Here is a 1,153,433-nt window from a genome sequence, read left to right as displayed (position 1 = left end):
CTGTATAGATCAGTGTTGAGGTGTTCTGCTTCCCTTACCCATCCACACAATCCCCATCCATGCATGTCCGCAGCACATTCTGTACAGATCAGTGTTGAGGTGTTCTGCTTCCCTTACCCATCCACATTATCCCCGTCCATGCATGTCCACAGCACATTCTGTATAGATCAGTGTTCTGGTGTTCTGCTTCCCTTACCCATCCACACATTCCCCATCCATGCATGTCCGCAGCACATTCTGTATAGATCAGTGTTCTGGTGTTCTGCTTCCCTTACCCATCCACCCAATCCCTGTCCTTCCACCTCTCCTCATCCTCCACATCCCTTTGGAGGAAATAATGCATCATACGTTTATAGTATGTTGTTCCTCCTTCTTAACAAATGTTATATGTTAGTGTTTTGTTAAATGTAACTATTTTTTAATCCCTATATAGGCACAAATGTGCGCTAAAAGTCGATATTTTGAACTTTATTTCAAATGTTCTTGTTGGTGGACCCCACCCTAACTCTACTTATGGATTGGGTTTATATGAGGCCACTTTGAAAAACCTTTTCAGGGCTACATTTGGTTCTTAGTCCACCCCGGATCATGATACATTGTTCTAATTAACCAGGCATGCAACCCAGGAAACAGTTTTTTTTTAAAAAGGCCTGTGTTGCCATGGATAGCCAATTGCTACAAAATAAATGTAACCCAGAATGTGCGACATGGAAAGGAGCCCCACGATTATAAGTAGCAAGTTGTAGGTTTCCTAGGTTAGGCTTTGCATTTTCGAATCCGGGAGGGCTTGTTTTCAGTTGTGGTGCAATGTTCCTAAAACATATCTCACTAATTGCCCCACTGCGGGCATGAGTTGATTATCTAGACCTGGCTGCTTTTTTTAATCATCTTTATTGATTTTACGTAACTTTACAGGTCACACTATATTCTAATTGGTATTACATCTTGCATGCAATAATACACCGGGATAATATCCGACCATGTGACCCAGAACCATAAAGAAGAGGTTCTAACAAAGAAAACAGCTAAAAACATATCGCCCATCATAAACCCTCTTCATATCATTGCATCCAACCAACGCATATCAACTAACATAATAAAGATCATGTATGTTACAAAACCAATCTTCATGCTAATACACATCAATCGATTTCTCACAGGTCCTGAATTTCCATATCCTTCTCAAGACATCCTCAAGAGATATATGTTCTTTGTTCAATGTACATCCATTGACCTATACCTTGCCGCCATCTGTCATATATTGGGGGGCTTGGGGGGTCCAGTTTAACAGCAATAGCCCGCTTGCCGTGAATAAAAATATTTTTCGTATCTCATAAGAGCCATTGAACCACATATGTCCCGTAACAGTAGCTTAGGTTCAAAATCGATATTGGAACACAAAAGAAGTGCAATAATTTCTCAGATCTTGGTCCAGAATGGTTGATTTTTCTCACATCCTCACATCGTATAAAAGAACTTTGCAACTTGGATGCAGCCTAATAAAACACTGATATTGGTTTCGAAAAACGTCTCCTCCTTATCACATTTTCTTCAAGTGGGACAATTTCATGTGTTCATATTTTCCATAAACTGAGTATGTAATACATGTTCTCTGTTGATGATATCTAAAGAAGTCACGTCCTGCAGATTAAACTTGCCCTTTATGTTGACATAATGAGGTAATCAACTAACCCAAAACAAGCCCAATAATTCAATCATCCCTTTTGCTTCCAAGTTCCATTAGGATCCCAGCTTCCCAGCACTTCCGGCAAGTCCACGTTACCCCAAATGCGTGCTTCCATAGCAATCTTCCCCCTCCGACCAATAGCTGCAAGCACACAAACCATGTGTCTACAGTATGTAGAGATGTCTGGGGAAGGTTTGGTTGCACATATGATATGATATGATATGGCATTTATAACGCACATATACAAAAGTGTTTCGGGTATTATATCTGCAAAAGGCTCTGATTACTCATGTAGTGCCTTTCATGTTTTAAATGTGAGCCTAAGTCATTGTTATGTATCCATTCGTTTGTCATCTCAATTTGTGTGACCCAGTAATATTGTTTACATCTGCCACTGTGATCTGAAGAGAGCGCTGAGCAAAATCAGTGAGACCTTGTTTAACCACAGAAATTGTATCTATTGTATCACAATAATCAACTGTTCTATGATATGGAGTATTCTGCAGTATATAAAAATATCAGGTTAATGTCATCATTTGGATCATCACATCCCATCTTAAATCCTGGGGAGGCTGCTTTTTCTGGTTCTTCAACCGGCACTGGTTTTTCAATAAGATCCATTGTTTCCTTAGGTTTTTCTTTACTTGTCGAACAAGTATTGGAATTTCTAATCCATTCTGGTTATGATTGTTCGACTGAGTAAGGTGGTAAGTCCAATAGGTCCTGAAGGACTTGTGAATCATCCTCTGATGGTAGCAACACTACCCTTGACGTTGTTCCTATTTGTATCTAGGGGTTTTCGTAACAATCAATTTCTTGGAACTCTAGTTCATGGACCTGGTTGTGAAGTTTTCATGTTTTCCTTTCCTTTTTCCTTTAGATCATTCGTAGAGTTCAACCTTATTTTCCGTTCCGGTAGATTTTGGTTTGGTTTTACCCCTTGCTTATGATTTCGCTTTTGTCCTGAGAAAATGGAGAAATCTGCACTTTTTCCTTCCACACATCATGATGCTGATATCGTTTTTTTTAGCTTATCGCTAGTCACGTCTTGTTTATTCTATACTTTTTTGTACCAAAGGTAATGGTCTCCTCTCTTGATTCATTTTTACTTTTAAGGATTTGACGGACCTGCTCCATAATTCTCTTTCTATATAAATTGTCAATCAACTCTTGATTAGGATAAATTAATTTTTCCAGGTCCTCTTTGTTAGTTGCAACGCATCCATTTTTTTTGTGGCATTCCTCTTCTCATCAGGACATGTCCTATTTCTTGTTCGCTTTGAATATGTTCAGGGGATCTTGAATGATCAACCAATTCTAGAGGCTTGTCAGGTAGTCTTGGTTCTTTCTCCACTCCTCCCCAGTTTGTATTCTTTATGTCTATTTCAGTCGGTACCTCCTTATGTAGCTGGTCGTTGCAATCGTGTAGCAATTTTTGAAAGTCGGACATCGCAACACTTTGAATCTTGGATCTACTAGCTATTTGATGTTGGTTCCCATTTTTCACCGCCGTTAGTTATCCCTCTATGAAAATTAATTTAGAGTGGATCATTGCTATCATTGTTTAGTTGTCTTTCACTGAGTCATTAAGAGCTTCGTAAAGCTTAATGAAGGGAGCCAAGGCTATTGTCAGGGTGGACATAATTGCCAGCAGGTCGTGTTTTTTATTCTGGTTTTCCTTATCAAGGTGACCATTTTGTTGGTCTAAATCCTTTTCCAACATGATGTCCTGATGGTTGATTGTTCTCTCTCGGTTTGTTATTTCCCACAAGCGCCTGAGGATTCAATTCTATTTTCGGTTTCTTGCCGTTTTGTCGGTGCATGCAGGTCTATACCTTCCAGCCCACTCAAATCCTTTGTAACAATATCTTGTGGTAAGTCTGTTGCTACTCGGTCCTTTCCGTTATGAACATTTACCTCAAAAACACTTGGATCTTTATTCTGTGTTCTTTCCTTTATACACTCCTTTTCTTCACTTAAGAGTTGCTGTTGGTTTAATTGGACATCCAATTGAGTGAAAATGTTTGGGGTGCTTTGTTCGAGATGGTATGATTTAGATTGAAGTTCCTCTTTATTTTGCCAGTCTCTCCCCTTTTCTCGACTGTTCTCTATCACGCCGTTCTTATAATGAACAAATAAATCGTGATTGACTTTGCTAATATCCTTGGATTGGCAGCATTGAAGTGCCATTTAGTATTCAAGGTTTTAGCGGGAAAATTCCCAAAAAATATTACTGTGTATTGCTCTTGCTCAGTAGGCTCAAAAATCCGTTCCAATAATTCGGCATCTGAAATTTCTTTCAGTCTGTCTGAGAAAACAAAATAAGTTTATTTTTGGAAAAGGTGTGTGGGTCTGTCTTTCAAATCCCCGTTTTCCCTATTAGTTTTTTTGTACGGGCGCTGGTCTTTGGGAGTTTTTAACCCCACAGATTTTAGTACTTTTGAAGACAGTTTTTTTTTTTTGCAGAGATATCTTCACGTTTAGTTTTTTTTTGCCGTGTTGTTTGACCGCTGCTTTGGGGTTGTAGGTCTGATTCGTTCATCCTCTCGCAGCTTTCAATGTTACTACATTCAGGTAACACTTTTAGAGGATTATTTAGCGTTAAAGTTTTGGAACTATCACTTGCCTGTTCCGAGTATGAAGCTTCAGTGAATTCAGAATTGAAATCGCAATTTGGCTTAAATTGGAATCTCGTTGGGCATCCCTCTTCCAATCTTGGATCTGCATTATAAGTTTCTAATATCAAACTGACTCTGCTTTCTTGCGTGTTTCCAGCAGGTAGAGTTGTAGTGTGGGTTTGTGCTTTAATATTAATTGGAACACCCGTCTGTTCCTCCTCAAGTCCTTATGTACCGCCTCCCTGGTGCGCACTGACATCAGCCTGATCACTAATGGGAGCACCAGGGGTTTTTGGTACTAGGCACATTGCCTGGAGTACAGGGAAGTCGTCACTAGATTCTCCATTCGGACTACAGGAGGAATTCGAATATCTGAGTCTTTTGCCGGTTCTAATTTCCCCCATTTCCACCTCAATCTCTGATTGGTAAGCCTACAGGCCTTTCTTATGCACAGAGCAAGTGACGTTTGATGGCAGGTTACTCCCTTCCATGCTTGGTGTGTTACACCCGTTAGTGGGGGAGTCTTCTGATAGTGGCAAGGGTACACAAGAGTGTATCACTCTGGAAGTTGTTTTGAGTACGTTCAGTGATTTCATCACTCGTGAGTGCGGGATTATAGGGGGCGTTAGTGTGAATGATATGTTTACTAAACTTGGTAATTTCTCCGTCTTACCTGGCTCCCCTTTCCATTCCTCACCTGATGGGTTTTGGAAAAGTCCTCGGCGTGTAGGCACTGTTGGCTGGTGGATGCACACTTCCATTGAGGGCATTGCGCCCACTTCCTTCTCACTGCGAGTCCTATAGCTGCGAAGGCAGCGAGCCTCCTCCATACTTCGTTGGCCACTCCGCCCCTGCAGCTTTCCTGGTCTGTATCATAAAACAGATGATCAATCTGCAACGGTATCGCGCAACAAGGTGCGGTTTACAGACGCTCCCGAGGAGGATCTAGGCTGGTAAGAGTATTTCAATGTAGTTTTCAGCGCGTTGTTTTCCAATGTAGATCGCGCTTTATAAAAGGTTAAGTGCGGGGTCTCTACGTACTATACTAACTACGGAGCCACCGTTCCCTCAGTCCTCGGTTCCAACGGAAACACACAAGAACACACTCGTCCGCACTTGTTAATTTATTATTTAATGTCAAATGAGGATCAACCAATTACAACAGCCACCAATGTGGGGGTAACACAAAATGCAAACATATCTATAAAACTATACTGTCACAATTACTTCCTTTTTTAATGGCAGAACAGAAGAAGAACAATTTACCACACAATGATTGAACAAGCGTTAAAAACACTCCCCCTGTAACACTCAACCCCCAAACATCAATTGCACTTGATTCTTTTGAATGGAAGGCAGTGGCAGGAAGTAAGAATACAGGGGGGAAATCGATTTTGGTGTGGTGCCCACAGAAACAAGATGTGGAGCTAGCAAAGCATGGCAAAATCCGTTCATGAAGCACCAATGGAAGAATGGGGTTTTTAATTATTTACCACGGCTGCTATGGGAAAGAGATGGAAAACCCAGAGAATTTGCTTGCTTGAGTTTAGAAAGACAGGCAGAGCCTTTAGAGAATACTAGTCAGCACACAAGGAGAAATTTGGTTTTTAGAATATGTAACACAATGGAAAGGGAATGCAAATGGAAATTCGTTTTGACCACACAAGGTTTAGACCCGATCGACCTCAAGACACAAATTGAAGATTTAAAAGACAAGGACAAACTTGCACTCCTCCTATTATTAGACTTATCAGCTGCATTCGACTTAGTAAATCACAAAGTCCTCGCAGCCATATTACCTCAGTGGCACACTTCTCTGACAGAGCTAATACCTGGATCAAATCTTTCCTCGACAACAGGTGTATGAGGGTCTTTGCACTGTCAGCCTCAGCTGAACCAGCCCCAGTCACCTGTGGAATCCCCCAAGGATCCTGTGTGTCCCCTACTCTATATAATGTGTTCACAAAGCCCTTGTTTGATGATCTCGACTATTTGGGTGTCACCTATACGAATTATGAGGATGACACCCAAATACTCATCCCCATCACTGGAGATTATGCAACAGACTCTAAAATAATAAATGACATCTACCTCATCATGCAAGCCTGGATGGCTAGACATGGACTCTGTCTTAATGATGATGATAAAGCAGAGTTACTCCTTCTAGGATCCCAAACAAAACTCAGCAGATTAGGCTGTCAATTTAAAGCCTTTAATATTGATGGTAACATCATAAAGGCTTCTAAGGATGTGAAAACATTATACATTTACATCAAATCCGTACTCACATTAATTAGACAAATTAATGTGACTGCGTCCTCTACGGCCTACACCTGCAAATTAATCACAGCCTGCAGACCATTTCTAAGCACCTCGAATTGCATCTCTATAGTTAGAGCATTAGTCCTATCAAACCCTGACTACTACAACACTCTTTACTTGGGTACCAACCAAAGGAACATAAAAAAGATGCAAGCAATACAAAACAACTCTATCAGAGCAGCACTGAACATCCCCAGATCTCACCACATCTCACCGGATGTGAAAACATTAGGCATTTACATTGAATCCGCACTGATATTAATTAGACAAATTAATGCGACTGCGTCCTCTACGGCCTACACCTGCAAATTAATCACGGCCTGCGAGACCATTTGTAAACACCTCGAATTGCATCTCTATAGTTAGAGCATTAGTCCTATCAAACCCTGACTACTGCAACACTCTTTACTTGGGTACCAACCAAAGGAACATATAAAAGATGCAAGTAATACAAAACAACTCTATCACAGCAGCACTGCACATCCCCAGATCTCACCACATCTCAGCATCCAGAGGCAACCTGAATTGGCTCCCCGTCAACCAAAGAACTGCTTTCAAAACCCTGTCACTCACACATAAATGTCTAGCGAACCTAGCACCAAGATACCTGAATAACAATGTTGCATGCCCTACCAGATCTGCTCAAGCACATCGCCTTATAATCCCTAAATTCTAACTACAAAGAGCTGGAGGAAACAGCTTCCCACTGCTAGCATCCCAACTGTGGAACACCCTACCTCTAACTCTTAGAACTTAACCGTCTTACTGTTCCTTCAGAAAAAATTGGAAAACCTGGCTCTTTGAACAAGAGACTTAGATAACCCAAGTATCCATTTGTTATCTCCCTACAGTACTGCAGTTCATGAAAACTATTGCACCTATGTAATGTTGTATAATTTGTGTATTTTGTTTTTTTTCTCAATGTATAATATGCACATTGTTCACCCTGTAATGCTGTAACAAATGTATATGTAAGATATATGCCCAGATGTCTCAGGGCTTGGCGTGCTATACAAATAAAGAAACTAAACTAAACTAAACATTAGGGAAAGAGGAAAGGAAGAGGATAATCGTTTTTTGGAATGTTAAGCTCAATTTCAATGGAAAAGAAAATGCAAATGGAATAAATTTTTTACTGAGGCTGCAAATGACAGGTAGTCTCTTGTGGGGTACATTTAAGGCCCTTGTAGAAATCCCCTTAAATCAAAAACCGCATGGAAATAATGCAGAAAAACAGCAGCGCTTCTCTTTCCGTGGTGCATATATGTGGTAAGCACTAAACACAAGAATTCCGGTATTGTACATTATGACCGTATCTAAAGGGTTGCACGTACAAAAAGGTCTAAAAATAATGCTACCACCAAAGATTCGAACACCAAAAGTTCGAACCTTTGGTGGTAGTATTGCAGGTAAGTAAAAACAAATTTAAGAAAAATGCGGGGGCACGGGGGCATCCGGGTTGTCGCCCGCAACACCCCGCTCACTATACTGTGCGGTATAGTGAGCGGGGTGTTGCGGGGAAACACCTGCAAAAAAAAACAAGAAAAAAACAGGGGCCCCGTAAAAGAAAAAGAAATAAAAAGAAGAGGACCCTGCGGCGCCGGTTCCCGATCATGGAAGTGAAAGGGAACTGGCGCTGCAGGGACCCAGCGTGAAGAAGAAGGTAAGTGGGGTTTGTTTATGTTTGGGGTGAGGGTGGGGTGTGTTGAAGGTGTGGGTGGGGGGTGTGTCATGGGTGTATTGTGGGTGTGGGTGGAGGTGTGGGTATGTACGTGTGTTTGCCTGAGAAAGGTGCAAACTTTTGGTGGTTCGCACCTTTCTCATGCAAACTTTCCGGCCGTGGGCAAATCAGCTGCGGTCGGATCACGTAGATCCAGAATGCCACCAAAAGAATTGCTCTGCATTGTTTTACCTCCAATTGAAATCATCTGAAAATGACCTGCATGCAGGACGGCACCACATTTGCTGTTCTGTTTTCTGAATACTAAAGCTGCACACATGACATCCAAGATGGCTTTGCAATTTGCTCTTGATCTCCTTTTCAAACATCACAAAGTTGTGCCCTTCGTGGAAACCCACTCTAGCATGCTTTACTTCTGCTGAGCAATGTTCCCTCTAATTATTTTTCTCTATGTGCAGAACTGGTTGGCTGTTGTGGGCACATTATTTTCCATGTGCGCAACATACTAATTGTAACGCTCACCTGATTCCCGTAGAGGCGCCGGTCTTGACTGGGCGTATACTGTATCTTCAAAGGTGATGTGTAACACACGGCTGGCTCTTTGGGCTGGACCTCTGTGCACTGTATGTCTGGCTCGAAGGGTAAGATGTCTGCAGATAGAAAATGTGGGATTAATGAACTGGGTTATTGAATGTCTCTATCTTTTTCCCTTTCTCTTCTCCTGTAGAACCCCAAAGGTTAACGCTCTCACCTTAGGTAAATGAACGCCGTGCTCTCCATCTGCCTCGAGGCAGGGTGCTGTAACCAGTTTCTTCACTGGATAAGGGGAGCAGGCCTCTTGACTTCAGAGGACTGCTGTCCGTCGTTTACTGCACGAACGGTAAGTTTCGAGTAATTCTAATGTCTTTAAAGTCTTTAGTAATGATGTCTCTTGTTTTGCAGGGTTCCGGCGATGGCGGATGGCGGGCTGAAGTGAGTTGAAGATGGAGCCCGTGTGATGAATAGAAGTGCCTGGAAGCACGTAAGTAAGCGCTTGTTGCCTGCTTCACGATGCGCTCTAACTGTCTTTTTATTTTGCAGGTACAAGTTCGGGGCGGCTGCAGGGTGCCGGAATACCCACTGGGTTAGATGTGGAAAGGAGTAATGGCACGTGAGTATTAAAGTTCCCCAATGTCTTTAAATGCACCTTGTTTTGTCTTTCAGATGCGGGATGCAGCACCGAAGGCCTCCGGAGCGTGCGAAGAGTTGGTAAGCTTTTGTCTTTCAGATGCCGGAATGCAGTGTGAAGACCTCCGGAGCGCACGAAGAGTAGGTAAGCCTTTGTCTTTCAGATGCCGGAATGCAGCGCGAGGCGTTGGTGACAGCCGATGGACCAGGTAAGTGAAGAGCTGTCACTGAAGACCGTAATGCTAACCTGTTCTTTCTTGTCTTTATAGGCGTTGCTGAAGACTGGATTCAGAATGGTAAGCCTTTTTCCTTAGGCCCAGGATCAGATGCAGAAGACACGATGAGCGTTCTGCTGCTGAGGATGCAGAATAATGCAAAGCAAGATTCATCCATCGGGTGTGGTTTAAATAGCCTCCTGTAGTGCTTAGGTGTCTCCTTCCACAGCCACGCCTAAGAAAAGAGTTCCTGCTTTCCAGAAGAGTTCCAGTGTTCTGAATCTAGGGAGTGGCTCCTGCCCCACCCAGCAGGAAAAGTAGTTCCAAACAGAAGAGGATCAGAGACTCAACTGGCAGGCAAGTAAGCAGCATGGTCTGCTGCAGGTAAGTCCACCCAAGCATTATGAGCCCGGCGCTTCCAGCGCTGGGACTGGGCATATTTATGAGCCTGGTGCCACTGGCGCCAGGACTGGTTCCAAAAGGTCCCAATTGGGACTGGTTGGCACTCGGAACCTGGGTTATGGATCTGCTTCCAAGGGAGTTGGGAAAACCCTGACCTTTTGGAAGCAGAGATCATGACAGTACCCCCCCTCAAGGCCCCTCCCAAACCGGGCTTCTCCGGGGGTTTTGGCTTGTCAGGAAATGTTCGGTAAAATCTTTTGATTAGGCGAGGAGCGTGGACATATTCAGCAGGTTCCCAGGATCTCTCTTGGGGGCCGTAGCCTTTCCAGTCAATTAGGTAGAATAGTTTAGATTTGGAGATCTTGGAGTCCAGAATGCTTTTGACTTCAAACTCGAGTTCTCCATCAACTAGGATAGGTTTTGGAGATTTGGTTAGTCGGGTTTGAGGTTGCACAGGTTTTAATAGAGAGACGTGGAAGACCGGATGTATCTTCATGTGCGGGGGCAAGTCCAACTTGACCGCTACTGGGTTTACTATGGTAGTGATGGAATAGGGACCAAGGTATCTTGGGTTGAATGTGCGTGGCCCTTTTAGAGGTAGATATTTGGTGGATAACCAGACTTGATCCCCTACTTGATATTGAGGGGCTTCCTTCCGATGTTGATCTGCTCCTTTCTTGTATTGTTCTTTAGCCCTTTGAAGGTGAGAAACAGCTTCCTTAAAGGCTTGGGTGATTGTAGAATGCAGGTAGTCTACTGCTGGTGTTTCAAGATCTTGGAGGGGATCCAACTCCGAGGTTCGAGGGTGACTGCCGTACAAAAGAAAAAACAGGGTTTTCCCAGTTCCCGAATGGACAGAGTTATTGTAGGCATATTCGGCTATCCAAAGGATGTCTTTCCAAGTTTTTTCAGTTTGTTGCAGTATGCAGCGTAAATACTGTTCCAGAGTTTGATTGGTCCTCTCGGTTTGTCCGTCGGTCTGAGGGTGGTGACTGGTCGATAGTCTCACATCAATTTGAGCCGACCGACAGCAACTTCGCCAAAAATGAGAAATAAATTGACTACCTCGATCCGAAATTAGAACTGAAGGAAAACCGTGCAGTCGGTCGATGTTTTCGAGAAATTCTCGGGCCAGAGTTGCTGCTGTTGGCAAGCCTTTGAGCGGAATGAAATGCGCCATCTTGGAGAATAAGTCCACGATTACTAGAATCGTATTGTATCCGGAGCATGGAGGTAGATCGGTGATGAAGTCCATAGAAAGCGTATGCCAAGGGCGAGGTGGGATGTCAATAGGGCGTAAGAGGCCTGCTGGTCTTTCCTTTTGACTCTTGTTTTGGGCGCATACTCCACAGGACATTATAAAGTCTCTGATATCTTTTTTCCAAGACGGCCACCAGAAGTAGCGCTTGATCTTTTCTGAGGTCTTGGCTATACCGGGATGTCCTTCCATTAAAGAATCGTGATAACAAGAGATTACTTTTTTCTGTAAATCTGTACTGGGTAGGTATAATCGTTCTTGGAAATACAATAAGTTGTCCTTTACTGCAAAGTCCTTTCCCTGCAGATGCCAATTCTGTATGTCTGCTGGAGTTACAAGTTGCCTGGCTTTATCCTTAACTTCCTCTATGGATTCTGTGGCGATTACACCCAGAATTCTTTGTTCGGGAATGATTGGTACAGGTTTAGGGTTGATCAAGTGTTCTTCCACTCCCATCCGAGAAAGGGCATCAGCTTTACCGTTTTTTGTACCAGGTCGATAGGTAATTATGAAGTCAAACTCGGCAAAGAATAATGCCCAACGATTTGTCTAGAGGATTGGGCTTTTGCGGTTTTCAAATATTGCAGGTTTCGGTGATCCGTAATCACAGTAACGGTGTGTCGGACCTCCAGCAGAAAATGCCGCCAAGCCTTAAACGCAGACTTCATAGCCAGAAGTTCCTTGTCAGTAATCGTGTAATTGATTTCAGGAGGCGAGAATTTGCGGGACCAAAATGCCACGGGATGCAACTGATTGGTTACCGGGTCCTTTTGTGATAGAACTGCCCCCATGGCAAGGCTTGAAGCATCAGTTTCCACGATGTAGGGGAGTTCGGGGCGAGGGTGTTTTAAGATTGGTGCAGAGATAAATTTTGTCTTCAAATCCTGGAAAGCTTGTTCCGCCTCGGTAGACCATTCAAAACGTTTGTTTTTCTTTAACAAGGCAGTGATGGGCTGGACTATTCGAGAGAATTCGGGGATAAACCTGCGGTAAAAGTTAGCGAAGCCTAACATGCTTTGCACACCTTTTACGGAGGATGGTGATGGCCATTTGAGAACTGCATCGACCTTCTTTGAATCCATACGCACTCCGCCAGGTGATAATATGAATCCCAAGAATTCAACTTCAGTCACGTTGAAAACACATTTTTCCAACTTAGCGAAAAGTTTGTGTTGACGCAATCTTTCGAGGACCATTTTCACGTGTTTCCGATGTTCAGATTCCGATGAAGAATAAACGAGGATGTCGTCAATGTAAACAACAACACACACATCTATGAGCTCTCTGAGGACATCGTTCATAAAATATTGAAAGGCGGCCGGGGCATTACAAAGTCCGAAGGGCATGACCTGATATTCAAATAGCCCATACTTGGTGCGGAAGGCCGTCTTCCATTCATCACCCTCTTTTACTCGTACCAAGTGGTAAGCTCCTCTAAGATCCAGCTTTGTATATATGCATGCTTTTCTGACTTGGTCCAGGAGTTCAGGGATCAAAGGTAACGGATATCTATTCTTAACGGTGATCTGGTTCAGGGAGCGATAATCTATACAAGTTCTAAGGTCTCCTTCCTTTTTTGGAACGAAGAACAAAGCTGAAGAAGCAGGGGACTTGGAAGGACGAATAAACCCATTTGCCAGGTATTGATCCAGGTATTGTCGAAGGTGAAGGTTCTCAGGCTCGGTGAGGGCATAAATTCTACTACAAGGAGGAGTAGATCCAGGTATCAGGTCAATCTGGCAGTCATAAGACCTATGAGGAGGTAGAGAGTTAGCCTGATCCTTCTGGAAAACATCTTGGTATTCTAGGTATTCGGGAGGTAACTGGGGAGTCTCTGAAGAAATTGCTGCCAGTGCAACACCAGGTGGAGGGTGACAAGTAGAGACACATTCTGGAAACTGGACCGTTCTTGCTCGCCAATCGATCAGAGGATTGTGTTTCTCTAACCAGGGTATTCCTAGAATAATCTGAAACTGAGGGGCCTTGATCACATCGAACACGATCTTCTCATGGTGTCCATCTTGACTTACTAGCGTCACTTCTTGAGTGGTATGCGTTACTGGCCCGGAGGCTATCTCCGTACCATCCACCGTAGTAATGACGTCCTTTACAGCCTTGGGACAAAGAGTTAGATTCATCCTCAAAACCATTTCATGATCCACATAATTGCCGATGGCACCGCTGTCGACGTAAGCTTCAATTGCATGTAATCGATCCGGATTATCAGGGCTAATGAGGACCATAGGTATCACGAAATGCGAGGTCACGGAACTGGTTTTCACGCTCGGCAAGAGGACCTCTATTCTTGTCGGGCGAGGTCGTTTCCCTGCTCAGAGTTTGTAACTTTGGTAACTGCAGCTCCTACTGCCTTCTTGGCAGGCTTCACCGGACAGTCTCGAAGAAAGTGCCCTGAGTTTCCGCAATAGAGGCATAATTGCAACTGTTTTCTCCTTTCCCGCTCCTTTTGTGTTAGAGGACCTTTCAGACCCCCTTTTTGCATGGGTTCCCCGGAGTCTACTCCTTTGCAAGGAGTTGGCGGTTTGGAAAATACTCGAGCATCACACTTGGAACGATCGGCCTTCCTGTTCTGCAGTCTGTGATCTATTTGAACGACTAAGTCTATATAGTCCGAACAATCTTGTGGGGGATTCACTACTTGGGCTAACACATCTTTGAGCTCTCCGCGTAGACCTCTATAAAACAGCGTAATCCTTTTGTCCTCAGGCCAGTGAGTTTCCACTATCAGTCTGTTGAAAGACGCAATATAAGCCAAAAGGTCTTGATTACCTTGTCGCAACGAAAGAAGCTCATTGTCCAAGGCCTGCCCCTGTGAATGTCTTGCGAACAGTTTTTCCATACTGAGCTGAAAAGCTTGAAAATCATGGAGGACCGGATCATCTTGATTTACTAGAGGGATCGACCAGTCTGCCGCATTGCCACTATGGTACGAAAGCACGAAAGCTACTTTAGCTTGATCAGTTGGAAAGGCTGCTGGCCGGCATAAGAAATGCAACCGGCACTGATTGATAAATACTGCAAACCTCTTTGGGTCACCAGAAAATCATTCGGGCGGAGCCAGAGGTACATTCCCAGGTAGGTTGATCTGCACTGGATTCATAGAGGATGTAGAAGGAAGATTTCCCCCAGATGCGGGTAACGGGGTCTGTCCGCCTTGTGACTGTAGCAATTGTCTAGCGAGATCATCTGTTCGCTCCTTGGAAATAATCAGTTCCCTTCTTAGAGCGTTCGTTTCCTGACGGGCTGCATGCACTTCTGCCCTTAGTTCCCCAAGTAACTGGGCTAGCTGGTCGGTATCCGAGGTTTCCATAGCGCCTGGACGGGAGTTTTGTGGTAGGCTTTGCATTCTGTAACGCTCACCTGATTCCCGTAGAGGCGCCGGTCTTGACTGGGCGTATACTGTATCTTCAAAGGTGATGTGTAACACACGGCTGGCTCTTTGGGCTGGACCTCTGTGCACTGTATGTCTGGCTCGAAGGGTAACATGTCTGCAGATAGAACATGTGGGATTAATGAACTGGGTTATTGAATGTCTCTCTCTTTTTCCCTTTCTCTTCTCCTGTAGAACCCCAAAGGTTAACGCTCTCACCTTAGGTAAGTGAACGCCGTGCTCTCCATCTGCCTCGAGGCAGGGTGCTGTAACCAGTTTCTTCACTGGATAAGGGGAGCAGGCCTCTTGACTTCAGAGGACTGTTGTCCGTCGTTTACTGCACGAACGGTAAGTTTCGAGTAATTCTAATGTCTTTAAAGTCTTTAGTAATGATGTCTCTTGTTTTGCAGGGTTCCGGCGATGGCGGATGGCGGGCTGAAGTGAGTTGAAGATGGAGCCTGTGTGATGAATAGAAGCGCCTGGAAGCACGTAAGTAAGCGCTTGTTGCCTGCTTCACGATGCGCTCTAACTGTCTTTTTATTTTGCAGGTACAAGTTCGGGGCGGCTGCAGGGTGCCGGAATACCCACTGGGTTAGATGTGGAAAGGAGTAATGGCACGTGAGTATTAAAGTTCCCCAATGTCTTTAAACGCACCTTGTTTTGTCTTTCAGATGCGGGATGCAGCACCGAAGGCCTCCGGAGCGTGCGAAGAGTTGGTAAGCTTTTGTCTTTCAGATGCCGGAATGCAGTGTGAAGACCTCCAGAGCGCACGAAGAGTAGGTAAGCCTTTGTCTTTCAGATGCCGGAATGCAGCGCGAGGCGTTGGTGACAGCCGATGGACCAGGTAAGTGAAGAGCTGTCACTGAAGACCGTAATGCTAACCTGTTCTTTCTTGTCTTTATAGGCGTTGCTGAAGACTGGATTCAGAATGGTAAGCCTTTTTCCTTAGGCCCAGGATCAGATGCAGAAGATACGATGAGCGTTCTGCTGCTGAGGATGCAGAATAATGCAAAGCAAGATTCATCCATCGGGTGTGGTTTAAATAGCCTCCTGTAGTGCTTAGGTGTCTCCTTCCACAGCCACGCCTAAGAAAAGAGTTCCTGCTTTCCAGAAGAGTTCCAGTGTTCTGAATCTAGGGAGTGGCTCCTGCCCCACCCAACGTGAAAAGTAGTTCCAAACAGAAGAGGATCAGAGACTCAACTGGCAGGCAAGTAAGCAGCATGGTCTGCTGCAGGTAAGTCCACCCAAGCATTATGAGCCCGGCGCTTCCAGCGCTGGGACTGGGCATATTTATGAGCCTGGCGCCAGTGGCGCCAGGACTGGGTCCAAAAGGTCCCAATTGGGACTGGTTGGCACTCGGAACCTGGGTTATGGATCTGCTTCCAAGGGATTTGGGAAAACCATGACCTTTTGGAAGCAGAGATCATGACACTAATGAGGTAAGCCACTTTTTTAGCTACTGTTTTGTTGCAGAAGAGAGTTTGGAAAGGAATTTCCTCTTCCCAGCCACTGCAATCCATTAAAAATCTTACAACACTTTTTCACATAGGCTAAAATAAAATAGGACATAAGTGATTATACAGAAAACTCATCAACCAGTCCAAGACAATATCTGCCACAGTACCTTGCAAACATACTTCTGCGCATAGAGAAATGTCAGCCTCATTACGGGTTTGGAGGTAAGTGGTAAAGTTGGCAGTAATGGAGTTAACGCCAATTTTACCACTACATAAAATTACGATTTCAGGCCTGGAGTGGAAGATTTGCTTCTAGGAAAACACTGGAGGTAAATCCTCCAACTGAACGCTGAAATCATCAGAATTTCTGCTGTGGTAATTCCTCTAAAAAAGCCACATTGAGTCCAATGAACTCAATATGAATGGCGAATTACACTGCTACCACCAGTTGTAATCTGGCGGAAATTCATCCAGACCAAATGCCGTAATTCATTTAGGCGGTATTCTAGCGGATTTACATCGTAATGAGGCCCTGTTTAGTTTATGCAATTAGAAAATCACTCATTTGTATTACAAAACACAAATCTCTCTTAGTTGTGTTACCAGATATCTCCTTAGAGACATTTTTCTTTGTGTTCTGATTTTTCAAAAAGGGATTTTTATTCTTGATGCAATAATCTCGTGTTTCGACCCAGGGTTCTTTATCAAGGCTGGTGCATTATTGTTCATTGACAATTTAGTAGGTTGGCTCTTAGTGATGGGTTGGGGTAGGTGGGTTTGATTGATTGATTGATATTTTATTAATATCGCGCTCATACACAAGTGTTTCAGAGCACGACCAGGCAGGGAAAGGGAACAGGGGAGAACAAAAACAACTGTCTTACTAGGCCTAGTGACATTGAGAACGTGCAAGTGCAGGGTAGAGGGAGAAGGCGGAGAAGTGCATGGAAGGGGAAACAAAAAGAGAGTGGCGGAGCGAGAAGGAAAAAAAACAAAAAAATAAAATAATAAATAAAAAGGCAACAAACAATGGGAGTGCAGCCAGCAAGTGGCAAGTGCTGGGTTTATGGCAGCAGGCCGTGTAGGTCTGAAAGTGCAGGAAGAAAAGGGGACGGCTGTATGGGTACAGATACAGACCCCAGTGCACGGGGTGGCCCGGAGGCAGTGCGTGAGGGTGGCAAGATGAGCAGGTACCTGGGCCCAGAGGACAGAGGGTGGCCAGGTGCATGGTGCCGAGGGAGAGTAGAATCAACAGGGGAGAGGGGAGGAGAAGGCAGAAGCAAAGAGGAAGGTTTTGAGGTGCTTCCGGAACCGGAGATGGTTCTCCTCAAGTTTTAGAGTGGCAGTTAGGCTGTTTCAGAGGGAGGCCCCAGCCGAAGACAGAGATCTACCCCCAACTCGTTTCTTTGAGAAACGACTGACCCTGAGGGAGTTAGAGGTAGAGGAGTGGAGTGCTCGAGATGGGAGGTATTTGCGGAGGGATAGCTGAAGGTATGTTGGACCCAGGCCCCAGAAAGCCTTGTGGACAATGCAGAGGGTTTTGAATTTTATCCTTGCATCCACAGGGAGCCAATGGAGAGATTTCAGAGCTGGAGAGATACGATCCCAGGGCTTGAGTTCAAGGACAAGTGTCGCAGTCCTGGTCTGGATAAGTTGTAAAGGGCGGAGAGTAGAGGCAGGTAGATTAAGAAAGAGGCTGTTGCAATTGTCCAGCTTAGAGAGAACCAGAGCTTGGGAGACAGTGAGCTTCTGGGGGAATGAGAGGAAAGGAAGAATACCTCTGAGGAGGTGCAGTAGGAGGTTTGACTTTTTTGATACATCAGCGATGTGGGCAGAGAAGGAGAGTGTGGAATCAAAGGTGACACCAAGGTTCTTGGCCTCGCAGGTGGGGATAGGAGGAGGGCCAAGGGAGGCTGGCCAGAGAGTGAGGGGAAAGGAAGGTGATGGTGTGCCAATGAGGAGGATCTCTGCTTTGCTGGCATTAAGACAAGGATCGTTGGCGGCACACCAATCTTGGATGGCAGTTAGGCAATCAGTGATGAGAGAGGTGGAGGAGGGGGCCGATGGCAGCCTGAAAATGAGTTGAGTGTCGTCTGTGTAGCACTGGAAGTTTGAGCATAAAATGGCAATACAGCGGGCGAGAGTTGCCAGGTATTGGTTGAAAAGCCAGGGCGAGAGGTTAGACCCCTGGGGAACACCACAGGTGGAGAGGAAGACAGATGATAGGAAGGACCCAAGTTGGACCTGGGATCGTCGATCAGAGAGGAAAGAGGTCAGCGAGGCCAGAGCCTGATTGGTGATGCCCAAGTTATCCCGGAGACGGTTGAGCAGGATGATATGGTTGACCATGTCGAAGGCAGAGGAGATATCAAGTAGGATGAGAACAGAGGGAATGCTAGAGTCAAGGTTGGAAAGCAGATCTTCACGGTTGTTCAGGAGAGCAGTTTCCGTGCTTCTGCCAAATCTGAAGCCAGACTGATGGTCATGGAGACAGCCAACAGAATCAGAATGAAGGTTTAGCTGAGAGATGGCCAGCTTTTCAAGGAGTTTGCCTAAGAAGGGGGTAATGGGAATTGGGCGATAGTTGGCCGCACAAGAGGGATCCGCTGTGGGTTTCTTGAGGAGAGGATGCACAAGGGAGTGCTTAAGAGGGGAGGGGAAGGATCCTGAGGCAAAGGAGTGGTTGCAGAAGTCGGCAAGGGCCGGAGCAAGGGTATCAATGTGGTCCTTGAGAGTTTTAGCGGAACAGGGATGAACCTGTTTTGACAAGGCTTTCATAGATCGGACTTGTCTAGAGACCTCATCAGGGGAGAAGAGAGGAAAGGAAGAGAAGGAGGGTGGGGGGGGGGGTGGCTGAAGGAGAGTCAGTGAGTAGCGACGGAGAGGGGAGAGGAGAGGGGTGGAGGAGAGTGTGGACAGGATGTCCTGGGTTTTTGAGATAAAGTGTGAGGCCAGGGCATTGCAAAGAGCCTGAGAGGCAAGGGGAGGGGTAGAGACTGCAGCAGGGTTGGCCAGCTCCTTACAAATTTTAAAGAGTTCAGCCGAGCTGTTAGATGCCGCAGAGACACGGGCTTGAATGTGGACTCTCTTCTTGGTACGGACAGAGAGACGGTATTGCCTTTGGAGAAGGTGACAGGCCAGTTTGTCAGAGGATGAGCAGGAATCCCTCCATTTTCTCTCAGCCGCCCTACACCTACGTTTAAGTGTAGCTAGGTCGGAGTCATACCAGGAATTGCACTTGGCTTTGGACTTCAGGCGGATCCTTAACACAGGGGCAAGAGCATCAAGAGTATCAGAAATAGAAGAATAGAGAGAAGACAGGGCTGTGTCAGGGTGTGAGTCAGCCAGAGGAAGAGGGGGTGGGGAGAAGGTGGAAGAAAAAGCCTCGACTGACACACGCTTCATGGGCCGGATGTCCAGGAAGGTAGGTGGCAGTGTTGGGGTAGGCTTGGTTTCGGGGGAAGAGAGAGAGAGATGAGAGGAGAGGAGGTAGTGGTCACTCCAGGAGAGGGGAGTGGAGAGAGGGATAGACAGGGGGAGGCTAGAGGAGATCAAGACATCAACTGTGTTCCCTGCAGAGTGTGTGGGCCAGATGGGAGGATAGATAGGGAGTGGGAATTGCAGAGGTTGCAAAAGAGCAATGTTGAGGGACAGGGAGAATCAAGGTGAATGTTGAGGTCACCAAGGAGGAGGAGTTGAGTGGTTGAGGCCAGGAGAGAGGAGGAGAGGTCAGCCCACTCAGGGAGAAAAGATGTGATTTGACCAGGGGGCCGGTAGAGAGTGGCAACAGTAAGAGAGTGGCTCGGAGGGTTTGAGAGCCTGCAGACGAGGCATTCGAAAGAGGAGTAGATCTGAGTGGGAATTATAGTGGCAGGAAGCCACTCAGGAAAGATCAAGGCTAAACCCCCTCCAGGGCAAGTGGATCTGGGTGCAGAGAGGATTTTGTAGCCATCAGGGAGGAGAGTGTCAAATCTCGTGATAGAGCTGGCCGTGAACCATGTCTCTGTAAGACCAAGAACGTCAAGATCAAGTTCTTCAAGGAGGTGGCAGATGTCAGAGGAGTGTTTGACAGCAGAGCGAGAGTTGAGAGTGGCAAGATGAAGAAGGTTGCCGGCCTTAAAGACCTTCCGGGGAGGGGTACAAATCAGAGGTATGCCCTCGGAAATTGTGGACTAGCCAGAAGATGGGCAGAGGAGGGAAGAGTGGGCAAGGTAGCCAAGGAATGAGAGAAGTGGACAGCCGGAGAAGAAAGGAAGTTGATGAGGCGAGGGAAACGCCTATCGAAGAGGAGGAGATTTGCCTGGGGACTTTGGACCATGACAGTGCCATTTAGGTAGACGTTAAGGATGACTCAGGAGGAGTCAAAAGAAGCCATGGGGATTTCCCAGCGAGTGCCACCATTTATGGGAGAGGAGGAGACAGGACAGAGCGCTGGTAGATGTATCAGCAATAGGGAGACCAGGGTTGGAGGCCAAGATATCCTTTTTAAACTTCTTCTTTCCAGACTTAGTGAGAAGGGAAGGATAGTTGATAGAGAAGCAGTTGGAAAAGATGGGAGAAACAGACAGCGCCATGAGTATGAAGAGAGGAGGCAGGGGGAAGAGAAAGCAGGTGCAGCGGTATGGAACAGTCACTGGGCTAGCAGGATTGCAATCAATGGGCAAAGTTAAATGCAGAATTACACCCAAGTTTGACTTTTAAGTTAAATGCAGAATTACACCCAAGTTTGACATACAAGTTAAATGCAAAATACACCCAAGTTTGACTTTAAAGTTAAATGCAAAATACACCCAAGTTTGACTTTCAAGTTCTCCTTGAATAGGCTGGCTAATTAGACTGTTACTGCTGCGAACGACATCGCTGGCGTTTGAGGCCCTAAAATGTCTCTTGCCATCATTGATGTGGCTGTCAAGAAACTCAGACAGAATACATTTGCCGATGGATTAATGGCAAATAAAAGCAATGTTTCAAAACATGCTGCAAGGAGTTCAAGTGCCACTTTAATGAAGTAATTCAAGGGCCAGGAGAACATGCTTCTAATAATTTGTGTAAGGATGATAATTGCATCAGAATAACTACACCTTAGAATATGATGATTCAAAATTCCTGTGTCTCTTCTTACTATCCACTTTATGTTCTCCTGTGTGTAGTGATAACACCAGCCTTAAAGCTAAGAGACATATGCACCATGCATGTTTACTCCCTAAAAAAAGAAAATGTGCCTAACAAAAACGAGAAACAATGAACATATCATTGCTTCAACCCACAAAGCTCCTCTGATATTTTTTCGAATTAATGACCAGTAGAGCAGTGGCATAGGAAGGAAGGAACTCTAATATTAATGCCTGATCTCAAAAGGAATTTTATTGGAAAAGAACATCATTTAATAAGCAGAAAGAATCCCTATTGTCAAAGGTAATTACTTTTTTATCTCCTGAAAAATCATTTGACTCCCAAGTACGGAGCACAATCTGATTTGAGCCCTGCTTGCATCCCTGACATAGGGAATCAAATGAGAGGGCACATAATCAAGTGTATAGTTTTGCCTTCCACACCACAACCTAGATAAAATTACACAAGAGCCTTACTGAGGTTTATTATGGAGCCCTGTTGAACAACATCACACATATATGCCTTTTAACTTAATAGCATCAATTCATCAGAGATACAACTAATTGAGTGACTTCTTCTGTACCTATTGATCCCTCTTCTGTAATTCTTTGTTATCAGTTAAATAAGATGCAGGGAGCTGCTAGAGACGATACACACAGAACACATGATTATATGGAAAAGCCCTCAGCAGCTGAGCATAGAAAGAAAAAGAAGGTGCTGTTGTGTAGATGGGGAATAGAATTTTCCATCCTTTAGCAAACACGCTACACACTTCCTTCACTGTACTGCCATAACATCTGACTTGGTTTTTGAAATGTGCAGCTTTGTTCATCACCTGCAAGGAGTGATGCTTCTACCCATACCCTTACCCGGCCCCTCTGCTTGCCTCCAATATTAGTTGATAGAGCAATGTAAAAAGTGAGGGATTGTAGCAGTAAACACTCACTGGGATATTTGCAGACCCACAATACTTTGCCAGCAAGGCATATTTAAATGCCTCAACATATGATGTGCATTTTAAGAATGTTAATACTCTGCATGTACACAATTCTTTTGCAGGACACACAAGATTGTATACAGTGCATACAAGTTTGTTTGCAACATACCCCACCCTTACACAATTGCTCAGTGAAACTGTTTTTGTATAGAAGCTAGTTACCATATAATGAGTGAAGGTCTATGCCCTAAGGAACTCTGAACAATTGGAAATGCTGCATATTGTGTGAAAAGCATTCTTCTATCTGAATATCCGGTGCCCTGATACCATGGACGAGTAATCCCAGGCATAGTCCATACCCATTATCCCTTGTAGGCTAAGTACATTTACTTAGCCTACAATGGATAATATCATTATATTGCAATGTTGCTCTACACTTATAGGGTAATTTTAGTAATGCTAAAGTAGGAGAAGCTGAGCATCACATTTGTCTTTTAATAATCTTTAGAGGGCAAATTAATATTTGAGTTTTATAATGCGTTAACTTACAAGAGGGCCGCTTCAAAGCACGTGCGTGACATATGTACAAAGAGGAAGTATGGGATTTGGTTACACATCCAAATAGCCTGCATCCAAATAGCCTGCTTACACAGTCAGTATCCGATATTTGAGCTGGTAGTTCGATTATATAGTGTGGGTGATGCTTTTGGTAAGGCACAATGAGTAACAGAAACTCTGGCGCGTGAACGTTATTCATGTTTCAACAAATATAAAACAAGTGGATGTAGGTACACATCTGCTAAACTTTCGCAGAGCTAAGAGAGGAAAAGTCAAAGTTGTCCAGTAGTAACTCAATGTACTCTGGGGCAAAAGTTAAAGTCATAAGATAAAAGTGTGGTAGAGTCAGGCTTGGGAGTCATGGGTGGGGAGGGAACATAATTGGTTAATGTGTGCAGGCATATCTTGGTTAGATTCTTTTGTTCATGGAGCCAGTTTTTCATATTAGTTTTTAACCTCTTGTGTTGTATTTTGCTGTTAGGGATTTTAGGTGCATAGTAGTATAATGCAAATTAGCAGAATATCAAGACTAGTTGCTTATTTTAAGAGAAAGAACATTTCAGGTAATTGCTGTGGCTTGTGCCTTATTAAATCTTTTTGAATAGGTGAGAATTGTCTGTGTGCGCTGCTAAAAGTCTTCTGAGCAAGCGCACATGCGCACAGCTTAGAGAGAACATTGCTGCTGAGTACCAAGATGTGAGGCAATACATTTCCAGAACAGTTGATGTACTGGGAAATCACTTGAAAGGCAAAGAATTTGGTTTTCCATGTTTTCTTTTTCTATAAACCATTGAGCACAAACTGCAGTAAATGAAAGAAATAACACAGTGTTTTTTTTCTCATGTCAATTTCAAAGAAATGCTTGGCAGTATATCTCTCTTTGTCCAGAAACTGACCTTATCTATAAAAGCACTGCAGAAGGTAACAAAGTAACTGTGTGCTGAAAAAAAACCACCCTGGTAAACTCAAAATGAACTGAAATAAACACACGTGTGAATTTACTCTTCTGAAAATCAGGGAAATGCTGTTTAAAAGTGTACTGACAAACGACAGTGTTGCCCGCACAGAAACAGTATTATATATGTGTGGGGTTTGCAGTGACATGGCTATTTAAAATGTACATTATATTTATTCCCAAAAAGACTTGGTTTCTGTTGAAAGAAAGACAAGAAAAAAAAACTTTGAAATCAGCAGACCAGGTTTTGCCCAGGAACTTACTTCAAAGGTGCCCTACCTTCCTTGGGAAAAGAATTACCTCCACAAGGGAACCAGCCCCCATTGGCACATGAAAGGGCCAAAGTGTGGGAGTTTGCCCGTGCAGTCAACGTGGCTACCTGCAGCGGCTTACAGTAAGACGTTAAAATCAGCCCATGCTGTCAGCATGGTTAAACAAATATTCGCTCTGCAGTGGCTTGCATAGAAAGCACGCTACAAACGTAACTCACTCCAATCTCCAGACAATCCATTCTCTTCATCAAAGGCTAATCACATCAAACCAGAAAACTTGCAAGAAAAACACAGTGTTTCAGCACTTCAACAAAGTGATAAGGATAAAGACAGAAAGCAAGCAACATTAGGAAACTCTCCCGATACTGATTTTATAAGCAGCACTAAAAGACTGTGAATTCATGAACATTGCATTATCCTGCAAATTAGGACCCTGCCGCTAAGTGTTTAACGGCACCGTAAAAGACTGCGGCGCCGTTAAACACTTAGCGCATTACTACGAGGGACTGGACCAGGTCTGGACCAGCCGTTAAAGTAGGGACCCGCAAAGGGACCTTGGTGCTAAGTACGGTACCGCAATTTGCGGTACCGTACTTTGCACCTTCCCCATTCCCATAGAGCCCTATGGGGCGAAAATGGGAATGGGGAAGGGCCATGGTTCAATGGGGAATTACTGCCCTGCCAACCTTGGAATGGGGTGGTAATTCCTCATTGAACCATGGCAGACCCGTTACAACACCGGCACCAATCATGGTGCTAATAGCGCCATGGTTTAGCGCGCCGGTGTTGTAATGAGGGCCAGAGATTCAACACCAGCATAAAACCTCTGCTCAGTACGGAGACAATGGGGATCATTACGAAGTAGGCAGTAAGGGGTTAACAGTGCCGGTAAAGGTGCCGGAGCCGTCAACCCCTTACCTACCCATTACAAGTCTGCTTGCGGGACCCGCGAATGACGCCTGGTAAAACCAGACATCCTTAGCGGGTCCCGCTAGCAGACGAGGATGCTAACAACAGCCCCTTTATTAACATCAGCCCTATGGGGGCTCGAATGGGAATGAGGATGGTTTCCTTGAATAAGGAATTACTGGGCCCCACAAGGTCGGAATGGCCCGGTAATTCCTCATTCAAGGAACCCGAACCCAGTATCCGGTAAGGGGGTAGCCATGCCGCTAATAGCTAACACAAAGAAAAGGGGGGAATTATCCCATAAGCAGTGAGGAAAGGGATTAAGAACTAGACTAAAACAAGAGGGTCCACACTGCTGTGGGTTTAATTAATAATTAGTTTGAGTGACAAGTTATTTGTCAGGGTGTACCACAAGGGTATCACTCACATTTTTAAGGCTGTAGCAGACTCTGAAAGCAAACAGGGTAGTCTGATGATTGAAAAACCGTAAAAAATATTTATTTAACACAGAAATAGTTGTGTAAATAATACATAAACAACTAAACATAAAGCAATATAACAAACATATAAATGCATTTGTTCGATGGTTGGAAGGTTAATAGTCAAGAGACACCAAACACAAAAACCTAAAAATAGGTTTTTCTTCAAACTTTTGAACAAAGTAGACAAAAGAGAATTCTAAATGAAACTGGACAACAAACTGCCAACTGTGTGGTGGCCTAGATCCCAGCCAATATTCTTATTTATGGCTTCTATTGGGCCACTGCACAAGTTGTTCTCAAAGGAGTTGGCAGGAGTAAAATTGTTCTATGTCCTACGATTTGTTGACAGGTCTGCCGTGCCACCTGTCTGGCCAATAGTTCCATGACATAGTTAAAGTTGCCTTCCTCAGGGCAAAATACCATACAACAACTGGACCCAAATCAATTCGCTGTGGGTGAGTGTCTGTTGATGCAGCCCTGCCGTGAGTCACCCCGCTTCCACCCATCCAGACGCTCTGTGCTGGGATTCCTGGCTCACTATGCACCTGGCTATTTCCACTCACCCACAGCGAATTGATTTGGGTCCAGTTTTTGTATGGTATTTCGCCCTGAGGAAGGCAACTTTAACTATGTCATGGAACTATTGGCCCGACAGGTGGCACGGCATACTTGTCAACAAATCGTAGGACATAGAACAATTTTACTTCTGCCAACTCTTTTGAGAACAACTTGTGCAGTGGCCCAATAGAAGCCTTCTTGTTCGCTGTTTCAGGCATGTAGGTCAAAAGAAACTCATACTGCGAAAAGCAGAATGCCCAACAGGCTTGATGGCTATTCCGACACTGCAGTTGTCTGTGCGTACAGTGCATGGCATTCGGGCTCTTTGAATATGGTGTTGCGATTCTTCAAACACCCCTTTCGCTGGGTGATGCCTGCGTGAAAAAATAAGCAACAAGGTGTTCCATTATGGTACAGGGATCGATTAGCAGCTCCACAGCACCAATGGCAGAATCAGAAGTGTCAGCTTCGATGATATACAGCAACTCATCATCCAGATGATGTAAGATAGGAGCCGACATGAAGGCTTTCTTAAGGGACTGGAAAGCAGTCTCAGCTGAACTTGCCAACAGAAAAGGTTGATGGGCACGTAGCACTTAGGTAATGCCCAGGGACAATGAGACGAAATTGGCTATAAAATCCGATAGTAGTTGGTAAACTAAAGAAAGCATTGGACGGCTTTCCTGTCCGAGGAACTCTGCCAATCCATAATGGCCTGGACTTTAGTCGGGTCCATCTGAATGCCAGAGTCGCTTATAATATGTCCCAAAAACCCTATTTGGGCCTGGTGAAAAGCGCACTTCTCAGTGTTGGCATACAAATGGTTTTCTAGTAGGCATTGAAAAGGACTTGGGAGACAGGGAATCGATGCTCTTCGAGAGAAGGAGAAAAGATTAAGATATCATTCAAATAGACCCACATACATAGACCCAGTAAATCCGAAAAGATGTTATCCATAAACTGCTGAAAAACTGGAGGGACATTACAGAGACCCAAAGGCATAACCCGGTATTTGAAATGCACTTACGAGGTCTTACAGGCGGTTTTCCACCTGTCACCTGGTCTTATCCCAACCAGGTGATAGGCCCCACGTAAATGGAACTTGGTGAATACCTTGTCATTCTTGAGTGATGCCAAGATGTTGTGAATCAAGGGCAAAGGATATCGATCCCCTATGGTGATTTTGTTCAAATCCTGGTAGTCCACACATGGGCTCAATATACCTTCTTTTTTAGGGATGAAAAATAACAGAGTCCATGTTGAGGAATGTGAAGGCACTATGTAACCTTTCTGGATACTGTCATGCAGATATGTTTGTAGCTCAATACGTTCACTGGGCGAGAGGGAGTAAATGCGTCCATGATGGACTGGTTTGTCTGGCACCAGATCAATACCACAATCAAGGGGACGATGCAGAGGAAGCAGAATATTGTGTCAGGTTCAGAAAACACCTTTCTGAAGGCAGAGTATTGAGACAGGACTCCCAATATGGAACAGACTCATAATTCAGGGTTGACATTGGTCACTGGCAGAACCATGGTACTGACATTGTGAGCACAGCAGTGCGTGGTACAAAGAAGGGAACCAAACGTCAAAGTCTGAGTAGCCCAATTAATCAGGTGGCTGTGATGTGTCAACCAAGGAAGTTCCAACACCAAAGGGTACAAGGGTGTCTGAAATACATTGAATGCCAAGTGTTCGATATGCTGATTGAAGGTGAACCGAATGTTGTTTAATAGGACCCGAAGCTAGTGTAGTCCATTGAGGGGGAGTCCCTTCGCTGGGACCTCTTTCGTGGACAATGGTATTGCGTGTTGAAGGACAAAAGAACAATCCAAATAGTTGCCTGAAGCACTTGAGTCCAACAACGCTAGGGTCGGAATACAAGTATGTGAAACAGGATGGCACAATTGTACTTCCAGCACCAATAAATGGGTGGCAGACATAGGTACACAGAGTGATGTGCAATGGAGCAGCCACCATGATTGGTCATCGGCCTCGCAGACTCGGTAGACGATAGAACGGTTATATAATGGGATCGAAAAGAGGAGCACCAATGTGGGTACAAACGCCAAGCCCCAGGGGTAAGTTACCTCTATGCATGACACTCTTCCTCATGCCAGTATTCCCTTACCCGGCCTCTCTCATCCCCATCCCAATACCCCATTAGTAATCCATTACATTGCCACAATCTTCCTCTTACTCATCCCAATAGCCTAATAGTAATCCGTTGCATTACTTCCGCCTCAATTTTCCTTGTCACAGTACCCCATCAGTAATCTGTTACTTTACCCCTCCTCCCTGTTCCTCATCCCAGTAATCCATAACCCCACCTCCCTCTTCGTTGTTCCCATTCGTAATCCATGCCATTGACCCACCTCCCTCTTCCTTGCCCCAGTAGCCCATTAGTAATCTGTTTCATTTCCCCCAACTCCTTTTTCCTCATCCCAGTACTCCAACAGTAATATATTGCATTACCCTACATCCCTATTCCTCATCCCAGTACCACAATATTAATTCATGAAATTATTGCCACCTCCCAAGACCACCACCTCAGTAATCTTTTGCATTACTCTGCCTCCCTATTCCACATCCCACTAGTATACTGTTGCATTACCCCAGCTCCCTATTCCTTGTCTCAGTACCCCTTAGTAGTCTGTTGCATTACCCATCCTCTCTCTTCCTAACCCAAGTACCCCATTTGAAATCCTTTGTATTACTGCCACCACATGACCTCTTCCCAATACCCTATTACCCAGTCTCTCTTTTCCTCGTCCTACCACTCCATTAACCCTGCTATATTGTCCCACTTCCCAGTACCCCATTAATTATTAATTACATGCTCCTCTCCTTCTTCCTAATGACAGTACCCCAATGGTAATCTGTTACATTTCTGCCACCTCTTTCTTCCTCTTCCCAGTAGCCCAATAGTAATCCTTTGCATTCCGCCCCAACCGCACACACCCTCCACTCCATACCCAACCTGACACTGGGTGACCTGCTCTCCCCTGTTTCCTCCCCTGCTTGCTTATAGATCCTTTGCCGCCAAATTGGCTGTCCTCCCCCTCCCGTTGTTAGCCTCTGCTTCCTTTTGCATCTGCTTCCCTCACCTGTACTTCTCCCTATGAATTATAAAGCACTCCATTGCAAGGTCTGCCCTTAATAAATATCCCAATAATAACAATAACAATAATAATAAAATAATGATAATTATAATAATAACAATACCCTGCCTTACTCTTCCTTGTCGAGTACCCAATTAGTAATCTGTTGCATTACCCTCGCTGTACCCCATTAGTAAATCAGGCTATCACCCCACCTTCCTCTTCTTCATCCCAGTACCACATTACTAATGTATTCCATTACCCCACTGCACTCTTCCGTGTCCTAGTAACCTATTAGTATATTAGTAATCCATGGCATTACGGCCACCTCAATCTTTTCCCAGTACACCATTACCCGACTACACTCTTCCTCGTCCCGCTTCTCTATCACCCCACCTCACTTTTGCTTCTCCCAATAACCCTCTAGTAATCTGTTGCATTATCCCCACCTGCCTTTTCATCATCTCAGAACCCCATTACTAATCTATTGTGTAACCCCCACCTCCTTTGTCCTCATCCCATTACACCCATGTAAATGCATTCTTATCAGGTGGACAAACAAAATGAAGTTCTTGATAACCCCATATTGCATAACTTATACCAAATTAATAACTACGGATAGGGGTTTATTCTTCTCCCCTTGGTTCTTTCTACAGAGAGTTTGTCTTCTCTCTTCCATGGTAAAGTTATCTACTATGTATAAATCTTTCTTTTGGGATAGTTTTCCCTTTTACAGACTTCACAATCCTTTATCCCTTTCTGATATGTGGACATATATTCTGATACAGCCTTATCCCCATGCTTTTCTGTTATTAATTTGATCACTTCTTTGAATGTACTTTCTTTGCCTTGACTGTTACGAGTATGAATATTCTCATAATGATTTGCATTCACTCCTCTGTGTTTCAATGTTACAGTCTCTTTATCTTGACTGGGACAAATATGAGTGGTCCTGTAACAATTCTCAGTCACTCTTCTGAGCGTCAATATTGTAATCACCTTATCTTGACTGAGTGTGAGTGTTCTCATAACAAGTCTCGTTCACTCCTCTGTGTTTCAATGTTACAATCTTTGTATCTTGACGGGCATGAGTGTGAGTGTTCTCATAATGATTCTCATTCACTCCGCTGTGTTTCAATGTTACAATCTTTTTGTCTTGACTAGGATGAGTATGAGTGGTCCTGCAAAGATTCTCACTCACTGTTCTCGCTTTCAATATTGTAATCTCCTTATCTTCACTGGGACGAGTATGATTGGTCCCATAATGATTTTCAGCCCCTCTCGCGGGTCACCCGTTGTCTCTGTTGCCTGTTGCTCTTAGGGATAACGTCACCAGGACATTGATTTTCTTGGGATCTGATCTCTCTTTCTCTCGATTGCCCCTTTTTTTCCTTCTGGGCTTCTTCCCTCGTGACATCGTCTAGGAGGGTTATAGGATATTTCCGATACCGTTGAATTCTGCGTCTTCAGTTGCTGAATGGTTATGGCATTGTTTTCGGGTCCACCGGTCCACAATGAGCTTTTCATTGTCATGCCACCACTTCCAGTCCCTCTCTGAGTTCCAGGATGCCACACGTGCAACTTAGCTTCTCTCCGTCTCTCGATTGTAAGACGCTGCGCATCTATTTCTGCTTCTTGGTCTTCTCCAGTCATTGAATGCTAGGCGTCTAGCTTCTCTTCTGTACCAGCCTGCAAGCTAATTTGTAACTTGCAGGTTTTCTCCCGTCTCCAGTCTCCTCCCCTCTCATGGGTGATGTAGCCATAAACTTCCCTGACACACATCCGGGTCTCTCCATGTCTGCGGCATGACACACATCCGGGTCTCTCCATGTCTGCGGCAGCATCTTATCTCCTTTACATATCATCCTCCTCATCCCAGTAAAATAGGATTTTTCATTTGGACACCTGTACAGTTTCTACTTGACAGTAATATATACTGACTTTTTCTTCATACCAATTTTGACAGGTTATGTCCAAGGGGTATTATCAATATGGCTTTTAGGGAGTTCCTCATGGTAACGGGAGTCCTTGCCCCCAAAGGGGGAGTCTCTCCCAGTGTGTTCCTACTTGACTCGACCGCTAGGGAGGTTGTTGCAGAGCGGGCTCGCCTCCCTAGCTTCACAGGGGGCTTCCTCTTGGGGAGAAGGGACAAACACCAGCGATTTATCAAAGTGACAAGTGTTTTGCAGTGAGCACAGTGGGAAGGGGATCCGTTATTACAAACCAATCAGCGCTGAGCGCGGAAGTCCAGATGAGACAAGTGCAGTTTTGCACCTCAATTCGATTTCCGAGAGGACTGTTTTGCTGTGAGGACAGTGGTGAGAGGAGCCATTATTACCGACCAGTCTGCACGGTAGCACCTAAAACAGAAGTTTAGAAGAGGAAAGTGCAGTTTTGCAGTTCTATAGAGCTGGAAGGTACTGGTAAAAGAGAGATGGCGGGTTAAGTAATATAACTGAATTGATAGTTCAGATGCTTCCATTCTTGTTTTACTACCGTAATCTCTGTGAAGGCAACATGAAGAAGGACACATACAAAAGATACCAAATTCAAAAACAACCAATTTTATTAACTTAAATGTCAGGATGGAAAAAGGCCTAATTTGCCATAGTCTATGGTGGGATTTCTCTACTTAAATAAAACTAAGGAAAGTCTGAGTCAAAGAGTTCAACTTAGGAATCTGTCTGTGTACAAACCCTATACTAATTTGTGGGGTTGTCAGCAACCAAAAACGAAACAGTGTTTATGACAAAGTTCTGAGCATCTTCCAGCTTGTAGCTTCCTTTCAGCTCCCTTCCCCAAGTGGAAAACAGTTCCATATAGTAAAAGTCTCAGAATTTCCTTTCTTGGATTGAGGGTGCAATAGTTTTATTCAAGTCTCTGGGTTTCTTTCCCCGAGTCAGGACTCATGGTTCCCTTACCCAAGTTCCAAGTCACATAATTCAAATACCCTTGAAATGAAATGCTCCTGGTTAGGAATCATTATTCCCTTCCCCAAGGTCCAAAATATACAGTTCCAGCAAACTTAAAATGGAAGGCTTCCAGTCAGGACTCAGGGTTCCCTTCCCCAAGTTCCAAGTTACACCGTTCAAAGAAAAAGAAACACACAATATTCTTGTCTCCACAGTTCAGTCAATGTTATTTTCAAATATGTGTTCAGATAATTTGTAGCTTTCATGCAGGTTGAAAAATGCCACTGTAAATCAAGCTTCAGTATCCTTTGTTTGCCTGTTCTTTTAAAGTCATATTAGATTTCAGCATAGTGTGATCTGTTGAGATGTATATTAATTTTTTAACACTTCAATATATGATGACTTTCCTGGATTTAAACTTCCTTTCCCCTTTTTAAACTCCAACTGTTTTAATTCTGATTGATAGCAAGGTTTTAGTTCAGTTCGGTATTCATTAATTATATCTCTTGCTTACTGTTCATTTTTCCTATAAATGCAGTACGGCAGTTGTTTGTTTCCCTTTAATTAAATAGTTCAATGTTCAGAGACCTTTGAAAATGTGTAACTTGCCCCACACGCCCTCTCTGATACAAAGCGTTTCCTCTTTGTTTGATGACCAAAAGAATAATCAGAGACTTTCAGAAACGTGCTAATCCGCAACACGCAACCACTCTGATACAAAGTATTAAGGAAATGTTCAAATTCACATTCGTGCGCACCGAGTTTCTCAGTCACCAGAAACTCACTGGTCGTTTTAAAAGTTTACTGCTGCAGAGCGTATCAGACAGCCTTCTTCCTTTGGTGTCACGGCTCCAGTTCCTGTCTCTCAGACACTACTGGGTGGTCCTACACCATAGGGGAAGGAGCACATTGAGTAGAAAGGAAAGGGGCAGCCTTCCTGCATGGCTCCCCTCACATTTTCCAGACTGCTCCAGGAAGTCCCAGCTCCCATGCCACGCTGTATGGTTCTCTGCTGCATGCACCAACCTCCTGGTCCATCTCCTGTGGTTCCCCTCTGCTATCGGGCAGGGCTCCTACACCTGCAGCCCTTTGATAAGATGCAGGTGTGACTGATTACTCAGACTTGCCTGACCACAATTAAAGGGACATGCCTGACCTTCACTCATCTTAACAGGCATCTTCCTCGTCCCAGTACTAGAGGGTTAAAAGAGCAAAGTCGTCATTGCTCTTAGTCCTGGAATAAGAGGTGTTGGCTTAAAAAAGCCCATCAAAGTCGGGGAAGAGTTGGGTTGGTTGTCACTAGAGAAAGGGGGATACCATGTCTACCTAAGGGCACCCCACTTCCAGTTCCCATGGACTCTCCACCCAGGTGATCCTTCCTCGCTTCACCTCCACCAGGGTCAGGATCCAATAGCGATGGCCTTTACCTGGCTACCTACGCAGAGGATCAAAGGGGTCTAGGAGTGAGAGTCCCCTCAGATTTCTCACATATACTACCCCAATGCAGGTTGGACTGAGATGCTTCACAGGGAAACAGAGAAAGGAAGTTCACATTACCTTGCTCTCAACCTTTCCAGTGTTCCATTTTGAAGCAATACAGCATCAGAAAAACTGCATTACCCAAGGATTGGACTGCTTTCTTGGACTAATCCAAACTAGAGGAGAATGATCTGTTACTAAGCAAAACTGGTGACCTAAGATGTAATACTTTAGGTTAATTATGGCCCACTGGATTGCTACTGCCTCTAACTCAATGACTGAATAGTTTTTTCTCTCTGTGGAAGAGCTTTCTTCAGATGTGCAAGATGGGAAGTTCAAACCCATGATCATTTTGTGACAAAACAGCTTCTCGTCAAGTTAAGGAATCATCAGTCTGTAGAATGACCTCTTTAGAGAAGTCGGCTACCACTAAAACGGGACTCTGGCATAAGGCCTGTTTGAAGGATGTATAAAAGATTTCATCCTCTTCTTCCCACCTGATGTTTTGGGCTCATCATTTTCCAATTTGTCTGTTAATCTAGATGTTTTACTAAAAATATTTGGAATATGGAGGCCCTCAGATCTTTCTTTGTTTTGGTAGGAGGTGTTTCCAGGACGGCCCTCATCTTCTGTTGTAGTTGGATGGTGCCATTACTCAAAATACACCCCAGATACTTTACTGTTGATTTTGCCAGCTCGCACTTTCTGGGATTAGTAGTTAACCCTGCTTTTCTTAATACTCTCATGATAGTATAGAGTTGGTACAAATGATCTTCAAATGTATTGCTATGAATTACAATCTCATTCATATAGGCTCTGCAAAATTCTGAGTATGGTTGTAAGATCTTATCCATAAGCCTCTGAAATGTTGCAGGAGCAACATGTAGTGCAAAAGGTAGAACCTTAAATTGAAACAACCCTATGGGTCTAGTTAAGGCAGTTTTTTCTTTATCATGTCCATGTTAAGGAACTTGCCAATAATCCCTTGGTAAGATCAAATGTTGACAAATATACAGCATTACCCGGACAATCGATTAGATCATTGATATTTGGCACTGGATAAGCGTCAAAATCAGAGATGGCATTTCATTTATGAAAAATCTATATAGAATCTCCATCTTCCATCGAGTTTGGCTACCAACATGATGGTGGAGGGCCAAGGGCTATTAGAAGGTTCAATGATGTTAGCTTCTAACATGGTTTTAACTTCCTGAATTATAGTTTCCTTCCTAGCCCCAGGTAACCGGTATGGTTTGATATGTACAACCTTACCTATGGGAGTGCGGATATGACGATAAACAACCTTCACTCTCCCAGGTTCTTCCCGAAATATATCAGTATATTGCTTTATAAGCTCATACAGATCTTGTTTCTGATTATTACTAAGGTCAGATGGAAATAGAGCATTGCTTTCAGTTTTCTCAGGCAAGAGACAAGATAATATTATGGCTGGAGACCCCCTTAGATGTTCCTTCCACTCCTTTAATAAATTAACATGGTAAATGGGGGCTTTAAGGTGGCGGACAGGTTGTGAGATTTTATAATTACATGGACCCATCTGTTCTATTACCTAATAGGAACCATGCCACTTGAGCACAAATTTGTTTTCTGAGGTAGGAAACAGAACAAACACAATTTGACCTATCGAAAAGGAACTGAGAGAAAACTTTTTGTGCATTAACCATGTGAGCCTGTACCAAACATCTTACAAACCTCATATGTTCCTTCAACCAATGTGCAGCCTGTGAGAGTGGAATTGGACCTGTCTCTCTCTTTCCAAGTTTCCCTCAACATATCTAGGACATGCCGTGGTTCTTGCCCATTAAGGAGGAAAATCCTGTGGAGGCCTGAGGGGTTTTAATAACTGAAAACAAGGTTGAGGGAATCATTTGATCCCAATGTTTCCCATCTTGTTCAACACCTTTTTGGAGTATGGTCTAAAGAGTCTTGTTAAATCTTTCCACTAGTACATCTGTCTGGGAATGATACACTGATGTTGTAAGGGTAGAAATGAGTAATAGTTCTTTAACTTCAACCATAAGCTTGCTCATGAAAGTTGATCCCTGATCTGTTAAGAACTCCTTCAGAATCCCTACCTTAGAGAAAAACGGGAGTAGATGTTTTAGGATGTGTTTTGTCATGTTGGCTCTCAGGGCAAAGGCTTACGGATAACGTGTGGCGTAATCTATAATGACTAAGATATATGTATTCCCCAGTTTGGAAGTCTATAGGGGTCCCACAATATCATACAGATACTGAAAAATGGGACTGGATCATGTTGAAAGACGATCTGTCGTTAGTTGTCTGTGTTTAAATATCTCTCTTGGACCTAAAGAGGCCAGTCAAGCTTTCTCAATGCCAAAGGCCAATTTCCTGAATTATTTATGCATGCGATTTTCTATTGCTGCAAGTCTGGTTACTGCAAGACTATTCCCTATTTCTGAAAAAAAGCGAAAAAGGGTCCCAATGGCCATCCATTTGGTAGCCTATTGTAAGGAACTCATGCTGGCAACACTAAAGACAGACACAAAGGCCCACCGTTTAAGGAGGTTTATTAAATTGTATAAATGGGAGAAACACAAATCTAAACCTAAATCTAAGATGGCAGCAAGCTATGACCATCAAATAATAATAAGTCAGTCCTAGAAGCCCGCGAGGAGGAAAGGGCACGCTGTTAACTGCTGTTCGGCTGGATTCGGCGGAAAGGCTAGGTAAGTGAGTAACACTAAACTGACTTAGCAAAGCAGAAGTATCTGCAAAGTACTACTACAGCAAGTTAAAGATGGATACTGTAAAACCACGTACTAGACTCCAAGAGAAGTTGGAAGAAACGCTAGCTCTGAACGACAGAGTCAGAGCACATGTCAACACAAAACCGCAATTACATGTGGCACATATAGAGGAGAAGCCAAGACCAAATAAAAACAAAGAGAATAGTGCACCAAAAAATGAGACAAAAGATAACATCAGTGACCTAACACAAAAGACATCACCGTCGATAGACGACAATACGAATCCTCAGACACAGCCTTTAATCGGAACTTCTGTAGATTCGATAAGCACACTACCAATCGTAACTCCAATCCAACAAATGCTACCAGAGGCTAATATTGACTTAACGGTAGGAGAAACCCAAGGAAAGGTTAACAGTGATAAATCACAAAAATCAAGATCAGAGGATTCCTGCATTACACCATCCTTGAAAGAGAGAGCAAGGATCGCAAAACAACATTGGCAGTCAACCTATCGTCCGACTCATTCCCTCTGCGACAACAATATGCAGTCTCTCCCCATCAGGATAGCAAGGTTGTCGCTTGACATCACCGAGACAGATGCACTAATGGACTGTCAAGAAAAAAGACAAGAAGTGTTCAATGGAATCTGCTCAACTGGCCATACCAAGCAGATTAACACCTCTACGCCGATAACTCATAAGGAAAGTCATACAACAGTGAAAACATTCATGGATAAAACAAATAATCATGTAATAAAACCAAAAACAGAGAGTATTGAATCGTCATGTATAAGTACCGACGCTGACACCACGAGAGACTTGCCTAAATCTTCACAGAGAATTCCCACCACGATGCTAGATCTGCAAAATACCCTGATTGCAGTATTATCAAATGCTATGATTCCATTTCTAAAAATCCAGGAATCCATGGTCGATGCTACAAAAGACCAAGCAACGCTTCTTGCAATGATCATGACAAAACAATCCCAGTTTGAATCATTCACAAACAGCATACAAGAACGAATGAAATATGAGGCAGAAACGTCTAGGACATGGCAATCCAGATTAGCAGACATGGCAAGAGTGGACCATATAGATAAGCAGAATCTAATGGAAACAGTGTCAATCAAAACAAAAAAACGAACAGATGAAAAGGCAAAAAAACAACTGCAGACGATACCAGAATCAAAAGTAATAACTCAAGAAACCCAAACTGAGGAAAAACGGCATCTAAATAATACTTACATCGACCAAATAACACGGTACGAAATGCAACCAATGATGATTGAAACTAACAACCACCTCCTCCCGTTAATTCAAGGCAATCATGAACCACCAATGTGCACACCCTTTGATATATTTGATCTATCAAAACGAGGATCGGCAGGACAAGATGTCCCGAATAAACCAATTCATAAGTCAGTCCTAGTGGTGTATTGTCAAATAAAAAGAGCATGTACTAAAAAAAAAACTATTGATAATCCTTACCTCTATGTTACAAAAAGAGTGTGGGTTAATGCTCACCAGAAAAGAAAGAGGTGTTCTCAAAATGATAAGTCAGGATGGTATGGCTGGGGTATCCCTTCCCCACGTTTTTAGCATGGGACAAGGCGGGACTCCTGAGCACAGCACACTTCTGGACCTCCCCAGCACGAGGTTACAGCTAGTTTCCAAAATATCAGGGCTTTCTGTTGCCAAGTCTTTTCCACACAAAGGGCCTCATCACGAGTTTGGCGGTAACCCTTAAATCTGGCGGTCGCGCTATTACCGCCGGATTTAAGGGTCTGCCAAATCAGGGCTTTGGCGGTATTCTCCCCAGCTCTGAACTGGGGGGAAATCCGCCGAAAATTCACTCGATTACAGCCGGCGGGAAATCCGCTGGCGGTAAGAGCACAAAAATTCCCCATTGAGCCCAATGTGGAATGGGGCATTCCCGAATGGGCTCAGTGGGGAATGGGGAATTCCATTACCGCCAAACCCGTGATCCGGCGCTAATAGCGCCGGGGGGGTTTGGCGGTAGGGCTAATACCACCGGCGTTACCGCCCAACTCATGATGAGGCCCAAAGTCTCTTGTCTCAGAGCACCTGAGGCATCACAATCAATCAAAACAAAAAGTTCCTTCAATAAATCTTCCTCGTTGGGTGATTACCCTTCGCCTTAGGATCCCCTTCTGCAGGGCTCCGATCCTTCTCTCAGTGTTGGCCTCCCTCTGTCGGGTTCACTACAGCCTTTCTTTCAGAAGGTAATATTCAGGAGTCTCAATGTCTTTTCAAACAATCATTCACTGTGGATGTCCCTCATTCGGGTTCACTCTTGTCAACACAATGTTCTTGGGTATTATGCTTCACTTTCAATTTGCAGGCATCCCTCAGTCGGGTTCACATTTGCCAGTTTCACAGTTCAATTGGTTTTCTTCAATGTGTCAAAGACTTTTGAATGTACAAAGGATTTTGCTTGACCCTCTTAGGACCACTTTGACACTCCACACTGGCCTCTCCTAAGGCCTCTTGGTTCTCGTAGTTTCAACAAACAACAAATCCCACCAAGGTTTCAGTCAAAGTCCTTCGAATGAGCGCTCTGCGATGTCTCACCACTCTGCTACTGAACCTTCTATTAGGGTTCTTTTAAAGTTCAATTACACAAGTTCTTTTTCAACAAGGTTGCCACCTGCAACCTTGGGCCCAGCACAGTTTGGTTTTACTTTCTGTCTTCTCTGACTCACTGGCTGTACTGAACTATTGGAGTTTCTTCTCAGCACCACAGCAACAAGTGCTTCCTCCCACTTTGGCTATCAACGCGGGTGAGCCCTGTGTGCCATTGACACATGTCACACCACACACCAGCTGGTCTTCCCGGTCCTATGATTTCCCTTTCAGAGGCTTTGCGGGTCTGAGTTGATAATGGCGAGGGCAGTTCCCCCTTCTTCGTCCCTCCAGGTCTCACTGCCTTTCTCCTCCGTTTGAACGGCCGGTCCTGGGGAAGCTGTTTCCTTGTGCGTTCTGCATTGCTCAAAGTGTGCTCTTGTGCTCTGCCTTTTATCCCTGTGAGGAAGGGAAAGGGCCGTCAGGTGTGTGTGTGGTTATGGTCAATTGCCTGACTCTGCCTGACCCTTGTGTTGGGACATGTCATTTAAACGGCTTTGGTGTTAGTCCGTTGTCTTTCACGGTGTAGTAAAGTGTTTGTGTCGGAAAAGGGGTGGGGTTAAAGCTTCCAAGTATCCCATGGGGTAGGATGGGGAAAAGGGGTTAGAAGGAAGGGGGTACTGCATCTTGCCCATCAGTGTCCCACTTCCACTCCCCTAAAACGCCCCTCCAGGTGATCCTCCCCGCTGGTCCACCCCTGGAACCGGATCCAATAGCGATGGCCGTGTCCTGGCCACCTGGTTGACAAATCTCCGGGACTAGCGAGTGTGACACCTTCAGGTTTATCACACTATTAATTGGAATAAGACATACATCAGCACAGGAATGGGAGTCCCCTTGAGACACCATTCTTGCAACAGATTTAAGTAGTCAACATAGGCCCAATGATCAAGTTTTTAATATGGTGCTTGTTATAGTATTCTGGAACTTTATACGCATAGTTAAGAAATTACTCTTTGAGAGTCTTTAGGAGATATATTTGACACATGGTACGATAGGATTAACATTCTTTATATTTTAATTGCTGGGGATTTAAATAGTGTTTTCCCTTTCAATTATAACACAGATGCTTGTAGTGTAACATATTTGTTTTTTTATGTATTATTTGTGCATTTCATTTCAATTGAACTTTTAGCACCGCCATTTGTACAAACAAATTTGTTTTAAAAAGTATCAATAGTTTGTGTAGCATACTAGACAGGTAGCCTTCTCCCAGGAAATCTGATCTTTTCATCAGAATGTATGCTCTCATGGGGTATGAGTAAGTTAAACAGTAATAGTCAGTGCGACATTCCCAGTCGTGTGACATGGAGAAGAGAGAATTCATGTTCTATGATATATTACATTTTTATTCCACATCATTATGGTCTTACTTATTATATATGCCAGTGAATATATCTCATCTAAGCGACCACACCTATTTATCTTTAACATCTCATTCTCCATTTGAACGAGCTATTAGATACTCTTGTGCCACTTTGGTAGAGCCAAATAATACAGGTACATACATGTATTGGTCTCCTCTTGTGATAAAGAAATACGAGATAATCAATATAATATTTGGTCAAATAGAGAATCTTTTTGATCTTGAAACAATGTTCTTTAAAAAAACTGAAGATATATGTAAACAAGCTCACAACATGCTAGTAAAAAAGGATTGAAACCTGGAAAAAAGTATTTCATATCTCACTATTTGTATGATGGAAAGGTTGCTAAAAAAAGGAATTAAAGTGAGCCTTTAGAATCCTGACCTATGCCAAGACGGTACCTAGAGACTTCATCAAAGAATGCATACAAAAATTAAACGACTGTATAGAAACTGGGTAAAATTGCATTAAAGTGTTTCGCATATAAAAGAATGGGCCTCATTACGAGTGTGGCACTCTTGTTTCTGGACTGCCACACTATGAACCTGCCTACTGGGCTGTCAGGCCCGGCATGTCTGAGCTGCCAGGCGCAGCAGCCCTGGTAGGCAGATTCTTCACAGAAGCGCCATCGCTTCCGTCATGCCCCTCCTCTATGGGAATGGGGAGATACAAAATCCGGTGTCCGACTTCCCACGCTGCTGGGACTTGTAATGTTGCGGTGGCACCGGTAAATCAGGCTCTGGATTCAGTGTTACAGGGTTGGCAGCAACCCCCCGTTCAAACTGGTGGGTTACCGCCAACCTCGTAATGAGGCCCATTGACTTTATTTTAAGTATTGTAAATAGCTAGTCATCTCGTGTCAATCAATAAATGGGTGAAAACCCTACGCTGTGGAAGTTATAACTAATGTTATACAAGAAGCATGTATAACATTTAAAAAATAAATAAATGTTGCCAGCCTACCTATACGTTACTGGCATTTGACTCTGTCTCCTTCCAATCCTGGTATGGAGCCATCGCGCTTAAAGACATTGAAATACAAATCAAAAAATGTAAACACTCAAAAGCTATGGACCTCAATTTAATTTTGAAGGGCAACCCCAGCATGTGGGCCTACATCCTGGGGGGCCTATTCAATTACATTCAAGTGAGAGAGAACCTGCCTAATTCTTGCAGGGGTACACAACTTTGAAGCCGCACACAGTGGGCCGGACTACTTATGTGTGCATGGATCGGTGGAAGGGGATCACGGGGCTAAGCAAGGAAAAGGAAAGGGAAATCGAAAAAGAATCCTGGTCATGAAGACAGAGGCCTCAGAGATTAAGTACTGTGAAGAGGATGAACAGGACTCCCCGTCTCTCGCTCTCGCTCTCTCTCTCTCCCTCTCTCTCTCTCTCTCTCTTTCTCTCTCTCTCTCTCTCTCTCTCTCTCTCTCTTTCTTTCTTTCTTGCCCCTCTTTCTCTCTTTTTCTCTCTGTGTTACCATTTCTGTCTTTCGCTATTTCTGTCTTTCTATATCTTTTCTTCTTCCACCCTCCAGTTACTATTTTTGTCAATCTCTCTTTCTGCCTTTCTTTCTCTCCCATATTCCTTTCTCTCTCCCTATGTTACAATGTTACAATTTCTCTCTGTCTCTCCCCCTATGTTACTATTTCTGTCTTTCAATTTCTTCCTCTTTCTCTGTCTCTCTCCTTGTTAGTATTTATGTCGCACTGTTTTTCTTTCTCTTCCTCTCTACCAATGTTACTATTTCTGATACTGTCTTTCTTTCTCTCCCCTTCTCTCTTCCTGTTTCTATTTCTCTCTTGTCATTCCTTCTCTCCCCTCTTTCTCTTTCTCTCTCTCACTATGTTACTATTTCTGTCTCTTTCTATCTCTCACTTCTCTTCTCTCTACCACCCGCTCACTCTCTTGTCTGACTCTGTCTTTCTTTATCTCTATCTTCCCTCTCTGTCGCTTTCCTTAACTCTCCTTAAATCTCTTTGTCATCCTTTTCTGAATCTAACTTATGTCCACACTCTGTCCACTCCCACATTATCACCCTTTCTCTCTCCTCTCTCACACACACATTGCTACTCAGAGGGGTTCAGGGAGCATTTTGCTTGAAGGGCCGGGGTGCCACCTGAACCCCATTGCAGTCCTCTATTTTCTACCCCTTTTGTCCCGCGAGAGTTCTTCAACATGTGGCAGGTCTGCAGCGGTTCATGCGCACAGTCCTGGGCTGTGCTGTCCTGCGTGGCTGGTCTGCTTCGCACAACCACTGCATGACTCCTCCTCCCTTCAACAGGCCCTCTCTGCTATGCAGACACAGTCTGGGAGGGTTTATAGTCATAAAGTCGAATGAAATAATATCGAAAGTCATAATGTCTAAAACAAAAAGTCGAAGAAAAAAATGTGGAATTTTCTTTTTGGTTGTTTTTTTTGTTCGAAATGGTGGGTATCCCCCCCAAACCCCCTGCCCCTTTTATTTTTACTCCTTTTTTTTACCCCGGAACCCAAAAAAACATGTAAATTAAAAAAGAAAAAAATCACATTTTTTTTGTTTCGACATTATTGTTTAGTCATTTTTGCAATTTGATATTATTTTTTCGACATTATGACTGCACACCGTCTGGGAGCATTGTGCCTGTTGGCACAATATAAAGTGGCATAATTTGTGAAACTTTTCTTCATGCACCCGACACCCAGGCCTCAAGGGTCATTCCATTTGGACTGACCGAAAAAAGGACCTATTGCCATGCAAGCACACATAAACCTACTTATGCGTCAGCATGAGTGCAAGTCTAACAAGTGCAGCAAAATAGGTTCATGCAACAAATTAAATTAATACATTAATGCAATGCAAAACAAAGAAATGCTATCCGGGAAGTTCATGGAATTTAGCAATATATGTTCCACAGATGGCAAGACGTTTTTGTTGCTTTTATTGCCAAAACACTAATGTATCAGTTAGCCAGCACCATCAGTTAGGAATGTGCCAAAAATGACTTTTTAACTTAAACAAAGATCATCTGTCGCCAGGGTAAAGTTCCTTTATCAGCACAGACAGGGATGGTGCCTGTGCCTTTCAAATGAAATGGGCCTTTAGCCTCAAGGGGGCCCAAAGCAACTGCCCCAATATTGCCAGTCAGCAGTCTAATAACACGGCAATACTACTTACGTACTGGGGCTTACAGTGTGCACTTTGCAGCGCTCCCCTTACAAGCTCCGTTTGATGACCCCTTCCAGCTGTCACTTCCATTGGGCAAAACAGAAGTGCCACCTCGTTGCCTTTTAACAATGCCAACAGTGCCAGCCACTTTCTTACAAAGAATGTTTCATTGCTACTCAGCTGGCAGTCAGTGTTTCAGCTGCCTGCTAAGAAGCAACAAATCCTTCTTTTTAGGCAAGTGGCTGACAGCTGACTCTCAAGCCCAGGCAGTCATACACAAGGTTGGAACACAATCAGAAACCAAAATGTGTTTTGATCAAATGTGAGGCCATTTAAAATAATATATATATATGTTAAAAGTGTTGTTGTTCTAACACATAAAGCCAGCAATATTCTTTGAAACCACCACCAGCGAAATGGACTGCATATGTAAAGTGGTCTACGTAGGCCCCAAACCCTGTTTGCTCTGGTCTGGTGTGAGGGCCTATTGGGCATTGCCCTATTGGCCAGTGCAACTCTGGACCTCGTATGAGGCCCCCCTTAGGCTATTGCAGAGTTCTCTCTTGATGCAGTACTCTAAGCTTTGTGTAATTATTAACCTGGGGATTGCGACGTGGCCTTCTGCGGTCGAACGCCCCAATCCTCCACGGACCCTGTTATTGCTGTTATCTAACCACACTCCATACGCACTGCAATGGTGTTTGAGCAGCGAGCTAAACACTATTTACAACAACTATTTACACTCTGCCATTTTTCATCTGGCCGCGCATAGTGTAATGAAATGCTGATACGTTATTGATGATTTGGCTACCTGTTTGCCAGAAAAGAAATGGCCCAAGTGCTTTATTTCAAAAGAATCGTCTGCACAATAAATAATACACAAGGGAGAATGTTGGCTTGCCTTCTCTGGATAATTTGCGGCTATTAACCGCAACTTTATCTTCTTAATAATGTATGCCCACCCAGGGGTGACTCAGACTGCTTCTCGTTCTAAACAAAGGAGGGGGGGCATACATTGTAATGGAGATAAAGATCAGGTTAATAGCTGTTCTAGTAGAGGTGCAGACAATCCTGAGCAAGCAGTTTACTTATGTAATGAAATGCGGCCAACTGCTTACAAAAGTAAATACTCGTGGCGTGCTGCATATCGCGGGATGAAGGGCCACATTTGGCCCGCGGGCTGCATATCGGGCACCCCGTCTTAGAGGAAGAGTCACATGGTTCCAATCTTTAAAAATTGAGATATGATGAATCCGAATAGCTATTGTCCCATAGCCTTGTTATATTCTGCATCACAAATCTGTGCTCCAGTGCAGCTGTTAGATGGTTTGAAACAAATGGGCCAATAAGACAGGAAAAGAATTTCAAATAGGTTTTAGACCACAAATCTCAATGGACTAATAGTCAGACTAGTACAAGAACAGTTATCACAAGTAAAAGAGTCTCACCTGTTAATGGCATGTGTATACCTATCTCTAGGCTTCGATTATATGGATCAGAATAGGTTATGGAATGAATTATGGTCATGGGATATCCCAGAGGGGCTTCTCAAAATGATCATAGGTTTACACCAAGATACGTCTGTACATATTAGACTCAATGGGCCTCATTACAACCCTGGCGGTAGCCGTGCCTGTAAAACAGGCACGGCTGCCGCCGGAGTTGCATTTTTCCAGCGCCCAGAAATGGGCAATTACCGGGTCATTACGGCCTTGCCGGACCCGGTATTTGCCCATTCCTGGGCACCATTCCCATTCCCATTTCATAGGGCCCAATGGGAATGGGGAAGCCGGATCCACAGGCACTGTTATCAACGGTGCCTTTGCATCCGAAATGATGTGCTCGCGGGTGCCGTTCATTCTGCCAGGCTATACCTGGCGGAATGAAAAGCACCTACGAGCACAACTTGGAGTTTGCCGGTCTGGATACAACGGTACCGGCAAGCTTACCGGGACCATTGTATCCAGACCGGCAAACTCGTAATGAGGTCCAATGTGTGTGGAGCATTAAACAAGGAAATACATTCAAATATTGGGGTATGGCAAGGTGATGTGCTGGCCGTTGCATTACTTAATTTATGTATACAGATTAACAACAATCATAAGTGTGACCACATTCCCACCAAAATTAGGTCACATTCAACTTCCCATCCTCCTATTTGCGGATGATAGCATGGAAAGGGCTGTCTTTTGCAGCTAGTGCTGGGAGAACTGTCTGCCCGTGAAGCGAAAAATGAGAAATTCACACCGGAATCCACTTCTGCCCGTTCCGTGAAATCATCATGATGGCTACGCCGCCACTGAAATTTCGCCACCATGACATTTTGCACAGCAGCCGAAATATTGTTGCCCTGCATTTTTGCGGGTTCGCGCAGAGCTTTGGCAAATTCTTGCTCCAATGATAATTTTCGCCTGAGCATAAGAGCCAGCGCCCACCCCAGTACATTTTAGTGACCCGCCGTGTTACGCGCCCAGTGAAACAACAAACTGCTTCTGATTTTGTTTTTTATTGTGTGGTGAAACCGTGTATTGTTTCATTTTCGTGTTGGTTTTGTGTAGCGGAAAGAGAAACTTTGTACAGGTTTTCGATCCATGCTAGTTTCGCATAACGGCACGAGAAACATTGTGCGGTTCTTTTCCGACCGATGTTGGTTTCACACAATGACACGAGAACCTTTGCGCGGGTCTTTCTTGACTCATTTTGGTTTCGAGCTGCGACACAAGAAACATTTTGCATTTCTTTTCTGACCTGTGTTGGTTTGCGCAGCAACACAAGAAACTTTGTGAAGTTCTTTTCAAACCCAGGTTGGTTTCACAAAGGCGACACGAGAAACGTTGTGTGGCTCTTTTCAAACCATGTCAGTTTTACCGCAAGAAACAAGAAACTTTGCGTATTTCATTTCGTTTGGTGCTAATTTCGAACTGCAGCATGAGAAACTTTACACAGTTTTCTTGTATATGTGTTGGTTTCGCACAGCTAAACAAGAAACATTCCATAACTCTTTTCGGTTCTTGTCTTCTGGCAGGGCCCTAGCATCACCCCTTGCCCTGCCAAAGCCACTGCTCCTTCCCAACAGTCCTGGGGAGAAAACAAAAGACAAAGGGGTGGTTGGTTGGGAAAGTGTATGTGTGTGTGTGTGTAAAAGACAAAGAGAGAGAGAATTAAAAAAAAACAGTCAACAAAGACTATGGAACAGATTCACAGAACCATTTAATAATGGCATAATCCCATTGGAAAATGCTCTGTGAATCAGGCCCCAAGTACTCATCTTTTCCTGGCGTGCTGGTCTACCAGCTTCCTTGACTTTTTGTAGAGCCCCGTCATCACCCCTTGCCCCACCGCTCCCTGACAACAGTCCTGGGGAGAAAATAAAAGACAAAGTGGTGGTTAGTTGGTAAAGTGTGTGCGTGTGAGAGTGTGTGTGTGTAAAATACAAAGAGAGCGAGAGAGAGAGTCAAAAACAGTAAAGAAAGACTAGGTATTTATCCTTTCCTGGAGTGCTGTTCTGCCAGCTTCTTTGTCTTCTGGTGGGGCCCGATCACCACCCATTGGCCACCAATGCCACCACTCCCTCACAACTGTCCTAGGGAGAAAACAAAAAACAAGGTGGTGGAAAGTGTGTTTGTGTGTGTAGGTATCATCTGGCTCATAGTGGTCCTGTTCTTCTCCTTTGCTCTGTGGCGTACCGGCCAGGGGTGGGGCACTCACCTGCTTGATGGGTAGCTTCTCAATCTTCTGGCTACTACTAGTCCTGTCCTTCTCCTCTGCTCTGCTAGTGTTGGCCTCAATTATCCGACTCCTATTCGGCCTGTCCATGTCCTCTGTTCTGCTAGTATCAGCCAGGCATGGGGCACTAGTCTGCTTAATGCATCACTCCTTATTCCTCTTTAGTCACGGGAGGATAGCTCAGGGGCAACGTGCTCACCTTGGAAGCAAGACGACACGGGGCACCACAGGTTTGATCCCCGGGGTCGTTATTAGGAACCTCTAGGTATTAATAATATAAATAACCTATTATATCATATCATATCTTAGACTGGTACTCTTCAGGGTGGTGGTTCAGGTTGTGTTCATGGACAATAGTCAACACATTTTGAAGCAGCATCTCACCACACCCCAGAAGCAACCAACCAAACCGGCATAATTAAACCAAGCTACTTTGGAATGGCTTGCAGCTCTGTGTCGGCACTAATGGGATCACATATAGAGCAGGAACATCAGGATTGTGTTTCAGTAGGGTGCTTGTGGTCATAACTGGAGGTTGTAGTCTCCGTGCTGAGGCACTTTGAGAAGTGCTGTCCTTCATTGCTGTTGAGCCAATTGTTGTAGTGGAGGTCATCATACTTGCAGCGGTGGTGGATGCTCTGCCTGAAGTCGTTGTCACCAATGGTTCTGCTAGGCCATTGGAAATGCTGGAGATCTTGTGACATCTCTGCAGATGTAGGGACATGGACTATGTGCCAAAGTAGTATATCCCCAAAACAGCTCCCCTTCGAACTTCTTAGCCACAGTGGATGCAAATGACAGGTGCAGCAGCCTTGATCATGTCGACTCCAAAGGACTTGTCTCCAGCAGCGGTGCCAGGACTGCAGGTCTGATGGTGCTGGCGGCGGCTGATGGTCCGGCAGTGATGGTGGTGGGTGCTGATGGGTGCTGATGTTCCGGCGGAAGTGCTGGTAGCTGATGGACTAGCAGTGGTGGGGGGAGATAATTGAAAGCTGATGGTCTGGTGGCTGCTGGTGCTGTGGTGCGGGGGGTTGCTAATGGCTGGCAAATATTGGTGCTGTGGTGCTGGTACCATCTTCTGAACTAGTGGTGGTGGTTGCTGTTCCTCTCCACTTATCTACTGTGGTGGCACTGAGTTCTCCTCTTCCTCCTTCTGCTTGCTGTCAGTGATGCAGACACTGCTTACAGGTCCCTTAACTGGCAAAAGAAGGTCAAGGCCTGCGTAGGATGCCTTCTCCTCTTCATCATCCTCCAAGATGAGGATGGTGGCTTCCTCAGAGTCTGATTCGGTGGTGGTGTCACCTGCTGCGGCGGTGGTGGTGGCTACCTTTCCAGTGGTGGTGGTGGTGTTGTCTGCTGGTGTGGTGGTGGAAGCAATGGTTGCTGGTAAGGTGGTGGCTCAAAATATCTTGCGTATGTGGATGAAACCACTGAGGCAAAGCAGGTGCTTCGCTCCAGCAGAGTTCGCTTTAAGGGGAAGCAATGGTTATGCAATTCTTAGGGCTGACCACTCCTCTGGTCGGGGGGGGGGGGGCTGCTTTGATTTATGAGACTTCTCTCCAAATCCACTCAGTACACAGTTTGGAGTGGAGGTGATATATTGTAGGCAAAGGTTTCGGTTGACCCCCATACAACCACTGATATTATTCATGTCTATCATCCACCCACGCCTATGTCTGATTTTCCTGTACTACTGGGTGACATACTGTCTCCATGCCTTAAGCCTTCCTCAAAGGTTGTGCTCTTGGGTGACTTTAATCTGTTAATGCCAAATTCATAGATGTCAAGGTAGTGTACAACACAGAGTTATTTACCGGGGAGCTCAACAAGTCTTTTTCTCCATCTGTTACTTTGTTCGATGTGTGATCAGAGAAAACAATACAAAGAGGAGACGATCACGCAGAGGCAGTGGGGAACATAATTGGAGATTGTGACAAAGAATTAGGCCGTTCGATTTCACTTGTTCTCTCGCTATCCACCACATTACTGTTGAGATTGCCCTGCTGTGTAAGCTGTTTTTGAGGTGATTCGCTGATTTCGGTAATTAAACATGAGATCTTAGGTAGATTATGTCGTAATTCACTGTGATTTACTTCAATATTAGATACATATGTCCTGCTGCCCCCGGCTAGGCACTAGCACATTTCCATTGGCCAAGTTAGTCACTTTATCCGATTTCGAGCTAATTATTGGGCGTTATTTCTGGTGGAATATACACTGGAGTCCCTTATTGTTCTATTTCGTTTATTGGAATGGAACTATTAGCTTCCTGCGTTAGGGCGAGCAGACATGACATCGTGTGGAAGTGGGTTTACATATACATGAGTCGCACCAGTAGTTATTGACGACACTTCCAAACTTGCCGCCATATCCTTTTTGGAATAGAAGGAGCGCGTGTCAGCGGAAGCTGAACATGCCCATCTTGGCTAGGAGACATTGCCTGTTTATTTTTACATGGTGTGCGTTTCAAACGCTCGATTAATTTTAGCGTATCAAGTTTTGACGGCATGTTTGTTTTTAAAGTGTATAAACTTGCCTGTGAATGCTTTCGCATTAAATACAGTGAACAAATACAACTTGATATATCTAGTTCACTAACAACATCAAAGTGTTAATTATACTCAAACCCACCTTCCAGTTCTGTCCAGCTCCGAACAGCCTTACTGACAGGCGCGAGCACCATTACTTAAAAAGGTTTTGTGGGTAAATGGGCGGAGGCTAGGCACTTAGAAAAAAGTGATGCACAATTCAGCACACATTCGTAGTGACCAGGGAAGTGAACCATACAAGTCCTGATCAGCAGCAGCAACGAAGCGTCCGGCAAAGCAATAAAATGTAGCAGCCACAGTCCAGCCTCAGACCAGCCTCAGAACAGCCCTTGCAAGCAGGGCTTACTTACAGGCGTGAGCCACCATCCACCTGCGATCATGTGATCTGCCGAGGCACTTGGGAGGAGACTAAAGTAAACCTTACTGTGATGCACAACCAATAATTCTATGATGTGAACATCAACCCAATACAGGTCAAGCAGGGGCCATCAACTGCCAATTAATCTGCCCATTATCACCCCATACTCACTGCTTTTTCTTATATGTGGTTCAGCTATTGTGCATCAAAATACTATCCCAAAGAGAGAAGGGAGAGTCCGGAACAGAGACATGAATGGGCGCATGTTTGAAGGTCAGTATGCTGGAGATAAAGGCACTAATTCATGGAATTATTTGCGTGTAAAATAGGGATTTGCCTGTCATTCTGCCCACAAATCCCTATCTGCCGAATGGGCAGTTTCAGACAGAATGACACGCAAATCCCTGTTTTACACGCAAATAATTCCATGAATCATTCCCAAATACTCCAATTTACTTCCAAAGTCAGAATTAAAACTGGCAGTAATTCCGTTACTGCCTAAAATGAGGCAGTACCAGATTACTGCCAGAAACCTACTGCACCACCAAATTTATAATGGGGCCCAGTGACCCCTACGAAATGATATCATATCACCCAACTACATAGAAAGCATGATATCGCAGAACAACAGTGGCATAGCGACATCTGCCCATCAGTGGGACACTGAGCAGAACATCGTAAAGGGGGAATGATGATATGAAGAATGTCAGCAACAGATCTGTGTGCATCTGTGGGCGTAATGGGATCCATACGTTTGGCCAAAGAAAGGGCACAACACACTAACTTGAGAAGTTGTGATGTGAGTGACCCATTATCTACTCCACTATTAAGGATGTCAGAATCTTTGTGCAGGGGCTTGGGCTTTGGTAGCTCCTCTATGATTGGGGACTACGCTTGGCCAATGGGCGTTTCCCAGGTGATATTCCAGGCAATTTCACCTTTTCCCCAGCATTGGGACACTCTACGATTGACTGCATCCTCTCAGGAGAATAGCTCTGGAGCAACGCACTTGTCTTGGAAACAAGACGACGTGGAGCAACACAGGTTTCATCCCTGGGTCCGTGCTTAAAGACCACTAGGTATTAAGCACGTTATAAATAACCAATTATAATTATAATTACATGTGTGTCCCAGTAAAATGTTAGGATTCTGTCATTGAGTTACAGATGCTGGGTGATATTTGTAGTGATCATTTCCCCACCAAGCTTGTGCTCAAATTACAGGGTAAGCATGCGCTGCCAGGTCTGTTTTACCAGCGGCCAAAAGTGATGGCCAAAAGTGCAGATTAAAATGGCAGTCAGCTGACTGAGAGAGCTCACAGAGGGATATTGTCAGAAACAACTGGGGGAAGTGCGATAATTTTTTTTTCAGGTGGTTCAGATCAGAGTGCTATCCTCTCTGATTTCTTATTGCTTTTGTCCAATTTATCAGCCTCATTTACTTTGAAGGTTAGTAAAAGAAAGGCAAAGCTGCAGCCAGGCTGGTTTAACTATAACTGTACGAAATTTCAGTCCATTCTGCTTGAAACCTTGAAGAATCCCCTGTCCTCAAAGAGGGATATAGTTAGTGCCCCGGCCGCTTATATGAGGGCCATTTCCATTTGGAAAAATGGAATTGAAGCAGAGTCTTGGAATGACTGGTTTAATTCCTCTGGCAACAATGGCGCCAATCCTTTCTGGGACTTAGTGAATAATGGGCCATTTTATGAATTAAAGTCAAGTGGCAATGATGTTATGGTTCCCAATCAGGCATGGGTAGCCACGTGGATGTGATTATGGAACGGCAGCTAGCTGTGATACCCCAGCTGTCATTATCCATAATGGAAGGAAAACATTTTTAATTGTGGGGGAAATTGTGTCAGCTATAGAATGCCAAGCCAGAAATAGGGCTCCAGGCCCAGATAACATTCCAGATGATTTGTTTATGATGGAACCCTCTGCGCCCCCATTTTGGCTTTGGGATTTAATGCTATTTGCACAGGGGGTTTGCAACCTGCTTCTTGGTCTCATGCAGTGATCCGTGCAGTGATCCAGCAATCTACAAAAAGAGACAGAGGGCAATACCAGCGTTGTACAGACCAATCTCGCTTTTAGAGTCCTTGTTTAAAATTGTGGGGAGGGCTCTTCTGGGGAGATTGGAGCCCTGGGTGGAGTGTTGTAACACTCTTTTCCCCATCCGGTTGGGGTTTAGTACACATCTTGGAACGGCTCAGCATTCCTTGAACCTCTATTTGGTGGTGGCCCACTCACTGTATGTACATCAAGAACCAATTTTTCTTGTTTTCAGGGATCCGAGCACCACCTTTGACAAGGTCAGTCGTGATTAGCTCTGGTGAGTGCTCTGATCCATGAACTATCCAGGTGCATTGGTAGATCATCTGGTGAGATTTAATTATTCAACGCTGGCCCGTGTGAGGAGTGCATGGTGCATAACCAGTGCACTGCCCTTTTTCAGGTGGAGCGAGGGGTGCATCAGGGCTGTGTGCTGCCCCCCCTGCTCTTCTGTTTGTATATTGATGGTCTTTATGCTAACTTACTTAAATCTACCCTGGATGTTCCTAGGTTGGGTTGCAGGCTTCTGCCACTATTGGCTTATGCAAATGATACTGACTTGCTGGCCCATACTCCTTTAACCTTGCAGCGTTTCATTGATGACTATTCCTCATTCATGGACTCATTGGATCTAAAGGTCAGTGCCCAAATATCGGCCATCATGATCTGTAGGAAGCGTCCACCCAAATTCCAGGCCATCTTTTGTAAGGGCGTGCTGATCCCTATAGTGCATAGTATTGACTAGCTGGGACTCAGATTTCTTTCAAACGATAGTGCTGAAGCCCATGTTAATAAGCAGACTGCAAGATTCAAACAGGCTATGGGAGTGTGGCTAGAGCTATGGGCATGTTTAAAGCAAAACCGGTCGAGTTGGTGCTCAAAGTTTACAATGGGAAAGCTACCTCTGTTGCTAGGTATTGCATGAAGCTGTGGGGATATGGTAATGTTGAGTCCATCCAGGTGGTGACCACCTTTTTTTAAAGAGTATTGGAGCTTTCTCGATTGGCACCAAATTTTGCGGTGCATCCGGACTTGGGCTTCAGGATTATAGTTCAGCCTGTAAGTCACTGGCTCAGAGTTTGGGGGAACAGCAAAGCTATTCTGAGTCATGAGCTAATTAAACATCTGGTTCCCAGGGATCCCCACCTGAATATCCTCTGGCTTAGGCATGGAAATGCCATGCTGGTGGAAGTGGGCGTGGCTCAGTGTTAACATACGACAGATGTTATGCCTTACAAATTTCTAAAGTCTGTAAAAGTAAGGGTGTTCCAGTACATCCCAGACAGAAGAGAGTCATCTGAGATCATGAGGCCTGCTAATAGGAAGCATACGATAATTGCGGGCCCAGGTTTCCAGAGGTATCTGCGATGAGCCCAGAACGCTTCTCAGCACATTGTTATTACCACAGCGCATTTTAAATTCATCTGAGAGCAGTGGTGGCGGCCTGGTCTAATGGCAATGAGAACCAATTGTGTATTTTTTGTGATGCCCCTAAGAAAGACCTGGTTCATTTTTTATTGTTTTGCCCAGCTTTCTCACCAGTTAGAGAGCACGTACTTAAGCCACTCTTGCAGGGTCAGGGATTCCTTCAGTATGAACCAGTTCTGTGTTATCTGTTATGGGAGGACTCAGTATGTGTGGGTTGGGTTCTATTATCATTTTAAACAATGCGTTAATTGTGAGAAATGTTTTAATGCAAACTGTCTGAAATGTTGCTTTTTGTGTTTCCAGAATGTTTTATGGTTTTAATGATGTTGGATTTTTCTATATGTGTTGATTTTTAATTATGTTGTTTCTTTTTTTTATGGGAACGTTTTGTATTCCCAAAATAAGCTTTTCTACTACTACTACTCTACACTATCTGCTGCACACTCCTTTAATGTTCGCTATGGCTTTTTGCATAGGAGAAGGTGCTTGATAAGCAAAATTAAACGTCACCCCATTCCTCCCTCAATGTGTCTGTGAGTGGAACATTAATAGCAGAGACAGATGTGACACTGATCTAAGTGCTACACATTTATTTCAATTACCATATGTGCCATGTACCAAGCCAACTAACTTTATACTCTCCTCTACAGAGGATCACAGCAAAGGGCATGATAAGGATGATGGTGATGATTAATACCTCATGGAGAGGGCAAGCAAGCCTGGTTTATCTATTGAGAGTAATCATTTCAGCACATCTGCACATTTGTAGCCCACACAATCTTGCCAACTCACTCATATAACAACTCAGATTGTTGATTATTAGTCCACGCATTTTCCACCACAGTCTCTATGCCTCCGTTGTGGAAACTCGCTCCATGACTAACTATCCCACCAGATACAACCACCATTCAGCCCGTGTCTTCCACCAGAACTGACGTCCTGCTGTAAGGCCACGGTGGCACCATTGGTATTAGCATTTTTGACCTAAAAACATTTGATCGCCATTTTTTCGGTCAAAATTAATTACATATATATATGGGGTGGGTAAGGTTATAGATTAGGTTGAGGGGAAGTAGGTGGGGAGGTAGCAGGGGTCTTCCCCCACATTTTAAACCGAAACTAAAGGTCAAATAACTTTAATCAAATGTGATTAGGTCAAATATTTTAGGTCAAATAGACCCAAACCGCACCATCACCCTCTGTATCTTGGTTTCAGAGATTGTCACTGTGGTTGCCCCATCTTCCAGCAGTGAGGGAAAGGGAAATCCTGAACATAGTGAATGTTTCGGGAACACCATCACTCCTGTGGAACCATCTCTTCCTCCACTAGGCAGCATGGATTCCATGCCTCAAGGGCCACTATGCTCTGTCCCACCATTGGCACAGGCATCCATGCCCCCGCTGTTCCTATATCCGTAGCTGACAGTGTCCTAGAGAACATTGCAGAGAGAATGTCAGCGTCGGAGGCAGCACAGGCATTGCTGAAGGAGAATCAGCGGGAAATGGTGATGCCTGGTTGTTGATGGTGCAGATCATGGGTCAGCCGGCTCACTCCCTGAGGGGGCGTGCAGCCAACCATCTGCAGGAGGACTTGGCCGAGGAGATACGGGAGGCACATAGAGAGGACAGTGCAGCAGCTCTAAGTGTAGTTTCACATGCTCCTGCTTGCTGAGGTCAGGGTGAATGGTTGCCTTACCTGAGAGGAGATCTCAATGCACAAACAGTCCGTTTACCATGCCACCGGTTTCTCGCCTGAAGCAGTGCACCAGGTCGTCCACTTTAACATTCTCCTCAGCTGCCAGATTGTGGACGCCCCCCCAGCAGCACGCACTATCTCAGGCCACTATCGCAGTCCACTATCGCAGGTCACTTTAACCGGGTTTCTGATCCATCAGGCAAAGTCCATCTCTCACATGCAGGAGTTTGTGGGCAGAGAATCCAAAATTCACAGTCACACCTCCACTACAACCTTTGCTGGATCATCTGCATGGTAGTCCCTTGTCCTTCATCCCAGCCACTCCTTCTCCTGCCATCAGCTGCTGGAACATCCATTTTTCCCCAACAACATCCCTAAGGGCAAGTGTTCACGGAGGGCGAAGTGATCCCCTCCCGGTTTCTTTACCTGAGATTTGTTTTTGGACCCTTCCGAGCTGGAACCTCTAGAATGCTGGGTTACACCCACCCTGCCTTGACCCTTGATTATCCTGGGACCCGGTATGGACACTAGATTACCCGGGATCCTCCCTTGGACACTGATTTTTTTGAATCCTCCTTGAGCAATGGATTTTCTTTGGACCCCTCCCTTGCTTTAATGCTGCCACTACCCCAAATGGAGCTGCACTAACACCCCAAACGTTTGAATACCTGTTGATTTGTTTGAGCGCTACATGTCATTTGATTTCAAGCGTTGTCACCGAGTCATTCCAGTTTCAATAATTAAAGAACTAGATAACATTGGTGGAATTAAAGTCGCTTCCCTAAGTGCATTCCAGCTGTATCTTGAAACTGGTGTTTTGTGTCTAATGGTATCTCTTGGATTCAGGTAGCATTTCATTTTGCCCAGTGGGGTTTCTGCTTGTTTGTATGTCTTTCCTCAAAGAGTAAACCCACGTTTGCTGCCATGGATCCAGAAAAAAAACGTGTTACTTGTCATTTGGAAATTCCAGCACTGAAGCTTTAGATCCACACATTCACCTGAGATCACTCTACCCTTTTATGTTAGTTTTGTTGATCTTGATTGTAGATTTGTAGTTCTGGTCTTGCTTGTTCGTTAACACAAATCTGGTCATTTTACAGAGGCGTGTTATAAGCACGGCAGCGATTCCATGTTTCTGAGACATACGCATTCCATAATATGAAGGCTTTGCTCAGTTGCTGAAAAGCAATTAAGGCAGTTAAACTAAAATAAATTAATAAAAACAAAAAACACGTATACAACTTACATCTAGCTGTTTAAAATGTAGCTCTCAGGAGAGTAAAACAATGACATTGGCATCGGTAATCCCTGGTTTCAGAGGAAAACAATAACGCTGAAACATGCATTAGCCATTTATTTAAATACCGATGTATTGCATTTCATCTTCTTTCTGATGCCAGGAAAACTTATATTTTATTTTTGATCTTGCACTTGTGGATGGAGCCAGAAACAGGGGATTATATTAAATTGTTAAATGTGTACAGGCTGACTGTTTAAGCTGGGGACCTGACTTTATGTTTCATTTCTACTCGTTTATCGTGTTTTCAGCCATTGGAGCGTATGCTTGATTTTACATCTTGTTATGATTTTTCCTAGACAAGGAAAAAACGTTTGCAACATTATAAATATGTGTCCCGAAATATGTGTGTGAGTTATGCCCACCTGGGTCTGCAGTCATTTAGTAAGAGACGTGCACCTCTGGAGAAACGGGTGTCACACGTCCAAAGGCAAGTACTTTCAGCACCAAACAAGTACGTATATATTTCACTGAACACACAAGTAAAGTAGCCTATAAGATCATAATATTTCTAGCCAAATAGAAGACTTCGAGTCATTTATTCAAATGCTACAATACAATGGGTCTCATTAAAAGAATGGAATAGTAGGCTTTCACTCAAGTACATAAACTAGCTTTAGTACAAAATGGTTTGGCATTTTTAAAGTTGTTATCATCAATTAGTTAATAAAAGAACCAATTAATTAATCAGTCACCTAACCAGAAATACCCTAATTATCCATTCCCTTCAGGAGATTCTAGTCCAGTCCTAGTTTCAATTTTGCATTCTGAGACTTGTATTCATGGATTTCTCCATTACAAATCCAGGACTGCAAGTTCCAGAAGGCAAATTGGGTGACAGATATAAAAGTATGGACACAGTGTCCTGTATTTTGGTGATTTTAGTGGAGAAGTACAAGGCAATCTCATCAGCGGAGAGAGAGGAGGAAAAGGCCAGTTGTTGGGTGGGCATGGCTTGGAGGGTCATGGATAGGGTGCAAGTGTAGAAGCTGAGAGAGGAAACACAAATGGTGTGCTGGGATGATTTGGCTGTGTCAAGTGTGGCCAGGGTGCATAAACAATTCTTTTAAGTAGTAAGAAGAGTGGGAGGTGTTGAAATGCACCTACAGCATCCCAGCCAGGCAAAAAGGTTCAGGTTGAGAAAAAAAGATTCAAATGTACTATCATGTGAGCAGAACAAGTTTTGAGCGGCGACAGAAGGAGCATGTATTGTTTTTAGTTAGGTTTGACACATATTAGATACATATAGCAACACAGAAAGAGCAACACACGTATTAAAGCTTTGGTTGCAGAGGTTATAGGTAGGGCATTATTATAGGCCCTGTGTTTAGTTGTTGTATCCAAAGTTATGTTTTTTTGTGAGGTGCGTGGAAAAGAGCTGAAACAGGTGGAAAATGGAGTCAGAAAGGTACTGTGGTGAAAGCGAGGTGAGCATGTTAACATGGAAGAAGGGTCCCCATATTAATGTTAAAGCCTAGTACACAATGAACAGAATAGAACGTAGGCCCTGACATGAACCTGCATCTCTGTTTAGCTCAGCTCCAAAAACAAATTCCATTTCCTGTTCCCCAGGAGAGAAGCCAAGGTCAGAGGCACCCGTGGTGCACAGATAAATGCTAATTGTATCCAGCTGCAGGGCCCGGATGTGGTGGTAATGGAATGTTTACTGTGGGGGGAGCAGGAAGGATCCTGCCCTTTGAAGGACACATTCATGAGAATAGGTCATAAGGTTTTTTGATGCCAATGGGCAAGGAGATTATTTAGTGCACTACTCTACTAACCCCACCCAAGGAGCGGTCTTCCCATTTAAATTAGATGTACAACTAAAGCAAAAAAATCCCTGAGATTTAAACACAAGAGTGGTGCCCCAGTCACTTCATAATTGGGCACTTAAGGTTTGAAGGAGATAAGGGGGAGCCTTGTCTGGAACGTTTTGCGATTTGGGCTGGGAGGAGCAGAGTTGATGCCAATAAATTGAGTACAAGGTTGGGGGTGCATCTTCTGTGCACCACAGCATCTGGTATAATGAGAAGGCCTATTGGCATATTAAAGCAGAGTTGGCCTCGCCAGTTTATTTTGAATGTGTCTGGATCAGAGGGGTGCACATCACGTGACGGTCAGGATTTATTAGTCTGTCAATATGTTTGAACAACCAATCCCATACCTGGATTCAATAGTGACGATGTAGTGGGCCATGCGCCTAGGGGAATGGGTTTAGGTAATGTGTGGCAAATCGGCCCAGGGACTATAGGGGAGTATTAGTATGTTGTATAGATGGTAGCCAATGAGGGTGGTGGGATGACATTGTAACCGATGTATTCAGATTTTTCACTTTACCACTATATGACCTATAATTTATTGAGGTGTGACAAGCTCCGTGTCAGTTCAGTTCTATGGGACCGTCTGAGAACTTTTTGCATTTAATGAAACTTGTTTTCCCTTGCAAAGAGGTGCAGTGATTATTTGGCATTTTGGATTATTTTTACTGTTCTTGTTTTGGATTACCTTCCTCTTTACAGCAATGCATTGTTGTCTGCAGAGGCTTTATGGCTGGGAGATCCATCAATCGGGACGTGTGCAGGAGGGGATAAGGAGCAGGCAGGGTAGTGATCATTGAAGTTTGTGGACAGTACAGAGTTGACAATGGTAGATACAAGTTCAATGGAATGAGTAAGAGGAAAGAGAGAGCTGTGAGCAATAATCTGACTTGATTGAAGTAGGTGACAATGAAGTAGGGCTTGAATTGTCATTTGGTGATAGATCCCGAAGGGGATGGGAGAGTGGTGGAGCATTAGAAATTATGAAGTGAATGAGAGAGTCGTCAGGGAATAGGGCAATTGTGGATGCAGGGTGGGAAATAGGAATGTGAGATTGAGAAAATTGCTTTGGTTGTGGATTTGAAGGTTGTGTAGGTTTGCTAGGGAGTTGTAAGAGAGTGAAGTCATGTTGGAGCTGTTGGGCATCAGACATTTTATTATTATTCTTCTTATTAATTTGACTATTATTATTGTTGTTTTTATTAATATGATATCATATGGCATTTTTGACACGCCTATACACAAGTGTTTCAAGGCGCTACGAGGCAAGGAAGGGGGAACAGAGGGAGGACAGAGACAATGATCTTTCTAGGCCAAGTGACATTGAGATCGCGCAAGTGTAGGGGAGGGGGAATTGGAGAGTGCCAGGGGAAAGGGGAGGGGGCCGTGTCATGATGCCTGCCCCCGGAAGACCAGACCAGGCCCAGCAGCCCCGGAAGCAGGCATCATGCCACTTGGAGCATGCCCAAAAGCCCCAGTTAGGGGCTGTTTGGGTGCAGTCCTGGTGCCTATGGTGCCAGGCTCATAAAGATAAAGTCAGTCCTGGCGCCATGGGCGCCAGGCTCATTATTGATAACTTACCTAAAGCAGACCATGCTGCATACTCACCTGAGGCAGACCATGCTGCATGAAGACTCAAGCCAAATGAGGCTTAGGAGGGACTATTTTACTGAAGGGACTATTTTGTTACTTGGGTGGGGCTGTGGAAGAATACTTACCTGGATCTTCTTCCAAGGCTATTCAAACCACGCCCGGACAGCCACACGTGCTTCGCGTTATTCTGCTTGCTGCAGCGTAACGCTCACCGTGTTTTCAGCAGCTCCAGTCTTCAGCCACGCCCGCTTCAGTCCTGGGACTCCTGAAACAAGAAGAAAAGAAGGATAAAGGTTAGAACAGGAGTTTTAACTTTAATCCTTACCTGAATCCTGATCCATTTCGCCAAGGAGCTGAAAGACAGAAGTCTTTGAAGCATCGCTTCGCATTCCTACGGCGCCGCGCTGAACCCACCAGCTTGGCGGTACTTCAGCATTCCATCACGCTCTCTCCATCTCGCGGCCGCCCTCCGACACCTAAGGAGACAAAGACAGCAAGGTGAGCAAGGGGACTCTCTAAGGCTATACAAGCTACCCCCAAGGACTTACCTGATTTACCACGGGGGGTACTCACCTCATCTCGGGTCGGCGCAGTCAACTCTGCTTCATCGCCGTACCACGGCCCCTAAGGGGAAAACCACAATAGACTTACCTGAATCTTACCAATTGCCATTTGGAAATCTTCGAGTGGATTAATCGGCAACTTGCAAGGAATCGGACAGAGTGAAGATCAGACATTTGAACTCTTATGAACAATTGGACTTTAGAGTCAATACTGGAACTCACCAATTCCTCTACGCCAGTGAAGTAACTGGTCATCAACGCGCCCCTGCGGTGGACGCAGGATGGAGAGCTCATCCTTCCAAACCATCAGGTGAGACTAAGGAGGGGACATCAAGAGTGATCTGTGGGAAGACAACGGGAGTGGGGAAGGTGGGTTGACACTCAATTCCACGGGTGGTTAATTCCTCTTCTCCTTTGCAGAAGAATATTCCTGCGAGCCAGACAAACTAGGCTGAGCGGGCCAGTCCAGTCAGTCATCTCGGCGCTACACGTCACGCTGGTGGAAACAACAGCGGCCCAGTTCCGGTCGACGCCCCCGTGGGAACCAGGTGAGCGTAACAGGCAGTGCTGTACTTGGGATCAAAACAATAACAAGAAGTGTGGCCAGCAGGTGGCAGGTGCAAGGGTAAGTGCAGACAGCAGGTGTCCAAAAGTGAAGATAGGGGGACTGTAGGGTAACAGATACAGACCCAAGTGCAAGGGTTGCCGGGAGGCAGTACGGGTGTGCAACTGGGCGGGCAGGGACATGGGCCTGAAATTAGAGAGCAGCCAGGTGACCAGTACAGTATCAGACAGGAAATCAGTCGGGGAGAGGAAGAGAGAAGGCAGAAGCATAGAGGAAGGTCTTGAGGTGCTTCCAGAACCAGAGATGGTTCTCCTCAAGTTTCAGAGAGACAGGGAGGCTGTTCCAGAGGCAGGCCCCAGCCAAAGAAAGAGATCTACCACCAACTTGTTGCTTGGACAAACGACTGACCCTGAGGGAGTTCGGGGTGGAGGAGCAAAGAGCAAGAGTAGGAAGGTATTTACGAAGAGAGAGTTGGAGGTATTGAGGACATAGGGCCCAGGAGGCCTTGTGGACAATGCAGAGCGTCTTGACCTTAATCCTTGCAGCCACTGGGAGCCAATGCAGAGATTTCAGTGCTGCAGAGATACGATCCCTGAGCTTGAGGCCAAGAAAAAGTCTTGCAGTCCTCTTCTGGATGAGTTGCAGAGGGCAGAGAGTAGAAGAAGACAGGTTTAGAAAGAGGCTGTTGCAGTAGTCCAGCCTAGAGATAACCAGAGCTCTAGAGACAGTGAGCTTCTGGGGGACGGAGAGGAAAGGAAGAATACCTCTCAGGAGGTGCAGTTGGTAGTTTGACTTCTTAGAGACGTCAGAGATGTGAGGAGAAAAGGAGAGTGTGGAGTCGAAGATGACCCCAAGGTTCTTAGCCTCACAGGTGGGAGCAGGATGTGGGCCAAGGGAGGCCGGCCAGAGAGTGACAGGAAAGGAAGATATAGGTGTGCCGATAAGGAGAATATCCGTCATAGTGGCATTAAGGCAGAGATTGTTGGCGGCACACCACTCCCGGATAGCAGACAGCCAGTCAGAGATGAGAGAAGGAGAGGAGGTGGCAGAGGGGAGCCAGAAAATGATCTGAGTGCCATCCGCATAACACTGAAAGGTGGAGCAGAGAGCAGCAATGCAGTGGGCAAGAGGTGCCAGGTATTGATTGAACAGCCAGGGAGAGAGGTTAGACACCTGGGGAACATCCCAGGTAGAGGGTGAGATAGAGGAAAGGAAGGACCCAAGTTGGACCTGGGAGGGTCAATCAGAGAGGAACGAGGTCAGCCAGACTATGGCCTGGTCAGTGATACCCAGGTTATCACAGAGACGATGGAGCAGGATGGCATGGTTGACCGTATCAAAGGCAGAAGAGAGATCGAGTAAGATGAGGACAGAGGGTAGGTTAGAATCAAGGTTAGAGAGCAGGTCTTCACGGATGTTCAGGAGAGCAGTTTCCGTGCTTCTGGCTGTTCTGAAGCCAGACTGCTGGTTATGGAGACAACCAACAGATTCAGTGTGAAGATTAAGCTGGAAGACGGCCAACTTTTCCAGGAGTTTGCCCAGGAAAGGAGTTATGGAGATTGTGGAATATGTAGTTGGGCAGGAGGAGTTGGCTGAGGGTTTCTTGAGAATAGGGTGCACAAGAGAGTGCTTCAGGGGGGAAGAGAAGGCTCCAGTGGCAAAGGAGTGGTTGAAGAAGTCAGCCAGGGCAGGAGAGAGTGTGTCAATGTGGTCCTTGATGGTTTTGGAAAACATGGAAGAACCTGTTTTGACGAGACCTGTCTAGAAACCTCATCAGGGGAGAACAGAGGAAAGGAAGAGAAAGAGGGAGGAGACGTGGCCAGAGTGGGGCCGGAGGTAGAGGAGAGAGTAGAGGGAGGAGGAGGAGAGGATGAGAGGGTGGACAGGATGTCCTGGGTTTTGGAGATGAAATGAGAAGCCAGGGCCATCCAGAAGGCCTCGGAGGGGACAGGAGAGGTAGAGACTGCAACAGGATTGGCCAGCCCCTTGCAGATTTTAAAGAGTTTGGCTGAGTTGTTAGATGCTGCAGCGACGCAGGATGTGGGCTCTCATCTTAGTGCAGACAGAGAGCCGGTATTACCTTTGGAGCAGGCGGCAGGCATGTTTGTCAGAGGATGCACAAGAAGCTAACCATTTCCTCTCAGCCTAGAGAAAGTAGTAACTAAACAGTTACAGGACTTTGTTGAAGAACACCGTTTACTCCATCCTTTGCAGTCGTGTTTTCACCCATTGCACGGGACAGAGACTGCACTCACGGCGGTTTGGGATGATATGTTGCAGGCAGGAGATGCTGGGAAACTCTCCATGCATGTAATGCTGGATCTCTCAGCCACATCGCATTTTGCTAGATCGCCTAAGAAATCTAATTAATATGGGTCCCGGGGCCCTCAAATGGTTTACATCTTTTCTTACTGACCGTCAGCAAAGTGTTCAAGTAGGGGGATTTCTCTCAGAAATACTCTCTCAGTGCTGTGGGGTGCCTCAGGGATCGGCTCTTTCCCCACTTTTGTTTAACATCTACCTCCGTACCTTGATGAACATCCTGGAGAAATACAACCTCAGGTTTCACTCTTATGCCGACGATACTCAGGTGTACATCAGACTTGATGATGTAGAGGATGCTCTTACGGTGGTGACTTGTTGCCTAGATGAAATAACCACCTGGATGGAGGAAAATTGGCTGCAACTAAACCCACAAAAACGGAGGTGATCCTGTTTGGGCCTAAACATCTCCTTGTAGGAGAAAAATGTCCCCCCCCCCTCCTCAGTTTTTAGGGGCTAGCCTCAAATATTCCACCAAGGTCAAGAATTTGGGCTGTATTTGGCAGAGTGACCTGGGATGTAATGCCCAGGTCTCAGCTAAGGTACAATCCGTATTCTATAATATTCGCCTCCTGCGCCAAGCTCTACCCTACGTGCTTAAAGTAGATTGTGCCTTAGTGGTGGGAGCACTGGTTAATTCAAACCTTGATTATTGCAATGGTCTTCTGGCCGGAGCACCAAGTAATCAAATTCAGCGTCTCCAGAAGGCACAAAATGCTGGAGTCAGATTGGTATTTGGTGTATCTAAAAATACTCATATATCCGGTCTTCGTCGATCATTACACTGGTTGACAGTTGAAGATCGGATTAAATTTAAGACCGGTTGTTTGGTTTATCGATGCCTGCACGACATGGCACCAGCTTATCTAACAAACAAACTGAGACGATATCAACCTACTCGCACCCTTAGGTCGGAGGACCACTTCCTCCTTGTAATTCCTAGGATGAAGTATAAGTCCAGGGGAGATCGGTGTTTTTCGGTGACCGGGCCCAGATTATGGAATAGTCTTCCGTTATCACTGAGAGAAGCCAATTCCCTGATGACCTTCAGAGCAGGTCTAAAAACGTATCTCTTTAAATAAATCTGTGTTCCTGATCACTGTTGCTGTTTGTGTAGTACTGTCTATCTAATCAGTCTCTCTGGCATTTTATATGTCATCTTTCGTTCTATCTGTGCCAGGATACGATTCGGTTCGTTGTGTGCGCGATTATAAATGCTTCAAAATTCAAATTAAAAAAAATTCTAATTCAGCCACCCCGCACTTGCGTTTAAGGGTGACGAGGTCAGAGTCATACCAGAAGATGCACTTGGCTTTGGGCTTCAAGTGGATCCGCATGACAGGGACAAGAACATCAAGATTGAGCACGGACCTAGCTTTGAGAAGCAACGGAGCTATTTACATAGGTATACAACAATGCAGATACTTAACGAAAGCTTTATAGCGGTATTCAACCGTACATATATACAGCGGGGGTAGGATATGGATGGGTACAGAGGAGGGTTACGTCTGTACCGGGTGGCAGGGAGGATAGGGACGGACAGTCTAGTGAGTCAGGTGGCACGAGGGGTGATGTGATGGCCTAGACGTCAAGGAGGAGAGATTTCTTGAAGAGGTGGGTCTTGAGTTATTTTCTGAATTGTAGGAGTGTGGAGCGAGTCTGATGCGGATGGGTAGGATGTTCCATAGTCTTGGAGCGTAGGCATAGAAGGCTTATTTTCTGGTCCTTTCCTTTTTGCAGTGGCAGATTTCAAGTCTGCATGTGTCCTGGCTTCTGGTGGTGCACTGTCTGCCGGAGATGTTGAGTTTCTCTGCAAGGTAGCTTAGTGACTTGAGGGCGACTGCTTTATAGATGATGCAGCAAGATTTGTGTGTGCAGTGGGAGCCAGTGAAGGTCGATGAGGTCCGGGGTGATGTGCTCATATCTGCGTAGACCATTCATTAGGCATGCAGCTGTGTTAAGGACACTTCTCAGGGACACAAGGGAAGACAACGGGAGGCCTTTGAGGAGTGCATTGCCTCCATCCAGGTGGGATAGGACCAAAGCTTGAACAGTGGATCTAAAGCTGTCAGGAGGGAGGAAGGGATTGATTTTCGGCAGGAGGGAGAGCTGATACCAAGCTTTCTGGGTTTTCTTAGCGATGTGTGACTTGAAGGATGGTGTTTGTCGATGTGGAACCCTATGGACTTGGCACATCAGACCAATGTATTTCACATTAGAGGCCTAACCTGGCATTTCAGTTCATGTCATTCTGGGGCTGTCATTAAACCCCAAAGTGGGATGATGTAAGGTATTATGGGGTGTGGTGGAGTGGAGTGGAATAGAGTGCATGGAGGGGTGTAGAGTGTTGTGCTGTGTTGTGGATGGAGTAGTGTGGAGTGATGTGGGGTTGGCATGTGTGGGGTTGGGTGGTGTATGGGTGTTGTAAGGTTTGACACCGTTTCTATGAAGTGGTATGGAGTGGTGTGGGCTGGGATGTTGTGTGAGGGTCTGGGTTGTGTGGGTGGAGTGGTTTAAGTTTGAGGGGAGTAGAGTGGTGGGAGTGAGGTGAAATGGTCAGACACACACAACCAGACAGTCTCACACAGACACACAAACATACAAAAGCACACAGCCAGTCAGCCTCAGACACAGAGACTGATTCAAACTTACACGCACAGCTTGAAATATATTCGAACATGCATGCATGCATACATATAGAGCTTTTTAAAAATGTTACTTATAACATGCTTACATACAAACACTTTACTTACCTTCACATGCTGCTGCTTTGGGTATTCTCATAGTCCTAGTGTCCGAATTGTAATCCTCTCTCACCACTGTTGTTAGTGTACACATGCAATTGGGCCTCTTTCTAAGAGAATTTGTGCCTGCTTCCATTATCATGGAAGCAACCCTGAATTCCTTTAGAAAAAGGCCCCAAAACACATGTCAGAAACATTGCTGATGCCTGGACTGTAGAATAGCATAAGCAGTGGTCCCTGCAGTCCCCACTGTGTGACTGGTGTTGGAAAGATGTTCCTAACCCACCCACCTCGCAGCAATCAAAGTAAATAAACCTTGGGGCTGGGGGTGTTTGCCTCCTTGGCTCACACATCCAAGGGGGCAGACACCCCCAGCCCCACAGCACTCATCTGCATGTATTAGGCCACTTTGTATTAGGCCAGACGCCATCTTTTTACTAGGCCCAAAAATCATCCCTCTGTAATATCCCAGCTCTCCCATCCCCAGCATCTCTCACAATGGGCCCAGGCCATTGCCACCCCAGACCCACACTGCGCGAGCCTTGTTCTCACGGAAGTCCAGCCATTTACTGTTGCAAATGTTTAGTATCTTTTCTGAAGAATGTGCTCTCCACAGAGCGTGAGACAGAAACAGGCCCCAGCACGAGTGCCCATCCATCTCCACTAAACTGCCCATGCCCTCTCATGCCCCACCCTACCAGGCCAGGGTCCACCAGTCTGACCCCCCAATCTCTTTCATGCTGATACACATCTGACCCCCTCACACTGGCCATCCCAGAACACCCACCACAGCCCTAATCCCGAGCAGCAGTATATTCACCCAAAAGCAACACCCGTCCATCTATGTCATGAGGCACCAGAGAAGGTAGGCCGTAGATCAAACCCCTGGGGGAAGTCACCTGGGAGCGAGAACTATGGTATCAAAGAAGCCCTCAATGTGGAGGTCGGCATGCCACTGTATCGTTGCATGCTCTCTAAAAGTACTGCATTCATGCAATTATCTAATATTTGCCATTATTTCTGAATTGTCAGATCCTTTTGTTTAGCTTAGATTAGTTAGTTATGTATCAAGTTCGCCATGACCTTCACTGCAAAGATGACCCCATCCGACCATGTGCACCCTGATCAACTGGAAAGCAACAACCAATGGAGCCCAGGCATCTGATATGGAGCTCGGTTTAGTATATGTCTCCAGCCAATTAACTATGCCTAATGTGTTAGCTATGTATTACATCACTTATGACACTTGTTGGCTTTTTATGTGCTGCCCGTGTCATTTTTGGCAGAGCGCTCTCGGTCAGCAGAGTTCTTTGATGGCATTCTTTTTTATGATATAAACAGTGTATCCTTGCAACTTATCTCTTGGTCTCATTCCCTGATGGGGTGTATTAACTTATTTTGCATTTATTCTTGGGACATGTGTATGAGTGGGTGCCTTTATTTGGTGACCCCTTAGCGTGATTTCCTCGAGATCCCTGTACTTGAGGCGAGATGCAGGGCTTTTCCGGAAAGGCTGCACCCACCTACAGCTGACCAGTCCCCAAAAACACGTACGCAGAAGAAAACGGTTCTTGTGGGTTCCGGAATTTGCGAATACGCCGCTGCTCGTTGGAGCAGGGTGCGGCCCCAAGGAGAGGCCCAGACACTGTGGATAGAATGTTAACGGCGGCTCTTGGAAGAACACGGGCATGTGAATATAAATTGCAAGGAGAGACAAATAATGGGATTTTGGGGAATACAGAGCAGTGTGATTGAAAGGAACACGCAGTGGTTGAGTGTGAATGAATTGGACGGTTATTTGAAGTAAAACGCTTTTCCTTTTTATGGGCATTGTTATTTTTTATTAGATGAATAAGAAGGAAATACAGAAGGAAGACGGGATCCTAGCGCCGAAAGGGGTTCGAGGGTGGCGCCACGGTGCACTGTCTCAACCAGTGCGAGAAATAAATATGGAGACAAAAGTAGGAGCCCTATATAATTAGAGGGCTCAGGAACAAGTAGTGGTTATTATTTTGATTTGTTATATTAACTTTTTATTTTCAATGTTTTTTATATGTGGAGGAAGGCCCAGGAAGGGTAGAGGTGATGTGAATGATGAGTGAGTAAGAAAGTGGATATCGCTGTAAAAAGGGGGATACATTATATGTTTTCTGTTTTTTGTTTATGTTCTGTTTTTGTTGGTTTTAAAACTGTTTCATGATTTTTGTACGTAATTGTGCAATGTATATTGACATTAGAGATAGATGTGACAAAACTTTATTGATTGTTCAGAAATCAAGGCCCCAGGTGTAGTAAAGAGGATGAGGGGAAAAAGGTCCCTACGAGCACTGGGGGAACCGAAGATGAAAGGCAAAGGTTCTTAGCCATGGGGATGGATACCCAGCTATCCCATATTTGCAAGCACCTCCCCCTGTATAGTGAGTGAATTTAAAAATATCATGGCAAATGGATAATAGAAACACAGGGGGAGGGCACGCCTGGCCGGAAGATGGGTCTTTTGATAAGGGAACATTAGAGCACCTATCTATGTACTTAACAGGCAAATATAAAGGAAAGCAGGTACAAAACAGAAGGGAGCTGTTAGATTTGTGTCGGATGTTTGAAGAAACTCAATGGCACAAGGGGGAGAAAGGGTTAGAAATGCCAGCAGTGGTCGGGGGAGACAGGGGAGAAAAGGAGAAGGGGAGGAGGAACCCAAGAAAATCTATCCATTATTTACAAGGCCGTCAGAAGGGTATACAAATCTAATGTATGTATCAGGGGGAAGTGTGCCAACTACACCAAGTAAAGCCCCACCCCACCTTACGACCCACCGACCACCACCCACTCACACTTGAGTAAGTACCCAATCTCTTGAGGTAACACTAACCTCCACCCGCACAGAATTGGCTCAACTACGAGCTGTATGTGAGGCAACCCGAAGGTCGGAAGAAGAATGGAAATCGATAGACTTACTTTTTTAGATTGACAGTGCAGCCTTACGGGCCGTACAAGTAGAATGGGAAACGGAGACTGATAGTTTGGGGTATGACACTGTGGCATCAGTGAGGGACGTGGAGTATTGGAGTGATTTTGATGAATCAGAAGAGGGTGCTGTAGGAGGGATACAGCAGGTGCAGTGGACCACCCCTATAGTAGGAGATACTTGGGAAAGGAGGCTCAGCAACAGGATGGGAAGGATGGCCCTTATAAAAAAGAAAGGAACAGGAGTGAAAAGGGGGAAAGTGAAATCAAAACTACAGATGCCCTTCAACGACAAGGGAGCTGGGCAGCCCCACTAAGTCCCTTGGGCACAGATGTACAAAAACAACCTCCACAAGTCCCTCCCCCCACTTACGGCGGGCACGCGAAAATTGACCTATGGACCTTTGCTTGAAAAACGCTGCCGGTGTGCCCCTTGCCATAGGAGATATTAAAAGCCTCTTGGTGCCTGCAGTGGGAGATCAAGCAGACTCAGTGTGGGTGAAAGCAGGTTTTCCGGGTGTGACTGTAGGTAACAATACTCATGATGGGGTGTCATTTAATAATGTCCGAGCACAAGTATGGGATGCACTGTGGAGAGCCTTACCCGATACCCCTAACTTACATTCCATAATGCAATGCACCATGGGGGAAGAGGAAGATGCTGTGCAGTTCATTCTCTGGGTCCAAGAGATGTGGCACACCTCTGTATTTTATTTCATCATTAAGTGAGGCCTCCCAAAGGAAGTACAGAGGGCCCTGGACAAGATAGCGGGGATAGAGGCAAAGGGCTGGCCCGAGATTCAGAGCATCATTGCACATCATTGTAGGAGGATCAAAGAAAGAGAAAAATAAACTATTCAGAGGCGATTAGCTGAAGAAGCGAAACTAGTGCAGACGAAATTGGTGAAGGTCATGGTAGTTACAGCAGCACTCCCCTCAGAGCAGCTGGGAGAGGAGGGGGGTGTCTCTGTGGCTACACAGGCAAGGATGGCTGCAGTGTGGACATAAAACGGGCAGGAGCAGTGGGGAGGAGAGCCAACAGTACATGGGACCCGAGTGGCAAGGAAGACCTGTGAGAGGACGAGGTGGGTTCCGGGGACAGAGGGGAGAGAGATACGAGAGGAGGGAACCAAGGGAAGTGCTGGTCATGGGGGAGGTGGGGCCACTTTTCACGGGAATGCCGCAACAGGCAAGGTGGAAACTATCAATACAATCAACCTTATTACAGTCCACCCCACTATGGACACCCCCACCCGGGGAGCCTGCACGGGCTTCCGCAAAGGGCATATGAAGGATCCCCGCAATACCCACAGCAGTCCCCTCCACCACCTGGTTACAACACATTCCACCACCCCTCCAATACGATGCAAGCATAGCAAAGCCGCCCCAATCAGCAGGCCCAAAAGCACAACAACCCTTTCGCCACCAACCCGAATGGCGCACCAGCACTCTACTAGCGGGCATGTGTGTTCAGTGAAAATATTTTCTCTTGCCAGGGGACAGACACTCACCCTGACTAGGACACCCCACAGAGAGCACTTGCATGTCCAGTCCTATCCACTACCTTTCATCCAGAAGAGGAACCACTGGTGGGGGCAGAGATAGGGAACAAACCGTTCATCTTTATGGTGGACTCGGAGGCGGAGAAGTCATGCATATGTGAAGGTGATCTTCCATTATCTGGCCGAACTCTCGATGCACAAGGGTTTTCTGGAGCTGTTGTCATGGTTCCTTATACAGAAGATTTGAATGTCAAGATAGGGAGGAAAATAGTGCGGGCAACCCTACTATACTACCAAAGCTTCCCAGTCAATTTACTGGGATGAGACTTGCTCAGCAGGCTAAACATGACCATATCATTTACCGAAAGAGGGATTGTCTGCACCCCAGGCATGTGCTCCCTCAGAGCAATGCTGTTAATACACACCATGGCCAATGAATTAAAGGTGAGGGGGATACCAGTGAATCCCAACATGTTTGTGTACGGGATTAGGGTCTTGGCTAGAGTGGTGCCCGAGCTCACAAGGAAGGAGTGGAGAGTGCCCTCTGATTTTGTGTTCCACCCTGTAGCTGCCCCTGAGATGTTTGCTGGCACAATACTGTCCTTAGATATAGAAGGAGTACACGTGTCTGCAAAGAGAGTAGTGGCAATAGGGATGGACATGCATGGATGTGAATGGCGCACAGTGTTGTGCATTGATCCAAATATACCAGGGCTAACTGATGAAGAAGTGTTCAGTAACAACAAAAATGACTGGGAAATTGTTTTAGAAATAAGTATTCTCTGTGATGTCATGGTACAATACAGAAAAATGCCAAGCCCCCTCATGGCTGTCGTCAGCGGACCTAGAACCAGAACCAATTAAGTTGCATGTTAAGTTTTAAGAGTTACACGTCAGTGATGACGAGTTTTGATATAAATGTTCCTGTTTTTTCTGAAATTAATTGAAGTTGAAGCGAGAAGGAAGATCGAGCAATTGCTGATATTCATGAACTTTTTTGCACTTGTCATTAAACGGACTCCCTTTGCCAAACTACCAAGCTGTTATTATTGATTTGATGTATTAATCTGCATCCCCATCCATCTCAAGGGTGCTGCTGCACATCTTGAAGTGCTGTTGGGAAAACACCAGTCTTATGGGCTGGCTGGGGTCCTACTGCACTCCACCAACTTAACAATATTGTCCAAAAGGAGTTCCCTCTTGTCCCGAATCCTGCATTACAAAACAGGCCACCCACTTTACTGTGGTAGATTTGAAGAACGCCTTTTTCTCAGTGCCCCTCGACCCGTGCACCATCATTCAATATGTAGACCATCTCTTAGTCTGCAGTGAAAGTGAGGAAAGTTGTCGGTGAGACATTATTGTCCTCCTCCAGTTGCTTGCACACAAAGGGTACAAAGTAGACAAGAAAAAGCTACAATACTGTATGACTGAGGTCCTGTACTTGGGCCAATTGATCTCAAAAGATAGCAAAAGAATAATACACAACAGGGCAACAACAGTACCTTCCTCAGCCAGACCATACACAGTAAAAGACACAGTAAAAGACATGCAAAGATTCCTCAGAATATGCAATTACTGTAGGGCATGGATACTAGATTATGCAGACTACACAAGGCCCCTGTTGCACGGTCTAAAAGAAGCACAAAAAGACAAGATACATATAATTTGGACAGCAGAAATGCAAACCGCATTCAACAATCTAAAAGAATTGATCTCCATGGCCCCAGTACTAGCGACACCTGATTATGAGTGAGAATTGTGCCTTTTTTCACTCCAATGGCCCCTAATGACAGCAGTACTGACACGAAAGAGCTCCATGGTTCGCAAACCTCTGGCCTATTACAGTGGCACACTTGATTCAGTAATACAAAGTCACTTCGCTTGTGAACACCCTCTTGCAGCTGCCGCCTTTGCTATCTAAAAAATCTCGACCATTGTCATGGGGTGCTCTGTCACAGTGTACGTGGAACACATCCTGTTTGCAATACTAGAAAGGTAAAAATCCACCCTAGCCACACAAAGAGCATCAGCCTACGAGATCATCCTCTCAAGCCCCAATATTCATGTGCTAATATGTAAATCAGTAAACCCAGCCACGTTCCTCATAGAGACATGCACTGTCCAAGCTATGCAACAACATGAGTGTGACACATACGAGGGAGAAGGAGATGACATCCCAAAAGCAAGGGGAATTGCTTTACAGGAAGGAGAAGTATTCTTCGTTGACGGGTCAGCATCCATTAGCCAAGAAACAGGCGAAAAACATGTAGTGGCAGCAGTAGTGAGGTTGGAAGATGGAGAATATGAGTGCCTAATTAAAAAACGTCTGCCCATGCACTACTCCGCCCAGACAGCAGAGTTAGTAGCATTAATTGAGGCTCTCCATGCAGCAAAAGGGTGTATAGTGACAATATATTCAGACTCAGCATATGTAACCACCACGGTACATGCTGGGCAATCCAGATGGAGAAGGAGGGGGTTCAGGAAAGCTGACGGGTCCCTGGTACAACATGCAGAGTTACTGAATAAATTGAGGCGCTTGCAGAACCATCTGTAATAGCCATAGTAAAATGCCAGGCACACACACATAATGTAGACAAAATATCTTTGGGAAATGCAGCCGCAGACACGGCAGCAAAAGAAGCAGAATATCTCCCCATACCTATGAGTGCAGAATGCATATTGGTAAGCAAAACACAAGAGCCACAAGCAGAGGGTTACAACACACTACCCATTGCACAAATAATAGAGCTGCAAAAGAGAACCCCGCCAAAAGAGTTATGGACCAAGCAAGGATGCACACAGACACCCACTGATCTACTATGGAGACAGGACACAACAGGGAAAGTTGTTATGCACTTAGTACTATTGTATGCAGCATTCGAGCAATTGCATTTCCCAGCCCATACTTGAAAAGAGCACATAGCAGCCAATTTCCAGGAAGATTGGTATATCCCAAATCTCCAGGAATATCTCAACAAAATGGTGGTTGAATGCACAATGTACCAAGTGTTTAACTCAGGGATGACTCTAAGAACACTAAGGGGTACCCTGCCCCACCCCGTAGGTCCCTTCCATGAGCTGCACATTGATTACACAGACATGGGAGAGGGATGTAATGGAGCCTGATATTTGATTGTGGTGGCTTGTCCCTTTTCGGGATGGGTGGTGGCAGGGCCCTGTGCCCACCCAGACCCAAAGTGTGCAGCAAAGTTCTTTGTCAGAGTGGTATTCCCCCGACGAGGGGTATGTGATGTCATACAATCCGACAATGGAACCTGTTTTGTCAATGATCTGTTCAAAGAAGTGACATTACTGGGAATAAATACCAAAATGTGTTCAATTTACCACCCACAAGTGAACGGAATTTGTAGAGAAAATCAACAGCCTGCTTAAGTAGATTATTAAAACTGTGTCACTCTCTAAAACAGAATTGGGTATACTGTTTGCCCTTGGCCCTCTTCCAGCTGTGCTCACAGCCTAGCAAGGACCACCACCTATCCCCCCATGAAATAGTTACTAGTCGACGCCTGCAAACATCATTGTCATCAGTGAGAAGGGTGTCTGACACACACAGAACAGCAACTGTACTAGGAGAAGATTTAAAGAATATCTCACACAGATCACACGAGTTGTGAGATGCATTGCTGAACAAATTGCACCACCATTCACCACAGACAATGAAACAGACACAACAACTGCAGCGACAGACAGTCCAGCACAACCCCTGATACCAGGCTGGTACTGCATCCACCTCTCAGACGTCCGAAAAGCACACCACAGAGTAGCACCTGAGACACTGAATAACAATCAAGCAAATTGCGTGGTACCGTAAAAGTTTACTGGGGATAAGTTATGCCAGGTAAACATGAAAATAATAAGAGTGATATGTAGTGCGAAGTGTAAATTGATGTAAAAATAATAAAGTTCTCTGTCTCTCTCTCTTTCTCTCTCTCTCTCTATCTCTCTTTCTCTCTCTTTCTCTCTGTCTCTTTCTCTCTATCTCATCCCATCCAAAACATTATTAATGCCCAGGCTGTTTTATCCTTTTCTATATGTGCATTGATGCTCGAGTTGATGCCATGCTAATGTGCAGTCAGATTGCAGTAGGAATAAATTGAGTGCAACTAGAGCTTACAACTATGACTGTAGGCTACACTTCGTCGCCATCTTTTTTACAATTACAATGTTTATTTTGGAAAATGATTGGGGTGTGTCTTTTGTTTGGGGGGCCCATATAAAAGAAGGGTGGATGGGGTAAGATGGAGGGCAAGCAGCAATACATCCTCCAATTTGACAACCCTATACAAAAAAGTAACAAAAGTGACCCCAGTGACTGGATTATTTGTGAATAATGTAACTAAGAACGATTCTGGTGCAGTAAATGTTACAGTGCCACCCCTACCATGTTTACAGTGCAACAACCTACCTCACATCCTAACATACCATCTACCGCAACGCTTGATGAACTATTTAATGTGTTACTAACCCCACTACCTAAGTTAATACCAAGTTCCTTCTCCCCCACTGTGGTATATCAGCAAACAAATGTGAACACTGATGCGAATGTAAATACTTATGTTTCCCCAATGTATAGTAAGCAACATATGATGCCGGCCACCACTAATACTGCATGTAGTGACTCCCAGTCCCTGTTGTGCAGAAGCCTAATGGTTCAGTTATTACCCACACATGTACAAAGAACCTTATGCAGCAATGACAGATTGTGTAGAAGTTTGACAGGTAAACAACAATCTCCTCTGCATAATAGAAGGAAGAAAAGGCAGACACATCAGTACAAGTACGATGCTTACCATGGTTTGGGACTAGATAAAGTAGAAGACCTTCATCATCCTGGGCAGTCTAACAGTTGGTATTCGGATATGAGTGCCACAGGAAGTTGAATGACTAATGGGAGTTGCTATGTGTGTTCCTTAATACTGCATACGTCTGGGGCGCCCAAGGATTTAGTACCTCAATACTTTTCCTTCGAAGAGTCACAATGTCTCATCCACTTCACACTATGTAGGATAAAGAGCACCTTTCAGGCACACACAGTGAAAATGAAGATTCTCCCGCCAGATGAGAGAAAATGCAAAAAGGGATCGAAACAACCTCAAAAAACCATTCCTGGCTACAGAGGGCACAAGCTTCGCGGAAAACAAATGGCAGGACTCACCATTTATGTGCAAAGCTGAAGGGCTGCGTGGCCAGCATCAGGGGGCCCCCACTTGCCCTCTGGTTCCCCGCACCATGGGGGCTGCAGCGACCCAGTGCTACACCGGTGAGTAAGCGGGCATAGGAAGGATCACTACGCCTCTACAGGATGAAAGCAAGTGATTTGTCCAACAAAACTCCTTTTTGGGAGAATCATTGTAAGACAACCATGCATTGGTTTAAGAGGCATAGGGACACAATAACATTTTCTGACGGGACAGGTTAATGCCTTAGCATTTCCAGTTACCATGCCTACCATATCCTGCTTCTGAACACCCATGCTTCTTTCTTTTGTTAGCAATTTTTTGTCAACACCAACATGTTTCAAAACGAAAAATGTCCAAAATACATAATTACACATGTATTTGTTTTGCATATTCTAATGATCTTTATATAATTACGTACTTGTTGAGGCCCTCATGCCTACCTATCCTCTCAAATTGTACAACAAAGGAGCTGGGCTATCCTCCAGCACGCTGAATAAAACATATGGCTAAAGAAACAAAATTGCTTCCTCTTCTTGCAGCTCCTATGAACTCAGCGTTTGTACCCTCCACTGCCATCCACCCTTGGGTCTTGGCGCTCCCTGGCACTTCCCCATCACAATGACCCATCTAGTGTGCTTTGTGTGTAGAGCACTATTCACTCACAAAATAATCATGCATTACAAAAACAAGATGAAATTATATAAACATTTCTGTAGTGTTCGTCTTCTCTAATCCCATTGTCTGTCCCTAGCACAAATGTTTTTAAAAGGTCACTAAATGTAAATATTTAGATTTTTTAAAAGTAATTATTAATTACTTGTGTTTCAGATTGATATAAGTTTGGGGATCACACAACATACCAAAGGATGTATCCAAATTCTTCCAGCCATGTGGATGTAGCATCCGGGGTGGCAGGATTTATAAACAGGAAGTGGATGCAGAATACTGTCTATCCTGCTTGCTGATTTCGTTCTCATCTATACCATTTTTTTGTTCGGGAAGAAGTTGGTTTGTGAGAAATAATTCAACTAAACAGTCTTTTATGGGAATATTTGTCCACACCCGCTTCCTTGGTTCAGATGGTATAATACGCTAGCGAAACATGCTCTCTGGTTACAGTTGTTTGTGGTGGGCAAGGCCATCTTGAGCACTTTCTGGGACCGGGGCACAGACAACTGTGGGGCCCCTTTCCACCGAACCACCAGAATTAAGGGATCCAAATAGCTGGTCTTGGCTCCCCCTCATCGCAATCACCACTCATAGCATGATATGCTGCCTCCAAAACAAGCGTAGGTATTCCCTTTCTTTTTCTTTTTTTATTGTGATATTGGTTTAGAAGAAAAACCTTACACAAGTATAACACACTGTCATAGTACCAATTATATAAAACGATTTCATATCAGTTATTAGCAGACAGTGCAATAACAATTTTTAAAACATAAATACTAAATTACACTTCAATTAATCCGAAAACCACCTTTAGAAAATTAGTCAGAGCTAAGATCAAAGAAACTTTTTCTTCCCACATTAATCTACACCACAGAAAATTACTAGAGAATTAATTTTCCTTACATCCCTTTTCTTTAAAAGAGCGGGGCCTACACTCTTCCAAGAAAGGGCAAACAATTACCCAGTGCTTCAGTGTTTCAGTAGAAAGGTGTCTTCACAAAATCTACAGTGGGTTAAAGTGCATTGTACCTCGAGACCTTTCCAGTGCTGAGTTCTCTCCCCGGTATGAAGCTGGTTAAGCTTAAAACGGAGATAGATGTTGCGCAGTCTACTACAAGGGAAGATGTGTAGGTAACGTGGCAGATTATCTCTGATGTGGGTAAATTTAGAGTATTCCGTATAGGTTGCATACACTGCAATCTTTTTGCACGTTATAGCCCAATCAAAAGTAGACCATATTTTCTTCACCACCCCTGGTCTGTGGATCAGATCTTCCACAGTTGCCCGATATCTGCCAAGGTCATCATCATCTGCACCTTGAAGGAATTGATTGAAACAAAAGATTCTTCCAACATGATGGAGTTCAGGTCATCATACAAAGAATTGGCCGGAGGTTGTAAGATCTTTGCACAAATCTACAATTGTCTCCACTTAAAATGTGCGCTCAGGGAGGACAGGCAGAGTTCATGCCTTATGACAACATTTGGGACTACCCTCGACAGGCCCAATACCTTCTTCCACAATTTCCCCTGTGCAATATCGAGTAGATTCCTCAAATCTGCCACAGTCCCATTCAGTCCCATTACCCTCTTCATTCCTGCTGTAATCAGAATGCAATACAAGTAGCATTTCAAGGGCAGCATTAGCCATTCACAATACGAGACTTGTGTTGTGGCATAGGTACAGGACACTTTTCATCAATAGCAGCCACAAGGAAGGTATACTGGCTGTAGTATGAATGCAGGACAGAGATTGTATGAAAAAGGTGCACATAATCCAGAATAGACAGACTACTCAGGTTACTTGCCTCATAGAATGCAAAAGTGATCAAGCATGCATACAGGGGGCAAAATGGAAGCAAGGAGAAAGCTACACCTACATTGCAGAACTATTGGATGAAGATTAGAAGTTACCAGGAAGGTGTCCGTATCCAGACAGACTGAGTTAAGAAGGGCATATTTTTCAAGTGGTGTTGCCAATGGAGGGCAAAGAAACAAGTGGTGTGGTGTTCAATATATAAATGCTCACTAGTATTATAGAGGAAGTAACACAGTAGCCATTGAAAGCATGTTTGAGGCGTTTTTGAAGACCCTACCCTGAGAACGAAATCACTCTGAAGGGTGACATTTTTGAAAGTTTTAGGGACTGTTAATTTTGACAGGTTAGGCAACGTGAGATTAAATGAGAAGAGGATCACACATTGGTTAGGCGGTAATACTGTGATTCAAGCCCATTCTGCAATGTCTGCCAGTTTCTTTTATGTTCTTACCATGAAGTAAAATAATCACATTTTATAGAAATGACTTGGAAGCGTATTATGCAAAATGGCGAGGCCAGCTTCATTAGGCCTCATTACGACATTCGCAGTAAAAAACAAAGTTTACCGGCATGGAGGCAATACCGCGTCCGGGTAGCACTTACACTGATAACAGCGGCCGATTACGAGTGTACGCGCGTAGTGGCATGCCGGTATCGTCTGTACCGGCATGCCGTTAATGACCCTAAAACCCCCATTTGTGGATCATGCAAAGCACTAACACCTCCTCCGCCTTCGTCCACCCCTAAATAACGGGCACCGGCAATAATGAGCCCGGGAATACCGGAACCGGAAGTAACTTCATCGCGTCGGAACGGGAAATGCAATGGCAGCCATCTTGAAAAACACAATCCAGTGCAACCCTACAGACACAGGACCTGGATCCAGACACCACCAGCTACATCTCCAGCACAATGCCTAAGGCCATCCAAAAGGTGCCTCCCGTCAGCGAAAGGTGCGCTTCTCGGAGGATGAGTTAAATATGCTGGCAGACACTCTGGCCCAGAATGGAGATGTGGTCTTTGCAGCAGACCTCAGGCGACCTGCCAGATAAAAAAAAAAATATGGGAGGAAGTGGCCTGAAAGGTCAGTGCAGTCGGCATCACCCGCCGCACCATCAAAGATGTCATAAAAAGGTGGGATGACCTGCGCATCCGTGTGCACAATATTCTATCGGCCAATCGGAGCCAGGGTCTGGCTGCAGGCGGCGGGTCCAACTCCCCAATAAAGCTTACCCGATGAGAGGAAACCTGTGCCAGTACGATTGGCATGGAGGCCATTGAGGGAGTGGGAGATATGGAGCGTGGAGTCCCTTCATCAGCAGATGAAGGTGAGTGTCCACACAAACCACTGGAATCCAAAGCATGAAAGTCGGCCACAAATGTGACAGTGACATAAGCCAATGCATGGGCCATCACACACACATGGACACATCCCTGCCTAGATGCTGTCCCCAGCACCGTCACATCAACATGCATGCAGCATGCCAATGCCATACCTGAGACACACTCCGCAAACAGCTAAACGGTATATGTCATACTGCATGCAGTCCACAACACAAAGGCATGTCACACAGCATACACCACCTTACACATGTGAGAACCTGACGTATGCCTGAATAACCCCCACATACAGCAAGCAACCTGTATGTCACAACTCCTAGACAGCAAATCATCACATGTGTACAACTGCACTAATACCAATGTATGCATGATGCATGTACAACCATCACTGATGCTGTGCCTCTCTCTGTCCCCCACAGGCACAGATTCCGACAGCGATGCTGAGGATACAGCCGCGCAGGCCAGGACACCAACCAAAAAGGCCAGGGGCAGGGATGATGGCACCAGGCCATCCACATCGAAGGACACTGGCAAACAACAACAGCCACCCAAGGAATTGCCGACACAAGATGCCGAGGCACAGGGGCAGCAAAGAACAGCTGCAGAACCAATTGCAGCTATACAGGTGGAATCCACTGATCCTGAGCCAGTTGCAGAGGGGACCATGTCTGCCGCAAACAGCTCCATAGGGGAGGCAGCTGCCAATGCGCCCAGAGTGGGGACAAGGGACAGTGCCAGGCTGAGGTATGTCTCCCTGAGGACGACAACCTGTCCATGGATGTGGTTGGCACACCCAGTCCCAAGCAAACCCCCCCAGCACACACCGTAGAGCAGCCCCAATAGCACCCCACTGTAACAGTCCGGAGGAGGGCCAATCGAAGAGGCATGGAGCCCACCAGAGGACACTCATGCATTTGGCCCCTCGGCAGATGTCCCATCCACCACAACAGGCATCCGGGCGGAGAGTTGCGCATGGCCCAAATCGAGGGGCGGCAGCAGGAGCTCACAGGCCTTGTGCACCAGTATTTTTGGTGCCTTGACAAGGCAGGAGGCCAGTGAAAACACTGCGGCCATTACAGGGGCCATGGAGTCAAGCACCAGGCGGATTTGCGAAGAGCTGTCAGCGGTGAGGCAGGTCCTGGCCAGGAGTACCCAGGTCTTGGAGGCTCAGCATCCTGCCCCAACAGTGGAGCATGCGGGCACTGCGTCATCGTCAAGCTTCACCCAGGCGAGCCCCCTGCGTAGGTCTGCATGCACCAGGCAGCGCTCTGACATGCAGCCCCTGGAGGCCTACAGAGGCTGCCAGTAGCAGGGACAGCCTGCATGTGCAGTCTCATTTTGACTCATGTTGCACTGACCATGATTGCACACCATGTGTGGGGGAGTTGTGGGGGGAGTGGGAGGGGGCATGTGGGGGAGCTGGGGGGGAGGGGGAGAGGGCGGGGGTATATGGGGGAGTTGTGGGGGGAGGGGTTGGGGGGATGGGGTGTGAGGGGGAGTTGTGGGGGAGGGGGAGGGGGCGTGTGTGAGGTGGAGGGTAAATGCAATTTGGATATATTGGCTGTTCAATACACCCATTGTGTAGAAAAAACATCACATGACTGGACATTGCTCATTGTGTATGTGTACATTATTGGTTTACAGTGCACAGTGCCCATGTAGCCCCCACGCCCAGTGCTCAGAGTCCCACATCCATGGCACCCTCTGCATCCATGTGTCTTAGAAATATTGGCCTATCAAAGACTGGCGCACAACACGTCCCTCATGTGCATCGCCACATGGCTGATGTGCAACCCCTTCTTCTTCATCATCCTCATCCTCACCTGGTGGTTGTTGGTCAACGTCAGGCGGCAGAGGTACTTTCCGTTGGATGCACATGTTGTGCAGCATGTCACATGCCATGGTGATCTTGGCCACCTTCTCATGCCCATACAGGAGTGCCCCACCCAACCTGCTGAGGCAGCGGAAACGTGCCTTCAACAGGCCAAAGGTCTGCTCAATCACCACACGGGTCCGGGTATGGCCCCGATTGTAGTCTTCTTTGTGCCTGTTCTGTGGGTTCCGAGCAGGAGTGAGGAGCCACGGCTTCAATGGATAGCCAGCATCACCTGCATGGGAGCAAAATGAGGTATATGTGAGTCAATTCCTACCATGACACCTGTACTCATCACTCTCATGCCTGCAGATATTTGTTGTTCACATGCACATGTCCCTAGATGTCTGCACACATCTTAATTTGCCACAATGTGTGCTGTTCCATGATCTACAGGTGTGGCTTGCGTCATCCACATGATGCAGGGTGTCCACTTCCTTGCTGGTGTTCATGCACTGTGGATGCCTACCACTGTATTTGCAATCATATAGGTGATGTGGAGTGTAACACACGTATTTTTACTAGCAGCATTGGCACAAGTTTCATCATGATCAGTCATTCATTGGTTATTATTCCCATGGTGACATGCAGCGCTACTGTGGTGGTGGGCCAGTGACAATCAGTGAATTCCCTTGATGGGATCGATTTGTGCACACTCATGGATGCATGTCCTGTGTTGTGTTTTGCTGCGGTCATGTACATTGTGCATGTTGCTGCATTGTGTTACAGAGGGTACGCTCTGATGATATGCAGTGGACGTGTTGAGGGATGTGGGCTGGTTGTAAGTCTGGCATCTTGGCATTGGTGTTCAGCTTCCATCATTTCTATGACGTTTAGGTGTCATGTTCAGTCTGGGTTGTTTTGGGGCACCGTGATTGGCATGATTGGCATTGTCCAGTCACCAGCCCAATCTCACCCGGGTGGTGTGTGCATCTCTCCTCCCCCATTACACTGCCATGTGCCTGTCATGCAACTTACCAAGCAGTCAGGCACGTCGTCCAGCATGTCGTTCCATGTAGCGTGGTATTGTGGAGTTCAGCAGGACCATTGAATCATGAGTTGATCTGGGATATTGGGCACAACAATGTGTGATGGACTTGCTGGAATCACATACCACCTGCACATTGATGGAGTGGTATAGCTTACGATTGCGGTACGCCACCTCCATGGCATGTGGGACCACCAATTCCACATGGGTGCAGTCGAGGGCACCATTTGGTGAGGCAATACAATTTGGCATGCCTGCCAGTGCATAGAAGCCAATTTTAGTTTCAACGGTCTGCCGGGCAGTCCGTGGTAGGGATATGTAGTTGCTTGCGTGCTTCAGGAGGGCATCCAGCACTTGGGTCAGCATGCGTAAAAAAAATAGGTTGTGATATGCCATGCATCTGCCCCAATGTGTGCTGGTAGGTGCCTCTGGCCAGGAAGTGGAGCACAGATACTACCTTCTGTAGAGGGGGGATGGCGGTGCAGATTTCAATCAGGCTGACAATGTCATTGTGTATCATGTCCACAATGGTGGTGATGGTGTCCCGGTCCAGGCGGTACAGGGTGTAGATCTGCACAGGAGTTAGGTTGAAAGGACTGGCTCCGATGCAAGGGATTGGTGGCTGCCTGTGTGGTACCACTGGCTGCATTAGTGGGACTTGCTGGGCCTGTCTCACCCTCCTTCTCCTCCTACATCTCCTCTGTAGTGCCTGTTGTAGTTGTTGCTCATGGAGTAGCAATGCAAGCATGTCCTCCTGCCCCAATATCGCAACTGCAAGTGGGATCATTTTGGTGTGGAAGGGGTGTGGTGTGTGGGTGTGCTCTTTTGTGCTGGGCCAGACTCCATTGCCTCCACCTGTGCTGATTCTGTGCACCTGTGGCTGTTGTGAACACAGCACGTTGCTATTAGCGGGTGATCCGCAATGCCGGTGTTGCCGGCATCGCGGTATCCCTAATTACCACCTTCGAGATGCCGGTAGGTGCATGTCCGCATGAATTGTGATGTCCTCCTGTTAGCGGTATCCCGGAATTGCCGGCAGGAAGGGCCGTGTGCCCACACCCTTGCCGGTACAGAGGAGCACGGTCTCAGCGGTGCCACTAATACCGGAATGCCTACTCGTAATGACCCGGAGCGGTATGCAGTGCCGGTATTCCCTTACCGCCATCGTTTTTCCATTACCGCGAATCTCGTAATGAGGCCCATTGTCTCCAAAGGAAGTATTTAAGTACCAGGAGTCTCAATGATGTGATGTTAAAATATTTTATCTGGGTTTCTCTGTTGTATTTCATAGCTTCAAATATGCCCAACACACAGGCTTGTGAAATTGTTATTTACGAATGGTAAACCTTTGAATTGCACAAACAAGCAAACCGTTGTTTGTGTCAAATGAGCAGACCTTAAAATATGCTTGCCAGAGCGCTGCAATATCTGAGCCGCTTTCGTCTGTGTAGAACCCCTTCCATTCAAATGGCCTATATAAAAAGTAAGATCAAGTAATAGGCTAAACAATGCCACCATCATGTTAGAAGGCACAACTTTTTGTCACAGAAGACAGCACAGTACTGTAAGTGATATAAGATGATTTGTCCAGGCTGACTGTATCATCTGCTAAAAAAGCCAGGACACGAGAATTAACATCTTAGTTTCACAGTCTTGAACATGGGTACCTAATCACCTCTCCAGACTAACACTTTATGCTCATCATTGGGGGTGGCTGCCTAGGTTTTACAACCACCTGTCTGAAGAAACCGATTTCTGATTTCTACACCTACACCATGCTGGTGCTTTTTGTTTTTAAAGCAACTGCTATTTGGTGCAGGTACCTTGTTGATAATAGAATTTGATGTCCTACAAAACAAAGTACATATGCATGCAGGCTAATCAACTTCAGACATGGGAAAGGCTGAGTCGGCCTTGCTTGAATTTGGTTTTGTAATCTTGCATATGAACACAGATCTCTGTAATGAGTGCTTAACACACTGAGCTATCTTCTGAACCATTGCAAGACTCAAACGTATCAATATGCATTTCAACTTGGCTGTTGCACAAGATCAATAGGGACCCTACATAAAGGTGAGAATCCTACAGCAGGTGTGCTATAGTGAACGCACAAACTATGTATACCAGAGTGAACACAGAAAGCATTAGAGGATGAATTAATCCGAGCAGAATGTACTTGTCAACAACAGACAGCTAATAGGTGTACAGCCTCAGCAGCCTGCAATATAATATCCGTTCATATGCCATGTATGTTTGGTCAACAATGGAAACTGACTTCTAAAGATCATACAGCCACGTGAGGCCCCCCTGCAAGGGTGAGACCTGGGGAAAGCGCCCCTTCGTCCCACCAATAAAAATGTCTCTGCTGGTGGGGAAAACACATAGCATCTCCAAAGCACAAGCTATCATGCTAATATTGCAATTTTTGGATATTGAACAGCACCTGTGACAAACTTTGCAAATGTATGAAGTTTTGCACTAAACGTCATCAAGTGTGTGGAGGCAAAGTCCCACAACTCCACACACCCCGAGTTTCAGTTTACCTGCTATCTTTCTTTGTTCTACATTGAAGAGTACAAGAAACACGTGTTGTGATACTCTGGACACCACAGACCCCCTTCATTGCTTCATGTAACGTTTCACCACAGCATCAAGGCACACGTGGTGGATGTGGACATGCACATATTCACTAAGAAATACCCATTCTTAGCACCATGTTGATCTATTTGACCTGCGATCCAGGAAGGAAGAGATTAAACATATTGTGAACGATTATTTTTCAAGGTCCCATTCCTTAAAATATATTGATTGTGGGATCTGATAAGTGCACATGGGGCCTATACAAACTGCATGTGCTCTAAAAAAAAGATTGTTTTTTTAACTGCCCTTTGCTTTTGAAACCCCTAAACTGCAAAACACCAATGCATTTTTGTTGCACTCATATGCAGGTGGGTTTTCCCAGCTTGAGACCTAAAGATATCATTTTCAAATGGCTATGATGTCCACCCTGTATCACAATAGTTTGACCACTAGAGTATGGTAAAAGGCCTGAAGATGCGCAGTGTGGTTTACATCTAGTTGGGAGGTAAAGTTAGATCACATGTAGCCAAATCAACAATGGGGAAAAAATAAATAAATGGGTGGGTAAGGAGTAATGTAGCAAAGGGTAAATTGCTTTTCGGCCGATGTTACAAATTTCAATGACAAGTACTGTGCAGTAACAGTAGAGCTATCTGTGCTGTAGCGCGAGTATACATTTGCATACACAACACGTGCATCTGGAATTGTGCAGCATATGAATCTGTTCGGAGGTCTTTGCATGTCTAACAAAGATCTCTCAACAAACTAGCACTACAATAAGGGAGTTTAAGGTTTACCTAAAGAGCTCTACTATGAGAGCTACTTAGTAACATCGATCTGATACATTCAAAGTTAATCATCAGTACCCAGCGGGGTGTGTGGAAGCCGCTCAGCCAATGAGAAGGCTCGGAACAGGGGATTACCAGGTGATAATCCCTCCTGCCTTGAGCCTCCTCACGGCTGGAGGACTCCGTTCTTTCCCATCGGGGAAAGAGGTAAGTGGTCCCCTCCCACCTCCCCTCATTCACTGATTTGCCTCCCAGCGCCCCACCCCCACTTACCTTCTTTTCTATACATTTCGGGAGCAGACAATCTGGGAACACTTCTGTCCCCAGTGTGACTGCCCCCGATCTGCGACAGGCCACCATGGAAAGGAAGAAGGGACTATAGGTAAGGGATTACATGGCTGCCATATTATTTTTTACCTTTTTCTTTTTTTTTTAATGGCTGTCATGGAAAGGGCGAAGGGACTACAGGTAGTCCCTTCTTCCTTTCCATGGCAGCGATTTTGTTTGTTTACTGTTGAAAATGATGTTCAATGGCCGCCATGGAAAGAGAGAACAGACTTTGTTTTCCCTTCTACGGCAGCCATTTTTTTCTTTTTTCTGCCTTTGTGAAACACCAGAGCATTTCTCAAAGGAAGAAAAAGCTTTTAGTACCTCGGTCCAACAGGCTGGGGTACTAATAGCAATAATACCTTCACAGGGGGAGGGGTGCATTAGCGAGTGAGGTAATGCCTCGAGACCTTTGTTAATGCCCTTGGTATGCTTGGGCGTGTAACTATGGGCCCGGGGCATTACCTGAGTTGGTAATGCCCCCCCACCCGATTCAGGGATTATTGCTTACGTAATACACAGTTCTCCTGTCCTAGTCGAAGTGTACGCAAAGAAGTAGTGGAACTACGTTCCCTGATGGCCTGCCCCCGCTCGCCAGAAACCCCATCGCCATGGCCCCTCCCACGCGCAATACAAACCCCCAAACAAACACATCTGCTGTTTAAGGGAATGCTCAGTGTAGTGCACATTTTAACTTCTTCCTACACTTCTCTTTTAAAACTAAATAATTCCGGAATGTTTTCTTTTTAAAATAAAAGTATACTATTTGAAAAAAAAGTAGAGGCGCACCACCCCTAACCACTCCCGCCCACTTCGGCCACTGGTCCTTTTATAGGTTGCTTATAAATCACACGAGGACTTGCCAGCCAATGTAAAGATATGTATGTACAGCTTTAAAAACTCTAAAACATGCTACCCAGATTCTGGATGGGCGCTTTGCAAAATATTTTACATTTACGGATATTTTTTGGCATGTTGGAAGCACTAGAGGAATGTGCTGCGCTTGTACTATTTTGGCAGCACGCAAGCCAGAGGAGGCACATTCATTAGTCACCTCAATAGAATCATTCCCTTTCATTCTCTCATTAACGTCTGGGATGACATTCTTTCCCATATAACTTCGGGGTTCGCAATTCCACACTGCTTTTGCCGGCTTCGGCCGGCCTCGTTGCTTTTCATCTTTGATCAGAGTTCTAAAAAAAAATCCCTGCACTGAAGAGGCTTCTGAACAGGTTTTTTGTTCCCCAAGCGGATGAGCAGACTTGAACTTTGTAACTAAATGAACGTTCAGTTCCCAGAGAAGGGGAATGCCAGGAACGAAACTATCAACTGGCGGCCGTTTGGATAAAACTTCTGCGTTAGATATAAAACGCAGCGTGCTCCGTTATTCTATATCATATTCACCTCCGTTTAAGAGCCAAACTAGGCATTTTCATGTTTCTGAATCATTGACTAAAAGGGTCGCCATGGCTTTTTCATTGCTCTTCCAATCATGATCTCGGTTGTAAGCATGGATGGTGGATGGTATGTGTCTGCTGTGCACGCAGGCGGCTGGTGGAGGGAAATTACAAATTGGACGGGGGATGAAATCAGGATATGTTTGTTATCAAAAATGTGCGGCTGTGCAGTATCCGTTCATTTAGCATATTTTTAATTGGGTGTGTATACAGTTGTGTGACTGCACGTGTGCTCCCAGAGCAGTTCATCCATTTATTTAGTGACATGTTTTCATGAGTGCCAACATCTCTGCTTGCTTGCACTTGGCAGTGCCAAGGGTCATCTTTGGCAGTGGCTCGATGGCTCTACGTGGAAATGTTTCCAGAAAAATGCAATCATGTCAAAGAGTAGAAACACAAATACATTTTTCAAAATGGGTTCATTCTATACAAACCACGTGAAGTATGGAAATGCTGCCAGTAATTAGGTCAAAACGAAAGCTATTTTTAAACACTGAAACATACAAGGCTGTAACCCTAACAATGACCCAAACAAATAAAAACCCAAACAATCACTAGCCAGCCATAATCATACACTTACTGCAAACCTTACTCTATCCCTCACACTTTGGCTTTACACTTCATTGCTTGAAAAAATCTTATTTGCACGGGACCTGATGCAAAACCCCAAATAAATAAATAGAAAACAGTCACCATCCATAGCCCTCCTCAAATTTCATACCCCTTACCTTAACACAAACTCTTGCTTCAAAACTAACCTTAGCCTTACCCTAAACCGAACTCTAGCACTTGCCCTAACCCTTACTCTACCCCAACCCCTAGGTGTACCCTGGCACCTATCCTACCAGACATTACCAGCTCCCCCCCACCTCCTTATCCCTTTGTTTAAGTCTAACCCAAAGCCTGACTCTCTTAACCCTAGCCTTACCATAACCTTTACCCTAACAATTGCCTTGACCGCCACACTATCCTAACCCCTAACAGCCCCCAACATCACATCCCTCTACAACCACAACAGAACTTACCCTCATTCTCACCAAAGTCTTTACCTAAACTGAATCCGCTTGCCTTACTCTAACCTCTATCCCTACATTAGATTCAAGATTCATAAGCCCGCCACCCATTCCTTACCCCTTACACATACCCTAAGAGCACTGCATTTATTGCTGCTTTCATCAGCTTTGTTTGCTGCTCTTTACCTTTATTCCACCGTCCCTGATTCCGTACTGGCATTCCTCGTTGCCCAAATTCCTACTTTGTCGCAGTCGTGGTCATTAAGGTATATGACCAATCCCCTTCATCGACAGGTCCTATGGCCTCCTAAAAACATGTTTAACTTCTGCCCCTAGGAAAAGGATAAGTAGCATCATACTCTAGAAAAGTTCTGGGGTAAAAAAAACAGCAGTCACAAAAGAAAGATCATCTCCTGCACTGTGGACTGGAGGGGCCTGAGGCAGTCCTTGAGGATTGCCGGTAATTACCTCTGCCCTCCTCTTCCTCAGCATCATGTCTGAGGCCATATCAGTACTGTACCAGATTTTGGCAAACAAAATTAGACATACCTTTCTGGACAAACATCAGTACTGGTAGACCACTACAGTGGTGAATAGTACAGTTTAAGAGACTCATACTATAAAGCAATGAACATCTTCCTATACAGAGTATGGTATATGCCGACACTAATATTCAACTGAAAACATATCCATAGCAGCATCGCAATAGAGGACACTGATAGAATCAAAGACAACTTACTATGTTTAATGAGCAAACCTGGAAAAACAAGGTGGCAGACTCACAAATAATAAACATAGAAACCGCCATAATTGCAAGACAATAAATACAACACAGAAGGGCAGGCATACCCCTCTAGAAGGATTCAGTATTGCCATTTGGAGACGGATTTGCACAACCTCATAGGCTAATGGCATAGTCGGCTGTATCCACTTACTGAAGGGGGGAGTGGAGGGTTTATTTTTAAGGTTTTCCAACCCATATGTAGGTAAAAGAAATGTTAGCATTTCAACAAGGTGGTCTAATCTAAATGAATGTTCCCACTCCTACCAAACCTAGGGAGTGAATGGAAAGAACACGAACTGGAACCCATAGATAAAGGACAATAAGAAGTGTAATGTCTTGAGGGAAAACTCAGAAATTACTTTGTTCGGAAAGGAAGGGTGAGGTAGAAGGTTTAAGTCATCTGTCAAACAACTAAGGTAGGAATCAGTAATCAAAAATGCATCTGGTGCACTCATCCTCATGGCGGTGTGATAGCAAGGAGAAGCAGGCTGTGAAAGTCAGAAACATGTACGTTTATTGAATGGGTTTAAAACAATTGTCCTGATTGGGTCTCAGTACCAAGGGCTCTATGTCAGGTAGGAAGAGGGCAACAGAAAAGGATATCCGACATTGAGCAAACTCAAGTCATAACACCAACAAGAGGGACTTCCACCAAGACGAAAAGGAGTTCCAGTGAGATGAGTATGCTTCAAGTGGACAGGGAAAAGAAACAAATCCTTCAGCACTCTCCAATTGAGGTAGGTTGGTAAATGTCTTTAAAGGTGAAGCAGCTGAACAGCCAAACATACATCAACTTGACGGTTCACCAGGAACAAATCAAGGACTGAGATGTCCCTCCCAAAGGACAGCAGTTTCTATGCCCTTTGGGACACATTGAATCCAATGAGATGGGCATATACAATGCCACACGTTAGAATGATTCTAGGGAGCAACTCTCGTCTTGCTACTTATCCTACAAACCTCAAGATAGAAATTGTACCTCAGTCATTCTTTATTCTCTTGTGTGGGGAGGCCCACACAATGTGTGCAGCTGTGCCTCTAGATATATTTGTATTTATTTGTATTTATTATTGTTAGGCCACTTTCTATACTTTCAGCTAAAAAGCAACGCCTTCTAGTTCAACTGGACCAAATATAATGGCCAAAGTAGATTAAAAAAAACATAAAAATAGCCTAACTATGCAGAGCATGTGTAATGTGGCGACAGATTATTTGGATATGTGTGCCGAGCGAGAATAACGAATGCACAATAAATAAATAAATCAGTGTGAGCATCTCACAGCAAATATGGAGTCACATCTCTACACAAAACAGCAGTTACATTGGTCTGGCCTAACTAATGGAGCAGCATTCATATTGGTTTTCCGATACTGCCTGGTTCCCTTCTCCTGCTTGACAGTGATGACCCAGTGACTACATCTTCCAGGGGGGGGTCCACCTTCAAAGGGAATCGTTGAATAAAGCTGAGAGACTGCACCACTTCGCCTTTCAATGAACACAAGTCACTGTGATGAGAAAGCGGGGCTTCCTCACTCAGGGTCCATCCAGGGGTCTCTCATTCATCTTGGACCCAGCTTCCGTGTTGCTTTCCAGATACTTTGGGGAGGTGGGACCTATAAAGAGAAAAGAAGACAATTACTGAACATTTAAAGAATGGGCAAAAGTATAAATTACCTTTTATTTCAGATCCCCCCCAACAGGTTGACCAGTTGGGGGGGATCTTCACAAAGAACTGCATTTTACCCTGAAAAGTATTCTGCCAGTGTTCTAAAGTAATTTTCCTCCATTTCTACCTTTGTGGTTTGAAGTTAAACAGCGCTTGGTAATTTTGGTGCAGTTTATTACAAATACCAGTTGGCACAATATTGTTAATGCTAAGAATAACCGTGGTACCATATAGTACTGTATATAGTGTGTCAACTGTTCAAGTAGGATTACCTGAGTACAAAGTGAGTGTTATGCATGTGTATGTATTCAGCTAAACCTAATCTATTTAAAAAAAGAACTTGGGAAACATATATCATAGTGTGTAGACTTTACTTTGTGGGGCTTGGACACTTACTGTACCTAAGAACCAGCATGCATTACCTCCCTGTGAGTCTAAGCCTTGGTTGCTCATCTCACTTCTGCCCTTTCAGAGACTTAGCAAGGGTGCATTTGTGCCTCTACTCCAACCATAGTGGGTAGTCTCACAGTTAAACACGCTCCAGTCTTTACGCTTAGTATAGACCATCGATAACATGCATTTATCTTTTATTATACACCACAGTCTGTTCTTATGAGATCATCTCTCATTAGTCACATCCCTCTAATATTTCTGGGTGTATACATCATATATTCCAAAATCTCGGTTCAACAATTCTGCAGAGGTATTAATGAGAAGTAACATCTTTAGGCTCATCAGGGTCCCAGTGGCCTTCGTTTGCACACAGGAGAACAAACATTTTGTTAGGCAGAATTGCATGCAGTACCCTCTGGGACCACCACATCCAATTGGGACTACAGGTGTAAGCAAAACTAACCTTTACTATAAGTCTGTACTACACATTCTTGTGGTAGTGAGCTTAGCAGCCAGACTTATCTCAAGAGAGATTGTGAGCAGTACAAGAGGTTACGCAGAGGTCTTACAATCACAGTGGTTCAAGTAGACACTTACACTCAAGGTTTCTTGCTAAAACACTTATTAATTTATTACACAATCATTTGGAAAACATTCACTAGAAGGAGGCAACTTAATATTTTACACAAACACACATCAATAGCAAACCAATAGGTTTCTGAACAAATTAGGCTCCCCTGAAATAGGAGTAAAATGGCATTTCAGTTACTTTCAATGGAAATAAAAAGGCACAAGTTAGCAGAATAGATTACAATTACTTTCTTAGGCAGTGCAAATTGTTATAGTTCACTAGAGGACTCGATTTAGTTCAATAGGCCTAGGCCAAAGTCAATGGACTAGGGTCTTGGAAAGGAAAGAGCAGTTTTTGAAGTAAACGGTAACGTTTTTGCAAAAGTTCTCAGAAGTAGTTTGTACGAAAAAGAATCATATGTTGGGTCACAAGCTGATTAGGTCTGCAAGTTGGGAAAGTTCCACAAAATGTCACCGCGAGAAAAGCGTTCTCTCAATCGCGTTGGCACAGTACCTTAGTATGAAGCAAAAGATGCAGCTGAAGATGTTGGTTCCTGGCAGTTCCTGCAGATCTCACTGTTCCTGAGCCTCAGTTGTGGGGGCAAGAGGGAGGATTTCGGGGGACTCATGCACTGCAAAGGGTTCGTCGGAAAACTCAGACAAAATGGAGTCACTTCAGTTCGAGTAGCTGTTCATCAAGCACACAAGCTGGTGTCCTTCCCCTGGTTAATTCTAACCAAATCCGAGAATGGTATCCAGGTGGCTTACGAGCTGATTGGTCCCACAGACTCAAATGAAGAAGTCGTCCTTGAAGGGGCTTCTCTGTCGAAAGGAGCTTTGGCAATTCGGACCTGCAGCAGGGCTTCACCGGGCAAACCAACGGTCCAGGAGTTGCAGCAACCGTCCTCTTCCAGCTCGTCTTTGGTTCTTTCGTTCCAGTGGTCGACTCTGCTTTCCAGTCCAAGAGACTCACCTTTTAAACAGTTATCTCCAATTCATTCCAGCCTAGCTGCCACTCATCCAGCAGCGTGGCTGTCCTTGCCGGACAGTCAGCCAGCCAATCATGGCAGAGTGTATTTGGGTCTCCTAGGAGATTAAGCACAGGGAGTTTCAGGCACCTCCCTCACTTCCTGCCCACCCCAGACACTCAGACGCCAGAGGCGGTCTTCAGTCCTGAAGCCCGCCAAAGGTATGGAAACAAAAGGACCAGACCTGGTTTGGCACGCAGAGACAAACACTAGAAGACCTTTCCAAAAAGAAATGGTGAAAAAAGAAGACCGGGATCCGTTTAAACAAAGGGGTTTAACGCGCCATGTTGAAAAACATGGCTACCGCGATTTTTAGCTACCAGTGTTCGCGGTCGTGAAACATAATGGTAGTTCATTGTAAAACCACTGCCACCAGCCATTTCGATAGAAAGGGGTAGCATTTGACTGCTACATGAGTTTCTAGACATAGGGGATACTAGGTAACCCCTTCAAGACTCTATAGGAAGATAATGTGTGCTGGATATAGGAATTTAAAAAGACTAGTAAAGTCAATTTAACCTTACATTCTCTGGGAAACAGTAGTTTATCCCAGAGAAGGTATTTAAACCTTTGGGAAGTCTAAAACGGCATCCCTGTGTTACTGCACTGAAGGTGCTGTGTAACACACATGAAAAGATGCCTATGGAGTTATCTTAAAACTCCATAATCAAATAACACAAGAGTAAAACATACAGCAAAATACATGGAAGAGTGGGGAAAAAGGCTCACACTCTTTCCAAGTAAAAAAATCAAGTCCTCAAAATCCAGCAACGTTACTGGGGGTCTCTAAGGTGAAGGGAATTAGCACATTGTTGAGAATTCTTCCTAACACTCGCCCCCCCAGACTAAGGGACAGGAAGATTTAATCCACCCCTGGATGAATCTCCTTACTCTAGTCGGTCAAACGTTTTGGAGAGACCATCAGCATTTTGGTGATTACACCTTGACCTGTGTTCAATGGTAAAATCAAACCCCTGTGGGCTGATTGACCATTTTAACAATTTAGGATATTCCCCCTTCACCTGCATTAAACAGCTCAAGGGTTGGTGGTCAGTCTGAATCACAAATGTAGATCCATACAAGTATGGTCTAAACTTCTTCAGTGACCACACAAAAGCAAAACATTCTCTTTCAATGGTTGCCCACCTTGTTCTGGTTCCTTCAGCTTTCCGATGATGAAGCAGAAGATGGGGTTCTCCCTACCTTTCTCATCCAGCTGACTCAGAACTGCCCCTATACCTGTATTGGATGCATCTGTTTGCACAATGAAGGTTTGGCTGTAGTCAGGAGCTCTTAAGACTGGAGATTGACAAAGGGCTTTCTTAAGTCCTTCAAATGCCTTGTTGCACTCCTCATTCCACTTGACCTTTTTAGGAAATGTGGGTGAGGAGACTACATTCAAGGGAGAAACTATCGACCCATAGTTCTCTGTGAAGTTCCTATGTCATCCAGTGAGACCTAAGAAGGCTCTCACTTGGGTTTGAATAGTAGGGGTGGCCCGTTCTTGTACAGTTTGTACTTTGTTAGGCAATGGCCTTATTTCAACTTCTCATACCTCATGTCCAAGGTAGACCATTTTTCTCTGACCAATTTGACATTTACTTGCCTTTATGGTCAGATGGGCCTTCTCAAGAGCCTGCAAAATATATCTTAAGTGGTCAACATGTTCTTTCCAAGTAGGGCTGAACGCTGCAATATCATGCAAGTATGCATGCAGAAGTCCTCCATCCCCTTTAGAACTTGATTAACCATCTCTTGGAATGTTGCAGGTGCATTCTTTAATCCAAAAGGCATTACCTTAAGCTGGTAGACGCCTGTTGGGGTTGAAAATGCAGTTTTCTCCTTGGCATGGTCTGTCAGGGCTATTTGCCAATAGCTTGACGTTAGGTCAAATGTACTGAGGTACTTGGCTGAACCAAGTTTGTCCACCAGATCATCTGTCCTAGGTAAAGCATGGGCCTCAGTCTTAGTGACTGCATTAAAAGCTCTATAGTCCACGCAGAATCTCAACTCCTTGGATCCTGCCTTTGATACTAGTACAACTGGACTAGACTATGGACTGGTAGAGGGTTCTATTACCCCGAGATCAAGCATCTTGTTGACCTCTTCCTTTATGTGGGTTCTGACATTATCTGACATCCTATAACCTCTGCTTTTAACAGGTAAACAGTCACCGGTGAGAATATCATGCTGGCCCCAAGAGGACAAGCCTGGTGATAATGAAAACAGGGAGGCAAACTGATTTAACAGAAACTTGCACTCCTCCTGTTGTTCCAGTGTTAGTTTAGAAGAGAGATTAACTCCTTCTATTTTCTCATCTAAAGGTTGTCCCCTGAGACGATCAGGTAGAGGTTCACTCTCTTCCTCCTCTTGAGCTGAAGCTAGAAGCAAAGCTCCCACTTCTGGTCTTGAGAAATAGGCTTTTAGATGGTTGGTGTGAAAGACTCTGGGGGCCTTCTTAGGATAGCCTAGGTCCACCATATAGTTGACTTCTCCACCTCTCCAAGTTTTCCCACAACCTTGAAGGGTCCTATCCATTTGTCCTATAAGGCCCTCTCCCTTGTAGGAACCATAACTAAAACTTGCTGGTCTTGAGTAAATTCAACCATGTTGGCCTTCTGCTCATGCCAATGCTTCACCAGAGCCTGACCTGCTTTTAAGTTATCAGATGCTTCTGTCATCATGTGTGCCATTCTCCTCCGGAGACCTAACACATAGTCAGTGACTCTCACTGGCTTGGGAGAAGGAACACTCTTCAACCCCTCCTTAATTAGGGCCAGGGGCCCTCTAACTTGATGACCACAGAGAAGCTCAAAGGGACTAAATCCAACTCCTCCCTGAGGGACTTCTCTATAAGCAAATAGAAGGCATGACAGTAGAAGGTCCCACTTTCTTCTAAGGGGTTCTTCTAAAGCACCTGTCATGCTCTTCATAGTATGGTTAAACCTCTCTACAAACCCATTCGTCTGGGGATGGTAGGCAGTTGAGAACTTGTAAGTCACTCCACAGTTTTTCCACATGGCCTGCTTGTAGTGGGACATAAAATTGGATCCCCTGTCAGGGATGACTTCCTTAGGAAAATCTACTTGGTTCAAAATACCAAGTTGGGCCTTAGGAACAGCCTGAGCTGTACCAGTCCTCATAGGTATAGCTTCAGAATACCTAGTAGCATGGTCTACTACAACCAATATAAATCATTTGCCTGAAGAGGTTGGAGGGTCTAAGGGACCAACAGTGTCCATTCCTACCCCCTGAAAGGGGACTCCCACCACTGGGAGAGGCAAAAGGTGCCATATTCTTGGCTCCACTCATGCCAGAGATCTGACAAGTGTGACAGTTCCTACAGAATTTATCTACTTCACACCCCAACTTAGGCCAGTAGAATGTTACGCTCACCTGGCTCCCACAGAGGCGTCGAGCTGAACTGGACAGCTGCGGTCTCCACCAATGTGACGCATAGGGTCGAGATGACGGACTGGACTGGCCCACCTAGCTCTGTTTGCTTGGCCCTTAGGAATATTCTTCTGCAAACGGAGAAAGGGATTTAACCACCCTTGGAGTTGAGCGTAAATCCCCCCACCTCCGCTGTTCTCCCCACAAATCACCTTTGATGTCCCCTCTTATAGTCTCACCTGATGGTTTGAAAAGATGAGCTCTCCATCCTGCATTGAGCGCAGGGGCGCGTTGATAACCAGTTGCTTCACTGGCTCAAAGGAATTGGTGAGTTCTTAACAATATTGTCTCCGAAAAGTATGTAGTTCGTCAGAGTTCACATGTCTGACTTTCACTCTTGTCCGATTCCTTGCAGTTTGCAGCTTGACCCCAGCGAAGAGTTCCTCGCGGTAGCTGACGAAGTTCAGGTAAGGATTTGGCTTATCCTACACAGTTCAATAAAATAAGGCCAGAATGTAACCTGTTGCTTGCTCTCTTATTCAGGTGTGGAGAGAAAATATGAAGTTCGGGGAATAATGCCTCTAGGTGGTAAAACTAGGTAAGTCTATTGCGGTCAGAAGAGTTCCCCTTGTTTGTCCCTTTGTCTCACCTTGTTGTCCTTTTGTTCCCCTTAGGGGCCGGGGTACGGCGAGGATGCAATGGAGACTGTGCTGACCCGTGAAGAGGAATAGTACCCCCAGCGGTAATCAGGTAAGTCTATGGGGGTAGTTACTATTGCCTCTGTTTATTCCCTTGGCTCACCTTTGCTGTTCTTGTGTTCCCCTGAGGTGCCAGAGTGCGGCGGGAACGTGCAGAAGGATGCGGTGGATCTTAAGGATGCTGCGAAGGCCGGTGAGTTCAGCGTGGCGCTGCAGCAGGCGAGGCGGCGCGCATAAAATGCTTCTTTCTTCCAGCTCGAAGGCGCAGTGGATCCGGAATTCCTGTAAGGATCGAAGGTTTTGCTCTTATTCTAACCTTTTATCCTTCTGTTCCTTCCTTTTTCTAGGAGCTGCAGACTCGAGGCGAGCGTGGCAGAAGACTGGATGCAGGCTTGCAGACACAGTGAGCGTTACGCTGCTGGATGCAGAATAACGCGAATCATGTGCTGGTCTTCGGGCGTGGTTTAAATAGCCTCCAAAGTAGTCCCAGGTAAGTATTCCTCCCCAGCCCCACCCGAGTAAAAAATAGTCCCTAGGTAAAATAGTCCCTTCCAAGCCTCATTTGGCTTGGAGCTCTGCAGCATGGTCTGCATCAGGTAAACTTGCAGCATGGTCTGCATCAGGTGAGCCTGGCGCCTATGGCGCCAGGACTGACTCTCCATATGGGCCTGGCGCCATAGGCGCCAGGACCGTACCCAAACAGCCCCTAACAGGGGTTTTTGGGCTTGCTCAAAATAACGTGATGCCTGCTTCCGGGGTTGCTGGACCTGGTCTGGTTCCCCAGGGAGTAGGCATCATGACAGCGAAATACAGAGAAAGCCTTTCCTTGGTCTTCTTGAAGCTCAAGTGACCAGCTAAAAGAATCTTGTGGGCTAACTTTAGGAACTGGTGTCTTGTCTCTAGAGGCACTACAAGTCTTCTGTAGTCCCCTGGTGGGATAGACTCAGTTGGTTCACTGTAGAAGTGGCCACCTTCCCAGTACAACTTATGCTTCCCTGGCTCTTGCTCGTCCAGCTCGTAAGCTGCCTCTTGGCAAAGACCTTCAAGAGTAGGGTACTCTCTTTGCCCTCTGCTGAAGTTTTCCCTGCAGGGGCCACCTTCTGCCAGTAAAGACTGCAGCACAGGATGGTCTTTAGGATCCAGATCTCCAATAGGGGTAAGGTCTTCTTCCAGCTCTGAATCTTCAGCACCTGATTCAACCTTTCCTGGTTGTTCCTCACACACAGCCTCAGCTGGTGGAGCAGTCACAGGTGTGACTTTGGCCAGTCCTCTCAGGGATGTCCTTGTTGGTAGCACAGGAGGGCTTTCTGACTTTTTCTTTGAGAGCTTGGGTTTCCCCTTTGTCTCATTCTTCTTGGAAATAGCAGTTAGTAGTTCCTGTGGACTGGGTTTTATAGATTCCTCTGTAACATCCTCTAGAGAGTCAGCTAAGGTACTCTCTCTGGCCTTCCTTGTCTGCTCCTGTTTCCTTTTACTGGGAGGCCTGGGGTGCTTGATACAACTCCAAGAGCTTTTAAGTCATTCCCCAACAGGACTCTCCCAGGCACCTCACTTTGTACACTAACAGGTATCTTGACAGTCATGTTGTTGCACTGGATGAGAGCTGGTAGTCTAGGAAGCATCTGGACAGGGCCTCCAGCAAGCTTGGTGAGGCCTTTCAGTGCCTTAGCAACATCCTCAGGTTTGAAAAAAGATTCATCTATCACTGTAATGTTGGCCCCAGTGTCACTAATGGCAGGGGTCTCCTGGCCATTCACAAGTACACTGTCCTTGTAATATTTTTTTGTTTTATCTGGAACTAAATTATAGACATCTAAATGCTGTTGTTCCCAGAGACCCAGGGACACTAAAGAAACACTGGCAGAGACTCCAATGGGGTCTTCAGCCAGTAATTGAAAATTTCCACTTGCCATTTGTAATTCTCCCTCTGGGGAAAAAGCTAAGGAGACAGTGTGGACCCCTTAAGGTTTACCCTTGCATCTGGGGTCCCCTTTCACATGGTCAGTAGACCCACACGCATAACATATTCCAAAGCGTTTTGACAAATTAGGGTTTCTGCTGTCCTCCCTCTGGTTTGGCACCAGAGGTTTCACTAGACTGATTCGGTTTCCCTTGTGGCTTGCCCTTTTTATGTTTGGGCCGTCTTTGGAATTGGAGGTATTAGAATTCTCTTTGTCATCTTTCGTTTGCTGCTTCCCATCATCCTTCTTCTGAGTTGCCCCAGAATCCTTGTGAGTAGCCCTGTTTGCAACCCACAAGTCAGCAGCCTTTGCTAACTTCGTTGTACCAATTTCCTTAGCGTCAGCCAATTGCTGTCTCTGCTCAGGAGAGCAGGCATCAAAAATAGATTCTAACAAAAATAGATTTCTCATTCCTTCAAAAGTATTAACTCTGTAACCTTTTACCAAACCACCTAAGTTCTTCAAACATTCACACACCCAGGTAGCCCGAGGGGTACCATCATGCTTTTTGAGGGTCCTAAACCTCTTAAGGTACTGGGAAGGAGTTTTCCCAAATCTAGCTATCAAAGCTAGCTTCACATTTTCATACTCCAATCTTTAAAGTTCCCCCACCTCCATTACAGCATCAGTTGCAACCTGGGGAGCCTAGACAAAAGCCAAGGAATCAACCGATTCCCTGTAAAACCCTGAATCCCATAGTTGTATTCAAAAGAAGCCAACCAATCCAAACTATCAAGTCTCACCTCATACATGTTCACAGCTTCTTTAGGCATGCAAGGCCTCTTAGGACTGGAAGACCTAGAAGACTCTGTGATAGAACCATTTTCAAGAGATAATTTCTTCATTTCAAGAGCATGATGATTTATTTCCATTTCCCTGAGTTTGATTTCTTGATTTTTATTTTCAATTTGCATTTGGAGTCTTTTGAACTCTAACTCAAGTCTAATTTTTTCAAGAGAGACAAATGCTGGACTTGGTACTGGACCTGGTAGGGTCCCTGTGGTTATAGATTGAGGACCTAAAGCAAGTAGAGGTACAGTGGGGCTCACATCCTGAGACTCCTCTGACTCTTTTAACTCATCAATAAAATTAGAGTTGGACTGTGAATCATTATCATCCTCATCATCATTATCATCCAGATCACTCTTGATGTTCTGATCTCCTCAGACCTTCCCCTCTCTGTCCCTCTCTCCACTTCTCTCTCCTGGAGTGATCACTTTCTCCTATCCTCCCACCTCACTCTCCCTATCCCTCAGGCCAAGCCACCTCCATCACTGCCACCCACCTTCTCGGTCATCCGACCCATGCGCCAGGGGACCACTTCGGTGGTGATAGTGCGTGGTACAAATGTCCTTTAACATTAACATAACATAAACATGAAGCGCGTGTCAGTTGAGGCTTTCGCTGCCACCTTCTCACCCCCTCCTCTCCCTTTGGCTGACTCTCACCCTGCCAAGGCCTCCTCCACGCACCACTCTTCTATATCTGATACTCTTGATATCTTTGCCCTGTCATGAGAATCCGCCTGAAGCCCAAAGCCAAGTGTAACTCCTGGTAAGACTCAGACCTCGTCACCCTAAAACGCAAGTGCAGGGTGGCCGAGAGGAAATGGCGGGCTTCATGTTCATCCTCTGACAAACGGGATTTCCGCCTACTGCAAAGGCAATACCGGCTCTCCGTCCTCACCTAGAAGAGAGCTCATATCCAAGCCCGCATCTCTGCAGCATCTAACAACTCGGCTGAACTCTTTAAAATCTGCAAGGAACTGGCCAATCCTGCCGTAGTCACTACCTCTCCTGTCCATTCCCAGGCCCTCTGCACAGCACTGGCTTATCACTTCATTTCAAAAACTTTTCCTCACTCACCTCCTATAGCCTCCCTCCCTCTATTCCCTGCGCTTCCTCTGGCCCTTCTGCAGCCAGCCCCCTCCCTCCTTCTCTGCCTTTCCCCTTTTCTTTGCAGACAAGGTTTCTAGACAAGTCCGATCTATGAAAGTCTTGTCGAAACAGGGTCACCTCTGTTCCTCCAAAACTATCAAGGACCACATCAACTCCCTGGCTCCTGCCCTGGCTGATTTCTGCAATCACTCCTTCACCACTGGAGTCTTCCCAGCCCCCCTGAAGCACTCCCTTGTGTACCCTCTTCTCAAGAAACCCTCTGCCGTCCCCTACTGCCCGGCTAACTATCACCAAATCTCCATCACTCCCTTCCTGGGAAAGCTCCTGGAGAAACTGGCCATCTCCCAGCTTAATCTCCACACTGAATCTGTTGGTTGTCTTCGTGACCATCAGTCTGGCTTCAGAGCTGCCAGAGGCACGGAAACTGCTCTCCTGAACATCTGTGAAGACCTGCTCTCCAACCTTGACTCTAACACCCCATGCGTCCTCATCTTGCTTGATCTCTCTTCTGCCTTTGACACTGTCAACCATGCCATCCTGCTCAACCGTCTCCGTGATAATGTTACGCTCACCTGGTATCCACAGGGATGCCACCCAGCTGGGTTACTCGCTGGTATGCTTCTCAGCTTTGCCCTGATGTGGTCTGCGGGGAAGGTTCTGCCTGAAAATACAGGAGGACTGTGTTCTAGACTGACCGACTGGGGTAAGTATCCTCCCTCCACCCCCGTATGATTTCAGTTCCTCTGGTGCCCTCTCCTCACCATGTGGTAGAATTAGGCGTGCTCTCCGTCCTGCCTTCTTTGCAGGGGCGCGTTGTCTTTCATGGGGGAGTGCGGTCCAGTTACTTCACTGAAGAAGGCCCGTTTGATATTGTTCAGGTAGGTCTTATTGCTGTTCTTTTGTTTTGTTGCTATCCTGCATGCCTTTCTTTGTTTAAAATGTCTCTTTTTTCTCCCTTAGGTATGCAGAGCTTCAGCGCAGTGAACTGGCTTGGTTGAGCCCCGCTGGTAAATGATGGCGCATTAAGAGCGCTATGACGCAGTAAGTAAGCGCTATGCACAGCGCTGCAAAGTCTTGCCTTTGCTAACCTGTGTTTTCCTTCCTTGTAGGTCCCAGTGTTCTTCAGCGCGAGTGGAATGTCTGGAGTGGTGCCAGCCGAGAGGTGACCAGCCAGGTAAGCCTTTTGAGCAGTTCGTAATTTGTAACTGTCTCTACTGCTTTCTTTAATGTTGCCTCTATCTTCCTCTTTCAGGTCATTCTGTCCGGGAGGCGTGCAGATTCGAGGAAGCTGTTCTCAGAAGCTGAGAGTGTTTAAAGATGAAGACTGCAGGTAAGATGCTGCTGCTAATGATGTTCCTTTTGTCTCATTGCAGGTTCTGCTTCTCCGAGGTTCGAGGGAATAGCTGGACACGGTGAGCGTCACGTTGCAAGCTGCAAAGTAACGCGAAGCATGTTGTCTTGCTCGGGTGTGGTTTAAATAGCCCCAACAAAATAGTCCAGGTAAAGTAGTACCTAGGCTACCACACCCAAAACACTAGACCGCATAGCTTGGTTCTTGGGGACCAAGCTATGTGGATGCCACCATGTTGGCTGACAATACAATAAAGTAGTTCCCAAGCACATTGTTTTTCATGGTGTGTGAGCCTGGTGACATAGGCGCCAGGACTGGCCCCATGAAGGCTTTTGAAGAGGATGCCAGGCTCTAGAGGCCCGAGTCCTGACTCCACCTGGCCAATGGGTTTGCCAGAGGAGGTTTTGGGTGAGGGTCGTGGCAGCACTTCCCCCGAAGACCCCTCCCATGATGTTCCTTCTGTCTGGCCCAGGTTTGGTTGGGAAGTTCCGATGGAATTTCCTGATTAGACGTGGTGCGTGGATATTCTCACTGGACTCCCAGGATCTATCTTGTGGTCCAAATCCTTTCCAAACGACGAGATAATATAGCTTGGTCCTAGAGTATTTAGAGTCCAAGATATCTTTGACTTTGAATTCTGGTTCACCGTCAACAAGTATGGGTTTAGGTGGTGTCCCAATCCGTGTGCCGGGTTGCATTGGTTTCAGGAGGGACACATGGAATACCGGGTGGATGTGTAGATTAGGTGCTAAATCCAGTTTTATGGCTGCTGGGTTAATAATTGCCTTAATGGTATAGGGTCCTAAGAATCTGGGATGAAAGGTCCGGGTTCCCTTGATGGGTACGAATTTAGCGGCTAACCAAACTTTGTCTCCTACTTGATAATCAGGGGCCTTTTTCCAGTGTTGGTCGGCGAATCTCTTTTGTTTCTCTTTGGCATGAATAAGGTGTTCCTTTGCCCTTTTGAAAGCCTGAGTAATGGTTGTATGTAGAGTCTTTACCGCTGGCATTTCCAAGCTGGCTGGAAGGTCTAGTTCAGAGGTACGTGGATGTCTGCCATAAAGGGTATAGAAGGGCGTTTGTCCCGTGCTTGAATGCAAAGAATTGTTATATCATATTCGGCTATCCATAGTAGGTCTTTCCAATTCCTTTGTTCGTGGTGCAGCATGCACTGCAAATATTGCTCGAGTGTCTGATTGGTTCTCTTGGTTTGGCCGTCTGGTGGTGACTAGTAGATAGCCGAACGTCGATCTGCGCCATTGCACAACATTTTTTCCAGAAGTTTGAAACAAACTGGCTGCCTCGATCAGAAACCAGAACCGAAGGGAAGCCATGTAGCTTAACCACGCCCCCCCAGGAACACTTTTGCTAAAGTGGCTGCGTCTGGGAGGCCTTGGAGAGGAATAAAATGGGCCATCTTCGGGAATAAGTCCACAACTACAAGGATGGTGTTGAACCCTTGGTTTGGAGGTAGATCAGTGATGAAATCAAGGGAAAGAGTGTGCCATGGAGCTGGAGGAATGTCCAATGGTTGTAGGAGACCAGATGGATTTTGTTTCTGTGATTTATTTTGTGCACAGACACCGCAGGACTGAATATATTGAATGATGTCCTTACGCAAGGTAGGCCACCAAACGTTCTCTTGCACCGTAGCTAGGGTTTTGGCAATCCCAGGATCCCCTTCGATAAGTGAATCGTGATAGTTTGAAATAATATGCTGTTGTAATTCCTTCTTGGGTACATATAGGTGATCCCTAAAAAAGGGTAGATGGTCCTTGATGGTATATTGTTCTTTTGAGTTTGCCATGCGAGGTAGGCATCAGGATTCATTGTCCGTTGGATTTATTTTCGTAGTTCTGCTTGTGTTAAGGCTGTCGTGATACCCAAGAGTTTGTCTTCAGGTATAATAGGTACTGGGTCTGGAGTTGTATATACTATTTCATCTATGCCCATGCGAGATAAGGCATCTGCCTTTCCGTTTCTGACTCCTGGTCAAAATGTGATTACATAATCATATTCGGCAAAGAAAAGGGCCCACCGTAATTGGCACGAGGACTGGGCCTTGGCTGTTTTGAGATATTGAAGGTTTCAGTGGTCTGTGTTGACTGCAATGAGGTGTCTGGCCCCCAGAAGGTAGTGCCTCCAGACTTTAAAGGCGGATTTGATAGCCAGGAGTTCCTTTTCCGTGATGGCATAATTAATCTCTGGAGGTGAGAATTTTTTCGACCAGAAGGCCACAGGATGTAGCTGGTCGGTTTCCGGGTCTCTCTGTGAAAGGACAGCCCCCATTGCGAGACTGGATGCATCAGTTTCAACGACATAAGGAAGGTCTGGACGAGGATGTAGCAGGATTGGAGCGGAGGTAAACCTTCGTTTAAGTTCCTGAAGGGCTTCTTCTGCTTCTTCGGTCCAAACAAACTTTTTATTGTTTTTTCGTAATAGTACTGTGATTGGGTGCACAACCTGAGAGAAGTCTGGTATGAACCGGCAGTAGAAGTTCGCAAAGCCCAGCATGCTTTGTACCCCTTTCAGAGACGTCGGTGAAGGCCATTACAGAATGGCATCTACCTTGTGCACGTCCATTCTGATGCCTCCTGGAGTAAGGATAAAACCAACATATTCTACTTTGGTGACATGAAAAAACCATTTTTCAAGCTTTGCAAACAAGCGATGTTGACAGAGCCTGGTGAGGACTGAACGAACGTGCCTGACATGATCTTGTTCCGAGGCTGAGTATACTAAGATGTCATCTATGTACACTATGGTGCACACATCAATTAACTCCCTTAAGACGTCCTTCATGAAATACTGGAATGCCGCAGGAGCGTTGCATAACCCGAAGGGCATGACTTGATATTCAAACAAGCCGTACTTAGTATGGAAGGCGGTTTTCCATTCATCTCCTTTTCTGACTCGGACCATGTGGTACGCTCCTCGAAGGTCCAATTTGGTATAAATCTGGGCATCTTTAACTTGGTCTAGCATCTCAGGGATAAGTGGCAAGGGGTAGCGGTTCTTCACGGTGATCTGGTTCAATGCGCGGTAGTCAATACAGATTCTCAAGTCTCCTTCCTTTTTCGGTACGAAGAACAAAGGAATGGCTGCGGGGGACTCCGAAGGACGGATACATCCGTTTGCAAGGTACTGGTCTAAATAGGATTTCAAATGAAGGTTTTCTGGTTCTGTGAGAGCGTAGATCCTGCCGCAAGGGATTTGTGCACCAGGAACAAGGTCGATCTGACAGTCATAGGGCCTGTGCGGCGGCAATGTATTGGCTTGGTTCTTTCGGAAAACATCCTGGAAATCACGGTATTCACTTGGCAAGGTATTAGTTGCTCCCAGGGTTGATATTGTCGCTCCGGGAGTCATGGGGATACAGACATCAGGTTTCTCTTCTTGGTAATAGCAGGCAGGGGAGCAGTCACTGGGGAAGGTTAATTTTCGTGCCCGCCAGTCTATCAAAGGGTTGTGAGCAACCAACCATGGCATCCCTAGTATTAGCCTGAACTGAGGTGCCTTGATGAGATCGAATGAAATAGACTCCTGATGTCCGTCCTGGCACAGCAAGGTTACCCTGGCTGTGCACTGGGTTACTGGTCCGAAAGCGATTTCTGTCCCATCCACAGTGGTTACCTTGTCCACAGTTGGCTTAGAACACAAAGGAAGCCCCATCCCTGCTGCCAGTTCTTGATCAATATAATTTCCAACTGCTCCGCTATCGATGTATGCTTTAACGGCATGCATTCTTGATGACTGATGGTGGTTAATTAAGATCACTGGTATTGCAAAGTGCGAGGTCAGCAACTCCTTCTTCTCACTCGACAAACTGACCTCCATGTTTGTCAAGCTTGGTAATTTTCCAATTCCTCAGCTTCATCCTCCTCTGTGGCCCAACTGTTCTTGGGAGTTTTACTGGACAGTCCTTCAGGAAATGTCCTGGTTTCCCACAATACAAACAAAGCTGTTGTTGTCTTCTTTTGTCCCGCTCTTGTTTTGTTAATGGAGGCCGTATCCCTCCAATCTGCATGGGTTCTACAGCATTTTCAGGTACACGGGATGTGTTTTCCCTTGGTCGAACATACACGGTCCGAGGGTCCGTCTTAGACCGGTCTGCCTTTCGGTCCTGCAACCGGTGGTCTAGCTGCATGACCAGATTTATGAATTCTGCACAGTCTCTGGGTAGATCAACCACCTGGGCTAAGACGTCCTTTAATTTGCCTCGTAAGCCTTGATGGAATAACGTGTTTTTTTTGTTTTCTGGCCACCTAGCTTCGGCAACCAGTCTGTTGAAGGTAGCAATGTACGTTAACAAGTCCTGATTCCCCTGTCAGAGGGACAAGAGTTAATTGTCTACTGCTTGTTCCTGAGTATGGCGAGCAAAACGTTTTTCCATTTCTCTCTGGAACCCCCCAAAGTCATGTAATAGAGGATCGTCATGGGTTACTAACGGCACCGACCAATCTGCTGCACTACCACTCAGGATTGATAAGACAAAAGCTACCCGAGCTTGGTCGTTTGGAAATGCTCCAGGCCTACAAAGAAAAAAAGGTGCCACTGATTGATGAATGCCACATACTTCCATGGGTCGTCTGAGAACCTTTCTGGTGGTGCCAGGGGAACTGTTCCAGGTAATGTGATCTGTACCGGAGTGGGTGGTATGGCAGGGTTTTGCATCATTGGATTGCTTCCAGGTAGAGGCGTCTGTCCTGCCTGTGATTGCAATTATTGCCTGCTAATCTCTTCAGTGTGTTCTTTGGTCACTATTAGGTCTCTCCGGAGGGCATTAGTCTCTTGTCGGGCAGAATGAACCTCAGCACGAAGCTCTCTTAGTAATTGGGCCAATTGGTCCATTTCTGATGTCTCCATGGCGCCCAATTGGATTTGTTGTGGTAGGCTTCACGTTCTGTTACGCTCACCTGGTATCCACAGGGACGCCACCCAGCCGGGTTACTCGCTGGTATGCTTCTCAGCTTTGCCATGATGTGGTCTGCGGGGAAGGTTCTGCCTGAAAATATAGGAGGACTATGTTCTAGACTGACCGACTGGGGTAAGTATCCTCCCTCCACCCCCGTATGATTTCAGTCCCTCTGGCGCCCTCTCCTCACCTTGTGGTAGAATTAGGCGTGCTCTCCGTCCTGCCTTCTTTGCAGGGGCGCGTTGTCTTTCATGGGCGAATGCGGTCCAGCTACTTCACTGACGCCGGCCCGTTTAATATTGTTCAGGTAGGTCTTATTGCTGTTCTTTAGTTTTGTTGCTATCCTGCATGCCTTTCTTTGTTTAAAATGTCTCTTTTTTCTCCCTTAGGTATGTGGAGCTTCAGCGCGGTGAACTGGCTTGGTTTTTAAATGATGACGCATTAAGAGCGATATGACGCGGTAAGTAAGCGCTATGCGCAGCACTGCAAAGTCTTGCCTTTGCTAACCAGTGTTTTCCTTCCTTGTAGGTCGTGGTGTTCTTCAGCCCGAGTGGAATGTCTGGAGTGGTGCCAGCCAAGAGGCGACCAGCCAGGTAAGCCTTTTGAGCAGTTCGTAATTTGTAAATGTCTCTACTGCTTTCTTTAATGTTGCCTCTATATTCCTCTTTCAGGTCATTCTGTCCGGGAGGCGTGCAGATTCGAGGAAGCTGTACTCAGTAGCTACGAGTGTTTACAGATGAAGAGTGCAGGTAAGATGCTGCTGCTAATGATGTTCCTTTTGTCTCCTTGGAGATTCTGCTTCTCCGAGGTTCGAGGGAATAGCTGGACATGGTGAGCGTCACGTTGCAAGCTGCAAAGTAACGGGAAGCATGTTATCTTGCTCGGGTGTGGTTTAAATAGCCCCAACAAAATAGTCCAGGTAAAGTAGTCCTTAGGCTACCACACCCAAAACACTAGACCACATAGCTTGGTTCTTACGAACTAAGCTATGTGGATGCCTCCATGTTGGCTGACAATACAATAAAGTAGTTCCCAAGCACATTGTTTTTCCTGGCCTTCATGGGGCCAGCAGTGGCCCCATGAAGGCTTTTGAAGAGGATGCCAGGCTCTAGAGGCCCGAGTCCTGACTCCACCTCCTCCATGGGTTTGCCAGAGGAGGTTTTGGGCGAGGGTCGTGACAGATAACCGGGGTATCACTGGTCAGGCTCTGGCGTAGCTGACTTCTTTCCTCTCCGACCGACCCTCCCAGGTCCAACTCGGGTCTTTCATCTCTGACTTCTTTTTCTCTACCTGTGGTGTCCCCCAGGGATCTAACCTCTCTCCCTGACTATTCAACCAATACCTGGCACTCCTTGCCCACCGCATTGCCGCTCTCTGCCCCAATTTTCAGTGCTATGAGGATGATACCCAGCTCATTTTCCAGCTACCCTCAGCCGCATCCTCTCCTTCCCTCATCTCTGACTGTCTGTCTGCTATCCAGGAGTGGTGTGCCGCCAATGATCTCTGCCTTAATGCCAGTAAGACTGAGATTCTACTCATCGGCACACCCACTCCCTCCTTCTCTGCAGCTCTCTGGCCGGCCTCACTTGGCCCTCTTCCTGCTCCCACGTGCAAGGCTAAAAACCTCGGGCTCATCTTTGACACCACACTCTCCTTCTATCCTCACATCTCTGACGTTTCTAAGAAGTCACACTACCAGTTGCACCTCCTGAGAGGTATTCTTACTTTCCTCTCCTTCCCCCAAGAAGCTCACCGTCTCTAGAGCCCTGGTTCTCTCTAGGCTGGACTATTGTAACAGTCTCTATCTAAAGATGCCTGCCTCTACTCTCCGCCCTCTGCAACTTATCCAGAACAGGACTGCAAGGCTTGTCCTTGGCCTCAAGCCCAGGGATCATATCTCTCCAGGACTGAAATCTCTGCACTGGCTCCCAGTGGCTGCAAGCATTAAGTTCAAAACCCTCTCCATTGTCCACAGGCCTTCTAGGGCATGGGGCCGCAATACCTTCAACTCTCTCTTCCTAAATATCTTCGTTCTTGAGCTCTTCGCTCATCCGCCTCCAATTCCCTCAGGGTCAGTAGCTTCTCCAAGCAACAAGGTGGTGGTAGATCTCTCTCTTTGGCATGGGCCTCCCTCTGGAACAGCCTTCCTGCCTGCCTGAAACTTGAGGAGGACCATCTCCGGTTCCGGAAGCACCTGAAAACCTTCCTTTTTGCTTCTGCTTTCTCTCCCCCTCTCCCCTGCTGAATTCCTGGCTGAAACTGCATTGGTTACCTGGCCACCCTTTCTGATCTCAGGCTACAGTCCCCCTACCAGCACTTAAGTCTGCACTTACCTTGCACTTGCCACCAGCTGGCCGTTTTTATTTATCTTATTTATTCTACTATCCCATGTAATGCACTTTCCCTTCTCCCTCCCCCCATGCATTTTTCCCTTTCCCCCTTCCCATGCACTTGCGTGATCTGAATGACACCTGGCCATTAAGATCGTTGTCTGTCTTCCCTTTGTTCCCCCTCCCTTGCCTCGTGGCACCTTGAAACACTTGTGTATAGGCACGTTATAAATGCCATATCATATCATATCATCAACATTATCCACATTTGCTGAGGCGGTAGGTGTTCTAGCTCTACCTTCCAGTTTTTTATGATTCAACAATTTCTCAATCAATTTGTTTTTCTTGCCTTTAACAGAGAGGGACCTGACTTTACACATATTTTTCAGTTGATCTACTGTTAGAATGACCAGGGCTTCCTGTTTGAAGTTATCCATATCTGGCATTATAAAACAATTGCTTTTCTAGTGGTGCTTAGCCTTGTGAAGATTATTTGAACAAAAGAGTAGCACTCTCAATGTACGAACTGTACTTCATCCTCACCGCTTGCCAACAGTTTTAGGTAGAATTGCATGCAGTCACCTTTGGGACCACCACATACAATTAGGACTACAGGTGTAAGCAAAACGAATCTTTTGTATAAGTCTGTACTACACAGTTTTGTGGTAGCGAGCTGAGCAGCCAGGCTTATCTCAAGAGGGAATGTGAGCAGTACAAGAGGTTACACAGAGGTATTACAATCACAGTGGTTCAAGTAGACACTTACACTTAAGGTTTCTTGGTAAAACACTTATCAATTTATTACACAATCATTTGGAAAACATTCACTAGAAGGAGGCAACTTAATGTTATACACAAACACACTTCAATAGCAAACAAATAAGTTTCTGAACAAATTAGGCTCCCCTGAAATAGGAGTAAAATGGCATTTCAATTACTTTCAACGGGAGTAAAAAGGCACAAGTTAGCAGAATAGATCACAATTACTTTTTTAGGCAGTGAAAATAGTTATAGTTCACTAAAGGACTCAATTCAGTTCAAAAGGCCTATGCCAAAGTCAATGGACTAGTGTCTTGAATAGGAAAGAGCAGTTCTTGAAGTATCCGGTAATGTCTTTGCGAAAGTTCTCAGAAGTGGTTTGTACAAAAAAGAATCATATGTTGGGTCACAAGCTAATTAGGCCTGCAAGTTTGGAAAGTTCCACAAACTTTCGCTGCGAGAGAAGCATTCTCTCAATCGTGTTGGCACAGTACCTTAGTATGAAGCAATAGATGCAGCTGAAGGCATTGGTTTCCTGGCGGTTCCTGCAGATCTCACTGTTCCTTAGCCTCAGTTGTAGGGACAAGAGGGAGGACATCGTGGGACTTCTGCACTGCACAGGTTCATCAGAAAATGCTGACAAAATGGAGTCACTTCAGTTTGAGTAGCTGTTCATCAACCACACAAGCTGGTGTCCTTCCCCCTGGTTAATCCTAACCAGCTTCGAGAATATTATCCAGCTGGTTTACGAGCTGATTGGTCCCACCAACTCAAAAGAACAAGTCATCCTTGAAGGGGCTTCTCTGTCAAAAGGAGCTTTGGCGATTCGGACCTGCAGCAGGGCTTCACCGGGAAAATCAACGGTCCAAGAGTTGCAGCAGCCGTCCTCTTCCAGCTCGTCTTCAGTTCTTTCGCTCCAGTGGTCGACTCTGCTTTCCAGTCCAAGAGACTCGCCTTTTAAACAATTTTCTCTCATTCATTCTAGCCTAGCTGCCACTCACCCAGCAGGGTGACTGTCCTTGCCAGACAGTCAGCCAGCCAATCACGCCAGAGTGCATTTGGGTCTCCTAGGAGACTAAGCACATGGAGTTTCGGGCACCTCCCTCACTTCCTGCCAACCCCAGACACTCCGACGCCAGAGGCAGTCTTCAGTCCTGAAGCCCACCAAAGGCATGGAAACAAAGGGACCACACTAGAAGGTCCTTTCCAAAAAGAAATGGCGAAAAAAGAAGACCGGGACCCATTTAAACAAAGGGGCTTAAGGCGCCATCTTGAAAAACATGGCTCTGGCGATTTTTAGCTACTGGTGTTCGCGGTCGGGAAAAATCATGGTAGTTCGTTGTAAAACCACTGCAACCAGCCATTGCGATAGAAAAGGGTAGCATTTGACTGCTACATGTGTTTCTAGACATAGGGGATACTAGGTAACCCCTCCAACACTGTATAGTGCTGGGTCTAGGAATTTAAAAAGACTAGTAAAGTCAAGTAAAGTCAATTTAACCTTACATTCTCTGGGAAACAGTAGTTTATCCTAGAGAAGGTATTTAAACCTTTGGGAAGTCTAAAAATACACCCCTCTGTTACTGCACTGAAGGTGCTATGTAACACACATGAAACAATGCCTATGGAGTTATCTTAAAACTCCATAATCAGAGAACACAAGAGTAAAACATACATCAAAATACATGAAAGAGTGGGAAAAAAGACTTACACTCTTTCCAAGTAAAAAAATCAAGTCCTCAAAATCCACCAACATTTCTGGGGGTCTCTAAGGTGAAGGGAATTAGCATATTGTTGAGAATTCTCCCTAACACACTTGGCCAAGAGAAATAGACAAAATACCCCTAACAGGAGGGTAAAGACCACTACACAACATGTGAAATGCATGTTCCTATGGACCTAAAGGACCTTGTCAATCAGGACCATAAGGACCATCCAAAGGTATTGTCCTCCTGGGGAGTGGCCACAGTTTTACATATGTGCTAAATGATGTCAGTGAGGTTGTTACCTTAATCAGGACTAAAAGTGCAATATTCTGATGCAACAAGAGCGCACATGCCTTCTTCAAATGCCAAGATGGATCCAACACCATTCAATTCTGCTGTACCATAGCACGGATGGCTACCTGTTCATGAGTGATCAGGGAGGGGGACATCATGGTTTCATATGTCTAGCTTTTCCGGTAATAGGAGCAGATTAGAGGACCTCGGGTCAGCTTTATACCCAATCTGTGCATTGTATGTGGCCTACCATCAATTAAGTTCTCCCAGCCAGATTCTTTCTTGTCTGTGAGCTGAGGGAAACATGAAAGAAGGACATATAGCAGGCATGATGCATCCCATGTAATAACTCCCACCCCAATCTACAGGCAACTACGAATAAGCATTGACACTGCATATGAAGTAGGTCCTTTGCATGTAGCCTACCCAGATTACAAAACATTAAGGGCCTGATTCATGGAAGTGTTTTATAATGGCGCAATCCCATAGGAAAACGTTCCATGAATCAGGCCCTAATTGGCTTGTCAAAAGAGAAAGTGCCATTGTAAACGCTCACACTGGTACTGAGGGAAAGATAATATTGACATTTAACTAACCCCCATAAATATAAAGTCCTTGTTGGTATAGCAGAGGAGACCTGTAGCTGGAGTGGAGAAGTGAATTGAAGCAGGATCCATGGAAGCGAATGAGGTGAGTGAACATTTAAGAGCCAGTAAACCCCAACTGGGAATCAAGACCAATACAGGGTTCATTACCACAGGAGAGGGAAGCCACTCTAAGATTACTGCACATATCTCCCAAGTTAATAGGAACAGGAGCTAGAGGAAATCCAGAGGCCAAATCATGAGGTAAATGAGCACAGTTCCAGCAAACAGAAACATTTTAAATGCAGGCATACTGGCAGGTTGCATGGAAGTATTTTTGCTGTCAAGCCAGGAGTGAGCGTCCGAGCCCTGTGATTCGTGGCAGGTGGTGTCACATGTAACAATGGTAGTGGTGAAGGATAACACTAGAAATGGTATATACATGATCATGATGTGTCAATAACTTAAAAGTAACAAGTATGTGACCGAAAGCTAGTTCTTGAAAGGTTCTGGCAGGAACAATGACGAACAAGAGACAGTGTTCAAAAGTTCCCTTTTCAAAGGGCCAGTCCAGGATTGGTGTCAATTGGGTACAACAAACAGCATTTCCATTCAGTTCAAGAAAGCAGTTTGCTGCAAAAAAGAAGAGATCTGTGGAGTTCAGGAGTCAGGTATGGTTAAAGGGTACCATAGATTTGTATCAGGATAAGCAGACTGCTTAGCACCAGACGAGGACAGCAACTCCGGTGTAACAAGAAACCCAGAGAACATCTGGGAAGTGTACATCACTGCACCATTCCCAACAGCTTTTCTTCTGGCTACTCGTCAGCTAGAGGAGGCATTATGAGAAGAGACACACAAAAGGAGACCCAAGTAGCAACCACTATTACATTCCTTATTTTTACTTACTTCTGGAGTAGCCTGTGTATGTGCAAAGGTTATATCTCCCTTCAGTGGGGCAGACCAGATCAGGTAAAGCAGTCATAGAAGGCTATACACTGTCTGGGAGGCTAGAATGAGGCTGATGGTGGGAGGATGGTGGTAGTGCCAGATCCTGATGTCGAGCAATTCCATCCGAAGTTGTTTTTCATCTCAGGATGCGTGGATACAGGTAGAGAAGAAGTGGTGGAATTGGCAGGCAATCCTGTTGCAGCATCGACTGAAGGATTAGCAGGGATGAAAGTGAGGCAGCTCCTGAGGTCTCTTTTCCAGAGGAAGCAGTTCTAAGTGATTCAGCTTGTGAGCAGATGATGGGTAGCTGAACTCTCTTGTACCTGGATGAAGGGGCCTAAGACGGGAACCCCAGGCACTTGACAGTGTGGTGCAAAGGTCCAAGTAGGGGCCATGATAGTGGGGCTGCACTGCCGACTTCCATTGGTATACCTTGACGTACACATGGGGCCTCATCACAAGTCTGGTGGTAACCCTTTAAAGTGGCAGTAATGGAATTAGCACCGTCAATACCGCTCCGCCGGATCATGAGCCAGCACTATTAAAGCTGACACTTTTAGAGCCAGCGCTATTACAGCCAGCCACATGAGGCACACACACTGCCACCTCACAAGTCCATGTTCAGCGCTATCAGCACAGAAAACCTGCGCTAATACTACTGAAAAACACGGCGCAGTTACCTCCAGCTTGCAGCTGGAGGTAAATGAAGACAGCTGCCTGAAATTAAGCAACAGGTGATCCCAATCCACTACAGAGTGCTACATAAGGCACACCCCTACCCCAAACAGTTTCCAACACCATGCTGCAACTAGCCACTGTGAGCTGGGACAGGCTGCCCATGCTGCGGCTGGAAGTAGAGAGGCAGGATAACCAGGACAGGGCACAGGGAGCACAGAGAGGGTTGTGGGTGGTGGGAGGAGGAGGAGAGCCCCGGCAAGGTGTGCACAGATCCCCAGGGTTAGGCCCTCGCCCTGGATCCTCACCGACAGCTATTTGGTCACCCTGTTATGTTATGTTATCACTACTTATATAGTGCACGGTCACCCAAAGGCATCATGGCGCTTAAGGAGAGAGAGAGCAGGCAACTAGGGGAGTTAGAAAAAGTGGGGTTTGATCCTCTTTCTGAATTGAATGTAGTTACAGATTTGTTTGATGACCAGTGGAAGTTTATTCCACAGGGATGCTGCAGCAATCGAGAAGGCTCGCCCGCCTACATGCTCAGGTTTGTATCTAGGTACTAGAAGCATTTCAGCAGCAGTGGAACGAAGATTGCGAGTAGGATACTAGCGAGAAAATTTGGCTTGGAGATACTCCGCTCCCTGGTTGTGAAGAGCACGATGAACAATACACAAGGCCTTAAAATCCACCCGTTGTGCCACCGGAAGCCAGTGCAGAGTCCGGAGCACCAGTGAGATGTGAACTCCGTAAGGGGTATCAGTGGCCACCTGAGCGGCCAGGTTCTGTAGGTGCTGCAGTCGTTTTATCAGCTTCTTAGGTTGGGCCAGATATAGAGAATTACAATTGTCTATCTGCGATAGTACCAAGGTGGCAACTACCGGGGGAAGAAGAGGGGCCGGGATCAAGGGCAACACCTTCCTAAGAGTGTTAGTTGGAGGTGTCCGGCCTAACACACTGCTGTAACCTGTTGGTCCATAGACAGAGAGGCTGATAGCATGACACCCAGGTTTTTTACTTTCTTAACCGGGTAGGTAAAGGACCCAAAGAGGAGGGCCAGAAAGAGGACACCCAGAGTGTAGGATTAGGAGGGTAGCCCACCACCATCACCTCAGTCTTATCACCGTTCAGCTTGAGCCAGTTGTGGCCCATCCAGTCCCCCACCACCGCCAGACACCCCCGCAGGCACGACGACACCTCAGATTGATCAAGAGCTAAACAAATCAGTATCTGGTTGTCGTGGGCATACGAGTAGCATCTGACGCCGAAGGAGCAGATGAGACACACCATATATAAATGTTGAACAGGATAGGTGACAGGGAGGAACCCTGTACGGCCTCAACAGGCAGACCTTGTCAGAGGTGCTCACCGCAATACAAGACAACATAGGGTGCAGGATCAACATTCGGACAGCGGTGCCCCCACTGCTGAAGCTAGTTTCTGTCCTACAATTCCTCAGAACTGGCACTTTCTGGCACTCAGTGGACATGATGCATGGGATGGCACAGCACACATTCTACACAATGTTGGACCAGGTACTTGAAGCCCTCCTGCAGCAAGTGCAACTCCACATCTCACTGCCCACTACCCCAGGTCAATACCATGAAGGCACATTTCTATGCTGTTGCCCAAATGCCAAATGTGACTGCTGCCCTGGACTGTACCCATGTTGCACTGGTGGCCCCCCAGGCCCACAAAGCAGTGTACCATAACCGCAAGCACCACCACTCCCTGAATGTGCAGGTGACCTCTGACCTCAACATGTACATCACCCCCTGCTGTGGCCACTACCCTGGTTCCACCCACAATGCCATGATCCTATGGAACAGCACACTGCCAGGATAAATGGAGAGGCATAGAGGACAAAGGACCTGAATAGTGGCTGAGTAGAAAAGCCAGCACACATGCGCTGTGGGAGGGATTCAAATAACTACACATGGGATGGCATGACAAGTGAATGGGAATTCCGTACTTGGTAACAGTACAGGCAAGGAAGCATGCACATGTCGGACTCACCTGCTTGGGGAAGCTGACGTACACATACAGTAGTAACTATAAACACCAACATGACAACAGGTACCACAATGCAACATGCACTTACGAAAGCAATGTTGACAAATGGGCACATCGCCTCACACCATCCAGTACCACAGCCATGCACCCATTTGCAGCCAGCCCTCAATGCCCACCAGTCGGCACCAGATGCCGAGGGATGGCCCATGGGGAACCCATCATGCCACAGGCATGGTGTAAATACACTGCCATATGACAGCCACCATGTCCGCTGCACATGCCACCGACATAATACACCTTATGTAACATATGGTGCAAGGGAACAGAGTGCATGTGAAGCAGATACAATGCATGGCACGAGAGACACTGCATGCACAGACATAGAATATACACATGCTGTGAAATGAAGGCCCTATGCATGCACGAGTAGTACATTGACCAGATATCATGCAAGTCCACCCCCACACCTTAAACTGTGACTAATCCTGTGCCTCCCCCATGCAGGGAACACTGGATACCCACATCTGTCCTGGCTAATGACCCCTATGTGTAATCCACATATACTGCCAGAGAGCGCCTACAAGCACGCTCACAGTAGGACCTGTGTGTGCATCGAGCGTGCCTTCGGCCTCCTGAAGGCACATTTCCGCTGCCTCAACCGTACCGACTGAGCCCTGATGTACGCTCCACAGAAAGTGGGAAAAGATTGTGCTTGTGAGTGCTTCTGTGTGCCATGCTGCACATTATCTGCCTGATCCACTACTCCCTGATGTGGACATACCACCCCCAGAGGATTAGGATGCAGTGCCTGTGTCAGAGACAAATGCATGCATTGCCAGAAATGACATTAGGGATGGGAGAATGGCATGCCAGGGATTGATAGGCAATTTCTTTTGACACCTTCACATGGCGCAAGCCACGAACGACTGTGTGACACCAACTCAATCAATAACCATGACAATGACACAATCAAGAATGTCCTCGCAATGATGAAGTTCAACTGTGTCTATTGAATGAAGTACCAAAACGATCCCCCTTGCCCCCCCACCACCAACTCGCCAGCAAACTAAACCCCCTCCCACCACTAACTCCCCAGCACACTATCCCTCCTCCCCCTCCCACCACCAACTCCCCAGCACACTATCCCCTTGCCCCCTCCCACCACCAACTCCCCAGCACACTATCCCCCCTCCCACCACCAACTCTTCAGCACACTACCTCCTCCCCTCCCATCACCAACTCCCCAACACACTATCCCCCTCCCCCCACCCACCACCAACTCCCCAGCATGGCCACTCATGCCAATCAGTGTCTTAGAGTCCCTTACAACCATGGGCGCTTTCCACCTCTGCTAGCCCCTAATTATTTTGGGTGCAGAAGGCACTGTGACTGATATCTCGACGTGCCCTGCTGTGACCCATCTGTGTGAGTATTTGAAGTGGAAGGGGCAGAGCCTGTACCCATGTTTTGTTGGCGTTGCACCTCCGTGCTCTGTCAGATGGCCTCTGCCAGTGCAGAGAAGCCTTCAGTCACAGTGTCAGGGCAGCTATACTGGTAGTTATCTCGGCCCTGTTCCACGAGCTGGGCCACACAATCATCTGGGTGGCCCCTTGAGTGCTGTCCCTTATAACCTGCATGTGTTTGGAGTGCGTGTGGCCAATTGCCTCCATCTCCTGCTGTCTCCACGCCATCTCCTCGAGCTGCCGCAACAGCTATAACCACCGGGTATGGGGTCTGTGGATGCCGGCAGGGTGGGGGGCTCTCCGGGGTCTGTGGATTCTGGTGGTGTGAGGGGCTCTCTGGGGTCTGTGACCGCTGGCAGCATGGTGGGCTCTCTGGGGTCTGTGGATGCCAGTGACATGGGGGGCTTTCTGGGGTCTGTTGCCCTTTGAAGGTGGTGACACTGGGACGGTGTCCCCTTGTCACTCCACAGTCACCCTGCTAGTAGGTGTGGTCTCAGTGTTTGAGCTTCCAACTGTGGGAGTGGGTAAAGTATTTCTTGAGTTGCTCCTGCTGGCCTGTTGTGTGGAACTTGGCTTGGCCCAGCAGTGTTGCTGCATTACGCAGCATGAATTCTGCCTCGGTGTAGCCTGATTGGGCCTTTGCAGGGTGGTGGTGATCCTCCTCCTCCTCCAATGCCTCTGGCAATGCGTGGGTGCCTGTATGGGACATATGAAATGTTGTCAGGTTTGGTTCCCCCATGTGTGTTGGCATGCAAGCCACTTTTGTTATGGCACAGGGTGGGACCCCACACATATGGGCAAATGGGCATGGTTGGTCAGGGGGGCTTACATGTGGGCCCAGCATCATGGGGTTGCTTGTAGCAGTGAGTTTGTGATACATGGGCAGTTGGTCTTTGGCTTGTGGGTGTGGAGGGTAAGTTGTGCATGCTGGGGCAGCTGATGTCTGGCATGCATGCTTGCAGTCCTTCATGCCCCCACGTCCCCTCCCCGGGTGGCACTCACATGGTGGGGGTAGGGTTGGTGGTTTAGTCCATGGCACTGGCATGGCACTATGAGGCACTGCTTTGCAGCCAGCCAGGCCGCACTGTGGTGCACAGTGATTGGCAGGGAAAGCACATGTCGGGGTGGGGGATGTGTACTTCCCGGTCCCTTGTCTGCCATGCCAACATAGGGCAGCCCAACTGGGCCCACAACATGCTTGTGTAACTGTTGCACAGTGTTGTGGTCACTCACGCACCACAATCCTGCTGGCGCAGGGTGTGCCAGTAGGGATGCGGTGTGCATGGAATTTGGTAAGGCATTTTCCACCCCTTCTTGCTGCTGTGATGCTCAGGGGTGCCCTTGGTGCCCTGTCCCATGGCTGCTGTGGAGGGTGGGCAATTTTCCACCCTGTCACTCTGCCCTGTGGGCATGCCCAGCTTCTGTTCACCGGGGCATCTTATGCTGGGCTTTCATTTACGCATGCACTTTTGTTGGGGGGGTTGACTCACCTCCTGCCTCTTGACTGCTGGCACCCGCCTCAGCATTGCCTATTCCCTCAATTCCTTCTATGTCCAGTACCATACCGCACTTTTACTATCAGGCAGTGATGACCAGTGGCTCCACCAGTCACCAGGAGTCCTGCCGGTGTTTGGGCAGCAGTCCCGCACCTTGACCCTCAGGGCAGCCCACTGCGTGCAGCAGTCCTCTCCATCCCGGGGTACACTTGCCACTGCTGTCACCTTCTGGCTGATAGCATGCCAGGTGCTGTCTGGGACTGTCCAGTGGTCTTCTTCTGCTGAATGCCATATAGTTCATCACAGCGGGCAATTACCTCATCTGTGAGGACCACCAGCTCCCCCTCACTAAAATTTGGTTTGCGCAGATTATGTTCTGCCACCTTGCAGATCCTCTCCTGGGACATTCTGGCTTCTTTCTAGGATGGATGGCTGCAGGAAATGAAGATATTTATTTAATGGATTGTGTTTTTCATAATGGGCACCACAATGCTTCCTGCTATGGCCATGATGCAATTTCCGCAGACGCTATTAGCACTGGCAGTTTTTTCCATCAGTAGCACTTATTTCAGTGCAGTTTACGCCGGGCGCTAAAAGCGTGACCGCCAGAGTCAGGGGCGCGTCACGCCAGTTTGTGATGCAATGGTAACGTTATTTCTGCTTTGCAGAAATTGCGTTGGATTACAGCACACCTTGCAATGAGGCCCATAGTTGGCAGACAGCAGTGGATGGCAGGGTCCAGTAGCCCATTCTAGGCCTCTTTTACTTGTAAATTGAGAAATGGCTAGATTTTATGAGGGCCTTATAGTAACTCAAAACATGATCATCCTCAAGATAGAGATTCAGATAATGGGTGGACACTGTCTGGGAAGTACCCACACGCATAGGGCATCCAGTAAGGACTTCATGGGGAAACAGACTATGTTTCTTGTAAGGGTTATTGCACATGTAAAGCTTCAGGCCACTTGAGGCCTGTCTCTAGACACACCTTCGATAATTGAACTTTAAGATCTTTGTTACAACGATGAGCTGCCTTGGGGTGGTAGGCGCGGTCAAACCGTTGAGCTATATTCAGAGCCTTACAGATCTCTCGAAAATCCTAACCAGTGAAATGGGTCCCTCAGTCACAATCAATTACTTAGGGGAAGCCAAATATGTTCAATTAAGAACTCCTTTGCTACAGTGATGGCATCTGCTTTCCATCAGGGATAGGCTTCCGCTATCCAAAAAGAAAATGTCTACGAACAGTACTCAAAATTTGAGCCTTTGGGGAGCTGTATGAAGTCAATCTGCACTTTCAGAAATTGACTTTCTCGAACTGGATGTACATACGACAGGTTTCACAGCTTTTCCCATATTATGAGCTAAACACACTGAACAGTTACTACAATATGTCTTAGCTATTGTGGGAACATAAGGGACAAACCTATCCTGGTTCACAATCTACGAAACAGCTCCTTTACATGAGTGAACAATAGAATGCACTAGTCTGGCAAGATATTGTAGAATCAATCTGGGAGCACCAAAGTGTGTCAGCATGCAACTAACTGAATGTATTCGACCACGGCTCCTTCTCAGAGTTGAGTGCTTGATCTTGCAGCACGGTCAAACTTGGAAGAGATGCAATTGGTCACTTTGTAACTGAAACACAGATAAGGACATCATTGGGAGCCAGGGGCCTGGTTACGGCCACATTCTGGACGTCTGTGAGGTATCATACCCTCAGCATTTCATAATCGCTAGTGTAGAGCTATACTGTTTACAACAAACAGACATATATTTACCATTGAGCATGTGGGTCCCTGCTGAGGTCAAATAATCCATTTGTTGCCATAGAACACCTATATCATGAACTACCTCATGAGCGTATCTAGAATCTATGTAAATGGTGACAGACTAGTTCTCTACCATGATACAAGCATGGGTGAGTACAATCAATTTGGCTACCTGGACTGATTTCACATTGGGCAATAGGTAAGATTCCAAAACTTTGTAGGGAGTACAAACTCCATACCCAGCAGAGACTCGGCCCAGATCTTTATCATCTAAACATGAACCATCAACAATGAGAGCTATTTTGGAGTTTTGCAAAGGTGCAGTTCTCAAGTCTGCTCTAGGGCTCATGATATTTTCAAGACAATCATATGATTCACCATCAGTCGGGGTTTGCAGCATGTAAGGATGGTGTAAAACAGAAAATCTTCTGAAAGTAGCATTTGCAGCCTGATCCACATAGTAGGGTAAGTGTTGCCTGCTAGAGCCAGTGGACTCATACTTTGAAAAAACGAACTCTTGCAATCTAGTTAGCACTGCAGCGCATGTGCAGGGCTCAAGCCTTCACTAAAATAATGCATTTTTGCCGCAGTGCCTGTATTTACCTCTCCCCTCCCCTTGTTGCTTCCTGTCCTTCCCCCTCCATCCTCCCTCCCACCCACCGCCTCCCATTGGTGAACCGGGCCTAAATAGGCAGCCTTCCCGGCAGCCCCGAAGCTAAGCACAGCAAAGGAAATTATCAGCTCCAGTGGTGTATGCCGGTGTCCACCATGGTAGCATGGAGCATGCAGCCATCAATCACACTGTTGCAACCTATTAGGTAAGTGGCCAGGCTGGTGCAGTACACACTCACTGCAACTTTTCTAACTGTTCTACACCTACACATCCTCACTCAAGCTTCTTAGTCATCTCTTGATTAGCCCTACCAAAGTTCTCCCAGGACAGTAGCATCTTTGCATTGCTGCTGTGTTACAAAGTTGCCAGTTTATTGCCATTTTGAAAAAGTTGATTCTGGGTGTTTTTCATTGCTGCTGTGTTACAAAGTTGCCCTTTTTTTGCCATTTTGAAAAAGTTGAATCTGGGTGTTTTGCCCACTGGGCTCTCCCACCCTCTGGGTTCCCACCACACTGGGGTTTCATGTACCGCTGTGCGTCACCTGTCTTTTTCTCTGTGTGCGCCCTATTGTCTGACTCTTGCTCGTCCCTTCTGCGTAACCTGTGCTGTGCATCTCGCCTTTTCTCTTCCCCCCTCATCCCCTATTGTCCTCCTAGCACCCTCTATGGTGCTCTCCATCTCTCCTATCTTCGCTTACTGCTACCCTATCTCCAACTCTATCCCTCTCACTAAGTGTAGGAGGAAGAAGTTCAAGATGGAGATCCTGGTCTCCAACAGAGGCATCTCTATCGCTGATACCTACACCAGTTCTTCCTCCAGACAGACTCTCACTGACATCCTCTTTGTCATTCCCTCTCCAGATTTACCGACCCCCATATGGTCTCTGTTCTCTCTCCATTTTCCTCCTCTCCCATTAATGGTGACACAAGGTGGGAGGTCCTCCTGGCCTTCTACCACTCCTCCAAGACCATCATTAATGTCTATCTGAATGGCACCATCTTGGTTCAGGGCCCTGAACCCAATCTCCTCCTTTTTGACGTTTCCCGCGTCTTATCAACTTCCTGTCTTTTCCTGCTACTCCTTCCGCCACCTCTCTGGCACACTCCTCTTCCTCCTCAGCCCACCCTCAGGTCCCTCTACCATCTCCCCAGGGTATACCTCAATCCTTTACCCCTCCAAGGAAGTCTTTCCAATGTGCCAGCCTTCCGAAATCACTGTGGCACTCTCTCTCTATTCTACCCTCTGGTCCGACACACTCCGCCGGGCACACCTTGGATGTCATCATCTTCTCTGACATTCCCTCTCTAACCTTCTCATCACTCCCCTCTCTTGGACTGACCACTTTCTGCTCTCCTCCAACCTGACACTCTCTGTTCCCCAGGTGAAGCCTACACCAGCACCGCCACCATCCTTCTCGGTCATCCGATCCATGATATGATATGATAGTTTATTTATATAGCGCCTATACACAATGTGTTTCAAAGCGCCTCAAGGCGAGGGAGGGAACAAGGGAAAATACAATTACATTCTTACAGGCCATGAACAGTAAGGATGTTAAATTAACTATCGTACTTGGCCTGACGACATTTCAGATAGTGCAAGAGCTAAGACATAAATAAGAAAGGGGGGGTAGAGTGGGAAGGAAATGGAAACAGACAGGGGACTATGATACTAGGCCTGACAAAATTTCTGGTAGTGCTGGAGGAAAACAAAAGGTGAGGGAAAGGGGTACAGAAAGGGAGGGAAGGAACAAAATAAGCGACTATCGTACTAGGCCTGACGACATTTCAGATAGTGCTGGAGGGGCTGGAGGAGAAAAAAAAACAAGTAAGGGGATCGGGGAGGAGACAGAGGAGGTTGCTATCATACTAGGTCCAGGGACAATTCTGATAGAGCAAGTGCATAGAAGAAAGTAAGGGGAGGAGGTGAGGAGATAGGACAATGGAGAAAGGGTGAGGAGGAGAGAACAGAGAGTAAGCAGTCAAAAAGAGTGGAGAAGCAAGAGGGGAGAGCGAATACAATTGCAGAAGTCAGTAGTAACACATAATGTTGCAAGCCAGGATACAAGATGAAGAAGGGAACAACATGATTCATGTCCATCCTGAGTACAAGATACAAAGGAAGTTCAGCATGAGAGTTGAGAAAGGGTGACGCACCGTGAATCACTGAAGTTCATAAAAGTCAAATCCAGCATCGGGCACAAGACGGTGATGGTGAAACCAGAATGTATCAAGACAGACTCATGATACATTGATGAAGTGTGTGTCGGTGTAGGACTTTGCTGCTACTTTCTCTCCTCGTCCAACTCCTGCGGATGATCCACACTCTGACATAGCCCTCTCTAACCTGCATCTTTCAATCACTAACACTCTCGATGCCCTTGCCCTTGTCATGAGAATCCGCCTGAAGCCTACCTCCAAGTGCAACTCTTGGTATGACTCTGACCTCACCACCCTAAAATGCAAGTGTAGGGTGGCTGGGAGGATGTGAAGGGCATCTAGCACATCCTCTGACAAACTGGCCTGTCGCCTGCTCCAACGGCAATACAGACTCTCTGTACTGTCCAAGAAGAAAGCCTACATCCAAGCCTGTGTCTCTGCGTCCTTTAACAACACGGCCGAACTCTTCAAAATCTGTAAGGAGCTGGCCAATCCTGCTGTAGCCTCTACCTCTCCAGTTCCCTCCCAGGCCCTGTGCAAGGCTGTGGCCTCTCACTTCCCTAATAAAACCCAGGACATCCTGCCCTATCTATCCTCCTCTCTTTTCTCTTCCTCTCCCTCAACCTATCCTGGCCCTCCTCTGGCTGCCTCTCCTGCTTCTCCTCCTTTCTCCTCTTTTTCTGTGATCACTCCTGATGAAGTTTCTAGACAAGTCCGATCTATGAAAGTGTCATCAAAGCAGGTGCTCCCCTGCTCTTCCAGAACCATCAAGGACCACATTGACACCCTCACTCCAGCCTTGGCTGGTATCTGTAATCATTCTTTTGCCACTGGAACTTCCCCTCCTCCCTTAAGCACTCCCTTGCGCATTCCTTCCTGAAGAACCCTTCCACCGATCCTTCCCGTCTGGCAAACTACCACTCAATCTCTATCACTCCTTTTTTGGGCATATTCTTGGAAAAGCTGGCCATCTCCCAGCTCACTCTCCACACTGAATCGGTTGGTTGTCTCCATGACCATCAGTCTGGCTTCAGAGCAGCCAGAGGCATGGAAACTGCTCTTCTGAACACCCGTGAAGACCTGCTCACTAATCTTGATTCTAACCTTCCTTCTGTCCTTATCCTCCTTGATCTGGGCATAACAGATCAGGACCTCGCCTGGTTGACTTCCTTCCTTCTGGACCGTCCCTCTCAGGTTCAAGTAGGGTCCTTTCTCTCAACCACCTCTCTCTCCGCATGTAGTGTTCCCCAGGGCTTCAACCTCTCATCCTGGCTTTTCAACCTCCATGTGGCCCCTTTGGCCCACCTCATCTCTACCTTCTGTTGTAACTTTCAGTGCTCTGCGGATGATACACAGCTCTCCTTCAGGCTCCCCTCTGCCTCCTCTCCTTTCTCGCTCATTCCTGACTGTCTATCCATGATTCAGGAATGGTGTGCTTGCAACGATATCTGCCTCAATGCCAGCAAGAAAGAGATCCTCCTCATTAGGAACCCTGCTTCAGTTTTCTCTCTTTCACTCTGCCCCCCTCCTTGAGTCCTCTCCCTGCGCCTTCCTTTGAGACAAAAAACCTTGGGGTAATCTTCGACTCCACTCTCTCCTTCTCCACTCATATCACAGACCACTGTAAGAGGTCCCGCTACCAGCTGCACCTCATCAGAGGTGTTCTTAATTTTCTCACTTTCCCCCATAAGCCCAAACTGTCCAGAGCCCTGGTTATCTCTAGGCTGGACTACTGCAACAGCCTCTATCTCAACCTGCCTTCCTCTACTCTCAGCCCTCTCCAACTAATCCAGAACAGGACTGGAAGACTTGTCATTGGCCTTAAACCCAGGGATCATATTTCTCCAGCCCTGGAATCTCTTCAATGTCTCCCGGTGGCTGAAAGGATCAAGTTAAAGACCCTCCGCCATGTCCACAAGGCTGTCTGCGACCAGGGCCTGCACTGCATCCAACTTTCTATTCCCAAACATCTTCATTCTCAAGCCCTTCGCTCATCTACCTCCAACTCTCTGATGGTCAGCCACTTCTCTAGGCAGAGAGCTGGAGGTAGATCTCTCTCCTCTGCAGGGGCCTCCCTCTGGAATGGCTGCCTGCCTCTCTCAAACTTGAGCAGGACCACCTTAGGTTGCAGAAGCAGCTCAAGACCTTCCTTTTTGCTTCTGCTTTCTTTCTTACTCTCCCTTGTTGACCACCAGTCTGCCATGCTAGCTTGTCGCCTGGCTACCCTCTGAACCTAATGGGCCCCAGACTTCCTTCATGAACTGCAAGCACCTGTACTGCCTCTGGGCCTCCATGTACATAGGGGCTGTATCTGTAACCCTACAATCCCCCTCCCCTTTTCCCCCTTTTTGCACTTTCCTAGCTGGCACCCCCGGCTGCCTTACCCAAGGCAATTGCGGCCCTGAGTGCACTTCCCTTTCTCCCTTCCCCACCTGGGACGTCTCCCCTCCCCTCCCCCTTGCACTTGAACGATCTGAATTACACAAGGCCTAGTAAGATTGTTTGTTTTATCTTTCCCATGTCTCTCCACCTTGTCTTGTCGCGCCTAGAAACACTTGTGCACAGGCGCGTTATAAATGACTCATCATATCATATCATATCATATGAGAAGCTTCTCACAGTATGTAAGTCAAACGTGGGAAATGTGTGGTGTCTTTCCCTTTAACAATAAAGAAAATACAGCATGTGGGATAGCTACATTCAGAGGTTGTCCTGGGATCAACACATCAGCTTTCTCAACCATTGATGCAATGGTGGCAACATCGTATAAACATGAGGGTATCTCAGCAGCCACAGAATGTAATACTGCATTGTAGTATGCAATAGGACGATGTCTGTCACTTTGTCAGAACCCCTTGTTCAAACCCATCTCTTTCATTACAAAACAGTGAAATGACTTCTGATAATCAGGCAAGTCCATGGGTGGAGCTGTTGACAATTCCAGATTCATTCTGACAAAGGCTTACTCAGTATTCATGGACCAGGGTAGGATTTCAGCAGCTGAATCAAGTATCATATTTCTAGGGGGTTTGAAAATTGAGGCATATTCCAGGAGCTATTGCTGCCAGTAACTGGACAACATGAGGAATATTCTCATTTGTTTCTTAGTTTGTGGTCTAGGTTCATGTAGGATCACATTAATGCATGTCATGCCGAATCACTCACCATTGTCCAAACACTTGGCATGACCAGATCCAGGACATTTACACTGCTCAAGAAATCCATCTCAAGTCCATCTCAGGTAGACATTAGACACATATCACACAAAACACAGAAGAAGGAGTCAAGAAGGTTTCATGGACAGAGCTGATCAGAAAATGAAATGGAGGTATGGGAGCCCAGCATTAAATTTCACATGAAGCCCAGTAATCCCACGTGAATAACGAAGAGAAAGGCAGCCAATACACCTGAGAGAGTAGTTAAACCCCACCCAGTGACACACCTGATGCTCAGCATTGTGGGTTTCAATACATGTCAACTCACACTGTTTCTAGCAGCTCCATCTTGCTCTGCATCACTATTCTCCTGGTTCGCACCTCTCCAAGGATTCCATAACTAGAAAAGTCAAAGCAAGAGATTAATCAGCCACTTACCCGAGCAGTCCCAGTTCTGGCTATGCATTACGTCCCTCTTCGCCTGAGTTATGCTCAGAGTAGCAACACCTGGAAAATGACAATCACTTTAGTACCACATATTAAACCTTACAGAATACAGCAGGACTTTGTATTTACTCTCCGCAACCACTGCCCGGCACCATGCTCACACAGCAATAAAATGACTCACGTTCCGCTCCGTGCTGCCTTTGCAATTTTCATCTCGCCACCTGCATAATGACATAAGACTGAAGATTAGGATCACAATAGAATCCAGTGAAGTAACCGGAAAACTGTCTAACAGAATCTCGTTCAGTGAAGTAAACTGAGCCTTTGTGGAACTTACAACCCTGCCAGAATTAGCAGGCCTAAATCAGTCCTGGCCAGTGAAGGAACCAGTCTAGATCAACCGGATGCTGTGTTCCCCTGCGGTCCAGGGAAGGGGGGGAAACAATGGGCATAACTGTGACAAGAAGGAAAGGAACAGTGAGGGTAAGGGGCAGTAGTGTGTTAGTAATTACACTCATTCTTTTCACAGAACACCATTTTACAAAGAAGTAAATTAGATGTGAATGGTACAGTTAAGCCCCTCCATTGGACCTCTAGATCTTATACCAATCAGGTCACAGATGACCTTGTGGAGGAAGTGGAGAACCCAATGCGCTATTGATGGCCTGGGACGAGTGTCTTTGAACGGCCAAAATATCATGACCTAGATAATGTACCAGGGTCATGCATCACTGGAGTTTTTGTTTTGAAGCATTATGTCCCTTGTGAGCAAGGACTGATGATAATTTGAGTTAATCTTAATCACAAGCATTCAATTATGGAGACACCAATAGAAGGTCATCTACATATTGCACCAAAATGGACCTTCCTTTGGATGATAATGAGTTAAGATCTCTCTTCAGAATCTGCTTTGGTATCTTGGATTCGGGGATGTGAGCAGGATCTGTTTATTTATGATAAGGCCTCTATTTGGCTTAATCCGGGACTACAGATTGAGAACAAAACACTAAATTGGAGGGGCTGGGCTAATAGAGGCATCTTGAGAATTGAGGATGTGTGGAAGGAGGGGAGAATGATCTCATTTGAGGAGTTGATTGAACATTATGGATTGAGCAATAGAGAGTATGCGAGGTACATTCCTTTGGCTCAATTGATGATAGAGAGACAACGAATGTTGAGTGGGCCAATGCGTAGTAGACCTCAAGTTTGTGAGCTGCTTCATGTACCCCCTGGTGCAGTTTTCGCCTATATACAATTAATGCCTTTACAGGAGAGAGTCTTGGGAGAGGGTGCTACTGGCTTGGGTATTAGAACTAGGGAGGGATTTGTCTGGGAAAGTGTGGGAAGATGCTTGGAAGGTAATAGTAAGGTAATAGTAAATAGTACATAGTAATAGCAAGGTAATAGTAAATGCCAAGATGGACTTAAAATTTGTGATATGTTCATCAACAGCTTTTGGGTCGTATATATTGGACGCTGGTGAGAATGAATGCGAGGGGTTTGGAGAATTCTGATTTTTGTTGGGGTTGTGGTGGTTCAAGGGGAACCTACTTACATATGTTCTGGGAGTGTGAAAGAGTGTTGGACTTCTGGAAAGATGTTTTGAACCAGATTGATCTGGTGGTGAATTTCTCCTTTCCACTGATTTTTTTAGCTGTGGTTTTTCTCTCATCTGAGAGGAGGTGTGATGAAACTTGCAAATCTGCTGATTGGATCGATAGAGCGTTGTTAATGGCTATAAAACACATTATCAAAGCGTGAAAGTCTAGGAAAAAACCTCAGCCTGAGTACTGTTTAGTTGATATGCAAACGCTTTCGCATTTTGAGAAAACTAAGGCACTTAGACTTCATTGTTAGAGTGAATACGGTGAAAGATGGGTGGCTTTCAATGTTTTGTCTGGATGAGGTATTGGTTAGATTTTGGATTGATGGTGACTAGTTGCTGGGTGGGAGGGTTGAGTCTATTGTCTTGTCTTGTGTTAGTTTGTGGTGTGTTATGTTAATATTTGGGGTATGGGGTGGGATTTATTACCATTGTATACTGAAGATCTGTTTAATTTTATGATGTAATGAAATATGTGTGTTGATCAGAATGTATTCCCACTATTTATATGTGTATGTTTTTGTAGAATAATTTAAATAAAGAGTGGAAAAAAAGAATTTGGGAAAAGAGGATCCGACTTTCTATGTACCACCTGGGTAATCTCGTGAAGCAGAAATTGACATTATTATACTAAAACAGGAACAAATATTGACTGTCAGGATGCACCGATATAGAGAAGAAAACAGATGATAGGTCAACCACCATAACGTGAGCGGTGGTAGCAGGGATACAGGGCATACTAGTAGCAGGGGTCAGAAAAACAGGAAAGGTAGATAGTACAGGTGCATTAACAGTGTGCAGGCCTTGGACACAATTATAAGGCTTGTTTTATGGGAAGAATCAGAGTATTACATAGGTTGTGAGTGGGCACAATCATTTCTGGCTTAAACTCTTTTTCAATAACAGGGTGTGCACCTTTTTCTGCTTGCTTTGTGGAACACACAGAAGAGGTTAGGCTCGGTTCAAAGTTATTTTCATGGGTTCGACATTCAACATGCATTCCACACCATTCGCATGTATGGAGCATAATTAACGACGGACAGTCTTACAGTCCCTGTTGCAACGAGGGAGCGTCATTACGTTGTTACATTTCTGAATTTGCACCTTCTTGTAACGCAGCCAATGGGGTCATTGAGGTATATACTGTCTGGGGAACAGTAAATAACACAGCTCCTATTGCACAGCAAGTCTAAACGCAATAGATTTACAGGAGTGAAAGGGCTTATCAAAAACCCTGTTCTTCAGCAATAAGACACAATGAGCGTGTATTACTTCATCAGAACAAAGCGGATGTGGCAATTCAGACACTTTCATCACAGAATGTCAAGTTCCCATTTCAACCAAAGATGCAAAATGTTTGCCACTGATGACACAATCAACATAGGGAGTATACTGATCATGCTGCATCAATGCAGCAACAACTGTACAGGCACCCTAGCTGTCTTAGTGTGAGTTCAACATATTCGATGATGGAGGTGAAGAAAAGTCTTGGAAAATGGTGATGCAGACCGGTTTTGCTATGCTGACTGTTGCGCTGGCTGATTAGGGAACTCAAAACCAAACTAGTAGACTGTGGAGTCCCACAGGGAGCCAGTGTTTCGCCCCTGTTATTCAATCTATACATGCACTGCCTCTGTACTATGCTGAAACAACTAGACATATTCTTCACTAACTTCGCCGGTGACACTCAACTGGTCTTCGAGCTTAGTGGTGACTACAAATAAGACAGCGTCAAATTAACATCCATATATAACATCATTGAAGGCTGGATGAAGGATAACTGGATGTGCCTTAATGGAACTAAAACGGAACTAATGATCTTTGGATCGTCACATGCCAGAAAAAAACTGAACACCCTATACTCCTCCTTCAGTATCAAAAACGCCCAAATATCAATATCAGAAAAAGTGAAGACACTACCAAAAACTACTTAAAAAAATCAGACCCCTGCTTAACCAGAAAAATAGCACCACCATAGCCAGAGCTACAATACTCTCCAGACTTGACTATGGTAATTCCTTGCTCCTTGAGGCAAGCAGCAAATGCCTGAATCAATGCCATGTAATACAAACAATGCTATCAGGGCTATCACGGGCAAGTCAAGGAGGGAGCACATTACGAGTGACAGAAGAGACTTGCACTGGCTGACCGTTGAGGAGAGAATTACATTCAAGTCCCTCACTATGGTCCATCGATGCCTATATGGCAAAGTCCCAGCATATTTAAAAAACCAATTCAATTGGCACAAACCAACCAGAAACCTAAGATCCTCTAACAAAGGCCTCCTCCAAACTATTCCAGCTAAAAAGCAGAATGGTCTCGGCAAGGCCTTCTTGGGCAGAAGCATCCTAAAATGGAATGAACTACCTGTGACACTGAAATTGGAAACACACTTCATACAATTCAGAAATAAACTAAAGACTTTGCTATTCAAATAAGTACCAGACCAGACTACAAACTACAGCACCCCACAGACTGACTTATATTTGGGATTATTTATTGTCCCGTCTTCTGTCCGTACATGTCCTGTCTCACTGGAACGCGCTCTGATGCCTGCGGGCTTTAGCGCTTTACAAACAAACAAATAAATAAATAAATAAATACCCTCCACGTCCCCTAGAGGACTGAAGCTGTTGTATTTGTACCGCCATTAATTTTGCATTTGTGTTTTCTTTTTGTCTTTCTACTTTGTCATGAAAATGTTGTGCAGCTAACAGTACTTCAGTAAAATTATTGCCTTCCCAGGCAATAAGTATTGATCAAAATCCTTCCACGACTTTAGGCTTTAGTCCAGCGACAAATTGTGAGGATATCTGTGAGGATAGTATTCAGAATTCCTGAATATCAATCAAAATACTTTCACAAATTCTTGAGATAATCCGGATTTCGTCCTTTGTTTGTTTACATGAATTGATCTTTGACCAGTCAAGTCTTTTTTGGCCAAATATCTAAAAGCGCTTCAACTAGTCCATCATTAAAACGTATTTGCTCTAGAGCAGGAGGTCTTTACGCTGGTTAATTGCATTTTTGTTTTAAGAGTATGAACAGATACAGTGAGAGCACAGCTGTAACTGGTTAACTTCAGTGCATGTAGGTTTATAACAATCTATAATGACTTGTAATTCTTCTTGAAATTTAGCAAGGCCCTCACAAATATTGGGAAAACTTTGCACAATATTAAAGAAGTCAGTGGAGCTCCATGGTGTGTGCACAGTAACTAATGCATTTCCTTCCCCTGGTAGCTGTTTTAGGAAAGTGCAGCAGCCCCATTTTGAGTTGGTGAGTTTGAGGTACCTTCAAAAGTCTTAGAGGCACCAGTAGATGGGAAAACAAAAGGTTTGGACAGTTGTGATTAGTCACCTTTGGCGTTAATGGATGACAGTGATCACGTGGAGCTTTCAAGTGACTGTATATGTGTGAATTGACTGTACACTGGTGGTTTAATTAGGGTTAAATCTGGGATTCGGGTCAGACTCTGCTCATCCTAATGCAAACTTGGGGCCAAAACAGTGACCTGAATGTGTTTTGGCTTCTGATCCGGTGCAAAATTCAAAATGGCGGGATTGCACAAATCCAAAATGTCTTCTAGAGTTTCTTTCAGTGGGGCTACCCCGTGCAAGACTGGATACAATCGGTTATAACATTTCTTATTTCTAGGAACTGCTAGATTAGAACACCCAGCTTTTATTTCTTTCAATTGGTCCTGACATTTTCTTGGGTATCTTTGAATGCATGTGATTTGGGTTTGGATTGTCTCTTTAGTGATTCCGCATCCCATTCAAAGCAAGAGCCTCACTGTTGCTGGTGCACCTTCCAGCCTCTAGCTTCTAGGGTCCATTGACCACACAGTCAAGATCAAAACTGCGGATTTCGAGGAACTGTTTTGCTGGGCCATCACAGGAAAATGGTGCCATTGGTTTTTGGATGATAATGTGTAAACATGAAGTGAGACAGTATTTTTGAAAAAAACAGATGTTGCAGCCAATGTCGGCTTGAGTTCCTATCTAGAGCGAAGCCTTTGTGCCTCTCTGGTTCCTTTCTCAGATGGCCAAGGGTCTGCACCAGGGGTGCCTTTATTGTGGCTGCAGCGATATATGTACAATTCCGAAAAATAAAGTTGGTACCCTTTAGTGCGCTCCTTGGGAAGAATTACTCAATCACTTGGTTATGTTAATTCCAATTTGTTTATTCAGTATAGGTTCTGGATACTCCATACACTTAAAGTTTCAATAAACAAACTTTGTCTCCCAAATTGTCTCCCAACACGTGTTTCCCCATGACTTTAGCCACGGTTCCTCAGGTCGAGATTCCTTGTCATGTTTCTCATAATTCTGATTCAGTATTGATTGGTATTCAATTTTCTTTTGTTCTTTTTCCCTTTTTTTTCCCTTTTTTTCTTTTTTTCTTTTTTTCCACGGATGCACAGAGGCAATCGTACCGAGAGAAAGGAACATCTTTGAATCCACAAGAATCTACACACAAAGGAAAAAAAGAAAAAAAGAAAAAAAGGGAAAAAAAGGGAAAAAGAACAAAAGGAAGACAAATAGAGAGCCGATGAGAGAGAAAATTGAATACCAATCAATACTGAATCAGAATTATGAGAAACATGACAAGGAATCTCCCCTGAGGAACCGTGGCTAAAGTCATGGGGAAACACGTGTTGGGAGACAATTTGGGAGACAAAGTTTGTTTATTGAAACTTTAAGTGTATGGAGTATCCAGAACCTATACTGAATAAACAAATTGGAATTAACATAATCAAGTGATTGAGTAATTCTTCCCAAGGAGCGCACTAAAGGGTACCAACTTTATTTCTATGAAGTGAGACAGACTCCTTTTAGGGGGGACTGGAACTTCTCTAGGACTTCCTGTAGTCATTCTCAGAAAGGGAACACACGGGATGGCTTATTATATCAGACTGTGCCGCTCTACCAGTGCTTGGCTGCTAGTGGAATCAATAAGGTCATGGTGACCGCTCAAATCAGTCTATGAAGTGATACACGAGTGTCATGACTCCCCATTACAGTCAGTTTTGTTTTGTAATTTCTTTCAGTATCCCACTAACCGTGCTACGTGTCTATGGCAGTTCAACAAAGTTCATTTTCCCCCATTAACGGCCCAATTTAGACAACAGTCAGAAGAAAGAGTATGGAAAAAGATGCAGGGGAACTAACACATGAGGAGGAAATAAGGCCTCATCAGTTTTTGCACATTTAAGGTCAGGATAGGGAGGGGTGACAGACAGACAACAACTCTAACATCCAATATTCCTTTCATCTTGTTCATTCAAATTATCATTTGTACATGACTTTCTAAATGATATCCCTACATTTATTTTTATTCTGTTATTTTCCTTATGTGTTGTGCTGGATGCAGGTGCTCAAATGTTAACAGTAAAATTGCTTTTAGGGTATACCTGGTAACTTTGAACCATGGACAGCAAGCCCCTAATCGTGGCAATATCTTTGTATGCTGAAAAGGCATTGGATAGAATGGAATGGAGTTATCTGTTCACAACTTTTAAACTACTTGTTTTTGGGCTGATGTTTATATGATGGGCGGCTCAAGGAAGTTCAGCCTTAAGAGAGGTACCAGGCACGTCTGTCCCCTGTTGCTATTACTATTCATCATTGTAATGGAAGCCCTAGCTATTATTCTGTGGAAGAATGAAGACATTCAATGAATTGGCTGTGGTGGTGAAGTTGGGAAGATTTGGCTTCATACAGATGACCTTTTCGTTGTTTTGCAAAACCCTGTTGTGAGCATGACCCCCTCTTATGCATACAATTGAAACATTCTTTAGAACATGGGGATATAATATTAATTGGAGTAAATCAGAAATTCTGCCAATCTCCCTGTCTTATATGAAACATCTATTCGACCAATGGAATTTCACATGTTGTCCCATCAGGAGGAAATACTTGAGGATATGGCTGTCACCTAATTTGAAAGACATGATGGAGATTAATTTTAGGATGCTCTAAATAAAATAAAATCAGATCTTGGGCGATAGTCACTTTTGAAACTATGATTATGGGGTAAAGTGAACAACAATAACATGAAGATTGCACCCAGGAAACATAACATCTTGTGTATGCTCCCTCTTAAACCACTGAAAGGTCTTTTCAAGGACATTGATGTTATGACACAACGATTCCTCTGGGACATTAAGCCACCTATATTGGCGCTTTGGGAACTACAATTACCTACTTTGTTGGGGGAATGAATATCCCAAACTTCAGAAACGACCATCTGGCTTTTAAAGTGAGACACATTACACAATGACTAGATCAAATGCTGACATATGGGCACAGTCTCAATCTAGCAGAACTTTGCGGTTAGAACCCGGTTCATGACTGACTACCAAATCTGGAAGCTCAACTGAGAAGACACTTCTCACAGAATTCCTAAGCGATAGCTAGCAAGTCCTGTTTCAGTGCTGACCCTTACAGTTTCCTAGAGGCATCAGTTTGGCAAAATACCCAAATCTCATTTCATGGCAGTAGCATATTTTGGCCGAACTGGTATCTGGGTGGTATCCACTACATCAGAGACCTATTTGAAAATGGGAAATGGATCCTCTAAAATCAATTATATCAGCAATATGAACTGAATGGTTTCACACATTCATAATACAAGTGAAATAAAACGTATTTGGAACAAAACTCTGGCAATTGCATTCAGATTACTCTGCAAGATTGATGCATGGCTGAAGATGGAAATGTGTATGTCTGTTGCTCATCCATTGGCGACCTTCTATCAATGTCTAGCGACCGCATGATGAAGAGTCACAGAGGTTTGCCACTGTGGACTCAAGAATTTGCTGAAAACGTAAGGCCTTAAGGCTGGGAAAAGTGCTGCAATCATATTCGATTTGCATCATTAGAATGTAGATTAATGGCGGCCAGATTAACCAACTACATTGGGTGTATTGGATGCCTGATTGGATGTATACAAGAAACCTAAGTGATAGTGATATGTGTTGGAAATGTCTTAAAGAAGGGGGTACATCACCTCACCTAATCTGGGCATCTCCCAAGACCAAAGTTTTCTGGAAAGTGGCATCCAAGAGAGTTAATCAACTATCTCAGCAGAGGATTGGGTCCAAGACCTATTGTGTCTCCTCACTTTTGAAAGGATCATCTACAAAAACAGAATTCTGTGTTCATTCCAAGGTATCTGGGGTCCCTTTTTAGAAACATACAGCTAACCTATGTACAACCAGCGAAACATGAATCACATCACCTAACTGTTACCCACTTATTTGAATTCTTAATGTAATACAGTTGAACCAGGCCATTGCCCTCCACATTTGTTTACTGTATACTTTTGACAATAAGAAGATTGATACGCACCTTGGATGTTTTTTTCCCTCACCTTTAATAACTGTTCAACTTCTCTGACCTTTTTGAGTGATGTATTATTGTGTTCTTTGTTTTCTGTTATGTACAATGTTTATCAATACAAATTAGTATATGTGTCCCTACGCACCACAGCTGTTTTCAGCAATAGATTGATGAAAAACAAGCTAATATCTCAGGAAGGAAACTAATCCAACACATTTCTGAAATCTGCAGGTTAAACACGGTGTTTGGTGAGCTACAGTACACTGCCTCGAATGTAATGCAGAGGGAGGCTTTGGACAATGGCTTAATCTAAACTGAGAAGATAGAGAGATGCTTTCTTACCATAGTGCTGGATTTGACACTAAAGGCTATTTCAGGTCTCACTGAACAAAGAGTTGATCAAACATTATTTCAGTAAGCATTTAGTACCAGCTGTGATACTGGGGAATCTAATTGTGATAAAGATGCACATTCTCCTAGACTTGCCTTTTTCCTTCTGATGCTAAAGCAAATATATAGATAGTGTGTCAGCCTTTCCCTCCATAACTTGTATCATCTGCCTGTACACTTTTGTATCCCCTTTCTTGTATCCATATTTGTGTTCCCTAGCACTGTATGCACTCTATTGCTTACTTCACAGTTAGGCTTGTGCTACAGAAAACACCACCGGCACCAGCTTCTATACGGTTTAGTATGCAAAGCTTTTTTTGAAGTCAGTGGGCCTCATTATGAGTCAGGCGTTAAGGGGTTAACGGCGCCGTAAACGGCGCCGACCCTTAACGCCTGATTACAAGGTCCCTTAGCGCCATGGTGATTTTAACGCCTGCTTTTTGCAGGCGTTAAAATCCATGGCGCTAAGGGACCATGGTGCTAATTACGCCACCGTAATTTACGGTGGCGTAATTAGCGCCTTCCCCACTCCCATTATGCCCTATGGGGCAAAATGGGAATGGGGAAGGGTAAAATGGGAAATGGGGATTTACCGCCCCACTCACCTTGGAATGGGGCGGTAAATCCGCCATCCACCATGGTGTAAACACAGTTTACACCATGGTGGTAAGGGTACGACCCAGGCGGTAACTTACCGCCTGGGTCGTAATGAGGCCCAGTATATTGTTTTGTTGTGTGGAGTGAGATGGAGTGCCCTAAGCCTCTCAGAACAACAGACTAAAACCAAACTAATTTTTCTATGACTGCTCAACAGAAAACCTTCCACAGAATGGATGTATCAAAAAGGAGAAGCGAGCAGACAGAGGCGGCTGGCTGGAACAGTTGTGAGATGTGTGGTTGGCAGTGATTGAGTAATAAGCATGGCAGGGAGCTATCACCTGCTGCAGAGTCATAGAAGACTCAGAGAGGAGTATGATGAATAGTGCAGGAAGCACTGAATGCTGACCCCTTACTAACACCAAAGCAGTAAGCTGTGGCGAGGATAGTTCTGAGATGAAGGGCCACCTGGAGCCTTCCAGGAGAAGAAGTGGAAACAGGAAAAAGCTGCTGTGGCCAGGCAGGGACAAGAAGGAATCTCTGGGATAAAAAGGGTTTTCTCAAACAAAGAAGTGGTGAGAATGCAGAACCAGTGAGACCGCTGTTGCTATGACGAGGGCATGTAAGGTACAAGCTGGTAGAAAGGTTGGAGTGTGAGGTGTGGGAACCTGAGACCAAGCACTGAGGAAGTGAAGTAATGACGACAGCAGAGGGAGAGAAGGAAGAGATGGTTCCCAAACATCAAGAGCAAAAGCACTCCAAGCAGTGGTCAAAGTGAGCAGGAACAGTTGGGAGCAGTGTTCCACTACTTTTATTTTTTAATGTTAACAGCTCCCCCACTTTTTGCAACCATTTTCACCATTCCGGAACTGTTCTTTATGAAGTTAAAGCACAATTCGCCACTTTACCATCGGATATCAGTTACAGCCAAACTGAAATCTATTAGAACTCAATTGGCTGTCAACCAGCATGACTGCAGCTCTTGAGAAATGTGTTGCACGTTGCTCCTTTCCCTCATACTCTGTCCCTCACCGGTGTGACAGTTCCACTACTTTTCTGGTACACTTCTATCACTGACCCCAAATAATGCCATAGGGGACTGGGGCTAAAGCCAGAGGAACAGCGATAATGGGAGTAACCCCAAGCGGGAAATCCATTTTCCTAGAGTTAATTCAGATACACTTACTATCTGGAGACAAAGTTAAGAGCATAACGAGAGTGAGGAGAGATAGAATGAAGGAACAGTGCATACTGGCAATTGACATCTGATTTCCCTGATTTCTATGAGGATGATTTGGAGTGGAGAATCATTGCATGCTTGTGGGTGGGCCATGACTCAGATTTAAGCTCCCAGATTATTCTGAAAGAAACAGAGTGGAGAAGTATGGCACGCTAGGAATTACAGTACATATCTTAATATTCATCTCAGAAAGAGTTTGAGTGGAGACAAGTCCCCAAATGGAGATATAGTGGAGGATAATTTCACATTAGGAATTGAAGTCTACTTCACAGATTCCTCTGAGAAAGATATTGAGTGGCCAATCCTTGCATAGTTACAATTGAAATCCAAGCTCCAAGGGTGAACTGGGAAAAGCAGATGGAGAATTCTTGTCTACTGGCAATCAAGGTACTAGTCATAAGATTCCGCTGAGAAAACATGTTATTGCAGAATCACTGCACAATGAAATTGAAGTCTAAGGTCCCAACCAATACAAAATATGTGTTTTAAAGAAATGTGCCCTGTGACTAAACAAGGTTGGAAACCACCTGGCAAACTAGATTTCAATAAAACTTCTGGAGCCTTATTTCTGGTCTAAAGTCAACTTTGTAAGGTATCGCCATAGAGCAAAACTGTGAGATATTGTTGAAATGATTGTGTAACCATATATATTAAACATATTATTCATATGACACGTGGAAGTTAATTTCTTTTTCTTTATCTAAAAAGTCTTATTGACATTTTTCCATCTTTTGGAATATTGCAGGTATGCCAGGTGGCAAAGCCAGAGCAGTGGTTAGATAGTGCATCAGATTATTTTCAATACTAAATTTATGTCAGCCCTTCTAAATCATATACAGGATTCAAGATTGATTTATATGACAAATATATCCATAATTCTCTGTTTGCTAGTAGCTGAAAGCAAGTCATTCTATTTTTGGTCCAGATTGTATTCAAATTCCAGCAGCCTCTGCCAAGTCAAGACTATTTTTGGTGAGTTATAAGTGTGAAAGTTTGCTTAGACAAGCACATTGTGATTATGAGAGATTTTTTTTTCTTTTTTTGGCCATTTTCCTTATAGTGATACCATTTGGTGAGACCTGAAGGTATCTGAAGATGGTGTTTTTGATATGCCCAGACATATATGTTGCACCTGCATTGTGATTAGTAGTTAAATTGGATGTCATCCCACTTTCTTCACCTGAAACCTTCTAAAACTGGGTATCCAGTAATTTTAACGAAAAATGTTTCTGTGAAGCATTTTGTAACGAAACAAAAAAAATGAAAAAACATTGATTTAAACATATATATATATATATATATATATATATATATATATATATATATATATATATATATATAGGGTGAGGTATCAGGTTTAAAAGGGTCGGGAGGGGGTTGCAGTGGGGTTATTAACATATTGAAACAGGGGGCTTGGTGGGTTGACCCCACCCAATAAAAATAAATCAATGATTTTTTCGATTATTTCTTTTTCTGTAAAATATGCTTAGTTAAAAGGTTTCCGGTAAAATCACATTGAACCTTAAAACTGAAGTTCTGTTCTTTCCTGCTTCAACTATTCCTCTTACTCTTTCTCCTCTCTCTCTTTCTTTTACTCTATATTCTTTATCCTTCTCTTCATCTGCGTGCAACTGGGGCATACTTTTTTGACCCTTCTCTTTCTTTTTTACTTCACATCTCCTCCGTTGCTCGTACCTGCCGCTATGCACTTTTCAACATATGTCTTGATCGCTCCTATCTCTCTTTTCATGCTATGAAACTTTCTCTTTTCTCTCTTATCTTTTCCAGCATTGACTACCGTTCATTTCTTCTACTTGGTCTTCCTGCCTTCCATCTTCTCCCTCTTCATTCTATTTATAACTCCTGAATTTGTCTTCTTTTTTCTTGATCTTCTTGTTCATCTATTACATCTTCTCTACTTTCCATTTAGTTGCTTCTCTTTGAATCACATATTCTTTATCTTTTTCTTTCAGTTGTCTTTAAATGTACCCTTGTTTTAGCTCCCTTGTATCTTTCTTCGCTAGTCTCATTTTGTGTTCTATCACGCTCTCTTAGATCACAGAAACTATTTCTTCTTACTGTTCCTAAACCCCCATGTGCCTCTTCTTGTTTCTGTTCCTTTGTTCTTCTAGCTCCTAAACATTGGAACTCTCTTCCTCTTTCTCTTCCATATGCTACATCTCTTTGTATCTTTCAATCTAATCTTTTATCTTCCCTTCACTCCTAATTCGACTGCTCTTCCCCCCTTCTGCTCCTATTCATTTTTATTTTTTACATTATCATGTGATTGTACTGCATCTTTTTTAACACTTCTTCAGCGCTTTTCGCGAAAAACACTTTATACATGTAATACAATGAAATTAAATGAATGAATTCAGTGCCACATCCATTCAGTGATATTAAGACACTGCTTCTGTTCTGCTCACGTTTGTGGAAGAACCTCTGATCAATTTCTAATATTCCTTTCCTGGTTAATAACCAAGTACCACAATGCATATTATGGGCCTCATCACGAGTTTGGCGGTAACCCCTAAATGCAGCGGTAGTGCTATTCCGCTGCATTTAAGGGTCCACCAAACCACGGATAGGGCTGATTTCCCCCCAGCTCTGAGCTGGAAATCCGCCGGCGGTAAGAGCGTGAAATGTCCCCATTGAGCCCAATGGGGAATGGGGATTTCCCGTTCCGCCAAACCCTTGATCCGCCGCTAATAGCGCTGGTGGGTTTTGCGGTTGGGCAGATAACGCAAGCGCTATTATCGCTGGCGCTACCACCCAACTCGTGATGAGGCACAATGTGTTAAAACATGCCTGTCTGCATTTTTGGATGTAATTGTGACCTTAAAACCATTTGTTCTCGTATGTGTTTGCACGCAGGAGCTACACGTACAGGCCCTCCTGTCACATCTATTCATATGTTTATGTATAGGCCCTCACTTCACATAATGATAATGATGTGTTATTTATATAGCGCCTTAATCCAAAGCACTTTAAAGAGCACATATATACATACAATATCACCCAACTGGAATTTGCACTCTTTTATTGACCTCGGAAGGATGAAAGGCTGAGTTGGCCTTGCCGGGATTCGAACCTGCGACCTGCAGATAACGCTCAGATCGCAGCAGCGAGTTCTCAACCCGCTGAGCTATCTTACCGGCCACATCTCTTACCGGCTACACATCTCTTCATGTCTCCACAACTAGCTAACACACCAAATCGAAGAGGATGGTGAAGGTCTGAAGACCAGTATTTCACCTGCATAGAAAAGCAGTTTCATTTTTGTATTGCCAAATTTGATTTGTTCAATGTTGGGAATATTAATAATAATAATAATAATAATAATAATATTGAACCTTTATTATTGGCAGTAATAATGTGCCAGAGCACTAACAATTGACATCTGTTATATTATTGTTTATAATAATGAATTATTATTATTATTATTATTATAATCACTGTTAATTGCCTATCTTGATTGAATGAGGTGAGCACAAGGTTTATGCACACAGCTTACCACAGCTCAGGAAAGAAAGTGCTTTGATGCTCCATACAGTTCAGCACCACAATGCATAGATGTTATAGGTTGTTAGCGACTACCAATCTACAGTAGTCTCATCAAATTCACTTGTGTGCATCTAGGACCCAACCGGCCCATAAAGCTGGGGGTTGCCCAATAGCACTTTAGGATGAGGCAGCAGCACCCGTGAGATGGATGGGGATGCAGATTAACACTCTAGCATCAAATCAATAAATGACAACTCAATAGTTTGGCAAAGGGAGTCAGTTTAATGACAAGTACAAAAAATGTGGAGTTCATGAACATCAGATATTGCTCGATCTTCCTTCTCGCTTCAACAACTCCAACGAATTTCATAAAAAAACACATCTTTTATACTAAAGCACCAACCCCACTCATACTTTTTCACTAGCTCAGCAGCGTGCAGAATAGCCGGCCAGGTGCAGGGTGCTCCTCTGCTCCCCCAGCCTTCCTCCAATTATTGCTACAATCATCTCCTCAGTGGTCATGTGCCAATTATTTCTTGGTGGTTGGCCTCAAGACTGCATCTCTGTCTGGAAAAGTTCAGATATCTGTGCATGGCACAAGGCCACGTGTAGGTGTGAAAGTTTCATCTTGTCTCGGTTGGCTGGTCACGTGATTCAGACACAGTGATATTGTGTCATTCTCCATGCAATTCGTGTATTTGATTTAGGTTTGCCTACCACCTGCCTTCTGCGGCTTATCATGACCTCTCTGAACATGATATTCTGTTCTTTGCTTCACTAATTGTATATACTGTTGGTCTATTTCAGCCGATACGACCTTGGTTTCTTGGCAAGATTTGCATGCGTCTGAGTTTCTCTCTGTCTTTTGTTTAGATCTACTTGCTGAGGGGCTCCTCTCCTGAGACCTTTAGTAACCTTTGGTTGATTCTGCTTTTGTGCATAGTAGAAGTATACTTATATAAAATGCTCCTTTTATTGAGGTAGATATGTATAGGTGGCGCATGCCGCATCTATCTTACTATTAAGCATAGCGAGCTGCACGATTTTATTAGCTTCTTGCGGTTCCAAGCATATGTACATGTGTAAACTGGCTGAATGTCTTCATCAGGCTCAGGGCATACACTTCTTATATTTGACATTGTTATTTCACTTTAGGTTCTTGAAGTCCCTTATCCATGCTGTTTCCTCTCTTTTTGTCATTCGCAGGTCGTCATATCTTCTATATGTGAGTCAGTCCGGGTTCTTGTGACGTCACCATTCGTCTTCTTTCAGTATCTTTTTAGCTTCTTCAATGACTGTGCTCTGACATTCTTCCTTTTGTTTTTATTTGTCGATAGGGATTTCTCAATGGATACCTTACTGTCCAGGTTTTCTTAGGTGTCGGTACTTCCACAGGCGCTGTTCTTTTGATAGGTACTGGGCAGAGTCCCACTGCGGCTCTCTGCTGGTTTATTTGTTCAACATACGTTACATGTTTCGGCGTGAAAGTTCCTGGTACTTCAAAATGAACGATTTGAGTGTGGGTCGTGCGTGGGACCTCCTCTACACTCCCCCCTCTGGGTGATTCATAGACCACTTTCACTTCTTCTTTTGTATCCATCTTTCCTGCATCCTCTGTATTCACTTTCACTTCATCTTCTGGGTCCACTTTTACTTCATCTTCTGGGTCCACACTTGAAGGTCTGAAGAAATGTCTCTTTGGGGTCCATATCTTTATGACTCCCTTCAATCTTCCTGCTGTTCTCATGTGTTTGTCTTTGTTCCATGTCATTAGTTGACAATGTCCATTTGGGCTGCAGTAATTCCATCTTCCCACATAGTTTCTGTGTTTCCTTGGATACCGAAACATTGTTCCTTCTGGCGCATGAATGCTAGCTTTCCGAAAGTTTCTTATTTCTTCATCAGTCAGGTCTTTGGGTCCATCCTGGTTCGACATCAATCATGATCTTCATCCCTATGGCCTTTTCGCAATTTTCTGGCACTGAGAGATTATTTATCTTGATAACACGGAATCCAAGCAGTATCATTACTAGCAGAGCTCCTAGGAATTTGAATGCATCTGCCATCCATTTTGGAACCCATGAAAATAGTGATCCAAACCAGCTGTCGTCGTCCACTTTGTCAGCTTCATCGATCATCTGATTCTGTCATTTTGCCAGCATACCTCTGGCCTCTGTCACAGTTCCCTTTTTTTCATCGTTGGATGGCATAAAAGTGCAACATGATTCTCCAATGTTTGCACAAACACCTCCATCCATAGCTGTGATCATGTCAAGGACATATCTGTTCTGGAGAGTCATTAGTCGGATTCCCCTTAACTCTTCTTTGTCTGAGTTGAATCCTTTTATGGTTGTGTTGATGGTTTGCAGTAACTCCCATCTGGTTATCTGCAACCATTTAGTATTTGCCTCAACCTGAACTCTTGGCATAAAGATTGTCGTGAACACTGATGATGTCTGACTGAACGGTCTATGTTCATATGGGATAGCATTGAAAGCTTCTATGGATATGGCAGAAAAGTAATTCTCTCGCGTCATTCGGCTCATCAGTTCCACAGATCTCCTTTTCCTCAGGTGAGCATCTGCTTTCAGGAAACCGTCAATATTCAGATCACTTTTTGGAATCACTAATGCTGGGACATGAACATTCACTATTGTGCATATACCTCCCCAGTTTCTCGGCAGTCTGATATATGCTTTGGATCCACATGCCCAATAATGATCCATGATCACTGTGGTACCATGTACAATTCCTGGGGCATCAAAAACACATCCACAGTTTTGATTCTCCCCCATTTTCCTTGTGCCATTATTCCTGAAGCACAATTTGGACATCACCAAGCAAATGTACATGTGTATCTTCATTGGCTCAGGGCATAAACTTCTTACATTTGACATGGTTATTTCACTTTAGGTTCATGAAGTCCCTTATCCATGGTGTTTCCTCTCTTTTCGTCATTCGCAGGTCGTCATGTCTTCTATATGTGAGTCAGTCCGGGTTCTTGTGATGTCACCATTTGTCTTCTTTCAGTATCTTTTTAGCTTCTTCAATGACTGTGCTCTGACATTCTTCCTTTTGTTTTTATTTGTCGATAGGGCTTTCTCAATGGATACCTTACTGTCCAGGTTTTCTTAGGTGTTGGTACTTCGACAGATGCTGTTCTTTTGATAGGTACTGGGCAGAGCCCCACTGCGACTCTCTGCTGGTTTATTTGTTCATCATATGTCATATATTTCAGCGTGAAAGTTCCTGGTACTTCAAAATGAACGATTTGAGTGTGGGTCACGCTTGGGACGTCCTCTACACTCACCCTTCTCGGCGATTCATGGACCACTTTCACTTCTTCTTTTGTATCCATCTTTCCTGCATCCTCTGGATTCACTTTCACTTCATCTTCTGGGTCCACTTTTACTTCATCTTCTGGGTCCACACATGAAGGTCTGAAGAAATGTCTCTTTGGGGTCCATATCTTTATGACTCCCTTCAAGCTTCCTGCTGTTCTCACATGTTTGTCTTTGTTCCATGTCATTAGTTGACATTGTCCATTTGGGCTGCAGTAAATCCATCTCCCACATAGTTTCTGTGCTTCCTTGGATACCGAAACTTTGTTCCTTCTGGCGCATGAATGCTAGCTTTCACAAAGTCTCTTATTTCTTCATCAGTCAGGTCTTTGGGTCCATCCAGGTTTGACATCAATCATGATCTTCATCCTTATGGCCGCCTTTTTCGCAGTTTTCTGGCACTGAGAGATTATTTATCTTGATAACACAGAATCCGAGCCGTATCATCACTAGCAGAGCTCCTAGGAATTTGAATGCATCTGCCATCCATTGTGGAACCCATGAAAATAGTGATCCAAACCAGCTGTTGTCATCCACTTTGTCAGCTTCATCAATCATCTGATTCTGTAATTTTGCTAGCATACCTATGGCCTCTGTTAACGTTCCATTTTCTTCATCGTGGGATGGTATAAATGTGCAACATGATACTCCAATGTTTGCAAAAACACCTTCATCCATAGCTGTGATCATGTCAAGGACATATCTGTTCTGGAAAGTCATTAGTCGGATTGCCCTCAACTCTTCTTTGACTGCGTTGAATCCTTTTATGGTTGTGTTGATGGTTTGCAATAACTCCCATCTGGTTATCTGCAACCATTTAGTATTTGCTCCAACGTAAACTCTTGGCATAAAGATTGTGGTGAACAGTGATGATGTCTGACTGAACAGTCTATGTCCATATGGGATAGCATTGAAAGCTTCTATGGATTTGGCAGAAAAGTCATTCCCTCGCTTCATTCGGCTCATCAGTTCCACAGATCTCCTTTTCCTCCGGTGAGCATCTGCTTTGGGAAACTGTCAATATTCAGATCACTTTTTGGAAACACTAATGCTTGAACATGGACATTCACTATTTTGCATATAACTCCCCAGTTTCTCGGCAGTCTGATATATGCTTTGGATCCACATGCCCAATAATGATCCATTATCACTGCGGTACCATGTACAATTCCTGGGGCATCAAAAACACATCCACAGTTTTGATTCTCCCCCACTTTCCTTGTGCCATTATTCCTGAAGCACAATTTGGACTTCTCCAAGCATATGTACATGTGTAAACTGGCTGAATATCTTCATCAGGCTCAGGGCATAAACTCCTTACATTTGACATCGTTATTTCACTTTAGGTTCATGAAGTCCCTTATCCATGGTGTTTCCTCTCTTTTCGTCATTCGCAAGTCGACATATCTTCTATATGTGAGTCAGTCCGGGTTCTTGAGACGTCACCATTCGTCTTCTTTCAGTATCTTTTTAGCTTCTTCAATGACTGTGCTCTGACATTCTTCCTTTTGTTTTTATTTGTCGATATGGCTTTCTCAATGGATACCTTACTGTCCAGGTTTTCTTGGGTGTCGGTTCTTCAACAGGTGCTGTTCTTTTGATAGGTACTGGGCAGAGCCCTACTGCGACTCTCTGCTGGTTTATTTGTTCATCATATGTCACATATTTCGGCGTGACAGTTCCTGGTACTTCAAAATGAACGATTTGAGTGTGGGTCGTGCGTGGGACCTCCTCTACACTCCCCCCTCTGGGTGATTCATAGACCACTTTCACTTCTTCTTTTGTATCCATCTTTCCTGCATCCTCTGTATTCACTTTCACTTCATCTTCTGGGTCCACTTTTACTTCATCTTCTGGGTCCACACATGAAGGTCTGAAGAAATGTCTCTTTGGTGTCCATATCTTTATGACTCCCTTCTAGCTTCCTGCTGTTCTCACGTGTTTGTCTTTGTTCCATGTCATTAGTTGACATTGTCCATTTGGGCTACAGTAATTCCATCTTCCCACATAGTTTCTGTGTTTCCTTGGATACCGAAAATCTGTTCGTTCTGGTGCATTAATGCTAACTTTCACAAAGTCTCTTATTTCTTCATAAATCAGGTCTTTGGGTCCATCCTCATGATCTTCATCCCTACGGCCTCTTTCGCAGTTTTTTGGCACTGAGAGATTATTTATCTTGAAAACACAGAATCCGAGCAGTATCATCACTAGCAGAGCTCCTGGGAATTTGAATGCATCTGCCATCCATTGTGGAACCCATGAAAATAGTAATCCAAACCAGCTGTCGTCGTCCACTTTGTCAGCTTCATCGATCATCTGATTCTGTAATTTTGCCAGCATACCTATGGCCGCTGTCAACGTTCTATTTTCTTCATTGTGGGATGGTATAAATGTGCAACATGATTCTCCAGTGTTTGCACAAACACCTCCATCCATAGCTGTGATCATGCCATGGACATATCTGTTCTGGAGAGTCATTAGTCGGATTGCCCTTAACTCTTCTTTGACTGCGTTGAATCCTTTTATGGTCGTGTTGATGGTTTGCAGTAACTCCCATCTAGTTATCTGCAACCATTTAGTATTTGCTCCAACCTGAACTCTTGGCATAAAGATTGTCATGAACACTGATGATGTCTGACTGAACAGTCTATGTTCAAATGGGATAGCATTGAAAGCTTCTATGGATTTGGCAGAAAAGTAATTCTCTCGCTTCATTCGGCTCATCAGTTCCACAGATCTCCTTTTCCTCAGGTGAGCATCTGCTTTCGAGAAACTGTCAATATTCAGAACACTTTTTGGAAACACTAATGCTGGAACATGGACATTCACTATTGTGCATATACCTCCCAAGTTTCTTGGCAGTCTGATATATGCTTTGGATCCACATGATCAATAATGATCCATGATCACTGCGGTACCATGTACAATTCCTGGGGCATCAAAAATACATCCACAGTTTTGCTTCTCCCCCATTTTCCTTGTGCCATTATTCCTGAAGCACAATTTGGACTTCTCCAAGCATATGCACACGTGTAAACTGGCTGAATATCTTCATCAGGCTCAGGGCATAAACTTCTTACATTTGACATCGTTATTGCACTTTAGGTTCATGAAGTCCCTTATCCATGGTGTTTCCTCTCTTTTCGTCATTCGCAGGTCGTCATATCTTCTATATGTGAGTCAGTCCGGGTTCTTGTGACGTCACCATTCGTCTTCTTTCAGTATCTTTTTAGCTTCTTCAATGACTGTGCTCTGACATTCTTCCTTTTGTTTTTATTTGTCGATAGGGCTTTCTCAATGTATACCTTACTGTCCAGGTTTTCTTAGGTGTCGGTACTTCGACAGGTGCTGTTCTTTTGATAGGTACTGGGCAGAGCCCCACTGCGGCTCTCTGCTGGTTTATTTGTTCATCATGCGTCACATATTCCTGGCACTTCAAAATGAACGATTTGAGTGCGGGTCGTGCTTGGGACCTCCTCTACACTTGTACTTCTAGAACATCTGGGCAGGCACCCTCATCCTACAGTTAGCAGTAAAGAGATTCTTAGTTGTAGCAATTCTTAGATAAGATCAGAGTCTTCCTTTGACTGAAATAACTTAAGACATAAACCATGATGTCACAGCACTTCAATGCACCCACTATGGTAAGCACCATGAAGTATGGCCTCTCAGATCTGGATCACCTCAAACCACACATTTCCCCAGCTACCTAGCAGTTGAATACTACACAACATCTGTACTTAGGTCTCTTGCACAAAGCTTGCTGACTGGCTCTCCGTATATCTAATGTCTCTCGTCTTGCTTTCACTACCACTCTTGACCTGGCCATATCCTTCCACTACATCAATCGTATAACCTTTCTCCATTATCACCCTCAATATTCTTAAATTACCCTTCATGTCACACTTTCCCTCCTTAAAACTGCTTCATACCAAACCCCACTCTATGCTTCTTATTCACCCACCCCAACTTTCTTTCTCCCCACATTCATCTTCCCCCACTCTCTTCAATATCTCATTTCACTCCTGATTCCAAAACTGATTTCATACCATCATAGCTCAGCCAATGCATCATTCACTCCTATTGACCATCAATGACAAAATCCGTGTACCTCTTACCTCTCCTCCCACTTCAGTCTCTCCCTTCCAACTGGTCATTTTCTAGCCTGCTATCAATTAGTCACTGTCATACCCTACCATTCTATCAAAGCCCACTGCTGATCCCTATTATCGCTCTTTCTGTTTCTATGTCCTCTGCTTCCCTCACTTAGAAATCACCTGGAGAAGTCCCTTTAACCATATCATCAACTATGTGTCCCCTTTAAAATTTGCCTTTTGGAGGAAACACTCCACTGAAACTGTTCTCCCCCATGTCTTGAATGTTCTGCCCGCTGCCCACCCCTCTCACTGAGAGGAAGCCTTTCCCTCCTGGCACCAACACGTGCATGCCTCCCTAGTTCATGCTCTTTCTGAACTACTCTTTCATTGCCCTATTTATCCCCTGTCTGCACCTGACCTCGCTCCACCATATTGCTCACTCCCTCCACAACATCATCTGCACCACTCTGCCTGCTCAAGCCCATCTCTGTCACTTTACCCATATTTTCTCTCCCCTGCACCTTTCTGACCCCCACTCTCCAGTCGCTCCTCCAGTCCTGTGTAACAGAGACTCTCACTATGTCAGTGACTTTGTACTTTTTGGTTTATCTTTCTCTCTTCCTGCACCTGTACAATCAGCCTGATTCTGTATCCCAATATCTCCATCAACCTCTCTCTCTATCTGCATACCCTTGGATTTCTCTCTGAATACCTCTTTTCCAGGACCTTTTGTGTCCGCCCTTTACTACTCTATCTCTTCTAAGCATGGAGGTCATTTGGCCGTCGCCAGGGGTCGCAGATGCGTGTATATTTTTTTTACATCAGTCAGTCAGTTCAGGTAATGACCTCGAGAATAAATGCCATGTGATAGTATTTCATATGATGTCATCACGGCCAATGGTCATTTGACATCATATGGCATCACGTTCTGTGTTTTTATCAGACATGTGATGTCTCTTCTGCTTCCCCTGGCATTTTGGTGAATTGACATCCCTGCACCTAAGTGCTCATTTCTCTCCTGTACCTCTCTCTCTCACTTCCAGCCTTTTCTCATATCCACAGACACCTTTATAGACTCCTTTTCCATCCCCACAGACCATGGATCTGGCACTTTTTTCTGTTCATGTTCCTCAAGCTACCTGCAGCTCTCTCACCACACGTTCTGGCTTCAACCCTCTTCCTTGCGCCCTCCTCTCCCTTGTGTCCCTTTCTGTTCTGCGCGCCCTATGTTCCATCCTGCACTTGATAGCAGACCACCCATGTCTCCTCTCCATTCCCCTACCTGCATTTCCCCACCAGCTCTTCTACACCCCCTCGCTGCATCTTGCACTCAGTGCTCTCTTCTGACCCCTCTGTCCTCTGCACACAGTCCTTTCTCCACTGCTGCGCACATGTCTCCCTCTGCACTTTTGTTCTGTTGCAGCTCCCTCCTGCCTGCACCCTATTCCTGGGGCAAGTGGACGAACCACCTGGTACCCCTCAATTAAATAAAACAGGGAAGACTTCACACATGCTGTGGCTTGCTGTATATTTACAGTTTGAGCCTTGATAGACCCACAGACTGATCTGGAAAATGGTGCTGTCTATCAAACTCCATCATACTTTGTTTAGCTTTTCTGTTTAATCACTCAGCATAAACAGGTGAACGTATTTAACCCATCTGAATGACCCGCTAAAGGATGGGTTTGGGCAGGGCGTGCTGTCAGTGGGAAAGGGGCCAAGTGGCTTTCCAAACAATTACTATAAGAGCAAGTCAGTTTAACAACTCGCTTTGTTTCAGCACAATGCCTCGTAAAGAAGCCTGAATAGATAAATTGATGTTTCATTTAAATAGCGCCATATTTCTATATGCTCCACCAGTCTGGCCACTACAATCAACGTGGTTCTGCCTGAGAAGGCTGATGAGATAGCTCAGCAAGTTAAGTACCCCGTTACGAGTGTTGTTCAGTCACAGTCATAATACCACGAGGGATAACATCCTGTCTTCATTCTGAGGTCAATCAATCAAGTACAGCTGAGAGGGTTAATACTAATAATCACAGAATTACAGTGCTTAGAAGTTAGAGGAAGTTGCCATGAACTGTATGCAAACGTTATGTACATATCATGCAATATAACAGCGTGTCTGCTGTTTCTAGGACGCGCAAGATATTCCCATGGCAGGCCGGGGGAAAGACGCACACGCGCCAGCTCAGCTGCTGGGTCACAACATGCAGGGAAACTTGCAGCAATAACCAACCACCTGTCACCAGCGATACCTGTAGTCTGAATTAGATGGCTGTGTTGTAGGCTGTGTATCCGTGTGAGCGGGTGTATGCTAGATTGGAGGGTGAGAGTGAGCGTGTGCTGGATTGGGATGAGTGGTGTGTGCTGCGAGGTGCTGGAGTAAATGGCAGGTAGCAGGTGGATTGCAGTTGACGCTGCAGTGATGTCATCAAGGAGCAATTGCAGGAAGCTCTGGGATGGGAACCGCCATGTTGCCGGAGAGAGTGTGCAAATGTCAGGTTGGCATGCTAATGTCCACGAGACGGTGGGGTGGTTAGAGAGAGGCAGGATGTTGCCGGGGGGAAGGTGAAGGCAAGAGGGGACTGTTGGGCTGTGCAGCACAGACGGGCTGTACTACAATGAATACAAACTAAATCCTTTGATGAAACTTACCACTCTGGTGTAGTGTGGATCATTGGGGGACTGAGAACATTAAAAGCCTCCTTATTAACATCCATAGTAATCAGTGCTGCCGAGGTTCACAGGGTGAATGAAGATTGTCCGCCTTGCTGTTGAGCAGCCTACACCCGTGTACTACTGAAATAAAAAATGCCGCAGTAGCGAATGTAAATTGAATGAATAGTACAATTGTAAAAGCACTGTCTAGAACTTTAAATACATATCTATCACTTTCTGGTTGGTTTTGCTTGTTTTGAAGTACTTATTTTCACTGAAGCAAATCCATGAAAGTGGATGCTGAGATCCAGCCAGAAGGTGGATTCCTCCATGGGGTGAGTGTCCCTCTTCCCCATCTATGCATCTATATACATTATTTCTCATCTCTTGCCAAGGGCCTCCACTTATCCCTGTGCCTTTTGTCTTAGTTCCCTCCTCCCCTCCATCCTCTCGCCCCACTCCTGCCCACCCCTCCCGTGATTGGTTCATGCTTCAAGGAAGTTCTACCAACACAGAGCGCTGCTCTGAAGAGGCTACTTTCTACTGAAGCAAACCTGTGAAAGAGGATGCTGGGCTCCAGCCAGATGACGGATTCCTGCATGGAGTGAGTGGTACTCTTCCCCATCCATGCAGCCATATTCATTATTTCCTATCTCTCTACAAGGGCCCCCATGTTTCCCTGTGCCTTTTCCCTTAGCTCCCCTCCATCCTCTCGCCCCACACCTGCCCACCCCTCCCGTGATTGGTTCATGCTCCAAGGAAGTTCCCCTCTGAACAGGAATTCCCAGGGCATCCTTGCCCGGGCAGCCCGTGAAGGGCCACAAGCAAAGTGAAGCTCCCTTCTCTGTTTGCCTCTGTTCGCCCATGGACAATTGACATAGCAGCCTACAGCAACAACTAAGGTAAGGGGGTACAGGCGGTGAACACAGCCATTACTGTGCTCAATTAAAACCCTGCCATTTCTTCATTACTACCTTCAAATCAGAACATTGTTTAGATTACCTGCAGCACTCCTTAGATAGCATTATAGATGTATTTTGAAGGGCAGGCATTGTGTTGCGCTTTAGGCATTTGGAAGTGGGCAGTGGGTCACACTTACATTTACTTGGGGAATAGGAAATGTGTTGCACTTAGGTGTATTTTGGGGGCCAATTTATTGCACTTAGATGGACTTTGGGGATGGGCAAAGTATTGCACTCAGATGGATTTTGGGGTTGGGTAATGTATCACACTTAGATGGACTTTGGGGATGGCAAAGTATTGCACTTAGATGGATTTTGGAGGGTGGGCAATGTACTGCACTTAGATGAACTTCGGGGATGGGCAAAGTATTGCACTTAGATGCATTTTTGGGTGGGCAAAATATTGCACTTAGATGCATTTTGGGGTTAGGCAATGTATACCACTTAGATGGATTTTGGGGTGGGCAATGTATCACACTTAGATGGATTTCAGGGGAGGGCAATGCACTGCACTTAGATGGACTTTGGGGATGGGCAAAGTATTGCACTTAGATGGATTTTGGGGGTGGACAATGTACTGCACTTAGATGGACTTCGGGGTTGGGAAAAGTAATACACTTAGATGCATTTTGGGGGTAGGCAAAGTATTGCACTTAGATGAATTTTGGAGAGTGGGCAAAGTATAGCACTTAGATGTATTTTTGGGGTAGGCAGTGGATTGCACTTAGATGGATTTGAGGAGTGGTCAATGCATCGCACAGGAGATATTTTCTGAAGCCATCATGTTGAACCACATCATTGAAAAGGTGGCCATTGCTTCTGCTCTTATATGGCCTATAAGCATAGTCATGGTATTTTGCCCTTTGGACATCAATTAGGGTAGCCAACATGTTACACTTAGAAGACTTGTGCTGTTGGCCATTGTACTGCACTTTGAATGATTCAGGAAGGCGACCTTGGTGATGCTCTCTGAGTAATTTTGTGAGGGTAGCCATTACATTGCACAGACTCTAGCCTTTGCATCAGAGGGTCTCTTCTCTAAGCCATTGTATAGCACTTGGAAGGATTCTGCAGTTGACCAGGGGGCTGCACTTAGTCGACTCCATGAGGGCAACCATGTTATGGATGCCAGGTGATTGTAGAATGTATTCAATTACAGGGAATGCAGGTGTTGGCAGAATGCTGCCTTTAAGGTTAAGTAGGGTCTTGCATGTAGCCACTCAATGACAGCTGGAAGCATGCAGAATATAGCCACCATAATTTATCAACCCAGATGTTTTAGAATTTTGCCTAATGTACCAAGTCTAAGCTTTCATTTGATTGTACTACAACACGGTTTTGGTTTTTTTTTTTTGTACCAACTTAAAACAATCCCATGCGCCTGGTTACTATTCCAAAATGGAATTGCGTCGCAGTTTGTGTGTGGCAAAGAAAGGGGAACCAGACCCCGACCCCTTAAAGACACAGTTGAGAGTATTGCCACACACTTGAGGAACTGCGCCACACTTGGTATTAATGAACTGGTTTGTGTTTATTGACTTGCCCTTTTACGATAACACGTGTTTTGACACACCAGTGTCCTTTTCAAATCAGGGTTAATATCAAAGCTATGTTTTCAAATCTAAGGTTCCAATACGTTGAATCAAAAAATCACGGGATGAATCCTCCTTAGGATTCCTCAGAATCTCCTGCCAAGTGTGTGGCAATACTCTCAACTTCCATTTGATTGTAACCAATGTTACACTCCAACACACATCTGATTAAACATACAACTCGAATGACACTATGGACAACACTTCTGCCGTTAGTAAGTAGCTACCTTTCACGATAAAAAGATTCAAGTTGTAGCTACACACATAACTGACTATCCTCTCACACACCACTTCCAGCTTATTTCCCTAGTGTACATCTCTCCACCGCTACACATGCCAATTAGCCTGAGGTGCTAGCAGGGACTACGCCAAGCCCCCATATCCTTTAATGGCCATTCTACACACATGCATGCTAGGACTTCCTAACTTTTCCCACACTTTGGTCCCTCTAAGGGCTTCAACCAACAGCGCGTTGAGCCCATACCCATGGTGAAAGGCGGTATACAAATGATGAAATTAAATTAAATGAAGTATGTGTTTTAGTGCACACCCATGTGTGTCTGGGCATTTTTGTCTGTTTTTGAAAACGGGCGTTTATGCATACATGCGTTTCAAACTTCTTTTCATTGAATAACCCACAAGAGTGTGGAAGCCAACACATGTGAACATGAACATGGTAAAGTATGGAATATTGGAAAACAATGCATACGAAATAACATCCCCTTACACCAATACAATTACAACTTAACCTATCTAGCTTATGTATCAAGAATTAATAAATTGCTCAATACATTCAGTTAAGAATGTATCTTTGCTGGCCCCATGTTAGAGGTGGGTGATTAACTTGTGCGCTATCCTCCTAGAATGCTTAAATATGTTGTAAGATTAACAGTCTGATTCATGGAATTATTTGCGTGAAAAAAACAAATTTGCGCGCCTTTCTGCCCGAAAATCCACATACTTCAAATAGGGATTTTCGGGCAGAAAGGCGCGAAAATCTGCGTTTTTCACGCAAATAATTCCCTGAATCAGGCTGTAGATTTTCCTGCATTTGTCATCTCAACCTGTATGAAAAGTTCTGGTCATAATTGTGTAGCAACCACTGCCACCCAGATGGCATTTTATTCCGTCATACAAGGCAGCCCTTGCTCCTTGCATTATTATAAGGCATCTTCGTCTACGTTCAAATTGTGACAATTACCTGTGAGTTTTAGGCAGACTGCATGTAAATGCTTAAACATCTCCCAGAAAGAAATGACAACAGTTAAGGGGTGTGAAGTGCTGCTAACTGGTGCACCCCACACTTTCCACATGGCTTTCTTCATGTAAGATTGGCCATTTTGTTTTTACCAGTTTAGAGGTATTTACGTAGCAGATGTTACTATGGGGCAAGGCTGAGTCAATCCCCAGTATTCAAACCCCCATCAAACTGCTGCAGGCATCTGTGCATTAATCTATTGCACCATCTTGCTGCCTAAACGATCATTTCAGAAGCTCCGAGCTCTTACTTTGAAAGCACATTGGGACATCTACATTGAGAATTAACTGGAAAACACATCCCGTTCCACATTCCCCACTCCACAGTCGCTACTCGGGATTTTCCAACAATATCACGCATGTCCTCTTTGACCACGGGCGAGAGTTCGGAACAAGACATGCCCCGCTTTTATGGAATGGGTAAATGGCACTTATTTCACTTATTTTCACCCATAGAGCTCAGTTGGAATGGGGATGAGCTCCAAACGGGCCCGTTATTAGCTCCTTGGTCCTCTCGCGGGGCCCGGAAAGGACATCTGGTTTTACCAGATGTCTGTTCCGGGTCCCGTGAGGGAACCTCGTAATAGGGCGGAATGGGTTTACCAGCACCAGCACCATTACTGGTGCCGGTAAACCTATTCCCCAAGGGTCGTAATGATGCCCCATATATTGTATAATATAGTCTTGGTTTCTTCTAAAAAGGGTCTACTACCCCAATGTACCTGGTATAGCAGAGTTCGTTGACGAGTTGTTGATGGATCCTTCTTCCGTGAACTCCTTTTAAGGCAGGAGCCACGTATCGTTGAGATTCCTCAAAGAAAGGGGTGATCAATGTTGTCAAGGCCTTGCAGTGCTCGTTGACAATCAGTCGTGGACGTCCTGCGAAGATGCGACGTGCGGTGCACCTCAGCGACGATAGTTTGTTGCCGCAAAGCAGATCAATGAAGAGCATAGGCCCAGCAAGGGCGTCGGGTCGTTGGCGGTTGGCATCAGAGATCGGGACGCGACCACGGCTGGCTTATGGATCTTCGTCTGCGTCCTTATGGATTTCGGGTGGTGGGAAACCCACCAGCGGATTCTCCTCAGTTCGTCGGTGACCGTGACTGTCTCCGGCGGGACAAAGCGTTCGACGGTGATGAGCAAGGGAGTCCTTGATTCAAATGTCTTAGGCAATGGAGCGTTGTGGCTCTGGTCGACGAGCTTACAGTGGTCCTCCGAACCTCGGTTGACGACAATGGACTTCAATGTCCGGGCACTTCACTTTAGATTCCTCAGAGGTCCCCATCTCTGGTCGGCAGCATTTCGAGGACTGACTTTCAGGGATCCTTTGTGCAGGTTAGCTGATGCACGATGTTCCCTCGTAGCTCGGGAAGAGGTCTCCTAGCCATGTCCTCTCTTCGATCATTTCTTGGAGACACAACAGTTTTCGGATTGTGGTGAAGGAAAGCAGCAGCAAAGCCTTCTTCTTCTAGCTGTGCTTCAAGATAAGCATCAAGTTTCGACTTCGGATTCTGAACAATTCCAGTAAGTGAGAGGTCCCCAGATATACTGTTCTGTCTCTCATTTACCCTGATGGGCCAAGCTCAGCAGCCAATCATTCAGCAGGGCATTCATGCAGGCAGCCAATCAGGCTCACAGTGCATTCAGGCCATTCTTCTCTATCCAGACATATCAACAAGAAATGTCGATTGGGACAAGCACCCAGCCATTCAGCACTATACACTGCATTCATATCAGTTTCAGGCAGGGCTGTCTCAGTCATTGTGTCACATACAAGAAACCAGACACCCATAACATGAAATGTTTATTAGTCACACACTCCATTCACCCAGGTCCCAGGCCAAGGGTGTACCCACAACATACAGTCATTGGGAAGGTTCCAGCCAGTCTGGCCTGGACTTCCCCACAATAGCATATATGGAACTTCCACCCAACAGCCAGTCAGGGGAAGAGTCAGGGCTTCCTATAACTTTGGGAAAATAAGCTAATAGGCAATAGAAAGAGGCCACAGCGGCCATCTTGTCCCCTATCACAAATCAACTGATTCCAATGGCAGGGCCTGGCTATCCCAACATGGAGGTTACTCAGACAACCTGTCAAATTCAGCATGGAGCTGCCCCCATCCCATACCCTGTTCAGTGCGCCACACACAGGTGCCCAAAAACATACATTAGGGGTACAGTGTTGTACCCCTACCCATGGCTGTCATAAGGGTATCCCAAGGGTCTGTTCACCAAACCAAAACGAGGAAGAGCTGCACTGCCAGGGGTCCCGCACGGTCTCCTGTGCAGAAACTAACACAGCACACAAATGATAAAAGGAGCACAGGACAGAGACATGGAGGCCCTGTCCCTACAACGCATTTCCAGCATCACAGCGGGATCCCCACCTTCCGAGGACCAGGCGCTCTAAGGCCTTCTGGGGTGCCAGTTATTGGTTAATGCTTCCTCCTCTGCTGCTATGGTTCCTTTCCCATGGTTGATATCTAGAGTGGGTGTATTGTTTGGGAGTGGTAGATTTGAAAACAAGGGAGGTAAGGGTGATCACGCTGGATTTGTAAAGTTTCTTATTTTTAATGCAGGTCCTTGTAGGTTAATTGGTGCTCCTCAGAGACCTTATGTACACCACATTGCTATGTGAAACAAAAAGTAGAAAGCTCCACCAGACCTGGGGTCACCAAGTTATGTAGTAAAAACTACTAAATGTTGTACTTAGGTAAATCAGATTATCCTATATTGTTTGGGAGTTGGTCATTCCTGGGCTCCCTCTCTGGTTTGCTCCTTCCATGTATGCTTGTTGAGGTGTGTTCTGTTTCCAGAGGTGTCTTTGTATTTCTGAGTTGTTCCCGTCTGATTCTGAGGTGAAGAGCCAAATTTAAAGTAATTTTCTGATTTTTAGGTGATCCTTCGTATTGCTTATTTCTTTTGTGAGGGTGTTCCAAGTTTATGCTGCCAGGTGGGAGAATGACGACCCCCCCAAGTTGTTTTCCTTTGTATGGTTTTGGTTATAGGCGAATGTCATTGCTTGATCTTAGTGGTCTTGTTGGTAGGTAAACGGTTATTTTCTTTTGTCGGAATTTTGCTTGTAGAGGAGCAGCTGTATGCCTCTGTAGAAAATCCCACACCCCTGCCTCCTATATTTTGGAAGTCGGAGACTGCGCCATGTTTGACACCAGCAGTTGTCGAATTCTGCAGCAAGTGTTTGAGAAAAGGTATCCTCTGGGAAAACCCATCCAATGTATCCCCAACGAGAAGACAAACTGAGGGAGGAACTCCCTGAAGGAATATGACAAAGCGTGAAAAAAGCAAGTGGTGTCACAAGAGACAAGTGTGACACACAAAAAATACTGGCTGAAGAGAAAGTATGGATTTTAAGGAAACTGATGTCAAAGTTAAAATCAAGTAAACTTTTATATGCAGAAAAGAAGATTGCACGCTTGCGAAGTGCTATTGAAATGCAACCATTCAATGACTGTACAGACACTGAAATGCAAGTAGATTAAGTGATCATAGATGCTGGCTATACGTGGTGAATAGACTATAGGCAAAGCCCCCATTGTATAGAAGCTGGACATCGGTGTCATGAATTTTAGTAAGCTGAAACCCATGAATTAGAAAGGCCGAGAATTGTGTTGCAGCAAGAATAAGCTGAGATTGTGGAAGAGCCTGGCAGGGGTGTCTGGCTTGGCATCAAAGCAGAAGTAGGCAATGTCGGTTATCTATTCTTGAAAGCAATAAACTTTAGAAGGATGAATCGTCCCTTATCGAGGGGAAAAGAAAGCACACCAAGAGTGCCAAGATTTTTTATTTATTTTTTATTTATTGCGCAATAACCAAAAGTAAACAAACTTGACTTTTTGCACATATCATTACAGTCACAAAATCAATTTAAATCCACTGCAATTTGCTAGAATAAAAAAGAAGGATAACAAAGAAAAATAAACAGAAAAATCAAATGCTGCAGAAAGAAACATTTAGATAAAAAAAAAGAACCTCAGATCTAATAAAAAGAAAAACCATTAACCAAGAAATAGAGTCAAGTAAAACCTCCCAGGTTTTTCAGATATCCCATAGAGCCGTAACCCTTATTTCAGTTAAATTCAATTCCTTAAGTAACCGGACCACTTCAGTTGTAAGGAACACTTCGTTTCCCAACGAAAGTCTTTGCCAGAACATGGTTGAATCAAGAGAGCCTTCATCTTGTATAATTCTCAAGAATCTTTAAGCTCTCTGATTTAGAGTACCTTTACAGTTGGACAGGAGATGGTAAACTGACTGTATCTCCATATCTGCACACTTATAACATATGATAGTAGGATATTTTTCTTTATCTCTATCTAGTGTGCAGAATTTTCAACGTTGGTAGAATGTTGATTCTGAATCTTAAGAACTCTGACCAATCTCGCGGACCTGGAAACTTCTTTAGATACACAGGAAGAAAGGGCCTTGGTTTATCTGTTAGAGTAATAGATGCAGATAGTTTAGCCTCTCTCATTTGGCCAATAGTCCTTATCCAAACAATGTGTTTCATTCTTTCCTTCACTTTTAATAGGTTTTGTAGTAGGATGTCAATAGAGCTATCCAAATCAAGTAGTATCTCATTACATTTCGATCGCAACTGATTAAGGAATATATTATTCAAATTAAACATGGATATTTTTACCTCCTCATATAAAGATGATTTAGGGCATGGGTGCACAACATACGGCCCGCGGGCCAGTTGCGGCCCGCCATGCTGTTTTTTCTGTCCCATGAGGCACAAAGACTTTCCTAATGGAGGGCGGCCCGCAAGCAGCATCGGCCGCCCTCCATTAGGAAAGTCTTTGTTGTCTTCCGGGCCGGACAAAACACTGGCCGTCATTGGCTCAGCACACACGCACCACGTAACTCCTACGAGCCACGTAGTGCGTGTGTGCTGCACCAATGGAGTGCCAGCACTACGGCTGGCATGGCCAGTAAGGCTTGATGCCGGAAGGCATTTCAGCCTTGCTTGCCATGCCAGCCGTAGTACGATTCCACTTACCTCGCCAGCGTTCCAGCTTACCTGCCTTCCAGCACGTCTCCGGTAAGTGGTCTGTGTGTTTGTGTGTCGCGTCTGTTCTGCTGAATGTTTGTGTTGCGTATGTTGAGGTGGGGGGGTGGGGGGGGTGTTGGATGTGTATGAATGTTTGTTTTTGAGTGTTTGTGTTGTGTATGTTGAGATGGGGGGTGGGGGAGCGTGTCGGATGGGTATGAATGATTGTTTTTGAGTGTTTGTGTTGTGTATGTTGCGATGGGGGATGGGGGAGCGTGTTGGATGTGTATGAATGTTTGTTTTTGAGTGTTTGTGTTGTGTATGTTGAGATGGGGGGTGGGGGAGCGTGTCGGAGGTGTATGAATGTTTGTTTTTGAGTGTTTGTGTTGTGTATGTTGAGATGAGGGCTGGGGGGGCGTGTCGGACGTGTATGAATGTTTGTTTTTGAGTGTTTGTGTTGTGTATGTTGAGATGGGGGAGCGTGTCGCATGTGTATGCATGTTTGTTTTTGAGTGTTTGTGTTGTGTATGTTGAGATGGGGGTAGCGGGGGTGTGTCGGATGTGTATGAATGTTTGTTTTTGAGTGTTTGTGTTGTGTATGTTGAGATGGGGTGGGGGGGCGTGTTGGATGTGTATGAATGTTTGTTTTTGAGCGTTTGTGTTGTGTATGTTGAGATGGGGGTGGGGAGGCGTGTCGGCTGTGTATGAATGTTTGTTTCTGTATGTTTGTGTTGTGTATGTTGAGATGCATGTATGGGTGCATGCTTCAGAGTTTGTGTGCTGAGTTGGGGGGTTTGGGTCTGTATAGGTGCATGTTTGAGAGTGTGTGCGCTGAGTTGGGGGTGGGGGGTTCGGGTCTGTATGGGTGCATGTTTGAGAGTGTGCTGATTTGGGGGTTCAGGTCTGTATGGGTGCATGCTTGAGTGTGTTTGGGGCATAGTGTTTGGTTGGGGGTGATGGGGCCATGGGGCATAGTGTTTGGTTGGGGGTGAGGGACAGGGGGCATAGTGTTTGCTTGAGGCGTGGGGGCCATGGGACATAGTGTTTGGCTGGGGGTGGGAGCCATGGAGCATAGTGTTTGGTTGGGGCTGAGGGGGCCATGGGGCATAATGTTTGGTTTGGGGTGAGGGGGCCATGGGGCATAGTGTTTGTTTGGGGGGTGAGGGACAGGGGGCATAGTGTTTGGTTGGGGGTGGGAGCCATGGGGCATAGTGTTTGGTTGGGGGTGAGGGGGCCATGGGGCATAGTGTTTGGTTGGGGGTGAGGGACTGGGGGCATAGTGTTTGGTTGGGGGTGAGGGAGCCATGGGGCATAGTGTTTGGTTGGGGCTGAGGGGGCCATGGGGCATAATGTTTGGTTTGGGGTGAGGGGGCCATGGGGCATAGTGTTTGTTTGGGGGGTGAGGGACAGGGGGCATAGTGTTTGGTTGGGGGTGGGAGCCATGGGGCATAGTGTTTGGTTGGGGGTGAGGGGGCCATGGGGCATAGTGTTTGGTTGGGGGTGAGGGACTGGGGGCATAGTGTTTGGTTGGGGGTGAGGGAGCCATGGGGCATAGTGTTTGGTTGGGGATGAGGGGGCCATGGGGCATAGTGTTTGGTTGGGGGTGGGAGCCATGGGGCATAGTGTTTGATTGGGGGTGAGGAACAGGGGGCATAGTGTTTGCTTGAGGCGTGAGAGCCATGGGGCATAGTGTTTGGTTGGGGGTGAGGGAGCCATGGGGCATAGTGTTTGGTTGGGGGTGAGGGGGCCATGGGGCATAGTGTTTGGTTGGGGGTGAGGGACAGGGGGCATAGTGTTTGCTTGAGGTGTGGGGGCCATGGGGCATAGTGTTTGGTTGGGGGTGGGAGCCATGGGGCATAGTGTTTGGTTGGGGGTGAGGGGGCCATGGGGCATAGTGTTTGGTTGAGGGTGAGGGACAGGGGGCATAGTGTTTGCTTGGGGGTGAGGGACAGGGGGCATAGTGTTTGGTTGGGGGTGGGAGTCATGGGGCATAGTGTTTGGTTGGGGGGTGAGGGACAGGGGGCATAGTGTTTGGTTGGGGGTGGGAGCCATGGGGCATAGTGTTTGGTTGGGGGTGAGGGAGCCATGGGGCATAGTGTTTGGTTGGGGGTGAGGGGGCCATGGGGCATAGTGTTTGGTTGGGGGTGGGAGCCATGGGGAATTGTGTTTGGTTGGGGGTGAGGGACAGGGGGCATAGTGTTTGCTTGAGTCGTGGGTGCCATGGGGCATAGTGTTTGGTTGGGGGTGGGAGCCATGGGGCATAGTGTTTGGTTGGGGGTGAGGGAGCCATGGGGCATAGTGTTTGGTTGGGGGTGAGGGGGCCATGGGGCATAGTGTTTGGTTGGGGGTGGGAGCCATGGGGCATTGTGTTTGGTTGGGGGTGAGGGACAGGGGGCATAGTGTTTGCTTGAGTCGTGGGTGCCATGGGGCATAGTGTTTGGTTGGGGGTGGGAGCCATGGGGCATAGTGTTTGGTTGGGGGTGGGAGCCATGGGGAATTGTGTTTGGTTGGGGGTGAGGGACAGGGGGCATAGTGTTTGCTTGAGTCGTGGGTGCCATGGGGCATAGTGTTTGGTTGGGGGTGGGAGCCATGGGGCATAGTGTTTGGTTGGGGGTGAGGGAGCCATGGGGCATAGTGTTTGGTTGGGGGTGAGGGGGCCATGGGGCATAGTGTTTGGTTGGGGGTGGGAGCCATGGGGCATTGTGTTTGGTTGGGGGTGAGGGACAGGGGGCATAGTGTTTGCTTGAGTCGTGGGTGCCATGGGGCATAGTGTTTGGTTGGGGGTGGGAGCCATGGGGCATAGTGTTTGGTTGGGGGTGAGGGGGCCATGGGGCATAGTGCTTGGTTGGGGTTGAGGGACAGGGGGCATAGTGTTTGGTTGGGGGTGAGAGCCATGGCACATAGTGTTTTGTTGGGGGCGAGGGGGCCATGGGGCATAGTGTTGCACTCCAAGAGTGAACTCAATAATAAAGCTAAAACAGGCACAGTTAGGAGATGTACATCCTTTGCTTTTTTGAGGAAAGCTGACTCAACGAAGGCCATACTCCTCTTGGGCAACCCAAACAGCAAACTATAGCAGTCCAAAATAACGGAATGTCCAATCAAGTGTCAATAAAATATATATAATTTAATTAAACAGACGATATACAATAACTACATTGAAATAAATGATAACAATGGAAAATGTGTAGTACAAAATGTAAGTTTGAAATGCAATAAAAACCGTTACCCCTCAAAAACATATTCTTTTTCCATGTGTTTAATACAAATTGTGGGTTGAAAAAGCCTCCTGACATGTCCCGCCTACCGCCCCGTCCACTTTTACTTTTCGGCCCACTATAGCCCTCATGTAAGGTACTTTCGGCCCTCTGTCAAAATCAGCTGTGCTCCCCTGATTTAGTGGGATCCAAAATCATCCTGTACAATGAGACTCATTTCCACTTGATCCATGCAAGCAGGGAGGTAAGGCCCAGTTCAAACCTTATACATGCAATAGGTAAACAATTAGGAAGCGCCAGACTCCTTCTCCAACTTTTACCTTCAACTCTATCCAAGTCAATGCTAAAAGCCTGGTGGGAATTCCAAACAAAAGACAATAATTGGGATCACCTTTCCAATATAAAATTTAGGGACGGGAAAAACCGAGAACTTACAAAATTGTGAGTATATACTTCTAATTTGAGAACCCAAATTCAAAACTTTTTGATCAATGATTGAGAGACGATGGACTTCAGTTGGAAAAGCTGAGATTACGGTACCCAAATAAGTAACTTCTTTGAAGATGGGAATTGGTAAGTCATCCAAATACCAATAGTAAGATTTTAATTTTCTTAGTGGATGTTTAAAGATGACTATTTTTGATTTGGTTGGATTTAATTTCAAATTGTTAAATAGTGCATACTTGGCTAATGCAGTTAGTAAACACTGCAATCCAACCTGTGAGTAATCTAAGCTTTCAATGTCGTCTGCATAAGCCAGACAGTTTATTTTCAATGCACCAATATTAGGGCTAACCAAGCCAGAGTCTCTCGACCATTGAAACAAATCAGACAAATAGAGAATAAAAAGAAAAGGAGCAATCAGATATCCCTGACAGACTCCTCTTTCAATATCAATAGATTTGGTTATGGACCCACATTTTGACACTCTCACTCTAACAGAAGATATTTGGTGTAGTTCTATAGAAGACTGTCTGGGAGACCCCAATCTTTCAGCTTGTTCCACAGCCGGCTCCCATTAACAATATCGAAAGCCTGGGAAAGGTCAGCTCAGGCTCTGAAAAGAGGAGGCCCTCCCTTGACCAAGCTGTCTGCAGAGAGGAAGCTAAGAACAAGAGTGTTCAATCAGGTGGATAGTCTCCTTCTGTTTAGGTATTATTCCCTTACCCTCAGCCCAATTCTCTAAATCAGCCAAGATTTTACCATCGGCATCGAAGAGTGAAATGAGTCTATAATTAGAAGCTGCCAGCCGATCCCCATTTTTATAAGTAGGAATGATGACAGATTTCCGCCATGTCTCAGGAATTTGTTTAGAGCAGAAAATATCGTCAAAGGGCAGTTTTAATACTTCTGCTCACAGAGGCAAGTTCAACTTTAGGACTGAATTACTAAGTCCATTAGATCCCACAGCTCTAGAGCTAGATGCTTTCATTATCAGGGTTTCAATGTCTTCAGTAGTATAATTCAAAAGCCAGTTGGTATTGACTACTATTATAGGTTCTTGACGTCTGAGGATCCATAGATCTTGGAAAAGTAATCTATCCAGGTCTGTTCCTAAATTAGGGAGTCGATTCTTAAGGCTCTCATCCTCTCTTCATATTCTTTCAGATCTTTGTCGTTTTTTGAAAAAAGAGATCTGACTTCTCTTATACCTTTTCCATTCCTGTTCCTGAATAGATGCATCAAAAAAATACTTATGCTTCCTAGACTGCTTGAGGGGCCTACTTTTGGGAGGATTTGAATCCCACAAAAAGTTTGTAAAGCCACTAGGTTCACAATTAGTAGCAAGCTGTTTAGCGGAGAGATTTTTAACACCAGTGTCCAAAGTGTCTGTGAGTGTTTGCCACCGCCCCCTGTAAAATCTCACCACACAATTTCTGGCATTATTCACAGACAGGTATTGTTCATAAGAGGGAATCTGGAGATTTCGGGGTGTGCTGAGAGTCACCTCCAGAATTGAGTGATCATTTAAGTTTCCCTCAGTTACAACAAAATGATTACAAATCTCAGAGCTCACTTTAGAGGCAAACATATAATCAATAGTTGAAAAGGATTCTCCTGTTTGCCAAGTCGAGCGCCGGGGATATCACCTTCTATGGTACCATTAAACATCCTAAGGTCCCATTGCAGCCTAAAATTATACCATACCTGCCCATTTTTGTTTTTAATTTTGCATCAAGATAGGGATAGTTTGGTTGTGGTACATTTGGAGTTAAAATCTCCCATAATAATTAAGTCATCTGATAGATATTGAGAGGAAAACCTCACTTTATAGGAAATCTATTAGCTTGACTGCCAAAAGGTTCCAGTATAAGTTTACTGCAATCCAGTCTGTACCAGTCATGTTTATTCTACTTTGAAGTCTAATCATCAAGATACCCTCTATCTCATTTGATAATAGATTTGATTTTGGGAAGATAACCTTCCTACAGGCGATTAGAAGGCCTCATCTTGGGCGACCCTTTCCACAACTAACAGCCTTCTGCTGATATGTAGTAAAATCATCCAATCCCAAGCACTCAGAGATCAAGGTTTCCTGGAACACTATTAGATCAAAATTCTGGAAGATATAGGATTTTCTCGTGCCCTCACAAAAAGAGTTATACCCTCTTGTGTTCCAGGATAAACATCTGACCACATTGCCAACTAAAGTTTCTGATCGGGAATACCCAATTTAAGAAAGACTTGAGAAATAATTTCAGGGATCATTTCCCATACATTGGGCAGAGATCCATGTAATCTTTCAGTATTCTGTTGCAGTCAACATTGAGCTTGATTTGAATAATCTTCAGAATTGTTATCTAATTGTGGACAGACTCTTGATATCAAGAAACCTCTCCTTGACCATTCTTCTTCTGCCCCCATAATAGTTTCCAGGGCCAATTTAGAGTTCATTGCCAGTTCCGATATCTTGGTATTATCATAAACAGGAAAACTTAACTGATCTAAGTCAGAAGAGGAAAGATATTTTAAGGCAGAGATAGATTTCATTTCAGTAAGAACTCTTGAGTGATTTAAAGGTCCTTAAAGATCTTATAATCATTCTCTCTTGATAGAAAGACATTGTAACTTGAGTTATTCTCCTGGCCCTCCTTTTTAGAATACATCGGGCCATAGTCCTTAGAACTTGAGAGGGATCTTGTTGGTAAGATTTGTTTTTGAGCTCTCTGCTCTTCCTTCTTTTGGTTAGAGCTTTGACCCTCCTGATTTATACTGGGAATCCCTTTTACTAAACAATACCCATTATATTGCCTGCATCTGATTGCACAGATTATTTTTTCCCTGATCCTCCTGGATCAGTGCCCCAAGAGGGGCAGCTGTAGGCTTTGCTTTCAGAAAGATAGGTGCAATGTTTCTGGCCGGAGACCTTATTTTTGTTTTTTGTTTGTGATGCAGAAATATTGGAGCTACCTTCCTTGGGGGTTGAGGTGGCTCAGTTTGCCTCCCCACTGTGACTTTTATAGCTTCAGGAGCGTTACCCAAAGAGTCAGAGCTCCCAGCTTTTTCATTTGATTTCTTTATCTTTATTTGCCCCAACTTGGGTTAAGACCTTTGATCTTCTCCTTCTCAATTTATTTGGCAATAAGCGCTTTTACATTTTTTTTTAGCTGATTAATACTATTGGATCGATTTTTATTTTTTTTGTTTGTATAATTTGTTCTGGTATATCCTTTAATGGCAATTCCTTTTGAGATCTGCTGAGTTTCTTCCTCTGCTTCTTAGTTTTACCATTAGCTTTCCTAGGCTGTTTCCGACCATGAGTCTTTGGGTGTGGTACAACATTTGCAATGTCATTTTCATCTATGATTATAGTTACCTCCTCTTGCTCTGCAATTTGAGCTAGCCGTATAAATTCCTCCATTACGGAGGCAGAAAGGCGTGTATCATTCATAAAAATATCCTGCGTATTGGCCAACAGAGGTTGTATGCACTGTTGTCACTTATTTTGTACGATATCGAAAGCACTCTCATCCACTTAGGAGTTCAAACGTGAACGTTTTTCTTTTGCCCCATCCCATTGGTTCGTAAGCAAAATCAGCTTCTCCATTAAGATGTGGGACGAATTGTCAGAGTTCGCCATTATTTCCATCCTTAGATCATTTATTGCCGATTGTAGAGCCACTGTTGACAGCTCACTTGTTTCCAGATCCTTCATTATTTCTAGAAGGACACCTGAATGCTTCTGCACTTCTAGTTTCACATTTTCAAAAACTTTAACAAGGGAACTTAACACACAATTTAGGGCCACAATCGTAGGCAACCCCAAACCCTGTGTTCCCATAGCAGCAGGGGGATACAACGATGGGGATACGTCAGAGTTACCTGGAGGGGATTTAGGTAGCAAGTCTTTAGTGGACTCCATATCATCCAACAAAGCCGAGATGACATTTAGTTCATACGAGGTGTTTGCCTCCGACGGAATAATCTTCTACTCATTTTCATCGGTGGAAATATCAGTATTGCACCTGTGCCGGTCAGGAGGAATAACTACAAGGAGAGGCCTTACCTTATGTTGTTGGGCCTTAGAAGATCCAACAAAATCACCTCTTACACCCACTGGAAAATGATCGCTAATGGCCGTTTTAATTTTTATAGCAGTGAGTGTGTAGTCAGGATTTGAGGTGAGAGTGGGCCTCATTCTGGGTTTGGAGCTAAGCATGGAGTAATTAGCTCCATGGTTGCCTCCGAAGCCGTCCCAAATCTGGCATGGTGAATGGAGTAACAGCTCACTTGTTTCCAGATCCTTCATTATTTCTAGAAGGACACCTGAATGCTTCTGCACTTCTAGTTTCACATTTTCAAAAACTTTAACAAGGGAACTTAACACACAATTTAGGGCCACAATCGTAGGCAACCCCAAACCCTGTGTTCCCATAGCAGCAGGGGGATACAACGATGGGGATACGTCAGAGTTACCTGGAGGGGATTTAGGTAGCAAGTCTTTAGTGGACTCCATATCATCCAACAAAGCCGAGATGACATTTAGTTCATACGAGGTGTTTGCCTCCGACAGAATAATCTTCTACTCATTTTCATCGGTGGAAATATCAGTATTGCACCTGTGCCGGTCAGGAGGAATAACTACAAGGAGAGGCCTTACCTTATGTTGTTGGGCCTTAGAAGATCCAACAAAATCACCTCTTACACCCACTGGAAAATGATCGCTAATGGCTGTTTTAATTTTTATAGCAGTGAGTGTGTAGTGAGGATTTGAGGTGAGAGTGGGCCTCATTCTGGGTTTGGAGCTAAGCATGGAGTAATTAGCTCCATGGTTGCCTCCGAAGCCGTCCCAAATCTGGCATGGTGAATGGAGTAATTACCGGTCCATTCCAGGGTTGGAGGGACCGGTAATTCCCCATTCACCTTTTGCCCTTCCCCATTTCCATTTCTGCCCCATAGGGCTCAATGGGAATGGGGAAGGAGGTAATTACGGCACCGTAAATTACGGTACCGTAATTACCTCCGAACTACCTTTGCGGACCCATACTTAACTCCTGCTAAAAGCAGGAGGTAAGGAAGGACCCGCAAAGGGACCTCGTAATACGGAGGTAGGGGATTAACGGCATCGGCACCCTTCCCGGTGCCGGTAATTCCTTACCTCCAACCTCAGAATGATCCCAGTATCTCTTACCAGTTGGTTAACTGGGGTAGATTCACTAACAGCTTTTAATGGCGCAGAAGGCATTTCACCCAGCCCGGAGCTGGTCGGTTTTTGTGAGTCTTTTGGAAAAACGCTCTGTGGAGGATAACATCTTCCTCCCTGCGATTTATAGTGGCAGAAGGAGGAGCTCCCCACCCTGTTCAGATTTGCATCATGTGCCATTGATGCATGTGTGTCCATTAGAACAAACCGCCTCTCCAGAGGCTGCACTTCTCAGATTATATGCTTTGGACATAATTCAATGGAACAACGTAAATTATTCTGAAACACAGTTTTATTACTGAAAAAATGATTTCTGCTATAAATAGACTCCAGTAATTTCCTGTAGCACTTTTGAAAGGAATAAGATCGCGGTGAGCGAGTCAAAGCACAGAGGCCTGCAGTCCTTGCACTACCACAGCTCTTTTCCCTTCTTGTTCGTCAGGTGAAGACAGCAATAGAGGGTTGAAACGAAGATTCAGGAGGGCGAGCAGAACTAAACAGTCACGGGCATACTCAAAAACTCGGTCACTCATATCCAATAGGCAAAATCTGACTTCAATATGCCTGTTCAGCCGCCCGAGAGGGCTTTCCGAAATTATCCACGATTTGAAACACTCCCACTGTTTAATGTCGAGACGCGGAAGAGTAGAGAGTCTTGAAATGAGGAGAGAGAGGAATGTCACGCACCAAATACCTTCAGGCTACTGCAGAGCCATCAGACCTTTTCACCGCCAAACGCCGTCTGACCGATAGGACTGCTAAGACTGCAGCACCACTCTGCAGCTCCACTTTGCAGCCCGCTCCACAGTGATATGAGATATTTCTAAAGCTAATAAATCTCTCACTCTCAGCATGGACACAATAGACAGACTTCAATTCACCAACAAGCACTGCTAAGACTGCAGCACCACTCTGCAGATCCACTCTGCTAGTTTTATTCATTTAATACATTTAAATGCTGCAGAATAGACCAGAATCATGGTCTCTTGTTACGTGAGGTGATGATGAAATAGAGTTGAGCTTGGAGTCCTAGGACAACGATAGTGAAAGCCTGTACTCCCATATATTCCCACAGACAAGGATACTTTGCAAGGCCAAGTTCAAAGACAACCTGCATGGCAGAAGGCATGGGTGATGAGAGATGTTGGGCTAATTGGGTGGGTAGGTAAAGTCAAATTCACCTCCTGGAACCTGGGTATGAACTTACGTGCTGCTAAGTGAACCAAATGTTCCAGACATGGCACGAGCATGCCGACCAATTGTAGAGGGCTGTATAATGAAGGGCCTTATAGTTTGAGGGCCAATGATATACTGTGTACCTAATAGTGTTGAAGATTACATGTTTTAGAGGTGGGCATAAGTTGTCCATCTGACAGTAGACAACCAATCAGAATCCCGGTCCTTATAGAAAGTATACTTATATGTTCCCCTTGAACCTATCACAATCCCTCATAGGTTTTTCCTATTTGCCATGCAGTATGATGCCACTGCTGATGTATTGTCTGCATATAACTAGGTTTTTTATGTGCAATGAGTTGAGAACTGAGCGAAAATCTGTTGATGTCCATTGTAACCTCCCTGTTTTAGATCATTTTAAACAGCAACTATTGCCATCTTCCTGAGTTGGTTCAATTATTCTGCGAACCCCATCCATTGCATGCACGATATTAAAGAACTCATGCTCCTTGGCCGTGGATTGGTCTGTGCATTATGCACATTGATTTGAATATGATTCATTGTTTGATAGGCAGCCAATGTAGCTCTAGGGTGATGTGGTCCTTTCATGGTAGTCTGAGGAGGAGTTTGGCTGTTGCATTTTGGATATGTCAGCAGGCGTTCCGGTATTCCGTGGTATACGCTGTTGATATAGTCTATTCTGGACATGATTGAGTGAGATGATGTTAAATGTTTTATGGGTGAAGGAGAGGAACAGTAGGATACTTTTAACCATGTGCAGGAGGAAGAAGCATTTCTTGATTATTGCATTTACTTGTGGTTCTAGTGTTAGTTCGTTGTCCATTAGGACTCCAAGAGTTTTGACTGTATTTGACAGCCTCAGTGCTGTTCCTAGTTCTGCAGATAATGGAATGTAATGGTTCTTTTCCTGGTATTTGGGTGTAACCATTATTTTTGTTTTTACCCGGGTTGAGTTGGAGGCAGTTTGTGTTCATCCATTCATAGGGTTCTTGTAGATAGTCTTCCAGCATTGTGTTTTCTTCTTGTGTGTCTTGTATTTTGTAGATGATTTGTGTGTCGTCTGCTTAGTTGTAGCACATAAAGTGGTATCTTTTTATAAGCTTGAATAATGGAGTCTGGTAAATATTGAAGATCAGTGGGAATAGGGACAGTCCTTGTGGTACTCCACAGTTGATGTCCCTTTGAGTGGATTTAAAAGGTTTAATCCAGTCGGTTGCCATTCTATCGGTTAGGCATGATGTAATCCAGAGTAGGGTTAAGTCAGTGATTTATATTTCTTCTAGTCTTTTGATGAAGATGTCATGGCTGATTGTGTTGAATGCTGCAGTGAAGTCCAACAGTATCAGAGCCTAATTTGTGTCTGAGTGTGCATTTGTCTTTAGATTATCCCATATTGAGAGGAGTGCCATCTCTGTCCCTCTCTTAGGTCTAAAGCCGACTTGTGCCTGGTCCAGAAGCTGGTGTTTTTCTATCTGCCCCTGTTGTAGCCGTAGACATAGGTTTCACGTATTTATTTATTTGCATTTTTTTCAGCACTCACACAGCCCGGGGGCATCGAGGCGCTGTTACCGGAATATGTCTTAGTTGCGTATTTATATCACGCTTAATACCCAGAGGTTTCTAAGCGCGGACCCGGGGATAAAACCTGTGTTGCTTCATGCCGTCTTGTTTCCAAGGCAAGCACGTTGCCGCTGAGCTATCCTCCCGGGAAAGTAGTTTTTCTGGGTAGGAAATGTTTGAAACAGATCTGTAGTTAGAGAGGTCTTCCACTTTGCCTGCTGTGTTTTTGAGGAGTGGTTTGATGGACACCGATTTAAATGATCACAGTACTTTCCCTGTTTTAAGTGAAAGGTTAAAGAGGTTTCTGTAGCGTTCCAACCGTGTGCCCTGCATGATGACTGTATTATATATGTCTGGAGGGTAGGGATCCAAGGGGAGCCTGCTTTATTGCTATTTCTTACCAGCTTGATAAATGTCTCCACTGATATTTCATTGAAGCTTTGGAGTTTGTTCTGATGCTCTATAGTTGGGGGAGAGGGCAGTATAATTTGGTTGACTGGTCTGCTTTGTATGATTTGGTGGATGATGCTGACTTTGTTTATGAAGCGGTCTTCGAGGTTGTTGCATAGTTTCAGTGAGGGTACCCGAGTGTTGTTGTAGCCAGGTGGGTTCCCCATTTTGTTTATGATGTTGAACAGTTCTTTTTGGGTGTTGGCGGCTTTGGTGATTTGGTCCTCGTAGTATTTCTTTTTGGCCCTTTGAATTTCCTTTTGGTACGATCGGATCTGTCGTTGATATTGTGATTTTATTTTTGTTACCTGGTTTATTGTTTCCTTCATTCTAGTTAAAAGTATTGTTGTTACTTTTCATGGCGCTAAGCAGGGGAGTAAACCACTTTGCAATCGCTCTCTTGCGTGATGGGGTGAGAGGTTTTTCCTAGGAGATGCTGTCTATTGTTTCGGTGATTCATTTATGAAGTAGGTCTGTTTATTCATTGAGGTCGGTTTTGTCCAGGCCTGTGGTTGATGATTGTTACTTAATCGCAGAATTACATTCTGAAAAGGTCCATACTTCTATATATATTACATTTACTTAATATTCTGGCAGACATAGCAGTTGTATGATAATTGACAACCCACAGTTATCTGCGGTCACCCATGTATTACCACAGTTTGTATGTGATTTGTAAGATAATGAGAAATTGGTAGAACCTCTTAATTTCTGCACCTAAGGAGGAGTCCATTATTGATTTCATTTGATCGTGGATGTAGAGTGACTGCTGCATGGGTTTAATTGGGCACTCTACCGTGTGTCCACTTACACTAATGGCAGAATGGTGTCAGTATACCCTAAAGCGCTGTGACATGACCTATTCATCTTACAATGTATTTGGGGTGTATCTCAATATCCAAACACGGTACCAATAATATGCATCTGTAACAGAATCTCATTGTTTTAAAATATCATAAAATCAACTCTGATGTCACCTTTTCTCATGATATATTTGAATCTGCTTGTATCAAGATCTACTGAAATCAGAACTCTCATTAGTATTCAATTTGAATTAGTTTACCGTATTTATTGTAGAGTGTACATAAATTGTAGATTGCAAAAACGTATTTTGATGCTTAAGAATACACAGTTAATACATGGAGATCCATCACAAGGAATGTATAACAATAATACACCACACATGTCCGCCATGGATCAGGTGAGAAAAGAATACGTAGTCCCTTCTCCCTTTCCATGGTGGCGTGTCGCAGATCGGGAGCCGACGCAGTATGGTAATGCCCCTGCTTGGAGCTTCCTCACTAGCAGGGATGCCTAAGCCACGCCCCCACCGGGTACTAATGAACATTATTCTGTAGAATGATGATAATAGGAATTGAACAGCGTGTATGCCTTGATAAAGACCTAGCTTTGAAACACGTTTATGCACACACTCATAATTTCAGTAAATCGGTTTGCTATATCACAATGTGATACCTATTTCTTCTGAAGTATGTTCTGACTCGAGCCCTTTGCTCCTCTACCTCCAACTCCTTGAGGGTCAGGCGGTTTCCAAGGAACAAGCTGATTCCAAATCTCTCTCTTCGGCGGGCGCCTCCCTCTGGAACAGGCTCCCTCTCAGAAACTTGAGCAGAACCATCTTCGGTTCCGGAAGCAGCTCAAAACTTTCCTCTTTGCTTCTGCCTTCTCTCTTCCTCTTCCTTGCTGATTTCCTGTCTGTTACTGCACTGGTTACCTGGCTACCCTCTGAACCACAGGCCCAGGTCCCTGCTCTCCCAGTTGCACACCACCACTGCCTCCTGGCAACCCTGCACTTGGAGCTGTATCTGAAACCATACAGACTCCCTACCTGCACTATCTATCACTTGCTGTTCTGCACTTAACCTTAAACTGCCACCTGCTGGCCACATTTCTCGTTCTTGATGTTTTGATCATATGTCCTGCATTTCTCCCCCTCCCCTTCCCTCAGCACTTTTCCCCTTTCCTCTATCCTGCACTTGCGTGATCTCATTGTCACTGGGCCTAGTAAGATCATTGTCTTGTCCCCCCTTTTCCCCTGTTCCCCTCCCTTGTCACGTTGCGCTCTGCAACACTTGTGTATGGGCATGCTATAAATAAAATATCATGTCATATCATATAAATCACTGCTCCAGCCCAATAAAGAGGCTGACAACGCCTATATACAGCCTGCTGCCAATTCATGGTGCTTGTACAGCTGCATTGTAGCATAAGCCCATGCAAGCCTTAGTGGTGCAATAGTTGGAATGTCTTTGAGGTGTCAGTGGTCCATCAGCAGGGAATTCGGGCAATTGACTAATAACTCTGGGCACTGAAATCGTGCCAGCCCATAGCCATAGCATAAAATAACATAACATAACATAACCCGCCATTAAATCTGTAGAACGAATGACCTGTATGGATAGAAGCTAATCAATTCAACCTCCATTGTTGTTTCCAAAGTTAAAATTATTTTCCGTAGTTGTCATCAGGATGCCTGCTGACCAATGTATGGCAACAATAGTCACCTGTAAAACATTTAACATCCCACTGTAACTTACTACCCATCTCAACACACCACTCCAAAAACAGAAAAAACACGTTAACACAATTGAACGTACACCACCCAAAGACACATATGTGAACACAAAATTTCCCTTAGCACCACACTAACCCACCACAAATATACAAACACATCTCTCCACCACCCCCCTTAAACACCTTCTACCTGGCACTCCTGTTAACCACACAATTCACATTACCAACCTGAGAACCTATTAATCACCGTTTCAGATAACTTGCATAATATCTACATTTTACACACCACAAAGAGCTTTATCGATTCAGATCAGCACACATCCAAACTGCAATAGAGCAACCTTGGCCTGCTACTTCTATAAATGGCAGATGTTAATATATATAAGATCTAATAACCTTAACAGGTTTCAAGTGAAGCCAATATTTTAAAATTTTCAGCAATTTAAGCACTTGACCGCATATTGTCTGAGCTCTAGCTCTAGTTGGGTCAAATGTTTTGGCTTTCTAGAACTACAATAACGGCTCTACCTCAAAAAGCTAATGAGATAGCTCATCAAGTTAAGTACTCCATTACGAGTGTTGTGCAGTCACAATTTGAATACCAGGAGGAATATTAGTCTGTCATCATTCTGAGGTCCTGTTGATGTCCCCCATAATGCTATGACCCACATAATTCCATTTTGTTTGTCATTGTGAATCCCTTCTCTTATTGTATGTATGTGCATATTTGAATTTGCAACGGGAATGCACTGAGTTAGGCTGGTCATGACTTCCCACATCTGCTGAATTTCAAGGGTTTTGTTGGGTTAAATCTGTGCAAATTAACTGCAACTGGGTTTTGTTATGCAATGATTTTTTTTACGGGCCACTATCCCCCAATATGCTTCTTTTGGACCCAATAGGTGGCCAGGGCCTTCAGACATGGCTACTATACATGTCTTTTGGACCCGCTAGCCAGGGCCTTTGGCTCTGGCCAGTGAGCACAGCCTTCAGCCATGCCCACTGTATATTTAAAAACACTACCTTTCCTTTTTACTCACTAGTCATGGCCTTCGCCCATGACCACTGGACCTGGCCTTTGGCCGTGGCCCCTTTACATATAGCTGTCTTCCGATTCCACTAGCAATGCCCTTTGGCCATGGCCAGTGCCCATGGGCTTCATCCGTGGCCATTCTACATATTCCTAAATGGGCCAAAAGCCATGCCTTCCACCATGGCCACAACACAAGGTGTCTTTTAGGCATACTAGCCATGGCCATTGGCCACAGACTTTGGCGTGTCCATTTTCCATATTGCACCCCTTGACAAGTTGCCCAATAGGTTTCATTGGGGCCCACTACTAATCATTTGGTTCCACTGCTAAGGACAAGTATGCTTGTCCTTTTTGCATATACTTGATTAAAGCACAGCCATTGATGAGTAACAGTAACCCAGTACCCATATCATTCAGCCACACCAATACCCCCCACTTCATCCCACCTCTCCTTAAACACATCCTGGTGACTGCACTGTTAAAAAAAAATAAAAAAAAAAATACTCTGGACCCAACCTCCCGCTCCAATTTCCAGCTTATCTCTCTCCTTACATTTCTTTAGAAAGTGCTTGAGGCTGTAGTTACTCCTCAGCTGAGAACTGTTTTGGAAGAAACCTCTATTCTTTTAATCATTTTATTTATCATTTCGAGAATAAAACATACAAGAGAAAAGTTACATGTACATGTCCATTACACCAGAGATGTGTATTCAATTTGTATAATACTTATAATAACAATTGACTGAACCTAACCAAACTTATATTCAAAATTTAAAACTCAAACACACTACCACAAATCCCTATCTTATAGTAGAAAACCAAACATCTCAAGACAAAAGACAATACAACACCAACAAATACAACACACAACATCAAGTACGAAAATAATAACCTCCATCTATTCCAGTCATAAAATGAAGCATGCAATCAGTAAACCTCAACTGTCATTGAAGGAGCCCCAAGTTCTAAGGTAATGATCCTCCCTCTTCTGTTTCGCTAACATAATTCTCTCGTAATCAGAGAAAGTACAGACGTCACTCAGCCATTCGTCCACAACTATTCTAAATCCTTTTCAATTAGGTTTTCGACCATCCATGGATACTGAAGCAGTGCTTGTATCAGTCATTGATGGTCTAGCCAGGATTTGGGACCATAACGAGGTGGGCCTCTTCAACTTCCTGGATTTGTCAGCGGCATTTGACACCATTGATCATGTTATCCAGTGTCACCGCCTTGAGGAGGTGGGGTCACGGGCACGTTCTGTGAGTCGTTCAGGTCCTTTCTTTCTGAGCAAACTCAGACTTTGTCACTCCCTCTTTTTAGATCAGTCCTCTCTGTTCTATCCTGTGGAGTCCCCCAGGGGCCTGCTATTTCCACTTACTGTTTAACATCTAGGTTTCTCCTATAGCCAACCTGATACAGGATCATGGGTGCCAGTTCTATGCTTATGCAGACGACACCCAGCATATTCTAAGAGTGGATCACAATTTGAACAAAGGTGCTTCAAGTCATTCGTGGTTGATTAGCATTCATCGGGACCCGGAAGAACTATAACTGTTTAAAGCCTAGCAGCAATAAAACTGAAGTCCCTGTATTTGGTCCCCAGGCAGCTTGGTCCCTTTTGGAGCACAGACATCTGGTCTTCTTCTCTAAGTGCACTTCCCTCTCCAGTCGATTCTGTTAAAAATCTGGGGGAAAAAAGCATCTCTTTCCCCAAACCTGCAGATTAGTGCCAGATGTAGCTAGTACAAAATTCAGCAGCACGACTGCTGGCTGGTCTTTCAAATATGCCCATGTCTCCCACGTATTGACTCCATTGGCTCCCTGTCGAGAGTAGGTGAAATTCTATTTCGTTTGTCTGGTTCATCAGGCGCTTCACGGCCAAGGAGCTATCTATATTTGAGTGAAAATGGTTTTATATGTGCCAAATAGAGATCTTTGCTCAGCCAATTGCCATCTTCTGCTTGTTCCATGGGTCAAAGTCAACCAAACCAAACGAGGCCTGGCTTTTTCTGTCACAGCCCCTTCACTCTGGAAGTCTCTTCCTCTGGCTCTTAGGCTCAGTGATATCACCACAATTTTCATAAAGCCCTTCAAACATTTCTCTATCCTCAATATTTTTTATTGTTCCCTTATCTTTGGTTGTAATTCTTTTTTCCCCAGTGACCCTCCTGGGCCGTCTTGTTACAGCGCCAAGATACCTCTGGGTGATAGCTGTGCTATATCAAGTACTGATAAAATAACATAACATAATACTGTAGCTGTAAAATTCCCTTTTTTGTGTAAATCTAATTTTTTTTAAAAAAATCTGTTTTTAAAAAAAATAATGTTTTCCCATATCCGTGGATATATTTGAAATGCACTGTAAATAACCCTGTTACATATCAATAAACGCCTGAAAATACCTGCAGTTATTTTTTGTCTTACACTTTCCTTCCTGATCCCATCTTCTACTATAACCGTGGTTATTCCCATTATAAACCCAGCTATGCGAAAACGTTTGAGCTGTGAACTTGGTCCCCAGGCCCCACAACTCCCCAATTTGCCTGGTCATCTTTTTTTCTCTTCCAAAAGTCATTTTTCTGCATTCTGTTTTCGGATAAGCCCAGAAATACCTGTTATACATGACCTTTCTGCTAACCACGGCTATCTCTCGCATTGAAAAATGCTAGCTTTTTCATTTCTAAAAGTATTCTGCTGCAAAGCACCATGGGAAAAATGTAGATATAATTTTGGGAGAAGGGGGCTCCCCTTCTCCATCAAATATTTTAACACCTATTGTACGGAATAACACCAGACTCTTCCCGGAAATTGAGTTAACGCTTCATGGCCAAGTTATTTTGCACCTGGTCCAATAGGGTACAGCAGTTTTGCACAGAAATCTTTTTTTCTATGGGAAAATGAATGAGAGTAGGCTGAAAACAGCATTTTTCCGCTTTCTTTATAACGTTTTCATTTTTTTTAGAAATCTTTCCCGAAATGTATAGTGTGGGGGGGGGGTCATGACATACGTTTAGTTTGCACAATATCAGCCAAATACGTCATGCAAGTCTAATGTTATTAGCAATTCAATTGTCAGATTTCCTATGAAACTTGATACTCAATGTAACTATAGTGCGATGACCGCTGCACTATAACACACACACAAATCTAGGGCACAATTGGCACGTCATCTGGATGAAGGTCTCTATGGACTAACATAGAGACTGTACCCATCTCCTCAGTCCAGCAATTCACATATTTTAATGCAGCCCCACCACCACATTCAGGGCAGGAGATATCTGTATCATTCTACATGCAGTTTAGATTTTGCTCTTTCATTTCACTGCAGCTGAACACTGAGGCAAGATACTTTCTGCTCAATGTCCTCATAATCTGCCTGTTTCTTTTCAGTGGGTGTATTTAGTGCATGAACATATGCAAATGGCTGGACTGCGGGAAAAGGTAGAGCCTCTGCGTTGACCCACAGATATCTTCATCCCAGATGAAGTACCAATTCTGCCCTAGATTTTATACATGTATGTGTGTATGTGTTTATTTATTTATTGATTGGTTGTGCATTTGTTAGGCGATTATACAGTAACTGTTCCTGATATACTGTAGGGTGGAGGTCTCTGTCCTATAGTTAAGGTGAGTCGTACTGCCATAAGAAACCCCCAAACAATGAATTACTAATAGGATTTGACACATGCAACGGATTAGATCAAAATTCTGAAAACAACTAGGTACGCCCGTTCCACCCCTAGCACCTCCACCGACCCCTGCCCACTCTCACCCAGACTGCAACTTTTGGGAATAAATTGTTAAAGAAAATAAAAAGTAATTAATAAAGAAAAAGAAAGTTGCTGCCTAGTCCCCATTCATGTTCCCATAGACACAAAAGGCCAATGTTTGCCCCACCGCAAAACCCAAACTGCTGGACAAATTTGGACCAGGTGTGAAACAACTTGGAAACAAAGCATTGACTTCAGTACTTTTTGTGGTTTGGGGTTATTCCGTCCAGTAGTTTTTTAAATATGTGATGTAGAAGAGGATGCCCCCTTCTACAAAATAGCTATATCTCAGGTAAATTGCCAAGAAGCCGGGCGTCTATAAATGAAACAGCTGCCATCTGCTTTTTCTTTCGAAGCGAGAAATAGCCGCGGCTATAGCCGAGGATACCAGAAATGGAAAGGCAGAACAAAGTCATTTGCAGGTTAAAAACATGCACATGCTGTCAGGCTAGAGGTGTGGGGAGGCAAGAGGACAAAAAAGGAAATTCGGGAGGTGGTGGGGATCTAGGGACAGAGTTTGCAATCCAAAGATTTTCTGAAAGCTCGGCTATGGTCGTGAATGGTGGACATCCCAAAGCAAACTGCGTCACAGAAACACACTGGATTGTGGGGGAAATGAGAGAGGGCAGGGGATATGAGGAGGCCATCTTGGGAGTGGGGGGAGCTGGCACAGATGAAGGTGCACTTGGTGAGGGATAAGGGGGCAAGGAAGCATTTTTTGTTGTTGCCGTTTTTCCCGATATCTGCTGGTATAAGCACCTGAAAATAATAACCAAGGGTCTGGCTAAGGGTACTGTAGTTCATAGCCGCGGTTATGGAAAAAAAGTGAAAACATATACATACTTTTACAGATACATTGACGCTGGGGGTGAAAATTCACTGGCCATGGGCAACAGCCTTCCATTGTCACAGTAGGCATCCAGGACTCCCTCTCATGCAGAAACGAGGACTGATCCTCCTTAGCTTCAAAGCAAGGAATGAGCCAGCCCCCTCAGGACATGTTGCCTAATGAATGAGCATTAGTTACAAAACCATTTGGAGAAACATGGCCTGAGGGGGCTGGCCCCTTCCTCGCTTTGAAGCTAAGCAGATATTGAGGGACCTGAGGAAGCATGAAGCCATGTTTCCACAATTTCTAGAAGATTCAGTCTATTGCATGTGATGGATCAGCAATGTCATGGTGATGGTCAGAGGCGGATCTGACATTCACCAAGGCACATTTTAGCACAGTGGCTGACCAAGAGGGGTTCACTGGATGATTTTGATGCACGCTAAGAGCATGGCCTAGTTCATCTGGAGGAGACGTACTATGAAGCAATGAGTTTATGATGTGATTACCCAGCAGGGTTTTAGTAGTCAGAAGGAGAGGAGCTGCTGGAGTGTAGTTTGGAGGGCTAGCATTATTGGGCTCAAAGATCAACAGGGTGTTGGTTTGTGTTTTGGAGACACAGTAGTGGGACTCAAATTCGGTGGGATTGTAAGAGGTGTGGCCTATGCTGGGAGCATATCACAAGGTGCCTCTTGATGTCTAGTCCCTGGTAGGGTTTCATGTGGTTTGAAGGGGTGCATAGGGGCATCTCCATGGTGGTTCGGGTGAATGGAAAGTAGTGAGTTTGCACCACAAGGTGCCTCAATCTGATGTTGCCCACACAAGGATTTGATGGGTGTGCAGGTTTGCATGCAGGTGCATTTGTGGTAGTAGGAGTGTTAGGGAGAATTCTCACTTATGGCTAATTTCCCTTACCTATAGAGTCCCCCAGCAGCTTTGCTGGATTAGAAGGGTTTATTTCTTTTTATCTGCTAAGAGTGAGACTCTTTTTCCCACTCTTAGGCATCTTTGCTATTTGTGTTCTAGGCTATTTTTGTGTTTAATGCCTATGGGATCTTTTCTCTCACCCATAGGAACCATCTTTATGCACATGTGTTACACAGCACCCTCCGTGCAGTGACACAGGGGTGTTGTAGCGACCCCCAAACATACTCCATACCCTGGGGCTGTCTACTGTCTCCCAGGGCATGTAAAGTCCCCATTGACTTTACTAGTCAATCTCTATGAACTAAACCAGTACACCCCATCTTAAAATGGAAGTACTGGAAGGGGTTAATAGTTTTTCCCCTATGTTCATTTTCGAGAGGGTACCTTAAAGTCCCCCTCTACAAAGTTTCTGGCTGGTGGCAGTGGTTACTACCTTTTATATTCGACCGCACATATTTTCCTATGGGTTTTTCCCATTGTTCGAGGCTAATACTTTTACTCACAGCCTCTAACATACCGCCGGTTTATTTTATTATTAACTTTACTCTGGTAGGTTTTATTTGCCAGAACTTTGATATAAATTCTTTCTCGCGTCGGGGATCCTGTGTTCGCTCTTTTGGCGGGCTTCTGCCAAGAAGCCCTCCTTTCGGCGCCTCTGAGTCTGGGGTGGGTCTGTTGTTTGGGAGGGGGAGTAAACCCCTGGAGAGAGTTGCCGCAGCAACTCAGGTTGCCCTCTAACCTGATAGGCTGGAGGGTCTCCCGCCAAGAAGACCACTCCACTGTGTGAGTGACAGCTAGGATGTATGAATGGGTCTCTTTCTGCATAAAAGCAGGGTCCTGAGGACTGGAAGATCAAGACGTCGCCACTGGAACTACGGAACCAAAGGGGAGAGAAGCCACAGACATCTTCAGCCTCTACACCACCAGTGAAGCCCTGCCGGATCGTCTCACCACTTTTCTTCCACACGACGAGAGGAGATCTTCAGCGAAAGAGCCTCCTTCCCTTGAGCTGGTGGGGTCAACCAGTTCACCTATCGCTTCCTCGGACCTGCCTTGGTCGAATCGACAGTGCCAAGTACTTGGAGACCGGATAACCAGGCAGCTATCGACCCGGACCGCGATTAAAAGGAGCGTACCTTTTAAACTTTGTTTGGCAGCACCGCGGCTGGCTTCATCCCTGGGTAGTGCAGCGACTCGAACTTTCCTCCACAACGAGAGCCTCTCTTCCTCTGTTGGATCCCACGACCTGCAGGAACTACCAGGAACAACCGCCACCGCAGGAGCCACTTCTTCACGTTTAAGGCACATTGTTCCGCCAGGCTGCCCATTTTCCGTGGTAGCCCTAAAGGTGTTTTAAATCCTTTAACTACTTGTGGGGGCGGCCGCCCTCTCTCTTAACATTGTCTTTTGCCTCGCATCTACCTCTTCAATATTTTTCTACTAAAGACTTGACTGCAACTACAAGAACATTTTTGCTCCTAAACTCTTGGTCCTGTACCACTGACTCTGGCTCAGGCCTATTGACTCTGGCTGATTTGTTAGATCTGCTCTCACTAGATTGGTTTTGAATGAGAAATGTGTTGATGCACCTACATCTTCTAAACCCCTCATCCTTCCTACTGTTTTAACTTGTGGAGTGCCATTTTGCTCAGTTTTCATTCACTTATCTTTTGGCTAAAGTGTTACTGTGCATTACTTGTTCACAAAACATCAGGGAAGTGTTGCTAGGGAGTGTCTGAAGATATTTCGGTTTGACTTGTGCTTTCCCTCCCTTTCGTTGAATTGCTAGAGTGTCATTTGTAGTTGGTTTTCACAGTGCCATTTTGCTCAGTTTTCACTCTACCGCAAACTTGTCTACAATTGAATAGGGAGTTGTATTTACTTTTCCTTGACTGAATTTTAACTTACTTTACCAATTGTGAGTATGTGTTGACTTAGAAGTGTATAAAATAAATATATTCTCTTTTTAATACAAAGCTTTGGTCAGTGTTTCCTTGCTCCATAGTACTGTACTACCTATTGTGTAAACCCTGAATACTGATCATCTCCCTCTTGAGATAAGTCTGACTGCTCAGCCACAGCTACCAACTAAATCCTTGTGGTACAGACCGATACCAAAGGGGATTTATTGCTCTCACCTGTAGTCCTAATCTGGTGTAGTGCTCCCTAAGGGAACTGCACTGGATTCTGTCTAACACTGGTGTACAGCAGTGAGGATCAAAGTATTGGATTTACATTTTAGTGTGTTACCAGTACCTTGGTGCAACTAACTACAAGGTTAACAATCACAAAAAGTAATTTTTACAAAATCAAGTATGGAAAGTTATAGTCAGGAGACCCTCCTTGCAAAAACTGCTGATTATCTTAAAGATTTGTGCAGACAGAAAGGTCTTCCTGTCAAAAGGCAAGAAAACAGAAATGATTCATAGACTGTTAGAGAAACAAAGTCTGGATAGTGGTGCTGTAGGCCCTACTACTCCAGCAAATGTGGCAACAGTAATGAGGATAATGTTGAAAATGTTATTGTTGAGTCAGATGAGGAAGAGGAGGATAACAATGTCACCCCCTCTGGTCCTCTGCCTGCTCAAGGAGCTCAACCTGTAGCTACTGGACCCTTACCAGGTCCCACATTAAGTCCTGAATTTATATCCCTAGAGAAAATGAGACTTGAACTTGAATTCAAAAGTATCAGTGCCCAAACTGAACAGAGACATCAAGAACTAAGGCTCAAAGAAATGGAGCTCAACCATGAGCTAGAGATGAAGAAATTGTCTTTGGAAAATGCTTCTCTCCCCAAATCCTCTAGATCTTCCAGTCCAAAAACACCGCGGATGCCTAAAGAGAATGTGGCTATGTATGAACCTAAGTTGGATGTATTAGATTGGCTTGCTATGTTTGAATACAATCATGGGCTCCAGGATATCACAGGGAATCAGTTGATCCCCTGGTTATTCTCTAGGCTCGCTCCTGTTGCATCTGATGTGGTAATGGAGTTGGGGGAGGTGGATAGGATGGATTATGAATGTGTAAATCTAGCCTTAATAGCTAGATTTGGGAAGACTCCTTCCCAGTATCTTAAGAGGTTTCGGACCATCAAAACGCATGATAGTACCCTTTGGGCTACTTTGGTGAATGAATGTTTGAAGAACTTAGAGGGATGGATTAAGGGTTATAGAGTTAACACTTATGAAGGATTGAGACATCTTGTTATGATGGAGTCTATCTATGATGCCTGCTCTCCTGAGCTCAGACAGCACTTGGATGATTCAAAGGAATTGGATTCCGAGAAACTAGCTAAGGCTGCTGACTTGTGGGTTGCCCACAGGGCTACTCACAAGGATTCAGGGGTAACTCAGAAAAAGGATGAGGGAAAGCAGCCTAAGAAAGACACCAAAGAGAATTCAAATAATTCAAATTCCAAAGAGGGACACAAACAAAATTCTAAGGATAAACTACAAGGGAAACCTGATCAGGCTAGTGTACCTTCTGGTCCCAGACCGGAGGGAGGTCAGAACAAGCCACCATTCATAAAGACATTTGGGAAATGTTATGTTTGTGGCTCAACTGATCATGTGAAAGAGGATCCCAGATGTAAGGGTAAACCTTCAGGGGTCCACACTGTCTCCTTAGCCTTCGCTCCAGAGGAGGAAGTACATATGGTCAGTGGAAACTTTCAATTGCTGGCTGATGACCCCATTGGAGTCTCAGCTAGTAAATCTTTAGTATCTCTTGGGTTGTGGGAACAAATGAATTTAGATATGTATAATTCTATCCCTCATAATACTAAAGAGTATTATAAAGACAGTGTTTTAGTCAATGGTCAGGAGACTCCTGCCATTAGAGACACTGGGACCAGCATAACTATGGTGGATGAATCTTTTTTCAAAGAGGAGGATGTTGCTTAGGCACCCAAATGCCTCACCAAGTTAGCTGGAGGGCCTGTGCAGATGCTTCCCCAATTACCAGCTCTCACCCAGTGCAATGAAATGAATGTCAGGATACCTGTGAGTGTACAATCTGAAGTACCAGGAAGGGTGCTGTTGGGCAATGATCTGAAAGATCTGGGAGCAGTGTCAAGTACCCCCAGACTTCCTAGTAAGAGATTACAGGAGTTTACCAGACCTGCAAGGGAGAGGACCTTAAGAGGCTTTCCTGAGGAGATGATAGAAAAATAAATCACTCCTACTCCACTGGAGTTACTAACTGCTATTTCAAAGCAACCAGAAGCAAAGGGGAAACCCAAGACTTCCAAGAAGAAACCAGCAGAAAGCACTCCAGTGCTGCCAACCAGGAAATCTCCTAAGTTAGCAAAAATCACACCTGTGATTCCTCCTCCAGCAGAGGCAGAGACTGAGGTACAACCCTGTGTGGTTGAACTAGAGCATGAGGACTCAGATCTAGTAAGAGGCCAGGAACTCATTGGAGATCTTGACCCTGTGGACCATCCTGAGCTGCAGTCGTTACTGGCAGAAGGGGGACCCCAAAGGGCAGACTTCAGTAAGGGACAAAGAGAATGGCCAGCTCTGGAATGTCTTCACCTTTAGGCAGCTTCTCAGCTTGAAGGGCAAGAGCCTTGGAAGTAAAGGTTATACTGGGAAGATGGCCTATTCTATAGTGAACCGACAGAGCCAACTCCTGGGGACTACAAAAGACTTGTAGTACCCCAAGAAAACAGACTCCAATTCTTGCAACTAGCCCATGAGATACATTTGGCTGGTCACTTGAGCTTCAAGAAGACCAAGGAAAGGCTCTCTCTCTACTTTTATTGGCCTAAAATGGAGGCTGCGGTAGATAAGTATTGCAAGAGTTGCCACACTTGCCAAACCTCTGGTAAAAGTGGCTCCAGGAACGTTGCATGTCTAGTGCCTCTCCCTGTGTTGGGAGTACCATTTGAGAGGGTAGGAATCGACATTGTTTGTCCCCTTGATCCTCCAACTTCTTCAGGCAACAGGTTTATACTTGTTGTAGTAGACCATACTACTAGGTTCCCTGAAGAGATTCCAATGAGGACTGTTACAGCTCCAGCTGTAGCTCAGGCCCTCCTTGGTATTTTTACCAGGGTTGGGTTTCCTAAGGAGGTAATATCCGACAGGGGGTCAAATTGTATGTCCCACTATATGAAGGCCATGTGGAAAAACTGTGGAGTTACCTACAAGTTCTCAACTGCATACCACCCTCAGACAAACGGACTGGTAGAAAGGTTTAACAGAACCATGAAGAGCATGATAGGAGCTTTAGAAGACCCTCTTACAAAAAAGTGGGATCTTTTACTGCCATGCCTTCTCTTTGTATATAGAGAAGTCCCTTAGGAGGGAGTGGGTTACAGTCCATTTGAACTTCTCTATGGCCATCCGGTTAGAGGTCCATTGGCCCTGATCAAGGAGGGGTTGGAGAGTGTTCCTTCCCCCACCCCAGTCAGAGTCACTGACTATGTGATAAGACTCTGGAGAAGAATGTCACACATGATGGCTGAGGCAAGTGATAACTTGAAAGCAGGTCAGGCTCTGGTCAAGCATTGGCATGACCAGAAAGCCAACATGGTTGAGTTCGCTCAAGACCAGCTAGTTCTTGTTATGGTACCAACAAGGCAGAGGGCCTTGCAGGACAAATGGATGGGACCCTTCAAGGTTGTGGGAAAACTTGAAGAGGTAAACTATCTGGTGGACATCCTAAGGAGGCTCCTGGAGACTTTCACATCAACCGTCTAAAAGCTTATGTCTCGAGACCAGAACTGGGAGCTTTGCTTCTAGCTTCAGCTCAAGAGGAGGAAGAGAGTGAACCTCTGCCTGACCTCCTCAGAGCAAACCTTTAGACGAGAAAATAGAAGGAGTCCATCTCCCTTCTAATCTGACACCTGAGCAACAGAAGGAGTGCAAACATTTGTTAAATCAATTTGCCCCTCTGTTCTCTCTGACACCAGGTTTGACCCCTTGGGGCCAACATGATATCCAAACTGGTGACTGTTTACCTGTCAAAAGCAGGGGCTACAGGATGTCAGAAAATGTAGGAACCCACATTAAAGGAGAAATCAACAAGATGCTTGATCTCGGGGTAATAGAGCCCTCTACTAGTCCATGGTCTAGCTCAGTTGTGTTAGTACCAAAGGCAGGATCCAAAGAGTTGAGATTCTGTGTGGACTATAGAGCTCTAAATGTAGTCACTAAGACTGATGCCCATCCTTTGCCAAGGACAGACGAGCTGTTGGATAAGCTTGGTTCAGCCAAGTTCCTCAGCACATTTGATCTCACATCAGGCTATTGGCAAATAGCCCTGACTGACCATGCCAAGGAGAAAACTGCATTCTCCACCCCAGTTGGCTTATACCAGTTTAAGGTTATGCCTTTTGGATTAAATAATGCACCTGCTACATTCCAAAGGATGGTTAATCAGGTTCTGAAAGGGATGGAGGACTTCTGCATGGCATACTTGGATGACATTGCAGTGTTCAGCCCTACTTGGAAAGAACATGTTGATCACCTAGGATATGTTTTGCAGGCTCTGGAACAGGCCCATCTGACCATAAAGGCTAGCAAATGCAAAATTGGTCAGAGTAAAGTGGTCTACCTTGGGCATGAGGTAGGAGGTGGTGTGCAAAATTGGACATCCCCTTCTACTCAAACCCAGATGAGAGCCTTCCTTGGCCTCATTGGGTATTACATGAATTTCTTTGGAGACTATGGGTCCATAGCTTCTCCACTGAATGTAATCTCCTCTCCTAAATTCCCTAAAAAGATCAAATGGAATGAGGAGTGCAATCAGGCCTTTGAAAGCCTGAAGAAAGCCCATTGTCAAGCTCCAGTTCTCAGAGCTCATGACTACCACCAACCCTTCATTGTACAGACAGATGCTTCCAATATAGGTATAGGTGCAGTACTCAGTCAACTGGATGAGAAAGGTAGGGAGTACCCCATTTGCTTCATCAGTAGGAAACTGAAGGAACCTGAAATAAGGTGGCCAACTATTGAGAGAGAATGTTTTGCCATTGTGTGGGCTTTGAAGAAGTTTAGACCATACATATATGGATCTACTTTCACCATTCAAACAGACCACCAACCCTTAAGATGGTTGATGCAAATGAAAGGGGAAAACCCAAAACTGCTAAAATGGCCTCCAAGGGTTTGATTTTACCATTGAGCGAGGGTCAGGATGTCACCACCAAAATGCTGATGGTCTCTCTAGAATGCTTATAACCGACTAGAGGTATGAAACTCATACAGGAGTGGTTTAGATCCTCCTGTCCCTTAGTCTGGGGTGGGCGAGTGTTAGGGAGAATTCTCACTTATGGCTAATTTCCCTTACCTATAGAGTCCCCCAGCAGCTTTGCTGGATTTGAAGGGTTTATTTCTTTTTACCTGCTAAGAGTGAGACTCTTTTTCCCACTCTTAGGCATCTTTGCTATGTGTGTTCTAGGCTATTTTTGTGTTTAATGCCTATGGGATCTTTTCTCTCACCCATAGGAACCATCTTTATGCACATGTGTTACACAGCACCCTCCGTGCAGTGACACAGAGGTGTCGTAGCGACCCCCAAAAATAGACTCCATACCCTGGGGCTGACTACTGTCTCCCAGGGCATGTAAAGTCCCCATTGACTTTACTAGTCAATCTCTATGAACTAAACCAGTACACCCCATCTTAAAATGGAAATACTGGAAGGGGTTAATAGTTTTTCCCCTATGTTCATTTTTGAGAGGGTACCTTAAAGTCCCCCTCTACAAAGTTTCTGGCTGGTGGCAGTGGTTACTACCTTTTATTTTCGACCGCAAATATTTTCCTATGGGATTTTCCCATTGTTCGAGGCTAATACTTTTACTGACAGCCTCTAACATGCCGCCGGTTTATTTTATTACTAACTTTACTCCGGTAGGTTTTATTTGCCAGAAATTTGATATTAATTCTTTCTCGTGTCTTACTCTAAACTCCTAACCCAGGCCGCGGATCCTTTGTTCGCTCTTTTTGGCGGGCTTCTGCCAAGAAGCCCTCCTTTTGGCGCCTCTGAGTTTGAGGTGGGTCTGTTGTTTGGGAGGGGGAGTAGAACCCCTGGACAGAGTTGCCACAGCAACTCAGGTCGCACTTTAACCTGATAGGCTGGAGGGTCTCCCGCCAAGAAGACCACTCCACTGTGTGAGTGATCGCTACACTGTATGAATGGGTCTCTTTGTGCATAAAAGCAGGGTCCTGAGGACTGGAAGATCAAGACATCGCCACTGGAACTACGGAACCGAAGGGGAGAGAAGCCACAGACATCTTCAGCATCTACACCACCGGTGAAGCCCTGCCGGATCGTCTCACCACTTTTCTTCCACACGACGAGAGGAGATCTTCAGCGAAAGAGCCTCCTTCCCTTGAGCTAGTGGGGTCAACCAGTTCACCTATCGCTTCCTCAGACCTGCCTTGGTCGAATCGACAGTGCCCAGCACTTGGAGACCGGATAACCAGGCAGCTATCGACCCGGACCGCGATTAAAAGGAGCGTACCTTTTAAACTTCGTTTGGCAGCACCGCGGCTGGCTTCATCCCTGGGTAGTGCAGCGACTCAAACCTTCCTCCACGACGAGAGCCTCTCTTCCTCTGTTGGATCCCTCGACCTGCAGGAACTACCAGGAACAACCGCCACCGCCATCGCAGGAGCCACTTCTTCACGTTTAAGGTACATTGTTCCGCCAGGCTGCCCTTTTTCCGTGGTTGCCCTAAAGGTGTTTTAAATCCTTTAACTACTTGTGGGGTTGGCCGCCCTCTCTCTTAACATTGTCTTTTGCCTCACATCTACCTCTTCATTATTGTTCTACTAAAGACTTGACTGCAGCTACAAGAACATTTTTGCTCCCAAGCTCTTGGTCCTGTACCACTGACTCTGGCTCAGGCCTATTGACTCTGGCTGATTTGTTAGATCTGCTCTCACTAGATTGGTTTTCAATGAGAAATGTGCTGATGCACCTACATCTTCTAAACTCCTCTTCCTTCCTACTGTTTTAACTTGTGGAGTGCCATTTTGCTCAGTTTTCATTCACATTCTTTTGGCTAAAGTGTTACTGTGCATTACTTGTTCACAAAACTTCAGGGAAGTGTTGCTAGGGAGTGGCTGAAGATATTTCGGTTTGACTTGTCCTTTCCCTCCCTTTCGTTGAATTGCTAGAGTGCCATTTGTAGTTGGTTTTCACTGTGCCGTTTTGCTCAGTTTTCACTCTACCGCAAACTTGTCTACAATTGAATAGGGAGTTGTATTTACTTTTTGTTGACTGAATTTTAACTTACTTTACCAATTGTGAGTATGTGCTGACTTAGAAGTGTATAAAATAAATATATTCTTTTTTTAATACAAAGTTTTGGTCAGTGTTTCCTTGCTCCATAGTACTGTACTATCTATTGTGTAAACCCTGAATACTGCTCATCTCCCTCTTGAGATAAGACTGACTGCTCAGCCACAGCTACCAACTAAATCTTTTTGGTACAGTCCGATTCCAAAGGGGATTTATTGCTCTCACCTGTAGTCATAATCTGGTGTTGTGCTCCCTAAGGGAACTGCACTGGATTCTGCCTAACAAGGAGAGTCGAGTGGTCGTAGGTAGGGCAGGTACGTGCTGCAAGGTGCCTCAATCTGATGTTTCCTACCTAAGGTCGCAGTGGGTGTGAAAGTTTGCATGCAGGTACTTTTGTATCAGTGAGACGGTTGGTGGAGTGTGAATGGTAACAGGTGTGTGTCGCAAGGCGCCTAAGTCCATTTGTGGCCAAGGCATGGTCGCTATGAGAGTATGGACGTACTCACAGGTATTGTGGCCTTTGGTCGCAAGCACATGCTGGCTGGTAGAGAGTGAGAATGCTGTTGTGGGCTGCAATGATTAGTGGGTCCTGCACAGAGTGCCACTTGGATCTGCGCAGCGTTGCCAGGGTGGGGGTCAATAAAGAGCATGCAGGGTGAAGTGAGGGTAGGTAGGCATTGTAGTGGCACAAATGCCGAGATCAGATATGGGTGCAAAGGCGATAGGCCCATGTTAGTTGTGCTGGGGCTCGCATAGTGGGGTTGGCTTGGCAGTGTGACTGGGTGGTTTGTGAGCAGTAAGAGGTATGAGTATCTCTTTGTAACTAGTTGATAGGGGTGGTGGGAAGTAAGTAGGGTGAAATGTGCATTGAGGTGGAAAAGGATATGGTGTAGTAAGCTTAGCATTTTCTGTAGACCTTTGTTGGCCAGACAGGGCCAGGCTGGAGGGGACACTTCCTCCAGCCTTAAGTGTTGGCCTTTAGTGGGGGCTATGGTATATAGTATGCCCCTATACGGTTTAAAGATCTTCTATGTTGCCAGTGCTGTCTGAGATCTCAGAGAGGACATTTATATGTTGTTTGCTTAATTTTATTTTCGTATTTGTAGTCTCCCAGTCAAGATGGGAGGAATAATGCCAGAATTGTACACTTTTTTTATTTTTTATTTTTAACAATTTGTATTGATTTTATTTCAACAACCAACACAAACCAAACTTACAGCATTCATAACAATATTAATACACATCATTTTGTCTTGTCCACTGTGTTTCACCCCTCCCCGCCCTCCCCTCAAGCCTACTTTCCTTCCTATTCCGTTTCTTGATCATGTGATGAGGTTTCTATGTCGATTACTCCTGGTGGATCCTGTTCACTATCCCCGTCATTTGTAGGTCCAAATAACTCTGCCATTAGTTGTTTCCAGGCCATAAAGGTTCCTGCTTCCTCATCCCTCCCAGCATTGCTCGCCTCTTGCCACACTGTTATTTCCGCTTCTGCCCATTTTTGTAGATCCTTCCACCACATTTCTATTCTTGGTCTGTGACATGCTTTCCATGTCATTGCAATTTTCCTCTTCGCTAGTACATACACCAGGTCTTTCAATTTGCTCACATGCTCTTGCTTACTTGGTCTAGTGAACCCTCCTAGTAGGCATGCCCATGCTCTGTATATCTCTACTTTGATCGCTTTATCTTCCATCCTGTGTGCTACTTTGCCGCAAAAACGTTCTATTTCTGGGCATGACTAGAACATGTGCACCATTCCAGCATTTTCTTCGTTACATTTGGGACATGCTTGTCGTCCTGCATTTTTGAATTTAGCTATCCTTTGTGGCGCCATATACGCCCTATGGGTGACATACAACTGTATCTGTTGTAGCCTAGCGTTCCTCGACACTTTTTTGTGATACCGTTGGGCACGCTCCCACATCCCATCACTCATTGAGGTCCCCACTTCTTCTTCCCAATCTTGTCTCAGTTTTACCACTTCCTTTCCCACCTTGGTCATCACCAGCTCATATATTTTAGATATTTCATGGCCCCTCTCTGCTATGTCGTATATTGCACACAATTGTACACTTTTTACCTTACATAGTTCTATAAGGATTTATATATTTGAATGACACTGTGGAATGTGAACTTTTCAAGTTATCTTTATGAAGCAGAGTATTGTTGAAAGCCAGACATGGGGTTGAGGAGTGGAAATGATGAGAGGACAAGTAAGTCATGAGGATTTGCCCAGGATGTGGCAAGAGAGGTTGCAATCTTGGGCACAGGTGCCGTTATTTTCTCCTGATTGTGCTGGCTTCTCAGGGCACATGTAACGGATACATGTGGATGGACAGCGTAACTTTTTTTAAGAGGGCGTGTGCAACCCATTGCTTTTTTTGAGGTTGGCAAGCTTGCTCGAGTATTTGTCTAGCAGGATTTTACTTTGGTTGTCATGTTCCCAGTGGAGACTCTAACCCACAAAACCACAAGCACTTGTCTCGTTTTGGGATTTTGTTTTTCAGGGAATATTTCACTACAGATTGCTGGGTTTAAAAGGTGAACACCTTTTATACTTTGCCAGCATATTTATTGGAGCATTTCTTCTTGCAAGTATTTTTTTTGATGTTCAATTTGACTACATTTGTGTATTTTACTTTAAGATATATGTTCACTTACTGTGTGTATATTTATGGGGGCTAGCTTTTATTTTCCATAAGGGACAAAAGAACCTGGGCATATGATCTTTTTATAGCTGGTCATTTTCTTTCCCTTTTCCATGTCACAGTCACCAAGAGACCGGACATAAAACAAGGGGCTTGCAGCACACTGCTTAACCAAAGTGTGTATTCCTTGGCAAATAATTTAATATCACTGCACATTGCCTAAATAAATGGTCAGTTCTCAAAGCCTGCCATCTTTTTCATACATAACAATACCACTGTCAAAACAGGTCAAAATCAGTCTGTGATTGATGAACGTCTTTGAGAGATGGGCTGCACGTTTTTTAAAATACAAAGTGGGCAAGGCCATGACCACTGGCCATGGCCAAAGGCCATGACCACATTTCTGGCAGGGTTTTACAATGGACAGTGGGCCAGTGGTGTGGAAAAAATCTATGGAACAACAAAACACTTGAAATTCAATTAAAAACCTTTAGCTAATGATCAGTCAAGGTAAGAAACTTATCACTACAAAACCCCTGAAATTCAATACATTGGGAAACTCAAGAATGGCTCAACTCTGCGGATTCCCTTGGCAAAGCCGAAGAGCACATATATATTATAAGAGAAGGGATTCACAATGCCATACAAAATGGCACTATGTGGGATATTGTATTCTCTTCTCACTGGCCGGCCGATGGCCATGTGCAGTGGTCTGGTAGTACTCTAAAATGGACATTGGACACAGCAGAAGGCTGTGCCCACTGGCCATGGCTAGGGTTCTGGTAGTGATTTAAGAAATACAGTGGGAACGACCTGGCCGAAGGCCGTGGATAGTGGTCTGGTAGAGTTCTAAAATGGACGATAGGCATTGCCAAATACCATGGCCAGTGGTCTGGTAGTGTTCTAAAATGGACAATCGGCCCTGCCCACTGGCCATGGCTGAAGGCCATGGCTAGTGGTCTGAGAGTGATTTAAACAATAATGTGGGCATTGGCAAAGGCCATGGCTAATGGTCTGGCTGTCTCAAATGGACAGTAAGGCTGGCTGAAGGCCAGGCCCACTGGCCATGGCTGAATGCCATGGCTAGTGGTCTGGTAGTGTTCTAAAATATACAGTGGCTGTGGCCAATGGAATGGAAAAAAACTCTGGTATAACAAAACCTTGGAAATTCAAGAAAACAACTTTAGTTGCAGTGACGTTAAGGTGAGCAATACATTTAGAAAACCTTTGAAATTCCATGAAAAACTTTAAATGCAGGGACGTTAAGGTGAGAGCAAAAAAATCCCCACAAAATCTGCTAAAGCCACCTTAACTTTTTCCCCCTTTTGCGCAGCCTATGGCCACAATGATGACATCACTGTTTACAGTGGCACCTCATTGCTTTAAAATATGCAGCTTGCACAGAAAAATGTCATTGCCACTGTCCTTGGCCGGTTAGTGTTGTAATGTAAACAGTGATTCCATCAGTTATGTCATCAGTGATGGCGCGAAAGGGCTGGTGGCGCTGTTCTGCTGCCCTGCTGACACAGAACGTGAAATACTGTGTGTGAACTTTCCAGCAGACTTGGAATTGTTTGAGCTGCTCCTGAGCTCTGCCGTGTCGGAGCAGAGACGAGGGGCTCCCTTGGAGTAACCGAAGCCTGCAATCGGCTGACTGCAGCAACATCAACTGACACGCCCTGAAAAAGGGTGTCTATGCACCCTTGCGGCAGAAGCCCTGGTGCGAAAGGGCTGGTGGCGCTGTTCTGCTGTTCGGCGCAGTCGGCGGGGAGAGATCACTAACTCCTGTCCAGCAAGAAGATCCAGGCACAGATTGTGAATTCAAACACCGTGACATGGAAGAAAGCCGAAACCTCTGCAGCGATTGTCAAAGAAGAACAGATGGAGAGGTGGTCGCACCTAGCGATAAAGTACCACCAGCCATGATTGCCGCAATGGGGAAGTGCGAGCACGACAAGAAAGAAGGTAAGAGCTGCCCTGCCCATAGTCACGGTGGAATTAACATAACCAAGTACTCTAGAGCACCTCCCTAACAATTCACCCTTTAACTCTCCTACCGACCTCAATTCACTAAATGTGGTCAAACTTCACGAAAGTAACAGCATGCAGAGGGAGGGGTGGTGGGAAATACACCTTGTGAAGAACAAGCAGACTCACTCCTGAAAAGCCCTGGTGCGAAAGAGCTGGTGACCCCTTTGGAAAAGGAGGTCACTACCTCTAAGACCGTAACAAGGTTTAGATCAGGCAAACAGAATAAGAAACCAAATTTAGAAATAAATATTGAGATCCATAACAATGTAGTATGGACAACCTACACGCCCCCCCTGAGTACACCAGATGCCGTGATATTGGGCGAATGGGGGAATAGATGAGGAAAGCGGGCCAAAGGACATTGCTTCAGATCAACAACTGGTACAACCAGAACGCCCAGTGGATCCGGGGGAGCTTGATTGGAAAGACAAGACACCTCCCAAAGAGAAGGAAAAACATAAATCAACAGAACAACTGCCAAAGCCCGATACCTTAAAGCCATCCACCGACCCCCTAAAAAGAAAACTCAAAGGGTCAAGGGAAACAATATCCATGAGATACAAAACCCAAAACAAAAAAGATCATGCTGGGAATGTACCCCCTTCGTATGGTCAGCCACACAGGAGAACAAGTTTAAAGAAGTGTCATGCCTATAATGGCCCACGCTTAAAGTCGACGAAAGCCAAACCTCATTTATTGACAGCACAGCAACAATCAGTGCTATCAACAACGTTGAAAAACTTTTTCTCTACAAAAACAATGGTCGGGAGACCACCTGCAGAAGAACTGACAGATGCAGAACTATTGGCAGGTTCAGAACCCTGCCTTATCTTAACTGATGAATTAAAAGCAGCTTCATTACAAGGCTCCATGATAGGTAGCTCGGCTGGTACCCCGAGAAATCAAACCAAGGAAAAACTGACTGTAGCCCCCAAGGCACAGGTGGATCCACTCAAAAAATCCAGCCTCATGACAACGGGCATTTCGAACACAAATAACACGCAACCAGATCTGTTCTCTGGAAAACAGCATAAGAACAATGAACCTGTGCTCATCATGGAAATCAGTCTTGGCGCAATAGGCGCCAGGCTCATAGACTTTACTTACCTGATGCAGACCATGCTGCTAGTGAGTCCAAGCCAACATGAGGCCTGGATGGAACTATTTTTCTACAGGGACTATTTTTTACTCGGGCGTGGTTCTAGGGAACTTCTTACCTGGAACTACTTTGGAGGTTATTTAAACCACGCCCGAAAAACAGCACACGCTTCACGTTATTCTGCATCCAGCAGCGTAACGCTCACCGTGCCTGCAGTCTGCATCCAGTCTTCTGCCACGCCCGCCTCGAATCTGGGGCTCCTAAAACCAAGAGGAAAGAAAAGGACAAGATTAGAATTCGAATTCTTCACTTGATTTCGTATCCATCACGCTTCCGGACCTGGAAAGAACATAATTTCTGTACGCGTCGCATCTCTAGCTGCAGCGCCGCGCCATACTCACCAGTCCTCGCAGCATCTTTCGATTCGGCACTGCCTCCATAATTTCTTCGCCAAATTCCGGCACCTGAGGGACAAAAGAAAACAACAAGGTGAGCCGAGAAAACCAACAAATAAAGCACTTATCATCATAGACTTACCATATTACCACTGGGTAATTTCCAAACAGCCATAATCACGTGATTACGGCTGTTTGGAAATTCATCTGCTTCTTAAAACATCAGGAATGGTCTACTGATTCGACTATTCTTACGATGGTCTGAGAGTGACCATTTGGTTGCGACACCTCAGTCAGGATTCCAGAGCTGCACCATGGGTGCCTGTACAGTACTTGCACTGATTCCAGTGGAGGATTAATGTCCATCATCCCGTTCACCTGCCCTCGAAATTGGAACTTGGGGATCTGTTACGGGCCCATACTTGTTGAAAATAGGGCGAAGTATTCTCTCTTTGCCCTACGTCCTGAAGAAGGTCTCCGACAGAAACACGTGTCGACGCTTTTCTGTGAGAGATAACTGACCTAATTTTGTATCGGATATATCACGACACCTTATATTAGGGACTGGGTCATTGTTCAATTTATTAATTGAAGAGAATTGGTATAACTATATTTCCAATACCTATTGATGTATTAAACACCTTGGGTGTTCTTATTGTGTGAATGTTTGAATGAGTTTTGGATGTGGCTATGATTGTCGGTATGAAATTGTATTTTATCGATTTTTATGATATCTAGATGATTTTCACTTGTGAAGAATTTATTGAATAACATTTGAAATGTATTAAAATTTAGTTAGTGTCATCCCATTCTACTGATCCAAACTTGGATATAAGCTGTGTGGTCAGACCACAAACTTGAAAAATCTACCGCCAAGAGATATAAGGATTGTAGAACCAAGGTCTGAGGACAACAAAGAATGTACTTACTTGCACATTGAAGCAACTAACGTGCAAAGTCGCTTTAGAGACTCGGTAAAAGACTTCAAAAGTTTGGGCTATGACCTTGAGGAAGATCAACAGGTAATCTATAGAAAATCAAAAGTGGACGACAAAGACCATTGAGCCCATACTTGGACGTCAACTTCGAGTGGGGCAGGGCTGAAGAAGATGTACAAATCTCACAGTACACAGGAAAGACTCTGCAGGAACCCATCATCGAATAGCCATGGAAATACTGAACATAAGATGAGAAGAGATAAACTCCTTCAAGATCCTGTACTGAAAAACGATCATGTAACAAACAAAAAGCAAGACACCTTTGGAAACCAGTGTAGCAGAGGTGGAAGATCAGCAATTACACTTAAATCAAAATATCTGGAGCTCAAAAGTCCAAAAAAACTATACATTCTTCTAGCCATTATTTTCTAAGGGAAATAATCTACTGGAGAGTGACCTAGTGAAACCACACAGCGCGGAAGAGACTGGAAACAAATTGTTGTGCTCCTGGAACACCCAAGGTTTTGGACATCTGATGACAATCTCGGATGTCAATTTAGGTATCTACGATACAGTGTGTCTCCAGGAGACCTGGTTAACAACAAAACCCAGCCTGGATGGATTCGAAGTGTCATTAACTCCGGCTATAAAGAGAACTTCAGGTAGACCGATTTCGGGCCTCCTTACAACAATCAAAGCAGGTAGTGGTCTAACACTGGAATTCACCCTCAGAGCCTCAGAACGTATACAAGCAGTTCTCGTCTCGTGGAACAGATTAAAAGGTCATGGACAACAGACTTTAACTGAAACGCGTTTAGTAATTAACACCTACTGGAACCCAGTAAGAACTGAAGATGAAAAATATCTACAAGCGATTGAAGACACCCTTGAAGAAGCAAACACAGCATTCAAAATGGATCACACAATAATCACGGGAGACCTTCATGTAGTATTCTTCAAGGAGAGTGAAAAAAGGGCTCAAATTTGCCAAATAATCCCCTCACACGAAAGGGGCCAGAAATGGAATTGCTTAATGAATGCTTATGACTTGCACAATCTACATAAAAATAAACAAAGATCACCGGTTCCGACGTGGGAAGGAATTGGAGGGGGTCTCATGCTGGATCACATGTGTGTCTCAAAGAACCTCTTGGATTTAGTAGTTGATTTTGAAGTAACGAAAACAGCTCAGAGTGACCATAATCCACTCATTACTACTTGGAATTGCACGTGAAGGACTGGAGACTTCATGCCCAATAATCTGGAACCCTGTAGTGGGAACTCACGGCTAAGGCTGAAGGCGAGTCAAATAATCTCTCTGACTACCAACTACCAACAAGCCAAAGAAAGATGGGGAAAAAGCGGCACAGAAGTTTTTGATTACTGCCCTTGCCTAAAAGTATACAATGGGCCTCATTACGAAATAATGGTGGCGGTAAACCCGCCGCCACCGTTGTTTCCATACCGGGTGATCTGGAGCCCTGCAGGCGGAGGTGTCATTCCCGCCAGGTCCGACCTGGCGGGTTTAATACCACCCACCTGCAGGCGGCCGTGGGAACACCGGCACCATCACGAGATGGTGCCCGTGTTTCCATCGTCCCCGTTCCCATTGAGTCCCATAGGACTCAGTGGGAATGGGGATTTACCGAATTCCACCTCCGGAATTCCCGGGTAACTGGGGTTGTAATGCCCCGGTAATTCCGGGAATCACGGAGGCGGAATGGTAATACGTGTTCGGCAGTAACCGATACGGAAAAACTGGCAGGTTACCGCCGGACTCGTAATGAGGCCCAATGTCCCCAAAACTACTGGTAAAGATCCTACCAAGCCAAAATTACACATCTATAACAAACAATTAATCGAAAAAAGGAGAATAGTTAGACAAAGTAAAAGGGTAGCAAAAAAATCAAAAAACCACTGTGAAATCACAAAAGCAATCAAGCTCGAAAAAGAATATAAATTATGGATACGGCAACAGAGAGCCAATCTATACCAAACCGATGCTGTAGAAATGCTACAGACTCTGAGCAATAAAAACTCTAGGGCTTTTTGGACACTGATCGAGCCAAAGAACAAGGAACAAACCACCCTTGACAACAATGTGCCAGAGAAAGCATGTAATACTCATTTCAGATAATTATATAAGGCGCCAGAAAATAAAGGTCCAGATGGAACGACAACCCCCAAAGTCAAATGGAAGATAGACTGGGATAAGGAAACAATAGAAGAGAAGATAAAAAAGTTAAACAACTCACGTGCACCAGGACCGGATGGGATAACAAACTACCACCTAAACCAACATCCAAAAGTCAGGGCCGCTCTAATAAGCGAGATTTTCTGGAATTGTGTTAACTGCAGCGACATTCAATTAACTTGGAAAAAAGCTAATGTTGTACCCATATTTAAAAAGGGTGATAAAACGGACCCAAAACAGTACCGTCCAATAGCACTTTTGGATACAATCGGCAGGATTTTTGGCTCTTTGGCATTGGAGGCCTTCTAAGAATGGACTCTCGCCTCACATACCTACGATCCACTACAGGAGGGTTTTGTTCGGGGTCTAGGAACCTCAGTAAAGATCTTGTTAATAAGTGTTCTAAAAGAAAAGACTTGGGAAGAAAACATCCAGTTATGCTTAACTTTTGTGGATCTAGTTCAAGCATTTGACAGGGTAAACAGGGACACCTTGTGGAAGAAGTTGAAACAAAGGAGCTGCCCAACGTCCATTATTCAACCCATCCAGGCACTCTATTCACAGACTTCCATGAAAGTCAGACTAAACAAAGCTGGCCTCTTGTCAAAAAAGATTATAACAGCTCAAGGAGTCAAACAAGGCTGCTCTCTGGCGCCAGTTTTATATAACTCATACATTGCTGACTATAGCGAGTCTCAAGACCTAATCAGATCCTTTCCTCCTTCTCTGGGAAAAATGAAAATCCCGAGAATCTTATATGCTGATTACATTATATTGCTAGACCACACACCCATTGGTTTTCAAAGACAGATGGACAATTTGAAGACTTATTTGAGTGACAATAATCTGGATCACAATGAAAACAAAACCAAGGTAATGTCGTTCGGCAAAAAGGCATCAGGGAAAAAAACTCTTAAACTGTTCACGGACGGTAAACGACTGGAGAATGTGTCTAGCTTTAAATACCTAGGGATCATACTGAGTAACAGCCACCCAGAGATAACAATGCAAGATCACTTACAAATCAAGATGAGATCGTTAATTGTTCAGACGAAAATTATGAACAGAAAGTTTGGCAGATTTTCACTTTTACCAATCCTGAAATTCTTCAGAACTAAATTGATCCCAAGCATCGTCTATGGAGCTGAAGTCATGCCATCCCTTTCACACTCCATTTGGACTAGGCTTGAGGGCACCTTTTGGCGTGAAGTCCTGAACCTCCCTCAATCAACTTCAATGATGCTGATTCATAAAGAATTGAGTTCGTCATCTCTCAAAGTAATAGTTGAAAGAAACGGTTTGATGCTGTATCGGAAGGTAATACAACCTAACTCAAACCGAATGCTGGAAATACTTAATACCACAATGATGACTGAAGAAAGTGAAATCTTGAGAGTCTGGAGATTAAAAAACAGGAATTTACTGGAAAAAATTGGCAGTTCGGAGGAGGAACTAATTTCTAATCCAGTAAAAGTAAATAAGAAAATTCTAGAAACAGAATGGATTGAAACACAGTCCACGGCCGGAAAAAGTTCTCTGTTAAAGGATTTCCCACATAATCCAAATGAGACCTACCTTATTTTCTAAAATCTCTGAGTAAAGAACTGAGAGCAAGTTTTACGACATTTAGATTGAACCTACTCAGTACAAACGAGATGCTAAAGATCAGGAAGCAGGCGGTTTCAAAGAATTGTCGCTTCTGCACGCAGGACGAACAGGTAGAGACGAGGAAACATCTGTTGTTAACTTGCTTAGGCCTTGGAAGGACCGATCGAGATGGTTAGTCCACCTGTTTAAAAACGTACATGTATACGACGAGCAAGAGTGGTGGCTGAGACTAACAAGTGGTGAAAAGTCTAACTGGGTCTTTTCTGTAGTAGGCTTTTTTAAAGCAATTGGGCTGGATGTGTAGAAGAGCACTAAGGAACCAGAAGGAAACTAAACCACCCCCGCTCAGGAAAGACTGAAAAGGGAAAGTAAGACGAGGATCACATACCAAGGAACTAGCCAGCTGATGAACTTAAGCTTGTCTTGAACTTAATTGATTTGACTTGATTAGTATTTAATTGATTTTCTTATACTTCTGCTTTTGTAAAATTGTTTAAATACAATCAAACAGATAAAAAAAAATAGAGGATGTAATTACTGAGTACACCAGTGATGTCGTCAGTGACCACCAGGGCACATGCAGACTTGAAATATGCTGCTACTAAAAGCAAAGGACCAAAAAACAAGCCTTCTCTGCCTATGGCACAAGGCTATGGAAGCTCATCCCAATTAGTATCAGCTTAGCCCCCACGCTCCTACAATTCAGAAAAGAATTCAAGACTTACCTCTTCAAGGAGTCTGTCCTCAACACCTAGTCCATCACATCACCCCCTGCACCACCTGATTCTCTAGACGTCCTCTGCCCCTCTCCTCCCTGACATCCTGTACAACTGTACCCATCCTCTGTGTCCCTCTGTATCCTACCACTCGAAGTATAGCTGTTGTTTGGTTATCTCTTAAAAGCACTCCATTATGCATCTGTACAGCTGTATACCCCTGTAAAGCGCTCTGTTGTGTATCTGTATTATTGTATACCTCTATAAAGCACTCTGTTGCTTCTCGGATCAAGGTCTGTAAATAAATACAATAATAATAATAATAATAATAATAATAATAATAATAATAATAATAATAATAATAATAATAATAATACCCATAATACACATGGTTTTCTATGCTGCATAACGTGCTTCACTGCAGCCGCCATCCCAATACTTTAATATTGCTTTTGAAATGACTTCTGCTTCCATAGAGAATGCCATGTCTTTCTCCTTATAGCAGCGCAGAATTTTCACACGTGCCAACAAACTTTATTTTCCATTAACAGAAAAAAGATTACCAAAGAAATCTAGTGAAGAAAGAAAACTCCTCAATTTCTGCAAAGTAAGTATATTAATTTGGCATGTATGTTGTGACAAGTACAATAACATAAATATATTGTGCATTATCCTAAACTATACATTAATTCTATACTCTATGAGATTTCCCACTTCTTTATTGTGATGTGGCAATCACACTCTTTTTCAGTACAGAACAACATTCCTCCTTATCTTATAACACCACCACTCTCTAACCCATAACACTACAAATATTTTATCACACAACCCACATTAACTATACATCCTTCTTCCACAAACCATCTTTCCAATTACAATCCATAAATTTATCCCACAGCCCACCATTCTACAACCTCTCACTCTAAACATCTTTTCTACCACACCTCCTATCACCTATACATATATATGCATCATGTTACTTCCACAACAACCTTCTTCCTCGTCCCACTACCCAACATTAATCTACATTTTCTGCTTACACCACTCTCCTCACGCGACTTCACTAACACCAATGAATTATTTGCTGTATTTACCTCTTCCTGATACCATTATTGAAATCACATTGTTTTTTACTATTGTTTTTTTACTATCCCCACATTCCCCTTCCTCATATCACTACACCAGACGTATACAACCTTTTCCTCTACAGATATTTTATTTCATACCTCCATTATCTATGCATTCCTCTTCCACATCGTACTGCACAATTTTAATCCATATCATTACTCCAAAACACATCTTCCTCATCCCAGTATCCAATATTAATCTATATATTTATGCTTACACCACATGTCACTTCATTAACAGAAATGCATTCATTGCTGTATTTCCCTCTTCATTTTACCATTAGTGAAATCACATTATTCTCCATTATCCCCACATCCCTCTTCCTCATATGACTTTGCAATTATATCTATATTATGACACCAACACCCCCTTCCTTGTCCCAGTACCCAATATTAAGCCATATATTATATTATCCATATACCACTCTTCCCCATCCTTGTATAATTACACCCACAGAACCCTTCTGAAACATTAAAGTACTCACTTTCTTATTTCCAACACACACAAAACAATGCATACCAAAACTCAGCTCTGTAGAAAACAAAGAAAAGACAGAGCAGATAAAAAGAAGGCAAAGTCATATACACACCCTCCACTAAAACAAGTTAAAGAATACATACAAGCAAGTGAAAAAGTAACTGTGCTCTTTCAAAGTACAAGAAGAATCACCACTAAAAAAAGTATTGCTCCTGAATCAAAAAAGAAAAGTTACCAAATATGTAGTAAACATTTCAACTGAAAATGAATCTCAAGCTATGGCCCTCATTCCGAGTATGGTGGTAGCCATGGAGCAATTAGCTCCATGGCTGCCTCCCATACCAGTACCGCCTCCGGTGTTGTTCAATGGGGACTTACCGGTCCATTCCGACCCTGGAGGGACCGGTAAGTCCCCATTGAACAAACCATTCCCCATTCCCAATTGAGCCCCCATAGGGCTCAATGGGGAGGGCGCAAATAACGGGCTCGCGTATTTGAGACCTGGTCCCTTACCAGGACCCGTAAGGGACATGTGGTCCGACCACACGTCCCTTACGGTTCTCGTTAAGGGACCTCGGAATTGGGCGGTAGGGGATTACCGGCACCGGTCTCCTTACCGGTGCCCGGTATCCCCTACCACCCAACTCAGAATGAGGCCCAATATCTTGCAATGTCAATGTAGACACAATAAAACATAAAGAAATCTATTTTACAAAAGATATTCAAGCGCAGATTTCTTAGCAATCTCAGAAAATGAGTTCTTCACTCAAAAAGTTGCAAACAAAACTGACACTTGAAGCTCTGATTGACAGCACATTTAAATTAAAAAGAACATTATTTACACAGAATAAAACCACTAACAAAAAGAATTAAAAAAACATTCAGGTAAATAGTTTCAAAACAGTAGCACAGAACTGTATTTCAATACAGAAGCATGTAACCAACAACAAACACACCCAATTGCCATAGATAATAATGGAAGAGACCAGGAAATAGTAGCAGATACCATTATTGCAAAAGAAACCTTAATAGAAAAATCTTTCCCAACAAATCTTCAACCAAAGGTTCCTCATGTCTACACAAGTCATCCAGAATACAAATGGATGTGAAGCACAAAATAATAGTGTGCCATATGTTTACGACAAGTCCTCAATCACTTTTTTAAAATAAACGACAAAAGTAGAATCAAAATTTCACAAAACATGGACTCCTGCCCAGTGCCCATCCACACTGCACTACGAGGACATTCATTAGGCTGCATTTCAGGAACTGCTTGTATAAGCACCTTTCATCACATAACATTTTTAGCAGTACACCATTCTACAATCTGAAACCTTGTGCATGCATTGTACAATGCTAATGGTTCAGCTGTAGAACCACAAAATACAATGGCAATCTCCTAAATGAAACAGCCCAAGAAGTCCTCAGACAAATATGAAACATATAAAGTAATTTTTTTCAGAAACAGTTAGCTTTCAAAACATTAACCAATTAACCAACAACCTTCTAACGCTAACCTCCTTACAAACACATACAAAAAAGAAGTAGCAAAGTTTAAATACACGTCTGCTCAAATTCCAGACAAAGTATGTGTCTGTTGTCGCAGAACTTTCTATTAAAAAAGTACAGAAATAGACAAGATAGAAGACAATGAGGAAGGAGTTCTGATTGGCCTTGTATTTAACAGCAGACCATAAATACAACATAACTGATCCCTTAATTGTCTGTATACACTGTAATAGTGAGCTGGATGATGCCAACTCGAGCTATCAATAATAATTTACAAATATTTCCACTTCCAAATGCTCTTTAACAACTTAATCTATATGGGAGTATAATAATTCAAACCGTACACACTGTGAGGAGTCAGGAAGGAAACTTTGATACAAATTAGACATGGTTTTGGCTAAAGACATTTATTGAACAATAAAAGGGGTTGGGAAAATGCCTTGCTGGCCTTGCACTCAACGTGTTTAACCTAAATAAACACAAAACTAAGGATCTGTCAGTGTCAGAATGTCCAAAACAAAACCTTCCTGTGTCCAAAGTACTATTCTGACCCTTGCATTCTAGGGAAATACATCTTAAGGTGAAAAGGATAATGTCTTTGGCCTTCAGTGTTTCAAAATGTATTAAAAAAGGAATACATAACTCCAACACAAAGTCTCTCACAGATATTGCTCCTTAATCCAGAGGGAGTCTGCCTCCCCATGGAGTCTTCTTCACAGTTTCTTAATAATAGTTCATGTCTTTCCTCTTGGATAATATAAAAGTCATGGATAGCTTCCTTTCGGTTTTCAATAAACCTGCTATACTCTCCTGCCAGGGTTTTTTCTGTTCCCTGATATTCACACACTTGTGATTGCCTGGTATGCTCTGTTGCCAGGGCTTCTTATATTCACACACCTGCAATTGACTGGTATATTTATTTATTTGCTAATTGGATATTGATAAGGCACCTATACAACAGAACAGTGTTTCAAGATGCCACAAGGCAGAAGTGGAAGGAACAAGGGAGAAAATAAAACAATAACAATGACAATTAATACATAATACAACTAGCAGTGGTCCTACAAGACGTTGTGACATTCGGAACATGCAAGCCTTGTGGAAAGGGGGAGTAAGTGCTTGAAGTGTCCCCCTGGGAGGGAGGGTGAAGTGCCAGAGGAGGTGCCTGTGTGGGAGGCAGCAGGTATGTGAAAGAGCAGAAGGATGATCCAAGGTGGCAGATGTTTGCTGCCCAGCTGTTAGGATTGGGCCCAGTGGGCAATGCAGGGGTGGTACTGGTGGTGACTGGGCAGATGACCTGGACCCTGTTGGATGCAGGAGGGACCGGGCCACCAATCTCAGTGGCAGTGGGGTGGATTAAAAAGGTAGGGAGAGAGGGAAGGGAAGAGTATTAAGTGAGAGAAAGATGCAGAGAGCGTGGTACCAGGCCCCAGAAAGCTTTATGGATGATGCAGAGAGTCTTGAATTTTATCCTTGCAACCACTGGGAGCCAGTGGAGAGATTTTAGAGTCCCTAGGCTTGAGGCGAAGTCTAAGTCTCGTAGCCCTATTCTGGCTCAGTTGACAGGGGAAAAGTGAGGAAAGAGGAAGGTTAAGGAAGAGGCTGTTGCGGTAATCCAGCCTGGAGAGGACCAGAGCTCTAGAGACATTGAGCTTCTGGGGGAAGGTGAGGAAATGGACAATGCCTCTGAGGAGGGGAAGTTCAAAGTGGGCCTTCTTGGCAAGGTCCGGGATGTGAGGAGTAAAGGAGAGAGAAGAGCCAAAGAAGACCCCAAGGTTTCTTGCCTCAGTGGAAGTAGAAGGGGAGAGCCCATAGAGTGTCCAGAGTGCTAGAGGGAAATGGGGAGCAGGAGTTCCGATGGGAAGAATCTCAGTCTTGCTGGCATTAAGTCAGAGATCGTTCGAAGCACACCAAGACTGAATAGCAGACAGGCAATCGGGAATGTTGCAGGAGGAAGAGGAATAGGGGAGCTTGAAGAAGAGTTGTGTGTTATCCGCATAACAATGGAAATGAGGAGAGAAGGCAGAGATCAGGTGAGCGAGAGGTGCAAGTTAGATGTTGAAAACACCTGGGAAGGATGGTCAGTGTGCAAGGAGGTCAGCCAATCCAGTGCCAGGTCTGAGATACCAAGGGAATCTTGGAGCCGCTTTATACAGTGGTTGACCGTGTCAAAGGCAGAAGAGAGGTCAAGGAGAATGAGAACAGCAGCAGAGTTGCAATTGAGATTTGTGAGCAGTTTTTCACAGGTGTTTAGAAGAGCTGTTTCCATGTTTTGGATGCTCAAAATCCAGATTGACGGGCATGAAGACAACCAGTGAGTTTAGTGTGATTGGTCAGTTGGGGGAAGAACAACTTCTACAGGAGTTTCCCAAGAAAGGGGGTAGTAGAGATAGGGCGGTAGTTGGTTGGACCGGAGGGGTCGGCAGAAGGCTTTTTTAGGAAGGGATGCACAAGGGAATGCTTGAGAGAAGGAGGAAAAGAGCCAGGGGCTAATGAGTGGTTACAGAAGTCAGCTAGAGCAGGAGCAAGAGAGCAGATGTTGTCCTTAATGGTTCTGGAAGAACAGGGAGATACATGTTTGGATAAGACCTTCATAGAGCAGGCTACTCTAGAGCCCTCATCCGTTCTGATAGATGAAAAGGCTTAGAGTGGGGTGGAAGAGAAGCTGAGGGAGGTAGGGGCGGAGGGAGAGAAGATAAGAAATGGCCTGAGTCTTAGAGGTGAAATGGCTGGCCAGTGCAGTGAAGAGGGCCTGAGAAGGAAGAGGCGAGGTAGAGACTGCCGATGTGTTGGCTAGTTCCTTGCAGATTTTGAAAAAGTTCTGCTGTGCTGTTAGTGGCTCCAGTGATGCAAGCCTGCATGTGGTCCCTCTTCTTGGAGTGGATCGAAAAACAGTATTGCCTTTGGAGTAGGTGACAGGCCAGTTTGTCAGAGGATGAGCCTGAGGTCTGTCACTTCTGTTCAGTGGCTCTGCACTTGTATTTCTGTAACGCTCACCTGATTCTCGCAGAGGCGCCAGTCTTGACTGGGCGACTACCGTATCTTCAAAAGTGATGTGTACCACCCGGTTGGCTCTTTGGGCTAGACCTCTGTGCACTGTATGCCTGACTCGAAGAGTAAGATGTCTGCAGATAGAAAATATGGGATTAATGAACTGGGGTTATTGGGGTGTCACTATCTCTTTCCTTTTCTCCTCTCCTGTAGAACCCCAAAGGTTAACGCTCTCACCTTAGGTAAGTGAACGCCGAGCTCTCCATCTGCCTCGGGGCAGGGTGCTGTAACCAGTTTCTTCACTGGATAGGTAGCGCAGGCCTCTTGACTTCAGAGGACTGCTGTCCGTCGTTTACTTCACGAACGGTGAGTTCCGAATATTTATAATGTCTTTAAAAGTCTTTTGTAATGCTGTCTCTTATTTTGTAGGGTTCCGGCGATGGCGGTTGACTGGCTGAAGTGAGTTGAGGATGGACCCGTATGCGGAATAGAAGCGCCTGGAAGCGCGTAAGTAAGCGCTTGTTGCTTGCTTCACGATGCGCACTAACTGTCCTTTTATTTTGCAGGTACCAGTTCGGAGCTGCTGAAGGATGCCGGAATGCCCACTGAGTTCGGCGTGGATGGGTTAATGGCACGTGAGTATTTAACGTTACCCAATGTCTTTAAACGCACCTTCTTTTGTCTTACAGATGCGGGATGCAGCGCCGATGACCTCCGGAGCGCGTGAAGAGTAGGTAAGCCTTTGTCTTTCAGATGCAGGAATGCTGCGCGAGGCGTTGATGACAGCCGATGGACCAGGTAAGAGATGCGCTGTCACTGAAGACCGTAGTGCTAACCTGTTCTTTCTTGTCTTTATAGATGTTGCTGAAGACTGGATTCAGGATGGTAAGCCTTTTTCCTTTAGGCCCAGGATCAGATGCAGAAGACACGATGAGCGTTCTGCTGCAGAGGATGCAGAATAACGCAAAGCAAGATTCATCCATCGGGTGTGGTTTAAATAGCCTCCTGTAGTGCTTAGGTGTCTCCTTCCACAGCCACGCCTAGGTAAGAAAAGAGTTCCTGCCTTCCAGAAGAGTTCCAGTGTTCTGAACCTAGGGAGTGGCTCCTGCCCCACCCAACAGGAAAAGTAGTCCCAAACAGAAGAGGATCAGGGGTTCAACTGGCAGGTAAGTAAGCAGCATGGTCTGCTGCAGGTAAGTCCACCCAAGCATTATGAGCCCGGCGCTTGCAGCGCTGGGACTGGGCATATTTATGAGCCTGGCGCCACTGGCGCCAGGACAGGGTCCAAAAGGTCCCAATTGGGACTGGCTGGCACTCGGAACCTGGGTTATGAGTCTGCTTCCAAGGGAGTTGGGTAAGTCCTGGCCTTTTGGAAGCAGAGATCATGACAGTACCCCCCCTCAAGGCCCCTCCCAAACCGGGCTTCCCCAGGGGTTTTGGCTTGTCAGGAAATGTTTGATGAAATCTTTTGATTAGACGAGGAGCGTGGACATATTCTGCAGGTTCCCAGGATCTTTCTTGAGGGCCGTAGCCTTTCCAGTCAATTAGGTAAAATAGCTTAGATTTGGAGATCTTGGAGTCCAGGATGCTTTTGACTTCAAACTCGAGTTCTCCATCAACTAGGATAGGTTTTGGGGATTTAGTTAGTCGGGTTTGAGGTTGCACGGGTTTTAAAAGAGAGACGTGGAAGACCGGATGTATCTTCATGTGAGGGGGCAAGTCCAACTTGACCGCTACTGGGTTTACTATGGTAGTGATGGAATAGGGACCAAGGTATCTTGGGTTGAATGTGCGTGGTCCTTTTAGAGGTAGATATTTGGTGGATAACCAGACTTGATCTCCTACTTGATATTGGGGGGCTTCCTTCCGATGTTGATCTGCTCCTTTCTTGTATTGTTCCTTAGCTCTTTGAAGGTGAGAAACGGCTTCCTTAAAAGCTTGGGTGATTGTAGAGTGCAGGTAGTCTACTGCTGGTGTTCCAAGATCTTGGGGTGGATCCAACTCTGAGGTTCGAGGGTGACAGCCGTATAAAAGAAAAAACGGGGTTTTCCCAGTTCCTGAGTGGACAGAGTTGTTGTAGGCATATTCGGCTATCCAAAGGATATCTTTCCAAGTTTTTTCAGTTTGTTGCAGCATGCAGCGTAAATACTGTTCCAGAGTGTGATTGGTCCTCACGGTTTGTCCGTCGGTTTGAGGGTGGTGACTGGTCGATAATCTCACATCAATTTGAGCCGACCGACAACAACTTCGCCAAAAATGAGAAATAAATTGACTACCTCGATCCGAAATTAGCACTGAAGGAAAACCGTGCAGTCGGACGATGTTTTCGAGAAATTCTCGGGCCAGAGTTGTTGCTGTTGGCAAGCCTTTGAGTGGAATGAAATGCGCCATCTTGGAGAATAAGTCCACGATTACCAGGATCGTATTGTATCCGGAGCATGGAGGTAGGTCAGTGATGAAGTCCATAGAAAGCGTATGCCAAGGGCGAGGTGGGATGTCAATAGGGCGTAAGAGGCCGGCTGGTCTTTCCTTTTGATTCTTGTTTTGGGCGCATACTCCACAGGACATTATAAAGTCTCTGATATCTTTTTTCCAAGACGGCCACCAGAAGTAGCGCTTGATCTTTTCTGAGGTTTTGGCAATACCGGGATGTCCTTCCATTAGAGACTCGTGATAACAAGAGATCACCTTTTTCTGTAAATCTGTGCTGGGCAGGTATAATCGTTCTTGGAAATACAATAAGTTGTCCTTTACTGCAAAGTCCTTTCCCTGCAGATGCCAATTCTGTATTTCTGCTGGAGTTATAAGTTGCCTGGTTTTATCCTTAATTTCCTCTATGGATTGTGTGGTTATTACACCCAGAATTCTTTGTTCGGGAATGATAGGTACAGGTTTAGGGTTGGTCAAGTGTTCCTCCACTCCCATCCGAGAAAGGGCATCAGCTTTACCGTTTTTTGTACCAGGTCGATAGGTAATTATGAAGTCAAACTCGGCAAAGAATAGTGCCCAACGGAGTTGTCTAGAGGATTGGGCTTTTGCGGTTTCAAATATTGCAGGTTTCGGTGATCCGTAATCACAGTAACGGTGTGTCGGGCCCCCAGAAGATAATGCCGCCAAGCCTTAAAGGCCGACTTGATAGCCAGAAGTTCCTTATCAGTAATAGTGTAATTGATCTCAGGAGGTGAGAATTTGCGAGACCAGAATGCCACGGGATGTAACTGATTGGTTACTGGGTCCTTCTGTGATAGAACTGCCCCCATGGCAAGGCTCGAAGCATCAGTTTCAACGATGTAGGGGAGTTCGGGGCGAGGATGTTTTAGAATTGGTGCAGAGATAAATTTTGTCTTCAAATTCTGGAAAGCTTTTTCCGCCTCGGAAGACCATTCAAAACGTTTGTTTTTCTTTAACAAGGCGGTGATGGGCTGGACTATTCGAGAGAATTCGGGGATAAACCTGCGGTAAAAGTTGGCGAAGCCTAACATGCTCTGAACCCCTTTTACGGAGGATGGTGATGGCCATTTGAGAATTGCATCGACCTTCCTTGAATCCATACGCACTCCGCTAGGTGATAATATGAATCCCAAGAATTCAACTTCAGTCACGTTGAAAACACATTTTTCCAACTTAGCGAAAAGTCTGTGTTGACGCAACCTCTCGAGGACCATTTTCACGTGTTTCCGATGTTCAGATTCCGATGAAGAATAAACGAGGATGTCGTCAATGTAAACGACAACACATACATCTATGAGTTCTCTGAGGACATCGTTCATAAAATATTGAAAGGCGGCCGGGGCATTGCAAAGCCCGAAGGGCATGACCTGATATTCAAATAGCCCATACTTGGTGCGGAAGGCCGTCTTCCATTCATCGCCCTCTTTTACTCGTACCAAGTGGTAGGCTCCTCTAAGATCCAGCTTTGTATATATGCATGCTCTTCTGACTTGGTCCAGGAGTTCAGGGATTAAAGGTAACGGATATCTATTCTTAACGGTGATCTGGTTCAGGGCGCGGTAATCTATACAAGTTCTAAGGTCCCCTTCTTTTTTTGGAACGAAGAACAAAGCTGAAGAAGCAGGGGACTTAGAAGGACGAATAAACCCATTCGCTAGGTATTGATCCAGGTATTGTCTGAGGTGAAGGTTCTCAGGCTCGGTGAGGGCATAAATTTTGCTACACGGAGGAGTAGATCCAGGTATCAGGTCTATCTGGCAGTCATAGGACCTATGAGGAGGTAGAGAGTTAGCCTGATCCTTCAGGAAAACATCTTGGAATTCTAGGTATTCGGGAGGTAACTGGGGAGTCTCCGAAGAAATTGCTGCTAGAGCAACACCAGGTGGAGGGTGACAAGTAGAGACACATTCTGGGAACTGAACCGTTCTTGCTCGCCAATCGATCCGAGGATTGTGTTTCTCTAACCAAGGTATCCCTAGAATAATCTGGAACTGAGGGGCCTTGATCACATCGAACACGATCTTCTCATGGTGTCCATCTTGACTTACTAGCGTCACTTCTTGAGTGGTATGCGTTACTGGTCCGGAGGCTATCTCCGTACCATCCACCGTAGTAATGACGTCCTTTACAGCCTTGGGACAAAGAGTTAGATTCATCCTCAAAACCATTTCCTGATCCACATAATTGCCGATGGCACCGCTATCAACGTAAGCTTCAATCGCATGTAATCGATCCGGATGATCAGGACTAATGAGGACCATAGGTATCACGAAATGCGAGGTCACGGAACTGGTTTTAACGCTCGGCAAGAGGACCTCTATTCTTGTCGGGCGAGGTCGTCTCCCTGCTCAGAGTTTGTGACCTTGGTAACTGCAGCTCCTACCGCCTTCTTGGCTGGTTTCACCGGACAGTATCGAAGAAAGTGCCCTGAGTTTCCGCAATAGAGGCATAATTGCAACTGTTTTCTCCTTTCCCGCTCCTTTTGTGTTAGTGGTCCTTTCAGGCCCCCTATTTGCATGGGTTCCCCGGAGTCTACTCCTTTGGAAGGAGTTGGTGGTTTGGAAAATACTCGAGCATCAAACTTGGAACGATCGGCCTTCCTGTTCTGCAGTCTGTGATCTATTTGAACGACTAAGTCTATATAATCCGAACAGTCTTGTGGGGGATTCACTACTTGGGCTAAAACGTCTTTGAGCTCTCCACGTAGACCTCTATAAAACAGCGTAATCCTTTTGTCCTCAGGCCATTGAGTTTCCACTATTAGTCTGTTGAAAGATGCAATATAAGCCAAAAGGTCTTGATTACCCTGTCGCAACGAAAGAAGCTCATTGTCCAAGGCCTGCCCCTGTGAATGTCTTGCAAACAGTTTTTCCATACTAAGCTGAAAGGCTTGAAAATCATGGAGAACCGGATCATCTTGATTAACTAGAGGGATCGACCAGTCTGCCGCATTGCCACTAAGGTACGAAAGCACAAAAGCTACTTTAGCTTGATCAGTTGGAAAGGCTGCTGGCCGGCATAAAAAATGCAACCGGCACTGATTGATAAATACTGCAAACCTCTTTGCGTCACCAGAAAATCATTCGGGCGGAGCCAGAGGTACATTCCCAGGTAGGTTGATCTGCACTGGATTCATAGGGGATGTTGAAGGAAGATTTGCCCCTGATGCGGGTTACGGGGTCTGTCCGGCTTGTGACTGTACCAATTGTCTAGCAAGATCGTCTGTTCGCTCCTTGGAAATAATTAGTTCCCTTCCTAGAGCATTCGTTTCCTGACGAGCTGAATGCACTTCTGCCCTTAGTTCCCCAAGTAACCGGGCTAGGTGGTCGGTATCCGAGGTTTCCATAGCGCCTGGGCGAGAGTTTTGCGGTAGGCTTTGCGTTCTGTAACGCTCACCTGATTCTCGCAGAGGCGCCGGTCTTGACTGGGCGACTACCGTATCTTCAAAAGTGATGTGTACCACCCGGTTGGCTCTTTGGGCTGGACCTCTGTGCACTGTATGCCTGACTCGAAGAGTAAGATGTCTGCAGATAGAAAATATGGGATTAATGAACTGGGGTTATTGGGGTGACCCTATCTCTTTCCTTTTCTCCTCTCCTGTAGAACTCCAAAGGTTAACGCTCTCACCTTAGGTAAGTGAACGCCGAGCTCTCCATCTGCCTCGGGGCAGGGTGCTGTAACCAGTTTCTTCACTGGATAGGTAGCGCAGGCCTCTTGACTGTCCGTCGTTTACTTCACGAACGGTGAGTTCCGAATATTTCTAATGTCTTTAAAAGTCTTTTGTAATGCTGTTTCTTATTTTGCAGGTTTCCGGCGATGGCGGTTGACTGGCTGAAGTGAGTTGAGGATGGACCCGTATGCGGAATGGAAGCGCCTGGAAGCGCGTAAGTAAGCGCTTGTTGCTTGCTTCACGATGCGCACTAACTGTCCTTTTATTTTGCAGGTACCAGTTCGGAGCTGCTGAAGGATGCCGGAATGCCCACTGAGTTCGGCGTGAATGGAGTAATGGCACGTGAGTATTTAACGTTACCCAATGTCTTTAAACGCACCTTCTTTTGTCTTACAGATGCGGGATGCAGCGCCGATGACCTCCGGAGAGCGTGAAGAGTAGGTAAGCCTTTGTCTTTCAGATGGAGGAATGCTGCGCGAGGCGTTGATGACAGCCGATGGACCAGGTAAGAGATGCGCTGTCACTGAAGACCGTAGTGCTAACCTGTTCTTTCTTGTCTTTATAGATGTTGCTGAAGACTGGATTCAGGATGGTAAGCCTTTTTCCTTTAGGCCCAGGATCAGATGCCGAAGACACGATGAGCGTTCTGCTGCAGAGGATGCAGAATAACGCAAAGCAAGATTCATCCATCGGGTGTGGTTTAAATAGCCTCCTGTAGTGCTTAGGTGTCTCCTTCCACAGCCACGTCTAGGTAAGAAAAGAGTTCCTGCCTTCCAGAAGAGTTCCAGTGTTCTGAACCTAGGGAGTGGCTCCTGCCCCACCCAACAGGAAAAGTAGTCCCAAACAGAAGAGGATCAGGGGTTCAACTGGCAGGTAAGTAAGCAGCATGGTCTGCTGCAGGTAAGTCCACCCAAGCATTATGAGCCCAGCGCTTGCAGCGCTGGGACTGGGCATATTTATGAGCCTGGCGCAACTGGCGCCAGGACAGGGTCCAAAAGGTCCCAATTGGGACTGGCTGGCACTCGGAACCTGGGTTATGGGTCTGCTTCCAAGGGAGTTGGGTAAGTCCTGGCCTTTTGGAAGCAGAGATCATGACAATTTCTGAGAGGCGAGATTGGAGTCAAACCAGCTGTTACGAATGGTGGCAGGTTTCAGGCTGATCCTCTTGACAGGGACAAGAATATCAAGAGTGTCAGAGATAGGAAAGTGTAGATTGGCAAAGACAGAGTCAGTAGGAGAGTAAATTGCGGGTGTAGGAGGGAAGATGAAGGTGGAGGCAAAGGCCGCGACTGACACTTGTTTCATTGGCCGGATGACCGCAAAGCAGGCTGGCAGTGCTAGGGGTGGCTTGGTCAGAGGGCCGACATGTCCCAGGTGGGAAGAGAGGAGGAGTGGTCAGTCCAGGAGGCATTTCCCCCCGGGGAGGTTTTTGGTGCTGCACACGGCCAGCGAGTGGCCGTGGGGGCAGAGCGCCTCTCCAGGGTATTTAAGGGGCCACGGAAGGTTCGGGAGGTAGGTGACAGTTGGACTTGGCGATTGTGAAGTCCTGTCGCCTGCTCCCGAGCCTTACCTGTAGCTGGGCCTAGGGTGTCGAGATTAGAGACGGTGAGGTAGGGTCTGGTCAGGCGTTAGTGGCGGGCGGTGGTTAGGTATAGTTGCAGGTAGTGGGGAGTTATAATTACGGCGGTTTAAAAAAAAAAAAATGGTGTTTTTGTAAACACTTCAGTATTACGGGGGTATCGTAAATAAGTTACCCCCCCCCTTACCGGAGCCGCCGACGGCGTTTCTCTTTGATCCTGTCGGGCGGTTTTGGTTTGTGCCACGGTTTTGCCCTGCAGGAAGTACAGATATTTTCGGACGCAGCAGGAGCAGGAGGTTTTGGAGTATTTTTGGGGGGAAAATGGTGTGCGGAGAAATGGCCTGATCTGTGGTTGAAGGAGGGAAGGAGTATAGCATTCCTTGAATTTTTCCCATTACTGGTGGCATTGGAGTTTTGGGGGAAGGATTTGCACAATAGGAAAGTAAATTTCAATGTGGACAATGAATGCGTGGTCCATGTGGTAAACAGGCAGTCAGCAATGGATCAGAGGGTGGCAAGACTCATGAGAGAGTTTGTGCTGCGATGCATGGAATTGAATGTGGTGTTTAAGGCAACACATGTGCCAAGGAAGGATAACGGCATTGCTGATGCATTATCTCGTTTTCAATGGCAGAGATTCCGTTGATTGGCTCCAGATGCGGATCAGGAGGGGCAGCAGATTCCGGTGTTCGAACCTTTGGTGGTAGTATTTTTAGACCTTTTGGTACGTGCGACCGTTTAGATACAGTCAAAACGTACAATACCCCCTCCACCCCTTGTGTTGTCGCTTAGGCGACTTGTTCTATTTCCCTCCCTTAGGATCGTCTCTCCTTACTGCCTCTCCACTTGCTCATCGAGCCGTAGGGCGAGTCTCGCTTGTCGCAGTCAGAAGGTTAGGGCTGGGAAGGCACTGTCATATTCCAGGACTGGGACCCAACAATTCGTTAAGCAGGGTAGCGTCTCATCCTTGGCTGCTGTGAAGTTTTCTGCCAACAGAATGTCCCACACCTTGGTCCACCATAGAGGAAGCAGGGGGCCTTCTCTGGATTTTCATCTGCGGGAGAGTGAGATCTTGGCTGCTAGTAACAGCTGGGTTATCAATTTAGCTGCAGGTCCAGTTTTTGGATAGCAGTCTGGTATTGGGGTGCCCAAAAGGACCACTTCTGGCACCAGCTGCAGCTTGCGGTGGGTGATGGCTTCTATTGTCTGGAGTACCTGCTCCCAAAACGATTGTGCCTGCGGGCATTCCCACCACATGTGGAAGTATGTTGCCCGAGCACCACACTGTCTCCAGCAGTTCGGATCCAACGAGTTGTTCAAGTGATGCAGACGTTCTGGTGAGTAATACCAGCGATAGAGCAGTTTGAGTGCCCCTTCTTTGTTGGTGATGCATCTGGATGAGGAGTTGTTCCTGGACCAGATGTCGACCCATGTCTGGTCCGCAATGCTATGTCCTAGGTCCGATACCCATTTGGTCATGTATGTTGGCCTCACCACAAACATGTCTTCCTGCAACAGATTATAGAGTTTAGTGATGTGGCCTCTCTTGGGACCTTCCAAAAATTGAGAGTTCCAAGGGGGAGGGCACCCTGGAGGCTTACTGCTTGATTGCTGGCTGGGTGATCCAGTGGCACAGTTGTGCGTAGGTAAACCTATCCGATTCCGGAAGGTTAAATCAGGACTTACATTCTAGGAAGTCCAGGGGGATTCCGTCTTTAAGTAGTTGTGAAAGAGTTTGCAGACCTCCTTGGGCCAGTTGCGGAAGTTTGCTGCTTGCAGTCCCGGTGAAATATCTGGGTTATGGGTGACTGTGGCAAGAGGGCCTAGCCCCTTGGGGATCTTTTTCTTTTGTAGTGCGCTATCCCAGATCGCCATGGTGGTCCTCGTTGATGATAGGATTGTCGGCCATTGCCTGCGAGTTGCCGCTGAAGTTTGTAACAGGTTGCAAAGCGGGATCTGGCTTCCGGCTTTATGGGCTTGACCGCAATGTGTACTCCCAGGTATTTAGCCGTTGTGGGGCTCCATTTCAGCGAGCAGATTGGGCGGAGGAGGTGCGTGGAGGACGTGAAGTGTTTCCTTCGATAGGCTCACTCCTAGGGCCTCCGACTTGGTGTAATTAATGGAGAGGCCTGCCACCCGCTCAAAGGCTTCTAGCTCTGTCACTGCTGCTGGTAATGAGCTCCGGCAATTCGTGAGAGACAGCAAAACATCATCAGCATATAGTGACACCTTGTATTGGTACCCTTTTAGCAACATTCCTTCAATGGAATTATTATTGCAGACCCTCTGGGCAAAGAGTTCCATGATTAGGGCAAAGATCAGTGGAGAGAGTGGGCATCCTTGTCTTGTGCCACACGTGAGTTGAATATGGCCTGTTCTGTGTCCGTTTCTCCTTAGGATGGTTTTGGGGGCCACATGGTTGGCTAGGGTCATGGTGTGGAAATAAGGGCAAATTGAAATGCCTTCAGCATTAGTTCCATGAACAACCAGTCGACCCGGTCAAAGGCCTTGATTGCGCCTAGAGTGAGAATTGCTAGTTCTTGGTGGTTTCTTGGTGCTACCTCCACTAGATTCAGTGCTCAGCGGATGTTGTTGCCAGTGCTTCGCCCTACGATAAAGCCTGTCTGGTCCGCGCTGATCAGAGTGGGGAGGATCCTCGTTAGCCTACTTGCTAGCACTTTAGTGTAGATGTTCGCATCAATATTGAGAAGGGAAATGGGTCTGTATGAGGCACAGTCTCTTGGATCTTTCCTAGGTATGAGCACCACAATGGTAGTGGACTCCTGCATTGATTGGGTCATTGAGCGCGTTTCTTGGAAGGAGTTTAGGACCTCCGTCAGGGGGCCAGAGAGGAGAGGGCTAAAGAGTTTATAAAATTTAGGTGAGAATCCATCTGGCCTGGGGCTCTGGGTTTTAGGGTTTTTATCACCTGTTCCACTTCCTCCCTTGAGATGGGGAGCTCCAGGGCTTTCTGGTCCTCCTTCGAGATGTGCGGGCGGGTGGCCTCCTTGACGTACTGTTCTTGCATCCTCGGATTCCGTGGGGTGTCCATCTTGATGTTGGTTAGATGTTCAGCTGCCAGTTGTAGTTTAGTTGCTTCTGCATTTTGGGTGATCCCTCTGTGATCTTTTAGGCTGGTTATCTGCTTCTAGCTGCGGATCTTGGCCAATTTCCAAACTACGAAACTGTTAGTTTTGTTTCAATGTACATAGTAACTCTGTTTAGTTTGGCACATGGATTGAGCTGTCTGTTCAAAGTAATGTGCTTGTAATTTGCTACAGGCAAGTCTCAGTGCCCGGGTGGCTTTCGTGGTCCACCCCTCTTTGTGCCTCCTTTCTCCTTCGGCTAGGTCCACCTCCAGTTGTTCTCAGAGGGCGGATAATCATTTTTTGTAAGCCGACATGTGTGCAATTAGCTCCCCTCTGATGACTGCTTTCATTGCCTCCCATCTTGTGGCAAAATTGAGGTGGGGCCAGTCGGATTTTCCTTAAAGTAATGCCGAATGGCTGTGGCTAGAGTGTCTTAGAGAGCCATGTCATGAAGATCGGGTTGTAGAGGGACCTTGTGGTCGCGGGGATGGGTCCGGGTTGTGGATGCGTGCTGTCAGGCCCCCCGGGGCGTGGTCTGATAGCACCCTAGTGCCTATCTCTACATCGTCTGTGAAGGAGAGGAGTTTTGGGCTGGCTAGTATTAGGTCTATCTGGGATGAGGAGCGGTGTATGTGGGAGAAAAAGGGGTAGTCTATGACTGATGGTGCCAGTAACTTCCAAGTGTCCACTACTCCTAGTGTTCCAAAGAGCTGCCATAGGCCTTAGGCTATTTTAGAGTCTTTTGCCATGGGGGGGGCCTGACTTGTCCAACTGTGGATCTGGGACCCTGTTGAAGTCTCCACCTATCCCTGTCTGGCCCTCCAGGAAGGGTGCTAGAGCGTTTTCCACTTCAATGTAGAATTGTTCCTGGTTGTCGTTGGGGGTGTAAACTGAGACCTGGGTGTGAAGCTGGCCTAACAGGACCCCCTTCATTGCTATGTAGTGCCCTCTGGGTTTAGGAGCGGCTCTCGTTCCACAAATGGGACCCATCTTGCTATCAGGATCACCGTGCCCCTTTTCTTGGTGCTGCCTGTTGCCATTTATTGTTTTGGGAACGATCTAGCTCACAGATGGGGAAAGTCTACCTCAGTTAGGTGCGTTTCTTGGAGGAAGGCCACCAAGCTGTTTAGGTCGCTTAGGCGTCGAAGAATGGCCTTCGGTTTACTAGGAGAGTTGAAGCCTTTGACGTTCAGGGTCAGGAAGCAGAGTTTGTGGTGTGCCGGGAGGTCTTCCTGGGCATGCGCCCCAGCTTCTGAGGGTGAAGGGGGGGGGACTTGAACGCTGTCCTATGTCATGCCCAATTCTGGGCTTAGTGCTTGGATGAGTCCAGAGTTTTAACTTTTGTGAACCAGTAAAGCCTGTCCCGGGGGAACAATCAACCAAAAGAGAACTTAACAACAGGTTCAAACTGGGCCAAAGGGCTCTTAGGTCCATGAGAGACTTCCTTCTCATGGCTGGGGTGAACCGTGGCAGCCCAGAGCTCCCAATGTAGTGAGTGGGTGGGGGGCCTGCGCTCTGGGTTCTAGCGGAGCCGATCTGGAGGTGCGCAGTTAGGCCCTGTTATGAATGCTTCAGGAATATATGGATTTTCCCCTTCTTCGTGAGCCAAGTCCATGCGTTCCATATGGGTTTTGGGGCTTCCCTGCCTCCCTCTGTGGGGGAAGGGCTTCTTAGATCTTTGTCAGGGGTAGATGACCCCCCAGGATGCCGCCTGCCACCTCGAGGGAGCTTATCACCCGGGGGAGGCCCTTGTATGTGAAGTGGAGGGCTGCTTGCAAAATCCAGCGGTACCTGATTTTGTGGTCTTGAAGAAAGGATGTGAGCGGTCTGAGGGCTCTGCGCTCTGGACAGTTGCTGGTGCCAGGTCCTGGTATACCTGTAGTGTTGTCCCTTGGAAAGATAGTTCTCCTTGCGTTCGGCTGGCTGACATAATCTCTTTCTTGGTCGAGAAGAAATTGACTCGGGTGAGGACATCAGTTAGTTCTTTCACAGAGGCCCCTCTGTGGTTCCTTAGCCTATGGGTACGGTCCAGCTGCAGCAAAGCTCTGTCACAATCTGGGAGGAGGGTCTGGAAAAAGTTGCTAATGAAGGATTGTAGGGCTTGGTCCGAGACAGTGGTTGGGACCCTCTGATTCGCACATTATTTCGGCGTGCCCTGTCTTCTAGGTCTTCCTGCTTGCGTGTCACTTTGTAGCTTCTCCCTTCCAAGGCCTGGATTTTCCTTTTTAATTCCATTACTCGCAGCACCAGATGGTTAGTGCTCTTGGCTCACTTTGCATCTTCCAAATTCATGTCTATCAAAATGACACTATCATGGCCCAGGGCTCTCAGCCCAATCTCATCCTTCTTGACAAGCATCTCCCATCTCTCTTCAATTTCCTCCCCTCTCCTGCCACCCCTCCATCCCTGATCCCCTATCCCCCTAGTGGTGAGCCCCTGCCTCTTTGCCCTTTCACAAATCTTTTAAAGGGGGCAACCAGCTTCACTTAGCTCTGACAAACTGGTCTGCCGCCAACTCCAAAAGCCATATTGCCTCTCCATCTGCTCCACGAAGAAGGCACATGTCCAGGCCTACATCTTTGGAGCGACCAATAACACAGCTGAACTATTTAAAATCTGCAAGGAACTTGCCAACCCTATCACAGTCTCCTCCTCTCCTCCTCCCTTCCAGGCCCTCTTCTCTGCAATGGCCGCCTTCTTCTCCTCCAAAACTCTGGACATCCTGTCCTCTCTGTCATCTGACCCCCTTTCTCTCACCTACATTGCCCCCCCATACTCTACGCTTTCTCTCCCGCTGTTATGATGCCTACCCCCGGGCATCCAGACCAAGTCCATCAACCCCGGAAGCAGGCATCATGTTACCCAGAGAAAGCCCAGCAACCCCTTTTAGGGGCTATATGGGTACAGTCCTGGCGTCTATGGCGCCAGGCTCATATGGGGCATCAGTCCTGGCGCCATAGGCGCCAGGCTCATATCTTAAAACGTACCTGATGCAGACCATGCTGCAAGAGATCCAAGCCCATGTGAGGCTTGGAAGGGACTACTTTACCTAGGGACTATTTTGTTACTCGGGTGTGGTTGTGGAGGAATACTTACCTGGGACTACTTTGGAGGCTATTTAAACCACGCCCGAATAGCAGCACAAGCTTTGCGTTATTCTGAATCCTGCAGCGTAACGCTCACCGTGCCTGCAGTCAGCATCCAGCCTCTTGCCACGCCCGCCTCGAGTCCAGAGCGCCTAGAAAGAAGGGAAAGAAGTAGAAAGGTTAGAACAAGAACATTATTGGGTTTCTTACCTGATTCCAGATTCATCGTACCTTTGAACCAGGAACAGACTTTATTTTAAAAGCATTGCATCGCCAGCAGCAGCGTTGCGCCATACTCACTGTTCCTCTCAGCATCTCTACGATCCGGCGCTGTCTCCATCATTATGTTGCCGCATTCCAACACTTAAGGGGGACAAGAAAACAACAAGGTGAGCCGAGGGAACAAACAAGGACAATCTCTTGCCACCATATACTTACCTGATTTTACCGCCGGAGGTATTATTCACCAGCACGCCAAATCTTCTTACGCCGCACCTGTAAGAAAAGAGAAAGCAGCGAGTTAAACCTTGGCATCATTTAACGGACAGTGTGGGATAACACAGACTCTTACCTGAACGCTTTCAGCTGCCACAGGACGATCTTCTTTTGGGTCTAAGCTGCAAGATAAACAAAGGAATTGGACAAGAGTGATTATTCAGACATTTTTTAACTCTTAAGAACTATATACTTACGGTCCTTCGCCAGGAGGTTTGGAGCCAAGATTTGTCTAGAACTCTTCCAATAACCTCAAGCCAATGAAGTAACTGGCCATCAACGCGCCCCTGCGTTCCTCGCAGGATGGAGAGCTCATCATTCAAAACTATAAGGTGAGTTTTTTGACCGGGAATATCAGAGGTGATAAATGGGGACGCAGTGAGGAGCTATTACTAAAAACCACGGGTGGCTCATTCCCTTTCTCCGCCTTTAGGAGACTACTTCTACGGGTCAAGCAGATGAAGCTAGGTGGGCCAGTCCAGTCAGTCATCTCTGCACTACGCATCACGTTGGTGGAGATCATGGCTGTCCAGTTCCGCTCGACACCCCTGTGGGAAGCAGGTGAGCATAACAACCATTGCACCAGATGAGATCTCTAGAGTTGTCCGCTCAATGAAAGTCTCCTTTAAACAGGTGCTCCCCTGCTCCTCCAGAACCATCAAGGACAACATCACCTCTCTTGCCCAAGCCTTGGCTGACCTCTGCAGCCACTCATTCGTCACTGGCCCCTTCCCTCAACCCCAAAAAGCACTCCCTTGTGCACCGTCTCCTAAAAAGCTGTCTGCTGACCCTTCTTGCCCGGCTAACTTTCGCCATACCTGTATCACCCCTTTTTGGGTAAGCTCATGGAGAAGCTGGTCATCCCCCAACAGACCCTACACACTGAAGTGGCTGGCTGCCTCCAAGACCACCAGTCCAGCTTCAGGGCAGCCAGAGGCCCGGAAACTGCTCTACTTAACACCAGTGAAGACCTAATGCCTAACCTGGACTCTAAAACTCCCTCTGTTCTGACACTCCTTGATCTTTCTTCTGCCTTTGACACAGTCAATCACTCCATTCTCATAAACCATCTCCATGATACCCTAGGCATTTCGGACAGGACATTGGCGTGGCTTACTACCTTCCTTTCAAACAGACCTTCCCAAGTGCAAATGGGTCCTTTTCTCTCTTCCACCACACTCTCTACGTCCTCAGGGCTCTATCCTATCACCATGGCTCTTCAACATCTACCTGGCTCCTTTGGCCCATCTGATCTCCACTTTCTCCCCTAATTCTAGTGCTATGCAGATGACACATAGCTCTCCTTCAAACTGCCATCCTCTGCCATCTCCTCCTCCTCCTCCCTCATGCCCGACTGCCTGACTACTACTTAGGCATGGTGCTCTGCCAATGATCTCTGCCTTAATGCCAGTAAGACAGAGATCCTTCTCATTGGGATGCCTGCTCTTTGTTTCACCCCATTCTCTGGCCAGACTCCCTGGTTACCCTCCCCTCACCCAGCTGTGAGGCAAAAAACTTTGGGATCATCTTTGACTCCTCTCTCTCTTTCTCTGCACACATCATGGACCTTGCCAAGAAGTCCAACTTTCAGCTCTGGCTTCTAAGGGGCATTCTACCTTTCCTCACCTTCTCCCAGAGGCTCAATGTCTCCAGAGCCTTGGTTCTCTATGCTTGACTACTGCAACAGCCTCTTCCTCAATCTGCCTCGTTCCTCCCTTCGCACCCTTCAACTAATCCAGAATAGGATGGAAATACTTATCATTGGCCTCAAGCCCAGGGACATTTCTCCAGCCCTAAAATCTCTCAACTGTCTCCCGGTGACCGCAAGGATCAAATTTAAGGACCTTTGCATCATTCACTAGGCTTTCTGAGGCCTTGGACCTCTTTACATCCAGCTTTCCCTCCTGAAATACCTCCCGGTCAGAGTCCTTCGGTCCTCTGGCTCCAACTCTCTGCAGGTCAAACTTTTCTCCAAGCAGATAGTAGGAGGTAGATCCCTTTCCTCGGCTGGCTCCTCCCTCTGGAATGCCCACTCTCAGACTTGAGCCAGATCTTCTAAAGTTCTAGAACCTTCTCAGGACTTTCCTTTTCCCCTCTTCTTTCCCTCCCGTGCTTACTCTCCCTCTGCCGATGTGACTGGAGCCTGGTCCCCTCAGAGTCATACAGGGGCCAGAACAATCCCCAACGGTTCCCCCAGCATCCTTTGCCAGCACTTGCCCTAAGACTCCCTTTCCCGGATCAGCCCTACTTGGTCCTCCCTATCCATCGCACTCACCCTCCCTTCCCCCTTTTCCCCTGGCACGTGCAGCACTTGGCGCACCCAGCACTTCCAGCCCCCCCTTCCCTGGGAGCACCCCACTCTTGCACTTCTCTCTCTGCCCCCTGTCTCCTGGCATTTACCACCTTTTCAAGCACTTGCACAGTCGGATTATCACATGGCCAATATAACCATTTTTTGTTGTTCTACTTTCATGATACACATGTCCCCCCATCTTGTCTTGTTGCACCGGGAAACACTTGTGTATAGGAGCCATACAAATGTCCAATAAATAAATAAATACATTTTAAAAAGCAGTAGAACTGGTTTGTTTACTGAAGATGCAAAGTCACCTGTACAGGCATCATCTAACCAATATGGCAAACCAAGTTACAGTGCTTCGTCTTCAAGCGTAGAAGAAGCAAATCCAGCTACAAGCTTGTCTGGCATACTCAAATTCATGACCGAACCTCCTTCACAAGGTATGAACATAAAAGAGTGTGAAGTCAGTGTTCAAAGTGTACGAAAAGAAGTAGTGGAACTATGTTCCCTGCCGGCCTGCACCCACTCCCCACAAACCCCATCACTGTGTCCCCTCCACACACAATACACACTCCCAAACAATTGCACCTGCTGCTTAGGGGATGTTCAGTGCAGTGCACTGAAAGTGCAAGTTTCAACTTCTTCCTACACTTCTATTTTAAAACAAAACCATTCCGTAACGGTTTCTTTTTAAAATAAAAGTATAGGAGCTGTAAAAGGTCAATTAAAAAAGTAGAGGAGCACCGCTCCTGTCCGCTCCAGCTCACTTCGACCACTGTGTGAAGTACTTAAGGGAACTATTACTGGTTCGATAACACACCGTAAATCCATACGTTTGGATCCAAGTAATGTAAATCGTAATGTTACAAAATGTATTGGATGGGATAACATCACCCACATCAACGGGGATTCGGTTATGAACAGGAGTAAGGTGTTAGAGTACCATCTTTACAGACACTTCACACAGGTGAAATAGACTATGTGGCGTTTCCTGAACAGGGATGTGACCACCTGATATGCCATTTTTATTTGAACTTTGTGGCCAATCAGGTCTTGGATAAACGGGTCACATTAAACAGTTTAGGGTTTGATTTATATGAGCTAAAAAATCCTGATGAAGTGAAGAGTTTCCTTTCAGCACCTGCTCTACAACTATTACAGGAGGTCTCAGCCCACCATGAACAATGATCAGAAGAGCTCTGTCATAAAGTTTCGAATACAACTAGCAGAAACACATCTACGGCCTGAAATATGGAGCACAGGCAGGACTGGTCTTGGTTGGAGGCACCGTCAAAGATGTTTGAAAATTCAAGACAGGCCTCAAACCAGCTTTAACCAGCTTAACCGCTCGTTAATATCATGGAACATCTGTGGTTATGCTAACTTAGTCAAAGCATCCCAGCTGACCAATTCCTTCATTGACAAACACATCCTAATGTTGCAGGAGACCATAGCTATCCACCACTTTGATTTAGAGGGGTTTCCAACTTTCACTAAGCCAGCTAAAGGAGGCCAGACGGGGCGTCACTCAGGATGTCTTGCTAATGCCATTGATTTAAACCTAAAAGCAAAATACACAGAAATCGAGACTCTGCAACAAGGCCTTTTGGTTGTAAACTGAAACACTGAACCTGGAAGTCCTTCCTATAAACCGATATTGGAACCCTACCAATATATCATGCCTAGCTTTGCAAGCCCCTTTGGCGGACATTATCAGTAACTGGCTTGAACATGGTCACTCACACAACATCATTATGGGTGGTGACTTTAATGCAAGCTGTTCTGACTAGGCTAGGCTAAACGATAAATAGGTGGCTCCACTGGGGGCGCCTTCAGGAAGTTCTGCACATGGTCTCTACTGGGACTGATATATGCAAAGTTGGGGTTTGCATTTGTCTTTTCCATTGTATGGTTCTAATGAAGTGGAGGTCTTTACATGGAGAAGAGTAACTTCCTCTACATTGATTGACCACATTTATGTATCACAAGAGCTAAGTCCACTGTGTAATGCATTAACTATTGAGAATCTAGTGTTCAGTGATCATTCAATTTCGCAACTTCACCTACACCTTACAATCCACTTGAATACCCTCTGGCCAACTTTGGCTATGGTCTCCATAGATAGAGAAGGTTTCATAACTCAATTAAGGAAGGCAATGGGTGTAGTGATTGCAACTGGAGTGGATAGACTTATTCTTTTTTGATTGAGCGATTTACCACTACAGTAAGAACAAGTGGGTGAAAGACTTAACCAATGAACATCTGTTGCCGGATGTCTTCAGGCATAGAAAGTAATTAGTCCTGCAGGGATGCAAGAATTACATCAAAACCCTAAAGATCCAAATGCATATTAAAGACAACCAAATGTTGAATCCTGGGCTGTTACCAATAGTAAATACTATGTCTACTAAGTCGACCATGGTATGTTCAATTTCAGAACAGACTTGGCTAATTTACTATACAAATACTCTAATCCAGAAAGGGTGGTTCTAGCGGATAGCAGGTTAACTGGGTCTATGACATATGGGGGCTGCCCATAGATAGAGGATTATCTCCTATGGGCTATTGCCAGGGCCAGGGCCTCTAGAGCGCCATTACCAGATGGTCTGGCACCAGTGTTGATAAAGAGTGACCTGCAGGCTTGGCTGGACCCCTGGGGACATGCTTTTCTTCAATGTGTGCTACCCATTGTTTTCCTCTTATGCACCACAAATCTTTCATTTTCCCTATCTATAAAAAGGGTGCAACTAATGATCCCAACAAATATAGGCCCATTGCACTCCTGGATGCAGCCAGTACGATTTTTTCATCCTTTTTACTAAGGGATCTTGACAGTTTGCTGACTCACCTAGGTGTCATTAACCATTTGCAGGTGGGTTTTAGACCCTGTATGGGCACTGCTTTAAATGCCACTTTCATGACACATCTCCAGGTGGCGGCCACAAAGGGTCCATCTGGTACCATCTATATTGCCCTGATTGACATGAGCAGTGCCTTCGACAGAGTGCATAGAATAATCCTGTGGAACACAGTGTTGGAGTGGTCAGTGCCTTTGAATTTGGTATATTTGTAGGCTGGTATGCATAATAGAACTTCCATTAAGATCAGTTTGACTAAGGAGGGCAGGGTGACAGGCCCAGTCCAGACATGTGTGGGCCTCAGACAAGGCTGTGTCCTGGCACCTGCCTTCTTCAATGCATACAACAGCGACATTGACAAACCTTGGATAGAGGCTACTACCTTTCTGGTTAACTTGGTCGATTTAAAGGTAATCTTACTGCCCTTTGATGATTTGTTTATTTGGTGAAAACTCCAATCTGGTTACATAGAAAGCTTAACCTGTTTTCTAAATATGCCACAGAGAATGACCTCCTGGTTAACGGCAACGAGTCAAACATGGTCATTTTTTCACCGTATACTACACCTAAAACCATGTATTGGAAGGTGGGAGATCAAGGCTAGAAAGAGTTTCTTCCATGAGATATTTGGGGTACAATCTCACTAATACGCTATCTACAATGGAATGGAAGACTACTCCAAGAGCCAAACCTCTGACTTTGATATGCCAGCTGAAAATGATTTACAAACAGCTATGCAAATATACACTCCTTCCTCTACTAACATTCTACATGCCAAAAGTGGAGCCTTTGGTTCTATATGGTCTGGACATGACAACAGTAGACCTGGCCTGTGCTTGAGCACCCTACATGGAGTCATCTGGAAGGTGACCCTCGGTTTGTTGTTTAAAGCTATCCCAAATGTCATACTCTCATACTCAGACATGAGCTGGGGTTTATTTCATTACAAGCCAGGGTTCATTGGAGACAACTATCCTATCATGCCAAAATGATCTGTCCTCCAGCCCTGTATAGAATATTGGGAAACATTTGAACAATTCACATGATTAAGATTCTTGATAATATTCAATCTTCCGAGGAGAAAGTAACCCGAAGACCAGCTACTACCAAGAAAAAACTGTTCGCCATGGATCGGTGTAATACAATTGACCATCTATGATACATATAAGGAATACGCTAAATGCCGTAGGAAAAGGGAGGACCTGCCCAAATGTATCTACCCTATCAATTGTAACAAAGTATGCAGCGAATGTTTGCATTTTCTTTTAAACCAGTTACCAACATTAGAAGGCATAGGCAGCTGGGAATCCGAGGTGGTTCGACTTCTGCACTGTAGACTATGCAGATGTTCGTCTACTCTGGAAACTTAAAAACATTTTTATTTATTTATTTATTTATTTATTAATAATGTGTTACAGTTTATATTTAAACTTTTCACATACTGATAAATTATTTAAAACCAAATATAAATACATTATAGAATATAAAACTTATTGAAAGAAAACCGCATAAGGAAAAAAAAAAAAAAAAAAAAATAAAAAGAGAAACCTATTACATATTACATATTAATATTGACTAACTAAAGGAGATTTAAGTTACCATTAAGCTCATCATAGTTTAACACTTATTGCTCTTGCTGTTCTTCTGATCATTAATCATTAATAACGATTACCCATACTGAGGTACATGGAACAAAGGATCATAAGTCTCTGCAGAAGTCAATGACATAGTGTTTAACAGGTTCATACAATGATGTTCAGAGTTCTTTCAATTTCCAACCATACTCTAAAGGTGGAAATCTGCAGCTGCTAACATTTAGTTTAGTCCTGTAAAAAGTTAATAACATCAGAATTCAACATTTTAAATCTGTTGCACCAGAAGAAACCAACAGTCTGCAGAATTATTTTGGGCTCAGCTAATGTGGGGCGTAGTGTTTCGCTTATAATAGCCCCAAATGGATTCCTAGAGGAATTATTCAGGATACTGAAAGTGAAGTCATATAACGGTCTACACATGATCACATATATTATTTTGCATATTGGTTCATAGGAAGTGTTACAGATATGACTTGAGGGAGAACATTACGACAACCTTTCCTCTCTTTCTGATTTTCCTTCTGTTGCCTTTTTTGGGGATGTATCTGTGAAAAAGGTAACTGTTCAATCTACATTTATACTTACATAACTTGTATATTTAAATTTTTAAGGAAATGATTGTGAAGATTGCATGATGTTATGACATCTGTAACTTATTCTTTATTTATTTTGCTCGTTAATGTTGTAAGGTATGGATTTTACTGTCTGCTATTTTCTTTATCATCATTGTTTTGCATTGGTATTTGGAAAATATTTTTTTTTCTTTTTTTTCTTTTCAATTGGTTGAATTTAATTTCTGAACGGATTAATATATAAACCAAAACACAATTAGTCAGCGTACAGTGGCACGGTCCACGGATGGTTCCCCTCAAGGGAACCACAAATAACTTTTAGTCATTCTCAATCTCGCACACCAGGAGAGAGCATCTTTTGACAGCTACTTCCAGGAGTTTAAGAATGGCACCTGTCATGGCCATTCCCCCTTCCAAGGTTGAATGCATTGAGTGTGGGGTCGTACTCAGTCAGGGACAACCTGGGCAGTACTCTTTTGGGACCACCTCCATGCAACGCCACACTCGCTCCAACCATTCGGGTGCTCTGAGAAAGGCTGTTTCTTTCGGGACACACCGCTCTGCAGGGGGGAGCAGGGTCAGAGTGCTTTCGAGGAGGCGGTCAAGGAGCACGAGAAACACTGCCACTGACCTTAGATTTAAGGCACACCCAACATCTTCCCCTAAGCACTTGCCCCTCTCTATCTGTGGTTGGTACCCTTACCTTCCCTTACTTCATGTATTTTACCACCTCACTTCTCCTACAAAAAATATACATAAATAGATGCCAGAAAGACAAAAAGAAGGTTCCTTTAGGACCTGACTTTCGCAGTTCAAAAATAGAACTAAAAATAAAAATGACAATACCTTTTGCAGTCTGCGGACACCTGCACAATTCCAGGCATGAGGTGGGGGGATTAAAACCAGTTAACTTGTTTTTCATTAAAATATTGTGGCTCTTAAAGAAGCTTTTTGTTAAAAAATATTGGGGGATTTATATACTGAACTAACAAATGTTCTACTGAACTTAATTATTTTTTCTAACTCACAAAAACTGATTCTAATTTGTTTTCTGTTTTTGTTTTTTATTTAATACTATAAAATTACTTCACAACATATTTCACAAGCTCACTAAAATTGTTTCAGGGGATTTTATGATTTTCAAAAGTAAAATCTGATTTCCGACATCAGTCAAATGCCCTCCATTTACTCGAAAAATATTTTCACCATCCAACTTGATGTTTTCATTGTCAAAGATGACATTCCGAAAGCATATACAAAAGCACATGCACCTTTATTGACATGCTGCCTAGCTTCTTCCATTTGAGGACGAAAAAGTTTAGGCGTCTCCATATTTGTCTATGATTGATTTCAGAAATAATTATCTTCGCAGCTGTAAACAGTTCTATTAGGCTTCTGAACTTATCCTTCATGGCTAACTGCAAGGATCATGCAGTCACACAGCCCAAACTATTGCCTCCCCAATGCACAATATTAATATCTGGTCATTTAAAGTGACCCATACTCTCACAGAATGGTAATAAAGTTACCCAGTTTCAGCCACAATTTGTATACCATGAAACTTTCACTTCTCCCAATCCAATAGTAGCAGAGATGCCACGAGATTCAGTACAAACCGTTAATGAATGGATGCAAGAATCTCTGACCATCCCCACACAGTATCAGGTAATAATGTCCCCATACATAATGTCACCGGGAAAAGTGATTGGCGACAATATATATGGTGACATTATGTATGGGGACGGGTTGCAGGGATGTGCCCTGCTCGCATTGTTAAAACAAATTTAAATCAGGGTTTGTGCGGGTGTCCCCCGCATGTACAAAGTAATAATGTCTCTGCAACAAACTGCAACTTTTTTTTGTCAGGGGACATTTTTGTGGGACATTATTACATGGAACCCCACACACTCTGCTTCTTCACAGCCATACCCAGCTTCACTACACACAACAAAGAAAACACTTCCTACCCTGTACTCCTGTTCACTTCAACTCCTCCTCCAGACCTACAAAACCTGATTGGCTTGTTCCCCACCACAATATCCTCTTTTCATGCCAGACATCCTTAAAAGACCTGCATAGAACATGCGGTCCGCAGACTACCGCGGTTGTCTGCGGACTTGGCGGCACCTGCAATGCTTTTATTCACCTATAAAAAAAGCACCCTATCAACTTTTTTCCACTCCCCATAATAAAATTATAAATATGTGTTCCAAACGTTTTGCTCACTACTCTGTCCGCGGACTGCGGAGACTGTCCGTGGATCCAACATGGGAACCGTTTAAAAAAATCTGACACAGGTTACGATTTCAAACAACCAATCAGCGTGCATCTTTGACCTGGAATGGCTATGACATTCTCCAGGGTTTTCAGCAGCTCCGCTTCAGCAGACGAGGATGAGCTGAAGGGTTGATAGCCATTCCATTGACAGCCAAAGCATCTAATTCCATACCATTAAAAAAACACAGCTAAAAAAAGCATTTAATGCATTTTTTTTTCATTTTTTTTTAACAGGAGATACCCCACACCCCTCTTTTTTACCTTTAAAATCCATTTTTATTAAACTAAACCCTTTACCATCTAAAAAAAATGCATTAGATGCTTTTTATAGATGCTTTATTTTAGATGATATGGCATTAGATGCTTTGGTTGTCGATGCAATGACCGGAAACCGAGCTTGAAGGTCAGGCGGTCCGAATCAGGGAATTAGTCTATGGAACGGACCCAGGTATCACAACTTTTTTTGTACCTATTTTTCTGCCATTGTTTTAGAAAACTACTGGATGGATTTACACCAAATTTGCGAAACCACACCGCGGAACCAAGCCACCACTGTTTTCCATTGTGCCAATGAGGATCTAAAAAATGGTGTGATCTCCCCTATAACTTTGCCCACAGAGGACAAAAAAACGGCAAACTTCACATCATTCCAAATGGGACATATACTTTTTTGTTGTTGAAAGTTTGGTGAGGATTCGTCAAGGGGGGCAAGTTATAAGCCACCCAAAAGGTGCTCTTTCAATGAGTTCAGCAACTAAAACCTAACTACAGGGCCACTATTTCAGGCGCTGTAATACAAATGCCTGAACAGTGCAAATCTAGATGCAAGCTTTCAAACATACTAAAGGCTATAATTCTCCCAATGTGTATTGTTACTTTGCATGAGCTGCCAAAGAGTATCTGTACATTTACCCATGCACTCAGCAAAATATACATCACCCAAGAGCAATACATACAGGCTTCGCACTTACTGTAAAGCCAAAGACGAGTGATCTTCCCCAGCAGTATATATAAAATATACTGCTGGCAGGACAGGGACTGCTCACACCTTGCGCCAAGGTAGGTGAAAAGTAATTCTTTGGTATGAATGTTAGTGGGTATGGTAATAGAATCTACCTCAGTAAACACAACTGACTGTATGGACGAGGATTGTGGCATCTTTATAAAACTCACATTACCATCTCATGTAGCATAATGCATGTAGCTGAGAAATCGCTCGATTATCTGAAACTTTTAAATACACCTAGCATTTTACCCTATGAAGTTGCTAGAAGATGTCATTTTGTATTGAATGATAAAGGAATTTCACTTTCACAGCTATTAGGTGCTGTTCCATGATAACGGATAAAACATGGCGTCCTTCATCGTTATTTTATTTGGTGTGATTAATTACCTAGTGATGGTGCAAACGCACAGCCTTTTCTTTCTACCGCTGAGGGTTTAGCCTGACAAACAAGAAAGACTTTATGATCTTCCAAAAAAAAGTGAGATGCTCATCTAATCGCTTAAGGTTAAGGTGGTTTGGGCTGTTTCATAGTCTCCCTGCTGTGATCTTGATGTTGTTACCACTTACTTACCTTTCTTATATTTAGGTGCTTTGAAGGTGAGAAAAGGGATCTCTGAGAACATAACGCTTTTTTTCCAGATCATGAATGCAATCAATGTAGTTAGAGCTTTATTGACAATACAAAGGGATTTAAAGAGCAAACTCTGCTAATGCAGCAGCCGAAGAAGAGATTTAAATGCAATGGTAATGTTTCAGAGTTCTAAGTCACAGCACAGGTCAGGCCACAGGATTCTGCAGATGCTGCAGGTGTTTTATCATATGCTATGTTATGTTATTGTGATTTGTACCGTACACCACTGCCATTTTTCATGCTCTCCAGGCGCTCAGGCGAATCTGAAAAAGAAAGGAGTTGGATGGTTAGTTAGTAGGGTGAGAGGGAAACGTGCAAGAGAGCTTTCATGTGGTTTTGGTAGCTTCAGTTCGGAAAGAAACGTTCGTTGTGTGCTGGTTGATTGCCATTTGTGTGACATTTTGTCGGTGGTTGTATGCAGGTGTTTCATATGCGTGTTGGGTGTCGTGGAGCATTGGTAGAGAGTGCCTGTAGTTTGGGTGTTTTGTGGCGACGGTCTGGGTTGGGTGGTGGGTAGGCAGAGCGTTAATGAGTTTTAGCAGGGTTAGTTGGGTTTATATATATAACATGGCATGAACGTCATTTAGGGGTAGCCCTCATGCTTAGATGTCAAAGAGTGATCTATTGCTCAGTGAAAAGCATTGCCAGCCTGAAATAATACATTTTGTTTGTTGGTTTATTTATTTATATAGCACTCCAAACACGGAGACATCTAAGCGCTTTACAGATTACTAGATTACTTCAGATTACATGTTACAAGTCATTAGAGCAAATACACGATGGAACAGTTGCATAACAATATGTACACAGACAGTTTAACAGTATTATACAAGGAATATACAACGCAAATTTACAAGGCTATGCAGATAACATAGTATTCTGGATAGGAGCAGTAGTGACAGCCTCATGAAAGTTATGGATCCAGAGCAAGGAGACAACTTTTCATTTTTTTTCTAAAGCTGGAGATGGAAGGGTCAGCTCTTACGGTGGTGGGCAGGGAATTCCACATCTGGGCTGCCAGGACAGGAGTGCTACTTCCCCTAACTTTCGTAAGCTTGTATCTGGGAACTTTCAGGCAGAACGAGTGCTGGTAGGGCATGGCAATGTATTTTTAGCAAATGTATCCATAAGGTATTTGCGAGCTGTGTTCGTTAGGCATTTATGGGTAAGGGTTGCTGCTTTAAATTGTATCCTATCCTTAACTGAGAGCAATTACTGTTACGTCTGGTCTCCGAGATCTGTTGCCTTCCTGGAATGCATAGCGCATTTCTTAAAGCATTGTTTTGTAATATTTGAAGTTTATTAACATTGTGTTTACTGGAGCCCAGATAGAGTGTGTTACAGTAGTCTAGTTTTAAGAGAATTAACGCTCTGGCTAGGGTAATGCAACTGTCTGTGGATAAGAACGGTTGGTAGGCGTGGATTAGCTTGCAAGTATATGCTGTTGCCGAAGCAGTGGCTTTAACTTGCCTATGCAAATTCAAGGCAGAGTCAAGGTAGAAGCCCAATGTTTTTACCTCCTTAGCAACTTTAATATCTATAACGTCAATGTTAAATGATTGAAACTGAATATTTAATTTGTTAAGTCTGGCTGGTGCTCCCAGGAGCAGGAGCTCTGTTTTTTCATCATTCAGTCAGAGGCCATGAGAGGCCATCCAATTCAGAATAGGTACATTTTATTCACCAAGGCCAAGTCAATGTCATAATCGCCAGACATCAGTATGAGAATCTGGGTGTCATCTTCATAGTTAGTGTAGGTGACACCCTGATTATCTAGGTCATCGAACAAAGGCTTAGTGAAAATGTTGTACATTGTAGGTGATACACACAAGCCTTTCGGTACTCCACATGTTATTGGTACTGGTTCCGCTGAAGCTGAGGGTGAAAAGACTCTCATAGACCGATTATCCAGAAAGGATTGGATCCAGGCCGTCGCTTCTGGGGAGATGGGGGCGGCTGTTGACAAGTGTTTACAAAGCACTTTATGATCCACCAAATCAAAGGCGGCAGGTAGGTCTACTGACAGCAGGAGAGTCAATGTCTCTTTGTCCTTTAGGTCATCTATTTGGTTTTTCAGATAGATCAAGGCTGTTTTTGTACCGTGATTAGGTCTAAAGCCAGACTGCTGGAGCCTAGAAGATTGTTAGTCTCTAGGTAGGTCTGAATCTGGAGGTAAGCTGCCTTGTCAATGATTTACATACCATTACAAAAAAGGGACCGTTGTTATAGGTCTGTAATTGGTCAAGATATTCGGGTCAAGTGTAGGTTTCTTGAAGAGCGGGAGGACCCAAGCGTCCTTACGGTTGGTAGGGATAGTGCAGGTTTTAAATGAAGAATAGATTAGCGTGGTGATGAAGGGGGATAGGTCTCCAGCTGATTCTTTTATTATTGGTGCCGGGCAGATGTCTCCCAGGCATCTGGAATGTTTAAGGGAAGCTATAATGTCTTCCACTTTCTGATGGTGACTTGGGCAAATTTGAATTGGTTAGGTGGTTTAGTCGAGTGTGACTGAGATTTCTGTGGAATGCAAGAAATTGGAAGGTTTAGCTTTCTTGCTTCCATTTTTTCTTGTAGAAGAGAAATGATGTTGGACAATGCATTTGAATATTTGTGCACCAGGTCTTATCCTTGAAGCACATGTCAGTTGGCAGAGTGGCGGATTGCAGTTCTCTTAGGAAAACAAAGAGTTCTCTTGTATTAGAGCTTGCTTTGTTGATCCTATCATTGTATGTATCACGTTTAGTTTGGAATATTCTTGCTTTATATTTTGCTGTGGTTTTCAGCAGATTATCTTTGTTTAGAACTGCAGGATGTTTTTTCCAGTGTTTCAACTTTCCTTTTTTCGAGTTGAGGTGAGCTCTGGGTTTGCGTTTGCACATTTTTAGGGGTGCAATAGTTTCTATGGCTTGAGTGATTGTGGAGTTATATAAGTCTACTAGAACTGCCAGGTCTAAGCTGGCAGGTACAGGATTCGTAATGGGATGGAGATGTGGAAGTAAGTTATACATTGTTATGTTGCGTTCATTTCTGGTGAGAAGTGAGGCACCAAAAGGTTAGTCCTTAGTCCTTTTGGGTGTAGGGCTGTTTTGGATAGTGAAAGCTAGTAGGTGATGATCTGTCCAAGTGTAATGTTTAATGGACGTTATCGAGGTCTCGCAATTGAAGTCAGCCACCCAGTCTAAGGTTCCGTCATTAGAATGTGTATACATATTGGAGGTCATTACGAGGTTCGAGGTAATGGAAAAACGATGCTTGTAAAGGATTACCCGCATCGCATACCGCTCTGGGCTATTCCGACCTAAGACCCAGTTATTAGAGGCACCGCTAATAACGGTGCCTCTAATAGCGGCAAGGGCGCGGGTATGCGGCCCTTCAGGCCAGCAATACCGGTATGCCGCTAATGGGAAGACATCACAAGTCAGGCAGACATGCAAATACCAGCATCATGAAGGCGCTAATAGGGGATACCGGCATGCCGGTAATACCGACATTGCGAAGCACCCGTAAAGTGCTATGTGCAGTGTTCCCAACTGCCACAGGTGCACACAATCAGCACAGGTGGAGGCAATGGAGTCTGGGCCAGCACAAAAGGAGCACACCCACACACCACACCCCTTCCCACACCAAAATGATTCCACTAGTAATAGCAATACTTGTGCTGGAGGACATGCTTGCATTGCTACACCAGCAACAACAACAACAGCAGGCACCACAGAGGAGACGCAGGAGGAGAAGGAGGATCAGACAGGCCCAGCATGCCCCAGCAGTGCAGCCAGTGGTACCACACAGGCAGCCCCCAATCCCTCGCATCAGAGCCAGTCCATTCAACCTAACACCTGAGCAGATCCACACCCTTTACCGTCTGGACTGGGACACTATCACCACTATTGTGGAAATGATACACAACGACATTGTTAGCCTCATTGAAATACGCACCGCCATCATCCCTCTACTCAAGGTAGTGTCAGTGCTTCAATTCCTTGCCATAGGCACCTACAAGCACACAGTGGGGCACATGCATGGCATATCACAACCCTTATTTTTTCGCATGCTGAACCAAGTATTGGATGCCCTCCTGAAGCACACAAGGGACTACATATCCCTACCACAGACTCCCCAGGAGATTTTTGATACAAAAGTTGTCTCCCATGCACTGGCAGGCATGCCAAATTGTATAGGTGCCCTCGACTGCACCCACATGGAGTTGGTGGTCCTGCATGCCATGGAAGTGGTGTACCGCAAACGCAAGCAATACCACTCCATCAATGTGCAGATGGTATGTGAAGCCAGCAAGATCATCACACATTGTTGTGCCCGATATCCCGGATCAACTCATGACTCAATGGTCCTGCAGAACTCCACGCTACCAAGCTACATGGAGCGACATGCAGGACGACGTGCCTGGCTGCTTGGTAAGTTGCATGACAGGTACATGGCAGTGAACTGGTGGGAGAGATGCACACACCACCATGGTGTCATTATTGATGTGACAGCACAATGTGCACATCACAAAACACTGTGCCCCAAAGGATCCCTAACTGAACATGACAACCAAATCCCATAGCAAAGAAGTTAGCTGGACACCTATCACAACATGCCAAACTTAAAAACACCCCACATGCCACAACACGTCCAACACCCATCATCGTACCTCACCCTCCGTAACACAATCCAGCAACATGCTGTGAATAATCACTATGTAAATGTCAGCAGCAAATCACTACACAGTACAAGCATCGATGGGAGTGCACTGAACAAAATCACCAAGGGAATCCACAGCTTATCACAGGGCCGCCAACGACACAGAAGTGCAGCATGTCACCATCGTAATAATCAGCGCTGAATGCCTAATATTGCAGAGCCTGCTGCTAACGCTGCCAGTTAGAAAATCATACAGAACACAACACATCACAAATTTGACACAAACACAGCGGTATGCATCCACAATGCATGAGCAACATCAAGGCAGTGTACACTGTGTATCATCTTGGAGATGCAACCCACACCATAAGTCCATGGGATAGACCACATTGAGGGCATTAAATTCTTGTGCATACAACCAGGGACATGTGCATGTGACCAATGATAATCTGCAGGCACGTGTGACTAGTACAGCTGTCCATCATTATTCGACTGACATATACCTTTTATTGCATCTCAAGCAGGGGATAGTGGCTATCCCTTGAAGCCGTGGCTCCTCACCCTGTCTGAAACATATAGAACAGGCACGAGGAGGACTACAATCGTTCCCATACCCGTACCCGTGTGGTCATCGAGCAGACCTTTGGCCTGTTTAAGGCAGGTTTTCGCTCAGGTGGGGCACTCCACTATAGACATGAGAAGGCGGCTAAGATGATCATGGCATATGTCATGGTGCACAGCATGTGTATCCAACGGAACGTGCCCCTGCCCCCTGACATTGAACTGCAACCACCTGGTGATGATGAAGGGGATGAAGAAGATGTGGGTGCACATCATCGCGGTGCCGATGCACAGGAGGGACGTGCTATGTGTCAGTCAGTGATTGCACAATATTGCTGACACACATGGGTGCAGAGGCTGACATGAAAGTCGGACAGAGGTCACTGGGTGTGGGAGTACATGTACAATATGCACTGTATATCGATAAATGACACATATGCAATAAGGAATGTCCACTCAAGTATTTCTTTTCAAACAACGGGTGTATTTAACTGTCCGAAAAATATTAAAGTGCTGAAATCCTCCACCTCACACACCCTCACCCCCTCACCCTCCCCTCACAACTCCCCCACACACCCTCACCCCCTCCCACTCCCCCCACATCTCCCCAACACACCCTCCCCCCACAACTCCCCCTACACATGGTGTCCAAGCAAATGCTTCATGTGTCAGTTGCCTTCATCAGACTGCCCCTTCTACATCCTTCCACTTGTTGGTGGCATGCCCAAGCAGCACAGGGTGCACGCCGACCTGCGTAGGGGGCTGGTTTGCGTGGAGCTTGAGGAAGATGGGGTGGCTGCCTGCTCCATTCTGGGGGCTGGAGGCTCAGCCTGCATTGACTCTGCAATGTGGATGAGGACCTCCCTCAAGGCAGATACCTCCTCACACAATCTATCAGTGCTTTCCACGATGATCTGCCTCAGGGAGGCGGTGTTGTCGTGCCCCTCCTGCCTTGCTTGGGCACTGTCTGTGATGAACTGTCTCACCAGGGCAGTGAGTTCCTCTTGCCGCTGCGCAGTGTATCCTGCCTGCCTACTGCACCCCCGCCGGTACACCAGTGGAGGTGGAGGGTGCATGTGTGACATGGGCAAATGCATTAGGGTCCTCTATGGGACTCATGCTCATTTGGTGGTGTCGTGGTATGAGTCGACAGGTGTGAGCTGGGAGGATGGGGGTGGACTTGTTGTAGCAGGTAGGTCGGAGGACTCATCCTTGACAGGCACACACACCTGTTCCTGCACATCGTCATCTGTGAGGGGTGCTGTAGCTGCCGCCTCGCAGCTGTTCTCTGCAGATTGTGGCCCTTCGACTGTCTCCTGTGCAGGTGTCACAGATGTTGTGGGTTCTGTGGTGATGGGCCTTTGCGGCACCAGTGCCGTGGCATCCTGGCCTGGTTTGGTCTTCGGTGCCTGTCGTGGCTTGTCTGGGGCTTTGGAAGTGGAAGGCCTGTTGCCTTCATCCCTGGCCCTCTTCCGGGGTGTATTCACCTGTGGTGTTGAGTACCGGGCCTCGCTGTCAGGATCTGAGCCTGTGGGGGATGAAGAGAGGGACGGCATGAGTGATGGTTTGACAAGCATCATGCATGCATACATTTGTATTATTGTTCATCTACACATTAGAGGGGAATAGGCAGTGGAGTTTTCATTATCACGTTGCTTGCTATATGGGTGGATCATGCAGGCATCCGTCGGGGTCACTCATGTGTGACTTATGCCTTTTTCATATTTGTGTGGTGTGTGTCAGGTATGGCATTGCCATGCTGCAGGCATGTGTACGTATTGGGACATGCCTTGCCTCTTTAGACATACAAATTGGTGGACTATCATCAGATTTTGCACTACAGTGTTTTCTTAGGACACTCACCCGCTTCCGCCGCTGAGGTGGCGCCACGCTCCATTTCACCCATGCCTTTGATGGCTTCTATGCCAATCGTGCTGGCACATATCTCCTCCCACCGGCTCATCTTTATTGGTGAGCTTGCTCCTCCACCGGTAGCCATAGCCTGGCTCCTGTTTGCGGATAGGATGTTCCTGACTCGCAGGCGCAGATTATCCCATCTCTTCCGGACATCCTTTGTGGTGCGGGGGGTTCCCAGATTTCCTTTTTCTTGATCACTGCCTCCCTCTTGAGGCTGTTTGCGAATACGACCTTGTCATTGTCAACCAGGGTCTCAGCCAGCATGGTGAGCTCATCCTCATTAAAGCGCTCCTTGCGCTGGCGGGAGGCGCCTTTTTTAACTGCCTTGGGCATGATATAGTTGTTGGGGGTGGATGTATGTACTGAGCAATATGCTCCAGGTCCTGGGTGCTCAGGATGGCAATGGATTGTGTTTTTAAAGATGGCCGCCATGCTCTTTCCCGTTCCTGTGCAATGACGCTACTCCCGGTTCCACTTATTTACGGTGACTGCTACAGCTAATGCCGCATCAATTGATCCCGGTAGTGCTGTCAGCGCTTTCCATGATGCCGCCAAGGGTCATTTTTTGGACTTTAACGGCATGCCGGTAATGTCGTTACCGCCATGGTGCAAAGCTCTTGCACGCGTACTCGTAATGGCCCTCTATTAGCGGGCTCTTTACTGCACGGACACAGTATTTGTTCCATGCCGGTAAGGACAGTTACTTACCTCCAAACTCGTAATGAGGCCCATGGACTCTTTCAGTGAAGCCTAGTTCCGCTATTGCATTAGTGAGTGCCAGGGCATGCTGATCATTCGGGTTATTGAGACCAAGATCAAATTCTCCAGGTACTATAATTTGAGACATGGGTTTAGTGTTAGTTGAGAGTAGTGATGTCATTTTATTTTGGCACTATGAAGGGGTGATTTTGTAAAAAACGGATATTGCTTTCAGGCGACCATCTACGTTTGAACTTACCTGATGTGTTGCTCCCTCCATACAATTTTCCACAAATACAAGGCAAAGTGTTGTAGAGAATGTTTATTGTGGATGGAACTCAGTTTATGGAATAACACACAGTGTGTTTGGCTTGTTATTTCTATCATGTAAGTAAAGACCTCCCAAGGTAACAGGGAGGCAGATGTTTATAAAGCACATTTTATTTGCATACCTCTATGTATCCAAAATAATGCAAAGTGTATATAATGTAACTGTATTTCATGATTCTCTTATTTGTATTGTGCATTGCTTTTAATTTCTGTAATGTGAATCTCATAAACCGTTTCAACAGTGTTTCATTGCATAAATGACTCTGAACCTGTCATGAAATACACTGTACCACTTCAAAATATATGAACTCATAAAAAAATTGTCTTGATGAGTAATGTTAGAATTAAGGGCCCGATACATGGAACATTCTGCAGGGAAAAAAGGAGACTTGAGCGTGAAATCGTGTGCAAATCCCTGTTCATCGATTCTTGGAAAACAATGCGCGGGGGTTACCAAGGACTTGTGAGGAATGTGCGCTAGGTCCACCATATAACTGCGACTCGACGAATGCCTTGCACAAGACTCCAAGAAGAGGGTGGTCCGGGCCTGCGCAGCCACTTATAAAGGGGGCAGTACATGCAGGATGAGGAAGAACAAGCAAAAATGTGGGTGTTACTAGGGACGTTCCACCGTCAAACAATCGCACCGCCCATAAGCGTGCAAAATAAACGTATGCATGGAATTGAACTGGGAGTGTCAAGTCGCGAAAAAACAAGTGCAATCCCAGAACACCTACGCCACACCATAGCAGGAGTAAACGGCAATGTGCACCCTAACAAATGCATATAAAGCACGCAAGCACAACTAACATATGGATACAGCCACGATGAATGCACCATTTGATGCAGCAATCATCCAGGGACACCGCAGGAGGAGGAGGATGATGGCCAGGGCCCGGATCTTACACCCACGGACCAGTCTTTTTGGGATGCCTGATGACCCGGTCTGTGGCAGGTATAGGTTTCCCCCATATCATCCTTGTAGCTGTGGCCTGTTAGACGTTGTATCTAAGGACGCTCACAATTGAAGATACTTGTTTTTAATATTTGTTAGCTTTTAGCTTTTTAGCCATTAGTTCATGATCTCAGTGCTTACTGATTCTTAATCTTTTCAACTTCCCTTCTAGATTTGAAATTTTCTTATTGCCTGAATTTTAATGCTTTTGTCTCTCACTGTGTATTGATCCTTTCTGATTTATTTGTGTATGTAACTCGGAGAGAATAGCTTCCTGCCTGTGTAATTGCATCCCTGCCAGCCTCCTATTTTCTTTCGGTATTCTTCCAACACACAAACTACAACTCCCAGTGAAGTTGTAGTCCGCGTGCCTATTTCTGCATGTCAGAGACCACCAAGTCTGCATAAGTCCGCGTAAGGCATGTGGTGCTGATCCTTGTTGGTAGCAGTTCGTTGTGGGGAGACACCAAAAAAGGATAAGTGTCTCTCACCCTTCATTTGCTAGCTATGATGTATAAAATCTGTATTGTGACATTTACAGGGTAATTTATAGAATTTCGCACAAAAGTGGTGCACGCGGCTGGCGCACAGTGTCCCCGTGCGATACACTGCGCCTTTTCATCGCACAGCGTATTCATGGATTTTAGCCTCAAAAACCAGCCGTGGCGCAGAGTGGTGCAGCGACCCTGCAGCAGCGCCAGTTACGCCCCCAAGAACGCCCTCACGCAAGGAAAAGCCTTCAAAATTCCCAAATCATCGCAAAGGGCTGCGCTAACCCTGGACCAGTTCACAGGGCAGCCAAACAGCAAACGCCAAGCGGGGAACGTGGATTACAGTGGTTCACAGGAAGTTTCACACGCGATTGTCCTGGGTACGTGTACATCAGGGGTGCACGGGAAGTAACACACGCGATTCCATCAGGGTACGTGTATTCCAGGGGTGCGCGGGAAGTATCACACGCAAAAACAGCAGGGTACGTGTATTTCAGGGGTGCGTGGGAAGTGTCACACGCGATTCCATCAGGGTACGTGTATTTCAGTAGTGCGCAGGAAGTATCACACGCAAAATCAGCAGGGTACGTGTATTTCAGGGGTGCGAGGGAAGTATCACACGCGATTCCATCAGGGTACGTGTCTTTCAGTGGTGCGCGGGAAGTATCACACGCAAAATCAGCAAGGTACGTGCATTTCAGGGGTACACAGGAAGTATCACACGCGATTCCATCAGGGTACGTGTATTCCAGGGGTGCGCGGGAAGTATCACATGCAAAATCAGCAGGGTACGTGCATTTCAGGGGTACGCCGGAAGTATCACACGTGATTCCATCAGGGTACGTGTATTCCAGGGGTGCTCGGGAAGTATCACACGCAAAATCAGCAGGGTACGTGCATTTCAGGGGTGCGCGGGAAGTATCACATGCGATCCCATCAGGGCACGTGTATTTCAGGGGTGCGCGGGAGCACTACACGTGAATTGCCCGTGTGGGTCCTCCCAGGTGTTCCCTCTACACCCTCCACGGCCCCTGCAGGTGGCCCACACCACAGAGGACTACCCTGCACATGTCCCGCAGGCAGCCCATCCACCATGCCCCCCCAGCCAACCCACATGTCGCATTGCACTACTGCCCACCAACGCATGTCCCCCTGCACCCCCACCCCCCAGCACTTTGGTGCACCTTCCACCAGGCCCCCACTCATGCCTCTCTGCACCCCCACCCCCCAGCATCCAGGGGCACCCTCCACTAGGCCCCCACTCATGTCCCCCTGCACCCCCACCCCCCAGCATCCAGGGGCACCCTCCACCAGGCCCCCACTCATGTCTCCCAGCACCCCCACCCCCCAGCATCCAGGGGCACCCTCTACCAGGCCCCCACTCATGTCCCCCTGCACCCCCACCCCCCAGCATCCAGGGGCACCCTCCGCCAGGCCCCCACTCATGTCCAACTCATGTCTCCCAGCACCCCCACTCCCCAGCATCCAGGGGCACCCTCCACCAGGCCCCACTCATGTCTCCCAGCACCCCCACCCCCCAGCACTGTGGGACACCCTCCACCAGGCCTGCACTCATGTCTCCCTGCAACCCCACCCCCAGCACTTTGGTGCACCCTCCACCAGGCCCCCACTCATGTCCCCCTGCACCCCCACCCCCCAGCATCCAGGGACATCCTCCACCAGGCCCCCACTCATGTCCCCCTGCACCCCCACCCCCCAGAATCCAGGGGCACCCTCCACCAGGCCCCCACTCATGTCTCCCAGCACCCCCACCCCCCAGCATCCAGGGGCACCCTCCACCAGACCCCCAATCATGTCTCCCTGCACCCCCACACCCCTCCAGTCAGGGGCACCGTCCACCAGGCCCCCACTCATGTCCAACTCATGTCTCCCAGCACCCCCACCCCCCAGCACTGTGGTGCACCCTCCACCAGGCCCCCACTCATGTCTCCCAGCACCCCCACCCCCCAGCATCCAGGGGTACCCTCCACCAGGCCCCCACTCCTTCCTACCACCCCCCCACCCCCCAGCAGTGCGATTCGCCTGTGTACGTGTATATCAGGGTTGCGCGTGTAGTCTGACACGCGATATCAGCAGGGTACGTGTATTACGGGGTTCGTGGGACGTTCCACACACGATTGCCCTGGGTACGTGTATTTCGGGGTGCGCGGGAAGTTCCACATGCGATTTCAGCAGGGTACGTGTATTCCAAGGTGCGCGGGAAGTTCCACACGCGATTTCAGGAGGGTACGTGTATTCCAAGGTGCAAGTGAAATTCCACGCGTGAATCCAGCAGCCTACGTGGATTCCGGGGATGCCGGCCAGTCCTACAAGTGAATCCGCCGTGTGGGTCCTCCCAGCTGTTCAACCAACACCCTCCACGGCCCCTGCAGGCGTCCCACACCACAGGGGACTATCCTGCACATGTCCCGCAGGCAGCCCATCCACCATGCCCATGCCCCCCAGCCAACCCAAATGTCACCTTGCACTACTGCCCACCAACGCATGTCTCCCAGCACCCCACCCCCAGCACTGTGGGGCACCTGCCAGCAGGCCCCCACACATGTCCCCCTGCACCCCCACCCCCCACCAGTCAGGGGCACCCTCCACCAGGCCCCCACTCATGTCCCCCTGCACCCCCACCCCCCAGCACTGTGGGGCACCCTCCACCAGGCCCCCACTCATGTCTCCCAGCACCCCCATCCCCCTGCATCCAGGAGCACCCTCCACTAGGCCCCCACTCATGTCCCCCTGCACCCCCACCCCCCACCAGTCAGGGGCACCCTCCACCAGGCCCCCACTCATGTCCCCCTGCACTCCCACCCCACACACTGGGGGGCACCCTCCACAGGCCCCCACTCATGTCTCCCCCACCCCAGCATCCAGGGGCACCCTCCACCAGGACCCCACTCATGGTTCCCTGCACCCCCACCCCCCACCAGTCAGGGGCACCCTCCACCAGGCCCCCACTCATGTCCAACTCATGTCTCCCAGCACCCCCACCCACCTGCATCCAGGGGCACCCTCCACCAGGCTCCCACTCATGTCCCCCTGCACCCCCACCCCCCAGCATCCATGGGCACCCTCCACCAGGCCCCCACTCATGTCTCCCTGCACCCCCACCCCCCACCAGTCAGGGGCACCCTCCACCAGGCCCCCACTCATGTCCCCCTGCACCCCCCACCCCCTAGCACTGTGGGGAACCCTCCACCAGGCCCCCACTCATGTCTCCCAGCACCCCCACCCCCCTGCATCCAGGGGCACCCTCCCCCAGGCCCCCACTCATGTCCCCCTGCACCCCCACCCCCCACCAGTCAGGGGAACCCTCCACCAGGCCCCTACTCATGTCCCCCTGCACCCCCACCACCCAGCAATGCAGGGCACCCTCCACCAGGCCCCCACTCATGTCCCCCTGCACCCCCACCACCCAGCAGTGCAGGGCACCCTCCACCAGGCCCCCACTCATCTCCCCCTGTACCCCCACCCCCCAGCACTGTGGGGCACCTGCCAGCAGGCCCCCACTCATGTCCAACTCATCTCTCCCAGCACCCCCACCCCCTGCATCCAGGGGCACCCTCCACCAGGCCCCCACTCATGTCCCCCTGCACCCCCACCACCCAGCAGTGCAGGGCACCCTCCACCAGGCCCCCACTCATCTCCCCCTGCACCCCCACCACCGAGCATTGTGGGGCACCTGCCAGCAGGCCCCCACTCATGTCCAACTCATGTCTCCCAGCACCCACACCCCCCTGCATCCAGGGGCACCCTCCACCAGGCCCCCACTAATGTCCCCCTGCACCCCACCCCCTACCAGTCAGGGGCACCCTCCACCAGGCCCCCACTCATGTCCCCCTGCACCCCCACCACCCAGCAGTGCAGGGCACCCTCCACCAGGCCCCCACTCATCTCCCCCTGCACCCCCACCCCCCAGCACTGTGGGACACCTGCCAGCAGGCCCCCACTCATGTCCAACTCATGTCTCCCAGCACCCCCACCCCCTGCATCCAGGGGCACCCTCCACCAGGCCTCCACTCATGTCCCTCTGCACCCCCACCCCCCACCAGTCAGGGGCACCCTCCACCAGGCCCCCACTCATGTCCCCCTGCACCCCCACCACCCAGCAGTGCAGGGCACCCTCCACCAGGCCCCCACTCATCTCCCCCTGCACCCCCACCACCGAGCATTGTGGGGCACCTGCCAGCAGGCCCCCACTCATGTCCAACTCATGTCTCCCAGCACCCACACCCCCCTGCATCCAGGGGCACCCTCCACCAGGCCCCCACTAATGTCCCCCTGCACCCCACCCCCTACCAGTCAGGGGCACCCTCCACCAGGCCCCCACTCATGTCCCCCTGCACCCCCACCACCCAGCAGTGCAGGGCACCCTCCACCAGGCCCCCACTCATCTCCCCCTGCACCCCCACCCCCCAGCACTGTGGGACACCTGCCAGCAGGCCCCCACTCATGTCCAACTCATGTCTCCCAGCACCCCCACCCCCTGCATCCAGGGGCACCCTCCACCAGGCCTCCACTCATGTCCCTCTGCACCCCCACCCCCCACCAGTCAGGGGCACCCTCCACCAGGCCCCCACTCATGTCCCCCTGCACCCCCACCACCCAGCAGTGCAGGGCACCCTCCACCAGGCCCCCACTCATGTCCCCCTGCACCACCACCACCCAGCAGTGCGGGGCACCCTCCACCAGGCCCCCACTCATCTCCCCCTGCACCCCACCCCCCAGCTCTGTGGGGCACCTGCCAGCAGGCCCCCACTCATATCCAACTCATGTCCCCCAGCACCCCTACCCCCCAGCAGTGCAGGGCACCCTCCACCAGGCCCCCACTCATCTCCCCCTGCACCACCACCCCCCAGCACTGTGGGGCACCTGCCAGCAGGCCCCCACTCATGTCCAACTCATGTCCCCCAGCACCCCCACCCCCCAGCACTGTGGGGAACCCCCCACCAGGCCCCCCAGCCAACATGTCATCACAATCTAGATCCCTGGCCCTTATGGTCAGCTTCCAAATGCCAAACTCCCACCCGAGTATTGCATCCACCCACTTAGAAATGGCAATAACATGATAGAACCCCAATTGCAAGTTTTGAAATGAACACATGTCCCTCACATACACCCAATGGGTGTCAGTGAATGTCAAAACCCATATCATGATATGCATGAAACCAATGAGATGATACTACACATTGAAGGTTGAACAAAAAATATGTATTAAAAGCATCATAAATTGAATCAAAAATAAACAAACAAAAATGGGAATTAAAAAAAACCCAGCAATTTCGTGAAATAATGCAAAACCACAAATCAAAATCCAATAGGAAAGCTGTCCAAAGTCACAGTCCACAAAAGTAAATCCAATGGAAAATTAAAATTGAAAACCATTGCTCCATGGGTAAATCATAAAAAAAATTGAAAATCCAACAGTCAACTATATACAGATAAACAATCCAGGGTCCATGATCCCAACAGAAGAAATGAGACCTTTCTAATAACACTACCTAATAAAAAAAACTATATACAAAAATGTGGCCCATTGTCCAAAAGGTCCAAAAAAAAATGCAAAACCAAAGGAAACCTAACACTAACTACAGAACTATTTACTAGGGCAGCGGGCTAGTCCGACGGCTCACTTCGGGATGTTCCAGGCCAGGGCATCATCAAACTCCTGCTCAATGTCCCGGAGGCGGTCCTCCTCTATGGCCCCGAGGGTTCCGCAGGGCCGTCGACATGTTCACCTCCAACTCCCTGCGGATTGCCTCGAGGCACTCGGCCCGCCTCAGGGCCCTCCGCATGGAGTTCTCCGCCCTGACCATCGTGAGCCGTGCCTCTTCCGCCCGCTGCCGCTCCGCATCTATGGTGTGGCCCAACCGCTGCCACACGGAAGACACTTCCCGTCCTGGGTCCTCCTGCCATCCGGCCGATGCCTGCCCCTCAGATGTCGAAGGCCCCGAGCCATCATGGCTCCCACCTCGTTGTTTCTGCTGCTGTGCCTCTGCCCGTGCACTGCCTCCTGCTGCCTGCACATCCTCCACTGGCTGGGGTGCAGTCGTTGATGTGGCCACCCCTGCTGGACGTCCGACTCCCGACTGTGGCAGGGATGCCTCCTCCACCAGCCTGGCCGCACCGTCAGAGGCAGCTCCACAGGGCACCCAGGTGACTAATGGGTGGGAAGATGGCACGGAGGACAACTGGCGCATAGGGGGTTCAGTTGAGGAGGGGGTCTGAGCAAGCCCCATCAAACGGAGGAATCCGGCCTGGGTGACCTGTCCCAGTAGGCCGACGCGGTCAACGAGCCATTCGAGATGACGTGCAGTCTCCTCATGAAAAGACTGCAGGTCACCTCGCATGGCCCGTTGACGCACCGCCACACCAGTCAGGACAGGCTCAACCCGGACCCGGATAGCCACGTTCGCAGGCAGAGGAAGGCCAGTTGTTGTGAGCTCATCCCCTGCCTGAAAACAAGTCTGGACGTAGGCATCCCTGCAAGATGATGCAGTGACAGGATCAGGGACAGGATTGCACACAGGCACCTGCGCGGCGGCCTGTGCTGCCTCCTGTCCCTGGTCCTGCACTGCACCACTAGCACCAGTGGAATCCCCACCTCCAGACCCCATCTCTGTTGCTTGCAGGGCCTCCTCCTCCACCAAACCCCCCACCAACCTGGATGACTCCATGCCATCTTCCCCCATTGGGCCCTGTGGGGTCCCAGCTGGCCCTTCTGCTGCCGAGGAGTCCAACTCCAACCTCTGCCACTTGGACCTCCCCCCGGCAGCTGCGGCCTGGGACATGGCACTGGACTCCTCGCTCCCCGACGAGATCACAATCTGGGAGGGGAGCCGGGCCTTGCGTCTCCGGCTGGCGGTGCGATCCCCGCCGCTGTGCTCCACAGCACCTTCTCCGCCCTCTTCATCAGTTGACGCTGCAGACAGGGAGAAATGAAACACAGGCATCAGGGCACTGTACAATGGACACATACACACATGACAGTTGTAGATGAGTGGCATTGGCAAACCTCAGACATGGCATCACAATCACCAACACACATGTCATTTCAACTTGCACACATGAGCCATACCACAGCCATATCGCAACTGCCAGCACCATCCATACACATACAACAGCATGAGCAGGGAAAGGTGAGCCAGACATCACATGCAACACAGGGAGTGCACTACACATGCACACACACCACCACACTTGCATGCATGTGTACACCTCTGCCAACTGTCGCAGTGTTCAGATGGGCATCCATGTCACATCTGCCAATCAGGCTTCCACATCTCGCTGTCACATGCATCCATGTTGCATCACTGTTGCACCCTTGTCAAATACACACACATGCACATGTACACAGTGCTGATACATGCAGCTGAAAACAACATACATGCGTGACATCACGAACATGCCTACTTACATACACATTCATCCAAACATGTGTGCCCAAAGAACTGCATTTGGCATGCAAGCCTACACACACAAGCACCATCCATGTCTCACACATGACAGCCCTCGCATGTGTTAGCCTCACGGCCCTGTACACCTCCACCCATACTCGGCCCCATACTAACAGATGTGCAACCTGCACACTACTGGCACATCACCACACGCACAGCTTACAATCATGCTTCATCACTTACCGTTCGACTCCAGACGGGTCTGCCTCTCAAGGACCTGGATGTGGAGCCCTGGGGATATGCGTTCCAGGACCCTCATCTGATCTTCCGACAAGTGGCCCCGGCGCCCCTTAGGATCCGCTGCCTTCAAGAGGCGCCAGACCTTGTTGAGGGGCCTGGACCTGAAGTCCTCCCAGCGCTTCTTGACATGTTGGAAGTCGCGGACTGCCACCCCCTCCGCATTGATGGCAGTCACGATGTCCGTTCAGATCAGAGTCCGTCCTTCCTTGTTGGCGTGGGAACTTCTAAAGAGGGCATCATACTGCCCCAGGACTTGCTCCACCAGGACACCAACTTCGGTGGCAGTGAAGCTGGTGCCCCTCTGCCTCTATGGCCGGGGTTTGTCAGTGGTGCCAGATGTTGCAGTGCCCGACATGACAACCCCAGAGGCAGGAGTGGGTGGGCAACTGGGTCCTGGGGTTGGGCTGTGGAGCGATGGAATCCCAGTCGGGAGTCTTCGGTTCCAGCAGGGGTGGTCACAGCAACAGCACCCCTGGCTGATGTGCAGGCAGCAAATGGCAGGGCATGTGGGCAGCAGGCAATCAGGCAGCAGCAGATGGCAGGTGGGAGCTTGCTCAGGGCTCTGGGGGGCAGTAATTCGGCCTTCTGGGCAGGAGCGTGGTCTTCCGTGGCCAGTCTGATACGGAGTGATTTGGCACGTGAAAATCCAGCACGTCTGTGTGTAATTCGAGGAAAGGGCCTTAGCGCGTAAGCGCGTCAGCACACGTACGCGAATTCATTGGCCCAAAGGCCAACAGCACATTTGCGCGTCTGTGACGTGCGTGCGCAGGCGTTTCCCTGTACTCGGTGCATGTTACACATCCAATGACTGCACGTCAGAGTGTCAGCGCGTGTAATTGGAGGATGGGGCCTTAGCGCGTACACGTGGAAGTGACGCTGGACGTGTGGGCATGTTTAAAAGGTACGTGTAGAACGCCATTTCCTTGTACGTGCTTTTTGTGGAGAGCGAGTGGGTGAAATCTGTACTTCTTGTCGGTTCACACGCGATTTACTTCACGGCGTACTCCCTGTTACCTCTGACAGCTTTTTCTCTTTTTGTCTTTTTCCTGGGCCTGTTTGCTCAAACAGTGTTCACTTCTCCTGTTGTCCTGTCTCCTCAGACAGCGAACAATTCTTCTTTTGGCGGGGGTGTTGCCAATGCGCACGTATTTGACATCTGTGCTTGCCCCGTGTGTTGCCTACCCCTTCAGAGGTCAGTCTAGGCTGCGTGTGACACGCATACGTTCATTTTTGTGTTTCTGGGTGCCACAGCATAGTGCAGGTTTTTTTTTTCCACGCACGTGGTCTAGGAGGGGTTTTGTGCACATTATCTACCTTTTTCGGGGTGCCTGTGCGTTGCGTGACCCGTCATCTTCCCCCAGGGGTCACATACAGCCTTGCTAGAGCACTAGGGTACAAATTCCATCTGGTACCCTACCCCTTTGACCCCCAATTGCCCAGGACAATAGTTTACTGCAACTCCCATACGCACAACAACATCAGTGCCATGGTTGGGAGGCGAGCATGCGGTAAGGGTGGCAAAGGTGGGTGAGCCACAAGAGGTGGCCGTGGTGGATACAGTAGGGGACGTGGCCAGGACTTGCAGGGTGCCCCTAGCCCCCCATGTGTGGGTGACCAGTCAGGGACACCCATGCCCCCCCCTGGTTGAGGGTAACGTGGCTGACACCATCCCTACTCAGCCCTTGTTGGACCAGCCCATTGTGGCACCAGACCTGGCACTGGATAACTCCATGGCTGACTTCCAGGTCAGCAGGTCTAGGCCACGTGTGGCGGTGCACGTTGGTGTCACCAGCCCACGTGGATCAGGGGCAGCTGTGTCATCTGCTGCCCCGAGTAGGCAGGGTGGGGAGGCTGCAGGGGCAGCTGCGGCTCCATCCACCCCAGCTCTCAGTGTCCCAGCCAGGACAATGTCGGTCCTAGTCCATCCGGCTGACGTTCCCCCTGGCCACATCACACTTCAGCTAATGCCTGCACCAACTCCCATGGTGAGTGTTCATTCCCACACTCCTAGTCCACAGTCCACCGGGGCTCCTGCCCCTAGTGTCCAGAGCAGCGTAGGACACTCAGTACCACCACCACCTTCCAAGCGGAAGAGGAAGAGTGCTCGTCCAGTACAGGCTGATGCCCCAGACACGGCTACACAGTCCGGTCCACCAAGGAAGCCCGGCTTCAATCGGGTCGAACTTGATGCACTTGTGGAGTATGTGTCCGCACATGACACCGAAATGGTGATTACTGCAGGATGCAAGACCACACCTGCACAACGTCAGGCACACTGGCAGACCATTGCGGAACTCGTAAGTGCCCTTGGATTCGTGAGGCGCACAGCTAATGATTGCTACAAGCACTGGAATGACCTTAAGCGCAGGGCAAAGAAAAAGCTGGCTTCAAGTAATGCCGCAACTCTAGTGACTGGAGGTGGGTCTCTGGCAGAGGACATAGAACTCACTCCACATGAGTATGTTGCTGGGACCTACGTCACGGAGCAACAGATCCAAGGCGTGGGAGACCTGCCAGATTACGAGGCATCGTCCGGTGAGTGCACATGCATGTGTGTGTCATCCATGTGCATGGCGTGTGTGTGAGTGCTTCTGATTGAGTGCCAGGTGAGGGGGTGTGTGCCTGAGTGGTTTGGGTCACCCATGTGCTTCATCCGAAACATTCTGCGCACCAGGATTTGGGTGTTGCAGTATCTCTTCTGGCAACAGTAGACATTCAGCCCAACCTCACGCCAGTTGCCCTTGAATTGTCATCTTGCCACAACATAGTTACATGTTATTCTGTGTTTATTCAGGCTGATTGTCTGCATTCCACCACTTTCACCAGGCATTTCTCAGTCCTATTGTCACATGTGTGACAGGGCTAGGGAACATGCCATCTGTGTGATGGCATGTGTCATGTATGTGTATTGGACATGCCAATCACAGGCCAATGTGTGATGGCACTGGTAGGCAGCATGCAGCAAATTTGTTGGTCTTCCATCTTGGTGTCATCAATGTGTACCATTTGCCTCCCCTTCATACGCAGTGACAGTGCATGCATGGGAGGGTTAAAGTCATGTGGGACATGTGTCAATGAAGTACTGTTTCTGTTGCTTCTCAGCCCTAATTGTGTTCCATGTTGCTAATGCCTGTTCCCATTTCTTTTCTTTCATGTCTTTGCAGGGGATGACACACTTGATACTGCTGGGGTTGTGGAGATGGTGCAGACCCAGGAGGGGTCTCAGGCCCGACCGGGCACCAGTGAGGGACGTGGTGTGGTGGTGGGTGAGAACCCACACTTGCTGCAGGCCGTCATCTCAAGGGGTGTCTCTGGGTGCACCTCCCTCGAGCTCTATTCAGGTGTCAATTCGGATGATGAGACCTATGTGCCGTCGCAGGTAAGTGTCTCTGGGAGGGATTCTGTACTGTCCAACCCACCTGCACCAGGGGTCGAACCCTCAATGGGGATGTCAGTGTTGGTAGGTCAGCCTTTGGTGGTTACGGATGCAGGGTCACACTCCGCTACATCTGATCCTGTTCCTGGGCCAGCAGATCAGAGGGGGAATGCAGTCCTGCAGCCTCAGGCTGTGTCGGCACAGCAAGGCACAGTTCGCCTTGCCCCAGACAGGTGTGGTGCCCGCCGACGCGGTGGCCGTACGCCACCAGGCAATACCGCATGGGAGCAATCCATATACGGTATGGCAAACCAACAGGCAGCATCAACTGAGATGATGGCTCAGGCCATGGATAGGGTGGCCACTTCCATTGTCCCCAAAGAAAGGCTAATTGAACAACTACAGCAGACAACAGACTCCATTAGCCAGTCACACAGGGAGGACATGTTGGCATCCAACAGGGACAGGCGGGCGGCACTGGAGACTCTGCGGGAAGCCATTTCCATTGAGTCCCAGGGCCACAGGGAAGCCCTGAGGGTGGAACTCCATCAGCTCAGGGCAACCCTGGTTGAGCTTGAGGCTTCAGCTAACATGTGGACAGAACAGCAGCTGGAGCGGCTCACACGTACGCTCTCTGCTGAGATGCAGGCAACTAGGGTGGAGGTCCGGGCATCCCGTGAGTTGTTGCATGGGGACCTCCGCACAATTATCCTCCAGAACCAGACCTTCCACACCCGCATGCTTGCTGCCATGGAGGACCAGACTAGGGCTTTGCGTGGGCTGCCTCCCATAGTGCCACCCCCTCCTGATGCAGCTGCTGTGGGTGAGGAGAGCGACAGCAGCAAATCTCTCACAATAGGGTAGCCGTGCAGGCCATGAGCCCATGGAGGTGTTTTTATTTCGCAAGATCCACACAGGTGGGTTTTGGTGTGCGCCCTGTCCTCGGACCTCCTGGGTGGGCTCCCCCACTCCCCAGGGCCCATTAATGGGCATTTTTGATATTTTTTTTTGGGATTTTTGATTTTTGATTTTTTGGACAGTGTGTTGCCTTGTGTGGCTCCCGTGGGCATACGCTGTATTGTGGCTGGGAACATGCAGGCTTGTCCTGAATTTGGGTCAGATGCTTGGGTTTGTGTGACACACACCCCTCCTGCTTCCCGTTTCCATGGGCTTGCAAAGGGTGTGCCCAAGTGACATTGACGTACACAGTGACGTTGGACTCCCATTTGATGTGTGGGCAGTCTGTAGTCAATACTGTGTATACATTCCTAGTGCATATTGTTGTTGTATTGTACACTGCATAGTGTATTGATATGTGCCTCTGCATCCATCTCATCCTCCTAATTTGCAGGTCCATTTCTCATGTCTTCACAAGGCGGACTACTTTGGGACTGGAGTCCATGTTGTAAGCAGTGCACCTACACTCTTGCATGGCGCTAACACTGTATACTTGGAAGTGTTCGAAGTTCTGGCATTATCAGGTAGTGAGGCTACCAATTTTTTAAGTCTGTACTGTCATCTTTATGGTATGTTGGAGGTTGTGTAGGTGATTGGTATTCTTGGTAAGTATTTGGTAATGTGTGTTGTTGGTCCTGCATTACTGTGAGCATTTCATGTGTGGACAGTTTCCATTAGGGACACTGTAGTTGGTGACACTTGGGGCATGTTGTGGGGATTAATTTGTTTGCTCTCACATTGCATGACATGCCATGGTGTGTTGTATGGCCGTGCCGGGGAGGGGTTGGGTGACATGGCACTGTTCTCATGTTGTATTTTGCAAGTGGGTATTCATTTTTGCTGCATGGAAGTGTATCTTTTGATGACACTGCATTGGTGGTGTTTGTGTAGGTAGGGATGCACACATTGTGACACTTCCAGATGAACAATCTCAGGCTGCTATGGTTCTGACAGTTGACTGTGCCTTTGTTCATCATAATTGTCAGATTGAGTTATCATTGATTGTCAGATGGTATGTGCCAGGGCTGTGTGCACTCCACAGGGGTGTGCTTTCTATGTGAAGTAATTAGCCACCAGCTGTGTACGGGCTGCCTCACCCCGTGCCATTTCCCCTCCCATGCGCAGCGGGCAGGCATGTGGTTGGGGATGTGGCGGCACCACCATGTCCACAGCCAGGCCCCGGTGTGTTGCAACATTGTGCAGGACACATGCTGCCACTATGATCTGTGTTGTATCTTACCTCGGGAGGCGTGATGGGCTTCCGAATTGGCCTCATCATGTGTGTGCTCAGATGGTAGGCACTGCCCCCTGGGGAGGTGGTGATGGGGATCATTAGTGGGGTATTGGCATTATTATGTATCTGTCATGCATGCGTGTGCTGTGGCATTTCTACTCACCAAGCAGCCATGCATCGCCATGCCGCCCAGCTTCCATGTCCCGGTTTAGGGTTGACATCCTGTAAATGAAGCTGTCGTGGGTGGACCCTGGATAGTTGGCATATACTGAGGTGATGATTCCCTTGGCATCACATACTACCTGGACGTTGATGGAATGCCAGTGCTTGCGGTTTCTATAGATGTGCTCAGATGCCCTGGGGGGACGTAGAGCCACATGGGTGCAATCAATGGCAGCAAGCACTTTGGGGAATTGTGCCACCCTGTAGAAATCCTGGCTGACAGCCTGCCTTTCTGCAGGTGTTCTGGGCAGGTATATGTGCCTGCGGACTGATGGGCGTGCAGTGATGATGGCCAACACCTGGTGTAGGCACCTTGACTGCGTGGCCTGTGACACCCCCCCCCACTATGGCACTTGTCCGCTGAAATGATCCGGTAGCCAAGAAGTGCAGTACATTGAGGACCTTCTCCAGAGGGCTGAGGGCCTGGGCGAACAGGGTGGGTGATGTGAGGTCATCCTCCCACTCACTGACCAGGTCAAGTATTATGTGTGGTGGAAACCTGTACCTCCCATACACCTGGTCATCTGGCATACCAAATAGGCTGGTTCTGGGTGTGAAGATTCTGTCCCTGACTATCCTTCTCCTCCTCCTGCAGTATCCCACGGCCACTGCTGCTAGGAACGGTATATTCATCCTGGCGTCTGAGCTTGTTTGTTGTTTGTGCACTCTTTTATGCTGCGCGGGATGTGCGCCTGCTTCATGCTGGCGTACGTGTTTCAGGATTGGTCCTTTTATTTTTTGGCGCGTTGTAGGCGAGCGTGTAAATCTTCCTGCCCACCCCAGGAATACACGTAACACGCTCTCCCAGGCCCAGTTGCAAGTAAATAATCCCGCCCACCCCTGGAATACACATACCTCACTCTCAAAGGCACAGTCGCGTGTGTAACTTCACGCGCACGCACCGAAATACATGTACCCTGCAAATTTGCGTGTGAAACTTCCCGCGCACCCCGAAATACATGTACCCTGCAAATTTGCGTGTGAAACTTCCCGCGCACACCGAAATACACGTACCCTGCTGAAATCGCGTGTGGAACTTTCCGCGAACCCCGTAATACGCGTACCCTGCTGATATTGCATGTCAGACTACACGCGCAACCCTGATAAACACGTAAACAGGCGATTCGCACTGCTGGGGGGTGAGGGGGTGGTAGGAAGGAGTGGGGGCCTGGTGGAGTGTGCCCCTGACTGTTGGGGGGGGTGCTGGGAGCCATGAGTGGGGGCCTGGTGGAGGGTGCCCCTGGATGCAGGGGGGTGGGGGTGCTGGGAGACATGAGAGGGGGCCTGGTGGAGGGTGCCCCTGGATGCTGGGGGGTGGGGGTGCAAGGAGACATGAGTTGGACATGAGTGGGGGCCTGGTGGAGGGTGCCCGTGACTGGTGGGGGGTGGGGGTGCTGGGAGACATGAGTGGGGGCCTGGTGGAGGGTGCCCCTGGATGCTGGGGGTAGGGGTGCAAGGAGACATGAGTTGGACAAGAGTGGGGGCCTGGTGGAGGGTGCCCCTGGATGCAGGGGGTTGGGGGTGCTGGGAGACATGAGTGGGGGCCTGGTGGAGGGTGCCCCTGGATGCAGGGGGGTGGGGGTGCTGGGAGACATGAGTAGGGGCCTGGTGGAGGGTGCCCCTGGATGCTGGGGGGTGGGGGTGCTGTGAGACATGCGTTGGTGGGCAGTAGTGCAAGGTGATTTGTGGGTTGGTTGGGGGGCATGGCCATGGTGGATGGGCTGCCTGCGGGACATGTGCAGGGGTGCAGGGTAGTCCCCTGTGGTGTGGGCCGCCTGCAGGGGCCGTGGAGGGTGTAGAGGGAACAGCTGGGAGGACCCACAGGCCAATTCACGTGTGGGACTCCCCGGCACCCCAGAAATACACGTAGGCTGCTGGATTCGCGTGTGGAATTTGCCGCGCACCCGGAGTACACGCACCCTGCTGAAATTGCGTGTGGAACTTCACGCGCACACTGAAATACACGTACCCTGCTAATTCGCGTGTGAAACTTCCCCCGCACACCAAAATACACATACCCTGCTAATTTGCGTGTGAAACTTCCCGCGCACCCCGAAATACACGGACCCAGGGCAATCGCGTGTCGAACTTCCCGCGAACCCGTAATACACGTACCCTGCAAATTCGCGTGTGAAACTTCCCGCGCACCCCGGAATACACGTGCCCAGGCCAATCGCGTGTGGAACTTCCCGCGAACCCCGTAATACACGCACATGCTATTTTCACACAGCGGGTGTCCGTCGATACTCCTTTGCACCTCATTTGTCCTAAAGGGCCACTCTATGGACCATTCATCATGGCTGTATATGGGTGCTTTTTGTTAGCGCACTTTTTGGCGCACATTTATTTCAGGCGCAGGGACACTACCGCCTGCCTTCTTGTGGCGTACTTGTTTGGCCCTGTGCGCGTCATTCACCGTGCGCTGGTTTGCGCTATTCGATTCCATGAATACGGGTTGTAGGCGAGCGTGTGGGCATTCCGCGCACTTGCCTCCTGTACTTCCCCCGTGAGGCCCATATTTTCACGCGTTGTTCCCCATTCCGAGTGTTACGCCCCGTGTTCCGCCTACTTTTGTGATGTGCGCCGCGCTATGTGCGATTTCGCAGTGGCCGTGGTGCATGCCGTTGGATGACCTGTGCGCCGGCGTGCGCCGCACACTTTTTCAGCGCACATCTAATGTTTTTCTCGCGCACGGACTTCCATGAATCGATGTGCGCTGGTTTCCCTGCGATTTTCGCAGTTGCACTGCGATTTTCGCACTTTTACTGCGAATCGGCGCACATTAATTCCATGAATCGATTCCTTTATGTCTCTAAGTCTTATAAGCAAGCTTATCGAGACCATGGGATCTGTGCACACGAAGTACCAGCTACTGGAAAAAGTCCCCAAGCCATTAAAATGGCACTACTTAACACCAGATCACTTGATAAGCATGCTCACGAAGTTTGAGACTACATACTGGATCATGACATGGAAATCATGGGAATCACGGAAACACGGTTATAAGAATCTACTGGACCCAACATAGATTTAGCCACACCACCTGACTATTCCTTCTTTGGCCAGAACAGAGAAGGTAACAAGGGTGTGGGTGTTGCTTTTATAGCTCGCACTAACTGACATTTTATTCAGAGCTCTGCAACTTGCAGGAGATGTGAAATTGCGTTTCTAAAAAGCACTCCCACTCCCAACAATTGCATAAACATTGTCCTGATATATCAGCCTCCTCATGAGACCCCCATGTTTTACGATGATTTGACCGACATACTATCTTATCTTCACCAACCTAATTCATCTACTATAGTATAAGGAGATTTTAATAGATAACTTGCCAATCCACTTGATCCAGAAGTTAGCCAACTTGCTCAGTTGTTCACCACAAACAATTTTGTAATTAGAAGTGGCAGTGACCTGATGCATAATTTGGGCAATACTCTGGACTTGGTCACTAGTAAAAACCTGCTACTAAGTCCAGTTGCTACTCAACCTAATTCTGACCACTATTTTGTCACATTTGACTTTATGCTGCCTTGTCCTCATGCTCAGAGAAAAAAAACCTTTGTACAGTTTTTAGCAGAAACTATAATAGGATTCGTCAAGACGATTTGGAAACCTTTCTCCTCTCATTGATGGCAGCTACCTCGCTTCTGACTCCCCCCTATCTGGTCATAGAATTTGATAGACATTTTTCTATCATGCTAGAGCACATTGCCCCAATTACCAGTAAATCTGTCAGAGAGAAAGTCAATGACCAGAAGTGGTACTCTGCCGCCTTATGGGATCAAAAAAGAAAGGAAGGAAATCAGAAAGAGCTTGGATAAAGGACCAATCTTTGACTAACAGGGATAAATGGACAGCAATTGAAAGACTTTATCGGACTGAGATCCTTCTTGCTAAAAAAACTTTTTTCGATAACAAAATTCTGAAAATAATTCAAAGAAACCATTCCAGATTTTTAGGGATCTGGAAAAACTGAAATGTATGTCACATCAAATTACTCCTACCAATTTAGATTGTGAAAACATCCAGAAAGCCTTTACAAAAAAAAATAACCTTAGCACAAGCTAAGATTAGTGCAGTTTTAGCTGGAATGGAGCGCATGGCTCGTGCTTTCATGGTTGAGGACCCAGACCAATGTGCACCTCCAAGCTTTTGAATTTAAAGGTATTTGAGAAGAAGCATTAGCCAACATTATGAGGAAAATGAACCCGACCACATGTGTAGGAGAAATTTTCCCTTCCAAAATTATCCTTGAAAACAGAGAATTGTTCCTCCCTTTTCTCACTCTTATTGAAGCCAACTTCAGAGATGGCTGTGTCCCAATAGTGCTGAGGAAAGTCTCTGTGACCCCCTTGTTAAAAAACGTGGGCTGGAACAAAAAACTATTCTAACTTCAGACCCATTTCAAATACCCCATTCCTGCTGCAGATCCTGGATAAGGTGGCTACATCTTAATTTCAAGAATTCCTGGAAACCTCTGTGGTGCTACACCCTAGACAATCAGGCTTCCAAGCTTGTTATGGCACAGAGAGTGCTTTGTTGGACATGAAGTCTGAGATGCTTGAAATCATGGATAAAGACAAGACTGGGCTGCTGATGTTGTTAGATCTGTCAGCAGCCTTCAACCTTGTCGACTATGATAAATTGGCATGCAGGATGGTGAACACAGGTGGCCTCTCAGACAAGAGTTTGGCCTGGATGAAGTCATTTTTGACTGATCGCCTGTCAAGGATAGTGTAACGCTCACCTGATTCCCGTAGAGGCGCCGGTCTTGACTGGTCGTATACCGTATCTTCAAAGGTGATGTGTAACACACGGCTGGCTCTTTGGGCTGGACCTCTGTGCACTGTATGTCTGACTCGAAGGGTAAGATTTCTGCAGATAGAAAATATGGGATTAAGGAACTGGGTTATTGAATGTCTCTCTCTTCTTCCCTTTCTCTTCTCCTGTAGAACCCCAAAGGTTAACGCTCTCACCTTAGGTAAGTGAACGCCGTGCTCTCCATCTGCCTCGGGGCAGGGTGCTGTAACCAGTTTCTTCACTGGATAAGGGGAGCAGGCCTCTTGACTTCAGAGGACTGCTGTCTGTCGTTTACTGCACGAACGGTAAGTTTTGAGTAATTCTAATGTCTTTAAAGTCTTTAGTAATGATGTTTCTTGTTTTGCAGGGTTCTGGCGATGGCGGATGACGGGCTGAAGTGAGTTGAAGATGGAGCCCGTGTGATGAATAGAAGCGCCTGGAAGCACGTAAGTAAGCGCTTGTTGCCTGCTTCACGATGCGCTCTAACTGTCTTTTTATTTTGCAGGTACAAGTTCGGAGCGGCTGCAGGCTGCCGGAATACCCAATGGGTTAGATGTGGAAAGGAGTAATGGCACGTGAGTATTAAAGTTCCCCAATGTCTTTAAACGCACCTTGTTTTGTCTTTCAGATGCGGGATGCAGCGCCGAAGGCCTCCGGAGCGTGCGAAGAGTTGGTAAGCTTTTGTCTTTCAGATGCCGGAATGCAGTGTGAAGACCTCCGGAGCGCACGAGGAGTAGGTAAGCCTTTGTCTTTCAGATGCCGGAATGCAGCGCGAGGCGTTGGTGACAGCCGATGGACCAGGTAAGTGAAGAGCTGTCACTGAAGACCGTAATGCTAACCTGTTCTTTCTTGTCTTTATAGGTGTTGCTGAAGACTGGATTCAGGATGGTAAGCCTTTTTCCTTAGGCCCAGGATCAGATGCAGAAGACACGATGAGCGTTCTGCTGCAGAGGATGCAGAATAACGCAAAGCAAGATTCATCCATCGGGTGTGGTTTAAATAGCCTCCTGTAGTGCTTAGGTGTCTCCTTCCACAGCCACGCCTAGGTAAGAAAAGAGTTCCTGCTTTCCAGAAGAGTTCCAGTGTTCTGAATCTAGGGAGTGGCTCCTGCCCCACCCAACAGGAAAAGTAGTTCCAAACAGAAGAGGATCAGAGGCTCAACTGGCAGGCAAGTAAGCAGCATGGTCTGCTGCAGGTAAGTCCACCCAAGCATTATGAGCCCGGCACTTCCAGCGCTGGGACTGGGCATATTTATGAGCCTGGTGCCACTGGCGCCAGGACTGGGTCCAAAAGGTCCCAATTGGGACTGGTTGGCACTCGGAACCTGGGTTATGGATCTGCTTCCAAGGGAGTTGGGAAAACCCTAACCTTTTGGAAGCAGAGATCATGACAGTACCCCCCCTCAAGGCCCCTCCCAAACCGGGCTTCTCCGGGGGTTTTGGCTTGTCAGGAAATGTTCGGTGAAATCTTTTGATTAGGCGAGGAGCGTGGACATATTCAGCAGGTTCCCAGGATCTCTCTTGGGGGCCGTAGCCTTAAAGGCAGACTTGATAGCCAGAAGTTCCTTGTCAGTAATCGTGTAATTGATTTCAGGAGGCGAGAATTTGCGGGACCAAAATGCCACGGGATGCAACTGATTGGTTACCGGGTCCTTTTGTGATAGAACTGCCCCCATGGCAAGGCTTGAAGCATCAGTTTCCACGATGTAGGGGAGTTCGGGGCGAGGGTGTTTTAAGATTGGTGCAGAGATAAATTTTGTCTTCAAATCCTGGAAAGCTTGTTCCGCCTCGGTAGACCATTCAAAACGTTTGTTTTTCTTTAACAAGGCAGTGATGGGCTGGACTATTCGAGAGAATTCAGGGATAAACCTGCGGTAAAAGTTAGCGAAGCCTAACATGCTTTGCACACCTTTTACGGAGGATGGTGATGGCCATTTGAGAACTGCATCGACCTTCTTTGAATCCATACGCACTCCGCCAGGTGATAATATGAATCCCAAGAATTCAACTTCAGTCACGTTGAAAACACATTTTTCCAACTTAGCGAAAAGTTTGTGTTGACGCAATCTTTCGAGGACCATTTTCACATGTTTCCGATGTTCAGATTCCGATGAAGAATAAACGAGGATGTCGTCAATGTAAACAACAACACACACATCTATGAGCTCTCTGAGGACATTGTTCATAAAATATTAAAAGGCGGCCGGGGCATTGCAAAGTCCGAAGGGCATGACCTGATATTCAAATAGCCCATACTTGGTGCGGAAGGCCGTCTTCCATTCATCGCCCTCTTTTACTCGTACCAAGTGGTAAGCTCCTCTAAGATCCAGCTTTGTATATATGCATGCTTTTCTGACTTGGTCCAGGAGTTCAGGGATCAAAGGTAACGGATATCTATTTTTAACGGTGATCTGGTTCAGGGAGTGATAATGTATACAAGTTCTAAGGTCTCCTTCCTTTTTTGGAACGAAGAACAAAGCTGAAGAAGCAGGGGACTTGGAAGGACGAATAAACCCATTTGCCAGGTATTGATCCAGGTATTGTCGAAGGTGAAGGTTCTCAGGCTCGGTGAGGGCATACATTCTACTACAAGGAGGGGTAGATCCAGGTATCAGGTCTATCTGGCAGTCATAAGACCTATGAGGAGGTAGAGAGTTAGCCTGATCCTTCCGGAAAACATCTTGGTATTCTAGGTATTCGGGAGGTAACTGGGGAGTCTCTGAAGAAATTGCTGCCAGTGCAACACCAGGTGGAGGGTGACAAGTAGAGACACATTCTGGAAACTGGACCGTTCTTGCTCGCCAATCGATCAGAGGCTTGTGTTTCTCTAACCAAGGTATTCCTAGAATAATCTGAAACTGAGGGGCCTTGATCACATCGAACACAATCTTCTCATGGTGTCCATCTTGACTTACTAGCGTCACCTCTTGAGTGGTATGCGTTACTGGCCCGGAGGCTATCTCCGTACCATCCACCATAGTAATGACGTCCTTTACAGCCTTGGGACAAAGAGTTAGATTCATCCTCAAAACCATTTCATGATCCACATAATTGCCGATGGCACCGCTGTCGACGTAAGCTTCAATTGCATGTAATCGATCCGGATTATCAGGGCTAATGAGGACCATAGGTATCACGAAATGCGAGGTCACGGAACTGGTTTTCATGCTCGGCAAGAGGACTTCTATTCTTGTCGGGCGAGGTCGTTTCCCTGCTCAGAGTTTGTAACTTTGGTAACTGCAGCTCCTACTGCCTTCTTGGCAGGTTTCACCGGACAGTCTCGAAGAAAGTGCCCTGAGTTTCCGCAATAGAGGCATAATTGCAACTGTTTTCTCCTTTCCCGCTCCTTTTGTGTTAGAGGACCTTTCAGACCCCCTATTTGCATGGGTTCCCCGGAGTCTACTCCTTTGGAAGGAGTTGGCGGTTTGGAAAATACTCGAGCATCAAACTTGGAACGATCGGCCTTCCTGTTCTGCAGTCTGTGATCTATTTGAACGACTAAGTCTATATAGTCCGAACAATCTTGTGGGGGATTCACTACTTGGGCTAACACATCTTTGAGCTCTCCACGTAGACCTCTATAAAACAGCGTAATCCTTTTGTCCTCAGGCCATTGTGTTTCCACTATCAGTCTGTTGAAAGACGCAATATAAGCCAAAAGGTCTTGATTACCTTGTCGCAACGAAAGAAGCTCATTGTCCAAGGCCTGCCCCTGAGAATGTCTTGCGAACAGTTTTTCCATACTGAGCTGAAAAGCTTGAAAATCATGGAGGACCGGATCATCTTGATTTACTAGAGGGATCGACCAGTCTGCCGCATTGCCACTAAGGTACGAAAGCACGAAAGCTACTTTAGCTTGATCAGTTGGAAAGGCTGCTGGCCGGCATAAGAAATGCAACCGGCACTGATTGATAAATACTGCAAACCTCTTTGGGTCACCAGAAAATCGTTCGGGCGGAGCCAGAGGTACATTCCCAGGTAGGTTGATCTGCACTGGATTCATAGAGGATGTAGAAGGAAGATTTCCCCCAGATGCGGGTAACGGGGTCTGTCCGGCTTGTGACTGTAGCAATTGTCTAGCGAGATCATCTGTTCGCTCCTTGGAAATAATCAGTTCCCTTCTTAGAGCGTTCATTTCCTGACGGGCTGCATGCACTTCTGCCCTTAGTTCCCCAAGTAACTGGGCTAGCTGGTCGGTATCCGAGGTTTCCATAGCGCCTGGACGGGAGTTTTGTGGTAGGCTTTGCGTTCTGTAACGCTCACCTGATTCCCGTAGAGGCGCCGGTCTTGACTGGGCGTATACCGTATCTTCAAAGGTGATGTGTAACACACGGCAGGCTCTTTGGGCTGGACCTCTGTGCACTGTATGTCTGACTCGAAGGGTAAGATGTCTGCAGATAGAAAATATGGGATTAAAGAACTGGGTTATTGAATGTCTCTCTCTTCTTCCCTTTCTCTTCTCCTGTAGAACCCCAAAGGTTAACGCTCTCACCTTAGGTAAGTGAACGCCGTGCTCTCCATCTGCCTCGGGGCAGGGTGCTGTAACCAGTTTCTTCACTGGATAAGGGGAGCAGGCCTCTTGACTTCAGAGGACTGCTGTCCGTCGTTTACTGCACGAACGGTAAGTTTCGAGTAATTCTAATGTCTTTAAAGTCTTCAGTAATGATGTTTCTTGTTTTGCAGGGTTCCGGCGATGGCGGATGACGGGCTGAAGTGAGTTGAAGATGGAGCCCGTGTGATGAATAGAAGCGCCTGGAAGCACGTAAGTAAGCGCTTGTTGCCTGCTTCACGATGCGCTCTAACTGTCTTTTTATTTTGCAGGTACAAGTTCGGAGCGGCTGCAGGGTGCCGGAATACCCACTGGGTTAGATGTGGAAAGGAGTAATGGCACGTGAGTATTAAAGTTCCCCAATGTCTTTAAACGCACCTTGTTTTGTCTTTCAGATGCGGGATGCAGCGCCGAAGGCCTCCGGAGCGTGCGAAGAGTTGGTAAGCTTTTGTCTTTCAGATGCCGGAATGCAGTGTGAAGACCTCCGGAGCGCACGAGGAGTAGGTAAGCCTTTGTCTTTCAGATGCCGGAATGCAGCGCGAGGCGTTGGTGACAGCCGATGGACCAGGTAAGTGAAGAGCTGTCACTGAAGACCGTAATGCTAACCTGTTCTTTCTTGTCTTTATAGGTGTTGCTGAAGACTGGATTCAGGATGGTAAGCCTTTTTCCTTAGGCCCAGGATCAGATGCAGAAGACACGATGAGCGTTCTGCTGCAGAGGATGCAGAATAACGCAAAGCAAGATTCATCCATCGGGTGTGGTTTAAATAGCCTCCTGTAGTGCTTAGGTGTCTCCTTCCACAGCCACGCCTAGGTAAGAAAAGAGTTCCTGCTTTCCAGAAGAGTTCCAGTGTTCTGAATCTAGGGAGTGGCTCCTGCCCCACCCAACAGGAAAAGTAGTTCCAAACAGAAGAGGATCAGAGGCTCAACTGGCAGGCAAGTAAGCAGCATGGTCTGCTGCAGGTAAGTCCACCCAAGCATTATGAGCCCGGCACTTCCAGCGCTGGGACTGGGCATATTTATGAGCCTGGTGCCACTGGCGCCAGGACTGGGTCCAAAAGGTCCCAATTGGGACTGGTTGGCACTCGGAACCTGGGTTATGGATCTGCTTCCAAGGGAGTTGGGAAAACCCTAACCTTTTGGAAGCAGAGATCATGACAGTACCCCCCCTCAAGGCCCCTCCCAAACCGGGCTTCTCCGGGGGTTTTGGCTTGTCAGGAAATGTTCGGTGAAATCTTTTGATTAGGCGAGGAGCGTGGACATATTCAGCAGGTTCCCAGGATCTCTCTTGGGGGCCGTAGCCTTAAAGGCAGACTTGATAGCCAGAAGTTCCTTGTCAGTAATCGTGTAATTGATTTCAGGAGGCGAGAATTTGCGGGACCAAAATGCCACGGGATGCAACTGATTGGTTACCGGGTCCTTTTGTGATAGAACTGCCCCCATGGCAAGGCTTGAAGCATCAGTTTCCACGATGTAGGGGAGTTCGGGGCGAGGGTGTTTTAAGATTGGTGCAGAGATAAATTTTGTCTTCAAATCCTGGAAAGCTTGTTCCGCCTCGGTAGACCATTCAAAACGTTTGTTTTTCTTTAACAAGGCAGTGATGGGCTGGACTATTCGAGAGAATTCAGGGATAAACCTGCGGTAAAAGTTAGCGAAGCCTAACATGCTTTGCACACCTTTTACGGAGGATGGTGATGGCCATTTGAGAACTGCATCGACCTTCTTTGAATCCATACGCACTCCGCCAGGTGATAATATGAATCCCAAGAATTCAACTTCAGTCACGTTGAAAACACATTTTTCCAACTTAGCGAAAAGTTTGTGTTGACGCAATCTTTCGAGGACCATTTTCACATGTTTCCGATGTTCAGATTCCGATGAAGAATAAACGAGGATGTCGTCAATGTAAACAACAACACACACATCTATGAGCTCTCTGAGGACATTGTTCATAAAATATTAAAAGGCGGCCGGGGCATTGCAAAGTCCGAAGGGCATGACCTGATATTCAAATAGCCCATACTTGGTGCGGAAGGCCGTCTTCCATTCATCGCCCTCTTTTACTCGTACCAAGTGGTAAGCTCCTCTAAGATCCAGCTTTGTATATATGCATGCTTTTCTGACTTGGTCCAGGAGTTCAGGGATCAAAGGTAACGGATATCTATTTTTAACGGTGATCTGGTTCAGGGAGTGATAATGTATACAAGTTCTAAGGTCTCCTTCCTTTTTTGGAACGAAGAACAAAGCTGAAGAAGCAGGGGACTTGGAAGGACGAATAAACCCATTTGCCAGGTATTGATCCAGGTATTGTCGAAGGTGAAGGTTCTCAGGCTCGGTGAGGGCATACATTCTACTACAAGGAGGGGTAGATCCAGGTATCAGGTCTATCTGGCAGTCATAAGACCTATGAGGAGGTAGAGAGTTAGCCTGATCCTTCCGGAAAACATCTTGGTATTCTAGGTATTCGGGAGGTAACTGGGGAGTCTCTGAAGAAATTGCTGCCAGTGCAACACCAGGTGGAGGGTGACAAGTAGAGACACATTCTGGAAACTGGACCGTTCTTGCTCGCCAATCGATCAGAGGCTTGTGTTTCTCTAACCAAGGTATTCCTAGAATAATCTGAAACTGAGGGGCCTTGATCACATCGAACACAATCTTCTCATGGTGTCCATCTTGACTTACTAGCGTCACCTCTTGAGTGGTATGCGTTACTGGCCCGGAGGCTATCTCCGTACCATCCACCATAGTAATGACGTCCTTTACAGCCTTGGGACAAAGAGTTAGATTCATCCTCAAAACCATTTCATGATCCACATAATTGCCGATGGCACCGCTGTCGACGTAAGCTTCAATTGCATGTAATCGATCCGGATTATCAGGGCTAATGAGGACCATAGGTATCACGAAATGCGAGGTCACGGAACTGGTTTTCATGCTCGGCAAGAGGACTTCTATTCTTGTTGGGCGAGGTCGTTTCCCTGCTCAGAGTTTGTAACTTTGGTAACTGCAGCTCCTACTGCCTTCTTGGCAGGTTTCACCGGACAGTCTCGAAGAAAGTGCCCTGAGTTTCCGCAATAGAGGCATAATTGCAACTGTTTTCTCCTTTCCCGCTCCTTTTGTGTTAGAGGACCTTTCAGACCCCCTATTTGCATGGGTTCCCCGGAGTCTACTCCTTTGGAAGGAGTTGGCGGTTTGGAAAATACTCGAGCATCAAACTTGGAACGATCGGCCTTCCTGTTCTGCAGTCTGTGATCTATTTGAACGACTAAGTCTATATAGTCCGAACAATCTTGTGGGGGATTCACTACTTGGGCTAACACATCTTTGAGCTCTCCACGTAGACCTCTATAAAACAGCGTAATCCTTTTGTCCTCAGGCCATTGTGTTTCCACTATCAGTCTGTTGAAAGACGCAATATAAGCCAAAAGGTCTTGATTACCTTGTCGCAACGAAAGAAGCTCATTGTCCAAGGCCTGCCCCTGAGAATGTCTTGCGAACAGTTTTTCCATACTGAGCTGAAAAGCTTGAAAATCATGGAGGACCGGATCATCTTGATTTACTAGAGGGATCGACCAGTCTGCCGCATTGCCACTAAGGTACGAAAGCACGAAAGCTACTTTAGCTTGATCAGTTGGAAAGGCTGCTGGCCGGCATAAGAAATGCAACCGGCACTGATTGATAAATACTGCAAACCTCTTTGGGTCACCAGAAAATCGTTCGGGCGGAGCCAGAGGTACATTCCCAGGTAGGTTGATCTGCACTGGATTCATAGAGGATGTAGAAGGAAGATTTCCCCCAGATGCGGGTAACGGGGTCTGTCCGGCTTGTGACTGTAGCAATTGTCTAGCGAGATCATCTGTTCGCTCCTTGGAAATAATCAGTTCCCTTCTTAGAGCGTTCATTTCCTGACGGGCTGCATGCACTTCTGCCCTTAGTTCCCCAAGTAACTGGGCTAGCTGGTCGGTATCCGAGGTTTCCATAGCGCCTGGACGGGAGTTTTGTGGTAGGCTTTGCGTTCTGTAACGCTCACCTGATTCCCGTAGAGGCGCCGGTCTTGACTGGGCGTATACCGTATCTTCAAAGGTGATGTGTAACACACGGCAGGCTCTTTGGGCTGGACCTCTGTGCACTGTATGTCTGACTCGAAGGGTAAGATGTCTGCAGATAGAAAATATGGGATTAAGGAACTGGGTTATTGAATGTCTCTCTCTTCTTCCCTTTCTCTTCTCCTGTAGAACCCCAAAGGTTAACGCTCTCACCTTAGGTAAGTGAACGCCGTGCTCTCCATCTGCCTCGGGGCAGGGTGCTGTAACCAGTTTCTTCACTGGATAAGGGGAGCAGGCCTCTTGACTTCAGAGGACTGCTGTCCGTCGTTTACTGCACGAACGGTAAGTTTCGAGTAATTCTAATGTCTTTAAAGTCTTCAGTAATGATGTTTCTTGTTTTGCAGGGTTCCGGCGATGGCGGATGACGGGCTGAAGTGAGTTGAAGATGGAGCCCGTGTGATGAATAGAAGCGCCTGGAAGCACGTAAGTAAGCGCTTGTTGCCTGCTTCACGATGCGCTCTAACTGTCTTTTTATTTTGCAGGTACAAGTTCGGAGCGGCTGCAGGGTGCCGGAATACCCACTGGGTTAGATGTGGAAAGGAGTAATGGCACGTGAGTATTAAAGTTCCCCAATGTCTTTAAACGCACCTTGTTTTGTCTTTCAGATGCGGGATGCAGCGCCGAAGGCCTCCGGAGCGTGCGAAGAGTTGGTAAGCTTTTGTCTTTCAGATGCCGGAATGCAGTGTGAAGACCTCCGGAGCGCACGAGGAGTAGGTAAGCCTTTGTCTTTCAGATGCCGGAATGCAGCGCGAGGCGTTGGTGACAGCCGATGGACCAGGTAAGTGAAGAGCTGTCACTGAAGACCGTAATGCTAACCTGTTCTTTCTTGTCTTTATAGGTGTTGCTGAAGACTGGATTCAGGATGGTAAGCCTTTTTCCTTAGGCCCAGGATCAGATGCAGAAGACACGATGAGCGTTCTGCTGCAGAGGATGCAGAATAACGCAAAGCAAGATTCATCCATCGGGTGTGGTTTAAATAGCCTCCTGTAGTGCTTAGGTGTCTCCTTCCACAGCCACGCCTAGGTAAGAAAAGAGTTCCTGCTTTCCAGAAGAGTTCCAGTGTTCTGAATCTAGGGAGTGGCTCCTGCCCCACCCAACAGGAAAAGTAGTTCCAAACAGAAGAGGATCAGAGGCTCAACTGGCAGGCAAGTAAGCAGCATGGTCTGCTGCAGGTAAGTCCACCCAAGCATTATGAGCCCGGCGCTTCCAGCGCTGGGACTGGGCATATTTATGAGCCTGGTGCCACTGGCGCCAGGACTGGGTCCAAAAGGTCCCAATTGGGACTGGTTGGCACTCGGAACCTGGGTTATGGATCTGCTTCCAAGGGAGTTGGGAAAACCCTGACCTTTTGGAAGCAGAGATCATGACAGATAGTTTGGGGTACTGCATGCTCATCTGACAAACCATCTCAATGTGGCGTACCGCAGGGTGCCTGCATGCCCCCCTCCCTCTTCATTGCCGCTCTCTCTGTTATCTCCTGGACAGACTGGGTGTTCACATTACCAACTATGCGGATGACACCTACCTCGTCTTTGAACTGAGTGGTAAGTACATTGAGGACACAGAGTTTATTGATGAGGTGTATGCTACCATCCAGCAGTAGATGGCCAATAATAGGATGTGCCTGAATGCTACAAAAACTGAGTTTATGATTTTTGGCTCATCGCAGGTGAGATCCAAATTGGATCCTCAGTATGCAGGCTTCTCTATTGAGAATCATGTCATCAAGACTGTGGGTAAGGTTAAGACTCTGGGCATCATCTTTGAATCCTCACTGAACATCGATGCAAACACTGAGAGTGTTGTGACAAAGGCCCAGTATATTCTGCGACTCTTAACGCTAATCAAGCCTTATGTGGCTGAGGCTACTTGTGATACTCTGGTTCGTGCCCTAATAATGGCAAGGATAGGCTACTGTAACTCCTTGATGTTGGGAGGCAGTACAAATAGTCTTTAGTGCCTTCACGCCCTGCAAAACAATGCAGTTTGTATCGTTAAGAACATACCCAGACACAAACCAATCTCTTCCGATAGAAGGAGTCTACATTGGTTCCCTGTGGAAGATTGTATTCACTATAAGGTGCTGACAATAGTTTACAAATGTCTTTATGGCCAAGCTCCAAGCTATCTTAAAGAGTGTGTTAAGATCCACAGCTCTGCCAGATTCACCGGATCAAGCGGTAGGATTTGTCTATCTTTCCCGAGGAGTAAGCGGGTCAGGCGATGGGAAGATCCTATGCTTCCAAAGCCGCCATCCTATGGAATAAACTCCCCATAGGCTAAGTGCAGTCTCTGGCAGTCTGCTCCGTGAAATTTTGCTGTACTTTGGATTGCTCAAAGCTGCTACGTGCAACGTGCAACGTGAAGGATTCTACTGTGTGAAATAGTGTGCGGAGGTCTGCAGTATTAGAAATATCATTACTGCTGCTTTAAGAAAACTGGCGTGGAAGGGGGCGCTCCGCCTCTCTTGAAACCTCTACTGCTCTTAAGCCTTCTTCCTTCGCGAAGCGACGCAAAGTGCGGCTAAGTGCAGTCTCTGGCAGTCTGCGGCAGGAAGGCACGAAGGCAGCAAGGTAATTTTGAGACTCTTTTTTCTGAAAGACTTGCATATCAACCTGGTACCTCTGAAATTCTAGTAAATTTGGCCAGGTTTTATTGACTAACTGCTTACAATGGTCGATTCCCTGGTTACAAAGCCTTCGCCACATAGGACAGGGGCGGGTTGCTACCCCGAGGTAGCCATTACATGAAGTACTGCCTCGTTTGAAAATATTTTACAAATAAATGTGGAAACGGCTGAGGAGGTGGTGAAAGGAACAAGTTCAGGAGAAGGGGAATGCTCCTATACAAAGCTTCACTTAAAGCTCCAACAGCCTTTACAGATCCCGGATATATCGGTGCCACCCAAAGAAACTGAAAATTGTGGACTTTCAAATAGCACAGTGGCCATCGAAGACATGGGTCAGAGCGTGGAACCACAAACAGCTCCGTCCCCTAAGGATACAGTGCGGGAGGTTTCCCCCAATTTAAATTCTACTCCCTCCTCTCTAAAGGACTTGATTGCAACTTATGATAATGAGACGGGTTCCCTAAGGCCAACCCCCTCTCCTGATGTGAACCCCTTTGTCTTTGGTTCTTTAAATGGGAACAAAAGAGATCAGCCCCCTGCAAAAAAAACGGATAACGGCTGGAAACCCTTTGGGATTTCCTTACTGAACACCTATTTCCACACAAACTACTCAAGTATGAACCAGCAAAACAGGGTGACTACTCGAGAATGTCTTCTCGATCCCTTTACGCCATGGCCTAGACCCCAACAAATGAACACTTCAGGGTCTTATACATTCATCCCTGAGAGTAAGGGGTCATCATCAAATAAATGGGGGGGTCTCCTGCCTCTGTTAATAAAACTCTACCTCAGGGACCCTTACAAAGATTCCACAAAGGAGTATTCTCTCAGCAAGTGCCGTTTCCAAGTAAACGGCAAAGAAGACAACCCTCTCCTACAGACGAGGACCTCTTGTCCGTCTTGGAATCTACCCAAGGAGACGCCCCTTCTAAAAAGGATCCTCAAATCGATCCTGGAATGATTACAGCATTTGCTCTTGTAATGGCCCCCTTTATGAAACTTATAGAGTCGCAAAATGATCAGCTTCGGGACCATACGACAACAATTGCAATGCTGTTTTCTAAAATGATTTTTATAGAAGGCTTCGTCTCTGCAATTCAGTCGAAACTCGAAAAAAAATGACGAACACACGACAGAAATTTTGAAAAGTATCATCGAGCCAATTATAAAAGAAATAAGAAGATCGGAAAGGTCAATTCTTCGGTTAGGGAGTGCAGGTGGCCCAGAGAGTGGTCCGTCAACCCTGGAGCTGACTCAAAACCAGCAGGTGGTTTTGCCTACAAAGAGTACTCTTGAGGAAATTTCCACTACTAAGTACATGGACAGTTCTACCAACACGGACCCATCTGTGTGGGCAATTAGCCCAGCAATGAAGGAGGGTAGGCGAGCACCGAAAGAAGGATGTTCAGCGTCTTCCATTGCAACTAATACTTTGCCCCAGGTTGCACTGGATCAGCTCGAGGCCCCAGTGCCAATTAACAACATCAAATTGTTTGACTTATTTAGGAAACCAAAATCAGGTTTATCCCCTTTGAAGGAAGGTTTACTTAAAGTAAACAAGAAAGGGGACAAAAACTATGGGAAAATGGTTATATTAAAGGAAAAACCTATAGGACAAAGACCTTTGCCTATTAGGAAACCCATAATGAGATCCAAAATCGCCACTGGTCTATCCCTTCCAAGGAACTTGGCACTTCCCTGCAAACCGCCAATTCATGAGAGACCATTAAAAAAAACAAAAACTGCTTCTGCTGCCCGCCAAAAAGTAAGTCCTGACGAGTCCCCTCGCCCACTGGACATCAAGTTGACAAATGAAAACATGGATATTTCTCTCATGGACTTATCCGTTTATTCAGACATAAACACTTCATGGGAGGGGAAGTCGGGATCGAACACTTCCGGAACAGAAAGTGGTACCGAGGACGAAGACCCAGAAATATATAGCAAGATAAAAGATGTCGACTCTAAAGGGGAGACAAAGGGTCAGACGGCTAAAGACATGGTGGTGCGGCTAGTGTCCTTCAAAAAGCCCTCAATGCCCATGTTGTCGATTCCGAATCCGGACTTCAACAAAAAAGTGGAAAACGAGAGTGCACTCCGGTAGAGAAGAATCGGCTAGCCCAACAGAAAAAGACAGGGCAGACATACGTCCATTCAATGCCTTGGCTTACACAACACTGGAAGACAGAAGGAACTTTCTTGTTCAGAGATCCCTGGAAACTACCAGTAGTAAAGGAGTCAGCCCTGACGCGACAAAGAAAATTAAAAGAACAGTGTCATGGGCAGAAACGACTGACAGTAAGCCGGTATGTGGGCCAAACAACCAGAACGCTCACAAAGGACCTGGGGCAAAAAACGCTAAGGAACACTACAGAGTACTACTGGAAAGAACTCTAGGTTATGAAGATAACTTAATTATGAATCGGGCAAACGTTATGAGGCTCTTACAATCCCTGGATCATCCTGAGAAATTAAAATCAAGGGATTTAGACTGGATTGAATTCCACAATGAACAGCGACACGACAGTGTGATTCTCTACACAGGTGATCAAAACACTAAAAACTCACTCTTAGAGCTGGGTCCAAAACTTAATTTATGTGGATTCGTGCTTAAGGAGTTGGAGGAGGAAAATAGATCTGACCGTGTAGTTCCAAAGGATCCGAAATATCTACTACGTAACCCCTCAATTACCACTACCAAAGCCAATAAGGAACATCTGATGAAAGTAGGAAATAGTGGTAGAGGGACCCGAGAGGTTGACAGTAGAAGAGACCAAGTGCATATTCAATCAGAAAAAGCAGGACTAAACTTGGGGAACAGTCAAGATGACCGGAGTTGGCTGGCAGGGGCTCTATCTGCTAAGTCATAACGCCAACACCTATCTACGAGTGCCCAATCCAACTCCCCGCCAAAAGGGATAAAGATCATGAGTTGGAATACAAGGGGTTATTTGCATTTACTTGGAAATTCAGCAACGCACCTGTCCTCCTATGATCTTTTTTGCTTGCAAGAAACCTGGTTGTGTGACCTACCTCTTCTGGACAGGTTCGAGCTATACTTAAACCCCGCAATAAAGGGCACGAAAGGTAGACCGAGTTCGGGTTTACTGTTGGGGGTAAAGCGCACTAGAGGCATAAAAGTGCTCTCTTCTCTAAACAGAAACCCTTGGATCCAACTCACTAGGATTTCATCCATGTCTAAACCCTCTTTACTTATCCCTGATTGGCAGTTGCTCATATGCAACATATACTGGGGCCCGACAGCCCGAGAAGAGGACAAATTCATGGAAGTTCTATTGGAAGCCATAGACGACGCGAGGATTGAATGCTCGTCACTCGAAATTCTGCTATGTGGTGACTGCAACATGGAATGTTACGACAAGAAGCAGAGGAAACTAGAGCTCTAGCCTCTGAACGCCTCAAAAAATATAACGAGAGGAGTGGCCATGGAGAAGGAACTAACAGCCAGGAACATACATATGGTAAACGGAAACTTGGCGGGTGACAAACCGGCCACCCCTACATGGAAACGGGCTGCCCAAACAAGCACATTGGACTACATTTTTGCATCAGAAAACCTCTTTGGCAAATTAACATCGTTGGCAGTGATCCCCACGATCCAGAGTGATCATAATATTCTGGAACTCAAATCTGAGGCCTGGGATAAGTTCTCGTCTGCACCAGGTAAACATCTACCAAACCAGTTTCTTGAGTTAACTTCTGGGGGCAATAGACTATGTATGGGAAGAAAAGAGACGACCCTGGTGCTGGATTCCCTAATCAAGGACCAAGGTCCCAATTTGATAGAATATTCTGAAACACTGAAGATCTTTCGCCCAAAAGTAGTCGCCAAGGAAATCCACCAATGCAAGCGGCACTATTATGATCATCAAGTAGTGACAAAAAAAAAATTGGGAAAAAAAGCCAGGAGGTTATATGTTAAAACCAGTGCACCAGCTGACCTAATCCTGTATAATAAAGCTAGAAACAACTCCAGGAACTGGCTTAAGCAACACAAACATCAAATAATGCAACAAGACAGTGAGAAGATGCTTCACCTACTATCTACTAAAAACATCACTGGTATTTGGAAGTTGATCAATGAAATAAACATCCCTTCTGACTCAAAAATGGTGAACCCAATAGCTTCAGACGTTTGGGAAACTCATTTTCGGAACCTTTACTCTATGGGGAAAATCCGTGGTCCTGCCTCATTCTTACCATCGAATGAGTCTTGGGACTTCAAATTTGGAAAACAAGATATCCTAGACCTCATCAAACACTCCAATTCTTCAAGGGCCGCAGGACCAGATGGACTTACTAACGACATCCTTAAAAGGGACCCGGAAAAATGGGCTTTGTTTATGTTGGTTTTGTTCAACGATATAACAAGACTAAAAAAGTTACCTAAATCTTGGACGACGTCCGTAATTGTGCCGATTTTTAAGAAGGGAGACAGGTCCGTGCCCACAAACTACAGACCGATTGCCCTTTTGGATGTCGTCAGCAAAATATTTGCAGCATTAATTTTGAAACATCTGAATGATTGGAGTCGGTTGGCAGAACATTTGGACCCTTGGCAATCAGGCTTTCGAAAGGGCATTGGAACATCCTTAAATGTGCTAATCATAAATATAATCAAATGTATGGTTAAGGACAAGAAATACAAGAACATCTACATCGCGTCAATAGACTTGGACAGGCGTTCGATTCTGTTGACCGCGGAATGCTATGGCAAAAACTGAGGAAATGGGGTTGTCCGTCCAACCTGAGAGAACCTCTGGAAGCACTGCACACGGGGACAACCCTCAAAGTGAGGTTGGACAGACAGGGCAACCTTTCAAACAATGTGGAGGCCCTAAATGGACTGAAACAGGGCTGTCGGTTGGCTCCTGCTGTTTTTTGTCTTTTTATATCCGATATGCAGGAAGCTTTCGAAGCAGTGAGGTGTTTCCCGCCAAAAATCGCGGAGACCACCGTGGGAAGGCTGTTATTTGAGGACGATCTCCTGTTGCCCGACCAGACGGCCGTCGGACTTCAGCGGCAACTAAAGGCACTCGAGTTATACATACAAGGAAACGGCCTCCGTATAAATCCGAAAAAATCAAAGATCTTGAGGCTAGGACCTATCATCGGCATGAAAAATCTAAGGTGGTTCCTATCCGGGGAAGAGGTACCAGTGGTCTCGACCATGGTATACCTTGGAGTAACCTTAAACAACAGCATCCAAGATGGTCCAGGTATCGTCAGGCTTAGAAGTAATGTTATGAATTTAGCTTCACAAGCATTGTTAATTAAGCGACGATACTGTTCTTTTTCCCTTCGTCCTCTGATAGATTTCTACAAACTGAAAGTTGTGCTAATTCTCACTTACGCGGCAGAGGCGAATTTCTTCATCAATTTAGATGTTTGGAAACTGTTGGAGGGCCTACTCTGGAAAAGAGTATTGGGTTTACCGACATCAATTCCAATGGAAAGTGTGCGTAAGGAACTGGGCCTATCCTCCCTTTCCATATCCATTGTCTGGAAATCCTTGACACTCCTTGGCAAATGTCTGTATCCACAGGAAAGAAGCGGATTTGTGGCAATTAATGAAGCAATCAAAAGAAAACTGATTCCGGTTCTAACCAAGTGGCAATTAATCTGCTTAGAAATTCTGAATACCATAGCATTAAAACTAGACAATCTTATGTTAAATCCGCTTATGGTAAAGAGGAAACTCTTGGATTGGGATTGGATAGCCACCCTGGACAGGCTTAGTGTTTTGCCATCAATAACCCAAGGTATGGACGAGCACTATTGCAGAGGTACCGTTCACCCGCATTTGGATACATTTCCCTCAAATACGGAAAGGCAGTGGTTCTTAAAATTCAGACTAAACCTTTTCCACACAAGAGAAGTCCTAAGGAGAAGAAACAAAAAAGAGGAAAAACCCAGTTTGCTGTGTCGAGGCTGTGGGCAAGAGGCTGAAACCTTACACCATCTAGTGATGAACTGCGTTACCTTAACTAAGCCCAGAGACAAATGGTTGGGGTCGCACCTTTCAAATTTAAGTACTTTAACCTTGCAGGACAGGTGGTTAATCCTGAGAAGAGGAGAAAAAGTATCTATGACCTTGGCTTTGTTGAATTTCGTGAGAGAAATTTCTTCAATTCTGGACATTTAGTTATTCTATCTTAGCTATACTGTTTTCTCCCCTATACCTAACTGATGTAATTGTGTTTTTCTTTATTTTTTCTTTAATTCTCTTTTCTTACCTTCACAATGCATTTAAAGTTTCCTTTGGTAACTAATTGATGCAATAATAAAAAAATAAAAAAATAAACTCCCCAAACATTTACACACTGAAAAAACCTTATGAAGTTTAGAAAGTTTTTTTTTTGGAGTAATCCTTCTTCTGTTCGCTCTTCATTGCGCCTCTCTGTTCACTTCTTATACTTCTGCACCCTGAGGCTTGCAAGCTCTGCCGAATTATAAGTGAATAAAAAAAAAGGTGCTCACTGCTCTGCATTTTTTGCCCACTGGGTCATTCCAGTGGGCCACCGCCATTGTAGGTGGCATCTCCCAGGCCGCAGAGTCTCGCAGAGTCTCGCAGAGTCTCGCTGCCTACACCAGGTGTTGGCAATCATAACTGCACAAGCTTCTGATTAACTGGCATATCTATATGCCCAGAACACTGGCAGAAAGGCAAGCAGTGGTCCAGGAGTTTTATGAGGTGGCACACTTTCGAAAGGTGCTAGGTGCTATTGATTGCACCCATGTTTCTCTACGTCCACCTAGAGCAATAGAACATCTACCACAACTGGAAACATAGGCACTCCATCAATGTTCAGGTTGTGTGTGATGCCAATGGCATCATTACTGACGTGTATGCCAACTATCCTGGTAGCACAGATGATAGTTACATCTTCAGGATGTCCACGCAACACCGGGCTCTGGATGCTGGGAAGCATGGCAACACATGGCTCATTGGTGAGTATAAATGGCCATAAACATGCATGCATGTTGCACACAGACTAATAGACACAGTCAACAAATGCCAATAACAACCATTCTCACCTCTACAGGGGACAGTACCTACCATTTGAGTACACACATGATGAAGGAACATACGCGACCCCAACACACCTGCTGAGGTAAGGAACAACACTGCCCATATTGCTCCCTTGACCACTCGGGTGGTGTGTTGCTATATGCACCACCAGTAGTCTGCAGGATCATTGTTGCAGCATGTGTCCTGCACAATGTCGCAACACGGCATTCCGTCCCGGTGGACATGGTGGTGACACACCATCCACATTAACAAGCACACTGCTTGCGTATGGCTGGGCAAAGGGCACATGAAAAGGCTGCATGTACCCAGGTTGTGCAATCTTTCTTCACCTAAAATCCTTCCCCTGTGGAGTGCACACGATCCCCCAAATCCCAGGTGCCATTCAGATGACAATGGGCCAATCCACTGTGACCACAAAGCCACCCTGAGAAAGTGCTCTTGGAAGTGCAGATTTGTGTGCATCCATTAGAACTAAAAAGACATCCATTCAGTGTTTCAAAAAGAAACACATTGAAGAAGGAGTACACCTCCACCACCATGGCAACCATTGAATACAAACAACCCATAGGCACTGAAAACATTGCACATGACTAACTAACATACTCATTAAATGTGTAACCACCGATAATTCCTTAAACTCACCAACCATCATATCTGAGCTGATAGCCATAAATGGCCTCCAAAATTCACCTGTCCCCAAAATACAAGAAGCACAATGGCATATTGTTGTACACATGTTCGAGAATGTGCATGATGTGCACCAACATGTCCCTATTGTGGTGTCTGGAAAAGCAGTGAAGTAAGAATCCAAATATGACATAGATTCTGGCAACATGACCACAATGCACCCCATCCCAAATGATCCACACAACAAGAGGTGATTGACAATTGTGACAAAGAGGGCGACACACCAGAATGGCCACATCAAGACATCTAGGAACTAATGAAGCCATTCCACATGGATCAAGATAAATGCACATCTTACCTGTCCCCTGGCCATGCTGTCGACACACAAAAAACATCCTATGAAATAGCCATCAATCCGAGATGGAAGGATCTGCAGAAATTGGTAAAAATAAAACTGAGTGCAGTCAACACATCCATGCACCAACATGTGCAAACACACCTGCCCCCCTCAATGACATGCAACACATGCAAACAACTCACAAGACAACCATCAACCTGTGTCCCAGCACACATGCAGCAACACTAGCACACTGCATGCAATTCAAACACACAAAACACACACACTGACATACAACCACAACCCCCACACTGCTGGAATCTCTGAATGACATGCAGCAAATGTGCTTGTCACATATCCCCATTTCCAAGCCGATGGCACATTCACAACACACGCATCAGTCAACATGCTGCATGAAAATGAGAAGATATTAGAAAAGAAGATAATTGAGCCCCCAAAAAAGCAGGAACCCCCCTGGAAGATAAGCTATGACATGACAAGATATGCCATCACCAGCGTAGTAGTGGTACAGTGAAGTTAACACAGTTATGGTAGCCGATGATGCAAAGCACATGAAGGCCAGTACACAAATACTCACCTCTTGCACTCCATGGAGGACCATGCTGGAGGCAGTATTTCACACAGGCAGATGTCAGCCTGGAAGGTTGGTCACTGAGGCAACTGCCAAGGAAGACATAAGCAGACATGACAAAGCAATGTGAAACGGCAACCAAAGATAAATGTACGCAAAAGGTAGGATGCAAGGGAAAGGTGCAAAGTCAATGCAGACTTCATTGGGACAGCACACCATTGGTTCAATTGTGCATTCAAATGAATGCACCAGCACCATGGACCCAGCTACGGTAAACTTGGAACTGAAAACACCATGGTGCAGCATGCATGGGGCATGCATGTGAAAACACCAACACTGCACAACGTAGTGTTCATGTTCACAACATAGCATCCCAAAAATGTTCATCAATGGTTCCATGTTTGTGGATCACAACTGGCACTGCAAACCATCAATGGGGAACCCTAAACAAGAGAGGCCAAATGTGCCGTTGAACCATTACCCCATAAACCTTGCATGGGATGCAAAGTGTCACTCAGTACACATGTGCAAAGTACAATGAAACACACACCAGCACAACCATCAACACCTGACACAGGCCACAAACAGCTGCTTCTGCCACACACTCCCAACCACACAAAAAAGGCCCACACAGCTGGATCTCCCACGATTTGGAACCTGCAACCTGTGGCTCCATTAATCCATAGAAACCACACCATGCCCAGAATCACACCAGGTGACACATGCACCCATGAAGTAGTTCCGTTGCCCCACAAGACAAGCCAATCTAAAGTGATCAATCACTCCCAGCCAAACACCACACAGGTGTCTGCAAATACCCTTCACTTACCTGCACAGGGTACCCATCTGCCTTGCATACGATCGATGAAACCCACCGGGAGTCACATCCCCTTAATGTAAAGATATGCCAACTAACAACAGAAAGAAACTGCACATACATGACAACACATAAATGGATGACAAAATATGCAGAGAGCACCCACTACAGAAGGATCACAGGGTGCAAGTGGGTGACGGGACATAGATTGTGATCTGCTCATGAGTGCAGCATAGCACAACAGCGATAGAGAGTGACAGTGAGATGGAAGACCAAGTGAAAAATACATCAAGGAGCACACTGTCTGGATTGGAGATGGCCAAGGACATGCACTACACCACAGTATGTGCAGGTACAGCTGAGTTGACCGAGGGAGGAAGACACTGAACCCATAGTTACCTGCACATGCCACCCTTAGCACCACCATGCAAACATGCAAGTTGACCTCACTATGCATGACTGCATATCCACCACTGCATACGTCATGGCCTTGAGAGGGCACCTGCACAACTATCCTCTATCTCCCTCTCTACCTGCGGTGTTCCCCAGGGGTCAAATCTATCACTCTGGCTTTTCAATAAATACCTGGCAACTCTCGCATACTGTATTTCCATCTTCTGCTCAAATTTCCAGTGCTATGCTGATGACACCCAACTCATTTTCAGGCTTCCCTCGGCTACCTCCTCTTCTGCCCTCATCTCTGACTGCCTAATCGCCATTCAAAATTGGTGTGCTGCAAATGATCTTTGTTTAAATGCTAAACAAGACTGAGATCCTCCTCACTGGTACACCCACTCCATCCTTTCCCCTCTCTCTCTGGTCGGCCTCCCTTGGCCCTTCTTCTGCCCCCACCAGCGAAGCTAAGAACTTTGGGGTTATCATTGACTCCACACTTTCCTTCTCTTCACACATCTCGGATGTCTCCAAAAAGTCTAACTTCATACTACACGTCCTTAAAGGCACTCTTCGTTTCCTCTCCTTCCCTCAGAAGCTCCTTGTCTCCCAAGCTCTGATTCTCCCTAGGTTGGACTACTATAACAGCCTCTTTCTAAATCTACCTGCCTCCACACTCCGCCATCTACAACTAATCAAGAACAGAACTGCAATACTTGTCCTTGGCCTCAAGCCCTGGGATTGTATCTCTCCAGCTCTGAAATCCCTTCATTGGCTCCCTGTGGCTGCAAGGATCAAATTTAAAACCCTTTGCATTGTCCACATGGCTTTCTCGGGTCTGGGTCCTCTTTACCTTCAACTATCCGTAAATAGCTCCCTTCTAGAGCCCTTTGCTCCTCTACCTCTAACTCCCTCAGGGTCAGTCGTTTTTCTAAGAAGCGAATGGTGGTAGATCTTTGTCTTCGTCAGGGGCTTCCCTCTGGAATTGCCTCCCTGCCACTTTGAAACTTGAGGAGAACCACCTACAGTTCCGGAAGATCCTCAAGACCTTCCTCTTCGCCTCTGCCTTTTCGCCTCTTCTCCCCTGCTGATCTGCTTTCTCGATCAGCAATGCCGTACCTTGCTAACCTCTGCCTTTGGGCCCAGGTACCTGCTCACCCTGCCATCCTCCTGCACTGCCCCCCTGGTGCCCCTTGTACTGGGGTCTGTATCTATACCCATACAGGTCCCCCCACTGTGTCTGCACTGATCGGTTACTCCCTATTCTAACTTTGCACTTGGCCCTCACAGGCTGCACTACCACTGTTTTTGACTCACCTTATTTATTTATTTATTTATTTATTTATCCACTTCCTATTTATTTGTCCTCTCTTATGCTCTGCACTTTTCAATTCCACCCCCTTCCAATGCACTGTCCCCCTTCTCCCTTTCCCATGCACTGGATCTGGTAAAATCATTGTTTCTGTTCTCTCCACTGTTCCCCTCCCTTGCCTGGTCGCGCTCTGAAACACCTGTGTATGAGCGCGATATAAATAAAATATCATATCAAGTAAAAAATAAAACCCAAACAGAAAAAAGAAACCTGGAAAGGGCAGCTAAAAAAATAACATGCCAATATCCGGGCCTGGGATCTACATCATGGACAGGGGGGTTCACCCAGGAAGGGTAGGGGTAGGGTGCATATCATCAGTGGACGTCCAAACAAAAAATAAAAAAAAACTCCTCCACAGGTTCATGGACCTCACGGCAACAGTGGACCAGGGGGCATGACTGTGCTGGCACCCCCATCCTTCGTTGAATATGCAAGACAGGTGAAAGTGGTGTTGGGGACTGACCACACAGTGCCCTGGCCTGGTACTCAGTGGCAGCCGCCCGCGTGACACTGATGAATGCACAAGCAGACTGAGGGCTGTGAGGTCGCTATGCACAACCTCACGTGTGGCACAGATTTCCTCTGAGATTGTCTGCCTCAATGCTAACACCTCCTGGTGGAACAGTCTTCTAGTGGTTGCATCTTCAGTCAGCTGGGCCAGCATCTCACGTCTCAGGACATCCCCTGTGTTCACGGCACTCTGCAAGCAGGGATGCCTGCAGACACTGCAGATCTGCCCATCAGCCCCTGATGTTGGCCTCCATGTGCAGTCTGTGGGTGCGGCATGTGGACCGCATGACCTGCAGCTGTTGCGCCAAATGTGTTGCTGGGGGGGGTCATGGAAGTGCCCACCGTATCCATGCCCTCAGCCAAACTCTCAAAGGCATCACCCTGTCAGTGTGCGGAATGCAACATCTGATGCTCCCACTCTGCCCAGCTTGCACATGTCCCCCACGTTTGTGGGGCCCACGTCTGCCTGATGCAAGGGAGCATGGCCCTTGCTGTGATGCCCCTGTCTCTGGCTACAGGTCTGCAGCCCTCCCTTAGACCTCTGTCCCAGGACCAGAAACCAATACATGGGAGGGCGGCCTTGCAGCCGTAACCACCGCAGACAGGGGGGCCACCACTGACTGGTCTTGTGAAGGCACCTGACCACCTGCAGACTCACGGGCCACAAGTGCTCCACCCATTGGTTCACTCACCTCCGGCAGCATTGAGGACTGGACATCCAGTTCAGCATCAGAGCAAGCTGAGTCCAAAGAGTCAGAAGAGTCTGCAGCACAGCTGAGGGTGGTCTGGAGCACCGATGGGTACTCACAGCCTGCCATGCCACATCCCCCACTGGTGGTCTGAAGAACCACAAACACTTCTTCATCCTCCTCCTCTGCATCTGGTGCCTCCTCACCTGTACATGGACAGAAAAAGACACGTGGAGTCATGTGCAAAATGCAGGGTATGTCGTCAGAAGAAATACAGCATCCACACACTATGGCCAACAAGCAATGTGAACATGGCATATGGAGACTGGCCACCAAATTCCCTGCTCAGGGCTATGCTGGCAGTGAACACATTGCCAACCAACAGGGTCATTAAGAAGCATGTTAGGGGCCATGTTACTGCACACTGTAGACTAAAACCAGAGAAATAGGCATGGGCATGTGTCTCTGTGACGTGCAATTACCTTACATGGCAACTGGCAGCCACACATATCCACATATAAGACCGCTTCATTCACATGCCACACCAGTGTAGTCTTGGTAAAGGGAATGGAGACAATGAGAACATGCCGTAGGTTTGGGAAACAGCAAATAGTCTCAGGTGTTGTATAGCTGTAAGAGTACCACCTAGGCAAGGTACGTGAAGTGGAGAGAGTAAGTTAATGGAGTTGTAGATAGGAACAAGGCACAGTGAGCCAGAAGAGGGAGAGGAGTGTGTGCACATGGAGTGTGGGCTGGGTGGGGAAGGGTAACAGGGAGCAAGCATCACAATGATTTGCCTCTGGAGTCATTGGCATTGGGGCAGCAGGGATGTGTACCGTCTGAACATATGCACACTCACTCAGGGCATGCCAAAAGGCATGTTGTCTGTCAGCTTGGATGGTCTATGTGGCATGGCAGCACATACGTACATGTGTGAAAAGAGATTCAATACCCTGCATGGCATGAAGTGTAACTAGGATTTCTGATACATGCACATGTCTCGCAGAGCAGAGTCACTCACATCAAGGATGCAGCAAACAACAGTTCACATTGTGGTATAATGTTGCAGATGTTCGGGCGATGCTTATGGGGGATGAGTAGTGTCACAAAGACATGTTCCGCTGATGCACAACACATGGTTTGTATCCACTATTGTGTCCACTGGACAGGAGTCAGTCCACCACATGTCAGGGTTTACCCAGGGCAGTCATTCCAATGCAGCCAAATGTGCACCACATGTAAACATCTTGCTGATGCATTACTTCACATACTCAGGATGCACAATGTTGGTCTCTCACTGGATGTGTCCTTGTAATTTTCCAGGCCTCCCACGCCTTGCACTTGCTCCAGAAGTATGAATCGACTCATAGCCTCTTCATGCTCGGTCAGCTCCTCCTCCTCTGGTGATCACCCTCCAGTTGGCACAGCAGGGGCCAGGTTGGCACCCAGCTTGTACTTAGTGTGACGGGTGAGATAATTTCAGCGCTTCACTACCTGTGCAGCAGTGTGCTTCTCAAACCCTAAGGCGTTGATCTCGTCCGTGACATGCTGCCTATGGACCATACGCTGAGCAGTTTTATGGGTGCTCCCCAGACGCTGGCACATGTCACGGTGGTGACTGGCCACATAGTCCATGAGGATCTGTAGTTCTTCATCATGAAAGTTCTTCTTCCTCAATGTGCCAGTGCACTGTGCCATGTCATGGGGTTGAGCCTGTTCCTGCTGTACCTTCTTGCCACAGGTGCCATGAGGTGTTCATGCCTGTTCGGCTGGGACCAATTTGGGATCCAGATGGCGGACAAAAAGTGGCCTCGGGCTTGGCATGACCCTTTGGGGCTGGTGCAGCTGATTCCACAGCGCGTCCCTGACCCCTTGGGGCTGGGGTAGCTGCTTCCACAGCACGTCACTGACCCCTTTGGACGTGGGTAGCTGCTTCCACAGCATTTATTTAATTAATTTATTTATTTGCATTTGTGGAGCGCACTTGCAGCCCGTGGGCATCGAGGCACTGTTACACAATTTTGTACGAAATTTTGATTCATAGGTTTTTTCAGGCAAAACGATGCGGTTCGCATAATCAAAAAGAAAAAACAAAGGGACCACATACCTGAAGGTAGAAAGGAATTACATTGGCTCAGAATAGAGGACAGAGTTAGTTTCAAGGCTATGACAATCGCTCATAGATGCCTTTATGGGGAGGCACCGGCCTACTTTAAAAAACATTTCTCCTGGTATGCACCCTGAATGATGCTTAAGATCAGCAGACACGGGTCTCCTAAATATACCAGTGGCTAAACGGGCAACGGGAAAGGGTAGATCCTTTCCTGTCAAGGCAGCTAAATATTGGAACGAGCTACCAGCGAACTTAAGGCTACAAGAAAACTACTTTAGTTTTAGGAAGGCTCTGAAAACGTTTTTATTCCAATAATTTAGAAACATCTTAGCGCCCTATCCCAGTGCAGGATAGGCCCAGCCAATATTTGCGTGATCCAATCTGTAAATGGTACTTCTCTGTGCTCCCCGCGCCCTGATACCCGCGGGCTTACGGCACGATATAAGCATAAAGTAAAGTAAAGTAAAGGTTACAGGCGACCAGAGGTCTCTTGTTTACAAAAGCTCAGACTGTGTACGATACAGGGATGATAAGAGTTACAAACAAATGCATATAACAGTGAAGTCAGTTTACAGGCTGATAGTAGACATTTTCCTTTCAGACAAAAAGTTTAGTTTTGATAGTTTCGCGGCATGCTTGGTGGGAATCTATCATTCTTGGGTGGGTGGCATGCCACTGACCCTGGCCCCGTCTGCCCACTTTCCCTCTTGGCACCTTTCCACTCATGTCCCAGGTGTAACGGAAATATGTAAGGCACAGCAAGTTATTGTCCTGGGCAATATGAGTGAGGGGGCAGTCTATGCGATGAGAGACATAGTTCGGTGGTTCAGCAAGGCTCAAATGTACCACAGGTGTGGATATTACAGTAGCCGTAATGCACAGTCACCCCTAAACAAACAAAACATGTGTACACAATACCAGAATAGCTTCCAAAATAAGAAAAAAGCAGTATGTGATATGCAGTGGCACCTAGCAACACAAACAATGCATACGCAGAGCCCAGAAAGTTACCAGAAAAGTCAGAATAGTGGTATGCAATACACAGGTGCACCCTGAGATGAAAGAAATGCATATGCATAGCCTAAAAAAACTCAAAAGTAAATGCGAGTATGTGCAGAGGCAAACCCCCCCCCCGAAATACGAAGTATGCATGGTCCCTGAAGTGGATGAAATGCGTGGCACCCCAAAATACATATGTATTCTCAAATATGCGTGCTGAATGCCTGCACGCAGAGCGTGTCACTTAAGTTACGTGCTGAGGACCTGTCCTCTGTTTTCACGTGTCACACCTTTCTCGGTTCTTACACGCAAAGCCCCTTCACTCTGTTTCCAGGTGCCCTCATTGTGAGACAACGAAGACCCACGCTCCTGCCTCCGTGCCATTTCACTTGCCTCCTCCTGGCCTTTGCTGCCTCCAACTTTGCCATCTTCTGCTGCCTGTACAGTGTGTGTAACGCTCACCTGATTCCCGTAGAGGCGCCGGTCTTGACTGGGCGTATACCGTATCTTCAAAGGTGATGTGTAACACACGGCTGGCTCTTTGGGCTGGACCACTGTGCACTGTATGTCTGGCTCGAAGGGTAAGATGTCTTAGGTAAGTGAACGCCGTGCTCTCCATCTGCCTCGAGGCAGGGTGCTGTAACCAGTTTCTTCACTGGATAAGGGGAGCAGGCCTCTTGACTTCAGAGGACTGCTGTCCGTCGTTTACTGCACGAACGGTAAGTTTCGAGTAATTCTAATGTCTTTAAAGTCTTTAGTAATGATGTCTCTTGTTTTGCAGGGTTCCGGCGATGGCGGATGGCGGGCTGAAGTGAGTTGAATATGGAGCCCGTGTGATGAATAGAAGCGCCTGGAAGCACGTAAGTAAGCGCTTGTTGCCTGCTTCACGATGCGCTCTAACTGTCTTTTTATTTTGCAGGTACAAGTTCGGGGCGGCTGCAGGGTGCCGGAATACCCACTGGGTTAGATGTGGAAAGGAGTAATGGCACGTGAGTATTAAAGTTCCCCAATGTCTTTAAACGCACCTTGTTTTGTCTTTCAGATGCGGGATGCAGCGCCGAAGGCCTCCGGAGCGTGCAAAGAGTTGGTAAGCTTTTGTCTTTCAGATGCCGGAATGCAGTGTGAAGACCTCCGGAGCGCACGAAGAGTAGGTAAGCCTTTGTCTTTCAGATGCCGGAATGCAGCGCGAGGCGTTGGTGACAGCCGATGGACCAGGTAAGTGAAGAGCTGTCACTGAAGACCGTAATGCTAACCTGTTCTTTCTTGTCTTTATAGGTGTTGCTGAAGACTGGATTCAGAATGATAAGCCTTTTTCCTTAGGCCCAGGATCAGATGCAGAAGACACGATGAGCGTTCTGCTGCTGAGGATGCAGAATAACGCAAAGCAAGATTCATCCATCGGGTGTGGTTTAAATAGCCTCCTGTAGTGCTTAGGTGTCTCCTTCCACAGCCACGCCTAGGTAAGAAAAGAGTTCCTGCTTTCCAGAAGAGTTCCAGTGTTCTGAATCTAGGGAGTGGCTCCTGCCCCACCCAACAGGAAAAGTAGTTCCAAACAGAAGAGGATCAGAGACTCAACTGGCAGGCAAGTAAGCAGCATGGTCTGCTGCAGGTAAGTCCACCCAAGCATTATGAGCCCGGCGCTTCCAGCGCTGGGACTGGGCATATTTATGAGCCTGGTGCCACTGGCGCCAGGACTGGGTCCAAAAGGTCCCAATTGGCACTGGTTGGCACTCGGAACCTGGGTTATGGATCTGCTTCCAAGGGAGTTGGGAAAACCCTGACCTTTTGGAAGCAGAGATCATGACATGTGTGTGCCTGCTGCCCACCTGTACTGCGTTTGGTGTGCTTGCTCTCCAGCCATTGCCTATGCTCCTGTCTCTGTCCCTGTGTCCACCTCAGCTTCTTTGTTGGACTCCCGCTGTGCCATTACACCACCACCGCTCCACAGCCCAGCTCCAGGACCACCTTGCCCCCCCACACCTGCCTCTGGGGTTGCCATCTCAGCACCATCATCCTCGGACCAGAGTGGCAACCCCATGGCAGCGAGGCAGAGGAATGTCAACTTCAAGACCAGGGAAGTTGACATCCTGGTGGAGAAGGTTATGTAGTATTATGATGCCCTCTTTAACCCTTTGATGCAGTGCGGCAAGGAAGGAAGTCAGCAGATCTGGGACAGGATCATAGATGCCATCAACATTTGCGGTCAACAAGGGCAGCCTGCACCTTTAAGACCGTGCACAAGCGCTGGGAGGATCTGAAATCCAGGACCCATGACAAGGCCCTGCACTACATCCAGACCAGTGCTACCACATAGGGGAACCGTGCACACAGGTGCAGGCTGTCGGGTAACAACATGCAGGTCCTGGAGAGGTTCTATCCAGTGCTGCATTCCCAGATCTGCGAATTATGCCAACATCTGGAGTCAACTGGTGAGTAGCCATGTGGTGCACTGCTCTATGGTGCATGTGTGATATGCATGGACTAGCATGTTGGCAGTGACCCCCTTAGACTTGCAGCAAGTATGTTTCAGAGACGGATGTCTGCATGCAAGCCCCATACATTGCTCTCCATGTGTGCATTCAACCATATTTGGATTTTAAATGTGCTCTTACTTGCATTATGTGTTGTAGTGCTGTCTAGCAGTCCATGCACATGCAATGTTACTTGTGTCTGAAAAGTGCCAGGATGGCAAGTGTGCCAGTTGAGGTAGTGTTGCCCTCATCATGTGCATGCATGAAGCTCATGAGTATGTGCCCAAAATGTGAATGTGTGACTGGGCATCTCTCTTGCCTTGATGTAACACATGCATTCGGATGCCTGGCTTAGTCACGTTGAGGCATTGCAGTTCCTGGGACTCTGTTGTGATTGGTCGTGGCGCTGCTTGGGCACTCTGAGTTGATGTGTGTGCATGACATGTGTATGTATTGGTGCTATGGCATCCTCACATGTGGATGTGCAATTGATGCATGCATGTATAGCCTATGCAATTGAATGGTTGTGACAGTGGCATGTAGTTTGATGTGATTGTGTGGAGTGATGACCAGGCTGGTGTCTGCATGGATGTGGAATGCAAGTTCATGTTTGTGGGTATGGAGGTTGATGGTTGTTCCTTTGACAAGTCATGTTCCCGTGAATGTTGGTGATGCAATGCCGGCCTTTGGTGCAGTGCACTTATGTTGCTGTTCTGTGTCTCCTTTTCCACAGTTGCATCTGATGAAGAGGGTGGAAGCAGTGCTGTGGAGCATGGATGCAGGGATGCCTCAACCAGACAAAGACGCAGACCCCAGCCACGCATTCGGGACAGCTCTTTTTCAGGGTGTGCTGTGGCTGTGGCAGCGTCGGTGACATCAGGCATGGGGGTGAGTCCAAGAAGGTGAAGATGGGAGAGGACTCCTCAGCACCGGTGGGGCCATGTGAGGCCACACAGGGTCCATCCATGGCAGAATACACCCTGGAGTCATCCAGATTGATGGAAGGGGAGGTAGAGGAGGTGGCCATGGGGTCAGGTGGGGGTATTGAGGTGGGCGTGCTTGCTGCAGCCCTGTCCCAGGGGCATGAGGCTGTGCATGCCACTGTGGAGGTGCCGGTGCAAAATTCTGTCCCTGGGGCATGGAATACAGCAGTGCGCACCTGCCGGGAGGCCTCCACCCAGACCCAGACCCCTTGTCGGCTGGTGTCTCCACCCAGACGACACCCACTTGCCATCTGGTGTGTCAATCTGGGATTATGTGCTGCCCCTGCTGGCTGGGTTGACGAGGCAGACAGGTGTCATTTGTGATGATGGGCAGGCTACTCGTAGTGTGCTTGCCCATCATCACAGTGAGCTATACCACCTTGTGGCCTTGCTTGCAGCAGCCCTGGTCCCTGGTGGACTCCATGGGCTGTTCACTGCTGCAACCACCTCCTTGTCTTCCTCCTATGTGCACCAGTCATCCTTCAAAGTGCCTTCTGGCCAACATACCAGCAGGGCCCTTTGTGCACCAGTCCCACGCACTACACTTAGTCTAGTGGAGCTCACATCTGTGCCCGAGGTGGGAGGCCCAGGCACAGAAGCTGAGATGGCCACCGTGTCTACCCAGGCACTGACAGGGTTACAGGCAATGGAGATACAACAGGCACCTGGGAGCAGTGCAGGTGCCGTATGCCCCGGAGGATTGTCATCAGCTCAGAGGACATACCAATGTATTAGGCACTGAGCTCTGTGGCAGCAGGTGGCAATGACAAGGAGGCATTATGTTGCAGGGCAGACAACCCAAAAGTGATTGACGGAAAGTGTAAGGCAGGAGGTACACGTGGGAATGAGGAACTCAATGTCTTCCATGTTCAGACAATATGAAGGGCAGATCATGGCAGAGAGTCAGCAGGCATGGGAAGCAACAGTTATGATGGCCACGGCTGAGATTACACTGCGTCAGGCAAGAGGGCGGGCTGCCACACTGGGGACCACTTGCATGGTGGTGCGGGCGGTAAAAAACGCAGATGCTGGACAACCTGCAAGCCCTCCAGGCAACAACAGAGACACACCTGACAGCGGAGAATGTGGCGTTAGCCCTGGTCCAAGGCCTAAGAGATATTAGAGAGGAGGACTAGCCCACTGCCTTTTGTACATAGTTATTTAGGTGCAGGTTTCCTTTTTTCATTTATTATTTGCCCCAGACTTTGCAGACTTTCCTGCCCAGTTTGTATGTATATAGTTATTTAGCGATAGGGTTGTTTTTTCTTTTAATGTTTTCCCCTGGACTGCTTGGACCTTCATTCCCCATTTTAATTGTACATATTTGTAATCAATACTTCATTCATTTTGCTACATCCACGCTTCATGCAGTTAATTTGTGTGTCAGCAACTTTGATTGTTCACTTTTCAGCCAGTGTATCTCTCCATTGCAAGTCATGTGTCTTGGGGCGTGCATGCATGTCTGTTGTTGTTGCTGTGATGGTTGTGGCTGGATGGATGTACGACATGTGGGGGTGGCTCCATCAGCTGACTGGGTCTGCACTGTGTGTTTCCATTTGGATTTATCTGTGCAGCATGCCATCATTTGGCACCAGTGTGGATGGGGTGGAGGGAGGTGTGCTCACTGTGGAGGTGTGCTATGGTCACATTACTTGCACATCTGTTTGTCATTGCTGTGTTAAATTCATGTCATGCAGACACACTCACCACCATGTGCAGTCACACATTGCCTTCCCTCGTGTGTTGCTCCACCTCTACCACTGGAATGCAGTAGTGAGCCATATTTGCTCTTTCAGTGTGGCAATACAATTTTCCTGTCTCAGTAACTCATGCACTCTCTGACTGCCCTTCCATCACCCATGCATGGCCCTGTCATGTTACCGTTCTCTGACAGGTATTTTACAACCATTTCCACCCAGGTCACTGATGGTTAAGAAGTGATGCACGTGGTCATTGTGGATCTGGAGAATTCTTTAATACACATTTAGTTGGTGTGCTATGATGCCTTGGAAATGTGCCATGGCCAACATGCACATGCCACTTGGCATTGCAATCACTTGTCACATGTGTATGGGGTGGGCTGATTAAGGTGTGGCAGGTTGTGTCAGCAGATGCTCCAGTCCAGAATGGATCCACAGTGCTTCCTGTTGATCGTGTTTGTGGTGGACATGTTGGTGGTCCACTTCATGGTGCTGGCAGACCTGCATTCATGGGACTGCAGAACTTGGAATACTAATAAAGGCCGCAGCTTTTTCTTTCCTTCTTTTTCTTTTTGGTTTGATTAATTATGACCAAAGTCGGATGCATTCATTGATTATCATTTGTCTTATCTATTAATGTTGTTTGATCCTTTGTGTTTATTTCAAGATTTGAACATTGCATTACTGTAACCAGGTTTTTTTGGTTCATTGTTGTAATTTGACTCAACGTTTGCTTCTCATCATTTTTTGGTTCTTGTTTTTTTCTCCAATTAGTAATGTCCTTTCCTATTAGTAATGTCCTTTCCAACTCAATATGATAACAATATTTGTTTTGTAATGATAAATGCTTTATTAAATTTGATTTAACAACAAGGACTGTTTACAGTATCTACAGAGGCTCAAAATAATTGTGATATCTGCTTTTGGATACACACAAGTTAAAATTAATTAAACTCATACATTTTGCTCCATCATAGTGGATACTATTGGTATATATATATATATGATATATATATATATATATATATATATATATTGGGCAGCACCGGGGTGACACATGTCCCTACTCAGGAGAGCCACACTGTTGGTTTTCCCCCCTCCCCCCAACTGGGGTTTTACACTTTGTAATTGGAGGGTGAGTTGTTTCCTGGCTACTTGAATGACTACAGCAACCAGAATTCCCTGAGGCCATCACTGGTAGTAACCATCAACACCTGAACAAACACCTGAACAGACTGCCTCCCTGATGATTGCAAGAGGCAAGAAAGCGCGCTAGGAGGAGAACATCAACTGGACTGTGGAAAGGTACATCTAGCTGGGACCCAGAGTGTGCCCCTCACACCCCTCTCTGTCAAATGTTTTTTGGGAGTCCCGGGCTCCAGAGACGGCGGCACCGGGGTGACACATGCCCCTACTCAGGAGAGCCACACTGTTGGTTTTTCCCCCTCCCCCCAACTGGGGTTTTACACTTTGTAATTGGAGGGTGAGTTGTTTCCTGCCTACTTGAATGACTACAGCAACCAGAATTCCCTGAGGCCATCACTGGTAGTAACCATCAACACCTGAACAAACACCTGAACACAGACTGCCTCCCTGATGATTGCAAGAGGCAAGAAAATGCGCTAGGAGGAGAACATCAACTGGACTGTGGAAAGGTACATCTAGCTGGGAACCAGAGTGTGCACCTCACACCCCTCTCTGTTATATATTTATATATATATATATATATATTTATTCAGGGGGCTGCCTGGGGGGGGTGTCACATGTGAGGGGGGCTGGTGGGTGGTGTCCAGTCTGGAGTTGGCTGCCTGGGGGGGTGTCAGAGGTGAGGGAGGCTGGTGGGTGGTGTCCAGACTGGAGGGGGCGCCCTGGAGGGAGGGGGTCACAGGTGAGGGAGGCTGATGGGTGGTGTCCAGTCTGGAGGGGGCTTCCTGGGGGGGCATGTCACAGGTGAGGGGGGCTGATGGTTGGTGTCCAAACTGGAGGGGTCTACCTGGGGGGTCTCACAGGTGAGGGAGCTGGTGGGTGTTGTCCAGACTGGAGGGGCTGCCTGGGGGGTGTCACAGGTGAGGGGGGCTGGTGGGTGATGTACAGTCTGGAGGGGGCTGCCTGGGGGGTGTGTCACAGTTAAGGGGGGCTTGTAGGTGGTGACCAGTCAAGATGGTGCTGGTGGGTGGTGTCCGGACTGGAGGTGGCTGCATGGGGGGTCACAGGGGAGGGGGCTGGTGGGTGTTGTCCAGTCTGGAGGGGGCTGGTGGGTGGTGTCCAGACTGGAAGGGGTTGCCTGGGGGAGTGTCACATGTGAGGGGGGCTGGTGGGTAGTGTCCAGTCTGGAGTTGGCTGCCTGGGGGGGTGTCAGAGGTGAGGGAGGCTGGTGGGTGGTGTCCAGACTGGAGGGGGCGCTCTGGAGGGAGGGGGTCACAGGTGAGCGAGGCTGATGGGTGGTGTCCAGTCTGGAGGGGGTTTCCTGGGAGGGCATGTCACAGGTGAGGGGGGCTTATGGTTGGTGTCCAAACTGGAGGGGTCTACCTGGGGGGTCTCACAGCTGAGGGGGCTGGTGGGTGATGTACAGTCTGGAGGGGGCTGCCTGGGGGGTGTGTCACAGGTAAGGGGGGCTTGTAGGTGGTGACCAGTCAAGATGGGGCTGGTGGGTGGTGTCCAGACTGGAGGTGGCTGCATCGGGGTGTCACAGGGGAGGGGGCTGGTGGGTGTTGTCCAGTCTGGAGGGGCTGGTGGGTGGTATCCAGACTGGAAGGGGCTGCCTGGGGGAGTGTCACATGTGAGGGGGGCTGGTGGGTGGTGTCCAGTCTGTAAGGGGCTGACTGTGGGGTGTCACAGGTGAGGGGGGCTGGTGGCTGGTGTCCTGACTGGAAGGGGCTATCTGGGGGGGTGTCACAGGTTAGGTGGGCTGGTGGGTGTTGTGCAATCTGGAGGGGGCTGGTTGGTGGTGTCCAGACTGGCGGGGGCTGCCTGTGGGTGTCACAGGTGAGGACGGCTGGTGGTGTCCAGTATGAAGGGGGCTGGTGGGTGGTGTCCAGAATGGAGGGGCTGCCTGGTTGGTGTCCCAGGCGAGGGGGCTGGTGGCTGGTGGCCAGTCTGGAGGGGGCTGGTGGGTAGTGTCCAAACGGGAGGGGGCTGCTCGGGGAAGGGGGTCACAGGTGAGGGTGGCTGGTGGGTCGTGTCCAGTCTGGAGGGGGCTTGTGGGTGGTTTCCAGACTGGAGGGGCTGCCTGGGGGGATGTAACAGGTGAGAGGGGCTGGTGGGTGGTGTCCGGAGTGGAGGGGGCTGCATGGGGGATATCACGGGTGAGGGGGCCGGTGGGGGGTGTCCAGACTGGAGGGGCTGCCTGGTCCGTGTCACAGTTGAGGCGGCTGGTGGCCATTCTGGAGGGGGCTGGTGGTAGTGTCTAGACTGGAGGGGGCTGCTCGAGTGGGTGTCACAGGTGAGGGCTGGTGGGTGGTGTCCAGACTGAAGGGGGCTGCTCGGGGGGGTCACAGGTGAGGGCGGCTGGTGGGTGGTATGCAGTCTGGAGGGGGCTGGTGGGTGGTTTCCAGACTGGAGGGGCTGCTTGGGGGGGTGTCACAGGTGAGAGGGACTGGTGGGTGGTGTCCGGACAGGAGGGGGCTGCATGGGGGATATCACGGGTGAAGGGACTGATGGGTGGTGTCCAGTATGAAGGGGGCTGGTGGGTGGTGTCCAGAATGGAGGGGCTGCCTGGTCGGTGTCCCAGGCGAGGGGGCTGGTGGCTGGTGGCCAGTCTGGAGGGGGCTGGTGGGTAGTGTCCAAACGGGAGGGGGCTGCTCGGGGAAGGGGGTCACAGGTGAGGGTGGCTGGTGGGTCGTGTCCAGTCTGGAGGGGGCTTGTGGGTGGTTTCCAGACTGGAGGGGCTGCCTGGGGGGATGTAACAGGTGAGAGGGGCTGGTGGGTGGTGTCCGGAGTGGAGGGGGCTCCATGGGGGATATCACGGGTGAGGGGGCCGGTGGGGGGTGTCCAGACTGGAGGGGCTGCCTGGTCGGTGTCACAGTTGAGGGGGCTGGTGGCTGGTGGCCATTCTGGAGGGGGCTGGTGGTAGTGTCTAGACTGGAGGGGGCTGCTCGAGTGGGTGTCACAGGTGAGGGCTGGTGGGTGGTGTCCAGACTGGAGGGGGCTGCTCGGGGGGGTCACAGGTGAGGGCGGCTGGTGGGTGGTATGCAGTCTGGAGGGGGCTGGTGGGTGGTTTCCAGACTGGAGGGGCTGCTTGGGGGGGTGTCACAGGTGAGAGGGACTGGTGGGTGGTGTCTGGACAGGAGGGGGCTGCATGGGGGATATCACGGGTGAGGGGACTGATGGGTGGTGTCCAGTATGAAGGGGGCTGGTGGGTGGTGTCCAGAATGGAGGGGCTGCCTGGTCGGTGTCACAGTTGAGGGGGCTGGTGGCTGGTGGCCAGTCTGGAGGGGGCTGGTGGGTAGTGTCCAGACTGCAGGGGGCTGCTCGGGTGGGTGTCACAGGTGAGGGCTGGTGGGTGGTGTCCAGACTGGAGGGGCTGCTCAGGGGGGAGTCACAGGTGAGGGGGACTGGTGGGTGGTGTCTAGACTGGAGGGAGATAGCTGGGGGTGTCACAGGTGAGGGGGGCTGGTGGGTGGTGTCCAGATTGGAGAGGGCTGTCTGGGGGGTGTCACCGTTGAGGGGGCTGGTGGGTGGTTTCCAGTCTGGAGGAGGCTGATGGGTGGTGGCCAGACTGGAGGGGACTCCCTGGGAGGTGTCACAGGTGAGGGGGCTGGTGGGTGGAGTCTGGGCTAGAGTGGTTGATGTGCAGTAGGGGATATATGAGGCCAGAATGAGTTCTGGGGGTGTATGGGGGTGGACTCTTATGAGTGAGGGCCATGTTTTCGCAGGGGTGCAGCCTGGCCTTGCAAGGGAGGGCCCGTGTTTTTGCAGGGGTTCAGCCTGGGCTTGCGAGGTGAGGAATGCAATTTTGCTGGTGTACAGCCTTGCCTTGCGAGGGAGGGCCTGTGTATTTGCAGGGGTGCTGCCTGGTTTTGCGAGGTGATGCATATGATTTTGCTGGTGTGCAGCCGGACCATGGGAGGGATGGCCTGTTTTTTTTTTTTCGGATGGGTGCAGCCTGGGATTTCAAAGTGAGGCATACTTTTTCACTGGAGTGCAGCCTGGCCTTGCGATGGAGGGCCCGTGTTTTCGCAGGGGTGCAGCCTGGACTTGCGAGTTAAGGTGTGAGATTTTGCTGGGATGCAGCCTGGCCTTGCGAGGGAGGGCCTGCATTTTCGCAGGGGTGCAGCCTGGGTTTGCGAGGTGAGGTGTGTGATTTCACTGGGGTGCAGCCTGGCCTTGCGAAGTGAGGTCACGCAATTTCGCTGGAGTGCAGCCTGGCCTGGGAGTGTGTGCCTTCTCACAGGTGTACTGGATCGTGGGTCAGGGGTGGATGCGGAGGCTTGCCCCTGGTTTGGCCTTTTGCCTGCTTTTTGGTGTGCGCGGGGGCATGTTGTGAGCGTTCCTTGCACAGCTTGTTTTTACTTGCACAATGGCTAGTAATGCGCCTTTGAATCCATGAATACGTGGGGCGCACAATATTTTTCTGTCCCACGGCTCGTGCAGGTTCCTTGTCGATTCCATGAATCGTGCCCATAATGTGGAAAGAAAGTACAATTACAGTAATTCTGATAATGCCAAGTACATGTTAAGTAACTTACATTGCAGATTGCTACAGGAGAGAAAAAACGATATCATCCTCCTGTGCTCTATAAATATCATTACGATTCACTGCCTCATCACAAGTTTAACGGTAACCCTTAAATGCGGCAGTCACACTATTACTGCCACATTTAAGTGTCTGCCAAAACACAGGTTTGCCAGGATTTTCCCCATCTCTAAGCTGTGGGTAAATTCACTGCGAATTCGACCATTTTCGGTGCTATTATCGCATGCTATTACCGCTGGCGGTAGTAGCGCTGATAATTCCCCATTGGGCCCAATGTGGAATGGGGAATTCTGAAATGGGCCCATTAGGAATGGGAATTACTGTTCTGCCAAGCCTGTGATCCGGGGCTAATATCGCTGGGGGAGGTTGGCGGTAACGCTAATAGCCCCAATGGTATCCTGGTGGTATTACCGCCGGGATACCGCTCAACTCGTGATGAGGCCCTCAGTCTTTCGCATGTCTTTGAAAACAGTTCATAAATAGAGCTCTGCCAACAGTGCAGGGTGTGTTGTAAATCAGGAAGAATACACTATGTGGAGCATAACAAATATGTAGTGCCTTGTGAACACAACTGAACTCAGAAAAATATATATACATATATTCAATGCACATTCCCAAAAACTCAGGTTGATAGTCCCATACAGTGTTTATGAGGATGACATTTCCTCTCTCCAGCAGTTATTATGGTTGAGGTCTGCTTTCTACAGCCCAATGCTTCAAAGAGTTTTAGACCCACTCAACTTCAAACTTCAGACATGGCTGAGCAATGAAGTTCCATCTGTCCATGCCTAATGGATGGCTTAGATTCCAAGAGACACAAGCTAGCCCTGCTAAAGTTAGTAATTAGCTGAAATGAAATCTCCATGTATAGAATAAACAGAAACAAAATGCATGTATGTTTCTAAAGCACCAAATGCATTTTGTCGCCATATCGTGGCAAAATTTTGGTCGTTTGAGAAAGCGAATACAGTTTTAGAATTAGGGGAACATATAAGTTTGAACATGATATAGTAATATATTTCAATAATTAGTACATTAACCTAATTTAATAACTATGAACTATGTCTTCTTTTATGCTATAGAGGCATGCTAAGGTCTACAAATGCAGATTTGTTTTGCAATTCTGATCATTTTTGCCTCAAAAGTGGATACGGTCCAGAACCAAACCTATGGCGGAAACATGGATTTGGGTCCAAATCTAGAAAGAACATGCCCTTGTCACATGGCTAAATAGTGTGGCTTTATATCAATAAAGGAGTGATTCACTGGGAGTGTCAACATCTGAAGGGATCCAATGACAAAACTTAACCAATGAAACATTGTTATGTCAGATGACAATGCATGGGATATTGTAGCCTCTATATTAGTCCTAACACATAGGAAATACAAAGAGATGTGGAATTCTGACAAGTCTGCAGATGGGGAAATTATGTTCTACAGGAGAGGTGCTGCAATCGGATATACCTTGGAGATAAATGCTGGAAGCCCTGAAAAGGCCTTGTCCAGAGGAAATCTGATGCAGGACTTGCTTACATTTGACCAGATTCCCTGATAAAGATGACAGCCAGGAGGCACATCTGACTGGGTGAAACTGCCTTGAACTTTATATTGGTCCTGTTTTTTAAAAGACACACTTTAAGAATCTCTATACCTTACTTCCAGATGCTACCAAATCTTTGTGATTTCCAAAATCCTCTTAATAGAGCATTGGATTCCAACAATCTACTCAACACCTAAATAATCAGCAAATCCGAACATCCTTCACAAAAATGGTGAGCTGCTCAACAACTAGAGGGGAAATGGCATATTCGGTACTTTATTCAGGCCAAAGTCGCCAAAGAGAAATAGCTCCCCAGAAAACCCAAACCCCTGAAGCCAAATAATTCTGCTTTGCTCTCTGTCTTATATCGGAACTTAACACCTCAACAAAACCTTTCAGTGGGGGTCATTACGAGGTAGGAGGTAACCATGCTGCTTTTAGCGGCATGGCTACCCCCTTACCAGGTACTGGGTCTGGGTTCCTTGAATGAGGAATTACCGGGCCATTCCGACCTTGGGCTCAATGAGAATGGGGATGATGCTAACAACAGGCCCTTTAATAACAGGCCCGTTGTTAGCATCCTCGCCTGCTAGCAGGACCCGCTAAGGACCCACTAAGGACGCCTGGTTTTAACCCCTTACCGCCTACCTTGTAATGAGCCCCAGTATCCTTAATATGCTATGAGGAGGTAAAACCCTACCCAATCTCATTGAACCATCAATAAAGCTATGAAACAAGCTAGCATCTTCTTTCACCACAAAAATCAGCAACATTTCATGAACATCATCTTGACCGGGCCACATCATGATGGTGGAACGATCACTCCGCCTCCAAAAAAACATAGCTATACCTTGGGTTAAATTGCAGAGAAACTGCGTGTTCATAAATGAAACAACCGCCATCTTTGTTTTGGCTTGATGTGAGACATAGCCGAAATCTTTAGCCAAGGGCATCGCAAAATGAAACGCAGGCAAAGAACATTTTCAAGTAAAAAAACATGCACATGGCATCAGTCTGGATGTGGGAGGAGATAAGAGGGCACCAAGTCAAATTTGGAAGTTGGAGGGGGTCTAGGGATTGAGTGTGCATCGCAAAGATTTTCTGTAGCCTCAGAAACAACGTGTGTTGTGAGGGGAATAGGAGAGGGGGAGGTGAGGAGGCCATCAGGGAAGTGGAGGCACATGGTACATGGAATGGCTTCTGGGGGCACTTGGTCAGGGCTTGGATGTTTCCTGGTAATCACAGCTATAAAATAACTACAAATAGGATCTGTAGTTCTGTACCCGTGGCTATGGAGAAAAGTGTTGTTTTTAATGGTATTTTTACAGCTACAGTGATGTCGGGGGTGAAATATATCTGCCCACTTGATAGGCATCCAAGACCCCCGGCCATGCAATAATCAGGACTGAACCTGCTTATCTTAAAAGGGGGGAAGTGGCTGGCCCCCTGAGGCGGGGGGTCGACCCCATCTTTGTGGTACCAGTGCTCCCTGAGAGATCTAAGGGAACATTTTTGTTTCCTTTTGCTGAATTGCATTATGGTATTTGTAGTGGCCTAGTGAAGATGAGGGAATAATGTCACAATTGTACACTGTTTTGCCTAACATGTCCTATAAGGTTTAATGTATTTAATGACATTATGGTATGTGTACCTTTCAGGTTATCTTTATAAAGCAGATTATTGTTGCTAGATATGGGGGCGAGGAAGGGAAATGATGAGAGGTTAAGTAAGTCGTGAATAATTATTCAGTATGTGGCAAGAGAGTTTGCAATCCTGAACACTGGTGCAGTTATGTTCCCCTGATTGTGGCTGCAGGACACATGTTGGTGAACAGTGTATCTTTTTTTCAGAGGGAGGACACACCCCTTGTTTTTTTTTAGGTTGGCAAGCTTGCTCAAGTATTTGGCTACCAGGGTTTTCCTCAAGGTGTCATGTTCCCGATGCAGACGCTTACCCACAAGACCACAAGCACTTGCCTCGTAATCTCTAATTAACGATATATTCTTGTTTTTTACTGACTGAAAAGTGCAAATTATGACCTAATCACTGTGCACATATTACTGTGGCAGTGGCTAGTGTCTCTACCTATGCACATCTGCTATATGCCACCTTCTCTACATGCACCAAACACTGCCCACCTTCTGTTCCCCAGCCACTCACCATGCTCCTTCCCTCTTTATTCTCTCTCATTTTACCTAACCCTGACTACCCCTTCCTACCCACCCTTCTTACATCTTGTGTACCGCCATTGAATCCACAGCATATCTTTCCCCATCCATACACTCTACCCACACCTTCTTCCCCCCTTATCCAGACTACCCCACCCTCTTTCCCCTAACTCTACTGCTACAGAATCTATTAATGCTTCTTCTCTGTTCTCCCATTATCTCTTGTACTGTATATATCTCAAAATACAAGCGGAGGGAGCTGGCAGAGATGCTGGGGGCACTTGATGAGGCCTTGGAGGTGCAAGGGAGCATTTTTTTTGTTTTTCCAGAGTGCCATGGCTACGAAACATATACCATAATAAGGTCTTGGTATACCTGTGGGAATACAGCATGCACCAGGTGTACGTAGGTGCATTAATGTATCACGTCAGTTGATTGATTGCTGTTGTACATGCAGTTATTAAGCCATACATTTCTGTGCAGTAGTCATATTATTCTGTGGTTGTTATACCACACATTTTTACATGTATTTATGATTCCAAGTCCTTATCTTTATCCTTGTCGATTTGAACTTTTAAAGGTTGGCAATGTCTTTTCTAGTTAGTAAAAAATTTATTTTTATCTGCAGCTACTAGAAGCTGTTTATAGCTGCGGATTGAATAGCCGTGGCTATAAAAAGCTGCTTGTCTATTTGTTTTGGTGTTTGCAATTGATTGGTGCTAGTGTTGAAATTGTGTACTTGCTTGTGATCGCTTGCAGTGAAAATGTGTTGGACACTTTAGTACTTTGCTTACTATAGTCCTCTTTTTGTGCTATTGATTTTGGAAAGTATAAAAGACACCATTCTGGACACTTTTCTCATTATAATTGCAGAACCCACATTGTGCACATGCTGAGTGTGTAACTGATGTGAAAGTAAGTGTCCGTAAATATGTACACATTTAAAGGTCTATTTGCAGTGTTGTGTGGGTCAGCTATATTAACCACTGCTATCAGATGATATATATTGGCACTATTTTCCACCAGCTCACATCAAGTGCCAGTTAATTGTACCATTAAAGTGTTTATAAAGTGCATTCTTCTTAACTTTACATAATTTGAAAAATGTTAGTGCTGCTCTTATAACTATGCATTGTGTCTCTGCACATCTACTGTAGCCCATCTTCTCTACATCCACCCAACGTCCCCCACCCTCTCTACCCTAGCCACCCACTATACTCCCTCCCTCTTTATTATCTCCCAATTTACCTAATCCTGACTACCCCCACCAACTCCTCCTACTTGTATCTTTGGTACCACCATTATATCCCCACCATGTATTTCCCTGTCCATACACTCTCACCATACCTTCTCTACCGTAGCCCAGCCTACCCCCACCATCTTAACCACTACCCACCCATTGTACTGCTAAAGAATCTATTCATGTTTCTGCACCGTTCTTCCATTATCCCATTATATACACATATATACATATGTAAATAGATTTTTTTAACTTAATATCTGCAGCTACGTTGCAAACGATGCGATTGGGCCAACCACACGCGCCTGCGGGGCCTAGAACCCCATGCTACTCCTACTGATGACACCCAACAAGGCCGAAACCTGTCTGGGTATGCTTGTGGTCTCATGCAGAAGGGATGTGACCTAGTTGTTCAGGCTGGACTGCCCCTTTTGGGATGGGACCAAGCCGGATTTGCATATGGTCTTTCACTTTCTGTAATGCATGGCAGGCTAAAAAACAATGGTCCACAGGGTTGCCCATAATTGTGCCCATGGTAATGATTTATTATACAAATGTGATGGGTGGAAGGTTTTTAATTAATCTGAACAACTGGCACTGCTCTGGGCTTCCTTCCACACAACTTATTTTTAGTATGACTGTGTCATTGCAAAAGGGATCCAGCCATATGCACATCAGTCACTTACTGCCACCAATGGGATCAGCCCTGTCCGAAATGCTAGGCCAGGTCTCCTCTGCACGGAAACACAAGCAACCCGAGACATGTTTCAGCCTTCCTGCCATTAACTTTTGGTTTCGATAAAATGAAAAAATTAAAATATTTTTAAAGAACTAACTAAAAATATGAATTTACAAACAGAACAAATGATAGGACAAAGGAAAGCGGTAAATGGACAAAGGAGGGCCAAGAAGGATGGGAAAAAATGAGGAGTTTTCTGAAAACCTTCTTATACATTACAGACAAGCAGCTCAGTAGTCAGAAGAAAAAGCAATGAGGAAAAGTAAAGAAGTTGTCTTTGGGTGTGGAGAATATTCGTGGCTGATCCCATTTACCCAACCAGGTGTGCGATTTGTATGCCCGGCTATGAGTCATGTGTCACTGTGTTACCACAGCATGCGTTCTGGTTGGTCAATTCTGCACGCGCGGGTTATCATCATAGCGGCAGCTACGGAACTCAACACATAATTGGTTGAAGCTTTAGACGCGTCTACAAGTAATGTGTAGGCACGTAAGTTGAGTGTGAAATCTGATTGGTCAATGATTTAGGCGTGAATGCCAGTATCTGGATTAACGAATCACGCCACCTGATTGGGCTCTGCCGTTGATGCGGTTACGGGTCATGGGTAGGTGCGTAAATGGAGCACGAAATCAGATTGGTGGATGGATTAGGCGTGAATGCGCATAGTTGATTTAACGAACTGTACCGCCTGATTGGGCCATCTCATTGACGCGACATAAAAGTGCACACGATCCAATTGGTTAGCAGGAAAGGTGAAAATGCGCATAGCCGTGTTAACGAACCACGTAGTCTGAATGAGACCTCTCATTGACGCAGCTATGCAGTGCACACAATCGGATTGGTTGGTTTGGAAGGCGTGAATGCATGCAGCCATGTTAACAAACCATGCCACCTGATTGGGCCCTCTCGTTGAAGCGGCTATTCAGTGCAAGCAATCTGATTGGTCAGTGTGGAAGGCGCGAATGTGCATAGGCATGTTAACGAACTGTGCTGCCTAATTGGGCCCTCTTGTTGATGCGGCTATACAGTACACACAATCCAATTGGCTAGTGAATGCCTGCAGCCGCGTTAATGAACCATGCCACCCGTCTGGGAACTCTCATTAACGCGGCTATTCAGTGCACGCAATCCGATTGGCCGGCATGGAAGGCACAAATATGCGAGGCCGTGTTAACGAACTGTGCAGTCTGATTGGTCCCTCTCACTGATGCGGCTATACAGCAGGTGCAATCCGATTGGTCAGCACGGAAGGCGCAAATGTGCCTAGCCGTGTTAACGAACCGTGCCGCCTGATTCTTCATTCTCATTGACGCGGGTACGAGTATGCGTAGGAGCGTACATGGAGCGTGACATCTGATTGGTCGATGGTTTAGATGTGAATGCACAGTGCCGAGTTAATGAACCATGCTGTCTGATTGGGCCCACTCATTGACGTGGGTATACAGTGCACACAATCCAATTGGTTAGCCTGTAAGGCGCAAATGTGCATAGCTGTGTTAATGAACCATGCAGTCTGATTGGGCCCTCTCAATGACGCAGCTATACAGTGAACACAATGCAATTGGTTGGTGCGGAAGGCACGAATGTGCGTAGCAATATCAACGAACTGTGCTGCCTGATTGGTCATTCTCATTGACGTGTGTACGAGTATGCATAGGCGCATAAGTGGTTCTGGGATGTCATTGGCCAATGGTTTAGGCGTCACCAGGTGATAGCCACGTGTATGAAAGTCGCACTGTGATTGGTTGTTTTTGTAGCCGCGGTTATTCATCGCACCCAAAAGCACCCTATTTTATTTCTCATTGCTTTTTGTCTTCCATCTTTGTGAGCCTCCACTGATTTTTAAAGAATAGTATCCACATGTTTAGATTACTTTTTTAACAGTCTTGTTCCTATACCTTTCTCCTTTGTCCAGTCATTTGTAGTTTTATATTTATTTTAGCTTGTTTTATTTTATTTTTCTTAAACTTTTTCCATTTTGACTGGCAGTGTCCTTTTTGGGTTGTGCTTTTTTACGGTTTTGTTTTTTCCTCCTCAGTCCCAAGTTTTAGGTATGTCTGGGACGAGCAGTGATGAATAATTGGCATGGGTGTGTAGTGCCTTACCTCCATGGAAGAAGCAGTATCCCCAGAAAACTGTCGCTGATAGATGACAGTATTTTCATGTGAAGGAGCAACACAGTAAGACAGAGGTTGGGGAAGTTCAGTGTGTTTTCTGTTGGAAGGTGTTGCAGAGAGGACCGTCAAATAAACCCTCACATTGTTTGGAAACCTCTAATTTGATTCAGCATCTCATCTCTGTCCATTGGGATGATGTGGAGGAACCCTATAGGAAGGCTTATTTCCATTACAAGATAAGAGCCCATGATCCACGATCTGCTCAACGGTATTTGCTGGCCAAAAGCACCTTTGCACCACTGCGATCCATTTCTGTTGCACCACCCAACCTCATGCCATCCTGTTTGCACCCGATCTACAGTACTGCAGGTGGATCTGAGTTGTTTGACCGAAGTGAAACAGTTTGCGGCTTAATTGTTCGTAGTCGATTCCACCGCAGCTGTTTGACCTTCGTCAAACAAACCAAACCCCTGCAACTGAAGCAGCCTTATACTAAACCCCCCTCCCCTACTTACCTTCTCGCTGGCCGCTGGTGCTTCTTCCACAGCCCCGTGGCATCAGTTCTGTCCCTCAAACACAGAGCGCAGCTGACGCACAAGGGTCATTTGTTTTTGTTTAGTGCTTTGCTTCCCATGTCAAGGAAGTGGGGGACAGCAACCCCTAAAGCCTAATACACCGAACATGAGGAGCAGAAGATACCCCAGCAGCCCCTGCTACTCCTGTTCCGTATATTAGGCTTCCAACAAATGGTACTACCCACATTCAACCAAAACATCCATATGGACAGTTTGATTGGAGCAAATTAGGTGGTACCCTATCAGGTAATGTGTTTGAGATGTCACAACTGGATTGTGGAGGGAGAGGCGACCCTAGATGGTTGGAGAAGGACCATTTTAGAACACCAGGTCACTTACCGCCGCTAGAAATATATATATATATATATTTTTTTTTTTTAAGTGGTGATTATTTTCCCCCTTTAAAAAAAAACACAAAAACCTCAAAAAATGAAAAATGCATAGACAAATAAATGTTCCTGTTTTTTACCCTTTGTTACATGTGTCAATCCTAATGTTTTCCCCTTACCAGTTCCATCACCCTCCTTCCCTCTCCTCCAAAAAAGCCCTATTCAGGGACAGGTTTTCAATTATAAAAGTAGACTACAAAAACACACATTGGATAAATCGCTCAATAATAGTTAACTGATCTTTTTAATGCACTTTGTGTTTAAAAAACACATATGTTTATGTTTTTAATTTTAGCTGCAGATAGCCTTTACAGTAGTCGCGGGTACAATGTCAGTAATGACAGTAGCCGCAGGAACCATGAATGTTATGTTATGCTATGTTGTGCAATGTTATGTCTCAGAGCCGTGGGAATGAAAAAAGGTTTAAATAATATAATTTACATAAGTATATATGTGTGTGGTACATAGTCCTAAAACATTCTGTTTTTGAATATATTGAGTGTAGCATTTGTGGAAAATTACTGTAACACTTTAATGACTTTCTCATTGTCTATAATAAATATAACTGTAAACTATTTTAAAAGTTAAATACGTATACAAAGGTTTTTCTAAACACATGTATTTGGATGGGAAAGTGATTGTGGGATAGATGGAATAACAAAACCCTTGAAATTCAAGGAAGAACTTTAGTTGCAGGGACGTTAAGGGGACGGTTGTACGTTATTTCGCCGAATGATTTTACATCGTGGGACTTTTCATCACCACCCTTTCATCGCCAAAAACTCCTTTTTTAAAATGTATTTATGGGGGGCTTTACCCCCCTAAACCCACCCTTACTTAAATAATCATACCCCAAACCGCACCAAACACCCCCCCTATAAAAAAGTATCAAAAAAGTTTTTGGCGATGAAAGGGTTGGCGATGAAAAGTCCCACGATGTAAAATCATTCGACGAAATCACTAATTACATAAGCTTTGACATCACTGGTGCCATCACTACTTACAATATTAATTAAATCATATATGCCAGATTACATTAGCAATGGCCTCAGACATAACATCATTTATAAGTAAGCTCATAAAAACGTTGATTTTCTTAATAACAATTTAAGCCATGGACTTAGCCATGACAAAGGCTGTAGTCAGTGGCCATCAGCAAAGGCCATCCCTGGTGGCCGTTTAGTATTGTACATTGTACAGTGGAAATGGCTAAAAGACATGCCTAGTGGCCCATTACTGTTTGAAAATATACAGTGGACAAGGTCAAAAGCTGTAGCCGCCAGCCAGGGCTGAAAGTAATGGCTAGTGGCCCACTAATATGTTAGAATATACAGTCGGCATGGTCAAACGCCATGGCTAATGATGGTTACTGTTGTAAAATATACAGTGGGCACAACCAAAGTCGATGCCCACTGTCCAAGTCCAAAAGCCATGGTGAGTGGCCTGTTAGCATTTTAAAATATACAGTTGGTACTACAAAAGGCTACAGCTAGTGGCACGTTAGTATTTTAAAATATACAGTGGACATGGCCGAAGGCTGTAGACTCTGGACATGGTCAAAGGCCATGGCTAGTGGCCCATTTATATGTTAGAATTTGCAATTGTCACGTCCGAAGGCTGTGGCCACTGGCCAGCTTTGTGCTGAAGGTAATCGCTGGTGGCTGGTTAGTGTATATAATATACAGTGGACGCAGCTGAAGGCCATGGCTACTGATGAAGGTAAAAGGCTATGGTTGGTGGCCTACTAGTGTTTTAAAATATACATTGGGCATGCCTGAAGGCTATGGCCAGTGTTCAAGACCAAAAGCCATGACTAGTGGCCCATTAATGTGTTACAACATATTTGGCTATGCCCGCTGACCGTAGCTGAAGGCCATGTTTAGTGCTCGTTACTGTTGCAACATAGTTAGTGATGTCATCTGTGATGTGATGGGCTGGTCAGAAAGGGTTCCCATGATTATGAGGGGTTTATTTTGTGTGCACCTTATTGATGACTGGTGGTGAGAGCAAACTGAGTGCGATGTTGAAATGATATATATATATCGGGTGTATGTAATTATGGGTGTGATATGTTACTTTTAGCGTTGCTGTTTGTTTAGAATTATACATATTAGCCTGCACACGTGCAGAAAGATAAAATGTTAAAACCACCAAATTTAACATAAACATGATGCACACGTGGGGAATGCATGAATCTCGATATAGTGGCCTTTTTACAAATGACTCAAACACAGTAGTTGGGGTTGTTTGCAAGGTGAACTTTCACTGTTGAGAAACTGATTCTGTGATATTTAAGAGGCCAGGAAATGGGTCAATAAATATGTTCACAGCCTTCATGGTCAGCTTAGCTGCAGAAACCAGCCATGCGTTTTAGGGTCTGATAAACATTGCAGATGGCAGAGGTAATCTTCTGATGAATTGGAGCGTAAAAGCAGGAGTTTCACTATTTGTTGTGGCTGGCAGTAAAACACTGGTTAGTCAATGCCTAAGGCTAACTAATGGGAACACCAGGAGTTGCAATGGTATTTTCAGATGTGCTATGTGTGATAAAGCAGCAGTTCTTTAGATTATTTTCCAATTAAATCAGTGATTTGGGGAATGAGGTTGCATCACTAACATAAAGAGAAATTATTTACCCAGCCTTCCTCATAATGCTTGAAGTATTTATTCAGACCATGTGCAAGTAAAAATTAAGGTTAAAAGGGCTTAGGCCATTTATTGCTAGTAATGAATTATGTTTGCATACAAAGGATGATAATGTTGCATACAAATGATGATGATGTCATCACCCACCATGGGCGAATCCTAAGAGGAGGTGTGATCTACACATGAGCTAAAGATGGTAGAAAAGATAAGGGCTACAGATGAAAACCTAGAAAATGAAGAAAAATGGGATTTTTTTGAAGAGGGTTTTATCCTATCCCATGTGGGGGGTGGATTGAAATACAGTATCTGCAAGTGTTTTAACTGTTGCAAAAATGTTTTTAAGATGTCAACTGATGTGGTTTGTTGAGACTTTGGTTAGTTTGGTCCTGTAACACTATGTAATTGCTCTCTGGATAATTGTACAATAAATTAGCTTTTATGTATAAACATGCACTCGTTCTTCAAGTGGTGAGCCCCCTTGGGTTGAGGCGATTGAGGTGCTCACCTTCTAGATGTCATCATTGTGGTCATAGGCTGCACAACAGGGGGCGCGAAGTTAAGGTGACTTTAGCTGAATTTCAGGGGTTTTGTTGCATTAAGTTCCCACCTCAACATCCCTGCAACTAAAGTTTTTTCCTTGAATTTTAAGGGTTTTGTTACAGTGTATTGGTCACCTTAACATCCCTGCAACTAACGGTTTTTCCATGAATATATGTAAGTAAAATAAAATATCAAAATAGAAAAAAGGCTAATAGCCAAACACTAATTCATATCAGCTTATGCAGTTAAATTCATGTCTGTATTGAAGATGCCGGCCAAGTCCAAAATGTTTGCGGTAGCAATTGCCACATTAGATATTTAAAACACAAGTACTTGCATTGTACTTACTGCCTTATTCATGGCCATAAATGTAATAGGTAATTTGCTCCCATCCTCAGTGTAAATGGGCCAATGAAGTAAAATAAGGGGAAATTGATGTAGAAAAAGTGCATGCCATGCATTTAGCAGATCTTGCTGGCTGCTACTTAGCCTCCACTATAGGAAGTGGGAGTAGATACAACCAAAATGTAACATACAAGGCTTGTTTGTGAGGACATGCAATCCATTTCAGATATGGGTTGCACCCTAAACAAGTCATAAAAACATACATGATTAAGGATTGTGGGCCTACCACTGACCTATTAATAAGATATTGTATTGCCCATTCTTCAAACAGGTCCTTAATTATGTCCTTTAATATCGTAGAAGAATTACAATTCTTATTCCACTGATAAAGCTAGTAAAGGTCAGATAAATTGATTTTCATAAAGGTCATCCTGCTCCAATGTGAGCCCTACAACAGATTTGTAAATTCCCATAAAAAAGCTTCTGCAGTATTGATCAGCACCCAGAAGAACATCATTTTTAGCATGCAGTACATTGCATTGGCTGCAATCTTACTTCTATGTAGAGAGGGATTGTAGGGGCACTTTTAGGAATACAAAGCACATTTAAAAAAAGCTCTTTTCTCCCAATTCGATAGCACTAATCATGATCCCACATTTCAGCTGTGTATAGTGCCGCTGATGACACTTGTGCCTAATGTACTTTAAGGGCTTCAGTGACTACTTCACCTCCAACATTTGTTTTTTGCAAGCCATTGTCTTTCCTTATTGCTCTAACAGATGCCATTTGGAGGATATTCAATTCTAATTGCACCTGAGGCATTAGCCTATTCGGCCTTTCAGCTGGGGCATCGCTCACAGGCTGGACACTGAAACCTGTTACCACATTGGGTAAACTCTGTACTGTCCGATCACACACAATCAGCAGCAACACCACCCTTCACATGAAAAGAAGTATGCTGTCCCCGCTATTCATTCTCCTAAAACTATTAGCTGGTCTCAGCGGTTATTTTAGCCTCCTATTCTTCACATTTGGATTGCACCCCCAATACCACGAAAATAAGAAGACAACTTCAACTAATGTACCACCACTTCATCAACTATATGACAAAGGCTACCGAATGACTGAATGCAAACAGAATACAATTCAGGACTCATACCCCCAAACAGAAATTCTTACATTCAATTATTTCAGCGTTTTATATTTTAACTCACAATTGCCCCCGCCCCATCCTGTACAACAATTCAGAAACTAGGCAATTATCACCTATTCCAAACTCATAGTTGATGCAAAATTAGCGTCAGAGTCAACCACTGTTTCTTCTGCTGCAGGTCCCTACAGAACAGCAGAACAAACATTGTGAAGCCCTCCATCTTATCCCATCCTGACCACTACCTTAGAGTCTAACTCACTCTCTCCCAAAGGCGAAATGCATAAAATGGAGCTGCCGGCTGCGTCCTCAGCCTATGATGGCGGGATCTCATCTCACCAGGATTCTAAACCCTCCATTGGCCGAACATTAAACAAGGAACTCATGTTTAAGCATTATTAGTTTAATCCTTGAAAAATGCCCAAAACGAACGCCAAACAGAACACAGAGATGAGATAACAAAGACTTCTCATAGCACCCAAAATCGACCTGGCAAATAAAGGTGAATGCCACCTCTTAGTTCAGGCCAGCAATATGTGGGACTTCCTTCTGGCACCCATCTGTGTTAGCCAAACACCCAGCCTCCAGGAAGGCTGTGGAATCCTTCCAGTTCTGATCCACAAACGAATGTCTCTGTTCCAGCCTCCTGGGCTCTTGTATTGCCAAGATAACTTTAACTGAAAAAAGCACATCGAAAATAAATAAATATAAAATAATGGTACCTTTAACTAAAACATTAAATTGAGTGTCTGAATCACTTACCCCACATCTTGCTACTGCCCATTCACACCTAGCAGTCCAGTGTGGGAAAATATTCCCTTTTTACACCTTTAACCCATATCAGCATTTACTTTCAAAAGCTGATCATAATTATTCGAAGAATAATTTGAATAGGATGTGATAGGTTATTTATAACGCGCTTAATACCCAGAGGTTTCTAAGCGCGGGCCCGGGGATCGAACCTGTGGTGCTAAGTAACGTTGCCCCTGAGCTATTCTTCCGAGACGACATGACTGTTGGCTTAAATGTCCCTCCCCAAACAGGATTCGCTTTTTTTCCGAAAGGATTACATTTAATGATTTATCCCAAAATGACACATGGAACACATCTGTTTTCAAATGTTTAACATGTGGTTTTACATTAATAATAAAAAATAAAAAAAACACTTGCTTGTGGAGCGATATCCTCAATTAGTTATAAAAATAGTTTCGCCCATGTGTTTTCTCTTTTTATTCGCTCTTTGAAATGTGATGTCTCTTTTAGTGTACTTGAGAGTGAGGAACGAACATCCACTCCTGATCCTGTGGCCAAGCACAGTTCATCGAGCCGGCTCAAAGCTTTCTCAGAATTAACCATTTAATGGCATATTGCTTTCTAGGCCAAGGAACAGATGAAACTGCCGCATTTGTTTTTCCCCCAAGCAACCTTTAACGTGTGCTTATAAAATGTGTTGAATTAACATTTTTTTACACGTTTCACCTGAAAGTTTATCATCACAGAGTAACTCCCAGAGACATTTCATTACATGTTTCACAAAACAGCCTTAACGCCCTTTCATTAACAGTCCATGTTTGACTGTTTATAAGCAGGGGCCTGTTATTTTACAATGTCTGGTAGAATTATTGTCTGCAAGTCGCTCTTTCGTTTGCATTCAGTTGACATCACTATAAAATAAAAATATGAACTAGGCATTCTCAATGTAAACAGATGCATAGGTTTCAATTACTTTCATTTGATTTGATGTGATCCATTGGCGTTCACCCAAGAACTGGCCAGAGTTGGAGAAGGGCACATTGGTGCATACTTAGGACTATGTTCTTTACAGGTAGCATGGAGGTTTAGGAGAGCTGAGAAGAGACAGGATGGATTTCAGAAGAGAGAATGGTCAAAGAGCGACTGGGTTAATACGCAACAGAAAGAGGGCGAGATGTTCAGTGTTTAGTGGTAAGGAGCACACAAAAAAAGAGCAGAAATAGAACACAGCAATGGGTGCGGGATGAACAGTCAGAAAAAGGCGAAAGAAATTCTAGAACGGCCTGGCCATTAGTGCAAACACAATGACTGTATTATGACCCCTCGCGCCACAAAAGAGTAGGAAAGGATTACACTATGTCCAAGCAGTCAGGATCCTGCAATCTGAAGGGGATACCCAAGTATGCAGCCAGAGGGCGCGATTCATGGAATTTCTGCACGGCTCCAAGTGACTTTGCACTGCTGAAAAGTGACGTTGCACTGCCGACACAAACCCTGATTCTTGGAACTGTGCAAAGTGCATTTTGCAGTGTAAAGTCAGTGCAAAGTCATTTTGTACTGCAGAAATGTCCAATTGCCCTGACTTTGCACAAAAATACACTTTGCACAGTTCCATGAATCGGGCTGGCAGTGTTTTTATAAGCAGGTGAACATGCCTCCCTTCTAGCCCAGAGAAGTCTCCGGTGAACCCTCGCTCATTGGCGGGTGCCTAAGCGTACCTCAGTAGCATGCACACTAGCATGACCGTCATTACTTCAGTCAGTGATGCTGACTGGGTGCAGGAGAGTGCAGGAGGGTTTAGGGCGGATGTGTGTGTGTTGGGCCGTGGTGTGTTGCTGTTTAGTTTATGCGGATGGGTGAATGGTATGTACGCTGTTCCAGATGAAGCTTCCTCCCTTCCCTTTGCTGATGGGGAAACATCTCTAATAGTGTGTACTTGTGCCAGAGCCGCGCCACTGTTGAATCGGGGGTGCGCATGTCCATTGTGTCGACTGATGGTGAACGACATCCCAACACATTTTTCCATGGCATTATGAAACCCTGCAGTTTGATGGGGTAATTCATAGATTTCAGTGCAGAGGCAGCGCACGCGAGCAGCGCAGAGAGGGAGCGTGCGCCAGCGCGCGCCAGCCGTGTGCGCTAAACAGCATTCTGGCGCACCGCGTATTCATGGAATTCCCAAGCCATAATGAGCGCTGGCGCAGTGAACATGCCGCAGCGACAGTTACGCCCCCATGAACGCCCCTTGCGCAAGGAAAAGCCATTGAAATCCCCAATGCAGCGCAAAGGGCCGCGCCAACCCTGGACCAGCTTACAGGGCTGCTACACTGCAATCGCCGAGCGGGGAACATGTATCCCTGGGGTTCACAGGGAGTTTCACATGCAATAGGCCCTGTGCAAGCAGGGTACGTGTATTACTGGGGTTCGCAGGGAGTTTCACACGTGATAGGTCCTGTGCGAACAGAGTACGTGTATGACTGGGGTTCGTGGGGAGTTATATACGCGATAGGCCTTGGGCGAGCGGGGTACGTGTATGACTGGGGTTCGCGGGGACTTTCACACGCGATAGGCCATTTGCGAGCAGGGTATGTGTATTACTGGGGTTTGCGGGGACTTTCGCACGCGATAGGCCCTGTGCGAGTGGGGTACGTGTATGAATGGGGTTCGCGGGGACTTTCACACGCGATAGGCCCTGTGCGAGCGGGGTATGTGTATGACTGGGGTTCGCGGGGCGTTACACACGCGATAGGCCTTGGGCAAGCGGGTACATGTATGACTGCGGTTCCTGGGGAGTTTCACATGCGATAGGCCCTGTGCGAGCGGGGTACGTGTATGACTGGGGTTCGCAGGGAGTTACATACGCAATAGGCCTTGGGCTAGCGGGGTACATGTATTACTGGGGTTCGCGGGGAGTTTAACACGCGATAGGCCCTGTGCGAGCAGGGTACGTGTATTACTGGGGTTCGCAGGAAGTTTCACACGCGATAGGCCCTGTGCGAGTGGGGTACATGTAGGACTGGGGTTCGCGGGGAGTTACACACGTGATAGGCTTTGGGTGAGCGGGGTACGTGTATGACTGGAGTTCGCAGGGAGTTTCACACGCAATAGGCCCTGCGCGAGCTGGGTACGTGCATGACTGGGTTTCGCGGGGAGTTTCACACGCGATAGGCCCTTTGTGAGCGGGGTACGTGTATGACTGGGGTTCGCGGGGAGTTACACACGCGATAGGCCTTGGCCGAACGGGGTACGTTTATTACTGGGGTTTGCGGGGAGTTTCACACGCGATAGGCCCTGTGTGAGCAGGGTTTGTGTATTACTGGGGTTCACGGGGAGTTACACACGCGATAGGCCTTGGGCGAGCGGGGTACGTGTATTACTGGGATTCACAGGGAGTTTCACACGCGATAGGCCTTGGGCGAGCTGTATGACTGGGGTGCCCCAACGGGTATTGGCAGTGTGTGTCCTCCCAGGTGAGCCCTCACCACCCTCCCCAGGGCCTGCAGGCAGCCAACACCACAAGGGACTACCCTGCACCCCTGACCATGCCCCACAGGCAGCCCATCCACCCTGGCCATGCCCCCCAGCCAGCCCACATGTCACCATGCCCAAGTGAGCACCGACTCATGTCCCCCTGCACCCCTCCACCCAGCAGTGACAGGCACCTGCCAGCAGGCCCCGACTCGTGTCCCCCTGCACCCCTGCCAGCAGTGACGGGCACCTGCCAGCAGGCCCCTACTTATGCCCCCCTGCACGCCCCCCAGCAGTGACAGGCACCTGTCAGCAGGCCCTGACTCATGTCCCCCTGCACCGCCCCACCCAGCAGTAACAGGCACCTGCCAGCAGGCCCTGACTCATGTCCCCCCCTAACACGTCATAAAGATGCACAATCATGGCCCTCATGTCCACCAAAATCCCACAGCATGCCACCCCAGTCTTGAGATGCAATGAATTTCCCAATCCATCCTACACTGACATGCCTATCTCATGACACAAACCAAAAGTCAACTATGTACATCAACACATGTCCATCACACTCACGCACTGGGTGCCATTGATTGTGTAAACCCACATTTTGACATGCATGAACCCAATGAGCGAATACCACACATGGAAGTAAAATATGAAAATGTATTATGAACAAAATTGATGTAATAAAATGAAAGCATAAAAAAATGAAATGAAATGCATGTCCAAAACATACTAAAATGAAATGTAGAACCAATCCATAGAAATTCATAAGACAATTTGTCCAAACTCTCCAAAGCAAATCCAAAGGAAAAGTAAAATGTAAAATCCAATGATCCATGGTGAATAAAAAAAATAAGTCCTCACAAATCCAATGTTCAACTATGTACAACGAATGTTCTATGGGTCCATGAGCCCAACGAAAGAAATGAAACCCATCAAACAAACTACCTAAGAAATAACTGTATACAAAAGTGTGGGGCATAGTCCAATCACCCCAAAATAAAGCAAAACGAAAATGAAACCTAACACTAAAAACTATATACAATGGCGGCGGGCTAGTCCTACAGCTCACTTTCCGATTTCCCTGGCCAGGGCATCATCGAACTCCTGCTCTATGTCCTGGAGGCGGTCCTCTTCCATGGCCTCGAGGGTTCGCAGAAACGATGCCATGTTCAACTCCAACTCCCTACGAATTGCCTCGAGGCACTCGGCCCGCCGCAGCGCCCTCCGCATGGAGTTCTCCGCCCTGACCATTGTGAGCCGTGCCTCTTCCACCCGCCGCCGCTCTGCACCTATGGCCTGGTCCAACCGCTGCCACACAGAAGTCACTCCCAATCCTGGGTCCTCCTGCCCTGTGGCTGATGCCTGCCCCACGGATTACGATGGCCCAGAGCCATCATCGCTCCCACCTTGTTGCTGCTGCTGCTGTACCTGTGCCCTGGCTCTTGCTGCCTGCACGTCCTCCTCCGGCTGGGGTGCAGTTGTTGTGGTGGCCACCCATGCTGGACGTCCGACACCCGACAGTGGCAGGGATGTGTCCTCCACCAGCCTGGCCGCTGGGTCAGAGGCAGCTCCACAGGGTACCCAGGTGATACATGGGTGGGAAGATGGCATGGAGGCCGGCTGGCGCATAGAGGGTTCAGGTGAGGAAGGGGGTCGGAAGAAGGTCCAGCATACAGAGGAATCCAGCCCTGGTGACCCGGCCCAGTAGGTCAACGCGGGCAACGAGGCATCCGAGATGACCTGCAGTGTCTTCACGAAAACACTGCAGGTCACCTCGCATGCCCCGTTGATGCAACGCCATCCCAGCCAGGACAGGCTCAACCCGGTCCCGGATTGCCACGTCTGCAGGGAGAGGAAGGCCAGTTGTTGTGCGCTCATCCCCTCCCTGAAAACGGGTATGGATGTAGGTATCCCTGATGGTGCCAGATGATGCAGTCACAGGACTGCATCATCTGCAGCCACTGCGGCGACCTGTGCTGCCTCCTGTCCCTGCCTCTGCACTGCACCACTAGCACCAGTGGAATCCCCACCTCCAGACCCTGTGTGTGTCCCTTCACGGCCTCCTCCTCCATCTAACCCCCCACCAACCTGTATGACTCCCTGCCATCTTCCTCCGTCGAAACCTGTGGGGTCTCAGCTGCCCCTTCTGCTGCCGAGGAGTCCACCTCTGACCTCCGCCTCTTGGACCTACCCTCGGCAGCTGTGGCCTGGGATGCAGCACCAGACTCCTCATTCCCTGACGAGATGACAACCTGGGAGGGGAGCCGGGCCTTGCGTCTCCGGCTGGTGGTGCGATCCCTGCCGCTTTGCTCCACAGTACCCTCGCCGCCCTCTTCATCAGTTGACGCTGCAGACAGGGAGAGATAGAACACAGGCATCAGGGCACTGTACAATGGACTGATACACACATGACAGTTTCACATGAGTGGCAGTGTAAAAATTCAGACATGGCATCACACTCCCCAACACACATGTCATTTCAACTCTCACACATGAGCAAATCAACAGGAATATCGCACCAGGCAGCATCATCCATACACAAACAACAGCATGAGCAGCCGAAGGTGATCCTGACGTCACATGCAACACGGGGAGTGCACAACACATGCACACACACAACCAGACTTACATGCATGTGTACATCTCCACCAACTGTCGCAGTGATGTGATCGCCATCCATGTCACATCTGGCATTCAGCCTTCTACATGTCAGTGTCACATGCATCCATGTTTCATCACAGTTGCACACTTATCAAATACACACGCATGCACATGTGCATAGTGCAGATACATGCAGCATGAAACAGCATCCATGTGTGACACCACAACCATTCCACAGTACATACACATAATTCATTTCATGTGTGCACCCACACATACATTTGCACAGCATGCTTACCAACACATACACCATCGATGTGTCTCACACTTGTGAGGAATCACATGTGGCAGGTTCACATCTCTGTACATACGCATCCATACATGTCCCTACAAAGACATATGTGCAACCTGCACACTCCTGGCACACCACAACACGCACAGCGTCCAATCAGTACGCATGTGCACTTACCGTTCGACTCCAGACGGGTCTGCCTCTCAAGGACCTGGACGTGGAGCGCTGGGCGTATGCGTTCCAGGACCCTCATCGGGCCTTGTTGAGGGTCCTGGACCTGAAGTCCTCCCAGCGCTTCCGGACGTGTTTGATCTCGCGGACTGCCACCTCCTACTCGTTGATGGCAGTCACAATGTCCATCCAGATCCTCTTCTGTCCTTCATTGTCGGCGCGCGAAATTCCAAAGAGGGCATCATACTGCCCCAGGACTTGCTCCACCAGGACACCAACTTCACTGGCACTGAAGCTGGTGGCCCTTTGCCTCTCTGGCTGGGGGTTGCCAGTGGTGCCAGATGGTGTTGTGTCTGACATGGCAACCCCAGAGGCAGGTGTTGGTGGGCAACTACGTCCTGGGGCTGGGCTGTGGAGCGATGGTATCCCAGTCGGGAGTCTTCAGTTCCAGCAGGGGTGGTCACAGCAACTGCACCCCTGCAGATGGCTGACGTGCAGGCAGCAAATAGCAGGGCACGTGGGCAGCAGGCAGGCAGCAGCAGATGGCAGGAGGGCGCGTGCTCGGGGCTCTGGGGGGGCAGGAAAATGGCCTTCTGGGCAGGAGCGTGGTATTCCGTGTGTTGTTGCGTGGCCAGCTTGATACGGAGTGATTTGGCATGTGAAATAATTGCACGTCAGCGTGAAATTCGAGTTAAGGCCCTTAGCGTGTAAGCGCGTCTGTGATGTTATGCGCGCAGGCGTTTCCCACAACACGGTGCATGTTTATTCTACATGTGAAAAAACTGCATGAGTGTCACTGCGTGTGATTGGAGGAAATGACGTTGCACGTGTGGGCTGGCTCAAAAGGTACGCGCAGGATGCCATTTCATTGTAAGCGCTTTTTGTGGACAGCGAGCGGGTGATTCTTATACTTCATGTCGGTTCACACGCGATCACTTCACCACGGCTCCAGTTCGTACTTCCTGTTTCCTCAGACAGCGTTCAAATCTTCTTTTGGCGGGGGTGTTGCCAACGTGCACATGCGCATCTTTTTCACATTCTTTCTCAAGGCAGACAGTGAGTCGCGCACGTATTTTCCAACTGTGGTTGCCCCGTGTGTCGCGTACCACATCAGAGGTCATCGTAGGCTGCGTGTATCACACGTACGCTTATTTGTGTGTTTCTGGGTGCCACAGTGTAGTGTGGGTTCATTTTTCCACGCACATGGTCTACCAGGGGTTGCCTGCATGTTTACTTTTGTTTTTGGGGTGCCTGTGCGTTGCGTGACCCGTCATCTTCCCCCAGGGGTCACAGACAGCCTTGCTAGAGCACTAGGGTACGAATTCCATCTAGTACCCTCCCTCTTTCACTCCAATTACCCAGGACAATTATTTACTGCAACTCCCAAACGCACAGCAACATCAGTGCCATGGTTGGGAGGCAACCAAGCAGTAAGGGAGGCAATGGTGGCCGAGCTCAAAGAGGTGGGCGAGGTGGGTGCGGTAGGGGACATGGCCAGGATTTGCAGGGTGCCCCTAGAGCCCAGTGTCTGGAGGACCTATCGAGGCCACATATGCCCCCCAATGGTTGTGGGAAATGTAGCTGACACCATCCCAGCTCACCCCTTGTTAAACCGGCCCATTTTGTCAACTGAACTGGCACAGGATGACTCCCAGGTTGACTTCCAGGTCACCAAGTCTAAGCCACGTGTGGCTGTGAAAGTTGCTGTCACCAGGCCACATGGATCTGGGGCAGCAATGTCATCTGCCGCCCCAAGTAGCTAGGGCGAGGAGGCTGCAGGGGCAGCTGCAGCTCAATCCACCCCAGCTCCGAGTCTCCCAGCCAGGATAGTGTTGGTCCAAGTCCATCACACCGATGTTGGTCAGGCCAACATCACTCTGCAGCCAATGCCTGCACCGAGACCTATGGTCATTGTGCCTTTGCATACTTCGAGTACCCAGTCCACCTGCGCTTCTGCCTCTACCAACCAGAGCGGCGTAAGCCACTCAGGATCAGCACCACTTTCCAAGAAGAAGAAGGGTGCTCTTGCACTACAGGCTGGGACCCCAGGCACGGCTACACAGTCCGGCACGTCAAGGAAGCCTAGCTTCAATGACGCCGAACTAGATGCACTTGTGGGCTATGTCTCGGCCCATAGCCGCGAAATGGTGGTGACTGCAGGGTGCAAGACTACGCCTGCTCAACATAGGGCCTACTGGCAGACCATCGCAGACCGCATTAGTGCCCTTGGATTTGTGAGGCGCATAGCTGATGATTGCTACAAGCGGTGGAATGACCTGAAACGCAGAGCAAAGAACAAGCTGGCTTCCAATCATGCCTCTACTCTGGTGACTGGTGGTGGGTCTCCACCAGAGGACGACAAATTCACTGAACATGAGTCTGTCGCTGGAACCTTCGTCACAGAGGAAATGATCCGAGGCATGGGCGAGCTACCAGGTCTTGAAACATTGTCCGGTGAGTGCCCATGCATGTGTGTGCAATTCATGTGTATGTTGCTTGGGTGATGTGTTCTGATTGAGTGCCAGCTGAGGCTGTGTAGTCATGACTGGTATGGGTCACCCATATGGTTCCTCCAAACCATTCCCCGGCCTTGGGTTTGGGTATGACAGTATCCCTTCTGACCACAGTAGCCAATTTGCACCAGACTGCTGCAGTTGCCCTTCAACCGTAATCTTGCAACAACATTGTTCACAATATTTTCCTGTTCATTCAGCCTGATTGTTTCAATCCTTGCCATTTTTGCAACGCTTTTTTCTGCCCTACTGCCACAAATGTGACATACTTCTGTCATAGATTACACCCCACAATGGCCCACATTTATTACCTTGTTATGGGAATGATTTAACCATTCAGGCTGATTGAGTAATGGCCTGCACACAAAAATATATGGGCCCTGTTTGAATGTTGAAAATGACTGTTGTCTTCTGTCATGTTGAAGTGACCAACCATTGATGTATCCATCTGCCTGCCATCACTGTATAATTGAACACTGGATCTGTTGCTGCGTGTAGCACATGCGTGTTTTGTAACACTATTTTGCATGTTGTATCTCATGATGTCCATCTCACATGGATGGGTGACAGTACTTATTTCCTAACATATGGCTGTACTTCTGAAAAGTACCATGGCTATGCTACGTGCCATCTGTGTGTTGGCATGTGTCATGTATGTGTATTGGACATGCCACTCACAGGCTAATGTGTGAAGCCAGTGCTATCCAGCATGCAGCAAATGTGTTGCTTTTCCATCTTGGAGTCCTCAGTGTCTGCTTTTTACCTCCCCTTCCAACTCATTGACAGTGCATGCATGCCAGGGTTATAGTCATGTGGGACATGTGTAATTCATGTACTGGATCTCTGGCTTGTCAGGCCTATGTGTGTGCTATGGTGCTCATGCCTGTTTTCATTTGTTATCTTTCATGTTTTTGCAGGTGATGAGGCACTTGATGCTGTTGAGGTGGAGGAGATGCTGCAGACCCAGGAGGGATCTCAGCCACAACCGGGCACCAGTGGAGGACGTGGGGTGGTGGTGGGTGAAAACCAAACCTCCTGCAGACCATACTGTCCATGCGTGTCTCTGGGTACACCTCCCCAGACCTCTATGATTCAGGTGCTGAATCGTATAGTGCGACATATGTGCCGTCGCAGGTGAGTGTTTCTGGAAGGGATGCTGTTCTGTCCAACCCACCTGCACCAGGGGTAGACCCCTCTATGGGGATGTCAGTGTTGGTGACTCTGCCTTTGGCGGTTACGGATGCAGGGTCACACGCCACAACATTTGCTCCTGTTCCTGGGCCTGCAGATCAAAGGGGGAATGCAGTCCTGCATTCTCAGGCAGTGCCAGCACAGCAAGGTGCAGATCGCTTGTCCCCAAACAGGTGTGGTGCCAGCCGACGCGGTGGCCCTGCGCCACCAGGCAATACTGTATGGGAGAACTCCATGTACAGTATAGCAGCACAACAGGGAGCACTGTGTGAAATGATGGCTCAGGCAATGGATAGGGTGGCCACTTCCATTCTCCCCCCTGAAAGGCAGATGGAGCTCCAGCAGCAGGCAACAGACTCCATTTGCCACTCACACAGGGAGGACATGTTGGCGTCGAACAGGGACCGACAGGCGGCACTGGAGACTCTGCTCAAAGCCATATCTGTAGAGTTACAGGGCCACAGGGAAGCCCTGAGGTTAGAACACCAGTTCCTCAGGGATACTCTGTGTGAACTTGAGGCTTCCCGAAATTTTAGGTCAGAACAGCAGCTGGAGCAGCTCACAAGTTCACTCTCAGCAGAGCTCCAGGAAACCCGTGCGGAGATCCGGGCATCACGCAAGGCCATGCAGGTAGAAATGCGGGCTACCCATGAGGTGCTTCATGGGGATCTCCGTACCATCATCCTCCAGAACTGCCATGGAGGACCATACCAGGGCTTTGCGTGGGCTGCCTCCCATATCACGGCCACCTCCTGATGTAGCAGCAGAGGGTGAAGAGAGTGATGGCAGTTCTCCCACTGTAGCATAGCCGTGCAGGCCATGAGCCCATGGAGGTATTTTCTTTTCTCTCAACATCCACGCATGTGGGTGTTGGGGTGCACCCTGTCCTCGAACCTCCTGGGTGCCCCCCCGGTCCACACATGGCCATTTTTGATTTTTCTTTTTTTTTACAGTGTGTTGCTTTGTGTGGCTCCCGTGGGCATCCACTGTGTGTTCCAGCTGGGCACATACAGACATGTCCTGTCTTTGGGTTAGATGCTTGGGTTCCTGACACACACACCCCTCCTGCTTCCCCTTTCCATGGGCTTGCAAAGGGTGTGACCAAGTGACAGTAACTTACACAGTGACATTGGGCTCCCATGAGTTGTGTGGGCAGTCTGTAGTCAAAACTGTGTGTACATCCCTAGTGGGGATTGTTGTTGGATTCAACACTGCATGGTGTATTGATGTGTGCTTGTGCATCCATGTCTTTCTACTTATTCACATGTACCTTCTTCATGTCTTCACAAGGCCGTCTCCTTTCGAGATGCAGTTCATGTTGTATGCAGTACACTGACACATTTGCCTGACAGCAACACCCTGCAGTTGGAAGGGGTCGATGTGCTGGCTTTGTCAGGTTGTGAGACTTGCACTACTTTAATTTTGGACTGTCATATATTGCCACTGTTTCATCCTGTGTTGCTGTTTTGTGTTGCTGGTAAGTATGTGTTCATGTGTGCTGTTTCTTGTTGATTACTGGGAACATATTGTCTGTGGCCTGTTTCCATTAGGGACAGTGCACTTTGTGACACTTGTGTCATGTGTTGTGCATTCATTTGGTTGCTTTCACATTGCATGCCATGCCATGATGTGTTGGGTAGCTGAGATGGGAGGGGTTGGGTGACATGGCACTAGTTTCATAGTGGTATTTTGCAAGGGTGTAGTCATTCATGCTGCATGAATGTGTGTCTTTTTGTCACACAGCATTGGTTGTCTTTAAGTAGGTAGGGATGCACACAATGTAACACTTCCAGGTGACCAATCTCAGGCTGCTATGGTTGTGACAGTTGACTGTCCCTTATGTCATCATCCTTGATTGTCCACTGGTATGTGCCAGGGCTTTGTGCACTCCACAGGGGTAGGATTTTAGGTGAAGTAATTAGCCACCAGCTGGGTCCGGGCTGCCTCACCATGTGCCCTTTCACCTCCCATGTGCCTACGGCCGTGCATGGGGTTGGGGATGTGGGGGCACCACCATGTCCACCAGCAGGCCCCGGCGGGTTGCAACGTTGTGCAGGACACATGCTGCCACTATGATCCTGCACACTACTGGGGGCGCATATATCAGCTGACCACCAGAGCGGTCAAGGGAGCGAAAGCGTGACTTGAGCACTCTGAATGTGCGCTCCACTATGCCCTGGGTTGCAATATGAGCTATGTTGTATCTTACCTCAGGTGGTGTGGTGGGGTTCCGAATTGGCGTCGTCATGTAGGTGCTCAGAGGGTAGGCACTGTCCCCTGGGGAGGTGATGATGGGTATCATTAGTGGGGTTGTCACATTACTCAGTATCTGACATGCATGTATGTGCAGAGGCATTTATACTCACCAATCAGCCATGTGTCACCATGCCGCACAGCATCTATGTCCAGGTTTAGGGGTGACATTCTGAAAATGAAACTATCATGGGTGGACCCTGGATAGTTGGCATATACTGAGGTGATGATTCCCTTGGCATCACATACTACCTGCATGTTGATGGAATTCCAGTGCTTGCGGTTTCTATAGATGTGCTCAGATGCCCTGGGAGGACGTAGAGCCACATGGGTGCAATCAATGGCACCTAGCACTTTGGGGAAGTGTGCCACCCTGTAAAAGTCCTGGACCGCAGCCTGCCTTTCTGCAGGTTTTCTGGGCATGTATATGTGCCTGCAGACTGAGGGGCGTGCAGTCATGATGGCCAACACCTGGTGTAGGCAGCGTGACTGCGTGGCCTGTGACACCACCCCCACTATGGCACTTGTCTGCTGAAATAAACCAGTAGCCAAAAAGTGCAGTACATTGAGCACCTTTTCCAAGGGGCTCAGTGCTTGGGAGCACAGGGTGGGTGATGTGAGGTCATCCTCCCACTCACTCACCAGGTCGAGTATTATGTGTGGTGGAAACCTGTACCTCCCATACACCTGGTCATCAGGCTTCCCAAAAAGGCTGGTCGTGGGTTAAAAAATGCGGGGCCTGGCTATCCTCCTCCTCCTGCGGTGTCCCATGACCACTGCTGTGAGGAACGGTATATTCATTGTAGCTTCTGAGCTTGTTTGTTGTTTGCATGGACTTTTATGCTGCGCGGGGCTGCTTACGCCTGCTTCCTGCTCGCGTACGTGTTTCCAGATTAGCGCGTCTTTTTTGGCGCACGCCTTTCCCCTTTTCGATTCCATGAATATGTGTTGTTGGCGCGTGTGTGGGCGTTGTGAGCATTTACCTCCTGTTCTTCCCCCGTAACGCCCACATTTTCACGCGTTGTTCCCCATTCCATGTGTTACGCCCCGTGTTCCGCCCACTTTTGTTGTCTGCGCTGCGCTATGTGCGCTTTCACTGTGCGCGTAGCGCATGCCGTTTGATGACGTGTGCGCCCGCGTGCGCCACCCACGATTTTAGCACACATCCCAGGATTTACACGCGCACTGACTTCCATGAATCGTTGTGCGTGGCTTTGGCACGCTTGCGCTGCGATTTTCACGCTTGAGCTGCCATTTTCGGCACACATTAATTCCATGAATCGGCCTGTGAGTTGTGGGCACACAGTTCTAATATGTGAAGAGTAGTCCTGTATTGCTAGGATGAAGGCAAGTGTCAGACAAAATTCCACGCCCTAACCTCCAAGAACTCTGCACTAGCAAGGATACGGGGATGCCTGTGAAGCACGTCACCTGGGAAGATGTGCACACAGTGCTCATAGACACTCAGATTGGCCATTGTACAAAAGCCAAGGTTTCCCCAGGGTTGAGCAAAAAACCAAGCAAGTGCTGGCAGTGTTTCATCTTTTCCACTAGGCCCACTGGGGAATGAGGGCAAAATTGCGTTATTTGGGAAGCTATCTTGATCCAGACATAAGCCTGACCCAGAAGCTGCCTGCTTCCCTGTGGTTGCTCTGTCTTTCAATCAGCTGGACTGAGTACATCTGCACATGATGGGCCGTGATGGATACATCCTGGTACAGAAAAGTTGCATAACTGGAAACCTATGCATTTTGGATAAACGGAGCAAGGTGCCATCCAATTGCGGTCGCCAAGAGAGAACCTCTGCTCAGGGAGAGAGGAGTGGGGTGAGAGAGTGATGCTAGTTTTCATGAAGGACTCTCTGTACTAATTATATTGGAACAATTGGTTTCAGCAGGCATTGCCAAAAGTGGTAGGTTAATAAACGTGCTCCGTAATAACAAGAGATGAATTGTCCTCACGTGTGTGTTTTACCAATTACAATCAGTTTATAATAATGGTAATACCTGGAAGGAACTACAACATAATTTAAATGCAGAGGTGGTGGAAAGAAACAGTAATCATTGATTTATATTGGTACATTTGTGAATTATTAATTGCAATCGCATGGAATATAAAAGTAGCAACTGATGGAAAGAACATTGTTGTATTATGTTCTAGCTTTGGCATCTTGGCACCTGGGGCCAAAGGCAGAAACTTTGCACTGGTGTATGTGCAATTATGCACGGCATTAATACCAGGGCAAACGCCTTTTCTGCCAAAGAATTGTTCACCAGGGCAAAGTTTGCCTTAGTGCTAGCACCAATCTGTGTTAGTACTATGGCACACATTGCCCTCATGCAAAAATGCATTCAAATAATTGGATTGCGCCCTTGTGCTAGTACAGTACAAAGCTTTACTTGCACCAGTGAAACATTTCTGTAATCTGGCCCCAGGTGTTATCACGTACAACGTTTGCAGAACTACATCAGGTGAAAAGTTTGTATAGCAATGTTCAAGCATCACTACCAGAGAGCATTTCAGAGAGAACCCAAGCTCACTTGGTTCCCAGGAATCTCCTGCCAATCTCGCAAGGTGGGGGCACCCTCTCTGTGGCAATTAATGCAAGCAGCGCAGCTCTCACGGCCCTGGTCCACATACGTTAGCTGAAGAATCCTGCGGAGTGAAGCAGAGTGTTGTCAGTGTGGAAGACGCTGCTTTTGGACCCATTTGCTTCGTTTTGTGAGGAAGTCCTTTCCTCAGCCTCAAATACACTGCTCCGGTCGCGGAGCGACGCGGAGTGAAGCAGAGTGTTGTCAGTGTGGAAGACGCTGCTTTTGGACCCATTTGCTTCGTTTTGTGAGGAAGTCCTTTCCTCAGCCTCAAATACACTGCTCCGGTCGCGGAGCGACGCGGAGTGAAGCAGAGTGTTGTCAGTGTGGAAGATGCTGCTTTTGGACCCATTTGCTTCGTTTTGTGAGGAAGTCCTTTCCTCAGCCTCAAATACACTGCTCCGGTCGCGGAGCGACGCGGAGTGAAGCAGAGTGTTGTCAGTGTTGCCAGGGGTGCAGGGGAGCATTCCCGCACCGCAAAATCCTATGACTACGCTGGACCCCGGCCCATCTGGGCTGATCCTGGAAGAAGCTGTGATCTTTCAAGGAGGAGGCGAGGTGGCCCACCCGCTAACAAGACAACAGAGGCGTCTCCTTGCCGGTGGAGGGGGATCCTCTGAGTTACGGGTCCCCCTTTTGGCAAGCAACGGCAAACATCATAAAAGGGTAAGCGCCTCTACTCCTTCCTTATCATCCATAAGCTCTGAACCTTTCTTTGACTGCCGTACAACAAACTCCCCTAAAACAGTAATGAATGTAATGAATGCACCCTCACTACTGCAAAGACACTCGGCCAATGGCCTGATTTCGGAGGGCGATCACCACAGGTATATATTACCAGATACATCCCCAGACATATTGCCAGACGTCTTTTCAGAAGGTGAGACTGACGTCGAACCTGGCAGTCGACTGCACAACAACGTGCAACAAACACCCACCGACCACAGAGGAGAGGGTGAGGGCGCAGGCGAGCCCCCACGTGTCAAGACCCTACAAGCCCTGGCAGGCCAAGCAGGCCAAGCAGCGACAAATAACAAGAGGGGTCCAGTAGGGGGCAACAACATAGTGGAGAGGTGTGCGATCCTAGACGAATACACCACCGGAGCACAAGTTTGGCCCCCTACCTCGCTCAGTTCGACGGCGATCCCTAACGAAAATGACCCCACCGCGCACGACAGCAATGGAACCGGTCCTGATAGTATCGACTTATCAAGGACCTCGCAAGCAGCACCTGGCTCTGGCAGAACGGACTGGCCTAATTCGGCTAGCGTCCTGGACCTTGTCTCTAACCTTGAGACAAGCCCCAACCGGCGGAGCTCGATCTCTATTGTGGACAAGGTCCTAAAAGACCTTGTAGAAATCAACATAAGATTGGGAAACCAACAGAGCGCCGAGAAAACCGCTGATCTACCACTGTTCGAAAAGCACGAGTCCCCAACAATAAATGAACCGGAGAGCTGCGCATCTAATCCTGCGAGGGTGAACGTCTCCTCTCTTCTCACCACAACACGAGGGAAAAATCAAAAGAGCATTTTGTGGCCGAACCCACTGATGAAAAGGAAAAGACCTGACTCCCTGAACGATGACGACAGTGACCAGCTGTCCCCCTCACAAAAAAGACATATGAATGTGAGTGATTTAGCCCCCCAGATCATAGCAACACATGATGGCATCCCTTCTTTAGCCCTAGATGGGTCCACCCCAGTGGGTTTGCGCTCAAGGAAAAGCAAGACACAGAGAAGGAAACACAAAGCCGATAAATCAAAGGCAAGCACTCAAGAAAAGGCAAGTGCTCCAACACAGTATCTGGCGGAGTGCCTGTCGAGGGAAATTACAAGAGACCTAAACTCCCTGATAATGGCCGCACACACCATATCGATGCTGCCATACGTGAAATTATATGAACAACTGAACGAGAACATCAAGGACCAATCCACGCTCCTGGCAATGTTAAACTCGAAAATGATAAATGTGGAACAAGAATTAAACCTAATGAAACAAGTGAATCTAGATGAGCACTCAAGATCTGAAGCAAATATAAGGATAATAACGGAACATACCAAGAACAGTGCGACGGACAAACGACTATTCGCAGAAGTAGCCCGCGAAGCCATTGGACTATTAAAACTACAGAAGCCATACAATTCCGGTAAGTGGCTTGCTCCGAAAGATAACCAAGACTCCTGTGTCGCGACTGAGGAGATGTTACAGGTTGTAAATGCATCCAACCAAGACACCTGCAACACATCTCCAGACATAGGGAATGTCGGACAGAACAACTTAAAAGATACAAGGAGTGAAGAGGATCGCGAGAAAAACGCACCCATGAAGTGCAAACAAAAACTAAAACGACTAAACGTCGTTATCTCTCTGAAAGACAAAGCGAAAAGTACAAGTGACGAAGCGCAGCTGAATGAGAGGTTTGTCCCCTCAGACTATGCTTCCCGAAATCCAGAAGGTGACCTGGAAACGAACACATCTCAACTGCACGACGAGCACTACGGGCCTGCTAACCGCCCGACACCTGAGCTCTCTACATGTTCTGGTGCTTGTTCTGTTACACCGGCCTCTCAAGAGGCCCCCAGTACAAATCAAAATTCAGTGAATCCATCAAAAGAGAAAGACGAGAGCGGCTCCAGAAGTGATCCAACGAACAACGCGGCTGCCATCCCAAAAGAAACGTTTTCCATCTTCTGCAAATCACTAGACTCCAGCGTAACCACCAAAGTGAGGGAGCACTCAACGGGAAAAAAACAGAAAAATATGAAGATAAGAAAAACCCACACAAGATCAGGTGCGCGCTCCTTTCTAAGGAACATAAAAGGCTTCTGCACAGCAACATCTGCCAAGCCAAAAGTGGACGCTCCGGCAAAGTCCATTGCTGGCAACACGAAGACCCCCTCCATACCGGATAAACTGAACAGCCAGAAAGTAACCAAATTCCAACAAACTGAAGGCTGGGGAACCACAAAGGACCTAATTGGATCCCCACCCACTGAAACACAGAGCCTCTCAGAGGATCTCCTTGACCTCTCAACGTACGAGGACTGCGAGGATGATCCAGCTGATGTAAACGTTGCGCCAGAGGCGGAACGGAACAAAGACTTTGCACCATCAGGTGTGGCCATAAACATCGATCTCAGCACAATACCGAGTAAAGAGGCATTGTCAGCCACAAATTACCACCCGTCCAATTACCTCACAAGCAAATCAGCTTTAAAATCCTGCTGTATAGCCGAGAAGAAATCAATAAACCAACCCAGAAGCGGCATGATGGATACGCTGAATCAGGACGGAACTAACACAACTCGCCCAGAAAACAGAGACTTAGAGTGCGTCACGCTAGAAGCAAGAAGAGTCTCAACTATAGCGCTAAAGAAATGTGAACCGCTTGTCACGCCCAGCACCTCTCATAACATGGACTTCCTAAAATATGAGCAAAACCTCACAGCTTTGGAGGCCAAACTGGCCTCAATAGATGCCGACATATCTAAACTCTGTCTACTAAGTAGGAGTAAATCCGGAACCGAAACCCAGAAAAATAACAATCTCCCTATCCAACGACTGTGGAAAGATCGATCTCCACAAAAAAAGAGCGTTGACGACATGGGTTTATCTGTGACTGTAGACACTCGGTTCACTGAAAGATTCAACGACGCTGGTGGGAAAGCTCATGATAACCAACTGCAAAGCAAAAAGAAAATGGGAAGATACATGCTGCGACTGGAAAGAATAGAGAGAGAACAAGACGGTCTCCTGTTGAACAGGAAAAACGTGATGAGACTACTACATCACATCCCGCAATTGCGTACTGTTACCTCTGACGATATTCAAATTGTGGAATTTGCAGACGATAAAAACAACAACTGTGTGATTCTACACATAGCATCCAAAATTATTCGGGACTTACTTCTGAACACCGGTGCTATAATGAATTCAATGGGGTTCGACATAACCGACATAAACGAGATTCGGACCCCCAAGGAGCTGGAACCTCTGCCGGACTCACAACTGCTATTAGCAGGTAAAACTACATCAAGCAGTAATCCCGCTCCACGAGCGGAAGAACGTAGTACTGAGAGTAAATCTGTCACCTTAAGGAAACTACCTGACGATGCCACCTCAAAGACACTGGATGAATCATTCATAACAATGATGAAGCACCGGAACTCTATAAGCGGGAGGAACCCCAATTCACGATATGAAGATCTCGACTGGTCCTGGGTTGCCAAAACCATAAACAAACCAAAAAACAGCTAACGCCAAAAGTTAAATGCGAATGGCAATCTATGCATAGCGTCATGGAATACACGCGGGCATACGCACTTGTTTGAAGAACTTCCAAACGACCTGAAAGACATAGATCTACTGTGTCTTCAGGAGACATGGCTAATGCAACCTCCGATTGCAGATGGTTTTGAGATTGCCTTCAACCCAGCGATAAAAGGAATCAAAGGACGCCCCATGTCCGGAATGGCAATCTTTGCAAAAATTGAAAGCAAAGTTCGCATACTATCTGCAACCAACGTGTCCGCGTACATACAGGTATGCAAAATTCAACTGCCTGCGAGCCCAATGAAGAAAGTAAACTCACTCATGTTGATAAATATATATTGGCAACACCTAGCCATAGATCTTGACCGATTCCTGGAAACCATCTCAGAACTCATCTGTAACAGCAAAAGAAACGACAAAGACACGCAAATTATTATATGTGGAGATCTTAACATAAACTGCATGATTAACAAAAATCACATTGCCCACGACAAGAATGAAACAAATGCCCTACTAGCCGCCAAGCGCTGGCTGTCGGAAATGAAGGCGTGGAACCTCCACATGCTGAACGGGCAAACAACAGGAGATATGCCCGCTCAACACACTTGGCGAAGAAACCACTCAAGATCGACAATCGACTACATGTTTGCCGATGATTTGTTGAGGTGTGAAATATCTCACCTAACCATCATCGAAACGGAGGCCAGCGACCATTGTACTCTAAAACTATATCTGAAGCCACATAACCGTGGCCGTGAAAACGTCTTGCCAAAACTTCGTCTCGAAGTTGGACCAGGTCGTAATCGGCTGAGACTCAATGCGAACAATGTGAGCTCATTGTGCAAAGCACTGGGAGAAAAACCAGTGAAAGAACAAACTGAATACACAACACTATTGGAGACCTACAGAGAAAAAAGATCTGGTAAGGCAAAAGCAAATTTCAAACAGGTACATGTTTGGGACGCAGAGCTGAACCTAAAGAAAAAAAACCTGCAAAAATCCTTGAGACTGCTCAAAAACAATGGAGTCCCCAGTCGTCACGATAAGGCTAAACGGTTGAAACAGACCTACAAGAACTGGCTTATCAGTCACAAACATATAATGACGCAAAGAGACGCCGAACACATGATGAAAGCACTTGCAAATAGGAACACCAGCGACTTCTGGAGCTACCTGAATAACATCTCTACCCCTCAGGGTGCCATCATAAAATCCATGATCCCAGAAGACATATGGGTAAGCCACTATGCAGAGGCCTTTAACAACAATTCAACAAAGACCATAACAGCCCCACGTCAAGAGCAAGAATGGTCAATTGTAATAAAGAAAGAAGATATATACAAGAATATCGCCCGATTGAGCACCTCAGGAGCACCAGGCCCAGATGGCCTAACAAACCTACATTTGAAACAATTCCCTGACCTATGGGCAGAATTTTGTTACTCCTTATTCAGATCAATAATACAGTCGCGAATGATTCCCTCGTCCTGGAGGAGTGCCATTGTGGTACCGATCTTTAAAAAGGGTGATTGAACAGACCCCAAGAACTACAGGCCGATAGCCCTGCTCGACGTAATTGGGAAAATCTTTGCGGCGCAACTTCAAATCCAACTACTCAAATGGATCAACGACTCTAAAAGATACGATCCCCGCCAAACAGGATTTGTAAAAGGAGTCGGATGCGGGCTGAACCTAACTATCTTAAACTTCCTGAAGATGGAAGCCATTCGTCAAAACCGGAAGATCTACGTTGCATTTATTGATCTGTCTAGTGCCTTCGACACCATCGATCGAGAGCTGCTATGGACTAAGATGAAAAAATGGCACTGCCCGGAGAAATTGCTCCAGCCCATAAAAGACCTGCACTCTAACACAGAACTCAAAGTAAGGCTGGACTATGGTGGAACACTGAGTAAACCTATAAAAACAAATCAAGGTGTGAAACAAGGATGCCCGTTGGCAGCCACACTATTCGGACTATTTCTGTCCGATATTGGAGAATACCTTGAAGCTGTCACATCATTCCCCCCAAAAATCAATGGGATGACTGTAAACTGGATGTTATACGCAGATGACATTGTAATATTGGATCAAACCCCAATTGGCCTATCCAGGAAGCTCGTTGCACTTGAGGGCTACGTAAAAGAAAACAAATTGAAAATCAACTCTGCAAAGTCAGAAATAATCATCCTGCAAGACCTCACAAGAAACAAAAAACGGAACTTAAAATGTGCTCCGAATTGGAGGCTGTGTAATGACAACCTGAGATGTGTGAAAAAGGCCAAGTATCTAGGAGTCTGGTTCAACAGCAACATAAATGATGCCCCCTGGACGGAGAACATCATACAAAAATGCAGACAACTAGCATGCCAAGGGATCATCATAAATAAAAAATTTGGAAAATTCTCCTTGCTACCAGTGCTAGCTCACTACAACCAAAAAGTCACTCCCACGCTCATATACGGCGCGGAAAGCGCCCTAGGCGCCTCTGCCACCTTGTGGCCACAGCTGGAAAACCAATACTGGAGACGAGTTCTGCACATACAGAAAGGAATCTCGAGTGCGTGCGTCAGATATGAGCTAAATCTCATCTCCTTGCAGGCACGAGTGCTATGGAACATGCTATCCATCTACCGGAAAATAATTACAGAAGACTGTACTCCCCAGTTTAAGATCTTACAGGAAGCACTTAAAGGCAACCCTGAAACCGTGCTGTGTAGATGGGCAACTGGTTGCAATAATCAGCTAAAGCAACTTACACTGCAAAATAATCCAACACTTGTAAAGAAAAAACTATGGAAACAAGACTGGTGTCAAACAGTGGATGCTCGAAATCGCCACAAGCTCTTTGACGACGCACCCATTGAAGCTAAAGACCGCAACCAGATGTTGCAATACCTGATAAAGACACCTAATGCTCGACATAGAATGATCTATATGAAATTTCGCTTAAACCTATTCAATACAAGAGTAAGCCAAGCGACAAGAGCACGAAAAGTAACAGCTATGCTCAAATGCCGCTTTTGCGAGAAACAAAATGAGACTCTCAAACATCTTACATTGTACTGTGAAAGCCTGAAAGATCTTAGATCTGTCCATTTAGGCCGCCTGGTACTACAGTATGACACTTTATGTGGAGAGGACCTGTGGCGCAAACTCCACACCCCCAGGGAAAAAGAAATCTTTGGGTTATCAAATTTTTTACAAAATCTAGAAACACTATTGAAGTTGGATACGAAAGATGTAAACTAGTGAGGCCCATGATGGTGTGTCGGAGTAGCTGCAAAGCGAAACAGGGGAAAATAAAACAGCAACACACTGAGACACTGCGGCATTAACGAGAATTGAGAGTCTAGAAGTGGCTGCTAGCTGGATTCTAGTAGCTCCACAGACTAGCTCCTCTTCGCGGCTTGGGACCCTCATGGCACTTCTCCGACACACTGTGGGAGGGGCATGGGATATCTCTTTTCAAAAAGTTTTGTATAAACTAAATGAAATAAATAAAAAAAAAAAAAAAAAAAAGAATCCTATTGTAACCATGACAAGTGCAATTTGGCATGGTGTACGCATCAGGGCAAAAATTGCTCTTGGGGAAAAAAGATAGATTTTCACGGCATTATTGCAACAGGGCAAAGTTTGCCCTAGTGCTAATACGGAATGGTATTGGCACTAGAGCAAACTTTGCCCTGGTGAAAAAATGCATCCAAAATGTATCTTTCTTGCACGAGGGCAATTTTTTTCCCAGGTGCTTATACAATGCCAAGGTGCAGTTGTCATGGTGCAATAGTTTTCTAATATGTCCCAGTGTTTTTAAAAATAGAGCAAACTTTGCCTTAGTGCTAATACCATGCAACTTTGCCCTTGCACCGGGGCAAAGTTCTGGAATCTGGCCCCTGGCCCGGGTGAAGGGTGTGAGCATAATTAGAATGAACAAGTGTGTAGCACAAGGGTTAGACATAGGGAGGGACCAATGTGGTCTGAATAAAGGAAACTGAAAAAGACAACTTCTTATTAGTGGAAAACGGAATGCTTTAAAAAATGTAATCAGATACAGGGAAAGGCAATATTTGCAGACCTACTCAAAGACGTGCAAAGGGTATGGACATTAGGTGACTATTGGGATCCTTTCCTTTCTTTTGGTCTTCAGACATATGGGCAGGCTCTAGATGGAAGTGGGTGGTATACCTTCAGCATTCCTTGCCTGTGTTACATGCGCTTCGTTCCCACCCCTACAGTATCCATACCCTCTGAACGAGTGAGTCAGATGCGCAAAGAATGGGCAGAAACCATACATGGGGGGCTGCTCCTGGCAACATTTGGGAAGAACGAGAACAGGGTGAGCTACTGATGAGTACAAGAAATACACACCTGTACATCAAGAAAGAAGGGCTTGAGCACAATGAACGAATCAGTGAGTTCACAAGAATTACTGCAGTGGCAATGAGGTGCCAAGGAGCGGTCCAGCACCCAGACTCTGATGTCCACCCTACTGCCTTTGGCTCCTCAGTCCTTAGTACTCCTTGCAGGTCCTTCTCTCAGCAGTTGCGGATGCCAGGGATTCAGCTTGCCTAATAGGCCCAGTTGTGGTTCTCCTTTCCCGGCAGACACCAAATGACATTCGTATGATTAGTGCTCTAGGGACTATTGCTCAAAGTCTCTTTTCCATATCTCTGACTATCGAGGTTGCTTATGGCTCTAACTTTGTGGTTGTTCTGCAGAAAGTGCTTACCCGTTATACTCAGCAGTTTGTCAAACGTTTACCACTTACCACGGAGCCCATTCATGACTTTTTCAAACAATATATGTATTTATAGTAAAAGGACAGGAGAAAAAACACCAACGAAACATCAAACATACAAATTCAATGATTACAGAGCGCTGCCCAACCACCAACATCACATTTGCACTCAAAGTTCAGTTTTAGTACCTCTGTAGTCTTAACCTACACTGTTACAATACAAGCCTTAGTCAAATCTGTGCAGACAGAAAGGAAAAGAAAAACCTTCTCAGTCCAAATTCGAAGAGCCAGAATGAGCCCCAATTGGTCAATCATGACACCATCACCCCCACCCTATGTACAGACCACAGCCAGATTCTATTGGGTAGCTGCTGAGTAGAAGTTGACCCTATAACTCAAGGTTCGAGCACTGGACTCCACCAGACCAGCCAGGCTCTGTTTACATTGTCTCTGCTGTTCTCTTCATATGTCAACTGCATCTGCTGGCCCTCCATTTTTATAAAACACCTCATTTAAAACCATCAATACGAACATAACCCACCTCATTTAGCCCATGGTCGTCATCTGACATTGTACTCTTCAATGACTCTGGGCACCTGGCTATCCTCTGTTCTCGAGCCCAGGTCCACTCCCCACCAGTTGCACACCTGCACTGCCCCCCTGGCAACCTTTGCACTCAGGGGCTGTTTCTGTATCCCTATAGGCCCCTACCAGCACTTGACACGTGATTTCTGCACTTATCCTGGCACTTGCCACCAGCTGGCTGCACTGCTTATTTATTGTTTTTATTTATTTTACTGTTTATCCTATGTACTGCACTGCCCCTCCTCCTTTCCCCTCGCAATTTTCCCCTTTCCTCCTCCCCTGCACTTGCACAATCTCAATGTCACCTGGCCTAGTAAGATCGTTGTCTCTGTCTTCCCCCTGATCCCTCTCCCTTGCCTTGTCGCGCCTTGAAACAAATGTGTATAGGCGCATTATAAATACCATATCATATCATAACAACACCTCCAGGTTTCTTCCTGAGCATTGATCCTTCTCACGTACCTTCTGTCTGTTAATTTAATAGTCTCTACAATGGAAACCTTTTACAGAGCAGATGTTCCATTACCCAGGGTGTTTGTCTCTTTTGCTGCCTTATTTTCCAGCCATCTATCAACCTTCTCTGACAAACTCATTGTAGAAATCAGAATGATCCATCTTCCCCAGTGAGTTTCTGCTGGGAGGAAGGCCCAGCTAGGCTAATTAACTTCTTAAATCCAGCAAAACCAAATTTGTTGCATCAAACATAAATACATTCGCCCATAGTCAAACATGAACATTACAGAATAGCCTTTCTGTGAAAGGATACTTTCTTCATTTAACAAAAGTATGTATATCCATTAATATATTAATGGTAGAATTGTGAAAATTTACATGCACATCCCTATGTTAAACACACACATTTGTGGAAATTTGCATAAGGTTTGGAAATTGTGTTAATAGCAAAAAGGACAAAATTCTGTAGAAAGTTGAAACAAGACCCCACAGATGCGGGATTTGGAGGAACAGATGCTACATAAAATATGGCATCTTTGTGTGTGATTTGTATAAAGGTGACCAATGTAGAAATGTTTATTTAGTATAAAATCCAATTTTGAGACCAGTGGCTAAAGCAAGGTCTCTGAGGACTGTAAAGCAAACCATAAAATGTGGCATCATCCAGCCTTGATCCAATCACTCAAATGCAAGGCGAAGATGAAGTTTTGGTCCAATCCCAGCTCACAGGGGCAAGCTTAGTTAAGCCGGCCCATACACCCATTTTGTGATGTCATTTTAAAGCATAAATAGAGACAGCTGACAACACATAGGGACTCACAGATCCACTGACTTTCCTGATTCTGGCAAAGCACTCTGATCCAGCATTTTACATCCAGCTTTAATATTCTTCCAGATCCAGAGGCCAAAACTCTTGCGAGCAATAGAGAACTATTGATTCAGCAAGGCCCAAATCCTCAAATGTATTCTATCCACCCAGTGAAGAGCTGTGTGGTGTGAGAAGGCCTTGTGAACCAGTATCCTGAAATTCTCTGGCTTGCCAACACTAGGCTTGCCTGAGGAACTCGCTATCCAGCTGATTAAAATACCCACAGACTAGGAGGGCAGATCCTGTGCAAATCCAGCGACCGGCCTAGCTGATCCAGTACTGTGCCTGATGTGCTGTCTTTCCTAGACCAGACCCAATCCAATGACCAGAGCTGACGATCCAATTTAATAACTTATCCTGTGAGTATTAATAGGAAGAAATGTGACCCATAGTATATTTACATTGTCTTGCTCCGACCTCAAACCCATCCCCTCTTTCATTCAGAACCAGTATTGTTAGAACTATCTTTGAAAAGTTTTACACGTGTGAAATAGCTTTAATTTGTTTCTGACTTGGACTTTGAGATTTCATATGCTTTATTTGGACTAAATCATTGCTTGTGATTGAGCGCAACGGTTCAAAGCGGCTCCCATAGGAATTTATAACAATTTAAGTATTTTTGATCACATTTGGTGTTTTTGCCCAGTCAATTCTAAAGACAATTTTAAAGCACTGCTGACAGCTGAAAAATCAATTCCGTTTTTCTCTTGTGTTTTATGGGGGAAGGTGGGACTGATATTCTGTTTGATTTGTGCTATTCCTGAATACCTTCTCTCTCCTCCCATCTCTTTACATTGCCTATTCGGGGGTTGAGCGGTGTTGCAGGGGGAAACTTTAACCATAGTGCCATCTGTCCAAACCAACACAAAAGTATTCTTTTCTGTGCTGCATATGTTTTCAGTGCTCATTACTTGATTCATAGTGTATTAGAGATATTATTCTGTGTTCTGTCACCCCATTGGTGATTGTTGTTTATCTATTAAAACATATTGTGATTACATTTTAATTACATAAATAAATATTTACCTTTGCAAACTAGCCTGATTCCTGGTTCAGTGTGACCGGGGGTGTCTCAGGAGAAGGGTGTGATATGAGTGGTATATCATTCAGCATATTGAATTTATAAATACAAATTAATTAGGGTTTCAGTTGTGCACAACATGCTGGGCGAGACTTGGGTGTGTGCCAGATTGAAATCACTTACATACTAAACCAATAATACCATGTTGTGTTCTTCACAGGCCACTAGCAATGCACAGCCCAATTTATAGTACCAAGCTAATCAAGAGCCTTAGCACAAGACTCCAGCATAATTATTGGCACATGCAGTCCCCAGAGCAGTATATTATTAATATTTGAAATAAAGTTTAAAATGTAGGGTGCTACTAGCAATACATTTATTAGCCTCACCCCGTTCTCCGTATCATATAATCACCCAAAATAAGTACCACGGAAATGTAATACAAGGCTATATGCAAATCCATTCTTCTAATTCCATGGTGGCCTTGTGGGAATTTAACAACTGATACAGCATGACACCAGCAAAGTAACTGATATGTGGGACAAGAAACCAGGAGGTGCAACTGTATCAGAACAGGCAAACTACCAGCACAACACATGTTAAACTCTAGCAGTGCACAAAATGAAAATTGTACAATAAACAGTTACTTGTTTATTAGTGTCATAGAAAACATTTGTCATTGCTTTAAATAAGTTCTTCTGTTTCAGGTGGGATTGTGTTCTGTCCTCGATGAAGGAGCAGGCATCGCAATGTTACATCTGACATTTAATAGCAAAATGACATCACAACTGCTCTGCGATCAGTTATTACACTTCAGTTGTAATATTTCAATGCCTGGCCCAGCAAGACTCCCACCCCCACAGACGGGCATTAAGCTATTACCACACCAGTATACTTCCCGGGATGCAACTAGAGGTTTTTTTTAAGTGCAGAAATTGCACAGATGCTATTTCTCTACAGAAAAAAAACCACAAAGCTAAGTCACCTCAACAGGGACAGGGAGAAGGAAACTACGACTACTAGTCCCTTCTTCCTTTCCAAGAAGGCCATTTCCATGACTTGGAAATGCCAGCCAGAGAGTGTTCATAGTGCTAGCGAGGGACAAGGAAGCCATAAGTAAGTGGGGTAAGGACTTGAGGCAGGGGGTGCAGGGGCAAGTGCATGGGAGAGGTGGAAAATGGTGGAGGGCGGGCAGGAGCGAGCATGGGAAGGCTTACCTTGTGCTGGCATGGAGGATGGCACCCTCCCTCTTCCAAGAAGGCTTAAATCACAGGCAATACCATGAGTTATAGCCGGCATTGTCAGCTCCTTAATTGCCTGCCCCCTGCAGGATGATAATACTGAATAAAGTAAATAGACAATCTGAGTTAGTAAATTAAATGTGGATTATTTTGTAACATTTAAACAACAAGGTTTTCTTCTTAACTTAAAAATTGTAATTTCAAACTTTGCTGAACAGAAACACGTCTAACGTAAGCATGCATAAGGTGGTATGTAAAATGAAACAGTTTCTCTATATGATAGTGAAAGTGTTTTCCCATGCTTCAGGTTTCCCTTTCATGTGTTAAACAGCAAGCTGCAGCAAACAAAGCCCTCACAGACAAGAGGTTTCTTTTTAAAAGAAATCTTTCCTGGAAATTGTATTGTTGTTTCCCTTTCTACTTTTGAAGACAGAATGTTCAGAATGAAGTCAATACCAGTAGTTACTAACTACACAGTTAACATTCTGATTAGAAGAGACAAGGTCAATAGCGATTTCCATGTGCTAATAATCAATCATCCAATGCACTAGATTACACAATCCATCCACTACATTCAAGAAACACCATGGAAGATGCTTTAGAGACATACCCAATGCATCAAGCCAAAGGCTCTCCAATGAATGTGTGGGAACAGAGTTTTAAAGCTCACTGGTGTCCATTACTCTTGCCTACAGAAGGAGGAAGAAGACATGATGATAGATGTTTGAACATCAGCTCATAGAGTTTCGTTCTCCCATAATGTACTCTGAAGATCCAAGATACCATCCAAACATTGAATACATTTTCCATCTTTCATTTGAAAGGGAACTAGAAACTCTAGGCTCTGGAGTTGTTCACACACTAAAAACTGAACCCCACTTAAACAATATGTCAGGTAGGGTCTACTTCGAAAGAAAAAGGACAAAGATGAAATGTCGGAGTCAAATATTACAAATATCTTGGCAAATATGCCTGGCAGAAAAGAATACTGGTTCTGATGTCACAATGGGGTTTCCTGCATGCTATAGAATCTGGGACCCGAACCTGGTTTGTTACACTCAGTTGTGCCAAATATAACAGGGATGATTTATATGTCAGCAAAATAAAGTAGGAAAAGCCTTAAAGGTAGAGAAGATCTCTGTTCTCTGCATCCAGTACGTGTTTCACATTCTTTCCACCACCGTTTTATGAGCCTGTTACTATTTATCTGCAATAAAAATGTTCCTCCACTAGGAAAAGTTGAAGAAAAGAGTATCAATCTAGAGGAGCTCCACATATTCACATGGTGTGGTGGAAAGAAAATGCTTATAAATTTGGCAATAACAGTGATGAGGCTGTTGTACAATTTCTAGAAACATTAATTACCAGTAACATCCCTACAGAAGACACAAATAATGAGCAACAAACTCAATCCTTGCATTTTTAACATCATATGCGCAACAAATATTGCTGACACAGATATAGAAACATAGGGAAATAATACTCCAAATGTCATTTTGGATTCCCTAGAGCACTTTGCACCATCAGTCAGACAATTAATGTATGCTTTTAGACATAGCTTCAAAGGCAAGTCTGCTAAAAACATATGCCATTGAGATAGATGAAGCCTCCAAGAACATAATGCTGACAATCCCATTATTGCATTCATGTGGAATGCTAATGTATACTTTCAATTTATTGATGAAAGAAAACTGAGCTGAAAGATCCATGGGATGACATTTAGGACCTGATTCACAGAATGCTTTTCTATGGGATTGCGCCATTACACAACACTTCTGTGAAACAGGCTCTTAATCTTAAAATAAAATGTCTCAAAACTTGTGCTGCTTCGGTATCAAAATGCTCCAACATAGAGAATGTAGATTGTATGAAGCTGTACAGAAAGTCTCAAAATATGATATGGCTAAACATTGAGCAGTTTCATCTAAAAAAAGACATTGAATACCTAGCCAAAAAAGATTGCAATAACTAATATATCTAAAAAGTAATCTCATTTGACAGATACTATCCAAATAGAAGTCCTTCATTATAAATCATGTATGTACATGAAGTACCCCAATACTACACATAATAAAATGTCATAGCAAATGAGGCAGCCGAGAGATATGCAGTCTTACATTGTGAAGGAAGGCCAGTAAGACTTTCAAAACTCACTCTAATTAACCATTTAAAACTATCCTTCAAATCAGCAGGCCATAATTATTGTTATTTTATAGATCTAATACAATTATAAAAACCTTGAAGTAAAGAGGAAGAATTATTAGGTGTACATGATACATTTCCAGCTGCTTTTTAAGTAACTGAAAGCAGCCTAACACATGTCAAATGTAAACCATACGAAAAAAATATTAGAAAATCAGCCTCATCAAAGAGAACAGATAGAAACAGAAATTGTTAAAGAAACTCCTGAAGGGAGTTGCCATCTCTACCAAAGAACCACTGGGAAAACCATTCATTTAAAATGATGAAGACAATGCAATGACGAAACTTCAATCCAAGAAATTTGAAAAAGACGTATCAGTGCTCACATCACAGTAAGATGATGAAGAACTCAGCATTTACCTGTAAATCACTCAAGAAATCAAACCTATATTACACCATGAAACAATACATGTAATTGCAATAATTACAAACCTCTGCTCTTACAAACTATTAGTGAAGCTGGTTCTGGCAAAACTTTTCTAATGAAAACAATTGGTACATGTTTGCAAGAAAAAATCAACAACAACCTTTTAGGTGTTATTACAGCCACCACAGGTCTAGCTGCTTATAACATTTGAGATGTAGACCGGCTACTGATCCTTCCAGTTGAGCATCAGAACAAATTGAAGTATCACACATTGAAGCTGAATTTGAAGTAGGAAGAATTCTACAACATATAACATTTCTTCTAATGCTAGCCCTATTTCATCTCAGAATGCAAGAAGTCTGGATATGAAGAATTGTTTGGAGGAAATATATTGTTGTGTCAAATTCTAAAAAAACATAAGAATTGGTGTACTTCTTGAACAGGTAAATGCACCCTTAACAAGCAGACCTTTACATGAACTCTTTGGACATAACACATCAGTCCCACAAGTGATATACTAATTAACACAGCACAATCAACAATACGTTTGATTAATATCAACCCATATCTAGATCAACAGCATAGACAAAATAGACGTTCATGGCATAACACTCCCTATGTGTCAACAAACCACTGCACGCCTACATCTCTTAGAGAACTCTGTATCCAACACAGCTACATTAGAAAACATATTAACTCTCTGTCTCAACTGCAAAGTTTTACTCAGAGTCAACATGACCTAGATCAAGGTTTAGTTAATGAAGCAATATGAACAGTTGTTGCTTAACAACCATATTCAAATGAAATGATATCCAATGTGCCCTCATTGAGTTTGACAAACTTGAAACTAAAACAAATTCCCACACTGCAGCACATTGCATTCTTTTCAGAGACATGTATGTACAAAGAAAACAGTTTGGTCTGTCTCTTGAATACACTGTAACAGTACACAAGTCAAAAGTTCTAACCCTTGACAATGTACTTGCATACATTGGCAATAAAGTCTTCAAGAAGATGTGAGTTATGTAGCAATCTCATGTGTATATACACTCATAGGTCTATTTTTATTAAATTTCAATGTAAACTAAATTAAAGCAGCAATCCCTTGCATCCTTGAATTTAAGAAGCATGCGCATTGTACACTTCACACTTTGATATGTACCCAGTACCTGAAAAATGAAACATGAAATCTTCAAAATGAAAACTAGTATGAAATACAACTCCATAAGACCTCCCTACAATCCCCATGAGAAAAGAAAGACAATCACACAGATCTTAAACTGATGTTATTCCACATCCTCTAGTCGTTTTCTATTTCTGAACATGACTGGAGTGAATTGCTATTCAAATCTAGTAATCAATCTGCAGTTCCAAATGTCACCAAGTGTGAACATGTTTTACTTGTGATGCTCAGAACAGCTCTGTTTACAAATTCTTCTCCTGCACAGAAATGCCACAAACAATAATGACACCATCTACACCCTACAAGGAGTAATATATGTAGTGGATCAATGCGCAGGAATTATTAAAATCACCATAAATACACATGAGGATCTACACAAATTTCTCAGTTACTTACAAGAAAGTCTACCGAGAGAAAACATCTCCGTAAATACAATTTTAGAGATTACATACTCTTTGAAACATACATGCAAACTCTTCAACCCGGTTTCCCAAGACCATTTTCCAAATTATTGGATTGTGTATTTGTCTATACCAAATTGTGATACTATACCCTTTCAACAACTTCTAAATGAAGCACATCATAACATGTTGTGCTCATTTTGCATTTCAGACATTCTTTCAACTATAAAATTATATACTCATGTCTAGTATGTTATATTAATATTGCAAAGATACAGAGCAGATGGAACAAAACATAACTGTACACTCACCAACTTCCCCTATGGGAAAGTCTCTCTTGGTGAAAAACACTCACCATGGTAGACAGAATATACCAAACAGGCGACAAAACTACTTCAGGCCCCCATACTGCAGATGTAAAACACACAAGAGATTTGTTTGAATGTAACAACAATATCGTTACACAAAAGCAAAGATTGCCTGCAAACCTATAGATGCCCACTTAATATTCCTTCAACCAAAATGCAATAACTATATTATACATCAAGGCTTTGAGGGATGGATGATATGACCTGCCTGAAGGAGTGGCAGACTTCAGGATGTCCACTATGCTGCTCTGGGGCACACCTGGGGTTCCATTGTCTTGCTACGTGTAGTCTCTGATTACTGACAGTTTATTGACTGGGATTATGCATGATTCCAAGTTATTGCTGTGGAAAGCGCTGTCTGATACTAAGCGCCCCTCGGAGGGGGCTTTGAGTGACCAAGCCTGGAGGTACTGTGGGAGCACATTTGGCTCCATTCCAACACTACAGGGTGGTGCAGGGTCGCTGTCACCATCAGATGCCTTTAGATTATGCAGACTGTATTCGGACATTGGACATGGCAGCATTTTGCTGAAGGTGTAGGCGTTGGCCACTCGGCCTCCTGGGATGGGCCAATGTGAGGATTTGAACTGGGTTGGGTAGGCGGTTTGGCTAAGCAGAGTTGTGAGGTTTTGGGAGATGGGTGCGGGACGATTTGGGTGTGCTTTCATTGTATGCTTTCAGGGGTTTATTCCTTGGGGGCAGTGGGTTGTGCTGTCTGTTTTCTGTTTTTGTTCCTATATGCTAATAAAACCTTTGAACAAAAGGAAAAAACAATATTGTACATCTAATGTATATTTTCTATAATGTTATCGTTAGAAAATGCCAATCAGTATTTAACTGCTTTAAAAAATAAAGAATTCCATGCAGCAAAGTAACACAATAATAAGTTGAAATAAAAGTATTAACCTATGCTAACAGAATGTAGTTCTTAAACACATTACCATTAGAATATGCCATCAAGTGTCCAACATGTTTAAGTAAACTACAAAACATATATCTACCATTATCAAAAAAAGTATTATGCCTCAAAGTAAAATATTGTCTTTTTATCCATCCCATATCTTTTCCAAATGATGCAATGATTAGAAATATGTTGATACAACAACAGTATATTATACATAAATGTTGTAAAAACATCGTACATACAATGTATTATCTATGAGGGTAAAAGAACAAGATGATATTTCTTATATTTTCCATATCATGCTTTAGAAGTAACCAGCTGATATACCGGGCATTGCCCGGGTTTTAATTCCCTCATAGGTACAGGTAACTGTGCAAAATTTGGTGCAGGTTGGTGAAACAGTGCAGAATTGTATGAGGAACAACGCTTCGTCGAGCCACAAACCCACAAACAAATTTTGACTTTGCTAAAATCAGGGAAAGGGGTGGGGTGCCCAACTATCATGTAGCCAGAGTAATGTCTGGAGGGACCTAACAGGTGACTGTGCAAAATGTGGTGCAGATTGGTGAAACAATGTGAAATTGTATAGGGAACATATGCAAAGCCACAGACCCACACTCATATTTTCACTTTTTGCTGAAATCCGGCAAAAGGGGTGGTGTGTCCAAATGTAATGTAGCCAGTAATGTCCGGAGGGTTCTAATAGGTGGCTGAGCAAAATGTGGTGCAAATTAGTGAATCAGTGTGGAATTGTAGAGGGAATTTACGCAAAGCCATAAACCCAGAGACTTTTGATGAAATCCGGTGGAAAAGGGTGGGGTGTTTAAATGTCATGTAGCCAGTAATATCCGCAAGGTCCTAACTGGTGACTGTACACAATTTGGTGCAGATTGATGAAATGGTGTGGAATTGAATAGGGATCAAACGTGAAGCCACAAACTCACAAACCCACATTCAAATGTTCAATTTTGCTAAAATCCCGTGAAAGGGTTGGGGTGTCGAGATATCATATAACCAATAATGTCTGGGTGTTCCTACTAGGTGACCGTGCAGAATTTGGTGCAGATTGGTGAAACGATGTGGAATTGTCTAGGGAAAAGGTGCGAAGCCACAAACACACAAACCCACACCCTAAAGTGCACTTTTGCTGAAATCCAGATGTCATGTAGCCAGTCATGTCTGAAGGGTCCCAACAGGTGACTGTGCACAATTTGGTGCAAATTGGTGAAAAGGTATGGAATTGTCTAGAGAACATACACGAAGCCACAAACCCACAAACCCACAAATGTTCACTTTTTTATATATATAGATTGTTTTCTTTTCATTACAGACATACAAAAATGATATTACCCTTTCACAATTATCAGTCCAAGACAACACTGAGGCTACAGTAGCAATTGTAACATCAGTCGTTTCCTAAAATGTTGAACCTTCCAACCAAGAACTTCATACTTGCACTAAACCCACAACAAAAACAGGGCCATGTAAAGAAGGGCCAAGCTCCTGCTCTCAAACTACACCTCAAAACTACTACACACTGGCCCTTTTTATGTTATCAACCAAAGTTCAGTTGGTAATTTCTGTTTGAAAGTGTATATTTTGTGGTACATGCAGTGGTTGAAGTGTACCAAAAAAGTTGTGTGACTGTGACCTTATGCAAAAGGTACAATTGTCAATTGACAAGTACCAACGCTCTAAACAATCCCTTCCACCAAGGAAGACTCCTTGTAGAAGTATTTTATAGACAAGGACATAATTAGTTTGTTTAATTTATTTTCTCATTTTTGTAATCTGACAAACATTATCGTAGGAAATGTGTACAAAAATGACAATTATTGGTTGAACAAACATTAAAATCTAAATTGTAAAAAAGCACCACACCAACCAGTGACCATATATCTCAAACAAATCCTCTCATACCCTTTGATCCCCATTCACACCAAAATCATTTGTAACTGTGCAAACAAACACAATCTCTAATGTATGTTCTTAAATCAGAACAACCAGTCTATACCCATAGACCTTTAGATGCTAAACAGATGCTAAACAGTATTTATCATCTCATAAAGTGCACCAGTATATATTCTAAAGGTGGTATATATTGTCATATTTCTTTAAATATATGCAATTGCCACAATATTTCTATGTAACTCAAGTAGAGTCCAACTCCTGGGTGGAGTAGGACCTCTGGTCTTGTCGACTCGAGTTTCAGGCAACTAGTCGGTAGAACAATTACCAACCAGTGCACCTCATCAGGATATACAAATATAAAAATACATTCTTAAAAATAACTGCAAGTTGGTGTGTGATAGAGTTCATTTATCAGATGTTCCACTGTATTGATTCTTGTGTATTTCATACTCCAATCCTTCAATTGACAAAATGAGTTGCAGAAAAGGAAAAGGAGAAGGAGACAGTGAAAAACAAAAACATATCAATAAATCTCTATAGCAATTCATTGTATATAGTAAACCACTGATAATTAAAAACATGGCTATATGCCTAACCTATTCGGTGCCCCATCCATCTTGAGGCATCGCTAAGTTTAATTACTTTCAAATTTGGAAAGAAAAAAGAAAACACATTTCTTATATGTTTGACAAGGGTTGTGTTACTGCCCACTGCCTAACCAGCCAGGACTCCCCCAACCCCTCACGCACAGAGAACCAAACACATGTAGGGGTGACATAGTTTAGAACCTATATATCTTCCCCTCCAAATGGATTCTACCTTTGAAAAGCCTAGGTGGGATTTCTCAAACCATTTCCACCTACAATTTGCTTTCTGATATTTAATCATTTATGTGCTACCTGCTTCTAAGTTGTTGTGACCTCTAGCCAACGGCTTCTTACCCACAGGAATGTAGTTGTCGAGCGGTACTTTGCCAGACGAGTTTGAAGGCAGTTCCACAGATTTGAATCTCGCAGCAATGGTCTCGTTAATTCCAACCGGTTGTATTACCCTCCATTATGCCAATGAGTTCCTTTACCAGTGACTCTGTTGAATCTACAAGAATATAATATCAGAGTCAATTATGGCTATTTGTGCATAAATTGCTCCTGATGTAATATGCATATTTGATAGTTGCTTGGAGTTTGCAATTTAGTTTGTGCACATTGTTATATTTACCTCATAAAACTGCCTTATCAGTGTTTAGGCAGGAGTTCCCAATTGCAATCAAGACAACTTCACATCTGTCCGGATGGATCTGTATGCAGAGTTGGAAAGGGATCCCACTTTCGTGTTGCTCACCGAATCTGGATCGGAAAAGCACAAAAAAGATTTTTCACCCACCTCAGACCTGTCTAAACACTCAAACACCATAGAGTGGCATCTGTCCACAGTGTGCACCAACCTCGCTGGCCGGTTACAGCACCGAAAAGCGGTTTCTGGCTCCAGGGAACGCTCACCCATGGGACAGCCGCGGCACCCGGTCGGAGGCGGACCGCCATGTCACCTCACCTCGAGCGGGCATACTACTGTCCCAATATGCCGCGCTACCCCAAGCCAGCGGGCGTCGCCCGCATAATGCAAATCCCCCAAAGGCGGCAAACCAGTTGCCGCCCTTGATAGACCGCAGGCTCACGGGCAACGTCAGTGGACTATCTATTATAAAGCCACATGGAAAACACTCGGCCAATTTACCAAACTTCCCACGGGCTCTCTCCTAGTCAAGTACAAAGTCAAGGTTAACCTGTGACTGTGACCTTGGCAGAGGACAGGGTAGATGGGAGCACAGTGCAACACGGAACATGGCACTCCAGCCGGGTTGGGTTAACAACCAAGTGGGTGGAACAGCTGAAAAAAGGTGGTATCCCTATATTGTGTTGCTTTTTTTCTAGATCAGTCAATATGATCATTTATGTATTGCCTAGACTTGCTGATCCTAACTCCACCACATCCTAACATCTACCTGAACAGATGCCACTTTACCAGGGCCCTACAACTCAAAAAAGCTTGCATTGTCATGAACAGAATTTTCTGTAATTTTTTTCCACATCCTAGGTCCCAATAATGACAATCGTATCTCTCCTGACTTGACAGAGAGTTTTAGTTATGACTAGGTTGTGATCCTCCATAGAGAAAAGGTTCCATCCTGGGATACACCAAGTGATGCTATCCTGAAGGTAGGCAGAAGCAGCCGCATGGATTCTGGAAGCCACACCAGGTTCCTGTGAAAAGGTTAAACATGATTACTTTTTCCTACTTCCAGAAACCCATCTACTAATACGTTTAATCTATGTATCCCACTCCCCTGGGGTACATTGCAATAGTCCAAGCGACTACAAGCGACTAGTCAATAAGACTCCTACTGCAACTTTACATGTGTCCAGGGGCATGCATGGGCAAATCCTATATAGCCACCCGATAATAAGATAACATCACTTGTGAATGGAATAGCCCTTTTGAAACTATACTGTCTTACCATTTTAGCTGAATAACAACTTGATACGTTTTCAAAAAATCACGGGTGATTGAGTGTGAGGAGAGATTATTTCGTAGTGTTAGAAGGACCGCTTCTATCTTCCCGTGGCTAAGATGAAACAAACTGGAATCCAACGAGGTAAAGTCCTTTAGGGTTCATAAATGTACAGTCAGATTTCAGGGTAATTGAAACTGCTATAAGATGGTAAAGTGAAGAGGTTTATGTTCACTTCAATAAGCACAGTTTTGGAATGGTGAATATGGTTGTAAAAGGTAGTGGAACTGTTAACAGAATAAAATAAAATTAGTGGAACTCTAGCCCCAACTGTTCCAACTCACTTCGATCTCTGGATACATGAGACTCAATCTTGACCCCAACCCCACCAAGGCACCCTAAATATTCATTTTACATAGCCTGTGCCGTGCTCCAAGTTCATTATACCCCCATGACTGGATCATCCACCATGGCCTAGGGTTTAGGACCATGGCCCTCAGCCATGTTGCAGGCCCTGATAAGCAACTCATAGTTGAAATTGACCTTTGTAGCAGGCCAGGCCCACTGCCAACGTTAACCTCATATTCGATTCCTGGTGGCCATGGCCAGTGGCAGGATTGTCGTGCCCATAGCCTTTGTCCATTTCCCGAACAATCTGACATCTGGTTGTGGTCATAGACTAACATTTAGTGTTACTATCTTAGCATTTGCTCTAACGCGTATTATAAACCCAGTGTATCAGAAGGTAGAGATTGGGGCTGGAAAGGAGAGACCAATATACATTAATGTAAATATGAAAGAGTGCAGTATAGCACAAATGTAAGTGTTGTGTAAAATGCCATTGTGATGCTCATCCATTTCTATTCATAATGAAGTAGAGCACTAATAGGATTTCCTATGTTCTAAAACATGCATATATCTTTGTACCAATAGTATTTTTACAGTGTAGAAACATGTATGAATATATTCAAATATACTGAAGAACAAGTGTGAGAAAATGGTATGGGCAGCTAAAATAAGGTGTTACTTATGTTATGTGATATGGCATTTATATAGCACTCTATATGTCATTGGTATGACCTCAAAGTGCTGGTAGGTTGAACGCCCTCGTTGAAAGAGTAGGGTGTAGAAGCGTGTTTGTGTGCACCAGTTAAGTGTGCAGCTGATGTAATTGCTTCATGGTAGCTGCGTTGTAGCATTGTGTGTGGTACTGGTATCAGTTCAATGTATGCAGTCTGGCGGGTGGAAGCCAAGACTGGGTTCTGGCTGTGTTAGGCCTGTGGGACACTTATGTGTGCAGCTATGCAGTTTTTTCGTGGGATATAGCTGCATTTTATTAGAATGATGAGGTGTTCATGGGATAGTGTTTGTATGTGAGCAGCTAGGCCGAATCAATCGAGGGGTGTAGCTGCACTCTGTTTGTGTGATGCTGTAGAGTAGAGAGTAAGCACAGTGATATGATATGATATGATATGATATGATGGTTCTTCAAAAGCGCTTGACGACAAGGGAGGGAACAAGGGAGAACGCAAATACATTCCACAGGTCATAAACAACAAGAATGTGAAGACTAGCCACTGCACTTGGACTGGCGACATCCAGATAGTGCCCTTGTCATGACAAAGACAGGAGAGAACAGTACTCAGCGACTGGAGGGGCTGGGGCACACAGTGAAATTCCGGGAAGGGGGATGGGGGCATATGGCAACAGCATGGAGGGGCAGAGGGGGCTGGAGCAAAAAGAGACATCACAGGGGCCAGAGGGACGCAGCAACATCAGGGGGACTGGAGGGGGCTGGGGGCACATAGCAACAACAAGGGAAGCGAGAGGGCACACAGCAATATCATAGGGGACAAGGGGGCTGGGGCACACCGCGACATCATGGGGAACCAGGGGAACTGGAGCCCAGTGATGAGACAGGAACCAGAGGAGGGTCTGAGCACATAGTGAAACACAGGGACATGAGGGGGCTGTGGGTATACAGTGACATCAAGGGGAACCGAGGGGCTAAGGGCAAACAGTGATATTACGGGGGATCAGAAGGGCCGGGGTACGTAGCGACAACACAGGGAGCTGGAGAGGGTAGGGGCACACGGCGACATCACTGGGACTAGAGGGGGCTTGGCATACAGTGACAGCACAGGGCACCAGAGGGGTACACAACGACACCACTGGGAACCAGAGGGCAGGGGGTACACAGCGACAACTCAGGGGATCAAAGGCGCTGGGGGCACACAGCGACATCATGGGGAACAGAGGGGGCTTGGGTGCACACAGGGGGGAGGGTGAACCCAGGGACAACACGGGAACCAGAGGGGCTGGGGATACAAAGCAACATTGCGGGGGCGGGGAGCATACCAGAGGCGGACAAGGAGTTGACAGAGGCTTATATTTATATAGAAAGTTCAGGATTTCCTCATCTGTAGAAAATACTCAAAAACCTTTAGCTTCTGTTTTGGGTGGGGTACTGAAGTATTTATGAATCCTTGTTATTTAGTCAACTGTAGCACCTTACCTTTGTTGATTTGCAATGCTTAACAGTAGACGTTTAGGCTTTAAATGGTATACTCGTGTGCAATGTAAAGCAGTTTGTGTTATCATGATAATAAGAAGCATTTTAATCAACCATGTGAGGTGCTGCAGATCTCACACAGTGTTTGCTGTGTTTCTTCTGTTTATGAAGTTACATAGGTCCTAGGTTTTAAAAAGGTAAATTGGAAGGTAGTGGTCAATGTATAAGTGAGGAGTAGGGATAGAGAGATACTTTCACATGCTATAAATCAAACATGTAATATAGTGGAGCGGGTAAATACATTTGTTGAAGAAAATGTTAAATCAGATGCTAAATTCACTTTGTTCTCTTTCCACGATCTGCTATAACAGTATGAACCAGTGAAGTGATATCACACTCCCATTGTCCAATTTCTGGGTCCTATGGGCCGGTGTGGCTCAAATGTTCTTTACTTTAAGTTGAGTGCTGCCGACCCAGAGCACACATATTTGAGCCAGAACACACATGACAGATGTGAGCTACATTTGCTCCGCCCCCATAAACTGCCTATCCATTTGTTGGCTAGGCCTCACCTGACAAATGTGGCTCTGCCCAGATTTGTAGGCCATAACATTCACTTAGCACGATTCTACGTATACAGTTGGTTGGAAACCATACAGTTTACAGGAAACTCCTGGAACCTCCTCAGGCACATTGCTTCCGTTTTGTAACCCATCCACCCTCTCGACACATGGGTTATATTAAAGCTTTATAAACCATGCCCTTGGACCTTATCTGGAGTTATGTGCCCATAAACCTGATAAAAGCCCTTGCTGTGATTGGGCCTTTAGTTCAGTCTTCATTGCGCATAACTCCCGTTATGGCCCTCGGGCTCGGTTTTTGAAGCTCAGTTATATTTCCAAGCATTAGTATACACTTATACTAAAATGAATGGGAACAACTTTTTATTGTTTTGCGTATTTCTGAAGTGCAATCATTGTGAAGACTTTCCTTTTTTATTTTACTGTTGTCTGCACTTGCAATAGTCTAATAGAGAGTGGTACTTCTTAGTTATGACTATTGGGCAATATTTAATGATAGTTATAGACTAACATTATTGGATTTGCGTATAGGGTGATAAGGCATGGGCGTGGGTTTGATGAACACAGAGGTTGTGGGTGGCAATTTTCTCTCTAAGCTGTGCACAAGTGCGCTTGCCCAGTTTACCTCTGGGTGCCGCTCAGAAGAGTTTTAGCAGGCACAGCAGTTACCCAAGTAACTTATGCAATGGATATTCCTCCTTTGTGGAAAGTCCAGTGAGCTAAAAGCGATGGCTGCAGACTCTCACAGTGGGTAAAAACCACAGAACAGGTTATCATGCCATGTTCTTTGGAGAGAGGGGTGCCTGCTACCTTTTTTGCATTTTTGTACGGAACTGGGGGTTGGTCACCCTAAGTTACTGAAGGGAACCCAGACGTGGACTCCTTGCTCACTGCACGCAGCGAGGCACAGCTCCACCTCACTGATGAGGCCCAACAAGGCTGAAACACGTGTATGGGGTTGCTGTTGGTACTCTTGTTCAAAGGAGGTTTGCCTGGCATTTCGGTGCTGAACTGCCCTTGTGGGCGGGACAAAGACTGATATGCAAATAGTTACTCCTCCTTTGTGAAAAGTAGAGTGAGCTAAAAGCAATGGCTGCAGATTCTCACAGTGGGTAAAACAACAGAACAGGTTATCGTGCCATGTTCTTTTGAGAGAGGGGCACCTGCTACCTTTTTTGTATTTTAAAATCAAACTGGTCTTCCGTGTGTTGAATTGTTTTCCCTTTGATCATTGGAAACACTCAGGCTCACATGCCAAATTTTCATTCTGGACTGCTGACCTGTTTTGATCAATTTTCTCCTGGATGGCTTTAATTATTTTAGAGAAAAGCATATTGTAAGTATTGGGTTGGTTAACTGGAGGTTCTGTGGCCAACGAGGCGTTATCAAGCGGAATACAATTAGCGTGAAATGAAAAAGCTCTCTACGTGTGTTTTTGACTAGCACAATGTTGTTATACAGAAAGTTTGACTTGGCTTTAAATAGCCTCCTTATATTATTTCAGTGCTTTTTTAGTGGTCAGAGCCATCACAGGGGTTCTACTTTTTGTCCATTTTCGTTCTGAAGCCCTGTATTTTGCTCTCAGTGCTGCAAGGTTGTGAGAGAACCACGGTTTGGATTTAGGTTTCACTGGTTGCTGAGCTTATCCAAATCCATAATGTTCTTGCTCTGCAAATTGTCCCCTCCATAAATATTTAATAAAGAAACTTCATGTCCAGAAAAAAAAAATCATATTTTGCGAAACAACATCTGGACCCGGTTTCAAAACATTCTAAGGGCACATTCAACCAAGAGTCTATCCATACTAACATACGCCCACTCTGTCTACCCTTGTTGCTCTCAATTGCTGGAATAAAGCGACAAGTGTATCCCACTTTATAAATACATCCAGCTGCTCAAGTTTCTGGGAAACAGATAATCTGGAATTGATCGAAGAACAGATGTCAGTTCGTGTCGGCCATTCTACTTTGGATACGTGCAAAGTTCCAAGAAACAATTCTAATGTGTTCAGGAGCAGCTGGTGTTTGTAAGAGTAGCCATTCACAGTGGGGGCTGTCAGCATTGGATCCAGTATGTCAAGTTGATTTGGCTTCCATGAGGCCAGAGCTAGAACATAGGCAGTTTGGCTGATGGAGTTCTTAGCTGGTGCCACAGGAGCTGTAGGGGACGTGTTGGGGAATAGAGGCTCCAGAGTTGGTAGTCCAATTCCAGTTCCAGTTATACTTTAAGGTCACCTGGAAATCAGCCGGGGGTAAACATCTGGAGTCCATAGCAAGAAGGCCATCTGCCAACACTGGGTGTTTAAAACAGATTTCAGTCATGTCTGTGAGTGACGACCGGGGGTCATGGACACCCCCGTGGCCTCCCACTACACCATCCCTGATGATCGACATGCAGTCCGGCTTATGGCGTAACCAATGAATAACCTTATTTGTCAGGAAATAATTATCTTGTCTTGAACGCTTACACAATTTGGGAAAAATAACCCTTAGGAAACTGTTGGATGGACCGGACTCAGGTGCTTCGAACTTCTTGAAACATTTTTTGCTGTTTAGGGAAAAAACAGAATGCGTCGCTACACTGTGGAATGCTTTTCTTGGGATTTTCCCAGTCAGGTGTTTGTTAGTGTATTTGTCTATTTATTTTTGTCCTTGTGGATCAATTAAAGGTCTAGTAGATTCATAACTACTGATCACTCTTAGCAGTGGGGTAATAGCAAGTTCACTATTGGAGCCTTGCTGCGAGGTTTTAGGTACCTTGCCTTTTTCCAAGGCGCTTGCGGTTTGGCATTATTATGTTGAAGTGCTCCTGCCAGGCCTACTAAAAAATGACATTGATTTAAAATCCTCAATAGCTCTGCAAATGGCAGTTAGCTCTGGCCTCAAAGTGGCCTCAAAGTGGAAGACGCAGAGAATTGACTGCAGACACGGAGATGTTTGCCTTAAGCAGGTAATGTTGAGGGGGGTGGTCAGAGTTGCCACCGCTATCTGTAATGGTGTCTGGATAAACGGCAGCATTGTTTCCAGCTAAACAAACTTTATCCCCAGATTGGGTAATAATCTGCAGGAGTAGTCCTTGCGGGTAGGGCTTCGCAGGGTGCGGGCTGGCTAGCCAAAGATTTTACATTTGGGGACGAAGCTGGTAAATCCGCAATACGAGAATATCGATTTGAGAGGAGACTATATGATTTTCTATGGTAACTGCAGGTGTGCAGTGTAATTACCACATCTTTCATTGGAGCATACAATGTGCTGTATCACCTGCTCTGGAGGTCTATGGAAGCCAGGCTTCAGCTTCTGTATTATACGGGGAAGATATATGGGGATTTTGCAAGGTTCTGGACCTTGCAACTGTTGAAAATGTGTTTTTAGTGAGGTCGCTTTTGCTCCCCTTAAGTACTCCTTATGCTTTCTTGCACATGGAAACAGACCTTAGACCAATAACCGATGAGATAGGGCTCAGACAAGTGATGTATTGGGTTTGAATCTGGGGGACACCAGACTTATCAAAATACAAGGCGGCCCTTATACATGTAATGTCTCTTCTCTTGAAGGGGGATGGCTTTAAGTTTCAGTGCTTTTTGGGACAGCCCTCACACAATTAATAGCAACTCTAAAACCATTGTTAAACAGGCAGCTATTAACCTGTGTTGCTCCAGGATGGAGTCCTCTTGCTTATAGTTACCCAGGGGTCCTCAATACATGGAATGCAAACCCACTTTCGGAAATGGTCAGTTTTTGGATCCCGTCTATCCCCCTTATGCATGCACACTTTTCATAAAATGTAGAATGTTCACCTTGAATGTGGCAACATTTAGTCGATCATGGAAGTATTTTGCTAGTAGTATTTCTCATATGTGTAGGCTTAGAGAGGAAACAATGTCACTTTATGTTTACATGTGAAGGGGTTAAGATTCTGAAAGCTAGAGATTTAAAGCCTCTTTACAATGTGTTTAATATTCGTAGAATAGGAGAGGCCATGAAATTCTGCAAACAGTCAGAGAATCGTAACATTGCCTTTTTTGTTGCTTGTCAAGAAGAAATCACAGTCTAAAACAGTTTTTTTTAGATGTATTGTAGGTGTTGGTGAACTACTATTAAGCATTGCTTACCAGTTGTATTGTGGCTCGTGTATTTTGTACTGCGCCTTTCGACCTGGCGGAAATTAGATTGGATGATGATGATGTATTTGGGACCACTGGTAGGCACTGAGCTGTTTTTCTTTGTCATCTTGCTTACATGACTGTCCACAATGGTATTGTATTTTATTAGCTTTCTGTTGTGGTCACATCTTAACTAGAAGATTAAGTCTAATTTTATGTATTGATTCTACGTGTTCTTAAGGTTTTTTGGATCTTGCATGTGCGTTTTTATCTTAGTTTATGTTAACATTGTTAAGAAGTGCTATGTTAAAAATGATATGTCAGGTGGAATTGTTTATGATGTAACTTGTATGGTGCAATGCCGAAATAAAATGTATATGATAATGATGAATTAAGACCCCACAGTAGGTAAGATGGACGTGGAGATCCAAACTGCAGGAGGTCATCCACAACGAGACTGGGTAAGATTATAGTTCCATTGGCAAACAAGAAGCCTTCGATCTGTTAAAAGCGAGCTTAGTTTGTTCTAGTTTAGTGCAGTCCTTTGGTTGCTTAGGCTTTTTAGCAGCTCTTTTGGCCAGCTCATTGTCATTACCCAGAGTCACATTTTGTGTAACCGGGCCTAGGTCATTGACGAGCACTTCAATATCATGTCATCATTAATGTGCTTTCTCTAAGGGGACCATTGCAGGATTCGATCTCTTCTTCTGTTTTGGTGAAACCGTGCCTGGACAGGACTTCCTTTTTGCGGGCATGGCCCCACAGAATAGTAAAGGGTGGCTAAGCAGAAAATAAGCCTGCAAAGCCGCATACTTTCAATGGCCACAAACAACACAAGAGCCAATGCTGTGGCGAATGCCTGAGTGGGTTAAGGGGCAGGTGAAGCCTGACACCCCTCCCTTCACAGTAATGAAACATTTCCGAGCAAATAACGGCGCACCCTACTATCGGGCTGCCGCCAGGCTCTGGTAATGGCACCAGACACAGAACACCAAAAGAGTGGTGGGATTTAGTGTAGTTTTCCCCCAAACGTTTCCTTGGTCGGGTCTTTTCTCTGGGTCTGCGGGCTCCTGTGGTAAGACAAAATGACAATTAGCACCCAGCAACTGAGATCTCCAACCCTCACTCCAGTGCCCACTCCACACCTCAATCCTTTCCCGTCCGAGTGCCTGGTAAATCCCATTCTAGACCCAAGGGAGCTCCAAACAGCGCTAGCTCAAGACCTTACTTCACTCCTGTTCTGTCAGTTTCGGGGTTCTTTCACGAGAAGCCAGCCACGTTGTAATTAGCAAGTTAGTGTCTGTGTTAGTTCCAAGGCTAGGTTTTAGTTGCTTACTATGCAGCAGATAGGCTATGCACATGCATACAACTGTTGTCCTTTCTGTTTCCTCCAATAGGCATGCAGACGCCTCGATGGTGCTCAGGTGGGGCCTAGCATCCACCTAAGTAATACTATCATGCGCGGCAACATCTGGTTATTGTCTCACTGTTCATTGTTTCCGTTAACGTCCTCACAGATGCAGGATCCTGCATGCTCGCTCGGGACACATGTCGGAGAGTAACGACGGTGGATGGTGATGGTGGAGCCTCAGAAAATGTGCAGGTAAGACGCCATTGTTTGACAACGCCAAGCAGGGGCGCGAGAAGTGTGCGACTATTTACAGTGAGAGCCCTTAAAATGGTTCCCGTGATCTGATACCTCTTGCTGGTTACCGTTAAAAAACTAGAGGGGTTTCTGGGTACTATTGTATTTTCCTCCTAAAAGCACTATGGGGATTGCTGGGAACTGTGGTGTTCTCCCTTTTTGCTGCCAACCAGCGCACCTGGAGCTCCCCTTGAGGCCTGTCTGCCTGCATAGTGTCCCCTGCTTGTACACTCTGTCTCTATGTGCTGTGCACCTGGATATCCCTGTTGTACCAGTTCCAGATGGGCGCGTTCCCTAGCCGAACCTGACCCCATACTGTACGTTTGGGCCTAAAAAAGGCACACACATTAAACCGCACCTCTGTAGCATAGTATGCACTATTCTCTCAGTGCAACAAAGATGATATATAAAAGATCCAGGAGGCCGGCCACAGACCCCAAACAGACCCTAACAGTGGCGATCATCAACCACAGCAGGCTTACCGCTTACGCCATAACTGTAGCCTGCTCAGGATCTTCATGAGTGCTCCTGCGGTCAGATAAGAGGACCTTCTTGCAGGCCGGTGGAATGTGATGGGTAGAACCTAACAGCAGCGCCCTTCAACCACGGTGGGTTTCTGCCACAGGGGCGGTTTACGCAGGATCTTTTCAGGGCTGCAGCGGTCAGTTATTAGCAGCTTCTCTCAGTCCTTGGGAATGTAAAGCACCTTCCCCCCAACTGCAACACCCTTCATTCACAGTGGGCTTACGCAGCAAGGGTGCTCCGCTCAGAATCATCACGAGTGCTCTGGCGCTCAGGTAGGTGGTGCTTCTCACAAGCCTCAGCAATGTGATCCGGCAGGCAATAACATCGGGCCCTTTCAGGCTTGGTAGGCTTACGAAAAATAGTGAGTTGGTCAGAGGTATATATGTGAAAGAAAGACTCTAATAGTGCATAGTAGCCGAAAAGACTGGCTTTGGAGTGTGCTCTTATCTGGGAAACAAAATGCAGGTTGCAGGTTGAGGTGTTATGACCCCCACTTCACCTCAACTTTGACCATGCGTACATGTTACATTTTGAGCAGTTGGATTGGTGCAACGTTATCTTAGCACCTAAGCTCTCCTTTATGCCTTAATACTTGTAAGCGCTGCCACTGCTAAGGCTGCAGCACTCCGGTAGACATACAGTCTGTATCCGGAGCATGAATTCTGTGCTAAGTGGTGAGGTGAGATCTCCCCTGAGATGTTTGTCAGGTCGGAAAGACAGAAATGTGGGTATTAACAGGTAGTAGCGGGCAGAGAGAAGACAGAAAAAGGTGAGCCAGAAAATCTAGAAGTCGAAGCTGGAGCAAAACTAGAGGAAGGGAGATAGGTACACCAAGCCGTCAAGCCGCATCAACTCCCCTACTGCTGGCCACTTCTGAATGACTGCTGTAGTGTAATTTTTCAGGCTTTTCAGCCAGACCTGATGTCATCATAGATTGTCCATAATTGATGATTCAAAAAGCCCTGGACTTCTGCACAAGTCATGGTCCAATTGATCCATTCACCTGTAGAGGGGACATTCAAATCCAAGTTTGTTAGCAGGGTGTTAGTCAAGGCACTAAGATCAGAGACTATGAGCAACTAATCAATGTTAGCTTCCATACTGGCCAATTGTCCATCAGTAATAACAGAAGTTATGTTTTGAAATTGACCTTGCTTTTCATCATATAACTTTCCCTTGTAAACATTCCCTTGTTCCTTTTAGCCAGAAAGAAGCTCAGTGAATTGGGCACTCGCTGATGAGATCTGTGTGTGATCTGCAGGTTGCAGGTTTCAATCCTGGCAAGGCCACTCAAGCCTTTCATATTTCCGAAGTTGATAAATGAGTACCAACTTCAGTTAGATAATAATGCTTGCATATAAATACGCTTTACAACATGGGCAAAGTAGATGTAGGCATAACGGTAGTAATTGTGGACAGCATAATTGTATATGTTTCAAATGTTACCCATTGGGAAGTACACAGCAAGCTGGGAAAACGTGTTTGTCTGTACACTCAACTCCAGTGAGAAAAAAACCTAGGACATATTGTACACCACAAAATCATGTTCCTCCATACATACGGTTCCTGCAGTGGCATACTACAACTGTCATTTCCTCCACCACAGCCAGCTGTCCACTTCTGCCGGTGTTATTATTTTTGTAAACTCGATAAACTCACAATTGTGTTTACAATTAGATTTCACATTTGGGATTAGTGTTGTAACCTATTCATTCACGACATCTCAAGTTTAAGAGGCAGTAAAAATGATGTGCGAGAGCAGGATTTTGCTATCTTTCACTAATTCACATAAATCTAGGTGGACAATCCTTGACATTTCACTGCTGTTTTAGAAAACAAAGTCCCCTGATAGGGTGCTAAAGCAGACTTTTGTAGGTAAACTTTGCCGAAGACCCAATCCTCTGGTTCTAGCACATGGCACAACTGGTCCAGATCCTATTAAATGCACTTTTAATCTGTCATTGAATAGACTTAATACATTTTATCTTCACCTTGCTATACTTGAGCAGCACATCATTATTTAAATGAACATTTGCTACAGTTATAGCTAGCAGGGGTGAGGATGAAGGGTGCATCACTCGAACCATAAGAATCTCATGTGGTGTTTGTCCTGTTTTTGTATTACACTGCCTTTTCATATTCATTATGGATTAAGGCTCTGCTCTACCCATTTCAGATGTATTCACTGTACAGTTTCACTAGTTCAATCTTCAATATACCACTGTGGTGTTTCACCGCCCATGCTAACTGGGTGTGGTGAGGGCATTGGAGATTTTGCTGTATTTTCAAGGTTGTTCAGAGTTCTTTCACCCCCTGGCCAGTGAAATGGGTGGCCCAGCCATTGTTTATATTGACTGAAACCCCAATACTTGTTGAGAAAAACGGAACCCATAACCACGAAGAATTGGTGTCTTGCTTTTAACAGCATTTACCATACCAATCCTAAAAAGTTGTCTAGACGGAAAAGAACATTTACAAAACCTCCACTATTTAAGTAACTGGATGCAGTCAATTTGGAGTTTTGGAAAAGGGGGACATTAAAGTGGTTGTGCCACTCTCTCCGCTGTTGCTGTCTTTCTCATAGTATGTTGTTGGCTCATAACACACGTCCTACATAGTGTAAAACAAAGGAAGAAGAATCTGGGGCATACAAGCCTCAATTTATAGAAGCAACTATCCTCCCTTTGCCCACAACCCTCCCCCTCTCATAGTACACACGGGAACAATAAGGCATTATAGCCCTGGGCACTATGAGTTGACTATAGGAGGAACATAGGTAGGTGCCTCATCCTGTGTTTTGGCAAGGTCCTTTAGGTAGGCAAAAGGGGCTGTATTGGTGCCATCAGTTTGTAGTTACAAATTTAAAGCCTGAGAGGAGGATGAGCTGCTTTCTTTGCCACATTTTTTCCAGAGGCATTCCCTTGGGTAACTTCATCATAAAGAGTTGATATGCAGCACCTTTAACAATGGCAATTTCAATAGCTAAGATAAGGGCATCATACAATGCTTTTTTCACAGGAGTTCCTGCTGAATGAAGGAATCCCCTTTGTTTCCAGAGCAATCTGTAATAATAGCATAGCCTAAGGTATAGTGAGTACACAGTAATAGATTGACCTTTTGCAGGTGTGCAAGCAATCATGGGTGCTATGAGTTCAGCTATCTGTACAGTAAAACATAGGACAGGGGGACACTCTATTACACCCCGAGGGGGACTGTAGGGAAAAGAGTCTCTGAATTTCAGCTGGGGCAGAATGGTATCAAAAACTCAGATCGCAAGAGGTGTGAGGCTCTGGTGTGAGACTCCGGTGCTAATCTGGTGTGAGTCAGTACTGTGAATTTATATAAAACAAAGAAAAAGGGGGTTTGAACCCAGCTTTGCATGGTAGCTGTACAATAGCATATTGAATCACACAATTGTAAAGTATGGACTGAGTGGCAATGAAGCATAAAACGTACAATTACTTATCAGTAACACCCTAACATGATAATCCGTAATCCCTTACTGATATTTAAGGCAGCTCAGTCCATAGCTCAATGGTGCAAATCATCGGTGCAGATCATTGGTACAAATTGGGCTTTTCGGTGTTGCTTGAAAAATGCAAGAAATAAAGCTGCCTTTGCGATGAAGATATGAGCTGAGGTATAGGAAAAGTCACGTTGTTCAAAGTAGCTCCATTGTCTGTGTTCTGCTGCAGGAAGCCAGCATAGAGAAATGTAATTTATTGGCATCCGTTTGCTGCCCTGAAACTCTGGTGAAAGATGAACGGAAAGAAAAACATGTTCTCTGGAAGATTCTAGATGCTTGGCCATTTTGGGAGGCGGTGTCTGATTGGCATGTGACATCACAAAGCCATTCTGTAGGAGAAGATACATGACAGGGCAGGTTGAAGAGAAAGAACTTAAAAAGGGAAACACAGAGAGGAAAAGAAAAAAGAAGAAAGGATTGGCTCTCGGAGACTACAGTGTGTTTGCTGAACTTTCTCCTGCTGAAAGGGAGAGAAGCAAATGGGAAGAACTTTTCTGTGTGTGAGCACTGACCAGGTGACCTGTGGTGAGAGAGATTCTCAGCAGCCAGAGATGGATGGGCAATCCTAGCAAACCGAGGGCACACAGAACCTATCCTTCCCTGAAGCTCCTGGCATGAACATTTCAAGCATTTTGTAGGTGAGAATAAAGTACCAAGTGAGGTTGTGTGTTTGTGTGATATTGTGGGCAGCTGTAGGCTGGCAAACATTTTAGACTTACAAGTCTAGACAGCTATTGTCATGTGTTCCTGCACCGTCCAAAAAACAAATTTCACATATAATATGAAAGATACATTTCAAGGCCATAGAGAGGAGTGTTTTTGCCTGCCAATGCTAGAAGCGTAATTGAAGTTTATTGTGGAAGAAAAAGCTGTATCGCGGGGAAACGGTTACTTGCAGCTCTGTTTTGTACGGAAGAAATCTGCTGAACCCAGGGGTTCCTTGAATCAGTAACACGTCATACATGGATGGGATGCAGAATAACTCTTACACCAAATAATAAGATCGATTCAGGAAGTTGGCAAAAAGTCTCATCTGCCTGTTTTATGATCAATTATCTAAAGCAGGGAGTTACGATGGACATCGACAGACGTTCGCTGGAGCTCTCAATCATTTTGCAGAAAAAACACATTTATATATTACAAATTTGTCATACATTGCATCATACTATGTGGCAAATAAGAGAAATCTAGGGGGGTTGTGATACGCTCAAAGGGAACATCTAAGTATACTTTCTATAGAGGGACAGGTTGAGATTGGATCTCTACAGTCAGGTGGGTAAATTATGCCCACCCCTAGTGCAAGTCATCTTCATCAGTTATTAGGTACACAGTATATCATTGCCTCTCAAACGATAAGTTCCATTGTTATATGGCCCTCTATAATGTTTGGCATGCTTGTACCCTTCTGGAACATTTGGATAACTAGCACACGTAAGCTAGTACCCCAGGTGCCAGTGGGTGGACCTTGACCATGTCTCCCTACCCAATTAGCCCAATATCTCTCATCACTCATGCCTTCTGCCATTCAGGTTGTCTTTGAACTTGGCCTTACATAGTATCCTTGCAACTTTAAGAAAAGGGAGTACAGGCACACGCTATCTAAAGTCTAGAGCAGCATGTCTACCTTCTATTTCTATCCATAGGCCACGTGACAGGAGACCATATTTCGGCTTGTTTTTCATCATTAAATTGTCTTCAATTAATAAACTTGGCACTCATGGTGTACTTTCTTTGCACCTTAACATGAGGTTTCAACTTCTCACAGTTCCTGTTCTTTATAGATAGATTACCAGTTCTTGGCTACTTCATCCTCTGATACCAGGTCAGGCAGCTCTTCCAGGCCTTTCCAAGCTCTTAACTTCATGTTGCTGCGACACAGCTTTCCGATCCTTCCTTCTTTGTGGGTCCGAACTTACTAAATATTTTACACTGATGTCCAGCTGCAGCCTAGGCACTACATATAGCTAGCCTTTAAGATCACTTAGTCTACTTGCATTGATGCATCTATACAGTTAAAAAACAGCTTGTATTTTCTGAAGTGCTCTTCATATGTTCAATCATCATTCCGCATATGAAAGTTTACTTTATTTCATCATCAAATTCTATACTGTCCATACATCCTTTTCTTCAGCCACTCTTCTCAGTCCATCAAGCTCTCTTCTTGTGATGCTACCATCTTCTTGTCCTCTCATCTTCATATTCCTTCAGGGATTTCCTCCAAGAGATTGTCATCTCTATGCGGATACATCATATACGGTCTTCTCAATGGATACCTTTTCTCGAAGGCTCCTTGGAATAGGCACGGTCACTGGTGCTGCGCATGTTGCGATTTCTGGCTTCCAGCATATAGGAGGGATGGGGCGGGACTTCCTCAAGAGGCATTCAGCTGCTCCTCTATAATGCTATTGCTGCAAGGGGAAATGTGATTTTGCAATGTGTGCTTTCATTCTTGTATTACAGAACATGTCATGCTGAACTCATTGCATTGCATATTTCGTGCTGTGTGAACTTCAATTGCTTATAAAATACATGAAAGAACTAGATACATTTTTAGTCTATTATTGTGTGCACTAATTACACATGATAATGCATAGAGAGGTACACAGCTAAATAGGTATTCTATTACCACCTGCAGTAAAATGTAAGGTGCACCAACACACTGTGAAGTGGGTCAAATCATAAGGAGCTTATTCCCCATATTGCAGCTTTCAGGTGACCTGGTAAGTGTATTCTGAGTCTTTACTCCAAACCACCAATGAGATACCACCAATGAAATACCACTAAGGTAGCGAGATTGTGCCCTAGTTTTCACCAGGTGCAGTTTTGGCTTGCTGCTCATGATCCCAATATAAGAATAACATCTAGTAGTCCTGTGTCTTTGTGGTTCACAAGTACCCAACAGCACAAAACTCATATTCATCAATCACCCTCCCTTTTAAATCATGGTGGCATGATCTGTCTACAAAATAAAAAATATCATCCCAGAGATGAGCAAATTGGGATGTGACAGAAATGCAGCCATATTAATGTCCAATGTTGGTCCAGGCAATAATAATAAGGCAAGGTATAGGGCAGGGAATTGAGTCAAAGTAACGTATATGGAATTTGGCAATATCAAATCTTATTTCTTGAGATGAGAAGGCACTGGATTTTTATGTTTAGCAACAAGGCAGTAACAGCATGTTGTACTACAACAGTTAATGCAGAACCTAAAGACAGACTTTCAGGCAGCCACAGACCTGTGAAAAGGTGCAATGCTGTAAAAAGCGAATAGTCTTTTTCATACCCGTTCCTGTGTGTCAGTACAGCCAAAAAAAAACAATGGGCCTCATTGTAGGTTTGCCGGTCCAGTAACAACAAAACCGGTAAACTTGCTGGGATCGTTGTTACCAGACCGGAAAACTACGAGGCCTGTGAGCGGGTGCCTTTTTCGTCCGCCAGGTCTGACGTGGCAGGGGGACCGGCACCCACGAGCAGACCATGTCGCATGCACCGGCAGCATTCACGAATGGTGCTGGTGCATCCAACCTCCCGATTCCCTTTGAGTCAAATGGGACTCAAATGGGAATGGGGAGTAATTTATTCTGGTGCCCGGGAATTGGCAATTACTGGGTCTGCCGCGGCTGCAATGCCCCGGTAATTACCCATTCCTGGGGGCCAGAAATAAAATGAGTCTGGCGGCAGCTGTGCCAGTTTTACAGGCACGGCTAGCGCCTGTGTCATAATGAGGCCCAATGTTGTTTATGGTAAAAGAGTGTTAACGACTTTTCTTTGTAACGTTTACGTAATGCTGGTGTACTAGAGAGGTCATGTTTAATAGCTGCGAATGGTTGTTCTGCCAATGAAACCCAAACAGTTATTGCTAATGTAAACACATGAGATTCTATAATTGTTTAATCAGAGACTCCTGGGTTATTGGAGGCTTAGCATTATGCAGCATCCCTTATAAGGCTGAGCCTCTCATAACCAAGGAGATTGTGATTTTTAAGTGTTGCATCCCACTCATGGACAAGACCCAGGAGACTCTGACTTTGGAGCATTGCAACCCACTGAGGAACAGGACTGCAATATTCCAAAGAATCATTTTTAATTGGACCACAACTTTAGCTATTTGGAACAGCATACTGAGGCAAAGAGATTTTATCTTGTGAGCCCAGGCTTACTAAAGACCATTACAAGGTCGAATCACGTGTTGGCACATGGGCATCTGAACTTTGTAAACCAACCATATGGATATTCAATCTCGGAATACAAGCTCAACCTAGCACGGCAATATATTCTGTTTATTTGTTCTAATCATAATTAACCACTAGTGCTGATGACTAACAACTGTGTATTACTATACTTCAAGTCAAACAAGCCATTGACCTCATAGGGACATGCAATAGGCTGTGGGTAAGCCTATATTCCCCTACCCAAGCAGCAGTCCTAACACTTAGTCTATTTCAGTGCTCAGCTGAACAGAGTTTGCCCCACAAATATCCTCCTATTGGAGTTTGTAGAATTCAGTGTGTAGGCCACTTGGGCAGACCAGGTGAGATAGAACATTGATCAATACAGGCACAGGTTGCATGGGTTGTGTGAGCTGGATGATGAGCTTTAGTGAATGCCATGGAGAAGACAAACTGCTCTACCACCCTACCCTCTTCTAGATGATCAGGCAAGAGGGTAGTGATAGAAAAAAGCATGTGTGACTCAGCCAAAAGTATGGAGACATAACCTACAGTTTAAGATCTCAATACTAGGACTCAAAGAGTTGCTCATCTGGCTGGTAGAGACAAATAAAATGAGGCAGAACCAACTCTGAATCCACTGTTGGTGTTAACCAACCAGAAAGAAGGAGCCAAGAGTGCAACACTATCTAGAGCATGCTGTGCCGCTCTGCTAATTGGTAGAGCCAAATACATTGAGGCAATACCTCTAGTTTGTGAGTCAGGTACTAGTATTCAGAGAATCGTAGCCTTGTTTGATAGAACCAAATGTATTGAGTGTGAAAGAAGAAGTAAACATTTAATTTGCTATACAATCTACCACTACTGCTGCTTGCAGGTTTCCAGGTGGATTCTATTAGATGGGTCAAGAAAAGATGGCAAGAGATAGTAGTCACTCCCCTTCCTCCCAACAATACGTGGATTCTGTGGGAATGTTGAGAGCAGATTCATAGACGAATAACTATACTTCTGCATCATTAGACCATTCATGTTCCTGTATTATGTTAGACAATTCTAATTCCAACATATATATCAGTCAGCACCCCTCTGAGCATATAGTTTAATGCACTAATGGTGTCCAAAAACACTGTCCAACAGTTGCACTGTGTGGGTGTTAGGTAGCACTGTACAGTTGCTGGATCTAATTGCTGGAGTAGTCGGTCATTGCACTGCATTGTTCTTGCAGATGCTGAAGCATATGGAGGTTTGAATTCCACAGAGTCAGTATTGAAGTATTCATCGTATTGTAAAGGGTAGGGTCACATGACTGCATAATTTCTAACATATTCCAGGCACTGTAACAGTGGCTAAAGTAGGTGCAGGTCTTCTGGGCCATACTTACACAGCACCAACTAATCTTGTATCAGGCTCTGCCTTATGAGGCAGGTGATCAGAACTGGGTGGGCAATGGCAAAGTAGGGCATGTGCATCTGTTTGCATATCCTGAGGGAAGCTATAACATTAGATCCACTATCAGCTGTCACAATGCCTACTTGTAAACCACATAGAGTGAGCCAATTGGCACAGAAGGATTGAGTGCCCAAATGGGTACTTAGCTTCCATCAGAAGACACGTGTCTTGCATGTATGACAGGTAGCAACATACGCTTGTTGATTGTTCAACATCAAATAACTCCACACTCCTGATTTGTGGAATTGCTGAGATGGGTCCTAACCTCTTCTCCATTTTGGAGACTGCTCAGTTTACCTGGCAGTGGTTGCTCTATGTGTGTGCTCTTTACTGAGCAGCAGGTGCTGTTGATGTGATTGACCATAATTTGTGCTACCACTAAGATGTGTTTTTTTCCTGCAGTTTTTAGAAATGGCTGTACTCTGGCATGTGGGGTGTGCCTGAGGAGGGCTTGCTGTGTACAATGTTTGCACTTGACAAGTGCATATGTTCATCAATTCTTAGACCCACATTTTTTGTCTCCTGGCATCCCTCACTATCTGTGCTGTTGTGAAATTAGAGGTGTGTGAGACTTGATGATTTTTAATCAGGGAATGAAGGATAATCTCTGTCATGGTCTTCATTGTCCTCTGTTTCCAAAGAAATCAGAGGTGGGGAATTTGAGGAATCACCCTTAGGCCTTCATCAGAGGAATGTTCTCTCTGTTGCTGAACTGATGTCATATCTCCCCCCTCTTGCAACTTTGTTGGTGGTGGCACAACTTCCCACTCATTTTCCTCCTCCTCCTCGTGAACTTCATCCTCTGGGACCTGATTACTTTCCAAAGGTGCTGAATTAACAATAGCACTTCTTCCCGATGCACCAGATCCTTTGATACATATTCCACTGTTCCTTACATAGGACGAGATATGAGGCTACCTAGTGACCGGTGTGGCACGTGCAGAGACCCAGCCTGGGCTTCTCTGATGCAAACAGCTGCTACTGTATCAGGTGAAAATCACCCACCATACACATTCCTCCACTGATACTTACTCCGCCCTCTACCACATTTGCTTCCTGTAGTACGTAGAGACATGTTTCTTTAATTCACAATTGGATTGAGTGAATGCATGTGGGGTTCTCAGTGTTTTGGCCTTCCCTGCCTAATAAATGCAAATTGTGTATTTAGTGCTTTAGACTTCCCCTGTACATTTTAAACGAATGTTGGGGCTCATTGCTGTGGCCTTCTCCTACGCCTAATAAATGCATGTGGGGATCTCAGTGATTTGGCATTTTCCTTCGCCTGCAAAATGCATTTGTGGCTCTCAGTGGTTTGGCCTTCTCCTCTGACAGGCAAAATGCACATGGTATCTCAATGCTTATGCCTTCTACGCCACCTACCAAATGCCAGTACATTAATCTTCACCTATTTCTACTAAATGCATGTGGGGTTCTCAGTGCTTTTGCCTTCTCCTACACTTAGAAAATATATGTGGGGTTCTCATTGCTTTGGCCTTCCCCTTTGCCTAGAACATCCACATGGTTGTTCTCAGTGCTTTGACAACCTCATTTGCCTCCAAAATGCACATGGAATTGTAAGTGGTTTGGCCTTCACTTCTGCCCACAAAATACATATGGGGTTCTCAATACTTTGTCTTTCTCCTATGCCTAATACATACACATGATGGTCTCAGTGTGTTGGTCTTACCCGACTCCTAATAAATGCATTTGGGGTTCACAGTGCTTAGACTTTCTCCCACACATAGTAAATAAATGTGAGGGCTTAGTGCTTTGACCTTCCCCCCTGCACCTAATAAATGCATATGGGGATCTCAGTGCATTGAACTTCTCCTACACCTAGTAAATGCACTTGTGCAATCTGAATGACACAAGGGCTAGTAAAATCGCAGTTTTGTCCTCCCTCTGTTTCCCTCTCCTTGTCTTGTCGCATCTAGAAACAGTTGTGTACAGGTGCGTTATAAATGCCATATCATATCATATCATATCATATCATATCATATCATATGTCATATCATATAATGGGATTCTCAGTGCTTTGCCTTCTCTTATGCCTAGTAAATGCACTTGGGATTCTCAGTGCTGGGCCTTCCCCTTTGCTTGATAAATACATGCAGGGTTCTCAGTCTTTTGGCCCTCGTGTCTGCCTACAACCTGCACCTGGGGTTCTCAGTTCTTTGGTCTTCTCTTCCACCTAACAAATGCACGTGGGATTCTCCGTGCTTTAGCCTTCTATGCCTAGTAAATGCATGCAGGGTTCTGATCTTCTCCTCCTATAAAATGCATTGGTGCCTTCTGCTACCTCTCGTAAATGTGGGTTTTCAGTACTTTGGCATTCCCCTATGCCTAATAATTGCAAGTGCATTTTTCAGTAATTTTGCCTTCTCTTATAGCCACTAAACGCATGTGGATTCCCGGTGCTTTTGCCTCCTCTTACAGCTAATAAATGCAAATAGGGTTCTTAGTGCTTGGGCCTTCTCTTCTACCTACATATTGCATGTGATTTTACTGTCCTTCCACCTGCAATTTACCTCCACCTAAGTGTCCCTAAGCCCCCAAAGATAAATTGCAACCTAACCTAATCCCAATGTAATTCTACTCTAACCACACTGTGCTACAAATCCATTTTCTTACAAGTCTAATCTGCTCCCGCTCTTCAAGTTCCAACCATTAATTCATGTTTCTACTCTCTTGTCTTTATGGAGACGAGAGGTTATAAATTATATCTACAACTGCAGGAAAAAAACTTGCAAAGTTTGACCCGGGTGACCCCATGGAAATAATACCAGTTTGAGTGCTGCCTGAAACATTCCACTCATGTTCAGATGGCATCCTGATTTAAAGCTGCTGATTGTGAGCTAACTACCTGCCTCCCTCCCAGTATTCTGTGGTGTTCTCATACTGACATGCTTATGTTGTGCAAGGTGGTCAATCACCGCAACCAAAGGCTCCTGTCTGACCCTAGACCAGCAGATCTGCATTGAGCTCATGGGTGCAGGAGCACTCCCCCCTTTCAGTAGACCATGCTGCAGGAGCACCTGGACCACCACCTTATGTAGGATTGGCATCCCGTCATTGAGACATATTATTAAATAATTTGGATTTCTATCTACGAGCCCCCACTTGCGGCCACTGCCTCCACGTGACGCTGATATCACCAGGTCCCGGCTGCAGCAAGGAAAGATTCAAAATGGCTGTGTGGGTTGTATCCTAGCAACCAAAGTAGCATCGAGCTACTCGAGCCAGCTGATTGGTTGCAGCAGAGCTCAAACACCAACCAAGGCCCTGCAACCAAAGGCTCGTGTCTGAGCCTGACCAAGACAGTACAAGCCTTTTGAGCCAACTCCACATACTGCACCCATCTACCATTCCGCCATTGCCTGATGTTCCGAAGTGACAGCAATCGGTTTCTCTCAGATGGACCTTTAGACTCGAGAACTCACTGCTTAGTAGTAGCTGCTAAGCTTTCTCACCGGCTACTTGAAGCACGGTAAGGCACTCATTGTGTACCTGTGTATATTATGCTTTTTTAGCTAGTGTTACTTGCCGGCTACTCTTACACGCTCAGGTGGCCACTTACATACCCCAGCTTGAACCTAATAATTCCCGACCCAGGTCCCACACCCCTGCAGATATACCTGACCCGCAGACTATTCATGTTGTGCTACCACAGATAACCCCTGCGCTAGCCTGTGTACCTTAGGCCTGTCCCCCACAGAAACCCCTTGCTTGGCCTACACTCCTCCCATACAGTTCCCTACACTACGTCCGACAAAGGCATAATTACTACTGCAATGAACCCAACACTCAGCAAAGTGCTCCATGCCCGCCCAGCAAAAATATAAACAACCTCACAAAACCTCTGCAATGATACATGCCTCATTCTAGCGCTCCGGCGTCTGCACCCTCCTAACTGGATCCTACGCTTGCTCACTCAAGCTATTGCAGTCCAACTCTAGCAACACCAGAGTACACACACACCAGGCAAGTTGTTTCTCTACCCAAACTGCCAACAATCATTAGGTTATCATGCAGCTTGAATCCAGGTACTCCCACATTTCTCTTTGTTGGGACCGCTATGGATCCCCTTACCAATAATCATGCCAGAGCCGCCTCCTCTCACTCCAAAAACACTGCCCCCACTCTGCGCTCACACTCACCTCACCCATCACCCCACTGCTACCAAGACTTAATAAAGAGAACAGCTGCACTTGCTCCCCCACAGACCATTCAGCCACAGCAGAAACCAGCCACTCTCACCATCTCAGGCGCCAGCATCCACCAGATTTGCCTCCTCTCTCCCAGCCCGAATGACACTCCTGACAATACTTTATCTTCCAAATCTTCCAAAGAAGAAAGCTCCTCACCAAATACGCAGCCAATCCAGGCCCACGACAACACCTTGCATGCGGACATCAAGGCATACTCCACCTACTCTCCCAACCTCACTCTCACAACACCACCAGCGACAGACAATGGAACTCAAACATCACCACTCCACGGTCGCCCACACGGCCTATCCACCACCAGCACTAGCCAACCCCCCATACCCCTCCAATGTGCCCTCATGAATGCTCCCTCCATACCAGCTTACACCACAGAGATCCGGGACCTTCTCATCACTGGCAACTTAGACCTTCTAGCAATCACGGAAACATGGCTCCACAAAGCATCTGGTCCTGCTATTTCCTTAGCACTCCCCCAAGGATACACCATCTTTGGGCAAGACTGCCAGCACACAAAGGGGGGGTAGCCTTTATAGCCAAAGAATCCCAACAGCTCAGGCAAATTAACTTTCCTCCAGATGGGAATAGAGACTCTATCTCCCACAAGCTCTCCTTATTGCCCAGCTGCACCATCTCAATCCACATAATTTACTGACCCCCAAGTCCATCAGACGACTGCCACAAGATCTTACTACACCTATTGGAAATATCCTAAAAGCCTATACCAAATCCATTCTCCTTGGCAACCTCAACCTGGGGTTCAACGATCCTAAAGACCCACATGCCAACTCTCTAGCTAAAGGCCTAAATACCAAGGGGTTCCAACTAGTCAACCCACTCAAAAGGCCACATCCTAGACTGGATCTTGGACCACAACTGCAATGCCTCAGTTACCTCAAACTCTCCTTGCCCCTGGACAGACCACCATGCTATCCTCTTCCCCATCCCTAAACCGACTAAAAGCAAAACACACACCACACCATTACCAGCCACCTTTGCTAGGAGCTCTTGCAAACTAACCAAAGAGAACCTCCTACCACAGCTTGACTCTCCGGTCTTCAGACACCCATTCTCAAACAACCCCATTTTGCTAGCAGAAAGCTACAACATCACTCTCAAGAATGCCGTTGAATCCATAGCCCCACTATCTCTAGAAAAAGCAAAATCAGTTAGACATGCCAACTCATGGTTCACCGCAGAACTTCTCGAATTACCTGCCTTGAAGCGCACTGCGCTCTCCAAATGCCAAGCAAATCCCCAAGAATTCACCAAAAAAGATTTCAAAGAGATAGCTACTCAATACAAAAAGCCATCATCCATACCAAAGCCACCTCTTTTAACACCAGAATTACTAATGCAAAATCGAATTCTAAGGAGATGTTCGCTATCTTCAGAGAACTAGTGACAACAGCTCCCATCATGCAGGTCATCTCCAAAGATGAACGGTGGTGCTCTAGCATACGATCGGCCATGCTCAACAAAATAAACCTCTTGCAGAACAAAATCAGAACTAGCCAAAACCCCTCTACATCTCCCATTTACACTACTCCCACCACTAACAATCCCTCCTCAGTCAAACCCTGCTTCTCATTCAAAGACGTCACAGACCTGGATGTTCTTACACTCCTCAAACACATCAAACCCTCCAACTGTAAATGTGATATCTGCCCTGTCAATATCATCAAAGACTGTGGAACCACCCTAGCTCCATTCCTCACTGCATTCATAAATGCCTCTTTGGCTTGAGGGTTGGTCCCCCCTTGCCTTAAAGAAGCCTGAGTATGCCCGCTTCTAAAAAATCATCCTGTAAGAAAATATCGAGGCTTAGTACCACAAATGAAATACACCAATCACGGGCTGAAAAGATCCACAGATCTTTTATTACTGTACAGTTTACAAAGAAACACAAATAGCTATCTGGCTCTCCACACCCCGCAACGTATACCAGCCTTACAAAGAGAGGTGAGAGAGTGCAGGACGTCTACACATTCGTGCTTTTAAACAATTTCAAATAATATTGTCCAGCCCCTCTTCACGTTAATAATGTGTGGTCTAGGGTTCGTGCCTAGTTCACATTCGGTTCACATAATATTTTAGAAGGGATTACACATGTTTGTATTTCCGCAGTGGTACAATAACAATGTATGTTCCCAAATCCTGCAGCAAGCTCCCTTTACAATTCAAATTCAATTGAGTTCAGCTTATGTCCACGCTCAAGATTCGCTTTACATTGTTCCAGATGTGTATTCGCGGATGAGTCTTGTGAGCGCAGACAATGCTTAGACAACAGTTCATATGCAGTACAAGGCCTCGTTACCTAATACAAACAGTCGGCTCTTGGACAGTCTAAACGTTAACAGAACTCAAAGGTCGGGAGGCTTGGTTGCAAGTTGAAAGCACATTCCACCATTTTATTACAGAGAATGTACAAACAGATATCAAAAAGGCAGATGAATCTTAAAATGGCGGCAATGTCGATCCAAAATCGGAACTTTGCAACGCAGTTTTCCTCGTAGTGTGACTAGGCTTAGGCCAATATAAGTCAAAAGGAGGCACTATACATTTACCATTTCACAAACCCTCCTTTTGGCCTAAGCCAAGAGCTTTACTTGTAACTTCACGCTTCAATGTCCATTCATCCTGAATCACATTCGCCAGATATATCAATTGCCATTAGGTTCTTCTCAGTAATATCCTTCATCACAAATACATTAGTCATCTTCTCAGGCGTATGTACTTTTGGTCCTAGTGTTATTACTGTTTACTTGCAGCATCCCCCTAACATTGAACATTTGGCAGGAAGACACTGTATGCAACAACAACAGAACAGCAAGATGCCAAGGATTATCAATACTACTGAAAGTAGCTTCCATCCCCAAGACCGTAAGAAGTCCCAGAACCAAGTACTAAGATCCCATTTTCCCTATGTGCACTTCTGAACTTAGGACGTGCAGATTTTGTATTGCCTTAAATATGGTCAGGGAGGAATCTGGTACGAAAACGCAGCAATCAGACCACACTAATTTGCATACTCCACCACGCTCAGCCAAGATGACGTCTAATACCATCCGGTTTTGTAGCACCACTAATCTAATTGCCTTTTGTTCTAGAGTCATGCTATAGAGTATGTCAGTGGTCCGGTTGATGGTTCTCTCCAGTACTCTTGCCAATCTCCTAATATCCTCAGAATTCATAATCTGCCCCCAAAATGGTACAAAAGATTTTGCTACATCGCCCAGAACTTGTGAAGAAGTATCACCATTCTCATCCCGCCTAGGACGAGCCCTTGAGATTTCAGTAGTACTGGCTACATATACCCCTGGTAGCAGAATCCCCAAATAACAAGTTCCCTGCCAATCCCTAGGTAGCCAGGGATAAGCCTCATTACGGCAAACAAAGTAGACAGGTTTGCCTACATACAAAGGTCTGTCCTCACTGGTCAAGTTTGCAACATTGAGGCAACCCTCGAAATCGCCCATTGACTGAATACCATTCCTTTGAATGCAGAAAGAAACAGAGTTGGGGCTATGATTAACAGTATAAGAAGGTGGTGTGGCATCCCTGTTCCCTATAGGAGCCCTCTTAAAAGAGATAAGAGATGAAAAGGTCAGGATAGTCTATCAGAAGGCTTAATAGAAGCAACATTGAGCTTGCTCCTATTTGCAAAGAGTGAGCACCCCAGAGGCGTTAGGACTCGCCTTTCAAATTCATTCAAATTTGTCCCATCAAAATTCCCTGAGATGCTATCATTCCACCGGCCAAAGAATAGTGCCCTTAAAGAGGCATAACATGCAGTAGTTAAAGGCAAAGGATGAATATAGCAGTCCAACCCTTTTTCCCCATGTTGCAGTAAGTGAGAGCATATCCAACAGTTCGTCCTATTCAAAATCGCATGGGTTACATTCATTATTAACAGTAGTGTGTTGTTATGATAGCTCTGTCTATGTTGGGAGTCCCTAGGAGATAGAGTGTGCAGGTGCACAAAAGGTGTAGACATAGTAGGAACATTCTCAGTAGGTAAGAATGTTTCAAGTGTGCGCACTTATTCCATATACCAAAATCCAAAGACAACTAGTATCATACAACTGGTTAACGCAATTACAAGAAGACAATATGTCTTAAAAGACCATGTATTTGATCTTCCAATGTCATTGTTGGCCACCTGGTTAGCTGTTTGTTCCGCACAAGTAGGGACCATAACAGGCATTGTTCCTTGGAGCTCTTTTCCGGACAAGATTCCTGCGAAAAAACTCTGTAGTCCGTTTGCTGGTGATCTCCTGATCACGTGGTTTCTTAGTCTTTCCCGGTCCCCAGCCACCTACTTTTCCTTCAGTGCAAAAAGAGTGGCAAAGGACAAGCGCTGTGGTTGTTCCCCTGAGGGCACAGCCGTGCTGTGCAGTAAGTCTAGCTCCGTGGTCGCAGATTGTACCTTGTGACTCCTGGTACCGTGTGATCTGCAAACAATGCGTCGTTGCTTCCTGATGGAAGTGATGAATTGGCAACAGAACCGGACAAAGGTGCAAAAAGATCTATAGAAGAGTTTGGAGACAAAGCCGCAGTTTCCCCAGGCCCTGCAGGCTCAGGAAATGTCTTCAAAACACCCTCGGTGCTGCTCAATGCTGATCGATCGTTGGGAACAGAGCAAGTAAGTTTCTCCTTGTCTTCTCCGTTGTGTGTCAACGGGAAAGGTGTCCTCTTGGCATGCGTCGCATGAATCCAATCTCGCTTCCCCATTACTCGTACGGCAGTCTGTGTGGCCAATAGGACCTGGTGGGGTCCTCTCCACTGTGGTGCGAGACAGGATGCTCTCTCAAATAATTTAGTGAGCACCCAGTCACGGGGTCGGATTCTGTGACCGGTCCCCTCGTATTTGACTGGGAGGGCTTCTTGCACCTGTTGATAAATGAAATACAGATTTTGAGTTAACCGTTCACAATACTCAGAAAGAAGTACATGTTCTACATCCTTTAAGTATTTCAGTTTGGGAAGGTTCCAAATGTTAGCTGGCCTCCCCATCACTACCTCATAGGGGGAGAGCCCAGTCCTAGTTTGCTGAATTGAGTGCATAGAGAGTAGCACTATCAGTATTTCAAATTGGTGCCGGCACACGTCTTAGCGAGTTTGTTTTTCAAAATACCATTGTGTCGTTCTACCAGTCCAGCGCTTTGAGCATGTCTAGCCGAATGGAACCGTTTATTGATCTGTATTCCTGCGCATACTTGCAGAATAACAGCAGCATTAAATGTGGACCATTATCCAACCAGATGACCCTCTGCAAACCAAACCTAGGAAAATATTCCTTAAGCATGGTTTTCACCATTGTCGTTGCTGTGGCATCTTTCACAGGAAAGGCTTCGACCCATTTACTGAAAGCACAAATAACTACCAAAACATATCTGAAGTTATTACAGTGCTCCATTTCAATAAAGTCAAAGTAAATTACCTCGAACGGGACAGAAGGTGGATCAAAACTACCCCTTGGTGTCGATGTACCCTTCCCCACATTGTGCTGTAGACAGACCATACAACTCTGGACAAAACACTCAGCAGTTTTCGGGATGTTAACATTCACCCGGACAGATTCTAACATTTTGCAAATTTTCCGAGCGCATATGTCAGTGGGACCATGAGCCATTGAAATCATCATAGTGACGTACGCGTCTGGCAACATCCTTTTTGCTTCTGAGTTATCCACCCAACACCCATCATCATCTAATCTCGCCAATCCATCAGCCCATTGCTTGGTTTCTTCTAAACAGGCATCAGCTTGTTTTTTTTTTATGGAATCAATTCCTCCATCTATAGTACCAACATTTGTGGGCTCCCTTGTAGTATACATTTCTGAATATAGATCAGTAGCAGTCTGTTTGGCTATCTGGTCAGCAAAAACATTCCCTTTTCCTACATCGTCTATGATTTTCTGATGTGCCACGCACTTCATAATTGCTAGCTGAGTGGGAAGTGCAAGCGCTGAGAGTAGCTGAACTATCAAGGTCTCATATTGAATCTTCATTCCATGTGAGGTCAAGAAACCTTTATCTGCCCAAAGTCTACCAAAGTTATGAACTACCCCAAAAGCATACTGACTGTCAGTATATATTCACTCTAAGCCCTTCGGAAAGTTCACAAGCTCTAATCAATGCAATAATCTCTGCGACCTGCGCAGAGTTATGCAAAATTCTTTTGGTTTCCACAATCGTGCTTAGTGTAGTGATGGCATAAGCAGCAGTGGATGTACCATCCGGAAGTTTGAAACAGGAGCCATCGCAAAACAGCTCCCCTTGTGGATCGTTCAGAGGTATATCTTTCAAATCAATCCTGCCTTTAGTTTCTTGTTCTGTGGTATAAAGGCAGTCATGTGACATTTAGTCACTGCAAGCAATATCTTGCGGAAGAGGTAACAGTTCAGCCGGATTTAATACACAACATCTTTTAATTTGTATATGCTGCGCAAACAAGATCAATTCGTATCTCGTTAATCGTGTGGAAGTAAGATGTTGTGTTTGCGTTCTGTTTAATAGAACGTCTAGAGAGTGAGGTACCAACAAGGTTAAAGCATGGCTTAGGACCATAACCTCGCTCTGTTTTACAGAAGCAGCAGCAGCGAAAGCTCTCAGACATCTCGGCAAAGCGCATGCAACAGGATCAAGGGTGGAGGGGAAGAACCGCACGGCCTATTCTTCCTCCCATGTTCCTGTGTTAACACAGCCAAAGCACATCCATCATGTTCATGCGCATACAACTCGAAGGCCTTTTCATAATTTGGTGTGCTCAAAACTGGTGCTGAACACAGTGCGGTCTTGAGCAGGTCAAAAGCTTTCTGGTGTTCCAAGTCCCACGGCAATGGCAAAGAAATGCCCTTCGTTGTCAAAACCAACATTGGTTTGATCACTAGTGAAAAGTTTGGGATTCACTGTCTACAGTAAGAAGCCATTCCTATGAAGGCTCTGACTTCCTTCTGTGCATTTGGGACAGACATGCTAGAAATGATTTTAATTCATTCAGGTGTCAATCTTCTTCCCTCCTTTGACAGGAGATAGCCTAAATAGGCGACCTCCTGTCGACAATATTTGAACTTTTTTAGTGAAGCTTTATGTCCATGTTTTGCTAGATGAATAAGCAAAAACACAGTGCCTTCCTTAGAGGCACTTTCAGAATCGGCAGCCAAAAGAAGATCGGAGATATATTAAGCAATGTATAAGTAGTAGGCAACTCAAGTGTGTCGAGCTGCTCTTTCAAAGCCCTACTATAAATGCTCAGACTTTCCGTGTATCCTTGTGGCACACGGGTGAATGTAAACGAGCGTCCCCATAGGGTGAACGTGAACAGGTATCTGCTATCCTCGTGTATAGGAATGCTAAAGAAGGCATTCTTAAGATCCACAACACTAAAATGAGTAGCAGAACCTGGAATTATCGTTAATATCATCGTAACATCAGGCACAATAGTAAATTGTGGCACAACAATCTTATTGATTGCACGTAAATCGATAATAAAACGAAAAGGAATTGCATTATCCCCTTTTTTATACACTGGTAAAATCGGACTATTGCACAAACTTCCTGCAATTTCTTCAATTACCCCACGGTGTACAAAATCGGGGGCTATACTCTTCAAAGCTTGCTCACCATCAACCGAAATCTTATAATGTGGAATTCGTGGCAACTTTATTCCTTGTTTTAAAACGATTTTAACAGGCTCAATCTGCAAAACACCAACATCATTGTCATCAATCGCACATAAACACTCCGGAACGTCACTATATTCCGGCGGCAAAGGTCTAGTCAAAAACTATGAGGTAGAAAATTGCTGTAGTGAAATCGTCAAACGCACTCCATCTGAAGAACATTGAATTACCGCATTTAATTCCTTCAACAGATTCAACCCCAACAAATTCTCACCACAGTTCGATGTCAAAAGAAACGGACAATGATCCGTAAATGGACCCAGTGAAATCGGTACCGGCAATGAAACCGGACTAACCACTGGCGTACCAGAAAACCCAACAGAAACGTTAGTTTGCCCTGACAGTGGAATGTCTGGAACCCGTGAATGGTCAATGGAACACTTCTGTGCTCCTGCATCTATCAAAAATAGATGTTTCCTGTTCCCCACCATCATCTCAACGTAGGGGTCTTGACGGGAATAGGCGCTGGTTCCAAACCCTGCTTCGGGCAATCCTAGCGAAACAATCTATCATCAAATGGAAGGTCTTCAGAGAGATAGCAGTAGAGGGATATCAAAAATATTTCTATTATCCAATCTCGGTTGCTGATTATCTTGCGAAAAAGACTGGGAATCCTGAGAAAACTGGCTTCTACCAAGACCCCCTCCCCCAGGGCGGCCTCTGGATCATCTACCCATGATACCATATGTGTTATTCGACCTCTGCAGGAGGATCGGGCACTGTGCTCGCCAATGACCCTCTTGTCTGCAATAAGCGCATTGGTTCGCGAGTACAGGACCCAACGGCACATTACCTTGTGGAAAATACTGTCCCCGAAACTGTGTACTACCCCCTCTAGGTCCTCTAACTGTTTGTTTCAACAACACCTTAGTTTTCTAGTCTCCCTTTTTCTTTTCAATCCTATCCTTTTCATTATTTACTCGGTTCTCATAATACTGAGCCATATGCAACACTTCAGACTGTGACTTAGCTTGCCAAGCGCTCTCAGAAGTCATAATTTGCGACTGGATGTCAGGTAACAATCTACACACAAATTTGTCCACAAATAATCGCTTTCCAGACTCAGTGCTTAGATCTTGTCCACTAAAATCGGAAAATACTTGTTCAAACCAATTAAAGAATTCGGTAGCACCCTCAGACTTTCCTTGGATACAAGCAGTAAGTTTGTCCCAAATAATCCTTCTTTCGGGAATTAAAGCTTTCAATTTCGTCACTATTCTTAATGTCAGTTTCACCTGGGGTGGTCTCTCACTAGCTTTCCTTTCTCTATCTTGTCTAACAAAACTATCCCATGTGTCACCTAACCCTGCTGCATCATCTGCAGTCCTAATCTCTTTCCACAAATCAGCAGGTAGGAGCACAGGGAATAGCAAGTCTATATCACCCAAAGTGAACACTGACGACTGCAAGACAGATTCTATCTCTTTATAAAACCCTGTCAGATTTTTCCTAATATCTGGAATTGATTGTCTAATGGTATTCACCTCCTGTCTTGAGAACGGGACATGAACAAACTGTGATACATAATGTGCATCAATATCAAAGGTGGATACACCCGTTGCAGCATTAGCCGGGACCTCGACTTTAGGGACAAATGTCGGAGGAACCTCTCTCATAGGTAAATGAGTAACAGGCAACTCCGAACGCTTACTGAGCAACAAACTAAATCGAGCGCTAAAGCAGCAGAAGGAGTGTCAGATAAAAAGGCTCTCTTGTAGATATTCAATAATTCCGCGGGACAACAAATCTTTCTTTTTATAAATTCATCCTGCAGGAATTCTACCATTACCTGCATCACTTTCCTCTGCATTTCTGGCGAATACTGACTATACGTGTCATATTCTTCCACGGGAGATATCGACATATCTGAAATCCATCTAAGTGCGTCTCTTGTGCAAATTTGTGTTTCTTCACTCATCGACTTTCAAGGAGGAAGGAACCGTTTTTGTACAAAAATAGCATTCAAAGTTTCACCATTTATTTCATCATTCCGTAACCTTTCTAACTCCCTTCTAAACTCAAATACCCTCTTGAAGTGCTCATATACTTTCTCTGCAGTATATCTTGAATATGCTAAAACATTCAGATCCCTCAACCCTTGGGTTATCTACATCATTCAGTCTGTTCCACATTACGGATAAATGAATTCCCATCCCTTCAATAAAAAAAAAATTCTCAGGAAAACTTTCTAGATTAAAGAGCGTAGCGAAGACAACAGATTGTTCACCTTTCTCCATGCACTGTTTGGCCCATGCATTCAGGTCTCACTTTCTTTCTTTAGAAACAGTATTACGAGTTACAATTTTTGATTCACCAATTGCTCCTTTATCAACTACAATTGGAGCAGAACCACTTGGAAGAGAAAATGTAGACACATTTATTTATTTATTTAATTTATAGAGCGCACTGCAGCCCTTGGGCATTGAGGCGCTATGAAGGACATGTAAGAAGGCATGATTCAAGGTTACAAGAATGCAGCCCCACAAAAATACTTGGTGCAGAATGGTAAAATACATAGTGAACAGTTACATTCGGCATTACAGGGAGGCATACAGTGAGTGAGTGCATCCGCTTATGGCTATTCAGACATCTGTTTAGACAAAGAGCCTAGTCTTGATGGCTTTCCTGAAGGCAGCGTGAGAGTCAATCTGACGCAATTCTGGTGGGAGAGCGTTCCATATCTTGTACAATAGGTAATGAAGGTGCTATCACTCGCGTAAAAGACAAATCTACCGGAACCACAACAGCAGGCAAAGATGGAGGTATAGGTGGAGGAACAACAATAGGAATCGGAGCAATAGCTGGCGGAGGAGGAGCAATAAGAGGAGTAATAAGAGGAGCAGGAATTACTACAGGAGGAGGAACAACAGCAGGAAGAGGTAAAGCAGCAAGAATAGGTACATAAGGAGGTGGCACAGTGGCACCAGGCCTTCGTTCATTTAAAAGCTTATCAATCAATTCATCTGATACATCAAAATCTTTAGACGGATATATTTTTTGTATTCCAAGTTGAAAATCCCTATACATGAAAATCTTTAGACGGATATATTTTTTGTATTGCAAGTTGAAAATCCCTATCCATGTAACTGACTCTGACTGATTTTGCTGATCATACAACGCTTTCTTGGCGTTCGGCATATGTCGGCACACATGTTTCTCTCTACTTTTAAGCTGCTGCATAGCTTCTTTTTTTCAATTTTGTAATATATCAAATGCTGCAGGTCCAGCTTTTTCCTTTGATAATATAGATTCCAAATATTCTATACGAGAAATCTCAAAGCTACCATTGATTGGCCACTGAAGTTCAGAAGCATGTCTAGTTTGTCTGTGCCAAATATCGTTGAACACTATACTACCAATGCCGTACTTACAGTACATAGTACATGCCGGCGACCCCTCGTGTGGTGCCGGATGGCCAAATTCCAAAGATTGTCTGTCTCTGCGGAATAACGCCCTGAAACAGGCAGACAATTTCCCAGGCATGTCATATTATTGGTGTTACCTGGTCAATAATTGTACTCGCAAGGGCAATACTCCAAATCAAATATCAGGATACTTAGGAATCGGGCACGACTCACCTGATTCAAAGGACTAAGGGAGATCGGATTGGATTACTAAGGACAACAAAGGACCCTCATGGTTGATGATTTCGGCAAAACTGCCCGCCTCGATATATGGACCCTCGTCAAGATGCCGCCTCGTACCGCGTGCTCACCGTCCGGGGATTGGGTCGTGCAGTACTGTTGAGGTGTCGTGTCTCATCCAAGAAGGGGTCCCCTTTTTCACTGTCCGATCCCGGTCCGATAGCCGCGTCAGCTCTTCAACGAGATGGCATCAATCTTGAGGGTCCCTATTCGGGGGCCATCTGTAAGAACGAGAATATATTGAGGCTTAGTACCACAAATGAAATACACCAAACACGGGCTGAAAAGATTCACAGATCTTTCATTACTGTACAGTTTACAATGAAACACAGGTAGCTATCTGGCTCTCCACACCTTGCAACGTATACCAGCCTGACAAAGAGAGGTGAGAGAGTGCAGGATGTCTAAACATTTGTGCTTTTATACAATTTCGAATAATATTGTTCAGCCCCTCTTCACGTTAATAATCTGTGGTCTAGAGTTCGAGCCTAGTTCACATTCGGTTCACATAATATTTTAGAAGGGATTACACATGTTTGCATTTCCGCAGTGGTACAATGACAATGTATGTTCCCAAATCCTACAGCAAGCTCCCTTTACAATTCAAATTCAATTGAGTTCAGTTTATGTCCACGCTCAAGATTTGCTTTACATTGTTCCAGATGTGTATTCGCGGATGAGTCTTGTGAGCGCAGACAATGCTTAGACAACAGTTCATATGCAGTACAAGGCCTTGTTTCCTAATCCAAACAGTCGGCTCTTGGACAGTCTAAACATTAACAGAACTCAAAGGTCGGGAGGCTTGGTTGTAAGTTGAAAACACAGTCCACCATTTTAGAACAGAGAATGTATGAACAGAAATCAAAATGGCGGATGAATCTTAAAATGACGGCGAAGTCAATCCAAAATCGGAACTTTGCAACACGGTTTTCCTCGTAGAGTGACTAGGCTTAGGCCAATATAAGTCAAAAGGAAGCACTATACATTTACCGTTTCACAATCCCTAGACCCAACCTCCCCTAACAACTACCATCCCATCACTATAGAACCATTCCTCCAAATAATTCTGGGCAAAGCAGCCAACATTCAGGTCCAACAGTTCCTAGAAACTAACTGCATTCTAGGTAAGCGTCTATCAGGCTTCCGTCCAGGTCATGGCACCGAATGTGCCATACTGGACTTAAAAAAACAAATGTGGCAAAGATCCGGTGGAGTGCGGTTCGTACAGACCCATCTCACTTTTAAACACGGACGCAAAGATCTTCACTAGGATCCTGGCAACACGCCTAGAATAATGCCTTCCCAGACTGATCCACCCCGACCAGGTCGGCTTTGTGTTGGACAGACAGGGGGCCGATAGCATGCGTAAAACCCTGCATATATTGAGCTCAAAAGGAATCAGAATGGAAGGTGCTCTTCTCCTGTCCCTAGACGCGGAGAAGGAGTTCGATAGGGTGAGCTGGGCCTTTATGGAGGGGGTTATGCCATCCCTGGGGATGGGACCTAAATGGCGGGGATGGATTTCAGCTCTATACTCTCACCCCTCAGCAAAAGTGGTAGTTAACGGGAGCGAGTCTGAAGCCCTCCCACTGGGCAGGGGTACAAGGCAAGGGTGCCCGCTATCCCCCCTCATATACGCGTTAGTGATGGAACCCTGGGCCATAGCCATCAGAGGAAACAATAAGATCCAGGGTATTAAAATGGGAGATACCAACCATAAAGTTACCCTCTTTGCCGATGATGTCCTATTATATCTTTCTAACCCGTCCCAATCAGTCCCTGAGGTGCTACATAGCCTAGAGCAATGCTATAGAGTAAACCTAGACAAATCAGTCGCATTCCCAACAGGTCAACTTAAGGACCTAGAGAAGCGATATGTTGAAGACCTCCCATTTTGTAAACAACCAGAGGGATTTTGTCACCTGGGGATCCAAATACCAACAGATCTGGCGGACCTCTTCAAGGCAAATTACCCCCCTCTTTGGTCAGCAATCAGACGAGATCTTGAGCGCTGGACGAAATCTGGCCTCTCATGGATGGCACGCCTTAATTCCATAAAGATGGTGGTCCTCCCCAAATTTCTATACTTACTCCAAATGCTCCCAACCCAGATACCAAAGCCCTTCCTCTTAGAAATCAAGCGGACCCTTCTCTGCTACCTTTGGGCAGGAAAATCCCATAGAATTGCCTATGACACCTTGATAAGACCCAAGGATGAGGGCGGAGTTAACTACCCAGACTTAGACACCTACTATAAAGCATCACAGATGCGAATCCTGGTGGATCACTTGGTGATGGGCCTGAAAAAGCAGTAGGTGGGCCTGGATAATTTGCTCTTCTCCCCGGTCACACTAGATGAATGATTGTGGGTTCCCAGGGTGAGTATCCCAAGGAGAGTTTTGAACCATCCAGTACTTTGAGTGCTATGGACAATATGAAGGGAGGGGGGCTACCTTCAGTGGCTCACGACGTGGCCTTCGCCCCTGAGCTGCATTTGGGCTCCCCCACTCTGGGAATCAATGAGCCACTAGCCTTCCAACAATGGTATGAGGCGGGCCTTTGTAGAGCTGGACAGCTATGGTTGGAAGGGGTGTTTATATCATTAGGGGATCTGCAAGAGGCCTTGGGCCTCCCCAACCTCTCCCCCTTTCGTTACCTGCAACTCAAAGGGGCCCTCACTGAAAGCAGATGGGGAGATACCCTTAGGCGTGACCTAACAGACTTTGAAAAATTTCTTATCACACACAAAGGGACCAAAGGGGTAATATCACGGCTCTACAGCTTTTTATTGTTTACCACCCCACGGAACCCCCATCCTCCCAAGTACAATGGGAGAAAGATCTGGGCACACCCATCACCGAAAGGAGATGGACCAAGATATGTAGACAGGCCAATCGCTCTATGGCTGCACCTCAATACCACCATCAGGCCCTTAAACTGATCCACAGGTGGCACTATCCCCCGCAGAGGATAGCCAAGATGAGAAGAGGCTACGATCCACACTGTTGGAAATGTCACACTGAAAAAGGGGACTACATACATATGTGGTGGAAGTGCCGTATGGTACAAACATATTGGAATGAGGTCCTGTCCTGGATTAAAGAGTTAGGCGGGGTGGAAAGGACCCTGTCCCCCTGGTTGGTGTTGTTCGGCATTGAAGTGGAAGGGGGACCGAAGGTGAAACATGACCACATGCTGCATGTGATGCTCGTTGCGGCAAGGTGTTGTTGGGCCCAAAAATGGAAATCGCCTCAACCCCCAGGGGAGAGAGAGTGGGTCTCTAAGGTTCGAGCAATCTATGACATGGAATTCTTAACTTATTTGATAGATGAGTCTAGGTCCAATATTGTGAGCCTGTGGCTTCCCTTCTTTGATAAATATGGAAGATCGGCATAAGACTCGAGCAACACCTGGAATGGCCCATTTGGACTCGAATGTTTCTGTCTAAAATAAACCTCCCAGAGTGTGAAGGGACAGACTGATGCGGGAGATGTTGTTTCCAGGCCATGGCCCTTGCCTCTCGAGCAACCTCACCCCTATTCTGAGCTTACCTTATATTGGCGATATGTCTTTGTGAAGATAATGTATTGAACCCCGTGGTTATTATTATTTTTTATTGAGCCATGGTGTGGGAAAGGGAGGAGGGAGGCTGTGGGAGGTGGGGAGGGAGTGGGAGGGAAAGGGGGGACATAAACGTTGTGACTGTTCATGTTCTGCTGATTGTACTATTGAATTGCCTATGTTATAATCACAAACCCTTAATAAAAATTGAATTTTCAAAAAAAAAAAATATATATATATGCTAAATCATGGATAAAGGGAAACCAGCACTACTCCTCCTCGACCCATCTGCGGTATTTGACTTAGTGGGATATAAGACCCTTGCAGACACCTCACTACAGCGGCTCAGTTTTCCTATAAAGCCACTACCTGGATCTCCTCCTTCCTCGAAGGAAGAGCCATGAGAGTGTTCTCAGACCAAGCCTGCGCAGCACCCACCACCATTCACCGTGGAGTCCGGCAGGCTCTTGTATCTCCCCCACCCTTCACAATATTTTTACCAAACCACTCTTTGACATCCTGGACATGTTTGGTATAGCCTACGCCAACTATGCTGATGACATGCAGGTCCTCCTCCCCCTCTCTGGCACCTACGATGCAGACCCTAAAGCACTAGACATCCAGGCTTGGGTGGCAGCCAATGGCCTCTGCCTAAACGGAGAAAACCGAAATCCTTATAGTTGGTCCCAAGGAAACACTCAATAAACTCAAAAGTTAGAACACCTCCTTCATTGTTGACAATACTCAGATTCCTGTCTCAACCTCCGTTAAGACACTTGGCGTATACCTTGACTCCACACTCTCCATGTCACGCCAAGTAAATGCAACCAATTCCTCAGCAGCTTACTCAACCAAGCTGATCAATGCAGTCAAACCTTTCATATCTACCCAGAACATATCATTGCCAGAGCCACGATAGGGTCAAAACTAGATAACTGCAACGTCCTTCTAGCAGGCACTGCAGCAAAAAATATAAACAGACTTCAAATAATTCAAAATAATGCTCTCCACCCCGCCCTTAACATACCTAAGAGGGACCACACGTCAGCTGCTAGATGCGCCACATACTGGCTCCCTGTCAAAGAATGCATCCTTTTCAAGACACTTGCCATTACACACAAGTGCCTCATGCACCTTGCCGCTGCATATATAACTGACAAACTAGTCAGAGCTGGCTCTCCCAGGCCGACTAGAGCACACTATGCCACCCAACTTTACACCCCTTTGGCCAAGTGCACCAAGGCTAGTGGGGCCAGCTTCCCCTTCATCGTCTCTAGACAATGGAATGCCTTGCCACCCACGCTGAGGATTGAACCCTCATACTGCCTTCCGCAAAGCCTTGAAAATGAGGCTATTCACCTAAACAACACACACACCAGCACCACTGCTAGCTCTTACATGAGGGTACATTATGATACATTACTAGTAGTAGCCGGTTCACCTGTAACCCTTGAACCATCTACAATGCCATGTTCTAATTTCTCATTCCACTGTAACCAGCAACTCTTGTACATGTACTTGTCGGTACCATGTTCCCCTGTAAACCTTACGAACCTTGGATTGGCTATTTCTGTTCATTCCACTGCAACTAAGAAAGCCATCTTGTAACAACACAGCAATGCCTAAGGGCTGCTTTGTGCGCTTTATAAATGTACCCAATAAATAAATAAAATACTGTGATTCTCTCCTCCATAGTACTCAAATGAAACGTCCACTGAATGAAAACTCTTCCTGCATGCCATGATGTATATGACTTTTTCTCTTTAACTAGTTTTGGCCTTGCAACTAATATATGCGACAGCCAGTTACTACCACTGAATATAATCCCATCCTACCTACCATGGAATATAATTATTTTTCTCTCCAATTAGTATTTGGTCTGGCTACAAAACAATACATTTATTTCCATACCCTGGATGCACTCTCTTCCCTCAAAAGAATTGAAGGATGTGTCACTCCCCAACTTTGCAAGCAACAAATGATTAGTGTGACCTCTGAAAGGTGGCACACTTGTTTACAGCCACTAAATATGATCTGACTTCCTGTCTTAGACCAAACACTTATGTGGTATTCTTCTGCTCACACTGTCCACAAATCTCCCTTTCATTTATTAAATTAAAGGTAGTCAGTCACTGCTCTGGTAATCTCTCATGCCAAGTGCTTGGATTTTGCATTTATAGCCACTAAATATAATCGCCTTAATATGTCAGTATGTCAACCAAATTACTACCTATATAGATGAACCTAATACTAACAGCGGTCAAGTGATTACATCTTCTGTTAATCATGACAGGCAACAATATGAAAGAACTGCTATAAATGAGATTATCAATCCATTTACACTTGGTAAATATCCAGTTGATAAATGCCAGAAGGATCCTTTAAGGTAGGTACCTTCCCTCTCCCTGTATGTATTGGTATTGAACCTATTTTAAAATCAGAACAGGTCATACTTTTGAACCGAGGTAACATTCACAGCATGCTGCTCTCAATTTCCTGCCTCCATACCATTATATATGATGATTTAGATCTGGGACATTTTGGTCAGGATAAATGACAGATTTTGTTTGAATATTGGTAAGGCAGGAGCTCTGTTACCAGTCAAGTTAAGCTTCTCCTCCAAACGCACGTTTTCATGACTCCATCAATCTTCAGGGAGGCTGTGTTTCTTTGTTGTTTCAGGCGTGTCTTCCTTTCCTTTGTCTTAATCTATCTTAAAAGGAAAATTGTCTATGATGTGATTTTTTATGAATCTGATATTTTTATGAAGATGGGTTCTGAATTTTTTGTTCCCTTGGAAACACATTTTAACTCCAATAGAAAATTGATGCTGAATCACGATGTTCAAAAGGTTAGGGAACAGCTCCTTAAGCATACATTCTAATAATGTAGCACCTGGGAAACAAATTATTTGCATGAATTATGGAATTGCTCCCAAATATCAGCCTGCAGAGCATTGGTCATGGTTACCCAATACCCAATGTGTATACCCTTTTAAACCTGTAATTAATCTTTAACAATAGTTCTTTGAATTTTTGATCTTTGCATGCCAGGTTTTGTTTGCAATTACAGAGAAAGGAAACTGTATCAATTAATTTTAGAGCCTATCATATTATACTATTACAAGAATTGTGGCTTTTGGACATTCGTTATATTGACGGATATTCTACCTTCTGGCAGCCAGCATTAAAGGATCGTAAGGGTAGACCATTTGGAGGGTTAATGATAGCTCTGAATAATTGCCTGCCTTTTCATACATACATTTTACACAGTTAAATTCCTGGACTCTGGGCCTTAGTCATAACGAGTGCAGATGTGGGTTGGATAAATAAGCTTCTCATTGTTAACATCTGTCTTAACCCAAGTTCTTCTGTACATTGAAAACTCCTGGAGAACCTAAATAATATTTTGTTTGAGTGGTGTGGGAATAATGAAAATGGAAACATCATTGTTGCAGGGGATTTGAATTGTGTCTATATAGAGGGTCCTGAACTTTCTGATAAGTTCAATAATGTTCCACATAGTTCCTTCTTACTTTCCTGCAGTGATATTTTTGGGATTTTAAAGAATGCAACATTAACATATTTTATTGTAATATGTTGCATGATATTCCCCTGAAATGTACCTGGCAAAGAGGCTCTTCATCCTCAATCATAGACTATGGGCCTCATTACAACCCAGGCGGTAAGTTCCCTACTTTACCACCACGGTGTAAACTCTGTTTACACCATGGTGGATGGTGGATTTACCACCCCATTCTAAGGTGAGTGGGGCGGTAAATCCCCATTCCCCATTTACCCTTCCCCATTCCCATTTTTGCCCCATAGGGCATAATGGGAGTGGGGAAGGCGCTAATTACGGCACCGTAAATAACGGTGCCGTAATTAGCACCAAGGCGGGTTAGCGCCTTGCATTTTAACGCCTGCTAAAAGCAGGCGTTAAAATGATAATCAGGCGTAATGGGTTAACGGCGCCGCCGGCGCTGTTAAATCCTTAATGCCTGGGTTGTAATGAGGCCATATGTGTGTATTTCTAACTTGATTTTTCAAATAGTACCCATTTTGAGGTAGTAGACACCAATATTAGTTACCATAATATCTTGTACTGTGCATTCCGACTTAAGGCAAAAGGAGCCAAAAGACAGATGGGTCTGTCTGCTGTCACAATTAACTCTGCAAAGAGTCATTTGAGTTGGATCCCGAAAAACATCAACACTTTGAATGCAAAGATGTTAGACTTAGTAGGAGTCTACTCCATTAGCTACAAACAACACATAATTTTTCTTTCAGAGTTTCCCAACACACTTTTCTTGATGTAAAAAAGTATTTTTTCGGGAGGATAGCTCAGGGGCAGCACGCTTGTCCTAGAAACAGTTACAATTATAAATGACTTTCTTATTCAGTGCCTAAAGCTACTAATATCCACAAACATTTTCCAGACTCAGAAAATGATGGACCTGTGGTAGAAAGTTGCGTTTTCTCAGTAAAAAACAATTATGGTATTATGTCACAAAAGCTGAATCAAAACTAAGAATTGGCCTAAAGCACCTAAATATACAATGATTCAGAGGGATGGTGAGCACATGCCCTTTACTCTAGTTAAACAATAGACTTACTATTTCTGGAATTTAGTGAACGGTCAAACCATATCCCAACAAGCTTTGCAGTTGAATCCGATTTTTGGCTCTAGTTGTTCTACCCACTATGCTAAATCATACTCCCAAAAAATGGATGTGGCTTCATGTATCCTCTGTGAACAGTCTGTATTCTCTTAGTATTTACCATTTACTTCTGAGAAAATTGTTTGGGGAAAATAAGACTGTAAAGAATTCTCATGCCGCAGGTCCAGATGGCTTGACGAATGTTAGCCTTAAAGATAATTCAATTGTGGGTCATCATGCTGTTTACATGGCAATTAATATTGTTGTTCCAATTTGTAAAAAAGTAGATTGGCTAGATACTGCCAAATATTGTTGCATCACGTTCCTGGACACTACTTGTAAAAATGTTTCCTACCTGCTACTCCAACAAATAGTGGATGGGCTTCAGGATCTGGTAGGATGGACATTTATCGATCAGAATTTCCAAAAGGGTTGGGCACAGGTCTCAATGGTCTACTGTTAACTATGTTGATTCACCAATATCTTTCTAACTACATTCCATTATATATGGCATTTGTTGATTTGGTATTTGATGATGTAAACAGAACACAATTATGCAAACATAAACCTTCGGGCATGCCCAAATCCCTTCTGCACATTATAATAAATGTGCATGCCAATTCCTCTCTTAAAGGGGTAGTTCGCTCCAAAATTGTATTGTTCCAATCGATCAGGCATGTATTTCCGATCATACATAGTTCCAGCTTAAAAATATATCCTATGCATTTTACGTTAGTTTTCATCAGGCCTTCCTGGGCACTGCCATCTTGTGGAAATCTTATCTGTTGATCTATCACCCTAGGTTCAAGTGCCCTTGCAGCAGTAATACAGCTCACCCGCCCCTAAAGCTAGCATCACTAGTCAAAACGATATGCTCCACCTATTTTAATGATGTTGGTGGGTAGCATAGCCAAATGTTCCCTGTCATCACCCACGTCATAACGGGGAATATAAACACTCACCCCATGACATGCGCACATTGGTACAATGTATACTGTAAAATTGAGAATAAAAAATATTTTTCAGTACCCACTTTGTAATATAATATACACATTGCATAAATATGTTAACTATTGTCATGATTCCAGCCAATGAGCACAGTGTACATTCAGGCATCCCAGTTAAACCAGGAATATTACCTTAGTCAGTGGGTCAAAAGTGGGTGTTAGACTGGCATACATAGCATTTGCACCACTCCCAACATCGGTTTCCATAGACTTTCATAGAGTTAACATTGGCCTTATACTCCAAACATGGCTGCTGCAAGATCCATTCAGATCTGACAGTGCGTTCCATTGATTTTGCAGAGGAAGCTACTTAAGCCCCGCCTCCACTGACGCGCTTGCTTCGTGTCTTCCCTGCTGACAGCAGGTAACTCTACCGATGCTTTCTCCTCACAGAACCTATCAAAGGAGAGAAATATAAGACATTCACTTTACAGAAGAAAGACAACAGAATTTCATAGCTCATAGAAAATCATACCGAACTGTACTTTTCTCTGAAGCAATATCTCAGTCAGCAGTGATCGTTTATTACCGCGGCAGCTCCTGTCAGAAGTTTCTCTCACAGCCGCATCATCATCTGAAGCAGTTTTCGTCTGAAGCCGCAGCATCTCAGTCAGAAGGTTTTCTCACAGCTGCAGCTTCATCCGACAGCAGTTTTCGTCTGAAGCCACCGTATCTCAGTCAGAAGTTTTTCTCACCGCCGCAGCATCATCCGACAGCAGTTTTCATCCAAAGCCGCAGTATCTGCAGTCAGAAGTTTCTTCCGCCGCCTCCGCACCATTCCGAAAGGATTTTCTTCAGCTTTCCAAAAAATCTGCAGATAAAACAGAGCTATTTAATTAACTAACAGACTGAAAAGAAAAATACAAAAGAAAGTTGAAATAGCTTCTCTCAGCACAGTTGTTTCAGCGCTTTTCCTGAAGACTGCAGTTATTCCGTATTGTTGAAATTACGTTGTTTAGCGTTTCCTCAGCCTAAGTGACCTCGTAGTCATCCGCAGCCATAATCCTTTCCGAATTCTGAGAACCTGCAAAAGAAAAGTTAATTATTAGAAAGAGAGATATCTACAACATAGGAATAATTGCATGATATAAAGAATACAGCGTTTTCTCCCAAGATACTTTACCCAAAGACATTTCCTGGAAAAGTATAGGTATTTTCTATGCAAACAACTATTGAGTCCTCAGCATTATAAGACTCCATTGTATTACATTTTCAACGCGTCCCTGTAGAAACCAGGATGGAGAGCTCCACACAGAATGAATACAGGTGAGAGGGGAGGATACCGAAGTGTGTATATATATATTGAGTGAAAAAACTTTGTTAAAGGGACGTTATGGTTAAGTTGTGCTGATAAAAACCTATGAAATTCAGTGCAAAAACTTTGTCAAAGGGACATTATGGTTCCAAGTAAAACCGAAAAACCCTTGAAATTCGCCAGTTATGGTAAGCTAAGCAACCATAACTCGCGCCACCACCATGCACTGCTAAGACTAACACCCAGGACATCAAAGATGACATCACAAATGTCATTGATGACATCAATGATGACATCACATGTGTATGTACTTTTCATGAAATATGTGTACAAGGGATATTTATTATAATGTTGCGAAACAAGTGTCAAGGATCATTGCAATAAATATCACATCCTAATTAGTGCATTGAACGATGCATTGATATAAATAGCATTCTATTATGGGGTTCTATCTGGTATACTAAGCTACTCATACAGAAACATAACATTGTGTGCAGTGTACAAGATGAAGGTATAATATTTGTAATGTTAATATGTTGAATAATGAAATGATAATTGTTTTCTTAATAGATTTTTGTGTACTGTGAAATATGTAATAAGTAGCCAATAAAACACATGTATTACATAATTGCCTTACTATAGACAAAACACAAAGACACAAGAACACATACCAATATGGGTATATACAGGGAAAGTGAAGTTAACAAAAAAGCACAAGTAGTAGCAGAAACAGTTCATAACTTAACTGATTATTTTCAGGCAAATAAATGATTGCTCTGTTTCAAAGCTGCTATTTACCCTAGGTATATGTATTACTTGATGTGATTGGACCCTAAGGAAAGTAATGTGAGTACAATGTATACAAATATGACCATATACAGGGAAAGTACAGCCATAAAAAAAACAACAGAACTATCAGAAAGTGCTCATAAGTCTATTGATTATCTTTATGCACAAAAAGGATTGCTGTCTTTCAAGCTTGTGTCTTCCCATATGTATATGTTTCATATGATGTGACTGGACTCTAAGGGAATTACTGTAAAAAACTACTTGAATGATACGTCTACAAATAAAATAAAATGTTTAGTTTCTGACTGTTACTGAAGAAAACCATGTGGCCTAGATATGTCAGCAAAAGAAAAAAGAGTGAGCCAGACATGTGATGTCATCAGTGATGTCATCAATGACATTTGTGATGTCATCTTTGATGTCCTGGGTGTTAGTCTTAGCAGTGCACGGTGGTGGAGCGAGTTATGGTTGCTTAGCTTACCATAACTGGTGAATTTCAAGGGTTTTTCGGTTTTACTTGGAACCATAACGTCCCTTTGACAAAGTTTTTTCACTGAATTTCATAAGTTTTTAGTAGCGCAACTTAACCATAATGTCCCTTTAACAAAGTTTTTTCACTGAATTTCATTGGTTTTTAGCAGCGCAACTTAACCATAACGGCCCTTTAACAAAGTTTTTTCACTGAATTTCATAGGTTTTCAGTAGTGCATCTTAACAATAATGACTTTGACTTTATATACATATCATATGGAACTGACTGAATCTCTTCTACTGTACTTGATGTCCGTGAACTCACTACCTAAAAACTCTGGGGATGTATGTTTAATTGTTATATCATGACATAGGAACATTTAACAAATTCAAAAAGAAGCACACAAACACATTATATGTACTAATACATAAGAAATGTAACCCATAAATACAACACACTAACCATTCATTTAAATGCACTATGTTCTAAAATGGAATATACCACATGAAAATAAATTGGCTTCCAACATAATTACCTCACAAACACGACAGAACTGAGAACAAGAGCAGACCCACTGAGTACATAGGACATATCTTACCTGAAATAGTAAGTGTACTTAATTGTATTCATATATTTATAAACTTTCTGTATTAGATAAAAAAAATGGCTAGAGGAGCATTTCAAACGTGAAGAAATGTCACAAGATAATGAAACTAATGGTAAACACTTTATAATATAAACCATTTAATTATTATTATTTTGTATACATTTAACATATATATATATATTTTTTGTACAGAGCAGACCAAAATAGAAAATACTGTATAGAAGAAAAAATGGATTTATTGTTGACTCATTTTAATAATTTGAAAACTTTTGTGGAAGATCATTTTAAACCAAAAACCTCGTACCATTGCCCCACATGTACTTGTCCCTCCTCACTATATTCCAGTAAATTTTCCCCAAACCCTCTCCATAACCCAAAACGTTTTGATGAGACTTCCATCCCTTCTTCACCTAATAACAATCATGTTGAAACCCCTAATTCTCCTGTTTTTGTTTCTGTTTCTGCCTCACCTTCTCTGTCATAAATTATTAATATATGTTAAATAAAGTTAACTTTTTATATTGTGTTGTAAATAGTTTCGTTTTTTTTTTAAAACAATTTAGGTGTCCACGGACAGTGCAGGTGTTCTGAAATGTTCGTAAATAAACGAAAATGGAGGTGTCCTGAAGAACAGTATACCTGTTCGTACTGTTCGCTAGCAAGATGAAACTATTCTAAGAACACACGCGGTGTCCTGAAATGTTCGTAAAAAAAAAAAATTAAAGTGTCCTAAAGAGCACTATATCTGTCCGTAGTGTTCGCTATCAAGTTTAAACTCTTCTAAGAACACAATTGGTGTCCTGAAATGTTCGTACGTAAACGAAAATGGAGGTGTCCTGAAGAACACTACACCTGTTTGTAGTGTTCGCTAGCAAGTTCAAACTGTTCTAAGAACACACGCGGTGTCCTGAATTGTTCGTAATTAAACGAAAATGGAGGTGTCTTAAAGAACACTATACCTGTCCGTACTGTTCGCTAGCAAGTTGAAAATGTTCTAAGAACACAATTGGTGTCCTGAAATGTTCGTACATAAACTAAATTGAACGTGTCCTGAAGAACACTATATCTGTCCTTACTGTTCGCTAATAGGTTTAAACTGTTCTAAGAACACACGTAGTGTCCTGAAATGTTTGTTTCACGTGTGACGCAATTTTAATTAGTTCAGGACCCGAACAGTGTCCGTAGAACATCAACGCGCATGCGCTAGCCAATCTCCGTGCATTTGGTGTCCTGCGGACATGCGCTTCCTTCGCGGACTTGTTCACGAACGGATCATATGACCGCTCCCACGCTGATCACGTGTTCTGAATGCGGACACTGTTCGGGTCCCCGAACAAATTAAAAGTAAATTTTCAATTAATCCATAATATTTTTCAATAAAATCTCACCATGGCACAAGTCCCACATAGTAATCCTGTGTTTCTACATACCTTTTGAAACTTTTCAAACTTTTTTTGTGTTCGATCTGTCCGCGGACAGCGCGCATGTCCACGGACCGTGCACAAGCACCCCTATAAAAGACCACGCCCTAGAGCTTATTCTCATTGTGTTTCTGGCTATTCTTCAAAACACAGGGATTTTTGCTGCCACCTGCAGATTACACCATCATCGAGATGGCATCCCTGGCTGCTGAACTGCCACCTGGTGCTGCACCTGCTTCAGCACCACCCGCCACCCCCTCCACCACCACCACCTCCCCAAGGGAATGAAGAGGGGAACAGGAGTGAGGATGCAGAGGAGGAAGAAGAGGATGATGAGAATGAGGTAGAGGAAAAACCTACTACCTGCACTAGGCATGAGTCTTGGGTGTGGCAGTTATTTACCATTCATGGGAATGTTCCTAAGGCTCGTGCGAACCGTGTTACCTGCAATGAGTGCAAAATGATACTCAGTCGCAGGAAGCACGGTAAATACAGCTTTGGGACCACTACTATGAAGTGACACCTGAGGTAATTTCACTCTGGGGCTATTCGCAGGGTTGTACCTTGTGAAGAACGTAGCAGGTTGAATTTCCTCTACTTCATCCTCTGTTTCTGATCCTGTCACCACAAGGACCACCTCTGTGGGACAGCGTCTTCCTCAAGCTGCCTCACAGGCCATACAGAATGCTGATGACCCTTACCTTTCGAGGGTCACAGTTGTATGTATGTACTGTGACACAGTACTCTGCAGGGGGAGCGACTTCGTAGTGCTTTTGAGACTATCGTCTCAGAGCACGAGAAGATCTGCTCACTACCCAAATAAAACCCACTCTACATCTTCCTCTCTCAGCTCGCCCTGTCTTTTCCCTGTGGTTGGTGTCCCCCCCTTTACCTTCCTTTCCCCTCCTCTCCTAGTGTGTTGTGTATAAAAAACCAAAAAAAATAAAAAATATCAAAAATCAAAAAAAAAATAAGGCTCTTTTCAGAGCCGCCTTTGACAGTTAAAAAATAGAAGTGAAAATAAATGAAGCAGGGCCCTTTGCATTTTTTAGAAGTCCGCGGACAGTTTGCGAACATTTAAAAAATTGGGTTGCTACCCTATCACAAACATTGCAATTTTCTCTGGGAGGAAGTAGTGGCTCTAAAAAGAGCCTTTGGGAGGTGTTTGTAAGTCAACAAGTATAAATGCTTAACACCTACTTCAAAATGGATGTTGTAATTCCAAAAAAGGTTGCAATGCATTTTGTACATTTCCCAGAAAAATCTGATTGCCACCATAAGTAAGATGGACTCCATCTTTGCGAAAAATGTTTGTACTACGAAACAGAATATTTTCATTGTGAAAAGAAGACATGCCAAAATCTTTTAGAAAGGCACAAACAGCTTTATTAACATTGCGCCTTGCTTTTTCCATTTGTGGACCAAATGAAGAAGAACGAAGCCACATTTGTCTCTGCGCAATCCATGAAAATATCACTTGAGAATTAGGAAACATGTCCATAACCTTCCCAAGTCCTTCTTTCATAGCAAATTGCAAAGAAATTCCAGTCACATGTCCTAAACTGTTCCCTCCACAATGAATTACAATTATGTCTGGATGTTGCTCTGTCTCCAAAGTAGCACAGAGAGGTAGCAAGTCCAACCACTTCATTCCACGTACTCCATGCCAGTGTACTTCCACATGTGGGAATCCAAGATCTACAGCTACTCCACAGCTTTCCGCATGCACCTTCAACCAATATATCCATGAATCTCCCAAAATCCATACAATCTTTTTCCTAAAATACACAGACATAGTTATCTGTTGTTCTCTCAGCAAAAACAGTATATGAGAAACTCTCTTCTGGCACAACACACCCACTAAACTTTCCTGACCAATCCCTTTTAGTACTCATTCTCATTTGCATGACTTCTGAACTCAAAAATCCCCGGATGTAACTCCCGATGTCCGCGAACTACCGCCATGTCCGCAGACATATCGTAACATGAACAGCCCTTCTACCATTTCCACTTCACTCTCTCTGCCATTCCCTCATTGGATGTAGCTAAGAAATCACATGACCATGCACCAATCACATTCAAGACCTCTACATCTAACTGCAACATCATAGATCAGCACTGCAAATGTACTGTGAATCTCTCTGAGTACAAGTGTCATATCATTGGCAAGCGCCATCTACCAGAAATACTGTACAAGTCTACAAGATTTCTACTTGCAGCTCCATGCATATCCATATGCATGAACACAAACTTCAGGTATGCATATTTTCTGTACAGTAGATGAACACATTTTCAAACAGACTTTTAGCTTGTGTAATCTGTAAAATGAATTTACTGTATTTTTTTCAATTTCCTAAAATCAACTATCACTTATAAACCTTTATACTATTTACTTTCTTTATACACACACACTCAAATCATGTTAAACTAACATTTTTTAAATGAAATATATAGACTACATATATTCAAACAAAATTGCATGCAAGCACAATCTATGTTTAAATCTTTAAAAAAAATACTTATACAATTTCATATTTTTTTGTTTTTATTTATTTATTTACTTAATTACTTTAATTTAGACGTGACATTGAGGCACTATTACCTAGAACAGCTTAATTACAGAAATAGTGGTATTCACTGGTATGTTATAAATTTCACAAGACATGATAAAGATATTTTTTTGCTACAGTTAGTCATTCAATACAATTTGTTCATTAAGAACATATCATATGTACTGAACTGATGCAATGTATCTTATGTAAAAAAATTAGTTTAATGTTTTTAAAGAAGGCACTGAGGATTTCAATTAAAAAAATCAATATCTAAATTAAAAACAGCGCTATATACAAACAAAGTTACTAATTTGAAGCTTTTACATTTGCAGTGAAGACCAGTCTCCTGAAAAGAAGCAGCCGAATTCGAAGAACAAAGAAGAACTAAGAAGTTACCTGTTAATTTAAGAAAAAAAGTAAGTAGAATATCACCATAATATTTGTATTATTACTCAAACATACTATAACGTTATTACAAGCTATTTCTGTGCCTAAAAATAGAGATTGTGTACCATTTTGTCCAAAAACCTCCATGTCTTAAACAGCGATTTACAGCCAGAATGGCCCACAAATTCCTATTTTTGGACAGACAAATTACCCAACTGAACCGCTACAATTTTCATATTATAGAACAAACAACTGTTTTAATTGTATACATTAGATTTACTATTTGTACTTTTCCACACCACTATCTTACTTTTTTTTGTCATCTGAACCCCAGTTTAGTAACACATAAATTCAAGAATACCTATCCCTACTAGTTGTAGTTCCCAATGCACAATCACACACCATTACATACATCTTTATCATCTTACTCAAAAACTCATGCACACAGCACACATACATTCCAGAACTCCCCAACCCATATCTTCTTTATTTTTTTCAACAGACCCTAAAGAATGCCTAACAAAAGTCAAGTCCATAGAAAGCAACGCAAAAGTAGAGTACATGAAAATAAAAGTGTCCAACATAAGCATCCATCTCTAGCAGAATTTGTAAAAAAAAGTTGAAACAAAACAGCTAATACAGTCATTTAGTGAAACACAAGAAGTTTCAAGTACAAACATTTTGCCTCCTCTATCAAAATGTAAAACAATCCAAAAAACAATTAACAGAAAATCAGCTATCACTACAGATAAAACAACTTCTTCAAATTTTAATAAAGTGCAAAGTAAGCATACCAAGAAAAGTATTTTAGCCAAAATGTACCATCACAAAGTCCTTCAAAATCTTATAAAAACAGGAGAGAAATCAGGTTCAATGCTTAAAACCTATCGTAGGAAATTAATCTTAGAAGCGTTGATGGACAGTGCAATTCTTCTCAAAACAAAGTTATTTATTTTACTGTTAAACAAAATGAAACCACTAACAAAATTAATAACTAAATTACAAAAAAGACTTCTCAATAAGCAAAATGTCAACAGAAAGAACTTCTTAAGTATCTGCGGAGGTGAATGGAATCACACTACGAGCACAGAACCATATTTTAATGAAGAAGCGTACAAACAAAAGCAAACAAATACAATTGCCAGACATAGCAGTGGTCGAGGTTATGAAAAAGTGAATAATACCATAATGGAACAAGAAGTACTCCTTACAAAAATATGCCCTGAAAACTTAGAATTACCCCTCCATTCAACTGAATCAGAACGTCTAGTGTACAAATGGCCATGCACGTCAATGTGTAACATTCCCAAACAATGTTTCAAATCTTTACGCCAATTCCTCAATAAATATGGAAAAAGCAAAGACAAAAATTAAATTATTGCAAAATATGGATACCTGTCCAGTGCGCAAGTACACAGGACTACAAGGGCATTCATTGGCCTGCATTACAGGACCTACTTGTAAAACCACTTTCCATGATATCAAAAGGATATCAACACATCATTCAACTATAAGAAATCTAGTCTATAAACTGTACTATGCTAAAAGTCCTGCTTTAGCACTAGCAAAGTTAAATAACATCCTTCTACATGGTACAGCAAAATACCTACTTGAAGAAATTCACTATATCCAGAAAAAATATTTTGGACGTGAAAGCCAATTACAGAATGAAATAGCTTTAAACCAATTAAGCAACAGTTCTACACATGGCAACCTTTTGCTAAACACATACAAAAAAGAAATACTAAAATTTAAAAGTACATCAGCTGAAGTACCAAACCATGTATGTGTATGTTGCCGTAGAACTTTTTATAAAAGTAACACAAAAACTGTAGACCTATCATACAAAATAGAAGACAATGAAGATTCTAAATGGTTTGAATTAGCTCTCTACCTTGTAGCAGAAAACAAATACGAAATAACTGAGCCCTTAATACTTTGCAGTTACTGCACTACAAAACTTGACAACAACCAAACTCCTTCACGTGCTATCACAAATAATTTGGAATTATACCCAGTACCAAAACCCCTACAACAACTTAATTTATATGAGAGCATCATAATTCAAACAGTACACCCATTTCAAGCAATAATATGCCTTCAACCAAAAACAGCAAAATTACCTCCCTCTGAATTGGTAAAAGGCATTTGTGGAAAAGTAGTTTATTTACCATTAGATCTAAAAGAAAATGTGCATACTCTAGGAGTGCAACGTCCAATGCAGCAATCTTTAATTATCTTAGTAAATGGAGTACCTACAAAAGACAAAAAAATATGGCAACAGCTGGTAGATTTATGTAAAGTTAGACAAGCCTTCCAATATCTTAAAGAGAATAATGAATATTACAAAGAAATTAATATTGAAGAAAACTTGAAAGATACAACTGAAATAATTCAAGAAACACAAGAAGCTGGCCAATTTGAGCTACTAGATCCTGCTACAATATCAAATACTTTATACCATTATACAATTCATCCTTTGCACTGTAATGACACCGTAGAAGATGTACTGGAAGTTTACCAAATGCGTCAAACAAAAGGATCGCCAATCAGCATATGGGAAAAAAGTATAGAAGCACGTGCTTTTCCTCTACTCTTTCCTACTGGCAAAGGAGGAAGGTATGATGATAGACCTATTCAAATATCAGCTTCAGAATACCGCTCATTACGGATGTATTCTGAAGATCCCAGATTTAGACAAAATGTGGAATACATATTCCACCTACTCTTTGAAAGTGAACTAGCAACTTTATGTTACGGAGTTGCACACATATTAAAATCAGGATCACACTTTCAAAATATGACAGCTACACAATTATTAGAAAAAGTGCAACAAAAGGATGAGGTTTTACAATCAAATATACCAAATCTATTAGAAAATATGCGTGGTACTAAAGAGTACTGGTTTTGACGTCATGGAGATGTACGTTGTATGATCAGAAACCTTGACCCACCCACTTGGTTTGTTACATTAAGTTGTGCAGAATATGCATGGGAAGATTTACATGATTTCCTACGCATATCAAATAAAAACAAAACAAACATAAATATACTAACACCTGGAGAACTTTGTTCTTTGGATCCTGTTAATGTTTCAAGATATTTTCACCATCGCTTCATTGCTATGCTACATTTTATTTGTAATAAAACTGTTTCTCCCCTTGGAGAAGTGCAACACTTCTTTTGGAGAAAAGAATACCAAGCCAGAGGAGCACCACATATCCACATGCTTTTATGGATTAAAGCTGCTCCTAAATTTGGTCAAGACAGTGATGCCACTATTTTACCGTTTATTGAAAAATATGTCACTTGTGAAATTCCATCAGAAGCCACAAATAGTGATCTTCATGCACAAATTTTACAATTTCAAAGACACAAATGTGGAAAATGTTGTCGTCGCAAATACAAAAACAATGAGAAATACTACACCAAATGCCGATTTGGTTTCCCTAGACCAGTTACAAATACAGGTCAAGTGAACAACCTCATGTCTTCAGTTAGACATAGTGTTAAAGGTAAGTCACCTGAAAATACATATTACATAAAAAGAAAAGAAGAAGAAAAATATATCAATGATTATAATGCAATCATTGCCCACTTATGGAATGCAAACATAGATGTGCAGTACATTGCAGACAATTCTACTGCAGTTGCACGATATGTCACAGCATACTCAACTAAAACAGAAAAGACAGAGCTCCAAGACCTCTGGAATGACCTGTCATCAGATAAAACAGTGTCTCAGAAATTATACAGCTTGGGCATAAAAATGCTCACCCATAGAGAATGTGGATCATATGAAGCAGCTGATCGTTTAACTGGTACTGCATTGTATGGTAAATCTGAAAATATAGTATGGCTAAGTCTTGGTCCAGCTAAATCTAGAAAAAGAGTTCTAGAAACATATGAAGATATAGAAACAATAGCCAAACATGATCCCAACAGCCAAGACATTTTAAAAAACAATTTATTGGACACATACTACCCAAACAGAAGTAATACTTTGGAAAACATGTGTCTATACCACATAGCTCAAAACTACACATACAAACATAATATGAAACCTGATTAAAAAAAAGGTAAATATAGAGTGACAAACTGTGAAGGCAGCTTAGTTAAACTCACTAAACCAAATTTAATTAATCATATCAAATTGTCATTAAAGACTCCTCAACATAAAGAAGTATATTACATGTCCCTGCTACAACTCTTCAAACCATGGAGAAAAGAAGAACAATTACTAGATAACTATGACTCATGTGAGGATGCTTTCAAAGCAAATGAAAGCACTATAACTGATGTAAACTTTACACCGTACATAACAATGTTGCACAACGAACAGCAACACGAAGAAGAACTTCAAGCCCAACTAGATAAGGACACTCCTGACAGTAGTCAACCTTCTGTGACAGGAAGCCAAGAATCACTGGGAGAACCACTAATAATAAATGAGGCAGAATTAGCTATGATAGAAGTAGAAAACACCATGTGTCAGTATGAAGATAAAGAAGACTTAATTATACTACAATCAAAACTAAACAATGAGCAAAGTAGCATTTTTCAAGAAGTAACAAAACAAATTGCACATGGTGTAAAACATGAAAATAAAGAATGTTCCTGCCATAATTATAAACCTATACTACTGTACGTCAGTGGTGAAGCTGGTTCTGGCAAAACATTCCTAATCAAAATCATTAGTAAGTTCCTTCAACAATTGACAAACACCAAACTGTCAGCTGTTGTCACTGCCCCCAAAGGTTTAGCTGCCCACAACATAGGTGGTGTTACATTACACCGATTACTACTATTACCAGTAGAACACCAGAACAGATTAGACTATTACAAACTTTCTGCAGAAGCTGCAATGGAATTACGCAGAGTATTGAAACAAATGAAAATGCTATTAATAGATGAAGTGAGCATGGTCTCCAACCTGATGTCAGCTTTGATTCACCTCAGATTACAAGAAGTACTCAAAACAGACTATGAAGAGCTCTTTGCAGGAAAACACATTATTGTTTTTGGAGATCTACTTCAATTAACACCAGTAAAAGGGGAACCTATTTTTAAAACATTAGGGCACAAACTCTGCCGTAAAACTGTTGGCAGCATTGGAAATGTCAACCTTTGGCAACATTTCCAATACAGAGAATTAACAGAAAACATGCACCAATCTGCAGATCTAACTTATGCCAACATTTTAAAAAGTTTGAGAGTTGGTTTACTTTCTAAAGAAGCAGAAGCAATATTGAAAACCCGGCACATTAATGCACTTTATGGCGATAATGCATGTGCTACAGATGTTATGGAACAATTAGCCCACAAAAATGTCAATTGTATGGCCTTAATGCCAACTCTTGCAAGCTGTTTCAAATTTAATGAAATCATGCTAAGTAAAGAAATGCAACCAATCATGGAAATTAGCGCCACAGACAAACTGGATGTACATGGTATGACACTACCCATGTGTGACCAAGCTACAACAAGACTGAATAGTTTAGAAAAATCAATCTCAAACACAGCAGGCTTAGAAAAGATATTAAAATTATCCTTAAATTGCAGAGTAATGCTTAAACGTAACCTTGACGTGGACCAAGGACTAGTTAATGGAGCACTGGGTACAGATGTTGGCTTTCAAACATACCCACGCGACAACAAAATTCAGTTTGTCAATATGCTCTGGACAAACTTTTAGAAGTAAAAAGGATAGGACGCTCAACAGCTAGATTCCTTCTCTTCAAATATATGTATGTACGCAGAGAACAATTTTCTCTAACTCTTGCATACGCAGTCACGATTCATAAATCACAAGGTCTTACCCTAGACAAAGCAATGATAGATATTGGTAACTCAGTCTTTAAAGAAGGCATGAGCTATGTAGCACTATCACGCTTACGTACACTTGACGGTCTATTTCTAATCAACTTTGATGCAAGTAAAATAAACGCTGATATTCCATGCATTTTAGAATACAATAGACTTCGCTCACTATACACCCCCCACCTAAACACATATTCTGTTCCACAAAGAGTAAACCGTTATAAAAGAAAAATAAATCAAACAGAAATGCAACAGGATGTCACTGCAAATCCTCCAAAGAGAGTAAAAGAAACTAATACTTCATCAAGTACCACAAGCAAAAAAGAATCAATTAGGGAAAGTAAACCAGGTACTTCTTTAAAGAAGGATGACAAACTCCAAAAACAGCAGTTAGATACACAACTACCTGGACCATTTAAATTCTCAAATATAGTTGGTGTAAGTTGCTACGCAAAATTAGCAATGAATATTCTATTTCAATTACCACCAATTGTTGACAACATTTACTTACACAGTACAGACCCATTCTGTTTGCAAATGTTAGCACTTCACAGAAATGCAGCAAACAATCCTGACAACACGTATAGTGTTTATGGAATAATACAACAATTGGACTACTGTGCTGGAATGGTGAAATTCACTATAAACTCACAGGAAGATCCACAAGAATTTCTAATGTACTTACTACAAGTACTGGAAAACAAAAACATACCTATAAATGAAATCTTTCAGATTTCATACATGTGGAAACATACATGCACTCACTGCAACAATGTGACACAAGAAGAAATCCCCAATGAACGTTTCATATATATATCAATACCAAATTGTGAATCCATTCCATTTCAGCGACTTGTACAAAATGCAAACCATGGAAGATTATGCTCTACCTGCAATTCGGATAATCGCTCCACTGACTGGATTCACACAAGGTCAAATATCACTTGGTAAGAAAACCTTCAGGTATAATATACCACGCAGGAGCCACAACCAATTCAGGGCACTACACTGCATATATAAAAAAGAAATGTGGATGGTTTGAATGTAATGATAGTACCATTACTCTAAAGCAGAGATTACCAGGACATCTTACAAACGCTTATTTGATGTTCTTAAAACCAAAATTTGATAACTAAACTGTATTTAAACGCTAAGTAAACTTGTGTTAAAAAAATATAAACTGTTAGAATACTCCAAAAGCTATCTAACTGCTAAAAGATTCTAAAACAACTAATCAGATAAATGAATGCCACTAAATTAGACCAAAAAATACACAGTTAGAATACACCAATTGGTATCTAACTGTCCCAAAATTTAACAATATCCAAATAGATAAATCAATACCACTAAAATATATAAAAAAAATAGACAGTTAGAATACGCCAATTGGTATCTAACTGCTCCAAAATTTTATAATATCAAAACAAATAAATAATATGTTACTGCTCCAAAAAAATGCAACAAGCCAAAGTATAAAGCATTAGCCAGAAACAACAAGTGAACACTGAAAACAAACAAACAAATAAACTGTAGCATAACAGAAAAAGGTTTTTTTTAATCCAACATGGATTTTTTTTTCTCCCACAGACCCAATGATTTTAGCAACAAATACAGAAACTGAGCAAATTGCACAGTACTCTGATTTGTAATCTACTAAATATGAGGGTCCAAAAAAAAAAAAAGTATATTGATTATACAATGTAATAAGTCATTACAAAATACTAATACTAACATGTTATTTTCTTTTATCACAGAAATTAACAAGAAATACATGTACTCCGGTTACTAGACCAAACAGTAAGTATACAATAATAAGGAGAACCATAGCAGCATATCACATCCATAGTATCTAATACCTTTGTTCCTTATACATTTGTTTGTCACCCAAAGTTATAAGCAAATATGAATGTGATATGCTGCGGTGGTGTTGCCAGGGCATAGAGTCTTGGGTGCAAGGCCAAATGGCCATGTACCCAAGACTCTATGCCCCACACTAGGAGAGGAGGGGAAAGGAGGAGGGTACACCAACCATGGGGATAAGAAAGGGCAGGTGGAGAGAAGAAGATTAGGGTGGGACTTATTTAGGTAGTGGGAAGACCTTCTCATGCTCCTTGACCGTAGTCTCGAAAGCACTCTGAAGACTCTCCCCCCTTACCGAAAGGTAAGTGTCAACAGCATCATGGATGGCCTGTGAGGCAGCTGGAGGGATGCGCTGTCCCACAGGAGTGTCTCTTGTGGTGACAGGAGCAGAAACGGAGGATGTGGTAGAGGAACTCAACCTACTACGTTGATCACAAGGTACAACCTTGCGAATGACCCCACCGTGGAACGATCTTAGGTGTCGCTTCATAGATGTTGTACCAAAGCTGTACGAACTAGGCCTCCCACGACCCAGTACCATTTTGCACTGGTTGCAGGTGACCTTGTTCGCACATGCTTTTGGTACGTCACCATGAATGGTAAACAACCACCACACCCAAGACTCACGGCGAGTGCTGGTAGTAGGGACTTCCACTACCTCATCCTCTTCATCCTCTTCATCCTCCTCTATATCCTCATGCTTGTTCCCCTCCACAGGCCCTTGGGGAGGTGGTGGTGGTGGAGTGAGTGGGGGTGGTGCTGAGGCAGATCTAGCACCAGCTCGATCAACAGCAGCCATAGATGCCATCAGGTTTCAGCAAAGGCAGCAAAAGCAGGTAATCTTCAATAGTAGGAAGACAGCATAAAGATGAGCTCTGGGGTGTGGCCTTTTATAGGGGTGCAGGGGTGCACTCCGCAGACACCCGTGCTGTCGGCGGACAGAATCAACACCCCAAAAAGGCTCAAAAAGTCCCAGAAAGTATGTAGAAAGGCAGGGTCATTGTCTGGGACATGTGCAATGGTGAATATTTACTGTAAAATACTTTGGATTGTCCAAATAAAGTACTTTTAAAATGTTCGCAGTCCCGAACAGTGTCCGCAATTCAGGACACACACGCAGCGTGGGTGTGGTCACATGATGACATTGTGAACACGTCCGCAAAGGGAACCGGTGTCCGCAGGACACCAAATGCACATGAACGGTCGTGCGCATGCGCGCGGGTGTTCTACGGACATTGTTTGGGTCCTCAAACCAATTAAAAGTGCGATGCAAGTGAGAAGGACAGTTACAGACAGGCACAATATTCGTAGGACTTATGGGTGTGGTGCGCATGTGTGTAGATGTTCTACAGACAGTACAGACAGGTACAGTGTCCTTAGAACACCTCTATTTGGGTTAATTGCGAACATTCCGGACACCAAGTGTGTTCTAAGAACAGTTCCATCTTGTTTGCGAACAGTACGGACAGGTATAGTGTTCTTAGGACACCTCCATTTTTGGTTAATTTCGGACATTCTGGACATCGTGCGTGTTCTAAGTCCATCTTGCTTGCGAATAGTACGGACGGGTATAGTGTTCTTAGGACACCTCCATTTCGTTAATTGCGGACATTCCGGACACTGAACGTGTTCTAAGAACAGTTCCATCTTGCTTTCGGAGAGTACGGACTGGTATAGTGTCCTTAGGACACCTCCATTTTGGTTAATTGTGGACATTCCGAACACCTAGTGTGTTCTAAGACCAGTTTCATCTTGCATGCGGACAGTATGGACAGGTATGGTGTCCTCAGGACACCTGCATTTTGGTTAATTACGGACATTCCGGACACCCGTGCTGTCCCCGAACACCTTAACTGCCTTTTTTAAAAAAAATAAGACACAACGGACTAAATTAAAACACACATATTATTATTAATTTTTTTTACAGATGTAACATTTATAAAAGAGACGGGGAAGCAGAAACTGACAAGAACACAGGGGAATTAGGGGTTTGGAGAGGATGAATGGGAGGGGATGAAGGGATGGATGTCTCATCAAAACATTTTTCTTGGTGTTGAAGGTTTGGGGATAGTGGACTGGGACATGGAGAGGGGGAACAGGTGCATGTCGGACAATGATATTTATTTTTTTCTTTTATGTGGTGCTCCACAAAATGTTTCAAAAGATTGAAATTTTCCATAAGCATGTCCATTTTATGTTCCATGCGCTGCAGAGTATTTTCTAATGTCTCTTTTGGTGTATAATTTTCAATGTTTGTATGGTCTGTTAAAAATATATATATATGTTAAGTACACACAAAGTAATGGTTATTAATTCGCTTATATAGAGAAGTGTATACCATTAGTATCACTGTCTTCAGACATTTCCTCACGTGGGAAATGTTCCTCAAGCCATTCCAAAGTACTGGACATTTCTGTGTAAAAAAAAAATATTACTTTTAGTGTACCAAATACAGAAAGTTTAGAAATATATAAGAAAAATGAAGTTTACTTATTACTTTCTGGTAAATTGTGTTCTTACTGCTGTGTAGGTCTGCTGTTGCTCCTAGCTGTGCAGTTTTTGTCAGGTAATTATGTTGGAGGCATATCTTTTTTGTTGTGGTGTATTCCATTTTAGAACATATGGTATTTGAATGGATGGTTGATGTGTTACATATATAGGTTCCATTTCTTATGTATTATTACATATAATGGGGTCGATTCATGGAACAAACGTGCGCCGGAAATCCCAGCGCAAGCAGGCGCAAGGTGGCGCAAGCGTGAGAAATCAAGCGCACGCGCACGCGTTCGATACAAGGAAGGCGCTGCGCTAGTTTCCCGCTGGTCGTGCGCCAAATACATGCATGTCGCACACGGGCACACACGTCAACAAACGGTGTGTGCTACGCGCACAGCAAAAGCACACATAGCGCGGCGCACACAACAAAAGTGGGCGGAACAGTGGGCGTAACACGCGGATGGGGAACAACGTGTGAAAAAGAAGACGTAACTGGGGAAGTACTGCAGGGAACTACACGGAACGCCCACACGCACGCGAACAACCCGTATTCATGGATTCGAATACGGGAAACCCGCGCACGGCAAAGACGCGCACAGGCGTCAACGCGTATGCCACACGAAGGCAGGCGGAAGCGTCCCCGCGCACAGTATAAAAGTGCGCGCAAACAACAAACACGTATATACAGCTACGATGAATGCCCAATTTGTCGCAGCACTGATCGTGGGACACCGCAGGAGGAGGAGAATAGCCAGGGCACGCATTTTCTCACCACGGACAAGCCTTTTTGGGATGCCCGACGACCAGGTCTAAGGCAGGTATAGGTTTCCACCCCATATCATCCTAGACCGGGTCAGGGAGTGGGAAGATGACCTTACATCCCCCACCCTTTGCTCCCAAGCATTGAGCCCCTTGGAGAAGGTGCTCAATGTCCTGCATTTATTGCCCACTGGGTCATTTCAGCGGACCACTGCCATAGTGGGGGGGGTCTCATAGGCCACGCTGCCTACACCACGTCTTGGCAATCATGACAGCGCGCCCCTCAGTCCGCAGGCACATATACATGCCCAGAACACCCGCAGAAAGGCAGGCCGTTGTCCTGGATTTTTACAGGGTGGCACACTTCCCCAAAGTGCTCGGTGCCATACATTGCACCCATGTGGCCCTACGTCCACCTAGGGCCACTGAGCACATCTACCGAAACCGCAAGCACTGGCATTCCATCAACGTACAGGTGGTATGCGATGCAAAGGGAATCATCACCTCTGTCTATGCAAACTACCCTGGCTCCACCCATGACAGTTTCATAAACAGAATGTCCGCCCTGAGCCGGGCCCTGGAAGCTGGGCAGCATGGCGACACATGGCTCCTAGGTGAGTACAAATGCCCTTGCACATGCATGCATGTCACACACACACACACACAAATACACAAACCCCAATAATCACAACCATTTTCACCTCCCCAGGGGACAGTGTCTACCCTCTGAGCAACCACATGATGACGCCAATCCTGAACCCCACCACATCACCCCAGGTAAGATACAACGAGGCCCATATTGCAACCAGGGCCATAGTGGAGCACACATTCGGAGTGCTCAAGTCACGCTTCCGCTCCCTTGACCGCTCTGGCGGGCAGCTACTCTATGCACCCCCAGTAGTGTGCAGGATCATTGTGGCAGCATGTGTCCTGCACAATGTTGCAACACTGCAGGTCATACCGGTGGACATGGTGGTGCCCCCACATCCCCAACTACAGGCACAGGCGCTGCCCATGGGAGGGGATAGGGCACGTGGCGAGGAAGCCCAGACCCAGCTTGTGGCCACATTTTTCACCTAAACTCCCACCCCTGCGGAGTGCACACAGGCCTGGCACATACCTGGTGACAATCGATGATGACAAAGAGACAGTCAACTGTCACAACCTTACCACCCTGAGATTGTTGCCATGGAAGTGCCACATTGTGTGCATCCCTAGCTACTTAAACACAAGCTATCTTGTGTGACCAAAAGGCACACATATGATATATGATATGATACGGCCTTTGTAACGCGCCTATACACAAGTGTTTCAAGGCGCGACGAGGCAGGGAGGGGGGAACAAGGGAAGACAGACAACGATCCTACTAGGCCAGGTGTCATTTAGATCGCGCAAGTGCAGGGGTAGGGGGAAGGGAAAAGTGCAAGGGGAAGGGCAGGGGGGGAGTGCAGTACAGGGTAAGTAGAATACAAAATAAATAAATAGGCCAGCTGGTGGCAAGTGCAAAGGTAAGTGCAGACAAGTGCTGGGAAGGGGTGCTGTAGGGATACAGAGACAGTCCCGCAGTGCAGGGGTTGCCAGGGAGGCAGTGCAAGTGGAGAGTGGCTGGGCCAGGGACCGAGGTCGGTGAGAGTGGCCCAGTTGCAGATTCAGTGCAGTTTCAGTGAAGAAATTAGCAAGGGATAGGGAGAGAGAAAGCAGAAGCAAAGAGGAAGGTGTTGAGGTGCTTCCTGAACCGGAGATGGTTCTCCTCAAGTTTCAGGGAGGCGGGAAGGCTGTTCCAGAAGGAGGCCCCTGCCGCGGAGAGAGATCTACCCCCAGCTCGTTGCTTCGAGAAGCGGCTGACCCTGACATGCAAGGTGTGAATCACCACACCTGCAAAACAGGCCATGACCATCACTGTTATGTCACTCAAACCCTCCCAAACCACATGACATGGCAAGCAATAGCCATACACCAACACAGTACCAATAAGGTACACATTGCCATGTGAAAAATGTAAATTGGCATCAGACCATGATGCCTGACATGGAATCAGATGAAATGACTGACCAACAACCTCCCACCCAAAATAAGTCATTCCCAAATGCATCACAAAAGTAGTAGCCGCAACATAACAATGAATGCCTGTATACATGCACATTGTGCATTGCAAAATCAACACTGCAGCTTCTGTGTGCTGTGTCCAACTCCTGCAACACACTGCTCAGCGCACAGCACAGTGAACAGGCATTGTGTGTGATGCACACCCTGAGCATCACATCTAATTACAAACCACATCAAAAAGCAAATTAGGCATGTACAGGATCCATAATTGGTCACAGTACATGTGCTGCAGGGACACAGTGGGCAGCAGAAGGCAAACAGAGTGTACACGTGGATATCGAAGGGTGGTTGTACATGTAGTGCATCATAGTGCGAGTGTGTGGGTCAGTAAGGACATGCACTCAACATATGCATGTGCAATCAAGTGACCATCAGTGTCCTCTACACATCACATGTGAACATTCACCATGTGTACACCCCAGCATGTCAAACCACAACTATCCCCTCACACCTGAAAGGTAAACAGAACACATGAACATGCATTGATCAGCAGAACACATCATGTACATAGGATACCACAATTACAATGTCAAGGTTCCCATCACACTGCAGGGCAAGGCAACTATCAACAACAAAACACCCCCTCCCTCACAAATGACCATGACCCACTGAACAACTGCACCTGGGTCATGGAGCCTTCAACCCTCAATTTCACCTGGCCACAGGATCACCCTTCCCCTTCGTCACCATCTCCCACCTTGTGTGTTAAAAGTTGCCTGCACCCTCAGAGTCCATCTTCATTTGCAAAGACACAAAATCCAAGGCAGAAAAACGAACCAGAACATCCTCCACTAGATGACTTGAAGTAGCAGTACCTCACAAAGTCCAAGTACTACCACAATGATGTAACAAACAAGGTAGCACAGAAAAACAATGTTACAACAGGATGTGAACCATGTGTGGCACATAACATAGAATGATGCACCACGAACGGATGTGTACTGGCACAGCTCCCGTGTACAGGCGCAGGAGTGGCACGAACCAACCACCCCCACCGTGGCCTGGGTGCCTGCAAGGTCAAACTCACACAGGCCTCTGAGAGCCTGGTGGGGAAGGAGGGTCAGGGATATGCAGTCGGGACAGGTGTTGGCATACTGGATAACTGGAATGAGGGGCAGGAGAGGGGAGGAGGAATGACACGTGAAAGTAGGGAATGCACTAAAATGTAGTACTTGCATTAACACATACACAATCATAACAAACTTGTACATCATTGTCAGGGCCTTCCGGAGTCCAGGCGCAGGAGTGCCACGAACCAACCACCCCCTCTAGGGTTTTGGCGCCTGCAAGCTTGGGGCTTACACAGGCATCCGCAACCCCAGCGGGGAAAGAGGGTTAGGGAACGTTGGTTGGATAGGTACGGGAAGCAGGAACACCAGGTAGAGGGTACAGGGTTTAGAATTGGATAGGACTCGAGGTGATTAGGGAAAACAAAAAACATACCAAATTGAATTACACATTCATCCATGCATCAGTGCACCCCCCAGCAAGCCTATGTAGAGCAGTTTGAAAGAAAAACAACAAGACACTCAGCTCTGGTTTTGAGTGCTGGCCTCCTGCCTGCGCACTCTCAGGTCCGGTTACAGGAGCACTTCAATGCTGCAAAGAGCCACAGTTAATAATCTGTGCATGCCCATAACACACAAACAGACCACCAAATATGCCCCATAGCAACAAACTACTCTACAAACAGACAATCTGGTGTGGATGCTTCGTACCCATACGTAACATTCCCCCTGTGATGGTTCATACACAGTCAATGCAGTAAATCAGGCGCCGGTGGGTGCGTGGCAAATGGAGCACCAATGTGTCACGATTCACACAGCATGCAATGTTCCCTGGGTAAGCAGACAGACACATATAGCAAGGTATGACTTCAGAAAAAGTCGTGTCCCACCATGACCGAAAAAAAATAGGCAGTGCATGTTTCATAAAGTACATGGAAATGAAATGCACTGCACCCGAGTATGTCCCTTGCTGTATGTCCCTGTGAGCTGCCCCTTTCCATGTCTCGGAAGGCTACATGGTTGATACAAGTGCCTCAATGGACCTTGGTGTACCGGAGGGTATGTGCCACTGCCCCTGCAGGTGTCCCAGACAACCTTACAATCAACAGCCATCAGTCCACCAACACATCTGAGCTGTATTGTGCGCTTCAACACCAATATTCGTCCAAGCTCACCGTCAGTGCTGTTACTAAGCCTGCATGTTCAACTGGCCTGGTGGAAGCTTTGCTGTGTTGTGGCCCCCTTGTGCTGCTCACCTTGCCTGGAGTCCCTTGAAACATGTCAGCAGTTCTAGGATGTATGTCTGCAATCCCTGTGCCTCTGCTTGCGCACACATGTGCATGTGGGCACCAACAAACGTGTCCAGAATCCAGACGTCCAATGAGTATGTCTTCTGGCAAAGGTGGTCTGGAGGCTCATCCCCCTGCAGAAAGGGCATGAAACACATGATTCATGCTTTAGAGTCATCTCTGTGTGTCTCTTCAGACATCTCATTACTGGACCATGTCAGAGACGTACATCAGAAATCACACCATCAGTCCGTCTTTCACATCCAAAGTGTGGAACACACTATCTACGGATGAATTGCAACAAGCACGTGTACAGTAAAGATAAGAAACATACTACACAATGCATAGCAAAGAATGTACACATTAATCATGAAACACCCCATCTAGCAAAAGCAGAACAGTGGTCAATAACACCGCAATCATCCCCACTAGGGGTGTTAACACAAGTTACACAGCACCAGACATGCCACAGATATGACTGTCCAAAGCCCTTGTGTAATAGGCTGTTACACCGAACCATCCTTGCGTGCCCATGAATAAGGGAAGCAGGAGTGGCATATGTGAGTCAAGGACCCCAAGCAGCAAACACATACACAAGACAAGCCTGAAGGGCCCAGTTGGAACAGACAGTGGATGCTTTCAAAAGCCACAATGCACCGCACCATCACATGAAAGCACAATAGACAAGCAATTTTAAAATATATAAACTAATTACACTAACTATGAAAAACCTACATTACCTAATTAAACTAACTATCAAACAGAAACTTAACTAACTAAACTAAAAGAAAAATAAAAAATGGCCACATACGACCCAGGAGGGGGTGCTGCTCAACACCCACATGCGATGATGCTGAGCCAAAAAAAAACCTCCATGGGCTCAACGCCTGCACAGCCCGAACTATGTGGGAGATAGATGGTCATCCGAGTCTGGCTCATCCTGGAAAGGTGGACGTGGCACAGTAGCCTGGCCACGCCTAGCCGCAGCTTGCCCCTCGACGGCAGCAAGTCTGCCGGACGGGTGAGCCTGGTTCTGTATAGCGATGTGACGTAGGTCTGCATGCAGAACCTCACGTGATACACGTGCTTCCTCTTGCAAGGTAGCACGTGTAACATAGAGTTCCTCCTGCAAGGCCTGGCTGGACAACCGCTGCACCTCCCGGCACCCAGTACCACGAATAACGCGTACGCGTGGGACACGCCGGCTACTATGACCTCGAAAATGGATGCGATACACAGGGGCACCCGCAGTGGGAAAAATAGCGTGTGCGACTCACCGTCTGACTATCGCGATGCAGAAAAACACGCGTATCCAATACCCCCGCCAAAAGAAGAGATACGTCCGTGATAGCTGTGAAGTTGTGATGACGCGCGAAACAACAGGAAGCAGCAACACACGTCGGTCAGCGAACTGCTGCCCCCGCTCACCTTTAACCCGTGCTGAGGGAAACACCCGCGCACGTCATGTCACTTACGCGCATGGGCCCTTTACTCGGATTACACGCATTCACACGCGGACGTGCAGTTTTTTCACGCGTGCTGATCCACTATGCTAACGTAACGAGGGAAATACCCACACACACCCGCGCACGTCACGTCACAGAGGCGCTTAAGCTTGAAGGGCCTTTGGTCCAATGAAAGCGCGTACGAGTGCTGACGCGCTTATGCGCTAGGGGCCTTTCCTCGAATCACACGCTGACGTGCACATTTTTCACGTGCCAAATCACTCCGTATCAAGCTGGCCACGTGAAAACACACGGAAGACCATGCTCCTGCCCAAAAGGCTGAATCACTGCCCCCAGAGCCCCGAGCACGCTCCCACCTGCCATCTGCTGCTGCCTGACTGCCTGCTGCCCACGTGCCCTGCTATTTGCTGCCTGCACCTCAGCCAGGGGTGCAGTTGCTGTGACCACCCCTGCTGGAATTGAAGACTCCCGACTGGGATACCATCGCTCCATAGCCCAGCCCCAGGACCCAGTTGCCCACCCACACCTGCCTCTGGGGTTGACATGTCGGGCACTACACCATCTGGCACCACTGGCAACCCCCAGCCAGAGAGGCAGAGGGCCAAAAGCTTCATTGCCACCGAAGTTGGTGTCCTGGTGGAGCAAGTCCTGGGGCAGTATGATGCCCTCTTCGGAACAAGATGCGCCAACAAGGAAGGACGGACTCGGATCTGGACGGACATCGTGACTGCCATCAACGCGGAGGGGGTGGCAGTCCACGACTTCCAACATGTCAAGAAGCGCTGGGAGGACTTCAGGTCCAGGACCCTCAACAAGGCCCAGAGCCTCTTGAAGGCAGCGGATGCTAAGGGGCGCCGGGGCCACCTGTCGGAACATCAGATGAGGGTCCTGGAATGCATATGCCCAGCGCTCCACGTCCAGGTCCTTGAGAGGCAGACCCATCTGGAGTTGAGCGGCAAGTGTACATGCATACTGATTGGAAGCTGTGCGTATGGTGGTGTGCCAGTAGTGTGCAGGTTGTACATGTGGTTTTCTAGGGCCATGTATGGATGTGTATGTACAGGGCTGTGAGGCTGACACATGCAAGTCCTTTCATGTGTGAGACACATGGATGGTGAATGTGTGGGTAAGCATGCAAGCCAAATGCAGATGTGTGAGCACACATGTTTGGATTACTGTGCACGTCAGTTGGCATGGTTGTGATGTCACACATGGATGTTGGTTCCAGCTGCATGTATCTGCACCGTGTACATGTGCATGTTTGTGTATTTGACAAGGGTGCAACAGTGATGCAACATGGATGCATGTGACACTGATATGTGGAAGACTGATGTGACATGGATGCCGATCTCAACACTGCGACAGTTGGCGGAGGTGTACACATGCATGTTAGTGTGGTGGTGTGTGTGCATGTGTAGTACACTCCCTGTGTTTCATGTGATGTCTGGCTCACCTTTGGCTGCTCATGCTGTTGTATGTGTATGGATGGTGCTGGCTGTTGTGATATGTCTGTGGAATAGCTCATGTGTGTGAGTCGAAATGACATGTGTGTTGGGGATTGTGATGCCATGTCTGATGTTTGACAATGCCACTCATGTACAACTGTCATGTGTGTATGAGTCCATTGTATAGTGCCCTGATGCCTGTGTTTTATTTCTCCCTTTCTGCAGCGTCAACTGATGAAGAGGGTGGAGAAGGTGCTGTGGAGCACAGCGGCAGGGATCGTACCGCCAGCAGGAGACGCAAGGCCTGCCTCCCCTCCCAGGTTGTCATCTCGTCGGAGAGTGAGGAGTCCGGTGCCGCGTCCCAGGCCGCAGCTGCCGAGGGGAGGTCCAAGAGGCGGAGGTTGGAGTTGGACTCCTCGGCAGCAGAAGGGGCAGCTGAGACCCCACAGGGCCCAACGGAGGAAGATGGCATGGAGTCATCCAGGTTGGTGGGGGGTTTGGTGGATGAGGAGGCCGTGCAAGGGACAGAGACGGGATCTGGAGGTGGGGATTCCACTGGTGCTAGTGGTGCAGTGCAGGACCAGGGACAGGAGGCAGCACAGGCCGCCGCGGAGGTGCCTGTCTGCAATCCTGTCCCTGATCCTGTCACTGCATCATCTTGCACCAGCAGGGATGCCTACGTCCAGACCCGTTCTCAGGGAGGGGATTGGCTTACACCAACTGGCCTTCCTCTCCCTGTGGATGTGGCTATCCGGCACCGGGTTGAGCCTGTCCTGGGTGGGGTGGCGTTGCGTCAACGTGCCATGCGAGGTGACCTGCAGTCTTTTCATGAGGAGACTGCACGTCTTCTCGCATGGCTCGTTGACCGCGGTGACCCACTGGGCCGTGGAGGGTGTGTCAATCTGGAAAAGTGAATACCCTTAATTTGAATGACAGACGTAACTTGATGGCCGTAGGCCAACCGTCTTATGCACCGAATTATAGAAATACAGACTGTTATGCTTGACCAACAAGCGGCCATTTTAAACGTAGCAGAATCGCCATTTTGCCTGTTAACCATTCCTCATTGCTTTCTGTCTAAAACTGCTTTGCAGCTTGCACTTCTTGCGGTTTCTGCTTCCTCTGCTCAACTGTTAACATTGTTGTCTGAATATGAAAAGGGCAAGGTCGCGGGACTGAGGAGTTCGTTGAAAACTCCTCATGAGTAGCCTAGAAAGGAATGCCCACGCTCCCTCTCAGTAGCCTTGAGGGAGAGCTGCAGGGCATTTAATCACTTCACAGCTGCCAGCCAGTCTCGTACGATGGTAGAATATGTTAGAATAAAACAGCTAAAGGCTTGAATTATGCTCTTCCTACGGCCCCCCTTCGCAGAACCCTTTAGAGCATGTTGGCTCCCAGGACACGAATAGTACCTCATCGAGGTCTAGGAAACTCACGTCGCAGAGCGTGAGTCCAGAATTGGCCAATTGGGACTATTTTGCTTGCAATAAACCCTAGCATTGGGAATTTGAACCTCGTGTCTGGCGCATCTTTTCGTGTATGGTTATTGCCTTGTTTCCATAGCACGAGGGACCCCTAGGGGCCCCTTTCAAGATGGTGCCCGAATAGGGACCCTCCCCCACTTGCCCCATCGTATACGTTGTAACGGAGTAAAGGTGGAAGAACGGCGAGGACGGGACGATCGAGCCGGGATCAAGAGGTGTACAGGGCGCCCTGTAGAAGTCAAGAGAGATTCCTTCCGCAGATCTGCACACATTTGATCCCTGATCGACGTACCGGACCAGAGGGCAAAGGAGGCGAGGGTCCTGAGATGAGGCAGAAGCCAGAGAAGCACAGACACGACGTTGGGAGAGGTTGCGTTAGGACAGGCAACTTGTTTTATCAGGTGAGTCATTCCCCGATTCAAATAAAAACCTGATTTTTGGTAGAGTGTTGATTTTGCAAATTCAAACGTCCAGGTAAAGGTTAGCTTACCAAAGGGGAAGGTTAAAGAAACATGCCTGGAGTACTGTCCACTTTAGCGGGGCTTTTCAGCTGCGGTAGACAGTCCTTGGAATATGGCCAAAGTGCACCGCCTGGGGGAACGCCGGCTTATGACATGTATGCAAAATATGGTGTGGGTGCGATAATATTTTGTGAAATTTGGCATAGGCAAACTAGAAAGCAACCTGAACATCAGTGGCCGATTAATGGTAGCTTTGACATTGCGAGGATAGATAACCTAGAAAGGGTGCTGATTAGGAAAAAAGCGCGACCCGCAGCTTTTGAGACTGTCAAAGATTGGAGGAGGGAAGCAATGCTCCGACTTAGGAGTAGAGAGAAGCATGCACGTAGGCACAAAACGAAGCTTGAGGTAGCAGAAGAAAAGGAGGAGGAGGAGTGGATGGCAAGTCTAAGACGGGAAGGGAGATGTGACGAAATGAACATAGAAGGAATATACCCGCAGCGGGAACTACATATAGCAGACGAATTAATGGAACATTTGTTAACTAACACGGGTCGAGGCCCAAAACCAGAATCAAAACTAAACACGGCAGTAGTACTGCGCAGGTCCAACCAGTAGCTCTCATACCCCCTCCCGTAGCCCAAGCACTTCCCCTCATGCAAGCATTAACCCAAGCCCCACCCACAGCTCGAGCCCTCCCACAAGCGCAGACCGTGGACACACAATTTCCCAGCACCCAGGAAGGCCCTTCACAGATGCCACCTGTGTCACTTGTCCCATCCGCACCTCCCGCTCCAGAGACATATTCAGCTCCATCCACCCCTCCCGGAGTCGAAATTGAGACCGGGGAGGCGAGAGGTGGGTCTGAAGGAACAGGATTTGGACGGGTAACTTGCAGCGCGATCAGCAAAGAAAGAAAGATTGAATTACGGCAAGAGGCAGAAATGTACATAGAAGGAAACAATGGGCCTCATTGTATGGGTACCGAAGAAGCAACGAGAGACAGGTAGTGTTGGAATGCATGGGGACATTTTTGGTGGGAGAATGGAAAAAGTTACTTGACAAATTACCGCCATAACGATTGTTAGATTTTAACCAATTAGCATGTTGTAGAATAAAAGATGAAGAAGTAAAGGAACATGTGAACGGACTTTTTGATCTGAAAAATGAGTTGGATAATGAATATGCCGAAATGTTTGCTGCACCTGGATACAGGGGTTGGGATATTAGAAGAGAGGGGAGAGGGACGGTAGAATCATACATACAGCAGAGACATTCAATGTCACCTGTACAGAGGGGCGACAAGCTGAAAGTGTGTATACGAGAAGCGATAAAATGGGTGTCGAATCCTAGTATCCCAACAATGGTCATACATGACATATTTAACGAAGATTCCATGCCAATGAAAAGAAAGGCACTGCAATCGATGGCTGAACATTTGATGGAGAAGGTTATACAAAATAATAAGGCCAGCCCACCTGAGATATTAGCGGTATACAAGACAGCATTCGAGCGAAGTACAGGAGAAACAGGCTTATCACTGACTTAGGAATACTATTGAACCTAAGAGAAGGGGGAGGGATCGTAAGTGGGGCATTTCCAATGAGAGAGGTTCCGCCCACGTTTGTACCAAAAGTAGAGATCCCTGCGACGGGTACCGTAGGAGCGCAGGTAACACCAGCCCATTTCACCACCCAGTATGTGCATGTCCCCTTTTCCAGGCAAGAGGTGAATACTATAAAACAGACGAGTCCCGATATAAGAAAGTATCCAGCAGGTTTCTACAAGTAAGTAGAGTCAACCCTGAGATCAGCAGTGCTTACTATGAGCGATATAGATTTGATTTTCCCAGTCATTTTGCCAGCAGATATATGGAAACAGATGAGGACGGTAGATGACGTGGGGGCTTTTGGCGCCACATGGGCGGATTTACTATTGGAGTACAAAAATAGAAAAGTAGGGGAAAATCCGGGAACCCGCATGGCAGATCTACCAGAACGGATAATGCGGAGATTGAGGGAAATAATTCCAGAAAAAAGGATTCAGTGGGACAAATTAACTACATGTGTACATGCAAGGATGAGCCAGTAACGGATTATTTCAATAGATTTGAAGGAGTATTCACAGACTTCAGTGGGCAGGATGCGAGCACAGAGTCGGGGAAAAGGCTATTTGTTGATAAATATGTGAGGGGACTAATATCACCAATTCAAGATATGTTAATGACGTCGGAAAGTTCCTGGGAAGCAAAACCGGTGAGTGAGATATTACACATAGCCCAATATTATGAGAACAGGGTAAATGTGGTGAAAGAAAGAGAGGTGAAGGATAGAGTAAATTTAAAAACGAGGGTGTTACTGCAGCAGGTCATTGGATACTATAGAGGTAGAGGAAATGCACAAGGCAGAGGAAATTTCAATAATATGCATGGGGTGTCATTGGAATAAATCAATGTGCGTACTGTAAGGAGGAAGGACACTGGCGAGCGCAATGCCCGCACCTACAGAATAGAGGTGGGTTTGGTCAGAGAAGGCCTCATAGAGGACATCAGGGGTCCAACGGCCCAAGCAGAAATAGCATGCAGCAGCAGCAGGGATATACCAATGGAGGTACTCAAAACCAATCCTATGGTCAAAACCAAGCGCAACAGAACCAGGCATTGAACCACAGTGTTTCGAACCAAAGTCAGGGCGGGCAGGGCCAACAGAGAAATGATCGGAGTGGAGGACACCGAGGGGGAAATGGGAATATTTTTGATACACAGCCAAACACGTATTATAGCACCAGCGGTGACTACACATTGGACGATGTGTTATTTTCGCGATAGGACAGCCCACGGCAGGGGTCGGAACCAGTGTCTATTCCCGTGAATCAGAGAGGACCCTATGTAGAAATGAGAGTCGGGAATAAGGAGCACCGTTTCCTTGTAGATACAGGGGCACAGAAGTGCTCGATAGACCACCACTTGGTTCCGGAGATCCCACTGTCGGGGCAAAAGAATGTTTCTGTAGGGTTCGCAGGTACACCAGTAATAAACCCCATGTCCGAAGCTGTCCCAATTACAATAGGACCATTTACGGAACAGTGTCCATTTCTTTTGACAGAAAATTGTGGAGAGAAGTTGCTAAGATTACATTTGTTGAGAAAATTGGGGGCAGTCATACATTGTACGGCAGATGGGGTGTTCCTCACTATGTGGCCTCACGATGCACCAGTGACGGAATTTATGTCAAAAGCGTTACCAGATGAGCTAAGTAGAGTACCAACCTGTCTGTGGGCAATGCATGATAACGATGTAGGATGCTTGAAAATAGAGCCAGCAAAAATAACTTTGAAAGAAGGTGTCACACTACCACGAATTCCCCAGTATATAATTTCTGTTGAAGGTGAGAAGGGATTAAAAATTATTGTTACTGACCTAGTAAGATTAGGGGTGGTTGAAGAAATTGCAGGTAGCACGTGTAACAGCCCGATTCTTCCAGTTTACAAGAAAGGAGGCAATGAAGTACACTATCGTTTCATAATTGATCTGTGCGCATTAAACAAAATGGTAGACCCACAATTCCCTTTGGTCCCAGATGTCACAACGATACTGACAATGATACTGGCCACTGCAGAATACTTTAGTGTAGTTGATCTGAAGAACGCATTCTTTAGCATTCCAGTGGATAAAAGCAGTAGATATCTGTTCGCGTTCACTCTAGGAGGTCGATCATTCACATTCACATGCATTCCACAAGGATACACAGAAAGCCCGAGCATTTACAGCAGAGCGCTAAAAGAGCAGCTAGACATGCTAGAATTACCCGAAGGTTGCGTACTCTTGCAGTACATAGATGACTTATTAATAGCTGCTGACACAAAAGAGATCTGCAAAGAAAGTACTGTATTGCTATTGACACACTTAGCGACCCATGGTCACAAGGCAAGTTTGAAGAAATTCCAGTATAATCAGAAGGAGGTGTCTTATTTGGGTTACCTACTTTCGAAAGAAGGGAGAAGATTAACACCAGAACGCTTAGAAAGTATTTCTAGTATGCCTATTCCAAAAACTCAAAAAGGAGTAAGAGCTGTAATAGGCATGGCCTCTTATTGTCGGCAGTGGATCAGTAATTTTGCATTGATTGTGAAGCCGATGATAAAGTTAACTAAAAAGGATGCAGTGATGCCTTTACAGTGGGATGAGGAATGTCAGAAAGCGTTTGAACAATTGAAAGCTGCATTGTGTGCTGCGCCAGTTTTAGGCACTCCTAACTATAAAAAGATCTTTAGACTATTTTTGAGTGAGAGTGAAGGATGTGCGTTGGCGGTTTTGACACAGGAACAAGGTGGAAGAAATAGGCCATGCGGCTATTATTCTTCCGCGCTGGAACCTGTAGCGCGCGCACTACCACGATGCTTGCAATCCGTCGCAGCGGCTGCTGCGTCAGTGAAACAAACGGAAGGAATGGTATTGGGGCACCCTTTAATTCTGATGGTGCCACATGCTATAGACGTTCTATTAAATAGGACACAGACGCAACACCTCACCTCAGCTAGACTGACAAGATATGAGCTCATCTTGTTTGCACCCCACATCCAAATTATGAGGTGTAGCGCATTGAATCCTGCAAAATTAATGCCACTGCCCATAGCAGAAATTGGTGACAATGAATCACCACCCCATGATTGTTTAATGGTCACTGAGAAGAAACAAAGGGAAGAATTGACTTGAGCAACATCCCACAGAAAGAGCCAGATGGGGAGTTATTTTGTGACGGCTCTTGTTTTAAATTACCTGATGGCACATCAACGGCCGCATATGCAATTACTACCCTAGAGAGTGTTGTAGAAAGCAGAAGAATCCCCTACAATTCGTTACAAGCCGCAGAAATAATAGCACTGACCCGAGCCTGTGAACTCTCTGAGAATTTGAACGTGAATATTTATATTGACAGCCAGTATGCCTTTGGTGTGGTTCATAACTTTGGGCGACTTTGGGCTCAGAGGGGTTTATTGACATCACATGGGGCCAGGATTCAGCATGGCCCTTTGATTGTGCGATTGTTGTCTGCACTCACGTTTCCAAAGCGCCTAGCTATAGTGAAGTGCGAGGCGCATAAAAAGGTAACATGTAAAGTGGGAGAGGGAAACGCATTTGCAGACAGGATTGCGAAGCAAACAGCCACAGATTTGGGAAATAAAATGGCAGTACAGACTGAGGAAGTACCATGTATGATAGAGAATGGAGTTGCCACAGTCAAAGAAATGCAGGCTGAGGCCACGACCGAAGAGATTCAGGGGTGGGCTGAGGGCTCTGCTGAGTTAGATTTGGAGGGATGTTGGGTGGACAAAGAGACCAAGAACTGGATGTTGCCAAATTATTACGTAACTGCAAGGGTTACAATGGCGCATAGCCCTACCCACATTTGCGCGAAGAAAATGGTACAGCATTTATCCACAGTATGGAAAAATTAGCACATAAAAAAGAATGCAGAAAGGCTAGTGCAGAATTGTATTATGTGCCTGCAACACAATGTAGGGAAGGGAACCGTGACTCCAGTAGGTAGTTTTGGCCCACCCTCTATGCCATTTGAGGTGATCCATTTTGATTTCATAGAAATGGAAAGGAGCCAGAACTACAAATATGTGTTAGTGGTGATTTGTGCATTCAGCAAGTGGGTGGAGGCATATCCTTTAAAAGACTGTACTGCCATGTCAACGGCAAAAGTAATGTTGAAGGAATATTTCTGCCGGTTTGGGTTGCCCCGTGTCCTATGGTCAGACAACAGCCCACACTTTGTGGGCGCAGTAGTGCTACAGATCTGTGCAGGTCTGCAGATAGAGAAGAGATTCCACAGTTCCAGGTATCCCAGTTCTGCCGGGCTTGTGGAGAGACATAACGGAATCTTAAAGTCAAAGATAGCTAAAATCTGCGCTCGGAGCAAGTTAAGTTGGGTGTATGCATTACCCCTAGCGCTATTGTGCATGCGCACGTCTGTGCAGGCTAAGACTGGGCTCTCCCCCTATGAAATTATAATGGGGAGACCGGCAAATGTGTGGTGCGCACCACATCCCAAAAGATTATGTGAGGTCGAGCATCCTATGTTAAGCACGTACTGTGGCCTTTTAATGCAGAAGTTGCGTTTGATTCATCAGCAGGTGCAGGAGGCGTTACCAGTGTGATATACCGGACCGGGGCACTCGCTGGAGCCTGGGAGTTGGGTCTTAATAAAGAACTTTGAGCGGAAGACAGCATTAGCACCCAGGTGGCGCGGCCCCTACCAAGTACTTTTGGCAACGCAAACGGCCATCCGAGTAGACGGACGGAAGGCATGGATCCACGCGACACATGCCAAAAGATTCCCAGAACTGCTCACAACTTCCGACGACCAGAGAAAGGAAACGGTCTCAGAAACAGAAGAAAACGTTGCCAGTCCATTGCCACAGCATCAGCCTGAGCGAGAATTGAAAGTTGAAACAAAGCCCGAGCGAGAAGTGAAACTCGAAACAGAGCCTGAGGAGGCTGCCAGTAAGGGGAGAGGGCGAAAAGGGCCCCAACATTGCCCAGCAGAAACAACATCACTGCCGAGTGACACAAACCCTGCATTGCAAACATGAGCAGAAACAACGCGTGTACCCATTTGGCGCCCACCAGTTTCTACAAATGCACCAAAGCCAAAAAAAGAAACTACATCATTGCCACGGTGCTCATCGCTACCCATCATTGTGCCACAGGCTGACACTGAGCCTGATACTGGAAGTGCAACAGCACTATTCACGGATCATACAACAACAGGAGTGAACCGGTACAATTTGCGGCCTCGACAGGCAAAGTGATCCACAGATCTTTGGTGCTTTTCTTTTGCCTTTGGTTCCACTCACGGACGGAGTAGGAGCCAGGGGCGTAAAGGAGAGAAGTGTGAGAGTTGTGCAAGTCGGACAATTCAAGACTCACGGCTCTTCGGTGCGCTTATAAAAGTACATGTGTCCTAAACCAGAGCGGGACAAGCTGGATGCACATAGTACTCTATCATTAAAGAACTGCTCAGAAATCGTCTGAGCAGTGGGAGAAAGAACAACTAATCTTGCTCTGAGTGGATAGGTGATCTAGGCTGTGAAAGGGCTGGCAGAATTGAACTGTGACATTTTTCATTGAACTTTTCTGGCATCGAGAACGAGAGACAATTGCGACGAACTTTGCCAGTAAGAAGAAGGACGATGAAGAACAAATCAAGACCGGTTTCAGCCTCCTCCTGCACCCCTGCTGAAAAGAGGATAGATTTAGAGACTGTAAATGTAGGGAAAAAGCATGGTAAAAGGAAATAGGTACTGATTTGGACATTGGTCCTGTGTTTCTTAAGTATGGTAGTACCAACAATAACAGCTATTACACTATGGTTCCTGGGGTACGCGCACCCATTAGAAACACTTTTGCCAAAAGCAGCTACTGAAAGCCCGGTTCATGTAATCACTGGTACTTTGCCCCCAATGGAAGAAAGACATAGAGAAGGATACAGCAACAATACATTGTTGCTCATCATGAACATGACCCATGCGGTTTTAAAGAAAAAAGATTTTTTGGGTTTGTGCCCATTTACCACAGCACGGTGGGAAAGGGATAGGCTGGTATGTACAACCGTTACCATTGGTTTATTCATGTGAAGTATCATTGAGTGCAATGTTCTTTGGGAAATGGAACAAGAGTAATACGGGTCAGCTAGATGAGACCAATATGAATGAATTTGAGGAAGAGATCATGAGACCTGTGGGTTGTTCCATATTCCATAAAGCTTGTGTGTTTTCACCAGATCCCATAAGGAAGAATACACGAAAGACAACAAGACTAGATAGATTACATAGGCAAAATAGACCAACCCCGCCAGCAGAAGAAACATCAGTAATGACATTTCAGATGAGGGATGAATGGAATAAAGATGCTGTGCCCCCTGCCTATACAGTGGATCACAGCGCCGAAACTGCTCCCCTATGTTTACAGAAAAAGGGTTCCTATAAAGTAGGAACGTTTAGCAACTGCCTGAACACAGTGGTTTTAAAGCACAAAATAGAACCCGTGCACGTAGGGGACCCTGTTTAGTTTATATGTGGGAAAAAAGCATATCCATGGTTACCTAGGAACTGGGGAGGTACATGCTACCTAGGTCTACTATTTCCAGGAGTGTTCCTCTTGGAGACAGCAGAAGTAGCTAGACGAACAAAAGGTAGAACTCAAAGGAGTAGCGAGGATGGAATGATAGCAATAGATATAGCCAAATAATTTATACCATTCTTGTCCCAAATAGAAAATTCTTACAATATAAGAAAACGGTCTAGGATATTAAAAAATACAATAGATTCAACAATGGATATTTTATTGAATATGACGTTAGAAGAAAAAGGAATAAGACTAATGGCACTCCAAAACAGGATGGCTCTCGATATAATATTAGTTGATCGTGGGGGAGTTTGCAAACTCGTAAAAAATGCATGCTGTGTGTATATAGATGATTATTCCCCTACGATATTTAAAGCAATCTGGAAATTACATGTCCTAAGTTCCACACTCTCTACTGAAGAAGTGGGTTGGGGGATAGGATCCTGGTTTTGGGGATTATTGCGGTCTTGGGGATGGAAGTTAATTTCGATACTAATGATGGTACTTGGTATATTCATAACATGTTGCTGTTGCATACAATGCTTACCAATAGTTTGCACTGAAATACCTGATGGATGTACTAAAGGATGTGTGCACATGGTGTCGAGAGGAAAACAAACGCATGGCCAAAATAACAGAGACACTGATGAAACAAAAACAGTAAAACAATTCATGGCTATAGACATTAATGATGAAGATGATGCTGATAGTAGCATGAAAGGTTCATCCATAGATACCGCAGACTTATCCTTATCGGAGGAGGATAAAATGAATGAATAAGACGTTTGGCATACGGCCAAAAGGAGGGTTTGTCAATCTGGAAAAGTGAATACCCTTCATTTGAATGACAGACGTAACTTGATGGCCGTAGGCAACCGTTTTATGCACCGAATTATAGAAATATAGACTGTTATGCTTGACCAACAAGCGGCCATTTTAAACGTAGCAGAATCGTCATTTTGCCTGTTAACCATTGCTAATTTCTTTCTGTCTAAAACTGCTTTGCAGCTTGCAATTCTTGCGGTTTCTGCTTACTCTGCTCAACTGTTAACATTGCTGTCTGAATATGAAAAGGGCAAGGTCGCGGGACTGAGGAGTTCGTTGAAAACTCCTCATGAGTAGCCTAGAAAGGAATGCCCACGCTCCCTCTCAGTAGCCTTGAGGGAGAGCTGCAGGGCATTTAATCACTTCACAGCTGCCAGCCAGTCTCGTACGATGGTAGAATATGTTAGAATAAAACAGCTAAAGGCTTGAATTATGCTCTTCCTACGGGCCCCCCCTTCGCAAAACCCTTTAGAGCGTGTCGGCTCCCAGGACACGAATAGTACCTCATAGATAGCAAAGCATGGAATGTGGCTCTTCCCCCGTGTGCAGCTTGCTTCCAAGAACAGAACCACCGTGTTCTGTTCAACAAGTAAAAGATGCCTCCGCACTTTCTAAATTGCACATTGTTACTAGAATAGACATGGAAAGTGTCATAATTGTCATACCCGTCGGAAATGTCCATCGTCATCCCGAGTTCAAAGAAACTTAATAAAGGAGGGTGTTAAACATGACATAGCTGATTGTATGATATGCATTTTGTATATATGTAACTGATGTACGTAATTCGCTCTCTTGCGTCCCTCAAGGTCTAGGAAACTCACGTCGCGGAGCGTGAGTCCAGAATTGGCCAATTAGGACTATTTTTGCTTGCAATAAACCCTAGCATTGGGAATTTGAACCTCGTGTCTGGCGCATCTTTTCGTGTATGGTTATTGCCTTGTTTCCATAGCACGAGGGACCCCTAGGGGCCCCTTTCAGGTGTAGAGGGAACACCTGGGAGGACCCACACTGCCAATTCACATGTAGGAATCCCCTGCACCCCCGAAATACACGTACCCCACTCGCACAGGGCCTATCGCGTGTGGAACTTCCCCACACCCCAGAAATACACATACCCTGCTGAAATTGCGTGTTAAACTTCCCCGCACCCCAGAAATACACGTACCCTGCTGAAATCGCGTGTTAAACTTGCCCGCACCCCAGAAATACACGTACCCTGCTGAAATCGTGTGTGGAACTTCCCGCGCACCCCAGAAATACACGCACCCTGCTGAAATTGCGTGTTAAACTTCCCCGCACCCCAGAAATACACATACCCTGCTGAAATCACGTGTTAGACTTCCCCGCACCCCAGGAATACACGTACCCTGCTGAAATCGCATGTTAAACTTCCCTGCACCCCAGGAATACACGTACCCTGCTGAAATTGCGTGTTAAACTTCCCCACACCCCAGTAATACACATACCCTGCTGAAATCGTGTGTTAAACTTGCCCGCACCCCAGTCGTACACGTACCCTGCTGAAATTGCATGTTAAACTTCCCCGCACCCCAGAAATACATGTACCCTGCTGAAATCGCGTGTTAAACTTCCCCACACCCCAGGAATACATGTACCCTGCTGAAATCGCGTGTGGAACTTCCTGCGCACCCCAGAAATACACGAAACCTGCTGAAATCGCGTGTTAAACTTCCCTGCACCCCAGAAATACACGTACCCTGCTGAAATCGCGTGTTAGACTTCCCCGCACCCCAGGAATACACGTACCCTGTGAAATCGCGGGTGAAACTTCCTGCGAACCCCAGTAATACACGTTCCCCGCTTGCCGTGTGCTGTGTGGCGGCCCTGTATACTGGTCCAGGGTTAGCGCAGCCCTTTGCGCTGGATTGGGGATTTTGATGGCTTTTCCTTGCGCGAGGGGCGTTCTTGGGGCCGTTACTGGCGCTGCTGCAGGGTCGTTATGCCACTCTGCACCGCGGCTGCTTTTGGTAGCTAAAATCGATTTTGGTGCATGCGGCTGGCGCAGACTATCGCACGCGCACACTGTGCGCCAGCCGCGTGCGCCACTTGTGCGCTTAATTCTATGAATTACCCCCAATATGTTTATGTGCTGTTTTTTTTAACTTTTTCAGTGTTTATATAGCATGATAGAACAATCTAAGATACCCCCTGAGTTTTTGGGTCGTGTTGATGTGTGCGTCCGTCCCAGACATTCGCACAGTCCGCGGCCACCAAAAACACTAGCAGGGGGTTCAGCGTTTTCTATGTTATATGTATGTAAAATAAGGGAATCCTCGTAAACATCTATCAAATTCACACTATGTATATGTGTCTCAAGCTGTGAAATACCCTCATTGGCTCCTGGTGGCTGTAAGTATCAAGTTCAAGACCCTCGGCATCGCTCACAAGGCCTTTTGGGGCAGAGGCCCTCACTACCTTCAACTCTTTCTTCCTAAGTATCTTCTTCCTTGAGCCCTTCACTCATCTACCTCTAACTCTCTGTGGGTGAGTCACTTCTCCAAGCAGAGATTGGGGGGTAGAACTCTCTCCTCTGCAGGTGTCTCCCTCTGGAATGGTCTCCCTGCCTCTCTCTGCCTTGAGCCGGACCTCCTTGAGTTCTGGTAACTCCTCAAGACCTACCTTTTCTCCTCTTCGTTCTCTCTCCCTCTACCATTCTAACCTTCCCTTGCTCCTGCTATATCTGCTGACTGGCTGCCTGGCTGTCCTTTGAGTCTTACAGGACACCAGCCCCCAACCCCATCACCAGTCCCCTTGCACTTGCCGCCTGACCTTACTTGCACTGTCTCCTGGCTAACCTTGCATTTCTGGCTGGGATTGCACATTGTAGTCCCAGCCTCCCAGCACTTTAATCAGAGCTCTGCTGCTCTCAGTGCACTTCCCCTTGCATCCTCTCTCCTGCACATCTTGTTTGCTCACTTGCAAATCTTAATTACACAAGGCCTAGTAGGATCGCTGTATTGGCCTCCCTCTGTTCCCTCTCCCTTGCCTTGTTGTGCCTTTAAACACGTGTGTATAGGCACATGATAAATAACAAATCAATCAATTGTGTATGGTAGGGATTTTGTACAGAAATGTGACATGTCCTTTGGTTGGAGATGTCATCTTGATTGACTTCCAATTATATTTCAAATGAAGTTTGCTCCATGTCTTGTGCTGCTGTACAGTGATACAATGCCACAACTGCAGTACAGTCAATCATCAGATGCAAATCATTTACAAAATCTAAAAAAACCCATAAGAAATATTGTTATACTAAGAGGGAACCAAGTTGAAGATAAAGCATGACTTAGAAGAAAACCTTTGCATATTTTTGGACAACACAAGAAATTTGAATCTTCATTTCTTAGTAAATGTAATAGCTCGAAAATTATTAATACTATGACCGTCACTACAAATGGAAACTAGCAAACAGTTAATATTGGCCAAATGGTGATCTAGACAATCATATTTATACAGGATGGTGCTAGAGTCCCTTTGTACAATCTTGCTTGAGTATCTCTTGATGACAACATTTAGAAACTATCTCTTGTCAGAAGAAAATGTAAGCTGAACAAGATCATGTAAGGTGAGATATTGCATTCTGTAATTTAAATGCCTGTTTGCTTGCTAGATACAGACGGGCAGGACTTACCTTTTACAATGTACATGACAGTCAGCTACCTAACTGGACACATGATCTATTTGAAACATTCTTTGATGGCATGAAACAGTAATTGAATTCTTTGGATCAAATATAGGATATAAAGCTCTTAGACAGGCTTGCAATTATTAAAATAAGTCTTCTGTATGAGGCCCTTCACATTTGGTTTTATTCACAATCATTCTGAGATTGTTCTTCTTACTAGTGAATGCAGCTTATGTATATTGACAGTCAGGGTATTGCAACCTTTTTCTAGAACTGTAACTTTAAGGAATTGAAGTGCAGACAGTTTCATTTCACCCAGGCTATGAAAGCTCCAAAGATGGAATTTATCCTATTTATATTGTTATTGAAATTTAGAGTGGTACATTTATATTACAAGTGTACTGTGTTCTGTGATGCCAAAAAAACATTGATTAGAAAATGTGACTGACTATTTTGGCTATTCATTTCTAATTGCCCAAGTGATTTATTATACTGCTCACCATTTCCCTTTTCTTGATCTTACCTATGATCATCTTGCAATCTAATTTCTTTCTATTCTATTCTTTGTTCACATGTTCAAAATTTCAATTTCACATTTGGTTCCTTTTGCCTGCCATGTTACATCCCCGTCTTCTTCTCTACCTTCTTTCCCTGTTTAATGCATCCTTTTAAATGTACCTTTGTTTACGATTCCTTCTAATTTGTATTCATGCTTCTTCTTCTTTAGAAATTGACCCAAAACCTCCAAGTCCATTGAATGTTGTTCTGTCTCTCTCTTTCACTTTCCTTTACAGATGCTACATTGTCTGGTGCATTCACAATGTCCTACCTTTCTAATAAAGCAATAATGCAGCATTCCAATGGCATTACCCAGTAGTAAGGGCCCACAACCCAATTTGAAGCCCTGAACGAGACCTGGAAATGGCCAAAGGAGGGTGCATTCTGGCTACTGGCTACTAAATCATTCCATCTAATGGGGGTAGAATATGCTGTTTGAAACTAGAAGACATAACAGAGAAAAATTGAAATGACTTATATCACAGCCTTATACAAAGGGAGCGGTCATTATTGTGGGAAAATGATCCACCTGCAAGTTGTGAAAAGGCCATTATCCCTACGTGATAATGATACCTCCCAAGGTTATAAGGCTAATAGCACATATTGGTATTGGTCATAGCATTGTATGTTTTGAAGATGTGGTGGTAAAGTAGAAAATGTTGTTTCAAAGTGAGTAAAATAAATACACTGTTTTAGTAAATTAAATGTGCTTTTATTTGGTCATATTTAAAAACAAAAGTTGTCGTCAAAAGCTCAGAATTTTAATTGCAAACTTGGTTGAACTGGAAAGGTTTTAACACGGCCATGCATAAGGAATAATGTAAAAGTAAATTGTCTATAAAGAAATGAAAACAGTTTCATGTATTTTAGCTTCCTTTTTGGTTAGTTAAATTAGATATTGCTGTAAAAAAGAGCTCCTATGAGATAGAGAATGCCTTGTAAAAAAATATCTTGCACAAACATTTAGCGCTGTGTCTCTGTTTTTGAAGTCAGAATATTCAGAACAGAGTCAATACCAGTAGTTATTGACTGCACTCTGAACAATTTGATTGTCTGATTGGATGTCAATAATTATGCCCATGTACTCACTAAGACTTATATACCTGGCTATTGGGACATACAAGACTGTATGTGTACTGAAAACTGGGTTAAAGCACTGAGTGCAGTAGGGCATTTAATGAGATGAACAGGTCCGTAACTCCCGTCACAACCTGAGGGCGTGATCTATGGTATGTTATGGTAAATAGGCTTGAATAGCACAAACTAACACCTCAAAAAGGCATCTTGGTTCTATCATGATCCCCCAAATACCTAAACCAAGGTATGAAGAGGCAAATGTCTTAATGTGGAAACAGAAAGATCTTTAATTTCTGCCTAAATTCCAGATGGTTTGTAGTAAGGCCGACATATGTAGGTAAGGTATGCCACAATTGACCCAGCTAAAGTATCTAATGAGAAGACCCAGTGATCCTGAGCATAACAAACGTGGGAGAGTGGAGAAATAGATTGCTAAAAAATGGAGGAATTGATTATGACAAGGCTTGTGAATCGTTGTTTGACTGGAAGCCAATCTAACATATGGAGCATTGCTGAAATATGGGATCTATGTCCCAAATGCAAAGCAAGTCTGGCACTGGCATTCTGATCTATTTGTACTTCAAGCAAACCTGTTTTAGACAGCCCCAATTAGACTGCATTGCATGAAATTAGGCAACCAAAAACAAAAGCCTTTAACAGTTGGATTTTGTGTGGAAAAGTAAAGTAATCCAAACATCTTTTTAAAGATTGCAGATGAAAGAAACTCATTCTAGAGACCACACTGATGGCGTAATCCAAAGAACGCAAGGGGTCAAGTCAAAGCCCCTAACCATTCTTGCATTGGGTAGGACAGGGACCAAGAACAGTGTTCCAATACTGGTCAAACCAGGAATTGAAATCTACTATCTCTGATATGGAGTCAGGGGTAAGAATTGCTAGTAAGTCAGAAAGTGGGATGGAGCATAACACAATGTATGTTTTCTGAATGGTACATTTTAAATGAGTACTATTCCTTCAAATGCTCATTTGCTCCACACAGTCCTTAAGACAAACTTCCTACTTCTGCATAAATAAAAAACTTCAACAGACTGAATTAGATGGGCCGGCAGCCCCATATGAAGATTGAACAGAAGAGGGCTGAGAGTGGAGCCCTGCATGTAATAGTTTTTTGAAGAATCAGAGGTAAAAATATTAATTGAACTCTGCCTATCAGAATATAAGTGAGCCAGGCCAGGGCTTTGTCTCTGATGCCTAGACTATGGGGATGGGTCAAGAGGGTAGAGCGGTTATTGGTTTCAAAAGAAGCAGTAAGGTATTGCAGGACCAGAACACCTACATCTCTATCATCCACGATACATTTAATGACATCCATTGCTGCTACTACAACTAACTCTGTACTACAGCCAGGGTGGAACCCAGCCTGGGCATCATCCAAGAGCCCAAATTCTTCAACAAAAGATTACAGTTGATACATTGCGACAACCTCCATCAAATTACTCAGATAAGGGAGCATTTGCTAGGTTGCTCGTATCCAACAAATGTTTTTTTAATTAAGGGGTGATTTCTGCTATCTTCATATGGTCAGGCAACAAGCCAGATTCAAAGGAGCTATTGATCATTTAACAAAGTTCAGAGACCATCAAAGTTTATTCTCTTTTAAGATTCTGGCAGGTCAAGGTTAATGAGAAGAATCCGTTGGGCGGCGGGAAGTCATAATCTCAAGGAAGGCAGAATCCAGTATTGGCTGAAAAGAGGAAATGTTTTCCTCAGAAGTCATATCCTCTAACAGATATTCCGGGGTGGATGACCTATTGATACCTAGATTAAAATAATGCATCTCTTTCTGTATACTAGGAATTGTATCTGAAAAGTATTGGACCTAGTCAACACAGACGTCCTGGGATAGAGTGAAGGATTTACTTAAGGCATTAGGAGAATGCAACTCCAAAAGTGCTTTAAACTTTGGTCAGTATTAGGGCTTGAGAAAATGTAATTGCCTTTAATCAGTTTATATAAGGCAATTAGTGCACCCATCATTGTTTAAATTAACAAAGAAAAAATAACTTAAAACATTCATAGTGTATAAAAAAAAGAATGTAGTTAAGCTCTAATTGAACGTGTTCAGGCTTTTGACCAGCAGGTGGAGACATTCCATTTTTTAGCCCCTCATTGCGGTCTTCACATTGTAAACAGTAGACTATATAGTGTTTATCAAAAATATGCTAATGAGCATCTGTGTGCTGAGGGAGGAGGGGGATGGGCTTAATAAACAGCCAGGACTGGACTGACCTACATGGAACTCTGGAGATTTCCCAGTAGGCCTCTGCACCCTGGGCCTCTTTTGTGTGGTTGGCTATTTTATTTACACATTTTCTCAAGGAAAAGGGTTTGGCTTGCTCGAAATGTATAATATGGGGCCACTTTTAAAATTGTTTCCAAGGCCTCTTCTGGTTACCAGTCAATCCCCCGTAAACAGCCGAGCCACGTTTGGCACGATCAGCCCAGCAAAGTAATGGAGTGGCCGTCCGAGGAACATTAGAGTGAGAGGCTGGTGAGTCCCAGGCAAGAGTGTGGCGGCCGGGGGCTGGGGCCATTATCTCAAAGGTAAGGATGGGGGAGTGGATTGGGGCTGAGATTTCTAGCACCGGGGTCGAATCTGTCAGGAGCAGCCCTGGCAAGGGAGGGGCCGAGTAGGCAAATTGTGCAGGCGGTGTGGCTAGTCTCATTGAGGCACTCCCATGAACAGAGGGAGCACTGCACTGAGAGCTCTGCCCAGGGCTCAATGTTGTGCATATCTTTGTGATTTGTGGAACAATCTGTGAGCTATACTGAGTCATATAGCCTGTACTAGTACTCCCTACCCTCGGGTGAACCTTCTGCTTTGTCTCTAGATTTAGACGATATGACTCTGTCAATCTTATTGACTTCGATTATAAAGTAGTGCTTGTTATAATTGGTCGGCTTAGTTTGTCCCGTGCCCTGGGTCCTAATGGAGTGTCAGATTTTCTGTCTAAATCTAACCCTGAAATATAGGCAAAGATTCTATCTTATTTGCTCAAAAATATTGCTAAATCTAAATCTTTCCCCGCCACCTGGTCCACTGCGTATATTATACCAATCTATAAAAGGGGAGTGAGATCAGATCCTTTTAACTATAGACTGATTGCTGTTCTGGATGCGGACAGAAAGGTTTTTGCCTCAATCTTACTGTCACACCTTGAACTGTGGGCTGTGGAGTTACAGTAGGTTGGAGAATGGGCAAATTGGTTTCAGGAGAAATATGGGAACATCATTGAATGGCCTCATACTAAATTGCATTCATCATCTTGCTTGGAGTGGGAAATACAAATCTGTCTATATTGCATCAGTGGACCTTAAGGCTGCCTTTGACCCTGTGGACTATAACATGTTGTGGTCTAAATTATTTGCTTTGGGCATTCCCACTGGTTTGTTATGATTGATTATTGGTTTATATTCCAGCTCTAATATCCAAGTCCACCTAAATAATTCTGCCCAATTGTCTTGATATATTGTGTCTTATCATATAGTGAAATGCAGGGATGTGTTTTAACTCCCTACCTGTTTAATTTACACATGGCAGATATAGGTAAAACTTTAACACCAGTCAATTTTGTTACCCCTAAATTACACCATCTGCAACAGCTTTGGTTGGCTTATGCAGATGATTTTCTCATTTTTGAATGTACCCCCTTGGGCTTTCAGCGACAAACTAACGCTTTTTCTGATGTTGCGATCGAACACTCAATGAAAATCAATCCTACCAAAACTAAAATCCTTCAGTCTACTCTGAGTAGGGAAAAGTGTGAGTTCACTTGGCGACTTGACTCTGAACTGGTCGGTAAAATGTATTCTTTGGTCTATGTGGGTTTTGTTGTTTTTTTTATCTCCACTAGGCCTTGCTTACCTAGGCTTTGATCCTGGTTAAAGGGTTGGACTACTACTCTGTCCACTCAATTACAGATGGTTGATTCTAGATATGGCAAATTTACAGTGCGGCCTGCCTTATGGTACTATGAGGGGGGAAAATTGGCCCTAAGTTGTTATACAGGATAGACACTTGCCCTTTGGTTTTGTTAGCTTATTTGTCCCCTGTTGCAGCTCTGATTTGGACATCTGTATTAAGGCTGCCCCCTTCTGTTCAGGTATGAGTTGGGTGTTGTCTCTCTTCAAGCTAGGGCTCATTGAAAGATCCTCTCACTCCTTTGAAAGCTCCTATGTCCTGCAGAAAACTCATTGTTTGTTGATCTTAAATTGATCCTTGAGGAGAGAGCTAATGTTTGATTGTGTGAAATTGACACATATTGTAGTGATCTTCTTAATGAGATGGGTAGTATTATCCATGAGCTTATTGATTTTCCAGCAAAAGTTAAACGTGATCTGTTAAATTTGTACTACAAAGACCATCCACTCATATCCTACTCTTAACCACTTACCGAGGGATCTTATAAAACTAGGGATATTAGCTTCATTCCTTGCCATTTATCCTGATAGATTCTCAAGTTCAACCTTTCTTCGTTTTCGTTGGAACTTGATTCTGACGAAACAAATCTTTGCAAGTTATGGTATGTTATCTGAGGACCAAGCTATATGCAGATTTTGTAATAAAGAGAATGTTTGTGAAACTGTAAAGCATCACTTCATATCATGTAAGTCTATCCAGGGTATAAGATGCAAATACTTTAAGACATTTTAGGGATTGTTTCTGTCAGGTAATATGGGGCCTCATCACAAGTTGGGTGGAAAAGCCGTCGGGATACCGCCCAACACAATTAGCATTACCACAACTTGGTCCGGAGCAATTAGCGTCAGATCCCAAGTTGCTGTGGCAGGCTAAGCCTCCATTTAAAAAAGAATAGGTCTCAATGGGGCATTTTTGTTGCAATTACAGTGGCTGTAATTACGCCACAGTAATTGCACCAAAAAATGGGGGGGAAGTCAGCACATTCAATCCAGCACAGAGCTGGAGGTGAATGCTCTGAGGTTCCCCCAAACTCGGGATTGGGCGGAGCAATAATGTGGCAGTAATAGAGTTACTGTTGCATTTTTACCACTCTGACCAACCCCTGATGAGGCCCATGGACTGTTTGCTTGACTGGATTTATGATTTTGATGGTAATAGCGGTTACCAGCTATTTTAAAGATCTGAAATTAGATGTTTCTTATCTTGATTAGATTGTGATGAATAATTGTTGCCGGTATAGTTTATTAAATGTCTTCTGTTATTTGTAATATTAATCCTATTAATTGTTTATATATCAGATGCACTGTTTTAGAATCTATTGAGTGCGTGATTTTACATTGATATTTGTTCTATTTTGGAAATTGTTTGTATAAAAATGTTAAAAGTTGAATTTTTTTCAACCAACTAATCATTACAAAAATAAATAGCATGCAGACTGGCCAATCGCTCGCCACAGTGAACAGATCCAGGGCGTGCAATAATAGCCATTATTGATCTCTGTCAGTGCATTATCTGCTATGGAACCACCAACAATGTTTGCATCTGGTTTCTGAGTGGTTGAATTTGACTAGCTGCACCTTCATACGCCACTACTTCATATGACATGGAGAGTAACTCTATCCGTTTGCCAAACCTCATCACTTAACCCTGTTCTGTGCATTCTTCACTCTTACATTATTGATGGCTCATTCTGCATCTTTTGGGTAGGTCTGGTCCCTATCTCCCATTATCCCATTCTGATTCTTGTGACTTTCTGCAAATATTCTCTGTCCCTATGTGCTTGTTTGATATCCATTTTATTTTACATTGTCAGGATATTGAAGGATATTTCTAGAATTCCTTCCAACCATGCAGGGTTGAAGTCGAGGGTACATGTGGGTGGATGGAGTGCCCCCTCTTTTTAAGAGGGCAACTTGGTATGCTAATTACTGTTGAAGCCACATTCGATTGGTATGTTAATCTGTCCCCCCACTTATTTTTAGGACTCGACATGTGCAAACATGTTTTTTTTTATTTATTTTTTTATTGTGCATATAGTCACAAAAAAGCACTTCTTACACATTTTATAACATATAAATGATTGACATCTAAGTACTACTAAACAGGGAAAATACTATCCTTTAAAGATAAGAGAGAAAAGAAAAAAAGAAAAAAGGAAAAAAAAACAACAACAAATCAATCATCAAATATAGGAACGGGAAAAAAGACACCAAACTGAACCTGACAACAAGGCCTCTAATTACATTTAACCAAACAGATCGATTTGTTGTCAAGATAATAGAACATATACAGTTACTCCTATAATACATCAATTTTAGTCCAAACCAAATAAAATACAGACACACAATCAAAATTGAGTCGTCATTTTAACAATATTTACAATCACAGAGATATTGTTTATAAAATTCAATTCATTTAAGAATTTTAGTAGTGCAATGGATAACAGAATCGTTCTCCCAGACGAGATCCTGTGCCAAAAGGCTGGGGTGGAAACCAGGTTGGATCATGGACAAAATGTGCAAAATACTTTACTCTAAGTGGGTAGGTGACTGAACAGGATATCAACAAATGCCTAGAATCCTATATAGGACCCTCGCAACAAAGAGTACATTCACCAGCAGAAGTGTCCAACTTTTGCCATATGCATTGCATTTCAGTGGTCTTGATCAAGTTGAGACGAAAGCGCATCAGTTCAGACTGCCAGGCTGAATTTGCAAAGCATCTTATGTACAGGAGAACATATTTACTGGGTTTTTGCACATGGTATATAACTTTTAGTGTGCTTCAAGCTGCTGATCAAGGCTCTGGTATGGATCCAATCGACACAAATCAAAGCGCACTTCACTTTGTCTGGATTTTCTATAAGGATGGTATTAGTACAATCCCAGTTATCAAGAATCATTTCGGCTTTGTGATGTAACCATGATGTAACCATGTATCTACCGATCTCCATGCCGTACAGTAAGTAAACCATGGCCATATTGTTTCATTCAGGCCTTCTGAATCAATAATAATATTCTCTTGCCTAAACTTGCTTTACCTTTCTTCGTGTGCCCTTTTGTCTCAAAACCTCTCCACTTTCCTTCCACTTTCTTTCCGTTTTTTGTGCCCACAATATTGGGGATTTGCTTTTGCATTTCCCAGTCATATTTATTTAGACTGCCTCACTCCTGTAGCTGTATAGTGTACAGGTGGGTGGCAGAAGCGCAAGTAGTGACCTCTCCCAGATCTCCAGAAATCGTCCGTACCTGCACTTACATGATAGTAATGCCTATTGTGCTACAAACCAATGTACGTGCATGCTCCTTTAGAAATATTTAAAAAAGAATTTGATGATTTAACTAACTACTTTAAGGTGGTTATAACTTGGTTGAAATTGTGATACATTTACAGAATTAGGACTAAGTATTCAGTATATGCACAATAAAGAATGTTGCCCCTGAAGCGAAAATAAAAAGATGTTATCGATGGAGGGGGCACAATAAACCAACTTCCAGACCAGTCTCGGCCCTCAGAGAGCAAACAGTGGGGTTTGCTGCAGTATAACAGCTGTATAATAACATACAACAAAATAAAGCCCTTTGGAGATAAAGCTGTGAATGCAGGAGAGAGAAAACGGAGGAAAATCTTGGTCTGGGTGATAACATTGATGGTGAAAATCAGAGTTATTAATCTTTCCCTACCGAAGGAAATATAATAATATCCCTGAGATGGAATGTTGAACTAGTTAATTCAGCTGAACAACCAACCATCTTAACAAATTTGATATTGTGTTGGTGACTAGTAGAAGGCCATCTGATGATAACAATGCTGTCACTGTGAACTAATGTGCAATTTCTTGTGGGACAAAAGACAAAATGAGGTCTTCTGTAGGATGAGATGAACATAGTACACATACTGTGAAGTTGTAGATGTCTGTGAAGAAAAAGTCAACAGAGGGAGTAAGAGGGTTTTACCATGAAGCAGCAGTCATTTTTAGAATGCCTGTATTTTAAATGTATTTGCAAATCCGTATTTTTTACTCCCATATTTAGCAAAGAATATATATATAGGAATAGAGGTGTTGGTAAAACCACCACGACCAAGAATACAATATTTTCTACATCCTAGAGCCTCTGTGCAAATGTATGGATGAATTTCTTAAACCCATGATTGGTGCGACAGATTCCTACAGTGGTGACACTACCCACACTATACAGATTTTTGAAAACCTAGATTTCAACCCTGTCTCTCAAATTTTGGTCACAATGGACATCGAGGCATTATACACGAGCATCCCCAACTAGCTGCCCTTGATTGTATCCACGAATATTTGACTGAGACAAATTTACCATCAAGAGTCCCACCGGCGTTTATCATTGAACTCATGACTCTGGCGCCCTGTAAGAACTTCTTCACTTACAATAACCAATTGTACCTACAAACCGAGGGCAAACCGAGGGCACCGCCATGGGTGCTATCTTCGCCCCGAGCATGGCCATCCTGTATATGGCAGCCTTTGAGAAAAAAAAAAACATTATGAATGCAGAGAACCCATGACAAGCACATATAAAATGGTGGCGTCGATTTATCGACAACATCATCTTTATATGGGAAGGAAGTGAAAAAGAACTGGGCTCTGTGGCTGAACAACTGTGATCCAGATATCCAGTTTACAATGGAAAAAAATAGGGAAGCTATACACTTTCTGGACTTAAAATCAGCCACTTGGAGGGCAAACTCATGTGTAACCTATTCAGGAAGCCCACAGATCGTAACACACTGTTACATTTCACCAGCGATCACCCCATGCATATGAATGAAAATGTGCGATATGGACAATTTCTGCATCTGCGCAGAAATTGCACTCGACTGGAGGATTTCTATAGCAATGCCGCTGACCTAGGGGAGAGACTTAAAAACAGAGGATACCCAAGAAAACTCATAACAACATCCAAAAAGCAGGCAAGGTTCACGTGTCGTGAGCTGATCTTAGAACCACGGGAGAGCCGAGAAGAAGAACAAGAGAATAGACTAACGTGTGTACTCACACATGGCCCCCATACATTTGCCATCAAAAACATCATTCGGAAGTACTGGCCTCTGGCTAAACTCAACCTCCCGGAAGAGAATGAACCTCGCTTTGCATTCAAGAGATCTCGTAATATTCACACATTTTTGGTACATTGCACTTTTACCAAGACAATCGCACGAGGAGGACTGTGGAATCTCAGATCTATAACAGGGCACTTCCCTTGTGGCTCCTGTGTGGCATGCAAATATATGAAAAAGATGGAAAGCTTCACCTTCAGTAACAAGACCTGGGTACTACAGCATTTCAGCAATTGCAAGTCCGCACAAGTAGTGTACTGTATTGAGTGCCCCTGTGGCCTGCAATATGTTGGGCAGATCATGCGGAGCATCAACACCCGCATCTCTGAACACAGATCGAGAATCCACTGCAAAAATGAAACATCACCTTTGGTCCAACATTAAATGCAGATGAGACACACGCTTGATGACCTTCTATGGTGGATACTTGAGAAAGTCAAATCAAGTCCAGGAGCACAACTACATTTATTGAGACTGGAGAGCCGCTGGATCCACAGATTGGACAGCATAGACAATGGGCTCAATGAGCAGTACACACCACTTTAGCCTTAACCAGCAGCACCAGTTCATTGCTTTGAGACAGCCGGCTTCCAGCTGTGTACCACTTCAGCTGACATAGGAGATTATGGGGCTGATTCATGGAATTTGTGCGCCGAAAAATGGGGATTTGTGCGCCATTCTGCCCGCAAATCCCTGTTTTTGCGGGCAGAATGGGTCACAAATCCCTGTTTTTCGGTGCACAAATTCCATGAATCAGCCCCTTACTCTCACCGAACATACCAGATTGTGGCTACTCCCTCTGTTTATACAGAAGACCTGCCATTCAGCTTAGCATATTAGTTCAAATTTTTGTCATCTGCCAGATATTTCGCCCAGAACGCAGCTTCTTTTGAAATGTTTGAGGCATGTGCCACACTTACCTACTTCCAGGTCCAGTGAGTCTAAATACACAAACAAGGAGGGCCCGTCGAGACAGGGTGTAGCCAAAGGCAACATGTGATTATTCACAGTTCCGTAAGCTCAGTTTTTGTTCACTTCACACCACGTAGCCTCTAATGTTCCACACCCGGCCCTGCAGCTAGGCGGGACCCGGCTCTGAGGCACACTCGCACACACCCCCTGTGTACTGACCAATTGGATGCGTTGGACCAGGCTGGCACCTCTCTGTGGTCAAGTGAATCCACCTCCTCTCAGCTGACACGTTGCCAAGCAATGAGCACCCAGCATCGGGTTTCATTCACGACACCTCATACGCACATGCACGCATCGGACATTCATGCTCACAGGAGCCGCTGAGGAAAGAGTGACATGCAGCTCCTGCAGACCGTGGAATATGCCAGCCCACCTTCGTTGGCTATCAATTCCAGACCAAGTCCTAGGTAAGCCTGCCCCCGGGCCTGCATAGCTTTGAGTTCAGCCCCCAAAATGGTTTTGGTACACTAGTGGACATGCTATATTTTGTTGTGTCTCCCTGCAGGTATGCATGTCAATAGGTGGCTAGCTACAGGCACCCTCACTTCACGAACACAGGAGGCGAGTAGGAGGCACTCACCAGTTCCCTATTTATAGCAGCTTCTGGTGGAATTATACCAGGCATCCATGGTAGGTTCTTACATATTTACCTACACTCCTGGCTGTTTTTACGTTTCATGCCAGCCCAGGGATCCACTGGCTGTGCCTCAGTGAAATAGAGGGTAGATAATCCATCTACACATTTTTTTACCTCTGTACAGGCACGTGACTTTTGATGCAAGACACAGCCTTTATATATGAACCGGGTCAGGTCTATACATATTGTTCGGGCCACCCGTTCTTTGGCTGCGGGGGCGCCGCAGGTTCTGACACGCAGCACCAATCTTGAATCTCTTTAGATTGGTTTGCCCCTCAAGGTAAGAAATAATTTTTCTGCCAAAGTAGGGGCTTCTTCTAGTTTACTTGCAAAACCTACCCAGAATTATAAGCATGCATGTTTTTAATTATGATTGCATGCAGGCATTACGGCACTATGCCGGGAACAACGACTCAAGCTCTTCCTTTTTTTCTTTTCTTTCCTCATAGGGTACTCTAACTCTGCCCTGATGAAGGTGGTAATATAAGTTCCTCCCTTGAACCACCGAAACGTGGATTTCAGAAGGGGGTTCCACCGGACCCCAGGTTTGGCATACAACCAGTGGTCCGCCTGGACTTAATAGAATACCCAACACTTGGGAGCCTACTCCCATATATAGTTTGTATCCTACACCGTGCACGTGTAGACAGACCCAATGAGGGTTCTTCTTCTTTTTTGATCCATCAATTGGACCATTAAGATTTCAGAATAAGATTTATCAACAAAAGCTATCCAAACCCATGTATAGCGGACTGAATGGTTGTCTCTGTTATAAACCACACTGCTAAGAACTCCCTCACACCAGAACCAAGGATTTCCCAATAAGACTCACTAGCAAAAGCCATCTAAACCTGTGTATGGTAGATTGTATTAAAGCCTTTATTTTGAATTCATACTGCAATGAGGAAGCCCAGTCATATTCAAGACTAGGGGCAGCGTGTGTTTATACATATATGTTTCTGTATATATGATAACCTTTTTTGTATATTTCTCAGACAAAAATTGTTTTCTTGCAATAGTTAAATGTTCTCTTGGTGTTCTGAATTTACTCTTACCATAAAACTTCTTTCTCTCTAATATATTTAGAGACACGCTCCGTTTCCCTCAGCACTGGGTTTCTGTTCACCCTGAATGACTATTTTGCTTCTTTATCTTTTAGAATGTGATCAGAGGCATATTTGGTTGTTTTCTGTTAATTACCGTCTTTCGTAATTTGACCCTACACTCTCATGTGTCCAGTACAGTGAACCACACACCAGAGAATCTCAATTCAATTTCATTTTCAAGTATTTTCTGTTATGTAAATATCATGTTCATTGCTAATAATTGAATAACAATTATAAAAATCATTCATTGAAGACGTCACGGCATATGTGTTGTTCTCTTTGCATGAATCATACATTGAATAAGGTAACCGGGATTGGATTCAGCCTAAGCCCGAGAAAAGGTACCCCACCTATTTAGCACAATTTTTAGGTTGCGAGTACCGTATTCCTGCAGCGCTCCTTCTTTTGTTGTTCATTAACTTTGGTGCCCAGCGGCCAGTCCTCAAAAGGGCACCCCAACTCCCCTTTTTGATCAAGTACACTATTATAAGATACAGAACATTACAGAGCATTAATTAAAATGTGTGATATGACAGAAAATGGAGAAAACACAATTTGCTACCTTTGTATTAAGGAACAAAGTATACAGTAGTTTCTGCATACTCAGCAATCCCGGTTCGTATATCTCCAAATTGGTCTTTAAAGAGAAAATTAACCTTCTACATCGTCTATATAAGGCCGGGTCTAAGACACACCAACTAGCCTACAGACTAACACTTTATACTCTCTGCCAATAACCATTTCCCCATTCCCGATATGCTTTTTCAATCTTGATCACGAAATGTATTTTTATGATCAGGGAGTTTTTACCCTTTTTCGTCAAGTAACTTTCACAAATACGTACGCCCGTATAATTAGACTGCTGCAGCAGTAGAACTAATCTAGTAACAAACCCCACAATTAGTTTGCTCTTTTTTACCTATTGTGGCCTGGATTTTTCAAATGATGTAAACAATTTTAGTATTCTCGACAAAGCTTATCTCTCATTGCACTCTTTCCCACGAAATATCTGCAAACGAATGAAGATGGATAAAGTCATCCCTTCAGCTACTGTGATGACCAAGAATTGTTTTGATTTTTCTGATAAAAAATGGTTTTGCGAATTCCCCTGGAAGCAATTCCCCAAGATGGACTTGTGTACAGCTGTGCTACATATGAAAAAGTTGATGGACTCATAGCCACCATGTTCTCTTTCAATGCTTAGAGTGATGAAAACAAAAAAAAACACATCATTTCTAATAAATATGATATACGTACAAGCAAGTCCATAAACACGTTGGCTGTGTAAGCCTATTAATTTAATAACACGTCCTTATAGTTAACTATTTCATGTAATCATATTTTTAAAAGAATTGCACACTTTTGTTTCACGTAAATGATCACTCCAGGCATTTGCATGCATTTGCATCATTGATCAAATAAACACTGTTTATGAATTTACATTTTACTTGTGATATCCGAAAACCAAAACCAAAAAACATTAAAAATCAAAGTCCAAATCCGATGTTTGAATGTGTTGGACTTCATATATGTTAAACTTCACAGAGTGTGACAACACTGAAGTTGGATTTGATTACTGATTCTGCATTGAGGCAGCAATAGCTCGACTCAACCTCCATCGCCTGAAGGTCTGCTGTATGGTGATAGCAGCTTTAAATTCCCTCCATATCATAAGGGTGGATGTGATGGTGTGGATACGGACGCGGCCTGGGAACCTCTTCAGAGATTTTTCGTTGATTCGCTTGTACAGTTCCCTCCATATTGCTGTTTCTTTCACTCCCCCTATGATGACGATGCTGAGCGCCTTGAGAATATCAAGACAATGTAGCTTTTTGTCAGAGGTCACTGGGATATTCAGAGCAGCAATTTTGACAGAGTTTGGCTTTGAGATCTTCAGAGGGGGTTTTAGGTCATCAAGGAAGTTGGAGAGTTGATCATATGTGATAAATTCTGTGGCTTCAGGGTCGTATTTGCTCCAGACAGCGTAAAACATCACAAAATCATCATCAGTGAGACCAGACAGTTCCTGCTCTTGGACCTCATTGAAATTCTCCAAAATGACTGCTACATACATGTTGATGATAACAATGAACGTAATGAGAACGTATGTTAGCATGAACAAAATGCAGACAATCGGCTGTTGTACTTGACTTTGAAGCAATTGTTCCAGGATTTCATTCCACCCGGCGGCAGTCGCCAGTCTAAACAGAAGAATTACACTATTCTTAAAGGTTTCAAAATTGACCATTTCCGTTATTATATCTGTCCTTGGCAGGCCGGAGAACAGGTTCATTGCCAAAATGGCGTAAATACAAATAACCATCAGGAGGAGAAGTGCAATATTGAAAAGCGCAGGAATGGAAATGATCAATGTAAACAGAAGGTTTCGGATTCCTCTAATGGATCGAATCAGCAGAATCAGCCGCCCAAGTCTGGCCACTCTGAATACACGCAGTATAGTCAGTGAGAAATTGATTTTATCTGCCATGGATTCCAGCACAAAACCTGAAAACAAGCACAAAAAATACTCTTTCATTAAGTGTTTTACCATGGTATTAACATGCATGCTGTTTTTCTAATACAAATCAATATTGTTCAAAATCGGTTTACTGTAGATAATTTGCGAAACCCACTGGACAGTTCTGACTTACGCAGTCCCCACCCTTCTACAAACCAACAGTGATCCCATCATAAAGACAAATGACATGATTTCATCAACCCTACCCACAGAGCCTTGCCTCCACCGCCAGGGGAGTGTTCATGACACACCACAACAAGGGCTCTGGTAAGCTTAGGGGTAGGGAAAACCATGTATCTGTCACTGTGTAACAGAGATGAGAGCAGGCAACAAACCCTGCAGTAGGCTAGGCTATTTAAATTGATAGTCTGTTGCTTACACAATCCATTAACCCTTGGTGTGTATTAAAAAGACATGTACCTTGTATACCAAATCAATGCACAGTAGTTTAAATAGATGCCCCACACTTAATAATTATGTTCAAAGTCATCTGATATCACTCAGTAATGAACACTCAATGAATGTGTCTTACACTTTCATATAAAAAAATAATATTTTTAATTATGAGAAATATGTAATAAAGAAACATGGTAATTATTATCATCACTATACACAACACACTTAAAATGCAATAAACCGTTAATGGAAAAGTTAAACTATTGTCATTTGCCTCTACCTAAAAGCAAGACTATGACTCATCAAGCTACTCCAAAGTGTCACCTTAGAAACTAACTACCTGCCTCACCTGGTCGTGATAGGCAACTTCACAGAATATGATAGGCCATCTAGCACCTGCCTCACCAAATCATGATAGGCGATCTCATGAAGGCCTCTGCCTCATTCAATAATCAATACCTTAATAACTTTCTCAATGTGATATCAAATGCAGGTTAAAAGAGGCCCCTTATACTCACTAACATAGAAGGTAGGGAATTGAAGAGGACTGGAAAAAACAAAATGCCTGGAAAAAATCCACAATTCACAATACAAATGGAAGAAATTTGAAATGGGACATAATTCATAAAGACGCTTACTAATGCACCATGAGCTTTTCATCAAAAATGCATTAAATGAGGATAGAATGCTTTAAAAATAATGACATATCCATTGGACTCACTGGTACTTAGCATTTAGCCAATCCAGAATTAGGTGTCTTCTCTTAGGCCTTTATGCTGTGAGCTGGATAAGGTTCCTGGGAGAAAAGCAAAATTCTTCCCCAAGCAGCTCAAAAAAAATTTGAGTTCTGCTCAACATAAATAAAAATAGCCAGAAACCAGTTTAGGGCTTAAAAAAATCCAGAAAATGAATTAGGAGTGGGGTCCTAAGAAAGTCTCACTTTCTTAAAGCCACTGCCTCTGTCTCCCTGCCAGCAGCTCTCAGGGGTTGGACTCACCCTGTTATATAATCCCTGGGCGCCCTATGTTCAGGCCTTTCCATGCCTAATCTTCCTGTCCTTCAGTGGCAGCTAGGAATTTGGCCAACAATGTATTTTTAGCGGTCTATACCAGTGAACTTGACCAGCCAAGGATCATTCTCTGCCCTTCAATGCATTTATAGGGATTTTGCCAACAATTGTATTTTTAGCTGAAAGCACCGTCTTGTGCACAGCATGACCCAGGACATGGCCCTGTGCTTCAAAGCAATAAGGAATTGTTCAGGAACTTGCCAGCAAACAGTTTCCTTTTAAAACTACATTATAGAACTACAGAAGAGGACTGCAATCCATAGTTCAGTGTTTGCCGTAATCTATGTTTTGTGTTTTGTGAGTACATTGGCTTCCTTCCCGGTGAGGCCAATGCAGAGATGCAATGTACTCAGAATGTACTCAGCTCAGGGTCACTGGTGCACAGCTCAGATGAACGAAAAAACTCTAATGAACTTGTATTTTAGCAAAAAGGTCTGCTTATAATGGAAATCTCACGGCCTGCATTAAAACGTGTTTTGATCGCATTGTGTATTTCAGTAAACATCAAAGGTCTGTTTGCAGCTCAGATGCTTGGCCAATATGGGCAGACATAGAAAATTCATGTGACAAACATGCACAGCTAAGCAATATACCTCCTTCCCCTTTTGTTGTAAAATGGACCGAGGGGAAAGCTTTACACTCAGAAGGGGTGTGAATGTGAGCCAATAGCAACTCAAGGAACAATAGTGCAATAGTTCTAAAATAAAAGAATTTCCAACCAAGATTCTATAAAAAATATTTCCTTAACTTACTCATATCAATTGAACACTTAACTACCAAAAACACCATAAAAAGACTGTAAAGAAAGACAGGGAAATGCGGAATGTAATGATGCAGGCACCCTGGATATTTAGCAGGAAGTAAAAAAAATCAATAAATGCAACACAGTGGTCAAAAAGGTTATGTCTTGTAGGGGAAATGTACAAAATGTATTTAATCAGCCTCTAGGGTCCAAAAGACCAGAGGGGCTGGGGCCATTCAAGAGAAACTTATTCCAAGTTTAGGTGGTCAGACGATGTCGAACCAGGCTAGGAAGCGCTTCAGGTGCAAGTCAAACCAGATTCATTAGCACAAGCCTCGCTTGTACAGGCAGTGAGCTGGTATCTCAATGCTTCAAAACAGTGGCTCTGTGCAGTTTGTATGCAGCAGTCGAGAAATGCAGTTTGGGTGGCTCACCAGGATTGGTTTGAAATTCCTGTTGGGTCAAAACGCTGGTAACTGCTGGTTCAACCATTCTGGCCGAGGTCCTGAAGTGGTGACCCTGCTGATCCAATGCAATGTTCAAGGGTTGAAAGTTAGAGTGTGTCCACAGCGGCAAGTGGGTTGCTCGAGCTGAAACAGGTGAAATGCTCTACCTGGTACAGTGCTGCTTCGAGTCAGTTTAAAGGTGCAGCAGCAGTGGCTGGGAGTTCGATAGAGTAATAAAAGCAGCAACAGTGCATCCTTCTGATTTGAATGCAGTGAACAGAACCTGAATGCACTTTGATTGGTTCATCTGGACCTCAGGATGCTGTGAGACACACTGCAGATGCTCTAGGACACTGTCCAGGTTCTGCTCTCCCAGCCTAGGGAGGTTTCAAGAAGCCTGGCAGTTCCTGGTTCTCATCAAGAGTCAGCCCACTGTTCCCTGGGACTGGGCAGGGAGAGGTGCTTGCTTCTGCTTTGTAATAATCCTACTTCATCTCAATAGCTGAGGGCTTTGGAAAGGTGAACTCTCCCAAAAGAGAACCAAATGAAATCTTTCTTATGTCCTGGATGTTCTAAATGTTAGTCAAGTAAAGGGTGCGAGGCCCTCTCTTTTATAGGTAAAAGCAAGGCTGCTTTAAGAGGTACAATCCATGTCCTTGTGACAAGGGGTCTTTGTCTGGTTACATCATACCCATGGTGCTTTGTGCTAGGAAGTGGAGGAGACAGGTAGGAAGGAGGGAATCAGAGAAAAACAGATGGGGAATCCTGGATGAGCTCCCTCTGACTATTTTACCCCCGTCACCTGCTCAGACCCATAGCATTAAAGGCCCTTTAGTATGCACCACCCTGGTCTGAGGCTAGTCCCTTTGTTTAGGGAGTACCCATTGATTCCTGTTTCCCAGACAGCTCCTGCTGTGGACTGACGTGCTGGAGAGAGGTGTTACCTGACCACACAAAAGATCAAAAAGAGGCATTCCCTTGTCTTGCTGATTTCATCACAGGCAGCCTGTCCATGGCTGATCTGACCTTGCAGTATTGGCATATATATGATACAAATCCGATGTGGATCGAACAATTATGTGTATTACCAGCTATCAACCACAAACATAGATATGGCTTATGTTGAAAGATTAAACTGCCACTGGGATGGTAGTTCCTCATAATTATGTAGTTATGGGAAAGGGGTGGAGATTTTAAATGCTGCCTCGTGTTGAAGTGACTTTGCTGTCACATCAGCTGCCAGTCAGAGCACCTGTGACCTCTAAACTAGTTATTTGCCATAACGAAGCAGGTGCTGCAGATCAGGATACTGATTGCAGCAGGGCACAGGTGTACATTATTCTTTTGGCATGAAGTTTGAAAGGGGGGGTCTGTTCAGCAAACCACACTTTCTGAGATGAATTACCTGCATCATGTCATTATTAATACAAATAAAAAAGCCACAGTTTCTACACTCTTGCCAGTTGGCAATTCCACACAATATCAGTGGAGGTATTCTCGGTTAGCAGCTTGCCTAATAGTTTTGTAAATTATTTTGTTCCATATAAACATTTGTTTTATCCTGGAAATGACCATTGGTCACCGACTCTTAAATCCCCTGCCACTGAATTTATAGTTTTCATTCATCTCAAAATGTTCCCATTGAAGAAGACCTACATAGTAGGATAATAATTACAGCTTGAAGGTTTGGTGTAGTGGGCTTACTTTTCACTAGAGAACCATTTTCGATTGTTCACAAATAAACTCTTTTTTTAAAGTATTTTGTACAATTTTCTTTTTTTTTACAAAAGTATCATTGAGCTAAAAGTATGAATAATATCGATCAATCGTTTAAATGTGCAGGCCCAACATTTGAATCAAGAGTACTGTTCCCCATTATTTTACTAAAAAGATAATTATCCCCACTTTCACCCAGGCACCAGAATCACTTTATGAGGAGCACTGCATTGTTTGGAAGACAGAGGGGAGTATTAATGTATCTGGCGGAATGATCTCTTTTTGTAAATTTGACAGCTTTTTTTTTTATCACATTTGGCATGTACTTTCAGAGGAGGAGTAGTTGGATCAGATCCACAATGGCCTTTACACATTCGTTGGTATATGCGCCCCAACCAGCAGAAATCCAGGGGCAAGCCACTAGGCAGATTGCAGTGTCTTGGTAGAAGACCTGGACGTATCTTTGTTTGATAGTTGCAAATTAGTGACATGCTCTGTACCCCATACATTTGTTTGTATTGTGAAACAGTGAACGGAGCCAGTGCTTGTTAGTTTGGTTTTTGAGCTCTTTAGCAATTTTCCAAGTAAGCCTGAGAGAATATTCAATGAACCCCTAAGTGTGTTGTGCATCAAAATGTTGCCAATATGGGCATTTCTTATATTCTGGTACTGAAGGCACATAGGCTTTGGTATAACTCAAAAGTAAGCACTCGGATAAGGAAGAGGGATTTGGCGTTGATGCCTAGATGACTTACTGGTAATCTTCATTTACCTATTTATTTGGTATTTATAAAGTGCCAATACTGCAAATTGTGTTTCAAGGTACCACAAGACCAAAGGAGAGGGTGGGGGGGAGGGGCAGGGATGAAGAAAACTAGAAAAACTGTCCTACTAGACCTTGTGTCATCCTAAAATCCTGACATTACATGCATTTATTAATTTATTTTATTTATTGTGCATTTGATAGGTGCTTATACAACAAGTGTTTCAAAGTCCCAACATGGCAACAGAGAGGGATCAGGGAATTGAAAAACAAAATATACACTGGAGGATAAAAGACAAACCTACTAGGCCTTTTGAGTATTCAGAACGTGCAAGTGCAGAGAGAGAAGAGGGGAACAGGGAGTGGGGGTAAGAGCTTGAGTGTCCATGCTCGTGGGTGAGCAGCAGATGTAAGTACCAAGTATAGCAAGTGCTAGGGAGCATTGAGCTGCAATAAGTGGGTAAGTGCAGGCCTACAGTGGCGTAGGCCAGTGGGTGCCACGGCAAGTGCTGTGTGTAGGCAGAAGCTGAGTCAATTGGGTGTGGGAGGCCAGGGCCCCAGGGAGACGTAAGGGCCATGGTCACCAATCACAGCGACTGTGAGGTTAGCAGAGGAGGGAATAAGGGAAGGAGGAAGTGAAAAGGAAAGTCTTGAGGAGCTTCACACACAGAGAGTTAGTACCAGAGGGACATAGAGGTCTAGAGGGAGAATATTTAGTAATATCAAGTTGCAGAAAGAGTGGTCCCGGCCTCAGACAGCCTTGTGGATGATGCAGAGGGATTTGAATTTAATCCGTGCAGCAATCGGGAGCCAGTGAAAAGTTTTTGCGTTAGGAGAGATGCAGTCAATGGGCTTGAGGCCTTGGATATGTCTTGCTGCCCTATTCTGAATTAGCTGCAGGAGTCCTAGGGAGGAGGAAGGTAGATTCAAGAGAAGGCTATCACAGTAGTCAAGCCTGGAGAGAACCAGAGCTCTGGTAACATTGAGCTCCTGGGGGAAAGCAAGAAAACAGAGAATTAATTTGAGAAGGAAGGGAGAGTTGAAATTTGGACTTCTTGGCAATGTCCTGGATGTAAGGGAGGAAGCAGAGAGAGGAGTCGAAGGTAACTCTAAGGTTTCTGGCTTTGGATGAAGGAGAAGGGGAAGAGCCCATAGCGGATGGCCAAAGTGAGGGGAAGAAAGAAGGCCAGGGGTCCTAATAGGAAGGATCTCTGTCTTGCTGGCATTGGTGCAGAGATCATTGGAAGTGCACGAGGACTGGATGGCAGGTGGGCAGTCCGGGATGTTGGAAGGGGTCAGTAGGAAGTCTGAAGAAGAGATGAGTGTCATCTGTGTAGCACTGGAAGTTGAGGGAGAAGGAGGACATGATGCATGTCAGTGGAGCAAGGTAAGCTTTAAAGAGCCTGGGGAGAGGTTGTAGCCCTGGGGGAACACCAAACGTGTAGAAGGAGGTAGTTGAGGAGAAGTCATCCATAATAACCTGGGACGGACGGTCAGTTAGGAAGGAGGTCAGTCAGTGTCCGGTCTGAGATATCCAGGGTATCATGCAGCCGTTTTATGAGGATGGAGTGGTTGACCATGTCAAAGGCAGAGGAGAGATGAAGTAGAGTGAGGACAGCTGGAGAGTTGGAATCCAGGGATGAGAGCAGTTTTTCACGGAAGTTCCGAAGAGCAGTTCCCTTGCCTCTGGATGCTAGGAATCCACATTGATGGTCGTGGCGACTGCAAACAAATTCAGTGTGTGAGGTAAGTTGGGGGGAGCCCAGCTTCTCAAGGAGTTTCCCAAGCAAGGGGGTGATAGAAATAGGGCAGTAGGCAGATCGACAAGTAGGGTCTGCTGAAGGTTTTATCATGAGTTAGCAAGGGTGCTCAGAATGTTCAGAGTTTTAGTGGTGAAGTGTGTGGCCAGTGCTATGCAGAGGACCTGGGACAGAAGAGGCGAGGAAGAGACTGCGGAAGGGTTGGCTAGTTCACTTCTGATATTATAGAGTTCAGTCGTATTGTTGGATGCTCCAGATACTTGCACGCTTGCGCGATCTGAATGACACAAGGCCTAGTAAGATTGTTGTTTTGCCCTCCCTCTGCCCCCACTTGTCTTGTCGTGCCTAGAAACACTTGTGTACAGGCACGTTATAAATGCCATATCATATTATATCATACCCATGCCTGGATGTGGACCCTTTTCTTGGCACAGATGGAGAGTCTGTATTGACTTTGGAGCAGGCGGCAGGCCAGTTTGTGAGAGGGTGAGTCTGAGGTTTGTCACTTCCTTCAGCAGCTCTGCACTTGCGTTTCAGGGTCGCAAGTTTGGAATTATACCAGGCATTACTCTTAGAAGCAGGTTTCAAGTGGATCATCATGACTGGGGCAAGAATGTCCAGAGTGTTAGTAATGGGCAGATGGAGGTTACTGAGAGCAGAGTCAGAGGTAGAATCAGGGGTGGGGGTAGGGGGGATGAAGGTGGATACGAAGGCAGCAGCATACACTTGTTTAATCAGATGGATGTTCGTTAACGAGGTTGACAGGGCTGGGGGAGGGGCAGTCCAAGGGCCAAGGGAGCCCCGATAAGAAGAGAGGAGAGTATGGTCTGACTTGGAGAGAGGAGTGCTCAGAGGGGTGGAGGAGAGTGAAAGATCGGAATGGATGAGGGCATCAAGTGTGTGTCCTTTATGACTGTGGCCACCATTTACAGGCCCCCGGGCCAGGTCGCCTTCCTAGATGCTTCTAATCCCCCCTAATTCCACAATCTCTACAACACCCTCGCTCTTTCGATTCTACCCTCTGGTCTGACACACTCTGGAGAGCACACCTTGGATGTTCTCTTCCCCTCAGACATCCCCCTCTCGAATCCTCCTACCTCTTCCCTCTCTTGGACTGACCACTTTCTGCTCTCCTCTCACCTGAAGTTCTCTGTCCCCCAGGCGAAGCCCACGCCAGCAGTGCCACCTACCTTCTCAGTCATTTGGCCCATGAAGCATGTATCAATGGAGGCCTTTGCTTCTACTTTCTCTGCTCCTCCTACAACTGACTCACACTCAGACACAGCCCTCTCTAACCTGCATCTGTCTATCTCCAACACTCTGGATGTCCTTGCCCTCGTCATGAGAATCTGTCTGAAGTCTACCTCCAAGTTCAACTTTGGTATGACTCTGACCTCCCTATCCTGAAACACAAGTGTAGGGTGGCTGAGAGGAAGTGGAGGGCATCGGGTGCATCCTCTGACAAACTGGCCTGCTGCGTGCTCCAAAGGCAATACAGTCTCTTTGCCCTGTCCAAGAAGAGAGCCCACATCGAAGCCTGTGACTCTGCAGCCTCTAACAACACAGCCAAACTCTTTAAAATCTGCAGAGAGCTGGCCAATACTTCTGCAGTCTCCAATGTTCCTGTTCCCTCCCACGTCCTCTGGTTTCTCACTTCACCACTAAAACTCAGGACATCCTGTCCTCTCTCTCCTCTTTCTCTCTATCGACCTCTCTTGGCCCCCCTGTGGCTCCCTCTCCCTCTCCTCCTTTCTCTTTTTCTCTCAGGCCACACCTAACGATGTTTCTAGAGAGGTCTGATCTATGAAAGTGTTGTCCAAGCAGGGGCTCCCCTGCTCCTCCAGAACCATCAAAGACCACATTGACACCCTCGCTCCAGCCCTGGCTGATTTCTGCAATCACTCTTTCGCCCCTGGATCTATCCCATCTCTGCTAAAACACTCCCTTGTGCACCCCTACCCTAAATAGCATTCTGCTGATCCTACCTGCCTGGCAAACTATCGCCCTATCTCTATTACTCCTTTCCTGGCCAAACTTCTGGAAAAGCTGCCCATCTCCCACTTTACTCTCCACACTGAATACGTTGGTTGTCTCCATGACCATCAGTCTGGCTTCAGAGCAGCCAGAGGCACGGAATCTGCTCTCCTCAACAACTGTGAAGATCTTCTCACTAATCTCGATTCTAGCCTTCCTTCTGTCCTCATCTCCTTGATCTTTCCTCTGCTTTTGAAATGGTCAATCATGCCATCGTGATAAATCGTCTCTGTGAGAACCTGGGCATCACAAATCAGGGCCTGGCTTGGTTGACTTGGGTTCTTTCTCTCCACCGTCTCTCTCTCCACATGTTGTGTTCCCCAGGGCTTTAACCTCTCACCCTGGCTCTTCAATGTATACTTGGCACATTTGGCCCACCTTATCTCTACTTTCTCCTCTCACTTTCAGTATTATGTAGATGACACTCAGCTCTCCTTAAGGCTCCCCTCAGTCTCCTCTCATCTCTTGCTCATTCCTGACTGTCTATCTGCAATTTAGGAGTGGTGAGCCTTCAATGATGTCCCCCTCAATGCCAGTAAGACAGAGATCCTCCTCATTGGGACCCCAGCTCCTGATTTACCTCTCTCACTCTGGCCGCCCTTCTTAGGCCCAATTCCTTCACTTTCCTGTGAAGCCAAAAAACTTGGTGTCATCTTGGTCTCCACTCTCTCCTTATCTCCTCACATCTCAGACCTTGCCAAGAAGGCCCACTACCAGCTGCACCTCTTTAGAGGTATTTTTCCTTTTTCCACTTTCCCCAGAAACTTACTGTCTCCAAAGCCCTGCTTCTCTCTAGGCTGGACTACTGCAACAGCCTCCTTCTCAATCTGCCTTCCTCTACTCTCTGCCCTCTGCAACTAATCCAGAACAGGACTGCTAGACTTGTCCTAGGCCTCAAGACCAGGGACTGTATTTCTCCAGCTCTAAAATCTCTCCACTGGCTCCCAGTAGCTGCAAGGATCAAGTTCAAGACCCCATGCATCGTCCACAAGGATTTCTGGGCCTGGGTCCTACACCACATCCAACTCTCTATTCCTAAAAACCTTCCTTCTCGAGCCCTTCACTCAGCCACCTCCAACTGTCTGAGGGTCAGACACTTCTCCAGGCAGAGAGTGGGAGGTACACCTCTCTCCTAACAGGTGCCTCCCTCTGGAATGGCCTCCTTGCCCCACTCAATCTTGATCCAGACCACCTGAAGTTCCGGAAGCAGCTCAAGAACTTCCATTTTGCTTCTGGTTTCTCTCTCTCCCGTGCTGACCTATCTGTCTTCTGCGCTGACAGTTTGCCTGGCTACCCTCAGAGTTTCACTGGGTACCAGGTTCCTCCACGTCCAGTAGCCCCTGAACCACTGCCAGGCTTACCACACCCTTAGGAGCTGTAGCTGGAGCCCTATAGTCCCCTACCTCCTTGCCCTTACCCATAGCCGTCTTGCCCTGGCTGCACTTACTCAGAGCAATGCTGCCTGATTGCACTTCCCTCTTCCGTCACCCTGGCACTTCACCCCCCCTGCACTTTGCATATCACACTTGTACAATCTGCATGACACAAGTCCTAGTAAGATCGTTTGTTTTGTTCTCCCTCTGTCTTCCCTCCCTGTCTTGTCGCACCTAGAAACACTTGTATACAGGCGCATTATAAATGACCTATCATATCATATCATATTTGTCAACATAGTGTTTGGAACTCAGTCCTTTCCATATGCCCATTTGGGCACACCTGTCCTTGTCTCTCTACATTTGCATGAATGGCTCCTAGCATGAAGTCCCGGGAAGAAGCCAATTTGAAGATATGCACGGACTGGAGAATGTTGGTTGGCTGAATGATGATGGCCATTCCTACTCTGCCATCTTTGGCAGACATTTAATGATGCGTTCCAGTTAAGTACTCTCTCTATATCTCATTCTTTTGTTTGCTGTCTTGGGCTTCATTATGGGGAACCACAAGGCTTTAAGTAGACATCTTTGACTCAAGTGGAGAAGGAGATTTCTTCAACCTCTTAGGACACATCTCTCAGGACTGGCTAAGGTGCAGCTGCTGTATATCTAGCATAATGCTAATTTCTCAGCAAACTGGCTGAAGTCCAAGTTGCAATGATGATAGGGGTAGCTTCCCTCCTGCAGAATTATAAATCTCTGGCCTGTTATAGAGATCTTAGGGAGGTCTTCAGCCATCATTCTGCCTCACCACCTTCCACACATTGTTGTATCCCCAAAGTGACTGTCATTTCTTTCTCTGAGGGATATGGGAAGTAGATCGGCAAAGAAGAAATATGCAGAAAGTCACGCTCTTCCATGTCGCAATCGTTGTGCTACAGTCTTTTGCCCTGCGAGGCCAGACATTAAGCTCCCTGATGGTCAACTGCTTGAAATACTAAACATCTACAAATGAAGGGGTGCCTGATTATAATCCCTGGTTCCTCAGGCTTAATACTCTAAACAAACACAACAATGGACCAATCGGATAGGGCATGACACATCAGATGCATTTATCTTTTTATATATACCAATAAATGCATCAGTCTAAATTCAATTTGATTTTTTATTATTATAATCAAAAATTATATAATCTACCTTCATAATAAAATTCAAAAAATATTTTCAAAAGTCAACTCACATACATTTATTCCTACCACCCATTCAGTCTCAATTTCTCTTAAAAGCAATTCACTTCATAGCTACATCCATGACTACTTGTTCACCATAAACACTATACAATTTTAACACTGTGAAATTCCTGCTGCCTGGTGTCAGGTAATTTTATCTGTGTACAATTAGTTAGTTAGCGTCCACTTGATAACGCAACCTTCATCAGGACACAAACAGGAAGTTCACTAGTTCTCATTTATCACACCAACTGAAAAACAATGAGAACTTATTAGAAATTCTAAAATAAAGCCATCCCCTCTTACTTTTCTATCACTTCTAATGTGAGCACACATGATTCTCAAAAGTAATCATTTTAATCAACATTTTTCAATGTTACTTAGTTAAATGAAACAATGCCAATACCTCAGTTAAATCCTCATCACACCTGTGTGTGTATCTCATTTCAGATCCACATGACTTTACTGGTGTTGAAGATTTAAGACATCTAGATTGGCACTTTAGTCATGTGAAATTATATGTGACACTGAGAAATTGTGAGTAACCCAAATGCAACCAGGTGATCATATACGTGAATCTATGCGACCTGGACTCAATATCCTGCATTATTAATTACTGTCACAGGGATTTTTGATAAGATAGGGCATGAATTTGCGATGCTCTTCAGTGACTCAATACATGAATATGCTCTATTAGGGAAAATAAGCACTGAGGGATGATACATAAAATGAGGTACCTCTGATTGGATACTTGGTAATACAGGGTGTATGGTGACCTGTTAGTTCTGAATTTCTCTATGAATAATAGAGGCAGTTTACGAACTAACGCTAAAAATAAAAATAAAGAACTCACAATACCAAAGATATACATCAATTTGTACTGCCAATTTTACAACACAGAATAGTTGGGGTATATCCTCTAAATGGTCTGATTCAGTAAACTAAGGCCGTTCGTTCGGTACGGTTACTAGCGGCATGAGAGAAAACACGCTGGCCCTCATTACGACCCTGGCGGAAAGTGACTGACCGGACCGCCACAGCGTAAATAGCGTTTCCGCCATTGCACGATGGAGCAAAGTGCGGCCCATTCCGACCCATCGGGCACGAGCACCACGGCATGGCGGAAGTGCAAAGTCCGCGATGGCGGAAATGACCCCAAAACGGCCCACACCGCCGCCGTACGGCGCCCTAGGTGCAATACCGCCACCCATCTTAGCGGACACCGCAGTGAGCGCCAACCGGAAAGTACGGTGACCGGAAATATACGGAAACGGAAGTAAAAACATGGGCCCGGAACGGGAAACATCCCGCCGTACACCTCTAAAACCACAAAATCCACACAACCACTAAAAACACTACCCTGAGACACACCCCAACCCGTCATCCACCCTAGCGAAACCAAGAAAAATGGGAAAAGTAGCGAAGAAAGCGTGCGACCGCAAGCGGCAGGTCCACTTCTCCCGTGAGGAACTCACCGTGCTAACAGAGACCCTCCAGGAGAATGCCGCCGCCGTCTTCTCCACGCAAATGACCAGGACGGCACTTGCGAACAAGAAGGCCATATGGGCTCTGGTGGCACAGCGGGTAAGTGCGGTGGGGACCGCACCCCGCAACCCACAGCAATGCAGAAAGCGATGGGACGACCTGCGGATACGCGTCCGTAGCATACTTTCTGCCAACCGCAACATTGCCACAGCCACCGGGGGAGGATCGGAATCACCCATCAAGTTGACCCCCTGGGAAGAAATCTGTGCCTCCACCATTGGAATGGAGAGTATAGAGGGAGTCGGAGGGATGGAGAAAGGAGTGCAGACATCCGAAGAATCAGGTAGGTTGGCCAAATAAAACAACGCCAAATCCACAATGTCCAATCATGTGAAGTACCATGTGTCCACATAGTGCAACAGAAACACATGGCCAGGAGAACGTCCACACACATTGGCCTGATAGCGCACTTTAAAACACACAATAAATACATAAATAATTAAAAACCCCAAAAACACCCACTACACGTGCAGCAGGCACACCCTAACTGCAGGCTGCCAAACAACTGCACCCTCACTCCACACACAAATGAAACCACCTCCAAGGCCCCGACCCAAATCACCCTCAGGTACCACCCCAATGCATGTGATACAATGCCATTCCAATTCCCACAGACCCATTAATAACCCTCGCCCTCCTTTACTCCACCACAGGGTCCGATCCAAACGACGAGCTTCAGGACACCCCTACCAGCACACCTGCAAAGAGGGCCAAGACCAACGGCCAAAGACCCTCCACCTCAGCTGCACGCATCAAGACACGGCAGCAGCACAAATCAGGTGGCAGCACAGAGGAGGGAACATCAACAGGCACCCCAGCAGCCAGCATGCCCACAACAGCAGCACCACAGGTCCCCCCAATGGATGCCACAGAAGGCACTGCCTCTGGTGGCAGCAGCACCATAGGTGACACCCCATTGATGGCAGCATGCTCCGACACAGAAGACGGGGATGTCGAAGTCAGATCCATCCATGACCTGTCCCAATCCCCCTGTCTGTCCCATCCCGTACAACATGAGGATACCACGCAGGGGCACCCACAAGACGACGACTGGCCATCCCCCACAAGCCCTGTGGCAGGGCAACATGAGGCGAACAGCCACTCTGTGACACCACCGCAAATGGCCATGGCCCAGCAGAGGCAACAGTCCCTCGACCAGTTAATCGTGCAACAGCAGCAACTGGCCACGCTCCTCAAGGACCATGCCGATGAATGTGGGGGCACTAAGGCAGACATAGAAACATCAACTGAGACACTTAGGGCAGAAATGGAGAGAAGTACAGAGACACTAAGGGCACAAATGGAGAGTAGCACCGAGTGCCTGAGAGTCCAAATGGAGAGTAGCACCGAGAGCCTGAGAGTCCAAATGGAGAGAAGCACCGAGAGCCTGAGAGTCCAAATGGAGAGAAGCACCGAGAGCCTGAGGGGGGAACTGCATGCGACGTCCAAAGACGTATGTGCCGAACTTGCCGCAGTGCGCCGTGTGCTCACTGAGCTCTCACAAACCCTTAGGGACATGCATGGACGTGAGCAGGCAGAGACATCATCCGTTGCAAGTTCCGTCCAGGGCAGCCCCCAACGTAGATCTGGGAGGAACCTGCGCTCCACAGGCAGGGGTGCCCCTGATACCCGCAGAGGGGGCTTGCAATAGCGACTGCCTACTGACAATGAGCATCTTTGGACACTGGTGTTCGGGGGGGAGGTAGGAGGGTGGAGGGGGTGTGTTGGGCTCACTTGGGTGGCGGGTCGATAGGGTGTTCAACATGATATCACATATGCCATAAACAATGCACGATCAACCAATGAGATGTGTGGACAATGATCTTTGTGTACTAGGCCATCATAGGCGTACAGTCCATATTGTGCATGTACCAGACACACACAGTGCCACGAGTACCGTGTCCATGTATCAGCCACCAGGCATGAGTGCTAGAAGCATGCATCAATGAGATGCTGACGAATTTCACGGCCCTCCTGTGCCTCGCAGACTCCTTGAGGTGCTGCCACATCCCCACCCTCATCATGACCATATTCAGGTGCTTGCAGTTCTGCGTCAGGGGGCATGGGCACATTTCTACGTACGCACATGTTGTGGAGCATGACACATGCCATCACCATCTTTGCAACCTTCTCATGGCGGTACAGGAGTGCCCCGCCAGACCTGCTGAGGCAGCGGAAACGAGTCTTCAGTAGGCCGAATGCCTGTTCTATGACTACACGGGTACGTGAGTGGGCATGGTTGTAGTCCTCCTCATGCTGGTCCTGTGGGTTCCGGACTGGTGTGAGGAGCCATCTCTGCAGTGGATATCCAGCATCACCTGTATGTGGACGATAAACGTATAATGTGGAATGCCATTGCTACGTACGCACACCCCCCCCCTTCCTGCCAGGTCATTGCCGAATCACATACCCCACATCATCATGCATGAAATGAGACTCACCGAGTAGCCAGGATCTGTTCCCTGCGTGTCGCTCCATGTAGCGTGGTATAGTAGAGTTCCTCAAGACCATAGAATCATGGGTTGATCCAGGGAATCGGGCACAACAATGTGTAATGATCCTGTTGGAGTCACACACCATTTGTACATTCAGAGAATGAAATTGTTTTCGGTTGCGGTACTGGGCCTCCATGGCATGTGGGACGACCAATTCCACATGGGTGCAGTCGATGGCACCAAGGCAACCCGGTATGCCGGCAAGTGCATGGAATCCCACTTTTGTGTTGGTAATTTCCTGCTCCAAGCGTGGTAGAGAGATGTAGTCGTCTGCGTGCTGCAGGAGGGCATCGAGCACTTGCAATAGTGTCCGTGAAAATAGGGGCTGCGAAATGCCATGCAACTGTCCGACTGTGTGCTGGTAGGTGCCTGTGGCCAGGAAGTGGAGTACAGACACCACCTTCAGTAGGGGTGGGATGGCGGTTGGGCTATCTATCATGCTGACAAGGTCAGCCTGTGTCATGTCCACAATGGCGGCTATGGTGTCCCGGTCCAAACGGTAGAGGGTGTGGATCTGCTCATCAGTGAGGTTGAACGGATGTGCTCGGAGGCGTGGGATTGCGGGCTGCCTGCGTGGTGGTAGTGGCTGTGCTGGCGGCCCTTGCTGGCCCTGCCTTGCCCTCCTCCTCCTCCTGCGTCTCCTCCGTGCGGCCGGTTGTAGTTGGTGTTCGTCTTCTTCTTGGAGTTGGAGTACTTGCAGTGCTATCAGGTCCCCCAGGGCCAACATCGCTAGTCCTGCCGGTAGCATTTCGGAGTGGGTGTGGTTGTGGGAGGAGACTGGGTGTGCAATTTATGTGTTTTCAGGCTGTATGGCCTCCACCTGTGGTGATTCATTCCACCTGTGCAAGCTGCTCTCCCCTTTGGCCGAGCACGTCCCGCACACAACGCTGCAATTCGAGGAATGGCATCTTGCTATTGCAATCATGTATTTGTACCCGATGGCCGTGTAACATTGGTTGATATGTTCATTCGGCTATGGTCCCATTGTTTCACATACAATCTTTGCAGTCGCGAACAGACTTGTGAAGGGTCAGTGGAACGTAGTACTCGAGTAACGGTGGGCCCTCATGCATCACTGTACCGAGTTGCAACGACGGGCGGGGCGTCCCATTTGTGAGTGAAGGCAGTTGCCATTTTCACACACAGCCGCACTAGATGGATTAATTTGTGATTTCAAGCGACCACAGATGCCTTTTCGACGTGATGTTGCAAATGAGGAATTCGAAGGGCGCCATTTTCGGTTATCAGCTAGCGGCGAGGAGATGCCCACAGGTCTGACTGCAAATATAACGTTCTATTGTTCAATGTCCTTGGGACAGGGGCCATGGCGAGGATGCAATGATTGATATGAATAGTTTGGGATGCGCAATAGCGACGTGGGCGATGAGGCCGGACGTTCCCAAATACATGTTACTTCACAACACTGGAATTACGGGCTGGGGCACTGTGGATTTTGCAGGCTGCATAACGCACAGACTCAATGGATATTTCTAATGTTATGTGAGTAAATATTCAGGCGTTTTTATCCCGGGATGAGGGAATGATGAATGGATGCATGGACAGATGATTTGATACAGTGTTTGCCATGTACAGGGCTTCTTGGAATCTGTCCGCCTCCCCTGCGCTATGTGATGCAGGGCTGCCATAGTGGGACCATCGTCTATCTGGCCTTGTTGAGCCCTCCCTGTCTCGACGCGCCCTCAGACACTTGTGTCCATGCACGTTACCAATCCCATCTGATGGATTCTGTTTTCACAGACGCATGCACAGGTACACTCGTTTGTGATGGTGTTTACACCTCGATATAGATAGTTATGAGTCGCAAGTGGTTTTGGGGTGGTGATGATCCTTTGGGGCGGGCTAGCATGCATATGGCTGTGGATTTAGTGTGATCATTGAAGTGAGTTGTTCGAATGTAGTTCTGATGGCCATTCTGTTCTTTTTTTTTTTCTTTTGGTTGACAGTTAACTCCTCCCCTTTTGCCACTGCCATCTGTATGCCACTCCTGCAGATGGCTTTTACTCCCGACACCTGCTGCTTCGTGTTAATCAGTGGAGCAGCATTACGATCTTATGGGGCGATCGCCAATGGGCCACATGCCCTTACGCAGTACTAGTGGCTCGGAGCAACATTTCGGCCTTTCAGCTGGACTAGTGCCTCCCCATTGGGACGGCCCTGCGGTTCTGTGCGCTTCCATGTTGCCTTTTCGTACGTGAATGTGGCTCTGTGTACCATGATGGAACAGGGCGTCACACAAGAAGTAGCTGGTCATTTCTTGCGGATGCAGCCCACAATGGTGAAATGTGTTTTGGAGTTCATGGCCTAATGGCTGTATGGGCTTGCTGATTTTGTTGTGCATTAAATTTCTATTCTGATATGGGCCGTGTAGCGTTCTTCTTTGCAAGTGATGTGGCATATTCCTATTTGGGGAGCGATGTATTGTGAGGAGATCTGCATTGGGTTCCAGCTTCGGAGTATAGTTGCGTGGTACTGTGCTGGGCGCGTTTGCCTACGAAGCCCAGTGAGGTCAGGGATGAGGGCTGCCAATATGACTGTTTGAATGATGTCATGCTCAGGGGCGGGGGATTAGGTTTTGTGTGACAGATGCCGGTCAGCCAGGTGGACTGGTGGAATGATGTGATTTTCGAAATATTGCTGGTCACAGGTGCCTGTGTTTGCGTGCGTTTCTTGGTGGGGGACTGTGGTCAAGTCCATTGGAATGGCTTCTGTATTCGTGCCATCTGTGCCCTGCAGCTCCCATTGGCCCCTCTTGTGATTCTTTTGTTCGTTGGCATGCATGGGTGACTTGTACATTTCACTGGTTGCATTGTGACTTCATTGCACCTACGGGGAGTTGTACTATGGGGCAGGGAGCGGTGTACAGGCACTCAGTGGGGCCGTTTACGGTTGATTCGCGATGCCGTACTTCTCGCCATGGCGGAATGGTACTTTCCGCCGTGCTTGATGGCGTTAGGTACATGTCCGCTAGGGTCGGAATTCGCGTACCCTTGCGCCATGGTGGTATTTACGGTTTGGCATGGCGCGCGCGCGCGTACTTGGTGCAGTTAGCGTTGGCGTTCACTACGGTGTCGCTAATGGCATCGTACTTTGTGGTGACGGGTCATAGTCGCACCGAGCGCTATTCGATGGCGGTATTGCATTTCCGCCATCGTTTTTCGATTTCCGCCAGGGTCGTAATGAGGGCCGCTGTCTGCTTTCAATGACCATGATCAATCATATAAGAATGGGACGGGACGCGGGGTTCTTTGCAAACAGTATGCGACTGCTCGCGACCGAAGAAGGAGTGAGAATCTTGTTCGGAGGAAGCCATAGACGAAGTTCTCTGCGACCCGCGGTAAGAACATGAATGAGAACTATGCAATCTGACACGAGGGGCTCGAATGATAAGCGAGTAATCGATCGAAGCATAACCTGCTATATGTAAATTAACTAAATAAAAGTGGGTGATTGTAATGTAAATAATAGACAGAGCAGATATTCTAGCTCACAGACTGTATAGATTGAAGAGGAGACCGTCCATACTTAGAACGGGTGAATTCAGTCACCACTGTAGTTTGAGATGATATCTCTCGGGGATACCTGAGATGTGGTTTTCTAATGTGACAATAATGAAAGCCAATACATACTATGGAATTACTGGCTCACTAAATGGAGGATGTTCTAATAAATCTGATTCAGATGGTTGAGATAGACCGGTAAACTAATGGCGGCTTCTACTATGTTGTTCAAGGGACATCATGCAGGTATGGATAAATTGAAGAAATAAATTGGAAGCGGTTTTGAGCCTGATTGTGAGAATAATGAAGGGCTATTAGGAAGAATTACTTGGAAGGACAGAAATCAATGTAAGTAATGAGATGCACTGAGGACGGTGTTTGATATCAGGGCATGCTAGCACATATAGAGCCTTACTTAAGTATTTTTGTCTTGTAGGATTTGCACCAGATAATTATTTTATGGTGTACCTACCAGCAAATACATGAGCGGCAGAGATATTTTAGACAAATTATCTGACAGACGGCATTTGTCTTGAACATCCTAGGACTAAGAAACCTTTTCATCATTTAAGGATACATTTTATGACCAGAAGGCGACACAAAGGGCGCTGTGGCACTATTGGAGTGAGTATTTGTGAAAAATAGGGAACCCTGTATTGATGTACAGACATTTGAATTAAAATACCTTATTTAATCGTGTCATATGCATTGCATCCTTGTGGGTGGGTCCATATGAAATGAGATACACACACAGGTGTGATGAGGATTTTATCTGAGGTATTGGCATCGTTTCATGTAACTAAGTAACATTGAAAAATGTTGATTAAAATGATTACTCTTGAGAATCATGTGTGCTCACATTAGAAGTGATCGAAAAGTAAGAGAGGATGGCTTCATTTTAGAATTTCTAATAGTTTTTTTTTAGGTGGTGTGACTCACCCTACTTTGTTAAATGGGAATGACTGAACTTCCTGTTTGGGTCCTGATGAAGGTTGCGTTATCAATTGGACACTTTTTTTGAAGTCCTACCAGACAACCGAAACATGTGTCGATGATTACAACTGTGAAACTAATTGTATACAGATAAAATTACCTGACAACAGGTAGCAGGAATTTCACAGTGTTAACATTGCATATTGTTTATGGTGACCAAGTAGTAATGGATGTAGATATGAAGTGAATTGCTTTTAGGTAGGAATGAATGTATGTGAGTTGAATTTTGAAAAGATTTTTTGAAGTTTATTATGAAGGTATATTATTTAATTTTTGATTATAATAATAAAAAAGCAAATTGAATTTAGACTGAGGCATCTATTGGTATATATAAAAAGATAAATACATATGATGTGTTATCCCCTATCCCATTGGTCCATTGTTGTGTTTGGTATGAAATAATGAACAGAAATGGTGCTGGGAGGTGGACCATTCTGTGGGATGGAGGAATGTGTGCTCAGAAATGTAAACAATTACTTATGCAGGTTTAAAAATCCACAGAATTAAAGTATTCTGGCCTTTAGATATGTTGAAAAATTGCACACTCGTATATTTGACAACACTGCCCAATCTATCACTGGTTGGAACACATCACTGCTTCTGGAAACAAAGTTTCTGGTTGTTTTTAATGATATTTTCCAGAATAGAACAATTCTCTTCTGCCGTGATTTACCAGTTCTTTGATATGTCATAATATAACAATGAAGATTCTCTGATTTTCAGCAATATTGTATCCATGGATATTGTAACTATTGTGGTCATGCATGATTTGCCACATTGCCCAATAGTTGAGTGATGTGCATATCTTCAAATAGAAACAGGACCACCAACATATTCTGCAACAGTCAAAAGACTGCTCTTCCCTGCAAATGACATGCATCCAACCTGTGGTCACTTGGATCATAGTTTAGCAGGTCGATGAGAGGTGGAAAACTGGGCAACAACACACTGAACCAGCTAAGGACTTTGTAGGCTATTTTATTTACATACTTCCAACTCATGAACCATTCATAGAGATATTGTTCTACTGTAGGCACTTGATCTCCACCATAGTGTTTGCTTTTGAATGAAGTTGTAATGTGTGAAATGACAGGCTTTACAGAGAGGAATCAGAAGGGATGGGCACTAGGGCCATCCTTGCCAGATATGCCACCACTGATGTGAATCAACCAATGTGAATTCATCCCCTCTCCCACCACTGCCTCTGACTCTCCCTCAGACTCTGTCCTTGCTAAACTTCACCTCTCCTTCTCTAACACCCTTGACAGGAGGATCCACCTGAAGCCTGACTCTAAGTGCAATGGACGGTATGACCCTGATCTAGCTTCTCTGAAATGTAAGTTCAGAGTTGCTGAATGGAAACAGTAGACCTCGGGTTCATCCTCCGACAAATGCTCCTGTCGCCTGCACCAAAGGCAATATCGTTCTCCATCCGAAGAAGGCCCATATGCAAGCCTGTATCTCTGGAGCCACAAACAACACAGCAGAACTTTTCAAAATCTGCAAGTAACTTGCCAATCCAACTGCAATCTCCACCTCCTTTCTTCCCAGGCTCTCTGCACCGGTTTGGCCTCCCCTTTCACATCTAAAACTCAGGACATCCTGTCATCACTCACAACCAACCCCATCTCCACCCCTTCTCCTGCTCCCTTATCTCCCTTGGCAGTCTTCCATTCACCCCCCGCACTGTCCTTCCTCCTGCCCATAACACCTGATGAGGTCTTGAAGGTTTTCTGCTCTATGAACGTCTCATCAGAACAGGTGCTCCCCTGTTCTTCTAGGACCATCAAGAACAACATCTCCTCTCTCGTACCAGCTATTGTCGACTTCTGTAACTACTCTTTTGTCACTGGTTTGTTGCCTCTATCCTTCAAGCACTCCCTTGTGCAACCTCTCCTGCCTGGCTAACTACTGCCCTATTTCCACCACCCCCTTCCTGGGCAAACTCTTGGAGAAGTTGGTCCTCCCTCAATTGATCCATCATACTGAACTTGTTGGTTTCATCCATGACCTTCCATCTGGATTCTGGGCATCCAGAGGGACGGAAACGGCTCTCCTGAAAACCTGTGAAGACATGCTTGTAAATAATGAATCTAACTCTCCTGCTGTTCTCATTCTCCTTGATCTCTCCTCTGCCTTTGACAAGGTCAAATATTCTATCCTCATAAAACGACTTCATGATACCCTCACTAACCGCCCTTCCCAGTTGCAACTGGGCCCTTTCTCCTCCACCACTTCACTCTCTACCTGTGGCTTCCCCCAGGGCGCAATCCTATCGCTGTTGCTATTCAATATCTATCTCGCCCCTCTTGCTCACCTGATTTCCTCCTTCTCTCCTCATTTCCATTGTTATGCTGATGACACACATATTTCCTTCAAACTTCTCTCTACTACCTCCTCTCTCATCCCAGATTGTCTGACAGCCATCCAGGCATGGTGTGCGGCTAATGATCTCTTAACACCAGTAAGACGGATATCCCAATCTTCGGGTCACCTGTGCCCTGTTTCCCTCTTACCCTCTGACTGCCCTCCTTGGGCACTCTACCCTCACAATCTTATGAGGCCAAAAACCTCTGGGTCATTTTCGACTCTGCTCTCTCCTTCACCACTCACATCTTGGACCTTGGCAAGAAGGCCCACTTCCAGCTTCACCTCCTTAGAGGCATTCTCCCTTTTCTCACCTTTCCCCAGAAGCTCAATGTCTCCACAGCACGGTCTACTGCAACAGCATCTTCCTCAATCTCCCCCTTTCCTTCCAACGCCCCCTTCAGCTAATCCAGAGTAGGGCTAAAAGACTTAGCCTTGGCATCAAGCCCAGGGACTGTATCTCTCCAGTCCTAAAATCTCTTCACTGGCTCCCGGTGGGCACAAGGATCAAATTCAAGACTCTCTGCATCATCCACAAGGCTTTCTGGGGTCTGGGACAACGCTATCTCCAACTTTCCCTCCCTAAATACTGCCCTGCCAGAGCCCTCGGCTTCTCTAATTCCAACTCTCTGCTTGTCAAATGCTTCTCCAAGCAGGGAACGGAAGCCTCAGACTTGAGCCGGATCTCCTTAAGTTACAGAAACTTATCAAAACTCTGATTTTCTCTACGTCTTTCCCTCCCCTGCTAATCACATCATTCCCGCTGAGACTGGGAGCCTGGTCCTTCATGAATCTCACAGGTTACCCGGCCCTCCACCCAGTTGACACCAGCATCCTACGCCCCCTCTGCACTGCCATTGCAGGCCACCTGACTGGCGGCTCTGCATCCCACCCTTGGGATTCTTCTGCCTTAGTACTTAGCCAGGGGCCTCCTCCCCTGGCTCCCCTGGCACTACCCTCCCAGGCTCCCATCAGCTCCCCCGCCTTCCTTCCCTATCTCCTACACTTCACATCACTGCACTTGCACGTCCAAATGCCACTTGTGTACAGGCACATTATAAATGACTTATCATATCATATCACAAGGTGTAGAAGGACCACAATTGTATATTTACTTTTTTGCCACTGTTATTTACTCTCCTTGTTCCCTCTCCACTTTGCCTTGTGGCACCTGGAAACACCATTCTGTTATATAGACACCTAACAAATGCTCTATAAATAAATAAAATAAATGAATAAAATAAATCAACCCACACACTAAACTCTGAGACTAAGCCTGGTCCCATACATTTTGTACCTCCACATGTCTGACTGTATGTCTGTCTATCTATTATTTGTATAGCACCACACATCCCAGGGCCTCAGAGCACTGTAAAATATCCACATGCCCTTTAATGCAGAAGACAATACTGTGTCCTTACCTACTATGGAGAGTGCAATGATCACAATATCAAATATGTTCCATGCCTGCGTAAAATAATATCGCCGTAAGCCAATCAGCTTCAGTGTTGTTTCAATGGTGAAAAGGACTGTGAAGATGATGCTGATCCAGTTTAGGATGTTGGAGTAGAAAAGGGAGATATTATTGTGGTCGAATGCCATAGCCAGGGTGTTGGCAATTATGAGACAGTTGGTGAAGACTTCAAAGTGCTTGGAGTGAACGAGCCAATAAAACAGCATCAGGCATTTTTCCTGAAATAGAAAGAATAGTATGTAGGTTGGCGACTAGATCATGCCATACACACATGCACAGTTTCCCTTTGATAACAAGTTTGGCAATTGCATCCATAGTACCATTTCAATACACATGCACATTAATCCTCATACAAGATCAAGTTTTCTATAAGGTCATCATACCATCATGATTTTGTATAGTTCCATAATTCTATATTTATTTACTTGCCCTACAGTAAATATCATATAGATGTTTTATTGGACATAATAATGTTTACTTTTTCTATAGCCCCCAATGCTGGATTTCTTCCCTTTCACGTTTATGATACTAGGTTTTACTACTATTTAACAGTTCCTCATTCACCAATGTCAGAGGGATGAAGGAGACGATTGGTCCACTGGGATTTGAACCTGTCCTTGCATGTTGTACACAGATGCCAGCGGTGACTGTTTTACTCGCTGAACTATCTCACCATGTACCCAAAGTTTTTAAACTTTCTACCATTGTCTGAGCACCTGTCGTCTTGTCCAATTGTCTACTATTGTCTTGTCTCTCTCTGTCTAGTCTGCTTGCGCCCCCCCTGCGTCCTTCCCAAGTGTTCTCCCCGCCCCCACACCGCCCTCCTATCCTCTCCCAACTACTCTATGGTGCTCTCTTTCTCTCCTATCTTTTCCAACTGCTTCTCTATCGACTATCCTGCTCTCCTTACTAAATCTGGTAGGAAGAAGTTTGAAAAGGACATCCTGGTCTCCAACCCAGGCCTCCCCATCACTGACACCTATACCAGTGCCTCCTCTAGGCAAACACTCCGACATCCTCTTTGTCGTTCCCTCGCCAGACCTATGGACTCTTCATATGGTCTCTGTGCTTTCTCCTCTCTCTTCTTCTCCCATTAAGGGTGGAACCCGGTGGGAGGCCCTCCTGGCCTCCTTCGACTCCTCTAAGGTCATCATAATGTTTTCCTGAATGGTACCATCTTGGTACAATGCCCTCAGGACAATCTTCTCCTCTTTGATAGACGCTTCCCGTGCCTCATCGCATTCCTTCCTGCTGTCCCCTCTCTTCTCTACATGGCTTCTTTGCCTCCCCCTGCTGTCTCCTACTTGGCTTCCTTGCCCTCTCCTCCTTTCTCTTCTGCTCCCCCCCTCTTGGGCTTCTTCTACACTTCCACAGGGCGTACCTCTGATTTTTACCCCTCCCCGGAGGTCTTTCAAGGACGATAACCTTCTGCATATTGTCACTCTAAACTCTTGCTCAGCTGTCAAACACTCCTCTGGCATTTGCCGCCTCCTGGAAGAACATGACCTCGATGTCCTTGGTCTCACTGAGACATTGTTCACAGCCACCTCTGTCACGAGCATTGGCAATCTTCTCACTGATGGCTACACGATCCTCTCCACGCCCAGGTACAGTTGTTCCGGAGGGGGTGTAGCCTGATCTTCCCTTAGTGGATTCCTGCCTCTGTCATTCCTACGCAGGCCTACTCCTATTTCAAATGCCTCGTCTTCAGACTCTCTCTCTCTCCTAGACATTCACTTACGGTGGCTACCATCTATCGGCCACCTGGTTAGATCTCCTCCTTCCTCTCTGTGTGTGCGGACCTCTCCTCTTCCCTCCTGGCCTCGACCACTCAACTCTTCCTTCTTGGGGACTTTAATGTCCACCTGGATACTTCATGTCCTTCTTCTGGACTCTTTCACAAACATTTGTGACTCTCTCCCACTCTCTATTCTCCCCTCTGGCCCAACTCACTCTGCAGGGCACACTCTGGATGTTCTCAGACCATCCCCTTTCTATCCCTCTCACCACTCCTCTCTCCTGGAGTGATCACTTTCTCCTCTTCTCCCAGTTCATCCTTGCTACCCCCAAGGCCAAGCAACATCCAGCACTGCCACCCACCTTCTCGGTTATCCGACCCATGAAGCGTGTGTGAGTTGAGGCTTTTGCAGCCATTTTGACACCACCAATACCCCTTTTGGCTGACTCACACCCTGACACAGCCCTTTGCTATATTTGATACTCTTTATGTTCTTGCCCCTGTCATGAGGATCCGCTTGAAGCCCAAAGCCAAGTGCAACTCCTGGTATGACTCAGCCCTCATCACCATCAAACGCAATTGCAAGGTGGCTGAGAGGAAATGGCTTGCTCCTGCTACATCCAAAGGCAATACCGGCTCGCTTTCAGCACCAAGAAGAGAGCTCACATCCAATTCCGCGTCTCTGCAGAATCTAACAACTCAGCCGGACTCTTTAAAATCTGCAAGAAACTGGCCAATCCCACTCAGCCTCTACCTCTCCTGTTCCCTCCCAGGCCCTCTGCACGGCTTTGGCTTCTCATTTAATCTCCAAAACTCAGGACATCCTGTCCTCTCTCTCTTCCTCTCCCCCTCCTCCCTCTACTCCCTGCTCTACCTCTGGCCTTTATTCGGCTACATTTCCTCCCTCCTTCTCTGCCTTTTCCCTGTTCTCCTTAGACAAAGGATCTAGACAAGTCAGATCTTTGAAAGTCTCGTCAAAACAGGTTCACTGCTGTTCCTCCAAAACCATCAAGGACCACATTGACACCCTGGCTCCTGCTCTGGCTGAAACCACTCCTTTGCCACGTGAGTCTTCCCTTCCCCCCTGAAGCACACCCTCTTCTTAAGAAACCCTCTGCCGGCCCATCCTACCCGGCTAACTATCGCCCAACCTCCATCAGTCCTTTCCCGCGCAAACTCTTGGAAAAGCTGGTAATTTCCCAGCTTAATCTTCACACTGAATCTGTTGGTTGTCTCCATGACCATCAGTCTGGCTTCAGAGCTGCCAGAAGCACGGAAATTGCTCTCCTGAACATCCGTGAAGACCTGCTCTCCACCCTTGATTCCAACACCCCCTGTGTCCTCATCTTACTTGATCTCTCTTCTGCCTTTGACACGGTCAACCATTCCATCCTGCTCAACCGGCTCTGCAATAACCTGGGTATTTCCGATCGATCAGGCCCTGGCTTTCACTGACTTCTTCCCTCTCTGATTGACCCTCCCAGGTCCAACTGGGGTCCTTCCTCTCCTCCATCTCTACCTGTGGTGTTCTCCAGGGGTCTAACCTCTCTCTCAGGTAGTTCAACCAATACCTGGCACTTCTTGCCCACCACATTGCCTCTCTCTGCCTTTACTTTCAGTGCTATGCAGATGATACTCAGCTCATTTTCATGCTCCCTTCAGCCACCTCTTCTCCTTCTCTCATCTTCGATGGTCTGTCTGTCTGCAATCCAGGAGTGGTGTGCCGCCAATGATCTCTGCCTCAATGCCAGTAAGACTGAGATTCTCCTCATTGGCACACCCGCTCCCTCATTTCCTGTGTCTTTCTGGCAGTCTCTCTTGGCCTTCTTCCTGCTACCAACTGTGAGGCTAAAAACCTCGGGGTCATCTTCGACTCCACCCTCTCCTTCTCTCCTCACATCTCTAACATCTCTAAGAAGTCAGACTAACAGCTGCACCTCCTCAGAAGTATTTTTCCTTTCCTCTCCTTCCCCCAGAAGCTCACTGTCTACAGAGCTGTGTTTCTCTCTAGGCTGGATTACTGCAACAGCATCTTTCTAAATCTACCTGCCTCTACTCTCCGACCTCTACACTCATCCAGAACAGGACTGCAAGACTTTTCCTTGGCCTCAAGCTAAGGGATCGCATCTCTCCAGCACTGAAATCTATGCACTGGCTCTCAGTGGCTGCACGGATTAAGTTCAAAACCATCTGCATTGTCCACAAGGCCTTCTGGAGCCTGGGCCTCAATACCTTCAACTCTCTTTTCCTAAATATCTTCCTTCTCGAGCTCTTCTCTCATCTGCCTCCAACTCCCTCAGGGTCAGTCGCTTCTCTAAGCAAAAAGTTTGTTTTAGATCTCTTTCTTCTGCTGGAGCCTCCCTCTAGAACAGCCTCCCTGAAACTTGAGGAGAACAATCCCTGGTTCCGAGAGTACCACAAAACCTTCCTCTTTGCTTCTGCTTTCTCTCCTCCTCTCCCCTGCTGAATTCCCAGCTGAAACTGAAACTGGAACTGCACTGGTCACCTGTCTACCCTCTGATCTCAGGCCTAGGTCCCCTTCCCCACCAGCTGCACACCTGCAATGCCTTCCTGGCAACCCCGCACTTGGGGACTGTTTTCTGTATCCCTACAGTCCCCTACCAGCACTCGACACAGGATGTATGCACTTACCCATTCACTTGCCACCAGCTGGCCGCACTTTTACTTATTGCTTATTTACTCTATTTACTTACTGTCAATCCCATGTACTGCACTTCCCCCTCTCCCTTCCCTCCCCACGCACTTTTCCCCTTCGCCCTTCCCCTGCACTTGCGAGATCTCAATGTGTCCTGGCCTAGTAAGATTGCTGTCTCTGTCTTCCCTCTATTCCCCCTCCCTTGCCTCGTCGCGCCTTGAAACACTTGTGTATAGGCGCGTTATAAATACCATATCATATCAAATCGTATCATGTATCTATGAACCCCTTAAGTGCCAAGGGTGAGCTATCTTGTCCTTGATATTACGTACGCAGTGCCAAGGACGAGATTGCTCGTCCTTTTTGGCACTCTTTTTTGAGCGATCCAGGGATCGCTCAAAACTGCAATCCAACCCCCGGGCTATGAGAGGGGGAGGTCCCCCCTCACTGCCAGGGAGCTGGATAACCTTCAGTTTCACGTCGGCCTGCGTAATGCATGTCGGCGTGAAACTGAAAGTAAATTCACCGCAGCAGCCATTTTTGGGATGTCTTTGTAGTATCGGGGGGAGGGGGACTGCTTACTAGGTAAGTGCCCCCCTCCCCCTGTGGCCCCAAAGCATAGGGCCACATGTATGGAAACTCCTGGGGGCAGATGTGTGATGGTTTGCCCCTAGGGAAGTGGGGCAAAAAAACAAAAAAATCATGAAATGAGGCATGGGAAGGTGGGAGGGGGTGGGGAGCCCTAGACACCAGGAATTTCTTTTGTGGAGGTGTCGTTGGAAAGGGGATATTCTCCCCTTTCCAACAACACCCTTTTTGTAAGCATTGCTGCTCCTGGATCGGGCGCAGGGTGCTCAAACCGGGGGCAGCAATGCCACTAGACACCAGGGATGTCTTCGTACTATGGGGGGACAGAGGGGCTGCTTACTAGGTAAGGGCCCCCTTCCCCATGTATGGAGACCCCTGGGGGCGGATGGGTGACCATCTACCCCCAGGGGTGGGGGGAAACAATTGGCATGGCTGGTGTTGGGGGGAGTGCCACCCACTGGACCACCAGGGATTTTTTTTTATAGAAAGGGGTTGTCCCCCCCTACAAAATGGACTTGGGGTCATGTCATGCAGGCCTCCCTGGGGGCAGTTATCTGCTCTTAGGAAGGGGCAAGTAAGAACCCCCCCTCTTATCTGCCCCCAGTGAGGGCTGAATGAGATTCCCCCTCCTGTATTTGGTGTGAGGGGAGAGGGTCAACCCTCAGTACATTAGAACATTATCTGGGGGTACAGGGTCCCCTCAGCCCCTGCTAAAGGGCAGCCTGCCATTTTGAATTATTATTTTTGTTTACTAAACCTGCCTCGGCGCAGAGGGTGACATTGGTGTTCCAATTTGGCCCCGGGGTGCACAAACCTTACTGCCCCACCCACTTGGGTGGCCTGTCCCACAATTTTTGGCGGCCCTTTCCCCCCCACCGCAGCCGATTGTAGAAGGCCCAGGGAGGCCTGCATGAGGTGCCCCCACCACCCATTTGGGGTGAGGGGGAGAGGGCCCCCAAAAATGGTATGACAGGCCCCCCAGTGGGTGGAGCAGTAAGGTTGGGCACCCCGGCACCAGATTGGCACATCAATGTGCCTCTCTACACCAAGGAGAGTTGGGTATTACAATAATTCTTAATAATATTACTTCCACCATTACTTACAATTGAAAACATATACTATATAAATAATATTCCAAATATTACTCTCTGAAATCATTAGTATTTGGATATATATTTACAAACAGAGATGCTGTCTATTGGAGATGTTATTACCATTTGGAAACAGGGAATTAATGTTCATGATTTTCATGATTGCTCTTGAACAGCTCTAATTTTCTCTTCTCACCTTGTGTTTTGTGATCCAATAGTTAATCGAGAAAAAGATTTTTTAAATAAAAGTAAGGATTTCCTTCATGCGATTCACAAAAATGTTTTGCCATGGGGTATCGTCGGTCACAATTCTTACTTGTCCTTACAAGATGTTTGATCCAAAATGTAACTTTCCCAATAGTGAAAAGTGCACATCGCTTAGCACAAGGACAAAAAGGAATGTATACCTACAGAAGACAGTGTTACAATAAAACAATGGAGTAAGCATTAATTCATAGTGTCATCCATTGTTCCACACATCAACACATTTAGTTATTCCAAATTGACAAATGGGATGACGGTCCACAGAAATACATTCTCTATCTCTCCCTATTTACCAGCATCTTGGTTCAACTTTTTTTTTATGCCTTATAACAAGAGTAGTCAATCTTCTGAAAGACATCTTATGGTATTTTCCAACTATTGAATTCATGTCTGGGTCAAGGTGTTTTGATAATTTCTTGTATTATACCTATTTGATTATTGAAGGTCATTAAGAAGGTCATCAAGACTACTTTCTTACTTGGCCATTCTGGACACTGCTGAGTTAAAAACATATTAGACATTTTCATTGGTTTGATCTCATAACCGGCCTCTAGACTCCAAATTTGTCTTTGAGGACCCACTCATGTAGGCACAAAGATACCATCTCTAGCATCATTTGAATGTGCTAGGGAAAGTGTATTAATCTAATCTGGAAGAAATATGTAATGCCATCAATACCATTCTTGTGATGTATACAAGTATATAACAAAACTATGTCCAGAGTGTCTAGAAAATAATCTTCTTGCCAAGAGATAAGGATGGTTCACGAAAAAAAGGCTTTTGTATCTTTGACATAAATGTGCAGTGCAGTAACTTAAGTGTATGATTAATGCAAGTAGATATATTTTTTCAGAGAGAAAGCTATGATTAAATGATCAGCCTCACTGGAGGGTTAGACATTGTTTTCTGGATTTTCAGGAGATCATGTATAATATATATTATTTGTATATATATATACTAGGTATATATATATATATATATATAGTTGCAGCACATATTTAAATTTAGTGTCGCGTTCCATAGGACACCTGAAAAATGCATCGTTAATACCTTTTGACTGGTATGACACATTTTGCTGAAAATTTGCAAACACAATTGTACTCAAGGACCCCACCACACGGAAAAGTGTGGGAAAGATCAGTTAAAATATAAAAAAAGTTATTAAGAAAGTAAAAACATGCTGTTTCGGTCTAGTCCCCATTCATTTTCCCATAGAGAAAAGTCAATTGTTAGCTCAAACACACAGCCAAAACTGCTGGACGGAATTGGACCAGGTACGAAACAACCAGGGCATGAAGTGTTGACTGGGTTTGCGGTTATTGCATCGAGAAGTTTTTAAAATATTTGACAGAGAAGTGGGTGCCTCCTTCTCCCAAATGCATAGCTATATCTCCCATGCGCCTCTGCAGCAGAGAGGCTGACAGGATTTTTAGAAATGAAAAAGCAGCATTTCTTTTCCAAAATGTTGTTGCTAATAACTATTGACTTGATGGATGGATTTGGATGAAATTCTCTAAACAAGTTTGTCCAGGGTCCCTCCAAACTGCACATTTTGAAAATAATATGTTATAAACTGAAAATGCTATTAAGAAAACAAAACATCACATTTTTGCAGTTTTCAGTCCATCAATTTTTCCAAAGATAAAAAGTGCAGTTTTATACCAGCTGTAGCGCAGAAACCCGCTGGGCAGATTTGGTCCAAATAAGAAACAACCTGGGCACAAAGCAATGACTTAAATCTATTGACTGGTTTGTGGTAAATCCATCGAGTGGTTTTGTAAATTATTTGACAGAAAATGGTGTGTCCCCTGTTCCTTAAAACCTCTATATCAACATTGGTGCTTTGTACAGCAGAGAGGGTATGCGAGGCTAATAACCTTTGACTTGCTGAATGGATTTGGATGACATTTTCCAAACAAATGGTTTATCAAAAGCCCCACTAAACTAGTAATTTGGGAACGATTTATTAGAACATTAAAAAGTTATTATGAAAATATAAAAACACTCTTTTCAGGCAACTCACATTCATTTTCCCATAGAGAAAAAGTGCTGCTTTTGAACAGCAGTGAAAACCACATGACAGATTTGGACCAAATAAGAAACAAGTTGGACACAAAGCGTTGACTGAATTTCCTTGACTGGTTCGTGGTAAATCCATCCAGTAATTTAAAAATATTTGACAGAGAACGCTGTGCACCCTGCACCTTAAAACCTTTATATCAGTATTGGTGCTCTGCAGCAGAGTGGCTGAGAGAGGCAAATAACTTTTTATTTTGTGGATGGATTTGGATGAAATTTTCTAAACCAAGAGATAGTCAAGGGCCACCCAGGCTGAGAGAGGCAACTAACTTTGTACTTGCTGGATGGATTTGGATAACATTTTCTAATCCAAGAGATTGTCAAGGGCACAAAGTGTTGACCTAATTTCCATGACTGGTGTGGGGCAAATCCATGCAGTAGTTTTTGAAATATTCAAAATACAACAAGGTGCCCTGTGCTCCTTAAAACCTTTATATCGGTCTTTGTGCTTTGAAGCAGAGAGACTGAGAAAGGTAAAACAATTTCCGGGATGGGTTTGGGGTTATTCCATCCAGTAGTCGTTGAAATATTTAGCGGAGAAGGGGGTACCACCTTCTACCAAACTTATAGCTATATATTCATCCCACAATGCGTCACTTTTCAGGAATGAAAAAGCTGCCATTATTTTTTGGGCTCAAATGCACAAGATTACTGCGGTCATAACAGGTATAACTGGTATTAGCCAAAAAAGAAAAGTGGAAAAAATGCCGCTTGGAGGAGGAAAAATAATGAAATGGCATCAGGCTAGATTTGGGGAGGGGGAAAGAGGACACCATGTCAAATTAGGGCATTGGGGGGGTTGGGGAGCTCAAACGTTTTCGCATAACCAGGGTTATCCAGAAGTATCTCGATGAAGATCAGCTTTAGCTCAGGGAGAGGTCTCCTAGCCAGGTCCTCTCTTGGATCAGTCCTCGACAGATTGAACAGCTTTTATATTTCATCGAAGGAAAGCAGCAGCAACTCTTCTTCTTCCAGCTGGGCTTCAAGAATAAGCAGCTTCAAGTTTCAACTTCAGCTTTTGAACAAATTGGGAAGTGAGAGGTCCCCAGATATACACATCTGTCCCTCATTCACTCTGGCTGAGCCAGGCTCAGTCAGCTAATCACACAAAAGGGCATTCATGCAGGCAGCCAATCATGCTCACAGGCATTCATGCAATTCACTTCCACCCAGACACTAATAATAAGGAATGTGGATTGGGGCAAGCATCCAGCCTTTCAGCAAACCGCACTGCATTCATGTCAGTTTCAGGCAGGGCTGTCTCATTCTTTGTGTCGCACACACAGAAACCAGACACCCATAACATAGAATGCATATTGGTCACACACTCTATACACACAGGTACCACCCCAAGGGTGTTCCCACAACATACAGTCACTGCGAAGGCTCCAGCCAGTCTGGCCTGGATTTCCCCACAATACCATATATGGTTCTTCCACCCAACAGCCAGTCAGGGGAAGGGGCTGAATCAGGGCTTCCCAGGACTTTGGGAAAACAAGGTAACAGGCAATAGAAACCAAGAGGCCACAGGGACCATGTTGTCTTCTATCAGTAATCCATTGATTCCTATGGCAGGGCCTGAGTATCCCAAAATGGAGGATACTAAGAGCACCTGTCAAATTCAGCATGGATTGCCACCATACTGTGCTATGTGGGCAACACATTGGTGCCCAAAAAGATACAATAGGGGTACAGGGTTGTACCCCCACCCATGGGTGCCATAAGGGTATCCCAAGGGTCTCTGTTCACCATGACCAAAAAGAGGAAGAGCTGCACTGCCAGGAGTCCCACATGGACTCCTGTGCATAAAATAAACAGAACACACATGATAAGGGGGTACAGGACAAGGGCATGGAGGCCCTGTCCATCCAATGCATTTCCAGCATCGCAACTTTGCAGGAGGAGAGTTACATCTTCTCTTGCTTGTACTTTGTGTATGATTTTTTTTAGTAGAGTTTCAGTGTATGACTCACAATTGTGTTTACATGCCCAATGCTTTTTTTATTTTCTACGTTGTTGAGTTTTAGATGGCATTTTTTGTATCTGTTAGAGAAAAGAAATAATATTTACAGTGTGAGTTCCATTAAAGTGTGTGAGTATTTTAATGTAGTTATTGTTTATTAGTATCTGGGACGAGATTGTTTTTGGTTTTGGTTACTTTGTCAGCACATTTCAGATGAATGAATAGTGGGGTTTTAGTTCACCCAGTCTCTTTGAGTCAAGCCAACAGAACACTTCCATAAACATTTGATATAGCATCTACTCAGGAAACTGGGTGATAACTGAAGGAGAAGAACTATCTCCTTTCTAAAAAATCAGAATAATTTCAGCTGAAAGCTATGATGAAGGGACTAGCATTGCTTTTCATACAACATTGAAAGGAGATGTTAAGAATCATCCCCAGATTGATGGCTCACTCCTAAGCAAATCACCCAGAATGAAATCCGTTGCGGGGGCTTTTACACTGCTCTGTTGTATAATAGCATTGGTTATCTATGCGAGGTTAAGCACAAGAGTGCCAGCTCTAAAATTAGTATAACTGATAATGGTAAGAAGCATCATGTTGTTATTTATCAGGGCTGGACTGTCATAATACAAATTATAAAAATGCCTCATCCAATCAGAGCCTGTTATGTCGGATTTAGGGAATGGAGACCTGTCTGTGGAATTATATCTGGACACTATATTCCAGATTCCAGATTTTCCTGAGGTCTTTATCCGATGCAGCTTTTAGCCCAAATCTTTCTTTTGAAATCTATTTCTTTACCACTTTATATTTTGAACGAAGGTCCCTGACTAAGACTATATTGGTACTGGATCCTTTCTTGAGCTCAGAATGTAGCCAGGACTTTAGGGTCCTGCACTCCTGATTGAACACATGATTACCTACATTATGGGTGTGCATTGGCCAGGTGTGGGGTTCCCTGGTTGATACATAAGGCTAGATTGCTTTACAGATGCCATTATAACAGTGCTCAATATTTAGGTCTCAAAAACTGGTATATTTAAAAATGTCCTGCTATGGCAGTATCATGATTCAGCTGTCCCACTTGATGTGTTTCCTGTGGGGGCTAATACTGAGCTCTTGATGTCCAGGAGCATGGCCAAGGTGCACAAGTTTGGTACCTAGATGTAAAATGATGCAGACCGGATCATGGCCACTCTCTGGTCCTATAATAACTTCTAGACTATCAGCCAGAAACCAGTTCTCCCAGTTCAGGTGAGTATAGATTTGGTGAGTATGGCCATACATCTTGTGAACTTTGGAGCAGGTTGCCTGTCCCAGGGTAACCACCCAATTGTTTCCCTTAAGCCAAGTTCAATATATAGGGCATGTCAGCTGCTTGGCTTAGTTCCTGGAAAAAAAAAGTTATGATAGTTGTAATGGACAGTGGTGTTGTGTTTGGAAGATGGAGTTGTGCAATTATCAATTTCTCTCATGGAATTGGTACTAAAAAAAACTGTTTAGGCTACTACAAATTGCAATGATAATGCCATTAGGAGGTCAGGTCCTATAGTTAATAGAAACAAGCCCTTCTACCAGAATAAGTGATTTCAGAGCAACTCTGATGACCTCTCTAAGGGTGTGGGCTGGATCTGGAAATCTTTGAATTGAAGAGATGTCATCCCGAATGATTAAACGGTAACACTTAGCATGACTTATGAATACCCTCTGTATCAACTATAAGGCTTTCTGGGGCCTGGGGCCATGCTACATCCAACTCTCTCTCCCAAAATACCTCCCTGCTAGAGCCCTTCGGTCGTCTGGCTCCATATCTCCACAACCAGACGTTTTTCCAAGCAGAGAGTCGCAAGTAGATCTCTCACCTCCCTTTGGAATGGCCTCCATGCCCCTGTTAGACTTGAGCCAGATCTCTTTAAGTTCTATAAGCTCCTCAAGAACTACCTTTTCTCTTCCTCCTTCCCCCTCCCATCCCCTGCTAATGTCCCAGTCTGTCCTAGACTGACAGCCTGGTTCCTTCAGAGTCTTACATGGCACCTGGCCCCGCCCTTGTCCAATCTACCCCGGCAAATGGTTTTTTGTGACCCCCCTATTTGTGCACTTGCCCCTTGGGCCCCCCACCTGCACTTACCAGGCTGGGCATGCACCCATGTTGCCATCTCAGCCCCTTCCTCGCACTCTTGTGGACCTATCTTCCCCTGCACTCTGCTTTCCCTGGTCCTGTCCACCTAGCCTCCCCAGGCACTACACACTGGGCCTCTCTGCCCTGTTTCTGCACTTTCCCACTCCCCCACTATACTTCTCGATACTGCACTTGAACAATCTGAATGTCACAAGGCCTAGTAAGATTGTTACTTTGTGTCCTCCCTGCAGTGCTTTAAGTGGGGTAAGAAATTGAGGGGGGGCGCTTGTTTGGGGGCGTGGCATCCGCTGTGGGCGTGGCCTAAAAGTGCACAAATCATAGTAGGGTGCGCAAACAAATATATAGATGTAGTAGGGCATTTATATATTTGTATGCGTACTAGTATGGTTTGTGTATTTTTCAAGCCTTCTTTTATAAACATAGCAATGTTACATATTTCTATGTTTAAAAAAAGGTGGCTTGAAACGTACAAGCCATATTTTATAAAGCGTTGAGGACGGACAAAACCCGAGGTGGTTTTGTCCGTCGACAAAGCTTTATAAAAGATGCCTTGAATTGTGTACGTTTCAAGCCGTCTTTTATAAACGTAGAAATATTTCTACGTTTATAAAAGATGACTTGAAACGTACACATTTCAAGGCATCTTTTATAAAGATTTGCCAAAGGAGACAGGCACCTCGGGCTCAGTGATCGCTGCTCTGAGCAGAGATCACAGAGCCCAAGGCGTCTTTCACCCTCTGCGAACCCGCGGGCTCCGTGATCTAATCTACATATTAGATCATGGAGCCCGCAGGTTCACAGAGGGTCAGTGACCTGGCGAGGGCAAACAAAGGAACTGTAACTTCCCTGCTGACCCCTCAGATGGGGGGTCATCAGGGAAGTTACAGTGACTGACAGAAGTGCCAGCCAGCCTTAGCGACGCTGTGGCTGGCTGGCACTTCTGTCCACTTGCCTAACGTTACACTGGCGGGCGCATCTCCCGTTACGGCTGCGGCCGTGGCGGGATAATGCGTCCTGCCATGGCGTGGTGTGATTGGGGGGCCCCGGCAGGGCCCCGGTTCAGCCCCACTTTTTGGAGACTGGCGGGGCCCAGCCCCGGCAGGCCCCGGCCCACTTTAAGCACTGCCTCCCTGTTCCCCCACCCTCTTGTCTTGTTGCGCCTCGAAACACTTGTGTATAGGCGCATTAAAAATAACAAATAAATAAACTAGATTCATTTGTTTATGAGTTCATGAGGGAATTCGCTTCTAGAGTTTGCCAAGTTCTTATATCTGGCATGAGTAATAGTATCCTCTCGGCTGCAGTGTGAAACATCACAGTAACTTTGGATCCCTTACACAAACTTTGCAGATAACACTCAAATCTTGTTAAAACTCATGGGAACCACGCCACTGACTCCACCAAAATCAATCATGCCTACAGCATCATTCAGGACTGTATGGCCAAACACCATCCCTGCCTGGATGATAACAAAGCAGAGCTCCTCATTTTCGGGTCCCCACTCTGACTCAAATACCTGGACCCAACATTTGCCTCATTCTCCATTGATGGTAACCCAACCACTGTCGCAAGCAACTTGAAAACCCTCGGCATACACTGAGATGCAGAGCTAACTATGCACAAGCATGTTAAGGTCCTCGCCTCCCCAACAGCTTATAACTCTAAGCTCATCACCTCAGCAGAAAATGTCTATCCACTGGCAATTGTCTTGCCCTCGCCAGGGCCCCATAATAGGTAGCAAATTGGATTATTGTAACGTCAATCTCTCAGGCACTTCATCAAAAAATCTATCCAAACTTCAGCTGATTCTAAACAATGCACTTTGGGTGGTCTGGGGTCTAAAGCGTTTGAACCACATCTACCAAGCTAGATAGGAGGCCCGCTGGTTGCCAATTAAAGACCACATCATTGCACCTGCGTTCCTCAACTAGCGCATTTCCAACGGATCGAAACATTGCTGCCAGCGCTCCACCCCCACCCTGACTTTAGCCATTCCGAGATTTACAAGTAAAAGAGCAGTAGGGGTCACCTTCACTGTCATACCTCCCACCTTATGGACCCCCCCTCCACAATCATGAAGAACCCTCATACCTCATCTTCAGAAAAAGACTAAAAACTTGGCTATTCAACAAATACCACTAGTCTGACTACTGGCAACCTCTCTGATCTCGCCCCACTTTGCATGTCTTCTGTATAACTATATTTTTCTGTACTGTACTTCTCCTTTCATTAGGTTGTACCAGTGCTGCGATACGTGTTGGTTTGGGCTCTGTTAACAAATGCAATACATAAATAAACAAATAAATAAATAAATACACAGTTTGGTACTGATGTTCCCCTAAACCAAGAGGGAGCTCAAGCGGGTACTTCATTGCTCAATGGCAATTTGAACTGAACTTGGCTGCACCAGATTGTAGGTGTGTTCTTCTCAGGGATCTCTTCTACAGGACCTGTTTGATCCCAGGCCATTGTAGCCTGACTAAAATTTGCTTTGGTCTAAGGGATAACAGTGGAGTCAGAAAGTGTTTTAGTCTTTACTTCGGAATGTAGATCCATGGTAAGGGGAATATATTATTCCAGTACTGCCTAAATTGAGTTCAGTTCCACCAATATATTATCACAGGATAAACAGCTGGTTGTGGTCGGGGCAGTCAGGGGTTCTGTGGATTAATCCTAAAAGATACCAGCAATTGGTATGGTACAACATGGGTTAGTAACACTTCCACTGGCAGAGTTCTGTTTGGCTTGCTCTTCAGCAGAGATGGAAAATCTGTTTGAGATTGAAATATGCTTGGCTATTTTATGCATCATTGATGCTTCCATCAAGGTGGCCACCTGACTGGCTATTGTGCCCATGTGGAGAGCGGAAGCATTAGCACCTTTCTGTTTATGCAATCTAAGCTTGGTGGGTATATCAGAGGTATAGCTGTGGTATCAATCAGGGGGGGCAGGAAATGCCCACTAGCGGAGTGGCTTAATTAATTTCAGATAGATAGTTTTACATACAACCCCCTTCTTGGTGGACTGATCTGGGGACCTCATATTGAGCCTTGAGATATGGAGAATTGATCGCCGTCTTAATTCGGCAATGACTATTGGCTGGGGTTGTCTGGAATTAATCTTGGTGGCAGAGGTTGGATACTGTTGGCCCCTGATAGAACTTCTATTACTGCTCATGGAGGCCAGCGGTTGATTGGGACATACGTCTTAGACGAGACATTCTATTTCCACAATGGGATTATCGGACTCGAAAATAGAAGAAACCAATGGGGTCTTCTTATTTGCAGGCTGTAAAAGATGAAAGCAGTTAGATTTTCTTTTCCCCATATTTGGTAAAAGCCTTCCAATCTCTTTTGGACTACCAATAGAAAAAAAAAGAGAGTTTCCTTACTGGAATTCCATGGCACGAACACTGCCTCACTGTCTTACCGTGAACAGCTAAACAGATTATCATTCAGGTAGGTTAATTTAAAGGTCCCTGGGTGGGAACGCATGACAGTTTAGAGGCTGCCTTAGTCCATTACCCCTACGCCCCACTGTAAGCGATATTCAATCAACACTACAGCTAAGTCAATGCCTAGTCTGGGATGCTGAGGAAAACCCTTATTGATGTATTTTTATGTCCAGTTCAGTACCCTGGATGACAACCCTTGTATAACACCCCCCTCTTAGAATCCCCCTGACCCCACTGAGCCAAGAAGTAGGTTTGTTTTGCAAATTAAAATGTTTATTTGAAAAATTAAACAATATATATGTGTCACACTTTTATAACAAATTAATATCTGATAGTACACTTAGACATATGATGTGGATCCACAATGGGTAATGTCACAGTGGTACACTTGATTACTTAGGAGTAGTATAGAGGATGAGGTAGCTGAAATGCTTTATGGTTTCAAGGAAATGCAAGGTGGAATAAATGCAGTACAGAAAATAAACTGATATGGTTTCACAAGAGATAATATGTTCACTTTTCCCCTGGTGGCAATTCACCCCCCCTATATGCAATGCAAGGAGATGGAAGTAACACACACATTCTTCAGGAATACAATCAAATACAATACGGAACTCAGTTCCCCCCAGCAAGCTTAGAGGAAACAGGTAGAAGTTTGAAACACAGGCCCGAAATGCTTTTAAATGTGATGGCAATGGATGGGAAAATGTGCTAACTGATTTTAATTCCCTCTAGAGATTCAGGGTGAGTGAGAGATGCTTGTTGGTATTAGTTCAGGCTCACTTTAGCAATGCTCTATGAGTTATTACCAGGTTGTAAACGGATTTTAACAAAGGAAGGAATGGAGCTGCTATTTTGACAAGTGGAGAAATTGTGCCAAAATCGCAAATCGCAGTAAATTTCGCGAGTGCGTAAATCGCGATTGCAGGAAAAAAAGTATAGGTTCGCTGGAAAGCCTAGAATCACAGCTTTAAAATGAAAGTTAAACCACGTTCCTAGGACAAACGGTTCAGGAGATACATACAATTTTATAAAGGTAGATTTTCAGATTTAAAGTAAAACTCAAAATGACAGGTGACAGCTCGCAGCTTTAGAATGACAGATGCCAGGATTACTAGGAGGCAGTTCTACTTAGGTTAAAATAGTTTGGATTAGATTATTTTAACTAAGAGATTGGGTTCTGCGCAGTTCTGGCGGATACTCACTCCTAATTTTGAAATGAATGGGCCTCGTCACGGATCTGGTCAACTGGACTGGACTTCGGGAGGTTCTGCTCACAGCGTCTGGGTCAGCTCTGCTTTGCTGGTCTGTCAGGCACCGGTTCCCTCTGCTCGGCGGGTCAATCAGGCACCGGTTCTGCTCACAGCGATCTCTGGTTCTGGATACTGCTCTTCTGTTAAAAGTTCGTGGCAAAGAATCCAAACAGCTCGCCCGGCTGTGGAATAGTTTGCAAATGATTTTAAGGATGCTGAGGCCTGCTGAGAAGAGTTCTCAGTTTGTGGGTTTAGGCCCTTGCTTTAGGTTCTGAAATAAAGTTCTGGTCTCTGGAGATTGATGGATGTGAAGTCTGGAGTCTCCCGGCAGAGCAACCCGCAGAAAATGGAATTGAATCCTCTACCTGTCCCAGCAGTCTCTTTTTATGTGTTTTGGAAATGGGTGTGTGCATGGCATAACTGAGCCTGCCCCTCTCTACTTATCATTGGCCCAATTCTCGTCTCTCCCATGATTGGGGGAAGGAAATGGATTGTCATCATGATGAGGTCTGTTTATGGGTCAGAGGATCCTCCCCTGGTCAATTTGCCCACAAATCTATATTTGCTTCAAATCCATATTTCCCAGATACACCATTTGTTGAAATTACATGTACACACTATATATTCCTTATGGTCCATGCTTGTCCGCCTCTGATCTTCCTGGGGGCTTGCATTAAAAAATGACAACATTTTGCGCTTTTTGACTGGTATACCAATATCGGACATTTACCAAAAATTACACACATGTGCGCAAGGAGTATGGACATTAATTGATGAAGTGTCAGATTTTTAACATGCAGACATTTGGAGTAAGACCCTATTTTCTACTAGCAACCCCCCAGCATACACCACAGGGTCCTAACACCTCTTAAAACGTGCACAGAAAAATCACAAGAATAATGATATTACTAATATAATTCTGACAAGTCCGTACTATGAATTATCCATCTTTTTTTAAAATTATGCTCTGGCCCAGATGGGTGTGGTTTAGGTTCCAAAGCACATGGGGGAAGCTTCTGTCTGCCCCCGCCTCCAGCTCGGGTGGCTCCCAGAGGCACTTCTCCTCCCACTTCTCCCAAGAGGAAGCCACTTTACGGCCCCCCCAATATAACATTTGCCTGAGTCCATTGTTCAGTTTCCTGCAGTCCCCAGGTAATTCAATCAGAGAGGTGTGAACTCCTTTTGGTGGGGAAGCAGAATGCAGCTAGGCCTGGGAAGAGTGGCTAAGCAGGTTTCTCCTGTCGGGGGTAGTTGTCAGGCAGAATTCAGCTAAATGTCACTTTAGTTCCCAGTTTAAATCAAACTTACAATTTTTACCTATACATTAAATAATTGCTTCCTTCAAGTCATTTCAGAATATAGTTTTACATTGTATCCACCTCTTAGCAAGTCTTTCCTTGGTCTGGTTTGGGTTCCTCTTTTCAGTTTTACACAAAAGTCTGGTGGTTTTCAAACGCCGGCTTTCTGATAGTGATGAGTACCGGTATTGCAACCATTTTTGGGATTAAGAAAATGAATTCCCCACAGTTCTGAGTTGCTTTTTGGCAATCAGCATTGCCATTCCCAATGGTTTCAGGCTACTGTGTGTGTAGCCCAATGGTGGTTTTAGGCAGTGCCCTCCTGTGCTCACAACATAGGCAAAAATGGGTGGCAGCCTATTCTTCATGTTTTCCCTGTGCACTCTCTGGGGAGTTCTGGCCATCATGATGTTTTCCATGCCAGTACTGCACAGTTTTATGGTAGGGCTTGGATGCATGGGTAAAAACATCCCACACCACCACCAAGATAGTTAATTTGGGTTCAAGGGATTACTCAGCTACTGATAATATCTTTGTCAGAAGTATCAGTTGCACGGTTCTCCAGAGGGTGGGAGGGAGAATTATTCCTGTGCTCTTCTGAGTTACCCCTTTGGGTGGGGAACGGCTGTCAGTTTAAGGGGCTGCTTTGGTCCGTCTTACGTACAATAGCGTTTGATTACAGAGAAGTGTTGAAAGGAAAGAGCCACGAGAACTGGATGCCAGTGTTTTGCTTTGTAGCCTTATATCCATGAATGTAAAGTGACTATCTGCAAAATGATCAGCATCCAAGTAGAGTTGTCATGTCAAAACTGCTTCAAAATCATCACATACGTGCCAGAGATTCAAATTCTGGGTCAATGATAAATCTATTTGCTCATCTAGAGCGTTCCTCTATGAATTGAATTATCTATACATAGAAATCTTACCCTACCTCCCCTTCCAGAAAGAATGCCTACACGCTGCCCTCAAACGTGACCTGGAAGCAGGCACACTCACTGCATTCTCTGTGATATGCTCAGACCATTTTATTCCCAGATTAAAAAACCATTACTAGAAAGAACACACCTCAGTTGGATCCATACATCTTGTTCCCTAAAATATCCTGTGCACCCCTACAGAGTGGTCAGTATAGTTCCCACAAAAGCCTCTGGTATTAAGAAGCAATTAACACATTTTATGCAAGATGATGTGACCTGAAAATATACTAGCATCAGTCCATGGATCACCAGGCACTTCTTCAACTCAAGCACAACATAGAAATGGGTCATACATAAATCTTCAACACCATAAAAAAAGGATCACATCTTTGGTGCAATAAGAAATGCCTTAAACAGACCAGGGCACTGTTCAAAGCGGTGCAGACATTCATCTCACCACAATGTTCTGTCACAATGTCCCCACAAAACAAAGACCTCTGTGACAGCCTATCATGGTTTTTCACATCTTCACACAAATAGTGCAGCAAATAAGACTATCAATCACCCACACTACCCAAGGATCAGGCCTACCCCACCAAGAGCCCAACCCAGGAGACAACAAATTAAATAGTGTCTCATTCTCAGAAGCACTAGCAACTCATGTAATTCAACTACTAAAGGCGGAACTCTAGCAAGTAATCACTCTGACATTAATCAACAGCCCATTGCAGACAGGACAAGGACCCCAAACCCACAAACTTTCAACCTTCAACTCTCTGTTAAAAATGCATTCTTCGATCCCAAATATCAAAATGATTGCCCTCGAATTGCATTGTATCATTGCAATTCCAAGACTTTACAAACAATTGTAACTGTACAGCTTCAGGGCACAAGATTACAATGAAACACTAGATGCACACCAGTTAGAATGTTGCCCCTGCCCCACAACAGGAATCACATAGTTCTCAATATGTATGCTAATCATGCTCAACCTGCAGACTTTGATACAGTGGCCCATTTTGCCTGCAACACGTAGCCAGTATATTCGCCTCTGCACTGAAGTTGGTCATGTAGTTCCTGTCTCACTACAATGAAAGTGTATGGCGTGGAGGCTTGCGGTCCATCAAATCCAACCTAAGGAGTACTCTCCCATTCAGCCTACTTTTTGACTATGTTGTCTACTCTCACCATACTATCTGTTCCTGGGTCCCCTGCACCATATCCCACTTCTGTTCCTTCTTTCTACTAGTCCCCCATTACATAAATCCATGTGGAATCATAGCAAACTTATCTATTGAACTAAACAAGGCCAGAATAAAGGACCATCTATAAACCATTGCAGGGGCATTTTTAGTCATCCAGATACCCCACAAACAGCCTGCCTTGCCCTACCTCGATGTGAAACAAATGTATAAATGAAAACAATCTTCTGTAAATTCTGACACATGTCTTAACGATCATCATGTGTGTGTGCGTGTGTGTGTAAGTATGTCTCTGCATTACCACATGTTCCCATTTAATATACCAGCACATAACCCTTTTATTACCTTCCATCAATAAACCACTGGAACCATGTAAAGTAACCATGCTCAGTTACTGCACCTGCTAGATGTGTGCGTTTCCTGATATGCAGCACTTCTGGTAAAAGAGTCTAACCAACAAACCAAATCAACTCATAATACAAATAACTCAGGGATGTTAGTGGGACATGTGGTTGTGAAATGGATAGATCTTCTGAATGACTGCTGATGACTCCAATATGATGAGATGCGATTTGTGTTTGTGCTACTATTGTTCTTCCTTTAGCCATGTGCCTGCTAATTTATAATCCCAGTAGCAGAGGGGACAAACACCTTTCCACGTACCCTTGAGAATATTTCTGCTTCTCTGGGCTGGTCTACATTAGGTTACAGAAAAAGTAAATCCACCAAAGATCATCTAGTACGAGCAGACTATCAGCAAACCACATCTGAACAAAGACCCTTTTAGGGCAAATTGCCATGTAACAATTTTCAACATTGCAACAATATCATAAAAGGATCCAGTATCAATCATCCATACACAGGCAGAAGGATATTCTTGAGACACACAAGCACTTGTGATTCTAGTAATGTAATCTATGTAATCAAATGTCCATGTGGTTTATTTTATGTGGGGCTCACGTCTTGAAAAGTCAAAATTAGATGGACAGAGCATACATCTAATATTTGAACTTGTTCTAAACACTCACCAGTGGCACAACACTTCAAAACATTCAAACATTCAATAGCACCGATGAAACTGATCATATTGGAACAGGTTAATTGTCCAAAAAGAGGAGGTGACATCAGAGTTTTAATCAGGCAGAAAGAAATAGAATATATTGAGAGATTGGACTCGTTGGAACTAAAAGGGATGAACAATGAGTTTGATTTAACTTGTTTCATTTAGATTATTCTATTCAGTATTACTCAGTAAGCCATGGTATTTGTGGACGTGTATTAAAATGTAGTGAGGTGATGTTATTGTTTAAATGCCATAACATGTTCTAGTAACAATCAGAAATTGAATTTGATGTATGTTAATTTGATGCACAATGCTGTTCTCATTTGGTTTATGATGTAATGTCATTCCCATATAGATCCAGGATATTGTGAAAAATATTGCAGTAGATTGAACACACATGAATTAACAGGTAATAATGTCAATGAAATTGGGAGGTTTATAACCATGCAAGATCTTGAATTGCTCCTAAGTGAATGTTCCTTTCATTATGATCAAGGGTTGATTTTAGGTCATATTATTTAGTAGCTTTTTGAAGTCTATCAGAACGTCAGCAAAATATGGAAATGTATTAGTTAAAGTGATACATAGGTGAATTTCTAGAATACATGTCCCACATCGCATGAGGCTTAATGACCCATCTAGGTAAATGGGAGTTCCACTTTGCATCTATATTTAGTTAGCAAATGTTTTGGAAGTTACAAAAACAGGTATACGATTGGATATTCCCTTTTTTCGAAGTGGAATTCCCATTAAATTTCAGATTTACATATCGGTCAGGGATTTTTGAGCCGACACGAGTGTGACCAGTTGGATCCCATTACAGTTGAACAAGTAGGCAAAAGTGTCTTCTGTTATTTAATCTTGACAGCATACACAATAATATTCACTTGTTTTGATCTCTCACAAAGGACATTACATTGGAATTATCTGATGTCTTTTACAGATTAGGGATGATCTAATTTATAGACGCATTTAACATTCCTATCTAAGAATAGTGTCAAATTGTTCAGCAAGGTCAGTGAAATCAATCTATTATCAAGAATTATTTATGAGTGTTCAGTCTAAGCAGCACATATTAAATATATACTTTGTTGTTTTTTTGATATTTGAAGTTATCAGTAGCAGTTGCACCTGAAGACGGGGTCCCTGAACGCCAAAACGCGTTGTGTGAAGTGTTGATTCTGTTCATAACATCTAGCAAGATAATGAGTTGATGTAGTGGTATTATGATTGATCATCACATAAAAGTTCCTGTATTACGGTTGAAAACATGTATTTCTTGAACACTGTATTAATTGCATTTTGAGATTTTGGAGAATACTCTTCTGTGCAACTCAATACATGAGATTGTGAACATCACATATTGTGATAGCAGAGTAGCAGAGTACAGGCTGGACAGGGCTACCATCACCCAGTTGCTGGCCACAAATGAAGGGGACATTGGGAGCAGGATTGCCATCTGCACCTCAATGCCACCACTCGTCAAGCTGGTGTCAGTCCCACAGTACCTGGGGACGGGCACCTTTCAGCACTCAGTAGCAATGATGCATGGCATGGCCCAGTCAACATATAGTGCATTTCTGGGCCAGGTGCTGGATGCACTGCTACGCCACGTGAACCAGAAAATGGTATTGCCCATCACCCAGGCACAGGTGAATGAACTGAAGGCACAATTCTATGGGATTGCTCAAGTGCCCAACATAATTGCAGTCCTGGACTGCACACATGTTGCACCCCAAGCCCGTGGCTGTACTGGAATAGAAAACATGTCCATTCAATGAATGTCCAGATAACCTGTGGGCCTGACCTCACCATCAGCCACTGCTGTGCTCGCTACCCTGGATCCACCAATGACTCTATGGTGCTGCGCAACAGCACACTGCCAGCCTACATGGAGAGGCACAGAGAACAACACATATAGATAGTCGGTACGTTTTACCTCTACCTTTTCACAGTGTAAGCCTGCTAATATTTCACAGGGCCTTTTTGCTACTACTTCTCAGGATCTCTCGGCTACTTTTTCTCAGGATATTCTGGCCATGCAATAGCTGCACCCTCAAATACATAGATCACTAGGTCTCCCTAATACATGAACGGTGGTTCTTGCTTGTTTCCTTACAGAGCTGCTGTCAGTCTTTTATTTTTATTGTGCTTTGGTTTCATAACAATAAAACCTTTCACAATTAATTTTTATAAATACAAACATTACAGAGGAGAAAATTAGATTACATATGCCATTTCCTACCTCCCCTAAATGGTCACATATTTGCTTTAAAAACCTGCATAATTTGCTGTCAGTCCTATCATAGAGATAGGGTGTTGTTCAGCAGGGGAAGCTGGAGGACGATGAAGTCCAAGATAATGTGGATGCTAACTTGCATGCCTGTCACCCCCTTACTCAATTTAGTGGTGGATGTTGGGGTGATAGGCATGCAAGTTAGCATCCACAGTAACTTGGACTTCATTGTGCTCCAGCTTCCCTTGCTGATCAACACCCAACTAGGCAGGCAATCTGTGCAGCATGCAAGAACAGGCAATCACACCTGTGGCTTCCAAATAGTGGTAAAGCCATCCTTTCACCACATACAGATAGGGAGCCAAACAGTCGTGATGGCTGGAGCTGGTACCATGAGCTGGCATTTTGCTCATGCTACCAAGTCCTCTATCATGGCGGGGGATGTTTCCTCTCTTCCATAAAAAGGACACTGTTTTGACATGGATGGTGTTAAAGATTTCATTCTGCCAGTTGGATAGGTGGTTTGTGGCAGTCATGCCAAATACATCATTCTCACTGTTCCTGACCCACTGTACACTGTTCTTGCACAGCGTGCACCCAAATGTACACTTCTCTGGTTGTCTCTTCCACTCTTGAAGGGACAAACTGCCCCACCTAGGAGGAGATGATTGCTTGTCGCATCCTCTGGCTTACATTGCCCTTTCACAGGATCCTAGCCATCAGCATCAGCTTGCTCGGCCTCGACTTCTTGCAATAGCTACCACTCATCCTCCTCTGCCCCTCTTTCTCTTGCTCCATATCTATGCCTTCGCCATCCTCCTCCTGGCCTGCAGCCACCTCAGGTTCCACTTTCTGCTGCCCTGTCTCCTCCTACCCTTCACCCACCTTCTTGTGTTCATCCTCCTATCCGACATCCACCATCTCTTGTTCTGCATAATCTGCATATTCCACCTACTGTGCCACATCTACCTCCTTGTTTACCTCTCTGCCCTGTCCCTCATCCACTTCATATTCCACCTCGTGCTGGCCCTCTATCTACACCTTCTTGTGTTTCAGCTCCTACTGACTCTCCATCCTTGCCTCTTAGTCTGCCACCTCCTGCCACTCCATCACCTCCATTTTCTTCTCCCATATCCACCTCATTCTCTTGCTGCCTCTCACAATCAACGTCGTAGTGTAACATCCCAGTTGCTGTTATCAGCTCCTCTTGACCTGCATCCACCATCTCCTCCATGAGAAACAGAGATTCTCTCACTACTTCCTCCCAAATCACTATAGAGATCTCCCCAAATGGTTCCATGCCCTTAGCACAGCTCTCTAGCGTGTGTTTCCCTGCTGCAATGCTTTTGCATTGCTTCTTTCAGCTAATTGCCGCCTATGTTCTGTTCCATTTCCATACACAAGCCAAATTCCCCATAGCAACAAGCCTAAAAGATGCCCACTCGCCTGTTTTTACCATGTTAACAGGGGACATTCTGATGATCGTTTTTTTAAACCAGGCAAAGTCCTTTTTTCATTTGGGGGGAGGCATCCCTCTAGTTCTGATGCACCGAGCAACCCGGCCTGTCCCCGGCTAACAGCCACTTACCAGTAAAGTGTCACCACTGTTTTCCCCCACCCTCCACGCCCACTTGCTGCCACATACACACACCTTCCCACACCCCTCTTTCCAATGCGTGGTTCTTTTTCACAAAGCAAGTGTGGCACATTAAAGAGCTGGGCTGCACTTGCATAACGTAAGAACCCTTTAATGTTCTGTGCCTCCAACTTTTCCATCTCCTCCTCTCGCTGTTCATGTTCATCTATTGGCTTTCACATCTGCGTTCCTGAACATGGTGCTAGCCTCAACCTCAAAAGGATGTGCCTCTATTACAAATGTACTCCATCATCCACTGAGTCCACCTCATTCAAAGAGGATATACTCCCAAAGAGAAACAGTTGTTCCATTTCTTTATTCAAAGTAAGAATTGTGGGGTGCACCAGAGGAAGAATTTTCGCAAGGGTCTCTGCAGGGTTTTCACAATGGGTTTCTTTTTTGTTTTTTCAATTAAAGGAGTGGGGACAGAAAGGTTTTTACAAGAGTTTCTAAAAAAGTATCTATTTTTTTCTTTTTTACTTGTTTTAGTGGAAGGGTGAAGGTTAAGGTAAAGGATTAAAATATTCATACCGAGTTTCACAAAGCTTTTCTCAAACGGGGAGTAATCCATTAAGAAATGTCACAAAGTAAGCACAATTTAAAAAATACACAAACAGTGAATTAAATTTGAAAAAGACACACAGGAAAGCTCTCAGTGGCTAGATCACATGGGGTCCTGCTCTCTTTCAGTCCAGGTCCTCCTCTTAACAGCCCTTCACATCCCACAGATAACCTTGCAGTCAGCTGGGCCATTGATGGCCCCCAAACCCCTATGTTGGTTATAGAGCAGTGATTGTCCACCAAATGTCTCCAAGAGGTCCAGATGTTCAGACTGAGTGACGAACTGGGGCCTGGAAAGTTGAAAACATTCTTTCCCAACCTGGACTCAATACAAGATATAGAGGCCATCAAACATCATAGCAGTGATCTAACCATTACCACCATCAGGGACCGACCGTTTTGCGCCTTCTATGGCGAACCTACTTCTAGGAGAGTTTGAACTGAAGCATGTGCAGGCTCGCCCAACGCTTTCAGGCAAAATCATCAAATGGCTAAGGTACATCGATAATATTTTCATCATATGAAATTGAGAAAAAACAGAGTTAGAACAATTCTGCAACTACCTAAACCAGAATACTTTTGGACTACATTTCACAGCGGAAATGAGTAACACAAAGGTAGCATTCCTAGACATACACATATACATCGAGAATGGGTTATTTCAAACAAGGACCTTTTGCAAGAAAACAGAGGTCAACGCCACCTTATATGCAAAAAGCTGCCACCTTAAGAGCACTATTAAGAACATACTGATTGGAGAATTCACCAGAGCCAGGAGGAACTGTAGTACAAACCAAACATATGACACATAATGTAATCTTATTGAAAACAGATTTCTAATGCAAGGGTATCCAACAAATAGCATTTGTTAAATGCACAGAAGGCCCACACTTGAATTTGAAAAATCGCCTGCGTTGCATATCAAGCTCGTTCGGCCCCGACGAATCTGAGAGCCTGCTGCTGCCACAGAGCAAAGAAACGGCAGAGGTTTGTGCTGTGGGTGCCTCTGGACAGAGTTTATAAATGTGAGCGGAGTTGGGTGAGGAGAGTTGAGTCTGCTGGAGTCTGCTGGAGTCTCTCTCCCCTGTCTACTACAGCGTGTGGGAAGGCTTAAAAACCCTGCACCAGAGCGGAGCGGTGAGCAGAGTTGGGTGAGGAGAGTTGAGTCTGCTGGAGTCCGCGGGAGCCCGTGAGGTAAACGTAATATGGATGCAGCCCAGAAATATGAGAGACCATCGTTACAGCAAGGGCGAAAAAATAGTAAAAATGAAAAACCGGACGAGGTGGGAGCGGTTTCGGACACTGACAACACTGATAACAACAAACGGCGTCTAAGGAGTGTGAAATCGCCAGCCATGCGGCTGAAATCCAAGACGCTTCTCAGTGAAGAAACTGCCCACGAAGGAAAAAAAGAGCTACATACGCCGAGGTCTCGTTTCAACAGTACGAATAACGAGCTCAGAGAGGTGGGCACGACGACTACTTTGTGCGTCTTCGAACCAAAGGAGAAAGATGCACAAGGAACAACAGAACCAGTAACAACAGAACCACAAGTCCCGCGAATAAATCTAAGCGGTGAAAGTAAGCAAGACCTACCGGGATCTGAGGTGACCAGTGCCCTGCACACCGCGCCTAAGGCGAGTGGGTTTCTGGAAACGGCAGCCGGAGGGCAGCTGCTGACGGACCCTCAGCAGGAGAGCTGTGACGCCGAGGACCGGAGGAAGAAGAAACCATCGGAAAAGACAACAAACCACGGAGCAGGACAGCCAGCCCTGCCTGCCCCGCCAGACTCAGGGAGGGCTAGGAGGAGGAGCCCCACGCGGATGGGGAACACGGAGAGGAGTGGTCTAGAGAAACGCCGTGAGAAAGTTCGAGGTCAAATAGACAGCCCAAATGAAATCACCAAAGGGACGCAGATAGTGGAATTGGCCAAGAGCCAGGCTAACAAGCTGACCACCACTCAAGAAAGGGAAAGTGTGGAGGTGGACAGTTTACCACAAGAAAATAAAGAAGGAAGAAGGCTAGACTGGCCAAAAGAGAAGGTTCCCAAAACAGTCGTACAAGCAAGTGTACACAGGGAAGCAGGGTTTGTTGACACTGATGAGGAACTAGGCATAAGTGAGAACATAATAGAAGAAGAGGCAAAACTAAGGGAAGAAAATCGGACGCAAGTGCCAAGTAACAAAGCCATTAGCAACGAGGGGAAAGAAAGTAGTACAGAAGAAAGTTGGAATGAAAGTGAAACGGGGACGTCAGACCCAGATTCCGAAATAGAACAAGAAAAAAAAGCCTTAGAAGCAAAACAGAAAAAAAGGATAACTACCAACAAACCAACAATGCAAAGAAAAAACCAAGAAAAGACAAACGAAATGAAAACAACAAAAAATAATAAAGAAAGAGGACGTGAACAGCTAGGAAAAACGAAAACAACATTAGAAAATATAAAAAAGAAACCGCAAAAAAAAATAAATGAGGGAATGCAAAAAGGATCATTGCCAGTATCCTTGTCAGGAACATTGAAAGCATTTTTCCTTAACCAGCAGAAACGAAAATTAGAACCAGCAAACGATCTATCTGACGCAGAACTGCTGGAAGCGGTTGAGGTAAATTCCGGAGGAGACACCCGACAGACCCCCGGGGTCTCACCGGGGCCAGAAGGATCGCCAGCTATAGGTCTGCCGCAGCTCCTGCAGGAAAAAAAGAATGCGGCGAAAGCAATCCGGCGACAAATAGAAGAAAGAGAAGAAAGACGGAAGCAAAGCACTTTAAAAGAACATCAGGAGGAGCTCCCTGAAGGAGGGGGAAATACCGCAAGACCCGAAGACGACAACCAAAGACAGGCCCTGGCCCGGGAGAGGGTGCCCCAACCAAAAGATCAACGACAAAATGTGGATGGCCCAGATGGGGCAAAAGCACACCCGAATTCAGACCAGCTACTTCGTACCCCGGAGAAAGTAAGAGAACTATATGGAGAGAACGAACAAAGAGAAACACAGAAAGAAAAACCTAAGTGCACAAGGTTGGAGGAAAAAGCACACAGACCCAGGTGAAGCGATAGCCTATTCACAGAAATAATGGCTATGCCAGGGAAAATAGCCAGTACTCCAAAATCGCCGAAAAATAGAAGGATAAGTGAATGAGGCACGCCGATACAAAAGGAGTCCCCAAGTAAAAAACCAGATCTACTAACAATCATGTCTGCAATAACGATAGCACTGGCGCCATATTGCAAATTATACGAAACAATAAAAGAAGGAATACAAGACAACACATCAATTCTGGCTTCAAATGTCCACAAAAATCACGCATATAGAAGGATACATCACAGCTGTAGAAGAAAGAAATGACGCCTACAAGAAAGGGTGGGAAAAAGAACTGGAGGATTTAAAGAAACAAATTGAGTGCCTAAAAAGAGGGACAGAGGAGGAGAACGAGAAAACCAAAAAATCAGAGCGGGAAAGTAAAAAAGCGGCAATAACAGAGAGACACAAAGGAGACCATGAGATAAAGGAAGTGATGGAGAAAAGATCCAAACCCCCACAAACATACCCAATCAAATCAGGACTCCAGAATCATCCCCAGAATAAAGTCCCAGTGATATTGAAACTAAAGAAAAATGACAAGGCTGACAAAGACCCGATGACAGAGAAGGCGGAGCAGCAGGAAGCAGAAAAACTAAAAGAAAAAAAAAAAAAAAAGAAGAAGAAATCAGAGTGGAAAGTTTAGAAAAAAGCCAGAAAGAAAGTAAAAGAGACAAAATGAGAAGCCCCCCCCCCTCTCGGTCGAAGATTTTATGAGCGACACACACCTGATGAACTTGTCCCAGCATTGGGAGACCGCCTCCAACAACTCAGTGATGGAGGTGAACACAGATCAGCAAACACAAAAGCAAAAAGAACCAGAGAAAGAAATAGAAATTAGACAAAACATGAAACCCCAAACACCAAAAAGAAGCCGAGAGGCAAGTGAGATCCAAAAGGGGAGAGAAACGGAAACACAAAAAAAGAACAGAGAAGAAGAACGAAAGCCCTCAAAAGACCAAAGAATAAGTGAGCGGTCAACAACGCACCAAAAACAGGTGATAAAAAGCCCAGAGAAAAACAGAAGAACGGGTATGTCGAAAGCGGAAAGACAGGAACGTATATTCAAACTTGAGCAATTAGATCTAAAAAGTGGATACATGATCCTAAATAGGAAGACGATCTTGAAATTAATGAGCAAAATGAACGCGTTGAAGATGATAAAAACAGAAGATATCACGTTAGTAGAGCCTTATCATAGAGGAAAGATCGCAAAGGCATACATTCACGTGAAAGAACCAATCCGGCAAGAAACAGAAGCAAAAGCAGCTACTGAAATGCTCCAAAATGGGTTTGGGCTGACAGAAATAAAAAGAGAAATACAAAAAGAAAAGAAAGACCCTAAGTATGATGAAAAAGAAAGAAGACCATACCATTTCACTTCACGGACAGAAGAGCGGTATCGATCTAATAGATTAGGAAAATATAGAGAAGAAAGGGGTATTGATTGGGAAGTGATGTATGGACGAACGGAAGACAGAAAAGAGAACCGAAGACCCCATAAGGACGAAAAACAAAACACGCAATCAAGGAAGGAGCACCAGGACACGGGCGCAGAATATCAGAATTTATACCGGAGAGGGGAACCAAAACACGTTCAGAGACATTTTAGTCCAGAGAGAACTGGCCGCCACAGTAGAAACGAGAGAGCAAAGAAATCACCTCCGAGACAAGCAAAGGAGACGTCAACGAACACGGGCCCGCTAGCATGGCTAAAAGCAGCCTTAATGGGCAAAACAGAAAATTAGCAACTAACACGGTCACCGGCACCTATGTGGGATGAACAAAGAAGTGGTGACCAAAAAGAAACCAAGAAATGTTTCATCCTGTGGTCATGGAACACAAGAGGATATACGCACTTAACCAGACCGGGCGACATGGACTTAGGCGCACTTGACATCATATGCCTACAAGAAACTTGGCTACAAGAAAAACCCGGCCTAGACGGCTATGTAGTGGAAATAGCACCTGCAAGCAAGGGCCTGTTAGGCCGACCATCCTCAGGCCTATTGACAGCAACGAAAATGGGAGTAGGCCTGGCAACACCGACAAAATTACACGAATCATATGAGATGTTAGTAATACTGACCACATGGACCAACGAAGGAAAATCAAATAGCAAGAGGATTGGCAACCAAGTCATCATAATAAACACGTATTGGAACCCCCAAAAGATGACAAACAAAACGTACTGCGCAAAAATGGCAGAGGTGATAGATGAAATCAAAATAGAGCACATGAATGAGGACATCATCATATGTGGCGACTTAAACGCCGATTGCAGAGAGGGGAACAAAGAAATAAAGTCGGGAAAGTGTCAAGAGTCAACCTGCGAGAGAGGTGTTGCATGGGAGACCCTGATTAAACCAAGAAATCTCCACAACATCGCAGCTCTATTTCCGAAACAAAAGAACATTCCAAATTGGGAGAGTTTGAATGCAAAAGCTACCCTAGATTACATCTTTGTGTCAACAGAATTCATACCCAGAATTGAAGAATACAAAGTCCAAAGAACCACACACAGTGATCACAATCTGCTAATATGCAAATGGACAGGATCACAAACTGAAAATCACGTGTACAAACACAATCTCGAAATAAACAACCAGCAATCTAGAGTCTGTCTAACAGAAGAAGAGGTAAAAACGATAACAGCAAGATATAGACTCTCAGAGGAAGTTCAAGAAAAAGCCCCACAAACTCGACCAAACTACATACCGTTGCTGATACCATACAAAAAACCAGCGAGGAGTCAACAGAAGAAAACATCAAACGCATTACACACATATGATAAACTGGTGGTGGAAAGAAGAAAAGTGGTGAGGAGGTTATGAAAAATTGCAATAAAAAGAAACCAGCAGGAAGACTGGGAAAACTGGCAGATGGAGGCTAAGAAATATAATCATTGGCTAAAGCAACATAGACTATGGATGTACCAACAAGATGCGGAAAAAATGTTGAAAAGTCTTGGCTCAAAGAAAACAAGCGATTTCTGGAGAATAATCAAAGCAACAAATACATCGAAGCCACCAGAACTGATAAATCAAGTCCCTGAGTCAAATTGGAAATCATATCTAATGGCACAATTCGAGCGACCGAAAACGCAAACAACTAAAGGATTATCAGACACGACAGCCATTTGGGTGAACGTGGCTAACATCACAGACATTGAAAAAACCATCAAAAACTTAAAAACATCAAGGGCCCCCGGACCGGACGGGTTGTCAAATATCGACCTAAAGCAATCTGCGAAGGCATGGGCAGTGCTAATTAGCAAAATTTTCTCACACTGTGCCCAGACAAAAATGGTGCCGGAAACATGGCTAAAGGCCATAATTGTGCCAGTGTACAAAAAAGGCGACAGAGAAGACCCGGAAAGCTACAGACCCATAGCACTGTTAGACATTGTGGGCAAAATCTACGCAACCCAGTTGTTGACCCACTTTGGGACATGGGCAAAGACTGCACCCTGCTTTGACATTTTTCAGACAGGGTTCCAGAAGAAGGGAGGCACGACAATAAATATATTGATCATTCAGATCTTGAAAGCAAAAGTAAAAGAAGGTGCCCCAAAAATCTACCTGGCATTCGTAGATTTATCAAAAGCCTTTGATAAAATTGATCGAGAAAAACTATGGCTGAAACTGAGCAAGTGGGAATGCCCAACGTCCATCATGGCACCAATAAAAGCGCTTCATGAAAACACAAAAATCAGAGTAAAACTGAATAAACAAGGCACCTTGTCGGAAGAGATTGAAATCCAGCGAGGTGTAAAGCAGGGCTGCCCACTAGCTCCAGCCCTGTTCATCGCTTTCTTGGGGGACTACCAGACGGAAGAAAAAAAAATAAGAGCTTTCCCACCAAAAATTGGAAATGAAATCATACCACGACTATGGTACGCAGACGACGCCATCATCATTGACCAAACACCAATTGGGCTGCAACGAAAACTGAACAATCTGGCAAAGTATATGTCAACAAACCATCTGGAAATTAATACAACAAAAACTAAAGTAATGGTTTTTGAAAAAACCGCAAACAAAAATACAAAGCAGTCAAATTGGCATTTGGAGAACGCCAAACTGGAAGTAGTCGACAAATTCAAATACCTAGGGGTAACCTTAGATGGATCAGCAGGTGACAACGCAATACAAGATCAGTTATGGGACAAAGTTAAAAGACTTACGGCACAAACGAGACTGGTCGACAACAAATTTGGGAAATTCTCCATTATTCCGGCAATAAAATTTTACAAGGCAAAGGTTGTGCCTTCTATCACCTATGGTATGGAAGCCGCCCTCAATTTACCGAACTCAATATGGCAAAAATTGGAAGGACACGTGTGGAAGGCAGTACTAGGCCTACCGAAATCAACCTCCATGCCCGCAATTAGAAGGGAATTGGGCCTGGTCTCGTTAGCTACATCAGTGAAGCAAAGCAAGCTGAGACTTTATAGGAAAATCATAATGGCCGATTCATTGCCAATATGTGCGGTGATAGCAGAAGAATTGAAAACGGGTACGTGTAAAGCGCTCAACAATTGGGCAACAACAATACAAGAAACACTAAACGAAATATCATGCACAGAAGATCTCAAAAAAAATCCAGATCGAGTAAAGATAAAAAGAGAGAGTTCGAGGTCAAATAGACAGCCCAAATGAAATCACCAAAGGGACGCAGATAGTGGAATTGGCCAAGAGCCAGGCTAACAAGCTGACCACCACTCAAGAAAGGGAAAGTGTGGAGGTGGACAGTTTACCACAAGAAAATAAAGAAGGAAGAAGGCTAGACTGGCCAAAAGAGAAGGTTCCCAAAACAGTCGTACAAGCAAGTGTACACAGGGAAGCAGGGTTTGTTGACACTGATGAGGAACTAGGCATAAGTGAGAACGTAATAGAAGAAGAGGCAAAACTAAGGGAAGAAAATCGGACGCAAGTGCCAAGTAACAAAGCCATTAGCAACGAGGGGAAAGAAAGTAGTACAGAAGAAAGTTGGAATGAAAGTGAAACGGGGACGTCAGACCCAGATTCCGAAATAGAACAAGAAAAAAAAGCCTTAGAAGCAAAACAGAAAAAAAGGATAACTACCAACAAACCAACAATGCAAAGAAAAAACCAAGAAAAGACAAACGAAATGAAAACAACAAAAAATAATAAAGAAAGAGGACGTGAACAGCTAGGAAAAACGAAAACAACATTAGAAAATATAAAAAAGAAACCGCAAAAATAAATAAATGAGGGAATGCAAAAAGGATCATTGCCAGTATCCTTGTCAGGAACATTGAAAGCATTTTTGCTTAACCAGCAGAAACGAAAATTAGAACCAGAAAACGATCTATCTGACGCAGAACTGCTGGAAGCGGTTGAGGTAAATTCCGGTTTAGACACCCAACAGACCCCCGGGGTCTCACCGGGGCCAGAAGGATCGCCAGCTATAGGTCTGCCGCAGCTCCTGCAGGAAAAAAAGAATGCGGCGAAAGCAATCCGGCGACAAATAGAAGAAAGAGAAGAAAGACGGAAGCAAAGCACTTTAAAAGAACATCAGGAGGAGCTCCCTGAAGGAGGGGGAAATACCGCAAGACCCGAAGACGACAACCAAAGACAGGCCCTGGCCCGGGAGAGGGTGCCCCAACCAAAAGATCAACGACAAAACGTGGATGGCCCAGATGGGGCAAAAGCACACCCGAATTCAGACCAGCTACTTCGTACCCCGGAGAAAGTAAGGAACTATATGGAGAGAACGAACAAAGAGAAACACAGAAAGAAAAACCTAAGTGCACAAGGTTGGAGGAAAAAGCACACAGACCCAGGTTAAGCGATAGCCTATTCACAGAAATAATGGCTATGCCAGGGAAAATAGCCAGTACTCCAAAATCGCCGAAAAATAGAAGGATAAGTGAATTAGGCACGCCGATACAAAAGGAGTCCCCAAGTAAAAAACCAGATCTACTAACAATCATGTCTGCAATAACGATAGCACTGGCGCCATATTGCAAATTATACGAAACAATAAAAGAAGGAATACAAGACAACACATCAATTCTGGCTTCAATGTCCACAAAAATCACGCATATAGAAGGATACATCACAGCTGTAGAAGAAAGAAATGACGCCTACAAGAAAGGGTGGGAAAAAGAACTGGAGGACTTAAAGAAACAAATTGAGTGCCTAAAAAGAGGGACAGAGGAGGAGAACGAGAAAACCAAAAAATCAGAGCGGGAAAGTAAAAATGCGGCAATAACAGAGAGACACAAAGGAGACCATGAGATAAAGGAAGTGATGGAGAAAAGATCCAAACCCCACACACATACCCAATCAAATCAGGACTCCAGAATCATCCCCAGAATAAAGTCCCAGTGATATTGAAACTAAAGAAAAATGACAAGGCTGACAAAGACCCGATGACAGAGAAGGCGGAGCAGCAGGAAGCAGAAAAACTAAAAGAAAAAAAAAAAAAAAGAAGAAGAAATCAGAGTGGAAAGTTTAGAAAAAAGCCAGAAAGAAAGTAAAAGAGACAAAATGAGAAGCCCCCCCCCTCTCGGTCGAAGATTTTATGAGCGACACAAACCTGATGAACTTGTCCCAGCATTGGGAGACCGCCTCCAACAACTCAGTGATGGAGGTGAACACAGATCAGCAAACACAAAAGCAAAAAGAACCAGAGAAAGAAATAGAAATTAGACAAAACATGAAACCCCAAACACCAAAAAGAAGCCGAGAGGCAAGTGAGATCCAAAAGGGGAGAGAAACGGAAACACAAAAAAAGAACAGAGAAGAAGAACGAAAGCCCTCAAAAGACCAAAGAATAAGTGAGCGGTCAACAACGCACCGAAAACAGGTGATAAAAAGCCCAGAGAAAAACAGAAGAACGGGTATGTCGAAAGCGGAAAGACAGGAACGTATATTCAAACTTGAGCAATTAGATCTAAAAAGTGGATACATGATCCTAAATAGGAAGACGATCTTGAAATTAATGAGCAAAATGAACGCGTTGAAGATGATAAAAACAGAAGATATCACGTTAGTAGAGCCTTATCATAGAGGAAAGATCGCAAAGGCATACATTCACGTGAAAGAACCAATCCGGCAAGAAACAGAAGCAAAAGCAGCTACTGAAATGCTCCAAAATGGGTTTGGGCTGACAGAAATAAAAAGAGAAATACAAAAAGAAAAGAAAGACTCTAAGTATGATGAAAAAGAAAGAAGACCATACCATTTCACTTCACGGACAGAAGAGCGGTATCGAGCTAATAGATTAGGAAAATATAGAGAAGAAAGGGGTATTGATTGGGAAGTGATGTATGGACGAACGGAAGACAGAAAAGAGAACCGAAGACCCCATAAGGACGAAAAACAAAACACGCAATCAAGGAAGGAGCACCAGGACACGGGCGCAGAATATCAGAACTTATACCGGAGAGGGGAACCAAAACGCGTTCAGAGATATTTTAGTCCAGAGAGAACTGGCTGCCACAGTAGAAACGAGAGAGCAAAGAAATCACCTCCGAGACAAGCAAAGGAGACGTCAACGAACACGGGCCCGCTAGCATGGCTAAAAGCAGCCTTAATGGGCAAAACAGAAAATTAGCAACTAACACGGTCACCGGCACCTATGTGGGATGAACAAAGAAGTGGTGACCAAAAAGAAACCAAGAAATGTTTCATCCTGGGGTCATGGAACACAAGAGGATATACGCACTTAACCAGACCGGGCGACGTGGACTTAGGCGCACTTGACATCATATGCCTACAAGAAACTTGGCTACAAGAAAAACCCGGCCTAGACGGCTATGTAGTGGAAATAGCACCTGCAAGCAAGGGCCTGTTAGGCCGACCATCCTCAGGCCTATTGACAGCAACGAAAATGGGAGTAGGCCTGGCAACACCGACAAAATTACACGAATCATATGAGATGTTAGTAATACTGACCACATGGACCAACGAAGGAAAATCAAATAGCAAGAGGATTGGCAACCAAGTCATCATAATAAACACGTATTGGAACCCCCAAAAGATGACAAACAAAACGTACTGCGCAAAAATGGCAGAGGTGATAGATGAAATCAAAATAGAGCACATGAATGAGGACATCATCATATGTGGTGACTTAAACGCCGATTGCAGAGAGGGGAACAAAGAAATAAAGTCGGGAAAGTGTCAAGAGTCAACCTGCGAGAGAGGTGTTGCATGGGAGACCCTGATTAAACCAAGAAATCTCCACAACATCGCAGCTCTATTTCCGAAACAAAAGAACATTCCAACTTGGGAGAGTTTGAATGCAAAAGCTACCCTAGATTACATCTTTGTGTCAACAGAATTCATACCCAGAATTGAAGAATACAAAGTCCAAAGAACCACACACAGTGATCACAATCTGCTAATATGCAAATGGACAGGATCACAAACTGAAAATCACGTGTACAAACACAATCTCGAAATAAACAACCAGCAATCTAGAGTCTGTCTAACAGAAGAAGAGGTAAAAACGATAACAGCAAGATATAGACTCTCAGAGGAAGTTCAAGAAAAAGCCCCACAAACTCGACCAAACTACATACCGTTGCTGATACCATACAAAAAACCAGCGAGGAGTCAACAGAAGAAAACATCAAACGCATTACACACATATGATAAACTGGTGGTGGAAAGAAGAAAAGTGGTGAGGAGGTTAAGAAAAATTGCAATAAAAAGAAACCAGCAGGAAGACTGGGAAAACTGGCAGATGGAGGCTAAGAAATATAATCATTGGCTAAAGCAACATAGACTATGGATGTACCAACAAGATGCGGAAAAAATGTTGAAAAGTCTTGGCTCAAAGAAAACAAGCGATTTCTGGAGAATAATCAAAGCAACAAATACACCGAAGCCACCAGAACTGATAAATCAAGTCCCTGAGTCAAATTGGAAATCATATCTAATGGCACAATTCGAGCGACCGAAAACGCAAACAACTAAAGGATTATCAGACACGACAGCCATTTGGGTGAACGTGGCTAACATCACAGACATTGAAAAAACCATCAAAAACTTAAAAACATCAAGGGCCCCCGGACCGGACGGGTTGTCAAATATCGACCTAAAGCAATCTGCGAAGGCATGGGCAGTGCTAATTAGCAACATTTTCTCACACTGTGCCCAGACAAAAATGGTGCCGGAAACATGGCTAAAGGCCATAATTGTGCCAGTGTACAAAAAAGGCGACAGAGAAGACCCGGAAAGCTACAGACCCATAGCACTGTTAGACATTGTGAGCAAAATCTACGCAACCCAGTTGTTGACCCACTTTGGGACATGGGCAAAGACTGCACCCTGCTTTGACATTTTTCAGACAGGGTTCCAGAAGAAGGGAGGCACGACAATAAATATATTGATCATTCAGATCTTGAAAGCAAAAGTAAAAGAAGGTGCCCCAAAAATCTACCTGGCATTCGTAGATTTATCAAAAGCCTTTGATAAAATTGATCGAGAAAAACTATGGCTGAAACTGAGCAAGTGGGAATGCCCAACGTCCATCATGGCACCAATAAAAGCGCTTCATGAAAACACAAAAATCAGAGTAAAACTGAATAAACAAGGCACCTTGTCGGAAGAGATTGAAATCCAGCGAGGTGTAAAGCAGGGCTGCCCACTAGCTCCAGCCCTGTTCATCGCTTTCTTGGGGGACTACCAGACGGAAGAAAAAAAAATAAGAGCTTTCCCACCAAAAATTGGAAATGAAATCATACCACGACTATGGTACGCAGACGACGCCATCATCATTGACCAAACACCAATTGGGCTGCAACGAAAACTGAACAATCTGGCAAAGTATATGTCAACAAACCATCTGGAAATTAATACAACAAAAACTAAAGTAATGGTTTTTGAAAAAACCGCAAACAAAAATACAAAGCAGTCAAATTGGCATTTGGAGAACGCCAAACTGGAAGTAGTCGACAAATTCAAATACCTAGGGGTAACCTTAGATGGATCAGCAGGTGACAACGCAATACAAGATCAGTTATGGGACAAAGTTAAAAGACTTACGGCACAAACGAGACTGGTCGACAACAAATTTGGGAAATTCTCCATTATTCCGGCAATAAAATTTTACAAGGCAAAGGTTGTGCCTTCTATCACCTATGGTATGGAAGCCGCCCTCAACTTACCGAACTCAATATGGCAAAAATTGGAAGGACACGTGTGGAAGGCAGTACTAGGCCTACCGAAATCAACCTCCATGCCCGCAATTAGAAGGGAATTGGGCCTGGTCTCGTTAGCTACATCAGTGAAGCAAAGCAAGCTGGGACTTTATAGGAAAATCATAATGGCCGATTCATTGCCAATATGTGCAGTGATAGCAGAAGAATTGAAAACGGGTACGTGTAAAGCGCTCAACAATTGGGCAACAACAATACAAGAAACACTAAACGAAATATCATGCACAGAAGATCTAAAAAAAAATCCAGATCGAGTAAAGATAAAAAGAGAGAGTTCGAGGTCAAATAGACAGCCCAAATGAAATCACCAAAGGGACGCAGATAGTGGAATTGGCCAAGAGCCAGGCTAACAAGCTGACCACCACTCAAGAAAGGGAAAGTGTGGAGGTGGACAGTTTACCACAAGAAAATAAAGAAGGAAGAAGGCTAGACTGGCCAAAAGAGAAGGTTCCCAAAACAGTCGTACAAGCAAGTGTACACAGGGAAGCAGGGTTTGTTGACACTGATGAGGAACTAGGCATAAGTGAGAACGTAATAGAAGAAGAGGCAAAACTAAGGGGAGAAAATCGGACGCAAGTGCCAAGTAACAAAGCCATTAGCAACGAGGGGAAAGAAAGTAGTACAGAAGAAAGTTGGAATGAAAGTGAAACGGGGACGTCAGACCCAGATTCCGAAATAGAACAAGAAAAAAAAGCCTTAGAAGCAAAACAGAAAAAAAGGATAACTACCAACAAACCAACAATGCAAAGAAAAAACCAAGAAAAGACAAACGAAATGAAAACAACAAAAAATAATAAAGAAAGAGGACGTGAACAGCTAGGAAAAATGAAAACAACATTAGAAAATATAAAAAAGAAACCGCAAAAAAAAATAAATGAGGGAATGCAAAAAGGATCATTGCCAGTATCCTTGTCAGGAACATTGAAAGCATTTTTCCTTAACCAGCAGAAACGAAAATTAGAACCAGAAAACGATCTATCTGACGCAGAACTGCTGGAAGCGGTTGAGGTAAATTCCAGAGGAGACACCCAACAGACCCCCGGGGTCTCACCGGGGCCAGAAGGATCGCCAGCTATAGGTCTGCCGCAGCTCCTGCAGGAAAAAAAGAATGCGGCGAAAGCAATCCGGCGACAAATAGAAGAAAGAGAAGAAAGACGGAAGCAAAGCACTTTAAAAGAACATCAGGAGGAGCTCCCTGAAGGAGGGGGAAATACCGCAAGACCCGAAGACGACAACCAAAGACAGGCCCTGGCCCGGGAGAGGGTGCCCCAACCAAAAGATCAACGACAAAACGTGGATGGCCCAGATGGGGCAAAGCACACCCGAATTCAGACCAGCTACTTCGTACCCCGGAGAAAGTAAGAGAACTATATGGAGAGAACGAACAAAGAGAAACACAGAAAGAAAAACCTAAGTGCACAAGGTTGGAGGAAAAAGCACACAGACCCAGGTTAAGCGATAGCCTATTCACAGAAATAATGGCTATGCCAGGGAAAATAGCCAGTACTCCAAAATCACCGAAAAATAGAAGGATAAGTGAATTAGGCACGCCGATACAAAAGGAGTCCCCAAGTAAAAAACCAGATCTACTAACAATCATGTCTGCAATAACGATAGCACTGGCGCCATATTGCAAATTATACGAAACAATAAAAGAAGGAATACAAGACAACACATCAATTCTGGCTTCAATGTCCACAAAAATCACGCATATAGAAGGATACATCACAGCTGTAGAAGAAAGAAATGACGCCTACAAGAAAGGGTGGGAAAAAGAACTGGAGGACTTAAAGAAACAAATTGAGTGCCTAAAAAGAGGGACAGAGGAGGAGAACGAGAAAACCAAAAAATCAGAGCGGGAAAGTAAAAATGCGGCAATAACAGAGAGACACAAAGGAGACCATGAGATAAAGGAAGTGATGGAGAAAAGATCCAAACCCCCACAAACATACCCAATCAAATCAGGACTCCAGAATCATCCCCAGAATAAAGTCCCAGTGATATTGAAACTAAAGAAAAATGACAAGGCTGACAAAGACCCGATGACAGAGAAGGCGGAGCAGCAGGAAGCAGAAAAACTAAAAGAAAAAAAAAAAAAAAAAGAAGAAATCAGAGTGGAAAGTTTAGAAAAATGCCAGAAAGAAAGTAAAAGAGACAAAATGAGAAGCCCCCCCCTCTCGGTCGAAGATTTTATGAGCGACACAAACCTGATGAACTTGTCCCAGCATTGGGAGACCGCCTCCAACAACTCAGTGATGGAGGTGAACACAGATCAGCAAACACAAAAGCAAAAAGAACCAGAGAAAGAAATAGAAATTAGACAAAACATGAAACCCCAAACACCAAAAAGAAGCCGAGAGGCAAGTGAGATCCAAAAGGGGAGAGAAACGGAAACACAAAAAAAGAACAGAGAAGAAGAACGAAAGCCCTCAAAAGACCAAAGAATAAGTGAGCGGTCAACAACGCACCAAAAACAGGTGATAAAAAGCCCAGAGAAAAACAGAAGAATGGGTATGTCGAAAGCGGAAAGACAGGAACGTATATTCAAACTTGAGCAATTAGATCTAAAAAGTGGATACATGATCCTAAATAGGAAGACGATCTTGAAATTAATGAGCAAAATGAACGCGTTGAAGATGATAAAAACAGAAGATATCACGTTAGTAGAGCCTTATCATAGAGGAAAGATCGCAAAGGCATACATTCACGTGAAAGAACCAATCCGGCAAGAAACAGAAGCAAACGCAGCTACTGAAATGCTCCAAAATGGGTTTGGGCTGACAGAAATAAAAAGAGAAATACAAAAAGAAAAGAAAGACCCTAAGTATGATGAAAAAGAAAGAAGACCATACCATTTCACTTCATGGACAGAAGAGCGGTATCGATCTAATAGATTAGGAAAATATAGAGAAGAAAGGGGTATTGATTGGGAAGTGATGTATGGACGAACGGAAGACAGAAAAGAGAACCGAAGACCCCATAAGGACGAAAAACAAAACACGCAATCAAGGAAGGAGCACCAGGACACGGGCGCAGAATATCAGAACTTATACCGGAGAGGGGAACCAAAACGCATTCAGAGACATTTTAGTCCAGAGAGAACTGGCCGCCACAGTAGAAACGAGAGAGCAAAGAAATCACCTCCGAGACAAGCAAAGGAGACGTCAACGAACACGGGCCCGCTAGCATGGCTAAAAGCAGCCTTAATGGGCAAAACAGAAAATTAGCAACTAACACGGTCACCGGCACCTATGTGGGATGAACAAAGAAGTGGTGACCAAAAAGAAACCAAGAAATGTTTCATCCTGGGGTCATGGAACACAAGAGGATATACGCACTTAACCAGACCGGGCGACGTGGACTTAGGCGCACTTGACATCATATGCCTACAAGAAACTTGGCTACAAGAAAAACCCGGCCTAGACGGCTATGTAGTGGAAATAGCACCTGCAAGCAAGGGCCTGTTAGGCCGACCATCCTCAGGCCTATTGACAGCAACAAAAATGGGAGTAGGCCTGGCAACACCGACAAAATTACACAAATCATATGAGATGTTAGTAATACTGACCACATGGACCAACGAAGGAAAATCAAATAGCAAGAGGATTGGCAACCAAGTCATCATAATAAACACGTATTGGAACCCCCAAAAGATGACAAACAAAACGTACTGCGCAAAAATGGCAGAGGTGATAGATGAAATCAAAATAGAGCACATGAATGTGGACATCATCATATGTGGCGACTTAAACGCCGATTGCAGAGAGGGGAACAAAGAAATAAAGTCGGGAAAGTGTCAAGAGTCAACCCGCGAGAGAGGTGTTGCATGGGAGACCCTGATTAAACCAAGAAATCTCCACAACATCGCAGCTCTATTTCCGAAACAAAAGAACATTCCAACTTGGGAGAGTTTGAATGCAAAAGCTACCCTAGATTACATCTTTGTGTCAACAGAATTCATACCCAGAATTGAAGAATACAAAGTCCAAAGAACCACACACAGTGATCACAATCTGCTAATATGCAAATGGACAGGATCACAAACTGAAAATCACGTGTACAAACACAATCTCGAAATAAACAACCAGCAATCTAGAGTCTGTCTAACAGAAGAAGAGGTAAAAACGATAACAGCAAGATATAGACTCTCAGAGGAAGTTCAAGAAAAAGCCCCACAAACTCGACCAAACTACATACCGTTGCTGATACCATACAAAAAACCAGCGAGGAGTCAACAGAAGAAAACATCAAACGCATTATACACATATGATAAACTGGTGGTGGAAAGAAGAAAAGTGGTGAGGAGGTTAAGAAAAATTGCAATAAAAAGAAACCAGCAGGAAGACTGGGAAAACTGGCAGATGGAGGCTAAGAAATATAATCATTGGCTAAAGCAACATAGACTATGGATGTACCAACAAGATGCAGAAAAAATGTTGAAAAGTCTTGGCTCAAAGAAAACAAGCGATTTCTTGAGAATAATCAAAGCAACAAATACATCGAAGCCACCAGAACTGATAAATCAAGTCCCTGAGTTAAATTGGAAATCATATCTAATGGCACAATTCGAGCGACCGAAAACGCAAACAACTAAAGGATTATCAGACACGACAGCCAAATGGGTGAACGTGGCTAACATCACAGACATTGAAAAAACCATCAAAAACTTAAAAACATCAAGGGCCCCCGGACCGGACGGGTTGTCAAATATCGACCTAAAGCAATCTGCGAAGGCATGGGCAGTGCTAATTAGCAACATTTTCTCACACTGTGCCCAGACAAAAATGGTGCCGGAAACATGGCTAAAGGCCATAATTGTGCCAGTGTACAAAAAAGGCGACAGAGAAGACCCGGAAAGCTACAGACCCATAGCACTGTTAGACATTGTGGGCAAAATCTACGCAACCCAGTTGTTGACCCACTTTGGGACATGGGCAAAGACTGCACCCTGCTTCGACATTTTTCAGACAGGGTTCCAGAAGAAGGGAGGCACGACAATAAATATATTGATCATTCAGATCTTGAAAGCAAAAGTAAAAGAAGGTGCCCCAAAAATCTACCTGGCATTCGTAGATTTATCAAAAGCCTTTGATAAAATTGATCGAGAAAAACTATGGCTGAAACTGAGCAAGTGGGAATGCCCAACGTCCATCATGGCACCAATAAAAGCGCTTCATGAAAACACAAAAATCAGAGTAAAACTGAATAAACAAGGCACCTTGTCGGAAGAGATTGAAATCCAGCGAGGTGTAAAGCAGGGCTGCCCACTAGCTCCAGCCCTGTTCATCGCTTTCTTGGGGGACTACCAGACGGAAGAAAAAAAAATAAGAGCTTTCCCACCAAAAATTGGAAATGAAATCATACCACGACTATGGTACGCAGACGACGCCATCATCATTGACCAAACACCAATTGGGCTGCAACGAAAACTGAACAATCTGGCAAAGTATATGTCAACAAACCATCTGGAAATTAATACAACAAAAACTAAAGTGATGGTTTTTGAAAAAACCGCAAACAAAAATACAAAGCAGTCAAATTGGCATTTGGAGAACGCCAAACTGGAAGTAGTCGACAAATTCAAATACCTAGGGGTAACCTTAGATGGATCAGCAGGTGACAACGCAATACAAGATCAGTTATGGGACAAAGTCAAAAGACTTACGGCACAAACGAGACTGGTCGACAACAAATTTGGGAAATTCTCCATTATTCCGGCAATAAAATTTTACAAGGCAAAGGTTGTGCCTTCCATCACCTATGGTATGGAAGCCGCCCTCAACTTACCGAACTCAATATGGCAAAAATTGGAAGGACACGTGTGGAAGGCAGTACTAGGCCTACCGAAATCAACCTCCATGCCCGCAATTAGAAGGGAATTGGGCCTGGTCTCGTTAGCTACATCAGTGAAGCAAAGCAAGCTGAGACTTTATAGGAAAATCATAATGGCCGATTCTTTGCCAATATGTGCGGTGATAGCAGAAGAATTGAAAACGGGTACGTGTAAAGCGCTCAACAATTGGGCAACAACAATACAAGAAACACTAAACGAAATATCATGCACAGAAGAAGATCTAAAAAAAAATCCAGATCGAGTAAAGATAAAAATTGAACTCATGGATTGGATCCACACTGTAGACACAGCGAAAGCAAATAAGCTACTCACCCACCTTCCACCGACGTTCAACAGGGTGAAAGAGCCACTGAACTACTGCAAAAAGTTCCCGAACAAAAAGATGAGGAGCACATTCTTGAAGGCAAGATTAAACCTGCTGATGACCCACCAAATCCTAGCCATTAGATCATCAAAAATGGATAAAAGTTGCCGCCTATGCAAAAATAAAGAAGAAGTGGAAACATTGCGACATCTAGTCCTAAGATGCCCAAAAACCAGCATAAATAGAGACAGATATATACAACCATGTCTGCAAGGGGCGACGACGCTAGATGAAGAGGCGGTCTGGAATAGGCTAATCTCCGGAGAAACAACGAGATGGACCATAGCGGCAGTAAAATTGATAGACCTTGCCTTCGAAAAGATTTCCAACACACAGGCCCATAGGAAAATAGCAGAGATGGCCGGAACAGTGAAATCGCCCATTGCAAGCCAAATCCGTGAAACAATCAAATAACAGCGAAATTCTCGAGAGAGAAGGCGGAAAGTGACTATGAACTCAGAAGCATCATCATCATCACAAATACGACTGTGAAAAGCGTCTCGGCGCATCTGTAGAAGGAGAAGGGTTCTTGTAAAAATCGCTAATTTCTTTTCCGATTAAAAACAAGTAAATAAATAAAAAAAATAGCATTTCCAATGCAAGAAACAAGATTGATTCCAAGGATCACAAAGAATTTCTAAAACTAAAAGTAAAACAAGCAAATCTAGATGTGATCAAATAAGACTGATAACCCAATGCTCAGAAAACATCAGTATAGTCTTTAAGATTTACCCGAAGAATTGGCACATACTACAATTGGGCCCTGAGCTGAAAGACTACATCTCAGGGAAATGGACAATAACATACACTGAAGCCCCAACGTTAGGCACTAGATTGAGCCCTAGCTTCATGGTCTCAAACAAGCAGAAACCACTAAAAGGATGCTTTAAATGCGGCAATTGCAGTATGTGCAATTATGCTATGAATAACACCCACAATTATACCACAATCAATGAGAGAACTTTAATGATCCAAGAATTCATCAATTTCAGAACAACGTATGTTGTATATGTGATAGAATGTGCTTGCAATACGATTTATGGATGAAGTATGATTCGAGAGTTAAGAATCAGAATCAGAGAACATTTGCGAAACCTCACATCACCAGAATGCAAGAGTGCCGTGGCAGAACATTGGCTGAAAGAGCACTTAGGAGAGGAGAACAAAAGAGACATCCAATTCTACAGAGTGAAGCATATCAGACCAGACCAAATGATGGGAGACCAGGAAGAGACACTACGCCAACCAAGGGCCAGAACAATATGTCTCCTGAGAACAATCTCTGGAGGACTGAATTCAGATAATGAACACATTACTTCCTATGAGTCTGTATTATCACACACATAAAGTGAAACTACATTATTATATCTCACCGAACACATGGAAGTTTACACAAACAAGTGGTGGGTTCATGCAGAATGTGAGACTGCATTATTTTATGTCAAATTCACATGGCAGTGCACACAAACAATGACAACAATCATTTATTTATTGACTATGAATGCTATATGAACTCATACTTCACTCACATACGTTATAATGCATATTCCAACACAGCATTACCAGGCCAATCAATATAGTTTCCCTTATACTGGATTCTACATGACTGATACAATTGAGAGTGTATATATATTTTTTAAGACTGGAGTTATGAATAACTAATGGTTTGTCCAATGACTTAAGACTAAAGTATCATGGAAAGCCCAATGCAGACTTTTTCGACTCTTTAATTGATACTGATATTGTTTCAGGAAACATTATTATGTACAGCATCTGATGTACACAGGAAGTTAAATAGGCTATGGATAACGTACTCATTTTCTGATTGGAAAGATTTGAAACAATGCTGGGAACCTTAACATAATATAATTGACTAGGACATCGAAGAGCTTCAGAAATTGCATGGCAGTAATGGAAACGTTATCACATAGCGTTTCAACTTATTGCCAATGTCATTATAATGTGATGACATCACTATGCTTGATGTTGAACGTGGTGCAGTCATGACACTATATAATTTCATTTAAAGAATGGCGGCACTTGTGACAATACGCGGAGCGCCGCCATCCAGAAAGAAGGAACCCCTTGAAAGAAACTTGCTTTACCGATTTAGGTAAGTGACAGTGCTCGTCTTATTGTAATGCGATATCTTGGGTCCTCATCCGCAAGGTAAGTTGGGTTAAGTGTGTTAGAGTACACCAGATTTTTTCCCTTAGAAGGAAATTATTACAAAAACGGTTTGGGTAATTAACTAACATTATATTAGACAGACCATTTTTACTACTTAACAATATTATTGAAATAAACCACATTGCATTGACTTTTCTTTAAGTAAGAATGCAGACACGTTTCTCTAAAAGGAAACTTGCAGCATAAACCTAGGTTAGATTAAATTAACCAACAGACGCTCCCATCTAAAGGAAGCACTGGTACTTTTGCCTTGGGAAATTATCCAATGCCATGCCAGCTAATCCGTGCAGATATCAACCAATCACCTTTATTAAAAAACCCACTGTCAGTGTTGAGTCGACACATATTAGGCAAAACCTTGGTATACATACAGAAACAACCTGGGTCTTTATACCTTAGAAATACAAGTGGGTTTAGATATTCATCTCCTAGGCACCAGCCTACAGATGGTGAGCATGACTAGAACCAGGCACCCACTACATAGAAGTACAAATAAATGGTCTACAGACAGATTTCATATTAGGATTATTTACAAAATAGTTTGTAAATTGATAAGATGGACAGACAACTGGGACTTAAGGAATAGATGTCCCATTAATTTCACTACAGGTTGCACTCACAAACGGAAACCTGGATAGAAATACAGACGGCCTGGCAGAATAAGACTGTCAAGAAAATATCTAATGACCAGAAATGGTACTCTGCGGCTTTGTCAGATCGTAAAAAAGAAAAAAGAAAGGCAAAAAGAGTCTGGTAGAAAGATCAAGCTTTGACTGATAGGGAAATATGGAAAACATTAGAAAAGTTGCACCGAAGTGAAATCCTGTGCGCCAAAGAAACTTATTTTGACAACCAAACTACTCAGGCCGGGAATTACTCTCAGGAGCTCTTTCAGATCCTCCGGGACCTTGAAAAACCAAAGGTGATGCTGCTCCAGTGCATCCCCTCCAATCTAGATTGTAATGAAATTCAAAAGGCATTCGCCCAAAAGATAGTTGCAGCCCAATCCCTTGCCATGGACAATATAGGCAGAGCTGAATATGCATCCACTGAGCCTATGGATAAGGTGTTGGATCAGCGAGACAAATCCATCTTTAGCTTTAATACCATCTTGGAAGAATCTCTGGCTAATATCATGAGAAATATTCGACCTCCTACCTGCAAGGGGGAAGTTCTCACATCTAGACTCATCTTTGCAAACAAGGAATTATTTCTCCCTTTCCTCGTTCACCTAATAAACGCTAGTTTTAGGGATGGCTGCATCCCAGAGGCCCTGAAAAAGGTCTCTGTGACTCCCTTGTTAAAAAAATCAGGTTTAGACCAAAAGATCTACTCTAACTTTAGACCCATCTCTAATGCCCCTTTTTGTTAAAAATGTTGGACATGGTTGCTACCACCCAATTCCAAGCCTATTTAGAAGACTCTGGAGACAGTGGGACTTTAGAGCATTATATGGCACAGAGAGAGCTTTATTAAACATGTGAAGAGGAGGAGGTAAGTACCCCCACCTCAACCACTTTGCACAGAATGCCTATATGTTGGAAACCAGAGTATGTGACCTATGCAAACAATTGAAACGACAGATGCCAAAGGAAATCCTGGAGGCAAGGTTCCCATTGAGAAAACCATACTTGCATTCAAGACAGTATGATGGCTGTCTAAACAAAATCCCAGAGGAAGCAGGACGCCTGACTGACAAAGCAGATTGGTGACATCATGCGAGAGTCCATCTGACGTACATAGAAGAGATGCAGACACTACAGAATGCAGATATTCTATAAGGCATCAAAAAAGTATTATCAAAGATAAGCAACATCTTGGGCTCAAGATGAAGAGGCTTAAGCTGAAGAGACGATTAAATTATTGAAGACAATTCACACATGTACAGATGCAAAGTAACGCAAGCAGATGAGGTTTTCATGAGGCTAGCTTTATAGTAAAATAGATTGTGGCAGGTGCCAATATATGGATACATAGGAATGAGTAAAGAATGGATGGTCCCATTATGAACTATAAGCAGAGCTGAGCTAAAGGAGAAAGGCCATCTTTTCCATGAATGGAGCAGTTAGAAAACAAATTAATTACAGGCAAATTTCAGAAAGGCGAGGCTGAACGAGCCAAGAAGCCAAGGTCGTATTCGGCTGAGAAGAACAGAAATTAGTTACAATCTTGTGAAGGAATGAACCTCCTGTTGAGAAGCTTGGAGAGAACAAAGAAGACGTCAGAGGCTCATTGGAAAATAGTACTTTTTAAAATACTGAAAGCTCAATTTTGTGGTCTCCAGTCACGTGGGGAGAAGGAGTTGGACGAGCATGATGGTCACACCTACGCATAAGGGCAGAGCATGCTTCTACTCCCCTGTATCTTCCAGAGCAAAGTAACACTCCCAAGGACAAGTTCAAAGGCTCTAATTGACAACCAACCACTGAGGTGATGATGGATGATGTTCTAATTGGTGATAAGCGGATGTTAAGACTAACTCACCAGCAACTGGCAGTCTGGCCTGCGTGCGGCTGGTGTGGGTTGAAGGATGCTGAGGGAGGTTAGAAGCTAACCAATGATAGAGGATCTCATGATTAGGGGTCCTATAGTTAAGTAGCCAATAGGGCATTGTGTATTTAGTGACGTTCATAGGGACCTGTTTTGAGGGAAGGGCTTAGTTGCCCCACCTAATGTTAAGAAACCTGTCACCTTTCTTATGCCCATTAGATGAGTATGGATTGTATACGTAGATGTTCTCTTAGACCCTCTCACTCTCTTTAGTAGGTTTATGTAGTTTGCCATGTAGGATGACGTTAGTAATACGCAGGTTATACGTCACCTATGATGAGATTTTAGTATAAAGGTGTGCTTTTTATGAAGTTCGTGAGAGACCTTACCATGACACGTCGGATGACGTTCGTTGTACTCCCTGTGTTAGATAATTGATATTAAAACAGTTATCTTTTTGCCAACTTTCTAAGTCGTTTCGTTCATTGATGTTTGAGTAACCTCTGCATTCCTATCCCTCTCAAATGTATTGCTGACCCGTTTTAAAGGGCTGGAAGTTCTCCAGTTCACATGCAAACAGACATTCTGCAGATTATGGACAACACAAAGGCGAGGCTGCTAATGCTGTTAGATCTGTCAGCAGCCTTTGACCTTGTCGACCATGACAAACTGTTACGGGGTCTAGAAAAGGTGGGCAGCTACTCCACTGAGGCCACAGCTTGGATTGAATCCTTTCTGACTGGTCGTATGCCTAGGATTGTGTGGGGTAACGTATTTGCTTCTGAGGAACTGTTGAAATGTGGCATCCACAAAGCACTTGTTTATCCCCCTCTCTTTTTAATGTTTACTGCTGACCACTCTGTGATCTACTAGACAAGCTGGGTGTGCACTTTACAAATGATGTGGATGACACCCAGCTTGTCTTTAAGTTAGGTGGTAAGTATACAGAGGATGCCGAGTGGATCAATAATGTTTATAACACAATATTGAATTGGATGACCAATAACGGGATGTGCTTGAATGCTTCTAAGACTGAGCTTATGTTATTCGGCTCATCCCAGGCTAGAGCCAAACTCGACAGTCAGTGCAACAGTTCATCTATTGATAAACATCTGAATAAAGTGGTTGGTAAGGTTAAAACTCTGGATGTTACCTTTCAATCATGCTTGAGTTCAGATGCTCACGAGGAAAATGTTATTAATAAAGCGCAATATCTTCTCAGGCTCCAACGACTTGGGTATTAGCCTTATGTCTCAGAGGCAAATTGCTCTACACTTGTCTGGGCATTGATAATGCCTAGGATTGACTATTGTAATGACTTGACGATAGGTGCAAGTAAAAACTGCTTAAATCACCTGCAGGTACTGCAAAATAATGCAGTGCGATTTGTTAAGAACGTTCCCAGCCATTACTCCATCTCCTCCTATAGAATGAGCTTGCATTGGCTCCCAGTGGAAGCATGTATTGGCTTCAAGGTCATAACAATTGTACAAAAATGCATAAATGGCCATGCTCCAGATTATACCAAGGCCTATAACTCAGTAAGAAGTAATGGTATCTGTTTATCTGTGCCTAGGAGTAAGCGTGCCAGAGGTATGGGCAGGTCTTTTACCGTCCAAGCTGCTATGTTGTGGAATATTTTCCCAAAACCTATGCATATCCAAAATAGTCTGATGAGATTTAGAAAAGAGCTGAAAACAATCATCTTTGAATAACTAAAGTCTGATGACTGTCATCCTGTCCTCTATCTGTCGTATCTGATCCCCCTCTCTTCTTCCCTTTGCTTCTCTCTGCGCCCTAATGCCTGCAGGCTTCGGCGCATTACAAGTGTAAATCAAATCAAAATAGGATTAAGCCATCTAGGGAAGACCACTTAATGAATCGGTAAGATCCTAATAAATTACTTGATCATGGACACAGTGCAAGAATTACTTAGGTACTAACACTTTGTTCTTCTTCCTTCCCCTCCGTTTTCCTCACTTCACAACTTGATATGACATCAACAACTGTGAAATTCATACCATATGACAACTCGCTACATTTGGGCTAAAATAACCAAATAGACTGCTAATTAATTATGTATTTATTGTTTGCTTGTTAGGCGCTTATACAATAAGAAAATACAGTTTCAAAACGCCCACAGGGCAGGGAGGGAGCAAGGGTGGGAACAAACATTAACAATACAATATTTAAGAGCAGAGTGGGGAAAAGGTAGAAGGGACAAGGAGTGTTTTGGTGTTTGGGACACTTCCTGCACAATTCTGCCTCATTGAGGTCATTCTATGCTGCTTATTACTTTGGATCTGCGGAGGAGGTCGCTGGCTACAAAAACTACATTAGTTGCAGAGCGAGCAGAGTGCGAGGAGTGTTTTGGTGCTTCCTACAAAATGTTGCCTCACTGATGTCTTTCTACGTTGCTTACTACTTTGGATCTGCTGAGGAAGTCGCTGGCTACAAAATGACCATTAGTAGCGGAGCAAGCGGAGTGCGAGGAGTGTTTTGGTGTTTGGGACACTTCCTGCACAATTCTGCCTAATTGAGGTCATTCTATGCTGCTTATTACTTTGGATCTACTGAGGAGGTAGCTGGCTACAAAAACTCAATTAGTAGCAGAGTGAGAGCAGTGCAGGGAGTGTTTGGGTGTTTAGGCGTGCAGACTCACAGGTGGAGGAAAGCATGCCCTTGCACCTCCTTCCATCTGCATCCGATGCGGAATACTGAACTGTAAAAGACTCTTACGATAAGCGTGCACATTAATGCTTCACAAGCTTGATATTGTTGTTTTTACTGAGTAATCTTGTCTCTGACCGTGCGGTGCAGACGCTCCCTCTCTCATGCCTGCGAAGAGACAGTATACCCTGCGCAGCGAAGCTGTTAGACCCATCAAGCGTATATGTAGTCCAACACATGTACCCAAGGCCCGCAGTTGAGCGTTGCGGGCAAAAAGGGACAAATTGGACAATATGTCTACTGATGTTGGTTCCATGAAACAAAAGATCATTGATTTATGGGATCACACCCTATTAACTGGAAGCTCAATGATGGCAATCACCAAATTTACAAACCCAGTTGCACCGCCTACACTGCCCGGCTAGTCTTTACACATACTTAATCCCACAGCGGTTTCTATTGTTAAGGGCAGCACTAGTCTCTCCCACTGTTCGGCAACTATGGATAATAATGTCTCTTTACTCAAACTGTGCCAAAATCTGAAAAGTGCACCGGCAGTGTCTGATGGTGCCTTATGAAATTGTGCATCTGATCAGAACATCTTTTCTACTCCCGATGTCGAAGTGCTTGTGTCTCCGAAACAAGCGACTTACGAGTGCCGCGAGGATGAAGAAATGTCCATAGCCATTGCACAAATCACTTGTGAAAGAAGGAACTCTGTATACCATTCCAACAAGGTGTTGGAGGCAAAAATGGAAGCATTGCTGGTTTTGTGTACCAGCATTGCGGCTGAACAAAGAGAAATGAAACTTTTATTATATTAAATGATTGGGCCACTTGCAAATGAAAGCCCCATGGTTGCTTTGTTGGAAAAATTTAGATCTACAGCCCTCCCCCAGCCTATTGGAGGTGCAACAGTGGCTCAGGAAAGGGGGTCTACGCCATTGCAAAGCGCTTATAACAAAGCACCCATTCAAGCTGAAAGCCTCAATATTGTGGCTGCCTCCGAGAGTGATGCAATGGATGCAATGAGCTTTCCATGCTTGACAGCCCTGTGATATATGTGGCGGATAGTCAAGATAACCCTAGCAGCACAAATCAGGGCAAGAGAAACAAGAAAAGAGGGTTCCATGTGTTAATATCCACACAAAAATATCACTTCAGTGCCAATTATAGCTGTTTAGTACACAATATTTTATCCATATAGGGGGGGGTCAATTTTGGAACACTCTATTTAGAGTGAAGAGCATGGTTATGACAGCTGCGGCTATGTGTGGAAAGTAGCGCTACATCAAATTTCAATATTAAATGTATAGATTATCCATTGTCCATCAATGTAATTCATGGAGAAATTTTAAACTATACATTATATTCAAAGTTTTAGACCGTATTTGTATCTGATTGTTTGCTGTTACTGTTCCTCACATTGTTGTGTTTCTATCAATTTTCACTGCCATGATTTTATATGAAGTATATATTTATTGTATTAAAATGGCAAAAGGTTTGTATTATAACCATATGCAGTAATAAACCAAAAAAAGAAGGGACTAACTTACTATGCCTTGTGAGTATTCAGAATGTGCAAGTGCAGCAAGGAAGAGGGAAGAGGGGGTAAGTGCTGGGGAGTCCGAGCTCATGAGTGAGCCACGGATGAAGTGCTAGCAATGTTCAGTGCTACATGGAATGGGGAATGGGGCTGTGGGAGGTGTAAGTGCGAGCCTCCTGGGCAGAGTGTGTGCAGATGCAAGTGCTGTGGATAGACAGGAGCTGGGTAGAATTGCTGTGGGATGTCAGGGCCCTGAGGATGCATAAGGGCCCAAAGGATACATGAGGGCCCAGGACACTGATCACAGCAATTGTGGGATTAGAGGTGGCGAGAAGAAGGGAAGGAGGAGGAAAAGAGGAAAGTCTTAAAGAGCTTCTGGAATTTGAGAAGATCCTGCTTAGCAAAATGCTTTACACATAGAGAGTTGGTGCCAAAGGAACGGAGTGGTCCATAGGGAGAGTATTCAAGTTGAAGATAGTGTGGTCCCTGGGTGCAGACAGCCCTGTGGATGATGCAGAGGGATTTGAATTTAATTTGTGCAGCAACTGGGAGCCAGTGAAGACTTTTTAGTGCAGGAGAGATGCGATCCCTGAGCTGAAGGCCAAGGATACGTCTTGCTGCCCTATTCTAGATTAGCTGGCGGGATCGCAGACTGGAAGACTGTAGATACGGGAGGAGGCTATAGTATAGAGGGAACTAGGGCGTTATTCATGTTTGGCGTCTGAGGGAAGTGAAAAAAGGTAAAATTCCTTTGAGAAGGAAGAGCTGAAAGTGGGACTTCTTGGCAATGTCCTGAGTGTGAGGGAGGAAGGAGAGAGAGGAGTCTAAGTTGAATCCAAGTTTCTGGCTTCAGTTGAAGGCGCAGGGGTTGAGCCCAAGGAGGAAGGCCATTTTAATGGGAAGAAGGAGGGAGCAGGGGTCCTGATAGGAAGGATCTCAGTTTTACAGGTGTTAAGGCAGAGATCGTTGGAGGTGCACCAGGACTGGATGGCAGTTAGGCAGTCAGGGATGATGGAGGGTTGAAGAGCATCAGCAGGGAGTTTGAAAAAGAGCTGCGTGTCATCTGTGTAACACTGGAAGTTGGAGGAGAAGGCGGCGATGAAGCGTGCAAGAAGAGCAAAGTAGATGTTAAAGAGCCAGGGAGAGAATATAGCACCCTGGGGGAAACCACAGGAAAGAGGTCAGCCAGTCCAGTGACCGTTCCGAGATACCGAGGGTATCGTTGAGCCTTTGTATGAGGATGGAATGGGTGACTGTGTCAAAGGCAGAGGAGAGATCGAGAAGCATAAGGACAGCTGGGCAGTTGGAGTCCAGAGATGCAAGCAGCTCTTCATGGGTGTTCAGAAGAGCAGTTTCCGTGCCTCTGGATGCCTGGAATCCAAATTGATGGTCCTGGAGACCACCAACAAGTTCAGTGTGTGAGTTGAGTTGGGGCAAAGCCAGCTTATCAAGCAGCTTCCCCAGGAAAGGGGTGATGGAAATAGGGTGAAAGCTGGCTGCGCAGGTAGGGTCTGAGGATGTTTCTTTTCAGGAGTAGGCACACTGTTTAAGGGGTAAGGGGAAAGATCCAGTGGCAAAAGAGTGATTTCAGAAATCAGCAAGAGCAGGGGCAAGAAAAATGATGTTATCCTTGATGGTCCTGGATGTGTAAGGGGAGACCTGTTTAGAAGTGACCTTCATGGAACGGACAACTTTGGTAACTTCTTCAGGCGTGGCACGGGAGAAGGAGGAAGGAGGAGGGAGGTGGAATGGAGGTGAGGGTGTGTGTATGGATTGTGAGAGAGTGTAGAAAGGGTGGTCAGGATGCCCTGGGTTTTGGTGGCAAATTGTGAGGCCAGTGCATTGCAGAGGGCCTGGGAAGGAGATGGCGAGGAGGAGACTGCGGAAGGGTTGGCTAGTTTCCTGCAGATCTTGAAAAGCTCAGCCATATTGTTAGATGCCCAGAGACCCGTGCCTGTATATGGGCTCTTTTCTTTGCATGAATGGCGAGTCTGTATTGCCTTTGGAGCAGGCGGCAGGCCAGTTTGTCAGATGAAGAGCCTGAGGTTAGCCACTTCCTTTCTGCCGCCCTACACTTTTGTTTCGGGGCCGCAAGTTCGGTGTCGTATCAGGTGTTAAGCTTAGAGGCAGGTTTCAGGTGCATCCTCATGACTGGGGCAAGAATGTCAAGAGTGTTGGTGAAGGTCAGGTGGAGGTTGCTAAGGGCAGAGTTAGAGGTAAAGTCAAAGTTTTGGTGTAGTGGGATGAAAGTGGAGGCAAAGGCAGCCACGGTCATTCGTTTAATAGGGTGGATGTTAGTGAACGCGGTTGGTGGGACATTGCGAAGGCGGTCATGGGGCCAAAGGGACCCAGGTGGACAGAGAGAAGATATTTGTCTGTCCAGGAGAGATGAGTGACTCGTGGGGGGGAGAGAGAGAGGTCAGAGTGTATGCGTGCATCCAGAATGTGTCCAGCTGAGTGGGTTGGCCCAGAAGAGAGAATGGAGAGGGAAAGTGAGGTGCAGAGGTCAGTGAAAGAATGGATGCAGAGCCAGGGGAGTCCAGTTGAATGTTGAAGTCACCGAGGAGGAGGGGGTTAGAGGTGTTTGAAAGTAAGGAAGAGCAGAAGTCAGCCCATTCAGAGAGGGTGGTGGTGCTTGGAGGCCGGTAAATGGTAGCAATGGTATGGGTGGGGATAGGAGGGATGACCAAATTACAAACCAGGCTTTGAAAGGAAGAAAAGGACAAGCAAATGATGACCTCCTCTGCATACAAATCAAATTCACTGTTGAAGTATATAATATATTAATCACATGTCTAAAACTGGCAGTAACAAATAACATTGTAACTAACCTGACTATGAACTAATCTGCAAATGAAGATTCAAACTGTATCCAAATGAAAACTAAATGTCTATGTGCCTTGAAAAAGCCCAAGTAGGGGCGAAACAGTAGCATGTGCCTCCAAAAAAGGACTAATGTTGACATCATGTGAAATTGTAGTTACAGGCCAAACGTTTATCCCCACCCCAAGAATGCAGACACACAAAAGGAGTTGCAACAATATTAAATGAACTCTCTTGAGCATGGAAGCGTTGATGGTGGGATGAAAAATATCATGAGCGATCACTAGCCCTCCCCTCTATGAGAAAGCAAAATTATTAATGATGCCGTTATTAGGATTTCATCACACTTTTCAGAGTCGGTTCTCTCATGACCAGTGTGAACAGGTCACTTTTAGCCACCTCAATGAGTAAATAATTAAAAGGTAGTTTAAAGTAGCATCTAATATCATGGTCAATTTTAATCTCTTGCGTGACAATTGAACTGAAGAAAAGGTAGTTGTAAAACTTTACCAAAAACCTGTACAAGTGCTTTACATTCAAAAGCAGAGGCTTTTAGGAGCACCGAAGGTTGCTTCAATTAATCCAGATTTGGCTCCATCAGCACGTATAGCAGTCCAAGGATTACATCATAATCTCATCTGATTCTTTTGTGGGGGCAGCCGACTGTTTCTTTTATGGCTTAAACAGAGGAGTTTAATTTACATGAGCGATATCCTGTGTACTGACTCGGAAGGTCAGCGAGCTGGTCCTTGTCACATTTCTTTTTAATCTGGGAAAGGTTTAGAAAGCGTGTTTATAGGTATTCCTTTGAGCGTAATTGCAAGACAGTGTAAACACAACTGTGAAGCATGATTCAGAAACCATTCTTTGCAGTAGTACTCTAAAAAAGATCTGGTGTCATTATTTTCAACCACGTGAAGAGTTTTCTTATAGGAAAGCAGGCCTTGCTGCGTGTTGCCCAATGAGAAATGACACAGCAGAATGTCAGTTGTGCGAAAGCGGTCCTGCAGATGATACAGAAACATATGGAACTTTTAAAGGAGTAAACACAGCTTCAAAATATGCTGTAAGCGCCGAGAAACGCATGCATAACCATCAGCATGATCATGAGATGTATTTTATCGGAGAAACGCACATTTACATTGGAACATTCCAGAGCTAAAAAGTCGGTCGGCATGAGAACCAAACCTGTAGGTGGCTTTGAGTGCATACACGTTCTGTTTTAATCGAACTACATATCTTGAGAATGTCGAATTTAATATCATAACTCTGGTCTGGTGTACACCCTCTAAAAATTAGCGCACGCTGTAAACATGTTGTTGCCGGAACACGAAAGAGACGGCATTAATTATTTTGTGGTACACACATAGAGCATCAAACTATATGACAACTCAGGGGTGATAAACAGCACGTCTGGGTGGCAGAGGGTGGATTAGACGCTAGGTACACTAAGGCAGTGGTCTTCAAACCTTGTTGGTCTGTGCCCCCATCCTCCGTGGACAATGTGGTCAGGCTGGGCCCCCACAAAAATGCCAAATGGCTCTATAAACTATAGCGCTGTCACCTCACCCTACTCCCAGTATAGTGCCTGGGCTCCCCCACCTGCTTCCATCACAGCCTCTGGACTCCCTCATGCTTCTCCTAACCCAGTACCTGGGCTCTCCCCACCCACCATAGACCCTGTGCTCTTCCCCCTGCTCCCACCACCTCGTCATGTCTCCCCCATCCTGCCCACCCCACAGTCCCTGGGGTCATCCCACTCTCAGCACAGTCCCACGACCAGTGGCAGCTGGTGATTTTTTTAAGTGGAGGGGCATAATTGTTTATTCCAGATATGCTACAGAAACCGAGCATAGCAAGGAGCCCGAGCCAATCAAACAGGGTTTGCGGGGATTCTCCTCCCAGGAAACGTTTTAAAATAATGGGTTAAAATGTCACATTTTAGAGCATTTTTAAAAAAAAAAAAACAAATAGGTAAAAAGCCAAACAGTTCGCAATTGGCTCTGGGGGAGTTTCCCAAGGGGGGCATGATATTTTTTTTATTGGACATCTATGATAGCTGTCCAGTAAAAATATATCATCCCTGTCCCATGAGCTCCACAGCACCTCAGAAGGAGAGCTGATTTTGGCAGGCGGGTGGGGGGATTGTGCAACAAAGGCATTTTAAAAATGCCTTTGTTGTACAACCCCTCACCCCCACTCGCCAAAATCAGCTCCATGGACCAACACAAACACACATTCACACAGCAAGCACTCTATCATTCCCATGAGCACCCATCATCATACACCCACTCAAGCATGCATGCATCCATAAACATAAATAAATGCAAAATAAATTAACATAAACGTGCCTTCTGCCCCAGTCCTGAGGCTTCCTCCCCAGCGCTCCAGCTCCTGCCTCATGAACAGGAATTGGGAAGCAAAAGCTTCCTGGTTCCTGCACATGAATGCAGGGACCTGACTGTGGGTGCTGAAACGCCCTACTCCAGCCTGGCCTGTCTGTATGTGTGAGGAGGTGCAGGAGCTCCCCTCGCTCAGACATGCAGTTCCCCAGCCAGCATATCCAATGAGCTATGCAAGGCTGGCAAAGCAAAGTGCCCCAAGCCTTGCACAGCTCATTGCGTGTGTGCGGCGGGGGAACTGAACTGTCAAAGGGAAATATGGGTTCCCTTTGACAGTTCATCCAACCCAGGAGCACTCCCCCAGCTGGAAAAAGCAGCTGAGGGAGCGCTCAGTGTTTCACTGGGCTGGTTTCCTGGCTCATCCATAATGGCTTGGGCCTCGCCCCCTCCGGAATGCGGCTGTGTCCCCCTGGTGGGGGCGCACCACAGCTTGACTACCTCTGCACGGAGGGATGTGCAGTCAGTGTGAGGTACGTTCGAGGTAGGCGCAGGGCTGCCAGTGTTGGGGTAGTTTTCTCAGACGGATGTGCTGGCATAGGGGTAATGCCAAGATTGTCAAGCCTCTGTACTGCAAATGTTTAGCGATCATTACGATTAATTGTAGTTGTCTTCAGTAATTAAGGGGTGAGGGGGTCTTAATTTATTCAGAAAATAGGCTCCTAGTAAATGCAGGCTTTTAGAGATCACAAGCAGAGTGAACAATGTCTTGTTGAAAGGCTTCTATTTTTCTGAATTGGCTGATACCGGGAACCACGTGCGCATAATAGGCCTAGAATAAAGTGCCATGCCACAACAATAGCACACACCCAGTTTGATCTATCATGGATGCCCACAAAACAAGTCATGCCACAGTAAGAAAGGGCTTATTACCAAACACGCCAGTCTAAACAGGTAATAACACATACAATACTTGTTTTCTGGACATCTATGATAAATATAGCATGGTATATGTTATTACTTGGCTAGATTGGCCTTTTGAGAGAAAATGCCAGTCTAGTCAAGTAATAACATACTATGCTTGATTTATCATAAATGCACCGAATAAATGTCATGCCACAGTAAGAAAATGCTAGACTACTGGCTACCCCAAAATGCCATTCTAGGCATGTACACAGCACACGGAGGAACCCACACACATGATACACTCACTCACTCACTCACTCACTCACTCACTCACTCACTCACTCACTCACTCACTCACTCATTCAACTACATTACAATACAAAGTAGTATGCACCCTTGCATGCATAAAGCACAAATGCACACAAAAATAAACACTTTTTTTTTCTTACCTACTCCTGTCCAGGAGCCAATCCATCCATCTTCATCTTCGTTAGGAGTTAGGCCTCCACTTTAGGCAGCCGCCTCCCACGCCCCAGGCTTCACTACGCAGACAGGAATCCAGGAAGCTAGTTTCCTGGCTGTTTAGTGGGGCCTAACAGAAAATAACATTCTCGTTGAAACGTGGCGCTCCAGAGTGCCGTGCTGGGATCCCCACGCTGCAAATGGAACTTTACCTTGAATTTGGAGGCCCAGCTATGTTGCAAACAACTGTTGTCTAGGAGCACACTTCTGGGTATATTATCAACTCAATGTTTTTTTAGAGAGAGTAGTATGGTGCGGGGGAGAAAACAGCCCTGACACTAGGTATGGTACAAATTAGAAAGACAGCAGGTGCCCACACATTTGAGGAACACTCCCGTCCCCTGCACACAGAATTGTATTGTAATCCAAACAATATTTCAATTCTTTCTTAGTTTCCAATAAACAATTCCTACTTAAATGAATAGTCTATGAAAATAATTCACATTCATAGGTTTTTATAAATAGATTATAATATATATTTAGCAAAACAGTATGCTGTACAATGTAACTTAATCAACAGCAACAAAAAAGGACATTTTTACAAAGACATTTTTTTCACAAAAGTCAATAATTAATAATCCATAAACTCTGTTTTGTACTAAACACGTTTCGGGAAAAATTCCTTCCCTTCATCGGTAGCTATTCTTTACATCAATACCTCTGCCTCAATTGCATTTTCGATCCTTCGATCTATGGGAATAGAGAGTATATCTATTTTCATTTCAACAAGGCATTTCTAGTTATTCACAAGTATGTCCTTACACCTGTCATGACTTGTTAGCTGATATTCACCTGGTGTCTTACTGTCACAGCCCAAGTGGTTGGCGGTTCTCCTTAAATTGGGGAGGTTATCCTCTTACTCCAGAGGGCATCTTCTACATCGTGATATAAATCATTCAATGTAGATAGCTGCATCTGCAATGAGTCTTCCGATATTGCAGGATTTTTAAATTGACTATTCTCACCTTAGTTGGATTATGGTGCCCAGTCCCGCTAATGCTTCTAGCGTTTTGGTATTCTTCCCAAGCAATTCGTAGTTCAAGAAGCAACTATTAGGGAAAATGACTATGTGTTAGTATATGGCCTTAATGGTAACAGACCAACATAATGTTAACCTATCTCCATGTTGTCTTACCTATGCTTGATATCTGTAATGTCACCCCTCTTGGCTGGTAGGAAATTCACTCTCCCTTAAACTTCTTCCCTAGTGCCTTGGGTCCACCTTTGTGTGCCTACAGGTAAAGGTATATACTATTATTATATAATAAGGTATCATATCTCTCTCACAAGTTCTAGGGGACTAAAGAACCTTGAATATCCAAGGTTTAATATCTTACCTCGCCACTCTGTTCGCTGTGTAAGCCTTGCTCTTTACGCCATTGTAAGTCACAGTTCGAAAAACATGGCCACTATTTACATGGTGACATCATCACGTATTCACGTGATCGTCACAGTTACGCATTGTCTGCGTCTAGTCTCCTATTAGACACTTCTGGTCTAGGTTCCTAGCAAGTAGTATATGATATGGAAATTCCTCTAGAAATGGCATTTCATTTATGACAACTGTACATTTTCTCCACTGCCTTGAGACTATCTTGAGGATTAATAGCATTCTGTGTTAACAGATAATCCAAATCACCATATTTTTGGTATCTACCCTCCATCTATATCTATTCCCATCATGGACATAACTCTAACCATGTGTCGTTTTGTATATACACTTAAATTTAACCATATGTTTAATTGAAAGGCTCCTTTTTTGACCTTACAATTCTAATTGCTGTTCAAACAATTGCCCCCAACTGGTAGAATGTGGATAGTATCAATTATAAAATGTGGAATTCTATCTGCACTATTCATAGAATAGAAAAATGTTCACTTCTTCTCCGATTCCTCTGAAGAAATATGAAAAGACTTGGTGACTGTTTATTAACTGCTTATCAATTTCACTGTTGCTGACCTAGCCATTCATTGATAAATCTGGAATGTTTCCCTTCTTGTTACTTATGATTGTGTTTTTCCACCTCTTATGTGCGTTCTGTTTCTGTAGGTGTGTTGTATGCAATACATGGTATATGTTTTTAAATAAAATGTATTCTCCTGAATTTACTAGTGGTCAGATTAATAGTTTGTATGGGATTTTATATGCACGTTTGGAGTGTATGTTTTGGGTTAAAGTTTTAAATAATGCCATATTACAATACATATCTACAGGATTATTATATACACATGTATTGCAATTCGTGATTATATTCATATCAGTTCTAAGATCAAAATCGGTTTTGGTCTATATGATTTACATGTATTGCTTCATTTTTTTTAGACTAATTTCCTATAAAAGTTGACTTACTGGCTATGTTACATCAAATAACCGTTTAAGTGTATTCGTTTATCAGGAAACAAACAAATTCAAACCGGAAGTACATGGTGAACATGACATATGGATTAAAGTGGTCGATACAGACCTTCCAACATGTGGATTATCCACCCTAAGCATGAGCGCTCCCTCATTCCGCCCAATGTGTTCCTCTCTGGCTGACTACAAAGTGCAGCATTAGTCGACTGAACTTGGCTAGAAGGATGATTCGTGTGGCCCTTGCAAGTGGTAATTCTCAACTATCTTTGAATAATTTGAATGTTACCTTTAATGTTGACTTTGATACATGGCACAATGATGAAAGTCAAAGTACTGTAATAGAAGACAGAGAGCTGATACCTACCGAAAGCTCCGTAGCCAGTGCCTACATGTGTGATTGGGTGAAACCCATAGGTACATCCTGAGTGAATTTTGCAAAATGATATGGCAGCAGAGGATTTAAATATTCGATTGGATTGAATGTACTACCATACAAAATTATTAGCTGAAACTTTGTCTTGTACACCTCCAGACATTTATCAAGCCACAGGCCACTTTTGACTTCTCTCTAGTCTTTCTTGAAGTGCGCCAACCACTCCCCACTTTGCATACATGTTAAGGCTAGATAGGAGTACTCTTCCACTACTTCTATATTGGTGTTATTGAGAGACAACTTGTATGACTTTCCCCTTTTCTCGGAATACCAACATTATTTATTCCGTCTTATTTATTTTCAATCTGTGTACACCCTGCTATTCTTAGGCATACATGAGCCCGTGCTGTAAACATGGTGGGGTCAGATCCATAATTGCGCTATCGTCAGCATAGATACACTCTTCTGTACAGAAACGATTTCAATTGCAGAGGGCAATTCTTCAGTGTGAGGGATGTAATCTGAAAAAAGCAGAACAAATAAAAGTGAGGCCAAGGGGCATCCGTGTTTCACTCCTCTATTGGTGGGGAAAGGTGATGTGTAATTTCTGCTTTTTGCTAAGAGAACTGACACTGTGGCATTTTTTTTAGCAAAGCTGCACTGCATTTGAGAGCCCTTTTGGTACTCTAATCTAAACTAGTTTGTCCCAGCGGACTAGTGAGTCCAAAGCTTTTTCCAAATATAGAAAAGTTACATATACCTGTCCTCCTCTGACCCTACAATAGTTATATTATTCGAGGTGAAACAGTGCTGAACCCTCTTCTAAATCCCGCCTGGTGCGATTTCAGAATGAGGTTATTGCACGCCCTTTCCTCTAGTCTGGATAGCACACATTTTCGGAACGATCGCATATGACGAATCCAGAAGAGAGATTGATCCATGCCAGTGGAGGTTGTGAACGCTGCCCTTTTGAATGTAGGAACTATTAGACTTTGCACCCATGGCACTGGTGCTACTCCCACAGTGCAGATCACTTCAAAAACCTTTGTTACAATAGGTACCGCCATTCATTGAGCCACAGAGAATTTGTAGAAGTCAGGTCGTTGTGGCCTGGGGCTTTGCCGACTTTAAGAGATTAAGAGATGCTGTACTCTTCATTTCTTACTGTGAGAAGAATATATCAGACACAGTAGCTTCTTCAATAGATGTATTATTTTCTGATCTTAAATCTGTAAAGATTTCTTGGGAATGAGCCATCTACTCGGGGATTGAAATAAAATGACTGCTTTCTTCTGGTGAGTCATCATGCCCCATGGCCACCAGTCTCCAGAATAATGTAACATTATTTACAACCACTGCTTTATCCAGACGCTTCCACTGCTTTAAAATAGATTCTTCTTTTTTAGTTTTTAGCAATTTCTTGTATTTGGCTCTAGCCTCATAGATCTGACCTGCATTAGAAGTTCCACTCTTTATATTCAGGTTTTTCTTTTTTACCCTACAGAGTTTATAGAGCCATGCTGCATTAGTAGTTGATGCTAGTGTTTGATAATGGGGATAACTCTGTTTCCACATCATATTTTTTTCCAATACCTCTCAGAAACACCTCGAATAGTTGAACACTTCCGTACAGAAGGCCAACATTAAAACTACTTTAACTCTTTCCTTTATCTCATTGAAGTGTAATAGTTCAAATATGTTCTCACTATCACATTTTATCATAATTCGATCTCCCTTCCTGGCTTTTTCTTCTAGTTGTCTACATTTTTTAATCTAATATGCAAATGTAATTTCTAGCGGATAATGGTTGCTGTTGGTTTCACTTGCCACTTCGCATTTCAAAATATTCTTATAAAGCCAGAAACCTTGGGGTCATGGGCTCCCCCTTCTCTTTCTGCTGAAGCCAGAAAACTCCTCTCTTTTCTTCCTCCCTCACATCCAGGACCTTGAGGAGAAGGCCCACTTTCAACTCCACCTCCTCAAAGGAATCCTTCCTTTCCTCACTTTCCGCCAGAAGATAAATGTCTCCAGAGTGCTGGTACGCTTGGACTAGTGCAACAGCCTCTTACTCAATCTACCATCTTCCTCTCTAAAACCCCTCCCAGCTTATCCATAATAGGGCTGCAAGACTTATCCTTGGCCTCAAACCCAGATTCTGCATCTCTCCAGTCCTAAAATCTACCCACTGGCTCCCAGTTGCTGCAAGGATCAAATTCAAATCCATCTGCATCATTCACAAGGCTGTCTGGGGGCACGGACCACACTATCTACAACTGGCTCTCACCAAATACTCTCTCTCCACATCTTTACACTCTGGCATCAACTCGCTGCATGTCAAGCACTTCTGTAAACAGCGAGCTGCTGGCCATTCATTTTCCTCGGCTGGCTCCCTCCTCTGGAACAGCCTCCCCCTTCCTCTCCATCATAAGCCATATCTCCTCAAATTCCGGAAGCTCCTCAATACCTCCCTCTCCCCTCCCTTTCTAACTGCAGAGTCACTGATATTCGGGATTGGGGCCCTTATGTGTCCTGGGCATAGGCCCCCCTCCCAATAGCCTTCAGCTTAAGCCCACTCGCAGCACTTGCCATTGGGTCCTCACTGACCTGTGCTATCTCACAGGCCTGCACTTATTGCTTTTGTCAGTTGACCACTCTTAGCAAGTGATCTCTGCCTGGCACTTGCAACTTATTCCTTAGCATTTCCCTTTGTGGGACTCCAAAGCTCTTAACCCGGTCCCACACTTTCTCTCTCTCTCTCTCTCTCTCTCTCTCTCTCTCTCTCTCTCACTGCACTTGCACGTTCTGCATGCTCACAAGGCCTAGTAAGACTGCCTCTTTCTTTCTTCATTGTTATCATAATTGCCTTTAATTCCCATGTTCCCTCCTCGTTGCCCTGTGGGCAGTTTGAAACACAATTTATTTGATGTATATGTGCCTTACAAATGCACACAAAAAAAGAATTATAATAAATAAAGGACATGATCTGTTATAACGTAGTCTATAAGTGAGTGCTTATCCCCCGTTTTAAATGTACTTTTGGAGTGTCTATCACCTATATGCTGTCTTTTTAACCCCACCAGGACAAAATCAGTCATGCATTAATATACAAAACTGCCCTCTTTGTCAAACTTTAAATTTGCACCAGACCTCTGTGGTATAACACACGAGTCTTCCAGCAGCGGCAGCTCTGTATCCTTTGCTAGCATTGGGCCTAACTTCTCGTTTATATCACACAGTAAATATTGTATCGAAACCAGCTCCATTGCAAGAGAGATCCCACAAAATATCCTTTATTGCACTTAAAAACTGTCAATCTGTTTTGGGGGCAGGCGGGGTACATTTTAGCGGTCATCTGTTTCCTTTGGGACTGTTCTTGGTACAGTGCTATGGGTATCAAACTTATGAATTCTGGGCAAATCTCTACCTAAAATGGGATTGACTTGCATATCAGAGTTACCAAGCCTCCCTTATGGAGTTCCCTAATACTTAGTCACCTTTAAGGTGTAGAGTGCAGGGTGGGCTCATCCTGGAGCCTCCATGTTTCTTGCATGCGGACTATATTAAACTTTCTCATGTACATAACACAGCTATAGTCCCAAGCTTCATTGTAAATACCAGCCACATTCCAAGTAACCATTCATAGGCTGATATCCTGTAAGATAGATTCAAACCCCTTTGCCCCAGCTCATTAGGTGCTTCGGTAACCCGCATCCAGTGCATTCCTCAATGGCCCAACTCTGCTATGGCCCTTCTCCTTCACACCTACTTTGAGAGCAGCAGTCAGATTGTGATGTGCTCTGCTCAAGCTATCATGAGGATTGCATGTCTATTCTTCATGATCTAAGCCCTGATCTAACTAAAGATGTTCAAACCAGGAGTCATGCAGACGGCAATATTTCGATTTGACACAAGTCAAATAACCATCCCTTTTGTTGCTAGCTCCTTTCTGCATTGAATAAGACATAGGCTAAGATAAGGATTGTTTAAACCTGCCTGATTGAACAACTCAGGAATATGGAGCCCTTTTTTGGACTTCCTGTCTCTTTTCTGCTTCAATATGCGTGGGTGGAATTTTGGTTTACCTAACTAGTTACACAAATGTGTCCAACCGATTCTACTGCAATCTTGAGAGCACAGAAATGTGAGTTATTGCATACATTTATAAATATTGGGTGTCCTCATACAAATAACCACTTTGCTGAGCTGAACCCCCTGTAACCTGTGCCAAAAAAAGCTTAGCAAGACATTTCGAGGCAGTCTTGCCCACTATTTTAGATCTGCAGTCTTACATTAGTGTTTTCATGGATATGTTGGCGAAGGTGGTTTGGTATAGAGTGATTATAATGTCAAATTAATAGGGAACACCTATGCTATGTCGCTTCAATCTCTGGGAAAATTGGGAAGTGATGGGAACCCGGCAGAGGATACCTACTAATGGATGATTTAGCAGACTGCGCAAATAGAGAGACACATGACGCAGGACTTAAGAGGCCTTTAGTTGAGCGGGTTTGTTCACAATATTGGTATGGTAAGCTCTGTTCAATCTTGGTGCCGAATTATGCATGGGAAACAAATCTTGAATGATTTAGGATTCCATGGCATGTTGGTAGGTATTACGTTTTTGAATGAATGATGTGATCATTTTATGGGGTTTTGTGTACTGTTTATCCCGGGTTGTAAAAAATTGATACGGTCTCATAATTTGTACATATTTATGAAAGAGTGTTTCCATTGCATTTTCCGGAAACTATTTCATAATGGTTGGAATGTTTTACTTATAGCCAAGGCACACTTAATATAACCAAAAAATATTGCAGAATTCGACCATGTGCACTTGGGACAATGTTCACAGATATATGTATGTATGTATGCATGTATTGGATGCTACATAGCACATAACTAGCTGGGTAGCATCAGAGCATGGACAACAAGGGGATACAGTAAAAGGGTTCTAATGAAGCACAGCATATTCAGGTGTTAGTTTCAAGGACTATGAGTGTGAGAATGCTATAGCAATACACCCAGCTCTGGGGGGCTGAGCGGGCTGGTAACGTCCTACCAGGCGTGGGCTGGTAAGTCCGAGTGCAGTTTCGAGTGCTAACAGTTTTAAAGTTCTTTTTAATGGGAGATGGTCTCCACGCATGAACGAAAACAACAAAGATGGCTGTTGCCATGTACAATTTAAAAGGGAGCACGTCCTTTTTCTATTTCCATGATGGGAGGCAGGTGGCCAATGATGCAGTGGATCAGAAGGACAGCAGGTGATTTGGAAGGGTGATGGGTGGGGAATGGTGTGGTTGCAGGATAATGTGGGGAGGTGTTGGCGAGGGTGTGATGGCGTCAGGGGGGGTGCAAGGCCCCCCAATAGAAAATAAATAGTGGGCACCCGGTGGAGGCGCTCGGGTGTCTTAGAGAATGTGGCCAGTCACGATGATTCTTCCAACATTCCCGGCAACTTGACCAGATACACTTCCCTGAGTGGTGATAAGGGTTACAGGCATATTATCCAGTAAAGGAAGGAAACACAGATACAGGCTGGATCTGGGAAGTTGGACACATCATCGGCTGCTTTAATGTTCTTTCAGGAAAGGCATGTTCAGACATGTTTTGAATTGCAGCAGAGAGGGGGATCTGGTGGAGGGGCAGACTGCCAGTCTATATTCCTATGACTTACTAAGAATATGACCTTCCTAAGTGTTCTATGAAGTCCTTGGGTCTGCATCACTGATCCCCTCCCTGGCTTTCTTCTGCATGTCAAACATGCATTATGTCTATGATGGACTTAGGTCATTGTCAGACCACGAAGTGGCCATGTCCTATTGTGTTTGAAATTACTTTTTTCTTAAGTAGCTCAAGTATATACACGTTTTCCTCTCGGATATTCTTTCTCTTTCGCTAGTTTTTTTTCTCTGCTATAAAATGTAGTTTAATTGTTTATGTCAACTATTCAATAAAACAGATTTAATAGCGACATAAAATATCCGTCCAGAATATGAACGGTTTAGATGCAGGGCCTTAGCCGATAAAAACAGCGTTCACTTTTCTTTTAAACTTTGCCAACACCGCTGATTAGTTTTTACACTAGCTCAAAACCCCCTGACTTCTGTCCAATGCAGATGAAACTATTTTAAATTATGTTCCGATTTGTTTTGTATTGTCTGACACATGATAAGGCAAATGTTTATGCATAGATATCTCTCGTTGTCCCACTTCGCTCTGAATGTATTGCAGTGAAACACAGTCTTAAATATTATTCTGTTGGACTGTGAGCTGCAAGGAAAGTGTTCAGATTTATTCAATGAGTTTAGACCATTAGCGGAGGTTTCATGCATCCTCTATGCATGATGTTGCAAAACATGCTCATGATCACTGTTATTACTTTATTCATGCAATGCCATTGCAGAAGTGCAAAATGGAAGAAATACAACAGGTACAAATAATCTACAAAACAATCTAAAATCTGTGGAAGGATGGACAGAAAAATATATTATTCATCTGAACTTTTACACTTTAAAACTCAGTATGTCACTGGTAAAATAATTGATAATGACCAAAGCTTTAGACTTGGTGGTCCACATACGCATGACCAACCTGTCCAACTGTATATTTCCTTCTGAAGCCCACACTCCCTCCATAGCAACTGTGCCAATCGGTACTGCACTACTTAGTTTCACGCAGCCTTGTTAGGAACGTAGGGCTCATTGCAAGTTTGGCAGTGCAGCAAAAAAGTGGTGGGAATTCTGTAACCACCACTTTTTTTGCATGGTAATGGAATGACCACTGTTTTTCGAGCACTGCCAAACTATGGTAAATCAATGGATTCACCGCTGAAGAATTACCACTCTCTGTAAATTTGCCAAAATTCCCCTGTGGTACTACTGACTCCAACAATGGGGACTAACACCACGATAGTATCACTCGGTGGTAAATGAATGGGAGCAATTGGAGGTAACACTAAGTGATTTTGGCATTAAATGCAGATTTACCACCAATTTGGAATGAGGCCTATAGCCATATATGACTGTTCTCACGCCCAAGTGCTTCATACCTGGTTCGGATCATAAATAGTTTATGACAAGGGCAGTGGGACGGGCACGGATTAGCAGGTAGAAACCAATGTGCTCTTAGTGTCTTACGCTGCAAACAGCATAGGCTTAGTCTCACACACTTATCCACTTATAGCTCAAGTACTAAGTACTTGCCTCAGACATGGGGGCAGGCTGCACTTCGCAAGTTTGAATCCTCTGGCAGGGCCAACTCAGGCCTTCACCCTTCGGAGGTCGATACGTTGCATACTAATAGCTGAGAAATAATGACATCTCTTATTAAAGCTCTTAGAAGCGGGAAGAATCAAAGAAGTAGTGAATACAATTACAAATTGAGTTGTTATCAAAGCTCTCTTGTCACAAGCGTTCTATTTCTTCTCTGATCTATGTATGCTTCCATCCCTCAAATCATCTTTTCTGCTCGAGAGACTACCCCAACCGGTTTACACAAGTATTTATTTTACTGGAAAGTTATTGCTGTTCTCACAATATGTGCTTGACATGAGTCTTTGATCCAAACTGTCACACGTGAAGTCAAAGTATACTTTGGAAAATGGGGCCTTGATGTAACTTAGCCATTGAATAATGCTCTTTCGTCTATGTTAGTGGAGAAGACTTACATGAGAGGACCCACCATCCCAAATCTTCCCCACCTTCACTGGCATATGTGATGATAATAGCTCAAAATTCAATAAGAAAATGTACATTTTACTAATCAAAAAACGCATCATCATCTCACTCCATGTAGGCAAAGCCCTTTGGAAAGTCAAACATCCCTCTATCTGCCAATTGCTAAAATAAAAACCATAAAACTCAATACAGACACTCTCGCCAACCACCTACCAATTCCTGAACTCCTTTGCATCGCCTTGATCTTAGAAGAAATTGTCAGATCACAACTTTCAGCCCATCAGTAATTAAAATAATTGCCTCAATAACTTGCTTTTGATCTAATCTAGGGATAGAAACAATAAAATGGCAAATATGTATGTCACATCAGGTTTCGCTTCCAGACCAAGGTATGTTTCATTTTGAATGCTCTCTCCTCTCTCTGCCATCCTCATTCCCATCTTTAGACATTTCACAGGCTTCCTTTTTTGCTTTCAAATTTTGTATTTTATCTTCTTCTTTTATTATCTCATTATTGCTTCCCACCATCAAATTGTAGCTGCCACTCCCATTAGGGCTCATGGTCAGCTGATTCTAGTCATGTGTTACTCCTTTTCACCCGCGTGACCTTTCTGCTCTTCTCCCCTCTTCATGACTCCTCTACTCTCTGGTTTTTAATGCGGGAAAAGTCGGATGAGTTTGTATGTTTTACATTCTATCACTTCTATACGGTTTTTGAGCCCTCACCCTCAAGTTGTATACCTTTTAATTCTCCTCATGTAAATGTTGTTGCCAGGCAGTTTCTTTTCTCCCACAGTTTTCAGAAAGTGCAAAGCTCTCAAGCGAGGGCTTCGAGGGTTGTCTTTTGCAGGAGGAGGTCCTGTGGTGGAGTGGAGCTCTCTGTCAGTGTTGATGAAGTATTGTGCCAAAGAGCGAGAGATATGAGAAGAGACACAGGAGTGACACTGAAATGTACACTTGTGGACCGTTCTGAATAATTGGGTTTGATGATTGGAATGAGGTGGGTGAAATGGGATTTGAGGCATGCAGGGCTGAAACCACAGGCCAGAGGTACAGGCCAGCGAAAATATGTATTGTACATAAATCCCTCAGGGTGGGCAGGCAGGGCCATGGATGATGGTGCATCAGTGAACCTATTCAGAGGACCAGGAGCAGGAAATTTAGAAACCCATACTGAAGGGGTAGTGGTCTGTGTGGTATTTCATTTTCTGTCCTGTGCATTGAGCTTTTTGGGGACCTAGGTTGGATGAGATAATGCTGTGGTTAGTGAGTGGTGAAGCGATGGAGCGGCTAAAGGATGGGGTGTGACCATTGGGCGACATCATACTGGCATTTTGGCTCATGACACATTAAACATTGCCACCAAAGCAGTCACTTTAACCAGAAGCTGGGTGTCAGATCTGTGGTGGGTCTTGCAGTGTATCGTTTTTGGATGAAAGGGGCTTCTGGCGGGACACAATTTGTGTGTGTTTCTGTGTATGTACCTTTCTGAGTTGATCATTCTCAGGAGCATTAGACTCAGGTAGAAGGCTTTTATGTCTTGGTGTATTTGGCATTGTATACATTAAGATGGATGGGAGAGGATAGAGGTTGAGGTAGACTGAACAGCAATAGGGACTTTGCTTCTTCTGGAGAACATTTGGATGGGCCCAGTGGTTCAGACGGCAACCAACTGTGGGATTATCCTTCCCCGAGCACCATCCTTATGGCTCTTTACCAGGCCCTTCCCAAAGCCCCTTTTGCCCTCTCCATGCAGATCCAACAATGTAACATGAATAAAAGCAGAAATGGTCAGAACAATTCAGGTAAAATCAATATTTTCTCTGAAGACAGTTGAAGTTCTTATTATTATTTTCCTATGTCTTCTTGGCATTGTTTTATTCCTTCTTGCTATGCTTTGACTTTGCTAGTTTTTGACTCTTTTTAGATCAGGCCTAGCTGGATCATTTTGATTTTTTCATGTGCCCCTTACTTTTGAACCTCGATTTCTTCATTCCCATTTTTTGTTTTTACACTGATTATGGGCTACCCGGAATACTCATTCAGTGATTTTGCACATTTCACCCATCTTTCTCTTTTAATTGGTAGTGGTTCACAACATCCCTTCACCATGCCTCAAATTCCAGGGTTGCTCAATAAGTCGTTTCATTTGCATTGATTTTTTTTTCAGTGACCTGGCTCAAGTGATACATTGGTTTCTGTCTCCTCCGTTCCTGGCCTTTTGTTCTCAGTCTATTTCAAATGTTAATTCCAGCTTGCAACACCAGGTTCCATTAGCACACATCAGTTACACTTTCATCATTGCATCCCCTTCATACAATCCTTCTTAATTATTCTTTACATTCTCCATTTCATCCCATCCCTTCTTTCACTTTTGACACTTTTTTGCTTCATCTTTGGTTCAATCTCCTCCATGGTTTTCCCCTCGGCCATATATTTCCTTTTTTGATGACACTCATGGCAAATGGAATTTTATGACATACACATCACAAAGCAATTGAACTGTGGGACTGTTATGCATTCAGCTCACCAAACTGTTCAATTTCTCTCCAAGGCCATTCCTTGTATCTCTGAAACCCGGTACACCATTAGATAAGTGGGACCTAAATGTGCATATGTATTGACACCAGTATAGACGTCATTAAGAAGGCATGCAAAAGGATTCATATAGCTTTCATGCCCCGGCTGGCCGGCAAACATTTAATTTAACGGCCTGCCAGCCCAAGCTTGGGCTGCAGGCTGTTAAAGCACATGTCTGTCCCCTAGTCGGGTTGTGAAAGCTATTTGCAACCTGGGATTTACCGGGGGCGGATCGTTTTTTTCCATCTGCCAGTATATCTGCTCTGCGCAAGCTCATCTCCTGGTTTCGAAATAAAAAAAATTTAAACAAAATGGCTGTCATTAAAATGGAAAAGCATGTAGTCCCCTTTTCGGGTGACCATGGCCATGAAAAAAATGTTCCAAAATGGGCACTGTCATCCAAACAGGGATATAGTCCCGTTTCTATTTCAATGGCAGCAGCAAGGCTCCAATCCAGTAGGTAAATTGGGGTGGGGGCAAGGGGAATCAGGTGATTTGGGCCATTGTGGAGGCAACAGGGAGACACCGTTGGGCCCCCACTTTGGAAAATATAAAAAATAAATGACCAAAAAACGCCACCTGGGGAAAGGCCTCGAGTGGCTGGAACAGCGGGCGGGATTGTGTATTCTCGCCCGCTGTTCCAGCTACCTGATTGGTTGGCTCACCCTCCCCAGGTGCGAATGTGAAGTAACTTTGCAAGAAGATCTTTTCCTGAGTGACCCATGATAGTAAAGAGCATCACAAAAGATGATTTTACAGGAAGGCAACTCGTGTGAACCAAGAGATGGGTGGCAATATTTGACTGGTCACTAGTATTGTGGTATTTGGAGCTACACTGTAGCTTGGTGGGCCATGAGTGAGGCTTTTAATTGTCCGGGTCATTTATTATTAATCCCGCAAGGCTCCAGTCCTGCCGGTAAATTAGGGTGGGGGAGAAGGGGAATCAGGTGATTTGGGGCATTGGGGAGGCAACAGGGAGATGCTCTCTATTGCCTCACAACATTGGAAAACATACAAAATAAATTCCAAAAAGTGTCGCACGGCGAAGGACCTCAGGTGGCTGGAACAGCAGACAGGGATTGAGTATTCTCGCCCGCTATTCCAGCTACCTGATTGGTTGGCTCACCCTCCCTGCGTGCGAATGAAGCAACTTTGCAAGACATTTTCCTGGGTGGCTCAGGATAGTAAAGAGCATGACAAAAGATGGCTTTACAGGAAAGCACCTCATGTGAACCAAGAGATGGGTGGCAATATTTTACAGGTCACTGGTATTGTGGTATTTGGAGCTACACTGTAGCTTGGTGGGCCATAGGGAGGCTTTTAATTTTTCGACCTTAGTCTGATGTTGGGTAATTTATTATTAATCCGGGTTTTGGCCAATGGATCACAGGGGGATTGAATGGTTGTCCCAGGGTTGCATGATTTTGTGGAGTGGTGAGAGAAGGATTTAAGTCATAGTCTTTGGTTGAGTGGTGAATCTAGGATTTGATTCTGGTCTGCACTTATGTTAGGTCTCTGCATGGCCTCTTAGTCTTATTGCAATGTTTGTTTGTCTCTCCACTGACTCTTGGTCTCAACATTGGCCTCTGTGCTACATGGCCATTTGATCTCAACAAAATTCTACCAGGCCTCTTCATGGCCTCATGGTTGGAGCACAGTTCATTCATACCTCCCAATAAATTCTTCAAAACTTTGTGGTCTCAGCACAATTCCTATAGGCCACTCCATGGTTGTGTGGCCTTAGCACAATATTCTCAGGTCTGTTTTGGCCTCGTAGTCAGAACACATAACTCACAGGCCTCTACATAGCTGCTTTTTCTCAGCACAATTCTCTCAGGCATCTCCAAGGCCTTATGGTCTCAGCACACTTCGCTCATGCCTCTCCACAGCCTCTTTCTCCCAGCACAGCTTCTCTCTGTCTTCTTGACATCCTCTGGGTATCAGCACCATTCACTCAGCTTCAGTCAGAATCAGAATTATCTCACACTTTTCAGGCATATATTTTCTCTCTTGGCTGGAGCATTTCAAATTAGGTTTCTCAGGGAAGCGTCTAAACCACAGGCCTCCTATCGCTTGCCCTTCTTTGGTGGTGTTTCAGGTCTTTTGATTGACTTTTTCCTCATTGGCAGTTTCATTAAGTCATTAATTCATTATTGATACACTTCTGGCATTGGAGAGGAGTTACATTGCCCAAATTATGTTTAGTTGCCAGCTCTGAGGGTTTAAATATATGCAGGGCTGCCAGAGGAATGTAGAATTTACCTGGGAGAAACTTCACCGTCCTGTGGTGCTCTGCAGTGGTTTGCCTTTGTGGCATGAGTGAATATGTTGTTCCCATTTGGCAGTATGGGCCCTGAGCAGTCAGTGATTTCCCTTCACTTGTGGCAAAGGGCTATGTTAACTTCACAGAACCTTTGAGGTGTAATTATTGTTCCCTGCATTTGGCTGTGGCTCCACTGTCACTGAAAATATTGCTGGAATATTTGGTCCCCTGCCTATCCTGGACTAGCCACTTTCCTTGACTAGGAACTTTGGAGATTGTGTCTCTGAGGAGACAGGGAGCCAAGGGAATCTTGCTCCTTCCCCCCTTGCAGGGCACATCAGCTATTGGCTGTACTTCCCTGTGTCTTGGTCCCATTAAACCTCAGGATGGGGAGTTCCTCTAAATTGCCATAAAATGAAATGACAGAGAAAGTGTGGGAGACTGTGGCCCTGCCGTTCCTCTGTTGGAAGTGTATGTGTGTGGGATGTCTCAACCCACTGGTCCAGGCCCTGCAACATTACTGTGCATTTTTGGCAGCAGAAACCTCAGAAATGGCCACTGGAAAGCATGCTGCTTGCTAAAAATCACCCAAAATGGCGCAGTAAAAATCTGAAAAATAGGCCGCCATCCACTTTTGCCTATGTCAGTGGTAACACAGGAGACCACTGCCAGAACCCACCATTGGGCTACCCACAAGGTAGCCTGAGATCACTTGAATAAGCAATGCTGATTGCCAAAAAGAAACACAGAGCTGTTTGGAAATCCGTTTTCTTGATTGTCAAAAATGTGCAAAAATCATGGCTCACAAACCACCTAAAAGATACAACCTCCTTGTTGGGTGTTCCACATTATTCTACTGCAGGAATCCTCATACATACAATGTCAGCAAGAATCATACGTTATCAGAACAAAATCCTCTTTTAAAGATACTTGATGGAAAGAAAGCTGTCAAAAATGGGTGCAGTACCGTTACTCATCTCTGTCAGAAGCCGGAAATTTGAAACCTATTATGTGTAAAGTGAACATTGAACTCAAACTATGCCAAAGAAGAGAGTTCCATCAATATGCCATATAAGAGTGCCACACATTGATTTTCATGATGAAAAAGGACTGGAAGTAAAGATGGGTTTGCTTATTTTAAATTTATAAATGTATTTTTTTTCACAGGGAACTATGTTACAATTGACCAGAAGTTAACCTGATTCATTTAAAACTTCCAAGAGGCCTTCTTCTCCTGAGAATCTCACACCTTGTTCATTCCCACCAAAAGGATCGCATTTCGCATTGGCATGTTAATCAGAAGGGGAGATTTCCGCTGCTGCCCAGACCAAGAAACAATGGATTCCTTGGGCTGAATAGGAATGCTAATTCGGGTGTAACTGATAACAAACTGCTCTGGCAGGAAGGCAGGCCATGTGACCCTCTGACTCAGCCCAGCTTTGGAGGTGGGCCAGACTGAAAATTTGGATTTGACATTGGATTAAATATATGTTTAAGGAAAATACTTCTAAAATATTGTACCGAACTGACAAAAATATGAAACTTAGAGATTGTTAAAATGAAAAATTCGCTCACGGTTTAAGACTAATTTGAAATCTGTGCGATGTTCTGAGGCTGAACCCTGGAATTTATTCATATTGTAGCCATTGTGTTTATGTTAGGAACATGACAAATTACAGAAATGTGCCCAGATGGGATGTGCATGCATGTGTAAAGATTGGTGCAGAACTAACATTGAGAAACCCACCAAAAGCGTGAAAAAGTTGTCATTTACGAACCAAAGCTCGTAGGAACATGGGACTTGAACAGGGATGTGCCTTAATTAATCTGTGATGTGTATATGTAATATTAACAAGTTGTGTATATTATAAATATATTGTTTATGAAAAATAAGATATACTGTACAGACACAAAGGGGAGGGTTTTTCCCTAAGCCATAAACATGACACATGATGACACAGGATGACACACTGCTCCTTTCGCAAATCAGGGGACAGCAAATTCTCTGAACTATCAGATACTTAGAGGGTTGGGCATAGATAATCAGCCTCCCCACCCACTTTGGAAATACATAAATAGGAACTGCTGAGGACCCAGTGACACACTTTTCCACTCCTCAACTGATTTCTTGGCGAAGCACCCTGCAGGAAGATAAAGGCTCCAGACATAGATCCAGAGACCAGACTCTAGAACCAAACTCTAGAACTTTGAAGCAGAGAGGCATAACCCAAGAAGCTGAACCCTTTTTCATCAGGCCTCAGAATCTTTTGCAACCTGATTCTAACCCAAAACTTCCATGGGGCCTAACTAATCCATTCAACAGCCTAGCTGTGCTGTTTTGCTGTTCTAGCTAAGAACCCCATGCTAGAACCAAGATCCAGACCCGCAGAGCAGAGCTGTAACCCAGAACCCGTCAGATCCAGTCCAAGAGGCCGTGCTGACCAGAGGGCCTTGCTGAGAGCAGAACCCAGTGCCTGAGACCTGTCCGGTGGCGAGAGAATCCCAGCCAAACCCTTGACCGGATCTTTGACGGGCCCATTCCATTCAAAAGCCATAGTTGTAAGTATTTAGTGTAGAACTGTCCATAACCAACCTCTTAGTATTAAGTAACCCAATCCAACCATTCCATCCTATTCATAACTGCATTATTGAATCTCTGTTGTCTATCCTAAGTTCTTCTCTGTTCCACATAATCCTTGATAATTGTAGTGATAATCATCTTGGCGCTAATATATATTTTCTGGAGAAAGGCAATTGTCTCGTTCAGACAGAAACCATCCGGAGGCGCCTCTGGATAAGTGGCTGGGCTGTCGTGTAGTTTGCGGCTCCATAGACTCTCTAGTGTTCAGAAATCTTTGTTCCAAATATTCAACAGTGCATCTTTCATTTTGAAATCTTGACTTTGTTTCTGAAAAATCTACCTTTATTAAAACCTCTGTAACTTTTGAACCATACGTCCTAGAAACGAAATTTAAATGTCATTTTGCAGCTTTCAAACAAACCCAAAATGACATTTTAATAGGTTTGCTGTAATCGCGTTTCCTGCACACTGAAAAGTTGCTGCGAATTGCAATTTGGCTATCATGATTCCTGCCCCTCATGTCCCCAGCCCTCCAAGATGTCAGGCTGGAGCCAGGCCACAATCACCTACATGGCCCTCAAGGGCCTCTCCATCCCTCCAAAAACCAACTTGGAATTAGACCTGGCGCTTGTAGCACCAGACTCACTCACTCCCATAGGATAACATTGGGGATTGGACTTGTAGTGCATTGATGGGGACAAGATGGATGCCCCCACATATTTCGGTTCCCAGAACTGCATGTGCGGTCTAGTCTTTTGGGTGTGGTTCAGCCCAGAGACACCTAGGATACCCAGAGACTATTTAAGCCACACCCAGGCTGAGAAACATGCTTTGCGTTTTATGCACCTGCAGCGTTACTCTCACCGTGTTTGGATCGGTCTCCAGTAGGCCTGCATCTTTCTTCTGTGCTCAGCTCCTGCAAGAACAAGAACACTGTTAGGAACAGCCTTACCTTGCGGCGCTTTTGCCCATCATTCATCGCTCCTTCTGTTCTGCGGGCATCTTCGGCGATGTCATTCCCATCCCGGCATGGAAACACCTAGAAGCGCCGCATACCGCGCTTACCCACCGTATTTGTTCTTCATAACTGGCATCCATGCTGAAAACATTGCGGCACCTAAAAGACACAGAAAAAGAACTCAGTTCAATACAAAAACGAAAGGGGTGCATCGCGCATCGCGCTCTCACTCACCTTCAGCGCTACTCATTTCAGCCGCATGCCACCATCCCCGGACGCCGGCCAGCATCTAAGGAAGGAAAGGAACGAAGTTAGAGAACTGTTCGAAAGACTCATTATACTTACCTGTCGGACTCTTGCCAGTGAAGTAACTAGGCAGCAACAAGCCTGCATCAATCAACGTGCCCCTGCGCTGAAAGCAGGACGGAGAGCACACTATCCAAGAAAACAAGGTGACCTGTGGATCAAAGGGCAGGGTTGGACCCCGGGGAAGAAGGGGTTTAAGCACACAGAGACAATAGGGAGTTAAACTCTACCAATCCTGTGTTTCAGGCCCAGTCTCCAGTCGAATAGCCTCCAGGGAAGGGTTTGAGGTAGTAAGAGATCTGAACAGGCTGAGTGACGTCCCTGTGATACCAGGTGAGTATTACAGAATGCAAAGCCTCACATCAAAATCCACCTGGGCATCATGGAAATGTCAGAAACCGATCAGTTAGCCCACATGTTGGGGCAGCTACGTTCCGAAGTATATGCAGCCAGGCAGGAGACCAACACCCTGGGGAGAGCGCTGATAGTAGCCAAAGAACAAACTGATGATTTAAGCCGGCAACTTCTCCAGTCACAAGCAGGGCATGCACCATTGCCGGAAAGCGTGCCCTCGATGCCAGCGCCATCAGCCAATCCCGTTCAGATAACCCTGGGGCAGTTCCCATGGCCCCGTCCGAACGATTTACGGGGGATCCCAAGAGGTTTGCAACGTTCATTAACCAGTGCCGCTTGCACTTCCTTTGTAGGCCAGGGGCCTTTCCGAATGACCAATCACGGGTCGCTTTTGTGCTATCCTACCTGAGTGGTAGCGCCGCGGACTGGTCTGTACCCTTTGTGGCCCAAGTTGATCCTTTGCTGCATGACCTCAGGGGCTTTCAGCGGCAGGAGATGGAAAAGCTGTTCGCCTGTCGTACTCATAGGCAGGCATTAGACAAAGAACTTCTGTCCCTACGCCAAGGGAATCAAGACCTATTAACATACATAGCCACGTTCAATAGACTCATAGTTGAAGCAGAATGGCCAGTGGAGAAGAGAACCACGTTATTTCATCGGGGGATGCGGGGGGAGCTCAAGGCTGTTCTCGCACAAGTAGTGAACTCCCCGAAAAACTGCTCAGAATTCATTGACCTTGTTGTTCAACTGGATCATAGGTTGCAGGACCGAAGAGCAGATCGAGCCAGATCGGACCCTCGCCCTATGTATGTGCGTTCAAAGGACAATACTGCCTGAACAACCGAAGGTTCAGGAGAACCAATGCAAATCGGGGAGGGTCAGATCCCCCTTGACTAAAGCAGAAAGGGATAAAAGGAGACAGCAGCAGTTATGTCTGTACTGTGGAAGGTCAGGTCACTTCCTTAAAGAGTGCCCTGTGAAGCCACCGAGGAGGACGTTAGGGGCCATGGACAAGCAAGATACCATCAAGGAATTGGAAAACTCCCCAGCACGGCAAGTGTTGGGGTCCACTTGTCGACCGAAGAAAATGAACTACAAACCTCCCATTTTGCACTGTCTGTGGTCTTGATCAATCACCAACAACCATCTTGGATGGACGCAGTAAGAGTGTAAATAGACAGTGGAGCCGTTGGGAATTACATCGACCAGGATCTTGCGGCAAAGATCGGGCTTCCGTTACACCCTAAATCAACCACCAACACTGTTACCACTGTCGACGGCATGGAAATAGCTTCTGGTCCAGTATCCCAATGCACTGCAGCTTTAACCCTTCTGTGCCAGGATGGACACCAAGAATCTATCGTTTTCGACCCCATTAAGGCTCCACAGTTCCGGTTGATTTTGGGAATGCCATGGTTGGTAGCTTACAATCCTCAAATCGATTGGTGAGCAAAAGAATTGGCCTTTCCCGAGACTTGCGCCCACACATGTTTTCGCCAAGAGAAACAACCAATAGACACCAGAATCTCCATGCTGCGACTGTGGCAATCGGCACACTACCAAGTGAATACCAGGACTTTCAAGATGTCTTTCAGAAAGAACAGGCTAATACCCTGCCACTGCATAGACCATACGATTGCCAAATCGACCTGATACCGGGCGCACAAATCCCTTGTGGGTGAATTTACGCACTCACAGAACCAGAAAACCAGCACCTGAAAGCCTATCTTGACCAATACCTGGCCAACGGGTTCATCCGTCCCTCGAAGTCTCCAGCAGCCAGTCCTCTATTCTTCGTACCGAAAAAGGAGGGGTACTTGAGAACGTGCATCGACTATCGCGCACTGAACCACATTACTCAATCTCTGAATTGCTTGATCAAGTCAAAGATGCCCAAATCTACACAAAACTAGACCTGAGGGGGCCATATCACCTTATTCGCGTAAAACAGGGGGACGAATGGAAAACCGCTTTTTGCACCAAATACGGCTTGTACGAATATCAAGTAATGGCCTTTGGCCTTTGCAACGCGCCTGCTGCATTTCAATACTTCATGAACTTTGTCCTACGGGAATTGATTGATGTCTGTGCTCTAGTGTACATCAACGATATCCGTCTGATCTGTATTGGAGAAACTCTGTCAACACCAGCTCTACGCCAAGCTCGAAAAGTGCTCATTCCACGTCTCCTGAGGTGGAATTCCTGGGCTTTATTCTCAGCCCGAATGGAATCCGAATGGATGTACACAAGGTAGATGCTATCCTGAACTGGCCATCCCCAAATTCATTCAAGGGGGTTCAAAGTATGCTGGGTTTTGCAAACTTCTACCGCTGGTTCATCCGAGGATTTTTGCAAATCGTGCATCCCATCACGTCATTAATAAGGAAAAGCAACAAAAAGTTCCAGTGGACAACAGAAGCCGAGGAGGCTTTCCAGGAACTCAAAGCAAGATTCACATCTGCCCCAATCTTATGCCACCCTCGCCCTGATCTCCCATACCTGGTGGAAAGGGATGCCTCAAGCATGGCTATGGGAGCCGTCCTCTCACAAAAGGACCCCGAAACGGGCCAGTTACACCATGTTGCCTTCTGGTCGTGTAAATTCACACCCCCTGAACTCAATTACGGTATCACAGACAAAGAACTCCTGGTCATTAAGTCAGCCTTTAAGGCATGGCGGCCCTACCTCTTGGGCGCCAAACACACAATCACAGTAATAACTGACCACTGGAACCTCCAGTACCTAAAAACGGCAAAGACCCAATCCTCACGACAACTACGTTGGGCTCTTTTTTTTGCTGAAAATGACTACGTGATTACATTTCGACCAGGGGTGAAAAAGGGGAAGGCTGATGCCCTTTCCCGTATGGGGGTGGAAGAGCAAGGGTATCAGACCCCTAAACCAATAGCAATCATCCCGAGTGACAAGCTCCTAGGAATCACAGCAACCATAACTCAGAAAGAATTACATGAAGAAATCCAAAACCTGATGAGTCTGGAGCAATTACAAGCGGGGAGTGCACAAGGAGAACATTACATGATAAAAGATCAGTTGCCCTACTTCAGGAATTGTTTATTCTTACCAAACCAAGAACTACGAGAACAAGTCATGTCCGGTTATCATGATTCCCTGATCGAGGGCCACCCCGGAACCGCTAAAACCCTAGCCATGGTAAAATGAAATTATTGGTGGCCAACGTGGCGTAAAGACATTATCCAATTCATCCTATCTTGTGGAGTGTGTTCTCAAAACAAGTCATCTAAGCAGAAACCGGCTGAGCTATTACAACCATTGGAAATCTCACCAGCACCCTGACACACGTTGTCCCTCGATTTTATTACTGATTTACCACCCACTCAAGGGTTTAACACTATTCTTTTGGTCATGGACCTATTTTCAAAAATGGCACATTTAATTCCTCTTAAGGGGCTCCCAAATGCTGCCACTCTGGCAAAGGTATTTCTTGAAGGCATCGTACGGCTCCATGGGTTTCCTTCAGTTTTGGTCTCGGACAGAGGTACTCAATTTGTATCTAACCTCTGGAGAAAATGCTGCTCTATGGCCCAGATAGACATCCGGCTATCCACCAGTCACCATCCCCAAACGATGGTCAAACTGAGAGGACAAATCAGACACTCGAGCAGTATCTGTGTTGCATGTTACACCAAGCTGAAGGAAGCTGGTTCGACCTATTATGGATAGCTGAATACGCTTAGAATAATTCCCTACACACCAGCACTGGGCAGACACCCTTTTATACCATGTATGGCAGGCACCCACGTACTTCTGAGTTGGATGTTCCTACAACCCTGGAAATGCCAGCAGTCAAAACCTTGCACACGACCATTTCTAAAACCTTTAAAAGGGCAGCTGAACACCTACTTCAAGCTAAGAATCGCCAAAAGAAGTTTCCTGATCAACACCGAGCAAAGGCCCCCAACTACCAAGTGGGAGACAAAGTCTGGCTGGCGTCTAAACACGTGTCCATTAAAGGAACCCGAACTTTCCGTCCAGGATACCTGGATCCATTCACCGTCACCTCCATGATAAATCCTTTGGCGGTCAGACTAGCTTTGCCGTCAAACATGCAGATTCATCCTGTGTTCCACGTGTCTCTCCTTAAACCTGTTCAACCTGGGACCCGGTATCAACGCCACCGCAGCCAGTAGTAGTCGCCGGGAGCCAGAATTCGAAGTCAAGGACATCCTAGATTCAAAGTACGTCTGGTCCAAATTATACTACTTAGTAGACTGGAATAGGTATGGTCCACAAGGCAGGACATGGGAGCCTTGTGAGTACATCCATGCACCTCGCTTGCTTAGACGGTTTCATCAAAACCATCCAACCAAACCAGGACCAGACAGAAGAGCCACCTTGAGAGGGGCCTTGGGGGGGAGTGCTGTCATTATTCCTGCCCCTCATGTCCCCAGCCCTCCAAGATGTCAGGCTGGAGCCAGGCCACGATCACCTACATGGCCCTCAAGGGCCTCTCCATCCCTCCAAAGACCCACTTGGAGTCAGACCTGGCACTTGTGGCACCAGGCTCACTCACTCCCATAGGATAACATTGGGGATTGGACGAGTAGTGCATTGATAAGGACAAGATGGATGCCCCACATATTTCGGGTTCCCAGAACTGCATGTGCGGTCTAGCCTTTTGGGTGTGGTTCAGCCCAGAGACACCTGGGATACCCAGAGACTATTTAAGCCACATCCAGGCTGAGAAACATGCTTTACGTTTTCTGCACCTACAGTGTGACTCTCACCGTGTTCGGATCGGTCTCCAGTAGGCCTGCATCTTTCTTCTGCGCTCAGCTCCTGCAAGAACAAGAACACCGTTAGGAACAGCCTTACCTTGCAGCGCTTCTGCCCATCATTCATCGCTCCTTCTGTTCTGCGGGTATCTTCGGCAGTGTCATTCCCATCCCGGCACGCCGCTTTCTAAGGAAAAGGGAAAAGAACAGAAAAAAGGCATTAGTAAGCATTCTGCAAATGTTCGCTTATGTTTAAATACTGTACAAGCTTCAAATGCTTACCTGAATCCCAGCTGCTCTGGGGGAACTCTGTCTCCGGAACTTCTCATCCATCTGCAAGAGAGAAAAGACACTCCAGGTTAGCGTGGAAACATCTAGAGGCGCCGCATACTGCGCTTACCCACCGCATTTGTTCTTCATAACTGGCATCCACGCTGAAAACGTTGCAGCACCTAAAAGACACAGAAAAATAACTCAGTTCAATACAAATACAAAAGGGGTGCATCGCGCATCGCACTCTCACTCACCTTTCAGCGCTACTCATCTCAGCAGCACGCCGCCATCCCCGGACACTGGCCATCATCTAAGGAAGGAAAGGAACGAAGTTAGAGAACTGTTCAAAAGACTCATTATACTTAACTGTCGGACTCTTGCCAGTGAATGAACTAGGCAGCAACGAGCCCGCATCAGTCAACGCGCCCCTGCGCTGAAAGCAGGACAGAGAGCACACTATCCAAGAAAACAAGGTGAGCTGTGGATCAAAGGGAAGGGTTGGACCCCGGGGAAGAAGGGGTTCAAGCACACAGAGACAATCCTGTGTTTCAGGCCCAGTCTCCAGTCGAATAGCCTCCAGAGAAGGGTTCGAGGTCGTAAGAGGTCTGAACAGGCTGAGTGACATCGCCGTGGATAACAGGTGAGCGTTACATTGGCTCAATTTCACCACATGTCAAAATAGCTGTTTCTTGTTTTCAACTGCTGAATTTCGTTTTTCAATCGGCTAATCATTCTACCATCATTGCTAGTGCTTACCTGACCTTATCCAAAGCAACTCTCACTATTTCTGAATCTCCTTTAGCGAATTCAAGTAATTTTTAGCATTTTTCCATACATTACATATCATATTTAAAAGCGATCGACCTGTTAAAATCATTACTGTTCTCTCTAAGCTTGCTGGGGCAACTGGGATTATACTGCATTATTGGTTGTTATTCCTAAAACCTGTGTGCCCTCTTCCACCTCTTCATATTGCATACTGGGGGGAGTGAGTAATAACAGGGGGAAAGAGTGATCATATTATCTGTTGATTGAAGTCATATCAAGTCTTACTTCTGTGTTGCATTCTTTCCCACCCTTGCATTTCCTTGAACCATACATAGTATTCTCTGCTACATTATTCTTCCTATTTCTACTCCTAATTGATTAAAGAGATTGTTGATATTGGAATATTACCCATTGCTGATCATTGTTCATATTCATAAGTGTGCTATTCAGATATTATTCATATTCATAAAAGTATAATCTATATATTGTTCAATTCTTCAAATAAATCTTTTAATTTGGAAAACAAACCTTCTTCTTGGCTCAGTGAGGCCGGGGGGATTCAAAGAGAGGGGCGTTATATAAGGGTACATCATCCAGAATTAAAATAACTTTGACATAAAATATATAAATAAGGGTTTCCATTGGGCATCCCATACTAGGCATGCTAGGCATTTGACTTAGTGGGAGTGCTGGATTGAAATCACTTACATCTGGAAGATACAACCATTTGATATCGGTGAAAATAGAGGCTGAATTGCTAATTCTATGGCTATGGGGTAAAGATGCACAAGCTGCCCGTGTAAAGCTGTGTCCTCTTGAAACGCACATCTGGTCCCTTCACTGACCAGAAAGCCTGTTGTGCATTCATGACAGAGAAGGTAGGCTAAACATATTTGATGTCATCTTTTCTTTATAAGTGACATAACTCGAATGCATATTCACATATGTTCTAAAATGAACCCACTCGTTCTGAGTGCTCATCCGTAAATATGTTGATACCTTTCATTCTTTATTGGAGAACAGTGTGTATACTTATCTCGCGCACATTTCTTAAAAGCACCCTTTTCCATGGACGTTTGCATATACTTACCTATTATTGTAGGAGTGAACCATCGACTTATTATTGTAGGAATGAACCATCGACTTAATTGGTGCTCACCAGTCTTTGGGGTCCAAGAAGTCTCAGGTCAGCTCGTATGTCATGTCAGGTGTCTTCTTTATTTTGCATAACCCCTTTTATACTTGTCATGTTCTCCGTGACTTATTTGTACACTGGGCCTCATTGTGCGTCTTCTTCCTTGGACGTCTGTTAGTATGGTATCCATTATGCAGCACATACTTGCTAACATAATGCATTGTGCCTATGGTAGTGGAGTTGAGTTCCACTTCATCAGCTCCACTTGGAATTGGGTAAATTCCATGATTGGCTATATTTGTGTTTGGGAACGTCTCACATTTAAGAGTGCCAGGATTTCAACAAATGCTGGAATCTGGCAGTGGAACCGCACATCCCCTTAGACTCCTATGTTCTCCACCTACACTCAGCTTTCACACAATCTACTGTTAATTGGGTGACACATGGCCTCTAGATTTGACAGCCCCATAATGACTATTCTGAGATGCCTCAATGGGAACTATTTGAAGCAAAAGTCCAGTTCAGCACATATTGATCCCATCGGAACAACCAAACACTACTTGAACTTATGTACTTATTCATTTTAGAAACTGCCGCCCTAGACAGTTCACTTGTTTCCAAACATATTAAAATGTACCCTTTTCCTAAATACTCAAACGTTTCCCACAATGCTGGGCAAGGACATTGATTCGTAAAAATTCCAGGCATAGTGGAAGTGACATCAAACACTCTGATGACATCACGTGACCTGTGGCCCTGAGGGTATTGCATCAAGTGATGTCACATGACCTTTGCCCATTATAACAACACAGACAAAGGCTGATTTTGGTTGCTAGCCATAGTGTGCATAGGGTAAATACAGTGCTGCCTTGATATGTCATTGATGGGTTCATGATACCACAGAGGACACACTTTCATCTCATAGCAGTTATAGTGTCACATAGCAGATATATCCATCATATGCTCAAAACAGCCCCACAGTCATGTGTGCTGCCACTATCATACAGAATTATCCTCCTGCAACATATACCTGTTAAAGCCATCATGTATTAATCCAACTTTTAGAATGCGTTTAATTCCGGAGACCAGTCTCGGGACGGATTCAAGCCTGTGTTGTTCTGCGTTGTCTTGCGTCCATGACAAACGCGTTGCCCCTGAGCTATCCTCCCAGCCCTTACATGTCAGATATAGTCATAAAATGCTAGATATAGTCTGACAAAGCGATGAGATAGCATCATATGCCAGGAACTGCCTCAAATGTCTCACATATGCCATCCAATGTCAGTTAATGCCTTCTTTCCCTGGCAACATCATCATACGTAATGTGCAACCTGGCATATTCTGTTGCTTACATATGTCAAGCAGGGCTTGAAATGCTCCAGAATGCCGCTCCACACCACCTCAGATGCAAAGTATAGCGTTTCAGTGTAAACACTTTATACATTCTGATAAATAAAAAATAATAAATATCTCTGCTCACCAGAATCATTAAAATCTATGCCACCATTTTCCACTTGAGGATAAAATAAAGCTGGCCATTAAATTAAAATGAAAATAGAAGTATTGTTAATGGGATCTAGTAGATCCACTTCATTCGTGTCCATGCAACTGGTCCTCCCCTGATGGGTCTGCCTTCAACTATCAATCACTAGCTATGCAATCTGGGTGTCATAATTAATAACACATGAAAATCACATCTCAAATAAATAATGTAGTTAAGACTTCCTTTTCCCAACGTTCAACAATACCAGGCTGCATCCTGCTCTAACACCTCCCCAACACAATGCTGGAATACTTGCAGTAGTCGTCTGACGCCTAGAATCCTGCAATGAAATAGACGGCCTGCTGCCTGGAATGTCTACTTCCAGGATATATAAGTCCCACATGTCACCCCTTGCCTCAGCATGGTTCTAAAATGCATTGATAACAAGTTGCAGCTTTATGACGCCCCACTGGTAGCTGATCACACCGAGAGAAACTTTCGAAACACTTCCTTATTCTACACGGCTGTCTTTGCCAGCCTCCAGCCTCCTTGAACAATCTAAAAGTGGCATACCAGTAGAGCAGATGCCTAAGGTCGGCGGCAGCCTATTGTACTCACTTCCAATTCCCGTTTGCCTCAAAGCCAACTTTGTCAGCGTCCAAAAAGGTCTTAACACATTTCTCTTCTGTCAAGTGTTTGAACTGAACCCATGCAAATAACACAGTGAATCCTGTCCTCGGTAATAGATGTAGTGGCTATGGACTCTGAGCCCCTGCATTCCCCTGTCACCTTAGCACCCTGAAGCTTTCACCTAACAATATGAGCACTCTACAAACAAATGGAACTAACATGTATACAGTAAAAGAATCAGGAGCTCCCACTTCCTTCAGATCTGCCTTATTTCACTAATTTCACTAGAAGTTAGCAGTTCATGTAGCCTCACTGCTCTGCACCATACAACACGTGGCCACCCTCTTGACCCCATGTGCCTGCAGGAAGACGTCAAGAGTTCATTCTGAGGATCCCCCAAGGGTATTCTGTAGAGATCCATGACTTCTAACCTGATTCTTGCACTATCCCATGCTAATAAACCTGGTCATGGGGTGGTTGACAGCAATATGTGCCTCTGCACTGATGATTCCATCCCCCCATTGATGGGTGGGTGGCATAAGCCAGGTTGCATCTAAACCTTGATTGCACCACCCAATGTAGACCCTCAAACCCTCCTTTCAAAGGCCAGGTATTGGTTGTCAAGATGTAGAAACAGGGTAATTTGGCAGTAGCTGCTTTACATATCTTTGCTCCACTACTGGGGAGCTTTACAAGTGGGTAGATGCTTAAAACAATTGCTGTGATCCATGCTGTCACCGTTTGCTCCATGCGCAGCCGCGGTGAACCAAGCACAGTCGAAATGGGCAGAGTGCGGTCAAGCAGCTTAAAGACTGCGTTCACCCCGGAAAATAATTCAAACTTCATGTTTTCTAAAAGACGGAAATGTCATACCTTATTATTTCAGGGCAAATTGAACCACTGACTGCGGCCAAAAATAAAACATTTAATTACTTCCCAAAAAGTTGCAGATGTGCTCTCTTGCCTTTGCAATTGCTTGGCGGCTTTTGCATGACCTGCGCAGCATATTTTTCTCATTTCATAACGTTCATATTTAGCAAGCTCACTCGGTCATCACAGAGCAGAAGTATGGGAACTGATTCCAAAAGCATGATCTTTTCGGTCACCCAGAATATACGACACTCCCTTCTTTATTCACCTAAAATACATAAGTCTGTCCATTTCGTGCCAATTGAGTCCCGTCTAAGAACCCACTGAAGTCCACAGTTAGAGGTGAAGGCAATTTTCTAGAATTTCTCTGGACAGAGGACAGCAGTGTCACTGCTCAGCTGCTTCATGTCATCTCAATGACCATCGAGGAATACTCTAGATTAGCCACATCAGTCCTGAAAGATGGAGACATTCAGATTCCCTACACATACGAAATACAAGCAACCTGACACGCCACTAATGGAACCAGGCCAGCAAGACCCAGGTGAGTAAAACATTTATGGAGGTACAGAAGGCCCACATATGTCCAACTCTGAGACATGCTCCATAGTGGAAGAGTTGTTTGTTGAGGCCTATACTCAGAGTTCAGATAGAAAACCAGCATCAAGAGCCTATCGTGTGTGGCGTTAAAGAGAAGGCCAAACAGCATCTCTACAAATATCCAACCCATGTTTGAGGTGTTCCATTAAAGAAAAGATACTCAAACAATAGCTGAAACAGTTACTTGAGAAGGCACTGACTTCTCAGGAGAATATCTCAGGGGCAACGTGCTCGCCTTGGAAACAAGACGACACGGAGCAACACAAGTTCTATCCCCGGGTCAGTGCTTAGAAACCTCTGGGTATTAAGCATGTTATAAATAACCTATCATGTCATATCAGAATACTTCATCAGGGGTTTTCTTTAGAAGAAGCTTAAATGGGGAAAACATCTGGGTAGGTGCACACACTCAGCAAGAGAAAATTGGCTAAAGGAATTCTAGTCTGCCCGCTAGCCCTAAAAATGCCTAACGGGGAGCATCACAATGTGTGAGAATGTAGAGGCTGCTAGGCAGATTTTACCAGAAGTGAAAAAATCAAGGATTGGCAAAGCCAATAGGTTTGGCTTTGTAAATGCAGAGGGTTGGGTGCTGCGAGGAATTTCTCAAAAAAAATCTCAGCGTAATATTTGAGCTGGACCTATTGAGATTTTCAATGCTTGTAGAACCTGAGATGCAATGGAGCAATGGCAGAGTTCTGAGTCTTTAAGCGCACAGGTACGTTTGTGCCCTGGGCAGCTGAAATATCACAGTATTTGACTTTCGAATGTAGCCAGGTTTGATGGATGGGTGTTGATGAGATCTCATATTTTCAGAACTGTTTGTAAGTTTCTTTGCATTATTCCATTTACAACAACTCTTATTTCGAGAAACTTCCTCGGCAAACTCTGTAGGGAGCAGTGATCAAAGTGATCGGGAATGGTCGGGAGCAGTGTTCTACTACTTTTATTTTGTTCTGTTTACCATTCCTCTACATTTTACGACCATATTCACCATTCTAAATAGAGAATGTGTCCATTCATTTCCTTGTGTAAGAGTGAAGTTGTAATAGGATCCTTTGTTATGAGTCACTTAGAATATTGCAATGCCTTGGCCGCAACACTGTGTCACATGTTGCACTATGCTTCTGCCTACCCTCTCCCCTGCCGAGACGACAGTCCCACTACTTTTTTTCGGTACACTTCTACCACTGGTAGGGGGTATCTGAGGGTTCTTTAGTTCGCTGTCACCTGCTCATACCAGGTAACTGTAAACACAGATAGATGGCCCTTTGAAACTGTGAAAAGCTGAATCGCCTCTAATTTGGCCCAAAGGATTCAAGTGGAAGAATACACCTGACAGGGAATCCAGTAAGAAACAGAAGAGGATAGTGCTAATTTCATTGACCTTCTCATGTTGCTATGTGTGATAGGTACTCTGTTGGTCCGGCTCCTATCTGATGTGCATCCCAGGGGATGGACAGGGTGGAATCCCACAGGCTTCCCACCCCCACCAAGGCACGGTATCACACTATCAAGGATGTCCAAAACCCTACCACCTAAGTTGTATGAAATCACAACTCCCAACAAGGAGTTCAGTTTAAAGACCCAAAAGAGCACCACGTAAACATTAAGCTTGCCAACACGTCCATGATTGAGAATACCACTTAGAGTTTGAATGTTTGCAAGAGAAACACCCTCCAACTTACCAGACTCACAGAGCAAGGATGATAAGCAACCGTAACTTATGTGGTCAGGTTGGGCTGCCACGAGAAGCAGCATGTCAGTCGTCAAAAGCCACGGCACAGCACAGACAGGAAAGAGTGTGGGAGAGATTCCAAGATGGTGATGATGTCACATAGAGATGATACAGTTGTGGAGACCTCAGGTCGTAGAAATCAACCAATTAACCAATGTGGAGTGGTTCAATTTCACCAAGTCTAAGACCTTTTTAGGAGAAAACACACAAAAGTCACAAATATAGAGCCATGAGGCAAAACATTCATGGTCCCAACCACTCAACAGGGTTGAAAAAAAGGAGCAAAACCTTTAACACCTATAGCAGAGGCTGGGTAGTGTGAGGGGTGTTGGGAAGGGGGCAAGCCCATCCCACCCCCCAGATGCTTTAAAGTGAGAATAGGCCCACAAAAAGAATTATAAAATACCAAGGTACCATCCTAAAAGTCCCCACACGATCATAATAGATATATTAGAAATAATGCATGTAAGCAAACAAGCGCCATTTTTATAGATATTAGTAGCCATAGTCAAAGCACAGGGCATGCACAGCCATGCAGTATTTAGTGTGTTAGACACAGGCCGCTAGCTTCAAAGGGAAATCCGGTTAGGCCAAAGCGCTGATGAGGGAGGCCCACGCTACCGACTTCCACAGAAACCCTTCTTTATTCTAAGATTGTTGCCAATATGTTTGTTATGAAAAGAATGTTCCCTGCAAGGCCATGAGACAGTGCTAGGCGTCTTGGTTTATGTGTTATCACAAGCAGGCCGAAGCAGGCCTCTGACCCCCACCGTGCTAACAACGAGTTATGGCCCCTACAACTGCCTTAGTCCTAAGACCCCTGAATTTCAAAATACCGGTTGACCCCAGACAACCGACCATAAACCAATCGACCATAAGATATCTGAGGGTATGGTTGTCCCAATTTATTTCATAATGACATGGTTTGTATTGCAAGGTACAGGGAGGGATAAATGATAGTCGGTGGAAGCCTTGGGAGCGGATCACGCGATCAGGAATGAGTGAAGAGTGTTTGGGTTAGAATGACCTTGAGATTCCCACTGTACCAGTCTTTGAGCCTAGCAGGTGCACTGTATATTGAAAGAGTAGCACTGTTTATAAATGTAGCTGATTGCTTCTTTGGCCTGGAGACAATAAGCACAGCAGAGCCCACGTGATGGAAGACGGACGGACTGGGCTGGGACCAATGACCTGGCATTCCCTATGTAGCAGGCCGACCATGTATAGGGTCGCACCAACCAGCCACGCAGGTTTTCACTATATGCAATGACGTCAACTATGTTGATGTCTCCTTATAATATCCTGCTTGTTCACTTTTTGGCAGAACGTTCTTTGTTGGCACTTTTCCTTTTTGTGTGGAAATAAACACTTGTTATCCTTGCAAGAGTTTCTTGGATCTTTTTCACTATCGAGTTGTATTTTTCTGGTGTGAGCGTAAAAAGGAATGCCTTCATTTGGTGGCCCGGATGTGATCCCAGCGCCTCTCATGCCTGAGGAGGCTTCCAGGCAGCTTCTCTGGAGGGGCCACGCCCACCTACAGCTACCAGTCCCACAAAACGTGTATCCTGAGTTGTTTTGCAGGAGCCGTCTTTGCAGAATTCCACTTTGCTCTTTGGAGAAGGGTGCGACTCTGAGGAGATTGCAGGCTGGTGTTATTGGGAACCCCATAACGGAGGTGTTCGGGTGATCATGCACATGGGAGTTTACCCCTGCAAGTGATAACAAGTAGGGGACGGGTATATAGGAAAGTGTGAAGGCTGTGAGAGTAGAGATGTGGATGGGTATGGCTTGTTGTATTTGTTAGTATTATTATGTTTTTTATGGAGAATATTAAGGAAAGGAAAGCAGAGTGTTAGAGGGCCTTCCTGAGTGAGGGAAGAAGGTGGCACCACTTATATTGTGTAACGAAGTAAAAAGGAAACTAGTGGGAGCCCTGCATAATTAGTGGTCTCAGGAATATTAGTTTTAATTTTAGCTTGTTATTTTAGCTTGTTTTGTTGGAGTTGTTATTGCGTAGGGTGGAGGCCCAAGCAGGGTGTTGTGTAAGTAGTAGTGTGTTTTGAGTGTGTGGAGTGCGAGAGTAGGTGTGTGGGGAGAGAAAATGGTGGGAAGTATTTTCGATTTTTTGATGAGAGGGAGGGGATGAAGTACTGACTTTGTCTTCTACCTGCAGAGGCAGCTTGCGCAGCGTGCTAGCAAAGGCGTAAGGGCAGTAAGGCGCAAGGACCATTATAATGGGACGAGAAACACCCATATACAGAGTGTCTGTATAAGGCCCTTCCACTATATCGTGACAGAGTCGAGAAGTATCACATGCAATGGGTGGTGGAGGGACAGAGCAGGGCTCCCATAATAAGGGTATTCTGGAACACCTGTCTATATGTCTAACAGTCAAATACAAGGGGAAACAGGTCAAAAGAGGAGAGCAATATTAGAACTCTGGAAAATGTTCGAAGATACAGAAGATTCTGGGGAAGGAGGAATGCAAAATGATAGCAGGGGCGACTGTTCAGGAAAGGAGAGTGGGGCAGCAGCGGAAGGTGAGGTGAAGACCGACAAACCAGCAGGGCAATGGCAAGAATTTGCTGGGTGGAAAACAGGAGACATTTTGTTCAGAATAAATAGCACAGCCATAAAGAACATGCATATAGAGAAGGAGAAGGGGCGAACAAGCAAACAGCCTAGACTACGAGAAGTTAGGATCTCGTAGATGAGAGGAAGACAGGTGGAGTACAATTGATGAGTTTGAGGATGATGTGGAAGAGGAGGCAGAGCAAGCGCCAAAACAAACTCCCCGGGTGGAGGTTTCGCTTTATGGTGATAGCGAGGAGAAAAGGAAGTAGAAAAAGGATGGATGGGGCTAGGGCAAAGATGCATATTCCCCTTATACATAAGGGGCCCGGCAGGCCACAGTATGTGCCATGAGCCCAAATGGATACAAATAATTTGATGAAAGCGATCCCGCCCATCACTGCGGGTGTGAACAAGTGCATTTATGCATTCGAGAAACAGGCAGCCGCGGTACCCCTGGTGGTCAGCGACATGAAAGACTTATTGGTAGCGACTATTGGAGACCAGGCTGGAGATGTGTGGGTAAAGGCGGGATATCTGGGAGGGAATTTGGGGAACAATGCACAAGATGGAGCATCGTTTAACAAGATTCAGGCACAGATATGGGACACGCTGCAGCAAGGGTTCCGTGACACACCTGACCTGCAATCGATAATGCAATGCAATATGGGCAATGACGAAAACCCCTCTCAGTTTATTCTTTAAGCCCAGGAGATGTGGAGATCGGAGATGGGTGACTTGTGGGACCGATCAATACCCTTTTTCTACTTTAATATTAAAAAGGGCCTGCCAGAGGACCAAGTTAGAGCGTCAATCAAATCCCTACCAACTCTTAAATCTCCAGGCCCGGATGGGTTTGGGGCAGAATTCTATAAAACCCATAAGGAACTGCTAATACCGATCCTAACTGCCCTCTTTAACCAAAGAGGCAGGGACAGTCAGATCACCAGTTCAATGGATGAGGTGAAGGTCCTCCTCATCCACAAAAAAGGGAAAGACCCCACCGAATGCGGCTCCTACTGACCCATAGCACTGATAAACGTGGACTCCAAGATTCAGGCGAAGGTGCTAGCAACTAGGCTAGACCATATTATCCCCAAATTGGTCCACCTGGACCAATCAGGCTTTGTTAGGGGTCAGCACACGGGCAACAACGTCAGAAGGCTGGTTCAGCTGATAGAGAAGGTCAATAAAAGAGGGGTCCCTGCTCTCCTTATGGCGGTCGACGCCGCGAAGACTTTTGATCCGGAGGAGTGGGGATTCCTCTTTGCAACTATGCAGAGAATGGGCTTTGGCCCAGAATTCTTAGACAGAGTCAAGACAAATTATCGACATCCAACTCTCTGGTTAGCAGTAAATGGACATCTGACAAAACCAGTGACGGTCGAGAGGGGCGCTAAACATGGATGCCCGCTGTCCACCATACTCTATGCACTCCATCTTGAGCCTTTTCTGGAGGCGGTGATATCCAATCAGAACATAACAGGGATCCCCTTTGCTGGAGTTACTCACAAAAAAGCAGCGTTCGCGGACGATATGATATTGTCCCTCACCCAGCCAGATACAGCCTTATCTGCTGTGAAATGGGAGCTCCAGCAATTTGGGACCGCAGCAGGCCTTAAAATGAATCCCTCCAAGACAGATCTCCTCAACCATACCATCCCAAGGGAAGACGCAGAGATCTTAATGGGTAATTCCCCCTATAGATGGGCCGGGCACTCAATTACCTACCTACGTATAAAACTGGCCAAATCAATCGATCAACTGTACCAGGCTAATTATCCACCCTTACTGGAGAAACTTAGGACCAAATTGGTTGACTGGGGCCCCCTAGCTAGCTCGTGGTTGGGATGCATTAATGCATTAAAAATGGTCGTGCTTCCACAAGTACTGTATCGCTTTGCGGCACTTCAGTATATATTCTGCCTGCCTTCTTGAGGGTTCTGAATAGAATGACCAACAGATTTGAGTGGGCCAATTAGCGTCCGAGAGTGGCGGCTAGGCTTATGAGAGCCCCCATGGACCGAGGAGGCATGGGAAGTCCTGACTTTAGGGCATACTATAGGGCCACCCAACTAAGGTGATTGGGGATTGGCAAAAAGACGACCGGGGCAAGATATGGAGGCCCATGGACAGGGCGGTGATGGGGGAAGATCTAGAGATTGGTTTATGGAAGCCCAAACAGGACAGGCCCAATCGCATGCATAGTAGCACACTCCTAGACTTGGTGAGCCGAACGTGGGACAAGGCAGTGCAGGAGGCCCATATTACGACTTTCCCCTCACCCTACACACCCCTTTTCGGCAATCCCAAATTTACCCCTGTGTACAATACAACTGCTTTTGACACTTGGCAACAAGGGGGTTGAAGGATGCTACAGGATATGTTCAGTAATGGACAGATGAAGCAATTTGAGAAATGCAAAGTAGCATTGGCTTCACCACCCCACTATGCTACAAGCGGCGACCCGCCAGCTGACCCCGTTTGAAAGGTATCTCAGTAGGGAGTCTGGGGGCAGGCACCTGATCATGGCAATTTACAAACACTTGAAGGCAGGAGTGGAACTTCCGGCGAGACCATACATGAGGAGGTGGGAAGCAGCTACAGGGTGCAGGGTGGAGGAGAAAGACTGGGCCCGCCTTTGGTCACACATACCTAAGTTAACTAGTTCCCTCCAGATAAGGGAGATGTGTTTGAAATTGGTGTTCCACTGGCACTTGGCCCCCTTGAAGCTTCATAGGATGCACCCAGAAGTAACACACCTGTGTTGGAGGGACTGTGGACTGAAGGGCACTTGGGAACACGTGTGGTGGGGATGTCCGAAAATTGTGAAATACTGGGAAGGTATCCTGGAAGCAGCTAAACAAGTCCTGGGAATCGACTTTAGGGGCTACAAGGGTCTTCCGCTCATAGGTCTGGGGGGTGCACTCGAATCAATAAAATCCAAAGCAGGACGAAAGCTTTTTGTGATAATGATGATGGCCCACAAATGGAAGGTAAGAACCCCGCGCCCCTCCCGGACCATGCATGGGTTGCAAAAATGTGGAATTTTCTGGCTATGGAGTGACTCAAGTACTCCATTCAGGGGTGCCATGTTACATTTTCCGCGGACTGTGCTGCACTGCTGGGGTACCAGATGGACGGGTCTCGAGTTATATGGTGCCCGTGGGCCATGCGGATCCTGGTGATAGTAGAAAGCCCTGGCGAAGGCAATCCACCAGCGGTCTAAAGACTTTCGGCCCCCCACAATCGCTCTCATTCCGGATACAGACTTCTCAGTGAAACATGAACCGCCACGTTTCGTCCAGCTTTCCTGTTGTGGGGCTACTCTCAAACTGGGGGAAAGAGGAAGGGGGGGTTCTTTCATTTTCTTTGTTCTCGTTCAGAACTGTGAATGTTTAAAAAAAAAAATAAATAAATAAAAGAGGCCTGCCAAAAGAGGTGCAAAAAGCACTAGACAGAATTGTGGGCATTGAGGCGAAGGGGTGCGCCGAAATACAGAGCATAATAATACACCATTGTAAGAGGATAAAAGAGTGTGACAAGGAAACAGCCCATAGGCAGTAATCAAAGGAAGAGAAACTAGTACAAAACAAATGAGCTAAAATTGCAGTGGAGTCGTCAGTGTCTAGGCCAGTGCAGTCGGAGGTGGCAGGAAGTGCCCAAATGTTCACAGACACCAGAATAGCTGTGGTTTGGTCAAAAGGAGGGCAAGGACAATGGGGCAGAGGTCCACAGTACCCTGGCCCACAGTGGCAACAAGGAGGACATCAGCGACGAAGAGATGAGGTTCGAGGAGCAAGGAGAGGGGGTTTTGGAGAAATACAGCTGAGAAGGGTGGGAATGGGGCATCACAATGTTGACACTTTGGAAAGTGGGGGCATTTTTCAAGATAATGCAGGAGCATGCCAGGGATGGTGTATAATGAAATCCCATCACCCCTGGCACCCCTGCAAGGGCCAACACCAAGAATGACTTCCATACCCTATGAGATACACCATGCCTTCATCCAGTTCCCCCTGCAGATACCTGGTCCACCAGCGTAACAATGTCAGACAGTACAACAACACACACCTCAATACACCTTTCAACAGGGAGGTAGCACAACCCTATTTAATGGAACACCAAATGGTACGGATGTCCCCTTTCAAGGCGCAGCCATAATGGGGGAACCCCCTTTTCGTTTCCCAGGACAAACACATACCCTGATTAGGACAGTCCACAGGAAACTCTGATGTGTCCAGTCCTGTTAATGACCCTGAACCCTGAAGAGGAACATGTGGTGGGGGCAGAGATAGGTAACAAGCAATTCACTGTTATGGTTGTTGCAGTAAAATCATGCATCAGTGAGGGGACTTCCCACTATCGGGCAAAACTCTTTCTATGGAGGGCTACTCTGGGACTATTTCTATGGTTCCATACACTAAAGATCTGAATGTAAAGGTGGGAGGGAAAATGGTGTGTGCTCCCTGATTGTATTCTGAAAGCTCTCCTTTCAACCTGTTGGGCAGGGACCCGCTCAGCAAGTTGAACATGGCGATCTCATTCACAGATGACGGCATTGTTTGTCCATGCCAAGGATGTGCGCAATAAGAGCAATGATGGTAATACATGCAGTGGTAGGGGTAGCAATGGTCCGTGGGACACCTGTGGAATCAGACATGTTTATATATGGAATAACAGTACTTGTGGCTGCAGTGCCACACATTGCCAAGAGCTGTTGGAGAGTGCCAATGGATCATATCTTTCGCCCTGTGGTATCCCCAGAGTTGGTGGTGGGCACAATATTGTCCCTAGACCTACAGGAGTTGTTGGTGTCAGTGAAAAGAGTGGTCGTAGTAGGGACAGACCTTGATGGGTGTGAGTGGCGCACAGTAATTTGCATTAACCACTCTGTACTTCAGAAGGAGGTGACAGATGCAGAATTGTTTGATAATAATGAAGGTGATGGGGAGGTAATACTAGAGATTTGTATCCCCTGGGAATTTATGTTGCATTATTGAAAAGTGCAATGCCCCCTGATGGCCATTGTGGCCCCACCGCCCTTCATTGAAACAGACCTAAAGTATGTACCTGAGCGGTTATGGACCACCACACCACACAATGTCAGCCTTTTACAGGAAGTGACTCCGGTACACATAACTCTAAATGTAGGGGCAGTGCTACCCCGGTTGAAACAGTACCCACTATCAAGAAAAGCAGAGGAGGGAATTAGGCACACAATACAGGCCCTGCTCAATCAAGGTATGATAGTGCCATACACAGGTATCAGGACTATCCATCAAAAATGGATTCATCGAATTGAAATCTAACAACATGTATTCAATGGAAGTCATTTCCATCGAAATGCACTTTCATTGAATATATTTAGTTGGATTTTGAATAGGGTTAGGGTTGGGTTAGGGTTGGGGTTGGGGTTAGGGTTCGGTTTAGGGGGGTGCCTTTGGGGGTTGGGGGGAACTTCCCAATAAAGAAAATGTTACATGAAGCACAGCTATCTACCCTATCACAAAATCAAAGGGGGGCAATTGGAGGATGATCCAGGATTTACACCCCCTAAGCAATGTGGTACAGAAGGAATTTCCTGTGGTCCCTTACCTCCGCCACCATTCTTTGTCGCATTCCCAAGGAGGCAACCCAGTTCACAGTGGTGGACTTGAAAAACACCTTCTTTTCAATAGCCCTGCACCCTGATTCATAGGGCCTCATTACAACCTTGGTGCTAAGTGCACCAACTTTACCACCATGGTGTAAACTCCGTTTACACCATGGTGGATGGCGGATTTACCGCCCCATTCCAAGGTGAGTGGGGCGGTAAATCCCCATTTCCCATTTTCCCTTCCCCATTCCCATTTTTGCCCCATAGGGCATAATGGGAGTGGGGAAGGCGCTAATTACGCCGCCGTAAATTACGGCGGCGTAATTAGCACCATGGCAGGTTAGCGCCATGGATTTTAACGCCTGCTAAAAGCAGGCGTTAAAATCAGAATCAGGCGTTAAGGGTTAACGGTGGCGTTAACCCTTAACGCCTGAGTTGTAATGAGGCCCATAGTATCTCACAGTGCTTAGGCATGGCGGAATGCGCTTTGCACACACTCGTTTGCCTCAGGAGTACTGCGAAAGCCCAAGCATTTTTAACAGAATATTGCACACTGACTTAGGAAACATTCAAGTATCCTGTATGATCATCCAGTACGTTGACAAGTTGATTGTTTGTAGTGACAGTGAGCAGCACTGCCAAAGGGTCTCCATCACACTCCTGCAACTACTGGCCTCCAAGTCATACAAGGCAAAACTCCAGTACCGCCAGCAGAAAGTGCTGTATCTAGGTCAGTTAATATCAGCAAATGGCAAAAGGATCGTACCACATCGAGCAGCGTCTGTGCGTGCCACCCCCTGACTCACCAAAGTGAAAGACATGCAAATATTTCTAGGGTTTTGTAACTACTACAGAGAATGGATCTTTAACTATGAAGCAATACCAGGCCGCTCCTGCACGACCTCAAGGAAGCACAAAAAAGTAATAACAAAGTCAACAGCAGACATGACAAAAAAGTTCAATGATTTTAAAAAAGTGTTATCCACAGCCCCAGTGTTCAACACCGCAGACTACACACAGGAATTCTACATATTCTCACATTCTAACGGCCAATTTATGACTGCAGTATTGACCCAAAAGAGTATGATGGGCCACAAGCCATTGTTCTAGTACAGTGGCATGCTAGACTCAGTGATGCAGGGACAGTTCACATGTGAGCAGTCACTTGCTGCAGCTGTGTTCACGAACGAGAACATTTCCACTGTCGTGATGGAGTGCTCCATCACTTTGTATGAAGAGCATTCAGTGTTCGACATTCTAGCGAGATCAAAATCTACCCTGACCACACAGCATAATAAATTATCCTCTCAAGCCCAAACATTAATATTGTGTGGTGCAAAACAGTGAACCCTGCCTCTTGCCTGACAGAAGTGTGTACTGAAGAGGACTTAGCAATGCATGACTGCTTCACGTGTGAAGAGGAGGAAGATGACATACCCAATGCAGGAGACAGCCAATTGGAGGAGGGGGAGGTTCTTTTCATTGACTGGTCAGCAACAATTGACCAAGATATGGTGCAGAGGCATACTGCCACTGTACTGGTTCACGTTGAGGCAGGAATGTACTATACACTGATTATGAAAAGATTGTTGATGCATTACTCGGCCCAGGCACCGGAGCTCATTGCGCTCACTGAAGTGCTATGGGTATCACAGTGCCACATGACAATTAATTCTGACTCGACATACATCACTATAACAGTGCATGCCAGTCTATGACAGTGGAGAAGGAGGGGCTTCCAGGTCAAGGTTTCAGCACAGGCATGATGCTCTGAACTTTACGAGGCATTCTGCTCCTCTCTAATGGGACATTCTGCGAACTGCACATAGATTGCATGGACATGGGGGAGAGGTGCAATGGGTCCTGGTATTTGACTTACTTTTGTGGTCTGACCTTTTTCACAGTGGGTCGAAGCAGGACCTTGCACACACCCAGATGCCAAATGTGAAGCTACATTTCTTGTCCATGAGGTTTTCCCCCGATGGGGTGTGTGCGACGTGCTAAGGTCCGATAATGGCACACATTTTTTCAATGAGCTCTTTAAAGGGATCACAGCACTGCTTGACATTAAACACTGGGTGTGTTCAATGTATCACGCCCAGACCAACAGCATTGTGGAGAGGATCAACAGGCTTCTCAAGAACAAACTTTATAGGCTTTGCACCGCATTAAAGTAGAACTGGGTGCACTGCTTACCTTTATCCCTCTTCAGTTTATGCACACAACCGAGCAAGAACCACCATTTATCACTCCATGAGGTGGTCAGTGGTCAGCGCTTGAGCATGCCCATATTCCCTGTCAGGAGGGCATCAGATGCACATAGGGTGGCAGCAGTTTTAGGTGAAGAATGTAAAGAGTACCTGACAACCCTTACACATGCAATTAAATGTGTCTCCAAAGAGATTGCACTGCCCAGACAAGAGGACACACTGGATACTGCAGACACGACAGCAACAGACTCCCTGCCCGCCCAACCGGTGCTGCCTGGAAAACTTATCTATGTGAGGAGCTTTGTTCGAAAATGGAATAACCACAGATTTCATGGTCCCTACGAAGTAATATTTTGATCTCCCCTCGCTGTGAAAGTAAAAGGGATTTGCTACTGGGTTCACCTTCCTGACGTCCGCAGGGCAGCCACAAACATTACATAACCACCTTAAGGGCCCCTGACACTGCCCATCTACCTCAACACCAAGTATATGGCCAGACAGTACGGTCCCTTCCGGCCATTATTTTAGTTGCACACACGCACAGCTTTTCCAACATACATTTCTTATACAACTTCTCTTTCTCTCTACTTTTCTTCCCTTTTCCTTTCTCATTCTATCTCTCTCTCTTTTTCTTTGTCTCTCTCTCTGTCTCATTCTCTCCCTCTTTCTTTCTTTTTGTCTCCATCCTCTCCCCGCCCTATCTTTTGTGTGCATTATTTTTTTCCTTTAGGTGAGAAGACGATGGAACCACCAGCTTCAGATACTTCAGAAATTTTAAAAAAATGTGTTAGCTATGAGATTGTTCCTAGATGTTCATATTCATTTATGTGCGCCATGCATTTTAGTGCAGGTCTATTTACCATTTAAATGTTTATATTGGAAATTTATTGGGGAGCATCTTTTATATGAGGCGATCAAAATAGGGGGGAGGAGGGAGTGCATACACAAACATCACCATCATTACTGTAGATATGTATAACAATAGTGATGAGCGTAACAACAGCTATAGCAGACCAACAAGTACACCTACACGTATAAGTATGATATTAGAACATTCTCTCCCATTTAATTTTAAGAGCCTTTTTCATAATGTAAGCATGAATGATGAAATTAGCATTAGAAGTGTTGTTAGCAAAAACATAAAGACACATAAAAGGATGAAAAGGCAAGCACGACGGGCAAACTATATCTACCATGGGCTAGGCCTTGATGTTATTAAAGATGTGTGACATGATGAGATGACAGTTGGTATATGGATAAGAGTGCGGTAGGGAGAGAAACTGTGAATGGTAGCTGTTATGTATGTTCACTAATCCTGCATGCATCGGGAGCAGTCAAGGTATTAGCACCACAAGAAGTACCAATCAAAGAGGCAAAGGGCCTGGTACATCTTGCGCAATGTAGGGTCAAAAGCACCTTCCAGGCACACCTCATACAAGAAGCTTGTGTATCCAGATCCCCTGCAATGCAACGATAATCCGAGAGGCATTAAATGCTTGCAACAACCAGATCTGGTGATTCATGGACTTAAATATATAATAACAGATGGCAAGAAACTACACTCAGCTGCATGGTGGAAGGCCTCCTACGATGTGAAGAGGAGCTCCTAGCTCGAGTGGAAGCAACCTGTATACAAATTTGGACAGAGCATATTACAAAGTTTACATGGATTGCCGCAATGGAAAAAACAGTGAAGATGCACCGAGAAGAAACATATGAACTTTGCTTCCACAGTATAGGATCTATTTTTATCAGCTCTAACAAACAATGCAACAAGACCCTCCTGATTCCAGACCTGAAAAGAGGCACAGTGGCAGTGATGATTACTATTGGGTCTGCAGTCAACAAGCATACTTGCACCTCCCGCCATCATGGAGGTGCTACTGTTCACTGGCAACACTGCACTCAGCGCTATTGGCAATCCCAGAAGAACATCTGCAAGGGGGCCAATACCTGATACCGTCCGACAGTTTGTCCCACTTGTAAACAACAGAATCTGTTACCAACACAAGGGTTTCACATCCTACCCAGAAGAGGGCAAATATGAGAAGCTGCAGAGGAAGAAGAGATCAAACTGCCTATCCAGAGACTGAGCCCCATTGCTCGGTGATATCCCGAATGAGTACAGACTTTTCAGCTCAGCCGAAACATTCTTTGCTTCACTATTGCAACCCGGTCTGCAAGCAGCGGCCAATGCAAAATGGCTGAAAATTGTACACTGGGAAATGGTCCTGTTGGCAAATGACACTGAGCATGGGTTCAACATAATAAAGGTCTAGCTGCGTGCCCTTAGACTGATGACGATGCAGAATCGCTACGTCCTCAATATGTTGATGGAAAATAGAAGGAGACGTGTGCTGAAATATTGGCGTTCTTGCTTCATGTTCGTATATCCTGAACAGGCGGAGAACGGCCCATTATTTCACATAATTGCAGCCATACATGGTATGGGAGTTTGCATGATGAATGAAGGCGGAATATAAGGAAATTACTGTCTTGATGTTGCATTTGACTGGGTCCTGTCCCGGTTGGGGACCATCGTGAAGATGCTTGCGCCCATCATCGTGTTCGTCTTGGTCATCTTCTGCACCCGTTCAATGGGTCTCCCTTGTTGTGCCAAAACAGTGCCTAATAGCGCAATGATGATGGTTTCATTTGGGGTTTCAAAGGTACCTTGCAATACAAAAGATAGTGAAATACAGACTCACAACTCCTTCCATCACACGGTCCACATCCCCTATAGAGACGAAGTAGACAGGTTGTTTCACACCACTATTTACCCACCCCCTGACCCTGAGAATTACAAGGAAGTATGGGTGGATCTGGCAGGCAATGGAGGATGTATTTATATGACATGCAAGCCTGAGGAATAAACATGATCAGGAGAAAGTCTACGGTCCGTGTGTTGGGCCTGGATACCAGAGTTCTTTGCTGGTGCTTTTTCCTTTTGGTGTGGAAATAAACACTTGTTATGCATGCAAGAGTTTCTTGGGCCTTTTTACCTAGCGGGTTGCATTTTTTCTGGTGTGAGCGTAAAGGGGGGTGCCTTCAGGAGTCAGAAATGAGAGACAAACACAAAGATGTAATGTTTTCAATATTAGACATTTTATTAAAATAAAGGGGTTCGGATAAAGGCTTTGGTATCCCTAATCTAAATGAGAGTTTCCCTGGCTATGAAATCAAAACTAGGGAACAGCCTGGGTCTCGTTGTCCAACCTAAGCAAATTGCTCTTGAGTCCAAAATGTATCTGACCCTCACACTAAAAATGACCAACAAAATGCGCAAGGTAAATGTCTCTGCTTAGAGCTCGGAATAATAAGAGCAAAGCGAAGTATATAAATCCATCAGAACAATTCTTATATCCAGGGGAGGATTCCCATTCCCTGAACTGTTTCAGGTAGAATACTGGAAAGATTCAGTTCACACAATAGTTCTTGAAGAGTGGCAGTAATGTCTCTTTCACACAACAATTTCTCGAAGATGAAAGTGTCTTTTCTAAACAAATTATGTTTTAGGGATGGTAAAGTGTCTCTTAGAAAATTAAGTAATGGTTTTTTAGCACTTTCTTTGGGATGACAAAAACATTATCCTTCCCAAACAATGGCCCCCCAAGAGTAGTGAAAATGGTGCTCTTATACAACACTTTCTTAAGAATACCAAAGATTATCTTGTCAAAGCTATTCATGATTTTTGTAAGGATGGTGAAAATGTGTCTCTTAAACTCAGCAACTTATTGATGAGGATTTCCTGATATATTTCCTTGCCAGTAACTCTTTTTTCTTCTTTCACATACTTTGGCTGGATTACTTTGTGTACTCCCCTGTCAGGTATCCCCCTCCTTGGGCTTGGTGGAGCCCTGCTATACTCTCCTGCCACATAGTTTGCTTTTGACAATATTTACTCCAACTTTACCCATGTTGGCATCCCTTATATTGAGACTTGTCTAAACTTAGTCTTTCAATGTTACTCGGTGGATATTCAAAACAGCTTAGTATTTGCTTGTTTGCCTGTCGGTGTGCCCCAGGCCTCCCAATACTCCAGACAGACTCCCCAGTGTTTTCTGACATTCCTAACCCATGGCGTACTACTTTCGCAATGTTCATGTGGTGGCAATGTGTTCCCCGCTCTGCAGACACTTCTCCGGTCTTCCCGCCGGCTTTTCTCTCACTCGCTAGTGGATGCTTGCTCTACAGTGGGACTGGGCTCTCGACAGCCTTCTCCTTACTGACGGATCTTCCGCAGTCCACTTTCTCCACTCTGGTAGGAAGTGCCTGCCTCCTTTAGCGTAGCTTGCTCATGTTTGTCTGCCACTGGTTTTGCTTCCTGCGGTGCCCGCTCTGCATCTTTCCTCTCCTTCTGCTCCACTCTTTCAAAGGCACACCATTTAAAAATGTGCCACACAGCTGACTGGTATCACAACAACTAGTCTGCACATTCCACTTGGTCTTCTTTCCGCTCCATATTAACTCCTTTCTCCTCTTCCACATCCCAGTAGTATCGGTTTTTAGTGGATTTGGGGTCCACTGGAGATTGCGAATCTGTAAAGCTATAATGCTTTGAATTTTAATTCAAGTAAAGATGCTATCCTGCTTAGGGTGCTTGGGAAAATGGGGTTCTAAGATTTTATCACTGGAAGAATTGGCATAATGACAACATGCCAGCAGGAATTTAGGTTTTAAAGGGTCATCTTCAAAATGAACGGAAAAATACCACGTCCCACCCTATGGGGTAACCACATTGCCCTGATAGCATCTCCTCCCATGTGATCCTGCCTCCTAGCACCACCTGGAGGGTTAGGGTCAGGCAGCGTCTGCCATCCCCTGGCCACATGGGAGGAGATTTTGGGCTGGGGATCAGTGATGACTCCACAGGATTCATCACATACCCTTCCCCTAAAGAGCCCTCCTCCCGTTCTATGGTCATTGCTTTGATTAGAACCAATAGACTCCTCAATATAAGGAAGAGGTTTCTGAGTTTGAGTTTCACAATCCCAAACAAGGCCTGTTGGTGGAAGCCCTTCCTTTTTCCATGAATGACTTGGAGAATATGGAAGGGAGGTTTTACTAGCATTCCTTTGATAGTCAGTTGGGGTCTCATTGGGTATGTTTGTAATGACCGGGATTTTATATATTGTAAGTCCTAGTTGCGCTACCTGGGAGATCCACTGATCAAACAGTGGAATTGCACTCCCCAAGGCCAGCTGGGTTGGTAGATAAGGTATTACAGCCACTAATAAAGGTACTTCATTTCCCAAGATAGTAACAATAATTTGGGTTTGTGGGCTTCTCTTGTATGACCATAAATACACGCTATGGTCTTTTGTCTTACAGGTTTCCACCCGAGGAAGTAAATCTGCCTTTATGGCACATCCCTTACGTCCTGTATCTAACTGGGCCCAAATGGTCTTTCCATTTAAGACAGCACAGACTCTATAGGTGGTTTTCCCCCAGGTGTATAGGAAAGTGTTGGATTTTCCCTGTCTTTCCCCATAGGAATTATTTCCTTACAGTGGGTATACATAATGCTTGTATCGGAAAACTCAGCGTTCTGTTTGCTTATCTGCTCCAATTTCTGTTCTGATGACAAGTTAGAGTCTTCGAGCCTATTGGATGAACAATGTTATGTGGGATGCCCCAAACTTCCACATGAGAAACACTCCTGTTCTGTGGGGCGGTATCCTAATTCCTCCCATGAGGGATCTGGTTCATCTTCACTTTCTTCTTCAATCATGGGAGTCTCTGTATCTATGTCTCTATCCTGGGATTCTTTGGGGTTCCCTAGGCTGTGGGTGCCGCAAGGAGGTCTCCACAGGACTGTGGTCCCTCCCTTCTTCTTGCATCTTAACTGAGGTCTTACTTCTTGGGGGGATGAACATGTAAACTATATATAAGTATTGTGAGGTTTGGCTCTCTCCAATAAGGACTCCCTTGGTCTCCATGTAGGTGGATCCCATAATACCCAATATACTAGACTTCCCAATATCTTGCCCCTGTAAATATTCATGGGAGTTGAAGAGAAATGCAAATGCAAGAAAATTAATTTCAGTTCATCTCCACAGGAGAGAAGGGGCGACATGTTTAACTTTCCTTCTCTGCAGGGTATAATATAGAGGGACAAGCTGGTGGGGTAGTCGATCTGTACATTCAAAGAGACTATCACCTTGTCTGTTCCTTGCACCCGACAATCTTGGGGACAGAAACAATGGTATATGGTGCCCCTTACTATCTTCCTAACTGTCGGAATAGCTTGGTGATTTAGTGGTTGGCAAACCCCCATCCTAGAACGTGAATGAGTAAGGGCCTCACAGTTTCTTTCTATAGGTCCCAGCCGACTGGTACAAAAAAAGGACCTGTCTAGATCTTTCTGCAGGTGCACGTTTTAGGGAACTGGAACCTGTCTTGGTGCCTTGGGTATAGGACACACTGGTGGCAGAGGTGACATTACATGTATGGAGAGGGATTCCACAGCGAGTTACCTATTGATGTCACACCAAAGACTGAGGATTTAACCAAACACTGAATGAGTTTAAACAGTCATCTTTTTCAACATATGTAAGAAGATGAAGGGGTCGTAGTTGCAAAAGTATATCAAGTTTTATTCCATGGCATATTATAAATCCATGGCATATCATAAAAGGTTTTTTGACCCATTGGTCACATTTGTAAAAAACACAACAACATTCAACATACTTTAACACAGAACAAAAGCTGGTTCTATGACAATAGTATCCTTTTTTACTATACTGGTGTATCATAAATGTGCACCAAAGCTAAGGTGATGTTAGTAGCCTATGGGTGACTTTAAATCAATACAGTTCATATTTAGTTTTGAAATGGTTCCCATCATTATTGTGTCAACAGAAATGAGTCTGTTGCCAGCCTTATTCTTGAACACACGTTTGGACTGTGTCAGTTATTGGAAGGACGCTTAGTCATCTGTGTAAGGCTTTCTTCAAGACACACTAACCCAAAGAAGTAAGGGTTTTGGATGTCATGATTGGAAATCCTATTGCATTCTTTCCCAGCAAATCTAAAATAAATATAGCTATGGTACAAAGCTATGAATCTTACCAGAGGTCTAGAAAAGACCCATGACGTGAATGTTGAATAGGCAGGTCATGAAGGGATCTGATTAACTAAATGCTCACATTTCCTGGTCAAGGAAAGACCTTAGCACTTAGGTCATGAAGAACTCTGAACCTGTACATGCTGAAAAACATGAGGTCTGGAGGGGAGACCTGTATGTAATTCAAAAGTCCAAAGGAGATGTGTCTGGCAGAGGGAAATGCCAGAGGTTAGAGACAAAATCCAACAATACAGAAAAGAAGCTTCCAATGAAAGTTTAAAGCTACAGATGCAAAGTGGCCCCTTATGAGAAGTCTGAAAGCCAGAGACTTGGGAGGAGACACAAGGAGTAGCATGAAAGCAGGAAGACCAAGGAGGGTCCAGACTTTGAGTACATCCTAGAAGAGCCTTCTCAGGAGAAGTGTATTTCTTTTTTGTTTAAGATTAGTGATGAACTTTGTAGAATAATATTTCTGAACTATTTTGTTGGCCAATAATTGGAACATTCATGTCTTAGCCTAGGGACATGTTAAATATCAATTTGTAACATTTCGTTGGCCACATCCATCAATTGAACTGTATGATGTAGAGCAACGAAAATGGACGTAAGAGACACTAGAAGAATTAACCAGTTTCTTTTGACCCATCCTTGCCACTGTTAAGATCAAGACATGTTTTATTATTTGTAGAAATTCCCCAAGATCATACATGTTTTTAGCCCAACCTGATCCTTGAAATACATCTTAATAATGCCTCTTGTTTGAAGCACATTCTTTGAGCATAACCCGTGTCATGGCTCATCCCACTTCTTATCTAGACAATAGATATTGCTGCAACAAATTTTGTATTTTTGACATCCCTCCTATGACTATGGTGCCTGCAGATGATCTTAACATATTTGTTAGAGATCATTTCACAATATCACTGGCTGACCTTTTGAGTTACACTCAATTCTTCAATGACATACAAAGGGTTAATTAAATACTGACATTTAAAGATAAACAACAAATTAATCCCTGGCCTAGTATATGACTTTTCAAATCAAGGAGAATATATTGACATTATCTTGTCAAAAACAAACATAATTCAAGATGGAATCCGTTGTTACCTACTGTCCAATCAGAATTCTTACACATGATACATTTGATAGGATTTGAAACAATCATTTTTTGTGATAAAGTGTGGTGGTGCAATTTATAAAATCAATCTATTTAAAAGTCAAAGAGAAAAATGAAATCAGTGACTTAGAAACTACTAGTATTGTATCAGCCTTATTTGGCGTCATTATGACTGAGAAGGTAGCCGTGCCAGAAAATACTGGCAGTCAGAGTCATGAAATTACTGGCAACCGGCAATGGGGATCTACCGGGGCATTCCAGCCGCGGCAGACCCGATAATTCCCATTTGCCGGTTGCTGGTAATAATTACTCCCCATTCCCTTCGGAGCCCAATAGGGCTCAATGGGAATGGGGAGGCCGGATGTACCGGCACCAATCGTGAATGATGCCGATGCATCCGACATGGTCTGTTCGTGGGTGCCGGTACGCCCTCCCGGTCAGACCTGGCAGGCAGGCAGGAAGGCACCCGCGAGCAGAACTCGTAGTTTGCCAGTCCGGTAAGAACAGTACTGGCAAGCTTACCGGTACCGTTGTTACCGGACCGGAAAGCTTGTAATGAGGCCCAAAGTCAAACTAAGCATGGATTTAGTATGCCTCTTAGTACTTTGTAACTGAGGGTGAAATAAGTAGAGAAAGGAGTGGTGAGGACAGCAGTGGGGAACCTAGAAAATGAAGGTGAAGAAGGGTTAATAACAGGACAGCATTACAGAAAATAATTACAAAGGATTCAGAATCCTCATGGATCTGAACGCTGGGTGGGATAAAGACAAAGCTGTATGGTTTTCTGAACAGAAAGAAGGTCAAGCTGTTCTTACACAGGTGGGAATACAATTTCACATCCAAGGAGCTTCTGCAGAAAACAAATGGAGAATTTTATACCATTCCACGTATGGGTTTTCAGGCAAAGGATATCTTAGTCAAGGCACTCAGGAGGCTAAAAACTACTCAGCCACATAGATGTGAACCCTGACAATAAGTACCTTGAAGTGGAGGCAGCGAATGGATGGAGGAGCGGGCAGTAAGGTGCTCAAACTTGCAAGATGCAGAGATGAGATGAGAATCAGAATGAAGCACAGACTTAAAAATAAAGATATTTGGCTATTCCTATGTTCTCAAAATGCTCTTTGATTTCATGCAAACCAGCCATAATGCCTCATTAATGTGATTTGCCGCATTCCCTTTTTTCATAGGTGTACTTCAGAAAAGTACAATATGAGTATTCCAGACTGTCCACATTCGACTGATAAACCTTTTTCAGAAAATAATTGATACAGTCTTTCTAGGTTTTGATGGTGTGCTTTGCTTAATAAGACAACTGTAAAGTTCTTATAACACGCTATAGACAGGAAGTGATCGTTAGAACATTGCTAATTTTTAAAAAGGGCAAGGTGATGTTGGTACAATTAAATCATTTCCTTTTTTTGATAGTTTCTGAAAGTTCACCAGATTTGGCATTCGACTGGGTTTCTTAATGCAGACACTCATGCTATTTTTTTGTAAAGTTTGATCAATATTTTCATGCTGAGATTCTCTGTTTTTACCACACTACATCTGAACATTGCTTGCATCCATTTTTGAGATTTCAGACACATACCTTTGCCTTAGGATACAGTAGCGCATTACAAAACATTGCTTCAGCCAAACCTAAATAAATTAACTTTTCAGGCCCACGAAATGGATCTACATCTGCGACCATACACAGCAGGCACGGAGGAATAAAGAGACTTACACGGTAATTCATAGAAATTCACGCACAAGTGGTGCACGCGGCTGGCGCAGAGTGTGCGCATGTGAATCTCTGAGCCAGCCGCGTGCGCTAAAATCCATTTCCGCGCACATTTATGGATTTCAGCATCCAAAAACAGCTGTGGCGCAGAGTGGCGCAGCGACCCTGCAGCAGCGCCAGTTACGGCCCCAAGAACGCCCTTGCGCAAGGAAAAGCCATCAAAATCCCCAATCCAGCACAAAGGGCTGCGCTAACCCTGTACCAGTTTACAGGGCCGCCACACAACAAACGCCGAGCGGGGAACGTGTATTTCTGGGGTTTGCGTGAAGTTTCACATGCAATGGGCCCTGGGCGAGCGGGGTAAGTGTATTTCTGGGGTTTGCGTGAAGTTTCACACGTGATAGGCCCTGTGCGAGCGGGGTACGTGTATTCCTGGGGTTCGCGTGAAGTTTCACACGCGATAGGCCTTGGGCGAGTGGGGTACGTGTATTTCGGGGGTTTGCGTGAAGTTTCACATGCGATGGGCCCTGTGCGAGTGGGGTACATGTATTTCTGGTGTTCGCGTGAAGTTTCACACGCGATAGGACCTGTGCGAGTGGGGTACGTGTATTACTGGGGTTCGCGGGAATTTTCACATGTGATTGGATCCGGGTACATGTATTTCAGGGGTGCGCAGGAAGTTTCACTCTAGGCCCTGTGCGAGTGGGGTATGTGTATTCCTGGGGTGCGCGGGAAGTTTCACACGTGATTTTGCTGTCAGAGCGGGGTACGTGAATTTCGGGGATGCGCGGGGAGTCCTACACATGAATTGTCAGTGTGGGTCCTCCCAGGTGTTCCCTCTACACCCTCCACGGCCCCTGCAGGCAGCCCACTCCACAGGGGACTACCCTGCACCCCTGGTCATGTCCCGCAGGTAGCCCATCCACCATGGGCATGCCCCCCAGCCAAGCCACATGTCAGCTTGCACCACTGATCACCAACTCATGTCCCCTTGCACCCGCAGGCCCCCACTCATGTCCCCCAGCACCCCACCCCCCAGCAGTCTGGGGCACCTGCCAGCAGGCCCCACTCATGTCCCCCTGCACCCCCACCCCCCAGCAGTCAGGGGCACCTGCCAGCAGGCCCCCACTCATGTCCCACTCATGTCCCCCAGCACCCCCACCCCCCAGCAGTCAGTGGCACCTGCCAGCAGGCCCCCACTCATGTCCCCTTGCACCCCCACCCCCATCAGTCAGGGGCACCTGCCAGCAGGCCCCCACTCATGTCCCCCTGCACCACCACCCACAGCAGTCAGGGACACCTGCCAGCAGGCCCCCACTCATGTCCCCTTGCACCCCCACCACCCAGCAGTCAGGGGCACCTGCCAGCAGGCCCCCACTCATGTCCCACTCATGTCTCCCTGCACCCCCACCCCCCAGCAGTCAGGGGCACCTGCAAGCAGGCCCCCACTCATGTCCCCCAGCACCCCCACCCCCAGCAGTCAGGGGCACCTGCCAGCAGGCCCCCACTCATGTCCCCCAGAACCCCCACCCCCCAGCAGTCAGGGGCATCTGCCAGCAGGCCCCCACTCATGTCCCCCAGCACCCCCACCCCCCAGCAGTCAGGGGTACCTGCCAGCAGGCCCCCACTCATGTCCCACTCATGTCTCCCTGCACCCCCAACCCCAGCAGTCAGGGGCACCTGCCAGCAGGCCCCTACTCATGTCCCCCAGCACCCCCACCCCCCAGCAGTCAGGGGCACCTGCCAGCAGGCCCCCACTCATGTCCCCCTGCAACCTCACCCCCCAGCAGTCAGGGGGACCTGCCAGCAGGCCCCCACTCATGTCCCCTTTCACCCCCACCCCCCAGCAGTCAGGGGCACCTGCCAGCAGGCCCCCACTCATGTCCCACTCATGTCTCCCTGCACCCCCACCCCCCAGCAGTCAGGGGTACCTGCCAGCAGGCCCCCACTCATGTCCCCCAGCACCCCCACCCCCCAGCAGTCAGGGGCGCCTGCCAGCAGGCCCCCACTCACGTCCCCCAGCACCCCCTCCACCCAGCAGTCAGGGGCACCTGCCAGCAGGCCCCCACTCATGTCCCCCTGCACCCACACCCCAGCAGTCAGGGGCACCTGCCAGCAGGCCCCCACTCATGTCCCCATGCACCCACACCCCCAGCAGTCAGGGGCACCTGCCAGCAGGCCCCCACTCATGTCCCCCAGAACCCCCACCCCCCAGCAGTCAGGGGCACCTGCCAGCAGGCCCCCACTCATGTCCCCCTGCACCACCACCCCCAGCAGTCAGGGACACCTGCCAGCAGGCCCCCACTCATGTCCCCTTGCACCCCCACCACCCAGCAGTCAGGGGCACCTGCCAGCAGGCCCCCACTCATGTCCCACTCATGTCTCCCTGCACCCCCACCCCCCAGCAGTCAGGGGCACCTGCAAGCAGGCCCCCACTCATGTCCCCCAGCACCCCCACCCCCCAGCAGTCAGGGGCACCTGCCAGCAGGCCCCCACTCATGTTCCCCAGAACCCCCACCCCCCAGCAGTCAGGGGCATCTGCCAGCAGGCCCCCACTCATGTCCCCCAGCACCCCCACCCCCCAGCAGTCAGGGGCACCTGCCAGGAGGCCCCCACTCATGTCCCACTCATGTCTCCCTGCACCCCCACCCCCAGCAGTCAGGGGCACCTGCCAGCAGGCCCCTACTCATGTCCCCCAGCACCCCCACCCCCTAGCAGTCAGGGGCACCTGCCAGCAGGCCCCCACTCATGTCCCCCTGCAACCTCACCCCCCAGCAGTCAGGGGCACCTGCCAGCAGGCCCCCACTCATGTCCCCTTGCACCCCCACCCCCCAGCAGTCAGGGGCACCTGCCAGTTGGCCCCCACTCATGTCCCACTAATGTCTCCCTGCACCCCCACCCCCCAGCAGTCAGGGGTACCTGCCAGCAGGCCCCCACTCATGTCCCCCAGCACCCCCACCCCCCAGCAGTCAGGGGCACCTGCCAGCAGGCCCCCACTCACGTCCCCCAGCACCCCCACCACCCAGCAGTCAGGGGCGCCTGCCAGCAGGCCCCCACTCACATCCCCCTGCACCCACACCCCCAGCAGTCAGGGGCACCTGCCAGCAGGCCCCCACTCATGTCCCCATGCACCCACACCCCCAGCAGTCAGGGGCACCTGCCAGCAGGCCCCCACTCATGTCCCCCAGAACCCCCACGCCCCAGCAGTCAGGGGCACCTACCAGCAGGCCCCCACTCATGTCCCCCAGCACCCCCACCCCCCAGCAGTCAGGGGCACCTGCCAGCAGGCCCCACTCATGTCCCACTCATGTCTCCCTGCACCCCCACCCCCAGCAGTCAGGGGCACCTGCAAGCAGGCCCACACTAATGTCCCCCAGCACCCCCACCCCCCAGCAGTCAGGGGCACCTGCCAGCAGGCCCCCACTCATGTCCCCCAGAACCCCCACCCCCCAGCAGTCAGGGGCACCTGCCAGCAGGCCCCCACTCATGTCCCCCAGCACCCCCACCCCCAGCAGTCAGGGGCACCTGCCAGCAGGCCCCCACTCATGTCCCACTCATGTCTCCCTGCACCCCCGCCCCCAGCAGTCAGGGGCACCTGCCAGCAGGCCCCTACTCATGTCCCCCAGCACCCCCACCCCCCAGCAGTCAGGGGCACCTGCCAGCAGGCCCCCAACCATGTCCCCCTGCACCCACACCCCCAGCAGACAGGGGCACCTGCCAGCAGGCCCCCACTCATGTCCCACACATGTCCCCCTGCACCCCCAACCCCCAGCAGTCAGGGGCACCTGCCAGCAGGCCCCCACTCATGTCCCCTTGCACCCCCACCCCCCAGCAGTCAGGGGCACCTGCCAGCAGGCCCCCACTCATGTCCCACTCATGTCTCCCTGCACCCCCACCCCCCAGCAGTCAGGGGCACCTGCCAGAAGGCCCCCACTCATGTCCCCCAGCACCCCCACCCCCCAGCAGTCAGGGGCACCTGCCAGCAGGCCTCCACTCATGTCCCCCAGCACCCCCACCCCCCAGCAGTCAGGGGCACCTGCCAGCAGGCCCCCACTCATGTCCCCCAGTGCCCCCACCCCCCAGCAGTCGGGGGCACCTGCCAGCAGGCCCCCACTCATGTCCCACTCATGTCTCCCTGCACCCCCACCCCAGCAGTCAGGGGCACCTGCCAGCAGGCCCCCACTCATGTCCCCCAGCACCCCCAACCCCCAGCAGTCAGGGGCACCTGCCAGCAGGCCCCCACTCATGTCCCCCAGCGCCCCCACCCCCCAGCAGTCAGGGGCACCTGCCAGCAGGCCCCCACTCATGTCCCACTCATGTCTCCCTGCACCCCCACCCCCAGCAGTCAGGGGCAACTGCCAGCAGGCCCCTACTCATGTCCCCTTGCACCCCCACCCCCCAGCAGTCAGGGGCACCTGCCAGCAGGCCCCCACTCATGTCCCACTCATGTCTCCCTGCACCCCCACCCCCAGCAGTCAGGGGCACCTGCCAGCAGGCCCCTACTAATGTCCCCTTGCACCCCCACCCCCAGCAGTCAGGGGCACCTGCAAGCAGGCCCCCACTCATGTCCCCCAGCACCCCCACCCCCCAGCAGTCAGGGGCACCTGCCAGCAGGCCCCCACTCATGTCCCCCAGAACCCCCAGCCCCCAGCAGTCAGGGGCACCTGCCAGCAGGCCCCCACTCATGTCGCCCAGCACCCCCACCCCCCAGCAGTCAGGGGCACCTGCCAGCAGGCCCCAACTCATGTCCAACTCATGTCTCCCTGCACCCCCACCCCCAGCAGTCAGGGGCACCTGCCAGCAGGCCCCTACTCATGTCCCCCAGCACCCCCAACCCCCAGCAGTCAGGGGCACCTGCCAGCAGGCCCCCACTCATGTCCCCCTGCACCCACACCCCCAGCAGTCAGGGGCACCTGCCAGCAGGCCCCCACTCATGTCCCACACATGTCCCCCTGCACCCCCACCCCCAGCAGTCAGGGGCACCTGCCAGCAGGCCCCCACTCATGTCCCACACATGTCCCCCTGCACCCCCACCCCTAGCAGTCAGGGGCACCTGCCAGCCGGCCCCCACTCATTTCCCCTTGCACCCCCACCCCCCTGCAGTCAGGGGCACCTGCCAGCAGGCCCCCACTCATGTCCCACTCATGTCTCCCTGCACCCCACCCCCCAGCAGTCAGGGGTACCTGCCCGCAGGCCCCCACTCATGTCCCCCAGCACCCCCACCCCCCAGCCGTCAGGGGCACCTGCCAGCAGGCCCCCACTCATGTCCCCCAGCACCCCCACCACCCAGCAGTCAGGGGCGCCTGCCAGTAGGCCCCCACTCATGTCTCCCATGCAGCCCCACACCCCAACAGTCAGGGGCACCTGCCAGCAGGCCCCCACTCATGTCCCCATGCACCCCCACCCCCCAGCAGTCAGGGGCACCTGCCAGCAGGCCCCCACTCATGTCCCCCAGCTCCCCCACCCCCAAGCAGTCAGGGAGTCCTGCAAGCAGGACCCCACTCATGTCTCCCTGCACCGCCACCCCCAGCAGTCAGGGGCACCTGCCAGCAGGCCCCTACTCATGTCCCCTTGTACCCCCACCACCCAGCAGTCAGGGGAACCTGCCAGCAGGCCCCCACTCATGTCCCACTCATGTCTCCCTGCACCCCCACCCCCCAGCAGTCAGGGGTACCTGCCAGCAGGCCCCCACTCATGTCCCCCAGCACACCCACCCCCCAGCAGTCAGGGGTACCTGCCAGCAGGCCCCCACTCATGTCCCCCAGAACCCCCACCCCCCAGCAGTCAGGGGCACCTGCCAGCAGGCCCCCACACATGTCCGCCAGCAGGCCCCCACACATATCCCCCAGCACCCCCACCCCCCAGCAGTCAGGGGCACCTGCCAGCAGGCCCCCACTCATGTCCCACTCATGTCTCCCTCTACCCCCACCCCCAGCAGTCAGGGGCACCTGCCAGCAGGCCCCTACTCATGTCCTACAGCACCCCCACCCCCCAGTAGTCAGGGGCACCTGCCAGCAGGCCCCCACTCATGTCCCCCTGCACCCATACCCCCAGCAGTCAGGGGCACTTGCCAGCAGGCCCCCACTCATGTCCCACACATGCCCCCCTGCACCCTCACCCCCCAGCAGTCAGGGGCACCTGCCAGCAGGCCCCCACTCATGTCCCCTTGCACTCCCAGCCCCCAGCAGTCAGGGGCACCTGCCAGCAGGCCCCTACTCATGTCCCCTTGTACCCCCACCACCCAGCAGTCAGGGGAACCTGCCAGCAGGCCCCCACTCATGTCCCACTCATGTCTCCCTGCACCCCCACCCCCCAGCAGTCAGGGGTACCTGCCAGCAGGCCCCCACTCATGTCCCCCAGCACACCCAACCCCCAGCAGTCAGGGGTACCTGCCAGCAGGCCCCCACTCATGTCCCCCAGAACCCCCACCCCCCAGCAGTCAGGGGCACCTGCCAGCAGGCCCCCACACATGTCCGCCAGCAGGCCCCCACACATATCCCCCAGCACCCCCACCCCCCAGCAGTCAGGGGCACCTGCCAGCAGGCCCCTACTCATGTCCTACAGCACCCCCACCCCCCAGTAGTCAGGGGCACCTGCCAGCAGGCCCCCACTCATGTCCCCCTGCACCCATACCCCCAGCAGTCAGGGGCACTTGCCAGCAGGCCCCCACTCATGTCCCACACATGCCCCCCTGCACCCTCACCCCCCAGCAGTCAGGGGCACCTGCCAGCAGGCCCCCACTCATGTCCCCTTGCACTCCCAGCCCCCAGCAGTCAGGGGCACCTGCCAGCAGGCCCCCACTCAAGTCCGACTTATGTCTCCCTGCACCCCCACCCCCCAGCAGTCAGGGGTACCTGCCAGCAGGCCCCCACTCATGTCCCCCAGCAACCCCACCCCCCAGCAGTCAGGGGCACCTGCTAGCAGGCCCCCACTCATGTCCCCCAGCACCCCCACCACCCAGCAGTCAGGGGCACATGCCAGCAGGCCCCCACTCATGTCCCACTCATGTCCCCCTGCACCCCCACACCCCAACAGTCAGGGGCACCTGCCAGGAGGCCCCCACTCATGTCCCCATGCACCCACACCCCCAGCAGTCAGGGGCACCTGCCAGCAGGCCCCCACTCATGTCCCCCAGAACTCCCACCCCCCAGCAGTCAGGGGCACCTGCCAGCAGGCCCCCACTCATGTCCCCCAGCACCCCCACCCCCCAGCAGTCAGGGGCACCTGCCAGTAGGCCCCCACTCATGTCCCCTTGCACTCCCAGCCCCCAGCAGTCAGGGGCACCTGCCAGCAGGCCCCCACTCAAGTCCGACTTATGTCTCCCTGCACCCCCACCCCCCAGCAGTCAGGGGTACCTGCCAGCAGGACCCCACTCATGTCCCCCAGCAACCCCACCCCCCAGTAGTCAGGGGCACCTGCTAGCAGGCCCCCACTCATGTCCCCCAGCACCCCCACCACCCAGCAGTCAGGGGCACATGCCAGCAGGCCCCCACTCATGTCCCACTCATGTCCCCCTGCACCCCCACACCCCAACAGTCAGGGGCACCTGCCAGGAGGCCCCCACTCATGTCCCCATGCACCCACACCCCCAGCAGTCAGGGGCACCTGCCAGCAGGCCCCCACTCATGTCCCCCAGAACCCCCACCCCCCAGCAGTCAGGGGCACCTGCCAGCAGGCCCCCACTCATGTCCCCCAGCACCCCCACCCCCCAGCAGTCAGGGGCACCTGCCAGTAGGCCCCCACTCATGTCCCACTCATGTCTCCCTGCACCCCCACCCCCAGCAGTCAGGGGCACCTGCCAGCAGGCCCCTACTCATGTCCCCCAGCACCCCCACCCCCCAGCAGTCAGGGGCACCTGCCAGCAGGCCCCCACTCATGTCCCACTCATGTCTCCCTGCACCCCCACCCCCAGCAGTCAGGGGCACCTGCCAGCAGGCCCCTACTCATGTCCTACAGCACCCCCACCCCCCAGTAGTCAGGGGCACCTGCCAGCAGGCCCCCACTCATGTCCCCCTGCACCCATACCCCCAGCAGTCAGGGGCACTTGAAAGCAGGCCCCCACTCATGTCCCACACATGCCCCCCTGCACCCTCACCCCCCAGCAGTCAGGGGCACCTGCCAGCAGGCCCCCACTCATGTCCCCTTGCACTCCCAGCCCCCAGCAGTCAGGGGCACCTGCCAGCAGGCCCCCACTCAAGTCCGACTTATGTCTCCCTGCACCCCCACCCCCCAGCAGTCAGGGGTACCTGCCAGCAGGCCCCCACTCATGTCCCCCAGCAACCCCACCCCCCAGCAGTCAGGGGCACCTGCTAGCAGGCCCCCACTCATGTCCCCCAGCACCCCCACCACCCAGCAGTCAGGGGCACATGCCAGCAGGCCCCCACTCATGTCCCCATGCACCCACACCCCCAGCAGTCAGGGGCACCTGCCAGCAGGCCCCCACTCATGTCCCCCAGAACCCCCACCCCCCAGCAGTCAGGGGCACCTGCCAGCAGGCCCCCACTCATGTCCCCATGCACCCACACCCCCAGCAGTCAGGGGCACCTGCCAGCAGGCCCCCACTCATGTCCCCCAGAACCCCCACCCCCCAGCAGTCAGGGGCACCTGCTAGCAGGCCCCCACTCATGTCCCCCTGCACCCCCACACCCCAACAGTCAGGGGCACCTGCCAGGAGGCCCCCACTCATGTCCCCATGCACCCACACCCCCAGCAGTCAGGGGCACCTGCCAGCAGGCCCCCACTCATGTCCCCCAGAACCCCCACCCCCCAGCAGTCAGGGGCACCTGCCAGCAGGCCCCCACTCATGTCCCCCAGCACCCCCACCCCCCAGCAGTCAGGGGCACCTGCCAGTAGGCCCCCACTCATGTCCCACTCATGTCTCCCTGCACCCCCACCCCCAGCAGTCAGGGGCACCTGCCAGCAGGCCCCTACTCATGTCCCCCAGCACCCCCACCCCCCAGCAGTCAGGGGCACCTGCCAGCAGGCCCCCACTCAAGTCCGACTTATGTCTCCCTGCACCCCCACCCCCCAGCAGTCAGGGGTACCTGCCAGCAGGACCCCACTCATGTCCCCCAGCAACCCCACCCCCCAGCAGTCAGGGACACCTGCTAGCAGGCCCCCACTCATGTCCCCCAGCACCCCCACCACCCAGCAGTCAGGGGCACATGCCAGCAGGCCCCCACTCATGTCCCACTCATGTCCCCCTGCACCCCCACACCCCAACAGTCAGGGGCACCTGCCAGGAGGCCCCCACTCATGTCCCCATGCACCCACACCCCCAGCAGTCAGGGGCACCTGCCAGCAGGCCCCCACTCATGTCCCCCAGAACCCCCACCCCCCAGCAGTCAGGGGCACCTGCCAGCAGGCCCCCACTCATGTCCCCCAGCACCCCCACCCCCCAGCAGTCAGGGGCACCTGCCAGTAGGCCCCCACTCATGTCCCACTCATGTCTCCCTGCACCCCCACCCCCAGCAGTCAGGGGCACCTGCCAGCAGGCCCCCACTCATGTCCCCCTGCACCCATACCCCCAGCAGTCAGGGGCACTTGCCAGCAGGCCCCCACTCATGTCCCACACATGCCCCCCTGCACCCTCACCCCCCAGCAGTCAGGGGCACCTGCCAGCAGGCCCCCACTCATGTCCCCTTGCACTCCCAGCCCCCAGCAGTCAGGGGCACCTGCCAGCAGGCCCCCACTCAAGTCCGACTTATGTCTCCCTGCACCCCCACCCCCCAGCAGTCAGGGGTACCTGCCAGCAGGCCCCCACTCATGTCCCCCAGCAACCCCACCCCCCAGCAGTCAGGGGCACCTGCTAGCAGGCCCCCACTCATGTCCCCCAGCACCCCCACCACCCAGCAGTCAGGGGCACATGCCAGCAGGCCCCCACTCATGTCCCCATGCACCCACACCCCCAGCAGTCAGGGGCACCTGCCAGCAGGCCCCCACTCATGTCCCCCAGAACCCCCACCCCCCAGCAGTCAGGGGCACCTGCCAGCAGGCCCCCACTCATGTCCCCATGCACCCACACCCCCAGCAGTCAGGGGCACCTGCCAGCAGGCCCCCACTCATGTCCCCCAGAACCCCCACCCCCCAGCAGTCAGGGGCACCTGCTAGCAGGCCCCCACTCATGTCCCCCTGCACCCCCACACCCCAACAGTCAGGGGCACCTGCCAGGAGGCCCCCACTCATGTCCCCATGCACCCACACCCCCAGCAGTCAGGGGCACCTGCCAGCAGGCCCCCACACATGTCCCCCAGAACCCCCACCCCCCAGCAGTCAGGGGCACCTGCCAGCAGGCCCCCACTCATGTCCCCCAGCACCCCCACCCCCCAGCAGTCAGGGGCACCTGCCAGTAGGCCCCCACTCATGTCCCACTCATGTCTCCCTGCACCCCCACCCCCAGCAGTCAGGGGCACCTGCCAGCAGGCCCCTACTCATGTCCCCCAGCACCCCCACCCCCCAGCAGTCAGGGGCACCTGCCAGCAGGCCCCCACTCATGTCCCCCTGCACACATACCCCCAGGAGTCAGGGGCACCTGCCAGCAGGCCCCCACTCATGTCCCACACATGTCCCCCTGCACCCCCACCCCCCAGCAGTCAGGGGCACCTGCCAACAGGCCCCCACTCATGTCCCCTTGCACCCCCAACCCCCAGCAGTCAGGGGCACCTGCCAGCAGGCCCCCACTCATGTCCCACTCATGTCTCCCTGCACCCCCACCCCCCAGCAGTCAGGCGTACCTGCCAGCAGGCCCCATCTCATGTCCCCCAGCACCCCCACCTCCCAGCAGTCAGTGGCACCTGCCAGCAGGCCCCCACTCATGTCCCCCAGCACCCCCACCCCCCAGCAGTCAGTGGCACCTGCCAGCAGGCCCCCACTCATGTCCCCCAGCACCCCCATCCCCCAGCAGTCAGGGGCACCTGCCAGCAGGCCCCCACTCATGTCCCACTCATGTCTCCCTGCACCCCCGCCCCCCCGCAGTCAGGGGCACCTGCCAGCAGGCCCCCACTCCTGTCCCCCAGCACGCCCACCCCCCAGCAGTCAGGGGCACCTGCCAGCAGGCTCACTCATGTCCCACTCATGTCCCCCTGCACCCCCACACCCCAACAGTCAGGGGCACCTGCCAGCAGGCCCCCACTCATGTCCCCATGCACCCACACCCCCAGCAGTCAGGGGCACCTGCCAGCAGGCCCCCACTCATGTCCCAACCATGTCCCCCAGCACCCCCAACCCCCAGCAGTCAGCAGAACCTGCCAGCAGGCCCCCACTCATGTCCCCCAGCACCCCCACCCCCCAGCAGTTCGGGGCACCTGCTAGCAGGCCCCCACTCATGTCCCCCAGCACCCCCACCCCCCAGAAGTCAGGGGCACCTGCCAGCAGGCCCCCACTCATGTCCCACTCATGTCTCCCTGCACCCCCACCCCCCAGCAGTCAGGCGTACCTGCCAGCAGGCCCCATCTCATGTCCCCCAGCACCCCCACCTCCCAGCAGTCAGTGGCACCTGCCAGCAGGCCCCCACTCATGTCCCCCAGCACCCCCACCCCCCAGCAGTCAGTGGCACCTGCCAGCAGGCCCCCACTCATGTCCCCCAGCACCCCCATCCCCCAGCAGTCAGGGGCACCTGCCAGGAGGCCCCCACTCATGTCCCACTCATGTCTCCCTGCACCCCCGCCCCCCAGCAGTCAGGGGCACCTGCCAGCAGGCCCCCACTCCTGTCCCCCAGCACCCCCACCCCCAGCAGTCAGGGGCACCTGCCAGCAGGCTCACTCATGTCCCACTCATGTCCCCCTGCACCCCCACACCCCAACAGTCAGGGGCACCTGCCAGCAGGCCCCCACTCATGTCCCCATGCACCCACACCCCCAGGAGTCAGGGGCACCTGCCAGCAGGCCCCCACTCATGTCCCAACCATGTCCCCCAGCACCCCAAACCCCCAGCAGTCAGCAGAACTTGCCAGCAGTCCCCCACTCATGTCCCCCAGCACCCCCACCCCCCAGCAGTTCGGGGCACCTGCCAACAGGCCCCCACTCATGTCCCCCAGCACCCCCACTCCCCAGCAGTCAGGGGCACCTTCCAGCAGGCCCCCACTCATGTCCCCCAGCACCCCCACCCCCCAGCAGTCAGGGGCACCTGCCAGCAGGCCCCCACTCATGTCCCACTCATGTCCCCCTGCCCCCACGTCATGATGATCCTCAATCTTGGGCCTTATGGCCAGCCTCCACAGCCCAAAGACACAACCAAGTATTGCATCCACCCACATAGAAATGCCAATTACATGATACAACCCCAATGGCAAGTATGTAAATGAACACATGTCCATCACACACACACAATGGGTGCAAGTGAATGTGAAAACCCATATCATGACATGCATGAAACCAATGAGATAATACCACACATGGAAGTATGATGAAAATAATGGATGAAACACAACATGAATGTAATTAAAAAAACAACACACAACAATGGGAATAAGAAAAGAAACGCTGCTTGTCCATAAAATAATAAAAAATAAGAAATCATAATCCAAACAAATCCAAAAGAAATGGTTTCCAAAGTCTCAGTCCAACAAAGCAAATCCAAGGGAAAAAAGAAAGTGAAATCCATTGCTCCATGGTGAAAATAAAAAAAAGAGATTAATCCACTGGTGAACTATGTACAAATCAACAATCCAGGGTCCATGAGCTCAACTAATGAAATGAAACCTACAAAAAAGACTACCTAATGAAAAACTTTATAAAAAAACGTGGTGCATTGTCCAAGCGCTCCAAAATAAACAAAACAGAAAGGAAACCTAACACTATCTAACTATATACAATGGCGGGGGCAAGTCCTGCGGCTCACTCTGTGGTGTCCCGGGCCAGGGCATCATCGAACTCCATGTCGATTTCCCGGAGGCGGGCCTCTGCCCTGGCCCCGAGGTCTCGCAGGGAGGCACTCATGGACTGTTCCAACTCCCTGCTAGTTGCCTCGAGGCACTCTGCCCGCCACAACACCCGACGCATGGAGAACTCCGCCCTGACCATGGTGAGCCGCGCCTCTTCCGCCCTCCACAGCTCCGCATCTATCCGCTAGCCCAACCGCTGCCACAAAGAAGACACTCCCATTCCTGGGTCCTCCTGCCCTCTGGCTGATGCCTGCCCCTCCGATGTTGATGGCCCCGAGCCATCATTGCTCCCACCTAGAGCCTGCTCCTGTGGCTGCTGCTGTCCATGTGCCCTGTCTGATGGTGCCTGCACATCCTCCATCAGCTGGTCTCCAGTTGTGGTGTCCACCCCTGCTGGACCGCCGACTCCCGACTGTGGCAGGGATGTGAGCTCCACCAAGCTGGCTGTGTTGGTCGGGCCAGGTCCACAGGGGGCCCTGGTGGAATCTGGGCCGGAAGACAGTGTGGAGAAAGACTGGCACAAAGTCTCCACAGAGGAGGAGAGGTCCGCCAGAGTGCGCGACACAAGTAGGAACCCACTGACCAGGGCCCCTCCCAGCAGTGCCACCTCACGACGCTGCTCTTTGTGATGGCGTGCGTGCTCCACCCATGAATAACACACGTCATCACGAATGCGTGCGCAACGCAACAACAACCAGGACGGAGCCCATACAGTCGTGGGACCCCTCATCCACAGGTAGTGGAGAGGCAGATGACATGGCACTCTCCCCTACCTGTGGACGGGCCTGAGGCGGGGCATCCCTGCTGGTGCATGGTGGTGCAGTCACAGGGTCAAGGACAGCGACATGCACAGGCCACTCCGCGGTGACCTGTGCTGCCTCCTGACCCTGGCCCTGGACTGCACCACTTGCACCAGTGGTACTACCCCCTCCAGGCCCCATGTCCGGCTCAGTAGCGGGCTCCTCCTCCTCTGTGGAGACCACCAACCTGGATGTCTCCCCACCATCTTCCGCCATTGGAAGCCCCTGTGGGGGCTCATCCGGCCCTTCCGCTACAGCCTTAGTGGCAGACGAGGCACCAGCCCCCTCACTCCCGGATGATGGAACTTCCTAGGAGGGTGGATGGGCCTTGCGTCGCTGCCCGGTGGAGGCATCCCTGCCACTTGGCTCCACAGCACCGTCTCCGCCCTCTTCTTCACTTGACGCTGCGTAGAGGGAGACATAGAACACAAGCATCAGGGTACAGTACATAATTTCCCTACACAGGAATCAAAAACACATGAGTGGCACTGTCAAATGTCACTTCCATCCTGTCCCTCCACAACACATGGTTGAATGCACGCAACAAACATGCAGAAACAGTCCTGCCGCCTGCAATCAACATCAGCATCCATGTATAAGGGACTCTGTTAACCAAGATGTTGCCTTCACAGTCACATGCATCCATGGCGTTTCAAAGTCACACACACATTTCTCAGACACACACACATGTGCACCATACATGTTCATGACATCAGCACCCCCCATCCCTCACCCCCCCTCCATGTCCAAGAACAGAGACTGCCATGCTTTCATGTGTGCATTACACATACAGCTCTCCATGTAGCATTGTATCTCATGCACCAACTATGTGGTTCACACATTAGTGGCCTCACATGCAGGACCATGATGTCCCTACACACACATCCATACATGGCCTATGTCACACATACAGGCAAGTATCAGACTACCAGCACACTGCAATATGCCCTGTCTCACACACCAATGCTTGGCCACTTACCGCTCAACTCCAGACAGGTCTGCCTCTGCAGGATCTGGACATGGAGCGCTAGGCCTGGATGTTACTCATGCGTGCCCAGCCTCCCTCCGCGAGGCGCCAGGCCTTTATGAGGGTTCTGGACCTGAAGTCCTCCCAGCGCTTCTTGACGTGCTTGATGTTGCGGGTTGCCACCCCCTCCGCGTTGATGGCAACCACTACGTCGTCCCAGATCCTCTCCCGTCCTTCCTTGTTGGCGCGTGATGTTCCGAAGAGGGCATCATAATGCCCCAGGACATGCTCCACCAGGACACCAACTTCCTTCTGACTGAAGCTGGTGGCCCTCTGCCTTTCTCGCTGGGGGTCGCCAGTGGTCTCAGATGGTGTTTGCCCCGACATGGCGACCCTCGAGGCAGGCGTGGGTGGGCAACTGGGTCCTGGGGCTGGGCTGTGGAGCGATGGTATCCCAGTTGGGAGTCTTCTGTTCCAGCAGGGGTGGACAGAGCAACTGGACCCCTGCATATGGTTGATGTGCAGGCACCAAACAGCAGGGCACGTGGGCAGCAGGCAGTCAGGCAGCAGCAGATGGCAGGTGGGAGCGTGCTCGGGGCTCTGGGGGGCAGGAAAATGGCCTTCAGGGCAGGAGTGTGGTCTTCTGTGTGTTTTCGCGTGGCCAGCTTGATACGGAGTGATTTGGCACATGAAAAAAGTGCACATCAGCGTGTAATTCGAGGAAAGGCCCATAGCGGCTAAGCACGTCAGCACACGTACGCGATTTCATTGGACCAAAGGCCCTAAGCGCGTAAGCGCGTAAGGTACATTATGCGCGCAGGCGTTTGCCTCATAGCACGTGATGACAGAGCACACATGGAAAAACTGCACGTCCGAGTGTCATCACGTGTAATTGGAGGAAAGGGCCTGCATACACGCGTATGTGACATGTACGTGTGGGCCGGTTTAAAAGCTACGTGTAGGACGCCATTTCCTTATACGTGCTTTTCGTGGAGAGCGAGTAGGTGAAATCAATACTTCTTGACGGTTCACACGCGATTACTTCACAGCGTTTCTAGTTCGTACTCCCTGTTACCTCTGACAGCTTTAATTTTTCTTATTTTTTTGGGCTGTTTCTTCAAACAGCGTTCACTTCTCCTTTTGTCCTGTCTCCTCAGACAGCGTACAATTCTTCTTTTGGCGGGGGTGTTGCCAACGCGCACACATGCTTCTTTTTCACGTTCTTTTTCCAGGCAGATGGTGAGTCCCGCACGTATTTACCAACTGTGCTTGCCCCGTGTGTCACGTACCCCTTCAGAGGTCATTGTAGGCTGCGTGTATTAAGCGTACGCTTATTTTTGTGTTTCTGGATGCCACAGCGTAGTGCAGGTTCATTTTTCCACGCACGTGGTCTACGAGGGGTTGCGTGCACGTTAGTTTTTGTTTTTGGGCTGCCTGTGTGCTGCGTGGCCCGTCATCTTCTCCCAGGGGTCACAGACAGCCTTGTTGGAGCACTAGGGTACGAATTTCATCTAGTACCCTACCCCTTTGACCCCCAATTGCCCAGGACAATAGTTTACTTCTCCTCCCATACTCACAACAACATCAGTGCCATGGTTGGGAGGCGACCAAGCGGTAAGGGAGGCAAAGATGGCTGACCTTCAAAAGGTGGACGTGGTGGGCGCGGTAGGGGACGTGGCCGAGATTTGCAGGGTGCCCCTATACCCCCATGTGTGGAGGACCAATCAGGGACACCCATGCCCCCCCATGGTTGAGGGAAACGTGGCTGAGACCATCCCAGCTCAGCCCTTGTTGGACCAGCCCATTGTGGCACCTGACCTGGCGCAGGATGACTCCCAGGCTGACTTCCAGGTCAACAAGTCTAGGCCACGTGTGGCGGTGCAAGTTGTTGTCACCAAGCCACGTGGATCTGGGGCAGCTATGTCATCTGCTGCCCCAAGTATGCAGGGTGGGGAGGCTGCAGGGGCAGCTGCAGCTCCATCCGCCCCAGCTCTGACTCTCCCAGCCAGGACAGTGTTGGTCCAGTTCCATCAAACTGACGTTCCACCAGCCAAAAACACCTTGCTACCAATGCCTGCACCAAGACCTATGGTCATTGTGCATTCCCACACCCTTACTACCCAGTCCACCGGTGCTTCTGCCCCTACTGACCAGAGTGGCGTAAGCCACTCTGGCTCTGCTCCACCTTCAAAAAAGAGGAAGAAGGGTGCTCTGGCACAACAGGCTGAGACCTCAGACACGGCTACACACTCCGGCACGTCAAGGAAGCCTAGCTTTTATGACGCAGAGCTTGATGCACTTGTGACCTATGTGTCGGCACATAGCTATGAAATGCTGTTGACTGCAGGGTGTAAGGCCACAACTGGTCACCGTAAGGCACACTGGCAGATCATCGTGGACCGCATAAGTGCCCTTGGATTTGTGAGGCGCACAGCTGATGATTGCTACAAGCGGTGGAATGACCTGAAACGCAGAGCAAAGAACAAGGTCACCTCAAATCATGCCGCTACTCTGGTGACTGGCAGTGGGTCTCCACAAGAGGACAACAAACTCACTGAACATGAGTCTGTTGCTGGGACCTTCGTCACAGAGGAACAGATCCAAGGTGTGGGATAACTACCTGATTACAAAGCATTGTCCGGTGAGTGCCCATGCGTGTGTGTGTAATGTATGTGTATGTTGTTTGGGTGACGGGTTCTGTTTGAGTGCCAGGTGAGGGTGTGTACTTAAGAGTGTTATGGGCCACCCATTTCCTTCCTCACATACAATCACGTGCCTTGTATTTGGCTATGACTGCATCCCTTCTGCCCACAGTAGCCTATTAGGGCCACATTAGTGCAGTTTAACTTGTACTGCCATCTTGCAACTACATTGGTCAGAATTTGTAAGTGTGCCTTCAGGATGATAGTTTCCACTCTCCCCTTTTTGCTAGACATTTATCTACCCTATTGCGACATATGTGATATGCTTCGGTCATTGTTTACTGCCCACACTGGGGCAATTTTTTACCTGGTTATGTTCACGATTAGACCATTCAGGCTGATGGAGTATTGGCCTGCAGAAATGTTTTGATAAGTGCCTGTTTGCATGTGGAAAATGACAGATGTTTCCTGTGATGTCAAAGTGATGAAAAATAGATCAGCCCACAATTACTGTATTATTGGACACTGGATGTGTTTCAGTGTGTGGCACATGCATGTTTTGTAACACTGTTCAGCATTAATCCTCTCATCATGTCGATTTCACATGGATGTGTGACAGTGCCAATACACTGGCATATAGCTGTAGTTTTGTACTTTACCGTGGCTATGCTACATGACATGTGTGTGCTGGCATGTTTCATGTATGTGTATTGGACATGGCACTCACAGCCTGATGTGTGATGCCAGTGCTACCCAACATGCTGCAAATGTGTTGCTTTTCCGTCTTGCTCTCCCCGGTGTCTGCCCTTTTGACTCCACTTCCAACTCTTTGACAGTGCATGCATGGCAGGGTTATAGTCATGTGGGACATGTGTAAATCATGTACTGGATCTGTGGCTTGTCATGGCCTATGTGTGTGCTATGGTGCTCATGCCTGTTTCCATTTGTTGTCTTTCATGTTTTTGCAGGTGATGACGCACTTGATGCTGTTGAGGTTGAGGAGATGGTGCAGACCCAGGAGGACTCTCAGGCACGACCAGGCACCAGTGGGGGACATGGTGTGGTGGTGGGTGTAACCCAATCTTACTGCAGACCATACTCTCCAGGGGTGCCTCTGGGCGCACCTCCCCAGACCTCTATTCGGGTGCTGGATCGGATGATGAGACTTATGTGCCGTCGCAGGTAGGTGTTTCTGGCAGGGATTCTGTTCTGTCCAACCCACCTGCACCAGGGGTAGAACCCTCTATGTGGATGTCAGTGTTGGTAGATCCGCCTTTGGCGGTTACGGATGCAGGGTCACACTCCACAGCATCTGATCCTATTCCTGGCTGGGCACATCGCCTTGCCCCAAACAGGTGTGGTGCCCGTCGACGCGGTGGCTGTATGCCACCAGGCAATACCGTATGGGAAAACTCCATGTACGGTATGGCAACCCAACAGGCAGCATCAGTTGAAATGATGGCTCAGGCAATGGAGAGGGTGGCCACTTCCATTATCCCCCCCGAAAGGCAGATGGAGCAACTACAGCAGGCAACAGACTCCATTTGCCAATCACACAGGGAAGACATGTTGACGTCCAACAGGGACCGACGGCGGCACTGGAGACTCTGCGCCAATCCATCTCAATAGAGTCTCAGGTCCACAGGGAAGCCCTGAGGGAAGAACTCCATAACCTCAGGGAGACTCTTCTTGACCTTGAGGCTTCCACTAATTTGAGGACAGAACAGCAGCTGGAGCGGCTCACATGTTCGCTCTCAGCTGAGATTCAGGCAACACGTGAGGAGATACGGGTATCACGGGAGGCCATGCGTGCAGAAATGCATGCAACCCGTGAGGTGGTGCATGGGGATCTCCGCACTTTAATCCTCCAGAATCGGACCTTCAACACCCGCATGCTTGCTGCCATGGAGGACCATACCAGGGCTTTGCGTGGGCTCCCTCCCATAGCACCACCACCTCCTGATGCAGCAGCAGAGGGTGATGAGAGTGACAGCAGCAATTCTCCCACAATAGCGTAGCCGTGCAGGCCATGAGCCCATGGAGGTGTTTTTTTTTCCCAACATCCACACAGGTGGCTGTTGGTGCGCACCCTGTCCTGAGTGTCCGGGTGTCCTCCCTCCCCCCCCGGTCCCCACATGGCCATTTAAAAAAAAAAATATATTTTTTTAATTATTTTTTTACAGTGTGTTGCCTTGTGTGGCTCCCGTGGGCATCCACTGTATTCCGGCTGGGCACATGCAGGCTTGTCCTGAGTTTGGGTTAGATGCTTGGGTTCGTGAGACACACACCCCTCCTGCTTCCCGTTTCCATGGACTTGCAAAGGGTGTGACCAAGTGACAGTGAATTACACAGTGACGTTGGGCTCCCATGAGCTGTGTGGGCAGTCTGTAGTCAATACATTTATACTCACCAAGAAGCCATGTATCGCCATGCCGCACAGCTTCTAGGTCCCGGTTCAGGGTTGACATTCTGTAAATGAAACTGTCGTGGGTGGACCCTGGATAGTTGGCATATACTTAGGTGATGATTCCCTTGGCATCACATACTACCTGCACGTTGATGGAATGCCAGTGCTTGCGGTTTCTATAGATGTGCTCTGATGCCCTAGGGGGACGTAGAGCCACATGTGTGGAATCAATGGCACCTAGCACTTTGGGGAATTGTGCCACCCCGTAGAAATCCTGGATGGCAGCCTGCCTTTCTGCAGGTGTTCTGGGCCGGTATATGTGCCTGTGGACTGATGGGCGTGCAGTCATGATGGCCAAGACCTGGGGTAGGCAGCGTGACTGCGTGGCCTGTGACACCCCCCACCCCCACTATAGCACTTGTACGCTGAAATGATCCAGTGGCTGTTAGATGGTGGGGGCTTCCCAGGGCCCCCACCTGCACTCGCACGCACTCCGACACACACAGACCAGGAACCATGCAGGACGCGTGTGCTCTGCTCGGGCCCCCGGCTCGAACTGCCGGAGGACCATCTTTATTCATAACAGCGCATGCGCGAGCCTCGATCCCACTCGTGCATGTGTAACACTTGCGTAGTCACTACGCAACATCCCTCCTTTTCCCCCCAAACAAGAAACCATAACAACTTATGTAACTACGAACAGTACTTCAAACTTTAACGGCCAGTCTCTTACCGGTTACGAGGCAGAGTCCATAATAAAGTCTTGGAACCTCTGCGGTGGCTTGCGCCCCGCCCGGATCGGGTACCCGCGTGCCTCGGCTGGGGGCACCTCTGGAGTCCCTGGAGTCTCGGGCGGTCTGTCGTCCCTCGGTGCCGATCCGGCGTGCTGCTCGGGCTCCTGCGTGGTGCTCTCTTGCGGGTCAGGCGCCGCCTCTATGCGCTTGAAGAACGACACATTCCTCATGACTGTTGCCTGTGCATTGGCCGTAGTGACCATGGACCCTTTGACATGGGTCACCCCCAGTGGCTGTGCCTCATAGGGCAATGACAGTTTTCCTTCCGGCCTTCTGTTTCGCACCAGCACGGTGTCCCCCACTGCGATCGCCTTCTCCGGCAATCCTCGCCGAGCCGGCTCACTCTCGTTCCGGGCAGCTCTTTCTGCTCGCACCCGGTTGTTGTCGACCTCCCCCGGACCCTGACCTTCCACTTCGGGCAACAGTCCTCGGGATACCAATTTAAAAGGGCCTCTGCCGGAGTGACCCCAGTAGATTGATGTGGGGTCGTGCGATACTCCTGCAAAAAGTCAAACAGGTTGCGCCGTAGATCTTCCCCTCCATTCATCGTTATGCGGAAGATCTTGTTGACCGTCCGCATGAAGCGTTCCACCTCCCCATTGGCCATTGGGCCAGAGCGGGGTGACTTTCCGGTGCTTTATCCCTCTTTCCTCACAGTAGCGAGCAAACTGCTGCCCTTGGAACGGCGACCCGTTATCCGAACAGATCTCCAGAGGGAAACCATGGGTGGCACAAATTTTCTCCATGGCCAGGATGGTGTGGTCACTTGCTGTGGACTCAACCAGCTCCACCTCGGGATAGCGGGACCACTGGTCCGTCACCGCCAGAAAGTACATTCCACGGCCCGTGGACCCAAAGTCTGCATGCACAGTTCCCAACAGGCGTTCACTCCTCTCCATGGCTTGGATAGGCGGCCCTCTCTGCACCGGACTCGCCGCCCGGCATGGAACGCAGGCCCGCACAAACTTGTCCTCCCTGCTCTCTAGATCCAGGAACCACACTTTTAACCGGAGCCGCACCTTCGTCTTTGCCGTCCCCTGGTGTCCCTTGTGGGCCAACTGCAGCACCTTGCCCACCAGAGTGCGCGGGATGACTATCTGGTGCCCCCTCAGCAGGAGGCCATCCTCGACCACCGACAGCTCATGACGTGTATTCCATAGTGCCCCCAAGTTCTTTTGAGCATCGTCGCCCCTTCTGGCATTGTTCATCAACACCTCGCGCCATTCCCCACTTGACACGGCCTCCTTGATCCTCAAGAACACCTTGTCAGCATTCGACTCGTCCGCAATTTCCTGGTGCACATGGGTGACGGGCATTCCTGCCTCCACCACCAGGTGCACGGCCTCAACACAGTCCGCCACCTCGTCCGAGTCCCTGGGCCGCCCAGCCCCGGTGTGTCTGGACAGATAATCCGCTGGATTGTGGGTGCCAGGGCGATACATCAGCTTGACCCCGTACTCCATTAGCGAGAGCATCCACCTCTCGATGCGTGGTGGTGGTTTGGACGATGCTCCAGACATGATCGGGATCAGGGGCTTATGATCCGTCACCACCACTACGGGCTTCCCCAGAATGTAAATGCGAAAGTTTTTGCAGCCCCATAGGATAGCCAAGGCCTCGCGCTCGATCTGTGAATAGCGCCTCTCTGTCTCGGTGAGAGCCTTGCTGGCGTATGCAATGGATCTCATGGTCCCTTGGGGGTCCGCCTGCATGAGAACTGCCCCCAGTCCAACCGGGCTGGCATCCACAGGACATGGTCTAACCTTGCAACTTTTACTGCACTCAGTCCAATTAGCTTTATGGGTTCCAAAAGAAAAGGAAAGATCCTTAGAAATTAGTGTGGCCATGGTGTAGCCTCCGATCTCCGATCTCCGACTCCCGGTCCGGATTGAAGTAGGCCATCATTTCCTGGCCCGACAGGGCATTCTTGATGGCGGCGAACGCCCTCTGTTCCTTCCCGGTCCAGGCCACGTCATTTCTAGTCAGTGCCTGCAAGGGCTCCGACAGGGATGCCAAGTCACGAATGAATCATACACAATAGTTGACCATCCCCAGGAAGCTCCTTACTTCCGCAGGTGACCCCGGCGGGGTGGCCTCCTGGATGTCCTTCACCTTCTCCGGATCTGGGGAGATGCCCCCCACGTGGAACACAAAGCCGAAGAATTCCAGCCGGCCTTTCAAAAACTCACACTTTTGTTTGTGGAGAGTCAGGCCGAGCCCACGGAGCCTTTCCAGGGTGTTTTCCAGGCGCTTTAGGTGTTCCGCCTTCGTTCTTGCGAACACCAGGATGTCGTCCGACATATTGATCACCCCTTTGAGCCCCGACAGTGCTCCCCTGATGGCATTCTGGAAGACTTCCGCTGCTGACGAGACCCTGAAGCTGAGCCTCCTGAACTGATACAGCCCCTCGTCAGTCGTAAAGGTAGTAATGTATCTTGCCAGATCTCAAGTCCAGTTTAGAGAACACTCTCGCTCCCTGCAGCTCGCCGACAATGTCGTCCAGGGTGGGCGTGAGGTTTCGTTCCCTTTTGATCGCCAGGTTATGTAGCCTCATGTCCACGCAGATGCGGACCGCCCCAGGTTGTTTCGGCTTCGGGGCTACCACTATTTGCAAGACCCAAGGGGTGGGCCCTTCCACTCTCTCGATGATGTCTAGATCGACTATCGTCTGTAGTTCCTTCTCCACCTGCGCCCTCAGATGGAACGGGATGCGGCGATGCTTGATCGCTGTCGGCCTCACCGACCTGTCGATGTGAAGTCGTATGGGGTCGGCCTTTAGCTTCCCGATGCCTTGGAAGATCATGTCATAGCGCTGTAGTAGGCGTTCCAGGTCAGTGTGATATACGGCAAACATGAAGTGCACCAAGTTCAGTGCCTCCGAGGCAGCGCAGTTTAATAAGGAGTGCGGGCTCACGCTGGTGACGAAGAACCTCGCTTTTATCTTGCTCTGCCCGTGGGAAACCAGCGCCACGAACACCCCCTGAATGGGGAGTGGCGAGTCACCTCCAAATGCATATATCCACGCTGTGGATTGTGCCAACTCGGGAGTGCTTCATAGTGGTCCATTGCTAACACACAGACTAACACAGACCGACGCCCCTGTGTCTATGAGGACTGGGGTGGGGACTTCCTCGATGTTTACCGTACATGTCGGTTGCCAGCTTCCTGGACCCTTGGCGATGCTTGAGATGAAGAAGACTTCTTCCTCTTCCTCCTCCTCCTCTGCAATGTTCAGGTTCTGCATGCCTTGCTAGACAGCCGACACGCCCCTCACCCTCCGAGTGTTGCTCCCACCAACTATCGCTGGTCCTCTTGAGGCTGCTACTGGTGCGGTAGCCCTGCACACCCTCGCATAATGTCCTGGTGTGTCACACCGGCCGCAGACCCTCGACTTTGCAGGGCACTCCCCCATGTGTGGCAAGTCATCTCCGCAGTAGGGGCAAGACAGAGCAGCCCCGGGCACTGGAGGGCCATCTCCCTTCTTTGGTGTCCATCTCCCCCTCCCTAGGGTAGAGCGTCCAATGGAAAACGCCTCTTTGCCCTTGCTAGAGTGCGTGGCTGTGTCCATTTTTGCCTCCCTGGACTCCGTCAGTTCGTACGCTCTTCCCGTGTCCAGGATTTGCTGCAGAGTTAGCCCAGGCTCTCTCAGTACTTTCCTTCTTAGTTTCCCAGAATTGCACCCTTGCAGCAGCTGGTTACGGACCATCTCCTCTTCATTCACCCACCTGCAGGAGGTTGCCAGGTGTCTCAGCCGCGCACAGAACTGGTCCAGCGACTCCTCGTCATGTTGCCATTCCGCGCCCATGATGAATCTATCAAAGTCCACGTTGGCCATGGGCAGGAAGTGATCTCTTAGGGCTTGCTTCACTGCATCATACGTGACCACTGGGATGTTGAGAGAGTCATAAATTCTGTGCACCTCTGTGCCTGCAGAATACACCATGATGGCAATTTTGGCATTGTCATCCTCTTCCCCAGAGGCCCTGAAAACCATTTCCAGTTTCTTGAACCACAGGAGTCATTTTGGCCCCAGCTTGGAGGGTGGGCCTGTGGTGTCAAATTCGGGCATGGGGGCTAGTGTGCTGTGCATTCTGTGTGGGATAGGCACAAGGGCAACCTCATTCTCTCCTTCTTCACCCATGCTGGCAAGCAGGCCACGTACTCACGATGACACTTGATGGCGAAGGCGTGATCTCGGTACCAAAACCACCTTTCTTCTCCTTCTTTATCAAAACCACAGCCCTAGGGCAGTGGGAGGGTCCAAAAATTGTAAATGCTGCACTGGAGATCGCAACCGGGGCATGAGCACCCTCTCGGGCCGCAACCGCTGCAATCTCTGATAGAACAAAATGGCCACCGGCTGCACGTTTGAGTCTGAGATGACACAGAGCATCAACTCACACTCTGATGCAGTCAGAGCAGGTACAGGATGCTCCTGAGCCTCCTCGTCGCTAGTGTTAAATAGTGGGGGCTTCCCAGGGCCCCCACCTGCACTTGCATGCACACCGACACACACAGACCAGGGACCACGCACGACGTGTGTGCTCTGCTCGGGTCCCCTGCTCAAACTGCCGGAGGACCGTCTTTATTCATGACAGCGCATGCGCGAGCCTCGATCCCGCTCGCGCATGCGTAACACTTGTGTAGTCACTACGCAACAGTGGCCAAGAAGTGCAGTAGATTGAGGACCTTCTCCAGGGGGCTGAGTGCTTGGGAGCACAGGGTGGGTGATGTGAGGTCATCCTCCCACTCACTGACCAGGTTGAGTATTATGTGAGGTGGAAACCTGTACCTCCCATACACCTGGTCATCAGGCATCCCAAAAAGGCTGGTTCTCGGTGTAAAAATTCTGGGCCTGACTGTCCTCCTCCTCCTCGCGCGGTATCCAATGACCACCGCTGCTAGGAACGGTATATTCATCCTGGCGTCTGAGCTTGTTTGTTGTTTGCGTGCACTTTTATGCTGCGCGGGTCCACATACACCTGCTTCCTGCTGGCATACGTGTTTCCGGATTAGCGTGTCTTTTTTGGCGCACACGTTAGCCCTGTTCGATTCCAAAACCTCATCAGCCGCAAATACTCTTACAGACCCACATTCCTATTTAGTCACTCGTAATAGGGTTGGATGGACAAAAAAAACAAATATACAGTGAAATGAAATATATTCCACAAAATCTAATAGATGATCTGCTGCACCTAGCAGACAATAGGGCATCATACATGCATAGTACGGCTCAAGATTCTTGAAGCAGAACCATCTCAGATTCCAGAAGCATCTCAAGACGTTCCTCTTTGCTTCTGCCTTCTCTCTTCCTCTTCCCTGTGGATCTCCTGTCTGAAACTGCACTGGTCACCTGGTTACTCTCTAAACTTCGGGCCCAGGTCCCTTCCCGCCCAATTGCACACCTGCACTGCCTCCTGGCAATACTTACACTTGGGTTTGTATCTGCAACACTACAGTCCCTTTACCTGCACTTATCAGACACTTGTTGTCTGCACTTAACCTTTGCACTGCCACTTTCAATTTAACAAACAAAACTTAAATAATAACACATGTACTACAGAGCTAACTTTACATACATTCTTGTACTATATATAAGTGCAACTAGCAAACACCTAATGTCTCCTTGTTCTGCAAGGTCTTATGTGGGACAAACTGCATTTACAAACTTGATAACCTCCAAGTACAAATACGTTCTTGAAGTAGTGGAATAAATAACAAACACATTAACAGATGGTACTTTTTCAGTGGTATAAATATCATTATGCACCGAATGATTGTTTTAACCCATAGTAATGAAATAAATACAACTGAAATGTAAAAAGTGAATGCTGCTGTTTTAACAAAGTAAATTACTTTGAGTTAGATGTATTTAAGGGTTGGGGCACAATGACAGTAGGAGGGTTTTGGGGTAGTGGTGGTAATGAAGGGGAAGGTGAAATGGGGGAACCCCTTGTAAAAAACCATGGAAAAAGAATTCAAAGTAATTATTTTTTTATTTTTTATTAGCATTTTTGGTTTTACACATGAAAACCTTAAGCTAAGAACACATTAACAGATGGTACTTTTTCAGTGGTATAAATATCATTATGCACCGAATGATTGTTTTAACCCATAGTAATGAAATAAAAACAACTGAAATGTAAAAAGTGAATGCTGTTGTTTTAACAAAGTAAATTACTTTGAGTTAGATGTATTTAAGGGTTGGGGCACAATGACAGTAGGAGGGTTTTGGGGTAGTGGTGGTAATGAAGGGGAAGGTGAAATGGGGGAACCCCTTGTAAAAAACCTTGGAAAAAGAATTCAAAGTAATTATTTTTTTATTTTTTATTAGCATTTTTGGTTTTACACATAAAAACCTTAAGCTAAGAAACACCAGATTCTTTTAAATTTAACCAAAATTTAGAAGGAAAAGAGAGCAAAGGGGAAAAAAGAAAAAGGAAAAAAAGAGGGGAAAAATGAACAAGCGAAAAAGAGGTGTTCAAATAATATAATAAAAAAAGAAACAGCAAGTCACCTCCACTAATGGGGGAAAAAAGAGAGGACAATCAAATAAAGTTACAGATTTCACAATTGGAGGCGTTTAGTCCATCGTAACTCGGGGAGGTTATTCAATTCTCTTCCGGATAAAGCAGTGTCATTCAAGCCACCAAATATTTCTTTTAGAAAGCCGGGAGTCGCAAGAATCAGAGGATTACTCTCCCCCTGTAGGATGGCAAACCACCATTGGGCAACAGTTCTGATGGTATATTGCTTTGTAAATTTGACAAGCCATTTATTCCTTTGACTGTTTAGGGTAGAACAAGATATGATTATGTGCTGCAAGGTTTCTTTCCAACATTTACACCATCTACATACTAAATTTCTCTGCTCGGTTTTGTTGCTTCCAACACCTCTTTAGTCTGCACCAGATTCATCTGCAGTCTTAAAAAGTTGTTTCTGTACGAGCTACAGGGGAATTACTCCTGTGGGTTGCCCCTTTCTCTGCAATTCGGCACCTTACGACCATAGAGTTTTAATGTTTGAGTGTTATCTTTCGTATAGATCCAATCTAAGTCGAGGAGTTTTCTTTTTACTTTAGCAGGATTCAACATGAGAGATCTTTCAGAAGAGCCTACTTCAGCCAGAATGTTAGAGCATTGTTTCTTCCAAGTAATTAACTTTTGATCCTGGTTTACACATAGTGCAGTGTTAAGGACTTCAAATCCACCCTCCCGTTCGTTCAATAAACATTTACGGAAGAAAGCCAGATTTTTCCACTGCACAATAGCCCAAAGGGAACTCAGACGCAATTCTTCTTATATCAGATTCATTGGAATACAGTGAGGGATATTTAAGATCTTTCTCCAGTATATTCCTTCCACCTTTGGCGAAAGGTCGTTCTGAAGTAATGGTGTGGATTCAGAACCATATGTTATGACATTACGACCTTCATGTTGTAAAATTGGATGGCAGGTTATAGCGTAAACTTGCAAATCTCTTCGCAATGATTCGTCCTTGTCAAGTAAGATTAGTCATCTTTGTTCTCAGTCTAGACTCCTGCGGTGCTTCAACCATACTGTTATTTATACAAACCCTCAGATACACCAGGTTTGTAACTTCTACAATGTTTTCTCCCTTCAAGAACCAGGAATGTTTCCCTGATGGTTTAAGGGCGATTTTCCCAGAAAATGTCAAAAACGTAGACTTTGCGACATTTACTCTCCAGCTGTTTTCATCCAAATAGGACGCTAAAGCATCCAGATGTCACAGACTCACAATAATCCAGAGTCAGCAGCCAAATAAGATTATCTTCTTACCCGCTCCTGGTATCTCTAGTACTTGCCCTGTAATCCTCGCTGCAGACCATAGTAGTACCTCAGAGGAACCTCAGGAAGCCACGAAAAGCGAAACGGCGCAGGAAACCTTCCTCCATGGCTTTCTACAATCTGTCCAAGGTGAGAACCAGCATACGTTGGTGGAGCAATTAGAATACTGGGTAGTCAGTTCAATTCAAAGGTACCTCAAGCCGCCGTCCACACTACGGCACTACGGCCGAACACTCAGGTGGATGTTTTGTAGGCAGTGATTTTTTTTCTCCAAGAATCAGTCGGCACCGTAGACAGGCTGCAACAAGCTCAGGCAGAAAGAGCAAGGCAACAAAACACGGTCAGCGTCCACAGCTACCACCACTACGTGGATTTAGAAAAACTTTCTGTGGCTCTGGTGGCTCTGCCAACTCTCTCTTGGCATGCACAACGGGCTCCTGCACAGCGGGCTCCTGCAACTCCTCGGAAGCCGGTTTTCCCCCAGCGCAGCAATGTTAGAGGAAAGAACATCATTACATAAATTATAACATCATTTATATAATTATAAAGAAGTAAATTACCATGAAGCATCTTGTTTTATTTTGGGCAAAACATAAAGACTTGAGAACGAGACATCTAGGGTCGTACATCGCCAAAAGACCGCTCGTAAATGGAGATGAGTAGTGGAGGGTCATGGCGCAAGCATCAGATAATAAACTGATATATGCCCTAACATTTTATCTTGAACAATTGAATAACAGTCTGATTACATAAAACCATCTAGAGAGTGGCCAGAGACTAACAAGGAAAAGATGATTAAAAGCTCCTGTTTATCGTATAGTATAAGAAGAGTGGAAAATTGAATTTAGAATCAGCACGAATAGCATTGATCCTTATTATGGGTTGTTTGTTTAGGTATCATCTCACAATTTTGTTAAGTTTGTAATGAACTATAGCAATAAAAATGAATGAATACATTTAAAAAAGTAATTTAATTAATTATAATAATGTAGAACCGCAAAAAGAATAGACAGACAAGGCCCAAAGAAACAAATATCTGCAAAAGTAAAGATCTGGGGACATATTTATGTGTACAATTTGGACTGTTGCACTGAGTAAGCACCATATGATGTGGAAGTAATCATACAAAATCAGAATAAAATTTCAGTCACGGGTAAAAATGTACGTGTAAAAAACATATGGATGCTTTTTTTAAAATGTAAAGGTTAGCACAGTGTTGCTTTTTTGGCTGACACATAAGTACTTTGCTGAATTCTTAGTAATTTAAATGTTACTAATTGCTACTTTTCCCAGGACTACTAGGGAATATTAATGTACTCACTAAATATTGGGGTAAGCACTATTTAATATTAACTTTTGCACTGAACGTTTTGGTGCCAAATTTCAAGCCCCCCTTCCAGATTCCCCCCCACATCCCCCGACTAAGGACTAAGATAGTAAAGTGCAAAGTCTGCCCACGTAAGTGACTTGACTGCATTGACTGACTGACCCCACACACAGATGGAGTTTAAATTGCAAGCTCTATTTTAGGAAGGAACATCGAAAATATAAATTGAAATGTTCATGCCAAGCATGAGTGATTCTCTTCTTTTGATCACAGAAAAGCTACAGTGGCCCCATAAGACCCCTGACAGAATTCTACATGGCCCTGTGCCTGTTTTCCGACAGGGAGTGTAGGAGCAGATACATTAATTCAGACACTGCCGTTGTAGCAGCGAATCCCCTTGTCAGTCCGGGATGTGAACTGTGCCAGTCCCTCCTCTAACATGCCAACTGGTTGCATACTATACCTGTGCCTATTCACATTAGTGAACCTGTGTGTGCAAAGGGATTTTAGCACGCAGGTTAGCTTATGTAAATGAAAAAGTGAGTGTTTAGTCCGATATTTTTTTTGTGTGTGAATTTTACCCGTGGTATTCCCAATTGTATAACTGAGCATGTTGTAGTCTAAAATCCTTATGGGAGCAGTGGGAACCCTAAATCAGGTACCATGCACTTTATATGCTTGCCTATGCCTAGGATTGAACACTGTATTCACACTCTGAACCAGTGTTCGTAGACTGTTGACACATCATAGCGTTACGTAACATGCAAAGGACACTTTTAAATATCTGTGAGTTGAGTAAGCACATACGAAATGTGACATCAAAGTGCTTTCTGAGAGCAGAGAATGGGAGTATTGTATCACCCAGAGCAGGTCAAATTCGAATTAAGTGTTCATAGGAGGGAAGAAAACAATGTGTCTGGTGCGGCTTTTGGCTTGATAAAACCAGAGCTCTCCAAGAAAAGGTACACATGTTTGGTACCATGGTAACCAGGGGCCGCAGGGAAATCCAGTGCTGTCTCCCTTTGTACGGTGGAATAGCACTTGGCAAAGTAACATGGGGAAAGAAATATACAACCTGTGTGTTCTCACTAATCGCAGTTATTACCTCTGTGTTCAAGGGGGATTATCGTGATTGCGTGGCTCCTCAATGACATCTTTGTTTTGTCCAGTTGATACAAACATGAATGTGTCATCTGGAAATCTATTTTACTCTCCCTAGCGAGGTGTAAGAACATGACTGCACTGCGACCACTTGCTTGGCATGCACATGATGGCATCTGAAACCGACATACAGCATGTATAGTGGAAAGGTTGGCTGTTGTGTCAAAACGACGTAGGTTCAGGTACTGGGCATCTTGATATGCAGACAAAAACAGCTTCCTGTTGCCTTGCAAAGATCAGTACAGCAACTTCTTTTCACTACACCTTTGGAAGTATTAAACCGTTACCTTTTATTCCCCTTTGCTGTGTTGAGAAAAGGTCAATGAAGTACCTACTCATTCCGGCTAATACCGGAAGGAGAGTGACCATTTGCATTGCACTAATCACGGACTTCACTGTCTCTTGGCACCGACCTGACTGCGCTATAGGATCTCTTCCTATCCGATATATTGCCGTCTTTGCATTCATAATTATATGGTAACATATTTATTTTAGGTGTTGGTCTGGCCTCTTTGTTTGATGTAAGCAAGTTATCTCAGTCAGTTTTTGTCCAAACGTCAATTCGATGAAGAATCATTTGGCGAAGTCTGATTAAGGCGATCCAAATGTACAGCAAAGTTCTGAATATTTGTGTTCATTCGGGAAAGCCACGCTTTCTCTTGTAGGCTACACCATGGCCACACTAATTTCTAAGGATCTTTCCTTTCCTTTTGGAACCCATAAAGCTAATTGGACTGAGTGCAGTGAAAGTTGCAAGGTTAGAACATGTCCTGTGTAGGCTACCAAATTGATAGACCAATCTCAAATAATCTTGCCTTTCTTTTTGAACCCCATAGTATTAATTGGGCTGAGCACAGTACGGTACAAGTTGCAGGACAGACAGTTCAACCATGCCCTGCATATTACTTAACACATTGCTGTACTACATGATACATGCAACAGCATTACCTATGAGTGGACAAGCATTACATTCTGAGCTCTACAGAGAGTGCGGAATTCTCATTGAAAGAGCATCATCCATAATGTGCTCCGTGTAAGAACAGTTGTTCTGAAGTACAACTAAGGGTTTAGCAACACCATGCAAATGATATAGTACAAAACTCCACTCTTTGTATAAGGCTGTACCCCCTGAGTATATGGTAGCCTAGACGGACCAGTCAGGCTTATTTTAGGAGGGAGAGAAGGCTGTAGGAAGATACAAAGAACTTAGTATACAAAGGGTTCAACAGAAACACTTACAACCAGAAGAAGTATACAAAATAAAGTTTTATTATAACTACAGTTAGGCCAAGTTAAGTCTTGGGGTAAATACTTTGTCAAAGAGTCATGAACACATTAGAAAAACACAAAACAATGCTTGCAGGTACACAGACCAAAGCATAACCCTTCTTCAGAATAACTAACAGTAATTCTAGGGAAGTCAGACTTGATCATACAGATTTAGTATGCGCAATACCTATTCATGGGGAGTCAAACCATAAATTACTTTCAGATTACCTTTGAGTAAATCAAGGCTAGTAGACCCTGTCAGTCATGCAGTGACACTCAGTTAAGGAATCACTTACTAAACCAACCCTGTTATCAGGATACTTTTCTGGGCTGGGAGGTTAGCTCAGAACAAGCGTGCTCGGCTTGAAAGCAAGACTACACGGAGCAACACAGGTTTGATCCCTGTGTCTGTGCTTAGTAATCTCTGGATATTAAGCATGTTATAAACTAATTATAACAAACATATATAAATATAATAGTGAAACACAGATTCAAGGAACAATATACACCCACAACTACATTCAGGATAACACTCAGTTATACCTGGTGAGTAAGACCTTTTGGTGTAATATACAATTACATTTGCTTTTCAGGTGGAACACAGACTAAGGTAAGCAATAACGTTCACACTAATTTAGGATTGCACCAGCTAGACCAAGATCAGCCACACCTACAGGACAGATTTTAAGAATGGAACACAGCTATTCTAGGCAGGTAAAACCTAAAGGTGTAATATACTATTACAGTTGCTTTTCAGATCAGCGGTACACAGACTAAGGTAAGCAATGGGGAATCTAAAGGATTCCTACTGAAGATAAAACTTCCACTGAGGTAGTTTCCATCTATAGTGGCAGGGGAAGACCTCAGAAATGGCAGGCACAAACGAGATGGCAAAAGAAGAAGGAGCCCACTATTTTAGAAAAATGGTGGCCCTTCTGTGCATTACCGAGGCTGAATTAACAGCCTGCGATTAATAAAGACTAAAAGTCATGAAGGTAAAAATACTGCCACCAGCCAGTCATATAAACTTTCAATTGTAACAAAATGGTATCAGGTAAGTAAGACAGAGGATACATTGTATCTCCCCAGCATGCCACACAAGGTGGGATGTGCTGGCTCACTTAGATAAAATGTAAAGAAGATGAAAATCCCTCTTTGCTATTTGGGAAAAGTAGTTCACCCAAGTACATGAAAGAGAAATTCACAGTGGAGCCCATAGGGGCAAAACAGCCTAAGTCCAAAAGTTGTAGGAAACTATAACTTCATCATAAAATATCGAGAGACATAAACAGGTCACTCATAAAAAGTGTAAAAGAGTAGGTGAGAGGGAAAAAAGATTCCCCTTCACCTAGGGACAAGGTAAAAAGAAAGAGAAAACTGGCCAGCATTGTACTCACAAGGGATGGGGTGATGATTATGTATGGTACTGTTTAAATTAAAGAAGACATTTGGGGAGGGAACAGGAATTGGGGTGCTCTGAACAGCCACCATCCCCCGCCGAGGTAGGCTTTCACTATGGTAGGCCTCCCACCTTGGGCTGACATGGGTTTATATACACTTGTGGCAAAGTCTGACCTTGTCACAATGTCCACTGTCCGTTTGAGATGGCTTCTCTGTTGCTGCAACATGGCCACATAAGTGCAAATGTAAGCTGTCCCCTCATTATTAACATGAGCTTCACAGTTGTGAATAATGAAAGCAATAGATAAAGCAAAAAAGATCTGAGGTTGACACAGGTCAGGAAGATTTATCGTGGATATGAAAATCTTACCTAACACTCGTTACTCCCAGACTAAGGGACAGGAGGATACATTCCTTTCTGGGATGGATCTCTTGTTGCATTTGGTTAAAACTACTGTGGAGTACACCAGAAATCCTTTTGTAACTTGAAATCCTTTTGTAACTTTTTTGAGATTTGTTGAATAGTGTTTTAATAAACTATAGGAATTGAAATCATTTCTAGGCAATTTGCTCTTTTTAGGAGAAGGTGTTTGTGTTGGCAGACCCTTAGGATTTGTAACAACTACAAAACCTGCAATAGGCTTTTTAAAGGGATTCTTATAAAGAAACCTCCTAGACCTAGAGGGGTCTCCATGATTCCTCACCACCTTTCGCTCTGGAGCAGGTTGCGTCTCAGGTATCTTAGTTGGAGAAGTTGTGGCAAAGCATGGTGCATGCTTCCACTTCTTCTGAGATCTAAGTTTACCTTGTTTAGAGGCCTCTCTCATAACACTACTATTTAAAAATAAGTCTCCAGTAGAAGATCCAAAAGTCTGAAGGTGTTTAGCCTTAGATTTAAGTTTTTTGGTTTTCCATCAGTTTTGATCATTACCAGTCCTCAATGGCCTGGAGAGGTTTCCACATTTCCTATCCACCTCTTCCCCAGAAGCAGTGTGGGTCAAAGGCTTTATATTTGGAATTAAAATGGTAGAGTGTGGTTTAGGCTCCCATTTCCCTATATTTCTAGTTCTTGATTTGCCTTGGTTCGAGGTTGCCCTACTATCATGAGGACTTATAATGGGGTCCTCTGTAGAGGATCCCACAGATTTAGAGTTAAAGCAGACACCATAGCCTTTTCAGAACACCTATCCATCTCTCCTGTAGGGGTAGTTGGAGTCACAGGATTTTGTACAAAATGCCTACTTGGAAAGCTATGTTTAGGTTTCTTATAACTCTTTTTAGTTTTTAGTTTATCATGCCTGGAAGTCTCCTTCTGGGCACTCTGAACTAAAGGAGAAACATAGTTCCTTCCTTGGGGCAAAGGTCAAGCCCTGTCCGTTCAGGTTGGCCAAGAACACCTAACTTCTTGTCAATCTTCTGGATCACCTCCACTGTAAGTGGATTTTCAGGAGCATTGTTCCCTCTAATAATTTTGATCTATGTGCGGAACTGGTAGGCTGTTGTGCGCACCTTATTTTCCATGTGCGCAACTGACTAATGAGGTAAGCCACTTTGTGAGCATGTGTATTTAGTGAACTAGCGTCATAAAAGAGAGCTTGAAAAGGGATTTCCTCTTCCCAGCCACTGCAATTCTTGACAAATCTTACAACACTTTTTCCAAACACAAAGGGTAAAATAAAAAATAGTATATGTGATTATACAGATAACTCATCAACCAGTTCAAGACTTCAACATCTGCCACAGTACCTCGTAAACATTTTAAGCCACTGGAGAATCGCTCATGTTGTTTGTTTGTTTGTTTGTTTGTTTATTCATTTGTTAAGTGCACCAGACTCGTGAGTAAAAGGGTGCATGTGTACTGCAAAACACAAATATCTCTTGTCCTAACAGATGTGGCTATCAAGAAATTCAGACAGAAAACATTTGCTGATGTATTAATAGCAATTAAAAGAAATGTTTCGAAAACATGCTGATAGGTGTTCAAGCGCCACTTTAATGAAGTAATTCAAGGGCCAGGAGAACATGCTTCTAATAATTTGTAGAAGGATGATAATCACATCAGAATAACTGCACCTCAGAATATGATGATGAAAAATTCCTGTGCCTCTGCTTACTATCCACATTACCTTCTCCTGTGTGTAGTTATAACACAAGCCTACAGCTAAGAGACATATGCACCATCAATTTTTACGCCCTAAAAAAAGAAAATGTGCCTAACAAAAATGAGAAACAATGAACATATCGTTGTTTCAACTCACAAAGCTCCACTGATATTTTTTCGAACTAGTGACCAGTAAAACAATGGCATAGGAAGGAGCTCTAATATTAATGCCCGATCTCAAGAGGAATTTCAAGGGGAAAAACATCTTTTAATAAACAGAAAGTATCCCTATTGGCAAAGCTAATTACCTTTTTACTCCCTGAAAAATAATTTGATTCCAAGTAGGGAGCAAAATCTAATTAGACCCCTGACATAGGAAGTAGAATAACAGTGCACATAGTAAAGTCTATTGTTTTCCCACCCTTCTGCACCATAGCCTAGACAAAATTAAACAAGAGCCTTACTGAGGTTTATTTTGGAGCCCTACTAAAGAAAATAACATATATGCCTTTTTAAGTTAATAGCATCAATTCATCAGAGATACAACTGATTGAGTGCCTTCTTCAGTAACTATGGATGCCTCTTCTGTAATTCTTTATCAGTTAAATACGATTGGGGGGATGCTAGAGACGAGACACACAGAACACATAGTTACATTGAAAAGCCCTCCCCAGCTGAGCATAGAAAGAAAAAGAAGGTGCTGTTGTCTAGATGGGTGCTAGACTTTCCTATCCTTTAGCAAACAAACATTTTTTTTTCAGTTTCCTGGACGAAACGTATGACTTGTTTTTTTTAATTTGCTGCTTTGTTCATCACCCACAAGGAGTGATGACCTGTGTTCTTCCACCCATACCCTTACCCGGCCCCTGTGCTATCCTCCAATACCAGTTGATAGAGCACTGTAAAAAGTGAGGGATTGTAGCAATAAACACTCGCTGGGATATTTGCAGGCCCACAATACTTTTTAAGCAAGGAATATTTAATGCCTCAACATATTATGTGCATTTTAAGAATGTCATAACTCTGCATGTACATAATTATTTTGCAGTGCATGCAAGATTGTTTGCAGCATACCCCACCCTTACATCATTGTGTAGGATTATGCAGTGCTCAGTGAAACCGTTTTTGTATAGCAGCGATTTACCCTATTATGTAAGGAGGTCTATGACCAAAGGAACTCTGAACACTTGAAAACGATGCAGATTGTGGGAAAAGCATTCTCCTGTCTGAATATCCGGTGCCGTGATACTATGGACGAGTAATCCCAGGAATAGTCCATACCCATTATCCATTGTAGGGAAAGTAAATGATATTGCAATGTTGGTTTCCACTTATAGGGTAATGTTAGTGATGCTAAAGTAGGAGACAATGAGCATCACATTTGTCCTCTCAAAATCCTTAGAGGGCAAATTAATATTTGAGTTTTAGAATGTGTTAACTTGCAAGGGGGCTGCATCAAAGCACTTGCGTGACATATGTTCAAAGAAGAGTAAGTATGGGATAACGTTACACATCCAAGTAGTCTGCTTACTTACAGTCATTATCCGATATTTGAGCTGTTTGTTTGATTGTATAGTGTGGGTGAAGCTTTTGGTAAGGCACAATGAGTAACAGTAATTCTGGCGTGTGTCCGTTATTCATATTACAACAAAAATAAAACAAGTGGATGTAGGGACACGTCTGCTAACCTTTCGCAGAGCCAAGAGATGAAGAGTAAAGGTTTTCTGGTTGTATCTTAATGTGTTCTGGGGCAGAAGTTAGTCATGAGGTAAAAGTGTGGTAGAGTCAAGTTTAGGAGTCATGGGTGGCGAGGGAACATTATTTGGTTGATGTGTGCAGGCATATCCTGGTTAGATTCTTCTGTTCTTGGAGCCAGTTTTTCATATTCGTTTTTAACCTCTTTTGTGTGTATTTTGCTGTAAGGGATTTTATGTGTTTACGGTCACCCTTGCATAGTAGTGTAATGCAAATGAGCAGAATATCAAGACTAGTTGCCTATTTTAAGAGAAAGAACATTTCAGGTAATTACTGTGGATTGTGCCTTATTAAATCTATTTGACTAGGTGAGAATTGTCTATGTGCGCTGCTAAAAGTCTTCAGAGCCGCACTCAGAAGGAAGCTGGGCAAGCGCACATGCGCACAGCTTAGAGGGAACATTGTTCAGGAGTATGCAGTTTTAGAGTTTTGTGAACCACCTCTACAGTATGTGAATTTTAAGGAGGTTCAGTCACTTCAGATTTAACTGAAGGTGCCTTTATTGTAAAGGACATACACTCCACAGGGTGTGTGACAGGAACACTAAGATTCTTGTCAGCCCTAGAAAATGCCTCCACAGCATGTGGTTGAGATTCCAGGTTTTGAGATTCAAGGACCCCTCCACTGTCTGTGAGGTTTCAGAGGGACTTGCTACCTCAGCTGAAGGCATGGTCACATCAGCGACTGGAACAGTGGCAGTATACCCTGTTATTGGTTTGACAGAAACACTCATGTTCTTATCAAGATTGTGAACCATCTCCACATGATCGGGGGTTTCAGAGGGTTCAATCACATTAGTGTTAACTGAAGGTTGGATCACACCAGTGACCTTTGTAATGGCTTTACAAAAGGTCACACAAGTGACCTTTGAAATGGCTTTACACCATAATAAAGATGGGACAGATACATTTCAGTTCATGTCTACATTATGAACCACTTCCACGGTATGTGGATTTTCAAGAGGCTCAGCCATCTCAGTGTTAGCTAGAGGTGGAGTCACAGCAGTGAACCCCATCTTTTTGAGCCTAGGGGCTTGGTCCTTATTTGAAGCTATGGGTTTTTTACCTAAGTGCCCTGCAGAGTGGCAGTTAATACCTTTTGTCTCTGGGGTGGGGTCCCCTAAAGTGACCTCTCTAGCTTCAAGATGAAGAGCCTCAACCTTTTTACAAGGTGGCTCAGCTGAGTCTCATGCAGCAGCTTTTCGGTTACACTCACTGGAAACAGGCACTACAGGATACACAGAGATGGGTCTTTTAGACCTATCTTTATTCTCATGTTCCCTTATGGGGTTTAGATATGGAGAAGGTGTCTTCTCATTTCTAGTTATGAGAGTTTATCTCACCCTACAATAGTTAACTCTTTCAGACCCATTCATATCCAAGTTCACATGATAGTCATTCTTGGGAAGACTAAAAAGATCCCAGGGAATCTGATCACTCTCACACAAACCAAACCTTTTACAAGGTGAAACATTTTCAGCCATACAACAATGTCATCCTTCCTGTCATACAGAGTCATCAACTCTGGGATCCTGGAAGCTCCAGACACATCAGACCCCAACAAATAAGGAAAGTCCACAAAATCCTTTTCCATTGATGAGATACACACTCTTTCCATTTTTCTGATCTTCAGGTTATAGTTCATATTTCATGAACACTGCACCAAGTTATTGTATAGGGCAAGGTAGGGACAAGAGAAGGAGATGGGGGTGAGCAATCATCCTACACATCAGAACCTTCACATTCATCCTCAGAGGAATTTTGACTGGTGCCTAAAACTTCTTCATCCTCACTTTGATCAGTATGGTTAGATCAAGACACAGGCTCTGTGGAGCCATTCTCATGGTCCCAAAACCTTTGTATTAAATCAAGCATGCTTCGTTTACGATTGATGCCCTTCTCTTTACAAACTAGTAATAATCTTTCCATTTTAATTTGAAAGTAGTCCTCTGGTTTAAAGCCCATGAATAGTTTTTGTGTTTAGCCTAGGTTCACTCCCTTGGTTAATTACAGCTGTACCATCTGAGTATTTGGTAGCATAGACAGAGCAGCCAGCCTTATCATAGGAGGGAGAGAGAGCTTTAGGAAGGTACAAAGAATGTATAGTATACCAAGGGTGCAACAGAAACACTTACAACCAGAAGTATTATAAATAATAAATGTTTATTATAAATACAATTAGGCCAAGTTACATCTTGGGGTAAGTACATTGTCATAGAATCATGAACACATTATAAAAACACAACACAATGCTTGAAGGTTCACAGACCAAAGCATACACCTTCTTCAGAATAACTTACAGTAATTCTAGGGAAGTCAGACCTTATCATACACATTTAGTATAGGCCACACCTATTCATGGGGAGTAAACCATATGTTACTTTCAGATTACTTTACATTAAATCAAGGGTAGTAGACCCTGTCAGTCATGCAGTGACACTCAGTTAAGGAATCACTTAGTAAACCAACCCTGTTATCAGGATACCTTTCTGAATAGTGGAACACAGATTCAAGGAACAGTATAAACCTATAACTACATTCAGGATAACACTGAGTTATACCAGGTGAGTAATAGCTTTTGGTGTAATATACAGTTACAGTTTCTTTTCAGATCAGTGGAACACAGAATAAGATAAGTACCAAATGTCTAACTTATTTTAGGATGGCACACAGCTATTCAGTCAGTCAATCAGTGTTTATTCGGTGCAAACGATTAACATCCAACATACATAAACAATTAAATAAACATCATAAAATACAAAGAATCACAAAAAAGAGGATACATATTATAAAAAGTTAAAAGCAGTTTCAAGAAACAGAGTGCTACCACACAGAGCCTATCTACCACCCAATAGACTATTTCGCAAAGGACACAAGATCAAACAGAAAAACCTTGTCTGTTGAATTCATTATTAAAATCATTGCCTCTCCACAGTTTTTCACCTTATTCTTTAAAACGTGTGATTTTAGCAAAACATGCAGGTGATTCCGAGTCAATTCCAGCCCACAAGGGCATTTTCTGTCTGTCCATAGCCACAGGCTCCTGGAACGTACTGGTAGAAGGTTTAACCTTATCATAAGGATTATTCTTTTGCACTCAAGTGATTTCACCTTTGTGATAAGATTTCTGACTGTACTTCTGTCACAGTTCTCCCTGTACAGTTTCATTGTTGACAGTTTTAACAATAGCCCCTGCGTGCTCTCCTAGTCCACTTTCTCAGTTCAACTCACAACCATGTTCCTCCTTTGCCCTTTAGATGCGGTGCGTAAATAGTTTAAATCACCTATATCCCATCTTTTTTGTACGGCTGTCCCTTCTGTGAGCTATGTATATTTGCCTCTTAGGGGTTACTTGTCATTTCCACCAGGGCATTATATACCTTGAGATTGGATGTAGCATCTATATGGATTTTCAAGAAGTACTGGAGAAAATGACTATGTGCCTGGAATGCCATACTGGAGACACCTATCTCTCAGTGCAGTCCTGCCCCAGGTGAGAGTCCAGCAACTTTCCTGAGGAGAACATTTTGCGCCACCTCCAATTTTGTGCATGTCTCATATCCCCATAGCTCACTTCCATACAGTGCGCCACTTTGGTCTTAACGTTCAGTACTTCTAGACATTTATTTAGTCTTTTCTCCCCATACAAATAGTCAAACCTTTGGAGCCCCTTCAGATTTATTTCCAACTGCTTGACTGCCTGATATATATGTGCTGTCCATCTGCCATTCTTTACAAAGATTATCCCAAGGTATCTGCAGGAGGTCACCTCCTCTATTCTTTCTTGATTGATGCACCACTTTCCCTGTCGTTTGCCTCTACCAAAGGTTGCAATGTTTGTTTTCGACAGGTTTAACGACAGTTTAAGGTTTTAAAAAAACTGTTCAGCATACTGTAGGCTTTGCTGCAGTCTCCCCTCTGTGAGATCAATCGGTGCTGTGTCATCGGCATAAAGCAGTGTGCTATAGGACACACCATTTAGCTTTGCTGGAATTACTTTAGCAGATGACTCATGTGGATTAAAGCTGTATAGAAACAGAGCAAAGACGAGTGGGGCCAGCGGGCAACCATGTCGGACTCCTCCGTTTGTAACAATATCCCTTGAGTATTTATTCCCACCTGTGCATTGGATTGCTGCCGAGGTATTACCATAAACCAGCTGGATCATCTGCAGCAGTACACCCGGGGTCCCTATATTAGCTAGTTTTTCTCATAGGATACTCCTATCGACTGATTCAAAGGCTTTCGCCAGATTGAGGAATAGTACATATAGCTTTTCCCCTCTTTTACATGTGTATTATTCTATAATGGGCTGTAGCACAACGCATTGGTCCATAGCTGAGTATCCCTTCCTGAACCCTGCTTGATTGTATAGCATTTTCCCCTGCTCTAAGGCCACTCAGATAGGTGGTACCGCCAGGCATCCTGTAAAAATGTTACTTGCAATGTCAAGAAGTGAGATCCGATGGTAGAAATGGGGGTCTGTTACTTTACCCTTTTTGTAAATTGCCACCAGGAGACTTCTGTTCCATGAACTTGAGCATTTCTGTGTGGCCATTATTTCATTGAAGACTTTTGGAAGAGCTTTTACCTACCATTCTACATTCCACAGAAAAACTTCTGGTGTCCGCCCATCGGGCCGGCCGTTTTATTTCTTTTTAATTCTGTAACATAGACCCGGATTCCCTCGTGACCAAATTGTAGTTTTTCAGCTACATTTTGTCCTGCATAGTTTCCACCAGTTTTACCTGCCTTTGGATCATTAAGTACACCCTCAAGGAATAGAACCAGCATCCTCAATATCAGTTTCCCCAGATCCCTTTGCCACCAGTCTCCAGAACGCCTTCACATTATTTTCTTCCACTATCCTATGTAGGGGTTCCCATTGTTTCTCTATGAATTGATATTTCTTATCCCTCAAAGGTTTTTCATACGCACATTATTTTTATGGAGGGCCGCTTCCTGTCTATTGCCCCTGACTACAGCTTCATTTTATCTCCATTTCGCATCCCTACACTCTGCATCAAACCATATTGCGTCTTCTGGCTTTCTCTTTTCCCCACTGTGCTTTTTTCCCACAGGTTTCACCAGTCTAGCCCTTATATACTCATTAATACCTTCATACTGTGTGATAATCTTTCCCTGATCGGGCTCATTGACCATTTTCAGTATCAGCCCTTGCATCTCTTGTCCCTGAAAAATGTCTTCCAACTCTACTCTCCCCACTTTCCTTACACTATCAAGCAAAATAATCTCCAATTTAGGCTGTAAAACCTCCACCCTTATCTCTTTTCTTTGCCACACTACGCCACACTACAAACATTGGGTTATGGTTACTCTCTGATCTTTTTATAACTACATCTCACTACAAACATTGGGTTATGGTTACTCTCTGATCTTTTTATAACTACATCTCATTTCCCTTTGTTAAATGCTAGTGTTTCTACTACAGCATAGTCTATTGTTGATTTTCTGCACCCTGACTTAAATGTGAATTAAGGAGGTATATCTCCCCTGCATCTGCCATTCAGCTCGACTAGTAGGAGAGATTGCATCAAGTTGGCATTCACATTTCCCTTTGCATCACTTATGCGATTTTTTAAATTCCTTCTCGGTATCCCCAGTCTTCCACCGATGTCACCTCGGCAGTTGCCCCGTGTTGTGCCCAGCTTTGCATTCAGGTCCCCTATTAAAAACAGGGTTCCAATCGGGACCGATTCGATCACCGTTCTTATCGTGCCTTCTTTCCCAAACACTATTACTGCTTACTGGGCTTTCGGCGGGATGTCGCCATTTATGATGAATAGCCTCTGATTTTTCTTTTGAGTTGCTGAGTCTAGGCCAATATGCAGGGCATACTCATTTGCTTGCCTGCAGTTTTCCACACGCCCTTCCACTTGCTTTTGTATCATCGTTGCTAATCCATTTCTCCACCTGCCCTTCTGTGATTTGCATGCATTTACTACAAAAATATCGAACGCTGGGATGAGTTCCTCCAGCAGATTTAGGTTCTCTAGCCAGGTTTCCTGGAGGCAGCTTATAGCGTATGCCCCTAACCATCGAATCCACCCCACATCATGGGCCTTATTCTTTACCCCTGCTACATTCCAGCTGATTATTCTCCGCTGATTTTCCTTGCCTTCTCTTCCATGTTTGATCTTCTGCCCTTTTATGTATGGAATCTCTTGTGTCATTAGCTATTCACAGTATGTACAACCCAAGGCAGACTTATTCTAGACATGCTATACAGCAGGTCAGGGGAAGCAAGACCCAGTGGGTAAAAGTATACACTATTATTCTGAAAGAAATAGTTAAGTTAACCCAACAGCATTACTTGTGGGAAAGAGGCATAACCAATTCATAGGTGAGTAAAATAAACGTACATATACTTTTCAGGGTATCCAGTTAATATGTTGAAAAACATTTTTGAATGACAAAAATGTCGAAAACAATTTACCGTAAAAAGAAATTTCTAATATATTATTATTTACATGTATTTTTTTGTTTCGTGAGTAAAAAAAAGGGTTATTGGGGGATAAGGGGATCACCCCCTTTCAAACAAAAAATAACAAAAAAAAGACATTCAAATTTTTTTTTCTGTAACATTTTTTGGACATTTTGGCATTCGAAATTATGTAATTAGAAGTATTCACTATAAACCACTTTTCAGAATGGCAGAACAAATTCAAGGTAAGAACTTTTGTAACTGCTCACTCTCAGAGGGGCAGTTACAAACAAACTCATCCACAAATAAGTAACTTTTAAGCATTTGTTATACTTTTCAAGGCAGAATCCATTTCTTATCCAGTCCTTCCCTAGTCTATTGCAGGCGTTCTCTCAGAGGCAGAAGAGGGACGTTAGTGGTCTAGGAGCTAGCTGTAGGCAGGGTGAGATAGGGTTCAGTTGCAGGGAAAGTTAAAGTTTCTGTGGAAGTCTCTTCAAACAAGTAACTATTTCACTATAGAGTCAGTTGGGGTCCGGGGACATATGTGAAGACACTCTAGGAAGATTCCAGCAGTGTGCCTGGGTGAACTGGATGAGAGGACTCCCAATCACAAGAAATACCCCAAAGCTATTCAGAAATAACTAAAGCTTAAGATAAGTAACTACCCCAGCCAAAACAGTACCTCAGCCCAGAAGAAGAGTTTGCAGCAGCGGAGACCTCAGGACTCTTAACCTGGTTGCTTAATTCCTTGTCAATTCCTTGTCATGAAGACTGAAAATGGGAAACTGGAAGGGATTTTGCAGCAGGGATCATGGGGGAAGGCTCTAGGCAAGAGTTTTGGTTTCAGCTCCAATGGTCGATTAGTCAGCAGCTTCCAGGTTTGGGGTATTTATCAGGAACTACAGATCAACTTCTGCAGTCTGTCCCTAAATTTTACAGAAAGGGGTGGACAGCCAGCCCCCATTGAGACTGGACTTCTCTCTTGCTTGCTTCTCTGACACTCTGGAGCCTGGGTGGGGAATCTAAAGGATTCCAGCTGAAGACATTTCACTGAGGTTGTTCCCACCTAGAATGGCAGGGGAAGACCTCAGAAACAGCTAGCACAAAAGAAATTGCAAAAAAAAGAATGCACCGGTGAGTAATAAAGACTAACAGTCATAACAGTAATACCACTGCCACCAGCCATTCATGTAAACTTGCAATTGTAAAAAAGTGTTACCAGTGGGGTGTGCTGGCTCACTCAAATAGAATGTAAATGGAATGAAAATCCATCTTTACTACTTGGGAACAGTAGTTCACCCAAGTACGTGAAAGAGAAATTAAAAGGGTAGCCCATAGGGGCAACCCAGCCTAACCCCAAAAGCTGTAGGAAACTATATCTTCAACCATAAACTACAGAGAGACATGAAAATGTCACAAGTGTTCATATTAAGAATTGCCCTGTGCAGAATTGCTTTTAGTGTTGATATGCATTGCTGTATTCATTGCTGTCACACTGCAATATTTCTACCTGTAGTCCTTATTAACTGTTGACCCATCTGCTATAGCTCCATGTGCCCTTATATTAATTTCTGTCTACTTTGATATTGCTCTCAGATTTCAATATTAATTGATGCCCCACTTTGCTATTGCCCCAGGGTCCAATATCTGCACCCTACTGATACTGGGACTGCTGTTGGCAGCGGCTGCATAACAAAGTTAGCAAAGGGCATACACGTATACAATATAAAATCCAGCATTTTCATAGCTCCAAATATGTATGCACATTTATGTTGTCACACATATTTGGCAATTCACCATCTAAATTGCAAAATGGCCAACTTTAAGCCAATTCTGGATTTACAGGCAACAGATATTTGAATCCTGGGGTTTGTAGTTTGGTTGCCTTTGTTTTAAGTAGTGTAGTATAGGGCACAGCTACGAGGCTCCTTCACAATGAGCAGCCTCAGTAGTACCTTTAGTGGGAGAATTCCTGTATTGTAGAAATCCGAATGTGGCCCGAAAGGCCATAACTTTGATTGTGTTCAGTGCATGCTTGAGGTGGATGCAGTGAATGTGTTCGAATTAAATATTAGTGACAGATGCACAGACAGGCTGCATACAATTCTAATCTGTGCAGGAAAAACAATGTCTGCTGTTAGCCTATTTTGGACTGTATTCGGCTATTGTTTCGGTGCTAAATATCTGTTCCTTGGACTGAATTCCTGTTAAAACAACATTATCAAATACAACAGTTGTAGCTCAGACAATGGAATTATATAGGCATATTTTCAGGCACTACCACTATATTCCCAAATATGTACAACATTTGGCAGTTATTGCCATTTTATGATCAGGTAGTACCATAATGTCAGCACCTGGCACATCTCTATTTTATGCCTTAAAAAGCTTATTTCACATCGCTGACACAACTTTAAAACAAACACAAAGTTCTTACAGGAATAGTCTCTCAATGTAATGCAATAGCATGCCAGTATTTCATATTTTGTAAATGGGCTAGTGTATAATAATAGCAATAACTGGTGCTACGTCACATTTATGTAACTGTTGCCAAAGTGTGTTGAGTGTTTTGGGCTATTACGGGTTTTATGTTGACTAGCGAAATCATAGGCCATTTTCTCTTTACAATGTTTGAGTGAGTATACGACGAAAGAGTCTTGGCACAACTAAAATCAGATGGCATTTGGAGGTTAACCCCCTCAGATTGTTTGATTTGATGTATGCACTTTTTTTGCGGTCCATTTAGCATACCTTGAGCTAGTTCTCCAGCTAGTAGCTGCAGGGGGGAGGGGCAGGGGATGCCCGAGTCCCAAAATACTTTTGCCAATACATCTATTGAAATAGTCAATGAGCAGACTCTAAAAGCAGCCATTTGGTATTGTGGAACGCATCGTAAGCAGAAGCTGTACACACAACGAGGTAGCCTGTACTGTGCCTTAATGCATTTATTACTCTAGATAATCTTCAGTACCTCATTTCTCTTCCTCGTCACAGTACTTGGGGTCCATTTGCTTGCATACCGGAACCCTTATTTTCCTCTTGTCCTTCCTCCACCTCCCTACTGTGCAATTCCTCTCATGTTATGATGTGCCTCTGTATATTCCCATTTATTAAGCTGGGTAGTGGGGCTAAGTATTGTTGTGGGTAAGAGAGGGACTAGAAGTTAGAAGGTATACTAATTTGATGTGAAGAATAGGCCTACAGAACTACTCAGACCACAAATGCTATGCTCACCGCCTATGACTGCATTGGCAATGCCCCAAATTGAAATATGAATTTAGGGGATCCCCAAACTCAAAAACAGTCTTAAAAATCTTATTTCTCACCGGCACCCACCATGCCTCCCAATCCACCCGTATTTTACCTTCCGAACACCCTTGCTCTCTCCCTCTCACATCCTTCTTCTCTCCCAAACTTGCATTCAGTCTCTATTGCTCCTTCACAAACACTCTTTTTCTTGGAATCTGGCTTCTCACAGTAGTTGACTTTGGCTCTTTTGCAACCTTGCACAGATCATAATTATGCCTCTTGCACTGCAGCTGGCAGGCATCCTAGCTCACACCTTTATTTTGTCATACATGCTCCTTTGCACACCCACATCTACCATTGTCCTTTCTCACACCATTTCTCACACACTAACACTGTGGCTCTCTTGTACCCTCACAGAAATGCCTTTAGCATGTTAAAACACAAACAGCCAGGGTATTTTATTGAGTCTGAATATACCTTTTGGAGATGACAGCTCTGAGTCGTTGCACAAATGAAAATGACACAAAGTTATTTATAATGTATTTTAATGTAACCCATTATTTCCTAAAAGCATGTACGTTTATAAGGCAAGCAGCAAGAACAACGAAGGTAACATAACAAGCCATCACTCTTAATAGTGAAATTATCACATAAATGATGAACCTGTTGAGTAAGCACAATGAAAAGGTAATTCTAGTTTAAATGCATGGAAAACACATTTCCCCTTGTACTACATGACCAGTCTAAACACAGCCTCCGCAAGAGCCATTGTACTCATGCTGGAAAGAAAAACAAACAGTCAAACAATTAATGGTTTCCTTTCCTATAAGTTCCAGTCTACTGTCTTCTGTCTTCCTTTCCCCAGCCCGCCAAAATCAAAATACGGCTTGTGCAACTAAACAAGAGTGTTGACCTTGTGTGTGTGTGTGTGCGTGTGTGTGTGTGTGTGTGTGTGAGACTCTTGGTCAGGCCTATATATATTTAATTTGCTAACAGAAATAGTGGCTAGTGAGTTGGAACATCTTAATGTCTGTTCTGAGAAATCATTAGGTCACATGTTCCCCTATAGATCAGAGTGAAGATCTGATCTGTGTAAATTCAAATGCTCAAGTTTCACTTTATGTAGTCTGCAAAGGCCTATTACACAGGTAAGTTTAGAATTTCAACTCTTCCACTCAGTTCTTTGGACACTTCCTCAACATATGGTTCGATGTCCCAGACAAACAATGACACAACCACTCTTGGACAATCTGGCAGCTGCCAACATTGCTCAGCAGGTAACAGGGGCCACTCACACAGCAGGACATATGACATGCAAATGTCAGGTCCACCAACCTCATCTCCACGCTCCCCCCACAACCTCTCATATGGACGGACCGAGCAGCCATTATTTTCTTGCTCCTCTCGCCCCGCTATGGAGCAAGGTCATAGTAATCCAAGACCTGCCTGGCCGACTCCCTGCTCTCCTCCCTCCTAACATACCAGTGAAGGAGGTTTACCTTCTATCAGTCACTTCAACACATGGCTCTCCAACACTTTCCTACTTCTCACATCCTCAAGATTATCCCACAACAGAAAAGCCCCCTCACCCAGATGGTTGACCCCCTCCTCAAATCCCTTAAACACTCTACCATTGCCTGGAACACAGATGGTGGGCTGATCCATCTCCCCAAAACAGAACCTATGCCTATCAGACCCATGTCCACAAAGCCAAGGTTTGGAAGGCCAAAACATCCGTTTACCGGAACAGTATCTCAAATGTCTATAATAGTAGTAGTAAGTCCACAAGATGATCACAGAATTCAGGGCCACCCTTTGCACTCACCCTCACACATCTCCCAATCTCTCTGTGTAGCCCTCTTGGACCAATTTTACAACATGGCGCTAGAAAGAACCTGCATCAATGGCAGAAAACTAGTAGCACTACCATCCCCACCAACAAACCCCCCGCATGAACCCTCTAACCTCCCCCCTCCCTCCCCACCTTCTCCTCCTTCTCTCCCATAACTAGACTCAAATTCCTTAAGCCAACAGCCGTTCGTCCACATCTCCACGAGACACCTTCCTTCCCTCCTACCCTCCTCAAAGAAATCCTCACCTCAACCTGTGCAGGAAGCATCCCAGGATCCATCCTTAACTCCTCCATCAACTCAGGCATTTTCCCAGCAGCATTCAAAACATCACACGTCAAACCTCACCTTAAAAAACTCTCACTTGACCCCTCCTTCCTGCCAAGTACAGACCAATTTCTAAATCCTGTTTCGTAGCCAAACTCGCTGACTAAATGGCTTTCTCCCAGCTCTGCACTTTCACAGAATCCAATCTCCTTCTTAACCCAGTCTTGCTTCAGACCCTTTCATGGAACTGATTCATCCCTAATCTCCATAAGGGATGCCCTCAAAAACACTGCAGACACAGAGGGCTGTGTCACACTCACACTTCTCGACCTCCTGCTGGCCCTCAACAATATCGACTACAGCATTCTCATTCACAGACTCTACTCCCTCGGTATAAGGGTCACAACAGTAAGGTGGATCTCTTCATTCCTCGCCAACAGATACCAAATAGCGTGCCTCCGTCCCTTTAACTCGACCACCCACCCCATCTATAATGGAGTCCCAAAAGGCACGTGCCTATCCCCTCTTCTCATCAACCTCTACATGAGCCCTCTCCCCACAGTTATCCGTGCACACAACCTCATTGGCTACTACTATGCAGATTACACCCACATCATCTATAAGATCCCCAGGTCCATCTCCACCCCCCATCCTGACCTTGCATCCTGCCTCACTGACATTACTCACTGAATGATGGTCAAACACTCCCTTCTGAATCTCAGAAAATCAAAAACCATGCTCCGCGAAAGACAGCTCTGGTCCCCCAACCCATCAGTTTGCCTTCTTCCCTAGCACCCCTCTCCCCTGCCTCCACTGAACTTATAAACCTGTGTTACACTATGGACACTGACCTGACACTTTCACAACACATTAACACTGTTTCTAAATCATGCTACCACACCTCTGCATTTTCAGACACATCTTCCCTTACCTCTCCTACCCCCAGAGAATCACTGCAATCATGGCCATTGTCCTCTCCACCTAGACTATGCCACCTCCCCCTACCTGGGAACCCCTGCTTATCAACTCAGAGAGCTCCAAAGGGTCCAGAACGCCTCAGCTAGGCTGCTCCTTTCCCTTAGCCCCAGAGAACACATCGCCCCACCACGCGTTTCCTCCACTGGCTCCCGGTTTGACAACTACCCGCTTTCAAAGGCTTTTGCATCACTCACTGTGTGCTCCACAGGACAGGCTCAGAATAGAGTGTCTATACTTAATGTTACCTCTGCTATTGTGTTGTGTTAGGGTCCATATATGTATGCACTGTTGGTTCATTACATATATTGAATTGATCATTTGTATAACAAGAAATATGAAAACATATTTAGGGCATGCTTCAGGTTACTACACTTGGTTTTAGGTACTGTTAATTTTTATATATTGTTCCTACTGTTCTATTCTGGTACTGTATTTTGGTATATGTTGCATGTAAAAGCTTGTGTAAGATTGTTGACAACAATCTGCAGCCTCTGTCCATTTGGACATGTCTTTTTGTTTTTAAATGCACAGATGTAGAATATGCTTGTGCAAGATATTTTGTAAGTCAGTTTAGATATAAAAGAAAGTAAACATTTAAAAAAATAAAGGCAGACTGCTAGGTAAAAAATGTTTGGGGTAGACTAGCTACTATGAAAAAAGATTGAATAAGGTGAAATATGTTCTGCTAGGAACACTGTTTTGTATTTCTCCCGTAAGTTATGTATTAGCCACTGGATGAGTAGATTGTACACCTGGGCCATAGCTGTCCCTTCTATAGTGGGTGCAGTTTTATCACTGGTGTTTATTGGAGCAATCACCCCCATGGCCAGTAAAGTCCACCAGCCCGAGTTTATCACGAGTGCCTCTGTGAGTGCTCAGGTCCGTTACCTGCCTGATAAGTCCCCGACAAAGGGGTTAGAGCTATGCGCACCCCAGTTTTTTTTGTCTGGAGTGCGTATAGTTATTTTTATAGTTTTTTACAGGAGATGGATTCTGCGCATATTGCAGAAGCCCAAACTGCCATAAAAAAAAAACAGAAACAAAATGGCCACCACCAATGGAAACAGAAAAGAGATTAGGGATGCAGGCATATTTCTATGATGGTGACCCCAAGGGAAGAAATGGCAGTGCCGGGAGCCCCAGCAGGCAGTTTGGGTGGGGCTGTTGCGTGGGTAACAAGGGTTTGAGGAGGGGCAGAGGGGCCAGAGGAGGGGTGCGCAAATAAATGGCAGCTTCTGGGTAAGGACCACAGGAACCTGGAAACGGGGGAAATACACTGGCAGTTCTTGCCCATGTTTCAAGTCACCTGATTGGCTGAGTGCTCTTCCCCAGGTGTGAATGCTAGGGGAAGGCTGTGGTGATTTGTAGCTTGAGTAATTCTATTTTCAATTCAAATATGCAGAGTAATCTAATGTAACAGTATTTATAAAGTGCTAGCTAAGGCCCAAAGGCCTCTAGGGGATAGGCCACTAGTGAGAGAAAGAAACCTCCAGATGAAAAAAAGAAACAGAAACCATTGTTTAAAAAATATACTTTTGGACGTCCGGGTGGTCAGTCACTTCCCAGAGCACAGCAGGGAGAGACCTCCACAGGGATGGTGCAAGAGTGGAAAATGCTTGTTCTCAAGCTTGTGCTCTGGCAAATCTTGGTAGTATCAGAATGTTCTGATAGAATCAGTTTGGCTTGCAGATACGCAGCTCCAGAGTGATGAATTGCATGATGAGCAATGCAAAGAACCTTACATTTAATGCGACTGCTCACCGGAAGCCAGTGGAACTGCTGAAGAAGGCCCTGAGAATGGGAGAGGCAATCGGCTCCAAGTGCCAGCCGAGCTGCAGCATTTTGGAGTAGCTGCAAGCGCGGAATTACAAAGGCTAGTTGTCCCAAATAAATGTTGTTACAGTAATCTAAGGACTCCAGGATAGATGCTGTCACCACTTTAGCTCAGGACTCAGGTGGGAGAAAAGGCAGCGTTTCTTTCAGGAAGCTTGATTTACGTACAGACGAGATTTGTAATTCCCGAGAGCCAGAAGGTACGATTTTCACACCAAGGCTCTTAACTGATTCACTAGGTTTGGGACATGTTGCCAGGGAGTCTGGACAGAAATCCTTGTCCATGCTGTCTGCGTCCAACCAGCACCAGTTATCATGACCTCTCTTTTCTCTCCATTTCGTTTCAGCCAATTTATGGCCCATACAGTCCCCCACTGCTGCAAGACATCTCAGCTTAGAAGGGGATGGGGAGGGGTCAGATACGAGAGAGTCCAAAAGAAATGGTAGCTGAGTATCATCAGCATATGTATAAAAAGAATAAAACATAGGAATAAAATGGATCAGATGTGAGAGAGAGCTATCCAGATACCTGGAACGGGAATGTTTGTCCACTTTTATTTATCAAATGTGTGTGAAAAGGTGAAGTCGACACTATTTTTTTATCACCAAACAAAATATAACTACGCTACAGCCTTTCCTAAATAAATGGCATGTACATTCAAGTTCATTTAAAAAATAAAAGCAACAATGTATTTGGCTACCTGTGACGGATAGTTAATATACCATTTGGCTGTGAAATTGGGGCCACTATTTAATGTGACTTTCCCAGAGATAGACCACCCATTTCAATTAGTGAGCATTCCCTTTTTCCCCAGGAGGTGAGGACCACATTTGTTTCACTTCACATCTCTGGCCAACACGCAAAGATCCATGGCCAAAATGATGGAGTGAGGAATACTCCACGGGCGATAGAGCCCTTCTTAATATAGGAGCTTAAATGCCTGCATCCCTGGAACCTTTTCAAAATTCTTACTTCGTGAGCACATGTAACTTACATTTTGGAGCCACATCGCCCTTTTTAGCTGGGTCAGCCTTTTTTTGGCTGCAGTTGTGCTGACACAATGAGGTCAACAAGTTTAGAGTGAATAATATACTTTACCTCTGGGCTTTGCGAGTGCAAGCCAGGAGATCTGAAATGCAAATAGCTTTTGTAAATAATCCTTTTTTTCTTCGTTATTTTAGCGTGGTATTTTATAATATGTAGAAAGAGATGCCTGTTATTCTGAGAGTAGAAATACATGTTGACAGTTACACATAAACAACAGTTTGTTGTGAATTCAGTCATTCATCCACGTCATTACTGACATGGGAAGATGAATGCCTACTTTTCTCCCTATGGACAGGGCCGTAGATTTCCAAAGGCAATGTTTCCAGGGTTATTAGCATAGAGTAAGAGAGTATGCACAGAATGTAGGGCCTGCCTAAGAAACGCAGCAGTTACATGTTTGACCAGCTGGGTATAGACACTGTTTAACATCGCTTTTCTTCCACTGTATGTACTCTCTCCACCAACTAAGGCAGGCAAGAGGTACAGGACGAGGCCAAGACTTAGAAGGTAAAGAAGGGGAATGTGAAGAATGGCTCCAGGACTGTTTCTCAGGAGCTGTTGCTATTTAGAGTTTGACTGTCTGAAGTAAAACACAGATGTAAACATAGATGTGTAAATGTGTAGGGTCTATAATAGGATGAACCTGCTATTAAAGGACTCCCAGCCCTAAAGATCATCTTTGTGCCTCCTCCTTGCTTTGCCTCACATTCTCTCTCTCTCTTAATAACTCTCTCTATCTCTCTCCCCTTCTCTTTGTCTCTCTCTCACACTCTTTCTGCCTCAACTCAATTACTCACTCCTTCCCCCCTTTCTTGGTAACCTTATCACTCACAGGCAAACACATACACATACATGCTGTCTCTCTCTCTTGCTCCCTCCCTTGCTAACCGTCACGCTCTCCATACAAACACACACACACACACACACGCTCTCTCTCTTTCTCTCCCCTCCCCTCTCTCTCTCTCTCTCTCTCTCTCTTTTTCACCTCGCTTCAGCACATAGTTTAATAGAAAACATGGTTGGATAGAGAAAGAAATGAAAGTTAATACAAGGGCCCTTATTACAGTGCAGTGAATGTGGCAATAATTCGACTACCCCCACTTTTGTACTGCACCACCATACTCATAATGAGGCACATAGTCTAATGACCAATAGCTTTGATCTGGTTCAAGCAATCATGAGTCAAATATGAAGGGTCCTTTTGTTTGAAACGGGCTGAAATGCTTAGCACAAAGGAAATTGTCTTGCCTCAGGTATATTTTCAACTATTCTGTCATTTTCAACCTTACAAAAAATACAATAAAGAAGCATTTCACTATTATCAAAACGTTTAATAAATATAGATAGCCATTTTAGCTCAGCTTGCTTGAATGCATTATTTCAAACTATTTCACATATGCAACAGGGACATTCATGAGGAATAACAAAAAGAAGATGACCGAAATACATTGATGCATTCAATAAAGCCTGCAAATTTAAAGACACAATGTGCATCGCTTTGATAGATTATGGTATAATATCAAAGGAAATCAAAAGTGGTTACATTTTGAAATTGATACAGAATATCAATTATTCTATTTATAATTCATACATATATATGTATATTACATGGCCACGGTAGTGGCCATGTGGTTATGGTTAGGTTGCTGTTTCTATAGGAGGAGCACTTTTTGGGCGGCTTATAACTCGGCTCCCCCTGGATGAATCCTTACCAAAGTTTGCAAATATAGTATATGGGGCACTTTGAACTTTTCCCCAAAGTTTGCAAAGGATTCGTCCAGGGGGGGCAATGTTAGAGGGGGGTCCCAAAACTTCTTTTTTCCCATCGACTGAATGGGGCAAAAACTTTGCGCACGGCTACAGGGCAAACCACTGGACAGATTGTCATCAATTGTGTGGCAGGGGCAGGGGCTTGTTCCCCAAAGCATGCTTTTGTACATTTTGTGAGAAATCATACCGTACTTTCCTTTAAAACAATCAAAAAGTAATAAGAATTAGTGATATCTATGTCCGCTCCGCGGTCCCACTTCCCTGTCCGCTCAGTGGAGAAGATTTCTATTGGCTAATATATGGCATGCTGTACGTCAAGATGTAGCGCTTTCACCGATTGGTTCTGCCTCAGCGTCAAGTGCGTAGCATTCTTTTGATACGGCCGCCATGGTCATTTAGTTTTTGTGTTGAACGCCGAAATTCCTGCAAACATACCTTCATGAAACACTGTGTCGAAAGGTAAGCATTAGTTATATGTGGTAGTACAAAGTGAAACAGTGCTTTATTCTTGTTACCAATATCGTCCCATACAGTGAAACTTGGTAGACAACGTACGACTGCGTCTATGTAAGAAGCCACCACTAAAAGTAGTGCAGTTAGACTGGCGTCCTATGTTTTGGAATCTGAGGCAGCCAACTGCACTGATTCGTCACCACCGCGCGTCTGCACATGGTCGGGTGTAACGGTTCTCATTATTGACTGCTAATATGTTGATGCAAAATGAAAATGTATTTGCTTTCGGAGTGAAGGTCAGTTCATTTCATTTCATTTTTTCAGTAGGCGCTCAGTATGGGCGCACATGTAGCAAACCTCACAAGGGTCAATTGTTTTTCGACCTTGACGTACACGGAACAGAGACAGAAAGAATGTAGGGGGTCACAGTTTGTGAAACATTGCCTTTGATAAGTTATGCTTCAAAAAAGGTTTGTGAAGCTCATGAAATATCAGTTCCCGAGGACGTCTTACTGCAAACAACTACTGTGTGATTGTGGAGGCCGAAATGGATTGGTGCACATAATGTAAGCTTATTTCTCAGGCCTGTACACAAAACTGCCATTATTTACTTAGTGTGAAAAAAAATAATTATTACTAGTAATGCATTTGGAAGTTTGTGTGCCGTTGAAGTTTTAGATTGCACATTACCATTACTAGTAATGCATTTGGAAGTTTGTGTGCCGTTGAAATTTCAGATTGCACATTACCGCCGTCTGTACGATGTCACTACAATTTCCACTATTACCTACAAAATGTATGTGGCACTGATACTTTTTTACCTAGTATGTCTATTGCACATTGTCGCCGTTTGCAGGAAGTCAATACATTTCTCCATATAACGTTCATTATTTATAGAGATGCTACGTAGTACACCTGACATTTCCGCAAAGGCTTCATATTGATAGATCTTTTTTGTCATTTTCCCCTCAGCTACTTCCTTCCGTATTGCGAGTGTCATGGATTGCAGCGTGCAATTGACAGGTTTTCTAATCATCAATTGCAGCTATTGGTCACCGGTTGTATGTGCGTCATCATTGAATGGGATGACCTCATCGGACCTCTATGTGCCCACGCAGTTGTAGCAGTTAGAAGCAACATACCCTCCTTTCTGGTGTCATAGTTCGTAGCCATTCACTCACCTTGTAAATCACTGTGACAGGAATACGGCTACTGTGTCAACAATGCATAATTTATGTGTGGTTAAACAACAACATCACCATTGCCACTAACATTATACTTTCTGATGGACTACATCACAGCGATTGACGATATCTTGCCAATGATTGTGAGAGGAAACCTACTACTGTGTCGCCACTGCACACTGTGTGCCTGATAAAAACTGTGGCGCCAACGCATGGTGACTGTGTGGGAAAACATCAACGTGACCGTCAAAATTAACATTTTCATTTCGCGGCAGAGACACAAACTGTGCATTGTGAAATAAAAGTACATTCCTACTTTTTACATGTGAGTGTGTTTTTTAATCATTTCATGTTCCCCTTCACAATCTGCCATGGTACGTTGGATGTTGTAGTATGTTCTTTAATAGGTGCCGTATCACGGTGCGTAAGTTTTTTAGAAAGCATTTGTTTACTCTGCCAAGGTATGTTATCCAGAACGCTATTGCACACCTCTTGCTATGGCAACGTAAGGCTCAGGCCCATCTATTATGCTTTCGTGCCGTTAGGGTATTTTCTGTTACCCAGCTGCCCCAATTACAAAGATTAGTTCTGCATGAAGACGCTATGTTGTCAGATTTGGTATCTTTCTAAAAGTGGAAAAATGAGATCAGGTGCACTGAAAGTGTTTGCAGTACAGAAAGATAGAGATGACAAGAAGGTAGATGCCTGGGCATGTAAGATGTTCACGTCTGGCAGCATGGCCTTGAAGTCTACCAATGTCACCTGTACTCTCTCAAGATTCACCTATACCCTGTGGGACTGTGTTGCCATGGCGGCTGATCACATCCCGGAAGGCGAAGAAAGAGATGGCTTCCTGGCTATCATTAAGGATGGAAAGGAGGCAATGGGAGAATGTCTCCAGTCAGGTTTGGATACTGCTGACAGTATCAGCAGATCCATGGCTGCTAGCACCGTACTATGCAGATTTGCGTGGTTGAGGAAGTCTGGGTTTGCACCGAGCGTGCTGGCCAGACTGCTCAACATGCCCTTTGTTCGGCTGCAAGACGGATGAGAGTCTGTGGAAGCTGCAGACCTCCAAGGCTTCAGCTAAATCCCTTAGCGCCTCAATTCTACAACCTCAACAACCCTATTCAGGCTCATCTTACTGGAGGGGTAGTTTTTTTCATTTCTATTCCTCAATTGGTAGAGGAAGAGGACAGGCCGGACAAAGGGGACAAAGAAGATTCCCTCGTGGTGGACGAGGAAGGGGTGGTAAATCTGCCCCAGCACTGGCAACTTTACTCTCAGCCGCTACCTCAGCCACCTCTAAGCCACTCTGAGGCCTTGACCCACAAGACCCCGGTGGAAGGCAGAATTCTTCAGCATTTGAACGAATGGCAGGGCATTACTTCCGATGCTTAGGTACTGGAAACAGTAGCCCAAGGTTACTGCCTTCCATTTAAAAAAAGCCCTCAAGATCATCCACCGGGATACAACTCTGTCAAAATTTCGGAACCGCTCCTTGTGCAGGAAATTTTAATCCTGCTAGAGATAGGTGCAATAGAACATGTTCCTGTAGTGGAGAGGAACAAAGGTTGATTTCCCCCTACTTTCTCACTCCCAAGAAGGACGGAGGATTGAGACTCATCTGGGGCTTAAGAAACTTGAACAAGTTCCTCAGGAAGGACAAGTTTAAGATGGTTACCCTTTCTCCAACTCCAAGACTGGTTGGTATCATTGGACCTTCGGGATGCTTACTTTCATGTGCCAATCCATCTCAAGCACAGAAGAGTTGGCAGTTCTCATTATCAGTTTCGAGTTCTGCCATTCAGGTTAACCTCCGTCCCAAGGTTTTTCACCAAGTTGATGGTGGTAGTGGCAGCAAGTCCCAGGAGAGGGGGGATTCACATCTACCCCTATCTGGATGATTAGCTGATCAGGGCTCAGTCACCTGAACAAGCGTAGGAACATCTCAGTATTACCTGCCACTCCCTTCACAGACTGGGCTTCCCCCTCAATTACAAGAAGTCCCATATAATACCATTCCAATGACTCCAATTAATTGGAGCAGTTTTGGATACTTCCTCAGTGAAAGCCTCGCCTCCCAAGGTGAGAGCTCAACACATTCAGCAGATGGTAACAAAATTCCAAAATGCCCAGCATCTTCCGGCCTTTGATTTCTGAGGTTGCTCGATCTCATGGCAGCCTGCATTTTTCTGGTGCCAGAAGCCCGGTTGAGAATGAAATCCCTTCAATGGGCTCTCAGGACTCAGTGGTCCCAATTCTCATGGCCAGAGATAACGATAGTGACGGACGCCTCACTCACGGGGTGGGCAGCCCACACCAACAAACTGACAATCAGCGGTCATTGGTCTCCATCGTAGTCCAAACTACACATCAACCTATTTGGAGCTGAGGGCAATCAGACTAGCCCTGAAGGCCTTTCAGCCATCTGTGCAGGGAAAGAGCGTCCTGATAATGACGGACAACACAGTGGCCAAGTACTTCCTCAACAAGAGAGGAGGTGTAGGGTCACTACCACTGTGCAGAGAGACAATGCAGGTCTGGTTCTGGGCAATACAAGAACTATCTTGAATATTAGGGGGAAAGTGATTTTGGGAGGAGATCTGAACTCTGACTGCTCTACGTCCTCTGATGCTGATTATGGGGACCTGGGACAAGATTTGGAGGAGTCTGATCAGGGGGTGGCAGAAATATGTTTGGGGTAGACTTTGGAATCTTTCTTTGGAATTGGTGGGTCTGACATGTCTGAATGGTACCTATGACTCTACCCACTTCTCCTCCCTACTTGGCAGAGAGGTCTTTCAACCTCTACTATAGCTTATTTCTATGTAGACCATTCTCTGCTACCTCTTTCCTCTGAAGGCCAGGTACTCTTTAATCCCTGGAGTGATCATGGGTCTCTGACTGTTTCCTTTTTCCTTCCCTCTAGAAAACTGCTTTCTGGGGGTCCACGAAACCTAAAAACGGTGAGACAAGGTACGGGGGTACGCTGGTCGCCCGGAAACATCAGTCTTCTCAATGGCCAACTCCTCTCTTCTTTGAACCATACTTCACTTCTGTGGAAACAAGTGGTCTTTAATACTCAACACTATGATACATTTCTGAGTGTTCTTCATAGTAGTGTTCATGATACACTACGAAAGGGCTACTCTAAAAAAGACCATCTCCACAGGTTCAATGAGGAGCTTGCTAGAGAAAAGACCTACGTACGTTAACTCCTTAGAGAAACCCGATATCTCGATATTCACCAGGCCACCAAAAGCACTAAGATTAAATCTATACGTCAAAAATATAAAAATCTAGTTTGCTGCAAAACTATGCGGAGCTGATGCTCAGTGTCCTGGTCTTCAGGGATCACAGGGCTTTTTGGGCTCTCTTCTCTTCTCAAGAGTCTGTCTCTGCCACTTATCAACTGAATTCTATCGCAGAGGTCCAATGGGTGGATTTCTATATTGTGCTTTTTGGCCAAGTGGAGGAGGGTCTGCTAGAAGCTGAAACGGGGAAGGCTGCACTTAATACCTTGTGGGAGCCTTCTATTGAATATGAGATGGTATTTGGGCTAATCGTCAAGGCAAAGAACTCTAGGGCACCAGGCCCAATGGACTGACGAATAATACACTGAAAGCTCTGCCGGAAATGTGGGCTAATCTACTCAGCATGCTTTTCCAAGACATAGTGAGAACTGGCATACCATCTATCTGGCAGACTGCTCATATTGTTCCCATCTTTAAGAGAGGTAAGCAGATTCTTGTTAAGAAATATAGACCCCGATCTCTCTTATTGATGCGGACTGCAATCTGTTTGCCTCTCTGCTTCTATCTCATGTGAATGCCTGGAGTAAAGAGAATCATATCCTAGAGAATTTCCAAACAGGGTTCAGGGCTGGCCATTCAACCAACCTAAATGGTTTCATTCTAACTGCTTTACAAGGCTCAGCATGCTATGTTATGTTACTTTGCATTTATATAGCGCCTTATGTACCATTGGTATGGTCTCAAGGCGCTGGTAGGTTGAACACACTTGGGAACCGAAGTTCAGGTCAGTAGAGAGAGTAGAGAGAGTCATAAGGTGCGTGTGAGCACTGGATATGTGTGCAGCTGGTGTGGTACTCGTGTGATAGCTGCTTCTTAGCGGTAGGTGTGGTGGTTGTGAGTTCAAGAGTATGTGTTCGTTCTGGCAGGTTGTTATCCAGACCGATTCTGGCTGCGTTAGGCCTGAGGAGAATGCCTAGGCTGGAGGGTGTGTAACCAGCAGTGTTTTAGTTAGGGTGATGGGGAGTATGAGGCAAATGATGGAATGAGAACAGCTATACCGAATGGTGTCATAGTATCGCTGTGTCCTAGTTGAGTGGTGGTGTAAAGAAGAGAGTAAGCGTGGAGATGTGCTAATGTGGTTTACCTTAGGTGCTTGAGATCAAGCCCACTCCAATAGTTCCATGTACTCCATCTGTTCTATGTACTCCGACTGTTCCACGTATTACAACCGTTTCAAGCACTCAGACCGTTCGTTTCAATGCTCTTTCAAACGTTCCATGCACTCCAATCTGTTCCATGCATGGAGCAAATTTGGCGGAACGTTATATGTTGCATCAATCAATTTGTCTAATGCTTTTGGTCTCGTGATTCGATCCTGTTTGTGGGCCAAACTCTCTAAGTGGGGGATACCGGCAGGCCTACTCAATCTGATCATGGCTATGTATGAGAATTCGGGGTTCCATATAAGGATTAATCTAGAAGGGACCCTCTCAAGAAGAATAAGGATATGTATAGGGGTAAGACAGGGCTGCTCTTTGGCCCCATGCCTTTTTATTTTATATCTGGCAGATGCAGTGGAATTTCTTAGAGTCGCAGGACTGGTGAACGCAAAATCGGGAGATCTAAGGTTCTCGTGGTTGGCATATGCTGATGATTTTCTCCTTTTTGATCAGACCAAAGTCAGCCTACAAAGACTAATATGTAAGTTCGAAGAATATGCCGTAATAAATGGGTTAAAAATCAACCCTAGTAAAACTCTTACCATGGTCTTCTCGAAAGGAAAAAAGGGAACAAACAAGTCTGGAAAATTGGTGGGGAACCGATTCTTAGAGCACAAAATATTGTCTATCTGGGATTCTTGATCCTGGCTCAACCATTGGTTGGTGAACTTCGACGATCTATCAGATTTAAAGCCTTACCCCTAATTTCTCAGGCTATTAAGTTGGACAATAAGTATGGTAGGTTCTCTTTTAAGCCAGCTGTAGACTTTTTCGAAAGGAAAGGTTGTTCTGAAATTAATATATGGCATGGAACTCCACTACTTGGATATCCATACTTTCTGGGATTCTCTTGAGGCTATCTTCTGGAGAAAGGTTATGAAACTTCCCAACAGTATTCCAACAGTGGCTATAAGGTTTGAACTAGGTCTGGTATCTCTGTGAGCCAAAAACCTTTATCCTTTAGCGGGTTCTGTCGCTTTTCCGTTCTCTTCCGTTCTCTCCGTTCTCAGGACTCAGTGGTCCCAATTCTCATGGCCAGAGATAACGATAGTGACGGACGCCTCACTCACGGGGTGGGCAGCCCACACCAACAAACTGACAATCAGCGGTCATTGGTCTCCATCGTAGTCCAAACTACACATCAACCTATTTGGAGCTGAGGGCAATCAGACTAGCCCTGAAGGCCTTTCAGCCATCTGTGCAGGGAAAGAGCGTCCTGATAATGACGGACAACACAGTGGCCAAGTACTTCCTCAACAAGAGAGGAGGTGTAGGGTCACTACCACTGTGCAGAGAGACAATGCAGGTCTGGTTCTGGGCAATACAAGAACTATCTTGAATATTAGGGGGAAAGTGATTTTGGGAGGAGATCTGAACTCTGACTGCTCTACGTCCTCTGACGCTGATTATGGGGACCTGGGACAAGATTTGGAGGAGTCTGATCAGGGGGTGGCAGAAATATGTTTGGGGTAGACTTTGGAATCTTTCTTTGGAATTGGTGGGTCTGACATGTCTGAATGGTACCTATGACTCTACCCACTTCTCCTCCCTACTTGGCAGAGAGGTCTTTCAACCTCTACTATAGCTTATTTCTATGTAGACCATTCTCTGCTACCTCTTTCCTCTGAAGGCCAGGTACTCTTTAATCCCTGGAGTGATCATGGGTCTCTGACTGTTTCCTTTTTCCTTCCCTCTAGAAAACTGCTTTCTGGGGGTCCACGAAACCTAAAAACGGTGAGACAAGGTACGGGGGTACGCTGGTCGCCCGGAAACATCAGTCTTCTCAATGGCCAACTCCTCTCTTCTTTGAACCATACTTCACTTCTGTGGAAACAAGTGGTCTTTAATACTCAACACTATGATACATTTCTGAGTGTTCTTCATAGTAGTGTTCATGATACACTAAGAAAGGGCTACTCTAAAAAAGACCATCTCCACAGGTTCAATGAGGAGCTTGCTAGAGAAAAGACCTACGTACGTTAACTCCTTAGAGAAACCCGATATCTCAATATTCACCAGGCCACCAAAAGCACTAAGATTAAATCTATACGTCAAAAATATAAAAATCTAGTTTGCTGCAAAACTATGCGGAGCTGATGCTCAGTGTCCTGGTCTTCAGGGATCACAGGGCTTTTTGGGCTCTCTTCTCTTCTCAAGAGTCTGTCTCTGCCACTGATCAACTGAATTCTATCGCAGAGGTCCAATGGGTGGATTTCTATATTGTGATTTTTGGCCAAGTGGAGGAGGGTCTGCTAGAAGCTGAAACGGGGAAGGCTGCACTTAATACCTTGTGGGAGCCTTCTATTGAATATGAGATGGTATTTGGGCTAATCGTCAAGGCAAAGAACTCTAGGGCACCAGGCCCAATGGACTGACGAATAATACACTGAAAGCTCTGCCGGAAATTTGGGCTAATCTACTCAGCATGCTTTTCCAAGACATAGTGAGAACTGGCATACCATCTATCTGGCAGAATGCTCATATTGTTCCCATCTTTAAGAGAGGTAAGCAGATTCTTGTTAAGAAATATAGACCCCGATCTCTCTTATTGATGCGGACTGCAATCTGTTTGCCTCTCTGCTTCTATCTCATGTGAATGCCTGGAGTAAAGAGAATCATATCCTAGAGAATTTCCAAACAGGGTTCAGGGCTGGCCATTCAACCAACCTAAATGGTTTCATTCTAACTGCTTTACAAGGCTTAGCATGCTATGTTATGTTATGTTACTTTGCATTTATATAGCGCCTTATGTACCATTGGTATGGTCTCAAGGCGCTGGTAGGTTGAACACACTTGGGAACCGAAGTTCAGGTCAGTAGAGAGAGTAGAGAGAGTCATAAGGTGCGTGTGAGCACTGGATATGTGTGCAGCTGGTGTGGTACTCGTGTGATAGCTGCTTCTTAGCGGTAGGTGTGGTGGTTGTGAGTTCAAGAGTATGTGTTCGTTCTGGCAGGTTGTTATCCAGACCGATTCTGGCTGCGTTAGGCCTGAGGAGAATGCCTAGGCTGGAGGGTGTGTAACCAGCAGTGTTTTAGTTAGGGTGATGGGGAGTATGAGGCAAATGATGGAATGAGAACAGCTATACCGAATGGTGTCATAGTATCGCTGTGTTCTAGTTGAGTGGTGGTGTAAAGGAGAGAGTAAGCGTGGAGATGTGCTAATGTGGTTTACCTTAGGTGCTTGAGATCAAGCCCACTCCAATAGTTCCATGTACTCCATCTGTTCTATGTACTCCGACTGTTCCACGTATTACAAACGTTTCAAGCACTCAGACCGTTCGTTTCAATGCTCTTTCAAACGTTCCATGCACTCCAATCTGTTCCATGCATGGAGCAAATTTGGCGGAACGTTATATGTTGCATCAATCAATTTGTCTAATGCTTTTGGTCTCGTGATTCGATCCTGTTTGTGGGCCAAACTCTCTAAGTGGGGGATACCGGCAGGCCTACTCAATCTGATCATGGCTATGTATGAGAATTTGGGGTTCCATATAAGGATTAATCTAGAAGGGACCCTCTCAAGAAGAATAAGGATATGTATAGGGGTAAGACAGGGCTGCTCTTTGGCCCCATGCCTTTTTATTTTATATCTGGCAGATGCAGTGGAATTTCTTAGAGTCGCAGGACTGGTGAACGCAAAATCGGGAGATCTAAGGTTCTCGTGGTTGGCATATGCTGATGATTTTCTCCTTTTTGATCAGACCAAAGTCAGCCTACAAAGACTAATATGTAAGTTCGAAGAATATGCCGTAATAAATGGGTTAAAAATCAACCCTAGTAAAACTCTTACCATGGTCTTCTCGAAAGGAAAAAAGGGAACAAACAAGTCTGGAAAATTGGTGGGGAACCGATTCTTAGAGCACAAAATATTGTCTATCTGGGATTCTTGATCCTGGCTCAACCATTGGTTGGTGAACTTCGACGATCTATCAGATATAAAGCCTTACCCCTAATTTCTCAGGCTATTAAGTTGGACAATAAGTATGGTAGGTTCTCTTTTAAGCCAGCTGTAGACTTTTTTTCGAAAGGAAAGGTTGTTCTGAAATTAATATATGGCATGGAACTCCACTACTTGGATATCCATACTTTCTGGGATTCTCTTGAGGCTATCTTCTGGAGAAAGGTTATGAAACTTCCCAACAGTATTCCAACAGTGGCTATAAGGTTTGAACTAGGTCTGGTATCTCTGTGAGCCAAAAACCTTTATCCTTTAGCGGGTTATGTCGCTTTTCCGTTCTCTTCCGTTCTCTCCGTTCTCAGGACTCAGTGGTCCCAATTCTCATGGCCAGAGATAACGATAGTGACGGACGCCTCACTCACGGGGTGGGCAGCCCACACCAACAAACTGACAATCAGCGGTCATTGGTCTCCATCGTAGTCCAAACTACACATCAACCTATTTGGAGCTGAGGGCAATCAGACTAGCCCTGAAGGCCTTTCAGCCATCTGTGCAGGGAAAGAGCGTCCTGATAATGACGGACAACACAGTGGCCAAGTACTTCCTCAACAAGAGAGGAGGTGTAGGGTCACTACCACTGTGCAGAGAGACAATGCAGGTCTGGTTCTGGGCAATACAAGAACTATCTTGAATATTAGGGGGAAAGTGATTTTGGGAGGAGATCTGAACTCTGACTGCTCTACGTCCTCTGACGCTGATTATGGGGACCTGGGACAAGATTTGGAGGAGTCTGATCAGGGGGTGGCAGAAATATGTTTGGGGTAGACTTTGGAATCTTGCTTTGGAATTGGTGGGTCTGACATGTCTGAATGGTACCTATGACTCTACCCACTTCTCCTCCCTACTTGGCAGAGAGGTCTTTCAACCTCTACTATAGCTTATTTCTATGTAGACCATTCTCTGCTACCTCTTTCCTCTGAAGGCCAGGTACTCTTTAATCCCTGGAGTGATCATGGGTCTCTGACTGTTTCCTTTTTCCTTCCCTCTAGAAAACTGCTTTCTGGGGGTCCACGAAACCTAAAAACGGTGAGACAAGGTACGGGGGTACGCTGGTCGCCCGGAAACATCAGTCTTCTCAATGGCCAACTCCTCTCTTCTTTGAACCATACTTCACTTCTGTGGAAACAAGTGGTCTTTAATACTCAACACTATGATACATTTCTGAGTGTTCTTCATAGTAGTGTTCATGATACACTAAGAAAGGGCTACTCTAAAAAAGACCATCTCCACAGGTTCAATGAGGAGCTTGCTAGAGAAAAGACCTACGTACGTTAACTCCTTAGAGAAACCCGATATCTCAATATTCACCAGGCCACCAAAAGCACTAAGATTAAATCTATACGTCAAAAATATAAAAATCTAGTTTGCTGCAAAACTATGCGGAGCTGATGCTCAGTGTCCTGGTCTTCAGGGATCACAGGGCTTTTTGGGCTCTCTTCTCTTCTCAAGAGTCTGTCTCTGCCACTGATCAACTGAATTCTATCGCAGAGGTCCAATGGGTGGATTTCTATATTGTGCTTTTTGGCCAAGTGGAGGAGGGTCTGCTAGAAGCTGAAACGGGGAAGGCTGCACTTAATACCTTGTGGGAGCCTTCTATTGAATATGAGATGGTATTTGGGCTAATCGTCAAGGCAAAGAACTCTAGGGCACCAGGCCCAATGGACTGACGAATAATACACTGAAAGCTCTGCCGGAAATTTGGGCTAATCTACTCAGCATGCTTTTCCAAGACATAGTGAGAACTGGCATACCATCTATCTGGCAGACTGCTCATATTGTTCCCATCTTTAAGAGAGGTAAGCAGATTCTTGTTAAGAAATATAGACCCCGATCTCTCTTATTGATGCGGACTGCAATCTGTTTGCCTCTCTGCTTCTATCTCATGTGAATGCCTGGAGTAAAGAGAATCATATCCTAGAGAATTTCCAAACAGGGTTCAGGGCTGGCCATTCAACCAACCTAAATGGTTTCATTCTAACTGCTTTACAAGGCTTAGCATGCTATGTTATGTTACTTTGCATTTATATAGCGCCTTATGTACCATTGGTATGGTCTCAAGGCGCTGGTAGGTTGAACACACTTGGGAACCGAAGTTCAGGTCAGTAGAGAGAGTAGAGAGAGTCATAAGGTGCGTGTGAGCACTGGATATGTGTGCAGCTGGTGTGGTACTCGTGTGATAGCTGCTTCTTAGCGGTAGGTGTGGTGGTTGTGAGTTCAAGAGTATGTGTTCGTTCTGGCAGGTTGTTATCCAGACCGATTCTGGCTGCGTTAGGCCTGAGGAGAATGCCTAGGCTGGAGGGTGTGTAACCAGCAGTGTTTTAGTTAGGGTGATGGGGAGTATGAGGCAAATGATGGAATGAGAACAGCTATACCGAATGGTGTCATAGTATCGCTGTGTTCTAGTTGAGTGGTGGTGTAAAGAAGAGAGTAAGCGTGGAGATGTGCTAATGTGGTTTACCTTAGGTGCTTGAGATCAAGCCCACTCCAATAGTTCCATGTACTCCATCTGTTCTATGTACTCCGACTGTTCCACGTATTACAACCGTTTCAAGCACTCAGACCGTTCGTTTCAATGCTCTTTCAAACGTTCCATGCACTCCAATCTGTTCCATGCATGGAGCAAATTTGGCGGAACGTTATATGTTGCATCAATCAATTTGTCTAATGCTTTTGGTCTCGTGATTCGATCCTGTTTGTGGGCCAAACTCTCTAAGTGGGGGATACCGGCAGGCCTACTCAATCTGATCATGGCTATGTATGAGAATTCGGGGTTCCATATAAGGATTAATCTAGAAGGGACCCTCTCAAGAAGAATAAGGATATGTATAGGGGTAAGACAGGGCTGCTCTTTGGCCCCATGCCTTTTTATTTTATATCTGGCAGATGCAGTGGAATTTCTTAGAGTCGCAGGACTGGTGAACGCAAAATCGGGAGATCTAAGGTTCTCGTGGTTGGCATATGCTGATGATTTTCTCCTTTTTGATCAGACCAAAGTCAGCCTACAAAGACTAATATGTAAGTTCGAAGAATATGCCGTAATAAATGGGTTAAAAATCAACCCTAGTAAAACTCTTACCATGGTCTTCTCGAAAGGAAAAAAGGGAACAAACAAGTCTGGAAAATTGGTGGGGAACCGATTCTTAGAGCACAAAATATTGTCTATCTGGGATTCTTGATCCTGGCTCAACCATTGGTTGGTGAACTTCGACGATCTATCAGATATAAAGCCTTACCCCTAATTTCTCAGGCTATTAAGTTGGACAATAAGTATGGTAGGTTCTCTTTTAAGCCAGCTGTAGACTTTTTCGAAAGGAAAGGTTGTTCTGAAATTAATATATGGCATGGAACTCCACTACTTGGATATCCATACTTTCTGGGATTCTCTTGAGGCTTCTGGAGAAAGGTTATGAAACTTCCCAACAGTATTCCAACAGTGGCTATAAGGTTTGAACTAGGTCTGGTATCTCTGTGAGCCAAAAACCTTTATCCTTTAGCGGGTTCTGTCGCTTTTCCGTTCTCTGCTCTGTCCTAAAGAGGACTCGCTTTATGTCGATTTGGGGAATATTCTTCTCTCACAAGGATGCTTGGATCGGAATGTTTATGTTCTAAAATTTAGAGACCTCTGTGATCGGACTCTATTAGATCTGTCCACAGACAGGGATATCTTGATGACTAATCCGGACAAAGTGAAAAAGCTCCTCTATTCCCATGATTGGACTAGTACAACTGAAAAATGTCATTCATATCCTTCTCTTTGTGATTTAAAAGTTGAACATAAGAAGAGAGGTACTATCTCCTTTATCTTGACACAATTTCCCAATCGCTATTATCGCTCCCTCCTTCTGGAACTGAGGTGGAATATTCTTCCTACTATGGAAGTCGTACACAGAAGGAATACAATTGAAGACTCAAATCTCCTCTGTCGTTTCTGCCTTGCGACAGGAGTCATTGAAACTGTTTGTCATTTGTTCTTAGACTGTGTTGCACTAAAAGATCTAAGGGCACTATATTTGGGAAAATTCAATACTTTGGGACTTCTGGGGGCGGAAATGTTTATATGGTCTAGATGTCTCTCAATCTCTAATGTTATGGAGGGCCTTGCGGTAGCAGGCTTCATCAAATCTTTAGATCTTTATGAATCTTTGGTCTGAGTCTCTTGCTTAATGCATTTTCATTTACATTCCCTCAATCTCTGACCAATGACCCTACTGTCTGAGTTATACCATTTAATTTTGAGTGTCTATTATGCCCTGTCCTGTATGTACTCAGAAGTCACATTGAATTTTCGCATTGAATTTTCACAAATGTCTGATTTTTATATTTCTTTGCACTGATTTTATATGCTGTGTATACATTTTAGAAGGAGTTTAGGATTTTGCTGTATTGCTAATTTATAGATATGTATTTTACCTTTTTTTCTATTCATTAAATGTAATTGTAAAGGTTTCTTATGTAAACCATATACAAATAAAAAATAAAAAATAATAAAAAAAGAAGGAATCTTTCTGTCGGCAGTTCACCTAGCCAGAGAGCAGAACACAGCGGCGGACGCTCTGAGCAGGCAGAGCACAGTCTCCCCCGAGTGGGACCTAGCTCAGGAAGCCCTTCAAGAGAAATTCACCCTTTGGGGAACCCCTCAAGTGGATCTGTTCGTGACTGGTACCAACCAGAAGTGCGAACGGTATTGCTCCTGGGAATTTCCCCCAAGAGGAACTCTAGGGGACGTGTTCATAGTGGACTGGGAATTTCCACTCCTATACGCATTTCCTCCAGTCCCCATCTTTCCTCGTGTGATCAGGAGGTTAAGGAAGTTCAGGAAATCCATGATCCTAATTGCTACGGATTGGGCCAGAAGAACATGATACTTGGACTTTCTGGACATGTCCATCTGCCCTCCAATATGTCTTCCACAAAGAGAGGATCTTCTCTTGCAAGAGGAAGGTCGGGTTCTCCATCCAGAGGTCAAAACACTTAGCCTTCATGCATGGTTTCTGAGAGGCTGAGATACAAAGATTGGGAAGAAGGCCAGCAACCAAATCCTAGTACCTCTGTTGTTGGAATAAATTCAATAATTAGTGCGAGGATAAGAGTGTGGATCCATCCCAAGGTGGCACACCTATGGTGCTTTCTTTCCTGTGACATTTAACCAATCTGGGGATCCAGATTGGAACCATAAAAGGATACCTGGCAGCTCTTTCCATTTTTAAGCGCTCCTCAGAAGAGGATTCCTATTTCAAAATTCCTTTGATTGTACAATTTCTAAAGGGACTTACTAATGTATAGTTCCTTTTCGTGTACCTGTTTGGGACTTACACCTTGCATTACAACTCCTGTCATGTATTCCATTTGAGCCTTTACATTCATGTCTTTAAGGCTCCTAACATTGAAAACAGTCCTACTTGTCCCAAAAATATCAGCCGGCAGGGTAAGTGAGTTGCAGGCTCTTTCTTGCAAGCCTCCTCATACTACTTTCTGTAAAGATATAGTAAACCTCAGGGTACAACCATCATTCCTACCAAAGGTAGTCTCTAACTTCCATCTCTCACACAAGATAACGCTATCAACATTCTATCCTCCTCCTCATTCAGGCAAAAAGGAAGAGAGGCTTCATAGATTAGACCCAAAAAGGGCTCTAAGCTTTTACATTTCAAGAATGGCTAAATTCCGTCAGGATGATCAACTTTTTATTGGGTATACAGGCCCCGAATTGGGCCTGGCAGTCACCAAACAAACAATATCCAGGTGGATCATACTGGCCATTGGAGAATGTTATAGACTTGCGGGAAAGGACCTGTCGAAAAGCCTAAGGGCTCATTCCACAAGGGGCACGGCAACATCTGAGGCTCTTCAAAGGGATGCCCCAATTAATGACATCTGTTCAGCGGCCACTTGGTCCTCCATTCATACATTTGTCAAAGACTTCTGCCTGGGAGGACTTTTTGCTAAGGCCATCCTCCATTCGGTCTGTGATTAAATTGATTGATACTCCCACCTCCAAATTGTCACTGCTTTGGGAGTCTATCATAAGATGAGGAATATGTGGGAGGACACAATCCATTTCGAGAACAAGTTACTTACCCCTTGTAACGTTCTTTCGAATGGATCTTCCTCCCGCGTATTCCTCATCGCCCCTCCCAGCCTACCCCACGGTACAATGTACGTATATTACACTCTGCACTTTCTGAGAGCTTGCAGTCTTGGGTACGCCTGGTTAATTCCTCGAAAAAGGGGAAAGGAAAAAAAAGGAACTGAAGCCAATGGGCACTGCATGCGCTATTTATACTGACGATGACGTCAATGCTTGACGGAGGCCCTCGGGGGACATCGACGCAACGACATCTCATACAGCGCCCTCTGTCAAGCATTTGTTTTGCTAAAGCAGCAAAGCAGGCGAAATATAATATCATAAAATGGGGAATATGTGGGAGGAACATTCAATCGAAAGAAAGTTACCATGGGTAAGTAACTTGTTCTTCCATATCATAGTTATACTGAAACTTATATGAGGGGATGTCTCTATGGCTGCCTCCTTCTAATGTTTTAACCTCACCATAGCATAGCAATGCTTATGTGATACTTATATGAGGGGTTATTTCCATGGCCCTACGCCTTCTAATGTGTTAACCATTCCATAATGGTGAAATACGTGCTGCAGCCCATACATATATATGGGCATGTTTCTGGGCCCCTCCACCTTCTAAACTGTTAACCTTTCTATAGTGATGATATATGCACTGCACCCCATGCTTATATAAGGGGATATTTGGATGGCCACCACTTTCTAAAGTGTTAACATTTTCATAGTGTTAAAATACGCACTGCAGCCCATACTCATATATGAGGGAATGTTTCTACGTCCATCCACCTACTAATCTGTTAACCTTTCCATAGTGATAACATATGTACTGCCCCGTATTTATATGAGGGGTTGTTTTTTTGTTAGTGCAAGAGATAAACATGGATGTTAGTATAAAGTGAAATTATCACTAAACTATAGACTTCAGCTGCATTAACTGGTGTCAAAGTGAAATCTTTGATTCACCCAAGACCATTTTCTCTCTTTTTTTAAATACTTTTTTACAAAAACCTCTGAACATGTTTGCACACCAGACACCACAGAGGTTCATCTGCCTCGGCATCTCCTCCATCATATTTGTGAGACTAAGGTCTATTCACTACACATTTTCTCAAAATTGTAAAACCGGATGGGCAAAATGGCAAATGACTATTTGGCATATATTATAGCTGAAAAAAAGTGGGCAGTCTCACAAGAGAACTTTTCTTTTATTGTATTTTATTGTTTAAACCACAGACCTAGCTCGAGAGCAGTGGGGCACTGTATAGAGTGTGCTAGCCAGCATTAGGGGGGCATCTTTTAACAGTAGACTAGTACTGTGAGTTGAGTGCTGTGCGTCGGTATGCGTGTCCATTTGTATTAGTTATTTTTATTTTAACTGATAACATTATAAGGTCACCAAGTGGTTTGAGTTGAGATTATTACCTGATCATCTTACATTTGAGAATTTGCCCCTCCACAATTGAAATGAGAATGTTACAGATTTCATATACTAGTCCGAAACATTAGTTGAATTAGAAAAAAGGCGATGTTCTATTGATAAAAACATTTAGAGAAATGCTTAGCCTGATGGGAGTTTCGCTGTACAATCCCTCAAAATAAATACATCAATTTCAATTTCATAGGACATCATTCAAGGAAGTTTAACAACGCACCACAAACAATTGCCACACAATTAAATATATAAGGTCCTTTTTACGGACACAGGAATCCTTTAATTGTCTGGCCCACTACAATCTTAGACTCACCTTCGGGGACAAGAAACAAGTGGTGTTGAAACAATATATTTATTTTATTTTCATTAAACCCCAACCTAAAATGCAGATGGCTCCCCACTCTTAATCTATGGGAAATGCACTTGAAGCACTCTTGCCAGAGACAAGCAGAATATATCACGTTCTCAAAATGACAAATTCTGCCTAATTCTTTCTATCAATAATGTAATTTGTAATATTCATTCAAATGAAACAAACACCCATCTATCTGTGGGTGGGTATGTCCTTAGAATAACTATAATTAACATTAAAGGCAAAACAACCACTTAAGGGACTGTATCTGCAACCCTACAGTCCCCTGACTTCTGGTTTTAAGAGCAAGCAACTGAAGCACTTACGAGCTACTTGCACTCTGGTCCCCTTCTCCCTACCCCCCCCCCACCCTGGCACTTGTCCCCCTCCATCCCGCACTTGCATGACCTGAATGACACATGGCCTAGTAAGATTGTTGTTTTGTCCTCCTTCGTTCCTCCCTTCCTTGAATTGTTGCGCCTAGAAACACTTGTGTACAGGCGCGTTATAAATGATTTATCATATCGTATCATATCAAAATGATGTCGTTATTAAATTTAGTTGATGTCGTAAAATTTTATTGAAAATACAAGTTGGATTAATTTTCAAATCACATTTTTGTATTATATTTTTGTTTTATAGTAAACCTTACACATAATAAAAACCAAGAAACACCAACATTTATACACATTTCATTGGATATCAATCTCATTAAGGTCAAATTAATAACACAGGTTCCCTATCAATTGATCAAATACATCCTATAATTATTATTATTCTTAAAAACAATCATGCCTATAAATGTCATACACTTAATACCTGAGGGGATACATTTCTTTCATGGTTAACATGTCTCTCATATTTTATATCTCATCTCATATCTTATATCTTAGAGTCACCAGTATAAGGGGCGCGTGTTTCCTTGCACAAATATGGGGCCACAAACTAACAAGAGAAATTGGGTTGTTTTCTATTAGATGTGTCTTAAAGTATTTGTGCCTGATTCAGAGAAGCATTTTATAATGGCAAATCCCCATTGGAAAACACACTGTAATCGGGGCCTTTGTCTTTTTCCCCAGAACGTTTAGGGCAATACATCAAATGCTTCAATGTTTCCACTACCTCTTCATTCATACAAAAGCGACAATGATGCTTACTTCTCACTACGTACATTCTCAATGACCTCAAATGTAGGTAAAAAATTTAGCCTAAATCTCATGTAGAAAGATCAACATTTACACGGGAATGTTTTTCAGGTAGTTATGTATAGTACTCTAAGGTTTATCCTCTGAAGCAATTATATAAACAATTAAATGCACAAATATATTTCCCTATTTCATCCCTTGAATTGTGTCATTTATTATCTCTGATAGATCTTTTTATCATTAAATGATTTTCCAGTAGGATAGATCTATTGATATTTAGACTAGTCAATAGTTGCTCACATTCCTCAATCCAGCTATCATATACATACGATTTACTTATTTTCCCAGCCTATTTAGTTCTGCATACAAGGATTTGGCCTGAGTGTCCATGCCTTCCCTTTATAACATTTGTTAAGGATTTTAAGGATGCAGCACACTCCAGACAAGCACTATTTCTACTGGCCAGGGATGCGGCTCACAATAAAACGCTTTAATATTTATTTCATTCAGATTCCATTTTTGAGAAGGCAGCCAACCCGTCTCACAACCCCCTTAACATACACCCCTTGTCGCAATGGATCATTAACCAGGCCTGTGTGTAATAATTAAATATTGATTTATTTTTAATTATGAATAAAAATCAAATACATTCAATATAGGGCATCAATCACCAATGTGGTGATAATTACACAATAAAATGATAGGATACACTTAGTTTAACCTTCTAACCTAAGATAGACAATGCACAAATGAATGACAGCAAGATTACTTTTCGGGTAGTATTTTCAGATAGCACCACAGTTAAGAATTCCCCCTGCAACACTCCCTCAAACCCCTGTTAACCACATTTTGTGTGGGTGGAGAGGAGCAGCAAGGAGTCAGGTATACTAGGCAAAGATCTGAATGAAAATCCGACCTACCACTCCTGAATGGGAAGTCAAATCGGATTAAGCTCCATTGAAAAATGTGCAAAATGGCACTCGGAATGACTAAATAGTTATTTTACATGTGCGGTTGAACGGATAAGACAAGAATGTGTGTGGCTGTACTAACGAGGCAAGAAAACTCACAAGCTACAAGGCAATGTACTAACAACGAGCATACAATTTAGAATATCGACTTTGGAAGGTAAAAGACAGTGCAGCAAGAATCACACGTGGCAAAATATCAGTTGCTTAGTTTCACAGATTTAAAATAGCAAAAAGACATGGAAAATGAGCTAAACAGACAGAATTGAAAATCGGTTTTGCTGATGAAGGACAAAGGCACATAACAGGTATGATACTAAAATAAAGGGTGGCTCTTGATGGGGACAGTACGGATTCTTAATGGAAGGGGAAAACTGAAAGCAGTTACACAGGCATAATCGGTTTTAAGAGGAAAATTACAGGTTCTACTGAGACTATTTTTAGTGGCTAGATTATTAAAGAAAGACACTGCCCACAAAAAGGTTACTTTGCAATGTTAACCCATTCACGCTGTGCACCTCTTTATATGGGAAATAATTAATTTATTCCAAATAGTACTAAGGATTAATACAATGGGCTGAAATAACTAGAAAATAATTGTGCCAACACATGAAGACTAACATGGTTTTTCTAAGGACAGGATACACAGAAGATTCTGACAATTCTAAGTAGTCACTAGGATACATATAGGATGTCTTATAGGGTTTCTTATAGGGTTGGACAAATTGCAAGGTAACAAAGCAATGGATAAAGCTTGTTGGTGTCTGGGAAGGGTGATACTTAGAAAGAGCACTTGAATGGGGTAGTTTGTACAGCCAGCCAGATCTTTTGACAGCAGGACAGGGGTCTGGTCACTGCGCAGCGGCGGCTCTCCTCTAGGGACTCAGCAAGGCAACTGGGGTCTGGTCGCAAAAGGGTTCAGCAGCCTTTTCCCCTTTCTCCCTGAATTATTGGGATTTTTGTAGGGTTTTAATTCTGAATAGTGTTTCTGCCTGGATAGAAGGTACTGCATAGATCAGGATCAGCTACCCATGCCCTGGCACTAGAATCTGGAATCTTGCAGGGTGAATGTGGAATGTCTGGATCTCTGGATGTTGCGGGTTGGATTTTAAATGCTGGATTATTTTGAATGTCCTGATTTTTGAATGTCTGCTCCTTATATATGCCAGATGACATCAGAGGATGTTTACTATATGGGCAGAACTAAGCTAGACATACCTATAAAATCAGATAGGTCAGGCTGTAACTGTCGCCTCTCTGTAAGCCGATTGGACTGAAGGAAGTGACTCAGTTTTAGTGTGTGTGTTTTTATGAGGTGCTTTGTCATACCACAGTTACTTTTGCCAAAACCAGTTATGAAACAAAACCCTCATATTTATAAACGGCACCCTTATAAAAATTAGATAGGCAAATACCAGATTTCACATGGAGCATACTATTCCCAACCCCAAGTTTGTACGATGCTGTTTAGTCCTTCTGGCAATCTTTTGCAATTTCTATGGCAAATATTTCCCCTAAAAATCTACAAATGGGTACACTGAAGCTTATCAATGTCGGACATATTTGCATTCAACTTTCATAACTGTACTATGTACGATTTTCCCAGCAATGTCACTTTAATACCGTTCACATCCCCCACCTGCTAAGAAGATCCACATTGTCTTATTTTCATGGTGGAAAAATGACATTCAAGCTGTCAAAATTGGACATTACTGCTTCTTTAGATTACGGAAATAAATGTCTTTGTATGAAAAGTCTTTTGAATCAAGTGGGCTGGCTTTGTTCCCAAAAGTGGGCAGACTTTTCAAACCCCAGCCACATGTCCTTCACTGGTCAATCTTGCAGAGGTTGCCATGGATTCTCCTTTGAAGCCCTTAGTTTGAATGCAGAAGATGTTCACACTTCTGAGGGAAACACATGGGTTGGAGTTCCCCTTTGTTCTTAAGAGCAACCCTGCCATACAGTCTGAGCCACCCTATAATTATCACACTTGGCAGTCTACAGAACCGGGTCCCTGCCCTGGCAATAGGAAACCACAGGGAGGTGCGAGATTTGGGCCTTTGCCAAACTGGTCTAACAGGAATGCCAGCCTCAGCGAGGCTGTAGAAGTCTTTTTGTAAAGAAAAGAAAATAAACAGAGTTAAATATACTTACATTTGGGCAGCTTTTCTTGCCAACATATATAGTTTTGTTTATGGACATTTTAAAGTATAATTATAATTTCCATTTGGCTTGTACAATATCAACTTACTGCTTTGCAGAGCAGTGCAACACTGGTTAATTATACTTTCCCTGGTCTTTTACAAATGTGATTTTCCTTGCATCTTTATTCTGAACATTTCCATAGTTCTGGTCAATTTCTAATACACAGGAAGCTGTTCAAAACAAGGGTTCTTTGAAACTGTCATAAGAAAAGGGAGAGAGAGATTCTTGTGAAGAGTTTTGCCTGTGTTACTTTGTTGCAAGAGTAAACGCTTGCCCTATGGCCTGAAACAAATATCTCTGCTCTTTCACAGATTTTACTTGACAGACAATGCTTTCCAGGGAGGAATAGCCCTCCTTTGATGGTGTTCATCCTGAAGATCGATGGCCATGAATGTGTTTTACTGGAACCAAACTGTATAATGTTGAAAACATGGAAATAGCACCAGTGCAAAATCATTTTAAACACAGAACATTTTTCTCTTTCAGTTGGAAGTCTTGAGCTGGCAGCATAGCAGCACTGAGCCAGGCTGTTTTTGAATTATTCTTTTTTGGTGCACATGAAGAAAATACTGCAACCATTCTCGCGGTGTTCGATATTTCATCTCGCCCCATATGTGCTCAGCAGAGTCAGCGCAGCCATTAAGTTTGCAACTGCTAGAATGCAATTTTAGTGATGCTGGGGAATATGTGCTTAGCAGAGCCAGTGCAGCCATTCTTCTTGTAACTGCTGAAAATGCAGTTTGGTGCTGCAGGGGAGTTCTGCTGGACTGGTAAATGTACCCCACATAATGGTGTTTTCTAGTTAATGTTAGATGTTAGTGATAGACGGCTCAATTCATATCTCAAAACTGAGATTAGGATATATTTGGGTAACATCAAGACTCTAGTCCAAACCAGTCCTTTTAGTTGTGGACAGATTAAGCAATCCTGATCAAACAACAACTTCCTTACAATAGGATTGGCAACACCTTCATTTTGTGTTAATTCAAGAGTGGTTTTAGAGAATATCGTAACAAATATCATCACAAATTTAGGACACAAGCACAGTGAACGTGCCACCAAGTTGCTCATATACAGGTCTAAGTTGTTCACCTATAGCAAAGCACCTTGAATTTTGTGCTGTTGTACATTGTTATGCAGTTGAAATTGGTTGTTTTAAAATTACATTATTATTTTTTTTTTTTTTTATTATTTTTATTGGTTTGTTACAAACCTTTAAAAAATAGAAAAAAAAAGAAAATCTCAGAATACATTAGAAAGTTCATTCTTGAAGAAAAAAGATTTGCAGATTTGCAGAAGGAGCTCCAATCGGAAAATAAGGGCAAAGATAGACAGAAAGACTAGAGGAAAGCGAGAGGGAGAGGCATAAGACTAAGTAAGGAGCGTTGCAGTCCAAAACACTCTTGGATTGCCAATGTTCAAGCTGAAGTTACAGCGACTTTGATGTCGTTTTCATGTTTTTCCAGCTTTTCGATCATCTTTTCAAGAAGGAAAGTCAGTTTGATTGTTAGGCTGCGTTCCACGCCTTGATGCATCATATCCCACCAATCCTCAGCAGACAGGGTTGGTCTTGCCACAATATATTTTCTCAAGTGAATAGATCGTTCCTGTCGCAATTGTGTGCAGAACAGAATAAGGTGTTTCAATGTTTCATTTTCCTCCCCGCATAAGCGACAGGTCAATATTGGAGCTCCATCTTTTTTTTCGAATTGCCAACATTTCTCTTGTTGGGAATTGATTCAAGCGAAATTTCATATAAAGGAGTCTACGGGCAGTATCTGGGAACTTAAGCAAGTAAGATTGAGGATCATTTAATTTTCTTGCTTCGGCTGGACATGTTTTCATAATTCTATGAGTTCCTCGTATGTCCCCTGTATCAATCCAATCTTGCTGCCATAATAATAGTTTTACTTTGACAGGATTCATATGGAGTAACTCTCTATTAGTGCATAGATCACTGAGGATGGTGTCACAGCGTGTTATCCATTGGGACAGAATACAGTTTGTCAGTCCTGTGTCTGCACTGGTTAGAATCTGGTATTGAGGAGCAATTGAATCAGAGGTTATTTTTCTAAATTTATTTAGAGTGGTCCACGTTACTATTGCATTGATTGACAAGAGACTTAGCTCGTATCTTATGCAAGCAGTTGGTACGCCCATTGGGAGATGCAAGACTTTGGACCAGAAGTGATGTTCAAGCGATGACCATAATGTGTCTGGACATCCCAGAGCACTATTGGCTCCATGTGTAATTGCCGGAATGAATTTAATTTTATAGAAGTCCATGACAGGTTTTAATGAATGTTTACCAAACTTCTTATTAAGTATACAGGCCTGTGCCTTACATTATATGTTTTCTGGTCCAGGAACAATGGTATCGGTAAGCTTGCTGGTACTGTTGTTTCCGGACTGGCAAACTACCAGGTCTGTGAGCGGGTGCCTTTTCACCCGCCAGATCTGACCTGACAGGCGGTCTGGCACCTGCGAGCAGACCATGTGGGTGGATTCGATTTCCCTCTTCATTTTCCACAGGAAATACATTGGGCCTCATCATGACTCCGGCGGTAGCCGTGCCTGTAAAACCAGCAGGGCTGCTGCCGGAGTAATTATTTTTCTGGCACCCGGGAATGGGCAATTACCAGGGCAATACAGCACCGGCAGACCCAGTAATTGCCCATTCATGCTACATCCGACCTCCCCATTCACATTCAGTCCAATGGGACTCAAATGGGAATGGGGAGTAATATTTTCCGGCGCCCGGGAATGGGCAATTACTAGGTCCGCCAGGGCTGTAATGCACCAGTAATTGCCCATTCCTAGGTGGCGGAAAAAAATTACTCCGGCAGCAGCCCTGCCGGTTTTACAGGCACGACTACCGCCGGAGTCATGAGGCCCAATGTATTTCCTGTGAAAAAAATGAAGAGGGAAATCAAATCCACCCACATTTATCTACTGAGATTCTGTTTCCCCTTCCACCATCCACTTTTTCTAGTCCCTTGAGAGACAAGCAAATAAGCTTATTCAGGAATCGTATTTAGACTATTTTCATCACAGAAAAAACTGTTTAATCACTACTAATCTCTAAGATTGGTTGCACATCGTTCTTCACAAACTCAGTTGTATTTCTATTAGGGCATCAAGACACAAAACTCTGCACAGGAAGGCCACTCTGCCAGTTTCCTCTGGAAAGTGTCTCCACGCCCCCGCACATCATTAAAGGGCCGTCAGCTACTCACAGGAACCAGCTACAGTTGAATGCAATGTGTTTCTGCTCCTCAGCACTGAGCTCACATCAACTTCAGTACCATTTTGGATTGGGAAGACTTCTTTGTTTCCTCCTTTAAAGTCAGTCAGACTTCATAAGGAATCCCAAATCTCTCATTTTGTTAACAAGTGTTGGGCTTTTTTAAGGGAATACACCTCCCTTTATTTGTGATGACATTATTCTCTATTCATTCTTTATTTTGATTGGATGCTCCAACTGTATAACAGTTTAACCAAATATCACCCTCTACAGCTGATTGCCTAAAAGAATTTGAATCTTTTGAGGATGGCAGGATTCCTCAGATTTCTGCCTCTCCTTTTCTGGGGAAGAGATCACATATACTCCTACGTCCCATCCCCTTTCCTACATATTTGTGGGAGACTCCGTCTTTTGGGATGGGACCAGAGCACTTTTGTCAAAAAGCATAACACTTTTTTATTTTTTATTTTTATGCGGTGCCACAGCACGTGGCCATAACCCCACCATCCTGAGCTCTGCCCGTGCATCGCCCTTCAGTCCTTTTCTCTGCACGGTCAGGGCTGGACGCATTAACATCTCTGGTAATTTTTTTTTATTCCCTTTGTCCTTCCTTCCTGCTCCGGTTCCATGGTCATCTTGTCCTCCGTCTATGCCGGAGCGTCAGGGATTCATGTCCTGTTCATCCTGCGAACGCTGTTTCGTGAGGGTGGATCCCCACTCTCTTGGCCTGGAGTGTCGAGGCCCGGAACACCGTTGGGACTTGTGCTTTTATTGCAACTCCCTTTCCGTCCGGGCACTCCAGCATTGTCTTCTCCGGTGGGAGGAGGTGTTTCAACGCGTTCCTCCATCACATTTGCAGCTCTTCATTGACGAGAAAAAGAAACGCCCAGTGAGTTCTTTACTTTTTAGGGCACCCTGGCCAGGGAACTCCTCTTCCAGGACCGCGAGGGGCTGAAGTAGCTCTTCTACCATGGGTATCCCTGAGGTGTCCCGCAAGAAGCCTAATGGGCGCACCCGCAGTGGGCCTGCCAAAACTGGACAATCTTCTGAGGTTCCCCGTTTGGGGGCTAAAGTTCAGCCCAGTTCTTCTGTGGCTCTGGGTACCAGTGTTCGCCCTGAGATCTCCGCTTCTGGCGCTTTTTACACCGAGTCTCAACTCGAGGCCCCTCTTGAGGGAGCTAAACATACTGGGTTACATCCTGAGGCTCCCCTTCTTGGGGCTAAATCCAATACCGGCAGAATTGAGGGATCCTCTTCAAGGGTCCTGACAGAGAGGTATATTCCTCAACCTTCCCACACTCAAGATCGTGGTGGTACTGGTTTTGTCGCGGGGGCAAAGCATGTGGCCACGCACCACAGGCCCCTAGTACTGGCTCGGCTGAGGTTCCTCCACTAGGTGCTAATTCTGAAGTAGTCCCTAAGGTGTCCAGTAAGCACCCTAAATCTGCCAGTACCGGTTCTGCCGAGGATCCTTGTCCTAAGGCTAAGAAGTCACATAAGGCCCCTGACTCCCCTGAGGAGACCATTGCCTCACTACTCATGTGATGCAGCTCACCTCAGGTGTCGACAAAATCGTGGCCAAACCTCTGTAGACGATGAGGGCCATTTTGACTACCTCTCTTATGCCAACATTCACTACGGCTGGTGCTGGGGGGCCTACTTTTGGGGCAGAACAGCTTTTTCCATGCCATGTGGATAACAGAAATTTGTTCCACCCTTCAATCGATTAGCGTGCTCGGGCTCCACTGCCTCATACAGTTTTGCTTCCTTCTGGTGCTGCTCCTCTGATCTATGTGGACCCAATTGGTGGAGGTCCATTCTGGCAATGATCCTCATTGCGTTCATGGGGGTATGCCCCTTCTGAGTGGCCTCTGCCCACTCCAGCGCCTAGACCTTCGTCTGAGGATGTGTTTCTTGGGAAATTTCAGACACTCATGCATTCTGATCTCCTGAAGGCATACTTTAAGGATATGTTTAGGGAATTCTATCCTTGACTGCCAGTACTGCATCCTGCTTCAGCAGATCCTAGGCAGGCCCCGGTGATGCCATCTCCTACTCCTCTTCCTGCAGGACCTCCTCCACCACTCCCTCCTCTGTCTCTGCTTTCCCTGATAGTAAAGACATCAGGTACTCTGCCAGACAATACTTTAGGACCTGAGGCGCCATGTGCAGCGGATCAATCTTCTGCTCCTGCTTCACTAAATGAGGACCAGGCGCACCAGGACAGTGATGAGCCACCCGGCTGTATTAGAGCAAGATGGCCCTGCTTGACCTTCCAGTCCGAAGCCCCCACTCCGCTGGAGGTGGTTCTTTCTGGAGCCTTTACTCTATTGCCTCAAGAGCACAACGGCCTGTTTCTCCAGAAGGACGTCTTGGCTGATGCCTGCAAGGTCTGGGCAAAATCTCATTGAGGGAAGCATCTTAACAAGTGGATTGACACTCGATACAAGCTTAATATCTCAGAGGACATATCTTTGTCGGCTTGTCCACTCCCATCATCAACAGTGGTGGCAGCAGCAACCCTCCAGTCCAAGCCGGCCTCTACATCCTCCACGGCAGCGGCCCAAATCCTCTCCAAGGAGGACAAACTTCTTGATGCCATTGGCAAGAAAGTCTTTTCCAATTTGGCACTCCAACTTTGTCAGGGTAACACAAGCTTATCCTGTTTGTCGGACGCCAGAGTGTTGGCACAGGATCTGTTGGAAGCTGCGTCACCCCACGTAGATACCTCTGCTCGAGGCCTTATGGTCAGGGTTGACATCTCCCGCCAAGCTTGGCTCCATGCTACAAAGTTCTCAAAGGAAGTGCAGGACAAGGTGCTGGATCTTCCTTTTGATGGTAAGGAGATGTTCCATTCCTCCAGTCTTTATCGGTCCTGGCAAAACCTCTAGCTAAGGCTCCTTATATACAGAGGTCAGGATCCCAAACTCGGTCCTTCTCTCATTTGAGGGGCTTTCAGGATCGCTATGCGCGCCGATCTCAGGCTCCGGCTGGCGTGCCCCACCGTAAGCAGCAGCTGGAAGGTGGCTGGTTTTCCTCTCCAGGGACAGGTAGTCTCTCTGCCGACAAATTATCCAAATAATATTTTTGCCGGTCACACGAGTCTCCGGTGGGAGGACTGATTTTGTCTCATGGTGTGAAAGACCATCACCGAAGACCAATGAATTTTGGCAATCGCTCGGGAGAGCTTCTGCTTGCCCCTCCCCTATATCCCACCTTTCAACCCTCCCTTCCAGCAGACTGGGTCACCCTTCCTCAGAGTCGAGGTACAGAAACTTCTAGAACTCAGAGCGGTGGAGCTTGTTCCCATCAGGGAGCAAGGGGAGGGCTACTACTCCCATCTGTTCACAGTGCCCAAACCCAACCAGGCTGGCCTGCACACTATCCTCGATGTTTCCCAGTTCAATCTTTCTCTACCCCAGGAGAAATTTAAGATGATCACGCCTTGCCAGATAAAGTCCTCTCTCCGGAAGGGCGACTGGTTCAGTGTGGTAGAACTCCAGGATGCATACATGCACATTCTGATTCAGAGCCTGCATCGAAAATATCTGTGGTTCTCCGTGGGAGCGGAACACAGGACAGGCAGTTTCATATCAATTACCTGGAACTCCTGGCTGTTTTCCTGGCGCTCAAAGCTTTTCAACCGTCCATCACCAACAGGGTAGTCCGTATTTACACGGACAATTCTGTGGTGATGTTTTACATCAACAAGCAGGGCGGCACCAAATCACCTCTCCTTCTGGATCTTGCCATACAAATTTGGGACTACGCCATCCAGCACAAGGTCTGGCTCCAGGCTGTACACATCCAGGGTCACATCAATGTGACTGCAGATTTACTCAGTCATCAGTCAGCAGCCAGTTACGAGTGGAAAATGAACAGTGATGTCATCCATGTGGCACTCCAGAGGTGGACCTCTTTGCAACCTCTACAAACGGGAAACTTCCTCTTTATGCATCCAGGGACGGGCTCGGAGCGTCCTCCCTGGTAGAAGCCTTTTAGATTCTGTGGGATAACAGGAAGGCTTACACTTTCCCTGCATTGCCACTGATTCATCGGTCACTTTGCAAGCTCAGGTCAGCATCGAACTGCACTCTCCTGTTCATAGCTCATTGGTGGCCAGCCAGGTTCTGGTTTTCGGAGCTACAGCATCTGTCGATTCTTCCCCCGATCAGATTGCCGCTGATACCCGACCTTCTTCACCAGAGCGATCGCCAGCTGTGGCACCCCTCCCCTCCATTGTTCAGCTTGGCGGCCTGGTGCCTGAGTTCAGATTTTTAGTTCAATCTGTCCGAAGACAATGCGCATTAGCCAAAGGGCCAGGAAAACTTCTACGAGGGCTCAAAATATGAGCAAATGGCTCTGTTTTTTCCACTGGTGCCTAGCTAAACAGCTTGATCCCAGACATGCTACGGTTGACACCGTTTTCTCTTTTGTCTCAGACCTGGCAGCTTATGGCATTCATGTTCTGTCTTGCAGGACTTATTTATCCGCCATTGCGGCCAATATGTCCACAGACAGCTGTTTCGTTTCATTGGCCCTCATTACGACCCTGGCGGAAAGGGGTTTACGCCGGCGTAAACCATGGCGCCCCTTTCCGCCTGAGTACGAGTTCCCGTAGCGCCATGGTGATTTTTACGCCTGCTTTTTGCAGGCGGTAAAAACCATGGCGCTACGGGACCTTGTTGTTAATTACGCCACCGTAATTTACGGTGGCGTAATTAACGCCTTCCCCACTCCCATTATACCCTATGGGGCAAAAATGGGAATGGGGAAGGGTAAATTGGGATTGGGGACTTACCGCCCCGCCAAGGTCGGAATGGGGCGGTAAGTCCGCCAACCACCATGGCGGAGTTGGCAGCTTAGCGCCATGGACCATGGTGCAAATTGCACCATGGTTCTCCGCCAAGGTCGTAATGAGGGCCATTGACTAATACAGTGAACAAAAGGCATTTTGCAGGACTTCTTCATCTCTTCCCACAGGTGCGCACTCCTCATACCAAGTGGGATTTAAATGTGGTCCTCACTGCTTTATGCCATAAGCCGTTTGAACCCATGGCCACTACTCATCTTAAGTACCTTTCTTGAAAGGTTGCTTTTCTGATTGCACTAACATCTGCAAGGTGAGCAAGCAACCTCAAGCGCTTTCGGTGGAACATCTGTTCCTCACTTTCCATAAGGATAAAGTGTGCTTCTTACTCATTCTTCATTCCTCCCTAATGTCATTACTGACTTTCATTTGAACCAATCTATCTCAATACCAGTCTTCTTCCTGAACCCGGCATCTGATACCGAGGGAGTTCTACACAGTTTGGACGTCAGGCGAGCCCTGATGTTTTACCTCAATAGACCAAGTGAACTCAGAAGCTCCTCACAACTCTTTGTTACGTTCAGTGAACCTAAAGGGAAACCAGCTTTGAAATCATCAATTTCTCGTTGGATTGCCTCGTGTATTTCAGAAGCCTATAAAATCGAAGGACTTCAACCACCAAAGTGCATCCATGCACATCTAATCTTTGAAAAAGCGGCTGCTGTTGCCTTCCATAAGTATGCTCCTTGGGAGTCCATCGCCAAGGCGGCTACGTGGGCCAACCCATCGGCTTTCTGCAAGCATTACGGCTTAAACCTGAGCTCCATGGCTGATGCCCAATTTGGCCAGGCTGTCCTGAAAAACTTGTTTCAGTGAAGGGATTTTCCATCCACCCGTACTACCTCTGGTTGTGCTTGGGAATCTCCCACAAGTATGGAGGAAAGGGTATTTGATGTAGGAGTATAACAAAGTTACTTACTGTAGTGACTATCTTACTCCTAGTCCATAGTCCCCTTGGACAGGTTATCATGCCTTGTTCTGTCGAGAGAGGGGCGCCCGCTACCTTTGCAAACTAAATTTCAAGGAACCTGGGATTGGTAACCCTAGGTCTCCTGGGGGCAACCAGACGTGGTCTCCCTCTCACTGTGCTTAGAGAGGCATCAGCTTCACCTCACTGATGATCCCCAACAAGGGTGAAACACGTGTATGGGGTTGCTGGTGGTACTCTCGTTCAGGTTGGAATTGCCATTGCATTTCGGTGCTGGACTGCCCCTGGGCAGGACAAAGACTGATATGCAAATGGATATTTCCCATCTGTGAAAGGCACAGTGAGTAAAAGCAGTGGCTGCGAACTCTCAAGTGGTTAATAACCACTGCACAGGTTATCATGCCTTGTTCTGTCGAGAGAGGGGCGCCCGCTACCTTTGCAAACATAGTTAGGTTCATGCTAAACTGGCATGCATCTATGGACACACTTTTAGAGATCGTGAGTGCAGGCTAGGGAACAATCAGACAAATATATCCACGCAAATCCTCTTTATATATGGTGAGGCGTATTTTGTAGTTAAACGTATCCAAATAGAAAGATATGAAAACAGTGAAATGTTTGAAGGTATGTTTGATTTTTCACAGGAAAGTATGGTTTTTCTGTGATTTGTGAATAAAAGAAAGTCATCAGTAAATTCAACCATTTTGGTGAAATGACCTTCCATATGTTCTGACTATATTTGTGTTTATTTTAACCAAAAATAACTACAGCATCACAATTTTAATTTTAATGTGCTGTCATATATAAATCACAACTATAATAGTGTCAGAGTGCCTCGGCTTCTCTGTGGAGTGGCCTTGTGTCCCCTGCCAGGGTTATTCAGACCATAGGCTACTAGAGGAAAGAAAATGAGAGAGGAAAATCAGAGGATTAGACAGACGCTATAAACACCAGGAGGGAGGAATGCAGTGAGGGAGCAATGTATTGTGATTGCCTGGGTGCATGTTAGTCCTGGTAGGTGGGCCACAGGGAAAAAGGGAGTAGGTGGATATGTGTTAAACTGATTTTATAATTGGATTGAGTTTCCTAGCCGAGTTGGAGAACGGTGATTTAGTACACAAAGTAATGGTGGATGCAGGAGGGGCTCGAGTTTGTACTCAGGCAATACTGAGTTTCATTGCTTATTTTCCCAGGTAGAACATTACACATTAGAATGTTAATTCTGCAAATGCCAAGCCTAAACCATGACTGATATGCAAATTGATATTTTTCTTCTGTGAAGGGTGCAGTGTGCTAAAACATGGTAATAGACATTTCATGGAATAGGTTATATGAACCATGTTCGCTCTTAGTAGGGAGGCTTCCACACCCGTGTGAAATTTGTAAAACTTGGGATTTCACCCTAAGTCACCCAGGGTAATCCCTACATGGATCTCTTGCTCACTGTGCCTTAGAGAGAATCAGATTTACCTCAATGACGAAGCCCAATAATGCTGAAATGCATGTCTGGGATTACTGATGGTACTTTTGTTCAGATGAGAATTGCTTAGCATTTCGGTGCTGGACTGCCCTTATGGGTGGGACCAAACTGATATGCAACTAGTTATTTCTCCTCTGTGAAGGGTGCAGTCAGCTAAAATGTGGTTGAACTGCATAGTCCAGCCCCTTTGATGAGCAGCAATTACCCTCGAGATGGATGGGGATGCAGATCTTAGTCATACATCAAACAATAGTGCCGACTCAGGAAGTTGACAAAAGGAAGACTGTTTTAATATCAATTTTCTAAAACAGGGAGCATAACGAACATCAACGCAAACACTCGATCTTCAAACTCAAAGCATTTATGAAAAAAACGTACTTTTATAAGCGAAATGTGTCATCAATGATGTTGACCTACGTTATTGCCAATGTCATCCTATGTGGCAAACTACAAAACCTACCGGGGGGAGTGATTGGCTCTAAGTGAATATCTAAGTATATGATTCATACTAGTCTAAAAAAGTGTAACTATGTGATTGGACACTAAACATCAGGTGGACAACTAAGCCCTCCTCTAAAAATGACCCCTATGAACGTCACTAAATACACAACATCCCATTGGTTAACACACTATAGGACCCCAGAACACGCAGTTCCTCTATAATTGGTTGGCACTCTATCCATCTTCAGTACTTTTCCACTTACGTTAGCAGCCTGCAGGCTGGCCATCCAGATGCTGGTGAGGATACCTTAACCTTAGCTTCCACCAATTAGTATATCAATCCATCATCACCTCAGTCGTCTACTGTTAATTAGGCCCTTGAACTTCGTCCTTGAGAGTGTCCTTAGCGCTGAGAAAATTAGGGAGTGAGAAGCAGAGTCTGCCTTCATGCATAGGTGTGATCATCTCGTTTGTCCAACTTCATGCTTCCATGTGACTAGAGACCATAAAATCAAGCCTTTATACATCTGACGTCTTTCTTGTTATGTTCATTCCTTCTGGACAGGATGTCTGTACTTTCACACGATTTTGTATCCAAAGTCAGTTTACTCCAGTTTGATAAGACCTTGGCTTCTTGGGGCTCATCCAACCTCGCCTTTCTGAGCTCCGCTTCTGTAATTCAATGTCTGCTTTTTTAACTGCGACATACTGAACTGAGGCCCTTTTTGCTAACGTCCAACCTGCTTTAACACGTTTAGTGGAAACATACATAATTCTCTCATTCCTATGTATGTAAACGTTGGAGCTTGCCACAATCTGTTTTACTACAAGCTTAGAGCTTGCTTCACGATTACTTTGCCGCTTGCATTTCTTCTGCATCTGTACACATGTAAAATGATTTAATATCTTCATCTGTTTCTGTGGCATACGTTTCTACACCTAGAACCCAAGATGTCACTTATCCTTATTGCTTTCTTGATGCCTTATCGAATATCCGCATTCTCTGATCACTGCATCTTTTTATGTACTTCATCTTCAGCTCCATATAACATATACTTGGCAATGGCTAGTAATGTTCCCATTCATCCTTGCAATTTATTGGTTCTGCTTTTTCAGGGATCTCATTCAGATGGCCATCATATTTCTTTGTATGCAGATAAGGTTTTATCAATGGGTACCTTGGCTCCCAGACTTTCTTAGGTACTGGCCCTTTCACTGGCACTAGACTGAGTCCATATTCTGCTCTTTGTCGATTCAGCTATTCTGTATACATCACATACTCTGGTTTCCAGCATACAGGTAAAAGTGGCGGGTCAATTGAGGTGGGGGTACTTGGCTACTTCTCTACACTCCCCCCTATGGGCGATTCATCGACCACTCCAACTTCATCCTTCACATCCAGGCAGTTTGGCCTGGCGAACAACTTTTTTGGGACCCATATCTTTATCACTCCCTTCAGGCATCCTGCTGTTTTCACATGTACATCCTTATTCCATGTCATAAACTGGCACTGTCCACTTGGACTGCAGCAGATCCATCTTCCCACACATTTCTTATGATTCTTTGGATAAAGGAACTTTGTCCCCTCAGGTGCATGGATAATGGCTTTCACAAAGTCTCTTCATCTGTCAGGTCTTTGGGCTTCTATCCTGATTCGACATTGATCATGATATTCATCCCTATGGCTTTCTTTGCTGTCTTCTTGCATTGCAAGATTATTATCTTGATCACACAAAATCCAAGCAATATCATCACTATCAGGTCTCAAAGGAACTTGGAAATGTCTTCCATCCATTGTGGGACTCAAGAGAAGAGTGATCCAAACCAGCTCTCACCAGCAATGTCTTCTACTTCCTCTATCATCTGGCCATGGAGTTTTATCAGCATGTCTATGGCCTCTGTCAATGTTCCATTCTCGTCATCATGAGAAGGTATAAATGTGCAACATGATTCTCAGATTTTTGCACAAACACCTCCATCCATTCCTGTAATCATATCCAGGACATATCTGTTCTGAAGAGTCATCAATCGTATGGCTCTCATCTATTCTCTGATTGCATTGAATCCTTTTATTGTAGTGTTAATTGTCTGAAGCAATTCCCATCTGGTGATTTGTAACCACTTGGTGTTTGATCCAACCAGAACAGCTAGCATAAAGATAAACGTGAACACAGATGAGATCTGGCTAAACAGCATGTGCTCATATGGTATGGCACTGAAAGATTCTATTGATTTAGCTGAGAAATAGTTCTCTCTCTTTATCCTCTTCATCAGTTCCACAGATCTCTTCTCCCTCAGGTGAGCATCTACCTTCGGGAAATGTTCAATGTGTAAATCACCCTTTGGAATCACTAAAGCTGGAACATGGACATTCACCAGTGTGCATATTCCTTCCCAATCTGCAGGCAATCTAATATAGGCTCTGGCTGCACAAGCCCAATAATGATCCATGATCACTGCTATACCGTGTACTATTCCTGGAATATCAAAGATTCAACCACATTCTTATTTTCTCCAACTCTTCTTGTGCCATTATTTCTGAAGCATAGCTTTAAACTTTCCAGTGGCACAATCTGCAGAGGTCCTCCTCTGTCTTCAACCAAGTCAGTGGGGGTCATTATATGGAGGGCGGTAAGGGACACCGGGCACCGGTAAGGAGACCGGTGCTGGTAATCCCTTACCCCCTTACTACAAGGTCCCTTAGCGGGTCCCTCCTTTAAAGCCTAGTCTGACCTGGCGTTATGGACGGGACCCGTTAAGGGACCAGGGCGCAAATAACAGGCTTGACATACGCGAGCCCATTATTTGCACCCTCCCCATTCCCATTTGAGCCCTATGGGGGCTCAAATGGGAATGGGGAATGGAATTTTTATTGGGGACTTACCGGTCCCGCAAAGGTCGGACTACACCGGTAAGTCCCCATTGAACTAGACCGGTGCCGGACCCGTTATTGGTGGCAGTCATGGCGCAAATAGTGCAATGACTACCACCAACCTCGGAATGAGGCCCAGTAATTTAGCAAGTCTTGGCCATAATGGCTTACAGCCATTCTACACAATGTCAATGATTGGTTTATAGCATCCAATGATCATCCAGGCTCTGCAGACGACCACTCCTTCTTCCCATCCATCGGGTGATAACACAGATCTCCAGATCTGCATTTGATCTCTCTTCTTCCATCTTCGAGCGTCCTCTGCAGATTTTCCTGCAACCTCCAATTGCTTATTCACTTCTCACCTGATTCCAGCTCCTTTTACTCCTGGCTTTTCATATCTGATCACAGGATTCTTAGTGTGGGATTTGGTTCTTGTCTTGGTATCTTGCACATAGTCATCTTCATCTGGATCTGTCCATTCAGTTGCCCATTTGAGGTAGGCATCTCGATCCATGAACTGGCATCTGGTTTTGCAAAGTGCTATGTGTGAAAGACAATGATCTGCTTGGTCGTCTATTTCGATAGCTAGGAAGATTTTAGACTTTCCCATACTGTATAGAAGGAGTTCACATACAAAGCACTCCTCATTCGAGGATCTTCTTCCGACTTCTTTCAAATGCAGGAACCAAATGTTATTTCCCAAATATTTGTGCACTGGTAAAACTCTTCTAAGTAGCACCCAGGAGGGAGCTGGACAGCTGTGATGCAGCTATTCCGATGCAATGAACACCTTTGCACAAATTATGAGACGTATGTTCTCCTGGCCCTTCAGTTACTAACCTTCCAGCCATCAACTTTTGGTGAAGAGAGAAATACATCAGGCATTACAAAAATTGAATATGCAATGTTTTTACATACTGTGGGCCTCATTACACGGACGGCGGTAAGGGTTAACGGTCACCGTTAATGGCAACGGTGACCGTTAACCCTTACCGCCGTACTACGAGGTCCCTTAGCGGGTTGGTGCTTTAACGCCTGCTTTTTGCAGGCGTTAAAAACCAACCCGCTAAGGGACCTCGGAGCTAATTACGGCACCGCAAAATTGCGGTGCCTTAATTAGCGCCTTCCCCATTCCCATAGAGCCCTATGGGGCAGAAATGGGAATGGGGAAGGGCAATGGCGGAAAGGGGATTTACCGCCCCTCCAACCTTGGAATGGGGCGGTAAATCCCCTTTCCGCCAAGGCGGTGCCGGTATTTTACCGGCATGAGCCATGGCGCTAATAGCGCCATGGCTCACCGCCTACCGTGTAATGAGGCCCTATGTATTAGTTATTTTGTAGTGATGTTGATATGAATTGATATTGAATAGAAGTTATAAATATTCCCACATAAGCATGTTAAGCAAGCTCACAACCCTATGCCCAGTAGCACTTTAGATAGCCATTTGTATTATTGTAGGAGATTTTAATGTTTTAATAAAATACAAATTCTAATGATTACATGTGTGGAAGTATATAATATGAGAAGGAATTACCACACTGCAAATAAATCCTGCATCAATTGTTTATAAATAAGAATACTTATAATGGGCCAAGAGGAAGAATGTTTAGGGGGAGGATTGTACAGTGATGTGCACCCACCGGCACCGGAATGCAAGCAATGACAAAGGTTGAAGGGTTGTGTAATGGGCACAATGACCATGCTCACCCATCTTTCACCGTGACACAGTGATAAACATATACTGCATGTCACATCTGACACTGGTCTCACCATCACAGCACCCTTCAGCAGTGGACATGAGGTGTCTGACATTTGCCATTAGTTCTTCCACCGTTTGAGTCCACCCAAGCACTGCCAGTGCCAACTGCATCAACCACCACCAGGACTGCACTGACCTAAATACAAGCAACTGTTGGCAATACCATTGCAGCAATAGAGCCATATGGGTCAACACAGTGGCACCTACGGGTGCAGCATACAAGAATGCACAGCCTGTGTTTTCTGTTGCGATTAATCTTGAGGTACTTTGAACAGGTAACATTTGATGATGCCAGGGAACAACACATGCTCCAATACCATCCTTCATGCGTGTAAGCGGCTGAGCTAGAATGAAGGGAAAAAGCAGTCATTGGGAGTGAAAGTCTGGTATGGGAGACCTCAATCAACTGTGGGACCAGCTCAGCTTTGTTGCAAGGCTGGATACATTGAGCCTGTACCATTCCTATGTTGTTTAGCCTGTAGAATTAAAAACTGTGGGAGATGTTCAGCTCTGGGAGTTTATCTGACACAGTGAGGGAGCGACTGTATTTTATGGTAGTGCTGGAATAGTTGAGGAAATGGCTCCATTCTATAGCACACCCTCTTAAATTCTGGAAGATAGAAAGAAAGGTTTAAGCAAATTACCCCTTTGTGGGAGAGCTGTGGGTGACACCTCACTCTCTGGGAGAGCTGAAAATCTGAGACAGCAATTCTGCTATCCAGGACAGTCAGTCAAATCGTGGCAGTGCCTTTTGTTTTAGAGAGAAGTTATAGAATTGTGTGTATCTATGGTCTGTAAAGGAGGTCGTTACATTGAGGCTGTGCTTTCGCTTGGTAGTTAAGTCTGCACATTTATGGACTGAATTATGGGAGGGATAGAAAAATCAATGCACTGGCCCCGCTCTGAGGAAGAGATGGAAACAATGAGACAGTGTTTACACTGTAAGGTAGAGCCTGTGCAAATATGGGAAAAGCTACACTCTTCTTTAGGGAAAGGCAGAGTGTGGAAGAGTCTACAGGATTGTGTAGGTGGCTCCACTTTTTGGCAGAGCTAATAAAACTGGGGCGGCAGAGGCTCTGCTCTGTGGGGGAGCCTGTAGAATTCTGATTGAAGTGTATCTGGGTAACATCCAGTAAATTAAGGCAGTTGCTCTGCCATATGAGAGCCAATAGAATTGGAGGAGAGGCTCCACTCTGTATGAAATCCAGAAAATGTGGACGGTGGCTACCTTATATGGGTCAGCTGTGGGACAGCTGGAACAATTGAGGAAGTGGCTCTGCTATGTGGGATATTTGGAGGAATTGTGGCAGTGACTCTGCTATGTGGGAGATTTGGAGGAATTGTGGCAGTGGCTTCTGCTCTGTGGGAGATTTGGAGGAATTGTGGCAGCAACTGACTTGAACAGAGCAGCAAGTCATGAGCAGGCCTATAGTAGTCAGATGGGAGCTACATACGTACTTTGCAAATGCCAGTTAGCAAGGGATAGTGATCCACTGTAATGTGTGCTGTGAAGGGGCCAATGTGGTCATCAGTTTCTTGTCCGATTCGTTTTTGAAAGTGAAAACCTGCCCTGCATTGTAATAAAGAATGGATCCCCACACAAGGCGGAGAGCAGCCATCTCACCAGATGTGCTGCTTTAGCCTTTGCAATTATGTTGGACAGTTCAACAGTGGTGGCTGGTACATTTTTTAAATCAAGGGGTGTGTCTATACCCCCGCATTCATTGGGAGCGAACAAGCTAAACAATGGAGCATGAACTAACAAAGAGGCAGTTTGGAGTATCCCCACAGAGATTGTTTTAAATAATGTGTGAAAATGGTGCACTCAGTATACTTTGTGTTAAACACTTGGGTGAAAAGACAATGGGCCTCATTACAAGTCTGGCGGTAATCCTGCCGGTGTTACCGGCGGGTTGCAGCCGGACTTGTAAGATTTACCGGCGCCTGCCTTGCTGGTAACACTGGGGAATTACAACCCTGGCGTTCTGGAAAGTCAGGCACCGGTAAATTGTAATTCCTCATTCCCATTGGGTCCAAAAGGACTCAATGGGGATGGGGAACACGGAAGCACCAGCACCGTTTTTTCTTTGCATTCTGTTTAAAGTTAGGCCTACAATTCCCAGAATTCAAAGCAAAAAACCAGGACTGGATAAACATCTCCTGAAAGAAATGTATGCAAAAATGCGAACATTGTATTTGCAAAATGTGCTTAAAAATCAATGCTTCTCCATGTTTGTATGTTGAGCATTTGCTCTCCAAACCGTTTTTAAATGAAAGCTGTCCTTACTGTTAGAATCACACTGTTAAGTAGTTTTACTTAGGAACTCTATCCCCTGCAGATATATTGCTGAACGAGAAGTCAAGCATCGAAGATGTTCATTCAGACCTGGGGTTTTCGTTTGCATTCTGGGACTTGTGGTCAGGCTTTATAATGGGAAAAATAAAACCACAAGACTGAGAATGTAAAGAAAAAACTGGTCTGAATTGCATATGCCAAATGTAATGGGGCGTGTATGGAGATGGCTGCCATAAACGCTCATACAGTAACCTCCATTTTGTTTTATATTGATGTCACTATTGTGCATTTGGGACTCATTACTAGTTTGGTGGTATCTGGGTGGTAAATCCACTCACAGACCACCAAACTGTATTACCGTTACCACCACTTGGTCCGGTGGTATTACCAGCAGATTACAAGAGGTGGTGTAAATGCCCATTTTGTGTTAGTACATAGCGTTCAATTGGGCAGTAATTCTGCCGCGTTAAGTCTGCCAACAATTTCCAGAAATTCAGCAGCTTTACCTCCAGCTCATAGCTGGAAGTGAATCCTCCAACTTTCCACCCACCTCATAGTTGGGCTGTGCGGTAATGTGGCGGAATATGGTAATACCTGCACGGCCCACCTCGTAGTTTTCAAGTGTTTGAAGGCAAGTGATCCCATGACTGTAATCCAGGCTTGCTAAACAGTGTAGCGCAGGCTAAGTAAGGAAACCTTTGTGACTACAATTTCCCAATAGCCACCAAAAGCTGGGAAAGATGCGACAGGGCTTGACACGAGACCACAGCTGGCAGAATACTCTGATGATCAGGGCATTTCTCATTTGGGTGAATGGAGTCTCTGTAGCAAGAGTTGGCAGTGTAAATAGAAGGAGACCAATAACACGTTTGGTAAATATTGTTGCTAATAATATAAAGCAGTGGATGACTACCAACAAATAATTGATCACTGATTTCTGTCACCATGCCATATCTATGCTGCAAAAAGAGGTGAAAAAAGACAATGGGTCTCATTACAAGTTTGGCGGTAGCCTTTCTGGAATGAATTAATCCCCATTCCCATTTGAGCCACATAGGACTCAATGGGAATGAGGAGGTTGAATGCACCGGCACCATTGAAAGTGGTGCCGGTGTATCCGAAATGCTCTGATCGCGGGTGCCTTTCCGCCCGCCAATACAGACCTGGCGGGAGAAAATGCACCCGCGAGCAGAGTACACTGGTACCGTAGTTACTGGACCGGGAAACTTGTAATGAGGCCCAATCTCTCCAAGAGCCTTCACATTTTAGAAGGGAGGTTGGCATAAAAAGCATCTTTCTGATGCTTTCCCTGTGTTTGATCCGTCTGCAGCTGGCCATCACCAGTGAAGATTGGGCCTGAAATATACGGCCCTTGGCTTCAAAGGCTCTGTGCCTCCTCCTAGGTACAAGGTTTTGTAAAAGGTCCAACAAATGATGTTCCTTTATCTGATATTTGCATTCACTGCTGATAAAAATCTGAACTTCTTTTATTCCTCAACAATTTTATTTGGTTAAGGTTGGACCTGGTGGAAGGACCAACGGATGCAGACCGCATTAAGGATAACATGGACACAGGTCTTAAAGGGACCATCTCCTGTTAGTTTTTACCCGTAACACCTCCCTTTCACATAACTCCTTATGTCCATCTCACATTTCTTCAATAAATCTAAGAAGCCTCTTCACACTTCTTGATAGTCTTCCACTGTTCTTCCCTTCATCCTGTATTTGCCTGTGGTCTTTCGTTCTCACTTTTGTTTCTTTTTCACCAGCGACCTCTCTGCTAGGCTGCTCCATGCTTCTTCCTTCCTTTTCTTCACCTTCCGTGACTCTTACAAGGTGTTTGAAAAAGGAGGCGTTCATGGTTACTTATTTTCTCTCATTCTGGGCAGTTACCATCGTCCCTTTGATCAGAGCCACTCACAAGGGTGTCTCCTCATACCGGGAATCTGTCTTTCCTTGTATTCTCTGTTTTACCAGCACTTCGTCCCCCTCATTGAACACCTTCGGTTTTGCTCCCCATCTCAAGTCAGTCCACTCCTTAGCTTGTTCGTTCGCTCTAGCATCACTTTTCCGCAAATCCTGTTCTCTTGGGTCCTGGTTCCCACTTCCTTTCACAGACGTCACTCTGGGTAGCCGTGTCTTGGATTGGTATGCCACCATGAATTTTCCTGGAGTTCTTCTTATGGAATTGTGCAGCATGTTTCTGTAGTGCCACAGCATCCCACACCACAACTGTTGTATGGGCATCCTCTCGATCATTGTTTTTTTAATCAATCTCTTAACTGACGTCATGAATCACTCTGCCAGGCCATTAGCCTGCGGCCGAGGGGGAAGGGCCTTCTGGTAAATTAATCCTAAGTGATTTGCAAACCTGTGAATCTCATGGCTGTTGCAAGGGGGTCCATTGTCTATCTTCACCTTCTGAGGAATGCCCCATTCACTGAAAACCTTTTCAATCACTCCTGCCACCTGCATAAAAGCTGTGGTGCATGTTTTCGTTACTATTGGAAATCTCAAGAATTCATTGATCATCACCAGCAGGTAGTCACCTGTCTCCATTGGCCTGTAGAAATCCATGGCAACTCTGTGCCACACCCTCACAGGGATCGTTGTCTCCTGTAATGGTAGAGGGGGTATCTCCCTTTGCAGTGCATTGACATGGGAAGCATTTTCCTCACTATGTCTTCCACCAACTCATCCATGAATGGAAACCACACGTCCTGCCATAGTGATTTCTTTGTGGCATCCACCCCTCTGCTCCCCTCATGTGCTGTCTGTACCATGTTTCCCCTGAGCCTGCTGGGATTACTAATCAACACCCCTGTAGAGAAATTTGCTTGTCAGACACCGCCAGCTCTGCATGGATTTTAGCCAGCCTCTCCATCTCCCTTTTGTTGGCATCACTGTGATGCTGTAGTTATCATTTGTAGACTTTCCATTTGTTGGTGGTAGTCAATTCAATGGCCCGTGTTGGATCCTCTTATGACACCTGTGCTAGTTTCTCTAGCATCAACGCTGGTGGAAGGGGATTTTCTGTGATGTAATATAGATATTCGGCATCACTTTCTCTCGGCCCTTGCTAGTGCTGTTCTGGGTGTGATATACGGTCAGCTGGGTTGCTTCCCCTCCCCCGGCATGTGCACAATCTTGTAGTCATATTCCTGTAGGGGGATGCCCCACCTCTCGATGCATGGGGGAACCTTCTCCTTGGATTGCCAAATAAGGACAACAGGGCTTGGTGGTCCATCTTCAAAGTGAAGCTCTTAGCAATAAATAAATGATGGAAGTACTTGCACACCCATACGGCAGTGAGGCTCTCCTCCTACGCCTGGGAGTAAGCTCTTTCTGTGTAAGTCAAAGCCCTGCTGGCATACACCGTGCATTGACGGAAGGAGACATAATACATGTTGATGGGTCATAAATAATTGACATGGGGATAAGACGGAAGCACACAGGGACAGTAGCGACATGCAATAAAGGGGGGGGAGGAGAAATAGTGACCACCCCTGTAGAAAGCAAGACCATAGTTCCATACACAGCATTGCCCATATTACAACTGGACCATTATATCTGGGGAAATGATCAGCCACAGGTTTAAAGATCCATATGTGGTGATGTTCTGTACTCCTCTCGCAGTCCGTATGAAGCAGTTAGATATTGGGTGCATCTCTCAGATGTCCAAAGAACACCTGAGACAAGGCAAAGTTTAGTAAGGGCATAGCCAAAGAAAATACATTTTTGAGGATCCATGCCAGGGTGGTTTGCCGTGGCACATGCCTGCTTTTTCTTTTTTCTTTCATTTTTCCTTTTTTCCTTTTTTTTTGGAAGGTCCAGGACCCGGTCAGCCCTAGTGGAAAAAGGGTTGCCCTCTTTCCCTCTCTCTCCCTCTCTCCATCTTTCTCCCTCTTTCTCTCTCCCTCTCTCTCTTTTTCTTTCTCTTTCTCTTTCTCTCCCTTTCTTGATAACCTTTTTTCTCTTCTCCAGGAATAAGCAAAGATGGATGATCAACCTCTCTGTTATGTAGGGATAAAGTTAAAATACATTACATTTGTTTTAGAAATTATGTAGTGCCTTATTTTAATACTATGTTTTTTGTATGACACTGGTTGCAATTGTTGGAGGGGGTGAAGGTGTGTTTGTTATATTGTCGAATGGGAAATTATACCGTGCCTCCTATACTGTCTGAATATATGTGTATTGGCCTACGCCAAACTGCTTATAAGCCACTTGCGAGGAAATTCGCGTTGCAAGGTCTTGACCTTAGATCAGTGTAATCTGCCATTTTAGAAACATCTGCCATTTTAGGTTCTCACTCTTAAAGTCACCCTGTGTTCTAAGATGGTGGACAATGTCATTCCGAATGCAACATGGCCGTCTTGACCTCTGTGTATAAACTAATGTATAACTTGCCTGTAGGCTAAATGTTGGGGTCATGAACTGAGACCTTGTCCTTCGCTGACCTGTTTAGAGGATTACTTGCGCTAACAAAGCTAAACCGCAAGCACATGTATTCATATACTGAAATGTGAACGCTTGCTTGACTACATTGTATAAAACTGTTTAAGAAGGCTTAACATGAAATCCTAAGATACACTGTCGCCATTGAGGCTTGTTAATTTAATACATTAAAGGTAAATCCTAAGTGCACATATGCGTGAACTCGGCACAAACCCTAGATCCGTAATGTATTAACATATATTAACTGTGAAATGGGTTGAACATCATCTTTTCGAGGGTATAAAGAGTGCGACTATTCTAATGTACAGTCCCACTCACTGAGCACGCCGAACCACGCTGGAGTTCACTGTGTTGTACTGAGGGCCGATAGCTATCTGTTGCTTTGTCCTTTGAAACTGTTTAGTATAAAAGAAAGATCTTTGTATGTTCCTTTGTGACCCGTGTTCGGTGTATTTTTCTTTTGGGGTACTCAGCCTCGATATCTTCTTTTTTTTCACAGTTTGCACCCGAATAGGGACCATTAAGTTTGATGCCGGATCATCGAAGGTTGACACATGCTATCGGGCCGGGATCGTAAGGTGTGACAAAATAAAGGGGCCCCTTTCTGAAAGAGACGCAACACCTCAGCAGCGCTGCACGACCCGATCCCTGGATGATTAGCTTGTGGTCTGAGACGGCATCTTGACGAGGGTCCACTTATCGAGGTGGGCAGATTTGCCAAAATCACCAAACACGAGGTAAGATTAGTTAGAAAAGAATATTTGTAATCTGATCGGACCTCCTTAGGATTGATCAGGTGAGTCATGACCCGATTCTTAAGTATCCTGATAATTTGTTTTGGCGCATTGTATCTGCAAATACAATTATTGACCAGGTAACACCAATAATTTGATATGCCTGGGAAATTGTCTACCTGTTTCAGGGCGTTAATACGCAGTGATAGGCAATCTTTGGGATTTAGCCATCCGGCACCACACGAGGGGTCTCCGGCTTGAACTATGTACTGTAAGTATGGCATTGGAAGTATAGTGTTTAATGATATTTGGCACAGACAAACCAGACATGCCTTCGAACTTCAGTGGCCAATCAATGGTAGTTTTGAAATCCCTCCTATTGAGTATTTAGAGTCAATTTTGTTAAAGAAAAAGGCTAGAGCTGCAGCATTTGATGTTTTGCAGAATTGGAAAAAATAAGCGTTGCAGCAGCTCAAGAGTAGAGAAAAACATGCGCGCCGTCATAAAACGTACGCCGAAAAAGCATTGTTATATGACCAAGATAAACAGTCTGAATCGACTAAGAATATGGATAGGGCTTTCTCACTCGGCATTCAGAAAATCTGTCCTTCACGCTTTCAACGAATTTATTGACAAATTGTTAAATGAACGAAGGCCTGGTGCCTCTGCGCCACCTCCGTATGTTCCTCTTCCTGCCGCTTTGCCTCTTCCTGCTGTTATTCCTGCTCTTCCTGCTATTGTTCCTGTTGTTCCTGCTCCCCCTAATGTTCCTCTCCCTCCAGTTGTTGTTCCTCCACCTGTTCCTCCACCTCTTCCTATTGCACCAGTAATAATAACTCCATTGAATTTGCCTGCTCCCCCTCTTCCAAGTGGTCCTGCACCACTTGTAGTCGATCAGGGTGCAGGATCGAGGGTTGTCACTCGCAATACTGTACCTCCAGAGAAGAAACGTGATTTGAATGCATGGGCTAAGCATTGTATGGAGAGAGATGATCGAGCTAATGTTTTTGCCACACTTTCTAATATGGACAATTTTCCTGAAAAAAATGTTTTTATTGAGGGATTAGGGATACACTTATGTGTAATGTGGGGCAAATTAAATAATGCAGATATCCCACAAAGGTTGAGAAATCTGAACACTTTAGCGTTTTCAAGAGACACTGTGGAGAAAGTACATGAGCATGTCGAAAGGATATTTGAGTATAGGAAGGAGTTGGAAAGGTTACAGAATGAGGATGATGATGAGGATAGTATGTATGTACAGAAACAGTTCCTTCCTTGTCGCAAATCGATATCCGAAGAAACACAAATTTGTACGAAAGATGCGATTAGATGGATTTCAGTCATATCGATAACTCCAATTGAAGTATATGCTACGTATAGTCAGTATATGCTAGAAATGCAGAGGAAAGTGATACAGGTAATGGTAGAGTACCTGCAGGATGATTGTGTGGAAAAGAAAGATTTGTTGTCCCATAGAATTATTGAGTATTTATAAGAGAGCTTTTTCACTTGACACTTTTTCGGCTGCTTTAGCGCTCGACTTGGCTCTGTTGCTCAGTAAGCGTTCCGAGTTGCCCACTTTTCAGTTGCCTATGAGAGCGGGTCCTCCGACATTTGTCCCGAAGGTTGAGATTGCGGCCGATGGTGCAGCGGATACGGTTGCTGTGAACATTCCTGCACATTATGTATTCCAGTTTGTTCGCGTCCCGTTCTCAAGACAGGAAGTGAATACTATTAGACAAACTATTCCTGACATTAGGAAAAATCCGACAGGATTCTATAAAGAGATAGAATCTTTCTTGCAGTCCTCAGTATTCACCTTGGGTGATATTGATCTGTTATTTCCTGTACTCCTGCCCGTAGATTTGTGGAAAAAGGTTAGGACTATAGACGATGTACCAGGGTTGGGAGATACATGGGCTAACATAATTAGACTTGATGGAGAAAGGCTGGCTGGCGAGAGACTGCCTCACGTGATACTAACTTTACCGGACAGGATTATCGCTAAATTGAAAACCATAATTCCCGAAAAAAGAATTATTTGGGACAAGCTTACGGCCTGTGTCCAAGGGAAGTCTGAGGGGGCTACCGAGTCCTTCAATCGGTTTCGAACAGGTATTCTCGGATTTCAGTGGACAAGACTTAGGCACAGAGTCTGGGAAAAGATTATTTGTGGACAAATTTGTGCGTGTATTGCTGCCTGACATCCAGTCACGAATTATGTCTTCTGAGAGCGCTTGGCAGGCGAAGTCTCAATCAGAAGTACTGCACATGGCTCAGTACTATGAGAATCGTGTCAATAAAGAAAAGGAAAGAGTCGAGGAAAGAAAAGGTGATTTAAAGACTAAAGTGTTATTACAGCAAATTGTTAGAGGCCCTAGAGGGGGTAGTTCGCAGATTGGAGGTCAGTATGTTCCACAAGGAAGTGTGCCCCTGGGTCCTGTGAACATTAACCAGTGTGCCTACTGTCGGCAACAGGGTCATTGGCGTGCACAATGCTCAATCCTTCGACAAAGGTCAAATAATGCATTCGGAAATATGGGTAGACGATCCAGAGGTCGCCCGGGTGCAGGGGGCCCTGGTAGAGGTCAGTTTGCACAGGATCCACAGCAACCTTTTTCGCAGGATAATCAGGTACCAAGTGTGGATACTAGAAACATATCTGATCATCCTTCTGCTGCATATCTCTCTGAAGAGCTTCCTTTTGACGATATTTTGTTTCGATAGGATTGCCTGAAGCAGGGTTTGGAACCTACGCCTATTCCTGTTAATCAGAACGGTTCCTACATTGAGATGATAGTGGGAAATACGAAACATCTATTCTTGGTAGATACAGGGGCACAGAAGTGTTCCATTGATCATTCTCGGGTTCCAAACATTCCACTGTCAGGGCAAACCAATGTTTCTGAAGGGTTTTCTGGCACACCAGTTGTTTGTCCAGTTTCTTCGCCGGTACCTATTTCTTTGGGTGCCTTTATGGACCACTGCCTATTCCTTTTGACTTCGAATGGTGGAAAGAATTTGCTGGGGTTGAATCTGTTGAAGGAATTAAATGCGGTAATTCATTGTTCTTCTGACGGAGTGCGTTTGATGATTTCACCACTGCAACTTTCTGCCTCTCAATTCTTAACCAGACCTTTACCGCCAGAATTCAGTGATGTACCACAGAGTTTATGGGCAATTGACGATAATGATGTTGGCGTTTTACGGATCGAGCCTGTTAAAATAGTCTTGAAACATGGAATAAAGCTGCCACGTATTCCACAATATAAGATTTCAGTTGAGGGCGAGCATGCTTTGAAATGCATCATTTCCGATTTTGTACATCGAGGGGTGACTGAGGAAATTGCAGGTAGTTTGTGCAATAGTCAAATTTTACCCGTGTACAAAAAAGGCGATAATGCAAATCCTTTTCGTTTCATAATTGATCTACGTGCCATCAACAAGGTCGTCGCTCTGCAATTTCCAATTGTGCCTGATCTGACAACAATATTAACTATGATTCCAGCTTCAGCTACTTACTTCAGTGTTGTGGATCTGAAGAATGCTTTCTTTAGTATTCCTATACACAAGGACAGTAGATAGTTGTTCGCGTTCACCTTAGGGGGACGCTCGTTCACCTTTCCGTGCACCGCAAGGTTACACGGAAAGTCCTAGCATTTATAGTAGGGCTTTGAAAGAACAGCTTGATACCCTTGAATTGCCCTCTTCTTGTACATTGCTTCAGTATGTTGATGACTTGCTTTTAGCTGCAGACTCTGAGAGTGCTTGTAAGGAGGGCACTCTGTTATTGCTTATTTTTCTGGATAAACATGGTCACAAAGCTTTGCTTAAAAAGTTTCAATATTGTTGTCAGGAGGCCGCCTATTTAGGCTATCTCCTGTCAAAGGAGGGAAGAAGATTGACACCTGAATGTATAAAACACATTTCTGGCATGTATGTCCCAAATACGCAGAAGGAAGTTAGAGCCTTCATAGATATGGCCTCTTACTGTAGGATATGGATCCCAAACTTCTCACTAGTGATTAAGCCAATGTTGGCTTTGACGAAGAAGGGCATTTCATCGCCATTGCCATGGAACGCGGAACACCAGCAATCATTTGATCTGCTCAAGACTGCATTGTGCTCGGCACCAGTTTGGGGCACACCAAACTTTGAAAAGGGCTTTGTATTGTTTGTTCATGAATGTGATGGATGTGCTTTGGCTGTATTAATGCAGGAACATGGAGGGAAGAATACGCCATGCGGTTACTTTTCTTCCGCCCTTGATCCTGTAGCATGCGCTTTGCCAGGATGCTTGCGAGCTGTCGCTGCTGCTTCTGCATCTGTAAAACAGAGTGAGGGAATGGTCCTAGGCCATGATCTAACCCTGATGGTGCCTCACTCTGTAGATGTTCTACTGAACAGAACTCAAACGCAACACCTCACTTCCGCATGGTTGACGAGATATGAATTGATCTTGTTTGCACCCCTCATACAATTTAAGAGGTGTTGTGTTTTTAATCCGGCTGAACTCTTACCTTTCCCGCAAGATACTGCTTGCAGTGATGAAGAGTCACATGACTGTCTGTATACTACCGAGCAAGAGACAAAGGGTAGAATTTATCTAAAAGACACTCCTTTGAAGAATCCACAAGGGGAGCTGTTTTGCGAAGGCTCCTGCTTCAAACTCCAGAATGGTACATCCACAGCTGCTTATGCAATCACTACATTGAGCACAGTTGTGGAAACCAAGAGAATCACACATACCTCTGCGCAGGCCGCAGAGATTATAGCATTGACCCGAGCTTGTGAACTTTCTGAAGGGCTTACAGTAAACATATATACTGATAGTCAGTATGCCTTTGGGGTGGTTCACAACTTTGGGAGACTTTGGTCAGAAAGAGGGTTCTTAACTTCACATGGTACAAATATTCAGCATGGCTCCGTAATAGTACAATTGCTCTCAGCGCTTGCGCTCCCAACTCAGTTAGCTGTCATGAAATATGCAGCACATCGAAAGATTATAGATGATATAGGAAAAGAGAATGCTTTCGCTGATCAGATAGCTAAGCAGACTGCCACCGATTTCTCTGCAGAAATGCATGTTTCAAGGGAGACCATAAATGCTTATATAATGGATGAGGGTGTCGACTCCGTAAGGGATATGCAAGCCAATGCCACATTAGAAGAATCCAAGAGGTGGGCTGAAGGCTTGGGGAAACTTGATGATGATTAGTGCTATGTGGACATAGTTGAGGGGAAATGGCTACTTCCTGACACATACATGATGATGATGGTCGTCATGGCTCATGGCCCTACACATATATGTGCCCAGAAGGTTACAAAAATGTTAGCGAAAGTTTGGGCGAATGACAAAATCTCTAAAATAGCTCGGCGCTATTTTCAAGACAGCATGATCTGTTTACAGCACAATGTGGGAAAGGGAACATCAGCTCCAAGGGGAGGTTTTGGTCCACCTTCTGTCCCCTTTGAGGTCATCCACTTTGATTTTATTGAAATGGAATGGTGTAATAATTTGAAATATGTGTTAGTTGTCATCTGTGCTTTCAGGAAATGGGTCGAGGCTTTCCCTGTCAAAGACGCTACAGCCATGACTACTGCAAAAACTATGTTAAAAGAATATTTTCCTAGGTTTGGGCTGCCAAGAGTCATCTGGTCGGACAATGGTCCACATTTTGTCGCTGCTGTAATTCTGCAGATATGTGCGGCATTACAAATCGACAAACGGTTCCATTCGGCAAGACATGCTCAGAGTGCCGGATTAGTAGAAAGACACAACAGCATCATCAAGAACAAACTCGCTAAGACGTGTGCCGGCACCAAACTAAAATGGGCGGACGCCTTACCGATCATGTTACTAGCCATGCGTACAACCGCTCAAACTAAGACTGGGCTCTCTCCATATGAGGTTGTAATGGGGAGACCTGCCAATATCAGGAACCTTCCAAAATGTCGATCTTTAAGGGATGTTGAAAATGTACTTCTTTCAGATTACTGTAGCCAGTTGACTAAAAACCTGTATTTGATTTATCACCAGGTGCGAGAGGCTTTACCTGTATGATACGAGGGCCCAGGTCATAGCATCCGGCCTGGAGATTGGGTGCTAACCAAGGCCTTCCAGCGTTCTTCTTGCCTTGCACCTCGGTGGCGGGCCCGTTCCAGGTCCTGCTGGTCACACAGACTGCGGTGCGTGTCGCAGGCAATAAACATTGGATCCACGCGACGCATGTCAAGAGACTTCCTCACCCAGTTCCATACTATACAGAAGAAACAGAACCCCTCACTGATACTGCAACCAACGATCCCGAAGCAGTAAACAGCCACGAGAGTGCATCAGAGTCTTTCTCTGAGCACGAGAGACCTGGGGAACCAGTTATTTTGTCTCCATGCTCTCCAAACGTTTTGTTTCCGGAAACTGTTGTTCCGGATCTTGCATCTTCACTTGCTCTTGATATTTCGCTTCCACCGGGAAGTGACGACACATTGTTCTCGGATCAATCAGTACCGGGGACAACAAGGTACAATTTGCGTCCAAGAAAATAGACTTACGGCACGGTTCGGCTGTGCATTCGAAGAAGAAAGGAAACTCATTAATGGCTTGCTTTTTGCCCAAGTAATTGTTTGAGAAAAGGGGAGTCTGTTGGCTAGGGTTGTGCAAGGACTAAGAAGTTGTGCGGCCGGGAGGTCGCCAGCAAATAACATTGGGGTTTTTCGTTTGAAGATGGCAATGTCTGCAACTGCTACCGCTTGTACAGAACTGATAAATGATTGTGTGACCGGCGGTGAGAATGGACACATTGTTTGGGCCCCGAAAACATACTGCTGTCTTTTTATAATGTCGATTGGTTTTATAATAGTAACTGTGCAAAGTCTTTGGTACTTGGAAGAAGTGCATCCATTAGAGACCTTGTTACTGACTGAAAATGTACCCACTGTTTCTACTCCCTTTGTGCATTTGCATAGTCTGTCTCCTAGAGACTCTCAGCATAGACAAAGATATTATAACAATACATTGTTACTTATCATGAATGCTACACATGCCATTTTTAATAGGTCCAACTGTTGGGTCTGCTTGTATTTACCGCAACATGGGGATAAGGCGCTAGGTTGGGATATTCATCCTTTACCTTTGACAACTGCTTGTTATGCTTCTCTTAGAGCACTGTTCTTTGGCTGATGGAACGATAGCATCTCGGGGAACTTTGATGGTACTAATTTGAATAGTTTTGAGAAACGTGTTCTGACTCCCCTGGGATGCTCGCTTTTCACAAATAGAAGTAAGCCTAACATTGCTTCTATTAGGCCTTCTGATAGACTGTCTCGTCCTTTTCAATCTTTGATTTCTTTTAAGATGGCTCCGATAGGCAATAAGGATGCCATGCCTCCTTCGTACACTGTTAACCATAGCCCCGATTCAGTTTCTTTCTGCATACAGAGGAATGGTACTCAGTCAATGGGAAATTTTAAAGGTTGCGCCAATGTTGCAAATTTGACTGGGGAAGACAGACCTTTGTATGTAGGCGAACCTGTCTACTTTGTTTGCGGTAATGTAGCATTTCCATGGTTACCCAGGGACTGGCAGGGAACTTGTTATTTAGGCATCCTGTTACCCGGGGTATTCATAGCCAGTACTGTAGAGGTTTCGAAGGCTCGCCCACGGCGGGACGAGAATGGTGACACTCCAGCACAGGTTCTGGGGGACGTAGCGAAATCCCTTGTGCCATTTTGGGGACAAATAGCAAACTCTGAAGACATCAGGAGACTAGCGAGAGTACTGGAGAGAACCATCAACCGGACCACGGACATACTCTACAATATGACATTAGAACAGAAAGCAATAAGATTAGTAGCACTTCAGAACCGGATGGCATTAAATGTCATTCTGGCTGAACGTGGTGGAGTGTGTAAATTGGTGGGCTCCGCTTGCTGTGTTTTCGTGCCAGATTCCTCCCCAACTATCTTCAAGGCTATACAGAATCTGCATGTCCTAAGTTCAGAAATGCATGTTCCCGAGGGAAACTGGGATCTTACCACTTGGTTCTGGGACTTCTTGCGATCTTGGGTTGGACGGTGCTTTCGGTCTTGCTGATCATTTTGGGAATTCTGTTCTTTCTTTGTTGCTGTATACAGTGTTTACCTAGTATATGTTTGATTTTAGGGGGATGTTGTGCACAAGTGATAGGTACAATAGGACACAAGGCATACGCCCCAGATAAGAATTCCAAACAGTATGTGCTGGAAGAGATTTTGATAGATGAGCTAATGGCAATAGATATTTCTGACAGTGATTCAGGGTGTATGGATGTTGAGACGCGGAGTTGATCGTAGAGTGACCAGAAGTAGTTAGCACTTGGCATAGGCCAAAAGGAGGGTTTGTCGAATGGGAAATTATATCGTGCCTCCTATACTGTATGAATATATGTGTATTGGCCTACGCCAAGCTTCGAGGAAATCCGCGTTGCAAGGTCTTGACCTTAGATCAGTGTAAGCCGCCATTTTAGAAACATCTGCCATTTTAGGTTCTCGCTCTTAAAGTCTCCCTGTGTTCTAAAATAGTGGACAATGTCATTCCGAATGCAACATGGCCGCCTTGACCTCTGTGTATAAACCAATGTATAACTTGCCAGCAGGCTACATGTTGGGGTCATGAACTGAGACCTTGTCCTTCGCTGACCTGTGTGTAGAGGATTACTTGCGCTAACAATGCTAAACCGCAAGCACATGTTAAACACAATGTATTCAAATACTGAAATGTGAACGCTTGCTTGACTACATTGTATAAAACTGTTTAAGAAGGCTTAACATGAAATCCTATGATACACTGTCGCCACTGAGGCTTGTTAAGTGAATACATTAAAGGTAAACCCTAAGTGCACAGATGCGTGAACTCGGCATGAACCCTAGATCCGTAATGTATCAACAAATATTAACTGTGAAATGGGTTGAACATCGTATTTTCGAGGGTATAAAGAATGCGACTATTCTAATGTAAAGTCCCACTCACTAAGCACACTGAACCACGCTGGAGTTCGCTGTGTTGTACTGAGGGCCGATAGCTATCTGTTGCTTTGTCCTTTGAAACTGTTCAATAAAAAATAAAGATCTTTGTATGTTCCTTTGTAACCCGTGTTCGGTGTATTTCCTTTTGGGCTACTCAGCCTCGATATCTTCTTTTGTTTTCACAATATGGGGTGGCCATATAAAGGGGGGAATGGACAGTTGGAAAATAATGCTAGTATAAATATATCTATGAAACAAAAACGCGATCACAAAATGTCTCACTTTTTGCCGCCACCCCTACAAGCTTTCTTAGACGAATGAAAAGGGAAGTATGAATGACAAATGATTTATATAAGGGGTTGGGCTTTGATACTATTTCTGACATCCAGCATTTAGAAACATTGAAAAGCTGGAACTCTGATAAGCGCATTGCAGGAAGTAAATCAATGAAAGCTGTTACCAGTGTGCACTTATCCCGCACACATCAGGGGCTCCTGAGGTTTTAGTTCCACATCCATTCCCAATTACAGAGGCCTAATACCCAGGATATTTTGCAATATAGGGGATAAAGGGCTCATTCCAGGCACATAGTGTGCAGTTGAAGAACATTGATCTAGACCCAGCGTTATGCAATGGCAACCCAAAATACCGCCAGTGTCTCAAGGACCATATTTTCCTTTGGAGGTTACTCAAATGACAATGAAAAATGGCAAGGCACCACAGTGATGTGCCTGGCAGATGGGCTGATCGAGTACAGCAGAGAAGCAATATCCCAAATAGAGACTATGTGTGCATAAATATGGTCCCAACACATCACAAGGCTGACACGGATTGCAACAATGAAGAAGCCAGTGCAACCACACTCTTGTAATCCCTCGTATGACAAAAGCTACGGCAGCAGTGATGGATTACTACTAGATTTGTGGCCAACAAGCCTACCTGCACCCCCTGCCATCTTGGAGCGGCAAGTGTTCACTGGCCACCCTGCACTCAGTGCTACTAGTAGTCCTGGAAGAACACCCGAAGGGAGAATAAATGCCTGTCGGGGTGCCAACAGCCACTCTAGCACCTAAAGAAGCAGAAAGAAGCTTGCAGATCACACAAGAATTTGGTATGTTGCCAGAAAAATGACAATTTCAACGACGGGGAAGAAAGAGGTGATCAGAGACTTTCTTGTTCATCTTTTTTGGCACCTGGGGTACAAGCAGCTGGTGCACCTTTCTACCCCCAGAGGATGCTGAGAATGGATCACTATCCCACGTTATTAAGGCTGTGCACAATCTAGGTGTTCAAATGAAGAAAGATGGTGGAGTTCAGAACACAGATTGGCTATTGCTTGCCTTTGATTGGGTCTCGTCAATGCTGGAGGCAGCAGTAAAAATACTGGTTCCTATGATCGTGTTCTTCTTGGTATTCTTCTGCACGTGCCAATGGGGTCTCTGATGATGTATTCCTATAGTCCCTAATAGTGCAAAGATGATGGTATCAATTGGGGATCTAAAACACCTTGCCATACAATAAACAGCGAAACTGAAACTAATATTTCTGGGGTTATAGATATGTCGGGTGGGGATGAGTCCAGTATTGTAGAAGAAAGAAAAGGGAGGAATGTGGGAAAGAGCCTAGTGCTTTCCTTCATTCCCAAGTTTCCCAAGCACTTTAGAATTAGGCAATACTTCTGTTAACTGTTTTCTAAGCACTACAAGAGTCTAGGGAGTAGGAGGGTCACTAAATAAAGATAGTTAGGATTTAAATATAAGGAGCAAATCATTATTTATCTGACTATATTTTTAAATCTGTTACATTGTATTTAGTTTATCTCAAAGCAGGCTCTCTGCCAGAAGGAATGCAGCCTGTGCTAAAAGTAGACTACAGGGGTTGTGTCACCGAGGCTAGTTATCGCAGAGCACACAAAGTATATGAGCAGCTGTTTCTGTTCATCAAAAGCCCATGCAGACTAAGAATAGGAGAATGTAAATGTTCATGCACACAATGCAACATTGTGTGAAAACAGGTTTTTTTTGTAGAAATTACTGGACCAGATAAAATATAATTTTATTGAGTAAAGTGTTGAGGGAATGGCAGGAAGATGGGTTTATGTATGAATATTTATAACATAGCAAATGGTGCTTAGTAATAGCTACAATGTATTCCTGCAGAGACAGCAGTATGTTAAAGTAGGTTGGTCTAAATGTAAACCTGGCCATGCAACACTGGAGACTACAGCATCCCTTGTATGGCAAGAAGAACAGTTTTGGATGAGATTTGCCTGTATCCAGTGACCAAGTTGAATAGTATAGAAAGGCACCTGCTTGCCATTTACTCTACAGGAGCCAGCCAAGGAAGACAGAATGCTGGTCAGAATGGCAGAGTCCTCTGCCATTCCCCCAATCCTCATCTTTATAAAGATTAAAGTTTGTTATCTCTTGCAAGATAGACTCATGGCCTTAATCCCCTAGAGGGGTGCATTTACTCTGGTTTGAGCGTGATCAGGGGGTACCACAATGTATTTAAGGGGTAAAGTATGGCCTACCTTTCACAGTGTTGACGTAGGTTTCTTGGTGCTTATGTTGGGTGGACTCAGCATTGAGGCATTACGAGTTGAAGTGCCCAGTAGTTTGCAAGTGTTCAGAGTTGGTTTGAAGCTGTCCATTGGTCTGGTACGGTCTGTGCATCAGTGATTGACTCACTCAGGTGAAGTTCATGCAAGCGATGGGGCAAGGTGGCATCTCAAATTTGTCAATTTGGCTGAAAGAGGTCCAACCGTGAATTTCATTGCTGTGGCACAGTGTGGTTCAAAGTTGCCGTAGTGCTGGCAGGTGATGGGCTACGTAAGAAGCTTGATGGAAAGCACTGTATGCCAAAAAAGCTCCTGTTGCTCATGAGAGCTTGAAAGCATCTCAAAGTGGTCAAGTCAGCTAAGAATGTATTGAAGCTGGAAAACAGCTTTTAGTGATTCTCCTTGACTTCTGGGTTATGCGGCAACACAATCAAGGATCTCCACGGACCAGTTGAGTCCTTTCTTTCTGCACCTCCCAGCCAGGATTGTTGTAGAGCACACATACAGGGTTCTGCCACTTTTAGTGAGAAGGATCCAGTGTACAAGTTTCTGTGTTGCAGTGGTCTGATACAGCCAGTCAATCAAACCAAATGTGCCATTGGGATCAGTGGAGAGAAGAGCTTGCCTGTGCCTTGGGGCCTACTATCTTCACCTGTATGTCAGAGGACTTTGGAATAGACTATATTCCCAACAGAGTTCCAAATGAATCATTCTGGTCTTGAAGCCCAAAGATGACTCACCTAATGGTAGGATTTCCTTCCCATATAAAGGTAAATTGACACAACTACAAAACAAGCCTGTGGTCAGCGGTCCAATCCAGACTGATGTAACAAGTTTCCTTTGCCTTTTGATGTCATACACAGACTCCTTTGTCCACAGGAATTGGGGAGGGATAGGAAGTGCATTGAGCCTTGTCAGAATCCAAGATGGTTGAACCCTTCTCTTGAAATAAACCTGTCCTCTAGCTACTCTAACTCCACCCTTTCCCAAGCCTGCCTATTTCAAAAGGAATCCAGTGATCAGTACCCTGGTGCTATAATTTTGTTACGTCAGTACTGTCTTTGAAGTACCCCTTCCCAGAGGACCTCCTCGGGGAGAGTTCCTGTGCTCTAAGGTAAGGTGTTGCCTTCATCAGAGAGGAACAAAATAGCAGCTTGCTATAGCATGGTCCCACATGGCTGTTGTTGGAAAACTCAGGCTAGATAACTAATATGCAACAGCTTTGCACTGCTCACCAGCCTGACAACAATATAACTTCCAAATGCTGACTAGGGTACACAATGATAATGTTTTGAATCAGAGGTGCAGATGATTAAAAAGTCACCTATGCCTATTGGAACTTTGCGTTTAAGCAGCTGTCAGGAATTCACATGTGATGTTTGAATCAGTCCTGCTGCCACTGCAGTTGCTGGAGATGTGAAGAGATGGCCACATGAGAGGCATATCAGTGCACTATGATTTTGGCATGATGTATTGTGAAAGGGGGTCTGACTAGCAGATCTTCCTTTCAGAAACAGAATTACATGCATCATTTTATTTCTAAAAATCAAAACAGTTCATGCTATCCCGCCCTTATCAGATGGCATTCTGACACACTCCACAAGGAATCAGAATATTGATAACAACAGGCCAGCATATAGATTACCTAAATTGTGGGAGAATTCTGAGAACTACCTTCTTTTTGGGGTTAACACACCATGTGGGCAATCAAAATAGAATAGGGCTGGCATGGCAAAAGCTGATGAGCAGTATTTTTCACAGTTTTCTCCCGCTCACACAGAATACATCATAAGAATATCCGGGGAAACTATATTGATGACATGTTGCATATTAACAGAAGTCACATCTATTCATGCGTACATAAAAATAGATACATCTATTAGAGTAGGTGTTTTGTGTGCTCAGTTAGCTACTGGCCTCCACCTCCTATTTCCATGCCGCCAGCCACTGCTATACTAGCCAAGGTAATCACAATCATGACCTTCTCCCATGGCTGCAGGTCTAGTGGTGTGGGTGTGGAGCTGCATCCTGTGGCTAGGTATTCTTTCTGATGGTCGGCGATGTGGTGTAGAATCCTCCCGTCAGATGTTGACAGTGTTACTTGATGTCACATAAGCTGTTTGGTGTCCTTGCTACCCCATTGACTGCATTAATGTGGCCTTGCATTGAGCGACTTGGATGCACATCAAGATCTGAGATATCTCACACTCTAATATGCAGGCATGCTTCTTTGCGATTCCATCCAACAGGACTCTGAGCTAAACCTCATAAAACCTGGTCTTGCAGCTCTTGTCAGCTATGTTTTCAGTGTATGCCCAATGAAGTGGGGTTATAAAGGAGTTCAGCAAGCACGGGAAGAGGGGGCACCTGTTTTTGCTGCAGGCGCATGGAGCTGTAAGCCTGGGTGGAAAGAAAAAGCCTGCAACATGTTTGAGGTAGACATTTGGAGGAGACAGGAAGTGTGAGTTGACCATAACATAAAGTAGATGGTAAACAGCCAGGGGGGCTAGGTGGGAGAGGGTTGCACGGCACTCTGCATGAGTCATTGTCTGTCCTAAGCGGGCAAAGGGTCTGTGGCAATGGGTCAGTGGTTCTGTTGGGTTTAGCCACAAATTAAGCAGATTTGCAACATTCCAGGTGTATTTGTGTTTTTTTGTATTTTATTTGGGATTGTTCTGCACATAACACGCTTATAGTACAATAAAAGGAACATTTTAAAACTATACAAGTTTACATTATGAATGCAAGAGATGTTTCAGGTAGCATTTTGCAGTGGTTTCTGTTGTGTCCATGGCCCTCCTGCTTTTGTTTTGCACTGTGTCTATTATATGTATGCTTCTATTATGTGAGGTGGGCTTCGCTTATAGAGAGCCTGGGTTCTGTGGTAACCTGCATAAGATATCTGTCTCCAGCATTGGCAAATCAGAATCTACTGGAAGTAGCGGAGACTCTGGATTTGGAAGCGGTTATGTGTGATATTGTGCAGAATCCCATCATTGTCACAATGATTCTGATTAGCATCTGCTCTCAAATTGAGATTAACAAACTACCTGCAGGCGGATTCCACATTCTAGGCCTAGACTGAAAGATTGTTGTTCCTGGAAATCACCTCAGCCACTGAAGGAAATGATGTCATTCTCCCGAAAACTGACAGCAGAAAATAAAGTCATATAGTATCATGCGATATTACATTACATCACACTGGAGTCACAAGGATTGTAACCTGAAAAAAAAACAGTATTTTGGTATGTTCCAAAGTGACACTTTGTTCTATTTTCTGACCTTCCACTTGGGCACAGGATGTGGCGTCCAAGGATTTGCATCCCTGTTGCATCCCCTAAGACACAGGAAATGGGGTCTACAGATTTGCAGCCCTGTTGCTTCCTCTTGGACCCAGAGAGCCTGATTTACCATCCGTTTTCCAATTGGACTGCGCCGTTGTAAATCACGTTTGTAAATCAGGCTCAGAGCGTGGTGTCTAAAGACTTGCATCCCTGTTGCTTCCCCATTGAGACAGAAAGTGGTGTCTAAAGACTTGCATCCCTGTTGCTTCTACTTGGACACGGGAAGTGGTGTCTAAAGACTTGCATCCCTGTTGCTTCCCCATTGAGACAGAAAGTGGTGTCTAAAGACTTGCATCCCTGTTGCTTCTACTTGGACACGGGAAGTGGTGGCTAAAGATTTGCATCCCTGTCTCTGCCCCTTGGACACAGGAAGTGGGGTCTACAGATTTGCAGCCCTGTTGCTTCCTCTTGGACCCAGAGAGCCTGATTTACCATCCGTTTTCCAATTGGACTGCGCCGTTGTAAATCACGTTTGTAAATCAGGCTCAGAGCGTGGTGTCTAAAGACTTGCATCCCTGTTGCTTCCCCATTGAGACAGAAAGTGGTGTCTAAAGACTTGCATCCCTGTTGCTTCCCCATTGAGACAGAGCGTGGTGTCTAAAGACTTGCATCCCTGTTGCTTCTACTTGGACACGGGAAGTGGTGTCTATAGATGTGCATCCCTGTTGCGTCCCCATTGAGACAGAAAGCGGTGGCAAAAGATATGCATCCCTGTTTCTGCCCCTTAGACACAGGAAGTTGTGCCTAAAGATTTGCATCCCTGTTGCTTCCCCATGGACACATAATGTATTGTCTAAAAATATGGATCCCTGTTGCTTCCCATTTTACACAGGAAGTGGTGTCTAAAGACTTGCATCCCTGTTGCTTCTACTTGGACACGGGAAGTGGTGTCTATAGATGTGCATCCCTGTTGCTTCCCCATTGAGACAGAAAGCGGTGGCAAAAGATATGCATCCCTGTTTCTGCCCCTTAGACACAGGAAGTTGTGCCTAAAGATTTGCATCCCTGTTGCTTCCCCATGGACACATAATGTATTGTCTAAAAATATGGATCCCTGTTGCTTCTACTTGGACACGGGAAGTGGTGTCTAAAGATATGAAACCCTGTTGCTTCCCCTTCGACACAGAACGTGGTGTCTAAAGATGTGCATCCCTGTTGCTTCTACTTGGACACGGGAAGTGGTGTCTAAAGATGTGCATCCCTGTTTCTGGCCCTTGGTCTCACAATGGGCTGTCTAAAGATGGGCATTCCTGTTTCTGGCCCTTGGTCTCACAATGGGCTGTCTAAAGATGTGCATCCCTGTTTCTGGCCCTTGGTCTCACAATGGGCTGTCTAAAGATGTGCATCCCTGTTTCTGGCCCTTGGTCTCACAATGGGGTGTCTAAAGATGTGCATTCCTGTTGCTTCCCCTTGCACACAGGAAGTGGTGCCTAAAGATGTGTGTTCCCGTCGCTTACATAGCCTAGCCTCTGGCAGGCAGATGGCACAGGAATGAACAACACACTCAGATTCTCATTTGGAGGTTTATTCACAGCAGGATCACCACGTGTTGGGCCTCGCGTGGACGTGCAGAGTGACGAGGAAGGTTCACGCTGTACCCCACCAGAGGAAAACAGCGAGGTTTAACAAGCATTGTTGCTGGACTTCCGCCTATTCAGTAAATGTGTCTGCTGAAACGGTGCCTCTTCAGCTTTATAACAGCAGCATGGAAGATATGGGGGAGGGGAGGCGGAGGGGGTAGCGCTTCCCTTCATTAATATCACAAAGACAATGAAAAGCCGCAACTAAGTGGCACCAGCTTCAGTTCATGCGATTAGTGGAATAATGAAGGCACCGACATGTGTTCACTTTTGCAACCCTTCAGCCAAACACACAGCTATTTGCATTAGTCAAAAGCGTCTGCTGCGCTTTGTTGCCCCGTGACTCAACTGTGAGACGAATAACTCCAGTACTTGTAGGAGGTCTATCTTTTAAATGAATGAAACCGCACAGCGAGTACCACACTGTACTCACCCCCCATTGTGTGTTTAATTAGTGTTGTCTTTGTCTGTCATGATGAGTAATGAGGATTGTATTTGTTCAGTGACATCATCAACCCCAGCCGCAAGTTTTAACACGCGCTATTGCTCTACCTTCATCCGTTCGCTCGTTTCAATCTTGTTATATAATAAAATAGTTTTGCACTGACTTCTACAGTACATCCACTGGAATGTCAAGAGAGCACATGCCATAGGGGAGGGCCCCCTAGGCCGTGGACCAAGCTGGCCAAGTCATCCCAACCTCCACGCTGCAGACCTTCTTTCTGAAGTGTATTTACCGTAGCACAATCATTTCCCAAGACGGCAGGGGGCTCAGCGAACGCAGGACTATAAATCAGCATCAAACTGGAAACAGACATAATGACAGTGATTAAGGCGTGTTCAGGGCCGAGGGAAAGACTTGCACATGTTTTGTTTCAATCAGGTTTGGGGGCCCGGCTGCTAGCATTACACACGTAGGAAAATGCCATCTTAATCCACGTTTATACTGTATTTTAGGGCTCTGCTTCGAGTATACCACTTCACGGACAACAGTAGTGTTTTTGTGAGAGAAGCATCTGAAAAATCAGATGTTGTACATAGAACAATATAATATCGTGTGTGCTTTGGATGTATGTGATTTCTTGGAAAGTGTGTCATCCAATAGAGATTTCACCGAATCCATTCCACCCAAAAACAAAATGAACTTTTTACTTTTTCTACTTTTTTACCAATAATGCGGGGAGACCCCCTCGCAGTTCCCCCCTCATCCCTCCCTACCCTAACTCATCCCCTTACCCCACACCCCAACTCTTATGCGTTACACATATACCATTTCATCTACCATTTTCGGTGAAACAAATTCAGTGAGATCTGATTAGGTGAAATGGTATTCAGTGAGATCTAGGTAACGTGTGTTTGCGGCAGAAGAAATCAGGATATTGTGAGAAGAGGGGACCTGTAGGCCTCCATAGACTATGGGGCAGTGTGTGAACAGTGTACAGGGTACTGCCCTGACTGACAAGTATTATAACACAAAGAGGGGGCAGAACACAACTGTGTATCAATTCATTGCAGCATAAAAACGATTTCACAGTCAGTGAGTGAAACATGGAGATAGAAGACAGAAGGATAGGATGATTTTCTAACTAGTCTGCCTGGTGCCCATCTATAGCTAGAAAGCGCTGCTGGGCCGCTTATCTAAAAGGGACAGAATAAGATGAGAAAGAGAAATTGTTTTTGAATAACCTTTTACAATCTAGGAGATTGTTTCAACCCTATTTGTCCATTACCACTCACATCCATATGTGTGTATATATGGAAAAAGGTATTGTTAAAACAGGCAACACCTATGGCATCACTACAGCTTTCTATTTATGGGTACATAATTATTTAATATCCCAATGTACTTGCTGAGTTAACCTAAGGTGACTTTTGTAAAAACACACGCATGTGTCTAGTTACCCAGCCAGGGAACGCTACATAATGAAGTGGCGAGCCCTGTTTAGAAAAAATGAAGACACACAACATACAACCACGCTTGCTGTCCTTTTTATTTAGAGCTAGGGCAGAGCATGGGAAAGTTAAAAGGTTGTTCTGAGTAGCGATAGGGTTAGTAAAGCCTCCTCTCAGTAACAGCCACTGTAGGCGGCAAAATTGGTTTTTAAATTGCATTTCACATAATTTCAGTTTCAGGCACAAGACGATACAGCGAATGTGTCTGTGTCGTGAATTGCATACATCATGGTGGGATAAGCTTCCGGACAGGAAGACAGCTACCCAGCCACTAGATCACATCCCTTCCACACACTGCCCTGTATATCTTGCTACTGAACACCAACAAGGCCATACGGCCGCCAGCCTGCTTAAAGCTGTGCTATGCAAGCCAACATTGGTCTGCAATTATTAATCGCCCCATTGCTGTGTGGAGTGAATCCTTGCCAGATGTACTGTACTGTAAATGGCATTTCACTTGTTGAAGTTGCTGGCACATTCGTCTTTTTTGTGTTTGGTGCTTTTTCTGATGTATCATATAGCACATGCCCAAAGATGCATTGGGGCACTTTGCACAGAACGTACACTGGCGCATGAGCTGCTAATCACGTAACAGCATGGTGTTGTGGAATTTGGCTGAGTCAAGACTGCACAATCCACCATATTGCGAGTTCTGAGGGAATTGTTGGGAATGTGTGTTTGGGACAGTATTAAAAACCCTAACGTGCAGTGGATTTTTACTTTACTTGTTTTGTGCACACAATCACTTATAGTTGTGGGCTAATGTCCAAAATCAGATCACAACTCGGCTCATCAGTTTCTGAGGTCAGCAATTGTGGCAATAAATCACATCTCCTGCTACTCTCCACAGACCTTCTATGGACATTACTCAGTTCCTTCCAGTTATACTGCATTTTTATCATTTTTATTAGTGTCTAATAGTGTAAATTGGATTCTTGTTGGAATTTTAATTTCAAGTATGGAAGTTCCACTCGTTTTCCAATCTCGTATACAATATATAGTACAATATCCAAAAAGAAAACTGGATCCAATAGAAAACCATTGCAAAGTTTTAAGCCAAGTCTTACAGTGAAAAAGCATAAAGGAGTTTATTGAATAAGTCAAAATTATGCAAAGCATCACGTGCGAGATAATACAACCCCCTGTGAAGTATAAATGGACAAAGCTGGAGGCCTATTGGGAAGGCGTTAACTTCAAAATTACACCTTTATTAATATGACACGTTGCAATGAATTCAACATGTGTTGAAATGAATAAGACAAACATTGAGATGAATATACATGTATTGAAATGAATATGAAATAAATTGAAATTCAAAGAATGGTCTGAGCAAAACATATACTGACTATGACATACACTAAAATGGAAATGCACCACACTAAAATTAGAATGAGAAGCGCTGAAATTAATGTGATATATGCAAAAATGAATATTACATGCAATGGTTTTGACACCCTTGGAAATTAGTATTTCATGTGTTGAAATAAATGTAGCATGGGATAAAACTAATATAATCGGCAATCAAATGTATATGACACCCCACTGAAATTAATATAGCATACATTGGAATGCACTGACATTAATATAATGGATTGCAATGAATGTTGCATGCGTTCAAAAGAATATGACACTCATTGAAATGGATATATGGGTTGAAATGAATATAACATAGATTGGAATGAATATAACCAGTGCTTTAAATGTGCAGGCACTTTCCGGTCCTGAGTACCTGCACTTGTTTTATTTCATGGCTATAGTACTGCCTTCTCAGCAGCTAAGCAATACATTTAGTGGAGGAGTAACAGCAGTTCACGACAGTAAGCATTACCGAGTAAGTGCGGCTGCAGTGTTCAGATTTCAAGCACTGAATATAACATATGTTGAAATTAATATGCCAAGCATTTAAATGAATATAACATGGATTGCAATGAATGTATTATGCAATGGAGTGAGCATGACACCCATTGAAATAGCTATAAGATGGATGTAGTATGCATTGAGATGAATATAACAAAGATTAGAATGCTTATAACACTGATTTAAATGAAAGTTACATGCATTTAAATGAATATGACACCCATTGAAATGGATATAACATTGGTTGAAATAAATGTAACATGGATTGACATGAATATAACATATGTTGAAATGAAGACAGCAAGCATAACAATTAAAATAACCTGCATTGATAGTAATATAATATTAAACGAAATGAATCGGACACCCCACTGAAATTAATATAACATGCATTTAAATAGATAACATGTATTGAAATTAAAATAACATGGATTGAAATTAATGTTACAAGCATTGAAATGAATATGTCACCCAATGAAATGGAAATAACGGGTTGAAATGACTGAAAGATGGTTTGAATTGAATATAATATATAATTACATTCATAGGACACCTATTGAAAGGGATATAACATGGACTGAAATGAATGTTACATGCATTGAAATGAATATAACATGCTTTGAAATTAATATAAAGTGGGTTGAAATGAATGTAACATGGTTTGAAATTAAACTAACCTGCATTGAAATATAACACCCATTGAAATTGAAAAAAACATGGGTTGACATGAATATAGTATGCATTGCTGTTAATATTAAAAGAATTACAAATACTATAACATAGAATGGAAAGAAAAAGAACATCCATTGAAATAAATATGACACCCCTTGAAATGAACATAGCATGGGCTGAAAGTCATACAGTATGAACTGAAATTAATATAACCTGCATTAAAATGAAAATGACACCCACTGAATTAAATGTGACACCCATTGACATTAATATATCATGGATTGAATTAGTGTAAATTGCATTGAAATAGATAAGGCAACCATTGACATGAATGTGGCATGCATTTAAAGCAACATCACCTAGTCCTTATTGAGATATGCAATCCCATTCATGAACAAAATTAATTGTCCCTTCTGGCACAGGTAAAATGGGGGAGGAACTCAGAACTTTGATGAGGAAGTGTGTTAAAGTATATTTCACATAATACCGCCTGATGATTATGATTGGCCGAAGCGCATTTGCATCACACTGAAAATCGTATTTGAATGAACCTGAATAAGGCTGACTATGCCACCATTTTAGAATAATCCACCATTTTGATTAACTCCTGTTTCTGCCTGATATTAAACTTTGTGTTTTCGGCTCCAGCAGAGAAAAATGAACTTTGCACTGTGTCAATGCAGATAAACATGTTGTGGCTGCTGAGAGTGGATTGTTTGTCCTGCACTAAGAAACCTTGGAGCGAAACTAGAGTTGAACTGAACAATAATTTATATGTTGCCTGTACTAATAGCGTCATCCTCGTTCAAACAGTGGAGAAGAATGCCGAATAGCTGAAACCGTGTGCCTATGCAGAAATCTATGTGTACGTTCCTTGAAACTGGATTAACTTTAAGATTGTGTTTTATGTACAGAAAAACATGTCTAGTATTTGAGGAAATCATTGAACAATGTATAGTTATTTGAATCTGCATTAGTATGTGAACAGGCTGGAGAACCCTAATGAATATGTATCTTGAAGTTGGGCTGGACGATGTGTCCAGGATTATGAAAGAAAAGTATAAATATGCTTGCTTTGTAATGCCCAGGACTCTCTCATCTCACCATGTCTGCTACCACACATTCACACATTGGGAGGTGTTGAGAGACCAGACAGCTGTTCTGCAGAATAAAAGTGTACTTGTACCATTATACTCGTGACTGGCGTATTTCTATTGAATGGTATTTAGCCTCAATATTTATTTAATCTTTCAAGTGAAGAACACAAAATAATGGGATTACTGATAAGCAGTCTTAGCCATATCACCTTGTCGCTTGCCTTCATCACAGTACTTAATGTATGAGGTCATGGAAAGCCTTATAAAGGGGCACTGCATGATCATAATTGTTTACACAAGATAATGCAGTGCAACCATCATGCCTCTTATTGTTGTATTCGGTCATTAATGACACATGTTGAATCAATCAGAGGATTGCCTCAGTAACCCAGCATGGTTTGTAATGGTTGATGAAAGTCTCAGATGTCGCCTAAATGGCAGACCTACAAATGTCACACAAGGTAACATGTTGTGCAAGAGGCTTATGTGGCCCTAGTTGTTCTATCGTGCACCTCTACTGAGTGAGGGGAACCAGCTGCCTCATATGCCATATTAATGTCCAAATCCATCTGATGTTATTGGTTACTTTCCACAGTGGCAAAGGCAGAAAGTAAAATAAAAGACCATTAGGCCAATCATTAGGCCAATCAAAATGAGAATTTCTGAACATCGATCTTGTATCCGGAACAAGATCCCGGATAAACCTCTAGTTGAACACTTTGTCAAGAAACTTCACAAGGATACAAACCTCCGTTGGTGTGTACTGCAGAAACTAAAAGTGACTGCAAGTGGGGGAGACATGAACAAAACACTAACCCAATTAGAGTAAAAATGGATACCCAAATTGAATACAGTCAAGGAGGGAACAAACATCTCAGTTAAATGGAAAACCTTTCTTCTGTAATGAAGTTTACCATACAGTGAGTAAGATGTCTAATCAACCTGTGAGTGGCCAGACAAGAGACATTTCGCCATACCACTATGTAGTATCAGCACCCTGTGGGATGTATTTACCCATGCATCCTAGCCCTACCTCAAAACTGTGCAGTACTGACATGAAAACATCATGATGGCCAGAGCTTCCCAGAAAATGCACAAGGAAATGCATGAAGAATAGGCTGCCATTCATTTTTGCCGATGTTATGGGCACAGAAGGAAACTGCCTAAAACCACCATTGGACTACCCACACAGTAGTCTGAAACCATTGGGAATGGCAATGCTGATTGCCAAATGCAACCTAGAAGTGTGGGGAATTCATTTCTTAAATCCCAAAAATGAGTGCAGTACCAGTACTCACCACTATCCAAAAGCCGGCGTTTTAAAACCACTCTGTGTGTTTCTGAAGGCAAGTCAAAATGCCTATTTCTAACAGTGCAACATGTGCAAAATATTTACTGAACACCAGCAGACATTGGCAGAATGGAGTTTTGTGTGCCTACAGAATCTGGGAAATGAAGATCATAAGACAAGGTTTATAACAAGACTGGCTGAGCTGTGGATTGCAGCAGTTTAAGTTGCACTGGATTTAAAGACACTAAAATCGAAAATGTTTAGATTAAATGAGTGACCTATGTTTGGTGTCACATGCCTTTGTAACTGTTGAAATGTCATAGTTTTGCACTTAGAATCAGCATTCTAGCTGCATGTGTAAAATTGCAAGTTAAGTTAAAAAGCAACAAAAAAACCTGCCAGTTAGCTGAAGGTCTGGCTTAAGGAACTTGATTTTGCCTAGCAACTAACCCCATCAGCAGTGAAACTTGAGTCACCACTGTGTTCCCAGGCCAACCTTCCTTTTGCTGCCCCCACTGAGGATATGCCATCTATCTGATAACTGAATTACCTGGGCTCTGCAAGAGAGTGAACAAAGCCCTCTTCACTCAGGCAAAGGTTTTTATTACCGCAGTCGTAAATTGTAGCTTCCTCTTGGCAGGAGCTGGGAGGAGCACTGCCTGTTAGAGCAAGCTGGCTTGGCAGAACTGGAAAGAACCAGAAATTCAACCTTGTGCTGAGGGTAAACCACACCCCTTTGGAGCCAGAACATAACTTTAAAAAGATGAATAACTCATAGAGCGGACATGTGAAAATTTTATAAATGATACCATAATTCTTGTGATTTTTCTGCCCACAGTTTAAGACGTGGTAGGAACCGGTGGTATGTTCGGGGGGGTTGTGGCGGAAAAGTGGATATTACTATAAATGTGTGCATGTTAAAAATCTGAAACTTCATCAGTTAATGTCCCTACCCCCTGCGCACATGTATGTAAAGTTGGGTCCATGTCGGAAATTGAAAAAGCAGTTAAAAAGTCAATTATGTACACTCTTTGAATGCGAGCTCCTAGAATGAGCAGATTTGGACATAGACATGGCTAAATTCAGCCACACCATGTATATGTAATTTTAAACAAATGTGTACCTGTGCAAATATGTTTTTAGGTCAGATATAGATTGTGTGTAAAGTTGACAGGGGTGGGTTCTCTGTATCATAAACAGACCTCATCATGATGACACTTCATTTCATTCCCCCAATCAAGTAAGGAATGAAAATTTGACCAATGACAGGTGAGAGAGGCAAGTCTAGTGATGCAACACACACACCCATTCTCAAGAAACAGATAAAAGCAGAGAGTCAGGACACATAGAGACCTTCAATTCCATTTGCTGCAACGCACTCTGCCGGACCATACAACATCCAGAGATCCAGACTTCAAATTCATCAATCTATCCAGAACTAAGAGACCAGACCAGAGAGAAAGCAGTGCTGTGCCTAGCAGAGACCAGACCAGAGAGAAAGCAGTGCTGTGCCTAGCCGAGACCAGACCAGGCGCTGTGAGCAGAATCCGGAAAGACCTGACCAGACTGAAGATCGTGACCAAGTCGCTTTCCTGTTCAAAATCTCTTGTGAGTACTTAGCAAAACTCAGAACACATCTCTTAGTTTAAATTAATCTAATTCAATCTATTTAACCTAAGTAGAACTGCCTCCTATCTGTCACCTGTCATTTCTAGTAAAATTTGTCATTTTGAAAAAGTGTGCGTTTAAAATTTACAAAACCAAAAACGACCTTTACTAAATTACTCATATCTCCGCAACCGTTTGGGCTAGAGACTTGCAATAACTTTCATTTGGAAGCTGAGATCCCAGGCTTTCCTAGGACCCCAAAACGGTAGAGATAGTCCTTGCGGTTCCTTTGTAATAGCGCTCGGCGCTTCCGCGAATTTTGCCGCGATTTGCAATTTCTTCACATGTAAAAAAACTGCTGCTGCCTGATTTCATTTGCCAGAAATTCGTTTAACCTGCTAACTATCCCTGCATCATTGCTAGTGTGAGCCTGGACTAATATTAACTAGATACCACTCATCCTGAACCTCTAAAAGGGAATTAAGAGCGTTTCCAGCATATTTCTCATTCATTGCTAGCACCTATCAAAGCATTTGCCTGTGTTTTCAAACTTCTGTTTAAGCTTGCTGGATTGAACTGAATTACAGTTGATTGCATTTCTGAGAACTGTGTGTTTTCCTTCCATTTCCTTGCCTTGCATCGAGGGGGGGAGTGAATAGCCAGAGAAAAGTGATTACATTGTTTGGTTGAAATCATATTGCGTATTTTCTGTACTGCATTCATTGAATATTGCATCCACCTGAGCTTACATAAAGCATCCTCTACCACATTATACTTTTGTTCCTATTTACCAGTGTGCTACCTTATCCATTTCATGTCAACTCATTAGTGATTATAAGAAGTGTGCGAGTGCCAGATTCTCCGTTGTTGATCTTTATCATATCAGATTAAGTGTGCTATTCAAGTATTAATTTATTATAAAGTGTGAGATATATATATATTTTCAATTATCAAATAAACCTTTTAAACTTGCAAAACAGAACTACTTCTTGGCTCAGTGGGGTCAGGGGGATTCCAAGAGAGGGGTGTTATACAAGGGTAGTCATCCAGAACGCATGAACTGGACCTAAAGATATATCCATAAGGGTTTTCCTTCAGTATTCTAGACTAGGCGTTAACTTGGCTGTAGTGCTGAATTGAATCCTCTTACAAAGTGGGGGCTCGAGCCGAGACGTTGGGTTAGATTTACCACTTGTGCAGCTTAAGACAGTGTGCTAACTGACGGGATACATACATCCGGTCGGATCACCACGCTGCATTACGCTGTGAAGCATTCCTCAAAAGGGACACTCCAAGAAAAGTTCTGCTCTGCAAAAATAAAATACAAACTTCTGTAAGTCAGGACAGAGACCAATCTCTAGAATGACGACCTTAGTAGACATGAAAATGGCCAGAGAGCACCTCTTGCATAAGCTATTTGTGAGAGGTGAATGGACCGAACAGGGCCAGGATGTGTGGTTGCAGGCCATCACACAACAGGTCACTGAAACAGGGTCAGATATATATAGAGATCAGGGTCCCTTACATGTGGCCCTGAGTGAACTATATTTGGCTCCTAAAGCCAAAGAGGAACACAATAAGATTGCCAGGATAGCAGCATACCTGTACCTATATATGGGAGACATGCAGGATAGATGTGCTGAAAGCCAAAATCTGGCAAATAGGCAACAGATGGCATTACAGAAGGCCCAATCTGATCTGGACTCTTCTGAGCAGAGGCTGCAGAGGAGCCAGGAGGCAGAAAATGATAGTAGGCAATATATCATTAAAATAAAAGAGGATATGGATGTGCTGCAAAAGGAAAAGTCAGAACAGGATACCAGATTTCTGGCCCTGCAGAAGGAGCACCAAGACAGTTTGGACTCCTTACTGCAGAGCCAGAAAAAGCTGGAGCAACAATTAGACTTTAACAGGGCATGCACGGAGCAGGTAGCCACCTTGCAAAGTCATCTAGATAGAGTGAAGGTAGAGAGCAACAAGCTGATCTTGAAAGACCTGGATACCCAGGCAGAGTTTGATGAGGAGCGCCAAAAAGCTGGTGCCCTTCAACGGCAAAGGGACGACCTGGCGGCACAAATGCAGGCTCTTAGTCAGGAAAGAGACGCCTTAGGCCAGGAAGTCTGCCATTTAAAAAGAAAAATGGAGGAAAATCACCTGGCCCACCAGGGACTGGGTGATCTCCAAAAAGAACACCAGAACTTGTTAGAGCACACCAGGAGGGTGGAAGATGCTCTAGCAAGAAAGGAGCAGGCCAATAGGGACATTGCCCAGGAGGTCAACCTCCTGCAGCAAAGACTGGCCCAGTTCTCCAGGACCAACCAGGAAGCACAGAGGGAGAATGAGGCTCTCTGCCAACACAATGATAGGCTCCAGCAACAGGTAGCGATGCAGGAGAAACTGATAGAGTCGAGTAAGGCCTTAACAGAGGAACTGAAAGCACAAATGCAGGCTCTTGCATTGCAACAGGGAGCAGGGGCGGATAGAGATGAGGTTCGCTGGGAAATGGAAACTCCGGAGCATAACCTCAGGAGCCCTAGTACCAGAGGCCCTCATACCTCTCAGTCCCTGGACTCTGCCACCCCCATGTCCCCTGGTGCACATGAGCACAGGGCCACAGGGATGGCAGATTACTATCCAGCTAAGAGTATGGGGCTCATAGGCCAGTACCACTCAGGAATGGAGGGGTGGGCATCCGGGTATGGGCACCCAAGTACAGTACAGTTCAGTGGGGAACCCCAGGAGAGTAGGCCCATTAAGGGCATCCTGAAAACCTCTGCCCAGTTAGGTCAGTGGAGGGGGTACCCATCAAATCCTGGCAGCAAGGAGGAATCTGAAGACTCCTCTGAACTGCGCAGGACACAGGAGACCAGGTCCCCACATTCTGCCAGCCATTCCCAGGCTCGCAGAATCCGGGAAAACCTGGAAGATCAGACGGGAACCTCTGGGAGCAGTGCCTCTGAGTCCGAGGATGAATGGACAAGGGTTACCCGAACCAAAAAGGCCAATAAGGCAAAAAGGGCCTTGCTTAAGGACCCCTTAAAGCAGATTAAGGCGATCAGGAGCGTCATCACGCCTTACCATAAGAACGCTAAGTATTCTGTTTGGGAGCACTTAGAGTTGTTTGAACAAATGATGGAGACTTTCCATTTGAAGGACAGCCAAAGCTGTATTCAATATGTAAAGTGGACATTCTCCCCGGAATACTCCAGTTTCTTTGCGGGGCTGGAGGACCAAAATCATTTAAGATGGTCCACATATAAGGCGGCCATCCTGAAACATTTTTCTGTTCACAGAAATCCTCAAGAGGCTCGCAAGGCGGCCTACAATTTGCAATGTGGGGAGGATCAGGCCCCACGAGAATTTGTGCAGGAGTTAAAGCGTGCTTTTGCGCAAACCACCAGAAGGGTGCGCACAGATAGTAGAGAGTTTGTCAATACATTTTTCCATGCCTTGCCCAAATATATCATGACCCAGCTTGTGAGGGATTTTCATGAGAAAAGATCTTTAGACTGGGTCATTGAACAGGCTACCCGGATCTATGAGGTGCAGAAGCCCATAGAAAATAAAAGCAATGCCCAGAAAAACCCCAAAGCCAACAGCACCCCTGCTGCTGCCAAGGTGGCAGAGGTAAAGGTTACCCCCGTTTTGGATTTGGAGATGGGGGGGCCTAAAAACCTGCCTGCACCTAATAATGCTAGGCCCAGAAGGTCCTCGGGCCAGTCACAGACAGGGAGCCAGGGAGGCAGCCCCACAAATGGGGTCCCTCGCTCTCCTGACTATGTAAGTCCTCGCTACAAGGGAAATCGACCCATCCTGGGTTATGTGTGGACTCCTCCAGCCCAAGGGGGGGGATCCAGCCAAGCACCTAACCCAGGGAACTTCCCTCCAAACTTCCCACAGGAGGGCAGAAATTTACCAAACCCTGGGCAGAACTTTTTCCCCAGATATCCACCCGACTTCCAACCCCAAAATCATCCATCCTTCTTTCCTCAATTCCCTGAGCCCAGACCACTGAATCCGGGAGAGGGGAGGCCAAGGGTGGAGGGGTACCAAAATCTTCCCAACCAGGGGTACTACCAGAGGAGGGACAGCTACCCTTCCCGGGATCAGCCCAGGGGAGAAAACAGGGCCCCGTATCAGCCTGAGCGGGTTTCCCAGTTAGAGCGCCAGGTTCAAAACATGGCGCGGGATATGGGTCATATACTGAGGGCACAGCAGAACCCTCAGATCAGCATGCCGGCGCAGAACGCACCCAACTCTGGACCTGGTGCTCCAGAACAATGACGGGGGCAGCACCCCGATAAATCACCGGTTCCCAGGGAGGAGGCACAAAGGGAAGGGGGGTGTAAAGCCTTGGAGGAAGCTTCCTTCCTCACTTGTAAACAGCCCCTGGAAACCCCGGAACCGGAAACAAAATCTCTTGCCCCTGAAAGTCTGCCTCCTAAGGAGCAGAGGGGGGGTAGGAGAAACAAAAGACCCAAACAGACTCAGTTTGAGGAGGAGGTACAGATCTTCCAATTTGAGGGAGAGGGATCCTCAGAGGATCCTGAGAAAAGGATCTTCTCCTTCAGAGAGGGGAGAACTCCTCCCAAAGAAAAATGGGTCCCTAGGAATGCAAATCCAGACTGGGGAGATGTGGAGACTGAGCTACCGCCGCCCACCATCTCATCCCAGAACCAACAGCAAGAAAATCCCCTGGTTCAAACCCATCCTGGCGACTGCCTCCAAAAAGGGGGGGGCAGCCCAGAACCGGAACCAGGGGAACCCACAAGGGCTCTGATCTCCAGTTGCCAACTTTTTCTTTCAGATTCCCAAGACTCTCCACAGAATTCTGCCCAAATCTCTTCGCTATCGATGTCCGAAACCAGAAAGTTAGCCCACCAGTTGTCCAAAAATGTACATTATCTGTGCCCCCTTGAGGAGAAGGAGGGAAGATATTATGCTCCGGTACAAGTACAGGGGCAGGGTACAATCTCGGCACTGGTGGACACTGGATCTCAAGCTACCCTTCTGTCCAGAAGGGCCTTTGACGAACTGAATGCAGGAAGGGGAGAGAATTACCAAATTCCTCTCACCTCTCTTCCTGGACAACTGCAGAACTTTGACGGGAAGGAAATTCCCGTCGAGGGGACGGCAGACTTGGACATTAAGATCGGGCGACACAAGTTGAAACACCCGGTCATAGTTGTGACCCCAGAGGGCACCCCTTGTTTACTAGGGAATGACCTCCTGAGAAGGTTGTCACCCCTAATAGAGTGTGTAAACAAGGTCCTCTGGACCCAGACTAGCCGACCAATAAAATTAAAACAGAGTGTCAACCATGTTAGTTTAAACGGCACCTGCCACATGGTTGAACAAAAATCTGACCAAGTAGAATTTCACTTCCAGAATAGCCAAATTCCAGACGTGACAGTAATAGCAGTAGGACAACAGACTGGTGATGGGGGGTCCTCTCTATTTCTGAAAATCAACCTTCCTTCCAGTCTAAAGTGGTATTCCACGCTGGAAGGAAACACTCTGAAATTCTATACTAATCCACAATCAGAAACCCCCACTCCTATAGTCCAGAAAGATGTGAAATCAGCTCAAAGCCTGGCTGATATTCAGCAAATTGGAGAGCAGTTGTTCATCCCTGTTCAGTTAAATGATGGGAAGGACTCTGTTCTCGCTCGAGTGTGTGTGAACAACGGTAAGAGCTTCATCAGCGAAGCCATGTTCCGCCAACTCCCAAAAGATCCAGCCATTCCCACCTTCAAACTGATAGACAAATGGGAAATGGACCTGGAAGCACCTGACTCCAAACATCTCCTGCCAAGCAGGTGTATGCTCAAAATCTCCATTGGCAACAAGAGCATAGTCCATAATTGTTGGGTCGTGCGAGACGTCACTGCCGCCTTTTACTTAGGCAGTGACATTCTCAATCGCTTTGCCATTAGTTTGGACCTAATAAACTTCAAAGCTTGGTCCCGATTAGCGGATAATCCCATGGGCTTTGATGATCCAGAAAAAGCATTTAGGTCAGCTCAATTGCTACCTTATGCAGTTGAAATTCAGGTTAAAAAGGAAGTCACCATCCCAGAAAGGACCCGACAATTCTCCCTGGAAGTGAAAGTTAAAAGGGGACAAGAGTTGAAAAACCCTGATGCTTACATACATCTAAATGCTTCTCTCCAACAGCAAGGATTGGGGGTAAACCCGACTCCATTAGTCAACATAGAACATGACCCCATTCTAATAGAGGTGGATAACAGCGACTTAAAGAGTATTACTCTAGCCGCAGGCACCATTATTGGAATGGCGGTTGATGACCGACATTTCTCCATTGATCTTGTAAATGAACTGTTAGGACCCATCCCCAAGGACTGTTTTGACAGTGACAGTGATGACAACGCAACACCAGACAGGATTTTTACCCGGCATGGGGGGAACTTCCTGGTGTACACTTCCTGCCCCTATGGTAAGGAAGATGTGACCTGTGACTTCAGGAGGGATGAGGTGATTTTCCAGGTCCATGAGGGCTGCCTTTCCCACCTGAAGCCTCCGGTCCAAATCAGCACTCTGACCAGGGACTTCTCCACCCAGCTGGAGGAGGCCGCGGAGATAGCCAAACCAGAAGTCTTTCCAGGCTTCAGGCAGATGGTGGAAGAGAGAGTCAACCTAGCTGATGCCTGTGTGACTCTGGAACAAAAGCAAAAGTTGAAACAAGTTTTCTTGGATTTCCAAGATCTCTTTGCGGTAGACTCATATGACTGTGGTCGCACCGACATCCACACCACAACAATCCCCACGGACCCTGGCATGACTCCTGTGTTTGTGAAGCAATATCGCTTGCCTCTCGCATCAATGGAGTCCCTTACTGAAATAATTAAGAACCTTGAGTCCCGGGGAATAATCCGTCCAGTCCACAGCACCTTCAATAATCCGGTGCTGGGAATATTGAAGCCAAACGGCCAGTGGAGACTCTGCGCCGACCTTAGGGAGCTCAACAAACGGGTCCATACTTCCCGATGGCCTCTGCCCTACATTGACCAAGGGCTGGCCCAGATCCAGGGGTCACAGGTATTCACTGCAATAGACCTGACCAATGGATACTGGACTGTGCCTGTCAGTAGGGAGGACCAATACAAGCTGGCTTTTACCTTTGGGGGCCAGCAGTACACATGGACCCGGACTCCCTTCGGATACCTCAACTCCGGCAATGAATTCAACATTTTCCTACATAAGGCCATGCCCGACCTGGGTGCGAGGGGTAACCTGGCTTATGTAGATGATGTCCTCATCAAAAGTTCATCTGTGGAGGAACACATAGCGGAGATCCGTTATGTTCTGACCCAGTTGAGAGCCGCCGGAGCAAAACTTTCCTTTCAGAAAGCACAGTGGTGTAGAACCCGTGTTAATTTCTTGGGGCATGAGATTACTCCTCAGGGTCTCTGTCCCCAGGAAAAGAAAGTGGAAGCACTTCAGAAGCTGAAAGACCCCACAACTCTGCGGGAACTAAGGAGCCTCCTTGGACTGACTAATTACAGCAGAAAGTTCATTGAGGGCTACGCAGAGATCACCAGACCCCTGATTCATCTCCTGAAAGGGGGGGTCAAGTGGGAATGGGGTCCAGAACAAGCCGAGGCAGTAAGACAACTCAAAAGAAGTCTCTCACAAGCGCCTTGCCTAGCTTACCCTGTCAGAAACAAGGAGTTCTTCCTGGAGACGGGGTTCTCTAATACGTGCTTGACGGCAGTATTATATCAAAAGCATGACAAGGTCAATAAAGTAATCTCCTATGCGAGCAAAACTTTATCCTTTGTGGAGGAAAAATTCAACGATTGTGAGAAGGCACTCCTGGCAACGGTGTGGGCATTGAAGAATTACCGCCCGTTTATCCAGGGGGAACACATCATAGTGGAGACTCCACACCAGCCTCTGCAATATCTCCAAAGTGACAGAATCCGGGCCGGAAATGTGAGTAATTCCCGAATTACTTCCTGGATTCTGTCAATGCAAGGCTTTCCTGTGGAGGTCAGATATGGCCAAAACAAGAAGAGTCCACTCGCGCAAGGTCTGGCTGACTTGCATGATTGTGCCAGAGAAAACTGTCTCGAGGACGAAAGTCTAAAAATCAAGGACAACATGGAGGCATACCTTAATTCCCCCCACAAAGTCTTTGAAGAGGACAAGTGTGAGGGAATGCCCACTGTCTATGTGGATGGATGCTCTTACCATGTTGACAACGACGGGGAGAAAGAACTGGTGGCTGGCGTAGGGAATGCATGGGTAAATGAGTCCCCAGAACCCTCCGCTGGATACAAAATTGGTCCCCGAAGTAGTCAGGTGGCAGAATTGATGGCTGTGCATCATGCCATCCTCACTGCTGTCCAGCATCAACTCCACGAACTGGTCATAATCACAGATTCGGATTATGTACGGAACGGGTTCGTGGAGCACCTGGTTAATTGGAAAACCAGAGGCATGTTATGTGCTAACAACAAACCCTTGAAACATGGGAAGTTGATCCAAAACATTGATGATCTGGTCACCTCGAATGGGATGACCATCTATTGGAAGAAGATCAAGGGTCATTCCAAAGTAGAGGGACCAGACAAAACTGGAAATGACTTAGCTGATCAGCTGGCCAAAACCGGGGCCATCCAAGGGGATCTAATTGAGATTGAGTCCCTGTTGGGGGAAATCCAGGTCACTGCCATCACTAGGTCCCAGACAAATGCTCACAACGACCTCTCAATTGCACAATGGAGTAAGGAGACCCCTGATGCTGATTTGATTACTGCTCAGAAGGGGGATCCAATAATTGGTAAATTTTACCAGCACCTTGAGGACCCTGAGAACTTTCCCCTGACGGATACCGATTACATTGGGAAAGAGGACCTAAGAGTGTTGATGAAATGTCCCAAAATGTTCCGGATCCAAGACGGTTTGTTGGTAAGGAAATCCAAAGCTGGCCACGATCAGTGGGTGGTTCCTACCTCATTCCGAAGCCTGATGTTAAGTCACGCCCATGATGCGGCCACTGCCGGTCATAGTGGGTTTCACACCACATTGGAAATCTTAAGAGAGGTTGCATACTGGCCACACATGGGCCAGGACCTCAACCAATATTTGAAGGGTTGTCTTGTGTGTGCACAATTTCAGCCGACATCCCTCACGCACCGGGCGCCTTTACAAAAGAGGGGAATGACACTGCCATGGTCAGATTTACAAATCGACTTTGTGGGCCCTGTGATTCGCTCGGCTAGGGGGAATAAGTACATGTTGACTGTGACATGCTTGTTTACCAAGTGGGTGGAATGTCTCCCAGCCCCAAATTGCAAGGCAGAAACTGCAGCTGCCTTGATGATTAACCACATCTTTTCCCGTTTTGGTCTACCTCAAAGGATTGAGTCAGACAGAGGTAGCCACTTCACCAGTGAAGTAATGACAAAGATGTGGGAGATACTGGGGGTCAAGAGAAAGCTGCATATTGCTTATAGACCAGCTTCTTCTGGGGCGGTAGAGAGATATAACCGGACAATTGTGAGCATATTAAAGAAGTTTGTGGCAGATTCTGGGCCAAGTTGGGATATCCGATTACCTCTGGTCCTAATGGCCATCAGATCTACCCCTTCATCTGCAACCAAAATGTCACCATTTGAGTTGATGACTGGGCGCAAGATGGTGCTTCCTCAGCATTTGCTCTATAGGACCCAAGAGCAGACACTGATAAATGCCTCCACTACTCATGAGTATGTGGAGAATTTAAGGAAACACCTCCAACATGCTTTTGCTTATGCTCAGCGGAATCTAGAAAGATCAGCTGATAGCATGAAGACCCACTATGACCTGAAAACTTCCAGGAAGGAATATCAGGTGGGGGACCGGGTCTATCTATACAACTTCCAAAGGAACCAGGCCAAGCAGCGCAAATTTTTGCCTACATGGAAGGGACCCTTTGAGATCATCGACAAGATCTCCCCTGTGGCCTACAAAATCCACATCCCCAAAGGCGGTTCGGCAGAGGGGGAAGACAAGTGGGTACACATAAACCAGTTGAAATGTTGCCATCCCAGGCACACTCTGCAACAACTGGAGGAATCCTCTGGAATCCTAGCGGGTACTGTATCAGACTAATTCAGTTCCAATCATAAAACATACCACATCTAGTCTCTAAAATATTGTGATTTGCATGAAACTGTCTCTTAGTTATACTGTTTTTTTATCAAAATAAGAATGTAATGTTTCGGTATGATGAAATGCATATGCTGCCCCACTATCTCAACAGTGGTGGAAAAACGTCTATGAGTAGGTATTGCCGCTCTTCCTTTGTCGTCCTAGGAGAAAGAACACCTTGAGACGGGCCAAGGAGGACGATCCGGAGACCGGGAGCTGAGACGCAACGGGCTCGGGGTACCGCCCAATATTCCCATCAGGACCGGCGAGGAGAACCGATCGATCCGACCGGATGGAGGAAAAGATGCTGAACTGTGCCATCTATTGGAAGAAGATGAGGAAACATCCCAGATCTTGCGAGTCCCATCAGTGAAACCGAATGGCCATCGCAAGAGGGGGGCTTGTGGGATGTATTTACCCATGCATCCTAGCCCTACCTCAAAACTGTGCAGTACTGACATGAAAACATCATGATGGCCAGAGCTTCCCAGAAAATGCACAAGGAAATGCATGAAGAATAGGCTGCCATTCATTTTTGCCGATGTTATGGGCACAGAAGGAAACTGCCTAAAACCACCATTGGACTACCCACACAGTAGTCTGAAACCATTGGGAATGGCAATGCTGATTGCCAAATGCAACCTAGAAGTGTGGGGAATTCATTTCTTAAATCCCAAAAATGAGTGCAGTACCAGTACTCACCACTATCCAAAAGCCGGCGTTTTAAAACCACTCTGTGTGTTTCTGAAGGCAAGTCAAAATGCCTATTTCTAACAGTGCAACATGTGCAAAATATTTACTGAACACCAGCAGACATTGGCAGAATGGAGTTTTGTGTGCCTACAGAATCTGGGAAATGAAGATCATAAGACAAGGTTTATAACAAGACTGGCTGAGCTGTGGATTGCAGCAGTTTAAGTTGCACTGGATTTAAAGACACTAAAATCGAAAATGTTTAGATTAAATGAGTGACCTATGTTTGGTGTCACATGCCTTTGTAACTGTTGAAATGTCATAGTTTTGCACTTAGAATCAGCATTCTAGCTGCATGTGTAAAATTGCAAGTTAAGTTAAAAAGCAACAAAAAAACCTGCCAGTTAGCTGAAGGTCTGGCTTAAGGAACTTGATTTTGCCTAGCAACTAACCCCATCAGCAGTGAAACTTGAGTCACCACTGTGTTCCCAGGCCAACCTTCCTTTTGCTGCCCCCACTGAGGATATGCCATCTATCTGATAACTGAATTACCTGGGCTCTGCAAGAGAGTGAACAAAGCCCTCTTCACTCAGGCAAAGGTTTTTATTACCGCAGTCGTAAATTGTAGCTTCCTCTTGGCAGGAGCTGGGAGGAGCACTGCCTGCGAGAGCAAGCTGGCTTGGCAGAACTGGAAAGAACCAGAAATTCAACCTTGTGCTGAGGGTAAACCACACCCCTTTGGAGCCAGAACATAACTTTAAAAAGATGAATAACTCATAGAGCGGACATGTGAAAATTTTATAAATGATACCATAATTCTTGTGATTTTTCTGCCCACAGTTTAAGACGTGGTAGGAACCGGTGGTATGTTCGGGGGGGTTGTGGCGGAAAAGTGGATATTACTATAAATGTGTGCATGTTAAAAATCTGAAACTTCATCAGTTAATGTCCCTACCCCCTGCGCACATGTATGTAAAGTTGGGTCCATGTCGGAAATTGAAAAAGCAGTTAAAAAGTCAATTATGTACACTCTTTGAATGCGAGCTCCTAGAATGAGCAGATTTGGACATAGACATGGCTAAATTCAGCCACACCATGTATATGTAATTTTAAACAAATGTGTACCTGTGCAAATATGTTTTTAGGTCAGATATAGATTGTGTGTAAAGTTGACAGGGGTGGGTTCTCTGTATCATAAACAGACCTCATCATGATGACACTTCATTTCATTCCCCCAATCAAGTAAGGAATGAAAATTTGACCAATGACAGGTGAGAGAGGCAAGTCTAGTGATGCAACACACACACCCATTCTCAAGAAACAGATAAAAGCAGAGAGTCAGGACACATAGAGACCTTCAATTCCATTTGCTGCAACGCACTCTGCCGGACCATACAACATCCAGAGATCCAGACTTCAAATTCATCAATCTATCCAGAACTAAGAGACCAGACCAGAGAGAAAGCAGTGCTGTGCCTAGCAGAGACCAGACCAGAGAGAAAGCAGTGCTGTGCCTAGCCGAGACCAGACCAGGCGCTGTGAGCAGAATCCGGAAAGACCTGACCAGACTGAAGATCGTGACCAAGTCGCTTTCCTGTTCAAAATCTCTTGTGAGTACTTAGCAAAACTCAGAACACATCTCTTAGTTTAAATTAATCTAATTCAATCTATTTAACCTAAGTAGAACTGCCTCCTATCTGTCACCTGTCATTTCTAGTAAAATTTGTCATTTTGAAAAAGTGTGCGTTTAAAATTTACAAAACCAAAAACGACCTTTACTAAATTACTCATATCTCCGCAACCGTTTGGGCTAGAGACTTGCAATAACTTTCATTTGGAAGCTGAGATCCCAGGCTTTCCTAGGACCCCAAAACGGTAGAGATAGTCCTTGCGGTTCCTTTGTAATAGCGCTCGGCGCATCCGCGAATTTTGCCGCGATTTGCAATTTCTTCACATGTAAAAAAACTGCTGCTGCCTGATTTCATTTGCCAGAAATTCGTTTAACCTGCTAACTATCCCTGCATCATTGCTAGTGTGAGCCTGGACTAATATTAACTAGATACCACTCATCCTGAACCTCTAAAAGGGAATTAAGAGCGTTTCCAGCATATTTCTCATTCATTGCTAGCACCTATCAAAGCATTTGCCTGTGTTTTCAAACTTCTGTTTAAGCTTGCTGGATTGAACTGAATTACAGTTGATTGCATTTCTGAGAACTGTGTGTTTTCCTTCCATTTCCTTGCCTTGCATCGAGGGGGGGAGTGAATAGCCAGAGAAAAGTGATTACATTGTTTGGTTGAAATCATATTGCGTATTTTCTGTACTGCATTCATTGAATATTGCATCCACCTGAGCTTACATAAAGCATCCTCTACCACATTATACTTTTGTTCCTATTTACCAGTGTGCTACCTTATCCATTTCATGTCAACTCATTAGTGATTATAAGAAGTGTGCGAGTGCCAGATTCTCCGTTGTTGATCTTTATCATATCAGATTAAGTGTGCTATTCAAGTATTAATTTATTATAAAGTGTGAGATATATATATATTTTCAATTATCAAATAAACCTTTTAAACTTGCAAAACAGAACTACTTCTTGGCTCAGTGGGGTCAGGGGGATTCCAAGAGAGGGGTGTTATACAAGGGTAGTCATCCAGAACGCATGAACTGGACCTAAAGATATATCCATAAGGGTTTTCCTTCAGTATTCTAGACTAGGCGTTAACTTGGCTGTAGTGCTGAATTGAATCCTCTTACAACCCCAAGTTAACTGAATCCCTGCAGTACTCAGCAACAATATGATGTTGCTCACACAGAGTGATTCCAGCCTGGGTGGGGTAAGGGGACAAATTTGCACTAAGTTGTTAAATATCTCCATTGACTTAGGATACAATTGGGTCTGCATGAATAAATCCCACATGATGCAGAGGGAGAAATTTGCACTCCGTTTTCAAATAGGACCATGGACTTATGACACAATTGGGTGTGTATGTTCAAATCCTACATTATGTCATTGTTTGGAAAGTTTTTTTTCTTTTTAAGTTTTCTCTTTTTGCATATTTATAACCATGTTTGACCTTTGTCTCTTGTCCTCTAAAAACCAACATACATTCTGTATGGCACACCCACCCATTAAAAGACACTGAGAGACAACATTGTATTTCTACAGGGGTAGGGCCCTTCCCCATAACACTGGGTTTTCTCACTCAGCTGTCATGTTGCCATGACAACAATGGTTTTGCGTACCACCACTTTTCCTGATTATGACCCAGGTCAGCTCTAAATTACTTAATTGTCCTTCAGACTAAACAGAAGGGTCCAACCTCCATGTGCCCAAACACCATTTTCACGTAGGCTGCCTCAAAATGGCCACCGCTATATAAACAGCGGTGGCCATGACAACGGTATGTATCCCTAGGAGACGCCAGCCACAGTTACAGCAATCCCACTTGTTCGGCAAGCTACGTTCGGTAACCAGAGTCCATTTGTTTGACCAACAATGTCTGTCCGTGCATCCGAGCTTCACAGACTCACAAGATCCCCGCTCTGGTTTTCCTATCCAGGAACCGCAATAACGGGGATCCCATGATGTGCGCCCTTGACTCTCCATGACCAGCAGCAGGCACCATACAGCCTCCGGCACCGGTGTCACCTGCACTAGAGTCACCAGGGACCAGGTAAACATGCACAGCAGTGCCTCTGAGTTATAATGATGATCAAACCATACCATGTAGAATAAATGACTGACACACGCCATTTTTTCAGGCACCGGCAAATTTATCAACACAGCCCTGCCGCAAACAGACAGATTGGCTCTGTTTCTGTTGCCCACTTTGGAGACGTCAAGACACCACATTGAGTGGAGGTGTCCTCTTTCACAGTTTTCCATGTCCGCGTATTGAACAGACATGGTAAGCGCCGCTCTAATTAGATAGACACCCACAGTGAACACATTCAATGTGATAACTTATAAACAATGTATAACATGCCACCTACCTTCCAAGCATGACCCCTGATTGTGCTTTATCTCTCTTAACAGCACACACAGAACACACAGACACCATAGTCTTCTTGTCCAGACAAAGGCCCCACAAGAAAGGACAATATCCAAACCCCAGAAGGGCTGAAACACTGTGGTGTAGAACTAGACTCCCATGAGTCACAGTGTTGTAATATACTCACTGTTTTGTCTTTATGTTATTGTGTTCACTCACATTGTCGTTGTACCTGCTCATTTGTCTTTGACCCCTGTCTTGATTTACCATGACAGTAGGATTTGTATGTTCTAAACCTTATGTATCAAACTCCATGTTATGTACCTTGGGGATTCATTGACTGTCATTTATTTAGCATTACTATATGTAATAGTGTTGTTCTTTGTCGTGTCTCTCAGTAGACATATGTATATAATTGCTTCAAAATAAAATGAAAAATGTTTTGGAAAACAATGAAGGGGTGTAATCATTTTTGTGGTTCATCTCCATATGCTTAAAAGCATTGGTGGTACAGTGTTTTTTGCATTAGACCTGTTCAATTGTGTCTAATGACAATTTAGCCCCCCTGGGCAGAATAGGGTCTTAACCAGGAGACCTTTTTTGATCAATTTGATACACTCTCCTGCCAAGGCTTTCTCATGTGCGGTACTTCTCACATTTGTAATGCAACTATTTCACATTTGGGTGTGGCCTCCAGGTTGGTATCCCTCTTCTCATTACATCACTCTTCCTATTTGCTTCTCTTTTCCCCCAGATATTGGGTTCCAACCCATTTTCACATTCATCAGTTCTACACCTTCGCCCCAGCATCTCAAATCCCTGCTGTGGGCTTGCTTCCACTTGATTTGTGCTTTGCTTTCCTACATGATGCTCCAAGCAATGTGCCCTGGTGTCCACCTCCCTGCTATGGCTCATCAGCTTTGTTGGACTGCTCCAGATCTCCTTGCACTCTTCACTGCTTCCTCTCTCTGGTCAGCATTGGTGGCTTTCATTTCTCCTGCTCTATGGTTCATGTGGCATTGGAGGGGCTTCTCCTTTTCCCTCATCTGCCCCAATGCTGAGACAGGGCTTCTCTCCCAGGATGATTCCCACAAATGCTGTTTCCTCGAGCCGCTTCCTTCTGTGTGACCCTCTGCTTCCTCCAGGCTCCACAAACTGAGTTAGGATTCGTGACTCTCTCTCTCCATTCTCCAGATGCAATTCTTTTAAAAGTCCCAGTGCTTGTTAGACACCTACAAATAACAAAGCACATCTCCAACTTCTCGGCATCAGTGATCTGTATCGCACCAATCATCTTCCTCATCCCAGTAATCCCATATAAATGGGAATGATATGCTGTTCTTGACATGCCATATTGAAAGATGTCATTAGTAAATCTTGTGGATGGTTGGTGTTATCGCCTTGAGGGTCGCTTCCATCATATGGTCCTCCTTCGTATACTCAAATAGCCACCCCCCGGGTTAAGATCAGTTAGAGGCTGCAGTCCACTGGCCACATGGGGAGTGGCTACCTCTGGTAAAGGAGTGATGGCATCATCAGATTTATTACAGAATTATGTTCTGTGGTGGCATGGCAGTGATGTGGGCAGCCCCCCCCCACAATATTGGTGCCACCAAACAAGACCAAGCGCACAGAGGGCCACACCAGTGATGTGGGTGGTCATCCAAGGTATTTGGGCTGCCAAAGAAGATCAACTGCAAGGTGGGGCTTGGTGGTGTGTGTGCCAGCTCCCATGTCTTAGGGCTGCTGCACAAATGAGGAAAGTGATGCGCGCTATAGTGAAGCATGTGGGTCCCCCATGGCATGGGGGTTGCCTCAGAACAACCAACTTGTGAGGGTTATGAGGTGGTGATCAGGCGGCCCTTCCCAATGTTTGCACCTGAAGACATCTGTATATACAGAAACAACCCTTTTAAATGTTGCATCTCTCTTTCGTGCACGCTTGATCTGCTGTTCCAGTGATGTCACTCATTATGCCATAAGTGAAGTCACATGTGATATAAGTTGTGATGTCATACAAGTGCTTGCAGGCTGTGCAGTGTGGCCCTCATACCTTAAGGTGGTGTAGCTTCCAGTACCTGCTGAATTTCAAGGGTGTTGTTACAGGTAATGTATTCACATTAGCTGTCTCTCTACTAAAGTTATTCACTGAATTTCAAGAGTTATGTTATGCTATAAATCACACCACCTGTAATTCTGTCTTTTTTTCTGATAACATAACTGATGTCATATCATTTATTATCAAGATCTGTTCTTGAGCTACCAACATCGGGTTTATCAAGTATTTCATCGTTTTTGTGTCCACTAGATAAGACGGGATTAGTAATGGGGTACTGTGATGAGGAAGAACAAGGTGGGGTTAGTGGGGGAGTGGGATGAGGAAGGCTGAAGTTGTGTAGTTGGGGACTGTGATGAGGAAGTAGGAGGTGGAGGTAGTTGGGAACTGTGATGAGGAAGAGTGAGGTGGGGTAGTTGGGGATTGTGACGAGGAAAAGTGAGGTGGGGTAGTTTGGGACTGTGATGAGTAAGAGTGAGGTTGGATAGTTGGGGACTGTGATGAGGAAGAGTGACTTGGAGTTAGTGGATGACTGTGACAAGCAAGAGTGATGTGGTGGTAGTGGAGGGCTGTAAAGAGAACGAGCAAGGTGGGATTTGTGGAGGACTGTGATGAGGAAGAGTGAGGTGAAGTTAGTGGAGGACTGTGATGAGGAAAAGTGAGGTAGAGTAGTTGGGACAAAGAAGAGTAAGGAGGTCGCAGTGGAGTACTGTGACATGAAAGAGTGAGGTGGGGTAGTTGGGAACTGTGACGAGGAAGAGTTAAGTGGGGTAGTTGGGGACTGTGACTAGGAAGAGTGAAGTGGAGTTAGTGGGGGACTGTGAGGAAGAAGAGGGAGGTGGAGTTAGTAGGGGACTGTGATGAAGAAGAGTGAGGTGGAGTTAGGGATTGTGACGCAAAAGTCTGAAGAGTGGTAGTTTACGACTGTGACGAGGCAGGGTGGGATGGAGCTATTGGGGGACTTTGATGAAGAAGAGTGAGGTGGATTTAGTGAGGGACTTGTGGGATGTTTTCAGCACAGAAAAATTGAACTGGAAGGCCAGGTTAGGCTTTACTTTGAAATACACTGTTCTAACAGCAAGAAACACTGAAAAATACATGACAGGCCTAAAACATGAACACAGTAAAAGGGCCGGTGAGTAAAAATAGGTGTCCTTGTCCCTAAAATGAAATTCCTAACTGATACCCTTTCCCAAAACGTATTTGTTTTATTTTTTTATTTTACCATTTATAAGGCACTCACACATCAAGTAAATTGTGTTTCAAAGTGCCCACAGGGCAACGGGGAGGGAAGATAGGAGTGAAAATCAAATATAACAATGAAAGATAGAGGCAGATCTTCTAGGCCTTGTGAGCATTCAGAACATGCAAGTGCAGAGAGAGAGGGATGAGGTGTGGGGGATAAGTGCTAAGTGTATCAAGATGAAAGTGCTAGGGAATGAGCAGGTGAAGTGGTCAGCTGCCAATAAATAAGAGAGTGCAGGCCTGTGGTGGTATAGGCCAGTGGGTGCCAAGGCAAAGTGCTGGGAGGGGGGGTGGCTGTAGGCGATTGAGTGTGGGAGGCCAGGGCCCAGGAGGATTCATAAGGGCTCTGGTTACCCATCTCAGCAACTGGTGGTTTTAGCAGAGGAGGGCAGAAGGGAAGGAGGGGGTGAAAAGGAAAGTCTTGAGGAGTTTCCAGAATTTGATGAGATCCATCTCAAGACAAAGAGGAAGGGGGAGGCTGTTCGATAGAAGGGAGCGTTCTAAGGAAAGAGATCAGCCACCAGCACGCTGTATAGTAAAGCACTTAACACACAGAGAGTTGGTGCCGGGGGGAAGTAAAGATCTGGATGGAGAGTATTTAGTGAGAGCAGGTTGTAGATAGCGTGGTCCCCGGGCCCTGACAGCCTTGTGGATGATGGAGAGGGAGCCAGTTGAGAGTTTTTAGGGCCAGAGAGATGCGGTCCATATGCTTAAGGCCAAGGATAAGTCTTGCAGCCCTATTTTGATTAGCTGGAGGGGTCGTAGACAGGGACGTCAATTAGGGGTGCCAGAGGTCACAACTGCGACCTCTGAGGTCTGCCTTGCAACCTCTAAAAAAAGAAAAAAAACGTTTTTGTTTTTTTTTATGTAATGCAAGCTCATGGGCTGTGGCCAGCACCATGTGGCTCTTTACTTACGGAGTGGCTGACTTTCGTGTTCAGGGCCCTTAACAGAAAAGAAGAAAAATAAGAACAGGAGTGCCACTAGTCTAACACTTTCAGCAATGACCCTAAATAAGAAAGAACAGGAATACCAAATAATGTGTATTTCTGGAATTCTATACATAATTGCTAGACTCATTAAAGGTTTATTTCAGGCACACTTAAGGGGTGAGTCACTGATTTAGTCTGTTCTTAAACACCTCAACTCAGCCTTTCATCCGTCTGAGATTGATAAATGAGTACCAACACAGATTGGGTGATATTGGGTGTATATTTTTTCTATATAAAGCGCTTAAGCGTAAGTGCTATATAATAACACATCATTATCATTTGGTCATGGACGTCTGCTTGCATTCACAGTAATTTGGTAATATGGGCCTATACACACTGATCTTAACGATACATATGGCAATGCATTCTTGTATGAAATGTACATCACATTATTGTGATATTGTAACCATATTTTCTGTAGTGTACAATGCTATGTGATGCCACTTCCTGTTTTGTCAACTGGTGAAAGGTCGTGTTCCATCGCTTCCCCGATATCACTTCGGGGTGGGGTCAAATGACATCACTTCCTGTGATGTCATCAGGGGTTCAAGGGTCGTTTCATGTCACTTCCGCTACCCCTGCCATTTTGGTGAAATGATGTCCCTGGTCGTAGAGAAGAGGAGGGTTGATTAAGAAAAAGGTTATTACATTAGTCTAGCCTAGAGAGAACCAGGGCTCTGCAGACCTTGAGCTTCTGGGGGAAAGGGAGGAAAGGAAGAATTCCTTTGAAGAGGTGGAGTTGAAAGTGGGACTTCTTGGCAAGGTCCTGAATGTGAGGGATGAAGGAAAGAGAGAAGTCAAAAATGACTCTGAGGCTTCTGGCTTCAGATGAAGGAGAAGGAGGAGAGCCCATGGAAGAAGGCCAGAGTGAGGGACAGAAAGAGGGAGCAGGAGTCCCAACAGGATGGATCTCAGTCTTGCTGGCATTGAGGCAGAGATAATTGGAAGTACACCAGGACTGGATGGCCGATAGGCAGTCAGGAATGATCGAGGAAGTAAGAAGAGGGTCAGAGGGAAGTTAGAAGAAGAGTCGTGTGTCATTTACATAGCACTGGGAGTTTGGGGAGTTTGGGGAGAAGGTGGAAATGAGGTGTGCAAGTGATGCAAGACAGTTGTTAAAGAGCCTGGGGGAAAGGTTGGAGCCCTTGGGGATGCCTCCGGTGGGGATAGAGGTGGCGGAGGAGAAAGGGTTCAGAATAACCTCATTAAGGAAGGAGCTCAGCCAGTCCAGTGCCTGCTCCAAGATACTGATGGTATCGTGGAACCCTTTTATGAGGATGGAGTAGTTGACCTTATCAAATACAGAGGAGAGATCAAGTAGAATGAGAACAGCTGGAGAGTTGGTATCAAGAGATGCGAGCAGTTCCTCACGGGTGTTCAGAAGAGCAGTTTCCATGCTTCTGGATGCGCAGAATCCAGATTGATGGTCGTGGAGGCAGTCATCATGTTCAGTGTGCTTGGCCAGTTGGGGCAGACCAGCTTCTCCAAGAGTTTCCCAAGGAAGAGGGTGATAGATATGGAGCGATAGATGGCTGGGCAAGATGGGTCTGCAGAAGTTTCTGTTTAGGAGGGAGCATACAAAGGAGTGCTTGAGGGAGGATGGCAAAGATCCAGTAGCAAAAGAGTGGTTGCAGAAATCAGCGAGTGCAGGAACAAGGGAGCCAATATTGTCCTTAATGGTTCTGGAGGAGTAGGGGGATACTTTTTTGGAGTAGACCTTCATGGAGCGGACAACTTTGGTGACCTCATCAGGTGTGACAGGAGAGAATGAGTAGAGAAAGGCAGAGGGAGGAAGGGAGGCCGTAGGATGCAAGAGAGTGGAAGAAGGGGGGGGGGGGCGAAAGGGTGCACAGGATATCCTGAGTTTTTGCAGTGAAGTTTGTGGCCAGTGTGTTGCAGAGGGCCTGGGAGGGAAGAGGTGAGGAGGAGACAGCAGATGGGTTGGCTAGGTCCCTGCAGATTTTAAAGAGTTCAACCGTAATTGTTGGATGCACCAGAGATACGAGCCTGGATGTGGGCCCTTTTCTTGGTGGGCGGATGAAGAGTCTGTATTACATTTTAAGCAGGCAACAGACCAGTTTGTCAGAGGGTGAGCCTGTGGTCAGCTACTTCCATTCTGCAGCTCTGCACATGTGTTTCAGGGCTGCATGTTCAGAGTCATACCAGGTGTTGCTCTTAGATGCATGTTTCCGGAGAATCCTCATGACCGTGGCAAGAACCTCAAGGGTATTAGTAATGGCAAGATGGAGGTTGCTGAGAGTACAGTTAGAGGTAGCGTCTTTGGGGAGAGAGGGGGGGATGAAGTTAGCTACAAAGGCAGCAGCTGACACTCATTTCATCGGATGGATATTTGTGAACGAGGTTGGCATGGCTGGGGGAGGCGCGGTCAGATGGCAGAGTGGACCCTGGTGAGAGGAAAGGAGAAAGTGGTCTGTCCAGGAGAGTGGGTTGATCAACGGGGAGGAGAGTGAAATATCAGTGTGGATGAAAGCATCAAGGGTGTGTCCATCCGAGTGTGTAGGACCAGAAGGGAGAATAGAGAGTGAGGTGCAGAGGTCACGAAGAGAGTGGATGCCAAGATTGAGAAGTCAAGGTGGATGTTAAAATCGCCCATTAAAAGGAGTTTAGAGGTGGTTGTGAGGAGAGAGGAGGAGAAATCCGCCTGTTCAAAGAGGATCAGGGTGGTAGAGCCAGGTGCCCTGTAGATGGTGGCAATGGTCAGAGAGGAGGTGGGAGAGATGACCAGCTTCAATACCAGGCTCTCAAAGGAAGAGTAAGGCTGGGTGGGTAGAAGGGAAGAAATTACCTGTTCAGGGAAGATGAGAGCAACCTCACAGCCTGCACGGTTAGGGTGATGCTAGGAAATAATTTTATGGCCATCGGGGAGAAGGCAGTCAAAAGCACTGACTGATCCGGCCTTGAGCCACGTCTCGGTAAGAGCAAGGATATCACGGTGAAGGTTGTCAAGAAGGAGGCAGATGTCGGAAGAGTGATTGAAGAGCGAGAATTAAGCATGGTTAGATGCAAGTGCTCTCCACCTTTGAAGGTTTGCCGAGGAGGGATATACTGGCGTGGTACACTAGTCGGAGGGTGGGGGGCAGAGAGAGTGGAACAAAGAGTAGCAGGAGAGGGAAGGAAGTTAATGAGGGATGGCAGGCACTGGTCTAAGAGGTGGAGAACCCGGATAGTGCCAGTGTGATAGACATTTAAACAAAAGGGGCGTATTTGGCCCCAAAGGAAATTCCTAAACTGTCCCCACTTCCTAGACCTGGCCTTTATACTGATTCCAGTGTTTTTGGTGCTGGGGATAGAGGTGATTTGCCAAGTGAAACTAGTGTAATTTCCTTTGCACAACATACACCCTCTCCTGAAAGTGAATAAGTGACCATGCTAGCAGAACGATTTTAGATTGTTTTGGATTGAAAGGGAAACAGGGTGCTATTTGCCAGATACATTTGTCCTAATCTGTGTTTCCAAAAATGCATGCATTTTCCAGCTGGCAGGGAAATTAACCTAACCAATGCTTCTGTATGATTGCTTGTGAGAGAAAAGTAAAATGCAGAAAAAGTGCATTTAAAAGTAACATCTTAAAATGTGTGTATTGTAATTGAAGCTTGGTTTCCTGCCAGAGAAGGTGGCGTGTGTGATCCAATAAAGTCATTAATCATTGAGCCTAAATTCAAATAATTATATAATCTTTCTATACCACAGCCTGTTTCTTGGCTCACTGTTGGCACAGGGGGGAAATTTACATGGCTCTATATGAGTTTCATTTATATATAGCGCTAAATCACCCATGGGCTTCCAAGCGCACAAACAAGACATTACAAACATACGAGAATGTTATTGAGTTCAAGCGGTTTCAAGCTAGTGCTAAAACGTAAACAAATTGTTGCGCAGGACCTTGATTTGGGGGGAAGAAACTTCCCAGGATAAGAGTGGTCTCTCGATATATCATTACAAATTGGGAGCTTGTGTGACTTGATCTAGCTTATTTTTGACTCATGACAAGCGCATTGCTGATAGGATATGCATTTTGGTGTAACTGTGTTCAGGTAGATAGAAGCTCGCTGTGCATTGTTAACAGACTACTGTAACTTGACCCCTGAGAGGCATGGAGGTGTATAGAGAGACAGAGTGTGCAAAACAATTGATTTGAGCGGATATCTGATTTGGTATTGATTGCTAAAATCTAGCAGGAAGAGGGTGATTTTTTCCCCTGCATAGAGAAAGTTTTGCAAAGTTCCAAAAAGCCATTTTTAAAAATGACTAGCGTCTAGAAATTAGTGATGCCATGAAGCATCTCCTAGCTAAATTGTTCATTCAAGGTGAATGGACATAAAATGAAGCTGGGAACGGGCAGACTAAAATTATACAAGAACTCACATCAGTGGGAATTGATATTTGTCAAGATCATGGCATTTTGCAACAAGAATGAACAGAATTTTACATGACCCAAAATATTTGTGATGTGCAAATTCCAATGTCTCAACTCACAGCTCATTTATATTTTCATGTGCAAATTCTTGAGGAGAGATTGCAAACTAAATAGGCTGAATTGATGAATCAGACTGACCTTATTGAGCAAATTCAGAATGAGCTGAAAACACAGCAGCAAGCCAGTGCAGAGAGAGAAAAAGAGTTTGCTGCACTGCATGACACATGCACAGAGAATGCAGCAACTGCAAGTCACCTTCAAGGCCAATTCAGTGATCAGACTGTCCAAAACAGGGCATTGTTGGGTGCCATTATAGATTTCAAAAAGACCATAAAGACATTGGAACAGTCAGTTAATCATAATACAGAGGGTCTCACAGCAGGAGTGTGATGAAATGTATCAGAATGTAAATATTCTGAAGCAATATAAATTACAGCTGGTTGAAGACTGCGATTCTGAAAAGGAACTGTCAGGCTCTCAGGAACTGACCAGCGTTAGATGGGAAAACATGTGTAACGGTTTATTGAGAGGCCGTCCTCAACACAGGGAGTTCCTCCCCTCCCCAAGCTGTCACCCAATAAACCGTTAATGGCAGTTCTTTTATTCAGCCCTATCTCAGCCTCATATCATTCCCCCTGTATCCCTCCCCCTGATCTACCAAATAAGCAAGAACCAGGGCGGTGTACAGGACATATATGGGCATTTTTTTAATTGTAGGTAGTAGAAGGCACGCCTCCTTCTTTGTAGCTCACAATTAACTTCTTGTTACACAAATAAATCACACCAATGGGTTGGGAAAACACAAATGACAATAATTTTCTTTCTACAGATTTCACTTCAAGAAATAATTAGCGCTGGTCAGTGAACATAAAAAATGTACAGATGTTGTGCTGTGCAATTCCGATTTTCATGCATGCTTAAAAGGCTAGCAGTTTGGTTTACAGATTTGGACAAATGCATACAGCAATTACTATTTCACACACACCTTTGCTCAAAATAAACACAGGGCGATTTAGCAGTGGCTTCTTCAGACCCCCCCTACTTCAGTCTTTGTGGAGGAAAGTCAGACAGAACAATTGGTATTATTTGAGAATTTTGGATTTCAGACCCCTGCCACTTAAAGGCCTGTGTTCTAGAACTGGACAGCAAAAATTGGGATGATTGAAGAGTTTTGGATTTCAGACCCCTCCTCCCCCATTCAAAGACCTGTGTTGGGGAAGCTGGATGGTAAAATGCATGAGGATTTTGTTTTTAGTTTTGGATTAGGAACCAAGGCACCCCTCTTTCTAAAAGAAGTTGGGGTTAACAGGCACAATGATTACCTAATTATATTTCAGTCTATTGTTTTCAGCGCATACTCGGGTTGAGCTTTGTTGATTTTGAATTTGAACAAAAATAACCCTGTAGTGTTCTGCCAAAGGGAATTAACTAAATTAATATTTTTTAGTTAACAATGTTAAGGATCTATGCAGTTTTGCACCCCGTACAGTATAAAGGGAAAGGATTTAAGGCAAGCAGATTTCCCCCATCTTTTGGTTACAAAGGGTTCAATTCTACTCACATTGAAAACATCTGTTTAAAGATCAGGACAGCCAGCTACACTTCAGGACCCCTTTGGAAAGACCGGGCTGGGGTCTGGTCACTCCACTCTCAAGGATGGCTCAAGCTCTCCACCATAGCACCGAGTCAGATTTTAGGACTTCCAGCAATAGACAGCTCCACCCTGAGGCAATCTATGCAAAATCTCCTTTTGGCGTTTCCTTGAGGCTGTCAGCTTGTAAGTTTAATCAACTCATTTCATGGTGATAATTTCAGGAGCACTCCCTTTTCTTCATAGTGCATCCACTTTATATAGCAGTGATGACACAATCAAGTTTTCAATATTGGGGAGTTCCTGCAAGAGTTCTCACACCCAGGATTGGACAGTTACCCTTCTCTCTCCTCCAAAATCCAGTCCCTAACTAAGGATTGGTTTAAGAGTCTAGATCAGACACATGGCAACTTGCCTTTTAAATCCCCCTTTGTCTCTATGGCAGCCTTCAGGCAAAATTTAGTTTTGTTGCAAATTTTACTAGTAACTGCCATAATATACACAATATATTCTGTTTCAGGTACTGATGGGGAATTTAATAAAATGACAGACATTTCTGCATCAGCTTGCACGGCCATTTGACAATTTTCAGCCATTTACACAAAACGCATAACAATTATGAACAGGCAAGTTACTCCACACTTTCCTAATGTTACCCTCCATCAGTTCACCAACTCTTACATTCAGGACATTTTCAGATCTTCCAGAAACCAAACAGTTGCAGATCGATGATTTTTATTTCAACTACATCACCTGGAAATTATCTAAAAAATGACACAAAAATCAATGCAGCACAATTTGTGGTTGGTGTGAAAATGCTTAAGTTATAATAGTCCTTTTATTGTAAATCTTTATGTTAATGCAAATAGGAGCTGTGCTTCCTCCAAGCCATTTTCTCTCTCGGCCAGCCAGTGACCACAGTTTGTATTAGTCTCTTTGTTGATTCTGGTTGGTTGTTTGAAGTTGGTGGCTGCAGATTGTAAATGGGGGATGCGTTTGATACACAGAGATCTCCCACTGCAGATAATGAGCTGGGCTAGCCCTGTGATGTAATGAGGCCTGTCCTCTTATCTGAAGGTGACCATCACTCCGATCTGAAAGGCTTCTATTTCTTTTACTTCTTCCAAAGTTTAGGCTTCTCTTGATTGTAGCCCTTGTTTTCACACCCCCCACCACATTCTGGTCATGCACCAGCCACGGCCAATTGTCTTGCCCAGACAGCAAGTCTAGAGAATGTTTGTTTTCCAACACCCTTCAGGCAGGACACTTTTATTGCAGTTTTAAACAGTTGGGAGCACAAACCAAGCTGGCAGTGGGGGAAGCCACTTGTGAATTTTGCCCATCGTCCCTGGCTGAAATTAACTCACATACTGCATTTTCTAACATCAGCCTTTATTCTTTAACACACAGCATCCAATATAGCCTTCCACAAAGTTAGCAAGACACTACTCTTCACCTAATCTTGAACAACGCTATCAATATGCATGGCTGTAATATATGTAATATATGTATTAAGTTTGAATTGATGCTAAATGCCCTTCACATGCCTCATGTAACTAGGCTCATTATATGTAACAGCACCTCAATGCCTAAGGGCTGTTTGCGTGGTTTATAAATTGAAATAAAAAAAAGCATGTTTTACAGATCAGAGTTCACTTTGCTTTTGAGCTGAAAGTGCAGGGCTGTTTCTTTCAGCCAATAACAAAATCCACTTTTAATTACTTGCTGTTCATTTTTCTACTGAAAAGTGGGTCGGAATTGTCACAGGGCACCTCCTTTTGATGGGTGACAGTTTCAGTGAAAAAATGGCTGGGTTTATTTTTCAGCCCGCAATGTGATGTGCTTTTTCAATCTGCACTCAGATTACATTTTTGTTTTCGCCTTCTCAAGATTTCCCTTGCAGGAAGACACCGGTATAAAAATAAATGATGGCTAGCATTGGGAATGCCTGGGTGAATAACACCCTGGAACCCTCTTCTGGTTATCAAATAGGACCCCAAAGTAGTCAGGTTGCAGAGATGAGGGCTGTTCATCAAGCCATCCTCACTGCAGTACACCACCATCTCAATGAACTGGTCATAATCACTGACTCACTGATTATGTCAGGAATGGGTTTCATGGAGCACCTGATTAACAGGAATAATCGAGGTATGCTTTGTGCCAACAATAAACCCCTAAAACCTGCCAAACTGATCCAGTCAATTGACGATCTGGTGTCCTCTAGTGAGATGAAAGAAGATAAGAAGTTGTTCCAAAATACAGGGGCCAAATTTGATTTCAAATCGATTGAGAATGTCACTGTCTAAATAAAAGGTTGAAGGAACATCTCTCATGACACAACAATTATGTTTTATGCTTTTGTCGCCAATGGAAATGTTTAGCATACACCTGCTAGGCAGGAGAAGCTTGGAATTTGGGGTTTTCCAGACCTATTTCCCATTTGCCAATTTATTTAAATGTGGGAATGGTCTGATCTTTTGGGGCTTTCCTGAATAATCCTTCACTTATGAAGCTCCTTCCGTTGTTCAGGCATACTCTGGCGAGGACCGTCTCCTCCCCCTCATTTAACTGAATGGGGAAAAACAACTGTTCGCTCTTTTTCGGATGGTCCGTGAGACTTTAAGCAGGTTCTTCCTTGTCTGGATTCATGGGACTCAATGTTTCTTTTTATATTGAACTGGTGTAACATTGTAGGGTGTTCCCTTCCAGTGTGGATTGACACGTAAAACTGGGTGCAAGATTGATTTTCAAGAATGGAGAAGGTTTTACATCACCAGTTTGACATTGATGTCTGGGACTTCGTTATTCTTGAAATGGAATTGTACTTTCTCAGAAAGTCGATAAATTAAATGACCAATACCATTCAAGCTTACATAACATGTTGTGGGCTGTTTAGTGTAGGTCTGGAGGACCTTCTTTACACAGTTGATCAGAGGTGATAGCTTCCTTGGGTGATCGTTCCCCAGTAAACAAGGTGTTCCCTCTGGAGTCACGATGATCACCAGATGTTTCAATCAATGTTGGCCAATTTTATTTTCCAGATCTGCAGTTCCTTCAACAGAAATGTCATTCCCGTCAAAATTTTGGAGTTGTCCGGGAAGTGGTGTGAGGGTAATTTGGTAGCCCTCCCCCATCTGGGGTTTAGTTGGTCAAAGGCTGTTTTGGACAGGAGGGTGGCCTGTCAACCAGAGCTGACAATAAACACTGACCTAGCACCCTTAAAAGTGTGTAAAATCTGCCTTCTTTCTCCTCCAGGGTGCAGAGAAAGTGTGAGTTATTTGCCATCCTATTGGTCATTTTCTTAATATTGAACTCTGACACTGTGTGAACGTGGGCAATTTTCTGTGTCGGAGATCGAGAATCTGTAAAGAAAACTTTACAACCAACAATGGGTGGATTTGGGGAATCCTCTTTCTCCCTCGATTCTTTGCTGCCCCCCTTTCCGTGGAGGCAGATCTCAGAACCAGTTTGGGAAAAGGACCTCTCCATTTCTACATTGTCTGTCTCACATTTTGGAGGATGAATGGTTTCTTGTTTTGGGTTGGTCTCCATACTTACCCTGTCCCACTCAGGGGCTTTTGGAACGAACAAATCCTTCTTTGGGAGGGACCCCCCATTCTTGAAAGAGAAGATTTGCTTACCTGAGTCCTCCACAGACTCTTCCCTTTCAAAGGGATGATCTTAAGCTCTTCCACAAAGTGGGTTCTTCTTTAGCCTCTCTTACTTACCCTTTGCTCTATGGATTCAAACATTTCAGGGGTAGGAGAGTCACTTTCAGACTGAGAGGTATTTAGGGGTTCTGTCTGGGTGAGAAAGGAAGCTTCCTCTAGGGCTTGGCATCTCCCCTCCACCCGGTCCCCCTCCTCGGGAACCTGTGGTTTACCAGATGTTTCCTCCTGTCATTTTCCCCCTGAGGCAAAGTAGAATTAGTGTAAGGGTTGGACTGAGCCCTCGGCATTCAACCTCATGTCATCAGTCAGTTGCCGGACCTGCCGCTCCAGCTGCAAGACCTTCTATGGGTGGTAGGGAGGTCTCAAGCCACATCTCTTCTGCTCCCAAATGGGGTAAATGTCCCTTCTTCCGGAGTGTCTCAGGTACTGGAAATTCTCCCGGGTTCAGGGATCTTTTGTCCTCAAACCAGGAAGAGATAGAAGGATTATTTTGGAGGTTCTGGTTTGGGGATATCTGGAGAACAAGTTCAGATTGGGGGGTGGAGTGATACCTCTCTCTTTGGGGGGACGTTTTCTGGGGCAGTACTTCCCTGATAGGTTCCCCCCATCCTTGGGCCGGGTGTATAAGTACCCCAGTGTTTGTCTGGTACCTTGTACCTAGGGCTTACATGGGTATCAGGGTCTGAGGGATCACTTGATTGGGCCAGGTTGGGTGTCCCTTCTGCCTTCCATTTTGCTTGTTGGCAGGAGGATTACTTTTAGGCCCCCCTGTTTTCAGATCCAATGGAGGGGTCGTTTTTACCTCTGCAACCTTTGTAACAGCAGGGGTATTAGATTTGTTTTTGGAGGGTTTTTACTCTCAGAGGGCTTCTGAACCTCATAGATCCTGCTAGCTTGTTCAATCACCAAATTCAGGGTTCTATACACATGAAAATCATGCACCAACCGAGTCAGGATGTATTTGGGGAGCGCATGGAAATATATAGTTATTAACTCCCTACTATTTGTGTTGACCCATCGGGAATTCTGAGCAAATGCGTGCTTTAACTCCTGCACAAACATCCTAGGCTCCTGATCCTCCCCACATTGAAAATTATATGCAGCCTTAAGTACGTCCTGTGGGTTTCTATGTGAGGAGAAATGCTTTAAAATGGCTGCCTTATAGGTGGACCATTTATAGTAATCATGGTGCCTCAGTTCTGCAAAGAAACTGGAGTACTCCAGTGAGGAAGTCCATTTAGCAAATGCTGTATTATTTACATCATTTCTGACGTGGAATGATGCCATCATTTGCTGATACATTGCTGGGTGCTCCAATACAAGATACTTGGCATTCTTGTGGTATGGGGTCAGCATGCTCTTATGGCCTTGATTTGTGTTATTGGGTATTTCACAAAGCCTGTGATCTGTTTCCTTGCCCTTTTCTTCTTCTGCACCATAGTCCATTCACCTTCTGACTCAGAACTGCTACTGGTACTCCCTACCCTGTCTTCTAGGTGCTCCTTATCTCTATGAGACTGGGAATATGACCCAGAACCATTGGGTATGGACTACTCTTGCCTGGGCAAAAGTGAACTCTCAGGGTAACTCTCTCTGTAGTTACTTTTAGGTCCAGAATAGAACCCAGTTTCCTCATCCCTCCTTCCAGGGAGTCTGAGGAATCCCCCCGCCCCGTTCCTCTAAATGTACAAAGATTTTTAGACTGCCTGTCCTGGACTGAAGTTTTAAATGTGCTTCTCCATTGAAGCGAGCTAGGTGGCCTCGCTGCAATCTCATTTTATTTAAGTCCAACTCTCATTTTCTCATCAAGGGAGTTTTCATGGTCTGAAGTACTCACTGGATTATTCCTTACTTCCCATGACACACTGGTCCAGCCACTTTCCCTTCTGTGTGGTAGAGGTGAGTACTCCTCAATCTCAGGTAAGCAATGGCATTTTGGATCAGTTTGGGTGGGTCTGGTTAAGTCTAGGTGCCTCAAGTTTCCATGGGCTTGTTAAGTGGAACGCATGAGGCCAGTTGTAGTCTGCTCATGGGAATTTGTGGTTAACTGGCATAAGGTTCTTGATGGGCATCACCCCTGAATCAGAGGGCCCTTTCCCATATACTGATTGGTCAGGGTACCTAAATGCATTTTTGTGTTTTTCAATTTCATTTGCCAAACTCTCAAACCTGCTTCTCGCTGTCCTCATTTCCTGATGGCGTTCAGAGAGCTGGCTTTTTAACTCTGAGACCAGGGCCTGATTGGCCTTGAGCACTTTACTCTGGGCCATTAATCGATCTTTCAGTTTCCTGATTTCATTCTGACTTGACTCCTTTTCGTTTTGTGTGGTCTGTATTGTGCGTGCATATTCAAAGCGGTTTACTTTCAAAATACCTATCTCTTTCTCTTGCACATTTCCACACTGTGCTGCCTACAACAGGTAATCTTCTGCTTGCCTCACTCGCTCTATGAGTTCTACATTTTCTTGCCTATCTCCAGTCAGTTCCTGAGAACCTGGCTGGTTCTTTTCTAAATCCATTTTCAACTAGTACACCTCCTGTGCAAGGACACTATTCTCCTGGTTCAAGAAGTCGTTTTCCTTCACCAGTTAAATTATCTGTTGTTTTAAAGTATGTACCTGCTGATATATCTGATCAATGTCATTTTGGGAATCAACCCCTTTTATAATTAACTGATTGTTTACATTTTTCAACTCCTTGATTTGTAATTGAAAGGCCATAATGTCATCTAACAGCCCTCTATTATAAACAGTCTGATTATTTACCTTATGTTGCAGTGTGCTCACATTTTCCACACACTCTTTATTTGCATTTTGCAATGCAGAAAACTGTGTTTCACGCTCTGCACTCTCTTGCTGCTGGGTTGTGAACTCATTTTCTTAGTTCTTCCATGAGGTTTTCTTGTTTTAACTCAAAAACATAGTTATGCTTTGCTTAATCTTTTAACTGTTTAAGCTCTTTCTGCGCTTCATCTATAATCACAGTCTGCTCTGCGCACAGGCCTCACTCATCTCCACTTGCTCTTCCAGTAACTGCCAGTGGAAGTATAGATAAGCTGAGAGCTGAGCCATTTGACTCAGTTCTTCTTTAGCATTTGTGGGTCATATAAAATGCCTCTAAATGCTTGTGCCATATCCCACTCTGACACCAAATGCCAATTTATTTTGATGTGACATCTTGCATCATTTTAGCTGCCAGCTCCCTTCATCCGCCTCTCTGTACTCAACACAAATGAACAGCTTAGTGAGGAAATATCCCCTGGCATCATATAATTCAATTATATTCATTTTAAAAAATAGCTTGGAATTTTTGTAGAATTTCCTTTGTGCAGGGGTAAAAATCACTCTGCTCCTGCTTAATTTCCACTCACAATGCCAAATCCAAATCAATTCATACTTAATATTCATGTATCACCTATTCACACCTGGGAAAGGCAGTCTGACCAATCAGAATCCACTTTTCTCTGGCGCAATACTGTCTTCACCGCCCATGGCAGTGGAATAAAAAGTCAACAAAAATGGTTGTTGCCATAAAAATTGTAAAGGGACTAGGTCACTTTTTGTATGACGGCTGCCATTTTTTAACATATTTTCAATGGCCTCTGTCAAACAAAAAGGCAACTAGTCCCTTTGTTTCTTTTTATTTTTATTAGTGTTTTGGTTCGGACATCAAATGTACAAACCTTTCACTATCATTACAAACAAAGAATAAATTAAACATCCTCATACATATTTACAGTGAAATGACTGAAAAGTAAATTTAAGTTTACATCAAACAAATCATAAAACAATTAATCAAACAATTCATTTGAAAGTAAAATTTGAGTTGATATTTTCCTTAAATGTGCAATTATTTTCATTATTAGGGTAAGAATCAAACTCTGCCATTGCCCTCCCTTCAAACCATACCACATCACATCATTTACTATTACAGTCACTAAGTGTCTGTTTCTTTCGTCACTCAGTGCCAGACAGTTAGTTACTAAATGTTTGATAGTCTCTTTAGCAGCCAAGTTAGTACAAAACCTACAGGTGTGGCTACCCAAACCCGAGTCCCACTTGCTTGTTCTTTCAAGTGTCGTGATTGGGTTTAGCCATAAACAAATGTAAATTGTCCTTAATTTTGGACAGAGAAAGATAAGAATGTAATTTGGAATCTCTTCCCTCTTAGTGACGAATTTGACGTACTCAACATAAAGGGAGAACATTCGCAAATGATCAGCAGAGACCGCCCAGTGATATTTAAAGAACTTTTTCTTTAGTATGGGCAAATTGTGCGTAAGCTCTTCTTTGGATGAGCCAATTGATAAAAGGGTTTCGGTCATTTGCTCTTTAAATTCTGTGATGCTACCAGCAGACGCCCTTGTCTGATCTTCACCCCAGCTCTGATAAAGGGACGTAACAAGTAGATTTAACAGTTTGGCAAACTCAGCCACCTTTCTCCACTTGGCTCTAGTTGCCAGCGAGATTAACCCAAACACATGTCTAATAATTGAATTTGGGGTTGAATTTGCAAGTCCCAGTGTTTTCTTCCAAAACATTCCCTGAACAGAGTTGAGATATTCCCCCAGATGTTCAAGGAAAGGTCCAGTCCATACAACAGTACTACCTTTACACTTGACATTTAGTACTGGAGGAGAGGCTTTAGCGAGAAGTTTATTCTCAATTGTCCTCTCAATTGGACTCATCTGATCAGCTGAAGTTGCCTGCACCTCTGCCAAGCCATTTATACTGGCAGCTTCTTGAGAGGGCCTATCAACATTAGAAGTCTCAGTATTCTCCAAGTATACAGTTATTTTAGGTTGTTTTTTATTTTTGACAACCACACCTTTGTTGCCTACGGTGCTTTGTTTTTGGTTTTGTTGTGACTCATTTTGCGCCGAAACCTCTCTTGACAGAGCATTGATAAACTGTCTGGAGTTGTTACGTTTATTACCAGGCAGGTTTTTAGAATTTATTTTCTTTGGGAGTTATCCTTTCCTTTTTTGTCTGTTCACTCTTACCCAGCCTTCTCGGCCACTCTCCTCTCCTGGTGAGTCACTGATTGTGCGTACTTCCTGCACCGGGCAAGATTCTTCCAGGACAGTTTTCTCTCCCTGGGGTATAATTCAACAAGCAGAGTGGGCTGTCTGGAACTTCTGTGTTTGTTCTCACCGATTGTTCTAAGTCCTCCTGGGCAGACCTCATTTCCGCCTGTACCTCCTCTGGTGATGGATTTTCAGTTGTACTTGGTACCAATTCTTCCACTCCTTCTCTGGTTCCAGGGTATAGGCGTACAGTCTTACACTGGCATGGGATTTCCAGCTTATTTACCAGCAGTTTATTCAGCCCTTTATCCAAGGAGTTTAACTTTAGGGCATTCATCTGACCAGCTCTTTTATGTTGTCAGAGAGCCTCAATAAGTATTCCAACACTAAATGACGTGCTGAGATCGAGGCAGGGCCAAGGGTTTCCATTTGTGACATGATGTTAGAGTCCCTCCTTAGTGTAATGTTTTTAGGAATGAAGTAATGATCTTTTAATGGAACAGACTGAGGTTGTATGAATCCTCGTAAGTTCTGGTGCTCTATCAGTGAGTTGTTTAGAGGACTCGGGTAATGTTCATAACCCATTCCAGATCTTTGATTTTCTGTTTCACTATGCAAACCACTTTTTTTAGATGTTTGATGGGAGCGTTCCCTTATTCCATCCATGTCATTGCAAAGTTTCTCAAAAGATTGATCCAAGATACTCTGATGTTCATTGCTTGTGGTTTATGGTTACCTGATTGGTGTTGTTACCCCTGGGTGCCCTATTCTGCGCTGTTAGGCCAATATATGCCAGAGCATTTACGTTGTTCTCACCAGACGAAGATTTTGGGATGGCAAAAGTTACATGGGCTTTGCTCATAAATGGCACTCATCTGTCTGTAGGCACGGATCTCTGTTCATTAGTGACAGCACTTTACCAGTTTTCTCCATGCTCTGACCTTGGACCTCCTCATGGGAGTCATAGCCATCTCCCAATAGCTCAGAGTACAGACTGAGAGTGCTGCTTGCTTCAGGGGCCAGATCTCCAGGCAGTTCCCCGTTTGTCACCCCTGTCTTCTACATACAGCAACTTAGATGCACTTTGTTGCTCCCCCATGGGCAGTTCCTCTTCACTCGAAAGAGCATATAATTCTGCATTTATTTCTGACTTCCAAGAGTGGTTGCGGTTGCTGCGTTTCGCACAATCTTTCCAATTCCTCATGGGCTCATAAAACAATGTGCCCCTTTTCTGTTGCTTTCAACTAGACATTGGAACGCTTAGACATTTGGAGTGATATCCGCTACATTTCACTGTATTTCCGGTGCGATTGAGCACGCACAGCTGAATATTCCATATAGCTGACCCACTTTTGAGCTGAAAGGGTGAAATTCCACTGCAGTCGCCTGGGATAAAATTCAAAGAAAAATGGAGTTCCAAACCAATCCTACAACACAGTAGCAAGTATCTCTGATGTTTGATGTTCATAAGATGCTCCTCCCCTGGGTTGGAGCCTTCGTTCCTTCACAGCACTGATATTCAAGTAAAGGGGTCTCAGGGAAGCTATCACACACATACCACCTTCCCCGACTTTACTGCATTGTCCGGCTGGCCAGACTGCCAGACTGCTTCACTCCACACTCACACTCCAAGACTCGCTCCATGAGATGGAGGGCTTTTTGACCAGCAGTTCCTCCTCCAACAAACAGTAGAAATGATAGACAGACTGTAGGGGACTGCCAGACTGCTTCACTCCACGCTCTCTCTCCATGACTTGCTCTGCGAGATGGAGGGGTTTTTGACAAGCAGCTCCTTCTCCAACAAACAGTAGAAATGATAGACAGACTCTAGGGGACTACCAGACTGCTTCACTCCATGCTCACTTTCCATGACTCGCTTCACGAGATGGAGAGGTTTTTAACCAGCAGCTCCTCCTCCAACAAACAGTAGAAATGATGCACAGACTGTAGGGGACTGGCAGACTGCTTCACTCCACGCTCACTCTCTGTGACTCACTGCGTGAGATGGAGGGGTTTTTAACCAGCAGCTCCTCCTCCAACAAACAGTAGAAACGATAGACAGACTGTACGGTACAACTAGACTGCTTCACCCAAGCTCACTCTCCGCCAGTCTCTTTTCTATGTTTATGGTGGTGGTCATTTTTTGACCTTTTTTTCATTCCAATAGGAGATGTGCTCGCACTGAGCACATAACTCATCAGAATAAAATCAAAGAACATTATCCACACCTCTCCGCTTAGGCCTACCAAAGTTCAAGCTGGCGGGCCATTTAACGCCATGTCGACCCAGTAGGCGGGGCGTGAAAGTGATATACACCTCTCTGGAGCTCAGGGTCCAAGTACTCATGGCACTTTAACAACACAAAGATGACTTTCCCTCCACCTTAATGTACTTACTTCAAAACAAATGGTCTGTCACAATGCATTTGTCATGAGTCAGGAATAGCCAGCTAATTCTGGACCACAAGCCCCCAATGTGTAACAGTTTATTGAGAGGCCACCCACAACAAAAGGATTTCCTCCCCCCCAAGCAAAGTGTCACCCAATAAACAGTTAATGTCAGTCCTTTTATTCAGCCCTATCTCAGCTTCATATCATTCCACTTGGATCCCTCGCCCTGAGCTACAAATGAGCCAAGAACCAGGTCGGTGTACAGGAAATATAATATGTATTTATTATAGGTAATAGAAATCACACTAAACTACACACGCTACCTTCTTTGTGGCTCACAATTAACCTAATGTTACACAAATAAATCAAACCAATGGGTTGGGAAAAACACAATTTACAATACTTTTCTTTCTACAGTTTTCAATTCAAGAAATAATTAGCCCTGGTCAGTGAACACAATCCATTTACAGATATAGAGCTGTGCAATTTTGATTTTCCTGTGCCCTTAAAAGGCTAGCAGTTTGGTTTACATATTTGGACAAATGCATATCGCAATTACTATTTCACCCACACATTTGCTCAAAATGAACACAGGTTGATTTAGCAGTGGGTTTTCAGATCTTTGGTCTTTGTGGGGGGAAGTCAGACAGAAACATTGGGATGATTTCTGAATTTAGATTTCATACCCCCTCCACTTAAAGGCCTGTGTTGGGGAAGCTGGAGAGCAAAAATTGGGATGATTGAAGAATTTGGGATTTCAGACCCCCTCCACTAAAAGGCCTGTATTAGGGAAGCTGGATGGTAAAAAGCGGAGGATTCTTTTGTTTGTTTTGGTTTAGAAACAAAGGCACTGCTCTTCCTACAAGAAGTCGGGATTAACAAGCAAAATAGGATTACCCAATTACATTACAGTCTATAGTTTTCTGTGCACACCAGGAATGAGCTTTGGAAAGTTCAAATGTTAACAAAAATCACCCCGTAGTATTCTGCTGAAGGGAATTAATTAAATTACTATTTCTTAGTTAAATAGGCTAAGGATCTACACAGTTTTGCCCCCATCCCCTGCCCACTATAAAAGGAAAGGATTTAAGGCATGGAGATTTCCCTACCTTTGGTTACAGAGGGCTCCATTCTACTCACAATGAAGACCTCAGTTTCAAGATCAGGAAAGTCTGCTGTTTTTCAGGACCCTCTGGAAACACTAGGGAGGAGTCTGGCCTCTCCCCTCTCAAGGATGTCCTCCAGCTCTCCACCATAGGACCCAGTCAACATTTAGGCCTTGCCAGCAATAGACAGCTCCATCCAGAAGCAATCTCTGATAAATCTCCTTTTGGTGCTTCCTTGTGGCTGTCAGATGGTACGTTTTACCAGCTCCTTTCACAATGGCAATTTTAAAAGCTCTCCCTTAACCTCACAGTGCATCCACTTTATATAGCAATGATGAAACAATCAAGTTTACAATCCCGGGGATTTCCCTGCAAGAGTTCTCACACCTAGGATTGGAAAAGTTACCCACCTCACTCCTCCCAAATCCAGCCCCTCACTAAGGATTGGTTTAAGAGTCTAGAAAAGACATATGGCAATGTCCCTTTTGTTTCTATGTCTGCATTTGGGAAACATTTAGTTTTGTAGCAGAACTTCATAATTTTACTAGTAACTGGCATAATCTACATATATTCCGCTTCAGCTACTCATGGGGAATTTAATAAAATGACAGCCATTTCCATCTCATGCTGCTCAGCCATGTGTCAATTTTCCACCCTTTACACAAAATGCATAACAATTATGAACATGCAATTTACTCCCCACATTCCTAATGTTACCCTCCACCAGTTTGCCAACAATTACATTCGGGACATTTTCAGATCTGCCAGAAATCAATTTTAGCTGGTCATTACAGTTCCCTAAGTCGCAGGTGGATGATTTTTATTTCTACAAAATTGCCTGGAAATTATATAAAAAATGACACATAAATCAATGCAGTATGATTTGTGGTTGCTGGGACAAAGGCCTAAATTATAATAGTCCCTTTTACATTAACCGTAAATCTTTTTGTTTATGCAAATAGGAGTTCTGCTTCCTACAAGCCATTTGTCTCTCTTGAAGTTGGTGTCTGCAGATCATAAATGGGGGATCCTTTTGCTACACAGAGATCTCCCACTGCAGATAATGAGCTGGGCTTGTCCTGTGATGCCACAAAGCCTGTCCTCTTATCTTAAGGGGAACATCATTCCGATCTGAAAGGCTTCTATTTCTTGTATTTCTTTCAAAGTCTCAGCTTCCACTGACTGTAGCCCCTGTTTTCACACCTCTCCCCTACATTCCAGTCATGCACCAGCCAAAGCCATTTGTCCTGCCCAAACAGAAATTCTAGAGATCTCCAACTGCAGATAAAGAGCTGGGCTAGCCTTGTGATATAACAAGGCCTGTCCTCTTATCTGAAGGGGACCATCTCGGCCATCTGAAAGGCTTTTGTTTCTTTTACTTCTTTCAAAGCTTAAGCTTCTCTTGATTGTAGCACCTGTTTTCACACCTCCCGCCTACATTCTGGTCATGCACCAGACAGGGTCAATTGTCCTGCCCAGGCAGCAAGTCTAGAGAAAGTTTGTTTTCCATCATCCTTCAGGCATCCTTTAATTGCAGTTGTAAACAGTTGGGATGCATAAACCAGGATAGAAGTGTGGGAAGCCACTTGTGAATGTTGTCCATTGTCCAATATATGATATTATATGGCATTTATCACACACCCAAACACTAGTTTTTGACTAAAATGAACTCACATACTGCATTTTCTAACATCAGCCTTTATTCTTTGACACACAGTGGGCCTCATTACGAGCATGGTGGTAGCCGTGCCTGCATGGCAGGCCCGGCTACCGCCATGCTTGTTACTGGTTCCGGAACCCACGATTGGGCAATAACCGGCCCATTACGAGTTGAATGGGGTGGTAATTGGCCATTTGCGGGTGGCGATATTTTGCCGGGCTCCCGATCCCCATTCTGCTCCATAGGGCAGAATGGGGGTGGGGAGCATGGATGCGCCGGCTCCGTTGATAACGGTGCGGGTGCAATTACGAGGTAAGACATGGCGTGCTGTCAGGCACCCACGCACATAACTCGGAATTAGGCGGGACGGTATGAAGGGTGCTGGTGCCTTACCGGCACCGTTCATACCATCACCGCCAACATCATAATGAGGCCCAGTGTGTTTTACTGATCAGAGTTCACTTTGCTTTTGCACTGAAAGTGCAGAGCTGTTTCCTTCAGTCATTAACAACAAAATGCACTTTAAATTACTTGCTGTTTTTTTTCTGCTGAAAAGTTGGTCTGAATTGTCACAGTGCACACCCTTTTGATGGGTGACAGTTTTAGTGAAAAAATTGCTGCGTTTATTTCTCTGCCTGAAATGTGATGTACTTTTGCAATCTGCACTCGTATTGCATTTTTGTTTCAGCCTTCTCTGGATTTCCCTTGCAGAAAGACATCTGCATAGTCTGACTAAATAGGCCCAATTTTTCATAGTGCAGGTTTCTGAATGCTGGCAGGTCAGTTTCCTAGTGGGCCCTTTTGTTCCTCTGGTTCAGGGCCTTTGATTACACCCCACATATGGAGCTTGTGGGGTGTGTGAAGCAAGCAGAAGCTGGCCTGTTACATGCAGCACATTGTAATGGCATGTTAGAGAAGAACAAGTTACTTCTTACCTTGTAACGTTCTTTCGACGGGATGTTCTTCCGACGTATTCCTCATCTTAGATATATATATCCTTCCAGCTCTGCTGGCCTCGGAAATTTTTTTCTCTAGAGGGCGCTGCGCGTCGACGTCCCTCGAGTCGATGTCCCTCGACAGCCGCCGTATCGACGCTCAACGTCATCCTGCCTATAAAGGCCGCACGCAGCGTCCGTTGCTCAGTTCCGTTTTGTAGCCCACAGTATTACTGTCTGGAATAGACTAATCACCCTGAAGGAGCGTAAGCTGCAACAACAAGGGAAGTAGAACTGCGGGGATGGATGGGAGGGTCGATGAGGAATACGTCGGAGGAACATCCCGTCGAAAGAACGTTACAAGGTAAGAAGTAACTTGTTCTTCGAAGGGATTGTGTCCTCCGACGTATTCCTCATCTTAGATAGGCTCCCATAGCAGTATTCTATATTCGGAGGAGGGAGTACTGACTTCACGCTGTCTTCTATTGATGAATAGAATGCAGTACAGCCCTTCCAAACCTAGTCTCTTGACTGGAGGAGGAATCCAGATTGTAAAAACGTGTAAAGGTATGGACAGACGACCATGTAGCGGCCGCACATATGTCTTTAACCGGCACGCCTCTTTTGAGGGCCGATGAAGCTGCAATACCTCTGGTCGAATGAGCCCTAAGGTTTTGAGGGGGCTCTTTCCCTGCCAGTTTATAACATTCCAGAATGGCTAGAATGATCCATCTGGAAATGGTCTGCTTATTTATTGGTAACCCCAGCTTGTGACCTGCGTAACCTACAAACAGCTGGTCTGCCTGTCTTATCCTGGCTAGTCTACTAATGTAAAAACTTAAAACCCTCCTAGGGTCTAGTCTGTGTAACCTCTCTTCCTCTTTCCCCGGGTGAGGAGGAGGATAGAAAGATGGTAGGGTAATCTTCTGAGTGATATGGAATTCAGAAACCACCTTTGGGAGGAAATTAGGCTTCACTTGCAGGACAACAAAGATTGTATGAGGGGGTTTACAAGAAAGAGCTTGTAATTCGCTCACCCTTCTAGCAGATGTAAGTGCTATTAATAAAACAGTTTTAAGGGTAAGGAATCTTAACGAACAAGAATGGAGAGGTTCGAAAGGTGTACCCATCAGGAAAGTTAGTACTAAGTTTAAATCCCATAGGGGAACTTGGAATGGTCTTGGGGGATAAACATTGGTTAATCCCTTTAGAAACTGTATTACCAAGGGTAATTTGAAATAGGATGGTTCTTCCGCAGTACGCTTAAAGATAGATAGCGCTGCGAGATAGCCCTTAATGGTGCCAACTTGAAGGCCTGAATTTGCCAAATATAGTAGGAAGGACAAAACCATTGGTGTACCACATGAAAATGGGTCGATATTCTGTTCTCTACACCAGCTGCAAAATCTGGTCCAACGGCAGCGGTATAAAGACTTTGTTGCTGGCCTCCTTGCCGAAAGCAACACCTCCATAACATCATCAGGGAGGTCCCAATCCTTGTACCTCAGCCGTTCAGAAGCCAAGCGTGAAGGATGAGGGTTTTGATGTCTGGATGGAGAACCTGACCTCCCTTCTGTGAGAGTAGGTTCTCTCTGAGAGGAAGTCGAATTGGAGGGCAGATGGACAAGTATAGAAGGTCCGGGTACCACGTTCTCCTGGCCCAATCTGGGGCAATTAGGATCATGGTTCGCCGGAATCTTCTCAACCTCCTGATCATTTGAGGAATGACAGGGACCGGTGGTTACGCGTACAGAAGCGGAAACTCCCAGTCCACTATGAACGCGTCTCCCAGAGCTCCTCTCGGAGGAAATTCCCTTGAGCAGAACAAGTCGCATTTCCTGTTTAGGCTGGTGGCGAACAGATCTACCTGAGGGGTTCCCCAAAGGGCGAAGATCTCTGGAAGGACTTCCTGAGCTAGCTCCCACTCATGGGAGACTGTGTTCTGCCTGCTCAGAGCGTCCGCTGTCAAGTTCTTCTCTCCGGCTAAGTGAACTGCCGATAGAGAGATTCCTTCTTGGATTGCCCAAAACCAGAGCTGCATCGCCTCTCTGCACAGAGGTAGTGATCCTACGCCTCCTCTTTTGTTGAGGTAATGCATGGCCACCGTGTTGTCCGTCATTATCAGGACGTTCTTCCCTTGTACAGCTGGCAGGAAAGCCTTCAACGCAAGTCTGATGGCTCTCAGCTCTAACAGGTTGATGTGTAGTCTGGACTCCGATGGAGACCAACGATCGCTGATGGTCAAGTCGTTGGCGTGGGCTCTCCACCCCGTGAGTGAGGCATCCGTGACTACTGTTATCTCCGGCCAGGGTTGCCAAAACTGTTCTCCTTTCAGAATGTTCTCCTGACAGGCCCACCACTGAAGGTCTCGAGCCACCCTGCCGGGAACCTGAAGAAGATCTGTCATTCTCCCTGAGAATTGTGACCACTGAGTCCTCAGTGCCCACTGGAGGGATCTCATTCTCAGGCGAGCCTCTGGCACAAGGAAAATGCAGGATGCCATGAGGCCTAGCAACCTCAAAAAGTCGAAGGCTGGGAGACGTTGGGCATGCTGGAACTTGGTAACCATCTGTAGAATATCTTGAGCCCTCACCTCTGGTGGCGAGGCTTTTCCCAGGGAAGTATCCAGGATCGCTCCTATGAACTGGAGTCTCTGCGATGGTATCATTTGTGACTTCTTTAAATTGAGGGAGAAGCCCAGTCTGTGAAGGAAATGGCACACATGATTTAGCTGGATCTGAGCTTGCTCCGGAGAAACAGCCCTGATCAGCCAATCGTCCAGGTAGGGGTAGACGTGAATCCCTTCCCTCCTTAGACTTGCAGCCGCTACCGACATTAACTTGGTGAAGACCCTCAGGGCGGAGGTCAGCCCAAATGGCAGTACTCGAAATTGATAGTGAGAGTTGCCAATTGCGAACCTCAGGTATTTCCTGTGTTTGAGATGGATAGGCACATGGAAATAAGCGTCCTGAAGGTCCAGAGATACTAACCAGTCCTGAAACTGAAGGGCCTGGAGGATCTGAGAAAGAGTGACCATCTTGAATTTGTCTTTTCTGAGGAATTTGTTCAATTCTCGCAAGTCCAAGATGGGTCTCAGTCCTCCGTCTTTCTTCGGAATGAGAAAGTAAGGGGAGTACCAGCCCTTGTCCCTCTCCGCTACAGGTACCGGTTCTATGGCACCTTTCTCTAGCAGGTCCAAAATTTCCTGCAAGAGGAGCGGATCTGGAGCTTTCTGAGAGCTGATCCCCGGTGGATGACTCTGAGGTATATGTAGGAAAGGCAGGCAGTAACCTTGGGCGACTGTTTCCAATGCCCAAGCATCTGACGTGATAGCCTGCCATACCGTCAGATGTTGAGTCAACCTGCCTCCTACAGGTGTCCTGTGAGGGGAGTCCTCAGAGTGGTTTTGGGGCGGCTTATGCAGGTGCCGATGGTAAAGAGGCACCTGCTGTTGCTGCGGCTTTAGAATATCTACCCCGTCCACCTCGGGTAGTTCTTCTTTGACCCCTTTGAGCCGGTCATCCTCTACCTCTTCCGAATGCGGAGTAGAAGCGAAAGGACTTGCCCCTCGCAGAGGTTCCTGTGGGACGAAAAGGAGTCTGATGGATTGCAGCTCCTAGGGATTTTGCTGCAGCTTTTGAAGTTTGCAGTTTCTCTAAATTGTCATCCGCCTTTTTCCCGAACAAAGAAGAGCCATCGAATGGCATGTTTAAGAGCCTGGCTTGCACATCTGGGGCAAAACCCGACTTTCTCAACCAAGCGAATCTCCTGGTTGATGTAATTGCCGCCATTGCTCTGCTGATACTGTCAGCGAATCAATGCCCGTCTGGAGGGATTCGCACATAGCGTCTTTACCGTCCTGTATAATATTCAGGAACGCATCCCTTTCTTCTCCCTCCGGGATGCAGTCAGCCGCTGTAGAAGCACACTCCCAAAGTGTATGGCTGAACCTAGCAAGGGTGCAAGTAGCATTAACAGATTTTAACGCCATGCTACATGCTGAAAAGACTTTCTTTGCCATAGCATCATATTTTTTATCGTCCCTGTCCTGTGGGACTGTAGGATAAGCCGTCTTGACATCGGTAGGGGATGCTGCTTGTACCACCAGACTTTCTGGGGATGGATGTTTAGACAAAAACTCTGGGTCTGTGGAAGATACCCTGTACTTTGCAGACAGTTTTTTATTTACTGCTGGTATTACATCTGGGGTTTCCCAGTTTGTCATGATCTTTCTCTGAAGAGCTTTATGAAGGGCACCACAGGATCCTCTTGTGGGCCTTTGTCAAGAATATCCGTGAGGTCATCTTGCTGGAAAGATTGTGAAGGTGCAGACCACCCCATGAACTCTGTAATCCTGGCCATTAAGGCTCTGTAGGGGGTTTCAGCATGCTCCCCCGGGTCTGGCTTAGCAAAATCCACCTCAGGGGAAGTGTCTAACCCACTTGCCTCATGTAAAGAATCATGAAGATCCTTTAATCTGCGCTCTTCAGAGGAAAATTCCTCTCTAACTGGGGTTACAGGTCCCTGTAACTCAAATGTGTCTTGTTCAGACAAATCACCCTCTTCTAAAATTGAGGATATAGTTCTCAATTGTTCTGAACTCATAAAGGGAGTAAATCCCATTTCCAAGGCAGAGGGTGCCGAACTTGTCATTATTGGCCTCGAAAATGTCGATGTCGTCGACGCCGACGTCGAAGGCTTCCATCGTGGCGTCGAAAACAGAGGTGGAGGCCTCGAGGACCTCGACAGAATTGGAATTCTACTCGACAATATCGACGCCATCGACGTCGAGGGCCTGGGGATAGTCACTGGATGTGTGGTCACCGTGACTTTTCTTGGCGTCGACGCCGGTGTCGAGGCCGTCGTCGAGTCGACAGACCCGTGTGTCGAAGGTCCCCTCGACAACGGCGCGGAAGACATCGACGTCGACGGGTCCTTCGTCGACGGCATCGACGGAACCTTCGAGGAAGGTTTGGAGGTCATAGTCCTGCTCGAGGGTTCGAAACACGCTCGAGAGGATTCTTTCGCCGGGTACTGCGACTCGCGGCGTTTTTGACCTTCGGGTCTTTCGACCAGAGCATCGCTCTCGGCAATCTTCGAGGGGGACGAGGCCGCTTTCTCGAAGACGCTCATCATATTCTTTCGGAATTCCTCCCATTCAGCCCGGGAACTATGTTTTGTGGGGCAAGGGATTCTTTTTGGCGAAATAGAGGAAGAGGAAGACGGAGAAGGGGATCTTCGACGCCTCCTCTTCGTGTGCTTCGATCTCGAGGAGTGATGAGACCCACTCCGAGACCTGGAGCGCGAATGGTGACGAGGAGACGAATGTCTCGACTTCGTCGACGAAGAAGAAGCTTTAAAAGTCTTAACTTTCTCCAGCTTCCCCCTACGCTCCTTCAGGGCCTTAGCTGTCATGGACATACAGTCCTCGCATTCCGAACAATGGTGTTCAGCTCCCAAGCACCACAGACAATTTCTGTGAGGATCGGTCAACGACATCTTTTTCCCACAATCTCGACATTTTTTGAAGCCGGATCGAGGAGTTGTCGGTTCCGACGAGGAAGCCATCGAGTATGAATCGAATAACTCGAGGTAAATAGGATTAATCTGACTAAGAACTGAGCAACGGTATTCCGAGGCACCGAGTAAGCGTGGAAAAACAGAACTGAGCAACGGACGCTGCGCGTGGCCTTTATAGGCAGGATGACGTCGAGCGTCGATACGGCGGCTGTCGAGGGACATCGACTTGAGGGACGTCGACGCGCAGCGCCCTCTAGAGAAAAAAATTTCCGAGGCCAGCAGAGCTGGATGGATATATATATCTAAGATGAGGAATACGTCGGAGGACACAATCCCTTCGAAAGAGTAGTTTCTTGAATGACATACAGCTACAAAATTACAGCAAATGAACGGTCGGTTGGTTGCTCTGGAGGTTACACGAGACTAGTCGGCCCTTGTTGTCAGGATTAAAAAGCCAGCTCTCTGAATACCAACAGGAGATAATGACAGAGAGAAACAGGTGTGAGAGGTTTATAAATGAAATTTAAAAATATAAACAGCCTTGAGGCACCCTGACCAATCAGGGTATGGGGTAGCGCCTTCTGATCAAGGGGAGATGTCCCTCCCATTGGGGACCTCAGGCCAGATATCAACCATTTCCCAAGCACACATGGGTACTGACCTCATGCATGCCACTGATAAAGAAAAGGGGAACATTAGGCAGTTGGACTTACGCAGGCTTACCCAAACTGATCTAGAAGGCCAGTCCTTGTCTGAAATTGATGCATATTAATCTCTACCATACAGAAGGGAAGGGGTCCGATCCAGTGTGTCCTGGGAGACTAAAAAGAATACTTTGAATACTTCAGACCATGAAAACTCGTATGATGAAAAAATCAGCGAATTAGATTGTCTGAAGATGAGATTACAAAGAGACCCATTTACCCACTTTGCTGGAAGAGAAAAGCCAGAGCTTCAGCTTAGGAAGGGCATATTAAGTCTCTATACATTCAGGAGAGGGGGAGATTTCCACAGACTCTCTAGAAGGAAGATGAAGAAGCTGTGTGTTATCCTGGGCCTAAAAGTGACCACAGGCAAAGAGACCCTGAGAGTTCACCACAGTTCAGGCGAGAGGAGTCCAGACCTTATGAGTCTAGGAGATATTCCCAATCTTACAGAGATAGGGAGTGCCTAGAGGACGGGAAATTAGGTACAAACAGCAGCTATGAGTCCGAAAATGAATAGACTCAGATTCAGTGGAAGAAAAAAAACATGAAACAGAGCAGGGGTTTTGTCAAACACCAAAATAGTGTGGCAGCAGTTGGAACTGTAGGAGCAGATGATGGCATCATTCCAGATTAGAAATGATGTGACTTGTAAAGCATTTGCTAAATTGTCTTTTTCACCTGAATACTCCAGTTTCTTTGCAGGACTGAAGGACCAGGATCCTTATAAATGGTCCACCCACAAACTGGCCATTTTGAAACATTTCTCTACACAGAGAAACCCACAGGAGGCACATAAGGCTACATATAATTTGCAATGTGGGGAGGATCAGGTGCCTACAGAGTTCGTGCAGGAGTTAAAGCATGTCCTTGCGCAGACTTTCAGGTGGGTGAACACTCATAGTAGGGAGTTTCTGACCACTTATTTTCATGTGCTCCCCAAATACATTATAACTCAGTTGGTGTGTGATTTCCATGAGCACAGGACCCTGGAGTGGGTAATTGAACAAGCCACTAGGATCTATGAAGTCCAGAAGCTCACTGACAGTAAAAAACAAAACAAAAAAACCCCTAAGACATCTAACTCCCCTGCTGCTGCGAAGGTGAGAACTACCCCTCCTTTGGACCTGGAGATGGGGGGGGCTAAAAATACTCCTCCTGCCAACAAGAAAAATGGATGGCAGAAGGGATCCCTCTGCCCCGGCCAAATCGAACAGCAGTCAGACAGGGGTCCAGAACAATGATCCCTCTGACGCTGACAGCTATGCAAGCCCTAGGTACAAGGCTACCAAGCCTATCCTGAGGTATGTATACACTCCCCTGGCACTGGGGGAACCCAACCAGGTATTTGCTGACCCAAGAAACATTCCTAAAACTTTCCCTCAGGAGTTTAGTATCACTCCACCTCTTATCATGTATCTTCCCTAGATACCCTGACCTAGAATTTCTGAAACAATCCTCCTCTCTGTCCCCGGTCCTAGGACAATAGATCCCTGAACAAGGTAGAAGAGAGACTCAGGATGGAAAAGTATAGGGACATTTCCAGTACCTGAGCTACTCTGGGAGAAGGGACAGTTGCCCTTTTTGCGAGCAGCAGAAGTATGACTCGAGACCTAGCTATAAACCAGAAAAGTCTTGCAACTGGAGTGACAGGGGCAGCAACTGACCGATGATCTGGGGTGCATGCTGAGGGCCCAGTCCAACCCTCAACCTAACCCTGCTTCCCAAAATTCCCCAACACTGAGGTTTGATGCTCGGGGGGAAATGATGGGAGGAAACGTCCGACAAGCCACAGGTTCCTGAGGCACTCATTTAAAACTCTCAGCCTGAAAATTACTTTTCTAACTGTGGCAAGTTAGAACCCAAAGAGTAAAGAGAAAGTAGGAGAGGCCAAGGAAGATCCCGCTCTGTGGAGGATTTTAAGGTTTTCCCCTTTGAAAGAGAAGAGTATCTGGAGGATTCAGGTAAGCAAACCTTCTCTTTGATGGAATCCCATCCAAAGCTAAATGTGTCCCAAAAGACCCTGAGTTGCACAGGGTCAAAATAGAGACTGACCCAGAACAAAAAATGATTCAACTCCAAAAATGTGAGCCAGACAAAGTAGAAACGGAAGAGTTGTCCTTCCCCCAAACAGTTTCTGAGAACTGTCTCCATGTAAAGAGGGACAGCAAAGAGTCGGGGGAGAAAGAAGATATCCCAAATCCACCAATTGTTAGTTGTGACATTTTCTCTACAGATTCCCGATCTCCGACACATAAAATGACCCAATGTCACATAGTGTCGAAGTTCAATATTAAGAAAATGACCTCCGAGCTGGCAAATAACTCACACTTTCTTTGCACCCTGGAGGAGAAAGAAGGCAGATTTTATGTGCCGGTCAAGGTGCAGGCTCAGTGTGAATTATCAGCTCTGGTAGACAGTAGATCCCCAGCCACCCTCATGTCCAAAAAAGCCTTTGACCAACTAAACTAAGGGTGAGGGTCACCTAACTCCAAAATTTTGCTGGCAATTACATTTCCGATGAAGGTACTGTGGATCTGCAAATCAAATAAAAATTGGGCAACATCGGTTGAAACATCCAGTGACAGTCACGACTCCAGAGGGCACACCTTGTTTACTGGGGAACAATCTCCTAAGGAGGTTAGCAACTCTGATTTACTGTGTAAACTAGTTACCCTGGCCCAGACTAACTAGCCTATCAAACTAAAAACGAGTACAAATTATGTCAACATGAATGGTACCCGCCATTTAATCGACCAACGCTCAGAGAAAGCAGAATTCCATTTCAAGAATAAACAGGTATCAGCCATCTCTGTAGTATAACAAACTGGTGATGGGAACCCTTCTCCATTCTTGAAAATCAACCTTCCTCCCAGTTTTAAGTGGCATTCCACTCTGAAATGTTACACCAGTCCAAATTCAGAAGAAACATTGAGTCCCTTGAAAAAAGACAATGAAGAGCTGGCTCAAAGTCTGATGGACATTCAGAAAAATGGTGAACTGTTATTTTCCCCATTCAGGTAAGTGAGGGGGAGGAGCTGGTGCTCGCCAAAGTAGGCCTGAATAATAGAAGAATCTTCATCAGCAAAGGATTATTCAGGAAACTCTCACAAGATCAGATCATTCCCACATTTTCTATTTATTGTTATAGTTTTTACACATAAAACAGATTCGCTTTATCATTCCTTTATGACACATTTGTCTAATCAGTCTTTATTGCCATTTTGAGGTCTTCATCTCTTGTATTAGTTGATAGTTCACCCTTCGATTTTTGACACATGTGAAGATATAGCAGCCTCAGGGATTTCTAGTATCTTATCCAGGACGTTTATACCAGCACAAACAAGAGATGCTTTTTCTCCTAACAAAAATAGACTCCACCATTCATCCTCAGATAGAGAACTTGTGTGTGCAACGTGCTTTCCTAAATATAGTGTCCTCTGTGATATTATGCCTGGTACACAGTTAACAGATGTTTAACTGTTTCTATGTCCTTCTCTATCTTGCAAAACCTGGAAAACATTGTCAAGGCAGTTCTTTTGCTTTCTTCTGAACATTTCGGTTCTCTTTAGTCTGATATGAATTGAACCTTAGCCATAAAAATGTTTTCGATGACAGTGACTAGGACATTTTTGAAGTTATTTTAGAATCGCGTTTAGCTTCCGTGGATCGATGGGGAAAAAGCATTAGAGGTTTGTAGTTTGCTTGTTGTTTTAGTGTTTCAATCCAGTCTTTCTGTTGTAGCTTTTTTCACTGCATCAGGGTTCATGATCAAAGTTTCTCAGTCCACTTACAAATCTTCCAGGTGATTTGTGCACATCTTATGCCATTCATCCATAGGCCACATATAGGGTCCATTCATTGGTTTGACTAAAATATGATATGATATAGCCGAGTAGTTTCCTATAAATGATATACTTTTCCATAGTATTATTGAGTGTAAGGATTGTAGACCCAATTAATTTCAGATAACACTCATTAGAGTGCATTTAGGTATGTGTAGTACTGTTTTCCAAAAAGCTCCTTCAAGGAGATTCCAGGTTGTCCATATCAAATTTAATGCTGCTTCTCCGCCATAGGTCATTATTGGTATCACTTTTTGTTTATAAAACATTAACAGTGGTGTCATTGTGAATTTCCCACACTGTGGGCCACATCACAACTTCGGTGGTAACCCTTAAATCCGGCGGTAGCGCTATTACCTTCATATGTAGTGCAAGGTGTAGGCGCTGTTTTTCCCTTTCCTCGTTGGTTTGCCCAGAACGGTCATTTGTCCATTTAGCATGTATTAATTTCTGAGTATTATCTCTTGATGTATCGTGTAGTTTCTTTTTTCTAGGTTCGTCACCATAGTATATTTAAAGTCCTTCGGCATTCCCTTTTGATCCAAGCATTTTATGTTTAGGTCGCCACAAATTAGAAGATGAAAGTTTACTAGAATGAAGTGCCAGTTATCAATTATTGTATTTATTGTTTTGATCAATTTGTTTGTCGATATTAAGGACGGGTTCCAATATAGATTTAAGATCACTGTATATGATGGGAGGTCTCCATCTATATGTACATGTTGCAGAGTTGCTGCATGGATAAAGGGATTCATGTTTTCACTTTCCTTGATCGTGAACCCAAGGTTATTTTTAATCATTGTCAATAGCCCTGCAGAGGGTCTTCCACGTTTGCCTTTTAATGCTGGATTTAATAATATAGCATAGTTGTCTCTTGAAGACAGATTATGTTGTATTGTTCTAGAATTGTGGATTTCTCCCCAAAGAGGTGTTTAAACCCTCAGGTGTTCCAAGAGAGTAAGGTTCCTAGATCTCCTTTCCAGTTTTCTTGTAGCTAATCATTAGACGTGTTTGCCAGAACCCCTGCTAGCCAATTCCAGGCTGCAGGATAATCGTCTTGATTCTTGGGTTTATATTGGAGCACTTGTGTCTTTCGCAATGGTCTGTTCTCGAAGGTGACATTCAAGAAGTTTTTCCTAGTTTCAAAACTAGGAACAGTTCGATGATCTCGTCCCTTCTTGAACCTATTTTTGTGTTTACTTGACTCAGATTTGTAGGTACTCATTTTATCGTGATCCCTTGGCCGAATTTATTCCCTTACTTCAAAACTGAAGGATAGAATTAAGGTCCTGGCTGTTAGTAATAGATCTTTTGCCAGTTATGATTTCATATGTTATGTTATGTTGTGTTATTTTGCACTTATATAGCGCCTCATATACCATTGGTATGGTCTGAAGGCGCTGGTAGGTTGAACGGCCTTGGGAACCGAAGTTCAGATCAGTAGAGAGAGTTGAGAGAGTCAAAGGTGCATGTGAGCACCGGGTATGTGTGCAGCTCATGCAGTATTTGTGTAATAGCTGCTTCTTAGCGGTAGGTGTGGTGGTTGAGAGATCATCAGGAGAATGTGTTCATTCTGGTAGCTTTTTATCCAGAGCGGTTGTGGCTGCGCTAGGCCTGAGGAGAACGCCTGGCTGGGGGGTGTGAAACCAGCAGTGTTTACTAAGAGTGATGTGGAGTAAGCGGCGGATGTTGGTACGAGAACAGTTATACCGAATGGTGTCATAGTATCTCTGTGTTCTAGTTGAGTGGTGATGTAAAGGAGAGAGTAAGCGTGGTGTTGTGTTATGATGGGTCATATGCTCATTCAATGTTCTCTGCATTCCAGACCATCCTATATATGTCACACAATTCTATGTGCTCCAGTTCCGTAGCGTGCACTCCTATCCACTCGTACACTCCAGTCTGGTCCAATATACTGCGGTCCCCCCCGCATGCTCTAGTCTGCCCCGGTCTAGTATTACCCAGTCTATTCCGGTCTCTTTAATATATTCAATAATTGTGATGTCGTCTGAACTGACAGTTCTTAAGGTTCATCTCGTTTTTTGCTGTCAGTATGTTTTCTAGAACCACTTTACTATACTCTCCAGATGTCTGTCGCAATAGGTTTTCGTAAAGATAGGCCTTGTTAGTTGATTTTTGGCTTTTGCCCTGAGGCTTTGTGGGATTTAGAGTTCTGCCATTTGCAGATCCCATAAAATTTGCATTTTGAGCCGGGACTTAATTTCGTAATTTCAAGCAACCTTTTCAGTTTCTGTGAAAGTGTCAAGAAACGTGAGGCGATGACTCCTGAATGATCTGTATCCGAGCTTGACTCATGCCTCCTTTGCTTAGCACTAGAACCCCTTTCTGGGGGTATTAGTAGTGGAATCTGAAGAAGATCTTGCACAACTGCATTCATAGTGTTTTCCTGACTACTTGAACTTGGATCTTCGTTCTCTTCCAGGTATTGCGACAAATATTCCAAGAGATCATGATATTCTAAGTTGCTCAGGTCTTGATTTGTTGAGGGAGCAATTTCTGTCGTCAATTTATTTACATCACTGCACTTTGAGATTAGATCATCATTAGAGGTGCTCTCCGTATTTGCCACAAAGGTGTGTGCAATCTTATGATGCACTTCACTTTGGTCTCTTGTTTCACTGCCGGTAAGCCACATTGGCAACTAGAGATGTCTTAGAAAAGCTTGAGACCCATTCGTTCTCTGTTTAGTTTTCTATTTAGTATTTTGGGGTTTTGCTTCTTTATCATGCAGACCTTTATATTTTCACTGGTTTTGATTCTGTCTATTATTTGGTTTTGTATGTTTGTGTGATTACTCATGTCAAATGTAGCGTTCTGTTCAGTTTGCGTTACAGTAGAATTCGCATTCTTTGGGGAACTGCCCAGTTGTGTGTTTCGATTCTGTCCCACAAATAACAGTTTTTGAAAGATCACCACCCTCTTTATGGTGTTCGGCTTTGTGGTTTGGACTGGAAATCCCCCCTCTTATCCCTTCAGGTAAATGACTGTGAAGGGAATGAGATATCGCTTTTGTTTCCTATTATTAGTTTCTTAAATTTTATTTTGCCACTTTGTCGCACTGGTTTTTGAGATACTGGCATGAAAACGTGGCTTAGTCGTTCATGTGGTAAATTGATTGTTGATGATTTTGCATTTTTTTCATCCATTTCATTAACTCCAACAGTGCATCCATCATGATGTTTTTTTCGATGTATTCGCCCTTTGCCATGTCACAGAAGCCTCTGCCTCGATGTCAAGTCAATCTCTGATAGTTGTTGTAAAGTTTCTACACATAAGTGTTTGGCATGGATCATAGTAAGCAATGTATCAATGTATTTTAAACTGCTATGAATATCTTGATAGAGCTTTAGAAAAGGGGCAAGCAAAATTGTAAGTGCTGCCATTACATTATTGCGAATCTGCAGCACTGCCTCTCTAGAGAGTTGCGGTCCTGGCTGTCCTTGCAGGTTTGATTCGTTATTCGACAAATTATTACTTACCAGCCAGTAGATCGACAAACACTGCACACTGGACGAGTCAAGATTTGTTGCTTCACAATTATCGTTGTTCACATTGCTGATGTTTATCAAAGAAAGTCTATCAGCGTTCGCAGTGTCCTCCTTTGGACCTTGTTCCCTTTCATCGTCATTCAATTTGTCACTCAAATCACTTCAGAGTTTAGGGGTTGTAAAGACTTGTTTTCCTTTGGACACAGCAGTAGCAGTAGGAGTTTAGATGTATTTATTTGCATCTTTATTGGAGTACCTTTCCTCGAAAGTGCTGTTCACAGACATGCTCTGTTATTTCTGCAGCGTCTTGTTTTAATCTTGCGACAATACATTTTGCTTGCTCTCGGTTGGAGTTCTGATTTTTTTCCAGGTAAGAGCACTTTTCATTAATATTTTTCATTGCTGTTGCTGGCTTTGAGTCCCTTGCAGTTTAGTCACGATTCGTGCTGTCAGTCTTATTAATTTCCCACTCCATTCCGCAGTGTGTTGTCATTATTTTTTCCAAATTGTCTTCACACATTAGAATCACAGCATAAACTGCCACCAGTGAGGTAATTTGAGCTTGCAGACTTGTGGCATGAAATCTCCTCGGAGTTCTTGTCTCCGTTACAGCACCGATTTCATTAACATAGTCTCCAAGATCTTTTATTCGGCTTTGGTTATTCTGTTCAGTTATCTTCTGATCATTATCATCTTTATAAACTTTAGCAGCCTTCTTTGTAGGCACGGGAGTCTCTCGCAGATGAACCCTTGAATATATAGAAACAGTATCAACCTGCAAGAGTTCCACATCGGTTACATCGAGGGTAGTCAATGTGGTTTCCATATTAGTTTCAGTTCATCTCACGTTCTGCACCGCGTGTGTGTCTCTATCTGTGTCTTTATCTATTTCTATCTGTGTATGTAGAGTGTTTCTCAAAATCAGATAGCATTTCATCCACATTATTCACGGCCTGTTCACTCACCTTGAAAATCAAGTCGCTTTAATTTTGTCTCTGTGATGCTATTCGCCGCTGTTGGTGCTGCCACGTTCTTGGGCCCATTTGTTCCATTGACTCAACGGTCAAGTTAGATAGTGAGGCTGGAGTTATCACAGTAATTACAGAGCCTGGTAGTGACTTGTGAGGGACTGGGGAGAGACTGGGCTCTCAGACAGACTCATGCGCCGGCACTACATGCCACTTCCAGTCTTTACGGACTGTCCTTTCAGCTTAAAGGCACTACAGCAACTTCGCACAGAATACACCTCCAGCAAAAAGAAACATGGGACTAGGGAGAGACTGGATTGATAAATGGGAAGTAGGTCTGGGATACCATGTTCAAAACATCTCCTGACTAGCAGGTTTATGTAAAAAATGTCCATTGGCAACAAAAGAATAGAACATAATTGTTGAGTCGTGAGAGATGTCCCTTCTGCCTTTTATTTAGGCAGTGGCATTCTCAACTGATTCACAATCAGTATGGACCTTACCAATAATAAAGCCTTGTCACCACTGGGGGCTAACCCCATGGGCTTTGACAACAGTGGACAATCATTCTGGTCAGCTCAGGTGCTGCCCTAGTGGATGAAGTTCAAGTGTAAGAAGAGGTTACAATCCCAGCGCAGGTGCGACAATTCACAATTTCCCTCAAAATTAAGCAAGGATAGAACCTCAAACATCACGACACCTAAATAAATTTGAACTCCCATTGCCTAATCCGACAACTCTAGTGGACCTAGAACACAATGCAATTTGAATATTGGTGGATAACATCAACCCTCAAAGTATCACTTTTGGGCACATACACCTTTATTGGAATGGTGGTTGATGGCCAACATGTTTCTATTGATTTAGGTAATTAAATAAATGGACCAATTCCAAACGACTGTTTCCACTAGCGATGGTATTCCACTAGAATTGATTTTTACCAGGCATGGGTGGAATTTCTTGATTTACTCGTCCTGCACTTATGGGGTGGAAGAGGTGACCTGTGACCTCTTCCATGCCGGGGAGGTCATACTCAGAGCCAAGGAACACTACCTAGAATCCTTGGAACCTCCTGTCAAGGTTAACATCATAAAAAGAGATCTCTCCACCCAACTGGAGGGTACCGGTGAAATTGCCACATCTGAGATCTTTCCAAGTTTCAAGCAGATGGTCGACGAACGTATCAGTCTTGCTGATGCCTGCGATACAAATGCTGAAACAGGTCATCCTGGAATTCCAGGATATATTTTCAGTGGACTCATATGATTGTGGACACAAATCTATTCATTCAACCACCATAGCCACTGACACCGAGATGGCTCCAGTATTGTTAAACAATACCGATTACCTCTCACGTCCATGGAGTCACTCACAGAGATTATTAAGAACTTAGAATCCCATGGGATAATTTGTCCGATCCACAACACCTTTAAAAACCCAGTACTGGGTATACTAAAACCAAACGGTCAATGGAGACTATACGCAGATCTGAGGGAGTTGAACAAAGGGTCCACATGTCAAGATGGCCACTTCACTAAATTGATCAAGAGCTGTCCCAGATTCAAGGGTCATATGTGTACACCACCATTGATTTGACCAACGGTTACTGGATAGTACCCCTGAGTAGGGAAGATCAATAAAAGCTGGCCTTTACCTTTGGGCAGAAAACAGTATACGTGGACCCGAACCCCCTTTGGATACCTAAACTCTAGAAATAAGTTCAACATCTTTCTTCATAAATCCATTCCCGATTTGGGTGAAAGGGAAAACCTGGCCCATGTAGATGATGTTCTGATAAAGAGCTCAACTGTGGAGTAAAGGCCGGAGTCAAGTGGGAATGGGGTCCGGAACTGTCAGAGACAGTGAAATAACTGGAAAGAAACCTTTCTCAGGCTCCTTGATTGGCTTAAACCATAAAGAACAATGAGTTTTTCTTGTAGACTGGGTTCTCAGATACTTGCCTAACAGGGGTATTGTACCAAAAACATGACAAGGTCAACAAAGTCATCTCGTACATGAGCAAAACTTTCTCCTCTGTGGTGGAAAAATTCAATGACTGTGAAAAGGCACTCCTAGCAATGGTTTGGGCATTGAAAAATTACCACCCACTGATCCAGGGGGAGCATATCATAGTCGAGACTCTCACCAGCCATTGCAATATTTACAAAGTGACAGAATCCGTGCAGGGAACATCAGTAATTCCAGATTGATTTCCTGGATCCTGTCCTTCTACAGGTGCCCTGTGCAGATCAGATATAGCCACAACAAGAAGAATCCCCTAGCGCTAGGGTTGGTGGACTTGCAAGATTCTGCTCAAGAAAACTGTCTCGAGGACAGAATTCTAATGACCAACAACAACCTGGAGGCATACTTAACTTCCCCTCACAAGGTTTATGAAGAGGACACATGCCAGGGAATACTCACAGTTTGTGTGGATTGCTGCTCCTACCATGTTGAAAACAATGGGGGAAAAGTACAAATGGCAGGCATTGGAATGTCTGGGTGAATGATACCCCATAGCCCTCTGCTGGTTAAAAAATAGGACCCAAAGCAGTGATGTGGCAGAGTTGATGGCCATTTATCAACCCATCCTCACTGCAGTGCACCACCAACTCAAAGAACTGGTCATAATCAGTGACTCTGATTATGTCAGGAATTGGTTTGTGGAGCACCTGATTAACTGGAAGAATCGAGGCATGGTCTGTGCCAACAACAAACCATTAAAGCATGGCAAACTGATACAGGCAATTGATAAACTGGGGACCTCTAATGAGATTAACATTTATTGGCAGAATATAAGAGGTCCTTCCAAAATGGATGGGCCATACAAGACTGTGAATGACCTGGCTGACCAGCTGGCTTAAACCAGAGCTCTGCAGGGGTATTTCATAGAAATGGAATCCCTGCTGGGTAAAATCGAAGTCGCAGCTGTCACCCGGTCACAAACATGTGCCTCCAGTGAAACAAGATATTACTTTAAGTAGACAAATTGGTGCATTCCATAAATATATGATGGAGGGATTCTACATCCATATTACAGAATCGCCAGATTCTTTCTGCATTGGGAATCCTCTGTCTAATCCCAAGCACCTCTTTTGTGGGATATAGGTTTTATTTAATGCACAGAATTGCCTGTCTACACCACTGTGAAGGATGTTTCTGCATGAGGGCTGCTATCAAGTTATAACTCTTCACATCATAGACAAAATCGTTAAAAATCCTATAGCTCGATAGCCGTATTCTAGTCTCTGTCCAGTCATGCTCGTAAAGGCGCTTATTTACTTTACTAGAGCAAGAAATCAAGTCCTTGTCCATTGCACCTGTTCGATTCACGATCCCTACACATAATTCTACCCAGGTTGATAAAGATTTACATTCTCCAGTTAGCATGACTGCCCTTACTTTTATAAAAAGGGTTCTACTAGGAGGTGCTATACACCGTATAGAGCTGCAAACGCCTCCAATCTATTACAACATGTAGTGAGATGTGAGAGTCCCCAAGATGTGGTTCTCGGAGTTTCTCGAATATTATGTATTTAATTCTCTGTAACGTTTCCAGGGTAATAATGTATCAAATACTGAACCTCTCTTTTTCTTCCTATCTCCAGATCAACTAACTTCCTTTACTTCCAGCCTGGTGACAGGAGGGGAGTCCGCGGAGGAACCCAGGGACCCAGGGAAGGAAAAGGAGGGGGTTCCATTCCATACCCCTCAACCTAAAACATGGAATGGAGGCCAGAATGCCCACTATGGAAGGAAAAGGACCAGGATGGCCTCCTTGGGAAAGGAACTGAAAGAAAAAAAAACACTCTGCCCTGCTCTGTTCCAGACAGGAATCAAAGGACAAAAAGCAGCGGGGGGATGGGACTGTGGGATATTTTCAGCCAAGGAAAAATGAACTGGAAGGCTAGGTTAGGAGGTTAGGCCGTACTGTAAAATACATTGTTCTTATGGGAAGATACACCAAAATATACATGACAGGCCTCAAACATTGATCAGTGAAAATAGGTCTCTTACTGAAGATGACCCAAGGAACAGTGTTTTAAGGAAAGTGTGCGTCTTTCTACAGTTGAAACACAGATTACCTACCGGCCTCCTGGTCAAATCCCTGTCTCTGCTCTACTCTTCCATTTCTGATACTCGTGATGCTCTTACCCCTGTCATGAGGATCTGTTTGAAGTCCAAAGCCAAGTGCAATTCCTGGTATGATTCCGACCTAGCTACACCTAAACGTAAGTGTAGGGACAGCTGAGAGGAAATGGATGGCTTCTTGTTCATTCTCTGACAAACTGGCCCTTCGCCTGCTCCAAAGGCAATACTGACTCTCTGTCCTCACCAAGAACCGAGTCCACATTCAAGCTTGTCCCCTTGTGGCATCTAACAACTCGGCCAAACTCTTTAAAATCTGCAAGGAGCTGACCAACCCTGCTGCAGTTTCTACTCCTCCTGTTGCCTCCCAGGCTCTTTTTAATGCCCTTGCCTCTCACTTTATCTCAAAAACCCAGGACATCCTGTTCACCCTTTCCACACCTTCCCCTCCTCTCCCCTCTCCACGTCTGTGCTTGCTGACCCTCCTTCAGCCACCCCCACCCTCCTTCTCATCCTTTCCTCTTTTCTCCACTGATGAGGTCACTAGACAAGTCCGATCTATGTAATCCTCATCAAAACAGGTTCATCCCTGTTCCACTAAAACCATCAAGGACCACATTGACACCCTGCTCCGGCCTTTGTTGGTTTCTGCAACCACTCCTTTGCCTCAGCATCCTTCCCCTCCCCTCTGAAGCACTCTCTTGTGATGCCTCTTCTCAAGAAACCCACGGCTGATCCTTCTTGTCTGGCTAACTATCACCCAATTCCCATTACTCCCTTCTGGGCAAACTCCTGGAAAAGCTGGCCATTCATCTGATTCTGTTGGCTGTCTACATGACCACCAGTCTGGCTGCAGAGCTGCCAGAAGCACAGAAACTGCTCTCCAACCTTGACTCTAACATTACCTCTGTCCTCATCCTACTCTATCTCTCTTCTGCCTTCGACATGGTCAACCATGCCATCCTGCTCAACCGTCTCTGTGATAACCTGGGTATCACTAATCAGGCTCTGGCCTAGCTGACCTCTTTCCTCTCTGATCAACCCTCCCAGGTCCAACGTGGGTCCTTTCTATCATCTCTCTTCCTCTCTACCTGTGGTGTTCCCCAGGGGTCTAACCTCTCGCCCTGGCTGTTCAACCAATACCTGGCAACTCAAGCCCACTGCATTGGCATTTTCTGCACAAATTTCCAGTGCTATGCTGAATACACTCAGCACATTTTCAGGCTGCCCTTGGACATCTCCTCTCCCTCTCTCATCTCTGATTGCCTAACTGCCATTCAAGATTGGCGTGCCGCCAATGATCTTTGTCTGAATGCCAGCAAGACAGAGATCCTCCTCATCGGCACTGCTTCACCATCCTTTCCCCTCACTCTTTGGCCGGAATCGCTTGGCCCTCCTCCAAGCCCCACCTGCGAGGCTAAGAACCTCGGGGTCATCTTTGACTTCACACTTTCCTTTTCCGCCTACATCTATGATGTCTAAAAAAAGTCAAACTTCCTACTGCACCTCCTCAGAGGTACTCTGCCTTTCCTCTTCTTCCCCCAGAAGCTCATGGTCTCCCAAGCTCTGGTTCTCTCTGGGTTGGACTATTGTAACAGCCTCATTCCAAATCTACCTACCTTTACTCTCTTCCCTCTGCAACTAATCCATACAGGACTTGTCCTTGATCTCAAGCCCTGGGATCGTATCTCTCCAGCTCTAAAATCTCTCCATTGGCTCCAAGTGGATGCAAGGATTAAATTCAAAACCCTTTACATTGTCCACAAGGCTTTCTGGGGCCTGGGTCAAAAATACGTTTAGCTATCCCTCTGCAAATACCTCCCCTCTCAAGCCCTTTGCTCTTCTACCTCTAACTCCCCCAGGGTCAGTCGTTTTTCACAGAAACTGTCACACCGCGGGGAATCTGGCGGTTGTGGAATAGGTGGAGACTGCGTCCGTCTTTGCTGGCATCATCACGTCCAATGAAAACGTGAGGTGTCGGTCTAGTTGTTCCTGCAGCCTCCCGACACCGGTATTTATACATTTCACTTCCGGGGTCGGGTTGCGTTGCAACGTACAGTTTTCGTTCTGTCTCTTGCCTGCGCTATCTCCGTTTGGAATTCCCTTTCTGATTATCACTGTTTTCTTTCATTATTTTTCCTCCCTGCCTGTTTGTCTGATCCACTTAATATTCCCTTCTACCCTCCCGTCTTCCGTGAGTGCGCTTCCCTTCATTTCTTTCAGTTTACCTTTTCCTGGCTACCCTGGTTCCTTCCTCCCTCGTGGAGTTTGTTCGCCTTCCTCCCTCCTTCTTTTCTTTTCTCTCCACTGATTTCCCGGTTCCGACTTTTGCCTGCATATCGGAGCGCCCTGCCTCGCCCATTCCTGCTTGGATTTACATGTTGCTCCTCCCGTGTATCGACCACTGCCTGTTATTCGGATTGCCTTGCCTACCATTTCTGGCTGGAGTACTTACGGGTTCACTCTTTCTGAGTACCGCTATCTGCCTTTCTTGTCAGCACTTCCACCCTCGCTGTGTTGGATCCGTTCCTACTTCACTGCAGTATCCTTTGGAGTCATAATACTCGAGCTCTCTTCAGCTGCGGAATCTCATCTCTTCCGGGGTTTTTTATGCCTTTGGCTTTTTCCCCAGTACTCGGCAACTGCGGAGGGTTGCCACAGATCACCCTTTGGGTGTCACTGTGGCATCCTACCTTGGTCGCCTTCATCTGCAAAAAAAGGAGTAAAGACTCGAGCAAGAGACAACCCAACGCTGTCACAACGCCGGAAACTTCAAGGTGAGGTGGAAAGGGAGGAAGGGGAGTCGGGGGCATATTCGGAAGAAGAGGATAAATTAGACCAAACTGACAGTTTGCAACGCCCAGAATCAGATATGGCTACGCCGCAACAGGTCCAGGAATTGATCGCGGCGGTTCAAGCCCTGAACTTGGAAGTTCAAAACCTTAAGAGCGCCAACGTTGCGCTACAACAAAAAGTAGCAGAGCGGGATCCACCCACTGCTGACTTACCCCCTTTGCCACTTGTGTCTGGGAAGTTTGATGGGTCGCCTAAGAGGTTACAAGAATTCTTGGATGCCTGCCACCTGCATTTTTCTTTTCGGGCTCATGCCTTTTCTACGGGCCATGCCAAGGTGGGATACATGATAACTCATATGTCTGGCAATGCCTTGGCTTGGGCCACCCCATTGGTTAACAGAACCAAACCGGTTCTCCAGGATTATGATTCTTTCAAAACCCTGATGAGACAGACATTTCTACGAACCGAAAGCACCTATATGGCCTCTGAGGACTTCTTAGATATCAGGCAAGGAAGCTCTGACCTGATGTCCTACATTACCTCGTTTAAGCAGGTCGCAGCAGAAGCGGGGTGGCAAGAACAGGCCCAGTATGCCATTTTTCGAAGGGGTCTTCGAGAAGAGTTGAAGGATGAACTTGCACGTACTGAACGTCCCCTAAACTTTGCAGATCTGATCACTGCAACACTTCGGATCGACTTCCGACTGTCCGAACGTCAAGCGGAGCGCCGCAAGATCAAGAATGGTGGTGCCATGCCCCTTGTCCCTCCTTCTTCGATGCCACCTCCCTCTACACGTCTTTCACGAGAAGAACCTATGCAAATCCGAACCACTCGTTCCCCTCTCACTACTGAAGAACGCAGACGGCGAAGAGAAGGAAATCTATGCATGTATTGCGGATCTTCATCTCATTTACTTCGGGATTGTCCGACTGTTCCTCCCCGGTGCTCGGGAAACGAGCACCCTCGGTAAACTTAGGGACTTATTACCGAGGGAGTGATTCCAGACCCTTTGTTACTCTTTCAGTCACTACTTCAGACCGTTCAGATGATGCCCGACTCATGGTAATCGCTGTTACTCTTTTGATTGGCAAGAACTCCATTCAAACCCAAGCACTCCTTGATTGCGGGGCTGCTGGGAACTTTATGGATACTCATTGGGCAGAAAGCCAGGGCTTGTCACCGATTGCTAAGACGGAAGATCAAAAGGTGGAAGGTGTTGATGGGGAACCTTTGAGCTTAGGCCTCATTACTCATGCCACTGAAATCCTCACGATGCACATCAAGCAGCATTCCGAACGTCTTTCTTTTGATTTAATCCGAGTGGCCCACTTTCCCCTGATTATTGGCATTGTATGGTTACGTAAACACAATCCCACCATAGACTGGTCCAGAAACCTGTTGAGTTTTCACTCCGAGTACTGTAAGACAAACTGTTTGGCAAAACCCACCTTTTCTACCATCCAAACCTCCTGTGGAGAAGAAGAAGCAAAGACCATTCATTGTTTACCAGCCTATCTCCAAGAATATACCGAAGTGGTTACGGAAAAGATTCCTTTGGAACTCCCCCCCCACCGACCAGAAGACTGTAGCATCGATTTACATCTAGGTGCTTTGGTCCCGTTTTGTCGGATGTATCCTTTGACGGTACTAGAAAGACAGTATCTGCGAGACTACCTTGATAAGAATCTGGCTAACGATCTAATTAAACCCTCCAAATCCCCTGCAGGCGCTTCTTTGTTTTTTATACCTAAGAAAGACACCCAGGAGCTACGCCCCTGTATAGACTACTGGGGGCTGAACAAAGTAACTATCAAGGACAGGTACCCGATGCCCCTGATCTCAGAAATCATCCATGCTGTAGAGTCAGCCACGGTGTTTACCAAACTCGATCTCCGTAATGCATACCATTTGCTTAGGATACAAGCAGGGGACGAATGGAAGACGGCGTTCAGAACCCCTTTCGGGTTATATGAGTACCAAGTGATGCCCTTTGGCCTGGTGAACGCGCCGTCTACATTCCAAAGTTTTATGGAGAGACTCTTTTCGGATCTCTTAGGACACTCCTTCATCATATATCTCGATGACATTTTGGTCTTTTCCTTCTCTAAGGAAGAACATGTTTCACATGTCAAAGAGGTGTTCCACAGACTTGAAGACAACCACCTTTCTGTCAAGTTGGAAAAATGTAAGTTTTCTGTAACATCTATCTCGTATCTGGGTTACGTTCTTTCTTCAGAGGGAATATCGATGGATCCTCAGAAGGTTAAATCTATCTTGGACTGGCCATCTCCTAAATCTGTAAAGGAGATCCAAAGATTCCTTGGATTGTCAAATTTCTATCGGAAGTTCATTCCGAACCTCTCTCAATTAGTACTCCCGATGACCACACTCCTTAAAAAGTCCTCCCTACCATTTCAGTGGACTTCTCAAGCAGAGAAAGGATTTCTACAACTAAAACAGGCCTTTTGCTCCGCTCCCATACTAAGACAACCTGATCAACACAATCCCTTCATCGTGGAGACGGACGCATCTTCAGCTGCAGTAGGAGCAGTCTTGCTGCAGGAATATCAGGGTAAAGAACATCCAGTGTCGTACTACTCTAGGATACTGAATTCTAGCCAGCGTAATTATTCTGTTATAGAGAGGGAACTGCTGGCCATGAAGTTAGCTTGCACTGAATGGCATCATCTCCTTCAAGGTGGTGAACACCCTTTCACTCTTCGCACAGACCATAAGAATCTACAAGTGTTGCGTCAATTTGAATGTTACAATACTAGGCAGGCTAGGTGGGCTCATTTCTTTGCTCAGTTTGACTTTAACATAACCTACATCCCGGGAGAGCAAAACGTTGTGGCTGATGCCCTGTCCCGACGTAGTGACTACTTGTCCGAACAGGAAACCACCGTTGAATTGATGCTTGCCAGCTCTCCCTTTATCGGTTTGGTATCGACTTTCCTACAACAAGTCAAGGATGATTCTAGAGAGAGATTTGAAGATGAAATGCAGGGAGAGAAGTCGGAGTACATTCTGAAAGATGGGCTGTATTTAGTCAACGCAAGGTTATACTTGCCAACCCCATCCTTGAGAAGGACGGCCTTGTTCTGGTGTCATGATACCAAGATAGCAGGTCATCGTGGAGTAAAAAACACTCAAGATCTCTTATTGCGTTATTTCTTCTGGCCAAAGATGAGGGAAGAAGCTAGACTATACGTACAATCTTGTATCACCTGTCTCCGTAACAAGTCTTCTACCCAAAGACCATTGGGATTGTTGGAATCATGCCCGGTTCCCACAGGCCCGTGGACCACATTATCAACCGATTTCATCGTGGAATTGCCCGAATCTCAAGGATGCACCTGTATAATGGTGGTCGTTGATTCTTTTACTAAGATGGCACATTTTACACCTTTACCCGGAGTGCCTTCAGCCTCCAAGATGGCAGGTGTGTTTCTCAAAGACATTTTTAGGCTACACGGTCTGCCTACCAAAATCATTTCTGACCGTGGCACCCAATACTCTTTGCATTTTTGGGCAGCCTTTTGTCGGCGGTTGGGCATAGAAAGAGCTCTGACCTCTGGGTTCCACCCACAATCAAATGGTCAGACGGAACGTCTCAATGGTACATTAGAGCAGTATCTTCGATGTTTCGTAAATCAACAAGACGATTGGGTCCAGTTACTTCCTACTGCTGAATTTTCGTACAATAATTCTTCCCATTCTGCCATCGGTACCAGCCCTTTTTTTTGTACTTACGGTTTCCATCCCCGTATTTTTCTACCATTGACTGACATAGAGTCCTCAGTCCCTTTTGTTGAAACAACATTAGCAACCATAAAAGAGGCCCAAGACCGGGCTAGACAAGGACTCAAAGATACAGAAGACAGAAACAGGTTCCAAGCCAACAAACACCGGAGACCTGTCCCAGATTGGACAGTCAGTTCTAGAGTGCTATTCTCCACTAAATTCTTACCACGGTGGGTGCGTCCTTCAAAATTGTCTCCTAAATTCATCGGACCATACAAGATAACACACGTGGTTAATCCAGTGGCCTTTCGTCTCCTATTACCCACACAACTACGCCGAGTGCACCCAGTGTTTCACACCTCCCAACTAAAGACATTTGTTGAAGACAAATGGCTTCGGAAGAAGGGGAAGATATCTGTACCTCCGGATCCCTCTAAAGATTTTTATGAGGTCTCCCGTATTTGCGACTCTCGTTATCATCAAGGTCGATTGGAGTACCTAGTCCACTGAAAAGGCTATCCAAGCTCTGAGGACACATGGGAACCCAGATCCCACTTACGTACCCCCTTCCTTCTACGACAGTTCCATGCCAAGAACCCTTCTAAACCTGGGGGTGTGGACCTGGGGAGGGGGCATACTGTCACACCGCGGGCAATCTGGCGGCTGTGGAATAGGTGGAGACTGCGTCCGTCTTTGCTGGCATCATCACGTCCAATGAAAACGTGAGGTGTCGGTCTAGTTGTTCCTGCAGCCTCCCGACACCGGTATTTATACATTTCACTTCCGGGGTCGGGTTGCGTTGCAACGTACAGTTTTCGTTCTGTCTCTTGCCTGCGCGATCTCCGTTTGGAATTCCCTTTCTGATTATCACTGTTTTCTTTCATTTTTTTTCCTCCCCGCCTGTTTTTCTGATCCACTTAATATTCCCTTCCACCCTCCCGTCTTCCGTGAGTGCGCTTCCCTTCGTTTCTTTCAGTTTACCTTTTCCTGGCTACCCTGGTTCCTTCTTCCCTCGCGGAGTTTGTTCTCCTTCCTCTCTCCTTCTTTTCTTTTCTCTCCACTGATTTCCCGGTTCCGACTTTTGCCTGCATATCGGAGCGCCCTGCCTCGCCCATTCCTGCTTGGATTTACCTGTTGCTCCTCCCGTGTATCGACCACTGCCTGTTATTTGGATTGCCTTGCCTACCATTTCTGGCTGGAGTACTTACGGGTTCACTCTTTCTGAGTACCGCTATCTGCCTTTCTTGTCAGCACTTCCACCCTCGCTGTGTTGGATCCATTCCTACTTCACTGCAGTATCCTTTGGAGTCATAATACTCGAGCTCTCTTCAGCTGCGGAATCTCATCTCTTCCGGGGTTTTTTATGCCTTTGGCTTTTTCCCCAGTACTCGGCAACTGCGGAGGGTTGCCACAGATCACCCTTTGGGTGTCACTGTGGCGTCCTACCTTGGTCGCCTTCATCTGCAAAAAAAAGGAATAAAGACTCGAGCAAGAGACAACCCAACGCTGTCACAATGCCGGAAACTTCAAGGTGAGGTGGAAAGGGAGGAAGGGGAGTCGGGGGCATATTCGGAAGAAGAGGATAAGTTAGACCAAACTGACAGAAACAGGCTGGGGGTAGATCTCTGTCTCCAGGCGGGACCTCCCTCTGGAACAGCTTCCCTGCCATTCTAAAACTTGAGGAGAACCATCTCTGGTTCCAGAAGCACCTCAATACCTTCCTCTTTGCTTCTGTCTTTGATCCCCCTCTCCCCTGCTGATCTGTTATCTCTTGGCACCGTGCACCTGGCACCCTCTGTCCTCCGGGCCCAGGTACCTGCTCACTCTGCCACCCTCTGCAACTGCCTCTCGGCCCCCCCTTGCACAGGGGTCTGTATCTGTATCCATACAGTACCCTCTTGTTCTTTCTGCACTTATCAGACATACCCTGTATGCTGCCAGCACTTGCCACTTGCTAGCTGCAATACCACTGTTTGTTGCCTTTATTAATTATTTATTATTATTTATCTGTTTCTCCTTTGCTCCTCACTTTCTACTTCTCCCCGTTCTATGCACTTTCCCCTCCCCCTCTCCTATGCACTTTCGCATTCTGAATGTCACTGGGCCTAGTAAGATTATTTTTTTGTTCTCCCCTGTTTCCCTCCCTTGCCTTGTCGCGCTCTGAAACACTTGTGTACGAGTGTGATAGAAATAAAATATCAATATCAATATCCTGAAAACTATAATCAGATTGCAAATTAAAAAGGCACATTGCTGGCTTTGAGATAAATACAGCATGTTCATTGAAACTGCCACACATCAAAGTGCTGTGCACCAGGAGAAAGCAAATAAGTGGGCCTTGCTTATGAAATTCAAAATTATGCTAGGATCTTTCATTATAGGTAACTGAGGTCACTATTCTATATAATAACAGACTTCATGTATATAAACAGCAGCCCTTCAATTTAAGTTTGCCACATTAATGTGAATTGCTCTGTACAAAGCAAAAGGAAGACTCTGGGTTAGCCAAAATGACATGTCTAATGGACAGTGGGGCTGACTTCAAACATGGAGATTTAAAGTGAACTTCCCCCAATCCTGGATTTGCTCAGGTGTCCCCAGCTGATAAACAGTTGCTTTGAGCCTTTCAATCCCAAGCAGAAGGATGTAGCCAGAGCGTGACCAGGATTTATGTATTTATTGAGCATTTGTTAGGCACCTATGCAACTAAATGGTGCTTCCAAGTGCCACAAGGCAAGTGGGGAGGGAACAAGGGGAGTAAATAACAATTGCAAAAAAACAAATAGTAATATAAAATCGTGGTCCTACTAGGCCATGCGTCATTCGGACATGCAAGTGCAGTAAAGAGAAGTGCAGGAGATAAGGAAGCGAGTGGGGGGAGAAGGTATGGGCAAGTGCTGGTGAGAGCCTAGGAGGAAAGTGCCAAGGCATGCCAGGGGAGGAGGCTACTGGGTAAGTACTAGGGTGGAGGAATCCCAAGCATGAGATGAACAGCCGCCAGGCAGCAGGCCCACCCTAAGAGTGCTGACGGGGTGCTGGTATCAACTGGGCAGAGGGCATGGTAACCTGTCAGATTCATGAAGTACTAGGCCACCAGTTTCAGTGGCAGTGGGGTGATTAACAGGGGAGGGAAACAGGGAAGGAGGTGTAGAAAAGCAGAGTTTGAGAAGTTTACAGAACTTAAGGCGGTCCGGCTCCACAAGAGTGATTGACCATTTTATTGCAGCCTGAACCAACAGCCTAATGCACAACCCTGAATCACGTGGGTTCAGGGAAATGGAAAACTGAAAAATGTCTTATTATTCAATAACTTTGAGATCATAATAATTACAGACTTGGGATCTCATTTGAAATATGTTGTCAAGGCTATGGTGCTGATGTTATTTGTATCTTGATTCAAATATTTATAACCCTGTGATAATCAAAAACATGTTTTTTGCTACCTCGAAAATGTTGGAAACTTGAACGTTGGGGAGCTACTGTCGGGTTAAATTATAGCTTTGATTATGAAGTTTCAAATTCCCAACTATGTTAGTTTTGCAAAGAAACAGTGAAAAACTATTGCACTCCCGAGCTATAGCGTGGCGAAATGTCTCCCGATCCATCATGAGGAGAGGAATATTAATATCTATATACTAAGGCGTTCATCATTAAGTTACTCAAATTTGCCACGTGGGGACTTTTTGAGAAAAAAGCTGTCATGTTAAAACATGCAAAAGATAGAAGGTGTGTTCCTCTTCACTTCACTTAAATCACAGAACTCCCATAGCCTATCCACAGGGAGAGGTTACGTTTTGGGAGGCGGAAGACAGAATGATCCTCCAATGGGAGAGGTAGCACCAATAAACTGGCTCCCCTAATAATTGGAGGTGTGGTTCATATATTAAAAAGCACTTACTCTATTCACAACGGGATCAGACATGGAGAATAGATGCCAAAAAAACAACTTAGAGGGAGAGCTGACAAAGATCTTCCAGGATTTGCCCTTAATCCTCAGGGGGTTATCCTGAGACAGCTGTCTGACATCTTAACAGTGAAGTGACCAGGCCAGAATTGTCCAAAGAGGTGCCTGGCTGTCTTCCCGGAGTAACCCAAAACAGTGGTCCCATGTAAGTAGAACTGATTCATTTGAAACTAAGTGTTAGGGGAATCTGCCTGCCTTAATGTCTTCCTTTCGTAGTGGGTGGGGGCTGATTGTGTAGACCCTTAGCATGTTTAACTAATTTAATTAACTCCCAAATAGATTGATGCAGGGGGGAGTGTGGAAAGGTTTGAAATGTTCACCCTCTCTCCTAGCTGGAATTATGATATAGTCGCATAAAGTAGTTGGGGTGTCCTGGCCACAAAATCAAAATGTTTAATTGTCACCATTCCCAAACCTAGCCTTCAAAACAAAAAGGTGTTTGTTCCATTCCCAAACCTTGCCTTTAAAACAAAAAGTCCTTGTTCGTAAAACGGAATTCGTAACCGATACCCCTACGCAAAACTAGCTTGTCCTAAAACAAAAATCCCAATTGTCACCACTACTTGAACATTGTATTTAAACCAAAGTGGTGCCTTCCTAAACACAATTCCTAAACTGTCCCCACTCCCTAGACCTGGCCTTTATACAGAGGGGTGCTGTATATCGCTGATGTCTGGGTTTTGGTGCTAGGGGAGAGGCGCTTTGCAAAGTGAAACTAGTGTAACTTCCATTGAACATCAAACACTCTCTTCTGAGAGTAAGTGAACCTGATAGCAGAACGATTTTGGATTGTTTTGATGTGAAAAGGAAACAGGGTGCTATTAGTCACATGCATTTGTCCCAATCTGTGTTTTCAAAACTGCATGCACTTTATAGCGGGCAGGAAAATTAACCTAACCAATGCTGCTGTAAGATTGCTTTGAAAATCAAAATATGTATGTGATTAAAAGTAAACTCTTATCAAGAAGTGCTGATGTTTATGCTCTAGTCATGTTGCAAAGTATTATTTAGTTTGACAAAAGGGTTTCGGGGGACAAGAGGGTTGACCCGGTTATTTAGCATGTTTGTGAGACAAAAGTAAAAATGCAGAAAAAGTGCATTTATAGTTAACATCCTAAAAAGTCTGTTTTGTAATTGAAGATTTGTTTCCTGACACAGAGAAGGTGGCGTGTGTGATCCATCAAAGTGATTATTTATTGAGCTATAATTTAAATAAATATATATTTTTTCTATACTTTATTTGTACTTCCGCTCACTGCCACGCAATTCCGCTACCATTAGCTGTTAATCAGCTTTCCTTTGTGACCAGAGGGCGTGCTTGCTAACACAGTCTGCCTTTCATCTTGATCACAGTAGTCCCTATGAACTACATTTCCCAGTACTCCACAGGCCTCTTAAGGCCCTCAGCAGTGTGTCAGCACTGGCACTTTGGAGGAGGCGCCAGTTTGTGTCATCTATTAAGAGGATCACTGACCTCCTGCTTAGCTAGTTAGTGATTGTATGCTTGATTTGGTGACAGATGACTTTATTCATTGTATCCATTTGCCACGTTATAGCTAGATCATGAAAAGTGAACGCTTGCCTTGACCAGAGCAGGGGGGAGAGTAGCACTTGCTATCAAGAACCATCTAGATTATTACATCCTGGTATTAAAGGCTGCAACAGTCTGTTTATCAAAATAAAAACACACGCCAATACCTCTATCACGATTGGAGTCATCTATAAACCCACTAATGACTGCCTCTATTTTAAGAGCAATTTTTGGATCTTCTGACTAAACCCCATTATTATCTTGGGTGATTTTAATTACTGGGCTGACAACAAGAAAAAACAGACTGGCAAAGTCCCTTCTCACCGCTTTAGATACCATTAAATATACTCAATGGATCAAATACCCTACAAATAGGGATGGAGATACTATTGATTGGGTTCTTACCCACCAGCTTAAGGTGACCGACCCAGCCTGCCCACCGTGTCTGTGGTCAGATCATTACACAGTAAATCTCACTGTCTGTCTTCCGACTGCTCCTATGCGCCTCGACAAACAGCCGAGAATTGTTAAAACACAATGTAACTTTAGGAATGTTACTCCCACCAAGTTTGTCACACTCCTCCAATCGAAACTGCCTCTACCTGAATCACTTGATAACATGACAGCCATAGTTTCCCATCTGTCTTCTGCTATCACCTCTGTAATTGAGGTACTATCACCAGAAGAAATCAAGGTCATCAAACCTGAGACTGGAAAAAACTAATGGTTCAATGACAATGTGCTTAGGTCTAGACTATTGAAACGCACACTAGAGAGAGAATGGCAGAAGAAACGTTAATCTGAAACTCTTAGTAACTACAGAAATGCAGTAATCTAAACATTTTAATACATCAATGTGCAATGTCAAAACAAGAGCAGACAAGCTGTTTAAAGTGCTAAAGGAAGTGGAGGGCAAAGATAGTGGCACCACTAGAATCAAGCAAATGATTCAAGAAGAGTTCTCTAACAAAATTATTTGTTACTAAAAAGCCATTTGTACAAAACAACAATCTGACTTCAATACTATCTCACAAGAAACATCGACACTCGCTGCCTCTATTAGCAGTCCACTAATAGCTGAATTCAAGTTTAAGCCATGCTCTGAGACTGAGATTATTGAGATGGCCAGCAACCTGAAGTCTACATCATGCAAGGGTGATGTTTGTCATGCAGATATCATTACGCAATCCATTGCATTTTTTGCCCATGGATCACTAAAATGATAAATGTATCATTTAGTGTAGGTGTGGTTCACCCCTGTCTTAAGGAGGTATGGATAACCCCCCTTCTGAAAAAGAGCTCGCTGGATCCTAGTGTAGCCAAAAATGATCACCCCATTACCAATGTTGCATTTCTGCTCAAGATACTGGACAAAGTGACTTACCTGCAATTCCAGGCTTTCCTGGAGAATAAAAAAATATCTTAGGTATCCATCAGTCTGGTTTTAGAGCACGGCATAAGACAGCGACAGCTCTATTGGACCTTAAAACCACTCGGTCCAACATAGCGTAAAAATGGCATTCAGCATTGTTGATGCGGTTGAGGGGAGGATAGCTGAGGGGCAACGTGCTCGCCTTGGAAGTCTTGGGAGGATAGTTCAGGGGCAACATGCTTTCCCCGGGTCCGCCCTTAGAAACCACTGGATACTAACCTATCATAGCATAGCATATCTCTCAGCGGCTTTTGACCTGGTCGACCATTCCATTCTTGTCGACAGGCTAAAGTGTTTGGTGGGTTGTTCTGATGGGGAGTCAGACTGGATAGCAAACATTCTTAGGCCTGGGGCCTCGAGAGTAGCAGTGGAGGATGTTCAATCTTCTCCCAGTTTCATCAATGCAGGAGTCCTACAGTCCCATATCTCACCATCGCTCTTTAATATCTACATAAGATCTTTGCTAGACCTATTGGACCACCTGGGCATCCGATACACCAACTACGTGGATGATACCCAGGTGGTCCTCGAGCTATCTGGCAACTATGCCTAGGATTCTGAGATGCTTAACAGCATGTATGTAGCAATACAGTCATGGATGCCGTCCAATTCATTGGCTCTGAACGAGGACAAGACAGAGCTCCTGGTTGTGACGACGGGCCAGCATCTTTCAAAATATGATGCCTTCTATAGAAGCTTTAACATCGCCAACAACTAAATTGTTCTGTCAGATTGCATCATAACATTGGGTGTTTACCTGGATGCAGAACTGAACATGAAGGCCCATGTATCCCATTCTCGCCTTTCTTGTGGTTATGTGGTCAGGCTATTGAACCAAATTAGACCTTACCTATCCCTTGAAAACAGATCCATTCAGGTCTCTTCCCTGGTGAACTCAAGATTAGATTATTGCAATAGCCTGTTATCAGGAACAACAAAGACTAATGTACAATCCCTACAGGCAGTCCAGAATGGGGCAGTATGTGCAGTCTTCGGGCTGCATTGATAGAACCATGTAACAAAGTCCAGAAGGGCCTTACTTTGGCTACACGTTAAACATAGGATCCTACACAAGATCCCATCATTAACCTACAAGTGCTGGACATTGCACCATTGTACTTGACAAAACAACTGATCATAGATCCCCCATCCCGTTCCTTATGATCCAGTGACAGCCATAAACTCAAACAACCTCTATTTAAATTAGCAAGGTTTGGTGGTAACAGCCTCCAAGTACAAGCTCCAATGGAATGGAATGTGCTTTTGTTGGCAATAAGAGCAGCAAACTCACTCTGTCTTTAAGAGGGTGGCCAAAACATATCTATTCGATCAATAACCATCATTCTGCTGGCATCCCTGGTCCTCTGATCTTGTCTGTTCTTGTTCTGTTTTCTTTTGTTTTATGTGCACCCTGAGGCCCATTGGCATGTGGTGAGTAACAAGAAATAAAATGAATAAATGAATACCCCGGCCTAGTTCTTGGCTCACAGTTGGCTCAGGGAGCTGGGGGGGATTTACATGGCTCTATATTAGTTATCAATAGGGCTAGCACTAAAAAAATAAACAAATTATTGTGGGGCATCTTGATGGGGAAGGAACTTCAGAGGGTAAGAGTGGTCTCTCAATATATCGTTACAGACTGTGATGAAGAGTGAGTTGGTGTCAGTGGGTTACTGTGATGAGTAAGAGCTAGGTGGTGGTAATAGTGGACTGTGACTATAAAGAGTTAGGTGTTGGTAGTAGTGAACTGTGATAAGGGAGAGTGATGTGGTGGTAGTGCGGGACTGTGATGAGTAAAAATGAGTTGGTGATAGTGGGGGACTATCATGAGGAATAGGAATATGTTCATAGTTGGGCACTGAGACGAGGAAGAGTGAGCTGCTGGTAGTGGGGGACTGTAATGAATAAGAGTTAGATGGTGGTAGTAGTGGACTGATTTGAGGAAGAATGATGTGGTGATAGTAGAGGTCTGTGAAGAGAAAAAGTGAGTTGATGGTAGTGGGGGACGGTGATGAGGACGAGTGATGTGGTGGTTGTGGGGTACTGTGACTGGAACAAGTGATGTGGTGGTGGTGGTAGTGGTGGGCTGTGAAGAGGAAGAGTGAGTTGGTGGTAGTGAGGGTTAGTGATGAGGAAGAGTGATGTGGTTTTAGTGGGGTACTATGACAAGGAAGAGTGATGTGATGGCAGTGGAATGCTATGAAGAGGAAGAGTGAGCTAGTGGTAGTGGGGGACTGTGACAAGGAAGAATGAGTTGGTGGTATCAGGGGTCAGTGATGAGAAACAGTGAGTTGGTGGTAGTGGTTGACTGTGATGATGAAGAATGATGTTGTGGCAGTGGGGAACGGTGAGGAGAAAGAGTGACGTGGTGGTAGTGGGCTACCATGATGAAGAAGAGTGATGTTGTAGTGATGGAGTGTGACAAGGGAGGGTGAGATGGTGGTAGTGAGGAATGGTGGTAGTGGGGGACTGTGACAAGGAAGAGTGAGTCAGTGGTAGTGGGAGACTGTGATGAGGAATAATGAGATATTCATAGTGGGCGACTGTGTTGAGGAGAGTGAGTTGGTGGTTGTGGGGTACTGTGATGAGGAAGAGTGATGTGGTGATAGATGGGGGATATGATGATGATGAGTGAGAAGTTGGTGGTCGTGGGGAACTTTGAAGAGGAAGAGTTATTTGTTGGTAATAGTGGACTGTGAAGAGGACTGATTGAGTTGGTAGTAGTGGAGGACTGTGACGAGGAAGGGTGATATAGTGGCAGTGTGGGTTTGTGATAAGGAAGAATGAGTTGGTGGTAGACAGGGACTTTGATGAGGAATAGGGAAATGCTCAAAGTTGGGGGCTATGACAAGGAAGAGTGAGTTGTTGGTAGTGGGGTACTGTAATGAGGAAGTTAGGTTGTGGTACTAGTAGACTGACAAGGAAGAATGATATCATGGTAATGGAGGTCTGTGAAGAGGAGGAGTGAGTTTATGGTAGTGGGGGACTGTGAGGAGGAAGAGTTATATGGTGGTAGTGGAGGGCTGTGAAGAGGAAGAGCAAGTTGGAGGTAGTGAGGAACTGTGACGAGAAAGAGTGATGTGGTGGTAGTGGGGTACTGTGACGAGGAATGGTGAGATGGTGGTAGTGGGGAACTGTAGCAAGGAAGAGTGAGTCGGTGGTAGTGGGAGACTGTGATGAGGAATAGCAAGTTTTTCATAGCAGGAACTGTGATGTGGAAGAGTGAGTTGGTGGTAGTGGGGTACTATGATGAGGAAGAGTGATGTTGTAGGTTGGGGTACAGTGACGAGGAAGGGTGAGATGGTGGAAGTGGGGGACTGAAACGAGGACGAGTGGGTTGGTGTTGGGTAAGCTGAGATGAGGAATAGTGAGATGTTCATAGTGGGGAACTGTGATGAGGAAGAGTGTGTTGGTGGTAGTGGGGTACTGTGATGGGGAAGATTGACATAGTGGTATGTGGGATTAAAGAGAACTATTGAGGCGGTGGTAGTAGTGTACTGTGATGAGGAACTGTGACTTAGTAATGGTGGAGTACTATGACACAATAAAGTGAGGTGGGGTTAGTGGGGGACTGTGCTGAAGAATGGGGTGTGGAGGTATATGGGTAAGACTACTATTCAGAACTCAGATGAGGAAGAGGGATGTAGGGGTTCAGGTAGGATTCCTAACTAGGTACTGTGATGAAGATGAGGGCAGTACAATCATGTAGATAGCTTCCTGCCTGGTATCAGAGTTGAATCGAGAACAAAGGATATAGAAAACAATCCACCGGTATTTAGTTGCAAACTTTTGTATTCAGTTATTTAAGCAATTATTTGCATTTTTAACACATTTAATACCACAAGAACACACTTAGCCCCAATACAAACCCTCTGACACATTTTAAGTTAATTTAGGGGGCAATCCCTGTATAAAAGATTATATTTAAAAAAAGCTATTTTGCATCTTAAATTAACTTAAAACATCCCTCTTCCCCTAAATATATTATAGTTTTGAAGTATTTCAATTTTATTTTGCAGTTTGTGCTGAATCTGGAACTTGGACAAAGGCAAATTGGGTAATGGAAAAAATGGAAATTCGCCAGTTATGGTAAACTAAGCAACCATGACTCGCACCACCACCGTGCACTGCTAAGTCTTAACACCTAGGACATCAAAGATGACATCACAAATGTCATTGATGACATCACTGATGACATCACATGTGCATTTACTTTTCATGAAAAGTCTGTTCAAGAGATTCTTATTGTAATGTTGATAAAAAAGTGTCAAGGATCATTGGAATAAATATCATGAGGTACGTAGTGCATTAAACAATGCATAGATACAAATAGCATTCCATTATGAAGTTCTTTCCAGTATACTAAGCTACTCATGTGAAAACATAGGCATTGTGTGCAGCATACATGATGGAGGTGCAATATTAATAATCTTGCCATGTTGAATAGCAAAACGATAAATGCTTTCTTATTAGAGTTTTGCGTACTGTGAAACATTTAATAAGTAGCTAAAAAACACACTTACTACATAATTGCATTATTGCAAAAAAAAACAGAAACAGACAACAACACATACAAATATGATCATATACAGGGAACATAAAGTAAACAAAAAAACAGCAGTATTACCAGACAATCTTCATAACCTAACTGATTATCTTCATGCACAGAAATGATTGCTGTGCTTTCAAAGCTACTACTTCCCTATGTATAACTATCACATAATGTGACTGGACCCTAAGGAAAGTAGTGGGAATACAATGTATACAAATATGAGCATATCCAGGGAAAGTACAGTAATAAAAAAACAGCAAACCTATAAGAAAGTGTTGATAACTTTACTGATCATCTTCATACATAGAAAGCATTGCTATCTTCCAAGTCTGTGTTTTCCCCTATGTATATGTTTCATATGCTGTGAGTGAACCTAAAGTGAATTACTGTAAGAACATATTTGAAGTATAAGTCTACAAATATAGTACTTTTGAATTTTTAGTTCCTGACTGTTACTGGCCTACATATGTCAGTAAAGGAAAAAAGAGGGAGCCAGACATGTGATGCCATCAGTGATGTCAATCAATGACATGTGTGGTGTCATCTTTGATGTCCTGGGTGTTAGTCTTAGCAGTGCACAGTGGTGGCCCGTGTTATGGTTGTTTAGCTTACCATAACTGCCAAATTTCAGGGGTTTTTCAGTTTTACTTGGAACCATAACATCCCTTTAACAAAGTTTTTTTCACAGAATTTCATAGGTTTTTAGTAGCACAACTTAACCATAACGTCCCTTTAACAATGTTTTTTTGCTGAATTTCATAGGTTTTTAGTATCACAACTTAACCATAACGTTCCTGTAACAAAGTTTTTTCACTGAATATAGATATATAGACAATGTAAATTTGATAAATGTTTACTAACATTCCCTTAGTTTATATACATATAAAATAGAACATACTGAACCCGCTACCTGCACTAGTGGTTCTGATGTCCAGGGACCACGTGCCTGTTCGCGAACGGACTCAGACAACATCAACACTATCCAAAAACCCAGGGGGTATCTTGCATTGTTATATCATCAAAAAAACACTAAACATGTTCAAAAAACACCACATAAATAAATTACATTCAATAATAAATAAGAAGTGAAACTGTATATGTAAGACACCAACAGTCCAATTACATAGCATATGCAACATAGTGGAATACAGCAAAATAAAATAAATCTGCCTCCAACAGAACAGAAACTGCACAGCAAAAATCAACACGACACCTACACAGCAGTAACAGCAAAACTTAGCAAGAAACTAGTGAGTACACTACATTTATTGTATATATTTATAAACTTTCTGTATTAGGTCCACTAAAACTAATATATTGTTTTTTTTACACAGAAATGTCTAGTACTTTGGAATTGCTGGAAGAAAATGTTCCTCGGTATGAAATGAGTGAAAACAGTGATACTAATGGTAGACACTACACTTCTCTATATAAACCAATTAATAACCATTACTTTATTTGTACTTAACCATTTTCTTTTTTAACAGACCATACAGACATTAAAAATAATACAGAAACAGAGACTGTAGAAAATCATCTGCAGCGAATGGAGCAAAAAATGTATCTATTAATGTCAAATTTCATTCTTTTAAAAAACTTTGTGGAGGACCATATAAAAGAAAAAAATAAATATCACTGTCCCATATGTACCTTTACACCGTTTCCGTGTCCCAGCCAACCATCCCCCAAACCTCCCCAGCAAGAAAAACCTTATGATGAGACTTCAGTCCCTTCCTCCCCTACCATCCATCATGTCCAAATCCCTTATTCCCCTGTATTTGTATCAGTTTCTGCTTCCCCCTCTCTTTCATAATTTGTATACTTTTATACAATAAATTAAGTGTGTTGTTACTATATTCCTCTGTGCCTTATTTTTTTTTAAAAGACAGGTAGGGTGTACATGGACAGCGCAGGTGTCCGGGATGTCCGCAATTAACCAAAATGGGGGTGTTCTTAGGACAATATACCTGTTTGTACAGTTCGCAATCAAAATGGAGGTGTCCTTAGAGCACACAAGATGTCTGCCTGTCCGTAATTAACCAAAATGGGGGTGTCCTAAGGAAATAATACCTGTTCGAATTGGCTGTAGTCAAAATGAGGGTGTCTGTAGAACACTAAAGACGTCTGCATGTTCGTAACTATGTACATTAAAGTGATTAAAGTGATCTAAGAACATTCCCCCTGTTCACATTGTCCGTAACCAGAATGAATATGTCTGTAGAACACAGAGCCCGTCCGCCTGTCCGCAAAATTGTGATGCACATTTATTTTGTTCATGGACCTGAACACTGTCTGTTGAACACCCATGCGCATGTGTATCACACCCTTGGCCCCTACGAACATCGTGCCAGTCCGCAACTGTCCTCCGCATGTGTGTCGCACGTTTAGTTCGGAGACTGTAACACTGTGCTTAGAATACCCGCACGCATGCGTACACCCGACCCCGTGCATTTGGTGTCCTAAGGACATCCGTCCCATTCGCCAATGTGCCCGTGATGTTATCAATTGACCGCACCTGCGCTAAGCGTAACAAACAGTTTCCGGGCCCCCAGACACCTAAAAAGTGTTTTCTTCATCAATCCAATGTATTTTCGTCGGAAAGTTCACCCTTGCACTTCACACACCATGTCCCGGGTGATCTGCATACGTTTTGGAACTTTTTCAGCCCTTTCTTGGTGTCTAAGTGTTTGGGGACAGCAGGGGTGTCCGCGAGGCGCGCCCCAGCATCCCTATAAAATGCCACACCCCAGAGCTGCTCCTTATTCTGTTTTTGGACTTCCAGGACAGAGACTGTTTCTTGTTGCATTGGATTGCTCTTGCTCTTTGAAACATCTGTCCTGATGGCATCCATGGCTGCTGCTGGTGCTACTGCTGTCTCAGCAGCACCCCCTCCACCACCAACACCTCCCCAAGGGCCTGCAGAGGGGAACAGGCATGAAGATACAGAGGAGAGTGATGAAGAGGATGAAGAGGATGAGGTAGTGGAAGTCACTGCTACTAGTTCTCACCGTAAATCTTGGGTGTGGAGGTTATTTGCCACTCTTGATGGAGTACCAAAAGCACATGCAAACAAGGTGACCTGCAATAAGTGCAGATTGGTGCTGAGTCGTGGGAAACCGGGTTTATACAGCTATGGTACTACTTCAATGAAGCAACACCTAAAATCATTCCACAGAGGGGCTATTCGTAAGGTTGTACCTTGCGATAAACGTAGTGGGTTCAGTTCCCCTGCCGCATCCTCCGTTTCCGCTCCTGCCACCACAAGAGACACTCCTGTGGGGCAGCGCATCCCTCCAGCTGCCTCGCAGGCCATACGTGATGCTGTTGATCCTTACCTTTTGAGGGTCACAGTATTGTGCATGTACTGCGATGCAGTACTCTGCAGAGGGGCGAAACTTCAAAGTGCTTTGAGACTGTGGTCAAGGAGCATGAGAAGAACTGCTATCTACATGAATAAGGCCCACCATACATCTTCCTCTCTCCACCTGCCCTTTCTTATTCCCGTGGTTGGTGTACCTTCCCTAGCCTCATTTCCCTTCCTTACCTTGTGTGTCATGTTTAAAAAAGCAAAAAAATATCTTTAAAAAAGCAAAAAAAGGCTCTTTTCAGGGCCGCCTTTCACAGTTCAAAAATAAAAGTGTCAATGAAATGCGCAGGGCCCTGTGCATTTTTAGAAGTACAGGGACTGTCCGCGGACCACTACAATTTTTGCTGTGCTGCCCTGTCACAACCATTGCATTTTTCTGTGAGAGGAAGAGCCTTTTTGTGGTGTTTTTTTGTGTTTCGAAAACTTCAAATGGTCAACATCTACTGCAAAATGGATTGCTGAAATTCCAAAAAAGGTTGCAATGCATTTTGTATATTTCGCAGAAAAATCTGATTGCCAGCATAAGTAAGGTGTACTCCATCTCTGTGCAAAATGTGTGTACTACAAAACATAATGTTTGCATTGTGAAAAGAGGACATACCAACATCTCTCAAAAAGGCACAGACAGCCTTGTTAACATTACACCTTGCTTTCTCCATTTGTGGACCAAATGAAGAAGAACACAGCCACATTTGTCTCTGTGCAATATGGGAAAAATTACTCTGGAGTTTGGATACATGTCCATGACTTTCACAAGTCCTTCTTTCATTGCAAATTGCAAAAAAATTCCAGACACATGTCCTAAACTGTTCCTTCCACAATGAATAATAATAATGTCTGGATGACAATGTGTCACCAAAGTAGCACAAAGAGGTACCAAATCCAACCACTTCATTCCACACACTCTATGCCAGTGCACTTCCACATTAGGGAATCAAAGATGTACAGCCACTCTGCAGCGATCTGCATGCACCTCCAACCAATTTATCCACAGATCTCCCAAAATCTGGACAATCTGCTTTCTGAAACACAAAGCCATAGCTATCTGCTCTCCTCTCAGGAAAAAGACTTTCTGACAAACTCTCTGCTCACACATCACACCCAATAAACCCTATTGACCAATCCCTTGCTCTGCTAAATCTCATTTGCATCCCTCTTAATCTCAAAAATCCTGTATGTAATACGCGCTGCCCGTGGACAAATCGAAAAATCTGAGTGTGGGAAATTAAAATGTAAATAGTGTGCCCCATTTCCCCTTTGAGATTGGCTCTGAAAAGAGCTTTTTTTTGTTTTTTTTGCAGATGCTTCAGAAACACCTCTTATTTTGTATTTTTTGTTTTTGTTTTTCCTTATTTTCCTCCAAAAATCTTCACATTAGCTTCTCCAAAGCATGGCATTTCCCATAAAAGATAAAGACATGCCAACTTCTTTAAAGTAATCAACATTAGCAGAGTCAATGTTCTCATTGTTGCAAAAGAACACACCAACTCTAGTCATAAAAGCAAACATGCCTCAGTTGATTAAGCACCTAGCAACATTTTGCTGAGGACAAAAAACAGAACTATTGTCCCATACTGCCCTAGGTATCAAACTACAAAAAATTATCTTGGCATTTTGAAGTAGTTTCATTACTGCCTGAACCAAGTTTTGCAGATCTTCCAACAAAGTAGAGGCACTGACATAACACAAATGCAAAGCACCACAGTGCAGGACAACCACATGTGGGCTGTTAACCCTACCCATATCTTGACAAACTTCTACCATTGCCTGCAAATTAAAACCAGGCACAGTGCTCCACAACACCTCCACTCCTTTTACATCAAAATTGTTTCCCACATTCCTACATTTTGCATACTGCTCCAAACCATTCACAAACATAAATCCAAGCACCAACACCCTAACTTTCTCCACCACTGCCATCTTCACTACACACAGCCTCTCTCAATACATCGCAGAACCTCAACACCTGATTGGCTAATCCTCAAAATACACTCCCATTTCCCATTTCCTGATGTGGCATGCCCTGTCTGCGAACAGCCGTGCTGTCCATGGAATGTGTAAGTAACACTGGGGCAGCCCTTCTGCCCTTTCCCCTTCACTCTCTACACCATTCTCTCATTGGCTACTGTTAAGCAGTCACACAACAATCCACCAATCACATCCAAGAGCTCTACATCTAACTCCATCATCACAATTTAGCACTTTAGATGTACTGTTGATCACTCCGAGTACAATTGCGCTGTGACTGCAAAGAACCTACAGCAACTACTAGTAAACTGTCCAACATATCTACTTGCAAATTCATGCACATCCACATGCATGAACACAAAATACAGGTATGATTATTTTCTGCACAGTACATCATACATGCCAACATTCTGACCCATCTGGTAGGGAGATTGCCTCCGAAAAATCAGGAGGCAAAATGTGTGCCATAAGAATGCATTGGGCAAAGATGTATTTTCGGCGGGAGAACGTGAAAAATCAAAATATTTTTCACGGAAAAATCGGGAGTCTGCTGCCGAAATCACGTTATTTTCTTCATTCATTCTATCATTTGTGTAACCACTGCCACGTATTTATCCGCATTTCAACCATAATAGCATGTTTTATAGTGCATTAGATGTACATACAATTTCCTTTTTATACATTCTGCACATTTAACATACATTTTATCATTTCAACTTCCTTTACAAATGACTATATTAGTAATCAGACACAGCACACACAGCTATCTAACAAAGTGACATTTCATTTTAAAAGATGGGCGAAATAACAGTATACTTATGGGAAAAGGCTTTCTAGTGTGTTATAAAATTACACGCAGCCAGGATAAGTACATTCATCTTTATTTATGCATACAGATAGCCAATATCATTTGAAAGGCTCCCAGCTAAAACAACACCACTGCCTCTACACTTGTTCTTACAATCTAGACAGCTCTCTCATTCCAGCTGATTGCCCATTCCGTTCTAGATTTACAAAAGCATTCAACTATGCACAGGTGCAGTCATGCCTATCACATCATCTACAACTATGTACAGTGTTGTAAAGCAAGACATACAGCATCTCCCCCTTCCCTTCAGTCTGCAACACAACCACCAGATCCTTCATTGCAACCCTTACTTTATTTCATACTCTCCCATTTCCAAGCACCACAGAATCACCCAGTACTTTAGTAATAACATACTGAGTAATAAGCTGCTGACCCCATCAAATCTTTATGCTTTATTTCCCACACCTTCACAAATACAAACACTGCATACTTTTCTGTACAGTTCCTGCCATTTACCCTGTAAAAATAGCAAACAAAGCATATGATTATTTCTTCTATCTCCTATCTCCTAACATCCAATAACACAGCCTTAAGAAGCCAAGTCTGCTCTTTGCGCTTACTATTGTAATAATTTCTAAAGTACGTTCAACTAACAGATTTTAAGTAAAATATACAGAATGCACTTAGGCAAAGGAAAGTGCTTAAACATGCGATGCACAGTTATCAGAAACTTAACACACATATTTACTAATTTCTTTCTTTCACAATTGCAGTGAAGACCACTCCCCTGAAAAGCAGCAGCGTCTGAAGTACGAATGAGAACTCAGAAGAAACCTACTCTTTCTATCCAAAAAAGTAAGTGCAATACTGCCATACTGTTCTAACTGTTACTCAAACACTGTAGAATTCTAGAATTCTAGAACAAACAATTGTATTAACCCTGCAACATTAGGTTCAGTATTAGTGCTTCCCCTCACCAGCTCCATACTTTCTATTGCAATCTTAACACCAGTATAGTAACACACAAATACAAGAATAGCCTGTTCATTGTAAAAGTTGCTGTGCAATTAAATCAAGAAAAAAAATAAAAATAAAAAATAGTCTTCCCAACCTGATGTAGCAGCTAATGCGCAATCACACACCTCTACATACATCCTTACCATCATACCATCATACTCAGACACATGCACAAAGCACACATACACTGCACAAGAGCGCAACAAACACTTTCTTTTTTTCTCCAACAGACCCCAAAGAAGGCGTACCAAAAAGCAACTCTGTAGAATGCAACGCAAAGGTAAACAAAATCAAACTAAAATTCTCCAAAATAAGCATTAACCTCTAGCAGAATCTGTACAAAAAGTTCAAACAAAACAGCTAATAGTCATTAAGCGAAACAAAACAAGCTTCCAGTACAGAAACTTTTCCTCCTCTTTCAAAATGTAAAATGAAACAGAAAGTGATTAACAAGACTGCAGCTACCACTGTTGCTAACACTGCACCTATAAATCTTGATGTAGCGGCAAGTAAGCACACCCAAAAAATTATTTTACAAAAAATGTTCCACCACAGAGTCCTTCTGAACCTTATTAAAACAGGAGAGAATTCACGCACAACCCTTAAAACCTACCGTAGAAAATTAATCCTACAAGCTCTCATAGACAGTGCAATCCTTCTGAAAAGAAAATTATTTTAGTTTTAAACAGAATGAAACCACTAACAAAACTAAGTACTAAACTACAAAAAAGACTTCTCAATAAACGGAAAATCAACAAAGATAGCTTCACAAACATATGTGGAGGTGAATGGAGTCACACTACGAGCACAAACCATATTTCAATGAAGAAGCATACAAACAAAAGCAAATAAACCCAATTGTCATACATAGCAGTGGACAACGTTAAGTTACCCTTAATACTATTATGGAACAAGAAAATATCCCCAGAAAACTCAGTATCAACTGTCCATTCCACTGAACCAATACGTCCAGTCTAGACATGGCCGTGCACATCAATGTGTAACATTACCAAAAAATCTTTCATATCTTTACGCCAGTTCCTCAGTCAGTATGTGAAAGGCAAAGACAAATTCAAAATTAAACTACTACAAAATATGGACTCCTGTCCAGTGCGCAAATACACAGGACTACAAGGACATTCATTAGCCTGAATTTTTGGACCTATTTGCAAAAGCACCTTCCATCATATCAAAATGATATCAACACATCATTCAACTGTAAGAAATCTGGTCCATAAACTGTAGTATGCCAACAGTCCTGCTTTAGCACTAGCCAATTTAAATAACAATCTTCTACGTGGTACAGCCAAACAACTACTCGAAGAAATAGAGCATATCCATATTTTGGAACTGAAAGACCCTTCGAAATACAATAGGTTTACAACAGACTAGCAACAACTGTAAAATTGGCAACCTTATATTACACACATACAAAAAATAAATGCTAAAGTTTAAAAGTACATCTGCTGAAGTACCAAACCATTTGTGTGTGTGTTGCCGCAGGACTTTTTATACAAATAGCACAAAAACTGTAGACATAACGTACAAAATAGAAGACAATGAAGATTCCAAATGGTTCCAATTAGCTCTCTATTTTATAGCAGAAAACAAATACGAAATTAGTGACTGCTTAATACTTTGCAGTTACTGCACTGCAAAACTTGACAACCACCAAACACCTTCACGTGCTATCACAGATAACTTGGAATAATTCTCATTACCAAAACCCCTGCAACAACTCAACTGATATGAGAGCATCATAATTCAAACAGTCCACTCATTTCAAGCAATAATACACCTTCAACCAAAAACAGCAAAACTACCTCCCTCTGAATTAGTGAAAGGCATTCGGGGCAAAGTAGTTTATTTGCCATTTGATCTCAAAGAAAATGTACCCACTCTGGGAGTGCAACGTCTAATAGATCAATCTTTAATTATCTTAGTAAATGGTGTACCTACAAAAGACAAAAGAATTTAGCAACAACTCGTGGACTTACATAAAGTTAGACAAGCCCTGCAATATCTAAAAGACAACAATGAATACTACAGAGAAATTAATATTGAAGAAAACCTGAGGGAAACCACTGAAATAATTCAAGAGTCATCAGAAACTTGTCAATTTCAACTTCTAGATCCTGCTACAGAATCCAATATTTTAGACCATTATACAATTCATCCATTACACGCTAAAGACACCACAGATGATGCACTGGAAAAGGACCAAATGCAACAAGCCAAAGGATCTACAATCAGCATATGGGAAAAAAGTATAGAAGCACGTGCCTTTCCTCTACTCTTTCCTACTGGAAAAGGAGGAAGGTATGATGATAGACCCACACAAATTACAGCATCAGAATAATGTTCTTTACAAATGTATTCTGAAGACCCCAGATTCAGATAAAATGTGGAATACATATTCTAACTTCTCTTTGAAAGTGAACTAGCAACTCTATGCTACGGAGTTGCACACACATTGAAATCAGGTATCCATTGTCAAAATATTTCAGCTACGGAATTACTACAAAAAGTGCAAGAAAAAGATGAGATTTTATAGTCAAGCATTACAAATCTTTCAGCAAACATGCGTGGCACAAAAGAATACTGGTTCTGACGTCACAGAGATAAGAAACCGTGGCCTACCCAATTGGTTTGTGACATTAAGTTGTGCAAAATATGCATGGGATGATTTACATGATTTCCTACGCATAGCAAATAAAAACAAAACATATAAAACCGCCAGGAGAACTCTGCTCTCTAGATCCTGTAAAGGTGTCAAGATATTTCCATCATCATTTCATTGCTCTGCTACACTTCATTTGTAATAAAACTGTTCCTCCCCTCAGAGAAGTGCAACACTTCTTTTGGAGAAAAGAATACAAAGCCAGAAGAGCACCACACATCCACATGCTTTTATGGATTAAAGATGCTCCTAAATTTGGTCAGGACAGTGATGCCACTGTTTTGCAGTTCATCCAAATATATGTCACTTGTGAAATCCCTTTACAAACAACACATAGTGACCTTCATGCACGAATTTTACAATTTCAAAGACACAAATGTGGGAAATATTGTCATCACAAATATAAAAACAAAGGGAAATACTACACCAAATTCCACTTTGGTTTCCGTAGACCAGTTTCAATAACAGGTCAAGTAAAGAACTTCATGTCTTTAGTTAGACATAGGGCCTCATTACGAGGTTGGAAGTAGCCCTGGTGCTATTAGCATCATGGCTACCCCCTTACCGCATTCTGGGTCCGGGTTCTTGGAATATGGACTTTCCGGGTCATTCCAACCTTGGAGGACCCGGTAAGTCCCCATTCTGACAACCATTCCCCATTCCTATTTGAGCCCCCATAGGGCTCAATGGGACTGGGGTTGGAGCTAATAACGGCTCCCACTAATAGCGGGCCCGTTATTAGCTCCCTGGTCCCTTAGCGGCTCCCGCTAAGGGTCCTCGTAATGCGGTGGTAAGGGGTTAACGGCAACAGCACCCTTACCGTTGCCATTAACCCCTTACCACTGACCTCGTAATGAGGCCCATAGTGTCAAAGGTAAATCACCTAAGAACACATATTACATAAAAAGAACAGAAGAATCAAAATACATCAATGATTACAATGCAATCATTGCCCTCCTATGGAATGCAAACATAGATGTGCAGTACATTGCAGACAATTACACTGCAGTTGCACAATATGTCACAGCCCACTTAACCAAAGCAGAGACAACAGAGCTTCAAGACCTCTGGGATGACATATCATCTGACAAAACACTATCACAGAAACTATACAGCTTATACATAAAAATGCTCTCTCATAGAGAATGTGGCTGCTATGAAGCAGCAGGTGGTTTAACCAGTACTGCCTTGTATGGAAAATCTGACAATATAATATGGCTAAGTATTGGTCCTGCTAAATCTAGAAAAAGAGTTCTCAAATCATATGAGGACATAGAAACAATAGCCAAAAATGATCCCAACAGCCAATACAATTAAACATTTTTTTACAAGACACATACTACCCAAACAGGAGTACCACTTGGAAACCATGTGTCTATACCACGTAGCCCAAAACTTCACATACATGAATTATATTAAACCAGATGAAAAGAAAGGTAGATACAGAGTAACAAATTGTGAAGGCAGCTTAGTGAAGCTTACCAAACGTAGCTTAATTAATCATATCAAATTGTCATTAAAAAGTCCTCAACATAAGGAACTGTATTACATGTCCCTACTACACATTTTTAAAGCATGGAGAAAAGAAGAAGAGTTACTAGATACGTAGGACTCATATGAAGACGCTTTCAAAGCAAATGAATGCACTATAACAGACGTAAACTTTACAGAGTACCAAACAAAGTTGCACAATGAACAGCAACACGAAGAAGAACTCCAGGCCCAACTAGATGTGGACACTCCTGACAGTAGTCAACCTTCTGTAACAGGAAGCCAAGAACCACTTGGACAGCCACTGATAGTAAATGAGGCAAATTAGCCATGACAGAAGTAGAAAACACCATGTGTGAGTATGAGCAATCTACAGAAGACTTTGCTGTTCTGAAATCACAACTAAACAATGAGCAGTGTAGCATTTTCCAAGAATTTAGCAAAACAAATTGAACATGGTGTGCAACATGAAAATAAAAACTGTACCTGCCAAGATTACAAACCTATATTGCTATACATGAGTGGTCAAGCTGGTTCAGGCAAAACATTCTTAATCAAAATCATCAGCAAGTTCCTCCAACAATTGACAAACAACAAATTGTCAGCTGTTGTAACTGTCCCCACAGGTTTAGCTGCCTACAACATTGGCGGTGTCACTTTACACTGATTACTACTCCATCCAGTAGAACACCAAAACAAATTAGACTATTACACATTTTCTACAGAAGCTGTAATGGAACTACGCAGAGTTTTCAAACAAATGAAAATGCCGCTAATAGATGAGGTGAGCATGGTCTCCAACCTAATGTTGGCTTTGATTCACCTCAGACTACAAGAGGTCTTCACAAAAGAATACGAAGAGCTCTTTGGAGGAAAACACGTTATTATTTTCAGAGATAGTTTTCAATTAACACCAGTGAAAGGTGAACCTATTTTTAAAACCTTGGGCACAAACTGTGCCATAAAACATTTGGCAGCATAGGAAATGTCAACCTTTGGCAACATTTCCAATACAGAGAATTAACTGAAAATATGTGTCAGTTTGCAGACATCACATACGCTGACATTTTAAAAAGAATTAGAGTTGGTGTACTATCTCAAGAAGCACAATCTATATTAAAAACCAGGCACATCCATGCACTCTATGGCCATAAATCATGTGCTACTGATGTCATGGAACAATTAGCACACAAAAATGTCAATTGTATGCCCTTGATGCCAACTCTTACAAGCTGTTCAAAATTTAATGAAACAATGTTAAAAAAAGAAATGCGACCAATAATTCAAATTGCCTCCACAGACAAAATGGACGTACATGGTATGACACTACCCATGTGTCAACAAGGCACAACAAGGCTAAATACCTTGGAAAACTCTATCTCTGACACAGCTGGTTTGGAGAAAATATTAAAATTATCTTTAAACTGTAGAGTAATGCTTAAACGTAACGTTGACGCGGACAAAGGACTAGTTAATGGAGCACTTAGTACAGTTGTTGGCTTTCAAACATACCCACGTGACAACAACATTCAATTTGTCAATATTCTCTTTGACAAACTATCTGAAGTTAAAAGGATAGGACGCTCAACAGCCTGTGTCCTTCTTTTCAAAGACATGTATGTATGCAGAGAACAATTTTCTCTAACTCTAGCATACGCCGTCACCATTCACAAATCACAAGGTCTTACCCTAGACAAAGCATTGATAGATATTGGTAGTAAAGTGTTCAAAGAAGGCATGAGCTATGTAGCACTATCACGCTTACATACACTTGATGGACTAATCAACTTTGATGCAAGTAAAGTAAATGCTGATATTTCTTGCATTCTAGAATACAATAGACTGCGTTCACTCTACACCCCATCTATAAACCTATCCTGTTCCGCAAAAAGCAAAGCATTGTGAAAGAAAACGACTTCAGACTCAATCTATGCAGGATCTCACAGCAATTCCTCCAAAGAAATTGAAAGAAGCTAATGCTTCATCAAGGACCACAACCAAAGAAAAATCTACTGCTCAAAGTAACTCAATTAGCTCTTCAAAGAAGCAACACACACTCCGAACAACTGACTTGGACACGGAACTGTCAAGTCCATTAAAATCCTCAAATATAACTGGTGTAAATTGCTACACAAATGTAGGAATCAATATTTTATTCCAATTGCCACCAATTATTGACAACGTTTACTTAGATGGTACAGACCAATTGTGTTTGCAAATCTTAGTCCTTCATAGAAATGCAACCAACAATCCTGACAACAATTACAGTGTTTCTGGAATAAGGCAGGAATTGGACTACTGTACTGGAATGGTCAAATTCACTATAAACTCACAAGAAGATCCACAAGAACTTCGAATGTACTTACTACAAGTACTAGAAAACAAAAAAATACTTATAAATGAAATCTTCCAGATTTCATACATGTGGAAACATACATCAACTCTTTGCAGGCATGTAGTACAAGAAGAAGTTCCTAATGAACGCTTTGTGTATGTTTCCATACCTAACTGTGAATCCAATCCATTTCAGCAACTTGTACAAAATGCAAACCATCGCAGATTATGTACTACCTGCAATTCCGATAATCGTTCCACCTTACAAATACAGACACGCAGTAAATACATAATAGTAATGCTTTTACATTATAATGCAGATGGTACCAAAAACAACTGCAAGCTGACTGGAATCACACATGGTCAAGTATCACTTGGTAAGAAAACCTTCACAACAATAGGTATAATCTACCACGCAGGAGCCACAACCAATGCAGGCCACTACACTGCATATATAAAAAAGAATTGCAGATGGTTTGAATGTAATGATACTACCATTACTCTAAAACAGAGATTACCAGCAAATCTTGTAAACGCTTACTTAATATTCTTAAAACCAAAATTTAATAAATAATCTGTGTATGAACATAAACAAAACTTGAACTTCAAAAGTATGACCAGTTAGAATACACCAACAGGTATCTAACTGCCCCAAGATGCTGCAACAAACAGACAGATAAATGAATACCATTAAAATGAAACAAGAAATAAACAGTTAGAATATGCCAACAGATATACAAATGCCCCAAAACTGCAACAACCAAACAGATAGATGAATACCACTAAAATGGAAAAAGAAATAAACAAATAGAATACACCAACTGCTATCTAATTGCAAAAGTAGTACCATCACTTACAAATAAAAAAACATACAGCTATTCAATTCCTCCTATTGAAATCAATGAAAGAAATATATTGTACCACAACGTAGAAAGTTTTTTTTTTAATCCAGCATGGATTTTTTTCCTACAGACCCAATGATTTAATGAACAAACACAAGAACTGAGCAAATTGCACAGTACACTGGTTTGAACTATAGTACTTCTAAAGTACTAACTATGCGGGTGAACATAATACAGAAATGTCTACTATGCAATGCAATACTCATTATAAACTACCTGCACAAACATGTGATTTTTTCTTTTATCACAGTGATTGAAAAAAATGTCTGCTCCAACTACCCATGTCATGAAAAACTGCATTCAACCACAAAAAGTCAAACAGTAAGTATATAATGATTGGACTCACCACACCACAGCATAACACACCATTTCAAGCAAACACCTGACCATAAACCATAATCCAAAATGTTTGCTTACATAGGTATTTTATGCTGCAGCAATTGTTGCCAAACACTACAATCTTGACTGCATGGCCTGAAAACTCTTCATACAGCTTCAACAAAGGAAACAGTAAGTATATAATAATTAAACTCACAAACACGGCAACATAACACAGCCATGCAAACAAAAACCTTACCAGTAAATACAACCCAAAATTCCTACAGTCTTCAATACCAACAGTCTGAACACAATCCAACAAACAAACTAACACACATCATCTCACTATCCTATACAAACTATTACACTACTACCAATCGGTGCTCACATTTTTGAAAACATATCCCCTAAGCAGCCCACATACCACAATCAAAATGTTTGGTAGCATTGTAGAGTTATGCTGCAGTGGTTGTGGCCAGGACCTAGAGTCTTGGGTGCATTGCCCAAGGCCTTTGGCCATGCACCCAAGACTCTAGGCCCTGGCCACAACCACCGCAGCATAACACACCCATAGAAACAAACACCTACCAAATGACCACAACCCAAAAACATAATACATCTACCTCAATTACCATTCTAAAAAATAATTGCAACCAACATACAAACTCTTCAATACATACCCTCTTCACCCGATGCTCTTCTAACGACCCAAAACCAACATCATACTAAACTAAAATAGCCAGTTGCGTGCCCCGCGTACACCGCAAACACCCCACTGCCTTCTCCCACCTAAACAAATGCAGCATTTGACCCATCTCTTACTCCCCTGCCCTCTCCAAGCACGCACTCCGCAACATTGGATTTATGCTCACTCTGCTATGGTTTTAGGTTGATTGCAACATAACTTGCATGCTGCAATTAGATGCATACGGGCAAGATTAGCGATAGCTAAAGGCACGACATTTAGCTATCACACTACATGCTTCCCCCTTTATGGCAAATACTCACCATAAGAGAAACTTGCCTATGGCAAGATATTTTCAAAAAACTTGCACATGTAACCTCAAAAATAATCACAGGCAGCAAATACATGTCTTACAATATTCATTTCCTGATACTTTTGGGTCTCCTAGCAACCCAGGACACGTGATTAACCACCTGACTAGGTGGGACTAACGTTGGTATAAATACAGACATTGTCTGCCGGTGCAGCAGACCAGCCCGACGGTGCTAAACAGACTTACAAGGGCCAGATTGGTTTATTTACCAGCATTACATCAATACACACACTGCACGTATTACCGCGGCAACAATGGAAGGCAACAAACTCACTATCTGATGCTGTCACTGCCGGATTCTTTTTTGCTCTCCTAGCAACACAGGGCACGTGATGTGTCAGCTGACTAGGAGAGAACTAAACGTTGCTATAGTGACGGACCTTGTCTGTCGATGCAGCAGACCTGCCCGACGGCATCCAACATTACACTTGTATTGGAGAATTCTGCCGGTAAGCCATGCAAAGTATGTGTGCCTTTTGCAAATAGCTCTAATGAAATCTTGTAACAAAAACATAGATTAGCCCGGGGAATGACCAATTTCTTTTCATCATGTTTGAATATCCTTTAGATTACAGCGTTAATATTCAAGAAGCAATAACTTTGCTGCCTAGTCATGGCAGATTCCCTACAACCTTTAGAACGACAACTTTGATTCAGGTAAATGCCTTCATAAGCTTAATAACCAAATAGCGGCAAAAACTGCATACCAACTACGTTTAGTGACTCTAACATTGCTCATTTCTATGTCAACTTCCTTACAGTTAACTGTGCCTAAGCTTCAAATGCCAGGTTGGCTCAGAAGTTTTTAAAAAAATGCCAGAAGAGAGCACTCACTTCACCGTATCTTAAAAGACAAATAAAACCAACAATTCGAACAGACCCATGTTCACTTAATATATCAGGTACCCAATTATTATTTGCCACTGAGCAGCCAATGATTAATTCACTTTCGTGAAATAGCACTAATTTATTATTAAGATATGAGGCACTATCCGACTAACTCAATGCATGCTATCTTGCACCTATGTTCAGTCTAAGTTGAAATGGCTTCAGCCTATTACTTAATTTACGCCCAGGCGCTAAGCCCAATTTTTCTAAGAGGATGCTATAACTTGTATCTCTAATGAATTGAATGTATGCATTTCACAAATTACATGTTGAAAACATTTACCAACTTTGACGTTGTCTATTGTATATTTTTTTTTTCATTTTTTATTTTTCATTCTCTCCTTTCTCTCTGTGTTTGCTCCCCCCTTCCTGTTCATTAATAGGAGTTGCTAACAAGCACTATTGATAATATTAATGTTACTGTTGTATGAATACAGTACTACCTTTACGCCCTGAAGATGGCCTAGTCAGGTTGAAACACGTGTTGGCGTTTCATAGTTTTCTTTGTGATCAATGAGGCAATTCACAGTTGTATATGTTACTTATTTCATGGTTGTGACAATGCACAGTTATTAAGAAGACATTTACTTTCGGGTTGTGACTATGCACAGTTACTAAGAAGTTTATGTGTTACAACAACACAGCCATTATGCAGTTTATGATCAAATGTGTATGAATTAAATACTACTATGATCAGGAATATTTCAAATGTATGAATTGTATACTACTCCCCTTTTTTGTGGTTGGTTTTCACCAGCCAGTGGTCTGCATGTCAATACACAACTTTATTTAACTATTCTGGCTCCAAATTGTAATCCTTTCAATTAAGCTAAAGCCCATACCCAAATGTGGAAGAACATTAGGTTTGCTTGAGCACAGTCTGTAAGGTTAGCACCTCTCACACACATTATTTATTTTAGACCTACTTTTTGGTCTATTAGACAGATTTTCACCAAATTCACAAAAGCACGACTTATGTTAGCAAGTATGCATATACTGCCAACCCATTCCAATCTGTAGGTGCTTATCCAGTCCCGTTTTCTTCTCTGCAATTTGGAACTTATAGTTCAAGTTTTATAATGGAGAAAGTGGTACTACAAGTCCCAGAAGGCACACAAAAATACTAGGACTACATACTCACCTACAGCTTGGAATGGATTATGTTGGCAAGTACGAATGGACTGCTACTATATTAAACTCATACACACCAAGTGCTACAAATCTTTTCCATCTACTTTTAATTTCTTTTGGAAAAAGTTTCGCACAGAGTGCCTATAAATGCACGTATGCAATTCTTCTAACAACATATTTAACACACTTTAGTACACCATGCATGACACAACTTCATGAACTCCTCCTACCTTCATAAAGAACAACCTAATCACCATTACCACATATACCCACTAACTTTCTTTCACAATTTCAGGAAAGAAGACAATTGACGAACCCAGCTGCCAAAAAAAGAATACCCTTCCCATCCTACAAAGTAAGTAGAATAATGTACCATGTATGTTTCTGTAATTGTAACAATATATTTCCACTATGTATTAGCCCAGAGTATTCTTTTCCAATCAACATTTAGTTCACTCTAACTCATTATATTGCACCATTCACACGCTTTCTTTTCCCATCTGAACATCACCATTACAGCACCCACTTTTTTCCTCAAAACATCACAATATGTTTTCTTATTCAATCACACCAACACTCCCTTTCTCACTAACTCAAGCCCATCACACTCTACAGACTATTTTGCTTCCAACCTTCCCAACCACACCTATTGTGATCCACCATAGAGTTCTTCACAATCGTATAACAAAAGCTGAAAAGTCACAATTTGGACTTAAAAACTACTGCAGGAGACTAATCCTCGAAGCTCTAATTGACAGCACATTTTGACTAAAGAAGAACTTGTTTATATTTTTTTTAAACAAAATGAAACCACTAACAAAATTGATTAATACATTACAAAAAGTACTTCTAAACATGGGCAATGTCAATATAGATACCTTTTCAAACTTCTGTGAAGGTTAATGGATTCACACAAGCAGCACAGAACCAAATTTCAATGAAGAAGCTTATAAAAAAAAGAACAAAACATAAACAATTGCCATAGACAGTGATGGCTGCGGTTATGAAATGGTAGGTGACACCATTATGGCCAAAGAAACCGTTTTACATCCCGAACAAAGTTTCAACCAAATGTTCCTTTCACCCAAACAATCTGTCTAGTCTACAAATGGACATGCAGTTCAATGTGTAACATATGCCAACAATCCTTTAAATCTTTATTACAATTCCTCTATCACTATGTGAAACTAACAGACAAAAGTAAAATGGAAACTTTATAAACCATGGACTCTTGTCCAGTGCGCAGCCACACTGGATTTTGACAACATTCTTAATGCCTGCATTTTAGGAAATGATTGCAAAAGCCCCTTTAACCACATCAAAATATTAGCAACACACCAATTTGCTATACAGAATCCTGTTCAAAGACTATAGTATGCAAAATGTCCTGCAAAATGTAAATAATATTCTCCTACATGGAACAGCCAAAGAACTTAAAAAATAGAGCCCATCTAAAGTAAATAGAAAATTCTGTTACTTCAGAAAACATTACCAACAACCTCACAAACACCAACCTCCTAACAAACACATACAAAAAAGAAATAGCTAAGTTCCAAAACTCATCTGCTGAAATACCAGACCAAGTATGTGTCTGTTGTCACAGAACATTTTATAAAAGAAACACAACAATAGTAGATATGAGCTGCAAAATAGAGGACAATGTGTAATCCAATGGTTCCAATTAGCTTTATATCTAGCAGCAGAAAATCAATACAAAATAACTGACCCCTCAATAGTTTGCAGGTACTGCAAAACAAAGCGTAACAATAACCAAATGCTGTCACATGCTATCACTAGTTACATACACATATTCCCACTTCCAAAGGCTCTCCAACATCTTAACTTGTATGAAAGCATTATAATCCAAACAGTACACCCATTTGAAGCTATAATACGCCTTGAACCGAAAAACAGCCAAATTACCTCCATGTGAGTTACTAAAGAGCATTCATGGCAAAGTAGTGTATATGCCACTAGATATTAAAGAAAATGTAGAACTCTATGAGTACAGTGACCAATAGATCAATCTTTGATTTCACTAGTTAATGGTGTACAACAAAAGACAACAAAAATTTGGCAACAAATAGTCAACTTAAACAAAGTTAGACACGCCCTACAGTATCTGAAAGAAAACAATGAATACTACAAAGTTATAACGATAGAGGAAAACTTAAGAGAAACCACTGAAATCATTAAAGATTCACCAGCAACTGACCAATTTGAACATGTAGCTCCTGTTACTGCAGCCAACATTTTAGGCCAGTATACAATTCACCCAGTACACTTCAAAAAGACCATTTAAGATGCATTAGAAACACATCAAATGCATGAAGCCAAAGGATCCCCAATAAGCGTATGGGAAAAAAAGGGATCTGTGTGAAATGACTGAGTTTAAAAGTCTGACCACCAAAAGTCTGAATTATTTTTTCTTTTTCTCCCATTTGTTCACATACATATATGTGGGGGAGACCCCTCAGAGCCCCCGACCTTATGCCTATACATTTTCTATTACCTTTACCCCCCCACATATATCTATGCGAACAAATGGGGGTCGGATTTCTGGTGCTCAGACTTTTTAACCACGGTCATTTTGGCCTAACCCGTAAAAAGTGTAGAAGCTATCTACTCTTTCCTACAGGAAAAGGAGGAAGAGAAGATGTAAGGTGCACACAAATTAGTACATCAGAATATCGCTCTTTAAGAATGTATTTTGAAGACCACAGATTCAGCCAAAATGTATAATACATTTTACACCTCCTGTTCGAAAGTGAACTAGCAATGTTATAAATTTGCACACACATTAAAAACAGAGTCTAATTTTTTAAACATGTCTGCTACCCAATTGCTTAAAAAAAACGAAAAAGATGAAGTTTTGCAGTTAAGTATCATACATCTCATGCATGGTACAAAAGAATAGTGGTTCTGATGTCGCACTGATGTACGTTGTATGCTAAGGTTCCTAGGCCCACCCACATGGTTTGTTACTTTAAGTGGTGCAGAGAATGCATGAGATGACTTGCAAGACTACTTATGCACTGCAAACCAAAATAAAGATAAATAGATATAAAACCACCATGAGACCTCTGGTCTCTTGACGCTGACAATCTATCAAGGTACTTTCACCATCCCTGCATTGCCATGCTGCGCTTCACCTGCAATATAACTACTCCTCCACTGAGAGAAAAGAATATCAATCAAGAGGAGCACGGAATATCCAGATTTGTGGATAAAAGAGGCTCCCAGATTTGCCCATGACAGTGATGCCTCTGTTTCACAGTTATTGTTAAATTCATTACCTGCAACATCCCTTCAGAAACCACAGATAGTGAACTACGTACACAAATTATACACTTCCAAAAACATAAGTGTGGCAAATACTGCTGATGTAGATATAAAAACAAAGATACATACTACACCAAATGTTGCTTTAGCTTCCCTAGATCAGTTTGCAAAAAAGGACATGTAAATAGATTGATGTCTTTTGTTAGATACATTAAAAGGTAAGTACATTAATGATTACAATGCAATCGTTGCCCTCTTGTGGAATGCACCCATAGACATACAATACATTGCAGACAATTCCAATGCAGTTGCAAGATATGTCATAGTCTATCTCGCCAAAGCTGAGAAAACAGAGCAAAAAAGTCCTTTGGGATGACATCTCATCTGACAAAACACTGTCACAAAAATGTTACAGCTCTAGTATACAAATGTTCTCCCATGGAGAATGCGGGTGCTACAAAGCTGCAGAACATTTTAAAGGTACAGCCTTACATGGCAAATCTGAACAGATTGTCTGGCTATACCTTGGTTCAGCTTCATCCCGAAAACAGAGTACTAAAATCCTACCAAGAGAAATAATAGCCACAAATGATCCCAACAGCCGGGACATTTTAAAAAAATGATTTAATTGACACATACTACTCAGACAGAAGTACTGCTTTGGAAAACATGTGCCTGTACAACAAAGCCCAAAGCTACTCCTACAAAAACAATGGCATTCCAGATGAGACAACTGGCAAATATTCAGTTTCAACTTGTGAAGGAAGCCTAGTGAACCTACCAAACCCAGCCTGTACCTCTCTCTGTTGAAGAGGTACAGCCAGTTTGTGACCCACTGCTTTTGGTTTATCTACCTAGCTTATGTTCTACATTTTGGTTCCAATGGTCTAGTTATTGCTGTAGTTAATGATCCTAAATAACATATTAACATAGACAAGCCGTGTTATTTATTTATTTGGCTTTTTATAATGCATCAAATACCATACCTGAGTTTAGTTTCTAAGTGCGGATCCAGGATTTGAACCTCTGTTGCTCTCCATGGTCTTGTATCCAAGACCATTGTGTTGCCTCTGTGCTATCCTCCATTCACAATGTTTTACCTGATTCTTGACAAGCATGTATAATTTATTTGGTGGGGGAGAGAGGAAGATTGCCCTGGGTATGAAACCAAAAAAGGATCCACACTCAATCTTACCCCTCACTTTTAGAATATAAGACAACCACGTTAGAGTTGCTTCAAATCGAAAAGATGATTACAACTAGCTAAATCTTCATACACTGGACCCTTTTAGTATAAGAACACTGCATTTTTGAAATCACAAGAGTCACAGGTTGGAGACTTCCAACTTTTATGAACATGGGGTATTCTTGCTGTGTAATAAGCATATCAAGTTCAGGGCTGATATTTTTGGTATTGGTCCCAGGACATTCATTTTTGGGATTTTGGGATTGCTGAGCTGGGCTATGCAAAATGCAAAGTTATGTACGCATAATTTCTAAAATGATTACAGCAAAGGGCCATAACAGCACATTCTGTCTTGCTAATGTCTAAATGTGCTATAACCATAGAGACAGTAATGTCCTGTGAGCTGCCTAGAAGTGGAAGTAGCAAAGAGTTCTCTGCTAGTGGTGTAGAATGTAGAAAAAAATGATCTTGAGTCTATAAGTCTATATATATATATATATATATATATATATATATATATATATATATATATATATATATATATATGTATATATATATATATATATATAGATATATTCAATGAAAAAAATGTGTTATGGGGACGTTATGGATAAGTTGCACTAATAAAAGCCTATGAAATTCACTGAAAAAACTTTGTTAAAGGGACGTTATGGTTAAGTTGCACTAATAAAAACCTATGAAATCAGTAAAAAACATTGTTAAAAGGACGTTATGGTTACAAATAAAATGTAAAAACCCCTGAAATTCACCAGTTATGGTAAACTAAGCAACCATAACTCGTGCCACCACCGTGCACTGCTAAGACTAACACTCAGGACATCAAAGATGACACCACAAATATCATTGATGACATTGGCATCGTCCCGCTGTAAGAAGGAAGGAAAATCCTTTTCCAAGACAGCCAACATGGAAACAGAAGGCGGGGCTCCAAACATAGCCATGGCAGCCTGCAAATCCCTATGAACATATTACCACAAGCACTTTTTTTCCCTTTCAAACCTATCCTACCTTTGAATAACTTTACCACATAGTCGGTCCCAGGTAGACATAGCCATTTTAACACCATTTTTCGTCCCTAGCGGTCATGGCCAGTAGCCAGATTGTCCGCATCATGACTTTATGGCATTACCCAACCTGGCTACTGCCCACGGCCACAGGCTATACCTCAGTTGCCAAAGGTATATGACTATTTTTGGTACCTACATTGTCATACTTGTAAAAAAATAAAACATGGGCACATTTGCAAAACTATACTTTAATGTCCTTGCCAATGTTCCTCACGGGTTTGTTCAAAATCCACCCATGTTTTATTTTTTTAAAAGTGTCAAAATATATGTACATACAATAGTCATATAACTTAGCCCCCACTTGACAAAATCCATTCAGTCTTTACACAAACATTGAAGGTTGGGTCTATAATCTTTCTCAAAACTTTGTCCACATTCGTCAAATAGCAACAAAGTTATAAGCCATCTACAATTTCTTCCTGATGGCTACAAGATCACATCTAAGCCTCGCCCTAACTGTGCTGGCAGTGCGATTGCCCTGATCTTCCCAGAGTGGGTCCCTTCTTCCCTTATACTCACCCAGCCATACTCCTCCTTGAAGAGCCTGGTTTGCAAGCTGGTCGTCTCTCCCACTTCCTCCTGACCATGCCCACTATCAACTGGCCGACTGGCTCTATCACCCTGTTCCTTTCAGAATGGGCTTATATCTCCTCCTCTCTCCTCACATATACCTCAAAACTCCTCCTGGGTGACTTCAACATCCATCGTGATCCCTCAATCACAGTGTCCACTCTCTTCCATGACCTCTGCACTTCTGTCTCCCTCTCCTTTCTCCCCTCTAGTCCTACCCACTCAGCTGGACACTCTCTTGATGCCTTTATCCACTCTTATCTTTTGCTCTCCTCGCCACTCGCCACCCCATTCTCCTGGTGAGACCACTCCCTCCTCTCTTCCCACCTGGGTCCTCTCTGCTCTCTGATTGCAACTCCCCCAGCTTTGCCACCCTCATTCATTAACGTCCGCTTGATGAAAAAAGTGTCAGCTGCTGCCTTCGCATCCACCTTCATCCCCCCCTCCTCCCAGTGCAGACTATACCCCTGACTTCGGTCTCAGCTACCTCCATCTTGCCATAACTAACACTCTGGACATTCTTGCCCTTGTCATGAGGATCCACCTGAAACATGCCACCAAATGTAACACCTGGTATGATTCTGAACTGGCAGCCCTGAAACGCAAGTGCAGAGCTGTAGAATGGAAGTGGCAGACCTCAGGCCCACCCTCCCACACACTGGCCTGTGGCCTCATCCAAAGGCAAAACTGACCCTCTATTCATTCCAAGAAAAGGGCCCACATCCAGGCTTGTGTCTCTGGGGCATCCAACAACATGGCTGAACTCTTTAAAATCTGCAAGGAACTAGCCAACCCTTCTGCAGTCTCCACCTCGCCTCTTCCCTCTCAGGCACTCTGAAATGCATAGACCACACATTTCACTTCACTGCAAAAACTCGGGATATCCTGAACACTCCTTCCTCCTTTTCCACCCGCCATCCTCCCATTCCCTTGCCACCTATGGCTTCCCATACGCCCTCAGCCATTCTCTCCTCCTTCTCCCCTATCACATCCAATGATGTCACTAGGGTTGTCCGCTCTATGAAGGTCTCCCCCAGTTCTTCCAGGACTATTAAGGACAATATCGGCTACCTTGTCCCTGCACTTGGTGATTTCTGCCTTCCCCCGACTCCTCGTGTTTGGCTAACTACCACCCCATCTCTATCACACCCTTCCTTGTGAAACTCTTGGAGAAGCTGGTCTTCCCCCAACTGACCCAGCACACTGAGCTTTTTGGTTGCCTACATGACCACCAATATGGATTCCGAGCACGCAGAGTCACGGAAACTGCTCTCCTGAACACCCATGAAGAACCACTTGCATCTCTTTACTCTAACTGTCTAGCCGTTCTCATTCTACTTGATCTCTCCTCTGCATTTGATACGGTCACCAACTCCATCCTCATAAAACAGCTTCACGATACCCTTGGTATCTCGGAGCGGGCACTTCACTGTCTGACCTCCTTCCTCACTGACTGTCCCTCTCAGGTTATCCTGGACTCTTTCTCCTCTCGCACCTCTATCTCCCCCTGTGTCATTCCCCCAGGCTCCAACCTTTCTCCCTGGTTCTTTAACATCTATCTCGCTTCGCTTCCCCACCTAATCTCTACTTTCTCCACTTACTTCCAGTGTTATGCAGTTGACACACAACTCTTCTTCAAACTTCACTCTGATCCACTCCTTACTTCCTTCATCATTCCTGACTGCCTATCTGCCATACAGCACTGTGTGCCTTAATGATCTCTGCCTCAACGCCTGCAAGACTGAGATCCTTCCCATTGGGACTACTGCTCCCTCTTTCTTCCTCTATCGGCTCTCCCCCTTCTCCTTCATCTGAAGCCAGAAACCTTGGAGTCATATTTGTCTCCTCTCTCTCCTTCCTCCCTCACATCTAGGACCTTGCTAAGAGGGCCCACTTTCAACTACACCTCCTCAAAGGAATCCTTCCTTTCCTCACGTTCCCCCAGACGTTCAATGTCTCTAGAGCTCTTGCACTCCCTAGGCTGGACTACTGCAACAGATTGTTCCATAATCTACTCTCTTCCTCTCTCAGTCTCCTCCAGTTTAGGGTTTCAAGACTTGTCCTTGGCCTCAAGCCCAGAGACTCTATGTCTCCAGCCTTAAAATCTCTCCACTGGCTCCCGGTTGCTGCAAGGATGAAATTCATATCCCTCTGCACCATCCATAAGGCTGTTTGGAGCCAGAGGCCACGGTATCTTCAACTGGCTCTCACCAAATACTCGCCCTCCAGATCTTTACGCTCCTCCACTGACAACTCTGTGTGTTAAGTGTTTCACCAAACAGCAAGCTGGTGGCCAATCTCTTTCCTCATCTGGCTCTAGAACAGCCTCCCCCTTCTTCTCTGTCTTGAACCGGATATCCTAAAATTCCAGAAGCTCCTCAATACTTTCCTTTTCACCTCCTCCTTCCCCCTCTCCCTCCTGTGCTAAACCCCAGTCACTGAAATTGGTGACCAGGGTCCTTATGTGTTCTTCTGGGTCCTGCCCCCCTTTGCGCAGTTGCCTTCAGCCTCTGCCCACTCCCAGCGCTTGCCTTTGGGAACCCAGTGTCCTGTGCGGTCTCACAGGTCTGCACTTATTGTATTGGCAGTTGACCACTCTTACAAGGTGAACCCTGCCCAGCACTTAACAGTTGCTTGCAACTTACTCCCTTGTACTGCCCTCTGTGGAACTCCTAGTACTTACCCCCTCCCTAGTCCCTTCTCTCTCTCTGCACTTGCATTCTCTAAATGCTCACAAAACCTAGTGGGACCACCTCTTTCTTTATCTTCATTGTTATTATATTTGCCTTTTGTTCCCATGTACCGTCCCAGTTGATATATAAGCATCTTACAAATGCACAATAAATAAATAAATACATAAATAAACCTAACCTGCTCACATGAACAGTGACATATGTTTTACTCTTACTGTAAAATGTCTCCAGAGAAGGGGCATCAACTATGCCCCTCTTGAACTTCACAAAAGCATCCTCACACTCCTTGAACCAGTTGAAGCTTCTTAAGTAGTAATCTGAGGAGAGTTGATATCACTGCATAGTTGTGAACAAACTTGTGGTAATATTCAGCGAACCCCCAGAAACAACCTCAGCTGGTCCTTGTCCCTCGGTCTGGGGCTAAACTTATCACCTCTACCAAACTGAGCTTGGGACAGATCCCCTCAGCTGCGATCCGATGTCCCAAATACTTGTAAAAAATGCATCACTATTAGGAATGATTCTATTCATACGTGGCATGATAAAAAGAAAATGATTACACATGCCTCTGCACAATACAATAATTGGCTTAGAAATTACACATTTTCTACCACTAATACTGATTGGAGCTTCCTCTTTGGACTTATCTAAAGTAAGGCCGATAAGAGGTTTTCGGCTATGGCCAGAAATTTTGTTAATGGGCAATCTATGTTGGAATTAAATCCGCACAGCCAATCTGCATGGTCCGTGGCGATTATGGATCTTTTTTATGATCCTGCTTGTCTACCTATTGAGCATATGTCCTACTCTCCAATGGCACATTTTTCAGCTTGGTTTGGAAGGGAAAATATGGATCAAATCTCTTAATAGTTCAAGTGCTCCCACCCCAGATTATTTGGCCAATGTTGTATTTAAAGAAAATCCCCAATTTTGGGCTTTTGTCTTAGAGCAGCTTTAATACAAAATTTTAATTTGTGGTTTAATTCATGCGAGTTGGCAGAAATCAGTATTGATCCCTGTCTATAAGAAGGGTTGTCATGGCAATCCACAATATTATCGACTTTTATCAAAGTTAGATATTAGTGAAAAGATCTTTTCTAATATATTGTTAAAAAAATCTCACAATAAGTTATGGCCAAAGGATTATTATCTCCCTTTCAGACATGTTTCCGTAAAGGGCAGAGAACTCTGCACAATATCAGTGCTCTACATTTTATTATTTCCACATTTAGGGCCAAACCAAATGGTAAAACTTTACTTGGGGAATTGATTCATGTGTATTACATTTTCTTATTTCTTTATATTCTGACAGTAATGTGGTCGTTCGTATTAATCAGGCTGGAGAGACTATGCATGAAATACCCACCAATCTTGGTTTAAAACAGGGTTGTGTTTTAGCTCCTTTGCTTCATAGTTTATATGTTACTGATATGGGCCATGTCGTTGAGTCTGCTTGTAATTTTCCACCACACATTGGAAACATATCAGTGCCTTGGATTGGGTACGCAGAAGACACCACGGTATTAGACCAAACCCTGATTGGTTTGCAAAATGTGTTAGTTGCCCTATCCTCTTATGCCAAAAAAATCCTCCTTAAAATGAATGTTTCAAAAACTAAACTTCTGATTATTGGTGGAAAATCAAAGAAAACTAGCTTTTGCTGGATGCTTAATGGTTATCCCTTAGAAATTGTGGACAGATATATCTATTTGGGAGTCCTCATCTGCCTCTCCTCCCCAAAATGTTTATGGTGATTTTATTAGATCGAAAATATTAAAGAAGTGGTTGCTGCTCAAGTGTTTTATCTATAAAATAAATGTGCTTATAACATTGAGGGTCTCATTTCGATTGATCTCAAAGGCATAATACCTGGGATCCTTTTTGGACTTGCTGTTCTACCAGAACCCAGGGTGACTTGGGTGGCAAAGTTTGAGGCCAAGCTTCTGCATAGCATTTTGGGTGTCCCTTGCTCTGTGCCAGTTGAAGCTCTCCGTTGTGAGTTGGGAGTTCCATCTATCCAGCGTTGTAACCTTTTTCTTGTTTGTTTGTTTGTTTTATTCACTTTTTATGCGCGCCAGACCCAGGGGTAACAGGGCACAGTGGCAAGGAAATACGAAACTTACAGGTTACATCATAGCAAAATGTACATTAAAATTACATTGGGTTAGACAGATCAGGCATACAGTAATTACAGCAAGTATACAGGTTCAAGGGGGTCAAGATGCTCGTAGGACGTTACCATCTACACATCCGCACCTTCGTCTACTACATTAATTAGTTTGTTGGCACATCAACATTCTCATTTTCTGGTGCAATTACATTTTACTGCATTAAATCATTTAGAGCAAGTTGATGTTGTGTTTCATTCCTTGGTTCCGGCATGGAATGCATCAGCTATACTAAAAAATAATACTAAAGATTTTGACACTATTACTAACATTGACTCACTAGCAAAAAAGAAATGAAATGTAGTGTACACTACTCTAGGGTTTTTGACCTGATCTTCCTTGTCCTTATCTAACTTAATTATGCTCCCTACCAATACATAGATGTGTTATTTATTTACGTCTAAACATCTTAGCTACTCGCGAGCATACAGGTTGTTGGATACATTTACCTCGTAATGAGAGGATTTGTCGACATCCGTAATTTGGCAATAGAATCTGCACACCATCTCCTCACACAGTGCCCCAAACTGTACTCTTGTTATCTAAAGAGTTACTGTTGTTTCATTGCTATTGTTGATTTGATTGAAACCAATCAGTCTTGGAGTTCTGTTTTTGGGGTAGAGTCAATTGATATTACAGCGGCTACATATCACATGTGGAGAGAAGTCCTTTGTAAAATTACATTATCTTGAAGATTCCTCAGGGTTATTTTTTATGAATTAATTGTATGTATTGAAGAATAGCTACATTAATTTCTTGAATCAATACATGAAGTGTTATTCTTTTACAGTTTAGCTTTTAATTATCTAATGCAATGTCATGTAGTGTGTACATTTGAACTTTGATCTTGTATTTGATTAGTGTTTTAAACCTTCACTGTTTTTATTTTGTAAATAATTTACACTGGTCATTATTTTGTGATTGCAATTATAATGTGTTATTGCTTTGTTTATAAACTGTGCAAAGGTTCTGTTGTAGTTATAACCAAATGCACAATAGAAAAAAAAACAATTCAAATCAAAAACTAAACAAAACCTCAACACTCTACACACCAATCTTGCACTTGCTGTGCTGAACTGTTAGCCCAGCCTCTCTCACCCTACTCAGAACCTCCCTCAATACTCCATCATGCTCTTCCCTCAAATTATTATGAAATAGTCCATCATCTTGAAAAATCACAATGTTTTTAACAACCTCCATTAATTTTTCTATGAAACATTGGAATACTGCTGATGCAGCGGCCAAGCTGAATGGCATTCCGCAGTACTTAAATTACCCCTCAGTGGTGACAAAAGAAATGACCTCTAGGCACCCTGAAGCCAATGGTACTTGGTGCTATGCTGCTGAAAGGTCAATCACTGCGAGATATTTGGCTTTCCCAAGCACAGGAAAAACCCCTGATATTATTGCCAAAGGATGGCCAGCCACCAGAATGTTCTTATTAAGATCGTTCAAGTAGACACACAGTTTTAAACCCCTTTGCTCTTGGTGACTAGTACCTACAGGGATTGCCAGTTTGTCCCTTCTACTCTCTCAATAATTCCTTTCTGCAGCAGTGCATCCACTCAGTCCTAAGTTATTCTTTCAGATGATGAGGCACAGACTGCACCTTATGGACTACTGGAATTGCGTTTTCCCTCACTTTGATGAAATGTTCAAAATCCCTACATTTTCACAGACCGTGCCTCATTCTCTGTGATCTATCCTCTGCTTTTGCTCAATTGCCTATGTGACAACCTTGGTACTACTGATCAGGCCCCGGCCTGGTTGACCTCCTTTCCCACTGACCAACCCTCGCAGGTCCAACTGAGGTCTTTACTCTCTTCTATCACTCTCTCTACCTGTGGTGTTCCCCAGGGGTCTAACCTCTCCCCTTGTCTCTTCAACCACTATCTGGCACCTCTTGCCCACTGCATCGCTACTTTCTGCTCCAATTTTCAATGTTATGTGGGTGACACTCAGCTCTCTTTCAGACTCCCCTTAGCCATCTCTGCTTGTTCTCTCATAGCAGGCTGTCTGGATGCAATTCAGGAATGGTGTGCTGCCAATGATCTCTGCCTTAATGCCAGTAAGACTGAGATCCTCCTCATTGGGACACACGCTCCCTCCTTTCCTCTCTTTCTCTCTCCCTGGCCACCCACTCTGGGCCCTCTTCCTGCCCCTTCCTGTGAGGCTAAGAACCTCGGTGTCATCTTCAACTCCACCCTCTCCTTCTCTCCTCACACCTCTGACGTTTCTAAGAAGCCAAACTATCAGCTGCACCTCCTCAGAGGTATTCTTCCTTTTTCTCACTTGTCCCCAGTAGCTCACTGTCTCCAGAGCTCTGGTCCTCTATAGGCTGGACTATTGCAACAGCCTCTTTCTAAATCTTCCTGCCTCTTCTCTTTGACCATTACAACTTATCCAGAGCAGGACTGCAAGACTTGTCCTTGGCCTCAAGCCCAGGGATTGTATCTCTCCAGCTCTGAAATCTCTACACTGGCTCCCCATGGCTGCAAGGCACAGGTTCAAGGCCCTCTGCATCGCCCACAAGGCTTTCTGGGGCCTGGGACCGCTCTTCCTCCAACTTTCTCTTTCAAAACATCTCTCCTTCTTGAGGTCTCTGCTCATCCACCTCCACTTCTCTGAGGTTCAGATGCATCTCCAAGCAGAGAGTGGGGGGCAGATCTATCTCCTCTGCTGGTGCCTCCCTCTGGAACAGCCTCCCTGCCTCTCTCAAACTTGAGCAGAACCACCTCTTTTTCTGGAAGCAACTCAAGACCTTCCTTTTCGCTTCCACTTTCTCTCTTCCTCTCCCCTGCTGATGCACCTGACTGCTCCACGCGCTGGTCACCTGCTCACTCTCTGAACTCGGTCCCAGGACCTTGCATGTCTAGTTGCCCTTGCACTGCCTCTGGGCTCCCCAGCACTTACGGGTCGGTATCTGCAACCCTACAGTCCCTTCTCTCTGCACTTATGAGCCGCCCGCTGGCTTCAATTGTGAGTTAACTGCACTTCCCCTTCGCCGCCCCCCTGGCACTTATCCCCTTCCCTGTTCCCCTCACTTGTGCAGTCTGAATAACACAAGGCCTAGTGGAGATCGTTATTTTGTCCTCCATTTCTTTCCCCCTCCTTGATATGCCACATCATATAATTCCTTGCAGGGCAAACTGGATGACAGGTATGATATGATATGATATGATAGTTTATTTATATAGCGCCTATACAAAATGTGTTTCAAAGCGCTTCAAGGCAAGGGAGGGAACAAGGGAAAATACAATTACATTCTTACAGGCATGAACAGTAAGGATGTGAAATTAACTATCGTACTCGGCCTGACGACATTTCAGATAGTGCAAGAGCTATATCATAGATAAGGAAGGGAGGGGGAGAGTGGGAAGGAAATGGAAACAGACAGGCGACTACCGTACTAGGCCTGACGACATTTCTGGTAGAGCAGGAGAAAACAAAAGGTGGGAGAGAGGGTTGCAGGAAGGGAGGGGGGGAACAAAACAAGCAACTATCATACTAGGCCTGACGACATTTCTGATAGTGCTGGCGGGGTGATGGGGAGGAAAAAAACAGTAATGGGAGGCCGGAAGAAACAGTCGAGGTTGCTATCATATTAGGTCCAGGGACAATTCTGATAGAGTAATTGCACAGTAGAAAGTAAGGGGAGGAGATAGGAAAAGGGAGAAGGGAAAGAAGGATAGAACAGAGAGTGAGCAGTCAAAAAGAGTGGAAAAGCAAGAGTGGAGAGTGAACACAATTGCAGAAGTCAGTAGTAACACATAATGTTGCAAGCCAGGATTCAAGAGGACTACGGGAACAGCATGATTCAGGGCCACCATGAGTACAAGATGCAAAGGAAGTCCAGCATGAGAGTTGAGAAAGGGTGATGCACCTTGAATGAATGAAGTCCATAAAAGTCAAATCCAGCATTGGCCACAAGACAGTGATGGTGAAACCAGAATGTACCAGGACGGACTCCTGCAGAAGTAGGCTTGAGAGGGGCAAGGGGAGGCAGGGTAGAGGAATCAAGCAAAACAGGCAACACATGTGTGCGAGAAGGGGGGGCACAAGGGAACATCGCAGGGGGACAAGAGAGGTTGGGGATGGCCTGTGGGAACAGAGGGGATAACACATGTTGGTGCATGCTTACCTGATGTCTGAGCAGGGGGCCGGGCCCTGGGTCCTCCTGCTCCAAACAGGTCCAAACAGGAATTGTGTCACCGGCTCCCACATTTAAAGCACTTAATCTATTTGATCCCCTCATTCCACTTTTTCGGCCTTGCTACCCGTTCCTCCTGGGCTAGTTTCTCCAGCTTCATATCTGTCATGTAGTGAGCCGTTTGTTCCACCCCCTTGTCATTTCAACAGCTTGCTCATGCGTGAATTCCTTTGCTACAACCTTCTCCTGCACCCTGGTGCCACTAGTGTCACGCACCAGCAGGTCCCTGATCAAGAAATTTGTCAAAAGCCCAAACTCACACATGCGACTCAAAGTCCTTCATATTGCCACATAACTCTCCACACGCTCCAAAGGTTCTTGTCACATCTGAAAGAATTTGGGCCTTTCAAATGTCACATTCTTCTTGGACTTAAAGTGTTCCTGATGTTTCCTGATGTCAATGGCAAAGTCATCCAACTCTCCTGACTCTAATTCCAGCAAATCCGGCAGGCCATCACTAAGCTTTTCCTATCAGCACCAAGTGTGTGAAGTAATACTGCTTGCTTTCTGGCCGGAGAGAACTTGTCTCGCCCAACGCTATGAGGTGGTGTTGAACATTTTCCTCCACCTCACCCACCTAATATGAGGGGTCGCCAGTTTGGCTAGGAAAGGAGGGGGTGGAGGGGTGCCTGCAGCTGCCATTGCAGAGTGACTCCACACTGTGCTGCAAACTTACTGTTTATTAGGCAATGTTGTCCTCACTGAGGTGCTCCTAGCCTTGGAGATGGCCAGGTGCTAATGTAATGCAACCTGGAGCCAGTGGAGAGATTATAGGGCTGGAGATAGTCCCCGGGCTTGAGGCCAAGGATACGTCTTGAAACCCTGGACTGGAGGAGACTGAGAGAGGAAGAGAGTAGATTATCGAACAATCTGTTGCAGTAGTCCAGCCTATAGAGTGCTAGAAAGTCTCTAGAGACTTTGAGCATCTGGGGGAACGTGAGGAAAGGAAGGATTCCTTTGAGGAGATGTAGTTGAAAGTGATGCCGTACTTCACACATAATCTGCTTGGAAGAGCTGGGGTCAGGCAGCTTTCATGGCTTAGCCAATGCTTGCACAGACACCCATCAAAAGCATCCCATTTCCGTGGTTACAGAAAGGTACAACGGAAAGGAGAAAGGACACACGAGAACATTGGGAGGTCCTTGTCTATAACGCTTCCACATAGTGTGACGTCCTCATGCTCCAAACTTGCAGACCCTCTCACCGCCCTCTCTGCTGCAGCTTCTGGCTGTAGCCACCACAGCCGTGGGGGGCGCTGACTCCACACACCCCAAGCCACCAGTGACCGGAGCGCTAAAGGGCGTCCTCCTGCTCTGCTGCCGTTCGCTGAGACAGAGGGCCTCTGCAGGTCTACATGTGCCCCCGCGGGTAACACTTGCTGAAGGTAAGCAGGATTTGTATTAAAGCGACGTGCGGAGTGGCGGAGTACACATTGGTCTGCAGCAACACCAACTGAAACAGAAGCCCACACAAAGGTAAACAGCATTACATGGAGCGAAGAACTTAAGAACAGAATGATAAAACGACAGGTATCAGTGAAGAAAAAGGTGGACACGATGGTACGTGTTGAGCACTTTCCAGCCACTTAACTTGCTGTCGTCTTTAGCTTAATCCAACATTTTCTGAATACATTCTGTATTCATTATGCTATGTAACAGTGTAGGCTTTTGGGATCTAGACCACCCACCTCTCGCGCTCTCTTTGCCTCTCTCTGTCGCTCTCTTTCTCTCTCCCCTACTTCTGTATAGTACTGAAATGGGTTTTGCTATGGGTTGATATGGTAATATATTGTAATATACAGACCATCCTCGGCAGAAGCGGGACCCTCTAAGCACCATCCAGGTGTGAAGAATTGCACATGGTAACGTAAATTCTGCAGTCATCATATTATGTTACAGTATGTTCCTGGTAGGTATAGTGCATGTTTCTGAACTTCTTTGCCCTTCTCTCTATCTCTTTCTCCTTTTCTTCTGCAACATAATGCTATATGTTTTGCTATAGGCTGATGTGCAAAAATGCTATGATATAGTAGTCATCCATCTAGGCTTATGTGCAAAAATGCTATGATATAGTAGTCATCCATCTAGGCTGATGTGCAAACATGCTATAATATAGTAGTCATCCATCTACGGAAGCAGGAACCTGGGAGCACCATTTCCAAATGGTGAGGTCCATTCTGCATTAATTGTGGTATGTTAACTTAGTGTATGTTACTCCGTTTTAAAGCATACACATCTCCCCTCCCTCTCTTTTTCTCTCTATCTGCCTTTACTTTCTCACTTGCTGTCAACCCCCTCTCTCTTATAGTCTTTATCTCTTTGTTGATCTCTCTTTCTGTCCTTTTCTATTCATTTGTCTGTCTTTTGCATTATCTCTCTGTTAGCCTCTCACACTCTCTCTCAATCTCTCTCTTCGCCCTTCGCTCATTCTCTTTTTCTCATTTTCTTTGTCACTCTCTCTGTATGACTGTCTCTATATCTCTATTGCTATGCCTTTCTTTCTCTCAGTCCCATTTCTCCATATCTCTGTCACTTTCCTTTCTCTGTACCTCTTTCTCTCGCTACCTCTCCCTCAGTCCATCTCTATTTATCTCTACCTATCCATTTCTCTTTTCTTTAAATCACTCTCTAGCTCTCTCTAGGGCATTCTCTCTAGCTATGTCTTCCTATCTCTCTCTCCCTCTCCAACTATATTTGGGTCTAAATATACATTTCTTTGTTTATCTTACATTATGCTTAAAGTATTTTTTATTTTCTTTACAGAATTCCCACTGTTTGGGGACCATACTGCAGAAAGAGAAAGCTGCCCCCGCCCCTAAATGGACAGAGTCTTCCAGAGTACCAAGAATTTCCTGAGGAACCAGAACCGCTGAGTGGACCAAAGCCGAGCATTTGCCAGAAACATTCTCAATTCAGTGTACTGAGTATTATAGTCAGGCTGTTCGGAAAGTGAACTGGTTTGTTGGGTCCTATGGCACACAGACAGCCACTGATTTCTGCATTAATTTCGCCACATGTTTTTTTTAAGAGCATCAGGGGTCATGGTGACGGAGAGGGGACTAAAACCTAAAAGTACCAGTAATGCGCCTCGTCTTCTCTCCCGTACCCACTCAAGTCCGAAAAGCTCCTATTTGCAGCCCTTTGACACCAATGCCATCCATCCCTTCCTCGCTTAATCCCCCATGTATCAACCACACCTGGCCCCACCTCATTGCTCAGAGGGAGTAGATTGCTGGCACCCGTTTGCTTGATTGTTTCATTACATACTGAAAAGCATTTCAGAAGAATCGGCCACCTGGTCAAATTTCCTCCTTCCTCTTTGAGTGGGCTGACCTCTCCTCCGCACTCCTGTCCTCAACCACTCAACTCCTCTTGCTTGGCGACTTTAACATCCACCTTGATGCCTCCAGTCCCCCCACTGGTCTCTTTCGTGACCTCTGCGACTCTCTCTCACTCTCTATTCTCCCATCTGGGCCTACTCACTCTGCTGGGCACACTCTTGATGCTCTGATCTCTTCTGACCTTCCCCTCTCCGTCCCTCTCTCCACTCCTCTCTCCTGGAGTGATCACTTTCTCCTATCCTCCCACCTCACCCTGCCTACCCCACAGGCAAAGCCACCCTCTTCACTGCCACTCGCCTTCTCGGTCATCCGACCCATGAAGCGTGTGTCAGTTGAAGCTTTCGCTGCTACCTTCTCGCCCCCCCCCCTGCCCCTTCGGCTGACTCCCACCCTGACACAGCCCTCTCCATGCTCCACTCTGCTATATCTGTTACTCTTGATATCCTTGCCCCCGTCATGATAATCCGCCTGAAGCCCAAAGCCAAATGTAACTCCTGGTATGACTCGGATCTCGCCACCCTAAAACGCAAGTCCAGGGTTGAAGAGAGGAAATGGCGTGCTTCATGTTCATCCTCGGACAAACTGGCCTGCCGTCTGCTCCAAAGGCATTACCGGCTCTCCGTTCTCACCAAGAAGAGAGCCCTTATCCAAGCCCGCATCTCTGCGGCATCAAACAACTCCGCCGAACTCTTTAAAATCTGCAAGGAGCTAGCCAACCCTGTTGCAGTCTCTAACTCTCCTGTCCCCTCCCAGGCCCTCTGCACTGCACTGGCCTCTCACTTCATCTGTAAAACTCAGGACATCCTGTCCTCGCTCTCCTCCTTTTACCTCCCTCCCTCCCTACCCGGCCCTTCCTCTGGCCCTTCTGCGGTCACCCCTCCTCCCTCTTTCTCTGCCTTTCCACCTTTCTCTGCTGACGAGGTTTCCAGACAAGTCCGATCAATGAAAGTCTCGTCTAAACAGGTTCACCCCTGTTCCTCCAAAACTGTCAAGGACCACATCGACTCCCTGGCTCCTGCCCTGGCTGACTTTTGCAACCACTCCTTCGCCTCTGGAGTCTTCCCTTCCCCCCTCAAGCACTCCCTTGTGCACCCTCTTCTCAAGAAACCCTCCTCCGACCCCTCCTGCCCGGCTAACTATCGCCCTATCTCCATCACTCCCTTCCTGGGCAAGCTCCTGGAGAAACTGGCCATCTCCCAGCTTAACCTCCATGCTGAATCTGTTGGTAGTCTTCATGACCATCAATCTGGCTTAAGAGCTGCCAGCAGCACGGAAACTGCTCTCCTGAACATCCGTGAAGACCTGCTCTTGAACCTCGATTCCAACACTCCGTGTGTTCTCATTCTGCTCAATCTCTCCTCTGCCTTTGACACTGTCAACCATGCCATCCTGCTCAACCGTCTCCGGGAAAACCTGGGTATCACTGGTCAGGCTCTGGCGTGGCTGACCTCTTTCCTTTCAAATCGACCCTCCCAGGTCCAACTGGGGTCCTTCCTCTCGGACATCTTTTTCTCCACCTGTGGTGTCCCCCAGGGATCTAATCTCTCTCCCGGGCTGTTCAACCAGTATCTGGCACTCCTTCCCCACCGCATCGCCGCTCTCTGCCCTAATTTCCAGTGCTATGCGGACGATACCCAGCTCATTTTCAGGCTACCCTCAGCCTCCCCCTCTCCATCCCTCATCTCTGACTGTCTGTCTGCTATCCAAGAATGGTGTGCCGCCAATGACCTCTGCCTTAATGCCAGTAAGACTGAGATTCTACTCATCGGTACTCCCACTCCCTCCTTCCCTGCAGCTCTCTGGCCTGCCTCCCTTGGCCCCCTCCCTGCTCCTACCTGCAAGGCAAAAAACCTTGGGGTCATCTTCGACTCCACACTCTCCTTCTCTCCTCATATTTCTGACGTCGCCAAGAGGTCACACTACCAGCTGCACCTCCTCAGAGGTATTCTTCCCTTCCTCTCCTTCCACCAGAAGCTCACTGTCTCCCGAGCCCTTGTTCTCTCGAAGCTGGATTACTGTAACAGCCTCTATCTTAATCTGCCTGCCTCCACTCTCCGCCCTCTGCAACTCATCCAGAACAGAACTGCGAGACTTGTCCTTGGCCTCAAGCCCAGGGACCATATCTCTCCAGGACTGAAATCTCTACACTGGCTCCCAGTGGCTGCGAGGATAAAGTTCAAAACCCTCTGCATTGTCCACAAGGCCTTCTGGGGCCTGGGTCCTAAATACCTTCAACTCTCTCTTCCCAAATGTCTTCCTTCCCGAGCCCTTCGCTCATCCGCCTCCCATTCCCTCAGGGTTAGTCGCTTCTCGAAGCAACGAGCTGGGGGTAGATCTCTCTCCGCGGCAGGGGCCTCCCTCTGGAACAGCCTTCCTGCCTCCCTGAAACTTGAGGAGAACCATCTCCGGTTCCGGAAGCACCTCAAAACCTTCCTCTTTGCTTCTGCTTTCTCTCTCCCTCTCCCCTGCTGAACAGCTAATTAATTCTTCACTGAAACTGCACTTATCCTGCAACTGGACCACTCTAAACGGCCTCGGTCCTGGGCCCAGCCACTCTCCTCTTGCACTGATGCCCTGGAACCCCTTTGCACTGCGGGACTGTCTCTGTATCCCTACAGCCCCCCCCTTCCCCAGCACTTGCTCTGCACTTACCTCGCACTTGCCACCAGCTGGCCCTATTTATTTATTTATTACTTTACGCCACTTACCTTGTACTGCACTTCCCCCACGCCCCTTCCCCTTGCACTTTTCCCCCTCCCGCACCCCTGCACTTGCGCGATCTGAATGACACCTGGCCTAGTAGGATCGTTGTCTGTCTCCCCTTGTCCCTCCCCTCCCTGCCTCGTCGCGCCTTGAAACACCTGTGTATAGGCGCGTTACAAATACCATATCATATCATATCAAGTGGATGAGCAAGTCATTACTAATCTCTCTAAGTACTGCCCGGGTTATATGGTCCACATACTGTTCCAGCATGCATTCACCTTTGAGCAGTAAAAGCTGTGTCACAAGCAACTGAACTCTAATGGATTAGACAAGGCACTACTTCCTGTTCTTCTGAGGACTACCATCCTTGTCTTCATACACACAAGGTTCTGGGCTGACCACACCCAGAGGTGTAAGAATAAAATAAACAAATTCATGCAGATGCAATATCAGAACACATGGCCCCTCTGTACCCCCGTCTCCACGAGAAGCATTCTTTCCCTCTTTACCAACTATGACTATTCCTTCCCCGCCTCCAGTTCCACTGTAGGGTATGTTCAGCTACTACATACATGTTGCCATACTGTGCTGCACCTGATCCCCATACCTCAATAAAAATAAATGTTTGCCAACAGTTACAAAGTAGTATGCACTTATTGTATTGATTAATTCGTGCAGTAATAAGTAAAATATAAGTACCATAACATGATGGTACAAGTATTTTGGAGGTGCCATCAAGTCCATTCACATATTGCTTACGGTCCATCATTCTACACGACCATGGGGAGCACCTTCTTTAGGATTATAGTCCTTGTACAGGCATCTGTGGTCAGGAATGTGCGCCAAAACTTTGAAATGCCCTCTGAGAGTTCTGCACTGTTGTTGGACGTGTACACACTCTTGAGGAACCTGAACAGAAGGTCCCAACACCTTCTCTGGGTCCTGGCACCCCGGGATCAGGAAAGGGAGGCTGAAGCACATCAAGGCACTCAGATTATGATTTATGAAACAAATGCAGTGCTGTTTATCCATTCTTTTAACTAACAGCTCTCATCTATATAGCAACAGTTTGAATGCAAGTGCATATGCAGAGTATAACCACTGTACTAAAGCTGGATGCATACTTATAGCATAGCCAATGTCATTGAGGTTTATGCCTCCTAGCCTTTTGTATTGAATTAAGATGAATTTTGTGGGTAGCCAATGTATTGAATTGAGATGAATTGTGAGGGTAGCCAATGTATTAAGCTTAGCTGGACGTGATGCAACTGTCCATGGACCTAATAACAACTCTAACATTTTCTGCTTACACACCCTAAAACAACAAAATATGCTATTGCTATACCGCAGCAAAACATAAAACACCACAAAATACAACAAACTGCACACACCATACAACACCGAACAAGAAACTAATCCAGCCACATGCAAATCTCCACACACACACTCAAACACCAAGCACCATATAACAACTACCAACTAAAAACAAACCAGTACACAGTGACCGTTTTTTCCGAACTGATGCTACCAACAGCACATCAAAGCTCTCTTGCGCTTTTCCCTCTCCATCCCACTAACAAAGCACTCCCAGGCCGCATTCCTTTTCAGATCTGCCAGGGTGCCATGAGACCGGAAAAGTGGAAGTAGTGCACGGTATAAGCCCCAATAACATAACATAACATAACATAACATAACATAACATAACATAACATAACATAACATAACATAACATAATGAATGGTCAATAGTCATTGGCGTTCTAGTCCAAAATATCTGGAGGGCTATGGATCAAAGACCCCTGTGCAGTTTGGTTATTACTTTCATTCGTCGCCTAGTTGGTTTCAGTTTGCTGTTAATCCAAAGGGAGAATGTACACAATCTACCAAGGATGCAAAAACAGAAGTCAAAGCATGCAGGCGTTGTTCTGGAGGAAATACTGAATAATGCTTAGAATTCCGTGTGTTTGAGAAAATGTACCTATTTACCCTTCCAATGGTCCAATCAAACAAAAAGATGTACTTTTTGTCTCAGGGTGATCAGGAAAGTCAGGTGTTGGTGAGCCTAAGTAATGAAAGCATGAGGATGGGATGCATAGCAACAGCAAGTTAACAGCCAGGAATGACTCCAAAGTGGAGCATGTAAAATAACCTTTAATTCCTAGCACCAAAACTATTGCAAATCACACTTTTTAAGAGCAGAATTGAAAAGACTATGAAGGCATGGGTACTAAGTAATAAATACGGTTTATAGACTTTGCCCATTTAATAATCTGTCCAAATATAAAACAAAGAAACTAAACTAACGTTTAATTGATAGATTGATTGATTGGGTAATTATAATGTGCCTATAGACAAGCGTTTTGAGGTGCAACAAGACAAGAGCGTGGGCGAATGGTAGGATGAAACAAAAACCATCTTACAGTAGTGCAGGGGAGAGGGGAGGGGAGAAGTGCTGGTCAGGGGGGAGGGATCAGTGAGAAACAGCAAGTGCCAAGGGAGGCCAGGTGGACAGAGTCAAAGGAAAGCAGAGAGTGCAGGGGTGGAGGAAGGTCCACAAGCTAAGTTCTAGGCAAGTGGCTGGAAGGGCTATAGGGTGCAGGCCCAGCCAGGCAAGTGCAAGGGGGTCCCAGAAGGGCAAGTGCAGGTTGAGGGTAAGTCTGGGGAGACCAAGTGCATGGACAGACTGGAATGGGGGCATGGTACCCTGAAGACTCTGAAGGAACCATACAAACCATCAAGAAGAAGACAGGAACATTAGCAGGGGAGGGGGAGAGGGAAGGAAGTAGCGAAAAGGAAGGTTGTTGGGATGGAAATTAGCCTATCCCACCCGCTATACGCTTTCAGATAAGGCAAACACCATATGAGGTGATGTAGTGTATAAGGGGGGAGCCATCCACACTATATGTCAACATATAGAGGCACTTTAGCGCCAACAGTAGAAGCGTGACACTAGAAAACCCATAGCACATGACTCCATTAGGCATAAACGGAATACGTTTCCAGGCTCGCGTTGTTCACGTTGTCTGCTCACTAGGCCCAATCTCATTAAGACAGAATGAATCCACTGAACCCCGTTCCCATGGGAAAGGAAAGACAAAATTACAAATGCCCTTAATACACAAGGGTGCAGGGCGACCCCAATATGTCCCCTGGTCACAAATGAACAAAAGTAATCTCCTTAAGGCCCTCCCACAACTCACAGCAGGGGCGGGGAAATGGATCAATGCATTCCTGAAAAACACGGCAGGGGTACCCCTAGCAATAGGAGACATTAAGAGCCTGCTAGTAGCAGCAGTGGGAGATCAGGCAGAGACAGTGTAGATTAAAGCTGGGTACCCAGGAGTACCACTGAGTAACGATGCCCATGATGGAACATCATTTAACAAGATTAGAGTGCGAGTATGGGATGAGCTGCGACACACATTCCCAGACACCCCAGACTTACAATCAATAATGCAATGCACAATGGCAGGTGAGAAAGATGCTGCACAATGTATTCTCAGGGTCCAAGAGATGTGTAGAGCAGAACTGGGCAGTGCCTGGGATCAATCAACGTCCTTGTTTTATTTTATTGTGAAAAAAGGACTACCTTTTTTCACAATAAAGGTGCTTCATAAGATAGCTGGGGTGGAAGCAAGGGGTGGCCTGAGATTTAATGTATCATATTGCACCATTGTAGGAGGATCAAAGAGCGCAAAAAAGAAACTGTTCAGAGGAGGCAGGCAGAGGAAGCAAAACTAGTTCAAAATAAACTAGGGTAGGTAGCAGCGGTATCTGCAGTGCAGCCCCCAGAGCAGACGGAAGAGGAAGAGTGTACCTCCATCGCCACACAGGCATGGGTGGCAGCAGTATTGGCTGACAATGGACAAGGACAGTGGGGAGGAAACCAACACTTCTCAGGGTTCCAGTGGCAAGGAGGGCAACAGCGAGGACAAGGTGAGTTCTGAGGGCAAAGAGGAGGGGTATTCGAAGGACAAGGACCAAGGGGTGGCAGACCAGGACAGTGCTGGTCATGTGGGAGCTGGGGACACTTCGAGAGAATGGCGTAGCAGACAAGGAGGGAATTATAACTACAGTCAACAACCTTATGGGTACCCCCACTCAGGCAACCCCCGGGTGCCCATTCATGGAATGTCCTCAATCCCATATGAGATGTACCAGGTCTATACGCAATTGCCTCCCCAGATCCCCATGCCTTACCACCCACCATACCAGTAGAAATCCATCCAGCCACACCAACCCCGCCCCAACAAACAAGCCACGGAGCACAGACACCCTTTTGCAACAGCAAAAAATGGAGCAGCTGCCCTATATCAGGGAGCAACAGTGGTGGGGGAAATCCTTTCTCATTCTCTGGAATAGACACATACCCCGCAAGGACAGCCCACAGAGAGCACTTGCGTGTCATGTACTTTCGATGAACTTGCATCCAGATGAGAAACCACTGGTGGGGGCAGAGATAGGAAATAAGCAATTCATCTTCATGGTGGACTTGGGAGCGGAGAAGTTGTGCATTCGTGAAGGAAACCCACTATCAGGAGAGATTCTCGACACGCAGGGATTCTCTGGGGCTGTTTTAATGTTTTCATACACAAAAAACCTAGACGTCAAGGTGGGAGGGAAGGTTGTACAAACACCCCTCCATTATTTCTAAGAGCTCTCCTGTCAAACTGCTTGGTAGGGATCTGCTTATCAAAATAAACATGTCAATATCATTCACAGGCAGAGGGATTGTCTGCACCACCCATGGCATGTGCTCCTTCCAAGCGATGCTGATAATACATGCTGTGGCCAGTGAGGTGGTGGTGTGGAGCATCCCAGTCAACCCAGACATGTTTGTTTATGGCATCGAAGTTCTTGCCCGAGCTGCCCCGGATTACCAGAAATGATTGGAGAGTACCCGAAGACTTCATTTTCTGACCTGTGGCACTATCGAAAGTGGATGTCGGTACAAATTTGTCATTAGATTTAGAAGGATTGCTTGTGTCTGCTAAAAAAAATTGTAGTGCTAGGAACTGAACCCCATGGGTGCTAATGCCGCACTGTGTTGTGTATCGATCCCAATGTACCCCTAGGAGAAGTGACAGATGAGGTCCTTTTGGAGGATGGCAATAATGATGGAGAAATAATCCTCGAAATGTGTATACCCTGTGACATAATGGTACAATACAGGAAAGTACAAAGGCCCCTCTTGGCCGTTGTCAGCAGCCTGCCCCATTCAGTGAAAAAGATCTACAATATGTCCCCACACACTTATAGACAACCAACCCACATGATGTCGGGATGTTACAAGAGGTGACCCCTGTGAGAATTTCCCTAAAACCTGGAGCAATACTCCCTCGAGTAAAACAGTAGCCATTGCCTAGGAAGGCAGAGGAGGGGATTCAGGAAACACTACAGGCTTTATTACACCAGGGGATGATAGTGCCCTCCTCCTCACCATGCGATACGGCCATATAGCCTATTAATAAAGGAACAGTCATCAGCTGGAGGATGATTCAGGATTTAATACCCCTTAATAACAATGTACAGCAAGAATTTCTGCTTGTTCCCAACCTAGCTTCTATTTTGTGTTGCATTCCCAAAGAAGCTATCCATTTCACGGTAGTTGATTTGAAGAATGCATCAGACTCACAGTACCTTACCACATTCACCCTGGGCGTAAAGTGCTATGAACACAGACGCTTACTCCAGGAGTACTGTGAAAGCACAAGTATTTTCAACAGGACACTGCATGAAAATCTAGGGAACATCCAAGTACTGAGCATGATAATTCAATACGTAGATGACCTACTGCTCTGCAGTGACAGCGAGGAGAGGTGTTGAAGGGACTACATTGCACTACTCCAGTTACTAGCAAGGAAAGGGTACAAGGTGGACAAGGCAAAGCTCCAGTATTAGGGCAACTGATCTCTAAGGATGGTAAGTGAATAATTCCTGACAGGGCGGCTACAGTGCACAACACTCCCAAGCCAGTCACAGTGATAACATGCAAACATGCCTAGGGTTGCAACTATTGCAGAGCATGGATCCTATACTATGCAACATATACCATACCATTCCTACATGCCCTCAAGGAAGCCCAAAAGGAGGGCAACACAATTGAATAGATATCAGAAATGATATCTAGTTTTAATAACTTATTAAAAAAAGGTGATTTCAACATATCCTACCCTTGCCACCCCTGATTACACACAGGAATTCTACAATTTCTCCCACTCAAACGGCACACTCATGACAACAGTACTCACACAGAAAAGTCTATGGGTCACAAACCTCTAGCCTATTACAGTGGCAGGCTCGATTCTGTCATGCAGGGGCAATTTGCCTGCAAACAAGCACTTGCTGCCGCTGCCTTTGTCATTGAGAAGAGTTCCACAATTGTCGTGGGGTGCTCAGTAATGGTGTATGCCGAGCACTCAGTTTTGCGATAATGGACTGCTCCAATTCCACACTCACTACACAGAGAGCATCATATGAAATAATACTGTCTAGCCCCGTATACATGTAGTACGGTGCAAAACCATAAATCCCCCCACGTTTCTTACTCAGCCATACTTGGCTGAGGATTTGTAACAGCATGATTGTGTATCCTATGAAGGGGAAGGAAATGATATCCCCAAAGCAAAAAACAGCCCTCTAGAGGATGGAGTAGTGTTTTTCATTGATAGGTCAGCATCAATTGATCAGGAAACAGGGGAAAAACACGTTGAGGCGGTAGTGGTGGGCCTATAAGAAGGAGAATACAAAACACTGATCATGAAAGGCTACCCAGGCATTATTCTGCACAAGCAGCTGAACTGGTAGCACTCATAGAAGCCCTGCAGGCCTCAAATAGCAGTAGATGGTGCTATGTTACCATCTACTCAGACTCTGCCTATTTCAACATTACGGAGTATGCAGGTCTGTCACGCTGGAGAAGGAGAGGATTCCCGAGAGAAGATGGCTCGCCAGTACAGAATGCAGCGCTGCTCAACACATTAATTTCGGCCCTTGGAGAAACTTCTGTGGTGGCCGTCGTAAAATGCATGGCACAAACACAAAACACAGACTAAATTTCATTAGGGAATACCGCTGCAGAAACGGCAGCAAAAGCTCCAGCATATCTCCCAGTTCAGAAATCAACAGAATATCTCAGAACCACAGCAATCACAAGACCACACATAGATGCATACACGGCCCTCCCCATCGCACAACGTATTGAACTGCAACATAGGGCACCATCAGAAAAAACAAAACGTATGTCTCAAACGTGAGTGCATGCAATCACCCACAAATCTCTTATTGAGACAACAGAGCACAGGGAAGATAGTAATGCCCGTTGAGTTATTGAAAACAGCCTTTGAGCAATTGCATTTCCCATCCCATAGCTCCAAACAGCACATTGCGGCTGATATCCAAGAGGACTGGTTTGTCCCAAATTTACAGGAGCACGTAGTATCAATGTTGGTCCAATGCACAACATGCCAAGTGTTCAGTACAGGGATGACACTGAGAACTTTGAGAGGAACAATGTTATGTTAAGTTAGGTCATGTTATTGAAATTTGTACAGTGCACGGTCACCCGGAGGTATCTTGGTGTTAAAGAGGGAGAGACAGAGACTACCATCCATCAGCCGCTAACCACTAACAGAACTGTCTTTAGAGCCCTTCTAAATGGCAAATGATTTTGCAGAGTTTTTACTGACAGTAGCATGTCATTCTACATACGAGCAGTGGTCACTGAGAAAGCCTGGCCACCAATGCACAAGCGCGGAAGGTAGGAACGACCAGCAAACCAGCCGATGCAGAACGCAAAAAATGGGTAGGACAGTAGTGGATGAATTTCGTCTGGAGGTATTCTGCCCTCAGTCCATGCAACACCAGATGAACAATGCATAGATCTCTTAAACTGAATATGCTGTGCCACTGGGAGCCAGTGCATGGAACACAACACCAGAGAGATGTGGGCCCCAAAGGGTGGCCCATTGCCGCCCGGGTGGCCAGATTTTGAAGGCACTGAAGCCGTTGGACTGTACCCTTGGGCTGGGCAAGGTACAGAGAATTACAGTAATACAACCGGCCAGCACCATGGCCGCAACCACTGGCGGACAAAGGGTGTCCGATAGCAGGGCAGCACCTTTATTAGAGTCTTAAGATGGAAATTACCTACTTTGGACACTGCAGAGACCTGATAATTCATAGAAAAGGAGGACAGAACAATCACTCCCAAGTTCTTTACCATCATCACTGGAACAGGAAGAGACCCAAGAGAGGAAGGCCAAAAAGAGGACACCCATAGTGCAGGATCGGGGGGCACCTGCCACCACCACCTCTGTCTTGTCCCTATTCATCTTCAGCCAGTTGCGCTCATCCACTCACCCACGGCAGTCAGGCACTGATGAAGGCACGGCGACATCTCAGCCTGATCAAGATCTAAATGGATCAGGATCTGGGTGTCATCGGCATAACAATAGCAGCTGACGCTGAGGGAGCGGATGAGATAGAGCAGAGGCCAGATATAAATGTTGAAGAGAATGGGTGACAAGGTAAAGCCCTGTGGAACTCCACAGGTAAGGTGGAAGTAACCCAGAAAGAAAGGAGGGAGAGAGAGCACCTGAGTGCAATCGGCCAGCAACGACGAAAACCAGCCTAGCACCTGACACAATATACCATTTTGGGTCAAGCGAGTCAGCAAGGTGGGACGGTCCATGGTATCAAATGCCACTGACAGATCTAACAAGATCAGGGCACCCACCCCACCTGCATCAACCAGTCTGGCCATGTTATCCTGGACCGATCCCAAAACACTTTCTGTGCCCCGACCAGGCCTAAAGCCTGATTGGGCAGGATCCAGAAGTTTAGAGGATTCCAGAAATGCAGATAGATGGGGTGACACCAAAGACTCCAAGAGCTTCATAGAAAAAGGTACCTTAAATTCAGCCGGAATAACCCCCATCTGTCAGGACATATTTATAGCCGTCTTAATTTCCATTTGCAAGTCACGAGAGATCTCTTTCATGACTGCCAATGGAACCACGTCTGAAGAAGAGCCTGACTTGATGCTCTGTATGGTGTTAGGCAGAATTACATGCAGTACCCTTTGAGAACACTACACACAATTAAGACTACAGGCGTAAGCACAATCTCACCTTTACTATTAGTCTGTACTACACAGTTTTGTGGTAGCAGGGCTGAGTAGCCAGGTTTATCTCAAGAGGGATGTGAGCAGTACACGGTGTTACACAAAGGATTTACAAGCACAGTGGTTCAAACAAACACTTACTCAAGGTTTCTTGGTAAAACTATTAATTTATTTACACTTTCATTTAGAAAACATTCCACTAACAATAGCCAGCTCAATATTACACTATAATACCCTCCAGTACCCAACCAATAAGTTTCTGAACAGGTTAGGCTCCCTAGAAGTGAGAGCAAAATGGCAGTAAAAGACGCAAGTTATAAGAATTAAACACAACTACTTTCTTAGGCAGGGCAAAAAGTTTCAGTTCACTACAAGAGGCAGTTCAATTCAATAGGCCTGGGCCAAAGTCAATGGATCAGTGTCTTAGATAGGATAGCACAGTTCTGTTAGTAAACAGTTAAGTCTTTGCCAATGTTCTTAGAAGTAGTTTGCACAAAAAAGAGTTATATGTCGGATCAGGAGCGAACAAGACTGCAAAGTTGGGAAAGTTTCACAAACTTTCACCGCGGCAGAGAGGATTTCTCAACCGCGTTTGCATGGTACCTTGGTAATGAAGAAAAGCTGTAGCTGAGGCAATTGTTCCTGGCAGTTCCTGCAGATCTCATTGTTCCTGAGCATCAGTTGTGGGGACAAGAGGAATGATCCTGCACTGCACGGGGACGGATCCACAAGCTTGGCAAAACGTCGGTTTAAGGTGTGAGTGCCTTAAAGTCCACAAATTGGTATCCTTCTCACTGGCTATCCGGTTTTCAACAGCACTCTGAAGAACATTCGACCAGTATGGAGATGCTTTCCAGGTGGCTTCCAAGTTGGTTATTCCCACCAGCTCAAGGGAAGAAGTCGTACTTGAAGGGGCTTCTCTGTCGAGGGAGTTTCAGGCTATTCAGACATGCAGCAGGGCTTCACCAGGCAAACCAAGGGTCCAGGAGTTGCAGCAGTCATCTTCCTTCAGCTCGTCTTCGGATTTTTCGTTCCAGTGGTCGACTCTGGCTTCCAAGTCACAGAGACCTGCCTTTTAAACATTTTTTGCCCATTAATTCCAGCCTAGCTGCCACTCACCCAGCAGGGTGGCTGTCCTTGCCGGACAGTCAGCCAGCCAATCATGCCAAGGTGCATTCAGGTCTCCTAGGAGACTAAGCACAGGGAGTTTCGGGCACCTCCCTCACTTCCTGTGCACTCCAGACACTCAGGCGCCAGAGGCGGTCTACAGTACTGAAGCCCGCCAAATGCAAATGAACAAAGGGACCAAACCTGGTTTGGCGCGCAGAGACAAACACTAGAAGGACCTGTCCAAAAAGAAATGATGAAAAAAGTCGATCAGAACCTGTTTTTACAGAGGGGGCTCAGACGCATCTTGAAAAACATGGCTCTGGTGGATTTTAGCTACCAGAGCGTTTAAACAGGTCACGGTCGGGAAAATCATGGTAACACCACTGCCACCAGCCATTCTGAGATGGAAGTGTAGCTTTTGAGAGCTACATGAGTTTTCTAGGCATAGGGAATACTAGGTATTTCCTCCAGCACTCTGCTGTAAGGCAGGGTGTGCTGGGTCTAGCAATTTAAAAGACTAGCAAAGTCAATTTAACTTTACATTCACTGGGAGACAGTAGTCTGCCCCAGAGAAGGTATTTAACCCTTGGGAAGTCTGAAAGACATCCTTGTGCCACTGCACTGAGGGTGCTGTGTGACACACAAGCATGGCCGGTCTTTGCATCAGGCAGTGCAAGCAGCTGCCTGAGGTGCTAGCTGGTGGGCGGGCGCCAGAACGACTCCAATCTTGCATCATTTATTTGTAATTGTACAAAAAATAGAAGTATGAAATCTTGCACTCTGAGCAATGCAGCAGTGACCAGTAGCACGAAAGGCCGGCCAAGGTGCTACTGCATTTGTCAGCAGTGATGCAGGCCCTGATCGCTGCAAGCCCCAGATGTTGATTTTTTCTGAAAAGTAACATTTGTTGCTTCTCAGACAGTTCCCAGGCCTGGCCTGACCGTCTGTGCCTCCCGAGTCCTCAGCAGAGTTCAGGTGGGGCTCCGGAGGATCAACAAGGCCCTGGCAACAGGCAAGCCACTGCTAAGCCCACACACCACATACAACTGAACTATCGAGCGCAAAGATGATATCAGGCCGGCCACTCAAGAGGCTCTGCTCTCGGTAAATCCACTCTGCGTTATAATTAAATATATGAAGTAATGCCATTGCCTTTGTGAGCCTGCATAATGTCCCTATAAGAAACTGCAAGAAGCCCCTTTCTGAGACTGACGGGGCCTTTTTTTTTGCCAGCACGATGTCTCTCTGAACCAATGAGCTGCTCCCTCTCAGAGACTCTATGCTGCTCCTCTTGAAGTCTGATGTGATATTGCCCAGATCACACACTTTGGTCAAAGGGGGGGCGCCGGGAAATGGAGTGCTTAGATGCACAGTCGGTCAGTAATGTAAGGCTAAGCCATGTCTCCTTCAAAAAGTTTAACTGTATGTAAACCTTGGCTCAGCATTAAACTCTGCACACCTCCCAGCCAGCCCTGGTTATTATACAGCAAAATATTAACGCATATATATGTTTGGCTTTTTACATGTAGATAAGAGAAACGCTGCCAGCATTTTTTTGTTTGTTTGTTTTATTTGCTTGTATAGCGCACCGAGCCGGAGGGTATCTGGGTGCTTTTCTTAAGGTACATGTTACAAAGTTATACAAATATACAGGTAAAATGAATTACACATTGGAATGTGCAGGACAATAATATTTACAGATATATATGATATATAGATTTACAGCATGTACAAACGAGTTGGGATCATGATAAGAGCTAGTAGAACTGCCCCTGGCTTAGGATGGTCTAAGAATGGGACCAGGTCGGCTCTAGGCATAGTCAGGTGGGAGGCAAGGGTCTAGAGATCACGATAGGTCAGATTGGATAATATAAGATTTTTAGTTTGGTTGCGAGAATAGCCAGCATTTTGTTTTGTTCCGAAAAGAGAGGAACACAGTGTCAGTTTTTAGGGCAAGTGGGAGTTTGTTCCAGGTCTTGGCAGCTAGCACAGGGAAGCTGGATCCCCCTGCTTTGTTTAATTAAAGGAGGGAATGTTTAGGCATTGGGAGTAGGTAGATCTGGTAGGCCTCGTGGATTCTCTTCTGGAGAATTTGTTCATCAGATATTTGGGCACTGAATTATTGAGGCATTTGTGGGTGATCATGAGTGTTCGGAAGGTGATGCTGTCTTGGAACGGGAGCCAACTGGTGTTTTGTCTAGTTTGTGTGATGCGGCTAGAACGCGGAATGTTGAGTGCAGCCCTGAGAGCATTGTTTTGCAATACTTGACGTTTGTGAAGATTCTTTTGACTGGTGCCCAAGTAGAGAGTATTACTATAGTCCAATTTGGACATTATGAGGGCTCTGGCCAGGGTGAGACAACTGTTGGAGTTTATGAGCTTGTGAAATGTTTTTGGAGGCTGTGCTCTGCCATGACCCCAGCCCCAACACCCTTTGTTAATATTTACGAGGATAGCATACATATTAAAGGTACTCTGCTTTCCTTGTATAAACCACAAGCAGGAAGAGCCTGTGTAATTATAAGGGAAAGGGAAGTGGTTAATTGCACAGGACCTTCACCAAGCACCCAAAAAAATGTTGCTCACAGGACGTTTTGTACATTGCAAATGAAAATCTCACCAAATTCTTTTATCATTTAAAAAAATGCATTTGTACCTTGTGTCATGCCAAACTGCATAACATTTTTACTGCTTTTAACCTGAAAATACTCACACCAGGGTCCGAAATTACTGTTTGGTGCATTGTGGATTTTCAGTTCTATGTAAATAAAACATTGCCACCCATCACACACAACCAGGGTCTATGGTCTGTCACCTTTGCTGGGAGCGCAGGGACACCTCATTGACACTTTATCCTACCTGCAATATAAAAACCCACACTAATGATCTTTCTTTATGGTCAGTGTCCTATTATACACTTATCAAAAGAACACAATGAAAGCGCAGTGATTTCGGTTTCAGATAGTTTGAAGTACATAGAATGGAATCAAATGTGGCTTTTAAACATTTCTTGGCTGTTACTATTAGTTTAAGGTTAACAAATGATGTAAATCTCCACTGGAATACACAGGGGTGGTTCTGGGTATTGTCAGGTGCTGTGCGGCAAAGGACATTCAGATTGCTCTATTTTGCATATGTATTGACATCACAGATAATTATCTTACATGAGTGACCTAATTCTTTCATACTAGAGGCAACAGAGGAAGTCAGTCACATTGTATGCAAGATGTCATCAGTAAACTAAGAACCACATAACTTTTTGAAGTGCATTTATAAATTGCCACTGACAAGGGGTGTTGCTAGGTCTGGAAAAGAACTGGGACTATGCTAATGTCGGGATTGTCAAGATGCTGGGCTAGCTAGTCTTTTGATTGTAGCCCTTGAGCTTCTATCCGGGGCTACAACCAAAAAACCCAGATCTACAGCCCCTTCAAACCCCCCCCACCCTCCAGCAATGCCTCTGGCCAGTGACATATACATGAAACACAATACCATGAATAAGCCTTTTTTTGAATAGCGTACACCATAAATGCCTACATATCTATTCCATTCAACAGATGCTAGTCTAGTCCTGGTTTAACTTTGCATTCTGGTACTTGTAGTCCTGGTTTTCCCCATTATAAATCCTGGACTACTAGTCCCAGATTGCAAAGTTAAAAGCAGGACTGGAATTGCATCTCACTAATAGAATGGATAATGTTGGGATGTATGGTACAGCATGAATTCAACACCTTCTAGGCTCTTCTAATGTTGGCAGATCAAATCATGTGAGCAGGATCAAACACTTTGTGGGGAAACTGGGATTTGAGACCATTATGTAACTTCGACACTCAAGCACATATATGCTGATGTCTGATTGGTAGAAATATGTGGTTGTGCCTGGATTTTAAGAATACTCTGTTTTTAGAAATTAATCAAAAAAGTTCAACACGACAAATCCATGCATAGATATTGTCCATCACAGTTGCAAGTGGAGAGTGCAGCTTTGCCAAATTGAAGCTCAGTAAAACGTACCTCCCATCAACAATGAAAGCCTGTCATAGATGGCTGTTCTATCAATTGAAAATGACATTGCCCATTCTCTGATTCTATCTGATGTCGGGCTTCCATTTAAAAGGGCAAAGTCAAGAAAAGTTACTTTTTGAAACATAATAACATAATACAGATAACATTCTCAGATTGTGACCTATGATCTGATGTATGCATTTTGTATTGCATTTTTATCTAGTCATTTGAGTGTCATATTCACAGCATTTGTACCATGCAATTTCTGTTGTCATTTTTGTGGTTGGGGAACCAAGGATGCTTTCCGCCTGGGGTGGAATCTGGGCTAAGACCGGCCCTGCACACAAGAAAAGATGATGCCTATGGAGTTGTCTAAAACTCCATATCCAAAGAATACAAAAGTAAAACACACATCTAAATACATGGAAGAGTGGGAAAAAAAGGCTCACACTCTTTCCAGGTAAAAATTAAAGTCCTAGAAATCCAGCAAAGTTGCTGGGGGTCTGAAAAGGTAAGGGAAATTAGCACATTTATGAGAACTCTCCCTAACATATGGCACTGGATACCATTGCCTCAGTAAAAAGCAAAAAGGAAGACTATTCTTTCACTTCAGTCAAGCCAACCTGACCTAGTAATTCTCTCTCCGGAGCGACAACCAAGGCAGATGCTGAGATGGTGGTGCGAATTGGCCTCAATTTTAGACACAAAAAACAGAGACAAGGAATCACAATGATTCTGAGAAGGACTAATCATGGAAGTATATTTCTCTGAAGAAGACTATGATTTGACCACCACAAAAAGGGCTTCAGGCTGGCACAAGCCCTAACGCAGCCATTCCATGAGCTGCACAGTGCCTACACAGATAATGGATAAAGATGCAATGGGACACAATAACTGATTGTGGTGGTGTGTCCATTTTCCCAATGGGTTGAGGCTGGCTCATGTTCCCACCCAGATGCCAAGTGTGGCGCAAAAATCCTTGTTAGGGAGGTATTCCCCGACTGGGGAGTGTGTGAAGTCACAATGGGACACATTTTTTCAATGAACTCTTCAAAGAGATATCTACCCTGTTGGGAATTAAACATTGTATGTGTTCCATTTACCACCCAGAAGCAAATGGGCTGGGGAGAGAATCAATGGACTCCTTAAAAGCAGACTATCCAAACTATGAAGTGTATTGCCTACCCCTGGCCCTGTTCCACCTATGCACACAACTCAGTAAGGACCACCACCTGTCCCATCATGAAATAGTAACTGGCAGGCACATATAGATACATAAAGACACCCCTGCCACTAGTAAGGAGAGCACCAGGTGCTCAATGGGAAGCAGCGATTCTGGAAGAAGAATTCAAACATTACCTAACCCAACTCACATGTGCGATCAGATGCATCGCAAAACAAATGGTCCCACCCCACACAGAGGAAAGTGAAACTATGACTACCCCATTGGCAGACACCACCCCTGCACAATCATTGTTGCCTGGGGAGTGGGTCTATGTCAGAAGCTTTGTCCCAAAATGGAACGTCCCTAGGTTCCATGGGCCCTATGAAGTGGAGTAGTCCCCTCCTCTTGCAGTAAAGGTCGAGGGGCTGAGATATTGTATACTCTCTCCGATGTTCGTAGGGCATTGCAGGGCACCACACCTGGCGTCCAGACGGACAACAACACTACCTCAAAACAGTAGCTCTACGCTGGCCATATTTATGCATGTGAGAATATTTACAGAAAATGCATGCTGCTAGTGCATCAGCTACGTAAACAAAAACTCTCTCTCTCTTTCTTCTCTCTTCTCCCCGTCGCCCACCCTCCAACCCTCCCCATTTTTTATCCAAATTCTGCAGGTACGACAATGATGGAGATGACACTGCTGAGAGATTGTTCCAATGTAGATTGAAGTAGAATTAGTAATACTAGGGCCTACAGCTATGACCCTGGTCTACATTTTATGGCAACTGTGTATACAATACTACTGTTTGCATTAGGGATTTATTGTGGGACATATTTTATCTGGCCTGCTCATCTAAAGGAAGGCGGGTAGGGGTCTAAAGGGACCGGTAACACAATTATACCCTTTGAAGTTACAGGAGTAGTTTTGAATGGAAAATAAACACCCTCCAATGTTACTGTATTTCTTTTGAATGTAACTGAAATGCCATCCCTTGCCCCCAGTTCTATCCTTATGCACTCCACAATGGTTAAATTGCCCAGACCCCTACCTCCTTCCCTGACATGAATGAAAGAATGAATGAGAGTACACCAGTAATAGTATTTCAATTCCCCACAATGGCAACCAATAGAACAATGTATAATGACACCCTTGTACATACTAGCAGTTTCCAAACGACAATATGAAATAGTAGCATGTTTGAACTACTAATGCCAGGTGTAAAACGATCCCTATGCAATGCCAAAATCACTAGAGATGCAATGTCTGTAGGAAAAAGGCCCACATTGCGCAGTAACAGAAAGAAAAGGCAAGCACAAACATGATGCATATCATGGCTTAGGACAAGATCCAGTGGGAGACATACCGAACACTCAAACAGTTGGTACTCTGACATGTGTGGAATGGGAAGGGGAACGAGTAATGGGAGTTTCTACCTCTTTTCCTTGATACCGCATGCATCTGTGGCACCCATGATCTTAGTACCACAAGAAGTCCTCATAATAGAAACACAATGGGCCTCATTATGAGTTTGGAGGTAGCAATGGCGCTATTAGTGCCATGGCTGCCTCCAAACTCGTGTCCGGGTTCCTTGAATGAGGATTTACCGGGTCATACCAACCTTGGAGGACCCGGTAAGTCCCCATTCAAAATACCCATCCCCATTCCCATTCAAGCCCCCATAGGGCTCAATGGGAATGGGGAGGGCTCAATGGGAATGGGGAGGGAGCTAATAACGGGCCCTTTAATAATGGGCCCATTATTAACTCCCTGGTCCCTTAGCGGCTCCCGCTAAGGGCGGCTGGTAAAACCAGTTGTCCTTCGAGGGACCTGCTAAGGGACCTCGTAATGCGGCGGTAAGGGGTTAACGGCACCGGCATCCTTACCGGCACTGTTAACCCCTTACCACCGCACTGTTAATGACCCCGTATGTCTGATTCACCTTGAACTATGTAGGATCAAAGGCACTTTTCAGGCATACAACATCCTCTAGATCTCATGGATCCTGATCCCTGAAAAGTGCAGAACGAGTTCCAATAATACCAAATGTCTCAAAGAATTGCATCCAGTAATCAAAGGAGCAAGATATGTCAACAACGAGCGGCAAGAAACAACACATGCATGCAGGGCCGAAGGACTTCTGGGGTTATCTGAGAAAATTGCAATAATGGTCGAGCAAACCTGTGAGCAAACATGGACAGAACATATCACAAAGTTAACTTGGACTGCGGCCCTCGAGAAACCAGTGAAGGTGCACCCACAGAAATAATATGAACATTGTTTTGTCAGCGAGGGGACAGTGGCTGTCGGGTCAAACGAACAATGCAACCGTACTTTCATAGTGCCCGACCAGAAAAAAGGCACAGCTGCATTGATGGACTATAATTGGATCTGCGGCCAGTAAGCATACTTGCACCTTCCGCCTTCTTGGAGGAGCTACTGTTCGCTAGCTACGCTTCAGATTACACTGCTGATCGTAACAGAAGAACACCTAAAGGGGGGTCTCCTGCTCGGAGCTCCCACCGTGCCCCCACCTTAGAAACTCGACACACAGAGCCACCACCTAACTTTTGTATGCTCCCTACGACCAACTACACAGAAGAAAAGGGGCATCAAATTGTATTTCTAACTACTCGTCCAAGCTGCTTGCACAAATACCTGTAGAATTAAAGCTCTACAAGACAGGAGAGACATGTTTTGCATCCTTAGTACCCAGCATCCAGACATCGGCCAATGCCAAATGGCTGCAGATAGTTCGATGGGAGATAATCCAGCTGCCGAATGATACTGAACAAGGAGCCTGAGGAGAGATTTTAGGGCTGGAGTGACGTGGCCCCTGGGATTGAGGCCAAGGACAAGTCTTGCAGTCCTATTCTCGATTAGCTGAAGGGGGCGAAGGGAGGAGTTAGGCAGATTACGGAAGAGGCTGTTGCAGAAGTCCAGCCTGGAGAGGACCAGAGCTCTGGAGACATTGAGCCTCATTCCGAGATTGGTGGTAGTCACGGCGCTATTTGTGCTATGACTGCCACCAATAATGGGTCCGGCACCGGTGTTCTGCAATGGGGATTTACCGGTGTAGTCTGACCCTGGCGGGACCGGTAAGTCCCCATTGCACAAACCATTCCCCATTCCCAATTGAGCCCCAATAGGGCTCAATGGGAATGGGGAGGGCGCTAATAACGGGCTCGCGACTTGCACGCCCGTTATTAGCACCCTGGTCACTTAGCGGGACCCGTAAGGGATGTGTGGTCAGACCACACGTTCCTTACGGTCCCTGCCAAGGGACCTTGGAATAGGGCGGTAAGGGATTATCGCCACTGGTCTCCTCACTGGTGCCCGGTATCCCTTACCGCCCACCTTGTAATGACCCCTATTGAGTTTCTGTGGGAAGGTGAGGAAATGGAGAATGCCTCTGGGGAGGCGAAGCTGAAGGTGGGCCTTCATAGCAAGGTCTGTGATGTGAGGAGAGAAGGAGAGCGAGAATTCGAAGATGACACCAAGGTTTTTAGCCTCACAGGAGGGCAAGGGGAGGGGGCCCATGAAGAGTGGCCAGAGTGTGGGAGGGAAAGAGGGAGCAGAGGTCCCAATAAGAAGGATCTCTGGTTTACTGGCATTAAGGCAGAGATCATTAGCAGACCACCAGGCCTGAAAAGCAGACAGGCAGTCAGGAATGAGAGAGGAAGTGGATGAGGCGGAGGAGGTAAGCTTGAAGGAGAAAATGAGAGAAAATCTTCCCTTTACCTGTTACAAAATACTCTGTTTAAGCGGATGGCTTTATATGCAGAGCATTATCAAATATAGCAAGAACGCATAGGAGATGAAAGCAGTATATAAAGTATATATACATTATATAAAGCAAATCTGATCATTCAACTGGAATATAGCACCATGGTTAATTTGACCTGATTAAAGTGGAAGTCCAATGTGGTTGCTCGCTGAATCAAGCTTTCTGACTTTATATGAGTCGTAGACAAGAAGAATGAACTACAGACTTCTTTCACAAAGGCATAGACTGAGTCCCAGGAAGGGTAAATAACTTGAAATTAAAACTAGTGCCATTGCTGGAAACAATGATGATCCAATGTCTGGACTTAGAAGCTTACAATTTAACAGGGCCAATATCTCCAATGGACATTTATACACACAGGCCGAGTTAGAGAATATTCAGAATCCTTACATTTTGGAGAGGAAATGTTGGTATTACCAAGGCATGGAAATATTCCTATTGGTGGAACATATGTCATTAGTTATCTCACAACTGTTGGGGGTCTAAATAACTTAAAGAAAACTACCAATAACATATCAAATGTAACATTTTACTGTTAAGGCAGTTGGAAGTTTCCCTTGATTTACCTTGATTTAAACATTTACACAATCAGAATGTGAACCCTAGATAAGGAAACAAAGGTAGGTGGAGAGTTTCTCCTTTGACCAGAGGATACTAATAAATATATTATTATGATTTAAATTCCTCATTACATATGGATATATTATATACGTCTTTGAATAGAACATCATCTGGCTTTAGTGGTCCTTAGAGATATATGATGATCAAACTAAACTTCTAAATATTTTGTAACTTTACAGTTGTCACAGAAGTACGAGGGTGCCACACTACACAACAACTTTTCTTCAAAGAAGAAGCTTTCTGTCTATATTAATGTCAATGCAATCAAAGATGTGTCCCGGTTCCGTCCTTTGTCTGTTTTCTGTTACAGGAACTCATCTTGTTCAACATTAATAGAATGTGACCTGTACATTCGATTAATGCATCCTCTTTTCTGAACCAGAAAATCACAGTAGCAGCTGGGCCAGCCTAACATCCTTTCGATATTCCAATCCCAATCCCAGAGACAAAAGGTAACATGGGATTTCAATTCTTGCCTGCATTGTTCACAGATTCCATTGTATGGTTGGTTTACATATGAAAAGAGATAACTGCACAATCAGCACTACACACATGTGCATGTTTAAATAGGCAAAATGTGCATACCACTCTTCCAGCAAGACATGTTAAACAGATGAATTTCTCGATGTGTGTAAATCATAGATGAACATAGTAAATATGTTGATGTCATTAAGATGATGTAGCTAGTACAATCTTCAAACTATTCAGTAGCAGCTCAGTTTGAATTGGATGCCATTGAAAAGGTTAAGACACATAGGCAATTGTAAGACGTGCTTGTGTACAAAATGTGCATGTTTTACTTTTGTTATTTTACCTGTGGAGGAGGAATGACTTTAATAGGCCTTGCTCTGGTGAGACGTTTCAATGTGCTGTAGAGGCGTCTTTGGTCTTCACTCAGCAGCATAATCAGTGGACCTTCCTTCATTGTCTGTTTTAGAAATGGAATTGCATGAGGCACCAATAAGATAAGATCAGCATTTTCAGACATATTTTAATGAAACATCTGGGGTGCATTTACACAAACAAGACTACCGTGGTGATACGTGTGCTGACACATTTATAATAAAGAGACATGATGTCTTAGAACATCAATAGCACACATAAATGTAGTGATTTTTGTATACACTAAAATCATTTAGGGGCAACAGTGAGCACCAAAAAAGTCAAGATGCTTACCTATTAAACAAACTGAATTTAGTTGCTAACCTGCGGAAAAAACCTTCTTAGCGCCAGTTATAGGCCTCATTCCAAGTTGGAAATACTGCCATTGGGCGTGGCAGTAAAACCCCCAGATTACGAGCAGAGTAAAAGCAGAGTTTGCCCCAGCTGTCAATTCATTGGGCCTCATTACGGGTCAGGCGGTAAACACGCTGCCACTGTTAATTCCGGACCGCCCGATCTCGAGTCCTGCAGGCGGGAGGTGGCGTTCCCGCCAGGTGTGACCAGGCAGGTTTAACACCGCCCGCCTGCAGGCGGATGTGGAAACACCAGCACCATCACGAGATGCTGCCAGTGTTTCCATTTCCCCATTACCATTGAGTCCTTTGCGACTCAATGGGAATGGGGATTTACCGAATTCCGCCTCCGGAATTCCCGGGACACCAGGGTCGTAATGCCCTGGTAATTCCGGGAGTCACGGAGGCGGAATGGTAATACGAGTCTGGCGGTAACCGAGCTGGAAAAACTGTCTGGTGGCCGCCGGACTCGTAATGAGGCCCATTGTGGAGAAATTACCGAAGTGGTCATTACACTATGTACATTTCCTTCGTTGTTCTGATATATAAAGTGAAGGAAATGCTTCCTGCCAAGTACAGGTGGTATTTCCTCCACTTTACTTCCAAAATTGTAATCTGGCGATTCAGTCACAGTGGTGGAAATTCCATTGCTGACATGTTTTTACCACACTGCCAAACTCGGGTTGAGCCTGAATGTTTTCTAAGTGCTCTGTTCAAGTAGCTCATTTTATAAATAGAGTGGACTGAACTCACTGGTTTGGAAGAAAAAAAATTGTGTACCTCTTGTGAAAAAGCAGTAAGAAGCAAGAAGACGTTACTGCTCCAGTCAGTGTTTTAGAGAAAGGTGTGAGTGTATGTGTTTGTGTGTTGTGTATTGTTAAACAGCATTTAGACTGTGCCCATCATCAAATAATTGTAATAATGTTCACTCTTTTGCAGAGTGGGACATCTGAGATTGCCAAGACATCTGACAGAAGCAGGATCACAAAGAGTTGATTTAGTATTGTCGAGTGGGGTGCATACAAAAGGTAAGAAGGGGGAACTGGATCCTACAAGTCCTATTAAGTAGATAACAGATCAGGATTGCAGGAATTCACAAGTTAAATTCTGATGACTCAAGGATGAAGGAAATACATGAGTCAGGTTTCACAGAGGAACATTGTTATTAGTAAATTAGTGTGTGGCTGTGTAATAAACTCAATTGGCCTCATTACGAGGTTGGAGGTAATGGAAAAATGATGCCAGTAAAGGATTACCGGCATTGCTTACTGCTCCGGTCTATTATGACCCGACAAGCCGCTTTTAGCGGCACCCTAAATAACGGTGCCTCTAATAGTGGCATGGGCGCATACAAGCGCCCCTTCGGGGAGCAAATACCGGCATGCCGGTAATAGGAGGACATCACAACCCACGCGGACATGCAAATACCAGCATCCCGAAGACGGTAATCAAGGGCTGCACGATGCCGGCCATACAGGCATCGCGGACCACCCGCAAACAGCAATCAGCAATCAAGCCAACTGCCACAGGTGGAGTCAATGGAGGCTGGGCCAGTGTTAAATGAGTACACCCACACACCACAGCTCTTCCTACACCAAAATGCTACCACTAGCTGTTGCAATCATGGCACTGGAGGACATGCCTATACTGCTACAACTACAGCAACAACACCAACTACAACTACAGCAGCAACCACAGGCAGCACAGAGAAGACACAGAGGAGAAGGAGGGCGCGACAGCCAGCAATTACCACCAGCGCAACCAGCAGAGCCTCGTAGGCAGCCATCAATCACTCGCATCAGACCCAGTCCATTCAACCTAACCCCTGAGCAGATCCACACCCTGTACCTGTTGGACCGGGACACCATCACCACCATAGTGGACATGATACACAACGACATTGGCAGCCTCATAGAAATATGCACTACCAATCCCCCGCTACTAAAGGTGGTGTCTGTGCTCCACTTCCTGGCCACAGGCACCTATCAACACACAGTGGGGCAGCTGCATGGAAGTTCGCAACCACTATTTTCACAAATGCTGAACCAAGTGCTGGATGCCCTCCTGAAGCACGCAGGCACCCACATATCCCTACCACGGACTGCCCAGGAAATAGCCGACACCAAAGTAGCTTTCCATGCACTGGCAGGCATGCCCAATTGTGTTGGTGCCCGGGACTGCACCTATGTGGAATTGGTAGTCCCCCATGCCATAGAGGCAGTGTACCGCAATCGCAAGCAATACCATTCCATCAATGTGCAAATGGCATGTGACTCTGGCAAGATCATCACACAATGCTGCACCCGATTTCCCAGATCAACACATGATGCCATGGTGCTGCGTAACTCCACGCTACCCTGTCACATGGAGCGACATGCTGTACCACGTGCCTGGCTGCTTGGTGAGTTGCCTGAGTGGGCCATGGCAGTGCAATGGCTACTGATGTGTAGTGATGCATACTCCACCTGGGTGGGAAAGGGGGGGGCATACTCCACCTGGGTGGGAAAGGTTGGGGGAGGCATACTCCACCTGGGTGGCAATTGACAGTGATTGGAGAATGCCTGGAGAGCTAGACACTCCTGACCTGAATCTCCCAAACCCAAAATGACACATCACTGGCAAACATTTTACCAATCATGCATATTGATGGCAACAAGTAAGAGGCACAACCACACCACCCTGGGTATGTCAAGCAATGCATGACTGAACAGGATTGCAACTGTGGCAATGTGGCTGGTGCGACCATGCACAGTGTATAATAAATAGTATAAATGGGAGGCTAAACATTGTTGTACAACCACAGCATATCCGCCTCAGCATGCATTACATCACCCTACATTATCTATTGAACGCCATCCAGACTACCATACCTCATAGCAGTATAGTATGCATCTAGTTACTATTCTTGTATACGTACAGGGAAATGTGCATATCCACACCAAATAGCTGCAACCATGACTGTGCCTCCTGAAGGTGACAGCTCAGAGTGACACACACCTATTTGGATTTGCTTGCAGGTGATGGAGGATATCCCTTGAGGCCGTGGCTACTTACCCCTGTGCGGAACCCGCAGAACAGCCATGAAGAGGAGTACAATCGTGTTCACACCCGTACCTGTGTTGTGATTGAGCAGACCTTTGGCCTGTTGAAGGCACGTTTCCGCTGCCTAAGCAGGTCTGGTGGGGCACTCCTATATAGTCCTGAGAAGGTGGCAAAGAACACCATGGCCTGTGTCATGCTGCACAACATGTGCGTCCAGAGAAATGTACCACTGTCACCTGACATTGACATGCATTCACCGGGTGAGGATGATGAGGATGGAGACGGAGGTGAAGTAGCCCCCCTGCCAGTACGTGATGCACGGGATGGCCATGCAGTACGCCAAGCACTGATTCATGAATACCTCTGAACCACACAGACTATGATAGGCATGTGTCAATAGTCATGGCGTGTGTAGGATTATATGGTGGTACCTGAACCACTGAATCTGGCCGTTTGTGAAAGAACGTTGGGCTTTGCTGTCTATTTTGGATTGTGTTTGAAGAGTAAGAACTCGACAGAGTGGCTGATTCAAGTAAAGACCTGTCACTCGCCTCAAGGTTTACTTTCTTTTGGGAACACATTTGGCTACCTCACCTTTTAAGTGTGTCTTTACTCAATATCCATTGAAAAGGATTACTATTAAAATAGTCCAAATACGGCTGGATGTGATTGTGTAATTGGCTACATTGGATCCTTGGAATACATAGATCCCAAGATTTCATCAAGGATCAAGTTCAGATCCATGCCCACCAGGACTGGAGGGGACTATTATTGTAGAAATTCAAGAAGAGCTACCCCTGATGAATGTCAGACATCTAAGAGTCAACAGACAGAAACATGTTGGGTTGTTCATAGAATGCAACAAATGAATTTTGCACTGATGTTTGTATGTTAAACGTTGTTTTTTTAGTTGTTAATGTGGTATGGTTGTTTTTTCATTTTACATTTATGTTGTGTATGTAATCGTCCTGTTTTTTGAAAACCTGGTTTTAGGGTTATTTCTTAATCTGTGTATTATTCAACACAGTTTTTTAACGAGAATGATGTCTTTTTCTCTATAATAAAAATATTTTTCTTAACAATATACCTTTTGTGCGTTACACCTTTCCTTCCCATTGAAATATGAAATTGAACTGTTTTCTTCTATACTATAATATAAGTGACACACTGGATCCATGTGGACATGCACACAGGGATTGTTGGGAGTTGGCCACTCAACACCATCACACATTAAATGTATATACACAAAATGAACAATGTCCAGTCATTGAATGTTTTTGCACACAACGGATGTATTTGTTCAAACAGCAAAAATGTGACCACTCCCTCAACCCCAAGTGAACTCCCAAACCCACCCAGCAAACCCCAAAAAACCAGTGAACTCCCAAACCCACCTAACAAACCCCAAAAAAACCAATATACTCCATGAAATGCTCCCCTTCACCGCAAAGCATGTGTCCCACTCCCATTGTCTGGCCACACTACTTCCGGGACTTTTTGCTGTCCGGGGGTGGCATCTCGGAGTGCTGTGCACTCCTTCGGGTCTGGCGCACAGGGCTGGTGGGGACTGAGGATGCAGGTGTGGAGGCTGTTGATGAGTCGGAGGCAGGTTCCATTCTGGATGCTGTCCTCCTCGATGGTGCTCAGGTCCGAGTCATGGAGGCAGGGATCACCACTGCTTTAGGTGGGTGAGGGCTCGATACGGGGATGGGGGTGGACTGGGGGCTTGGGCTGGGTGGACAAGCCACTTCTGTGACTCCCTCAAGGTCCACATTGCCATCCAAGTCATCCTTGGTGGTGGCCGGCGCATGTAGGGACTCCCCTCCAACTGGTGTGGGTGTGGGCTGCTGGGTCTGATGTGTGTCCGGCACACTGGCAGCAGGTGTTGTTGGCTGTGTTTCCACTTGGTCAGGCACACTGTGTGTGGGTGTGGCCTGCTTGTCTGCCATGGAGGTGGTGGTGGCGGTGGCCCTTTTCTTTTGGTGGGACGTGGATGCCCTTGCGGTGTTCTGTTGCCTGGCATTTTCCTCATCGGTGCCTGGGGGTTAGAAGAGATGCAGGGCATCAGTGATGGTGTCACATGGCAGAGGCATACAATTGTGTTGTTCAATATTCATTCATTCATGCATTCATGTCTTACAGGTGTGTCACACAGGGTGTTCTGAGGGGGCCATTTGGCATGCACTGCATGGCAGGTGGCCTGCCATTGATTTGGGGTTTGTGTGATGTGTTATATGGGCACGGTCCAGGGGTGTTGGCTGTGTGTTGGTTATGGGATTGGCACTCAGCATGCATTTCTGTGTGGCAGGGTTTGGGCCGCAATCTGGACTTGGATATGTTGATGTGGGTGTAGGGACGTGCATTGCATTGCCTAGGCTCTCTTCCACATCACTTGTGCTACGTCATGGTTTCCCCTACAGGGATGTGCAGGGTCACTCACCTCCTTCTGGGGATGATGCCGCACCCATCTCCATCTCCCCAAATCCCTCAATCGACTCTGGATCGATGAAGTTGCTAGCGGTCTCCTCCCAGGGCATCATCTTTGCAGGAGAGTGGGGACCCCCGCCTGTGGCCATGGCCGCCCTCCTGTTTCTTGACATAATGTTGCGGACCCTCAAGTGGAGATTGTTCCACCTCTTACAGCAGTCCCTGACAGTACGCGGGGTGGTCCCCACAGCCGACACCTTGCGGGAAACCTCCTGCCAGATGTCCTTTTTCTTCTGCTGGACCTCACGCTTCATGTCATGGGATTTCATGAGGTCTGCATGTGCAGCAAGAGTGCCCGCCAACATATTCAATTCTGCGTCGGAGAAATGCTGTTTACGCATCCGGGGGGTGGTCTTCCGGGTAGCCTTGGACATCCTCAAAGTATTGCCACAGTGCTCAACAGGTATCAACTGGTGGTTAGGGAGGATGGCGATGGATTGTGTTTTTAAAGATGGCCGCCGGGCCATTTCCCGCTCCGACGCGATGACGTTATTTCCGGGTCCGGTTTTACGAGCCAGGTATTAGCATGTTGGTATTACCGGGTCGGTGTTTAGGGGTTCCTCCTGGGCGGTGCTGGTATTGGCGGGTCCCATGATGGTGCTATCGGGGGGTTGGAGGGCCTTTTGCGGCATGCCGGTATGGCCATTACCGGCATGGGTGTTCGCGCGTGCTTGCGCACTCGTAATCACCCGCTATTAGTGGGGTCATACGAGCATGGACCCGCTCGTTCCGCCATGCCGGTAATGACCCCGTTTTTACCGCGCTACTCGTAATGAGGTCCAATATTTACTCAATAAGACACTTGAGGCATGTCAGCTTTTACTGCCTGGAAGAATGATCAATTTAATTCACAAAACACACTCCAGAATTATCATTCTGAGACTGCCAAACGTTCACCTATTTTGAAAAAGTATTCTATGTCAGGCCATACCCGACCAGTGAAGTGTTTTCAAATAAAGGTTACCTCTCAAATGCAGGAACATGTTGAAACTGTCAACATATTGGATATTCAGCCATCTAGGTTCCACCACAAAAGTGGCATGGGAACACATTACTGGTCCTGGGAGAACTATATTCGTGTGAATGGTAAAGAGGGTCACCTGTCACTGTTGGCGATCTTGTACCTCTCTGTGTTATTCACTATAGTTGAACATGAGACTCAGAAATTGCCCATGCTTGGTTTTGATATATTTTTGTCTGGAAGAATGCAAGCTGTAAAACTGGGCCTGCTTCTTTCCAAATTGATTGGTGTACACTGGAGGGGGTCCCTTGAGGGCCTCCTCTCTTGCCCCTTGTTGTTATTTGCTAAATTTGACACAGATAATACTATTATAATGAGGACATCCAGGTGTATCTCAAGGTTTTTGGTCCTAGTGAAGATTTACAGTCTCCCTTCCTGCTTTAGCAAGGTGGGTGACCGGAAACTTCATGACAGATTACATCTGAATCCTTAAAAGAAGCACGTTGCTATTTTTGGCCTTAAACATTTCCTTAAGGGCTACTCTCACTCCCCACCTACGGAGTGCTATTCGGTCTACCAACATCCTACAATGAGCAAGTTAGGAATTTGGCATTTATCTTGCAGTCTGATAGGAGTGTTCAATACCAAGTGGGAGAGGATGTGAAGTCCTTCTTTTTCAGACTTGGCCACTGCCTCATATTTTTTGCCTACCTTCTGTTCCTATCTTCCATGAGAGGATCATGCAATGGTCGTTTCTGCACAAATCAACTGTAGGTTTCATTATTGGAACACATTCGAAGTGGGCATCAGCAGTAAGAGCAGAGGTAAGATGAGCAAGAAAGGCGATTTCACTATGTACACTGTGACAAAGTCTTTGCTTGCTAGTGGGGAAGAAGCACTAGGGGGAGCACAACATTCTTTGCACAATGCCAGCATTTTAGCCACATCTTATCTCACAGGAGTTACAATCATATGAGTTAAACTGACAAGAGAGGATAGCGCACCTCCTTTGCTTAGGCAGAATTGACTGAGGGCAGCTTTGCTTGAAACTCGATTCAAAAACAACCATCAACCCTGGGATCCTGTGGAACACAAAAGTAGCCAACAATTGTGCAAGAACCAGGTCCTGCAGAGAGGGACAGATGTTTTTGTTCAATGGGCAATCAGTGTCACTGAATCTCCCGGCGAGTTTCAGTGCCTCTCCGAGGTTTGGGAGACCTATTAAAGGACCAAATCACCTTCTCTTTGTTATGGTATAGGAGCAGGAGTTTACAGGGCAAGACCACAACCTGTATTTAAGAGGACTTTTGCTGTATTTTGGAGGAGTTCTTGAATCTTTTTTTATATTAGATTTGACTGCTTTTGGTCTCTGGGCCCTTTTGTCTTTTTGTTTATAATGCACCCTTATTCTTCTTATCGTTTTATCCTTTCTTTCCATCAATCCAAAACAATTGTCCCTGCCCTTCCCCTGGTTACTTTTCTCCATTGTGACAAGTTTATAAATGCAAAACACGTCCCTTTCCCTCTCCCTTTTGCATTACTAAAAGGTATTTTGTGACGTGTTCTCTTTGCTTTCAAATCCAAATATAGAAAGAAATCAATACATAATGTTTGCTTTTGTCTTCCGACATATCTAAGAAACCTAGAAAACCTTCCCATTTGAGTGAACCATGCATTTCTTCCTGTTTTAGTCAAATTGTTTTGTGTGTCAGTGGAACCAAAGGGAATCTACTTGTTTGCTGTAGACAGTCACGTGTTATTGTAGTTATCATCTATTATGCTAGTGCTTCCCAAGAAGAAATCCTGAAGCAGGGAGGGATTTAGTAGTGGAAAGCGGGTTAACTTCTCATTAATTGCCAAGCTGAGTTTTTGGAGTAGAACGGATGTGCCTCTTGTGGTCATGGGCCCTCTATATTACCGGATACCCACAGGCAAAACGGCGAAAGGGTGAAGAGATGGAGGAGGAGGTGGCAAGGCTGACAACAACAGAGAGTTTAACACTGCCATAGGAGGAAGCATCAGAGGGGGATGTAGAGGAGGAAAGGCAATTATGTCAGTTGTGGTGTCAAAGACTGAGGAGACTTACTGGCAATGCTTGACTTGATGCAGGAAGATGGTGTGGTAGATGTCTATATAGTAGACTTATTGTTTGACAATGCCCTATCAACTTTGGATTTGAAAAAGAGTAAAGAGTAATCAAGGGAGCTGGGATATCAGACATGTTAGGCTGCCCAGGGACAGAGGTGGTTTTGGTGGCGGTACAGGAGTAGCCAGCATAGGAATACATGAAAATCAAGTATTTGCTGGGCAGAGGCTTTAGGAAAGGAAAAGGGGGAGACTGATATGGCTGCCACATACATGCAGTGTCAACTGTCAAATGGCAGGTGGTGGGGGGACATCCTGGCCCAGACCAGGCCACCTCATTAAGGGCCCGGAATCAGTGTATGCTCCTGGGGGAGAAGACAGGCAATATGATATGCAAACTAGTCAACACACCTGTGAAGTGGAGTGCACCAAAGAAGGGTTGCTCCTTGGAGACCACTGAAATGGACAAGCAAGTGGAAAGAAAGTACGGCCTGATTGTCTTATATATAGGTCTTCATTAAGTGAACCCTCTTCCACCAAGAGTTGTGGTTGGCAATGAGAGAGTGTTCTCACAGGAATTCACACCTGCCCATTGTCAGTCACAGACATGTCAACATAAACAGCCCCCACTCTCCACACTCTCAGCCTGCCTAAATGCATCTGCTCTACCATCACCAGTATCCACCACCAGCAAGTCTTTGCTCCCTTCATCAGCACCACAACAACCATCAGTACAGCTTCTTGTTGTTCGTAGCCCATTGGGTGTTCTGCTATTTGCGCTGGCATGAATGGATAAAATGACATATCATGCTTGCAGATACATCTTGTATCTCTTGAGGAGCATCAGCTAGGGGCGATGAGAAGGTGTCTAATAAGAGAGTAAAAGAGGGCAGTTGAATGACTGCTCTCTGAGCCAAAAGGGTCATCCCAAGAATTCCAGGATTGGCACTCAAAGTTCACAATGGTTTTAAGCTGCATATTAGTTGTCTGTCTGCAGAGCTCAAGGGGGAATGGAAAAAATGAGAAAGGAGTGAAAGAGTTAATTGGAGTGAAAAGAGCGAGTCCACGCTTAAAATAGTTTATAGAACAAATATTAGCCCACGTGGTTGCAATCTGTAAACGTAAATTGCCTGGACACTACAATTACAAATGGTAGAAATCCATGAATGTATGTTCCTCCAGTACTTACTAAACACGGGTGCATTTTTCATCCACAGCATTTGCTGACTGCTAGAAACTGAATCCAGACCTCATTTCCATAAGCCGGTGGGTTCATTGGAGGAATAAATCTATGCCCCATGTTCGTGCGTTCCCAAAGTGAAGGATGGGAGTAAAGCTGAGTTTTTCTCAGAAGCATGTCCGAGTTGTATGCCTGCATGAGGTTTGTATGCGGGCGTCAAACCAAATGATTCCTATGGAATATGCCTAGCATTTACACCTGACAATTAATAGGTGGATTCGGTATATAGTCTTTATATCGAATATTTTATGAAGAATGATTATATATCGAATATTTTATAACGATGCACATAGGCGTGGGTTAAAGGTTTACGTTTTGTGGGGAAAGATTTGAGGTAGGTATTTTGGGGACCCCCCCCAACCAAAAAAACAAAAAACAAAAAAGGTGCATTCTTCATAAAATGTTTCATTATCAAAGTTTCGTTATAAGTCCATTCTTCATAAAATGTTTCGATATAAAGACATGTAACCGTGGATTTGCAAAAAAAAGTTAGTCACCAAACGTAGAGTAAAAGTGAAGAGTAAAGGGTATTTCACCATCATTTACTCTTCTTGATTATACTTCACTTTGGAAGGGGACCCAACAGCCTGTGCGTGCGAACATTGGTGGTCCCCTCCATGCAATTTGCTATTTTATTTACAAAATGACCCCTTCAATCTTCTATCATTGATGGACATAAAGACAATGTGTATTCAACATGGTGGAGGTGTATGGAAAATGCATCAAGCCACCACGATATTGAATGGACCTGCCATGGGTTGAGGACAAGAGACACCAGGGGGACACCCGAGGTGGAAGCAAGAGTCCAAGAAGTCATCAAAAGTGATCCATAGAGTTAAGACAGAGGGGACACTGACTTTTTGCATATTCCTGGGGGAAGAATTTTCAGACATATGCACAGGGACAGACCCTAAAGACCAGCAGGAGAACATGTCAAGTGTAACCGCCCTAACCCTCTTCATGGAGCACAATAGCCATACTAACCCCAAAAGACACCTTTTTAGACATTCAAAGCAATTAATTATGTTGGGCGATTGGTGTGATTATTGGGCCTTTGGTGAAAGTGGAAATGAAACATGGCTGCCCATGCCTCCATAGGTATTGCATCCCATAACATCAAAATCAGCATCTAGAACTCTGCCCAGGAACATATAAACAGATGATCAATGAATAGCAAGGACTGAGACAGAGGGTTTGTGAGAGGGGTTAGACAGAGGGTTTGTGAGAGGGGTTCTTGTATGGAAGGCTACAAGCATGGGTTACTGGGCTTTACTAACTGGTGTCATGTACTGTCAGTTTACAATACCCTCTCCTCAACCTTCTTGATAACCTCAGCCTCACACAGCACATGAAAAACCCAACACAAGAGAAAGGTAACATCCTCGACCTAATCATCATTGTCTTCCCTTCAATACAGCTCCCCTCTCCCTCTTGACTGGTCTGACCACCTAGCCATGCCTTTCAACACCCTGAACACCACCCCAGTCAAGCACTCCCAGCAGAAATCAAGCAGACACACCTCAGGTCCTTCAAGAACTTCCCAGTGGAAGCCCTCACAGAAGACCTTGCCAACCTACACCTTACATGGACCGAACACCCCCAACCGAATTGTTACTTTCTACTTGAAGCACTCAATACCACCCTCTCAGCCTCTATCGACCAACGCGTGCCTCTGAAACAAAGCACCTGTACACCAAAACCATTAGCACCCTGGTACGGGCAAGAACTCAACCTCGGCAAAAGAGGCATCAGAAAAAAAGAGAAAACTGGCCTCGCTCCAGGACCGCATCTGACATGGTGCTTCTTAAGGAACTCCGAACAACCCACTGACAACTAATGAACACAGCCAAGGCCTCCTACTATCATAATACCATAGCAGAAGCCAACAATAAAAGCAGATCCCTCTGCAAAGAAGTCAAGCAGTGTGCCAACCAGCTAGCCAGCACTGCCATACCACACTCCATTGAAAAATCCACCGCCATCAACACCTTCATTGACAAAATCAGCAGGATTTGCCAGCACATAGACACCAGCTCTGCATCACCAACCCACCTCACATCCCTCCACGTGAAATCACCACACACTGGACAGCATTCAAGACACTTTTGACAGACGACCTGGTGAAACCCTGGCTGCCCCCAAAGCCACACTGTATACAGATGACATCACCCATCCCCAATCCTCAAGACCCTCCCTGCAGAAGCTCTCCTTCCCAACTTGAGATGATCAACAGCTCCTTAACTCAAGGTACCTTTCTATCGACTCTAAAAACAGGAAAAATCCTCCCTCTACTAAAGAGACCCACTCTGGATCCCACCAATCTAGGTAACTATCTCCCCATCACCCATCTTCCCTTCCTAGGTAAGATCATCGAGGAAGCGGTAGATGCACAACTGCAGCAACACATCAACACCAACAATCTCCTCCATACCTACCAATCCGGATTCAGACCCAGATGCAGCATGGAGACAGCAACCATGCAGGTGGTCCATGACACCCTCAACATATTTTTTGATGGCCAGCCCTGCCTCCTGTTGCTATTCGATCTCTTGGCTGCTTTCGACACAGTAGACCACCAGGCACCTACGGACACCCTACATCAGGGCATGGGGATCAGCAACCTTGTCCTATGCTGGTTCAAGTCCTACCTCACCAACCGCAAGCAGTTTGTTCAGATGGACTCCTCTAGATCACCAATGCTACCTGTCATCTGTGGAACTCTGCAGGGTTCCATCCTCTCCCCAGTGATCTTCAATCTATACATGGAGCCACTGGGAGCTGTCCTAACCACACACAACATCCACATCCACCAATACACTGATGACACACGGCTATACCTCAACATAACTCCATCAAGGACATCCATAGGCTCAAAACCTGCCTCTCGCTGACCAGTCTTGGATGTCCACTGCATACTTGAAGCTCAACCCCTCCAAGACCAAATTCCTACTCTTCATCAGCAACACTGAACACCCAGACATACAGACCTGGCTATCAAACATGAACACTCAGGGCTTCACACCTGAGCTTACCTCCTGCGCCAAGTACCTTGTGTCCCACATCTACAAACACCCTCACCTTAAGGCACACATTGCTAAGAAAACTCAGACAGCTTGGTATCAGGTGTCCCTCCTGTGAAAAGTCAAGCCCTTTCTCCCAATGGACAACTTTAGATCCACTGTTCAAGCACTGGTTCTATCCCACCTGGACGGGGGCAAAGCATTCCTTAAAGGCCTCCATGTCATCCGCCGTTGTGCCCCTGAGAAGTGTCCAACACACGGCCGCACACCACATCAAGGGCCTACGCAGATACAATCACATCACCCGGCCCTCATCCACCTTCACTGGCTCCCACTGCACACACAAATCACTGTCAAGTCTTGCTGCATCATCTATAAGGCAGTCGCCTTCAAGTCACCCAGCTACCCTGCGGAGAAACTCAGCATCTCTGGTGGACAGCGCATTACCAGAAGCCAGGACACATGCAGATTTGAAATCCGCCCTTGCAAAGAGGAAAGGACCAGAAAACAAGCCTTCTCCGCCTACACTCCAAGACTATTGAACCACCTCTCCGTCGGCATCAACCTTGCCCCACACTCCTACAATTCAGAAAAGAACCAAAACCCACCTCTTTAAGGAGCCTTTCCTGATCAACAACTAGACCATCAAGCAGCCCCTCGCACCAGCTGACTAGCAAGACGCCACCTGTCTCTTTCCTCATTGCAACCCGGTACAGCTGTACCCCTCCTCTGTGCCCCTCTGCATCTTAAACCCGATGTATATCTGTTCTTTTGCTACCACTGAAAACCACTCCATTATGCATCTGTAACATTGTACGCCTCTGTAAAGCACTCCGTTATGTAATAATAATAATAATAATAATAATAATAATAATAATAATTATAATAATAATAAAATGCCAAGTGGTTGCTGCCATGCATGCCACATGTTCCTTTACTTCCAATTGTAGAAACTGAATGCTCACAGATAGTAGCTGGACTTCAGGAAAAATGGTAAGTGGGGGAGTTAGTAGAAATAGCTCATTCAAAGGTGGCTGGAGAGGTGAAAAGGAGGAGTTAGAAAAGGAGCTAGAGAACAGTAAGAGCTAGAGGGAGTAGACTAGAAGATAGTCACTGGAGAGTAGGGGCTTGGGAAGGGCAGACAGTGGAGGTGGGGAATTAGGAGACCCAGTAGGCTCAGATTTAGAAGGCTGGGAAAAGGCAAACCTATATGGTTGATCTGGGTAAGGCCAAAAGGGCTGTGATAAAAGGATCATAATGGTTGGGAGAAGATTGACTAAGAGGACTCGGAGGAGACATTTTCAGAGTAATGAATGGAAGAATGATTCCAAAGTGGATGAAGAAGTTGGGAGAGGTAGAAGAGAACAGGATAATTTTCATTGGGATAAGAGAGAACCCCAAAGTTGTAAAGAAGGTAGCCAAAGGTGTGAAGAAGGTGGGAGAGTTAGAAAAGTTTGGAGAACTTTAATTGAGAAATGAGAGGGGGCCTAAATGGCAGAAATGGGGGACCCAAGGGGTGAAGAAATTGCCTAAAGGGGAGAAGAATGTAGAAAGGAGAATAGACGGCATGAGAAACATTTGAGGAGATGTGGAAAAGAAAAGAAAAGGAGTTAGAGGAAATAGAAATGGAGATGGTGTAAGAGTTTATGGAAGCAGGAGTGGATAACATTAGTGAGATAATGGAGAGGGGAATAAAAAGACGTGAAGGGGACATGCCAATATCATTAAGGAGATACAGGAGGAGGTGATGGAAAGACGTGAAGCAGAACCAATGTGTAATATCAAAGGAAAAGCATCACGACATTCCACAAATACAATTCCAGATTGCTGAAGTAGTCAGCAGAAGGGGCCCATATGAAGATGTGGCCAAAAGTCTCAACCAACGGATTGAGAGATTGGACTCAATGGCCCCACATGGCATTAATAAGGCAATTGACTTTGTGTGCTTCCTATGAAGGGCTGAGTATCCACCGGATACTTCAAATGTATTACCTACTAGCTGGGCATGCTGGCTGTTCCCATCAACCAGATATTTTTCTGGACAGATTTTGAAGGACCTTTTGGGTTGATATCACGTAGAACCCCAGCGACCTGATTAAATGCAAAAATGTGCACTGTCGCATTGGTGTGCCATAGAATGGAGACTTTGAGTTCCTCAACTCCGTTTGTTTAATTAGGAAACCAGGCTGCTGTGGTCACACCTTGTTACTGCGCTAGAAAAAAAATATGCTGGAGACTGAGTCCAAATGCTGTTGTGTGATAAGGAAGTTTAATTGATCTGCCCTATGGATTACACGTGTTTCGGCAAGGTGCCTTTCTCAAATCAGGGCTTATCCAACTTTATTTCTCTTGATCATTACTGGAAGTGTAATAATGGGGATCAATCCCAACTGCAAATATCATTGCCGCGCCCCAATGATATTTGCAGTTGAGATTGATCCCCGTTATTAAACTTCCAGTAATGATCAAGAGAAATAAAGTTGGATAAGCCCTGATTTGAGAAAGGCACCTTGCCGAAACACGTGTAATCCATAGGGCAGATCAATTAAACTTCCTTATCACACAACAGCATTTGGACTCAGTCTCCAGCATATTTTCTTTCTGGCGCAGTAACAAGGTGTGACCACAGCAGCCTGGTTTCCAGATATTTTTCTGCCCTGCTAAGCTAGGGGTGCTCTGTGAATATTATGCATGTGTAGCACTATTAATATCAGGTGTGTCACTTGGCTCGTGTGAGCTTTACACCCATCTGTGCTTTTGTTTCACCATTTTAGGACATGTAACCTGTTTGTTGACTATCCTCCTGTAACTTGATATTTACCCATTGTTTTACTCTATGCAAGGTAGCATATGTATTTTCAAGTAGATGGGCATTCTGGGAGTTCTTAGGAATAATTATTTCTTCAGCTTATTTGAGGTGCATTGATGATATGCAAATATAATGGACGCAGTTTCCTTTATGTAAGCTTGGTACCTTGCAGAGGGAATGAGGCACACTTCCGTGTTTTGCTTTTTGCTTTTCATTACGTGTGCTACCAATATTCATCCATGTTTTACCAGCATGTGATTAGCGTTACATAATGTCCGATGTACAGACAACATGTTCATCCGATTACGCACCACTGCTTTGGCTTCTCACGTTATTGACAGTTATTTCCCAATCTGTTGCTTCCAGATGTCATATAAGGGGACCTGCTATGCCCGAGAGGTACTCCGTTTAACAATATGACCAGAAATTGGTTTTTCCCACACGTGTTTTACCATACTGAATTTTGCACTACCCCTTGCATAATTACGATGTGTTCATCGTGACGCTCCACCCAAAGGAAGAACAGAATTTTTTTTATATTTCACTCGTGTGAATCGCACTTTGTTTACATTCAGGGGCACCCCCAAGGTGAATCCAAGGGGGGCCATGGCCACCCTTATAAAGATGCTGCCCTGCCCATTGGCCACCCTGAGAAATTTGAAGCCAAAAACATTTTTTTTTCTTCGCTTTGAACTGTGCATGGGAAATAGCATTCCCAGTAGTTCATTGCGAACAAAACAAGTATTTTTCTATTTGCTTTGGCTTTTTTGCCACGGTTTGCCGCAGCCCACAGCCCAGACTGGACGGACCTGGAAATAAATACAGCCTGAGCCTGGAGGCGCACATTTCTCCTTTGGCAATTGGCTCACGCTTCCCAGGTGTATTTATTTCTGGGTTTCCAAAGTTCTGGCTGCATGTAGGTTGTCGTGCTGTCTGTGCAGCACATACTGTGTTGTTTCACACCAAGACCAGGCTGGCAGACCGAAGCTGCATCTGGTAACTCACAGGTATTGTAACTAGTCAAGTGCTTTTCGATGCATAGACACATTATTGTATTTCTCGAGGTCAAGCATAATGCAACCAGCCCTATTATGGACAGCTGGAAGCTCGCCTTCTTGGAGATGTTTAGGAACATAGCAGAGCAGTATCAAACATAAGCTAAAGGACCGCCTGTAACTAGAACGTTTGATGCTGCCTACTTAACATCAGACATGGTGTACAGACAGACAGTGGGAGGATTTCACCAAGCTCTGTACCTGTGGTTGCAATGGCAGGAGCATATCAAAAAGTACTCCTCCATGTCTAACCTACTATACTGATTTAGGTGCGGTCACCAATGGAAGCAGAAAGAAATCTACTTAGCTGGCACCCTGAACTCTATTCATGATAAAGGAGTGCATCCAGGGCATTGCAGCCTCAATAATCCCCATCGCCCAGTCAAGGAGACTACTGTATGTATGCCACTATGTCAAATGCTAATTATGTTGCGGATGACCTCTACCCCCAAGGCATACCCATTTCCCATGCACATCCATGATGTCAGCTTCAGTTCTTCTAAAGGGACAGCAGCCAGACTAAACATCAGAAAACAGACAATTATTCTAGGTCATTTTATAACTGAACCATTACCTCTGATTCAATAAATGCAGCTGTGAAATGAAACATTGATATGAGCTTATAGTTTTATCGGCCCTCAGGGTGGATCTAAAGTGTGTTTCTTTAATGATGGTAGGACCAGGCTTTGTTTCACAAGTTGTTGATAACTAAGCATTATTGCTCAGAGCTACACAGGCTATTATGAGCCCAGAAGCCATGCAGGTCCATGGCAGTAAAGCTATTAGCAACTGGCCGCAGTGCCAGTTTCAGGGCAAAGTTAACATACTGCCAATATTTTTGGATTGGTGGCACTGCAAAAGGAGATGGAGACCTGGGCTGCCCTGCGGCGCTGAGAGATTTATTTCCACCACACTTCACAGAGCTAAGGTAACCAGAGTGTGTCTGTTTGTGGCTTTATTGGATGATATATGTGCAACTGAGCCAGACTGCCAGAGCCTTTTTTCCCACAATAGAATCGTAACTTTAGTCAGTTGGGAATCTTTCAATGTATGGCTGACAGCAGCCCCGTTTCTTGGCACAGGCGCACAACAGACCAGATGGTAACTCAATGTCACTTGGCACCTTGATTACGAAAGTGGGGTTCATTGTGTGTCACCATGCAGACAGTAGTCCATGGCAAAACAATGCAGTGATGTGTGCAGCAATGATTTGTGCGCTGCACAAGTCACCACCCTGACCCTGTTGGTTAATGGTGTCTATGTGGTGCTCCCTTATGTAACAGTACATACACCTGTTTTTGTCCGATGTGGCTTATGTCCAAACAAGAGCACACTGGACCGTTTTGTGTATGTGACTCTGATGAGCATGCCATACTGTGCCTACACTTAAACAAGAAGCAAAAGAACAATTGTACGGTGTACCCCATTTGAGTGGCTGATGTTGCAGCCATTTTATACTCGCATCCAAAAACTTAAGCTGTCCAAATGAGCATGTATGGTTCAAGGTACAAACATTTTATTGTTAGGGTGAGTATTGTGAACCGTGATGTGAGCACCAAGCCATCCATCAGTTATGCATTTAGAGATTCACACATACAATCCTTTTATCACAGACTTGTTTATCAAATGTAGAGATCTCAGATCACTGTTATGGTCCTGAAATGCTCTGTGACTCAATGCAAAGTATACAGGAATCCCCATTGGTGCTGTGTCCCCTTTCCCACTCTCAGAGAGGTATTTTGAAAGACCATAATAAGAGTGTACCAGACTGTCCATCCTGGAGTTATAAACTTCTATCAGAAAATAATTCATATGGTTGGTCTAGTATTGCCCCTTGCGAAATACAAGTGAGGTGGTACGAACACAACACCTGCAACACAGGGCCAGGTCAGTGGGCCCTCAACCCCCGAGAGGCTGTTCACACCGCGGTGTTCCGGTACGGACAGTTTGAAACTGCATTCAGGCAATGCCTTCCCTAAGAGCAGATGACAGAAAAACCATTTACTTGGGCAGCAACAGCTGTGTTTTCACATTAGAATTCTTCTGTAAAGTACTTGAATTACAATGTAATGAAACCAGCTTCATTTATATCGCATTATTTATTCATATTGAGGAGGGGTTTTGCCGCACAGCAGAGGTGTAGTTTGGGAGTGACGTGTGCCAGTCAGTCAGGGGTGGGGGAGCCCATTCTGATGTTTGGCCCTGGGCACCAAGTTTGCTAGAAACTGCCCTGGCTGTCAGGCGAGGTGCCTCTTGAATGTGCATGTGAAACATGGCTCCCGTGTAAACGACTAGGACATTTTCCATAATGTTTGCAGCTAGGCTGTAGCAGTTCTGATTTTATTTTTCAAAATTACTTTTATTGATGGTTTTCAAAGCGTATGTAACTGCACCTCTCTTGAACAGTGCTCAAACATTCATCTCCGCAAAAGTATCAGTTTGGGTAACATTTAACATTTAACTTGATTTTAACTCCCACCCCTCTCCCTTATCCCCCCACCCCGCAATGGAGACGAGACAGGCCGTGAGTTTTGGTCCTTGGGTCACGGGCAAGTTGTTCAATGGGTGTACTTGGGGCTCGGGCTATTCATTCAGTCCTTTGTAGGCTTCGAGGAAGGGAGCCCATTCAATTTCCCTGCTAGGGGATAGATATATTGTGGATGGCCCCCATAATGTTTTCCATTACGTAGAGTTCTCTGGCTTTTCTGGCCCATGTTTTCTCTGTCGGAAGGTCCTTGTCTTTCCAGCCTATGGTGATACAGACCCTGGTGGCCATCAGGAGGAAGTGAGTCATATGCGGGCCTTTACCCTGCGTCCTTCTTGTTCCTCAAGTCCGAATAACACCAGCCTTCGGTCCCTGTCTTCTGGTAATCCCTTCTGTGTTCCTTATCCTGGCCAGTACTTCACTTCAATACGTTTGGGATTTGTGGACACACCCATCACATATGCCAGTAATCGGCGGGGCTTCCACACTCCCTCCAGCACAAGGGGCTAGCATGACTGAACATCTTGGAGAGTCTGAGGGGGCATGGGCATAATTTTACGGGGGGACGGGGGTGTTTGTACCCCCAAACTTTCATGGCACACAATTTTGTCCCTATTCATTTGGCTGGGGCACATTTTCTTCAGATGTTATGTCTCCCCCAACATTTTCAGCAAAGTGACTCCACTGTGAGGGGGTCATACTGCCACCTGTGCAATAGCTTCAGACCATGCAGTTTATACTGCGCTGAGATAGATATTTTGTGCACAGTTTCACACATCTTTGACCACAGTTGGTCTGATAGTGACGGGCCTAGATCTTTTTCGAATCTCTTTTTTAGATTCTCCAGGTTGTGTTCCCATTCCACTATCAGGGATCCGTATAGATGGGAGGTGAGGCCTTTATTCGAGTGGGTGTTGCCAAGTATCTGTTCAAAATTGGTGAGGTCTCTCCGTAGCTCACCTTTCAACTCTGGTTTTGTGAGCACACCTTTCAGTGCAGGTATTTGAAAACGTCAAGGAATCTCATGTGCAATCCTGCCTCCAGGTCCTGGATTGATATGCATCCATCTCGCTTTATGATTTGCCCCACTCTTTTTAGTCCCACTTCATACCATTCCTGATACCAGTTCTGTTCATTAGTTCTGTCTCTGATGGTTGGAGCCCAGATACAGCTCAATGGGGAGGGCCAGGTTGTAAGACCTTGCATCTCTTTTTTGTTGCACCATACTTTAAAAAGGGGACCGATCGCAAAGTGTTGCAATACACTATTAGGGAAAGATTTCTTAGGGGCCCATAGCCACTCACCCAGAGTCACCGGTCTAAGTGGGTAGTTCTCGATGGCCAGCCACTGATTAGCAGTTCTGTTTTTAAATATTAAGGACCCGTACTTGGGAGACCTGATGGGGTAGAAAGTATCATACCTGTTACTCTTTTCTAACAGATTTGCAATTCTTAGTATTTGACGCATGGTGAAACTGTGACCCAAAAAAAAGGCCAGTGAACCTGAAAAAAATAAAAAAGTGGACCACATTTGTCAATGACAGTTTGGGCCTTTTTCGCAACTATCTTAGATGCGTAATAGAGTACAGATGCTAGCGGTCAGTGGTCTAAGTATACCAAAAGAAGTAGTGGAACTATGTTCCCTGCTGGCCTGCCCCCACTGCTCACAAACATCATTGCCACGCCCCCTCCTATGCGCAGTTATGTGTTTGTGTGCCACCCCAAGATTTCCTGTGGCTCATCAGGCCACCCCTATAAAAAAATTCTGGGGGCGCCACTGTTTACATTCCCAGCGTGTAAGATCAGTGCGGCACCCCGTCACTGGGGTCCGTGACATCATCCACATCCGTGCACGTGACGCCATGGGACCCGATGCTCATTACTCGATGGGCAATGTTGGAGACCATTTGCTTTTTTTCGCGCAGCTGGCCAGTGGTGATTGCAAAAGCGTCCATGATAAGTGGAACAGCCCTGTGGCTATGCACTTTTATACCTATACACCTATACACTAGATACATTTGTTATCTAAATGAAGGGGTTACTCGGCATTACTGAGTATGCAATACATTGCTGTTTTGTAGATGTGGGCCTATGCTTCCTATACCTTTTGACTTTGAAGGATTGAGGAGAGACACAGGTGAGGAAGCACATTATTGTGAGCAAGAAATGCATTCACTGGCTTTGTACATGCGATCATGAACGTTTGGTTTTAATTCCTTGCAGTTTGATCAAGCAGTGTGAGTTAAGTGAGTTAAGGTAAAGGTGGTTTCGCTCCTAATATATATATATATATATATATATATATATATATATATATATATATATATATATATATATATATATATATATATATATATGTATATATATATATAGTTTACATGTGCACATCTAACGCTACCAATCATTGCTCATTTTGTTTTTGTCTCCCCGTTTATTTACTTGTTATGTGGGTTATTTATTTATTTTAATGTCATTGACAACCACAGAGTTTGGACCGGAAGATGGATATTATGCGAAATGCATAGGCACTTTTCAAACCCCAGTTAGCGCAATACTGCCTTATTTCTGCATATATATTAAAACGAACTGTTTCTGGATTTTCTTGGAGTTCTTTTCTGTAACTGTGAGGAGAAACAGTGTAGAAACGTTATTGTTTAATAATTGAAACTTCATGTTCAGCCCACTTGTGGGGCACCACATGAGCCTGTGGTTCTTACAGAGTGAGTTTTCTTGATGGTGGGATACATTCCCATTTGATCAAGACCCAAATGTTAGGGAAGGTGGCAGTAGTGAAATGTCAGAAACAGCCAATGCTGTGATGATATTAAACGCACAAGCTGTCACCTCAACCAGTGCTACATGTTGCTCTGATATGCATCCACCCATGACGTATGCAGCAGAAGCTGTTTCTGCTGTAAACCATGCAACTTTTCCATATCCCACCACGGTTTGCTGCTGGCCTTAAGGGCATCTCATTGGCTGTTGATTATTGCCACACACAACAAAGACACTCACAGCCCTCAGCACATTGGAAGTGCTGCGATATGTGATCTTGCATCTGTCCTCAACTGCAAGACTCAGAAAACAATAACTTCAGAAATGATTCTGCTTCCTGAGAACAGCGGTGGTAGACAATTGCAGGAGCCTTATGAGCTGCCTTGTACATAATACACAGACATAGGCAAGTGTATTAGAAGAGAACAGAAGCAGAAGTCACAGTGTGTGGCCATCTTTGCTAGCACAGGACATCAAGCAAGGGAAAAGTGGGCATTGGCAAGCATCTAAAACCATGGTTCAATATGTTTAGCAGTGGCAGGGACCGTAATGCACTGCAGGACAGGGCATGGAGGCAGGGGTGGACTGGTCTATAGAGCACTCTGTGGATTTCCCTGTAGGCTTCTGCACCCTGCACCCCTTTTGTGTGGTAACCTATTTTATTTCCCCATTTTCCTATGGGAAAAGGGTTCTGCTTGCTGAAATTGTGTATCATGGGGCCACTTTGAACATTCTTTCCAGGGCCTCGTTTGGTTCCCAGTTCACGCGTGCATGGAGGGATGTAGCACGTGACTAAATTATAATGATGTGCACGTTTATAGAGCTGTCACCAAAGCTAAATGAGAGGTAGGAGTGTTCTGTCTTAGAGCGAAGATGGCCAGGAGAGAATCCAGGCACATATCTATGCCAGGAGGAGAAGAGCAAGGAGTAGACAGTTCCTACTTTGACAGAGGTCTGTGAGCAACTCTAGTGTCAGGAGGACAAAGCATGTTCTTTGTGAGTAAGTCTACCCGGGGTGTGTAACAAAGGTATATGTGTCTGGCTGGGGGGCTCGGTTGGTCAGGGTGGGATTTCTGCCAGTTTTCTTTCTTGCATGGCAAGGAAGAATAAACAGACTCACTGATCTGTTACTGCCTGAAATGAAGTCTGGAGTTTCTTTCCTTCCACAACATAGTCAACCAACCTGCACCCCCAAAAGACCTTTGCCTACCCTCAAAGTGTGCTCATACATTTAAAACGAAATTCAACTGCTTCTGTGTGAAAGCTACTGTTGTGCGTGACCATACGGGCCAAACGCCCCAAATACTTTTCCTCTTTGCTCAATGTGTACTAATAATCTGACAAGAAATTCAAGTACTTGAGTGTGTCAGCTACCCCACTCAACCAAGTAATGTATGGGCATGTGATAAATCAACCTGCGTACCCCAAACAATGTTCACGTTCCCACAACGTGTGCTAACGCATTTGAAATTAAGTTCAAGTGCCTTTGCCAGCTAATGTGCTTGTGTGTGCCTAGCATAAAAAATATACAAGCAGGTTACCCTGGCAAGACTGGCCTGTCTTGCCTGTTTTCACTGCAAAACAGATAGGGCCTCATTACGACTCAGGCGGTAAGGGATTTACGGCGGCGTAAACAGCGCCGACCCTTACCGCCTGAGTACGAGGTCCCTTAGCACCATGGAGGTTTTAACACCTGCTTTTAGCAGGTGTTAAAATCCATGGCGCTAAGGGACGATGGAGTTAATTACGCTACCGTAATTTACGGTGTCGTAATTAACGCCTTCCCCACTCCCATTATGCCCTATGGGGCAAAAATGGGAATGGGGAAGGGTAAATGGGGATTGGGGACTTACCGCCCCGTCGACCTCGGAATGGGGCGGTAAGTCCGCCTACCACCATGGCGTAAACATAGTTTACGCCATGGTGGTAAAGTCACGGCCCAGGCGGTAACTTACCGCCTGGGTCGTAATGAGGCCCATAATCTTTTAAAGATGTTTGTACAAATATATATACATATTTCGGACACCAGAAGAGCTTACAACTGGCTGTCTACAATTGACAAAATAAAACTTAAAGTCGCCTCCCTTACTCATAAATGCGTTAATAAAGCAGCCCCACGCTATCTTATGGACAGAATCACTACTAAACCCAAGACAAGACTAACCAGACATTCAAACACTAACTGCCTCCTGACCCCTAGATTCAAACTGGCCAGAGTGGGAGGTAACAGCTTCCAGGTGAAGGCTACCCAACTATGGAATTCACTCCCTACCCCACTCAGACTAGAACCATCCTACACAAAATTTCGCCACAGCCTTATAAAAATGTTCAAAGATTCTGATGGCTAAGTGTGATTCTGGCGTTTGCCCTCTTCACCTAGAACTTACCCTCCTCTACTTCGGACCTCACTCGGTATGCCGCTCGTAAAGATTTGGCATAAATTCATTTTGTATATACTGTATATATTTTCCCTGCGCTATTATCATGTAAATTGTAAAAAACTGTAACAGTGTTAACTATAATTATGCTTTTGACTGCATATAACAACTTTGTTACTGTAATATCTTGTACAACTAAGCTGTGAGTAAACTTATGTGATGCGCCCGACTACCTGTGGGTTTGGTGCGCAATACAAGTAATAAACTAAACTAAACTAAACTATATAGATTCTGAACAGAAATACCTAATATCACTCATAAAATCAATGACAAGAATCTCTGTCTAACTAAAAAGAACAAGTTCTGAAATAAAGAGCAGCACACCCTTCTCCATATCTGAAAGATTCCAAGTGACTGTTGAAGAGCTCCAGGTGGAAGTTCCATATATAGATAGACAGATCTGGCTATCTGGACCCGGTTACCAGAACTACGTAACATTCTGTATATGTCAGCGGACCCCAAATAAACCAGAAATTCAGATCTTTTGGGGATTTGTCTAAATACATCCACCCAGCCTTACACATTAACAATCTCACCAAAAACGCTCAAAGTTTTGGATGGAGGAATGTATAATCTGCAGCACTCAGTTCTTTATTGGAAATAATTAATGTAAATTATTATAGTGGCCGCATCCCATCATGGTATCACTACATGTTCTCTAAGGCACAAAAACTATGAACATATTATTACCATGAAGAGACATCATCTTGGGCACAGTGTGAACCTGCAGATCTACCACCAAGTTAAGGGCACAATGTACCTTTCATTTGCTAACATATATTAAACTCCACGGGGCTAAACATCCTTGGGCACACCAGGCATTCACAATTGATGAAAAAGTGGTCTTTTCAGTAAGATACGTTGACACCATTCATATTGTTCAAAAGAGAAATGCAGACTTTCTCGCTCTTGCATATTATGTCGGCTTTCTCAGTCATAATATACACAATAAGCAGCTCACATTAGAAAACAGTACCATCACAACTAACTCGCTAGAGATAAAAATCTAAAGTAGGACCAACTTAATATTACATTCAAGACATGGAAATGATACATCACACAGAACATAGAGATGCTACTTCTAAAGGATTAGCTTAAGGGGATATAGTGAAACATGTATTGACAAAGCAATTGCCAAAGCTGAAGTGTGACAAAGTCAGGATCATGACCCTGTTAGGGGGGAGCAGGGACACCTCCCAACCTGGGATGTACGGTCTACCAGGGTTTATGCCAGAGGAATTTTGAGACAGTGCGGGGACCCCGTCACTGTCACCTGAGTATGCACTGAATATGTCTACTAGTATCACTTTCCCTTCTATAATGCCTCTCAGCTGCTTTTCTGGTCAGAGTTCTCGTTTGTCTTTTTCAGGACAGGAACTCGCAAAATGCACCTGGGCACCACCAAGAAAACCCAGACTGCAGCCAGGGGAAAGGAAATGGGAACCGAAATGGAACAGACTGGGATTTGTCTTACCAAACAGAGATGAGGCACTCAACACCTGGCCTACCAACCCCAAATGAACACAAGGCAGATGATGGGGCAAGCACAATGAACTGAGAGAGGGCTGCGGGCAAGCAGGAAAGACACATACATCGTTATCAAATAGAATTGGAAGGAAAACTCACAAGCACATGAAGAAAGCCACAACGTACACAAAGAGGCTAAGTATATGTATGCTGCCATGCAAATTGAGATAGCTTAGCTGGAGATTGGCCAAGGGGAGCCTGTGACCAGCAGGGCCAATGGGAGCTGAGAGGAATGTTGGAAGGGTGTGGGTGGAAGTTTGGTCTATAAAAGCCAAGCCAACACTTAGGCGATTGAAAGTTGTTCTGTTGCCATCAGGTGGGGAAGTGGTGGTGCAAGTGGCCAGGCAAAGGCAGACAGTGGAGTGGAGTGTCGAGGACTCTGTGGCAGTGTTTCTGAGAGAGTGCAAGTAGGGTATTGTGTTGGAAGGAGTGGTACCATTTGAGTGTAGTGTGGTGAGGGGTTGCAAAAGGAGAGTGAAAGAAAGATGAGACATAGAGAGAGGAGGACTACGTGTAGGGGAATTTAGAGAGGATATGAAGGTGTCAATGTGTGATGCAGGGTGTGTAACAGGAGAATGGGGGAGAGAGTGGCACACAGTAATAAAAGTAGCAGTGGAGAAGGGATAGACAAGGAGGAGGAAGGTAGTGGAGAGAGACACACAGAGTGAGTGTGTAATATCAGGAGATGGGAGTAGACACAGGCTATTGAGGGAGAGAGGTAGAGGTGCAGGTAGAAAGAGAGAGAGAGGAAAGAAAGATGAGAGAGATGATATGTACAAAGGTGGTAGAAGTGAAGGCAGGGAGCAAGGTGAGGGGAGCAGACAGAAGGATAGGGGAAGTGGGAGACATGAGAAGGGTATAGGTAGAGAGAGAGGGAGATGAGGACGATCACAGTGTGGAGATAGAGATACAGGGGGAGGTAAAGACAGAACGTGAGCAGTATCCCTTAGAAAGTCCTGTGGGAGATAGAGAGAAAAGGCAAGAGTCTGTAGGTTTCCTCATCAAGATTACAAATACTTACACAGTAGGGATTCCATTCTTTAATGTATGGAATATACTTGGGATTAGGAATACCTGGCTAGGGTGGAGGGAGCACATGGGGAGGTCAAGAGAGATGTAACCCCCTCATTTACAACCATTCCAGTCTTTTCAGTCGAGTTGTTTAAAACATAAATAAAACACTTTAAATCTAAGCCTGCGGATTTCTGATGCCCCCTGTGACAAAAGATAGAACATTCCACACAAACAGCAACTGGAAAGCAAAACAAGTATCAGGGAGTGAGCACAGATCCAACATTAGGATAAAACAAATTGCTGTTCCTCTAGTAGAACACTTTTTACAACAGAAACATTCTGAAAATGATATCAGTTGGACCATTTTGGAAAAAGTAGTAGTCCCTAAAAGAGGTGGAGACATGGGAGCCATCCTCTTAAGAAGAGAACAGTTATGGTTTTTCAGGTTGGAAAGCCATTTGAAAGGACCTAACGAGGAGATATGCTGGGAAGCATTGGCCATTTTGTAACAACATCTGGACCAATCTCTCTTTAAGTCACAGAGACGCTATTTAAAGTGCTGGAATAACCCTAACCAGAATGGGGTTTGTCCGCCATCACGAAGATAAAAAAAGTAGGGACATTTGTCCTTCGACAACGATATTAAGAATTTAATCTGATTACACTACCTAGATAACCACGTTACTCCTAGTAGATATATGTAATCCATCTACATGAACTGGGTTTCATTCCCAACTAATAGAAATGTGCATTTTCCATCCCGTATGAGATGCTCGAAGGTGAGACATAGTGAATTGACCATAATAAACCGAGTGCAGCCGTGTTGGAATGAGACAAATAGCAACTAACATTAGCATTATGTCAACAATACAATGATTTGTAACAACAATAGAAAGAGGACTCAACTGGAAGAACTAGCGATCAGCCATGGAGTCGCATATAAACAGAGCGTATCTTTTCAAGATGGTGGGCGTGAGTTGGAACGGGCAGCGAGGACACACTGAACGCCCCTATTATCAGGTAGGAATGCAGCAATATACGATCATTATTTGTAAGTTTTAATCTAACTAAGGTGGAAACTGCCATCAACCAATGGGGCTGCAGTCAGTTTAAGAGGCGCACCACTTTGTAAATGTATATAAGAAGTGACCGCGATAACACAGTTCTCAGATCCGAAACAGGGACGTACTAGTCCGGGGCCCTAACGATCAGGGCACTTCACACAAATTTAGTGCTGAGAAAATGGAATTTGAATGAACGTCTGCCCTATTCAGATAAGACACAGCCAAAACGATAAGGAATAAGGGTTACATTGAAACATCATTCACTTTACCCCTTCCATCAGTGCAGCTGAAAGGAGACCAAGGTGGACCGCATTCAAGTATGTAAAACTGGCACAGAGGGTACCTTGATGACACAGACATAGGGGCCGAGATGGGGTTGGGCAGGTCCGGCCCCCCCAAGAATTGGGACACCCCTAAAATGGATAGATGGACTAACATGTTTTCCAACACAATACCGGAACTATGTATGTGAGTGAGTGGCTGTCTCACTTAGACAATGGGCCTCATTACACGGTAGGTGGTAACCATGGCGCTACTAGCGCCATGGTTGCCGCCGGTATTTTACTGTGTCCGCCTTGGTGGATGGCGGAATTACCGCCCTACTCCAAGGTGAGCTGGGGCGGTAATTCCCCATTCACAGAGGCACTTCCCCATTCCCATTTTTGCCCCCATAGGGCATAATGGGAATGGGGAAGGAGCTAATTACGGTACCGCAAATTGTGGTACCGTAATTAGCACCAAAGTCCCTTTGCGGGTCCCGTCCTTAACGCCTGATAAAACCAGGCGTTAAGGTCGGGTCCCGCAAAGGGAACTCGTAGTAAGGCGGTAAGGGTTTACCGGTACCGGTGCCCTTACCGGTACCGGTAAACCCTTACCGCCTAACGTGTAATGAGGCCCAATATGTAGCTACAATAACGAAAAGCAAGGGCCAAACTGAAACACTACTCTTTTAATCCATTCAGGTCCACCCACCTTCGACACAAGTGGCTGACCAGTGAAAAATCACCAGGGCCCAAATAAGAACGTCCATTTGAAATCATACCAACTAAGGGATGTACACTGATATGATGAAATGACAAGACGTGTAAGTTACATACAGTGACGCACAGCTATAGTAGCACACACAGTAACCACTGAGTAGAAATATGTGACACTGGATTATGTGGTTCTAGGAAACTACACTCGGAACACAGACAGGACCATGATGATCTTGACGTGCTCGCTTATGGAACTGTTTTGAACACCTAGACAGGTAAGATCAATGGAATCTAACACAGATACAGATGAAATCATTCTTAAGAATAGGTTCTCAAGTTTCCCTTTTATATGTATTTTCCCCTTTTTAGGGATTGTGAAACAAGATAAGACGTCCCATGAAAATTAGAAGACACCTCCTCCAGACAAGAAATGTAGAAGTTGAATACGTAACAATAATATTGTCTTTTTAAGAATGTGACCCAGTGTGCCAGAAATAGAGTCCTGAAGAAAGCGCCAAATGGTTTATTCCCACTGAAATTGGTTGACACAAAAAGGATCAGGGTGATATGCCCTGACCCACATGACTCACATAAGAAATAGTGACCCTGGTCCAATTACATCATTTAACCATTAAGAGTGAATAGTGTGATATAATAAACTATACTTTTACTCTTATAGTTATACAATGATAAGTCACACTGATTGGAAGCAACAAATACATTCAAGCTGTTTTTGACTTCCAAACAGTGCGCTCTAAATTTTAGTGGCTGAGGAAAGTAGTAAGTTAGGATAGGGCAAGATTTCTCTTCTATCCCTTACCTGGATAAGCGACACACTAGCGCCCAACTAGGGACAGTACACTAAAGGGATAGTGAGAAAATCTTTGTAGGGAATTTTAGTTATCTGTAGGAATTACAGATGGAGGAATAACTTTTGAATACATTTTATTCTGTTTGTGATGTGTTTCAATATAAGCAGGTTGGGACAGAATACGTAAACCCAATGACTTTAGTTGTATTGAACTATATTGCTTAAGTACAGACACTGCAATAATTATACATTCCACTATATCTAACACTGTCAAAGATAGACACATCGAGACTTTTTGAGTGCAAAATTGCACAAGGGAGTTGGTATAGATTTACCAAAAAATAGGTTCCCTAAAAGGCCACATAGCTGTGCAATGTGTATCGTAGGGATAACTGCGAGTCACTAACATTGTACCCATTATGCCTTTACGGCCCCATCCCATAATTTTCCATTCACGCATTTCTGGAACCCACCCACTTCCCGTCTCCATTCACGAGCCATTAATTGCAATAGCTCCAACGTCTATAAACCTCTGCTCTCTGCACAGGCGTTACTTTCCATCATACTCCTAGCCCGCGAGCCACCACGTCTATTGTGTTTCACATTGGCAATGCACACCAACCTCGCTTACCAGGTTGTCTGCTAAATATTATATCCAATACTTGATCTATGTTACAACCACCTATTCTCATAATGCAGTTCACACTAGACATTCTGTACTATCACACACCTGCCACCACCACCACATTGCCAACTAATTGGCCCCACTCATCAGAGGATTCATGTATCCATGGGCCTGATTAGGAGTTTGGGAGTATTACACCTGATTATATTTCCAAACTTGTTTACTGTTACTGCATCCAGTAATTACCAGGTGGCCCCACAGCTCTGCATGATTACGAGTCATGCAGACCATACCTTATTCCCAATTTTGTAGTTTCATAGGACTCCATGGGGATCCGTAAATTACAGTATGTGGTAATAGAGCACCCATTAATTAATGCGTGTGGCGCTGGTTTTGTGTGTCGGCATATCTGACACACAAAACCAGCCAGTAAATTGAGTTTCTGTAACACAATTCATAAGGAGGTACTGTAAAACACTGGGTAATGGCCTTTTCCAGGTGTTTTACCACTAATGCCAAACTTATAACCAGGCCTGGACTAATCAGCAGCTTAGATTCATATGGAACTCAGCTGGCTCTTGTGATGCTGGAAATGCATTGGAGGGACAGGGCCTCCGTATCCTTGTCCTTTACTGCTTTTTATCCTGTGTTCTGTCGTGTTTTCCACGCAGGAGTTCATGTGGGACTCCTGGAGGTGCAGCTCCCTCTCTTTTGTTTTGCTGAACAGACCCATGGGATACCCTTATGGCACCCATGGGTAGGGGTACAATCCTATGCCCCTAGTGTATGTTTTTGGGCACCTGTGTGTGACCCACAGAGCAGGGTACGGGCTGGTGGCAGCTCCGTGCTGAAATGACTGGTGCCCTGAGCATCCTCCATTTTGGGATGCCCAAGCCCTGTCATTGGAATGGGTAGATTCCTGAAGGAGACAAAATGGCCCTCATGGCCTCTTGCCTTCCATCACCTGTTACCCTGATCTTCCCGAAGTCCCGGGAAGCCCTGCCTCTGTCCCTTCCCCCTGACTGGCTGTTGGGTGGAAGTTCCGTATATGGTAGTGTGGGGAAGTGCTGACCAGACTGGCTGGAGCCTTCTCAACGACCGTATGTTGTGGGTATGCCTGTGGGTGGGACCTAGGTGAATGGGGTGTGTGACGAATATACATTCTATGTTGTGACTGTCTAGTATATGGTGTTTGACACAATGGTTGAGACAGCCGTGCCCGAAACCGGTATGAATGCAGTTTGGAGTGTTGAATGGCTCGGTACTTGTCCCAATACACATAACTTGTTGTGAGTGTCTGGAGGGAAGTGAATGGCCTGAATACCTTGTGTACCTGATTGGTTGCCTGCCTGCATGAATGCCTGTAGTCGTGATTGGATTCTTGAGTGCGACCCAGCGGAATGAATGGGAGATCAACAGTATATCTGGGACCTCTCACTGCTAGGAATCGTGTTCAGAAGCTGAAGTCCACTATGACGAGTAACTGGAGTGAAGCTTAACCTTGAGCCCTGCTGGATGAGAAGAATTCCTGTTGCTCTCCTTCGCAATCTGAAAGCTGCTGTGCTTCAAGAACTGAACCAGAGAGGACTGGTAAGGCACCCTCTTCCCGAGCTACGAGGGACCATTGTGCACAGCAGATCTTTGCCTAAGCTCCCTGGTAGACAGACCTTTGACAGGCTGCCGACCCAATACGGGGACTGCCGCGGAACTTCAAGGAGAAACGCCCGGACTGTTGTCCGTCACTGACGTCGACCGCCGTTGCCGACTGGAGCTGCCGTGCTCCTGTTGCGTAAGAAACTTCCGTGATCCAAGGACGCTCTCGTCCGCATCGTCACCGCTGTATCCTGTTGGAGAAGACCTGACCGTCGACATGCCGAGGAGCATCCACCGGTGGGTTTCCCGTCACCCAAAGACCACATAGACGCCAATGACTTGACGCCCTTGCTGGGCCACAGTTCTTCAACTCTTTGCGGTCCAGAACTATCGACACCGAGGTGCCCCGCACGCCTCTTCTTTGCAGGACATTTACGTTTCCCCATCAACGAGCACCGCTAGGAACGACGCGGCCACTTCACCGTCGTAGCTCGACCTGTTCTCCCTCGGACGTTCGATGACCCGTGACTCCTGCCAGAAAGGGAGGACACTCAAGAACGGTTGTCAATTTCCCCGACGCAGAACGCTACAACACCAAGGTACTTTGGGGGTTGCAGAACTATTGGGAAGTCTAAGGGTGAACAATATATGGAATGGGCTTGTATCTTTCTTCTACAGCTTGCCCAGGTGGGGGGAGCTCCACACAGAGCTGTGTTTAACGGTAGTTACCAGTACTCTGCCTATTGTTCAACCACCTTGCTTTCCTCCCTCTCTCTACTGCTGGTTTCCTCTTTATTTATATTTAAATATCTATGTGTCATTCTGACCGTATGCACTTTAATAAGATCGAGTAACGTTAGTGGTACCACTTTAGAACCGTACATATTTACCATTGTTGATTTTCGGAGCACAAAGTGAGTTATTGTGATCCTGTATATGACTTTGAATATTAATTATATAAAGACTGTGTTTTAACCGATAAAGTGTGTGGATGCTTGGGGACTACCCTGTACTTAAGAACCAGCTCGCATCACCTCCAGAGAAGCTAGGCCGTGATTGCTCGACTACGTTACCATAATAGAGAATCTTGGCAGGGGTCACTGTACCTCCCCTCTACCCTATAGAGAGCGGAAGTGCAGACCCCCCTCCGGTCTTTACAGCTGGTGGCAGCGGTGGGATGCTTATGGTTTTAAGACTCAGTGTATAACCGTGCCACTTACAAAGGATATCTGCACTTTGTTAAATTAAGGTTTAGTCGTGTACGAGATAACTGCATTACAAGCAATGGAATCCATTGCGAATGGTAAATAGACTCGGACAAGCTTAGAGACTCTCCAGAGTGCTTGTGAAGCCAGGGAATTAGACTTTGTGGATAAGTCTAGGGCGGAGCTGATAGCTGCCCTGGTGGACTACCAGATTGATTGTGAAACTCTTGAAGGGGGGGATGAGGACTCTACCCCAGGGGTTGTCGCCGAAACTAATTCTGGGAATGTCACCCTTCCTGCTGCCTCTGTTCCGAACCCCAACAATTCTTTAGAGCTTGAGTTATTGAGGATGAAGTTAGCCTTTGAATATCGCAAGTTGGAACTAGATGCTGATCTTAAGAAAGAGGAGTTGGCACAGCAAGTGGAACTCAAGAATAGGGATCTTGAACTCAAAGACAAGGACACTGAATGTCAGCGAATCCAGCTAGAGAAAGCTCGAGTGGAGACTTCAGCAAAACCAGTTGAGAGTGTCAGGTCCCCAGCAACCAAGTTTATGAAAGATTTGGTTGGTGTGTATGTGGAGGGTTCTGATATCCTCCAATGGATTGAAGCGTTTGAAATGGCTTGTGCAATTTATGATGTTGATAAGAGAGATTGGGCTAAGTGTTTGTTAAGCAGAGTGCCTCGAACTGGATATGACTGTATTCTGAAACTGAGTGTAGAAGAAAGGGGTCAGCATGAGTGCATGAATTCTGCTTTAATCGCCAGGTTTGGCAAAACGCCTACCCAATATCTTAAACGGTTCAGGGATTTTAAGAAACGAGAGAATGTGTCTTGGGTTGATTGGGTGAGTGCGGCGCACATGAACATGATGGGGTGGATTGATGGTTACAAAGTGAAAACGTTTGTTGAATTGTCTCACCTCTTGTTTTTTGAGCATTTTTTGGAAGCCTGTTCACCAGAGCTGCGTCAGTATGTTGCTGACCAGACCATTTTGGACCCCTTTAAGCTGGCTAGGTTGGCTGACAAGTGGGTCTCCCCTGAGGACTCCAGTGGGAAGGACAAGGACAAAGAAAAAGGAGCCTCTCAGAAAGCTGAGGAGTCCCAAAAGCAATCACAGTCGGGTAAACCAAAAACTTCCTCTCCGAAGACCCAAAAACCTAGTGGGGATAAGTCTGTTGTAGGTGGAAGTAAGAGTAGTGGTCCGCCTGCTGCAAAGAAGGGTCCCAGTGGTTCCATTACCATACCCTGCACACCCGGCACATGCTGGGATTGTGGGGCTCTGGATCACCGAAGGGGTGACCCCAAGTGTAAGAGTAAGGCACTTCGAGTCCAGGCTGCCAGCCTGACCTATCCCTACTCCATACCTGAGGTGGAGGCCACCGTCCTCCCCTCCTCTACTGGGATCACCTTCTGTGCTCCCGTAGAGATTTCCTTAGTGCCCCTTGGGGCCTGGGACCAGTACGCAGAAGTACTGGCGGCTATCCCGCAAAACACTCGTAGGTTTTTGAGAAGTGTCCTCTTGAATGGCCAGCCTTCTACTGGTTTGAGAGACACTGGGGCAAGCATGACAGTGTTGGACAGGACCCTGCTCAAGCCAGAGGACTATGTAGGTGCTCCTCTGAGAACCACCAGGTTAGCTGGTGGGCCCCCCAAATTATCGCCTGTAGCCTTAGTCAACATTACGATTGGAGACAAGAGAGCAAAGCTTCCGGTCCTAGTTCAGGACAACGTGCCTACGAATATTTTGTTGGGAAATTATTTGGTCGAATTGGGGATGATCACGGATGGTCTACCCATGGCTGCTGTGGCAGTCACCCGATCACAGGTCACACAGGGTCCGGCTGCGACCCCGGTACCCTTGCCAATGGGGAAACCCAAGGCACAAAAGAAATGGAGGAGTAAAAAGGCTGCCTCTGTGGAGGGAGCCCCTACTCCTCCCACTGTTCTGACAGCACCCATTGGGATCCATGCTCCGGACGGGCTGGGTCCAGTGGTAAATTCCGTCTCAACTCCTGTGGGAGACGAGCCAGAAGACTTTCCTGTGGGAGAGGCTCTTAACCCAGAGGGTCATCCCAACCTTCAATGCTTTTTGGCTGAAGGGGGACCCTCCCGGGCAGACTTCTGGAAGGGACAAAGAGAGTGCCACTCTCTCGAGGGTCTGAGGACACAGGCCCTGTCTCAGGCATAGGGAGAAGTGCCTAGGACATTTCGGATTTATTGGGAGGGTGAGCTCCTTGTTAGTGAGCCCAATAAGCCTGAACCTGGTGTCCTCAAGAGGTTGGTGGTACCCCAGGTTTTCCAGCCCTTCCTGCTGCAGTTGGCACATGCGGTGCCCTTGGCTGGTCATCCTGGTTCCAAGAAGACTAAGCAGAGGATTTCTGCCCATTTCTACTGCCCCCGGATGGGAGTAGAAGTGGAGTCCCACTGCAGGACCTGCCCAACTTGTCAGCTGTCTGGCAAGACTGGAGGTAGAGTCATCGCCCCACTTCAACCGGTGCCAGTGGTGGGCACACCCTTTGAAAGGCTTCGCATCGACATTGTCAGTCCCCTTGACCCTCCCACGTTGGGTGGACATCGGTTCATCCTAGTTTTGGTAGATCATTCCACCAGGTACCCTGAGGCTGTACCCCTTCAGACGGTTACGGCCAAGGTGGTTGCCAAGGCTCTTCTGGGCATTTTCACCCATGTTGGATTCCCTAAGGAGGTTGTCTCTGATAGAGGATCCAACTTCATGTGGAGTTGCATGAAAACCATGTGGAAAGAATGCGGGGTAACTTACAAATTCTCCACCTCGTACCACCCAGGCCAACGGTTTGGTTGAGAGATTTAACAAAACTCTCAAGGGCATGTTGGGCGCTTTGGAAGAGCCCCACAGGAAGAAGTGGGATCTTCTCCTGCCATGCCTGCTGTTTGCTTACAGAGAGGTACCTCAAGTGGGTGTTGGTTTCAGCCCCTTTGAGTTACTCTTTGGACATCCCATAAGGGGGCCCCTCGCCTTGATCCGACAAGGTTGGGAGGCCACCCCTCCAGGTCCCGCCAAGCAAGTGGGGGACTATGTGTTAGGCCTCAGATGGAGGATGTCACAGATGATGGGTCAGGCAACAGCGAATCTCAAGGCCAGCCAGGAATTGAATAAGTACTGGCATGACCTTAAAGCATTGGAAGTGCATTGGACTCCTGGACAGGAGGTCCTTGTGATGGAGCCTACCAAGCCTCGGGCTTTGGCTGATAAATGGACTGGACCCTTCCGGATAATCTCCAAGGTGGACGAGGTCAATTATCTGGTTGACATGGGAGCCTCTAGGGTAGCCACTCAGATATTCCATGTTAACATGCTCAAGCCTTTCCACAGGCGGGCCGAAGTCTCATGTCTCTTGCTAGCTTCAGGGCAAGAAGAGGATGAGAGTGAGCCCCTTCCTGATTTGCTGCATAGCAGCACTCAGGGTATCTGTGCCTCCCCTCTACCATATAGAGAGCGGAAGTGCAGACCCCCCTCCGGTCTTTACAGCTCTACAATAGCAGGCAATGATACAACGTGTTCTTGCAGAGCTGTAGTTCCACCAGTTAGACACATGCATTTTTAGCTGAAGGTAATGGCGGTTCATTCTAAGTTTTGCTCTTGTTCCCTGTCCACTATATGTGGGCATCACATCATGCCCATCCCCTTGCTTACACTTGCTCTTCCCAACTACCACGTTCTTATGCATCCTCTCGTCCTACTAATGGGACACATGGCTTGATTCACACTGCGATTTTCAATGGGAAATTCCCATTGGAAATGGATTTGTGAATCAAGCCCACAGAGTTATCAGACCCACAATAACAAAGATTTCTTTTTAAGGAAATACTGCTTTCAATTTTACAGACATAAGGAAGGCCATGTGTGCACTGTATAATTGTATCACAATTTGATTGCTGCTCAGCCCTAGGAAATCATGTTAGCTATTGCCAATAAACCATGGTTTATGAGCAAAGTTATTGCATGTTTGGCACAATCATTAGCTCATTAAACTGTGTCTGTTTTAGGTCACATTTGTCTTTTAGGGCCTATTGAGCTAATTGTAGGCTTTGAGAACTCTAAAAAGCAAGATTATTTTGTTTCCACTTGAGAAATAGTGTATGCTGTTTATCCAACAACTGGTGTATAACTTTAAGTCTCTGCCAGGTTCCAAGTGTTAAAATCACAGCAAAAATTGCAGTGGACACAAAATATTGCGGCAAAAAGGCTGTGGTTTTGCCACTGCAATCCATGTAAAGGATGCAGGGGACTCCCCGCAACCCCTGGCCCCATTATACCATGTAAGGGGAGCGGGGGACACCCCCGCAACCCCTGCTGCTCTTAAATGGTGCAACGGGGTACACCTTTAACGGGTCAAACCACAGCATTTTTGCTGCGCTTTTTGTACAGGCCACATTTTCCCCACAATTCTTATCACTGCATACCTTCTGCCAGAGAGTTCGGCCAAATTGTGTTGAGAGAGTAGAACCAACAGTTTGTTGATAAGAACTGATGACAGCTAGTGGTTGCGGAACGAAAAGATTGCTGCAAAGGGAGAAAATTAATATGGCTACTCCTACGGTTGGCGATGTCACACTTTTGGTTAAAAAATGAGTTTATCGGTTCATGATTAGATTGGTTGCATGGATATGAGAGCGGCCATTAGCCCAAATCTTTCAATTTGCAAGCACCAGAGCACGTTGAAAAGAGAGAAATGAACAGCAGAATTCCAGCTGCAGAAGAGTGTCAGCAGAAGCACCATCATACAGAGGCAGTTTTGTAGTTCAAACATGTTAAAGGTAAACAAACCATTTAATAGATAAAGATTCAAAAGTCAAATCCAATACCGTAGGCTGGGATCTAAAAGTGGTGTTATCGATGTCTATCCACCAGGAGGAACACAAGCCTTCTGCAGCCTGCAGCACAAGCAAGAGCTATAGGCCCTGAGGCCTATGTGTGAGTGGCGCTATAGAAGAATTCAGATAGATAGATAGATAGATAGATAGATAGATAGATAGATAGATATCTGCAGCAGGCCCACGGTAACCCACGATTTTGGAATAAACAATACTCCTAAATCATCTTTCACTACATGTCCTTGAGTTTATGCAGTGCTGTGTTTTACTATTGGACGTGTTTGGGCACATAGGATGTGTAGAGATAAAATATTTCCCCGCAGGGGCAGGGAAGATGTGGCTTTTAGGGAGGAGATATCATGAAGAGGAGACTGGAAGAATCTGAGTTCTTGTAGCACTTGTTGAATACAATATGGAAGCAATGTCACGGGTGACTCAGATATCCTTAGCAAATCAACATGCCTGCAGAGTGCTAAACAGGGCGGGTGAGCAATGAATGCCTCTGGAATTACACCTTTGGTGGGAGAAAGCTAAAACCTATTACTAATAGTTAAGGAAATGTGACAAGCAATTAGAGCGGAAAGTGGGGAACACCAAACAAAGATGGCAAGTTACATTTAAAAGAGGCATGCCATCCTCCCAGTAGGAGATACAAGAGCATTACATATAGTGGAAGTAAAACAAAGTACTTTACCAGCCATACAAAAAAACAAATGAAATTCTAATTATAAAAACATAAAAAATACAATTCAGGATACCATAAGAAATTAACATACATGTCAAACGCCATCCTTGCAGTTACAATGTTGGTGTGACCTTGTTGAGCTTTTTTACCGGGGAAACCTCTACCCCATGTTCTATTTTCCCTTTTCTATGCACACAAGTACACCACAGAAATAATGTTTAGGAACAATTGTAAAGCTATTTGAGTTCCCTCTGAAATGCTGTAGAGACTTTCCCAGTCCTGTAAACGCTTTTTGTCTGTGTGTACTTCTGCGATTGTGCCATCAGTACTTCAATTCCATGCCAGCTTGTGAGTTATTACTGGCATTATTGTTGCATTTAAAGCAGCACATGTTATAGAAGTAGTTTTAGAAAAGTTTATTTCGGAAGTACAGAAGATTCCATATAAAAACATCAGCTATAAGAACATTATTGCAGATGAATACATTCCAACACTATAACAACCATAAAACCATCAGAAAATACAAAAAGCAACATTTCAGACAGTTTTATTTTCTAACAATTAACACATTCTTTAAAAATGATAACAGAGCCCAACCCACACACACTGAGTCCGCCCATAACAAATCTCACAGAGCAGGTTCATGCTAAATGGAATCTTTGCCCCGCAAGGTTGGTTTTATCATACAATCTCTAATGGGCGAGAAGGCTAGGCAAAACAATAAAAAATGGTCCAGGTCTTCCTTTGCTGCATCACAGAAAATGCGCAACTGTTTCTCATTGCCATTAGACCAAGCTGCCACCACTGCTCCAAATGAATTCAATTAAAATGTGCCCTGGTGATAACAATGCACTGAGAACGGTTCTGAGCCCGGCGCAAATACTTCTGGAGACATTGGTTGATATGTTTCCTATTAGCAGGCTTCAGGGTCTCCAGTGACTCTCATTTTCCAGGATATGCTGGCGTACCCTTCCTTTTGCAGACTTCAGAACCTTGCGATTCATAACCTCTGTCGTAAAGGAACATTGAGCCACATTCATTTCCACCAGCATGGATTTTGCCTGCCTAAGCCAGGGGATCTTCAAGTAATGGTGCCTAGGAACCAGATAATTCATTAGCTCTTGAGTCAGAACAGCTTTGTCCCAAAACCTGAGTTGAACTGTGATAATATCGCTAATAAACCTGCAACCCAGTTCCTGGTGCACCACATAATTTGGGGCTGTTAAAGGGAGCCCAAAGAGGCATTCTCCACCTCCTGCATGGGCTCAATGTTACTATATCTTCACAGCTCCATGCCATACCTAACAACAGAGGTAGCTTTACAATTATAAACTTTGAGAATTAGTTCGACTGATTTTGCGATGAACATGCCCATAGTTCTGGCCAACCCCACCCGCCCCTCCTGACCCCATGGCCTGTTTGAATCTTTCAGTCTGCTTATCAACATGGGCTTTGGCACAAAAGTTCGTAGGAAATCTGACCAAATAGTAAAAACTGTAGAATGTAGGGATCAGTGCGCTCTTACTGAACATGGCCTGGAACCTGGGAGAATGCTTCCCCCTACTTCAAACCATGACAGCCGATTTGTGGGCATTGGCCTTCAGATCCAATGAGTCCATGGATAAGGAGTAGTTATCAATAAGACAATGCAAGGCTCGGGGAGTACGGGCCAGCATGACTGCGTTGTCCGCAAAAGTCAGGAGTGCCAGACACCTGCTACCCAACCTAGGGATATCCGTGGTGGATTTAAGTAAACTGTCATAAAGACCATTAAAATACAGACAGGAGAGCAGGGGGGCAAGCACACAGCCCTAACGTACCCCTTGCTCCCCTGGAAAAGGGAAGTGTGCCTCCATGTACCCCACTCCTCACACAGGCCACAGTAGAAAGATGCAATCTCTCCAGCAGATCTACCAATATGCCAGGACAGTTCATGGAACTGAGCACACACCAAATCTCATCACAACTGACCTTATCAAAAGCAGTGCTCAGATCCATGAAAGCAAGAAAAATGGGCTCTTCCTTAATGATTGAAGAAAAAGGACTTGATATTCTTTTCCTAACAGAGACCTGGTTCACAGAGGTCTCTCAGGCAATCCTTCATAATTTAGACCCTGAAAATGTTCTCATTCAACACATTGAACGCACAGGAAAACGTGGTGGGGGCATTGCCATTATTTATAGGGAAACTCTATGCATTTCCCACCTCAAGCTGCTTGACTGGGGAAGTGACTCACAAGTGGGACAATTTACATTCGAGCTATCTTCCCAATCGGCTGTTCATGTAATTTTAGTGTACAGACCCCCAGGTGCCTTTAAGGAATTTCTGGAAAATCTGGACCATTTTCTAGCCACAGTAGCAAGTAAACAGGCAGAGGTCCTGCTACTGGGGGACTGAAACCTATGGCTGGATGATCAAAGCCATCCAGGCTCGGCTGTACTTTGGGAGTTATTTGACACCCATGGTCTCAGCCCTTTAGGTATATTACCTATGCATAATAAGGGTCATTGCCTTGATCTGATAGTAACAAGAGGTAGCTGCATCAAACTACTTAATAACACTCCAATCTACTGGTCAGGCCATTCATTTCAACTATTTGTACTAGTAGCCAAATCAACAAATACTCAAGGTCCTGTTGAGGCAGCCAGGATACTCTCTCGGCGCCTTAAAGACCTAGATAAAATATTGGCACAGGAAGTGATGAACGCACTTTCACAGATCGATAATACACTGCCTAGTGAAGAGTTCTTCCTCACCTGAACTAAAGTAATGGAGGGAATCTGCTCTAGAGAGGCTCCTAAAAAACCCAGGCGCAACCCAGGCACAAGAGGATTTCTAAACCATGGTTTACCAACAATTTGATTCCTCTTCGGAAGCAAGTTAGTCTGACAGGCCGAACCTGGCAAAGGTATTCCTCTGAAGAAAATAACATTAAGCTAAAAGGGTGCTTCTGCTCTACAAAAAAGCAATTTTCTGAGGCGAAACAAATGTTTCTCCACAGAAAATAAGTGATGCAGGTAACCACTCGAGAGAAATCTTCTCAGTTATCTCTAAATTTCATAATCCAAGCTGTAGTGACCTTTCCATTCCTGCATCCTTGGTACAAGCTAATGCCTTTAATAACTTCTTTCTGGAGAAAATTGCTACTATTAAGAATTACATTGCAGCCCTAAATCCTACTCCCTTCTCTTCAAAGTTGTTAAATTCTATGGATGATATGGAATGTGATCAAGTTAGTGTTCCACGAAATCAATTCAACTTTCACCATGTAACAGTGGAGGAAGTATGTGCACTGATGAAGAATCTGAAGCCAACTAATGATTGCCTATTTCCCCTACCAGCGGTAGCAGCCAAACGTATGGCCGTGGAAATTGCGCCTTTTGTTACATTATCCATTAACAAATCATTGGATCAAGGATTAGTACCATCAATGCTCAAATACGCGACACTAACACCTCTTCTGAAAAAATCGAATTTGGATCCTTTAGTCCTTCAAAACTACGGTCCCATTAGAGGTATCCCCTGGCCAGGGAAAATACTGGAAAAGGTGGTGACTTCCCAACTTCAGGCATTTGTTGAAGAAGAATCACTCCTTGATCCCTTGCAGTCGGGGTTCCGTCCTAAATTTGGTACGGAGACAGCATTGCTGTTAGTTTATGATGAGTTGCTGAGGGTAGCTGACCAGGGCAAGCTTTCACTTTTAGTGATGCTTGATCTGTCAGCTGCCTTCGACATGGTCAATCATGAGATCCTCCTGGAGCGACTGAGGACGATTGGAAAAGTTTCAGAACAAGCCATCCAATGGTTCAGGTCTTTCTTGGAGGGACGTCAACAATGTGTTAAACTGGGTGCCTTCACCTTGGCTCCTAGTAGTGTTGACTGTGGGGTCCCACAGGGCTCCTCACTGTCGCCTCTCTTGTTTAACCTATACCTTCGACTAGTCATGGAAATCTTAAGACGCCATGGAGTCAGTTTCCAGTCCTACGCGGATGGCACTCAGATTTTCATCACAATCGATAAGGTTAAAGAAACTATTATCAAAATTGGAGAATGCCTTCAGGAAATCAGTGAGTGGATGGCCACTAATCAACTGCACCTGAATGCTTCCAAGACAGAATTCATTATGTTTGGTCCGGAACACCTCATGACCGCAATAAAAACTCAACCTCTCCCTAAGCTATTAGGAGTGGAACTTACATTCTCCACAAAGGTGAAAAACCTCGGCTGTATTTGGCAAGACAATCTGGGTAGCGAAAGCCAGGTTGGAGCCAAAGTAAAAGCAATCTTTTATTCCCTGCGGCTCCTACGACAAACACTTCCCTACATTCCACAGGAAGACTATCCTCAAGTAGTGTGGGCACTTACGAATGCTCACCTGGACTACTGTAATAGTCAACTGGTGGGCATTCCGACAAAGCAGATCAGCAGACTGCACAGAGCTTTGAATGCTGCAGTCAGGCTGATCTATGGGCTCAAAAAAACAGCCTATGTCTCATTTTTCCATCGTCAACTCCATTGGCTATCAGTTGAAGACTGTATAAAATTTAAAATAGCCTGTTTGATCTTCAAATGTCTGAATAATATGGCACCAGACTATCTTAAGGAAATGCTTAGATATTATCAACCATCAAGACCCCTTCGCTCAAGTGACCAAGCACTATTAATCATCCCCTCATCTACATTTGTTTCTAGAGAGGATAGAAGATTTTCGGTGTATGGTCCCAGACTTTGGAACAGTCTACCCAGGGAAATACGGAATTCAGACACCTTGCTTAATTTCCGGGGGCCTTAAAGACCTTCCTGTTCAAATAAAATGTGCCCACTGGATAATAATTAGATCTTTTCTTGCTCTCAAATATACTTAAGAATATACTTTGTCATAGCCTTCCTGAGTTATAATACGATATGTACCATTATACGGTTAGGTCCGTTTACAGCGCGTTACAAATCCATCAAATCGAATCAAATCAAATGTACATTGAGTGGTTCACCACCAGATAGAGGTTCAATGACTGCTCAGCAGTTCCAAGACCTGTTCTGAATCCTAACTGAATGGGGAAAGAGTGTTGCTACATTCCACCCAGGACTCCAATCTCCCCAAAAGACACCGCCCGTGATTTTAAACACAGAATCTAAGTCTATATGAAGCTGGTGGCACCCTCGGCTCCTTTTTGTAGATTGGCTGCATCACTGCACGACCACGAAGCAGGGTACATAACCCCTGCACAAATGGCATTAAACCCATGATCAATAATGGGGGCCCAGAGGTCCAGTTCTAAAATAAGCAGATCTGCTGTGATGTTATCCGTACCCAGAGCCCTATTGCAAGCTTGGCATTTTACAGCTGACACGATTTCCCCTACTGTAAAAACTATTTTTCCTTTCATTAAGGATAGTGTCCGCAGCTGGGGATCCACAGCTAACAGGCGTTCTGTAACCACGTCTGCATTGCAGGCACTATATTGGGAGGAAAAATTGAATTTTACTGGGACACATATCTAGTGTCCCAGTAGATATAGTCAATCATGGAGTGACCCGATGTTGAGGAAAAAGTGAAATTGCCTGAGATATCATCTGGGAAATGGCCATTGGCTGAGAGCAACCCCCAATCATAGAGGAGCTTCCAAAGCCCAAACCCCCTTGCACAGATTCTTACATCCCTCATAATGGGTGTTGGTATCCCAGCCAAATCATCTTTGGAAGAGTTGAACAGGACATTTCCTGGAATGCCACAAAGCCTGCCATTGAAATCCCTGCCATAACGAGAAATAGGCTATTCACGCCAGACGAGTTAACCAAACCCTTTATAATGGAGGATAATACCTGTCAAACTGTGCATTGGGTCTGTTATAAAAGTTGACCACCAAAACATCATTCCGACCCACCCTGTGGATTCTAACCACCTGCAAGGATAAGAGGACTCCAATGGATAGAATTCACAAAGTAGGTGGGATTTTACCAAAATGCACAGTCCTCCTCGGCAACGCCCCTTTAGATTCTTCTGCATCACTACACAATAGGCGACAAACCCATCAACGGGGACGTCCTTCACTGCCCATGTCTCCTGTAATAAGACAATATCAGCCCTCTTAAAAAATAACTTGCTTTCTGGGTTACCCAGTCTAGATGTAATACCAGCCACATTCCAAGAAACAATCACCAAGGAATCAGCTAACTAGAAAACATGAGATTGGTTAGACACAGCATTTAACAAGCCACTGCACACTTGTCCCATTGTAAGCCATGCCGATTCTCAATTTCAGATGTCCACCCATATTAGCTAGCGCTGCTTCAATGGTGGGGCCTGTGTGCTGAAGGTGGACAACCTCTCCCCTGTCGACTTAGAAACCTGAAGTTCCCTACAGTGGCCTGCCTTAGCTTCAGCTCCAATTCTGGTCTTGTCAGGTCAATAATAAGCCGGTTGGGATCAATGGTATGGTCATTACTACTGCCTGGCCCAAGATTCAAGGGATCCAACCCTCCACTCCGCCCCTCTGCCCGTACCAGTAATACCAGGAGTCATGAAGGTGACATATGTTAGCCTTGGTATCCTCAAGCACCTCGATTCCCCTAATTTTTAGGGCATCTCAACAATTTAGGATGCACAAACGAAAGTTTGCATTAACAAAGGAAAAACAAACTTTGCACCCCTTGATAAACATACAGGCTTATAGAATACATACAGTCAAAAACTGCTGAAATAAGATATCATTAACCCCACCTTCATCGGATAGGCATTTCGCTAACACATTTTTGTAGGCATTTTTATTGGCATGCGTTATGCCTTGAAACAACAAATTAGGTTCATGTCTCACCAGCCACTCGAAGGATCATCCCCTTCTTCACACCTCCACAGGGAACAGCGGCATCAGAACTAAGAGTGTTGTTTTCATGGCGTCCATGCCCGACTCTCTCTGGGTTGACCAAGCTTTCAGGCTGCTTAGATATAATCCTGTGTCCGTATGTGGTCTTCTGCCCCATCGGTGAGGCAACCACACCCGCCCCCACCCTGGGGCCCACCACTGTCACTACTGTGAAGATCACCAAACTATCCTTGATGACATACAGTACTGAGTTACTGACAGAATCAGGCCCAGACCAAGCATTCGTATCCTTGTTAGTAAAGCATCCTATGTCACAAATTTTTTCAGGAACTTTGACAACAGACTGATCACCCCCAGGCAGTCATCCATTTCCCCTGCATCTTTGTTGCACCTCTCCGTCGGCAACCTGAGAACTTCCTTCAGTTCCATGAAGGCTGTAGAGAGCTTATAAAGTTGTTTAGCAAAATATAAGATGTCTGTGTTTTTGTTCGCATTGGGCCACAGCAGCTGGTTCAGCATCCAACAACACGCTGGAATTCATAGGATCAAAAGACATAGGCAGAGATCCATGGCCTGCCTTGTGGGCACACTGGCTGATTACAACTCAGTTATTTTATTATCGATGGAATACATGGGAGTTATCTATACAGATTGCTCCCCCCCACTGTATTACTGGCCAGTACGGCCCATTGAGCTGCCCTGTGTAATGGGCAGTCTTTGTGCCTGGATGGAACTACTCTCTCGGTCACCACCCGGTCCACCAATATTGATGGAATCAGCTTCTTCCAAGTCTGCACACTTCACCCACTCTGGCATCGCCCCCTTGTTTCATAGTAAGTAGTTCTCAGCATAATGGAGATCAATTATACTCTCTAGTGTCTCCAGAATTCCTCTTGACAAGGGTTCCGCTGCAGCTATAAGTTCTTGAACAACATTGGAGGCAATGTCGTTTGACAAATTTTGCACAGTTGTCAAATTTGGTTCAGTTTGTAAGACAGGCACCTCTTCACATACAAATCTGCACCCAGAGTTAAACTCTCAATTGGACATCCTGCTAGATGAATCGAAAACATCCAAAGATCTTGATGCAGAGCTTGAAGCCATCTCCTCTGAATCTGCTTCCTCCGGATTATCATCAACATTTTCAACAGTGGCAACCATCAGACTACTCATGCAACTGGAGCTGACCACCTCTATCATCACATCTGACACATCATTGTCAGTGTCAGCAGCTGCTACCACCTCGGTTACATTGGTTACCTGGGTTGCCTCGGTTGCTACAACCTCATGGCTTACCTCTTTATTTAGTCCCGCATTTAGTCCCCCAGTTGTGAGGGTTGCACCCATGGCCCCTATGGCTGTGGCTTTGGGCCACCCAGTTAATTGTGGCCTCCCTTGGCGGGTTACAAGCCCCTACAGCTTTTATGCCTGCATGGTTAGCTGGGACACCTCCTTTTTTTACTACCCTCTGTGCCCAGACTTTTGCCACCATGGCAGCTAGGTTCAGTTCAATTCAATATACAGCCTATAGCCAAACAACCATCACTCTTCCTCACACTATAACAGGGAGGCAACAGGGAGTGGCTGGACAGCTGATAGCGGAAAGTGGATAACTGGATACGAGGCACGGGGTACCAGGCCTCTTTTTTTATTGGATGCCTAGATTACTGGACTGCCTGTACTCTCATAGTACTTTCCGTTTTACGTCATGCACCAATTACATCATTCACATCAGTTACACCAGTTGTGGACTGAATTCATTGAGGGCGCTTTCGAGGCATTTTATTTTTTGAAAAGTGAGAGAAGAAAATAAAATGGAGACCAACCATGTTTTCACTGAACCGTGGTAAGTAGGGCATAAACACAAGGTAAGGCAGTCTACCTTGAGCAGTCTATAAGCAGTTCATAGGCAGGAACAACGTGCTGAAGTTCCTCAGTACTCATACTGGCATATTAGCTAACATTTTCACTAAATGCTGAAAGTCTCACCATCCACTCACAAGCAGATTTGACCAACAGCATTACAACAAGGACCCACACCACGGTACTTGTGGTGTGGGTCCTGCTCCAATGCATTTGAAGATTGCCCTAACAGTCCACGCTGCATGAGTTCCATGTGTTAAAATCGTGGCAAAAATGGGTGTGAACACAAAATATCACAGCAAAAAGGCTGTGGTTTTGAGGCCGCAATCCATGTAAAGGATGTGGGGGACCGGGACCCCCTCCCACCCGCAACCTCTGTTCCCCTTAAATGGTGTAATGGGGTATACCTTTAATGGGTCAAACCACAGCATTTTTGCCACAGTTTTCTTTTACAGGTGATATTTTTGCCACAATTTTATCACTGCATACCGCTGCATCAGGCAGCGTTAAACCTGCAGGACCTAAATGGCATGTGTTAATTTCTGAAAGTCCTTGCTGCAAAGGCAACATTAAACCTGCAAAACCTGAAAAGCATTAGATACTAGCACAGCCTTCTCGACGTACTACACACTTGGCTAATATTTTCCACATTTTCACATGCATCCACTGTCAACTGATCCAAGCTCACATATGCCCATAAAACATTGTTGAAAAATTTTAGAAATCCTCAATATTACCCTACAGTCTCTTATTTTCAGCAGCATGCTCTCGCCACCGCTTTGCACCAACTACCTGCGTGGCCTTGGTGCTTCAAACTTCTAATAAATCCTTTGTTAGTCGCAGAGCAACGGTTCCACGTCCTTTGTTACTGGCGCTCATTGTCCGCCCAGGTATCCGTTGTACTCAGAGACCTCGCTAACGAAGCAGTACACATAGTTGTACGCACCAGGATTTCTGCACCAGCATGCCTGGGGGTCCTTTCTTCCACATCCCCGACCCATCGGAGGTGGAGGATGTCATAGGTCTCCCATATTTCAGAGGCACAGTGGAGCAGGAATTCTGGGGAGATGTGCCATCCTTCGCCATTCACTCACACAGCACTCACTTGACAGTAGACCATGACAGAGCTCCTTTTCACAATTGGCCACATGGAGCATCATCCAGCAAGTACATGGGACCGTACCTTTATCTGGTCCCAAAGCCACTCACTTAGCTCCTCGACCACTGGGAGCTCTTCCTTGTCTGCTCTCTGGGCACAGTGCCAATACACCTTACCCCTGGAAGTTGCCTCCTCTAAAGCATTTAAATCTAATCTGGTAGGCAACAAAGTGGCATTCCCCCTGCATGAGCCCTTGAACTCTTAGCTGTGCAATACGTGGCACAAACTTCTTTGTTCCTCTTTGCTGCACACACTGTCCGCGACTGCACTGCCAGCTGTAACCATTAGCCATGTTCCACTCTGGATCCAAGCATCTTCCTTTCTGTCGGCAGCATCTCCCAGAGAGCAGGATCCTTTGGTGCACCCTGGCACCCCTCTCTTCCTCTATCCTGCCCTCCCTCTATCCGTTCTGTGTGGTGGGGTTGCACTGTTAGGGGAAGTGGGTCCTGTTCACATCTTCCAGCATCCCCCGCAACAGCTTACTTGTTCCTCTGTTCCTATATACCAGCTTCTGCATACTTGGGTCCAGTTTCAAGACCAGCTCATCGGTACTGTTGTAATGATGCACCTTAAAACATTATATAAGGTTGTTCACAACTACCTTTATTAAGTTACATCAGGTATCAGCTTAGGAACATGACAGGAACCCACTGACTCCCACCACCCAGGCTTACATCTCTCAACTCCCTGAGCTGGAACCTCCTTCATACATAGACATTCCAATCACTCTCACAGCATTCTCTCTCTGACATCATATGCTCATATATCATTACAAGCACTAAATAACAAAATCCTTGCATTTCTCATAACAGTTCCTGAAATATTTACAGCTTGCTCTGTTTTAGAGACGGGAGTGTAGCCTGGAGGGGAGGGGGACACATGACAAAATACCACCCTAACCATTGGTTGGCAGATGGAGGCAAATCAAAACGCTTTCTTGAAGTACGTTTGAGCTCACAGATACAATTGCAGTCCAAGCTCAAATTTTTAATTCTTCTGACATGGCAGCCATGCGTGAAAAGACAATCCAGATCTATATTTATTAGGAATACAGGGGCTTTACATTTTCCTACATTTCAAATGGGAAAGAAACCTACAAGTCCCATCATCCAAAGGAGGAAAAACATGCTTTTTCACGCATGGCCACTTGAACCACGAGAGCTCTGGTATCACAAGTCTTAAATGAATTAAAATAATGAAATAAAGGACTTAGGTTATGATTCTCCAAATGTTTTTAGGTTTTGCAATTAGGTGGTACTTTACGCACTGCCAATAAGCCACAACTACCAGCATGAGAAGTGAAGCTAGGAGAGAGGCGGGATGTGTGGAGAGACACAAATGAGTTTGGCCTTATTTTGATATTTGTCCACCCATTGACCACCCATGACCATGATAGTCCCTATTGTCAACCACTACCTGCCTCTCCCCATATAAAAGCCCTTTCCTTTGGGATTTCTGAGCTAGATCTGTGCTTTAGGGGGGATGCCTATGTTATTTCCAAGCAGTCTTCTTAAACCTAAACACATATTTTCACCTATAAACCAGCTCCTGGTGTCAATGTTCTCTCTAATTATTTTTCTCTAAGTGCAGAAATGGCTGGCTTCCGTGCACACTTTATTTTTCATGTATACAACTAACAAACAAGGTAAGCCACTTTGTGAACATGCATACTTAGTGAGATATCATCTCTAAAGAAAGTTTGGAAGGGAATGTACACTTCCCCCAACCATTCAACCACTGCAATTGTTTATAAATCAGTGTAATATGTTTCATATGTGATTATCAAGAGAGCTCATCCTCCAGTTCAAGACTTGAAGATCTGCCACAGTTTTTATCAAAAGTACTCTGATGCAAAGACAAATGCCCATGCAAACAAAAAACGCTTGTATACTTAGGATAAGAAGTTGGTTTAGCTGTGACTATTCATTTGTCGGCAATGCTCAGAAACAATGCAGAATGTGAGTTAGGCCATTGGAAAAAAACACAATCATCTGTATTACAAAAAACAAATATTGCTTATCATTGCTGATGTGGCTTGCAAAAATTGAGACATGGTGCATTATTCGCTAGATGGAATAATGGCAACTAAAAGGAGTGTGCCAGAAAATATACCAATAATAGTTCTTGTGCCATTATAAGTAATTCAGGGGCCAGGCAAACATGCCGCTCATAGGTTGTGTCAGGAAGATAATTGCATCAGAATAACTGATAATCAGAATTCCTGTGGCACTGCTTATCATCATTACATTGTCCTGTGAACAGAGCAGTGTCAACGTTTACTCAGAACAAGGTTTTCAATATAGAGGCATACATACCACCCATTTCTATTCCCTAAAATAAGAAAATGTGCGCAAGAAGTATGGAGTAAACATAAGTTCAACAATAAATAGGAAACAAGAAACACATAGGAGCCTATTCACTGCTACTACCCACAAAAGTCCACTGATATTTTCAAATCAGTTACCAGCAGGGGCATAGGAAGAAGCTCTAATAATTTCACTGGCCAATCTCAAGAGGATATTTAAGGGGAAAGAGCCTCTTTCAATAAACATTAAGAATCCCTAGTTCCAAAGTGAGTGACTTGTTTACTCCCTGGAAAATCATGTGAATACAAGTAGGGAGTAAAATACTATCAGAGCCCTCCTTGTAACCCTGGCACGGGTAGTGGAATGAATGGAAACATAACATAGCCTGTTGGTGTTTTGCCGACCCTCCCTCACCACAGCCTAGCCTAGATGAAATTCAACAAGCCTTACTGAGGGTTCTTATGAAGCCCCTTTGAAGCAGATCACATACATTTTCCTTTCAGGTGAATATCAGTCCAGAGGTACAACAAATGCACTGCCATTGGTTAAACAAGACAATTTGGGATGCTAAAGACATTAAACGCAGGACATATGATTATATTGAAACACCCTCAGAAGCTAAGCACAGAAAGAAGCAGAAGGTGCAGATTCCTATATTGTTCCTAGAGTTTCATATCCTTTAATGAGAGCAAACAGCACATTTCCTTCACAGTCCTGCCAAAATGTCTGACTTGGGTTTTACAATTTGCAGATTTACTATTCCTTCATGCCAAGGAGTGTTCTCCTGTGCCTTTCTCCACAACCCCCCACTGCCACTCCCCGCTGTTCCCATGATAACCTGCAATACTAATTGACAGGGCTCTGCAAAAGATGAGGAATTGCAGCAGTAAAAAACTCAAGGGGGTAGTTGAACACACCACATTACTTTTCAAGCAAGAAACTGTAAAGCCTCACCGTGACATTATAGTCAGTTTATTAAAAGGTCACAAATCTCTATACCCACAGGTATTTTGCAGTGAAAACAAGATTGTTTGCACCATCCCCAGCCCTAATATTGTTAGGTGGGATTATAAGTGCGTAGGCAGACCATTTTTGTATGGCAGGTAGTTAACACAGCATTTGCTAAGGTTTATGCCCAATGAAACTCCCAAAAACCTGGAAAGGAAGCAGACTGTGAAATTAAATTGCAGCTGTCCGACTATCTGTTGCCCTAATTCTCTATGCAAGTAGTGGCAGGCATATTCGATACCCATAGTTCCTTGAAGGCCAGGTAACTATTATTAGATATTGTTCTCCCTCATAGGGTAATGTTTGCAATGCAAATGTAGGAGAGGGTGAGAATAGCATTTGCCTAAACCAACTCCTTAGGGGGCAAATTAAATATAGTATTTGAGTTTTATGAAACATTAACTTGTAAGCATACTACTTAAAAGTGCACGTGTGATGTACAAACAAAGAATAAGAATCATGGGATGAAGATACACATCCAAGTAGCCAGTTTATTTACAGTTAGTAACCAATATTTGAGCTGACATTTGGGTTACGATGTGGATGACCCCTTTGCTAAGGCACCATGAGTAACAGAAACTCTGGTGCTTGCACGTTAGTCATATTTCAAAAAAACATTAAACAAGTGGGTGCACAAACAAGCCAGTTAATCTTTCATTTAGCCACAGTAAGAAGATTCAAGGTTGCCATGTAATATTTATTTATTTTTAAATTTGTAGAACACGGAATATGAAACAGGCATCGAGGCGCTGGTTGCGAGGGGGAGAGGGGAGGAATAAGGGTAGGGGGAGGGCAGTAGGAGGGAAGGCTGTTCATATTAGAAAGGTACATTATCAATGGAATATGTTTGTTGTTAGTTGTTTCCTGAAAGGACAGTAAGAGGGCTCAGAGTGCAGGTGAGGAGGAAGGTTGTTCCACAAGTGGGCGGCAATGACTGGGAAGCTGGATCCCCCAGCTCTGGAGCATGTGAAGCATGGGGTGGTCAGTCTGTGGCTATAGAGTGGACTTGTGGGTCTAAAGGAGAAGTTCTAGGAGATCAGTTGTTAAAGATAGGATGGAGCAAAATTGGAGAGGCATTGATGAGTGACAGAGAGAATTTTAAAGTTGATACACACTCTGAATGGTAACCAGTGTGCAGCTTTTATGTGAGTTGAGACATGGTCATTTTTGCATAAGCTCATAACATCCCGGATTGCATTGTTCTGGATGGTTGTGCACAGAGGTTCAGGTGAGAAGGGAGTTACAATAGTCAAGCCGGGATCCATTTACTGCTCTGGCTATGGTCAGGTGGTCTCATGAGGAGAGGAAGTGTTTGGTAGCAGCCAGGAGTTTGGTGGTATGGGCTGCTGATGATGCAATGGTATTGACATGGCAGGTCATGCTGAGGCTAGCGTCCAAATGGACACCTAGCGTTTTGACAGTGGAGGGGACAGGGATGGTGCAGGCATCAATGGTGAAGGAGTAGAAGACTGGGTCAAGTTTGGCGAGACTTGAAGGGGGCCCACTATCAGGATTTCTATCATGTCATTGTTAAGACGGAGCTGGTGTGTAGCAATCAAAGCTTGAATAGTGTCTTAAATTCTGTGAATGTTGCTGGAGTCTTGATCATAGTTCCCTGAGAGTGGGCTGAGGATTTGGGTATCATTAGCATAGGTGGTGTACGATATACCCAGAGAGTTGAGATGGTCGAAGAGTGGTTTTGTATAGGTGTTGTATGTTGTCAGGGAGACACAGGAGCCTTGTGGGATTCCGCAGGGAACTTGGGTTGGGTAGGCAGCTGCACTTCCCACCTAAACACTGGCTGTTACGTATGTGAGGAATGAAGCAATCTATTTGGTGGCCATAGGGGAAAAGGTGACGGCTGTGGTTAGGTGGATGGCAAGTGTTTGGTGGTTGACCAGATCAAATGCTGCCGAAAGGTCTAGCAGTAGGAGGAGGGCTAGGTCGTTGGCATCATGGATATTGTCTAGTTGGTTTTTAAGGTTGAGGAGGGCTGATTCTGTGCCGTGATCTGGACGGAGCCCCGACTGTCATGGGCTGAGGATGTTGTGATGTTCCAGGTAGGCTTGTTTCTGAATGTAGGCAGCATGGTCCAGAATGTTTATTTAGAAAGGGACACTGGTGATAGGGTGGTAGTTGGTGAGAATGGTAGGATCGAGGGAGGCTTTTGTGATCTGTGGAGAGATCCAAGCTCCTTAAGGCTAGGTAGGATTGAGCTATTGGTGAAAGGAGAGTTGATAAATGCAGTGATGATGGGAGTAAGGGCTTCTGCACAGTCCTTAATAAGAGGAGCTGCGCATGTGTCACCTTGGCAACGTGAGGGTTTTAGACCAGCAATACGTTTGGAAAGGTTGGATTCTGTGATGAGAAGGAAGCTGAAAGCGATGTCAGTGGGGGGATGTATGGAGACTGGGCTCAGTCTTGTGTGATTTTATGAGACTAGATGCTTCCTTCTTCTCAATATTAACCTGAAGGGTGCCAATAATGTTGGTGAGGGCATCTTGGATATTTTGGCACCAGGTGTCATCTTTGATGTAATTAGCAGTTGGTGTAACAGGGGTTTCAAGCTCCCGTAGGATAGAGAATAGTTTGTGTTATTCAGATTGGGCTTCAGAGATCCTATTAGAGAGGGCAGTGGCTTTGGCTGTGAGGATGGCTTGCTTGTATTCCCTGGAGGAAATTGGCTTTGTTGGCTACTGATGGGGATTTGCACCTGCAGGTTTCAATGGGTCGCGTCTTGGCCTGCATGGCTTGGAGACAAGGTGTAAACCAGGAGTTGAAATGCGTTTTTGGTTTGACTCTACGAAGTTTGAGTGGGGCGATGGCATCGATCGCTGACAGGATGACAGTATTTTAAGTGCCAACCAAGTCTGTTGGATTAGAAGGCAAAGAACCTCGGGCGAGATTACATTCTGCTGGGAAGATGGGGAGGAGTCATTCTTTGGTGATATTGCAGGAGCATCTTGTGATTGGGGGGAGTAAAAGGAGGAAATTAGTTGTCTGGGCAGAAGTGATAGGCGTCATGAAGGTGATAGTCTGGTGGTCAAACCAAGGATTACGGGTGATGGCTATGTTGGTTGTGTTGCAGTTCAGGTCTGCAAGCCAGACAAGCGACATTACTAGTCGATATGCTGGGCTAGAGACATGTTGTATTAAACCAGGAGAGGCTAAGGAGTTGGAAAGTGAAAGAGTATCTTTGTCTGATGGGTCATTGAATCCTAGGTTTAAGTCTGCCAAGAGGAGGACTTTGGAGGTGGGTCTAATGCAGATGCTGAGGAGCTGTGCAAGGTTGTCATCAAATTATTTAGCCGGGCCGGGATGGCTGAGATAACATGAATGGTTGTAGTGGATGTAGGTGAAAATGTTAGTTTGGTACTGAGTAGGTCACAGGAGGGTGGAGCAGTAGTGGGGATGGTTTTGAGGGTCATTGTATTTTTATGGATGAGGGCAACTCCATCACCTTTGAGTAAACGGCGGTCACTGCGGATGATCGTGTAGCCTGCAGGGAACGGAATGGTGAGAGCTGGGCCTGCTGCTGGGTGTAGCCATGTTTCAGTTACTGCTAACATATCCAGATTATGGTTGGTGATTAGGTCTCTGACATCTGTGGCAATAGATAAATGTGTCTCTTGGGTGGAAGTTAGTCATAAGGTCTAAGCATTGTAGAGTCAAGAATAAGAGTCATGGGTGGGAAGGGAAGGTTATTTGATGAATGTTTGCAGACATATCTTAGATCTTCTGTTGATGGAGACATATTTTCATATTCATTTTTAACATTTTGAGGGTTTCAAGGTCACTCTTGCATAGTAGGGTAATGTAAATAGGCTACACCAGAATACAATGATTCCTTAGAATAGCTTAGCTTTAATAAAAGACAACGCAAATATCAGATAACTGTGGTGTCTCGTGCCTTATTAATTCTCGAGCGGGAAAAGTCTATGTGCACTGCTAAAACTCTTCTGAGTGGCACCCAGAGGGAAACTGGGCAATCACACGTGTGCACAGCTCAGAGGGATCATCGCCCAATCTAATACAAATGTCTCACCCAAGTGTGATTTCAGACACTTGATTACAATCAATGTGGGTGTCCTTGCATCTGCTCCTTGCACGGAATTCCTGTTACTAAGAAGCAGTGACAATGCCAATAATGTGTGCTCCTATATAGGCATTATATAGGAATTTGCCAGTCACTGTCATGACATCCTGAGGTGCTAACATCATTTTCCAGCTGTTGTCATCTTAGGGCCAGATAGCACACTTTTGGCAGTGACTAGAACATTCCTTTGCCATCCCATACACAAGCCAAAACTGTTGGCTTTGCCAATGCTTGTTCGGGTTAGTATCTCACACTGAGATACTCTGCCAAATTCTTATATTTCTTATACCATCAATCTTTTTTGAAAAGCAAATATCTTATTTGTGTCCCTTTTACTACATGATCAATATTCCCGAGAGAAATAACGGGGAATTGCCTGGGAATGATATGCGACTTTGCCTACTTTAATCAATGTCACAAACTTGAATAATGTTTTTCTAAAGCGCCAAGAAACGGCCAAAGGCATAGGGGTGCTAAACCCTAGACAGGGTACAAACACAAACAAACACATACACTTACGGAGGAAAAGAGGTTTTTAAATGACATCTTCACATAGTTCCTGTGTGACTGAACTCAGCTACGCAGCTGGTCATGCAACTACCTACACATATGCTTGTTCCCAGTTAAAGACACCTTTCAGCTGCACAGGTGCAGTGCTCTGTAGAGATAATGCGCATTTTGTTAAGAGATATTACGCAGAGGAACAACCTACCTTTTTACGCATTGTGGTAAAGTTTTCGATGATAACACCAATGAAAAGATTCAGTATGAAGAAGGTGCCCACAACTATAAATGCAACAAAATAGAGGATGCTGTATATATTTGCGTCAGTTTCGGGCTGCAAGTCAATCTGAAAAAGAGGCAAAAAGCAGAGTAATTGTACTCTCCATAATTAGGAAATTAATGTATGGGCAAAACTATGAATATGGTATTTATATTATTATTATTTTTTTATTGTGCATTTAGTTTAATTCATTAAAACTTTAAGCACTTTTATAACAAAAGTTATCAAAATAAAACATATCAAAGTTATAACAACAAAAAACCGCAACATCTATATTATAGGCATGATCTTATGGCTCCTCTTTGCCATACCGGAGAAGAACAATAATTTGCATACCGCTCTGAGCCCAACATAAGGGCAGTGCAGCCCAAAATGCCGGGCAAGTCTCATCTGAGCAAGAGCCACAACAACAGCTACACGCAAGTGGGAGCCATCATGTAGGAGCAACTGCCCCTCAGTTTATTCAAATGAACACTCAGGTTGGCACTTAATTCAACATTTGATAAAAGGATGCAAGACAAGGTCAAACACACAAGGAACGAAAAGTGCAACCTGCATATCCCACACAGGGATCAGCAGCATAGTGAGGATCAGAGAAACTGCCAGAGGGAGGCCCTGGCTTGCAAAGCTGGGACTCTAAAAACTGTTTGCCCTTTATACACCATTGCTCAAAGGGGAGTTGGGTAGAGAACAGGTTTCCCTTAACACTTGCACCCAGCATCTCGACTACAGGAAAATTGAACCAAGAAGCAGAGATGAAATGAATCAAGACATCTGAGACCATCACCTTGGAACAAACACCCAGGGAAGCGCTTAGAACCACAGATACCAAAGGAGGGAATTGAAATGGCCGTAGAGACTTTAACAACAAAGCAGGCAGTAGAGACCTCTCATAGAGAGACACTGTCAGGGTAGGCAATCACTCCCACCCACTAAATTATATTTGGAGAGTGGGGGCGCTCAGGAAGGACAGAGACTGCTCGAACAATGAATGGAACTTCATAACGAAGACTCTCATAAGAGTTAGAAGCACCTTGTACCGACAATTACATGGAGTGAAATAGGGGGACCTGTTTCTGCATCTGACTCATTGCACCAGTGAGCACATCCACTGTTGCAATAACACAGACAGGGAAATGTTATGGTGTGCAGAAGAGGGAGAAAATCACCATCAACAGTGTTCTAGTTTTTTGCTCTCACAGCCCTGACGAAGAGCAGGAGGATGAGGAAGTTGCATCATGGCACACTCTGGAGTAGAGGCCGGAAATGCATGCATGGAACAGTGGGGCAGAGATAAGGAGTCTGGAAGCATGCAGGTGAAATAATGCTGGTGAGTCACTGGGAGGTATAGGGAGAACTGCGGGAAGGGGCAGGTGAAGATGGATCCCCTGGCTGGGGCGAGTGAAGCAGCAGAATGGACAGGAGTGAAGTGAGACCCATCCTATCCTTTTATGCATGGTAAAGCAGCCACAGCAAGATGAGGGTTGATGAACCCCCTGTCAAAGCACACCAACAGTGATGCAATAGCCCCAAAAATGTGAACACAGTAACAATATCATAAGGAGTACTACAGTCAACATACATATCTGTATATTACCTAGGTTTTTGCTACAAGTCCAGGTATCAGAGAGCAGAAGTGCCGCTATCACATAGAAACTGACAATGGAGGATGATTGAAAACTGGGATGCGAAGTATGCAAGAAGATCTAGCCAGGCTCCAAAGTGGTCACAGAATATTAACTGGGTATTAATCAAATACCTTAATACAATGTCGCAGTGTGTAATGTGTGTGTTTGTGTGTGCATGTGTGGTCATTCATGTGGTCATTATTTCAGAAGTTTTTAGTTTTTGTTGCTTATAGCACAAACCTAACTCAAGAGTAGCTGAGCACTCTAAGACAGGAGGGTGCCAACATTGGCCTTGGCATTTTATACAATAGGGAAGTACTGTTGGTTGAGGGAAGGCAGGGTTTATGATCGTCTGGCAGGTATAGTTGAAAGAGCAACATTTTTCGAGTTTTATGGAACTGGAATATGGATGGGGGCATTTTGAGCCTCTGTCCGGCATGAGGTCCAGATGGTCGGGCGTGGCAGGAGAAGCACTGCTTGCAAGTCTCTTTACTGGCAAACCTGACAGCTGTTCTATAACCAGAGTTGGATGGCTATCATTAAATAACATGGAATGTTTAAGACTCTAATCCAAACAGTCTAATCTCAAATGGTTCAAATGTTTTTTTTAAAATTCATATTTTTATTGAAACATTTACAATTCATGCAAATAAAAAGTCCAGACAAACTAAATGTAACATGTGTCTATGTACGATCCAGAAATCTCCCAAGATTTCCTGAAACAGAACACCCCTCTTCTGCCTGCGCAGGATGACTCACTCAAACAGCGACATCTTCCGCAGGTCCTCAACCAATTCCACGTTGGAAAGGTTCTACCCTTCCAGTCACTCAACACAATCATCTTCGCAGAGAGAGAGGCCCTCAAGAACCAGCACTTTTGTTGGTAAGTCAAGTCCTCCAAATGTTTTGTTAAATAACAGTCACACTATGCTTAGCTTTTGCAAGGAGACCTTACATAAAACTGTATATAACAGGACTTTACAATTAGCCAATTTGTGGGTACTCATCTTACGATTTATGAGATGAAGGAGGATAAATGTGGCAGTTGACCAGCACATGATTTCAAGTCTAGACCTTCAGGTCACATAGAGATGTCAGCAGAGAGTACTGAGATCCCTGACCAGTTACACATCTTTGGGAAAAGATGTGATTTTCCTGGAAGGGATAATTAATCTAAGTTAGTCAGGCCAATAAACTGTGATGTCACTTGGAATATTCATTGGCCCTCATTACGACCCTGGCGGAATTCGCGGTGCTAAATGCACCGCGGAGCACGGCGGAAAGCTGCCGATAGCGCCATGGGGGTTGGCGGATTTTCCACCCCATGCCGACCTTGGCGGAGCGGTAAATCCCCAATCCCCATTTTGCCCTTCCCCATTCCCATTCTTGCCCCATAGGGTATAATGGGAGTGGGGAAGGCGTTAATTACGCCACCGTAAAGTACGGTGGCGTAATTAACAACGAGGTCCCTTAGCGCCATGGATTTCTCCGCCCGGTAAAACCAGGCGGAGAAAGGCTCCATGGCGCTACGGGAACTCGTAGTAGGGCGGACGGGTCCGCCACGATTACCGCTGGCGGTAACCCACTCCGCCAGGGTCGTAATGAGGGCCATTGTGCCATCAACTCAACGTAATTTTAGTGTTCTTGGATTTATATTAAGGTTAGTTTGTTCTCTTGGAATTTCGGTACACAGGATTCTGAAACTGATTGCTGAAAGTGAAATTGGTAATTTTTTATATTGTCTTAAAGGTTGTATTTGCCTAAGACTAAAGAGAGGTTTATTGTCAACATCACTCAACCTAATTTGAACAATTAGAACACATGTTGAAGCCAACCCAAAAAAGCAACGCTTTAAAAATACCTTCTTTACAATTTAAAGAATTATAATAATTAAAATAATTAAAAAATACATATAATACATTTTTTGGCTCGAAATATTATATGGCATGTCTGGTTGATGATAATTAAATAACATCCTTATGTTTAGTTGTGCTAACCTCTGCAGTTTCTATAAGGACATTTGATATTTAGCTATGTGTGGGAGGTACACAGACTTATTTTAGATAGAGGAGCGGTTACGATAGCAAGATAATGCTTACTCCCATGTTATTGTCCAAGGAAAGGTTGAGGCCAATATCTTGGAAATGGACTCTATCCCAAGAGAAAACATCCCCTCTCAAAGTCGATAAGGTTATTAGCACTTTTTGGTCAAATGAAAATAAACTAATATTTGCACTGTCTGCATTTAGGTTGCTGATGAATTCAGACTGCTTGGCATTAGATCAACAATACAGTTTATTGACTGTATCCTGAGCATTCTGATGATTGGTTTAGCAGAGGCCAATAAGGGTTTCAATATGGTTTCAGAATACAACATTGGCATAAATATATGATTTTCCTACAAGCCACTGTATGCAACATAGTACATTTCCAGAACTAACTTTATAGCAGTGTACACACTTACCCCTCTAGCATCAGCAGAACTAGCCATCAGTTCCATCCAGCCTTCAAAGGTAGCCTGCATGTTAAGAATCATATATTAGTATTCTACATGAGCCATTATCAAACACGCATGAGACATTGACAGATAGGATCATGATTTATGCACTGTCTACATGCATTGGAACTTCAGAAAATGTATTGATGCTGGCTGCGCATGCATAGAATCTGTGGAACAATCCAAGTGCAGTTGCATTAGTTCAACGATCCTCTGATAACTATGTATAAAAAAAGAAAGAACATATAAATGTATATGCTCATTGCTCTAAACTGCCTTTGGATGCATATTAACTCACATTGTCAAACACAGGCATTCTGATTGCTCACAGATATTCAGAAATGCCGGAGTGTGAAGTATTTAAGGATATATCTTATTCATGACATGAAGAGAATTGTGGACTACAAGGTCAGTAAGTTGATGGAGGTGTTACACAGTCACTTTCTCTGAGATTCTCCAAAAAGGTCTTTAAGTGTATTGATAGAATATTTCAAGAATATTTATGGGGTATGGGGTAGAGGCCAAAGATTCCACGTTACATTATGACTTGTGATGTTCAAGAGGGGGGTTTGGCTACCCAATACTTGAGAATTATCACAGAGGATTTCTGTTGAAAAAATCTGCCTACTATTTTGTGGATATTGATAGAAAGGGACAGACTAGAGCCTTACCATCTAGGTCATTTGTACTCCCTCGGGAAAATTCCCAAACTGTCGACAAAATTGCAAACTATTGTTACTACGAAGACTCCATTGACATCGTGGATATTGGGGTGTGGACAGAATCTATTTATGTATAATGAGGCATCTATTTGGTATAACCCATGGTTGCAGATAGACAATAGAAGGTTGAATTGGCGCAGCTGGGTTAATAAAGGAATCCTAAAAATTGAGGACATCTGGCAGGAAGGGAGAATGGTACCCTTTGTGGGACTTTTTGGAGAAATATTGTCTGCATAAGAGGGAGCTTGGGAGATACATGGCTCTGGAGAAATTGCTATTTGAAAGACAATGGATGCTGAATGCACCGATACACCACCCGCATTGTTTCGACCATTCTTAAATTGATGCCAGTGGAAGGCCCCATGCTTGACTCCTGGGAGAAATTAAAGCAGGCCTGGGTTGGTGAGCTAGGTAGGAATATATCAGTGAAGGAATTGGAGGGGCTTTGGAAGGTGACCGTTAGAGCCAAGATGGATTTAAACGTATGTTATATACATCAAAGGGTTTTAGGCCGCCTATTGGACTCCAGTACAAATGAATGAGTTGAGCCTGATAGATACTGATTTGTGTTGGGGCTGCCGACGGGAGAGAGGCTCATTACTGCACATGCTGTGGAATTGCAATAGAGTGGTTGACTTTTGGAACGATGTGCTTGCTAGATTAGATACAATCTGAGGTGTTTAATTCCCACAAACTTCGCCGGCAGTGATCCTGCTGTCACACAAGGGTAGATGTGATATGGCATGTGAGTCATCGTGCTGCATTGGCAAAGCTCTTCTTGTGGAAACCAAACAAATTCTGAGAGTGTGGAAGACAAGAAAGAAACCACTGGTAGAGGGCTGATTATCAGACATGCAAACTCTTTCAAATTCTGAAAAACGAATGCTTCAAAGGGAGCATCTGGAGGAAACGTATCTGGATTTATGGGGGCCCTTCAATGATATGTATGGATGAATGCAGTTTAGAGCAGTTAATGATTGAATATATATGTGTTAGTCTAGTCAGGGGGAATGTGTATGGGGATGTGTGTCGGTTTTGTGATTTGTCCTTTTTGTCTATGTGGCTTGTATATTATTTTTTGTTGCTTTAAACTGATTGGGTTTTGTGTTACTAGTAGAATTTATAGATCTAAATTGTGTCACTTTATTTGTAGTGTGTGATAAGTTAGATGAAATGCGTTCTGTTATATGGAAATTATAACAACTCAAAACCTGTGCACTTCTTGAATATGCTGTGTTCTTGTTTTTTGGGAACATTTAAATAAAGTGGTGAGAAAGTCACATTTTATAAATGGTTTCATCTCTTGAGTCATGATCTCTGTTGCATAATGTGCAACCATATGTCCTACTCCAATATTAATGATTGTGTCACCAAGTACCACTGCCTCCGTAAATACTTCCCATTTTGATTAAATGGTTACAAATGTTCCTTCTATAATATCCAGACAATTTAGGGCAAATGTAGCTGTCGATAACCAGAGTTTGACACACCATAAAATACAAAGTTTCTGCTCAGTTATAAAATAAATCCCTTTTATCCTAACTTACTTGTGCAAGTCTCATTATTCATAGCACACACACTTCCTCCTCTTTTAAGAATGCTCATCTATTTTTCCTATATTTGCTCCCATATTCCTTTTTTCAATAGTGTCCATATGACTTAGCGCAAAAGAAAAGATCAAAACCATGTTCGTCTGGCTACTTATCATTCATTCACATTTGTGTTAGTATGTGAAGCACCATGATGGAAGATATTTGGGATTTAGACTAATAATTTTCAACCGGTGGTAGTGCATTTAGAGTAAAAAAGTTTTTGCTGAAGGAAAGCATGAATTTGAATATGAAAATAATCTTGAATATGAAACTCAGAAGGTTTTAGGAGACAGCATTGTGCATTTTATCTTTTGTTAAGTCAGAGAGGTAGCAAGCTACATAAGCCATGTAAGGCTGCAAGACAAAATGCTGCTTACAATTCAACTTGACACTTGTCAGTCCCAGCGCTGCTTGCACAAGTTACCACATTCAGGAATGGGGCTGGATATAAGTTGCACTGGCCAAAATGAATATGATGCTGTATCTCTGCAGTGAACAGTACAGAATTCCAGAAGCAAACACTGATCTCAGGGCCAACGTGAACTCAATCTTCGTGCAGTTTAACTAGCCACGATGCATCAGACTTATTACAGCGAAATCAAATGTATGAAATGCAAACAATTGAAGAAGAGAGATCTGCCAGATCTACCAGAGTGAGCGGGCAAAGTGTCAAAGTTTAAAAATGTCAATACCTGCCTAAATAGCTGTATCTGTTTCATAAATTCTCTGAAAAATGACCACCCTACACAGATGTAAAGCCTTGTGTGGAGCCCTGGAATGAGCTTCTGCTCTCTCTAGATAAATGAAAAATAACTATGGGAAAGGGTGGCTTTAGATCCTGCCACCACCAAGCTCTTTACCTCTACAGCACATGACTTTTGTTTGACCCAGCAGGCACTAAAACACCCAAATGAACAATGGTTGAAGCACAGGCCATGAAGAAAGAAGACCTGTCAAGTACCATGTCTGTGACCAGGTACAAATAAACAATGCAGAAACTGGAAGCAACACTCAAATAAACAAAACTGCCTGACATGGGTCAACCTGTGCGAGAACATCACCCTAAGAACTTAAAATGGGAACAAATTCAGCAGAACATGGTTAAAAAGTGGCATTCAGAAACTCTTGGATCGAAAAGTAGACAACAACATTAGGACCTTCCAAACCTCTTGCCTAAAGCAGGGACAGAAGAACTCTAGAGTCAGCACTTCTATCACTCAACTTGCGGTCAAACCTAACAAAAAGCCTAATATGCCGGTTGAGTTTATCCTCAAATCACAATATATCATACGTTTGGAATGGCATACAACTAACTGATTGCACTGACATCTACTTCAATGAACACAAACATGAAGGGGAGACCCAGCTATAAATAGATACTATTTCTATATCAAAGGGAAGGACTCCTGCTCAAAGGTGCTAAACTGCCTTTGGTCTACATGAAACATAGCATCATTAAAAGTTTATACTGCTGCCCTAAGAACATACTCATATTAGACCACTCTACACATGACAAATGTTGGAGGTGTGATGATTTAGAAACAAACATAGCATAGACTTGTTTTTATAATAGCCATGGCTTACAGACTGGTTGGATGACGAGTTAAATAGAATCTACTTAACATTAGGCATGGGAATTAAACTGTTATTGGCCAGGGTCTCATTGTAATGTATTTTTGAAAAGTATGGAGCCATAAATCTTAGAGCAGGGTGGTGAATTCCTAGGATCGACATTTCTGTAATTGGATAATACATTCTATTAATTTGCATAATGTTTAAAAAGCTAGTGCAAATGTTATGCTTACACTGTATTACAATGTTTAGCTGTTTACACATGTATATGCCCAGTGCTTAGAAACAGCTCATTGTTAGATAATTTAATGGACCAAGATTAATACAGGGAGTTCATGCCCCCTGTCCCCCAATCAAATGAGCCACACCAATATACCTGTTATGTAGTTCAATCTAGCCCTGTTTGTGAGTCATATATAACCACATAGGTCCCTCACCCTTTAGCACTAGATAAGCCAAGAACCAGGCTGGTATATAGAAAGAATATATATTTATTAATGAATAGGAAAATTAATATTGGTACAAAATCACAGATCATGACCCTGTGGCCCAAAATGCTTTTCATTCCTAACACTTCCCTTTCCAAATACTTGCCAGGGAGTTAACTTTAATATTATGTAGCACCTTCAAACATGACTGGATCATACACTTAAATACACTTTATATGAAGTTTAACTTAAATAATATGCAATGCATTCCTATTAGCAAAAGCAATTTCACACATGCAACACTCTGTCTTTTTAATCTCCCTCTGTACTTGGAAATGCTTTAACTTAATCACATGTTAAAAGAATTTTGACTGGTGCTGAACTCTTAGAAAAGCTGGCAGCCAATAGCACAACATTCCTTTCTGAACAAACACTTTTTATTTATATTTGGAAACCTTTCATCTTTCGCCCTATGCAATGCACAATCTCCCTTCTCTCAGGAGCCACTTTCTCACTTTCAGTAGAAGGTAAGCTTTTAAATCAGTGATCACACTCTGTTTAACTTAGGACACAATGTTCTGCCCCAGAAGACAAACCCAAATTAAGGTGATCATTTGGGACCCCTCTACCATAAAACAGGATTCAGGGGAAGAGGAAGTAGTATGGAATTTCATGTATAATGCACCCCTCTCTGTCAGGAATTTTTAGGGGTTGGAAAAAAGAAATAGGAGTACCCAATTACTTTAATAGGCTATATTTGTTTATCCACACTGGAGGCAATGTTGTTTATTTTGAATATCAGCAAAATCACCCTTTGTAATTTCGCTATGTGGGAATTAATTAAATTCTGGTTTAATAAAAGGCTAAGAATGTATTTCAACTGGCCCACCCAATCAATAGAGGGGTAACTGACATCACACAGATCTCCACACAATTTGCTTTGTTTGGACAAGTTCACTTACATAAATATCTCAGGTTTTGCAGTTAGGAAAAGGACATTAAGGCTCAAGTCATCTTTCAGGTACAGGACAGGGACCGTCAGAATCCACCATCAGTCATGAATATTCTCTGGGTTCAATCCCTCTATTTTGCCTCTCCATGGTCATAGATTCCAGCCTCTGTCCCCTCTCCTGGTTTCCTTCAGAAATCTTATTAGCAGTTCCATCCCAAGTAACTTCAGGCAGTCTCCTGATTTCCATTGTGCGTACCTTTATGATTCTTTCGCCACTCGCACAAAAATGTCTAAAGGATGGCATGCTGGCTCATTGGTCATTAGGTTTGCTTGGACAACTATTTTACATCACCTTATTCAAGGTTGAATCTCTTTTGTTTGATTGACCCCTTCAGTTTACCAAGCTCAAATTTGGGAGGGGCAAGTCCTTCCACTTGAAATTAACTTTTCTACACATTTCAATGTTGTACTTAAAACTACAATGTGATGGAATTTTGTAATTTATGGTTATGCATAATATATATATATATATATATTTATATATATATGACTAAAACGGCATGCCCATGCCATAGCTAATGAAACATATCTTGTCTCGGCACCATGTTGCAGGTTTGATTGACGGTTTTCCATGAATTCCGCAGAAATGATAAAAGTCAGCACTACAAAAATTCACACACAGTGCTTTACTTCCATAAGCTACTTTAGTCCAACATTTCTGCTTTGTGACATTTTTTGGCACATTTCAGATGATAACTTTAGTTCCCATGAGAGTTTAATCATTGGATGGAGCTTTACGTATGCTTTATAATGATACTTGAACCCTTACTGTGTGGCCGGTGGCTCCTGAGTAAATGAACGTAGTATGATTGTCCATCTAACTTATGGCAATCTGTAAACATATATACATATTTTGACATCAATTGTACATTAAATTTCATGTCCCCACCTAACATGGAATCTGGAGCATCTGCTTTCTTTGTTGGGTTTGCCTGCAATTAATCCAATAACATTGTTTCTCCCAGGGATAATTGCTCATCTGCTGCTTATCTTTGAGCACAGGCCTCAACCCACCATAGATTCCTTCTTGGTTACTGCTGTGGCTTTTAAAAGATGATTTATATAGACAGACGATGGAGGAAGGTCACTGTTTGAGTGTTCTGAACAGAAACTGAAGCCATTTCTAGTGACCAGAAAGCAATGCCATTTCTCCTGGAAAGAAACCAATGCCAATCCTCTTGAACAGAAACTGATGCTTTTAAAAGTTACAGTTTCATATACACATGAGGCCTTTTATCTGTTGCATTTTCTTTAGATGAGAAAAACACGTATATGACTTATGCCTTGTGTCATCACAGTCCATCTTTAAATCATAATATACATTTGAATGTTTCAGGCCAGGGAGTTTCACTGGTAAATAGCTGCTTTACTTCCAGGCTGCAGAATGCCCACATTTTCTCCATGGCATCTTTCTTTTGGGAAAAGTGCACTTTGGGGCCTAAGTCACTTGTATTCATAAATATGCCTTTCGTTTTGGGATTCGTCAATCGAATGCAGGGCCCATTTAATTGTATTTCTCTACAATAGAATTTTGATATGGCAGTTTAGAATGAAATTCGGCCCTTTCAATTTGGCAGTCATCTCTGTGTGTTTTCAATGCTCTGCATTTTTAGGCCCAACTTAGCCAAATGCAATTTCCTTTTTGTCTGGGGCTGAATCTGAACCCCATATCATGTTGTATCATTGAGATGCTTCATTGTAATTATGCTGAACAGTAAACTAGCCTGCATCTTACTAAATTAGTTTGATATCAAGAGAACAGTGAAACAGGGTTGCAAGGACAGACTTTTACCGGCTTGCCAGGACTCCACAGAGCACAGGTTCTGTTTGCTGTTGTATGCAGGCACAGGTTTGTCATCATATGTCATACTGACAAAGGTAATAAAGCTTTCTTAAGACTGTGGCAGTGTTTTGCTACACCTAAGTGTAAACATCAAAACCTAATCTCAAAGTTACTGTCACATTTGATCAACTTATAGTTTTTAGAATCAGCTTTTTTTGGGCATCTTAAGAAAAAGCATTGAAAACTATCCTAATGTATTATTTGTTTAAACAGAACCAGAAGCTCTTTTGGCCAACCCCCTACATAATGATTAGTGGGGCTTTTTTGTCCCATCCATAGCCTAATTTTCAAAGACTTTCAATCTTATTTAGGACTCTGTTAAATGACATAAATCGCTGTCTTGCTAATTGGTTTATACTGCCCAGGTGTTTAAAACCCCTTAGACCAAGATACTCTATAAACACAGGTTTTTATTTGCATCATCAAATCAAGAATAGTACTAGTCTTTGGTTGAGTTGGCAGACACTGTTGAGAGGGTCTGGGTAGCTAGGAGCAATTGATGGAGCTGAGAAAAAGTGAGTGGCTGCTACAGAAAGCAGGAGCTGACTAAAGATGGCAAAGTACCATCATTTCCCATGGATGATATTTGGAAGTGGCAAAACAGCTTAAAATGAGACAGAGACAATCCAAGAGCTCGGGAATCCCTTTTGTGAGTATATCAGATAGGCCATAACTGATTGTCCTGCACATTTCCAGCTGAAGGCCACAAGAGGTCCCCTTAGAAACAGCAATCTGGATGAAATTTCCTCATCTCAGCAACACCAGGGACAATAACTGAGAGAACAACCATTGATGACTATGCAATCAGGTGATGAGAGCGTGTGCCATTCCTTCTGGTTTTTTGCTTCACTTTTTGTCTGGAATGTCACTTACAGTGACCATCTTGGATTGGTGACAACACTTCCAGTTGCCAACTTGGATTGGTGAAATCACGTCCTGTGGCCATCTTGGACCAGTGACATCATTTCCTGGAGCTATCTTGTATTAGCCCTATCTCCAGCTGAAGGCCACAAAAGGCTCCTCTGTGAACACCAATCAGGAGAAAAACACCTCATCCCAGCAACACCAGGGACAATAGTGGGGAGATCAAACACTGATGGACTAGGCGATCAGGTGACAAGAGCTTGTGTCATCTGTTCTGGTTTTTTGTCTTCACCTTCTGTCTGGAACATCACTTCCAGTGGTCATCTTGGATCAGGCCTATCTCCAGCAGAAGGCCGAAAGTGGAACCTCTGGGAACACAAATCGGGAAGAAATTGCCTCATCCCAGAAACAACAGGGACAATAGCAGAGAGACCAACCACTAATGGAGTAGGCGATCAGGTGACAAGTGTGTGTGTCATCGCTTCTTGTTTTTGGCTTCACTTTCTGTCTGGAACTTTACTTCCAATGGCCATCTTGGATTGGTGACATCACTCCCTGTGGCCATCTTGGACCAGTGACATCTCTTCCTTGTGTTCATCTTGGATCAGCCCTATCTCCAGCTGAAGACCACAAGTGGAACCTCTGGGAACATCAATCAAGAAAAAAACGCCTCATCCCAGCAACACCAGGGGCAAAAGTGAGGAGACCAAGCAATGATGACTAGGCAATCCGGTGACAAGATCGTGTGTCATCCCTTCTCGTTTTTTGGCTTCACTTTCCATCTGGAACTTCACTTCCGGTGGCCATCTTGGATTGGTGGCATCACTTCCAGCGGCCATCTTGGGTCAGCCCTATCTCCAGCTGAAGGCCACAAGTGGAACCTCTGGGAACACCAATAAGGAAGAAATTGCCTAATCCCAGAAACACCAGGAACAATAGCAGAGAGTCCAAGCACTAATGGAGTAGGTGATCAGGTTATGAGAGCGTGTGTCATCCCTTCTGGTTTTTGGCTTCACTTTCTGTCTGGATCTTCACTTCTAGTGGCCATCTTGGTGAAATCACTTCCAGCGGCTTGTTGGAATGGTGATATCACTTCCTGTGGCCTTCTTGGACTGGTGACATCACTTCCTCCATCCATCTTTTATCATCCCTACCTCCAGCTGAAGGCCACAAGAGGCTCCTCTGTGAACACCAATCAGGAAAAAAAATGCCTCATACCAGAAACACCAGGGACAATGGTAGAGAGACAAACCACTAATAGGGCAGGCAATCAGGTGACAGCTGTGTGTGTCATCGCTTCTGGTTTTTGGCTTCACTTTCTGTCTGGTACTTCAATTCCAGTGGCCATCTTGGATTGGTGACATCACTTCCCGTGGCCATCTTGAACCAGTGACATCTCTTCCTGTGGCCATCTTGGATCAGCCCTATCTCCAGCTGAAGGCCACAAGAGGCTCCTCTGTGAACACCAATCAGGAAAATAATGCCTCATCCCAGCAATACCAGGGACAATAGTGGGGGGATCAACCACTGATGGACTAAGCAATCAGGTAACAAGGGTGTGTGTTATCTCTTCTGGTTTCTTGGCTTCACTTCCAGTGGCCATCTTGGATTGGTGATAGCACTTCCAGTAGGCATCTTGGATCAGCCCTATCTCCAGCTGAAGGCCAGAGGTGGAACCTCTGGGAACACCAATCAGGAAGAACATGCCTCATCCCAGAAACAACAGGAAAAATAGCAGAGAGGCAAACCACTAATGGAGTAGGCAATCAGGTGACAGGTGCGTGTGTTATAGCTTCTCGTTTTTGGCCTCACTTTCTGTCTGGAACTTCAATTCCAGTGGCCATCTTCAATTGGTGACATCACTTCCCATGGCCATCTTGGACCAGTGACATCTCTTCCTGTGGCCATCTTGAATCAGCCCTATCTCCAGCTGAAGACCACAAGTGGAACCTCTGAGGACACCAATCAAGAAGAAAATGCCTCATCCCAGCAACACCAGGGACAATAGTGGGGAGACCAACCACTGATGGACTAGGCGATCAGGTAACAAGAGCGGGTGTCATCCCTTCTGATTTTTTGGCTTTGCTTTCTGTCTGAAATCTCACTTCAGGTGGCCATCTTGGACTGTTGACATCTCTTCCTGTGGCCATCTTGGATCAACCCTATCTGTAGCACAAAGGCCACCTCCAGCTAAAGGGCGGAACTGTGAAGAGTGAAGACCAACCTTTGACCAGTCTCTTTTCATCTTAGCCTATGATCCTTTGTCTTCCTCTCTATTGCACCTGTGAGTACTCTTTCCGATTTACTGTGCTGTTTCTCCACACTGTGCAACTCACCTATAATCCATTCACTCCTGCTCCTCCTGCTGCTCCTCCTACTCTCCTCTTCTTACGCTTTCTCCAATCACGCTACAACATCCTCCTTTTCTATCCGTATAATAAAACTCACAGCTCAAAACTATCACTAATCCGTCTCGCATCCACCTCCTTCCAACAAAGCCGATGAGCTAATCGTACCTTCTCTAACACATATCCACTTCACCTCTCTTCTGCTGAGACTAAACTTCTCTTTTCTTCCTTACTGCATCAACTGAACATTTCACTCTGGAATGCTCAATCTGTATGCAACAAAACTTCCCTTATCACTGACTACTTACACTCCAGCTCTCCTCCCCTAGACCTTCTTGCTATCACTGAAACCTGGATTTCTCCACCTGACACTGCCACTCTGCCAGCCCTGCATGACTCCAAACTATTCTTCATTCACTGTCCTCAAATGACTGGCAGAGGTGGAGGCATCAGACACATACTCTTTCCCGCCGCAATGCCTCACAAATATCAAATGCCACGTCCTCTCCTACCTCTTTTGTATTCACTATCTCTACAATTGCTCCGGCTCACTTGGTTTACATCATCTCCATCTATCACCCTGCTGGTCCGACTGGACCATTCTTTGATGATCCTGGGCAACTCCTTGAGTCTCTTTCCACTAAACATCACCTCATTCTCTTAGGTGACTTTAACCTTCCCTCTCCAACCACTTCACAGAAATCGGAATTTCAGTCTTCTCTTAGTGACAACACCCTCCACTCTATCCATAACCTACCTACCCACATAGGGGGTAACTCTTCGGATCTCTTATTCATTTCCACCTCCCTCTCAGCCACTAATACTACTGTCACACCATCCATATCAGATCACTCAATTGTTTCCACCACCATCTATCTCCTTTGCACCCTATGACCTCTCCTCACCACTTTCCTCACCTATTACTAAAAGGTAATTAAAAACTTTCATTACTCCCTTTCTCTCTGACTCTCCTCCTACACACCTGATGCATGTTCCACTAACACTGCCTTCTCCAGCTTCAATCCGTATAATATGATTCATTCTCATGTCACCTGCCACTGCTTACTTTCACCTCTAAGTGGGTTGGCTGCTATGCAAATGGAAGCCTACCCACACGCATGAGAACCTGCTACTCTACCTCTTTGCCCCAAACTCTCTCAAGTCCTCTCTCTCTTGATACAGCGAAAAGGGAAATCTACCTTACCCTCATTGACTCTCACTCCAACCATCCTTACCCTGTGTCTCTCCTTGCGCACCACTCTAAAGTGCTTGAAATGATTGCGTTCAACCGTTTTACCAATTTCTTAGATATCCACAGCCTTCGAGGCCCGGTCCTGTCAATTCACGGAAAACTGCTCTAATGAATGTGTCAAACCTCAGTGCCTCTCTGAGCACTCCAACCTATCCTCTATCCTAATTCTCCTTGACCTGTGTGCTGCCTTTGACACTGTCACTCACTCTGATATCACTAATACTCTCTTTCTTCTTGGGATTCAATATCGAACCCTTGCCTGGATTGAATCCTACATGGCACCTCACCAGTTCTCTGTCTCCTGGAAACAACACCTCTCAACTCACTCCTCTAACTGTTGGTGTTCAAAAAGGCTCTGTCTTGGGTCTACTCCACTTTACACTCTACACCTCTGCTCTTGGGACACTAGTCTGCTCCTTTAGGTTCTCCTATCAATTATTTGCAGATAACACACACATCTTCTCTTTTTCTGAACTCTCTCTATTAACATTTGCAACTGTCTCTTTGCTATTAAATATTGGATGACTTTGCACTCTCTGATGTTAAACTGTACCAAAACAGAGGTGCCCTGCTTCCCTACAAATGTTCTCTCTCTTCTCTTGCTCTGCCTAACCAGTTTCCACCGGAAACTCTCACCTACTCATCTTCAGCTACAAACCCCTGAGTCATCTATCTTTTCACACCTTCCCTACTTTCATCTCCAAAACATGAGCAGCAACTTGCCTCAACCTCCAAACCTCCAAAATATTAGGAAAATCTGGCACCCCCTTCCTTTCAACACTGCCAAGCATCTCTTGACTACTCTTGTCTTGTCTAAACTGGACTAGTGTGCCAGCATCCTCTTTGTTCTCCCTACCTACGCTTTCTGACCTCTTGTCAAGATCATTACATTCACTACCAGGACTCTCTTTGAACACCCTCACTTTATACCTACTTCCTGTACTATCACCAGACACCTTCAGCGAGGAAGGGTGTGGGTCCAGAATGAAGCCAGGTGTTGTAAAAGTTGTTCAACATGCATAGAAAGGAACAGAGAAGCCAGTGGGTTTATCCAGGAGTTCTGTTTTCTTGTGTGAACACCACCGGCAACAGTATCCAGCTAAATTAGCACTTGTATAAGAGTGAGCCTTCAACAATTGAACACTTGAATTGTAGCACTTCGCGTGTGAACAGGTATTCTCTCTCTTCGCTTGTGTAAAGAGAAAGCGAGATGAAACACGATTGTTGAACTTAAACTTGTAAAATGCACACAAAGGAGTGGTTGCGTGTGTCTAATAAAGATTCTAGAAGGAAGAGTGACCTTTGAATCATTTGGTAAACAGTCAACAATTATACCAAGAGAAACCAAGTGTTTAAACATTGGCATTATAAGTTGGAGAGAGCAAGCACTGCCCAATCCAAGAGCGAACACGGTATTACCCTAATTAAGACTGGAATCAGCCTTTAGTAGTGACGAAGGGCAGTCTAAACATTAATTTGAACCAAGTAGAACATCAGCATTTCCTAAGACCTGGATGTGCAAGCATTACCTGAAGCCAAGAGAGTGGCAACAAAATTTCTGGGTTATTATTCTAGCTAACAGTAGACAGAGGGGGAAAAAGCAGTGTTGGGGAAGGGAAAATTGCTACCATTCATTGTTCTTCAATGTTCATACAACCTGCATTGCCAAAGACAATAGGAAGAAGAGAGAAGTGTGTCCTAAACGCCATTCTAGGTTTTTGTTTGTTTCAGACAGACACGAGAGACTGCCCCTCTGAAGAAGGAAGGTTCAGAGGAAGAGTGACTTGTTTACTTGAAGGTGTGGAAGTAACAGAAAGTAACAGAAAGTGAATCTCGTTCTATCTTAAAACAGTTTTAATTGAGGCGGTGGTAGTGCAGCATTGTTGCAAACAGACAAGAGTGGCAGAGAGGCTTTCCCTCTGGAAAAGGAATATTCCGAGGAAGAGTGCCTTGCGTACTTTGAAAGTTGCTGAAGTGGAAGTAGAAGTGCTGTGAATCTATCCTGACAAAGATACCAATTGTGAGTCCTAATCTTGTAAAGAGAGAAGTAATAAGTGTTAACCAAGAACTGTGTTTCATTAACTCTTGCAGAAATTGTATTCACATTAATCTAACGAAGAACTGTGGTATTTCTTCTTGGATGTTGTGGCAAATCATTGTGGCTGGGAATGACATTGATGCCATTTGAGGAAGTCTTTATTTCACCAAGAAGAGAAGGTTTTCTGTTGTTTGAACTTTGGTTAACAGAACTTTACTTTGACATTGAAGGAACAAAGAACTGAACTGAGAATGTATTACACACTCAGATTTCCTTGTGTCCTTTTTGTTGAACATTGAACTGAATTACCTTAAAAGCTGGGGAAGTGGAGTTAGGTTACCAAGAGAGATTGTAAATATCATTGTTGATGTTATTATGAATTGCCATACATTTCTTTATATATTTGATATTTAAGTGGGGACAAATATCCTATGTTAGAGTGTTTTCCTTTAGTTTTGATAGGCAGGGAAATCCTCGTCAGAGTAGGACTAGTGAGGGGATTTGATAATATTTATTATTTAATAAGAAAAATGTAATGATTCTATTAATTGTTTTTTTGATTAGGTAAATTGCTGTGTTTTTTAACAGTTTGCTATCTGTGGCAATTTAGCTCATAAGGCTTAAATAATTGAGATGTATTAATTCTGATTATTGATTAGGGACCTTTGTTATATTTTTAATTACCTCTAGAAAGAGTTAAACCGTGTAAATGAAAGTGAATATGATTCTGACTATATTGGTTGTTGAAATGTTGGTAAATATATACCAAGGATAACCATTTTTTAGGTTAATAAGTGCAATCATGCTTAGCAAGAGTTAAAATGATTATACTAAATCAAGCAAACATATGTTAAAAGATGTGCATACATTTCTTTACATACATGTTTATATTAACAGCTAGAGAAGTGCTTTTAGAATATAAGAAGAAAGAGAAGAATGACAACCTTGTTTTCATCAGTACTTACCCTCACTTATCCAAAAAAGTAACCAACATCATTAAGAAAAACTGTCACATCCTACAAGGAGGCAAAACACTGTTGAACTGACCTAGGAACGTGTTCAGAGGAGGTAAACATTTGAAGGATCTCCTCACCAATAAGAACATGCACATTCCAAGCAACAAAAAGTTAAGTATCACACAAAACATGGGGCCTGCCAAGACCATAAGGACATACCCCTGTGGTTGTGCAACTGTTGAGCTCGAACAAGTAGAACTAAAGAAGTAGATATTGGCTTGGAAAGAATGTGGTCTCAAAGAACCATCACTAATTGCAACTCGAGTATGGTCGTGTATGCCATTTGGTGTCATTGTGGGAAAATCTATATAGGCAAAACCAAAAGGAAAATTACAATACGTATTTCAGAAAATAAAAGTTGCATAAGGAAGAACTGTGGGATGTATTGACCCACTCCGCTATGCTATGCAGCATCACCCTGCCAGTTATTGTGAAAGAAATGTCAACAATGGGGGTAAAACCCTTGGCACGTCAAAAATCTACAAAAACCTACAAAACTGTGTGCTTCAGCACACAAAAAGAGGGATGCACAACCTGCCACCCATGGTGCATGTGCAGTGGAATAGAGCACACCCTGCAGAAATGTGCCAGTGGGCTCCATAACCAGCAAACAGAGTGCAGAGAGAGAAGCAGCACTTTGCAAGTGAAACCCCGAAATGGGCCTACAAATGACATCTGCTGTGTTGCTAAAAACTCCAAAATACCTACAACACAACACTTCTCAACATTCAAAATCTTGCCTGTTGCTAAAATTCATGTATCTAATGAAGTATTGTAAACAGACAAAGTCCTAATGTGAAGAGCAAAACATTCTTCAGACAAACTGGATTGTCTGAAAACTGACAGCCCATGCCAAAATCTGGGTGCAGTACCCAGGGCTACCTGAATGACAGTGTCAGATGAGTTACTGATGAAACTTTAAAGGGACCTAAAACTAAAAGTCTGCTGGATTAGCAAAACATAAAAAGGATTGTTGCCAAAAAGGAATACAGATTTTAGTTGTGTTTTTTGATCCCACAGATTTTAAGGCTAAGAAAGAAATGTATTTATGTTTGATGCAACAAATTTGGTTTTTGCTGGATTTAAGAAGTTAATTAGCTTGGCTGAGCTACAAGAACTGGAAAAGCAGGTTTCTCCAAGAAGGAGGGCCTTCCTCTCAGCAGAAACTCACGGGGAGGTGCTAATAGCTGGTTAGCCCAGACTTTTGTCTATGGAAAGAGAAGGAACAATGACAGAGGTGAAGCCCAGGAAACTGGAGGTGTGAAGGTGGTTATAAAAGGCCTGTGGAAGGAACAAACAAGGAGGGGGGTGCCCCTGGACTGCAGGGAGACAAAAAGGGGCAGACCATCTGTTGCTAAACATGAACAAAGAACAATTTCTAAAAGACTCATAACTTGCTATTCAATTGGGTGTTTAATATAAAAAGGACAGAGTTATTAATCTAATTTTCGACTGCACGTTTTAAGAGGCGGCAAAACCATGTGACATGTTCTGGACAGCAATGGCAATATATGTGATTTTAGGCGAAATGTATAAATGTGAGTGTGAAAATGTACACGCACATCCCTATGTTAAACACACACATTTGTGGAAAGTTGCATAAAGTTTGGAAATTGTGTTCATAGCGAAAAGGACAAAATTCTGTAGAAAGTTGAGACAAGATGCCACCTCTGCGGGGTTTTGAGGAATAGCTGCTACATAAAATATGGCATCTTTGTGTATGATTTGTATAAAGGTGACCAATGTAGAAATGTACATTAACAAGGTAATTCATAGAAATTCGCACAAAAGTGGCGCACGCGACTGGCGCACAGCGTGCCCGTGCGAATGTCTACGCCAGCCACGTGCGCTAAAATCGATTTCCGTGCACAGCGTATTCATGGATTTTTGCATCCAAAACCAGCCGTGGCGCATCGTGGCGCAGCGACCCCGCAGCAGCGCCAGTTACGCCCCCAAGAACGCCCTCGCGCAAGGAAAAGCCTTCAAAATCCCCAAATAATCGCAAAGGGCTGTGCTAACCCTGGACCAGTTCACAGGGCTGGCAAACAGCAAACGCCAAGCGGGGAACGTGTATTTTAGTGGTTCATAGGAAGTTCCACACGCGATTGTCCTGTGTACGTGTGCATCAGGGGTGCATGGGAAGTATCACACGCAAAATCAGCAGGGTACGTGTATTTCAGGGGTGCGCGGGAAGTATCACACGCGATTCCAGCAGGGTACGTGTATTTCAGGGGTGCGTGGGAAGTATCACACGCGATTTCAGCAGGGTACGTGTATTGCAGGGGTGCGCAGGAAGTTCCACACGCGATTGGCCCCGTGCAAGAAGGGTATGTGTATTTCAGGGGTGCGCGGGAAGTTCCACACGCGATTTCAGCAGGGTACGTGTATTTCAGGGGTGCGCGGGAAGTTACACACGCGATTTCAGCAGGGTACGTGTATTTCAGGGGTGCGCGGGAAGTTCCACACGCGATTGGCCCCGTGCGAGCAGGGTACGTGTATTTCAGGGGTACGCGGGAAGTTCCACACGCGATTGGCCCTGTGCGAGCAGTGTACGTGTATTTCTGGGGTGCACGGGAAGTTCCACACGCTATTTCAGCAGGGAACGTGTATTTCAGGGGTGCGCGGGAAGTTCCACACGCTATTCCATCAGGGTATGTGTATTTCAGGGGTGCGCGGGAAGTTCCACACGCGATTGGCCCCGTGCGAGCAGGGTACGTGTATTCCAGGGGTGCGCAGGAAGTTCCACACGCGATTTCAGCAGGGTACGTGTATTGCAGGGGTGCGCGGGAAGTTCCACACGCGATTGGCCCCGTGCGAGCAGGATACGTGTATTTCAGGGGTGCGCGGGAAGTTCCACACGCGATTTCAGCAGGGTACGTGTATTGCAGGGGTGTGCGGGAATGTCCACACGCGATTGGGCCCGTGCGAGCAGGGTACGTGTATTTCAGGGGTGCGCGGGAAGTTCCACACGCGATTTCAGCAGGGTACGTGTATTTCAGGGGTGCGCGGGAAGTCCACACGCGATTTCAGCAGGGTACGTGTATTTTAGGGGTGCGTGGGAAGTTCCTCACGCGATTTCAGCAGGGTACGTGTATTTCAGGGGTGCGCGGGAAGTTCCACACGCAATTTCAGCAGGGTACGTGTATTTCAGGGGTGCGCGGGAAGTTCCACATGCGATTTCAGCAGGGTACATGTATTTCAGGGGTTCTGGGGAGTACTACACGTGAATTGGCCAAGTGGGTCCTCCCAGGTGTTCGCTCTACAACCTCCACGGCCCCTGCAGGCAGCCCACACCACGGGGGACTACCCTGCACCCCTGCTCATGTCCCGCAGGCAGCCCATCCACCATGGGCATGCCCCCAGCCAACCCACATGTCACCTTGCACTACTGATCAACAATGCATGTCTCCCAGCACCCCCACCCCCCAGCAGTCAGGGGCACCCTCCACCAGGCCCCCACTCATGTCCCCTATTACCCCCACCCCCCAGCAGTGCAGGGGCAGCCTCCACCAGGCCCCCACTCATATCTCCCACCACCCCCCAGCAGTGCAGGGGCAGCCTCCACCAGGCCCCCACTCATGTCTCCCACCACCCCCACCCCCCAGCAGTGCAGGGGCAGCCTCCACCAGGCCCCCACCCATGTCTACCACCAACCCCAGCCACCAGGGGCAGCCTCCACCAGGCCCCCACTCATGTCTACCACCACCCCCACCCCCCAGCCACCAGGGGTAGCCTCCACCAGGCCCCCACTCATGTCTCCCACCACTCCCACCCCCCAGCAGTGCAGGGGCAGCCTCCACCAGGCCCCCACTCATGTCTACCACCACCCCCAGCCCCCAGCCACCAGGGGCAGCCTCCACCAGGCCCCCACTCACGTCTCCCACCACTCCCACCCCCCAGCAGTGCAGGGGCAGCCTCCACCAGGCCCCCACCCATGTCTACCACCACCCCCACCCGCAGCCACCAGGGGCAGCCCCCACCAGGCCCCCATTCATGTCTCCCACCACCCCCACCCCCCCCACCCCACAGCAGTCAGGGGCACCCTCCACCATGCCCCCACTTATGTCCAACTCATGTCTCCCACCACCCTCACCCCCCAGCCACCAGGGGCAGCCTCCACCAGGCCCCCACTCAGGGCTACCACCACCCCCTACCCCCCAGCAGTCAGGGGCACCCTCCACCAGGCCCCCACTCATGTCCAACTCATGTCTCCCACCACCCTCACCCCCCTGCCACCAGGGACAGCCTCCACCAGGCCCCCACTCATGTCTCCCACCACCCCCACGCCCCAGCCACCAGGGGCACCCTCCACCATGCCCCCACTCATGTCCAACTCATGTCTCCCACCACCCCCACCCCCCAGCCACCAGGGGCATCCTCCACCAGGCCCCCACCCATGTCTACCACCACCCCCACCCCCAGCCACCAGGGGCAGCCTCCACCAGGCCCCCACTCATGTCTCCTACCACCCCCACCCCCCAGCAGTCAGGGGCACCCTCCACCAGGCCCCCACTCATGTCCAACTCATGTCTCCCACCACCCTCACCCCCAGCCACCAGGGGCAGCCTCCACCAGGCCCCCACTCATGTCTACCACCACCCCCACCCCCCAGCCACCGGGGGCAGCCTCCACCAGGCCCCCACTCATGTCTACCACCACCCCCACCCCCCAGCTACCAGGGGCACCTGCCAGCAGGCCCCCACTCATGTCCAACTCATGTTTCCCTGCACCCTCACCCCCCAGCACTGTGGGGCACCTGCCAGCAGGCCCCCACTCATGTCCAACTCATGTTCCCCTGCACCCTCACCCCCCAGCACTGTGGGGCACCTGCCAGCAGGCCCCCACTCATGTCCAACTCATGTTCCCCTGCACCCTCACCCCCCATCACTGTGGGGCACCTGCCAGCAGGCCCCCACTCATGTCCAACTCATGTTCCCCAGCCAACATGTCATCACAATCTAGATCCCCGGTCCCTATGGTCAGCCTCCAAATGCAAAACACCCACCCGAGTATTGCATCCACCCACTCAGAAATGGCAATTACATGATAGAACTGCAATTGCAAGTTTGGAAACGAACACATGTCCCTCACATACACTCAATGGGAGACAGTGAATCTCAAAACCCATATCATGATATGCATGAAACCAATGAGATGATACTACACATTGAAGTTTGATCAAAAAATATGTATTAAAGAAAACATGAATTGAATCAAAAATAAACCAACAGAAATGTGAATGTAAAAAAAGTAAAAAGAAGCATGTCCATGAAAAAATGCAAAACCAAAAATCACAATCCAAAGGAATGGTGTCCAAAGTCACAGTCCAGAAAAGAAAATCCAATGGGAAATTATAATTGAAAGCCATTGCTCCATGGGTAAATTGTAAAAAGAAAAGAAAATCCAACAGTGAACTATGTACAGGTGAACAAGCCAGGGTCCATGATCCCAACAAAAGAAATGAAACCTATCTAACAACACTACCTAATAAAAAATAACTATATACAAAAATGAGGCCCATTGTCCAAAAGGTCCAAAGAAAATGCAAAAACAAAGGAAACCTAACACTAACTACATGACTATTTACATGGGCAGCGGGCTAGTCCAACGGCTCACTGGATGTTGTCATGGGCCAGGGCATCATCGAACTCCTGTTCAATGGCTTGGAGGCGGGCATGTTCCCTGGACCCGAGGTCTCGCAGGGATAAAGCAGTGTCCAGCTCCAACTCCCTGCAAAGACCCTCGAGGCACTCAGCCTGCCTCAGCGCCCTCCGCATGGAGTTCTCCGGCCTGACCATTGTGAGTCATTCCTCCTCTGCCCGCTGCCGCTCCGCACCTATCTGCTGGCCCAACCGCTCCCACACGGAAGCCACTCCCATTCCAGGGTTTTCCTGCCCTCCGGCCGATGCCTGCACCCCTGATGTTGATGGCCCCGAGCCATGATGCCTCCCACGTCGAGCCTGCCGCTGCCTCCGACGCAACTGCCTGTGCCAGCACGACGGCATCCAGGCTGATGGTATCCACTGACGCCGTCGTGCACGTGCCCTGCCCGATGATGCCGTCACATCCCCACCGAGCCGGCTGCATTGGTCGGGGCAGGTCCACAGGGGGCCCAGGTGGCATCTGGGCCGGAAGACGGCATGGAGAACGACTGGAGAACGACTGGTGCACAGTCTCCACAGAGGAGGAGAGGGTCGCCAGATTGGCCGACACATGTAGGAAACCCCCGACCATGGCCGTTCCCAACTGGGCCACGTCGGCACAGTGCTCTCCGTGATGACGTGCATGCTCCTCCCGGGAAGCACGCACCTCATCACGAATTGCACCTGTGCACAACGCGACACCAATGAGGACCTTCTCCATATGGCCAGGGGTCCCCTCGTACGCAGGTGGAGGGGAGTCAGATGACATGGACATCCCCCCTACCTGTGGACGGGCCTGGGATGGGGCATCCCTGCTGGTGCATGGTGGTGCAGTCACAGTGTCAGGGACAGTGACATGCACAGGACCCTCCACGGCGACCTGTGCTGCCTCCTGCCCCTGCCCCTGGACTGCAACACTTGCACCAGCAGGGATGGCCCCACCAGGCCCCATGTGCGCCTCAGTAGCGGCCTCCTCCTCCTCTGTGGAAACCACCAACCTGGATGGCTCCACCCCGTCTTCCGCCGTTGCAAGCCCCTGTGGGGGCTCACCCACCCCTTCCGCTGCAGCCGTGGGGGCATCCCCGCCGCTTTGCTCCACAGAGCCGTTCCGCCCTCTTCTTCACGTGGCGCTGTGTAGAGGGAGACATAGAACACAAGCATCAGGGTACTGTACAATGGTCCCCTAGACAGGAAGCAATAGCAGATGAGTGGCACTGTCAAAGATCACTTCCATCATGTCCCTCCACAACACATGGCTCAGTGCAGGTAAAACACATGCGGTAACAGGCATGGCGCATGCTATGGACATTAGCATACATGTCCAAGTGATTCTTGAAACATACACTGTTGTTTTTGGAACTCACATGCATCATGTGCCATGCCTATCACATGCACACACTTCACCCTAGTTTCATCCATCTGGCCTCGTACACCACAGACACAGTGGATACAAGGATGACTAGGCTGCATCAGTGAACCTGAACATTGCAACAGACATGTGTCATGCATCCCTGGCATTCACAAGTCACAGACACGCAGGTCAGACACACAGACATGGACAGCATACATGTACATGGCATCAGTACCCATCCCTCACCCATGTCCAGGAACAGAGACTGCCATGCTTTCATGTGGCCATTCCGCATAGGGCAACCCATGTTGCATTTGAACACATGCACCAACCGTGTGGTTCACACATTACTGGTCTCACATGCATGACGTCCCTGCACACACACATGCATAGATGGCCTATGTCACAAATACAGGCAAGTATCAGACAACCAGCACACTGCGACATGCCCTGTCTCACACAGCAATGCTTGGCCACTTACCGCTGAACTCCAGTCGGGTCTGCCTCTCAAGGATCTGGGCGTGGAGCGCTGGGCCTACGCGTTCCAGGACCCTCATCTGGATGGTACTCATGTGGCCCCGGCCCCCCTCCACGAGGCGCCGGGCCTTCAAGAGGGTCCTGGACCTGCAGTCATCCCAGCGCTTCTTGACATGTTGGTAGTCGCGGACGGCCACCCCCTCCGCGTAGATGGCAGTCACGATGTCCGTCCAGATCCGAGTCCGTCCTTCCTTGTTGGCGCGCTTACTTCCGAAGAGGGCATCATACTGCCCCAGGACTTGCTCCACCAGGACACTAACTTCGGTAGGCAGTGAAGCTGGTGCCCCTCTGCCTTTCTGGCCGGGGGTTGCCAGTGGTGCCAGATGTAGCAGTGCCCGACATGGCAACCCCAGAGGCAGGAGTGGGTGGGCAACTGGGTCCTGGGGCTGGGCTGTGGAGCGATGGTATCCCAGTCGGGAGTCTTCTGTTCCAGCAGGGGTGGACACAGCAAATGGACCCCTGCAGATGGCTGATGTGCAGGCACCAAATGGCAGGGCGCGGTGGCAGCAGGCAGGCAGGCAGGCAGGCAGCAGCAAATGGCTCGTGGGAGGCTGCTCGGGGCTCTGGGAGGCAGTAATTTGGCCTTTTGGGCAGGAGCGTGGTCTTCCGTGTGCTTACGCGTGGCCAGCTTGATACGGAGTGATTTGGCACGTGAAAATCCTGCATGTCTGCGTGTAAATCGAGGAAAGGCCCTTAGCGCGTATGCACGTCAGCACGCATATGCGATTTCATTGGACCAAAGGCCCTTAGCGCGTGAGCGCGTCTGTGACGTGAGGCGCGCGGGTGTTTCCCTCATTACACGTGATGACAGAGCAGACGTGGATGTCCACCAATGGCGTGTGGAACTTCCTGCGCACCCCAGAAATACACGTACCCAGGCCAATCGCGTGTACGCTCACTTCCCTCCGATTACACGCGATGACACTCGGACGTGCAGTTTTACCACGTGTGCTCGCATATGCGATTTCATTGGCCCAAAGGCCACCATGCGCAGCTGTGACGTCACGCGCATGGCCGTAGAGAATGGCGCGTGTAAAAATGTAGAGATACACGTCCGAGTGTCAAAGCGCGTAATTGGTGGAAATGGCCTCATTGCATATGCGCGTCTGTGACGTGTGTATAAAAGGTACGTGTAGAACGCCATTTCCTTGTACGTGCTTTTCGTGGAGAGCGAGTGGGTGAAATCTGTACTTCTTGTCGGTTCACACGCGATTTACTTCACGGCGTTTCCAGTTCGTACTCCCTGTTACCTCTGACAGCTTTTTCTCTTTTCCTCTTTTTCCTGGGCCTGTTTCCTCAAACAGCGTTCCCTACTACTGTTGTCCTGTCTCCTCAGACAGCGTACAATTCTTCTTTTGGCGGGGGTGTTGCCAACGCGCACATGCGCATATTTTTGACGCTTTTGTTCCTGGCGGACGGTGAGTCGCGCACGTATTTAACATCTGTGCTTGCCCCGTGTGTCGCGTACCCCTTCAGAGGTCATTCTAGGCTGCGTGTGACACGCATACGTTCATTCTTGTGTTCCTGGGTGCCACAGCATAGTGCAGGTTTATTTTTCCACGCACGTGGTCTAGGAGGGGTTGCGTGCACCTTACTTCGCTTTTTTGGGGTGCCTGTGCGTTGCGTGACCCGTCATCTTTCCCCAGGGGTGACATACAGCCTTTCTAGAGCACTAGGGTACGATTACCATCTGGTACCCAACCCCTTTGACCCCCAATTGCCCAGGACAATAGTTCACATCGACTCCCATACACACAATAACATCAGTGCCATGGCTGGGAGGTGAACAAGCCGTAAGGGTGGCAAAGGTGGCCGAGCCCCAAGTGGTGGCCGTGGTGGATCCAGTAGGGGACGTGGCTGTGACTTGCAGGGTGCTCCTAGCCCCCCATGTGTGGAGGAGCAGTCAGGGACACCCATGCCCCCCCCCTGGTTGAGGTTACCGTGTCTGACACCATCCATGCTCAGCCCTTGTTGGACCAGCCCACTGTGGAACCAGACCTGGCACAGGGTGACTCCATGGCTGACTTCCAGGTCAGCAGGTCTAGGCCACGTGCGCCGGTGAACGTTGGTGTCATCAGGCCACGTGGATCAGGGGCAGCTAGGTCATCTGCTGCCCCGCGTAGGCAGGCTGGGGAGGCTGCAGGGGCAGCTGAGGCTCCATCCACCCCACCTCTCACACACCCATCCAGGACAGTGTCGGTCCAAGTCCATCATGCTGACATTCCCCCTGACACCATCACACTTGAGATAATGCCTGCACTAACTCCCATGCTGAGTGTGCAATCCCACGCTCCTGCCCCTAGTGTCCAGAGCGGCGCAGGACACTCCGGATCCCCACCACCTTCCAAGCGGAAGAGGAAGAGTGCTCGTCCAGTAGAGGCTGATGCCCCAGACACGGCTACACAGTTCGGCCCATCAAGGAAGCCCAGCTTCAATGAGGCCAAACTGAATGCACTTGTAGAGTATGTGTCCGCACGTGACCGCGAAATGGTGATTGTTGCAGGATCCAAGACCACACCTGCACAACGTCAGGCACACTGGCAGACCATTGCGGACATCATAAGTGCCCTTGGAATCGTGAGGTGCACAGCTAATGAATGCTACAAGCGCTGGAATGACCTGAAGCGCAGGGCAAAGAATAAGCTGGCCTCAAGTCATGCCGCAACTCTAGTGACTGGAGGTGGGTCTCCAGCAGATGACATAGAACTCACTCCACATGAGCAGGTTGCTGGGACCTACGTCACGGAGGAACAGATCCAAGGCGTGGGAGAACTGGCAGATTATGAGGCATTGTCCGGTGAGTGCACATGCATGTGTGTGTCATCCATGTGCATGGTGTGTGTGGGAGCGCTTCTGTTTGGGTGCCAGGGGAGGGTGTGTGTGCCTGAATGGTTCGGCTCACCCATGTGCCTCTTCCTATACATTCTTGGCAACAGCATTTGGGTATAGCAGCATCCCTTCGGCCAACATTAGACATCCAGCCCAACACCACGCCAGTTGCCCTTGGAGTGTTATCTTGCCACAACGCTGTTGCTTATTTGCCTCTGTTCATTCAGGCAGATTGTTTGCATACCACCACTTTTACTCGGGATTTCTCAGTCCTATTGTCACATGTCTGACATGGCTATGGTACAGTGGACTGGCTCAGTTTCGTGGACATGATTAGTTTGGACATGTCCCTGTGCTATAGGACCATTTTTGACTGGCAGCTGCAGGTTAAACATTTGGACCATTACAATGAAAATAATCAATTATATGAACAAACTGGACTGAATGAACAATTGGTGACCTCCTCTCCCTCTTCACTTCATGGCTAGGGTACATGCCATCTGTGTGATGGCATGTGTATTTGACCTGCCAATCACTGGCCAATGTGTGATGCCACTGCTAGGCAGCATGCAGCAAATGTGTTCATCTTCCATCTTGGTGTCATCAATGTGTGCCATCTGCCTCCCCATCACACGCAGTGACGGTGCATGCATGGGAGTGTTTTAGTCATGTGGGACATGTGTCAATCAAGTACTGTTTCTGTAGCCTCTCAGCCCTAATACCATAGTGCTAATGCCTGTTTCCATTTGTTTTCTTTTATGTCTTTGCAGGGGAAGACGCACTTGATACTGCTGGGGTTGTGGAGATGGTGCAGACCCAGGAGGGGTCTGAGGGCCGACCGACCACCAGTAAGGGACGTGGTGTGGTGGTGGGTGAGAACCCAGAACTGCTGCAGGTCGTGCTCTCAAGGGGTGTCTCTGGCTGCACCTCCCCCGAGCTGTAATCAGGTGTTGATTCGGATGATGAGACCTACGTGCCGTCGCAGGTGAGTGTTCCTGGGAGGGATTCTGTTCTGTCCGACCCACCTGCACCAGGGTTAGAACCCTCAATGGGGATGTCAGTGTTGGCAGGTACGCCTTTGGTGGTTACGGATGCAGGGTCACACTCCGCAACATCTGATCCTGTTCCTGGGCCAGCAGATCAGAGGGGGAATGCAGTCCTGCAGCCTCAGGCAGTGCCGGCAAAGCAAGGCACAGTTCGCCTTGCCCCAGAGAGGTGTGGTGCCCGCCGACGTGGTGGCCGTACACCACCTGGCAATACCGCATGGGAGCAATCCATTTACGGTATGGCAACCCAACAGGCAGCATCATCAGAGATGATGGCAAAGGCCATGGATAGGGTGGCCACTTCCATTGTCCCCCCCGAAAGGCTGATGGAGCGACTACAGCAGGCAACCGACTCCATCTGCCAGTCACACAGGGAGGACATGTTGGCATCCGACAGGGACAGGCGGGCGGCACTGGTGACTCTGCAGGAAGCCATCTCCATAGAGTCCCAGGGCCACAGGGAAGCCCTGAGGCTGGAACTCCTTCACCTCAGGACGACTCTTGTTGAGCTTGAGGCTTCAACAAACCGAAGGACAGAACAGCAGCTGGAGTGTCTCACCCGTACGCTCTCAGCTGAGATGCAGGAAACTAGGGCGGAGGTCCGGGCATCCCGTGAGTTGTTGCATGGGGACCTCCGCACACTTATCCTCCAGAACGAGACCTACCACACCCGCATGCTTGCAGCCATGGAGGAACAGACTAGGGCTTTGCATGGGCTGCCTCCCATAGTGCCACCACCTCCGGATGCAGCAGCAGAGGGTGAGGATAGCGACAGCAGTGATACTCCCACAATAGGGTAGCCGTGTAGGCCATGAGCCCATGGAGGTGTTCGCAAGATCCACACAGGTGGGTTTTGGTGTGCACCCTGTCCTCGGACCTCCTGGGTGGCCTCCCCATATCCACCCCCCCCCCCCCGGGCCCATTAATGGCCATTTTTTTTTATTTTTTTTTTGGGACAGTGTGTTGCCTTGTGTGGCTCCCGTTGGTATACGCTGCATTGTGGCTGGGCACATGCAGGCTTGTCATGGATTTGGTTCAGATGCTTGGGTTTTTGTCACACACACCCCTCCTGCTTCCCGTTTCCATGGGCTTGCAAAGGGTGTGCCCAAGTGACATTGACGTACATGGTGACATTGGACTCACATGAGCTGTGTGGGCAATCTGTAGTCAATACTGTGTATACATTCATAGTGCATATTGTTGTTGTATTGTACACTGCGTGGTGTATTGATATGTGCCTCTGCATCCATCTCATCCTCCATATTTGCAGGTCTATTCCTCATGTCTTCACAATGCGGTCCACCTTGGAACTGGAGTCCATGTTGTAAGCAGTGCACCTACACTCTTGCGTGGCGCTAACACTGTATACTTGGAAGTGTTCGGAGGGCTGTCATCATCAGGTGGTGAGGCTAGCTAATTTTTAAGTCTGTAATGTCATGTTTAAGGTAGGTTAGAGGTTGTGTAGGTGATTGGTATTCTTGGTAAGTATTTGGTAATGTGGGTTGTAGGTCCTGCATTACTGTGAGCATTTCATGTGTGGACATGTTTCCATTAGGTACACTGTAGCTGCTGACACTTGGGGCATGTTGTGGGGATTAATTTCTTTCCTCTCACATTGCATGACATGCCATGGTGTGTTGTGTGGCCGTGCCGGGGAGGGGGTGGGTGACATGGCACTGTTTTCATGTAGTATTTTGCAAGTGGGTATTCATTTCTGAAGCATGGAAGTGTCTTTTCATGACACTGCATTGGTGGTGTTTGTGTAGGTAGGGATGCACACATTGTGACACTTCCACATGAACAATCTCAGGCTGCTATGGCTCTGACAGTTGACAGTCCCATTGTTCGTCTTAATTGTCAGGTCGAGTCATCATTGCTTATCAGATGGTATGTGCCAGGCCTGTGTGCACTCCACTAGGGTGTGATTTCTATGTGAAGTAATTAGCCACCAGCTGCGTACGGGCTGCCTCACCCCGTGCCCTCTCCCCTCCCCTGCGCAGCGGGTGTGCATGTGGTTGGGGATGTGGGGGCACCACCATGTCCACGGCCAGGCCCCGGCGTGTTGCAACATTGTGCAGGACACATGCTGCCACTATGATCCTGCACACTATTGGGAGCGCATATAACAGCTGCCCACCAGAACGGTCAAGGGAGCGAAAGCGTGACTTGAGCACTCCGAATGTGCGCTCCACTATGCCCCGGGTTGCAATATGGGCTGCGTTGTATCTTACCTCTGGAGGCGTGATGGGGTTCCGAATTGGCGTCATCATTTGGGTGCTCAGCGGGTAGGCACTGTCCCCTGGTGAGGAGGTGATGGGTATCATTAGTGGGGTAGTGACATAACTCTGCATCTGACATGCATGCATGTGCAGTGGCATTCATACTCACCAAGCAGCCATGTATCGCCATGCCGCCCAGCTTCTAGGTCCCGGCTTAGGGTAGACATTCGGTAAATGAAGCTGTCGTGGGTGGACCCTGGATAGTTGGCATATACTGAGGTGATGATTCCCTTAGCATTACATACTACATTACCTGCACGTTGATGGAATGCCAGTAGATGTGCTCAGATGCCCTGGTGGGACGTAGTGCCACATGGGTGCAGTCAATGGCACCTAGCACTTTTGGGAATTGTGCCACACCGTAGAAATCGAGGGTGGCAGCCTGCCTTTCTGCAGGTGTCCTGGGCAGGTATATGTGCCTACGGACTGATGGGCGTGCAGTGATGATGTTCAAGACATGGTGTAGGTAGCGTGACTGCGTGGCCTGTGACACCCCACCCACTATGGCACTTGTCCGCTGAAATGATCCTGTGGCGAAGACGTGCAGTACATTGAGGACCTTCTCCAGGGGGCTGAGTGCTTGGGAGCACAGGGTGGGTGATGTGAGGTCATCCTCTCACTCACTGACATGGTCCAGTATTATGTGTGGGGGAAACCTGTACCTCCCACACACCTGGTCATCAGGCATCCCAAAAAGGCTGGTTCTGGGAGTGAAAATTCAGGCCCTCACTACCCTCCTCCTCCTCCTTTGGTAACCCACGGCCACTGCTGCTAGGAATGGAATATTCATCCTGGCGTATGAGCTTGTTTGTTGTTTGCGCGCACTTTTATGCTGCGCGGGTCGACGTATGCCTGCTTCATGCTGGCGTACGTGTCTCAGGATTGGACCATTTATTTTTCGGCACGTCGTAGGCGAACGTGTGAATCTTCCCGCCCACCCCAGGAATACACGTAGCATGCTCTCACAGGCACAGTCGCGGGTAAATATTCCCGCCCACCCCTGGAATACATGTACCCCACTCTCACAGGCCCAATCACATGTGGAAGTTCACGCGCACCCCGAAGTACACGTACCCAGGCCAATCGCGTGTGGAAGTTCACGCGCACCCCGAAGTACACATACCCAGGCCAATCGCGTGTGGAACTTCCCGCGCACCCCGTAGTACACGTACCCAGGCAAATCGCGTGTGGAAGTTCACGCGCACCCCGAAGTACACGTACCCAGGCTAATCGCGTGTGGAAGTTCACGCGCACCACGAGGTACACGTACCCAGGCAAATCGCACGGCTGGGGGGCATGAGTGGGGGCCTGGTGGAGGCTGCCCCTGCACTGCTGGGGGGTGGGGGTGCAGGGGGACATGAGTGGGGGCCTAGTGGAGGCTGCCCCTGCACTGCTGGGGGGTGGGGGTGGTGGGAGACATGGGTGGGGGCCTGGTGGAGGCTGCCCCTGGTGGCTGGGGGGTGGGGGTGGTGGGAGACATGGGTGGGGGCCTGGTGGAGGCTGCCCCTGCACTGCTGGGGGGTGGGGTGCAGGGGGACATGAGTGGGGGCCTGGTGGAAGCTGCCCCTGCACTGATGGGGGGTGGGGGTGGTGGTAGACATGAGTGGGGGCCTGGTGGAGGCTGCCCCTGGTGGCTGGGCCGTGGGGGTGGTGGGAGACATGAGTGGGGGCCTGGTGGAGGCTGCCCCTGCACTTCTGGCGGGTGGGGGTGGTGGGAGACATGAGTGGGGGCCTGGTGGAGGCTGCTCTGGTGGCTGGGGGGTGGGGGTGGTGGTAGACATGAGTGGGGGCCTGGTGGTGGCTGCCCCTGCACTGCTGTGGGGTGGCGGTGGTGGGAGACATGAGTGGGGGCCTGGTGGCGGCTGCCCCTGGTGACTAGGGGGTGGGGGTAATAGGGGACATGAGTGGGGGCCTGGTGGAGGCTGCCCCTGCACTGCTGGGGGGTGAGGGTGGTGGGAGACATGAGTTGGACATGAGTGGGGGCCTGGTGGAGGGTGCCCCTGGTGGCTGGGGGGTGGGGGTGGTGGGAGACATGAGTGGGGGCCTGGTGGAGGCTGCCCCTGCACTGCTGGGGGGTGGGGGTGGTGGGAGACATGAGTGGGGGCCTGGTGGAGGCTGCTCCTGGTGGCTGGGGGGTGGGGGTGGTGGGAGACATGAGTGGGGGCCTGGTGGAGGCTGCCCCTGGTGGCTGGGGGGTGAGGGTGGTGGGAGACATGAGTTGGACATGAGTGGGGGCCTGGTGGAGGGTGCCCCTGGTGGCTGGGGGGTGGGGGTGGTGGGAGACATGAGTGGGGGCCTGGTGGAGGGTGCCCCTGATTGCTGGGGGGTAGGCGGTGGTGGGAGACATGAGTGTGGGCCTGGTGGAGGGTGCCCCTGACTGCTGGGGGGTGGGGGTTGTGGGAGACATGAGTGGGGGCCTGGTGGAGGCTGCCCCTGCACTGCTGGGGGGTGGGGGTGCAGGGGAACATGAGTGGGGGCCTGGTGGAGGCTGCCCCTGCACTGCTGGGGGGTGGGGGTGGTGGGAGACATGAGTGGTGGCCTGGTGGAGGCTGCCCCTGGTGGCTGGGGGGTGGGGGTGGTGGTAGACATGGGTGGGGGCCTGGTGGAGGCTGCCCCTGCACTGCTGGGGGGTGGGGGTGCAGGGGGACATGAGTGGGGGCCTGGTGGAGGCTGCCCCTGGTGGCTGGGGGGTGGGGGTGGTGGTAGACATGAGTGGGGGCCTGGTGGAGGCTGCCCCTGCACTGCTGGGGGGTGGGGGTGGTGGGAGACATGAGTGGGGGCCTGGTGGAGGCTGCCCCTGGTGGCTGGGGGGTGGGGGTGGTGGTAGACATGGGTGGGGGCCTGGTGAAGGCTGCCCCTGCACTGCTGGGGGGTGGGGGTGCAGGGGGACATGAGTGGGGGCCTGGTGGAGGCTGCCGCTGGTGGCTGGGGGGTGAGGGTGGTGGGAGACATGAGTTGGACATGAGTGGGGGCCTGGTGGAGGGTGCCCCTGCACTGCTGGGGGGTGGGGGTGCAGGGGGACATGAGTGGGGGCCTGGTGGAGGCTGCCCCTGCACTGCTGGGGGTGGGGGTAATAGGGGACATGAGTGGGGGCCTGGTGGAGGCTGCCCCTGGTGGCTGGGGGCTGGGGGTGGTGGGAGACATGTGTTGGTGATCAGTAGTGCAAGGTGACATGTGGGTTGGCTGGTGGGCATGGCCATGGTGGATGGGTTGCCTGTGGGACATGAGCAGGGGTGCAGGGTAGTACCCTGTGGTGTGGGCTGTCTGCAGGGGCCGTGGAGGGTGTAGAGGGAACACCTGGGGGGACCCACATGGCCAAATCACGTGTAGCATTCCCCAGCACCACCGAAATACACATACCCTGCAGAAATCGCATGTGAATCTTCCGCACACATCGGAATACACGTACCCAGGGCAATCGCGTGTGGAACTTCCCGTGCACCCTGAAGTACACATACCCAGGCCAATCGCGTGTGGAACTTCCCACGCACCCCCACCTACCCAGGCCAATCGCGTGTGGAACTTCCCACGCACCCCGTAGTACACGTACCCAGGCTAATCATGTGTGGAACTTCCCGCGCACCCCCACCTACCCAGGCCAATCGCGTGTGGAACTTCCCGCGCACCCCGTAGTACACGTACCCAGGCTAATCGCGTGTGGAACTTCCCGCGCACCCCGAAGTACACATACCCAGGCTAATCGCGTGTGGAACTTCCCGCGCACCCAGGAACAGGCACACATGCTATTTTTCACACAGCGGGTGTTCGTGTTTGTCGGTGCCCCTTTGCACCTCATTTGTCCTAGAGGGCCACTGTATGGGCCATTCATCATGGCTGTATATGGGTGCTTTTTGTTAGCGCACATTTTGGCGCACATTTTTTTCAGTCGCAGGGCGCTACCGCCTGCTTTCTTGTGGCGTATTTGTTTGGCCCTGTGCGCGTCTATGACCATGCGCTGGTTTGCCCTATTCGATTCCATGAATACGTGTTGTAGGCGAGCGTGTGGGCGTTCCACGCACTTGCCTCCTGTACTTCCCCCGTGACGCCCATATTTTCACGCGTTGTTCCCCATTCCGAGTGTTACGCCCCGTGTTCTGCCTACTTTTGTGATGTGCGCCGCGCTATGTGCGATTTCGCAGTGGCCGTGGCGCACGCTGTTGGATGACCTGTGCGCCGGCGTGCGCGGTGCACATTTTTAGCGCACATCCGATGTTTTTCTCGTGCACGGACTTCCATGAATCGCTGTGCGCTGGTTTTCCTGCGATTTTCACACTTGCACTGCGATTTTCGCACTTTTCCTGCGATTCACACTTTTTGGCACCTCTGCGCGGGAATTTTTGGCGCACATTAATTCCATGAATCGACCCCTAAGTATCAAATCCGATTTTGAGACCAGTGGCTAAAGGGAGGTTTCTGAGGATTGTAAAGCAAACCATAAAATGTGACATCATGCTGCTTTGATCCAATCACTCAATGTCACATGAAGTAGAGGCGATGCACACAGAACAGATGTAAATGAAGTAAGGATATAGACCCTATCAAACCTGATGGTGAAGTAATGAAGTATGTAACATTTCGTCCCTGAAATGAAGAATGTATGTGCACAGAGGCACTGAAGAAAATGCAAAACCATTTTACAATTGTACAGATGCAGTAATGCAAGTAGACAAAGTAATCATAAGGCTGGCTATGTAGTGAATTGAGTGTGGCGATTCGCCAATGTATATACATAGGAATATATAGAATCTGGATGTTCCACAACGCACTTTAGAAAACTTGCACAGTGTGAATGGAAGAATTGGAAGTGTGGCACAGCAGAATAATAGCTGACGGTGAAGGAACATTTGAGAAAGGCGTGTCTGGCCCAGAGTCAAGAGTCAGGGCCGCCGAGAGCGTTGCCACGTACTCAAAAAGATACAAAAATGTGAGAAGTAAGCTTAGCTCCTATTTGAGGTGTACAGAAAATCATTGAGGGTGCCAAGATTTCTTCATTAAATGGTATTAAAATACACTGAAGAGCTTGAAAACGTGGTCTATAGTCACATGATCGGATGAGAATAGATTTTGGGTTGAGCTACACTGACACCAGAAGATAAGACCATGCTTCGCATCCTTTTATTCCCAGGTGCAGTGAGCCTCTGCAAGGCCAAGTTCAAAGGGTTTAATGAATGTCAGACCACAGAAGTGATGATGGACGTTGGGCTAATTGGGTGGGGAGGCATGACCAGGCCAAACCCCCCAGCACCTGGAGTCCCAGCTGCATGCTGCTAGCATGTGGAATCTTCCAGAAGGGTACAAGCGTGCCAACCAATTATAGAGGGCCACGTAGCAAGGAGCCCTATAGTTTGATAAGCCAATAGTGTGTTGTATATTTTTGTGACATGGAAGATAACTTGAACTTGGGATGGGTTTAGGTGCCCACCTGACCTTAGAGATCCAATCACATCTGTATAGCCCATATAAAGTATATGTAGATGTTCCCCGTTGACCAACCACAACCCCTAGTAGGTTTTCTTATTTTGCCACATATCCTGACATTACTCATGACGAATATTAAGTATAAAGGCAATGTTTTTAATGAATTATGTCGAGATAAGTCTGTGTGGCCCGCTGTACTCCCTGTTTTAAAGACTTGTTATTAAAACAGCTTTAACTTTTGCCAATTTCTTGAGTCAGTCTGGTTATTGCTGTTTGAGTAAGATCTGCATCCCCATCCATCTCAGATACTGTTACCTTGTTTTAAAGGACCCGTTGTTTGGGTTGACTTGGTAGCAGAGGATGGTTCAGGCCCATCGACTGCTAAAGCTCTTAGAGATTGCAGAATATCAGGTGTCCTCTGCCATCTAGCTGGAAGAACGCAAGGTTTCCTGTGGAGAGCATCTGAACATAGATGAACTTGCAAGTAAAGAAGATACAGGTGGGAAGGGTCCCTCTATCATGAAATCCCTCCTGGTTTCCACAGGCACTGAGTGGACCGAAGGCGAAAGTGGCTGGTTGGAGGAGGAGACGATCCCGAGTGTCAAGAGCCGAAAGGTGAATGGTGGATGGATTGAAGGATGTGGTAAAACAAATGTGAGAATGGGGGCTTGTGATGATAGCAAAGAGTAACGGGGGTTGGATTGAGTGAATAAATATACATATAAGTGACAAGGAACATCAGAGACGGAGAGCGTCTGAGATAAAGCCAAGTATCCTACATTTAAGAAGTGTCTGGAAGGAGTCCTCTCAAAATCCAAGTGGGTAAAATTAGGCTGCACATAGATAGATCTATAAGAGGAGGTGATTCGAACTCGTATCTGAGTTATTAGGGGCAAGTAATAGCAGCAAAGAGCGCTGAGGAAGTATATGTTGGAAAGTCAACTAGTTTGTCTGTTTGTGCATTTTATGTATAGGAAAGGTGGCCTATCAAAAAATGACAAGGAAAGGTTGTGTTGGGTAGAGATTAAAATGTTATAATTTATCTGCTTTATTTATTATCGGCGCCGATTGAAATAATTAGATTGGAGTAAAATTGTGAACTAGAGGCTTTGATATAAAGGTAAGTATTGACAGTCAATTGAGACTTCTCAAAATGTGGGATGATGCTCCACTCATGCATCTGTGCAAGCAACTGCCAAACATGCACCTAAGCTTAAACAGTATAGTGTGCAATGGGTTAAGGGTACCACAGAAAAAGGTTCATGCCATGGCCACAAGGGGGATCACTGTCAAAAGCGGTTTTGCAACACATGGCCACATACTTGCACGCTGCGTACACAGGGAAGAAATTGGAGAAAAGGTTAGCTAGTTTAGAGCTTTGGAAAAGGTACCAGGAGGAGCGAGAAGATTTGCCTCCTGAGGATTGGATGCTTAACAAGTGTAGGGAGGAGGGTGCTAAGCCTTCTGCACCCCTACCGTGCCTGAAGCAAATGGCGATAGTACGAAAGATGACAGGTTGTACCCATTGAGGGAACTAAAAGCGTAATCTGATATCTGAACTGCCTGCTTATAGCAGTGATGAGAGTTCAGAAAGAGAAAGGGCTAAAAGAAAGGAGGAGACCAAGGTCCTGCAAGATAGGAGAAGAGTGAATGGCCAATCGTATCCTTAGACATAGAACAGGAGATTAAAAAATGGAAAGGAGAAAGAGCTAGAACTGACAAAGTTACGCTCGTACAGAATTAATGGGTGGGCGGAGAGATATTGCTTAAACTCGACAGGGACGAGCATCGAGGAAGTAAGACAATGGGAAGATCAAGACAAACAAGATAGAAAAGAGAAGAAACGAGAGAAACGATTGAAAGAAGATGTGCATAAAACGAAGAGTAGACAAAGGCGAGAGCAAATCTATCAGGAGGAAAAACTTAGAAAGGAAGAAATGGCAGAAAAACAGAGAAAGCATGGCAATAGCAGAGAGCAATTGAAGAAGGAGGCAGGCTAGAAAAAAGAGAAGAGGAAGAACCGAAATGACGAGATAAAAGAATGCAAAGACGAAGAAGTGCATAGAGCAAATGAAAGAAGAGAAGAGAAAAGACAGGAAGAGGATAGAGTTAGATAGGAAGCAAGAAAACTGAGGGAATTAGACGAAGAAATAGAAAGAAAAAGAAGACAGAGCACGCAATATTGATCGCATTGAGAAAGAGCTGATGGAACAGAGCCCCGTAATATCATGGGGCAACACAGACGCGTTTCTCCCGTCTCAAGGAGTAATACAAGGTTCATCTAGGGTAAACCTAGATGAGAATTTTGAGATAGGAAGTATTGGAGATAGTATCAATAAAGCTTACCAAGAGATGAGGACAAAAAATGAGTTGAGAAGTAAGGGAAAGGAAGATCGACTCACAGGTGCCCAGTCACGAGGAAAGGAAGGAACCCTTTCAGCCACAAGCATAGTGCCTTGTCTTTGGACAGGCTAACAGTAAACAGAGATGAGAAAGATGAAAGTCACACTAGTTGAGGACTAGACATGTCAGACGAAGACAGAGAAACCTCCTGTGTGGAAGAGGGAGACAGTGCATGTGGTCTAGAGGGATGTCTGCAGACAAATAAGGAAGTAAGACGGTTGGATTTAGACCAACCTAAAGATAAGCCGCCAGACCCTATGGCATACCCAGAGCGACCTAAAGGGCGGTTACATAGTGAGAGGGGAGAATCGCCACTATATGTGAGCAGGTTGAGGTCATTGCCAGGTAGAAGGCAATCAGGAACTTTTGTTCCAACTATGAGTAGGCAGACAATGAGAGTGGATTGTGGATTTGGGTTCATGCAATTCCCCCTACTAAAGAAAGGAGGGGCCAGACCACAGTATATTCCTTGGCCCCAAATGGACAAGGAAAATTTAAGATGCAAACTCCCTAGTTTAACGGCAGGTGCTGGGAAATGGATTCATGAGTTAGAAAAGATGACAGAAGGAAACATGGTAGCTACAGGGGGCATTACATGTCTCCTAGCAGCCATTCTTGGTGAAAGAGCTGATGATATATGGACGAGAGCAGGTGATTTGAGTGTCACAGCACAGAACACAGCTCATGATGTTGCACCATTTAATAAATGTAGAGCAGCTGTCTGGAAAGCGCTCAGAGTACAGTATCCTGATACGTCAGATATGGGTGAAATTATGGCACGTAAGATGCAAGAAAATGAAGATCTGCTTGATTATATTAATAATTTTCAGGAACGGTGGACATTGGAAACTCAAGAGCCTTGAGGGAAATCTGTGCCATTATTTTATCACATCTTGCATCAGGGGTTGCCAGAACAGGTACAGAGACAGCTCAAGAAGCTAGTGGGAATGGAAGCGAAGCCATGGGCGGAGATAAATTTGACTATCTCACATCATTGCTGATTGCTGCAAGAGAAAAATAAGAAGAGGGAGGATGCTAGGAAACTTGAGGAAGCTAAGTTAGTTCAGAAAAAATTATCAAAGTACGTCATAGAAGGAGCAGTAGTGACAAGTGGAGAGGGGCTGGGAACGCAGCAAATAGCGGGTGTGCAACAGGTGAATAATCAATGCCAGTTGGATCAAGGAGGAAATGGTTTTATGCCGAGAGGCATAGGTACAGGCATTAGAGGAAGAGGTGGTTTACAGAATAACCAATGCGAGTTTCAGAATCTGCAGAATAATAACCAAAATGTACAGGGAGGGCAATTAAGGAGATTGCACCTTATTTGTTGGACATGTGGCATGACGAGGTATATTGTGCTAACATTTGGGAGCCAAGGGTATGTACAGAATGGGCAATTCTCAAGAGAGGGGACATCTTATCCTGCAGCATATAGCCCACAAGGGAGGGATGTGTTTGCCAAAGATCAGACAGTGTATCAAGCACAAGTGCCTCAAATGCCACAGACTTTACAACCACAGCAAGCACCATTGAATCCGCCACAAGGGCAATCACATCATGCACCCATGCAGATACAGCAGAGTAAACAAACACGGGACAGTTATTGACTCCTACAGTAGGGGTTGTCACTATTGCGGGAGGAAGTCCTTTCACGGGCACGGGAATAAGCATGTACCCACAGTAGGACAGCTGACAGGGTGACTTGATATGTTCAGTACTATTGGTGACAAGAGGAACCAAGGGTCGATGTTACTGTAAGAGGCAAATTTTTTTCTTTTTTTAGTAGACAGTGGAGCAACTCGCTCATGTATACGAGAGGGAACGTTTTCGTTATCAGAAAATGCCATGAATGCTCAAGGCTTCTCTGGAGCTACAAGTAGAGTTGCTTTTACTGACGAATTACCAGACTCCATAGCACAGTGTAATATGTCTGTGCCTTTATTGTATTCAATTTGAGATTTTTTGTTTGAATCATCACTGCAACAATTCATTGTAGTGTAAATGTTTGAGGACATGACTACCCCCCAGTACAATTTATTGTATTCAAGGCAGACCACAGTTAATATTCTGGGCAGAGATTTAACTACAAAATTAAATATGACAATTTTCTTCACTGATGAGGGAATAGTGTGCTACACTCCAGGGATACATTATTTAAACGTGGGTGAATTTATTATGGCGTTTTCCGGGCAGATAGATCTGCGAGGAGTGCCATTAGAGCCAGAGGGTTTTCAGTATGGGATCCATATTTTGCTAACAAGGTTACCTGGCTTAGTGGGAAAGATTATGAGGATACCTGATGGACAGATCTGTCCTTTACAGTTGCAGCCAGCTATAGTACGAGGGGAATTAGCAATGCTTGACATATTTGATGATGAAGGCAGGCCATGGAGAACAGTAATTGCTATTGGGAAAGCATATAGGTTGACTGACGTCACAGATGAAGACATGTTTAGGGATGATCCATCAGGCGATGAAGTAGTATTTGAGATGAGTATTAAATATTGGGTCAGAATTGAGAGAAGGAAAATCCCACTGCAAATGGTGATTGTGCAGCAAAGCCCCGCATTTCTCGGTGAGGACATGGAAAAGGTGCCAACCTCTTTATGGACTACAGGCCCATATGACGTAGACCTATTGAAGGGGAAGGGAGAGGTTAAGATTAAGCTGAAACCAGGAGCAATTTTACCTCGAGCAAGGCAGTATCCAATGTCTCGAGAGGCAGACAAGGGTATTTTTAAGACTATGGGGCTAATTCACAGAGTGTTTTCCAATGGGGTTTTGCCATTATAAAACGCTTCTGTGAATTAGGCCCTTTATCGGCTATGATCGAACAAGGCATTTTGGTGAAGTCAGACTCACCTTGTAATACCGCAGTATATCCTGTGAAAAAAATCGAAGGGGGGTAGTGGCATTTAATTCAGGACATGAGCCCGATTAACCACATTGTAGAGGCAGTGTTTCCTTTAGTTCCAAATCCTGCAATGATTTTATGTACTATTCCCACAGAGGCCTGATATTTCACGGTGACTGACTTGAAAAATGCTTTTTTCTCAATCCCGTTGCATAAGGACTCTCAAGACCTCACATCATTTACGTTCCGCCAGACTAAGCTGAAGAGTACTTGTTTGCCACAAGGGTACTGCGAGTCCCCATCGATCTTTAAAAGGGTCCTGCAGATGGACCTAAGCAATGTTGATTTGCCAAGTGTTGTGCTACAGTACGTAGATAATATTTTAGTTTGTAGCACAACAGAAGATGAGTGCAGACACGATCCAATTCGATTAATGACTATTTTGGCAGACAAAGGATATAAAGTAGATAAGGAGAAGCTACAATATTGCCAGGAAGAGGTGTTGTACATAGGTCAGTTGATTTCACATGAAGGAAAGAAGGTTATACCTGAGAGAGCTGAGGGGATTATGACAACATCAAAACCGCACACAATCAAGCAAATGCAGCAGTTTTTGGGATTGTGTAATTATGTTAGAGCATGGGTATTTCATTATAGTTCATATACGAAACCTCTTTTGCAGGCTTTAAGGAAAGGCCAAGTGAATAATGAGAAAATAGAATGGACGGAGGAAATGGAGGAAGTGTTTGAGGAGTTGAAAAAAGCAATTTGTACAGATCCAGTTTTAGGAATTCCCAATTATTCTGAGGATTTCTTTTTGTTCTTGCAACAAATGGAATAGTTATGACAGCAGTACTTAAACAGAGAACCACACTTGGGTATAAACCTTTGGCATAATATGGTGGGATTTTAGATCCAGTTATGAGAGGACACTTCCCTTTGCGAACAAACGCTGGCAGCAGCCACGTTTTCCATTTAGAAGTCTGCAAGCATCATGATGGGGTGTTCTAAGACTTTATTTGTTGAGCATGCTTTGTTTGCTGTTTACGTCTCAGAGGGCTTCTGCATATGAGGTAGTTATATCAATCCAAGCAATCAAAGTAAGCAGGTGTAAAATAGTGAACCCTGCGACGTTTGTAGCCGAACCTGTGACAGAGGATGAGCAGGTGCATGATTGTTTGAATTATGAGGATTTTTATGTTGAAATCCTGAGGGTAAAGGAGAATGCTCTAGCAGAGGGGAGGTTCGCTTTATTGACGGGTCTTTGAAAATTGATCAAACTGATGGAGAAAGGCATTCAGGTTCAGCTGTGGTAAGGCACAGAGCTAACAGGGAATTTGAAGTATTAGCAAGTGCGAGACTACCGTGTGATTTTGTAGTACAGGCTGCAGAATTGGTGGTGCTTATTGTCGTGGTCGAGAATCACGCAGGGCAGGAAGTGACAGTGTACAGGTACTCCGCCTACGTGACATCAACTATACACACAGAGTTAGCATGTTGGTAAAGGAGGGGCTACCTCTGAGTGGACGGCACTCCAGTGCCACATGCAGCATCATTGGACAGGCTTATTAAGGCAATACAACTCCCAACAGCCATCACAATAGTTAAGAGCACAGCACATACTAAGAGTACTGTCTTTATTTCACGTGGAAACCAAGCCGCAGACGAAGAGGCCATAAGCGTTGCATATTCTCTGGATAATTTTAGTTTTGATATTCCTAATGTGAAAGAAAAAGTGGTCACAATTATGGTTGTAAATGAAGGATTTAATCATCTGTCAAGAACGCAATTAATGGAAGTTCAAGGTAGGGCTTCACAGGAAGAAAACTATCTGTGGACATGGAGGGAATGTGTTTTATCCCCCACTGAGGCATTGTGGTGACAGGACAACACTGGTAAAGCTGTGATGCCTGTAGCCTCATTAAGGGTAGCATTAGAACAGCTACACTACCCTCAGCATGTAACTAGAAAGAGTCTCACATTAGCTATTGCAGAAGACTGGTTCGTACCGAACCTGTTAGAACACATTGGGCCTCATTACGACCCTGGCGGAAATCGTGGCGCCAAATGCACCATGGAGCACGGCGGAAAGCTGCCGATAGCGCCATGGGGGTTGGCGGATTTACCGCCCCATTCCGACCTTGGCGGGGCGGTAAATCCCCATTCCCCATTTTACCCTTCCCCATTCCCATTTTTGCCCCATAGGGTATAATGGGAGTGGGGAAGGCGTTAATTACGCCACCGTAAAATACGGTGGCGTAATTAACAACAAGGTCCCGTAGCGCCATGGATTTCTCCGCCCGGAAAAACCAGGCGGAAAACGCTCCATGGCGCTACGGGAACTCGTAGTAGGGCGGAAGGGTCCGCCGCGAATACCGCTGGCGTAAACCCACTCCGCCAGGGTCGTAATGAGGCCCATTGCATTTTATGTAGTGAATTGCATTGTATGTCAAAAGTTTACTACTGCGCACACATTGCGAACAATTAGAGGAGTGATTCCTAGACTGAATGGTCCTTTTCAGCCTTTACATATTGACTATGTTGATATGCTGCAGGTATGTAGTGGATATAGGTATATGATAGTGGTAGTGTTCCCCTTTTTGAGATGGACTGAAGCTGGTCCATGCACACATCCTGATACCACTTGCGCTGAAACGTTTTTAGTTCGAGAAGTATTTCCTAGATGGGGAGTCTGTGAGGTGCTAAGATCTGACAAATTAGTCTATTGCTTAGTATTAAACATAGGTTTTCTTCTGCTTATCACCCACAAGTGAATGGGATATGTGAGAGACTCAACAGCCTTCTCAAAGCGTGGATTGCCAAGTTGAAATTGAAAATGAAGAAGGGGTGGCTGTATTGTTTGCCCCTTGCTTTATATGCATTGAGAAATCAGCCTGGGTTGGACCACAACCTCAGACCCCATGAATTAATAACAGGGAGGCGAATAAGAAGACCTCTGACTCCTCCATCGAGGACTAGGAGTGATGCCCAGACAACTGCAAAATTGTTGGGAAATTAGTTACATGCATATTTACCATGTACGACTGGTAGTATCTCTATCATTTCAAATCAACTCAGGCGTAAGGGTGTCGGTCTCAGAACACAGATGAAGACCATTGAACAACCAGATACCAAGAACTACCTGTTCCCAAACTATTTAGTGGAGATCTCAGATTGATCCGCAATTTCACAAGGAAGTGGCACAAGCCCCGTTTTAATGGTCCTTATATAGTGGACAACATTACGCCATCTGCAGCAAAGGTTCAAGGAAGGCGTGCCTGAATACACCTTAACAACATGAAGCCATATGCTGGTGAGACTGGAACACCCCCACCCGATTGAAATGTAAGTAAAAAAGAAGTAGTTCAGCCCATGCAGGCTCAATCGATGACAAAGAAGAAGTACACAAAGATTGTGGAATAAATAAATGCAAGTGTGCATTTGGACTGTGGCTCTGCTGTACACGCCTTATAGATATTTTAGCAGGAAGTGAGAAAGTTATTGGCCCTCATTACAAGGTTGGAGGTAACCATGCCGCATTTAGCGGCATGGTTGCCTACTTACCGCACACCGGGCTCGGGTTCCTCAAATGAGGACTTACCGGGCCATACCAACCTTGGTGGACCCGGTAATTCCTCGTCCGAGGAACCCAGACCTGGTCCATACCCATTCCCATTCGAGCCCCAGAGGGCTCAATGGGAATGGGGAAGGAGCTAACAACGGGCCCATTTATAACGGGCCCGTTGTTAGCTCCCTGGTCTCCTTGCGGGACCCAGTAAGGACGCCTGGTTTTACCATGCGCCCATTGCGGGTCCCGCGAGGAGACCTCGTAATAGGGCGGAATGGGTTTACCGGCACCGGCACCATTACCGGTGCCGGTAAACCCATTCCACCAACCTCGTAATGAGGGCCATTGTTTTTGAGCCACAGGAATTTGCTGAAATTGGAACTTAGAAAGTGCTGAGTTAAATGAGAAATACCCAATCTAGAATTCCTTTTTGATGAATGGAAAAAGGAGCAGTTCCCAGATTCGTTTCTCACTGAGTTTCTCTATGGACGTATACATGGTCCTGTCTGATGTTGATGTCCATAGACTCCTTCTCGCTGTTTTTGTTGTTATACACAGAGCTTATCCTGCTCTTGTTGGGCGCAGTACTGACGCATTCACTTTTGTGCAGGATCCGAGAAATGGCCCTGCGATTAGAAGATTATTGGCAGCAATAATCAAGCAGATTCAGCAGCTACATGAGCATTTAACGAGGCTGCCTAATTTAAAAGGTTTTTTCCTTCCTTAATAAATAAGTACACAGGCACGATGAGATTTATTGAGCATAATGCGGTTCCAGAAAGTGAGCAAACTCAGCAACATGTGGGGAGATATCAATGGTGGGGCTTTGTGCATGGGCGCATAATTTATATATGCACAGCCTCTGTTATTGTTTTCCTATTTTTGCTTATTCATGCTGCATACTTTGTTAGTTCTAAAAGCATATAAGTCCCTTTGATTCTCCCCACTCAAGTTGTCAAATGGGAAATTATATCGTGCCTCCTATTGCAATGAATATATGTATATTGGCCTACGCCAAGCTGCTTGTAAGCCACTTGCGAAGAAATCCGTGTTGCAAGGTCCTGACCTTACAATCAATGTAAACCGCCATTTTAGGTCAATCCGCCATTTTAGGTTCTCTCTGTAAAGTCACCCTGTGAGTTAAAATGGTGGACGATGTCATTCCAAAATACAACATGGCCGTCTTGACCTCTGCGTACAACTAATATGTAACTTGCCTTGACCTGTGTGTAAATGATTACTCGTGCCAATGAATCTAATCCGCGAGCATATGTTAAGAACAATGTATCCAAATACTGACTGAGAACACTTGTTTAACTACATTGCATTAATATTTGAGAAGACTCTATGAGGAATCCTAAAATACACTGTTACCGTGTAGACTTGTTGGCGAATGCATTAAAGGCAAACCCTAAGCATATAGATGTGTGAACTCGGCATGAACCCTAGATCAGTAATGTATTAGAGGAATATTAACCCACAGTAGGGTTGGACATCATGTTCGCAAAGGGTATAAAAGTGCGACTAAATCTAATGTACAGCCCCACTCGCGGAGCACACCAAACAATGCTGGATTCGCTGTGTTGTCCTGAGGGCCGATAGCTATCTGATTGTTTTGTCCTTTGAAACTGTTCAGTATAAATTAAAGATCTTTGCATGTTCCTTTGTAACCTGTGTTCGGTGTATTTCCTTTTGGGGTACTCAGCTTCGATATTTTAACTTTGTTTTCACAGTTGGCGCCCGAATAGGGACCCTCAAGATTGATGCCGGATTGTTGAAGGTTGACACACGCTATCGGACCGGGATCGGACAGTGAAGGGGGCTCCTTCTGAACGAGATGCGACACCTCAGCAGCGCTGCAGAACCCGATCCCTGGACGATTAGCTTGTGGTCCGAGACGGCATCTTGACGAGGGTCCACTTATCGAGGTGGGCAGTTTTGCCAAAATCACCAAACACAAGGTAGTATTTGTTAGAAAAAGAAATTGAAATCCGATCGGACCGCCTTAGGATTGATCAGGTGAGTCGTGACCCGATTCTTAAGTATCCTGATAATTTGATTTTGGCGTATCGTATCTGCAGACACAATTATTGACCAGGTAACACCAATATTTTGATATGCCTGGGAAATTGTCTAACTGTTTCAGGGCGTTATTCCACAGCGATGGACAATTTTTGGAATTTAGCCATACGGCACCACAGGAGGGGTCGCTGGCTTGTACTATGTACTGTAAGCATGGCATTGGAAGTATAGTGTGAAATTTGGCACAGACAAATCAGACATGCCTCCGAACTTCAGTGGCCAATCAATGGTAGTTTTGAAATCACTCGTATTGAGTATTTACAGTCCATTCTATTAAAGAAAAAGGCTAGACCTGCAGCATTCGATGTTTTGCAGAATTGGAAAAAAGAAGCGTTACAGCAACTTAAGAGTAGGGAAAAACATGTGCGCCGTCATAAAACGAACTCCGAAAAAGCATTGTTGTATGACCAAGATAAACAGTCTGAGTCAGCTAGGAATATGGATAGGGCTTTCTCACTTGGCATTCAGAAAATCTATCCTTCTAAAGATTTCCATGTTTCTGATGAATTCATTGACAAATTGTTAAATGAGCGAAGGCCTGGTGCCACTGCACCACCTCCGTATGTTCCTCTTCCTGCTGTTGTGCCTCTTCCTGCTGTTATTCCTGCTATTCCTTCTCTGCCTGTTGTTCCTGCTCCTCCTAATGTTCCTCTTCCTCCAGTTGTAGTTCTTACACCTGTTCCTCCACCTCTTCCTATTGCACCAGTAACAGTACCTCCATTGAATTTGCCTGCTCCCCCTCTTCCAAGTGGTCTCGTACCGCTTGTAGTCGATCAGGGTGTGGGGTCAAGGGTTGTCACTCATAATACTGTACCTCCAGAAAAGAAACATGAATTGATTGCATGGGCTAAGCATTGTATGGAAAGAGATGATCAAGCTAACGTTTTTGCCACACTTTCTAATATGGATAATTTTCCTGAGAAAAATGTTTTCATTGAAGGTTTAGGGGTTCATTTATGTGTAATGTGGGGCAAATTAAATAATACAGATCTCCCGCAAGGGTTAAGGGATCTAAACACTTTAGCGTTTTCAAGAGACACTGTGGAGAAAGTAAATGAGCATGTCGAGAGGATATTTTAGTATAGAAAGGAGTTGGAAACGTTGCAGTATGAGGATGACGTTGAGGGTAGTATGTATGTGCAGAAACGGTTCCTTCTGTGTCGAAAATCGATATCTGAGGAAGTACGAATTTGTATGAAAGACGCGATTAGATGGATCTCAGATATGTCGATAACTCCAGTTGAGGTATATGAAACATACAGTCAGTATACGCCGGAAATGCAGAGGAAATTGATACAGGTAATGATAGAGTACCTACAGGATGATTGTGTGAAGAGAAAGATTAGTTGTCCCATAGACTTAATGAGCATTTATAAGAGAGCTGTTTCACTTGACACTTCTTCGACTGCTTTAGCGCTCAACTTAGCTCTGTTGCTTATTAAGCGTTCGGAGTTGCCTACTTCTCAAATGCCTATGAGAGAGGTTCCTCTGACATTTGTCCCGAAGGTTGAGATTGCGGCCGATGCTGCGGCAGGTATAGTTGCTGTGAACATTCCTGCACATTATGGATCACAGTTTGTTCACGCCCCGTTCTCAAGACAGTAAGTGAACACTATTAGACAATCTATTCCTGACATTTGGAAAAATCTGACAGGATTCTATAAAGAAATAGAGTCTGTCTGGCAGTCCTCAGTATTCACCCTGGGTGACATTGATTTGTTATTTCCTGTACTCCTGCCCGTAGATTTGTGGAAACAAGTTAGGACTATAGACGACGTACCAGGGTTGGGAGATACATGTGCTAACATAACTAGACACGATGGAGAAATGCCAGCTGGTGAGAGAACACCCCAGGTGATACTAGCTTTGCCTGATAGAATCATTGCAAAATTGAAAACTATAATTCCCGAAAAGAGGATTATCTGGGACAAGCTTATGACCTGCGTCCAAGGGAAGTCTGAGGGTGCTACCGAGTTCTTTAATCAGTTCGAACAGGTATTCTCGGATTTCAGCAGACAAGACGTAGGCACAGAATCTGGGAAAAGATTATTTGTGGACAAATTTGTGCATGGATTGCTGCCTGACATCCAGACACAGATTATGTCTTCTGAGAGTGCTTGGCAGGCGAAGTCCCAATCAGAAGTACTGCACATGGCTCAGTACTACGAGAATCATGTCAATAATGAAAAAGATAGAGTTGAGAAGCGAACAGGTGATTTAAAGACTAAAGTATTATTACAGCAAATTGTTAGAGGCCCCAGGGGGGTAGTTCGCAGATTAGAGGTCAGTATGTTCCACAAAGGAATGTGCCCTTAGGTCCTGTGAACATTAACCAGTGTGCATATTGTCAACAAGAGGGTCATTGGCGTGCACAATGCCCCGTCCTTCGACAGAGGTCGAATAACACATTCAGAAATATGGGTGGACGATCCAGAGGTCGCCCGGGTGTAGGGGGCCCTGGTAGAGGTCAGTTTGCACAGGATTTTCAGCAACCTTTTTCGCAGGATAATCAGACTCCCAGTGTGGATACTAGAAACATATTTGATCATCCTTCTGCTGCATATCTATCTGAAGAGCTTCCTTTTGATGACATTCTGTTTCGTTAGGATTGCCTTAAGCAGGGTTTGGAACCTACACCTATTCCCGTTAATCAGAAAGGTCCCTACGTTGAAATAATAGTGGGAAATAGGAAACATCTGTTTTTGATAGATACTGGAGCACAGAAGTGTTCCATTGATCATTCTCGGGTTACAAACATTCCACTGTCAGGGCAAACAAATGTTTCTGTAGGGTTTTCAGGCACACCAGTTGTTTGTCCAGTTTCTTCGCCGGTACCTATTTCTTTGGGTCCCTGTACGGACCACTGTCCTTTCCTGTTGACTTCGAATTGTGGAGAGAATTTGCTGGGGTTGTATCTATTGAAAGAATTAAATGCGGTAATTCATTGTTCTTCTGGTGGAGTGCGTTTGACGATTTCACCACAGCAACTTTCTGTCTCTCAATTTCTATCCAGACCTTTGCCGCCAGAATTCATTGATGTACTAGAGTGCTTATGGGCAATTGATGACAATGATGTCAGTGTTTTACAGATTGAGCCTGTTAAAATAGTCTTGAAACATGGAATTGAGCTGCCACGTATTCCACAGTATAAGATTTCAGTTGAGGGCGAGCAAGCTTTGAAATGCATTGTTTCCGATTTTGTGCATCACAGGGTGATTGAGGAAATTTCAGGAAGTTTGTGCAATAGTCCGATTTTACCCGTGTACAAAAAAGGCGATAATGCAATTCCATTTCGTTTCATAATTGATTTACGTGCCATTAATAAAGTCGTCGCTCTGCAATTTCCAATTGTGCCTGATGTAACGGCAATTTTAACCATGATTCCAGCTACAGCTACTTACTTTAGTGTTGTGGATCTGAAGAATGCTTTCTTTAGTATTCCTATACACAAGGACAGTAAGTACTTGTTCGCGTTCACCTTAGGGGGAAGTTCATTTACATTTACCCGTGCACCCCAAGGTTACACAGAGAGTCCTAGCATCTACAGTAGGGCTTTGAAAGAACAGCTTGATACTCTTGAATTGCCCTCTACTTGTACATTGCTTCAGTATGTTGATGACTTGCTTTTAGCTGCAGACTCTGAGAGTGCTTGTAAGGAAGGCACTGTGTTGTTGCTTATTCACCTAGCCAAACATGGTCACAAAGCTTCACTTAAAATGTTTCAATATTGTTGCCAGGAGTTCGCCTATTTAGGCTATCTCCTGTCAAAGGAGGGAAGAAGATTGATACCTGAAAGAATAAAACACATTTCTGGCATGTCTGTCCCAAATACACAGAAGGAAGTTAGAGCCTTGATAGGTATGGCTTCTTACTGTAGGTTGTGGATCCTAAACTTCTCACTGGTGATTAAACCGATGTTGGCTTTGACAAAGAAGGGCATTTCTTCACCATTGCCGTGGAACACGGAACACCAGCAATCATTTGATCTGCTCAAGACTGCATTGTGCTCGGCACCAGTTTTGGGCACACCAAACTATGAAAAGGCCTTTTTGTTGTTTGTTCATGAATGTGATGGATGTGCTTTGGCTGTATTAACGCAGGAACATGGAGGGAAGAATAGGCCGTGCGGTTACTTTTCTTCCGCCCTTGATCCTGTAGCATGCGCTTTGCCAAGATGTTTGCGAGCTGTCGCTGCTGCTGCTGCGTCTGTAAAACAGAGTGAGGGAATGGTCCTAGGCCATGATCTAACCCTGATGGTGCCGCACTCTGTAGATGTTCCACTGAACAGAACCCAAACAAAACACCTCACTTCCACACGGTTGACGAGATATGAATTGATTTTGTTTGCTCCTCACATCCAAATTAGGAGGTGTTGTGTTCTTAATCCGGCTGAACTGTTACCTTTCCCGCAAGGTACTGCTTGCGGCGACAAAAAGTCACATGGCTGTCTGTATACTACCGAACGAGAGACAAAGGGTAGATTTGATCTAAAAGACACTCCTTTGAACAATCCACAAGGAGAGCTGTTTTGTGATGGCTCCTGCTTCAAACCTCCGGATGGTACATCCACAGCTGCTTATGCAATCACCACATTGAGCACGGTCGTGGAAACCAAGAGAATCACGCATAACTCTGCGCAGGCCGCAGAGATTATAGCATTGACCCGAGCTTGTGAACTTTCCAAAGGGCTTACAGTGAACATATATACTGATAGTCAGTATGCCTTTGGGGTGGTTCACAACTTTGGGAGACTTTGGTCAGAGAGAGGGTTCTTAACTTCGCATGGCACAAAGATCCACCATGGCTCCCTAATAGTACAACTGCTCTCAGCGCTTGCGCTCCCTACTCAGTTAGCTGTTGTAAAATGTGCAGCACATCAAAAGATTATAGATGATATAGGAAAAGGGAATGCTTTCGCTGATCAGATAGCTAGACAAACTGCCACCGATCTCTTTACGGAGATTTATGTTTCAAGGGAGACTGTAAATGCCTATGCAATGGACGAGGGTGTCGGGTCTGTATGGGATATCCAAGCCGGTACCACGTTAGAAGAATCCAAGAGGTGGGCTGAAGGCTTGGGGAAACTCGATGATGGTGGGTGTTGGGTGGACATAATTGAAGGGAAATGGCTACTCCCTGACGCTTATGTGATGATGATGGTCGTTATGGCCCATGGCCCTACACATATATGTGCCCAGAAAGTTACGAAAATGTTAGAGAAAGTTTGGGAAAATGACAAAATTTCAAAAATTGCCCAGCGCTATCTTCAGGACTGAATGATTTGCCTACAACACAATGTGGGAAAGGAGACATCAACTCCAAGGGGAAGTTTTGGGCCACTTTCTGTCCCCTTCGAAACCATTCACTTCGATTCAATTGAGATGGAACGTTGTAACAATATGAAGTATGTGTTAGTTGTCATCTGTGCTTTTAGTAAATGGGTCGAGGCTTTACCTGTCAAAGATGCTACAGCCATGACTACTGCGAAAACCATGTTAAAGGAATATTTTCCTCGGTTCGGGCTACCAAGAGTCATCTGGTCGGACAATGGTCCACATTTTGTCGCTGCTGTAATTCTGCAGATATGTGCGGCATTACAGATCGACAAACGGTTCCATTCGGCCAGGCACGCTCAGAGCGCTGGACTAGTAGAAAGACACAATGGTATCATCAAGAACAAGCTCGCTAAAATGTGTGCCGGCACTAAATTAAAATGGCCGGACGCCTTACCGATCATGTTACTAGCCATGCGTACAACCCCTCAAACTAAGACTGGGCTCTCTCCATTTGAGGTGGTAATGGGGAGACCTGTCAATATCTGGAATCCTCCTAAATGTAGATCCTTGAAAAATGTTGAAAATGTACTTCTTTCAGATTATTGCAGCTAGTTCACTAAAAACCTGTATTTGATTTATCACCAGGTGCGAGAGGCTTTACCTGTGCGTTACGAGGGCCCGGGCCACAGCATTCGGCCTGGGGACTGGGTGCTTACCAAGGCATTTGAGCGTTCTTCCTGCCTTGCACCTCGTTGGTGGGGCCCATTCCAGGTCCTGCTGGTCACACAGACGATGGTGCGTGTCGCAGGCAGGCAACATTGGATCCATGCGTCGCACCTCAAGAAACTTCCTCACCCAGTGCCACACGATACAGAAGAAACAGAACCCCTCGCTAACGCTGCAACCAACGATCCCGAAGCAGTAAATAGCATTGAGAGTGCATCGGAGAATCTCTCTGAGCCTGTGAGGCTTGGGGAACCTGCCATTCTGTCTCCGCACTCTCCAAAATTTTCGCTTCCGGAAACTGTTGTTTCGAATTCTGCATCTTCAATTGCTCTTGATACGTTGCTTCCAACGGGAAGTGACGACACATTGTTTCTGGATCAATCAGTACCGGGAAAAGCAAGGTACAATCTGCGTCCAAGGAGATAGACTTACATCACGGTTTTGCTGTGCAACCGATAGACTTACGGCACGGTTCAGCTATGCATTCATAGAAGGAAAAGAATCATCGTGGGCTTGCTTTTTGCCCAAATAATTATTTGAGAAAAGGGGATTTTGTTGGCTAGGGTTGTGGAAGGACTAAGAAGTCGCACGGTGGGAGGTCGCCAGCAACGAACATTGGGGGTTTCCGTTTGAAGACTACAATGCCTGTCACCGCTACCGCTCGTATGGGACTTGTAAATGATCGTGTGACCAGCCGGGATAATGGACAAAGCACTTGGGCCCTGAAAACATAGTGCTGTATTTTTATAATAATATTTGTTTTTATAATTGTCACTGTCTTAGTCCTATGGTACCTCGAGGAAACTCATCCTTTAGAGTCCTTGTTACCGACTGAAAATGTACCCACTGTTTCTACTCCCTTCGTACATTTGCATACTCTATCCCCTAGGGACTCCCAGCATAGACAAAGGTATTATAACAATACTCTGTTACTTATCATGAATGCTACGCATGCCATTTTTAATAGGTCCAACTGTTGGGTCTGTTCGCATTTACCGCAACATGGGGATAAGGGGCTAGGTTGGTATATCCATCCTTTACCTTTGACAACTGCTTGTTATGCTTCTCTCAGAGCACTGTTCTTCGGCCAATGTAACAATAGCATCTCGGGGAACTTTGATGGCACTAATTTGAATGAGTTTGAGAAACGTGTTCTGACTCCCCTGGGATGCTCGCTTTTCGCAAATAGGAGTAAGCTCAACGTTGCTTCTATTAGGCCTTCTGATAGACTTTCTCGTCCCTTTCAATCTTTGATTTCCTTCAAGATGGCTCCTATAGGCACTAAGGATGCCATGCCTCCTTCTTACACGGTTAACCATAGCCCCAATTCAGTTTCTTTCTGCATACAGAGGAATGGTACTCAGTCAATGGGAGATTTTAAAGGTTGTGCCAACGTTGCAAATTTGACTGGGGAAGACAGACCTTTGTATGTATGCGAACCTGTCTACTTTGTTCGTGGTAATGTAGCATTTCCATGGTTACCCAGGGATTGGCAGGGAACCTGTTATTTAGGGATCCTGTTACCTGGGATGTTCATAGCTAGTACAGTAAAGGTTTCAAAGGCTTGTCCATGGCGGGACGAGAATGGTGACACTCCAGCACAGGTCTTGGGAGATGTAGCAAAATCATTTGTGCCATTTTGGGGGCAGATAGCGAATTCCGAAGATATCAGAAGACTAGCGAGAGTACTGGAGAGAACCATCAACCAGACCACGGACATACTCTATAATATGACATTAGAACAGAAAGCGATAAGACTAGTAGCGCTCCAGAACCGGATGGCATTAGATGTCATTTTGGCCGAACGTGTTGGAGTGTGTAAATTAGTGGGGTCCGCTTGCCGTGTTTATGTGCCAGATTCCTCTCCAACTATCTTCAAAGCAATTCAGAATCTGCACGTCCTTAGTTCAGAAGTGCATGTTCCCGAGGGAAACTGGGATCTTAGCGATTGGTTCTGGGACTTCTTGCGATCTTGGGGTTGGAAGGTACTTTCGGTCTTACTGATCATTTTGGGAATTCTGTTGTTCCTTTGTTGTTGTATCCAGTGTTTACCTAGTATATGTTCGATGCTAGGGGGATGTTGCGCACAAGCGATAGGTACAATAGGACATGAAGTGTATGCCCCAGATAAAAACTCCAAGGAATATGTGTTAAAAGAAATTTTAGCGAATGATCTGATGGCAATAGATATTTCTGACAGCGATTCAGGGTGCATGGACGATGATGCATGGAGTTGTTTGCAAGGAGATCAGAAGTAGTTTAGCACTTGGCATAGGCCAAAAGGAGGGTTTGTCAAACGAGAAATTATATCATGCCTCCTACTGCAATGAATATATGTATATTGGCCTACGCCAAGCTGCTTGTAAGCCACTTGCGAAGAAATCTGTGTTGCAAGGTCCTGACCTTAGAATCAATGTAAACCACCATTTTAGGTCAATCCGCCATTTTAGGTTCTCTCTGTAAAGTCACCCTGTGAGTTAAAATGGTGGACAATGTCATTCCGAAATACAAAATGGCCGTCTTGACCTCTGCATACAACTAATATGTAACTTGCCTGCAGGCCACTTGTTGGGGTCGTGAACTGAGACCTTTTCCTTCGCTGACCTGTGTGTAAAGGATTACTCGTGCCAATGAAACTAATCCACGAGCATATGTTAAGATCAATGTATCCAAATACTGAACTGAGAACACTTGTTTAACTACATTGCATTAATGTTTGATAAGACTCTATGAGGAATCATAAAATACACTGTTACCGTGTAGACTTGTTGGAGAATGCATTAAAGGCAAACTCTAAGCATATAGATGTGTGAACTCGGCATGAGCCCTAGATCAGTAATGTATTAGAGGAATATTAACCCGCAGTAGGGTTGGACATCATGTTCGCAAAGGGTATAAAAGTGCGACTAATTCTAATGTACAGCCCCATTCGCTCAGCACACTGAACCATGCTGGAGTTCGCTGTGTTGTACTGAGGGCCGAAAGCTATCCGATTCTTTTGTCCTTTGAAACTGTTCAGTATAAATTAAAGATCTTTGTATGTTCCTTTGTAACCTGTGTTCAGTGTATTTCCTTTTGGGGTACTCAGCCTCGATATTTTCACTTTGTTTTCACAAAATGACCTATGCAGAGTTAGAGGTTGTAAGAAAGCCAATCCCATATGTGATCATTCCTACACCAATTACACATGCCAAGTCACCTATCTCTCTGACAAGTGCCCCTATGATTCCCCCTGTAGGAAGAATGTATACTGATGTATTAAATGAGATGCTTACATGGCAAGAAAGAGACCCAAGAGGAGTGCAAGGGAAGACGATTATGAGTTAGACAACACAGCACATTTGGGGAACAACACGTGGTATCAACACATGAAAGAGATAGGAAAGAGGGCCTCTGAGGAGGATTGCTATGTTTGTGCTCTCCTACCTTATGCTATGGGAAAGTCTACGATATTCATAGCTATAGAGATAGATGTCCAAACAGCCCATTGCTTAACTCACCTTGCACTCTGCCATACAAGAGGTCAATTCCATGGTCAAACAGCATCATTGGTCTGGGCATCTGAATGGACAGTGCCAGAAGAAGATGACTATGCTGAAGATTTAAAGACAAGAGCAAGTCCACACACCAGAGTTCATGTGATAAGATATGTACAGCCAGGCATGAAAGGAGCAGGAATCCAATGAGAGATGAATGAAAATCTCAATTTCCAAGGAAAGACAGATGAAGAAATCGGAGACTATGTAAAGGCTAGTATTCACGCAACTGAGGTAACACAATTCCTGTATTCAAGAAACCACAAGAAGTGTGTGGGGAGATGGATTTACTGCAGTCGCAATGGACAGTGCAGTCTTATGACCTGGAATATTGATGAGCATGTGAAGTCAGCAGGATACCTAAAAGGAGTAATAAAGATATGGATTCCAAAGAAACATTTCTTCAGACGAGGATGTCTAGATGTGCAGACTGATGGGAGAATGGTTGATGAATCACCCAGAGGGGGGAGTGTAGAGGAGGAGCCAAGTACCTCTTCCAAAAGTTCTGCCCCTATTGTGCCTATATGTTGGCAGCCAAAGATTGTGACATGTCCAATAAAAGTAAGAGCGCCAATACCGCAAAAAGTCCTTGAAACAAGGTATCCATTAAGAAAACCCTATATGTATCCACAAAGAAATGATGATCTTCTGAAGGAAGTTCTGGAAGAAGTGTGAAAATGAATGAAAGAAATAACTGGTGGCGTCACATGAAGTAGAGGTGACGCACACAGATGAGATATAAATTAAGTAAGGATATAGACCCTATAGAACCCGATGACAAAGTAATGAAATATGTAACCTTTGACTCCTGAAATGAAGATTGCATGTGCGGAGAGGCACCAAAGAAAATGCAAAACCATTTTACAATTGTACAGGCACAGTAATGGAAGTAGACAAAGTAATCATAAGGCTGGCTATGTAGTGAATCGATTGCAGCGATGTGCCAATGTATTTACATAGGAATATATAGAATCTGGATGTTCCACAATGCACTTTAGCAAACCTGGACACTGGGAAGGGAAGAATTGGAAGTGTGGCGCTGCTGAATGATAGCTGACGGCAGAGGAAGATTCGATAAAGTCTTGTCTGGGATAGAGTCAAGAGTCAGGCCGCCGAGAGCCTTGTCATGTTCTCAAGAAGATACAAAAACGTGAGAAGCAAGCTCTGCTCCTGTCTGAGGTGTAATGAAAACTGTTGAGGGAGCCAAGATTTCTTCATTTAATGGTATTAAAATACAATGAAGGGCTCGAAAACGTGGTCTCCAGTCACATGATTGGATGAGAATAGACTTTGGGTTGAGCTACACCGAGACCAGAAGACAGGACCATGCTTCACTCACTTTTATTCCCAGGTGCAGTGAGCCCCTGCAAGGCCAAGTTCAAAGGGTTTAATTGAATGGCAGACCGCAGGAGTGATGATGGATGTTGGGCTAATTGGGTGGGGAGGCATGACCAGGCCAAACCCCCAGCACCTGGAGTCCCAGTTGCATGATGCTAGTGTGTGGAATCTTCCAGAAAGGTACAAGCGTGACAACCAATTATAGAGGGCCACGTAGCAAGGAATCCTATAGTTTGATAAGCCAATCGTATGTTGTATATTTTTATGACACAGAAGATGACTTTCACTTGGGATGGGCTTAGTTGCGGACCTGACCTTAGAGATCCAATCACGCCCTTGTAGCTCATAGAAAGTACATGTAGATGTTCCCCATTGGCCAATCACAACCCCTAGTAGGTTTTCTTATTTTGCCACGTATCCTGATGGCACTCATGACGAATATTTAGTATAAAGGCAATGTTTTTTATGAATGATGTCGAGATAAGTCTGTGCAGTGTCCGTTGATGTCCGTTGAACTCCCTGTTTTAAAGACTTGTTATCAAAACAGATTTAACTTTTGCCAACTTCTTGAGTCAGTCTGATACTGATGTTTGAGTAAGATCTGCATCCTCATCTATCTCAGATACTGTTACCTCGTCTTAAAGGACCCGTTGTACGGGTTCAACAGAAACGTGTCTATAAAATGACACAGAGAGAGAAAGTAACAAGTATCAACATTTCTTACATGCTCTGAACAAGGGCAAAAAGCTAGACACAAGATGTATGTCTGAGTAGGTACTCATAAAATGGTCATTTATACACAGTATCGAGAAGTTATAAAAACACAGTTAATAGTGACATTGCTATCTTCTAGCTGTTAAATCACAAGGGTCTGAAATGTGGTCTGGAAGTTAGAATGAGGGTGAAACACTTTGATCTTCTGGGGTAGAGCTACTTGTTACCTTGAGGTTTGGGATTCTGTTTGTGTTATAAAGGTAGAAGGATACATCACTGTCGATCATGAACCCGAGCAATTATGCTGATGGGGCTTGTTGAGCTGTGGTAAGAGCCCCTCTAAGTGCATATCATTTAGCCAGTCTTGAACAGCCTTGGTATAAGTTGTTGACTAGTAGGATGGACTCTGTTTTCTTCGGGTTGAGCCTCAAGGGTATGCCACCATCTAGGTGTGGGTTCAGTCCCTGTGTTGTGATAGGTCCTGTGCATAATGCACTTTACTGTTAATCTGTATGTCTTCGACATACTGGGGCATTAATATTCCTGGCAGGGTGAGGACGTAGGAGTGATCATAGCAGCTTCATCCATAGATTGAAGTCTAACAGCTAAAGGATGGTTCCCCGATGGACTCTGCAATAGACATTGTGAAGGTCTGATTTGAAGTTATCTCTTTGGACTGATATGTACCTATTTATTAGGTGAGGAGGAGTTGAACTAGCTGTGACAGTGAATCGCATGCAGTCCAATAGTAATGTCATTAATGGGTAGTCATCTACTATGGCTAATGCAGCAGAAGAAAAAATAGTAGGGCCAGGAGCCAGCAGTCTCAATTGTCCAAATTCTGGAGAGCATTGTCAATAACCTGAATGGTTCTGTGTTCTGTTCTTATGCAAGCAAATCATTGTAACAGTGAGCTTTATGCCAGTGTTTCTCCTATCTACAGACATAATGCTTGCCATCTACTAAATCAGTGGTCTTAAAACTGTGTGGTAGGCCCCCCTAGGTGGGGCCTGAAGGATGTCCAGGGGGGCACAAGGCTCTTCAAAAAGGAGTACAGTGACTGATTGCAATAGAAAGTATAAACAGATATGGCATCTAGGGTGGTTCAGCAACACTCATTTTATTCGTGGTGGGGGGGGGGTCAACATAGAAATGTGTGAACCACTGTAATAGATCCTGGGTGTATCAGGGGGTGAAGAGTTTATTCCTGATGCAGTGCTGTTTTAACAGGGAGAGAGTATCCACTAATTGTGTCATGGTTTGGTTAGAAGTTGATAGTAAGGTGTTGATGCTAGAGTTCTCTGAGTTGTCTGTGTTCTGGGAGAGTAGGTTCCGGTAAAGAACATCTTGGTGAATGTTTCTGTAGGAATGCTGCAGTCTGACAAAGCGCTTGTTCTATCCCTGTTAAGGATGATATGTGTGAATTGGATGGGGATGGCAGTGTGGTCAGACAGATTGAGCAGGATATGTTGGGTGAAATGTACAGGTGGGGTGATGTTATCTTTAATGTAGGTGTGTGTTAAAACAAGTTGCTTTATGGCCAACGATGTTGCAAGGCCATTGAGGGCCTGCCTAATATTTTTGGTAGCTTGCATTTGAAAAAATGTGAAGGTGCCAAGTAAGATGCTTGCTGAGTGTGAGATTGGGGCTAATGTGAAGAGGTTAGTGATTTCATCCAAAAAGCACCCACTCTTGTTTGCTGGTCAGTTGATGAGTTGGAAGGTGGACATTTGTGACTATGAGGAGTTGGCAGACAAGAAGTTAAATTGAATCTAGTGAAAGCTGGTCCTGAATGGTGCTGTTTCATTCTCATGTGTGGCTGTGGACTGTAAGTCCAACCCCTAGTGTCCTAGCATAATATATGTGATGTATGTTACATCACATATATTATGTAATTTAATGGAATATTATGGAACAAGGATATATAACATGTTTGAAAATGAGGGAGAGATAGGTTTCTGTGATGAAAATGGCTTTGAGCTCGTGGGTATTAATGAGGTCCATAATAGTATCCATGTGTAGGACTTACTCTTACTGCAATCAACATAGTTAACAATAACCTAGAACTGTGTCTTTAAGTCTGCTGCTTGATCTACCAGCTGCGCTAGATCTTTCTGTCACTGCTCGCCAAAGTCACTCAAGCCATTGCTTGGGATCAAATTTGATAAAATCTCCTCTAAGTGTGAAGTAAACCCAGAGGACACAGCAAGCAAATGCCCTATATCAGACAAGCAGTTCCCGGCTAAATGCCAGCTGATTGATATAGTTGAAAGAGGCAACATTTTGACACCATTCCCACCCAGGTTTCAGGCCACTAAAAGGAATAAAACCAGCACCCCTATGAATCTGAGATGTTCAAAAGAGCAGCATGGATGAGGATCCGTCGTTCTTCTTGACATAACCACAGCATCTGACTCCATGAGCCAGAGCATCCTCATTGGGAGGATGGAAGTTGCAGGTCCAACACAAACAGCATGTTCCCTGTCTGGCAAAACAGAGACCACTGCATTGCATCCCTTAGAACTGAATCCATAAAATGTCACATGTGGAACCCTGAATGAATCCAGTCTACCACATGTTCTATTCAATAGCTACATGGCACTGCATATAAGACTCATCAGCGAAAATAACCACACTTGCAACAAGTACACCAATGAAACATTCCCCTCACAGCACACGTGCATTTATCGCCCTAGTTCTGTTCAAACTGAAGCCCACTAATTGTGTGCATATGAAAAGCCAAGAATCACTTCATGAAAGGCTATAAAGAATTGAAAATGATGTCTCTAGTCCAGTGATGTGCCACTGGTTGGCAGTCAGATACAGGCTTTAATTCAAGGTGCTCAGTTTCACCTGCTGGACCTTACAAAGACTGGGGGCAGGATTCATCCAAAGGAAAGCAATACCATATACAGCTATCAGAATGCTAAGATTTAGCAATACCTCTTCCTGACCAATTCCTCAAATCGTACCCATGCATATGCCCATGCTGGCTGGCATGCTATATTAGGACGACTGCTGCTACTTCAAACGCCCATCACTTCCTGTTTCGTAACACGCAGGCACTTGCACGCACTAGATCTGTCACGCAGTACCACTTTACCAACACACATCACCAGATTAATCTCACCACGTAGACCCTTGATCACAACTGTAGATAAGGCCATATTGCTCTACCCCTGCTGCTACCCCTCTGAACCCAGCAAGCAATATTTCTCCTCCATAACCAAAACAACAAGAGGATATGCAAAGATCGGTTGCACTAAGAAATAATCACATAACAAGACAAATATATACCTTTTGATAAAAACGAAACATTTGGTGATATAATATTTTAAAAAACATGCACTGCCTTTTTCCCCTTTCTTGCCATGCTAACAAAAGGAATTTGTGGTGACACCAAGGGATTATACATCTAGTAAAGTGTCAAAAAACAAATATTGGTTGTAATGCATCTGTGTATGCCAAATAATCTCAATTTAAAAATCCAATCCAGTCTATCCTTAACGTCGAAAGTCAGCACCTCTGTTAACTGTAGGAGTGCACTTATGTAAATGTTCTTTAATTAAGAAAAGCACCCCTGAGGCCATATTACAGAAACACTGGTACACATACAATTTTGCATGGCATTGGTACAAGAGTCAAACTTGCCTACAAAGCACATATGGTTTTCAAAGTATTTTTGCAGCACTAAATTAAACTGCAGTGACAGCATATGTTGTTGGACAAGGGCATTAGTTTCTCTAGAAGGGGTCCACAGTCTTTGGTTTTCCAGATATTTTGGACTAAAACTCCCATCAGACCTAGCCAGCATAGTCAATGGAGGGTTGCAGACTCCTGCAGGGTCAATAATGTGCAAATGCACAGTTGAACCCGTGAAAAGCTTATGTTATATCTGCAGAGCTGGAAACTGACATGTTTTACTGTGGCATCTCACTGTGGAATCTCACCAGGGGTGGTGTGGCGGTGGGGGGGGAGTGGGCGGGGGCTTAGGATTGGGGAGGTGGACAGTCAGTAGGAGATTGTTCTCTCCCTCACCCCAAATCAATATTTACCTTACAGAATGTTAAACACAATGAACACTTAGGGCCAGATTCATGGAATATATGCCCGTTTCAGAGTGTATTTGCACTGCTCAAAAGTGACTTTGCACTACCTACACAAACCCTGATTCACTGTGCAAAATGTATTTTTTCAGTGCAAAGTCCAGGCAAAGACTTTGCACTGCAAAAATACACTTTGCACTGTTCCATGAATCAGGGTGTTTGTTGGCAGTGCAAAGTCACTTTGCACCAGTGAAAGTACTTTGCACCATGCAAAATATTCCATGAATCAGGCCCTTAGAAAAAAACTCAAAGAAGCAATGTTTCCTATAACGTTGCATACAAAGGAAAAAAGGTGCACACCTTTTAAACCTAAAAGCTGTTCTGCAACATTCCCTATTCTCTGCAGTGTATAAACCAGAGATTTCAAAGTCGCTGTCCAATTACCAAGTAAAAAGAGCGTGCACACGTATATTGTGCAGTAAAGCAGTTACTTTCACCAATCATTGACATGTCAAAAGTTGGATAGCTGCCATTGCATACTTACCACCTGAAAGAGAGACACGTAGGCCAGGAGTATGTTGTCAAAGCTCACGTCCGTGTTCTTCCAGCTATACCTTGGATTTGCGTCACAATCAGTGCGGTTATTCACAATGGATACAGGAAGGCGGATTCCATTCCTATCGTAACATGCAAAGAATTTTCCTCCAAATAGCTGAACTCCAAGAATTCCGAAAATAAGCCAGAAAATGAGGCACACGAGCATCACATTGGCTATAGCTGGGATGGACACGACCAAGGAATTCACGACCAGCTAATGTGAAAACAGAAATATGTCATTAGTATTTCTTTATCTGCAAATAGTTTGAAAATCTAATGATCTCATATCACCCCCCCCCCCCCCATTAGAGCCAGGCCGCACCCTGACGTACGAGCCACACAGCTTATTGCATATGTTATTTTCTTAAGTACCAAGTTCCTTATGGAAAGAGTCTGGTAAAATAGAGACGTGGAGTAACGAGTGGAGCAAAATTACTAACAACTGTGCGTTTTGATACGACTGCGCAACTCACGTATTCACAAACAGGGAAAGTGCAGCTCCCACGGATAGCTGTGCAGCGAGCACAATGCAAGCCACTCCTCATTGAGTAAGGATTCTCATATGCCAAAATTTGCAGGGACATAGGGGCAGGGCAGTTTCTATACAATATGGCGCCCAGGGCGAAATACTAGAATGCGCCCTGCCGTCATGTTGCCCATCTACTGCTGCCCCGCACTGCAGTCGCCCTCCAAAATAACCTAATCATTGCAATTACTGTTTTATTGTCATGTACTTAAAATTAATAAGTAGATACCGTGTACAACAATATTTTAAAAAGGAATTAATTTGCTATCGCATTTTTTTGTTTGTTGTCTAAATAAGGGACACTCTCCTAGGCAAAAGCGTCTATTGCTGCTGCTGCTGCTGCAGCAATGTATTTTCCCAACCATTTTGCTCTCAGGTGAAAGTGCAGCAAGAGCCAATAGCTCTCTTCATTTGGTGAACACAACAAAGACCATTCCAAAAGCTCTGGCAGAAGAATGGGAGGTGGGTGTGAAATGAAGGGAAAGAGTTAGGCAGTGGTGAACAAGAAGGCAGTTCCAAGCAACATTAAGTAAGGTTAGGTTATAAAGAATGCTTTGGAACTACTCCAAAGCGCTATAGGGTAATAGCAGAGAAGTGTTTAATTTATTTAGTAAATGTGTTTTAGGTAATTCAATCTTTTCACATCGCAAATAAAGCAAAGTAATTCACTGTGACATCAATAACATACGAAACATACCTTATGACATGTAAATCATCAACATGACAACGCTAAGAAAAACACACACAAATATCTTATTTCTTCTTAAAACGTACTCACAGTGTCATTACAGTAACAACACCAAACCAAGACTGTCCCATTCGGCCTATTAACAAAACAATATAAATGGCATCTAAAATTCAGATTAAATTATCATTTTCCTTAATTCCTCACAGATAATCCTTCAATAATCAATTTCGGAGAGACTGCTAACCAAATTCGGTAAAGTGCCAAGTGCAAAGAGTTTGATGAGGTATTTAAGCTGCGTATCCTGAAGTCGAGTTCCTTAATGGTGTTAAAATTATGTACTGGGGATCCCAGATATATAGGCCCTGATTCATGGTATTATTTGCATGCGAAATAGGGGACTTGCACGTCAAACTGAGTGCAAATTCGCGTTCGTCGATTCGTGGAATCGACTGCGCTGGAGTTTGCGCAGGCCTGGAATGTCTGTGTGAGCTATAGAGTGCCTTGTCCGAGACACCACTCAGAGCATCAGCGTGGATTGCACACAGGGCTGGGAGTGGGCAGAACACTGAAAATGGGAAAGGACATCCGGAAAAGTGGGCATTACGAGGGATGGCCCGCAGGCAGTCCCTTGCACACCCACATTTGCACCAAAAGACATGTATTTATGGAAACAACCGCAGAGCCTCTCGGCATAGAAATGAGGTGGGTTTGCATGTCGTTTTGTCAAACTGGATATTAAATTATGCCTCCTATTGTAACGATTGTATGTATATTGGCCTACGCCAAGTTGCTTAAAACGGTACGCAAATAACTCTCTACGGCAAGGTCTTGACCTTAGAAATTGATGTAGGCCGCCATCTTGAATCAAACTGCCATTTTATGTTCTCTTGCTGTGTAAAAGTCACCCTGTACATCAAAATGGTGGATGATGCCATTCCAAACAGAATCTGGTCGACATGACCTCTGTACAGCTAATGTATAACTTGCCTGCAGGCCACTTGTTAGGGTCGTGAACTGAGACCTTGTCCTTCTGTTGACCTGCATGTAAATAGATTACCTGTATCAATGGAACTGATCTATGCACATACTGATGAATACATTAGAATTGACCTGGCAGAGACCCTGGACCAGTAATACATTCATGGAATGGTTAACCAGAGAAGGGGTTGGACAACAGGCTGGAGAAATTTATAAAAGGCTGAATGTCCCAATGTACAGTCTCTCACTGAATACATCGAACTCCGTTGAAGTTCGTTGTGTTGTACTGAGGGCTGATAGCTATCCGATTAGTCATTGACTTTGTCATTGCTTGACCTTAAAATAAAGTACTTTGTATGTTCCTTTGTAACCGGTGTTTGGGGTGTTTCCTTTGGGTTTCCCGGCCTCATATTATTTTTCTCTTTTCACAGTTGGCGCCCGAATAGGGACCCTCAAGATTGATGCCAGACCACTGAAGGTTGACGCATGCTATCGGACCGGGATCGGACGGTGTGATACTACGGGCCCGTATGAACGAGACGCGACACCTCTACAGCGCTGCACGATCCGATCCTTGGACGATAGCCGTGCGGTCTGAAACGGCATCTTGACGAGGGTCCACTTTTGAGGCGGGCAGATTTGCCGAAATCACCAAACACAAGGTAAAATTTGTTAGGTAAGTTCTTTGATAAACCGTACGGTCCTCCTTAGGTTAGTCAGGTGAGTTGTGACCCGACTCTTAATTTAACCCTGACAATTTGAATTTGGCGCATTATATCTGCAGACACAATTATTGTCCAGGTAACACCAAGTTTTTGAGAAATGCCTGGGAAATTGTCTAGCTGCTTCACGGCATTATTCCGCAATGATCGACAATCTTTGGAATTTAGCCACCCGGCACCACAGGAGGGGTCGCCGGCGTTTACTATGTATTGTAAACATGGCATTGGAAGTGTAGTATTTAATGATATTTGGCACAGACAAACTAGACATGCCTCTGAACTTCAGTGGCCAATCATTGGTAGTTTTGAGATCCCTCGTATTGAATACTTAGAGTCGGTCTTATTAAAGAAAAAGGCCAGACCCGCAGCATTTGATGTTCTACAGAATTGGAAAAAAGAAGCGTTGCAGCAGCTTAAGAGTAGGGAAAAACATGCACACCGTCATAAAACGAACGCTGAAAAGGCGTTGTTATATGATCAGGACAAACAGTCTGAGTCAGTTAGGAATATGGATAGGGCTTTCTCACTCGGTATTCAGAAAATCTATCCTTCTAAAGACCTTCATGTTTCTGACGAGTTTCTCGACAAATTGTTAAACGAGCGAAGGCCTGGTGCCTCTGTACCACCTCCGTATGATCCTTTTCCTGTTGCTTTGCCTCTTCCTGCTGTTATTCCTGCTCTCCCTGGTCAACCTGTTGTTCCTATTCTTCCGGCTGTTGTTCCTCCGCCTGCTCTACTACCTCCTCCCATTTCACCAGTAATAACACCTCCATTGAATCTACCTGCACCTCCACTCCCGAGTGGTTCTGTACCGACTAAAGTTGATCGGGGTGCAGGGTCGAAGGTTGTTACTCGTAATACTGTCCCTACAGATAAAAAGCGGGATATGTTTGCATGGGCTAAGCATTGTATGGAGAGAGATGATCGAGCTAATGTTTTTGCCACACTGTCTAATATGGATAATTTTCCTGAGAAAAATGTTTTTATGGAAGGTTTAGAGATTCATTTATGCGTAATGTGGGGTAAATTAAATTATGTGGATCTCCCACAAGGGCTGAGGGATCTGAATACTTTAGCACTATCAAGAGATACTGTGGAGAAAGTACATGAGCATGTCGAGAGGTTGTTTGAGTACAGGAGAGATTTGGAGAAGTTGCGGAATGAGGATGACGAAGAAGAGAATATGTATGTACAGCAACTATTTCTTCCGTGTTGTAAATGGGCATCTGAGGAAGCACAAATTTGTACAAGAGATACGATTAGATGGATTTTGGATTTATCGATAACTCCGGTTGAGGTATATGACACATACAGTCAATATATGCTAGAAATGCAGAGGAAGGTGATTCAGGTAATGGTAGAGTACCTGCAGGATGAATGTGTGAGGAAGAAGGTTAGTTGTCCCACAGAGTTACTGGGTATTCACAAGAGAGCTTTTTCACTTGACACTTCCTCGACTGCTTTAGCGCTCGACTCAGCTCTGTTGCTTAGTAAGCGTTCGGAGTTGCCTATATCTCAGTTGCCTATGAGAGAGGTACCTCCGACATTTGTCCCAAAAGTTGAGATTGCCGCTAATGCTGCAGCAGGTATAGCTGCTGTGGACATTCCTGCACATTATGTATCGCAGTTTGTTCACGTCCCCTTTTCATGACAGGAAGTGAACACTATTAGGCAATCTATTCCCGACATTAGGAAAAATCCGACAGGATTTTATAAAGAGATAGAGTCCGTCTTGCAGTCCTCAGTGTTCACCCTAGGCGATATTGACTTGTTATTCCCTGTACTCCTGCCCGTAGATTTGTGGAAGCAGGTTAGAACAATAGATGATGCACCTGGGTTGGGAGATACGTGGGCTAATATAACTAGGCTTGACGAGGAAAGGCCAGCTGGTGAGAGACCGCCTCAGGTGATACTCACTTTGCCTGACAGAATCATTGCGAAATTAAAAACTATAATTCCCGAAAAAAGAATTATTTGGGACAAGCTTACGGCCTGTGTCCAAGGAAAATCTGAGGGTGCCACCGAGTTCTTTAATTGGTTCGAACAAGTATTTCCGGACTTCAGTGGACAGGATTTAGGCACATAATCTGGGAAAAGGTTATTTGTGGAAAAACTTGTGCGTGGATTGCTGCCTGACATCCAGTCACAGATTATTTCTTCCGAGAGCTCTTGGCAGGCGAAATCCCAATCAGAAGTACTGCATTGGCTCAGTACTATGAGAACCGTGTCAATAATGAAACAGATAGAGTAGAAAAGAGAAAAGGAGACTTAAAGACTAAAGTATTGTTGCAACAAATTGTTAGAGGCCCCAGAGGGGGTAGTTCGCAGATTAGAGGTCAGTATGTTCCACAAGTGAATGTGCTTTTGGGTCCTGTGAACATTAACCAGTGTGCCTATTGTCGCCAGGAGGGCCATTGGCGTGCACAAAGTCCCGTCCTTCGACAGAGGTCAAATAACACATTTGGGAGTATGGGTAGACGACCCAGAGGTTGCCCCGGGGTGGGGGGCCCTGGTAGAGGTCAGTTTTCGCAGGATCTTAAGCAACCTTTTTCACAGGACAATCAGGCTTCGAGTGTGGATACTAGAAACATATTCGATCACCCTTCTGCTGCTTACCTCTCTGAGGAGCTTCTTTCTGATGATATTCTGTTTCGTTAGGATTGCCCGGAGCAGGGTTTGGAACCTACACCTATTCCCTTTAGTCAGAAAGGTCAGTTCTTGATAGACACTGGAGCACAAAAGTGCTCCATTGATCATTCTCGGGTTCCAAACATTCCACTGTCAGGGCAAACCTATGTCTCCGTAGGGTTTTCTGGCACACCAGTCATTTGTCCGGTTTCTTCGCCGGTACCTATTTCTTTGGGTCTCTTTACGGACCATTGTCCATTTCTTTTGACTTCGAATTGTGGAGATCATTTGTCGGGGTTGAATCTGTTGAAGGAATTAAATGCAGTAATTCATTGTTCATCTGATGGAGTGCGTTTGACGATTTCACCACAGCAGTTTTCTGTTTCACAATTTTTGACTAGACCTTTGCCACCAGAATTCAGTTATGTCCTGGAGTGTTTGTGGGCGGCTGACGACAATGATGTCGGTGTTCTACAGATTGAGCCTGTTAGAATAGTCTTGAAACATGGTATTAAGCTGCCACGTATTCCGCAGTATAAGATCTCGGTTGAAGGTGAGCGAGCTTTGAAGAGCATTGTTTCCGAATTTGTGCATCCTGGGGTGATTGAGGAGATTACAGGAAGTTTGTGCAATAGTCCGATCCTACCCGTGTACAAAAAAGGTGATAATGCTATTCCGTTTCATTTTATAATTGATTTTCGTGCCATCAATAGAGTTGTCACTCCACAATTTCCAATTGTGCCTGATGTGACGACAATATTAACTATGATTCCAGCTACAGCTACTTCACAACACTGAAGTAAGTAGCCGTAGCTGGAATCATAGTTATGTTCTGCACCGGTTTTGGGTACACCAAATTATAACAAGGCCTTTGTGTTTGTGCATGAATGTGATGGATGTGCTTTGGCTGTATTAACGCAGGAACATGGAGGGAAGAATAGGCCGTGAAGTTACTACTCTTCCGCCCTTGATCCTGTCGCATGTGCTTTGCCAAGATGTTTGCGAGCTGTCACTGCTGCTGCCACCTCTGTTAAAATAGAGTGAGGGAATGGTCCTAGGCCATGATCTAACCCTGATGGTGCCTCACTCTGTAGATGTTCTATTGAACAAAACTCAAACGCAACACCTCACTTCCGCACGATTGACGAGATATGAATTGATTTTTCTTGCTACCCATATACAAATTAGGAGGTGTTGTGTTCTTAATCCGGCTGAACTCCTACCTTTCCCCCAAAATACTGTTTGCGGTGATTATGAGTCACATGACTGCCTGTATACTACTGAACAAGAAACAAAGGGCAGAATTGATCTTAAGGACACTCCTTTGGATAATGCGCAAGGGGAGGTATTTTGTGATGGCTCCTGTTTCAAACTTCCGGATGGTACACCCACAGCTGCCTATGCAGTCACTACATTAAGCACGGTTGTAGAGACCAAGCGAATTACGCATAACTCCGCGCAGGTTGCAGAGATTATAGCATTAACCCGAGCTTGTTAGCTTTCCGAAGGGCTAACAGTGAATATATATACTGACAGTCAGTATGCTTTTGGGGTGGCTCACAACTTTGGGAAACTTTGGTCAGAGAGAGGGTTTCTAACTTCACATGGGACCAAGATTCAGCATGGCCCCCTGATAGTACAATTGCTCTCGGCGCTCGCGCTCCCTAGTCAGTTAGCGATCATGAAATGCGCAGCGCATCGCAAGATCACAGACGATGTAGGAAAGGGAAATGCTTTCGCTGATCAGATAGCCAGACAAACTGCCACAGATCTTCGCACAGAAATGTATGCCTAAGAGAAACTAGGGATGTCTATGTGATGGACAAGGATATTGGGTCTGTGCGGGATATCCAAGCTGATGCCAATGGAAGAATCTAAGAAATGGGCTGAAGGCTTGGGGAAATTAGATGATGACGGGTGTTGGGTGGACACAGTCGAAGGGAAATGGTTACTTCCTAATGCCTACATAGTCATGATGGTCACTATGGCACACGGTCACACACATGTGTGTGCTCAACAGATTACGAAAATGTTAGAGAAAGTCTGGTTAAATTATAAGATTTCAAAAATTGCTCAGCATTATGTTCAAAATTGCATGATTTGCCTACAGCACAATGTGGGGAAGGGGACGGCAACTCCAAGGGGTAGCTTTGAGCCTCCTTCTGTCCCGTATGAAGTGATTCATTTTGATTTTATTGAGATGGAGCAGTGTAATAGTTTAAAATATGTCCTTGTGGTCATTTGTGCCTTTAGTAAATGGGTTGAGGCTTCCCTGTCAAAGATGCTACAGCCATGACCACCACGAAAATTATGATAAAGGAGTACTTCCCGCGGTTTGGGTTGCCAAGAGTCATTTGGTCGGACAATGGTCCACATTTTGTTGCTGCTGTAATTTTACAGATATGTACGGCACTACATATTGATAAGCGATTTCATTCGGCTAGACATCCTCTAGAGAGACATAACGGTATCCTAAAGAACAAACTCGCTAAAACGTGTGCCGGTACCAAACTAAAATGGCCAGATGCCTTACCGATCGTGTTACTAGCCATGCGCACTACCCCTCAAACTAAGACTGAGCTCTCTCCATTTGAGGTGGTGATGGGGAGGCCTGCCAATATTTGGGGTCTTCCGAAAACTAAAGCACTGAGAAGTGTTGAGAATTTATTGCTTTCAGACTACTGTAACCAGCTGACTAAAAATCTGTATTTCATTTATCATCAGGTACGATCTGCTTTACCTGTACGCTATGAGGGCCCAGGACACAACATCCGGCCTGGAAGCTGGGTCCTGATGAGAGCATACGAGCAGTCTTCTTGCCTTGTGCCTCACTGGCAGGGACCATTCCAGGTCTTGTTGGTCACCCAAACGGCAGTGCGGGTGGCTGGAAAGAAGAACTGGATACATGCGACGCATGTCAAGAAACTTCCTCACCCAACGCTGCACGTTACAGAAGAAACAGAACCCCTCGCTAACGCTGCAATCGATGATCCTGAAGCAGAAAATAGCACTGTGAGTGAGTCGGAGAATCTCTCTGAGCCCGTGGAGCTTGGGGAACCGTCCATTTTGTCTCCACACTCTTTGGAAAAGTCATTTCTGGAAACCATTGCTTCGAATTCTGGAACTTCCGTTGCCTCTGATGCGCTGCTTCCCTCAGGAAGTGACGTTACCTTATTTCCGGATCAAACAGTAGCGGGAACCACCAGATATAATCTTCGGTGGAGAAAATAGACCTACGGCACGGTTCAACTGTACATTTAAAAGAAGGAAAAAGATCATCAAGGGCTTGCTTTTGCATACATTTTGAGAAAAAGAGCTCTGTTGGCTAGGGTTGGGGAAGGACTAAGAAGCCGCACGACCGGGGGGGTCGCCAGCAACGAACATTGGGGTTTCCATCCAAAGACTACGATGCCTGCCCGTATTGGACTTGTAAATAAGGGAGTGACCAACTTGGACAATGAACAATGTGCCTGGGCCCCGAAAACGTATTGCTGTGTTTTGATGATAATAATTGGGTTTATTATAGTAACTGCTTTAGGATTCTGGTACATCGAGATTTATCCTCTAGAGCCTCTTTTGCCAACTGAAATTGTACCTACTGTTTTTACTCCTTTTGTACATTTGCATACTTTGTCACCTAGGGACTCTCAGCATAGACAGAAGTATCACAATAATACTATGATGCTGATTATGAATTCAACACATGCCATTTTTAACAAAACCAATTGTTGGGTCTGCTCGCATTTACCGCAACACGGGGGTAAGGGGCTAGGTTGGTATATTCATCCCTTACCTTTGACTACTGCATGCTATGCTTCTCTTAGAGCACTGTTCTTTGGCCGATGGAATGATAGCATCTCAGGGAATTTTGATGGAACCAATTTGAATAATTTTGAGAAACGTGTTCTGACTCCCCTGGGATGCTCGCTTTTCGCAAATAGGAGTAAACTCAACGTTGCTTCAATTAGGCCTTCTGATAGACTATCTCGTCCTTTCCAATCTTTGAGTTCCTTTAAAATGGCTCCGATAGGCAATAAGGATGCCGTGCATCCTTCTTACTCTGTCAACCATTGCCCCGATTCAGTTTCTTTCTGCATACAGAGGAATGGTACCGGTCAATGGGAGATTTTAAAGGCTGTGCCAACGTTGCAAATTTGACTGGGGAAGACAGACCTTTGTATGTGGGCGAACCTGTCTATTTCATTTGCGGTAATGTAGCATTTCCATGGTTGCCCAGGGATTGGCAGGGAACCTGTTATTTAGGGATCCTGTTACCTGGGGTATTCATAGCAAGCACTTTGGAAGTTTCAAAGGCTCGTCCACGACGGGACGAGAATGGTGATACACCCGCACAAGTGATGGGAGATATAGCGAAATCAGTTGTGCCATTTTGGGGGCAGATAGCAAATTCCTAAGACATCAGGAGACTAGCGAGAGTACTGGAGAGAACCATCAACCGGACCACAGATATACTCTATAAAATGACATTAGAACAGAAAGCGATAAGATTAGTAACACTCCAGAACCGGATGGCATTAGATGTCATTCTGGCTGAACGTGGTGGAGTATGTAAATTAGTGGGGTCCGCTTGCTGTGTTTTCGTACCAGACTCCTCCCCAACCATTTTCAAAGCAATTCAGAATCTGCACGTGATTAGCTCAGAAGTGCATGTTCCCGAGGGGAACTGGAATCTTAGTGCTTGGTTTTGGGATTTATTGCGATTTTGGGGTTGGAAGATATTTTCAGTTTTATTGGTCATTTTGGGAGTTCTGCTATTCCTTTGTTGTTGTATCCAATGTCTGCCTAGTATATGTTCGATGCTAGGGGGATGTTGTGCTCAGGCGATAGGTACGATAGGACAAAAAGTATATGCCCTGGATAAAACTTCCAAGGAGTATGTGTTAAAAGAGATCTTAGTGAATGACCTAATGGCCATAGATATCTCTGACAGCGATTCAGGGTGTATGGACGATGACGTATGGAGTTACTTTCAAGGAGATCAGAAGTAGTCTTAGCACTTGGCATAGGCCAAAAGGAGGGTTTGTCAAACTGGATATTAAATTATGCCTCCTATTGTAACGATTGTATGTATATTGGCCTACGCCATGTTGCTTAAAACTGTACGCGAATAACTCTCTACGGCAAGGTCTTGACCTTAGAAATTGATGTAGGCCGCCATCTTGAATCAAACCACCATTTTAGGTTCTCTTGCTGTGTAAAAGTCACCCTGTACATCAAAATGGTGGACGATGCCATTCCAAACAGAATCTGGTCGACATGACCTCTGTACAGCTAATGTATAACTTGCCTGCAGGCCACTTGTTAGGGTCGTGAACTGAGACCTTGTCCTTCTGTTGACTTGCATGTAAATAGATTACCTGTATCAACGGAACTGATCTATGCACATACTGATGATTAAATTAGAATTGACCTGGCAGAGACCCTAGACCAGTCATACATTCATGGAATGTTTAACCCGAGAAGGGGTTGGACAACAGGATGGAGAACTGTATAAATGCCTGAATGTCCCAATGTACAGTCTCTCACTGAATACATCGAACCCCGTTGAAGTTCGTTGTGTTGTACTGAGGGCCGATAGCTATCCGATTAGTCATTGACTTTGTCATTGCTTGACCTTAAAATAAAGTACTTTGTATGTTTCTTTTTAACCGGTGTTTGGTGTGTTTCCTTTGGGTTTCCCGGCCTCATATTATTTTTCTCTTTTCACAGTATTTAGGGGTGCGTGAACGCAACCGAGGATCCGATCTAACTTAGGGGTGCGCATACGCAGTAGAGCGGGGTGCATGTATGGTTTACGAGTGTTTGCATGCAGATTTTCATGCGCATGTTGTCAGGGTGCCGGCAACAGTTACGGGGTCCCTGCACAAGGTCCCCGAGATTAAGGCCTGCTTGCAGGGGACCCAATACAGTGTTTGAAGAGTGTGTGCATTCGCGCCGGGGGAGTAGGCAAAGTTAGCTTTTCTGGCTGTGTTCTGGGCGAGACTTGCAAATTCGGTTACTTTGCACAGTAAAATCCATGAATATGTGGGGCACGCATTTTTTATACTGCACGCAGGCTTGCGCAGTGTCCTTCTCTGCACGCAGTGTTAGGAAAGATTCTCTTTACTGCACCGTTCCTTCCATCTTCATGGAACCCCCAATCTTTTTGCTTTTAAATTTGAATCTGACCTGTACATTTTGCAGTGCAGTGAAACCTTAAGCTTCAATGCACTGGCCTTTGGTCATCTGTTATGGGGAAACTGACATGTCTTTCAGGCTGTCAGTACTGAGAAACATAGTTTCCCTTAGTTGAGTTACTATGTTTCTACTTTTGGTTAATTTTGTATCACTTGTCGTAACTTTTTATCATTGTGCAAAGCAGCTTACACTGCAGTACAATGGGGTGCATTTTTGTTTTGCCATAGACTAACACTCAGAGGATTTTTGGTTACTCTAGGTGTGCTAAAAGGATAGGCTGGTGGCAGCAGTGACTTTCCCCCAGTTGTTGGGGATTTTCATTTTAGCTTTACCTCGTTTACTGCTTTTGACTACTAATTGTGGCTACTGGTCAAACATGACCATGCTACGAGATTTTTTGCCTGTTCTTTTACCAACTTGTTCTTTAGTCTTCTTCCTGGCCTCAGAGGCCAGGAAAATCCTTATAAGAACTTTTAGTGCCCGGGAAAGCAGGAGATTTTGGCGGGCTAGTGGAGGGCTGTGTGTGTTTGCTGGCAGGATGTGGGCCGGATCAGTCTGACTCCAATCCACATACTGGTTTCAGTGTGTCTGAGTGGTATGCATGATTTGGCATCCTAGCACAAAAGGGACCCAAGATAGAAGCGAAAGTCCGACCCCATACTGAATCCGTTTGCCTCACAATGCACAGTGCACACCATCCAAAAACTGCTTAATTGACCTGAGCCAGTCCTGAGATGGGTGCTGCATCAAGGTTTTCTGCATTCTTTGACCAAGAGCAAAAGACAACAACCAGAGTTCAGTTTGAAACCTGCAACCCCTGAGAATCGAAGACCACAGATTCAGGCAGGAAAAGCAACAGTGGACAACCTTCCTTTGTTTTGCCAAGTATGGGGAAGATTCGGACTAAAGGGGGTAAGTTACAGAGTTTCTAACCCACCTCAATACTCCCCATTTTAAGTCAATGGGATTATAATAAACCTTAATTCTAACACTTTTGGCTTCACCATAACTTGCCTATGCAAGACATCTGACTGGTGGCTCTACTTTTGAGCATTAGTCTAACTTGAACCCTAACCCAAAGAACCCGTCACTGGACCTCAGAGACCTTACCTGCATTTTGTCTTGCTTCCTAAGTTCTGTGGAACTGTGTGCTGAACTATTGGGCATAAGGCCACAGGCAATTTAGGGCTGGACAATTTTAGCTAGGGATCATCTCTGTGGACCTTTTTGTGCATAGTACCTGTCTAACCTTTCCTTTGCAGGAGTATCCAACTTGTATTATGCCTTTTAACCAAGTGATTTTATATATGTATTTAGTTTGATAGTGTTGTGTGAACGTCTACCTGCTTGTAGTCATTCTTCTATAGTGTGTTTTGGCCATAATTAAATAACTGTATTTGTATACATCCTGTCTAAGTGTAATTTGTGATTCCCATTGTGTGACCTCATTGTGGACTCTTTACAAGATCACTCCCTCTGAAGAACTTAGCCTAGACCACATGTCACTGCTACCTAAACTGGTTTGGCTACAGCTTCTCATTGTTGTTCCTTTCACAATATAGGTTGACCTTTTATACATCTGTCCACCAGGCCAGAGTATAGAAAATCAGTCGTAACAAATTGGTGTACAGCGGTGTGATAACCCTCTCCACATAACATATGGGTGTATTGTGAAAAGGATCCGTATTGATATGGTATGATATTTTATTTGTATTGCGCTCGTACACGAGTGTTCCAGAGCACAACAAGGCAAGGGATGGGAAGAGGGGAGAAAAAAATAACGCTCTTACTAGGCCCAGTGACATTGAGAACGTGCAAGTGCATGTGAAAGCGAAAGGGGAAAAGTGCATGAAAGGGGGAGACTGGAAAGTGCAGAGCAGAGGGGAGACAGATAAATAATAATAAACACATAAAAATAGATAATGCAGCAATAAACAGGGGAAATGCAGCCAGCAAGTGGCAAGTGCTGTAATTACAGCAGCAGAACTGGGTAAGTCTGATAAGTGCATGAAAGAAGAAAATGGGGGAGTGGGGAACTGTATGGGTACAGATACAGTCCCCGGTGCAAGGGGTGACCGGGAGGCAGTGCAGAAAGGGTGGCAAGGTGAGTAAGTACCTGGACCCAGGGGACAGAAGGTGGCCAGGTGCACAGTGCCAATATAGAGCAGATCAGCAAGGGAGAGGGGGATCAAAGGCAGATGCAAAGAGGAAGGTCTTGAGGTGCTTCCGGAACCGTAGATGATTCTCCTTAAATTTTAGAGTGGCAGGAGGCTGTTCCAGAGGTAGGCCCCCGTAAAAGACAGAGATCTACCCCAAGCTTGTTTCTTTGAAAAACGACTGACCCTGAGGGAGTTAGAGGTAGAGGAGCGAATGGCTCAAGAGGGGAGGTATTTGCAGAGGGATAGCTGAAGGTATTTTGGACCCAGGTCCCAGAAAGCCTAGTGGACAATGGATAGGGTTTTTAATTTAATCCTTGCATCCACTGAGAGCCAATGGAGAGATTTCAGAGCTGGACAGATACGATCCCAGGGCTTGAAGCCAAGGACAAGCCTGGCAGTCCTGATCTGGATTAGTTGCAGAGGGCGGAGAGTAGAGGCAGGTAGATTTAGAAAGAGGCTGTTACAATAGTCCAACCTAGAGAGAACCAGAGCTTGGGAGACATTGAGCTTCTGGGGGAAGGGGATGAAAGGAAGAGTACCTCTGAGGAGGTGCAGTAGGAAGTTTGACGTTTTAGAGTCCTCAGAGATGTGGGCGGAGAAGGAAAGTGTGGCATCAAAGATGACCCCGAGGTTCTTAGCCTCACAGTTGCGATTAGGAGGAGGGCCAATCGAGGCCGGCCAGAGAGAGAGGGGAAAGGATGGAGAAGGTGTGCTGATGAGGAGGATCTCCGTCTTGCTGGCATTCAGACAAAGATCATTTGACACACCATTCTTGAATGGCAGTTAGGCAATCAAAGATGACAGAGTGAGAGGAGGTGGCCGAGGGAAGCCTGAAAATGTGTTGAGTGTAGTCAGCGTAGCACTGAAAATTTGAGCAGAAATGGCAATGCAGTGGGCGAGAGTTTCCATGTATTGGTTGAAAAGCCAGGGCGAGAGGTTAGACCCCTGGGGAACACCACAGGTAGAGAGGAAGATAAAGGATAGGAAGGTCCCCAGTTGGTCCTGGGAGGGTCGATCAGAGAGGAAAGAGGTCAGCCAGGCCAGAGCCTGATCAGTGATACCCAGATTCTCACGGAGATGGTTGAGCAGGATGGTATGGTTGACCGTGTCAAAGGCAGAAGAGAGATTGAGTAGGATGAGGACAGAGGGAATCTTAGAATCAAGGTTGGAGAGCAGATCTATTGGGTGCCACAGTGTAGATCACTGGTGGTGTGTCCAGATAATACTTACACAGAACACTGTAATATGTGATTTCCTTGTAGATACAAATAATCTACTATACTGAATATCATGGAAACAATCACTTTCACCACTTTGAATGCCTCAAAAGTGGATAAATTGAGAAAGTTGTGTGCTGAGAGAGGCTTGACAGTCTCTGGCACAAATGCTGAGTTATTTGTCAAAATTCCGGAGATGGTTATGGGTCCTCTTCACATCCTAGGTTTCCTAAAGATCTCTTGAGTGTGCATGAAGAGAAGAATGATATATTAGACTGGCTTGTAATTTCTGAGTATGCACGGAGTGAGTGATGCTGACAGGAGTGCATGGTTGATCAGCAGACTGACCCATTCTGGCTGTAGTGCCATTATGGAAATGTCAAAGGCTGATAGATTAGACTCTGTAAAACTGAAACAATCTCTGATCCTCAAGTTTGGGAAGACTCATGCCCAATATTTGAGGAGGTGTAGAGAATACAAAAAGAAAGAATGCTGACCTATGTAAATTGTGTTGCTGACTCTTTGAAGAACCTGAGTGGCTGGATAGAAGGCTATCAGCCTTTGAAGGCATGATCAATTTGGTAATGTTGAACCTATTTTTGCCTCTTGTTCCCCAGAGCATAAGCAGCATTTGGATGACTCAAAGGAGTTAAATCCAAAGGGACTAGACATTGTTGCTGATTTATGGCTTTCACAGAGAGAGTCTCATAAGCATAATTTTTTTACTGCCCACAATCCATGGTCTTTGGACTTGTTCACTGTGCATGTTACCCCAGTGCATGTCTTTCGTGCCCACTGGCCAGGGCCTTTGGTCCTGGCCAGTGAGCACAGCCTTCAGTCATGCCCGCTGTATCTTTTAAAACACTGCCTTTCTTTCCCCCGATCACTAGCCATGGCTTTTGCCCATAACCATTGGCACCAGTCTTGCCCCCTTTAGATGTTCTGCAAATAATTTACCTCTAGTCCCACTAGCCATGGCCTTCAGTTTTCCTAAATGGGCCTTCCGTCATGGCCAGTGGCCCCGGCCATCGGCCATGCCCACACCACTCGGTTTGTTTTAGGCACACTAGCCTTGGCCTTTGGCCATAGCCAGTGGCCCCGGCCTTTCGGCGTGGTCCCTTGACATGTGACCCAATAGGTTTTGTTGGGGCCCACTAATCATGGACTTTGTCCATGGCCATTGGCCAATGCAGTTTCCATATTGCACCATTCCGTTCCTTAAAGTAACAGTAGCCAAAGATTTCAGCCACACCCATTACCCCCCACCTTACTGTAGCTGTAACAGTTCACTTTTTGTTGGATTAATCACATTTTTGTACTCTTTTTTAATAAAACATTTTCCCATAACCGCAGTTAGTATAACCCCGATTATAATAATGTATCTCAAATAACCCTGGTTATTCATAAAATAACCCTGGTTAGTCGTTAAAAAAAACCTGGTTGTTCATGTGACACACTTTTTTATTTCTGATCTTGTTTTCTACTATAATCCCAGTTATGTGAAAATAAACCCGGTTATGAGAAAACGTTTCAACTCTGAAGTTGGTCCCCAGAGGCCCACACACCCCAATTTCACTTGGTGTCCTCTTTTACCCTCTCCCTCTAGCCTGATGCCAATTATTACTTTTTCCTCCCCCAAATGGCATTTTTTCTACTTTTCGTTTTTGTCTAAACCCGGTTATTTTAGAAATAGCCCTGTTAATTTCTCATATCGATCAAAAGAAAATGCCGGCTTTTTCATTCCTGAAAAGCCTCTCGGCTGCAATGCACCATGGGAGATTTAGCTATAATTTAGGGAGAAGGGAGTAAGGGGAAAGACTATGAGCAAATCAGGCTTGGTCCCTCCCAAAGGGGCTGTACAGCCCAAACTGCTTGGTAAAATCCCTTCTGCATAAGACCACAAGCATCCCCAGGCATTTTTCAGCCTTGTTGGGCCTCATCAGTGATGACTAGCTTGGGATCGATGCCACGCAGGCACGGGATCCATGTCAGAGCATCCCCGTCCCTCTTGGGATGACTAAGCAAAACAAAAGGTGGCGATGGCTGGAAGGTTTTGAATTAATTTTATCATCTGTAATTGCTCTGGGCAACCCACCAGACTATCGTTGTTTGTGGAAAATGTATTGTTTCCAAAATATCAGCCAAATCAGTCAGGCGAGTCAAAAGTTATTAGTAATTCAATGTTCAGGTTTCCTATGGAACTTGAAACTCAGCTATACTGCAATGACTGCCACAGTATAATACATTCACTGAAAAAACTTTAGCTACAGTTTAGTTAAGGTTCCCACATTTATTGCAACCTAAGAAATTCAGCGGGTGTTGAAAATCTTAACCGGCTTAACTTGGCACGCTCCTGTTCATGTCCCCGATATGCTATGGCCCCTCATAATGCCATTATGTATGTCATTGTGCTCATTGTGTATGTGATCATGGACTTCGCAATGGGATCTTGCCAAGTTAAGCTGCTCATGACTTCCCACATCCACTGAATTTCAGGGGGTTTGTTGCGACAAATTTGGGCACCTTAACTAAACTTTAACATACATTTTTTCAGTAAATTCCAAGGGTTTTGTTATACAGTATATTTTTACCATGTCCACTGCATATTTCACCACACTACCAATCCACTAGTCATGGCCAGTGACTATGGACTTTGGCTGTGCCTACTGTATATTTGACAACACTACCAAGCCACTTTAATTGGACGCCAGCCCTTCAATGGCCCCTCAGGTTTCTGCGACAGTGAACAAATGCTTCTATCGTCTGAGGACAATGAAAGACATGCTTTGGGGTAAAGCACAGACCATCATTACATGTGTGTTTCCGCACATCGATCATGCAAACAGTGTGTATTTAGTCTTATCTGTACACCTACTATCTCGTTTTCAAAGCGTCCAAAACGCAGCAGCGAGGATGCGAGTTAAGCTCAGAAAATCTGATCACATATCCTCTGCTCGGTTTCTTCGGTGTTGGCTGCCTGTGCAAGTCTGCATATAGTGCAAGACAATTTCAACTCCGCAACTTAAACTGTATAAACCAATGCATGCCTTACAGTCCAGTAAGGCCAACTCCTGATCATGTGCATGTCCAGGAAACACATAAGGGGAGGAGCCTCCTTAACCTGACAGGCAATTAAGTTATGGAATAACCTCAGAGCGAGCCTGCAAAATATAGAGGATATCTTTGGTTTTAGAAACAAATCTAAAAACGTGACTTTCTACTAAAATCGAAAGTAACCTTAAATGTGGTATGCTGCAGTAATAGTTCAACACAACCATTAGGGCCACATCCCAATGGCGATAGTAGCTCTGTAAAAGTACACTTTAACATAAGATTACATAAGCACCATCTCTTTGGACTAATTATTTGAAGTAAGTGGGCCTGATTTACAATGATAACTAAAGAGGCAGCCCTCAAACTGGCAGGACTGTGGCTAACAATGAATTGAAACAGGGGGGAGTCCTACCATCAATATTTAGACCTTTGCAACAATTTTATTGCAAGTATTATTTCGTTATCATATATCACTAAGATAAGAATGTTTGTCTCACTAATAGCCTAAGCGTAACATAGAGCAACACATTATAACTGATCATTGCTCATACAGCCTTTATTATTTGGCAAAGAGACAATAGACATGTTACGCTGAGGTTATTAGTGAGACAAAGATTCTTGTTTTAGTGATATACGATAAAGAAATAATACGTGCATTAAAATTGTTGCAAAGGCCTGATTTACAAAGCGTTTAAAAAAATTGAATGCTTATTGACTTTTCAATGGGGGGGCTAGTCATATTTCCACCACATGTGACAACAGTTCCCCTCCCGCCGTCCACACTTTTAGCAGCTTGAGTTTACCACTGGATATATTCTGCCAAGTTTGCTAGGGGTGTGGTGCCACCTGTGCAGCAGCTTCAAGGCTTGTATTCTATATGGAAGGTATGTGGTGGCGTGGGACACCTTCCAACATACCATTGTCCAGAACTCATCTGAAATATCCGTTCCAAGGGCCCTTACCCAATGGACTCTTGCGTTAATAGGAGACTGTTGAACATGAGCTAACTTTTATGATGCATATTAACTTGATGCAAACCCTACTCTGAACATGCATAATATCGCGTTCCTTTTTTTTAAGCAATTTTTATTAAGTTTTGTAATGTATAAATACAGAATATAATCATTAACACTTAACCATTCTAAGACTTGCTAACAAACAATCTGAGATAAAAATGTACGTTGAGTAAACAATTAAAAAGCACAAAGTAGTGTATCAAGGTTACAATAAATGCAGAAATTCACTAAAAGTTACTTGCAAAACTCTAACATCAGAATTCATTGAGGCAACATATGAGATACATGAACCTAGAAGGACTACAGGAACACAATAATCTTGGTAAAATATAGATATACTTGTTAAACAAGTTAGGCCTTTTGACCTTTATTTGATATGCCACCACCCCACTCCACCTTGTTATATTTTTGCCCCCTGATCGGCCATTACCAACTTACACCAATACTGATTTTTAGTGACACCACTAGGTGCCGGGATGGTCTCCCAGCTTCTGGTGGATGCCTCGTGACTCGGGCTGCAGACCTCCAACCAGTTCCTGCTGAGACACTGGGTAACTCAGTAGCAGGGGATTTCCTCCCTGTGCGGCCCACCGGGTCCAGGGCTTGATTAAACAGGAGGAAGTGAGTGGCCGCACGTATCGGGGCTGCTATGGAGCGTTACTCCAGGTGTAAAAACGGAAAGCGAGTTGCTCATGCGGTCACTACTGTCTTCGCTCCCTGCCGGTCTTTACAAAGCATTTCTAAAGGGGTTTCCCCATTGAGAAACGGTTTGTGAATCAGGCCCAGTATGCTATTTGTGCTGTAAATCAGTGCAGTAACCAAGGGTTCCTTCTATCACCTCAGGCTATGGTGGGCTAGACTTCTGTTTCTCCAGACTGCCAAAGGACCGCACGTGTCATCCCCTGTCATCTCCTGATCCGACCACTGCAACCGAATCTACACTGGTCTACTTATGAAACGTTTGCAGATGTTGTAGAGTTCAAAGTCAGGCTGCCATCTTCTATATGGCAGCCCTTGCCGAACAGAGGGCACTGGATCCCGTTAGATCTATTGCCTCACACGTTCCGCTGTTTCTTAGAGCTTTAAATAAGAGTTTGGCAGTATTTAACGTATGGGCATTCAAGATGAAACTCCTGAATCGACTCTGCCAGGGGAGTCAAACTAGTGACATGAAGACTGAAAACACATCTCAGTAGCAATTACTTAATGCGCTGAGCTGTCTGGCCAGCATGGACAATGTTGATCCTACGGGGGACTTTTTAGAAAGAGAAAGAAAATGGCTGTTTTGGCGATTTGCTGTTTTAGGTCACCTTTTTCCGCTTATCAGAAAACCCATTTCTTGAAAGCAACATTTCTTTTGTAAACCTTATTACAAACTATTACACAATACAAAAATACTTCTTGATACTAAGCAGAAAGGCTACATGCTGCATCCATAACAGATGTGAATGCCCTAATGTCCCAAAACATGTTGTTATAAAATGGGATGGGAATGTATATTTGTGAGGAAACTGTAAATCTAGAGTATGTGTGTGTTTTAATGGAGGAACTCGAATAAAATAAACACCAAACACGTGATTCACAACGGCCTTACGTGTGCCCTAAAGAACTAAATGGATCTTGTTAGAAATCAAAGGCCTCGTTGTGCGTTTTGTTGACCAGAAATAGGTAATGAGAAAGCCTTTTAGCAGTTTGGCCAGTCATGAGACACGAGTGACATGTCTATTTGTCCGTCTCCAATCCAGTCAAAGGGCTTGTTTTCCTTGTTTTCTTTGTGACCCAAGCTTGAACACTGTGTAAAAACATCCTTTAATCGCTGGGGCCTAACTGACATACATCTGTCCTTCAAATGCTTACACATTAAGCTGCTAAACGGGGTCTTCTTTTTAGTTAGCATCAGGTGTGTTTACGTTTATACTTAAACCATCCTTTCAGACAAAAAAGAGCAAAACGTGTGCAGTCGTCGAGCTGTTCTTTCGAGGGTACTGCAATAGAATAGAAAATACATTTTGGTGGGTGCTTGCTGGCATAAAGTTACCCTCATTCCTTCCCAGCGCGAAATGATTCTCAGAGGCCGCAAGGCTCGCACAGGCCGCAGGATGGTTAGGATCCGCAGGTCGCTGATGTTGCTCCCTAAGATGACCAGCGTGCCAGCCTGCGGAGAGAAAAGACAAACTCAAGGCTTTGACGTACTTTGAAAGGAGGAGCTTTACTTGTGTATGTTAGATAGCAGATAGCATTTTCAATACCCTCCACACTCCCATCAGACAGCCATGCCCCAATGTCAACATTGTGATCTCTCACAACCACTTTGTAGAGTAAAGGACTTCCAGGAAGTCCCTGTGTCAAGTCTCGCGGGAAGCACCATGAGATTATGAGCGGGGCTTCCCGCTAAGGATTATTACGAGCGCAGCAAGCCAAGGGAAAGAAGGCAGCCCTGCAACCTCCTGATAGGGGCCCACTTCACTTACCTTAAATACAGGAGCAGCCAGCAGGACAAATCACCAATATATAAACAATCACTGCACTGTATTGGTTTGTAGTGATTTCATCGAATGCCAAAGCATTGAAAGCCTTAGCATTTAAAAAAAAGCAACGAAAAAAAAGCATCGAATGTATTTGATTTTTTAATGGGGTGGTCTCCCCAATCCCTGTTTTTAAACCCTTAAAACCCATTATAATTCAAATAAAACCTTTACCTTTGAAATAAATACATTTGATGCTTTTTTTCGATGCATTTTCTCGATGCTTTTGGCATTCAATGCTGTGTATTCGATGCAATAACTGGATACCCACTGTATGCTGAGAGGACCTCAGGGGTGAAGCCTGAGTATGTGTGTTATATAAATAAAAGAGCACTACCTCAATCTCCTGCCTGCCTGTAATCATTGCTACGACCACAACATAATTGGTGACAAGGATCCAAGCGACCCAACTGCCTCACGATGCAAGGAGCAATGCCACCATTCCTGCAAGTCCCAGGCAAGCCAGCCATTTCATGGCTTCAATGGGAGCCTTTGTTTCAAACTTATCTAGAAGCTATGGGTGGAACATGCTATCCAGCAGCACACAAGAAGGCCATGTTGCTGAATGCACAGGGTGTGGAAGGACAAAGAACTTTTTCAGGCCTGAACCCGGAAGCCCCGATAGGAGAAAGTGATGATGCTTATCGAGAAACAAAAAGGAGACTACTCAAGAGATTCTGGCGGATGATTACGTGGTGAAGCTAAGAAAATTGGCGGCGTTGTGTGCTTTTAGAGCAACATCAGAGGAAATAATCTGTGACATGCTCACAGTGCACAAGAACAACAGGAAGGTACAAGATAAATGTATTCTTTGAGAAGGAAATAGTGTTAGAGAAAGCAATTCAAATTGCAAGGGCGGTGGAAGAGACGCCCTGTCCTGAAGGCGCAACGAGTGGGGAATCACTGGGTACAATCCAGAGGCAGAAGAGACAGAGGGCAACGCGAGGCCAGAGATGACGTAGCAGGGAAACGTGAACCATTGAAATTGCCACAGATGCGCCAGTACCAGCCGCCTAGCCAACAGCAGAGAATGCCCAGCAAGGAATAAAGAATCTTCGAAATGCACAAGGTATGGACATTTTGCGTCTGTGTGCATGTGAAAAGAGTGGAAGACTGTGGCCGCAATGCAGAGTGAAGAGGGCAGAGATGAGGCCTACTCAGATGAAGAAGCATGCAACACAGTTCTCACGGTGAACAGCTGCACAATGCGGACGGAAAAGCCCCACTGTACCATTAAAGTCAAAGGTTATAAAACGAGAGTGTTGGCGAACTCGGGCTCAGACCTCACCATACTACCATTGAACTTGTAAAAAAGCATAGTGGGAAAAGAAATAATAGAAGCATATAAAACGGACATTAGCCCCACGGCTTATGGAGGTGCCAGTGTGAATCTCCTAGGATACATCAAGGTGACAGTGGAATTCAAAGGCAGAGTCACCAAAACCAAAGTGTACTTTGCAGAAAACGGACCACCAGTAATAGGCTGGGATGACAAAGCCAAATTGCAAATTAGGCTCAACCCCAGTGTGGAGTGACAAGTGCTGTCCATACACAAAAATGGTGGATCAATCACTAAAGAAGAATTCCCAGAATTATTTTCAGACACTCCTGGCTGCATCAAGAACTATGTACACAACATTAAATTAAAACAGGGAGCAGTGCAAGTCAAGCACAAGGTGAGACCGGTGCCAGCAACGGCAATAGTTGCACTACAAGAAAAGCTCAACAGCATGCTATCGGAAGGAACTATAGAGATGGGTGAGTCATCAGAATGGCTCAGCCCTGTGGTTATCATAAAGAAACAGAACGCCAGCGACTTACGCATCTGTATTGATTTACGCACCTTAAATCTGGAGGTGGTGGCAGACAGTTACCCCCTTACCGAGCATAAATGAACTAATTTTTCTGATGAAGGAGGCAAATGTTTTTTCTAAACTAGATATAAGGGATGTCTACCACCAGTTCACCTTGCATCAGGAGTCCAGACCCCTCACTGCATTCATAACCCCATTTGGAACAAATCAAATTCACCAAAATACCTTTTGGGTTGTCCTCGGCGGCCTCTGCGTTCCAGAGCATGATGGACTCCCTTTTGAAAAAACATTGGAAATGTCTCATACTTTCAAGATGACATATTAATCTATGCAGAGGACAAGGAGATATATGATGCAGCTCTCCGCAAAGTGTGGGCAAAACTACAAGAAGCAGGAGTGCGGCTACACTATAGCAAATGTGTAAAGCGGGTGGACGAAGTAGAATATCTGGGATACACCATTTCCAAGGAAGGCATTAGCCCCAACAAGGATTTCCTGCAGACCATTGTGAAGGCGCCTCCCCCAACCAGCAAAGAAGAGCTGAGATAATTTTTGGGACTATCCGAATACTACGCAAAATTTGTGCCAAATGTTTTGGAGACTACTGCTTCAATGAGAGAACTGCTCAAGAAAGGTGGAAGGCAGAGCAAGCTAAGTAATTTGAAGAAGTCAAAGAGGGCATAATGCATGCAGCCTGTCTATAGCCCTTCAATCTTCAATGGAAAACCATGATCACCACGGATGCCAGCGTGTATGGCATAGGGGTAACCTCACCCAGAAGAAAGGCGATGATGAACATATTGTTGCTTTCGCGTCCAAGACGCTTTCACAAGCAGAAAACAATTACTCCACCATAGAAAAGGAGAGGTTATCATGTGCGTGGACTGTGGATTACTTTCGCACATATGTTTGGGGCATAACATTTTTGCTGGTTACTGACCACAAACCCCTAGTGCACCTACTGAGCCTGGGAGGGACCCGTACAGTGCAAGAATATACGTTTGAAATACAGCACATTGCAGGGTGAAAAAATGATGAGGTGGACTTTATGTCCAGACTCCCACTGCGCTAAGACACAGAAACCGGCTCTCTACAGGATGAATGTGTTGTTGCATCACTCACTGACTTGAGGAGTAGGGAATTCCTCAAAATGAGTGAAGGGCACTGGAAAGAAGACACAGCCAAGGATGCCACCACAACAAAAATCACAGAATGGGTCAGGAAAGGGTGGACATACGAGAGATCCATTGCAGAGGGGTTGCGTCCCTATTGGAAAGTGTCAGATGAAATCTTCGAAAGCTAGGGGATACTCATGAGAGGCGACCAAGTAATCCCACCCATATCAATGAGAAGAACCATTATAAGCAGGGCTCACGCCGGTCATCTTGCTAACGACATGACGAAAAGGAGAGTGATGGAAGGATATTGGTGGCCAGGAATAGACTTAGAAATAAGGAACATGACAGAGCGGTGTAATGAGTGCGTGAATAGCGACAAGCAATTTAGCAACTTAAAGTAAGAGAAGCGCAGAGAAGTGCCAGAAATAGTGTGGCTAAAATTGGGCATGGACTTCAAAGGCCCGCTACAACTTATGGAACATGAACACAAGTATGGCATAGTGTTAGTGGACTATTTATCCTGGGTAGAAGTTGAATTTGTGCTTAACATAACCACAGCCACAGTGATTCACTTCCTCAAGAACATTTTCCAGAGAGAAGGGTTGCCCAGAGAACTCATCACAGACAACAGAGTTCAACTCGCATCTAGAGAAATGGAAAAATGTGTGAAGGAGAAACAATATCAAGCAAATCAAAGCAGCCTTATATCACCCACAAGCAAATGGGTTGGTGGAACGCACTGTGAGGGATTTCAATCAGGCACTCACCGAGGTCTCGCCTAGCATGTAGCGCCCAAATGAAACCCTTATTTATTTTTATCTATAAGTTCAATATTCTGATTGATATACCACTCATATCACACCTGTCTCAAAATACGCCCCAAGTCACACAGAACCAGGAATCAGGCTAGTTTGTAAAGGTAAAGATGTATTTATTTATTTAATATTCAAATCACACCTAAGTTTACTATATATATATATAAATATTGTTTTGCTAGACCTTAGTGTGTATAATGCTTTTATTTGCCCCCGAACATTCAGCCACCTGTATTTTAATATGTCATTTTATGACAGGAAGATATCGGAATTTATGCACTCACACTTTATGCTTACCAATCTCTTTTGATTACCTATTGCTGTTATGCCGATATGTTTACATTGAAACGCATTTGTACTTTACGCTGTAGCCATGGGTTGCTTTTTTTATGAGATCTTCCATTACTGCATTTGCACTTTTTGGTTCTCCCTTGAAACATGTTTTAATTTGAGGGTTGCATTTACTGACTGTTTGCATTCATTTTTAACTGTCGATAGAGGTTATATAGTGATAGTGCCACTCTATCCCTGATTTTATCTGACTGTATATTGCTGCTATGTCGATATGTTTACACAGAAATGCACTTGCACTTTATGCTGCAGCTATGGAATGCCAATTTCCTTTAACAGTGAGGCATTCATATAATTTGAATTGTGTTTACCTCTCATTTGTGTGACATTTTAAACATGTTTCCTGAATTATTTCAATGTGCAATGTACTATACTGTTATACCCAATTTACTTTACTATGGGTATATGTGGGACTTTATTCCAGTCCAATAAAGCAGCCCTGGCTTCACGGCATAGCTGTTGACCTGTGGAGAAAGGCAAAATGGGAGAGGAACTACACTGTAATATGTATGGTGATTGTTTCCCCATTCCCCTAACGTGACCAAGCGCTCAAGGTAGCGCGAAATGCGTCGTTCAGGACACTGCCTTGGCGTCCTGCTTTGTTTGCTGTGTTTGTTCGGCCGTTTTTTACCACCATTAAACTCGTTTTCTTTACTTAGATCTGAGTTGGTTTAGTTTTTGTTTTTTCTCCTCTGCTGTTCTACCATATATATATGGGGCAGCAATCACCTAACGGTGACAATACAATTCAGAATATAAGTCAAGCAATTGAATTCCCTTATAATGATGCAGCATAGAAATCACAGGAAAAAGAACAGTTTTGGTTTGTGAACAGATAGCGTTTAGGTTTCTATTCCCCCCTGCAAAGTACTGAAGTACAAATGAGCAAACCTGCACACATCTGAGTAATAAGCAGGTATTCAGGAATGAAAAGACAAGTTCTAGAGTTTATAACCAATGTTCCCTCCCCAAACAAGAGAGAAAACCATTTTTGGCAAAGGACACTTTTATACTGACAGGTGAAAATTGCTTTGTAAAATAATGCAAAAGTGTGCAAGAATGCTTAATTGGAGAAAGGGTCTAAGGAAAGCAGTCACTAAACAAGTCCTAACACACATGAGCTATAACATCAACAACATTACACACTTTAGAACATAATGGGATGGAGGAAGCAAATTGAAATGTACAAAAGACCCATGTAACTTTGGCTAAAATTGCAAATTCACAGCAAACTTTTACTATGCAATATTGGAGAAAAACGGGTCAAATACACTGTTCCGCAATGTTTAGTTGTGGATGTATCTAAGGGTCTTAGATATCAGTGAGAGTTGAAATTTTGTTTCCATCTTTAAAACTGAAGACGTTGTAGAGGTTTTAGTGAGAGGTGTTTTTGCAAAATAGGCACGAAAATGAAAACAGAAATTTGATTTTAAAAATGACAGATGGGTTTCTATTAGACTATATTAATGACTATGAAAAAGAGGATGCCACACATGAAGCTTCACAGCTACGTGGCCAGCGCAACCAGTCCATGGTGGATACTCGATTTCTGGGATTTTACTTTAGTTATTCAAAATCACTAAGGAGTTATGGCGTTGTAACACAGGTGAGAAAATCAGCGCAAGAAGGATTCTAACAATACTAGGGTTCTGAATTTAAAGATTGGATGGGTTTAGATTGTGACAATACAATGCAGATATAGTATGGGTCACTGTTCTTCCTAATATACTTACAGTCCTTTGTAATTAAATTGGCCCATGAGCTCTGGTCAATGAATCGGGTCAGGTCTACTGGCAGCAAGGCACCTCTGGAGGGATCGGATCAGCAGCGCGGTTCTGGTCAATTTTGGACTACACCTCAGACTGGATTTTGATGGGCCGTTCTGGTCACTGGAAACGGCAGATTACAGGATGCGAGTTTCAGTGGGCAAGCCTTGATGGTAGCAAGCCACGCTGAATCAGAATTATTCTTTTAAGTTTTGGAGGTTTGCAATTGGGTCAAGCTAGCAATAGTTCAGTAATACTAAATCTAGATTCTGTAAAGAAATCTGGATATTCAAAGAATTCTGGAGTCAGCTACAAGAGTTCTGGAATAAGGGGCTGCGCAGACATCTGGATGGGTCTGGAAGCAGTGTGTCTATGTGTAGTGAAACTCCTATATTTATCCATTACAAAGTTTATGGCGTGGGCAGAACTTCAAAAACACACCCTAGCTACAGGCATGTGCTTTGTCCTGGTTGGTGGTCTGAACAAAGCTGTCATCTTTATGGCATGACTTAGGAACTCCCACATGGTTTTTTTAACAAAACATAACTTTTGCACACATGTACATATCTAACATTATGTACCTTAATAAAGTGGACACATATATTTTATGTTCCATTGTCTACATTCACATTCACTCCCCATCTTTGTGAGAGGTGTCTTGGTTATTCTATGGATTTTTATCAATTTTAACTATAACGGTTTGGATTAATCATTTCCAATTCGGTACATCTCTGGGAGCTGATTAGTGGATCATGTACATACAATGTTAGGTTTGCAACATTGATCGTTCTGCTACAATGAGAAATTTTTCATAACTTTGGTCCCTTAAATGGTACAGGTTTCCTCAATGTCTTCAAATCACAAGCCTGACATTAGTTTAATGTTTACCAATTTTCAGATGTGTTCCTCTTTAGGTTGCTCCATTAAAGAGTTCTAAACTTTAATCAAAAATAAGGATTTCACATAAAAGTTCTCCTTTTAATCCCCCCTTCTCAAGTAGCAGCTGTCCAATGTTTTGTTTAGGGGGGTGTGTTCGCTTCCTAGAGGGAGAAGTTCCTGCCCCTCCCAGCTCAATGCTCAGCCTGTCCTTTGATCTTGGGCTCAGCACCAGACAAAAGTCTACTAAGGTCCCATTGTACTGCTTGTTGTCATTATGCAGGAACCATTAGCATCACTTAAGCCTTCCTGTAGCAAGGGAGTGTCAACCTGAGATGTCAACTTTCCCAGGCCATGTAGTGTCAGATCAGAATTAAATATTTGATTAGCTCCAGATTGGATTCCTGTAAGATTTACCTACAATCTTTTATTTCAAAGATATAAAATGAACAGAGTTTATAATGGATTTTGACATTTTAAAGGAATTAAGCCCTTCACAGAAAAATGTTTTAAACATGCAGATTTTTCACTTCTTCAGGGAAAAGAAAACACGATTAAACTGGGTTTGACAGCCAATTTCCTTAGGCAGCTGTCAGGCAGTGATGCCTAGATTACTCTGACTGCCTCAAGAATGTTTGATTTCAGCACCCTTTCCTTTCCATAATTCTCTGGGAAAATGACTGAATTTTTAAGGGCATTTTCGGATTTTGCCCTTAAGTGGCCTTGTTTCAGGTGACAGGCGACAGATGACAGAGGACAGGTGTCAGCAGTGATTCCTGTTTTTACACCAACTTTGCCTGTGTTTGTGGCAGGGTGTGCAGCTCTTTCATGGTTTATGAGCCATGCACAATGTTGCAGATTTAGTGCGCAAGGGGGTTATCGCCTCCATTTTTGGCAGTTTTCTTTCCTCATTGGCAAAGGGGTGCAGTGTGGCACATTGGCGTTGATACAAATATTCCACATATCCCACCCCCGACTCCATTGTGACGTTCAGTCGTGGGGGAGTTGGGCACATGGTATTATTCATCCTTCGGTCGATGTTAAAAAAATCTGGTTTCTTCTCCTGTCAGTGATGGATGCGACACGCTCTCCTTGCTGGTTCTGGTTGGGAGTGTGGAGCGACACTCCGGGCTCTTGGATCTTTTTTTCCGGTCCCCGATGAGTCCTCCTTGGTGAATAGGTGGTTCTTAGTTCCAGTGCTAGAAAACAGAACATAGCACGGTTATGGAAATTTCCCCACTACTGCTCCTGAGGGGTGTAGTGGGGCAGATGCATGTATTGAATACAATTTACAATATTCCCGCCTATATTTAATACTGGTCTTAACCGTCTTTCCTTGTGCGTACTCAATGAACATTTAAGAATTCTTTTTAGGTCTCCGGATCTTCCCCTTCTGGGTTTCCGGTCGGCTCCTCTATTTGCCGCAAAGTATGCCTGGGATGGCAACTCTTTAGCTGTTTTATGTGGACCCACTTGTCTTCCCCCGCTGTCAAATTGCCCTTGGGGATGCCGATTCTGTAAGCGACTGGTGAGATTCTGTCCGCAATTTCAAAAGGACCCTGCCAACTTGGGAGGAATTTGCGCTCTTTGGCTTGGTTACTTTGGAAATTGTACAAGTAGACCCGTTCTCCTACTTGATATTCCTTTTTAGTTGTCTTAAGGTCATAGTGGGTCTTCATACTGTGTGCAGATCTTTCTAGATTCTGCCGCTGAGCATACGCAAAAGCATGTTGAAGGTGTTTTCTCAGATTCTCAGCATACACATGAGTTGTGGAGGCATTTATCAATGTCTGCTCTTGTGTTCGGTAGAGCAGATCCTGGGGTAGCACCATCCTTCGTCCAGTCATCAGCTCAAATGGAGACATTTTTGTTGCAGAAGAAGGGGTATATATGATGGCCATCAGGACAAGGGGTAATCGAATATCCCAACTTGGCACAGAATCTGCCACAAACTTTTTTAATATGCTCACAATAGTTGTATTGTACCTCTCAACTCCACCACTAGAGGACTTGCGGTATGCAATGTGTAATTTCCTTTTTACCCCAAGTATCTCCCACATCTTCGCTAGTGAAGTGACTACCTCGGTCTGACTCAATCCTTTGGGGTAGTCCAAAACGCGAGAAGATATGATTGATTATCAGGGCAACAGCTGTTTCTGCCTTTCAATTTGGGGCCCGGGAGACATTCCACCCATTTAGTAAACAAGCATGTTACGGTTAACATGTGCTTTTTCCCTGTAGAGGAGCGCATCACAGGCCCGATGAAATCGATTTGCAAATCTGACCAAGGCAGTGTCATTCCCCTCTTTTGGAGGGGTCACGGTGTGTGAGTGATGTTGGCTGAAATTGTGCACACAAAAGACACCCCTTTAAGTATTGGTCGAGGTCCTGCCCCAAGTGTGTCCAGTATGAAACCTCTCATAAGATTTCTAATTTCGTATGAAACCCCTGATGACCGGTTCTGGCTGCTTCATGGGTGTGACTTAGCATCAGGCCTCAGAATGAGGTAGGGACCACCCACTGGTCATGGCCAGATATGGATCTCCTCACCAACAAACCGTCTTGGATTCGGAACATTTTTTGACATTTCATCAACACTCTGAGGTCCTCTTTCCCAATGGAATCGGTATCCGTCAGGGGAAAGTTCTCAGGGTCCTCAATGTGTTGATAAAACTTACCAATTATTGGATCCCTTTTTGAGCCGTAATCAAATCAGCATCTGGGGTCTCTTTACTCCACTGGGCAGTTGAGAGTTCATTGTGAGCATTTGTCTGGGACCTAGTGATAGTAGTGACCTAGATTTCCCCCAACAGGGACTCAATCTCAAGTAGATACCCTTGGATGGCTCCGATTTTGGCCAGCTGATCAGCTAAGTCCTTTCCAGTTTTGTCTGGTCTACTTTAGAATGACTGTTGATCTTTTTCCAGTAGATGGTCATCCCACTAGAAGTGACCAGATCATCAATGTTCTGTATTGGTTTTCCATGTTCTAGTGCTTTATTGTTAGCACATAGCATGCCTCTGGTTTTCCAAATGATTAGGTGCTCCACAAACCCATTCTGGACATAATCTGAATCAATGATTATGACCAGTTTGTGGAGTTGGACAGCAGTGAGGATGGCTTGATGCACAGCCATCAGCTCTGCCAATTGACTACTACGGGGACCGACGTTGTACCCAGCGGAGGGTTCTGGGGCATCATTCACCCATGTATTCCCCACGCCGGCCACAAGTTCCTTTTCCCCGTTGTTGTCAACATGGTCGGAGCACCCATCCACATAGACAGTGGGCATTCCCTCACACTTATCTTCTTCATAGACTTTGTGTGGGGAATCCATGTTGTCCTTGATTTTAAGACTTTCGTCCTCGAGACAGTTTTCTCTGGCACAATCATGTAAGTCAGCCAGACCTTCTTCTTCGCTTGGGGACTCTTCTTGTTTTGGCCATATCAGACCTCCACAGGAAAGCCTTGCATTGACAGAATCCAGGAAGTAATCCGGGAATTATTCACATTTCCAGCCTGGATTTTGTCACTTTGAAGCTATTGCAGAGGCTGGTGTGGAGTTTCCCCTATGATGTGTTCCCCCTGGATGAACGGGCGGTAATTCTTCAATGCCCACACCGTTGCCAGGAGTGCCTTCTCACAATTGTTGAATTTTTCCTCCGCAAAGGATAAAGTCATACTTGCATAGGAGATGACTTTATTGACCTTGTAATGCTATTGGTATAATACTGCAGTCAAGCATGAATTTGAGAACCTTGTCTCCAAGAAGAACTCCTTGTTTTTGACAGGGTAAACTAGGCAAGGCGTTTTGTGGGAGGCTTCTTTTGAGTTGTCTTGCTGCCTCAGCTTATTCTGGACCCCACTCCCACTTGACCTCCTCCTTCAACAGATAGATCAGGGGTCTGGTGATCTCTGCGTAATCCGCAATGAACTTTCTGCTATAATTAGTCAGTCCAAGGAGGCTCATTAGCTCAGGCAGAATTGTGGGGTCTTTTAGTTTCTGGAGTGCTTCTACTTTCTGGGGACAGAGACCTGCAGGAGTTATCTCATGCCCAAGAAGTTGACACAGGTCCTGCACCACTGTGCCTTTCGGAAAGATAGTTTTGCTCCTGTAGGCCTCAACTGTGTCAGAACATAACAGATCTTTGCTATGTGTTCCTCCACAGTTTATGCACCTGGCACCTGAGCCCCCTGTGGCCCCTATGCCCATTAGTCAGAATGTATTGCATACTACGGCCAAACCCCCTGTGTCCCCTTTGCCTGTTGATGTGTTGCCCACTAGTGATGCTGCACTGTTTACCATGACTAAGCCCTCTGTGGGCCCAATGCCTGTTGATGTGATGCCCACTAGTGATGCTGCACTGTTTACCATGACTAAGCCCTCTGTGGCCCCTATGCCTGTTGATGTGATGCCCATTAGTGATGTTGCACTGCTTACCATGCCTGAGCCCTCTGTTGCCCCCTTGCATGATGCATTCATACTTTCAAAGACCAACAGGACCCTCAGGTGTGCCTTAGTTAACGCACGGTCAGTACCTGCGCATGCATTAGACATTAATGACCTCATCATTAATGACAACCTCGACCTCCTTATAATCCCAGAAACCTGGCTTAGTGAAAGCTCAGGCCCAGCACTATCTCTCGTCCTTCCGACAAGGTACACCATTTTCAGAAAAGATCAGGCCCTCCAGAGAGGCAGGGGTGTAGCCCTCATTGCCTGGGAACCTTTGGCCATTAGAGAAGTGGAAGGGAAACTGGTCACAACTCTGACTACCTCTCATTAAAAATGAATGTCTCCCACAATTGCACCATTTACATGCATATTGTTTACAGACCTCCTGGTCCTATTATAGACTTTCAGGAGACCCTCATCCACTCACTGTCCGGCAATATTAAAAAGACATCCCAAGTCATCCTCCTGGGTGATCTAAACCTAAGGCTCAATGACCCAAAGGACTCCCATGCCAGATCCCTCAAGAAGGCCCTCTCTACCTTGGGCTTCACGCAATCTATCACAGACCCTACCCATGTCAAAGGACGCACTCTCGATTGGATCAGCCAACATAACTGCTCCATCCAAATCATCGCTAACAGCCCCATCCCCTGGTCTGATCACCACTATCTTCAATTCAACATCAATACTAAAAAAGGACCTTCTGGACCTATTACCACCCTCCCTGCAGCACTCACAAGAAGCTCACGCCAACTCACTGAAGAAAACCTAGCACCTTTCTTACAGGTGCTAGACCTTCAAGCCCCCTTCTCCAAAGATCCAGAAACCCTAGCCAACACCTTTAAAGAAATCGTCACCCAAGCAGTTGACGCTATAGCTACACCCTAAAAAAAGCCAAGAAAATGAAACATTCTAATACATGGTTCTCAAAAGAACTGCTTGGCCAACGCTCACGGAAGAGGGCTGCACTCTCCGCCTGGAAATTTAACCTCTCAGAAGCCACAAGAAATGCCTTCAAAGCCATCTCCATTTCTTACAAAGCCAGCATCACCTTAGCTAAATCCTCATCGTGCAACACAAGGATTAATTATGCCAAATCAGGATCCAAAGAATTATTTACTATCTTTTGGGAACTAGACAAGCCCTCCGTGCCACCTCCCTCTCTCCTTAAAGATGAGAAGTGGTGCAACAGCATTCAGTCAGCCATGCTAGAAAAAACTTAACTCACTCCAAACCAAAAGTCGCGGCCACCAAAAAGCTCTGAATAACCTCATAGCTAACCTACATAAGGATACACCTAAATCTCCCATAACCAAATCTTCCCCACCATTCCATTTTAGAGAGATGACCGAGCTGGAAGTAATCACCCTGCTCAAATCTATGAAACCCTCAAACTGCAAAGGAGATGCCTGTCCTGCCCAACTTGTCAAAGACTCGGCACAAATCCTAGCGCCCTTCCTTACTGCATTCATTAATTCATGCTTCCAGTCTGGACACTTTCCATCTGGTCTCAAGGAAGCATGTGTTCGCCCACTCCTCAAGAAACCATCCCTTGACCCAACGGCTCCAGGGAACTATAGGCCCATCACCACCGTCCCACTTTTACTTAAAATTCTCGACAAAGCAGCCTACCTGCAAGTCCAATAATTTTTGGAAGAGAATTGTCTCCTTGACCTGCGGCAATCTGGGTTCCGCCCACGTCATGGCACTGAGATGGCCCTCTTAGACTTAAAGAACCAAATTGATGATATCAGAGACACAGGCAAACCTGCGCTCGTTCTGCTCTTAGACCTGTCAGCAGCCTTTGATTTGGTCGATTACAACATGTTGTGCCGCCATTTAGCCACTGAGGCCAACTTTTCCCAAAAGGCATGTGATTGGATCACCTCCTTTCTTCAGCAGAGAGTCATGAAAGTATTCTCTGACTCTGCCTGTGCCACCCTTAGCCACATCAAATGTGGCGTTCCACAGGGATCGTGCATTGCACCTACCCTCTACAACCTTTTTACAAGACCCTTGTTCAGCATCCTTGACGCCATGCACATCTCATATACTAACTATGCGGATGACACGCAGGTGCTTATCCCACTCACAGGGGACTATGATGCAGATCTGAACACACTCACCACCATTTACTCCACCATCCAATCCTGAATGGCAGACAATTGGCTCTGCCTCAATAGTGAAAAAATTGAGCTCCTGCTCATAGGGTCACCCACCACCCTGGGCAACCTTGATAAGCAGTACTCATCTTTTCCATTGATAACATTCCTATCAATTTCTCTAACAATGTCAAGACCCTAGGAGTCTACCTGGACACCGACTTCACTATGGATAGACAGGTCAATGCCATTGCCTCATCATCTGCGTACTACACTAAAGTGCTCAACGCAGCCAGACCTTTCCTATCGCGTCAGAACTGCCTTACCATTGCTAGGGCTATAATCGGCTCAAGGCTTGATTATTGCAATGCTCTCCTCATAGGAACGTCTCAAGAAAACCTCAACATACTTCAGCTGGTGCAAAATAACGCACTCAGGGCAGCCACAGGAACATCCAGAAGAGACCACATCTCTGAAGTGAGAAGACAGGTTCACTGGCTCCTGGTCAAAGAAAGAATTGTCTTTAAAACTCTTGCCATCACCCTCAAATGCCTCCATGAGCTCGCACACCCATACCTATCCCAGAGAATCACGAGGCATACTGCCACAAGGCCTCTCAAAGAAAGCTATTCCAACACGATTCTCATGCCAAAAATCCGTAAAGCCCGAGCAGGCGGCTCCAGCTTTCCAACACTGGCCGCCACTCACTGGAAGGCACTCCCTTCTCACCTAAAACAGATCGAATCACACCAAGTTTTCCGCAAAGCCATCAAAACTAAGCTCTTTAACTGAAAGATAAAAACTTAGTACCACTCTTCTAAGGTATTTCTCTGTATGTTATGTAATTTGCAACTAACTAAGAAGCCTAAGGGCGCATGAACCTATATGTCAAACTTCTTACATATTCTTGTAACAGCGCCTCGATGCCTCCGGGCTGCAAGTTGCTCGATACAAATGCAAATAAATAAATACAGTTGAGCTTTTGATTAGAGCATCATCTACATAGGCCAGGTTACCCCTTTCACCCAAGTTTGGCATGGCCTTATGCAAGAAGATATTAAATTCATTGCCAGATGTATCCGAAGGGAGTCCGGGTCCAAGTGTACTGCTGCCCCCCGAAGGTAAAGGCCAGCTTGTATTCGTCCTCCCTACTGACAGGTACAGTCCAGTACCCAATGGTCAGATAAATGGCAGTGTATACCTTTGACCACTGGATCTGGGCCAGCCCTTGGTCAATGTAGGGAAGAGGCCATTGGGAAGTGTAGACCCGTTTGTTCAGCTGCCTTAGGTCAGCACAGAGTCTCCATTGGCCGTTTGGTTTCAAAATCCCCAGCACCAGATTATTGAATGTGCTGTGGACTAGACGAATTATCCCACAGGACTAAAGTTTCTTAATTATTTCTGTAAGGGACTCCATGGAAGCGAGAGGTAAGCGGTATTGCTTCACAAACACTGGAGTCATACCAGGGTCAGTGGGAATTGTTGTTGTATGGATTTCGGTGCGACCACAGTCAAATGAGTCCACCGCAATGAGATCCTGAAAATCTAAAAAAAACTTGTTTCACTATTTGCTTTTGCTATAGAGTCTCACAGGCATCAGCTAGGTTGACTCCCTCTTCAGCCATCTTCCTGAAGCCCGGAAAGACTTCTGGTTTAGCAATCTCAGCGGCCTCCTCCAGCTGGGTGGAGAAGTCCCTGGTTAAAGTACTGACTTGGACTGATGGCTTCAGGTGGTAAGGCACTCCTGGTGGACTTGAAAGATCACCTCATCCCTCCTGAAGTCACAGGTCACCTCTTCCTTAACATAAGGGCAGTACACCAGGAAATTCCTCCCATGCCGGGTGAAGATCCTGTCTGGTGTTGTGTCATTGTCGCTATCACTGTCAGGACAATCATTGGGGATTAGTCCTATCAGTTCATTAACTAAGTCTATGGAAACATTTTGTCATCAACCGCCATTCCAATAATGGTGCCTGAGCCCAGAGTGATACTCCTAAGGTCGCTGTTATCCACCACTATTGGAATGGTGTTGTGCTCTGTATTGACTAGTGGTGTTGGGTTTAACCCCAACCAGTGCTATTGGAAATGGGCATTGAGGTGAACATATGCATCAGGATTTTGAAGTTTCTGTCCTCTTTTAATTTCTATTTCAAGCGCGAATTGTCGGGTCCGTTCTGGGATGGTGACTTCCTCTCCAATCTGAACTTCAACTGCATATGGCAGCAGTTGAACTGACAGAAATGCTTTCTCTGGATCATCAAAGTCCATGGGATTACCCACTAATCGGGACCAGGCTTTGAAGTTTATTAGGTCCAAACTAATGGCAAAGCGATTGAGAATGTCACTGCCTAAATAAAATGCGGCAGGGACATCTTGCACGACCCCACAATTATGGACTATGATCTTGCTGCCTATGGAAATTTTGAGCATATACCTGCTAGGCAGGAGATGTTTGGAATTGGGCGTTTCCAGGTCCATTTACCATTTGTCTATCAATTTAAAGGTGGGAATGGCTGGATCTTTTGGTAGTTTTCGGAACATGGTTTTGCTGATGAAGCTCTTACCGTTGTTCACGCACACTCATTTAACTGAACACGGATTAACAACTGTTCTCCAATTTTCTGTATGTCAGCCAAGCTTTGAGCTGGTTTCTCATCATTTTGGACTATAGAAGGGGGATTTTCAGATTGTGAATTGGTATATAATTTCAGAATATTGCCTTCCAGTGTGGAATGCCACTTGAGACTGGAAGGAAGGTTGAATTACAGAAATAGAGAGGACTTCCCATCACCAGTTTGCTGTCCTACTGCAATAACTGTCACATCTGGGTTTTTGTTGTTTTGAAAATGGAATTCAGTTTGGTCAGGTTTTTGTTCAACCATGTAGCATGTGCCATTTAGAGTAACATGGTTGACACTATGTTTTAATTGTATTGGTCGGTTAGTCTGGGTCCAGAGGACCTTGTTTACACAATTTGTCAGGGGAGACAATCCCCGCAGGATGTCATTCCCCTGTAAACATGGTGTGCCCTCTGGAGTCACAACTATGACCGGCACAATCATGTAAGTCAGCCAGACCTTCTTCTTCGCTTGGGGACTCTTCTTGTTTTGGCCATATCAGACCTCCACAGGAAAGCCTTGCATTGACAGAATCCAGGAAGTAATCCGGGAATTATTCACATTTCCAGCCTGGATTTTGTCACTTTGAAGCTATTGCAGAGGCTGGTGTGGAGTTTCCCCTATGATGTGTTCCCCCTGGATGAACGGGCGGTAATTCTTCAATGCCCACACCGTTGCCAGGAGTGCCTTCTCACAATTGTTGAATTTTTCCTCCGCAAAGGATAAAGTCATACTTGCATAGGAGATGACTTTATTGACCTTGTAATGCTATTGGTATAATACTGCAGTCAAGCATGAATTTGAGAACCTTGTCTCCAAGAAGAACTCCTTGTTTTTGACAGGGTAAACTAGGCAAGGCGTTTTGTGGGAGGCTTCTTTTGAGTTGTCTTGCTGCCTCAGCTTGTTCTGGACCCCACTCCCACTTGACCTCCTCCTTCAACAGATAGATCAGGGGTCTGGTGATCTCTGCGTAATCCGCAATGAACTTTCTGCTATAATTAGTCAGTCCAAGGAGGCTCATTAGCTCACGCAGAATTGTGGGGTCTTTTAGTTTCTGGAGTGCTTCTACTTTCTGGGGACAGAGACCTGCAGGAGTTATCTCATGCCCAAGAAGTTGACACAGGTCCTGCACCACTGTGCCTTTCGGAAAGATAGTTTTGCTCCTGTAGGCCTCAACTGTGTCAGAACATAACAGATCTTTGCTATGTGTTCCTCCACAGTTTATGCACCTGGCACCTGAGCCCCCTGTGGCCCCTATGCCCATTAGTCAGAATGTATTGCATACTACGGCCAAACCCCCTGTGTCCCCTTTGCCTGTTGATGTGTTGCCCACTAGTGATGCTGCACTGTTTACCATGACTAAGCCCTCTGTGGGCCCAATGCCTGTTGATGTGATGCCCACTAGTGATGCTGCACTGTTTACCATGACTAAGCCCTCTGTGGCCCCTATGCCTGTTGATGTGATGCCCATTAGTGATGTTGCACTGCTTACCATGCCTGAGCCCTCTGTTGCCCCCTTGCATGATGCATTCATACTTTCAAAGACCAACAGGACCCTCAGGTGTGCCTTAGTTAACGCACGGTCAGTACCTGCGCATGCATTAGACATTAATGACCTCATCATTAATGACAACCTCGACCTCCTTATAATCCCAGAAACCTGGCTTAGTGAAAGCTCAGGCCCAGCACTATCTCTCGTCCTTCCGACAAGGTACACCATTTTCAGAAAAGATCAGGCCCTCCAGAGAGGCAGGGGTGTAGCCCTCATTGCCTGGGAACCTTTGGCCATTAGAGAAGTGGAAGGGAAACTGGTCACAACTCTGACTACCTCTCATTAAAAATGAATGTCTCCCACAATTGCACCATTTACATGCATATTGTTTACAGACCTCCTGGTCCTATTATAGACTTTCAGGAGACCCTCATCCACTCACTGTCCGGCAATATTAAAAAGACATCCCAAGTCATCCTCCTGGGTGATCTAAACCTAAGGCTCAATGACCCAAAGGACTCCCATGCCAGATCCCTCAAGAAGGCCCTCTCTACCTTGGGCTTCACGCAATCTATCACAGACCCTACCCATGTCAAAGGACGCACTCTCGATTGGATCAGCCAACATAACTGCTCCATCCAAATCATCGCTAACAGCCCCATCCCCTGGTCTGATCACCACTATCTTCAATTCAACATCAATACTAAAAAAGGACCTTCTGGACCTATTACCACCCTCCCTGCAGCACTCACAAGAAGCTCACGCCAACTCACTGAAGAAAACCTAGCACCTTTCTTACAGGTGCTAGACCTTCAAGCCCCCTTCTCCAAAGATCCAGAAACCCTAGCCAACACCTTTAAAGAAATCGTCACCCAAGCAGTTGACGCTATAGCTACACCCTAAAAAAAGCCAAGAAAATGAAACATTCTAATACATGGTTCTCAAAAGAACTGCTTGGCCAACGCTCACGGAAGAGGGCTGCACTCTCCGCCTGGAAATTTAACCTCTCAGAAGCCACAAGAAATGCCTTCAAAGCCATCTCCATTTCTTACAAAGCCAGCATCACCTTAGCTAAATCCTCATCGTGCAACACAAGGATTAATTATGCCAAATCAGGATCCAAAGAATTATTTACTATCTTTTGGGAACTAGACAAGCCCTCCGTGCCACCTCCCTCTCTCCTTAAAGATGAGAAGTGGTGCAACAGCATTCAGTCAGCCATGCTAGAAAAAACTTAACTCACTCCAAACCAAAAGTCGCGGCCACCAAAAAGCTCTGAATAACCTCATAGCTAACCTACATAAGGATACACCTAAATCTCCCATAACCAAATCTTCCCCACCATTCCATTTTAGAGAGATGACCGAGCTGGAAGTAATCACCCTGCTCAAATCTATGAAACCCTCAAACTGCAAAGGAGATGCCTGTCCTGCCCAACTTGTCAAAGACTCGGCACAAATCCTAGCGCCCTTCCTTACTGCATTCATTAATTCATGCTTCCAGTCTGGACACTTTCCATCTGGTCTCAAGGAAGCATGTGTTCGCCCACTCCTCAAGAAACCATCCCTTGACCCAACGGCTCCAGGGAACTATAGGCCCATCACCACCGTCCCACTTTTACTTAAAATTCTCGACAAAGCAGCCTACCTGCAAGTCCAATAATTTTTGGAAGAGAATTGTCTCCTTGACCTGCGGCAATCTGGGTTCCGCCCACGTCATGGCACTGAGATGGCCCTCTTAGACTTAAAGAACCAAATTGATGATATCAGAGACACAGGCAAACCTGCGCTCGTTCTGCTCTTAGACCTGTCAGCAGCCTTTGATTTGGTCGATTACAACATGTTGTGCCGCCATTTAGCCACTGAGGCCAACTTTTCCCAAAAGGCATGTGATTGGATCACCTCCTTTCTTCAGCAGAGAGTCATGAAAGTATTCTCTGACTCTGCCTGTGCCACCCTTAGCCACATCAAATGTGGCGTTCCACAGGGATCGTGCATTGCACCTACCCTCTACAACCTTTTTACAAGACCCTTGTTCAGCATCCTTGACGCCATGCACATCTCATATACTAACTATGCGGATGACACGCAGGTGCTTATCCCACTCACAGGGGACTATGATGCAGATCTGAACACACTCACCACCATTTACTCCACCATCCAATCCTGAATGGCAGACAATTGGCTCTGCCTCAATAGTGAAAAAATTGAGCTCCTGCTCATAGGGTCACCCACCACCCTGGGCAACCTTGATAAGCAGTACTCATCTTTTCCATTGATAACATTCCTATCAATTTCTCTAACAATGTCAAGACCCTAGGAGTCTACCTGGACACCGACTTCACTATGGATAGACAGGTCAATGCCATTGCCTCATCATCTGCGTACTACACTAAAGTGCTCAACGCAGCCAGACCTTTCCTATCGCGTCAGAACTGCCTTACCATTGCTAGGGCTATAATCGGCTCAAGGCTTGATTATTGCAATGCTCTCCTCATAGGAACGTCTCAAGAAAACCTCAACATACTTCAGCTGGTGCAAAATAACGCACTCAGGGCAGCCACAGGAACATCCAGAAGAGACCACATCTCTGAAGTGAGAAGACAGGTTCACTGGCTCCTGGTCAAAGAAAGAATTGTCTTTAAAACTCTTGCCATCACCCTCAAATGCCTCCATGAGCTCGCACACCCATACCTATCCCAGAGAATCACGAGGCATACTGCCACAAGGCCTCTCAAAGAAAGCTATTCCAACACGATTCTCATGCCAAAAATCCGTAAAGCCCGAGCAGGCGGCTCCAGCTTTCCAACACTGGCCGCCACTCACTGGAAGGCACTCCCTTCTCACCTAAAACAGATCGAATCACACCAAGTTTTCCGCAAAGCCATCAAAACTAAGCTCTTTAACTGAAAGATAAAAACTTAGTACCACTCTTCTAAGGTATTTCTCTGTATGTTATGTAATTTGCAACTAACTAAGAAGCCTAAGGGCGCATGAACCTATATGTCAAACTTCTTACATATTCTTGTAACAGCGCCTCGATGCCTCCGGGCTGCAAGTTGCTCGATACAAATGCAAATAAATAAATACAGTTGAGCTTTTGATTAGAGCATCATCTACATAGGCCAGGTTACCCCTTTCACCCAAGTTTGGCATGGCCTTATGCAAGAAGATATTAAATTCATTGCCAGATGTATCCGAAGGGAGTCCGGGTCCAAGTGTACTGCTGCCCCCCGAAGGTAAAGGCCAGCTTGTATTCGTCCTCCCTACTGACAGGTACAGTCCAGTACCCAATGGTCAGATAAATGGCAGTGTATACCTTTGACCACTGGATCTGGGCCAGCCCTTGGTCAATGTAGGGAAGAGGCCATCGGGAAGTGTAGACCCGTTTGTTCAGCTGCCTTAGGTCAGCACAGAGTCTCCATTGGCCGTTTGGTTTCAAAATCCCCAGCACCAGATTATTGAATGTGCTGTGGACTAGACGAATTATCCCACAGGACTAAAGTTTCTTAATTATTTCTGTAAGGGACTCCATGGAAGCGAGAGGTAAGCGGTATTGCTTCACAAACACTGGAGTCATACCAGGGTCAGTGGGAATTGTTGTTGTATGGATTTCGGTGCGACCACAGTCAAATGAGTCCACCGCAATGAGATCCTGAAAATCTAAAAAAAACTTGTTTCACTATTTGCTTTTGCTATAGAGTCTCACAGGCATCAGCTAGGTTGACTCTCTCTTCAGCCATCTTCCTGAAGCCCGGAAAGACTTCTGGTTTAGCAATCTCAGCGGCCTCCTCCAGCTGGGTGGAGAAGTCCCTGGTTAAAGTACTGACTTGGACTGATGGCTTCAGGTGGTAAGGCACTCCTGGTGGACTTGAAAGATCACCTCATCCCTCCTGAAGTCACAGGTCACCTCTTCCTTAACATAAGGGCAGTACACCAGGAAATTCCTCCCATGCCGGGTGAAGATCCTGTCTGGTGTTGTGTCATTGTCGCTATCACTGTCAGGACAATCATTGGGGATTAGTCCTATCAGTTCATTAACTAAGTCTATGGAAACATTTTGTCATCAACCGCCATTCCAATAATGGTGCCTGAGCCCAGAGTGATACTCCTAAGGTCGCTGTTATCCACCACTATTGGAATGGTGTTGTGCTCTGTATTGACTAGTGGTGTTGGGTTTAACCCCAACCAGTGCTATTGGAAATGGGCATTGAGGTGAACATATGCATCAGGATTTTGAAGTTTCTGTCCTCTTTTAATTTCTATTTCAAGCGCGAATTGTCGGGTCCGTTCTGGGATGGTGACTTCCTCTCCAATCTGAACTTCAACTGCATATGGCAGCAGTTGAACTGACAGAAATGCTTTCTCTGGATCATCAAAGTCCATGGGATTACCCACTAATCGGGACCAGGCTTTGAAGTTTATTAGGTCCAAACTAATGGCAAAGCGATTGAGAATGTCACTGCCTAAATAAAATGCGGCAGGGACATCTTGCACGACCCCACAATTATGGACTATGATCTTGCTGCCTATGGAAATTTTGAGCATATACCTGCTAGGCAGGAGATGTTTGGAATTGGGCGTTTCCAGGTCCATTTACCATTTGTCTATCAATTTAAAGGTGGGAATGGCTGGATCTTTTGGTAGTTTTCGGAACATGGTTTTGCTGATGAAGCTCTTACCGTTGTTCACGCACACTCATTTAACTGAACACGGATTAACAACTGTTCTCCAATTTTCTGTATGTCAGCCAAGCTTTGAGCTGGTTTCTCATCATTTTGGACTATAGAAGGGGGATTTTCAGATTGTGAATTGGTATATAATTTCAGAATATTGCCTTCCAGTGTGGAATGCCACTTGAGACTGGAAGGAAGGTTGAATTACAGAAATAGAGAGGACTTCCCATCACCAGTTTGCTGTCCTACTGCAATAACTGTCACATCTGGGTTTTTGTTGTTTTGAAAATGGAATTCAGTTTGGTCAGGTTTTTGTTCAACCATGTAGCATGTGCCATTTAGAGTAACATGGTTGACACTATGTTTTAATTGTATTGGTCGGTTAGTCTGGGTCCAGAGGACCTTGTTTACACAATTTGTCAGGGGAGACAATCCCCGCAGGATGTCATTCCCCTGTAAACATGGTGTGCCCTCTGGAGTCACAACTATGACCGGGTGTCTCACCTTGTGTCGCCCAATTGTAATGTATAAATCTGCAGTGTCCGCGACAGGAATTTCATTCCCATCGAAGTTCTGAAGTTGTCCAGGAAAAGGGATGAGAGGGATCTGGTATCTCTCCACCCCTTCCTGAATTTAGCTGATCAAAGGCCCTTTTGACAGAAGGGTGGCTTGGGATCCAGTGTCCACCAGTGCCAAAAATGTACATTGCCCCTGTATTTGTACAGGGGCATAAAATCTTCCCTGCTTCTCCTCAAGGGGGCAAAGATAATGTGCATTTTGGGCCAATTGGTGGGTTAATTTCTTTACTCTTGATTCTGACAGAGGGGTAGTTTGGGAAGGATTCTGTTTGGGAGCTTGGGAATCTGTAAGAAAAGGCGACAGTTGGATATTGGGGACGTTTTGGGCTCCCCAGGTTCTGATTCTGGGCTGCCCACCCCTTTTTGGAGGCAGTCACCAGAATTGGTTTGGGCAAGATGATTTTCTGGCTGGTCATTCTGGGGTTCAATGATGGGCGGTTTCAACTCAGTCCCCACATCTACCCTGTCTGGATTAGGGTCTCTCAGGACCCATTTTTCTTTGGGAGGAGTTCCCCATCCCTGAAGGAGAAGATCCTTTTCCCAGAATCCTCTGAGGACCCCTATCCTTCAAATTGGAAGACTCCAACCTCCTCCACAAAATGGGTCTTTTTAGTCCCTTTATTTATCCTACCCACCCTCTGTTCCTTAGGTTGCAGACTTTCGGGAGCAGGAGATTCTGGTTCCGGTTCCTGGGATTCCAGGGGCTTTTCACAAGCGGGGAAGGAAGCTTCCTCTAAGGCTTTACATCTGCCTCCCCTGTGCCTCCTCCTTTGGAACCTGTGAGTTGTCACAGTTCTCTCCCTGTCATTGCTCTGGAGTACCAGACCCTTGGTTTGAGGGGTTCTGAGTCGCCATGATCATCTGAGGGTTCTGCTGAGCCCTCAACATGCGACCCAGATCCTGTGACAAGTTATGGACCTGGCGCTCCAGTTGGACACCCGCTCTGGCTGATACGGGGGTCTCTGTTCCATCCTAGGTGGATCACGGGATGGGTAACTGTCTCTTCACCCATAATACCCTTGGTTGGGATAGTTCTGGTAACCCTCCACCCTTGGCCTCCCCTCTCCCGGATTGGGCTGTCTGGGCTCAGGAAGGTGGGGAAGAAAATAGGGTTGTTTTGGGGGTTGAAGTTTGGCGGTTACCAGGGAAAGAAGCTCAACCCAGCATTTGGAGATTACTGCCCTCCTGGGGAAAGTTAGGAGGGAAGATTCCTGGGTTGGCAGCTACCTGGTTGGATCCCCCCCTTGGGCTGGGGGAGTCCACACATAGCCCAGCTTGGGTCTGTTGCCCTTGTAACGGGGCCTGATATAATCAGGGGATTTAAGGGTCCCATTTGTGGGATTACCTCCCTGGCTACCTGTTTGGGATTGGCCTGAGGGCCTTCTGGGTCTTGGGTTAGGAGGATTTTGCACAGGAATATTTTTAGGCCCCCCCATCCCCAGATCTAAAATGGGGGCAACCTTCACCTTCGCCGCCTTAGCAGCAGCAGGGGTGTTAACTGGTTTGGGGGTTTTATTTGTATTTTCATTCTCTACCGGTTTCTGCACTTCATAAATACGAGTCACCTGTTCAATGACCCAGTCTAGTGATCTCTTTTCGTGAAAGTCCCTCACCAGATGGGTCATGATGTATTTAGGGAGTGATATTAATGATCTCCCTACTGTCTGTGTGCACCCTCCTGGTGGTCTGCGCAAAGGCACGTTTTAATTCTTGCACAAATTCTTGTGGGGCCTGGTTTTCCCCACATTGCAGGTTGTTGGTCGCCTTGTGGGCCTCCTGGGGTTTCCGATGTACAGAAAAATGTTTTAAGATGGCCGTCCTATAGGTGGACCATCTTGAGTGGTTCTGATCCTCCAGCCCCGCAAAGAAGCTGGAGTATTTAGGGGAAAATGTCCATTTGACATATTGAATGCAACTCTGGCTATCTTTCAAATTAAAAGTATACATAATTTGCTCTTATAACTTGAGGTGCTCCCAAACTGAATACTTGACATTTTAATGATAGGGAATTATGACACTCCTAATGGCCTTGGTCTGTTTCAGGGGATCTTTCAGTAGCGCCCTCTTAATTTTGTTGGCCTTTTTAGTCTTAGACACCCTTGTCCACCCATCCTCTGACTCAGAGGCACTGCTACAGGAGATGGCTATCTGATCCTCTAGGCTCTCCCAGATTCTGCGAGCTTGGGCATGGCTTGGGAAGAGATCTTTAAGATACTCTTTGTGGGCCTTGTTTCATAGAGTTCCCCACCAAATTTTACAGACTGATCCTTTGGTAGACGGTATTTTTGGGGATCCAGTTCCCTGGTTCTCCCCTCACTGGAGTCTTCCTGATCAGAGAGGCTAGCCCTAACATTTGGGAATCTGTACAGAGATGCCGCCAATCCATTTCTGGGAGGCGCTGCTCTGTCAGTCCCATGTTTACCCTTCTGCTGAAGTCTACCATCCCCGTGGCCCTTGGTTCATATGAGCCAGTGGACATGCGGGCGGCAGAGTCCATGGTACTGAAGGGGTTAAATTCCCTGATGACAGGGGTCCTGATGTTATGGTCAGGGGTTTCTCTGTCCCTACCTACCTCATCTCTTTCATCCCCTATTCCCTGGTGACATGCCAAAATCTGACTCTTTTACTCCTCTATTAAGGCCTTACTGGTCTCAATGGTTTGCTCTTGCATGGCTATCTGTTTGTGGAAATTGTCATTCTTTTCACAGAGAGCCTCATTGTCTCTCTGTGCTTCCTGCCTGGATTGGAAATACTAGGCCAATTTTTGATGCAGGAGACTCACCTCCCGAGTTTTGTCATTATTGGTCTGAGTGTTCTTTTCCAGAGCATCCTCCACTCACCTGGTGTGCTCTAGTTGCTTCTCATATTCAGTTTTAAATTCACTAATCTCTTGAAGGGCCAGCTTTCTTTCCTCTAACATAGTTTTTAATTGGCTGACTTCCTGGCCTAAGGCGTCCCTCTCCTGATTTAGAGTGCCCCTCTGTTCAACCAGGTCATCCCTCTGTTTTTTAATTGCACTAGATTTCTGGCGCTCCTCATCAAATTCCTCTTGAGAGTGGATGTCTTTAATAATGAATTTATTGTTTTCCTCTTTTAATTTGTCTATGCGGTCTTGCAGGACAACTAACTGTTCTGTGCAGACTGTTAAAAGTGAATTGCTTCTCCAGCTTTTGTTGACTCTGTTGTAAAGAGTCAACCCTTTCCTGACATTCTTTTTGCAGTGTCTGTACTTGGGTATTTTGCTCCGGCTTCTCTTGCTGTAAGAGATCCAGATCTTCTTTTAGTTTGGTGATATACTGATTAGCCTCTGTTTATGATTCTTGGCTCTTCTGGAGCCTTTGCTCTGCAGAGTCCAGATTAGTTTGGATTTATTTTCTGCAGTGTTTCCCCTTGCTTCTTTGCCAGAACTATATTGTCTGCATGCTTTTCCTGTATTATTCCTATGTGGAGGTACAGGTAGGCCGCTGTTTTGGCAAATTTACACTGCTCCTCTTTTATTTTTGGAGCCATGTACAGTTTGCTAAGCGCTTGGTGTAATCGACCCTTGTCTTGCCATATATCTAGGTCTATTGCAGTGACTTGTTGTTTTATTTCCTGTAGCCCTACCTGTTCATCCAGTTCGGGCCACTCACCCCTAACAAACAGTTTGTGCAGGAAGTAATTCCTAGCAATATTAATTTCTACTGGGGTCGCCATTTCAGAAATATCAATTTCCTTCTGACTTATTTCAGGGTTAATTTACTTTTGCAAATAGGCCCGATTTTTTGAGTATTTCTTTTGAGGGGTGCATGTACAGTGTAGCACAGTACGCCAACCCAGCAAGGTGTCTGTACCCTGCAGGCTAGTATGCTGTGTTAGACTTTCATGGGTGGTATTTCAAATTCAGAATCTCGGACGAGCCTCCAAGCTGTAAGGGATTTCAATCAGCACTCACCCAGGTCTCGCCTAGCATGTACCGGCAGCAAGGCACCTCTGGAGGGATCGGATCAGCAGCGCGGTTCTGGTCAATTTTGGACTGCACCTCAGACTGGATTTTAATGGGCCCTTCTGGACACTGGACACGGCAGATTACGGGATGCAAGTTTCAGCGGGCAAGCCTTGATGGTAGCAAGCCAAGCTGAATCAGAATTATTCTTTTAAGTTTTGGAGGTTTGCAATTTGGTCAAGCTAGCAATAGTTCAGCAATGCTAAATCTGGATTCTGCAAAGAAATCTGGATCTTCAAAGAATTCTGGAGTCAGCTACAAGATGAAGAGTTCTGGAATAAGGTACTGCGCGGACATCTGGATGGGTTTTGGAAGCAGTGTCTCTATGTGTAGTGAAACTCCTATATTTATCCATTACAAAGTTTATGGCGTGGGCAGAACTTCAAAAACACACCCTAGCTACAGGCATGTGCTTTGTCCTGGTTGGCGGTCTGAACAGAGCTGTCATCTTTATGGCAGGATTTAGGAACTCCCACGTGGATTTTTACCAAAACATAACTTTTGCACACATGTACATATCTAACATTATATACCCTAATAAAATCGGACACATATACTTTATAATCCATTGTCTACATTCACATTCACTCCCCATCTTGGTGCGAGCTGTCTTGATTATTCTATGGATTTTTATCAATTTTAACTATAACAGTTTGGATTAATCATTTCTAATTCGGTACATCTCTGGGCGCTGATCAGTGGATCATGTACATACAATGTTAGGTTTGCAACATTGATCGTTCTGCTACAATGAGACATTTTTCATAACTTTGGTCCCTTAAATGCTATACGTTTCCTCAATGTCTTCAAATCACAAGCCTGAAATTAGTTTAATGTCTTCCAATTTTCAGATTTGTTCCTCTTTAGGTTGCTCCATTAAAGAGTTATAAACTTTAATCAAACATAAGGATTTCACATAAAAGTTCTCCTTTGTAATCTCCCCTTCTCAGGTAGCAGCTGTCCAGTCTTTTGATCAGACGGGGTGTGTTCCCCTCCTGGAGGGAGAAGTTCCTGCCCCTCCCAGCAGAGGTCAATGCTCAGCCTGTCCTTTGTTCATGGGCTCAGCCCCAGACAAAAGTCTACTAAGTTCCCATTGCACTGCTTCTTGTCATTATGCAGGAACCATTAGCATAACTTAAGCCTTCCTGTAGCAAGAGAGTGTCAAGCTGAGATGTCAACTTTTCCAGGCCAGGTAGTGTCAGATCAGAATTAAATATTTGATTAGCTCCGGACTGGGTTCCTGTAAGAATTACCTACAATCTTTTATTTAAAAGATATAAAATGAACAGAGTTTATAATGGATTTTGACATTTCCAAGGAATTAAGCCCTTCACAGAAAAATGCTTTAAACAGGTGGATTTTTCACTTCTTCAGGGAAAAGAAAACACGATTAAACTGGGTTTGAGAGCTAATTTCCTTAGGCAGCTGTCAGGCAGTGATGCCTGGATTCCTCTCACTGCCTGGAGAATCTTTTATTTCAGCACCCTTTCCTTTTCATAATTCTCTGGGAAAATGACTGAATTTTTAAGGGCATTTGTTTTCGGATTTTGCCCTTCTCTGGCCTTGTTTCAGGTGACAGATGACAGATGACAGGTGACAGCAGTGATTCCTCTTTTTACACCAACTTTGCCTGTGTGTGTGGCAGGGTGTGCAGCTCTTTTGTGGTTTGTGAACCATGTGCAATTTTGCAGATTTAGTGTGCATAGGGGTTATCGCCTCAATTTTTGGCAGTTTTCTTTCCCCATTGGCAAAGGGGTGCAGTGTGGTACATATGCGTGGATAAAAATATTCCACAGCACCGACAGGTTCATTAAGAGAGCCTTGCAGTTAGCCACAGCAGCAGGACTTGACCCGCTCAGCACAGTCAAGGAAGCAACAGCGGCTCATCTCCTTACCACCAATGGGGTCACAAATATATCACTGTTCCATCTTCTCAAAGGACAAAGGGCACCCTCCACCCTGGTCCCACCATGGATGGCAAGTGTGAGAGAGGATGAAAGACTGGACATGGAAGAATTTGTGTGGTGAGTTGAGAAGAGCAAAGAAAACATGAAGAGATACTGTGACGAGAGGAGACAGCCACACAAAGCACAGCCAGAGAAGGATATTTGATAAAGATTAAAATGGTACATAGCGATCCCGTGACTGGGTACAATTTCAGCAGACCATTGAGAGTGGTGCAGCGGGGGACAGACCATGTAAGCAACCACGACGGGAAGCGTTGGAACTTGGAGAGGGTGGCACTATACGAAAAGGGGGCAGAAGAAGAATTCAGCTCTGCAACAAAAGAGCAGAGAAGTCAAGCTGAGAGCTTTGCCAAAAAGAACCCGACCATGAGAGAACAATCTGGACTTGAAGACAAGGAGGATATAGGGACACCATCCCAAGTGTAAGCCAGTCCCAAGAGGAGTGCGGTGAGACAAGAGAGAACCATTGAAAGGGGTGCAATACCACAAGAAGAGAATGTAGAGAGCAGTCAACCACAGAAAGAAAAAAGACCAGAACAGTACACCGACTACATGATGGAGTAAGACAAACTTTGTCCAACAGAAAGAGGTATATAGAGTAAAGGACTTCCAAGAATTTCTGTGCCAAGTCTCGAGGGAAGCAGCGTGAGATTACGAGTGGGGCTTCCTGCTAAGGATTATTACGAGCGCGGCAAGCTAGGGGAAAGAAGGCTGCCCAATGCTCTCCCCTGCAACCTCCTGATAGGGGCCCACTTCACTTACCTTAAATACAGGAGCAGCCAGTAGGACAAATCACCAATATATAAACAATCACTGCACTGCATGCTGAGTGGTACCTCAGGGGTGAAGCATGTGTGTTATAGAAATAAAAGAGCACTACCTCAATCTCCTGCCTGTGTGTAAACATTGCCACGACCACAACACACTTCCCATCGTAGGTACAGCAATTGGTGGACTCATCGATTCATGACCTGGGCACTTGCCCACATATTTTACCATAAAATACTTGCATATCTCCATTTTGTACCCATCTACTCCTCACTGTATCAAATAATTGCTGGAGACAGTTGTTGCCTGCATTCCTCGTCTGGAGCAAACTGATGTTTGTTGTGCGCTAGCAGCCGGCTCCTTATATTGCTGGTGCTTCCTGTTGTTGTTTCCCACCCCTTTCCTTTGTCTCTCCTTTTTCCCGGACTTGCTGCCCGTGTTCACAGGCTTTTCGTGCCACAAGAATTTCATGGGCTTGGAGCCCGATTTCGCAGGCTTTTCCCACATCCCCCAACAAGGTAGAGGGAAGGGACATGGCCCTGTTATCTGTGTGCCTCCTGAAGTGGGGGGTGGACCCCCGTTGTCACTGCCTTTCCGAGCTGTAAAGGCAAGGAATATGGTTTGTTAATGACGTTCTCTGCTAGCATGCAAAGTTGGGATAACAATAACCTATACAAAGTGAAATATTATTTGTAGCTCAGCTTTCGTTTCTCTGAATTGTATCTTCATCAGTCAGACTAAATGAAAAACAAAGATGCTGACACACTACTAGGCAGTGAGAGGTAGGATAGCCAGCAAGGGCATGGGTTTTTAACTTTAACTGACCCCAACATGTTGAGAAAGCCCTACATTTTTCAGATTTGATTTCCTCAGTTTTATGATAAGTGCTGTAGTGCAAAGGCTCTCAGGTTGCACTTGGTCATCCGTGAGAAGACCAGCCAGTGTTATTTGTTTCTCTTTGGAGTCTGGCACTTGTAGATTTTTTCATTTCTCATATGAAATTTAGGAAAAATAGAAGTCCCAAAATTCAGAGCAAAAACATGATTGGATGGCTTTTCTCACGCATGCCCATGGGAAACTTGACGGCACTGGTAATAACGGCTGTTCTAATTACACAATTGCACTCGATTTATTAACATGCATAGGGATGTGTTGACCCCGAAGGTATTCGAATTTACAAAGAACCGATGTCGGAGAATATCCCTGAACCCTGAAGCCTGAACCCTTGAGCCATTCATTCTGATATTGTCAATGGCAGTGAATTTAAGGCAGGTTGTGGAGGCTTCATTTATGCACCACCCATAATTCTGAGCAATGGTCAATAAAGTGGTAAGGCACCACCACTTTTATCTATTTAATTGCCATCACTATGCACAGCAAGCCCTTTTCCTGCAGATGCCCAAAAGAACAGGCATTCTCCATCTGTATTATGGCAGTGATGTGCTCCTGCGCTTATTGAGTATTGGATTGGTAATTCAGTGATTTCCCTTTTATAAAATATTAATAATTCTTTGGCGGCATCATGCCTGGCACATATATAATGTAACACGATTATTTTTCTTTTGGTTCCCATGAAGCAGCAAAACTAAGCAGCATATACATTCCTTTCTATAAAGGCAGTATATTGTAGGACCCTAGCTTGGTGGAAGAAGATTAGGGAAACGATGTTTCCCCCAAAATATTTAGAAGGGTATTAGAAGCAACAGACCTGTATAGTGGAATTTCTTTCGTTTTTGGATGCCTGTGTTTTCTGGAGATAAGGAAAGGGTTTTGCTTGCAGTATTTCGAGCTTGTCAATTGAAATATGGTGATACCCTCCCGCTGCCGCCAAGCAAATAAAGGTGCCTTAGGATCCTGCTCTGGTTAGATGCCGTGAAGGCACCTCTGGCAAAGGTGATGTGGGATAATCATCTGGTCATAGAAATCTACCCAGAAGAAGCAATTCCTAGAGGGCACAGTAGATGAACATGGTGTTCTTCCCTCAGAGTCCCCTCACACAGGGGCATTGGTTCCAGTTGCTCTATCTGGATGGAATATGCCCCCTACTGACCACTTTGGCCACAATGCTCGTTATGTCAGGTCAGAAAGAGCACATATCGCCTGCTCCAATTCCATCGCCCGTGGACCTAGAAGATTTGCCATATCCAATATAGCAAGTCGTGGACCCTGATGTTCCTGCTCCAGCAGATAACCCCCAGGCCTCAGCTGGATGCAGCATCCTAAGTCACAGGGAATGTTTTCACCTGTGGCTTTTCACCACTCTAACGCAAAAGAATGATATCACTTGGAGGACTTCGCCCAGTAAGTAAAGCTTCACATATCCACCGTACTAGATACAGTGAGGATGCTTGTTTGTTTGTTTGTTTATTTATTTATTTGTTAATGCGCGCCAAACCCATGGGTAGCCGGGCGCAACAGTTTACATGAAGACTTAAGCTTGTTACAGTATTTGGCATGAGTTTATACAACACAGTGGCAAAAAAGAGCAAAAATGTGTGAGACTATATACAAGCATATGCATATAAGACACAGCGGCAAAAAGCAAATATATACAAGAATGTATACAAACATATACCCAGAAGTAGGGCATGTCTTGGGGTGTCCAGGCAAAGGGTGAGTTGTGGCTAGGTAGGAAGCTAGGTGTAAGTTATGTGTCATTGGCGCGCAGTCAATTGATTATCTTGTGCCTGAATTTCGGGTACGGTTGTTCCGTTCTGAGGTCAAGTGTTAATTTGTTCCAGCTGTGAGTAGCTTTGACAGGAAAGCTAGTTCCTCCCTCGGTGGAACATTTAAACCTTGGAATCTCTAGTTTGGACGTGTAAGCAGATCTCGTAGGTCGCATGGAGATTTTCCTGTTGATTATTTCATAAGGTACGGGGGGCTAGGTTGTTTAGACATTTAGATGTGAGGGAAGCTGTTTTAAGTAGGATTCTGTCCGTTGTTTTTAACCATTTAACCTCTTTCCTGAAGTTAGTGATGTGCTCTCTGTAGGGGATATTTAGTGCTGCTCTTAGGGCATTGTTCTGTAGTCTTTGAAGTTTATCAGTGATATATTTATTGGTTCCAGAATACAGGGCATTGCAGTAATCTAACCTAGACATGATAAGGGCGTTAGCTAATGTGGTGCAGCTGGCAGTGGAGAGGTAAGGTCTAGCTGCACGGATGAGTTTGCAGGTGTAGGTAGTGGAGGAGTTGAGGGAGTTGACCTGCTTCTTGAGAGTGAGGCAGGAGTCCAGATAGAATCCAAGAGTTTTAACCACAGACAACATGCAATCAGAACATGCTAGTTTTTCCGAAGCTGAGAAATAAAATACTGTTTATCCCAAGATAGGGCATTTTCCAATGAACTATGAGAAGGACCGGAATAAAAAGTTGGATAAAACATGATTTGTGTATCAAGAAAACTTCTAGACATGGTGGGCCATATAGTGCAAAATGACAGCTGGACTGGAGGGATCTAAGGAGGATCCAGACGTCCTCCTTGCTTGGCACACCAAGCTATTTGTTTCCTAGGGTACACTGATGCTTCCCTCAGAGATTAATGTAAAATTGGGATTTTGTTGAAAATGAATACCAACCTAGGTAGCTTGGCCGATATTCAGCCTGTTCAAACAAGGGGACTCAAATTTAGGGAGCGTTATGAAGGAAGGGGAACTCATATGTCTGGTTGTCGAAGTTTGACTTATCTGTTAAATTGGCATCATATTACTTGTTCTGTGGGTTGTCCAAGCAGCACATCGGCTACACTTGGAGTGTGCTAGTACTAAATTCCAGTTAAGAGAGCTCAGGGACATTCGGTTTTCAAAGGTGGACATTTACTTTTTGTCAAAGGAAGTTCAGGGTTTTCTGTCAAACCGGGCCTTAATCTCTCTTTCTCTGTCAGCTTCTAAGCGATAAGAAGGACAGTTATCAGCCAGTGATAAACCTCTGGAATCTAAGGAGATTGGTTGGTGCTTTTGGATACCAAGGATGCAAACCTTTTGATCCCGATACACTCATCACATAGAACGTTTCTCCAATTCTATTGGCATTTGGTTGTTCCTCAGCACCTTGGTGCATCTCAGAACTCCTTCAGCCTGATGCTGTTGATTTGACGAGTCAAGGGATATGCCTCATAATATAACTGGATGGTATCCACTTAATGACAACTTCTCCCAGAAAGGCATAATACCTTTGTCAGGATACGGCTCATCTCATTCAGGTACTCATGTTTGTGGTACATGGGGAAATGTTTGAAATGTTGCCCTCTGTTCTGCTGAAGTCTGCCACCCTATGCAGTACCACCCCGTGGATAGAGAACCACTTTCTACTTCCTGGCACATGATTCTTATTCTCATATAAACTATATCCGTATCTCCCAGAACTTGATGAGGGATGTCTCCTGCGTTTAGAAGAGGAAAATTTAAATAACACATCAGGCAATGGTCTGCCTGATATTGTCTTTAGGGTGCGGTTCCTGTCCAGAGAGTAGATGGTGCTTTCCCAGGCATCTGACAATGATGAACCCCAAGTTTTGTGAATGTGTCAGAGCTAGGAATCTTCTGTTGATTGCATAGAATGAAGGCTCAGTGAGCGCTTTAACAGTCTGGGACACAATGAACGCTTCTTTCAGGGGGGACATTATCAGCCAAGAGGTGGCGTAGGACCCTAATGGAGACGGGATTGAAAGCACTCGGATATGTAGAAAAAGCTTCTTGATGGAAAATTACTGAAGATTGTACCTTAATGCTAATGATGCAATAAGCAGATAATGATTCAAACAGAATTCCTGTCAACTGCTCACAGAGCAGTGCCAGACTGGCAGCTGTCCACTCACTCATTAGTGTTCCCTTGAGGACCAATGGATATGGACCCGTTCTTCCCAAGGCTGAAAATCCAACAACTAAGAGTTTTCCACTGTATGCCAGGAAGTATACTGTGACGACTGTTGTATTTCTTCAGATATTGGAACAAGGCTTGCGTCAGAGTCTCTCTACTTTCATCCCAAATGTTCTCCTCAAAGCTCGCAGGCAACAGTTGTCCCTCATCTTTCTGACCCCATTTGGCCCATCCCAAACATCTTACCCCATAGACTTTGAGGTAAGATAATATATTCCAATCCTCCTCCCACCCTCGGTGGACCTGCTTGCAGGTCTGGAGGGATAGATTGACCCTGTGGTTTGCACAGGGACACTTTACCTCAACGTCTGGTAGATATTGGGGGAATATGGGCCTTTGCGGGTATTTCCGAGGTGGCTGCTGGATTTGTACTGGTTTTCTTTGGCCCCAGGAAACGAGAGGGGGTGTATATGACTGCACATGACTAGAAATGCTGGATTTGATGGTGTTTGGATAGGGAATCTCGTTCCCATTAATGCAAATGTAGTTGATGCAATTAATGTCATAAGTTACTTGTCCCTTCCACTTTCTTATTAGATGGTGAATGCGTACAGGTCTGCCATTTCACTGCAATGGGGTAAAACACCCAGGAAATTGTAGAGCATCTCTTGATATGTCGTCCACAGGGCGTCTAAAGTTTAGTTGCCTCCTTTAAACGTAGGTACTCACAGCCTCATTACGAGTTTGCTGGTATCTCGATGGTAATAGCACTGAGATTATACCACCAAACGATATTACCGCTTCCACCACTCAGTCCGGCGGTGTTACCACCAGATTATGAGTGGTGGTTTGGGGATGTTAGTCCCCATTGATGGAGTCCATAAGTCTCCATGGGGATTTTGGCAGAATTAGCACTGGCAATATTAACACCAGTGGTAATACCACTGAAATGGGTGCATTTTGGCTGTAAGGCATCAGAATTCCCCTCTGGATTTTGCTGCAGGTTTTTTCCCACTTCACTGCCAAACCAGTAATACAGCAGTGCGGTAATGCAGCAGTAATGCAGTGGTACCACTGCACGACTGCCAATTTCTCCCGCACTGCCAAACTCGTAATGAGGCCAGAACTGTGGGACATGACAAATGGGCAGACCATCAGTGTTCGTGATAACAGGCTAAATCAATTGAACTGTTCACCCTTTTGTTTTATATTCTTCTGGAAGTATCTGAAGTTAAGGATTGGGATCCAAAAGGTGATTTTGTTTCTCCCATTGGTGTGCAGTTTACTATACCCCAGAGATAACAATTCAACTCCAGGTCTGTCGAGAATTCACCTTTTCCAGAGTTTACTCTGCCATGTGTTGATTGTTGCCACATTTTTTATGAGGACAACACCAAACTCCTGAGTTCCTACTCTCTGCACACATCGGGCGCTCCTTTAGTTCGCCTTCTTCTCCTACTTTAGTTAGATAGATCAATTGGGTTATGTTCCAGGAAGAAGCGGGCGCTCCAGCGTTTGGGGGACAATCCACCCGGGAAACTCTGGTTTCTAAACCAATTTGATTTGGCACATACTTGAGGGTGGACTCAGGTGACTGGACTGCTCAAGCGAACCTTTTTTAGCCCTCTACTGTAAATCCATCCCTCATGCTGCTGCTGCGGTTTTGATTTAGCAAAACATGCATAACAGGAAGCCTTTGTCCCCTGCTTTAAAATTACGATTCTTCTAGCTCTACAACTTAAAGTGGACATTTTTTTAATGGTAGACAGATGAGTATTATACATCCACTTGGATATTTCAGATCTACCCTCGATAAACGTGACATTTTTCGTCATTTAAAGTTTGTGGTGATGTAGTGGTTCCCTCTTTCTAAAAATGAGGTTCTGGTGTTGGTTCAATAGGGTAAAGAGGCGGTGCTTTCCTGCTCTTGGACATTGCTCAGAATTATTGACTTGTTGTTGCACACAAAAAAAAAGTTTCTTGCGGCTGTAAAAATAAAAAAAAGAATCGACGCATAATAATTGAGTTCAAGCCCTTAATACAATCTCGACTTTAAAACGTAACACGAGTAAAATTGCATTCATCATAGTTTACTATTGATTCACTTAATAAAACAATCTGCAGTAATAATACAGTTGTAAAATGATGAGATGGTTCTTTGAAAATCTTGCATTTCATTCAACCATCTTGTTTTTAAACAAATAGTAAAGATTAGATTCAAACAGGACAAGTCCTTAATGCCACCCAGTGGTGGGGAGCCAGGGGGGCACCAAGAAGTCATCTCCCTGCCACCACCAGTGCTATATGAAATGTTGTTATTACTTCTCCAGGGATGGAAGGTGATGATACAATGGCCAGAAGAAGCCCTCATCGTCTAAGACCACCTGGGAGCTGGACTTATGCTTGGTGCTGATTTGTTGGCCAGCACCCTTTGGAAGATGCTATAGGGACATCCACTGACCGGGAGTGGTAAATGTGCCAACCTCTTGGGTGGACGGAGACTAATTTCTGTGTTTGAGCTTTACCCAGGTATACTTGAGCAGTCAGGAATGTTCTTTGCTCTGCAGAGTTGCATTTGATCACAATGGAGGATCTTGAAGATTGTGTGGCATCTAGATCATAGAATGATATGATATGAAAATGTATTTATATCGCGCTCGTACACAAGTGTTTCAGAGGCAAGGGAGGGGAACAGGGGAGAACAAAAACAACGATCTTACTAGGCCCAGTGACATTTAGAATGTGCAAGTCCATGGGGAAGGTGAAAAGTGCATGGAAGGGGGAGAGTGGAAAGTGCGGAGCAGAGGAGAAACAGATAAATAATAATAAATACAAATAAATAGATAATAGAGGCAATAAACAGTGTTAGTGCAGCCAGCAAGTGCTGTGTTTAAGACAGCAGACTGGCCAGGTCTGATAAGTGCAGAAAAAAAAAGAAAATGGGGGAGTGGGGAAATATAATCCCCAGTGCAAGGGGAAGCTGGGGGCAGTGAAGGGGGGTGGCAGGGTGAGCAGGTACCTGGGCCGAGGGGACAGAGGGTGGCCAGGTGAACAGTGCCAAGAGAGCAGTTCAGCAGGGGAGAGTGGGAGCGAAGATGGTTCTCCTCATGTTTTAGAGTGGCAGGGAGGCTGTTGCAGAGGGAGGCCCCAGGCGAAGACAGATCTACCCCCAGCTCAATTCTTTGAAAAACGACTGACATTGAGGGATTTAGAAGTAGAGGAGCAAAGAGCTCGAGAGGAGAAGTATTTGCGGAGGGATAGATGAAGGTATTTTCGACCCAGGCCCCAGAAAGCCTTGTGGACAGCGCAGAGGGTTTTGAATTTAATCCTATCATCCACTGGGAGCCAGTGGAGAGATTTCAGAGTTGGAGAGATCCAATCCCAGGGCATGAGGCCAAGGATAAGTCTTGCAGTCCTGTTCTGGATTATTTGCAGAGAGTAGAGTCAGGTAGATTTAGAAAGAGGCTGTTGCAAAAGTCCAGCCTAGAGAGAACCAGATCTTGGGAGACAGTGAGCTTCTGGGGGAAGGAGAGGAAAGGCAGTGTACCTCTGAGGAGGTGCAGTAGGACATTTGACTGTTTAGAGACCTCAGAGATGTGGGCGGAGAAGAAAAGTGTGGAGTCAAAGATGACCCTGAGGTTCTTAGCCTCGCAGGTGGGGGTAGGAGGAGGGCCCAGGGAGGCCGGCCAGAGAGTGAGGGGAAATGATGATGAAGGTGTGCCAATGAGGAGGATCTCCGTCTTGCTGGCATGATGACATGTTCTGGAAAGGGATCTAGTGTTACGTAGAATGAGCAATATCGAAAAGCTAATAAATACTAAGTTTAGTTCTATCCGATCATAAAACCTAGTTGATAGCCTAGTTTGTGATATTCCTAAAACTGATAAAACATTGATATCTGTATGTTTTTGACAGTGCAAAGGAAGTTATCTAATATGGCCCTTTACAAAATTGATTTATGCATGTTTCTGACAGTGCAAAGGAATGTATCATATATGGCCCTTGATGTCATGCAAAATGGGTTCGATACTCTGGTCTGTTTCTCTCAGACATTTGTTGTTTAGTTGCCAATACATTGAGTAGTGTGGCTGGGTAATAATATCCAAACCATTTATTGTACACTTTAGACGCTGAGGGAATTTGTGATGAAACAGTCTAAATTATTATCATTATCCAATATATGTAATTATCTAATAATTTCTGTACATTGGGGACTGGGCATGCCCACAACACATCCACTTCTCTTCTAAAATTCACCTCAAATGTGAAGCAAGTGAGGGCAAGGACCCCAATGGAGTGACAGTTGTCACAAGCATTTTATCCTCACATCTCAAATACAAATCCTTAGGCTGTTGAATGAGTATATATGGTTCATGGATACGCATATTTTAATGTCAGGGTGGCTACAGTGAAAAATTAAATGAGGACCAAACCCAGTGTGCAGTATGTAATTATTGATTCCAGAATATAACCCTTTTATGAAAGATATATTTGCAAAATACAAAGATATGTGGTAATCCTTATGTTCCCAAATGCTCTTATATTTTATGCAAAGCAGACAAGCACTCTTATTGGTGCTATTTGTACCTTTCCCCATTATCACAGTGGCGTTTCAAAAGAGTACAATACAAGTGTGCTATACTGTTCTTCTTGGAAGTTTTCTAGGATTTGATCATGTCCTTTGCTTAGTAAGACACGTGTAACATTGTAATGAATACTATAGATAATGGAATCGATTATTATAAATGAACATTGTACACATGTGTAAAAGTGCTGATTTACAATTAACAATGGCTGCAGTGGCTTTAGCCAATGCATACCTCTCAATGCAGAGAGAGAAAGAGAGAGGGAGAGAGAAAGAGCGAGAGGGAGAGAAAGAGCGAGAAGGAGAGAGCGAAAGAGAGAGAGAGCGAGAGAGAGAGAGAGAGGTATCCATTTAAGGCATGGGAAGGTAAATCATTCCTGGATATTTTCTATCCATTGGATGGTGGATTAGGGGCACAAAGGGGAAATAACATCTCTGCTGTGCATTCCTCCTCTGTGTTCAAATGGCACATCATGTGTCTTCGTCCAGTCTCTAAACCGATGGATTCCTATAGTATCCTCCTGCATTTGGCACCCAGAGGCTGATCCCATAGGAATCCATTATAATTAATTTAAAATCACCTCTACCTCTAAAATTAAAATACCACCTGCAAATTACAATTTGTGCCGGCATTTATAATATATAAATAGTGGCTTCAAAACGTAATTTGCAAGTGTCATTTAAAATGTCTACAATACTGAGTGTAAACACAAGGATTAAAAGTGATTTTGAGTATTTTAACTCTTTATTTTTACTCTCCGCTTTGCAATAGTTGAGAATGGCATGCAAGGGAAGCAACAGGACATACACACTAACGTTGACAGCGCCCTGCCTGAGAGGGCTAGAGAGAGAGAGGGAGAGAAAAGGGGGTGGGGGAAAGAGAGAGGGAGAGAGAGATCAGCTTATGATGTGATAAATACAGCTAGTTAATATTATTATATAGCAGTCACCCCCACATCCAGCAGGGTATAGGGCCGGTAACAACCAGCCACTCTGAGCCTAGGTCGATCAGAGCGAAGCAAGGGCCTCAGCAAGGACTCAGGGCCATTACCGGCCCCATTCATCCCCAGACAAGAGTGGGATTGCTATTCGCACCCCCTGGCTCAGTCTGGATTGCAAATAGTTGATATTTCTTAATTCCACTGGGAGATGGGCTCCATGCATATTGCGCATGCCCAATCTCATGCAAAAACAACAAAAAACAAGATGACCATCGCCATAACAATAGAAATGGGAATAAGTCCCTTTTGTATTTCTATGAGAGCCAAATACGGCAAAGTAGCATGGAATTCAGAGGCTAAGCCCCCTAGCAGGCAGCTGTCATTTGACAGGTACAGGGTTGAGGGGGGGGGGGACTTTGGGGTAGGTGTGGTTGGCTGTTGGGTGGCAGAGTATGGGCCAGTGGCAGAGGCAGCAATGGAAGAAAAACAAATCTATACTCAGGAAAGGGGTGTGAGGGGCTGGTGGAACACAGGCAGAAACTGGCAATTTCCACACATATTTTCACCGACCTGATTGGTCCTTTCCCAGCCGCAAATAATTATCTGAAGTCATAATGCTCAGTTTGCTTGTATAACGGTCTCCAATCACATCACAATTCCCTATGTTACCTAAATCTGATTAGGGTCTGGTTGGCTGTGTGAAAAAAAAAAAAAACAATGAGCTGATTGTCTAATGTCTTTTTAATGAGATCCACTGATATGTAAATATGTGAGAAACACATGCTAGCTTTTCATTAGAATATTCTTTAGTGTGTTTCTGGTATGTGTGTGCCTTGATATCTGGTATTAGATAGGATACAGAATACGTGTACACTAAATGTATACCTCGGGCACCTTAGGGTTCTCTGGAATCTTGCTTTGCCAGATAGCAAAACCCCTTCTTTGAATTGCAATCATTATGAATATTGTTCATATCTCCACAATATAGACCTTTATGTGAAACAAATGCCACATAAGTAACGTGCTGGGGCTAGAGGATGTGCTTCAGCGGTAATAAACCATAATATATCATTTATACTTTACAGAGTGGGATCTGTTCACTAAAATCAGGTGCTCCTTAAAAAAACAGGACATTCCACAAGCTTCGGGTTATAGTGTAAACAAAATGACCGGATGCAACAAATGCGCGTTCAAGCTGACGACGGTGTACGCAGCACAAATAGTGCACGAGTGTAGGAGTAGCCACCCGCAGAGAAGGCCCAACAAGGAACGAGCGGATGAATCAGAGTGAGTCACGCACAGCCGGGATGCGGTAGTCTTCTAAATATTTCACATTGTAGGATAAATACGCAGTCAGCAGTGCTTCCTAGAGCGGACAGAATACCGTGGGTGCTATAAACAAGAGATTGCACAATGTGATTTGGTGGTGGGTTACATCCCTCGACTGTTGCTTGTATACATGAGCATACGATCTAAAGTACTATATTTCAGTGAACAAACTTTAGTTGAAACACTGTTAAGGTGAAAGAATCTTACACAATCAAATCCTTGAAATTCAGTCAAAAAAACTTTGGTTGAAGTGACAGTGAAGGTGCCAATGTAATGCAACAAAACCACTAACATTTGTCAGGTGTTGGACGCAAAAATTATTACAACTTTCATCTGCTCAGTAATTTGGCTACACTAGTCCCTCTGTTTTACAGAGACACGGATCACCCTACTGTCACCCTTGATTAGCTCTCTTCTTTCACATCAAAATGTTCTCACTCCCCTTTCCATGTGATACTGGTGTTCTGTTTCACTCTTGCTTTCATCCTTCACATTCGCTTTCACCTCCCAAAACGCTTTCCTTTTTTGAATACCTGCCATTTGGCCTCCTCCATCAACATTTTTTGTGCGACATTCCTGAATATATGCCCTCCGCAAAGTCCACTATCCTCCTTTTGCAACAATTTACATTCCCTTCTTTCTTCCACCCTTTCTCTTGATTTCCTTTTTTTTCTTCCCTGGTATTTAAATCTCCATTTACCTATGTCTAATATTTCTTCTCCTTTGCTCCCTCGTTACAATCCAATCATCTTGCTCAGTAGTCTACCCCTCATTCCCAATCTTCTGTTTCCTCCCTTGACTTAATATTTTTCTTCCTTTCCTTTTCATGCTGATTGTCCAGTCTCGGTCATCACAATTAACCCCCGGGATTACCTCTTTTGCTTTCCTTTTCTTTTTCTCTTTCTCTCCCAACAATCTTTTCTTCTTTCTCATCTATCGTCACTTGGGGCAGGAAAGAGGAAGAGAGGGTATTGCAACAGGTTACTATTAGTGTACTGGGATGAGACAGAGGCAGATGGGACAATACTGCATATGAAAAATGGGGTACTGCAATGAGGAGGAGGGGGAGGGAGGTAATTAAATGGATTATTAACGGGCTACTGGATGGGGAAGATTGAGGTGCATTAATGGAGTCAATTACGACTGTGTTACTGAGACAAGGAAGAGTGAGCTGGCGGTAATGGGGCACTTGGACGGGAAAGTGTGAAGGAGGGGTATTGGTGTATTTAAATGAGGAGGAGTGAGGCGGTCATTATGGGGTACTGGGAATAGGAAGAGGGAAGCAGGGGTAATGGGGTACTGTGATGAGGAATAAGCAGACAGGGCAATGCAGCTGATTACTTTTTTCGAGTACTGGGACGAGTAAGAGGGAGGTGGGGTAATGCAACAGATCACTATTGGGGTAATTGGACAAGAGTAAGTTGGGGCAATACAATGGATTTGTCATGAGGAAGGGGTCAAGGAAGAGTGATGCAAGAGTAATTCATACTCAGATGGGAAACAGGATGTGGGTGGAAATTGGATACATGGACAAGGAATAGAGGCTTGGGGGTGACACAATGGATTACTAATTGAATACTAGGAAGAGGGGGTGTAATGCAAAAAATGACTTAAGGGTATTGGGATGAGGAAGAGCGAGGCATGGGTAATGTAACATATTTCTAAGGTGTTATTGGGATGAGGAAGTGGGAGGTAGGGGTAATGTAACATATTACTAATTGCATACTGTGCTAAGGAAGAGTGCAGCAGTGGTAACAGGTGTATGGAACAAGGAATGAGGGATCCTGGGTAAAAAACTGAATTATTAATGACGTACTGTGATAAGGAAGAAGGAGGTTGGTGTAATGCAACATATAAGTAATGGGGTAACAGGACACGTGAAAGTGAGGTGGGGTAATGAAATGGATAACTATTTTGGTACTGAGATCAGGGGTCATAGTGTACTGGGATGAAACGAAGTGGCATGGGGCTAATTGGGTACATGGATGTGGAAGAGGGAGGTAGGGGTAATGGGCTACCGCATCGAGGAAGATGGAGAAAAAGCAATACAGCTAATTGCTATTGGGGTACTGGGGTGAGGAAGAATGTGGTCAGTGTAATGGGTACTGAGATGAGTAAGAAGGAGTCAGGGTTAATTGGGTAGTGGTAAAAGTAAGAGGGAGGCAACTGTAATGCCACAGAATACTAATGGGAAACAGCAATGAAGTTGAATGAAGTGGGCAATCGGGTACTGGGACAAGGAAGAGAGAGCCAGGGGTAATGAAACGAATAACTAATGTGGTACTGGGACCAGGAAGAGGGACGTGGGGGTAATGCAATGGCATCCTAAGTCAGTAATTGCATGAGGAAGTGAGAGATGTGGAGATGTGGCAATGAGACAAGGAAGAGGGAGGCAGGAGTAATGCAATGGATTACTAATGAGGTATTGCGATGAGAAAGATGGTGGTGGGGTAATGGGGTATTGGGATGAGGAAGAGTGATGCTGGGGTAATGAAGCACTGGAAGTATGATGAGGAAGATACGATAATGGGGAACTAGGGTGAAGAAGAGAGAGGCAGGGGTAATGTAATTAATTACTAATGGGGCATAATAGATTTAATAGAGTTAAGCAGGGTTATTGGGTACCAGGATAAAGAAGGATGACATGGGGTAATTAGATACTGGGATGATGAAGAGAGAGGCATGGATGATAGGGTACTTGGGCAAAGATTGGTGACGTGTGGATAATACAACACATTAATAATGTGGTACTGGGAGAAAGAAGATTGGGGTTGAGGTAATACAATGATTATTCATGAGGTATGGTACAAGGAAGAGGGAGACAGGGTAATACAATGTATTTGTCATGAGGTAATGGACAAGGAAGAGTGAGGCAAGAGTATTTGATACTGGGATGGGAAACAGGATGAGGTGGGAAAAGGGATAGAGGGAGGTGGGGTGATGTACTGGATTAATAATGGATTAACAGGATGAGGAAGAGAAAGAGGGGGTGTAATGCAACAAATGACTGAAGGTTATTGTGATGAGGAAAACTGAGGCAGGAGTAATGGTGTAGCGGGATGAAGAAGAGTGAAGCTGGAGGCATGGAGTACAGGGACTTGGAAAAGGAAGGAACGGATAATGCAAAAATGTAGTAATGGGGTACTTAGACAAGTAACAGTGGGATGCCGAAAATTGGGTACCTGAACAAGGAAGAGGGAGGATGGAGTAATGAAACAGATTTTTAATAGGGTACAGGAGTATGGAAGACTGAGGCAGGAATGATCAGATAATATGACGAAGAAGGTTCAGGTGGGGGTCATGAGGTACTTGGTCAAGCATCAAGAGGCAGGGATAATGGGGTCTGGGACAAGGATTGGCAAATTGAGGGTAATCCAACATATTACTAATTGGGTACTGGGACGAAGAAGAGGGATACAAGGATAATCCATTGGATTTGCAATGGGGTGATATACAGGGACAAGGAAGAGTGAGGCAAGAGTAATGTACTGGGGTGAGAAAGTGGGAGGATCAGTAATCTGGCACTAGACAAGGAAGGGCAAAGCTTAATGTAACAGGTGACAGATGAAGAAGAGTGAGACTGAGCAATTAGGTACTGGTATGAGAATGAGGGATGAGGGGTAAGGAAACATATTACTAATAGGGTACTCGGATGAGGCACTATGAAGCAAGGGTAATGAAACAGATCACTAATGCGGTACTGGGGAAAGGAAGACTGAGGTGGGGGAATGTGATACTGGGTAGAGGAAGAGTGAGGCAGGGATAATGGAGTATTAGGACAAGGGAGAGACAGGCAGGGTAATGCAACAGATTACAAATGGAGTTACTGAAAGAGGTAGAGTGAGGCAGGATTATGGGGTACTGGGATGAGAAAGACAGACATGCAATGGGGTACTCGATTGAGAAACACAGAGGTGGGGTTTATGGAGCTCTGCGATGAGGAAACAGAAGGTCGATATAAAGCAACACATAACTAATGGGGTACTGGGAGGGGGAGAGATAGAAGGACTTTTCTGGTTACTGGGGCGAGTACGAGAGAGACAGGGGTAATGAAACAGATTTCTAAAGGGTAACTGTGAGTAAGGTGTTGGTAATGAAACTGATTACTAATGGGTTTCTGAAATAAAAAAGAGTCGGGAGTCAACAGATTAAAAATAAGTACTGGGATGAGGAAGAGTGGGGGTAATGGTTTACTGGGATGAGAAAGAGGGAGGTGGGGAAATGTGGCACTGGAACTATGAAGAGTGTGAAAGGGCAATTGGGTACTGGGATAAGGACAGTGAGACAAGCATAATGGGCAACTAGGATGAGGAAGAGACAGTCATTGGTTGTGGGGTTCTGCGATGAAGTAAAGGGAGATGGGGTAATGCAGCAGTTAACTACTGATGTAATGGGACAAATAAGAGTGAGATGGGGTCAGTGGGGTACTGCAATGAGCAAGAGTATGCAGGGGGAATCTATCATTCACACAAAAACAAGCATTTACCCAGTGAGCCCCCAGGGCATGAAACACACTACCACTTCACATCTTCCAAAAGATCCTTAAAACATACCTGCTTCCACACAGTAAATCCAGCCCCTGAAACTTCACTACAGCCACTTGTCTCTCCTAATCTTCATATCCTACCTTGAAAACATTTTGTAATGTCTGTTTCACCTTTTAAACTTTTGAATCTTGCAAGGCTCTCTGAGATCCTCTGATAGGACCAGCATTTAACAAAAAATTGAATAAAATAAATGCTAGGATGAGGACTGGGGAGCGGGGTTAATGTAACTGATTACTAATTGGATACTGGGATAATTAAGAGGGAGGAGGAGGTAATGCAATGGATTACTAATAGGGTACTGGTATGAATGAGGAACCTTGAGGAAGGATAATGCAACAATTACTATTGTCGTACTGGGAAAATGAAGAGTGAGAAAGTAAATGTACTGGACTGAGAAAGAGTGAGTATTTGGATGAGGACAATGGAGACAGGGTAATGCAATGGAAAACTAATGGGGTGCTGCTAGAAGTAATAGTGAGGCTGTTGTGATGCAATAGATCACAGAATGGGTTAGGGATGAGGAGGAGAGAGGCAGGAATAATGGAGTATTGGGATGCAGCAGAATAAGGCAGTGTTAATTTAATAGATTACTAATGGGATACTTGGAGTTGGAAGACTGTGGGGGGGAAACATGGGAAAGAGTGAGGTGGAGTAATGAGTTCCTGGGATGGAGAAGAGAGACTGGGTTAACATGGTACTTGGACGAGGACTAGGGAGGTAGGGATAAAGAAACATAATATTAATGGGGCATTGAGATGAGAGAGATTGGGGCAGGGGAAATGCAATGGATTACGAATGGGCTACTGGGAAAAGGAAGTGTGAGGTGAGGGTAATGCAATGGATTACTAATGTTGTGCTGGGATGTGGAAAAGGGAGTTGTGGATGATAGTGTAGTGGAATGTAGAAGTGTTGTGGAATCAGAAAATACAATATTAAGGCTTTTACACCATGCAAAGGGAAATACACCGACACAGGCTTGTAAAGATTCCCAGAATCTTTATTGCAATTCTGTACAATTTACAAAACAAAGTACAAAAATAGCTATTTGGCCATGAATACATCACAGAGACCACCAGCAGGGTTCAATGTGAGCAGTGAACAGGAATTGCTAGCTGGACATCAGCGTATTTATACAGTTTCGTTATAACGATGTCCAGCCTCTTACAAGTTAATCATGTACTTGGCTAGGGTCGCCCCAGGTTCGTTCCTAATTTACATATCTCGTGCATGCGGTTTACTTTTTAATACATTTGCTAACAAACACTATTATTCTCTAGGTTTAACTTTACACTCTTTACACATTTAATACAGGTCAAACAGATGTTACGCATGTCGTGTTTAGATTGCGTTATTGTTCTTGTATACTTGTAGGTTAACATCGCCGATTCAAGTAATCCCCAGATCCCGAGGTCGACATAGGACAAGGTCTACATGACCCTAACATGTAGCCTGCAGGCAGGTTGGACATTACCTCTCCTACAGAGGTTGAAGAGGTTAAAGCAAGAACAAGAGAACACAGGTCAGCCATTTTAGGCCACAGGGTGACTTTGCACGATAAACTAAAATGGTGGCTTTAACCTAAAATGGAGGCTTGATTCACTTAAGGTCACGATCTTGCAATACGGATTTCCTCGCAAAGCAACTGGGCATAGGCCAACATATACAATGAGGATGAAACAATATTATATCAGTTTTAACAGTGTGAGGTGGAATAATGGGGAACTGGCATAAGAAAGTGAAGGCACAGTTATGCATTTGTTTACTAATGGGGTACTGAGACTAGGAAGACGGAGGCTGGTTAATGTAATGGTTTATTGACAGTCTAAAGGGATGAGAAAGTGGGAGGGGGTAATGCAACTGATTACTAATAGGATACTGTGATGAAAAAGAGGGAGATGGGGCTTATGCAATCCATTATTAATGGAGAAATGGGACATGGAAAAGGGAGGTGGGCGTACGAGAATACCTAAATTTGGAAGAGTGAAGCAGGGGTAATGCAGCACTGGAATGAGAAATATTGAGGCCTTGACGCTATGGTATTGTGGTAATGGCACAATTCATATAATTATTTATGGGGTACTGTGACAAGGAATATGGGGGCAGGGTACCACAACACATAACTAATTGGGTACTGGGAGGAGGGATAGTGAGAAGGGGTTTTCTGGGTACTTGAGTGAGGAAGAGAGAGAGAGACAGGGGTAATGCAACAGATTTCTAAAGGGTAACTGTGATGAGGAAGATCAAGGTGTTGGTAATGCAACTGAATACTAATGGGTTTCTGCAATAAAAAGGAGAGAGGAGGGATAATTCAACAGATTAAAAATAAGTACTGAGATGAGGAAGAGTGGGGTAATGCTTTACTGGGATGAAGAAGAGTGAGGTGGGGTAATTTGGTACTGGAACTATGAAGAGGGTGAACGGGTAATTGGTACTCAGACAAGGACAGTGTGACAAGGGTAATGGGCATCTACGATGAGGAAGAGACCGTCATTGGTTGTGGGGTTCTGCAATGAAGAAAGGATATTGGAATGAGGACGATTGAGGCCAGGGTATTGTGGCACTGGGACAATGAAGATGGAGATAGAGCAATTCAGCTAATTATAAGTGGGGTACTGTGACCAGGAATATAGGGACTGGGTAATGCAACAGATTGAGAATCACTTACTGCGAAGAAGGAGGGAGAGAGGCAGAGAAATAGGGTGCAGGGAAAAGGAAGAGTGGGGTGGTGATAATGAAATGGATTAGGAATGGGGCAGTGAGATGAGGAAGAGTGAGGCTGGGGTAATGCAACTGATGGTAAATGGGTTCTGGGACAAGAAAGAGTGAGGAGTTGCTAAGGGTAAATGGATCTAGGAAGATGGGTGCAATGGGGTACTGGAATGAGAAAGGTTGTGGAGGGATTAATGCAACAGATTACTAATGTAATGGTAGGAGGTAGAGTGAGGATGGGTTAATGGGTACTTGGACGAGGAAGAGCGAGAAGGATTTATTGGCTTACTGCAATGAGGGCTAGGGAGGTAGGAGTAATGAAACAGATTACTAATAGTGTAGTGAGACAAGAGAAATTGAGTTGATGGAATTCCATTGGATTATAAATGGCCTACGGGACTGAGTAACTATGAGGCAGGGATAGTGTAATGGATTACTAATGGATTACTAATGGAGCCCTGGGAAATGGAAGAGCGAGGTGTGGGTAATATGTTAATGTCAGATCTAAGTTGGAGGCAGGGTAATAGGATACTCGAAAACTGATTTCAAAAGTGATAATGCGATGAAGAAGGGGACAGGTAATACAATGGATTACTAACGTGGTAGTGGGATGAGGGAGAGTGAGGTGGAATAATGGGTTACTTGGATAAAGAAGAGAGAGAGAGAGAGATTGGGTTAAATGTTTACTGGAATGAGGACTAAGGAGGTAGAGGTAATGAAACAGATTAGTAATGGGGTTGTGAGGCGAGGTAGATTGAGCTAGGGGAAATACAATGAATTACTAATAGGGTACGGGATGAGTAATTGTGAGGTAAGGGTAATGTAATGAAGTACTAATGGGGTACTGGGATGTGGAAAAGAAATTCATCGGTAATAGTTTTTCTGGAATGTGGAAGAGTGAGGCGCAGTAATGGGGGACTGAGATGAGAAAGTAGAAGATAGAGTAATGTAGCTGATTACTAATGGAGTATTGGGATGAGGAAGAGTGAGGTGGGGTAATGCAATGGATTACTAATGGGTACTGCAATTAGGATGAGAGAGGTGGCTGGAATGTTGTTCTGGGATGCGGAAGTGACAGGGTGGGTTAAGGGGGTACTAGGAATAGCAATAGAGAGGTGGGCTAATTTAAAGGATTACTAATTGGGTACTTAGACAAGGGAGATCAAGGTGGGTACTTGGACGAGGAAGAGTTAGGTGGGGTAGTGCTGCAGTGCAATGGATTACTAATGGCGTACTGGACGAGAAAGATGGAGGAATGGCATCTTATTACTAATGGGTTCTCTGATAAGGAAGAGGGAGGGGGAAATAATGCAATATATTATTAATGGTGTACCTCGAAATGGAAGAGGGAGTTGAAGGTAACAGGATACTGAAATGAGGAAGAGTGAGTCAGGGATAATGGGGCACTGGAATACGTAAGAGTGTGGCTGATGTATTGGGTATTGGGACAATGAGGAAGGAGGCAAAGTAATGCAGCTGATTACTAATGGGTTACTGTGATGAAGAGGATGGGGAAGGGTAATACAAGAGTTTACTAATGGGTATTGAGAGGATGAAGAGTGACCCAAAGTAAATCTGGAATTGGGAGGAGAAGACATAGGCTGAGTGATGGGGATCTGGGATAAGAAATAATGAGGTCGGGTAATGAGGTACTGGGATGAGGAAGAGGGACTTTGGGGTAATACCATGGATTACTGATGGGGTAGCAAGGATGATGAAGATTGAGGTCGGGATAATGCAACTGATTACAAATGGGGTTCTGAGAAAAAAAGAGTGAGGAGTTGTTAATGTGGTACTTGGACTAGGGAGATGCAGGTGGGTGTAATCAGGTACTTCAATACAAAAGAGCGTAGTGGGATTAATGCAACAGAATACTAATGTGGTACTGGGAGTTGGAAGGGTGAGGTGAGTTATTGGGGTACTGTGACCAGGAAAAGGAAGGTAGGGGTAATACAAATGATTACTAATGAGGTATTGGGACAAGGAAGAGGGAGGTTGGGGGTAATGCAATGGATTACTAAAGGGGTAGTGGATGAGGAAGAGTGAGGCAGGGGTAATGCAGCAGATTGCTATTGGGTCAATAGGACAAGGAAGAGTGCATTGGGGTATTGGAACAGATTACTAATCGGGTACAGAGATGAAGAAGAGGAAGGCAGAGGTAATGCAATGAATTACTAATGGGGTACTGGGACAAACAAAGAAGAGGCATAGTAATGCAACTGATTACCAGCGGAGTACTGGGGCAAAGAAGAGGGAGTTTGGGGTAATGCAATAGAGATGGAATAGATTACTAACAGGGCACTGAGAGGAAGACGTGGGAAGTTGGGGTAATAGCATACTGGGATGAGGAACAGGGCAGCAGGCATCATGCAATGAATTACTGATGGGATAGTGAGAAAAGAGGTGAGAATAGTGCAACTGATTACTACTGGTGGACCGGAATGAGGAAAGGGGAGGTGGGTTTATGCAACTGGTTACTAATCAGGTACTGAAATGAGGTAGAGGGAGATGGTGCAAACAGGTGCCCCCTGCTCCTCCAGAACCATCAAGGACAACATTTCCTCTCTTGCCCCGGCTCTCGCTGACTTCTATAACCACTCCTTCACCAGTGGCTCTTTCCCTGGATTCCTCAAGCACTCCCTTGTGCACCGTCTCTTAAAAAGGCCATCTGCTGATCCCTCCTGCACGGCTAACTATCGCCATATCTCTACTACCCCATTCTTGGGTAAACTCTTGGAAAAGTAGGTCCTCCCCCAAATGACCCTCTACACCGATCTTGTTGGATGCCTTCATGACCATCAATCTTGATTCCGGGCATCCAGAGTCATGAAACCTGTGAAACCATGCTCGCAAATCTCAACTCCAACTCTCCTACTGCTGTTATTCTCCTCAATCTCCCCTCTGCCTTTGACACAGTCAACCATTCCAACCTCATAAAACAACCCTGTGAAACATTCAGCATCACTGACAGGGCACTGGATTTGCTGACCTCCTTCCTCACTAACCGCCCTTCCCAGCTGCAACTGGGCCCTTCCTCCTCCACCACCTGCCCCTCTAGCTGTGGAATTCCAATATAAATCTCACCCCTCTTGTTCACCTAGTCTCCTCCTTTACTCCTCATTTCCATTGTTATGCCGATGACACACAGCTTTCCTCCCAACCTCCCTCTACTTCCCCCTTCCACCGCTTTCATCCCCAACTGTCTGTCTGCCATTCAGGCATGATGTATAGCAAATGATATCAATGGCAGTAAGACAGAGATCCTCCTCATTGGGACACCTTTGCCCTCTCTTTCTCCTACCTTATGGCCAAACACTTTGGGCCCTCTACCCTCTCCCTTTTTTCGAGGCCAAAAACCTCAGGCTCATCTTTGACTCTGATCTCTACTGCATCCCACATCATGAACCTTACCATGAAGTCCCACTTCCAGCTCTACCTCCTCAGAGGCATTCATCCTTATCTAAACTTCCCCCAGAAGCTCAATGTCTCCAGAGCTCTGGTCCTCTCCAGGATGGACGATTGCAAAGCCTCTTTCTCGATCTCCCTCTTTTCTCCTGTCGCCCCCTCCAGCTAATCCAGAACAGAGCTGCAAGTCTTATCCTTGGCCTCAAGCCCAGAAACCATATCTCTCCAGCCCTAAAAGCTCTCCATTGGCTCCCGATGCCTGGAAGGGTCAAATTCAAAACCCTCTGTATCATCCACAAGACCTTCTGGGTCCTGGGACCACACTATCTCCAACTTCCCCTCCCGAAATACTCCCCTGCTAGAGCCCTACACCCCTCTAACTCCAACTCCCTGACTGTCAAACGCTTCTCCAAGCAGAGAGTTGGGGGCAGGTCTCTCTCCTCGGGTGGTGCTCCCTTTGGAACAGCCCCTCTGCACCTCTCAGACTTGAGCTGGACCTTCTTAAATTCTGGAAACTGCTAAAAACTCTGCTCTTCTCTACCTCTTGCTATCTTTTCCTTCCCTGCTAATCACCCCACTGCTGCTGTGATCGGTGGCTTGCACCCCATGAATCTCACAGTATCCCAGGCCCTTCCCTCTAGTCAACACCAGCACTCCCACACCCACTGCACTGCCCTGTGGGCCCCTGCTTGGTTGCTCCACATCCCACCTTTGAGAGTCGCCTGTACCAGCACTTAACCTGAGGTTCTCCTCCTTGGCTCCCCTTAGGACTTCCCTCCCAGGTCCTCTTCCAGAACGTGTCTACTCCACTGTTCCCCATTTGATCGTCTTCTCCTGCACTTCTCCTCAATGCACTTGAATGGCTGCATGCAACAAGGCCTAGTAGGACCACAACTATATATTACTGATGTTATTATTTCTGTTCCCTTCCCATTTAACCGTGTGGCTCTTTGAAACATAATTCTGCTGTATAAAGCGTCTTCCAAATGCTCAATACAATACAAAAAACATGGGGTAATGCAATGGAGTACTGAAGGAGTACTGAATGGGGCAGTGTGAGGCAGGGGTAATGCAACAGATTCCTAATGTGGTACTTTGACAAGAAAATAAGAGGCAGAGGAAATGGGCTACAAGACTGAGGAAGAGTGTGAAGCGGGAAATTAAGTACTGTGATGAGGAAGAGGGAGGCGGGGCAATGCCACAGATTACGAATGGGATACTGTTAGAAAAGATTTCTCTTGAAGCAACTTTTCCTACATAGTCCATGGACCCCCATACATTTTGCATTTGTTTCTGTATCCTAACCTGACTTCTTACATTGGAACACAGCCTTCGGATGCACTCCACTGGGCATTAGCTCATTGTTATGGAGAAATTGACACAAACTTCAGGCTGTTAGTACTGAGAAACTTTATTTCTCTTAGTATTTCTCCTTTTATGCCAACTGTTGGTAACATGTTATCATTGCACAAAGTACCTTACAGTACCGTGCAATTGAGTAATTGTGCTTTATGGCCCTAGACACCGTCTAAGAAATGTTTGGTGATTGTACAAGGTGCCTTGGAGCACGCTGGTGGCAGCAGTAGCTTTTTCTTGTATTTTGGTAACTTGCTACTGAGCCTTACGGTGTTTACTGAGTTTGGCTCATGACTGTTGGCAGTGTGTAGAATGGTATGCCACGAGGTCTTTTGTCTGTTCCTTTGGCCAGTATGTCCCTTGGACTCCCCCCTGCCCTTCCAGGGCCAGGATTCCCTTATTTGGGCATGCAGTTGCCCATGAAAGCTGCTTTTTTTGTGGCAACCTCCAGGTCCCCTGTAGGTTATCAGGAAGTAGGCTGGGACTGTCTAGTCCCAATCCACATTACTGGTGCCAGGGTGTCTGGTGTGCATGAGAGCATGAGAAGCCCAGTGGTCCCTGATTGGACAACTGTTGGTGTGCATGCATAGAGCCGATCATGCCAATGGTGGGCTGTTTGCGAGCACTCACCTGACTGTGGTTAAGAAGAGGGGACATGCATTAATTTAATCTGATCAGCAAAAGATCCAAAAGGATCTGACAAAGGAACCAAGCATCCTGAGGAGCCGAGCAGAACAAAGGACGATCCTGAGATGCACTTGAAGGAGCTTTGAACACCTGGAGTGGTGGGACCAATCACACTCGATGTCTACTCGTAACCCTGCAAGCAAGCTTGTTCGGAAGTGTCCCTGGGCCATCCAGGTGATTCCTTGGTTGCCATGCAGGTGCGTCGCTGTTTTGAATTTCAATCAGAGACTGTGGGAAATCCCATCTTTTCCAACAAAGCACCCTTCTGCCGAACTTCATCATCCCAGCACCTTTGGACCATGTGATAGGAGGCTGCATCTAACTCTGAGAGTTGGGCTCCCTGCATCACTGTGTGACAGTGACAGTCGCAGAAGGCAGTTTTCCTGCATTCCTTCCAGTGCCCTGAGGCCAAATTCATCTGTGTTTTCTTTATTCTTCATCCCAATCAAGAGTAGCAGTTCCTGTCCCATGCCGGATTTGTCTCTGCACCCACAGTGCTTGTGCCCCTGGAAACTGAACCAAGGTCAGGAAATTGTACCTCTGATAACCACCTCCAGTCCTGCCAAGTCTGGATCAAAACCGAGCTATGGGTGGTGAGTAGTGAAGTCACTTACCGGTGGCCCTTTGTTCATTCAATCCCTTTTACCCATTGAAGGTTCATTCTGGCCTTCCTTTGGCTTGGGTCGTATTCACTCCCTAAACCCCTCTAAAAGTCAGAACAGCTTTGTTCATTATAGCAGATCCATACCTGACCTTTGGAATCCATTGCACACCTCCAGAATTCTTCCCCTAAATTTTTCCTGCTCTCAAAGAAGTACTTTCTGAACTTTACGCATGACTGTGTGCTTTAACGCGGACATTGAACATTGATCACAAGGCTCTGTTCATTTTAGGGCGGACTTATAAAGTTAGGGTTGCCATCTCTGAAGACTGTTGGTGCTACTAAAGATATTCACCCTTTTCCTTTGCAGTTATTTGTGTAGTTGTTAGCTTTCTCGCATTGACTCCATTGAGTGTATATATATTGCATAGTGTGTTGCTTGTGTGGTGCTTTACAATGGCATTTCATGATTTGTGTTGTTATTGGGCCTATAATAACTAGTATGTTTTTGAATACTGCTAATTGTAATTCTTGGTGTTTTGCTGTGTGTGCTCATTGGGGACCCCTGATCACCCTCACTCCTCCTGAGATTTAGCTTGACTGCTCTACAAGCTAACTGTGAATGTGTCCGACTACCGTCCCATATGTTTTGTCCTGTTCATCTAACCAGGTTGGCCTCCTAAACATCTGTCCCCCAGGGCAAAGTTTAGAAATCCATTTAGAACAGATACTGGGCTGAATGTGGTGGAGGCAGTGTCATGCAACTGATTACTGATGGGGTGCTGGAACGATAAAGTGGGAGGTGGGATAATGCAATGGGTTACTAAAATGAAACTGGGGTGAGGAAGTGGGAGGAAGGGTAATGTAATCGACTATTAATGGGGCACTGAGATTAGGAAGAGGGAGATGGGAGTAATATGGCCCTGGAATGAGGAATAGGCAGGCAGAGTATTGCAATGGGCTACCTATGGGGTCCTGGGACAAGAAAGAGAGGTAGAAGTAATGCAACAGATTACTAATAATGAACTGGGATGGGAAACAGGATGGTGGGTTAATGCAGGTAACAGGAAGATGAAGATGGAGGCCCGGGTAATGCAACTTATCAATAATAGAGTACTGTGATAAGGCAGTGTGAGTCAGGGGTAATGCAACAAATTACTCATGTGCTACTGGGAGAAGGAAGGTTGAGGTGGGTTAAATGGGGTACTGGGCCGAGGAAGGAGAGGTAGGGTAATGTGGTACTGCAGTTAGGAAGAGTGGGATGGGGGATGTAATGCAACAGAGTACTAATGTGGCACCAGGAAAGGTGAAGCTGAGGTAATGTAACAGCCTATGCATGGGATACTGGCAGGGTTAATGGGGTACTAAGACTATGAAGTGTGAGTTTTGGTAATTTGGTACAGGGAACTGGGAAATGGAAGAGTCAGGCAGAGGACATTGGCTACTGGGACAACAACAAGGGAGTCATTCTTGGATGAGGAAGAGAGTGGTGAAGGTAACAAGGAAGATTACAAATGGGGTTATCGGACAAATACAAGTGAAGTGGGGTCAACATGGTAGTGAAATTGAAAGAGGGATGTAGGGGTAATGCAAAGGATTACTAATTGGGTTTTGGAAGGAGGATGAGTGTGGGGTGATGCAAAGGCATACTAGTGGGGCATTGGAATGGGGAAGAGTGAGGCAGGGGTGATGCAGCTGATTACTGATCGGGTACTGGAATGATGAAGAGGGAGGTGGATGCATCAAAATTGATTACAGAAGGGGAATTCAGAAGAGGAAGTGAGAGGAAGTGTAATGCAACAGATTATTAAAGGGGTTCTGAGATGAGGAAGGGGCGGTGGGGTAATGAAACAGATTACTAATGGGGTATAGGGAGGAGGAAGAGTTAGGCAGGGTAAATATTTCCTGAGATGAGGAAGAGAGAGGAGGGGGTAATTAGGTACTGGGATCAGGAATAGCAAGATGTTGGTGAAGGGCAACTGGGACTAGGAAAATGGTGCCATTGGAAATGGGTTTCTGGGATGAGGAGTGAGGCAAAGTAATTCAATGAGTTACTTATGGGGTACTGGAAAAAGTAATCAGGATGTTGGGATAATGCAATGGATTACTAAAGTGATAGAAAGATGGAGGCACGGGTAATGCAATAATCTGCTATTGCGGGACTGGGATGAGGATGTTTGAGGTGGGGAAATGATACAGATTATTATTGGGTGAGGTGGAGTAATAGGGTTCCTGGGACTTGGAAGAGTGAGGTGGGGTAATGAGGTAATGGAATGAGGAAGAGGGAAGCAAGGTAATGGGTCACTGATACAAGGGAGAGAGAGAGGTGGGGTTAACGAGGTATTGGGACAATGACTAGGGTGTTAGTTGTGATGAAACAGATGGCTATTGGGGTACTGAAGGAGATTGAGGTGGGCGAAATGTAATGGATTTTTAAGGACGAGTGAGGTTGGGGTATTGAAATGGATTTCTCATGGGGTACTGGGATTAAGAAGAGAGGTGCATGAAATGTGGTACTGGGATGAGGAGGAGAGAGGCAGGGTTAACAGGGTACCTGGAAGAACAATAGGGAGTAGGCGTTAATGACATGTTTACTAATGGAGTACTTAGACAAGGGAGATGGAAGCAGGGGAAATGCAGTGGATTTGTAATGGGGTACTGGGACAAGGAAGATTGAGGCAGGGATAATATAATGGATTACTAATATGTTACTGAGATGAGGAAGAGTGAGTTGCATTAATGGGAAACTGGGATGGGGAAGAGAGGTAGAGTAATAATGCTCTAGGATGAGGAAGAATAAGGCAGGGTAATGAGGCACTAGGATGAGGAAGAGGGAGATGGGGTAATTAAATGGATTACTAATGGGTTATTGGCACACAGAAGAGTATTTTCATGCTAATGGGGTGCTGAGACTAAGAAGAGGCAGGTGGGTTTGATTAGGACTGGGATGTGAAAGAGTGTGGTGGGATTAATGCAACCGATTACTTATGTGGTAATGGAAGAAGGAAGAGTGACATGGAGTTAACGGGGTATGGGATGAGTCTAAGGGTTGTAGGGGTAATGCAACTAATTACTAATGAGGAAATGGGACCAGGAGGAGGAGGCAGGGGTAAAGTAATGGACTGCTAATGGGGTATTGGACAAGGAAGAATGAGGGTGATTTAAAAGGGTTCTAAAATGAGGAAGAGGGGGACTGGAGTAATGGACAGATTTTTAGTGGGGTATTGGGATATGGAAGAGTGAGGCAAGGGTAAGGCAAGAGATTACTAATAGGGTACCGTAAGGGTGTCAAAGTAGACATGGGACACAAAGGTGGCATGATATTTGGCATACACCTTTATTGAACTGAAACTAAAGAAAAGTACCTTATCTGTCCCTATAGTTAAGAGATGTTCCCTGCCTCAACCAAAATGAAGGATACTCTCAGAATGTCAGTCAAATGTAAATAGTCCACTGTCCTATGTCCCAACCCTATTTCCGTCCCTTAAACTTCATCAGAAACCTTTAACTAGATTGTACCTTGCTTATAGCAGGATGTCTCCCTCCTTCTCTTTCCCTAGCCATCAGTAGGCTTTAATGTGTTGCTCCCCCGTGATTGAGGAGGCCTTTCTCTCCCCAGACCTTCTCAGTAAAGTTGCAAGTTGCAAAACAGTATCGGGAAGGTGTCTCCCGTCTCAAAGATTTTGCCAGGCTCTCTTTTCTAATAGCTTTATTTGTCAAAGTTGTATCTTCTGCCAAAGGATATATCTCCCCTACACTGGTCTTCTCGTAAATTGTGCCGAAAGGACCCCCTTCTCCCCTTGGGGCTTTAGTGACTTATGCCAACAGATCTCTCCCCCTGGACTTCTCGTAACCCGTGCCAAAGGATCACTTCTCCTGGTTTTCTCATGTCGTTGTGTGGGTCCCAGACCCCGTTCTCAGCTCTGTAAGCTGGATTTCTTAAGCCCAGTTCACTAACCTGCCAGGCATTCTTTTCTATGTATAACTCTCTTTCAGCTTTGTAAGGTTCTTATTTCGGCCTCGTTCACTATCCTTACAGGCCTCACTTTGAGCCTCTTTGGTGTGTTCCTTTAGCCCCTTCATTCTCAACTGGTCTCTCTTTTTGGTCCCACTTAGACAAGGAAGATGCCTCTACACTTCCTCCCAACCACAGCCTCTGTGGTCTTCCTATACCTCCCAGGGCCTACTCTGCATACCTTTTCACTTGGTCCATGAGGGTTCTAGTCCTCAGAAAAACTGAAAAGCTTCTGCAGCTCTGCTGGGCTCTCACGGTCTTCTTTCCTCTTTCAGTGTCTCCACCATGCTGGTTGCTCACCGCACCTTGGGTCTTGCCTGGACCACTCAGATGGCTTGGTTTCTGCCACCGGATGCCGGGTTCCCCAACATCCAGGGAGTTTCTAGTACTTCTCTGCCTTCTCGGTCCCTGCCTCCTTGCACCAGGCATCAGGTCTGCAGCGCGTCCTCTCTGCATTGCTCTGCTCACTAGCATGAAGCTGCTCAAGGAAGTTTTTATGCTGGATTGCCTTTCTAGTCTCCAATAGCTTGTATGCTCGTATGGTTCCACGTAGGGCTCTTATTGCCCTGCTCTTTCTCGTGGCAGCACATTTGGAGTCACCCATATTCACTCTCCACTCACTATTCCTCATCACAGTAATATAGGGTAATGGGGTGCTGGGGCAAAGAAGAGAGAGGAACGGTAATGCTGGTGATTAATAAAAAGGTACTCAAACGAGGCAGATGGATGCAGGGTAATGCAATGGATTATTAAGGGGGTACTGGGGCGAGGAAGAGTAATGTAGGGTAATGCAATTGGAATTCTACAGGTGTATTGAGATGAGAGTGAAGCAGGGAATGATGGGAAACTGGGATGAGAAAGAGAGAGGTGGGCTCATGAGTTACTGGGACGAGGAAGAGTATGGTGTTGGTAACGGGCTTCTGGAATGCAGAAGAGAGAGGCAAGGTTAACGCAATTAACTACTAATTGTTGCTGCAAAGGAAAAATAGTGAGGTTGGGGTAATACAATAGATTTCTACTGGGGTACTGGGATGAGGAAATGTGAGGCAAGGCTTATGCAATGGGTTACTAATGCACTACTGGAATGAGGAAGTGTGACAGGGGTTGTTAGGGAGAATTCCCCAGAATGGCTAATTTCCCTTACCTATTGAGTCCCTCAGCAGCTTTGCTGGATTTCTAGGATTTATTTTTTTCACCTGGTAAGAGTGTGAGCCTTTTTTCCCACTCTTACATGTGTTTTGCTGTGTGTGTAACATTTTCTTGTGTTCATAGACTGTGGAGCCTCACCTACTCCATAGGCATCATATTTTTACTTTGTGTTACACATCACCTTCAGTGCAGTGACACAGGGTTGTCTTTTAGACTTCCCAATGCAGACTCCATTTTCTGGGAATGACTACTGTCTCCCAGAGCATGTAAAGTTGCCATTGACTTTATTAGTCTCTTTTAAAACTCAAGGACCAAGTGCAAACTATCTTACATAGAGTTCTGGAAAGGGTTAATATTTATCCCTTTTTGCCTGTTTCTCTTGGAACATTGTTTTGTTCCCTTTTCATTAAGACTTGGCTGGTGGCAGTGGTAACTACCCTATTTTTCCTACCTCGGTTATCTTAAATAGCCCTGGTATTGTTTTAGGCTACCTTGGTAGCCTGGAACCTAAACCCGCTGGAACATATACGTTTTAATATGGTTCCGGCTGGGTTTATTTGCCATATCTTTTTGTAAAAGTCTTTCTCGTGTTTTACTCTGTGCGCCAAACCAGATTTGGCTCCTTTGTTCACCTTCCTTTCGCGAGCTTCTGCACAGAAGCCCTTCTTAGGCGCCTGTATGTCTAAGGGGGACAGGATGTGAGGGAGGGCGTTAGGACTCCCTGCACAGGGTCTTCTTGGAGACCCATCTCTCACTCTGATATGATTGGCTGTGGTGACTGTCCCGGTGGGACAGCCACTCAGCTGTGTGATTGACAGCCAGGCTGTGTGAATGGGGGAAAACTGCATTTCGCGGGCTGGAAAGGCAGAGTCGCCACTGGATTGAGAGCAAATGAGAAGCTGACAGAAGAGGACCTCTACCACGACTGAACCTCCCGGTGAAGCCCTGCTGCGGGTCCGAATCTTCAAAATTCAACGACATGGAAGATCTGCAAGGAATCTTCTCCCCTAGAGCTGGAGGGAACAACAAGTTCGCCAAACTGCTCACTAGGCCTCCCTTCTCTGGTCCAATTTGCTGTACAGAGCTACAGTGAACCGGATAGCAAGGAGGAACGGACCCTGCTTGCGTTTTAAGGAGCGCACCTTTCATTCATCGCTTTGCTCTGCTGCTGGTTTCTTCCTTGGGCAGTGCAGGACCCTCCACTCTTCCTCCTTCTTGTCAGTCCGACAGTCGCTTCAGGAACTGTGAGCCTGCAGGACCTGTCAGGAACGTCTGCCTCAGCTACGGCATTCTTCTGCTCTAAAGGTACTGTGCTAACCTGGTTGTTCGTCTCGTCCAGCCGCGGTGAAAGTGTGTGAAATCTTTCGCCAATCCGAGGGCTTGTCCTCTATTCTTTAAAGTAACTTTTCTTCTGACCAACTTGGTTCTGAACTCTTGGCAAAGACTTAACCGCGAAGTACCCTGAACTGTGTGATCCTCTGCAAAGACTTTGGTCCATTGACTTTGGGCCAGGTCCCTTTAATTTGATTTCCTCACTGTAGTTCCTTTTTCTAGATTGCCCTGTTTACTTACTTTTTGGTGCTGCTCAATTTCTTTATCTTTCCCTCCCTTTTAAATTGCTGGCGTGCCATTTTGCTCACACTTCATTTTGAGCCTAACTTGTCCTGAATCTATTGGGTGCGGTCTAGTGTTTTAGAAACGTGATTTTTCAACTGCTTGATAATAGTGCAATGTTCCATAAATGATGTGTAAATAAATGTATATTCTTTTACTCAGAAACCTTGAGTCAGTGTTTGTTTGAATCATAGTAATTTCCATTGTGTAACTATTGATACTGCTCACTTTACTCTTGAGATAAGTCTGGCTGCTCAGCCATCGCTACCACTTTACTGTGTAGTACAGGCTTGTACCAAAGGTGAATTTGTACTGTCACTTGTAGTCCTAATTGTGTGTGGTGTTCCCAAAGGGTACTGCCTATAATTCTGCCTAACAGGGGTAATGAAAAGGATTACTAATGATGTACTGTGATGAGGAAGAGGGAGGCGGCAGTAATTCAACAGATTACTATTGGCGTACTGGGAAGAGGAAAAGAGACGCAGCGATGAGGATGCATGAGGTATGTGTACGTATATATACATAATATAATTTCATATGCATGTTTAGAAACATAATATAATTAAGGCTCCCAGTTGTCTGTTTTTACTGATTTCTACACATAAATACAGATGGAAATCAATCTGCTTTCTGTCGGTATTTATTTATAAAAATGGGGAAAAATGGGGAAAAATGAAAAAAACATGGAAAAAAAATGGAAAAACAGGTCTTTTCTGTCTGGTTCTCTTTGATGTCACTCATACATCACAGGCCAATCGCATTGCAGATTGCCAGCATGGAGAGTGTAAAAGTGGTGTAAAATTAGCATTAAAGTTCTTCAAATTGTGAACAGCATATATTTGAAGTCCGCAGCAGTCACATGACCATTTGTTGTTATGGAAAAAATTGAGCCAGCATGTGTTTCCTATATGGATGCACGTGTGCTTTAATAAATAAATGTATTTATTAGAATACATTCTGGATGTGAATTCTCTTTGAATATGAGAAAAAATAAATGTGGATAAATACAGAATAAAAAATTCAAAAAATAAATATGGATAAATACAGACGGAAATGGCAGAAAAATAAATACCATAAAACCGGAAGTCTTAAATATAATATTCACTAACAAAAACATTGTTAAAGGCACGTTATGGTTAAGTTGCACTTGTAAAAACCTATACAATTCTATTGAAAAACGTTGTTACAGGGACGTTATGGTTACAGATAAAACCGAAACCCCCCCAAAATTCACCAGGTATGGTAAGCTAAGCAACCATAACTCGCGGCACCAGTGTGCACTGCAAGGACTAACACCCATGACATCAAAGATGCCATCACAAATCTCATTGATGACATCACTGATGACATCACATGTGCATTTAGTTTTCATGGAAAGCCTCCACAAGGGATTGTTATTGTAATGGTGGCAGACAACTATCAAAGATCATTTGAAGAACTATCATGAGATAAGTAGTTCATTTTGCAATGCATTGCTATACACACCATTGTATTACAGACTTCCTTGCAGCACATGAACCAACTCATGTGGGCATGTAGCCATTGTCTGCACCATGCCCAATAGAATTTTAATCTTGAAAATCTTTCCATGTTACATAGTGAAATCATGAATGTTTTCGTTTTAGAGTTTTGGGTACTGTGAAACATGTAAGAGGTAGCTACCATTGCCTTAATAACTACATAATTGCACTACTGCACAGAAAACATAAAGACAACACAATGCATACAAATATGAGCATACACAGGGAAATTACATTAAGCAAACAAGGAGCAGTATTACCAGAAAGTGTTCATAACATAACTGAGTACCTTCATGCACAGAAATGATTGCAGAGTTTTACGATTTCTTCTTCCTCTACATGTATATGTATCATACGATGTGAGTGAACCCTGAGGAGAGTACTGCAAGATCATATGAGAAGGAGATAGAACCTTTTGAATTGTTACTTCCTGACTGTTAGTGAAGAAAAGCACCTGGCCTACTTATTTCAGTGAACAAAAAAGGGGCAGCCACACATGTGATGTCATCAGTGATGTCATCAATGAGATTTGTGATGCCATGGGGGTTAGTCCTTGCAGTGCACACTGGTGGCGCGAGTTATGGTTGCTCACCATAACTGGTGAATTTCAGGGGGTTTTCAGTTTTACGTGTAACCATAACGTCCCTGTAACAACGTTTGTCAATAGAATTGAATAGGTTTTTACTATTGCAACTTAACCATAATGTCCCTTTAGCAATGTTTTTGTTTGTGATTTTCATAGGTTTTTAGTAGAGCATTGTAACCAGAACGTTCCTTTAGCATAGTGTTTTCTGTAAAGATGATAGCTTTTTGGTACTGCAACGGAACCATAGCGTTCCGTTGACAAGGGTTTGTTACTGATTCCTTGGCTGCCCTCATTATGAACATATGGAAAGGCTAAATTGTCTGGTGTATGTATCCATTTGCGCTACCGCTTCCTTTTCCGAATAGTGTTGGTGTATCTTAGCAATTACAGATGTAAATTCTAAATGTTGGTGAGTTTTTGAGTAGTTTTTCTTTTTGTGTTGACATTGCATGGTGAGTCTGAGCCGCACAGTACTGGCCCAGATGAGTACAGATGAGCAAAATGGACGTTTCCTATGGAGACGGCACCTGGTCGGCATATGTGCAATCACACTGCAAGTATCCGTAGGACTCCATTAGTAGCTGCATGTCCGCATTTTCTAATGCACTTTTAAATAGTTGTGAAAGCGCACGTGTATCCGTTCTACACCTATACCCATGCATAGGTCATCTACTGTGTGCTGCTAACACCGCCCCTGTCGCCAGCCCTACGGATTCATACGGTAGGCTACCGCATTTCAAGTACTCCTGCCGACTACGTGGGTGGCTCTGCAAACCTAGCAATGTGTGGCTAAAGCACGCCTGACTGTATGACACCCGCTGGTAAACAAGGAACAGCAACTTGCAGTGTAACATGGGCATTTTAAATGTCGCATTCATTTGATTGATGTGCTGCTTGTCTTTCCATGACCCGTGAAACAGACACATTGTGTCTGCACTGAGCAGTGTGACGGAAAGTGTAAAGAGGTTACCTGCGGGTCATACAGTTGAAGAAAACATGTAACTGCAGGTGGGACAGTTTCTAGTGAGTCTGCAAAATGGCAATGCCGGTGCGGCTTGGTCACACACATACTAGTGCATGTAAAGGCAAGTAAGCAAACAGCAGAATGTGCAGAGCACAAACAATGTTAGTGGTAGTTAGAAAAGTACTGTAGCTGAAAGAGTCACACAGAATAAATGGCTTCCTGCTCCATGTAATGAAGCTGTGTTTTGCGTTGTTGTAAACATTCTTGTATTCCAGAATGGATATATTTCCGTGAATGCTACTCCTAAGACTAATGGTGTAACATGAAGTGTTTGTACTGCATGTGACAACAACTGAAATGAAAGCACAAGGGACCAGTGGGCAGTCTACCGCCCTTCCAATAATTCTGTAGGGTAGTTTGAATCGGTTAGAAAGGGGGTCGCTGTAGAAAAAGATTTCTTTACATGTTGCACAGCGTTTTGAAGAGTGTCAGTGTGCCACACTTACTACAACAAATTTTCCACTACTTTCAAGAAGAGCACCAAGGCATTTTGGATGGGATGTGCAGAAATCGGGATGGCAGACATAGTAAAATGAACGGTATAGCTGGGGGAAAACTGTTTGTGCTGTGAAACGTCATATTCCCATGTGTGCAATGTGTGAAGTACGCCATTGTCGCATGTCGTACAAAGGCACAAATACACTTCTTCATAATGTACTGCACTTTCTCCATTTGCAGACCAAGGGCCTCATTAAGACCCAGGCGCTAATGGGTTAACGGCACCGTAAAAGGCTGCGACGCCGTTAACCTATTAGCGCCTAATTACGAGGTCCCTTTGTGGGACCCGACCTTAACAGCTGGTTTTACCAGCCGTTAAAGTAGGGACCCGCAAAGGGACCTTGGTGCTAAGTCCAGTGCCGCAATTTGCAGCACCGTACTTAGCGCCTTCCCCATTCCCATTGAGCCCTATGGGGCAAAAATGGGAATGGGGGAATTACCGCCCCACCAACCTTGTAATGGGGTGGTATTTCCCCCTTTCTCCATGGCGGAGTCGGTAACTTACCATCATGGACCATGATGCCAATAGCACCATGGTCTTCCACCAGGGTCGTAATGAGGCCCCAAATAAAGAATGACGCAGAGGCATCGGTGTCTGCAGAATGCAATAGAAAGTTATGCAAGAGATCAGAAACAAACGCATGACCTGGGCAAGTGCCTCCTTCATCGCAAACGGAACTGAAAGTCGTGTAACATGCTGTGCAATTTTCGTTCCACAATGAACAACAATAATATCAACATAATTGCGTGTCACTAAAGTGTCACAAAGACAAACCAAAATCAGTGACTTCATTGTAGGTACTCCATAGTACTACACATTCAGATGCTAGATTCCAAAATGAGCTGCCACAGCACAGTGTTTTCTATTAACTTTCAGTTAATGTATTTCGAACTCCCCTAAAACCTGCTCGCTGTGGCTCATGAAACACACAGCCATAACCGCACGATCTGCATTTCTGTCGACAAATACACTGTGTACCACAGTCTGTGCATACACACCACACCCAGAAACCTAGGCTGTTGGGTGCAGGAGTAGTAAATGGTATGTAGGAGGCTGTGAGCTTTGGTCATGTTTTACATGTGTGCTCCTGAGCACGTCCTTTCATGCTGCCATATCTTACAGCACTTCCTAAAAAGAGAGAGTCTTCTAAGGGCCTAACCATAGCAAAGGCAAACAGTGACATATGGCTCCCTATTGTGCAACAGGGGCAATGATGTGCACTTCTGCTGATCGACCAAGTCTACAATGTCCTCCACAACCATTGCGTACAAGTCACCAACCTGACATGCATACAGACTGACGGGTGCATGACTGTATTGCATTGTGGTGGCTGTCATGAAGGACTAGCCTGCTGGGTGCATTCCATTCTCATCCAAAAATGTTTAACAACTGCTGGATGGATTAATATAGGTTCCCTCATGGTCTTTGTGGCCAATTTGTTTCTTAGTAGGCAAAATGACATCCAGTGTTTTAGGCTTTGCGCTTTTGCAAAAAACATCTTTTCATAGTAATTACCGGATGTTTTACCACTACCACCAAACCTGTAATCTGGCCATAAGGCTTGAATTTATTTTTGAAATTCCGATATCTTTCAGGAAGCATATTTGAGCATTTGCAGTTCATGAGCCTTAAATTATTTGTCAGAATGATATGCACTGTACACATATTCATGCCCTAGACATTCAAAATTGCTGTATCCTTTTTCTAAAGCCGCCATGGTTAAACTAAGACAGTAAAGAACTGTAAATAGTTACTTACCACAGTTAGACAGAATTCTAGAATCATCCAACTGTCTGTAAAATATGTTGCAAAGCCTAGTCCCGTAATTTTAATTAACACGTCCACATTAAACCAGGCGGTGTAGAAGAAATCCAGGTACCTCAAAAACAGCTGCAGGTTATCATTGGACTTTGCATATTTATCATCGAGGGTCTAAAGTATTCAAAGAGACACAATAAAAAAATGCAATCACTGGGCAGAGCACTGATTTTCACACATCACATGTTCTCAAAAATATCTTACTTTCTTGTGGTAATTTTGGATTTAAGACTTAAAGCATTTCACCATATATATTCTATGTTTGAGATACTCACTGAGTAGTGCAAAAACATTTCTGATATCCTAAATGCTTGGTGAAAAAGTTTGAGTTTTGCATAGTTTAAAATTATAGTGATTCATTACACACTAGCATTAACTGTGAATATCAAGTACTATTTGTATTATATTTTAATATTAATTGCTTGTGTCAAGGAGTTTAAAGATAACATGGTGATTAAAAGAAAGAGGCATTTCACCCCACATGTTGTGTGATACATGAAAGTCAGACAAGGTCCCAGGATTTCAGAAAAAAAAATTCAATTATTTTGTTGTGAATATATGCTTATTCTAATAATTTCTAGGTATATGAAAGTTTAAAATGACTACACTATGTGCACAAGACGATAAAGAAAGTGTCAGGGTGCCCAATCTGATGGAAAGAATCAGTGGAATTACAACATACTCATAATCATGCATTTACATTTTAAAACATATTTAAAGACAAGCACAACAATAAGGTAAACGTAGGTTATTATTGTACAGTAACTATAGAAGTGGATGAAATATGGCTGACCAATTTTCTCTTGGTGGCTATCAAAGAAGAACTTATTCTGTGTTTGTCTTTATTCAATTTGTTTCATTATTTAAATCCATGTTCGTAAGTACTTTGCTGTGTATTTGTTATTTTCATCACTTTGGGGACCTAATTTATATTTTGTTATCACACTGCAAAGATCCCATGTCCAAATCCATTGTAGGAATGAAAATATACTTGGCAATGTTGATAACATTAACTGCATACTTTGGGCCTCATCACGAGTTTGGCGGTAACCCTTAAATGCGGCGGTAGCACTATTTCCGCCACATTTAAGGGTCGGCTACGTCATGCTCTTGGTGGATTTCCCCCGAGCTTTCAGCTGGGGGTAAATCCGTGGCAAAATTGCCAATTTTCGACGCTATTCCTGCCAGCGGGAAATCCGCCGGCGATTATAGTGCAAATTTTCACCATTGGGCCTAATGGGGAATGAGGAATTCCCGAATGGGCCCAATGGGGAATGGGCACTAACCGTTCTACCAAACCTGTGATCCAGCGCTAATAGCGCCGGGGGGTTTGGCGGTAGGCCTATTAGCGCCGACGAGCCCAACTCGTGATGAGGCGCTTTGTATTATGGAACACTAAGCAGGAGGCACAGTTACTGTGACTAAATTACTACTGCTCTGCAGGAGTACAGAGATACACAGTGGCTAAACTGCCTACTCAGCCTCACGCTACTACAAACCAAACTGTGATCAAAATCATAAAGGTGAAACAAGCACAGTCAGATGATATACTTCTTTAGCCTTTTGTGGTGATGTGGGCCAAGGTCAGGGTACGCTTTTGTGAGTGAAACAAGCACAGTCTGGTGATGTACCTCTTTACCCTTTTGCCTAACATGGACAAAGTACAGGCTATACTCTTGTGATAACAGTAGGGACCCAAGCAGCAACTGGGCAACGACTCCAAAACAATATATTGTTCAATTGTGGGTTGATAAAAATACATATATACTTTAATTAAACAATGAAACATGAAAATAACTAACTAGAAAATTGAAACAAAAACCCATCTATGTAAGGGAACACATACAATTCAGAACTTGTAGAGAATAGCACTCTGGCTACTTGAGCTGGGGTATTCAGGCAAGCCATTGCCGTAATGTCATTTTAAAGGGCATGTTTTTTCACGACAAGGTGCAAAAGGGGAGCTTAAAAGTCGAAATGGTCCTGGCAAGTGGAAAAGGTCCTCTTCACAGTACCTTTGGGGGCTCAACAATGTTGAACCAGGGTTCTATCAGCTTCCGGAGTTAATGATTTAGCATTGGGTTTGTGAGCTGGTTGACTGGATCTAACATACCTTCAGCTATCCCTCAGCAAATAACTCCCCTCTCAAGCTCTTCGCTCCTCTACCGCCAACTCCCTCAGGATCAGTCATTTTTCAAAGAAACGAGCTGGGGGTAGACCTCTGTCTTCGGCTAGGGCCTCCCTCTTGAACAGCCTCCCTGCCACTCTAAAACTTGGGGAGAACCATCTCCAGTTCCAGAAGCACCTCAAGACTTTCCTCTTGTCTTCTGCCTTTACTCCCCCTCTCACCTGCTGATCTGTGCTATCTTGGCACCGTGCACCTGGCCACCCTCTGTCCTCTGGGCCCAGGTACCTGCTCATCCTGCCACCCTCCCGCACTGCCTCCGGGCCACCCCTTGCACTGGGGTCTGTATCTGTACCCATACAGCACCCCCCCTTTTTCTTCCTGCACTTATCAGACCTACCCGGTCTGCTGCCTTAAACCTAGCACTTGCAAATTGCTAGCTGCACTACCACTGTTTGTTGCCATTATTATTTATTTATTGTTATTTATCTGTTTCCGGTGGCGGTTGTTGTCTCTTTTTACCATAACTGTACAAATGAAGTAATGTATGGACAAGTCTCGCTGTCCTGTTCTGGATGAGTTGCAGAGGGCGGAGAGTAGAGGCAGGTAGGTTTAGGAAAAAGCTGTTGCAGTAGTCCAGCCGAGAGAGAACCAGAGGTCTGGAGACAGTAAGCTTCTAGGGGAAGGAGACAAAATGAATAATAGCTCTGACAATGTGTTAAACTGTAATCATATAGTACCTCCTTAATATAATATTTATATTGGCCTAAGCCTAGTCGTGCTACACGGAAAACCACGTTGCAAAGTTCCGATTTTAGGTTAACTTCGCTGCCATTTTAAGATTCATTCGCCATTTTGATTTCTACTCGTGTGTTCTGCGTTCTAAAATGGTGGACTATGTTTTCAACCTGCAACCGAGCCTCCCGACCTTTGAGTTTTGTTAATGTTTAGGCTGCTCGAGAGCCGACTGTTGAGACTGGGCAATGAGACCTTGTGCTGCATATAAACTGTTGTTTAAGTGTTGTCTGCACTCACAAGACTCATCCTTGTATACACAAATTGGGACAATGAAAAACAAACCTTGAGCGTATACATAGGCCGAATAGAATTGTAAGGAGATATTACACAGGGCTTACCTACATACATCACCATTGTGCCTCCATGGAAATGCAAACCTATGTAATCCTTTGCATAATATTGTATAATAAGTCTGTGAACTAGGCACACACTTTAGACCACGAATTATTAAAGTGAAGAGAGGCTGGACAATATTATTCAAAATCATATAAAAGTATGAATGTTTAGACGTCCAGCACTCTCTCACCTCTCTCTGTCAGGCTGGTACACATTACGGGGTGTTGAGAGCCTGATAGCTAACTGTGTTTCTTTGTAAACTGTATAGTAATAAAAGATCTGGGAGTCTTTTAGCCCGTGATTGGTGTATTTCCTTTGTGGTACTCAGCCTCGATATTTCCTTGTTCTTTCAAATGTGTAGCTGGTAGTGTGACTTCTTAGAGATGTCAGAGATGTGAGGAGAGTAGGGGAGAGTGGAGTAGAAGATGACCCTGAGGTTTTTAGCCTCGCATGTGGGAGCAGGAAGAGGGCCAAGAGAGGCCGGCCAGAGAATGACAGGAAAGGAGGGCGCGGGTGTGCCAATGAGGAGAATCTCAGTCTTACACGCATTAAGGCAGAGATCATTGGCAGCACACCACTTCTGGATAGCAGACAGACTGTCAGAGATTAGAGAACGAGAAGAGGTGGCTGAAGGTAGCCTGAAAATGAGTATCATCCGCATAGCACTGAAAGCTGGAACACAGAGTAGCAATACGATGGGCAAGAAATGGCAGGCAGAGGTTGAACAGCCAGGGAGAGAGGTTAGACTCCTGGGGAACATCACAGGAAGAGATAGAGATAGAGGAGAGGAAGGACCCAAGTTGGACCTGGGAGGGTCGATTGGAGAGTAATGAAGTCAGCCAAGCCAGGGCCTGATCGGTGATACCCAGGTTATCACAGAGATGGTTGAGCAGGATGGCATGGTTGATGTATCAAAGACAAAATAGAGATCAAGTAAGATGAGGACAGAGAGGGTGGTGGAATCAAGGTTGGAGAGCAAGTCTTCAGGAGAGCAGTTTCCGAGATCTGGCAGCTCTCATGCCAGACTGATGGTTATGAGGACAACCAAGATTAAGCTGCGAGATGGCCAGCTTTTCCAGGAGTTTGCCCAGTAAAGGAGTGATGGATATTGGGCGATAGTTAGATGGGTCAGCAGAGGGTTTCTTAAGAAGAGGGTGCACAAGGGAGTGCTTCAGGGGAGGGAAGGAGGGAAGGGAAAACTCCAGTGGTGAAGGAGTGGTTGCAGAAGGTGGCCAGCGAAGGAGGCAGGGAGTCAATGTGGTCCTTGATGGTTTTGGAGGAGCAGGGATGAACCCTGTTTTGACAAGACTTTCATAGATCGGACTTGTCTAGAAACCCTGTCTTGGGAGAACAGGGAAAAGGCAGAGAAGGGGGGCAGAGGTGGCCGAAGAAGGGCCAGAAGAAGAGCAGGGATTAGAGGGAAGGGGGAGAGAGAGAGGACAGGATGTCCTGAGTTTTGGAGATGAAATGAGAAGCCAGAGCCATGCAGAGCGCCTAGAAGGGGACAGGAGAGGCAGAGACTGCATCAGGATTGGCCAGTTCCTTGCAGATTTCAAAGAGTTCAGCTGAGTTGTTAGATGCCGCAGAGACACAGGCTTGGAGGTGAGCTCTCTTCTTGGTGCGGATAGAGAGCCGGTATTGCCTTTGGAGCAGTTGGCAAGCCAGTTTGTCAGAGGATGTACCATAAGCACACCATTTCCTCTCAGACAACCTGCAATTGTGTTTGAGGGTGATGAAGTCTGAGTCGTACCAGGAGTTGCACTTGGCTTTGGGCTTCAAGCGGATCCTCATGACAGGGGCAAGAACATCAAGAGTATCAGATATAGCAGATTGGAGCATGGAAAGGGCTGTGTCAGGATGTGAGTCAGCAAAGGGGGAGGAGAGGGTGAGAAAGTGGCGAAGGAAGCCCCAACTGACACACACCTCATGGGTTGGATAACCAAGAAGGTGGGTGGCAGTGTTGGAGTAGGCTTGGCCTGAGGGGTAGAGAGGGTGAGTTGGGAGGAAAGGAGAAAGTGATCACTCCAGGAAAAAGGAGTGGTGAGAGGGATAGAAAGTGGAAGGTCTATATCCAGAGTGTGCCCTGAAGAGGAAATTGGGCCAGAGGGGAGGATAGAGAATGAGAGAGAGTTGCAGTGGCCACGAAAGAGTCCAGGGAAAGGATAATGTGGATGTTAAATTCTCCAAGAAGGAGTAGTTGAGTGGTTGAGACCAGGAGGGAAGAGGAGAGGTCTGTCAACTCAGAGAGGAAGGAGGAGATCTGAGCGGTGGCCAATAGATAGTAGCCACAGAAAGGGAATGGCTAGAAGAGGGAGAGAGAGCCTGCAGACTAGGCATTTGAAAGAGTAGTAGGTCTACGTAGGAATGACAGACTCAGGGAACCACTCTGGGAAGATCAGGGCTACACCCTCTCCAGATCGGTTGGATCTGGGCGTGGTGAGGATCTTGCAGCCGTCAGGGAGGAGAGTGTCAAAGCTTATGACAGAGCTGGCCGTAAACCATGTCTCGGTGAGACCAAGGACATCGAGGTCAAGTTCTTTCAGGAGACAGCAGATGTCAGAGGAGTGTTTGACAGCAGAGCGAGAGTTAAGAGTGGCAATATGGAGGAGATTGCTGTCCTTGAGAGACTTCTGGGGGGGATAAAAATCAGAGGTACACCCTGCGGAGGTGTAGAAGAAGCCTGAGGGGGGGCAGAAGAGGAAGGAGGAGAGGGCAAGGTAGCCAAGCAGGAGACAGTAGGGGAAGGCAAGGAAGCTCTGGGGGGAAGAGAGGTGACAGCAGGAGAGGAAAGGAAATTTATGCGGTGCAGGAAGCATTTATCAAAGAGGAGAAGTTTGGCCTGAGGGCCTTGGACCAAGACGTTACCATTCAGATAAACATTAATGATGACCTTAGAGGAGTGGAAGGGGGCCAGGAGGGCCTCCCATCGGGTCCCGCCATTAATGGGAGAAGTAGAGAAAGGAGAAAGCACAGAGACCATATGAAGAGTCCATAGGTCTGCCGAGGAAACGATAAAGAGGATGTTGGTGAGGGTTTGCCTGGAGGAGGTGCTGGTATAGGTGCCGCGATAGGGAGTCCTGGGATGGAGAGTAGAGCAGGATAGTCGATAGAGAAGCAGTTAGAAAAGATAGGAGAAACATAGATCACCATAGAGTAGGTAAGGGAGAGAAGAGAAGAAGAACGGGGAGGGGGTGGGGAGAACACTAGGGAATGACACAAGGAGGAGCGCAAGCAGACAGGACAGAGAGAGACGAGACAATAGGACAAGACGACAGGAGCTCAGATAATGGTAGAAAAGTTTGCTAGATGAATGCTTTGCTAAGAAGGCAAGACCATAGAATGGCAATACTTTCACAACAAATTTTGAATATGTTTACAATTCAATTTTAAATAAATTCACAGTGCAATTTTAGATACCGGAGAAAAAACACACCTAAGTCTGAGAGTCCTGTGCAGTGGGAAAAAGGCCTAGGTTTCCCAATGCAATTTTCAATACTTTCATAGTGCAGTTTTAAATACATTCACAGTGCAATTTATAATACCGGAGAAAAACACATCTAAGTCTGAGAGTCCTGTATGGTGGGAAAAAAGGCCTAGGTTTCACAATGCAATTTGAAATACTTTCACAATGCAATTTTAAATACATTCACATTGCAATTTAAGATGCCGGAGAAAAGCACAACTAAATCTGACAGTCCAGTATAGTGGGAAAAAAGGCGTAGGTTTCACAATGCAATTTTAAATACATTCAAAGTGCAATTTTAGATACCGGAGAAAAACACACCTAATCTGAGAGTCCTGCATAGTGGGAAAAAATGCATAGGTTTCACAATGCAATTCCAAATACTTTCACAATGCAATTTTAAATACATTCAAAGTGCAATTCTAGATACCAGAGAAAAACACACCAAGTCTGCGAATTTACTAAGTGGCTCTGCATCCACGATAAGGTGGAGGCTCCACTCCTAACCCGGCCCACTCCTACCTTACTTAGTAGATGCTGGTAGATGGCTGGCCGCTGGCTTCCCCTGCAGACACCTGCAGACACTAGCTGGAGCAGCCTCTGAGGAGCCGCCCTTTGCCTTGGAGCCCTTTGCTGCAGGGGCTGCCGTCAGAGGGCTGCCCTGGGGGGGTCGCTAAAGATACGGATCAAGCCCAATCACGGAAGGAGGGTGGGCTGGGAGGTGGGAGGGAACACAAGAGAGAAGTGGATGTTGCGGGTAGGGAGTGGGGAGGAGAGGTTGCAAGGCGGGCTTGGGGCCCAATGCAGGCCAGATAATACAAATAAGAAGGCCCTGTCAGTGCTCTCCAAACAATGGCCACTCACCTGCTCATGATGTAAACAGCAGGCTCGAAGCTCACACATGCCATTTGGGTTAGAGGCACACAAGGGAAGGACCAATCAGGGAAGGAGGGCAGGCTGGGAGCCAGGCGCGAACACAAGAGAGAAGTGGATGTCGCAAGAAGGGAGCGGGGAGGATAGGTTGCAATGCGGACCAGATAATACAAATAAGAAGTCCCTGGAAGGGTCTCCAAACAAAAGCTGCTCACCGGCTCACGATGAAAACAGCAGACACAGAGCTCACACACGCTGTTAGGGCTAGAGGCACACAAGGGAAGGACCAATCAGGGAAGGAGGGTGGGCTGGGAGGCGGGAGGGAACACAAGAGGGAAGTGGATGTCGCAGGAATGGAGCAGGTAGTAGAAGTTGCAAGGCGGGCCTGGGGCTCGACGAGGCCCAGATAATACAAAAAAGTAGGCCCTACAAGGGTCTCCAAACAACAGCCGCTCACCTGCTCACGATGAAAACAGCAGGCACGGAGCTTGCACACACCGTTAGGGCTAGAGGCACACAAAGGAAGGACCAATCAGGGAAGGAGGGTGGGCTGTGAGGTGGTTGGGAATACAAGTGGGAAGTGGATGTCGCAGAAAGGGAGCGGGGAGGAAAAGTTGCAAGGCGGTCCTGGGGCTCAACGAGGCCCAAATAATACAAATAAGAAGGCCCTGGAAGGGTCTACTAACAACAGATGTTCTCCTGCTCACAATGAAAACCTGTCAACATTATCCATCCCTTTATAGCCCTATATTTAATTTTGTCTTCTCAGACTTGCAGTCTTGGATCTATAATGATGTCCACTATTAACAGGACATAGTAACTGCAGTACAGGTTGAGACGGCTAGTCATAGGTTTGATCATGTAAATTTAACTTCCATAAGCATCCAGCATCAGACTAAGAGGATTTATGCCTCACACACCACTATAACCATTCCCATAAAGGTCCTAGGATGATTCAGGCACCTCCAGAAAGACAGGACTGGGGCCACGACTCCCAGGAAATTTGTTGTGGAAATCCCACCCTCAGTTAAATGTGCCTATATTTCCTTCCAGCTTTCCCATCTATAGAACCTAGCCATTCGTGAACATTGAGGGCTTAGGGGAGTAAATAGGAGGGCTTTGCCTACTGTGTTTTCTTGGGCATGGTTTCAACATATCCAGGTTAACATGGCACAGTGGAAAGCTCACACACCTAATTACTGCCAAGGCAAAGACAGTCTTTGTGCCTGTAAGCATTTTGCTCAGAATTACATGCCTAGATATTGGTAAGTATATACAAACAATCGTGTTAACCATGACATAAATGAGAAAACTAAAAATAATGAGTTTGTTTTGCTCAACTTTCAGTATTTTGCCATTTGTAATTTCTTGGGCATGGCTTCAACATGGCCATGCCCACCATGAGGTCAGTACATTTTGAACATTCTCTCTGGACGGTGAACACCCCTCTCCAGTTATCTCTCCTTTCAGCACTTCACTGCATAGAATACAGTTGAATCCAATGATACATTTGGTCCAAATGTACTGTAAGGGGTCAATAGTAAGACCCAGACACAATGGCATGTTTGTTGGTTGCTGTAGACTTTTAATTCCATAAATAAATACAAAGGGTTGGAGAAAATCCTATCTATTCCTAAATCTAATAGGGGTTTAAAAATCTAATAGGGGTTTAATAATAATAATTTGCATTTATATAGTGCTATGAACCCTCAGGCATCTGAGCACTGCTTATTATTACCCACAGTGTGTGGTGCTCATTTATCAAACTCGGAAGGAAGAAAGGGTGGGTTTGGCCCTGCTGGGATTCCAACCCGCGCAGGCAGACTCGGCACAGCTGTCAAAGCCAGAGCTCTATTCGTTGTGCTATCTGACCGGGTTTCCCTGCCTCCATAAAACTAAGAACCGTTTCTGTTGGGATTTTTAAACAAAATAGCATCCTCTGTGCTGTGTCCGAAAATCCTAATCTGACCCTTACCCTCTAAACTTAATGTAATGAGTATTGGGATACTGTGGCATGCTATAGAAGTTCACAACATAAGGTTGTGAGGTGCAGAACATAAGAATAAAACAGTGTGCCACCAGGCATGGGGCATCCCTTCCCCTAGAGTCCTTCTGCCAGTTCAAAGTGTACCTTTATCAATTTGTAATAGTATCTCACAAGGGCATGAGCCTTTCTTTGAGTTTCCTTCAAACGTGCTGTTTTCTTACACTACTCCAGCTTATTCACTTTCCACCCCTGATGTACTCTCCTGACAGGGTATTTATGACTCTCTCTTCAATCCTTACAAGAGGTATTTGTCTTCCCTTTTATTTCCACAACTTCGAGTTTACTTTGCTTTCACACTCCTGGGTTACTCCTGTTCCAGGGAGTCACTTTATTTCTCTTCTCACTCCTGGGTTGTTCCCTTTCCAGAATATTGTTTCTCTCCTCACTCCTGGTTCACTCTCTTGCCAGGATATTGCTTCGCTTATCACCCCTGGTTTACTTCGTTGCCAAAGTATCACTTTACTTCTGACTCCTGGTATACTCTGCTGCCAGGATGTTGCTTCACTTCTTACTCCTGGGATACTGTTTTGCCAGGATACTGATTCCCTTCCTATTCCTGGTATACTCTCATGCCAGGATATCACTTCGCTTCTTGTCTCCCCATCCTGGGTATGAGTCTCACACTTTCTGTCTGTCTAGTGAACTAACCTGCCAGGGCTTTCTATTTCTTGAATTACTCTTTCTTTCAACCACTTCACAACAGGTTTCCACAGTTGGGTCACTGACCCCTTTTCCACATAGTTCGCATTTACTTTATCTCCACTTTCCAAGGGTAGGTTCACCAAACCCTTTTCCACTCTGTTCTTCAGTATCACAGTTCCTCTTACAGGGTTTTAGGTTTCCGTTTCACTTTTAAGAATGTTGATATACACATCACTCCTTCCTTTGGAATACTTTGTCTCTGATCTGCTATCACCAAAGTTTTCATTTTGATCAATTCTGTTGTTGCTTTCACTCACTTTCTCTTGCATACTCTATATGACGTGTGTAAGGAAGGCATGGTATCAACAGTAAGACAGACACAAGTGACCACAGTTCAAGGGTGTTTATTGAACTTCAACAATGGTGTGATAAACACCTATTTAACCCTAAATCTACAGATGGGAGTACGCTACGACCATCAAATAATAATAATGCAGTCCTAGTGGAATCTCATTAAAGTAAAAAGGCCTACACTAAAAAAAAATATTGCCAATCCTTACCGCTAAATACAAATAGTGTGGAGACGTCCCCACAAAATGATATGTCAGGATGTTCTGGCCATTGGCCTCCCTTCCCCACCTTTTCATCATGGGACAAGGCGGTTCACTCGAGCAAAACACACACACTGGCTTCTTCGGCACGAGGATGCAGTTGCATCCAGCATCAGGGCCTTCTGTACCCAAGTCTCTTTACTTCAAAGTTTCTTGTTTCAGACACCAAACAAAACACAAAGTTCCTTTACTCTTACACTCACCCAATTCTTGTGATTCACCTTGGATCCCCCTGAGCCGGGCTCAGATCCTTTTCATATAAAAAATCTCCACTGTGGATCCCCCTCTTCCGGGCTCAGATCCTTCTTTTGATAATGTTCAGAGAATATTCTCTCTCGGGTGACTATGGTTCACCCCGTAACCCCCACAATCAGGCTCAGATCCTTCCTCTTATACATTTAGGGGCTGATTCATGCAATTTAATTTTGCACAGAAAAATGGGGATTTGTGCACCATTCTGCCCGCAAATCCCCATTTGTTAAACAGGGATTTGCGGGCAGAATGGCGCACAAAACTCTGTTTTTCGGTGCAAATAATTTCATGAATCAGCCTGTTAGTTTCCCTCAGCCGGGCCCGACCAGTTTCAGGTTGCATCAAACTATCAAATACTTTTGAATGTGCACCGGGTTTAGCTTGACCCGTTGCAGGACCACTTTGATCTCCAATTTCCCTTTCCACAGTTGCCAACCCATTGGATACCCAACAGAGACCTTCAAATGAGCACCAATGTGGCGGTGGACTATTTTGTCTGCAGTATCTTTCTTCAATCACTCTTTTGGTTTTCAATTTTATTCATGTTGCTCAATACATACCTTTCACACACAGTTCTCTTTAGATTTTTTCACAGAATGTTGCCACTTGAAACCTTGCTTCTAACCCAGGCTGGTCTCGTATCAGTCTCTCCGACTCACCGGCTGAGCTGTCTTTACAGGTGTTGCTCTGTTGTGGGAGCCAAGGACAGTACCACGGCGGCAACTGTTCCTCCCTGCCTTGGTTAACAAAGTGGAAGAGCCCTGGTTACCTTCGACACACTATGCAGGTTTCTTCAGCTTTGGTCTCCAGTCTTAAGTTTCTTATTTTCACGAAAGGGTCAAGGGCACTTCCCTCTTTGCAACCTTCTCTGGTTTTGCCGTCTTTCTCCTTGAACTAAACCACCACCTGAGACCCTCTGCTTCCTCGTGTGCTTTGCCTTGCTCAGAGTGTGCTTTTGTGCTCCGCCTTAAGTGTGTGGAAGTGAGGTGTGCGTAATTATCAGTAATTGCCTGGCCTTGCCAGACCATTATGTTTGGACATGTCAGGTATATGGCTCTGGTGTTAGTGAGTTTTCACTCACAGTGAGCTGTCCGTGAGAAAGAGTCCGTGTCGGGAAAGGGGGGGGGTAAAGTTCCTAAGTAGGGGGGGGTTAAGTTCCTAAGTATCGTACCTGGTATGATGGGGAAAAGGTGTTACAGAGAAGGGCATACTGCGTCTCGCTGTCCGGTGTCCCACCCCCATGAACTGGATCTAAAAGCGATTGCCGTGTCCTGGCCACCTGGATGACAGATCCCCAGGGACTAGCGGCGGAGACTCCTTCAGGTTTCTCACACGTGACATCCACTGCTAGGCGCCCTGGTAACCCATTCCATCTTCTGACTTACTGTGCATCTCTGGTGCCCATGCATCTTTTCTTTGTCTTCTCATTTGGTCTGTTGACTAGGCATCTGTCCTTCCAGCTGGTCCATCTTTGTACTGGTTTCTCTTGCTCCGAGCGGCTCCTGCTGCTCCCGGTCATCAGGAGGCAGGCAGCTTTTGGTTCAGTTCTTCCTCACACCATTCGATTGAGCATCTGCGCTGCGATTCACAAGCATCCCGCTTCTGGTGTCTTTGACAGCATATACACACATTGCCAACAACCTCGGGCTCTGCCACACTCTCTCTCGATTGCTATCAGCTGTGTCTGTTTTAAACTTCCCGGAATTGGTCAAAAGCTTCCATAGACTAGAAGGCGGCACTGGCTTACAACTTCTAGATATCTTCATTGCTCCATCTCCCTTCTTAGTCTTTGTACTTAAATGGGGGCGGGGGGAGACAAACCAGACATTTGACTGTAAAAGGCTAGGAATTCTTCCTCTACATTAAAATAGGCCATACAAGTGTGTTGTAAGGGTGCATGTGTATCATGGGGATATATGATTGCCAGATTATGTTGATCTATGATGTTCCTACCTCTCTGGAGTTTGGCTTCCCCATCTGAGTCTCCTGCAGACAGCCACCCCCAGGGATGGTGTCAGACAGCTTCTGCCCTTCCCTGCCCCCATAAGAGAAGCTTCATCCCAGAGAGTCAGTGGCAATATCTCTAGAATCATCACAGTATCCATAGCTCCTCAATGTATTCCTTCGCATGCCTTCCTGAGTATCGTATCTATCCTCCGGCCACATACCAACTATCCATCCAACTTTGCTCCTCCCCATCACTACTGCATGTTCTATCATACTCCACCCTTTTCCTCTCCGACAGACACAGCGCTTCAATGATATAACCTATGGCAGGAGGTGCTATACAAATGCAAGATAACATAATATAACATTGGAATGCTCAAACGTCTGTCTAATACTGAGCCAAAAACAGGCTTTGTGTCCTTAAGCACTTTGCACAGAAGCACAGGACTAGGGATTTGTCAAGTAAAAGAAAACATGTATCCTTGTGGTGACCATGACATACATGAAGAAACCAAAAAAGAGGTTGTTTTGCTCAATATTCAGGGAGCTTTTTTCAAACTCCGAAAATTCGGATTATGACACACAACGCCACACGCATGTTTGGAGCCTAGGGAAGGCTGTAAGTAGAAGGGCTTTGCTATCTGTGTTTTCCTAGGGGCCCCTTTGGGTAGAGTGGTGTTGGGCCATGTTGATTCGGGCCCTGAAGACTTCTCTCCCTGCTTCCTAGTCCTGTGAGAGGACCTGACCATGGACTAAAGCACTGTACAGAGTGTGGCAGAGCCTCCTGGTAATAGTCAAAGCTAAGTAACATAACATAACATGAATGAAGGGTACCAGTCTCTCATGCCAATACCCTAATTCGAGAATCTGTACAAATAGGGGCAATGTCTTCCTACTCATGGAGCATTCTGTAAGTGGTTTCAACCCAGCACTCCAGCTAAGTCAATGCCTAGTATGTGATGCCCAGCTGGAGCCCTTAATTATATATTTTTATATCTAAAGTTCTTTTATTTCTGAATGATGTACCCTTATATCACGCCCCTCTCTTTGAATTCCCCGCCCCGATCTCACTGAACCAAGAAGTAGGTGGTTTTGCAAAGTTAAAAGATTTATTTGATGGAATTGAACAAGTTGTATATTACACTTTTATGACTCTGAACAATATTTAGATATCACACTATTAATATGTATACAATGATCAGCGTTGAGTGATATTACAATCAACAATCTCTTTAATCAGTAGGAGTATGGATGAGAAGAATACTGTAGCATAGAATAAAACTTTGTGTGGGTTCAGTGAAATGCAATGATAGGAAATTAACGCAGCACAGAAATAAAACTTGATATGAATTCAATCAAATGCAATTTAATCACTCTTCCCCCCCTAATATCCAATATAGAGATGGAAGGAGAGAAAACAGGTTTCAGGAATACACGCTCTACAAATGCACTTTCAATCCCAATTCCCCCCAGCAAGCTTAGAGAGAAACAGGAATGATTTCAAAACCGGTCAATTGCTTTTGAATGTGATTTGGAATGAAGGGGAAAAATGCTAAAAATTGATTTAATTCCCTAAATTGGATTCAAAGGTAGTGGGAGCCGCTTTGGATAGTTTCAGGTAAACACTAGCAATGATGATTGAATAACTAGCAGATTGGAAACTGAATTCTGAAGTCAGATGCAAAGAATAGCTATTTTACATGTGGTGAAATTGAGCCAAATGCAGATTAGTGGCAAACATTTCGGCGCGCGTGAAACACAATTACAGAAATACTAGGAATGCTGCTTAGTTCGTACCATTGAAAGTTGAGGATGTTAGCTTCAATTTTACACTTACATTTTGTTTCTAGCATGTACGGTTCAGAAGTTATAAAGGTTTTAGTAGAGGTCGATTATTTCAGAAAGAGTCAAGGTTTTCAAATGAAAGATGCGCTTTTGGATATTACAAACAATCATTTTCTTGGCACTAAGGAGGCTATGAAGATGCAATGAAGATGCAAGATACCCAATGGTACAGCTTCCTCATTATAGTCTTTCTTGAGTTGAGGATTTGCTTTTTCACTGGCTGCTGCCACCTTATGGAATCAACTGCCTCACTCGCTTCGAGTCTTTGAGCATCACTTCCTCTTGCGTTGCTGTTTAAAAAACCATTTGTTTTAGATGTAGTGTTTTCTGTTTTAGGTGCTGTTTTGTTTGGGTTTATTCTAGTGCCATGATGCCTTTATTGGTGTGCGTCCTGCGCTTTACAAATAATCTTAAAATAAAACAAATGAGGAAAACAAAGAAACCACGGTTGTGGTTTTGCAAACTTGGCAAATTCGTATTTACTATATACAACTCCTCCCAAATGTTGTTGGGATAACTGGTAAGTAAGTAGAAAGGCTTTTGTCCAGTGTTTTCCTGGGCATGGCTTGAACAAGCCCAGGCTCAAATTGAGGTGAATGAATTCCAGACATACCCGCTAGTTCGACAAACACCTATCTACAGCTTTCAGCACTGTGCACCATAGAATACAGTTAATTCACATGATAATTGTTGTACATTTGTACACAAGGCTCCTAACCCTTTTCTTTCTCATGCCCTCCAACGCATTTTACCTATCCTTACAATCAATGAATCAATCAATCAATCAATCAAACCAACACTTATAAAGCGCAGAAACCTTCCCCATAGTCATTAGGGCACTAAAATGAAATAGGAAAAAAGAGAAAAAAGATGAGACAAGGGAGAAAGAACTCAGGCAAACAAATCTGTTTTTAACTGTGCCTTGAAAAGACTGAAGTGCTGTGTTTTACGTAGCGACAAAGGTAGAGAGTTCCATGGTTTTGGGCTGGCCATTGAAAAAGCTCGACCACCACATCTTTGCAACTGGTACAACGGAGTTTCCAGCAAACATTTGGAAGCTGAACGTAATAAGCGATTAGGGAGTTACTAAGTACATGTTCTCTTATAGTGCCCGAAAACCTCTACCCTGCAATGCTCAATGAATCATACACAGAGATTTTAGCTGAATCAACCGGAAGCCAATGGAGGCTTTGTCGGGCTGCTGAAATAGGCATTCCATAAGGGATGCCTTAGCTAGACTGACTGGTGGATCCTGCAGCACTACCAACAAATTTCCAAAATAAGCAGGCTGAGTTAGGATAAGGGTGTTACAGTAATGAAGAATACAATTGATTGTGGCAGTTATAGCTACCACGTGAAAGTCTGATGCAATAAAGGGCAAAGCCCTTTTCAATTTTTTCAGCTTAAAAAAGCCTGCACTACAAATAGAGCTAGTGTGAGCCACTAATGACAAGAAGGCCAAGATCTTCATGCCTAGTTTTTTTTACAGCTTCCACAGCAGAAGGCAGAGGGCTAAGATCAGATGGCCAGAAATCCGATGTCCAGGACTGAGTTGCAGCCCCCCGGCCCAACCACTAGCACCTCTGCTTTCCCCCCATTCAGCTGGAGTCAGCCTTGTCCCATCCAGCTACTCACTGTTGTTAAGCAGGCTCTTAAACAGTCAGCCCTACTGTCCCACCAAGATCCATTCTAAAGAAGATCTGTGTATCATCGGCACAACAGAAAAAATCAAAGGAATGTATCACAGAGGCCAAAGGTTGGTCATAAACACTAATAAGAAGAGGTGAAAGGCCAGACCCCTGAAGGACCCTACAAGCCAAAGCCTCAGGAGGTGATCTAAAGGAGTGCAGTGAGACACACTGTTTGCGGGAGTACAGAAAAGACTTAAACCAGTAATATGCACTACCGGAGATACCAATACAATGGAGCCTAGCTGAAAGAATGTTGTAATGTCATCCTAACTATCAACTAGCTACCCATCTTTCCTCCTCCCTACCCTTACTGCATGTTCCATCATACTCCTCCTTTGCCTCTTTGTCAGGTAAATCGCTTCAATGCCATTACCTATGGAAGGAGGCGCGGTACAAATGCAAGAAAGCATAATATAATAGAATATTGATTATGTGAAACCCTAAAACACTAATGTTGCCATGTATGTGTTAGAGGAAATCTTATAGTGCCTGGTGCAGCCCTAGACATCATTGCAAAATTATGTGCATGAGAACATTTTGAATTAAATAAAACAGCAAAGCAAATATACTGCAACTCACCAGAGTGATTGCGCTCATCAAGGTAACGGCAAAGAACATGTTGTTCCACAATGCATTTTGTACCAACTTGAAGGCCATTCTCCTCAAAAAAAGGTAGAACCTTGCTATGGGAGTCTTCCAAAATGCAACTCCACAGGTGCAGGAACAGCGCTTGACCCAAGAAGCAGGGAAACATGGGTATAGCTCATCCTTTCCACTCTTCCCCACAGCGGCCTTGCTCAGCTTTTTGTTGGCCTTGAGTGGTTCTACTTTCGTGGCAGTTGTGCACTGTACATCTAGAGCTGTTCTGGGAGGAGCTTCTTTCACAAACTCAGACTGTTGAGAAAAAACGGTATGTATCAAATTTAGAAATGGCATTGACAACTATTATTTTTAAAGAATCATGTTTGATAAGGATCTTTCACATGCATAGTGACCATACAATCAGGAGTGGCCATCAAAACTCCACTTTTGAAGGCTCACACATTCAGGAAATTGAACTGAGGTGTCTGGGTTATAGGACCTAAAGTTGCCTTTGCAGTCATGTTGAACCTCTTCAGGATACAGTGGCTACTGACTTGGTAAAAACGCTACAGAGTGGTGTAGCCGAAAACAAAATATAAAGGTGACACTAGACAATGTCACAACACACTTTCTGGGCGTAAGCAGATTTGTAAAGGGACAGAAAATATACTCATAGAGCAACCGCACTCTAGGAACTAGCAAGGGTAGAACACCAAACATGAGTTTCAGCCTGCAGGAAAAGCGTCCCTGCTGGCAGAAGTATGTTTTAGACACCTGAAAATGAGCAGAAAGTGCGCGAGACCAGTAGAAACACTCACTAAAGGGAATGTATGACCTATGGCACTGGAAACAAGTCCCTCTGACCGGGCGAGACCTCGCGTGCCACCATCTTCAAACCAGTACTGCAATCCTCCACTGGTGGTCTCAGTGTTCCAACCTGTAGGTTGGCATGCCTTTTTGTTCCTCTAGGACCTTCCTATTTGATGACAACCGATGCCCCCGTTTGGGGTACACTGCTACCTTCGATTATCTGCAGATTAATAATGTATGTAACTCCCAAGAGAACATTTTGCTTGTGAATCTAATGGAAGTAAGAGCATTTTCTAGCTTTCAGGAATTTCGTTCCACACCCATGGCCACTGTGTACTGATCCTTATGTACAACAGCTCTTAGGACAATAGCTGCACTGCTACCAGGGCATCAGCAGGGCCATAGTTAGATAGAGACTACAAACCCCCATTGGGATCTCCACTGGCTGCCCCCACACAAACAAGCTTCACAACACCCAATATGCATACAAACTAAGCCACCCACATATTACAACTGAACAGTCCTACCAACAGACATCAAACATCAGACCACTACACTTCAACAAACAGTTTATCTATCATTGTGCCAATCAACATGTCCTAACACAACAGGCACACAGGTCACCCTCTGGGCGCAGATCAACTGCTCTCAACAAGAACCACCTACAAACAGACGCACAAAGAGAACTGAGGTACTTCTGACGTGCACACATCAACACAACAGCGAAGCGGTCATAAATGTTCCCTCGTTCCCCATTAGCCAAACACAGACGCTCTCTTTCAGAACAAAAGAGTTCCAAGAAACCATGCAGTGGACACCATATGCAACCCAATAACACATTATAACATACCCCAAAGTCACAGCTGTCTATGAAAACAGCATGAAAAATACAACTAGCATTTAAAGTCAATTAGGAACCGTGAGGGCATCAGTCTCTTAAATGTATTTTTTATTTAAACGTCCTTGGCGATGTGTAAACACAAACATGTGCTGTAGAGAAACTGCTTCAAGCATCACGTGTTTCTAACTTAATCAGGACTTGTTAATAACCATCTTCAACCTTAAAACAGCAGGATCATGGCGATCTGATTCGGCAAGTAAAACACCAGACCAAAACACCAGGCCACTGAAATGTGAATTCCAGGGTATTTAGATTATTTTGAGGACAATTGCTCAAATCTTTGCAAATGGCACACAGACAAACGTTGCAAAGGAGTATGTCCTATATAAATTGTATTATTTAATGGTTTTTCTAATCAGCAAGAATGGGTATTGAAAATAAGCAAAAAGGTTGGAAATAATTGCCAAAGAAAAATGGTTGGTAGGTACGCAATTAAGAACTTGCTAAAGGAATGTATGGACACAGTTTTACGGACTATGAAGACGGCTAAGTTTAAAACAAGTTACAAGAACTTTGTTAGGAGACACAAAGCTTCAATTTATGCTATAAATTGGTTTGTTATGTGGGGTATTGTGAGAGGATATGATTTCTGCTGATTCTGTGCTAAATATAAAGCATATACCACAAACAGAAGTTGAGGTAAAAAATAAATAAATAGGATAACTGAAAATGGGTGGAGCATATATATCCTTCAGCTGTATAGTAGGGACATATTATAGAACACCCACGTGCCCCAGCAAAAAATCACTGAGACAAGCATTTTTTAAGAGAACAATTCATCTCTAATTTAAAATTGACAGGTGCACCAGGCCCTGACCGGAATCCTAATTTGGTATATAAAAAAAAGACCCGGCCTATTGGGCCACTACGTTGGGACACATCTATACGAACATTGTCCTAATGGGTAGGATACCAGTTAGTTGCAAAGCCTCAATATTGATTCCTATATTTAAAAAGGGTGCGAGAGACAATCCAACAAATTATAGGCTATTAGCCATGACAGATGTTTGTGCTAAAATATTTGCTACATTACTTCTCTCAGAAATACAAAAATGGACAAAAAGAAATAATCTCTGCTCAAACCAACAGAGTGGATTTAGGAAAAACATGCAGGTTTCATCTAACCTATGGTCCTTAACCTATTCAATGCGAGATTGTTTAAGGAAGTAAAAAGGTGCATTGTTTATATGCTTTATAGACTTCAAAGGAGCCTTTGATACTGTGGACCGCAACCTGCTATGGCTGAAGTTGGAAAAGCTAAATATGAATCCAATGTTACTATACTTTCTAAAGGAATTTTATACAAATACCAAAGTAAAGATCAGGTTGGAATAGGAGGGTCTGCTGATTGGGGAAATTAATATGAATTTTGGTTTAAAGCAGGGCTGCCTGTTGGCACCGACTGTATACAATTAGCATTTTTCCGATATGGGTCCTCATCTAAATGCTTGTCATAATGTCCCCACTAAAACAAATGAACAAACAAATTGCCTGGATGGGCTACGCTGATGATACTCTTTTAATGGATAAGACACAAATAGGCTTACAGCAGAGTATGGATGCATTATGCAATTACTCCAGGAGAAAGCCTGATTATAAATCATCAGAAAACACAAATGATGGTAATCTGACCAGGCAAAAGGAGAAACCCAGGATGGAACTGGAAGATGGTGGCAGAAAATATTGAAGTTGTATATTTGGTATGCACATCTCTGATTCAATGAAGATAGATGAAATCGAAAGATATGTATCACTAAAATTGGAAAGGAGGTTTATTACAATATTGAACTTCATTAAAAGTAAAGGTGGGTACTCAATAGAAGGATTTTTGAAACTTTATAAAACGTTTTTGATTCGTAGTATCTGTTATAGTTTACAAATGTATATGATGAGGGAAACTGAATAGATTAAAAAAATTGAGGGAAAACTATGGAAAAGAGTTTTGGGCTTACCACAGAGTTCTTTGATGGAAGCTATACATTTTCAATTGAGAACCATCTCTTTAAGCATGCAATGTAAGATAGCCAAGGGGATATTTTATAATCGGTTTATGAGTGACAATATTTCCTGTGAATCTATATTTGTACGTTTTAAAATAGGGGAAATGCCCTGTCGATATGGGTTTTGGAAGTGAATACATTCTTTGAGGAAATAGGCTATGAAATTAGGAATGAGCTACCTATCTCAGAAAATGAGAAAAGATTAAAGAATGTGCGAATGTGTGGCTGTCATGATGCCTACCCTCGGGCATCAGGACCAAGCCCATCAGCTCAGGGAGCAGGCATCCAGATACTTATTAAAACCCCAACAGCCCCGGCTGGGGGCTGTTTGGGTTCAGTCCTGGCGCCTTAGGCGCCAGGCTCATCATGGAAATCAGTCCTGGCGCAATAGGAGCCAGGCTCATAGACTTTACTTACCTGATGAAGACCATGCTGCTAGTGAGTCCAAGCCAACGTGAGGCCTGGATGGGACTATTTTTCTACAGGGACTATTTTTTACTTGGGCGTGGTTCTAGGGAACTTCTTACCTGGAACTACTTTGGAGGCTATTTAAACCACGCCCGAACAACAGCACACGTTTCGTGTTATTCTGCATTCAGCAGCGTAACGCTCACCGTGCCTGCAATCTGTATCCAGTCTTCTGCCACGCCCGCCTCGAATCTGGAGCTCCTAAAACCAAGAGGAAAGAAAAGGACAAGATTAGAAAACAAACTATTTCATATTCCTCACCTGATTTCGGATCCATCTCGCCTCCGGACCTGGAAAGAACATCATTTCTGTACGCATCGCATCTCCAGCTGCAGCGCCGTGCCATACACACCAATCCTCGCAGCATCTATCGATTCGGCGCTGCCTCCATCATTTCTTCGCCGAACTCCGGCACCTGAGGGTCATAAGAAAACAACAAGGTGAGCCGAGAAAACCAACAAATAAAACACTTATCATCATAGACTTACCTGATTACCACCGGAGGCATTATTCTATAACTCTCCACATCTTCATGTGCCGCACCTGTAAAGGGAGAGAAAACAACACGTTAAACACGGCAACATTTACCAGACGGCATCGGGTAATACAGACTCTTACCTGAACGCCACCAACTGCCACGAGGGGTATCTTCTCACGATCTTAGTTGCAAGACAAGGAAGGAAGGGGGGAACAAGAGTGAATCATCGGACATATTGAACTCTATGAACTTGATACTTACCGAACCTTGCCAGGAACCTCAGAGTCAATACTCTCTGGAACTCTCCCACCCCTTCAAACCAGTGAAGTAACTGGCATCAACACGCCCCTGCAATCCACGCAGGATGGAGAGCTCATCATTTAAAAACATAAGGTGAGGTTCCTAAAAGGGGATATCGTAAGTGACAAGAAGGGAGAACGAGAACAGTGGGATGGGGGCTATCACTCATATCCACGGGTGGCTAAATCCCTTTCTCCACTTGCAGGAGAATACTTCTACGGATCAAGCAGACGAGATTAGGCGGGCCAGTCCAGACAGTCATCTCGGCACTACGCATCACGTTGGTGGAGACCGCAGCTGTCCGGGTCCGATCGACGCCCCTGTGGTAACCAGGTAAGCGTAACAGTGGCATAGCGATGCCCGACTCTCAGAGTTAGGGAAACAAAGGAAATATAGGTCTAATGTTAAACAGGGTTTTCAGCTAGATTCACCTTACACATATTTACCAAATTATTCTAACCTTGGGGTGTGAAGATGTATTCTTCTGCTGATGTTAGAATTACTACCCACACTATCCCGTATTGCAGCATGGATTAATATGGACTATGAACAGATTGTGTGGTATGTTTCCATCCTCAGTAAATACAATGTTGTCTAAATGGCATGATCCTTATGAAGTGATAGAGAAAACAGGGACCATCTTGTTGTCCATCAAGAGGAAAAACAAGAACTGTTATTTATAAGAAAACATGAAGAAGAATACAGGAGAAGCCTGGTACCATCTGGAGCAAGGAGCCATATCCTTGAGGGACATTTTGGAGTTATCTATTTCTTTACCCGTTTGAACATTTCTAGAACACTGAAGCCCAAAGACATTATCCATTTCACCTTAGAGTGCATTTCCTTAGAATGTGAGGGTCAGAATAGCATTCTGGAAACAGGATGATTTTGTTTTGGACATTCTGACACTGACAGATCCTTAGTTTTGAGTTCAGGTATGCACAGTGAGGCATTTTCCCAACCCCTTTTTATTTATCAATAAAAGTCTTTAGCCAAAACCATGTCTAACTTGTGTCTGAGTTTGATTCCTGACTTCTCACAGTGCCCTCATTGTATTTTTGAGAGTTGATGGCATGCACTGCTATGCTATTTAACAGACATATCCTGCCACAATAACAGAAGGTCATATGATCTGTTTGTTTTTTCATGTTTTGTTTTATACCCATTGTATGTGAACGTACTCTTCCATCCCCCCCCGCACCACACAATGAACATTGACTAATCCCACAAATACCTGGTCATCACGTTTCAGTTGGCTACCTGATGCGTAATATGCTGGTAGCTCTACCTGTGCATACATCCGTAATTGCACACAAAGATGTACTTGAATGCACCTGCCCATGTTATCTGCTTATGTTGTTACACACAAACAGTTTTGATAACTGTATGTGCATCTCTCTGCAACTGTTATAATGCAATTGAGTGGTTTGTGTGTTCTGTTTGAAAAAGTCGATAAACTATGTTAAAAAAATGACATTTTTAAAATGACCCAATTTACAATGTTAGTCTAATAAAATTATTATTTTTTTTTTAACCACAGCACCCCAACAGACGCTATAAGTTTCACGCTCAACACTCGTTTTTTGGACCACATAACCTCAGAGTGATGGCGGCATTCATGCAGGACACAAGTGATGACAAATTATGTCTCCAAATAGTAGGCCTGAGCCCACCTCTGGGGATACCTCTGTCGCTGTGGCTCACCTTTTACCTTTAAGGCAAAAAAATCAGCCTCCCCAGTCTCTTCATCCTTCAAGGTACCTGTGTTTTTTCTGTTATCACGCTGCTGTCAGCAACGACTGGGAAATGCACCTAACAACACAATTCCACCTCAAAGAGAGCGATAAAGAGAGAGAACTAGATTGGTGCATGATATGCTGGAATCCGATAGGTATTTATATTTATTAGCACCCTGAGAAGGGAGTGCTGGCCAGTCAGGGTGCCTGGAACATGGCAGTATTGTATGGTACAAGCCTGTGTTCTGAGCAGCCTGAGAGCTGCTGGCCAGAGCTCCCTTTCTTTCCCCACTGCTCCTTCCCTTCCCTGCTTGCTCCGCAACCATTAGCACCTTTGTAGATCCTACGTGGGATGTAAGGGTGAGTAGAAGTTAATATAAACAAATCTTACCTTCAGGTACAGCGCCACGCAAGCTTTTCGGAGTATGTTTCCGTGTTCATGACGCCACAGCCATCAAAGGAAAAACCAGACTCTGAAAATGGAGCGCAGTTCAGCACATGAAGATGTGATTTCTTTTGGTATTAGTTGTACCCGCCTAGGATCTACATGGATTTACATGGATGCTAATGGCGATATAACCTTTGGAGGTAGGCCCACCTCTCCTGCTAATGGCCCGCCACAGGTGTTAAGAGACGGTTGGTTCGCTAGGCCCCTTAACTTGGGCTCCGGGCCATTACAAGCTGAGTCGGCCCGCCCCCTCACGTCATATTGCCCCTGTATAACTTGAAAACTAAAAATGCCCTAGAACACAAAACTGAAAAATCTAGGTCTAGCATCTTCTGAATGTATAACCCTGTGTTATCCATTTGGCTATACATCTACTGCCCTTGAAGACATTGTAAACCACATCTTTTTGCAACTGATCGTACCCACTCTTCAAGACTGCATACTTCCCAAAATCAGGCTGAGCATATAGGACTTGTGAAAGCAATATATTTCACCCATTTCATGGTTGTGTACTTTTGCTGTTGAAACATACCTTTCTCTGTTGTCCTTGTGACTATGTGTGTGCTATATAAATGCACTATGAACAAAATAAAATAAATTACATATTTTCGGAAAAGATTAGAACAATGTATTCTGTAAGATCAAAACTGTGAAATAATTACTTGTTGAAATGACTACACTATACTCAGATTTCAGTGGAGGAAAATAACCTTAGATGAATAGATTGATATTGTTGATAATCAGTACAATAATAAAGCAAATTGATGCATTTTAAACTGCAAACAAAAACTAGTGTTAAGTTTTTGCTAATCATTCAAGTCCTCAACTGCTAGAAAAGCCTCCCAAATGATGAGTTTGGAATCTCACTATCAAAGGATTTCATAATAGAACAAGTGTAGTTATAGTGTGGAAGTAACAACAACATTATAGTGCTCAATACAACCCAAATGTCTTTTGGTGTACTGGCTGCAACTTAGCAACTGAGCTGGATATGATCAACCAAGCACATAGCATACATACACAAACATAACTACAGTGGTGACATCTGATTGTCAAAGTAAAGAGATCAAAATGTACCTTGAATGGCAAAGGATGTTTAGAATGAACCTAAATTAAATGATTGCAAGGAAGAGAGTGCAGAAAATAGTTAAAATATATCAACTAACTGTCACTAAGCGATTGAGGAGGTATATAGAAGCAGTCCTTTGATTGAATCATTATCAGTTGGGGCCTAGCTAAGTTTCTGAACCATAGACTCAGCAGTGTAGATAGAGACAGTAGGCCTCATTACGACCCAGGCATTAAGGGGTTAACGGCGCCGTAAAAGGTGGCAGCGCCGTTAACCCCTTACCGCCTAATTACGAGGTCCCTTTGCGGGTCCCTACCTTAACGGCTGGTTTTAGGACAGCCAATAGCTACTTTTCTTACTAACCTCACTACACTGGCTCTCTGCGACCGCACTGTGCACAGCGTACTCGCACAAATAACATTACATCACTGAGGCGAGCACCCACGTTTGCCGAGAGTTAAAGACCCTGTGATTGACCAAAAAGCAGAATCCATTTTGAAAAACACAATTATCACCGAGCCCCCACCTTTCCGGGCTCGCTGAAACTTGTCTTTCTCAAATGAATTGTGGTGTTTGTATTTTCAGATGTCTAGGACGGTGCTCGCTTGAACAGTACACAAACCATAGCAAGATAAGATTACTATGATTTGTGTACTTTTCAAACAATTAAACAAATTGCGCCATTTTCAAAATATAATTTTCCTTTCATCGGAGTTCAACTGGCAGCTCTGCCCCTTCTGAACGCTGCCTCATCGGAACTCCGCCCCTCCTCCAAACCCCGCCCCCATACCAACCCTTGTAGAACCCCTCTCCACATATCTTCCATTTCCACCACTTGCTATACCTACTTCACAGCGCTCACCTTTTACGCAACTCGTGCTCTGAAACACTCCCCCCATGTTGTCATGAGTGTGTTCAATATCTGTGGTTTGTGTTTATAATTACCTTTCATCAATTATCAGTTATACAATAACTTTCTGGCTACACTATCACTTTTCTGCTTTTATGATTTATTTTATTTATTTATTTAAAATGTATTTATTTTTATTCTTTTGCATAGCACTTCCACTTCTCCCCACCCCCATGCACTTTCACCCTTTCCCTCTCCCATGCACTTGCATGTTCTCAATGTCACTGGGTTATAAGCCGCCCAAAAAGTGCTCTTCCTATGGTTTTAGCAACTTAACCATAACTACATGGCCGCTACAGCAGGCTATGCACCAAACAGAACAGTTGTATGTAGTGTACTTACAAGGCACAATGAGTGTGATATGGTGTGGTAGTGCATCACTCAGGCGGCTGTGGGGAGGGGCTGCAAGAGGCCATGCTCCATAAACAAACTTTGTATATAGTGAAATGAGAAGGCACAATGGTTCCGATATGCTGTGGTGTTTCTGGCCAGGACCCACAGTCTTGACTGCATGCCCAAAGTCCATGCACCCAAGACTGAAGTCATAAGCAGTGGCGTTATAAGTGAATATGGGAGTGCTGTAATGCGCTAGTTGTGTGCACGCCGTAATGTCTTGGCTACATGGCTGCAGACGATGGTCCCAAGAGTAAATTTATAAGTAGCTAATTTACAAGGACCATGGTTTCGATATGCAGCAATGGTTGTGGCTAGGAAGTAGACTCTTTGTGCTTTGGTCGTAAGGCGTAGGTCGTAGATTAAACACTGAAGATGCAAGGGCCAGCCTCCAGCCACTGCAGCATATTACTACCATAGATTAGACGTGTAGATTTGCATGTGTAGAAAATGACTGCCAATATACTTACTCCTTACTCTGTTCAGAATCCACATATATTTTTTAAATGCTTTTCGTACTTAGCGGAAGTATACCTTTTTTAATTCCTGTGATAAAAGAAAAAGGTATGTTAGTCTTTGCATTTTATGAAAACTTACTACATTGCATAGTAGACAGTATACCCTTTTTTTTACCCTCATATTTAGTTTACAAACCAGTGTACTGTGCATTTCTTTGTTTGCTTTTCTAATCCTTGGGTATGGGGAAAGAAAATCCTTGTCGGATTAATAAAAAACCTTCTTTTGCTATGGTACTAACTACTTCCTTGTTTCCTTTGAGTGTTTCTTTCATCTTTCTGATTAATGTTATGTTTGCTGCCTTCCTGCCGATTTTTAACAACAGTTAAATACCTGTAGGCGTATTGTACCTGTGCATTTGTTCCTACAGATCTGTGATATTCATTTATTTGTGTTGTTGTTATATACTGTTTCCTTCATCTTTCTGATTAATGTTATGTTTGTTGCCTTCCTTCCGAATTTTAACAACAGTTAAATACCTGTAGGCATATTCTAACTGTGCATTTGTTCTACAAATCTGTGATATACATTTATTTGTGTCAATGTTATATCCTCTTGGGCATAACATTGACACAAATAAATTGTGTATTGGCGTATTCTTACTGTTTGTAGTCTTTCACATAATTATTTGGCAATCTTGAAGTACACACTATTTATGACATTTTGGCTTTAAAAAGATTAAATACTCATTTGTAAGATTAGCTGGCAATCTTTGCTTTAGATTAATGGTGCTATCATTACATTCGAACCATCCACATTTCTTTTTAATGTATGCAGTGTAGTGACCTGCACTGGTTTTAGTTCCTGCGTGGTAGATTATACCTATTGTTGTAAAGGTTTCCTTTCCAAGTGACACTTGACCGTGTGTGAATCCAGTCAGTTTGCAGTTGTTTTTGGTACCATTTGCATTATAACGTAGAAGCATAAGTATTATGTAGGCACTATGTGATTGTATCAGTAAGGTGGAGCGATTGTCTGAATTGCAAATAGTACATAATATGCAACGGTTTGCATTCTGTACAAGTTGCTGAAATGGAATGCTTTCACAATTTGGTATGGAAAAATACACAAATCGCTCATTTGGGATTTCTTCCTGTATCACATTGCTACAGAGAGTGCATGTATGTTTCCACATGTACGAAATCTGGAAGATTTCATTTACTGGTATGCTTTGTTTTCCAATACTAATAGTAAGTACATTAGACATTCTTGTGGATCTTCTTGTGAGTTCAGAGTGAATCTCACCATTCCAGCACAGTCGTCCAATTCTTGCCGTATTCCATGAACACTGTATGTGTTGTCAGGATTGCCTGTTGCATTTCTATGAAGCACTAATATTTGCAAGCACAATTGGCCTGTACTGCGCAAGTAAATATTGTTAACAATTGGTGGCAATTGAAATAGAATATTCATTGCTACATTTGCATAGCAATTTACCCCACTTTCATTTGCAAATTGGAATGGACCAGCTAGTTCTGTATCTGAGTGCATTTTTTGGAATTTCTGTTCCTTCTTTGCTGACGGACCTGGTTTACATTCCCTAATAGGTTCTTCTTTGTTTGTGGTAATTGCTGAAACTTTACCTTCTTTTCTTTTCTTTGAGGAATTTGCTGTTGGATTCTGTTGCATTTCTGTTTCGTTTAGTTTTCTTTTACCACATTTTACTTTCTCTGGAAAAGGATATTGTTTCAGATGAGGGGTGTACAGTGAACGCAGTGTATTGTATTCTAGAATGCAAGGAATATCAGCTTTCACTTTACTTGCATCAAAGTTCATTAGCAATAGAGCGTTAAGTGTACGTAAGCATGATAATGCTACGTAGTTCATGCCTTCCTTAAAGACTGTGTTTCCTATATCTATCAATGCTTTGTCTAGGGTAAGACCTTGGGATTTATGAATGGTAACTGCATATGCAAGAGTTAGAGAAAATTGCTCTCTACGTACATACATGTCTTTGAAGAGAAGGAATCGAGCAATCGAGCGCCCTATCCTATTCACTTCTGAAACTTTATCAATGCGAATATTGTCAAACTGAATGTTGCTGTCACGTGGGTATGATTGAAAGCCAACAACTGTACCTCGTGCTCCATTAACTAGCCCTTGCTCGACGTCAAGGTTACATTTAAGCATTGCTCTATAATTTATGGATCATTTTAATATTTTTTCCAACCCAGCTGTGTTGGAGATCGAATTTTTTAAACTATTTAGTCTTGTTGTGGCTTGCTCACACATGGGTACTGTCATACCATGTACGTATAGTCTGTCTGTGGTGCTAATTTCCATTATTGGTTGCATTTCTTTATTTAACATTGTTTCATTGAATTTGAAACAGCTTGCAAGAGTTGGCCTTAAGGCCATACAATTGACATTTTTGTGCCCTATTTGTTCCATAACATCAGTTGCACATGCAATATCGCCATAAAGTGCATGAATGTGCCGGTTTTTCAATACAACTTGTGCTTCTTGCGATAGTACACCAACTCTAGTACTTTTTAAGATGTTGGCATAAGTGAGAACTGCAGATTACCGCATGTTCTTAGTTAATTCTCTGTATTGGAAATGTTGCCACAGGTTGACATTACCTATGCTACCAACAGTTCTCAGGCAGAGTTTGTGGCCTAAGGTTTTAAAAATCGGTTCACCTTTCACTGGTGTCAATTGTAGAAGATCTCCGAAAACTATAATGTGTTTCTCTGCAAAGACTTCTTCGTTGTTACTTTTAAGTAATTCTTGCAATCTGAGGTGAATCAAAGCCAACATTAGGTTGGAGACCATGCTCACTTCATCTATTAGTAGCATTTTCATTTGTTTTAATACTCTAACTAATTCCATTGCAGATTCTGCAGAACGGTTGTAATAGTCTAATTTATTTTGATGCTCTACTGGAAGCAGTAGTAATCGGTGTAAAGTGACACTGCCTATGTTGTAGGCAGTTAAACCTGTGGGGGCCGTTACAATAGCTGACAGTTTGTTGTTTGTCAATTGTTGAAGGAACTTGCTAATGATTTTGATTAAGCATGTTTTCCCTGATCCAGTTTCACCACTCACGTACAGCAGTATAGGTTTGTAATTTTGGAAGGTACATTCTTTATTTCCGTATTGTACACCATGTACTATTTGTTTTGTTACGTCTTCAAAAATGGTGCACTGATCTTTGTTAAGTTCTGCATGTTGTACATTTAAGTCTTCTGTATATTCTTGATACTGATACAAGGTGTTTTCTACTTCTGCCATAGCGACTTCAGACTCATTTGATATTAGTGGTTGTCCTAGTGGTTCTTGACTTCCTGTTACAGAAGGTTGACTACTGTCGGAACAGTCCTTATCTAGTTGGGCCTGAAGTTCTTCTTCCTGTTGCTGCTCATTGTGTAACATTGTTTTGTACTGCGTAAAGTTGACATTGGTGATAGCGCTTTCTTTTGCTTTAAAAGTATCTTCATATCAGTCATAGTTTTCTAGTATGTTTTCCTCTTTTCTCCACGGTTTGAAAAGTTGTAACAGAGGCATGTAATATAGTTCTTTCTGTTGAGGAGTTTTTAATGACAATTTTACATGATTAATTAAGCATTTGTTTGGTAAGTTTCAATAAACTCCCTTCACAATCGGTCACTCTATATCTACGTTTGCTTTCATCGGGTTTTACATTATTTTTGTATGCAAAGTTTTGAGCTATGTGGTATAAACACATGCTTTCCAAAGTGCTGTTCGGATAGTATGTGTCCAGTAAATAGTTTTCTAGAATGTCTTGGCTGTTGGGATCATTTCTGGCAATTGTTTCTATGTTTCATATGATTTCAGCACTCTTTTTATAGATTTTGCAGGACCAAGACTTAGCCATACTTTGTTGTCTGATTTACCATACACAGCAGTACTGGTTAAACGATCTGCTGCTTCATAGGCGCCACATTCTCTATGAAAGAGCATTTTTATGTCTATGCTGCACAATTTCTGTGATAATGTTTTGTCTGATGCTAGGTCATCCCAGAGGTCTTGAAGCTCTGTTTTTTCTGCTTTTGTTAAGTAGGCTGTAACATATCGTGCAACAGCAGTTGAATTGTCTGCAATGTACTGCACATCTATATTTGCATTCCATAAGAGGGCAATGATTGCATTGTAATCATTTATATATTTTGATTCTTCCCTTCTTTTTATGTAATACGTGTTCTTAGGTGATTTACATTTAACACTATGTCAAACTGAAGACATGAAGTTGTTTACTTCACCTGTTTCTGTAACTGGTCTAGGGAAACCAAAGCAGCATTTGGTATAGTATTTACCTTTGTTTTTGTATTTGCAGTGACAATATTTGCCACATTTGTGTCTTTGAAATTGTAAAATCTGCCCATGCAGTTCACTATGTGTCTGTTGTGAAGGGATTTCACAAGTGACATATTTTTGGATAAACTGCAAAACAGTGATATCACTGTCATGACCAAATTTCGGTGCACCTTTGATCCATAACAGCATGTGAAATGTGGTGCTCCTCTCGCTTGATATTCTTTTCTCCAAAAGAAGTGTTGCACTTCTCCAAACGGAGGAACAGTGTTATTGCAAATAAAGTGTAGCATGGCAATGAAACGATGATGGGAATATCCTGACACATTAACTGGATCTAGAGAGCAAAGTTCTCCAGGTGTTAATATACCTATGTTGTTTTTGTTGCTGTTTGCTCTGCGTAGGAACTCATGTAAATCTTCCCATGCATGTTCTGCACAACTTAGCGTAACAAACCAAGTCGGTGGTCCAAGGTTTTTGATCATACAACGCACGTATCCGTGACGTCGGAACCAGTATTCCTTTGTACCACGCATGTTGGCAAACAAATTTGTTATGCTTGCTTGTAAAACCTCATCTTTTTCCTGTACTTTTGTATTAACTGCGTAGCTGACATATTTTGAAAGTGGGTTCCAGATTTCAAAATGTGTGCAACTCAGTAACATAGTGTGCTAATTTACTTTCATCGAGTAGGTGGAATATGTATTCCACATTTTGTCTAAATCTGGGATCTTGCGAATACATTCGTAAAGAGCGGTATTCTGATGCTCCAATTTGAGTGGGTCTATCATCGTATCTTCCACCTTTGCCAGTAGGAAACAGCAGTGGAAAAGCACGTGCTTCTATACTTTTTTCCCATATACTCATTGGTGACCCTTTGGTTTGTCGCATTTGGTAAGTTTTTAGTGCATCATCTATGCTTTCATTGGAATGCAATGCATAAATTGTGTAATGGTCCAAAAGAGTGGATACCGTAGCAGGTTCCAGAAGTTCGAATTGTCCAGTTTCTGATGGCTCTTCAATTATTTCAGTTGTTTCCCTTAAGCTTTCATAAATATTTATTTCCTTGTAGTACTCGTTATTGTCTTTTAGATATTGCAATGCTTGTCTAACTTTATCTAAGTCCACCAGTTGTTGCCAAATTTTCTTTTCCTTTGTTGGTACACCATTTACTAAGACTATTAAAGAATGCTCTATTGAACGTTGCACTCCTAGAGTGTGTACATTTTCCGTTAGATCTAATGGCAAATAAACTACTTTGCCACAAATGCCTTTCACCAATTCAGAGGAAGGTAATTTTGCTGTTTGCTGTTTCTGGATGAAGGGGTATAATTGCTTGAAATGGGTGAACTGTTTGAATGATTATGCTCTCATACAAATTGAGTTGTTGCAGGATTTTTGGTAGTGGGAACAATTCCAAATTATTTGTAATAGCACGTGACGGAGTGTGGTTGTTGTCTAATTTTGTAGTACAGTAACTGCAACATATTAGTTCATATTTGTTTTCTGCTAAAAGGTAGAGAGCTAATTCAAGCCATTTAGAGTCTTCATTGTCTTCTATTTTGTATGCTATGGCTACATGTTTTGTGTTCCTTTGTAAAAGGTTCTGCGGCAACACATGCACAATTGGTTTGGTACTTCAGCCGATGACCTTTTAAATGTTACTATTTCTTTTCTGTATGCGTGTAATAGAAGGTTGCTATGTGCAGAATTGTTGCTACTATGTTCTAAAACTATAGAATTTTGTAAGTGGCTTTCACTTCCAAAATACTTTCTCTGAATACGGTCAATTTCTTCTTGTAAGTATTTGGGTGTACCATGCAAAGTGTGTTATTTAAATTGCCTAAATCTGAAGCTGGAGTTTTTGCATAGTATATTTTATACACTAGATTTCTTACACTTCAATGATGTATTGATATCCTTTTGATATCATGGAAGGTGCTTTTGCAAATAGGCCCAGAAATGCAGGCTAATGAATGTCCTTGTAGTCCTGTGTATTTGAACACTGGACAATTATCCATATTTTGCAGCACTTTCATTTTTCTTTTGTCTTTACCTTTTACATATTGATTGAGGAACTGACGTAAAGATTTGAAAGCTTTGTTTGGAATGGCACACACTGATGTGCACAGCCATTTGTATACTGGACGGTGTAGTTCTGGTGAATCGAGAGGTAATTCTGAGTTTACAGAGGATACATTTGTAAGCAGTGTTTCTTGTTCCATGATGGTAGTATTGATTTTCTCATACCCTCGTCCACTGCTATGGATGGCAATTGTGTTTGTTTGATTTTGTTTATATGCTTCTTCATTAAAATATGGTTCTGTGGTTGTTTGTGACTCCATTCACCATCACAAACATTTAAAAAAATATTTTTGTTCACATTCCGTTTATTGCTGAGTTTCTTTTGTAGTTTGGTACTTAGTTTTGTTAGTGCTTTCATCCTATTTAACACTAATATAAACAACTTCCTTTTCAGAAGGATTGCACTGTCCACGAGAGCTTGTAGGATTAACTTTCTACGGTAGGTTTTAAGGGGTGAGGATGATTTCGGTCCTCTTCTTAGTACATTCTGAAGGACTTTGTGACAAAACATTTTTGATGAAATACTTTTTTTACTATGGGTTCTTGATACACTATCAGGATTAGTAGGAGCATTGTTAGCTGTACTGGTAGCTTATTTTTTGCCAACATTTTTGTGTTTTGTGACACATTTTGATGGAGGACGTAAAGTTTCAGTAGTTGAAGCTTTTTTTGTTTTGCTCACGACTGCATTAGCTGGTTTCTTCCAACATTCTCTACAAACTGTACAACAGATGGATGCTTAGATTGGGCACTTTTATTTGTATTTGCTCTACTTCTGCGTTCCTTTCTACGGAGTTGCTTTTTGGTAGGCATTCTTTGGTGTCTGTTGAAAAAAAGAAGGCATACTTTGGTCTGTTGTATGATGTATGTATGCTGTGTGCATGCATGTATGAGTCTGATGGGGAAGCTCTTTGTTATGGTGTGTGAATGTGCATTGGACTCTTGCAATGATTTGGTAAGGCTATTTTACTGTTTGTATACTAGTACAATGTGCTTCAGATGAGAGTACAAAGTGGGCTAGTGGTGACGAGAAGCATTATTAATAAACAAAATGCCATAAACTTCTGCGTTCCTTTCTACGGAGTTGCAACTACGGAGTTGCAACTACTTTTCTAAATCTAACCTTCTAAGGATTACGTACGTTATTTGAATTCCAAACACACAGGGATTTGTGAGCCATTGTGCCTGTTATTCTTTGTTCAATAAATGGATATTTGTAGGTAGAATGGTTCAAAAATCAATGTTTGTATTGGTGCCCAAATTAAACAAATAACCCATGCAGCCTCTTTGAGGAGTAGTTACAATATAAAGGTAGTACTGTACTTACTTTTATTTGCAAAATGACCAGGTTTCTTCGGATATGTCCTCTGCAGTGTAGATGCTGTTGATTCTCAGGAGAGTAGTCTTCACTGCGATTCAAAAAAACAAAATTAATTACTTTGTGTGTTTACAGCAGTGCTGATACTGCACACATTAATTGTGCATTGTTCGTCAGAACATTCTCCTTTCATATTTGAACCCAGTGCATGTGCGCATGTCACTTCACTCTGTGCAGGCTTTGCATGGTATTTGCAATATGTTACTTACAAGTCCTTCAAAATTGCTAACATATTTAAGGTTATGAAAATGCCTTGTTTTTTACAAGGTGTACTATCAATAGGAGAGAGGTTTGTAAGCTATAGGGCATAGTAGTAGATGGGAACACATTTTCTACTTGCAATTTAAAAGCATGATGCCGAAAAATCGGGAGACCCTCAGAGGGAGATGTCACCACAGCAATTGGGAGCGCTTACTTTTGTCATACGATTACATGGTAAGTAGCATTACTGTAGGTCATACACAGTATACAACTCCGACATTTTCTAATACAAAATCGAGTTTCGCCCTAAATAGGCATCCTTGCAACATTTGTATCGGTTATGCGGAAGACAGTAAGAAGTCGTGCGGTTTGTCAATGATAAATCAGACATCTTGTACTTAAAAGGGGGAGCGTTGGTATGTATTGCCTATGCACATTTAGCAGCATTAATTTGTTTTACATTAAATCATAAAGGTTGCACATGTTCTCCAATTGAAATATAAATACCTGTACTCTATACTCATGCATGTGCGCATGCAAAGAGCTGTACGTAGAAATTCGCAACACTGATATGCGACTTCCATTCAGAATTATCGACAGTAATTTTGAAGTGCGCAATGTTGATGACGGAGTTACATTTAGCGATTTTCAATGTGATTGGTGGATGGTTGTGTGACTGGTTAGTTGTGTCCAATGAGGGACTCGATTTTCTACCGCTGTGGAAAGGGTGAAAGGAATGGGTAAGAGTTGCGTGCTGCAAGTAGGCAACACTTGTCCGCGGGTAGGGCGTGCCACATACGGGTTTCCACAGCAAATCCTGCATGGAAAGGGGACTGTAGGCATCAGCCAATCAGATGTTCACATTACTGAAGATGGCAGAGGTGGAGAGGGTCAGGGTTTTGGTGCTTGGAGACATTTTTGTCCACGGCTTACAACATTATGCAGAGAGTAGGCATGTGGCACACCATTTTGATGTGAGAGGAGTGGAGGTGGTGTGGAACGCTGACACTGATGCCAATGTTGGGGCAATTCTGCAAGTTTCCAGACACATATGTACGATGACCTCTCCTCATGTGCTAATTTTGCACTACGGTGCTTGCCATTTGGGCTACGTGACTGCACATACTTTGTTGGTAGATTTGGGACAGTTGGTTGAAGCACTCATGAGCATCTTTCCAACTGGGAAAGTATTTTTTTCTGGTTTACTCCCTAGAGTACAATGGGACAATAATAATTTTTTCTGTCCAGATCAAAGTATTGGGAGGTGTATCATTAATCACGGCATGTGTGCGTTTATGTTACGCGCTGGTAGGTTTTTCTGCAGCCACGAAAACAATGTTCCAAGTAATGAAGATTATTTTGAAGCAGATGTTGTTGCGCTATCTTCTTTGGGAAATGCAATGTTCTTTTGGAACGTAAGGCTTGCTTTAGAGACTGTTCTGTAATGGTAGTAGGAGTAAAGTTAGGACAAAAAATACAAAAAAATAAACAAAATAACAGATGTCTGTAAGGTATCTGCCCAAAAAAACCCACAAAAAAACGGCTCTTTTCAGAGCCCACCTTAAAGGGGAAAAAGGGGAATAATACTTTAATGTACTGTCGTCACGCTTTGATCCTATACATGTCCGCGGACATGGCGGTAGTTTGCAGCCAGCGCATATCACCAACAGGAATTCTGGGGTGGAAACGCATGCAAATGAAAATGAGCAGACCTAGAGATTGGTCAATAAAGTTCAGTGGGTGTGTTCTGAATGGCTAGATTTAGTAAAACCGTCTTCTCTCTGACAGGAGAGCACACAGCCATGGCTTTGCGTGCTCGCAAACACATTATCTGGATTTTGGGAGACTCATGGATACATTGGTTGAAGGTGCATGCAGAAAGCTGCAGTTTATCTGCAGATCTCTGATTTCCTCATGTGGAAGTTCATTGACATGGCGTGCGTGGCATGAGGTGGCTGGACTTGGTACCTCTCTGTGTTACTTTACTGACAGAGCATCCTCCAGATATACTTATCAATCATTGCGGAGGAAACAGTTTAGGCCATATCTCTGGAATTTCTATGCAATTTGAAATGACGGAAGGACTTGCGAAGCTCATGGACATGTTTCCAAATCGTCAAATACTTTTTTCCCGTATTGCACAAAGACAAATATGGCTGCGTTCTTCTGCTTTTGGTCCACAAAAGGAAAAAGCGAGACGCAATGTGAATAAGGCTGTTTGTGCCTTTTTAAGAGATGTTGGCATGTCCTCAATCCACAAAGAAAACGTTTTGTTTCGCAGCTCTTTCATTTTCCGCAGAGATGGAGTCCATCTCACATATGCTGGCAATCAAATTTTTCTTCGCAATGTACAAAATGCATTGCACCTCTTTTGGATTCACAATAACCTATGTGACAATCTGTTTTCTACAATCCACAGTTTTTGACCCACAGAACACACCACCGAAAGGCTGTTTTCAGAGCCACCACTTACTCCCAGCGTACACTTCATTGTGTTTGCTCCCCTTGCACCCTCCTTTTTTCCCTACAACTGTCCGCGAAATTTTCCACAACTTCGCGGGGGTCTACATGGTCTCTTCATAGTTCTACTGTTAAACTGAGAAAGGCGGCTCTGAAAAGAGCCTTTTCTGTAATTTTTGTTGTTTTCACATTTATTGGTTCTCAGCACACGACACACTAGGAGAGGAGGCCAAAGGAGGGTAAGAAAGGGACACCAGCCACGGGGAGAAGAAATGGCAAGTGGACAGAGAAAGATATAGGGTGAGCTTCACTTAGGTAAGGAGCAGATATTCTGGTGCTCCGTGACCGTAGCCTCAAAAGCACTTAGAAAATTCTCCCCCTTGCAGAGTACTACGTCACAATACATACACACTATTGTCACCTTTGAAAGGTAAGGGTCAACAGTATTGCGAATGGCTTGTAAGGCAGCTGGAGGGAGGCGCTCCCCCACAGGAGTGTCTCTTGTGGTGGGTGGATCGGAAACGGAGGATGTTGCGGAGGAACTACACTCTTCACATGGCATCATCTTGCGAATGTCTGCAGTGTGGAACGAAGTGAGGTGTCGCTTCATGCTTGTCGTACCAAAGCTGTACACACCAGGTCTCCCGCAACTCAGCACCACCTCGCACTGGTTACATCTCACGAGGTTCACACGTGCTTTTGGTATGTTCCCATAAACGGAAAACAACCGCCACACCCACGACTCCCGGCGAGTGCTCCTAGTGCGGAGTTCTTCCACTTCATTTTCTTCCTCCTCTTCTTCCTCGTTCTCTACATCCTCACCCATATATCTCTCTGCAGGCCCTTGGGGAGGTGGTGGTGGGTTTGGGGGTGGTGCAGAGGCTAATGAACCAACAGCAGGCATGGAAGCCATGCCGATTACTTTCCTTTTGGTCACTACAGCAGTAAAGGCAATACACCTCAATCTGCTATAGCTAGAAGGACAATGAAGATGCGCTTGGGGGTGTGGCCATGTATAGGGGTGGAGGGGTGTGCCTTGTGACCGTCTTCATCCCTGCAAAGCTGTACAAAAATCTTACACAACAAGTCCTCAGGTAAGCTATTATCTGGGATATGTGAAATGATATTTTTACACCCTAACACATTTTACCTTGTGTCTACACGTTCTTTTGTACTGCTGTGGAAGCACACAAACTGCGCAAATTATTCCACACGCTCGGCGTGGGTGCAGTCACATGATGACGTCCTTAACACATCCGCGACACAAATGGGAGTCCGCTGTACAGCAAATGCAGAGTAACAAACGTGCACATACGTAAAAATGTCCTACAGACAGTGTTCGGGTTCTCAAACTAATTCAAAGTGCGACACAAGTGAGACGGACAGTTAGGGACAGGCACGATGTTCGCTATACTTACGGTTCTACTGCGCATGTGCATCCATGATATGCTCACTGTACGGACAGGTCCAGTGTCCTTAGGACAACTCCATTTTGTTTGACTTAGAACTTGCCAGCCACCGCGCCTGTTCTACGGACGCCACCATTTTGGCTGCGGACGATACGGACAGGTATACTGTCTTTAACACACTCCCATTTTGCTCATTTACAACCATCCCAGACACCTGGTGTGTTCTACGAACATGTTTCATCTCGTTTGTAAGCGGCAGGGCGAGGTATAATGTCCTTAGGACGCCCCTTTCTGTTTATGTGAGCACAACCTGCACAGATGTTGCGGTCAAACATCAACTCCATCTTACTTGACATTCGTAAGGGTAGGTGTACTGCCTTTACAACACCCACATTCCATTCCTTGTAGATAGGTCGAACAGGTGCGCTGTTCGTGAACATTTTAAGTCTTTTTAAAAAAACATTTTTCCATAAAACTCTATAACTACAACTACTATACAAAAATATTCCAAACACACACACACACACACACACACTTCAATCCAAAGAAATAACGGGGGAAGCAGATACTGACACAAATATAGGGGAATTAGGATTCAACACGGGCTGGTTATGAGAAGAAGATTTCTGAGGTGAAGAAGGGAAGGATATTTCGTCAAAACGTCTATTTTCTTCTTGAAGGTTTGGGGATGGTTCACTAGGGAATGGAGAAGCGGGGCAGGTACAGGTGGGACAATGGTAACATACTTTTCCTCTTACACAGTCCTCCACAAACTCCCTTAAACTTTAGAATTGTCATTTAGTACATCCATTTTCTGCTCAATCCTTTTCATCCTGTATTCTTCTGTCTCGTTTGTTGGCCTTTCTTCTTTTCTTTCCTGGTCTGTTAAAACAAATATACATATATTAAATGCCTCTAAAATACTGATCAGTATTTTGCGTATGCAGAGCAGTGTGTACCATTATTGTTGCTGTCTTCAGACATTTCCTCATCCACAAAATTCTCCTCCAGCCACTCCAAGTACTAGCCATTTCTGTGTCAAAACAACAGAAAGAAATTATTATTTCTACACCACATACTAAAATAATTACACACACATACAAAAAAATGACCTTCACTCACTATTTTGATGTAATTTCCCTTTGTCCTACTGCGTCCGTCCACTGTCGGTCCAGGCTGCAGAGTTTCTGTGAAGTGCTTATGATGGAGGCATCCTTTTTTATTTATGATACCATCCATTTAATTCTATATGGTTATTAAATGTGTTGTTTTCATTTCACACCTTTAGGTTTCCATATTTACTTATTACTACTTATAATGTCTTTATGTCCTTCTTCTACGTTGTAGATTTGTTGTGTAAGACAATAGTACATTTTCAGATACCCCCTGCATCTTTGGGTAATGTTCATCCCTTCTGCCCCCTGTCCGCAAACAGGCGCTCAGGCCATCCTTTTCTAATATCAATAGGGAGGGGGTTCTGTATGTTCTATGTTAAATGTATACCAAGTATGTACATTATACTACATATCTCCCACAATCACATGATGACAGTGGCCCTCATTACGACCCTTGCGGAAAGCGACTGACCGGAGCGCCACAGCGTAAATAGCGTTTCCGCCATTGTACGAAGGAGCAAAGTGCGGCCCATTCCGACCCATCGGGCACGAGCACCACGCCACGGCGGAAGTGCAAAGTCTGCGATGGCGGAAATGACCCCAAAACGGCCCACACCGCCGCCGTACGGCGCCCTAGGTGCAATACCGCCACCCCTCTTAGCGGTCACCGCAGTGTGCGCCTACCGGAAAGTACGGTGCCCGGAAATATACGGAAACGGAAGTTAAAACATGGGCCCGGAACGGGAAACATCCCGGCGTACACCTATAAAAACACCAAAACCACACAACCACTAAAATCACTACCCTGAAACACACCCCAACCCGTCAACCACCCTAGCGAAACCAAGAAAAATGGGAAAAGTAGCGAAGAAAGCGTGCGACCGCAAGCGGCAGGTCCACTTCTCCCGTGAGGAACTCACCGTGCTAACAGAGACCCTCCAGGAGAATGCTGCCGTCGTCTTCTCCACGCAAATGACCAGGACGGCACTTGCAAACAAGAAGGCCATATGGGCTCTGGTGGCACAGCGGGTAAGTGCGGTGGGGACCGCACCCCGCACCCCACAGCAATGCCGCAAGCGATGGGACGACCTGCGGATACGCGTCCGCAGCATACTCTCTGCCAACCGCAACATTGCCACAGCCACCGGGGGAGGTCCTGAATCACCCATCAAGTTGACCCCCTGGGAAGAAATCTGTGCCTCCACCATCGGAATGGAGAGCATAGAGGGAGTCGGAGGGATGGAGAAAGGAGTGCAGACATCCGAAGATTCAGGTAGGTGGGCCAGATAAAACAATGCCAAATCCACACAGTCCATCCATGTGAAGTACCATGCGTCCACATAGTGCAACAGAAACACATGTCCAGGAGAACGTCCACACACATCGGCCTGAAAGCGCACGTCAAAACCCACAATAAATACATAAATAATTAAAAACCCCTAATACACGCACTACACGTGCAGCAGGCACACCCTAACTGCAGGCTGCCAAACAACTGCACCCTCACTCCACACACAAATCAAAGCACCTCCAAGACCCCGACCCAAATCACCCTCAGGTACCACCCCAATGCATGTGATACAATGCCATTCCAATTCCCACTGACCCATCAATAACCCTCGCCCTCCTTTACTCCACCACAGGGTCCGATCCAAACGACGAGCTACAGGACACCCCTACCAGCACACCTGCAAAGAGGGCCAAGACCAACGGCCAGAGACCCTCCACCTCAGCTGCACGCATCAAGACACGGCAGCAGCACAAATCAGGTGGCAGCACAGAGGAGGGAACATCAACAGGCACCCCAGCAGCCAGCATGGCCACAACACCACCACCACAGGTCCCCCCAATGGATGCCACAGAAGGCACTGCCTCTGGTGGCAGCAGCACCATAGGTGACACCCCATTGATGGCAGCATGCTCGGACACAGAAGACGGGGATGTCGAGGTCAGATCCATCCATGACCTGTCCCAATCCCCCTGTCTGTCCCATCCCGTACAACATGAGGATACCACGCAGGTGCAGCCACAAGACGACGACTGGCCATCCCCCACAAGCCCTGTGGCAAGGCAACATGAGGACAACAGCCCCTCTGTGACACCACCGCAAATGGCCATGGCCCAGCAGAGGCAACAGTCCCTCGACAAGTTAATCGTCCAACAGCAGCAAATGGCCACACTCCTCAAGGGCCATGCCGATGAATGTGGGGGCACCAAGGCAGACATAGAAACATCAACAGAGACACTTAGGGCAGAAATGGAGAGAGGTACAGAGACGCTAAGGGCACAAATTGAGAGTAGCACCGAGAGCCTGAGAGTCCAAATGGAGAGTAGCACCGAGAGCCTGAGGGGGGAACTGCATGCGACGTCCAAAGACGTATGTGCCGAACTTGCCGCAGTGCGCCGTGTGCTCACTGAGCTCTCGCAAACCCTTAGGGACATGCATGGACGTGAGCAGGCAGACACATCATCCGTTGCAAGTTCCGTCCAGGGCAGCCCCCAACGTAGATCTGGAAGGAACCTGCGCTCCACAGGCAGGGGTGCCCCTGATACCCGCAGAGGGGGCATGCAATAGCGACAGCCCACTGACAATGAGCATCTTTGGACACTGGTGTTCGGGGGGGAGGTAGGAGGGTGGAGGGGGTGTGTTGGGCTCACTTGGGTGGCGGGTCGATAGGGTGTTCAACATGATATCACATATGCCATAAAAAGTGCACGATCAACCAATGAGAAGTGTGGACATTGATCTTTGTGTACTAGGCCATCATAGGCGTACAGTCCATATTGTGCATGTCCCAGACACACGCAGTGCCACGAGTCCCGTGTCCATGTATCAGCCACCAGGCGTGAGTGCTAGAAGCATACATCAATGAGATGCTGACGAATGTCACGGCCCTCCGGTGCCTCGCAGACTCCATGAGGTGCTGCCACATCCCCACCCTCATCATGAACATCATCAGGTGCTTGCAGTTCTGCGTCAGGGGGCATGGGCACATTTCTACGTACGCACATGTTGTGGAGCATGACACATGCCATCACCATCTTTGCAACCTTCTCATGGCGGTACAGGAGTGCCCCGCCAGACCTGCTGAGGCAGCGGAAACGGGTCTTCAGTAGGCCGAATGCCTGTTCAATGACTACACGGGTACGTGAGTGGGCATGGTTGTAGTCCTCCTCATGCTGGTCCCGTGGGTTCCGGACTGGTGTGAGGAGCCATCTCTTCAGTGGATATCCAGCATCACCTGTATGTGGACGAGAAACGTATGATGTGGAATGCCATTGATACGTACGCACACCCCCCCCCCCCTTCCTGGCAGGTCATTGACAATTCACATACCCCACATCATCATGCATGTAATGAGACTCACCGAGTAGCCAGGATCTGTTCCCTGCGTGTCGCTCCATGTAGCGTGGTATTGTAGAGTTCCTCAAGACCATAGAATCATGGGTTGATCCAGGGAATCGGGCACAACAATGTGTAATGATCCTGTTGGAGTCACACACCATCTGTACATTCAGGGAATGAAATTGTTTTCGGTTGCGGTACTGGGCCTCCATGGCATGTGGGACGACCAATTCAACATGGGTGCAGTCGATGGCACCAATGCAACCCGGTATGCCGGCAAGTGCATGGAATCCCACTTTTGTGTTGGTTATTTCCTGCTCCGAGCGTGGTAGAGAGATGTAGTCGTCTGCGTGCTTCAGGAGGGCATCGAGCACTTGCAATAGTGTCCGTGAGAACAGTGGCTGAGAAATGCCATGCAACTGTCCGACTGTGTGCTGGTAGGTGCCTGTGGCCAGGAAGTGGAGTACAGACACCACCTTCAGTAGGGGTGGGATGGCGGTTGGGCTATCTATCATGCTGACAAGGTCAGCCTGTGTCATGTCCACAATGGCGGCTATGGTGTCCCGGTCCAGACGGTAGAGGGTGTGGATCTGCTCATCAGTGAGGTTGAACGGATGTGCTCGGAGGCGTTGAATTGCGGGCTGCCTGCGTGGTGGTAGTGGCTGTGCTGGTGGGCCTTGCTGGCCCTGCCTTGGCCTCCTCCTCCTCCGTGCGGCTGGTTGTAGTTGGTGTTCGTCTACTTCTTGGAGTCGGAGCACTTGCAGTGCTATCAGGTCCCCCAGGGCCAACATCGCGAGTCCTGCCGGTAGCATTTCGGTGTGGTTGTGGGAGGAGACTGGCTGTGCAATTTATGTGTTTTCAGGCTGTATGGCCTCCACCTGTGGTGATTGATTCCACCTGTGCAAACTGCTCTCCCCTTTGGCCGAGCACGTCCCGCGCACAACGCTGCAATTCGGGGAATTGTATCTTGCTATTGCAATCATGTATTTGTACCCGATGGCCGTGTAAGATTGGTTGATATGTTCATTCTGCTGTGGTCCCATTGTTTCACATACTATCTGTGCAGTCGCGAACAGACTTGTGAGGGGTCAGTGGGACGTAGTACTCGAGTAACGGTGGGCCCTCATGCATCACTGTACCGAGTTGCAACGACGGGCGGGGCGTCCCATTCGTGGGTGAAGGCAGTTGCCATTTTCACACACAGCCGCACTCGATGGAATAATTAGTGATTTCAAACGGCCACAGATGCCTTTTCGACGTGATGTTGCAAATGAGGAATTCGAAGGGCGGCGCTTTCGGTTTCCAGCTAGCGGCGAGGAGATGCCCACAGGTCTGACTGCAAATGTAACGTTCTATTGTTCTATGTCCTTGAGACAGGGCCCATGGCGAGGGAGCAATGATTGATATGAATAGTTTGGGATGCGCAATAGCTACGTGGGCGATGAGGCCGTCCGTTCCCAAATACATGTTACTTCACAACACTGGAATTACGGGCTGGGGCACTGTGGATTTAGCAGGCTGCATAACGCACAGACTCAATGGATGTTTCTAATGTTATGTGAGTAATTATTCAGGCATTTTGATCCCGGGATGAGGGAATGATGGATGGATGCATGGGCAGGTGATTTGATACAGAGTTTGCCATGTACAGGGCTTCTTGGGATCTCTCCGCCTCCCCTACGCTATGTGATGCAGGGCTGCCATAGTGGGACCATCGTCCATCTGGCCTTGTTGAGCCCTCCCTGTCTCGAGGCGCCCTCAGACACTCGTTTGTGATGGTGTTTGCACCTCGATATAGATGGTTATGAGTCGCAAGTGGTTTTGGGGTGGTGATGTTCCTTTGGAGTGGGCTAGCATGCATATGGCTGTGGATTTCGTGTGATCATTGAAGTGAGTTGTTGGTATGTAGTTCTGATGGCCATTCTGTTCTTTTTCTTTTCTTTTGGTTGACAGGTATCTCCTCCCCTTTTGCCACTGCCATCTGTATGCCACTCCTGCAGATGGATTTTACTCCCGACACCTGCTGCTTCGTGTTAATCAGTGGAGCAGCATTACGATCTTATGGGACGATCGTCAATGGGCAACATGCCCTTACGCAGTACTGGTGGCTCGGAGCAACATTTCGGCCTTTCAGCTGGACTAGTGCCTCCCCATTGGGACGCCCCTGCGGTTCTGTGCGCTTCCATGTTGCCTTTTCGTACGTGAATGTGGCTCTGTGTACCATGGGGGAACAGGGCGACACACAGGTAGTGGCTGGTCATTTCTTGCGGAAGCAGCCCACAATGGTGATTAGTGTTTTGGAGTTCATGGCCTGATGGCTGTATGTGCTTGGTGATTTTGATGTGCATAAAATTTCTATTCTGATTTGGCCCGTGTAGCGTTTTTCTTTGCAAGTGATGTGGCATATGCCTATTTGGGGGGCGATGTATTGTGAGGAGATCTGCATTGGGTTCCAGCTTCGGGGTTTAGTTGCGTGGTACTGTGCTGTGCGCGTTTGCCTACGAAGCCCAGTGAGGTCAGGGATGGGGGCTGCCAATATGCCAGTTTGAATGTTGTCATGCTCAGGGGCGGGGGATTGGGTTTTGTGTAACAGATGCCGGTCAGCCAGGTGGACTGGTTGAATGATGTGGTTTTCGGAATATTGCTGGTCACAGGTGCCTGTGTTTGCGTGCGTTTCTTGGTGGGGGACTGTGGTCATGTCCATTGGGATGGCTTCTGTATTCGTGCCATCTGTGCCCTGCAGCTCCCATTGGCCCCTCTTGTGTTTCTTTTGTTCGTTGGCATGCATGGGTGACTTGTACATTTCAATGGTTGCATTGTGGCTTCATTGCACCTACGGGGAGTTGTACTTTGTGGGCAGGGAGCGGTGTACAGGCACTCAGTGGGGCCGTTTACGGTTGATTCGCGATGCCATACTTCTCGCCATGGCGGAATGGTACATTCCGCCATGCCTGATGGCGTTAGGTACATGTCCGCTAGGGTCGGAATTGGCGTACCGTTGCACCATGGTGGTGTTTGCGGTTTGGCATGGCGCGCGCGCGCGTGCTTGGTGCAGTTAGCGTTGGCGTTCACTACGGTGTCGCTAATGGCTTCGTACTTTGCGGTGACGGGTCATAGTCGCACCGAGCGCTATTCGATGGCGGTATTGCATTTCCGCCATCGTTTTTCGATTTCCGCCAGGGTCGTAATGAGGGCCAGTGTATATTCAGCACAACTTCATTGACACAATTTTATGATTAAGTTTCCCTTCCAAAAACCTGAACAAATCACTAAAAAAAAATATTGTTGAGGGGACGTTACGGTTAAGTTGTCCTACCAAAAACCTGTGTACTTCATTAAAAAATAAATTCCTACCTCCCCATTATGGTTCAAATTACAACCGAAAAACCCCTGAAATTTGCCAGTTATGGTAAACTAAGCCCCATACCTGCCATCACCACTGTGCACTGCTAACACTAACACCCAGAACATGAAAGATGGCATCACAAATGTTATTGATGACATCACTGACTACATCACATGTTTAGCCCCTTTGTTTTCGTTCCCTGCCACATATATATGTACATTCAGTAAAAAAAACTTTGTTAAAGGATATTATACTTCACAGTGAAACCAAAAAACACTGCACATACCCCCATTATGGTAAGCTCAGCAACCATATCTCACAGCATCTACGTGCATTGCTAAGACTAGGACACCCATGGCAGTATTAATTTGAACCATAATGGGGAGGTAGAATTTTTTTTTACACAGGTTTTTGGTAGGGCAACTTAACCATAACGTCCCCTCAACAAAGTTTTTTTTGTAGTGAATATATATATATTCAGTGAAAAAACGTTGTTAAAGGGACGTTATGGTTAAGTTGTGCTACTAAAAACCTATGAAATTCAGTAAAAAAAACTTTGTTAAAGGGACGTTATGGTTAAGTTGCGCTACTAAAAACCTATGAAATTCAGTGAAAAAACTTTGTTAAAGGGACGTTATGGTTCAAAGTAAAACCGAAAAACCTCTGAAATTCGGCAGTTATGGTAAAATAAGCAACCATAACTCGCACCGCCACCGTGCACTGCTAACACTAACACCCAGGACATCAAAGATGACATCACAAATGACATTGATGACATCACTGATGACATCACATGGCTGGCTCTCCCTTTTTTCCTTTCCTGACATATCTAGGCCACATGATTTTCTTCAGTAACAGTCAGGAACTAAAAATTGTAAATTACTATATTCGTAGACTTATCTTTCAAGTATGTTCTTAGAATAATTCCCTTATGGTCCAGTCATATCATATGAAACATATACATAGGAGAAGTCACAACCTTGAAAGACAGCAATCCTTTTTGTGATTTAAATTATCAGTAGATTTATCAGCACTTTCTGATACTTTTGATGTTTTTTTATTACTATATTTTCCCTGTATATGCTCATATTTTTATATGTTGTACTCACACTATTTTCCTTAGGGTCCAGACACATCATGTTATATATATAGATAGGGTAAGTAACAGCTTTGAAACAGAGCAATCATTTCTCTCCATAAAGGTAATCAGTTAGGTTATGAACACTTTCTGCTACTATTGCTGTTTCTTTTTCCTACTTCAATTCCCTTGTATATATTCATATTTGTATGTGGTGTTGTCTCTTTGTGATTTGTGTATAGTAATGCAATTATGTAGTAAGTGGGTTTTATTACCTACTTATCACAAGTTTCACTGTACGCAAAACTCTAATATAAAAACAGTTATCATTTCAATATTGAACATGGCAAGCTTATGAATATTGCACCTCCATCATGTATGCTGCACACAATGCCTGTGTTTCTACATGAGTACCTTAGTATACTGGATTGAAGTTAATGATAGAATGCTATTTATATCAATGCATAGCTTAATGCACTGATTAGCACTTGATATTTATTCCAATAATCTTTGACACTTTTTTAATTAACATTACACTAAGAATCCCTTGTACATACTTTTCATGAAAGGTAAATGCACATGTGATGTCATCAGTGATGTCATCAATGACATTTTTGATGTCATCTTTGATGTCCTGGGTGTTAGTGTTAGCAGTGCACGGTGGCGGCGCGAGTTATGGTTACTTATCTTACCATCGCTGCCGAATTTCAGGGGTTTTTCGGTTTTACTTTGAACCATAACGTCCCTTTAACAAAGTTTTTTCACTGAATTTCATAGGTTTTTAGTAGCGCAACTTAACCATAACGTCCCTTTAACAAAGTTTTTTTTACTGAATTTCATAGGTTTTTAGTAGCGCAACTTAACCATAACGTCCCTTTCACAAAGTTTTTTCACTGAATTTCATAGGTTTTTAGTAGCACAACTTAACCATAATATCCCTGACTTCGTATACATGTAACATAGAACATACTAACCCCCTCGTAGTGATTTTCATGTCCGCGGACTACCACCATGTCCGCGGACATATCGAAAATCTGAGCGTGGTGAATGTTAATTTAAATAGTGTGCCCGATTTCCCCTTTGAAGTTGGCTCTGAAAAGAGCCGTTTTTATTTTTTTTACAGATGCTTGACAGACACCTGTTATTTTGTATTTTTTTTCTTATTTTTTTTTCTTACTTTACTCCTAAAATCTTCACATAACCTTCTCCAAAGCAACCCTTACATTCCAAAATAGAAAGGCATTTCCTGTAAAAGATAAAGAACTACTATCTTCTTTAAAATTAACAGCATTACTGGCATCAATATTCTCATTGTTACAGAAGAACATACCAGCTCTAAGCATGAAGGCACACATGCCTCGGTTGATGACACACCTAGCAATGTTTTGCTGAGGACAAAAAACTGAACTATTGTCCCATATTGCCCTAGGTAGTAATCCAGAAAAAATTACTTTCGCATTTGGAAGGATCTTCATTACGGCTTGAACCAAGCGTTCCAAATCAGCCAACAAAGTAGGGGCACTGACGTTGCCCAAATGGAAAGCACCATAGTGCAAAACTACCACATGCGGACTGTTCATCGTGGCCATATCCTCACAAACTTGTACAATTCCCTGTACATTGCAATCAGGCACAGTGCTCCACACCACCTCCACTCCTTTGACATCAAAGTTCTTTGCAACGTGCCTGCATTCAGCGTACTGCTGTAAACCATGCACAAACATATCTCCGAGCACCAACACCCTGACTTTCTCCACTTCTGCCATCTTCACCACACACAGTCTCCTTCACCACAAATCCACAACCTCGACATCTGATTGGCTGATCCGTACAGTCTTCTTTCCATGTTGGATTTCCTGGAAAAACCCGGATGTAGCACGCCCTGTCCATGAAAAGCTGCGGTGTCCGCGGACGGCATCCACTTTACTCTCTGTGCCATTCCCTCATTGTATACAGCTAAGCAATCACACAATACGAATAACGTCCTCGGAACACCCCCATTTTGTGAATTTTCGAACATTTCAGGCCAATTATCATTTCATTATTCAACATACTAACATTACAAATATTATACTTTCATCTTGTACTCTGCACACAATGCTATCTTTCTCCATTAGTAGCTCAGTATACTAGATAGAATCCCATAATACAATGCTATTTATATCAATGCATCGTTCAAAGCACTAATAACGGTATGATATTTATTGCAATATCCTTGACACTTTTTTCGGAACATTATAATAAAAATCCCTAGTACACAAATTCCATGAAAAGTACATACACATGTGATGTCATCAGTGATTTCATCAATACCATTTGCGATGTCATCTTTGATGTCCTGGGTGTTAGTCTTAGCAGTGCACGGTGGTGGTGTGAGTTATTTTTCATAGCTTACCATAACTTGCTATTTTCAGGGGTCTTTCGGCTGTACTTAGAACCATAACGTCTTTTAAACAAACTTTTTTTAATATCACGCAAACAATATACAAACATGGCGTGCAAAAACGAACTTCTACAGATGGCTTTACACAGAATGTTGCAAAGTAAGAATTTATGCTCGTTCACAGTGAAGGTCAGCTGCTTCCATATTTTTCTCGGGCCCCGGAGAGGCTCACGAAGCAGACTATAAGGTTGTATTGTGTTTTGACCTTGACAGACAAAGATTGTGATGAAAGACTTCTCTTGAAGTAGTGTTGCTAAAACGTAAGAGAAGATAAGTATGAAATTCTGAAACAAAACCACTTTTATATATTATATCACTATGCGAAAGATCGTTGGCACACGCGGAGTCATACTTTGGGACTGCACCACTCGTAGACAATGGAAATTGCAATTGTACTGTAAGTAACCCTTTAGATTATTTTATATCAAATATAATTACAATAGCGTAGCATTAAAGACCGCTCAAGTTGAACTTGTTCGTTCAAAGTGGCATAATGTTTTCTACCGCGCACTATCACCGCCGAATTGATCCCCTGTCGTTTAGAGGGCTCTAAAAAAGGCAGACGACACAGGGTGGGTTAATAGAAATAATTTAACCGGTCTATAGGCGGTCAAGCGCTCTACTCGCTGTGCCACTTCACTGTAGCCTGTCAAGTGGCACAGCGAGTACAACGCTCGCTTTGACATCCGTGCACAGCTTGCTAACGCAAGTTTGATTCCCAGCAAGGCCAAACTCAGCCTTTCATCCTTCCGTGGTCGATAAATGAGCACCACACACCGTGGTTAATAATAAGCACCGCTTAGATACCTCACAGTTCTTAGCGCTATACGAATGGGAAAATATTACTATTTTATTACTAACATACTCCGTTGCACTATCTTCTATAGCAAATAGTTTCACGCCCTAATAAATAAAATGATGATTTTTAATGAAGATCGGCTGGTGAGACTAATTTATGTTTTTTAAAACAGGTATGTGGCTCCATTTTGCCTATGTCACGATTTACAGACTCCTGCGGATGGGGTCTTCAACTGCCAGGTGCAGGTCCAAATATGTAACTTCATGACCCTCACCATTTTATGGGACAATCGCCAAGGACCAATATGCCCTTACGCAGTACTAGCAGCTGCAAACAACATACCAACCAATAGGGTGGTGTAATGGCTCGTTGTTGGAGCAACCTTCCGATTATCAGAGCGACCATTTACTGCTTTTATCATAAACCAACAGCCTATCTACCGCAAAGGAACAACGCGTGGCTCCAAATAAACTTTTGCTGATCGACAGCAGAGACAATGGCACATTGTTAAATATTCACTAAACATTTCATGTGAAATAAATGTACTTTACCAAATGTACAATCCTGCTGTTTACTTTTAAACCACAGTTTCATATTCCGAATTGTGGCGCACTGAGTTGTAAGCTGATCTAACACCCTCTGTACCGCAAAGGAACATCGCGTGCCTCAACATGAACTTTTGTGGATCGACAACAAAGACAAATGCAAATTGCTGCATATTCTCTAAACATTTGATGTCAAATAAATGTACTTTACAAAATTTACAATCTTGCTGTTTGCTTTTAAATCACTGTTTCATATTCCGAATTGTGGCGCGCTGTGTTGTGACATAATATGTGTTGTCTTCCAGGTTCTGTGTAAAGTCACTTAGGACTGGAGAGGACGGGGTGCGTTTGATGATGCACCCTGTAACGTCACGGAGAGAGGTGGGGAATATGAATGCTTTGATAATATCAGGCTTAGGGGCAGGAGATATGATTTAGTGTCGCAAAAGCAAGTCAGCCAGGTCAATAGCGCCAGTCATAGGATTATCACATAATGTCGGCGCACACCAGCCGGATTTATCGTTTCTTTAGTGGACAAAAAGTCGGTTGACGCCCATAGGAAATTGTACTATTAGCGGACAAAAGGAGTGGTCTTAAAACACTTTCACCCTGACAACGAACAATACAAACAACGTTCTCAGAACACCCCCATTTTGTGTAATTGCAACCATTTCGGGACACCGCGAGTGTTCTTAGAACACATTCAACTAGACAGATTACAATACGGACAGCGTCCTGAGGACACCCCCAGGTTGTGTATTTACTAACAATTAAGTACACCGCGAGTGGTCATAGCTCATTTTTACCTTCCTTGTGAACAAAAATGACACATACTCCGTCTTCTAAACACCCCACCATTTAGTTTATTTACAAAATGTCAGAACAGCCGTGTTCTCCGCGGACAAATCGAACGCAACAAAAACGTCTAGCACATAAAAAAACAAAACATTGAACCTATCTCATACTCCCCCACCCTCCCCAAACACTCTTACACACCAACACAGGGCACTAAATACAATTTTTTATCCACGTTTCACTGCGCTGTACGCGGTCGACAGCGAATACAAGATGGCGGGCGCCACAGAAAATCTGATGCGCTCCACGCCCCTCGCCGTCAAATCAGTGAACACGTCACATGTCCGCGGACATGACGCAAGGCCAATGGCCAATCGGGGTGCTGTCCGCGGAGCGAACAGGGAAGTCCGTCCGCGAAGCGAACACAGATATCACTAATTTTTGTGCCTTACATTTTGTTCATTTTTTTAAAAACTACTGGACGGATTTACACCAAATTTGCAAAAGCACGCTTTCGGGACCAGGCCGCCGCTACTGCCGCAAATTTGGTGTAAATCCGTCCAGCGGTTCGGGCTGTAGCCGTGCGCAAAGTTTTTTCCCATTCAGTCTATGGGGAAAAAAAAAGTTTTGGGACCCCCCTATAACTTTTCCCCCCCTGGACGAATCCTCACCAAACTTTGCAAAATTCAGAGTGGGCCATATACTTTTTTTGCAAAGTTTGGTGAGGATTCGTCCAGGGGGAGCGAAGTTATAAGTGCTCTTCCTATGGAAACACCAACTTAACCATAACTACATGGCCGCTACCGCGGCCATGTAATATATGTATATATATATTTTTATTTTTTTTCAAGGAGAAAACACTTTAGTTAAGGTGAGAACTTAACGCAACAAAACCCCTGGAATTCAGCTAAAGCCACCTTTACTTCACGCCCCCTGTTGCGCAGCATATGACCACAATGATGACATCGCTAATTACATTACAACAGTAACTGGCATTAAGCATATATTTCAGCCATGCTCAGTGTGCATGTTCCAAAATATGTTAAAACATGAATGGGTAGTAGTCATGGCCTTCAGTTATGGACAGTGGTCACAACCTTCACCCATGTGCACTGAATATTTTAAAACACTAACAGGCTACAACCAAAGAACTTGGCCTTTATCAGTGGAAACAGCTTTGAACTGTGTCCACTGTATATTATATACACTGATCAGGCACTAGCTATGGACGTTAGCACAATACTGGCCAGTGTCCACAATCTTTGGCTGTGTCCACTATATATTCTAACATATAAATGGGCCACTAACCATGCCCTTGAGCAGATTGAACATCTTTTGGCCATGTGCACTGTATATTTTAAAATAATAAAGTGCAATAAGCGATGGCCTTCGGACGTGCCCACTGTATATTACATACACTAACCAGCCAGTAGCCACGGTCTTCAACACAATACTAGCCAGTGGCCACGATATTTGGTTGTGCTGACTGTATAGTCTAAAACATTAATGGGCACTCGCTATGGCATTATTGCACCTGTGTGTGTATGTGAGCATTGTGACACGTCAAGTGTGAGTTTTCAGTGTCAGTGTGTGTGCATGTCTCCTTGTAATTCAGAAGATGCCCATCCAGTTCTTTTTTATTTTTTTGCATTTTGTGACTTTTAATTTTGCTTTGTCCATCAAGACAAATCCCAAAATGCAAAGTAAAAAGTAAATCAGAATGATCAGCTTCCAAATAACAAGGGACGTCTGGCATGTAACAATATATACAAGACATGTAACTCGGCTATATTTATGATTTCTCCTGCACCTCTATTTGTTTGGGTTGAATGGCAGCAGAAGATCTGTACATTGTTGAAGGAGGAGGTACGTAGTGCAGAATCAGAGGAGGAGGAAAATAGTAAAACATGTGGGGAAAGTGAGAATAAGGGGCGGGAGAGGAGTGGTGTCTACTTGCCCCTGCCATTTTCAAAGTCTAAAAGTAACACAATATATTAAAACCGCTTAAGTGCCAAGGACGAGTATGCTCGTCCTTTTTGCATAGACTGCATAGTAGCCTGGCACTTAAGGAATAACAAGACTATGTGACAAGCTCTTGCCTTGAGCTGCAAAGAAAGTCTTGCTTGCGCTGGCTCACGTGCAATGGTAAAAGCGCAACCGCTATTTGCCCATTAATTGGCAGCTCAAAAGACCGTCTTAAAATCATGCAGTGATTGGGTGAGCGTTTCCATGAAGGAGGCCACATGATATGATATTTTATTTATATTTATATCGCCGCATACACAAATATGTATGCCTGTTAGACTACATAGTCCAGAATACAGAGTGTTTACCAAAATATACTGTTAACATTTTTTTTATCTTGAACCCTGGTCTGCCAGAGTTCAAGGACCAGCATTCAACCACTATGCCACAATGGCTTTCATACTTAGCCTACAATTTTAAATATGTACAATTTTAAAAGGCTAGGGGCCTCATCACGAGTTGGGTGGTAACGCTGGCACTATTACCGCTGGCGCTATTAGCCCTACCGCCAACCCCTCGGCGCTATAAGCGCCGGATCACGGGTTTGGCGGAACGGTTAGGGTCCATTCCCCATTAGGTCCATTCAGGAAATCCTCATTCCCGATTGGGCCCAATGGGGAAAATTTGCACTATTACCGCTGGCGGATTTCCCGCCGGCAGTAATAGCACCGAAAATCAGCAAATTTGCAGCAGAAATCCGCCAAGGCTATGATCTGGCGGACCCTTAAATGCCAGACTCGTAATGAGGGCCTAAGTATGAAACTCGTAAGAATCCAATCAATAATATCAAAGTAGCATAATGGTTAAGTGCTGAGCTTTCAAATCCTACAAGCTAGGGTTCTTGAAGGCAGCATTCAGCACACATGTGTTTTATTTCGTTTTTTTCTGTTTTATAATGTTGCCCAGAAACGATGTAATATATGTACCATTCTGTTTTATAATGTTGCAGTAAATAAATGTGTTTCATGTTTAATACATGTTCAATTCTGCAACAACTGTGTAATACATGTACCATCCTGTTTTATAATGTTGCAGCAAATAAATGTTTTTCATGTTTAATCCATATTACAAAACACAAAGTGGCAGCAGGTTCATGCCAATTGTGACCTCTCCTGCTAAAACATCCTTGCGCCGAGAGGTTCAAAATGCAAAGTACCTGCAGGTTCATGCCACGTCAATTACGACCTCTTGAGCCAAACATCCTTATTTATTTATTTTAATTCTTGGTAGAGTGCCAATTCGCCTGCAGGTCTCACGGCACACATAAAACAAAACAGAACGGACGGTCAGAAGTGAAGGAAGTTTGATGTCAGAGAGCACAAAACTAGAGAGAGGTTAAAAGGAAGGTCTTCAGGTTCTTTTTAAAGTCAACCAAATAAGGGGAGGACTTGAGAGGAAGTGGGATCGAATTCCATAATGCTGGGGCAAGGACGTACAAATGTGTTTTTCCATATTTGGCTAGACGGAAGCGAGGCTGGGAAAGTCTTGCCTGTTCAGCAGACCTCAGAGAGCGTCCAGAGATGTAGCAATGAATCCGTGCTGAGAGGTAACTGGGTACAGTGGCATTGCACCGAAAGGTCCCTGTGCCCAACTGGCTGTATCTAACTGGGAGTGGCCAAACGGGACCTGCGGCGAAACAGTCATACCAAAATGTCCTGTCCAGTGCTCCAAGCCCCTTGTTGCATTGCTGGTCTCTTGGTGACTGTTGTAATACATCACACAACCACAACTAACCACATTTAAGCAGCACAGAAATGGGAAAAAAGACTGGCTGCAAGAATAAGATATGCCTAGGTACTTTCTGCACCCATAGCGAAAATCAAAAGCCGGCACCCATGAATATACGCACAGTAGTCCTTAGCTTCAAAGTGAGGAAGGGGCCGGACCTTCAGGCTATGTTGCTCTAAGTGGTCTTGTAACTTGTCCTCACTTATTGGGCACCATGGCCTAAGGGGCCTGGCCTTTTCCTCACTTAGAAGCTAAGCCGGATCAGTCCTCGTTACTGCATACATGAGAGACCCGGGTCACCAGTGATTGTTCACTCCTAATTTCACTGTAGCTTTAAAAATATCAATTTTATCATGTATGAAAGATTGCAGGCTTTGAGAACTCCCAATATTTTTAGCTAAGGCCCTGTGCAATTACATTATTTGCTGAGGATCACACACTTTGGTTAAGCAGCGTGCTACAAGCCCCTTGTTTTATGGTCAGTCTCACAGTGACTGTTGTCGCACCCCGAAAAACCCCAACTAATCGCATTTAAGCAGCATGTAAAATTGAATAAAATGACCAGCTTCAAAAATAACACCCAGGTACTTTTGCCCCCATAGCGAAAATCAAAAGCTGGCACCCATGAATATATGCACAATAAGTGAACATATACCTTGAAGTGAAATATACAAATGTAGTTCAATAGACACACTCCTTAGACGAAAGTGCGCAAGATAAAATAGCATTGGACTTTTAAAAAAGTTATGAACACCAGAAAAATAACCAGAGAGAGGAAATGTTCCAATAAATATGCTTGCAAAGTATATAAGGGGCTCACCTTTTAAACCCAGTAATCTGTCACAAAATATTCCCTGGAAAACTAAATCCCAATACAAAACAAGTGCTTGTGGTCTTGTGAGTAAGCGTCTGCACTGGGAACATGACAACCTGACTAACATCCTGGTAGCCAAATACTTGAGCAAGGTTTCCAACCTAAAAAAAAACAAGCGGTTGTGTCTGCCCCCTGAATAAAAGTTACTCTATCCACCCACATAGTGCCCAGAAAAGCACCCACAATCAGGGAATAATAACTGCACAAGTGTGCAGTATTGCAAACTCTTTTGCCACTTTGTGGGCAAGTACTCACGTCTTACTTGCCCTCTCATGATTTCCCCTCCTCGCCCCCATGTCTGGCTTTCAACAATACTCTGCTTTATAAAGCTAACTTGAAAAGTACACATATCATATTGTCACTCAAATATATAAACCCTTTTAGTACTATGTTAGGTCAAAAGTTTACAATTGTGGCATTATTCCTTCCATCTTGACTGTGAGACTACAACTACCAGAATGCAATCCAGCAAAAGGAAAAAAAAGGGCCTCTGAGTGCAAAACCTAGGCCATGTTTCTCTGAGTGGTCTTGTAAGGTGGGTTTATATATTCGGCAACATGGCCTTAGGGGGCTCACCCCTTCCTTGCTTTGAACCTAAGCAGGGTATATCTCAGTTACTGCCAGGGTGGAAAACTCACTGCTGCTGTAGATATATCTATTTTTTATTATTGACTGGGAGACTACATTTACAGAATGCAATTTTGCAAAAGGCAAACAATTGTCTCTGAGTGCAATATGTTCAAGGACTGACAGTAGCATGGTTTAAAAAAATAAAATAATTTGGATGCCCATTCGGTTGCCCATCCATGCACTATCTAGGACTGACCCTACTTAGCGGCACTGGAAAGAGGATGGACATAATAACAAGATGCAAGCTCCTTAGCTACTAATTTAAATGGTTTAAGAAACAACATGTGAAAAGATGTGGGCCTTCAAACTGTATCTAATGTCATATGTTCCGATTTTCCATTTAGGTTCGTGGGCCAGAGTTACAGGCAAGCGGGACAAGGATTGAGAGGGATACCCCATCACATGTTTGTGTAAGTTACCGGAGCACCCTGATTTGAAATGTGTAGCTAGACTGAAGAGAAAGCACAGATAATGCTATTGCTGTTATGTGGGTGGTGTAAACATTTCTGACCAAAGCACTTGCTGAAAAAAAAGAGTGTTTGTGCCAAATCGTTATCGTACTGCACCTTATTTTTGCAGAAATAAATGTTGTGAATTGTTATTCCTTATGTTTTTATTTTTTATATGATTTAATGGACTTATCTGAAATAAAGTGATTTATTATTAGTTAGATAAGGCTGGAATTTAGGCTGCTAAAAAGGAAGCCCTTGGCAGTAAAAGGCATGTTGAGTCAGACAGAGTGACTTAATCTGAAACTGATGTGAGATTGGGAGCCACATGATCAAATATCCTTTTCCCCAATAAAGCTCAGGCAGACAAGTGTTGCAGAATTTGAAAATATTTAATCCAGTACATGGAAAGCTTAAGGTCGATGTAACTGCAGTAATTTAGCATGTTACGGGTATCATGAGTAAGGAATGGCAAGATCTTCTGAAGAAACCTTGGATGAAAGAAGCAGATGCTAACCACCACATTAAATTGAGAGAGCAGGGAAAGAACCCAATCAATGAAAACACATAGGTTTTTAACTGCAAGTTCATGGATCTGGGGGTGGGCACCTGGGAAAGGGTATACACGTGTTTCGTCGAACGATTTTACAATGTGGGACTTTTCATCGCCAACCCTTTCATCGCCAAAAACTTTTTTTAAAAAACTTTTTTAGGGGGGGTGTCTGATGCGGTTTGGGGTATGTTTATTTAAGTAAGGGGGATTTGGGGGCGAACGCCCCCATAAATAAAAAAAAGAAAGGAGTTTTTTGCGATGAAAGGGTGGCGATGAAAAGTCCCACGATGTAAAATCATTCGGCAAAATAAGGTAGAACCCTGGGAAAGATCTGAGTCAATTACAATTCAGTGCAGCAGTGGGAGCTGCACCCTGTGTGGGCGTCCAAGATGTCCAAAGACATATCATCCTAGCTACTCAGGGTGCCTTCTACCACCAACAACTCTGTAAACGGGGGCTAGCTTCAGCCAGTGGGCCACCGTCCATTCATCAATTCCAGACAGGCAACAAGAACATTCTAGAGCTGAGCCCATAGTGTCTGCATCTAGCTGCCACAAGATTTGAGTTTTGTCTGCTTAGGGGGCAAACCTAAAACCATGTAAGTGAATGTATGTGGCCAATGGATGCACATAAATGTGTAAAAGTGTGGAGAAGGGTGATCTTTTGAGAAACCCACCTCCCTGTGGGCAGAGGTTGAGCAACGAAGAGCGAGATCATAATTTCCTGTCATCCTAAAGGTAATAAAATACTAAAACTATTAAAACTAGGAATGTGATATGTCTCCTATCCCTTGCTCTCTGAATGTAATGAGAAGCATGTAGTGGTTGAGGGTCTCAAAGGCAGCCGTTAGATCTAATAATATCAAGGCACCATTTCCCCCATCATCCAAGAGGTTAAGGTTATCAAACATCAAACCAAAGCAGACAACATTCCTCGATTTGGGCAGAACCCAGCCTGCTGTGGGTACAGCAAATCAATTGACTGTGCAAAAGAGTTTGGCTCATGGGTCACTGCAAGTTATAACACCTTAGAGAAGGGTAGAAAACACATTGGTTAAGGTTGTTAGAGTCATCAAGACCAAATGATGTTGTTCAAGCAGTGGTGCTACTCTGGCAAGTTTGAAGACACTAAACACCATAGCTGTGGACAAGGATGAGTTGAGTAGATGAATGATGGGCTGTAGAAATATCTTGAACTGATGTTTTTGTAACTTTAACTGGGCAACAGCTGAGCCTTAACACATTTTAAATGTGTTTGGTAATCCAAGCTATCTATGTTGATGAAAGAAGTAAAGTTTCTGAGTCAAGGAGGACTAGTTAGAATGAGGAATAAAGGCAAGAGCAGGCGTAAGAACAGGGTAGAAGCAGATTTCATTGCACTGATGTATTTCTGATGGTTTGAACTGCTGTTGTGTGATGTTGTACAATCCCACAGGATATGATTAAACTAGTACTTTACAGGGGTAGAGTTCATGAGAATTGTTGGTAGAATTACAGTTACTGGTGGAATAGAATTTGCACTTACTGTTAATGGAACAAGAACATTGTTTCCTAAAGTGAGTGCTTTAGAATCCTTGTAGAAATTCACAGGCAAAGATATTCACTGGGCCAAAAACAGTTGCTCACTAAAGCAAATCATTTAGAGATCAGGATAATGGAGGTGAAATACAAACAGAGTCTATTGGGGTTTAGTGTAGTGTCTCATAATTCACCAAGGTATATAGGTTTAGATCATGATAAGTACAACTGTAAGGGTTGTTTGAGTTATTTTCTGTAGGACATAATTCAAGGGAGTCTATCCCATGGGTCTATGAAGCGCCTTCTGCAGAGATTGTGACCACTTTATGATCTGGAGCCCTTTTCTCTTAACTGGGTGCTCATTCCAATCAATGTCTGATCACTTTCTGAAGAAACGAGAAGAAGATGAAATCGGACATTTCTCCTGCAGTGGGAGCAGGTGTTTCTGGAGACCAAATCAGGCTGCAAGACACTTGGACACACACTGCCGGTTCCCCAAGTCAATTCTTAAATGGGTGGTGTAAAGGCTCAGGGTGGGTGCTGGTTCTGATGAGGCTGCAGCGCCATTCAACTCAGTAACAAGAGTTTTTCATTTCATGGCTCAAAGTATTTTCCAATGTTTAAACTTATTTCTTTATGTTTGATAGTGTTTGGCGTATCACCCATTGGCCTAAGTACCTTACATATGCCCATATTTAAATGTTATGACATCCCTAGCTGGCTTCCACACTTTTGCAGCACACCTGTACGTTGGCACTCAGGCTGACCATGAACAATTTGGAGTTCAGGCACCAATGGAAGACTCTGCTTTTTATCCTAAAATAGCATGGATACAATTATAATTAATATTAATTACAATTGTCTGTGTAGGGAGCCAGCAGCTGTAACCTTTAAAGTAGGAGTGCCCATGGCTTAGACCGTGTGGGAAGTATTATTGTACAATGTTGGGGATGTGGCTTGCAGAACTGGGTGGGTTTTAGGTTTGAGGTCCCTGCCTGTACAATTTCAGTGTGAGAGGGTGGATCTTGAGTATAATTATTTTGGTGTTTGGTATCCTTACGGCTTGCTATGTAAGTAGAACTGAGCCCAGGGAAACTAAAAGGTGGGGGAGTCGGCTTGCCTTGAATCGCTCAGGTGGGGGGAAAAACTGTGTCGACCCTTAGCCTATTTAAACAAAATATGAGTGTAATTAATTCCCCATTTGGCAGAAACACTACAGAATTCGGGAAAAGCTCACTTCCCAGTGTATGCTGAAAACTATAGCCTATGAGTTAATTGGGTAAACCTTGTTGTCAAGCTGACCCCGACTTCTTTAAGGTCTTGGTTCTTAAATCAGTCCAACTTTTTTATCCAGCTTCCCAACCCAGGCCTTTCAGTAAGGGGGGTTCACATTTTTGTTCCCAGCATAGACCAAAGCAAGGGTGGGTCTTGTAAACAAACCAATAAATCACCCTGTGTTTTTATTTTAAACCAAAAGTGTGGGCGAAATCAACATTACCAATCTTGAAATCCTACTGCTTGCCTTTTAAGCCTGCAGAAAAATCTAAATCGCATAACATTACATGATAAGTGCCTTGGTTATTGATAAGTGTAATTATTTTGTGAAGTGAAATTTGCAGTAAGTAAAGAATTGTGACTGTGTTCTTTTTAACTCACTTTTATTTATGCTGAGAGAAGTTAATTGTGTTGTTCCATGGATAAAGTGGTGTTTGATATTTTTGTGCTCATTTCTATTACCTTTAATTAAAAAAAAAAAAAAAAAAACAATATATTTCCCATACATCGGCCTGGTTTTTGGCTCATTGTTAGTTCTGGGGAAAGGGATCTAAGGGGCATGATATGTGTCTGAGATAGGGCTAAAAAATCATCTTTTATACAGTTTATTGCATAACCACTTGAGTGGGGAGGGAAGGAACTCCCCGTGTTGAGGGTGGCTGCTCAAGAAACCGTTACAAGTGGTATGTTGTGATTGTGTGTAATCCTGTAATGATTGTGGTGATCTACATTTTTTTTTCTAACATGCTATCAGACGGTCTCCCTGCCTTTGTAGAAGGGAAGTTACCATATGCATGTCTGGCCTGATCACAACAGAAACGGGGTAGCCCAGGTCAACCTGCCAGGTCACATTCCTTCTGCATGAGACCACAATCTACCCCATGCACCACCATCAGGGTTGTGCATCTTTGGGCGGGTCCAGAGCATACTGTCCCTGGACTGGTGACAACCCAAGAGACCAAACCATGTCTGCAGTTGGTTGTGGCATTATGCAGAAGAATGTGACCTAGCATTTTAGCAAAAACAATCTATTTTGGTGCTCGTCAATGGCTCTGAAAATCAATGATTTGAGGGAATGCCCAGATCAGTTGCCAATAGTTATGATTAGGTCTTTCACTCGGTTTTATAGGATTTGATAGTTTGACGTTTCTATTTCTGTCTGTTTCCATGTTTATTATTTTTAGAAATGGTATCAGTATTCATTCACATTATTTTTTATATGTGAAAACATCAAATTGCAGTCAGTATCGTTTGAAACTTATTTCAATTAAATTTTGACGTTATCATTTTAAATTTAAGTTTCATTTTCAAATGCAACATGCATAAAAGCATGCACTATTGTAATACAACTGCATAGTCATCATGCCAAATCACTCCAGCATTCAGCAAAAGCTAACAGGTGTACTTATTACCCAAAATGATTGCCATTCATACACAAAGGGATGATGTTGGTTGACAGGAAAAAAAAAAAAACAATACACATGGCTCACACAGGCTGCTGCATTTCTTTTCAAATTTTTAAGATGAAATGGTTAAAAAAACACATTGTGCACACACAATGAGCACGGGTCTCAAAGCAACCCAAGGGGCTGGATTCTTGGAAAATTGTGCAGAGATCCTGCAAATGTTGTGTACTGAGAACGCCTCAGAGTGAGCCTGAATGCAGAATCAATTATGTGCACTCCACGTATTCATGGAATTGTACCTGCAAAGTAGGCCTATCCACAAGTTGCGGCAGGAATGGCCCTGACTCGCCCGCACGCAAAGCCATAGCAGCCAAATATCCATACCTTTGCGGCCTTCCCAGGTCCAATCACATGCACCCTGTCATAACAGCATAGGGTCCCTCACAACTAAGCCAGCAGCTCGCTTACACAGCGCGGGGTCCCCCATAACTGCAACAGGCACCCGAGAACATGCGCACTGTATCGTGTAACTCATATCTTATTTCGGTCAGACTGCATGCAAACCCCCGCACACCGTCCCTGCAACCCGCTACACTGCGTACGTGCACCCCTGAGTTCGATCGGACCCCCATTTGTATGCATGCACCCCTAGATCTGACATGCAAACTCGCCTCCATGCTGCGAATCCTCTGTGCAAGTGTCTGTACGCCCCTCTTCAGGTGGCGGAAAGATCGAGGGCTTTGCATGGGCATTTCGTAGGTGAGATGTTGCGCGTTCACGTCCATGAATACGCTTTGTCATGCGCATTTGGGGTTGTGCTATTGTAACGGATTTAAAGACATGACACACTCCACACCAGGACTCTTTCCACTTGTAAGGGATGTGGCGCACAATAAAAACTCTTTTGCATTTATTAATTTTGGATTCTGCTTTGAGAAGGCAGCCAACCCGTCTGACACCCCCCCTTGACAAACACACTGTGTCGCAATGGACCATGAACCAGGACGGTGTGTAATAAGGAAATATTTATTTATTTTTAAGATTCAAATGCAAAATCAAACAAATCAAATTTAGGGCAGCAATCACCAGAATGGTGAAACTATACAGCAAAATGTTATAATACAATAACTTTCACTTTCTAACATCAGTTACAGACGTGGAGGTGAAAGCAAGATCACTCTTTGTCACACTTTTAGATTGCACTGAGGTTATGCACTCCCCCTGCAACACTTCCCCAAACACCTACTGACCAGGTTTTGTCTGGGTGGAAAGGAGTAGCAAGGAGTAGCAAGGAGTCAGATGTAAGAGGGAGAAATCGGATTTTAAATTCGATCTACCACCCCAGAATGGGAGGCCAAGACGAAAAAGTAAACCCTTGAAAAATTTGCAAAATGGCATTCAGAATAGTTAGAGATCAGTTTACATGTGTGGCAGAATAAATAAGGGCCTCATCGGGAGTTGGGCTGTATTCCCGGCTGTAATACCGTCGACTGTAATAGCCCTAGCACCGACCGGCCCGGTGGTATTACCACCCGATCACGGGTTGGGCCTTAACGGTAAATCCCCATTCCTCATTGGGTCCATTGGATCCAATGGGGAATTTTCAGTGCTAATACTGTGGGCTAATACAGCCGGCTGTAATACCTCAGAAAACAGGGATTTTCACCTCCAGAAAAATAGCTGGAGGTAAAACGGCCGATTTAGTGGCAAACTTGTGATAGGGCCTGCCCTCAAATGCAGCAGTAATACCGTTACCACCGCATTTAAGGGTTACAGACCAACTCGTGACGAGGCAAGGTACTAAATAACACAAATACAGGTGAGGAAACTGACTTTTGGAAGGAAAGCAGTGCAGCAAAAATCACACGTGGCAGAATTGCAATTTCTTATTTTTTACGGGTTTAAACAAGCAGACAGCTAAGGAAATGGGCTAAACAGTCAAAATCGGAAACTGATGGGGTATAAATGCACATAACAGATATGATACTGAAGTGAATGGGTTACTCTTATGGGGTGACAATATGAGTTTCTTTATAGGAAAGGCAAATCGGATTTTAGAATGGAAACAATTTCACGGGCAAACTCGGTTTTGTTAGCAAAATGATTTGTTTTACTGAGACTATATTTTAGTGCCTAGATTATTAAAGAAAGACACTGCACACAAGGAGGTTAATTTGCAATGTTAACCTATTTGCGCCGCGTTCATCCTTATGGGAAATTAATTAATTTATTTAAAAATGGTTCTACAGACTTACACAAAGGACTGAAATGATTTCAAAAGAATTACGCTACCACACAGGCTAACACAGATTCTTCTAAGAACAGGATACACAAAGGATACATACAATTAAGTTACCGGGGTACTTATATGATTTTTATAGGGTTTAGACAGAATGAGCAGGGTATGCAGTTTTTGTTACTGGGGAGGGTGATACTTACAAAATGCACTTGAGTTGGGTAATTGGACAGCCACCCGGCTCTCTGGACAGCGGGACAAGAATCTGGCACTGGGCAGTGGCTGGGCTCTCCTTTAAGGGAACAGTAGGGCAACAGGGGTCTTGGTCACTGTGGACAACGGTATGCATCAACGGGGCAAAGACAGGTCTGGTCACTGGATTCTCCCAAAGGGATCAGCAGCCTTTCCTCCTATCTCCCTGAATTATTGGGATTTTTGCAGGGTTTAGTTCTGGATATGTGGTTCTGCCTGGATAGGAGGTTCTGGATAGGTGGTTCTGCCTGGATCTGGTTTCTGGATTCTTGCAGGGTGAATTTTGAATGTTGAATGTCTGGATCTCCCTATGCCTGCCTCTTATATAAGCAGGATGACATCAGAGAATGTTTACTATGTGGGCGGAAATAAACTGGACAGACCTCTTGGATGGGATAGGTCAGGCTATTCCTGTCACCACCTCTCTCTGAGCTGATTGGACTGAAGGAAGTTACATCATTTTTAGTGTGTGTGTTTTATGATGTGCTTTGTTTCACCACAGTTACTTTTGCCAAAATAAGTTATGGAACAAAAACCCTTATATTTACAATTGTTATCAATCAGCTAGGCAGATCCCATATTTTACAAGGATTATGCCATTTCAAACGCCAAGTCTGTGCGATGCTGCTTTGCTCAATGGGGACACCATTTCACAGTTTTTCACAGGAAACAGTTTACCCAAAATTCTACAAATGGCTACACATAAGCCTAATAATGTCTGGCATATTCTCTCCACATTTTACATCTGTGTCATGTACGCTTTCCCCAGAAATGCCTCTTTAATGCCATTCACGTCCACCACATGCCAGTAAGACCCACATAGTCTCATCTTGCTTATACAAAAATTACATTAAAAACCGTCATAATTTCACATTACTTAATGTTTAATTAAGTCAATTAATGACTTAATGTAAAAAGTTCTTTCAAGTCTTATGGGTGGCATTTGTCACTGTAGGGCAGTCCTTCAAATCTCCACAGCCAGCCTGCCCCCTCTGTGTCAGTTCTGAACAACAGGGTAACCACAGTGCCATTTGATCCTGGGCAGTTGAAGCTGAGGAGAGGTGTCAAAGGAATTCACACGTCTGTGACAGGGCTATTTCCACCTTGGTCCATTGTTCCTTGCAGCAGAAATGGTGGACAGTCTGACGAGGATGTGAATTTCTACACCTTGGTCCTTTCACAGAGGGTTGGCTACCTTCAAAGTGCATGCCTTGCCAAACTGGTTTTGGAGTCTTCAAACACATTTTTCTTTCTTTTTCTCTCTTTCTTCCCCAGAACCCAAATATTTTTTAAAATAAATATAACATACATTTAAACCACCCCATTCCCACACATATATACTGTTTCTGTGTGAGTATTTGGGATGATTTCACATTTAGCTTTCTACGTGTCATTTCACTGCTTTGCAAAAAGCGGGTTTACAAGTGTCCGTCTTAGCTCATGTACATTTTACAAAATGTGGTTTTCCTCGGATTTCCTTTCTGAAGGCTTTCATAGCTCTGGTCAATTTCTATACACAGGGATATGCTTGGGAAATGGGCTCTTTGAAACTGACACCAGGCGAGAGAGAGAGCTTCTTTTGAAGTGCTTTGCATGTGTTACTTTGTTTCCAAAGTGAATGCTAGTCGTGTGGACTGAAATGAAATTCCCTGATTTTCACAGACTTTATTTGACAAAACAATGCCGTTCATGGAGGGATGGCCCTCATTTGCTGGTGTTGAACCTGAAGTAGATGGACATGGCTGTGTTTTACTAGAACCAAACTGTGTGATGTTTAAAGATGAACGCAGCACCAGTGCAAGGTCGTTTGAAACACAGGACATTTTCTTGTGCAGTTTTAAGTTTTTGAGATGACACCACAGCAGCACTGAGACATTCTACCTTTGAATTCTTCTCTTTGGATTTACATGAAGTAAATAAATGCAGCCATTCTTGGGGTGTCTATGTTCCATCTCACTCCATGTGTGCTCAGCAGATACAATGCAGCCATTATTTCTGTAACTGCTAAAATGCAGTTTTGTGATGCAGGGGATTCTGTTGGGCTGGTAAATGTATCCCACACTATTGACAGCATGCTGTCCGTCTCACGTGACACCCTCTTTTTCCCTTTTACTTCCTCATTTTGCGTGTTCCGCTCCATACTTTGTTCCCTGTACAGACCACGCACACCCCCTGTATGGAGTCTCGGGCAAGGCATTCGGCCGGTCGCAGAGCCGTGCCGGGCGTACACGAAGGCTGTGCATAGTACAAAAAAAGTGCAGCAGAGACAAGTCTATGAATCGACAAATGGGGTTTCACTCACAGTGGGCCACACAAAGTCCCTATTTACTGCACAATGTATTCCATGAATCAGGCCCTATACGTCTATACACTTAAATAGACAGACCTCAGAAGACTAAACCGGCATTGCAAGACAGCAAAAGAGCAGGTTGAACACAGGTCTCCATACAGTTCAAGACCTGCATGCATTGTCTACCTGGCACATCGGGATAAACACGCTTAACTGCTAGTACAAAATAAGTCTTCTACCACACACTACTAATGTACATGAAAAGGAGTAGTTGAGTAATGAAATGAATAAGAATAATACAATGAGTAAGGCTAATAAACTGTTTGTTCTTTTCATCTAAAAAATGCATGAATTTGTCAAAATATCAAAACGATTTTAAACAATGGTGTCATTCTGCAAGTCCTATCATGGCTCATGTCATTTTGCATCCCTGTAGATTACTTTGTTTTGTTTTTCTTTCATAAATGTGGGACTGCAGGTACCAAATCAGAATGCAAAGCCAAATGACCCTGGAGGACTGTAATTGACATCTCATTGAAGAATTTGAAATCTTGGTGACATCTGAGTTTACTAATGTATTTTCATAAAATAAAAGACACAACAAAAGAAACTGTGGCATAGATTCACCTGCTTACAATCATTTTTTGACACAGCATGCAGGTTATTATCCATTTCCACAATAAATCAAACCATTTCTTATTTATCATGGAGTCTGGATTGATCAAAGAGTTTATTTTGTAAGACATCCTTTCCTTGTCTTGGAGTAAGACACGTGTTGCACAGTTTAAATGTGGAGAGTTTTATCTATCAGATGCTTAGGTATTGGTATACCGGCCCTAAAAACCCAACCATTTAGTCATTAGGTGGACTTATCTCAGATAATAGGCACTCCAACAATCCATTCCTGAATCACTGTTTTGTCTGCTGGTAAAAGAACTGCACATTCAAAATCCAGATCAGAAAGCATGGAGATTACTTAACTATTTCCCAGTCCAACACGAATCCCTGATGTAGGTGATGGCTCTGGCAAATGGATACAAATGAACGTCTCCTACTTTTTACTGCATCTTCCTTGTTGCCTGTTGGCACTGCATTTTCTAGCCAGGTGTGACTGGCAGCATGGGAGTGCATGCGATCCCATTTTGTACGGCTTTAAAACATAAATGCTGACTGGAAATACATGTGATGCATCTGTATTTGTGTATACACATCTGTGAAACCGTACACCAGGAGCCAAAATTATGATTCGTCCAAAGCTTTTCCATTTTTCAGTCTTTAGTGTTGCACATGCATGCTCAATTTCACAGACCTCTTCAAACCAATAGCTGCGAAAGGCATCTTTCACGTGCTAGTTTTTCAAACTTCAAAACGCCATTTTCTGAGCAACACGATGCCACCAGGTAATCTTGCTGTGGGAGGACTTTTTTATGATATGATATGATGTGGTATTTATAACGCGCCTGTACACAAGTGTTACTAGGTGCCAAATATAATACAATCTTAATATTACTGGTAAAACAAAAGTGTACTTTCGTCATAATAGGGACTGATTTGCAAAACGTGTTTCAATGGAATTCCCCCATTGAAAAACGCGTTTGTAAATCAGGTCCATTGGTCTCTTAAAAATGGATTTTCAATTAGGAACTGCTATGTGCTTTCACGCAGCACAAAATGGAGCCTACCGTCCAGAATATTATCTACCTGTGCATACGACGATGTTGGCAGTAAACAGAACGATTTACCACCACCAGGGCCACCAGTGTCCAGCATATGCGAGAGGATGCGAGACTCAGAGAGCCACGGTGTGAAGAAGCGGTGCAAGTATGTGAGAGAGGGTAGGCTTAAAAGGATAAGGATGTCTGGGAAAGAGGAATGCTGCTAATGCGGGGGAGCGTGTGTGCATGTGGATTGCAGGCAGAGGCGTCGCTAAGTGGGTTCTCGGGGGCTAGAGAGAAGTCTTTTGGTTGTCGATCCAGACATAAGCTCAGGGGCGACAATCAAAAATATAGCTAGCCCGGACAGTCCCGCCATTGACATAGCCCCAGATCTTTTCCAGACCTAGTCACACCCCCTGACTGCAGGAGAGAGACGGGGCTTAGAGAGGGGGTGGTTTAATGGGGAGAGAGAGCTACGGAGGGAGAGGGGGTGGCAGAGTGAACGGGAGATATGGGGAGAGATGCAGACAGAGAGGGGTGAAGCAGACACAGACACTGGTGCGAATACACTGCTTTGACCTTTGTTGTTCAATGGACAACTGTAAGGAAATTTAAAATATGGCAACGCAGATGTTCTCAGCCGCCATGGCGAGTTTAGATGGTAGAACGTGCTTCTTATAGCTTGCGTTGTGTATATTTTAGGTACACACACCGTCAGGCTCTGCACAGCTGCCCTGTGTACCATAGGGGAAGCCGGAGAGAAAGCAGAATATTAATTTTAATCTGATCTCTCCCTGGGGTCAAACAGACACCAGCAGGTTACTGAGAAAAATACTGTCTCGTGCACTGGGTTCAAACACTGTACTTCTGTCACACCCACACAAGACCGCCCTTGCTGCTCCCAAGGCCCAACACCCCTTGGTTTTCATTTGTGAAATATGACATAAAGTAGTGTTATTTTTCTGGGACCCCTCACCGACTAAAACTAATGGGATAAACAAATAGTAAAACAGTCTTCAAACAAAGAATCATTTCTATTCACGCACCGCGACTGCAGGGACGTAATTTAGGGGTCTCCAGGGTTCGCAACTGCGACCCCTGAGGTCTCCCTTGCTGCCCCTGTGGCCTCTCTTGCTACCAGTAAAAATTTTAAATTGCAGATCCTGAGCTGTGGCCTAGCAGCATGTGGCTCTTTGGCCCAGCTGCATGTGCTGTGTGTTTCTGGAGAGAGCTGGTTTTCTGATTAATAGCCTCAAGATAGCTCAGTGGGTTGAGCGCGTGCTGCTGCAATGTGCGTGTGATCTGCAGGTTGCAGACTCGGCGCTCGGCAAGGTCAACTCAGCCTTTCATCCTGCTGAGGTTGATAAATGAGTATCAATACAGGTTGGCTGATATTCTATGTATATTTGTTCTATATGAAGAAGAGTAAGTGCTGTATAATAACACATCATTATCGTTTGGCATTGGACGTCTGCTTGTATTCTCAGTAATTTGGTAAATGGGCCTATATGCGCTGATATTAACAAAACATATGGTGATCCATTCTTGTATGATTTGTATACCACTATTGTAATCATATTTTTCATAGTGTACTTAGAAACAATGCTATTTGATGCCACTTCCTGTTTTGTCAAGGGGTGAAAGGTTGTGTTCCATTGCTCCCCTGTGATGTCACTTCGGGGTAGGGTTAAATGACATCACTTCCTGTGGTGCCATCAGAGGTCAAGGGTCGTGTGATGTCACTTCTGCTACCCCAGGCATTTTGGTGAAATGACGTTCCTGCGCGGCTCAAAGAATGCGCAATAGGGCCTGTTTAGGCCATTCCCTGTGATTATATTAAATTTGCATTCTTTTACTTATCCGGAGGAAGCTGAAGACTTCGGCTAGACACTAAAATGAAGTTGAGATCTGTACCCGAGTACAAACAGATAAGGATGCACTTTTGACACATTTTTTGCATGGGTGGACATCAAGAGGTCGAATCCTGTGGCAGTCCTTCAGCGATTCCGTAGTGGATACATTGAGAGCGCGTCAATTGGGTAATAACACCTATCATTGCAGTGCTTGCAAATGACAATTGGCAGGAATCTGTCATAAAGCGCTCCACAAAATCCCGGTATGAGTAGATTTGGGAACCACGTTTGTCTCTCATCCAGAACTCTCAAGTTAGAGCATGTTAGGTTTGAGTAGCTCTTCCGGTCCTGTTTTTGTTGGCTAGTATTTGAAATTTTGCCTTTCCCATTATAGGTGCAGTGTGACAAGTCCATGAACGCAAAGTAAAAAACATAAATGGGCCAACTACCTACTGACTCCTGACATGGGACGATTTGAGAGCTCTGCAGCTTCCACTGACGACGATTTCCCCTTTAGAGGACACATCCTGTTGAGGCCAATTGACTTTTGGCAAAAACATTACGTTTGAAACCCCCATTCATTTCCGCGCCCATCTCTGAAAGGCTGATTGTCACAATACCTCCTGCATTTCCGACATGCATACTTGATGCAGTCATATAGGCCCACAAATGACTTTCACATTGAAAGCCAAGAGAACATTCTGTGAAATGGGGAAAGGCTGCACCCACTGTATCCCACAGAGGGAAGATCATCACGACCAGGAACCTGCCTGATAGTAAGGAGACAACAAACTGACAAAACAGACCACCCCGAGCAGTGGGAAGAGGGTAAAACAAACCTATTGTCAAACCAGCCCATCTCAACTGGAAAAAGCAGACCTCCCAAGTAGTGGGAAACGCTGTGGGTAAACCAGACTACCTCAAGTGGATGAGGGTAAAGAAACCACTCTCTGGGTAAAATAAACTAGCTCTAACAGTGTTATGAGGATAAAGAAACAACAATCTGGACAAAATGGCCATCCTCAAAAAGGGAATGAGGGTAGAAAAACAATGCTCTAGATGAAAGGGACCACCTCAAAAAGAGTGTGAGGATACAGAAACAACATTCTGCACTTGGGGTATCGAATACCAGGACTTCAGGGCCACAAGCATGTCCTATAACCCTTCCTGACAATAAGAGGACACCACAGGGGTTTAACCAGTAAAATCGTAGACTCCCAGAGGCCACCATTCAAAAACAATATGTGGCTTACAGTTAGATATTAATCTGCCAACAGACCCTGGGAGCACACAATTATACACTTTGGATCAGGCTGCCCATGGTTAAATGGAGTCCCTTGCTGTTGAAACATTAGGTTCCTTCAGGCTGTTTGCAGGAATGCACACGCTATGCTGTGACTGCCATATTGCCAAATTACAAGTCAGCTGATGGGAGGTGTTAGCAGACAGGGTCTGTAGAATTGGATCTTTTCTCTATTCTTTTCAGCAAAGAGCATTATTAAAATGAGTCTGACTGGCAGAGCTAAATTTAAGAGACAGAATTACCTGTGCCATTTTCAGAAGGTGGCATCTGTCACAGCTAGTCTCAATGAGAATGCAGTATGCAACTAGTCTTGCAGAATTGATTCCAAAAGGTAAAGTCTTCTAAAAAGTACTAACAATTTATGATCCACGGTAATCACTACATTTTCAACCACCAATTTTATTTTGTTATTTTTTACAGTACCAAATGCAGTTGACTAAGATTACTTCCAATGGGCTTGGTTATAAGCTATTTCATTATATTTCTTCTGTTTTATTTTGTTACTTTTGTAAGGTCAAAGCGTAATCCACAAACATTAGAAATGCAAACAGGAATGTGCCACACTTATTAACATTATAATAATGTCATAGTCAATACAGTTGTCCAGTGCACCCAGTTTGTTTTAACCATCACCCCTGTTTACCTCTATTCAAGCAGGCATTTTATAACCAGTGCTACAGTACTTTGAGGGATGACTTTTTAAAATTACTTTTATGCTTCAACCTGTACCTTATTTCAATGTTGGGTTTGTGATGCAGTGTGGAAAACATGTCCCTCTGATATGTTGATTTTTACCTCCCACAGAGGATCCAGTACGCCTTTGGCCACTTGCAAGGTGGCCAAGCCGAGTGCATAGTGATGTATTAGGATGCCAATCAATTAATCAATAGCTTTTTTAATTCATAAAATGCACCCACATAAAGCATATCTATTTATTTTTATTTTATTTGATTTAGTTGTCATACAACCTTCCAAATGATTTTTAAAACAACAATATTTCCCAACGCAGTGCAGTCACTTAATAAAAACAATTTGAAACACTTAAAATAGCAATCATCTTAAAATATTAATCGCTCCAATCTATCTAAAATATACTCTAGTATAATTGATGTATTTTACATCCATATAAAACATAGCATAGTATACATTTCAGGTATATTAAAATCACAATAAAATGTCATGACTACTAGGATATTGGTATTATATTTCACTATTTCTTTTTGACTTCTAATATGCCCACTTTACTCAAGTAGCAAATTATTGCAATATTCAAGGATGCACTTCCAGACTGACACATCATTGACCACAATATATCTAGAATAATTATCTTATATTCTTTAAAGAATTTACCAAAATGTTTAGTCCTGATAGTGCTAAGATTCTCACACTACAACATGATATGTCTCAATGTCTCAACTTCTTGGGTTAGACAGTATCTACAGGTATTAATTTTAATCAAATTCCATTTAAACTCCACTTCCCTAACAGGAACCAAGTTAAATCTGAATCTCATGATATCTTTTCTAAGTTGAATACTGGGATGCTTTTCAACATATTTCGGTATGTGATTTAATTTTTTTGAAGGAAGTTTTCAGAGAGCAACCATTTATACGTCTGGCATTTATTCCTGGTGGTAATCCAGTCTGCTGAACATCATTTTAATTTAGCTATCGTAGGATTCTCAATGAGTTCCAGTTAACATGTGCCTTAACAGAGGTGAGACCGAATTCATGCCATATTATGGCCATTGGGAAACTCTGGGGAAGGTATAATAGCGTTTTCCAAGGTCCAATCAAGTCCTTTGGTAACAATTTTACAGGATGCACCATATGTAATAGTAGGATTAATTTTTAGTTTATAATACATTATGATAGCTTTGCCTGAAAATTGACCAAATTTATGTTGAATTGGTTTGGCCTGAGAACATAAAATTCCCATTGTGGTCTTCAGTTCTTCTCTACATGGGGTTTCATCCTTATGTTCATTAATACTTACTCCTAAATATTGATATTCTTTCACCACCGTAACAGATTCCTTTCCAATTTTCCAAAACTTATTCAGTTTATTTTTTTTCTATTCGATGCAGAGTGATGATCAATATATTTGTTTTATTCAAATTAATGGTGAGATAGTTGTCTTTAGCATGCAGTAAGGTAGCTTGCAGTGATCTAAGTAGTCCTATAGGCATCTGGTCTAGGAGCAACAGATCATCAGCATATAGTAAATATTGTGCTACTATATGATTAAGTTGTGGAAGAAACAATCTAATTGTGTTCAAGTACATCTGTACATCTCGAATGTAAACATTAAAAATAGTGGATGCTGATAGGCAACCTTTCTTCAAGCCAATATATGTTTTTATTGATTGATTTAGAAGAACCTCTCTATTAAGTTTAATTCTAACTGATTTGCCTATGTAAAGTTGTTGGATCCTATTTAATAAGGGAGTAGGACAGCTTGCAGTTCTTAATTTGTCCCAGAGTAAGAGTCTATCTACAGTGTCAAGGGCTTGTTTATCGTCAACAAGGGCCATATATAAAGAATATATGTTTCTCATAGTTTGGGACTTCAAGGCTTGTATTACATGCAGATTAGGTAGCGTTCCAACACCTGATATAAAACCTGCTTGTCTTTCATCTAGAAGATTATTTGTTTTGAGCCACATATTTAGTTCCAACAGGAGGATTCTTGCATAAATCTTCCCAGCAGGGTCCATCAAAGCCAATGGTCTATAGTTTAATGGGTTTAAACGGTCACCCTTCTTAAAAACCGGCAAAATAATCGACTCTTTCCAGGTGTTTGGTATTTTACAGGTCATTGCTATCTTGCAATACATTTGATGTAAAACTTTAGCCAATTGGCCCGGATTTGACTTAATAGTGGCATTTGCGACACCATCAGAGCTGGGCGATCTGGAGTTTTTTTCAGTTCTGTTATATTTTTCCAGAGAGTTCCAGAACATTTAGAGGAATTGCAAAACAAGGCAGTGAAGTGTCTAACCCAGGTTTGTTCGTCGATAAGATTCATTACATGGGGCGTGGCCTGAGTGACTGCTCCTTCTTTGAGCAATGCCCAGATGCGAGCACCAGATTTGGAGGTCAGGGCCTGTAGCATAGATTCATTTTCACTTTGTTTTTTTTGCACTTTATATTGCTTAATAAAATGTCTGTATTTGTTCTTGATGGTTGCTTATTGTTTGTTATAATCATTACTGGTATTCGCTTGAATGTGCCTTATTGTTCTTCTTTTATCTCTTTCTTTCTCCATAATTACTTTGTCTGATGGTAAGTTTAACACTTGTTTATGCTGACCATTCCCCATATATTTCGGTTTAAAATAGTGCAATACATCGGTATATTGCTTATCCAGGGAACACTTAATTGCTTCCAATAGCCTATCTAGTTTATCAACATTCCATTTGATACGATTTAGGCCTAGGTTAACGTTTATGCTATGTTTGTAATATAGGCAGGGGAGTATTGTTGGTATCTCCATAGTGATTACTAAGATGCTATGATCACTTAAGTCAGTCATGGCAACCAAAATGTTTGTTATCATATTTGAACTATTTATTGACATAAGAGCCTAGTCAATGACACTGGACATCTTGTCCCTTTTCCATGTATCCTGAGGCGGGACGTCATCCTTAATACACCCGTTGAGCATTATCATGTTACAATTTTTATTAGAAGGTTCTTTCCCTTTTTATTTAATGCACTGGTTTTTAAGTCTCCAAGCAATACATGGGTAATAGTCAAATCTGAATCTATTTCTTCAAATAGCAGTCTAATATGGTTCATAAAGTCCTTTTCAGAGATATCCAAGGGATTCAAATACACATTAATAATGGCCAGGACATTAGATGGATGCCAACCCTCGTATCTAAGCAGTTGTAATTCTGGAAAAGGTGACATCCAATTCGTTAGTTTCCCTGGTGCATTCATTTTCAAAGCTCCTATTAGGCCCATGGTTGGCCGACTTTTCCGTTTTTTAATAGCAGGGATCCAACAGACATGTCTCTTCGGCCATATTGGCTGTTTAGCGAGCCAGGTCTCTTGGAGCAGAATTAAATCATATTTCTCTAGAACTTGTAAGTTATTAGGTGACATCAAATGTGATTGGCCTCTGGTATTCCATATTGCTATTTTAAGCAGAGAGCATTGATTTGTAATTAAATGTAAATTTTGTGTTTGCAGGTTAATTTGGTCTCTCGCTTTGGTTAGCCAAGAACATGTAATAGGTTATTTTACAGGTGAGTTTGTTTTTTCTTTTTCATAGAACACTTCTCTTTGGAGATTGCCTATATCCCCATTGCAATGCATCAATAGATTAACGTCTTGCAGTTCTTCTTGGCTTCATCTCTCCTTGTATTCAGCCTTGCATGATTTAGTAGCTACTCTCTTATCATGGGATTTCCTTTTTGTATTATTAATTGATAGTTGTATACCTTCTTGTTTAAGCCTATTTCTCTGGTTCCATATTTAGGGGCTGATTCATGGAATTTGTGCGCCGAAAAATTGGGATTTGTGCGCCATTCTGCCCGAAAATCCCTGTTAAACAAATGGGGATTTGCGAGCAGAATGGCGCACAAATCCCTGTTTTTCGGCGCACAAATTCCATGAATCAGCCCCTACATGTCTAACTATTAAGGAAGAAACATGTATAATTGCTGTGTCCAGATAATTATCTCTCACAATTGTGATGCTATTAATATCACATGATGTTATCGATTTTAATTCTGTATTCCTTTGGAAAATGGCCAATAGAGTTGCTCTATTAGGGTAAGGATCCCTCTTTCTCCTTCCATTCATTCTCATAGTTAGGCGCTCACAAGTTGATAATCATCACTGTCATCATCCTCATTGGTCTCTAATGGTGTTTTACTCCTTTTATTAACTTCTTTGTTGTCTATCTGATTTGTGATTTCCTTGTCTCTATGCATTCTATCATAATATACTTGTCGGGTCCTTCTTTCATGTAATGTTTTTAAAGCATATCAATACAAATGAAAACAACATAAAACATTCTAAAATAATGTAAAAATCCAATAAAAAAGTAAAGATACAAAACAGCAGCCTTTCACAATATAATGCACACAAATAAAACGTTTTCGATTGTTTACACATTTTAAGAGCAGGTTGAACAAAATGCAAAAGTGCCCATATGAAATAGGGAGATCCAATAAGCCATACCTGGATTAAAGCCTTAGGCGAGATTAGAGTCTTTCAAAATAGGAATTAAAGTTATCCTTCTAAACTCTTTCTACTGGGGACAGAAGAGAACATGTTTTTTAGATGTAATGGTAAATGGGCAAACTGATCAGAAACCAGTCTGCTCCAAGTATTTAGCCATAACTGTCTTTAAAGGTAAGCCATTAAAATGCAAAAGTGTTATTAATTTCAGATGATAGGGGAAAGGTGACCAGTTCAGATATGTCAAATAATTGGTTATAATGGGGGAGACCTACAAGTATTTTTTCAGAAACTCTCAGACCTCATGAAAATCAGTATACTTAACATTTAAAGGGGTCTTTTACTTTGTTAATATTCAGTTTTTCGAGTGTACTCAAAAAGTGAACATTCTCAAAAGAGCAATCTACATTTACACTGTTTAATTGCCTTTTCACATAGGACAGCCGAGATGTGTAATGTGCTCTGTCACTGGCAGATAGCATTTTCACAATACGTTTTGTAGGGTCTGCGCATTTCACCCTGATGACACTCAAAGCAATCAATCCCCAACTCCACATGGCAGGAAACATTGGAGGCTAATTGCAGTAAGCCCACATTTTGTTTATGAAAATTATTCTGTGCAGCCTACAAGATTTGACCATTGGTAGTTCCCCAGAAAGGAGCTCCCTAAAATGCGATTGAACATGTCTTAGCTTCTTAGCCTTGTTATTTTTACTAAAAGTAAACATTGACCAATCACTTGATTCTTTCAAATAGTCTCCTTAGAACCATTTGACAAGGTTTGATGAAAAATCCTCCCTGAAGTCAAACTTTTCCACAATCGGTAATCAGGCAGTCACCTATTCTAAAACATCCAGAGCCTGAGTCATGGAATTATTTGCACGGTTCAAAGTGACTTTGCACTGCTGAAAAGTGACTTTGCACTGCTGACACAAACCCTGATTCATGGAACTGTGAAAAGCGTATTTTTGCAGTGCAAAGTCCGTGCAAAGTCATTTTGTACTGCAGAAATTACGTTGCACAGTTCCATGAATCCGGGGTTGTGTCCGCAGTGCAAAGTCACTATTCAGCAGTGCAAAGTCAGATAAAAGAAAGAAAAAACAAAACTGACTGTTCATACTTCTATTAGGAAAAAAGGATATGTTTGTAGGCTTTAATTAAAGAAAACGGAACATAAATGTGTGCTGGTACGTTCTAAATAGGAAATGACAATGCAAATGCATGCACAAAGTTAGCATGTCTATTATAGATTGCACCATATATGTTGAAAGAACAAGTTATAGTATGATTGCTATTACAAGTACAAAAGGTTTAAATTGCACATTTTATGCAACATGAGATAGAATATATATCTCATGCAGCCTTTTAAACATGCCTACATCTTAAGCCACTTTGTAGATTTCATGAGGGAACATCAAGGTAAGCTTTTTTGTAAAACCAGAATAGCCAGACCCCATTTTCATGATGTTAATCAATGCATAGAAGATTAATGGCCCATCTGTATTTACTGAAGACAATAGGCTTTATCCCTGATTCATGGTTTTATTTGCGCCGTAAAAAAAACGGAATTTGTGTGCCATTCTGCCTGCAAATCGCCATTTGTTAAACAGGGATTTGTGGGCAGAATCACGCACAAATCCTGTTTTTTCGGTGCAAATAAGGGCCTTTGTTTCTAAACTACAAGAATTACAAATAAATCCCAGTATTTTGTGACAAAAAAATTAATACACTGATCTTGCTTTTTTAACAAGTCTATCGGGCCACCCTTGCAATATATTGATGTGTGCCTTATTAATCCATAAGTGCAATTTCAAAAGGAACAGGCTGAGAGAGGTTCATTAACCTATGACCTTGGAATACATTATGGGGCTGATTCATGGAATTATTTGCACCGAAAAATGGGGATTTGTGTGCCATTCTGCCCGCAAATCCCTGTTCAACAAATGGGTATTTGCGGGCAGAATGGAGCACGAATCCCTGTTTTTTGGCGCAAATAATTCCATGAATAAGCCCCTATATTTGACAAATAATATGCCTGTTGCATTAGAACTGACTCAAAGAGATATCTAGACAAATGATGCTTTTGTTAAGTTAAATGACACATTCAAACATGGTATCTTTTGATAAGGGCAAGCCACACACATGCAATTCAGCTAAACTATACAGTAAAATTGACCTTGAAAAGGTGTAGGACATGGTGGCAATGTGATATTATAATACTTGTAAATTACTTCAGAGACAAATAAGTAAATTGTTCTGTTATAGACTTTATTCTGAGAACAGATTTGCTTTTTGGTTTCCGAGGAAAGTTCGTTCCGAAAGACATCATTCTATAATGCAATTTGATGATTTAACAAAAGTTAAATCAAACACTGTTTGTTTACTGGTGCATAACAAGCCTTTTAAAACCATCTTGCAAGATTTTTTAATCACTTTATATTGATTCAAAGTGTTTCGTGACTCGTATCACAGTTTATTTATGGGGTCATTTAGAACACTTTGTCTAGTAACGTGGCTTTGTCAGATTCAAGACCATTCAAGTCAAAGATGTCAATAGGTTCAATTAGTTTTACCTATTAAAGTCACTTCAAGTTTTAATACACCCCTGTTCTGAGAGTCTACTTACACCATTGTGTAAAATCAAAAAACAATCATATGCACTTTGCCATATTTGAATTTTATGTTTACATGCCCCTTGCCCTAATTAAATCTAGGTGTACAGACTTGCATTTCGCCATATTCATTTTTTAATGTCTGCAGACCCTTTGGCCTACATCAAATCTAGGTGTACTGACTTGCATTTTGCCATATTCATTTTGCAATGTTTGAGGGTACCTTGGCCTAAATCAATTTTAGCTGGCTTCATGTGCATCTTGCCATACTTTTTCATCTCGTAAGCTAACCTCCATCAAACCTCTTAAACCCAGACCGACCTGGCACCTAATAGTTATTACAGACCCAAAGACAACCTATGAAACACATTTTCTCCACTACTTCCTGAGAAGCATTCTGAGAAGGTGTTTTGGAGGGTTTTGATAATGCGGACAAGCTAGCCTGTCATATTACAAACACTCTTGAGGTGGTTATCAATCAGTTAGCTCTCTTAAAAGATCGGTCCATAAAAAGTTAATCCATTCATTAAGGCTGGTTTGACAACACTGTAGTTCAACTTTGGCTGACGAAACGGACTGTCGAACTCTCCTGGCGCAAGAACCCCTAATCCACAACCCTGGCTAACTATAAAATCTTTGTCAAGCAATACAAGGAAGCTATCATCACTGCTAAATCCACACTGTATAACGATACGATTATGCATACAAAATCAAGTTATAAAGCTATTTTAAGTGAATTTAAGGGTAAGCCATGCTATGAGAATGTTCTGGTGAAACATCATAATTGGTATCAAACCATCCATGATTCCTTTATCAACAAGGTTAATATGCATCTAAATAGCATTCAGTCTACTAGGGATACATGTTATCACTTGGACATCTTTAATTCCGGTAGTGTGGCCTCGAATTCCCTTTCCTCTACCACCTCCCTTTTTTCCTTTGTCCCGTGCCAACATCCTGCTAATTATCTCCAGCATGAAGCCTACCTCGTGCCAGGGTGATGGTTGCCCCTCTAGACTATTCATTAAGTGTCTTGACGTGCTTTGTCCTTGGCTCACGAAATTCATCAACCTCTCCTTTGCCGAGGGGTCTGTTCCATCATTTCTGAAGGAGGCTTGGGTCACCCCTCTCTTAAAAAAAGAGAATCTTGATCCCTTTTCCGCAGATAACTACCACCCCACACCCCATCACAAATGTTCCCATTGTTTGAAAGATTCTGGACAAGTTGGCTTATACCCAGTTTCAGAGTTTTGTTGAAGGGAATGATATTCTTTTGGCTCGCAAGTCAGGCTTCAGAATGGGGCATGGTACTGAAACTGCCAGGTAAGACCTCAAGGCTAATCTACTAAATAGCATTGATCTTGGGCATCCTGCAGTACTGATGTTGCTGGATCTGTCATCTGCATTTGACCTTGTTGATTACGCTTTATTAGAGGATAGACTTTGCACCGTTGTAGGCTGCTCTCCTAAGGCATTTCAATGGATCTCCTCTTTCCATGGTCCACGTAATTCCAGAGTGAGTGTTGGTGCGGCCGATCACATGTGGTGTCCTCCAGGGGTAATTTTTCTCCCTGTCCTTGTTCAACATTTTTTCATTCACTTTCTGAGTCTTCTTGATAGCCTGGGTGTCCAGGTTGTCATCAAACTTTCTGGTTCCTATTCTCAGGACCTGGCCAATCTTTATTCTATCTATGCTGCAATTCATGCTTGGATGGCTACCAATTCCCTTGCTCTGAATCCCAAGAAGTCAGAGTTCCTGATTGTTGCCTCCAGTTCTAAACTGAAATCTTTATCGCCCGAGTATAAGACTTTCTCATTTTTGGCCCCGTGATTCCTGTGGCAAAAAAGGTGAAAACCCTTGGTGTTATGCTGGATGCAAAGCTAACGATGAATCAGCATGTTGCTCAGACCCAATCCTCTTGTGGCCTGATCAACAAATTGTTTTGCAACCTTTGACCTTTTCTGACACACGAAAATGCAGAAATTCTTGCCACCGCTCTTATCAACTCCCGCCTGGACTACTGCAACAGCTCCCAAGTGGCTGTTCGCAGTCTAATGTATCATCTGTTCAGGTCTCACAGAATTTAGCAGTTAATTCATCCTGCTCTTTTTCGTCTCCCCTTTGGCGTCTGGATCTCTTGTTCTCCTTGATTTGTTTATGTTTGTTTGTTGGTTGTGTGTGCGCACTCTGAGGCCTCAGGCTTGTGGTGCGGTTTATAAGAATTTGTAATAAATAAATAAATAAATAAATAATGGCTAACCCCGACCCCAGCCAGCCACACAAAGCCACTGATGCCCAGGAGCTAACAAACCGACCCATCAACTTTTTGCCACATGCAATCACCAAATACAAACCCCCACTCTCTCTGAAAATGGCATCCACACTGCCTAAATCATACGACATCCCACCGTCACCCTTCATTCCGGAGGCATGGCCAATCCACACTAGCACAAACCAGCAGACAACTGCACACAAGACAGTGTTAAGCTCCAGGAGAACATGTTCCCTCATGAATAGGAACAAGCCATTACCATCCCACCTATCACTCCTCCCGCCCAATGCAGAGTTAATCCACTCCACCATAAACTGGCAGACAACGGCACACAAGACAGTCAAAATCTCCTTATCAGCTACAACCACCCTTACGATCCATTTAATCTACAGACCTCCAGGCCCTCTGCTCTCCTTTGGGGAAGACGTCGCACAACTCCTCTCAACCAACACCAAGCCCTCTTCCAAAAATATCATTATGGGCAATTTCAACCTAGGTCTCAACGACCCCTCCGATTCCCAGGCATTTGCCCTCGCAAACACCTTTGAAACTCAAGGCTTTTCCCACCGAATACCCAAACCAACGCATGATTAAGGCTGCACATTAGACTGGCTAGCAGACCATAATTGCCACATCAACATACTAGCTAACAATCCGTGCCCATGGTCTGACCATAATGTCATCTTATTCTCCATTAATGATATAGCACAACTAGATATCCCGACTCAACCAGCCTCGGCTGCCCTTACAAGAAACTCATGCAACATCACGCCAGAGAACATACTCCCCTTTCTACAACCTCTAATGGCTAATGGCCTGCCTACAGACTACTACTAGCTTTACAACCAAACCCTCCTAAAAGCCATCAACAAAGTTGTACCTCTGGACAACCGTAAATCCAGACCAAGAGCCCACCTAAACTCCTGGTACACCCCCGGGCCCTACACTCCTCAAAATTAATAGCTCACAGTGCTTGGAATAAAACATGTTCTCATTAGAACAAGCTGCACTTCAATGCCCTAGCCAAAGAGTACAAACAAGCCATTCTCCAATCCAAAGGCAACTCCTACAATGAGAGAAATGAAAAAGTAAACTCAGGCACGAGAGAGCTCTTTGCTATCTTACATGAACTCGAAACGCCAGCACCCTCACCAAACCACTGTAATAAAGACCTATCCTGGTGTAAAATCACCCAAAATGCACTCCTCGGAAAAATCTCCCTACTCCAAACCATAATCAAAGTTGCCCCGGCTGTCCAGACCCCCGACCAGCAACCAACACCTTCTAGCCTCACCCCAAGGTTCAAATTCACACCTGTAACAACCATTGAAACCACCAAAATCATCAAAGGCCTTAAACCCACCAGATGTCAAGTAGACATCTGGCCAGCTTCTCTCATAAAAGATGGTGCCGAACAGCTTGCCCCCATATTCACACCACTGATTAATAACTCCTTCCTATCTGGCAATGTACCAGAAAGTCTTAAAGAAGATGGGTACTCCCACTTCTCAAAAAGCCTTCGCTGGACCCCAATGTCCCTACCAACTACCGCTCCATCACAATGGTACCCTTCCTGCTCAAAATACTTGATAGAATGGCCTACCTGCAAATTCAAAAACACTTGGAAACTCACAATCTTCTCAGCCTTCGCCAGTCGGGCTTCCGCCCTGGTCATGGAATGGAAACAACCCTTCTGGACCTCAAATTAACCTATCTGACTCTTATAAAGCCTTTACCATTGACGGAAACATTATCATGGTAGCTAAAGAGGTAAACATTTTAGGAGTATATCTAGACTCCTCCTTTTCCCTAATGAGGCAGGTAAAGGCAATCGAATCGGCCGCTGCCTACAGCGCCAAACTGATCGAAACTTGAAGGCCACTCCTCACTACTTACTACTTTGAACGTGTACTTGAACAGAAACAACGTGATGTCGCTGGGATTGCCAGATGTAGAGAAGACTACTTCTGAACCCAAACAAGCCTTCCATTGGTTGGAAATATATAAGGGTGAATCTGCCTCCACTTCATAAGTGAACCTGGTGTTCCCGACTCCTGGCTGGTATTATTTCACTTTTATTTAGTGTTAAATGGCTCAAGTATATTATTTCAATAAGGGGAAAATGGCGCCCATAATACAGGATGGTAAAACATTTTATTTCCTAATGTAAACAACAAGGTTGTGATGGATTCAGTCTGCTCTATCGTATCATTTTGTTTGTACACTCAGCATTGGAGGTTTTGAGTTAGGGACCCAGACCTAGATGTGCCACGGATCAGCTGACTTGACGCTTCTGGGAGATACATGTCTCCGACGCTCATTACTAGTAATACAGTGGATTGTACCTGCTGCGCCTATGAGTGTAATGACATGGGTCTCTAGAGGATTAGCTGCTGCCCGCGACTGGCGGATCATCGGATCATCAGATCCCACCTGGAGGTACTGCTTTCAGAAATGTATTTAAATGCACGGCCTGCTGTTTTCCATCCGCTTCCCCAGATGAGCTCTTCTGAATATGGGGGTCTCTGCAATGCTTGGAATGATTGACATCACCATTATATATGCCAGATGTCACATTGTAAGGCCAAGCCGAGTCTGGACCAATCTTGGTGCATTTTCTCTGTTTCTCCTTCTAGGACACTTTTTGGATCCCTCTGTTATCACAGCATCTTGGAGACGGTGAGCCTAGGTATGTGCACCATGGGCACACTCACATTGCCCTGTACGCACTGCAGAGCTTATCTTTTCCCTTCCCAACCCCTACTGTTCGGAAGGTTCTGGAAAACTCCCTCAAATGTGTGTTATGGCAGGAAAAGGGGCTCCCTGTTGTTAAAGCATGCAGCGATCACTGTCTACAGCTAAGCAGGCTATGTGTCCTACACCTGTACTAGCTCGTTTCACTGTTTAGTGGGTCCGAATTAGTTGCTTGGCTCATGATAGACTACTTGTGGAGCTGATTGGGGGAAGAACATATATTGTGTGGAAACATGTAGATGTTCAAGCTGGAGGTTTGCTCTCGATACCTATGACTGGATCTCACGCGGATCCCCTGGCAAATTATGTCTCATTCCACGTTTTGCTTTATGGATCTGGGTATTTGGCAGAGAACTTCTAAAAAATACTGTATGCCTGTATTTTCATGCATATTTCAGGTTTAAGTTTACCCGTTATTATTCTTTTTTGATCTGTTTTGATGTGTTTGGTAACTTATTCTGACTGCTATATTTGATTTGACTTATCCTTGCTGTCCACTGAATGAGTACTTGCTTGATTTTGGTTCATGTATGTCCCGACGAGTGCTCTGAAACTTTTTCTTTTGTGTTGCCCTTTAAAAAAAAAAGCCGACAGGTGGTGATGCTTTTTTTCAACTGCAGTACTTCATACTCTCCTTTTCCGGAATAATTGGCAATTTATAAGCGGTTTTGACCGTAAACGAGTTTCAGCCTGTGATTCCAGAATTTCTAGTCAGTGTGCTTTTGTTCTTGTTAATGTTGCCACCTTCATAGATACCATTGATGCTCTGTACTTAGGATCCTCTGCTATAATTTTTTACCTCAAAATGATACATATGTTTTCAGGTTGGGAGGTTGTGGGGATCTGACGGACATAATTTGCAGATCACGTGTCGCCAAATGGCTTGAAATAAGGTGGTACCATTGAGTAACAAAGGTATGGTGAGGTATGATTCACCTCTCATGGGTAAATCACGTGTTGATTTAACTAATACATGATCTTTGGGGGATAGATTGGGCTGTTCCACGTTTGGTACAGCAATTTTATTTATAGCAAATGGGTTTGGTATAGCGCTACGGTTGAAATACTTTATCACTCACGTTGTGCATGAACCCTCTTTTGAATTATTTTTTCAAATCCTTTTGGCCATTGAAGGCTTATATTATATATTGCTTATGCCTTTGTTGCCACCTTCATTAGTGCTGTCAATGCCCTTTACTCATGAATCTCCCTACAATTTGTTGACCTAAAAAATGCACATTTTTCAGTCTGGGGTTGTGGAGATAAGACAGATGTAATTGAGGTGTGCAAATGACCACGGGTGTTTAATATTAGGTCGGTACTGTGAAGTTCCAAAGGTATCGTACAATATGATTCACCTCTAATGGATAATTCACATGTGGTCCATACGTGTACATTCTCTTTGGGGGTTATTTAAGGCTGTTCCATGTTTGGTACATCATTTTTATTTACAGCAAGTGGGTTTTAGTGTAGCTCTATGGTCGAAGAGCGTTATCCCTTACGTTGTTCCTGGACCCTCATTTGAATTTACCTAATTCAAAGGACATTCATGGCTTACCATGCTTACACGATGTGCAATTAGCATTTTTCATTGACATTTTATTTATTTACCATTACCCCGACTCACAATTTGGATCTTATGCTATTTATGATTTGTGCAATAACTCACTTTACCTTGACCGTTTTCACTTTTAATTAATCTGCTTGATTTTATGGATAGACAATTAATTTCCAGGTTGTAGCATATATTATTGCCTCCCATTGTTTGTGAATGTTCGGTTGGGTATTCCTTGATCCCTATTTTATTTCTATTATCACGGAGTATAATGGATACCAGGATACAAATTAGGTTTTATGTCGCTTCATGTCCTAACATAAGGGATTGCAGGAGGAGGCCCAATTTGGTTCGTCTGTTTGGTTTCTTGGATGTTGATATATATGACGCACCCTTATACGCTAGACAGATAGTAAATTGGATCGCAAGTTTGATTTGGTGAGCGTGGTTTGGGTTTTGTCTCTTTGTTTTGATTTGGTATATATTGTTTCCTCCCATCTTTTGCTAATAAGTGGGGACTTCCATGGTGAAGTGTGTGACAAATGTATCCGCCTGTTATCCTTTTCTTTTACTTCCCATTATATTTTGCTGTCTAGTCCCCTATGTGACACGGTTTTTCTTTTATGGGGCTTTCACCAGATTACTTGGGCGAGAATGGCATTGTCTGGGCTTTTACTTAGATGCTATCTATGGTCCACAGTGATATGATTGCTCAGATGACAGGGTTGTCTGCATTTTTGGCTTCTTTCAGAGTCTGTATACATTTTTCTTTATATTGACATTTCATTGTACGAATGTCAGTAAAGCATTTGAATATACACGGGTGTTGAATAGATCTGCATGTAGTGGTATTCGTTGGCTGTCTGTAGATGCAGACGCTGTTTGGCCATTGTAGAAACATTGTTATTTTGAATTGATTGTCTTGGGATGGGATTTCTGTTATAGTTAGGAACTAGCTTGGAGTTTTTGTAGGGAACACTTTAGGATTCAGTATATATCTTTGTTGTTTCTATTTTCAGTTCTGCAGGGATTGGGAGGGATGCCTAGGACATGGTCTTGTTGGATGTTTATTCCTTTTGTTGGGTTGAAAGTGTTCCTAGGCTCCAACCTTTTCTTAAGAGGGTGGGTTTTTTGTATAATCTGTTTGATTCAGAGACTAGTGCTTATAGTGACTGTGAGAGAAAGGCGAGAAGTGTGATTGGGAAATCTGCATGTGATTTGTGTGTGGTGTATTGGAATGTGAACGGGATAAACAATCAAATTAAGAAATTGTTTGGATGTCATGCAGGCAGACATATGCTTTCTGCAAGAGACCCATATATTGAGTGACGAGATTAAAGGTTTAGAAAGGTTTAGAAAAGGAATGGATTGGATATGCTTTGGGTCTTCTTTTACATGAAGATCTCAGGGGTTGCAATTCTTATTTGCAAAAAAGCCCCTCTGAAGTTTCTAAAAGAATGTTCAGATAAAGACGGGAGGATAGCTGCCTTATTTGAGGAAATTCAAGGGGAAATTATGATTCTGTTGACAATGGCTCCTTTTTCAGACACGTTTCTCAAGTGATTCAGGTTTTAAACTCTCCAAACATTCTACTGGGGGCGAGTTTAATACAGTCTTGGACCCCACATTAGATAGGTGAAGGTATAGACGGCATAGAACAATGGATAATCATTGCTTATCTCTCCAGGCTCTCATTGAAGAACACAATTTGAAGGATAATTGGAGAATGGAACACCCTGGTGTGACAGAATACAGCTTCTTTTGAGGCGCACTTGAATCTTATTCTAGGCTGGATATACTGCTCACTGGCGGGGCACTGACTGAGAAGTATCTGTCGTGTAGGATTGGTAATATTTTGATAGCTGATCATGCACTGATCACTACGCATCGGAAACCGAAATTTGATCTGGGTAAGTAATTTACCTGGAAAATGAACACATCCATTTTGTCTGATGAGGAAATTCTGGATTCAATCTTTTCTGAAGCAAACCACTTTGTGGAAGAGAACCGCTCAGATGAAGTAAGTTCACAGACTATTTGGGAGGCATTTAAATGCACCATGCGAGGGGTTTTATTTGGCTTATCCAGTGGAAAACGAAAAAAGTATGAAAGAACCAGACAGGAACTAGATTTTAAAATACAAGATCTTTCTAGAGACTTGATGCTAAACCAAATAGACGTTGTAAAATTAAAGGAATTACAAAGACTGAAAAAAGAAACAAATACAATCCTCTCTGAGAGGGCAGAGTGTAATCTATAGTACTCACAGTGCACCTATTTTGAAAGGGGTGAGAAATGTGACAGGGGGTTAGCGTATAGATTGAGGAAAAGGAACTCCGACGTGGCAATCACTTCGATTTCAGCTTGGTCACATTTGCTCCAAAACAGATCAATGGCATTTTTAGATGGTATTATATGGATTTATACCGCAATGAATCAGGCATATCTGGTGCAGTGAAAGACTTCTTTCGGGACCTGGAAATTGCCAAGATTTCTGGTACGGATCGTTTATTCCTTGAAAAGGAACTAACAGTTGATGATCTGAGGAACGCAATTCAGAAATTGAACATAAGCAGGTCCCCAGGTCCGGATGGCCTTTTATAGAATATTACCAGAATCTGCCCTTGAGTTAATAAAAGATATGTTTGTGGCTTCGCGGAGGGAAGGTGTACTTCCTAAAAGTACTAATCACGCAACAATCTTGGTTTTTCTTAAAAAATGGAAAGATGGCAACCTACCTGCAAGCTACCACCCCATCAGCCCAATTAACACTTATAACAAAGTTTTGTCCAAGGTCCTGGCCTTGAGACTTGAAAAATTGCTTCCATCGCTGATCCATGATAATCAGTCTGGATTTATAAAGAGCAGATGGACCTCTAGCAATATTCGCGGATTGATTCAAAGAGTTTATCAGGCCTTGAAATTTGATGATGATATTGCAGTCCTTTCTCTTGACGCCAAAAAGGCTTTCGACCGCATAAACTGGGAATACTTATACTCTGTTCTGCGTGAGATGAATATGGGCTAGAATTATATCTCTTGGATCACATTTTTATATGCAAACCCGACGGCGGATGTCAAAAGAAAAGTTTTAAGATTGTTTCCTTCCAATTAGAGAGCGGTAGAAGGCGAGGTTGTCCTCTTTTGCCACTCTTATTCGTTATTGCAATCGAGCCATTGGTTATCGCGCTCAGGTGCGAGCCAGGATTGAGTGGAGTGAGTTGTTGGGGAGTTGAGCAAAAGGTGTGGTTTTATGCTGATGATCTGTTGCTAGTCCTGCAAGATTTGGGATAATCACTGCCTATTTTGATGCAACTTCTAACCAAATTTAATGAAGTTTCTGGATACAAAATAAATTTGATAAAATTTGAAATTATACCTTTAATTTATTCGTGTAATAAGTCTTTGGTCAAATCCATGGGCTTCAAATGGTGTGAGAAGAGATTGCGCTACTTGGGTATCTGGTTGACACCTTTGGTTGATGATATGGTAGATAAGAACTTAAGGGATGTCATTAGGGACTTCAAAATGGACTTAGAGAGATGGACATTATTAAACCTATCACTATGGGGAAAGGTCAATGCTCTCAAGATGACCTCAGCCCCAAAAGTGAATCATGTTATTGGCATGTTCCCTCTGAAGATCCGTCTGCACTCTTGGAAAGAACTGGAGAGATTAATGCAGGACATTATTTGGGATCGCAAGTCTCCCACGCTCAAACTTTGGAAACTCCAATTACCTGTGGATAGAGATGCGCTTGGGGTCCCTAATTTCCATGCATATCATTTGGCGTTTTCGGCCCAGTCATTTGTCCCATTTCTTAAAAAAGAGCCTGATGATTGGACTATTGCGGGGGGAGGTTTTCCTGGTCCTCTGAGCACGAGAGCGCGCCTGTCTACAAAGACAACTTCGGGACGTGAGAAATTGCATACTACAGAATTTTTACGGGAAGCTTGGAAAAACCTGTTGAACTACTGGGAGTTAATGCTCTGAAATCGCTGCATGCCTCCATTTGGTTTAATCCAATGATAAAAGATAATGGAAAGACACTGTTCTGGCCTGAGTGGTTTCTTGGTGGGGTGAAATGGATCAGCGATCCTGAGAGTGACGGAAGGTGGCTTTCAGCTGATGAAATTAAGATGAAATGGAACATCCCAGGTTTTTCAAATATGAATTACAGTCATTTGAAAAAGACTGTTGGGGAGGTTGATTGGGCTAATGATTTAGACTTGGATCTCTTTGTGGTTAAACCTAAACAGGGAGAAGGGGGGACTAGCTAGCAAAATCTACAAGCAGATTGTTGTATACTACAAGGGAAACGACAATCTGCGGGAGGAATGGGGTAGAAGACTGGACTGCAATGTCTCCTCAGATGCCTGGCAGTGTATGTGCATGAATCTAATGTTTTGCTCACTTAATCTTGGGGCGAGATCCAGGCAGATTAAGATTTTGAATAGAATTTCCTGGTGCCCGGAACGTTTGAAGAAGCAAGGCCTTTCAGATTCAGATGAATGTTGGGGCTGTGTGCATCAGGTTAGTACCCTTGAACATATGTTGTGGAACTGTTCTAGTGATTTGTGGGCGTAAGTATGTGAGATTTGTGTGAGCATTGATTTTAATTTTAAAACAATGATCCTGGGTGTGGATGAATTGTTGGATGCCCTGACTATTTCACAGAAGAATTGTTTTTTTAGAGGTGTTATAGTTGGCAAGAGATTGATCCTACATGGTTAGAAATCCAAGATTGCTCCGTTGATTGATGAATGGGTTGATGAAATGAATATGCTTGCATATATGGAAAAGACAATTTACAGAAGGAACAGGAAAATGAACATTTATGATCAAATCTGGGGGAGATTTTTGGATTTGTACTAGTCCTGGGTTTTGTTTCTTCATTTTTGTGGGTGGGGGGTATGAGGGTTCTTGAAATTGTTTATATGCATACTGTGTTTGTATATAGTTTTGATGCTTGAATTTTGGATATTTATTTGCTTCATTGTTGTTGATCTTATATTTGAAATGTAC

General features: G+C 44.9%; 1 protein-coding gene across 1 annotated transcript; it reads right to left on the bottom strand.

Annotated features, from left to right (window-relative positions):
• Positions 1-451,184: 451,184 nt before the first annotated feature.
• LOC138510734 (sodium channel protein 1 brain-like) lies at positions 451,185-1,092,076 on the bottom strand. The gene is made up of 13 exons (XM_069626485.1): positions 1,091,831-1,092,076; positions 1,078,670-1,078,984; positions 1,061,401-1,061,574; positions 1,060,147-1,060,236; positions 994,390-994,506; positions 973,113-973,379; positions 912,204-912,257; positions 908,040-908,177; positions 856,799-857,255; positions 856,062-856,396; positions 850,896-851,009; positions 476,234-476,504; positions 451,185-452,353 (listed from the first exon to the last, which is right to left on the bottom strand). Exons 1-13 carry the CDS (start codon positions 1,092,074-1,092,076, stop codon positions 451,422-451,424), a joined length of 3,510 nt encoding a protein of 1,169 aa, XP_069482586.1. The 3' UTR covers positions 451,185-451,421.
• Between the last annotated feature and the right edge of the window lie 61,357 nt (positions 1,092,077-1,153,433).

Source organism: Ambystoma mexicanum, chromosome 6p, assembly GCF_040938575.1.
Source record: "Ambystoma mexicanum isolate Mex_15411 chromosome 6p, UKY_AmexF1_1, whole genome shotgun sequence".
NCBI classification, from domain to species: domain Eukaryota; kingdom Metazoa; phylum Chordata; class Amphibia; order Caudata; family Ambystomatidae; genus Ambystoma; species Ambystoma mexicanum.
The sequence above is the reverse complement of the archived record's forward strand: the minus strand, read 5'-3'. Positions and strand labels throughout refer to the sequence as shown.

Bases quoted from the DNA above. Each gene is read 5' to 3' on its own strand.
- LOC138510734 (XM_069626485.1), bottom strand. From the start codon at position 1,092,076: ATGTTACACAATGAGCAGCAACAGGAAGAAGAACTTCAGGCCCAACTA. The intron at 1,061,575-1,078,669 runs GTGAGTTGCAGT...TGAATACTTTAG, and splicing joins TGATGAGCGCAATCACTCTG to ACCCTCGATGATAAATATGC. The intron at 973,380-994,389 runs GTAACTTTATGC...TTTTCACATTAG, and splicing joins CGCGCTGGGAAGGAATGAGG to CTGGTCGTGAATTCCTTGGT.